Source organism: Plecotus auritus (assembly GCF_963455305.1).
Source record: "Plecotus auritus genome assembly, chromosome: 3".
Lineage (NCBI taxonomy): Eukaryota > Metazoa > Chordata > Mammalia > Chiroptera > Vespertilionidae > Plecotus > Plecotus auritus.
The window spans coordinates 64,971,892-66,095,796 of record NC_137772.1 but is presented as its reverse complement, the minus strand read 5'-3'; the positions used below and the strand labels follow the sequence as shown (position 1 = coordinate 66,095,796).

At 39.7% G+C, this 1,123,905-nt stretch overlaps 1 protein-coding gene and 1 pseudogene across 3 annotated transcripts; both read right to left on the bottom strand.

Annotated features, from left to right (window-relative positions):
- Positions 1–159,113: 159,113 nt before the first annotated feature.
- On the bottom strand, positions 159,114–166,357 carry LOC308244060 (zinc transporter ZIP1-like; annotated as a pseudogene). The gene is made up of 2 exons: positions 166,168–166,357; positions 159,114–160,120 (listed from the first exon to the last, which is right to left on the bottom strand). The product of its transcript is annotated as a zinc transporter ZIP1-like (transcript).
- Positions 166,358–416,791: 250,434 nt separating this feature from the next.
- On the bottom strand, positions 416,792–1,092,052 carry KLF12 (KLF transcription factor 12). Of its 2 annotated transcripts, XM_080660594.1 has the most exons (11): positions 1,092,010–1,092,052; positions 1,088,126–1,088,209; positions 1,036,529–1,036,609; positions 1,032,352–1,032,404; positions 743,060–743,123; positions 678,582–678,671; positions 574,459–575,005; positions 542,248–542,383; positions 488,927–488,989; positions 441,500–441,657; positions 416,792–421,586 (listed from the first exon to the last, which is right to left on the bottom strand). In XM_080660594.1, the coding sequence occupies exons 5-11, from the start codon at positions 743,090–743,092 to the stop codon at positions 421,405–421,407; spliced, it is 1,209 nt and encodes a 402-aa protein (XP_080516720.1). In that variant the 5' UTR covers positions 743,093–743,123; positions 1,032,352–1,032,404; positions 1,036,529–1,036,609; positions 1,088,126–1,088,209; positions 1,092,010–1,092,052; the 3' UTR covers positions 416,792–421,404. The 2 variants fall into 2 exon arrangements, with proteins under 2 accessions (XP_080516720.1, XP_080516719.1); XM_080660593.1 differs by lacking the exons at positions 1,032,352–1,032,404; positions 1,036,529–1,036,609; positions 1,088,126–1,088,209; positions 1,092,010–1,092,052 and adding an exon at positions 906,445–906,566 and having other exon boundaries at positions 420,178–421,586.
- Between the last annotated feature and the right edge of the window lie 31,853 nt (positions 1,092,053–1,123,905).

The window sequence follows — 1,123,905 nt, the reverse complement described above, 5'->3', positions numbered from 1 at the left end:
TTACAAACCTACTTATTTATTTGGCATAATAAAGTAGTTGGGGGATGATGGAGGTAGGGAAGTCCTTTATATTTGTTTACTTAATAATGCAGGCTAATTTTACTGAAAAGGGAAAGACTAAAGCCAGGTTAGCAGGAGAACTATTTTTAACTCAATGTGACATTAGACTGTGCTTTGTCCAAGAAAAATATTGTTGTTCTCCTTGGTGAGGTGTGCTTACCTCTTCTTAGTTGACATTTCTAGTAAAGGAATCAGTTGCAGCTGTCTCTGGTAGCAAGACTGAACTGGACTTAGGGCCTATATGTTCACTTTTGCTCAGAATAGGAGGATTCATTCCCACCCCAGCCCCCATCTACAAAAGAGACATACCTGATGTGTTAGCCAGGCCTGGAGGTGTTGCTTGACTTGGCTGGATGCAGGAAGGACTTAGGAGTAGAATCTCTTCTTGTTGGAAAAAGGGAGTGTTGCATTTCTTAAGGTAGGGGTTGGGATGAGGGAACAAAACTGATGGACTGAAGAAAAAAAGCCACAATTGAGTGTGTGTGTGTGTGTGTGTGTGTGTGTGTGTGTGTGTGTGGCATCTGAAGAGACCAGCCATGAAAAAGAGAGCCTTTTCAGGGGTCACCCTTGTTGCAGACACCTAAGGCAGTCAGGATTTTCTGTTCTGTTATACGGGAACAATGTTATTAGATAGCATTCTTGCTTTGTTCCTCATACTATGGTTTCAAGATGGACCTGACCCCACAATAGCTAGAATCTTACCTGGCAAGGCAGAGTTTGGAAAAGGGAAGGGACATATCTGCCTTCATCCTACTGGGAGGAGGGATCTGATGGGGAATGGATGTCAGTCCCAAAAGAAGAAAGTTTAGAGACCAATGGCAGCAATGGCAAAAAAGGCTCTCTAAGTATGAGAATAAGAGTAAATTCATGGATCTGCACCTGTTTTCTGCTAAAAAAGAATGCGAGACATACTACCTTTGGGCCAAAAAAGAGAGGTCTGACATTTATATATATAAACATGCACGAATTCGTGCATGGGTGTGATCCGGCCAGCCCAGCCCCAATCGGGGTGGATTGGGCCTGGGCCTGTCAGGAGGAGGAGATGGTGGGAGGTTGGCTAGCCACTCTCCCTGACTGGGGCCTGATCAGGGCTGGGCCAGCTGTGGGGAGGAGCCACGGATGATTGGCTGGTGGGCCTCACCCTCAATTGGGGTGGGGGGGCCAATTGGGTGTGGGGCCAGCTGTGGGGTGGGGCTGTGGGCGGTGGGCCGGCCAGCCTATCCCTGATTGGCATAGGGGGGGACTGATCAGGGGCAGAGTTGGCTGAGGAGAAGGGCCACGGGCTAATTGGGGTGGTGGGGGCCCATAGGGGGGTAGGGCCAGCCAGGGGGAGGGGCCGAGGGAGGTTGGCTGGCTGCCCCCCCCTCAACTCCCCTCATTGGGCCGGTTCGCTGGCCGCAGTTGGCATTATAGTGACCGGTTGTTCAGGTCGTTATGGCGTTCTGGACTGGCTTTTTATATATATAGATATATGTTACCTGGAAATGCCAACATCTCCCCTGTAGATACTTGTTCAGCACAGAGAACATTTAGAGTCACTTGGGTTTCTTTCATGATTTTATAACAATTGACTAGTTTCTAATAGAGAGGAACTAGGGGGGCAAATATGAAAGTTGGGTGCCCTGAATGGCAATAGACCCCATTAAGGGTACTTCACAAGCTGTCTCTGTGGCGCCCAAGACACTTCTACTTCTCTTGGTCTACTCTAAAATTCTTCTGGCTCTTGAGAAAGTAAAGACTTGTTTAGGCTGCACAAAGGTCAAAGGGACACAAATAAATAACGGGTGTGCATATTGAATAAAGAGCAACCTTTGCCTCTAGAATTGATATCCCACCTGCTAATCTGATCATGTTGAACATGGTTCTTAGACTAACATAAGACATGATAAAACTTGACTTACAGAACAATGTACTTTGTAAAATAAATAATTGCAAAACACTTTGAATGTATAAAGTATTATATGGATCCTTAATGATCATGGCAATTATTTTACAACTTAATTGTGGGAAAATGAAAGGAATAGAGTGGCTCAACGAATTCAAAAATTTATCAGACAGTGTGTTATAAAGGAGATAAAAAGGAAAGTTTGTAGCTTACTGCCACACTCTGTGAATGTTAAACCTTCAATCAAACAACTCAGCATTTTTAAGACAGGAGAGAGGGTTCTTAGAGTTACAAAATGATTTTGATTATGCAGATAATTAACTTAAAGTGAATTGCATTTTACATTCTGTAAGAATAACCTTTTAAAGAAACCACAAATGCTATGGGCCAGCTTGGCACTAGAGATGGCAGAGCTGATGAAATAGTACACACAGGAGAAGACTTGTGCATTTGAGACGTGACTCTGTCCGTCCACATGAGTGAAATTTCGGAGCCTGTCTTCAAACTCTGAGCACAGTTGAAATTACATGGGTATCTTTTTAAAAAACAAACTATATATTGAAATAATGAGATGATATAAATTTGGGCTTTGAAGTGGCTTTACTAAAGGCAATACTGTGTGGTGTACACTTTGTCAGGGATTACAAAACACTGGATGTTTGTTCTATCCATAGAATTTCCCTGCGGCTCCGGAGAGCTGCACGGAGTAAGTCGAATACAAATGGGTAGTCAAGTTTTATTGTATTTGGCTACTGCATCTATCAAAGAAATAACTTACCATTCCTGTTCCCTAGAGGTGCTTTTGGCCTTGGGATTTTTATACCTTTGGTCCTTGGCTACAATAGTTCATACATAATAAAAAGAGATTAAAGTTGTTCCTATCATGAGATGAATAATATTTAACATAGCTATTCAACGTACCTAACCAATAACCTTTGACCAAGTCACTGGAATAATTTGATTTTAAAAATCAGATTTCATCCTGCTTTGACGTGAATTGATGCATGACCTCCAACTAAAGGTTTGAAATGGGCATTGAAGCATACATGGCTTTTCTAACCTGTAAGGGAAGGTCAATGTCCAAATAGTCTTTCATATTTGCAGTTCAGATTTACTCTCTCACAATCATTTTGCAACCCATCTGCATAGAGTTTACACCTTTGAGGTATAATCCCAAGTAATTTATCACTTTTTCTGTACACTAAAATTAAATGGCTTAATTCTCAGGGGATTAGTTGAGAAAACATTTGCTGTTTCGGCCAAGCCCCTATAATCTATATTTCTCCAAGTTGTTAAAATGTCAAATTGAAAGAGGGTCAACTCAAGCAACAATAAAGTTCAAAGAGAGTGAACTATACTCTCTCTAGTTATTGCAATTTTTTATCGGTTTCATTGATTCAGGATAATAAATGCACATGTCTGTAAGTTTTAGAAACTCAAGAAGATTTTAAGAGAATCAATTTTAGGAATAAATGTATCACTAAAAAGAGGATTTTGCTGGCAAGGTCAAGAGCTGGCTTTTCCTGAAAAAAAAGAAAAAAGAAAAGAAAAAGCTGGGCTTGTGTTTTCTCACAGATCTTTGTTTGATGATTTCCAAACATTTAAAATAATATACCTGTTAAAAGTACATTTAAAAAGGTAATATGTGTAGTTGAGCTGCACAATTAACAAATTAATGAACTCACTTTCCGTTTACCCTTGATTATAATTGTTAATTGCTGTTGGTTAATCTAAGTAAAGCCTTGGGCCTTTATTGAAGGTGTTAGTATTTAAAGCATTGGCTGCCTGAATTTCTTCAACTCAAGACTTGTGAAACTTAAACATACTTGTCAACTCCAGGCATCTATTAATGGCCATCAATAAGCTGTAATCAAGGCCAGAATCTATTAGCAAAACAAATAAGCAGCCATTGGAATTAAAAGGTAAATATAAGAATTCATGAATACACTAATTGCCCCTTCATGTTCCAGTTGTTAGCTCAAATTTGGCCCCCAGCAAAGTTTCTCTTTCCCAGCAAGAGAAACTGTGTGTGTGGCGTGCACAAGTGCACACACATGCAAAGTTATTACCTCTATGGGGAATTCAGCCTTTTTAGTAGTTCTGGAAAAGAATGATGTGTTAACAGTTTAACTTTACCTGTAATATTTGCATAGGCACAGTCCTTTTCCCACTGTTATTTGAAATATTTTCCTTATTCCTTCTTAGTCATTTCCTCCTCTCCTGTCTGACTCGACCTTGAACATTCAAACATTTACCCACATTGCCCATCTGCCCACATGGGAGCTGGTCTCTTACAAGCAAGTCCCTGCACATCCTGACAAGGGCTGAGTCTGGGTAAGGATCAAGGGGCCAGACAGTTGTTTGCTCAATGATCAGTAGGGTGGGGGGAGAGGGTCATTACTAGCAGGGAGGACAGAACTGCTTTAGGGATGTCCTGTTGGTGACCAAGAAACAATTGCCCCTGCCAGCCAGCCAGACAGCAAGGAGACCTTGTGTTTCCTTTCTTTTTGATCAGATGCTAAAGCCAGCTGTACCTATAAAAGGCTAAATTGCAAAATGCAGCAGACTCTTCAAAGAATAGCCATGAAGTTGCAGGACGCTGTGGATAGCAATGTGGATCCCAGGGGTGGGGAACCTTTCTTCTGCCAATGACCATTTGGATATTTATAACATCACTAGAGGCCCGGTGCATAAAATTCACGCATGGTGGCGGGGGAGGGGGATTCCCTCAGCCCAGCCTGCACCCTCTCGAAATCTGGGACCCCTTGGGGGATGACCAACTGCCGGTTTAGGCCAAATCCTGCAGGGATTCCTGTGGGATTGGGCCTAAACTGGCAGTCGGACATCTCTCTCGCAATCCGGGACTGCTGGTTCCTAACCACTCACCTGCCTGTCTGCCTGATCTTCCCTAACCACTCTGCCTGCCTGCCTCATTGCCCCTAACTACTTGCCTGCCTGCCTGATTGCCCCTAACCCCTCTGCTTGCCTGCCTGATTGCCCCTAACCACCTCTGCCTTGGCCCCCTCCGCCGTGGCTTCGTCCAGAAGGATGTCTGTAATGACATCCAGAAGGTCGTTTGGCTGGCCAGTCTAATTAGCATATTATGCTTTTATTATTAAAAAAAATCAACCTGTGCCTGTCAGTCGTAGCTCAGTGGTTGAGCGTCAACCTATGAACCAGGAGGTCATGTTTCAATTCCTGGTCAGGGCACATACCTAGGTTGTGGCTCAATCCCCAGTGTGGGGCATGTAGGAGGCAGCTGATCAATGATTCTCTCTCATCATTGATGTTTCTATCTTTCCCTTCCTCTCCCTACCTCTCTGAAATCAATAAAAATATATTTTTAAAAAATTAGCCTGCTATATTTGGTCAAACATTTAATTAACTCACCCCTAAATGATTTTGTGGGCCTTATGTGGCCCATGGGCCAGACGTTTCCCACACCTAGTTTTAAAAAATATATGCATTGATGATTTTCCATGTCTGGAGAATGCATGAAGTAGATACACCTGACTGTTGCCAGAGCTTTGGGCTAGGCACTGTACTAGGTACTTAAGATAAAAATCAATCTTCTGTCATTCTAGGATTCAGACTAGAAGGGAGGACGATTGCAAGGCCATGCGGTGAGGCCAAAATAAAGGGTGCCAAGGAAGCATCCCCAGTCTCCAGCTCTTTCTCTATGATCAGGGGTGTGTGGTGTGTTCACAGTAGCACTTTCCGAAACGTCAGTGACTGAGATTGCAGGATGGACTAGACATGAGGTTGTAGGGTCTGGGCTCAGGAAGGCCAGCAGCGGCTACTTATAAGAGTCCGAGAGTCGATGAGGACTTGGTCTCGGTGAGCTTGGTGGAAAACATTAGATACATATTTCACACACACACACACACACACACACACACACACGATATACTCACAAACATGAAGTTTTTGAAATATAAACTATAGAGCCTAAAACTTCTTTAAAGCTCATGCAACTTTGGATTCTTTTTTAGGAAAAGGAAAATCAGTTGCAAAGGTGAGTATTGGGAAAGAGAAAAAATGTTTTAAATTTGACAAATATCACAAACATCACAAAATTTAGAAATATGACATCATTTTTATTCACCAACTGTCTGACACACTTCTGTAATGCTTTCATTCCTACATTTTTTGCTTCATATTTTTATTATCTCTACATATAACAATATTTTTGTAATATTATTACCTGTGGAGAGCCTGGAAAAATAAATCAGTCTTTCCTCTAGCATGGTTCATCAAAATGTGTTTTTTGTTGTTTTATTGATGGGATGCATAAAATCCCCAACATTACTGCTACAGAGCTATCCCCTACAAACACAGGAATTCTAAGTTCTTTTGTTCAATTTCCAAGAACAAAGAAAAATGTATGGCAAGTACATAGTTATACTTGCTCCTTTTTTGAGCATACTCTGGAAAGAGCTGTCTCTTTTGCACTCAATGTGGATAAGAATCAAATCTTCCATTTATAATTTTAGGTGTCTGGTGACCAGAGGAATTTCACAGGCTAGCTTTGGTTTATTCTAAACTTTGCTCCTTCTCTACTACCCATAAACTTAGAACATTTTCAGACACATTCCCACTTTTATAGAGCAAAACAACCTTTCTCATTGTTTTGCCCCTTTGTGTCACAACACAGGGTGATTATGTGCAGTGAATTTTAGGAGCATTATTTTTACACAAGAAGGGAAGTGACTGCAAACCAAATAAATATATGCAACAAATCAAACTAAATAGTATATCCTCTATTCAATCTCCCCTTAGCCCAGAGTTTCTCTGCCACGGCACTGCTGACTTTTTGGACTAGGTAATTCTTTGAGGTTGGGGCCTGTCCTGTGCATTGTAGGATGTTCAGCAACATGCCTGCCCCTATTTCCCTCAATGCCAATACTATGAAGCCAGTGACAACAATCAAAAGGTCTCCAGACATTTCCAAATGTCCTCTGGAGAGCAAAATCACTCCCACCAGTCTTGCCATTGAGAAACACTGCCTTGGACAGATTCCCCCAAATGCACCATGGCCACTCCAACACTACAAGAGAGGAACTTGTCAAAGCAGAAGTTTCAGTGGGAATGTGACAACAGTCTTTCCCAATTGCAGTTAAAATATTTTACTTGCAGATTTTACAGAAACATGCAAACACATTGCTGGGTACTCTCCAGAGCCTTGGGAGGGACCTATAAAAGAAGGGTAAGTATGCCTGTGGGAAAAAATAAGTGAACACAATGACAATAGTGAGGAGTTTGTAGTTAGTACCAAGGTCCAGAACCGGGTGATTGTTGCCTTGAAAGAGACGAATTTTCATGCAAATCTATTATTTTGTTGAATGGGTCATAAATCCGACCTAATCTCTCATGGATCAATCCACTGCAAGAAACACTGACATGGCACAGAAACTGACATAACCTTCTTAGCTCACCAGGGAAGCATAAAAATCCCAAAACTTCTTGGGATTGGTTGGCAATGCACAATATTTCGTAGTATTAAGAGAAGTAAGGCTCCTGGCTGGTGTGGCTCAGTGGTTGAGTGTCGACCTGTGAACCAGGAGGTCATGGTTCGATTCCTGGTCAGGGCACATCCCCAGGTTTTGGGCTTGATCCCCAGTAGAGGGCATGCAGGAGGTAGCCGGACAATGATTCTCTCTCATCACTGATGTTTCTATCTCTCTCTCCCTTTCTGAAATCAATAGAAATATATTTAAAAAGAAAAACTAGTAAGGCATTTTATATACCAACTATATAACTTGTGAATCAGTCCCAAGTAAGTCTAGGTAAGTACTTTCTTCCCTAAGTTTAGCCAGCCTCCCTGTGAGACGATCTTCCTTTTCTCCTTGAGATGGACACCATCTTTGCTCAAGAGGCCTTTATCCTTAAAGATCATACAATCACTAAGGAATTTTAAGTGTTCTGCTGGATACTACTTGAAGAGACATATGTTCATTTCCACAATGCACCTGTTTCTGTGATGGCTTTCCTCCCCACTCCTCTCAGTTAAGAACACTACCTAAGCACTAGCCCTCTTTCTTGCTCCTTCAGGATAGCAAAAATAGCTTATGTGTACTAAGGGCTTATGAAGAGCCTGAACTGTCTTATGCATTTTTATGTGCATTATCTCATTTTATTTATACAACAGTCCTATGAGGTAGGCAGAAGACAAAATTGAGTCTTAGAGAAATGGAGGCACTTGCCCAAAACTACACAGTTAGGAAATAGTAGAGCCGAGATTCAAACCCCGGCAACCTAACTCCAGAGTCTGAATGCTTAACTTTCATTATGAACACTGTGACTGTAAAGATTTCTGTGTGACTTCTGTCCATATGGATGCAAAGAATGTTATGGTGATTGGACGAGAAAGGGCTTGATAAATTCTCTATTACCATAGGACAGCCAGCAGCACTTCACTGGGATTTCTTTAATACAAATTACCCAATCAATGGAACTTCCATGATGAACAATGATAAAAAATACTATACATGGAATTTCAAAATTGGGAGGAATTGAGTTGGTTATCTATATGACATACATGTATTTCTATGTGACATATAGACATAGGTACGTGTATTTCTATATAACATATAGACAGACATATATGTATTAAGGAGTATCAAAGAGTTTTGATTGCAGAACAACTTGACTAGATGTAAATAACATTCTTGGGAGGTGACCTCTTCCTGATAAGACACTTAAAGGATGCTCTAAATTTTGCACATAGGAATCCTTTGGAGATTTCTGTATATGTGAGAGTGCATGCACACTTCCATAAGGCAATTCTTTTTCTTGCTACTGTGGTACCATCCTCACAAACCTATGATTCACAACAGGAATGTAGCTTGGAACTTCTGCTATGTAAGCAGCTGCAGATACTTCAAATACCACTGTACATGTGATCCAGGACTTGCTATAAATTTGCCCCTAAAAATAAAGTAACAAGTGACTGAGCAGCAATAGGAATTAATCACTGCAGTGCTTGAATGGAATGTGCTAGGCTCTACCTCAAAATCCTTTTATAAAAAGATTGATATAATTAAAACAACAACAACAATCCCAAACCCAAAACACCAAAAGATGCTATAGCTGAACAAATGTGCTGCAAAATCTGGAAAGAAGTGTTTTTTAAAAAGGAAAGACATGGTAAAAAACAAGTGTTTCCACACCTTCTATGTCATTGGAAATAGGATGGTATTATTACATCCCTGCAGAATTTATCATACAGAGGAATCTAAATTGGATTAAATCTTGGTACACTGGGATTTTTTGAAGGTGAGGCGATAATTGAGCCTCTCAGCTAAGCCGTTGCCATGATGAGAAGTAACTTCACAGTTAAAATTTCTACCACAAATTGTAGCAAAAATTACCTTGGTGATTCAAATGTGAATAACCATTTGAAAACCCACACACAACTCAAGCTTTTAAAATTAGGTGTGAGCAATTGAATTAATTCTTCAAATTGCAACCAAAGGAACAAACAGAGAATATGACTTCTTGAAATACACTTTTTCCTCGACTTTAGCAGATTCAGTATCCAAGTCCAACGCCCCTTGTCCCTCTGACCTTTGATACTTCCTCAAAAGGAGAAGGAAGAAGGAAAAAAATAAAAATAAATAAAAAAGAAGGTAAGATAACAGAAGAAAGAAAAAAGATAAAAAAAAAACCCACTAACCAGCACTTATAAAAAGGTCACTAAAAGGTGAGAAGGATGAAGGGATTAAGCAAAAAAAGACTCATGGACACAGATAACAGTATGGTGATAGCCAGAGGGAAAGTGGGGTGGGGAGAGGTAGAAGGTAAAGGGGGGATAAATGATGATGGAAGGAGACTTGACTTGGGATGGTAAACACAGATTTCCATATACAGATGATGTATTGTAGAACTGTATACCTAAAATCTGTATAATTGTACCAACCAATGTCACCCCAATAAATTAAAAAAAAATTAAAGTGAAAGGAGGAAGTTGGAGCCAGTAGAATTTTCCTGAATTGGAAAGGGTAGCACCAAGGTTTTAAGGAGGCATCTGCAGCCTTGTGATCTGCAACTGAGGGAGAGAAAACAGGTCTCGGTAGCCAGGCAGCCAGCTGAGTACTCTGCACTCATACATTTTAATTCCTCCAAATGGGATGGGAGGAGGGGGGCAAGAGAAGGAAAAAATAAAAATTAAAAATAAAAAGGTCACTAAACAGACAGTTCAGAAAGGCCTCTCTGTTCTGAGTACACCATAGGTAACAAAGTGTTTGGGCCATTTGAAAGAGAATTTGGTTGAAGATCAATTTTTGACATGGGGAAAGTGAAAGAGATTTCTTAAACCCACTTGAATTACCAAAGATGAAAGGTTAAAAGCTCTAAAGACCAAAAACGACATTAGCAACTGAACAGTAAATACCATCAACAGAGACATAGAAGAATTAGCAAAACAAATATTAAATGAAGAGGGGGGAAAAAGAATTCATTTCAGAAGCCAAAAAAGTTTCCTTTTCTTTGTATACCAAAATTGATTTTGCAGTTTTATACGGAAGTACTAATGGGTAATTTCTGTTTAATGCTTTCTAAACAAGTGCACAAAATCACTCTCAGCTCCAAAGGGACAAGGATCAAAACCGGTAGATTTTCTTGGACAGCTTTGCCTCTGCTCCACACTGTTAGAAACTGTTAGTGTTTCTACAAAGGAAGATGAAGTATTATGGTCTGCAGTTCTATTAATCTTACATGAATTAGGCCTAAAACCACGCACTATAAACCTGTGTTTTGTGAAACTCTTTGGTTTTTGGAATAGCTGTGTTGCAGGGGAAACCTGCTATGGTGTTGCAAAGCACAAATGGTTATATCTTATTAATTTAACATTAAGACCTTTCCGGATCTCTGACAAATATTACTTTTGCATTAATATTGCTTTGTAGTTTCTTTTCTTCTATTATCTGTCTGGAGCAGTCAAATGATTTTTAATGTAAGGGAACATATACTTCAGCCCATGATAGCATCATGTTATTATTTACCAGTAGTACATAAAGTTTATAATGATGACCGTGACTTACCAAAAAGAGAATAAACTATGTTCAACTGTCTGTGTAAGAAAGCAAGAAAATGCATTATTATTTCCAACAATAATGGCAAGTTTTTTTCAAGGTTCCTAAGAAAATTCCCTCAACATAATAAAGGCCACACGTGATGCTAATGGATACCTGCTCTTGCCACTTCTATTCAACATAGGACTGGCAGTACTAGCCAGACCAGTTAGGCAAGAAAAAGGAATAAAAGACATCCAGATTAGAAAGGAAGAAGTAAAATTATCTCTGTTCACAGATGACATTGTATTATACGCAGAAAACCCAAAAGATTCCACAAAGAAACTGTTAGAACTAATAAAAGAATTCAGCAAAATTGCAGGGTCTAAAGTTAACACTCAAACATTAGTTGTTTTTGTTTTTACACAATAAACAATCCAAAAAGGAAATAAAGAAAACAATCTCATTTGTGATAGCATCAAAAATAATAGAATACTTAGGAATAAACTAAACCAAGGAAGCAAAGGCTTTTAGACTGAAAACTAGAAAACATGACTGAAAGAAATGAAAGAAGACACAAATAAATGGGAAAACTTCATGTTTTATGGATTGGAAGAATTAATAATGTTGAAATGTTCATAGTACTCAAAGTAATTGACAGAGTCAATGCAACCTCTGTCAAAATCTCAATGCCATTTTTTTTTTTGCAGAAATAGAAAAAGTATCTAAAATTTAAAATCTCAAAGGACTCAGATTAGTCAAAATAACCCTGAGAGAGAAGACAAAAAAAACCTGCACGCTTCCTGATTTCAAAACATGTTACGAAGCTACTGTCAACAAAGCTAATGTGGTTTTCACATAAAGGTAGACATATAGATCAATGGAACAGAATAGAGTATCCAGAAATAAGGCCTAGTGTGGATGGTCAAATGATCTGTAGTTCTATAAGTGCACCAAGACTACACAATGGTGAAAGCACAGTTGCTTCAGTAAATGGTATTGGGAAAACTGGATATCCACATGAAAAAGAATGAAGATGGACCCTTACACCATATACTAGTACAAAAAGTAACTCAAAATGAATTAAAGACATAACGTAACACTTGAAACTATAAAATTCCTAGAAGAAAACATAGGGGAAAGCTGTATGACACTGAAATGGGCAATGATTTTTTGAATGACACCAAATGCATAGGTGGAAAAGGAAAACTAACAAATGGGACTACCTCAAACTTAAAAATTTCTGCTCAGCAAAGGAAACCATCAATAGAATGAAAAGGCACCTACAAAATGGGAGAAAATATTTGCATATCATATGTCAGATTAGAGATGAATATCCAGAATATATAATGTATTAATGTAAGTGAATAATAACATTAAATAGCCCAATTTAAAAATGGGCCAAAGACTCAATAGACATTTCTTCAAAGAAAATATACAAATGGCCACTAAGCAAAACAAAAGATAGTCACTATCACTAATCATCAGGGAAATCCAAGTCAGAACCACAATGACATAGCCCCACACACAGGTTAGGATGGTCACTATCACAAAACAAAACAAAACAACAAAACCCCCAGAAAATAGCAGTGTTGGCGAGAATGTGGAGATTCTCGCTGTTGGTGGGATTGTAAAATGGTGTGGTCGCTATGAAAAACAGTATGGAGGGTATTAAAAAATTAAAAATAAAATTACCATATGATCTAGCATTCTCACTCCAGGTATATATCTAAAAGAATTAAAAACAGGATCTTGAAGAGATATTTGCACACTCATATTCATTGCAGCATTATTCACAATCGCTAAGACAAGGAAGCAATTTAAATGTCCATCAAGGGATCTATATATATAAAATCCAAATATCCAAATAGACTGAACAGTGAACAACCGAACAACTGAACAACCAAGCAACCAGTTGCTATGACATGCGCTGACCACCCGGGGGCGTGCGCGGAACATGGCAGGCATGAGCAGCAGGCAGCAGAGTGCGGAACATGGTGGGCGTTGGCTGTGGCAGGATGGTGGAGCAGGTGAGCAGGGGCACCAGACCAAGGTGGGGCGCCAGTTGCTGTAATTGGGGCAAGCCTCTAGTGGTTACTGAAAATTCTTTGCTCCCATGTGCTGCAGTCCTGCCTGGCACTCGCACCTGCTGCTGGCGCCAGCCCCTCTCACACCTCAAGGCTTCTCCACCTTCCCCTGCTCCTGAGGGGCGATTGGGGCTGGCAGCTGCCTCTTGCACCCACTGCTGGTGACGGCCCCTCTTGCACCCGTTGCCGGCGCTGGCCCCACTGGCACTCACAGCCGGTGCCGGAGGTGCCGCTTGCATACACTGCCAGTGCCCAGCGCTAGTTCTGATCGCTTGGTGCTGTTAGCAGGTGCAAGTGGTGACTGCCAGCCCTGATTGCCCCTGAAGACTTCTCCACCTCCCTCTGCTCCTGAGGGGCGATCAGGGCAGCAGCCACCACTCGCACCTGCTGACAGTGCTGGTCCCACTCGCACCTACTGCTGGCTCTGGCCCCAATTGCTCTGCACCCTCAGTGGGTGAGAGCGGGGCTGGTGCCATCAGCGTGTGGGAGTGTCAGTGGCAGGAGCGGGGCTGCCAGCAGAGAGGGGACCAGGGGCTGTGGCAAGAGGGTTCATGCAGGCGCGCAGAGAATGGGCCAAGACCCGCCCCTGTGCCCACCTTATTCAGCCTTGATAAAAACAGAAATCCTGGCACATGCTACAACATGGATGGTTCTTGAGGACATGCTAAGTGAAATAAGCTGTCTTAAAAAGACAAATACTGCATGAGTCCACTTGTATGAGTTACCTAAAGTACTCACACTCACAGAGGGAAAGGGAAGTGGAGAGCTGTTCAGTGGGTAAAGATTTCAGTCACACAAGATGGAAAAGGTCTAGAGATCTGTTGTGCTACATTGTTCATATCCTTTATAATAAAGGGCTAATATGCAAATGGTCATCACGCCCTCACGCCATCATGCTATAAAGGCTCAGACACTCAACACTGGGGAGAGAGGAATGGGGACCAGCCAGGCACAAATGAGCTCACGAGAGAGGAATGGGGACCAGCCAGGCTGCAGCCCGGGAGAGGGACCAGCCACCAGCCCCAGGGTCCCGGGTGCCAGAGGCTGCGCCTGTGGCCCAGGAGAGGGACAAGCTGCACGCCCCGTGGTCTCAGGCACCTGCGGCTGGGGCTGGGGCTTGGGAGAGGGACAAGCCGCCTGCCCTGTGATCCCAGATGCCTGTGGCTGCAGCTTGGGCAAAGCTGCTCACCCATGGTCCCCTGCGCTGTGGCCAGCCCAGGCGAAGCCAGCCCGGGTCCTGGGTGCCTGCAGCCAGCCAGAGGGAGGGAATCCTGGGTCCCTGGTGCGGGGCAAGGCAGAGGTGGTTAGGGGAGATCAGGCAGGCAGGTGAGCAGTTAGGAGCCAGCAGTCCCAGATTGCGAGAGGCAGTCGGACATCCCCTGAGGGGTCCTGGATTGGAGAGGGTGCAGACCAGGCTAAGGGACCCCCCCGTGCACAAATTTTGTGCACCAGGCCTCTGGTAGGTAAAAATTGTGTATTGTATACTTAAAAACTGTTCAGAGGGTAAATTTATGTTACATACTTTTTATACCACAATAAAAAATTCAACTGCTATATTTTTAGAGTTCTTCTAGCTTTTAAATTTAAGTTAATTTAAATAAATTTCTGTTTCTTCTTGTACTGCCAGTTCTTCTTACTTCTGGGTGTCATAGGTGTGTCTACTTTTAGTCCTGTCTAAGGTAATAAACAATGTTGAGATGAACATCTGATTATGACCCTGTCTCTTACAAATGCCTGGGCTTTGTGTACAGCTTCTTTCTTCTCCAAAGCCTATTTCCCTAGTTATTACTCATGAATATACAGATTTAAAAAATGGTAGCTCAACAGGAAAAATAATCACAGAAAAGTGTAAATAGTGATAAGTCTCCCTTCCATTTCTATTCCCCAGCCCCCATCTTCTTCATCTGAGCAAATAATTGTTTTGACAATCTTACATAAGCTTCCAGAGATATATAACTTAAAACATACACACACACACACACACACACACACACACACACACACAAATGGGAGAATATAATAAAGCTATTCTCTACTTTGCCTCTTTCACTAACTAATAGATATTAAAGATGTATTTATTATCTCATATTTGAATCAATATCATATAATAATAAATTAGTGGATAAATGAAATTAATTTAATTAGTCTCTATTGATGGATATGGCTGTTTTCATATTTTTATCATCACAAACTCTAAGAATGTTATTTAAAAAAAAAAGAAATCTCATGTGCAACTCCAATTCATAAAGCAGGTGATAGGACTAGTGTATAAGCCCATCATAAATCCAAGGCAGATAAAATAAAACCATTCAAACTTACCATAGGAGTTAAAACTTTCTATAATAAGATGTTTATGTGACATGATGCACCACTAAAAAAGATGCTGAGATGAGCACAGAGGCTGATGGGTGACGCCTATGACATTTGTCAAGAATGGTTGATCCAGGACACGACAGCTGTGGAACCATGTTTGCCCATAAGTGCTCCGGTGAATGTGTGAGTTACAGTAATGAGCAGTAAAATTGGTAATACATGTGCAAGTTCAAATGCATGCTCAACAATGTCAGGGAAACCTTTGAGTTTATGCAGAATAAATCAACATGTTGGAAATATCTAAGGTGTTGAAATGTGGCACTTAGCATGTTGCACTGTGTATTGATTTTGATAATAGTTTAAAACTAAAGAATGTAATTTAAAAAATGAAATCTAATTTCTTCTCAGATTGGCAAATAGGATAAAAGTCGATAACTCAAGGTTTGGCAAGGATGTGGGAGACCAGCACTGACATGCATTGTTTCCGAGAACATACACTTGCAGACATTTTGGAGAGAAAATTGGCAGTTTTAATAAAAAAAAATATGCATATCCTTTGATCCCCCAGCTACATGTTTTGGGACTTTCCCCAAATATATCCATGTAAAATGGTTTTAATTACAGCATTGTATGTACTCACACAAATTAGAAACTCTCTAAATGCCTAAGACTATAGGAGTACTTAGATAAATCACAGTGTGCATTACTTTAGTATGTAGCTGATTAAAAGAATGAACATATATGCATGAACTGATTGGAAGGAAAGGTTTCCAAGGTATTTCATTTAGTAAACAGAGCAAGGTAAGGAACAGTATAAAACCATCTTTTTGTGTGTGAGAGATTAAAAAGGATACATATCTACATGCACTTCCCTGTGTGAAGATTTCACAACCAACTATTGATACAGTTTACTTCAGGGAGGTGGGATGTGGGCTCCGAGGTGGAAAATAGACTGAACATTCACATTTTTCTCGGGCCGTTTCATATGTTTTCCTCATAATCACAAATACACATTTCAAAATATAAATTGAAATAAATTATTTATGGAAGCACTACAGTGTTCTTAACAAATTAAACTCAAAAACCACTTTTCAAAGACGCCACTCTTACACAGAAGACGGTGGTGAAAATTCAGGGCATGGCAATACCACTGCCAGTTTGTTAAATTACGAGAAGCAGGGGACTCCAGGTTCCTTGATTTTCAGATGAGAAAGTTTTGAAGTGAACTTTCAAAGATTTCTTCTACGATGATGATGGGAAGAAGGTTTCACTCCAGAAGAACCTAAAGTGGCTGGGAATCAGGTGGGTGAAACATCATTCGAGCAGTTGCCAAAGACTCGGCTTTGCAGGGTGGAGGAAGGAATTTTCTAGAAGCTGTTTGGACTCACTCTGACATATTCATTAAGAGCCCCATTTCTTTCGGCAGTAAATTCTTATTATTATGGTGTAATAGTCTCTCCCAGACTTGTAGTACCACTGTACAAATTTTGTATACTTTTATAGAGGAGATGGGAGGAAAATTCCCACTATTTTAATGATTCATTATTATTATTTTCTTAGCTTTCTTTTAGTTCAGTCCACGGGGAACAAACATGAATAACAGAGACCTCTCAAGAAAAATTAAAAAGAAAAATTTCCACTGCTCAGAGAGAACTGTCCTTTCATACTCTGGTAGATTTCTCTTCCACGGCCTTTTGTATGTTCACTCATTTAATTTGAGCTTTTATATGGATGGGATCGTACTGTCTATACAATTTCATTTTCTGTTCCGACAGGCCTGGGAAGCGCTCCTCTGGACCCTGCATTATAACAAGGTTGTAAGGGAACCTGGATCATTATTATTATCATGGAACAGCTACAACCAACCAAAATAGCCATAAAACTCCTCAGGAAAATGTGGCCGCAGGTCATTGAAGGTAGATTTAGAGAGTCAGGCTGAGAAGGGAGATGGATAATAAAAATTAAATCTGGGGACCAGGAGGGTTCTTGATTTGCATTGTGTGACAACTTTTCAACTGGCAAGAAGGGAGACGGAGCCTTTGTGCTCTTGTTGTGTGTGTTCTCAGCCACAGCTCCTCCTGATCTGGCAGAGCCACCCCAGTGGGGAAAGAGCGTCTATCTGCTAGCCCAGACTCGGTAGAATCAAACCAGGAATGTTTAACTTCAGGTAACAGTGCATTAAACACATAGGCTTTTCGTTTTCTCTTCTGATAAGGCTTCAGGAGGTAAGCTGCTACCGGCTGTAATTCAATGGATGGATGGTAATGGGGCTGGCCCTGTGTGATCCTTCAGGCCTGCACTTTACGGCCTGATGGCCGCTGCGCTGCAGACACCGTGACTGCTCGGAGGTCGGAAAGAGGGAAAGGGCACAGCAGCCAAAAGTGCTTCCTTTTATCAGGAAATCCAAAGCTACCTCAGAATCCCCAGGTCTGCTTATTTCTCACTGGCCGAAACTGGGTAAGAAGGCTGCCCAAGCTGCGGGGGAGGCTGGGAGGAAAGGCTTATAGTTGACCGTATTGCTGCATCACGTGAAATTGGGACTCTGTTGTGGAAGAAGTGGGAGACAGGCATCATGGATGTAGACAACTCGTTCTGTTGGCCACAGGGTACAAAGGTTATCCACTTCAAGGTTCTTATTTGCAAGATGCATGTGGAAGAAATCTTTCCTTTGCTTGCTGCCCCAGAGCTGGGTGCGGTGGAAGATTACCGAGAATGGGACCATGAGAGCACCGAGCAAGGAGATAGGCCAGAAGAGGAATGTAAGCTTTCCTGGCATCCCGGGGTCATCCATGTAACTGAATCTCAATCACTGCCTAGGGGAATGGCCACCTCATGTCCACCTTGAGCCTATGAGGGGCTTGACCATGTGGTCTCATCATGTGCAGTCAGATGTGAGGGGGAAATGGACACTTTCCTCTCCCTACATTTCAACCCAACACCAGAGAGGTAAGCTCTGGGAAAAAGAGAGGGTGTGAGAGAAAGCTGGGCATACTCATCACCCTTAGATTGTGGGAGTCAGAGAATAGATTCTGAGAGGGTGGGCAAGTAAGCTTTGTATTACATGATGTGGCCTGAATCTTACAAACCTCAATCAATGAAACTGCACTGAATACTATGAGTGCCTGAAAAACTATGGAGTGAGACTGAGATACCGTAAGGGAACTGCTGCTCAGCAGGAGAGGAGGACTTGATGAATCGCAGTCATAGAAGCTATTATGGGTTGAATTGTGTTCCCCCCAAAAGCTACGTTGAAGTCTTATCTCCCAGCACCTGTGAATGTGACCTGACTTGGAAATAGGGTCTTTGTAAATGTAACAAGTTAAAATAAAGTCATACTGACTTAAGGTGAGCTCTGATCCAATGTGATTGGGATCCTTATAAGAAAAAGGAATACTGGACCCAGAGATACATTAGGAAAATGCCAAGTGGAACAGAGGCAAGAGATTGGAACGATTCAGCTGGAAGCAAAGGGAAGCCAAGGATTGATAACTACCATCACAAGCCAGGAAGAAGCAAGGAAGGTTTCTATCCAGAGGAAGCATAGCCCCGCTGACACCTTGATTTTGTACTTCTAGCCTCCAGAACTGTGAGAGAACAAATTTCTGTTGTTGTTAACCACCCACTTTGTGCTACTTTGAGATAGCAGCCCTAGGAAACTAATACAGCGGCCAACACAGTAGGAGAAACATTGCTTTATGTGTATACGCCTAATGATGTGAGACTGCTCATGAAACCAAGACATACCCCATCTTTGGTATGGATTGACATCTTTCTTACCACACTGTTTTCAATAACGAGATGTCATTTTCCTTACCTGGGCTTAAATGGAAACTATTCCTTAATTGCTGTGATATTTTCCCCCTAAAACAGAAATTTGTCAGGCTCGTCTTGCTTAGAGAATGCACAGTGTATTTGCTTTGGTTTTTAAGCATTTTTAATTAGGTGCACGGAGCTTATTAGAGAGAAAACATTAATTGCTACTCAACTCTCTTAATATTATCTGAGAGAGGATATCTTTAACTGTCTCTTATGGATCTCTTTCTGTGTGTTTTTTCTTCTTGTATTTATTTTTGCAAGGGGGAAAATTTATTTTCAAAGGCTTGAAAACCTTGTGTCTTTTTACTCGTATTGCAACATTGTACATGAGGCAAAATTAAGGAGAAGCTCTATCCATTCTAGCTGTCCATGGTGGTCTTAGCCTATCTCTTGGTTACCATGGCAACAAGAATTTGAACTTTAGCCATTCTCTCGTCTCACCTAACTAGTAATGTAAGTATTTGCATGCTTGGATGGGTAGGGAGAGGTAGGTGAGAAGCTAACATTTTTGGAAGATTTAGGGTATTCACAAAGTATATGTGCTACATGGTTTATATTATTAAAGTTTCCTGGCTAAATTATTTTAGCATCTTGCAACTTGCCTTCTGCTTCTTACACAACTTTAAAATTTTTCCTAAACATTTAAAATAATTTAAAAACAATAGAACTTGGCAGTGTTAAGTTTACTACAGTTTCCTCACATCTTTTTTAACTTTAGAGAATACTAAATCAAATTTTACCAAATCACATTTTGAGTTTCACATTAAATGCTAATTTTAAAAATGAAAATGATATGATGAATTCTTGTAGAATGATATCCCAAATTTTTGGTTAAGATTAAAAAACATTTATTTGTTTAGAATTAGAATACCCATATAATTATGGCACACTAATTATATTGGGATATTTCTCCATGTTTTAAAGTCTATGCTTTGAAATACGTTTTTGTCAATTTGAGGATGTTTGACATATTTGCTACTGTAAACATGTTTTTAATTGGCAAGTATAAATATTACTTATTAAATCTTCTAATTCTTGTAAAATCCAAATTAATATTTAACACATGAAACAAAATAATAAAGAAAGAAACCTTTAATGCTAAAGTCTCATCATTAAAAACTGCTTTAAAGTGTTCTGAACTTAATTTGAACCTTTATTTTCATTTAGGGGCCATTAAGGAATCTGACAGGGGAATGACAGAAACATCATTTGAAGTTTGCCTTTAAAATAACTATAACGCTTTGAATGCATATGCCAGGGCAGCATTAGAGAGCAGGTGACCCAAAACAGAATTAGGGGAGAGAGGTATTTCTGGAGCCCCTGTTTCTGTCTGGTGTTTCTTCTCTTCCTGCACAAGAGTGACGTGAGGCGCCCAGGTACCTTGGGAACAGGATGAGTGGTGAGGCCAGTCATCAAGATCTGAACTACAGGGGGAAAGGGGAACTTTCTGCCCCCTGGCTTTTCCCTTCTCCTGTTTCCTCTCTTGGCTACTGACTCTGCCACCCAAGCCATGAATACGGGAATGACTTTCATGATGCAGTGCATAATGTTTCAGTCAATGACAGACTGAGTATACGATGGTGGTTCCATTAAGATTATAATGAAGCCCGGTTGGTGTGGCTCAGAGGTTGAGCATTGACTTATGAACCAAGAGGTCATGGTTCGATTCTGGTCAGGGCATATGCCCTGGTTTCGGGCTCAGTCTCTAGTGGGGGGCGTGCAGGAGGCAGTCGATCAATGATTCTCTCTCATTATTGATGTTTCTATCTCTCTTTCCCTTCCTCTCTGAAATCAGTAAAAATATATTTAAAAAAGATTATAATGAAGCTATAATATCTATCTCATAGTGGCACGTAGCCACCATAACATTGTAGCACAATGCATTACTCATGTGTTTGTGGTGATGCTGGTGTAAACAAACATACTGCACTGCCAGTCGTATAAGAGTATAGCACATACAGTTATGTGCAGTACATAATACTTGATAATGATGATTATTTTACCTATTTATTACTTACTATACTATATATTTAGTGTTATTTTAGAGTGTATTCTTTCTAATTATGAAAAAAAAATGTTTGCTGTATAACAGTATGCTGTGTGACCTGCATCAGCCTGACACTTCTAATGCTTACCTCGTCTCTTGATTACATCTTCTCTTGTGTCAATTTAATCTTGTGTTGTTTTATATAGTGACTTGCTGTACAGGTTTGCAGCCTAGGAGCAATAGACTATACTGTATAGCCTAGGTGTGTAGCAGGTTTGCGTACGTGTACTCTGAGGTTAGCACAGCGACAAAATTCCCAACAGCACATTTCTCAGCAGGTATCCCTGTGGTTAATCAGAGCATGACTACACTTTCTACCCCCTATTTCTACTCTTATTAATACCCAAGTCTGATGTTACCTCCTTTGCATGGAAATTTGTCCCTTTCTCTCTACCCCTTGAACTTGTTTGCAAGGACAGTTCCAATAGTCTCCTAACTGGCCCTCCAGCCCAGCCTTATCTCCAATCCAAATTTGATGCTGATATTAGGGAAATCTCCCCAAACCACAAATATGATCATATTACCTGCTTAAAAACGTTCATTCTCATTGCCTTTAGGATAAATCTTAATTCCTAGAGCTGGTCCTTATCTTCTGACCAAGCTGTATCTTTCACTGTGGACTTCCTAAACCTTCACTCACATCCAGGGTCACTGCTTCTGGAGTGGTCAATGGTACCTTCCCTCTGCCCAAAATGCTTTTTCCCTACCCGGTCTTTTTTTCAAGACACCATGTTTCTTGAGTTCTTCTAAGTATTTCCCTTCCCTGAAAACAGAGCGCTTTTTTCTCTTGTACCCTGTACCTATTTCTTTCATATACCTACTTTGCAGTTCTTCAATATCTAATATTTTTACATGATTCACCTCTCTGCCCCCCAGTTAATAGTATGCCCCTTGAAAACAGAGGCTGTTTTATTTATTTTTATATCCTCAGCACTTAGCATGGCACATATTGAAGCTTAATATTTTAAATAAGAGTATGAGTGAATGAATGAATGCATTACAATTAACTTTGGGTTGGTGGGCAACTCTGGGTCATCTCTTTAAATTTTTTTTTATGTGCATTTCGAGTGTGTTTCTTTCTATACCAGCTTTGGTCCTATCCTAACATTACCAGTCCCTCCTGATTGTTTTATAGTTGTTTTACCTGGAGCTTCTGTCTCTAGCAGGATTTGGCTTTCTCCTGGAGCAAGTATTATCTGCCACCATGCACTATCTACTTTTCTGTATCCCATTTCTCTTTCTTTGTGGGGATGACCAAGGGTTTACTGTGGCTGCAGTGCAATTGGCAGCTGTCAGAATCAAAACTCATTAATAAAAAAAAACGATAATGCTTCAAAGTACATTACATTACTCCTTCAAAGTCCTTTGTGAACATTATCGTATTAATCATCACAATAGCTCAGGGGAAGATAAACATTGTTGGTTATCTTACCTAGATCATATTTTGAAAGAACTTTTTTTCTTGTTATTGTTTGATTATGCTATGAAATCTGGATAGCAATTTTCATATTGGTTATTTGGATATAATTTGATATGCTGATGTAAAAATGTCCCTGGATCCGTAAGGTGGTTTTTATTTTTATTTTAGATGTCTCACTCGGACTCTTGTCAAATTCTTTCTAGAGGCTGAGCAAAGAATAACAAGCAAAAGATCCAGATACTCCTGCTCAAGGATTGAAATTTTCTGAGTAGCTTGAGGCTCATTAAACCATATACTCATGATCTAGAAATCAAAAGATACACATAGTAGGTGCTCAAGTAATTGTTGAATGACCGAGTGATGTACTAATTTATAATCTGGAAGTTTAACTGAGGGGATTTGTAGAAAATTAGTATCCTAGTCAGGAATTCCATTAGCAACTGGTATCAAATAGCTAAACAACAATTCTTTTAGGAAAGGCATTTTACCTAGAAAACTAGCTTAAACAAATGTACTCAGTTATTTCTGTCCCCACCTCACCTCTAGTATTCTAGCTTTACTTTTCACATGCTTCATGTGTCTTTGTTTACAAGTTTAGTTTCCCTTCTATAGCAGGGACTCTATGTCCTTCTAGGCTTTGCAAATAATGGCGCCTCAATAAATGACTGTTGAATTGGAAAAAAATTAACCAGAGAAATCTTTCCTATAAAAAATTGAAAGGTGGACAGGTTCCACTTCAGCAATGAGCTGCAGCGGCCCTGGAGGATTTTCTTCTTTCTGGAAATGCCCAGTGCCACAGTGTTTGGCACTTTCTATGTTCTAAGATGGAGTCTCATTTTGTGGGAGTGTCCAGGGTGGAATGGGCATCAATGTCCCTAGACCTCTGTTATCTTTGGTGCTGAGAAAGTGTGTTGGGGGTGAGACTTCATGAGGTTTACCTCACATTTTTTCCAGTCCAGGCAAACATTTCTGGCCTCATAGACTCTGTCAATTCTATGTCCACCCTGTAAGCATAGACTCTAATGACCAGGCAGCAGCATTGGTAATCAAGCATCAGCCTTTTTTAATACAATAGTTTTGTGTCAACTGGGTATGGAGCTGAGTAGAGGGTGGGACATTTCTCTTGTCTTGTAGTTCCCCTCCTGCCTGAGCACACACACACACTTTTCACTGGGACCCCTCCTTTCCACGCTTCTTACTGTTACTCCAGGGAGACCTGGTGCCCAGGACAAAAATGGAAGCTTTCTAAAAACTTCCTCAATTTGAGCACACTCTTGAAATCTTTCTCCGAGCCCCAGGGAATTGTGACCCATTATTAAAAAAACAATGAGTAGAACATGCAGGCTTCTATTTGCCATTTTTTAAAATTAAGAGATACAACACCTTTATGTTTTCCTAAAATCTTGTTCATTCTTGCCTTGTCTTTTCCATAAGAAAGAGGGTGATGACATCCCATAGAAGAAGCCTAGCAAAGAGGATTTAAAAGGGCTAGATTCCCATTAGCAATGTGTACCTCTACCACTCTGCCGTAGAGGGAAGAGTCTTAGCCAACGGCTTTTCAGGAAAATGATAATGCTTTAAAAAAAAAATCCAAATTCCTAGTAAATCTAGTTTCCTCAGCTTCAGCTTTTAAGCTTTGTACATATCAGCATATGCTTCATCATTATTATTTTGTTAATATATTTTTATTGATTTCAGAGAGGAAGGGAGAGGGAGAGAGATAGAAACATCAATGATGAGAGAGAATCATTGATCAGCTGCCTCCTGCACACCCCCTACTGGGGATCAAGTCTGCAACCTTGACTGGAATGGAACCTAGGACCCTTCAGTCCACATGCCGATGCTCTATCCACTGAACAAAACTGGCTAGGGCTGCTTCGTTCTTTTTGAAATAATATTGTTTTGATGAAATGTCTGTCTCAGTTGTCCATGTTTTGCACAGCAGTTTTAGATTGGATATTCATAGCAATCATGGCTGTGATTTCTATCCTGAAGAGTCTGCAAAATAGGAATATCCCCAGGGCTGAAACTTCTCTAAGGGAGCTTCCTATAGATTTTGAGAGCTACAGATCTCTCTGTGTAGCTTGATATTTAATACCTTGATGAGAAAAATGTGAACCTCTGTTTTCAAGGAAATCCTTAGAGCCAGGTCATGTTTTGGATGGAGGAGCCCAAGTAGTTGACCATAAGCATGGTAGGGCAACCATCCCCCAACTCCTTTTCAATCATGTTAACTCCCCTTTTATCTTTTCTCTGTCTTGAGATGGGCAATCTGGTAATTAGCAAATCAAATGTTTTCTAGAATTTTTGAAGCACTTCCGGGAAAGTAATTACAATTTGAAAGTCACTACAGCAAAGCTCTAGCCTGCTAACTAAAACTATAATTAGGAGACAGAGCAGAATTTCTGAAACTGTTCACTTTCCTCCTAAAAAGAGAAATACTCCCTAATCTAGAGGACTAATTGGACCCATGATTCTTGGAGGATTGATTTTAGAGCTCGCAAGTTTAGGACTGAAATATTCATGACCTTTCCCTGAGAAGGAACATTTGTACCTGGATTGTGATTCTGTCCCATGTCTTTGAGATAAACTTAATTTGATTTATGGGGTCAATCCTTAACCTGCTGAGTTGTCAAATTAGTTGCCAAATGGGAATAGGGTGTGGGTATGTTAATTTTTTCAAGCATCAACTGCGAGACCCGTTTGGAAGTCCAACAAACTTGTCTCTCTTATGCTTGGCTTCCTCATTCTCTCTCTGAATTCTGCCCTCTCCCCCACTTGAGATGTTAATTACAATTCCAGGTCTGATATCAATGGAGCAGTTACTTAACCTCTTAGGCTTCAATCTTCTTTTAAGAAAAGAAGCAGAGACTGCACTGAAATGATCAATAAAGGCCTCTTTAGTTGCTAACAATTGATGATTACATGGGGTCTGGTCTCTCACAGCCACAGAGCTATTGGCAGTGCCCTATGCAACTCCTCAGGCCACCATTCTCTTAGGTTCCCACGTACCTGACCCTGGAGTTGTGCAACACAGTGGCCCCATGTGGGGTGGTTTGAAAGGTGTGACCAAATTTCTCCTCAGCCTTAAAAAGCCTTCCTTTCCAGATGCTTTGAAATGTTGCCACTGGAGACCCAAGTTTAAATATTATTCTCTCCAGTATGATTCTTGGATAGATAACACATTAAATCATTAACAGGTTATGTGAATTGTTTTTATTTCCTCCCATGACAGGAAGACCCAAAGAAGTATGAGAACTCAGGGTAGATGGTGTAGGAGAAGAAACACTTTCTTCTACTCTCTTAGAGGTTCTGTGGCCGGGCCCAAGAATTAAGCTAATATAAGACTGATTAACAGGATAAAAATATACACACTTTAATTAATATTTTTACGTGCACACGGGAGTCTTCAAAAGGAAAATGAAGACCCAACGAAGTCGTGAGGCCCCAAAGCTTATATAACTTTTTAAACAAAGAATGATAAATTGTGGGGATGTGACAAGACAAAGGGGCTTGGGCTAGAGCGGTAAATTGTGGGACAGTGACTAAGAAACATAAGGGGGAAATTAATGGAAGATCAACTTTATTTTAGTAAGTTTGTTTGTACAAGGCCATTTTGGCTTCTACTCCCAGTCTCTAGTGATAAGAACATTCTTCTTTTTCTGGCAAAATAAGGGCACCTTTCTGACGGAAAATCTTATCGCCTACGTTTAAGTAGGAAAGGGTAGGTCAGAGAACCCATCCTCATCTATTGTTTCTCCAGTGCCTTCAGTTCAAAATAATCAGGAGGCCAGAGCAGAAGATGCTGTGGTGGCTTGTTCTGAACCCCTTCACTGGAGAGGTTGGGAGTGGGCGGGACAGGGAAACTGAATAAAGGCTTTCAAGCCAGAAATAACTGAAATCAAGTCATGCATCCATTAAGAAGATGTGTGACCATGGTGAATTATGTCAGCATTTGGGCCTCAGCTTCTGTCTCTGTAAGGTGTAGTGTCTTCCCCAGGAGGACTTTTGTGAGGATTGAACCATATAGTTCCTACCGTACACCAGGTACTCCTATAAAGGACTACTACCTATTACTTCACAATTTTACCAACAGCTAGATTTGCAATTAGATGTTCCAATCATCTAGTTGAAAACAAAACTCAAATAGAAGTCTTGGTATTCAAGGGACAAACAGACACACCTTCCCACTTGAGGAACAACTTTTAAATTTCATAATCGTCTGTGCCTGTGGCACAGTTAGGCTGGGATGCCAAGAAGTACTTCTCTGATCTTCCTCACCATTCTCTCATACCTCAGAGTTGTTTGGCACATGTTTTGAAATGTGAAAATGGGGATGGTACTCTGTAAACGGTGAAATCATTATGTTAAAAGCTCATTTTATTTTCTTCCATTTGAATATGAACTACAGTGCTGGAGGTAATCTTTGTTTTTTGTAGGGTGTGGGTTCTCTCTCTCTCTCTCTCTCTCTCTCTCTCTCTCTCTCTCTCTCTCTCTCTCTTATCTGGCTTCCATTAGGGAAGTATTTTTTGATTGTTTACATCATTTATTTTGTGGAAATAAGAGTCTATTGTTCTATCAGGGGAAAAAACCACTTCAATAACCATTTAGAACAAGGAGAAGAAAGGAAAGTATTTTGGAGAAAAATAATTCCTTTCCCATATTTCTCTTAAGTTGTGTATCTTGGAACTAGTTTTCCATTATAAGGAACTTGCCTTTTGTTTATGAAAAAAATGTCTAAGAAGACAAAACCCATAGGATTTGTCCATTTTCCTAACTAATTTTCAGGCGCGATGCAAAACTGCCATTAAGGATCCCTGTTCTTTGCCCAGTCCGATTTAAAAATATTTCTTTAGAGGCTACAAAAAATTTCAAAAACATGTTAAAGGACTCTTTTAAAAAAGTTGACTCCCCTTAGGAACTTGGAAATTAGATTTTTAAAATGTTCTCTGAGCTGCCTCTGAAATTTAATCTTGACTCTCATTATACTGTCCTCCTAGCAAAGCGTAGCTTGATCTAGCTTTCAAGCAGTGGGATCATGGAGGTGAGAGCCGGTCGGACAGTGTGCCCAATTTGGAAGTTTTATTCACATCTTTTATCTCAGTTCACCGCTTGGATTGCAAAGGCTGATTCTTTTCATGGAGTGCGTTTCCTTTTCTCTAACCAGAAATACTTGCATTGAGGCATATTCGTTAACAGTTTTTCTTTGTGTATGTCAGGTGTGTTAGTGTTTTCCTTCAGCAAACAGATTAGAAATTCCATGAAGCTGGGGGACCCTGTATGATACTCTTCGGAATTCGCTGTGGTGCTCAATTCAGTTCTGGTCCCTTTGTAGCTGCTCCAATAAATACTGTACTTGTTCATTTATTGGTTGATTATCTATTAGCTCAATCTGTAATCCAGTAGAAAATTAGAAAAAGGCTGGAAGCTCTTTATGCTCAATTGGGCTAACCAGAAAGAATTTCTAAAGCAAAATGTTCACTTATTTCTGTGCCCCAACTTGACTACACACCCCTTCCCTCCTGATTAGGTCTGAGCTATAAAAACCAAGATGGCAGCGCTGAGTTCAGCTTGATATTTTAAAGGATGGAAAGATGGAGCAAGTTCTTAGATCTTTTTGTGTTGGATCTGCTGATTATAGTTTATCACACCCTCATTAAACTGTAAGGCAGATACACATAGCTTTTGGATGATTTGCAGAAATACTTCCCTCTCTCAAAAGAGATAAGAATTGGCTGCATTCCTATTTTGCTGTGTTTTGTTGAACTCTTCTTTAAGGAACGAGGCAATCACATCGACTTATCTTAGTTTGTGGGACAGCAGGGGCGTGCATCTGATCTAACCCTGCCATTTTACACAAGACGAAGGCTCAGAGGGAGTGAGTGGTTTAGAAGGCCGAACAGCCAGCCAGAGGCATAATCGGGACTACTTTGTTTTGTTCCCCTTCCACCTTCCTTCACCACTTCTTTCTGGCAAATAAAGGGATTGCTCCAGAGATAAGCTTAATCTTTTTCTTTTTTGCTGGATCTTGCTTACTTATAAAATGGAGATGTCATGGCAATGAAAATATTCCCAAATTCCACCCGTAACTCTTATGGAATTTAATGTTGAGTGTTAGATCAAAATGTGAGGCCCTTTAAGCTATTTAGTAGAAATTTGCCATATAAGGTAGGATATTATTTTTCTGGTTTGGTCAATGTGGATTGTTATTCAGTCATCATTCTTTTTTAAATTTAATTTTTTAAAGTTTGTGGTAAAATACACATAAAATTTACCACTGCAACCATTTTTAAATGTACCATTCAGTAGTATTAAGTGCATTCACAATGTCATGCAACCATAACCGCATTCATCACCAGATCTTCATCCTCAACTTGCAAAGCTGAAACTCTGTAACCATTAAACACTAACCCCCGTTCTGCCCTCCTCCCAGCTCCTAGTGATACATTGTAATTAGCTAGTTATTTTTAATAGGAAAGGAACAAAAGGGAGGCCAGACATTATAAGCATGTCATTTGGGCAGCTTCAGCGGGAAGCTGCAATTTCACACTCCCCAGGGAACCACCAGCCCATTCTCGGCAGATCACTGGGGAAGGGACTGGACAAATGGAAAAATGGGTGCCTGAGCAGTAAGTTAGGTTGACCTAGGAAAGGTGCTTGCTGTCAGTCATATGTGTAAACAGAAATCATTAGTCAGAAGGGGTGGAGTCGATGCAAGCCCGTGAAAATGTGGGAATGCTTAATCCAATGAATACAGGAGTTCGCACTTTGGCCCTTGTTCCTGGGGCTCCTGGCTCCTAGGGCTCCCGGCTCTCTTGCATTTGCTCATATGGCCCATAGCCATGCAGACCCCACATGCAATGGATTGATGGACTGCAAATGGGAACACAAACTACACCAGCCTGACTATGCCTTAACGGGAAACGGAAGCTCAGACACTGGCTCTGATCTTAGCTCTGCTGAAGCCCCAGCGACACTTCTTCTATGGCTGGGCTAACTAAGGAAAATGGGACCTTGGAAACTCAGGGATTTAATTTCATGCAAATAAAAATCTCTCATTCTCCCAAGCAAGTCTCAGAAAATTCTTTTTCTTGGGATGTCATATAAATCATATCTGTCATTTTGTGACTGGCTTATTTTACCCAGCATAATGTCCTCAAGGCTCAAGGTTCATCCATGTACATCACACATCACAATTACCTTTCTTTTTAATGCTGAATAATAATTCACTGATATATATATATATATATATATATATATATATATATATATATCACATTTTGTCTACCCATTCATCCATAGGTGGACACTTAGGTTGCTTTCACCTTCCAGCCATTGTGAATAAAGCCGCCCTGAATATGGGTGTACAAAAATCTGACCTGTTTGAGTTCCTATTTTCCATTCTTTTGGGTGCATACCCAGAAGTGAAGGTGCTAGCTCATATGGTAATTCTATTTTTAAATGTTTGAGGAATAACCATATGTTCTCCACAGTGGCTGCATCGTTTTGCATTTTCACCAACAGTTCATAAGGGTTCCAATTTCTCTTCATCCTTGATATTTTCTGTTTTTCTCCACACTTGCAATTTTCTGGCGTGTATGTTTTTCTTTTCTTTGAGAGTCATAAGATGGTGTATTTTTGAGATTAAACAAAAAAGGACAGTCATGGAGAAAAGCCAAAGAGTAAATCTCTCTCCTTGCTTTTTCAGTCACATCATGCTAACAAATTTAAATTTGATTATGATTTTTAGGAGATATATGAAAAATAGCTCTGGTGGAACCAAAAAACATAGGCGTGTTATTGTTCTATCATCACAGTTTGAAAGGTGTGGCAGGAGAAAGTGAACAGAGACTCTCAGATGAAACACAATATTGATATTTGGCATGCTCAGAGGATTTTCCACCCAAAGATCCGAAATCCCTTTACCCACACTAATTATGCCTCTCCACCAGGGCCAGCCCTGGGCACAGCCCGGAAGTCAGCAGAGGTTGGCTTTGGTGCCTCCGGCCTCTCTTGCAGTACCGAGTTTCCTGTCTGGTGGTGCACTTGCCACTGACTGCTAAAGAAGCAGGTTCCTAGGGGCCGAGCTGAGCTACTGAATCAGAATATCTGTGAGTGGGGCCCAGGAATCTGCATTTTAACTGCATGTCCCACTGATCTTCTTTGCACTGAGCTTTAAAAATTTCTGAGCTAGAGAAACCAAGATGGCGGCATAGGTAAGCACCTAAACTGCTGCCTCGCACAACAATTTCAAAACTACAACTAAAAGACAGAACGAACACCATCCAGAACCACAGGAAAGCTGGCTGAGTGAAAATTCTACAACTAGAAGGAAAGAGAAAAGCTCACAGAGAATTGGAGGTACGGCAAAGGGTCTTTATGCGCGCAGAGAGGAAGGGCGGCTGAGAGCCTGGCTGACTTTCTCTGGCGGAATTGGGAAGGAAGCCCCCGACCGCACTGAACCCCAGTTCTGACTGCACTGAACCCCAGTTCCGGGTGAGCCCCTGGGGACCCATGCTCTTGTGGGGGGAGTCTGGACTCTCGGGCGGAGACTCGGGAGCTGGGGAAGGCAGAAGTCTGAAGGCGCGCGCATGCCAGTGCGCACAAAGGCTGCGGAGGTTGCCACAGGCTTTCCCTAGTGGAAGGGAGTCAGAGGCTCCTGACTGCACTGAGCCCCATTTCTGACTGCAGTGAACCCCAGTTCCAGGCGAGCCCCTGGGGACCCACGCTCTTGTGGGGGGAGTCTGGACTCTCGGGCGGAGACTCGGGAGCCGGGGAAGGCAGAGGTCTGAAGGCGCGCACGTGCGCGCAAGGGCAAGGCTGACAGGAAGCCAAGACTGAGACTCCACCCCATCCAAGCTGAGCACAGAGGCTATTGCAATTTGGCAAGTCTAATCCTATAAGGCTGTCTCCAGCACCGAACTTCTCCCAGCATAGACACAGCTGATCCTTACAGCCAACTGGCCTGGAGGTCAATTCTTCCCAGTGATACCAACAACAATCAAGACTTAATTAAAACAAGGCTGTACACACAGTCCACAAAGGGGTGCACCAAGAACGTCCACCTCAGGTTAACTGGGGAGGCAGACCCACTGGGCCATATAGGAAACCTAGCACACAATTCTACCTTACCAACTCAGGGAAGCAGTGAAAATGCGGCATCAAAGAAACAGATCACAAATGAAAGAAATGGAGGAGAACAAACAACTGGATATAGAATTCAAACCCACGGTTATAAGGCTTTTCAAGAATATCCTAGAAAAGGCCAATAAATATAACGAGACCCTCGAAGATATGAAAAAAGACCAACTAGAAATTAAACATACACTGACTGAAATAAAAAATATTATACAGAGACCCAAAAACAGACTAGTGGAACACAAAAATCAAGTCAAAGAATTGAAATACAAAGAAGCAAAAAACACTCAACCGAAAAAGCAAAAAGCAAAAAAAAAAAAATCCAAAAAGTTGAAGATAGTGTAAGAAGACTCTGGGACAACTTCAAGCATACCAACATCAGAATTATGGGGGTGCCAGAAGAAGAGAGAGAGCAAGATACTGAAAACCTATGGGAAGAAATAATGACTGAAAACTTCCCCCACCTGGTGAAAGAAATAGACTTACAAGTCCAGGAAGCGCACAGAACCCCAAACAAAAGGAATCCAAAGAGGACCACACCAAGACACATCATAATTAAAATGCCAAGAGCAAAAGACAAAGAGAGAATATTAAAAGCAGCAAGAGAAAAACAGTTAGTTACCTACAAGGGAGCACCCATACAATTGTCAGCTGATTTCTCAACAGAAACTATGCAGGCCAGATGGGAGCGGCAAGAAATTTTCAATGTGATGAATAGCAGAAACCTACAACCAAGATTACTCTACCCAGCAAAGCTATCATTCAGAATTGAAGGTCAGATAAAGAGCTTCACAGATAAGAAAAAGCTGAAGGAGTTCATCACCACCAAACCAGTATTATATGAAATGCTGAAAGGTATTCTTAAAGAAGAGGAAGAAGAAAAAAGTAAAGAGAAAAATTATGAACAACAAATACATACCTATCAACAAGTGAACCTAAAAATCAAGTGAATTAAAAACCTGAGGAACAGAATAATCTGGTGAATATAATAGAATCAGGGGCATAGAAAGGGAGTGGACTGATAATTCTCAGGGGGAAAGGGGTATGGGGGGTTCATGAAGAGACTGGACAAAAATCATACACCTATGGATGAGGACATTGTGGGGGAGGTAAGGGCAGAAGGTGGGGTGGGAACTGGGTGGAGGGGAGCTATGGGGGGAAAAAGGAGAAACAATTGTAATAATCTGAATAAAGATTTATTAAAAAATAAATAAAATAAAAATTTCTGAGCTAATAATCAGTCCAGCCTCCCAGAGGTTTATGTTCCTCTTCTGCCTGACAAACCTGCTCTTCTGAAGTGTGGATGACAGTGGTGATTGCCTATGAGTGTTCTCCAATGATATTGGAAAAGCTTCTCTTTGATTTGAGACAGGGTTCTTCCTTCATCTCTTTCAAAATGTTGGGCATTTGGAGTTGAGTTAAGGGGGTAATTTTAAAATCTATTAAATATTAAATCTTTTCAATCTTAATTGTTAGTATTTAATTTTTATTTTGCCCAGAAATTTTTATTACTAATGATTTTTATTGCTTGGTCAGTTGAACAGGCTTGGTATTTGAAATCAGAGCCTTGGGTTTAAATTCTGACACATTCTCTTATTAAGTTGGTCTTCTCACCAATTTACTTACATGTTCTTAGCTTCAATTTCCTCATTTATGAAATGGAGACAAGCCCTGGTCAGTTAGCTCAGATGGTTAGAGCATAGTCCTGATATGTTAAGGTTGTGGGTTTGATCAGGGCACATACAAGAATCAACCCTCTAAAATCAATTAAAAAAAAGTAAAAAAAATTAAAATAAAATGGGAAAAGAATAAATGGAGATAATACAATAGAAATTGCAGTATTATTTTGAGAGGTAAATGAGATAACTGTTTTTAGAGAGTTGCTTATGACAATGTCTGGCACACATTAGATGTCCCAAGTATATTCAATACACATGTACTGAGGACCTTGTATTAATTGGTTATGGTAGGGGGTAAAGCGGTGAAGATAGTCACAGTGACCATCTAACAAAGAGCTTAAGTCAAACCAAAGAGAAAGACCTAGAACTTGTTTTGAGGGAAGGTAAATGTCGAAACAACATTCAACCACGTGACAAGTATTTGTTGAGTTTCCATTACATGTATATACGGTTCCGAGTTAGGCATAGATATCTAGTGATAAATATGACATATTAGTTTCCTCATGGAGTCTATAAGTGGGAAGAGGGGCACAGAAAATAAACTAGCAAACTAATAATCAAATGGATGACACCCAACAGTGAGAAGTGCTATGAAAGGAGTAAGGCAGGTTATGTTAGATGTATTAGTTTTCTACCGCTGCTTTAACAACTTACAACCAACTATGAGGCTTAAAAACAACAATCATTTATTCTCTCAAAGTTTTAGAGGCTGGAAATCTAAAATCAAGATGCTGACAGGGTTGGTTCCTTCTGGAAGCTCTGAGGGAAAATTCACCTCACGTTTCTGCTCTAGCTTCTGATGGCTGCTGGAAACCCTTGGCATTCCTTGCCTTCTAGGAACATAACTACAACGTCTGCCTCCATCTTCTCTTTACCTTTTTCTCTCTGAGCCTCTGTATCTTCTCTTCACAAAAGTACACCTGCCTTGAGTTTAGGGCCCACCATAAATCCAGGATGATCTCATCTTGAGATCCTTAAGTTAATTACATCTGCAAAGAACTTTTTCCAAATAGGTCAAGGTTGCAGGAGTTAGGACTTGAACGTAACTTGAGGGGGTGGTGATGGTGTGGGTCAAGACTCAACTCATTACAAGATAGACTGTGATTGGGTGGGAAGTGGCTAGTCTACTTTGCATAGAATGGTTGTAGAATGCTTTTCTGAGGAGGAGACACTGACCTGAGACTTGGGGCATGAGAAGGAACCAGCCATTCAAAAAGAAGGATGAAGGTCCCATGATAGGAAAGGTAAGGCAAAAGGGCCAGTGCATGGAACAATCAGAGTGAGAGGGAGAAAAGTAAAGATATGGGATGAGGCCAGAAAGGTAGGAGGGGGCTCAGATTATTCAGGGTTTTATAGTCAATAATTTTATGCATGTGTTTTATTATTGCTGCACTAAGAAGGTACTGGAGAAGTTTAATTAAAGACATACACTAAGCAGTCAGATATATGATTCTGGAGCTCTGAGAAAAATCTGGACCAGATGTATGTTTGCTAGTTATCAATATATAAATGGTGTTTTAAGCTGTGGAACAGGATGTGGTCACCTAGGGAAAGACTAGCAATAGCAAAGGACACAGTTTTGGGTCATTCTAATATTTAGAATCCAGGAAGAGGATTGCACAAAAGAAAGTGGGAAAGAGTGGGCAAAATGACAATAGAACATTAACTAGGCAAAATGCATGTTAGTGGTGTCTTAAAAAAATGGCTTCAGTGGAATGATAGAGATTAAAATCCAACTGAAGTGAATTAGAGAGTGAATAGAGCCCGACTGGTATGGCTCAGTGGTTGAACATCTATCTATGAACCAGGAAGTCACAGTTTGATTCCTGGCCAGGGAATATGCCTGGATTGTGGGCTTGATCCCCAGTAGCGGGCATGCAGGAGGCAGCCAATCGATTCTCTCATCATTGATGTTTCCATCTCTCTCTCCTTCTCCCTTCCTCTCTGAAATAAATAAAAATAGATATTTTTAAAAAAGAGTAAATGGAACATGATTAGGTGAAGACTGTTAATTTAGGTAACTCTTAAGATTTTTATTATGAACAGGTGAATATATATTTTACTATCCAAGCCAGGATACTTTTGAGAATGAAAAGGGGAGGGACATGATAAGAATAAATAAAGTTACGTAATTAAAAGATTAGGTTATTGAAGCATAATTTATATACTGCAAAATTCATTCTTTTAGATATATATAATTTGAGGAGTAAAACTACATAATTTTGAAATAAATATTAAAATATTGGTTTAACAAATTGAAAGCCATTTTTTTAAAATAAAATTCTCTCTAAAAATACAATTTATATGTAGTAAAAAAATAGTCCTTACTATATTGATTTTCTGAACAATGAATGCAAAATAACTATTCTTGACATATGTTCACAAATTTGAAAAGTGTCTTTTGTTGTATGTATCGCCATTATTTTTCTAAAGAATGTGCTTTTTCCAATGTGGCCTTCTTATCTGGAATTTTTCTTAAAATTGTCTGCAATCCTCAGTGTTGTATTTTGTGAATTAAAATTTGAAATTATGATAATTTTTTTACTTTTCTTTTTAAAACACAATATTTTAAATGACAAATAGCCTCTAACTCCAGCAGGGATATGTGATAAGTTTAGAACAAATTTTATTAATTGAGGACATCCTCATTTCTCTTCTCTTTCTTTAGAAGGCTAACATACTTTATTTTTAAATTTTTTGTTAATCCTCACCCCAGGATATATTTCCATTTTAGGGAGAGCGGAAGAGAGAGAGAAAGGCAGAGAGAAACATTGATGTGAGAGAAACACGTTGATTGATTGCCTCCTGCACGAGCCCAACCAGGGCCCGGACCGAGGAGAAGCCTGCAACCAAAGTCCCTGCCCTTGACTGGAATCAACCCCAGGATCCTTGGGTTCACTGGTTGATGCTCTATACACTAAGCCAAACTGGCTAGGGCGAGGCATAATATACTTTAAATATTTGAGTCAATATTTTTTTTTTTTAGTTTATCTTTCCCCCCTTATTTATTTATTTATTTATTTATTTATTTATATTTTTTTAAAATTTCTTTATTAATTAAGTTATTACATACGTGTCCTCATCCCCCCATTAGCCCCCACCCCCCCACTCATGCCCTCACCCCCCTGGTGTCTGTGTCCATTGGTTAGGCCTATATGCATGCCTACAAGTCCTTTGGTTGATTTCTCTTCCTTACTCTCACTTTCCTCTACCTTCCCTCTGAGGTTTGACGGTCTGATCGATGCTTCTCTGTCTCTGGATCTGTTTTTGTTCATCAGTTTGTGTTGTTCACTATATTCCACAAATGAGTGAGATCATGTGATATTTATCTTTCTGTGACTGGCTTATTTCACTTAGCATAATGCTCTCCAGTTCCATCCATGCTGTTGCAAATGGTAAGAATTCATTCTTTTTTACCGCAGCGTAGTATTCCATTGTGTAGATGTGCCACAGTTTTTTAATACACTCATCTACTGATGGGCACTTAGGCTGTTTCCAAATCTTAGCTATTGTAAATTGTGCTGCTATGAACATAGAGGTGCATATATCTTTTCTGATTGGTGTTTCTAGTTTCTTGTCTCCCTTTATTTAAATCATCTTTCTTTTTAAATACTTTTGTAAGACAAAACTCTCTAATATACTCACTTTCATATATAATTCTTTTGATTATTGTACAAATTTTAATGCTATAAAATCATAGGCCTTCCCAATTACTTTTCACTTCTGTAAAAACTATTATTTTTTTCCAATAACAAAAGGAACTCTATCAAAATGTGCTCCCCAGAACTTAAGACATTCTAAAACACAATTATAGAATTTCACAATCAAGTCTTGTATAAAGAGTGAGTTCTTATCACTTAATATGAAGTTACTGAACGTGGTACTGAAATTGTAGGGATTAATTTCAGTGTCTTTATATTTGTAAGCTTTATTTCTTATCATTTCAGTTTGTGGAAAGCCTCAAAATTAAAAAAAAGTTTTTTGGTGCTCAATGTATTGACTGCTCTGATTAAAATTGTCCAGCTGATTCTAAACAAAATACAACAAAAATTTGGAGGATTTTTTTTTTAAATTTAATAAATCTTTATTGTTCAGATTATTACAATTGTTTCTCCTTTTTTCCCCCATAGCTCCCCTCCACCCGGTTCCCACCCCACCCTTTGCCCTTACCTCCCCCCACACTGTCCTCATCCATAGGTGTATGATTTTTGTCCAGTCTTTTCCTGCACCCCCCCATACCACTTCCCCCCTGAGAATTATCAGTCCACTCCCTTTCTATGCCCCTGATTCTATTATATTCACCAGTTTATTCTGTTCCTCAGATTTTTAATTCACTTGATTTTTAGGTTCACTTGTTGATAGATATGTATTTGTTGTTCATAATTTTTCTCGTTACTTTTTTCTTCTTCCTCTTCTTTAAGAATACCTTTCAGCATTTCATATAATACTGGTTTGGTGGTGATGAACTCCTTTAGCTTTTTCTTATCTGTGAAGCTCTTTATCTGACCTTCCATTCTGAATAATAGCTTTGCTGGGTAGAGTAGTCTTGGTTGTAGGTTCTTGCTATTCATCACTTTGAATATTTCTTGCCACTCCTGTCTGGCCTGCATAGTTTCTGTTGAGAAATCAGCTGACAATCGTATGGGTGCTCCCTTGTAGGTAATTAACTGTTTTTCTCTTACTACTTTTAATATTCTCTCTTTGTCTTTTGCTCTTGGCATTTTAATTATGATGTGTCTTGGTGTGGTCCTCTTTGGATTCCTTTTGTTTGGGATTCTGTGCGCTTCCTGGACTTGTAAGTCTATTTCTTTCACCAGGTGGGGGAAGTTTTCAGTCATTATTTCTTCCCATAGGTTTTCAGTATCTTGCTCTCTCTCTTCTTCTGGCACCCCCATAATTCTGATGTTGGTATGCTTGAAGTTGTCCCAGAGACTTCTTACACTATCTTCAACTTTTTGGATTCTTTTTTCTTTTTGCTTTTCCGGTTGAGTGTTTTTTGCTTCTTTGTATTTCAAATCTTTGACTTGATTCTTGCGTTCCTCTAGTCTGCTGTTGGGTCTCTGTATAATATTTTTTATTTCAGTCAGTGTATGTTTAATTTCTAGTTGTTCCTTTTTCATATCTTCGAGGGTCTCGTTATATTTATTGGCCTTTTCTAGGATATTCTTGAAAAGCCTTATAACCGTGGGTTTGAATTCTATATCCAGTTGTTTGTTTTCCTCCATTTCTTTTGTTTGTGATCTCTTTCTTCGTCTCCCCATTTTTCACTGCTTCCCTGAGTTGGTAAGGTAGAATTGTGTGCTAGGTTTCCTATATGGCCCAGTGGGTCTGCCTCCCCAGTTAACCTGAGGTGGACACTCTTGGTACACCCCTTTGTGGACTATGTGTATAGCCTTGTTGTAGTTAAGTCTTGATTGTTGTTGGTATCACTGGGAGGAATTGACCTGCAGGCCAGTTGGCTGTGAGGATCAGCTGTGTCTACACTGGGAGATTTTCGGTGCTGGAGACAGCCTTATAGGATTAGCCTTGCCAGATTGACCAGGTCAATTCCTGCAAAGGCCTCTGAGCTCAGCTTGGAAGGGGCGGAGTCTCAGGGCGGAGCAGACAGTCTTGGCTTCCCATCAGCCCTGCCCTTGCTCGCGAGTCTCCAGACCTCTGCCTTCCGCGGTTCCCGAGTTTCCGCCTTACAGTCCAGATTTCTCCCATAAGAGTGTGGGTCCCAGGGGCTGGCCCGGAACTGCGGTTCAGTGCAGTCAGAAGCCTCCGACTCCCCTCCGCCAGGGACAGCCTGTGGTAACCTCCGCAGTCAGTCCTCGTGCGCACTCGCGCCTCCAGACCCCTGCCGCCGCAGCTCCCCTGAGTCTCCGAGTTTTTGAGTCTCCATGTGCCTTTCTCTCCACCCAACAGTCCAAACTCCCCCTGTATGAGCCTGGGTCCACAGGGTTTCACCCGGAAGTGAGGTTCAGTGCAGTCGGAACTGGGGTTCAGTGCAGTCGGGGACTTCCTTCCCCCTCTTGCCAGAGAAAGCCTGCCAGGCACTCCGCCGCCCTTCCTCTCTGCGCGCACGTGTCTCCGTACCTCAGCTCTTTGCCGCTCCTCCGTGAGCTTTCCTCTTTCCTTCTAGTTGTAGAATTTCCACTCAGCCAGCTTTTCTGTGGTTCTGGATGGTGTCCGTTCTGTCTTTTAGTTGTAGTTTTGAAATTGTTGTGCAGGGCAGCAGTTTAGGTGCTTACCTATGCTGCCATCTTGGTTTCTCCAAAAATTTGGAGGATTTATTTACAAAAAGCACATTACCATTGTAGAACGTTAGTAGTATTTACAAAGTAAATATTTTTAAACTCCAATTGATGTCAGGCAGCAAAGGGAGAAATAATTTACTGCTATGTTGAAATAATTTTTTACATTCAATTATTTGGTAGTTCTGTTACTTTTGTATAAATATAAAATATTTCTATTATGATCAGTATATTATCACAACTATTTATTTATTTATTTATTTACTCGCTTACTTATTTAAGTAATCCTCACCCGAGGACATTTTTCCATTGATTTTTAGAGAGAGTAGAAGGGAGAGGGAGAGACAGAAAGAAACACCGATGTGAGAGAGGCACATCGATTGGTTGCCTCCCTGCATGTCCCTGGGAGCCTGTATCCAAGGTATGTTTCCTTGACCAAAATTGAAATCGGGATCCTTCATTCCTCAGGCTGATGCTCTATCCACTGAGCCAAATGGGCTAGGGCTTATCACAACCTTTTATATGCAATTATGTACTATAGGAGCACAAGAACCAGTTCCTAGAACATATCTGCACCAAAGTTTCATTTAGTAGGAATGCTGTGCTTAATAATGACACCATGTTCTACCACATTTGTCTCTGTATATTCACCACAGGCAAAAAAAAAATAAAAAAAAAATTATCTTCCATGTTGAATTTTAAGTGGCTTTACAATACTATTCACAATGAAGTCAAGTATTTTAACATTTACATAATGAACCTCTAAAAACGTTACTGTATGCCATGAAACAAGTTAAATAACTGCACCTTATTGGAATTAATTCATTTTTTATTTGGAGTATCTAATATTACTGATATAAAATAAGCATTATTTTAATGTTAGAAAAATTCTTCTGCTAATGAAATCACACATTGATAGTCATCACTTTAATCGTGCACATGTAAAAGAAAACTTGGAATACAAATAGGAAGGATTAATTTACAAGAACAACTATTTGATCTAAATGAAAAGCTATGCCTAATAGAACGATATGCATAGGCATCTTCTGTAAGCTACCCATGTGAAATTATCATCTTTGGGCATAGCTCTTATAAACTCACTATTAAGTTTTGCAATAGATGTTGATGTTCTTTCAACACCTGTGTATCTTCTAGTTTTGGCCCCCACGGTAGGTATGAATGTCAACAACATTTTTGCAATTACCATTCTGTGTTAATGTCAACAAACATTCTTCTCATCCTCCTTCTCCCTCCTCTTCCAATTCTTCTCCTTCTTTGTGTTTGTCTTCATCTTTATCTTCTTCTGTAACCATTCTGCTAAAGACTAGAGGAACATGAAGAGAGAATATTGCCCTCATTGTGGAGGTTGACCTGATGATATGAAAGGAATAACTTGCGAAACCAGAGGTCCTTTCAACTGCTCTAATGTTCCCATGCTTTGCTTTATTAGCATTCATATTTACAATGTGTCTTTCGTCTAAAGATCCCAACGGCTCTGAAACCATACTATTATCGTATCATAGGGTTGTGACTCAAATAGATGCAGATTTAGATGTAAAGGGAAGATGATTAATCTAGGGGAGGCCTTGCTGACTTGGTGCTGACATGCTTCTTTTTCCTGTGGCGAGCGTGAGTTTTCTGAATCAGCTAGTGTGTCCTTCAGTCATAGAATGGTGACCCAGCACCTCTCTTTGCTGAATCAGAGGGTGCTGTGTGCTCACGTTTCCTTTGGGTTCCGTTACTACAGGAAGCTCTCTCATGCATACTAGTACTTATTATTCACGCGACGCATCAGGTAACAAGTAGCAGCAAAGGTTAATTCCCAGGGAATGCCAGCAGGACTACTCACTCAGAGGAAATGGGTTGTGCTAAAAAAAAAAAAAAAAAAAAAAAAAAAAAATCACCTGCAGCTAAAGGCTTTTATTCCCTTTCCAAGCTTGTTTCATGTTTAAATATTGCTTTTATGGAAAAAAGCCAGTGATATTTTGAGTATGCGCACGTTGTTTTGTAAGTCGGGGTGATTCTAATATGATCAGCAGAAATCATGAATGACTCATTTGGGTTCTGCTTGTTACGAAAACATCTGTGTGATTTCTTTTTCTGATAAAGGCATTTGATTGTGAGTATTCCAGAAGATTCTGTTTCTTACATTTTAATACTCTTGGTAGGTATTTATTTAGTGCTTATGGTGTGCAAAGCTCTGTACTAGACACTAGGGAGGGAGGTTAAGGGAAGAAAAGAGGAAAGAGACTTCGCGATGACTACAAGAGAGGCTTCCCATGAGTGGGTAGACATAGCTGAACCCAGGAATTTATAGACTGTCATTAATTATCTTCTCTCCCTTTTTCTCTGTGTGGGTATAATACCAGGTATCTTCTTTCCATGTTGTGGCAATGACAACTACCAGCAGTTATGGGCTTATATTAGCCTTTCAGTTAGGGATTGTAGTGAAAAGCCCCAATTTCTTTCTTAAAAGAGTATGTGTGTGTGTGTGTGTGGTGGTGGTGCGGGGGGGGGGGGGTTTAAGAAGGGGGAAATTCCAGGGAAAGCTCTGATTGGGCCAGCTGGGGCCACATGTCCACTCTTGAACTTGGAGGATGGATTACTCTGGCCAGGCCCTAAAGCTGTGAGTTGTGGTCAGTCCCACTTGACCTATGTGGACTTACGATGGGGCAGAGTTGTTTTCTAAGAATTGTTAGGTAACTAAACATGTATATTCTACTACATAAACTCTAACTCAACATGTCCAAAACGGAATTCCTCATCTCTTAGTCTTAAACCAGCTCCACTATCTTTATTTTCTTCTTAGAGAATGGCTGTGCCATCTTCTACTTAGTTGGCCAAACCAGAACACTTGAAAACATTCTAGGCTCACCCTTTGTCTTTTTTTTTTTCCTTTTTCTAAATCCTCATTCGAGGTTTTCCCATTGATTTTTTAGGGACAGTCGAAGAGAGAGGGAAAGACAGAGAACAACATCGATGGATTGGTTGCCTCCTGCATGGAATCGAACTTGGGACTCTTTGGTTCGCAGGCCGACACTCTATCCACTGAACCAAAGGGTGACTCTCCCTTTGTTTTAATCTTTCATAACCAATCACCAAGTTTTTCCAGTTTGAATTTACTATTTCTCAGATCTGTACACTTTCATCCAATCTGATCATATAATCTTTATTCAGGTTCACTACCATCTTTGGTTTTATAAGCCTCCTAACTAGTGCTCTGCAGTCCAAATACGTTCCTGACTGGCAAACAGTGACCTTTTCAAAGTAAAATTCTGTTCATTTCACAGCGCAGATTAAATTACCTCAGTAACTTTTCATTTTCCTCAGACTAAAGAGTGAACTCGGCATGGTTGAAAGGTCTTTCTTGATTTGACTATTGTATATACCAGTGCCACAGAATAAAAATTTATTTTGATTGTCAGTTTTGCTTGGTGGTAATTTAAAAACTCTATTTTTATAATAATGATTTAGAATGAAGCAAGATGCAAAATTTGAGTAATTTTAAGATAAAATAATGAGAGTAGAAATGGAACACTCACTGAGATCTGGCTCTCCTTTCCTCTTGGGCATGTGGACTACCCTTCTTGGCCCCTAAGACAGAATGCTTAGTTCTGTCTAATGCTTTATGAGCAGGGCCTTTAACTGCTGGTGTGAGGCCTCCCAGACCTCTATTTCCTTCTGATAAAATGACTTGTAATATTTTCAGATAGTGCCTCTTTGTCAGCTTGGATCTTGAAGTGAGAATTATACTAAGCAGCTTTTTGAGTCAACCTGTGACAAACCTGAGGTGGGAGTAGAAGAAAATCTTTTGATTTTAAGCAAATGTTGGGGATGTTTGTTGCTGCAGCACAACCTCCCTATCCTACCTGAGGCAGTAATCATCCTCTCCAATTCTATGGAGGCAATTCTTCTCACTATTCTACTGTTAAAAATTTATATGCAGCCCTGGCTGGTGTGGCTCAGTTGGTTAGAGCATCATCCCATGCACCAAAGGGTCTCGAGTTCAATTCCTGGTCAGGGCACATACTCAGGTTTCAGGTTCAATCTCTGGTTAGGGGTTGGGAGGGGGTCAGGGCATGGAAGGGAGGCAACCAATCAATGTTTCTCACATTAATGTTTCTCTCTCCCTCTCCTTTCCCCTCTCTTTAAAAATCAGTCAGTCAATTAATTAATCAATCAATCAGGAGCAGTTTGAGAAGTACTGTTTTGTGGATCTAGCTTAGTGCCATATTTCTATTAGATGCTTAATTAATGTTTCTAGGAGAGAATACATTATATCTTGAATGATTTTAATGTGATCTTTTCTGAAGTTAGGAGGATATATTTTTGGCTTTTCTATATAATAATTCTAGAGCAATAATTATGAAAATGATCTGTGGCATTTTATTTCTAGTTTTCCCTTCACAAATGGCAAATACTATTTTTGGGAAACATATAATCACAATTCCAACACATATTCTAGTACCACTTAGAAGTCATAAACCACAGCCTTTTTCCATATTTATTTTGTAAATACCTAAGGAATTTTTAGCATATTTAAATTTTCCTTTCCCATGATAGAAATGTGATGCTTTCAACTTTGTGAGAAACACAGAAATGGCTACCAGTGGAGGTGTGTATTACACATACACCACAATGTCTGTATTTGAAGTTGATCTTTTCCTGAACAGGTTTAAGAAAGGTCTAAGTGAATGCTTGTAAGTTTGAGTCAGTGCTGGAGAGCAGTAAAAACAAGTAAGGAATGAGCAGATTTCAACAAGACAGTCCTTTATTGCTATAAAACTACTCTATGCCCACTCCACCCTAAAAATCGTTGCAATAGGCAACTATGGGACTCATAAAGAACTAAAAACACACTGAACGACGCAAACCCTGCAATTAACAATGCTGAGACAAGCTGTAAGATTTCCCAGGGGTTGCCGCATTCTCTTTCTATCTGAGTGAAGATTCTTCACTTGGTTAGGTTTGCATATATTTGGCCCTGGAAGTTTAATAACCTCTACTAATTTTGCTTGTTAGTTGTTGCTTCACTCATTCATGGAGCACAATTTCAAACCTTTCCACATCTCTAAGTATGACAAGAATTTCTAACCTGGAATAAAATGTAAACTCTTTTAAGATATTAATGTATTTACTTTTCATATAGTTTAAATAGTCACATTTTTAGAAATGCTTTTTGAGAGTAGTACAGTTATGAAAATAAGTTTATATGGAGAAATACCTTACTTAAGCTTCAAACTTTATAAAATTTTATTACAGGTTTATATATTTTTGAGTATTAGTATTTGTTTCATGTTATGACTAGAAATTGGATTCAGGAGAAAGTGTCCATTTTTATTTATTTGCAATATTGATTCAATAGATTTAATTCCTGCTTTCTCCAAGAAGTTTTCTCTGTTTCATTATATCTACGTATTAATTAATCAGATACATTTTTATGCACATTCTCCGCATCTTTTTGTTTTCTCTTTCTTGTTCTATATATATGCACACCTAGTCCAAATAATAGAAATGGAAATGACTTAAACCTAATTGTATTGGTAATAAATTACATATGTACTAGTACTATTAAGAGATTTTTATAGTGGTATCTTTTCAGGAAACTTTTAGATTTTCTTAAATGTTTGAATTTTCTATTTTTTTGCAGTATAGTGAGCCTCTTTTATAATGTGTAATCTCCTTTATCAAAATAACATTATAGGCCAAAACCGGTTTGGCTCAGTGGATAGAGCGTCAGCCTGCGGACTGAAGGGTCCCGGGTTCGATTCCGGTCAAGGGCATGTACCTTGGTTGCGGGCACATCCCCAGTGGGAGGTGTGCAGGAGGCAGCTGATCGATGTTTCTCTCTCATCGATGTTTCTAGCTCTCTATCCCTCTCCCTTCCTCTCTGTAAAATATCAATAAAATATATTTTAAAAATAAAAAAATTAAAAATAACATTATAAAGTCCCTTAAGTGCCAGGACTACATGTTTTTCTATTCTTTCATTTCATAGACTCCAATATAGAAATTTCAAACATTTTAATAACTATAGATTTTTATTAAAAGGATTAGAATATTTCACCTTTTTCTCAAGGAGCTCATTTAGGTGACACAGTTCACTAATTTTAAACTATGTCTATTATATCTCAACAAAGACGGAAACAAAATAAAATTAAACTTTTATTATCATAAGTTCCATAAGATCTGTATTTCATTGACTTTTGTCATTATTATTGAGAACACAAGGTGCTGCTCATAGTGTCTAGAATTTAATCAAGGTGTATCCCCTCTTTTGCAGTGGAGTGTGTGTGGGTAGGTGGGTAGAAGTGGTTCACCTTGGGTGCAGGCAGTAAGGGGTTGTCATATCTGCGGAAAACTTAAAACACACAACTTAAAACTAATTAAATGTCAGTCTGCTTTCATTATGACCACACGCTAGCATTTCTAAGCAATGGCTGTGTCCAGTGACCCCTCCCCACCGGCTGCACTGTTCAAAGCCTTCCTCTCACCTGGTCTTGGTATGCCAGTGCTCTAGATCTCATTTTTGTTGTTGTTGTTGCTGTTAATCCTCACCCAAGGATATTTTTCCATTGATTTTTAGGTAGAGTGGAAGAGAGGGAAAATGAGAGAAACATCGATATAAGAAACAACGAATTGATTGGTTGCCTCCTGCAGGAGCCCCGACCAAGGCCTCCGGGCCAGGGAGGAGCCTGGAACCAAGATATGTGCCCTTGACCAGAATCAAATCCCAGACCCTTCGGTCTGCAGGCCGACGCTCTATCCACTGAGTCAAACCTGCTAGGGCAAGACCCCATTTTTTTAAGTTAAATTGCTTACTATTTCACAGAGGCTACGAATTTCAAAGCACTAACATTCTATGTGAAGAATTTACCAGACTCTTGAATAATCTTTAGTTTCAAAGAATTAAGTTAGCTCAAGGAAGGGAGCAGTTTTGTCTTTATTTAAGGATCATAAAGAATAGCCATTTACTATGATTCTGAGCTCACAAAGCTGAGGGGTTTTTTTTGTTTGTTTGTTTTTTTTTTCCGAGGTGGCCTTTCAATTGGTAACTCAGCAGTCAAAATTTCAGAAGACTTTTCAGTGTCTTCCTTGATCTCTGCCCTGATCGTTTCTTCTTTATTTCCCTTACTGTAAATGTAGGCAACTGAACTTGGCAATTAAAGATAAGCGAAGGTAGCTGGCTAGAACTGGGAATGTGTCCACGAAGAACACATGCCTGAGTAATTACAATATCAATACATCACTTTTATAGTTCTCATAATGTGTTTGCTAGGACATCACCACAAATTATTCACAGCATGTGAATCTACTTCATTGAAAACATTATGCGAACAATCATAATAATGCTCTTTTTCTCTCACAATTGCTCAATCATTTATTATGCCTTTTAATATTCTAACAACTATGTCTGAAAACTTAAAGCAACCAAGAACAAGGTGATAAGAATACATTTACTATGTATCTGTTTAGGAAAGCAGTGTTTTATGTATATATATATATATAAATATATATGGAGAGAGAGAGAGAGAGAGAGAGAGAGAGAGAGAGAGAGAGAGAGAGAGAGAGAGAGAGACTCTAGATCCACCATTTACTAATTGTGTGGGTAACTTTCAGCAAGCCCACATTTTCTGCTCTAAAAAGGAAGAATGATAGCAGCTAATATAACCCTCCCTGTGGGGTAATAGTGAAGAATAAAGGAAACAATGTACAAAAAATGATTTTGAAAACTTAAGCAGAGTTGCCAGACTCAAAATTCTACAGGGGCCACAGACAGCACCATGTCAGAATCCGGCTCAGTGTAATGATAAGGACAGTGAGGTGTATAGTTGGGCTAAAAAGTGTGGCCCATGACTAAATCCATTCAAATACACTTGTTTGTTTTGTAAAATGTGCCAGAGTGTCACTGATTATGACTCCAATTCAAATGCTCATACAGAGATGTAAGGGTCATATTTATAGGGTTGTGTATACTATGTTCATTTTCTGAAATAAAAGAAAAAGAAATTAGCCATTGGAAAGGCTTGTCTAGCAGAAGGGGTTTAGATTAAATATTAGGAAAAACTTTCTAAAGACTTCAAAAGTATATTATCCACATAACAGTTTAAAATAAAAATATGGTCATAAAGTCCCCACATGCTTGTGTGGGCAGAATGCCATATTTCTTCCTCTTGAGTTTTCTCCTGCTCCCCTCCTCAGCTGTGTAAGATCCCTGAGAGGTACCCCAGGTGTGTCAGTGGGTAGAAGAGAGCGTGAACAGGAACTGCTGTTCTGGCTCTTCACTATGTTTTGGCTGCTGCCCCATGTTACTGTTGAAGACAAGTCCTGCACAGTCAGGGCAACATTTACCCATTGGCTGTCCTGCCAAGAGCTAAACATTGGCTGGCTCCAAGTCCTTTAAAGATCATAGCAATGCCCCATTCTTGGGGGGCAGGTTATAGCTGTCTTGTTTTACACCAATAAACTCAGCTATTTTTCTTCCCATAGGTAATTTTGTGTTGAGTGCAAAATTTCCAACAAAGAACTGGCTGAAACAATAACAAAAACGAGGATGAAAAGATCATGTGTAAGATAAGGGAGAACATACTTGGAGAGGGAAAGAATAAGGATAAAGTACTAACAAAAAAGGTAATATTTAACTTACATACAAGTCACTTTGGGAGTGGATTAGAAACATTAGAACAGAAGCCAGAAATAGAAGATATAAAGAAGAAAATGGTTTTTTTTCACCTGAAATAAATACGGGTATAGAAATGGAAAACTTTAAAGTACTCTACACAAAATCATTGAAAAGAGCTCCCTACCTAAAAACTCTTGTAGCATTTAAAATAATCATTTATTTCTTTAAAAAGTAAGATACATAATCAAAATTCAAAATGTACAGAAGTGTTTATGGAGGAAAATCTATCCCGTCTCTGTCTCCTCACTATACCCATACCTTTTCCTGTGCCTTTACTTTTTTTTCACTTAAGAGTGTAGCTAAAGTATATTCTATATCTTCTAATCAATGAACTTCTTCTTTAAAAAAAATTTCCAAACACTGTATAATGGACTTTTATCTTTTTTTGAAAAACAACACAGCCAGTTCAAAGTCAATAAATTCTACCAAATGAGCAGAACTTTACAAAAGGCTTTTAGAATTTCTTAATCATGAGCAATCAAGAATTACCACATATTTAAGAAATCCTTCTGAAATGAAAAAAAGAAACTAGACAAAGAAATATAGAAAAAAACAACTTAGAGGTTTTTTTGTTTTGTTTTTTTTGTTAATCCCCACTCAAGGATATTTTTTCATTGATTTTTAAAGATAGTGGAAGGCAGGGGGAAAGACAGAGAGAAATATCTATGTGAAAGAGATACATTGATTGGTTGCCTCCAATACGTGCCCCGGTGGGGATTGAGCCTGCAACCCAGGTACATGCCCTTGGCAGGAATCAAACCCAGAACCCTTCAGTCCATGGGCTGACACTCTATCCACTGAGCCAAACCAGCTAGGGCAGTGGTCGGCAAACTGCGCGGTTTGCCGCTCTGTTGACTAATGAGTTTGCTGACCACTGACCTAGACTCTCGATTCCAATAATTACAGGCTGTTGTTGTTCCTTGTGATTAAGCCCTAGGGCAAAACACAACTTAGAGGAAATGAAGATTATTCATGAAAATGAAAACTTAAAAAAATATATAGTATTTTTAACTTTAGAAAGATAAGGGAGGCAAATGTGTCCATGAAATAATAATGCAGAAAACAGAAATGGAACATACAGAGAAAAAAATGGCTTCTTAGATATCAATAATATGTTAGTAGAAATGAAAATCTCAATATAAGTATTGGGAAATAAACTTGAGTCAATAGTCTAGAAATTAGAACAAAAATATAAAGACTTGAAAAATAGAAAAGCAAAGGTAAGAAAAATCATAGGACCAATTTCATAAGACCCAATACTGGAATAGTACAAGTTACAGAAATAGAAAACAGAACAATCAAAGAGGATAAAATCATTAATGACATGATTAAAACAAATTTTCTATAACTCTGAATTTCCCAACCAAGAGTTTCTATCAATGGATGGAACTATATCCATACCAACATACAGTATTTTACATATTAGGACCCTGGGAAAAAAGAGGAAAGCCTACAAGCCTCAAGGGAGAAAAAGTATCATATAAAGGATTAGAAGTGAAAGTGGCTGCGGGTTTCTTTCTTTTTCTTTTTTTTTTTTTAATATATTTTATTAATTTTTTACAGAGAGGAAGAGAGAGGAGAGGGATAGAGAGCTAGAAACATCGATGAGAGAGAAACATCGATCAGCTGCCTCCTGCACACCCCCTACTGGGGATGTGCCCGCAACCAAGGTACGTGCCCTTGACCGGAATCGAACCTGGGATCTTTCAGTCCGCAGGCCGACGCTCTATCCACTGAGCCAAACCGGTTTCGGCGGCTGCGGGTTTCTTAATAACAACACTGGAAGCTTGAAGATAATAAAGGATTGCCTTTAAAACTATAAAGGAAAATAATTTCTATACTAGAATTATTTTTGCAGCCACACTAGCAATCAAGGTTGAGGGTTAAATAACGATTTCAAACATTCTATTTTTTACATGTGTTCTTAGTAAGCTACTGGAGGATGAACTACCAAAATGAGGAGTAAATGCAGACGATGAAGATGTGTGACTCAGGTAAGAGAGGCAGCACAGGAGAGTGAAAAACAATGGGAGATTTCCAGGAAGACAGCTGTGTGGACAGGCCTGAACAGAGACCAGTTTAGCTAGCAGGGAAACAGAGGTCTCCAGGAGGATCTGTACAAGGTGAGTGACTTTTTGGAAAACTGTACTGGTGGCCTACTGGAATGTCCTGGACATATTAAATGAACTTAGCCAAATTGAAAAGAAAACTAAAAAAAAAAGAAAAGGAAAGAAATAATAAAACCAAATCAATGACTAACTCCAGGGGTTTGGGGGAATAGTATATTAAAATGCTCAGCTGTGAATAATTTTTTGCATGGTTTTAATTATGTAATATATTATAGTATAAATACTATGGATTTGCCCCAATAAGAAGATGGCATATATTTGAATAATTATTCACCCTAATGATCAAATTCCCAGAGAGAAATTAAAAGTTCAAAGATTGTACCCCTTGCTGGTTAAAGTTCATAAACAAAATAAAAAATCCTAAGGAATTAAATTTCTCTTTCTTACCCTGTGAATTAATATATGAAGAAATAAAAATTCTTATTAATTTCATATTCTGCCCTGACCGGTTTGGCTCAGTGGATAGAGCGTCGGCCTGCGGACTGAAGGGTCCCTGGTTCGATTCCGGTCAAGGGCATGTACTTGGGTTGCAGGCACATCCCCAGTGGGAGGTGTACAGGAGGCAGCTGATCGATGTTTCTCTCTCATCGATGTTTCTAACTATCTATCCCCTCCCTTTCCTCTCTGTAAGAAATCAATAAAATATTAAAAAAAAAAAAATTTCATATTCTGCTCAGTCCTAGCCAGAGAGGTTCCTCTTTGCCTGGGTAGCAGCCACAATGGAAGCTCTTTTCACAGGTGCTCTGTGGATTTCTGTAGGACCTCAGAAATTAATTCCATTCAAAGCCAAGTCTCTGACACATGCCTTACTTTTAGGAATCTAAATACTTAACAATCTATGAGCTCATCACATGGCCTCACACAATGTATAAAAATAAACAGTCCACAGACCCCAAATCAGTTATTCCAGGCAAAACAATGTTCCTAATATCCCTGTCCTTAGAGTAGCCAAAGACCAAAGGAGAAGCTCAAGGTATCAGAATGAAAAAGAAAACATTCTTGGTTTTATCTTCATCTTTCTAGAAGAGTCAATTAATTATATTAATGTTTGGAATTATAACAAAAAACTTAAAATGAGTTGAGAGAAATTTCCCAGAAAGAAGTAAACTTTGGCCCATGTGTTTACTGGGTCTTTGGGAAAGGCCGCTCTGTATCCTGGCTTCTCTGTCAGTGACATTTGAGACACAATTCTTGTAAAATGTGGCTTTGCCTCCTCGGCCCCGTGTTTATTTCAGCCTGATGGTCCCCTGCAGCCGATTCCTGAACTGCAGCTGCTGCTGATGTTTCTGAAGCATCTGTCTCTGGGGCCTGGTGAGGAAAAGTACATGTGCCACATGATGTTTCTTTCTTTGCTTTTGAATACTGCAGGCCACCTGTAGCATTTCTTTCTGCTCTATCATTTTCTACAATGGCGGGATAAGCTTCTAGTACTTCCTTCTCCCCTACTCTCATTGGCTATATCCAGGAAGATTCAGTTGAGTTTGGGGACTGGCCTGCTAAACATCTTCCTGGTTTGGTTTTGTTTTAAATATTTCCAGCCATTGCACCAAAATATTGAGATTTTTAGGGTCCCTGAATCAACTCAGAAATAAGACAACATAGAGCAGGGGGAGCACAAAAATTGCCTTGAGTAATGAAAAAGTATAAATTGGAAGACATTACAGTATCAGTTTCCTACGGCTGCTGCCACAAAATATCACAGAGTGGCGTACAACAACAGGAATTTATGGTCTCACAGTTCTAAGATTCTAAAAGTCTGAAATCAAGCTGCCGGCAGGGCCATGCTCCCTCTGAATCCTGTATGAGAGAATCCCCCCTGCCTCTTCTAGCTCCTGGTGCTTGCTGGTAATCTTTGGAGTTCTGTGTCTTATAGGTGTCACTCCAATCTCTAGCTGCATAGTCACATGGCTGTCTTCTCCCTATACAGACAGACACCAGTTATGCTGGATTCTGGACCACTCTAATGAACTCAGCTTGATTATATCTGCAAAGATCCTATTTCCAAATAAGATCATATTCACAGGTACTACGGGTTAGGACTTCAAAATATCTTTTTTGGGGGGTTACAATTCAACCCATAACAATAATTTAGAACGAGAGCCAAATGGATGAGCTACTAAGCCTCAAAACTGGGCAGACTTCCTTATTCAGCTATGGTGCTCTATTTTAGGGCAGGACGCTCCATGTCAAGTAAGACTTACGGCGTAAAGAGCAGAGAGGAGTCTTTACTTCCTGGAGTAGTTAACCCTCCACAAGGAAAATCATGGGGCAGAGCTGAGCATGCCCATTCTTTCACATTGGACTAGTGTTAAGCCACTCATCTCCAGAGAGATGTGAGTAAAGAGGGGGAGAGAAACCAGGAGAGTCCACATGAAAGGAAACACCAGGAGTGGGGAAGAACCCTCCCTCAACACAAAGGTCAAGAACAATGCATAAAATGTAAAATTTTTTTTTATCATAACAATATCTTTACTCTGAAACTCCAAATTATCTTTATAAGTCTTGGAAGTCAGGGATGAATTTCTCATCTTGTATAGGTAAACTCAAACTTAATATCACTCTGATTTTGGTAACCAGAGAAATATATTTAAAAATATACATATTTTTAAAACTGAAATTGAATGACTATAAGAATTAAAACATTGGATATGTAGCTTCTAAAAAATTCTGCAGAAGGTAAAAATAAACAAAGTATATTTTATATTATAGAATACAAACAAACATCCACGATTCAACAAGAACACATAAAGAGCATTTACAAGCAAGATTTAAAATGATTAAACACATTTGTTATATCAGTAAATATGAATGATTTAAAAACTACATTAGGTGTCCTAGACACTCAATCAAAGTACAGAACAACAATGGTCAAATGTTTATCAATAAATAGTATTAATAAAAAGAAAACAGGCATAACAATAATTTGTATGACAAAATCATTAATAAGATTCAATTTCAATCGATATTGCTGAATAACTGGAGAAAGATACATGGAAATAAGCTTTACAAATAAGAGGAGAAATTGACAGAAATAATAATCTCTCACTCTCCCCAGAACCTTCTCCTGTCCCCTACTCCCAAATAAGGGGTATACAAGATCTGAACAATGTAATTAATGGGTATGAATTGATAATTATATAGTATATAAAATAAGCTATAATTCTTTTCAGGTGTTCCTGGAATATTTCCAAAAGTTGATCATATAATTTATTCATATGCAAAAAGCCTTAAAAAATGAAACACATTCTCTGACTACAGATAATGAGCCAAAAATAAATAGTAAAATTTAAAATAAAATGAAATCTTTTTTCAAATAGACTATAATAATCTTAGTGAGTGGTCATTTGAGAAATACTTCTTAATTTTTAAATATTTGGAAAGAATTTGGTTAGCATCTATTTGGGAAAAAAAAACACTGGAGGATGCCAAATTTCTGTTCAGAAGCAAATTAATAGACCTACATTATATGAAAAAAATGGAAGGAAATAAAGTATTCAACTCAAGGTGGGAGAATAATAACTATTATCTAAAACTAAAGGAATAAATAAAATAAAAGTACTCTAGAGAAAAATACATGTCTAGTTATTAAAAATAATTACAAGCCTAAAACTGGGACAGTGGGATTGATAAGCAGTTTTATTCATCGTTTCTCTTTCTTTGTCTACTAGTTTATAAGAATCTGTGTGTAAACTCTGAGGGCATATTCACCTCATCAGAAAATGGGTTTTGGAGCAATTGAAAGAAGAATGATTATTGGAGAGTGGGCAAATTAGGAAATATGTAATGTAGGATTTTTTAACCAACATCTTCCCATTTCCCCCAACTCCTGGTAACACTACCAGCCTATTCTGTTTCTGTGAATTCAACATTCAAACTTTTTTTCTTTTTAAGATTATAACTGTAAGTGATACATGTAGTATTTGTCTTTTTCTCTCTGGCTTATTTCATTTAGCATAATGCCCTCCAGTTTTATCCATTTTGTCACATATGGCAGGATTTCATTCTTTTTTATAGCTGAATAATATTCCATTATATGTATATGCCACAATTTCTTTACCCATTCATCGTTGATGAATATGTAGTTTGTTCCCATATCTTGGTTATTATAAATAATGTTGCAATCAATGTGCAGTTGCAGATGGCTCTTCAAGATACTTATTTCATTTCCTTTTGATATATACCCAGAAGTGGGATTGCTGGATCATATAACAATTCTACTTTTAATTTTGAAGAACTTCCATAATGTTTTTCATAATAGCTGTTCTAATTTACTTTTCCACCAACAGTGCACAAGGGTTCCTTTTCTTCACATCCTCATCAACATGTTATTTCTCGTCTTTTTTATAATAACCATTCTAACAGGGGTGAGGTGATAACTCATTGGGCTTTTGATTTGCTTTTCCCTGATGACTAGTGATGTTCAGTACCGTGAAAAGGTGTGCTTTAAATATTGAATATATACTTCATTAGAATTCTAAAATAAAAAAGACTGAGAGAACTTTAAGGCAAGGGAATTACCATTTTTATGTTTATATTCTTAGTGATGAGCACTCTAAATTTGTGCTATAATTAATTATTAAACAAAAGCCTCTTCAGTAGATATATTTATTTATTTCTCAAACAAAGGAATAAATGAAAAGTGTGGAGAAAAGCCAAGTTACATTACAGAACTGAGAAGAACTTCTTTGACTGGGAGGGGCATGAATGATCTTTCTGTGGTGGTGAAAATATTCCTTATCTTAATCTGGCTGGTCATTACTGAGGTATGCATCATTTAAAATCACTTGAGCTGCACACTAAAGTTTTGTACATCTTACTGTGTACAAATTATAGCTCAAAACCCAAAACCAAAACCAAACAAATAAGAAAAGTTGAGTGTCCAAGAAAAAAAGCTTATGCTGTGGTATGTTTAATCAACGTTTGCTTCTTGTTTCTTTTCTCCTATTAAGCAAAGTGACTTAAGTTTGATTAAGTTTTGATGTGGAATAGATGCAGTAACTACTGTGAAATTTGTTAGTATGGTTGCCTATCACTAAATAGTACATAATTGTTACTATTGGCGGTTTTGATGGTAAGAGAAGGGTAAATCTACAAAGTCATGTTCTCTTTTTCAACTTTATAAATTATTTCCTGCACAAGGAACAATCAAACTATGTGTTGAAAAATAGAAAATTCATCTAATCAATTTTGTAGACCCTTGTTTCAGTTATCCTATATAATAAAGAGCTAATATGCAAATGGTCATCATGCCCTTGCTCCCTCGTGCCCTTGCGCCCTCGTGCCCTTGCGCCCTCGTGCTGGGGCCGGGGGACCTGAGGCTGGGCCAAGGGACCTGAGGCCATGTCCCCTGCCCTGCAGAGCTTGACGGGTGTGGGGCCGGTTGGGTCTGGGTCTCGCATGATTTTGAGGCGTGCGCGGGTGGGCGGGGACTTGACTCTTGGTCCCACAGCATGTCTCAGACTCTGACAGGAGGGAGATTTTCATATACATTTTACTAATTTTCTTTCATTTTTGACACTTCTATTATAGAGAAAGGGCAAATAGCAATATTAAAATATTTCCTCTAATTAATTCCCTTTTAATGCGCACGAATTTCATGCACCAGGCCACTAGTACTTCTATAATTCCTTTAATACCAGCTATTTTCTTGAGTCATAGTTCTGAGCAAAGTAGAAAGTGCTCAAATTAAGGCTGCTCAAGTGATTTGAACAAGGTGGTATTTCTTTTCTCCCCAGAGGTGGCTACTTTAGTCTCTTTCTCAAGTGTGGGTGCATCTAAACTTTAATCCATTTCATAAAAAAGATGTAACAGAACCACAGGTTATTTGCAGATGGCCCGTATTTTTCACCAATTTCTAGCATGTGAGATCAGTTATCATTTGGTGGCATTAGAGTCATCTCAGAAGCATTTTTTTCCCATGGTCAAGCAGATTTCAAAGATCACATTTATCAGGTCTTGGAAATGGACAAGTGTTTTTTTGCCACAGGATGTGTGTAACTGTCTACCCTTGACTCAGCCCTTTGGTATGGTGTTTTTATTTGAACACAGTTGTAACAGCACAGAATGTCTATGGAGGTTGTTTTTTAACTATGGACTTGATCCTGCTAAAATATCAATTTTTGAATTTTTTAATGGGTATGTTGCGTAGAGCAGGAGGACAGGAATGATACAAAATAATTTCTTAAAAATTAAATAATAAAGACACTTTTTGAGTAGTTAATCAAATCTATCTATATTTATTTATTTATTTTTATTTTTTTTTAAATCTTTATTCAGATTATTACAATTATTTCTCCTTTTTCCCCCCATAGCTCCCCTCCACCCATTTCCCACCCCACCTTCTGCCCTTACCTCCCCCCCGCTGTCCTCATCCATAGGTGTATGATTTTTGTCCATTCTCTTCATGAATCCCCCATACCCCTTTCCCCCTGAGAATTATCAGTCCACTCCCTTTCTATGCCCCTGATTCTATTATATTCACCAGATTATTCTGTTCCTCAGGTTTTTAATTCACTTGATTTTTAGGTTCGCTTGTTGATAGATATATTTGTTGTTCATAATTTTTCTCTTTACTTTTTTCTTCTTCCTCTTCTTTAAGAATACCTTTCAGCATTTCATATAATACTGGTTTGGTGGTGATGAACTCCTTCAGCTTTTTCTTATCTGTGAAGCTCTTTATCTGACCTTCAATTCTGAATGATAGCTTTGCTGGGTAGAGTAATCTTGGTTGTAGGTTCTTGCTATTCATCACATTGAAAATTTCTTGCCACTCTCGTCTGGCCTGCATAGTTTCTGTTGAGAAATCAGCTGACAGTCGTATGGGTGCTCCCTTGTAGGTAATTAACTGTTTTTCTCTTGCTGCTTTTAAGATTCTCTCTTTGTCTTTTGCTCTTGGCATTTTAATTATGATGTGTCTTGGTGTGGTCCTCTTTGGATTCCTTTTGTTTGGGGTTCTGTGGGCTTCCTGGACTTGTAAGTCTATTTCTTTCACCAGGTGGGGGAAGTTTTCAGTCATTATTTCTTCCCATAGGTTTTCAGTATCTTGCTCTCTCTCTTCTTCTGGCACCCCCATAATTCTGATGTTGGTACACTTGAAGTTGTCCCAGAGTCTTCTTACATTATCTTCAACTTTTTGGATTTTTTTTTTTGCTTTTTGCTTTTTTGGTTGAGTGTTTTTTGCTTCTTTGTATTTCAATTCTTTGACTTGATTCTTGTGTTCCTCTATTCTGTTTCTGGGTCTCTGTATAATATTTTTTATTTCAGTCAGTGTATGTTTAATTTCTAGTTGGTCCTTTTTCATATCTTCGAGGGTCTCGTTATATTTATCGGCCTTTTCTAGGATATTCTTGAAAAGCCTTATAACCGTGGTTTTGAATTCTATATCCAGTCTTTTGTTTTCCTCCATTTCTTTCGTTTGTGATCTGATTCTTTGACCCCGCATTTTCACTGATTCCCTGAGTTGGTAAGGTAGATATTTGTGCTAGGTTTCCAATATGGCCCAGTGGGTCTGCTTCCCCAGTTAACCTGAGGTGGACGTTCTTGGTGCACCCCTTTGTGGACTGTGTGTACAGCCTTGTTGTAATTAAGTCTTTATTGTTGTTGGTATCACTGGGAAGAATTGACCTCCGGGTCAGTTGGCTGTAAGGATCAGCTGTGTCTATGCTGGGAGAAGTTCGGTGCTGGAGACAGCCTTATAGGATTAGACTTGCCAAATTGCAATAGCCTCTCTGCTCAGCTTGGATGGGGTGGAGTCTCAGTCTTGGCTTCCTGTCAGCCTTGCCCTTGCGCGCATGTGCGCTTTCAGTCCTCCGCCTTCCCCAGCTCGAGTCTCCACCTGAGAGTCCAGACTCCCCCCACAAGAGCATGGGTCCCCAGGGGCTCGCCTGGAACTGGGGTTCACTGCAGTCAGAACTGGGGCTCAGTGCCGTCAGGAGCCTCTGACTCCCTTTCACTAGGGAAAGCCTGTGGCAACCTCCGCAGCCTTTGTGCGCACTGGCATGCACGCGCGCTTTCAGTCCTCCGCCTTCCCCGGCTCCCGAGTCTCCGCCTGAGAGTCCAGACTCCCCCCACAAGAGCGTGGGTCCCCAGGAGCTCGCCTGGAACTGGGGTTCACTGCAGTCAGAAATGGGGCTCAGTGCAGTCAGGATCCTCTGACTCCCTTCCACTAGGGAAAGCCTGTGGCAACCTCCGCAGCCTTTGTGCGCACTGGCCCGCGTGCGCCTTCAGACTTCTGCCTTTCCCAGCTCGAGTCTCCGCCCGAGAGTCCAGACTCCCCCCGTAAGAGCGTGGGTCCCCAGGGGTTCGCCCGGAACTGGGGTTCAGTGCAGTCAGAACTGGGGTTCAGTGCGGTCGGAGGCTTCCTTCCCCCTTCCGCCAGAGAAAGTCAGCCAGGCTCTCAGCCGCCCTTCCTCTCTGCGCGCACAAAGCCCCTTTGCCGTACCTCCAATTCTCTGTGAGCTTTTCTCTTTCCTTCTAGTTGTAGAATTTTCACTCAGCCAGCTTTCCTGTGGTTCTGGATGGTGTCCGTTCTGTCTTTTAGTTGTAGTTTTGAAATTGTTGTGCGAGGCAGCAGTTTAGGTGTTTACCTATGCCGCCATCTTGGTTTCTCCAAATCTATCTATATTTAGAACTTAGTAAGTATAAAAAGAAAAATCTACAAATTTATTACCTCAAACTGTGAACAAAAAAAGTGCTGGACAGTTAAACACATACACATTTAATTGTGGCCCTAATGTACTATTTTGTGAATGTAAAAGCATTGTCTTCCAAGGAATTTAATGCACTTCATGATCCAGGTGGTCACCCCTTACTTCACTAACTCATTTATTCTCATTTGCTCAAAAGTCATCTATACTTCTTGCCATATGAATCAATTTGAATAATGTCACTTTATAATTTTTAAATTATTCAAATAGATGAATATTAATTAATCATTTTTGCTTTACAGATCCAATAGTGGACTCAGATTGTCTATCAAAGCAGAAAATATTCAAACTGTATCTATCAAAGGTGTTAGAGAAAATAGTTCTACATTGGGAAGGCTGTTGAAATAAACCTCCACGTCTCCTTCAAACTCTAAGTAATTTTAGGCATGGTTCCTCTTTAGGGCTAAAATAACTAAGCAACAATGACAGGGTTCTTTCTTGACTATCTTACAGGCATTTTACTTCTATTATCTCATATCCTCAAAACACTGTGGTAAGGTTGGTATTAATATCCCTGTTCTACAAGTGATAGATTCAGAGAGAGTCATTTAACTAGTGAATTGTTTATCTGAAATGCAAAAGTAGGTCAGTCTGATTCAGAGTTTACACTCTTTTCATTGCACTTGCACTGGGCCCTGGAAGTATTCTGGGACACCACAAGGATGGGGAAGGACATGTCGTTCCATTATTTTGTTATTCTCTTTTATGACATGGTTTCTCACATGGTTAAAGCAAAAAGCAAGGACGGCCTGTGTCTCAGGACTTTCTCTCTTCTTACCCAGAGGCTGCTCCCATGTGTTCTCTTATGGCCTGTGATTTGGCGAGTCCCCAATGTTAGGACTGTGACATTCTAGTTTCTAGTGTCATTGGCCCTCTGAGAAGCAATGAGGGTGAAGAAATATCCAACGTACAATGAAATGTCTGCATGTGAGTGGATTCCTGAAGGGTACAAAGGGAACGCCTTACCTTCAGAGAGGAATCCAGGCAGCACCATTCTACACCTTCTCTCAGGGGCTCAACCCATTCCCTCTTTGTCTATATATGTCCAAATGTCTCATTGGCCCTGCATGTGTGTCTTAGTTGGCATTGCCTTGTTTTCTGCCCACAAAAGGGAGCAATTGAGCTTAATAGGTAACCAATCATCATAACTGCACTTTCAGGTGGAGATGATACTGGACTTGAAGGAACCACAGTTCCAAGGTTCTAACTCACTCTCTCTGAATGGCAAATCAGATAATGCAGGTTTTAAACACAAAAACTCAAACAATCAACAAACAAAACCCCCATAGACCATGGAAAACCCATGATATCTGCAAAGAAGAAGGTATTCATCTTTGAACACTATGGAAAGAACACACAGCCTTTTGAGTCAGTTAGGTCAACCTACATTTGAGTTCGTCCTTTCCATTTATTGTTTTATAATCATGGGCAAGTCATTTAACCTCTTTGAAACTTTGTTCTTTATCTGTTATGTGGGGATAATAATTTTGACCTTATAAGGTTGTTGTGAAGAAAAATGAGATCTGTACAGAAAGTACCTAACACAAGGTGTGGCGGTAAATCCTTGGTAAATGTTGGCTTCTTCTCTCCCTCCCTCATGAGTTTTTTCTGGGAAAAGGTTGTTTTACAAGGTCAAAGGTACTTGGCTTTTAAGAATTTTGAACTGTTTATTTTGCATACATTTTAAAAAATAGCTTTAACAATTTAGGAAACACAATTACAGAAGGATAATCTAGACTCTCCAAAACTGTATTGAAAAAAAAGAAGGTAATGGAAAAACAAAAGAGAAAGACAAGGAGAATGATGTGTACATTATTTACCAACAGGTACACTTCCCACGCACAAGCTCTAGGCACATCATTACTTTGTAAACTGTATAGTCTTCTCAAGTCCGGGGCAGTTAATGATCTGATCCATTCAACCTGCCATGTTTTATTTATGTTTTCTTCAACAATGAAATGGATAGTCAAAAACAATGCCCTGCTTACTCTGTGAACAAGAAGAGGAAAGGGAAGTGTGTGTGTGTGCGTGTGTGTGTCTGTGTGTGTGCGCGCACGTGCACATGTTTGGATCTCCCCATGATTTGGGAGTCAGGGTGATTTTAATTAATCCAAATTCAAGTTTCTTTCAAAAACTTCTTAATAATGTTTTGTTTTGTTTTTTAAGCCTAAAACTATGGATAGCAAGTCACAAAAACTCTGTGGACCTCTCTGTTGAAGACCAACTCTCTTCCTCTCTTGCTTCAGTCTGATTACCTCTGGGGAATGTGCTGTTCCTTGGAATGAATCAGCCCTACACAAAATAAGAGAGGTTGAAAAGTTTAGAATGTGGAAAATATGTGGAATTTGCTCTTGAATAATGATTTGTATTTTTCTTTTGCAATAAATATGACCAATGACCCAAATAGAAGGATGGCAATTACTTAATGAATCAAGCTTTAGAAATGTAAAAACACTTCATAATAAAAATGAAAGCAATAATAATAGGAAGCCAAGTTAAGTAAACAAGTGTAATGCTCCTTGTATCTGTAGATGTACATTTGCAAATTCCAAAGCTATGACTGTAGAAGGGATTATTCTAATGATACCAGTGCTCAGTTTTCATTGCTTGTTGGATTTGTTCTTTTGAATTGTGAACAGATAATGCTCCATACTGCCTTTCCTCACCCATCTGGGAGCCAGTGAGCTGGGAGGATGTGTCACTTGTGTGGCACTGTGATTTAGCAGTCCCCTGGCTCTGACAATCATTTACCTGTATGCAAGGAACTTTTGCCCTAACAGTCTCAGGTCTTTCCAAGTAAATCATTTCCAAATCTGTTACAGCCTGTGTAGAAATATCTTTTTTTTCTCTCAGTTATATATTTAAAATCTGCTGTCTATGTGAAGCTGTCCTTGACTACTGACCAGTCCCTTAATTTGTAAAGTGGGATGTATTTCCAAACTTTAGGGAAGAGAAGAAATTGCCTTTATAAAAGGGTGGGTGAGAGAGAGAGAGGAAGCAAAGCTATGTATGCATAGATTCTGGCCAGTATAGAACTGTATCTTCATGGAGTCACCAATGTGAACATTTTTGTCTTTTCAAAGAAGAGCTGGCAGTCACTTGCCTGAAGGTATATGGTGCCTCCAGATTGGTGACTTTGAAAAAGTTGCAGCCTTTCTTATAAAACAAGAGATTGAATTAGATGATACTAAAGAGTTCTTTCTGTCCCAAGACATGTGAAAGCAAAACCAAAACAAACAAACAAACAAACATACAAAACATTTTCAAGGTCAAGAAAGTCTTTTAGAAATCAGGGAGCTATTTAGATATTAAAAACAGAAGTTTCAGCAGCATCATTTCCCTTCCTGGTCTCTGAGTAAATTGCAGTAGGTAGGAGATTATCCTGCGTTATCTGATGGCTGTGTCTATAGCTGTTGCTCTCCTCTGTGCCAACATTTCTCAGATGTTCCCATGCATAAGAATCATCAGAGAAGCTGTTAAAAAGGCAGTCTCAAGGGTCACACACAGACAGAGAAACATCGATCAGATCATCAAACCTCAGAGGGAAGGTAGGGGAGGGTGGGGGTAAGGGGGAGAGATCAACCAAAGGACTTGTATGCATGCACATAAGCCTAACCAATGGACACAGACAACAGGGGGGTGAGGGCATGAGTAAGGAGGATAAGGGGGGTAATGGGGGAATAAGGACACATATGTAACACCTTTATCAATAAAGAAATTTAAAAAAAAGGGTCACACACAACTCCAGAGACTGTTCAGTATGGGGGGCTAGGGCTCAGGAATCTGCATTGGAAGACGTTGCAGGAGATTCTGATGCAGGAATCACTAAAAGTCACTGTGTTCTCAAGGGAGAGGGGACATCTTTCTGGCAGCTATGAGGGAGTTACCCAGCTAGTGGTAAGGGAGGGGCATCTTTTAATAGCCTACTACTGTTTAGGGAAGCTCTGATTGCAGGTAGGGGAATGCACAGTACTACTCATATGGGTGAGGTTGAATCACTGCCAAAAACTACTGGTCTGTTTCAACTAAAAGCAACAAATAAACAAACCTATTGAAAAAGCATTGCTTGAGAAGAAAACAGTTCTAATATCCCAGCCGTTAGTGGAGAGTAAGGAAATTAACTGAGGGAACATGAGGCAAGAAAAGAATTCTTATCAAATTTCTAAAATGTGCCAGGTGCTTTCTATACATCGTCTACTATAATCCTTACAACAATTTATGAGCAAGGAATTAGTTCTACAGTTGACCCTTGAACAGTGCATGGGGTAAGGGTATGAACAAACCCCCACACAACTGAAAATCCACATATAACTTTTAACTCCTCAGAAAATTATTAATAGCTTATTGATGACTGGAAGCCTTACTCATACCATAAATAGTCAATTAATACATATTTCACATGTTCAATGTATTATATACTGTATTCTTATAATACAGTAAACTAGAGAAAAAATATTATTAAGAAAATTATAAGGAAGAGGAAAGAATTTTAGTATTTATTTTTAAAAATCCAGATATAAGTGGATTCATGTAGTTGAAATCCTTGTTGTTCAAGGATCAACAGTATTTTATAAATAAAGAACCTGAGGCTGACAGATCCAGTAATTCTCAACCTGACTGCACATTAGACTCACCTGGGGTAAGAGGAGGAGAGGGACACTGAAAAATTGTTTATGCCAAGCAAACTTGTTTATGCTGAGCCCATACCCCCAGAGATTCCAATACCATTGATCAGGTCTTGATATCTTTGTAAATGCCCTGAAAATGCTAATGTACAACCAGTGATCAGCATCACTGTTATTAACCAAAGCTCATGGGATTAAAATGATTCCCAAATGACCACTCACAATGCATCTCCTTCACCCTGTTTTGGGAACAATTCTTTGTTCCAGCCTGAACCTCCATGGTAAGTTGGTTGCATGAAGATCTGACTTTGTTAAAAATGTGCTCAGGACATAGAAACAAAATCTTAGGAGGGAAATTTTGCATAATAAAACTTATGTTATTTTATTATTACTATGATTCTGAGAGGTCAGTATTATTGTTATGGTCCTCCTTATAGTTGAAGAAACTGGGGTCTGGGTTATTCATAACTTTCTTAGGGACAAAAATTGGAATTAAATTCATATCAGAGTCTTTGAAGTATTGACCCCAAGAAGGAATATACATGTCAAAAAGAACCTAGTTAACTGTGGTTAACTGAGCCTAAATTTATAAACAGAGTCTAGCATTCATTGTTTAGAGGGGCCTTCTTACACATGCTGCATCCTACCTAATAAAAGAGTAATATGCAAATTGACCATCACACCAAGACACAAGATGGCTGCCCCCATGTGGTCAAAGATGGCTGCCTCCATGTGGACACAAGATGGCCGCCACAAGATGGCCTGCAGGGGAGGGCAGTTGTGGGAAGTTAGGGGTGACCAGGCCAGCAGAGGAGGGCAGTTGGGGGTGACCAGGCTGGCAGAGGAGGGCAGTTGGGGGGGACCAGGCCTGCAGGGGAGGGCAGTTGTGGGCATTCAGGCCAGCAGGGAGGGCAGTTAGGGGTGACCGGGCCAGCAGAGGAGGGCAGTTGGGGGAGACAAGGCCAGCAGGGGAGGGCAATTGGGGGGGACCAGGACTGCAGGGGAGGGCAGTTGTGTGGGGGCAGGGTCAGGACTGCAGGAGAGAGCAGTTGGGGGAGACCAGGTCAGCAGGGGAGGGCAGTTGGGGGGGTAGGCCTGCAGGGGAGGGCAGTTGGGGGGGACCAAGCCTGCAGGGGAGGGCAGTTGTGAGCAATCAGGCCAGCAGGGAGGGCAGTTCAGGGGGGGGCAGGCCTTCAGGGGAGGGCAGTTGTGGGGGGACAAGGCCTGCAGGGGAGGGCAGTTGGGAGCCAGCAGTCCTGGATTGTGAGAGGGATGTCCAACAACCTGTTTAGGCCCGTTCCCATAAACGGGCAGTCGGACATCCCTCAAGGGGTCCCATATTGGAGAGGGTGCAGGCTGAGCTAAGGGACACCCCCCTCCCCCGGTGCATGACTTTTGTGCACCGGGCCTCTAGTATAACATATCATTAGAGTTCATTTCACCTTCTTTTTACTTTCTTTTTAAACATGCAAATACCTTTCAATCTAATACTTTTTTAAAATTTAAAAAAAATTATTTTAGAGAGAGAGGAAGGGAGAGAGAGAGAGAGAAACATCAATTGGTTGTCTCTAATCAACCAAAAACTTACCTCCAAACCTGGGTATGTGCCCTGATCTGAAAATGAACCAGCAATCTTTTGGTGCATGGGACTGCATTCAATCAACTGAGCCATACCAGCCAGGGCTCTTTTTTTAAAAACATGGTTACATGGCAATTTAAAGTTATATTTGTGACTTGCATTTTATTTCTATTGGCCAGGACTGCTCTAGATTGGCATCAGCAAACTACAACCTGTAGGCCAGTGCATTATTTTGTAAGTCAATGAGTTAAGAAAGGTTTTTACATTTTCTTTTTCTTTTTTAAATATATTTTTATTGATTTCAGAGAGGAAGGAAGAGGGAGAGAGAGAGAGAAACATCCATGATGAGAGAGAATGACCGATCAGCTGCCTCCTGCAAGTCCACAACTGGGCATGTGCCCCCGACCAGAATCGAACCTGGGACCCTTCAGTCTGCAGGCCGATGCTCCATCCATTGAGCCAAACCAGCCAGGGCGGTTTTTACATTTTCAAAAAATTATTTTAGAAGGAGAAAGTGGTGGTGGTAGTGGAGGAGGAGGAGAGACAAAAACTGCAAGTAGCTCAAAGGCCTCAAATATTTACACATGGCTTGTTCCAAAAAAGTTGCTGGCCTCTGTCCATGGAACAGGAGCATTGGCATCACCCAGGAGCTTGTTAGAAATGCAGAACCTCAAGCTCTACCTTAGATTTGCTATGACGGAATTTGCATTTCAACAAGATTCCCAGGTGATTCATATGCATGTTTAAATGTAAGAGGCCTAAGGGTAGGTGATAGAGAATCATTGAAAGATATTAAAGGAGGAGAGTGATGGGTTTATTGTCCTACATAAAATCCTTTCTTTTACACTTAGATTAATTACCTAAGTACTTTGTAATATTTTTATTGAGAGGATGAATAAATATTTTATTTTTAAAACATTAATTTTGAAAAACTATTTCTGAATTGACACTGTGTCTGAGATGAATTCAACGCTGTATCAAAGAAAACAAATTCATGGGTTTTGATCCGATAGAATGATTTTAAAAATTTGACTGAACCATATTAAGAAATATATTTTACTTTGATATTCAGTTCACATACGAATGTTTAACTGAAATCAAAACTTCACAAAACAGTATTTATCTTTGCTAGAGACATGCTGTCTATTTTATATTCTATTCCATTCATTTCAATCCATTCTATTTTATAATATCCCTTCCCTTCCCTTCCCTTCCCTTCCCTTCCCTTCCCTTCCCTTCCCTTCCCTTCCCTTCCCTTCCCTTCCCTTCCCTTCCCTTCCCTTCTCTTCCCTTCCCTTCCCTTCCTATTCTATGCTGTTTCTAGCTTTGATGGATTACCTGGTACTGAACTAGCCTTCCCACTATAAACAACTATAAAATTTGCTGAAACATATGAGACTACTGTTTTTCGGCAGTCAACGCTTAGGGAAGAAAACTTTTGAGATGTACCTCATAATCACCCATACTACTTGGGCATAATTTTCTTACTGTGATTCAGAGAGTTGGAGTCTGAGCTGAGCATGGTGATTCCATTGATCTGAGGAGACAGAGATCAGAACCTGGAATAAGTGAAATGGCTGGAATCTATGAGTCAGGACAACAGAAATGAGAAAATGAGGGGACCCGGGAGTTCATGTTGGATTCACCCATGAGTCTATGGCTTGAGGGTTAGGCTATTCATCATGGGCAGGGTGAGACCACCTGAAACTTACTAGAGAGCAGCTGCTACAGGATTGAGAGCAGAAGAGATTAGAGCCCTGGCTGGTGTGGCTCAGTTATTTGGGCATCATTCCATGCACTGAAAGTTTGCCAGTTGGATTCCTGGTCAGGACACATGCCTGGATTTTGGGCTCAATCCCCTGTGGGGGGTGTGCAGGAGGCAACTGATAGATGCCTTACTCTTACATTAATGTTTTGCTCTCTCCCTTCCTCTTCCTCTCTCTAAAAATCAATTATCTATATATATAGAGAAGGCTAAGTGACTGACCATACATCCGTCCGACCAACCGACCTACCGGCCAGCTAGTACATATGACTGCGCACTGGCAATTTAAAAATAAACATTGACTTGCGCATGCCCGATAAATATAAAGCTCTCGCAGGTGCCAATCATACATGTGTGTTTCGATATGTCATTGTCGATGGTGAATTTGGTTGTTTTTGTTGACATTCTGAAGCTGAAAGAAAGCAGAGAAGAGCGTGTGATGTTAAAGTTAAAGGTGTAAATACTTCATCACAAGGGAAGTTAGTCAAGCACTCTGAAAGTGTTTTCACACTTAATGTGGTATACAGGGAGATATTAGAATAAGTTTAATCAATTTATCAGTCATGTCTTTATCAATGTTTTTATATCATGTTTTTGTTGTTTTTATATCATGTTTTTGTTTTTATATCATGTCTTTGTTGTTGTTATATCATGTTGTTATTGTTTATTTATTAATCAATTTACATATTATTTTCATAGACATTTTACTAATTTTCTTTCATCTCTGACACTTCTATTATAGAGAAAGGGAGAATAGCAATATTAAAATATTTCTTCTAATTAATTTCCTTTCAATGTACACGAATCTGAGCACCAGGCCACTAGTGTATATATATATATATATATATATATATATATATATATATATAGAATAGACTAGAGTTAAGCATGCTGAGGGAAGGGTGTACAGAAAGATACTGGAGTTCCAGCCTTGCCAGAGAGGAGGGATCATAACACTAGCCCAGAACCCAGAAAAGACAGCACCTAGAGTAACACCAATTTAAGACCTGCCCTAACAAAGCCAACCTCCGCCAAAACTGGTTTGGCTCAGTGGGTAGAGCGTCGGCCTGCGGACTGAAGGGTCCAGGGTTCGATTTCGGTCAAGGGCATGTACCTTGGTTGCGGGCACATCCCCAGTGGGAGGTGTGCAGGAGGCAGCTGATTGATGTTTCTAACTCTCTATCCCTCTCCCTTCCTCTCTGTAAAATATCAATAAAATATATTTAAAAAAAAACAACAAACAAAAAAACAAAGCCAACCCCCAAAGCTCTAGGGGAGACAAATTTTGTAGAATACTGGTTTAGTTAGTTTTGGACACAAATTGCATCCCAGTCCTATCTGGCCAATTTGACAAGTACAACCTTGATAGATGAGTAGAGCTGGAAATGACTAAATTAGTTATTATACCTGAGGTTGAAAGAGAACATCAAAGTGTATATTCTATTGCTACTGCAGCATTTTCATAAACAAAGAATATTATTTTATTTGATCCCCAAATCATCATTCATTTATTACTTTATTCATTAAATAACTTCTGAAGAACTCATTTGTGTCTTATATTGAGCTGTCATTAGGGTTACAAAAAATTAAAAAGATAATTCCAACTGTCATGATACATACAGTTAGTGGGAGAGATAATGTTTATCTATGAAGCTATTCCAGTTGATAAGTACTTTGACACTTTGTACTTTCCTTGTATTTCTATAAAGTATTTTCAGAGTCATATTCTTTTCCTGGTGTTATAGATAATGTGATTTTTCCCCTCATACTGTTAGCAGTTTTACTAAAACAATTATTTATCAAGTAGCAGAAAATCTGTTCTAATGCTCAAATTTATTGACATTATTTTGGTAATATCCTAAGATAATTATGCAAGTTAGTTTCCAAAGTATCCTTGTTAAATTTTAATTTCTGCACTACTATATATTAATTCACCTTTGAGATTTAAGTGAAACATCATTCTAACATTTTATTAGAAAAAACTTAAGATGGTTTATGTTACTGTTTTTTGAAGTTGGAGATTTTTTATTGAGATTTTTTAATAGTGATTCAGTATAAGAAGTATTCATAATTTCCTTAAATATGAAAGTAACTCAAAATAAGAGTGCCTCACCTAATGTGCTGCTGCTGACATATACCTGCAGACTGCTTGGTAGGAAAGCCCCAGTTATCATTATTAATTACTAGAGGCCCAGTGCATGAAAATTCATGCACTGGAGGGGGGAGTCCCTCAGCCTGGCCTGCCCCGTCTCACAGTCTGGGAGCCCTCAGGGGCGGGAGGTGACCCGGCCATCAGGGGAAGGCGATGCCCCCATCACACCTCTGCTGCTACCACTGCCAGCAGTGCAAGCCTTGGCCAGCCCTGGTTACCTAAGCCTTGGGCATCCCTGGGCGGCTGGGCACCTGCCATCTGAGGCTTGCCTGTGCCTCAGACTGGCCCTGGGCAGCTCGGGGGGCGGGGGGGGGGGGCTGAGGGGACTGGGGCACACCGGAGGCAGGTGCGCAGTGGGGCTGAGGTGACTGGGCGCTGCCATCTTGAGGATGTGGCAGTCAATTAGTATATTCCCTCCTTATTGGCTGTGGGCGCTGCCATCTTTGTGAGGGCACGATGGTCAGTTAGCATATTCCCTCTTTATTAGATAGGATTACAGCTCTGCTGCTTTATACAAAATGTATTGGGAGTTTTGGTCCATGTGAAAATAACAAACCCAAGCTCTGTTTTCTCTGATCTCTCAAAGTAGGGTGTATACAAAATAGATAAACATGTAAGCTGTAAGCAGCATTGGGAAACCACTCTTTAGCAATTGCATCACCTTTATTCATTTGATATCATTCAGCCAAACTCAGTCTAATCTTATAATCATTTGCCTTATTGGCCCTAGACTGTGTAAAAGTCTGTAAGCTACATTTTGGAAGGAGACAGTATAAAACTAAAACTAAAAAAGTAATAATAAAATTTATAAAAGGTCAGTTGAAAAATAATCTCAGATGAGGGCCTCTTCTGTGGCCTCCATGAATCCTTTCACATTACTTTTTTTTTTCTTTCTCCTCCATGTTCTTAATTTTGGTTGGAAGGATGACTTAGAATAAAATGCTGAAAGGAAAATTTCTCATGATTTAAAAAATGCAGGGGTGTTGTTGGTTTCTGCCTACTTCTGGGTTAGTACACGGTGGGACTGCTTGCCACGTTGTCATAGTTATGGAAACAACGTGATGTCCTCAGGTCCCACCAGTTTGGTTCGAAAAATGCAAAGGGAATATAAATCACCTAAATGATGAATCCCAATCCTTTAACAGCTTTCATATTTATGAAAAGGCTGTGGATTTGTAGCATGGGAGAGAGAAGATGATTTTACTTTGTTGGAATAATTCAAACATCTGCTTCTTACTTTGAATAGATTCTGATTTAGGTGCCTGTACAAACTTGAGATCTATAAAACTGACTAGCAATGTTATATTTTTAAATTTATTCTCTCTTTGCTTTAAGGAGCTCCAGAACCTAGGAAGTGACTAATGATATCGCAGGAGATAGATTAACTTAATTCTTTCATCATCGATTTTTGTTTGGGACTGCATGGAAACAACCAAAAAATAGAGACTAAATGCTCATTGCTTGGAGCAGTTCCACCTTCCTGTTGTACAGCACTAAGATGCAGTTATGTTCCACAATTTAAAGGGTACCTATATTCTCCATGAGCATCACAATGATTCAGCAGTTTAACCTTATGCAACAAAAGCAAAGAGGAGAAAAGTAGAATGTTCAGATTCTGACTTAGTATGGTGTGGATGGAAGGATTTCACAACCAATCAAATTGAAGCTTTAAACTCAATAGAGCACCTTAGTAAAAAACTATACAATATTGGATGAATGTGTTTTAGCATGATCACTACTGTTTTATTTGGCAGTTTAAGTCTTAAATGAGAGAAATCTTCATTCTTCCTTCCTGCCTGATAGCCCACTCTTTCTCCAAGGAAAAGGATATTGTTTATTTTCCCTGTGTTGATGATTCCAATAACTTGCGCTGAAGCTTTGCAGAATTTCATTCCCATTTTAGATCTATTGCTTTATTATTTTTCAAATCTAATGTTTTGTGATATCTAAAAGAAACAGTGTTTGCAGATCATTGTTTTTTTCTTATCCAAGTATCTGCTATTTCTCCCATTAATCTCTATTTCCCTCATTTTTTGCTTTCTCATTCTGAGGAGCCTCATATGAACTTTTTTTAGTTACAGTATAATTTAAATCTGATTTCATAAGCTGATTACTGTAGGGCCAGATGACAGAAGAACCTCCCAAAAGATCACACTTAATACAGGAAGGGAGGTTAATGATTCAGTAGGCGAAACTCTTCTGACTCACCGTACCACCTAATAAAATGCTATATTCACAATGGAGATTTAGTAAATGTTTGTTGACTGATTACTATACTGCTGATAAATCCTGAGTATAAGGAAAATGCCATGTAGGAACCAACCTGTTTTAGTTCTAAAGATTAGGAAATAGAAGCACCAAGAAATCAAATGACATGTCTGTTACAATATGTGATGGAGTTTGTAGTAGAAATCTTCCTATTACTGGCCCTGCATGATTTCTCTTTAACTCTATCTTTCTCATCTTTAAAAAATTTACATTATGTCACTCTATGTACTTTGAAAGCCTTCTTTTTTGGAACAAGGTAGTAAAAAAAATAAATACTAGGACATTAGATTCTGAAATGTGCCTTTGCCATCTGACCAGACTGAGTACAACACATATTGGAGGCCAAGTTTCATGTAGTTGATAGTTGATCAGAAACTATGTGGTAATCTGCAACAACCAGTTCAGTCTGTAAAGACACAGAACCGGGCCTGCTATTGTGCAGCGCTTTTCATTATGCTGGCAGCCTCTGGGAAGTAGTCCCTTCTTGAAACCATACTCTGTGAATTACCTTGCGTGGTTTAATGCACATATATACTACATTTCCTGAGTATTTTACTTACAATTTCAGCAAGTTTATAACCCCCTGAATCTCTTTGTGTACCTTCTATGTACCATGACCTATAGAATAAGAATCTGCTTTAGAGAACTAGAGTGTGTTTGTGTTTCTACTCTTGTTTGTTCATTTGTCGTGTGTGTGTGTGTGTGTGTGTGTGTGTGTGTGTGTGTGTGTGTGTGTGGATGGGGGCACCAAGTTGTCTAGTCTTTTTTTTATCCTCACCTGAGAATATTTCTTTCCATTGATTTTCAGACAGAGTGGCAGTGAGGAAGAAAAGCAGGAGAGAGAGAGAGAGAAAGAGAGAGAGAGAGAGAGAGAGAGAGAGAGAGAGAGAGAAACACATTGACTGGTTGTTTCTTGCACAAGTTCTGACTGGGGCTGGGGATTGAACCCACAACCCTTCAGTCTGCAGGTCAATGCTCTAACCACTGAGAAAAGTGGCCAGGGCACAAGTTGTCTAATCTTTAAATTGTTTTATAAAATTTTAATGGTAAAATTATTTCCTTTCAAAGTAGAGTAAATTTTAAAATATGTGTGACTACCATTCACAAATAAAAATTTCTTGCTAGAATGTAGAAATTTTGTTTCATATTGAATGTGTTTCCTAAAGTTAGACTCCTACTATCAGAGTCATCATAATAATTAGAACTCTTTCCAATAAAAATTAGAGGAATCTTTAAAGGAGAAAAGACTTATATCAGAAGTTAGCAAACTAAGGCAGGAGGGCCAAATGGATCCTGCCTCTTGGTTTGTAAATAAATATTTTTGGTGCAGAGCTGTGCTATTCATTATGGCCTACGGCTGAGCTTGAGCTACAGGAGCAGAATAGAATAATTGCATCAGAGACCGCAAAGATGACAGAGCCTAAAATATATATTCTCTGGCCCTTTAAAGAAAGCTTTACCTACTCCTGTCCTATACTATTCTAGTTAAAAACTTCTCAACCTTAGTGCTATTGGATACTCGTGTGTGTGTGTGTGTGTGTGTGTGTGTGTGTGTGTGTGTGTGTGTTGTGGGGGGCGGAGGGCAGGGTGTCTTGTGCACGGTAGGATGTTTAGCAGCATTCCTGTCCTCCATCCACTGGGTGCCAGGAGAACTCTCCCCCACAAATGGTAACCTCAAAAAGGTCTCCAGATAGTCCCAAATGTCCTGGTTGAGAACCAGTATTCTAACTAGATAGGTCCCATCTTGGCAAGAGGGGAGAGGAGTCCATATCTATTTCATGACTATTAGATGCTTTCTACTAGAGCATTCTTTCTTTCAAAGAAATGCTGTCTTGTCCAGCCAGCATGGCTCAGTGGTTGAGCATTGACCTATGAACCAGGAGGTCAGGGTTCAATTCCCAGTCAAGGCACATGCACAGGTTGCAGGCTCAATCCCTTCTTTTATATATATAAAAGAAGAGCTGTTTTCTGCTGTTATATCTGTTATATCCCTCTTTTTCAGTTTTTAAGAGGCAAATAACTATTGATCTCCATCTCTTGACTAAAAATACATTTAAAAACCTTGTACTCATTAACTCACCCCTTTCCTCATTATTATTGTTACTGTCACTTCAAGTCCAAAAAAACAGAATAATTTTGATTTTCTATAATAGAAAAAGTAGCAGTTATAAAAATATCACAGATAATAATAAATTTCTCATCTTTTATAGCTCTGGGCCAGTGTGTAGAACTATCTCCATTAAGAAATTCAGTGAATGAGAAAATATTATAGCAAACTAGAGGCTTGGTGCACGAATGGTGCACCAGTGGGGGTCCCTCGGCCTGGCCTGCAGGATTAGGCTGAAACCAGCTCTCTGACATCCCCCGAGGGGTCCCAGATTGGGAGAGGGCGCAGGCCAGGCCAAGGGACCCCAGGGGTGCACAATCGGGGCCGGGAAGGGATGCAGGATGTTGGCCAGCAGGGGCAGGACCACAGGAGGGTTCCAGGGTATGTCAGTCCTGTCTAGCCCAGTCCCAATCAACCAGACGCCAGCAGCAAGCTAACCTACCGGTCAGAGCATCTGCCCCCTGGTGGTCAGTGCATGTCATAGTGAGAGGTTGAGCGGCCTTAGCATATCATTAACATATTACACTTTGATTGGTTGAACGGACAACTGGATGACCGGGCACTTAGCATATTAGGCTTTTATTACATAGGATATCACAATCAAAGCATCATTCTCTAAGAATGTGAACTTGCTTCCCTTTCTAAACTCTTTACTTAGTTGATTCTATTTCTCTAAAGTATTGCTTTAATAATATAATTATACTATAAGTATTTTTCTTTTCATTTCTTCATTCATTTAATGACAAAACCATATATATATATTTATATATATTTCTTCCATCTTTTTATAAACAAAATAATAACTTAAAAGAGAAACTAACTTTCTTTAAGAATTTTTCTCTTAAAAACTGACATCTAAAATTAAAAATCTGTGTATTTATTTCTAGATAGGTAAACAAAATTGTAATTTTAGCCCTCTAAATAATATTGTTGAACCTGATAGCATGTGTACTTTCTGATCTAAGTAGATATTATCTTTTAATATTTATCTTGAACAGATATGAATGAATTAGTTTTGTGAAAAGATCTTGTAGAAATCAGGCAGACATATTTATATCTTTCATAGAGTCTAATCTAAGGTGGATGACATTTACACAGAAAAAGCTCTTTCATCCCTTCCAAATGAACTGACATGATCTATTACTGCAAATAAAACCCCACACAGATTACTGAGAAAATAGAAGTTAGTGGCCAGGACTAAATTAATTATTTAGAGGAGTGAGAGGTGAGTTAAAAATAAATTTATTAACTCCTCTACAATAATGATCTGCAGTTATCCTTTCTGACTTTTACCTGATTAGGTAAATATGACCTAATCTTTTGGAGCTTAGTTTCATACGTGTGACGACTATGACATTGCCATGGATCCGAGCAAAATATTGTTTCTTTGGCACTGCCCTTGTTGTCATTACCATTATGCAACCTTCATTTTCATTTAGTTTAAATTAGAGAACCATCAGAGTTTAGTCACGTTACTGTAAAACAATCCCATAGACGGTTTACCATTTTATTTTGTGTTAAAACGTTTTGTCAGGGGAGATATGTTCCTTTTTTATTTGGGTATAAGAAATAACTTAAATTATCAGGAAAACAAATATTAACACAACATTTTCTCTAACACTAATGCCAAAGTGATCAAAATTCCTTATGACATGCAGGTTGAAAACATGTAATGTTTTCTTTACTTTGTCTTCAGTGATACAAGGTGGTCTCTCTTCTTCTTTTGTTCAACAATGAAATTTCCAGAGCCGGAAACTATTACCCTTTCATACTTGTGCTGGTAGTTACTCTGACCTTTTTACACAAAGAGTGAAAAAAAATAAATAAATTCAAGCCCACAAACTAGTGTTTTTATTTTGAAGAAAAACAAACTTTTTTTTTTCCCCCATGAAAGAAGAGAAAAAAAGAAAAAGAAAAAAAGAAACCATAGCAAACAAATGTTTTGTGATTCACAACTGCTTGTTCTTCACAGTTGTGGTGGTTATTATCCAATTATATGTGGTTTCTCCTGTAGCATCTTGTCTGTGTATTTTACGGGTGTCATTTTGTTTATTTTTGCTTTGATTATTTTAGAATTAGTACAACATATAGAGTGTCTGAGTGCATCAGTTCATTTCAGGCCCAATCTTGTAAATCTCCACACCCATTTTGCATAAAAGCTTCCACAGATCAGATGAAATCATGTGTTGACGACTTGCATGAATCTGGTGCTTAAAGAAAGTTCTAACATTCCTCCTCTCCTTTTGTTCTACAGGTTGCTTCATTTATATTCACTTACATAATAAAAAAATATTTGGATCCTCAGAATGTGCTAGTGGTGGTGCTCTCACATGATCTCATTTCATTCTTTGGCCAATTCTGTAGTGTCAGTGTATATTTATTCCCATTTTACAGATTAGGAAACCAAGGCTCTGGGGATATGATTTTTACAAGATTACATAGCTAGAAAGTATGGTTCTATGATATGATAATTTTCTGCAACATATATTTGTTTACCAATTTAGGTGTCTGTATTTGTATATTTATATAATGAAAATAAAATAGTTTAAGAAATGAATTACAGTGTTCCCTAACTGAATTATTATGAGGGAAAATCATAAAGAGAAATCATTTGTAAAACTTCTTAATTCTTAGGCTTTATATTCAACACAACACAAGAATTGCCTGGAAAGTAAAATATTTAATCAATCAAAAATTTATTTTCTGTGGCATTGCTGTAGAGTTGACTGATCTTCTGAGGAGATGTTTTGGCCTTATAGAGTCTGTGGCATTAGGCTAGCCCCGTGGTCGGCAAACTGCGGCTCGCGAGCCACTTGTGGCTCTTTGGCCCCTTGAGTGTGGCTCTTCCACAAAATACCACGGCCTGGGCGAGTCTATTTTGAAGTGGCGTTAGAAGAAGTTTAAGTTTAAAAAATTTGACTCAAAAGAAAATTCAATCGTTGTACTGTTGATATTTGGCTCTGTTGACTAATGAGTTTGCCGACCACTGGGCTAGCCTATCTCTAGCATTGGTGGTCTCCAGCTTCCTTCTCACGTCTTTTCTCCATGCAAAAGCAGAAAACATTGGCTATGTAGGTGGCGTTTTGCTTAATTTTGAATAAACTGAATTGCATTTCTTTACATTTTTAAAGGCCATTTAATTTTTTTATTGTGGCAAGACATACATAAAATAAAATTTACCATTTTCACCATTTTTAAGTGTGCAATTCAGTGGCTTTAAGTGCATTCACAGTGTTTCATAACCTTCAACACTATCCAGTTTTAGAACTTTTTCATTATCTAGAACAGAAACTCTGTACCCATTAAACAATAACTCCTCATTCCCCCCTCCCCCTCTCCCCGAATCTGGTAACCTCTATTCTATTTCCATCTCTATGAATGTGGCTATTTTAGGTACATCATATAAATTCAATCATACAACATTTGTCCCTTTGTATCTAGCTTGTTTCACTTAGCATAGTATTTTCAAGATTTAGCCATGTTGCAGTACGTATCAGAATTTCATTACATTTTAGGCTGAATAATTTTTTATTGTATGTAGGTACCATGTTTTGTTTGTTCATTCATCTATTGATGGACATTTGGGTTGTGTTCACCTTTTGGCTATAGTAAAAAATAGTATTATAAAGATTGGTATACAAGTATGCACTTAAGTTCCTACTTTCAATTTTTTAAAACCATTCTTTATTGTTGAAAGTATTACATATGTCTCCTTTTCCCCCCCATTGACCTTCCCCCGCCGCTCCTGCCCCCAGCACATGCCATCGTCCCCCTACTGTCTGTGTCTATTGGTTATGCTTATATGCATGCATATAAGTCCTTTGGTTGATCTCTTAACCCCGCCTCCCCGCCCCCCCACCCCGCACTCCTCCCCTGCTTTCCCTCTGAGATTTGACAGTCTGTTCAATGCTTCTATGTCTCTGGATCTATTTTTGTTCATCAGTTTATGTTGTTCATTAACTTTCTTTTTTTCTTTTTTTTCCCCTTTATTGATTAAGGTATTACATATGTGTCCTTATCCCCCCATTGCCCCCCTTCCCACTCATGCCCTCACCCCCCTGGTGTCTGTGTCCATTGGTTAGGCTTATATGCATGCATACATGTCCTTTGGTTGATCTATCACCCTCACTCCCACCCTCCTCTGCCTTCCTTCTGAGGTTTGATGGTCTGATTGATGCTTCTCTGTCTCTGGATCTGTTTTTGTTCATCAGTTTATGTTGTTCATTATATTCCACAAATGAGTGAGATCATGTGATATTTACCTTTCTCTGCTTGGCTTATTTCCCCTAGCATAATGCTCTCCAGTTCCATGTATGCTGTTGCAAATGGTAAGAATTCCTTCTTTTTTACCGTGGCCTAGTATTCCATTGTGTAGATGTCCCACAGTTTTTTAATCCACTCATCTGCTCATGGGCACTTAGGCTGGTTCCAAATCTTAACTATGGTAAATTGTGCTGCTATGAACATAGGGGTGAATATATCCTTTCTGATTCATGTTTCTAGTTTCTTGGGATATATTCCTAGAAGTGGGATCACTGGGTCAAATGGGAGTTCCATTTTTAGTTTTTTGAGGAAACTCCATACTGTTCTCCACAGTGGCTGCACCAGTCTGCATTTCCACCAGCAGTGCATGAGGGTTGCTCTTTCTCCGCTTCCTCGCCAGCACTTGTTGTTTGTTGATGATAGCCATTCTGACAGGTGTGAGATGGTACCACATGGTTGTTTTGATTTGCATCTCTTGGATGATTAGTGGCTTTGAGCATGTTTTCATGTGTCTCTTGGCCTTCCTTATGTCCTCTTTCGAAAAGTATCTATTTAGGTCCATTGCCCATTTTTTGATTGGGTTGTTTATCTTCCTTTTGTTAAGTTGTGTGAGTTCCCTGTGAATGTTGGAGATTAAACCCTTATCGGTGATAACATTGGCAAATATGTTCTCCCATGCTGTGGGCTTTCTTGTTGTTTTGTTGACGGTTTCTTTTGCTGTGCAAAAGCTTTTTATTTTGGTTTAGTCCCATTTGTTTATTTTCTCTTTAGTTTCCATTGCCCTAGGAGCTGTATCGATGAAGAAATTACTTTGGCATATGTCTCAGATTTTGCTGCCTGTGAATTCCTCTAGTAATTTTATGGTTTCCTGTCTTATGTTTAAGTCCTTTATCCATTTTGAGTTTATTTTTGTATATGGTGTTGTTCATTAACTTTCAATTCTTTTAGGTATATACCCAGAAGTGGAATTGCTGGATCATATAATAATTCTACCTTTAATTTTCTGAGGAACCACCAAACTGTTTTCTATAGCTTCATTTATACCATTATATATTCCCTACAATAAACAAGGGTGCTAATTTCTCCACATGCTTGCCAACACTTGGTATTTTATGACTTTTGTTTGTTTGTTTTATAATAATATCAGCCTAGTGGTGTATATTTAAGTTTCTAATAAAACATTTTCCATAAATTATAATTAAAATAGACCTATATATTTCTATACCCATTTATTTTAAGTAATGCCATCTCCTAATTTGCATCTTTTGTTTCTGAATATAATGGTAGGGATTATTGTTGGAAGAATTTTCTGAGTAGTACATGTTTTGAACCTATCCTTGTAGTCAAATTTATACAACCCCGAGCCCCCTGAAATTTATTTATATAGTTTATGACCATGTAATCTTTGAGTATTAAGCACAAATTATGTACACTGTCAGAACACTTTCTGGGAAACAGAAATAGCAGTAAGCTTTTGCAATATTAAATTCTAGGGAGAATCAAAGACACACAAGCTTGATTTTTTTCAGGTGAATCAAATCTTCATGTTCTGCTTAAAATACAAAACAGATATGGAAGATCATAAAAATAATTAGCAACAGCTTTTATTATTACATACAAATGTAATGCAAAGAATGTCATCCATTCTCACTCAGGGGCAGGCATGAAACCACATAAATGCAGGAGGAATTGCTACTCTGCCTTCCTTCCCATGAAATTGCTAATGGGGAAGAGAAAACAGGCTTTGGTACAATGTCCAAAGCAAACCAAACCTATTAATTTCTTTCTCATTACACCTAGGTTTTAGGAAAGTATGTTAAAAAGAAAAATGTCTGGGGCCTAACTATAATGATATTGTTTTCATTGTACTGTATATTTTGAGAAAATGGAGTTTTTAGTGAAAATGTTTATGGCTTTTAATCTTGTTAATCTAAATTGCAATGAAGCACTTCTTTAAAAGCCCCCAAAGTTGGAATGAAATAAATTTTTGTTTCACTTACCTGCAAGAAGATATTAAAGCTACAACTTGGAATTTGATGAAATTATTAAGTGGATGGCAATATGTTAACAGAGTAGTTGGGCCAAGGTTGTTTTAATATTAGAGAACTAGAGGCCTGGTGCATGAAATTCATGCACGGGGGTGTGTGTCCCTCAGCTCAGCCTGCACCCTTTCCAATCTGGGACCCCTCAAGGGATGTCCGACTGCCCATATAGGCCCGATCCAGGTAGGGCAGTCGGACATCCCTCTCACAATCCAGGACTGCTGGCTCCCAACTGCTTGCCTGCCTGCCTTCCTGATTGCCCCTAACCCCTTCTGCCTGCCAGCCTGATCACCCCCTAACCACCCCCCTGCCAGCCAGATTGATGCCTAACTGCCCTCCCCTGCAGGCCTGATCACCCTAACTGCCCTCCCCTGCAGGCTTGATCGTCCCCAACTGCCCTCCCTTGCAGGCCTGGTCCCTCCCAACTGCCCTCCCCTGCTGGCCATCTTGTGGTGGCCATCTTGTGTCACATGGGGGCAGTCATCTTTGACCACATGGGGGCAGCCATCTTGTGTGTTGGAGTGATGGTCAATTTGCATATTATTTTTTTATTAGATAGGATTAGATAGGATAGAGGCCTGGTGCACAGGTGGGGGCCAGCTGGTTTGCCCTGAAGGGTGTCCCGGATCAGGGTGGGGGTTCCCTTGGGGTGTGGGGCTGGCCACGCCCCCTGGTGACCCAAGCTGAGGCTCTGGTATCTGGGATTTATTTATCTTCTATAATTGAAACTTTGTAGCCTTGAGCAGAGCCAAGCCTCCTGCTCACTCCGTAGCCACAGCCATTTTTGTTGGGATTTATTTATCTTCTATAATTGAAACTTTGTAGCCTTAAGCAGAGGTCAAGGCAGGCCAGGGCAGGTGGAGAGCTTAGCTTCCTCCATTGCCAGGGAAACCCAAGCCTCCTGCTCTCTCCATGGCTGCAGCCATCTTGGTTGGGTTAATTTGCATACTTGCTCCTGATTGGCTGGTGGGCATGGCTTGTGGGTGTAGCAGAGGTATGGTCAATTTGCATATTACTCTTTCATTAGATAGGATTTCTAATCTGTTTATGACTCATAATAGTTTTGAAATTTCTGAAATACTATTTTCCCCACCTTAGCAAGAAATCTGTAAGAAACACAACTTTAAATTGTAAGATATTTTTTTTTTGCTTTATCCAGTAATTAAAATTTAAGTATCAATTTGTCTGGGCATTTCATATGTACACCAAATAAGTTTTTACTAGTATTTTGTCATAATCTCAGTTAACAGAAAGCCTGGTGTATGGCAATAGTATATGTGGGAGTGAGAAACTTTTTAATTTAGCCCTCATGGTATTTTCCAGGCTGTAATGATACGCAAAAGGCAATATTTGGGGAAGGACTGGAATTGGGGAATGATTCCTCCAAGACTAGGTAGAAGAAAGGGTGTTAGTAGAAAATATTTGTAGAGTCAGGATTGGGAGTCGATAGCTTCACAAGTTTTTCTGACCCATCACCACTAACCCAAATTCTTCTGATCTGATGTATGTGCTCCCTCTCTTTGCTTCTCTGTCATCCTATCTAATAAAGAGGAAATATGCAAATTGACTGTCACACCATCACAAAGATGGCGGTGCCCATAGCCACCAGATGGTGGCGCCCAGTCCCCTCAGCCCCACCAGAGTCACACAGTCCTTTCAGCCCAGCAGGGGCGGGGTCAGCAGGCGCACGGTGCAGCCAGACCTGCCCTCAGCCCCTGAGCCTCTCAGGGTCGGCCTGAGATGCAGGCCAGTCTTGGATGGCGGCTGCCCAGCCACCCAGGGCCACCTGAGGCTCAGGTAACCAGGGCCGGCTGAGGCTTGCGCTGCCAGCAGTGGCAGCAGCAGAGGTACGATGGGGGTATCGCCTTCCCCTGATCGCCAGGTCACCTCCCGCCCCTGAGGGCTCCTGGACTGTGAGACGGGGCAGGCCTGGCTGAAGGACCCCCCGCCCCCCCGTCCAGTGCATGAATTTTCATGCACCGGACCTCTAGTATATGTATATTCTCTGTGACAACAGACAACTGTCCTCTAGATGAGGTTCCTGGTAGGGCAAAGATAACCTGTTGGAGTAGTGACGTCTCTTCGCCAGAGCACTCCATGACTGTTGCTAAGTCACCACTGCTCCGTGGTGAAAGTGATGTCACTAATCATCAGAGAGATACAAATTAACACTTCAATGAGGTATCACCTCACACCTGTCAGAATGGCTACCATCAACAAATCAATAAACGACAAATGCTGGTGTGGATGTGGAGAAAAGGGAACCCTCATGCACTGCTGGTGGGAATGCAGATTGGTGCAGCCTCTGTGGAGAACAGTGTGGAGTTTCCTGAAAAAATAAAAAATGGAACTGCCTTTTGACCCAGCAATTTCACTTCTGGGAATATATCCTAAGAATCCCAAAACACCAATCAGAAATAATATATGTACCCCTATGTTCATAGCAGCAAGATCTGGAAACTGGCCTGGTTGGTGTGGCTCAGTAGTTGAGTGTCTACCCATGAACTGGTTCAATTCCTGGTCAGGGCACATGCCTGGGTTATAGGCTCGATCCCTGTTGGGGCAGGGGGGTGCATGCAGAAGGCAGCCTATCAGTGATTCTCTCTCATCATTGATGTTTTTATCTCTCTCTCCCTTCCTCTTCTCTGCAAATTAATAAAAACATATTAAAAAATTAAAGATCTGGTGGGCCCATCAGTAGATGAGTGGATAAAAAAGCTGTGGTACATTTACACCATGGAATACTATGCAGCAGTAAAAAAGAAGGAACTTTTACCCTTTGCGACAGCATAGATGGACCTGGAGATTATTATGCTAAGCAAAATAAGCCAGTCAGAGAAAGACAAATACCATATGATCTCGCTAATATGTATAATCTAATGAACAAAATAAACTGATGAACAAAATAGCACCAGCATGAATACATGGGACAGACTGGCACATCCAGTGGAAACTGGATAAAAGAAGGTGAAGAGATTAGCCAAAGAACATATGCGATTGTCCTCCCATGTCCTGCGTGGTTCAGGGTTCGAGTTCTGGAGGAGGTTGCACACAAATGAAAGAGATAAGACAAGAAAATACTTATTTGGGAATTGGGGGCCAGGCGGAAGCCCAAGAGAAGACTCTGCTTTGCTCTGGCCTTGTCATCCTTTTTATTCAGGTTTGGGATACACCCATAGCCCTTAGGCATGCAATTCCAGTAACAGGCAGACTGTCTTATCAGAAAGGATTTACATAAGACTAAAAGGTGGAAGTTGCTTCAGCTACCTTTGTCTCAACTAGACAGTGGGTGTATGGCTTTGACCCTTGCCAGAGCCTCAAGGTTGACCAGCCTTCCGGACTCCTTGTCCACCCCTTTCTGCTAGTCAAGGCAATGGGAAGCTTTCAACAAACATATATGCATATCTCATGGACACAGACAACAGGGTGATGTAGTCTAGGGGAAGAGGGGGGCTGGGGGCTGAGTGAAGGTAGACAAAGTGGGGGAAAATGGGGGACATCTATAACAGTGTTAACAACAAAAAAAGGGGGGGGGCAGGATGAAGTCACCTAGACCAGTGGTCGGCAAACTCATTAGCCAACAGAGCCAAATATCAACAGTACGATTGAAATTTCTTTTGAGAGCCAAATTTTTTAAACTTAAACTATATAGGTAGGTACATTGTTATTAACTTAATTAGGTTACTCCTAAGCTGGCCTTTGCTAAAAATTCAAGGGGCCAAAGATCCACATGTGGCTCGCGAGCCACAGTTTGCCGACCACTGACCTAGACAAGGAAGAATTCTTCCCCTTACCACTATAGGTAGTGTGAGTTGTACCACCCTCTCCCCCAAGCCCAGAGCCTTTTGGAGAATAATAGTAAAGAAAGAAGAAATCTGAGAGAATAACGTCCTATAAGAAACTACATGCCCATTTATCCAAAGGGATATTTAAAATTATTTTACTGGTGCTCTAGCTGGTTTGGCTCAGTGGATAGAGCGTCGGCCTGTGGACTGAAGGGTCCCAGGTTCAATTCCGGTCAAGGACACGTACCTTGGTTGCAGGCTCCTTCCTGGCCCCAGCCCTGGTCATGGCTAGAGCAGGAGGCAACCAATCGGTGTGTTTCTTTCACATCGATGTTTCTCTCTGTCTTTCCCTCTCTCTTCCACTGTCTCTAAAAATCAATGGAAAATATCCTTGGGTAAGGAATAAAAAATAATAATTAAAAAAAAAAAAAAAGAAGGGTCCCTGGTTCGATTCCAGTATAGAGCACATGCTGGGTTGCCAACTCGTGCAGGAGGCAGCTGATCAATGATTCTTTCTCTCCCTTTCCCTTCCTCTCTGAAATTATATATATATATTTTACTTGTTACATTTGCAGATTTAGAGTAAAATTTAGATTTTTTTACCTTTACATTTTTTGTATTCTTTTTTAAAAAATAAATTTTTATTGATTTTTTACAGAGAGGAAGGGAGAGGGATAGAGTTAGAAACATCAATGAGAAAGAAAAACACCAATCAGCTGCCTCCTGCACGCCCCCTACTGGGGATCGAGCCTGCAACCAAGGCATATGCTCCCTGTAATCGAACCTGGGACCTTTCAGTCTGTGGGCCGACGTTCCATCCACCGAGCCAAACCAGCCGGGGCCATTTTTATATTCTTATATTTAAGATGTTCTCTTGTAAAAAGCATAGAGCTGAATTTGTAAATAATTGAGTTTGTTACTCTCTGCTTTTAAATTGGATTTTAGTAAATTTACATTAATTGTGATGACCGACATACTTAAGTTCATCTCTGCTGTCTTATACCATACTTTCTATATTTTCTATATTTCTTTCTGTTCACTTCTTGACTTCTTTTGGATTGTTTGACTTTTTTTCCTCACTATCTCTTTTTGCCATTTAGCAAATCTATTTCTGTTATCTGGTGATTAACTAGAAATTTCAAAAAAAAAAAAAAAGTAGAATTAATCAATAGCTGTACCATTTTCAAAAAATACTATTATTTTGAAAAGATTAACATGAATTACTGCTTTTCTGGGATAAATCTTTCTCCCCTATCCTCATACTTTAGACAATATTATTGCTATTTTATATAGTCAATGTTTGTTCAAATTTACTCATATAACAGACAATTTTTTGTTTACTGTTTCTCTTTGTGTCTTGCATCTTCCTTTTGGGATCATTGCCTTTATTCCCAAAGAACATCCTTACAATTTCTATTACAGTATGTTTACTGGAGATACATTACCTCTCCCATGTTTGAAAATGTCTTGAATGCTTTATGGTCTAAATTCAGTCATTCCCTATTTTCTGACTTCCATTATTGCATTGATAAGTCAGCAGTTAATATCACTGTTGCTCTTTGGTAAGAAATATGCTTTAATACTTTTTAAAAGATTTCTACTATTACTCTTTCACTCATTTTAAGATTTGCTCATTGTCCTTGGTATGCCCCATTTTCATTCTGGTGAGTCAAGGTATGGATTTCTTTTTATTTCTCATGCATGGAATTTATTACACTTCCTGAGATTGAGAGTTTGTTCCTTTTATCAATTCTGGAAAAAATTCCACTACTATCTCTTTAAATAGTGCCTTCCTTACCCACATTATATCCCATTATATATAGCTATCTTTCTTTATTCTCCAAGACACTGAATCTACTTAAGCATTTTCTTCATAATGTCTGAAAAACAAAGGTTTTTGTATTATTTTAGTACACAAAATATTTGTTGATTTATTGTTGCTTATTCATGTATTCAATATTATTACTGAATGCCAACTGAAGGCAAATGTGCTAGACCCTCACTACATGCTGAATATACATTGTCCAACAAGGAAAGCACAGTCCTAGTCTCATGAAATTTAAAGTCTAGGCTACTAAAAATGGAATAGCATTAAAATAATAAAATATATGTTGTTAGTGATTTTAAGACATAGAATAGCTTTCATTTATTTAGCATTTACTAGGTGCCAGTCATCAGGCTAATTACTTAAATACACCATTATCTTATTTATCAGTATATATTAAAATTCCAAATGTCTTATTTAGATAAAAAATTTTTACGTTCTAGACCAGGGGTGGGCAAACTTTTTGACTCGAGGGCCACAATGGGTTCTTAAACTGGACCAGAGGGCTGGAACAAAAGCATGGATGGAGTGTTTGTGTGAACTAATATAAATTCAAAATAAAGGAGCAGAGGGGAAAGCAAGAGAACCGGATAGAACAGCCGGATCCGGCCCGCGGGCCGTAGTTTGCCCACGGTTGTCCAGACTCAGTCTTTTTCAGAGTAATCATCTACCACTCTAATTCACACCTCCACTCATCTGCCTTGAGCGATTTAACTTTTCCAGAATCAACCACATGTTTCCAGGGTTCCACCTTCTATACCTTGGAAAATCCTACTAATCTATAAATAACTCAATTTTACTTCTTTGCCAACTATTATAAAATTTCCCATGTTGCAAGTCTTTCCCTTCTCTGTGTTCCTATAACAGTTTATTCGAATTCATATAATAGGAACTTCTGCCTTCAGTATAGCTGGAATACCATCTAGACTGGATCAGATTTACTCCCTTGCATGACACAACTAAAAGATGGAAACCATGTAAGAAATAATTTTTAAGACACTGAACATTGATCAACAAAGAACAGTGATTTCTGAGATACAGGTGAGCCCTCTGATTGTCCCACCTCATTGCCTGGAGAGTGTTTGCAGGCTGCTGAATAAGGGGGGGAACCCAAGTTGGAATACATGGGAAAGAGCCAGGGATGCCAAGGTGGCTAGAGTTCTCAGCATAGAAGAGTCATCAGAGAGAAAGGAACTTCACCTTGGGAGAAATCCAGAGACCTGCAAAGGATCTCCCATTAGTGTGCTACTGAGTACTGGTCAGGAAATTACTGGGGCGGGAGAAAGAGCCAACTAAAAGAATTCTAGGTAACAGTGCCTGGAGCATATACGGGGTTGAGAATTGTGTCTGTTTCTACTAGTCAGACTCTTCTGTCTTCTGCATAAGGCTAAGTAGGTGAGGTGAGTGGGGATGGGGTGGATATCACCACCCCTGGATTGTTCAAGTCCTTGATGGTGGTACTGATCTCCATGATCTCTCCAGGAATGAGGCATTGTTTTTGCTTCACTACTTTCCTAGATAAAGGCAGTTCTAGTGGCTTCTACTTGGTCTTTTCCACCATAATGGTCTTCACTTCACAGGTTGGGGAACCAATGTGGGGATTCTGCCAGCTGCTAAGTATACCTATTCCAATTCTTCATTCTGGAACTGGGGAAATAACTGCAGGATGGGTTCAGAGACCCATTGGGCTCATTGTGATGGGTCTGCGCTAAAACTTCATCGACTTTCTCACCTCTATAAGTCCCTTCTGTGATGATGGGCCACAATGATGTTTTAGATCTTTTGGAATTAGTATTGGTTTGGGGCCAGTGTCCAGTGGTTGCTGAAAGGCAGTTACCCTGGTAAAAGGCTGTAGGTCCCTTGGTTCCCCTTTTCTTCCTTGGCTGGAAGAAAAATTAACAGTATAAAATTTTGGCAGTTTATCAGGTTCCTTCCTCGGGGATCCTGTAAAATGGTTCAAATGTGGAAATTGACTGAGAGGCATGGCTCTCTGTTTTTATTATTGAGATTAAAGTTTTGTTCATCTGACCTGGAACTTTTCTGCTTATACAGAGCAAGTAAGAATTTAGTAGGTTTTCTAGCTCTTTCACTTCTAGGAAGACCATAATCAAGTAGCCAATGCCATAGATATTCACTAGTCTGGATACTTTAACTCTGCTGTCCATTATGGTAGCCAGACCCACCTTTCCTCCGGCAGGTGAATGCTGCCACTTGGCGTCTGCCACCCTGGGATTCAATTATTCCTGTTGCATTTAGACTTTCTAATTCAGTGACTGCAGAAATTTCAGTTTCTGGCCTAGAGAAGAGTGATTGCAGAGTTCTTCGAGGATTCTAGGGTTCACCGCACAAATTTATTTCTCACAGTTGGGGTAAAAGATATATCTTCTAGACCCTTTCAGTATATGAGAGTAGATCTTATATGACCAATCCACTCCAATATTCCAATCTCCCCAAGCCTTTGAGTCCCTTCCTCTACATTAAATCAAGGCAAATTTGGCATTTCTAATTTATTCACTGTGGACCACCTTTTGGTCTATGTTTCAGCCAACCAACCAAATGTTAGAATCCTTCCTAACTCCCCAAGCTGCAACATTAAAGCAGAATCTCAGCCTGGCCAGTGTGCTCAGTGGTCGTGCATCAAACTACAAACCAACAAGTCATGATTCAATTCCTGGTCAGGGCACATGACCAGGTTGCAGGCTTGATTCCCAGTAGGAGGTGTGCATGAGACAGCTGATTAATGATTCTCCTCATTGATGTTTTTATCTTTCTCTCCCTCTCCCTTTCTCTCTGAAAAAAATAAAAATATATTTAAATGCAGAATCTCAGCTTAGAGAGCCCATATCAATAAATTTAGGTTGATCCAGATTTACATTCCTCCCATCATTATCCTACATCCTCAATATCCATTCCCACACATGTTCCTCAGGTTTCTGTGTGTACAAATTAGAAAACTCAAGTAGTTCTTTGAAGTAAAGCATACCTCCTTATTGGTCACACTTCGTAGCTCACCTTTAGGGGCCTGCTGAGACTAGAGTCTAGTTGTAAGTGTAGAAGCAAAGATGAATGTAGGGGGTGGGTTCCGAGGAAAATCAGGATTGTCTTTTATAGCACCTGCCTCGTGGGAATTCATTACAGTTTCCTCAGGCAATGCAGGGTTAATCCCTTAGACAGAGATGAGGAGGATGCGTTTACGGGCAAAGAAGAGTCATCAGGATTTAAGACCTCAATGTCCCCAGCTTCATCAAAGCCAACCCACACATTTCCTCTCCAGCCTACAGGATCTTATTCTTTCCCAATCCATACCTTTACTTTAACAGACACCCCATGAAGCTGGGAGTTCAACTTGCATTGTAATTCAGCCAGTCACAGGGTAAGATCTCGTGTTTGATTTTCAGCAATCTTTGCCCAGTGGCTACAGGACATAAGGTTCCTTTTAGGGCACACAGAGGAGTTTTGAAGTCATTTATGTAGTATTTGAGCTGGGAACTTGAATTCCTGAGCTCAATTCTTTTCTTTCACCACTCTGTCCAGTGTCCTTAGTAGCAACCAGGCAATCTTACTATATTATAGCCCTTAAGACAGTCTGGCTCTGCTTTAGGGATGAAATATTTGTCGTGAGTAATCTTACCTAACAGTGATGAGATATATATATGTGTTTACTTTTTATTAGGCATGTACTGATCTGACTGACTGACTTTTATTGGTACTTACAACAATGAGAAGATCACTAATACATGATAGCAAAATTTTAGGTGATTCATTCAATTCATTAATCAAAATGATCATCTCAGTAATGATTTATATGAAAGAATCGGTAACTAACTTATCTTCTCTTATTTAAAGGTACCTGATCCCAGCTGGTGTGGTTGAGTGTCGACCTATGAACCTGAAGGTCATGGTTAGATTCCTGGTTGTAGGCTCGATCACCAGTGCGGATTGTGCAGGAGGCAGCTGATCAATGATTCTCTCTCATCGTTGATGTTTCTATTTCCTCTCTGAAATCAATAAAAGTATGTATTTTTTAAAAATGTACCTGAATTGCTTGGTAACAAGCCACTTAAACATTTATATTTATTGAAGAACAATTTACATAAAATAGAATGCACACATCTTGAGTGTTTCAGAGCCATGAGTTTTGACACTTGTATAAATCTGTGTAACCTCTGTCTATGTCATGAAAAGTGAACTGGAAGGCAACAAGACTAGAAACATGGTAGAGGCCATTCTGTGAGTCAGGATGGTAGGGCTTGTGAGAAGAACTTGAATTAAGAGATATTGCATAGATCATCACATCAGGCTTTTGTGAAAGGGTATCAGTGGTAGGAAGAAAAAGAACTCAAAGATTTCTCCCAGCTTTCTTCTTTAATCAACTAGACATATAAGAGTATTATTTCCTGAGATTGTGAGTACTCAGGAGAACACTATATATGAATGTGTATATGTGGTGGGGAGAAGCATAGATGAAAATGCTGATTTTCATTTTTGACATATAGATTTTTTTCTGTGCTTGTAGGACATTCAAATGGTGATGTCCACAAGAAACATGGCTGAAGTTTAAGAGAAAAAGAACTTTGCTAGAGATATAGATTTCTTTATCATTAGCAAATAAGTGGTTATTAAAAGATGGCAGTAGGTGAAATTGTCTACAAGGAGATGTGTAACTCTTGGAGATAATTAGTATATTGTTTCCTAAAGTGGGTTCTATGGTGGGCTAGTTCTATTAGATACTTTGAATAAAATTATTTTGTGGTCAAGTAAGTTTAGAAAATGCATCAAATAGTCCCATTATCTTGAAAATGTACAAGATACACTATTGGATTAAAAACTAGGAAGTCCAGCAGTATCAAAATATGTTTTAATTTTCATAATGCTGTGTTTCTCAAACACTCCAGTTATCATACAGTGGGAGAAGAAAACAGATCTTATCTGTCTTTTCTACCTTGTGATTTCATCTTACTGATGACCCACACCCAACCAACTTGGCCCTGGGCTAGTGGAGTTCTGCTTCACTTTCCAGTAACTGTAGGATGTAAGAAGTCTTTGTACATAGAGTTGCAATGTGATCAAGTATTTTTGTTTGTTTCTGTTTGCTGAATGCTTAACATCAGATTTAAACAAATCTAGGTGTCATGCCCTATATTCACTTTGTTTTCTTAATTTAATTTAAAATTTGACATTGGTGTTATTTTTGAATACTAAGATAACTACAATTTTGCTTTATTGTAGTATTATAGTGGGGAAGACCTAAAATCATTTCAAGATATTTTAGAATATAGTTAATATCCTTCTTTCTTTCCTTCTTACCTAATTTATTTATGGCTTTGAAAATGTTGTAGCAGCAGGATGGTTGTTAAGTCTTTTTATGGTAAAATGAACCCAAGCTGTGAAGATATGCAGTGCCTATTCAATTAAACAGGGTTATTTTATAGTTTAACAAGAGAAAAAGTATCCAGGTATGGTCTTTTAAAATCAAGTTAACTAACTGCTTTAGCTGGTTTGCTCAGTGGATAGAGCATCAGCCTGTGGACTGAAGGGTCCTGGATTTGATTCTGGTCAAGGGCACATGCCTGGGTTGCGGGCTCGATCCCCAGTAGGGGGCATGCAGGAGGCAGCCGATCAATGATTCTATCTCATCATTGATGTTTCTATCTTTGTCTCCCTCTCCCTTCATCTCTGAAATCAATAAAAATATATTAAAAATAAATAAATTAAAAAATCAAGTTAACTGGAACAATACTCTTATCTACTCCATGGATTCATCAAGTGCCTTTAGGATCCTGACCTTCAAGGTCATCAGGGTCTCTCAGCTAAGCATTGAGCCTATATTCCAAAATACCTTACTGACCTCTCTACCTAGATGTCCTCAGGTAGCTCAAGACTGATTTATCCACAATAGAGCTTGTTATCTTATTCTCACTGAAAGGAGATATGGGAAAGCTCCAATCATTTCTATCAAAGCTACTTTCTTCTTGGTTTCCTATCTTGCTTTGTGGCTTTCATTGATTTATTCATTCAGCAAATACTTTACAAAGAGTCAGTCATTGTTTTACATCCTGGAGTAAAGTAATGAAAGGACAAAGCACTCATATTTGGATAATATTTTTTCTCAGTTCAGAAATTCAGTCAAGTATCAAGTCACCTTGACCCTTTTCTCTCTCTTTTTAAAAACCAGTACTCTGTGAAATATGCCGTTGGTATTTTAATGGGAAGTACATTGAATTTATAGATGGACTTTTTTTTTTTTTTTTTTTTTAAATTTAGTCCCAGACAGTACATCCTCCTGTTTAAAGAGACTCTCCCCTCTGGTCGTTTCCAGTTCATTTTTTTTTTTAATATATTTTTATTGATATTTTACAGAGAGGAAGGGAGAGGGATAGAGAGCTAGAAACATCGATGAGAGAGAAACATCGACCAGCTGCCTCCTGCACACCCCCTACTGGGGATATGCCCGCAACCAAGGTACGTGCCCTTGACCGGAATCGAACCCAGGACCCTTCAGTCCGCAGGCCGACGCTCTATCCACTGAGCCAAACCGGTTTCGGCAGGATGGACATTTTGATGATGTTGATTCTACCAATCCATGAACATGGTATGTTCTTCCATCTGTTTATGTCTTCCTCTATCTCTTTTTTTCAGTGTCGTGTAGTTTTCCACGTATAGGTCTTTTACTTCCTTAGTTAAGTTTATTCCTAGGTATCTTAATTTTTTTGGTGCGATGGTAAATGGGATTGCTTTTTTAGTCTCTCTTTCTGTAAATTCATTATTGGTATATAGAAATGCCATAGATTTCTTGGCATTAATTTTGTATCCTGCTACATTGCCGAATTCATTTATTAAGTCTAATAATTTTTTGATGGAGTCTTTAGGGTTTTCTATGTACAGTATCATGTCATCTGCAAATAAGGACAGTTTTACTTCTTCTTTTCCAATTTGGATGCCTTTTATTTCTTCTTCTTGTCTGATTGCAATGGCTAGTACTTCTAGCACTATGTTGAACAGACATATTTCACAGACCTAGAATGAACTTTCCAAAAATTCATCTGGAATAAAAAAAGAGCCCGAATAGCTACAGCAATCCTGAGAAAGAAGAACAAAGTAGGTGGGATCTCAATACCAGATATCAAGATGTATTACAAAGCCACTGTTCTCAAAACTGCCTGATACTGGCACAAGAACAGACATATAGATCAATGGAATAGAATAGAGAACCCAGAAATCCACCCAAATCACTATGCTCAATTAATATTTGACAAAGGAGGCATGAACATACAATGGAGTCAAGACAGTCTCTTCAATAAATGGTGTTGGGAAAATTGGACAGATACATGCAAAAAAATGAAACTAGACCACCACCTTACACCATACACAAAAATTAACTCAAAATGGATCAAGGACTTAAACACACAATGGGAAACCGTAAAAATACTAGAGGAATCCATAGGCAGAAAAATCTCTGACATATGCCAAAACAATTTCTTCACTGATACAGCTCCTAGGGCAATGGAAACTAAAGAGAAAATAAACAAATGGGGCTACATCAAAATAAAAAGCTTTTGCATAGCAAAGGAAACCATCAATAAAACAACAAGAAAGCCCACTGCATGGGAGAACATATTTGCCAATGATATCAATGATAAGGGTTTAATCTTCAACATTTACAGGGAACTCATGCAGCTTCACATAAAAAAATAAACAACCCAATCAAAAAATGGGCAACTGATCTAAATAGACACTTTTCGAAAGAAGACAGAAGGAAGGCCAAGAGACATATGAAAACACACTCAAAGTCACTAATCACCAGAGAAATGCAAATCAAAACAACAATGTGGTACCATCTCACACCTGTCAGAATGGCTATTATCAACAAGTCAACAAATGACAAGTGCTGGCAAGGATGTGGAGAAAAAGGAACCCTCGTGCACTGCTGGTGGGAATGCAGACTGGTGCAGCCACTGTGGAGAACAGTATGGAGTTTCCTCAAAAAACTAAAAATGGAACTCCCATTTGACCCAGTGATCCCACTTCTAGGAATATATCCCAAGAAAGTAGAAACACCAATCAGAAAGGATATATGCACCCCTATGTTCATAGCTGCACAATTCACCATAGCTAAGATTTGGAAACAGCCTAAGTGCCCATCAGCAGATGAGTGTATTAAAAAACTGTGGTACATCTACACAATGGAATACTAGGCCGCGGTAAAAAAGAAGTTCTTACCATTTGCAACAACATGGATGGAGATGGAGAGCATTATGCTAGGGGAAATAAGCTAGTCAGAGAAAGATAAATATCACATGATCTCACTCATTTGTGGAATATAATGAACAACATAAACTGATGAACAAAAATAGATCCAGAGACAGAGAAACATCAATCAGAACGTCAAACCTCAGGGAAGTTAGGGGACAGTGGGGGTAAGGGGGAGAGATTAACCAAAGGACTTATATGCATGCATATGAGCCTAATCAATGGACACAGACCACAGTGGAGTGGGGGCATGAATGGGAGGTGGGGGATAATGGGGGAATAAGGACACATATGTAATACTTTAATCAATAAAGAAATTATAAAAAAAATAAAAATAAAAATCAGTACTCCACCAATTCAGTTGGTCTGAAATGCTTTTGTCCTTCTGGACTCACTCCACTCCACCTTCCTGTGACAGATTATCTTAAATCAGATTATCATCTCTAACCTGGGCTGTTGCAATATCCCTTGTCTAGTTTCTCTGCTTTATTCTCTCCTTCTTTCTACTTTGGTCCCCACCCTTCTGCTAGACTTATCTGTCTAAAACTCTGATCTGATCAAGTACTTCTGCTTTAAAATCTTTGGTGACCTTCTGCAGATGACACCTAATCTTTGAATGAATCAGGAATCCTAATCTGATTTTATGTACTTTCTTAGGCTCATCTCCCACTTCCTTCTATACTCCTTACAGAACTTCTCCCAGACATAATAGGGGTTTGTTATTCTCTGTTGCTATGTTATGCTCCCATTCTCCATGTCCTTACTTAGAATCACCTTCATAGTCTCCATTCTCATTAAATATACTCATTAAATTCAGACTTTTACAGTTAAAAGGAATAACTTTTCCCTCTGTTATTATACTTCTATCATAGCACTAATGAAAAGGAAGTGCTGATGTGTACCTCTGCCCCACTAGAGACTGAGTTTTTCAAGCAGGGATTGGCAAACTTTTCCTGTAGACAGATTTGCAGGCCAAATGGTCTCTGTGTCAACTACTCAACTTAGCCATCTTAGTGTGAAAGCTTCTATAGATAGAATGCAAAGGCATACGTGTGGCTGTGTTCCTATAAAACTTTATTTATAGACATAAATTTGAATTTCATATAAGTTTCATGTCACAAAATATTTTTCTTTTGATTCCCCTCTCTCTCCAACTCTTAAAAAAAAAAAAAAAGTAAGTACTATTCTTAGCTAGTGGACCATACAAACACAGGCTTGGTCTGTGGGCTTTAGATTGCTAACCTTGTTCTAAATGGAAGGGTTTTTTTCAGACTTATTTTCATATACTGCTGGAAACCAACAAAATACCTGGCACTGAATGAATGTTTGCTAAAATGAATCATATGGAGACAAATGTTTTTCATTTTATGTTATCTTCTACCACAAGCTGCAATGGTGTGATAGAATAAAATTTTTTTTAATTAACTGAGGATTAACTAGGAAACCATTTTTAAATTTCAACGTTTGTTTAAAATAATCTTTCTGAAGTATGCTATTCCAATTTTCTGCCCTAGTAAGTACAGTTTAGTGAATACATTTAATGATTATCTTGCAGTGCCCTCAGGTCATGTTTAAAGATAAGAATTCTCATTGTGCCGCCAAGTACTTTTAGGCATAGAAGATATAGCTAATTGAACTCTGAATGCATAGAGAGTGGGATTTACTCTAGAAAGTGCCTTTTTGATGTAGAGGCTAATCTCTGATATATACTGGTTTTCTAGTAAGCTCTTTTCTCTGTAAAGTGGAACATAGGAACCAAAACCAAACTAATCACTAAGAATGGTTCTTACTAGTTGGGTTCTAATTCTAATGCTCCCTATATAGGAAACTCTGAACATTGGTGTCATTGACTTTGTCTGTCTTTCTTTTTATCCCCTCACACAAGGGAGTTAAAAGTGCAATGTGGATAAAGGAGAAAAGACTGAAAACAAGAAAATTTGTAACATCGACCTTAGGAAAAAAGTTGTAGCTATATATTGCATAAATGCCTGGTTTTAATGATCCAGTTGAAGTTTTCCTTTAAATTAGTGTGCCAAAATGGAAATTTAAAATAACATAGTAGTAGAACAGGCTGAGATTCCCTCCAGATGGCAAACACATAGAGCCTCATGGTTTTTTCCACCCGAAGTTCACCTGAGCACTTTTCTCTTGTCTACTCATGGTAGATTCTTGACCTTATTTATTCAGTATGGTGCAGTGGGAAAAATACACTCATTTGGATCAGAAGAACTTGAGTCCCTATCTTTGGTCTATAAATTAAATTTTTGCTAATATGAATACTCACTCCACAAAATTACAATGAGATTTAATACTATAACACTGGATAGTACCTCATATATGGAATTTTTAGTAAGCATGCACTGCCTCCACCTGCCCATATAACCATCAAATATAGAATAACATAATACTGAGTTATATTTCTCATCACTTTGTCATATATTAAGAAAGGGCCATAAGTGATAGTCTTGTTCAGTAACTGCATTCTAATAAAAGAGGCAGCATCCTTATTTTTACAAATATAACCACTGAGGTAAAAAAAAAAAAAAAAAAAAAAAAAGATTAATTAACTTGTCCAAGGTAAATTGTGCCACTCTTTTTTTAAAAATATGTTTTTATTGATTTTAGAAAGAGAGAGGGATAGAGAGATAGAAACATCTATGAGGAGAGAAACACATCGATTGGCTGCTTTCTGCATGCCCTCTACTGGGGATCGAGCCACAACCAGGGCTCATGCCCTGACAGGGAATCCAGCTGGTAACCTCCTGGTTCATAGGTTGCGCTTAATCACTGAGCCAAACTTGGTGGGCGTTAAGTGCCACTCTTGAGAGAGTTGTCATTGGGAGAGATTAATTTGGCCCATGAACCCTGAGAAGATAAATGCAGCCAGGGGAAGTTCCAGACAAGGGTCAGCCTGAGCCTGTAGCAGCTCTTCTCCACTCAAGATACAAAGTGCAAATATCAACACCAAATTGGTCACCCAGGAGGATGCTTTAAGAGGCATTAGGGAGAGCCCTCTGGCAAAATCTACTTTTATCCTAAGTGTCATTGTGTTTGGAATTTCATAAGAATTTACTCTTTTCAGTTAAGCAGTGCCCTGGAAATTTTCTTCTTCTTTTCTCTATTCAAGAATCATTTATGGATCTTAATGTGCTAATGCTGTACTAGGTAGTAGAATAATATAAAACAAAACTGTCTCAGCTATTAAGATGTTCATAGTCTGCTGAATGAGAGAGAAAAGTAATAATGCCCATAATTGCTAGCATTTTCCATGTCTGAGACCCTGTGTAAATTAATTTGCAGGTATTGTCTCACCTAATTCTCATATAAAACATAAATTAGAAGCTATTTTAAACCCTATTTTTCATATGAAAACTGAATCTCAAAGTGGTAGACCTGGCCTGAATTAAGGCCAAGAGAGTAAAAATGGAGAGGGGAGGATGAAAAATTAATCAAGAAGGCTTCCTGGTATTTTACTAGGTGCTATTTCTTAATATCTTTTATAAGTTTCTCCTTTTTTCATCAAGTTCCTGATGTTGGAATGTCCCAGGGCTCTATCCTCATTTTTCACTTTTCTATTTTACTTTCTCTTTGGTGAACTAATTTAATTTTACAGTTATGAAAACCATTCATAGGTTGGCAATTTCTAAATTTATTTCTCTAGCCTAACCTCTTTCTCAAACTCCAAACTTATACTAGTATATCCAATTGCCTATGTGAAACCTCCCCTTGGATATATCATAGGTACCTCAAATTTAACATGTTCAAAGCTGAGCGCTCATCTTCCCATAAACCTGCTTCATCTATCCCTGCTGATAACTCCATCTTTACAGTAGTTTAGAACAAAAATCTTAGAGTCCTTCTTGACTTCTCTCATTCTCTTATTCACCACATTTCAATCTGTCTTAAAATTTCACTGGAGATTAACACCACCATATAATAAGACTTATTGGTATCATATATATTTTGATATGATGCTTGGAGACCAACACATAATTTCTGTGGTGTTCTTGACAAAATGCAATCCAATCACAAGAAAATATCAGATTTAAATTTTGGAATATTCTACAAAATAGTTACTCATCAAAAGTGCCCTTGTCATGAAACAGAAATACAAAGGAATTGTGTGTCACAGGTTAGAGGAAACTAAGGAGAAACAATTAAATGCAATTGGGATCCTGGAACAAAAATAAATATTCAGGGGGAGAGGGTGGAATAGAGAAAGTCTAATAAAATTTGTAGTTTAGTTAATGGCATTGTATCATTGTTATTTTCTTGGGTGTAAACATTACACAACTGTTCATATAAGTTGTTAAAATTTGGGGAGCTGGGTGCAGGTTATATGAAAGCTATATATTTTTTGTAATGTTTCTGTAAGTCTAAAATTATTTGAAAAGAAAAACAAGACAAAAAAGGAAAAGATAAATTGTTGGACCCCCCCTTCAAATTTATCTAGAATTTGGTCACTTCTTATGACCTTTATTGAAACCACTTTAATTTAGGATATTATCCATCACTTAGATTATTGTAAGAACTTCCTAATTTGTCTTTTTGCTTCTATTATTGCTCTGCCAAAGTCAGTTTTCAATGCAGTAGCCAGGATAATTCTTTCATAAGTAAAAAATAAAACCCTATAATTCTTCCCCATTAGACTTAGGTAAAGGCCACAGTTCTTACATTGGTGCAAGAAGACCTCCTACCATCTGGCCAGGTTCCCCTCTGCTGTCCTCTGGCACCCCTCTCGACTCTTCACTGGCTGTAGCCACACTGGCCTCCTTGATCTCCTCTGAACATAGTAGAAATATCCCCATTATAAAACCTGTGCACTGGCTCTTCCCTCCAACATTATGGCTGATGCCTTCATATCTGAATATCACATCTTGAGGAGCCTTACTTGCTCTCTTCCTTAAAAATTTTATCCCCCACCGCCCACTGTTCATCCCTACGTACTTGCATTCCCAATCCTATTAGCTCTGTTCTACTTAATTTTCTTTCCATTGTACTTCTCATCTGTTAAGAGACTGTTATTTATTTATTTATTTATTTATTTATTTATTGTCATCGTCATCATTTATTTATTTATTTATTTATTGTCATCGTCATCATCATCATCATCATTATCATCGCCATTACTATTAATAGTCTGGTCTTCAAAAACTCAAATGTAAATAAACTCCAGGAAGACAGAAAAGTTTCCCATTTTTGCTTGATGATAAATCCCAAGAGCCAAGAAAAATTCCTGGCACACAGTAGGCACTCCATGAACATTTGTTGATGAAATTGAATTAAAGGTAGGATAGAAATTGAAAACTACTGTTGTGGTGAAGGAAAAAATAGGGCATAGTGCAACTCTCTGGCTATTGATGTGGGTAGTGGGAAGGTAGACTGCTCCACTAGTCATTGCACAGGATAAGTTTGTAAGGGAAGCTATTGTTGAATATTCCTGTGAAAATGTCCAATAAACTGTTTTATCTGTAGCTTTGCAGGGTAAATACCTGGGATAGGGAGAGAAATTTGGAAGTTTCCTCTTGTAAATGAAGGCATGAGAAGAATGAGAAAAGGAAGGTCTCTTGCAGTTTAGAATACACTTGTTTATTATATCCACTAGAGGCTTGGTGCATGAGATTCGTGCACTTGGCGGGGGGGTGGTCTCTCAGCCCAGCTTACACCCTCTTGCAGTCCAGGAGCCCTTGGGGGATGTCTGACTGCCGGCTTAGCTATCAGTCAGACATCCATAGCGTTGCTGCGGAGGCGGGAGAGGCTCCTGCCGCCACCGCTGCCCTTGCCATTGGTGAGCTGGGCTCCTGGCTGAGCAGCGCTCCCCCTGTGGGAGCACACTGACCACCAGGGGGCAGCTCCTGCATTGAGCATCTGCCCCCTGGTGGTCAGTGCGCATCATAGCAACAGGTCATTCTGTTCGGTCGATTTGCATATTAGCCTTTTAATTATATAGGATAGCCTAACTGGAGGGTGCCTGAGAGACTCTGGAAAGCTAGGGGAAGGGAGGGATGGAGAAGAACTCACAAATGAATGTGACTGGGTGCTAGAGACACATTTTATCCACTCCACAATTTGACATAAGAATAACCCTTTTATGATTGAGGGAGGGAGAAGATTAGAGGATACAGACAGACAGTTCCTTGATGAGGCAGGGTTTCTAATGCACTATCCCAAATGAATCAAATCAGTCTTAACATATATGCACTTTTTCTGTTATAGCTGAGCCAGAGTTGGGGCAGTGTCGGGGACAGTAATGTGGTGTGGAGGAAAGATCATGGCCTAACTCTTAATTTTCTAAACTCTAACAAAGAACATTCAGTGTTTTTGTTTTTTTTCCCCTCAGTCTTTTAGATGATCACCTTGTCCTTTCTTTGGAGCATAATTTTGTCATTAAAGCTTTCACTTGGCAAGAATCTGACTCATCAAGGAAGATAGAACTCTGTGTTTGCATGCTTCAAGGCAGAGTTAAAGTCTACTTTGGCAAGCTTTACAAGGAAAGAGAGAAAAGAAAATAAGAGCCATAAATCATCTGGAGGCCAGAATACAGGATTAAAGATACTTGATCCACTTCAGAAAGGACTTCTTCTAGCATGTGTTTACCTAATGACCCTTTATTCGCCTATCGGCTTTTTGATCACTTGGTTTGAGCGAGGGAAGTGACATTGTATGTTAGAGGCTGCTGTAGGGAGAGAGGAGACCTCATGAAGACTGACATAAGGCTTACTCCTCAGAGACCCTTCTGAGGGTCCTTGTTCTTAGGCTGTGCTCACTCTGAGAATTTCACATTTTTGTTTATGTGTTTATGTTTTTGTTTATGTTCCTGTTTCTAAAGTACATCTTGAGAAATAATAAACACTTGTAACTCAACCCCTGTTGGCTGTAGTAAACAGAAGAGAGTGGCATAATTCCTGTTCTGTAACTAATCTGCTCCCCTTCACATGACTAATTTAAGTTGTGCAAACAAAAGTCTTGGTGAGAATCAGTTTTTAAGGGAACGTATATTCCATGAAATTGGGCAATTTTTAAAAATCTTGGCTCTTAGATTTGTGCTTTGTACACCTGAACTGTAATGAACTTTTCTTCCTTTTTAGATAGGCTAAGAACACTTCATCATGAGTCACCTAGGTAATTATTACCTGTTGATTTTGTAATAAAATGCTACTGATCAAATCTATGTCACTCTTTACATTATGACGGGGTTTGGGGAAGGGGAAGCAATTTATATGTGCCAGATTAGCTCTAAAGACCAAACAGAAAAAAATTTGTTATAGTTTGTTTTTAAATGTAATGATATTATGTGTTAAGAATTATGTGTAAGGAAACTTCAGGTAGTACAATGAGCTTTACTTCTCACATATGGAAGGCTGTCCTACCTTAAGTCTGTTTATCGGTATCCACTTAGAAATGAGGTAATTTGAAAAAGGAATCAGCACTTTGGAGCTTCCCATAACCTTCATATTATAGCTTAAATTCAGTTAAAGGCAGTCTTGAAAGGATTGCTTGTCAGTTCATTGTTTTCAATGAGAATATATTTACCCAGAAAGAAGAAAGAAGGAAACTAGCATTTATTTAACTAGGGTTTCCTGCTATAGTGTGTTTCCAGTGTAACGATGCATGCACTCAATAACTTAGTATACTGTGAGTAAATATTTGTTGAATGAATAAATAAGCAATTAGCCAATGGCAACGTGTTCTCTTTGATTCCAGGGACAAGGGGAGCCTTTCAAACACATTCACCTATTGTTCCCTGAAATTGAGATAATATTAATAGAGGAAGTACTTATGGACCTTCCACTGATGGCTTCTCTGCCTTAGCACTAGCAATAGAAAAGTGCCCTCACATTTTCCTGGATGCTGTGGAGAACTAATTACTGTCTGGCTGGGAATAGAAGGTCAAGGGTTGTACCTGTGTAATCTTTCTGGGACACTCAACTTCCTGTGCTGGTCCATTGGCCATGCCCAGAGCAACAAGTTCACAGTGGGAGAGTTTCCAGTTTCTCCTCTCCCTCCTCCAAACTTTCACTAATCAGCTGGAAGTGTTGATATCAGAGTTGTGCTTTAGCATTTGGCTTAGTTGTGAAATAAATATAGCGATAACTACTTCATATCCTTTTTTTTTCTTTTTTTTTTTTTTTTTACAGCTGGTTCGATTAGAACCATCTAGGTCAGAATCATTAAGTAACCATATAGTCTTCATGTCCCAGGTGTGGATTTTAGTCATCTTCTTTACACTTGTATAAACCACAAAGACAAAAGCTAATCCTGTTGCATAGCCATGGTGCTTCCATAATAGGCCTTGAGAAGTTAGCCTTGGTTTCAGATATGTCTAATTAAGCCACGTCAATTTGGAGTGGGGGAGAATCAGATGAGGTTGATTGACTTACTGTGAGTAAGCAGGAGACTCATGTTTCTAAGGTGCATTCGGTTACTTCAGGTCAAAGAGATTTGCATGACAAATTTTTGCACCTGGAAATATAAAATGCATGCTTAATAATTGCATGTGCGGTAAAGGAAATTTTATTAAGGCCTCAGGGAAGATTAGACTTATAGGCCGTACCTGCTAACACCAGTGGGGAGCAAGCACAGAGGCCAGTTACAAGGATCACAGTCTGTGTTTAGAGCAGGTTGGCACGCAGAGTCAGTGCAGTACTCTATCTCTTTATGGTGGTACCAGGCGTTAGAGCTGGGAAATGCCTCTGAGCTAAATGAGCGGCAACAGCAGAAATGTAGTGCTGCCCTCCTTTATGTGAAATACTCAAGTTTTGTGGGGAAGATAAAGCCTGAGAAATCTAAGAACAGTTTGAGTAGTTACACTCTGAAAATCTGGCAAGATGAGAGGTGAGTGATTAAGGTGGTTTCGGTCTAAACCGTAGTGAGTGCTCAGCACTCTCTGTGGCACAGCGTGTTTGGCAGAATCACTACGCCCTTCCCAGGAGAAGCTTGGGGCTGAGAGATTAAGGGCATTGCAGGTCAAAGGTTAACTGTGTTAATGTATTTATTTGGGAAAGTATACAAAGGCCCTTATTAACCTTGGCTTTTGAAGATTGAGCTGTCAGTCTCTCACTTTCATGATCACATTTTCGTCTAAAAATATTTTCTAAGTAGTCCAGTATCAAAACAGGATCTATGTACTTCAGGTAGGAACATGTTACACTGCACAGTACCTGTAATACTATGTACACTGGCAGCTTCGTTGGTTAGATACCGATCATGTGAGCTATTCTTTTGGTCCTACAAATGTAGTTACTATTTCAGGAGAAGAAGGTAATTTATTAAGAAGAAGAAGAAGAAGAAGGAGGAGGAGGAGGAGGAGGAGGAGGAGGAGGAGGAGGAGGAGGAGAGAAAAGAGAAAAGAAGAGAAAAGAAAAGAAACAAGGTGGCAGAATGTTCTCTATTATTTAAAAAAAAAAATCCTCTTTAGAAATTAAGCTTTGAGTTCCCTAATCTTTTAGGGGAATACTTAAAACTGGAAAAAAAAATGCTAGGTGTCTTTTAGTCTGAGGGGGGTTTAGCAACAAACCATTATTGTTTGCAGACTGATTCTTCTGTGAGAAGGCAAGCTTCCTTAATGACAGCTTATGCAATAACAATCTATGATATATTTACCTGGATGTAGCAACAACTGTGCTCTAAGCCAAGAAGGAGGAGAAAAAAAGTTAGTATCTTGTGCGTGAGAAGCTTGTAGATACCCTGAGGTGACTTCATATAATTCTAAAATAGCAGGTAGCTTCTTGCATAGCTAATCGAGGCATCAGCGCCCGGAGCAAGTGGAGGTGGCTGACAGTGTACTTTGGTTTCAGATGCATTCAGCTCTTTTTGAGTGATAGCTTAATTCATATTCTAGTTTTTATACTAAAAGGGTATGTGTTCTGCTTTGGCAAATATCCTCCCCCATAACCTGACAGCTCTGTGCTTTGATAAAGCTGCTGATCTTAATGTCTTGTATTTGTTCATTGTATGTGGTGAGAAAGTTAGTGCAGCTGAATAAAGGGAATGGTTGTTTTCCTATTTTCTAAAGCATGTGACTTATACCCCCAGCCTCCACTTCCATTCATTGCTTAGCAAAGGCCACAGGTGGCTCACCTGAAAAACTTGAAATACACACTGGAGGCAAGTGGAAAGAGCCTACAGAGAAAGGAGTCATCCTGACTTTGTAAAGTGGGTGGATCACTTCTGGAGAGAGCAGTCTCTGGGTCAGAGTGAAGGTCACGGAGTGATATGCTTAGATAGTTTGAATTGCCAGTGTTTTCAGGTTTCCCAAAGAAAGCCTAACAGAGAGTGGCTTTGGCGTGTCATCATGTCTATCCAAGACCTGAGCTACCTTTTTGGTTCTATGAGTCTCTCTGGTCTAGTACACAGAGGAAGCAGTTTCCCTAAGGGACCGCTGGGCACTTGCTTCGCAATCAGCATCCTGAAGCAGATGTGCCTTACAAAACGGAGGGCTCCGAATCACATTCATTGCTTCGCTACTCAGGAAGCTGCAAGTGGAAACTCCACAGGCAAAGAGCCCATAATTTTACTCTAATAGATATTTAGCAGCTTAAACGAAATAACAAGGAATACATTTACCCAGGCGCCATGCAGGAGGATTTGGTGGGTATTTTACATTCCACTGTTTGAAAGGAAAAACATCATTTTTTATACTTTCTCAAGATATACGGATATGTTGGTGCGCAAAGTGATAATACATAGCATACCGTTAAAGTTGAACCAAGTTCTGTTTGGCCAAAAGAACTTACTGTTGTCAGTATAACACAGTCCAGTCCATCAAGTTGAATTTTCCTTCCAAATCAGTTGATTAGAACTCGCCCAAGCAGCCGCTTGTTTTCTTGCTTTGTTTGTTGATTTTCTTGTGCACAGTGTCAACAAATCCGAATGCCAAGGCTTGCCACTCTGTGTCTGTTTTCCCTTCATCCCGGCCCCCAGCTCTCTCAGGGCTCCTTTGTGGTCCCTGTAGTTTTCTTTTCTAGCCACTCGGGACTCCATAGGTCTAAGCAGAGTTTATTATCCTTCCCCCACTTCCAGTCTCATGTTCCTTCACGTCACAGTCCTGAGTCTCTTTTGATCCCTCAATGGCAACTCCATTCAGCACTCTCCCTCCACAACGCTTGCCCTAATGCAGAGCCCCCCCCTTATCCCCCTGTCTCTAGGCTGGACCCCCACCATGCCTACAGGATTATGTGCAATGGTTACCCTGGCAGAGCACTCAGGCTCTGCAGTTAGAACATATTGGGGTCAAATCCTGCTTTTGCACTTAGTGTGTGACTTCTGTCTTTGCCCATCTGTAATATGGAAGTCATGATAAGACTTTCCTTTTAAACAGGAGCATGCTAACACTCTTACTAAATGTTAGTTAGTAAGAGTGTCCACTGCTCTTCCTGCTTCTCTACCTCACCATTCCACCCACCATCAGCAGAACTGTCTTCCTTCTACCTGGAATAGATCAAGTTGCTGCACTCCTCCACAATCCCTGGACATTGCTAGTCCTGACGGGCCAGGTTTGCATGCCCTCAGAGCCATTCCTGCCATACCTACTTCACACCCAGATCTCCTCTGCACCCTTCATCCCAGTCCTGCTCATCCTCCACCTGGAATGTCACTTTCTTTCTCTGTCACTTGTTAAAATTCTACTCATCCCTAGAGGCCCTGTTCAAGTACCACCTGCCCCAGGAAGCCTTTTTATCTAAACATGTTTTGGCATCTTCCCTAGCCATCTAGTTAGAATTGATTACTCTTTTGGCCACAGTCTCACAGCATTTGTTTGCATCTCTGGTTAAAGTTGGCCAATTGAGTTTGGTAATAGACTTATTTGCTCATCTCTATCTCCTTTAGGGGATGCTAAACAACTTCAGGGCAGGAATTTTGGCTTTTGAAAATCTCAGTATCTACATAGTGCTTTGCTTATTATGTGTGGTCAATCAATGTTTTGAAGTTGAATTAAATTATGCATTTATGTATTTATAGGATAGCCTCTAAATACCTGTAAGTGAGCAGGAGCCGCTGGCCTGGGCACATTGATTATCAAGCTTAGTAGACAAGTGTGGCTCTGCTGGCACAAAAGTAAAATGAAAGGCACAAGACTTTTCCGTCTCTTTGACAGTCAGCAGCAAGGGGAGTCCTCACTTGTCTCAGACCCTTGATGAGATAGCCGATGGGATCTGAGCTGGTGGGCAGGAGTCATTTTCACTTGGGCTCACAATGGAGAGGTTGGGGACAAAAGTTTCCTCCTCTACTAAGAAAGTGAAGAGAGGAAGAGCTCCTTCTGCTTAGTGTATCGTTCCTACATGTGGTTCCTGGCCACCCGTGGCAAGATCTGGGCAGGGAGAGCTGAGATTCATCCTTGGATTACGAGAGGTTGACATTTCATAGAAAGCCTGATTTCAGCAAAGAGGACACTCTATGTCATTAGATAAAAATGTTCACTAGCTGTGCTTATGGGAAAGGTGCCCAGACTGTCTGTACCTAGGATACTACTGGTCCACAGAAACCTCTCTTCTCTTCCTTCCCTGATAACAGAGTTGCCTCTGGAACATGGATGCCTAGCTCAGGACAGTAGGTCGCAACTTCTTTTGCAGGTAGGTTTTAGGCAAAGAAAATGTGCTCAAAATGTATGTGTGCAACTTCTCACTCATATCCTGAGGGAATATCTCTGGCACTGGATCTCCGCTTTTCCCTCTCTTTCTACTGGCTGGGGTGGACACCATTAAACTAGCCCTGGGAGTCATTTATTGAAGATAGCAGAGCTGCATCAGCCTGTCTCACTGAATGTCTGTGTGAAGGACAGCTTCCTGCTGTAACTGAGACAGTTTCAGCCACTGCAATGCATCTGTTATAGTACTGTCTGTCTCTTTCATTCTACATTAAAACTCTCAACAAGTATTTATTGAACATGGACTATGTGTTGGGCCCTCTCTATGTGAAGGTGTAAAAACATGAATGAATGAATCATATTTCCTGTCTTTAGGGAGTTTGTAGTTAGGTTGGACAGATAAGAAACATAATAACACTAACTATACAAGTATGCTCTATCTCTCAGACCACAGACAATATCCACCTGAGATTAGATTCCTTTAGGTTGTAGTGAGCTGGAAAATTTCATGAAGGAGGTGGGACTTGAGAAATTTTTAAAGGATAGATTAGATTTGGAAAGATGGAGAGGTTCGAGGCAGGTATTCCAGATGGGCAAGTGCAGCGTGTGTCTTGAGATTGGGGGAGGTGATAGTGAACTCACTAGTTAGGACAGATGGAGCAATTAGTCTGCATCAGAGAGCAATAGAAGTTACCTTGGGTGTGATTGGGGAAGGTATTGAATACCAGACTGCCTTGGGAATTGGTTTCTCCCTGCAGCCAATGGGGAGCTGTTTAAAGCAGCATCATTGCATACCAGTATGAATCTTCCTATTTGCATGGAGTAACCCAAGCAACCTGTTGTTTGTTCACAGAGCTGTTGTCCTGGCACCTGGTAAAAAGCTGAGAAAAATCTGGTACGATCTCCAAAGTACAGTTTTTCTACAAAGAGCTCGTTTGTGTACCAAGGCCCTGAGGCCATTCCACAGAGCAAACTGAGGAGGAACAAATACATGGAGGATTGTGTCACTGACTCAATCCTTTTATCCCCACCTTTAAAACAAACTTCCTCTCATCTGCCTAGTCTCCCATTATCTACACCAGTGACTTCTCACTGCACCTGTCTTTGTGTAATTACTTCTAAAAAAAAAAAAAAAAAAAAAAAAAAGCAACTAAACTTTGCATGTTTAATCTCATTCTTCTTACCTCACTAACTGGCATTTTATGGATTTCCCTGTCCAAGAAGTCATGTTCAGACTTGGTTTCTCTTCAGTTAACCTTGTTTGTTTTTATTTATCAACCACCTAGCAACACAGTCTTTAAGGGAGTTCTCCTTAACAATTGATATCTTACATGCATTTCTACATGCATTGTGTAGATTTTTTCAGCTACTCATAAACTTCACTTTCTTTTGAACAGTGGCAATTATGTCAAAACTTGAAAAGTCTGACTTATGGAATTTTGTTTTTAGGTGTTTTATTTTGTCTTATCTCCAAAGAGTTAGACTCCTGTGGTCTTGAAAGGTGCAAAAGTTTAGATGAAGAGTTTGATTGCAGCTGGTGAAATTTGAGTCATAACTTTCAACTTGGGCGGGCTAACATTAACTGCAATGTGTTTCCTAAACATGTGAGGGTGGAAGGTCAAGATGCCAGAACAATATTCTGTGACCCTTTGTCCCAGAATGACCTTTCTTAAATTATCGAATCAGATGTGGGAGAAGATGGGGTAAATATAAAAAGGCTTCTCAGACGTTTGAATTGTATATATTCTTGCTAACATAATGGAAAATGTTGTATAATTCACTTTAACATCAGGAATGGGGTTTCCTTTTGAGCTATAGAAAAAAACCTTTCAACTTGTACATTTTTCCAGTCTCAGCAACTTCTTAAGTTATGAAATATTCTGTGGCTTTAATCAACAAGTTGTGCTCAACAGTATGGTAATCCAGCTTCATTTCTATTATATTTTGACAAGTTGTGTTTAAATCGGTCATCATATTTAATTCTTTAACTACTCTCTCTGTGTTCCCCCTCCTTACAAGAATAGGACTATTAATTAGGGAAGTGAGCCCACATTGGTGCTAGTATCACTAGGATGCTTGCTAAAATAATGATTGGGAATGAACCATTTATTATTTTCATACATATATGGCTTTGCTTATGTTTTCCTACCCCTTCCTGACAGTTGTTTCTTCCTTTAGTTTCTATCCTTTTCCCCCACATTGATTTTCATAGTTTTACATACTATCGTTTTTGTTTTTAAAGTTTATGGTTGGGGATGGAGGAAGAATGGAGAGTGACTGTAAATGAGTATGTAAATTTCTTTTTGGGGTGTTGAAAATGTTCTAAAATTAATTATGGTCATGGCTACATGACTCTGAATATAAAAAATACATCTTTGAATTGTATATTTTAAATATGTAAATTTCTTGAGCACCCTGGCAAACCAGATTCTACCTAGCTCCTGGGATCAGAGGTAAATAAACAAGTTTGTTATTCTCAAGGGATTGACATTCCAGTAATAGAAATACATACTAAATAATTTTAAAGTTATTTCATATAGTAATAAATGCTTAAAGTAATATTTAAGAAAGAAAATACTATAGAAAGTTAATTTTTATTTAAGATGGAATCTTCAGGAAGGTTCTCTCTGAGAAGATAACCTTTCAGGTGAACCTGAGTGAAGGAGGAGAAACCCAGACATGTGAAGACCTGGGGTGAGAGCACTTCAGGCAAAGGGAACATGTAGGATAAAGTTCTAGTGTGGGTGGAGCAGGTCAGGGGTCACCTCAAGCAGTTTTTGTAGGGCAAGGTAAACCCTTGATTTTTGTTGTAATCGCAATGGGCATTCATTGAAAGATCTTAAGGAGGGGCATGCTATCGTTTGACTTCCATTTTTAAAAGGTTCAGACACCAGTCAGAAGGCTGTTGCCATGTTGTAGGTGGGAGATGATGTTTGTTTATATTATGGTGAGAGTAGTAGAGATGTAAGAAGTGGTTGGTTTGAGAAGTATAGCCCCGTGTATGTGTCTTTGATATTTCTTTGCATGGTATGGCATACATGATGGACACTTTGAGTAAAAAAAAAAAAAAAAAGAAAAAATGTAGAGAGCCATTTTGGGAGAGATATCTAAGCCACAACAAAAGACCAATGATATATCGACCTTTGACCCCATAAAAGATTGACTTTTGAATTTACCAGTAGTTGCTGAGTTCACGAAGGATGCTACTATGGACTGCAGTCCAAACTTGTAACAACAGTAGAGATAATACAGGGTAATTCCTTTGTATTTCACCGTTCATCACAACGCAATGCTGAAAGGGAGGATTTCATTTGAGGTTAAAGATATTGTGCAATGGCAAAGCAGGGTTGGTTTTACTTTTAAGGTAATCTCTTTTCTATATCTTAATATCTTCCTGTCACTGCCTCCACTTGTCCTAGTGATATTTGCTGAGTTTTAAAAAGCCTAAACCTAGAATGTAGAAGGCCAGTATCACTGCAATAATGTTCTCCACAGAACAAAAATGGAAACCATGAGATGTGGCACCTCTCTGCGTCATCCACCTCACTATTCAAGATATGAAGAGGCCACAGGAGTTGCTGAGAATCAGTTTCCATATTTAGATTTCTGGTTTACTGGAAATTAACTGCATCACAATAGGTCTATGCTTCTTTTCCGGGAAGCAGTTGGTGTGGAAGGGAAAGAACATGTCTTTTGAACATGCGTTTATATCCTGGTTCTACCACTTACTAACTGCAAGGGCTTAGGCCACACACTTTACTCTGGACTTGATGTGCTGAGTGTGCAATATGGTGGCGGTAATCCACTGTGTTCAAAAATAACTACTTTTGAGTATTATTTCTATGGGAGATCACTCAAAGCCTGGTCTCTTTACTTTCCTTCCCTTTTCTTTCCTGAGGAAGTAATTGTCAGATCTAACTTTATTGCTTAGTAATATTGCAATTGTCTTGAGAACATAGAAGGGTGATGGCTCTGTGGGAAAGGCTCACCATGGTGCTGAGTTGGGTGCAGAGTCCTGGCTTCCCCTTTAGGAATAGCCAAAGTAATCAAAGATTAAGTGAGCTGATGGGTTTCTATAATTGTGCCAGAATCTCAATCAATGGTAAAGATATATGACTTGTGAGAAGGAAAAGTAAAAGCTGGTTATGTTGTAAGCACATTTGGATGAAGGCTACTGAGAGGAAAAGGACTGACCCTCCTTTCAGATGCAAGTGTTTGACTTGGTTACACTTTGTTTCCTCTCCAAACTGGCACTTTATTTCCAGCCCTCAAATAAAGAACAGCCATTTGATTTTGTAATGTAAAAACTATTATTGCCCTTAGGAAAAAGATTACTGAACTCTCTGTACCTAGTGTTTATGCCTTTAATAAGCACAGTGTTTCCAAGAGAATTGAATGCCTTTTTGTACTCTGATTTTTTTCTACTACTACCTCTGAGTTTTGTACATTAATGTCTGGGAAACTTGTTTTTACAAATTCACAGAAACCTGACAAACAGTAGGAATTTGTTCTCTGTCCTGGAGAGATGGGCAAATCCCTAATGAGCTTGTTGATTTCATGCTAACTTCTTTGCTCAGCCAGGCGCCTTTCTTTTTTATGGAAAAGATTTATAGACAGGAGTAAGGTTCATGGGAAACATCAGACTCGGATAACTGCAGCTTTATCAAGCAGCACCGCATATTGGAAGTTTGCTCACCTATATATGAAAACTTTTATGTACTCTAACGTTTGACTGAGCTTAACAGTTTGCATATAGTATTGCATGTGGATTCCAACTATCTATATTAATAAAAGGGTAATATGCTAATTAGACCAGACATCTTCCAGACGACTTCTGGACAAAGTCATGGTGGTGGGGCCGAGGCAGAGGCAGTTAGGGGTGATCAGGCCAGCAGGGGAGAGCAGTTGGGGGATCAGGCCGGCAGGGGAGAGCAGTTAAGGGGAGCAGGCTGTCAGGGGAGAGCAGTTAGGGGGATCAGGCTGGCAGGCAGGTGAGCAGTTAGGAGCCAGCGGTCCTGGATTGCGAGAGGGATATCCGACTGCCGGTTTATGCCCGAACCAGCAGTCAGACATTCCCCGAGGGGTCCTGGATTGAAGAGGGTTCCTCCCCAGCCCCTGCACGAATTTTGTGCACTGGCCTCTAGTGACATTATAAAGGGCAATGGCATAAAAAGACCTGATACTCTTCTAAATATAAAAGCCAAAATATGAGGAGGAAGATGAAAAAATGAGTCTAGACAGAAAAGCAAGAGTCAGTCGGCAAAGTGCTTTGTGTGCCAGCCTCAAGGGCTTAAACTTTATTCTAAGTAAACTACATGAGGAGAAGGAAAACCATGGGAAGCTTGTGAGATATAAAGTGGGATATTCAGTCATATATTTTAGACAGGTCTCCCTTGGGGCTCTGTGGAGGCTTGATTTGAAGGGGGAAGACAGGAGGCAGGCAGAGATCACCACGTGGAGAATTGTGGAGAAATCCAAGTGAAGAAAGAGGAAGTCTTGAAGCCAGGTCATGGTAGTGGGGACAGAGCTTGGGACAGGTTTGGCTGAATAAATGAATGAAGAAACAGTGATAATGAAACAACGGCAATTGGAAGATGTGATTAATTCACTTTTTTTGGTTAGACAATTGCTTAACCAGTCAATAGATTAGACTGCATTGAAAAAAAAAATACCAAAATGTTTATAGTTGGTGTCAGCAATATGACAGAGTAGGAGATATCAGCCTTTCTTTCCCCATAACAAACAATAACAATTAAGTACCTATCCAAAAATCAAAATAGTGCTGGAGGGCTCAAGAGTCCAACTAAGAACCTATAGCAGCACAGTGGGGTAAGAAATGCAGAATAACAAAAAGGATCACTGGGAGATCAGCTTAGCTGAGATATCTGGAGATGGCTGGGAACAAAGACGAGGGTTGTGCAATTAGTATCAGCCACACAGTAGATGCCATCCTGGTCCCAGCAGTCTGCTCTGTAGAGGACCTGGCAACCTTTGCCACTGAGGACCTCCCCAGTCCTTGCAGCTATATTCCTCACAGCTTTCACAGAGGAGAACCTATTAGTGTTTATTGACACAAACTCCAGTGACCTGCTCCTCAAAGGACACTGGAAGCTTTTGCCACTGAAGTAACCAACAACCACTGCAGTTGCAGATCCCCTGGAGAGAAAACGCTGCTGTGTGGCCTCCATAAGGCCGTTTTGCCATTCTCAGACCAGGGCTGGCCCTCAAAACACAGTGCACATGCTAGACCCCAGAGCCACACCTGCTCCACGTGCACCCCTATTTCAGATCCAACTCTGTGACTGCTCTTTACCTGCAGGCACTCTAGACCATGGCCCCATGGCTGCCCTGCATTTGCCCATGTCTCAGGCACCAGAGTTATGGCTGCTGTAGGCCAGCCAGCCTCCTCACACCCACTTCCGGGTGAAGTGTTTACTCACCAAAACCAATCCATAACCTCGAGAAGAGGCAACTGCTCCAACAATGTGCAAACATCATTGCAGGGCTACAAGAAACACACACACACACAAATCAAGAAAATAAGACATCACCAAAGGAACACAAAAACTTTTCAGTAACTGACTTTAAGGAGGTAGAGGCAAATAATTGAAAGACAATGAATTTAAAATAATTGTTTAAAGGAAGCTCAGTCAGCTACAAAAGAACACAGATATTTGACACCAAAAGCAAAGGCAACAAAAGCAAAAATAAACAAGTGGGACTACATCAAAGTAAAAGGCTTCTGTATAAAAGAAACAGTCAACAGAATGAACACAGAATGTAGGGAATGGGAGAAAGTATTTGCAAACCATATATCAGATAAGGGGTTAATATCCAAAATATGTAAGAAACTCATAGCAACAAACTAAATAATCTGATTTAAAAATGGGCAGAAGAACCGAATAGACACTTTCCCAAAGAAAACATACAAAGTAGCCAACAGGGACATGAAAAGGTGCTCAACATCAATAACCATCAGGTAAATACAAATCAAAGCTACAATGAGATAGAGACTCACACCTGTTAGAATGGCTATTATAAAAAAGACCAGAGATAAGTGAAGTCTAGTGCAGTATTGGTGGGAATTTAAACTGATGCAGCTATTATGGAAAACAATATGGATACTCCTCAAAATGGAAATAGAACCACATATGATCTAATAATCCCGCTTTTGGGTATATATCCAAAGGAAATCACTGTCTCTAAGAGATATTTTCACCCTCATGTTCATTACAGCAGTTTTCATAATAACGAAGACATGGAACAATTTAAGTGTCCATTAGTGGATGAATGAATAAAAAAATAGATGGTATACAATGGAATATTTTTTAATTATTAGAAAAAGAAGTAAAACTTGCTATTTGGAAATCCATGACATCATGTATGAACCTGGAGGGCATTATGCTAAATGAAATAAGCCAGTGAGGAAAAAGACAAATACTGAACAGTACAATTATACATGGAATTAAAACAAGTCAAAGTCAGAATCAGAGAGTAGAATGGTGGATGCCAATGGCTGAGGGGTGGGAAATGGGGAGATGTTGGTAAACAGCACAATTTTTCAGTTATAAGAAGAATAAGTTCTGAGGTTGTAATCTAGAGCCTGGTAACTATAATTAACAATACTGTATATTTGAAATTCACTGTGAAAGTAAATATTTAGCATTCTCACCACACACAAAAATGTAACTATGTGAAGTGATAGAAGTGTTAGTTAACTTGATAGTGGTAATAATTTCATAGTGTATATGTATACCATCATCATGTACACCTTAAATAAAGGTGATTGTATTTGTCAATTATACTAATAAAGCTGGAAAGAAAAAAAACTTAAAAATATTAATATATTTTTATTGATTTCAGAGAGGAAGGGAGAGGGAATGAGAGATAGAAACATCAATGATGAAAGAGAATCATTGATTGGCTGCCTCCTGCATGCCCCACACCGGGGATCGAGCCCACAACCCAGGCAAGTGCCCTTGATTAGAATGGAACCTGGGACCCTTCAGTCCGCAGGTCGACACTCTATCCACTGAGCCAAACAAGCTAGGTGAAAAAACAATTTTATGTAGATTTATCAGGAGTGTTCAGTTTGGTTGTGGAGATTCTGTAGGCCCTGGACAGAGTGCTTTTCCAGGAACCTTCAAAACATTGCTTTACCATCATTCATTTGCTTTTTAGGAGATTCTCCCATGAAAATACCAATGTTATTAAGACCAATGAAAGGAAAATTGAAAGATAAAATATTGTATATTTATTTTACTTCTGTTGTTTGAGTCTCTGTATGTCTATGTGATTTCTTTTAGCCCCAGTAAGTTTCTAATGCTTGTAATAAAGTTCATCTCAGCCGAAACCGGTTTGGCTCAGTGGTAGAGCGTCGGCCTGCGGACTGAAAGGTCCCAGGTTCGATTCCGGTCAAGGGCATGTACCTTGGTTGCGGGCATGTCCCCAGTAGGGGGTGTGCGGGAGGCAGCTGATCGATGTTTCTCTCTCATCGATGTTTCTAACTCTCTGTCCCTCTCCCTTCCTCTCTGTAAAAAAATCAATAAAATATATATATAAAAAAAAATAAAGTTCATCTCATTGGTTACTTTCACTTTAGGAAATAAGGAGAAGATTTAAATGGAAAGATACAATATTAGTTGTACTTTTTAAAATTATAAAATTTATAGGATATTAAAACATCTGGTATGCTTAGTGTGAAATGACATATTATTTGGATATTTTCCATCTTGTATCCTCTTTATGAAGTATTTACTGTTCCTAATTTACACCCTCTTTAATCACTAGATCACAAATGCAGGAGTCAATCATCTATAAAGAACGTACATTGCTGGGGGAAATGGGGAGATGTTGGTCTAAGAGTACAAAGATTCAATTATGTGCAATGAATAACTTCCGGGGATCTATTGTACAGCATGTGGATGTAGTTAGTAATACTGTATTACATACTTGAAATTTTCCAAGAGAGTTTATCCCAAGTGTTCTTTTTTTTTTTTTTTTTTTTCCAAGTGTTCTTACCAAACATACACTGAGTGGCCAGATTATTATGATCTCTGAACGCATAATAATCCGTCCACTCAGTGTGTGTGTGTGTGTGTGTGTGTGTGTGTGTGTGTGTGTGTGTATATATATATATATATATATATATATATATATATATATTAGAGGCCCGGTACATGAATTTGTGCATGCGTGGTCTGTCCAGCCTGGCTAGGGGGAAGTGACATGGGTGGTTGGCCGGCCTGCCTGCTGGTCGAACTCCTGGTCGAGGGGACAATTTGCATATTAGCCTTTTATTATATAGGATATACACTGAGTGGCCAGATTATTATGTGTTCAGAGATCATAATAATCTGGCCACTCAGTGTATATGAACATAAGTATGTCAGGTGATGAATATATTAATTAGCTTGATAGTGGTAATCATTTCATAATTATTCATATATCAAAAAATCACATTGTACATCTTAAATATGTACAATTTTTATTTGTCTAGAATACTGCAATAAAGCTGGAAAAAATAAAGTAATGCAAACATTATCAAAAGCTAGTTTATTTACTACAAATGCCTATTGAGATGCATAAATGCCTGTGGATAAACCACAAAAGTGACAATAAAATTTTATTTTATTTTATTTTTATTTTTTAAAATATATTTTATTGATATTTTACAGAGAGGAAGGGAGAGGGATAGAGAGCTAGAAACATCGATGAGAGAGAAACATCGATCAGCTGCCTCCTGCACACCCCCTACTGGGGATGTGCCCACAACCAAGGTACATGCCCTTGACCAGAATCGAACCCGGGACCCTTCAGTCTGCAGGCCGACGCTCTATCCACTGAGCCAAACCGGTTTCAGTACAATAAAATTTTAAGGGGAAAAAATACATTGCTATACATAAAGTATACATTAGACAAAATCACATCTTCACCCATGCAATAATCATGTCTGAGAGAAAATTATTGAGTTGGAGTGAGAAATTGAGAGATGGGTTCAAAAAACTTAAGAAAAGATCCTTTACTTACAGTGTAGTTGATGAGACAATATACAGTATTTGATTAACGAGGGTGGAATATCAATAAAGACAATATTACAAGACACACTAAAAGCACCATATGGTTGGGAACCAAATGAATGATGGTGACAGTAAATGTCCAAGGAAAAAAGAAATTTATTTGGGCTCAAGTGGCTCCCAGTAGAATTTTTAAAAATACATATTTTTATTGATTTCATAGAGGAAGGGAGAGGGAGAGAGAGAGATGGAAACATCAATGATGAGAGAGAATCATTGATAGGCTGCCTCCTGCCTCCTACTAGGGATCGAACCTGCAACCTAGGCATGTGCCCTTGACAGAATAGAATCCAGGACCCTCCAGGCCACAGGCCAACACTTTATCCAATGAGCCAAACCAGCCAAGGCCCAGTAGAATTTTTAAATAATATCTTTTTATTGATCTTTAGAGAGAGTGGGAGGGAGAGGAGGGAGAGAGAGAGAGAGAGAGAGAGAGAGAGAGAGAGAGAGAGAGAGAGAGAGAGAGAGAGAAACATCAATGTGAGAAGGAACATTGATCTACTGCCTCCTGCACTCTCCCCACTGGGGACTGAGCCTTCAACTAGAGCATGTGCCCTGACTGGGAATTGAACTGGCAACTTTTGGTGCACAGGATGACACCCAACCAACTGAGCCACAATGGTCAGGGCACCCCAGTAGAATCTGTATAAATGGAGAGGAAGAAGCAGAGAATACAAAGATAGGGACATATGAGTTATGCTTTTGAAGAAAGGGAAAAATGGAAAATTGCAGTCTGAAAAGTAGGTTGGTGTCTAAGGATAAATACAATATGTCCTAAGTATTAAGAGCCACTTTTGGGCCTTGGGTTTGCATCCTAAAATAGTTACCTACTTATTAATTTTCTTTGGGCAAAAAAGCATCTTTCTAATTCTCAAATTCTTCATATATAAAATGTAGCTAATAATAATTATTTCTTAGAGTTTGTGTGTGTGTGTGTGTGTGTATTAACAGACATAATGCATAAATGAAGTGCTTAGTAAAATGCTGTTTAGTAAATGAAAACTAAGGAAAGTGAGCTATGTGTGTCCATAGGTAACCAGAGGTGGTATTTGATGTGGACAGTGACATAATAAAAAACTGCAAGGACAGTGTTCAGGAAGCTATTGCATTAAATCTAACACAAGCAATTAAATGTCCAAATTATAATGGTGATAATGGGAATAAGAACAAGAACAACAACAGCAATAGGAAGTTAGATTTAAGAGATTTTGTGTAGAAGAAAAATAGGACTTTATGACTAATTGAATAATGGTAAGGGATAAAGGTAAGAGGAAGTCTACAGGTAATTCTGAAATTTTGAGATCCCTTGACTTAGGAAATGGTGATCTATTAACAGAGAAGTGCAGAGGGGTAGCCAGTTTTCAGAGGGTAGAGTGGGGTTAGTGTTAGATAAGTTGTTTTGCAGGTAGGCTGCAAAACGAAATTGCTCAGGTGCAGTTAGAGATGCTCAGAGAGCAGAGGCTACACTTGGAAGAACCTCACACTTTGAGGAGTGAAAAAGGATAGAGGAGCCTGGGAAGAAGGCAGGTAAAGGACCGGCAGGGTAGAAGGAGAAGCCAAGGGATGTAACAAAATGCAGAGAAAGAAACTTCTGGTGGCAAGTACAGGATCTAATGTGTAGACAGAGACTACATGGCATCTAAGGAATATGTCAAGGCCACTGGACTTATTGGTAAGGAGGACATTTTTAACCTTTGAATAGGTTATTTCAGAAACACAGTAGATTGAAGAGAGACGAGGGTGAGAAGAGAAGGCAGCAGGAGGGGCAGAAGGCAGCAGGTGAGAAGTTTGACAATCAAAAGAAATGGATTAAAAGCAACAGGAAGGCAGATGGGTTTTAAAGATGCCCTTTGGAAGGCAGAAGAGACAGAACAATTCAATAGGGAAACCTAAATGTGCTGGAGAGGCAGGGATTATCAAAGAAGTAATTTCTTAGACAGGAATATGATAGAATGGAAAGAAGGCAAGGAACTTACCTGCTAGATAAGAAGGAAGGAAAATACAATTGATATAAAAACAGGTATTTTGAACTGAGACTTGCACTGGTCTTGGGGAAATTAAATTTGAAAATGAAATTTAAAATTGTCTCCAAATTGGGAACTCAGAAAACAGGAACCAATAAAGGAAAAAGGAGGGAAGTTCTTCTAGAAAAGAATCATGGTATGTGGGCCATCTTTAGAATAGTAAAAGAACAGACTGACAGCTGGATACATGAAACAGACTGACAGCTGTCAGAGGGAAGGGGCAAGTGGTGGAGCTGGATGAAAGAAAGTGAAGGAATTAGCCAAAGAACATATATGCATAGCCCATAAACACAGACAACAGTGTAGTGCTGGCCAGATGGTAGAGGGAGACTGGGCGGGGATGGGAGGAGGCGGGGGGGGGGGGGGTGGGCAAAAATGGGGGAATGGGGACATCTGTAATAGTGTCAACAATAAAAATAGTTAAAATAATAATAATATTTTGGGGTGAGCCATGGCATGGTCAAATGAAGAACTATAATAACCTGTTATAATTCATAAAGACATTGGTGCCTTATCATAGAATTTTTAAATAAATTAATGAAGGTCATGGCAAATTCAAGGTAAAGTAGTACTAGGGAACAAGTTTGCTTTTGATGATGAACTGTGAAGGCAGGAAAATTGGCATTTCCTGATCAAGTGGAATTATGAAAAATTAAAAAGTAACAAACACACTAGGATGTAACAGCTTAGAGTGTTTTGACATCAGTAAACAACCAGTAGGATTGTCCAGAAAATACATTGAAAAAGGCAGTGGAAGTGATCCAGCGAATAATAAATTGTTATTTTCAAGCCACCCAATTAGAATATGACATGACAACATATAAACAAGCAATATATCAGCATTTTATCATCAAACATGCTAAGTTGACAACCCAACCAACTGAACAAAATGTTACAGAATAGGACAGGCCATTGTGAAGGGAAACTGCTCTCAAGCCAAAATAAATACTATTACATGTGACATTTTGGAATGGTGAGGCTTCAAAAGAATAGCAGGTGAAATAACCCTTACTAACGATGAATGAGAAGAGAGAAAGAAGCACCCTGGGATAAATGAAGAAAGACAAATAAAGGAGAAGGCAGAATTTAGATCAATAGTGGTATAAGAGCATGGACTACATTTCAAGAAACCTGTCATATAACCAGTCTTTGTGCCTGAAGGTCCAAATCCATAACTGGCAGCAGGATGTGTTTCCTCTGCCTTACACAGCAGTGGGGCCTTCACAACAGTTTCCCCATTGACAAAGGGATAGAATTGATATGATGATGATTAAGGCCACTGCTTGCTTATTTATTTATTTATTTATTTATTTATTTAAATATATTTTATTGATATTTTACAGAGAGGAAGGGAGAGGGATAGAGAGCTAGAAACATTGATGAGAGAGAAACATCGATCAGCTGCCTCCTGCACACCTCCCACTGGGGATGTGCCCGCAACCAAGGTACATGCCCTTGACCGGAATCGAACCCGGGACCCTTCAGTCCGCAGGCCGACGCTCTATCCACTGAGCCAAACCGGTTTCGGCATGGCCACTGCTAATTTAGAAGTTCTATAATATTTGATGTTTAAGCACATATTTTCATGCAAGAATTCAGACACTACCAGATATCAGAAAGAATATTGCTTGAGGAATCTAAAGAATCAGGAACTGCCGGGTCTGCATGGCTCAGTGGTTGAGCGTCGATCTATGGACCAGAAGGTCACTGTTTGATTCCTGGTCAGGGCACTTGCCCAGGTTGCAGGCTTGATGCCCATTCTGGTGTATACAGGAGGCAGCTGATCAATGATTCTCTCTCATCATTGATGTTTCTCTCTCTCTCTCTCTCTCTCTCTCTCTCTCTCTCTCTCTCTCTCTCTCTCTCTTTCTCCCTGAAACCAATAAAAATACATATTTTTTGTTTTGTTTTTTGTTTTAAAGAGTCAGGAACCTTGTATTCTTGTCTTAGCTGTGTGACTGTGTTGCTCAGGACAAGTCATTTAACTCTGTATCTCAAGTTTTTTTTTTTTTAAATGTAAAATAACAGAGTCTAAGTGCTCACTAAGGTCTTTATTATGCTTTTCAAAATCTATGTTTCTATAGGAGTGTGGCACCACATGATGATTGCTTAAGTAATCAGGTGATTTTGCCAAATAGTATGTACAGAAATAACTATGTTGTGAGTGACAGGGTCCTTTAGAAAATAAAGACTTCCTATGGAGAGGGGCCTGACGACTAGCACCAAAGCACATAGATAATATAAAATCCATAGGACTGAATATGGTGACCTGGGAGAGAGTGTAGATAGAGGAGAGGCGCAAAGCTTGAGATAATGAGGACTTAACCAAGGGGACTGAGAGCAGCCTGTGCAGTTGTAGGAGAATTGAGAGAAAATGGAGTCTCAGAGGCCAAGGAAAGAATATGGAGGAGGCAATCAATGACCAGTGTTGTCAAATGCTGTTGATAGAAGGAAGAAGAGGACTGAGAATTGTCCTTGGGATTTGGCAATGTGGAGTCACTAGTGACATTGAAGAGAGCAGTTTCATGGAGTGTTGAGGATGAAGGCCTGACTGAAGTAACTTCAAGAAAGAATGGAAGAGCAGAAAATAGAACTAGTGAGCACAGAAGACCTTTGAATGAGTTTTTTTTTTTAAATCTTTATTGTTGAGATTATTACAGATGTCCCTCTTTTCAACCCCAAAGCTCCCACCACCCGATTCCCACCCCACCCTAGGCCCTTGCCATCCTATTGTCTGTGTCCATAGGTAATGCATACATGCATATAAGATCTTTGTCTATCTGTTCCCGCACCCCTCCACACCCCCTTCCCTCTGAGAATCATCAGTCTGTTCCATTTCCATGCCCCTGATTCTATTATATTCACCAGTTTATTCTGTTCCTCAGATTTTTAATTCACTTGATTTTTAGATTCACTTGTTGATAGACATGTATTTGTTGTTCATAATTTTTATCTTTACCTTTTTTCTTCTTCTTTCTCTTCTTAAAGAATACCCTTCAGCATTTCATATAATACTGGTTTGGTGGTGATGAACTCCTTTAGCTTTTTCTTATCTGTGAAGCTCTTTATCTGACCTTCAATTCTGAATGATAGCTTTGCTGGGTAGAGTAATCTTGGTTGTAGGTTCTTGCTATTCCTCACTTTGAATATTTCGTGCCACTCCCATCTGGCCTGCATAGTTTCTGTTGAGAAATCAGCTGACAATCATATGGGTGCTCCCTTGTAGGTAATTAACTGTTTTTCTCTTGCTGCTTTTAATATTCTCTCTTTGTCTTTTGCTCTTGGCATTTTAATTATGATGTGTCTGGGTGTGGTCCTCTTTGGATTCCTTTTGTTTGGGGTTCTGTGCACTTCTTGGACTTGTAAGTCTATTTCATTCACCAGGTGGGGGAAGTTTTCTGTCATTATTTCTTCCAATAGGTTTTCAGTATCTTGCTCTCCCTCTTCTTCTGGCACCCCCATAATTCAGATGTTGGTATGCTTGAGGTTGTCCCAGAGGCTCCTTATACTATCTTCAAGTTTTTGGATTCTTTTTTCTTTTTGCTTTTCTGGCTGAGTGTTTTTTTGTTTCTTTGTATTTCAACTCTTTGACTTGATTCTTGCGGTCCTCTAGTCTGCTGTTAGCTCTCTGTATGTTTTTTATTTTAGTCAGTGTATGTTTAATTTCTAGTTGGTCCTTTTCCATATCCTCGAGGGTCTCACTAAATTTATTGGCCTTTTCTAGAAAACTCTTGAAAAACCTTATAACCGTGGTTTTGAGCTCTATATCCAGTCATTTGTTTTCCTCCATTTCTTTCATTTGTGATCTGTTTCTTTGTCTCCACATTTTCGCTGCTTCATTGGTAGAGTAGCTTTGTGTGTTAGGTGTCCTCTAGGGCACAGTGGCTCAGCCTCCCCAGTTACCTGAGGTGGACACTCTTGGTGCACCCCTTTGTGCTTAGCCTTGTTGTAGTTAAGTCTTGATTGTTGTTGGTATCACTGGGAGAAATTGACCTCCAGGCCAATTAGCTATGAGGATCAGCTGTGTCTATGCTGGGAGAACCTCTGTGCTGGAGATACTCTTATGAGATAAGACTTGCAAAATTGCAAAAGCCTCTGTGCTCAGCTTGGATGGAGCAGAGTTTCAGGGCAGAGCAGACAGCCTTGGCTTCCCGTCAGCCCTGCCCTATGAGGCCCCTGGGTCTCAGTGTCCCTCGGTAATGCTGCAAGCACCTCTGAGTGAAAGCTGCCCTTGAGTTTTGCCCACTGCCAGACAGTCCAGTTTCTCCCCGAATGAGTCAGGGTTCCCAGAAACTTGCCCAGAACTGGAGTTCAGCGCAGTCGGGAGCTTCAGTCTCCCTCCCACTTTAGAAAGCCAGCCATGCACTCAGCCTCCCGTGCATTCAGCAGTCAGTCCTCTCTGTGCGCGTGTGCCCCTAGACCTCTGCCTTCCGCAGCTCCTGAGTCTCAGTGTGCTTTCTCTTTTTCTGACAGTCCAGTTCCCCCCCTGAAAGAGTCTGATTTCCCAGCGTCTCGTCCGGGACTGGAGTTCAGTGCAGTCGGGAGCTTCCTTCTCCCTCCCGCTTTAGAAAGCCAGCTGCTCTCTCAGCCGCCCATGCACACAGCAGCCCGTCCTCTCCGCGTATGAGTCTCCGTACCTCAGCCTTTTGCAGCTCCTCTGAGTCTCAATGTGCTTTCCTCTTTTCTTCTAGTTGTAGAATTTCCACTCAGCCAGCTTCCCTGTGGTTCTGGATGGTGTCCGTTTTGTCTTTTAGTTGTAGTTTTAATATTGTTGTACAAGGAAGCAGTTTAGGTGTTTACCTATGCCGCCATCTTGGTTTCCGTTCTGTATATTATTCTTTATTTCAGTCAGTGTATGCTTAATTTCTGACTGGTTCTTTTCTATTTTTTTGGCATTCTCACTAAGATCCTTGAAGGTCTCACTAAGTTCCTCGGAGGTTTCTAATTTTTAGTATATGTGATGCCGAAGCGAGCACTCCTCGGAGGTTTCTAGAAGATTCTTGAGTAATCTTATAACTGTGGTTTTGAACTCTATATCCAGTAGTTTGCTTTCTTCCATTTCTTTCATTTGTGACATGTTTCTTTGTCTCCGCATTTTGGCTGCTTCCCTGTGTTTGTTTCTATGTATTGGGAAGCTGCTAAGTCTCCTTGAGTTAATAGAGTGGTCTTGTGTAGTAAGTGTCCTATATGGTCAAGTGGCTCAGCCTCCCCAATCACCTGAGGTGGACACTCTTGGTGCACCTCTTTGTGGGCTGTGTGCACAGTCTTGTTGTAGTTGAGTCTTGATTGCTGTTGGTATCAGTGGGAGGAATTGACCTCCAGGCCAATTGGCTGTGGGGACCAGCTGTGACTACAGTGGGAGAGCTGCTGTGCAAAAGACACCCTTATGGGACTTGTCTCAGTGGGGCTTTGGTGCTCACTGAGTCTGCCCCTTGAGTGTGCCTCTTATGGATGTGAAGAGTTATAATCTGGTATGGTCTCACACTGACCACTGGGTACACTGGCTCTTGGATCTCCAAGGAAGTGCAAAGTCACCCACTGCCTGGGGCCACCCAACAGGAGCTACAGAGAGATCTGCAGATTCCTCCTCTTTGTATTGGGTTTGGAAGTGACCAGACAAGGCCCGGCTGTGAAGCAAGGCAAACTGGTGCTGGTGCCGGCCTTGGGCCTTTTACTGATAGCTTTGGGGCTCCCTGACTCAGCTGCAGCTTGTTTGACAGGTTTTAGGCTGAGAAAGGACAGGCCATTCATATGCAAAAGCCGCTGCACACAGCTTGGGTGGGGTTGTAAATTGGTTGAGGTGGGGTCTCATGGTATCTCCAGGGTGACGCGAACAGAAATGTCTGCCAGTCAGTCCTGCACCAGGGAGGTCCCAGCACGGGAACAATGACTGCTATTAGCACCTCTGTCTGGAAAAAAGCCGCCCCCATGTTTCTGCCCAGATGCCAGACAGTCCAGTTTCTCCTTGTATCTGTCTGGGTCCCCCAGAGCCTCATCTGGCACTGGAACTCAGAGCCAGCAGGATCTTGTAAATTCAGTTCATGGTGCTGGCCTTTTAAGAGGAGCAGTTGGGTCTCTAGCAGCCTGTGTGTCACTCAGCCCCAATCTGTATTGGTTTTTACAGTTTGTAGTTCTTACGGCCCATAGGGACTTCTTTCCCGAGCTCTGGAACCCTGGGCAGGGGTTCTGGTGTAGGGGTGAGACTCCTTGCTCCTCCAGGTGGCCTCCAAAGAGGTGATCTCCCTCCCATTTAAAAAAGTGGCACACCTGGGTGCCGGACCAGCCTGTTCCAAGCCTCTGCACCTCCTATCAGTCTCAATGTACTTTCGTTTTTACCTCTCTAGTTATAGTACTTCCACTCAGCCAGTTTTCCTGCTGTTCTGGATGATAGTTGTTCTGTATTTTAGTTGTACTTTTGATGTGGTTGTGGGAGGCAGCAAGTACAGGGGTTTACCTATGCCACCATCTTGGTTCCTTGTTCCATTTCAATGAATTTTGCAGTAAAACTATTGAAGAGAGATATGAGTCATGGAGTTCTTGTTTTGTTACTCAGTGGGGATGAGAATGATGCAGTAGAGTTCAAAACATAGATGCAGAAACCAATCGGCAACCAAGAAACTAAGTAAGTAATTTCAGATTGCAGTAAGTGCTGTGAAGAAACCAAATAGGATGCGAATCCAGAGAAGCCTTGGGAATCTTAGTTTAGATAAAGTGGTTAAAGAAGGCCTTGCTGAGATGTTAGAATTGAGATCTGAAGATTTTTGAATTAGTGTAGGGGTGGGCTGAGAAGACCGAGAGAGAGAGAGAGAGAGAGAGAGAGAGAGAGAGAGAGAGAGAGAGAAAGAGAGAGAGAGAGAGAGAGAAGCAGAAGAAATAGAAAGTGAAGTTGACCTAGTTGAGCTTGGCACATTTGGGGTGTAGGGAAAGAGACTAGTATGGCTGAAGAAAAGTGAGCAACGGAAATAACTAATGCTGAAGAGTGGGCAGGTCCCAGATCTTGTCATTATTTGTTGCTCATGATACATTTAGATATTATTCTAAATGCAAAGGGAAATCCCTGGAGGATTTTAAACAGGACAATGTTTTAATAAGTTCAGTAATAACATTGATAATGATTTAGTCATCTTGCATTTTTAAAGTGCTTTATGGTTTGTAAGTATTGAATCTGGTAAATGGATGCTCACAGAGTTCAAATCCTTTGCTGGAGATCTCAGCACAGACCAGGCACCGAGCTCAGTGGAAGTGCAGAGTATGGACTCCATCCCATTTCTACCACTTGCAAAATCAGTGGTTTCCCCCAACCACTCTGCATTCTGCTGTTCTCACCCCTTACTCCCCACACTCAAATCTGCCCCTATTATATTGGTCCTCAACAGAAACTCTCTACTGCTGTTCTATTGTTCTTTTCTTTGATTCTTAAACACATCAGGATTAGCCATATATTTCTTTTTCATGCCTCCTTGATGCCCACAAAGAAGGTCAAATGACCTTTCTGCTCTCAACTTCCCCATTCATTCTCATCCTGAACTTGAATAGTTATTGTTGTCTGTTGCCCTTCATTTTATGTGATTATAATGACTTTTTTGAGGCAAGGGCCTTGTCTAATACTTTCAATTAATTGTATTATGCACAGAACATGGAATAATATACTCATATAAATGATACAGTGCCTTTCAAAGGTCAAAAGTTGTTTTCATTTGCCACTATACAATTTCTCCCCTATGTATTCTAAACAAGAGCCAATCAAGCAATCACAGTGGACATGATTTCAGTATTTCTGGTAAAAGTAGGTATGAAGTTATGTGTTTTAGAAGCAATCCTATCTAATAAAAGAGTAATATGCAAATTGACCATCACTCCAAGACATAAGATGGCTGCCCCCATGTGGACACAAGATGGCCGGCACAAGATGACTGGCAAGGGAGGGCAGTTGGTGGGCAGTTGGAGGTGACCAGGCCAGCAGAGGAGGGCAGCTGGGGGAGACCAGGCCAACAAGAGAGGGCAGTTGGGGGGTACCAGGCCTGCAGGAAAGGGCAGTTGTGGGCAATCAGGCAAGCAGGGAGGATAGTTAGGGGTGACTGGGCTAGCAGAGGAGGGCAGTTGGGGGAGACCAGTCTGCAGAGGAGGGCAGTTGTGGGTGATCAGGCCAACAGGGAGGGCAGTTAGGGGTGACCGGGCCAGCAGAGGAGGGCAGTTGTGGGAGACCAGGACAGCAGGGGAGGGCAGTTGTGGGGGGACCAGGCCTGCAGGGGAGGACAGTTGGAGGGGGAACCCAGGCCTGCAGGGGAGGGCAGTTGGGGGAAGACCTGTCCTGCAGGTGAGGGCCATTGAGGGGGCCAGGCCTGCAGCAGAGGGCAATTAGAGGTGACCAGGCCCACAGGGGAGGGCAGTTAGGGGTGACTGGGTCAGCAGGGGAGGGCAGTTGGAGGCAATCAGGCCTGTAGGGGTGGACAGTTAGGGACGACCAGACTGGTAGGGGAGGGCAGTTAGGGGTGACCAGGCTGGCAGGGGAGGGCAGTTAGGGGCAATCGGGCCAGCCAGGGAGCAGTTAGGTGTCAATCAGGCTGGCAGTGGAGTGGTTAGGGGGTGATCAGGCTGGTAGGCAGAAGCGGTTAGGGACAATCAGGAAGGCAGGCAGGTGAGCAGTTGGGAGACAGCAGTCCTGGATTGTGAGAGGGATGTCCAACTGCCCGTTTAGGCCCAATCCCAGTGGAGTCAGTCTTAAATGGGCAGTCGGACATCCCTCAAGGGGTCCCAGATTGAAGAGGGTGCAGGCTGGGCTGAGGGACCACCTGCCCCCTGTGCACGAATTTCATGCACCAGGCCTCTAGTCCTATTTAATAAAAGGGTAATATGCAAATTGACCAAACAGTGGAATGACCAGAATGCCTGTGGCCCTTCGCCCCGGCTGGCCCCACCCATGGCCCCTCGCTCCAGCTGGCCCACCCCTGATGGCCCCCATCATGGCGGGCCAGCTGGACCCCACCAGTGCACGAATTCATGCACCAGGCCTCTAGTGCTCTATAAGACACTGGTAATGTTTACTTTTACCAAAAAGATAAGCTTTTCAAATTTAATACATTGTTTGAAAAACCAGAAATTTGCCTTCTATCTACAATTGAAGATACTTGTTTTTAATGGCAAGTTTACTTTTATTTGTAAATGAAAAAATTCTATATTTTAAGCAGAATGGATGAAGAATTATGTCAGATAAATAGGCTTGAGTTATTAGTGACCTATATATTTTATTAAAATCAGTAAGATTTGTGATTGAAGCATATGAACAGTATTTTAAAAGCCTATCGCATAACTCTTCACTTGAACCTATTAAATTTTAAGGTTAATTTGCCAGGCATTTTAATCATTAGTTCTTGGCATAACTCAATGAGCAAAAGGACTCTCTTAAATCTTTGAAACACAGAAAGAACTTCCAAATTAAAGACCATTTTCAATCAATATATAGTTAAGGAAGACTTGCTTATTAATTTTTTACATTTTTGTTTGAAGTTAGTTGTATATGATTTGTTTTACAATATAAAAAACATTTATTATAAAATAAAGCATGAAAATAAATGTCAACTTCAGGTCTTCACATAGGCATAGAGCTGATTTAAGTGAAATTGCGATGTATGTATCTCAGGGATATCATAGGATTTACCTGTAAGGCTGAAGTCAGAGAGTTTGAGATTGAAAATTTTCCATTGGCTTAAGTGGCCCCATCCCATTAAGATGTTCCATAATTGGAAGAGCTGAGAAGTCCAGGTTGCTACCATCTCTACCCTGGAAATAGGCCCAATAAATCAAACTTCCCCAATATTTTATTTATTTCCAATCAGCTATAGCCACATATAAACATTTTTATTTTGGCTCTATTCATTGAAGAAGTGCTTTAAGTTGTTGAAGACTTAGTGTAAGATATGACCATCTGTACAAGATCATTCACTTTACAAACAGAGATTATTGAAAATGTATTTTAGTGTGGGCCGTAAAATAAGTGCAGCACAAGATTCATCTGTAGTGTAATTTTTATTACCTTATGTAGGAATAAAATTGCTCCTTTTGAGTTTAAAGCCCTGACATCACCGGACAAAAGGAAAAACCTAACCTAAAACTGAAATTGCTTCGCTTGTTAAGATGGAAGAATAATGTACAATTATAATCTTTACTGTACACAGATTACAAAAATAAGGAACTACTTTTACAGTAAGTCAAGTTATTAGATCATATTTTTACACCACTAAATCCTAGTAATAGAAAAAAATAATACGTCAGGAAATCTACAAAAAGATTCAATAGCAAGTTGAGACTTGGAAACTAACAGAATTGGATAGTACCCACCTGTATCAGCTTAGCTATAATTATGTAAATAAAATTATGTGTAACTTTTTTCATTCAGTAACCATTTATTCAATTCAATTCAATAGGTAATAATGAAGAACTTGCCAAAAGCACTGTGTTAGGCAATAGTGGAGCAGCACAGATAAGTAAGATATAATCCCTATTCTGAAGGAGTTTATAATCTGATGGGGAAGATGGGCAAGTAAGTCTAATATAGGTATGGCTGTGACAAGTGCTATATGATATGATAGTTTAAAAGAAAGTATCATTAATTTTATCTGGAGGATTCAGGAAAGCTTTAAAGAAGTGAATGGTGAGTAGAACTTCAGTAGGCAGAGAGGGAATAAAGGGCTTTCCAAGTAGGGAAGCAATATGTTGGAGAGTATTTAAGTTTGTCTGTAACACATAGCCTTGGTAGAGAATGGCTGAAGATGAGTCTTCTTGGGGACCAGTTGGAGATACAAGATACTGGAACTGAGAAGACCAGTATAAAGGCCAGAGAAGCTTTTATAGAGACCAGAATTAGAGTATTAATAGTGGGAATGGAAATGAGCCTGGGGCTGTGTGGGCCTTGTGATTCTACCTTGATCATATTCTTTTTTGATGCCTGAAATGATCTCCTGGAGAATTTCTGTTCATCCATCCTTCAGTAAACACCTCCAGGTGAAGTCTTCCTTCACCATCTCAGATGGCATATATGCCTCCATCCTTGGAGCCTCCACAGCATTTGATCAAACTATGCTTGGCGTTCTCATAGGATGCAGTTCTTATGGGCAGCAAATTGGGAAGAGAACTTCATTTTGGATCCATTGTTGATAAGGGTAGTTTTAGGTGAAGATGGAGAGCAGGCAGCTGGCATTCCCATCTGTGGCTCAGGAAGAACATAAGGTTGAGGGTAAAGATTTGGGGAGAATTTGCATAGAAATGGCTATAGAATTAAAGTTTAGGAAAAAAATAAGTTTAGTACATGTTGAGATCCAGAAGTCTTTAAGATACTCATTTTTAAAAAATTGAGTGCTAGCTGTGGACTTATGTTTTACAATCTAGATAAGTCTGACCCAAAATAAAGCATGTTGTTTGGTGGTAGGCTCAAGGATTTTACTGGGAGAACTTAAAACCTTATCTTAGAAAGTATTATTAATATAAAATAAAATAAATATTTTCTAAAAAATTCTAGGTGCCATTATTTTAATAAGATAATCAAATACCCTAATTGGAGCTTATACTACCTGGGGAGTTGTAGGTTATAATTATTAGCAGGAGGATGCTACTTATGTGAAAAATCAACAACTAGCTTTGAAATGTACATCAATTCATGACTGAATAAATTCTGTTAGAAGAATAAACCCAAGTGTGTGTTGAAAGCAGTCGTTGGTCCTCCAAGCATTGCCAAATCACTAAGTCAGCTCAGGAGAAGAACGGATCTGTAAAATGATGTTCTGGAAGACATAGTTGGTGAGGCTATGGGAAAAATTGTTTTGCCTCACAACTTACTTAAAGTTACAATTTAAAGAAAAAAAAACCAGAATAATTTTGTTGCCAACTATATTGAGGAAGCTGTTCAGAAAGGACTTTTCTGAAGGGGGAAAAAAAGCTGTCCTGGTTTTGTCGTTTGTTGTTCTAGTTGATAAGTCTGGAGTTAGCATGTTTTTTTCCACGTTGGATTCTATATAAGAGTAGAGGGGGAAAAAGTTTTGGGGTTAGAGAGATACATGAAGCAGATCCTGCAAGTGAAGAAAAGAGAGTGAAGAAAAAAAAAAGTGACCTGGGAATGAAAAACTCTTCACAAAGTCCAGGAAGGCGGGAATAGCATCAGGAAGAGAGAGAAGAGGAGCACTCGGAGGAACAAGGGATGGGAAACCTTTTTTTGGCCAAGGGCCATTTGGATATTTATAACATTATTCTCCTGCCATACAAAATTATGAACTTGCCTGTCTGGTATTGTCCAGTGGTTGAGCATCGACTCATGAACCAGGAGGTCATGGTTCCATTCCCGGTCAGGACACATGCCTGGGTTATGGGCTTGATCCCTAGTCGGGGGAGTACAGGAGGCAGCCAGTCAATGATTTTTATCATTGATATTTCTCTCTCTCTCTCCCTCTCCCTTCCTCTCTCTGAAAACAATAAAAAAAAAATCACATTTAAAAAACAAGAAAACACAAAATTATCAACATAAAAATTAGCCTGCTATATTTGGTCAAACATTCAATTAACTCACCCCTAATGCCTTGGCAGAGCCAGACCAAATGATTTCACAGGCCTTATATGGCCTGTGGGCTGGATGTCCCCCCACTGCAATGGATGAGCATAGAGGCAGAAGGTGCTCTAGGGGAAAAAGCTGAGTACGAGTTGATGCCAGGGAAACAAAAGTAGGCAGAGAGCAGGCAACAATGTCCAAAGTAGCTACTACTGCTAGACAGTGCCAATCCATATTTATGGAATCCACTAATCTCTCGGGATGATGATGAAGAGAGCAGAAAAAGGCACAGAAATGGAGAATTTGGTTTGAGACTCTTGGCCCTACTGGTGAGAGCGTCAGTGGTTAGAGCGTCAGCCTGTGCACTGAAGGGTTGCAGATTTGAGACTGTTGGAGATCTCTAAGTAGTTTAAAAAATGAAAGGACAGGATGAAGATTGGAGGGGTTCAAAGGAAGAGAATACATTGGGGTAAGAGAAGAAATGGATTAGTTGAAAAGATAATGATGGGATTGACTGGTTGGTGTGTTTGGTTTTCTTTTGTTTTAGCAAGAAGGAGATTAGAGGTCATTTGACTGAAGACCATATGCAGCCTCAGAGGAACCAAGAAGAGCCTTAAAACAGAAGACTAGGAAAATTGCCTATGTAGGAGCACTGAATTTAAAATATAGAGCAGATTTAGTAAAACTAGGCCAGTACAGCGTGCCTCACCAATGGCTCTCAAAAATTTTCCATTGTGCACACATGGTTGAGAATATTCATATGGTCTACGCTATCATGGGACTCTATAATTCCTGGCAAATTAATTGTAATTTCACCTCATTCTCACCCACTCAAGAAAGCCTATCAAGGTGCAAATGAGAAAGGGTAAAGTTGAATCCACTCTCATTTAGACAAATCACTCACATGGGTGAGCCAGAAACCAAGAGAAAGGGAAGGTCCAGAGGTCTGCATTAAGGGGATAATGTGCTGTCAGGGACATGGACGAGGGGCCTTTTGAGCTTCAGCCATTCAAGTTGAGAGAAAGGAAAGGGCCCTGTGGAACAGTGGGCTCATGTGGAACCTCTGATGAAGTTATTCAGATAAAGGAGTCTTGAGATATAAAAAATGTGATGAAGAATTGGGGGAGAGGTCGAAAGCTGGGGAGGACTGAGAAGATGGAGAGACTGAGGAAACATGGTGGAGAGACAGCGTCTGGGGAGGGGTCCTCAGAGCAGAGCTGGTTCAGCTGTTCCGACCTGTCAGTGTTTTACTGCTGGGCCCAGAACAGGCCCCAAGATCTATGGGCCAGGTGACATGATGGGGCCACTATGCAGGGAGGTCCATAAAAGCAGTCTTTTTGTTCTGTTGGTGACTACAGACTGGCGGGGTGGGGTGGGGAGATGTCAGACATACCAGTTTTGCCACCTCTGTCCCCTTTTCTTTAACTTTTGAAAGCTTCATGGGCAATGTGCATAGTTAAGTCTTTAAGTGCCCCTCAATCAGAAGGGATTTTCCACAAGGACTTACAAAACTGCAGATTACACTGGTAAAAATGCTTTTCAGTCAATAAAAGTCCTGTTTTACTGAGCAAATTTCTCTGTGATGTTTAACTTTGGTTCAGGTCCTGATTCCAAGAAGTGAAATTTGGTGGAGTGAGAAGAAAACCCCAAGATAGCCATTTAAAACCCCACAATCAGACCTTGTTTATGTGATGTGGACTCGGAGCTTTTGCTTTAAAAAATGCATGCGATTAAGAAAATACTTTGAGAACCTAATAATAGGTCCCTGAAACCTGAGATCCACCTCTCATCTTTCTAACTCTTGGGAAGGCAGTTAATAAGAACGTATGTTTTTAATACACTGATTCTTAGCAACAAAGTAGTTCTTTAATTAGTACAAAACTTGAATAATGCATTGCCTATTATTGTGCACGGCCCATAACATTCGGTAACTTGTACTGGCAGATTCATTTACATATGTCACCACCGTACCTGTAATTTAGTTTAATGCCAGGTCAGTGTGCCAAGTGTGTGTGTGTTTAAAATTTTCCCTAACAGTTGTTTCATGGGGCTTCACAGTAATAACTAAAACAGTGTCTATATTCAGAAATCATAACCAGTCAAAGTGACTGTCCCTTGCAGGTACCCACAGTTACTCTTCGCTCACTCTAGGAGCTCACCTTTTAGGGAATTATTTAATATGATCTTAAAAAATAGGAAATACTGTCTGAAAGTATGCTCAATTAGTTGTCCATAATTGTGCCAAGAGAGGTCAAAATAAAAGCACGGGAGTTGAAATAAATCTATGAGACCCAGTCAGACTGTTAATTCATGGGAAAGACCAGATGCAGATGATCTGACAAGTCTGTTTGGGTTTTACTAATTTCTCACGTCATGGTATGTAGTTTTCTGATCCAGAGAATCATTTCTTGGCAGAGAAAACAAGTTTTTCCCACATGACCAACTTGCCCAAAAGGAGGATGTCCGAAAAAGAATGTGTGCCAGGCCCTTTCTACATCAATCTCAATCAAAGTTGTCTTGTCTCTACAGGTGTTGCAGCTAGAAGCTTTGAGTGAAAAAGGACTCCAAAAATGGGAGACTTCAACTCCTATGTCGAATTACTCTCTACTCTCCTGAGGAACTGTCAGTAGGAAGAGTATAGTTTATTCCCTCACTCCACACTAGATTTAAATGGGCAGATAGCAGCAGGATTTTAAAAGTTTTTTTTTGTCATGCCTTAAGTCCTTATGATTTAGAGTATTTTGTTTGTCTGAATGGCTAACCAGTACAAACCTTGGCCATCAATATTAAAATGGAGAATTCCTTCCTTTGGTATTCACAAGCATAACACACATAATCCTTTATCTCTGGCAAAGCTATTAACTTCTTGGCCTTTGTCTGGTTGATGTATATAGTATCTATAGTTATTGCATGCAAGTGTTCTCAACTGACTTGCAAACCCTTTGATCAAACCAGCTAAACTTGATTTTCCAGATTATTCAAGAGACAAGGTACACATCTATCAGCTTTACAAGTCCTGGCAAGCCATCAAGACCCCATGCTCCCCCACTCCCTTCACCAGAATCAAAGGTACACAGGGAACCAGTTCTCATTTAAATACGCAGCATCAGAATCTTGCCTCCACTTTCACAGTTGTAGCAGCAGAAGAAAAACAACAGTTGAAGTAAGAAAAAGGTTTCCTTGGCAAGGATGCCAAACTAAATAATGACACCCAAAGCAAAAACATGCTTCACTGAAACTAAACTTTAGTCAATTCAGCCTACTTAAAACAAAGCTTTTTTTGTGATTTCAAAAGTGAACATTGTACTTTGCTCTGGCAGCCATTTATATGTTTTTGAATGATCCGATTATGCATAAATCCCCGGCCTAAAGGCCTTTCAGCACCTCAATCCCATGAGTGATTTGAAAACATGGCTAAAAGTTTCTATATACAGTACCTGCCCTTTTCTTCCTCTTAACTTTTTAAAACATACACTTCGAGTGACAATATTTTGACATACATTGTCATTGTATATCTCCTCCCCGTACCCACTCTCTTTCATTGCTTTGGAAATGTTTACAGGAGAGCAGGGTCTCCACTTCTTGTTCCCCAGGAGCTCACGTTCATCACCCCGTCATCTATTTCTGTTTTGTGGATGCCGCCATCCTATTGAGTTCGCTAAGGCAGAACTATTTGAAGAGGCTATACATGTCCTCTTTTGTAATTCGTGTAATTTGTAGTAGGGAGGCAACAAACAAAAGTCAGAGGTTTTCTTGTTTTGTTTTTAAGTAATTGAAGCAGCGATATGTCAGGGTCTCTATTTGAACAGTGACATGTATGGTTGGCTAGTGAGCAGCCGACTGGACAAGAGAGTATAGATGGTTTGTATTTGAGACACATGGTGGTTTGGCCAAGGTTACAATAGCAGAGAACAATTTCAGGGCCCCACTTTTGAATATGTTTTTATTGATTTCAGAGAGAAAGGAAGAGGGAGAGAGAGATAGAAACATCAATGATGAGAGAGAATCATTGATTGGCTGCCTCCTGCACGCCCCACACATGCTAGGGGACCCTGGCATGTGCCCTACCAGAAATTGAACTGTGACCTCCTAGTTCTTAAGTCGACGCTTAACCACTGATCCATGCCAGCCAGGCAGGGCCCCGCTTTTGCTTGGAGGACTTCAGTGCTAGCAATGCTAGCACAGTCCTAGGAGAAAGTGCACTGTTTGAGGCAGCAGTTCTTGGTATATCCCGAACTAGGTCCCAGGGTCATTCTCAGTTGACTTTTTTTTTTTCTTCTAAAATAGGAGAGATGTCCCTATTATTTTGGCTAATTTTTTAAATGTGCCCTCGCAGTCTGTGTCTCAGGAGTTTCCATTGATGTTAACAGGACACTTACCTTACTTTTCTCTATAGCATATTCTGGCAGCTCCGTTAACTCTTGTTCAGCATCACAGGGCAAGTCAATTGAGGGTACCATGTAGGTGTGAGTGACAAATATGGTGAATCCAGAAATGACACTTTCTACCAGGGCATACACTCCTGGGCGGGGTGGGGGGGGGGGGGCTGCAGAAATCATAAGACACATTTTCCACAGGTCACCTCCATGTTCCATCGTAGCCATGAATTGATCTCTGAAAGTCAACTCTGGGAGAGGGTAAGTCTGTAAACCATCATGGAACTTCCCTGAAAAGTTATTGTTGCTAAGTCCAAACTTTAAGAAGAATAAATAACTGTATTTAGAGAGAGAAAATTCTTGTGGATCTCAGCAGCTGTTGACACTGTGGTTACTCTCTTGTGAGTGTGTACCAGTTAATAATGTGGATTTTTTTCAATAGATGTGCATATATATACAATTTGATATGTATGCTATTTTGTCGTATTGACAACAAGCTTCAAAACTTCATATGTCAAATTTTCTGAAGGTGTTAACATCATAGATATTTTTATGCTTAAAAATATTGAATTTCGTGCCAAAAAAAGAGCATTTGCAGAAAGTTTTAATTCATTAGTTTGAAGAAAAGTGCTGCTGAATACTTCAGGAAGCTTATGGTGAACATGCTCCATCTCAAGATACTTGTGAATGCTGGTTTAAACACTTTAAAAGTGATGATTTCGATGTGAAAGACAAAGAATGTCCAGACCAACTGAAAAAGTTTGAAGACCCACAATTACAAGCATTATTGGATGAAGATGCATGTCAAACTGAAAAACAACTTGCAGAAAGATTAAACATTGCCCAGCAAACAATTTCTGATCATTTACAAGCAATGAGAAAGATTTTAAAGGAAGGAAAATGAGTGCTACATCGACTGAACAAAAGACAAATGGAAAACCAAAAAGTCATCAGTAAAATGTTGCTTCAATGGCACGAAAGAAAGTCTTTTTTTCATCGCATTGTGACTGGCAATGAAAAGTGGATTTATTTTGAGAATCCCAACTGCACAGAATCGTGGGTTGATCCAGGTCAACCATCAACATCGACTGCAAGGCCAAATCGCTTCAGAAAGAAGACAATGCTTTGCGTTTGGTGGGATCAGGAAGGTGTGGTGTATTAGTATGAGCTTCTAAAATCAGGTGAAACTGTTAATACTGATCACTACTGACAACAAATAACCAATTTGAACCACGCTTTGATCGTAAAACGACCAGAATGGGCCAGAAGACACGGCAAAGTAATTTTGCTCATGATGACACACCATCACACACTTCAAAACCAGTTAAAGACACGTTAAAAGATCTTGCCTGGGAAGTATTAACCCACCCGCTGTATTGACCAGACCTTGCTCCTTCAGATTACCACTTGTTCCAATCAATGGCACACACACTTTCTGAGCAGCACTTCAAACATACGAAGAAGTGGAAAATTTGGTCTCTGAATGGTTTGCCTCAAAACAAGAAAAGTTCTGTTGGGACGGTATCCACAAATTACCTGAAAGATGGGGGAAATGTATAGCTAGTGATGGACATTACATTGAATAAAGCACTTTTGATGTTTCTCTTGAAATTATCGGGTTTTCTTTGATTACAAAATCCGCATTATTAACTGGTACACCTAGTATGTGTTTGTGTGTGTAAAACTACACTCTCCTACCTCTCTGATAACTTGTTCTTGGTCTCATTTGTTCTTTCTTCTCACTCTAGATGTCCTAGCTAGATAACATTATCTATTAGTAGAATTTTAATTGCCTACTATATAGTGAGGATTCTCAAATCTAAATCTAGGGCAACACCACTCTTTAGGGTTTCAGAGTCACATATCCAACTAATTTGCTAGCCAGCTGCTCTTGGATGCCCTCTAGATACTTCAAACGCAACCTGCCCCAAACTGTCATCAGTTACACACATCCATCCCTTCTGCCCTATGGTCTGTGACCTGCATCTCAGTGAATAGCATCACCTTTACCACGTTTGCTCAAGCCATAAACCTAGGTAGGAGCCCTTCTGATTTCTTCCCTTCTCTTATTGAATACATCTCATCAAACAAGTCCTATTGGTTCTACCTCTCTCAAATCCCTTAGGGCGACCATTTCGCTCTGTCCCCTCTGGCACTCGCAGCACATAACTCCGTACCGTTCCTGCCTAGATGTGTAGCTGGGCTCCTTGCCCTCAGCCATGGAGACTGACCTTTCTAAACTATAACTCGAATCTGCCAGGCTTAAAATCATCAATGGCTCCCTCTTGCTCTTAGGATAACAGCTAAACAGGGGGAAAAAAAAAAGATTTTTATTGATTTCAGAAAGGAAGGGAGAGGAAGAGAAAGAGAAACATCAGTGATGAGAGAAAATCATCGTTTGGCTGCCTGCTGCACGCCTCCCACTGGGAACTGAGCCTGCAACCTGGGCATGTGCCCTGACCAGGAATCAAACCATGACCTCTTGGTTCATAGGTCGATGCTCAGCCTCTCAGCCATGCTGGGCAGGTTAACAGTTAAACCTTTTAACATAGTTTCCAAAGTCTGTATATCCTTGGGCCCTGTATACATCTATGACCTTATCTCTTTACCCTTCACCTCTTGAATACCATCCTTTAGATAGTCTCTTTTACTTCTCATTCTCCCCTCAGGCTGTTTGTTGCTTTTGCCTGGTTATATTTTTGCTTCTCACTATATGCAGTTGATGTCACTCAACCTTCAAGTCTCCTTTAAATGCGGCTTTGTTTAGGAATCCTTCTCCGAAGTTTCAATTCTGAGTTATAGTGCTTCCTATTGCCCCTCTACACTCCTGCACATCATGACATTTATTCCTGAATCCAGTGCCAGTAGAATCATATTTAATTGAATAGAGAGAGGAGGTTAAAGAAAAGTAGGGCTTTCAGGATTCTAAGAGATCATCCTCATTCTACAGATGAAATAGCAAAGCCCCGGGAAGGGTATGCCACTTCATTAGCATCTTGTAGCATGACTCCTAGAATGCTTGCTCCAGCATCCTTTTTTCTCAGGCTTTACAATTTTTGCCACTCTGAAGTGTGTTATATAGTAACCAACTTTTTGAGTTTGCTTATTTGTTTCAATGTGCATTTCCCTGACTACTAGTAATTTGAACATATTTCTAATATTTATTGGCCAACTGGAGTTTCTTTTTACTCAGTTGTCTATTTATATCCTTTGTCCATTTATTTTATTGGATAATTTTTCTCTCTCTCTCACATTTTTAGGAATTCTTATATTTTTTGCATACTAATTCTTTGTCATTTATATGACTTTCAAATATTCAGTAAATTTGAAGAGACATACTCTGAATGGCCAGATTATTATGATCTCTGAACACATAATAATCTGGCCAGTCAGTGTATATTTATATTGGCTGACTTCTTAATTGATGTGGCATGTAATTGTTCTTTAGGGATAGTAGGTTTTTAAAAGAATGGTGCAGAGAATAGATCTATTTTAATAAGGAGCTATGTATATTGTTTTGACTATTGGGACATAACAGTGTAGACTTTTGAGTATCAAACTGGTAGCACCAAGTGGGCAGCTGCCTGTGATATGGGGTATTCAGAATGGAGAGACAGAAGACATAGTGACATTGGAGTTAAATTACCTCACAGTTGTGTCTAGATGGGTCCTGCTTGCTGGCTGATCAATATCATGCTGGATCCCTCTGGGCTTTTATGGCCCCAATAAAGACTATCTCATTAGGTATCCCAAGGTCAAGAGATAACAGTGAGGGTTTTCTGTGAAAATCTACAAAAGGTGACCTAAATGGTCGCCACCATTGAGATGGATCACTTTGATTTTTCTCAGGGACTTTCTTCTGGTATGGACCAGTTATGAGACCTGGAAAACACCATTTTTGTCTCAATGACATATTGCTGAGGCTCACTGTTGGGTCCGACTCCAGGTAAAGGTAAAGGAGGCAGCTTGAATCACTCTGTCCAAATTAGCTCATCCATGAGCTCTCCTATCATAATTGACCTCACATTCTCCCATTTAGAAATACTGATCTAGAACACCAGAGGGGCATGATATCTCCTTTGACATAAACATATGGGGCCATGCATAGAAGAGATTCTTCTGAAGGTAACTCCAGCTTTTCCCACAGTATATCAATAATGTGAACAATACTATGATCAATCAGATTAGCTAATTGCGTTTTTAAAGGATTAGGGAGCTTTTTTCTATAAGCAGGTTTCAGCATATTGATGATAGGCTAGACCAAATAAAAAACATTCCATCCTTAAATTTCTCTGGGCCAACTCTTCTCAGACATCTTTAGGATAGGTTCTTCTATTTTACACGTTCTCAGAACTCTGCATTTTCCTTTGTATCACTTATTAATGATTGGATTAAATACTCATTTGAGTGATATGTGTTTAATGTCAACATTTCTAGATAAACTAAACTCCATGAGTACAGGGAGCACATCTCTCTTATTGTATGCATTATCATGGAGCCCTAGCCTGGTGTCTAATATAGAGTAGGCACCAAACACGTACTTGTTAAGTGATTAAATGAGTGAATTAGTATAAGAAAAAAAAAGAGTGAATGAAGAATGAGTGAATCACTGGATGGTATTGTTGCAACAGCAGGAACACTGCAAAGGAGGGTAGGTCCATATAGGTCACCGTAGTGGGGCCTGTCCTTCAAACTTGAGGTGGGGCAGGAGCAGCAAATGTTTTAAAGGCAGGAAGGAAAAATCCCTGGGTTGTGGGGGTACAAGGACCTGTTTCTGAGAATAAAGAAACTTAGTTATCCCTGGAGTTATTCCAAAGTCAAATTTAACCTATTTCTTAATCTTTCCTGGGTTGGCCACATCAGAACACTTCGGATGATTGCTGCAATTTCACCCCACAACCTTAAAAGACAATGAATTCTAAAGGAGGGCCTTGAGAGTGTCTCTTTAAATATAGATTTAGTCATTATGGAGTTTGTAAGTTTTGGCCCTGGTAATCCTTAAAGTCTTAACACAATAGTTCCTTGTAACTGGCATTGTCTTTTATGACTTAATTGAACTACCCATTTGTGAGATGACTCAGGAAATAAAGACCTTGCATAAATATGAAATATTATTACTATACCATAACCATTTTATTCCAGATGACTTGCCTTAAAGAACAATATGTTCACATTTACTTTCCCATGACATTTAAATCTTGGGTCATGAGATTTCCAGAATAGGAAGTACAAAAAAACCCAGAATATAAAATTCAGTCATCTATGTGATCTAGCTACTCCCCTGTTTACTTGATACCTACATTGGTAAAAAATATAGAAATCTTATCTGATATAAAATATTGAGTTTTGGTACTAGGTTGAAGAATAAAAGTATAGATTTAATGGTGATTATCACTGATCCTCACTTTAAAAGCTGGTATTTCAATTTATTTTCTGGTTCAGAATAAAATAAGAACTCCATGTTAATATTGCTTCTTTTGAATATGTCACATACACTTACAGGTTAAAGGAACAGTTATAACTTCCTTGGCTTCCCTTTGAATAAATTGAATGTGTATAGTAACATGTAATCTTTCTCTCTCTCTTTTTTTAGAATGGACAATCATTTATTTATTTTTAAATTTTAAATAAACTTCACTTTTAAAAGCAGTTTAGGTTTCTAGAAAAATTGAGCAGAAAGTTCAAAGAGTTTCCATTATCTTTGCTCTCCTCCACCTTTACATTTCCCCTATTATTAACATCTTGCACTATTTTGGTACATTTTTACAAAATTGGTGAACGGATATGGATATATCATTATTAATTAAAGTCTACAATTTACATTAGGTTTCACTTTTTGCATCATCCAGTTCTCTGGGTTTTGATGAATGCATGATGCCATGTATTCATCATTACAGTATCATACAGAATAACCTCACTACCTTAAAAATCTCCTGTGCTTTACCTATTGACCTCTCCTCCCCTCCCCAAACCCCTCAATGATTTAATTTTATAAAAAGTAGAATCGTATTCTCCTAATAGCAACATAGAATAATGCCAGAAACATGATGAAACTAAAGGGACATGGATAATATTTTATTCTCATTTTATTATTACTTTTAATCTTATTACTGCAAGCTCTGCTTTTGAACAATACATTGATAAATGCAAATTTAATTAATTTTCAGAAAGCTTATAAATTTATTCTTATCCTCTATTTCTAGCTCTAATGTTGGATTCCACCCCCCCACCACCACTACCTGAAAGGACATGTATGGAATAAGAATAGAAATGTTCTTCTTTCTTTCCCTCCCTCTTTTATTGAAGGCGAGAGGCACTAAATTGTCAACTGTGGTTCATTTGTGAGTACAATTGAACTTTTATCCCAAAGTGGTCAAAATAATCACATACCCCCATCAGTAACACCATCTTTAGCATCATTGTCAATACTATCAAGAATCTCTGTTAAATACTTATATGTACACAATGCTGTTTGGCTTGACCTATCAGAAAGAACTACTTAATAGTCCTCTCTGGATCTCAGGACTTGCCCAGAACTTTCCCTGCCTTGCAGAGGGGGTGCTGGGATTAAGGAAACCCTTCACGTGGAATTGCCAAGCAATCAAGATTAGAGCCTTGGGATGGATACTCTCTCCTGACATTGTTGCAGCGTGTTAAGGAATTAAACGCTATATAGTGTTAAGGAATTAAAGCACATATAAAAGAGGATGGAGGCAGCATCTATCCATTCTTGACCAAAGGAACAGGAATTTTTCAAATCTGCAGCTACTGAACTCCCTAAAGAACAGCTTGCCCAGTTCATATGAATATATTACTCTCTTTAGCATTTGTAGAATCCAGCATGTTCTCTAGAGCATGATACTTAATTGTCTTCATTATTAGTTCAAAAATAAAATATGTTGACTACATTGCCATGGCTGCTCCTCTAATTAATAAAAAACTGTGTTGAATTTAAAAACAACTAACTCTTTTCATGTCCAAGTTACTTTTAATCGCTATTATAAATTATTACCTTCTTCCACATCAGAGGTGTCTTATGACTAAAAGACGAGACAGTCGCCATGATGCTCTTTAACAATGACTCTTATGTTTCTTCTGGTAAACTCATAATGTTAATTACACTCTGCAACAGATGGAGTGCCTTCCATCAAGGGCCTCCATGAACCTTACAAATGTCATGAGTCATCAAAGCCCTTCTATAATGGAGTAAGTATCCGTGGCCACAGTTTTATAGTTAAAGAAGCACGGAGAAGGTTAGTGTTTTTGTTTTTTAAAGTGGAATATATTTTATTTTATTTATTTTATTTTATTTTTAAATAAGTCTTTATTGTTCAGATTACTACAGTTGTTCATCTTTTTTCTGCCCATAGCTCCCCTCCACCCGGTTCCCACCCCACCCTATGCCTTTACTCCCCCCCATTGTCCTCATCCATAGGTGTCTGATTTTTGTCCAGTCTCTTCCCGCAACCCCCACATCCCCTTCCCCCCTGGGAATTGTCAGTCCACTCCCCTTTCTATGTCCCTGATTCTATTATATTCACCAGTTTATTCTGTTCATCAGGTTTTTTATTCACTCGATTTTTAGATGCACTTGTTGATAGATATGTATTTGTTGTAACTTTGTTGCTCATAATTTTTTAACTTTACCTTTTTCTTCTTCTTCCTCTTCTTAAAGAATACCCTTCAGCATTTCATATAATACTGGTTTGGTGGTGATGAACTCCTTTAACTTTTTCTTGTCTGTGAAGCTCTTTATCTGACCTTCAATTCTAAATGATAGTTTTGCTGGGTAGAGTAATCTTGGTTGTAGGTCCTTGCTATTCATCACTTTGAATATTTCTTGCCACTCCCGTCTGGCCTGCATAATTTCTGTTGAGAAATCAGCTGACAATCGTATGGGTGCTCCCTTGTAGGTAACTAACTGATTTTCTCTTGCTGCTTTTAATATTCTCTGTCTTTTGCCCTTGGCATTTTAATTATGATGTGTCTTGGTGTGGTCCTCTTTGGATTCCTCTTGTTTGGGGTTCTCTGTGCTTCCTGGACTTATAAGTCTATTATTTTCACCAGGTGGGGGAAGTTTTCTGTCATTATTTCTTCCAATAGGTTTTCAGTATCTTGCTCTCTCTCTTCTTCTGGCACCCCCATAATTCAGATGTTGGTATGCTTGAAGTTGTCCCAGAGGCTCCTTACACTATCTTCATATTTTTGGATTCTTTTTTCTTTTTGCTTTTCTGGTTGGGTGTTTTTTGCTTCTTTGTATTTCAAATCTTTGACTTGTTTCTTGGGATTCTCTAGTCTTTTTTTCAGCCAGTGTATGCTTAATTTTTAATTGGTCCTTTTTCATATCCCTGAGGGTCTCACTAAATTTCTCGGAGGTTTCTAGAAGATTCTTGAGTAACCTTATAACCGTGGTTTTGAACTCTATATCCAGTAGTTTGCTTTCCTCCATTTCTTTCATTTGTGACCTGTTTCTTTGTCTCCGAATTTTGGCTGCTTCCCTGTGTTGATAGAATGGCTTTGTGTGCTAGGTGTCCTATAGGGCCCAGTGGCTCAGCCTCCCCAGTCACCTGAGGTGGACACTCTTGGTGCACCCCTTTGTGGGCTGTGTGCACAGTCTTGTTATAGTTGAGCCTTGATTGCTGTTGGTATCACTGGGCAGAATTGACCTCCAGACCTCATTGGCTGTGAGGACCAGTTGTGTCTACAATGGGAGAACTGCTGTGCTGGAAACACCCTTATGGGTCAGGACTTGCTTCAGTGGGGCTTTGGTGCTCACTGAGTCTGCCCCCCTGAGTGTGTCTCTTATGGAACTGAAGAGTTTTATTCTGGTGTGGTCTCACTTTGACCACTGGGTACACTGGCTCTTGGATCTCCAAGGAGGTGCAAAGTCAACCACTGCCTGAGGCCACCCAGCAGGAGCTACAGAGAGATATGAAGATTCCTGCTGTTAGTTTGGGGTTTGGAGGTGCCCAGATGAGGCACAGCTGTGAAGCAATGCAGGCTGCTGATGAGCCTTAGGCCTTCTTTTGGAAGCTCTGGGGTTCTTTGACCCAGCAGTTTGTTAGGTTAGGTTGCAAAAGGCCAAGCCATTCATATGCAAAAGCCGCTGCACACAGCTTGGGTGGGGGTATAAATTGGGTGGGGTGTGATCTCAGGAAATCATGGGGCGGTGCAAACAGCAATGGTTGCCTGTTGGCCCTGCCCCAATAGGTCCCTCGGTCTCTGTGTCCTGTTGCCCCGTGCAGGAACAGTGAACGCTGCAACCACCTTTGAGAGAAAGCTGCCCTCATGTTCTGGCATGATGCCAGACAGTCCAGTTTCTCCCCGTATGAGTCTGGGTCACCAGATTCTCACCCGGTACTGGAATTCAGAGCAGTTGGGAGTTTGTATCTCCCTCCTGACTGAAAAAGACTACAGTGTACCCAGTTGCCAGCCCGTTTCCGTGAGCGCCTCCTTACCTTCGCTCTTCAGCACCTCTGCCCTCCTACCAGTCTAGATGCGCTTTTCTCTTTCCTTCTTGTTGTAGAACTTCCACTCAGCCAGCCTTCCTGTGGTTCTGGATGATATCCGTTTTTTCTTTTAGTTGTAGTTTTGATGTGGTTGTGCGAGACAGCAAGTTCAGGTGTTTACCTATGCCGCCATCTTGGTTCCTCCCCTCTAAAGTGGAATATATTTTAGTGAAAAGATTTAGTCATCATTTAAAAAGGCAGAGAAGTTCAATGAATATTTATTGAATGAAACTCAATGAAAATAAATGAATGACACAACTCATCAACAAGATTTGGCTGTCCTGGCAATGAACACTTGGACCACATTAATTATTTGGGAGAGTAGTGAATTGATCATAAGTTATCTACTGCTAATTAATCAATGTTTACAATGATTACTATAGAAACTGGTGAGTTAACCATCAGAATGATAAAGCATATCTAGAAAATAGAAATGGCCAAATATTTTTGTAACATTGATGCAATAACATTGCAATTTAGAGGCAGAAGATTCCAGAGATAATTTAGTCAAGCACTTTCATATTTCAAATGAGAAACTTGAGATACAGAAAGGTTAATAAGTAACTTGCATGAATCATTCAGCTTTTAAAACCTTAATTTTTTTTTTTAATATTCCCTTCTTCTTCAGAAAGGCTTTAATTTGGCTCAGTCACTCAGCTAGTTAGTGGCATTGCTACCTGGAATCTAAGCTTCTGACCTTAATTGATCCACCTTTCCACTAAATTCCATTTAAAAAAAATTTTGTGAGTGTCCTTCTACACCCTAACTACCATAAAATCATGGGATGTGAAATTTGTAAGGAGGTCACTTTTCTGATCTTCCTTTTTTAAATCAGTGAGGCATCTGACATTCAGAAAGTTTAAGGGAATTGCTCAAGGTTTACGGCAAGTTACTGACAGACACAGGCCTAGAATCCCCATTCCCTCTGAGCCTTTCACTCCTTCAGAATCTGGAACTAAAAGCAGGATCCCAATACTCCAAGGCACCAATATAATTTTGTCATTATTTTTTGAAGTCCTCTTTTACTAAAGACAAATGAGAAAAAAACACAAGCTAATATTAAGAATTTTAAAATGACCCCGCCGCCCCCCGCAAAAAGAAAATTGTCCAGGGCATGTTATTAGGTCGGTAGTAATTAAGATTTCACCTATTTATTTGTTATCTTTTAAACCTGTGAATTAAGACAATGATGAATATTATCCACACTAATAAAAGAGTAAGATGCAAATTTGACCATACCTTCACAATGCCCACCAGCCAATCAAGAGTGAGTATGCAAATTAACCCAACAAAGATGGAAGGTTAATTTGCATACACAGGCACCAAGCCGCGTTCCACACCGCCCCAGCTGTTCCAGGACTCTGGGCAGCATGGGAAGTTGGGAAGGTGGCTCTGGCTGGAGCAAAGGTGGTGCCGGCAGCCAGGGGAAGGAAGGCCCATTCTTGCATGAATCTTTGTGCATCAGGCCTCTAGTTTATCATAAGGACACTGAGGAAGTGAAGATCTCAAAGTGCTTACTAAATTTTCTTTTTTTAATTTTTAAAAAATATATTCTTATTGATTTCAGAGAGGAAGGAGAGGGAGAGAGAGAGAGAGAGAGATAGAAACATCAATGAGAATCATTGTTCAGCTGCCTCCTCCATGCCCCCTACTGGGGATCGAGCGTGCAACCCGGGCACATGCCCTTGACTGGAATTGAACCCTCAGGCTTAAGCTCTATCCACTGAGCCAAACTGGCTAGGTCACTTACTAAATTTTCAAAGATTAAGTTATTTCTATTAAGGTTTCAAAGTTGTTTATTTTTATTTATGATAAAAATTGGCAACAACAGGTAAAATGTTTGGTAACCCTGATGGAATAAGAACATCTACAACTAAAACAACACATCAAGCCCTGACAGGTTTGGCTCAGTGGATAGAGCATCCGCCTGCAGACTCAAGGGTCCCAGGTTCGATTCTGGTCAAGGGCATGTACCTTGGTTGTGGGCACATCCCCAGTAGGGGTGTGCAGGAGGCAGCTGATCGATGTTTCGCTCTCATCGATGTTTCTAACTCTCTATCCCTCTCCCTTCCTCTCTGTAAAAAATCAATAAATTATATTAAAAAAAATAAAACATGTCAATTCTTAACTACCATTGATAATTTAAAATTTCTAGAATTTTTACGTGTTTTAAGTTTGCATCATCCCATTCTATATCCACAAATTTTTAATTAAATGGGGATCACTAGATAAAACAGAAGAATGCTGAGTTTTCAAGATGGCTTTTCCTCTTTTTTTCCATAGCCCTCCTTCCTTTAGAACAGTGGTTCTCAACCTTCCTAATGCCGCGACCCTTTAATACAGTTCCTCATGTTGTGGTGACCCCCAACCATAAAATTATTTTCGTAGCTACCTCATAACTGTAATTTTGCTACTGTTATGAATCGTAATGTAAATATCTGTGTTTTCCGATGGTCTTAGGTGACCCTGCTAGCGGTTCTCAACCTGTGGGTCGTGACCCACAGATTGAGAACTGCTGCTGTAGAGCCTAAGACCATCGGAAAACACAGATATTTACATTACGATTCATAACAGTAGCAAAATTACAGTTATGAGGTAGCAACGAAAATAATTTTATGGTTGGGGTCACCACAACATGAGGAACTGTATTAAAGGGTCGCGGCATAAGGAAGGTTGAGAACCACTGCTTTAGAAGCTGTCATACAATTATATACTTTGGACCATCTCTCTACTTTTTTATAAGGAAAAACTTATAAAAGAATACAACCATGTCAAATAAATCTTGCAATATAATATATAACACTTTCCATTTGTATGATGTTTTTCAATGAAGCTAGTAAAGAACATGGACAATTCTTCAGAGATCACTGAAGCTGGTGAAATAGGAGCTTCTATTAATGAGATGGAAAAGGTGAGCACTGGGGTGAGGGGTGGATGGCAAAGGGAGTGATCAAAGGCTTTCCTTGAATCATATAGTTTCCAAGTCTTCAAGTGCTCCTGCTATGTCCTCAACTTTAATGGCAGATATAGCAGGCCCAGGGAGGTTGTATTGGCTTCTGATTCTGAAAATCCTCACCTCTAGACTTACTTGCTGTGACTGATATTTATTCAGTTGCCTTTACATATTGTTTCCTTGACACACATAAGCTCTCCATATGAAAATGATTCCCTTCTGTTATTTGTATAAGAAATTCACCATAGAACTCCTTATTACTCTATCTCTCGGTGCATGCTTAGGGTCTTGGAAAGATTCTAAGTGGAATTTGTACTTCGAATTGAATATTAATAAGATAAGAAGAAACAAGTTCCTCCTTCCCTTTAGATCCCCAAACTGGCGCTGTGAGTAGGAACGTAAGTTCACACAGGTAGGCCTAGTTGTCCCAACTCTATACCCAGTTCCCCATTAGTACCTCATAACCACTTCCAGGGATCACTTAAAGATACTTTGGATTTTTCTAAGCAAAATATTAAAGAAATCAGCATCCTCTGCTTTAGTTAAATGCTTTGTTTTATTAAAAGACTGTAAAATTTTAATATGCTGCTCTTCGTTTTACTTTGAAGTACCATAAAAGGTTAGCAATGACATTTAGCACAAGAAGCAGAGCATTTCAAGCTCCTTAAAGAAATACATCAATATTTACTTTATGCCTGTATTTTATAAGTACAAATACTTATTTCTATAGATTGTTCCTCTGGCAGCCTCATTCCTTCCTTTCCTCGTCTAGGCTCCTGACTTCAACATAAAAGAAGCAACATATCTATAGAAAAATATTCTAGGTTTCTATGTAAACGAGGATCAGAAAGTTGAGACTGTGCACATATTTCTTTATTCTTCTCAAAAGCTGATTGATAGGTAAACCCCAAGGCAAAGTTTTAATCAGTGGTTATGACACTTTGTGCTCTTACATCTCCCACCATCTAAAAATACCAAAGTGTTTAACAGCAGTTGAAATGGAATCCTCATAACATCTTTTCAAATTAAATAGATGGTTTGCATTACTAGCCTCATTTGTTAGAGAGAGAAATAGGGATGTTAATGTGTATTACCTGAACCACAAAACATAGTCACTGAAAATCTAACTTCAAGTTCTTGCCCTAAGAATCTGAATTCAAGTCAGTTCAATAAACATAAATGGAATTTTCAACTATGTGCCATGCACCAGGCTAGTTAAAAATTGTAGCATAGGTGGGAAAGAAAATCAGAGTTAAATCCAGGTTAGTTTCCAGGCCATCAATTTTGTTTTTAAAATTGTGACTATTCAGAAGTACATACTTTGTATTGTGTTCTATAGCTGGGAGAAAACATGTAGAGAGCAATGTGAAGTCCAATAAATACTCAGATATGAGAATAGTGAATAATTGGTAAAGAAGTTATTTCAAACTGAAATAAAATTGCAATTTACTTTGATGTAATAGAAATTAAAAAATGTATTTGGCCTTATCTGGTTTGGCTCAGGGGATAGAGTGTTGGCCCGCTGACCAAAGGGTCCCTGGTTTGATTCAGGTCAAGGGAACATGCTCAGGTTGTGGGTTCGATCCCCAGTAGGGGGTGTGCAGGAGGCAGCCGATCAATGATTCTCTCTCATCACTAATGTTTTTAACTCTTTCTCCCTCTCCTTTCCTCTCTGAAATCAATGAAAATATGTTTAAATATATTTAAAAAATATATTTGCCAAAGCTTCTGAAATTACTATAACTTCTAAGAGCCATTCTATCCATAACACTAATGAGTCTTTATCATATGCAAATCATGATTCCAGGTACTGAGAAGATCCAGAAATAAGAATCCAAGGGGTTTACTCTGAGCAGTGCTAAATACTAGCTAGCATGGAATATGTGTTTACATAGAGTCATTATCTCTGTTTTTCTGGTAATGAAAGTCTATGTTATTTTTCTGCATTATCCAATCAATAGCTTTGGTTTACTTAGCCTCCTACTTCCAGTAGAATTTATAGAACTGTTTTTTACTGTATCTTTTTAGCATCGTTGTGATCAAGGCAATGCTGTTATTACTTTCCCCATTTTATAGATAATACACTGAAGTTATTAAAAAGTTACTTGAATTGTTTGAGGTCAAGCAAAGTCTCCTTACTGCACCGTTCTTGTGTTTTTGTTTGTTGTTTATTTTCACTAAACTCTTCTGCCTGAACAAGGGCCCTTTAAGGTTCCTAGCAAAAAGTAGAAAGACACTTGATAAATTTTTTCAGTAAAAATTTTAGTTATTAAAATATTTTATTATAATGCCATTACAAAGAAAAGAAGGAAAGAAAAATACATCTTATCCCACTCACCCAGTTTCTCTTTCTAGATAATCGTGTTTGCTCATGTAAAATTTTAAAAATGAAATTGTAACCCTAGCCAGTTTGTCTCAGTGGATAGAGCATTGGCCCATGGACTGAAGGGTCCCAGGTTCGATTCCAGTCAAAGGCACGTATCTCGGTTGCAAGTTTGATCCCTGGCGCTGCTCTGGGCTTGTGTGGGAGGCAACCATTGGATGGTTCTCTCATACATTGATGGTTCTCTCTCTCTGTGTCTCTCCCCCTCCCTTCCATTCTCTCTAAAAATCAGCGGGAAAATATCCTTGGGTGAGGATTATATATAAAAAAATTGTATCATATAAACTGCTTTGTGTCCAATAAATGTTGAATGATTGTGGTACTAAGTATATGAATGAACTCTAAAAGAATTTTACCCCTGCCTTATGCTACATATTCTCTGCCTTTCATCATTTATTTATTATATTTCTTGTTTTCTGAATGAGGTTTTAGTTGTTTGGGGGTGAAATTTATACCTGATTCGCCTTTATTTTTTATCTCCTCAGCACTTAGCACTACACACTGAACAGAGTATGTGCTCGATAAACTTTTGTTGAATGAGTACATGATTACTTCCACTGGGAAAAATAAAACACAGACATGTGGGTGACAGTACATTGCCTGCTCATGAGCTCCTTGATATCGGTGGTTTGTTTTTGTCTAGTAGCATAGCATGTAGCTGAAAGCCTGATTTAAATTCTAGGTCTCATATTTCTAGTGTCTCCCTCAGTAGCCACCTGGTTCCATGCAGGTACTTCATAGATATTTGTGGGGTGAAGAGAGGAAAAAAAAAAAAAAAAAAAAAAAAAAGGAGGAAGGGGAAAGTAGCTTTTTAAAAATTAATGCTTCCTAGTTGTTGCATGCTTCTGAGGGCCAAGAACTGCTCTAAATGCTTTCCTTGGATTATGTTGTTATCTCCCCTCAAAAATTCTATGAGATAGATCCAATCAGTATCCTCATTTAACAAACCAAAGCACAGAGGGAGTAAGTCATTTGTCCAGGCTCACATAGCTGGTAAGTGGTAGGAACAGGATTCAAACCCAATTTTCTTTATCACTCAGTTGTACTGCCTTTTGATACAGCTGCATGGAGTTTCAGTGTAGCACAGGAGGAAAAGAGGAAGGAAGCAAAGAATGGTTACCAGCAGAGCATCATGACAGCCAACATGCGGTCATGCAGAAAGCACTGGAGAAAAATCTGAAAGCCCTGTATCCCAAGAATGGTTCCTGGTTCATTTAAGTTAATCCAATTACTCTGGACTTACTATTCCAATCTGCTAAATGGGTGTAGAACTGCCTTACTCAGAGTTGTTGCAAATTTATATAAACACAATTTGAACTGAATGAAGTATAATTTCTATGGCCATGTAAGCTGAATATTTTAATAACTCTTACATAATGGCAGAGTATACTTTGTCTGTTACTCTCAACAAATCTTTTTCACATAACAAATATAATTTATTCAACTGAATAGAGGCACCAAAATAAGTGTTATTAGAACTTGCTAGATCATTTACAAATGCAGTTTGAGAAAACAGAAAAATTTTCAGTATTATCATAGATTTTTTTATGAAGTTTTTTTTCGATGGAGCATAGATGGCATCTCAGTTTAAATTTGACACATGTGGTTTTGCCCAAGTACCTCACAACACAATGGTGGGGAAGTGGTTTGAGATGGGGGTAAATATATAATCAGAGGAAAGAGCTCCCCCTACTGATCAGCAATGACATTTCCTACCACACCCTTGGAAGTCAACTAATACAGAATGTTAGGAACACAATTACAATTACACTACTACCAACCACTGCACACACACACAAACACACAAACCCCACTATTTATTGAGTATTTATTATTTGCCAGGCAATTTAAAAGTTATTTTCATTAATTTTAATGACAGGTCTTTAGTAGTAGTAGTTAACAGCAAACACTGAATCCAGGCCACATGGGCTCAGAGCCTGAATCTGCCATTTTCTAGGTGAGTGGCCTTGGGCAATTTGCTTAATCTCTTAGGGCTTCCATTTCCCCATCTGTAAAATAGGGTTTTTGATAACTTCTCTCTCATTGGGGTATTAGGAGGATTAAATAAATCAATGTTTGCAAAGAGCTTATAAAAATGCTTGCATATAATATAAAAAAGGAAAAGAATGGATGAGGAAGCTGAACTCTTCAAGAGGAAGTCAGGAGTTGAACACAGACTGTCTGACCCTCCAGTGCCCGTGCTCTTAAGCACTAAGATATACAGCTTCTTTATATATGGCTATAAGATGGAAATAAACCTAAAAGAATTAAACCTAAAAGGGGAACATGTGCTTGGGTTCTTATTTTCTGATGATAATGTGCTATTTAAATTAAATCAAATTTAACCTTTTCCATTTTTATCTTGGATTCCTACTCATTCTTCCATCCCTTACCTTTATCCAATTGTGGTTATAAGAATTTTCATGAAAAACTGCTATAATAATCTCCCCAGGTTCTAATGATCATGGAACATTTCTTTTTTTATGTTCCTTGTAATTTTGAGAGCCATTCTCTTAAGCATCTCTTTGTATTGCTTACAAATTTCTCATTTCAAGGTTCTGTGTAGCCTGATTGTTAAAATCACTATTCAACTGCTGAGCAGTAATCATAATAATCTGATCACTAGGGTGAAGCTGCTCATGGGAATGTTCCCGGGAGGTCATAAAGAAAAGACGTGATGTTTGGCATAGAATTGAATTAGCACCAACTTCTGAGGAAGTGACTTCAGACACATTGGCACAATTTGGGATTTAGGTAGCAGGGTAGAACCCAATGCTTTGGTTGACTGATGATTCTTAACTGAGAAAGGTAAATACACTAAAGGTAATGGAGGATATTAGAGGAAAGTCTAAGCTTCAGTCATCCCAAATTGAAGATGAATAAGAGAGCCATAGGAAAGTCAGCAGGTTACAGCTTCTTTTCCTCCCTAAGTCAACATGTCAGAAGGTCTAGTCACAACTTATATGTGGGATGGGATAAAATATTTATTAGGGGAAATTATTAGAGATTTATTACACCATTTTAAGTATAGTTGGATCTCTCTGTATTTTACATGGGATTTACAAAATTTGTTAAGCATCTAGGGAGAAGCAGAGATAATTAAAATGTTGGGGAAGTAGAATAAATAAAGAAAAATTAAAGGACTGTGGGGAATTTAATCTGGGGGAAAAGCAATTAGGGATAACTTAAGCGTTTTCGAGTCTATGGAATGTTATTTATTAAAGAACAAGTATTTGTTCTCTATTTCAATACAGGTCAAAAATAGAAATGGGCTTAAGTTGCCGCAAGAAAGCTTATGTATACACACAAGAAAGAACGTCTTGATTAAACTCTAGAACTTAACTAGGGAAGGAAATTGTAGGTCTTTGCTTTAGGAAATCTTTAAAAATTGAAAAGGTAAGCCCTGGTAATCTGATGTGGTGTTGGGTTGAAGCAGAAGGCTTAACTGGAATTTCTTTAGGTCTCATCTAGTACTTAAATGCCATGATTGCATAAATAAGAATTTGTCCACAAAGCAGGAAGAGAAGCAGACAGAACAATCAGGCATGACCCATTTAGCAATGCAGTTGCTATTCTTGAGCAAAGATTTTTGAAATCTCTGCTGTGAAGCAGAGTTACAGTATCACAGCCAAAACCTTGTGAACACTCTGGAAGGTCCTGATCAGGCATTCATTTTTTTAGCCTTACGGATAGGTCAACTTGAGCAGCAAAGGACATATTCCTCATTTTCCATTTGTGCAGAAATAATGAATATATGTGTATGTGTGTGTGTGTTTATCTAAAAAATACTTCATTATAATAAATACAATATTTTATTTTTAAAAAATATTTTTTATTGATTCCAGAGAGGAATGGAGAGGGAGAGAGAGATAGAAACATCAATGATGAGAGAGAATCATTGATTGCCTGTTTCCTGCATGCCCCACACTGGGGATCGAGCCCACAACTCAGGCATGTGCTCTGACCGGGAATCGAACTGTGACCTCCTGGTTCAACCACTGAGACATACCGGCCAGGCAATAAATACAATATTTTAGATAAATTTGTCTGAGATGTACAAAATTTACTTACTTTTTGTTAATTTTCTGATGTAGATCTTAAGTTGAAATTAAAAGCTGTGGTCAATATCTGGGAATGATGGTGAGGTGTCCCCCAAGATTTTGAAAATAAGGTTTCCTTTATTTCTTTCCTAAGTTAGTTTTTCTTAAAGTAAAAATTGGAAAATTCTTATACAGTGGATATGATTAGATATCTAATCATAGAGCTTTTGGAAGCAACTGACACTTCAATCAAGATAAACTGAAGAGGAATATTAGAAAGAAGAACTAGAATGTGGAAACTTTGTAACTCAGTATGTGGAAACGTAAACCTTTGCTTCCTATCCTATATTGGAGAAAGCATTTGAGTACATAACAAGGCTCATCCACTGTAGAATCTTAGAAAATGCCTAGTCACCAAAGTAAAAATTGTCAAGGGAGACTTGGTAAGATTCTCCTCTACTGGCCGAGTGCCTCGTGCTACCTAAGATTTGCTCAGGCCTCATGTTTTGACTCCATTCCTGCTCCCAAAACAACCTTCAGCTAATTTGACTTTCCACATCACTTGACTATGGGAGAAAGTGTATTGATCTGCCAAGTCAATCATTCCAACCTTCCTGACAGTTAAATTTTTCATTATAAATGACTTGTAGATCAGTCCTTAGGAGCCGAATTAACATAAATCTACTCCGAAGAGATGGCTCACCCATTGGCATACTGATATTAGTGATTTGAATCTACAGGTTTCATAGCCTGGTTTATTCACTAAGGTAAATGTAAACATGTAGTGGTTTGAGCAATCTCTCTCTCTCTCTCTCTTCTTCCCTCATTATTTGCCTTTCTCAAGCTGAAACAAAAATATGATCTAAGAGTATTTTCATCTAAGTGACTGTTCTCCAGCTCATACAGATGAGAGCTCCCCACTAGTCCTGCCCAGGTGGAAGTGAGGAGACTGGGTCAAAACTCTGGGAAGGAGACACTGAGAGGCTCTCAGGCTGCCTAGCAAGTAGGATGATTCTCATGCCAGAACTCTGATAGATGACTCACCAGTTCAGCAGCCACATTTATCAGACACTTTGTACCTCAATCATTTTGAAATATAACATCCTGGTATTTACTTGGACATATACTAGCAGTTTCCTGTATGCTTACCTGTGCTCCACTGGAATGGCTCTGTCTAAAATGATTGGGAGCTTATGATGCATGCATCAGAAAACTGTATAGACATACATGTTTTGGTTCCTGATGGTATTGAATGGATTTCTTGACTCTTGCACCAAAACTCTAGTGAGTCTCACTACCACACTACCTCCAGTTGTGACCTTATCAGATTTCATAAACTAAGAAGGCCTTGGCTGGAGCAGTTAGTGAATGGCAGTGCTCCAAGGAAAACCAGGTGCTACAGGAAGTGGAATTGGTGATTCAGTCAGGTGCATTCTTTCTTATGATTCAGGCTGACCCACTGACTAATCATTGTGAGTGGGCACTCTGCTCTCAGGGGCCCTTGTGAATAAGCTGTATAGCAAAGGTCTTAATCACTTTTGCTGACTAAAGAGCTTTCACAGAAATTGCTCTGTGCAATGCCTTCAGAATTTCAAAACGGAGGAATTGATTCTATTGTGGTAATAGCAGTTATTGGTAATACCATTTTAGGTATGCTACGTATTCTACTTCCTCTCTTTACTCAAACTGAAATGTGGACAATGTCACTAAGTATTCAAGGCATTTTGCTTCAGAGCTAATTTTGTACTTAGCAATGAGTATATTTATTCTTGTTTTTAGTTTGTTAACTCTTTAGACTCTGAAGCAATATATGTAAGTAAGGTAACTTGTTTATTTCATTTATTTGTGCTCTCTCTTTATGATTTAAAATGATCTACTAAATAGAAGCAAATAAATTAATAAATAAGAAAACTGAGGCAAGAAGAAAATATGAATAAGAAAGTTACAAGAATGAGGAAAAATATACATATGTACATATACAGGGTGGGGCAAAGTAGGTTTACAGTTGTGAGTACGTGAAACAGTTTATTCTTCTATTATTATTTATTAATTACTAGAAGCCCGGTGCATGAAAATTTGTGCACTGGGGCGGGGGGAGGGGGTCCCTCAGCCAGGCCTGCGCCTTCTTGCAGTCTGGGAGCCCTTGGGGGATGTCTGACTGATGGTTTAGGCCCGCTCCCCGAGGACATCCCTGTGGGAGTGCACTGACCACCAGGAGCAGCTCCGGCCCTGCCCTCCATCACCCCACTGCCACTGCCGCTGCTGGTGGCCCCCCTCTGTGGGAGCCAACTAGCGGGGTGATCAGGGGGGATGGTGCCAGCCGGGGAATGACCAGACCCATCCCCCCCCATCACTCCTCCACCACCGCCACCAGTTGCTGCTGCCCCCCGATTGCCGTCCCCTCCCTCTGCCTGCTGGCACCCGCCTTGGCTGGCCTGGCACCACCCACTCACCAACTGGTCATTCTGCCATTTGGTTGATTTGCATAGTAGGCCTTATTATATAGGATTGTATTATTATCCATATAAACAACCATAAACCTATTTTCCCCCACCCTGTATATATTTGGATATACATATAGTATATATATTAAAGTATCTGTAGCACATATCATATTAACCTATTAATAACAAAACTATTCTTGCCTAATTCAGAGGAAAAAGTCAGGGTAACAATTAAGCTCTTGCTGTTTGCCACGAGATAGATCTGGGTTTATATCTCAGCTCCTGCCATCTACTAGCTGTGACACTTTGCACCCATTACTTAATGTCTATATGGTGAAATGGAGATAACAATAGTATCTACTTCAAAGAGTTATTAATGAGTAATAAAGGAGATAGCCAATGCGACCTATTTAGCATGATGTCTGGTACATAGCAAGGTTTATCAAATGGCAACTATTTTTATTATGATAATAATTATTATATTAATTCCCATAAATTTATGCTTGACTAGAAGAGTTCCCAGTTGCCCCTTTTTTTCCTTAACAGCTTTATTGATATACAGTTCTTTTTAAAAACACCTGTCCTTTTGAAGATTGAAGGAGGCATGAGTACAGCAGGCCATGAAGTATATTACATGATTCATGTCCATTTTCTTCCCAAGGCACAGAGTGGGCTCTCCCAATGACATCCCTGATGTGCCTTTGGGGCTGTAACCAAGTTCCTGCTATATTTCAGGCCTGCAGTGCCTTCATCACTTTCAACTTTCCAAGAACTATTCATGTCTCTTCCAAGTGTTGGTGGTCAGTACAGGGAGCAGCTACTGTCATAAGCAATGTAAGTTTGCAGTTTTCTGGTTCATCTTCACTCAGAGGTGATAGGAGGTCTACTTGTCTTGGCTGCCCCTCATTGTCAACAGAATCTTCCCGGTTGGCAGAGACTTCTACAACCTTCAGGAGTCCTCACCTAATTCCTCTGTCCTTTCTTGTGGAGGAACTGTCCCTGATTACTGTCACAGGCAAAGCCACCTACTTACTTTGAGTGAAAGTTTGATCCTGAAATGTAAGAGTCATCTTAATGAAACAGAAGCTGCCTTGGGCAGGGTCACAGCTCACGATGCATTCGGGGATATACAAATCTGCCAAGGAAAGTACAACCAAGAGGTCAGAGACTGGCTGTGAGAAAGGAAGGAGGGGACCTCACTGTCCTTTCTACAAACATTTATGACATTAGGAAAAATATTAAAGTCTAAGTACTACTTATTTCCTGAGGGCATCTACTCTAAGGAAAATAAATTATCCTTCAAAAGCATCTCATTTATTTATTTATTTATTTATTTATTTATTTATTTTATTTTATTTTTATAGAAACATCTTTTATTTGGGTAACATGTCCCCAAACAGATCAGTAAGTAAAATAGATTCTAGAGAATATGGCCCTGTGCACAGCCCTACTCCCCCCAAAAAAATAACACTGGGGGTGGACATTCCCCCCACCCCCATGGGCTCCTATGGTATAAAAAATTTTGGCAGCTCAATGTTTATCATCTGTTTGGGGCACCATATCCATGTTCAGTATTTCCAGAGTGCAGCAATGGTAAGGCCCGCAGATCTGCCAACCCTCCCTCTACTCCAACTCAGCAAACATTTCTGGCTCACCCCAGAATGGGACTAAAATAAGGAACAAGACCCATTCACTGAGGTGCTGAGCAGGGCTCAGTGCATCACTGTGCTTTGAGAAATAGGGAGGCATCTTAATTGGCACTTTAAAAAATAGAGTGAGCAGAACTGGAGAAGCCAGAGAAGGTACCAATACTGGCAGGAAGAGGTCACTTGGCACTAGTGTCTTGGGAGAAGGAAAGAAGAAGATAGATGTGAGAGTAGGAGCTAAGAAAATTAGGAGGGGTCTACTCCAAATGACAGAGGGCTGAAATGGGCTAGAAACAAGAGAACTGCTGACTCTGGGCCGGTGTTCTCTCTATTTCCATCCCAAAGCACTTGGGTACCATGCCCAGCTTTAGCCTCCCCAGTGTCAGTTTGTCCCTGTGTAGTGTCTGCCCGATTCTAGCACTCAGTATCTTCCCCAGTACTAATGTCTCCTGATCATGTCTCTGGTGACTTGATCATGCCTTGTCCCTTGAGCCTGGGGACTAGGCTTTTGTCTACCCACTTGTTTCCCATTGGTCAAATTGTTCCAAAGGCTCCATCCCCACCTCTCAGAGAACTTTTTGGTTCTCAATACTTCCCTTCCCTATTCCTGAAGAGGAAAGGTGGATCAAAGGCACCTGGTACCCAATATCCCCTGCCCCTCTTGGAGTCCCCTAGGCTTGAATGAAGAGTAGGCCAGTAAGTAGGGCAAAGCCTGATAGGAGCAGAATGACCTTGAGGATCATTGGCTCAGAAGTGGCCAGCTCCTGGGGCAGGATTTCCAAGAAGGTGATATAGAGAAAGGTGCCAGCTGCCATACCCTCCAGCATAGACTGGGCCAGCTGGTGCAGTGGGCCAGCTCACTCTGCCAGAGCTGCACCCAGCCCAATGCCCAGAGGTGTCATGCATGAGAAGAGAATGCCACAGCCAGCCACTGCCTTTGCTCACAGGTGGCTCTGCAGCAGCCTCAGGGACAAGCTGACAGCCAAAATACCCTTATGGAGCAGCAAAGCCAGACACAGCTCCATGGCCCGAGCCTGGTCTCGCTGCAGTCCCACCACCAGCCCCTTGAACACCGAGTGCAGAGCCAGGGAGAAGACCCGTACACAGGCACGCAGGGCTGAGGGAGCTGCCAGAGCTCCTCTTGCCTGTGGGAGGCCTTGCCCATCATGCCAGTGCTGCGGCTCCCCATTCACAGTTCCCAGCAGTGCCCTTGTCTCCTCTCGAGGTGGTGGCACTGACTGCTCCTTGTAAGCCAGTGTGATCTGCTCCATCACCAGGACCAGGAAGAAGCCCATGGCCAGGATGAACTCTTGTAGGGGAAACTGGAGCGTCACCTGCAGGGCTGCCAGGGCCTCATCTATGGCAGACAGGTAGTCAGGCAGCAGGTCCAGGAGACAGGTGGCCAGAACTCCCTCCTGCCCGCCCCCAGCAAAACAGCTTACAAGGCTCAGGGCTTTCTGGCGGAAGGCTGAGGCTTCCGGGTTAGCTCCAGGCCGGAGTAACACACAGATAGACACCAGACTGCAGATGAGAGTGAGCATCAGCAGGAGCACCAGGACCCCCAACTTCACCTCCAGGCCCATGGGCATGGGGGGATCTGAGGCTACGGCCTCTGGGCACCACACCAGGAGCTCTGGTTCTCCCCAGGTGGCCGTGGTTGCTCCAGTGACTCTCAGGCCTTAGTGTTGTAGGCAGTTAGACATGAGCAGAGCAAGGACCATGGGCCAGATACACAGGGTCACCAGGGCCCAACCTCGTTTTGTTGGCTGCAGACTGAAGGGTCCTGGGTTCGATTCCAGCCAAGGGCACGTACCTCAGTTGCAGGCTTGATCCCTGATCCTGACCCTGACCAGGTGGGAGGCAACTAATCGATGTGTCTTTCGCACTGATGTTTTTCTCTCTCCAAAAGCATCTTTTTAGGCACCCCATAATTTTCTTCCAACATTTCTTCTTAAATATAGTGATTAAAGTTTACATATAATTCAGTAACATTCAAAACTAGCAGATCTTTCCATCTGATAATAGGGCAGCCATATGTGGGGTGACAAGCTTAGTGTTCACATGCTAGAAATGAGCTTGTCAAGACATTCTTTGTATTTCCCCACAGAGTCTTCTGAGAACCTTTGCCCTTAATAGATATTCAATTAAGCAGAGTAGTTGAATTGCTAAAATAACATTTCTGCACTGGATTTATTTGTCCTAGTAAATTCTTACCTGAGTAAATTCAGATCTTACATTTCAAACTTTTCCATGGTCTCCAAACTTGTTCTCTTCTCAAATTACTAACTATGATTACTTTTAGTGGGCTCTGGAGTCAGAATGTCAAATCCCGGTTCATGCACTGACTAGTTGTGTAACTTGAAGCAGGTCATCTCATCTTTTTAATCCTAAACGTTCTTCTCTGAACACTGAGTATTACTAATAAGGTTGTGAAGATTAATGTGTCAATTGCTTAATGCACCACTTAGCACAATTCATGTTAGCTACTACTATTATGGTTATCATTTCAATGTTAAATGTTAATTTCCAAAGTGATCAATTTAAAGGATATGAGTGTATAATATGCAGAAGAAAAAGTTCCCAAACACACATAAACTTAGGGAGAAATGTTGCAATTTACTAAAATTCAAATAAATGCAAATTAAACATTGATAGATAATTTTTACTATAAAACTGGAAATATACTTAAAATGATCATCTTCAATTTGGGCAAAAGAACAATTAAGCAAGCAGGTACTCTCAGACCTATGAGTGAGACTGTAAATTGGTATACATTCCTGGGAATGCAACTTAATATGTACCAAAGGTTTTAAAAGTTTCACACTCTTGACCCTGTATTTGGATGTGTCCCTCATGGAGATAGTCAGTGAAGCTGTCAAAACATTATCCTATCCAATAAAGAGGGAATATGCTAATTGACCATCATGCTGTCACAAAGATGGCTGTACCCACAACTGAGGCCAAGTTCCCATAAGGAGCCTTAACGAGCAATCAGCAGGGACCTGAGGCTATGCCCTCCCCTGCCCCTGTGGGGCTTGACAGGGGATCTCAGGCCCTGCCTCCCACCCTGGCGTCAGGCTGGGGGACCTCAGACTGCACCCCCCACCCCAGTGCCAGGCCAGGGGACCTGAGGCCACACCCCCCGCCCGGCGGGGCTTGATGGGGGACCTCAAGGTACACTTCCCGTCCTGGTGCTGGGCTAGGGGACCTCAGGCTGCTCCCCCTGCCCCAGCACCAGGCCGGGGGACCTCAGAATGCACCCCCAGTCTGGTGGAGCTTGACTGGGGACCTCAGGCCATTCCCCCCACCCAGTGGGGCTTGACAGGGGACCTGAAGGTGCACCCCCAGTGCTGGGTCAGGGGAACTCAGGCCATGCCCCCACCTAGCAGGGCTTGACGGGGGACCTGAGGCTGTGCCCCCCGCTTGGCGGGGCTTGATGGGGTCCTCAGGCCATGCCCCCCACCCAGCAGGGCTTGACAGGGGATCTCAGGCCGTGTCCCCCACGTGGTGGGGCTTGATGGAGGACCTCAAGGCATGCCCCTGCCCCGGTTTGGGCTAGGGGACCTCAGGCCATGCCCCCCCATCCTGGCACTGGGCCAGGGGACCTGAGGCTGTGCCCCCTGCTTGGCAGGGCTTGACAAGGGTGGGACTGGCTGGATCTGGATCTAGCCCAATGGTTTGGGGGGGGCAGCCAGGTCTGGGTCTCATGCGATTTTGAGGTGCATGTGGGTGAGTAGGGACTTGACTCTGGGTCCCGTGGTATGCCCCAGACTCTGACAGGAGGAAGGTTTTCATATACATTTTACTAATTTTGTTTCATCTCTGACACTTCTATTATAGAGAAAGGGAAAATAGCAATATTAAATTATTTCCTCTAATTAATCCCCTTTTAATGTGCACAAATTTCGTGCACCTGGTCACTAGTATATCATAATGATAAATGTGAAACTAATTTGTGAAAATTCCTGAATGGTAAAATCTACCAGTAGAATATTATGAAGTTTAAAAATAATGTACTCAAAGAATACTTAAGGTTAGAAAAAAAAATACTCCTGTGATATTTCAAAACTGAATAGAGTATATGAGTTCACTTTGTTATTAACATATAAATTATATACATGTATCAGTAATGGTTTTATTAATCCTCACCTTTGGCGGAAGGCTTAGGGGGATATTTTTCCATTGATTTTTTTTTTTAGAGAGAGTGGAAGAGAAGGGTAGAGACAGAGAAAAATATCAATGTGAGAGAGACACATTGATTGGTTGCCTCCCACACGTGCCTACAACTGAGGGGCATGGCCTGGACCAGAATTGAACCTAGGACCCGTCAGTCTATGGATTGATGCTCTATCCACTGAGCCAAACCAGCCAGGACTCTCAGTGATGTTTTTAAACATATCCACATGGATAACCAATAGGTATCTCAAACTTGACCTCTATATACCCAAAATTTTTAATTAATCTGTTCCTCCTCTAGTCTTCCTTATCTCAATAAGGGGAAAGTCATCCATCCAGTTGTTCAAGTCAAATATCTGGAATCTTTCCTAAACTTGTCTCTTTCTCTCATACCCACAGCCAATCCAACAGTAAATCCATTCATCTCCCCTTTCAAACGACCCAGAATCTAACGGGTCTGATTCTAACCACTTTCCACCATCTACACTGCTTTTCTGGCTCAAGCCTCTATTGTGTCTCGGCTTGATCACTGCTGAGGTCTCTTAACTGGGGTCTTTCCATCAGCACTTCCTCCCTCTATGCTCTTTTCTGAGAGTGAGCCTTTAAAATATATCCAATCCTGTCACTCTTCTGCTCCAAGCCTCCAAAATAAAAGCCAGATCTATGTATTGGCCTGCAAAGGCCTTTCCAATTGGCATTTGTGCTCTCTCTTTGAATTCATTCTCTACCACTCTTTTCCTCAGTCTGTTGGTTGCAGCCACACTAGTCCCCTTTGTTTCTAATACGCACCAAACACCCTCCCTTTCCACTGAGCCTTTCTGTCTACTTTTACCTCACCAGGAAGGGCTGGAGCCTTTACTAGCTTTAGAAATTTGCCTACGTGTCATCTCATAAGTTTATATTGATAGCTCAGTTCAAAGTTTAACATTCTAGGTCTTTTTTTTCTTATCTTTTTAACTTGGAAATCTTGGTTCCTAATAACATTAATATTAACTTACATGTTTTATTTTAATAAGTAAAAATATACTTATTTTGTAATATTTTATAATACATAAAAATATAAGAATAACAATATTACTAATAAACTTACTGAATGCAAAAAAATAAATACACCCTAGCATTATCCCAATATTTTCTCTCCCTACCCACTTGGACAGCATTTTAAAATAGCACTTACCACCACGTGACATTTTCCCCCCTCTTTTGTTTTATTTATTTATTTATTTGTTTATTTTAGGATTATTATTATTTTTCTTTAATTCTTTGTTGATTAAAGTATTACATATGTCTCCTTTTCCAAGTGACTTATTTATACTTTCTTTGTTTACACTCTCCCCCATATAATCTTCTGAGAAGTGATGACTTTTCTTTTGTTCCCTATTGGATCTTTGTTACTTGAAACAGTGCCTGGTTTATTTGTGAAATAAATAAACAAATGGATAAATGAATGCTATATCTTTAGATGAATTTGGTGCTTTTTATTTTTTTTTTTACTCTTTTGAACTTAAATTTTCAAAAATGACATTTGTTTTTTACTTTTATTATCAGAAAAAAACCCACTCCACTATAAATGCTCTTTTTATGTTTAACTTGCTAATGGTTAGTATTAAAGGGCTAACTGAATACATGACCCTTTCACACTTTTATGTATTTTGTCTTGGGTAGCTCTTTGTCTTTTCTTAGCTCTCATTTCCTCTTTTATTCATGGCATAATTGAAGACATCATATTTTCTGCACTTTCTACATCTGAATCAGTATTAGACTGGTGCGTTAACTCCTTGCCCATCCTTTAAACTTTTAACTACTACTGCCAGTAGTACATCAATTATTTTGCTGTTTGAAGCTTTAAATTTCTATCTTCTCTTTGCATTTCTTCCTACTTTTAGGTCAATGTATCTGTGCCCATTGGAAGCCCACTAATATTTATAGGAGAGCCCAGGTCTGGGAATATGGCTGTCATCTCATATATACGATATCTTTTCATCCTAACAATAACCTTTTTTTTCCTATTTTTAAGATGTCTTCTTTTTTTACATTTTTTTCTTTATTTATTAAGGTATTACATACGTGTCCTTATCACCCCATTGCCACCCCCCCCCCCCACTCATGCCCTCACCCCTCTGTTGTCTGTGTCCATTGGTTAGGCTTATATGCATGCATACGAGTCCTTTGGTTGATCTCTCCCCCTTACCCCCACCCTCCCCTTTTTCCCCTCTGAGGTTTGACGGTCTGATTGATGCTTCTCTGTCTCTGGCAATGACCTTTTCTAGCAGCTATTGTTGTTCCATATGAAATAACGAAGGCTCTGGGAGGTTAAGAAACTCATGGGAGAGCACACAGCTACTAACTATTGGCAGAGGGCACATCTGTCTGAATCCAAAGCCTACACTCTTCACTTTTCATAACACTCTGTCATCACCTCCCTGCTCTGCAATTTGTTTATTTATTTCTACATTTGTACACTCCCTCCTTTCGGAAAGGATCTGAGGGAGATGATACTATTGTTATTATTATTAAGCTCTGGTTTCTGCCTTCATACTACCTGAGCCTAGGAGATTGGGGAGGAAGGCATGGGCCACAGATGGACTGTGGAAGAAAGCCATCCTGTTACCACAACCCATCCTCTTAGCATCAACTACCAAGGGTGGTGAACTTGCAACAGAATCTGGGATGTGTCTACCAGGGGCAGTGTTGGGGCATTTGCTACAGGGTGATTCCAAGCTTAGCATGATGAGATTTGATTCTTAGCAACTGTACTAATAGGTCTTTGCTCTAGAGTGTTTATTAGTTCTTTATATTTTTTTAAAATATATTTTTATTGTTGATAGTAATACAGATATTTCTCATTTCTCCCCTCCCCCCCCTCCTCCCAGACCCAGGTCATTATCTTTTTTTTTTTTTTTTTAACAGATGAAGAAATTTGGGTGGAAGAAAATTAAGTAATTTACATAGCAGGGTCCTAATGTAATTCTATTGGACTTCATTGTCTATTTTCTTTCTATGTACTCATTCTAATTATCTGTGTAAATATTGAGATACATTGGACCATGGTTCTAACACTCAGGGTCTTTTAAAAAAGTATGTGCCCTGGCTGGTGTGTCTCAGTGGTTAGAGCATCGACCCACCCACTGAAGGAGCTCAGGTTCAGTTCTGGCCAAGGGTACATACCTGAGTTGCAGGTTTAATCCCTGGCCCAGTAGGGGCCAGTGCGGGAGGCAACTAATCGATGAGCTCTCTTTCACATCTGTTTCTCTCTCTCTCCTCCCTCCCTCTCTTGCAATTTCTCTAAAAATCAATGGAAAAATATCCTTGGGTGAGGATTAACAAAAGAAAAAAAAAAGGAGAACATATAGAATAGTTTTAGAATTTGAGACTGCTGAGAAAAATGGCAACATTTCAATGAAGTAGAGAAATGTGACCTGGCCTCCTGGGCTTCACATAACATGCTATTGATGATCTATCTGTGGCTTCCTTTGTGCTTTAAATATGTCTCTACATGTTCCCTTGTATCATCAAGATGTTGATATTCCTCACCAAAATTAACATTACCAAGCCGCTTTGATGTATAAACATCTGTGTAAGAAAGTTTAAATATTGACTTGTCTAGGTACAACATGGTGATTAACAAAACAGCTTTCTCGGCTCTTTTTCTGATTTTGACTGATCTAATTCTATTGCTAAACTTATCTAGAATGAGATCTTCTAAAGGTTGCTTGTACTTGGGAAGAATCAAATTCATCTCTGATGGTATTCAAGGGCCTGTAGATGTAAACTAGTTCCACCAGTGTCGGGAAACCGTGAGTCATATCAACTCTCATGCTATCTGACTTTGAATGAAGAAGGGCAATGTTCACATAGGAACCGTGTAGTTTGTCACTTTAAGAACAGATTGAGTTTATTCTAATGCTCTTGCAGAACTCCAGATACCCTTATGTGAGAATAAATTTTCAGGATTTAATAAAATAAGATTCAGCCTTAACGAATGTGACCAATGTATCTGAAATGAGTGACTCAAACACAACAAGGGGAAGATACTTGTAGTTTTAGCATTTAAACAATTTTTTAATTTACTTGAGATTTTTTGAAAATCATTATTATTCATAGTTTTCATTTTATAGCTATAAAGGAAAATCAACCATTGAAGAGAAAAAAATAAAATGTTTAGTCCCTAAAGGATATGTTAGTGTTATCTCATAAAAAAGAGTAAATACTTGATGTAATTATTTGCATATTGACCTTAATGCATGATCTTAATCCCATGATTATTTCCCAAGATAATTTTTTAATGTCCACATTCCCTGAGTACTTTGTGCCACTCCCAGGCATGTGTATATATGACTAGGTCTGCAGGCTTGTGGGGACAAGTGTACATACAAGTGCATACATAGATGATAGCCAGCCCTTCAGGGATATTAGATGTGCTGAATGTTGGAAATGGAGTGTTTGATGACCTTTGCCAAAATGCAAAGTGAAAATTGGCAAAGTGAGTTTTATCACTTATAACCATAGTTTTGGAGATGGAAGAGATAATTACCTAGTCAAATCCCTTATTATATACAGCGGTTTTCTTTCTTTTTCTTTTTTTTTAGGATATGTTTTTATTGATGAGAGAGAGAGAAACATTGATGTGAGAGTGAAATATCAATTGGTTACCTCTGGTACAAACCCCAACCAGATATTGAACCCAAAACCTAGGTATGTGCCCTGAATGGGAATTGAACTCAAGACCTTTTTGGTGTACAGGACAATGCTCCAACCAACTGAGCCACTCGGCCAGGGCAGAACCTAGTGTTTTCTTATAGCACATACACACTCAAGAGATTGCTTACCCCACCACAGTGCTCTCTATTATGTTCTCAGCACTTAGTGCTTAGCACAAAGTTCCTACTAATACCTGTTAAATGACTGACTGACTGACTGAATGAATGAATGAATAGATGAGTAAATGATCGAATGAGCCTCTCCATGTGACTAGAGATTGTGCAAGCACAGACCAGGAAAAGAAACCCAGGTGTTTCTTATCTTTCTTACTGTAGTTCCTATGAGTTCTCATTTTAGATCCTTATACCCTATTCCTGGAAACGCCACCTATTCTTAGCTAAACTAGGCCCTTTCCTTCCCCTATTTCACCTCTTTCCCAAAGCTTTACTTATTAACTGGATAAAAAGAGATTTCTTCCTCAACTCCATTTTGTCTGAACATGCAGCAACATATGAGTCACTCCTCACTTCTAAGACACAATAGAGCTTGTATTTGCTATAAACATTTACTGCTCTGATCTCTGATTTACTTAATATTAACACAATGGTTTGGGTAGCCTCAGAACTTTGATAGATCTATACTAGTGTCTGTTTAAAATCTCAAACTACTTTGGGTTCTAAATTTGGTAACTATAGGATCCATTCCCAATTAAGGCTCCTGACAGAGTTGAAAACATTATATCTTTTTTTTATGAAATGCTAGGCATTGTTCTAGAGAATGTTTGTCTGTCTATCCATTTATCTACTTAACCTCAAATACTTCTAATGATCTCATGGGGTATAAGATGTTATTCCATTTTTTTTTTTTTTTCCAGATGAGGGAGCTGAGACTGCAAGCAGTTAAGTGACTTTTAGAAAATACTAGATCCAGGATTCAAATTGAGATTGGTTGGATTCTTCAGATCAAGTTCTTTTCATGACGTTATGTGCTTGCTTCTTTCCACCCCATAATTATGGACGCCATTTAAAGGCACTGGGATCATTAAGCACTGACCGCTATGTGCCTGCCTACCAGGGAGACAACTTTTGCCCCATTAACCCTTGCAGGCCTATAGATCCTGGGAAGACAGAGAACATGAGAGAACAGGGTGTAGAAAGCTGTTCTCTTGCCATATCTTTCAGACCAGTTTATAGTATCACTGAATGGGGAACCAAGTGATGTGATCTCTTCATATTCTCAGAATCAGGGCTCATTAATCTCCCCTCCATAGGTATGGGGCCACTTTATTTATTTTTTAAAATTGATTTCATAATGCCAAGCTGAGGTGGGAAGGTAAGGGCCATTGGTGAGTTATATCTTAAAAGGCATTTATATATTCTTTAACATTGCTGCTATAACAATATTCTCACACCTCACCTTTTTCACAGCAGTCATTCACTTAGTCTCCATCAGAATATGATTTTTATTTTGAATTAGTAGACATAAAATGAGTGTCTGTTTTGTGGGATTTACCCTAAAGGGTGCCAGAAGAATATAAATATGTATATGGCACTTCTGTTCTCTTTCCAATGGAGGAATAAGACATGTAACTCTTGCAAGCTAATCTGAGATCAACACTATGAATTCATTTATTCATTCATTCCATCAATAAGCATTTATTAAACTTTGCTCTGTGGAAGACATGGACTATTAGCATAAAAGGCCAGATGATAATTAACTTAAAGGATGTGCAGATAAAGGGGTTTAGAAGAGAGTGAAATTACAGTCAGAGAAGAGAACAGGGAAGGTTTCATGGAGGATGCGGCATTTGCACTGGATCTTGATGACTCTGCAAAGGGAAAGCACCTTAGGTAGAAAAGTCCATACAAATATAAGGCCATGGGGCCAGGTTACATCAGGAAAAAGCAAAAAGGTAGAAGTTTGAAGAACTGGGAATAAGTCTGAAGAAGGTTAAACTCCTGGGAGACAGGAACCATGTCTGGCAAGATTGCTTCATGAGGGCTCAGTACATTCTTGGAGTGACAATCAGGCCTCACATCACAAAAGCAGATTTATATGGAAGAGGATATATTTGTGGAAGACTTGGAGGTGAGGGTGGTGGTGATGATGGCAGACCTGATGATGACTATAGTGATCTGGCGTAAGGGTAATGGAGTAGGGAGAGCATACTCAGCAGGAAAGGCAGATCATTGGAAAGGAAATGGAAATCCTGCATTCTTCCTACACCATATGATTGGTGAAAGTCTATCCTACTTCTACTTAAGGAATGCAGCATCAAAGATGGTATTAGGCACAGGGGAGATCATGTAATTGATAATTCAGTCAATTTAATAGTTAGCTAACCTAATTAAAGAAGGCAACGAATTTAATGAGAGCGATCGGGCCTCTTTCAAACAAAAGAAGACCCAATTAAAGACAAGTAAAACTGGTTACAAGGAAACAACCTAAGATGTATAATTAACATGTAGTACTTAATGTCATAGGATAGAATTAATGGATAGTATTAATTTAAATAGAACTGTAAGATTTAAAAAGCATTTGGCACTTAACATGAATAAGCAATGTTATTAGTATCTAATATCCCCAGAGATAAGTATCATTATCATTTGTTAATTTCATTTAAGATGCTGAAATATATATTCCATTGCTTGCCCTTATGAAATTCGACGCATCTGAGGATCTTATATTATATAATCTTGAGTTTATTAGGAGCCACATAAATTCTTTAGTATAACATCATTGAAATAAATAGAATCAAAATAACAATCTATGTTTTTGCTTCCAGGATTGTTCTTTTTTTCAAAAATTCCCATTAATATTATTTTCAGATGGTTTTTGATGTTCCCATAATGGCTTTCATTATTGTCCTAGGACAGTGGTCAGCAAACTGTGGCTCGCGAACCACATGCGGCTCTTTGGCCCCTTCAGTGTGGCTCTTCCACAAAATACCATGTGCGGGTGCACACGTACAGTGCGATTGAAACTTCGTAGCCCATGAGCAGAAGTCGGTTTTCGGCTCTCAAAAGAAATTTCTATTGTTGTACTGTTGATATTTGGCTCTGTTGACTAATGAGTTTGCCGACCACTGCCCTAGGAGATTATTTTTTAAAATAATAGTGATTACTGTCTAGCAACTTTTCTTTACTCAGTCTTACTACCAGTTATATATTCTTCAAGAAATACAAAAGTCCTTACCTAAGACTTACGTATATGTATTTCTTCCTTCTAATAGTTGTAAACCTATATTTTGGAATTCCCTTTTCCTGAACCTACTTCCTGCATTTACTTACTAGTTTTTTAAAATTTATTTTTCAATTATAGTTGACATACAATATTATATTTGTTTTAACTGTAAAAAATAATGATTATACATTTATATGCCTTACAAAGTGATTATCCTGATAAATCTAGTACTCATCTGGCGCCATATATAGTGATTACAGTATTATTGACTATATTCTCTATGTTGTGTTTTAGATCCCCATGACTATTTTTATAACTGGCAATTTGCACTTCTCAATCCCTTTCACCTTTTTCACCCATTCCCCCAAACTCCCTCCCATCTAGCAACCATCAACTTGTTCTCTGTATCTATAAGTTTGTTTGTTCATTTATTTCCTTAGATTCAACACATAAGTGAAATAATATGGCATTTATCTTTCTCTATCTGACTTATTTCACTTAGCATAATACCCCTAAGTCTATCCATGTTATCACAAATGGCAAGATTTCATTCTTTTTTTATTGCTGAGTAATATTTCAGTGTACATTTTATTCATTAGTTTGACAAACGTTTTTCAGATGCCTATATAACACACTGACAGGCAGTTTGGAATGAGGATGAATTTGGAACCTATCCATCTGATGGGCCAAGGTTAAGATCCTGACTATCTCTATATCTAAAACCCTAATATGCAAATAGACCGAACGGCGGAACAACCAACCAAACAACTGAACAACTGGTCGCTATGATGTGTGCTGACCACCAAGGGGCACACCTGGAACATGGTGGGCATGGGTAGCAGGCGGCAGAGCATAGAACATGGCGGGCGTCAGCCGCGGCGGGATGGTGGAGCAGGTGAGTGGAGGCGCCAGACCAAGGTGGGGCACTGGTCACTGTCATTAGGGTGAGCCTCTGGTGGTTACTGAAAGTTCTTTGCTCATGCACGCCATGGTCCCGCCTGGTGCTGGCACCTGCTGCTGGTGCTGGACCTGCTTGCACCCACTGCTGGTGCTGGCCCTGCTTGCACCCACTGCTGGCACTGGAGCCGTCGTTCACACCCGCTGCTGGTGCCTGGTGCTGGCCCTGATCGCTTGGCACCTTCAGCAGGTGTGAGTGGCAGCTGCTGGCCCTGATCACCCCTCAGGGCTTCTCCACCACCCCCTGCTCCTGAGGGGCGATCGGGGCCAGCAGCCACCTCTCGCACCTGCTGCCGTCAATGGCCCTGCCAGCACCCACTGCCAGTGCCGGCCCCCCTTGCACCCACAGCTGGTGCCAGAGCCACTGCTTGCACCCACTGCCGGCACCTGGCGCTGGTCCCAATTGCTTGGCACCATCAGTGGGTGCGAGTGGTGGCTGCCGGCCCTGATCACTCCTGAGGGCTTCTCCACCTCCTCCTGCTCCTGAGGGGCACTTGGGGCAGCAGCCGCCACTCACACCTGCTGACAGTGCTGGCCCTGCTTGTACCCTCTGCTGGAGCCAGCCCCAATTGCTCTGCGCCTCAGTGGGTGCTAGCGGGGCCAGCGCCGTCAGCATACGGTAGTCATGGCAATGGAAGAGGGGCTGCTGGCAGACAGGGGACTGGGGGCCACAGCGGGAGGGGCTGGGTGGGGGCACGGAGGATGGGCTGAGACCCACCCCCATGCCCACCACAGCCTCAAGACCCACAGTTCCTTTCAAGGTGCATGAATTGGTGCACTGGGCCCCTAGTGGTATATAACAGTCATGTGAACAAGTTGTTTAAGCAGCTTGAGCTTTGGCCTTCATTTGTGGAAGGGGATGGAAATGCTTCCCTAGCACTGTTCTTGTGAGAATTCAAAACAATGTTTATCTAGTGCCTGGAATATGGTGGACCCTCAAGGAAGAATAGCCATAGTGTATTTTCCCTATGTTGGCAAATGCATTAGTCTTTGCTGGCAAATGCATTAGTCTAGTTTAGTTTTGCACTACGATGTCCTAGAAGAGAGAGAATTCAGGGGAAAGTGTCTTTTAACTCTTCTTCATTTTTTTATGCTTCTTGCTTTCTATATATTTGACCCTTGAAATCTCATTTCATGCCTAACTAAACTCTGAGTCTCCTCAGTTCTCCCAGTGCTCTCCCTACTTTCCAGAATGTGGTGTACTACCAGCTGACTACAAGGAAGGCCACCCCTGCTTCCTCAGAGTTCACTTCAATGCTGACAGCATTTCTTTGTCATTTCTTCCAAATCTATAGGCTATCATAATGTTAGGGAAGCCAAAAATTCACTTTATGAAATAATTTTGTTTCTGATTTATGGAATGGAAATAATTTCAAAAGAAGGAGCTTTCTTCTAGTGTAAAGGTTCTAAAAGTCATGAATGGTATTTCTGGAGTAATAGAGAACATTTTTATTTGTTTGCTTTGTTACTGGCTGCAAAATAGACAAAATATGAAATTGCAATATAACATAAAATGTACCTGCTTGTTTTCTTGTGGCTTATATTTTTAGTGTTTGACTGTTGATTTAGCTCTGGGTTGTTTTAAAATTATGTCATATAGCCTGGCTGGTGTGGCTCAGTGGTTGAGCATCAACCCATGAAATAAGAGGTCTCTCGTTTGATTCCCGGTCAGTGCACATGTCTGGGTTGTGGGTGGATCCCCAGTAGGGAACATGCAGGATGCAGCTGATCAAAGATGTTTCTCTCTCTCATGGATGTTTCTATCTCTCTATTCCTCTCCCTTTTACCCTCTCTAAAAAAATAAAATCAATAAAAACATATTTAAAATTATGTCAAATAGATATTGTAGCCAGATTTGAAAAGGGAAGAAAAGGAGAGAAACACTTCCAGAACAAAGATGAGAGAGAGATGAGAGAGAGAGTGAGAGAGAGAAATGGAACGAGATTCAGTTTGTCAGGGAGCTAGACATCAGCGTGTCTCTAAGTTTTACTGAGAAGTCACAGTTTGCAAAGCACAGAAACTGCAATAAGCTTGGCATCCAATGGCTGATGTAGGACATTGACTCAATAAATAATCTGCTGACTGACTGATGGCAGCTACTTGTTTTCTAGTTCTCTATGTAAGTGAGACCCATTTCTCCTGCTTTCTTTATTCTAACCTCATAAGGCAAGAACTTTTAACTTCTTGGAACTATTGTAGGGAAAGCTTCTGCCTTTCCTTTCATCGATTCTCCCTCAAAGTCACGGAGCAATGTGCTGAGGTAAAGAAAGGAGACTTCACATGTGTAACTCAGGTGCTCCAGCCTGTGCCTCCCCCAACCCCTGGCCTTTTCAATCTAGTCTCCCTGGAGGGTGGACACACACTTGTCCTACTTTTAACCTCCCATGCAAGGCAAACCTGGCTCAGGTCCCAGCACCTACTACATAAAGACAAGCCAGAGGCCCATCTGGCTTTGGGGCTGTGATGGGTGCACTCTTCAGCACACTTGGACAGGCCTCTTCACAGATTCTCCCCACAAGGGATTCTTGGTCTCAATTTTTGGGAAATTTGTAAAAAGCCTCTTTCCAATTGAAAAGTCATATCCAAATCTTATTTTTTAGGCCAGGCTTACAGCTAGCGTATTTGGATTCCTATCTGACTTTTGAGTATATGGGTCAATTGTGTCAGTCTCAGAGGGTTAAGGAGATGAGGTGTGTCTAATGATTTTCTTTGCGAAATGCAAACCTTCAGATTCTTTATCCCATGGCGAATTTACTGGGAAAGTTTAAGAAATAAGCCCAAGGGCTAATTTGTATAAACAACTCTTGGAGAGATCAAGGCTTTGAGCTTAGCAGAAGTAGGAGGTATGGGTCCTTATTAAAACACACTGTTCATTGGTCTTTTATTTTAAATGTAAAGTTTCAATTTTATTAGGTTGTTTATTGAACACAATTATACACATGCATGTAACCGAAAGTGTGGTGCAGTCGTATGAGACTTGTTGAGACGTATTGCAGCCCAATGCCCCTCTACCCTTCTCTCCAGTAGAAACCATTTTTCAACTCATATCACTGGTTCTTTTCATATTTACCTCCAAATGACTAGAGAACACATTTTTTTTTTGTTACTTCTAAATTTTGAAGTTGTAAACAATACTTGTTAACTTAGGCTTTATTTTTTGACTTCTCACTTTGGAAAATAAAGATATAGGTTGCTTTCAAACTCCATCTTCCATCACATAAACAACCTTCCCATGTCCCATTCTCTTAATACACAATCATGTGTTGCATAACGATGTTTCAGTCAACAATGGATTGCTTATCTGGTCCCATCCTATATAATAAAAGCCTAATATGCTAAGTGTCCAGTCGATCAGTCTGCTAAGGCTGCTCCACCACTCGCTATAACATGAACTGACCACCAGGGGGCAGACGCTCCAACTGGTAGGTTAGCTTGCTGCTGGGGTCCAGCTGATCTGGACTGAGCTAGATGGGCCAGACACACCCTGGAGCCCGCCCGCAGTCCCCCCCTGGCTGGCCAACCTCCTGCATCTCTTCCCGGCCCCGATTGTGCATAGTGGGGTCCCTTGGTCTGGCCTGTGCCCTTTCATAATCTGGGACCCCTTGGGGGATGTCAGAGAGCCAGTATCGGCCTGATCCCACAGGCCAGGCCGAGGGACCCCACTGGTACATTAATTCGTGCACCGGGCCCCTAGTAAGAATATAATGGAGCTGCAAACCTCCTATCACCTAGTTTCACTTTTCAAAGCTGTCTCCCCTAGAGATAGCTGGCCTGTCTAGTATGGAGTCCCTCATTTCTGGTGTTCCACTGTCATCTTGGGATCTCTCTTCAGTACAATCCTGAGGATTCCCTTTATAGCTTTTGTGTTGGATCCCTTCCTTCCTGGACACTAGGCCTTCCTTGTTCTTTACATGGAGGACTTCCTCTGGTAACTTCCTGCCTAAAATACTCAGCATAGTGGAATCAGACTTTGATTTCCCCAGAGATGAGTTTCTAGTTATACAGCTCTCTTTAAAGTTAACAGAAGTGAGTTACATTTTAAGATTTGAGATTTTCCAAGTAATTTTATATTACCACTGGGTTATAATCCCCTAAAAAGAACCAACGATGAGAACTTTATCTGAACTTAGAGATATTAGCCTATCATCATGATTAAAAACTCATATTTAATAACACTGCAAATGCACACACACAATCAGTGTATACATATGTGCATGTGTACATATGTATACACTGATCACACACACACACACACACACACACACACTTTTACCTTTAAAAATCCCAAATGACTGATTGACTAACTGTTAGTGACTTAAAACAACACAAATTTGTTATCTGACAGTTCTAAAGTTCAGATGTCTGACATGGCTTTCCCTGGGCTGAAGTCAGGGTGCGGGCATGGCTTCATTCCTTTCTGAAAGCCTTAGGTAGGGGAAGATCCATTTCTTGCTTGTAGAAGCTGCTTGCATTCTTGGGCTCATGGAGCCCTTCCTTCCATCTTCAAAGCCAGCAATGGCCAGTACGTCTTTCTCAGGATGCCATTTCCTCGGTTCTGACTGATTCTTTTGCTTCCATTTTTTCACCATTTAAAAGACCTTTGTGATTACTTTGGGCCCACCCAGATAATCTCTTTATTTTAAGGTCAGCTGATTAGAAACTTGAACTCCATCTACAAATTTGATTCCCCCCTTGCTATGTAATTTAACAGAGGCACAGGTTCTGGGGATTAAGACATGGATATCTTTGGGTAGCCATTATTCAGCTACAGCATGCTAGAACTCTTCCTTCCCCTGAAATGTAATTATTTTTGGAATAGATATGATGATCTTTACCTTTGCATACTCATGGTATCAATTTAATAGTTTAGGGCAGAAAGTGAACAATAATTCGGCCAATCCAAACTTGATGGACAATTTAAATGGGCAGAAAGGCAGCTGGGGCCCTAAATTTGTTCTCAGTTTACCAACTTAGGGCTTCGATAAAAAAAGATACATTTCTGTTATCATAAATTAAATAGAGAAAACATTATTTTAAATTACTTATTTCTAACAATCTCCATAAAAGTGGCTTGGCTGATTATACAGAAATATAAGCTTTTATATTCTTCATTTTCTTTTGAGTGGTTTTGCTTAATAGTCCATACAATTGATTTTAAATAGTCAGTGTCATATCATTTCTGAAAATATTCCTAACAGCAGTATACACCACACAAGTTAATTGACAGCATAGACAGAGATGCACGAACGTACGCGCGCGCGCACACTCACACACACACACACATACATACACACACAAAACCACATACCTTCCTATTGTTAATGGTCTAGAAGTCAGAATCAAAGTGGAGATTGTTGTAAAGATATTAACACACTAATCATCATAGATTATTGCCTCAAAAGATACACTGAAAATTAAAATAGGCATTTTCCAGGAAAATGAATAGGTAACATTTGGAAGGGCTGCATTTTTCACTGGTCCTTCTAATAGGCTGGCTCAGGGTTTCATTTCCTTTGTTTTGCTCAAGTCAGTAATGCAAATGTTAAGCTCCCTCTCTATTAGTGCCCCTTAAAAGTAAATTGATACTTTGGAGCTTTTAAATGGACCTAAATGGTTTTTAGGCATTTTCATTTCTACTGGCCATGGAGACCCTAAGGGTGGGGAGTCATGCCTTCTTTGTAACTCCTCAGAGTTCCTGCAGAGTCCATTATGGGCTTGGTAGGATTTTTGTTATTCACTTGCGAATACAATAGCTGGTCAGTACAAAATTGTCTGTAGAAACGAACAGGAAATAAATATTGCTTACATAGTACTATTTACTTAAAGTACATTTTCCAAGCCTATTTTTTAGTTGAGATCCAGAGTATAGGAAACTTAGGGTTCTATAAGATATCTTTGAACAGGGCCATTTTACTTTAAATTAGTGACGTCTCTTTGACCCCAATGATTAAAGAATCAATTAAAGTAAGTTAGAGTTGAGCCTGCAACAATTTGTCCCCTTCCACTCCCCAAGTTTCTAATTGCTTTGGGTGCCTGATCTAGAGGTGGCCAATAAAATATTACAGCTTTCTAAGCTATAAATTAATGGGCAACTTAGAAAATGCATGTGGGTCATCTTCCATCTCCAAACTTGGTGGAGCAAATTGCAACGGATGACTCATTTCTCACAGATCCAGCATGTTAAATCAATGAGCGTGTTTGCTTGAATCTTGTCTCCTAATGAGCTGAAACAGATAGAACATTTCTCATGCATCCAGATGGAATTATTTTGGAAAGTAAACGAATGCACATGCCCACACAAAATTCCTCTGCTATCTCTGGCCAGATTCTGTTAGCTGCTCACCAAGATGATTTACCAGCAATAGGAGACCAAGCTGCTCCATAGTATTATTGGCTCCATAGGAATTCTTCCAAAAGACAGATTTTTCTATTTTGCTTTTCTCAATTTAATAATACCGTGTACAATATTTTCTAGATGAGTGTATGTATCCATGAATGTGGGGGAGGTTTAAATTTTACAACAGTAGTTGGAATTTGCTTAATAGGGTTATTTGACTTGACATTAATAATTTATTTCAATAATTGCTAACAATTAAAATTATTTCACTAAGTGTATTGCCCTTAATATGTAAAACTCTCTTATAAGTCACTAAGAAAAAGGATAAACAACCCAAAGGTAACAAGTACTTTGCTTTGGTTATGCAAATTGAAATAACTTCTGGAGGGCAACTTTTCAATGTGTATCCAAAGCTCTAAAACGTATACTTTCCTGTGCCACAAGGAATTACACTTCTAAGATTACATATTAAGGGATTGATAATGGCCATACATCAGATTTTACAAGAAATTTAATTGCAATGCTATTTATTGAAAACAAACAAATGCAAAAATTTGAAATAATTTAAATGTCCCAAAATAGGGAATTGGTTCATGTTAGCTCAGATCCTCTAAAAGACAAAAGCCAAGATAAGATTAGTAATACAATAGATTTACTAGGTTAAATGCAAGGGAGGGAAAATGAGGAGGAAGAGCCATCAAACCACAATGCAGGTCCCATCCTTGTGAAAGAGAGAGGGAAGGAAAGAAGTTTGGTGGAAGGGTCTTGGGCAGTAGTACAAGTTTGAACAGTTTTGGTAAGGTTGATAGTCTTCAAGCCAAAGCTGCCTATCAAAGAGGTCCTGGGTCTCTCAGGACTGCTCAGGGAAATGTGACTTTTGTTCAAATTCAGTGGTGGGTGCAGAGAGCAGCAGCTGAAGCTATCAGTCAATTATATGCCATGCAACAGATTTGAAAGGAGTATTTTCACAGCCACCATGTGTTAAATAAGTCTCAGCACAACCACACATGGATTTAATCATTAAAGTGAACTAATGAATAATTGTTGACAAGAAAAATGCTTATAATTTACTTTTATTTATAATTAAAATATTAATCTACCTAAAAATTGAATTAACTTTATATTCTTTAATTAACTATATACTAGTATGTAAAGCAATCACAGATCATTTTTATGCCTTTTAGAATTTGGGGAAAAAAAGACAATTGAGATAGGAAAACACATGAACAGAATTGTCACTAGAAAGACAACTTGATTACTTCACATTTACTATCACTTTTGCTTTCATAATATGTGATAATCACAATAAGAAGACAGAAACTTATAAAATTCAAATGAGTATGGGTAAGTCATACATGAATCTTAGATTGAGGAAACTATTCTGGTTAAAATACAGGGCTGTAACTAAGGCTTTTGCTTTAAAATATTTAAAAATGAAATTTATTTTATTTTTTAGAAAGAAGTGATATACGTGTGGTGGATACAATGAGGAGTGGAGAAACAGACCTTGTTGATTACTAAGACTTTATTACCCTGTAGGGAAGGCAAGGAGAATAACAGGTTACAATGAGTTCTATCAGGAATGAGTAATACCACTTTACCTTATGATGAGTCTGGGGCCTTATCTCTCTGACCATAACCTTGTAAGCATGGAAGATCAGCAACCCCCAAGGGTGAGATAATAGGTGGAGAACAGGAAAACCCTCCCACTCAGGTAGCATTTTGTATATGCCTGCTCTGTTCCATGTTCCCACACATGCACCTCTGAGTATATCATTTGATGATGATTAATAATTTCTGTGATGAGGACCTTTGTATACATGCCAATTTGCAATTTAGCTACTTCAGATTGAAAAATGGAATTTTAGAGCTGGAAGCTCTAAATAGATTGCGCTATTCCCATGATGCTTCATGAATGAGTCCCGTGGTCAAATAAGTTTATGGTAGTAATTAGTATATTAAGAGATGTAATCAATCCTGTCATAAAACTCCATTTCTTTGTTTAATACAGTATTTCTGAAACATAAATAAAAGTAAAACTCTTCACATAATAACTATTAACCCACTGTGTCCAGGAAATGCACCGTGGGGAATGAGAGTCTTATCTTATGTTTTCATTTTCAAATGAAAACTCTGAGGCTGAAAGGGGTTAAATTACCTGCCTTGGCCACACAGATGGGCACATGGCTCACTAGTGATACTGACTTTGTCTATAGCTCACTCTTCCAATTATTAAAATTGATATGGCCATTTTACTATCTTTTTTATAAAAAGACATTTAAACTACTTTTGGGGAAAAAAATACAAATAACCAAAATAGCTACTTCAGAAAGTATTCAAAGTATTTGAAGTATATGGAAGGAAAATAAGATTTGCCCTCTTTTTCCTTTCTCCTCAGCTACTGTTTTCAAGATGTGTTTTAGATTATTGGGCTAAAGACCAAGCTTCCTTGAGCGCTGCTTCGGAATAGCAATTTATTAATTGCTTCTGAAATGATTCTGAGTTGTTTCTTTTATTGGATTCCATCGCGGAATGCTTCAGAGTGTGCTGCTTTCCTTTGATGCTTTCAGAGTTATTATGGAGGTGTCCTTTCTGCCAAGTGGAAAGCAGATTAAAAAGCAACCATCTAACTGTGTGCTTCGGGATGACTGTAGATTCTTCATCTCCTCTGGGAGACTGAGCAGCTGTACCCTCAGGTTGCCCCTTCTGCTGCCTTGAAGGCTGAACTAATTTCCCAGAAGATTAGAAGTAGATTGATGTAAGGGTGTGCAGGCTGGGGGTCAAACCATAGGCTAACTGGCTCTTCCAGTTGTTGATGTTTTTGTTAAAGTTTCCAGTGATCTTGATGCCTCATGTTGAGTAAGAGATCCAAGAACGTAGCCAGGTCGCTGGACTGAAACCAACTATACAAATTCTGAAGCTCTGCTGGGCTTGCACCAAGAAACACAGGTGGTCTTACCGAGCCACTTCAATCTTAGCCCGGCCTGAGAAGAGCAGCAAATACCTGGGTGTGTTTATTATTCTCTAACAAATATTTTCCCATTTATTTCATTTTTTAAAACAACCAAAGAGAAAGCTTATTCAGCTGTAAAAATGAATTTATGTCTTGATTCGGTTGACTTTTCTTCTGTATTTTCCTCAGTGAAAGGGCAAAGAGAAAGTTCTGGCAAAGAGCAATTATTTATACAAGGGCATCAATTAGGGTGTCCTTAAAAGAAAGTGTAACTTGACATATTTTGGGTGGGGAATCGGGTAGGGGTCTCCTGCCTTAATTATTTCTGGACTGTTCCACAAAGACCCTGTGAATGTTTGTTTCCACAGAGATCTTGACAAACACTGAAGGCTCATCAACCAGAGTGAATCCCTCAGTGAAATCTCAATCCTCGGCCAAGAAGCAAAGGTCATCCCAGTGGAGTGCTGTCTTCATGTTCAGCCGCTACGGAGTGTCTGGAACAGAGTGAGAACAAACATTATCCCAGTTCGATGCCCCCTGACTCTTTCGGGAAGAATCCCAACAAAACTGCCACTGGGAATTCAGAAAGCACATTCGGAGACTGGGCAAGGGCCAGGCTAAACAGAAGAGAATAGCATGCTGATTTAGAGACAATAAGATAAAGGAAATAAATGACTCAAAGAAGTGTTTTAAGCCAATATTTACACCCATATTGCCATATTTACAGCTTAAACACTGTGCCCTGGACATGCAGGAAGTTAAGTTTTTATGTGTCTCTTAATGAATGTTAAGTCAATAATATCCCAAACAATGGGCCCCAGTGAACTTTACTATGAAGGCCATACAGTAAGTTATTCAAATGGAGTCAGAATCAGTTGAATTCTGTAAGGCACATTTTTAGAAAAGAGATTTTCAAATTAGCCATTCCTAGTATGATTCAAGGCCTTTTAGAAGTGTTTATTAGTAAAGAAAACCATGACACGGAATTAGAAGACTTCTTACAATGCTTGACTAAAAACATCTATGCCAACAGTAACAACAGTCAAAGAACAGGTGCCACCATCACCACCAACATGCAGACAAAACTAATTCAAGGGCTAATTAGCAAACTAATATATGAAACTGTAACGTCTGTGACAGCTGGGCATCTGAGCAGATAGAATGGATTTTATCAACTGGTTGGTGCCATGTAATCAGTAACTGCCTTTTTTTTTTTTTTTTTTTTTTTTTGAGACATCTGACCCATATTGGCTTATTGGCAGGTCCAGATGAATGATGAGTAAGACAGAGATACTCTGATAAACATAAAACACAAGCCCAGAAAAAATACCACTGAATTCTTTGATCTTAGTGAGATGCTCAGACAGCATTTTTGAAACTTTTATTATTTTTCAGGTGCCCCATTGTTCAGGGCCCTTTGTTTGCATTTCCAAATGTAATAGAAAATGACAGTACTGCCAGTCTTTCTTAAAGTGTCAAAGACCACCCACCCAGCATGGCTCAGTGGTTGAGGGTCGACCTATGAACCAGGGGGCCACGGTTCGATTCCTAGTCAGGGCACATGCCTGGGTTATGAGCTTGATCCCCAGTAGGGGATGTGCAAGAGGCAGCCAATCAATGATTCTCTCTCATCATGATGTTTCTATATCTCTCTATCTATCTCCCCCTTCCTCTCTGATATCAATAAAAATACATTTTTTAAAAATGTCAAAGACCACAGAAAACAAACCTCATTCAGAGACATCCCCCATTTGTGTGTGTCATGCCAGAGAACCAGCATCACAGAGCAGACCTCACACTTTGAGAGCATTCAGTCCTGGAAATTCTGACTTACTAAAAAGAAAATCCTTCTGATAAAAAAAGATAGAATTCTAATTGGTGGCTTACATACAAATTAGTAGAAAATTATTACACCTACCCACAATCAAATACAGCATCACATCCAATTCCCTACCAGTAAAGACTCAAACTTCATTATCACACAATTTAGAGGACACCTCATCACCACACAATTTAAAAAGAAGGATGTTTATTTAGTCGCTAGCCTTTTCTTAAAAGGTAAATAATGGGATTATTCAGAGTTGTAGAGGTAAAACCATTGGTGATAAACATATGTGTAAATTTACCTCTCCAATCTCAGTTTTTTCATTGGCAAAACGGACAGAGTATCTGTCTGCTAGGATTGTGATAAATATTTGCATATATCAAATTATGCAGCACATTGCCTGGCAACTTCCATTAATTAAACCTGGGCAACTTGTTCTTACTATCAGAGATTTCTATTGATAGAAATCTGTGGTGGGTTTTGAAACGTGTGTACTCATGAAAGAATGTGAGCACTTAATAACAACTATCTTAATATTTTTATGAAAATAGTTTGACCTCATGGATTCCCTGAGTCTCGGCTCTCCACTTCCCAGATTTTTTCATACCAATCTATGAATTCCACTAGACTAGGCAAAACCTTTGAACCTGTTGGGCAGGGAGAAGCCCTAACAGAGGCAGTAAGGAGGATAAATGAGAAAGGGGAAATTAAGTTGAGTACTCCTTTGCTGGGTATTTTTACCAAAATCTCCAGGCAAAATGTGTCATGATGGGCAGATACTAAATAAGAGATGGTTGCTAAGGAAAGACAAATTAAAATATATGTTGATGATTCCTAGGAAAATAAATGAGTTGGCAAATAAGAATAGGTATTTCCCCCCCCCCCCTTAAACTCAAGCCCCCTTTTTTAAATCTCCTTTTAGCTCTATCACATTTAAAAAAATCAATGTTTCATTAAAATCAACCCCCATTAATATCATTAATGTACTGTTGTACTTATGATTCTAGATGCTGTAGGTACAAGAAGTTGAAAGAGAGGCAAGCACTAGCCCAGTAAGGAATGAGACGACCAGGGTGGTCTGTAAGAGGACTCAGTGAGCAGGGCTGGAGCCCGGGGATGGGTCCTGAGGGGCAAAGGGCATCAAAGGAGCCCAGGCCAGAACAAGGAGCCAGAAACACACAGCAGGGTACAGGGAAGCAGAGGTGTCTCCTCATGTGTGTAATAAGCCAAGAATGATATGCAGGTGAGGTCCAGGTCAGGTTGGAAGGGCTTATCCTGGAAAAACAAAAGTGTCCATTATTGGGATCAAGGTAACATACATCAACATTTTGTCATGGCAACCAGGGCACTGTGTTTCAGGCTCCTAGATCCACAGTTCCTACCCACAGTTCCTCCTGTTAGTAGCTCTAAATGATCCATTAGAGCATGTTTATTCTACAGTAAGTAAGCACGATTCTATAGTGGAGATCCTATGAAAATTTCAACCACCTCCAAAAGATTTTAGGAAAATATGTTCATGGCACATCCATATTTCAATCATGAGACACTGGAAGAAAGACTTTTTTTTTTTCAATCTCAACTATTTTAGTAGGTCATAGAATAAAATAAAATCAATGGGAAAAAATGGGCCCTAGAACATAATTTACAACTTCACAAATTAAATCCAGCCATTGTAGTTTCTTAATTTTTAAAAAGTACAATTTGTATTTAATATGCTAAATCTAAATGATGTAAAAAAAAGAAACTAGTATAATTGCATTATCATTCTAAGAAAAGAATAAATGGACACCCAATAAAAATAAAGTATATGCTGATACATCTATATATTATATTTTCATTAAAACTCTAACCAAAATACTGGTTGCTCCCAGATTTACTCTTCTAGTGACTTATAACAAGATTTTTTTTTCAACATGAAGTATTGAAGTATTATTAAAATACTATGCTTTTTGTGAGGATTTTTTTTCTTTTCTTTTATTTTTTTACATTTCTTTATTGATTAAGGTATTACATATGTGTCCTTATTCCCCCATTACCCCCCACCTCCCATTCATGACCCCACCCCCCTGTTGTCTGTGTCCATTGATTAGGCTTACATGCATGCATATAAGTCCTTTAGTTGATCTCTCCCCTCCCCTACCTTCCCTGAGGTTTAACGTTCTGATTGATGTTTCTCTGTCTCTGGATCTATTTTTGTTCATCAGTTTATGTTATTCATTATATTCCACAAATGAGTGAGATCATGTAATATTTATCTTCCTCTGCCTGGCTCATTTCACTTAGCATAATGCTCTCCATCTCCATCCATGTTGTTGCAAATGGTAAGAACTCCTTCTTTTTTACCGCAGCATAGTATTCCATTGTGTAGATGTACCACAGTTTTTTAATACACTCATCTGCTGATGGGCACTTAGGCTGTTTCCAAATCTTAGCTATGGTGAATTGTGTGGCTATGAACATAGGGGTGCATATATCCTTTCTGATTGGTGTTTCTACTTGGGATATATTCCTAGAAGTGGGATCACTGGGTCAAATGGGAGTTCCATTTTTAGTTTTTTGAGGAAACTCCATACTGTTCTCCACAGTGGCTGCACCAGTCTGCATTCCCACCAGCAGTGCACGAGGGTTCCTTTTTCTCCACATCCTCGCCAGCACTTGTCATTTGTTGACTTGTTGATAATAGCCATTCTGACAGGTGTGAGATGGTACCACATTGTTGTTTTGATTTGCATTTCTCTGGTGATTAGTGACTTTGAGTGTGTTTTCATATGTCTCTTGGCCTTCCTTCTGTCTTCTTTCGAAAAGTGTCTATTTAGATCAGTTGCCCATTTTTTGATTGGGTTGTTTATTTTTTTATGTGAAGCTGCATGAGTTCCCTGTAAATGTTGGAGATTAAACCCTTATCGTTGATATCATTGGCAAATATGTTCTCCCATGTAGTGGGATTTCTTGTTGTTTTATTGTTGGTCTCCTTTGCTGTGCAAAAGCTTTTTATTTTGATGTAGTCCCATTTGTTTATTTTCTCTTTAGTTTCCAATGCCCTAGGAGCAGTATCAGTGAAGAAATTTCTTCAGCATATGTCAGAGATTTTTCTGGCAGTGGATTCCTCTAGTATTTTTATGGTTTCTTGTCTTATGTTTAAGTCCTTTATCCATTTTGAGTTTATTTTTGTGTGTGGTGTAAGTTGGCGGTCTACTTTCATTGTTTTTCATGTATCTGTCCAATTTTCCCAACACCATTTATTGTAGAGACTGTCTTAACTCCATTGTATGTTCATGCCTCCTTTGTCAAATATTAATTGAGCATAGTGATTTGGGTAGATTTCTGGGTTCTTTATTCTATTCCATTGATCTATATGTCTGTTCTTGTGCCAGTACCAGGCAGTTTTGAGAACAGTGGCTTTGTAATACAGCTTGAAATCTGGTATTGAGATCCCACCTACTTTGTTCTTCTTTTTCAGGATTGCTGTAGCTATTCGGGCTCTTTTTTTTTTTTTTTATTCCAGATGAATTTTTGGAGAGTTCTTTCTAGGTCTGTGAAATATGCCGTTGGTATTTTAATGGGGATTGCATTGAATCTATAGATTGCTTTGGGTAGTATGGACATTTTGATGATGTTGATTCTACCAATCCATGAACATGGTATGTTCTTCCATCTGTTTACATCTTCCTCTATCTCTTTTTTCAGTGTCCTGTAGTTTTCTGCATATAGGTCTTTTACCTCCTTAGTTAAGTTTATTCCTAGATATCTTAATTTTTTTGGTGTGATGATAAATGGGATTGCTTTTTTAGTCTCCCTTTCTGTAAGTTCACTATTCGTGTATAGAAATGCCATAGATTTCTTGGCATTAATTTTGTATCCTGCTACATTGCCAAATTAATTTATTAAGTCTATTAGTTTTTTGATGGAGTCTTTAGGGTTTTTTATGTACAATATCATGTCATCTGCAAATAAGGACAGTTTTACTTCTTCTTTTCCAATTTGGATGCCTTTTATTTTTTCTTCTTGTCTAATTGCAATGGCTAATACTTCCAGTACTATGTCAAACAGGAGTGGTGAGAGTGGGCATCCCTGTCTTGTTCCTGTTCTTCGGGGAAACGGTTTTAGTTTTTGCCCATTTAGTATGATGTTAGCTGTGGGTTTATCATATATAGCTTTTATTATGTTGAGGTATGATCCTTCTATTTGCACCTTGCTGAGAGTTTTTATCAAGAAAGTGTGTTGGATTTTGTCAAATGCTTTTTCTGCATCAATTGATATGACTATGTGATTTTTATCTCTCAATTTATTTATGTGATGTATCACATTTATTGATTTGTGGATATTGTACCATCCTTGCATTCCTGGGATAAATCCTACTTGGTCATGGTGTATGATCTTTCTGATGTAGTGCTGGATCCGATTTGCTAGAATTTTGTTGAGGATTTTGGCATCTATGTTCATGAGGGATGTTGGCCTGTAATTCTCTTTCATTGTGTTCTCTTTATCTGGTTTTGGTATTAGGGTGATGCTGGCTTCATAGAAGGAGCTTGGAAGTGTTCCTTTCTCTTGAATTTTTTGGAATAGTCTGCAGAGGATAGGTTTTAGTTCTTCCTTGAATGTTTGATAAAACTCTCCTGTGAAGCCATCTGGTCCCGGGCTTTTGTTTGCTGGAAGCATTTTGATGACTGCTTCAATTTCTTCCAGAGTAACTGGCATATTGAGATGTTTAGATTCTTCCTGATTGAGTTTTGGAAGGTTGTATTTTTCTAGGAATATGTCCATTTCCTCCAGGTTGTCCAGTTTGTTGGAATAGAGTTGTTCATAGTATTTTTTAACAATCCTTTGTATTTCTCTGGGGTCTGTTGTTATTTCACCTCTTTCATTTCTGATTTTGTTTATTTTGGTCCTCTCTCTTTGCTTCTTGGTCAGCCTGGCTAGAGGTTCATCAATCTTGTTTATCCTTTCAAAGAACCAGTTCTTGGATTTGTTGATCTTTTGTATTTTTTTTTTTTTTTTTGGTCTCTATGCCGTTTATCTCCGCTCTGATCTTTATTATTTCCTTCCTTCTGCTTACACTGGGCTTTTCTTGTTGCTCTTTTTCTAACTCTTTTAGTTGTAAATTTATTACCATTGTTTCTTGTGTTTTTGCAGTAGGCTTGTAGAGCTATGAACTTCCCTCTCAAGACTGCTTTCGCATAGATTTTGGATTGTTGTGTTTTCATTGTCATTTGTTGCCATGATGTTTTTTATTTCTTCTTTGATCTCTCTGGTAACCCAGTCATTGTTTAATAGCATGCTGTTTAGTCTCCAAGTGTTTGATTTCTTTGGATTGTTTTTACTGTAGTTGATTTCCAGTTTTATGCCACTGTGGTCTGAGAAGATGCTTGATACGATTTCTATCTTCTTGAATTTGAAGAGACTTTGCCTATGACCCAACATATGGTCTATCTTTGAAAATGACCCATGTGCACTTGAGAAGAATGTATATTCTGTGGCTTTGGGGTGAAATGTTCTGAAGATGTCAATTAATTCCATCTGGTCTACTGAGTCATTTAAGATTGATGTTTCTTTGCTGATTTGTTTTAGAGGATTTGTCCAATGGTGATAGTGAGGTATTAAAGACTCCTACTATGATTGTATTGCTATCAATCTCTCCTTTGATATCTTCCAGGAGTGTTTTTTTATGTATTTGGATGCTCCTGTATTTGGTGCATATATGTTTACCAGAGTTATTTCTTCTTGTTGGATTGCTCCCTTTAGTATTATGAAGTGGCCTTCCTTATCTCTTGTTATGTCCTTCACTTTGAGATCTAATTTTTCAGATATAAGTATTGCTACCTCAGCTTTTTTTTCATTTCCATTCACCTGAAAAACCTTTTTCCATCCCTTCACCCTCAGTCTGTGTGCGTCTTTTTTTCTGAGGTGGGTTTCTTGTAGACAGCAGATATATGGGTCGAGTTTTCTTATCCAATCCGTTACCCTATGTCTTTTGATTGGGGCATTTAATCCATTTACATTTAAAGTTATTATTGATAGATACTTATTTCTTGCCATTTTTATTCTTTACCCCTGTGTTCCTTCTTTGCTTCCTATTTCTTTTCTTTTTTTTTCCTTTTTCTTTCTTTTTTTCTTTTTTTTTTTTTTTCTTTTTCTTTTTTTTTTTTTTTACAGCAGACCCTTTAACATTTCTTGCATTGCTGGTTTGGTGGTAAGAAATTCTCTTAGTCCTTTTTTGTCTGTGAAGCTCCTGATTTCACCTTCAATTTTGATTGATAGCCTTGCTGGGTACAGTATTCTTGTATTCAGACCCTTCCTTTGCATGACTTTGTATATTTCATTCCATTCCCCTGTGGCCTGATGAGTTTCTGTTGAGAAATCAGTTGCTAGTCTGATGGGGGTTCCTTTGTAGGTAACTTTCTGTCTCTCTCTGGCCTCTTTTAAGATTCTTACTTTGTCGTTGGTGTTTGCCAATTTAATTATAATGTGCCTTGGCGTCGGTCTTTTGGGGTTCATTTTGCTTGGGACTCTATGAGCTTCTTGGATTTGTGTGGGTTTTTTCTTCCCTGTATCAGGGAAGTTTTCTGTCATTATTTCTTCAAACAGGTTTTCTATTCCTTGCTCAGTTTCCTCTCCTTCTGGAACCCCTATTATGTGGATGTTGTTTTGTTTTGTGTTGTCCCAAAGTTCCCTTAGGCTCTCCTCCTGCCTTTTAATTTTTTTTCTAGAAGCTGCTCTAGTTGGGTATTTTTTCCTACCTTGTCTTCTAGCTCACTGATGAAGTCCTCTGCTTCTTCTAGTCTACTCTTGATGCTTTCTATTGAGTTCTTTTGAGCAGCGATGTCATTTTTCATTTCTTCTTGGTTCTTCTTCATTTCCTCTTGGTTCTTACTCATATTGTCCAATTTGTCTTCCATTCTTTTCAGCCACCTTATGACCATTTCTCTGAATTCTTTTTCTGGAAGGTTGCTTGCCTCCATTTCGTTTACTTCCTTTTCTGGTGATGCCTGCTTTTCTTTCATTTGCAGGCTGTTTCTTTGTCTCCCCATGGTCTCTCTTCTCCAGGTGTCTGGTTATGTAGTTCTCTCTCTCCTTATCCCAGGCAAAATCTGACCTTTCTGTGGTAGAGTGTAGAGCTCCTCTGAATCTGTGTGTTTGCGCCAATTGGGGACCGGTGCTCTGGGGTTCACAGCTGTTCGGTGGGTGCCACAGTTGTAGATTTTCAGGCATCCAATAACATCCACTTTCCCCTTCAAGATGGCACAGTCTCCACATCTGAGCCAGTGGCTCCGGGAGGGAACCCAGCAGCAGTGGGGGCTGCCTAGGCAAGGGAGCCCCATCCAGCAGTCCCCCACCTTCTCCTGGAGTATAGCTGTCCCTTAACTCACCAACAGACACTCCCAGTGTGACCCTCAGTTGTTCTTTCTATCTACTCTGGGACAAGGCTCGGGACACGTCTGTCTATTTTGTCGCCATTTTTTTTCCTTGTGAGGATTTTTTTTCTTTCACACACAGATATATTCATCCCCTTCACTCCTGTTGTTCTTTAAGCAATAGTATTTTTCAAAAATATGTTTTAACATTAGTTTTACAAGATACCTGTAGGTGTTTCTCAAAAACAGTATTATTGTGAAAGGCATTCAACAAAGAAAGAGGTATCTTTATAATAATATGTTTATAGCTTTTGTTATGAGAATGTTCATAAAGAAATTTCAAGGTTATCCAGAAGACAATGCTTCCAAACTTACTTGGTTTGAAAAATTTGATTTCATGGTGGATCAATTACATTTCTAAGAAGCAGAGATGTTAAAACTAAGCAAAACAGCTTGAGAAATGCTGCTTTGCACAAATAGACAAAATGAATAGATTTATACCTAATGCCTTTGTAGAGCTATTGAGTTTTAAAATTCTGATTGAGCCTTCTTTGGAACTAAAGAAAATAAAAATACACGATAAATATGGTAGACCTGTTACCTTAATATTTTGTTGCTTTTCAAAATCAATATCAATGAAATAGTTTAAGTTAGAATAACCAAGGGTTGGAGAATGTCAGAGTAGAAATTACTTTCCTCCTGCTCTTCAAACCCAAGAAAAAGAAAGGGTTAAGAGGGAGACTTTTCCTCTGAAAAAGAGAATGCACTTGTCGTGCTGTGTATGTGCAATTTTTAAAAAATGCATGTGAGTAGACACTGAAGTTTAATTGTCTGCTGGTCATTCGTCCAGGGCCACTTCCTTATTCCTTTTTGGTCAGGCTAAGCACATGCAGCACTGACTGGCAATATCATCAGTTTTCTGCATGGAGTGAGGAACAGGGGGGAGTTGTGCAGCTCATGGAATGGGGGAGATGGCTGCATCTACCTTTTTCAGAATGGGAGCTTTGTTATTCTGTTTGAAGTATTTTAATCACTCAGAAGTCAAATATATATGAATATCCATTCTAATAAAGAGGGAATATGCTAATTGACCCTCATGCTATCCCAAAAGATGGCGGTGCCCACAGCCAATAAGGAGGGAATATGCTAATTGACTGCCATGCTCTCAAAGATGGCAGTGCCCACAGCCACAAGCTGGTGGCGCTTAGTCCCCTCAGCCCTGCCGAGCACCTGCCTCCAGAGTCCCCCAGTCCCCTCAGCCCCCCAGCCGCCCAGGGCCAGCCCAAGGTGCAGGCAAGCCTCAGATGCTCAGGTAACCAGGGCTGGCTGAAGCTTGTGCTGCTGGCAGTGACAGCAGCAGAGGTGTGATGGGGGTGTCACCTTCCCCTGATCGCTGGGTCGCCGCCCACCCCTGAGGGCTCCCAGACTGTGAGAGGGGGCAGGCCGGGCTGAGGGACCCCCCCATCCAGTGCATGACTTTTCATGCACCGGGCTTCTAGTATATATATATATATATATATATATATATATATATACAGTTAAATGTAAACCCAGAAACACTATTCAAGGAGAAATATACAGGATTCTTTTAAGGCCTTCATTTTTTGTCATTACTATTCTCCTTTGTTAACAGGGATGCTCTAGAATGAACTCTACTTGATTTGTGCATATGTGCAAACATTAAATCAACAATCATTAGAAGTTAAACTATTCTTAATTTAAATGGGCTTAACTAGAAAAAGTATGCATATTAAATACAAAAAGCAATTCTGAGGGTTTATAATTTAGTTAAATCATCGTATTCTTATAGAATTCCCAACTGTCACACAACCACATTGCTCTCTGGATTTCTGCAGATACTGAAGGGGCATTAAGTCCTTAACATATCTCAACAGCTGTATGAGCCCATTAGGTCTACAGTATAAGAGAATACTGATTCCAAAGAGGAGGAGGGGTGCAGGAGAAGAAGGAAGGCTAAAGTCCAAACCTAATTAGCCATTCAGATAGTTGCCAGCACAAATGAGTTAATATCTTCTTTCCACAGTGATAGCATTTGGTTCTATATGTGTATTCTCATATCCTGTATGTACAATGTAAGCTTTGTTATGCTGTGTCTGGCTGATGTTTTGCATCACTTTACAACAGGCAGTAAATGTGGCTGGTACGTAATGTACCTGAGGGTGAAGTGTTGCTGGAGTCTCCTTTTGGGCAGGATTCTAGCTGGCAGGCCCATGGTATTTTTTACTTCCCTATCTCTCCAACCCTCCTGTTTAATGACAGTCTTAGGTTTTATTTGCTTCCTCTGATCCGACATATTTATGTGAGGGCAGTTCTAGAATACATAAAAGTCAGTTGCAGGGTGGTAATTATTGACCACGGTTTTACATAGCACCTCATGTGGTAAGAAGATAAATGCATAACCACCTGGTAATATGAAAAACTCTGACTGAAGGACCAAAGGACTTTGTCATTTTACTCCACCCTCTGTGAGTCAGTGAAATGGATTGAATTATAAACCAGAAACCAACACTTCAATTTGACGAAACTCATCCCAAAGAGGAAAGTGTCACTACATGTTGGCAGTTTATAAAACATGATGAGCTGCCCTAATCCATTGGAACCGACATGTCCTCAATAATACCAACATTCTTTGTAAATTAAGTAGCTATTAATTTTTTTAAAACCTGTCAGGATCTGCTTATGCAGTGATGCGCATGTGATCATAGGCAGGTTCATTGTGCCCTGGCTGGGTACTCAGCTGGTTAGAGCATCGTCCCTATATGGCAAAGTTGCAGGCTCGATCTCCAGTCAGGCACATATAAGAAGCAACCAATGAATGCATAAATAAGTGAAACAACAAACCTCTCTCTCTCTCTCTCTCTCTCTCTCCCTTCCTCTCTCTCAAATCAATAAATAAAAATTTAACAAACATAGAAAAATATAACGTATTTAGGAATTTGTAAAATAGTGCCAGTATCTGGGAATCTAAAGGAATGGAACTAACCTGAGTTAAAATTCTGGAGATTTCTCCACATCTAAAAGAACTGAGTCCTTGGATGCTGATATATGTCACCAGGTCACTGTGGAGCAGACCCCCAATCAATCACAGAGCAAATATTCATTGAGCACCTATGCTGCTCCAGGCACAGTGCTAAGGTGCAGCACTGAGAGGACAGGAATCTTACTTACCCATTTCCATTTCTCGGCAGCTTGTTTAACTCTCTCTCGTCAATGACAAAATACTTGGGGTTCCTTCTTTCCTTTCGTGCCTCCAAGGAGATCACCTTCTCTGGGCCTTGTTCCTTTAAGGCTGGCCCTGCAAAAGATATTCTCCCACCAAAAAGGAGTGGGTTTTGTTGATGGTTTAGCTGAAAAGGAATGTATTTCTAGCATAATACTAAGGTAACTTTTTTCTTCTTCTTGTAATCACCATGTACCTCAAGAGAAATTCCCTAGAATTATGTTAGAGCACATTACCAATTCTTTTGCAAGGTTATTTAATGACTTGATGATTAGAACAGAGATTGTAACATGAAGTCACCCAAGACAGGCCTAAAATAACTTGATAATTTAGAGAAATTTTCTGACATGTCTTACAGATAAACCACTGCAAGAGTCATCTTAAAGTAAGGCTTTATCTCTGATACATCAGCTTATAACCTTGGTAATGACGTGTCTGAAGCAGACAGGATATGGCAAACTGAGAAGCCAGGGGTATAATCAGGGGCTTATTATCAGCAGATCTCACTTAATGGAATGTTATCAAGATACTGCTGAAAATTGTAAATACTAAGCTTGAAAAACCTTGTGGTTTCTTTGTCCGTAATATTTGAAAATGAGAACAGCAAATGAACACTGAAAATCAGAGCTATTGGATATGTAGGTTGTGCCCTGCAAAAGGGCACCCAGCGGAGAAGGAAGTTGGGTGGGGGTAAATCGAGCTTGCCCCATGCTCACTGGGCCATGTCTCCTGAGGTGAGGCTGCATCTGCCCAGAGGGGTGCCTTTTTCATATTGCACGAAGGTGCTGTATGGCATGGGTCTGGCACTAGCACACTTGTCTGTTTTTCAAGTTCTTTCAGGCCAATGGAAAAGAGGCACATCTCACATGGATGGCTAGGAGTTGGGAAGGGCTGTCTTATTGCTAGTGGGGATGCTGATTCCAGCTAGGGTTCATGTTCTTTCCCTAAGCAAACTGGGCACACCAGTGATTCCAAGATACTAGATAAATCTGGGGATTGAACAGCGCTGTTGTTCCACTCACCTCCCTTTCCTGGAAAATTATCAAGAACACAAGATTTCCCCAGAGCTAGAATAATTACTGAGTAGAGTCCAGCCCTGCTGAGAAATTGTAAATTTCTCCTGAAGGCCATGTCTCCTGCATCTTGTCACCTGAATCAGGGTTGCAGTTTAAGAGTCTGGTACAAGGGACTGCAAGAATATAGAGCCCAGACTTAGAGCTGCTCTCTGCACAAAGTGACATTAGCTTGTAAAAAATCCTAGTTTCCAGTGTCATCACTAAATGCTTCCATGAAATTGGGTTGGATCTCATTGATTTTGTGGAATGTTCCATATCTTAATGCAATCCTCCTTTGTGTCTGTGTAATATGAGAGTGTAACAGCTCAAGAATTACCACATTGCTCTGCACTACATTTCCTAGCTCAACTACACACATACTCCAACCACTATCAGTACCAGTAAAATTAAATGAGAGAAGCTATCAGGAAATAGATAAAGAGGCATACAAGAGACTTTTTTTTTTGAGAGAATGAGGCCAGGCAAATGGACTTTAAAATTCTGTTTCTATGACTGCACCGCATTTATAAGCTGAAGGCATCAAAAGTTGACATTGCTCGTAGAATATCAAGGGAAAATTATGAAAAGGAAGTATCTATTCTCTTATTACCAAAATGTAAATTATATGTGCTCTTGAAGTATGCCCTTTATTTAATTTTAATGCATTTTAAATTTTAATATGTATTGCTCTACATGAATCACCCTCTTTGTTCCCAGTACCATTAGCAACCAAAAATTGAGGAAGGGCTTCTATTTTCTGGCAATTTAAAGTATTTTATGAAGTATAGCACATAATATTGCCTCTTCCATAGAGAAGGGACTCAATATTTGTTGAAGCAATTTCAATGTGATATGTTAGCTACAATCTACAATGAGTAGGTAATGACTTCCTATAGTTACAGCTTAAAAGGATTTTTCTATTGCCATTTGCATTAAAAATTATTGGTTCTCAATAAAACCAACATCTAGTTATAATATGTTTGCCTCTCTCTCAAAGACTTATGCAATAAAAGAGACTCAAACTCAATTGTTTTAAGCCAAATTATTTTATTATCCTATAAAGAGACTCTATAAGGTCTGAATTCTATTGCACTTCAATAAATCCAGTGACTGAAGAACCTGTATTTGATGTATGGATTATTTAAGTTAGTGAGCTAGATAGGAGACAAGCATTATTTTTCACAAACAAACAGCTAGTTCAAAAGAAAAATAAAGATTTGGCTCATGTTTTGTTGTACTTTTGACTTTGTAAAGGAGAAAGGCACAACTACAAATAACTGTGATACAAGTTAGAATGTGAAAAATGTCAGACAAGAGACCTCCCCCCACCCCCAAACTGGGACAGATGTTCAGAAGACAAGCCTGGGACAGGATTGAAGACACCATGGAAAAGGTGAGGAATGTGACATGAACAAAGGCAGAGTAGTAGGATGGTTTATAGCCATTGGAAGAACACAGACATGCCTCATTTGATTAGAGTAGAAGACACATAAAAGGGAGAAGTTGGAAGATTAAGTTGCAGGATAGGTTAGAACCAAACTAAAAAAGGCTTGGAATACTGTGTATAGACAGTGGCACCCTGTTAAATGTAAAATAACCAGATACAGAGTGGGAGAAAAGGTAGTTGCTGCATTTGTAGCATTTGCTGATTTTCTATCCCCACACAAGGCCCCTGTACAAATGTGAAATTAGGAGGAGATGATAACAAACAGCTTTCATGAACTGGGACAAATCAACTCCAACAAACCAGGAACTAGGTGTTGTAGCTATGAGATGGGAGGAGATTGCAAAGGGAGAGTATAGAAAAAGAAAAGAAACAAACAAAAAAACACAGAAAGGCCAAGAGAGAACCTGTGGATTGCTTGTGTTTAATGACAGTGAGGGGATGTGGAGTGAGATGAGGGAAGAGGAATTAGAAATCAGGAAAACGGAAGATCAAGATGAGTGAGTGGTGCACAAGTCAAAAGAGGAGAAAGAACACCAGGACTGAGGAATGACTGCTGAGTTTGGCAATTAAATAAATTTGGGATTTTCAGAGAACAGCTTTAAAATTCAGAATATAAGGGATTAAGAATTTATCCCTTAATCTGAGCCTGTAGACTATAGATGTATATTTATTAACAACCACCATTGAATCATATTCAAATGATTGCACTGTCTCAAGGAAAAAACTGTACAGGGAAATAAACATACAAATTAGTCCAAAAAGCAAAGTTAAAAATTCCACAACCAAGATTTTGGCAAACTCTCCATGACTCAGCTGGTTTGAGATGCTTCAGTGACTTTCACTTTCTCATCCACTTCTTGAATTTGTCCATTCAAAGAAACCCTCTTCAAGGCTTATGCATGAGCAATTAGGCGTGATATATGAGGTAATTCTTTTTCGGTCTAATCCCACATTGAAAAGAATTTCAAAATGATTAAATCTGGAAAGTCCATTGAACTCTTCATAAGACACTTTGGTGCTGCCCACATTGAACTGTCCACCTCTTCACCTGTTGCCCTCCTGAGCCTTTTATTGCTGTATGACTCTCTCTAAAAGCTAAGAGTACGGGAACCTCAGCCTTCAACAAGAGTTCTCCCAGAGCTCTGGGCCACAGAGTTGTCATATGCACCAGGTTTTTCTCAGGCCTTTTACCTAAAGTGACCATAACATTTATTTTACAAACTGCGACACTTAGGAGAGTGAAAGACTATGTATTAATAATTACGGTGGCACTATATTCTTATAACCACCTTTACCCCATGAGAAAGCTTGCCACATAAAATACAGGACACCTGGTTAAATTTGATTTATCTATGGAAAATGGATACTTTTTTTAGTATAAGTATATACTACACAATATTTGGGACTTACACTAGAACTGGGTGTCTAGATGTTTATTTGCTAAACCTGGCAACCCTAACCCCAAACCCTTTACCACTTGCATAAGCAACACACCATCTATACACAGAGCAGCAAAAGTTTTCTGACCTAAAATAGGTTAGATAATTGCAGAACTTAGTGCAAAATGAAAATGTGGGGTCTCCTTGCTCAAAAATTATTACTCATTTTAAGACTGTAGCAACAGAGTATTAAAGCAAGCACGGGCTCTGGGTGATTGCACAGATCACACAGCCATGAAGCTGGTCCCATTTTTACTATTTGGTATGGTGCATTTTGCTGTAGTAAAATCTGAAAGCATTGTCTCTTACATGTATAAAATAAACAGGTGAAAACTAACATGCTCAAACTTCAGATTTTAATGAAACAGTCTGAGCAATAACTACATTTGGAGTGAATCTTGATTATAAGGAGCACAAGAGTGGGGATCATGCCCAAATACATAAAAAAACTTCTGGAGGATATAAAGGGAGAGATCGACAGCAATACAGTCAAAGTTGGGGACTTTAACACCCCACTAACACCACTGGATAAATCCTCTAAGCAAAAAATCAACAAAAAAAATCAATCCTAAATGACTCACTAGATCAGATGGAATTAATTGACATCTTCAGAAGATTTCATTCCAAAGCTACAGAATATACATTCTTCTCAAGTGCACATGGGTCATTTTCAAAGATAGACCACATACTGGGGCACAGGCAAAGTCTCTTCAAATTCAAGAAGATTGAAATCATATCAAGCATCTTCTCAGATCACAATGGCATAAAATTAGAAATCAACTACAATAAAAACAAGGAAAAAATCAAACACCTGGAGGCTAAATAGCATGCTATTAAACAATGATTGGGTTACCAAAGAGATCAAAGAAGAAATAAAAAGCATCATGGCAACAATGGAAAATGAAAACACAACAATCCAAAATCTATGCGGCACAGTGAAAACAGTCTTGAGAGGGAAGTTCATAGCTCTACAGGCCAACCTCAAAAAAACAAGAAAAAATGGTAATAAATTACCTAACCCTACAACTCAAAGAGTTAGAAAGAGAGCAACAAGAAAAGCCCAGCATAAGCAGAAGAAAGGAAATGATAAAGATCAGAGTGGAAATAAATGACATAGAGACCAAAAAAACAATACAAAAGATCAACCAAACCAAGAGCTGGTTCTTTGAAAGGATAAACAAAATTGATGAACCTATAACCAGGCTCATCAAGAAGCAAAGAGAGAGGACCCAAATAAACAAAATCAGAAATGAAAGAGCTGAAGTAACTACCAAGCCCACAGAAATACAAAGGATTATGAAAAAATACTATGAACAACTCTATTCCAACAAAATGGACAACCTAGAAGAAATGGACATATTTTTTGAAAAATACAACCTTCCAAAACTCAATTAGGAAGATTCTAAAAATCTCAATAGGCCAATAACTATGGAAGAAATTGAAGCAGTCATCAAAAAGCTTCCAGCAAACAAAAGTCCTGGTCCGGATGGCTTTATAGGGGAATTCTACCACGTATTCAAAGAACTAAAACCTATCCTCCTCAGACTATTCCAAAAAATTCAAGAGGAAGGGACACTTCCAAGCTCTTTCTATGAAGCCAGCATTACCCTAATTGCAAAACCAGATAAAGACACCACAAAAAAAGAGAACTAAAGGTCAATATCCCTCATGATCATAGATGCTAAAATCCTCAACAAAATACTAGCAAATCGGATTCAGCAGTACATCAGAAATATCATACACCATGACCAAGTAGGATTTATCCTGGGGATGCAAGAATGGTACAATATCCGCAAATCAATAAACGTGATACATCACATAAACAAATTGATAGGTAAAAATCACATAATCATATCAATTAATGCAGAGAAAGCATTTGACAAAATCCAACACACTTTCTTGATAAAAACTCTCAGCAAGGTGGGAATAGAAGGATCACACCTCAACATAATGAAAGCCATATATGACAAACCCACAGCTAACATCATACTCAATGGGCAAAAACTAAAACCGTTTCCCCTAAGAACAGGAACAAGACAGGGATGCCCACTCTCACCACTCCTGTTCAACATAGTACTGGAAGTACTAGCCATTGCTCTCAGACAAGAAGAAGAAATAAAAGGCATCTAAATCAGAAAAGAAGTAAAACTGTCCTTATTTGCAGATGACATGATACTGTACATAGAAAACCCCAAAGACTTCATGAAAAAACTACTAGATTTAATAAATGAATTCAGCAATGTAGCAGAATACAAAATTAATGCCAAGAAATCTATGGCATTTCTATGCACCAATAATGAACCCACAGAAAGAGAAACTAAAAAAGCAATCCAATTTACCACCACACCAAAAAAATTAAGATACCTAGGAATAAACTTAACTAAGGAGGTAAAAGACCTATATGCGGAAAACTAAAGGAGATTAAAAAGAGATAGAGGAAGACATAAACAGATGGAAGAACATACCATGGATTGGTAGAATCAACATCATCAAAATGTCCATACTACCCAAAGCAATCTATAGATTCAATGCAATCCCCATTAAAATACCAACGGCGTATTTCAAAGATCTAGAACAAACTCTCCAAAAGGTCATCTGGAATAAAAAAAGACCCCGAATAGCCACAGCAATCCTGAGAAAGAAGAACAAAGTTGGAGGGATCTCAATACCAGATATCAAGCTATATTACAAAGCCACTGTTCTCAAAACAGCCTGGTACTGGCACAAGAACAGACATACAGACCAAGGGAATAGAATAGAGAACACAGAAATCGACCCAAGCCATTATGCTCAATTAATATTTGACAAAGGAGGCAAGAGCATACAAAAGAGTCAAGACAGTCTCTTCAATAAATGGTGTTGGGAAAATTGGACAGATACATGAAAAAAAATCAAACTAGATCACCAACTTACACCATACACAAAAATAAACTCAAAATGGATAAAAGACTTAAATATAAGACAGGAAACCATAAAAATACTAGAGGAATCCACAGGCAGAGAAATCTCAGACATATGTCGAAGGAACTTCTTCACTGATACTGCTCATAGGGCAATGGAAACTAAAGAGAAAATAAACAAATGGGACTACATCAAAATACAAGGCTTCTGCACAGCAAAAGAAACCATCAACAAAACAACAAGGAAGCCCACTGCATGGGAGAACACATTTGCCAATGTTATCACTGATAAGGGTTTAATCTCCAGCATTTACCAGGAACTCATACAACTTAACAAAAGGAAGATAAACAATCCAATCAAAAAATGGTCAATGGACCTAAATAGAAACCTTTCGAAAGAAGACAGAAGGAAGGCCAAGAAACATATGAAAACATGCTCAAAGTCACTAATTATCCGAGAGATGCAAATCAAAACGACAATGTGGTACCATCTCACACCTGTCAGAATGGCTATCATCAACAAATCAACAAAGGACAAGTGCTGGCGAGGATTCGGAGAAAAAGGAATCCTCGTGCACTGTGGGTGAGAATGCAGACTGGTGCAGGCACTGTGGAGAACAGTATGGAGTTTCCTCAAAAAACTAAAAATGGAACTCCCATTTGACCCAGTGATCCCACTTCTAGGAATATATCCCAAGAAGTTGGAAACATCATTCAGAAATGATATATGCCCCCCTATGTTCATAGCAGCACAATTTACCATAGCTAAGATTTGGAAACAGCCTAAGTGCCCATCAGCAGATGAGTGTATTAAAAAACTGTGGTACATCTACACAATGGAATACTATGCTGTGCTAAAAAAAGAAGGAATTCCTACCATTTGCAACAACATGGATGGAACTGGAGAGCATTATGCTAAGTGAAATATGTCAGTCAGAGAAAGATAAATATCACATGACCTCACTCATCTATGGGGAATAATAAACAACATAAACTGATGAACAAAAACATATCCAGAGACAGGGAAGCATCAATCAGACTGTCAAACCTCAGAGGGAAGGTAGGGGAGGGTGGGGGTAAGGGGAGAGATCAACCAAAGGACTTGTATGCATGCATATAAGCCTAACCAGTGGACACAGACAACAGGGGGGTGAAGGCATGAGTGGGGGTGGGGGTTGGGAAGGTAATGGCGGGATGAGGACAAATATGTAATACCTTAATCAATAAAGAAATTAAAATGCTGGAAAAAAAGAATTAACTATAAGTTATCTTTGATTGTAGACATACTTGAAGTAATAAATTAAAGATTTTTTAAAAAATCAACTAAGCCCTAGCCAATTTTGCTTAGAGCATTGGTCTACAGACTAAAGGGTTCCAGGTTTGATTCTGATCAACAGCAGGTACCTCAGTTGCAGGCAAGATCCCCGGCCCTGGTTGGGGTGTGTGCAGGAGGAAACCAATCGATATATCTCTCTCACATCCATGTTTCCTCCCTCTCTCTCCTCCTCCCTTACATTGTCTCTAAAAATCAATGGGAAAAAATTCCTTAAAGTGAGGATTAATAATAAATAAATAAATAAACTTAAAAAAAAGGAGATTAACGGCAATAACTAAAAATTCGTGCATGGGGGGGTGTGTCCCTCAGCCCAGCCTGAACCCTCTCCAATCTGGGACCCCTTGAGGGATGTCTGACTGCCCATTTAGGCCCGATCCCGGTAAAATCGGGCCAAAATGGGCAGTCGGACATCCCTCTCACAATCCAGGACTGCTGGCTCCCAACTGCTCGCCTGCCTGCCTTCCTGATTGCCCCTAACTGCTTCTGCCTGCCAGCCTGATAACCCCCTAACCACTCCCCTGCCAGCCTGATTGATGCCTAACTGCTCCCCTGCCAGCCTGTTTGCCCCTAACTGCCCTCCCCTGCAGGCCTGGTCACCCCTAACTTCCCTCCCCTGCAGGCCTGATCACCCCTAACTGCCCTCCCCTGCAGGCTTGATTGCCCCCAACTGCCCTCCCTTTCAGGTCTGGTCCCTCCCAACCTCCCTCCCCTGCTGGCCTGATTGCCCACAACTGCCCTCCCTTACAGGCATGGTTCCTCCCAACTGCCCTCCCCTGCTGGCCATCTTGTGGCAGCCATCTTTGACCACATGGGGGCAGCCATATTGTGTGTTGGAGTGACATTCAATTTGCATATTACTCTTTTATTAGCTAGGATAGAGGCCTGGTGCACGGGTGGGGGCTGGCTGGTTTGCCCTGAAGGGTGTCCCAGATCAGGGTGGGGGTTCCCTTGGGGCATGGGGCGGCCTGGGCGAGGGGCCTGTAGTGGTTTGCAGGTCAGCCACGCCCCCCGGCAACCCAAGTGGAGGCCCTGGTATCTGGGATTTATTTATCTTTTATAATTGAAACTTTGTAGTCTTGAGCATAGGCCAGGGCTGGCTTCCTCCATCACTGGGGGCAACCCAAGCCTCCTGCTCTCTCCAGCTCCGTGGCTGCTGCCATTTTTGTTGGGATTTATTTATCTTCTACAATTGAAACTTTGTAGCCTTGAATGGAGGCCAGGGCTGGCCAGAGCGGGCAGGAAGCTTGGCTTCCTCCATTGCTGGGGAAACCCAAGCCTCCTGCTTGCTCTGTGGCTGCAGCCATCTTGGTTGGGTTAATTTTCATAATCGCTCCTGATTGGCTGGTGGGTACGACTTGTGGGCATAGCGGAGGTACGATCAATTTGCATGTTTCTCTTTTATTAGTGTAGGTATGTAATAAAAGTTACGTGAATGAGGCAAATAAATAAAATAAGTGTTACTTGAACACCAGCACTATGATACTACAACAGTTGATCTGATAGCAAGCTACTAAGTGACTAATGGGTGGGGGGCATATATAGTGTGCATATGCTGGACAAAGGCTGATTTACTTCCTGGATGGCATGAAGTGGGATGGCATGAGATTTCACCACACTACTCAGAACACTGTGCAATTTAAAACTCATGAATTGTTTATTTCTGGATTTTCTTTTTAATATTTTTGGACTGTTGACTGTGGGTAACAAACTATGGAATCCAAAACCAAGGATGGGGTGGGGGGAGCTCCAATATACACTGTCTTTCAACTCAATAAATCTACATCCACAATGGCTCTGAAGTCTGCTGGTTTGAATTTAGAATTCTCAGGCAGTTTGGGTGATGTGGTGGGTGAGGAACACTGGCTCTAGTCTTTGGCCCTTGGTCTGTCAGCTTTTTCTACCAAATCCCAACTCCCACCCACACCATGAAGGTTCTCATTATATCTGTATGGATAACTCAGCTTACCCTTACAAGTTTCTTCCATGTTCTCCATAAACAGTCACTTCTTAACCACAAGTTGGGATGACCAATGTGTACACCAGAGAGTAAATACATTCCGCTTTCAGGAGAACAGACTAGATGAGGGGCCACACAGGCCCTGGGTGCAGATTTAATGCCATGAGGGCAGCAAATTCTGGGATCCCAGTTATCAAAAGTATGAGCTAACTGGGAATAAGAGTTGGATAGGCTCCTAGTGGATATATATTCCTAGTTTTATGGACATTTTATTCTATGGGAAAGGGAACAGATAGTGTAGAATCAAGGCAGGGTCCTCAAAAGAACAGAGCCCAGGGCTGAGGTCACCTTCTCCACATCTAAGTGTGATACTTTCCAGTCCTTATTGTGTTCCAAAAATAGACTCCAAGTTACTAGCCTTTATTTTTTTATTTTTTTTACATATGCTTTTATTGATTTTAGAAAGGAAGGGCGAGGGAGAGAGGGGTAGAAACATCAATGATGAGAGAGAATCATTGATCAGCTGCCTCCTCCACATCCCCTACTGGGGGATCTAGCCCGCAACTCGGGCATGTGCCCTGGCAGAAAATTAAACTGTGACCGCCTGGTTCATACGTCGACGCTCAATCACTGTGGCAATGTATATTGTGAATCCCTAAGATTTCTGACCATGAAACACTGTGTGTGAATGTTCTACCTTCACCTGCTTTTATTTTCTTGTTCTCTAGTCTTGCCAGGTGATATCATCCATATCCAAGGCTTTAATCATTAACTCTATTCCAATGATTCCAAACTTTTCACCTCTCACCTCTCTCTTGAGCTCCATATTTACTACCGAACAGCTCTAGCTGAATACACAAATTCCACATTGATAACTCATCATCTACCTCTAGTCTTCCTATCCTAACTTGCTCCTCTAGTGACTTCCTTCTTAGTAAAAGTTTCATCATTTAACACTGTTTCACCATTGCCCTAGTCAGAATTCCAGAGGTATTTTGACTCTTTTCTTCACCTCCTCTCTAATTTATCACCACATTTTGTTGATTCTGTCTCTTTGGTATTTCTCTAGTCTCTCAGATCTATCACTTTTCAAGGCTCTTATCATTTGTTGCCTAGATTCCTGCAACTTTCTATTTCCCCAATCCTTCTTTTACATTGCAATGACAGTATTCCTTTATAATTGCTAGGCAGATATAAAAGATTGAGGAATATTTTTACGAATTAAAATGAAAAAATCTCCAAGATATATTATTTTTAAGTTTAAAAAAGTCAGGTGGAGAACTGGGCATAGATAATGAGTTTTATGTAAGAAAAAAGGAAAATAAAAATATATTTACATTTATTTGTATTTATAAGCAATTAATAAAAGTGGTTATCTGATAGAAGCATTTTAAATGGGTGTTTTGGGGCAGGGATGAGATAATAATTCATTGTACACCTTTTTGATTATTTTAGTTACTTTGAAAATGTGAATGTACCAAATTAAAAAAATTAGTCAAAAATTAAAGTTATGTTATTAATTTTTCAATGATTACATATAATATAATAAATTAAAATGAAAAAATTAAAGAATAGAAATCTACTAGTAAAATTTTATATATCTAATCAAGCCACTGATTTGCTTAAAATATTCCTGGGTTCACTACTATTATGTTTAGTACCAAGTGAAGACCATTTACTAGTAGAATGGCCTAGAGATCCTTTCAGGAAATAAACTTTATCCACTCTGGCAGCCACATTTTCCCCAACACCCTAATATGTTCCACACTATGGTCATATTGAGTGATATGGTCATTGAAATAACATTTTCCCATTATTTGGAATTCCATCCCACCTGACTGTCTGCCTGCTTAACTCAACTCTCGTCATGACTGGGTTCAAACACCATCTTCTTTCCTCTAAATTGAATCAAGTGAAACTCTTCTGCTTCATTGCTCTATACCTTTCTTTCTTATTGTACTCACCTCTTTGTACTGTATTAACTTAGAGGATTCCTGATGTAAGCTATGCACACATTAAAGATGAAGACTATCTTGTATCTATCTTTGTATCCGAAGCACACACGTAGGGCTTGTTCAGTATATCTACACATGGAAAACAAATGAAAGAATAAATGAGTGACTGAGTGAATGAATGAAGAAGGGCACTTATAATGCATACCTTTCTCCTGTATGATCCTGCTATGGACCCAGATGGAATGCACGAAAAAAGGACATTGTTTTGCACCATTTTGTATCACTGATTTGCTTAAAATATTCCTGGGTTCAGTGCACCTTACTTATGGAGTCTTGATTTTAGTATAGCTTCTACACCTAATTCATGTTGTTGCCAATTCCTCATGCCTAAATCAAAATTATAGTTGGCTCTTCCTATCTGTAGTTTCCACATCTATGGATTAAAGCAACCACAGATAAAAAATATTTGAAAACAAAAAGCTACATTGTTGTTGATATATGTTATATAGTTAGGCCTACAATGGTTGTGTCTACCAAACATGTGCCGATTTTTTTCTTGTTATTATTTCCCAAAGAATACAGCATAACAGCTTATATAGCTGCTGGGGTTCTTTTTCCCAGCCTTACAAAGGGTTCAGCATTCTGGAGAAAGAGGCTGCGTGTAGATGATTAAGAAGGAGTCCAAGGACGAAAGATATTTTTGAAAGGCATTGGGGGTCAGAGGAGCTTCCAGCTGAAGGAGCTACGTAGAAGGCTCTCCCCTTGACCAAGGACCCGTGCTTTTATTAAACACAATTTGTCCAAAGGCAAGGTGGGAATATACACTTCAAAGGGTATGGTATCAAAGGGTTTACAGAGATTGTCAGTTTCGGGAATAGCCTACAGCTGTTCAGGTGTTTGGCCAACAGGAGGCAATAAAATGCCCTGAGCTGTCTGTCAGTTAACAATCATCCTATTCAGGTTTGGGGGAAATGCTTTGTAGCCATTTCCAACAGGTGAACTACATGTGACTCAACCCTGTTGAGCTCCCCAAGCTTCACCAACCTTTTGGTAAAACTCTTGTAATTATTACATGCTGGAATTGGTTCTCGGCATATAGCATTTACATTGTATTAGGTATTATAATGTAAGTAATCTGGAAGTGATTTAAAGTATACTGAAGGTATGTGTTAGTTACATGCAAATAGTACATCATTTTATTTATTTTTTATTTTTTTAAATATTTTTATTATTATTGATTTCAGAGGGGAAGGGAGAGGGAGAGATAGAAACATCAATGATGAGAGAGACTCATTGATTGGCTAACTCCTGCATGCTCCCTCCCCCCAAATTGGGGAGGGAGCCTGCAACCCAGGCATGTGCCTTTGACTGGAATTGAACCTGGGACTCTTTAATCCGCAGGTCGGCGCACTATCCACTGAGCCAAACCAGCCAGGGCAGTATATCATTTAACATGAGGGACTTGAGCATCTCTGGATTTTGGTGTCCAAGGGGATCCTGGGAACCAATCAATTCTTCTCAGATATTGAGGGATGACTGTATCCTTCGCGAATTAATCCCAAATGCTTTCTGTCCTTACCAAAGTAGTTTAACTTCATAGTTTTATTTCATTTCAACTTTCTGAAAAAGGGTCAAATTCCCTAATGATTTTTCCAAATTTTTTCTGTGTTAGGGTTCAGCCCTGGAATAAGAAGAGAGAATAAGGGGGGGGGGGAATGTGGATATTTTCTTCATAAATAATGCTCATGAGTAAGTATCAAACACAGTATTTCATTCTCTACATAAAACTGCCAAAGAAAAAAGGATGGCAGTTCATCATTCTGGGAATTGAGATTTAAATTATTCCATAGGTCATGGAACAAGTATCTTTCTGAAATTAGGAATTTCTTTTTTAAGTCTTGAGAATGTGTTTTATAATTACTTTTGGAATGAACTTCCTTGGAAAGACACAATTTCTCCAAATAATGCAAAAAATTCTAATTTTGATTAGCAAAATTTAAAGTAAAAGAGATCAATAACTTTCAAGCCAGGTTCTAAGTAACCTGAATTCTAAGTATGGGCAGGTTATTCTGGAACTCTGAGCAGAGTCAGGCCCACCAGGTCTTGATATGGGGTTGCCTCAAGGGCTCTGAGAAGATTACTGCTCAAGTCTTGAGGTTGAAAGAGCCCAAATGGCTAAATCCCAGGCCACTGGCTTCCTTTTCCAACCATCAGGTTTATTGGATAACATTCTCTACTTTGATGTTATTTCACTTATTTGGGTTTTGGGCCCTTCAAGATTCACAAAGATTTTAATATTAAAAGAGATTCTGACCCTAGCCAGTTTGGCTCAGTGAATAGAACATTGACCCATGAACTCTGAAGGGTCCAGGGTTTGATTCTGGTCAAGGGCATGTACCTCGGTTGCAGGCTCAATCCTCAGCCCTGGTTGGGGCTCGTGTGGGAGGCAACCATCCAATGTGTCTCTCTCACATCGGTGTTTCTCTCTGTCTCTCGCCCTCCCTTCCATTATCTCTAAAAATCAATGGAAAAATATCCTCAGGTGAGGATTAACAATAAACAAACAAACAAACAAATAAACAAATAAATTCTGTTTGTGGACTACGCTGAGAAAATTATTCTCTGGACCTAACAGCTTGAACTCCACTGCTTGTTTTTGCATTTTAGGTGAAGCCTCATGCTTTGCCTACTATTGTTCTGTTGAGACATGAAGAAATTTTACTAGGCCATATTTTCAGAAATGTTTAAACTGAATCAGAGAATATGCACTCTGAAAGATGTCTTAGTGTTAGGATTTCCAACGTGTGACTGAAGTAACAAAAAAATTAAATAACTTGCCCAAAGCCACTCAATGAATATTTGTCAGTGTTAGAGTTTTGGACCAAGATTCTGTGCTCATTTATGTTGCATATAACTCAAACACATCTGCCTGTCTCTTTCTCTTTCCACACATACACTCACACATGCACACACACTATATTGTGCACAATAAGGACACATTTTATTACCTACTGCAAGTTGAGCTAAAAATGTTAACTTAATGATTTTAAATGTCAGAGACCTCATAAATGTGAAACTAATAGAACCTTTATGACTATTTTTCTAAAGCCTAAAGGGTAATTTTTAAAAAATATATATTTTATTGATTTTTTACAGAGAGGAAGGGAGAGGGATAGAGAGTTAGAAACATCGATGAGAGAGAAACATTGATCAGCTGCCTCCTGCACACCTCCCACTGGGGATGTGCCCGCAACCAAGGCACATGCCCTTGACCGGAATCGAACCCGGGACCCTTCAGTCCGCAGGCTGACGCTCTATCCACTGAGCCAAACTGGTTTCGGCCTAAAGGGTAATTTTAATATAGATGTTAGTACCCATGAAAGGCATCAGATAGACAGATATGATACCCCATTTCTTTCATTTATGTACAATTGGAAGCTGCTCAGCTTCTGCTAGCACATTTCTTTCTGGTAAAATCAAGGCATTTTGGTACCCTGTCTCTGAAGGATTATTTGTCTTTCAAAATATGTGTATTTATTGCAGGGTGGGGGCGCGGGATTTGGACTAAGAAATTAATGCATTTTCAGTAGGATTTCTAACTAGATCTTCTCTGGGCACAAAAACCGTGGTGACTGCTACAACAATATCTTCATGTTTGACAAGCCTATTATTGTTGCATAACTTTGAGGCTTTGCCAAGGAGCAACACAGCCTCACCTCTCTCATCTCAAATCCTTGGGCTGGCACTAGGGTGGGCAGTCTGTGTGATTTGGCTGTATGTACCTTCTCTGTACTTCAGTAAATTTGGTCTATTATTAATCATGGATTTCAATCAGTGATTTATTAATAATTCTCCCAGTAGTTCTTTATAAACCTCATCTATAATACTATTTTGGGCCATTTTTTGACTGGATCGATCGCATAAGAAAACATTTGTCAGGTACTATCTGGCAAAGTCTGTCCGGCTTGGGCTCCCTGTGCTTGGGTGTGATATTACTACTACAGGCCAAGATAACATGGTTTGGAAGAAGGATAAATCTGACAGCCAAAAGTCAAGAGAAGAAGGGAAATGAACATGCATAATAGTTTTGTTTTGAGGGAAGACATGAATAGTCATAATGAGCCCCCAAAAGAACATTTACTTAGAAGCAGACTTGAAACCTGGCATGTGAGGAGAGTTCTAGAGTTAAATATAACTGTGTTGCATTATCCAAGTGTCAATTTGTGAGTCATTTTTGAGAATTAAATGAAAATTTTTTCATAACACAGTTACTAGAATATAGAATCACTAGTTTTCTCTATGTGTTCCATTGAAGTATTTAATTTGCCTGCTGTGGTCCAGCAGCATTCTCATACATAAATACAGAATACACATCTGTCTAAAAACCCATTAAAAAATGACTGATGCTTCAGCCTAGAAATGTGCTGGTTTTATTAATATCCAAAACCTTTCTTTTTGATCTTGTAATTATGGTGAGCTCACACTCAAGCTAAAATTCCATCTATGAGATTTAAGATTTTAAAAAGACATGATGCTGCTTCACATGATGTAAAAGGCTTTGATTTCTGATTGAGGACAAGAAGCAATAGAGGGAAGGATTCCTATAACAAAAAACCAAGCAATGAAGAAATCTACATTAACCTTTTCTCAGTGGTTGCCACCATAAGTAATGGTCAACCCAAGCCCCAATCATTCTCCAAGAATGAGGAGGAGCATTGACAGTACTCTGCAAATTGGAGCCTTGGAGAGAAAAGAGTTGGACTTGGAATCATAAACACCAACAAGTTTTTTGGTGGGCAGCCAAAAGCCTTCTTGTTGGAAATGCCCATGTCTTTCCCAAAGCATTTGGCTCACCTCCTGACATAATTGCATCTGAAAGAGAAATATTTAAATGGGCTGGAGAGAGGGTAATGGAAGGATTTCAATTACCAAGGCGCATACTGGATTACTTTAAGTGGCATAAATCGGCTTTAAGGCAAACTCAAGGATCAGGCCTAGCATAGCTCTTCAATGCAATATGCATGTACCCTCTCTGAAGGTAACACTATGTGCTCTTAGGTAATGTAAAATAAAGGTTAGGAGTCAAGATGTAATTTGAACAGAAATCTATTGGGAAATACAAATCATAATTTCAAATGTGGAATAATGCCAAAATGATTGAGTATGCTGAAATAATGGTCAAGGGGCTTTAGGTAAGTTTGAAATGATATAAATGATTTTAAAAATTCATGTAAATATTTATTTAGAAATATTTGGAGGCACCAATAAAGAGCGGTTCCAACATTTTAAAGCAAAACATATCTTGAATATCCATCCAATAGATAAAAAAATCAGTAACTTTGGATTTAAAAATTTTAAGCAAAATAGAATAAAGCTAAGCACTAAATGTAGAGATATATGTTTTACTGTCTAGCTCTCATGTCATTGGCTGTGTGTCAGCAATGCCTACTTATTGAGTGCTGAAAGATTTAGCTAGATCCATTTCCAGTCACTGTAGAGGTAGATTCAGTGGTAGAGTTCTCTTTCACATGATTTATTGTTTTATTTTTTGCCTTTCTTGCCTCTTTGCTTTCTTCTCACACAGATTTTTTCATGTAACACCTTCTAAACTCATTTGTCTTTTTTCTCCTCCTCCATCCAAAACTCCACCTCTGTCCCAAGGCTGGTTTCCCATATAAAGCATCACATTCATTTTGCCCACTTGCCAAAGCCCACTCTGCCTTATTTCTTCTTTCAAATCATGTTCTAACAACTAAGCACCTTTGCTACTTGGTCAAGTGAGTCAGGTACAACATGTGCATTTAAAATATGTTTATCTCTGTGTATAATTAGTTGTGTGTTTTTTTAATTAAGTTTGAGAAAGAAAGGGGGTGGGAGAGAGAGAGAGAGAGAGATGATTCTTGTATGTGCCCTGACTGGAGATCAAACCTGAAACTTTGGCACATCAGGATGATGCTCTAACCAACTAAGCTACCTGGCCAGGGCCTGCAACACGTGCATTTTCTGGAAAAGAGGTTGAGACAAGACCACTCTAAAACAGTCTATACCTGGGAAGTCACAATAATTAAAATAATATGATAATGGTACAAAAATTGGTATATGTATTGATGTCACAATAAAAGAGGAATAGGGAAGCTAATGAATTCTGAAATGCAGCATAGCTAACATTTACTGATCACTTACTATGTGCTAGATGTTGAATTTATGTGTTTCATAGTCACAGCAAGCTGACGAGGATGTGTGATATCTGAGGATGTATGTCATTAGACATGCAGGAGCTGAAAGTTGAAGTAATTTCCATCTTGACTGGTGCGGCTCAGTTGGTTGGAGCATTGTCCTTTACACCAAAAGGTGGCAGGATACAATCCCTGGCCAGGTCAGGGAGTATGTAGGAGGCAGCCGATTTCTCTCTCTCAGATTGATGGGGAAAATAAGACATTTTTGGGGGGGCTAGCAATCTGAATCTGTGCCAGTAACCTAATGTACATTCTTGATAGCCTATAATTAAGTCACTGCCCCTTTCTCCACAATCTGGTCTTGCAAGACCGGTTGACCTAAATACTCACATTTTACAGAGGCCATAAACCATGAACAATACACAACCCCCGGAAGGGGTTATCAGCGCTGGCACCAGGCCAGGCCCTTAGGTGTGGTCTCACAGCCCCCATCCAAACACACAGGGCTTTTTGCAAAAGGAAAGGTTCAGAAGTCCCATCCATATTTGGGGGACAAAGAAACCAAAGGGTATAAAGGCAGAGCTTCCTACATATTTGTGGGCTCAGGATTTGGAGAGAAACAGTCTCCCCTGAGTCACTGTACTAGTACATGCGAAACATCTGAAAATAAATGGGTCTATCCTGTATCTCCAAGTACTCCTGCGTATTTTTCGGTCTCCTGGTAAATTCTGTAACAAGATCAATTAAAAAAAGTTGAAGTAACTTTCCCAGAATCAGCTGGAGCTGAAGGTACCATTGAATCTAGACCACTGGGCTCCAGAGCCATATCTTAACCTTTATACTTTACTGCCTCTGAAAAAGGCAGTTTAATAAAGCAGTTGGGAAAGTAATCATTAACTAGTAAGTATTTTGGGTATAATAAGTCTTATGGTTATTTTATACCATGAACCAAGAAAAGTGTTACATATTTCTTTAAGCCATGGAAAAACACTAGAAACCACATCCTAGAATTATTTCAATTCTATAGGAATGACAATTTTGTAACTGTTGAACAATATAAAATATTACAGAAACTAAGTCACACCTCTGTCTATAATTGATTATATACACTGAGAGGCCAGATTAATATGATCTCTGAATGCATAATAATCTGGCCACTCAGTGTATATCCTATATAATAAAAGGCTAATATGCAAATTGTCCCCTTGATCAGGAGTTCAACGAGCAGGCCGGCCAGCCAACCGCCCATGTCCCCTCCCTCTGGCCAGGCTGGTTGGACCCCACCCATGCACAAATTCATGCACCGGGCCTCTAATATATATATTGAGTGGCCAGATTATTATGATCACCCCATCAGTACTTCATTGGGCCACCTTTTGCCTTCAATACTGCGGCGATTCTACTTGGCATTAACTCCATGAGATGTTGAAAGGTGATGCCAGGAATCTGACACCATGTCTGATGAATAGCACTGTCCAGTTCTGTGAGATTTAATGGTTGTGGAACCAGCTGCCTGATGGCTCGCTTAACTTCATCCCACAAATGCTCAATTGGATTGAGATCTGGTGATTGTGGGGTCCACCTAAGCAAGGTAAAGTCTCCCTCATGTTCTTGAAACTACTCCTGCACAATACGAGCACCATGGCATGGTGCATTGTCTTGTTGGAAGAAGCCATCTCCATTGGGATACACCATCAACATGATAGAATGAACTTGATCAGCAATGATACTTAGGTATGTTGTGCTATTCAGACATTGTTCCACATGAATTAAAGGGCCCAAATCATGCCAGGAAAACATGCCCCACACCATAACACTGCCCCCACCAGCTTGAAGGGTTGTACTCATGCATGTGGGGTGCATGCTTTCACATTGTTTCCACCAAATTCTCACTCTGCCATCTGCATGATGCAACTGTAAACGTGATTCATTGGACCATATGATTTTTTTCCAATGCTCGACTGTCCAAATCTTGTGTTCCTGTGTGAATTGGAGACGTTTTATCTTGGTAACTGCAGACAGCAAAGGTGTTTGAACAGGCTTTCGGCTTCCATATCCCATACGATGCAGTGTACCGCTAATTTGCCTACAAACGTCAGGTGGTCATAATAATCTGGCCACTCGTGTACTATAGTATTGACTTTTAAACTTTAAAATAAAACTTGACAATAAAAACAATGAAACAAAACTTTAAAAACTATCAAAACAAAAAAATATTTGTGATAAGTATGATTAACAGAATTCATGCCTCCAGTACATAAAGAGGTTTAGTATTTATAAAAATATAAACATTGGCAAAGATGATTGACACAAGAGGAAATACCAATGATAGTGAATAAATTTTTACTGGTCAGGCCATATACAGAGTGTTAAAATTATTTTTTAAAATAAATTTTATTATAAAAGTGATATAGAAAAAATTAAATGAAAAAAATATTTGAAAAAAAATCAAATGAGTAATGGTGAACAGTGAGGCTATTGGGGAAACGGAGTTAAGGGCCTTGGAAAGTAGAAGGTGATGCCCAAACAAGATGCCCAGATAAGCCATGTTTGGTTCATGGGGAATGTCAGACCTTGAGCTTGGAAGAGGCTCAGAAATTGGGATGTAGCTTATGGCAGTGGTTATCAAATTTTAACATGCATCAAAATCACTTGAGAGCTTGTTAACACACAGCTGGGCTCGTCTCCCAGAGTGTCTCATTCAGTAGGTTTGGACTGGGGCCCACTGCCTGCATTTCTAAGGGGTTCTCAGGTGATTCTGATGCTACTGGTCTGGGGCTCTCTCTGAGAACCACTAGCTTATAAGAATCATCTATAGATAAACAGCTAAAGGTGGGAAGTACAATGAAATTAACAATGGAGAAAAGGAGGGTGGAGGGAGAGGAGACAGGGAGAAGGAGAGAGGAAAGGATGGAGAGGAGAGAGAAAGAAAGAGAAAAGCAATAAAAAGGAATAATTTCTCTCACCAGAGAATATCTATCCAGGGCAGCTGAGTGGGGCTAGAGAGAATTACCGACAGGGCAGACTGAAATACTCTAAGTTTATGATCACCACTCTCTCACCCTGCCCTGCCCTCTTTCCTTCCCTTCCTTGCCAATGATTTTGAATGATTAATAATCTACCATGACCCAGTTGCCCCACGTCAAAACTGCACCCCAGCCTTCATTTCTTAACTAGCTTGCATTCCTCAACTCTACAAAGTCTGTCTCCGGCCTTCACCTCTCCCTTGAAATCATCCTCTTAAAAGTCACTGAATCTGTAGCTCTGTTCTCAGTCCTATATGCTTGACACATCAGCCATGTTTGACATTCTATCCACTCCTCTCTTGGTTTTCATGACACACACTTCTTAGCACTTTATCATTCAGGAGTTAAAGTTCATGAAAGAAGACAGCAACCAAATACAGGCAAGAACTCTAATGGCTCAGACCCTTTAGGAAAAATGGTGTGGATCATCCTACCATGTAAAGAACCAAAGAATGCAAGGAGTCAAGGTGCTGGATGAGGCAAAGGGAACCTGAAATCAGTTGCACAAGAGAAAAACCATATGGCTTCATGACCAGCTATAAAAACAAGGACTACAGTTGCTAGGAATATTTTCTTCTCTTCTTTGTTATTTATATATTTGTGTATTTTAGTTCTTTTCCATCACCATCCTGCCCCCAAGTCACCATGTTATATAAGATGCGTTGGTGGTGGGACTTTAAAAATTTGTCTTTAAGTTATAAAAAATGAAAGGGGCATGTGACTGGACTAGAAGACTCAATATTTCCAAGAGATGAAGAGTGACTGGTGAGATTATTTTTGTCCCCTTTATGAGAATAAATTTCCATATCTTCTCAAAGAGACCCTCCCTGATTACTCTATTTAATGTTGGTCCCTACCTATACTTATCTACCTACTTGTTTTATCCTTTCTGAGACTTGTTAAAACTTATTATGACTTTCTTTCTTTGTCTGGTTTTTATTCTTTACTAGGGGCCCAGTGCATGAATTCATGTACCTTGAAAGGAACTGTGGGCCATGAGGCTGCAGTGGGCACAGGGGCGGGTCTTGGCCCATCTTCTGTGCCCCTGCCTGGCCTCTCCTGCTGCAGCCCCTGGTTCCCTGTCTGCTGGCAGCCCTGCTCCTTCCAGCTGCCGCTCTCACATGTTAATGGCGCCGGCCCTGATCACACCCACCAATGGCACAGAGTGATTGGGGCTGGTGCCAGCAGCAAGTGTGAGTGGGGAGGGAACTGTCAGTGGGTGCGAGCAGTGGCCCCTCAGGAGCAAGGGGAGGTGGAGAAGCCCTCAGGGGTGAATGGGGCCAGCAGCCGCCACTCACATCTACTAATGGAGCTGAGCGATGGGGACAGGCACCGGGCACCAGCAACAGGTATGAGCAGCAATTCCGATGCTGGTAGCGGGTGTGAGCAGGGCCAGCACCGGCAGAAGATGTGAGCACTGGGTGGGACTATGGAGTGCGGGAGCAAAGAATTTTCAGTAACCATCAATGGCTTGTCCCAATGACAGTGACCAGTGCCCCACCTTGGTCTGGTGCCCCTGCTCACCTGCTCCACCATCTCGCTGCGGCCGATGCCTGCCATGTTCTGCACTCTGCCTGCCTGTTGCCAAGGCCCGCCATGTTCCATGTGTGCTCCCTGGTGGTCAGTGCACATCATAGCAACCGGTTGTTCAGTTGTTTGGTTGTTTGATTGTTCCGCCATTCGGTCTATTTGCATATTAGGGTTTTATATATATATATATAGATTTGCCTGTCTTACTGGTAGGGAAGTTCCAGAAACAGTGTCTGTCTCAAATTTATATATTTACATTTAGCACAGTACCCAACATAGTAAGAGCTCAATAAATACTTGCTGATTCAATAAATAAATTGGCAGTAATAGAAATGGTGGGTGTGGGGAGGTAGTTTAGAAGGGTTTCAGGTCCTATCAGTTCTCTACACAGCAGCTTCTTAAACTTGAACAAAAATTAAAATGCTTTAAAGTCACAATATCTTGAATTTTAGAGTAAAGTTTTTAGAATAAATTCTTCTAAGGTTCTCCAAAATTCTTTTGTTGTATCAGAGGAGATAAGCATATTTTGCCCAGATAAGTATATTTGGTCAATGAAGACAGTAACATTGAGGACTTATAATTTAGTAAATACTTATTCAGTATCTATGGTGTGTCATTGGGGATACTGCAGTGAACAAGCTTGAGAGAGGCTTTGAACTATGAGGCTGACATTCTAGTGAGGAGGGTACAGGCAATACATTGGTTAACACATCAATATCTGAGTTAATTACAGCTGGTGAACATACTCTGAACAAAATAAAACAAACTGATATAGTAAGGTGCCTGAGGGGGCAGTACTTTGGGTTAGAAAAGTCAGGAAGATTTGTTTGAGAAGTTGATATCTGAGCTGAGATATGAATAGCAGAAAGAAACAAGTCATGTGAAGATAGGAGGAAAAAGCCTTGAAGCAACAGCAAGGCCAATGTGTAGAGTACAGTAAGTGAAAGGGGAAGAGAGGTAAGTGATGGTGTCATTATAGATAGAGTTGTTAATATAAAAAAGAAAACAAATAGGAATTAAATAATTTTCATAAAATGGAAAGCAGGAACTGTTGTAGAAGACTGAAGAAACCCAACCGACACTCAGAGAAATGAAGTTACAAGTGAAATTATAAGTCCTCAATATTACTGTCTTCATTGACCAAATATACTTATCTGGGCAAAATATACTTATCTCCTCTGATACAACAAAAGAATTTTGGAGAACCTTAGAAGAATTTATTCTAAAAACTTTACTCTAAAAGTCAAGATATTGTGACTTTAAAGCATTTTAATTTTTGTTCAGGTTTAAGAAACTGCTTTGTTATGCCAGTGGTCTCAGAGGAATCACCTCCAGAGTCTGAGCAAACCAATATGGTGGGAGCTTTTCCTTTATATCCTTTTGGTGTCTTTGTCCCCCAAATATGGATTATACTATACTTCTGAACCTTTCGTGGGCTTTGCAAAAAGCCCCAGGTGTTGGGGGTCTTGAGACCATACCTAAGGGCCTGGCCTGGCGCCAGTGCTGATAACCCCCCTCCGGGGGCTGTGTGCTGTTCATGGTTTATGGCCTCTGTAAAATGTGAGCATTTAGGTAACAGGTCTTACAAGACCAGTTTGTGGAGAAAGGGGTAATGACTTAATTATAGACTATCAAGAATGTACATTAGGTTACTGGCACAAATTCAGATTGCTGGACCCCCCCCCCCCCAAATAAAAAAAATGTCTTATTTTCCCCATCAGAACTAGCAACAAAACAGAATTTTCACCTAGTTTATTGGTAAACAGACCCATTAACACACTCTAAGTGGGCTACCACTGAGAGAACTTAGTCCCTGAATGGGATAGAAAACCTTCTTAGAAATGCTGAAAGCCCAGTACTGGAGGTGGGGGAGGAAATTCCTCTGCTGGGGTGCATTCACAATAAGAACTAGATGATTTAATGAAACTTTTGAACATGCGCAATGGGAGTTACGGTGAAGTCATAGAGGGGCAGGGCCTAGTGTGGGAACAATTAAAAAGGTAATTGGATTGGATAGAGAGCATGAAACCCCAATAGAATTTACTGGGAGGAGGACCCAATCCAAGCCCAGGAAAAGTTAGATGTTTGGCTTGGATAACTTCAATTGTTCTTTGTCTTCTACCTAAACCAAGAAGATATATGGAGGATTAACAAAAGCCTCATGGCAGTACTTCTGGAGCCTGCCCACCTTCTGGGTCCCCGAAGATATATTGATTCCCATTAATTTCCAATAAAATCTTACCATCACATTTAAACTTCTCCACCTGTGTGCATTTGGAATTCTTTCCTCACATCGCTGCAAAAGGACCTATTGTGCATACCAGCAACAATGGAGCAGAAAGACTTCCAGGATCATATGGGGTCTTGGAGCCATGCTAACATGTTTGAATTTTATCTTTAATGTGATGAAAATTCATAAGAGAATTTTAAACACCAACTCATTATTTTGGTTAAAGATGTTAAGGATGACCAGTTAACCACATGTAGTTTTCTCCTCATATTACAGGACTTTTGCTGAAATAATAGTAAAAGAATATAAAAGGCATAAAACTTTGAGAACAATGACAAAGGGATAAGAAACAGCAGGAGCTAGAGCATGACCACATATTTTTGGAAAATGGAAGCAGATGAACAGAGGAATGGTAACTGATTTAGATAGAAGCAGGTAATTATAACCTAAAGTATATGCAGAGAATGCCAAAGAGAAGTCAGTCAGCTTTACTGCCCAAAACTTGAAGTTATGAGGTACCATGGAGAGTGGGGTGGGGCAAAGGCCTAGAAATAAAGGGAGTGGATGGAAGTTTATATATGAAGATGTTAGTCTCCAGAGGCTCATGCCCAGTCATGCGTCAAAGTGATTACTTCTATGGCAAGAGAGGAAACACATATTCTATGGAGAATTTGAATGTGAATTATAAAGGAACCGGGCACATGGCAATGTGAAGGACAATAATAGAAGATTAATCTAAAACCTAATTGAGTAGGGTAATTCCCATTCCCTTTTACTAGCCTGTTGCACAAATGTTGGTCTATACTCTACAGGCAAGAAACTCAAGGAAATTTTTCTCAGAAGAACATGAAAATCCCCAGAGCACACTTTCACGTTATTCTCTGACTAGTCAGCCTACAGTGAAGCCCACCACTTGATCAGTTCTGACCAGGGACATGATATAGTTTCCAAGCGCTATTAAATATAAAATAGTAAGATAATAACCATTAGACATTTGAGAGAAACCTCCAATATAAAAAAGAGAGATCAAAGTAAACAAGGAAAAAACCCTAGAGGGTGCAAATAAATCAAAGAAGAGCATAATTCTTTAAAAAAAATCTTTAATATCATTAAGAAGATATTGCATATCTAATATGGGATCAGGAAACTATAAGAAACCAACAAAAGAAAAAAAATCAGGCACTCTTTCTCTAGGGAGAATGCCCCCTGCCATTCCCTTCTTCCATAAACGAGCATCCCCTGAACTCTAAGGGACCCTGCGAGTCTTGCAGCCAGGGGAGCAATGGTCAATGGCAGCTCATCCCAGGCTTTCCCTCAGAACCTGTCTCCAAGTTCCCCTTTTTTTTCTGACTTGCCAGTGAGCCAAAGCAGCCCAACCTAGGCTCTGCTATCGCTTCTTCTATGCTAAGCCCTTTCTTGTTTCACCGTCCTCTCCAGCATTAATAAACGTACCATCTGAGTGTGTGTTTGCTGCAGTCAATAAATTTTTGCTTGCTTTGCTACACTTTGTCTGTTGATTGAAATCTTTCCTTCAAGAAGACAAGAATCGAGGTCTCCTCATCTCGCCAGTAACAAAAGAACTGCAGCAGAATATGTACAGCCCTGGAGAGTGTTGGGACCCTGCAGCACTCAGCAAGCACTTATTTTCTTTCCTCTCCCTTCTCTTCCCTCTGTGTTTCCCAGCTGCCTTCTCTTCACCAGGTGCTCTAAGGTACAGCTGTGTCTGGACATTAAGAAGCAGAGCAAACAATGACATGACAAGGTCATGCCAGAGGCCTGTGGGAGCCCTGAGGAGCAGCTAACCCCTCCAGAGAGATCAGGAAGGCTCTGGAGGAGGTGGTGCTTAAGATGAGGCAATAAGGCAAAGGGGCTTGCTTGCTCAACCCAATAGTCTTCAGTGTGGTCCCCGGGGCCAGCAGCATCAGCACATTCTGAATTAGAAACCCTGGGGAAGGTGCCTCAGCTGCAAGGGAGGCTGGGAAATGGAGTTGGACAACCTACCAGGTGATTCCAGATGCCTGCTTCAGTGTGAGAACCACTTGTCTAGACAAAGGGAGGGCATTATTACCCCAGAGAATATAAATGTGAAAAAAAGTACAGTGAGAACTTCATGAATTTTGTTTATCTTTGGTCTTAACTCTGCTATATTCAAAATAGGACTTGTGTCCCTTTGTCTAGAAAACAGAAACCAAGCCCATAGCACTTGTGCATGTTGGCTTTCTGAAAAATTTCTTGCTGTTTTAAGAGTGGGTCAACAGGCTAGAAAATCAACTTATCTATTCTTAAACTTTTGTGTTGAATGCTTTTTTTTTCAACATTTGAATTTAGTTTAATTTGCACTTTAAACAAGACATTCTGGAATAACTTAAATAAAAGAATAAAGACATAAAATTATAAATCAGGTTTGAAAAATAATTCAGAGTACTTGGGATTCAAAATACACAGTGAAAGTATACATGCTAGAACTTGAGCAGTGGAAAAAATTCCATTAATAAATGAGATGAAATAAAAAATACAAGAAAACAGTTGAAAAACAAAGTTGAAAAAAAACTTCCAAAGTTGAACAAGAAACACAATAATAGAAAGAGGAAGAGAAAGAACAAGACTTGGAGGATCAGGGTATATAACATCTAACTCAGAATATGTTTTTCCTTTTTTTAAAAAAATTATTTATTGTCTAAAGTTTCACATATGTCTCCTTTTTCCCCGCTTGACCTCCCCCCCACAGCCATTCCCACCCCGAGCAAGCCCCCACTGCCCCAGTGTCTGTGTCCATTGGTTATGCTAATATGCATGCATACAAGTCCTTTGGTTGCTCTCTAACCCCCCACTACCCTGCCATTTGTCTCTGGATCTATTCTTCTTCATTAAATTATGTTGATCATTATATCTCACATATGAGTGACATCATGTGATATTTATCTTTCTCCAACTGGCTTATTTCGCTTAACATAATGCTCTCCAGTTCCATCCATGCTGTTGCAAATGGTAAAAGTTCCTTCTTTTTTATAGCGGCATAGTATTCCATTGTCTAGATGTACCGCAGGTTTTTAATCCACTCATCTGCTTATGGGCACTTAGGCTGTTTCCAAATCTTAGCTATTGTAAATTGTGCTGCTATGAACATAGGGGTGCATATATCCTTTCTGATTGGTGTTTCTGGTTTCTTGGGATATAGTCCTAGAAGTGGGATCAATGGGTCAAATGGGAGTTCCATTTTTAACTTTTTGAGGAAACTCTATACTGTCTTCCATAGCTGCACCAGTCTGCATTCTCACCAGCAGTGCAGGAGGGTTCCTTTTTCTCCACATCCTCGCCAGCACTTGTCCTTTGTTGATGATAATCATTCTGACAGGTGTGAGATGGTACCTCATTGTTGTTTTGACTTGCATCTCTCAGATGATTAGTGACTTTGAGCATGTTTTCATATGTCTCTCGGCCTTCTGTATGTCCTCTTTAGAAAAGTGTCTATTTAGGTCCTTTTTAAAAATTGGATCATTTATCTTCCTTTTGTTAAGTTGTATGAGTTCTCTGTAAATTTTGGAGATTAAACCCTTATCTGAAATATCATTGGCAAATATGTTCTCCCATTCAGTGGGCTTTCTTGTTGTTTTGTTGATGGTTTCTTTTTTTCTTTTATAATATATTTTATTGATTTTTTTACATAGAAGAAGAGAGAGGGATAGAGAGTTAGAAACATAGATGAGAGAGAAATATCGATTAGCTGCCTCCTGCACACCTCCTACTGGGGATGTGCCCACAACCAAGGTACATGCCCTTGACTAGAATTGAACCTGGGACCTTTCAGTCCACAGGCCGACGCTCTATCCACTGAGCCAAAGTGGTTAGGGCTTGATGGTTTCTTTTGCTGTGCAGAGCTTTTTATTTTGATGTAGTCCCATTTGTTTATTTTCTCTTTAGTCTCCATTGCCCCAGGAGCTGTGTTGGTAAAGATATTGCTACAACGTATGTCTGCTATTTTGCTGCCTATGGAGTCTTGTAGGATTTTTATGGTTTCCCATCTTACATTTAAGTCCTTTAGCCATTTTGAGTTGTTTTTGTGTATGGTGTAAGTTGGTGATCTAGTTTCTTTTCTTTCTTTCTTTCTTTTTTTTTTTTTTGCATGTATCTGACCAAATTTCCCAGCACCATTTATTGAAGAGACTGTCTTGACTCCATTGTATGTTCTTGCTTCTTTTGTCAAATATTAATTGAGCATAATGACTTGGGTCGATTTCTGGGTTCTCTGTTCTGTTCCACTTGTATATGTTAACTAAGAATATTTCAGATAGCTAAGAAAAGACAGGAAAGGATATTACAAAAGATATAATATAAGTATATTTTCTCCAATTAGAGGTCATGAATCTTTAAAATGAAGAATTCCCAAGAGAATGAATTTGAAAGACCTATTTTAAGGCACACCATCATGACCTATAAGCGCACCATGATAAAGTGACTTTTAGAAGCTTCTAGAGAGAGGGGAAAAAGAAACAGTTTACAAAAAACAATATTTAACACATTAGTCAACTTTTCAAAAGTAATCATGCCACTGAAAATAGGCAATGGAGGAATGCTGACACAGCACCAAAGAAAATTATTTTTAACCTATAATTTTATACCCAACAAAATTATCAAGTTTGATGGTAAAATATAAAATTATTTTCAGACATTCAGGTCTGCCAGGTCTCAATAAAAATTACATCCCCAAGTAAAACACAAAATAAATTTAAAAGACCTATTTTTTAGCTCTAGAATATAAAAATATTTACATGAACAAAATAGTGAAAGCCCTGTTTGATAAGAAAATAGAAAATATTACTATTATGAGATAAGTGGAGGAGTAGAAGTAGGAATTGATGGTACAGAAGAGCTAAGTCTTCACCAACCATAAAGGAATCCAGTAGATAATATCTAAATTCATAAACCAAGAAATAGAAATCATCTTATTTAGAAACATAGAGATCAACAAGAGAAAATAAAACAAGAAAACAAGGGGTAATAAGGGATGAGATAAGGAACTGCTGTTTTTCACTGAAGTTTTTAAATACTATCATATATTTTAAAAATATGTGTATATATCACTTTGATAAAAAGTAAACAAAATTAAGGTAAAAGTTGATTGTGGAGGGGAGTGGCAGGAAGAAATTAAACAAAGAACTTAATATACATATATGCATAACCCATGGACACAGACAATAGTGCAGTGAAAGCTTGGGGGATGTGGGAGCAGGGTGGAGGGGGTCAATGAAGGGAAAAAAGGGGACATCTGTAATACTTTCAACAGTAAAAATAACTTTTTAGAAAAATGTTGATTATGTCAGAGTGGAGATTAGATTGTGGAGAGGCAAGAATGGAAATAAGCTCTTGTTTCAGTGGTCCAAATGAGAGATAAAAGTGTCTGGGGTCAATGTGGTAGTGGTAGAGAGAGAGAGATGTGAACAGATTTAGAATGTGTAATGGAGCTAAGTAAATTTACTGAGATATTGGCTGTGGGGTGTGAGGAAAAGAGAATTATCAAGGATGACACCTAAGATAGTAGATGGTGGTACCACTTGTTAAGGTAAATAAGCTCAAAGAAAAACTCGGTTAGTGAATGCATCAATCAAGATTTCTGTTTTGTGCATATTGTTTGACATTCTTATCAAGAAAGCAGTCAGATGAAGTTTGGGTTGAATTGTATCCCCCAAAAGATGTTGAAGTTTTAGCCCCCATTACTTGTGAATGTGATCTCATTTGGAAATAGGTTCTTTGCAGATGATCAAGTTAAAATGAGGTAATGAGGGTGAACCTTAATTCAATATGCATGCATCCTTATGAAAAGGGGAAATTTGGACACAGAGACAGACACATGGAGGGAAAATAATGTGAAGAGAGAGATAATGCCATCTATAATTTTGATAAGAATGTCTGAAGTTACCAGAAGAGAGAAATATAACAGATTCTCCCTCACAGGCCTCTGAAGGAACTAATGTTGTTGAAGCGATTTTGGACTTCTGGACTCCAGAACTGTGAGACAATAAATTTCTGTTAAGTTACCCAGTTTGTGATACTTTGTTACAGCATCCCCAGGAAACCAATACAGAGAGATATGCATCAGATATTTGGGAAGACGCAATAGTGAAGATACACATTTTGGAATCACGTGTATATAAGTGGCATTTAAATCCATGTGATTGGGAAATCACTTCAGTAGTGAGTACAGATGGTGGAGAGTCAGGGTTGAGACTGGAGTGCTCTCACATTTACAGACTGAGCAGAGAGCGAGGATAGAATTAAGTGGCCAGGGAAGTAGGAGGAAACCAGGAGAATGTGGTGTCATGGAAACCAAGAAAAAAAAAGGTTTTTGTTGTTTTGTTTTAAGAGAGAGTGGATAGCTGCTCAGATGACCACTAAGATGAAGACAAAGAGAGATCACTGCTTTTGGAAACACAAGACTCATTATTGACTTGAGTTGCCACTTTCTTCTGTTTGAAGAGGGTTGAGGATAGAATTGGGGTGAGGAAGTGAAGACACTATAGAGAGCTCTTGTGTAATGAGTTGCTGTGAAGGGGATCAGAAAACAGTGGTGGCTACAGGAAGACATGGGATCAGAGGAGCAGTTTTTTTTTTTTTAATATATTTTATTGATATTTTACAGAGAGGAAGGGAGAGGGATAGAGAGCTAGAAACATCGATGAGAGAGAAACATCGATCAGCTGCCTCCTGCACACCCCCCACTGAGGATGTGCCCGCAACCAAGGTACATGCCCTTGACCGGAATCGAACCCGGGACCCTTCAGTCCGCAGGCCGATGCTCTATCCACTGAGCCAAACCGGTTTCGGCAAGAGGAGCAGTTTTAAATGATGGGGAACAATGGTGATGGATGGGTTATCTTTGTGGAAGTTAAGTGACAGAGGTGGGTGAAGAGCAATCTTAGTGAGCTAAAATTTTCAATAAAATAAGGTCAGTGGCCAAGGAGAGATTGGTAATAAAAAATGAGAAAAACTAGATGAGTGGTCTGATGGCATAAACATCATAGGATTGAGGGCTTTTGAAGAAGGAAAAGAAATGACTTAAAAACCCCAACATACCACAACTCCAGGCTTTTGTGTACAAAAATGTAGGAAAACCAAACAGCCTCCTCTGAGAAAGCTACAGAGGGAGTTGTGACCTATGGTCAGAACCCCTCACTTACACTGGCCCATGCAGGACAGGTGTGGGCATTTTCTATTTGTCATTTTACATGCACTGCCCTAGGTATTTTATTTTTCTTGTTTTCTTTTATTTAAAAGGGCTTCCCAAATTATACACGTTAAGGACTCTAAAAACCTAGATCTACCCTTGCTTGGAGGAATGGATGGAGTGGAACTGCAGATAGTTTCAGTTAGTTTCAGACAATCAAGAGAGAATTCAGAGAAAAGGTTGACGAAATAAGGGAATTTGCCAATGATGCATGGTGAGATGTAGAGAGTCTACTAGAAAAATAGAGAGAATCAAATTTCCAGAGGACTTACCAGTCACTATCCGTAGACAAAAGAGGAACACAAATCTTCCAGGCTCCCCCTTCATTTCCTTCATGCAAGTTCCATTTTAAAACAAGGCATGCCATCCTCTGACACTTTCTATGAATATAGAATTCCCCTTAGTCTACTGGTTGAAACACAATATCTATAATAAAAGCATAATATGCTAATTAGACCAGACAGCCGAACTTCCTTCCGGACATCCTTCCAGAAGTCCTTCCGGACAAAGCCACGGCGGCTGTGAGGGCCGAGGGCAGGCAGCCATGGTGGCTGGCAGCAGCAGTAGCAGTGGCAGGGTAATGGGGGTGGTGCCTTCCCCTGATCAGCCCGGTCGCCTCCCACAGAGGGAAGCCAGACTGCAGCTTAGGCCTGCTTCCCCTAGGGAGTGGGCCTAAGCCATCAGTAGGACATCCCCTGAGGGCTCCTGGACTGTGAGAGGGGGCAGGCTGGGCTGAGGGGCCCCTGCCCCCAGTGCACAAATTTTCGTGCACTGGGCCTTTAGTAAAGAAATAAAAATAAACCATTGATAGCTTCAATTCTTGGTGTGGACAAAGATTTCTTAAGCAGGGCAGAAAAAGTGCTAATTTAAAGGGGGAAAATAATAAACTGATCTGTATTAAAATTAATAGCTGTCATTAAGAGACACCATTATCAGAATAAAAACTCCAGCCATGGATTGGGAGAAGACATTACCTGCAATAGTATAGTAATCAAGGACTTGTATAAAGAATTATATGACGTTTGTTGAGTTTGATTCCAGTCTTTGTTTTATGAATAAATTTTTGCTTTATTACTGTTTGTGCATTATTTTACAAAAATGGGATCATACTATGCATTTCAGTTTGTCCCCTTTCCCCCTCACTCCATATAATAGTATACTACAAATACTCAGGTCTTAGAACATAAGGTACAAATAAAACCACTTAGTATAACATTTTTTTTTTGTCAACGTCATTTTGTTTTTTAAATAATTGAGTTATAATTGACCTGTGACATATGACATTATATTAGTTTCAGGTATACAATGTAATGATTTAATTTATGTTTTTGAAGTAATCACCACAATAAATCTAGTTCACATCTATCACCACACATAGCAATGCATTTTCTTTTTCTTTTGATGGCAACTTTTAAGATGTACTCTTTTAGCAGTTCCCAAATATACAACACAGTGTTGTTATTTATAGTCACCATGCTGTACATGACATCCCCAGGACTTATTATTATTCACTTTACAACTGGAAGCTTGTACTTTTTGACCACCTTCCTCAAATTTCTCCTCCCTCAGTGTCCTCCTCTGTCAACTAATAACCTGTTCTACATTTCTTATAGAGTCCTGGAGCAGTGAAGGGACTAGCCCAGGGTTACATAACTGGTTGAAACTGGTGGAGTCATGTGTCCTGACCCTGATCCACTCACTGCTACTCATCTTGAAAGTCTCAAAGAGACCTTGCATTCGTCCTTTGCTCTCACCCCAGGCTGTATCCAAATGGGTTCCTGCTTCTTTTAAAAAAAATATTTGTGAAAGTAAGTTTTGTGATTTCTTTCACTAGCTCATTTTTTGGGGGTGCTTGGATTCCTGTAGGGATACATTTTGATGAATTATAATGCCCCTTTATCCTCAGGATGAAAAAGAAAAAGTCTTCAGGAGCAAGAAGGAAGAGAAACATTCACTGCTAAGAAGGTTCAGGTTGCAAACTTTTCTTGCTTATTTATTGAGGTTAAAAGTTAAACAGGATTAGGACAATCATATTTTTCTGACACATTGACTTGCTTCTTAAGAAAACATATTCAGTTTTTTTTTTTTCATGAATCATTTCAGTAGAAGAGCCAGAAGTTATGTTCTTATGCTGAGTAGAAACACTGAAGGCCCCTTTGTGAGGAATTTAGCTTGCTACATGTATTTATTTGGCTCTTTTTTTACCTTTGGGCTAAATTTTGACTTAAAATTTATGCATGGAGCAGGAGGAAAGGCATTTGGGCTCATTTTTGTGATTTTCCACAGACAAAATTAGCACCAAATTTATGGGCCTGATAGCGCTGTTCTCCAAACTGTGGCCAGGAAGGTTTTCTCATCTTTGTCACCATTTCCTTCTTTCTCTGTTCCCTCCAATTACTCTTTCCCCTGGTTCCCAATATCTAGCTTACTTTGTGCTGGTGAAGAAGAAAAAACAGGGCTGAGACTAAAAGAGGAGCAAATCTTCAGAATAACAATAATGTGATACTAAGAAATCTCACCTCCAAATGAACTGCTATAACATGTAATCTTTCATTTCACATGACCCTTCTGTTTGCAGGGGTCACAACCTCTGTCTCTAGAAGTTTCCCGCTGTCGCTGTTTGAAGGCTTCAGGTATGAAGTGCAGTTTCCATTTAGGTTTTTATTGGAATATAAATACTACTATTTTCTGGACAGAGAATTAAATTTCAAACTCACCTAATAAAAAATGGGCAGAACTTACTTACCATGACATTTCCTCTTCATAACTGGGAGATGGGAATATTTATTGGTTTTATTCTGATTGTAAATAACTTAGGAAATATAGACACATATAAAGGAGAAAGTGAAATTCTACATAACCCTGCCACTGAAAGATGACTACTGATATAATTTTAGTAGATCCTGCTATAAACATTCTTTTTGTAACTAATTTTTAAAAATTAAATGTCCATTAACCTTTTGTATGTCAACAAATAAATTTTCATACTTATTGAATGAATATTTCACCTATAAATGTACCATATTTATTTAACTAATTCAGTATTGATAAACAGTTGACTCTAGTTTCTGCCAATGTGTGAATCTCTGTGATGAATATTTTTATATCTAACTAGAGGCCCAACGCATGAAATTCGTGCATGGGTAGGGTCCTTAGGCCTGGCTGGCGATCAGGGCCGATCTGTGGGGCGACTGGTGGGGTGATCAGGGGAGCCCCCACTGGCACCCACCTTGGTTGGCCTGGGGCCTGCAGGCTGGGGGCAGCTCCTGCATTGAGTGTCTGCCCCCTGGTGGTCAGTGCGCATCATAGTGACTGGTGATTCCACTGTTCAGTCAAATATTAGGCTTTTATTATATAGGATACCCTGTGCTCTTCTCCATCAATTCTTAAGGACTGATCCTTAGAAGGGAAAATCCATGTCAAATGACCTAAGGCTTTTAATACATATTGTCAAGTTTCTCTCTAGAAAAGTTTTACTGACTTATGTGCTCACCAGCAGTGTATAAAAGTGACGTATTTCCTACATCCTCAAAAGTATAGACATTCTTACTCTAAAAACTCTTTCTCAGTCTACTAGGTGACAGCTTACCATCCCATTGTTACTTAATTTGAATTTCTTTATCTGTGAGATTGAATATCTTTTCTTATTTTCCATATGTAAGCCTTATGAAGTAAATTCTCTTTTCAAATCTGTACCCATTTGTATATGGGAGATAATTTATTTATTGCATTTTGAGAACTCATGTATTAAGTATTTTGTCCAACATGAATTTTACATATTCTGTCTCTAGATCTTGTTTATGGTGGGTATTGTTCTACAGAAGATATCATCTTCAATAGTCAAATCTATAAATCTTTTTCATAATGATGTCTTCCTTTGAGTATCATGTTCAGAAAGGCCTTTTAAACTAATTTTTAAAATAAAGACATACACAGTAGTCTCTTTTTATACTCAATGATGGAAAATATTAATAGATTTATGACAGAATGGCCTTTGAATTACTAGAGGATGTCAGACAGAATTTTTAAAATATATATTTTTATTGGTTTCAGAGGGGAAGGGAGAGGGTGAGAGTGATAGAAACATCAATGATGAGAGAGAATCATTGATTGGCTGCCTCCTGCATGCCCCATACTGGGGATTGAGCCTGCAACCTGGGCATATGCCCTTGACCAGAATTGAACTGGGACTCTATCTACCGAGTCAAACCGGCTAGGGCTCACACAATATTTTTTAAGCATAGAATTTACATCATTTTTTACTTATGGCAAGTTAATGACGGACAAAAATATTTAAAATTCACAATTACTTTGTGATTACAATTTTCTAGAGCTCATCAGACTTAAAAAAAAAATCTACATTTTTGTATTTGGCATTAACAGCCATCTATTTTTTATATCTGTCTTTATTCCATTCCAAGATATTCATTTTGTTTTCTTGGTGAGTAATAGCTCAATAAAAAATTCAATTGTAATACTGAGTAAGTAAATAATGTTGAAAAGAATAGTACTTAAAATCCTATTTAAAGTGATACAGTGATAACATAGCAAAAATTAGTATATTCATATTTCATAAACTATTTGAATTAATTATTGTTTCCATAACTTGTAATTGTTTAAATTACAAAAGGTAATATATTTGAATTTTCTCAGGAGCTAGAATTAATCTAGACATTTCAGTTTTTAATTGGCAAAAGCATAATCCTAGTTTTTCTCCCTTACTTGAAAATATTATAAATGTTGTAGATATACTGAAGAGGAGAGATGAGGAGGTACGTACTGGGAGGGAAAAGAAAGAGCAGTCTAGACCAGCCGTGGGCAAACTACGGCCCGCGGGCTGGATCTGGCCCGTTCGGCTGTTTTATCCGGCCCGCGGAGCTGAAAGAGCGGAGGGTTCTCTTGCTCTCCCCTCCACTCCTTCACCAGCAGCAGTGTTAACATGGCAACGTCGGGAAACATGGCCGCAGCTCCTTCTTCTGAGTGGGCAGATTTATATCCGCCCATTCAGTAGAAGGAACAACCTCTCAATCTTCCAGAGGCTCCTTGTAATGCCCGCGGACACGTCCCCCATATCACCCTGGGAATGCGTAGACACGTTATCCTGGTGATGTAGGGAGACACGCCCCTGGAGAGCACAGTATCAGAGCATTAGCTAAAAAGGAGACCAACAACACTGTTCCCACTGAAGTTGATGTTTTAAAGACCAAAAACCTTTCAACCCAGTCTACATTGCCATCTACATCTACGTCCCGGGCATAATTTGGAAGTTGCACTAAAGAAAATGTTTAATTTACTGTTTACACATTTTGTTCTTTTCTATTTGTTTTAGTTTTAAATTATATTTAAGTTTAATTTGAAAGGCTTTTGTACCTTTCCTTTGTTAGACAATTTTATTTTGCCTTTGCCATCTTCAATATAAGGTATGTTATTGTGCTATGATTCCTCCATTTTTTGAAGTTTCAAATTATAATAATTAGTGTTTACATTCTTCTTGTTAAAATGTTTGAAATGAATAAAACTATTGAAATAAAAAAAAAAGAGACCGTACCCTTTTATGTAATGATGTTTACTTTGAATTTATATTAGTTCACACAAACACTCCATCCATGCTTTTGTTCTGGCCCTCCGGTCCAGTTTAAGAACCCATTGTGGCCCTCGAGTCAAAAAGTTTGCCCTCCCCTGGTCTAGACACTAGATATTTTCCATGCCACATCATTTTTTAATTCTCTGCAATGTATTCATCTCTAGGATACAGAACTTCAGAATTCAAAATGCTCAAAATAAGCTAAGTTTTAAATTCTGATAGCATTTTTTTTAAAAAAGTTTCATAATATTTAGATTTTTAAAAATCACTGAGGAGTCAATTAAAATACTGCTCATCTTTCTTATCAGTTTTGGAAGGAGCTTCAAAAAAGTCCAGGGCAAGGCTTGATCACACTTAATGTCCAAGACTCTGTACTGCCTGGGCTACCAGTGGCCCTGCCCACCAGTGAACTGGGCACAGGTTTTCATTTGCTCTGGTCCTCTTTGGGTCCTGTAAATCTTTATTTATTTTTTAATTCTTTATTATTTAAATTATTACATATGGTAATATGTAATTACCTCTCCCCGGCCACCCTCACTCCCTAAAACATGCCCTCACCTCCCTAGTGTCTGTGTCCATTGCATGCACACAAGTCCTTTGGTTGATCTCTTACCCCTCCCCGCTTCCCTCTGAAGTTTGACAGTCTGTTCTATGCTTCTCTTTTCTAAATCTATTTTTGTTCATCAGTTTATGTTCATTATATTCCACAAATGAGTGAAATCATGTGATATTTATCTTTCTCTGCTTGGCTTATTTCACTTAATGTAATGCTCTCCATGTCCATCCATGCTGTTGCGAATGGTAAAAGTTCCTTCTCTTTTATAGTGGCATAGTATTCCATTGTCTAGATGTACCACAGTTTTTTAATCCACTCATCTGCTTATGGGCACTTAGGCTGTTTCCAAATCTTAGCTATTGTAAATTGTGCTGCTATGAACATAGGGGTGTATATATCCCTTCTGATTGGTGTTTCTGGTTTCTTGGGATATAGTCCTACAAGTGCGATCAATGGGTCAAATGGGAGTTCCATTTTTAATTTTTTGAGGAAACTCCATACTGTTTTCCACAGTGGCTGCACCAGTCTGTATTCCCACCAGCAGTACAGGAGGGTTCCTTTTTCTCCACATCCTCACCAATATTTGTCGTCTGATGATTTGTTGATGATAGCCATTCTGACAGGTGTGAGATGGTACCTCATTGTCTTTTATATTTTCAACTCTCAGATGATTAGTGACTTTGAGCATGTTTTTATATGTCTCTTGGCCTTTTGTATGTCCACTTTTGAAAAGTGTCTATTTAAGTCCTTTGCCCATTTTTTAAATTGGATTATTTATCTTCCTTTTGTTAAGATGTATGAGTTCCTTATAAAATTTAAAGATTAAGCCCTTACTGGATATAACATTGGCAAATATGTTCTCCTATGCAGTGGGCTTTCTTGTTGTTTTGTTGATGATTTCTTTTGCTGTGCAGAAGCTTTTTATTTTGATTTAGTGCCATTTGTTTATTTTCTCCTTAGTTTCCTTTGCCCTAGGGGCTAAATCGGTAAAGATATTGCTATATGTCTGATATTTTGCTGCCTAAGGATTCTTCTAAGATTTTTATGGTTTCCTGTCTTATGTTTAAATCCTTTATCCATTTTGAGTTTATTTTTGTGTATGGTGTAAATTGGTGATCTAGTTTTATTTATTTTTTTTTTGCATGTATCTGTCCAATTTTCCCAACATTATTTATTTATTTATTTTTAAAATATATTTTACTGATTTTTTACAGAGAGGAAGGGAGAGGGAAAGAGAGTTAGAAACATCAATGAGATAGAAACACTGGATCAGCTGCCTCCTGCACACCCCCTACTGGGGATGTGCCCACAACCAAGGTACATGCCCTTGACCGGAATCGAACCTGGGACCCCTCAGTCCGCAGGCCGACGCTCTATCCACTGAACTGAACAGGTTAGGGCCCAACATCATTTATTGAAGAGACTGTTTTGACTCCATTGAATGATCTTGCCTAATTTTTCAAATATTAATTGAGCATAATGGCTTGGGTCGATTTCGGGGTTCTCTGTTCTATTCCCTTGGTCTATATATCTGTTCTTGTGCCAGTACCAGGCAGTTTTGAGAACAGTGGGTTTGTAATATAGCTTTATATCTAGTATTGTGATCCCCCCAACTTTGTTCTTCTTTCTCAAGATTGCTGCGGCTATTCAGGTTCTTTTTTTATTCCATATGAATTTTTAGAGAGTTTGTTATAGGTCGGTGAAATATGCCATTGGTATTTTAATGGAGATTGCATTAAATCTATAGATTGCTTTGTGTAGTATGAACATTTTAATGATGTTGATTATACCAATCCATGAACACAGTATATTTTTCCATTTGTTTATGTCTTCCTCTATCTTTTTTTTCAATGTCCTGTAGTTTTCTGAATACAAGTCTTTTACCTCCTCGGTATCATAATTTTATTGGTGCAATGGTAAATGGGATTTTTGTTTGTTTGTTTCTCTTTCTATGAGTTCATTATTGGTGTATAAAAAAAAAGCCATAGATTTCTGGATGTTAATTCTGTATCCTGCAAATTGCCAAATTCATTTACTAAATCTAGTAGTTTTTGATGGAGTCTTTAGGGTTTTCGCTGTACACTATATTGTCATCTGCGAATAAAGACAGTTTTACTTCTTCTTTTCCAATTTGGATGCCTTTTATTTTTTCTTCTTGTCTGATAGCTATAGCTAGCACTTACAGTACTATGTCGAACAGGAGTGGTGAAAGTGGGCATCCCTGTCTTGTTCCTGTTCTTAGGGGAAATGAGTAGTTTTTGCCCATTGAGTATGATGTTGGCTATAGGTTTGTCATATAAGGCTTTTATTATGCTGAGGTGTGATCCCTCTATTCCCATTTTGCTGAGAGTTTTTATCAAGAAAGGGTGTTGGATTTTGTCAAATGCTTTTTCTGCATCAATTGATATGATTATATGGTTTTTATCTATCACTTTGTTTATGTGATGTATCACGTTTATTGATTTGTGGATATTGTACCATCTTTGCATCCCCAGAATAAATCCCACTTGGTCATGGTGTATGATCTTTTTAATGTAATGCTGATTTGCTAGGATTTTGTTGATGATTTTAGCATCTATGTTCATCAGGGATATTGGCCTGTAATTCTTTTTCTTTGTAGTGTCTTTAGCTGGTTTGGGGATTAGGGTAATGCTGGCTTCATCGAAAGAGCTTGAGAGTGTTCCTTCCTCTTGAATTTTTTGGAATAGTCTGAGGAGGCTAGGTTTTAGTTCTTCTTTGAATGTTTGGTAAAACTCCCCTGTGAAGCTGTCTGGCCCAGGGCTTTAGTTTGCTGAAAGTTTCTTGATTACTGCTTCAATTTCTTCCATAGTTATTGGCCTGTTCATGTTTTTTTATTCTTCCTGATTGAGTTTTGGAAGGTCGTATTTTTTAGGAATATGTCCATTTCTTCTAGGTTGACCAGTTTGTTAAAATAGAGTTGTTTATAGTATTTTTTATTTATTTTTTTTACAATCCTTTGTATTTCTGTGGGGTCTGTTGTTATTTCACCTCTTTCATTTTTCATTTTGTTTATTTGGGTCCTCTCTGCTTCTTGGAGAGCCTGGCTAGAGGTTCATCAATCTTGTTTATCCTTTCAAAAAACCAGCTCTTGGTTTTATTGATCTTTTGTATTATGTTTTTTGGCTCTATGTCATTTATTTCCGCTCTGATCTTTATTATTCCCTTCCTTCTGCTCACTCTAGGCTTTTCTTGTTGTTCTTTTTCTAACTGTTTAAGTTGTAGAGTTAGATAATTTATTACCAGTTTTTCTTGTTTTTTGAGGTAGGCCTGTAATGCTATGAACTTCCAGCTCAGGACTATTTTCACTGTGTCCCATAGATTTTGGATTATTGTGTTTTCATTGTCATTTGTTACCAGGATGTTTTTTATTTCTTTTTTGATATCTTTGGTAACCCAATCATCCTAATATATAAAACCCAGGGTCTGTAACATCCATAACGACCGAAGACTTGACCGATGCTAAGCTGTGTGCACAGCATGTCGAGCGGGCTGAACTGCTGACCTCTCAGAGAAAGAGGCAGGGACTTGCAGTGTTGGGGACTTGCGTGAGGCTGCCTCATGGCACCCTGCATACTGCCCTGACAGACCACTGTGACTTTAAGCCAGTGAGGGCTGCCTCCAGGCTGCAGCCCCAGGTCCCTCACCCCCACCCCAGACCCGAGAGCGTGGCGCCGGGCAGGGGCACCTGAGGGTCCAGGAATGCAGTGTGAGGGGCTGGCGTGGTATCGGGGGCTGTGTTTACAACCACCAAGTTCCCCGCTTCTGCCCCAGCCCATGCATCCCTCTTCCTTCCCCTCGGCCGCCGGGCTCCTGCCTATGTGCATGCCGGCAGGCCCGACTGCACCGGGGAGTGAGTAATGGCAATCGGGAAGGCCATTTTCTGGGACAGGACGGCCGGGCCGTGGTGATTCATGAGGGCGATTAGGCCCGCAGGGCACGCGCAGCCCTCTAACAGTGGGAGTGGCCAGCCAAGCCGAGTCTGGCTTTGGTGGGGCCAGCAGGAGCCCAAGGCCACCCCAGCCCCCATAGGTCCCGGGCCAGATGGTGGTTCAGTGGTGAGTGGTGTCTCCATACACAGTGCCCTGGCGTGGCTGCAAGCTGCTGTGACCCTGCCCCATGCTTCAGGGAGGGGGAGGAGGCTTGCGGTCACTGGCACCTTAGGCCACACCGCCTGTGCCACCACCTGCGGGGCTGGCTGGGTCCAGAGTGTCGCGGGCAAGCTGCTCCCACCCCTGGTGGTGGAACAGGGAGGAGGGCACTGGGTGTAGGGAGGGGACCTCAGCCAGGGTCCTCCCAGAGCGGGGAAGGGGCCTGGCCTGGGCCCAGTGGGGAGCTTAGGAAGTCTGGATGAGCAGGCACTGGTTCATACCAACTCTTACTCTGTCATCTTCCTCCAGCCCTCCAAGCTAGCCTCTTTGCCCCACCTGCCCAGGGGAACGGGCTCCAGGTGACCTTCTCAAGCGCAGACTGTGGACCTGGAGACCTTGAGGATGAGTGCCCAGCGGGGTCTGGGTGGGGGCTGGTGCAGAACTACTAAGGCAAAGCTGCTTCAGTGACTCTGTGAAGTTTGCAACAGACCCAAGGAGGAAACCGAGAGGGGAGAGGCCAGGAACCATGAATTCCCAGCGCTTTAGCCACTTGAAAACAGCCCTGCTTGGAAGGTGAGGCAGCTGTACATTCAGCTGAGAAGTGAGGGGGCTGAACCCCACTGTCACTGGGCTCCAAGGCCGGAGCATCCACCACGATAAGGAAAAAATGGCGGGAGGGGCCTGGAGGAAGGGAGGACAATTGAAGAAAACCGTGTCTAGACTTTCCCCAGCCCTCTCTCTCTTTCCGCTGCCTACAAAAGCTACAGGCCTGGACAGTTCTGTCTCCACCTTTCAGTCCCCTATTCTCCAGCCACAGAGGAAAAAAATAAGGAAGGAGTTCGTGCTGCCTCCAGAAAGTATCTATATACCTGATCAGCTGGTTGCCTCCCGCAGAGGGAGGCCAGACTGTGGCTTAGGCCCGCTCCCACAGTTCCTCTGGTGTGAGACTCTCTGTGAGGACCCAGAACTCTCTGACATGCAATTTGCTGTGCGGGCCGGGCACCTGTGGCAGGGTGGCACTTGTGGCGCGGTCCTGTGGCACCTCGCTGGGCACACCGGCTTGCTCTAGGTCACCCTTGCAAGACTGTCCCAGGGGCCAGGGAGAAGTGGGTGCAGGTTTCTCTGGGTCACACAGTTAGAGCTCCGCTGTGGCCTGAGTGGGGTGCACGCTGGGTTACTCCAGGTTGCCCCAGCAGCAAGACCCTGGGCTCGGGATGGAGTGGGTGTGGGTTGCTCTGGGTCACACAGTCCTCACTTTCTTGTAGCTCTGAGTGAGACACACACTGGGTTGCTGCAGTTTGTCACTACTCATTGTGGAGCAGGGATGGGTAGCCCTGGGTCACTTAGTCCGAGCTCTCCTGTTGCCCGGAGTGAAGAGTGTGTTGCGTTGCTCCAGATGGCCCAACAGAACTGTCCCAGAGGCCGTGTGTTAGGTTGCTCTGGGTAGCCCCTGCTGGGCTGGGGTGAAGCGGGTGTGGGTTGCTCTGGATCACCCCAGCAGGGCTGTCCAGGGGGCCAGGGTGGAGCAGGCACAGGATGGCTCTGGGTCAGGCTAGCAGCATGGTTCTGGGGTCTGGGGCAGGGGTGGAGCACAGGGTTCCTCCTGTCTTGCACTCACTGCAGTGTCTTGGAGCTGGTTCCTAGGATGCTGGGTCCCAGAGGCCTGGTGAGGGAGCTCATTCTGGCGGCATGCACTCCCTGCAGACATCTGGAGCCTGCGGGGAGGTACTGTGCCACTCACTGCCAGAGCATGGTGGTGGTTCCAGGCAGGTTATGGCTGGCAAGCAGCATTCTCTAGGCATCCTCTGCCCTTCCTTATTGAAAATTGTCTCCTTGGCTGTATCTAATTTTTTAATTCAGGGTGGATGTTCTCCAATTTAGTTGCTTTTCTGGCCTGGTCCTAGGAGGATGTGCATGAAATTGCTGCCTATTCAGCCACCATTTTCTCCACTCTCCCTCTCTCTCTTTCTTTTTTAAAAAATTTAATTCAATTTTATTGTTTAAAATATTCTATCTAATAAAGAGGGAATATGCTAATTGACCCTCATGCTGTCACAAAGATGGCAGCTCCCACAACCAATAAGGAGGGAATATGCTAATTGACTGCCCCACCCTCAAAGATGGCAGTGCCCACAGCCACAAGATGGCGGCGCCCAGTCCCCTCAGCCCCGCTGGAGTAGCAGGCATGTGGCAAGGCCGGGGCCACCCCCAGGTGGGCCTGGCTGCTCCATGCGCCTGCCTCCAGAGTCCCCCAGTCCCCTCAGCCACCCAGGGCCAGCCCGAGGTGCAGGCAAGCCTTGGATGGCAGCTGCCCAGCTGCCCAGGGCTGCCCGAGGCTCAGGTAACCAGTGCTGGCCGAGGCTTGTGCAGCTGGCAGTGGCAGCAGCAGAGGTGTGATGGGGCGTCACCTTCCCCTGATTGCCGGGTCGCCTCCCACCCCGAAGGGCTCCCAGACTGTGAGAGGGGGAAGGCAGGGCTGAGGGACCCCCCCTCCAGTGCATGAATTTTCATGCACCGGGCCTCTAGTTATAAATAGTAGTACATATATCTCCTTTTTTCCCCCATTGACCTTCCCCCAGCCTCCCCTACCCCCTGGCACATGCCCTCATCCCACCTCCCCAGTGTTGCTCTCTTTCTTTTTTGCTTCATCTCTATTATAACCCAATAAAAAATGTTAACTTGAAAATTTCCTCTGAAAACACTTCATAGTTCAGGTGCCAATCACACAATTTACTCAGGGTATAGGCAAAACATTAAATACCTTCTATTGTTTTGCATCTAACCTGGATTCTCAGGAAAATTCAATTGTAAAATGCTTTACATAGGATGACTGTACTTATTGTCCAAACTATGTTACCTTTAAGAGTGAGAGGATTGTATGAACTATTAATAACTGAGCCAGTATAACAAGAATAAACTGGAAGTGTCCCAGGCAAACCAGGGCAAAATATCACGCTATCTAGAGTAAGATTATAAACTATCATGTGAGAATATTGTCATACATTGAATATAAACTCTTATTGCGATTGCTTATTTAGGCACATCTCTAAATGCTATGATATCTTAAAGAAAGAGGAGGTAGATTCTAAAACTAATCTGGCTATCTTTTATTAAATTTAAGGCTTTCAAGTCCCCATTCCCAATAAGACATAGTTTGTTTTTTTCTGAGGTTGAGAAATGACAGCTAAAAACATAACATGAAAGATTTATAGGAAGACACCTCCACCTGAAAAGTCTTTGAAAGCATGTATTTATGTTTTTAATCTGTATGTTTGCTTGTTTTTGATGATTGTGAATGTTTGTAAGCCTCTAGGTAGGGAGTTACTGGGTTAGAAAGTAGTTTGTGTACAGTAAATATAAAAAGCAGTAACAGCTAATGAGCAGTATACCAGGGTTTGAGTAAGCAGATAATAATCATAGTCATTCCACATCTATTACCTTTAATACTTATAAACACCCTATAAGGTACCATTAGGCCCATTTTACAGATGGAGAAAATGAGGTTCCCTAGCTTGCTTAAAGTTACAAGTTAGGATGAAACAGAACCACTGTCTGTTGTCTCTCACATGTTGTCTCTCTCTTAGGACCTGGAGACTGCCATCGTCTAATCTTCATCATCCTCGCCTCAGATTTCCCGTGGGGTAATTAAAGGCCTATAATCATAATAGAACCTTATGCACCTTTTCCAGCAAAAATAAGTGTTATTTATTTATGTTGTTTATGGTCTTCCAGTCTATCTGTTATGCCTGCTTTGCCAACATGTTTAATCAAACAGAATTACAACAGCCTTCCACAGCTGATGGCTGTACACCAATGACAGGAGCAATAGTGTTTACTCAGCCACAGTAATTTTGGAGGTAATAATGGACTAAAACATTCCAATATTTTCCTAAAACAGAGGACAACCCTGTTCGTTTAATCTCCCGAAATGGCAATCTGCTGCAGTAGCCAGTTTAAGCCACTTCTTATCTAGGTCTGTCTCCTGTACCACACCATCACAGCACCCCATCTTCCTGAGCCAGATTTAGATAACAAGCAGTAACAAGCCTCTGATTATTGTGAAAACTGTTCAGAGGAACACAGTCAATGACTCACTGATGAACATAAACTCAGTGCCACTGATTATACGTAACAGTGATACCCTCACTAATGAGACCGTCCTCGGTGTCTTTGTAACTGGGGGGAAGGCAATCAGAGCCTCCTATAGGGGACAAGGTCCAGGAATATTGGGAACATTGGCCCTGGAAATTCTGGCAATTGTTATGTCCATTCCTATCAAGACTGGCCTGCAGTCCACCTGCTGAGACGTTTCAGAGTACTGTGAGGTGAAAGGGTGTGTATTCCTGCTTTGAGGCATTTTTAATCCATTTTCCTGAAGGCAAAAGTGGAGACTGTTGGTCTCTTTGCTACTTCCTTTCTGTTACTTCCTTTCTGCCACTCCACAAAATTTAGCATGCTGATTGAAGCATTTATTAGAACAGGTTCCAGCTGCATGTCTCTTCTAACTTTATCATTCTCCCCTGTCTATAAACATATCAACATTCTCCCAATTCTAAAAAACAAAACAGAAAAATACCTCCACAAAAACCTCACACTAATTTAACATTGCCATTCAAATTATTTTCCTATCTCTAGTTGTTCTTTTAAATTGATGTCATGCATTTTAAGACGTCATTTAAAAACATTTTAAATGATTTATTTTTTTAATTGCAAACAATCCCAGCCTTTTAGAAAATGGGCAGATAAAGTACTTTTTCTCCCCGAACAACATAAAGAATAAGTTGCCAACATGATGCCCCATTACCTCTAAATATTTATGATCTGGGACAGATACCTCAGTATGTTCCTTCTCTGTATTCCCCTCATGAGAAATCACAATGCCTTATCCACAGATCTGCCATAGGATATATATAACTCAGCTTTACCAGACAATGCCCAAATCTTCTCCACAGAGGATGTCACACTTTCTGAAATAAGTGTGTGTTTTCCACCGTCTTCATGAACTAGTCTTGCTTTAATCCTAGTCAGTCTGGCCTGGATCCTGTGCTCTCTGGGAAGGGCTCCGCTGAGGATCGTTCCAAACCCCTTATAATTTACAATCTGATGCTCTTGTTTCTTTTGTTTGTTTGTTTGTTTAATTTTTGTTTGTTAATCCTCATCTGAAGATATTTTCCCCATGGATTTTTAGAGAGAGTGGGAAGGAGGGAGAGGGGGGCGAGAGAGAGACACATCAATGTGAGAGAGACACATTAACTGGTTGCCTCCCACAGGCACCCTGACCGGGAACAGGGAGTGAACCCGCAACCCAGGTATGTGCCCCTGACCAGGAATCCAACCCGAGATCCTTCAGTGCCTGGGCCATGCTCCAGCCGCACCTGCCAAGGCTGATGTTCTTGTTTTCTATTCTCATCCTCCTTGGTTGCTTTGTAGCACTTGACATTTTTACCTCCCTGTACTTTTTGAATCTCTGTCCTCATAATTGGTTTCATTTGTTTATTAATTTATTCACTAAATATTTATTTGTTGAGCACATGTGATAATCCAGGCACTTTGTTAAGCATGTGTGTCCAATGGCAAGTCTTCTGCCCTTATACTTTTAATGCCTTCTTCCAAATTAAGAATAAATGTTTTCCACATCCTTCTATAATAATATCCTAGCCTTGCTTCCATTACTGCCATACCCGACACCAGTGGTTTTGAAATAGAGGGCCAAAGGTCTCTGCCTTTGGGAACCAAATTACTGGGCCAGTGAATTGACAAATCCATGTATATTTCAATATTAGACTGAATAAACATTTGCTTTGTGCATAGAATCTCTATATTGTTCAAATGCAGATAGGTAATGTGGTAAATTTATTCCAAAGTGAATTTAGAGTAACCTTATCTTCATGTATTCTTTTCTATGAAAGACTATATAACACAGTGATTATCATGTTGGGTAGGGTACAAGCTTTTTTGGTGCTTACAATTGCACCTAAGTTTCCAAAAGTCATAATTCTGACAAACTTGACATTTTTTCCCCCCTCACTACTCTGCCTTCAAGCCTTTGCTAGAGACCAGTGTTCTATGGCTTACTTTCTCCTTCAGAAATCCTATCCAGAGTTCAGTTTTTATTTAAAAAATCCCTATACTCTAAAGTGTCTCTTCTTGCACACTTTTTTTTTTCGCACTATCCTTTCCTATGGTTGTCCCAGGCCTGTGTGTAAGGGACTGTTTTACTTTTCTCTGTGCCCCTGCAAACACCTAGCAGAGTGCTGGCACATCGTATTAGCAAACAAAAAAACTATTGTCAAATTGACACGAACATCAGCCCATGAATAATCAGCATCACTAAATGTATAACAAGACTTCTACAGTACAGTCAGTAGAAATAAGGTGACACATTTCAAGGATTGCTTACATTATTGAAAAAATATTGTATGAACCTATCATTATACTACTTTAGAGCTTTTAGAACTCTAGAATTCATCCTGCTTTTAAACTATATCTAGCCCATAGCCCCAATGCATAAGAAATTGAATTAGCTCATATTTATTTCACATTCAAAATAAATTTTCTCTTACAGATGATTAATAGAATAAGCTACCTCCAAATAATATTGTCTAATTACTGTATTTCTAGAAAGGATTAGCTTATGAAAGTTACGGCAGGAGCTTAGACATGGCACTGTGCTATGATAGAAATATCATTACAGTTGTTTACTGTACAACATTGGTAGATTTTTAAATTGTTATTGGGGAAAAGACTCTCTCTTTCATCTCTGTATGCCCTACTCCTAAAATAAACCGCACTGCTTCACACATAATGTGGGTTCAAATTATCTATTAAGCGAATACACTCCTCACAGACATAGGAGAGACTCTGTGCTGACCTGGATGTCAGTCCAGTTAAGCAAAAACAGCGATTATTACTATCAAGGCCCATTAGGTAAGATAGACCTTCATTTATACTTATAGAAGAGAAAAGTTTTTATCTCCTTTATTCCACTTCTTTTTCCCATTTTACCAAAATTATATAATACATCTATCTCTTCTCACAGATAATTTTAACAAGTTTTGATTAAAAAAAAAAAAAAAAGATGGGTACTTTCTTTGGATAGCCAGCATTCAATCTACCTAGTCCTTTAGGATCTGTTCCAGTTATAAAGATGTACCTCAGAGAACAGAGAACTACACATTTTTGGAGACCTTCCAAAATTTCAGAATATAATTTTGGCCCATCTACATCAATCAGGGGAAATTGGAAATGGGAAGTTCAGGAATCAATTTTCCCCTTGCCCTTTTTCTGTGATTTACGTATTATCAGCTGAGAGTCAGGATATCACTTCTCTGCCAATTCAGAGACTAGTAATTATGATTTTAACTAGAAAATCATCTAAAAATTATAAGTGATATTTCTGCAGAAAGAAAAATCACTTAGTGGGATAGCACTCACAGAGCACTGGAAAAAGAAATTATGAGGCCCAAATAAGAGAGACTTTTCTAGGGAAGAGTGTAGAAGGCATGACCCTGTTTCAAAGCGGCTTTGTGGGACTCATTAAAACTATCCCTCCTCCCATAACAAAGCCAGGAGCAGGATTTGAGAAATCCCAAAAGAAAGAAATGGGACTACTGTCAGAATAATAGTCACATAACTTTGGAAACTAACACCTCATAGAAGAAGGATTAGGAAATATTCCTTAAGGTCAATTGATTCTATCACCAGACAAGCTATTTTTAAAAATGTTTTTTTAAAACCTCTATATAGTCTTTCTGGGGTGTGGTACTTATTTCCTCTGTCCTTTATCTTGGCAGAACATCCCCATACTTGGTTTCCCACAAGGAAATGCCAAATCCTAACATCAGACAGTTATACTCAGAGCAAATAAAAATTATTCCACATTTTCCTTTGCAGATCAATCATAATTATTATTACCCATTATATTTGTAAAAAAATGTACCCAATTGTTTAATACATTTCTAGTCACTTGGACATGTATTTTTAAAGATCTCAGCTTTAGTAAAAATTCAAAGAAAAGAGTAAAGCTTGATAGTAAATGAGATAACTAGTTAACATATTTCAGAGGTTCTCAGGCCTTATCAGAAATGAAGATTTTTCAAGACAGAGCCCTCTTCCTGCAGATCCTCAGCTCCAAATGTGGGCTGTGAGGGGCAGCAAGGAGCGATGGCCCCAAGGTGTCTCTGTCCTGGAGTCAGGCTGGTCCATTTCAGGGTTAATTATAAGAGTGGAGAAGATGCCCAGGGAGAAAGGTGATATTTCAAGTCCTTGAGATTTACAGTCAAGCTTAACATCTCCTCTCACTGAGAATCAAATAAGGAGCATGAACAATTCTCAGCCATAAGTGTGAGCCAAAGCAGGCTGACCTTGGCATTATCCATCTTCTAGAACTTCAAATGTCTATTAAATTGTTACTTATCGTTTAACTCTAATCCTAGGAGGTTGATTTTTCTTCATTCGTTTTTAAAAAATGCAAGGAAGACTCATTCTTCTTTAGGCTTCATCCTCAAGTGCATGCCACATTGAATAATCCCAAGTTTAATGAGACTTACTGCCTTGAATTTTATAGTTCTGTTCATAGCAAAATGAGCTAAGTAGAACATTCAGATGCACAATGTTAGCGATATCACTGCTTCCCAACTCCTTTGAAAGGGACAAAAATACCTTCCACTAAAATGTTGCTTTTTGTTTCTTTCTCATTCTTCCTTAAAAATATACTCTGAATATCCATGGCATTTATTATTATTATTACTATTATTATTATGTGAGGAATGAACAACATTCACTAAGGAGATCCAAAGATGTGCTAAAGCAGAAAGATAATTTTCTTTAGATTTTATCCTACCTTATTAAAACCTCAAACTCCAAAGCATAAAGTTTGACATCATGAGTGGTTTCAAAGAGTTAGCAAGTTTAAACAGATTCATGTAAGAGTCAAGGGTATTTTTAATGACAAATCATCACTTATTAAAATCCAAATAAACATCATCTAGTAACCTGTGTTAAAACAAAGTGTTCAACTATGCTGCTGTAAAAAAGAATGAACTCTTACCATTCACAACAGCATAGATGGGTCTGGAGAGCATTTTGCTAAGCGAAATAAGCCAGTTGGAGAAAGGTAAATATCACATGATCTCACTCATTTGTGGACAGCATAAACTGATGAACAAAAATATATCCAGAGACTGCCAAACTTCAGAGGGAAGGCAGGGGAGGGGTGGTGGTGGTAAGAGATCAACCAAAGGACTTGTATGCATGCATATAAGCATAACCAATGGACACAGACACTAGGAGAGTGAGGGCATGTGCGGCGGTGGTGGTGGGGGGGGGAGGAGGGGTTGCCGGGGAAAGGTCAATGCGGGAAAAAGGAGACATATGTAATACTATATGTAATACTTTAAACAATAAAGAATTTAAAAAATAGTAGTAAAAAAACAAATAAGAACAAAGTGTTCATGCTTTACTTGATTCTGGAAGCAATCACATTAGGCTTAAATAATGCCTCCCAGGGCTTGTGCTGAAACACCTGTTTTCTTAAGCAGCATGGTCTCCTTGAGAAATAAATTCCAAGTAAGTAAATAGGACATGAGGCCACTTTACAATGTGTGAGAAGGTAAAACCATAAAGTACCTTCTAAATTAAGCTGAATAAAGACAGAAATACTATGTGACAAGTTTGTCTACTAGTAACTCTATGTTGTTAATTCATCTTTTTTTCTGAAGCTGTTTGATTTAATATGGTCTTATAAAATAAATGTATGTTACTGAGCTGATGCCAAAACCCAATTTATGGTGTACTCTACTTTTTTAATATTAGAAGAGTGTCAGACAGAAAACATACTTTAAAATTTAAAATATCAAGGCCATTTTTGTTTTTAGTTTATTAATTTATTATCTATCTATTTTTATAGAATATTATAACAAAATAATATGAGCCCCCAAAGGCTAAATTTTAAGATTGGCATTTTTAATACCTAATATAATATTGCTTTACTTTTATATTTTGCAGTTTATTTTTATTTTTTTTAAACCTTCCTATTGAGGTTTGGGTTGACATACAAAAGAACTACATATTAATATGTACAATTTGAGCTTGGCGATAAGCATACACTGTGAAACCATCACCATGATCAAGGCCATAAACTTATTCATCATCTCCAAAAGTTTTACCCATTCCCCTTTATTTATTCAAATATATATATTTTTGTTTTGTGGTAGGAGCACTTAACCTAAGACCTAGCCTCTTAGCATATCTTAAGTATTGAATTAGAATTAGAATTCCTATGTTGTACAGCAGATGTCTAGAACTAACTTATCCTGCATAACTGAAACTTTGTACTCTTAGACCAACACCGCCCCATCTCCCCTTCCTCCTGTCCAGGGGTGGGCAAACTTTTTGACTCGAGGGCCACAATGGGTTCTTAAACTGGACCGGAGGGCCGGAACAAAAGCATGGATGGAGTGTTTGTGTGAACTAATACAAATTCAAAGTAAAGGAGCGGAGGGGAGAGCAAGAGAATCCTCCGCTCTTTCGGCTCCACGGGCCAGATAGAACAGCCGACCGGGCCGGATCCGGCCCGCGGGCCGTAGTTTGCCCACGGCTGCTCCTGTCCCTGGTTATCACAATGCTTCTCTAGTTCCATAAGTTAGACTATTTTCAATTACTCATGGAAGTGGAATCATGCAGTACTTATTCTTCTGTGCTAGGCTTTTTTTACTTAGCATAGGTTCCTCCATGCTGTTGTATGTGGCAGGATTTCTTTCTTTTTCAAGGCTGAATAATATCCCATTGCATGTATATATCACATTTTCTTTATCCATTCATCCATTGATGGACATTTAAGTTTCTTTCATATCTTGGCTATTGTGAATAATGCAGTGATAAATCTGGGAGTGCTGATATCTCTTCAAGATCCTGACTTCAATTTTTTTTATATACCCAGAAATGAGATTGCTGGATCAAATGGGAATTCTATTTTTACTTTTTTGAGGAACCTCCATACTGTTTTCCGTAGTGGCTGCATCAATGTACACATACACCAACAATCCATAAGGATTCTCTTTTCTTCCTGTTGTGGGTTTTTTGGATAGCAGTCATCCTAACAGATGTGAGGGAATATTCCATTGTGATTTTGATTTGCATTTCCCTAGTACATGCTGTTGACCAGGAACTGAACCCATGACTCGTTGGTATGTAGGCTGACATTCTAACCACTGAGCACGCTAGCCTGGGCCTCCTCTATCTTTCTCTTGCCTCTGTTCCAATCCTGTCACAGCAGTTGTCACACTGAATATATACCACTACTTGCATACCCTTCTGAGTCTTCTCCCAGGTAGTCATTTCTGGATGTCTATTCTTCTGTGTATGTCCTATAATGCCTTACACAATACCTGGCATATAGCAGATGCTCACTAAAATTTTTCAGTAAATAAAGGAATGAAATAATTAATACCTTATTTAAGGGCCTGGAATTGAGCCATTTTAAAATACCAGAGATTGCAAAATAGAAAATTTTAGTACTGCTATCTAGAAAGATATTTCGTAGGCAGGAAGCTTCCTTGCTGCTTATGACCCTTTCAAAGGGAAAAAAAAAGAGGAAAATAAGATCTTGTAAATCATGACAGTAATTTTATTGGCTCATCAGATTGATTTGGTGGTAAAAAAAAAATTTGTTAAAAAGTATAACTAGCCAAAACAAGAAAAATGCTGTTACCCCTAACAATTCCAAAAGCTTGACATGAGTATTGCTATTCTGAGATACACATATTTGGTAATGATATGTTTGTTTGGGTTGGTACAGAAAATGTGCTGCTGTAACAAGACCATAAAATGCTGTGTGAGATGGAATCTTGAGTATCTAAAGGTATTTAAAATAAATATTTCTACCCTCAAGTTTACCAATTTTCAAAACAGATGTCTTCTATCAAAGAAAATAGCAGATTTTTTCTTCTTTTACTTGGCAGGATTTTTTGTATTTTCTATACTCTTGATTCTCTGATAGAGAAGGGTTTTGTTTTGTTTTGTGTTTTTCATTTTCATGATTTTGTTCTCTAAGAGACAGAGGTAATATGGTGCAATGGTTAAGGACATGGAATTCATAGGCAGGCAGTAATGAGTTGTAATCTCAGATCAAATAATAACAATAGCTAACATTTGTGGAGAGCTTACTAGGTAAGTATCTCCTAGCTTTGGGATACTTTTCTTTACATTAATTATTTTATTCAGTTTTCACAACTTAAGTGATACTATTACACTTACTTTTTAGACAAGGAAACTGATGTTTAAAGCATTAAATAAAATTTCCAAGTATACTCAGCTAGTTAGTGGAAAGACAGCATTTGAATCCAGGTCTACTTCATTCCAGAACCCATATTTTAACCATTACACTTTTAAATGCCTACTAACTGTGACCTTGGTCAAGTTCCTACACAATTCTGCATTTTGTTGTATTATTGAGGGCATTATGGGAATTAACATTTTTTAGCCATACTTATATCTAAAAAAATAGATTTCAAGATAACAAAGGTAATGAGAGACAAAGATGAATATTTTATAATGATAAAGGGGACCCTCCATTAAGAAGACTTAACACTTCTCAATATATATGCACCCAATTAGGAAGCACCAAAATATATAAAGCAACTACTAACAAAACTAAAGGGAGAAACTGACAAAAGCACACATACAATATTTAGGGGACCTAAATATTCCATTGATAGTTCTAGACAGATAATTCAAACATAAAATCAATGGAAAAATATCAGTCTTAAATGACACTATAGACCAAATGGACATAATTGACATTTACAGAACCTTTCATTCCAGAACATCAGATTATACATTCTTCTCCAGTGCACATGGAATAGTCTCAAGGATAGACTATATTTAGGTCACAAAGGTAGCTTCAACAACTTTCTGTTGACCTCTTTTCAAATTTACTGATTCTTTATTCTTCATTGTCCAATTTGCTGTTCATCCCAACAATGCTTTTATAAATTCAGATATTGTATTTTTAAATTTTAGGTGTATTTTTTCTTTTTTACAGTTTTCACAACTCTAGTGAAATTACCTATTTCTTCATCCATTTTCCTGAAGATCCTTTAATACATTTACCACAGTTATCTTAAAGCCCTGGTATCAATTTCAGCATCAGAGTGATCTGTGAATTTGTTTCGACTGATCTTTTTCTTGACCATGGGTCACATTTTCCTGTGTAATATTTTGTAAACAATTAATAATTATTTAACTTTTGATGCACATTTAATAATTTTAAAATATTTATATTAGGCATTGTGAATTAATACATTATAGGGATTCTGTATTCTGCAGTTTTCTATGAAGAGTGTTGAGGGGGGTTTTTGCAGGGAGTTAAATTACTTGTGGATCACCTTGATCCTGTCAATATTTGATTTTAGTTTTGAGTTATGTTAGGGTGGATCTATTTCAGTTTTATCTTAGTTCTGGGATGTGATTCTCCTCCTAAGGTGTGGCCCTCCTGGGGTTTTAATAGGAAGTTCAAGATGTTCACTAAGCTCTGTTAACTTAGTAGGACTTAAATGTCAAAATCTGTCCCCTCAGGACTAGGCAGATGTTGAAATCTCTGTTCAGCCCTCTCGGCATTCCTGCACATGATTTACACCGGGACATTACATTCTTGCTTCTCATTTGTGCAGTTCAGACAAATCTGGTGCTAGTTGGTAGGCAGATTTGAAGATCTGCTCCCATTGGGGACTGCTTCCTGGGAAGAATTCCTTCCTTCAATTTCCTGGCAGCCCTGAACTCTGACTTCTGACTTCTCAGTACAGAAGGACTTCTGCTTTTTGATTGAGTTCTAGACCCCATATGCTTCACGGACTGGTTTTGCCCTAAAAAGAAAAGCCAGAAAAATTTGTATCTCATCCAGTCTGTTTCCTTTATTTCAAGGATCATATTGCCTCCATTTTCTGCCTGCTTTTGGTTGCCCTTTAAAACGTTAAGTATTTGTGTTTTATATTTTGTCCAGAGTTTATAATTGCCAAAGTCAGGAGGATTATTCTGCTATATACTACTCTCCTATTACCAAAAGCAAGAAGCATACATTTTCAATAAATTATGAGTATTAATCATCTTTTTATCAATGGGATGCTTACTATTAATGCTACATGTCTTTGGCTTAGGACCATATCTGACGATAGAAAGTGCTTTCTAATTTTAAGCCATCATCATTAGAGGAATGACTTAGAGCTCATCAGAAGGACAGCTAAAGAGTAGGAGACGATTACGGAAGAGAAAATCACGGTAGGAGCTGAGCCCTACAGCAGTGTGAACTCATGATAACCTGCTGTCATTTGCACAACATCCACTGCAGCTGTCTGTGAAGTCCTTCTTATAGCCAGATGTTGCTTCTGAAAAAGTCATTGTAAAGTTCATAAACTCGGGCAGAGACTTTTAGTTCTGACCTAGTGTGACTAATATACTTATTGTACAGCAGAAAGAGAAATCAAAGAAAAATATATAAGACTGATGAAATCTGGAAATAATAAAATTCTACATTGGAATGAGCAAAACTCATTGGCTGCATGCAGATCATGTTCATATGCTCCTACTTCAGAAGTATGTAGGAAATTGTGTCGCATAGTGTGTTCATGTGAAATGTGTAACACATCACCTATTCATGGCATTTTAGCTAGTGTTCTAAGCCATAATTGCCTTTGTTTGTTTGTTTGTTTGTTTATTTATTTATTTATTTATAAAATATATTTTAATTTATTTCAGAGAGCAAGGGAGAGGAAGAGAGAGAGAGATAGAAACATCAGTGATGAGATAGAATCATTGGTCACCTGGTTCCTGCATGCCACCTACTGGGGATTGAGCCCACAACTCAGGCATGTGCCCTTGACCCGAATCAAACTTAGGACCCTTCAGTCCACAGACTGATGCTCTATCCACTGACTAGGGCCATAGTTGCCTCTAAATACAGCTTATGAAAAGAAAAATTGACTTTCAAAACCACAGCTGGAAAAAATATCCACAAATATTTATCAAATGCCTACCATGAAAAATCTATGCAGAGTACGCAAAACACTGACTTCGTTCTAAAAATGAAAAATACAATCAAAACTTGGTGAAAAATGACTGGACACATAAAAGTTTTAGAAAGCACTACAACTTGAACCAAAACTTGAAAAGTGAGGATAGCAACTCATAGGAGAGGGAGATCGTATCCAGACATGGGGATAAACATAACCAAAACCTAGGAAATAAAACTACATGAATGAAGAGAAAAGGTCAGTTTAATTGGTGTGCTGTATACATGGAAAGGCATGAGATTGAGTTCATAGGTGGATCAGATAAGGTTAAAGAGAGTGTCAAATATTAGAAGGAGGAGTTTGATGCTGCCAATAGGCCATTGCCCAAGTCTAGAAGATAGAAAATGGAAAATGTTATATACTTAAAGAAAAAATCTTTAATGGAGAAGGTGTAATTGTTCTTACAATAATACCACACATTCAATTTTACTTGGTATTACTTCTGAAGTTTTTCTCAATAAAAAAGATAAAACAGTATACTCAAGCAGCAGAGGAAAAAAAGAGACAGATTCTACACTTTCTGGGAGCTTAATTACTATGATAATAATGGAGACAATTATTATGGTGATGTATGAAAGGAAAGACCTTTTGCACACATAGCTTTTCCTTCTTGTTTGTACCCTTTTTTAGGAGCATATTTCCACTCTGGTGTAGCCAGTTACTTTTAAAGCCATTTTGTGCAGCACACACTCAAGTTGACACCAAAGGGACTTTTATTTTGTGTGCTGCATTGTACAAATCCTCCTCCTGTGAATTCATTTATTCACTCAACCATTCATTATTAAACAAATATTAAAGAGCATCAACAATGTGCCAGGCATCATTCTAGGCACTGGGAAAACTAGATGATGGGATTCTTCCCAGACAAAACTTACTTTTCTGGGCTTGCCCCTTACTCTGCTCCCTCTGCCCCCTGGAGGTCACAGGCTTTCTGCTCATTTTTGTTCCTTTAGACTAATACACAATTCAGCCTGCTACAGTTGGGACTCTCAGCTTTCCTGTCTTCTCTCCTCTCATCTTTCTTCTTGGTATTGTATAATCTTGGAGAACTTCCAGAGTAAGACCTAGGCTTTCTGAGGTACGCCTTCTATATCTCAGCCTGCATGAAGAATGGGTCCAAGTTGGTCATAGCCTCCCAAGTTCCAGACCTTGTTAGGTCTTGGGAAAAACAAGCTGGATATTAACCTACTTTACTTTGAACAAACCAGTGATGATGCTGATGATCAGATTCTCTTTTAAGATATGCTAAGTGTTTTTATAGCATACATACTACAATGTCCCACATACTTTTCCCTCAGTTTACTAGTATTAACGTAATGCCTCCTCTTTCCTGCTATCTTCTTTGTTGAAATAAAGCAACAATCATAATTGCATCATGCAATTTTTTTATTTTACTAGAGGCCAGGTGCATGAATTCATGCAAAGGTGGGGTCCTTTGGCCTGGCTGGCAATCGAGGCCTATGGGAGGGGATCAGCCAGTAGGGGGGGAGGGGCCACGAGAGGTTGGCTGTGGGAGTGCACTTACCATCAGGGGGCAGCTCCTGCACTGCGCGTCTGCCCCCTGGTGGTCAGTGCACATCATAGTGACTGGTTGACTGGTTATTCTTGTCATTCTGGTTGTTCTGGTTGTTTGGTCATAACGGTCACTTAGACTTTTATATATATAGATTCCAGAGCTCAGGCTACCTCAGCCTGTCTTACTGGCCTGACTGGGCCACAGGACATGCCATTCTGCAAATGAAGACTATATATTTCAGGCTTCCTAATAATCCATTAGAGCAGCTTAATTGGTAAAATATTTCACAGCTACCATAAGTGTGACCCAGTGGATTTAAGAATTTAGATATGTAAGTATAGTAGACACACATTGGGTTATCTGACCTCCCTCTTCTGGGATTCTTCTTTTACCTTAATCCACTTGGTCACAGGCACAGGCTTTTGGCAGCCATCTTCACACACTGTGAGAATGTCCAACAGACTCCAGTTTTATTGGTCCAGGGATAGTCACCTGAAATCAGCTGAGCCTAGCAAAGTCACTTTCTTGACAACTTTGACTAAAGTCCGAGAGATTCCACCCTCAATGGGCTGGTGTAAGAAGATGTAAACTTTTGGGGCATGTTTTTTACCATATAGATCAGGAAACAGAGAAAACAGTCTGGGAAGACAGAAGGAGAGCAAAAGAAACAGAAAGATGGGAAGAAAAATTTGGTGGGGAATTGGGGTCTTTGAAGAGGTTCCCATGACTATCTGGGGTATTGTGAATACCCATAATATGTTTTTTAAAATCCCCCTAGACCTCTCAGTATTCTAGATGTTTCCCAGTATTTACATAATAAATCCACCCCCCTTTTTTCACTTTAACTATTGATTTACATGATTTGAACCCAAAAGTCCTAACTAAAACAAGAAAAGTTAATCCTAAAACAAATTTAAAATTCATTTAAAGTAGAAATTCATTATGTATGTTCATTTTCTCTATTCATATCATGCACATTCTTTGTCTAATTAATTGGGAACTTTATGTCCTAAGCTTACTAAGTACTTCTTGCTTTAACATGCCCTTCCTTCTGTTTGTGATGCCTCCCCTTTAATACCTAGCAATCAAAATCTGGGTCAAAACTTGGGTATTCCAGGAAGTCATCACAACATAACCCAACCCATACTGGTTTCTTCTTAATTCATTGCTCCACAGCCCTAAAACCACACTGGATTATTTTGCATGTGTTTAAGTGTTGTCTTAAAATTATACTTAAATTGTTTTGTCTGCTAATATTTTTCTCCAAAGAGCCAATAAATTACTTTGCAAAAGAGATAAAACATTTTGCTCCCTATTTTATTTTAAATAGCTCCAGTACTATGAATTAATTGCACACCACTGATACCCGTAAGTATGTGTGAACTGCCTAACACATCCTAAATGAGTATTCAAAATCCAAATTTTATAATACTGGAATCACATATTTGAAAACTATTGACTTAAAGAAATAAGATAGTGATGACATTTGGAAAGGCTAAAATGTTAATCATCTAAAGTTTACTTCGCTCATAGATTTCCATTTCTTAAAGAGAAGCAGTGTCAGAGTTCTAACGCAAATTATTTTATGCATAATATGTTTGGATGACTAACCACAGAGGTCCCACCTCCCACATGTAGCAAAAAAAAAAGTGCAGCTCTCCTCAGAGTCCAGTGCCTTGGATTAGATTTCCCAGGTCTAACTCATTAGATGCAGTGAACAGTAAACTTTGTAGAAAGAGCACACACTTGCAAAACTATGGAGAGAATGAGACATCATAACTTCTGAAAAGGTGTTTGTAAAAAACATAGGAGGCCTGGCTGGGTGGCTCAGTTGGTTGAGCATTGTCCTCTGCATCAAGAGGGGTGCAGGTTAGATTGCCAGTCAGGGCACATACCTAGGTTGTGGGTTCGATCCCCAGTTGGGGCCCATACTAGAGGCAACTGATGAATGTTTCTCTGGCACATTGATGTTTCTCTCTCTCTCTCTCTCTCTCTCTCTCTCTCTCTCTCTCTCTCTCAGCTAATGGAAATAACCTTGGGTGAGGATTTAAAAAAAGAAAGCATAGGGAGAAAATTTGTAGATTCTACTTTATAATCTACAATGTGTCATAAAAAAATTACCATCCCCTACTAATGAGACTGTTCTTTAATTGTAGATGTGTCCTAAAACATTTTTTAAATTCATCAGCAATTAGAAAATAATGCAAATGATCTACAGGAATTCTTATCTTAATGTTTCCTGAGGATCAGGAGGAAGCTATTGTATAAGGTTGAAATACGTAGAAATTTTCTCTAATGAGTCTCAATTTTTATATTGTCACATGCCCTGAAGCTACTAGGATGAGAACATTTTTGCAAATCTAAAATAAATAACTGGAGTAGGTCTGTAACTCACAGAAAAACACAGCGTGTTTACATGAATACCTCTTCTACTTGATTCCTTTGACCTGAGAACTTGAGTGAAACTGAGAAAACTGCCAAGTTCCAATGCTGGGAACAGACCCAGCCCAGCATGATTTTTATTCTCTTCCTCTAACTACCTGGGGAGGGCAGTTGGGGGGGGGGACCTGGAAACATTATCTCAAGTAGATAGGGACTGAACATTTACAATTCCACTTTCACCAATCATTATTTGTGATACTTTTGAGACCGCATATATGCGAAGAATGGCAAGTTATTCTGTTTTAAATCGTCTGTTAGGTGTGAACAGATGTAACTCAACCAGTTTTCTTGCTTTTTCTTCCTATTTCTCCAATTCTGCCTTCCCAAATCCAGTACTCCTTGGATTTTTATCTCTTGCCTTTGCCCCAACATATTTTGCAATGTCAAATCTGCTTCTGCTTAAACTTGCAGACCACCAGTTTTCCCCCAGCTGTGGCTCTGGTCATGTTTCAGGTATAAGGACTTTCGGAACACTTGTTGGGTCAGGAAAGCCAGTAGGAAGCAGGCAAGAGTATAACCTGAGAAAGATCAGCAGAGGAGCTGTGCTGGCAGGGGTTCTTCTGGCAACCTGGTAGGCCACACCTACTCCTCTGCTGCTGCCCTGAGACTGTCCAGACCTTCCTTCTCTTTCTTGGAGTTTGCTCAACTACTGGCCACTTTATCCACTGCCATGTTAATTACCCTTCTTCCAGTCTTACCTCAATACATTTTATTTCATGATCAGCAAAGTAGACATATACTTTGTCTGATCAGGGTATTTGACCATTTTTTAAAACAGCAATTCCTTTCTCTTCTTGAATTACATATCTATTGGCTAATTGGACATCCATCAAAAAGTTTGCCTGGTTCTTACTTGACCAATCATAAATTGGGATTTCTGTAGCCAAATCTACACTAATAAAAGAGAAACATGCAAATTGACTGTACCTCTGCTATGCCCACAAGCCACGCCCACCAGTCCATCAGGAGCGAGTATGCAAATTAACCCAACCAAGATGGCTGTGGCCATGGAGCAAGCAGGAGGCTTGGGTTTCCCCAGCAATGGAGGAAGCCATGCTTCCTGCACACCCTGGCTGGCCCTGGCCTTCACTCAAGGCTACAAAGTTTCAATTATAGAAGATAAATAAATCCCAACAAACATGGCTGCGGCCACGGAGCAAGCAGGAGGCTTGGGTTTTCCTGGCAATGGAGGAAGCCAAGCTTCCTGACCCCCCACCCTCCCAGCCTGCCCTGGCCTCCGCTCAAGGCTACAAAGTTTTAATTATAGAGGATAAATAAATTCCAGATACCAGGGCCTCCGCTTGGGGTGCTAGGGAGTGTGGCCAGTCTGAAAACCACCACAAGCCCCTCGTCCAGGCTGGCCCATGCCCCAAGGGTATCCCCACCCTGATCCAGGCCTCTATCCTATCAAATAAAAGAGAAATATGCAAATTGACCATCACTCCAACACACAAGATGACTGTCCCTATGTGGTCAAAGATGGATGCCCCCATGTGGACACAAGATGGCCACCACAAGATGGCCAGCAAGGGAGGGCAGTTGGGAAGGACCAGGTCTGCAAGGGAGGGAAGTTATGGGTGATCAGATTACCAGGGGAGGGCAGTTAGGGGTGACCAGGCTGGCAGAGGAGGGAAGTTGGGGGCAACTGGCCTGGAGGGAAGGGCAGTTGGGGGGGGATCCAGGCCTGCAGGGGAGGGCAGTTAGGGGTGACCAGGCTGGCAGAGGAGGGAAGTTGGGGGCAACCGGCCTGGAGGGAAGGGCAGTTGGGGGGGGATCCAGGCCTGCAGGGGAGGGCAGTTAGGGGTGACCAGGCTGGCAGAGGAGGGAAGTTGGGGGCAACCAGCCTGGAGGGAAGGGCAGTTGGGGGGGGAATCCAGGCCTGCAGGGGAGGGCAGTTAGGGGTGACCAGCCTGGCAGAGGAGGGAAGTTGGGGGCGACCGGGCCTGCAAGGAAAGGCAGTTGGGGGAGACCCAGGCCTGCAGGGGAGAGCAGTTGGGGGGGACCAGGCCTGCAGGGAAGGGCAGTTAGGGGTGACCAGGCCTGCAGAGGAGGGCAGTTAGGGGTGACCAGGCTGGCAGGGGAGGGCAGGTTAGGCATCAATCAGGCTGGCAGGGGAGCAGTTAGGCATCAATCAGGCTGGCAGGAGAGTGGTTAGGGGATAATCAGGCTGGCAGGCAGAAGCAGTTAGGGGCAATCAGGAAGGCAGGCAGGCGAGTAGTTGGGAGCCAGAAGTCCTGGATTGTGAGAGGGATGTCCGACTACCCGTTTAGGACCGATCCTACTGGAACATCCCTCTGGGACATCCCTCAAGGGGTCCCAGATTGGAAAGGGTTCAGGCTGGGCTGAGGGACACCCCCCGCCCCGTGCATGAATTTCGTGCACCGGGCCTCTAGTTTTATATAAGCAGCCAAAAAGTTTTAGGTAAAGCCATTCCACTGTAGCCTACCAATTCAGTCAGTGTGTAGAAACATTTCTCAAAGATATTTAACCTCATTTCAAGAATAAACCTCACCCCAAAGACACTACTCAATTCCCCGTTCCCTTCCTCTCTGACTATCCTTATTTTAACCTGTGTCATTATGTCAGAAAAAAATTTAGACATTCCTTATGATGTATGTTTGGCTTAAGGTTAGAGTAAGATACGTATAATGCCTGGCCGGCATGGCTCAGTGGTTGAGCATCAATCTATATCAGGAGGTCATGGTTCGATTCCTGGTCAGGACAGATGCCTGGGTTGTGGGCTCGGTCCACAGTGTGGGGTGTGTAGGAGGCAGCCAATCAATGATTCTCTTTCACCATTGGTATTTCTATCTCTCTCTCTCTCCCCGCTTCCCTCTCTGAAATAAATAAAAATATATTTTTTAAAAAAGAACCATATAATAATGAACATGTAAACATCAGACCTTAAAAATAATCTAAATAAGCAAAGTGTAACTTTGGCTTCACAAACTATTTTCCTTTTTCTTTTATGTTATCTCCTTAGGTTGACCCATATCATAGCATCATTGCAATTTAAAATTTTTTCCTCATTGGTTTTATGATTCCCATATTTTGTAAATGATTTACTTTTTTTTTGGTGTATATTGGCTTTCAAATTTTTAAAAAAGTAAAATTATCTAATTTGCCATGAATAAATTTTTGACTTACCATGCATGTAACAATATTTTTCCCATGTGGGTCATTACACTTTTTATAGATGGAAAAAATAACTTTCAGATGTAGGGAACCTTTGGAATGTAAGTTTGAGTCTTTTAGAAATTCAAATAATCCCAACTTTTGGATGCAAACAAAATAGAGAGACTTGTAAATGTTTGTAATCCATAATAGAACTTGCCCTTTTAACCAAAGAATTTTTCAGCATTTCAAAAATGCCAGTGAGAATGTAAAATATTATAGCCACTTTGGAAGTCAGTGTGATGGTTTCTTACAAAACTAAACATGCTCTTATCATACCATCTAATTGTGCTTCTTGGTATTTACCCAAATAGATTGAAAACTTATGTCCACACAAAAACCTGCACACAAATGTTGATAGCAGGTCTATTCATTATTGTCAAAACTTGGAAGCAACTAAGATGTCCTTCAATAAGGGATTGTATAAACAATCTGTGGTGTCCTCATACACTGGGAAATTATTCAACAATAAAAAGAAATGAGCTATTAAGTCACAAAAAGACATGGAGAAAATTTAAAAGCATATTGCTGAATGGCTTTTCAGAATAAGTCAATCTGAAAAGGTTAAATACTGTCTGATTCCAACTATTTGACATTAGAAAAGTCAAGACTATGAGATAGTAAAAGGTTGCCAAGACTTTGGGAAAAGAGAAGAAATGATGAAAAGGTAGAGCACAGGGGATTTTTAGGGCGGTGAAACTATTGCTCTATATACTATAATGGTGGACACATGTCATTATACATTTGTCGAAAGAATAGAATTTGCAGAAAGAAGAGCGACCTTCATGTAAACTATGCACTTTACTGAACAATAATATATAGATATTGCCTCATCAATTCTAACAAATATACCAAAGTAAGGCAAGATGTTAATAGTAGGAGAAAGTATGGTGGGGGGGGGGGGCGGGGAATAAATGAGAGTTCTCTGAACTTTCTCTCAATCTTTCTGTAAACCTAAAACTGCTCTAAAAATAAATTATATTAGTTTAAAACAAAACAAAGCAAAACAAAAATGGGCCTACTTATGGCTATGACAGAGTAAGAAAGTCATAAGGGCTTTCAAAGGTACTTTGGTTAACTTCATGGCCCTTCAGTATAACGGTGGATATAACAAACATGAAGCAGTGCGTGCATCTTCAGTGCCAGCCTCTTTGAAAGGTGCTTTCCATGCATTACCTCAGTGGAGCCCTGTAAGGCAGGTAAAATATGAGGCTTGAAGCTTAGAGAGGTTACATAATTTGCTTCAGAAAAGGAAATGGGAAAGCCAAATTCAAGGCCTGTGGCTGCTCTGTCCCCTTCCTAAGGTGCCCCTGCTAGGCGGGTCCAGCTGAGATCTGGGATCTCTCCTTGAGGTGGCCCTCACTCCTGAGCCGGAGGGAAAACACAGTCCGGGGAGAACACTTGTGCAGAAGGCCTGTATGGATGATCTGGCATTAATATTAGATCATACAGAAAACACTCGCAACATCCTTTACAATCCTCTCAGGATATTTTTATTACAATTACGGGTAACATCCCTTGAAAGGTAACGCCCGCAGTTCTCCATTTACCCAACCAACTGCCATATTCTTGTCTTTACCTCTGCTCTTACAATAAAAAAAAAAAAAAAAAGTTTCAGGGCTCACATATTACCTTTGCTAATTTTAAAAGAGAAGGAAAACCTGCAGAATCAAAAGCTCAAATAGCTCACTTAAAAAGCACTTGAGAACAAGAGAAAGTTTTATGTGATTACATTAATAGCAGTGACAAATGCATGTAGAACACTTAACCATGGTCTGTGATGCAAAGAAAACCCATTTAGGTGTCATTCATCTTTTTCGCATTAGTACAGTGAGTACTCTCTGCTTTATCTCCTGCTCAGACAACACTTGAATTAGAACCCTGCATTTTCCAGAAGCCGGCCTCTGAACTTTTCCTTCTAGCTCCCTTTCATAGAAATGGTTTAGACTCGGAAACCCAAAATATAAAAGAATTTATTTCCCTTTCAATTCTCTCTCTCTAAAAATATTCTTTGGAGACACTCTCTCTTTGAAGGGACAAAATTTTTATTTACCAGTTGTTTATTTCCAGTACTCTTCCTCCAAAGTAAATAAACTATGCAAAATAAATTCTAACTCCTGATAAGGTAGTTCTAAACTCAGAATCATGAACAGGAGGAAAATAGGAGGTAGGAAAGAAATTAGTGATGGGATGTGAAGAAACTGGGTGGAAAGAGAGAGGAGACAAATGAAAAAGGAAGAGGGAAATGAGAACGGTTGCTCTGAACCCAGCTTCCTACAGTCAGGGACTTGTGGAGCATGAGAACTTCCAGAAACTTTAGCAATTGCCCCCCACTCCCACCCCCTCCATGCACGTAATTAGGTTGTGTGATATGGTGAAAAAAAGTATTTTTTTATTGATAGTCAGGAGCCCTGAGTCTAACTAACTGGGTCCTTGGCAGACTGCTCAACTGCTCCAACTTTCTGTTTCCATACGAGAAAGAGTAGGAGTTGGGCCTGAAGATTCCCTTGTACTTTTCATCCTTGGCTTATCTGCCATCGGTCCCGGAGAAGTTCCTTGTGCAAAGTCATATAGCTAGAGCAGGGCCAGGGTCTCCTAAGGAAGCATTAAGGTTTTTATAGCTTCCTTTGGGTGGAGTGGTTTGTGAAGATGTTTATTCCACGGGCTGAGGCAGGCCCTTAGCTTTCTGAGCTGCCCTGTATTTCTCCAAACCTCTTTACAATTTTGTCCTCTGTTTTCAAATTTTTCTTGGTGGGTCAAGTCAGCCTGTACACGATACTCCAGCACTAGGGGCTGGCTCATTTGTGCTGCAAATGAGAAGCCTGGAAAAGAGCAGTCTGTTTACTAATGGGAGCAATGAGGCAGCGCCTCACTAGAGCAGAAAAGGGAAATCAGGCAGGTAAGTGCTTTGGAGCAGGGGGAAGAGAATCAGACCCTCTGTCTCCCCTCACCAACCTCATCCCATCCCCCACAGCTGCACAGAGGGACTCTGAACTCAGTGGACAGGAGGGCCACTCTCCTCCCTGCCCTCCAAACACACAAGTATGGACTCCCAAAGGGGTTTCTGGCAAACTTGAGTTTCTGATGTGGAAGGAAATGTTTCCAGATATTAAAAAGAAAATCAACAAGCTCCAACATCATACAAAAGAAAAGGAAATACTTAGGTTTGTAACATTGAAGGGATATTAAATAAGAGATAGAATTTTGGTTATACCAGATATGAATGCCAGTACTATAGGAAAGAAACTCATAAAACATATCAAGCCCAGGCAAAAATAAAACAAGCAAAAATAGAATATCATTTGAACTATAGCAGGCCCATAAATTTGCCTCCATAATTACAAGCCAACACACATACCATATTGTACAACTGAGCCTGAAAAGGGGGAAATTAGCAATAAACGAAAAAGCTTTTAAAAGTAACATAGTGAAGTAGAAAAAAAAACCCTGCAAAGCTGCAAAAGTCAGAATAAGTAGTATCTGGGAAGAAACAGCAACAAAATATGTGATTTTCCTTTTTAAAGATTCTGGATTGCAGAGTGCATATGAGACGGTGGATGAGTCAACCTGGGTGGGTAGGCTCAGTGTGTTTGACAAATAAGTTTTGCTTCTCACCAGGACATTTGGATAGTACATAAATAGAAACCTTCTTTTCATCTCGAGAAGCATAAGGAAGTGCTTTCTCAGAGTGAATATTTTCCTCAAATCACTTGGAAAAGAGAAAGAACATTTATTTCCATGTTTCTCATATCTAGCAAACTCTATTGACCTCAGGTTGAACTTGAAAACATTGTTCTAGTACAGCCTCGCTCTAAATTCCAAACTTGTCTTTCTTTACCATCTGTCAATGGTCTTAGAAACATCATCTTCTGCAGTACCTCCCACATTAAAGAATGCTTTTCATTTTGTGGGGGGCGGGTTAGAATTCCCGCTAGTGTAAATGCCAGCGTGTGAAGTTGGGCATGTGCCTGTCGCCAGCCTCCCCACAAACCTCTGGTGGTAGCGAGGGGTTTGTGCTAGCTGATCGGCTATGATGCTAAACCCTGGGCAAGACAAACTGTCAGTAACTTGGCAGTTACTTGTTAAAACAAGATGTTCTTTTCACTTGGTTGAGCCAATAGCTCATACCCTCTGGGGTCTGGAGAGAACCGAGAACCCTCTAGCTCTTCTGTGAGTACCAGGCCCCAGTGCAGCGTTCACCATGCCAGGCTGTTGTGTTTCTGAAATGATGAGCTACTTCCACATCTGTTTCTACCCTGTGTAGAAAGCAGCTCCCAACTGCATGCTGCTAACCTCCTGTTGCCAAGGCCCAACGTTTGTAGTGCTGGAGGTGTGGTATGTGTTCGGAAGGTGATACTCTGCTCTCCAGTTGCTTCGTACCCACAGTGTTCAGAGCCCTTCAAAATTTAAAATTCAAGCTTTCCGTTTCTACCTGGTGTCAGTAAACTTGTTTATTTAAAAAAGAGGAACGATAAATATATACATGCCCTAAAGAGTGAAAGAAATTGTCCAAAGAAAACAGATCAAGTGCTTGTGTTTTTCTGTTTATTTGTCCCTCTGCCTCTATTGTCTTTGAGTTTCTCTTATTCAGTCTCTGACCCATAGTTGGATCTAGAATACAGATCACTATCCTTAGAAGGAAACTGAATAATTAAAGGTCATTCAATATACCGTCATTCTTTTATGTAACCTCCAAGGGAAAGGCACTTAGGACTAACAATGCTGTCCGGTCCAATTCTGTAAAAGTAGAATTATCATAGTAATCCTAGAATGCCATGCTTTCTACTCAGCATAGGCCCTTGATGCTCATTCTTAAATAGTTGCCTTTATATTTATTTGTCAGGATATGTAATAGGGTGAACATTGTAGGGCATTTTATTTCTTCAAAGAGCTGATGTTTGAAAATCTCAAATATTTGCACTTACCTTAATTGCCTGGTGCATGAAATTCATGCATGGAGGGGGGTTCCCGCAACTCAGCCTGCACCCTCTCCAATTGGGGACCCCTTGTGGGATGTCCGACTGCCAGTTTAGGCCCGATCCCAGTTTCCTCTAAACTGGCAGTCAGACATCCCGCTCACAATCCGGGACCACTGGCTCCTAACTGCTCACCTGCCTGCCTGCCTGATTGCCCCTAACTGCCTCTGCCTTCCAGCCTGATCACCCCTAACTGCCCTCTCCTGCAGGCCTTATGTTGCCCCCAATTGCCCTCCTCTGCTGACCAATTTGGTTCTGATTGGTCAGTTCCTATGCCAGCATCAAAAGCTTCACCTCCTAGGCAGCCATTGGCTCCCCACAGCACCCAGATTTGGTTCTCATTGTTCGGTTCCTATGCCAGTCAGTGTCAAAAGCTCCGCCTCCTAGGCAGCCATTGGCTTCCCATAGCACCCAGATTTGGTTCTGATTGGTTGGTTTCAATGCCAGTCAGCATCAGAAGCTCTGCCTTCTAGGCAGCCATTGGCTCCCCACAGCACCCAGATTTGGTTCTGATTGGTCAGTTCCTATGCCAGTCAGCGTCAGAAGCTCCGTCTCCTAGGCAACCATTGGTTCTCCACAGCACCCACCTTTGGTTCTGATTGGTTGGTTCCTATGCTAGTCAGCATCTCCAGGCCTATTTCTGGGCCTGATCAAAGAGGCGGGGCTTAACAGCAGCCCCCAGGAGGCTGGGAGAGAAAGAAAAGCCTGGCTGCTGGCGAAGATCAGAAAGAAAGAGGGAGAGAAAGAGAGAGGTAAGTACACTGATCAACAGCTTCCACTGAGGCTGCAGATCAGACCCTGACTCACTTTCTGGGTCTCAGCCACCTGGGCAGTCAGTGTTGGGTCGCCAGGCTGCAGCTGGGCAACCCAGCACTGACTTCTGGATGGTCTGCGTTTGGTCACAGGCTCGGCCCCTTCCCAAGCCTAAAGCCTCTGCCGCAGGCTTTAGGCTTGGGAAGCACGTCCCCCCCCCCCCCCCCCCACCGCCCCACCTCTCTGATCACAGGCTTGGGAAGGGCCTCCCCCCTCCGATGGCCAGCTGGGAGTCAGCCAGGTGTGTATGCAAATTAACCGCCATCTTTGTTGGGTTAATTTGCATACTCACTCTGGCTGTGGGCATAGTGAAGGTATGGTCAATTTGCATGTTTCCCTATTATTAGGTAAGATTTAATTGGCATATATATAGTTGGCAAATATATATTTGCTTTATTGTCAAATACATGTATGCATGTGTGTATATGTATATAGATATTTGATTACCATATATATTTTCCCTTATAACACATTCTACTTTCAAAAAATTCAGATTTTCTCTTCATTTTCTTTTAGATCAACTCCTACATGTAAGATACAATAGTATGTAAACTCTTACTCAGTGACTAAATATAGAAATTCCATGCATTTTGAACATAGAAATTCTATGGATTTCGTATTGCAGTCCTTTTGTGCCTGCCCAGAGAAATATTGGGAAAAGGTCTGCACATATGCATGCATATTTCTCCTGTTGGGAAATGTCTGCTTGAATGGAGAGGCAGGGTTTCTCCACTTTCGTGTGGGGAGCATGGGCTGAACAAGTGGCAAGCTGGGATGTAAGCTGCCCTAACAAATCTAGATGGGTTGGGCCATGTGTTGTAGAAATGTTTGATTTTACATTCGCTGTTGCTTCCTGTCTAGAGGACTCTTCCTAACATTTTTTACATGATGCTACTCATAAAAAATAAAATTATTTGTATCACAAACTGGTAAACTTAAGAGTATTTGGAACGTAGTTGAGGATCCTCTCTGGGACAAGTGACTTACTCAAGGACTGGGCCATCTCTTACCTCCTTGCTGCCTGAGAGCTTCTTTGACTGGCAGCACACCAGTTGGAATCAAACTCTCATTGAGCAGCCCTGGCTAGGCAGATGCAAAGCAGGCAGGCTTGGTCTTTTCTCCCTGTCTCCATCAATGTTATTCAGTACTATAAGTATTTACTAAAACTCTAAAAGATGCAGCCACTGCACTTTTAATGTCCTACTTTCAGTGATCAGAGCTGTTCAGGCCTGAAACATAAGTCAGGAAGTTATATATCTGAATTGATGCTTATTTATCTTTAAAAATGTGTCTAAGAAAGAAAACTGGATTATTTTCCATCTTTCCTTCCACTTTATGTTCTGGATCTCTTGAGTGTCTTACCCATTCAGAAAGCACCCCTTTATTAGCCCCAGTTAAAACTACCATTGTCCGATTATTAAAGTAATTCAGGTTAAGATGAGAATAAAGTTGAACCCATTTCATTTAAAAGAGTTTGTGACCATAAATCAATCTTTAATTACTGAAACACACAGTGCAGCAGCAGGTGTTCTTAATTTCTTCACAAATCTGTAGGACACCCTCCTCCTATTTATTTTATTTTTTAAGGAGTAGCCTATAGGGAAGCAGTTTTTCTGTGCCAAAGAATCTCCCCTTCCTCCCTGGAGTCCCTCCCTTTCTTCCCTGGTTCAGGAAGAAAAGACTCTCCCATTAAAGAGAGTGTATATTGGCACCAGTAGCTGAATTCTCAAAACTTAAGTCAGAATTAGGTGAAAAGTGTTTCTTTTATCCTTGATCAAATTGTCTTGAGAGGTTTACTTTTGGGCTAAAAACATCAAAATGTCTGAAAGCTCAGCTCCATTGTTAAAAGAAAAAAAAAGACAGTTATCATAATATTACTGAGACAAATTGGTTTGCCTCCTGCTTACGGCTGATACTTGGCTGCTCACCCACAGCATAGTGGTGTGCTGAGGTGAATAGCATAGGACTTGGCATCTGAAAGACTAAAATTTAATCCTGATTTGGCCCCTTCCCAAAAAGGTGATTTTGTGTTGATTACTGAAGTTCTCTGAATTGTCTGTTTTCTCATCTGTAAAATGGGCTATTCACCCTAGCCAAGATATGGAAACAACCTAAGTGTTCATCAGTGGATGGATGGATAAAAAAATTATGGTGTGTATTTACAATGAAATATTATTCAGCCATAAAAAATAATGAAATATTGCCATTTGTGACAACATGGATGGACCTTGTAGGCATTACACTAAGTGAAATAAGCCAGACAAAGACAAATACCGAATAATCTCTCATATGTAGAATCTAAAAAATAAAATAACAAAGATACAGAGAACAGATTGCACAGATTGCTGGTTGCCAGAGGTTGAGAGGGAGGAGACACAGACATGAGTGAACTGTTTTTTTTGTTTTTAATTTAAATAAATTGAAGACAAAACAAAACAAAAAAGGCCCAGCTCAAAGACACTAATGTGCCAGTGAACTGAGGTGTGAAAGTTGCTGAGCACATAGAATCCCATCTATAAGAACTGCTCTGGTCTGAAATTAAGTGCATGATACTGGACTATGGTTTCTATAAGGCATTTCTCAGGCCTCTATCCTGCCATGTGATTTTGGATTTTGATTAGGGGAGTCTGGAGGTAACTTTCTTTCCTCCTTAGTCTTGGGGATGGGGAAAAGATAAAGTAGAACTTGCCTGTACCTTTAGTCTAACCCCATCCTATATAATAAAAGCCTAATATGCTAAGTGTATGGTCGTCTGGTCAGCCGTTCAACCAATCAAAGTGTAATATGCTAATGATAGGCTAAGACCGCTCAACTGCTCACTATGACATGCACTGACCACCAGGGGGCAGACATTCCAACTGGTAGGTTAGCTTGTTGCTTGAGTCCGGCTGATCAGGACTGAGCGAGATGGGCTGGACATGCCCTGGAACCCTCCCGTGGTCCCTCCCCAGCTGGCCAACCTCTCACATCCCTCCCTGGCCCCAATTGTGCAATCCAGGACCACTCAGGGGATGTTGGAGAGCTGGTTTCAGCCTGATCCGGCAAGGCAGGCCGAGGGACCCCACTGGTGCATGAATTCGTGCACCGGCCCTCTAGTATTAGTAATATCAAGCCAGGCTTCTCTGAGAAGCCAGAAATCCCTGCAGAGTTGATTCCATTATCCTGGAGACCTGATGTCTCAGAAGCAATGCCTGGGTCATGATCAGATGGTGCGGATGCCTCTTGTTCTCTCCTATCAGGAGCTAAGCTCCATCCCTGCTGCACATTAGAATTTTCTATGGAATTAAAAAACAACAACTAATAACAAGGCTCTCATCCCAGAGATTCTGATTTAAATGGTGTGGGTTAAGGCCTGAACAACAGTAATTTGTTGACTGCCTCAAGTGATCCTCACATGCAGCCCGCACTGAAAACCACTGCACTAGATATTGCAAATCTGAGTGACCTGGAGGCTTAGAGGTCAAGGCTGGAGATGTCTGATGGTCAGACACTGGAGAACCCTCTCTCTCTCAGGCCAGGACAAGAGAGAAGGAAGTGGGTAAAATTAGCTCTTCTTGGTGCAAGTGCTGGGCTCTGATATGCAGCCCTTTCTTGTCTGATTTTCTGAGTAGCTGGTGAATGACAGAACGTTGAAGGTTTTTACAACATAACTCCAGAAGCCTCATTTAAGCTGATATCATTATGGACTTTTAAATCTCCTGCTTTCATTTAGTTCTTTTATTTCTGAATTAAGAAGTACTTAAAATGTAATGACTTACTTGAATTGCTTGTTCTGTAATGGTGGTTACAGTGCTGTGCTCTTAAACCACTGCACACGGAGGATATTTTGATCAAGTCAGAAAGAGCAACGTGAAAGCATTGAAATTATGGGAACAGAACCAAGATGTCTCGATTTCCAGTCCTCTCTATCAATTAAAGCACATGATAAAACTCAAGAGGGCCCCTCCTCTCCTTGAAATAGTGCAACGGACCTGCTTTTTTCCCTTCCTTTTACTGACAAGGATCTCTGACCAGCCGCAATGACCACATTTCTTTTCTGCCTCATCTGATGAAATCCTTTCTTACCCTTTCTTGATGAAATCTAATTTCCACTTTCATTCTTGTCTATTCACACCCCCAATGAGTAAATAGTAATCTTAAACATCTTAGAAAATAGAAACAATATCTAGTCTGTCGTTCTTAAATAATTAGAAGCTACTTTGAGAACTATATAAAAACTAAAATTTAATGCAAAAATAAGTATTTCTGACTTAGATATCTGCAAAAGTAGAGTCATGTAATTACCTGAACCAAAGTCGAAGTCAAAGGGTCTTACTGTCCTTATGCTATTCTCCTCCCAGCCCAAAAGATATTAATATCAACGGTTAAGGAGAAAATTTATAACCCACACATTCTGATGTAACCAGGATGGATTTAATTACCTTTAGTCAATTTGGGCAGGCAAGCATAAGGATAGTTGTGAAAATAAGCTCCTACTAAATCAGAACCCGTCTCTCATCCTAATGACAGTAGGGTTAAAGAAAAGAAGAATTTTTTTTTAAAAAATATGTTTTTTTTAAATTTTTTAGAGAGAGAGGAAGGAAGAGGGATAGAGAGATTGAAACATCAGCGAGAGAGGAATATCATCAACAGGCTCTCTCCTGCACACCCCCTACTGGGGACTGAGCCCATAACCTGGGCAAGTGCCCTGACCCTGATTGAAATCGAACTGGTGTCCTCTTGGGTCCTGGGTCTAGGCCAGGAAAGGAGAAAATTTTACCATCTGACTAGCAGATGGAGGAGAGCACTTCAGAAAAGGAGCTCTCAAGGATCATTGCTGACTAACTCTGCATAGCGGATTCCTTCATTCCACAAACATGTATGGAGCACAGTGAGTTGGTTGGATGTGTAATATCTCTTTGGGAGGCAAGGTGACTCTGTTAAGTAGATCACCTGGACCTGCCTGGGCTTAGTCTACCTGAATTTAAAATGACCTCTGGATCCCTGGTCCCAGGGCAGCCTTATAAATGATTTACCAGTTTCTTGAAAAATCATCTATTTATTTTCACTTTTAACTTTATTTTTATAGAGTTGGGCTTCAAAAAATTAAAATTCTTTACATTTTCTTTCTATTTCTACTTACCTCATTGGAGAAGGAAGTCAGTTTTTATTCCCACTTCTGTACCATTTACATTCTTTACCATGATTCACTTTACTACTAATAAAAAATAACTGTTTTAAATGAATTAGAGAATACAGATGGATATTAAACAGGTTCATTAAGCACACTAGGGACCTGTTTTCGAAGTCCAGTAGTGTCAACCCTGTGGACTTAGGCTTTAGTTCTACTGAACTTGATTGTGCTTTTGATAACTGGCAGTGTGTCATCAGTGTGGATTGCCAAAACACTTAGGGGAAGTCACTTGATCAACTTGTCCTTGGCACAATGGCCATTCTGAAAATAGACATACTCAAGTGAAATGAGTTATATTAAAGTTTTATTCCAAATGTTCAGTTAACTGAGTGCATGTTGTGTTTGAAAAACATGTTTTAAAATGTGGAATCATTTTACAATAAAATTAAAAACCCTGCCTTAATTGCAGTATTTAGTTTTGAGACATGTCTCCTTATGATCTGCAGTGCCCTTCTGGGCTGGTCTCCCTTGCCATGATCCATTTAGAGATTTCCAGGCATATACCAAACCAAGAAAGATTCCTATATCTGGAAGTGAGAGAAAAAGAACATGTAGAGAAATTTGCCAACACAAATACACAAATCAAGGAAAAATATTTTTTTACAGCCATAGGGTTATCCTTTTTATTATAAGTTGAATTTTTACAAATTCATTGAACGCACAAAGATAAATGAACAAAGGCTATATAAATCAACGGTCCTCAAATGGGGAAATATGGTTCATTCATTCATTAGTTTAATACAGTTTTGTTTGAGTCCTTGAGATGTGAAACTCACAAATTTGTCATCAGTTCCCTAAATGAGACAAATCAGAGGAGAGAACCTCACCTTCTACACATTATGAACCTCCATCAATATTTCTAGTCTAATGACTATAGAGAACATTGCCCCAGGGGTCCTCAAACTTTTTAAACAGGGGGCCAGTTCACTGTCCCTCAGACCATTGGAGGGCCGGACTATGGTTTTAAAAAAAAAACTATGAACAAATTCCTATGCGCACTGCAGACCCGGGACAAGTCAGCTGCTAAGCAGGACAGGCAGTGGCACCCAGCGGGCCGGATAAATGTCCTCAGTGGGCCGCATGTGGCCCGCGAGCTGTAGTTTGAGGACGCCTGCAAGATAAATGGACTTGCTGGGAGCACTCCTGAGTCCTCCCTACCACAAAGGAGTATCATGTACTATGGTTACTTAGTTTGTAGCTTTCAGACTGGTAGACTTGTTATAACTGTCAACACCAAGTCATACTGGTACAATTCTTTAGCCTCTGAGCAACACTGCTAGCTTGCACCATTTCCCTTGTGCTTCCCATTCCTGTTTACCCCTCCTCACGTCCTGCTGCCTAGGTATTACTCACTAATTTAGGACATAGAAATTAAGGGTATAATTTGGGACCTAAGAGTGTGGTGGAAGCAATAGGGACAGAGTGAGTAGATAAATTCATGAACTACTTCAGATATTATCTTGGTAGAACTTGACAATTTCATTGGATGGAAGCTTTGGGTGAGAAAAGGGGAGGAGTAATGGAGAGCACTCATGTTTTCTTTTTTTCTCTCGCCTGAGGATATTTTTTCCATTGATTTTTAGAGAGAGTGGAAGGGAGGGAGGGAGGGAAGGGAGAGAAAGAAAGAGAGCGAGAAAAAAATATCGATGTGAGAGAGACACACATTAATTGGTTGCCTCCTGCAACTCCCAGACCAGGGCCAGGGATCGAACCTGCAACCAAGGTCTGTGACCTTGACCAGGAATCAAACCCCTGACCCTTAGATATGGGGGACGACACTCTAACCACTGAGAGCACCAGTCAGGGCAGCACTCAGGTTTTTTGTGTGAGAACCTGGGGGATCGTAGTAACTGTAACCAAAATGGGAAAATTACAGGAAGAAGACTATGAGGAGATGAATTTCAGTTCTGAACATGTTGAATTTGTTGAGTTTGGTCTGTGAGATACCAAAGAAGAGGGTTTGGTTATATTTATCTGAGTTAAGCAAAAAGATCTGGGCTGGAGATACATATTTAGTTGTCATCAACATAAAGATGGGAATCAAGCCATCCAGGGGTGTGGATGAGATTGCTTAAGACTTGTTTGTAGTGTGAGATGGTAGTGAACACAGGCTAGAGACCTGAGTAACCCCAATTATTTAGGGATGGGTCAAGGAGGAAGAGATAATAAAACAGCTAGAGAGAGAAGGAAAATTGGGAGTGTGCCTCTGTTCATACTGATCCCTTTCCCTGGAGTGACCTCCCTCTCTTCTGTGCATGGTCAAATACAGCTAATCCTTCGAGGCATCTCAAATGTCTCTTTGATGAAGGAAAACTTTCTGGATTCACTCTCTACTTCCCCAAGTGCATAAAAACTGCTTTCCTTCCTCTGCTTCTACAGAACTTCAAACAAAAGCAAAATTGTGAACACAGCCACTGAAAACACCTCCTGCTCCCACCCGACTGTTTTCTGCTCTAGTAAATAGAGTACAGGTGATTCTATTTATCTTTATTCTTTAGATAAATTAGCACCGAGCAGTACATATAAAATGATCAATAAGTATTCAATTAGTTTTATTGGTTTGACATTGAAAGCTTTGTTCCTCATTCTGATAAAGATTTCAGCTCTGTGGGACACATTATTCAGAAAAAAAAATATATACATTTTAAAGAACTCTTGCTTTGTAATGAAATAAATTTGTTTGTTTTTATAGCCTTTGTTTTATTTTTAAATTTATCTTTATTGTTGAAAATATTACATATGCCCCCCCCCCCCATTTTTTCCCATTGACCCCCTCCAACCCTTCCCCCTTCACCACCAGGCTTCATGGCATTGCTAGTCAATTAGTTTATTATTCATGCCATACCTACTTCCAAAAAGGATTTGAGATAGCTTGCAGTGAGTCACATGAATAATTACATATTTAAAAACAGCATGAAAGCATCAAGCACTGGAAAAAGGTGATAACATTACCTGATAAATTAGACCAAGGAAAGTTACTGCAATTGAGATTAAGATATAGTTTCTTACTTCTTGGTAGACAAGGTGATACATTCTCTGTTTTTGAAGAGCTCTGGAATTTTTGTGGGACTTTGTGTAGGTGGAAGACAGTACATTACTCAGACTAGCTAAAATTCTGCTTAATTATACCCTTCAACTATTTATTTGCATTGTTATATATAATATGCTTATAAGTGGTCTGTGAACTAGAACAACAAAAAATAACTCTCTCACTTGCAGAAAAAACTAGACAGACCTTCTGTCCTGCAGAATGAGGATTCTTTTGAAGTTAGAAACAATTTTAGCTATCTGATAATTGTATTTTTAGGATATATTGCTTAAAAACAATGACAAAAACTACTGCAAATCTAGTAATCTTCAAATATTTTCAATTTATTAAAACAATATTTATGAATATATTTTTAAGAAAAGGCACATATATTTGCATAAGATTATGTGTATAGTATAGACATCACTTGGTGAAGACGTGGATTTGAAATGTTTTTGCTGTAGCTCCAGGAGTCTTCTGATCAGAGATTAGGAACCACTGTCTCAGTTGCGGTTTTCCAAGTTATTATTGTAATTAGTTTGTTTGTTTAGTTGTAATTGGCTGCACAGAACTCATACTCTGGAGATCAACAAATCACAGATCAGATGAAGACTGGAATTGTTCTACCTGAATGGGTTCAGAAAGGAACTTATCAAAAAGCCTGTTATCATCCCACAAAAATTATTCCAAAAAGAAAATATGAAATATCACCAATTTTCCTACATGCTGATGAGTAATTGGCATTTAATGTTAGCTTCAGGTTATTCTTTTAAAAAATACCCATGACTTTAAAATAGGCACTGCCTTTCCCTTTATATCTTCAAAATTGCAAATGTCTTCTGAGAACCTTCCCAAAGTAATAGGAGATTCTTTAGATTGTATATTAGTCAAACATAGACGTTGAGGGGAAAATGATACTCTGTACTTTATAAAATCAAATGGAATTCTGATTGTTCAAGCTTTTACCAAAAAAAAATGGTACATTGAGGTAAATTCTTTCTCTAAATGTTTGTTTTACCTACTGCTACTATATCACAAAGCACATGCTATAATTTTATTCTGTGATAGAATGTCCCTCTTCTAAATATTTTTATAATTCAAAAGATAATGTTCACTCATAATTTCTTTAGCTCACCTTCATTTCTTAATGTTGGTAAAATGTAAAGAATTCAAGAATCTCTCTTGGTGTGTTTTAAACATATACACATACATGCCCTCAAAACATGCTAAAATTCACAGTGAAAGAATGAAATTATTTTTCCTTCACAAGCCAGCACTTCTGAATCAGCGCTCAGTATCATTGTTGGACATCTCACATCTCACAGATTATTTGTACTGTGATTCGACATAGATGCTGAACCCTGAGAATCTACTACTGACTCAAGCTCCTTGAGGGCAGAGGCAGTTTCCTACTGAGCCTTGTATTTAGCATAATCTGTGTTCGAAGAATTTAATTCAGTTAAATATAAATTCCTATCCAAGTATAAAAGAAGATAGGTGCCTCTTGTTGCCCTCTCCACCCTTTCAATCCCATATTCCCACCCCTAATCCTCTCCCCAAATCTACGCTCAGTCATAATAAACTTTTGGTTCCCACCTGCCTCTCCCTGGACTAGCCTTTGGCCTTTTGCAAATAGTATTCCCTTCTTCTGAAATATCCTCTTCTACTTTTTGCCTGGCTACATTATATTCATTTTTCAGGTTCATGCTTTTTTTGCCTCTTCTCTGGGACCATATATATATATATATATATATATATATATATATATATATATATAGCAATTATAACTTATTGTTGGCACTGTGGCCTTGTTTTAGGTTAAGCTCTGTTGCTATGCTTGTAAAAAAAAACCCCAAAAAACACACACAAACCCCCCCCCCCCACCAACCTGCTGAAAATAAATGGTCTTGAAGCTGGAAGTGACCATTCAACCGTTCAATAATTCAACCATTTGACCGTTTGACTGGTAGCTATGATGTGCACTGACCACCAGGGGGCAGATGCTCAATGCACAGGCATGGAAACATGGAACAGATTGATGAATCTCAGAGGAAAGTGGGGAGGGTAGGAAGAGATTAACCAAAGGTCTTATATGCATACTAGAGGCCCAGTGCACAGATTCGTGCACCGGTGGGGTCCCTCAGCCTGGCCTGTGGGGATCTGGTCGAAACTGGCTCTCTGACATCCCCTGAGGGGTCCCGGATTGTGAAAGGGTGCAGGCCCTGCTGAGGGACCCCAGTATTTTATAAATTCCTAAATCCTCTAGTATTTTATAAATTCCTAAATCTGATTAAGTGTCCTTCAAAACTTGCTCCCATAACACACTGTGGCATCATAGCCCTCATCAAACTATTGCAATTGAAATATCCCCACTAGATTGTAAACTTGAGGGCAGGCAGAATTTATTACTTTACTTACTTACATGTCCCCAGGATCTTAATACAATGACAGAGACTTAGTAGGTGCTCAGTAAATACTTGGATAAGTAAATGAATGAATGAATAAGTATAAGGACAAGAAATCTTTTCTCAAGAATTCTCTCTTCCAGAATCTCTCTAGCAATTATGACTTATTGTTGGCACTGTGGCCTTGTTTTAGGTTAAGCTCTGTTGCTATGTTTGTAAAAAAAAAAACAAAAAAACACACACAACCCCCCCCCCCCCACCACCAACCTGCTGAAAATAAATGGTCTTGAAGCTGGAAGTACCATAGAATCAAATCTTGCAGCTGTGTTCACACCATTATCTTTGGTGTAAACAAGGATATAACTCAGGCTCCTTGCCTTCAGCGAAAAGATGCCAACTTAGCCTTCCTCCTCCAGTTCCCACACTGCCTACAGGTATGCCACTGAAAATGGGGAGGTGATCTCTTCATTTTTATTCATTCAATAAGTATTGATTAAGGGTCTTTTGAAAAACAAAAACAACTGTGGACTTGGCAGCCACTCAGGGACCAGAATTCCACTGAAGCATGCCATCATTTTAGCAATCATGAACCAAAAAATGCCAGGCAGAGAATGGGTAAAGTGAAAACCCTTACACACTATTCTGAGAGTGCTCTTTAAACTATAAATATGTATTGGCTAATCCTTTGATCAAGTCTTAATATATGCTTTTCCTCATAGTAAGGAATTGTCCCCACCCTCTCTTACAAAAACAGATTAAAGCACATTTAGAGCCATCTGGAAGAAGACGCTGGTTGATTAGGGTTCAGTCTTTCTCCTTAGAGAACAGCTTACACAAAATTACACTGAAAAGAGTTTCAGAATCAAGCTGCTTTTCCCTTTCCCTTTTACAATATGTACTTTACAGAATGCATACTGATCTCTCTTAAGACATTTTTCTCTTTTATTTCCTAGTCTCTTTCTGACAGAAATTCTTTTCTTTGCAGGAAAATAAGGCTTTTCTTTCATTGCTTCTATTCCCTTGATGACATGAAGTATTCAATCACAACCAATTTGCAGATAATGTTGTGCTAGTTTCTTGTGTGTGTTTGTCAGTTTCGTCACCTGTGCCAGATTGTCAAATGCATGCCCTAGATAATGTTGATACCTTAGTCAACAAGTTTCATCGTGCTTCTAAATGGAAATGTTCTGGAAATTTTCCTCTTGGCTCTTTTTTCTTGCCTTAATCTTTTTGGATGACTCTGAATTGGATGTTCTTTGCTTGGCCAGTGCCTCATGTTCTGTAGTACTTCCAGTTACAGAGTTAACCCTGTTGTTAGCTATTTGTCCAATCAACTTGTGAACAAGGTGTCAAATTAATTCCCTAAGTCACTGTAGGTCATCAGCTGGGAAATGCAGATGAGATGGGAACAAAGCAAACCTTCCACCAACAGGTCAAAAGGTGTCTTATCAGTGGCAGTTTGCTGAGCCTAAGCTCTTCAGGTGGTCTCCACTTTCCCCTATGAAGGAAAGTTAAAAAAATCAAATGATAAGGAAATGCTGCTGAGAGTCTAGCAACCCAAATTTTCAGTAAATTTGGGTAAAGTAGCTTGATCAATTTTACTTCCAAGTGCAGGATGGGAATACCTTTGGTTTTGCTGTGAGGAGGGACAGGCAGAAGGAAAGAGGTTAGTTTGCTAGTTTTATTGATCTCATCTATATTGGTGACCTACATTGCCTTACTAAAAATGAAGTGAAAGATAAGAGGCAAAGTAACTACAAACTACAGATTTCTAATCCCCGGATCTCTATCCATATATTTATGCAGCCAGACTCTCGTTTTCTCTTTGTCTTAGTCAATAGCATGAGCTGTGTGAGAGAGCTTGTTGCTGCTAAGTTGACAACCAAAATAGAAAAGTTGGCATGTCCCTGGATTATGATACAAAGATGGCACCTTGTTCTAGGACCAACTAATGCTCAGTAGGTAGGAAGTAGCTATGGTTGGGACAAGAGCTAGAGGCAAAAGTCCTGGGTTCTATGGTCTCCATGCAGGCTGACTGCAGGGGCATATGACCATAGGCAGTTGCTTAAAATCTCTATTCTTGGTTTAATACTCTGTTGTTGCCTTCTTGAAGTCTTAATAATTTTTGAAGATGAGGCCTTGCATTTTCATTTTGTGCTTTGTCTAGAAAGTTATGCAGCTAGCCTTGTCTTTAAGACATGTTCTTATGCCTGGCCAGTGTCTCAGTGGTTAAAGGATCAACCCACACACTAAAGGGTCTTAGGTTTGATTCCCAAGAATTAACGGCATCTACCTAGGCTGCAGGCTCAATCCCTGGCTTTTGATGGGGGCTCGTGTGGGAGGCAACCAATGGATATGTCTCTCTCATATAGATGTTTCTCCCTCTCTCTTTCCCTTTCATTCTCTCTAAAAATCAATGGAAAAAATACCTCCGGTAAGGTAAGGACTAACAACAACAAAGAGACATGTTGTTGAGAAATTATAAAGCGATGCGGAAAAATGTGTAGAGCAAATGTTTAGAAAAACCCAACTCATGTACCTAGACTTTAAACTCCCCCTACACCCCTCCATAACATACTTGAATATGTATTGAGAGATAACTTTGAGTTGTAGTTAAGGGTAAGGACTCTGCAGCAAGATTGCCTGGGTTTGAAACTTAACATAGAAAAGTTACTATACATCTCGGTGCCTCAGTATCCTCATCTGTATTATGGATAAAAATGGTTCGTATTTCATACAATTGTTGTAAGGATTAAGTTATTTAATAAATGGAAAGTCCTTAGAGCAAAGGCTGGCCCTTAGTAATACTAGATTACCTATTATGTTATCGTTCAGACTATGTTATTATTATTTAATTAGATTATCTCTGGAAGACTATGTAATAAACTAGTAAAACTGGTTCTCTCTAGACAAAGGAACTAGGGAACAGGAGTAGAGGCAGAAGTGGGCTTTTCGACTCAAACTTACACAAGTTTTCTTTATGAAAAACAATATAAATTATACATACAAAATAAGGCAAATATTTTAAAAATAAAACATTTTAATGCTAAAAAGTATTACAAAGTTCAGAAAAAATTAAACAATATTTTTATGTAATTGACTAACAAACCTCTAAAACACTTTGTCTCCACACTTCTGCTGAATAATATTTGTCTCATTATGTGACAATTGTATAATATTCTCTTCTCTAAGAAAATAAAGATATTTTTATTTCTTGTGAGACTAGAAAGATAATTCACTTTTGTCTATATATTTTAAATCAGTGCTATTGAGGTAAATTAACATACCATAAAATTTATCAGTGTAAGTGCACAATTTGGTGATTTTTTTGGTAAATTTATATAGTTGTACAACATGTTTTAAAACATTTTCATCAACCCAGAAAGTCCTCTCATGTCCATTTACACTAGTTTTATTAAATTCTTCAGTGTCTTATTCTTTTTGATGCTACTATGAATGGAATTGTTTTCTTAATTTTATTTTCTGATTGTTGCTAGTATTTCATACAATTGATTTTTAAATTGATTTTGTATCCTGAAGCCTTGCTAAAATCGCTTATGTTATGCCATACTTTTAATAATATGTATTTCTTATGATTTTGTAGATGTAGGATCATGATGTCTGCCAATAACATCTTACTTTCTCCTTTCCAGTTTGCATGCCTTTAACTTTTTTATTCCTGCAATTCTGCACTGGCTAGAAGCTCCAGCACAAAAATGGGCATCTCAACAGAAGTTGAGAGTGGACATCTTTACTTGTTCTTTTTCTTTGAGGAAAAGCACTCAATCTTTTATCACTAAGTATGATGTTAGTGGTTAAGTTTTCTCACTCTGTTTTAATTGCCATTCACAGTTTGTGGAAATTCCCCTCTAGTCCTCATTTGTTGAGAGCCTTTATCATGAATGGGTTTGGATCTTGTCAAATGTTTTGGCTGCATCTATTGAGATGTTCATGCATGTTAGTCTTTTATTCTATTAATATGTATTATATTAATACATTTTCAGATATTAAACCAACTTTGTCTTCTTTGGTATAATTCCTTTGTATGTGTTGATGGATTGGGTTTGCTGATATTTTAAAGGCTTTTGCCTCTATATTCATAAGAAACATTGTCCTATAGTTTTCATTTCATGAAATGTTTTTATCTGGCTTTGACATCAGCATAATTCTGACCTTATAGAACAAGTTAATAAGTATTCACTCTCTATTTTTTTAAATGAATTTGAATAAGACCAGTATTATTTTTTACTTTAATTCTTGAGAAGATTCATCAGGGAAGCCATCTGGACTTGGACTTTTCTTTGAAGAAAGATGATTAGTAACTAATTCAATTTTTAACTAGTTTTGTTCTAGTCAGTTATTCCATTTTTGATGGGGAGAGGGGTTTGTATGAAACGTGTGACTTACATACTATCTGTACTCACTGGTTTCAGAACTGCTACATTTTTGTGATTTACAAGTTAAGGAACTTCGATAAATTCTATTTTTTGAAATTCCCATTAAAAAAGGGGAAAAGCCCCGGCCAATGTGACCCAGTGGTTAGAGTGCCGGCCCCAAAACAGAAGCGTCTCAGGTTGGATTCCTGGTCAAGGGCACCTACCTCAGTTGCACTTCATTCCCTGGCCCTGGTCCGGGCGCATGCAGGAGGCAACCAATTGATGTGTATCTCTCACATCAATGTTTCTTTCTCTCTTCCCCCCCCCTCACCCCCCCCCCTGCTTTCCCTCCCTTCCACTCTCTCTAAAAATCAATGGAAATAATATCCTTGGATGAGGAATAACAAAACAAGAAACAAAAACAAAAAAGGGAAGGAAACCTGTGGAACATTTTTAACTGTAAACACTATATGACTGAGTATATTGCTAATAAGAGACAACTCTATTTTGCCTAGACATCAGTGAAAACAGAAACTCCTACTTATAATTTTACTTTGCTGTCTGTAAGAATTTGTCACAGACTAACCTCTGGTTCCATATCATTCATAATTAGTTTCACTTCCACTGTGCATAAACCTCCAGTGCTGGGGGCTAGGTACGTTGGCACACCTTCATATAACATGAGCTCTAGTCTGAATACTTTGTGTCATGATACTATGTGGGCTGGAAAAATGGTCAGTAGGATTATTTGAAGTTAATTCTACTTTGAGACTGCTAGTAACGATGTAACTATACACAGAAGGGACTGCAAGCCACATAAAAAATATCCCATTAAGTCCAAGATGTAAGTGTTCCCTACTCACTTTCCCCTTAGTTCAGCCGTGGGCAAACTACGGCCCGCGGGCCGGATCCGGCCCGTTCGGCTGTTCTATCCGGCCCACGGAGCCGAAAGAGCGGAGGGTTCCCTTGCTCTCCCCTCCGCTCCTTTACTTTGAATTTATATTAGTTCACACAAACACTCCACCCATGCTTTTGTTCTGGCCCTCCGGTCCAGTTTAAGAACCCATTGTGGCCCTCGAGTCAAAAAGTTTGCCCACCCCTGCCTAAGTTGGAACCCTAAAATGCCAATGGCCACTCCAATGCCAATAAAAAAAGAGAAAAGGCATGACAAAGCAGGACTGGAAAGAAACAGAATTCTCTGCCCATTTGTGATTACTAGTAAATTATCTAACTTTTGCAAATATGAAAATGTTAGCTGTGTGAACATATTGTTGGGTCCCGCACGAGTCTTAAAAGGAGTCCATGCAAATGAGGGACTCTGCGGCTTATTTTACAAGTTTCATGGTAAATGATAAATTAAGCTCTGGATGTAAGAAAGACCGACTCCAAAAAGTACTGAGTTCCATAACTTCCTCTCAGAATTTTACAAGGTGTGTACCTGATCTATTGAATAAATCTCCTGGGCTTTAACTTTCTCATGTGGAATAAAATTAGCAACAGTAATTGTTGGCCTTTATTAACCACTTCCTGCATGCTATGCACTTTAAGCGCATTATCTCAATTCTCACAACCTTTTGAAATAGGCTTTATCAAAAATTCCCATTTTACAATTAAGGAAAGTGGATAACTTTCCTGAAAAATACTAATGATGACTTCATATCATTGTCCTGTGCTGTTAATGTGAAAATAAATAATAAATGTGTCTCTATACTCTGAAACATTACATCAGTCCCCATCAGAGAGAGAGCTCTTATAAGTGTGAGAAATTCATCAGCTCACCTGCAAGTCCGAGGACCATTAAATGGCCAATCAGACTGAGCAAAGTCAGGTCCTGGAGTGTCTCCAGCCTACCATTACTGCTCATCAGGATATAGGTCCAATGGGCAGGATAATGGATGATTGCACACAATACACAGTGCAGTGGTTTTAAAACTTTACTCAACATAAGAACCATAAAGAGGGAATCGTGCTGTTGAAAGTAAGGATTTCTGGGACTTATCTCCAGATATTCTAATGCAGTTGGTCCAGGACTCAGTTTCAGGTCTGCATTTTTATTAAGTATTCTGGGTGACTTTTATATAAAGCTTCTTGGGTTATAGATTAAGCACTGAGAAACTGATTCTTAGGGGAAGAAGGTACTAGCCAACTTAGTGTTATTTTTTCCCCTGTGTTTTTATGTCCTGACTTTAAAAAGAGAAAATGGAAAAAATATGGTTACACCACCTACTTGTTAATGCTTCTAAGACTTTGATCCCTCTGGGAGGTGATTTTGCATTGCTATGTATCATTTGGATTTTTATTGTGAGTGAATTTCACGTGTTTTCTTGTTAGGGCAAGTTTTTTAAAAAATTTTTTACTGATTTCAGAGAGGAAAGGAGAGGGATAGGGAGATGGAGGGAGGGAGGTAGGGAGGGGGAGAGAGAGAGAGAGAGAGAGAGAGAGAAACATCAATGATGAGAGAGAATCATTGATCGGCTGCCTCCTGCACACCCTCTACTGGGGATCGAGCCTGCAACCTGGGCATGTGCCCTTGACTGGAATTGAACCTGGGACCCTTCTATCCACTGAGCCAAACTGGCTAGAGCTAGGGCAGGTTTTAATAGAAAGAGAATATAAGGACACCAGGTCACTGCAATTGATGAGATCTTCCCAAGGAAAGAAAAGACAGACAACTGGGAAGGACAAACTTGCCAATTTCTTCATTTTACTTTCACAGAGTAATGCCAGACAGGGCCAATAAGTAATTTGTTACTCTATGGGGCAACTATGGGCAGACCTTGGCATTAATTCAGCCAGCTTGGATTGCAGCTAAAAGAAAAGGAAGATCTGAAGTTTAGGAAGAGTTCTTAAACTTAGAACCCAAAAAACATATAGGGATTATATGTCAGATTTTACCAGGTGAAGGATACTAATATTTTGTCAAATATCTCTGAGGCACTGTGTCCTTTAAAATGTAAATAAAATTCATTGGAGCACATTCCAGGTGAATTCAGTGAATCGGAAGCCTCTGTGTTCTCTCCCTTTCTAGAGGAGGTGTCAACACATTGTTCTGTAAAGGACCAGATGGCAAATATTTTCAACTTCGTAGGCCGTACAGTCTCTGTCACAATTACTCAACTATGGCATTTAAGCATCCATAGACAATATGTAAACAAATGAGTGTAGTTGTGTTCTAATAAAACTTTATTTATAGAAACAGGTGGCGTCCACATTTGGCCTAAGGGCTTAGTTTGCAGACACCTGTTCTAAAAGGTGAAGATAGCTTACCGCTTATCTGTGTATGTCTAATTTTGAGTTTCTGCTTCTACTGAATTAATTCAGTTTATTGGTCATTTTATCATCCTGTGAATTTCTCTCTATTCTGCAATTTGTAAGGCTAGAAATGGAACTCAAGCAGTCAGCATGGAAGTTTATTTACACAGAGATCCAACCATGAGACATGTTTCTTGTTAATAACTTACATGTCATGCTCCAAAATGTTATATAATTCTCGGCTGACTCACTCATTTTGATGTGGAAACAGGTTGTATCGCCTTGCGCTAGGGGAAGCATGAATGGAACTGATAGCTTCTCAGCAAATTCTTGGGGTAAGGAGAGACACATGGGGCTCCATACATTACTCTGTAAACCAACAGTTGTCAAGCTAGTGCCCCAGGTTAAGCTGGTCTGATATCAAATTGTCTTCTCTGACTGAAAAAAAAAGTATGGGGTTGTTCCATGACACTTGGAATTCAAAAAATGTCACATTTCCCCATTTTGCTAAATCATATTAAATACAGCTTGAACTTTTTATTTTCTAAGATTTCTGAGAGGTCCAAACTCAGTGATTTTTCAGTGCTTCTCTCTTTACCTTGGGCCATAGCAGAATCCCGAAATTTGTTGGATACAAATCTGTGAGGAAAATAGAGAGCAACATCATGCCTCAAGCTCTGTGTGCTTGTAGCTGCCATATGCCATGTTTAATGGTTTGTTAAAATATGGCCAGGTGTCAGGCAGTCCAATTGTTCCATCCATGAATGACTTAAGGACCTTCACTAAAAAGCACAAGATCATAGAACCTAGTTCATAGTTCTTTCATCTGCAAGGGGCTGCATTTTAATCAGCTCCGATCTACATCACGTAGGCAAATTGATCCTTTTATCCTCTTCAGTAGCAAAAATCAAATCAATTTCCCAGGAACTTGGTTGCTCCCATTATCACATTTTAAATCACTAAGCCTCTGAACCCCCTTTTTTTTCTCAGGCAACCCAGTTTAATATTCTTATTGGGTCCAGAATGTTGGAGAGACAAATTATTTTCTCCACTTTACAACCCTCACCACTCTATTATTTTGCTCCAACTAGCCCTTTTTGTTGCTATACTTGTCTGGTTTTGGAGGGGTGGTGGAATAATTCTTTTGTTTCTTTCTAGAGTTTATAATAGTAAGAAGTAATAGCACTTGATTTCTCCATACAGTATTTTAAAATTAATAAAATTTAAATTAACCATTCTGTTGTAAAGATTCTATTTATTATGGCCCAGTGGTTCTCAAGGTATAGGATTTGGCATAGTAGTATCATCTCCTGGGAACTTGTTAGATAAGCAAATTCTCAGGCCCTAGCCCAAATCTACTGAAATAGAGTCCTGGGAGTGGGGCCCAGTAATCCACATTTAACCCCTCCAGATGCTTTAGATGGATGTGCAAGTTCAAGAATCACTGTTCTAGAAAATGTTATACAGTAGATCCTCACTTAGTGTTGTTGATAGATTCTGGGACTTTAAGCAAAAGTATGAATAATGAAACCAATTTTACCATAGGCTAATTGATATAAACAAGAGTTAAGTTCCTACGGCATCCCATTAATATTAAAATAAAATGATGCTCAACTAAAGGACATTATTAGAGGATCTGCTATACTTGTGACTGACAATCAGCTAGAGGAAAATATGAAATTTAGAGCTAATGGTAATCCTCAGATTAATATTTAGTCTTTGGTCCTTTTTCCAGACTCTCTTGGAATGCATACCAGTATTCTCTCAAATTTTACTTGATGCCCTCTTGTGGCTATGAGAATTCCCAAATGTATCACTCTATCCCTGACTATTATTGCCCTCTGGCCTTGTATAGTTTCATTTCAGGAAAGCTCAATTTTAATGTTTTGACATTATTCCAAACTATATTCTTCATCTTGGTCTACCACACAGATTTTTCTTCCCACTTTTCCCCCCTTTATTATCAATGACCCTGGAGCAGGACTGGACCTGGTACTCATTAGGTTAACTTGAATGAGTCACTGACCTCAAGTACAAAATTTAAGGGGACTCCAAAAATCTCAGAATCAAGATAAATAGTATTTTAATGAAATATTTTTGAAAGTTAAAATTAATGCAAGAAAATCTATGATGACCAAAATAAACATTTTTGAAAGACATTTAATGCCTTGTCATACCAAGCCATATTGGCTTGAGATAAAAGGGAAAAAATGTCAGTAATATTGATCCTGTCTTTATTTAAAATTTTGATATTTTGTTCATTATGGATACTTTTGCATAGTTTTTATTTTAAAAAGTACTGCATCAAAATATTATCTATCTTGGTTACTGAATTTTTTGCTGCGCACTTAAATTTTGTACCTGAGGCATAATTTTGTGCCTCACTTCCCTCACCAAAGCCCTGAAGAGTGGAATGTCAGTGTTTCTCCCATGCCTCACATACAAATGTAATTGCTTTATAAAGGTGCCTCTTACTCTTCCCTGTGTTCCAGATGTCTCTGCTAATTATAGATGGAACCAGCAAGCAGGAAAGAAAGTTAATTATAAGGAGTGATTTGAGGCAATGAAAAGTCTCCTGACCTGTCAAACTCATCTTCTCTTTGTTTTAGATTATTATGCATAGTTGACACATTGGTCCCAGAGGGAATAAAACACATTTTGGTTCCAGGTTCCAAAGGAGATACATGGAAAAGTCTCAGGTCCCATAAGTCTCCCTTGTATTGGTTTAACAAGTGATGGGGCTCTGGAGAGCAAGTTCCCAGGTAAGAGAATAGTTGAAATGGAAGGGAGAAGCCTAGAGTAGAGGAGAAAGATAATCACTTGCCCGAGGCTCATGGCTATCTGCTCATCATCTCTTTAATAACTGTACACTCAGTGTATATTAAACAATCTTGTACTTGCTTACACACTGCCTTGTAATTAGTCTCTAAATGAATCAAATGTGTATATTTATCTTCTTCAACCAGACTGAACTTTTTTATTTTAGGGTTCATGTTTCCTCTCTCTCTCTCTCTCTCTCTCTCTCTCTCTCTCTTTTTCTCCCTCCCTCCCTCCCTCTCCTCTCTTTCTGATTCTAATCTTTAAAGAGGATGAATTACATAGCCATTGCCGAAGCATGCTCTATGCCACATTTGACTTTATTCATTCAATTCTTTTCTTTATTAAGCTCACAGTACACTTGAGATCTAATACAACTGAGGAGATGTCATTTAATGAAGCAACTTCATATTAGAAAAAGTTAAAAGCGTAGTTGGCTTTGGTGTCTACTAATTGCTGACAATTATATGGAGATAATCTCAATTCTCCAGAAGCTTCTAAAGCATGGAGGTAGATGCCCCAATGCAGACATATATAAATAGAACATATAAAATAGCTTAAAACATTAAATCAATGTATCAAAGCAAATTGACAGTTAAATCATATTCTTGAGGGATAGCATTGCTTCTTTCATATGTTTCCAAACCAAATGCTACATGTACCCACAGCTAAACTCGTGGGTCTTTGAAGATGCAGGCATTCTGAGCACAAATTCACCTTTCATGCAAAAATTCCAAAACCCAATTCACAAACATGCCCTTCATAAATCACCACACAGTCTCTTCAGTTGTAGTACTATACAAATTAAATTGTCAAGAATGTTTTCCTTTTATAGCAGTTGACTCAGTATCTTTTACAGTCTTCAAAGCTGTCAGATTTCTACATCTGAACTCCAATAAATAAACTTATGCCTTTCTTTGTATTTAGAAGTTTACAACATAGAATTTCAAGCTCTGACCTGTTGAGAAAGTTACCGTACTAAGTGGGATTTTATTACTATGGTAACTTAACACGAAAGAAGTATTTAAAGCAATTTTCCCTAGTACTTCCAGGAGAGTTTGCCATTTATGACTTCAAATCACTGTCTTACATTTTTAAAAAAAAATATTGGCCAATGATCTTTAGATGGAGCATTTATTTTATATTCTTTCATAGTCTAGAATGAATTTACGAGTGTATTGAACAGAGTGAGTATTTTTTGGAACATTTTTGCACTGGTGGAAAGTTGTTTCACTTCTTTGGGGCTTTGTGCCATCAAGACAGCTCATATGCCAATCCACTCTGCTTGGTTCAGCAACTGCAGGAGGCAAGGAGGAAACTGTGTCAACTATGTGATGACTTAGTTTGTTTCGAGCTGATGAATGGCTATGGGAAGTGTCAATAATTGATGGAAGAAAGCCATTCCAAAGTCACTGTCCTAGAGATTCACTCAGAAAGCCACACATATAAACATCTTCTAGAGCAGTGGCTCTCAACCTTTCTAATGCCGCGACCCTTTAATACAGTTCCTCATGTTGTGGTGACCCCAACCATAAAATTATTCTCGTTGCTACTTCATAACTGTAATTTTGCTACTGTTATGAATCGTAATGTAAATATCTGTGTTTTCTGATTGTCCGCTGCTGTAGAGCCTAAGACCATCGGAAAACACAGATATTTACATTACGATTCATAACAGTAGCAAAATTACAGTTATGAAGTAGCAACGAGAATAATTTTATGGTTGGGGGTCACCACAACATGAGGAACTGTGTTAAAGGGTCGCGGCATTAGAAAGGTTGAGAACCACTGTTCTAGAGGATATTGCCCATTGCCAAGTTCACTGGGACATGGGGTACAGAGCCTTCACTGCAGTTGACCTTCAAATCTGTGAGGCACAGGAGCACAGACATACAAATGAAGGACATGATATATATTTCTATGTATTATATTTACAGAAGGTTCTACAAAGGGATACCTGGATGACTGACACAAGGAAGGGCTCACAATAGTATTATACACCTACTGTACAAGATTGTGAAGCTCATGCCCTGATGGAGGGGAGGGACCCTCCAATGTCAGTACTGTCCTGGGGAACAAGTGAGTCACGGTAGGAAAAAGCCAAGGCCTTCAGACATTTTGCACAGTGCTTTGTGTAAACAAGTCATGAGGCAACTTTGAAAGGTATGAGGTTAAAAGCAACTTTTCATACTAAAATTTTGAAATGAGCTCTAAGCATTATCACAGCCAAAGTGTGTGTGTGTGTGTGTGTGTGTGTGTGTGTGTGTGTGCACGCGATTATGTGTTTTGCTTGGTTTTTGGTTATTCCTCTGAAGGTCATCCTTCCAGGGTTTGTCTGCTCCTACAATACCTGTTGAGGGTGAGTCAATTCCCTTTCAGTTGGATATAATTTGCAGCCACATTATCCTGTCTAATAGGAACCAAAAGCAGCCAGAAAGATTTCCTGAGGAGCAGCTGGCACATGCAAATGTGAGGCTGCTCATTTTAATTTGGGTTGTCATGACATTTCCTCAATTACCTCACTGACCTCACTTCCTTACACTGCTTCTGCCTCAGTGTCATACAGACTTGTTTTCTTACTTGGAGAGCCCAAAGAAAAACCATGAGCAAGTCTGGATGTTATATTGCTCTCAAATGCTGGACATAGGCAGGATGTGTCACTTGAAACCATCACCTATCAAGAATAGAATGGAACAAACCTGCCAATAGAGCATTCGTTGGGCCTATTTCTTTGTCAAGGAGCCATTCATGGATGATTTCTGCATTTTACAAGTAGAGAAAAAAGCTCATAAGTGATAAATGTGGAGGGTGCAGAGCACATTTGGCTAAGAGAAATAATATAAGTATTCATGTGAAACCACCTGGATGGCATGGACACAAATTTATGTATGTTCTGTAAAGCAGTCTGCCCTCATTCTTCCAGGTAGATGCTTAGGAAATGCTAGCCCGGCCAGCATGGCTCAGTGACCTATGCATCAGGAGGTCACGGTTCGATTCCCAGTCGGGGCACCTGCCTGGGTTGTGGGCTCAACCCCCAGTAGGGGGCATGCAGGAAGCAGCTGATCGATGATTCTCTCTCATCATTGATGTTTCTATCTCTTTCTCCCTCTCTCTTCCTCTCTGAAATCAATAAAATGTATGAAAAAAAAGAAATGCTAGTCCTCATCTTCACTATTGCTGGCAAAATAAGATTGTTAATAGCTCTTAGTCTGCTCAAAACATAGAGCAGAAAACTATTGGTCAAATCTTTGCGATCACTATAATTTGTCCTTAAGAAGACATTCAGTACACATTCTATCTATTTTTTATGAATAAATATTCGTTAGATGAATACAGTAACCAGTAAACTGACACATAAATATATGATAAACAAATTACAGATGTAAGGTATCTTCTCATAGCAAGAGATATGATATGCTTTTCATTAAAAAGGAAAGAATTAGCACTGATTGATATATACATGGCCAAATACTTATATAGAATTAGCCTTAGGGATTAGTATGGCAAAATAAGTGAAATGAATGGTTACAGTAATAATTCTCTGCAAAATTTTATGAATGCAGACAAAAATTTTTAATTTCTCATTAGCTGTCTTCATACATTGCGAATGAATAGAATTTACTAAACTAGATGCTAATGGAAATATGGACAAATACAAATGGGACCTTTGCTTATTTTCCTTATGTCTAACCTATGGAAAAATTCAGGTCAGTCTTTCCCAGAAGTGGCGAGGGCACATTGTATCTGAGATCAGGTGCTCAGGTGAGCAGCCTGTGTGAATAGGCCTGTTCTGCTAATATTTACAGAAGGCCACAAGTTCCTGTAGCTGGGAGATCCAGGAGCTAACCTATTGTTTGAGCAAACTGAAGCTTTCTTTGGAAAATCTTGGCAATGGGAAGTGCATTTGCGTCTTTATTTATAACAATTGTCATACATTTTTCCTTCTAAAAGAAAATAAGTCTTTAATTTCCTATTGAAATTGTTCAGTTGACAGAATTTTTTTTATGCAATAACCTCATGTATAAAACATGAAGCAGGAACAACCTGCCTGTACTATATGGAAATCTGAAAGAAAGCTCTCTTTGGTTTGAATCATTTACATTTAAACACAAAGATGATCTTATTGAAAGCAGTGCTGTATGAAGTAGATGGCTGACATAATTTCCAAGTTTCATTTCTTTAGAGTACAGATAATATGGTAGTAAATTAAAACAGGCACACAGTGATAATTTTAGAAATGGGTTTGCAACCCAATTATGACTATTTTTTCATAACATCTCCTAGTGTGATATTTTTTAAATATGGAAGAATACTAGAATTAGTATGATAAATATGCTAAACTTTCATCTTAGAGATACACAGCCTACATTATGTGTATGACTGTTAGTATCTCATATGCACTATCAATATACATAATTCCTTAGACTTCAGCAACATCTTAAAGCTGAGGAAAGAACCTAGCTTATGAGAGCACTCTATCCCTCTATCCTCAGTTGGATTCTGGAAGCTACCAAACCCCTTTATTCTTTCAGATTCTGTTGCATTCCCCCTACTGGCTACAGCCTGGTCTCTGGATTCCACAATTACTCCATTAAAGCTGGGGACTGGGTCAAGTCAGAAAGCCGGCAGTAACAACAGCAGGTCCTCTTAGCTAATACATTTCCAGAAATCTTGAATTCTGCTTATTTCCCCTGCACCCTGTCCCAGTTATTTGGAGACAGAAAAGGACTTAGTACATGTGACCCAGCCTAAAAACACATCTGAGATCAGTAATTTCAACAATAATCTGGAGACCTTCAAATAAACCAGTATCCTTCAAAATGGACCGAAGTTTTCTGAGCAGGTCTTGGCTAGCTTAAGCAGCAGTACAAGAACTCTCTGGAAACGAAGCAAAACAAATACATTGTTTTGCCAGCTAATTAGTTTTCTGATTGCTGATAGGGAATGTTAAGTTTCCATGTGTTCCTCCTTTCCAATACCTTGGTCTGGTATTAGTTTAGCCCAGTGGCCGGCAAACTGCGGCGCGTGAGCCACATGCGGTTTGCCGCTCTGTTGACTAATGAGTTTGCCAACCACTGGTTTAGCCTTGTTATGGAAAAAGCTATATGGTATGTGTTCGTTGTTCTGTGTAAATATGTTCTTTCTGAGTCAATCAAATATTTTTATTGAGCTCCTTCTATTGCTAAGCACTATGTAAGGTGCTATGGTTATAAAAGAGGCAGAAGATTCAATCCTGAATTTCAGGTTTACAATTCAGTTGATAAGACCAAATTAATGGACATTGAAAATGCAATGTATTGCTAAATGATCCAGTATTGAATTAGCATACGATGAAAGAAGTTCATAGAGTAATGAAAAGATGTGAGAGAACTGAATGGGGAAGGTTCAATGAATAAGGTAACACTGGAGCTATTTATTGAAGGATGGTCTCCACAGGTAGAGTGGTGACAACAGCCTTTAGCAAATGTCCCCAAAAGGATCATAAAATTGGAGATTAGGAAGGAGACCTATTTCACATTCATTTCATATTTATGAATAAGAAAGATGTCATACTTTTTCTCTAGACATATTGTCTGTCTAACCCAGCCGTGGGCAAACTACGGCCCACGGGCCAGATCCAGCTGTTCTATACGGTTCTCTTGCTCTCCCCTCCTCTCCTTTACTTTGAATTTATATTAGTTCACACAAACACTCCATCCATGCTTTTGTTCCGGCCCTCCGGTCCAATTTAAGAACCCATTGTGGCCCTCGAGTCAAAAAGTTTGCCCACCCCTGGTCTAAACCCAAAGGCTAATTCATGTAATTTCCTTCCAATGCAATAATATGTTATTCCAAATATAAAATAGTCACCTGAAAATGGAAATATCTTTTTCTCAGATTTCCTGAATTACAAGTGCAGTTTTTTTTTTCTTTAAGGCCAGGAAATTAGTATGATAAATATGCTAAACTTTCTTTTTAATATCCAATGAGATTTAGGCAATGTAATCTTAACATAATCCAATATTTGGTAACTCAATGAATCAAGTTTTAAATGCCATGATGAAAAAGAAAAACATATTTATTACTAATTATGTAAAAATAAATTACCTTTAGAAAAACCTTAAGTTTCTCAGTGACCTAAAGATGCAGAAAGGTAATTGTGATATAGTTAAAATCTAGTTAGCTCCATACAGTCCACAAGGACTCATTATGCTTATGTGTTATCATGTCCTAGGTTTGGTAAAGCCATGGTTACCTTACTATGGCCAGAAACTATCTCTCTCTCTATTTTTTGCTTAGGAGCAGTGCCCCCCAAAAGTCAAAATGCCTAGCTTTCCAAAGCTATATCAAGATTGCAAAAGTCCTGTAAAGTATCACTAAAGACATTAAGTGTCATAAACTTTCAGAGTTTGAAGACATTGTAGAGATCATTATCCAACCCTTTCAGATGATAGTGAAGAAAAGTAAGCTGTATCAGAAGTCCTGGCCTTGGGGCTGAGGGGTTCGAGCACATCCACTTGTAATTTACTCTGTATGTGGATAGTCCCTTCTATTTTATTTCTTTTTAGAAAAGTAAACATTCATTTTTTCTCACAGGTCTATAAGTAAGGTGGGATAGCTTTGCTAATCCCTTCTCTTTTCCACAAACTTTCAAAAAAGCCTGATTAGAAGTTACCATCAGGTCTCTTTTTTTGCTAGAAGGAAAGAAACTTCTCAGAGGCCACAGGCTGGTGATGTTGGTGGTCATAAGCTGTTATGGACTGAGTGTCTGTGCTGGTGTGATGAGTAAATGCACAAAGAAGACAAGAAGACTAAGAGGGACCTGAACCTGAGCAAATGTATGTGAGCACCATTAGCTCCTCTCAGAGAGCCCAAAGACCATTTGAAGCTGATTAATTTATGGAAAACAAGTAGGTGGGACTCAAGTATCACTTTGGGGACTTTACAAGGAAATATAACCTTATTTTATACTCATGTGTATCTTAGGCTTGAACACTTAATTGTAAAAATTTGTGTAGTAAGTATCGGAGACTGGTCCCTTCTTCTTTACTGGAGAGAATAATAAATCATCATGCAACAGACCATTTTCCAGAAACTCTTGAATGGTTTCCTTAGTTAAATAAGTATGGGATGAGTACTGAGCAGTCTTTACCTGGGGGAAGAGTATAATGGGAACACTTTGTGGCCTGGCTGAAGCTAACTCCTCCCCATTTGCTAAAGAGGAATCTGATAAATTGCAAAAGAAACTGAGGACCTTCAGAGAGAAAAGGAACCCCGTCCTGCTCACCTCTTGTGGTGGACGGAGATAGGTAGACCAAAGACTTAAGGAAGTATATCAAGATTCTTCAAAGAGAAACACACCAAAAGAGAATGAGGCATGGGAGCAGTAACCCTTAGCATATACAAGAGGAGGGCTATCTTAGGAAAAACATTGTGGATTTGCCTTAGGACCCAGTTCTTCTGGCACATTGCTGGATTTTGGGAACAAAGGCTGAGCATTGAAACCTGGGATACCCTTTGGTTGAGTTATGAGGTGTCATCACAGGATGGACATGCTTTCGTGGCACAGTGCAGGTCTGGTTTTGAACAATGGCGTTTAATGGTAGTAAAAAACAGAACAGTAATGCAGGATTAAACTCTTTCTCCCTCAGGACTGAGAAAACCTTGAACTTCTAAACTTAAAAAGAGTCTGTATGTGTGTGGGAGGGGAAGACTTTCCAGGGGAGGTCTCAAGAGTGAGATGCTGGACTTTCCACTAATAACTTATGTGGATGCTCACTGGAAAAACAAGAAGATTTCACTGCTTTGTACCCCCTTGTTAATGACTCAGGACAAGCTTGTTACATTTGTAAAATTATAGAGAAATCACACTGTTGCATTATGTAGAGTAATCCCAAATCATAATGCATATTCTGCCTTTCCCCTCATGTTTATTAATTTAAGTGTGAGGTTCCTGGAATCTTAGATTAGCAGAAATCCTAGAAATCTTAAAGAAGAGTTTGTCTCTTCTAGAAGGTCTATGAGAGCAAGTCATAGCACCTAAATTCTTTTGGCATGGCTATCAACTAATTCCTTAATATCCCTCTTAACTGATTTCAATGGAAGTCTGGAAGAATATAATATGAATTATATTGGGTAATTTATCAACCTGTGGCTTCTCATTATATACTTGATCCAATATCTTAGTTTGTTGCATTCATATATCTCTTCATAATTGACAAGGCACTTTCATATACATTATGTTATTTGTATCTCACTTCAACACTGATGGACATGTAGAACAGTGATTATAAATCTATTAATACGTGAGGACACTTGGGCCCTAAGAGATTAGACAATATAACTATAAATGCGTATAAGAGGGTTTAAATTTAATTAATTAATAGAAAAAAATAGCAACTTTACTGTGAAGACACATAGTGATACCACTTAACTAAGTTGTCAAAATTAATGTCACCAATAATGAGACATATCAATATTATGTACCTCCTGATATGCACTGCAAAGGGCACGACATCACCTTTGGACGATTGTTGGCAGATATACTAAAGGTGTTGTGCACTGGGCCTCTAGTTATTAATAACGAACTACAACATTCGCTAATTACTGATTACTATAATCGTGTTGCATTCATTTCTCTTATGCGCCTTACGTGCAGGCGCACCATTTCTCTCCACTAATACTAGCAGCGAATATTTTAGCACCGATTGCCACGTCATTAGTCTTGGACTGACTTGTTTGGTGTGTGCAACAGGAAATATTTCACTTTTGGAGAACAAGAAAAATAGGTTTATTTGTGTTATGCTTATTAATTTGTGCAGTTATTCAGTGTCTGGTAATTAATGTCCAAGAACAAAGATTATTTTTTATTAAAATGTTGTATTATTTTATGTTAATGATTACTCATTTATTTCAGCCTCTTGTATTCAGCATGTCTCTATTGAAATAAACCTACATTTCTATGAAAATTTAAGCTTTTTTTTTGCAGCCCACATAAACTTAAACCTTGTTTATTTGGCCCATGTTAGCCTTTGAGTTTGACACAAAGTATACAGGAACTTTGTGTACTATTTTTGCCACCTTTTTGTAAGACTGAAATGATTTCAAAATCAGAGTTAAAATAAATAAATAAATAAATAAATAAATAAATAAATAAATAAATAAATAGGTTTGCTCTTGTAGCCAAGCCAAATTAATTTTTATCTTCAATTATAATTTTCATAAACTTCAAAATTCAACTGGTAATAAAAAAACAGACCATTTTTGCATTATTCAAACCCGTAGATAATGTCTCTATGGGATTCGTCTATGTTCTATGGTAGAATTCTTGGAGATATAAAGCATGGAGGCAAAGACTATAGGCCTTGGATTTAAATAGACAAATCCCAACCCGGCCATTTTCAACATATGTCTACCTCAGTTTCTCTATCTGAAAAATGGGGTTAAGTAATGGTATTATAGAATTGTTGTGGGATTGAATGATTCAATGCATGGTAAGCCCTTACCACAGTGCTAGGTATATGTTCCAACTTTTTAGCTATAATTAAATTTAAATAAAACGGTGAAAAAGGATAGCTTCCTGGGCCAGTCACCACTTCGTGTCCAAATGGCTCCATTGGTTGGTATTTCACCAACTGAAATGTACATTGCTTACTCAAAAGCTGTTTAAAGCATGCTCGCTACTAATAAAAAATCAAAAAAGAAAGGATGCCATTTACACAAATTCCCTAGGGATATTTTGAAACAATAAGTGAATCGCAGTGAGAAGCTTGCAGTGGAAAATAACTCAGCCATCACCCTGCCCTCAGTAGTCAGTTGGGTATTGTCACTGGAAGAGAGAGTGGAAAATAGAAGTTCTTTTCAGAGGTTTCTCTGCTCATGATGGAGAGCAGGGAAGAAGCCATGGCTGCTCCGGGAGTCCAGCAAAACCTGCCCTGAGTGGGCGGACAAAGCTTTAAACAACTTGGAAAGCCTCTTCAAAGAACAATTAAAAACAACCTCCCATGGTGGGAGGTGAATCTGGCTGGGAGACTCCTGCTATCTTTCCCCAGGGTAGAATTCCCAGGCTTCTGGATCCTTGTGGAGTGGCCTTGGCAGTGGACTCCGAAGTATGTTCCCTTTTCACTCTCCCGGGTTCAGAGTGGTGGTTTTAGTACACGGGGTAAAGAACATCTGGCTCTCCTGAAGCTGAAAGAGATTTGCAGTCAGCAGGTGGGGGCTGGGGGTTTATGAAAATAGTGGGGCAAAGTTCATTTTGTGGACAACTGTTGGCCATGGGTGTTATTTATTTCAAATTTTATACTGCTGAGCTCCTGTGGGCTTATTACAGATCAATTCATAAACAAACACACGCTAAGTTGTGTCCTGGGGATAAATGATGAGTTTATGTGACTTTGGGGTTGCGTGTTCGAGGTAAGAGGGGAGCCACAGCTAAAGACTTGGTGTGATAAACTGAAATTCCAGGCTACACCCCTATTTGGGCAAAAGACTGCAGAAAAGTCCATGAACTGTACACAAGTTTTCAGGCACTAAATTAATGTCTTCAACATTTCTAAAAAGAATTGTTATGGACTAAAGGCAATAAATAACCCCACAGAGCATCCAGCTTTAAGTGTATGAAAAGATAAAATAAATACTTTGGAGACCTGAAATATTCTATAAAATAACTTTAATATGCATTTAATATTTCTAACAATGATTATCCAAAATCATAATTTATTCAGTCATCTCGTAAATATCAAATTGTGTGTCTACTGCTAGTATGTGCCAGAACGATATATAAGCAAAGCTTCTAACTAATTTATGGTCAATATTTTTTGATGACTTGATAGTTTCCTCTTCATAAGAAAGCTTCTACTTTTTGATGTAATGAGCATCAAGAGATACCCTTTGCAACTCAAAATAGATCCCCATGTAGCAATTCTGTGCACACACACTGTTATCTTTATGTGTTTAAAGTGGTGGAAACTCATTGGATGACAGGATGAGTAATCATGAGAGGGTTATGTATGGCAGTCCTGTCTGAGCAGAGCCATAAAAAAGGAGGCTGTACATTCCCAAGCTAGACATGAAACAGAAAAATGTTTATTTCTCACTGTGAGGTCGATCTCAACACGATCTCAGGAAGAAAAGCCATCATCAAAGAGAAAGAATCACAGTGATTCCAAGAGATCATTTATCCTGCAAGTCCAGAGTGTTTCTTTGCAACACAAAATTTAACAAGTAGGCAACGATATACTTGAAACAGAAGCATGAGTGGAAAATAATGAGAGGAACACCACATTGGAGAGGGCGAGAATCAGACAGCAGTTAGAGGGAGAGTGAAAGAAAAGTAGATACCCCTGGAAGGACAGAGAACCCTGCTCTAACTCCCCACATGTGATACAGTAGTGCTTGTAGCACGAGCCGCCCTCCCTGCTTCAGTCCATCACTCACCCTCAAGAGAGGTTCCTCTCCATACAGAATGGCCAAAAGCTCTAGAGAGGATACAACCCAAGATTTGACATCCATGTTAGGGAGAGATCACTTAATGAAACTAACTCTAGATGAGTAGCAATATGTATTGGATAACTTCATTATCTGCAGAGTAACCCAGAGTGGGAAATAGTTTGTAAGTGAGTTACTGAGGGGATCAGCATGCTTTTCAGTTCAATCAATAGAACTCTCCATTATATTGTGACCTTCAGCATGAGATAATAGTGACTTTGGTAACTAATAAAATAGTAATTGAACAGTTAAAATTTGTTAGTGAAATCTGTCAGTGTTAATTCAACCTAGTCCATTGGAAAGAGGCACTCTACTTGACAAAAACAATTATTCCAATCCTGCAAGGGTGAATTTGATATCTGGGACAAGAAATCTCTCTCTCTCTCTGTCTCTCTCTCTCTCTACTCTGTCTCTCTCTCCTCTCTCTCCCTCCCTCCCTCCCTCTCTATCTTTCTCTCTCTCTCTCTCTCTCTCTCTCTCTCTCTCTCTCTCTCTCTCTCACACACACACACACACACACACACACACACACATGCACGCACCACTTTATATATCAACTGTACTCAATTTCTTCTTGCCATTACGAATTTGTGTGTTTCAACATCAGTTCAGTGTTCTTTGAAAATCATTTTCCTGCCATTTCTAAGCCATCACAAATGTTTATTGCTTTCACCTTCATTATGTTTATTACTCTCACTACATCGGCTTTTGAACTACCCCTCCTCCCCATTTGGGAGCACTCACTCTAATTCCTTAGTCTAGTACAAGCATGTCAAACTCAAAGGCTAACATGGGCCAAATAAACTAGGCATGTGGCCCACGGGCCAAGAGTTTGACATGCTTGGTCTAGTATATAAGGCCTCAGACTTCAGTGCCCATTTTGCTTGACTTCTCTGTGGTATTTAACACAACTGCTCTGACACTCTCTCCTCATTTATTTTCTAGAATACCACTCTCTCTGTTTCTCCTCTTCCTTTTCTGACTCTTCTGTTTCTTTCCTTTCAGTGTCACTGTTGGCTAGAGCTCAGTCCTGGGCTCAGCACTCTCACTGGGAAATTCATCCTTCCCCCATGCAACCCACTTATGTACTCAGCACTCTCAAACACACACCTCCTGGCTGGTTTCTTCTCCATCACTACAGACCAAAATAAGTACAACTCAATATGTATGGAAAGAAACCCTTAATTTTCTTCCCAAGCATGCTCCTACTATCTTTCTTAGCTTGGTGAATAAGATGTCCATCCATCAAATAATCCAGGGCCAAACTTGGGTTTCTTAGATTCATCCCTTCTTCTCATTTCTTATGTTCAAAGCTTTAGCTACTTAAATTTCCCAAATCTGTCTACTCCATTCCACCCTAACTGCCGTACCTCACTTCAGGGCCTTATCACCTTATAATCTGGGAGAAATTTAAATATTTTTCCAACTGATTTTCCTGCCTCAGTTCTTTTATACCACTAATTGATTATCCACACTTCAGCCAGAGTGATTGTTTTAAAATTCAAACCTAACCAAATTACTTCTCTAACTTAAGACCCATTATTGGGTTCTCATTGCTTTAACAGCTCTCAAATGCTCTTATGTGATGTGTAAGGTCTGATACAGCCTGCCCTGTCCTGATCCCTGGCTTCTCTTCTTCCTACTGCCACAGGCTATGGTCCAGGCACACCTCAGTTAAAAAAGTCATGAATTGAACAGCTGGAGTGATTGATCCTATAGGCTTTAATTGTATCTAAAAATATAATCTTAAGTGGCTAAGAATGGTTAGGCTTGATATTTCCTTTGCCTCTATCAGCTTGCACTCTGATTTATAGATTATGTTGAATTTCATCATTATTGGATATTGTTTTCACTGCCTTCAATCTTATGTATACTGGTTGTTCAGGGCCCATGTAGTGCTCTCATGCCATTTCTGATATTTATTCCCACTGAGTAAAGAAGACATTCTTCATGTTCTAACAAAAAATGGGAAAATTTAACATCACATAGCTAGGATCTGAGGCTCACTGGCAATAGCATATGTCATTAATTTCAGTCTTTGATAATCTGAGAAGTATGGAAATTTCCCACCTCCTACTCTTTTGCAGGATTCACAACTCTGCCAAGTTTTATAGCTCATCGGGATATTTACAAGCTAAATGTTGAACTGTGGAAAAAAAGACATCTTCACATCTTTAGTTAGAAGCTTCACAAAGAGCATGTGTGGTTAGGAAAGCAAAACTGGATTCCACTTCCAGCTTTCCCAGGAACGAGGGGTGTGATCATGGATAAATTCCTAAACCTTTCTAGGACTCAGTTTCCTCGACTGGTCTTTAAAATGACTTCCAGCACTAAAACAAAACAATACAATCAAAACATTGACCATTTTTTTCTTTTCAAATCCCTGCCCAACATAGTGACTAATGACTGTTTCCTTCATGGGGAGGGGATATATAAATTGGCTTTTGAAGTTTTCAAAAGTAGTTCTTCCTTAGGTCCCTCAGTCTTTCACTGCCTACAGATCAAGTTATGTCCATTGTAAAGTAGTTACTGAAAAACTGAAGACACTTTTCCGCCCTCACCAATTTACCCTGTGGATAACACCCTTTCACGACTGCGGGTGGCATAATGTACAGCCCGAAGAGTTTCTTCTACTTGCTTTAAAAGGAAAATCAGCTTTTCCTCTGGGTAAGAAATATCTTAGAGCCTTTACTACTCTGAAATTAGCATGGAAAATTTAATGTTTAAAAAATGGTGTCCAGTTACTTAGTGGCTGGCCCTGAGGAGTGAGGGGTGAGGAGCAACATGAAAGGAGGAAGAGTATGCAGGGCAGGAGACTTTCAGAAGTGAACTTTCTATAGAGGGAATTTCCATGTCACTTTCCTTAATTCTTTCACACTCTCCCCCAGAGGAACACAGGATTTTTCTCTTTCCTTTCAGAATATATGACAGACAAAAAAATGCTTGGATTAAAACCAAACTTGAAGCATAATGAACATTTTGGCTTTATCAAAATTGGAAATCCTGACATGCTCGGGGTGACTATGTTTTCTGTCATTCAAAAACACAATTACAGCACAATTAAATTACAAATTGCTAATAAAATATATCTGAAAAAGTCCATACATTTGGAAATTAATGCTCATAACATAAATGTAGGACACCATACTGAAAATTAGAAAACACTTAGAACAGAAATATTTTTTAAATCACATATCAAAATGTGTGAGAAGAAAGCAAAGCAGTAATAAAAAAATTTTAGTTTTAAATGTATGTTAAAATAAAAAGTAATGCATTAGATGGCCAACCCAAGAAGTTACAAAAGATACAACTGAGTAAACTCAAAGAAAAAAAGGAAGAGGAAAAACAAAAAAAGCAGAAATTAATTAAAATATATTTAATGCTGTAGAGAAAAATAACCAAATCAATGGCTTATTCTTTGAAATGCTAATAAAATAGACAAATCTTTAGAGAGATTTCTCCACATAAAAAGTAAAGAGAGAGAAGGAGAGAAAGAGAAAACAAACAAACAAACAAACAATGTTGAAAGTAAAAAAAAAAAAAGTGGGGCTTATCTGTAGATGCAGCCGAGATAAAAAATAATAAGAAAATACTATCAATAATTGTGTGTTACTAAAACTACATATTTGAATGAATGGCAATTTCCTGGAAAAAAAAATCATAACATCAAAACTGACTCCAGAAAAAGAATACATCTGAATAGTACACACTTTAATGTAGACACACACACACACACACACACACACACACAGGGGTGGGCAAAGTAGGTTTACAGTTATTCATATGGAAAAAGACATGCAGGTTATGATTATTATAATAGCTTTAACTGTGTTTCTCTCATACTCAAGACTGTACGCTTGCTTTTGACAACTCTTGTATATATACCAAACACTGCCCAGACAATTTTACAAGTTCTACCAAACATTCATAAATCAGACCATCCCTATTATATCCAACTGTTCCAAGGGACACTAATCAGTGAAAGCTCTCTGCTACTTTGCATGAGCTCATTTGAACTTGATTCTTTAATCAGAAAAGATAATATGAGAAATAAAAATTATTCATTCATCTCCTTGGTCCTCATAAATGTAAACTGTCTTTTAAATAGAGTAAGCCAAAATCTGGCAATGAATTTATTACAAGACATTATTTCACCACATTAACAGATTAGAGGAATAAAAATTATATGGTTATCTTATTATATACAAAAAGTGGGTAAAATTTAGCAACTTCTGAGTCGATAAATACTCTGCAACTAAGAATAAGAGTGATTTGTTCATCCTGATAAGGAGTGTTTTTCAAAAAACCTATAATAAGAATCATACAATTCAGGAAAAATTTAATGCATTCCTTTAAAATATGGAAATATGGACCAAGAAAATGATGACCACTATCACTCTTTAAACTGGGAATCTCGAGAGAGGATCCAAGATGGCAGCGTAGGTAAACACCTAAACTGCTGCCTCCCACAACAATTTCAAAACTGCAACTAAAAGACAAAACGTCTATCACCCAGAACCACGGGAAAGCTGGCTGAGTGGAAGTTCTACAACTAGCAGGAAAGAGAAAAGAGCATTGAGACATGCACAAGCGCTGAGAATCTGAGGTACAGAGGAGTGTAATCCGGGCTGGCGACAGGCGTTGCTTTTTTCAACCCGAAGGGAGACAAGCCCTTGATTAGTCTGAAATCCAGTTTCTGGGGAGATGCGGGGGACCCAAACTCCTACGGGGAGAAGCTGGACTCTCTGCCATCGGGTCGGAAAGTGAGGGTGGCTTGCTTGCAGAGCTGCGCACAGGAATAATTGTTTACTGCGCTGGGGAGCGGGATGCTGTCGGAGATGCAGAGCTGGCTAACTGGCAGCCATCGCTGTTTGCCACGCCCTAGCCTAGTGATGCCCTGAGACCCCGCCCTGCACAACCTACAAACCCTCCCAAGCTCCAAGCAGCAGCTTTAGCATATGAATGGCCTGCCCTATCGCAGCTTAACCTGGCAAACTTGCAGCCCAGGTCAGACAGCTCCAAAACCTCCAAACCCCAAACAGGTAGGAGAGAACTGTGGTTCTCACTGTAGCTCCTGCTGGGTGGCCTCAGACAGTAGCTGATCCGCACCCCATTGGAGAACCAGAAGCCAGTGTACCTAGTGGTCAGTGTGAGACACCAGATTTCTACTCCTCACATCCATAAGTGACACATTCAAGAGGCAGACTCAGTGAGCACCAAAGCCCCACTGAAACAAGTACTGCTCCATAAGGGTGTCTCCAGCACAGCAGTTCTTCCATTATAGACACAGCGGGTCCTCACAGCCAATTGGCTTGGAGGTCAATTCCTCCCAATGTACCAACAGCAATCAAGGCTTATCTACACCAAGACTTTGCACTCAGCCCACAAAGGGGTGTACCAAAGGTGTCCACCTCAGGTGATTGGAGAGGCTGAGCTACTGGCCCCTGTAGGTCACCTACCACACAAAGCCACTCCATCAACACAGGGAAGCAGCCAAAATGCGGAGACAAAGAAACATGTCACGAATGAAAGAAATGGAGGAAAGCAAACTATGGGACGACATAGAGTTAGGAACCACATTTATAAGGTTACTCAAGAATCTTCTAAAAACCTCTGAGGAACTTAGTGAGACCTTTAAGGATCTTAATGAGAATGCCAAAAAAAAAAAAAAAATGGAAAAGGACCAGTCAGAAATTAAGCATACACTGTCTAAAATAAAGAATATACAGAAACTCAACTGTAGATCAACGTACCCCAAGAATCAAACCAAAGATCTAAAATATGAGGAAACAAAAAACACCCAACCAGAAAAACAAAAAGAAAAACGAATCCAAAAATACAAAGATAGTGTAAGGAGCCTCTGGGACAACTTTAAGCGTACCAACATCCAAATTTTGGGGGAACCAGAAGAAGAGAGAGAGCAAAATATTGAAAACCTATTAGAAGAAATAATGACAGAAAACTTTCTCTACCTGGTGAAAGAAATAGACTTACAAGTTCAGGAAGCGCACAGAACCCCGTACAAGAGGAATCCAAAGAGGACCACACCAAGACACATCATAATTAAAATGCCAAGGGCAAAAGACAAAGAGAGAATCTTGAAAGCAGCAAGAGAAAAACAGTTAGTTACCTACAAGGGAGTACCCATATGACGGTCAGCTGATTTCTTGGCAGAAACTATGCAGGCCAGAAGGGAGTGGCACGAAATATTCAAAGTGATGAACAGCAAGAACCTACAACCAAGATTACTCTACCCAGCAAAGCTATCATTCAGAGTTGAAGGTCAGATAAAGACAAGAAAAAGCTTCACAGACAAGAAAAAGCTAAAGGAGTTCATCACCACCAAACCAGGATTACATTAAATGCTGAAGGGTATTCTTTAAGAAGAGGAAGAAGAAGAAAAAGGTAAAGATAAAAATTATGAACAACAAAATGACATCAAATACATACCTACCAACAAGTGAATCTAAAAATCAAGTGAATAAAAAATCTGAAGAACAGAAAGGACTGGTGAATATAATAGAATCAGGGACATAGAAAGGAGTGGACTGACAATTCTCAGGGGGAAGGGGGTGTGAGGGGTGCGGGAAGAGATTGGACAAAAATCTTACACCTATGGAAGAAGACAGTGGCGGGGGTAAAGGCATGGGGTGGGGTGGGGAATCAGGTGGAGGGGAGCTATGGGGGAAAAAAAAAGAGGAACACCTCTAATAATCTAAACAATAAAGATTTATTAAACTGGGAATCTCATCCAGCACAATAAGATGAGAGAGAGAGAAATTTTTTTAAAAAGAGCAAATCTGGTATTTTTTAGAGGCCCAGTGCACAAAATTCATGCACTGGCAGTGGGGAGGAGGGGTAGTCCCTCAGCCCAGCCTGAGCCCTCTCACAGTCCGGAATCCTCACTCCTTACTGCCCACCTGCTCGCTGCTTCTTACCACTCGGCTTGCTGCTCCTTAGCGCTGCTGCGGAGGCAGAAGCAGCTCCTGCCACCACCACTATGCTTGCCAACCATGAGCCCAGCTGCTAGCTGAGCAGAGGGAGCGCTCTGACCACCATGAGGCAGCTCCTGCATTGAGCATCTGTCCCGGGTGGTCAGTGCACATCATAGTGACCAGTAGTTCTGGTTGTTCCATGGTAATGGTCGCCTAGGCTTTTATCCTATCTAATAAAAGAGTAATATGCAAAGTGACCGTCACTCCAACACACAAGATGGCTGCCCCCATGTGGTCAAAAATGGCTGCCCCCATGTGGACACAAGATGGCCGCCACAAGATGGCCAGCAGGGGAGGGCAGTTGGGAGGGACCAGGCCTGCAAGGGATGGCAGTTGTGGGCAATCAGGCCAGGAGGGGAGAGCAGTTAGGGGTGACCATGCCTGCAGGGGAGGGCAGTTAGGGGTCACCAGGCTGGCGGGAGGGGGCAGTTAGGGGCAATCAGGCTGGCAGGGGAGTGGTTAGGGGGTGATCAGGCTGGCAGGCAGAAGTGGTTAGGGGCAATCAGGAAGGCAGGCAGGCAAACAGTTGGGAGCCAGCAGTCCTGGATTGTGAGAAGGATGTCTGAGTGCCTGTTTAGGCCCGATCCTAAACGGGCAGTCGGACATCCCTTGAGTAGTCCCAGATTGGAGAGAGTGCAGGCTGGGCTGAGGGACACCCCCCCTCCCTGCACAAATTTCATGCACTGGGCCTCTATATAGATAATATGATTACAAACAAAGAGGATGAAAGAGAATGTACAGAACATTAGAATAATAAGAGTCCAGAAAGGTTGTGGGATAAATGCCCATTATTGAAAAAGCAATAATTTGACTTTAAATTATTCCCAAATAAAAAATTTGATTTAAAATATGTAATATTAACAATAACAACAAAAATATATGACACCTAGGAATAAATATAATAATGCTGTGCAAGACCTGGCTAGAAATAATTATAAAATTACTGAAAGATATTAAAGAAACTCTTAGAACAGGGGAAGACATGCTGTGCACAGCAGTAAAAAAAACCCCACAATATTAAAAATGATATCAATTCTCTCATAATGCAATCACAACATTATGCAAAACATGGCCCATCATCTGATTCATTACATTACAAACAACCAATGTGCCAAACACTTACTTTGCTCCATTTCATATTTAAAATAGTGTTAATAAATGCCAAATTGAACTGTGTCAGTTTTTAAATAGGTACTGAAAAATTAAGTGCTCTTTTTTTCCCTCACCAGCTCACCCTGCTGACACCATTTCACAAACACTGGCAGGATGATGTACATCCTGAAGATAATGTGCAACACTCTTTAGGCAACATTTTCATTGGGAGATTTTTATTAGTCAGGGAAGAGTCTTCATGGCCAATCCTATATAATAAAGAGGTAACAGGCAAATTGACCCTCACGCCCTCACACAAGATGGCTGCCCCCATGTGGTCAAAGATGGCCACCACAAGATGGCCGGCAGGGGAGGGCAGTTGGGGGCAATCGGGCCAGCAGGGGAGCAGTTGCATGTCGATCAGGCTTGCAGGGGAGTGGTTAGGGGGTGATCAGGCTGGCAGGCAGAAGTGATTATGGGCAATCAAGCAGGCAGGCAAGTGAGCGGTTGGGAGCCAGCAGTCCCGGATTGTCAGAGGGCCTAAATGGGCAGTCGGACATCCCCCAAGGGGTCCCAAATTAGAGAGGGTGCAGGCTGGACTGAGGGAAATTCCCCCCAGTGCATGAATTTTGTGCACCGGGCCTCTAGTAGAATTATAAAGTTCCCTTAGCTTCTGCTCACTGTCCTATCATGATTTCCCTAGTACTCGCTGTGTCCCTGCTCTCCAAGTAAGAGGGAGAGGCACGTTTGCTTTTGCTATGTTGGGTAGTCATGGAAGTTGAAGATTAGCCACTCCTCTGCGACTTGCAGAAATAGCTCCTTACTGACAGGTCCATGACTAGTGTTGTTAATGCTCTGTGACAACAAAGGACATTTAGCCCAGAATCAAACACTGGGAGGAAGTGTTATGAGCATTTCCCTTTGTCTCTCTCACCGAAGCCTCTGTCTGCTACAGTTAAACATCCTTCCTTTTTCTTTTTTCCCTCTCTAGCTACATCTCTTTTTCCTCCCTCTAATTCTCATCTGTACAGCATCTGTCTTGTAATTTTCACTCCATTTCATTATTCTCTATCCCTTCCCCTTAATTCTCTCCTTACCCTCATTTGCTCTTCTTCTATACTTTACTACCCCTCTCTATCCCATTTTTCTTCATTTTCTGGGCATGTCCCATGTCTCTGCTAACTTCCCAAGGTTTTCTTCCTCCTTGATCCTATTCCCTGGCCCTCTGGCATTCACTCTTCTATAACTTTTTTACTTATCTCATGGCAGCACGTAGGCCACCATTCTAACAAGAAGAATGAGCGAAACTCCCAACACAGCAGATGCACATTAACAGAACAAAAACATCATTCAGATGAGGGTCTGTGTTCCATGAACTTCCAAGCCTCCTCCTCTCTTGGCAAATATATTTCTTTATTTTCTTTTTTGTGTAGGCAGATAATGTTTCAGATAATACTCTAGAGATTAATTATCATGAATTAGCCTGATGCCGTTTTTACAGCTATGTTTTTTATTATTTTATATTTAAATACTGGCTTAACTAGGAATCCAGAAACTCTAACCAGAGCTCTCTGCCTAAGTTATCAACAAGACTATTTTACAAAGAACTGGCTACTCATGTGTGCTTATGAAATTGTAATTATATGTGCCTCAAGAAATTAAGTCAGTGATTAGCATGTATTTCAGAGGGAAACTATGTCCTGGCTGTTTGATTTGTAAAATCATTTTCATCTTTGTATCCTTGGTACCTAACACAGTTCTTCATGTCAAAGAGAATCTCAGAAAGTGCTTGTGAAACAAATATTGGTTCCCATCCAATGTATCCTTCTGGGACCCCTAAATACATAACTGAAAGAGTCTCATATTTCCATTCCTGTAACAAATAACAAAATTTGCACATAAAAGATTAGCATGACTGAATTATTTCTTGGCATTCAAATAATCTTTTACAATTGCAAGCCATTTTATAGTTTTTATGAACTGGCTATTCATCATAAAAACTCTATGGAAAAGGGATTTTTACAAATTTACCCATGAAAAACCCAAGGAAGAAAAATGTATCTCAGATCCCTGAATAATGTCATCTAGTTCTATGTCCTTTCGTTATAACATTGATGAGATGCTATAGGAACTTCACTCTTGTTTATATCAATTAACCTATGGTAAAATAGCTTATGGTTTCATTATACATCATTTTGCTTAAAGTCACAGAATCTATGGACAATACTGAGGGCTTACTGGGCACAGATCCTTATAAGTGATAGTTTCCCCCCTAGTTTAAAACAAATAATAAAGACATAGAGGAAAATTATTTGTTGTGACATATTATTAAAACATAGCTTTTTTTGAGTAAAGAATGGGAAGAAATTATATGAACAGGAAAAAATATATTGAACCAACTTCAAGTGATCTCAAAAAGTCTTTGGATTTGCTCAGTTACTTCCTCCCCCCCACCCCCCGCCACCCCTGCCCCAGCTTTCTCTCTATATAACTAAAGAAATAGCAACTTAGCAGCAAAGCTCAGTGCTGTATTACTTGTTGGAAACTATTAGCACATGCTGGAAGACTAGCAAAGCAGAAGCACAAATACTATGTCTTTAATGATATTTCAAAAAGCATTTCAAAATAGCTACCCTTAAAATCATGTGTTTTTTTATCATCTTTTTTTTTAAGGTTTAGGGATTTTTAAAAATTCTGTATTATGTATAGAGGAGGTGTAGGAGCTACAGTAGGGGATAGTTTAGGGCCTCAAAGGCTAGTCCAGGCAGGATCCAGTTATAAAGCTTGACCATTGACTTCCCTCTAAAGTTTTTACTAACATTTTTGTGTTTTGAGCAGACAATCATATACATGAGCAAAAGTGAATAGGCCAGGTAGCCATAGAGTAATCAAAACTGCCAAATATATTCATCTGACCCACACTGAACACTACACCTGATCATTACAGCACTATTAAAAGTATTAAGCACAGATCATGTGAGAGGTTGGTGAGACAATCTTGTTCACAATCAGGCTCAGGAACACTTCTGGCCCTTAGATCTCTCCTCCCCATCCCCCCATTATGGAGCTGAGACTGAAGACTTGTTAGCTAAGGCTTATCCTGCGATTCTCCTGGAGCAGGATGGCCAGGAGGAGAGAACAGTATAGAGTTGTGAAAAGCAATGGGCTTAGGGGTCAGACAGACCTGACTTTATGTTGTGGTTATTTTACTTCCTAGCTGTGAAATCCTGGGCAAGTTTCCTAAAGTCCCTGACTATAGAGACAATAATACCAATCTCACAGAATATTGGGAAAATTAACAAAAGAAAAATAATGTGAAGACATAGAAAATATGTGAAAGCTGACCTGGTACAAAAAGTAGGTGTTTAATAAATGGTAACGACTGCCCAGCCTATGTGGCTCAGTGGTTGAACATCCACCTATGAATCAGGAGGTCACAGTTCGATTCCCAGTCAGGGCACATGCCCGGGCTGCAGACTCTGGGAGCTGTGTAAGAGGCAGCTGATCAATGATTCTCTCTCATCATTGATGTTTCTACCTCTCTCTGCCTCTCCCTTCCTCTCTGAAATCAATAAAAATGTATTTTAAAAAATGGTAACTACTGCCACACGGTAATCATAGCTTGGTCACCTAGATAAGAAATCTTTAATTATCTAACCAATATTTATTGCACACAAACTATGGACCAAGCACTGGGTTAGGTGCTGAAATGGGCTATAGACTGTTTCTGATGTGGGGGGAAAGGTAACATGGGAACTGGAATTGAGGAAAAGATGTGCAATATGACAGAATGTTGCTCTCAGCCCCTTGACTGAGAGAGGCAGTTATTCCTGCTTCTACAGGACGAATTATCAACAGTCAGAGGGTCTGTAAAGTTGATGAACCCAACACCAGGCGAAGCTAAAACAGGTATTTTCATTTCATGCAGTTTCCTTATTTTAAACTCCTCCTCTCATGGGTGAGTTAGTTCCAGTCATTTAGATGCTACATCCAGGCCCCTGGATCTCAGATCCAAACAAAATGGACTGGATAAGGAAGGGAAAGCAAAGTAGTTCCTGCCCCTTCCCTCCAGCAGAGAAAAGTCTACCAAGATAGAATAATGGCCCCCCAAAGACTGTCCTAATACTGTGAGCATTTAAATTTACATGGCAAAAGTGATTTTGCAAATGTGATTAAGTTAAGGATCTTGAAATGTGAAGATTATGAAGGCAGGCCCAAGGTAATCGCATGTGTCTATAAAATATGAAGAATCTTTCTCTGTGATCAGAGAAAGACAAGTGACAATGGAAGCACCATTAGAGAGATGCTATATTGTTGGCCTTGAAGGAGGAGGAAGGGGGGCATAAGCCAAGGTATGTGTGGGGCCTCTAGGAGTTGGAAAAGATAAAAAAATTAGTTCCCTCCTATAGTGTCCAGAAGGGATGTAGCTATGGTGACATCTTGATTTTATCTCAGTGAAACCCATATAGAAATTCTGTCTTGCAGAACTATAAAATAATAAATTGTGTGCTGTGTTAAGCCAATAAATTTGTGTTAATTTGTTACAGCAGCAATAGAAAATTAAGGCACAGGGGACAAGGAAATAAGAACTCTAGCCAAAGAGGGAGGAATTAGAGGGCTAAGGCAGAGCAGTGGGAAAGTGAGTTGAGTGAATCCCCTTCCTTCGCCCAGAGACTACACACAGCATGAGCACCGTGTGGCTGACCATGGATTAAAACAGAAGCTGGGCATTGGCATACAACAGGCATGTACACATATTTGCCCACTTTACAAGAACTTGATTCCCCATTCTGGGGCATTTCTTCTCCAAAGATCTCTGTCCTTATTTTACATCCCTGTCACTGTTTCTTACCTTCTTATAACTTCTCATGAGGTGTCAGCATCTTGTTTCATTTCTGGATTACTTGTCTAATACTTTATTCCACATTAGAATATAAATTCCCTTATTCCACATTAGACTGAAAACTCTGAGAACAAAAGGACTACATGTGTATATTCATCATTGTATTTGCAATGCTCATTCACTGCAAAATTAATGAGGGCATCTCCGTCTGTCTTCTGAGCCTGCCGTCCCCTCCAGGCTCCTGCTGTCCTCTCAGGCCACAACCTACCATGGAATTCTAGGGAAGATAGGTATGAACTAAGAAGGAAGTTTGTCCTTCATAGTTCATGGTCAAGGAATTGATTTGTTCACAGCAGCTAAATCATTTATTAAAGTTCATTTTGTTTTGTTCTTTGGGGTTAACCTCAATTTCAGATATGTGAACCATTGAGTATTAACTTTTAATATGATCATGAAACAATTCTGAAAAATAAAAACATTAAAATAGTCACCATATAAGGGCAGGAAAATATGTGGTTTTATTCAGTGATCAACTTGAAATACAAAGTTCTTGAAAATTACAAGGAAAATTATCCAAAGGGGAGCCAAAGGCTAGTAGAGTGGACCAGCCAAAGGTCATATATAAAAAGACTAGGTGGAGCTAGAAAAAAAAAAAATCTAGAATTCATGATTTTTAGTTTAGAAGTTTTTTGTGTGTTTTTTTCCCCTGTTTTTCTTAAGCACCTCTTTCCCCAGCAGACCCATCTGAAGATGGATGGGACTTAGACAAATTCTGTTTATTTTTTAAAAAACCTCTTTCCCACTCCTCCAAAAAAATATGTTTATACTGGTAAAATCAGGTGAAAAAAATGAGCCTCATTTCTTATAAGAATCAATTGGTCATTGTAGAGAGATAGGACAGGGCCCTTTCCTCATTTGCTGTCCCCCTCCACCAACCTGGAACATGTGTCCTAAGAGTCCTCAAGTATTGCCCAAGAGGCCCATGTTTGGCCTTTTAAAAGATGTCCAAGACAGTCAAATCTACCATAGCAATTAAATTTATTGCTTTTCCTTTCTCTGTCTCTTCTCCCCATTGCCTCTCTGTCTCTTGTTGGTGTCTCATGCTTGTCCTAGACTGTAGTTATGGTACCTTCCCTAATTTAGCTCTTGGCCTTTCTCTGTTCAGAAACTGATTCTGGCCTTTCTACATTACTCCACCTCTGGCTTCCTAAACAGGACTTGATATTCATTCCTGGCTTTCCAGCCAAAAACCAGCCTGCTCCAAGTTTCAGTCGCAATTACCATAGCATGTGACAGACTCGCTGTGCTAGGGACATCTCTCTGTTTTATTATTTTTCTTGTTTTCTTCCTGATAAACAATAGGTGAGGTACTTATGATAGCATTCTTCTCTTTTCTTTCCTTTTAAAAATGTTTTCCACTTAGAAACAGAAAATAGAATGGTGGTTAATAGGGTGAAGGGGGAAGGGGAGGTTATTTAATAGGTATAGAGTTTTAGATCTGCAAGAAGTAAACTTTTGAAGATCTTTTTCACAACAAGGTAAATATACTTAACACTACTGAACTTCAGACTTTTAAAATGGCTAAAATGTAAGTTGTATGTTATGTGTGCTTTTTTAGAATCACAAAATTTTAAAAAAGAAATTAAAAACATTTTTTTCTCAATGGGGGGGGGGGGGCATCTGCAATACTTTCAACAATAAAGATACATTTTTAAAAAATTTCTTCCAAGCTCTGCTTTTTATGCTTTTTGAGTGTTAAATTAGGTGCCAAATTTATGCAACTGAATTCTAGAATATGCCAACTGGACCTATCTTTAAGTTTGCCCAAATTATTATTTTTCACTTCACAGACCTGATCCCAACACTGTGGAAGCATATTATTCTAGGAATAATGAATGGTTGAGCACCAACTATTTCCTAAGCAGTGGCAGAAATTCAGAGATGAATTGAGCACAAGTGATTATTACTGAAGTTTACACACCTAAACTATAATTATTGTAATAATTGTAACAGAGCTTCCATCTATTATGGTTACTCTGTGTGAGAAACTATAATATGTTTTACATACATTATCTCTTTATATATTTTTGAACAACCTAATGAAGTATATAATTTTTCTCCAATTCCACAGTCTTTTTTGCTGTTGCTGTTAGTCCTCACCCAAGGATATTTTTCCATTGATTTTTAGGGAGAGTGGAAGAGAAAGGGAAAAACAGAGAGAAACATCGATGTGAGAGAAACACATCGATTGGTTGCCTCTGACCAGGGTCAGGGCCCAAGGAGCCTGCAACTAAGGTACATGCCCTTGACTGGAATCTAACCTAGGACCCTTTGGTCTGCAGGCCAACACTCTATCCACTGAGCCAAACCGGCTAGGGCTCCACAGTCTTTTTAATGAAGTTGATATGTACTCATTCAAAAACTGAAAACAGGATGAAATCTATTGAAAATGGAATTAATATATATTAATGTCTTCATGCCAAGCAGAGTACTGAAGAGTCTTACCCATGACATTTTATCTACATTTTACAGATAAGGAAATTGAGGATCAGCCAGGTTAAGAGAATTGCCAGAGGCCATTTAGCTAATAAGACAAACGATGTATCTGAAACCAGTGTCTGGCTGATCCCCAAGGCTGCATAAAATCTTACCATCACGTGGCCTTTTTATATAGGGTAATAGAAATGGGAAAGTGGTTAAGTGCTTTAGGGTCTATATGAAATCATATAGGAGATGAGAGAAGAGATTTACTCCTAGATGGAGCTGGTGGGGTGAGAAAGTAATCTAAGAAGGGAAAACCACATATGTAAAGGAGCAGAAGGAGGAACACAGGGTTTATATGTGGTAAACAAGCAGTCAAGTTAGCTAGGAACTTCCTGGCAAGAGGTAGAGCAATAGGAAATCAGACCAGGAAGCTATACAAAAGCCTGGGCCTACAGGACCCCAATGTGTCTAACAGGTTTGGACTTCAATAGCAATGTGGTAGAGAACCGTTAAGATTTTTTTAAGAGACAGAGAAAGGGAGAGGGAGAGAGAGAGAAACTGGTGTGAGAGCAAAACATTGATCGTCTGCCTCCTGTACATCCTCTACTGGAAATAGAACCTGCAATCTGGGCATGTACCCTGACTGGGAATCCAAAGGCAACCTTTTGGTGCTTGGGACAGCACCCAACCAACTGAGCTACACTGGCCAGGGTGCATTAAGATTTTTTGAGCAGAGAAACTACAGAACCAAGAGTTGTGCTTCAGGTATGTTTATCCATCTAAAGTGTTGGAGATAAACTGAAGAGACGTTAGCAGAAAAGGAAAAAAGAAAAGAAAAGAAAAACCTAGCTAAACTTCCCTCTCTTCAATTCTACTTCTTTTTAGGTTCACATTGGCCTTGACATTGGAAACATGTCCTTAATGTGTTGAAATCAAGGATTCAATACTGTATTTGCCTGAAACTACTTGTTTTTCAATGAATTAAATATAATTTTTAAAAAACATTTTCTCTTAAACGTCTGTAGATTTAAGACATAATTTGAAGTTCATTTTCCAGGGAAGAATCCAATTTGGCTTTTGTTGTTCCTGGTCAGATATTATATGATTTTATTTTTTTATTGCAAGCCTTTAGAATGGTTCACAGATGTTGCTGCTAAAATAAATCCTTCTGGAACTATTTGGTTTGAAAGAATCTCTGTTGCTATGAGTTAAATGAATAGGAGACCTCATTTAAAATTTGAGGCTGTATTCAAACTTAGAAAATAATAATTCCTTAAACTTATATAAGGCAGTCATAGGGACAAGTGTCACAGTTCCACATAATTGCACTTACAGTTGAGTTATGCTGTGTTCAAATTAAAGATCAACTCTCCCAAGGACACAGAGATCAACCAGATCAATGTTTTTATAAATTAAGAAATTTATGCTCTTACTTGGTCAATTATACTGAAGAAATATAGTTATTAAAAATACCTCTGGCTTAAATTATACATACGGACATGCTGTAATTTAAAAGACCATTTACCATTAAAATAATTTTTAAAAATATGGTCAAATATAAATATCAACTAAACAGCAAAACAGCAACTGTCATTGCATGTAGGCGGCACCTAAAATGTATTTCTAGTCTTTTCTTTCACTCTTCCTTTTAGTGAGTTCAGCCATTGCCACTAAGTTTTCACTGTCCCCCACAAATGAAGGATTTCCATGTCTATATCTCTAATTCTGACTTATCTTTCAAAATCCAAATCTATAATATTCTACAATGCATCTCCCCAGCAGGCACCTAACACTCAAGATGTCCAAACCATTTTATCCACAATACTGTTGCTATTGCATCTGGTGCATAGATTTAGCCCTGGCCGGGTGGCTCAGCTGGTTGGAGTGTTGGATGGTACACCAAAAGGTCGAGGTTCGATATCTGGTCAGGGCACATACCCATGTTGCCAATTCTATTCTGGTCAGTGTTCCTACAGGAGGCAACCGAAAGATGTTTCTTTTTCACATCAATGTTTCTCTTTCTGTCTCCCTGTCTCCCTTCCTCTCTCTAAATATCAATAAAAACATATCCTGGGATGAGGATTAAGAGAGAGAGAGAGAGAGAGAGAGAGAGAGAGAGAGAGAGAGAGAGAGAGAGAGACTTATAGTTAACCCAGTCTGAGAAAATCCATATCCTAAGTTTAAACTTCTAAAGGCTCTTAGCTCTCCTGCAGTAGTAAACATGTTTATCCCAAGGTTTTATTTGATGTTGGGCCCCTTTTGTGTATAACATCTATTAATATTCTGAAAAACTGCTCATCACAGAAGATATTTGGAGAACAGCCACTGTAGACCATTATTTCTCCTCTCCCTTAATTGCTACATAAAATTCATCACCTCCTGTGTAGTTGTGCCTGAGAGTACATCTAGAGCCACTCTATCTGAATCCACTTCCTGACTTCACCATTTACCAGTATGTTAAGATCTGGGAAAGTTACTTAATCTTTCCTTGCTCAGTTCTCAGATCTTTAAAGTGGTTAACCCTTCTTAAGGAATTGTAAGCATTAAATAAAGTAATGCATGCAATGCACTTAGAATAGGGCCTGGGACATAATATCTGCTCAACAAATGTTCACTTGTATTACTATTATTGTTAACTCTAAAATGTCTCCAATATTTTCTATTTCCCATTGCTTTTGACACTTCCATGATTTAGGTACTCATGATAACAATAGCAATTTACACTTAACATGGTTCTTTATAAATTTACTTGATGTTTTCATGTGCATTATCCAATTAAACTAATAAAAACTTCATTTACTCTGTCCACAAACACTCTACTTTGAAATTAATTCACTATACTGCCATTTAATTCTTTTTAATGCACAAATCTAATGATGCTATTCCTATGCTCAAGGACATTTAATGATCTTCTAAAGTGGGCATAGGCTGATTTCACATTTCCCATCACAGGGCTGTATAATCTAGCCACCTGTACCACTCCCTGAGTACAGATACAATGGGCTTTTAGACCCCTTGGCTTGGCTGGTACTGTATTTGTTTTGCCTTAGATACCACTTCTTTCTTCTTTTACTTATTAAAAATCCTACTTATTCTTTAAGGTCCACCTCAAATCTTGTCTAGTCCAGGAAATATTTCTCAGTTCTATCCATTAGCATTCTCTTCATGATTTTACATTTTCTAAAAAAAAAAAAACCCAAAAAACAAAAAAAATCATATAGCCCTGGCCAGTGTGGCTCAGTTGGTAGGAGTATCATCCTATACACTGAAAGGTCCTGGGTTCAATTCCAGGTCAGGGCACACGCCTATGTTTTGAGTTCAGTACCCAGCCCCAGTTGGGGCACCGATTGATGTTTCTCTCTCATCAATGTTTCTCTCTCCCTCTCCCCCTCCCTTTTTCCCCCTTGCTTCCCCCCTCTCTCTAAAAATCAATGAAAATATCCTTGGATTAGGATTAAAACATATATATTTTTTAATTATCTATATATATAAAAGGCTAATATGCAAAGTGTCCCCTCAGGAGTTTGACTGGGAGTTCGATCGCTCGCTATGACATGCGCTGACCATCAGGGGGTGGCATGGAACATGGCAGGTGACCAGCAACAGTGGCAGGGCACTGAGGGAGTGAGAGAAGGAGGGGCAGGGTCCCTGATCACTGGCCAGGCCTAGGGACCCAACCCGTGCATGAATTTCGTGTACCGGGCCTCTAGTATATTTTTATAATTATTTACATACTAGAGGCCCGGTACATGAAATTCATGCACATTAAAAGGGAATTAATTAGAGGAAATATTTTAATATTGCTATTTGCCCTTTCTCTATAATAGAAGTGTCAGAAATGAAAGAAAATTAGTAAAATGTATATGAAAATCTCCCTCCTGTCAGAGCCTTGGGTGCACTGTGGGACCCAGAGTCAAGTCCCCACCCACCCACGTGTGCCTCAAAATCGCATGAGACCCAGACCCAGCTGGCCTCACCTCCATTGGGTGAGATTCAGACCTGGCAGGCCCCATCCCCCTCAAGCCCCGCCAGGCAGGGGACGCAGCCTCAGCCCCAGGTTCCCTGTCAAGTCCCGCCGGGCGAAGGATGCAGGACACAGCCTCACATCCCCTGCCAAGTCCTGCCGGGGGGGGGGGGGGGGGAATGAAGCCTCCTGCTGATCGAGTGTAACAATCATTTGCATATTAGCCTTTTATTATTAAGATCATATAGTATTATATTCCATCTTACACAATTAATTTTAGAGATACAATCTTCCACATTAAATTGTGAGCTCAATGAGAGGTGATGTCAGATTCATTCTTTTATACTTTACCAATCAAACACAATGCCTTACATAGAGTAGGTGTTAATATTGATATTTATTGACATTTGCCTAGATAGAGGGCTTCTTACTGCTCATTAGGGTATAGCACTCCTTAACCAAATATTACATTTAAAAGAATCAAGTGATTGGTAATTTTCTCCTTGCCAAAAGTTTCTACTCTTTACAAAAGAATTCACAATAGAACTTTTAATAGGGAAGTGAGTCAATATCTTTAAATCATAATCACATGGAACTTTTTAAAAACACACCCACAACACACACCTGTATCCACTAAGCATCCCAGGATTCTGACCTCTTGGGATAATACCATGTTTTTGTTGGGATTCTCTTGGAATAAATATAAAGGCTAATTAATATACTGGCTCTATAATAACAATATCATATCTTCATTTTTCCTATGGAGACTTCTTGGTTGGCTCTCAGAGAGGTGATCTAATCTAGTCTTATTCCCTAATCTAAGTTCACTTTCAGGTCATATGTGCCCAGCTTGTTTCTGATTCAGTGACCTCATCTTCTTCAAGGTAGTACCTCTCCCTTCAAAGGCTGCCACTGGAAAATCACACTGCAGACTTACCTACTACAGATACAAATTTTCCAGATCTGAAGTATGAAACTCGCTCTGTGCATTGTTTTCAACAGCTCCTTCCTGGTCTAGAAAAGGATGGCTAGAAGTTGGATGAATAACTCTTTAATAAACCTTCAATTTTCTGACAAGTGCATTTAATTAATGTTTCCCAAACAAGTTTGAATGCATATGCTTGAAGGCATATTTTCATTTTTTTTTCTTATTCTATGACTACAACAGGACTCATTTCAGGTTAAGTCGGAGACGTCTCTGTGGCATGAAAAGGTTTGGGACCTGTGTTATGGGTCACATTCTCTTTGTTTATCCCAATACTTACTGATTCACATTTATACACAATATAATGCTCTAGACTTCATAGCTATTACTGCTTCCCATGACTTGGATAGTTTAATTCCACTTTTCTGGTTAATGATAAACTATTATCTATCCCTGTTGCACCTCTGCCAAGAGCTTTTTTTTTCCAGCAATTACTTTATAGTTATTATCTAATCTTTATAAAGCCATGGAGGAAGTTTTCCCATCTAACAGACGGTAAATGATTAAGGAGAAGACAGTTAAAGAACCTGCTCAAGGTGACACTGTAATTCAGTGATGGAATAATACTAACTGTTCCCAATGTTCATTTTCCATAGTTCAATATGCAAACCTCTGAATGTTATCTGAGTGAATTCATTTAGAGTTGCCTTATTTTTCTTAAAAATTACTTAGTGGTTAAGTAAAATAGAAGATGTATATGAAAGTATGGAATAGAACTAAAAGTGCTCTATAGAGAGTTATATGCTGATTTTATTATTGTTGACCACCAACTTGGCTGATATATACCTGTTTTTGATACAATTGCTTGATTACAAAAACAGTTACAACCACAGGTGCAATTAAGTACATAATCTATTAAGACTTTCCCTGGAAATTATGTAAATTATCAAAGTAATATTGAAGGCTATATTTTACATTTTTAAAATTAAAAAAGTATATTTTTCCCTAGAATGTTTGTATTCATTTCAGTGGTACACTTTACTTTTTATCAACAATTATAATGTTACTGAGTAGCAACTAGGTGGGAGAAGTGAGCTCTTCTGAGGGTATTTTTGAAATTCGATAGCTATTAATTACAACAATAATTACTGAGTGCATAATTAGTAAGTGCTAATTATTTTCACTTTTTTAAAACAAAGTTTATTTGATCATATTCAACATGTTCCTTTTTTTCTCTCTAGAAATTTAAAAAGCAAAAAATCACCTTGCTTTTTACAGTTTATAATAATTCAATTCATATTCATTTGCAAGTATTTATAAAGTTTGAACACTAGACTAGTTACTGGAGTGTAAGCCCACCACAATGTAAGTAACAATAGAATGTAGCTTCCATGAGCAAAAGGAGTTGGTCATTCTAGATGAACAACTAGTATCTAAAAAAGTGCATAGAATATAGTAGGTTCTCAATACATATTTGCTGTATAAGTAAGTAATGCTCTAGGAAGAGAGAGGTGAATATGATGCCTTCTCTATCCTCTAGGACAGTGGTCGGCAAACTGCGGCTCGTGAGCCGCGGTTTGCCGGTCTGTTGACTAATGAGTTTGCCGACCACTGACCTAGACTCTCGATTCCAATAATTACAGGCTGTTGTTGTTCCTTGTGATTAAACCCCTATCCCAGTGGTCGGCAAACTCATTAGTCAACAGAGCGGCAAACCGCGGCTCGCGAGCCGCATGTTGCCAACCACTGCTCTAGGATATCAAAGAACATTTGGAGATGGTTCTAATAATGATATATTGCTACTCATGGTAAAACTAATTTTTGAAATAAAAATTTCATTCTACATTTTGTTGTCAAACCAACAAAATTTTGGTGTGTGCAATTATCTTATAAATAGTGTGTATCATCGTATTTTAGTTTTAAGGAACCCTCATATAAAACATACATAATAAAGACAGGAAATTTTTAAGTCTTTTCAGATGCATTTCCATACCCTGTAAATCTTGTTGTTATAGAGTTCCCTATCTACTGTGACAGGCCACCTCAATGCAAGCACTCTGCTTTGGGTGTCTAAATAGATAAAACAAACAAACAAACAAACAAACAAACAAAACAGAAACAACTCAGTGTGAGAAAATAGGCTTCAAAGGCAGTCACTGACAAGAATGATAGACTTTTCTAATTATCTCAGCTCCTCCGGCATCAACAGTGAGGCCTGGCTGACCTGATTATAGTGTGTGGTGACTCTTGCCCACCAATAACTCTGTTCCCTTCCTCTTCCTGGATGCATAGAGAGACCACATGCTCAGCCTTCCTACAATCAGGCAGGGGCCTGAACCCTCACCCCGTCTGAGGGAGGTCTCCTGCCCCCATGGCTGCTTTGCTTCCCACACCCAGCTCAGATCGGGACACAGGTGACAGACAGTGACTTGGCCCAGCTCAGATTGGGACCCAGGTAACAGACAGAGACTTGGCCGACAGCAGCTGCCCTATATCTAAATCCAGCCTAGCACCAGGAATGCTCAGGGCCTACTCAAGAATGCAAATAATCCTTTCCACTAATATTTACAGGGTAAATTAAGATTGTTGGTAGAGTATTAAATTTGACAGTAAAATAATAATCAAGTTTTCAGATTAATTTAAATAGGCTAATTGAAATAAGTGAATATTCAAGAAAATGTAATTGTACTGGACAAAAAGCTGTTCCTAATGTGGTAACTAAAATTTCTATTGGTAGTTCATCTCATGGTAAAATTCCTGAACATGCAATGAAACTAAAGCAGTCATATTTTTGTCAAAAAATTAAAATTTAAAGTCATCAAGACTGCATTATAAAAGTTACAAAAGCCTCCATTAATCAAAAAAGGGGGGATAGAAGGGTAATATCATGTAAGGAAAAATATCCTATAAGTAAATTACATCTAGAAAACTTTTACTTTACAAAATTAGTTTTCATTTGTAATGCTAACAGCAAGACACCCATGAAAAACACACATGGTGTCTAAATAAGATAAAGGAAAATCGTTTGGGCAAAAATAAAAAGGATCCCAAATCAATTATATAGAAAAGATTCCTTTATTAACTTTTGGTCAAGAATATGTTTGTATATTTTCAGAAAACAACTCCAAGACCATGTGGATTCCTGCAACAGAGAGGAATTGACAGGTCTGCTCCAACCACAAAGACAAGAGGAGAAATAGTCCAGAGATGGAAGATGCTGACGACGCCTTGCCACGCTAGCAGTCAGCAGATGTGCGACATAGCAGGTTGCCTAGGACCAAACCAGAGAGGGTCGGACCTGCATTGCCACCATGTGCCCACCATCCAGATATCATTGCTGACATGTACACATAAGGAACTGTTTGACATTGAAATGGGGACTCAGAACTATTGGACATGGAAATTGGGACTCAAACATTTTTTGTTATTATATGTTTATTTCTAGTCTGCAGAGGCAAGATTTTTTAAAGGAATGAAATGGGGAAAAAATAGATACAGAGGCAAAGAAGCATTGAACAGACTGTCAAACTACAGTGGGAAGGCAGGGGAGGTTGCGGGGCGGGGGGGGTGTAAGAGATCAACCGAAGGACTTGTACGCATGCATATAAGCATAACCAATGGATAAAAAACACTGGGGGGAGGGGGCAGGTAAAGGCATGTACTGGGGGGAAGGGGAGGCCGGGGGAAGGTCAATGGGGAAGGGAAAAAAAAAAAGGAGACATGTACTACCATTTGTAATACTTCTAACAATTAAAAAAATAATAATAATAAAAAATAAAAAATAAAAAATAAAATAAAAGATCTTGCAGTTCTAAATAAATAAATAAATAAATAAATAAATAAATAAATGTGCCCAAGTCCTAGCCAATGCAATGCAAATTGAAGTGCTGTGTGTCACTTCCAGGCCAGGTTAAAAAAATGTTCCCATTGTGATCTTTCCTTCTTCCAGATTTCCGGGATGAAGAAAACCCCCAAGATGACATTGGGAGTTACATGGCAGAGAATTTTCCGGATGATTAGTGACATTGAGCACCTTTTCATATACCTGTTGGTCATTTGTATATCTTCTTTTGAAAAATGTCTTTCAGGCTCTGCCCATTTTAAAAATTAGGTTATTTGTTTTTTGTCTATTGAGTTGTGAATTCCTTGTATATTTTGGATATTAACCTCTTATCAGATATATAGTTTCCAAATATTTTCTCCCATTTAATATGTTGACTTTTCACATTTTGGGAATCACAACTCTGCCATAAAGGAGATGAGGAGAACCATCAGCCAACCCTGTCAAACCGAGAGACCAGCCCACAAGTTACACATGCATCAGACCTCAAGAGCAGACACCCCAGACTATGTGGGGACACAGGGCCAGGGCCAGTCAAGTAACTTATGTGTCCAGACACAATCCTTGAGAGGAGCAGAGTCAGGAAAAGAACATCTATCATTTATCCAAATGAGACTGAGAATTTATCTAATGAGATTGTTTAAATTATTGAGTCAGAAAACATGAAATCATACCTGATAATAGACAAACATGTAAATTGACCATACCTCCGCTACGCCCACAGCCAATCACAGTGAGTATGCAAATTAACCCAACAAAGATGGAGGTTAATTTGCATACGTAGGCGCCCAGCAGCCTGGATCCTGGGAACTTTCTCAGCACCCAGGTCACTCCGAGGTAGGCCCCTGTGGGTCCTGAGCAATCTGGGAAGGGCCTGAGCCAGGGGGCTCCTGGGCAGGGGCAGAGCAGATGATTGGAGGGAGCTGGGGGTCCCCTGCCCAGGCCCCAAGCCTTGGCCAGAGGCTTGGGGCCTGGGCAGGGGAGGAGCCTGCAATCAGAGGGAGCTGGGGGGTCCTGGGCAGGGGTGGAGCCAGTGATCGGAGGGAGCTGGGGGGGCCCTGCCCAGGCCCCAAGCCTCGGCCAGAGGCTTAGGGCCTGGGCAGGGGCGGAGCCAGTGATTGGAGGGAGCTTTGGGACTGGTGACCGGAGGGAGCTGGGGGGCCCCTGCCCAAGCCCCAAGGCTTTAAGCCTTGGCAGGGGTGGAGCTGGAGATCAGAGGCGATAGGTCTGAACTACAGAGGAAACACCTTTTCTTACGCTCATTGGTTAAGTTCCCTGTATGCCACTGGTAATATTCTTAGTAACTTGGGAGAAGATTCCAAAAAAGGTGATCTAGGGTTTTTCCACCACACTCCTGGAGAAAAAAAACGAAGGTCCGCTGCTGGAGGGCTAAGAAATGTCATATCCTGCCCTAGCCGGTTTGGCTCAGTGGATAATGCCTAGGCTTGCTGACCAGAGGGTACGGGTTCGATTCTGATCAAGGGCATGTACCTAGGTTGCAGGCTCCTCCCTGGCCGGGGCCCAGGTCAGGGCTCATGCAGGAGGCAACCAATCAAAGTGTTCCTTTCACTTTGATGTTTCTCTGTCTTTCCCTTTCTCTTCCACATTCTCTAAAAGTCAATGGAAACATATCCTCAGATGAGGATAAAAAAAAGAAAGAAATGTCATATCCTATGAATGACATCTTGAAAATGCCTAAAGAAAGTTGTCATTTTTTCATGGTGAAGGGACTGGAGTCCGTGTTGATGAAAACACCTTGGTGGCTGTGGTGACTGGCAGTGGCTGCAGCAGCGGGGTGATGGGGCTGGTGCCTTTCCCTGATCAGCCCGGTCGCCTCCCACAAAGGTAGGCCAGACTGCAGCTTAGGCTGGCTCCCCATGGAGGACATCCCCTGAGGGATCCCAGTCTGTGAGAGGGGGCAGGCTGGGCTGAAGGGGACCCCCGCCCCCCCAGTGCATGAATTTCGTGCACCAGGCCCTTAGATGGTCTATAATAGCATATAGTACCTAGCATTGCGGGTACTCATGAAGGAAATAAGCTTAGCTACAGGATAAAATAAAGAGAGAGCACATTTTCTCTATACATTGGATTGTAGTTTGAGTGCATTTGTGACCCCACTGGATATATATATATATATATATATACAGTCATTTCTATTTTCTAGATAAACAAATCAAAGTCAGAATTATATTCATGATACAGCAAACACTAAACCTCTTTTAAAGCTCAGCCCAGTATTTTTTTTATAGACATTGCTGCCTCCTGTCCCCATACCGTATTATCCCCATACGCTGTTATTGTGCCTTAAACCTCAGATGTAAATCTTGGACTTCGTTTTGGGATCTAGTTATAAGTTATTGTTAGGGAGAGAGAGTAAGTGCTTTTGAGGGGTTTACCACAACACACACAAGCACACATTCACACAGATTTGAACAGTAAATATTTCTTATGTATTTACACACACACATAGGCAAACATCACAAAGTACACATGTGCATGTGCACAAAGTTGTGTCATAGTGTATAAAGAATTTATTTTGCATACCTATCTGTGTAACTATGGAATCCAGGTGATTTCTCTTAGGCTTTGGGTACTTCCTGTTCCTGTGCCCGAGGAGGAATGCCTGAAAAGGAATGTGGCTTGCTTGCCAAATACTCTACTCTCCTGAGGTCCACCATTTCTAAGAGGCAGTAAAAGGTTCTACATTACCTTGCCCTTAGAGGGATGTTTTTGGGGAGTATAAAAGCACACCCCGCGTTAAAAAAGAGTTAGGAATCTATAATCTTCCTCTGCAATCATAAATGAGAAATAAAAAAACTGTTCAATGATATTTCAGAGTACCATGTAGATCTGCTTCCCCAAGCAACTGACAAGACTATGGACATTCTTTGTAAAAATTACAAGGTCTTGGTGGGCTCAATAGAGTAAGAATAATTCTCTCCATATGGTGCTGTCATACTCCCAGAGAGTTCTGGCAGTTCTTGGTATATGAGGAAGTGAGGAACAGTGGTGACCCTACCCCACAGAAGATGTGGCTAGAGGGAAGCTCTATTATCAAGTTAGTGAAAGGACCCACATAAAGGGGAGCAGCTGTCACAGGAGATGTAAGTGGGAGCCAATGGAAGTGACTAAAGAGAATCACAGGAAGGGATCTGCTAAAAAGGACTTCTATCCTGTAGTTCTCTTCCAGGGTGAATTTTTCTGAAGAGTTAAGGAACTCAATCCACATTTTCTACTTATCATCCTATGAGGGTAAAAAGTGAACTTTCTTATTAAAAAATTAGTGGAGTTAGAACATCAGAAACTCCAGGCTAGAGTTTATGTCAACACAGAGATGCTGCCCACCGCTTCTAAGCCTTGCGAGTAGACTCAGGGAAAGCATGCTGTATGAACATGAGACAGCGAGTGGTAAACAACTGCACCTGTAACCTTATGTTAAAAACAATAGAACTTCAGCCAACAGTCCTTCTCTTCTCCATTTGAGGCACAAACTGGAAAACTGTCGAGTTTGAAGGGTTTATTTTGAGCATTGCTAACACCTGTGAAAGAATCCTATATAATAAAAGCCTAATATGCAAATCGACCGAACAGCGAAACGACTGGTGGAACAACTGGTCGCTGTGATGCACACTGACCACCAGGGAGCAGATGCTCAATGCAGGAGCTGCCTTCAGCCCACAGGCCCCAGGCCAGCCAAGGCAGGTGCCAGCAGAGGGTCCGATCGCCCCACTGGTCGCCCCACAGGTTGACCCTGATCACCAGCCAGGCTAAGAGACCCTACCCATGCATGAATTTTGTGCATTGGGCCTCTAGTTTTAAAAATAATAGCACTCCTAAAAGAGCAGACTGCCCTCCCCTAATCTTTTAAGTCACAAAAGTCATGGAAAACAAAACAAAAAAAAGACCAGCATATAAGAGAGGAGTGGAGTGTTCAGTTAACCTGCTGTGTCTTATTTGATGTCTAAGGTTTAAATAGGTATGAAATTCATTGGCTAGAAGTATTATCTGTGTCTCTGAACTTTGTTCTTAAGTATAACTGCAACTCTTCAATTATATTGAATCACTATTTCCTAATGTTGAACTATTACTGTATTCCTAAAATAAATGCTATTTTTAATGCCCGGATGGATATTTATTTATAACTTTATATCTTAATAATCTTATTTTTGCTTGCTATCTTTGTCAAGTCTTAGCAGATTATGCTAGCCACATATAATGAACTACCATGTCCATAGTTATATGTGCTCCTTAACAGCTTCATTAGCATAAATATAATTTATTCTAAAAAGATTAGAATAAATTTATCATAAAAACTATGGGGAGATTCAGGAAAAATAACAGTTCTTTGACAACTTTGTTGATTTCTTTTGTGGTTATTGTTCTTTTACTATACTATTCTTTTAAGTTCTCCCTGTTTTCATTTTTTACATTTATGTATTTCCTAGAAAAATCATATATTTCATCATTTTTCAAGTAGATTAGCAAGGAATTGTGGATAGTGTTCTCTTAAAATTTTTAATTTTCTATGAGTCTATAATTATATTCATCTTTTTTATGTTAGCTAGTTTTGGGTTGAAAATTTAATTTATCAAATGAGGTATTTAAATTTCTAAATATGCATATCTTGGCAGTGCCTCATAAGCATCTTATATAGCAATTTATACTTAAACAACAACAACTTAAATGTCAGTGTTTGAGGAATTTATCTAAAAGCCCATATTCAAAGGATGTAAATATGCAAAAAAAATGTGAACACTTTGAGAATAGTGAAATTTCAATGAGCTATAACCAACTAACTGGAACTATCCTGATGGATTTGTATCTTGTTTTCTGCTTTTAAAAGCAAATTATATGGGGAAAACTCATATAAGATATATATTAAAAATTAAAAAAATTCTTCAGGAGGGTTACTTGGGTCAATGTATATTAATTCCAAATTCCCATACCCTTTTTTGGTTATTTAAAACATATATATTTTTTTATTGATTTCAGAGAGGAAGGGAGAAGGAGAGATAGAAACATGATTGATGAGAGAGATTCATGCCCCCTAATGGGGATTGAGCCCACAACCCAGGCATGTGCCCCGACCAGAATCGAACCATGAACTCCTGGTTCATAGGTCAACACTCAGCCACTGAGCCACACCAGCCAGGCCCTTATTCAGTTCTTTATAATAACCAATCATGTCCAGAAGGATGTCCTGAGACATTGCAAAATTATCATCAGAGATTACATTGTCTTTACTGTACCAGTCAGGAAATATCATGAGTACATTTCTTTTTTTCCCCCTTTTCAGTGTATTTATTTATTTATTTATTTATTTATTTATTTATTTATATATCTTTGTTGAAAGTATTATAGACATCCATGAGTACATTTCTATAAGAATGGAGTAATATTTACAAGGCTTTTGACACAAAGATATTTCCACTTAATTCTTGATCATCTACAAAATACCTCATTTTATGAGCATTTAAATGAAACATGATTTCATAGTATCCTATCTAATAAAGAGGGAATATGCTAATTGATCCTCACACCATCACAAAATGGCGGCGCCCACAGCCAATAAGAAGGGACTATGCTGACTGCCCCGCCCTCAAAGATGACAGCACCCACAGCCACAAGATGGCGGTGCCAAGTCCCATCAGCCCCACTGGGGTGGCAGGCGCGCACCTGCCTCCGGAGTCCCCCAGTACCCTCAGCTCCCCAGCCGCCCAGGGCCTCCTGAGGCTCAGGTAACCAGAGCCGAGGCTTGCACTGCCAGCAGTGGCAGCAGCAAAAGTGTGATGGGGCGTCACCTTCCCCTGACCGCTGGGTTGCCTCCTGCCCCTGAGGGCTCCCGGACTGTGAGAGGGGGCAGGCTGGGCTGAGGGACTCCCCCCTCCAGTGCATGAATTTTCATGCACTGGGACTCTAGTTTATTATATACCAATAACAATAATGCCTGCATTTCCTGAGGGCTTACCATGTGCCAGTTGGTATTTTGCCACTTTAACTGTATAACATAACAACCTATAGAGAAAGGCAGTGATGAGGAAACTGAAACACAGAGTGATTAAGTCACATAGCCAATAAATAGCTAAGTCAGGACTCAACCACTGTCTTCCTTCCGAGCCTGTGTTCTTAATTCCTCAGTACACCACCTACCAAATGGGTTGAAAAATGTGAGGCCACAATCACAAGAGAAATCCTTTGTAAATTTATCATTGGCTGGTATGAGACAGGACAACATGACCTAGCAATATGGCAGGATAGCTCTTTCGAAGCTATTTCACTACAGCAGTGACAGAGTGGCTTCCCCAGTGCAGAGACACTTTTTCTGCCATCCCAACAAATAGTTATGTCCATCAAAGCATTAGCATGAACACCTAGACCATTTCTGGATTGCCTTCCTAGTCATGTGTAAATTTGCCCATTCAAAGGAATTGAATCTGAAGGAGCCTTCGCCTCAGATGTCGCCATACCTAAGTGAAGTATGTGGTTTTATTTGTCTGTGGCATCAGTGTTGGGAACCAGGTGCAATGTTCCTAGCAGATCAGAAGATGTGCTCCCCACACAGGCCACCCTCGAAGAATGTTTTCTTTTACATCCATATGCTCTTTCCAACTTGGCATGGGATGGAAACTTTGGTTTTGCTTCTGGAGTATCCTTTGTTTTTAAAAAGCTAATATTCATTTCCTCATTTTCCTTGGCAAAAAATAAAACAATAATAGTAATAATAGCTGGCACTAACAATGAGAACCCAGAGAAAGATTAAAAGTAGCAACTAATTAGGCTACTCCACTTCATTTAAAGGGACACTCAGAAATTTTACTTAAAAACACCAATCCATACATAATCTCAAACTTTTCCATTTTCATAAATTTATCATGATTTACCATACTTCCATAACAATTAGACAAAAGATAATAATCTTATTCTGACTCTTATTCTGCATGGCCTGGTAAATGTTTACACAGCACAAGTCTTTCTTTGCAGGGACCAAATGTATGTCACTTTTATTGTGCTTGCTACCTTACCTGCCAAATGAGTATGAGTTTCTCTTAGTTCTTGTAGTTGCTTAGTCACACAATGTCTTCTTTAAAAAAAGAAAAATAAAGGAGCCTTAAATAAAACAAACAGTTGATATTGATCTAAGCTCACTACAAAGGAAAGTAATTAAAGGAAGGATCATTATTTCTCTGATGCAATTGTTAGTCGCCCCCACAATAAATTCTCTACCCTGATTATTACATTCAGAGATTTGACCTATTGTATTCCAGGCTTTATTCAGTATAGTTCAATTGAATTACCTCATGAATGTGATCAAGGCAGTTTTATTTGGTTCTTGTTTTAGTAAGTACTGTCTTAGTCATGAGCTGGGATTTTGCTGTTGTTTTTAAAGACTTTGGACAAATAACTTCAATACTGAGAGTCTATAGAAATGTAGCTATGTCAACAAGAAATGAGTTGCTATTCAATGTTAGTCTAATTATGTCTTGTATTTACTATATTGAATTCAAATGAGAGAGAACAAAGTCTTCGCATTTAAGCTGTATCTTAGCAACTTTCCTACATTCTATATAGTATAATAAAATGGAATAGTTTAAATTCTTGTTGAAAGGGAATTAATTTTGTTTCAGTATGACAAGACTTCAGAGCATTGTCCTTATTTTAAAAAATAGAATAAAATATGCATAAATTGTTGTTTTCACTGCATTGATTTTCTATTCATTGTCTTCTCTAAATATTGAGCTACTCATAATTTTGGAACAACAGCACTAGATATTATAATATAGCATTTAGTATTTAGCATGGTTGCATCTCATTCCTTCATATGGAAGTCTTTTCTTTCTATTTTTTCATTAAATTATTTACTCCTAGTTTAAGCAGGGTCATGTTCTGCCACTTACTGGTTTTGTTTTGTCTCTCTTTTTTTTTTTACACATTTTATCTCCCCAATTAGAATATAATTCCCTTACAAAAAGGGGGAACATATATTTCCTTCTTTGTATCTTTAACATCTACCTAAGTCCCCTAAATATTAGATAAGCAAGAAATATTTATTGACTATGAATTGAAATTTACTCAATAAAAATAATTAAAGTGAGAAAATAATGTAATACATATAATATAATATTAGAACAAAGAGGATCAATATTTATGAAGCAAGTGTGATATACCTAGCACTATATATACATTATGTAATTTAATCCTTGAAGTGATTATAATTATTATTTTGCTGCAAAAAGATTTATTGTTTTCATTTTGTTCAAGGCATGGGAGAGAGCTCCAGGGTGGTTAAAAGGATGCCTAGTGGTTGCAGGGAGAGGCTCCTAGTTGTACTTAAGGGTGAGCCTTTAAAGAGATACTTGCCCAGCCCAGCCTGGGGACTGGCCAGCCTACAGACATTAGTCAGATGATTGCCCATCTTCTTGATGAGTTTCACCTCCTCATCCAGGAAGTGGTTCTCCAGAAAATCACAGAGACGAGGGTCTGCACAGGTAGAACCTAGGGCATGCAGATCCAAAAGGGTCTGATTCAGGGTCTTCATGACCATGGCAGCTTCCATGGAGTTAAGTTTTATCCCACTCATCTTGGGAAGGCTTCTGCATGTCCTTTGCATCTTCAAGAGATGCTTGGCTCCATTGAGCTTCTTCTTGGCCAACTTGAGGAAGAAGTGCCCACATCCTTCAGTGCCACATCCTCATGGTCAAAATAGAAGCCCAGAGAGAGGTAGGTGCAGGAGGCTCACAGATGCAGGTTGAGGGCAGCCTCCACCTTGATGGAATAATTCTAATGAGTTTGGGAGATCATAGTTGCTTGGCAATAAGTTAAGCTCAGACCCAGGATGGCTGAGATGGTTCCAAAGGTGGCAACTGAAAAAGAGGTTGGAGGGTGGTTGGAGGGTGGTTGGAGGGGTGAAGAAGGGCCGTCCCTAGATATGTTCTGTCCAAATACTGTTGAAGCAAGAGACAGATCTGCTGAGGACACCCCCTTGAGGTAATTATTTATCAGATGCACTTTTCAATGTGGAAATGGAGAGACTGAATGAGGTGAGGTTCAGAAACAGCCAGAATCAAACAGTTTAAAAGCTGTAGAGGTAGATGATAGATCTGGTTGATTTGAGAACAAGCCCTCTTTCCACTGTGCCATGATGCTTTTCATGAAAACATTAAAACACAACCTCTGCACAAAACTAGATTGATATTTGGTCTGAGGGAACCGAAAGATGTTTCTTGCTACCAAAGATGGTGATTTCCTTTCTTCTTCCACTGAAGATTACAGGGGAAAGCAACTTGTCACCATACTATGATAGGTGTGTACTATAGACTATTAGAGGGTAGTTTTTAAAATTGAGAGAAAAGTAACTTCTGATTCCAAATCAGAAAATGTAGATGGGGATATGACTCAGTGAGGAGATACAATTCCCAGCAAATTTAGCAGTATAAGGAAGAAAAGATGATGGTATGGTAAGGAACTCATATAATGTCCATATCTGAGTAAAAAAAAAAAAAAAAAAAAAAAGAGGAGAGAGGAGAAAGAATGTATACATAGAATCTTTCTGGAAATATCCATAAAAAATATTGGTTTCTCCCAAAGAGGGGTACTGAATACTGGGAGACTGAGAAGGAAGAAAGAGACTTTTCACCATATACTCTTTTTTATGTTTCAAATTTTATAAAATGAGAGTTTGTTTTAAAAAATCCAAATGAAAAATAAGCAAATTAAGAGACTGATATGGTTTCATAAATATCTCTTGAACTCAGAATTAAAGGATATGTCTAATAATAATACTAATAACAATAATAAAGTTTTATATATATCTGAATAAATAATTTACAAAGTGTTTTTGCATATATTATATAAATTAACCATAAAGCTATAATGGCATCCCTTATAAGAGGGAATATTTTTAGCTAGATGTTTTATAGACTAGGAAACAGACTAAGCAACTTGACCCAGGTTACAAGCAATAGATAGCATCATAATGTTTTGACTCTTAGTTCAATATTTTCATCATACAAAAGATAGCAGGAGAGACAAGCAGTCCAGAAAAATAAAGAAGAGTACCTCCAACCTATTATAATGGACCAGACAGAACAAAGCTCAGATTAAGATAAAGCTACCAAACTAAGTAAATTCAGAACAAGAATTTCATAAGCCTCCCCTACTTCTGAAAGATGTCAGAGAGAAGATGAACTTGTCCACATTCTAATTTTCTTTTATCATCTTTGTCAACATGATTGGCTAAAAAAAGGCAAAGCACTTCTGAAGAGGCAACTGAAGCTTGAGATTGGTTAAGGGATAAAAGGAGAGGATGTAATTACTCTAAATGAGTTTGAATTTCATTGCCCATATAGATTACATCTGGGATACAAAAAGAGCTTATGTTAGTGAATTGTGGTGGACAAAGGAGGTGGTGAAATACTATATATGTATATACCAAAAGATTGGATATATATGTACATACAAAATCTTTAAAGGGGTAAAGACAATAGATCTTGCAAACTACATGCCATAAACTGAGTTATTGATTCTAGACACAATTCTAGACAGAATTAACAAAGAATATCTTGGAAATCCTTAAAAATCCCTCAGTCATAGAGTGGAATCAATTAGATTATGTATTAGTTTTCTAGGGCTGCCATAGACTGGTGACTTAATAGAAATATATTTTCTCACAATTCTGGAGACAAGAAGTCTGAGATCAAGATGCGAGCATGGTTGGTTTCTTCTGAGGCCTGTCTCCTTGGCTTTACATAGCCATCCTCTCCCTGTCTTCACATGGTCTTCCCCTAGTACCTGTCTTCAAATTTCCACTTCTTCTAAGGATAAAGATCATATTGGATTAGGGTATATCTTAATCATTTTATTTTAACTGTATCCCCTCTCTAAAGATCCAATCTCCAAATCTAGTCACACTATAAGGCACTGGGGGTTAAGACTTCAACAAATGAATTGGGAGGGATAGCATTCATCCCACAGTAGATTAAGTCAGACTTCTTTTTATTTTAAATGACAATATAGTCAGTCGTGAGTCACATAATGATGGGGGTACATTCTGAGAAATGAAATTTTAGGTGATTTTGTTATTGTGTGAATATCATAGTATACCTACAGAAACCTAGATAGTATAGCCTACTACATACCTAGGCTACATCCAGGGGTGGGCAAACTTTTTGACTCGAGGGCCACAATGGGTTCTTAAACTGGACTGGAGGGCCGGAACAAAAGCATGGATGGAGTGTTTGTGTGAACTAATATAAATTCAAAGTAAAGGAGCGGAGGGGAGAGCAAGAGAACCGGATAGAACAGCCGGATCCAGCCCGTGGGCCGTAGTTTGCCCAAGGCTGGATAGTCTATTGCTCCTAGGTTACAAATATATACAGCATGTTACTGTACAGAATACTATAAGCAATTTAACACAGTGGAATTTGTTTATCTAAACATATCTAAACATTAAAAAAGGTACAGTAAATATATAGTATAAAAGATAAAGTGTGTGTGCACATTAGGGACAGGGCAGAGTCTGTGAAGGGAGGTGCCCTTAGAGGGAGAGTAGAAGTCAGGAGGAGGGAAAGAGAGAGGGAAAAAAATGGGAGGAAGGGAAGGGGAGAGAAAGGGAGAGCAGAGACCAAAAGAGACCCAGAGAGATGAAGATTGAGATGAGAAATAATAAAAGGGAGAGAGAGGAAGAAGTATGGGTGGAAGAAAGGGAAAGGGGAATGGGACTGGGAGGAAAGAACGAGAAAGAGAAATGGATGGAAGGGGAGTGAGTATGTGAACACAAGTGTGTGGGTATGGGCATGTTGGGTTAGGGGCGGGCTCCTAGACTTGCCTTCTCCCTGGCTCTTTCCCCTGGCTCCCTCACCAACTCTGAGTCTCAGCCTCAGGGTACACAGCAGGTGAACAGAGTAATGAGCCTCCTTGGCTATTTAAACCACCCAGAGCAAGCAATAAATTCATTTTAATCAGGTCCAACCTTTTCTCCCAACATTGCAAACAAATTTTTGGTCATAATCCATTATAATCCTACTAGAGGCCTGGTGCATGAATTCGTGCATGGGTGGGGTCCAGCCAGCCTGCCCCGAGCAGGGGCGATAGGGCCAGGCCAACTCAGGGGAGGGGTTGTGGGCGGTTGGCAGGCCAACCCTGCCACCTGGCCAAACTCCCAGTCAAGGGGACAATTTGTATATTAGCCTTTTATTATATAGGATGGGGTCACTATAGTACTAGTATATGTATCTGTTGTTGATTGAAACATTAGAGCTTCATTATGTGACACATTACAGCACAGCTGAAAAGATAAAAATGAAATACCTTTGATTCTTAAACCAAGATGGAGAGTGGTATATTAGAATCAACTGACACATTTTTTCAAAGTATATTTCCTGCCTTACATGGAGATTCTGATTATTCAATATTCTATCCCTGTCTCAATTGAGGGTTACCATTTTACATTTTTAAAATCCAACATTTATTGGAAACTTACTATCAGTCAGGCACTGGTTAAGTGCTTTATGTGAGTTCTTTTATCTAATCCTCATGAAAACCCTATGAGATATTAATATTGTCCTCATTTTGTAGGTAAAAAATCTGAGGCACAGAGAGCTTAAGTAACCTGCAAATGGTCTCAAAGCTAGTAAGTTGAAGAACTAGGATTCAAAACCAGTATATCTGGCTCCAGAGTCCATGCTTGTAATCACTGTACCATCCTCTCATAATAGTGTATCTGAATTTCAGCAAAGTATTTTTCATATGACTTCATGAACACAATGATATAATGGAAACTGAATTATACAATAGTTAAATGGGCTGATAACGTTTGAATGACTTTCTAAAGAACATTAGCTAGTGGATTGGTTATGAAATGGAAGATAGTCTCCACTTTCATGCCTCAGGCCTCTTTCTTTGCTTCAGCTCTAGTTTATATTTAAATCAATGACTTACAGAAGAACATAAACAAAAATTTTAAGTTAACAAATGAGATTGACCTGGGAAGGATGGAAAATATTTGTATTTTAGAGTTAAGATTTGTTTTTAGCTCTGTAAAACACAAAGGAAATCATTTCTTTGAGGGCTGAGGCCAATGGAATGAAGATCACTTAGCCTGTGGGTTCTCAGAAGCATCAAAAAGGAAGGCTTCTTGGTCTCTCTTGATGTCACCTTCTAGCCCTCCTGATAGAAAAGTCATGAAGAACATGAGGACATGGAATCAGGGGGAACTATGAAAGAGGTGACTTTGTGAACCCTGACATAGGCATAGTGGAGTAAGGCCCACTTAACACCTCACTCATGATCTTAACTCAAGACTTGTGAAGCTTTTACAATTTCCCATGTTTGTTGGTTTGGTTTTTACTCTTATTTATTTCTCTTTAGTCATTATTAGAAAGACTCCTAAACCTTGAAATCACAAAGGGCCTACGTGATAATCTTTGAAGAGAGCAAGTAAAGGAGAGACAAGGATATGGTTCTTGCTCTTCAAACTTGGGGGCAGAGATAATGGGAAGATCCGAGGAAGTGGTGTGACTGGTGACAGAGGCCAAGAGTGTCTGTCTTCCTGCAGGTGAGAAAGGGAGGTCTATAAACTGTCCAGGGGCCCCAGAACACAAAAACAAGTTCTTGGTTGAGCCTCTAATAACTGCAGTTATTTAGTAAATGCACAAGAGTAATTTTAAAGTAATGAGTTTCCTGCAGAGGATGGATAGAATTGTAGAGGGGATTTGTATTGAGAAAAAGAGGTTATTGTAGATTCTGTTATGAATCTATTGATTCTATTATCTACGATTCTATTATCATTGAGACATGCAAATTAAATAGATTAATTATTTCAAAGGACAGTTCCAAATCCAGGTCTAGGATTATCCTATATAATAAAAGAGTAATATGCAAATTGACCATCACTCCAACACACAAGATGGCTGCCCCCATGTGGTCAAAGATGGCTGCCCCCATGTGGACACAAGATGGCCACCACAACATGGCCAGCAGGGGAGGGCAGTTGGGAGGAACCAGGCCTGCAAGGGATGGCAGTTGTGGGTGATCAGGCCAGGAGGGGAGAGCAGTTGCGGGGGACCAGTCCTGCAAGGGAGGGCAGTTGGGGGTGATCAAGCCTGCAGGGGAGGGCAGTTAAGGGTGACCAGGCCGGCAGAGGAGGGAAGTTAGGGGTGACCAGACCTTCAGGGGAGGGCAGTTAGGGGTCACCAGGCTGGCAGGGGAGGGCAGTTAGGGGCAATCAGGCTGGCAGGGGAGTGGTTAGGGGGTGATCAGGCTGGGAGGCAGAAGCAGTTAGGGGCAATCAGGAAGGCAGGCAGGTGAGCAGTTGGGAGCCAGCAGTCCTGGATTGTGAGAGGGATGTCCGGCTGCCCGTTTAGGCCCGATCCTGGGATCAGGCCTAGACGGGCAGCCGGACATCCCTCGAGGGGTCCCAGATTAGATAGGGTGCAGGCTGGGCTGAGGGACACCCCCTCCCCGCCCCCATGCATGAATTTCGTGCACCAGGCCTCTAGTACACTGATAAAAGTCTACTATGTATTTGCAAAACTTAAGAGTAAATAAAGTGTTTTCAAAGACTTTACATCCAGTATTTACATTATCTCCTTTAATTAATCACTGCTCAAATAGCTCCAATCTAGTTACCACTTCCACCACTCTACTAAGTTGTTTCTAACAAGCTATCTCCTGTTTTCTACATAAAATGGATTTTTTTTCACCCTTATTTAACTAGACTCACACTCCTTCTGCTCCCACATTCTATAATGGCACGTGGTTCCAATTATATTCCTATCTCTCTGACCATGCCTTCTTGATCTCCTGTCACCATTGCAGGCTCTTCTGGCATCTTGAAAACATGGAATTCCTTAGGGTTTTTCCTTGCTCCTGTTTACTTCTCAAGCTCTAAATTCTCCTAGGACAATCACATCTAAAACCATGGCCTCAAACAGCTAGTTAGTGATATATCCAGCTGAGTCACTATTCCTGACCTTTAAACCAGCTTTTCCTACTGTACACTGAACATCTTCACTTAGACATCCCAGAGGATTTCCAGACCAGGGCATGTCTAAAATGGAATGATTCATCTGGCCTCCTAATTTCCTCCTTGCTCCTCTCTCAGTGTTTCCAGTGTTATTGGATAACATTTCCGAATTTCCAAGTCATTAACCTGGAAATAGTTTTAGATCTTTCCCTATTTCACACTCATAATCAGTTACTAAGTGCTGTTGTTTCCTAATCATTTCTTAAACTTTTTCCTTTTGCTACCCACGTGGTTACTGCCATAACTCCAATATGTACCCTCTTTTGCTGGACAGTTGTAATTACCTCCTGCTGTGGTATTAGATTTCATCAGTCCAACCTCCACATCACAGCCTAAGAGAGCTTTTGAAAACACAAACCTTGGGGTGCCACTGCTCTGCCACACTTGCTCACCATTGCCTTCAGGATTAACAACCTTTATACTTCAGTACAGAGTACAGTCTCACACAGGTCTACATTTGTGCCTTACCACCCATCCTTCCTTGCTAGGCACCACATGTGCAAGTCACATTATGCTCTGGATAGTTCCTGATCACAGCATACTCTACCACACTTCTTTGCAGGTATTATCCCCTCTCTGGACCATTTTGTTCATTCTCTCTTCACTCAGCTCAGACATCACTTCTTTTCTGACATCTATACTAGCTGTCCCTTTCCCCTGAAAATCAAGAATCTCTTCCATGCTCCTGTGGCACCCTGTGTAAAGCTCTATAGTTGTACTTATTCTGTATTTTAACAGCCCATGTATTCAACTATCTCCTTCGAAAATGGAAACTCCTTAAGTAGATACAATGTATCATTTCTCATTGTGACCTGGCAGTTAATACAGTGCCTGATTTATGGTGGATTACAAACATTTGCTGGATGAACAAAACATGTTCTGCCTAAAAAAAAAATTAGCCAAAAATTTTTAAAAATCACTAGGAGAAACTTATAAAAAGTGATTGATTTCCATTGCAGAGCATTTGCATGTTAATGACGTGCATATACCTCTGACAGGCATGCCTACATCACCTGAGATTGGTGACCTCCAAGAGTTCTAGCACTACTTTTGCCCACTGCAACAGCCAGAACCCCAGGAGGAAACAGCAAATGAGGCTTGGGAAGGCTCCCTGGCCTTGGAAGATCACCTGGCTTACCTTCAATGCCCCGGATTGACCTCCTAGATACCCCACCCTCCACTCTCATAGGCTTTAACCAGAGGTAGCTAAGAGGATACAAAGAGGGACAAGGCCTGACCGGCATGGCTCAGTGGTTGAGCATTGACCTATGAATGAGGAGATCACAGTTTGATCCCAGTCAGGGCACACACCTGGGTTATGGGCTTGATTCCCCGTGGGGAGCATGCAAAAGGCAGCTGATCAATGATTCTCTCTTATCATTGATTTTTTTCTCTCTCTCTCCCTCTCCTTTCCTGTTGGAAATATATATATATTCTTTTTTTTTAAAGAGGGACAAGTATATAAAGTGAGGAGGGAAGGACATTTTGCAGGGGCCCAACATGAGCAAATAGTTATCTAGAGAATGGAAGCATCATGCCCCATGGCTCCCAACTGCAAAGAAACTAAAAAATAGTGCATGAAACTAAGTCACAGACCCAGCAATGTACCAGAAGGGATACACTGCACGTCAACTGGCAGAGCAAGAAATTCAGAGACGACAGGTGGTATACCTCATTTGAAAGTGGGTGATTTGTGACCTAAAAGAGGAGGTGACACAGGCATGCTGAATGCCTGCGGGAGGCAGCAATGCGTTTACGCTACAGCAGTCATTTGTGTGGTCACTGTCAGCTTATCTTCCGGGGACAAACAGCTTATAGGACAAATCCAACCCATGGCCTGTTTTTTAACAACTTGTAAACTAAAATTATTTAAATATTGTAAAAATAATAAGAAAGAAGAGTATGCAACAGAGAGAATATGGCTGCAAAGTTTAAAACATTTACTATCTGGCTGGACATTTACAGAAAAACTTTCCTGACCCCTGTGTAGACTCCTCTGTACCTTATATCCCACTCACTTCCAGAATAGTTTACAAAACTGCATACACTGGAATGAGTTTTTTGAAAATTATGCTCTTATTACATTATTATGGCCAACTTGGATTTCTCCATATTCAAATTTAAAAAGTAGACCTTATTATCTTGCTTCTATGAATGATTTCTATTTGTAGTGAACCTCTATGTTCTAGTGGGGTCAGGAAGTCAGGAGTTCTGGTTCCCAGTGACAACATCAGGACTATTTGCAGATCTTAGGCAGCTCACTTGACATCACAGCGTTCTAATTTCCTAATCTGCAAAATGGGATAATGCCTGCCTTACTGCCCTGGCATGGTGAGAGGATATAGTGAGATAACAGATGTAGCACACTTTGCAAAGTTGAAAGGGAGATACAAATAGAGGCATTATTATAAATATGACATCATCAACCCTTAATTATAGCTACTTTGGAGGAAGATGAAAGATAGATAAATTGTTAGTTATTAGTGGAACTTTCTACTCATTTATTCTTTTATCTCTTTCCTCATTAATCTTTAATAAAACTAACAAGTGGCAGGGCTGATTGAGTTTAAAGTTTGTATCCCTTAATTCAATAAGTTTGTATATTTGTTAATTGTGTATTATGTGCTTAGTTCTTTTGAGAAGAGGGAAAACGAGTCACTAATGGCCAAAAGACATCATTAGAATTTGAGGAGGGAAGAAGCAAGATACCCAATAAATTTTAAAATACAAACAAACAAAAAACACCACACACTTTTATTATCAGCTATCTATTTTATTTTTCTTGGGCATATTTTATTTTTTAAATTAAATCTTTATTGTTGAAAGTATTACATGTGTCTCCTTTTCCCCCAATTGACCCCTTCTAGTCCACCCCTGTCCCCCGCCCCAGGCCTTTACCACTCTATTGTCTGTGTCCATGGGTTATACATATATGCATACAAGTTCTTTGGTTGATCTCAGCTATCTCTTTAAAACTGGTAAAATTGTTTCCTTTCAGGACTTAACTCAAAGTTAAACTTCTTGGAAGTGCCAATAAATCTAATATAGTCTGACTTATTCCCTTCTGTATAAGACACAATGATTTTTTTTTTTTTTTATGGAGAGAGAGAGAGAGAGAGAGAGAGAGAGAGAGAGAGAGAGAGAGATTTGTTGTTCCACTTACTTAAGCATTCATTGGTTAATTCTTGTATGTGCTCTGACCAGGGATCAAACCCACAACCTTGGGGTATCGGATGACACTCTAACAAACTGAGCTTCCCATCCAGGGCCAAGACAATGCTATTTTACTAGACCTTATTCATGTCCCTTTTCGCTAGCACACAGAAAGACTGCATTTCTCAATGACCCTTGCAGTTAGGTTGGGACATGTGACTAATTCTGGCCAATGAACTTAGGCATAGTGACTTGTGTCACTTCCAGGACAAAGGGTAAAAGAATAGTGTGAATTTTCCAAGAACTCTCTTTTCCTCTGCTCTGGAAAGCTCATGGAAGATCGACATTAAGATGACAAAGCCATACAATGGAAACAGCCTGAGCGTTATTTGGAGAATGCTGTCCTGGTGAAATGGAAGCATCTTCTTTTTATGAAGAAGAAAAAATAAGCCATGGAGATTTCAATATTTGTTTTTAATGCAGATTTACCTAGCCTACTCTAAGACATTTCCTCTCCAACCTGAGTGTCATAGTTAATATTTTTCTTCATTGAAATATATAATTCTATATTTTAAATAACTTATTGTTATCATGGAGATTATACGAAATTTTATTTTTTCATATTTGTCTTGCTTTATGCCTTGTGTGTACAGTTATCCCTAACACTAGACCTAATAGATCACAGTATATATATATATATATATATATATATATATATATATATATAATCCCTGTTTTAGAACCTTAGTTGTTTCCTCTGCTTAAAATGTTCTTTTCCCAGATATCTCCTTGACTACTCCCTTATCTCCTTTAACTCTTTGCTTAAGTCTCATCTTCTCAGTGAGATCTACTCAGACTATTATAGTTAACTAGAGGCCCAATGCATGAAATTTGTACACAGAGGAGGGTTCCTCAGCCCGGCCTGCACTCTCTACAATCTGGGACCCCTTGGGGAATGTCCAACTGACATCCCTCTCATAATCCGGGACAACTGGCTCCTAACCACTCGCCTGCCTGTCTGCCTGATTATCCCTAACCCCTCTGCCTGACTGCCTGATTGCCCCTAACCCTTCTGCCTGCTGGCCTAATATCCCCTACCTTTCCCCCCTGCCAGCCTGGTCACCCCTACCTTGCCCCCCTGCCGCCCTGGTTGCCCCCAACTGCCCTCCCCTGCTGGCCTGATCTTGCCCTAAACTGCCCTCCCCTGCTGCCCTGATCTCACCCCAAATGCCCTCCCCTGCCAGCCTGATCATCCCTAACTGCCTCTGCCTCGGTCCCTACCACCATGGCTTTGTCCAGAAGGAAGTCGGACGTCTGGAAGATGGCCAGTTGACCCAGTCTAATTAGCATATTACCCTTTTATTAGTATAGATAGATTATATAGGATATGATTGCTTAAATGGGGGGGAAAAGCCTTTTTCAGCAGGAGGAGATGCTTTTGGCAGACAAAAACACATAACCCCTATATTTGGACTGATAGCCAGCCATATGCACTATACTGCCAAACCAGTCATTAAAAAATTGAATCACTTTCTTACACCTTACACCAAACAGCTGTTGCCCTTAAAACCCCTCCTCAGCCCCCACCTTACGTTCTGCCTTCACAGTTTACCCAGATTTGGTTCTGATTGGTTGGTTTCTATGCCAGTCAGCATCAAAAGCTCCGCCTCCTAGGCAGCCATTGGCTCTTCGTACTTCACCCAGATTTGGTTCTGATTGGTTGATTTCTATGCCAGTGAGCATCAAAAGCCCCGCCTCCTAGGCAGCCATTGGCTCCTCACAATTCACCCAGATTTGGTTCTGATTGGTTGGTTTCTATGCCAGTCAGCATCTTCAGGCATATTTCTGGGCCTGATTATAGAGGTGGGGCTGATCATAGAGGTGGGGCTGATCAGCAGCTGCCCCAGGCTGCTGGCAAGCGGGCTGAACTGCTGACCTCTGGGAGAGAGAGAGAGGCTTGGCTGCTGGTGACGCCAGGAGAGAGAAGCAGGGTTACCAGACCTTGACAGCAGCTGCTGCCTCTGCTGATCAGCCCCGCCTCTCTCTCTCTCCCAGAGGTCAGCAGTTCAGCCTGCTCGCCTGCTGCGCGTGCAGCCTGGCATTCGGTCAAGCCTCCAGTCATTGTGGATGTTACAACCCTGGCTCTTTATATATATATATAGATAATACACCCATAGCACTTACACACACACACACACACACACACACACACACACACACCCCAATCCCACATACTCTACTCTATTTTTACCTTTTTTTTTTCTCATGGAAAAATTTACCTCCTAATATCTTACCTAATAATAGACAAACATGTAAATTGACCGTACCACCGCTACGCCCATAGCCAATCAGAGTGAGTATGCAAATTAACCAACAAAGATGGCAGTTAATTTGCATACATAGGTGCTCAGCGCCTGGGTCCCAGGAACATCCTGGCACCTAGGTCACTCTGAGGTAAACCCTGTGAGGGCCCTGAGCAGCCTGGGAAGGGCCTGAGCCAGGAGGCTCCTGGGCAGGGCCAAGCCTGCGATCAGAGCCAAGGTGGCAGGGGCAGAGCCAGAGATCGGAGGGAGCTGGGGGTCCCCTGCCCAAGGCCGAAAGCCTCGGCCAGAGGCTTTTGGCCTGGGCAGGGCCCAGCCAGTGATTGGTGTGAACTACAAAGGAAACACCTTTTCTGACTGTTCATTGGCTAAGCTTCCTGTATGCCACTGGTAATAATCTTAGTAACTTGGGTAATAAGAATCCAAAAAGGTGATCTAGGGTTTTTCCACCACACTTCTGGAGAAAAAAACGAAGGTCTGCTGCTGGAGGGCTAAGAAATGTCATATCCTGCCCTAGGCAGTTTGGCTCAGTGGATAATGCGTTGGCCTGCGGACCACAGGGTCTGTGTTCAATTCTGATCAAGGGCATGTACCTAGGTTGCAGGCTCCTCCCTGGCCGGGGCCCAGGTCAGGGCTCATGCAGGAGGCAACCAATCAAAGTGTTTCTCTCACTTTGATGTTTCTCTCTGTCTTTCCCTTTCTCTTCCACATTCTCTAAAAGTCAATGGAAACATATCCTCAGATGAGGATAAAAAAAAAGAAAGAAAGAAAGAAAGAAATGTCATATCCTATGAAAGACACATCTTGAAAATGCCTAAAGAAAGTTGTCATTTTTTCATGGTGAAGGGACTGGAGTCCGTGTCAATTAAAACACCTTGGTGGCTGTGGTGACTGGCAGTGGCTGCAGCAGCAGGGTGATGGGGCTGGTGCCTTTCCCTGATCAGCCCGGTCGACTCCCACAAAGGGAGGCCAGACTGCAGCTTAGGCCCGCTCCCCATGACCCTAAGCCGCAGTCTGGACATCCCCTGAGGGCTTCCAGTATGTGAGAGGGGGCAGGTTGGGCTGAGGGACCCCACACCCCCAGTGCACGAATTTCGTGCACCGGGCCCCTAGTAATATATATATATTTTAAAATTGATTCCATTCAATGTATTGTGCAATTAGAAATAACTCCTGGTCCTGGCCAGTTTGGCTCAGTGATTAGAGTGTTGGCCTGTGAACTAAAGGGTCTAGGTTCAATTCCCAGTCAAGAGCACATACTTTGGTTGCAGACTCAATCTCTGGCCCTGGTTGGGGTACATGCAGAAGGCAACCAATCAATGTGTCTCTCTTAGATTGATGTTTCTTTCTTTCTCTTCCCTTCTCCCTCCCTTAAATACCAATAAAAAAATATCCTCATGTAAGGATTTTAAGAAAAGAAAGAATTACTGAATATTTATATACTATTACTAATTTTATAACTGATTATACCTGTAAAAGTCCCTGTTCCTAATATAATAAGGGTTGTAAACATAAACACCACAGCCCCAGAGCATCAAGAAAATGTAGCTAATTTATGTCTTATAACTAGTCTAAATTTCCCTATCCTGATGTATAACAGGGAGATGCTTACATTTGAGAAGTGCCTCAGTCTCTTTTGATAATAGACAGTCTGTATTGGGTAACTCAGTTTAATCTTCCAGATACTCTCCTATTCCATCTGCTCCTTCTCCAGGCAATGGCAGATGATGGTAGAAGATGCTGGGAGCACTGAATAAAGCCTTGGAACTGTGCACACAAGTGCGTGGGCCATCTTTTGGGATCACTGGCCTAGATGACATTGTGTTGTGCCTTCCTGACTATTGGACACCCTGCTGGCAGCCACTGCTGAGGTCTTCGAAAGAGAAACTTGTGATCGGTTCAATCGGCTTGATCATGTTGTCTACACTTCAGCCCTAAATGGTTGGACTTATTTCTGTAAATCTGACCCATATTCTTTATCTGCTCTCCAGATTGATGATCAGCACCATGGTCTCAGAGAAATAGGAGTCACTTTTCCTTTTGTCATAAAAGTCTTTTGGCAGGGCTGCTGGCCACGGAGAAATTCTAGATTAATGCCATCCCACCAAGCAGCAGAGGGAGGGGTAGGAGTGCTGACTCCATCCCTCTCTGCATAACTGTTCCACATCATAAAACTTTGCTCCTTCATGACCACTCCATGTAGATGGAGGGAAAGTGTCCCCCTCTGAAACTATGTCTTTCTAGATATCCAAGTGGGAAGCATGGCAGAAAGCCTCATTGCTTTTGGCCTTCTTATCCTAATACTAGTAGCCCTGTGCATGAATCCATGTGCCGGTAGCTCTCTGCGGGGCCTGGTTGCTCTGCACCCACTGCCCAGAGGCTCTCTGTGGCCCAGAGGCCCATCTGCGCCCTGGCCTGGCTAGAGGCCCATCTGTGGCCAGGCACGGAACGCTTGCCTCATCACTGCCAGGTCACTCATGCTGCCCGCTCTCAGCAGTCGCACACCCCCACCCCAGTACTGGGGGACTCTGGCAGGGTTGAGAGGACTGGGCACTGCCATCTTGTGGGCGCCACCATCTTTGTGACAGAGTGACAGTTAATTTGCGTATTACCCTTTTATTAGATAGGATAAACCTCTGAGCATTGGGCAGCCTATGAGATGGTACCCAATAATCTCTACCTTCCAAGAATCACATTCTGTAATTCTCTCCCCCTGAATGTGTGCTGGGTCTAGTGACTTGCTTCCAGTTGAATGGACTATGCCAAAGGTGATAAAACTTCACTCCTAAGACTAGGTTTACAAAATATTGTGGCTTCTATCATGCTCACTTTCTCTGGCTTCCTCACAAACTCACTCTGATGCAAGTCAGTTGCCATGTTGTGAACTGTTATACAGAGAGGCCACCATGGCAAGTGATTGAAAAAAGCTTCTGGCCAGCACCCAGCAAAGAACAGAGGCCCACAGCCTAAGTCAGGGGTGGGCAAACTTTTTGACTCGAGGGCCACAATGGGTTCTTAAACTGGACTGGAGGGCCGGAACGAAAGCATGGATGGAGTATTTGTGTGAACTAATATAAATTCAAAGTAAAGGAGCGGAGGGGAGAGCAAAAGAACCCTCTGCTCTTTCGGCTCCGTGGGCCGGATAGAACAGCTGAACGGGCTGGATCCGGCCCATGGGCCGTAGTTTGCCCATGGCTGGTCTAAGTGCTCATGAGACACTAAATCCTGCCAAGAACCATGTAAGTGAATCTGGAATTGGATCCTCCCTTAGCCGAGCCTTCAGATGAGACTGCAGCCTTGGCCAATGCCTTGATAGTCATCTTATTATAGACCTGAGCCAGAGGACCCAGCTAAGGAATGCCCAGATTTCTAACTCACAGAACTAAAAGTTTATTCTTTTAAATCATTAAGTTTTGGGGTAACTTGTTACACAGCTACAAATTAATACACTGCAAGATCTAGGCCCTCAGAGGGAAGCATTGGTAACTGACTATAGATGATCCCTGACTTACAATGGTTTGACCTAAAGTTTTTCAAATTTATGGTTCAATAGCATAATAAATTCATGAGATACTCAAAACTTAATTGTCAAATAGGCTTTATTAGATTATTTTGCCCAACTGTAAACTAATGTAATTGTTCTAAGCATGTTTAAGGCAGGCTAGTCTGTGCTATGATGTTTGCTCAGTTAGTTGTAATAAATGCATTTTTGACTTATGGTATTTTCAACTTACAATGGATTTATTGGGATATAACCCCATCCTAAGCTGAGGAGCATCTATATTTATTTCCTCTACTTTGTCCCTCTTTTCCTCACTTATTCCTGGAAAAGAGGGTGTAGGACATCCACTTCCTTTTCCCAAGTGCTCAGAACTCCTTTCATATTGATGACTCTTTTTCCCTGGGGTAATGAGCCTCATGGTCCAGATTCCATAGGTAGGAAGAAAGTCTTTCCCACAGTATGGCAGAAACTGTGTGGTTCTCTTTTTCCTCCTTTGATCGAGATATAGTTGATATATAACATTATATTAGCTTCAGGTGTATGATATAATGATTCAATATTTGTATATATTACAAAATGATCACCATAATAAGTCTAGTTAACATTCATCACCATACATAGTTACATGTTTTTTCTTGTGATGAAAACTTTTAAGATCTACTCACTTAGCAACTTTCAAATATGTAATACAATATTATTAACTATAGTCACCATGCTGTACATCACATCCCCAGGGCTTATTTATTTTATAACTGGAAGTATGAATCTATGACATGGCTCTTGATGGGTTACACACTAGAAACCAGGAAGTGTTGTAAAGAGGGTTGTAGCATTATTTAAGAGCCTCAACTAATTATTTAAGAGCCTTAAAATATGATCTTCATTATATCAGGAAAGATGACTTGGAGCAAATGTTAATGTGCTCATGAACATATTCTAAAATGGGAATGCATTTCTGTTCTTAAGAAAATATGAGCCAAATTTTCTAAGAAAATTATTTATTCATTCTTTATATAAGTATTTATTAATTCCATCTATATGTCAGGCAATTGGTTAGGCACTGTGGATCAAATAATGACTAAGACCCAGTTTATTTCCTCAAAACATTTATAATCTAGTGGTAAACATAGACAAGTAGCTTGACAGTTACACTGTAGTGTGAAATATAAGGACTATAATATGACCAGGGAATGGGTTGCAAATAGAGAGGCATCTAGTCCTGGAATCCAGGGGGACGATGGGTTGGGGATGACATTAAGCACAGCAGTTTGTTAGAACTCAGGGGAATTAAGTATGCTATCAACCTATGCTATAACAAAGGAATTCTACTTCTGGTATATAACCCAGAGAATTATGTATAAGTACACAGGAGATGCAGATGAGAATAACAATTGCAATATATTGTAGTGTGTAACATCAAAGAGTTGGAAGTAACCTAGGTTTCTATCACTAAGGGTATGCATGGACATACATGGTATTTGCTGCTGATGGAATATGTAGCATTGAGAAGAAATTAGTTAAATTGACATATATCAGCATGGAAGATCACAAAAAAGTGGTGAATGAAATAGGTATGAAACAGAATGAGGTTTAGAGCACAACTCCATTCATTTTTATTTAAAAACTCTATATAAATTTAACTACATTGCATCTTTAAGGATGCATATTCATCTAAATAAAGGAGGAAAGTGGAATGAAAGGACATATGTTTAATGTAGTTAAAAGTTGCAATCAAGAGGGATGGAAGAAAATGGGAGGGAGAAAAACAATAATAAATAATGACATAAAAAAATAACATCAAAACTATACTGGGTTGAATAGTACCCTCTCTAAATTTATGTCCTTCCTGGAACTTTAGTGTGTGACTTTATTTGGAAACTAGAGGCACTTTATTTGGAAAATATTGGCTGTGGGCACCACCATCTTTGAGGGTGGGGCAGTCAATTAGCATATTCCCTCCTTATTGGCTGTGGGCACCGCCATCTTTGAGGGTGGAGCAGTCAATTTGCATATTCCCTCTTTATAAGATAGGATATAGGATTGTTGCAGATATAATTAGTTAAGATGAAGTCATACTGATGTATGGTGGGCACTTAATCCAATATGACTGGTATTCTTAAAAGAAAAGAAGTGACATAGAGACACACATGCACAGAAGGAAAACAATGTGAAGACACGCAGGGAGAATGCCATATGACAATGGAGGCTGAGATTGAAATGAGATCTCTACAGACCAGGACCGCCATGGATTGCTGGCAACCATCAGAAACTAGGAAGAGTCAAAGAAACGTCTTCTTCACCTAGAGCCTTCAGAGATAACATAGCCCTGCTGACACCTTGATTTCAGATTTCTAACCTCCAGAATTGTGACACAGTAAATTTCTGTTGCGTGAAGCCACCACATTTGTAGTGCTTTGTTATGGCAGTTCTCACACACTAATACAAAAACAAAATAAGGTCCTGCCTAGACCCATGATAATGGCCATAAGCTGATGTATATTCATCTGAGTTATTAAAATAAATAAAGGCTTCAGTGGAATTCTTTTTTATTCTGGAATTGGGTGACAATATTAACAGCAATATGAGAAGCCAACATTATGCTGTCTGTAGAGAGCACCTGGGAAGGCATATGGGCATTCTTCCTTAATAATTGTCAGCTGAACCCAAGGCGACAGGCAAAGCAGGGTCTTGGTTACACATCTTTCCAAAAATGCAGATGTGTTCTCAGCATTGACTCTTATATTTGCCCAAGTGTTGGGAAGTGGGTTTTGATATGTAAATCCATTCAAGCACCAGGAATGACTAGGAATGCTCCGGCCTACTCAAGAATGAAAATAATCTCCTTTGTCTTGACTTTTGGTGAAACTTCCTGGTATGTGGGGATATAAAATAAACACGCTGTATGGACTCTGGGTCACTGTCTCTCCATCAGAAGAGGGCAGCAGTCCACCCAGCCCCAGCTTTTCTTTCTATCTCTGTGTCTTGTCTCTTTCTTTTATTTCTCAATCCCCAGCCACCTCTACTCAGGAATTAGACCCTCTCTCTAGCTGCGCTGGATGTGGAAAAGAGAAAAAATAGTTACATTGTCTAAGACTTGTACTCCATAGAATTGTTCTTTGCCTGGGCTGTGTTTTAGGTTATGCTACCTCCATGGTGTGTACAAGTAGTTATCAAAGAAGGGTCTCCTCCTTCTGTAGTTGGAAACACAGCCCAAACTTGCTTAATTGGGGGTATTAGTAGAAAAAAATGTTGGGTAAGTCTGTGTCAATCATTTCTATAAGAGGTTCTTAGGTCCTTATCAAAGAACTTTATTTCTGTGAATGGCTATTTTAAATTCTGTTGAGGAACAAAAGCACTAGAACTGGTCCCAAACCTTAATTAACTGTTGGCACTTGAGGAAAGGTGGGTGAGCACCTTGGATTACTCCATGAAATGTGGCTTGTTCCTAAAAAGACACATATTCCCCCAGAACTAATGGTCTGAGCATCTGTTTCCCCTTTAAAGCCAGTATTGTTTTGACTTAGAAGCAGAGAGTGCTGCTTCATGACTGAGTATCTGGCCCTGTTGATACTTGAAGAAGGTCCTTTCTATCCTGCTTACAATCCCTTCCATAGCCTTTCAGACCCAAAACCTTAGCAAGATCAGAAAGTTTCAAGACACATCCTCTAAAACAGTAGCTCTCAGTTTAATTTTTCAGCTTTATTGATGAATAATTGAAAAATAAAATTGTAAGATATTTAAAGTGGACAATGTGATGATTTGATATACATATATATTACAAAAAGACCCTCCCCATCATGTTAATTAATGCATCCATCACCTCTAATATTTACCCCCCCCCTTTTTTTTGGTGTGAACATTTAAGTTCTACTCTCTTAGCAAATTCAAATTATTCAGTGTTATCAACTATAGTCACCATGTTATTATACATTAGATGCTCAGATCTTAATCATAACTAAAATTCGGTACCCTTTTACCAACCTCTCCCTATTTCTCATCATCTATGGTTCTCAATTTAGATGCTCAAAAGATTCACTAGGTAATTGTTAAAATATTGATTCCTTAGGCCCCTGTGCCCCCCACCACAATACTTTCCCTCTCCCCCAAGAGATTCTCATTCAGGAACTAAGATGGGGACCAAAAAATTTGCATTTTATTAAACCAACAAAATGAATACTTCAATAAGGTTTTGACAATACTTAGAAGAACAATTTTCTATATTTTGCAGTTTTAATGTGCCTACAATTCACTTGGTTTCTTGTGAAAGTGCATATTCTGATCCTCTGTGGGTTTAGGATGGGGATTTCTAGCACTTCTCACAGGTTCCCAGGTGGTGCAGACACAGATGGTTCAGAGACAACCCTTGAGGCAGGAAGCTTTCAAGATCTGGTGCCTCAGCATCTCTGGGAGTGACCCCGTCATCATTTTTCTAAAGCTTCCACATGATTCTAGTACACAGCAAGGTACTAGGCGACAATGCTAGTAGCCACTTCCATGTGGCAATAGTAGTTTCTAAACTCACAGACTTTTTCCAAGCACACACTGACAGTAATTGATATTTTAAAAGAAGAGATGACTGGCTTCAAGGGAAAAATAAATTTAAGAAAAATAAAGCCTTGGTATAACCACAATATTTTTTATTTAACAAAATCATTCTTTTACTGTTAAAGAAACACTGGAATTACTTTCAACTATATTCTTTCCAGCTAATTCAAAACGTTGTGAATAGACCTCCTGCTTTTGTCATTTGAGAGTCAGAGTTTATAGTGATATTTTTCTTCTTTGTGCCTGAAGTTAATCCTGACTTCTCAGCCTCTTACTGTACTGATTAAGCTATGGGATAGTGGTTCTGAAACATGGCTGGACAGCCCTTATATACTTCTGTGGGTTAACAATGAGAATGTAAAAGACATCAGGGCAGTCACATGCTCATTATGTGGCTTTATCCCTCAATTTCCCTCAACTGAGTACTCACCTATGTCAGAAACTGCCTCTTGATCTCTCTCTCTCTCTCTCTCTCTCTCTCTCTCTCTCTCTCTATATATATATATATATATATATATATACACACACACATATACATACACACACACACACACACATACACTGAGTGGCCAGATTATTATAATCTCTGAATGCATAATAATCTGGCCACTCAGCGTATATCATATATAATAAAAAGCTAATATGCAAATTGTCCCCTCGACTGGGAGTTCGACCAGCAGGCAGGCCGGCCAACCACCCATGTCCCCTCCCCCTGGCCAGGCTGGCCGGACCCCACCCATGCACAAATTCATGCACCAGGCCTCTAACATCTACACTAATAAAAGAGTAAGATTCAAGTTGACTGTACCTTCGTGATGCCCACCAGCCAATCAGGAGTGAGTATGCAAATTTACCCAACAAAGATGGCAGGTTAATTTGCATATGCAGGTGCTGAGCGGCCAGGGGTGGGGCGGGACATTCCTCCCTGCCCCAGCCACTCCAGGCCTCTGGGCAGCATGGGAAAGCAGAAAGGTGGCTCTGGGCTGGAACAAAAAGGTGGCTCTGGCTGGAGCGAAGGCGGTGCCGGCAGCCAGGGGAAGGAAGGCCCATTCTTGCACAAATCTTAGTGCATTGGGCCTCTAGTGTGTGTGTGTGTGTGTGTGTGTGTGTGTGTGTGTATATATATATACACACACACACACACACACACACACACACACACATACTGAGTGGCTAGATTGTTATGCATTCAGAGATCATAATAATCTGGCCACTCAGTGTATATATCTTCATTGTTGAAAGTATTATAGATGTTCCCCTTCCTCCTCCCCCATTGACCCCTTCCACACCACTCTTGTGGCAGCAAATATTCTGATTGTTCAAAATAAACCTGAAATCCAGTTTCCAAATACTTCTTTTCTTTCTTCCTCTTTGTGACCTTCTGCTTACACCAAATGATTGATTAACAAGGAAACTATTTATGCAATTAAATTCTGTTTTCTATAACCCCACCTGTTTCTATGGTTGCATCAAAGGGGCTTCTAGGACATTAGATTGCAGGGGCTAAATTTCTTCAGTTTCTGAACATTAAAGGGGATGATAATGTGAAAAGTACTTTGCAAATTGTATTATACTAGGTCCTCACAGTTGATGGTAGTAGTAATTTCATTTTCTTCTGAGGTGATTAGGAGTAGCATTTATCCAGATAATCAAAACATTTCTCTAAAGTAAGAAATTGTTTTAAAATGATCTAAACTATCAAAATGTTATACCATTTGTAGGCAGAACTGACATTCAGCCAACATGTACTGGCATGGCTGTACAATTGTTGAAGTTTGAGTGCCCTTTCTGGTGGGACAGGCATTTGTTCTGATTGGTCAGTGTCAAAACCATACTGATTGTTAAGATATTTGGATTTAATCCCTCTATATTTATCAATCTTTTGACATCGAATCAAAATTTCTTTGAGTATACCGTAGGTCTTCTGATAGGACCACACCATAACATATCACCTTGAAATAAAAATGACTTAGAATGCAGAGTACAGACTTCCACAATTTTAAGACCCTCTCCCCACAATCTTTCAGAATATCTCAATCTTTTAAGTATGGACCTCACATAACAGCAATTTTTAAATCTCACCATAATGAGTCTTAACAAAGCATTCAATCTAGTTTTCATAGAATCAACAACTTTATTTTCATACTCATATTTATAGTCTATGAGTTTACATAATATCTAATTAAATTACGTGATTATAAGAACAAGCACAACTGTCATAAAATGTTTGGGAACAACACAACTGATCCTGGTCAACATATAAGTCAAGTAATGGGAGTGGAAGTTTGTAGGCATACTAGATTTAGCCCAGTAGCATCAAGGGTTCAATCTACGAGAGCCATTGATATTAGGTGAAAGTATATATGAAAAAGGTAGTGTTTCATCATTTTTTGACATACAAAACCATAAATTCAGTATGATTCAAACAGGATGTTTTACAGAGTGATGAATAAATAGCTGGTCTGTGAGTTAACTGCAGGTCAACTGAGGCAGCTTCTATCCCAGGGGTGGGCAAACTTTTTGACTCGAGGGCCACAATGGGTTCTTAAACTGGACTGGAGGGCCGGAACAAAAGCATGGATGGAGTGTTTGTGTGAACTAATATAAATTCAAAGTAAAGGAGCAGAGGGGAGAGCAAGAGAACCCTCCGCTCTTTCGGCTCCGCGGGCCTGATAGAACAGCCAAATGGGCCAGATCTGGCCCGCAGGCCGTAGTTTGCCCACGGCTGTTCTATCCTATCTAATAAAGAGGGAATATGCTAATTGACCCTCACACCATTGCAAAGATGATGGCGCCCACAGCCAATAAGGAGGGAATATGCTAATTGACTGCCCCACCCTCAAAGATGGCAGCACCCACAGCCAATAAGGAGGGAATATGCTAATTGACTGCCCTGCCCTCAAAGATGGTGGCGCCGACAGCTAATAAGGAGGGAATATGCTAATTGACTGCCACACCCTCAAAGATGGTGGCACCCACAACCACAAGATGGTGGCGCCCAGTCGCCTCAGCCCTGCCGGGGCGGCAGGCGCATGGCAAGGCCGGGATCGCCCCAGGCAGGCCCAGCCACTCTGCACGCCTGCCTCTGGGGTCCCCCAACCCCTCAGTCCCCTAGCTGCCCAGGGCCATCCCGAAGAGCAGGCAAGCCTCAGATGGTGGCTGCCCAGCCAACACCCTATGAGCAGGCGAGCCTTGAATGGCAGCTGCCCAGCTGCCCAGGGCCGCTCAAGGCTCAGGTAACCAGGGCCAGGTGAGGCTTGCACTGCCAGCAGTGGCAGCAGCAGAGGTGTGATGGGGCATCGCCTTCCCCTGATCACCAGGTCGCCTCCTGCCCCTGAGGGCTCCTGGACTGTGAGAGGGGGCAGGCCGGGTTGAGGGAGCCCCCTCCAGCACATGAATTTTCATGCACTGGGCCTCTAGTTATAATATTAAAAGAACAGAGATGCTGTTCAACACTGTGCTTCCTCTTTAAGATTTTGGACTGCCCTTATTAACGGTGCTTATTCTTCTGCCAAGCATTTCACAAAAGCTTTCCTATAACCCTAAAGCAAAAGTTCAAAAAAAAATGCTATTGTTAAACAAGTTTGGGAAACACCACACACCATACCCATTCAGGAGATTCTTAATGCTCATTAACATATTAAAGCCTTTGAGAAGTCCCATAGCAAAGGCCTTTGTTTAACTTTGTTTACCTTAGGGTTTCATAAATTTATTGACAAAAGTAGGCCCATTTCTTGTAACATCTAATCCTGCAGAGCTAATGTTTAATGAAAGAAACACACTTTAGTAAACACAACCCAACCAGCATTAAGCAAAGTATTATTCTGATTTTGCAGTAGATTAAACAAATTCCATCTCAATATCTGTCCAAAACAGTACAATATGTGCAGGTGTCCCAAAGCACTATACAAATTTCATTTTGTGTTAATGTTCTCCCCCATACAAATAGAGAAACAGAGATGTAAAGAAGCATTAGGTTGCTTGCCAAAATACACACAAGATTGAGACAAACTGGAACCAAAGCCCACATGTCCCAACAATGATTTCTAAGCTGTGTTTATCAGCAGAACCAAATTGTAGCTATTCACCCAATTCTAACTGCAGAGATTATTTAAGCAAAGTTCTGCCTTGGTAATTGCTTTTTCAATTAATGAATTTTAATACAACACACTTGTAAAAGTCACACATATTAACTTTTGGTACTTTTATTCACATACTTACCTCTTTAGAGGTAACAGTCCCTTTTGTTAATGGAGTGGTTAGGAAAGCAAAAGGGACTCTACCCCTCACTTAGACATATGTCTTATTGAGTAGTAGACATTTCTTCATGTTATTTTAACATTAAATAAAATAAGAATCGAGGTAAAAAGTGTACTTAAGCCAGAAATAGAAAACATGGCTTTGCAGCTCATTGGGACAGAGTAGCATTGACCTATACGTATATTTGATTTCTGATGACTTCCATCAATAATTGAGAAGAGAAACTAAAATTTCTAAGGTACAAGGATTCAAGGATCTACTGTCTTAGCTCAGAAGCTCATTGAAAAAAACAAGACATAAATATAGGGCTCTCTGTTGGTGAGATTTCGACCTTGAGAGAATGAATTTCAATCATTTATAAAGCTAAATAGATTTATGTGTTCTGAAGCTTGTCAGAATAATGGGTGTTGCCCAGTATTTTGGAATTGCATGCTACGTGACAGGAGAATAACTTTTAGAACATACCTGCCCACCCCCTCTGCCAGGGTAGGAGGTGGGGAATGTGATGTGTGACTTAAGCATCAAATTTATAGACATCTTTGCTGCTTATACTTTATCTTTGAATACTCTCTTACACCACAGGGCCTCATTCCCTCTGTCACAAACAATATCTGTTATTTGAGAACACTGCAGTGCTTTACCTCAAGGCCAAATGAGAGTTGTCAAATAGAGATGAAGAGCCTTTTGGCAAAAAAAGTGCTCTTAAAATGTTTACCTTCTCATACCTAATGGTTTTAGATCATATCTTATTAGCCTAGGAGACCATTATATAAAGTACAATTAAGATCTCCTTGACATTTTCTAGGAGTTCCAGTTCAGCTCTGCTAATGGCTATAACTTCATTGCTTTTTTTCCCTTTTAATTTAATGCCACACAGTGTAGGAAATGCAGTTTACAATAACGTGGACTACCCAGGGTGCACTTGCAGTAATTACACAGAATGTCAACAGCCTCTCAAGCTGGGTCCTGTGTTGATTGCTTCTTGTGACATTCTCATTTGGTCAATTTGTTAGAATTATACCTCTACCTACAGGCTCCTGCCCCTCCAAAACTGTTCAAGAATTGTTCTCCAAACTTTCAGTTTGATCTCATCTATTGAGTTTAATAATCCCCAGATGAGAGAGATGAATTAGAATTAGGCCTAAGAACTGGAAAATTGTTCCCATGGCCAGTATCTCACTTATAAAGTCAGTAACTTTCATTCAAGAAGCATCTATTAGCCCTAACCGGTTTGGCTCAGTGGATAGAGCGTCGGCCTGCGGACTGAATGGTCCCAGGTTCGATTCCGGTCAAGGGCACGTACCTTGGTTGTGGGCACATCCCCGGTAGAGGATGTGCAGGAAGCAGCTGATCGATGTTTCTCTCTCATCGATGTTTCTAACTCTCTATCCCTCTCCCTTCCTCTCTGTAAAAAAATCAATAAAATATATTTAAAACAAACAAACAAAAAAAGAAGCATCTATTGAACTTCTATTCTATGTATTTAGCACTATTTTAGGTGCTAAGGACACAAAGCTGAGTAAGATCCTCTTCTGTTGTTCAAGTAGGAGAGTTCAGAGACATCTTTCCACCCACAGAAGAAACTCTTCACAGAAAAGAAATCCCACAGGAGTTAACACGAGCCATTGAGTTCTATCCATACCCCCTTTCCTTTTTTCCTCCATTGGCCCCTGCTCTCCAGACCTCTGGTCTTTATGTGGTTTAGAACTTGGTAAAGAGATAAAATGTATGTAGTGCCCATGCTGTATGTATTGGACTCTATTACAACCTATACATACGAACTCATTTAATCTTCACAATAAGTCTATAAGGCAAATATCACTATCTCCATTTTACAGATAAGTAAAATGAGGCACAGAGATTTTTATTTTTAAGTTTCAGACAGCTAGTGAGGAGGGAATCTGAAGCTTGATACCTGATTATTTGCCATCAGAGAGCCTGATACTGCTCTGCCATTAGGAGGAAAGTCCTGATAAAGTATAGTAAATGAAACAATACAGTCCCCAGAAGATGATTAACATTTGTCATAACATCAAGATGGCTGAAAAAGAAGAGGGTCAGGACAGGAAGAGAACAAAGACTTTTCTCTTAGCCATCCCTGCTTCAGTACCAATGGCAACTGATTTTTTGTAAAGAGGGATAGAGGTTATAACAAGAACAACCGAATTCATATGTGATTGATTTGTAATTATTTTTTCTAAATCTTTTCTGTTGTTGTTGTTGTTAATCCTCCCCTGAGGATATTTTTCCCATTGATTTTTTTAGAGAGAATGGAAAGGAGGGGAAGAGACAGAGAGAGACACATCGACTAGTTACCTCCAGCACATGCCCCCGACCAGGGCCAGGGATTGAGCCTGCAACCGATTCGTGCTCTTGACCCGAATCGAACCCAAAACCCTTCAGTCCTCAGGCTGATGCTCTAACTACTGAGCCAAACTGGCTAGAGCTGTGATTTGTTTTAAATATACTACTGCTTAGGTTAAATTAGTGTATACCATATAGTTGATCCTACATGAGAGGTTCATTCAAACTACCCAATTTTGTTTTATTTGTCCCGAGACACTCATTATTTTTAAGCCCATTTTGAATCTGAAAAGAAGGAGCAAATAGGCAAATAGGTTAACTGTTCAGGTTAGCACTAGATCTCAGAAAGTGCTAAATTACATACTAGGAAGTGTTAAACCATTGAGATGACTTGCCTGTTATGAAAGGATCACCTTCATTCTCAAAGCTAGAATGGCTGGGGTCGAGTTTCTCTTTCTAGTATCAAGCATAGTTTTTACTTGCTGGACTGGTTAAAGAACAGGTTTGGTCCTGTCTCTAGATTTCTTCAGGGTTAAAATGTGAAAGAATTGTAAAATAGTTGTGCTTATTTGCACTGGCTCCTATTTAGTTCTCATTGGCTTTGAATACAATTTATTACTTACCATTTATGTTCTTTTTAAGCTATTTGATTATCCTTTTTTCTGACTGCAAATTCATTTGAGTCTGGCTAAAATAAGCTCCAAAGTTTATTTATGATTCTCTTGGCCATTGAGTTAGATGTTTTTTGTCATTCTTTAGATATTATCATGCTGTAAGTTATTGGTCATAAAACTTTTGTACATTTTTATAATTGTGTTGGCTAAAAAAAATGTTTTATCAATATATTTGAAAGATGAAATATGTTTGAGAAATTTATTTTTAGCCATATATTTATATAAAAAGATCTTTTTACTACGTTTCATTATACTTTGTTATAGCTGGCTTTATGATCTCTATGCTGAATAAAGTTTTAGTGCAAAATTTTCTATAAGTTAATATAATGTGGATATACTTATAGTATTAAAATAATAAAAATCTGGGGTTTTATTATGAATGAATAAAAAATACTACCTTTTTTATTTAGTTTAGATGAGACTGTTAAGCTATTGCCTTTCACTCCTGAGTAAATGCAGAGTGTGTAGGACAAACTAACAGATAAAATAAGAAAATATAATGTCATAGCATCACTGAGAGATGCCATTATAGCATTCATGATGAGAAAATGACAATAAAATGGTTTGTTTCTCAAAATAAATATCTAGACTTGTATGTCAAAACATATATCTGTTATGTTTCTCAAACTTGTTAACCTATACAATTAAGATCTGTACATTTTACTACGTTAATTATTTCCCAAAATATTATGCATTGTTTAGAAACTTACAAAATGGCAGATAGAATCATACTGGTAAGCATTTTAGTGAAAATTTTAAATTTCATTTAAAAAATAGTACATGGTAAAACTGACTCTTTTAGGCCATGTATGAATCTTAGCATATGTATAGATTCATTCAATCACTACCACAATCAGAATACAGAATAGTTTCATCACCCCAAAAAAACTCCCTCATGTCACATACTTTTTTCCCTCATACCCTTAACTTTGGTTATCACTGATCTGTTCTCCACTTATGTCATTTTGTCTTTTGGAGAATGACATGTAAATGGATTAATACAGTGTGCAACCTTTTTTTGTAATTCTCACCTGAGGATATTTTTTTCCATTGATTTGTAGACAGAGTAAAAGGCAGGGGAGACAGTTGTGAGAGAGACACATTGATGGGTTGCCTTCTGCATGAGCCTGGAATGGGAGCAGAGAATGAACCTGCAATCCAGGTACATGCCCTTGACCAAGAATCCATGATCCTTTGGTGTGTAGGCAGATGTTCTAACCATTGAGCAACACCAGCCAGCGTGAGCATGCAATCTTTTGAGACTTCCTTCTTTCATTCTGAATAATACCTTTGAGATCTATCCAAGTTGTTCTGTTTCTAGAGTTCACTCCCTTGTATTGTCATATAGTATTTCATTGTATGTTTGTACCATAATTCATTTACTTATTGAAGTCATTGAAGAACATGTAGGTTATTCACAATTTGGGCAATTATAGAGAAGCTATAAACTTTTGTGTGCAGGGTTTTATATGACCATGATACTTGATTTCTTTATGCTTAGTGCCTATGAGTGGGATTGCTGGGTCACATATAAGTATATGTTTAACTTTATAAGAAACTGAAAACTGTTTTCCAAAGTGATTGTTCCATTTCTGCATTCCCACCGATTCTGGTGGCTCTGCATCCTTGCAAATGTTTTTCAATCCTCACCAGAGGATATGCTACTGGTTTTAGAGAGAGAGTAAGGGGGAGACAGAGAGAGATAGAAACATTGATGTGAGAGAGAAACATTGATCGGTTGCCTCCCATATGCACCCCAACTGGGGATCAAAGTCACAACCTAGGTATGTACCCTGACCGGGAATCAAACCCAAAGCCTTTCAGCGCACAGGACGATGCTCCAACCAACTGAGCTACCCAGCCAGGGCTCAAGCATTTTTTTAAATTTTAGCCATTCTAATACATATGTAGTGGTTTCTCGTTGTACTTTAATTTGCATTTTCTAATGGTAATGACAATGAACATTATTAAGGATTGTGAAGGTTTTGAGATGCTACTGTACTTGCATGATAGAAGTTAGCCTACACAGTTTCATGAATGCTGACACAAGACATGAGTCTCCAGAGTCAGAGACAAAGGACAGCCCGATTGCTAACAACAGTAGAAGTAGCCAGAGCATCAGCATTTGCCCTGCTTCTACAAATGCCTTATTTCTACAGAGTGATATGAAGAGAGCCAGGTGATACCGAGATGTGCGGTGGATTGAGTTCCAGAAGAGGAACCCTGATCTTAGAGAACCCAAGTCTTTTATAATGGGCAACGACAAGCCTGTCTACCCTTTTCAGGAGGGAGGCACCAAATCTGTCTTCAAAGACTATACACAAATATCCCTGAAAGACTATTTGAAACAAAAGCAGCCCATGCCTCTGATCCAACTCTTGGGGATAAAACAGAGAACAAGAGTCCTGTCCTGGTGGAGATCACACTATAAAAGAAGAGCTGGGAGGGTAGGTCATGGAGGGAATTTGACCAATAGTATATTGTTAAAATAGCCACGCCTAAGGTGATGAGCATAGGGTCCAGGACTGGGCCAATCAAGATGAAGACCAGATGAATGTGACTAGGGGGCAGTGAAACAGAAAAACAGTAGGATTCATAACATTAACTAAGAAGGACAGAAAAGAAAGGAACATTCCTAAGCTTCAAGTTTGTTTAAATAAAACTCTGCATAGATACAGAGAACAAGCTAATGGTTGCCAAAAAGGAGAAGGCCAGAGGGGATGAACATTAAAAAAGAAAAAGAAAAAGAAATAAATAAATTAATAAAACTTTTCAAGCTTCCAGGCCATGTTATACATTCAAAGCCTATATTAAATCAAGTCATAAAATATTAATATTAACTATGTATTTAAGCAAAAAGAATTTTTGTAATTCCATTCTAGGCATCAGACTGTTTAATTTAGTGACTCTGATCAAGCCACTTACTTTATATTTATTTATTTTATTATTATTTATTCATCTTTATGTATTTACTTATTTTTTTGTGGATGTATTTCCACCTACAAAATTCAGGCAAAAATATGTGTTTCTATTCTTTTCACAGGAAGATCGCGGCCCATTCAGGTAAGGATTGCAAACTTGTAGCTCTAAGTGAAAAGTTCTACTATCCTATATAATAAAAGCCTAATATCCTAAGTGTCCAGTTGTCTGGGCATCCGTTCAACCAATCAAAGTGTAACATGCTAATGATATGCTAAGGCCGCTCAACCACCTGCTATAACATGCACTGACCACCAGGGGGCAGACAGTTGACTGGTTGACCAGTTGCTATGATGTGCACTGACCACCAGGGTGCAAATGCTTTGACCTGTAGGTTAACTTGCTGCTGGGGTCCAGCCAATTGGGACTGAGCGAGACAGGCCGGACATGCCCTGCAACCCTCTTGCGGTCCCTCCCAGGCTGTCCAACCTCCCGCATCCATTCCCTGCCCAATCATGCACCGATGGGGTCCCTCAATCTGGCCTGTGCCCTCTCGTAATCTGGGACCCCTTGGGGGATGTCGGAGAGCCAATTTCAGTCCGATCCCACAGGCCAGGCCGAGGGACCCCACTGGTGCACAAGTTTGTGCACTGGGCCTCTAGTAGTATTATAAGACACTTTGAAATTAGAAGTATTTACTTTTTGTAAATGTTTACAATTGGGACTCCTTCCAAGCTGTTTAGGGTGGGTGATCCTAGTGGGAACAGACATCCAAAGGTTCTGCTGGATGAGCATCAGGTTGGACCAGAGATATCTGCTTGGATGGGAGAGTGCCTCTTCTAGGGTTCATTATAGCAATCAGTACAGAGAATCCTGAATCACCAGGGTGGTTTCACCTGTGCCCAGTTAGTTGTTCCTCTTTTTTGTCACATGATTGCCATTAATTCTTTCTCTTCTGCTCTGAGTCCCTATAGAGATATCCTTTGCTGCTGCCACCAACTACATTAATTATGGTGCAGAAGCCCTTAGAAGGCTCCCTCACTGGTACCCACTGATCATGCCCACACTACAGCTTTCTGCAATGTCTGTCCTGAAGCTATTAATGTTCAGGACACTGACTTCTCTGCAAGGCTGGCTTTATCTTCTAGAGCTCCTGGTGATGTTTTCCATCATTGCCAATGCTGCTAGACCAGGGCTGCCACTTTGCACTCTTAACATTCCAACCAAATTTAGTAAATTCCTCCCTGAATTTTTTTTTTTTTGGTGGGGGGAGTGATATTTGTCCCTTTTATTGCCACACAATGCAATGAAAAGACTCTTGTCAAGAACTCTTTAGGGCTAGGCCAGTATCTGAGTGGCAAACTTGGTGTGATTCTCACAATCTCTTCTCCCTCTCCCAAATCTGCCCTGTGTTCTTGAGTTATTATCTGCCACTAGGATGTGCCTTTTCAAGGGGTTTTTGTTAGTCCTTCACTTGACCTTAAATGGCGTGCCTCTGTTATCCTGCAGATGGGTCCAGATTTGCTGAATCCCAAGTGCACACAGCATCACTGGCTAGATATATGTACTCTCTCAAGTGTAGTTACACTTCACGTTTCTATTAGGTAATCAATAACATTCTTAATAGACTTGTTTCCTATATTTTTGAATAATAAAAGTAGTCAATATTTACTTAGCACCTTCTATACAGCAGGCACTGTCCTAAGTCACTTATAATCAGCATCTCATTTAATACTCTCAATCCCAGGTGGGAGAGGGTTTTGCTCCCCCATAATTTAGAGATAAAAAAAACTAATGGTTCCTGAGCGTTAAATATGTTCCCAAATATCACACACCAAGAGTGGCAGAGCTGATTGTCCAACCCAAAATGCCTGTCTCCAAAGCCTGCAGTGTGAAGCCTGCCCTCCCTCATGCCATGAGAAGGATGCACATCATTGCATCTAACACATAAAGTCTATAAGGAGGTCCTCTAAATTGATTTAGATTTATTTTAAATAGTTTTTAAATTGGCATCATTGTATCTGATTACATTTTTTTCTAGGCTCAGCTAGTCATTCCCATGTTGTTTCTCAACTTATGTTCTTTTGCAAAACTAAATTTTGTTAAAATATTTCATAAGAAAGGTTATATGCTAAAATTATGTGAGATATGATTTTTCCAGATTTTATATCCAACTTGCCCTCATTTTGGGTAAACGTGCTGGAAAATGGTTTGTTAGCTGAAATGAAATTGCCCTTTTAAAAATTAGAGACAGCCTGGCCGGTGTTGCTCAGTGGTTGAGCATCCACCTATGAACCAGAAGGTCATGATTCAATTCCTGGTCAGGGCACATGCCTGGGTTGTGGGCTCAATCCCCAATAGGGGGTGTGCAGAAGGCAGACGATCAATGATTCTCTCTCATCCTTGATATTGTTATCTCTCTCCCTCTCCCTTCCTCTCTGAAAGAAGTGGCTCTTTCTGGAGCTCTGGGGGATGGGGGTGGGGGGAACCACATGCTGTGGGACTTGGATGGGATGGTGCCCTCTTATTCTGAGCCAGTAGATGGGAAGTTCCCCGGCCCAGGTCTGAAAATCTTGTCTTGTTGTTTGGCAACCCATGTGTGTTAATCATTCACCTCAAGGATTTCTTAAAGAGTATTTATTCCCAAAATAGAGATGTGGAAGTCAGCTTATACCGCTGGGCAATAATTCCATCTCTTGTAACTTTCCCATAGGAATAAATCTGATCAATGTCACTGTTGTTGAAGTTATACAAGTGAACCAACTATAGAGTGGAATTTCCCCCCCTGGCACCCTCCCTCTTGTTTTCGTGTACTTTGTAACCTGAGGAGAAGTTTCCACGAGGAAGCAGAGTTTATGTTGAAGTTACTGAGTGATGTATGGAAGATCTTAAACACAGAAGCTGCCTTCAGACTTTAAAAAAGAATAAAACTCTGTTGTGTCCACGATTGACCTGTGCAAGTAGAATGCTAAATGTTTTCCTTTGCAGAGGCGTTGGCAAGGTTCCTTCTCTCACGTGAGGATCTTACAAGATGCCCACTGTTCTCCATTCTGACGTCCCCATGGTGACAGAACTGCCTAAATAACACTGCCCATGAGGGATTTTCAGCCCTTGGCAATGATGCTCATTCATGATTGTGTGGGCAGCATTCTTTGCTTTACGTAGGAAAAGATTTCCTACTGTACGGATGCCTGCCTAAATGTAAGCTAAATATAAACACAAAATGGAGAAACGACTTAATTATCTAATAGCTCTGGTTAGTATTTGGATTATTTGAAACAAATTGAGAAGTTTTTCCGTGTAATTCTTCAAAGCGATGTAACTTGGTATATGCCGTAATATCAGAGATTAAAGCTATGGAAGCTTTTCCCACCCATTTCTTCTTTATTCAAAATTGCTTATTTTTTAAAATCTTTTCCATTTCAATTTTATTATAGAAATTAGTATAATTATGTGAACGTATCTGAAAGCCGTACCACTTAATAGAATTGAATCAAGAAGAAAAATATTTTACCTGAAAATTTTTGACACTTGACAAATGTTGTTTACATTTATTTAATTTCTAAAATTACCTGAAATCTAACTTGAGATCTAATTTTGAGGGTCTTGTTTTGGGCACTTTACTGGTGCTTTATCTCTGGAGCCAAGTTGGTTCCAAACTGAGGAGAAATTTTGATCATAAGCACAATCCACTCCTCTAAGGTGAAACTGCATAGAGGGATTTGTGAAGCCTCCAGAGTGGGATATTGGATCCCTTATTTATAATGAATAGATATCACATTCTGGGTTCAGTCCCTGACCCAGAAAAATAAAGGTTAGCTGAATGAACAGGTAAAAACCAAAACCATTTAGAGAAAGAATCATTAATTTATTTAATTTCTAAGATTTGCCTGATGACACTTTTATTTTTAGATGAATGGTTATGTCATTAAATGGTAGCTGTTGTTCCCCAGAGATGCTAATAATTCTGTGGTGATTGTATAAAAGGCCAAGAATTACTGGGTAGTCCAATGTTCCCAGGCCAATGCTATATAAATGTTTTACATGTAATCACTCATTCGTTCATATAACCATCCTGCAAAATTGAAGCGGGTTCCATTATTACCCTCAGATATTGATGAGGGGTTTGAGTAGCAGGGATGAATTTACATTTTGAGTGCTTATTTAATTTGGTCAGTAGGGAAAGTGGAACAGAAGGGAAACGGAACTAACATGCATTGAGCTCCCAGTATATGCTAGGCATACTACACTCACTAACTGAAACCAAAAGAATACCTAGAAGAGCAAATGTTAACCCTCTTTTAGGAAGGAAGACAAAGATTCTGAGACATTAAATAATTCCTGAATATACGTCCTAGAAAAGGAAAGTAACAAGAGATAAATCCAGGACCCCTCGGAATCTGCCTATTCAAGATAAACAAGGGATCCAATTTGCAGCGACACCCCCCCCCCGCCCCACCCAGTACTCTGTATGCAATTTCACCTTCTACATAAGGAGAAGGAAAAAGTCCCTTGTGGGATGCATTTGGAGACCCAGGAGATGTTCCTGATTTTCTATGGAAGTAGACAAGTGATTACAATCATAAATTTCTCCTCTGTTTGGCTATAGAGATGAAACTTAAATGGAATCTGTGTTAGTTTCCTAGGGCTGCTGTAGCAACGTACCATAAACTGGGTGGCTTAAAGGACATGCATTTATTGTCTCACAGTTCGGGGGTATAGTATAGGTTCATAATGAAGGTGTCAGGAAGATGAGTTCCCTCTGAAGGCTGCGGGGAGGAGCTCTTCAGGCCCCTCTCCTTGGCTTGCAGATGGCCACCCTCTCCCTCTGTTTCTTTATGTCACCTTTCCTCTATGCAAGTCTGTTCCCGTGTCCAAATGCCCCCCTTTATAACGACATCAGTCTTACTGGATTAGGACCCACCCTAATAACCTCATTTAAACTGATTACCTCTGTAAAGACCCCCAGCTCTAAATAAGGCCGTGTTCTGAGGTAATGAAGTTACTAACTAGCATATCTTTTTCTTTTTTGGAGAAGAGACACAATTTCACCCATAACAATTAAATCGCAGACTTTACAGAAAATGAGCTCTGGTGGTGCGGAGGACTCTGAATGCTTATAAAGCATCTTGCTGGGCATTCAGTCCTGTTTTTCGGTCGTGGTTCAGAACTAACCACTGGCTAAGGAATGAAAAGAAGAAATGAACACAGAGAGTGCCAGACTCTAGATTCTATAACGTGTAACGCTGACTTTCTTCCCTGGCAGAGAGGTGTGCTGCCCCGCCCCTGCGCGTGAGACCCTAGGAAGAAAAAGGACGTCTTACTTGGGTCTCTTGCCAAGCTTCTAGTCCCACTGCCCAAGGGTTGACATCTTCCCACACTGGGCAGTGCTGAGAGTGGCTTCTACTGTAATCAGAGGAGCTCTGCTGGCCTGCAGCTCAAGCAGAAAGACCTGAATTGGTTTCTCTCTCACGCTCTTCAGATCCAGCACTGTAACAACTTCACTGTGGAAATGCTGTCTGTGCTAATCTTTATAGTCGTGATAAGCTGCACTCCCTTCTTTCTTAGAATGTCTACCTTCACATGTTGTCTAGTTGGCAGGTAAGATAAATGTAATTTTGATATTCATCTGATCTACTGATGTGGAATCCATAAGACAACTTTAGTACAAACATATTCAGGTGCAGATTTATCTAGACATATTTTCAATGATAAATTACATATATTTTCTGTAATAAGATTCTGAAAGCTCACAAGAAAAAAGATATGATCTCAGAGGCCAAATTGGTGGGTAAATAGAGAATTGTTATTTCTGCTGATAACATTCTTGCTGCTTATTATGTGATGTGGTGAGTAAAGACCTGAGAGAAAACTGGAAAACACTAAAACGAGTGAAGGGTTTATATTCCCCAAACGTGAGTGCTTGTATGTGTGTGTGTGAGAGAGAGTAAAAGAGACAGAGAGAAGCCAGAAGAGTGAGAGAGATAAAAGAAATCCTTTACAAGTGTTTTTGACACATTCATGGTCTGCTCCTAGAATGCACAGAGGTATAATTAAGTCAACAAAATCTGAGTCTTCAGTCCAGGAAAATCTCTGTTTATTTTATTTATTTATTTATTTATTTATTTATTTATTTAATATTTTAATTGATTTCAGAAAGGAAGGGAGAGGAAGAAAGAGATAGAAACATCAATGATGAGAAAGAATCATTGATTGGCTGCCTCCTGCATGCCCCTACTGGGGATCAAGCCGGCAACCCAGGCACGTGCCCTTGACAGGAATCGAACCTGGGACCCTTCAGTCCGCCAGCCAACGCTCTATCCACTGAGCCAAACCAGCCAGGGCTCTCTGTTTATTTTTAGTCCAGGAACCAAGGAGCCATAGTTATTAAAAGTAGGGGATTCCTTGTAGTGGGAACACAATCATAGATTCTTAAATTCCCCAAAGTCTGACTTTCCTCATTAACCTGATGTTCCCCTTCTCGTACCAGGTGTCCTGTTTGGAGATCCATCTCTCCCTGAGGATGGACAGGAAGAATAATCTTATCTTCTAGGTGAGATCCACTCCTGACTCTGATGGGTGAAGCCCTCAATGTCTCCGATGGAAAACCATGGCAGAACACAAGCCAATAATCCCAACATTCACACGGGAGAGGTACACTAATAGTCATGGGTGTGCTGAGATTTCACAATCTGTGTTCTTTTTCATCCATCCATAATGTTGTTGCTAGTATGGATTGTGTCCATTAGGTTTTTGGCTTTATGAATCTTGAGATATAAGGCCAGCTAAATGCCTTAGGAAGGATAGAAAGATGTTCAGATTTGGATGGAAGGGCTCACAGACAGACCAGGTGCTGAAGGCTACAGGACTCAATTGACCAGGTGAGTCATATCATTCTCACTTTACCAGCTCCTGAACACCCACAGCTATCAGCAATTACCAGAAGATATAACCCAGTTAATGCCTATTTCCCAAGATCCAGTTCCAGCTCTTCTCTTTTAGGCCTTTCTGTTGTTAAAGCAGTTGGTTTTCATGTGCAAATTTTCAGAATTGCATAAAAGTGCAAGATGCAGGCTTTACTCTTTCAAGTCATTTGTATTAATGCAATTACTTAAAATAATTATTTCTCTTTTTTATACTATGCATAGCAACACATTTGTCTTCCTCAGAAAATGATTTCTATGACTATACAGGTTTTTTGGCTTTAATAATAATTTAATTACCTTATGTTTTAAAGTGTTTGAAAACACACTGGAGTATGAATTAATTCAGAAAGAGGTATATTGTCCCAGTTTGTTGTTGTTGTTTTTTGCCAGCAGGGTAAAAATATTTTGCTCTATTTAACCAGTTCTCCTGATTTCAATAGCTTTTTGTATCTAATCTAATTTACTCCAGATTCTCTAATAAAGCATTGGGGTATGAGAATGCCATTAAGTATAGAAAAAAGTATAGCAATGAGAAAAAGTGATATATAACTGGTAATATGCTAAACTGTAGTTCATGGCAGTTTTTATGATGTGTTTCTGTGTCTATAATATGCTTATCCATCTTGTCTCCTTACACACATTCTAAGGAGGTTAGAGACTGTGATTTATTATGCATTAAAGAAACTAGCCCATTGTGGGCACAAAAAGAAAGCATATGCATTTCCTTGTTATATTTTATCTAGCCAATGGGAAAGAACCTAGTTTTGAAGGGATAATATTGTTTACAAAGAAACCATATATTAGCTATCCCTAAGGGATATTTTTGATAACAAGCACCACTCCAGATCTGGGCACACAGCCCTGAAGATGCATAAAAAGAAAGTCAGTCTTGGCATAAATTGTGAGGAGCTGTAATATTGAACAAAAGCAACATTTCCAAGTAGTAACTGTTCAAAAATACATAAAACTAGAGGTCCAGTGCACAAAATCATGCACTCAGGAGGGTCCCTCAGCCCTGCCTGCGCCCTTTTGCAGTCTGGGAGCCCTTGGGGGATGTCCGACTTACAGCTTAGGCCCGCTCCCCACGTCAGTCAGACATCCCCAGGGCTGCCGCAGAGGTGGGAGAGGTTCCTGCCACCACCGCTGCACTCGCCAGCCATGAGCCCAGCTTCTGGCTGAGCAGCGCTCCACCTGTGGGAGCTCACTGACCACAGGGGGCAGCTCCTGCATTGAGCATCTGCCCCCTGGTGGTCAGTGCATGTCATAGCAACTGGTCATTTTCCCCGGGCTGAAATGGGCTCTCCGACATTCCCCGAGGGGTCCCGGATTGCGAGAGGGCTCAGGTCAGGCCGAGGGACCCCACCGGTGCACAATTGGGGCTGGGGAGGGACACGGGAGGGCTCCAGGGTGTGTCTGGCCTGTCTCACTCAGTCTCAATTGGCCCGGACCCCAGCAGCAAGCTAACCTACCAATCGGAGTATCTGTCCCCTGGTGGTCAGTGCACATCATAGCAACTGGTCAACCAGTCAACTGTCTGCCCCTGGTGGTCAGTGCACATCATAGCAAGTGGTTGAGTGGCCTTAGCATATCATTAACATATTACGCTTTGGTTGAACGGCCCACTGGACAACCGGACACTTTTGTTATATAGGATGTAGAAAAAGCTTCCCTAACTTCACAAAATGAAAAATGTAGGCAGTTGGGGAAAGAATTAATATACTAGTACACTTTTGTATGTCTCTTCAATGAGAAACTTCTATTGAAGTGAAGTATAGGTAATCCAGAATATTTACATAGTAAAGGCAAATTTCTTTTTTTAAAAAAATATATTTTATTGATTTTTTTACAGAGAGGAAGGGAGAGGGATAGAGAGTTAGAAACATCAATGAGAGAGAGAGACATAGATCAGCCGCCTCCTGCACACCCCCTACTGGGGATGTGCCCGCAACCAAGGTACATGCCCTTGACCGGAATCGAACCCGGGACCCTTCAGTCCGCAGGCCGACGCTCTATCCACTGAGCCAAACCGGTTAGGGCAAGGCAAATTTCTTTTGATCCACAGGTTTCCTTATATTTTTGGTCAAACAATGCTCTGCTATTATATAATGAAAGCCATTGCTTGTCACTCAAAGAATCAATACAAGTGCTAAAGAAGTCATAACAATTTCACATTTTAAAACATTGTGAAATATGATATAGTCTGAATTATATGTAAAAAGTGAGAATAAATCAACATTTATCTGTTTATATTGTGGTTGTGTTTCACACTAAGGGGACATCTAAAAGGATAGCAGTTACTTCAGAAATAGTGATAGGCCTTCAGGTTGTAGATGTATATTGTGATACCCTTTCCTCTGCACCTTATTCCCTAACTAGGTTACAATAAGATTGATTAGTGAATGATATTTCACTATAGTTCACTACTGGCAAGCCTGGAATTGCTTGCTTTTCAGTTCTGTCGTAAATAGTACATAGCAGCAGCTCACATCAGCACAATGTAAAGCTACAAGAAACTTGAGGCTATACAAAGGAAAAAAGAATGGTGTCCAGGCACTACAGTCCCAGACAAACCTGAAATTGTTTTTAAAATAGCTAATTTAAAAAAGCAAACGAAAAAAAAACCCTTGAATCTAAAAATTGACTCATGGAAGATATATTACTTCTTGGAGTAACAGAACATGTAAAATCCATTAAGACCATGAAAGTTCCAGGGAATGTCACCAATGAACTCCATGTCAATACCCATGCTTTCTTTCCCCTAGCAGCCCCTCAATAATGAGATTTCACTTTGTAAGAAATTGTATACATTTCTGTAATAAAATGTGATTGGATGTCTAAGCATACACTCACTAAAAGGGCATCAGAAGCAGGTTGAATGCCAAAGGTAGAAAACTTGTATTTAAAAATTTGAGATTTAGAAGTTGACCTGTAAGCAAGAAAGAAAGAAAAAAAAGGATCTCAGAGATTTCAACTGACTTTGCTGATTGTTTTAATGCTTCTGGAGTTTGTTTTAATCTAATTCCTATAAAAATGCACACAGAACTCACTTCAGGTGGCACCCTTAATTTTTTTTAGATCTTCACCCAAGAATATTTTTATTGACTTTAGAGAGAGCAGAAGGAAGAGAGAGAGAGAAAGAGAGAGATAGAATTATCAATCAGTTTCCTCTTGTGCGTGCTCCAACGGGGGAATCAAACCTGCAACCTAGGCATGTGCCCTGACTGGGAATCAAACCTGCAACCTTTTTGGTGTATGGGATGACACTTAACCAACTGAGCAACCTGGCCAGGCCACCCTTAATTTATAAGTCATAGAAGAGCCCAAGAAGAGTAAGAGATCAGAAAGGAAATGCCTGTATTCCTAATGCCTGAAAGGAATGTAGAATACAGGGAGGATAAGGCATCTGATGACTACACACATCATTGATTAGGACTTCATTAAAAAATTGTGTTCACTTTGAGGTCCCATAAATAAGATATAACTTAGAAGACTGTGTAGTTAATCCTTAAAATAAAATCACTGTGAGTATAAACTAACTTTATAGCTATCATCTACAATGAAGACTAGAGAAGAATGAAGGACATAAATTATTTTGATGTTACTCCGTTGACTGAAATAAATACAAAAGTATAATTAAGTCAATGCAACTTATAAAATAATGCAAAAAGGGGTAAGCCTTAGAAAGAATATACTTGCTTTCATAGTTGTGAAACTTGGGGCTTTTGGTAAGGAACCTTATTTTTTGGAGACTATTTAAGAAATACCTACTCAGCTGACTTTATGGATGGTTTTCACACATTTATGATTTAAGGGGAAGGGTGGACAAGATTACCTCTCAAGTTATTTTCAACCCAACATGACAAATTTTAAGTAGAGGTAAAATTTATAACAAAACACCATAGAAAATATAAACACATGCAAATCTCCAGTTGGCTTAGTAACACTCATTAATATGTTACATAGGAAACAAAATTATGCCTTACTGTTGCTGATTTATTTTAACAGTACCACTCATGGAAGATATATTACTTTAGAAGATTAAATTGGTCTTCTTTGCATACACAATTTAATACATAGTCTGAGGAAAATGCAACCACAATGAATCTCAACTATTTAGATGTTGATATTATCATTTGAGTGGGTATGCTGCAAAAGCATATTTGAAATCAAGAGGGTTTGCCAAAAGTATTAGAAGATAACTGCTCTAGATTTAAGTAACAACAACATGAAGACTGAAAAAATGTTGGACTGTAATGTTGCTACTTTCTCTAAAGATTCACATAATCTGGTGAAATATTATCATCATTCATACATTTATTCATTCAACAAGTATTTATCGAAGCGTACCAAAAACTAATTGTAGCACTGGAGAGTCAATGGTGAAAAAAAACAAAAAACAAAAAAAACACGACAAAATCCCTACTCTAAACTTGTAGCTTATTTAGAGTTTACAAACGTGTGATAGAAGACAGCCAGTAAACAAGTAAACTAATAACATTTTAGGGTCTCATGGATTCAATGAAAGAAACAAAGGGATTTGGTAGAGAGCATCTGGATGGGGTTGAAGGAAGTAGAGTTGGGAGTACTAGATAATCTGGTCATGGATGGCCTAGACCAGAAATCAGGAAGGCTAGATTTTTACCCAAACTTCTTCCTCCAGCCACCTGACTGGCCTTAGACAAGGGACATCTGTGGAATGATCAGATTAGTTAGACTAAATAATTCTGGGAGCTTTTAACAGCCTGTGATAGGCAGAATGGCCCCATTAAAGATGCCCCCCCTAGTCTTCAGCCCCCACCCCCCCACCCTCGCCACAGTCCACGAAACCTGTGACTGTATGGTGTTAGAATGGCAAAATGGACTTTGCAGATGTGATTAAGATTAAGGATTTTGTAATGGGGAGATTATCCTAAATTACCTAGGTGAGCCCAATCTAATTCCATGAGCCCTTAAAAGTAAAGAATTACTTCTTCTGGTTACAGAAAAGTTAGCAGAAAAGAAATTCAGCAGAGAGATGCTACAAAAAAGGGAAGCTGGAGAGATATGAAGTATGAGGAACTCTGTTGCTGGAGAAGGTCCATAGGGAAAGCATGAGAAAGAATTTGTGCAGCCTCTAGAAGCAAAGACCAACTCCTGGCTGACAGCCAGCAAGGAATGGGGGGCTCAGTGCTACAACTTCAAAGAACTGAATTTAACCCTCAGCCTGAATGAACTCAGAAGCAGATTCATCCCCACATTTTCCGGAAGGGAACAGGGCCCTGCCAATAGCTCAAAAGGGAGGAACCCAGCCTTATGAGACTCTAAACAGGGGACCCAGCTGAGATGAGCTCTGAGATAATAAATGGGTGTTGTTTTAAGCTGCTAACTTTGCAGTCATTTGTTGGGACAGCAACAGAAAACAAATACACAGCCACTAAGTCAAAACATGGGGGTCATTGTCTTGCCCTCCTTGTCTTCTATTCCTCACATTCCCATCACCATCTCCAAACAATAATTCCTATCCAGTTTACTTCCAAAACACGTATTGACCCAACTCATCTCCACAGAATTCAACTTCCTTTTTCATCTGGACTGCTCCAAAACTGGTCCTTCTACCTCTGTCTTATTTCGACTCTTGACCTTTAATCTGCCCTCCAAATTACAGCCAATAATTTACTTCAGAAATGTAATTATGACATCTCTTTTCACAAAATATTTCCACAAACCCAACAGATTCAACTTCAGCCTCCATGGACTACAAAGACATTCTTGGCATGGCACTTACCCATCCTCTCCAGCCTCTGACCCCACTTTCTTGCCTTACTCTTTATGTTCTCATGATGGAGACATGTGGCTTCCCTTCAGTACTACTCTTGGATCCAGGCCTGTAGCATATCTGTTCTGAGCTCCACTCTTTAAAGGGCTCCAGTCTGGGGCTCCCTGATCTTCTGCACTGGTCAGTTGTCCATGTGCCCAAGGGGTAAAACTCACTTGGAGTCCATGCTTCCTCCTTGTGGACCATGCTACTGATGTCTGGTCTTCCAAATTCCCTGGGCAAATAGCCCACAGCCCTTCCAGTACCTGTATGGGGTTCTTCCCTGAGCTTATGCCCTAAAGGATAGACCATGACTCTGGGCAGATCTGAGGTGGGATGGCCAGGGGGCAAATGTTAGCATTTCTTCCAAAGAGAGGAAGGCAGACTGACCAGGGAGCCAGGAGTGAGAAGAGAGGAAATTGTGCCATGGGATAAGGGCTGACTCTCTCCTCTCTGTCACATTTCTAGCCTTGAATTCTAATAAGTTCCCGAATTCCAATATATAACACAGACGTTCAGGATGTTATGAAGGTATATTTGTCAAGGTAGGAGGATAAAAGTTATAGCAGTTTACTAGCTTAATTTATAACTTCTAAATATTTAGACCTAAGGTATGCAGGCTAGGCTCCATGTGCATTCTTCTTCTGATCCCTGTACATGTCAGGGATGTTTTTTCCTCACATGTCATGGCTTCATGTTTTTCCCTCCTATGTTCCAGGCTCTTCCCACTGCCTGAAAGGACCTGCCACTATTCTCACAGAGTTCAGGATGCAAGTCAGTGGTTGTCTCCTCCAGGAAGCCAACACTGAGTCCCCAGTGCCCCTGCCCATTCAGTGTGTGCATATGCAAAGTTATTAACTAAGTCTCTCCTACGCTGTAAGATGAAGAACAGAGACTGCATTTTATTCCTTTCCTTGTCTCACTACCATTGAGTCTGGCATGTGGTATGGGTTTAATTCAAGTTTACTAAACTAAAAGCAAATGGTTCATTCAGAACACATTAAACAAACATTTATTGAGGAATAAAATAGTACAAAGTGAGGGGAAAATTAGTGTGTATGTTGAGGGGCAGTGGAGGGGGCAGATGTGGCAAATTCCTTTTTTCGGATCACATTATAGTTAGAGTCCATATTTCTAGAACACTAACCATTTGCCAGAAATTGCACCAAGTCTTTTACATGGGTTGCATTCAATTCACGCAACTATATGAGGTAGGAACTATCATTATCTTCATCTTACAAATGAGAAAACTGAGGCATGGAGAGGATAAGTGACTTGCATAAATCCCCAAAGCCAGTCGGTGACAGAGCCTGAAGGGACTCCAAAGCTTTGGCTTTGACCATTAGGACATACTGCTTCCTGACACCGCCCACACGGAAGGGAAGCTAGACCCACAGGGCCTTTCTGAAAAAGAGTAGATAGCTATGGCAATTCTCAAGGGTGTGTGTTAAGAGTAGGCTGAAAGTTAATTGCATGCACTTCAGAAATAAATGTAGGAACATCTGAAATGTGTAAATAACAATAAGATAGAAAAGTCAAAAGGAAATTTGGATTGAAATAAGAAAAGTATAATATACTCTGCTGAGAGTAAGCTGGTGGTGTGTTCCAAAGGAAGCTGGGAGGTCTTGTCTGAAGGTTCTCGCTGCAGTAGAGTTTCTGGAAGCTTCATAACACAGGATGTCAGAGGAGAATATATGGGGGCTGAGTTAATCTTCAAATCCAAAATGTAATACTAACACAAGTTTTACATTAAAATGTTTTAAGACATAAATTCACAATAGTTTTTCATTTAAAAGAGGAGTTGCCACGTTTCCTAAAATGTTATTTAAAGCTACTTTACATGCCAATTAATTGGATTAAATTTTTTTAAAATTGAATTCAGAAAAGCAACTATTTTGCCATCTGGGGAACCACATTCATGTCATATAAGCAGTACTATTATTATTGCAGACAAAAACCCATCCACAAACTCTTTTGTATAAGAAATTTTTTTATTTTGTTATAACTGAACTTAATGTTTATTTCTATTTCCCATTTTGCCAAATGGGTGGAAATTTTATCTCAGTCTATGTAATGTGGTCTCCTAACCCCCACCTTCACCTACTCCTTTCTCCAGGAGAGGATCTAAATTTAGAGTGCCTTATGGGGATTTGAGGCATGGGAAGGGCTGGAGGGAGAAATGACATCCACGCTAGCATTCACAGAGCACCCTTGTTTCATTCTTGCCTCCAGGCATCATTTACCCTGTAGGTCACTGCTGAATTCCTCCTTCACAACCTCAGACCTTTTCTCTCCCTCCCACTCTTGTGTGTGTCCATCTGTCGTAGGTGTAGAGGATAATTCTATTGATTCTGTATTAAGAAGTAGGAAGGAAAGACTTTTGGGGCCTATTTGCCCAACATCACTTCTGCATCCGAGCCATGAAAGCCCAAGTTGCTGGAAACTCCCTCCCTCTTGAGGACTCATATCCACTTTGGTCTTGAACCTTCCAACTACATCTAGGGCAGCATGTCAAACTCACGGTTGGCGGGCTGCACGCCTTAAGCCATGAGTTTGACATGCTTGATCTAGGGTCTCTGTGGGCTCCTTTCCCCTGGGTGTTTGGCTAAAGAAAAGCAGGTCACAGGCCCACTTTCCAGAAAGCAACAATGTCTAAGCTCTCTGCATCTGCCTTTTGAGCTTTTCCTTTCTCATCCCAGATCATCTTTATCTGGCCCAGGGCTGGAATTGCTCTTACATCATTATGCATTGGTCCAAATTGTTTATCTCATTTCAGGACCCAGGCTTATGAAATAGAGCAAAACCTTGGTATAATGGACTAATTTGGGTGAGGTGGTGTCTGTTATATAATAAAGTAAGTTTATCGAATGTGTATGTTAAAAAAATGACAAATTAGTTTACCTGTTTTTATTTATGTAGACACGTGTGTATAATAAAAAGTTTAATTTCACAGAAAAGTTTTCAGTGATTTTAAATTTATACTAAACTAGAGGCCCAGTGCACGATATTCATGCACAGGTAGGGTCCCTAGGCCTGGCCGGCAATCAGCGCTGATCAGGGCCTCAAGCGATCAAACTCCCAGTCTCCTGGTCAAACTCCCAAGGGGACACTTTGCATATTAGCCTTTCATATATATAGATAGGTCTAGCAAATGTGTGCATTCACCAGTCACTGAGAGTGAACAAATGCACACGGCTGGGGCATGGCTCAGTGCTCATGGGAACATCAGCCAGGAGCTGCATTAAAACAGCTGCAGAAAGTCATGCCAGGGACAACAGAACCAGTCACCAAGCAATGCGATGTGATCACGTGCGGTCATCTGCCAAACGTTGTTTACAGGTGGTGACTCTTGGATTTAAATACGTAGACTATAGTTGTAGATATGTAATATTTCTTTATGTAGGTGGTATTACTACAGTGTTTTTTCCAACATATGGCTTATTTGCTAAAATTTGTTAAAAATAAAAGTGAATTAATAACAAAACATAACATGTTAATTTAATGATAAGCAAATCTTGGTTAAAAGCATTTTTAAATTAACAGGGTGTTAACTTTCATATATGACATATGGACCAGAAGTTTTGTCCATTAAATATGAAGTCCTTTAAATCAAGGTCTAAAAAATCAAGGATTTACTGCGCCAAAACCAGGAATAGACTTTTGACTTTGCAATTTCTTCTCTTCCTTGATACTGTGTACAAGAAATTTCCAACTTGCCTGGGCTTAAGGAACAGCCATAAGAGTGGGAAAGATGATGCAAATGTGGTAAAACTTGCAAAACACTACATTACTGCCATATTTCAGGAAAAAAGCACCAGATAGGGGATCAGGAGATTTGGAACTTGCCCACGTGATCACAGGAGGTCATTTCCTCTCTGGCACTTGGTTTCTTCATCCACATAATGAGGGCTAAGAAGAGATAATTCTCTATGTTCTCTTTCAACTCTATACATGCTACTTTAACTGATTTTTTGGGAAAATTTTCACCTAGTTCTGGTTACTCTCTCTGTGATAACATAGATGTGGTAAGTAACCAGCGGCTACACCCCACTCTTACCCATTTGCAGCATGGAGAAGTAGAATCCCTTGTAACCATGAGCAGAATTAATTAGTTGAGGCTAATATCAAATTTCCAAAGCTAAAATAATTCATGTAATGAATTCACCTAATGGAACTTAAAAGTTTAGTTCCCTAAAATTGAAAAGCTTAAATATACATAGGCTTCTCCTCACTCTCTTTTAATGTGTCCTAATTAGTACCAACAGTTATTTACTTTCTATGAACTTTTCAGTTTCCTTATTATTAGAATTGGAAAATTTGAAAAGGTCAGTGAGTACCTGAGAAGTGTTTACAAAAGAATTTCATTTATATTCTTATGAACATTTAAAAAGTGGCTTGTTTTTAAAAAATTGTAGACTGTTTTATACAAAGTTCCTAATTTTAAAAGTAAATGACTGGTAGTAAAACTCCATCAGACATGGTCAAGTGTCCTTTTTGAGGATATATTCCAAAATTTAGAGAGAAAAACACCCACCAAGTAATAAATAAAAAATAATGGCTAGTTTCTAGGCCACCAAGAGAAGTAGACCTGAAGTGATATTATAAATACCACACATTGCTCTAAATCAGTGTGGCAGAGTCTACTGGTGTTGCTTGCTAACTCCTTTGTTATTTTTTTGTTCTCAATGATAGAGCTAGTATGATAATATATAGTATATGTGCTATAAAACACCAAGGTCATGCTTGTAGTTTTCAGAGAGCATGAAAAAAAATTAATACAAGTCTCATTTCAATTTTGATACCAATTACCCATGTGACTTTGAGAAAGTCCTTTAGCTCCATTTACATTAAGAGTTTAAGAAAGTGATTTCTTAGAGCTCTTCCAGCTTTAACATGATTTGATTCTGTACCTTTTTCCTTAGGTATAAACTAGAGACAATAATATTTGTACCATCTCTCTCAGAGTTGATATGAGAATTATTATTATTATTTTTTTTTACTCAGTAGTGTCTGTAATTTTGCATTCATGTAATTATTTGCTTAATGCCTGTCACCCTAGTAGGCCATTAACCCTGTGAGAGTAGGGAGATTGTCTGTCCTACCCCTTGCTGTATTTCTTGGACCTAACACAGTGCTTGGAACATCACCGATGCTCAATTCATAAATCTGTTGAGTGAGAAGCTTCAATCTAACCTAAGTGTTCATATGGGACACTGAAAAGAGGTTAACAACATCTCAACCCTGCTTTCTCAGAAAAAAAGTTACAGAACATGTGGTCATGGTTTTTATCAACTATTGATAAAAACCAAAGTCCTTTCCTAGAAACAAAATACTCTACATTAGTGTTGCTTGAAGTATAGCCCACAGACTAGCTACATCAGTATCAGCTGGGAACTGGTTAGAAATGCATTCTTTCTTCACCCCAAACCTACTGGCAAAAAGAAACTGGGAGTAGAGCCCAGCAATCTGTATTATCACAAGCCTTCCTGGTGATTCTGATGTATACTAACACTTGGAAACTACTGTCTCAATCTTCTTTGCACATTGCCTTTACATATTACTAGTGGCCCAGTGCACAACATTCATGCACGGGGGGGGGGGTTCCCCTCAGCCCAGCCTGTACCCTCTCCAATCAGGGACCCCCTTGGGGGATCACCAGTAACTGCTCACCTGCCTGCCTGCCTGATCATCCCTAACTGCTCTTTTGCCTGCCTGATGGCCCTTAACCACCTCTGCCTCGGCCTCCGCCATATCGGCTTCATCTGGAAGGAAGTCCGGAATGACATCCAGAAGGTCGTTCAGCTGTCTGGTCTAATTAGCATATTATGCTTTTATTATTATATATATGTATTTCTTTACTTCCCTCAGCGTAGATTAATATAGTCAGCTCAGTATTAATTTCCTGGCTTAATCTTAGAACATAATAACAATTACATCAACAGCAAAATAATAATAATATCTAATAGTTTTTGAGTACTTACTATGTTCCAGGCTTTGATTACAGCTCACACATCTCAAAGAAACTTACAAGGTAACAAATATTATTCTATCTATATTATATATAAAAACAAACAAGATTTTTTTTCGATTTTTCTATGGTCAATAAATAAACTACTGCTTCAGTCTCAGTGGCCTAGTTCCAGATCTGGGTTCTTAATTACAACATGATACGGATTTGGTGCCTAGCTGAAGGTGGACTGCTTTTGCTTTATGTCACAGCCATGTAGTGAGGGGCATGGGAGCAAGTCCACACAGCTGACCTGACTCCACGTTTAGATAAAGAGCGAAGCACCTTCCCAGGAGATGGGTCACAGGATGCCTGACATTGAGATCATATTATTCCTTAAGAATTATCTTTGGATCTTTTCTCATGTGAGTGTGGATTGTTTAGTGTTGTCTACATAAACTTCGATGAGTGCCAAAAACTATGATTATTTTCAGTTTGGCAGAGTTGCTACTAATCAGTCATTTCTGGGAATACTTAGACAATGGTATCTATTGTTTTTTGAGATTTATTTTCTCCCTCATCGACCTCAAAAGAGAATGTGGAAAATGGAAGAAGGGAATACATTGAGGTAGGATGTAGAAAGGGAGGGGAAGAGAAAGAATATGTAAAAAGAGAAGGAAAAAAGTCAGATGTTGATGCTTTATCCTATCTTTCACTGTTGGTGTAGGAAGTGTCACCCATGATGAATCAGGAGTAGGCAGAGATCTTCCTGGTCACAGTATCACGGCAAAGAGAGTGAAGCAGAGGTCCACTGGCTGCAGGGGAACTGGATGTGTGGGCCTGGGGAGACCTTACCTACTTACTATGGGTGGAAGAAGTTCAAGGCTGTTACATGTGGCCAGAATGACTGATACTATAGAAGAAGAAGCGAGGAAGGCAACAGATGGATCATGCTCAGAGGCAACAGCTGATGGAGTTCCCCAAGGGAAGCTGTGCTGATGAAGCTGGCTGCTTCGGCCTTCCTCTGAGAGCTCTCCTTAGGGACTTGCCTTTTCTACACCATCCAGGGTGGTCTCTTCTAGGAGCCCAGCCCAGGGCAGTGAGAAAGAGTAGAGAGCTGTTATTGAATGAGTTCCTACAATGCAAGGAAGTTTGCTACTCACTTTACAGATACTAATTCAGTTGAACCTCCCAAAATATCTATGGGTTAAGTGCATCCTCATTTTACATATGAGGACACTAAGGTTCAGATGTTAATTAACTTGTCCAAGATTACCAACTGGTAAGTAGTAGAGCCACTCAGATATCACTGACTCTATGTTTGTTTGTTTGTTTTTATCAGATGTTGTCTCTTAAAATGATAGGAAGGAGAGAGAGGAGAATAGAGAATTTTAGGAAACAGTGCTACTTCTTCAGGTTACTAGTAAATAGGAAACCGTTGAGTGAAACTAGACCTCTCCAGCATATTGCTCTTAAATGATATTTTTGGAGCTTTTGACTAGGTCCCTGGTTAGAAATAATCAAGAAGTAGTCTATGAATTTAAACAATTATTATACATGTGTGTGTATATAAACTGATCAGTGTTTCCCAAAGCATCAGTGTTTGGGTAAAAATGAGATCATACTGATAGTTTTTCTTGGACTTTCATGCTCCTGTACTATTATAGGCCCCCTCAAGACCGCCTCCAATTATTATAAAGTCTCCGAGGCTGTTTCATGTGGGCTCACTAACAATTCTTCTTACGTCAGCTGCTGGGTCTCTCAGCACTACAAGCCAAGTTGCATGAATTGGGTTCATGATGCTCACGGTAGCCGTGCCCACCTGCAGGACACAGCTGACCCCCTGGTGCTTTCAGAACAGCCAGTGTTGCTGGCACTGCTTCTGTGCTATGGCCTGGGTGGACCCACCGACAGGAGCCAGCAGAGGCATTCTTATTAGATCAAGTCCATTTTTCTAACGTGAATTTTCCCACCACTTTACTGGATGTGGCCAGACATGTCTGAAGTCAGTAATGTATACTTCAGAGGTTCAAACTGAAACACCCTGTGCATTCATGTGTGCACACATGCATGTACACCCCACTTTATATATAAGTGGATCAAAGCTTTAAATACAAGGGAAAATCAAGGTTATATAAACTATAGTAGTAATGACTGTCATTTCCAATCATGTAATTCTACTAATTTATTTTTTCAACACAGAAAGACTTGGCCAGGATTTTGGAGAATAAGGAAATGCTATTAAAACAGGACAAATAAGATACATAATAGGGAAATGTTCAAAGGATATAAACTTTTGTTCTTCTTATAAGTGATGTTTTTCACAAGAGGCATAAAGCACTTCATTTCTATTATGATGGGGTATCCTTTGGATTATATTATTAGGTACTAGAGGCCTGGTGCACGAATTCGTGCATGGGTGGGGTCCCTCGGGGTGGCCTGCAGGAATTGGCCCCAGCTCATGCCCCCAGCCTTGCAGCCCTGCAGCCCTGCCTGGCACCCTGCCGTGGCCTGGCACCGCCCCCTCACCTGCTCTACCATCCTACCTGCAGGGTGATCAATTGGGGCTGGGCCCCCAGCCCGGCTCCCTCAGTGCCTGGGAGCTGGGCGGCAGCCCCGCCTCCCACCGCCGCTGCTGGTCACCATCTGCTGGGCGATTGGCGGGGTAATAGGGCCCCCGCTCACACCCACCTTGTCCTGGCACCACCTGCTTACCTGCTCCACCATTCCGCCATAGTCCCACTTTCATCAAGGCCCATGGGGCCGGCAGCGCCTCCACTGCCGCCAGCTGATGCCCGCATGTTACGCACTGCCCCCTGGTGGTCAGCGCACATCATAGTGAGCGGTAGAACTCCCAGTTTGCTTTTATTATATAGGATTATGGCTAAATTCCCTAGAATACCATATAGCCAGATGGTCTAGCCAGTTTCTATTGAGATCCCCTGATATTGATGGAGCAACAGCAAACAGAGCAATGGAAGGTACAGTATTGTACCTCAGTACACTGAGTCTTGGATGCTGAACTCCATTGCCAACTTCTAATGAGCTGAATAGAACTCCACAGAAGACTCCTTTTCCCTAAACTAATAAGACTCAATGATTATGTTAAGTAAAAAAGCCAGACACTAAAGGTCACATATGTATGGTTACATTTATCTGAATTGTACAGAATTGGCAAATGCAAAGAGACAGAAAGTAGAATAGTAATTGCCGGAGGTGGAGGAGGGGGGGTATTGGGAAATGACTACCAGTGGGTAAGAGATTTCTTTATGGGGTGATGAAAATATTCTGGAATTAGTGACGATAGTTGTATAACACACACACAGTGTCTTGCACACACAGGCAGAAGCACCTACCCCAGCCTTGGGGAAACTGGATGTTGAACTTATTAGCAAAGTCTCCCCAGATGTTACAAAACCTGAGGTCAAGGAGGAATTAGCCCAACAAAGAAGGGGGTGGTTAAGGCAGTTGGGAGGTGGAGGAAACCAGTTCACAAGATTCAACCAGGTACAAAATCACATAGACAACAGAAAGCAAGTGATTTGGGAGCAGAAATTCTAACAGAGGAGAAGGCTCCTGGGTTGGCTGAACCATGGCTGAATTCCTCCTGGAGGGCTGCCTGTCTGCCTACATCTTCAGCTGCTTTCTTCAATGGTGAAGAGAGAAAGATGAAAATGACCAGTCTCCTGACATAAAAGAGCTGGCCTGAGGTGAGGGTTAGAAAAAGACAGAAGGAAGATAATAGAAATAAATAGATATTGGTTATAAAATCATGGACATTTAGGGAAAATCATGGGATCTGATCAAATAAGAACAGAGGTGAATATTCTGGCTTAAGCAAGAAAATGCCTTTGTTAGGCAAAGTAAGATTTTCCATTTAGGGGGTGTTTAAGCCAGGAATTTGGGGGATGTTAGCTATCGCAGTGGGTGCAGCATCTCCCCTCAGAGCAGGAAATGCAGGAGTGCACACAAGGTGGCCCTCTCAGCTCCTGACTGAGCTCCATTGATCCTCCCCTAAGCCACTCTCAGGGCACTGCCTGGGCAAGGGAAAGAAAGGGACTCTCTTTGGCAAGTGATGTCATTATGCAGTAATGTTTAAGTACATATAGATGTGGATGTGAGTGACAGTGACTCATAAGATCAGGAATCAATTAGATCTAGGTAAGTCTATCAAAATGAAAGACAATATTATTACAAGTGGAAGAATGGAGGAAGTGTATAGTTCCTGGGCAAACCCTTTAAAGGAGAGGAAATCACAAAGAGAATTGGGAAAATGAGAATAAATGAAAAAAGAACCTAATGGAGGGGGAACTTGGAGGTGGCCATGGAAAAGAGGGCAAAGTCCATCAAGCCTCTTCTGCTGCCCAGTCTCCACGATGACACCTGTTTATGGCCTTCGGAGCAAGAGGCAAACAGATAAAAGGCGGTTCATGTGCCTGCACCAGGGGGAGGAGGATTAAGAATGGTGATCATAGAAGTGTTTTATACTTTGAGCCTCTCTTTCTACTTTAGGGAGACAATGACAATGTGTTGCAATCATGGAGAAAAGATTTTTGAATGCATAAGAACAACTAATATAAAAATAGACTGACTGCCCTATGTCCCTGACAGCACTCTCGGAAACCCGTCTCTTGGCAATACCTCTTTCCTAAGTCCACACACACATAACCAGCCAGGACCAGGACAACCACTTGAATGTCACATAGCACTGTGGAGTCCAAATTGATCTCCTTATTTCCCTCTCTTATTTACCAATATGGCTCTCGTCCTATGTTTTCTCCTAGAAAATATCACCATGATCTCATTGTGTAGGCCAATAACATAGAAACTGTTGCTATCCTACCCATTCAATCCACACATCCAATCAATACTCGAGTGCCTTTCAATAGTCATTTAATGCTCACACCAGCCCCTTACAGTTTATAATGTTATGCCCATTTCAAAGATGAGGAAATTGAGGCTCAGAAAGTTTCAAGTTACATGCCTAAATGTGGCTTAGCTAGTTAGTAATAAAAGAATGATGAGACATGCAAAACAGCTATCATTTCACTCAAACTAAAAATAAAAAATGACCTACAAGGTCCTCCAAGAACTAGCCCCCTGACTCTCCTCATAGATTATCCCTTAGTGCTTTCACCTCCTGTTCCGTTACTGTTCAGGAATTCACACTGAAGGTCCTGGCTTGGCACCTGCTGCATCCTCTTCCTGGAAATACTTCCTTGCTGAGTCGCCAAGACGGCTCCATCAAGGCCTCTTCTGTGTGTCACTGCGTTAAGACTCCCACTCTGAGTGCTCTTTCTAAGAGAGTGGCTCCTGCCTGAGCTCCCTCTCACCCCTCCCAGCTGTATTGTTCTCCAGCACATTCATTCACCACCTAATGTCTACCTCCGAGAGCAGGACCTTTGGTAACTGTCTGTCTTTGGTACCTAGAACACATATTGCTATGGAGAGCGCGGATGCTTATAAATATTTGACAAATGTGAATTCAGCCTGGCAAATGCCTCTTGGGTCCATTTGTCTTCCCCATGCCTACTGTTCTACCTTTGCTCAGGTCATCTCCATAGCTTGTCAGGACTCCTGCCCTGACCAAGTGATCCTCAATAATCTACCTGCTTCCAGCCTCCGTTGATTCAAATCCATTATTCACCTTTATCTGATTTTTACATGGATACCAACGTTACTGGGATCCATTATTCATTTTCATCTAATTTTTACACTGATGGCAAAGTTACCTTTTTATTATACTCATCTATCATGTCATTTATCTCTTCAGAGACCTTCAAAATCTCCACTGCCTACTGTAAAATCTGCATTTCTTACTTTGAGATTCATAGTCCTTTATCACTTTGCCTCTGATTACATTTACAACAAAATTCCCCTAGTAATATCCTGTGCTCCAGACATACCAAGCTGCTCACCAGTCTCTGCAAATACCAGAGATGATCAGGTATGTTGCATTCTCTACCAGTTGAAATTCTTCAAAAACCAGTGCAAATGTCACCACCAAAAGAATAAATTTGTGGGAGAGTATTTGAAGAAAGGGACAAAGAAAAAGAAAAGAGGAAAATAAAATAAGTCCACTGCTTTTTCAAATGAGAGCTAACCCACGAATGGATGAAGCAAATATTGGAAAAAAAGGTGGAAAAGAAAATAGAAAGCAAGCTAGAAACAGGACTATTAGAGCCCCGATGTTGAAAGAAAGCTGTGTTTGTTCACTGGAAACTTGAGTTTTATTTGGTAATATAAAAATTACTTATTTTTTCTACCTTGTTTCAAAAGGTTTAAGGTTTATAATAATAGCTATGGTTTCTTGAGTAGAACATATACGAGGCCAAATTCTGGGCTAACGTGTTTGCATGCTGTAACTTATCTAATATTTGCAAACGTATAGGGAAGGTGATGTAACCCCTATATTTTATTTGAGAAAAATTAGGTTTAAATTATTTGGTCAACACCACATCTGGTAGTGGAAAAATTAGTTTTTAGACCCAAGAAAATCTGAATCCAAGCTTCATGCTCCTTCCTTATATCATATGGATGGATGCCTTTGGAATTTGGAGATGTGCTCTGAGCAGTTCCTTTTTCTGTTTCCTTTCTTCCCTCTCTTTTCTGGCCAGGCCATTACATCCATGGCTACACATAGCAGCATACTTAAAAGCACTATACTGTACTATACTATGTTACAAAGCACAAAGCCACGAAACCAGGCAGGTACCATTTTATTACAACAGCTACCCCTGAATTTCTCCTTTTAAACTTTCTTTATCCAGGGTAGGTTTCAGTTGTCTTCTTTTAGGAAAAAAAAAAGGAAGAAAAATCTTCAGCATTGTATTTCTAATACCTAAATTTTAAAGAAAAAATTCTGAAATATATGTCTAGTGGAATGATTTACATTTAGGGGACAGCATATATAGTGAGGCCATTAAGTGAATGAGCTTTGAACTCAGAGTTGCCTGGGTTCAAATCCAGCTGTGCCAAGTACTTGCTATGAGACCCAAGTCAATTTTCTTAATTTCTCTCTAAGCCCCAGTTTTCACATCTGCAAACTGGGGACAATAATGGCACCTACCTTGTAAGATTATAAGGAGGCTTCAATGCCAAGTATTACTAAAATTTAAAGTGAGTAAGATAACAGCAATACTGGTAGTACTACTTATAAAACTACTAATAGAATAGGAAGTTCATCTGGAACCTCCTTTTATGGAATTCAGACCTGTCCAACTGTGTTTACTGTTATCAGTTCGTGAACTGGTAATATTATCTTAAGGAATCCATAGGGAAAAAAAAAAAAAAACATCACAAAGGAAGGAGTCAGGTGGGCAAGTCTTCATCAGGGGATGGTGCAAACTGAAGATAAACTGGTTATAAACTTGCATTCATTTTCCCCTCACAACTCTACATCAACATCATGGACCTGTGACTGGTGGGAGTGAGAAGCTGGCTATTGGGAAACCTCTAAGTGTGCTTTCAAAACACTATGACATACTGAGGCACAAGCAGTACTAGCATTCCATCACGCAAGAGGGGAATTGTGAAAAGAGAATAATTGCATTCTTCTAGCTGCACCTCTCACATTGGATAGCTTTAGTGTCTCAAAGATTGCTGCATCGGTGATAAAGGAGTTGGTGTTAGCAAGGAGGTCAATTATCCGTAAGGAGAGCAGAGTCTGGCAAATTAGGAAACCCAAGGAGGGAAAAGGAGACTGGTGCAAAAGAAAAAATATTCTCAGGTAGGAGGCAACGGAAAACAATGAGATAGTCCCTCAGAACTTGTAAACATCCTCAAATAGCAGGTACAAGAGTGGTGAGGAGCAATAGCCAGGGAAACCTAGCCTAGAACATCTGTGACAACCACCATGTGAAAGAGACTAAGTGAGCCCAGATGGTGGTAGACTATAAAAAAAAATGGCCATAAATCCTTCCCATCCATTTGTAATATGACTTTGCAGCTCCTCCCATCAAAGGCAGGGCTTAGTTTCTTCATTCCTTGAGTCTGGAATTGGCCATCTTATTGCTTTGGCCAGTGGCACATTAGCAAACTTGATGAAGGGCCTAAAAAGTGCTTTCAGTGGGAGCATCCCTCTTCTGCTGCTCGTGGGATCCCTACAACAGCCACCATGTGAACGAGCCTAGGCTAGCTCAGTTACCTTTTTGTCTCTGTCAACAGCCAAGAGATGTGAGGACACTGGCTTCCAAGCTTACCACAAACATGACTGATTTTAGCTAATATCAAATGGAACAGAGGTAGGATGTCCTAGCAAAAGCCATTCCAGCACATATTGCTGAACCACACAGAATTGTGAGCTAAAAAGGGGTTATTTTAAAGCAGTAAATTTGAGCTGGTTTATAATAAAGGTTTTACTTACTGACATCCATAGATACATTCATCCATCTATCCATCCATCCATTTCTTCACCTTTTTCTCTAAAAGGTACATGCGGTTATTTACAACAAAGAACTGAATATTCAATAGTTAATGGAAATATTAAAAGATAGAGGAAGTATATACACTGGTCATGAGGTCTAATATGATCTCTGTTGGTTAGCATTACATTAAACTCTGAACTTCTTGAAATTTAAACAAAAAAATATGTAACATAAAGACAGATCAAACACAAAGTTCCACTTATATGCTAAGTACTTCACATATGTTGTTACCAGTGTTTACAGGTTTGTGAGCTGGATATTACTATTCCCATTTTATGGATAAGGAAATTGAAAACTTGAGATGTTTCTTTACCCAGCTAATATGTGGAAAGCTGAAATATAAATTGAGGAGTGTCTGAGTCTAAAATCCATACTCTTTCTAAACTCAAGGCAGATCAGCTACTGTACTTTATAAAATGCTATATAGTGGACAATAAAGGGTACTCTACATCTTCTAAATGTCTCCTTTCTTCAGAGCATTCACTGTTGCCTTGGTTCCAAACCCCATCATTTTCTAGATATACTCTTGGGCTCACCTTATAGCAAATTTCCCACCCCCACCCCGTACAGTTTGGTAGGAATGACCTTATTAAAATTCAAATATGATTCTTTCAAGTTCCTGAATAAAATTTTTCAGTGACTCCCCATTATCTCTAAGATCACAGTCCTTCTATCCATGTCTGGAGTTTCATTTCCCACCATTCACCAGTAGGCTTTCCCCAGTCTCTGCTATACTGACCCACTTTCCAGTCCCTAAGCAATCACCATTATCTAATCCTTCATGCTCTGCATCCCCAATTCCTTTTCTCACTTCTCAAGACTGCCTCAGCCTCACCCCACCTTCTGCCTCAAGTCTTTCCAATTAATACTACTTCTTCAGGAAAGCTCAAAGATTCCTAAACTGCCCAGGCTGAATTTGGCAACACGAGGCACCCTGGAGATGCCTTTATTAAAACTCATACTCACTGTAGGCAGTTAGACAGACATGAGCAGAGCAAGGATGATGGTCCAGGCACAGAAGGTCATTGGGGGGAAAGCCCTGGGTGCCTAGCAAAGAACAATTGTAGGATGGGACCTCACCCCCAAGAATATTCCTTCCCTAGCATATTGCTGGTCATGAGTTCAGACCCCCTGACCTTTCCTCCCTAGAGATAACATCTAGGCCTCAGTTATATTTCAACTCCAGGCCCAGAGGAGCAACAAAACCATCCACAGCTGACCTCAGGACCAGCTGCATTGAATAATGACCCCTTGCCCAGGTGCCAGCCAATCAATCAGTGGAGACCACAACCCTGAAAGGACACACCTGGAAAACTGCTGAGATCTTCCCCTGGGGTCTCCCCTAAAATCTCCACCCTTAAGACACCCTTAAGTAATTTCTTCTAGAAATTACTTCTTCTACCTTTGTGATTTACCAACTAAATGTTCTCTTATAGTTGGAGTCTTGGTTCTGAATTCCTTCCTAGCCAGAACTCAAGTATCGAAGTTGCTGAACCCAAGTCTGGTCCCACCCCACCAGTCTAACACCGGGTGCTGTTTCTGCCACCTACAACAATACCATATCAGACTTTATTGAGGAAGAGAGTGTGTCTTGTTCATGAGTTTGTCCATAAGCCCAGTGCCCCACACCCAATTATTCAAGAAATATTTATTGAGAGAGAAAAATTGTCTTCAACAACAATATTCCCATCGAATGCAGCAGTCCCCATACAGCTGATTTGAAGAAACACCTCAATTTCTCTGTAAAATCTAGGCCTAGTTATATTTAAAGTGATCCTTTGAAAAAAAATTTTAAAAAATAAAGTGATCCTTTGCTTCAAATGTGTAGCCCTTCAAGATCAAATGTGAAAGGATACACTTTAGAAGGGAAGGAAGAAGAGTTCCCAAATTAGAAGCTTTCAGCTTTGGACACTTTGACGGCTTCTCCTGCACTGGCCACGCCACTGACAGTCCTTCATGACGTTCATGCCCTGGATTTACCTCTCCAGCCAGACCACTCCCAGGGCCACACCTTCCTTTCCCCGCCCACTAGTGCAGTGTGGTAGCCACTCCCCCAACTGAGGCACCACAAAGGGTGTGTGTGTGTGTGTGTGTGTGTGTGTGTGTGTGTGTGTGGTATCATTATGGAAGAGAACAGAGAATCCTGGGAGAGAGAGGGAATGTGGGTCAAGAATGGAGCACTATGGGAGAAAACAGAGCATCTTGGGAGAGAATGGAGAATTCTGGAGAAGAAGAGAAATGTGGAGGAATGGAGGATTCTCCACTGGAGGATTGTGGTCACACACAAAGGATTGTGGGAGAAAACAGAATTGTGGGTGAAAATGGAAAATTATGAGCTCAGGGAATTACAGGAAAGAAGATACTGTGGGGAGAGCAAAAGAATTTATCCAGTGCTCTGCCACTGCCTTTCCCACAGGCCCACCATGGGCGGTTTTGGCCAAGCCCTCAGCCCCTCTATCCTAGGTCACCCCCCTTTGCTCCTTAATGACTTCCCCTTTTCCCACCCCACAGCTCTTCTGCTGGAACTACACAGCTGTTATCTATGGACATCCCCCAACATTCCATCACAGCCACTGAGAACTGTGGGAGAACACAGACACTTTGGGAGAGTCAGGATTGTGGAAGAAGCGAGGACTTTGGGGAGAGATGAGAAGTTGTGGTAGATGCAGGTAAATGGCCTATGCTTTATCTGGTCCATCCTACAGGAGCTATAGCCCCTCAGTTATGGTTATGCCCCTGTTCTCCATCTGGGTCACATCCCCTCATGTTTTCACACTCCCATCCCGCCTGTCTCTGGGCTCAGCTACTGTCCAACCACGCCCATGTGCATCTTCATAGCCACACTCAACCTCTTGAAGCCACACTCCGGCCCCGCAGGGACCACACTTTTCTTGATTGAGCTATCCCGCTTCTCTGTATCATGCTGCTCTTTTCACGAACCCTCTACCTTCCAGCTTGGCCCTACCACAACTTCTGAGGCAAAAGTGCTTTCTTCCTCTCAGGCTGCTCCCTCTTCTTGTAGCCAGTCTGGGTCCTGTGAACTCAGGTGTGGGCACACTCCTGCCCCCACAGCCTCAGTCCCTGCGCTCTACAATAGCCATGCTCCCTTCTGTCCACCATACCCCTTCCTTAAGGCCATGCCCTAGGGCTCCACCTGCATCAAGTCCCTATCGGCTAGGCCTTGGCAAATGCACGTAGCCTCCCTCACTCACCACACCTTACCCTCCAAGGCCACTCTCCTAGCTAGCCCCTGTGCTCATCCATGTTCACTCTCCTCCCAGGATAGCCACACCCCATTCACTGTGCCTGGTCATGCTCCTCTTGTCCAGCCAAGGCCATCCCTTCTCTCACCCCCCGCCCCCCTGCACAAGTCTGAACTCCATCATTGCCATATCCTGACAGACAATCAGCAATCTGCCCCATTCCCTGCAAAGCTAGATGTACTCTCCCAGCTTAGCCATTAACCCCTCCTTCCCCCCACCCCTTCCCCAGAAACCCAGGAGGAGGCAGGGCCTCTAGATCTCTTCAGAAACCCATTCAGCCACAGAGCTTGGTTCCAGCAGCATTTATAGAGTAAAGTGAGGCTTGTGGACTCATAATTCTTGCCTAAAAAAATGACTTTCTTCAGGTTTCTCCTACCTTTCTAAACAGGACTTGATGAGAAGCAACTTTATTATTCAGCAGGGAAACAACTGGTGGACAGCTGTTAACCAGGTTCCCTCCTGTGTTTTTTCATATCCACTAAACCCGTGTTCCTTCTAGCCAGGTTTCATGTCCTCGAACTCAGCTTGTGGACCGAGTTTGTTCTGGCTCTTTAGCTGACCTTAAATGCCAGGCATGTGCAGGGGATAAGCACGCTCTGCCTCCTGATGTTTCCTCCAGGTGACCTTTCCTAGGCACCTAGTGCCCTGTTCCTGTCCAGGGCCTGTCAAAACAACGCCATCCTCCGACTGAACCTCCTGTTGCAGTCCTGAGCTCTGAGACTATTCTGCTGTTCTTATTCTTTCCATTTAGGACTCTGGGTCCACAAGAAATCCGTGAAGAGGTTATAACCAGCTTTCTTTCAGAGCTTTCTGAAACAATACATAGGAATAAACTTAACCAGGAAGGTGTAAGTTTTCTTTCCTAAAGTGAAAACTACATAGGTGAACTTTATAGGTAAAAATTATAAAACACTGCTGAAAGAAATTTTAAAATACACAAATAAATGGAAAGATATCCCGTGTTCATAGACTGAAGTAATTGTGAAAATATTACTTCACAAAGTGAAAATATTCCTATTAACCAGAGTGATCTAAAGATTCTGTGCAATCACCATCAAAATCAGGCCAGTGTTGCTCAGTGGTTGTGACCTATGAACCAGGAGGTAACAGTTCGATTCCAAGTCAGGGCACATGCCTGGGTTGTGGGCTCCATCCCCAGTGTGGGGCATGTGGGAGGCAGCCAATGAAAGATTATCTCTCATCATTGATGTTCCCATCTCTCTCTCTCCCTCTCCCTTCCTCACTCTGAAATCAATAAACGTATATTAAAAATAAATAAATCATACAGGCTTCGAGTGGGAATTGAACTGAATACAGTCATGGGAGAGCATCTTTAAAGTAAACTTTATCCACCATGTGCATGAGGGTAGAAGAAAGGTTGAGAATTCTGTCTTAGATTATCTTTCTTTTCATTTCTCTCAGTCAGGCATTTGACAGAATTATGCAGATGACAACTGGAAGTTACACTTTCTAAAAAGAGTGTTTTGTACTGAGGCTGCACCCACATGCTCTGGGAAATAGAAGACAAGTAAAAAGTTAAAATTGATCTTAAAGTCAAGAACCTAGATCAGCACTCCTTTAGCATGTTAGTTTTCTATTGCTGCAAAACAAAATCCTACAAGCTTAGTGGTTAAAAACAACACAAATTTTGTTATCTCACAGTGACCCACCAACTCTGTGAGATAGATTCTTGCTCAGGGTCTTCCCAGGCTGAAATCAAGGGACAGTCCAGTGCTGTGATCTTATCTGAGGCTCAGGGTCCTCATCCAAGTTCATTGATTATTGGTAGAAGTCAATGCCTTGTGGCTGTAGGACTGAGGCATTCAGCACGTAGAGGCCCCCGCTGTTCCCTGCCATGTGGCCCTTTTCACATCAGGGCAGTTTTCTTCATCAAGGCTAATGTGAGAATCTCTCTGCCTTCTAAGGGCGAGCTCAGCCAGGATAATCTCCCTAACTTAAATTAAACTGATCAGGGACTTTATTATATCTAGAAATTTTCTTCCTTATTTTGTGAATCTTGGGAGCTATCTAAGAATTCACATTTGAAGTGGAAGACATTGCCCTATGTTAACATTTTTTTCTATTGATGTTGCTGCTGAGATTCTTGGAGATCCAAGAATTGCCTTTCATAATTTTCATTTTGGGAAACAAAATTATCTTTTATCTTCACAAAACTAGTGCAGAAAATAGTTGTCTCTTCTTGGCCACTTGGATATATTTCAAATTGAAGAAACTCTTAAAAATATATTTTTTATTATGATTAAACTGTGGGAAGTTGTGTGGGAAAATTAGACTAGTTAGTTGAAAGAAATGTAGATCATGAAAGAGACTCCACAAGAAGAGGTCAAGGTACCACTAATTAAGAAAAGATTGTGTTGAATAGCCAGTCACCTGGATTAAATTAAATCTATTTCCTTGGATACAAGGCGCCTGAACTGAAACAACCAGTCTGTTCTAGAATCCCTCTGTGCCTTTTCAGTAACCCACAGAAAATTTGGTATTCAATACTTTGAGTCCATAAATCCATTTAAAAAATAAGAATGCACATTACTCTCTGGGAGGTCTGTTTTTTTTTCTAATGAGCAAAGAATACAATAATTATTTCACACAATGCTGCAGGTGTAGAATGCAAGAGCAACTTCAGTAACTGTATGTGCAATTGATAATAGGTCTCTAGTGAAAGGACATTTTTAGATCTCCCTTTTCTCATAGTTTCTTTTCTTGTAGAGTAGCCGATGCCAAAAATAGTTCAATTGCTTTTAGCGGGGCCTTCAAAAACTGCAGTCATGTTATTGGGTCCTTTGTTTAATAGTCTATCCATATGCTTCAGGCTGGCCTATACAGAGAGCTCAAACCTTTGTGTATGCCCTTGGGAAAAGCTGTGTGGCCTCAGTTTTGAGTCACAAAAGGCAGTTTCTTGACTCTGCCTCTGACTTAATATTTGATTGTGTTGGTTCGATTTTTAAATACCAATAGAGCTGGAAATATCAATAGTGTTTCAAAAATAAATTATTTTTTGTTCACGAGTAATTGTGAAGTCCCTGGGTTAGGAACTGTGAAGTCTAGTTGAGTAGTATTATTCAAAGATGCATCTGTGTCTGATGTTACGAGCCACATGGATTCCTTTGTAAACGATTGTCCTGTCACTAGTTTACAAAATGCCAGATGCTCAAGTGAAAAGAAAAAAAAAAACACAAAAAACACACAAAAAAACATGGTTCTGGATTTGAAACTAATTAAAAACAGAAGGCTAATTTTAAAAATAAAAACACTTTTATTGGATTAACCAACAAGTAAATTGAAAAACAATAAAAATTAATTTAAAACACTTCTGAGTTCTAGAAATACGGTGCTGGCCGCCTGTCTCCTGTTCCTCCCTCAGCAGATGATTTACCTTATTTCCCTGAGAAATTAGACCACCCCAGGCAGGGTCCCTTCAAGCTTTCTTCCCACACCTTCGACGCACACTTAGTAGGTGCTCCCTGAATGGCTGTTGGAAGAGGAATGGGATCCAGGAATGCCAAAACCCATTGTTGGGTCCTTTACTTTTGTCAAGTACAAGTGATACTCTCTTCTTAAGGATACCGTCTAAAGACCTAGTCCTCCACTTGTGCTTTGGATTCATCCTCCAAAATAGTTCTTAGATCCTTCTTGTCAAGGACCTGGACCCATCAGTCAATCCTCTTGAATAACTTCTCTCTCCATTTTTCCATTAACAAGTAAACATGCTTCAGCTCTCATTTCTCTGATATGTGTGTGTATGTGAGTGTATGCCTGCATACATATTACATATGTATATGTCACAATTTATTTAGACTTTCCCTTGTGAAAAGCAATTTGGTTTGTTACCAAATTTTGGCTCTTATAAACATGTGTCCTTGCACACAAGTATGACGGTTTCTCTAAGACAATGGTCCTCAGAGCCCTATTCCAGAGCGATTAGGATAAAAGCTCCAAGGCTGCTTCTTACAGCCTTCAAGATAATTCTAATGAGCATCTTCAGTTGAGTACTACAGCTCTAAGGTGAGAAATAGAAAATCTGGGTAAGAGGGAATGCCCTTTCTACACTTTATTACAAATTTCACAATTACTCCCCAATGTAGTGGTACCTATTTTCTCTTAGTATGGTAAGATATTTTTTTTCTGCTTACTTGTTACCATGTGGTATTGTCAGACTTCAGCTGTGAAATTATACTTCAAATCATTTTTATTTTGATTTACATCAATTTGTAGTAAAGTGGAACATCTTTCCCTGTATTTTTCCATTATTTTTCTTCTGTAAATTGCCTATTCACATCTCTTGTCTATTTTATGTTGCTGTGTTTGTCTTTTTTCTTATTGATTTATAGATGGTATTTAAATATATTCTGTCATAATCTTTTTTTCTGTATGTACAAAGTATCTTCTCCCAGTTTTTTACTAGTCTTAAATTTGTGGGTTTTTGAGCAAAAGTACGTGGATTCAATTTCCAGCTTTATTACTTATGTTAAGCTGTTCTTTCCTAGAACTGGGGGAACTGAATATTCTTGGACTTTTTGTCTTTCAAATGGGATGTCAGTGCAATTTGTGAAGTCTGATGAAAACATTATGTTACTAGAGGCCCGGTGCATGACATTTGTGCACTCAGGGGGTGGGGGGTCCCCTCAGCCCAGCCTGCGCCCTTTAAGCAGTCTGGGAGCCCTCAGGGGATGTCCGACATCCTTAGTGCTGCCTCGGAGGTGAGCCACTGCGCTCACCAGCCATCAGCCCGGCTTGTGGCTGAGCAGTGCTCCCCCTGTTCCCAGCCCCTGCATTGAGTGTCTGCCCCTGGTGGGTCAGTGCTCATCATAGCGACCAGGTGTTCTGCCATTTGGTTGATTTGCATATTACCCTTTATTATATAGGATTATTATATAGGATTCTGTTCTCAAATGCATTAAATTAGTAGACTAATTGACACCTTTAAGATATTTCCTTCCCTTTCTTAAAAATTGGGTATTTCTCCATTTATCTAGGTTAACTTTCATATCTTTAAAGTTTCCTAAATAATAATAATTCTTTACATCTTTTAACTACTATAAAACTTGTTTTTGTTATCTATCTATAGCTTATTGCTATTGTAAATTGCATCTTTTTATCATGGCTTAATTGTTTACTAGTATTAGTGATGTTGAAGAAGGCTATCAAAATTTACATGTTGATATTTATCAAGTAATCTTGTAGAGTATTAGTCCCTCTAAAATATCTTTTAAAAGAATACTCTATCCTTTGTATGACTGATTTTATCCCCGGGGGATTCACTGTTCCCCAAAGGTAGTACAATACCGGGTCGATATACAACGTGGACAGAGCAGTTCCTATTCCATCTCCCTGCTCCAAAAATACACTTAATATGTGGTCCTGGGTTAGAGGATTTATCAGAACTTAAACTGATAAGAACAGATACTTATTCTTGATCTTTTCCAAAAGGCCAAAAAGTGATTATCTTTTTTTTTTTAATGTACACATCTTACTGCAAATGACAATTTAAAAAAAAAAAAATTGTGCGCAGGTACAGTCCCTAGGCCTGGCCTGTGATCAGGGCCATCTTCCCCGGCTGCCTGCAGCCAGCCCCGCCCCCTCGCCGCCACCCACCCCCAGTTCCCTGTTCACCATCGGGTGATGGATCCTGCCAGCCAGGGGGAGGAACTGAGAGGTCAGCCATTCTGCCTGCTTGCTGGACCTGCACCCCCCACCATGGGTTGCCCTCTGTGTGGGGTGCAACCGGTGGGGAGGGGGCCTTGGCCTGGCACCGCCCACATCCCCTGCCACCCACCCCCGGTTCCCTGTTCACTATCAGGCGATCAGAGCCTGATGTCCAGGGGGAGGGATCGAGAGGTCGGCCATTCTGCCCATTTGCTGGACCTGCCCCCTGCTGCCACCCACCCCAGTTCCCCGTTCACCATCGGGGGATCGGAGCCTGATGGCCAGGGGAAGGGACCGAGAGGTCGGCCATTCCCGCCCACTTACCAGCCCCGTCCCGCCTCAGGTCGCCTTCTATGTGTGGGGTGACTGGCAGGGTGGGGGCCCTGGCCTGGCGCCACCAGCATCCCCTGCCACGCACCCCCAGTTCCCCATTTGCCATTGGGCAATAGGAGCCTGCCAGCTGGGGAAAGAGACCTAGACGTGGTCAGTGTGCCTCATAGTGACTGATCAAGCCATTGTTCTGGTCATTCAGCTGTTAGGGTCAATTTGCATATTACCCTTTTAATATATTGGATAGAGGCCTAGTGCACGTGTGGGGGCCAGCCGGCTTGCCCTGATGAGGGCCTCAGATCGGGGTGGGGGTCCCCGCTGGGGGGTGGGGCTGGCAGAAGGGCCACAGGTGGTTTGTAGGCAGACCTTGCCCCCAATGGGGTGGAAGTCCCCGCTGGGGAGCAGGGCTGGCCGGGCGCAGTCCTTCTGGTCTCTGGTCATTCTGGTCATTCTGGTCGTTTTGCCATTGTGGTCACTGGGCTTCTATTATATATATATATATAGGTTTCAGAGAGGAATGAAGAGGGAGAGAGAGATAGAAACATCAATGATGAGAGGGAGTCATTGATCAGCTGTCTCCTGCATGCCCCATGCTGGGGATCGAGCCCAAAACCCAGGCATGATGTGCCCTGACCAGGAATTGAACTGTGACTTCCTGGTTCACAGGTCAATTCTCAACCACTGAGCCATGCTGGCTAGGCACCAGTCTAATCCTTATATCTCTTACTTCTTTTTCCTATTCTTATTTGTTTGTCAGTTTGCAGTGTTGAGTAATAGCAGTGTGATATGTGTTGCCCAGATCTCCCTTCAAGGATTGACCTGCTGACCCAGCTTCCGGGAGCACTGTCAGCAGGCAACCTTTAGCTGGTAGACCCCTCAGGTATTGCTTCAGCTATAGAAAGCCACCCTGCATAAGGCCATGTCTTTTCCCTGATGACCAGTGGTAATGGATCTTGGCCCAGTTCAGGATGACTCAGAAAAGTCATTCTAGTGCTATAGATCCACTGGTGTTGACTAAGGTTGTTGTTGGGCTTACTTCACAGTTCAACTTTTCCCTCTCCCAATCCTGCTTCCTTCCCTATCCTTTCAAGGGCACTTCTTAATAAATATCCTGCATGCCAAACTCTATCCCAGAGCCTGATTCCTAGGGCACCAACTATGACACAATGATTGTGGGCATCCCTGATGTTTGCATCACTTGTTATCTATCAGAATCTAAGATTACAAAGAGAGAATGCCTCTGGGTTGTTAGGCAGAATGTAAGTTCCATGAATGTGGGTATATTCATCTGTTTTATTCACTAATATATTGCAGACATGTACAAAGGAAAAATACAATGAAGGATATAGGGAGAACCTGAGACATAGGGTTGGAAGAGAAAATAAAATAAAAAGTTTTGAAACCCAGGACTGTAGCCAAACTCAGGCCTATAGTGAGGACACTGCAATGGGCATCTCCCCTTGTGTCACTGCCTCTGAAAACCGCATGTTGTTGCCTCCCTGCTGAACGGAATCCTCCATTGCCTGTTTTTATTCATATCACTTTGTTCAGAATTAAAGTCCAGAAAGGAGTGTCATGTGTCCTAATCCTGGCTCTCAGGGGCAAGGAGGATCTTTTTAGCTTTGGAAGTGGGAGATCTCATTTCTTCCTCTCCAGGACTTTTGAAATCAGGAACTCCCCACCAAACAGCAAGGGGAGTTCAGACACTGGGCAGCCAAAAACATGTAAAATTGTAGCTTCTATAATTGTACTATTAGGCAGCAGTATCCTAGTAAATGTTTAACTAGAACTCCAGGGGGAAAAAAGCATTGATTTGTAGTATTTGCCAATTAGGGGGATGAAAGTATCCCACTATGTCCCATTTCAAGTTACCAATGTGTGTTTCAGAACACAGTTGGGAAGAGATGAACTTAATTCTCTCATGAGCCAGCTCATGAATGCCAGTATGATGATAGTTATGTTTGATTTCTCCTTTACAAAAATAGGACCAAAAAAAAAAAATCCCACATTCCTCTTTAGTTACAACCCTTAACAGCTAATCATCACTTGCTAACTCCACCACCTCAAATCATTCATTCATTGTCTCTAGGCTAAGTCCATCTTCTCCGTTATATATCATCTAATTAAGTCCTGGTGGCTAAATTCTCTGAACTCTTTTCTGTGCTTGTTGTAGCATTCTCTACCTGTAAATTGCTGTGTCTTTTATGAAACTCTTCTATTAGTGTCTGCAACACCACATTCTTTTGTGGTCTGTCTGATTCTCAGCCTGGTCTTTCTCAGCCTCTTTTATAAACGCTCCCCTTTCTGTCCTCCCTTTGAATGCTAGGCTTTCCCATGGCTCTGTCTTGTCCTCTCTTCACAGTCTATCTTATCATCTACAAAATAGAGACTCCTGAGTCTACATCTTCAGCCCCAATTCTTTCCTTTGAGGCCCAGACTTATACCAGCAGTTGGAAATGCTTTGGCACAATTTTATCTGGCTGCTTCCTATGCATTTCAAATTTGATAAGCTTAAACCTGAACCTGATACACTTAAACCTCCACCCATCTTACTCCTTGCTCCATCCCCCATCTTTTTCCACCACCCCTAGCCAAATCTTCTCTTTATATGTTCCTTATCAAAACCAGAAACAAGTGATCTTCAAGTCTTCTCTTTTCCTAACCCACATCAAATTATCACCTAGTCTCATAGATTCTTTCATTTGCAATATTATGGCCTAAGATAAAGTCAAATAACTCTTGATGAATGCAATATCTTCCTTACTGGCTTTCTTGCCCCACTACAAGTTATTTACCCCAAATAAGTTATTTGAATGGTGTTCTTGTTCAAAGACACATCTGATATTGCCACTAATTTAAAATCCTTCAGTGATTCTCAAAAGTTCTCAGAAAAAAATTATAGTTCATTAGTAAGACATTCATTGTCTGTATGGCTAATTACCAATCCTATCCTTCTGGTGCACAGCAGTAAAGTGATTTTAGGAGTTGATCCCCTTGCTTCAGAGGTAGAACCTGTTTAGTCTAGCCAATCATGATGATCTCATCCCCTTATCAATGATCAACTTAGGAACCCAGGGCTAAGACCACTGATGCTGGGTGACATTTACTGATGGAACTGTGTGTTTATGACTAAGTTGAGCCAATCTAAGACTGAAGTGAATAAGCTTTATTCCACAAATAAGAGTTCTCTTGCTTCCTGTGTTGAGGAGAAACAAACCAAGAGAAGAATGTAGCCTAGATTACTCTTGGCTACTACCTTAATAGGCTGAAATTGATGTATGAAAGACAAAGCAGAATGGTGAAAAAAGTCAATAAACTCTGAGCATGTCATGACTTATCTTACTTTTTTAAAGTTAATTTGAAATCATCCTAAACATTATAAGACTTATAAGAGCTTCATCTCTCCTTATTTGTTCTCTTGCACTCAAAGTGTTGTCTGAAGACCAGCAGAACTGATAGTACCAAAGAACTGGTTAGAAATATAGGACTTCAGGCCTCACCCTAGATCTACTGAATCAGAAACTGCTTTTAATAAGGCTCCCAGGTGATCATATGCACATTAGAGTTTGAGAAGTGCTGCTCTTGACCAGTGGTTCTTGAAGTGTGGCTCCCAGGCCAGCCGCAGCAGCATCGCTTGGGCCTGATTAGGAATACATGTGCTGAGGCCTCCAGACCCTTGGAATCAGAAACTCTGGGGGTGGGTCCCAGAAATCTGTGTTTTAATGGCTGTCACTTCTCCTCCAATACCATTTCTATTTTTAGGTAATGCTGCTACAATCTGTCTCTAGACAACTTTTTGAGAACTGTTGTTTACAAGCACTGTTTTCTAAACTTAGCCATATGCTGAAACCATGCAGAGAGCTTTAGAAATGACCATATCTGCATCTTATCCTAATAGAATTCTGACAACACATTTAGAGGGTAACCTGGGCATCGGGTGTTTTCAAAGCTTACGAAGTAATTTCATTTTCAGCAAATCTGAGACCACTGAACTATACTCTAACCACATTAAGCTACTTTGGCTGTTTCTCCACAACCACAAGCTTTCTCTTTAGACCAAATAACTTGTTTTCCCCACTCACTTTTTCTTTCTTTACCAAACTGACTTGTATTTGCCATTCACAACTTTGTGCAAGTATCACCTCTTCCCAGGAGCTTTTCCTTGTGGCCACGTTTGGATTCAGTGCCTCTGCTGTGCACTCATGTGGCAGTCCGAGCAGCTTTCACCCTGTACTCACTTCATTTCTTCTGACCTGTCTTCCTCATGGAAGTCTTTCTGAGTGTGGTAAGTCAGCCATATACACTGTTTCATTCCTCAAGTCTACACAAAAACTGGTGCTCAACAAGCATTTGTTGAGCATTAAGGCAGGGATTGTGTCTTCTACTTCCTTGGTGGTTATAATAGGTCCTCAAAAAACATTTATTAAAGTTTTCATAATTGCTTCTTAAAGGAACTTTTTAAATTTGAAAGCCCTCAAATAAAACTGGAAAAAATGCTATAGATGTAGGAAAATTAGGGGAAAATAAAACTAGGAAAACTTAGCTAACACATCAGTTTCCTGCTGTATGAGGACTGCACTTTATGTAATTGAGTTATTTTTTAGTGGGACCAGGAGGTGGGTAAGACTGGATTACCATGATGACTGTATATAACGTCGAAATGATTAAGAGCTTGGATTGGGGGGCACGCAACCCCAGCTTTGCCACTTACTCATGGTATGTCTCTCAGCAGCTGCTCAACTTTTTAAGGCTCAGGATCCTCACTTCTAAGATTGGAATAGTAATGTGTGCCTCACAGGGATATGTATAACTTAAATGAGACAATATTTTTCCGGCATGTAGCACATAATCAGTGTGGTGCATGGTCAATGCCCCATGTGTGGGAGCTAAGAGCAAAATTCCACTTAGACTCATGGACAGAAATTGGTGCCATCTTTGCTGATCAAATGATTTTTTAAATATAAGCTTGGTCTTCTCAGAATCTTCGTGTTTTATATTTAATTTCTGATTATCCATGGGGCAAAAGTAGAAAGAAACTTTTGCTACTCCTTCCCTGCTGTATTCACAAAACCATGCTCTTATAGATATTAATTTCAATTTTTTCTCCAGAACAATAGCTGCATTACAAAGTCATGGAAACTTCCTAAAGATGGCCAGAAGGAACAGAAAGATGAGTGGTGGGGTAAATTTGTGGATAACTGGCTCATGCAACAAATTTTTTATTCTAATTGAAAGTCCCAGGGATGCAGATTTCCTCAGCAGACACCAAGCTATGCGAGAGGAAAGGGAGCATATAATGCCCCTGGAGGCTGAGTTGTGGCCCACAACCGTAAAACATAGCCCTTTGTGTGCTGAATGCTGAACCAGGGCACATTAAGACAAGAAGTGTTTATTTCATAGGCATCAATAAAGTGAAAGCATAAGGTGTATGAACCGAATGGGGCTGGTCAAGGACAGCTAATTCCTGCAAATACCTTGTTACTCATTGAATGTAAATGATCTACTTCTGCATTTTATCATGTTTACACAGTCATATTTTGTCGTGGCTGCTTCCAGGATTATGTGTATTTTTAATCTGGGAAAGTCCAGGGTTTAATCACTCTTACGCTGAATAAAAAAGGTTATTGGTAAAAATCAGGAACCAATTTAAAATAAGAGAGAGATGGCAAGTTTTGCCAAATGTGTACCAACTTATTTCAATATTTGCTTAAACATCCATTGTCTCGAAGCAAGAAATGGCTTCTCACATTGCAAATAAAAGACCAGGTGTTTTAATTGGGCAAGCAGCAACAACAACAACTACAAAAGGAGTACCCTCAAATTGTGCCCTCTGCCTTCTTTAGCCACAGAGGGGATACCTTTGTGCGAATGTACCAGCAGTGGGTAAAAGGGAGTAGAGTAAGAGGAAAATAATCAGAACCTCAAAATTCAGATATAATATTTTATTTAAACCATCTGTCATCCTATGAAGTCGTTGTTCCCATTTTACAATAAAGAACCTAAAAATCAACAAGCCTGATTTATTTTTGAAAAACGCACACAGCTAGTGAGCAATGGGGTTGGTCACCATGCCTGGGTTTATCAGCTTAGTTTAATCCTGAGTTTTTCTCTACAATATGAACTTCTTTTATTTCTTCAGAAAAGATAAATAAAAATAAAAAATTGTGGGCATGAGTGTTTCCTTTATTTATTGTACAATTTAATACATGTAACAGATGAGCTCATTAGCATGTAGTGGTCAAAACATAGGCTTGGTTCTAGCTCTCCTAGTCATGTGACCTTTGACAAATTTGTTAAACTTCAACTTGAAGTTTAACTTTAAACTTGAACAGCAGTTGCCTGATCTGTACAATGGAATAATGTCAATAGCAAGATCGTTGAGCAGATAAAAATAACAATCATGCAAAGCCCCAAGAACAGTGCTTGGGATGTGAGAAATGCCCAATAGATGTTAACTGGTGTTTGCAAGTGCATTCTGTGCTCAAGGCTTTAGGTAGGTGCTCAGAAAGGATACAAAGTTAAGAAATACATGATTATTGTCCTTGAGGAAATTGGCCAGAAAATAGAGAGAACTTGCCTTTAAATATGGTTTAGGGGTTTGTTTAATACAGAAAAGAAACATTTGGGGTTTTTGGATTTTGTATGCTGAATAAATGTGTTTTACATATCTGAAAAATTATTATTTTCTGTGGAATTTCTACAGCATGAAAATTCATCCCACTGAATTTCAGCTCATTAATAGTACCCTACCAAACACCCTGTTCAAGGACAGAAAAAAACTATCTCCTAAATGACAAGCATAGAGAGGTTTAGGAGGAAAAAAAAAAAAAGACTAAGATAATATATTCATAAATTCATAAATATGATTTTTACATAGAAGAATAAATATGTACACGTATAAAATATATAATATGAAGCCGTTCTGTGATGCAACATTTCTAATGTAAATATTCCCAGCAAGGCATTAATAAATTTTTTGAAAAGTTATTTATCCTCTGTCACCTTGACCAATTCTCAACCACACTTCAGAGGGACATTCAATTCTCCTAGAAGAAAAAAACAGAAGTTTACAGGAAAAAAAGTATGCCACAATTCTCTCAACCTATTTTTTTCATTTCTTGTCTTCTTCCTATTTTCTCTTTTTTAAAAAATTGGCATTTGATAGCAGTTTGCAGTCAAATAGCATACTGCTCAGTTTCGATTTGCCCAGAACACTCAAATAAGAGAGATACCTTCAATAAAGCAATTTGTAGGACATTTATTTTCTAAACATTTTCCATTTGGGTATTAGATGGAATATCCACCTGGGTGTTCGATTGTGTGGTCTCCAGTGCATGAATATGTAATGTGACCATTCTTTCTACTCGACAGGGAGCACGCAGCTCAGTAACACATTCTTTACCTCTTTGGCAGAATTTCCCCGGACAAAACGATAAACTAAATAAAGTTATTTTCCAGGACTCTAATCTCTCCTTCATGAACTTTTGCACACGTCTCCCTTTACCCCTGCCCACTTCTGTAACTCCTAATCTCTGCAAGTAACCACAACCACCACAAAAACAGCACAATCACAGGAGGCAGTGCTTGCACTATCTTTGTTCCTCCTCTGAATTCAAAGCTGCTCTTCTCAATACATTTATAGATTCATACTAAGTTCATATAGTTCATATGGTTCATGTTAAGGTGTGATAAGGCTACCACTTTTGCCCTTCCAGGCTTGTTGAGTGATAAGAAGCCTTAGGCAAACAAATGCAGTCTAATGTGTAATTTCAAACACCAAGTGAACAAATAGGGAATATATATACTGGGGAGGTGAGCTAGAAGGGGTATTGTTAGTTGACCCCAAAATAAAGTAGCTACGAATCTGTGTATGCTTCAAGCAGGTATTGTCTCATACTTAGGTAGCTGTAATGTCCTTTGTCCCCACAATTAAAGCCGACATTCACAAAGTGAAATATTGCCTTTACTTTCACAGGGAGACCACTGGGAGATGGCCCAAACCCAATGCGAGGCAGTGATAATGATGAAAGGCCCTTTGCTTCGGATCTGATTGAGAACCAGGGCATCTCAAGGACAGAGTGTTCTGAGTGAGGCAGAGGGACTGAGCCGTGTGCCAGTCTTTCACCCAAGTTCACAAAACAGGCTGGTGGCTCCTGCTTCCTTAGGGAAGGAAACACAGGGTGGCAAGTGGCAGGAGTTGAGCCTCCTGTACATTCCCTTCCCTCCTGAGCAGTAAAGTGGGAATTCCTTCCCTTTGATGAACTTGAGAAGCCGGGAATGACAATAAAGCTCTTCCTAAGGTGACTTTGGGGCAGGCTCCGCACTGTGTGCTTCATCTATGATGTAATCGCGTGGACACCTCACAACCCCCAGAAGGTGGTGTTACTGCCCCCACATTAAGATTGGTGTCCTCAGGAGATGAACTTGCAAGCACCAAGTTCATGCAGAGAACTGAATAACTGATATGGAAAACCACTTCCATCTGGCCTTAAAGCGAATGCTCTTCCCCCTATGCTCACATCTTCAGTGCCTTCAACCTTCTGTAACAAAGACTTAGCCTGTAGCTCTACCACTAAAATTTTATCAGAAGTTAGTTTCTTAACCTCTGTCCTCAAAACACAGTTAGAATTTTAAAAACAAAACAAAACAAAAAAACCCACCTAGCTCCTTTGGCACAAATGGAGAAGAATCTATTTCCAAGTTTGGTCGAAAGTCTTTTTTCCCTCCTCATCACGAAATCAACAATGCCACATCACACCCCCTGTCAACATCTGACTGGGGTCACTCTCAGTTTTCCTTATACACATCAAACGGGTCATACTGTGAATTGATGCCAACAGGCCGATGGCATTTTCTTATGCTACAGGAATCGCTCACTGATAATACATTCCAAAGAAGCAGGATTATCCTATCTGATAAAAGAGTAATATGCAAATTGACCATCACTCCAACACACAAGATGGCTGCCCCCATGTGGACACAAGATGGCCACCACAAGATGGCCAGCAGGGGAGGGCAGTTGGGAGGAACCAGGCCTGCAAGGGAGGGCAGTTGGGGGTGATCAAGCTTGCAGGGGAGGGCAGTTAGGGGTGACCAGGCCGGCAGAGCAGGGAAGTTGGGGGCGACCGGGCCTGTAGGGAAGGGCAGTTGGGGGGCACCCAGGCATGCAGGGGAGAGCAGTTGTGGGGGACCAGGCCTGCAGGGGAGGGCAGTTAGGGGCAAACAGGCTGGCAGGGGAGCAGTTAGGCATCAATCAGGCTGGCAGGGGAGTGGTTAGGGGGTGATCAGGCTGGCAGGCGGAAACAGTTAGGGGCAATCAGGAAGGCAGGCAGGCGAGCAGTTGGGAGCCAGCAGTCCTAGATTGTGAGAGGTATGTCTGGTGGGATCGGGCCTAAACGGGCAGTTGGACATCCCCCGAGGGGTCCCAGATTGGAAAGGGTGCAGGCTGGGCTGAGGGACAACCCCCGCCCCCGTGCACAAATTTTGTGCACCAGGCCTCTAGTAAAAAATAAGATGGGAGAGTCCTCTTTAGCTGATAAGGAAGGGAAGAGGTGGCAAACGCCGGTGCCTATGCCGAGCTTTATGGAGCAGTTGACCTTGAGACCCTGCTGTATATAAAGATTAAACTGCAACTTCTGGTTAACAGATTTATAGAGTTTTACAAATACCTTGGCCTCACTGTTTGTGACTTTATCTACTTCTGAACTTTATTGCTGCTCTGTGTCTAGTGATAAACACAGAATGCCAAGAGATTAAACAGTGAAAGAGAATCAGAAGGTTGCCTTTGTCATTTTCGGTGTCCTAAAGGTTTTAAGAGAGAGGCACGGCTTCCACCAGTTAGAGATCCACAGTAACCACTACTCCTCGCCTCACATGGATGACAAGTCACCCGATCAATAAAGGCAAACACAAAGAGGAAGTAGCCTCAGGTTATGTTGGAAAATAGCTAGGCGATGATTCCCAGTTTGCTGCACACACAGAATCTAAATAAATACTTCATTGGATACATTAGGCACACTGGTGAATAAATACAGTTACACATCATAACCAAGGGACTCTTGTTTTGATTTTATGTGAATAAGGGCAGCCACATTAGTGTAGGACAGTGGTCGGCAAACCGTGGCTCGCGAGCCACATGCGGCTCTTTGGCCCCTTGAGTGTGGCTCTTCCACAATATATCACGGCCTGGGTGGGTCTATTTTGAAGAAGTGGCATTAGAAGAAGTTTAAGTTTAAAAAATTTGGCTCTCAAAAGAAATTTCAATCGTTGTACTGTTGATATTTGGCTCTGTTGACTAATGAGTTTGCCCACCACTGATGTAGGAGATGAATTTTTAAAAAAGGAAATGCAAAAATATTTAGGCCCCATGTGGACTGAATGCTTTGAATATTACAGAATCCTTCACAAAAGACAGGAAATGACAATGTTGGAATAAAGTACATTAATATTGGAAGAAGAAAGAAAACATCAGTTAACAGTGTGAGGAGGTGGCCTGTTTCCACTTGCCCTGGATATGAGGAAGTATTGTGTAAGCTCATGCCTTGTTGCTCCTGAGGTCCCTAGTGTCACAGGGGAAGCTACTAAACGACTTGAGGGAAAGCAACATTTCAGACCAAAATATTAAGTTTCTAATCCCCAGTTCTAACTACTCAGCAAGAGCTACAGTCAACAAATTTTTTATTTTTACTTGCGGAAAACAATTTCTTTTTCTCTTTTCCTTTGGTCTATTCTTTAAAATTTATTTTTAAATTAGAGTTGACATACAATATCATATTAGCTCCAGGTGTCCAACATAGCAATTATACATTTTTTTTTCTGATTTTAGTGAACTTGGTATACCAACTATCATTCTGAGTTTCAAAACTCTTTTCATCATGTAATATATTTTTAAAACCTGACCAATAGCCTAATAATCAGATGAAAGCTATTTCTAAATAGACACTTATGTGAGTTATGGTATCAATTTAGGGTTTTACAAATGTGAAATGACTTAAAGATTTTCTTTGGAAAGATGCAGAAGTATTAAAGTCACAGAAATAAAAAGACATTTTTTAAAATTGTCATAAGACTTTGTGGATTGAAATAATGAAAAGTCAATCAGATGCTAAAGAGCGTAGGCACTGGCACAGTCTGAGCAGAAACTTTCAGGTAAATTGGCACCTTGTAATTTTAATAATTTTGGAACTCTTCACAATATATTCATAAAAGTCTATTTTCTAATATCTGAAAAATGGAATTTCCTACTTTACCATATGTATATAGATAAGAAAGTTCCAGTGAAAGATTATGGAATGCAATTTGATAAGCCACCTACTGATCTTAATTTGATAGGTGAAAAAAAATTATCAGTTTTTTCACTATGTTTTATTTAAGAAAGCATAACATCTATGTTTTTATATATATAGCAATGAGTATCATACACATACACACACATTCTCTCTCTCTCTCTCTCTCTCTCATATATGAGAGAGAGAATTTAAGAAATTGACTCACATGATTGAAGAGGCTTAGTGAGTCTAAAATCTGATGGGCTGAATGGAAACTCAGGGAAGACTTGCAGTTCAAGTCTAAAGGCAGTCTGCTGGCAGAATTCCTTCGTGCTCAGAGGAGGTCAGTCTTTGTTCTATTAGGCCTTCAGCTGATTGAAAGAGACCCACCCACATTTTGAAGTGTAATCTGCTTTATTAAAAGTCCACTAATTTAAGTGTTAATCTCATCCATAAAACACATCCTGAGTAATGTTTGACCAAACATCTGGCCACTGTGTCCCTGCCAAGTTGACAACAATATTAACCATCCTCAAGGATAAGTTGGTCAGAGTGAGAAACAAGACACCTGGATTTTCTTTTTTTTATTTTATTGTATAAAGTATTACAAATAGTAGTACATATGTCTCCTTTTTTCCCCATTGACCTCCCCCCAGCCTCCCCTACCTGCCCCCCCCCTCCCGGCATATGCCCTCACCCCCCCATCCCAGAGTCTTGCGTCCATTGGTTATGCTTATATGCATGCATACAAGTCCTTCGGTTGATCTCTTACCTCCCCACCCTCTGCCTTCCCACTGTAGTTTGATAGTCTGTTCGATGCTTCTTTGCCTCTGTCTATTTTTGTTCATCAGTTTATAATGTTCTTTATATTCCACAAATGAGTTAGATCATGTGGTATTTATCTTTCACTGACTGGCTTATTTCACTTAGCATAATGCTCTCCAGTTCCATCCATGCTGTTGCAAATGGTAAGAAATCCTTCTTTTTTTACAGAAGCATAGTGTTCCATTGCATAGATATACCATAGTTTTCTAATCCACTCATCTGCTGATGGGCATTTAGGCTGTTTCCAAACATTAGCTATTGTAAATTGTGCTGCTATGAACATAGGGGTATATATATCCTTTCTGATTGGTGTTTGTGATTTCTTGGGAAATATTCCTAGAAGTGGGATTACTGGATAAAATGGCAATTCAATTTTTAATATTTTGAGGAAACTCTATACTGTTTTCCACACTGGCTGCACCAGCAGTGAAGGAGGGTTCCTTTTTCTCCACACCCTCTCCAGCACTTGTGGGTTTTCCCTGGGTGATGTTGGGCAGGGAGAAAGGAGAGAGGCAAGTTGACAAGAGGCTTTCAAACTTTAATTTTTACATTGTGCTGCATTGTGTCACACACTTGCCCATGTGTACCTAACTGAAATCTGGTCTTTGTCTTCTTTTCCCTTCCCTTTCATTCCATTCTGTCATACCTTATAGTGTCCCATTCCATTCTTTATTTAGTTTTTGAAAATGTTCATTATCACCAACTAATTGGATTTATTTGCCAGTAATGGGTCAATTTACAAACTATGAATACATAATTTACATGTGCATGTGTGCACATGCATGTATGTGGTAAATCAAGGAGGAGGCTGACAGGACAGGGAACAGAGAGCACAATTAAGACCTTGAAACGATCCATAAACCAAGAGAATGAGGAGATTGTGACAATTACAGCAGCCCTGCCTCCCTCCCCCCAGTGCTGCACACACCCTCAAAGTTCACAGAAATCTTGGGCAGAGCTTGGATCTTTCATTAGGTATGGAACTGGGGATCTGATCATCTGCATGTAATATGGATCATTCTAAGGGGTCATGGAGGCCTTCTGATTACCTGTGTTACTAAAGCTATTTTCCCTACCGTTAAGCTTCTATAACACCTCAGTCAGTTCTGGTAGTGCCTATCCACTTATATTTTATACTATAGAAACTGTATATTTATCTGTGAATAGGCTATAATCTACTTTTGGTCAGAGATTATATCTTATATACAATTTTTGTGTCCTATATCAAATAGCACAATAACTATACAGTGTAATAATGTAAATATGTGCTTTTTCTTATTTTATGTCTGTAAAAGTTATTACTACTAACCTTAATAACATTGACTTGTTATTAGTGGCTGAATAAACTTTCTGAAATTTCCTAATCATTTCTCCATGTCTTAGACATTCCAAATATATAATTTAAATTCCCGCTGAAGATGCATAATGTTACATATATCATGAAGTAATCAACATCAATGCCCAAGTGACTGTGCGGATTCTTGCTGAACATATTAAAAAACAATGGCTCCGGATCAGTAATGAAAGGTGAAGTAGGTCTTCAGACCCTAGTTCCTGTACTGGCCACACTAGTGTAAGCTTTAAGGACCCTGAAGATGACTAATAATGTCAACCACATCTACCCCATCACCTGGTCTATGGTCAAGTTTAAGAGTTCAGAGGAGTCTGAGGCAGCAGCAAGACTACCCTAGAGATGCCGGAACTGACCTGAATATTTAGTACAGCCTGAAAGCTCTAAGGAACTGCAGACATCACAGTAGCTCATTACACAGACTTATCCTGCCTTGCAATCCAAACAATGGATTGTAATGTGTGCATGTAAACTGTAGCTATAGTAAGAGAAAAGGGGGCATTGTGATGGCCATACTTGTATTTAAACAATTCTGGGGTATTTCTTAGTGAACCTGTGTTTAACACACCTGCTGATGTCATCACGGCCTCATAAAACTGAGCTTCACACACACACATACACACACTCTTAAACAGTGAAACTATAAAAGAAAAAGATAATGTAAAAGTTGTTTCTGTACAAAGAAAATGTAATTTATTTTAGAAATAGACCATCACTCAAGTGCATGACTGTGTAGGCGTTCATTGGTGAATTTAGACTAAACAGGAAGTGATGTAAATTATAATTATTACACTGCTGGGAGAGAAATATATTAAATCCAGACAGCACTAGGACAAAGCACAAGGAACTCATTGTGTTGAAGGAAACCATGCAACTTTGGTGGGAAGACAATGCACTATATGGTATGAAAATCATCAGTGACCATTTGGGACTGAAATAATATTTTAGGGAGTGTAATTTTGTTCTAGCACTGAAATATTTTTTTTTTCTGTTTGATAAAGCCCCAAGGTATTCTAATCTTAAACACATTGCTGTTTCCATGCGTTTAACTATTTCATGCTGTTGTTTTATAGTCGTTAACGTTGAGAGAATAAGAAATAATGAAGCCATCAATGCTTACATTAGAAATCTTAGATCTGGTGAAACATCCAGAGTAAAGGTGAGGATCGTGGAAGTTACAGAGTTATCTAGCACCTATATAATTACACTTATTGTTGAAATATCCAAGAATCAATTGATAGAAGAAATACTGACAAATATTTACCTTGAGAGTAAAACAATGTTGTGGTCTATTTCATGGCATTTGTCTCATTGGTCTATCCTTAGGATAAAACCCCTTGTGATGAATTGAAAAAACACACACACACAAAAAAAAAAACCCCAAGCCCGGTCAGCATGGGTCAGTGGTTGAGCATAGACCTATGAGCCAGGAGGTCATGGTTCGATTCTCAGTCAGGACACATGCCCGTTGCAGGCTCACTTCCCAGTAGGGGGCATGCAGGAGGCAGCTGATCAATGACTCTCTCTCATCATTGATGTTTCTCTCTCTCTCCCTCTCCCTTCCTCTCTGAAATCAACAAAAATCTATTTAAACAAACAAACAACAACAACAAAAAACCCTACCCAAAACAAAGCTAGAAAGCGGGTTTGGCTGCTTGCATGGTTTAAAGAGAACTCTCAGAAAATCAGGCCAAAGACGTAAATCTAATGCCCACCTTACCATTTTGTTACAAAGTCATATCCAAAATGAGGTAACTGAATGAATTAGGTTCCACCCTACAAGTTGCTACCATGCTTCACCAGAGTGTAGAACAGGATAGTTTACTGGTCCCTGCCTTAATGGGACATTTCTAAATTAGCAAACCTAAAGTCTTCACAAATAATTTAGTCAAAATGTGCTGATAGTTTATTGCCTTAATTTTCAAACAATCTTAGAATTTTGTAGTGAATTATTTCTGTTATCCAGTTGATACTCATAGCCATAAAGGGAAGCTCTCACTGGGAGAGAAAAATCACTCCCTTAAGACCCTTTCCTAGAGCTCAAAGCAGCAGATTTGGGAAGTCAAAGCCACAGTGCACCAATCCTCCCAACTGACGTGAAAGTGGTGTGCTCTGATGGAACGCAGTGTGACCAGCAGCCCCCTGGTTCTCACCACAGTGTCTTTGAGTAGAACAGAACAATTTCACAGAATGCATCATTCATTTGGAAATAGATCTGACCAGTGATAAAGTTAGTCAAAACTAATTTCAATCTCTGATTCTTATGTTATTAAACTGCACTATGGTTTGAGGAGTATGAAATGAAGGATAGTGCTTTGCTTTATTTATTTATATTTATTTGTACATATACAATCAAAAGTATTGTTGAAAATTTCTATGATACTTGTTGCCATTAACTGTCTCTTTCACCTTTGACCCTGCTCTCCACCTCCATTCTATTTCCATCTCTTAACCCAGAGCTTTTTAGTGGACACCAATACTTGAACCAGATTGACTAAGACAGTGGCCTGAACTTAGTGCCTCTCTTTTTCATCTGTGAAATTAGTGTAATAGCAGAACATAACTCAAGATTTTTACAATGAAAAATGTGACACATATAATGCTTAGAACACTTTCTGGAATCTAGGAAGAACTTAAATATTATGTTAGTTATCATCTATCATGTATCGCCATTCTCTGTAATTGTTAGTGTTTACTACCATATCCTTTGTTAGAATGGATTTTTCTAGTAGATCTTCGGTTGAAGAACAATCTATAGGAAGATACTTAAAGAGATTTTTTAAGTGCTTACTTTAGCAACTACTTAAAATTCTACTCATTAATGGCCTTATTTTCAAAAGCCTCTACAATCCAGTTTTCTTTAAAATTTACAGAAATCACCTAGCCTGGGCATGTGCTCGATGGATAATTCTACATTTAAATGACACATAAAGTCCAAAGAATTATAACTAATGGAGATTCAATTTTAGTCCATGAAAGATGTATTTTTTATACCACCTCATACTTTTGGACCTTTTTTAGTTTTACATTCACTAAAATATTGTTAGGAATCCCTCTTCAGGTGCTGGCTGTTATGAAATAAAAACCCAGTTCATTTTTCAATGTAGAGTCTATCTTGTTCTGTGTTTTATATTACGAGAGAAATGGTAAGACTTTTCATAACAAAGGTTTAATTAGAATGGTTAATAACTATGATTTCAAAAGTGTCTGAGTCAGCCTTGGTAATAATTAGGGAGTTTTGTTCCATACAAAATGCTTTATTTAACCTTCATGCCTTCATTCAGATAATTATACAAATGCATACAGTTAAAGGTTTAAACTCTATTTCAGTTCACAGCTCAATTCATAGGAAAGTTGAATACAGAAAAGCAATGCACCAACAGAATATGTCTGAGACACCATTAAAAACGATAACACTTGTTCATTTAAATCTCTGAGAATAGACTGGAATAATCATCCTCTGAGAGAATCTCATTAGGAGGGTCTCCCTTTACATTATCATAGGGCCAAAAAAAAAAAAAATCACCATTTTACAGTAAAAGGAAAAAAGCTCTGAGTATATTTACAATACATACACTATACATAAATACAAGAACAACACTTACATAATATTAATAAACTTATAACAGAGTCTGCCTAAACACTACAGAGTATATAAATGCAGAGAAAACTATTGGGAAATTAGATCTGTAGATAAGCTGGAGAAATAAATTCATTTGTAGTTAAAACTCTGAACAGAAAACCAAATGAAGATTTGAAAATGAACACACTTGCTTGTCAGCATCATTGGGGGGTTATCCTCTAGTGGGTAGGACCTCCCTGGGCACTCAAACTCGCTGGGGTTAGAGACCCAAGGGGCTTTTGTAAATTACATCCGACTTGTGAATCAGATGCAGCACATCTATTCCATTTGCTGTTCAGGGGTTTCACGCCTAGAACAACTGTTTTGTAGCCTAAAGGATGTTTTTGTATTTTTACATAGATAGATCCTGTAATCCAATCACCATGTATAATGAGCTAAGTGTTAAGGAAAAGGAAAAAGATGCCTGCTTGATTTGGCCAAAGATGATATTTTTCTTTAATCCCACGTATTTCTTTTTTCAAATACGACTGAGAGATTTATTCAAAAGAATATAACTCCCCCGCCCCCCACACACCAAAAGCAACGTCTAGACTACTACTAATTATAACTAAGTCATTTTAAGTGGCAGGTGGGTATCTTAAAGGTGGTCTGTTCTCATCATTTCACAACACACAACGTTCTGAGTACATTCTTCTATGGACAAACGTGAATTTGCTGGTTTCTCTTTTTTTGTAAATGAACATGTTATGATACACATAATTGCATTATGATGCAGGATGACATAATACATAAGACGATGTTTTCAAGCTGGTTTTGTAAGTAGTTATCTCATTTCCACACAGAGTTGGTTTGCCATGTGATGCAATGTGTCCCACAGACATGAACAAAACAATACAGCCACCATTCCGGGGGGAGGGGTGGATGGTGATTTTTAAAAATGAACTTTCAAACACAACAAATTGTGGACAGACAAGTTGATAGGAAAGAGCCTTGAAAATAGGCACCAGTGCCCCAGTTCAACAATACCCATCCAATGTAATAAAGTTTAAGGAACAAAATAGATACTATAGTCTGGATGTAATTACAAAATTCTGCTATGGGAAAACTAGAAGCACAAGTAGGGCAAAAGCATTTTCTATAATGTTTTATGCAGTATCTTTGGAGCATGAAATTAGCAGAAAGGAAAGACATTGATATGTCCTCAAAGTATCTTACTTTTTGATTACCTGGACACTTTTAGTAGTAGAGTTTGACCCAAATGCTACTCTTCCATTCACTCTCATTTCTCAACCAAAAAATCAATCTCCATAAAAGTCTTGGTAAGCTTGCTTTGGAAAAAGCAAGATATAATAATTCACACACAGAGTCATTGGTTCTTGCTTTACACAAAGAGCAGACTCTCTTGTCTCAGCATTTTAAATTTCTAGAGATGAAGTCTAGAATGAAAAAAGTACTATTTCCACCATTCATCTCTTTTCAACTCACTTAAAGGTGTGGTTTTGTTGTTGAGAAATTATTGCTTGTGAAACCCAATTAACTGGGAAGAGAGCCCCTCTCCGAGTGGGGTGTGCACACCAAACACTGGCTTTCAGCGCAGGAGGGAATTTGTTTATGCAGGTTTATCTCTTCTCTCAGCCAAGTAACAGGGAGAAAGATCATAATTCAGGAGATTCATTTTCAGAAAAAGAAACACTATGAGAAATGACATTCTCTTAATGTTTTCTAAGTCCATTAGTACTTCTATGAATCAATACTGTCAGAGACCTTGTGATACACAGAAAAGGAGGGGATTTCATTTATTGAATGTTGGACAGCTTCTCACAAAAATTCAATTAAACTAACAATACGATAAACAAATTATTTCTAAGATTATTTAAAACATTCCCAGGCGGTGCTATTAGGTGAGAAATCTGAAAAGGAATGATCTGCGTCTCTCCTTGCTCATCACCTAAATGTTTATGATTGTCACCCTATTAACAACTACCAGGAATGGGCTGTTAACAACAACTAGTTCCATGGAGGTCAACATCCCAAATGCCCCTTAAGCAGCCTCTCTCTAGCAGGGCTGTAGAGGTGGAAAGGCTTTTAGTACATCTACAGAAATGCACAGAATGGTAAAACCCACTCTGGCTAAAATGCTACAAAGTAGGGAAGAGTTTTGATGATTTTGGATCTTCAGGCCAAACATTTAGGAGAGTGGTGATATGAGGATACTGACAAATCCAGGGAGACATCTGGTTATTGCAATCTGCATAGAGTGACCTTCAGGAGAAGACAGATTTCAAATATTCTGTTCCACTGTCATGTGCTATAGCATGTCCCTGTATCTTACTTGGAAAATAGGATAACTATGCATTCATAATAAAAACTACTTAGGAGTTAGATATGGAAAGTTGGCTGCTGGGTACACAGGTGCTGGGTGCTGTGATGGAAAGAATATGAGCTTCAGAGCCAGAGACAGGTCGCTTCACATCCCCATTTTGCCATTTATGATTTCCGTGTTTGAGGACCACACAGCCTCTCTCCGCACCTCAGTTTACCATCCATAAAATCTGGAATTGTTGTACAGATGAGAGGTAATGTGTCTTTAAAATTAGCTAGTACACGGCTTGGCACATAGTGTTTAATAAAGAACAGCCATTGTTTCATAGCTTGCTGACCTTTTGACCTTTCACGTTCTGTTAGTACTTTCAGACAACTTACAGAAAGCAGCCCAGTCAGAAGACTTGACTTCAGTAAGGTTAAGGCTTTCCTTTGACACTTAATTGGTGACTTTCCACCTTCTCTGGGCTTATTTCTTTCTTTCTGAAACTTGGAGGAGGAAGCAGTAGATGGCTTTCTAGGCCTGGGGTCTGGTTCTGGAGAATACCGGGCATCCGGGTCGCCTTCAGTGTCTGCAGCCTGCGTGTTTAATTACCGTCATGCTTTTTAAATTGCTCTTACCAAATGTTTGGCTCTAAAAGAGTATAATTTTACTGATAGCCCTCAATAGCTTGTTTGGGTGGATTCGTGCTGAGATGGCAGGGCTGGAGAATTTCCAGGTCTCTTGTCTACCCATATAATTTCATTGTATATTTCTATTCATGACTCTACTTTTAGCAGTAAAATAATGATAGCTCCAAGTTGTGAGGTTCTAAACGTAAATCTGGACATTTCCAGGACTGACTGCAAACCTTGGCTTACTCTATGTCAGTTATACCTCAGTACACATTTTAGGAGATAGAAAATTGTGTCAATATTCATTCCAAAATGAATATTGTGAGAACAGAAAATATCAGGGAAAGGGAAATAAAGATGGACTTGTGCATTTGATATTAGTAGATAAAGTAAGGCAAACAAATATCTCTAGTGTTTTGCTCTAAATAAATTTACTTCTGTTAAATAAACAAAACTTTTTGAGGCATACTCAGTGCTTCCTAAGTTTGGGGCAAATCACAGTGAAGTTTTTTATCTCAAAATTATAACTGCCATAGGCCATAGTGTATGTTGAAGATAATTTTAATATTCAGGTTTGCATTCTGATGTTCCGTAAGATTGAATTAAGAAATGCCAACATAAACAAGATTGGGTATATTTAAGAAGACACAAGATAATTTTTTTGTGGGTATGTGAACAGATCCAAATTACTCTGTGATATATGCATGCGTTTCCAAAATGTAGAGGAAAAACCCAGTCTGAAGAAGAATTATTGCTGTGTGAAAGTATAAGAATATCTCATTGGTCATAATGTTTATTGACAGGCACTTTCAGCTTTTAATCACTTCGGAAAATGCGTATTAGCTTATTCCTATTGCCAGTATAGATTCATTTAACATGTGGCCATAACCCTAACACTTTAAGATGTAGCTGCTCCTAAAAGTATACCCTCTGGAATTAAACAAGAATAAACACCAACACCTGCATAGTTTTCATTTTTATCAAGAACTACTTGGTTGAGGAGGAAGGTAACTGAGGAAAGAGAACAATGGCCAGCTGCTTCGCTTTAGCACAAGCAGAAAGCTGTGCAGCCGTTTCCCCCTTTTCAGGTACAGACATTTTGAGTTTGGAATCAGTTGTTTGCGACTTAAAATGAGTTCAATGTGTTTTAAACCATCCTGGCTGAATTGAGACAAGTGGCCACTCCATTTGTCAGAGCACAAGGGATGTGCTGTGAGAACGTGGAACAGAGTTCCCATGGCAATATAGCTAATTGTGTGTAAGATATACAAGGCATATCTGAACAAGTTTTCTTTTTTTATTGTGATGAAAACTAGAAGCTCTTTTTCCCAACATACTTCATCAAACTATTTACAACCCCTGTAAAATTTGTGTTTGAAAATACTTTTTCCACTATCACATATGTTACGAATACAGCAAAATATCTTCACTCTATTTTTTTTAAAGATGCAGTATCCTCAATTTCATTTTCTTATGAAAATCTGAACTTCTATTGCAATTGCACAGTATTTAGCACACTTAAAAGTACCAATGGACATGGGTTGCTGAACAGACATTACTCTATAATGAACCTGTGAAAATATAGCATTTAAAATTTTTATGTACACTTCTTAACTATAAAATGCAGGCAAAGTCATATATAGCATTATAAGCTGATTCCCCACTAAGGTCAATAACTTACATTTGTAGACAGTATGGATTATTACAAATTCATTCTTTAAAAAAGTTTTCTGTTGATATTTATGAGCCCACTGGCTGCTGCATATACAGGTGTGTATACAGGTATGCATGTATCAGTGGTGCCTGTGCAGGTAAGGAGATGGCAGTGTGGGGATAAGTAGAAATGTAATATGGAAGACATAACTTACCAAACCTCGTTTTTAAACAAAACCAAATCAAAGCAAAATATTTTTTTTTAATGAGATACACTACCTCAGAATAACTGAAGAAAGAGATTTGGTCAGTGAAGTTGTAGAATACATTTACTCCCAAAATCTATAGGCATTAGTAAAGAGCAAAATCTGAGACTGGATTATGGACTATGAGCATTAAGGCTTCTTGGGCCTATTATGATGCGTAAAAGACATGTCATGTCCAGTCCCTTATATGAAGGTCATAACTCAATGTATCATGCATGCTGGTATTCTTAACACTGCTGAATTCTGTCAACCCTTACTATCAATGCTAAGTCACCGTTATAACAACATTCTGGCCACATTCTAAGCAGTCATAACAATATAACAAAGGTGTATTAGTACATTTGAAGGCCTCACCTCACCAGATTTATTCAACTGCTGCTTTGGTAAGTATAATAAATAAAGTACAGAATAGGAATACTGCATCTTTATCCATATACATGTTGTCATTCTAATGAACTGATTCCATAAATGTAGAATTATACTTAGGTTTGAAACACAAATGGCAATTCGAAGTGTAAAAAGGTTGTATAAAAATGAACACAGCTTTGTATGAGCTATTCAAAATGCCAGCCATCATGAGAATGGCCTTTCTGATCTAGAACTGGCATTGTAAACACTGTAGCTTTCTGTAAGATCCCCTCCTCCCCTAACAATCCTCTTCCTATTTTCCATTTAATCTATAAAGTGGAAAAAAAAAAGTGCTCTTTTCTCCACAATGTGGTTTACGTTACTGTTATTCAACTGCTTTTTGGAAATAAATGTCCAACAGTGCTTTGTAAAAGTAATGCCAGGCAGTAGTATGATCTTTACGGTCAAGCCATGAAGAATTTCAGTCTAAATGCTGTAAGAGAATGTAAGTTATCCGGCAGGCTTCTCCGAGTCTGCACACAGTTGATAGGATGGGGCCGGAGGAGGATGGAAAAGTGTGAATCTCTTTCTGACAACTTAAGATCAGAACATGAAGAGGAAATCTATTTAAACCTCAAAGCCTGAACCTTAGTACTTTTCAAATCATGTGAACTCCCTTGAACTCAATCTCCACAATGCAGAGAGATGGTCTGGTCTCCTGTAGCTTCTCAAGCCATCACCGTGGGTACCCGTGTGTAAGTTCCCAAACATGCAAACATATCCAGCTGCACACTGGTGGAACAGCTTCAAATTTCAGACCAAAGAACGCTTCTAGTGAGGGAACATCTGATGAATCCTTTGGATTCAACTTATTCTCTATTCATTATCTACTGTGCTTTTTAAAAGAGGCTAGAATGGACATAAAACTACATGGAGGGGGCTGTTCTTTGTCTAAAGATATTCCTACTTAAAAAGCCAATTCCTTCTCTCCCAAACCACTTTTCCTTTCCAGGGGGGAACATTTGTAGAAAACACAAATAAGTTTCAGCCCTGGGGTGAGAACAGCAACTCATTCACTACTTGTGCTTAGATTCCTCCTTAGAAGTATAGACACGTCAAAGGGGGAATGGTGTTAACACTGACAGGTTTTATCAGTTAACTTACTGTCTCAGTCTGGTTCCCACTTTCAGAGGATGAGGAGAAAAATGCACTTTCCTGAATCTTTCCTATGTTATTATAGAGGAGCAGCTCATTTAATTCTGGGCTAAATTTAAATCAAACTGCCACTCAGGAAGCTCCCACTGCCTGTCAGTTTCATGAATTCTACCTGTAACACTCTCAAGACATCTCTCAGCAGAGAGCAGGATTGGCCCTTCTTATGAGAGCAGGCAGAATGAAATTAAGCCTACACGTCACCTGAGTGATTCACCTACTACCTGCCGACTAGGTTCTGGGACTAGCTGAGAGGGTTCCCCACGCTGTGCTCTTTGCTGCTGACCAATAACCAATGCTGGCTTGCATCAAGCAACCCTTTTCTATTCCACGTGGTCACAGGCAATGAGAAGTAGCAGTTTGCATACAGTACAGATAAAAAACTTCCAGTTGGTAAAAAAAATCCCAGTGCTTGGTGGGTAGTAGATCGTGTAGCTAATGAAGCTATTTGTCAATAGAATTGCAGCCCTTGTTGGAGGGAAATTGCCTGATGAATTTTTAAGACCTGGCAGAAAATGAAGAGCACATATTTCTAAAGACAGAGTTTGACCTGAAAATCATTATGCTGTTGCTTGAACATTAAAAAATAATTCCTTTTAATACCATCCAACACAAATTGTCTTTGTTTCAATGTTTATAATCCTTGCTTCATCAGAATTAGATTATCTGAATTAAGAAGACAACCCTAAAAAAGGATAATTCTGCAACTGGAAGTTATTTCAGAATGTTCAAACATTGAAAAATGAGCTAGTAATATTGTGAGGTTAATTTGTGCAATTCCCAAAATCAAGTGTTTTTAATGAAAATATATTGCAAAAGTCTATATGCTGGCAACATTTGTATCTAAGCTATAAAAAATCTTAACAACAATAACTAAAAACCTCACCAAGCCCCCTTAGCCACATAAAGCTGAAAAAAAAACCAGCTTTTAGTGGGGGGAAAATATGATAATTTTTCTGAAAGAATGCTTGTTGGTAATGTATTGCTTTGTTTACTGTATACTTTGCTAGATGCCAAAAAGGCTCATAATTTTAGGGGGGTGACAGGACTGTAATTTCCTCTCACCCTCAGCACAGGATGAGTGGGTTCAACATCCCTACAGATGCCAATGCAGAACCACCGGGTCCTGACACAGTGTAGAAAATGAAGTCTGTATAGAAGAACCCATTGGAGAGTCGCCTATCCTTGGCTCTCCAAGTGAGGAAACGAGCACCATGTCAGGCTTTCCTCGGGGAGCACGCCCTCGCCACTGACTTTGTTCCAAGGAGAGCTGACCCATTAACCCAAGAGTTAATTCCCAGCTATGCCTCCCTGGCCTAGTCACCAAATAACCGTTTTCAAACAAGAGAAGGGGAGCATAATCTTTAATTGTGGTAGTCAACCTAGCAGGACAACAAACAGCAGAAAGATTACCTCAGTGCTGGAAATGTAACCAAGACCTCTGAAATGCTGGGGTGTTTTTTACAATCCCTTTAGTAAGTATGAAAATTGGTAACGTGAGTCCTCAGTGAAGTTATTGTAGGAAAGTCCTTTTATTCATTATTGCTTTTCTCCTCAAGAGGCGCATTATTTCCATCTCTGCTTTGTCTGATTTTTCATGTTCACTGACTTTGCCTGGGCAGCCCCACCTCTCCTTACCTTGGTGCCAGTGTGTCTAAGGAAGTTTTTTCCCCTCCCCTGATTCCTTGTAATCAAATCCTAGGGGCAGGAAGAGATGATGCCTGGGTGACAGAACACTGCAATTTGAAGTGGGGCAGTAGTTTTTTAGACAGGCTCTTCCTATTCAACCACAGGACAGCCCTGTGCCAGTCCATGCCAGGGCAGACACCGGGACCAGACTCCGACTGAAATGTCGCCGCCCCTCTGCGCAAACAGATGAACAAAACAGAATCAAAACAAAAAAACAAAAACAATCAACAACAAACACATGAAAGACTCAATGTTGGTTTTCTTCAGGGCATGGCATAATGACAAGTCGCGGGCGCTATCTAGCTGCCGCCATCGCTATTGCAAAGGGCTGCCTGAGTGCCCCTTTATTTTCAGGGGATGGAACCTCTCCAACAGCTTCTTCTTTTCTACGTTGGTGCTGCTTACTGGTAACAGATTGGACGGGGGTTCTATCTCACTCAGATGGTAACTGAAATTCCTGTAAAAAGAGGTTAGGGGGTGGGATGATGGGAGAATCATCCCCAATGGAAAACGTCTCCGCTCTCGCCATCCATTTGTGGTGGATGACCTTTAAAGTATCAATAACAAAATGTCTGACAGCTCAGAAAGTGGACAAGCTACAAACATCATTAAATGGCAGAGTACACAGCACGGAAAACAATGCCTGTCTCTCCAGCATCTGTGTCACCGATCTCCCGGGCCAGCGTGAAGACTTGTCTCGTGGAGTCACGATGGGGGTTACCTGCAGACCGAAAGGAGAAGTGTTCCTTCTTGTTCCTGCTCTGGTTTCAGACTTCGTGGGATGGTGATGCCCTTTTGTGTTAACACTGTGGAGGGGAGTCAGCCCTGCTGAACCAGGTGCCGCTAAGAGATCCAGCTCTTACGCTCAGCTGGACGGGTGGCCTTCCTCACACCAGCATATGCCTCCGGCGGTGCAGTGCCAAGTGGTCTGACCGGGAAAAGCTGCGATCGCAGTCCGCGCACTTGAATGGCTTCACTCCCGTGTGTTTGCGGTAATGCCTGGTCAGTTCATCCGAACGAGCAAACTTCCAGGTGCAGCCTTCCCAGGTGCACTTGTAGGGTTTCTCCCCTGGAAGAAACAAAGGGACACGCGCTTTGGTGCTCCATCACTTTTCTGCAATAACCAAGCCAGCGCTATCTCCTGGGAAATGGCTGTTTTCAGTGGATTTTCCATTTGGTAATAATCCTTTGTCAGGAAACCTAACCATCCCATCAGCAGGTTTGGGGTCAGAGAGACGGGGGTTTCAATCTCCTCTCTCCTGCTGTGACATCTGGCAAATGAGTTAACACTTGCATCTTCCATTACACGTAAATTACTTTGCAGACAAAATATCAAAAGGCACAGACTGATGGCTACTGGATGGAACAGCCACTGACCACTGGTAGACTCAAATGGGATAGCAGAGCTCTCCCTTGCTTGCTGTGGCTCTACGGTTGAAACTCACAACAAATCACAAAGGGTAATTAACTATGTTTTGTTTCAATACTCCAAAATGTGCATATCACTTAGATGGGTTAAGGCTATTTTAGGAAACAGTGTCCACTTATCAGTAACTGAAAATATATATAATTTCACTAAAATGGAAAGCATCCCCTCCAAATGAGGTATGAATAAGTACATATTATTCATAAACATCTACTTTTTGCACGTCTACTGGGAATGAATCTGAGATATCTTAATAGTGTAAAGTTTAAATACTTTTTTCGGTGACTTGGGAATTAGAGCAAGCCCTGAGGAATCCTAGAATTGGTTCAGTGTAGAAACTTAGAGTAAAAAGCAGTCTGAAGAAGTATGTAATCTGACCAGGTCCCTCAGTCAACTTGGAAGGACAGTAAAATATGCAAAGGCTTTGCTGGGAAAAGATACACTATCTATTGTCCAAATGAGCTCCCAGGGGGAGCAGGACAATGGTTGACCCAGGTATGCTTTTTTCCTGGCTCTCATTCAGAATGGGAGCCCTGTCCCCATGCAACCCCACAAAACTGATCTCTCCTTTGCCCCTTCCATCCAATAGCCAACAGCATGCTGCTTGGCCACACATGGCCTCTGGCGGAAAGGGCCTGAGAAGGGAAGAAAGCTGCTTGTTGATACAGATGTAGAGAGCTGCAAAGTGAGTATTAGTAACCCCACTTTACAGATGAGAAAGCTGAGTCTCAAGGTAGTAAAGTAACGTCCCCATGGCCAGTAAAAAGATGTGTTTGGCTCCAAATCCAGAGCTTTTCATTGTGCAACAGTGGAATGGGTAATTCTTTCCTCATCTAAACTTTGTTACCTCTTCAGACAGTTAGTGCTACTTTCTTAGCTACTCCCAAATTACTCACTTCCTATTCCTATTAAATCACCCATCACAATAGAACATACAGATTTTGTTTAGATGACTTTCTCCTTTACCAGTTTCTAAATACATGGAGATCAAGGACCAGGTCTCCTCTAGTTCAGTATCCTCACAGCCTAAAACAGGTACCAAGCAAGTGCTTGGATGAATGAATAAAACTGCAACACATACACAGAGGCACACATACAAAAAACTATGAGTAATGCCTACATGGGAAAACTAGATGGAACTGGACCCAACATTTTTCATTCAATTGTTAACTAAATACTATCTATTTGCAAATGGCCCTTTCAGAAGTAAGTGAATAGTTTAGACCAGTTAAATATACAACTATTGACGCATTTAATTGTGACCCAAAGAAACCTCCAGGTTACTCCGAAAGGGCGAAAGGGCTCTTTTCAAGAGGAAGCCTACTGACTGGATTAACCCCAAACCTCAACTTCAGACTCCATAGGAGACGAAAATCTGCTTTGCAGATGTCTACTGACCAGAATTTAACAGAATTAAAAAATAAAGTCAGCAAAACCCCTAACTTAAAAAAATTAGAGGGTGTGTGTGTGTATTATATAGCATATCAATGGCAACTGTTGATATGCTTTTATTTACATGTCATCCCTGTATGTTTTTGAAATTTACACCACGAACATGGATTCTAGTAAATTCAGCTTGATATAAATCATGTCTTCATTTTGGGGGCACTGAGCTCAGGTAGCTGACTCTTTGTCACCAACCGGTATCTCCTAGCTATCTCCTATGTTACTATGGAACCAGCCACTGAGAGTATAAGGCCTAAGAAGGGAAGGCTAAAGGATTTCCTAAATTGGGAAGAAGCATTTCTCAGTTGTGTGGTAGGAGGATGTGTGTGTCCAGCTTGGTGAGGAAGTGTTATATGAGCATGGGTGGGATCAGACACGCTGCTGGACCCTCACGTGGCCATCCCAGATCAGGTGAGGGGAAGAGGCTCCATAGCTGGATGGGCCTAGAAGGTCAGTAAGGGCAAAGAGAAGGAGATACTATATGACACTTCATAGAAACTTTGCTGACCTTTGATGTAAGGGAGGCACCTCTGCTTTTTGCAGGCTTCTGGATTCTGTGAACGTATTGAATTGGAGTATATGATGCATATGGTTAGTTTGGGATGGGTGGGTGAGGGAATATTTTGGCTATAGGATAATCACTCATTCTCGACTGAGGACCTCAGTTAAAATTCTAACAGTCCTCTCAGTAATAACCACACAGAGTTCTCGGCAACATAAAATGAGAGATTCTCTGAAAAGGCTCACCAGATTCAATCAGGGTTTAAAAACTATTTTCAGGATCTTTTTTGCTCATTAAAAAATGAAGGTCTTCGTTATGAGGGTGGGGGTAAGATGGAGTAAGGTCAGGAATGTCACTCTATACTTTACCTGATAACCGAAAGAGCAATGGTTCTACACAGTGATGAAGCGCCCCTCGCCCCAACACTTTTCAGTACAATTGTGTTACAATGGCCATAGTGAATGATGACAAGTTACCCTTCTACTGAGCCTGGGAAGGAGAACCCATAGAGGGAAGAATCAGAAAGCTGGAGCTTAGATGTTTGGCAATGTTTCTGAGATGGATATTTTAAAGGGGAGGAGCAGGGAAAGCAACAAGTCAGGGCACTGGACCAGGGAAATAGTAAAAATCTGAAAAGTACTTTGTGAGGTGGAATCAAGTGCAGTATGTGATCATGAAAGACAAAGGTGGCAAAATGGGTGAAGGTGATCAAAAGGTACATCTTCCACTTATAAAATAAGTCATGGGGATGTAATGTACAGCATGGTGAATAATGTACAGCATAGTTAATAATAATACTGTATTGTATATCTGAAAGTTGCTAAGAGATTTTAAAAGTTCTCATCACAACAAAAATTGTATCTATGTGTGATGATGGATATTAACTACACTTACTGAGTGATCATTTTGTAACATACAAATATCAAACTATTATGTTGTACACCTGAAACTGGTATGTTATATGTTAATTATGTCTTAATAAAAAAAGAGATAAGGGAATAGACCTCAAAAATACAGGAGGCATATATTTCCCTACTCATGAATAAAACCAATAAAAATAACATATCCTATATAATAAAAGCCTAATATGCTAACTATCTGACCATTCATTTGACTGGTTGCTATGATGCACACTGACCACCAGTGGGCAGACATTCCAACTGGTAGGCTAGCTTGCTGCTGGGGTCTGGCCGAGATGGGCCAGACACGCCCTGGAGCCCTCCCATGGTCTCTCCCCAGCCCCGATCGTGCACCAGTGGGGTCCCTCGGCCTGGCCTGCACCCTCTCGCAATCTGGGACCCCTCGAGGGATGTCAGAGAGCCAATTTCAGCCCGATTCCCACAGGCCAGGCTGAAGGACCCCACTGGTGCACGAACCCATGCACCGGGCCCCTAGTAAGCTTATAAATTACTAGGGACTAAGTGATTAATGAAGGCATATAACAAAGAATGTAAACCTGCACTATGAGGGGAGGAGGGAGAAAGTATGTAAAAAGCCAGTAAACTTAGTTATCTGAGTGATAAATGAGTTTTCCTTAAAAATTTTCTTACAAAAATGTATAGATTCTTTTAAGCATCAAAAAAGTCTTATGCTAAATATTCCTTGTCCTTACTGCCTCCTTAATAAAATAGGGAATTGAGTATTCTATCTCCATGTTTAAAAACAAAAAAGAAAGCAGGAAAAAGCAAGATCTTCTAATCTTGTTTCAAAGTCAGAGGCCAAGCTATGGAGATGGGGGAAAAGGAGACGGCTACTCCGAGCAGGCAGGAGCTAGCTGGCTCCTGTCCCTGGCTAAAGAGAGACCTCGGTTTTTATTGTACCCACCCAGTGCCTAGCATTTCATTATAAAACAAACAAAGACAAAATGCTCCTTTTGAACTAGTCAAGTTTTAGAAACAGATATAAGAACAACTTCAGTGGCTACTACATTGTATTAAACAGCACTTTACATTTTGTGCTTGTGCTTTGAACAATTTAAAGGGTATAATCTTATAAACAAATTAAGATAACAGAAACTAACTTCCTGATGTGAATAAAACTAATTAAAATGGTAAGTTTGTAAGATATATTATAATGTGCATAAATGATGCTTGAGGGATATAATGAAGAACAGACAGAATTCTACTTTCTTTCCTTTAAAAGCTTGCTAGAAAATAGAAAGCTAAATTTAATGTTAAAAAGTCAGTGGTAGCCCTCTCTGGTGTTGGGTGGAGAGCTGTTGTCTTGTACACCAAAAGGTCGAGAGTTTGAGTCCCAGTCAGGGCATTTACCCAGGTTGTAGTTCAATCCTGGTTGGGGCGAGTGCAGAAGGCACTGGATTGATGATCAATGTTTCTCTCTCTCTTTCTCTCTCTACCTCTTTCTTTCTATGTCTCTAAACTAAAAAAAAAAAAAAAAAAAAAAAAAAAAAAAAGCATGTCTTTGGGTGAGCGGTGAGGATTTAAAAAAAAAAAAAAGTCGGTGGTAGAGAAAGAATGGCAGGTAAATTTCCCACAAAAGTTTTCCTATGGGAAGAGTTGCCTTGGACAATAAAAGGAGTCAGGCTTCTCCCCAGGTCCATGCTCTTGCTGCTCACAGCTGGTCTGCATCAGGCTGAACGATGACGATAGTAAACATAACTTCTAGTAATTTCTTTAGGAATAGTGAATTGTCCTTAAATTCATTTGAACTAGAATTCTGCAAATATATTATTCAAAACTTTTTCCTAGAAATAAACTAAAAATGAAAATAGCCTGCCCACCTTCCTTGCTCCTTTTTGCTAACCCACAAATACAATCCCTTGTTGCAACATCGTTGAAAATATATTCAACATTTTTCAAAATAATTGAAAGTTCTGATTGCACCATCACATCCCCTTTGATTTTCCTTATATTAATCCTATATTAATGCAATGACAGAAAATAGCATGGTATATGTCTTAGTAAATGATTTTTTTTAAGTTGCTGCTCTATAAGGAAAATCAAAGGACACAAGCTGAGTAATTGGGAGTTTAACCTAAGCCATCCTCCAGCCCTCCGCGTGGGGGCTTATTAACTTCTAAGTCTTCAATTCTGAAGTGAAGGTGGTCCTGAGCAGTGGTCGGCAAACTCATTAGTCAACAGAGCTAAATATCAGCAGTACAACAATTGAAATTTCTTTTGAGAGCCAAATTTTTTAAACTTAAACTTCTAATGCCACTTCTTCAAAATAGACTCGCCCAGGCCATGGTATTTTGTGGAAGAGCCACTCTCAAGGGGCCAAAGAGCCGCATGTGGCTCGCGAGCCACAGTTTGCTGACCACTGGTCCTGCGGAATCCACAAGCCATTTCCACTTTTCGTATTTAACTAAAAGAATCTGACCATTTTAGCACAATTTCTGCCCTCCCCCAGTTCTCTAAAAACAATGAAACAATGACAAAAAACACCCCCCCAAAAAAAAACTGGACTAAGCTATAAAAACATCTGAAAAATAAAAATGTTACCTGAAACTAATAGCAAGAGCTTCTATTTACTAAAGTAAAATAGTCCTGTAAAGTTTTAAAAAAGACCATACAAAAAAAAAAAAAAAGAGGGTTTGTTAATTTTCATTCTAAAATACTCTTTTTAACTCCACATTTGGGTTTATGTTAAATATAATTTGTTATGCATATCAGCTTGTGTGTGTGTTGTGTGTTGTGGTGTGTGTGTATGTGCGTGTGTATGCGCGCTTTCACAGGCAAGAATTCTAATTAAGTGTTCTGGGAAAATAAAAACTCACATTAGGGTTTTTTTTCTTGAAACAGTCAACAAAGTGATTTATTATGAGAACTGCTGTCTCTTTCAATTTTAGTTAAAGAAAAGGATTAAGAGTCACTAAATGCATTTCCATGACATTTACCCAGCAGAAGGCATAATAAAGTCTAAAGAAAACACCAGGTATTGAAAGGATTCCCAAAACTCATGAAACAAAAATAACTTTTTCAGGTACCTCCCATTTCACCATGGGAAGTGCTGAAAGGTAAATTTGTACTGAGACAAAAGACAGGTGCCCTTTCATATTAAAATGATGTGTGAGCAATACACGTAAGAGGAATGTGCAGTTTGAAAATGCTTGGGTCAAACAAAACACCCATGTTCTCACATCAGCTTCTCTATTATTTTCTCAAGCAACTGAAAAGGAACACCTTTTGCAACAGGAAACAAGCATTTTCTTTGGTTCAGAAGTACATTTCTGAAATGATTCCCTGTTTAACTTTTATAAGAAGGTGCCCCAGACACTGACAAATGAGCTTCATTACACTCAAGGTTCAACATATTTGCTGTGACAATCTGTTTCACTTGAGGAATGGTATTTGCATATGAGGGAGAAAAAAACAGAATCAAGATTCCTATCTTGTCTTCTGGTTTCTGTTACACTAGTTCATAAAAGTTCACAGAATTTTAGATCTGGAAGGAAATTAGTTACTTTTAAAATGAGAAAACAGAAAGCTAGAGCTGAGAATACAAGGCCCCTAAATTGTCCAGGGGTAGACCAGCTGCCTTCCTTCTTGGTGGGGTGAAGGTGACATAGAAGAGCACAGACTTTGAAATAAGGCCGAGTGCATGCTCCATACAGGCTCAGTACTGACTGACAATTCAAACTCAAGCTAGGGGGTTAAGCTTTCGGAAACACTGGTCCCCCACCTGCAGAGGGGACCACTATTCTTACAAGCACTGTTGTGAAACTTAGAAATACACAGGCCATGTGCCTGGCAAATGAAAGGTGCTCAATAAAGGATGTTCAATTTTAAGGTAATGAGATTCAAAATTTTTGTTTTTGTTTCTGCCCAGTTAGCTCAGTTGGTTAGGGTGTCATCCCAATACACCAAGGTTTCAGGTTTGATCCCCAGTCAGAGCATATATAAGAATCAACCAGTGAATGCATAAATAAGTGGAACAACAAATCAATGTTTCTCTCTCTCTCTCTCCCCTTCTCTCTTTCTCTCTCTCTCTACTTCCCTCCCTCTTCCCTTTGTTCTCTCTCAAATCAATTAAAAAACAAACACAAAACAAAATTATTGTTTTTGTTAAGAAATATAATAAAAAATTAAAAATAGATCCTTTTGCTATTTTTAAGAAAATGAATTAAGGTATTCAGGTAATTAGAATGCCTATACTAATCTTAATTTTTCTAACATTTTATATATAAAATTATTTTTTAGGCCAAACAGACCAATCTGTTCCATAATTTGCTTGATCCATTTGGTTCTGTCAACTCAATCAATATGTTAGTATCTGCCCCACGGAATTTTCTAGGCTGAATTAATTGATTATCTTTTTCATTATGTGTCAATAAGACCTTCCCCATGCAATTCCATAATGAATCTCTTTGATAAAAAAATAAAAGTTAAAGCAAATAGCACTTTCTATTTACCACACTTGTCTCTAAGAGCTTTCTGGATCTGAACTCATTTAACTTTGACAATTTCCTGATGAAGTAGTTGCAATAACCAACCCCACTTCACCAGAGTTAGTATGTGGTGGAGGTCGGATTTGAACCCTGGGAGTCTAACACCAAAGTTCATAATCTTAACCGATACTCTATACTGCCTCTGAACACTTGAAATCACTGCTTTAATAAATCAGGGAATCTAGTCAGAACTGGACAAGCAGACTAAGAATGTGAATTAGCAATTACAGTACAGACAATGTGTTAACACAGAGGCTTAGCCCTTCTCATCTAGAAATAAAATATAAATAAACAAAAATATCATATAATAAAAACATATTTTACTCAAAACAAAAAGTTCAAGGTCTAAGATAGTACTTTATTTGGCTGTTCTGAGTCTATTTCCATGTAGTCACAATATTTATTTTCCTGTGGGTCTGGTTACTTTTCCCTCAGTTTCTTTTGCAGAGACCTCTTCCTTTACTTGTTACATAAATGTTTACCAAGATTTTGACTTTGACTCCTCATCTGCATGTTTCCCTTGGCTCCCATGGCTTCCACCACAACTCATAAGGGAAAGATTCAGAAGAATCTACACCTTGGTCTCTCCCCTAAGCACCACAGAGATAAGACATTTCTAACTGACAGTCTGAAAGCAACCTCAACATGACCAAAACTCTACTCAGCATCTACCACCTAGACAAGACATGTTCCTCCTTCTGTTTGTCTATCTGGGGGGGGGGGGGGGGGAGAAAGGCAACTCAATCTACTGAGATATCAAGTCATAAATATCTCCACCTGGAGAGATTTCTTGGACTTCTTCCTATCTGTTAGTCTCTACCTGCCCCAACCTGACTATGACATCTGCCAGTTCTGCTTCCAAGTATCTGCCTAGTTCTCCTCGCTTCCCTTACCCACATTGTGCTGGTCAGCCTTTCTTCAGATTCTCACCACCATTCACCAATGCCAACTTCTAATGGTTCTGTTTCCCTCTGTTACGTGCTACCCCTCCAAGTTATTGTCTGCACTGGATTAAATGAAAACTTCCTGAAAGGCAGTCTGACCATGTAGCTCTTGGCACCCTGCACACACTTGTGTTAAAACTCCCATCACACCCCACTGTGACTGGTGGTTTTCCTGTCTTCCCACCCCACTCAGCAGCATGGCACTGAGGACATCTTTGAGCTGTGTTCATCACTGTACCTCCAGGATCTAGCACAGTGCTTTGTGCTAATAAATGCTTATTGATTAAATGAATGAAACTAATTTAATTCAAATACTTCTTATTTGAAACAAAGAGAGTATTGCTTTCATTGTATCCATTCTACAATTTTATCCTATTTAATGAATTTGAATATTTATTTTTGAGGGGGCTGGGAGGATTACAAAAAGGGTAAAGGGGATCAAATTTATGGTAATGGAAGGAGACTTGACTTTGGGTGGTGAACACACAATGCAATCTACAGATAATGTATTATAGAATTATACACTTGAAATCTATATAATTTTATTAACCAATGTCACTCTAATAAATTCAATTGAAAACAAAAATAAATAAAAGTAAATATTGGAACCTAAAAAAAGAAATGAGCTACCAAGCCACTGGAAAATATGGGGGAATCTTAAATGCATAATGTTAAGTGAAAGAAGTCAATCTAAAAAAGGCTACATAATCTATGATTCCAATTACATGACATTCTGGAAAAGATAAAACTATGGAGTCAGTAAAAAGATCTGTATTTGCCTATAATTTATGAGGGTGGAGGAGAGATGGAAGGAAGGATGAATAAGTAGAACACAGGATTTTTAGGGCAGTGAAACTATTCTGTGTCATACAGACACAGATGATGATGCATTTTATTATCTAAACCCATAGAATGTACAACACCAAGAGTGAACTCTAATGTAAACTATGGGCCTTAGTTAACAACAATATATCACTACTAGAGGCCTGGTGCACAAAATTTGTGCACTGGGGGAGGGGGTGTCCCTCAGCCCAGCCTGCACCCTCTCCAATCTGGGACCCCTCAGGGAAAGTCGAACTGCCCGTTTAGGCCCAATGCGGGATTGAGCCTAAATCAGCAGTCGGACATCCCTTTCACAATCCGGGACTGCTGGCTCCTAACTGCTCACCTGCCTGATACCCCTAACTGCCTCTGCCTGCCAGCCTGATCGCTCCTAACCTCCTCTGCCTGCCAGCCTGATCTCCCCTAAGTGCTCTCCCCTGCCGGCCTGATTGCCCCTAACTGATTGCTCCCCCTCGCTGGCCTGATCTCACCCCTAATTGCTTGCTTCCCTGCAGGCCTGATTGCCCCTAACAGCCTCTGCCTCGGACCCCGCCACCATGGCTTTGTCTGGAAGGAAGTTGGACGTCCGGAAGATGTCTGGTGAACTTGGTCTAATTAGCATATTACCCTTTTATTAGTATAGATTGGCTCATCAGTTATAACAAATGCACCATACTAATGCCAGATGTTAATAATAAGGGACACCAGGGAGTGGGGGAGGAGGGCACATGTCGAGACTCTAAACTTTCTGCTCTTTTTCTGTAAACCAAAATCTGTTAAAAAAAAAAAAATGAAGTCTACTCATTTTAAACTATATATATATATATATATATATATATATATATATATATCCCTTATCAAATATATATGTATTCAAAAAGGAAAATAATTTGAAAGGTTTTTATTTAAAACTAGTGCCATTTAAAGGTGTGCCTGTAAAAAATAATCTTTTCAATATGTGATGGATATATTTACTTGATAATTATTCTTGTCATCAAGATTTTTATGGAATTATCTTAAACATTATAAATAAACATTTTTTTTATATATTCTTTAATGGAGAATGTATTTTCTACAAAAATAGTTTCTCATTATCCTATCTAATAAAAGAGTAATATGCAAATTGACCATACCTCCGATACGCCCACCAGCCACGCCCACCAGCCAATCAGGAGCAAGTATGCAAATTAACCCAACCAAGATGGCTGCGGCCACAGAGAGAGCAGGAGGCTTAGGTTTCCCCGGCAATGGAGGAAGCCAAGCTTTCTGCCTGCCCTGGCCAGCTCAGGCCTCCACTCAAGGCTACAAAGTTTCAATTATAGAAAATAAATAAATCCCAGATACCAGGGCCTCCACTTGGGTCACCGGGGGTTGTGGCCAGCCTGCAAACCACCACAGGCCCCTCGCCCAGGCCGCCCCACACCCCAAGGGAACCCCCACCCTGATCTGGGACACCCTTCAAGGCAAACCAGCCAGCCCCCACCTGTGCACCAGGCCTCTATCCTATCTAATCCTATCTAATAAAAGAATAATATGCAAATTGACCATCACTGCAACACACAAGATGGCTGCCCCCATGTGGACACAAGATGGCCACCACAAGATGTCCAGCAGAGGAGGGCAGTTGGGAGGGATCAGGCCAGCAGGGGAGGGCAGTTGGGAGGGACCAGGCCAGCAAGGGAGGGCAGTTGGGGGCGATCAAGCCTGCAGGGGAGGGCAGTTAGGGGTGACCAGGCTGGCAGAGGAGGGAAGTTGGGGGCGACTGGGCCTGCAGGGAAGGGCAGTTGGGGGGGACCAGGCCTGCAGGGGAGGGCAGTTAGGGGTGTCCAGGCCTGCAGGGGAGGGCAGTTAGGGTGACCAGGCCTGCAGGGGAAGGCAGTTAGGAGCAAACAGGCTGGCAGGGGAGCAGTTAGGCATCAATCAGGCTGGCAGGGGAGTGGTTAGGGGGTGATCAGGCAGACGCGGTTAGGGGCAATCAGGAAGGCAGGCAGATGAGCAGTTGGGAGCCAGTAGTCCTGGATTGTGAGAGGGATCCCAGATTGGAGAGGGTGCAGGCTGGGCTGAGGGACTCCCCCATGGCCCCCCCGACCCCCCGTGCACAAATTTCATGCTCCGGGCCTCTAGTCATTAATAATTCCATTAAGGCCACAAATATTATATAAGTAATAGTTAATTTTGTCATTCAGAAAAAGATCACCGGCAATCATAATCTAGTTACTCTTTGGCAGAGCGTGAAGAAGTACAAGGGCTGGGGGTGTTCCTACCTCACTCCTTACAACACAGCTGTGAGGGCTCTATGGCAGAGTAACACCTAAGGCAAAGGAAGGGACATGGGGAGCACGGTCATAATTTTTTAACTTCCCACGGTCACGGATGATGTATGTACTAATGACGACAGAATTAAGAATTGGGAGGCTGTTTTAGAAGCCCTTACTTTTCTAAATGAATGAAAAAGATGAATTTATTTTTTTAAATAAATAAGGTAACACTTTAAAAACCAAACTGAATCAAATTCGTACAGTACTAGTGCTTACATCCAGGTAACAGTACATCTTAGGGTTCGTGTGTTTCCACATAGTAGCTCTCTATGACAGGTTAAAAGAACTCCTTTTCCATAAACGAAAACAAATGTGATACCTTCACAGCATTTTGTTACCGATCCAGATCTCTCGGCTTCGTTTTCAGAGGTGGCACTTTAGTGCGTGTGCACGTGGGCAGGTGATGTTACCACACCCCGGCACTCGGGATCCAACACCCCTCCTGTGCTGCTTTGGCAGTTTATATCTCAGGGCTTTCCTATCACACTCGGCGTGGCGGATGTTTGAGGATGGGGTCATCTCCCCAGCCGGAGTCAGAACTCCTAGCTGTCCTCATCTTTACGTCACCCCATTACTGTTCACAGAGCTGGGTGTCCACCAAGCACTCCAGGAGCCTTAATTTATCTGTTAAGATTTCTGGTTCTTGTCTTTTTACTGGTTTTCTACAAAGTAAAATTGTAGCAGACTGGTAAGAAAGACTAAGTTAAAGTTAATGAGAAGCCTTAAAAATAGACCAATGAAGCACAAGGACAAAGGAATACAGTAGGAGCTGTCTCTTGTGGCCAGGCAGTTTGGGGACACCTTTCTAAGCTGGGCGTGCAAGGCTCCTCTCATCCTGTTCATCTGTTCAACATGATTTGCTAGCCCAGCCCCTACTTCCCCCCCATTCCTCAGCCATACAAATGAATGACTCTCCAGATATGCCTAACTGTACGGAGCCCATTCTTCCCGCTACCTGCAATGGCTCGCGCCTTATTCCTTCAAAGTACTTCAATGACCTAAATAGGTAGGTGACTGCGGAGTGTGGCCCTGGTGGGGAGGAGACTGGCAGGTTGTTAGCAAACTTGTCTGAGAGCAGGAATAATGACGACAGTCCAGGCTCTAGAGAAACCGAAATTAGAATGCCAGCTCCACTGCTTGACTACAACAGGATAGGGGACAAGTGCTCTAACCTGTCAAGGGATTTACAGATGTGGTTAAGATGTGGAAGCACTAGCAGAGCTGAGCGCTGTGCATGGGGCCTGGCAGGTCCTCAGGAAGTATCAGCTCACTCCCACCTATGGTCTCCATGTCTGTTTACAGCATGCTGTCCTCCTCACCACACACCCCCGTTATCTTCAGTCTCCCCTTCCCCTCCCCTCATGCCCAATCAGACACCTGCTGTTTCTGCTGCTCCAATGTTTCCCACATACCTTCCCTTCTGAGCATCGAGCTGCTACATCCGTGAAATTTCCAACTGCTTTAGGGTCATAGAGGATGGAATTCTACCTGCCTAGGAAGGAGGGAGGTCAGAGACCTTCAGGGACAAGGTGACATTGAGGCAGTTTCAACAAATAAATAGTTTACCAACTAAAGAGGCAAGAAGAAAGGGGCATTTAGGCAGGCCATTGCAGGTAGCGGGAAGAATGGGCTCCGTACAGTTAGGCATATCTGGAGAGTCATTCATTTGTATGGCTGAGGAATGGGGGGGAAGTAGGGGCTGGGCCAGCAAATCATGTTGAACAGATGAACAGGATGAGAGGAGCCTTGCACGCCCAGCTTAGAAAGGTGTCCCCAAACTGCCTGGCCACAAGAGACAGCTCCTACTGTATTCCTTTGTCCTTGTGCTCATGCCTTTATTATAGGGTTTTGCACACTTGGCCTTTATTATGACTGTTTTGATGAGTCTTAGCTAGTACACTCATGGACAAGTTCATTGATGATGGGGTCTATGTCTCTTTCTGTCATTTTCAAGAAGAAAATTTATAGAGTGTTAGACATGGGAAGTTCTCAATATATATTTGTCTTGTTAAATTTGTCTATGAACACTATGCTTTACTATTTTAAGTATATCCTTTAAAAGATTATTGACACTATCATTTTATTAAAATGATGACAAAAGGGCCTATTAAACAACAGTTAGCTTTACTCCAACTTTTTCTAAATATATAAATTTTAAATTAGTAGAGTCCGAAGTAAAGAGTTAGGTGATTGTGATGAGTGTATGCTACACTATCCAAACTTTTTTTGTCTTGAACCTATTGTTCACAGTAATAACATACTGTATGTCCATATCAGTATCTATACATATACAATTTCAATTCAACAAATATTATTGAGCCCCTACAATGTATTAGTCATTGTACTTACTGGGGATATACAAATGTGTCCCCTGTGGTAATTATGTAACAACTTGGCATGTTTATAAGTTAAAAAAGAAACAGAAGACCTGAGATTCACAGAGCAGCTTGTCTAAGTTCACCAGCCAGTTAGGGACCAAAGACAGATTCAGACTTTTGTCTCCTGACTTCAGATTTGGTGCTACTTCTTTTCTAGTTTTCTATTTCTCAACAGTTACCAATACAGCTTATATCTGTGAGCTGTTTCACCAGGACTTACAAACAACTTATGAGAAGAGGATTTTTATTTGAAAAAAATGTCAGCTTGCTCTTAAGTGATTAATTATCTTGACATCACTAAGCCCTATGCTTTATCTAACAATGAATCTAGACAGAGGCTCTGATGTGGAGCTTTATATGTAATGAGTTATTTAATTAATGAAGACAGATGTGAAAGCAGAGGCAGCACACTACTACCGAAGGTAAGATTAGCGACCGCAGACTTGTGAGCTAAAGGCCACCAAGATGCACAGCTGTCACAAAACACATGCTTTTCTTTATAGAAATATCATCAAACCATTTCAGAATCTCATCCAGTAAAACAAGTTGTCAAATTAGAATCAAGAAATATAGGAAGAGCAACGAGAATGAATGAGGCAAATAAAAAAAGTGAAAAAGGCCAGGGTCTGTAAGCATTCAAGATGGATGTGGGTATACGTGTATGTGTGCATTCCAAATACATAACCATTATCAGATATTAATTATAGCATACGGTATTAATTACAAAGGCTTTGTTCCTCGAGGGAAGAGCTAAATAGTGCATCATTTCATTCATTTGTAAAAGTAGGAAAGGACATATTTTAGAGATTTTTAATTCAAAATTGGTTTATATTTTAAAAGCATCTTTGCGAGTTAAAGTCCTTGACATGTAAAATTCATATATGAATATTTTTTGATAAAGATAGATAAGAAATGTGACTTCTTTATGTTTACTAATTTTAAAATTTAAGTAAGGAATTAAAATGAATATTAGATAAGATTGGCTAAATGAGCCTCATAGATTTATTAGAAAACAGGCTATCATGTTGGAATATAAAATATTTCCAGATCCATTTGGAACTAAATATTTGAATATGTTACAATTACTTTCTTAAAATTCTGATTTAAAATTTATCTTTCTCTTGCCTTTTCCTTGTTCATCATTAAACTGTGAAATTCTGCAGGTCTCGGACACTTGCCTCATGTCATGCAGACCACTAGAGGGTCCTAGTTTCCTCTTTTCCAGGCCCTCTGAGACTAGAGCTGCCCAACATCTGGTGCTAGTGCACCATCTAGTGGCTTTGAAATCATTGCTGTCTGAGTGCAATTTGCTTATTGTACTGCCCTTTAGAAAATACTGTGGCATCTATTTTTAGAAAATATTAAGAATTCTAATCAGCAATGCCAAATTCATGAAAATATTTTCTTCTAAAATTCACACTTAAATCATTTAATAATGACTTTAATTACTAAAATGAAATGAGAGAAATTCACAGTACATAGCAGTTGTGTATAGCCCAGATTTAAATGACGATTCATTTACATATACTGCATATTTATTTAAATGCACTGTACACTGCTTCATGGAGATAAATCGCACACGATTTAGACCAGTGAATAGGAGGAACAATTACCTGTTGACAATCACGTGTGTGTGTGATTTCTGATATATATATATATATATATGTATGTGTGTGTGTAAAAAACATATATATATATTTGTTTGTTTCCCCCCCCCTCCTTTTTTAACAGGCCTTAAACAATTTACCACTTGTAGGTGTTAGTTAAGGCATTTAAAAATATTTGATCAAATCTTTATCCATTATTTAAATTACACATTTACAAAATAATCCTTAGTTTTCTTTTAAAAAGGCATTCTTCAGCATTTTTTAACTCTAACTTCCTTACTAATATCTAGAAAATGTTCCTCTTTCACATTCTTACAAATGATTCATTTACTGTCTAAGTCCTAAATAGAGGACTTGATCACGTACTCATACAGCAAAAGATCAATGTTAAAGGTAAAATTACTGTGACTTGCTCAAAGAAAGCTTCTCATTGCTACTTGCTTATCTCCTGTAGCATGAGTAGTTCTCATAAGTCATCTGTTATAATCCCAAACTTCACATTATTATCAGTCACACACAAATAACTTGCTCAATATGCCTGAAGCAAAGGTAAGGCTAAGAAGATATTTATTAAAAGCAAAGCAAGCCAACCGAATCCCAACAGAACCTGTGTTGATTTCATTTTGAACACGAAGTTATGAAATCTTACAAATAATTGTAAATCAGGATCAGTATGGGCTCACTTTGAACCAGTGGCAGCAAATAAGCCAAATTTCATTCTTTCTTTTGAAAAATACTGTGCTTTGATTGATAGTTTAGAAAACTACACCTTGTATAATGTCACTCTGCTAAGTGGATGAATGAATTTGGTATATGGTTTATAGCAGGAATTTCACATAGACTTTTTAATGTAGCTGAGGGGTCAAGAAATATGGATTAGATGTTGGAAAATTAGGTGGATTTTTAATTACTGATTGATGAATTAAGACCCATATGGATAGAAGTTTTTAGGATCAGCTCTCAGAGCTTTTTCTTTGAACCTGTCCTACTCAATATCTGGCAAAAATAGAGAAGATGGAGGAGAGATATACTATACCAGTGGTCGGCAAACTGCGGCTCATGAGCCGCAGTTTACCGCTCTGTTGACTAATGAGTTTGCCGACCACTGACCTAGACTCTCGATTCCAATAATTACAGGCTGTTGTTGTTCCTTGTGATTAAGCCCCTATCCCAGTGGTCGGCAAACTCATTAGTCAATAGAGCGGCAAACCGCGGCTCGTGAGCCGCAGTTTGCCGACCACTGTTAACTATACTAACAGCAAGTTGGATGGGAAGAGGGTTCAAAGTTATTTTAATTTAATAGAATAATGGGTCCAAATCAGTAAAATGGATATAGGATAACTATCTCCCAGACTTGAAGGTGTATGCACAGCCTTCACAGTAATGATGCTGGCCTGTGTCTCCTACAGGAGATCATCCAGATTATGGCTACACATGCCCAGGGAGAGGAAACCCACTAAGGCCCACCTCGCTTTATTGCGCTTTGCTTCATTGTGATTCACAGGTGTTCACACCTTTTTTTTAATTGATTTTTTACAGAGAGGAAGGGAGAGGGATAGAGAGTTAGAACATTGATGAGAAAGAAACATCGATCAGCTGCCTCCTGCACACCTCCCACTGGGGATGTGTCCGCAATCAAGGTACATGCCCTTGACTGGAATCGAACCTGGGACCCTTCAGTCCGCAGGCCGACACTCTATCCACTGAGCCAAAATGGTCAGGGCGTTGTTTTTTTTTTGTTTGTTTGTTTTTAGCAACAAACTGAAGGCAAGACTCTCCATCAATAAAAATATTACGACTCACTTTACTGCGGTGGTCTGGAACTGAACTTGCAATATCTCTGAGGTATGCGTGTAGTCCCGAAGGAGCCATCAGTTGAGGGACGGGTCCAACTAAAACGTGCATGTTTAGTTTTAAAAGAAATCAGTTACAGGTACAGGGGATGGACAAGACCTAGTTTTCAGCAGGGGTTTTTTTTTTTTTTTCAAATTTAGATGACCAAACAGAAAATCAACTGTTAAAAGACAACATTATCTTTGACTCTATTAAGAGATGTCCATTAACAACACCTGTTCCCTCAATCTATGGTGTGGAAAACTGAAAAAGACACAGTGATAACTTGGAGTATATCTAGAAAAATGTGGCTGAGAGAACTGAGGGTGTCTGGAGAAATGAAGGTGCCAGTGGTTCATGCCAGTGTTATGAGGAGCACCAGGGCCAGGAAGTGAAAATTACAGTGTGATAATTGGAGTTAGCCCAGTCAAGGGACCGAGAGCCAAACACCACTGTAAGAAACAACTCAACATGGCAAGAGAGGGGATGGCAAGGGTACAATCTTATAACTAGGAGATAAATAAGTTCTGGAGATCTAATGCACAGCAGGTGATTATAGTAAACAAATTATTCTCCCTACAAAAAAGAAATAATTATGTGACACCATGGAGTTGTTAGCTAAGCTATGGGAGTAATCATATTGAAATATGTAAGTGTATCAAATCAATACATTGTACACCTTAAACTTATACAATGTTATATGTCAATTATGTCTCACTTAAAAAACGCAAATTATTAGTCTAGTTACTAACTCTTTACTGATTTTAAACCCAAGTATTTAATTATCTACTATACAAAGAATATGCCCTCAGAAATATCACCCAGCTTATTTTGCGTAAGAATAAGCTCTCTGACACTCAAAGTGTTTGAGGAGAGATGGGAAAATGATGGCTGTGTGGACAATACTCGATCAGGAACCACACTTGAATACACACGAGATGATGACAGCTGCAGCCACAGGTGTGAAGGTCAAATCAAAGGTGTCTAAGTGTGCAGAAAGCAGCATAGCAGTGACCTGATCTCTGTGAGATGACACCCACGGGACCCCCCTAGTTAGGAAACAAACTACATTCTGAACCATTTGGACCCCAGAAGTCTATGACTTCATTTTACTAGTAAGCCAAGCTAATTAATTCTACTTCAGCATGCACGGTTTATATTGCTTTGAATTACAATGCGTACAGCATGTCTGCCCTACTTCCACAGTATATGGTAAAACCTGTAATCTTGTAACGCCATGGAGTTATATCCCTTAATAGTACCAAATTAAACCTTTTCCTCTCTGTCACTGTTCATCACTTGGATAAATGGAATAGAGGTGTCCCTGTGAAAATGAGGCTAATATGTATTTTAGAAAGTTCAAGAAAAGGAAGACAAATTTAAAATATATGATGACTAACTGAAGAAAGGTCATTCTTTTATTATTTAAACAGAAACGATCCAATAAAAAGTAATATGACTTGGTCATATTATAATTTTGTTCATTATCTAGTGATAGAGTAAAACATGTTACTCATTTTCATATCTCTATACTCATTCTTTGCCTCAATGATAAAGAAACTGATTCAAAAATAGTACCTAAGAAACAGAAGAACACTTCTCCTGGGGAAGCTCAGGATCAATGGAGAGGGAGGAAACTGAAACTCAGTGGAAAGGGGGAAGGTGTCCGAGGCAGGGAAGAAAGGGAAGAGGGAATTTGCAAAATTTGGTGATTATCTTGTATTTAAAGTATAATGCATTAAATGAGCAAAAAAGTCAACTCCTGATCTTATAATGCTTTTGTGACTTCAGGCAAGCCTCCTCCTCTGCCATCACTTCATCACACACACACACACACACACACACGTGTGTGCATGCGCACGCACACACGATCTCTACTTCCACATGAGGAGGCACGGGACAGTCTCTGGAAAGGAGCTTTGGAAGTGTCTCTTATAAGAATGTGGCTCAAGAATGGCAAAGGATGATTTGAATGATTTTACTACCTCAGCTGGGAAATGGTTAATATTAGTGTGGTTATTTATTTTTATTTATTTTTATTTTTTGTTAATCGTCACCTGAGGATACCTTTTCCATTACTTTCTAGAGACATAGAAGAAATAACTTCATAGGTTGCTAAAGTTCACTAAGACTTAAGCCTTTTTCAACAGAGGGAGGAAAAGCATTCTGCTCAGAAAGGAACTGAACTGAAGAAATACGTGCCGTGACACCATCCAGCACCCTCGTGGCTCTGGAGGTGAGCAGCTGGCCCTTTTGGACCCTGCCTGACCCTCCGGCGAGAAGCCCTGCGGAGCTGTACCTGTATGTGTCCTCCGATGAGCCTTCAGGTGAGAACTTTTTGTGTACACTTTGTTGCATCCCTCAAAATCACATCTGTGAATCCGCCGCTTTCTGGAGTCTGGGGATTCAGACCGTCTCTGGCGTCTTGTGCTCTCAATACTAAATGGTGAAATGGAACTGGAAAGGGAAAAAATGGAGTTAAACAGTGAGAAACACAGCAGTCTGTCTTGGTCCTCATAGCAGGAGACCTTAGTCTCACAGTCTAAGCTTCACACAGACGCAAGGCTCTGGTCCACATTTCCCAGACACGTTTCATTTCTCAGTCTCAAAGGCAGGCAGTTTGATCTGTTTCTGGTGAAGCACTCCTAGGGAGCAAAAGACATACTTAAAACAACAAGACAAAAACAAAACCTAGCCGAAACCAGTTTGGCTCAGTGGATACAGCGTTGGCCTGCGGACTGGGGGGTTCCGGGTTCGATTCCGGTCAAGGGCATGTACCTTGGTTGCGAGCACATCCCCAGTGGGGGGTGTGCAGGAGGCAGCTGATCGATGTTTCTAGCTCTCTATCCCTCTCCCTTCCTCTCTGTAAAAAATCAATAAAATATATTTTAAAAACAAACAAAACCTAAACGAAAGCAGTGGCAGGTGAGTTGATCCTCATTATCGAGTAAGAAACAAGCTGGTGGTGTTACAATTATACCTTAAAATTGTGAACTTCTGAACACGCTTATAGAGAATATTCTAGGAAGTCCTGCTATAGACAAGTGACAAAAGTGAAAGCATTTGGTAAGTAACACGAGTGTCTGAACTGCATGTGACAACAGAGAAAATCGTGTAAAATCACAATGTACATTTCAAAACAAGTGAGGTTGGGCTGAAAGAAGTACATCCTACATCAATTACATGACTCATGACAAGCTATTTCTGTTCGGTAAAATGCACCTGACATTTAACTTTTACAGTCGGTGGTTTTCCACGATGAGGAATAAAGTTCATTGTATTTAAAGATTAGCTGTACCACCATTAAGGAAAAAAAAGTTTAACTATGAAATTTGGCCCCAACTTGCACGTTGTTTAATCTTAATGCCATGGTAGAAAAACAGGATTAGCTTGTAACGCCAGGTAATTGATTAACATGCACTTCTTCAAACCTTAATCTCTTTTGATTGTGATAGAAATGAAGAACATGACTCATTTTTTTTCGTTATTCATGAAGTTTAAAAAAATTATAGTGAAATAGAATTAAATACATCTACTATACTACACCATACTTCTGCTATAAAAAGTTTACCACTGTTGATATTTTGACATATTTTCTTGCAGTTTTCCCATGTGTTGATGCTTTAAAAAATATATTTTGTATTAATAAATCACTTTTAAAATAAAACCCTGTACATTATAGCTAGAGATGAATCTCCTGTCTTCCATAATCAAGCTAATCCCTTCTCCTCCTCTATCATCAGTTTTCTTTAAATCCTTCCAATACCTTTATATTATGCTTACCTACCCATATTTGCATTCATCAAAACTCATAATATTGTTTTGTGCTTTTTAAGAGATAAAATAATATACTGTTCACATTATTCTGAAAATGGTTTTTCACTCAACATTAAGCATTTGAGATCTATCCACGTTGATATGAATACCACAGTTTATTTATTTGAAGTGCTATATATCATGATTGATTTTAAGATAATTTTTTCAGTATTTTAATGTTGCCAAAATTAGGATTCTTAAAATTAGTAGCTTGTCATCATTTAACTGGCATACCGTTTTTTCTTTTAATGGTACATAAACCAATGGTGCATTTTTCAATAGATGACATTTTAACTTAGGTCAGGGGTTGGTAAACTTCTTCTGTAAAGAGATAGATAGTAAATATTTGATTTGCATTTTGAGAGCCAAACAGTCTATGCTATAACAAATCAACTCTGAAATTATAGCATGAAAGTAGCTATGGACAAAATATAAACAAATGGGTATGCTATGTTCCAGTAAAACTTTATTTATAAAACAAAGAGTGGGTTGTATTGGTCCATGGGCTTTAATTGGTTGATACCTGACTTAGATGAAATATGATAATATTCTAATGCATAGTCATTCCAGATATTTATTTATTTATTTATTTATTTATTTATTTATTTATTTTTGTTAACCCTCACCCAGGGATATTTTTCCATTGATTTTTACAGAGAGTGGAAAAGAGGGGGAGAGACAGAAAGAGACAAATATCGATGTAAGAGAGACACATCGATTGGTTGCCTACTGCATGCACCCTGACAGGGGTTGGGGACCAGGCCTATAACCAAGGCACCTGTTTTTGATCAGAATTGAACTCGTGATCCTTCCAAGAGCCAATGCTCTAACCACTGAGGAAACCGGCTAGGGCCAGCCAAGAGTTTTAAAATCCACTTCCAAAGTGATGGACATAAGATTCTTTCTTTTTTTATTTATTTATCCCTATTGTTGGAAGTATTACATATGTCCCCCTTTTTACCCATTGACCCCACCCCCACCCTGCATCTGTCATCCCCCAAGGCCTTCACCACACTATTGTCTGTGTCCATGGGTTATGCCTATAGGCATATGTTCTTTGGTTAATCTCTCCCTACCAACCCACCCACCCCCACCTCCCTTCTGAGATTCATCAGTCTTTCCATGCTTCTATGTCTCTGGATCTATTTTGTTCATCAGTTAATTTCTATTCATTAGATTCTACATATGAATGAAATCATGAGATACTTGTCTTTCCCTAACTGACTTATTTCCCTTAGCAAAATACTCTTAAGGTCCCTCCATGCTGTTAGGTTATGTCTAACATTTCACTATAACATTGCTCCAATCAACTTTTTAAATTTATTTCTCTAAAATATTTTTATTGATTTTTAGAGAGGAATGGAGAGGGAGAAAGAGAGAGACATTGATATGAGAGCAACATCCATTGGCTCTCTCCTGCACACCCCCTCCCTGGGATCAGAGCCTGCAATCTGGGCAGGTACCCTGACTGGGAATTGACTTGGCAACCTTATAATACACTGGATGATGCCCAACTGAACCACACTGGCTAGGGCCAATCAACTGTTTTTAAATGTCTCCTTCTACACATGTGCCTTTCAATATATCTTTTTACTTGTAATAAGATTCAGTAGCCTAAAGCTTTATATTACTAGGCAAGTTAAAATATAAATGATGTTTATCTACTTAAACAGTTTTATGTAAGATCTCTATTAGTAGAATGAAAAAAAAATAAGAGTTATCTAAGCCACTTTTTCCAGCCTTCTTATCAGTCAATGTGGATTTGTGGTTTTCTACATAATTGACTCAGTTGCAAGGATTGGAGCCTATTGTGAAAAAGAGTCAAAATGGTGTGACTGGCATGCTCATAAAAGAACAGCTTTAGTCAGTCCTGACAAGGGTGTGGTTCTTATGAACAAATAAGATTGTATGTGTGAAAATAGGGCAACATTTCCTGAATATCTAGTCATGGCAATAAATATGGATCTTGGTACTGGGGACCTCAAAAACAGAAACTTTTGTGTTGTGATATGCTTGCCATCTTCTAAATTGAGAAAATAATATGGAATTTGTTTCCTTCAAATTATAACTTAAAGTCTCTATAATAAGAGCATTTTTTTTGTATACTACTTTATATATAATAATTAGAGGCCTGATGCATGAAAATTTGTGCCAGAGTAGGCCTTCCTTTCCCCGGCTGCCGGCACTGGCTTCCCTCTGGCACTCGGGACCTGGTCTGCTTCCCTCCTCCAATGAGTGTATTAAGTCAGGCATTCCTAATTTTTAATTTAATATAATCAAATAATTAACCCCTGTGATTAATTTATTTTTATTAGGATCCTTTGATTGCAAATCTTCAGATAATGGTTCCTCAATTCTTCGTTCTAACTCTCTCTCATTTACCTAAGTTTCATATTTTAAGTGCTATTCCAAAGTAGCTACTAAATAGGAGGGAATGTGGGTAACCATTAAAATTACATGTACCAGAGAAGTGAGAGAGCAAGAGAGTGAGAACCTATTTGAAGAAATAATGACTGAAAACCTCCTTACCCTGGTGAAGGAAAAAGACACACAAGTCCAGGAAACAAAGGGAGTTCCAACAAGATGAATCCAAAGAGGCCCACCCCAAGACACATCATAATTAAAATGGCAAAGGTTAAAGACAAAGAGAGAATCTTAAAAGCAGCAAGAGAAAAGCAGTTAGTTACCTAGAAGGGAGCTCCCATAAGACTTCTAGGTGAAACTTTGCAGGCTAGAAGGGAGTGGCAAGAAATATTCATTGATGAAAAGTAAGAACTTACAACTAAGATTACTCTACCTAGGAAAGTTATAATTTTGAATCAAGGGAGAGATAAGAGTTTCTCAGACAAGAAAATGTTAAAGAGTTCATCATCACCAAACCAGTATTATAAGAAATGTTAAAGACTTTTATGCTAAATGAAAAAAGTCAGTCAGGGAAACACAAGTACCATATGCTTGCACTTATATGTGGAATTTAAAGAACAAAACAAAATAAATGAGCAAACAAAACAGAAACAGACTCATAGATACAGAGGACAGACTGATTGATGGTAGCCAGAGGGGAAGATGTTTGGGGGGCCAGGTGAAAAAAATGAAGAGATTAAGAGGTATGAGTTGGTAATTATAAAATAGTCATGGGATGTAAGTATAGCATAGGGAAAAAAAAGAAAAAAAGGACAAAAATATGTATAATAAAATGTCAATAAATAATGTCTATCAACAATTACTTTAAATGCAAATGGATTAAATGCTCAAATGAAAATATATAGGGTGGCTCATTGGATAAAAAGACAATACCCTTACATATACTGCCTATACGAGACTCACTTCAGATTGAAAGACACACATAGGCTGGAAGTAAAGGGATAGAAAATGATATTTTCCTAAAAATGGAAACAAACAAAAAAGCTGGGGTAGCAATACTTAAATCAAACAAAAGATACTTTAAAACAAATGCTATAAAGAGACAAAGAAGAACCCAGCAATTCAACTTCTGGGTATTTATCTGAAGAAATCCAAAACACTAAATAAAGACATATGCATCCATACGTTCATTGCAGCATTATTTACAACTAATAGCCCTGTGCACAAATCCGTGCACCAGTAGCTTGCCAGTAGCTCACTGCTGCCCTCCAGCAGCTCTCCGCCCACTGTTCCACCCTCCTGTAGCTCCCCCAACAACCCTCCCCCTGCCGCCCCTCATAGCTTGCTGCCCTGCCCCCTCCTGTAGCTCTCCACTGCCCACTTGTAGCCAGTAGCTCGCTGCCCCCCTCCTGTAGCTCTCCGCCCACTGCCACCCTCTTGTAGTTCCCCCCACCCCCCCGCCCCCTTACCCATAGCTTGCTGCCCTGCCCCCTCCTGTAGCTCTCCGATGCCCCTTGTAGCTTGCTGCCCCACCCTCCTGCTGATCTGTGATTCCAGTCGTACTCGGTCTGTTGTTATGCTTCACGGCATAATGACCATTTGTGTATTACATCTTTATTATATAGGATAGCAAAGATATGGAAGCAACCTAAGCATTCATCAATAGATGAGTGGATAAAGAAGAAGTAGTGCATACATATAGTACAATGGGAAATGATTCAGTCATAAAAAAAGAATGAACTCCTGCCATCTGCAACAACATGGCTGGACCTAGAGGGTATTGTGCTGTGTGAAATAAGTCAGACAAATGTCATATGATTTTATTCATATGTGGAATCTAAAAAACAAAATAAACAAACCAGCAGAATAGATACAAGAGAACCTTTTGATTGATGCCAGAAGGGAGGGAGTATGGGTGAAATGGTGACGGGATTAAGAAATAAAAATTGGGCCCTAACTGGTTTGGCTCAGTGGATAGAGTGTTGGCCTGCAGACTGAAGGGTCCCAGGTTCGATTCTGGTCAAGGGCATGCACCTTGGTTGCAGGCACATTCCTAATAGGGGATGTGTAGGAGGCAGCTGATCTGATGTTTCTCTCGCATTGATGTTTCTAACTCTCTATCCCTCCCCCTTCCTCTCTGTAAAAATCAATAAAATCTATTAAAAAAAAAAAGAAATAAAAATTGGTAGTTACAGAATAGTTCAGGAGAATGTATAGTGTAGAAAAAGAATATATCTATAATAATAAAAGCATAATATGCAAATTGACCGAACGACCGAACAGCAGAACAACTGTCCAGACAACCTCACTATGACACGCACTGGTACCAGGCCAGCCAAGGCAGGTGTGATGCAATTGGTCAGGGGCCCCCACCATTGCTCCATGTTGCCCCGCAGAGGGAGGCCCAGAACACCAGCTGGCGGGGCGAATGATTGGGGGTTGGGGAGCTCTACGATTGCCCCAAAGAGGGCAACCCAGGCCATCCTGTGCAAGGTGATAGATTGAGGAGCCCCGGCCAGGTGGGTGGGGCCTCCCTCTGCTGGGCGGTCGATCACAGAGCCCCGTGATCGATCGGCCCATAGAGGGAGGCCCAGGCCAGCCAAGTGATTGCACCCCACGCCTGTTGCCCACAGAGGGAGGTGACCAGTAGCAGGGGAGGGGAGGGCAGTGCTGCACAGATGGAAAGCAGTGGCAACAGCAAGGGCGGGGCCAGCTGCCTGCAGCTGTGGGAAGGAAAGCCCCGATAGACCCTGATCACCAGCCAGGCCTAGGGACTCTTCTGGAGGGGTCCCAGGAAGGGGGCAGCCCGGGTTGAGGGACATCCCCCCGCCCCAGTGCACAAATGTTGTGCACCAAGCCTCTAGTTCAATAATATTGTAATAACTATGTACCATGTGAGATGAGTAGTAGTTTTATCAGGGTGATCACTTCTTAAGTTATATAAATGTCTAATCACTGGTTTATCACTGGCCATGCCCGACCAACACATCTCTAAAATCCTGATGATCCCCTGTGACATAGAATTCTTATTATTCTTATTATTCATGGATGCATATGTCTTTGAACACCTGAAACCAGTATAGTATTGTGCACATTAACTGTAATTGAAAAATAAAAAAATATTTAAAACACCCCATATGTACATGAGTACCTCAGTTCTTTGCTCTAAGTTCAAGAGAAGGACATTTTATTTTATTTTTTTAAATATGTTTTATTGATTTTTTACAGAGAGGAAGAGAGAGGGATAGAGAGTTAGAAACATTGATGAGAGAGAAACATCGATAAGCTGCCTCCTGCACACCCCCTCCCGGGGATGTGCCTGCAACCAAGGTACATGCCCTTGACTGGAATCGAACCTGGGACCCTTCAGTCTGCAGGCCACTGAGATCCCTCTGAACATGCATAGGATGCTGGTGAATAAAATAAAAATCGTCCCTTTGATCCTAGTTAGCACCTAGGTAAGTGGCAAAGGGTGAAGGAATGATCCTTCCTCTCAGCAATGTCATCCTGGCCTGTCTCACCAGGGGGCTCAGAAGCATGGGCGTTTGGTAACAGGATAGCTATAATGACACTTTAGGTGTTTCTATTCTGCCCAAGCTTTCTAGGCAATATTTACTTTGTTAAAAGGCACTTAAGGTATCCTCAGCTGCATGGAAACTGACTTCTGTGCTTCAAAAGCTGATCTGATTCTAAAGCATGGGATGTGCAGGTAAGTACTGCATATGCCAGCATAGGAATCTTCCAGTAATCCGTAGTCATGAGCTTGGTATGATGAAAACGACGGAGGGAAACAGGGCTAGTGTGTTCCCAGAAAGTGTACTAAACACATCTGTACGGTTCAAAGAAACAATAACTAAAGACCCACTCCCTTCCCCAGAAGGTTAGACCATTTAGAACAGTGAAGGAACGCCTGAGGAGGCCTCCTAGGCACTGAGTGGTAATAATTAGATCTAGAGAGAACAAATGAGTGAATCATGACTTCAGTGGCACCATAGTCCCAGTTGGAACAGCAGGTTAAATTAGAACTAAACCCAGAGAGGCTTGAAAAGTCACATCCAGGAACAGCTCTATTTAAGTAGAAGGCACCGCATGACGGCCATGAAAGAAATTAAGGTTAACTGTAATCAGCAGGTAATGAAAGACCATTTGTCACCTGTGACCTTAGTGGGATGGGATGCCCTTCACTGAAATTGGAGTTTCTGTAAGAGTTAAAAAAAAAAAAAAAAGTCAGGACATTCTTTTAAGGCCAGAAATAGGGCACACACATCACAAATTTTAAAACCAGAGCAGAAAACAGTGGGACAGAAGGTACACTCGTAGATTCACACAGACAATCTCAACAGAACTGGGAACATGCTTGAGGATGACAATGACAACTGACATTCAGAGAATGCTCACCACGTGCCAGGCACAGCTCTCAATGCTCTAAGATTCAAACAACTCTCCGAGGCTATGATCCCTATCCCTACTTCACAGATGAGGAAACGAAGGCACAGAGAGGTAAAGGCCAAGGCCAAAACAAATAGGTGGCCACACCGAGATTTATTTGAACCCAAGTACTTGACTCTAGACCCCAATTTTAGTTATTGCATTCTCCTGACTCAGACAGATACACGGGAGATAAACCAGCATCTGATAAAATAGGTAGAAGTAAGGAAATAATCTGTATCATTTCCGTTTTCCCTCTAACTCAACTATAGAAAACAACAGCCCATAAAAGCATTTGAAAATGTACCCTTCTAGAAGAAGGCATATATATATATACTTTTTTCTTGATAATTTTAAGGTAAACTGTTTCATAAATACTGCCAGTTGCGTTAGGTATGATAATTATTTAATACTAATCTACCAATGGAAATACTTTCTTAAGGTTGTTGTAAAATGTATATTTAAAACCAGGGGAATAAATGTTTTTAGAAGACAGAGTTGGGCAGTGCTGTGCAACTGTCTTCCTTCACCATCAAAGGCACTGGCCTAGTTTCTTCCCTGCAATGCCAGTTAATGACGAATGTACCAAAAAGGATTCTAAGTTGTCTGCACAATAGAAGTGCCTTAAAGGAAGGGGACCATTCAGTTTTAAAACGTATATTTAGTACTCTTTTCCAAAGTTCATTTTAAAGTTATTTTGAATAAAACATTGAATTTCACCTACTGGAATTCTGAATTAGCTGCTGACATGTACATAAAAACCACTTTCGTGCAGGTAAATCAAACACCACAGTGAGAATAAAATATCAAGGCCACAAGCCAAAAAAAAAAAAAAAAAAAAAAAAAAAAAAGAGTTAATGAGACTTTCACTTAACCAGAAGTTCCCTTTTTGGAACTTCCCTTTTTGGAACTAGAGTTTCTATTCCTGTGGACAAGCCAGACATTTTTTTTTTTTTTTCCTTTCTTTGCAGGCTTTCTCTTAGCCAGCAGATGGCTCTCAGATGCAGGAATCCTTGTACTTACCTTCCATACAATAACAGACTCTACCTAGCTCCCATCAAATCATGTCAATTTCTTTTCTGATATTAATTGGGAAAAAGGTACCATTTAAACACATTCACTATCTAATCCCCAGAAGCTACATTCCAAGGCTGTGCGGATTCACCAGCATGGAGTCCGCTTCCATTCCCAGCCGCAGACTCCTGAAACACTACTTTTGAACAAATTGAAATTGTTAAGATTAGTAGCTGCCAACCTTTCCAGGAGCTGTGATAAAGCATTCTACCACTACATGTTCTAATGTGGACTCAATAAAAATGAAGTGATTTTCAAAAACCTATAAACCAAGACTATACCTTTGCTAACATGTGTCAAAAGCTCATTATTAGCATATATTCAACTTGAACTTGGTACATTTTTCATATGAACAGACTATGTATTTCTAATTATTGTTTTATTTTAATAAAAAATCCACTAATTAAAAGATAATTGATTTACAATTGAGCCTGTTTGGGGCGAGTCTGTAGATAGATTCACAGTATATCATGATTCTGCTTAAATATAACAGCTACTACTAAGTCTTTTCCATCACTTTATAGACTATTACAATATTCAGAATTGTTACAGGCCTAAATTTCTGTTCTTTTCTTATTCTGATATTAGCATGTAAAATCATAAGCTGTACTGAGCTAAAGGTTTAAAGACAAAACATAAAAAATGGCATTAGCTATGATTGCTTTTATTAACTTTATGATGAATTTAGATGATAAATTGAGAGAGGATTGTTTGTTAACTAAAAGATCCATTTCAGATATACAGTACCTATTTAGATTTGCTACTTTTGGGGAGAAAACTGTATGCATTTCAAAGACTTTACCCTATAAAATCAATTCATAATTTAGGGAGAAACATGGGCACTGAAACAAGCTTGGATTTCTGAATTAAACTGGACATTAAGTGGAAGGCACATAACTTACTGAACTTTTCCACAGAATTTATTTAGAGAACGTTGGGATTTGAATTATTGTTTATGCCAGGAGTTGTAGCTTCATGGATTATTTGAACCTTAAAAAGTCTTTCTAGGTCCAAACAGGATTATTTGAAACTGAATGCCTTCAAGGAAGGCCCTGTTCTCCCCGGGCTGGCCTGAGTGCTACCAGTGCCCACTGCCTTAAAGGGCAGCGCTTTACATTTATCTTACTGGTGTGGCCCTTGAACCCATCTCAGTTTGAGACTCTCTAGAACTGTGATAAGTCAGAAAAATGAGTCCTCTTTATTTCATTAAAGATAAACTTTAAAATGCTCAAGAATGAAGACAGTTTTATGCATGCCTCTCTAGGAATTGGCCTATCAGTCGCTACTTGAAAGTGTGAAGGGTAGGAAAGGGAAGAAGTAGCTTGGGGAACAGGGTCAGCTGCATGAGGACTTTACCAAGTGCATTCCCCGAAGTCTCACCTTCACAGGGCTCTATGGCAGAATTTGATATAAAGAGGTTAATTTTTCCATGTCAGAAGGATCTTATTATAAGGCAGAGTCACTAATAAGGTAGTCCTATAAATGTCACCCTGGCGAGGGCAGTACATAATAAGACTGTGTTTTAAATATTAAAAAAAATATATGAAATGTTCCGACTATACAGTTCTAATGAGATACTGTAATGTAACCATAAATAAACTTCGGAAGTGACCATCAAAACAGGCCTCTGTCTACTTTATGCTGATCATTAAGCAGGTCTATGTTACACTAGAGATTTGTTCTGTTAAAGAGCACTGGAATTAGATCAGTTAACTATCTGCTACTTAGGCTTATATAAATTATTAAAAGAGATTTTATTGCTTGTATGGGGATACATTCATAACAAGACCAAGTAAAACTCATTGGTAATGTTCCACTTGAGTTTTTGTTGGCCAAAAGGGTGATTTGGTGCCTTAAATAGGCATTTCTCAAAATGTACACATATTTGAATTTTGAAGACAAATAAAAATCTTCCCATATATTGGAGAAAATACTTTATCTGTTTTTTATTTTCCTTCTCAAAAACTTCAATTTTTGAATACTTTGCCAAATTAGTGTTGGAAAAGTAACAAGGTAAATCAATGTGATCCAAATTCATATTTAAAGGACATTTAGAAGATGAGGAAACTGAGGTTCAGAAACTTAAATTAGTCACTGTGCCAAGGCCATATAACCACAAAGTAGCAGAGGTGAAGCCAGCTGCCATTTCCTGAACCCTCGAACCAGGACTTTTCTACTCTCCATTGAGGTTGAAGAAAGGTCAGTGTTATAATTTTCACTTAGGAAGAACATATGAATTTCACTTATGAAGGAAAATCTGCTTGGCAACTGATTTTTTTTTTTTTTTAAATCAAATCGTGAGAACTGAAATTCCTACCCTATTTACTTTTTTGCTTTGGCTGCCAGGACATTCAGCCACAAATAGCCTAAGATTTGCTGTGTTTATTTTCCACTCGAACTCCCAACTGCAAACTATTTAATTTTAAAATAGTAATTTTTAAATGTATGTCTTATGCAATTCTTTCCGAACTACAGAAAGTATTACTGATAAGGAAAAAAAAACTACAAGAACATTCTGCTCTTAAAAGTGTTGAAAAATTATGTGAGATTTAAATCTGGGTTTTAATATGAAGACTTCTACATTAAAGTTTTGCGATTAATAAGCTCATATTATTGTCTCCTACTTTTTGTAGCTGTTCCTGTAGGAAAAGCGTAGGCTATAATCTGAAAATCTAGACATGAATTATAGCTTATTACAATTTATCAGCTATGGCATTTTGGATATTTAATCTCTTTGATTTTCAGATTTTCATGTTTCAAATGTGGAGGTGCAGGAAGATTAGCCTAGGCAGGTGTCCTCAAACTACGGCCCGCAGGTCACATGCGTCCCGCTGAGGAAATTTATCCGGCCCGCTGGGTGCCACTGCCTGTCCTGCTTAGCAGCCGACTTGTCCCGGGCCTGCAGTGCGCATAGGAATTTGTTCATAGTTTTTTTTTTAAACTATAGTCCGGCCCTCCAACGGTCTGAGGGACAGTGAACTGGCCCCCTGTTTAAAAAGTTTGAGGACCCCTGGCCTAGGGTAATATAAACCTGACTGTCACTCAATGTCCAACATATCTCCAACACTTCTTAAACTTCAGCTCCTTCTTCTTCCTTTTTTGGTTAACAACTTTATTAAGATACCAGTAGGCCTGCACATGAATCCATGCGTGAGTAGCTCGCTGCCGCTTGCCTCAGCTGGAGGCCCGGCCCACTGCCGCTCATAGTTCTCAGCCGCAAGTAGCTTGCTGCCCCGCCCTCCTACTGTTGGTCGTTACGTGTCACAGCGTAATGACCATTTGCATATTACCTCTTTATTATATAGGATAATTCACATACCATAAAATTGACCCTATAAAGTGTACAATTCAGTATCATTCATTATATTCACAATGTTGCAGAACCGTCATCTCTATCTAGTTCCAAAATATTTTCATCACCCAAAAGGAAACTCAATCCTCGTTAGCCATCATTCCACCTTCCCTTGGCCCTAGGCAACTGCTAATATACCTTCTGTCTCTGTGGGTAAGCCTATTTTGTATATTTACTAAAAGCAGAATCATACAAATATGTGGCTTTTGTGTCCAACTTCTTGCATTTGGTGTCAAGTTTTCAAGGTTCATCCATGCTGTAGCATGCATTGATATTTCATTCCACTTTATAGCTGAATGATATTCTATTATATAGATATACCTACTTTTATTCATTAGTTGATGGACATTTGGGTTGATTCCACTCTTTGGCTATTATGGTTAATGCTGCTATGAACATTTGTACAATATTTTGTGTGGAAATGTTTTAAATTCTCTTGGGTATATACCTAGAAGTGGAATTACTAGATTATATGGTAATTTTATGTTTAATATTTTGAGGAATTTTCAAACTGTTTTTCAAAGTGGCTACAACATTTTAGAATTTCACCAGCACTGTAAAGAAGTTATAATTTCTTGTCATCCTCACCAACACATTATGTCTGTCTTTCTAATTTCAGCCATCAAAATGCATGTAAGGTGTTATTCTCATTGGGGTGTTTATTTTCATTTACCTAAATACTAATGAAGTTTAGCATCCTTTAGTGTATTCATAGATCCTTTGTATGTGTTCTTTGGAAAATCATCTATTCAAATGCTTTGCTGATATTTAAACTGTATTGTCTTTTTATTGTCAAGTTGTATAATTTCTATATGTTCTAGATACAAGTCCCTTATCAGATATATGATTTCCAAATTTTTATCCCAATCTGTGGGTTGTCTTTTTATTTTATTGATTGTGTCCTCAAAGCTTTACAAGTTTTAAGTTTTGATTAAGGCCAACTTAATATTTCTTTACTTGAATGTGTGATTGGTGCCATATCTAAGAAGACTTTAACTAACCTAACAACTTGAAGATTTACTCCTATGTTTTCTTCTAAGAGTTTTAAAAGTTTGGCTTTAATATGTGGATCTATGATTCATTTTGAGTTAATTTTTTAGTATGGATTTAAAAAGTAAATAGTCTGATTGCATTCTCTTGCTTGTGGATATAGAGTTGTCCCAGTATTATTTGTTGAAAAGATTATTCTTTCTTCATTGAATTGTCAAAAATCAATTCACCATAAATGTACGGATTTCTGGACTCTCACTTATATTCCATTATTCTATATGTGTACACTTATTGTAGTACCATATTGTCTTGATTTTAGAGCTTTGAGGTAAATTTTGGAACTGGAAAATGCTAGTTCTCCAAATTTGCTCTCTTTTTTTGTAATATATTTTTATTGATTTCAGAGAGGAAAGGAGAGGGAGAAATAGACACATCAATGATGAGAAAGAATCAATGATCAGCTGTCTCCTGCATGCCCCCCCCACTGGGGATCAAGCCTGCAACCTGGGCATGTGCCCTATCCGGGAATCAAATAGTGACCTCCTGGTTCATAGGTAGGTCAACGCTCAACCACTGAACCACACCAGCCAGGCGGTATTTTTCTTATTAATACTGCTGATTCAATAAAATAAAACAGCAAATACTTTCTGTGAGTTCACCATAAGAAAGCAGGTGGGCACACAAAGGAATCTTCAGAGAGTTTATAATCCTGTGGGTTGTAGAACTTGGATATTTATTTACCTTAAACAGGTGAAAAAGACTGAAATATTTGGTATTTCTGTGACATGTGGAAACCTCCACCCGCAAAAGATGTTTGCAAATCTCTGGAGATTTATTAGTATATTCTCAGGGCTACCTCGGCCACTAGCATTAATCCTAATGCTACAATCAGCACCTTCCTCAATTTCACATCAAGAACAACCACATAAACTCATCTGGGCATTTAGTAGCCTTTTTTACTACAGATATTGAGGGACTCCTGGAGCTTCCGCTCTCTCTTCCTAGTGTTCCCTATGTTTGTAAAACACTTCTGGCTACCTCTGTGCTGCTCACTGTCCCCCCCAGCCTCAGGCAAGTCTTCATTTCTCTGGCATTCTCTCTCCTCTGATTTCTTCCCCCAACCCCACCTCATCTTTATTCAAGAGAAATACAACAAATTCCTTCCCTTGGCATGTGTAGAGCTGCTTTCCCCTACCCAGAGCCTTGGGGCTAAGGTTATATCCAAGTCCTTGGCTGGGAAGTGGGAGTGGGGTTCACTGTACAGTCTACCTGCAAGCATTTCAAAAGGCTCATTTTCCACATCAAGAGAGTTTTGTTCTAGAGGAACTTGGTGCCAGCTGTTATGATAATAAAAATTTTTCCAGCTTATATATGCAAATCATAATTATACAAGCCATAAAAATGATGTGTGATAAAGAGAGGAATAATAAAATGCTATGGGAATAAAGGGAGAGAGTATCTAATTCTGTTTGAGAGCATCAGGACAAGCTTAATTAGAACACCAACAAGTGAGTCTTAATGAACACTGGTATGCTGAATGTGAGTGGTAAAGAGAAAGCAGGAGAGACCAGGATGGCCAGGGCCAGGCACCATGGTCTGTGAATGTTCTCTTATAGAAAGATGCATTTTGTAGTTCCTGGAAGTGTCAGGATTTTTTTTTCTTTTCTTTTTCTTTTTTTTTTTTTTTTTGAAGAGGAAGAGAAAAGGAGAGGGAGGGAGGAAGAGAGAAACATCAATGATAAGAGGGAATCATTGACAGGCTGCCTCCAGCATGTCCCCTACTGGGGACCCAGCCTGCAACCCAGTATGTGCCCTTGTCCGAAATTGAACTTGGGACCCTTCAGTCCACAGGCCTATGCTCTATCCCCTGAGCCAACCTGAGTAGGGTGGTGTCAAGATGTTTTTCAGATTTAGGAGAAAATTTATGGCCTATGAAAGTAGGACTCACTGATGAGAAGTGATTAATGTTAAAGCCTTTATTAATTAGAGGGCTATTTATTGCCATCATCTAAGAGGTGGGGAACCTTTTTTTCTGCCAAGGGCCATTTGTGTGATATTTATAGCATCACTTGTGGGCCATACAAAATTATCAACTTAAAAATTAGCCTGCTTATTTGGTCAAACATTGGATTAACTCACACCTAATGCCTTGGCAAGACCAGACCAAATGATTTCCGAGGCCTTATACCGCCTGGGGGCCGGATGTTCCCCACCCGATAGTGAATTCTACCTGAACCAAATCTGAATCAGAGGGGAGCAATTCCAAGGCATTTCGGAAGTCTATGTGACTGACCGGATTGTGGTGGGCAAGGCAGAGGGAGGAATGAAAGGAGACTCTGGTGTCAGCGTGGGTGACCGGAATAATAGTAATGTCATGAACCAACCTAGAGTCCACAGGAGGAGTGGCAAGATAAGAGAAGCTAATGATTAAAATTAATCTATATATAAACAATAGATTTATGTTTAACAGGTAACAGAGTGGCATTTTCTTTTCATTAGTTAGATAAGCAATGATTTAAAAGGGTAGCAGAAACTAGGTAATGAAGTATTTTCAGGGATAACTTGAATGAGTTTTATAAAAGAAAGCTCATAAAATAAATTTAATTTAATGGCAATGGGATTTCATTAAGTGCTGTCTAATCTGTAATTCTAAAGGCTAGGAACTTTGTAGAGAAAGTCAGAATAAAAATGCATAGTTTATGTTTATTCAGTCAATTAACATTCATTAAATTCGTTTAGGGATGTTACTAAGTTTATAGTTGGCAGTTTATATACTTGATGACCTAGGTGATTGCTTTTCTGATTGGTTTTAATTATAGGCATTTGTTTTTCAGGACCTCAAAGAGACCCACTTAAGTGGGGGGAGGATGGAGGGATGAAAGCAGCAAGTCTGAGGCACCCACTATTGCCCTGGGCAGCTTGCTGGGTGGTTTACACATTAGAAGAGCTTGAAACAGCAGAAGGACTAAAAGATAGGCACCCAGAACCAGCAGGGTAAGAATCTTGCCCATAAATGTTTAGTTGTGTCTTAGAATATTTTTAGCTTCCCTAAACTATTTTTCTAGAAAACAATAATCCCCATCTTGCAGGATTATAGAAAGGATAAGGGTTATGAAAATAAAATACCTTGTATGAACAGGTGGATATTCAGGAAATGACTGAAGTTACTGTTGTTCACTTAATCTTAATCATTAGCTTCTATTATCTTGCCATGCTTCCTGTGGGCTCTAGGTTGGTTAATGACATTACTATTGTTCTGGTCACCCAGAATAACTTCATTATTAACCCCATTTTACAGATAAGGAATCTGGGATTCAGTCAAGTTACATAACTCGCCAAGAGCATAGAATTAAGAAATGATGCTGCCTTTTTTAGTAAGAGTTATCCAAATCACCTAAAACAGAGCCAGACAGAGGAAATGCTCAAAAGAAACTTGCTGAGAAAAGCATCTCACATGTAGGTTCCTTCCCTACTCTTAACTTCTGCATGCTGATGTGGCGTGGGGGGGTCCCTGAACTCAGTCCTCCGGCCACTTCTTTTTTCTGTTTCAACTCTTTCCCTGGGTGATTGTGTGCATTCCCATGCTTTGTATACTGTGTTTCATACACCATCTTTTTGTATGTTGCCCATTTTCATTTCTATAGCCCCTCTTCCTTGAGCTCCAGACTCACATGTCTTTTTGACCTTCTACTTGTGTTAGACATATCTAATGTAACATGTTGAGAGCTGAACATGTAATATTTCCCCCCAAACTCACTCCTTCCCCAGTTTTCTCTCTCAGGAATTGAGCACTACCCTCCTGGTAGCTCAGAAACCATAAACAAAACAAAACACAAAACAAAACGGGAGTCTATTGTGATTATTCTCTTTCACTGACAACCTGTCAAGAGGACCTAGTGGCTCAACTTTCAAAATGTATCCCAACTTTGAATACTGCTCACTATTATCATAGCCATACTCGTGTTTTATCTGGCTTCCTGCCATAGCATCTAACCGGAATCCCTGTTTCCACAACCTTCCCCCTACCCTTTCCTCTCTTGGAAAGGAAAAATAAACTTCCTCTCTGCATCTCTTCTTTTAGCTGTGAATTCTTTCACAGCCCATGTCACCAGCCAAACCCTAACAATTGTCATTAAGTATTTGTCATTATCTTTTCTTATACAATATTACCTCAATTATGTATAATAAGATAAATTAAAATAATGTACAATAAAATTTATCACCAAAAAAAAATTTTAGAGCAATATGACACATTTTATTTGATTGGTAGTTCTCTCTATTATAGACTAACTTCTAAAAATAAATTGATGCTCTAATATAAATGATTATGTACCACTGATTTTTGAGATTTCTTCCCTTACTTTCTAATCAATGCAATGTATTTATTTTCCTTTTGTCTTTTATCTAGACTATCTGAGGGCAACTTCTGAGGCCCTTCAAAAAAGCTGATTTGCCCATAAACCTAACAAGTCACTATGGAGCTTACTGAATACAATGTATTACTAGCAATGACATTAGCACAGTTATCAGAAAACATTTGTGAATCAGATACAAAGTTCATACTAAGTACCAGTTTAATTTTCCTTGTTTATTGGGTAAACAAAATTAACATAGATTAGAAAGGCTTTTACTTTTTCTAATCCTGCGCATGAATATACACATCTGAGAAAATATATGAAACATATATTTTCTGCAGGGAAAACATAAGTTCAAGAATATGTACACTATTAGTGAAAGCTAATTAAGCATCTTCTGTGTGAGTCTCTCGGAAAATGACCGAATTGAGTTCCATTCTTGGTTTATTACTTCAAAGCAACTAGTTAGACTTTCTTTGCCCAGTCAGGGGAAGCATTCTCGAAACTCCCTCTCTGAGTCCTGAGGGGAAAGCATTTTGTGCTCTAACATATGTCTAAGCACGAGACTCTGCAGCATATCAGTGCGGGGCAGACTTTTAGGAAAATGCAGGAGAAACAGCGGAGCCGTCTGTTCTGACAGTCAATTCATGTATGAGCAAAGCTTCCCCAGTGTTAATGCGACTTACACATCCACAAGACAGGCCTAAACATTCCAGGAGCAAAGGCGAAACATGAGGCATAAAATGGGACACAGCCTCAAAGTGCTAACAGCATTTTTACATATCCATTTTTTTAAGTGTATAATAACTTCCTCCATTCCTAAAGCATCTTTCCTCTGAGAAGTTAATCTTCCTCTAAAGATGTTTTATTCATTTTTAAAGTTGCAATTCATCCTGACAATGTTTCCATGGAACAGAAAGAAATTTTCCTGCATTTTATAGGAGAAGACCCAAAGCCCAAATAGACAACAGATGTTAACGTGAGGAGCAACAGAGGAGAGTGACTAAAAGCTCATGCATGCTGTGACCTGGAGACCCACCATGCCTCTATGGACAAGGGAGCCTGCAGGGGCTGGTCCCACGTCTGGGAGTGAGTTGCACCAACGATGCTCCTATGATCCACAAAAGCTTTGGGTTGGTCAGATATAGCTGTAATTTCAAAGCCTTAAACTCTGGTTTTCTTGCAGGACAAGAACCTTGCTTTCAGATTCACAAAGAATAGCAACAAAGACTTATTGTAATTCCCTGGATCACAGTTATTCATCTGGTCCTTAGGCCAACAACACATTCCCTTTTAAATCCATGTGCAACGGGATCTTCAAAACTTCTGGGTCACTATTTTGAATTATTTCCATTGCAAATACATAAGGCTAAGACCATAAGACCGTGGTCGGCAAACGGCAGCTCGCGAGCCACATGTGGCTCTTTGGCCCCTTGAGTGTGGCTCTTCCACAAAATACCTCGGCCTGGGAGAGTCTATTTTGAAGAAGTGGCATTAGAAGAAGTTTAAGTTTAAAAAATTTAGCTCTCATAAGAAATTTCAATCGTTGTACTGTTGATATTTGGCTCTGTTGACTAATGAGTTTGCCGACCACTGCCATAAGACTATAATTCTCACATTTGGCCCCCCAATTGTAAATTTCATGTGTTTATCAACAGCTCTATTGCTCTCAGTGGTTGACTTTAAAACACTAAATTAGTCTAATTTTATGGAAAATAAATTTATATTAATAAAATACTACATTTACTTCTTTAAATATTCCATGGAAGACTTGTTTAAAGAAAAATCTGTTGCTTTAAAAAATCTCAAGAAGGTATTATTAGAAGGTCTGTCACTTATTTTGTATTTTATAGTCATTTACTGAGCACCTACTATGTGTGAGCACAGCACTATGCTCTGGGGGTTCAGTGGTGAGTGAGGCAGTGATGATGGTCCCTGCTCTCACCTGCTCACATGTAATACAGGCTGCCAGTGACAAGAGACTTCACATTTCAGCAGCCACTTACGTTGACCTTTTAAAAGAGAATGGAAAGCCTATGGACACGGTGTGTTTTACGCCCAAACTGCTATGTTTTCTCTTATTTTGTGGTTGCTGAGCAGAGCTAACAGTTGATTTAATAAAATGTTGGGCATTTAAAGATATAAGCAAAGAAAAAAAATGTTGGAAGCAAATGGTACTGCTTATTATTTCAGATTCTTGCTATAGGCATTAGACTTTGGGGAAGATTACTGAATATTTAGGGTGTTCTGTGAAACATGCATAATTTTTCTCTTAGAAAAGAAGAAAATTTTAAGAATTGAACCGAATATTTGAAATTACTTGCTAGCTTTACTCCAGTCAAACCCGAACTCTAAAGATAGTGTGTGTGTGTGTGTGTGTGTGTGTGTGTGTATGTATATTTGAGAGTATTACAAATAATAATTTCCCTCTTACTGAATTTTTTGGTATTGAAATTATAATAACTAACAATAACTAATATTTGTAGAGCAATTTAATGTTTGTTAGATATTTTGTGAAATCTTTTATATGTATCATTTCATTTAGTTCTTCCAACAATTTATATGATAACATTGTCATCCCATTTTACAGATGACTAAAACAAAGCTTAAGTGACTTTAGAAAGAATGAGGACCAATAGTAGAGTGTTAGTAAGTTCAACCCTCTTAGTTGCATTTCAGATGGACTAAGGACATCAGCCTTATTTGTTTCCAAAATCTGAGCTTAAAATAGGGGCAAATATAGATGAGGCATATTCATTTATGAATTACCCAAGTACTGCATGTGGTTACATGTTGCTACTGTTACTCCTTCTTCCGTAAAACTGATGTTCCTCAGGATCAACTCTTCTTAGGTAGAGTCTTAAGTTCTGTTGTCTGATCAGTACTATCTTTCATAAAACAGGCTACTGTTTTAAGATCCTGAAAGCAGCAGAGAATTTTGCTTTGCCTAAAAACTTACTATACAATTATCTAACAAGTTGAATGTATTTAGAAGGGAGAAAAAAGTACTAGAAAGAAGTTTTTCTTATTCAATTAAAGTTACATGGAAACTTCTTTAGAAATGGCTTCTAAAAAAACCTACCAAAAGAAAAAGCATGCATATTATGTTATATGCATAGGTTGATGTGCATTTATGTATATTTGGAAAAAGTTGATCCAAGGAACACATTTAAAAAGTCACTTGGTAATAGTCTGCTTTAGAACCACCAATAATTTCAGAATAGTCACCTTATTTTTTTAAATATATTTTAATGAATTTTTTACAGAGAGGAAGGGAGAGGGATAGAGAGTTAGAAACATTGATGAGAGAGAAACATCGATCAGCTGCCCCTACTAGGGATGTGCCCGCAATCAAGGTACATGCCCTTGACCGGAGTCGAACCTGGGACCCTTCAGTCTGCAGGCCAACGCTCTATCCACTGAGCCAAACCAGTTAGGGCTAGTCACCTTATTTTAAAGTTCTGTGTTCATGATAAAAACAAAGGTGGTTTCTAAGAAAGTTGTGACGTCCAAGGAGAAAGATCATACACTGAGAATTCTTAAAATTCACTAGTTCCTTGAGGCAGGACTGTATTTCACGCATTCCGGAGATAAAACTAATCTATACCTTTAAAGAGCTTTTGAAAAGCAGTTTCAACCTGAGAACCTTTCATGTTTATCTGGAAATTCTTCTTTCCCCATCTACAAATATTTTTTTTCCATACTTCAAACAAAACCAAATGTCAAGATCTATGGCATCTTTGTACTGAAATAAAATACAACTGATATGTCTGCTTTAAAATTCTTTTCTGGACTCTTATTTAATTTACACACAGCGCTTCTCCAGATTCCTGAACCCTTCTAGATGCTGGATTAAGACCACGGGCAATTTCTAGACTCACAGGCCTCCAAATCTTTGGATAAGCACCAACCTGCAAAAGCAAGGCACCAGCCATCAAGCAATAATAACACCATGATTCTGATTTCACTTACTGCTATTTCAAGACAGCCAACAGTTTGAAAGCATGCAAGTCAAGGGCATGCCACTACACAAATGAATCAATAACGGTGGAACAATGCTAGTAGTCATGCGATAAATAATGCATCATTTTTACATTTCAAGGATAGTCATGACTTAATAGGTAGTACATGCTGTCTACACCAGGCAAAAGGCTAGTACAGATGTTTTCAAAATGGGTCTCTAAACCCAGTGAAAAATCAGCATTCTAATGACATCCATAGGGGAGTAGCATCAGGCTGGTGAAGATCCACAGATGAAAACAACAAATGACAAGACTGCGTTACCCCCATTAGGAGTGTACATCTGCACATATGGGCAAAAACGATGGGATTGAATTAGTTCAATTACTTTTCAATTTACACATGTGGTAAACCGCTCTAGGGGCAGCACTACAGGGGCAAAGGCAGTGGAGACAGACACACTGGGTTAAAACTTACAAATGTAAATAATGGATTCCATTATCTCAACCAATGCTAACTCCCAGGGCCTACCCATGGTGCAGTATCTAAAAATGTTAAATTGGTGAGGCACAGAAGCCTCACCTATGAAAAAGAGGTGACATCATCTTTAGAGAAGACTATCGACACAGAGTAGCAAAGTTAATTTGTTAACTCATTCATGAACGTTTGTACTCTGTGCCAAAGACAGAAACTCCTTGGGGATACTTTTATTCCCAGTATTAGCATGGTGCTTGGCAAACAGGAGGGGCTCAAAATATATCAGACTTACAAAGAGTAAATTATTTTGATTGTGAAAATGTTGGAAAAAAAGATTAAAATATTCCAGAAAATACTCTAAAAGAATTAGAACACTTCCATTTAAAGCCATGCCTGACCCTTTATGGGCCAGGCCTTATGCAAGATACTGGGGACTTGGTCTAACAGAAAGAGGCACACACACAAAGGGACACACTCAGGGGTCTAACAGAAATTCTTCATGGGGGCCCAGAGCAGAAAGTGATCAGTCCAAGCTGTCATCAGCAAAGGGGAAGGGACTTAACTTTGGTAAAGGCTGTTATCATTAAGGGAGATTATACAAACTGAGACGGAACTTGGAGAACATGAACATTTAAAGAGCAGGTAAGGGAAGATAAGTGAACTGGAGGGATGCAGTAGAAATAGCAAGGTCAACATAGTGAATCACAATGAGGAATTCAGTTAATCTATGTCTGTAAAAGAGTTAAAATATGCCCTGGCCAGTTTGGTTCAGTGGATAGAGTGTCAGCCTGCGGACTGAAGGGTCCTGGGTTCGATTCCGGTCGGGGGCACATGCCTGTGTTGTGGGCTCTATCCCCAGTAGGGGGTGTGCAGGAGGCAGCCAATCAATGATTCTCTCTCATCATTGATGTTTCTCTCTCTCTCTCCCCCTCTCCCTTCCTCTTTGAAATCAATAATAATAATTTAAAAAGAGTCAAAATATGTTCTAGCCCTGGCTGGTCTGTCTCAGTTGGTTGGAGCATCCTCCTGGGCACCGAAAGGTCACAGGTTTGATTGCTGGTCAGGGCACATACCTAGGTTGTGGGTCCGATCCCCAGTCAGGGTGCATGTGGGAGGCAACCGATCAATGTTTCTCTCTCACGTCAATATTTCTCTCTCTCTAAAATCAATTAAACAACAACAACAACACCACCACCAAACACATATCCTTGGATGAGGATTAAAGAAATACTTTCTAGACACTGATGAGATAATTAATGTTAGCTATGGCCCTGTATAAACTAGCTTTGTATCCCCTTGTAATAATAACAGTCAACATTTATTGAATATACTAAACACTATCCTTAGGGCTCTATATGTGTTTGTACATTTAATCTTCACAGTAACCATGGGACAGGTATCAATACCAAACCCTATTTTCTAGATTAGGAAACAGTTACAGAGATATTAAATAATTACAGAGATAATACGTGGTGACTGAAATATGAAAATAAGCAGACTGGTTCTTTAATCCCTGCTCTACTCTGCCTCTCCTCATTTTTACGACTAAGAAGATAACTTCTTTGAAGACATCCCACATAATGGTTATGTGGAATAAATGATATGGATGAATCTGTGAAACTATAAAAAGCTGAAGAATGTACAATGTCATTGAAAGGTGGTTCTTACAAGGAACACTGTCCATGTCCTGAGGAAATCAGACTTCACTGTTTCCCTTGGCTGAGAAGTGTTAAAAATGAGGAGTTTGTGGAGAATCACTTTGGAGGCCTACCTCTGCCACCAGAGAATGAATTATTTTCTAGCAATAGAACCAGGCATGCCTGGGAGCAAATTATTAATTTCAGGGGCCATTTCTAATTCTGCATTCAGCTCCCTCTGTCATCAGGTAGCACAGAACACACAGAGGGCAAAGTCGGACACAGATGATGCTCAGATGATTGTCTGAGAGGGTAGGTAATTGGGAGTTAGCATTTTAATGAAAATAATAGCTAACATATACGATCCTGCTCAGTCCAGACCTTTCACCCAAATTAACACATTTAAATGTTAATCTGGTGAGCTCTAGGCAAGAGATATTTTTGCTGTACTTTTCCCCAGAAAAAAATGGTGGTAAGGAATTTGATGACTTGCTTAACATTGGACAGCCAATAAATGTAGCAAACAGGATTTGAAAACTAGCATCCCCTGATCTCAAAGCCTGTGTTTTTGTTGTGTGTTTTTTTTTCCCACTGAGTTGCTTAGACTTCAATTTTTAAAATTTATTCACCCCAGGTTAGTTTTAAATACTTAGTGTACTGTTGGTGGGAATGCTGACTGGTGCAGCCACTGTGGGAAACAGTATGGGGTTTCCTCCAAAAATTAAAAATGGAGCTGCATTTTGACCCAGTGATCCCAATTCTGGGAATATATCCTAAGGATTTCAAAACACCAATCATCAGAAAGAATATAAGCACCCCCATGTTCATAGCTGAATTATTTACAATAACTAATATCTGGAAACAGCCCAGGTGCCCATCAGTAGGTGAGTGGATAAAAACGCTGTGATACATTTACACAATGGAACACTATGCAGCCATAAAGCAGAAGGAAATCTTACCTTTTGCGAAAGCATGGATGGACCTAGAGATTATTAGGTTAAGTGAAATAAGCCAGTTGGTAAGAGACAAATACCATATGATATCACTTACATGTGGAATCTAGTGAACAAAATAAACTAAGAAACAAAATAGAAATGGATATGAATACACGGAACAGACCGACAGCTGTCAGAGGGGTGAGGGGACTGAATAAAAGAAGGTTAAGCAATTAGCCAAAGAACATAAATTCGTAGCCCATGGACACAGACAACAGTGTTAGTTTTAAATCCTTAGTGTACTGTTGGTGGGAGGGAGTTGGGTGGAGGTGGGCAAATGGGGGTGAAAATTACATTCAGTACTTCAGAGGCCACATTTCCCTCTGTGGCCAATGACACTGCTCGATTTGCTTTGATGGACATTTCTTATTAGGTAAATGATCTTTCCTTATGGGCATCAGGAGACACTTTGGTGTGTGCTCTGGGACCAGGAACCTACCGCTGTTATGATCCTGGGGAGGTCCAGCTTCTTAGCTCTTAGAAAGATAAGTAATTCAACTCTACATACCAACATGGACTGACACTCTGCACAGTGCCACTTAAAACTCAGGATCTGGCGGTTGTCATTTTAACTTTTTAGGTCTCTCTTCACAGATTCACAGGCTTTAGGGAACGGTTGTGAGTAAGAGGAGACCTGGGAGGCAGCGTGCCTGCTGTGCAGGGTGTGTCTGAGGCTCCTTGAGCCCCAACAGACCGAGATTGGTGTCTCTGTGCCTTCCAGATTCCTCTCTGCTTACAGAGTTCATGCAGCCTGACCCCATTTAACCCTCCAGCCTTGGAGACCTGCGCCTCTCAGGTCCTGCTGCCCAGGTCCCAGCATTCAGAATGTCATTTTGAGATTCAATACCAGAGACTCGCTACTACCTCTCCTGGACCACCGTCTACTCTCCCCAGATTCCACAAGGCCACACCTTCTCCCGCACCTCAGCCATGGTGACAGTGCTGGCCATCTTCCATGAGCTGCATGTGGACTCTGACCTGTACACACTCTTGTTTGGGGAGAGTGTGTTGAATGATGCAGTGGCCATAGTGCTAACATAGAGAGAGAGAACTACATGACCAGACACCCAGAGAAGAGAGACCATGGGGAGACAAAGAAACAGCCCACATATGAAAGAAAAGCAGGCATCACCAGAAAAGAAAGTAAACAAAATGAAGGCAAGCAACCTGCCAGAGAAAGAATTCAGAGACATGGTCATAAGGTGGCTAAAAAAGAATGGGAGATAAATTCGACAATATGAGTAAGAACCAAGAGGAAATGAAGAAGAACCAAGAAGAAATGAAAAATGACATCGCTGCTTGAAAGAACTCAATAGAAAGCATCAAGAGTAGACTAGAAGAAGCAAAGGACTGCATCGGTGAGCTAGAAGACAAGGTAGGAAAAAATACCCAAGTAGAGCAGCTTCTAGAAAAAAAAATAAAAAAGCAGGAGGAGAGCCTAAGGGAATTTTGGGACAACACGAAACAAAACAACATCCGCATAATAGGGGTTCCAGAAGGAGAGGAAACTGAGCAAGGAACAGAAAACCTGTTTGAAGAAATAATGACAGAAAACTTCCCTGATATAGGGAAGAAAAAACCTACACAAATCCAAGAAGCTCACAGAGTCCCAAGCAAAATGAACCCCAAAAGACCGACACCAAGGCACATTATAATTAAATTGGCAAACACCAATGACAAAGTAAGAATCTTAAAAGCGGCCAGAGAGAAACAGAAAGTACCTACAAAGGAACCCCCATCAGACTAGGAACTGATTTCTCAACATAAACTCATCAGGCCACAAGGAAATGGAATGAAATATACAAAGTCATGCAAATAAAGGGTCTGAATCCAAAAATACTGTACCCAGCAAGGCTATCAATAAAAATTGAAGGTGAAATCAGGAGCTTCACAGACAAAAAAGGACTAAGGGAATTTATTATCACCAAACCAGCAATGCAAGAAATGCTAAAGGGTCTGTGGTAAAAAAAAAGAAATAGGAAGCGAAGAAGGAACACAGGGGTAAAGAATAAAAATGGCGACAAATAAGTACCTATTAATAATAACTTTAAATGTAAATGGATTAAATGCCCCAATCAAAAGACATAGGGTAACGGATTGGATAAGAAAACAAGACCCATATATCTGCTGTCTACAAGAAACCCACCTCAGAAAAAAAAGACGCATACAGACTGAGGGTGAAGGGATGGAAAAAGGTTTTCCAGGCAAATGGAACTGAAAAAAAAGCTGGGGTAGCAATACTTATATCTGACAAATTTGATCTCAAAGTGAAGGACATAACAAGAGATAAGGAAGGCCACTTCATAATACTAAAGGGAGCAATCCAACAAGAAGAAATAACTCTGGTAAACATATACGCACCCAATACAGGAGCACCCAAATACATAAAAAAACTCCTGGAGGATATCAAAGGAGAGATTGACAGCAATACAATCATAGTAGGAGACTTTAATACCCCACTATCACCATTGGACAAATACTCTAAACAAAAAATCAGCAAAGAAACATCAATCCTAAATGACTCACTAGACCAGATGGAATTAATTGACATCTTCAGAACATTTCATCCCAAAGCCACAGAATATACATTCTTCTCAAGTGCACATGGATCACATTCAAAGATAGACCATATGCTGGGACATAGGCAAAGTCTCTTCAAATTCAAGAAGATAGAAATCATATCAAACGTGTTCTCAGATCACAGTGGCATAAAACTGGAAATCAACTACAATAAAAACAATCCAAAAAAATCAAACACATGGAGACTAAACAGCATGCTATTAAACAATGACTGGGTTACTAGAGAGATCAAGGAAGAAATAAAAAAAAAATCATGGCAACAAATGACAATGAAAACACAACAATCCAAAATCTATGGGACACAGCAAAAGCAGTCTTGAGAGAGAAGTTCATAGCTCTACAAGTCTACTGCAAAAAACAAGAAACAATGGTAATAAATTACCTAACCCTACAACTCAAAGAGTTACAAAGAGAGCAACAAGAAAAGCCCAGTGTAAGCAGAAGGAAGAAAATAATAAAGATCAGAGTGGAGATAAACGACATTAAGACCAAAAAAATAATACAAAAGATCAACAAAACCAAGAGCTGGTTCTTTGAAAGGATAAACAAGATTGATGAACCTCTAGCCAGGCTCACCAAGAAGCAATGAGAGAGGACCCAAATAAACAAAATCAGAAATGAAAGAGGTGAAATAACAACAGACCCCACCAAAATACAAAGGATTTAAAAAAAATACTATGAACAACTCTATCCCAACAATCTGGACAACCTGGAGGAAATGGACATATTCCTAGAAAAATATAACCTTCCAAAACTCAATCAGGAAGAATCTAAACATCTCAATAGGCCAATAACTCTGGAAGAAATGGAAGCAGTCATCAAAAAGTTTCCAGCAAACAAAAGCCCAGGGCCAGACGGCGTCACAGGGGAATTTTACCAAACCTTCAAGGAAGAACTAAAACCTATCCTCCTCAGACTATTCTAAAAAATTCAAGAGGAAGGAACACTTCCAAGCTCCTTCTATGAAGCCAGCATCACCCTAATACCAAAACCAGATAAAAATAACACAATGAAAGAGAATTACAGGCCAACATCCCTCATGAACATAGATGCCAAAATCCTCAACAAAATTCTAGCAAATCAGATCCAGCAGTACATCAGAAAGATCATAAACCATGACTAAGTAGGATTTATCCCAGGAATGCAAGGATGGTACAATATCCGCAAATCAATAAATGTGATACATCACATAAACAAATTGAGAGATAACAATCACATAGTCATATCAATTGATGCAGAAAAGGCATTTGACAAAATCCAACACCCTTTCTTGATAAAAACTCTCAACAAGGTGGGAATAGAAGGATCATACCTCAACATAATAAAAGCTATATATGATAAACCCACAGCTAACATCATACTCAATGGGCAAAAACTAAAACCATTTCCCCTAAGAACAGGAATAAGACAGGGATGCCCACTCTCACCACTCCTGTCTGACATAGTACTGGAAGTATTAGCCATTGCAATTAGACAAGAAGAAGAAATAAAAAGCATCCAAATTGGAAAATAAGAGGTAAAGCTGTCCTTATTTGCAGATGACATGATATTGTACATAAAAAACCCGAAAGACTCCATCAAAAAACTAAAAGACTTAATAAATGAATTTGGCAATGTAGCAGGATACAAAATTAATGCCAAGAAATCTATGGCATTTCTATACACCAATAGTGAACTTACAGAAAGGGAGACTAAAAAAGCAATCCCATTTACCATCGCACCAAAAAAATTAAGATACCTAGGAATAAACGTAACTAAGGAGGTAAAAGACCTATATGCGGAAAACTATAGGACTCTGAAAAAAGAGATAGAGGAAGATGTAAACAGATGGAAGAACATACCATGTTCATGGATTGGTAGAATCAACATCATTAAAATGTCCATACTACCCAAAGCAATCTACAGATTCAATGCACTCCCCATTAAAATACCAATGGCATATTTCACAGACCTAGAAAGAACTCTCCAAAAATTCATCTGGAATAAAAAAAAAGACCCCGAATAGCCACAACAATCTTGAGAAAGAAGAACAAAGTAGGTGGGATCTCAATACCAGATTTCAAGCTGTATTACAAAGCCACTGTTCTCAAAACTGCTTGGTACTGGCACAAGAACAGACATATAGATCAATGGAATAGAATAGAGAACTCAGAAATCGACCCAAACAACTATGCTCAATTAATATTTGACAAAGGAGGCATGAACATACAATGGAGTCAAGACAGTCTCTTCAATAAATGGTGTTGGGAAAATTGGACAGATACATGAGAAAAAATGAAACTAGACCACCAACTTACACCAGACACAAAAATAAACTCAAAATGGATCAAGGACTTAAACATACGACGAGAAACCATAAAAATACTAGAGGAATCCACAGGCAGAAAAATCTCAGACATATGCCAAAGCAATTTCTTCACTGATACCGCTCCTAGGGCAATGGAAACTAAAGAGAAAATAAACAAATGGGACTGCATCAAAATAAAAAGCTTTTGCACAGCAAAGGAGACCATCAATAAAACAAGAAGAAAGCCCACTGCATGGGAGAACATATTTGCCAATGATATCAATGATAAAGGTTTAATCTCCAACATTTACAGGGAACTCATGCAGCTTAACAAAAAAGAAGATAAACAACCCAATGAAAAAATGGGCAACTGATCTAAATAGACACTTTTCCAAAGAAGACAGAAGGAAGGCCAAGAGACATATGAAAACCTGCTCAAGGTCACTAATCATCAGAGAGATGCAAATCAAAACAACAATGCAGTACCATCTCACACCTGTCAGAATGGCTATTATCAACAAATCAAGAAATGACAAGTGCTGGCAAGGATGCGGAGAAAAAGGAACCCTCGTGCACTGCTGGTGGGAATGCAGACTGGTGCAGCCACTGTGGAGAACAGTATGGAGTTTCCTCAAAAAACTAAAAATGGAACTCCCATTTGACACAGTGATCCCACTTCTAAGATTATATCCCAAGAAACTAGAAACACGAATCAGAAAGGGTATATGCACCCCTATGTTCATAGCAGCACAATTCACCATAGCTAAGATTTGGAAACAGCCTAAGTGCCCATCAGCAGATGAGTGGATTAAAAAACTGTGGTACATCTACACAATGGAATAATATGCTGCAGTAAAAAAGAAGGAGTTCTTACCATTTGCAACAACATGGATGGAGATGGAGAGCATTATGCTAAGTGAAATAAGCCAGTTGGAGAAAGATAAATATCACATGATCTCACTCATTTGTGGAATATAGTGAACAACATAAACTGATGAACAAAAATAGATCCAGAGATAGAGAAACATCAATCAGAACGTTAAACCTCAGGGAAGGTAGGGGAGGGAGGGGGTAAGGGGGAGAGATCAACCAAAGGACTTATATGCATGCATGTAAGCCTAATCAATGGACACAGACAACAGGGGGGTGGCGGCATGAATGGGAGGTGGGGGGTAATGGGGGAATAAGGACACATATGTAATACCTTAATCAATAAAGAAATTAAAAAAAAAAAAGAGATTCAATACCAAAAAAAAAAAAAAAAAAAAAAAAACAACTCAGGATCTGCTGAGTCAGTTAATAATGATTTTTAAAAGATTAAAAAGAAAGAGATATTTATTCTTGGTTCACCTGAGAATGTCATAGGTCATAAGCCTGTTAAACCACTGACCCAAATCTTGTTCCAAATCCTATTTCCAGAGTTGTGGTATTTGTGAGTGCTTGTGTTTTTGAAGGTATGACAAAACTAGAAGGTTGATGTTCAAATAAAAAATAAAAAAAGTTACCAAATCAGTACACCTAAAGGACAAAGATTTAAAAAAACACAAAACCCTACCCACACGAAGACCATCCAGGAGGTCACCCTTTATTTATTGGACTAATTATAAGGAAATATAAAAGGGCAAGCTTTTATTAACCAAGCTCTTTTCACTCAGCCATAAAGAACTGCTAGGCAGAAAAGAAGCAATGAGACCGGGTGTTAATATAAACCTGATAATTAAATTAAGAATCAAGTGGATCAGAGGGACAGGCATAAATGGTAAAGTCAGGGGGAAGTTAAGAAATGGAACCCTCATCTTTCACCAGAACAAGAAGAAAAATGGGAAACAATCAAATAGATATTTTTAAGGCATCAATAAATGAGGTTACATTTAAGAGAAAAGTGAGCTATGAAAAATAATAGCACTGAGGCATTTTGTAGCATCTTGGCTTCCATAGTGTAAAGTACTTTCCTATATAATCTCCTCCATTTATTTTCATATCATCCCTGCAAAATGTATAGGGAAGAGCATGCGTGTGGAACTGAATCTCGCTCTAGATCACATAATTAAGGGAGTTCCAGGCAGGCCCCAAGTCTCTGAAATTCAGGTCAGTATTCTTCCACTCTCGTTATAGCGCTTTGTTGCATATAACGATTATAAGCAGAGAAAGAGCAGAGATAATGTAACCAATGTTTAAAGATGTTTCTAACACGAAAGAATCATTGTTGCCCTCTGAATCTGAATGTTTCTACTTTTTAAAAAACACTGAATGAAGAATAGGAAGCAGCCCTGAACAAGTTGAGGGGAAACTACCAAAGCAGGGGATCCAAGTTCTAATTCCAGGCCTAATTTGCAAACTTGGACAAAATTATTTAAACTCTCTGGACCTTGGTTCTCCCACCAACAAGATGAGGATTTTGATCGACGTGTCGAGAGCTTGCTGTACCAGGTGCTATGTCGAAAGTCAGGAAATGATAGTCCTCTCAGCAGAGGGCCTCCATCTAGAGGTGAGAAGGGGCAAACAAATGATGCAAATAAACTGTGATGAGGGTAGTCATTTGGTTCAGAGGATGGCACTGAATCAGAGAAAGAAGAGGCTGATGGGATGGAGGACTGCAGGGAAGACTGCACAGAAGAGAGTTCTTTTTTGTTGTTGTTGTTTTCTTAATCTTCACCCAAGGATTTTTTCCCCATTGATTTTTACAGAGTGGAAGGGAAGGAAGGAGGGAGGGAGAGAGAGAGACTGATGTGAGAGACACCTCGATTGGTTGCCTCCTGCTCACACCCTGACTGGGGCCAGGAATCGAACCTGCAACCGAGGTATGTGCCCTTGATCAGGAACTGAACCCATGACCCTTTGGTGTGCAGGCCGACATTGCTGATGCTCTAACCCCTGAGAAACACCAGCCAGGGTGAGAATTCTTAAACAGAGTCTTCCAGAATTAGTTTTCTTGGCAATCAAGGTGTTTTGGAAAATATGACTAGAATGTAGGGCCCAAGGAGGATAGGACATTTAAAGGAAAGTGAGGTAGGGAAGGAGGAAAACAATTGTCTTGAAAAGGATCTCATAAATTGTGCTACAGATGGCAAGGCTGGGCAGAGTGATAAAGAGAGGAGTAGTATCATTTGCATTTTACAAACATCACTGTAGGCCTGGTGAAGGGGCCTTGTTAGTCTTATTAAATACATGACCCCAGAGTGCCAGAAAAGGACCGGATCATAGTGGGTACCATCTGTTTACTGAATAAAGGAACAAATGAATGAACACAGATATTCTAGGAAAGTGATAATGCTGTTGAGTAAAAGATAATTTCAAAAGAGACCAGGTTGGTAAGTGACATAGAATGTGAATACTTAAGTTGTAACTTAAGATTAAATACAGGGTAAGAAATAACAACAAGATGGGTAAGGAAGTGAAGGTGGAGGAAAGATACAGCTCCTGGATTCCTAAGGAAGCAGTAGGGTTTAACATAAGCAAGCAACACTGATTGCTATCCTCACTTTCTAAAAAGGTATTACTGACACTTCTGGTGTTTCTGAAGTCCTTTTATCTTAGAAAACCATCAAACAATCACCAACATTCAATCAAGTCCCTCATTCAGGAAAGAAGAGAGGGGCAGACATAGAGGGACTCACACATTATCCCATTTGCTCACTTCCCATGCCCGTGTGTCTTGTGCTCTGGGAGGCACCCCTCAGAAAGACTACGGTGTGTACAGTGTGCAGAATGGCAGTCCTAAAAGGAGAGGACTGCAAGCCACAGGTGGGCGCACAGCATTTCTGTCTATCTAGGCTTTTTTTTTTTTTCTTTTAATGAGGGAGGCTTTGCCATTGAAAATGTCCTGACAAGAAGATTTTAAGAAATGCCAGTGCTCTGAAGAGTAAGGTCTGAATAACCAAAATAAAAATGGCCAAATGGCATATTATTCTTGTGTCTGGTACCGCACTGGTTTTAGGTTTTTGCATAACTCTAGGGAGTCTCAGGGTGCCTTCACCTTCCCCTCCTCCTCCATTTTGGTGGAAACAAGAAGTAATTTATTAAATGTTTAAACCCTCTTCTGAATGGTGTTCCCAGGAATGAATCTTTGCTCTCTTCTTGCTGGCTTCCCTGCTATCAGTGGTTTCCTCTGAAACAGAAGAGCGTCAGCCGCACAACTTAGAGAGAATTAGACTTCATGGAGCTCCCGGGGTTAACATTTGAAAGAGATAGCCTGGGTTATGGAAAAGACATTCTCTGTTAGCCACAGTAACAGGAATCTTCCAAATAAGTGAATTTCATTTTACAAGAGGAAGATTTCCAATGACTCCACATGAATTTTCATGGTCGATAACAAAGCTACTGTCCACAAAAATAGAAAAACCCACGAAGGTCAGAAAGTGTTCATATGGAATGTGGGCACCATACCAACAGGGAAAGGGGTAGAATGAGTCTAGTCCCACTTAAAGGTAGAGCCTGAGGCAGGTGGCTCCATTTAGTTGTACGATGACATTACATCCATGTCTACGTTGAAGATCATTTCATGAGCGTCCACAGCACACTCTCAAAATGTATCAGTTCTTACCCCTAGGTGGCAGCAACTCTCTTCCGTTCTCAACAAGGTTGCCTTTGGTCTTTGTTTCCTACCTGCAACAAAAATCCCCACTTCCTTCTTTTTCCCAAATAAACACTCGCAGCCTGTAAAGTTTGGGGAAGATTGCTGTAAGCCACTTTCACGGGAAGAAAGCAGTCTATTCTTACGGTTAAGCTACAGGGTTCATCAAAGAGCACAACATAATTCAAGTCTAAAGTGAAAAATGACAGCAAGGTATTTTCTTGCTTTCCCCGTCCCTATTAACTGCAAACTCTGAAGAGAGCAATGTTTCTTTTTCTTTACAGATCTCCAAGGGAAAAAAGCAATGAGTAGAGAAATGGGAAAATAAATGGAATTGGAGAGCTTTCTACTTTATAATAACAACAACTTAGCCCTATGGGTGATTTAAATCATTGCTTTCTAAAGGATGTGACCCAATACGTTCATTTATGAAGGTGTCCCAAGTATATTGTAGGATAGAAGAGAGAATTTAATGATCACAATCATGATCAGATTGGTAACAAACAGAGAGTTACCCTTCTGGTTTATTCAGCCTTTACAGAAACTGAGGGAAATGGCTGCATCCATACCCTAAAACGCTACCACTTCTGCTTGGATGTAACATGTGCCCCTCTGGAACATGCATTTACTGAATATGTGGAACCACAGTCCTACCGATGTACACCCACCTGCTCAGGGTTCCACCTTGTTAGAGTAAAGAAGGACACAAGAGAGCTGAAGTGAATTATAGCTTCATTTGCTGGGTGTATCAATGAAGCAGCTAGGTGGTAGTAAAGAGATTCCTTTTATGTAAAGTTGAAATCTGATTGTGGGCTAATACCCACGGTTTATGAAGCACTTCATTTCAAGGTGATGTTATAAAGAGTATTATCTCTTTTATACTCTCCCCAAGATTAAATTGGAATAGTTTGGGTCGGACACCATTCATTCATTCATTCATTCATTCAATAGTAATGCTGAAGTACAGGAAGTATAGACTAATTTAGTATAAGTGAAATATTTACACCAGAATTTAAGTCTGTGGACTCAAGCTTTATGCATTTTATAGGAGGTACCTCTGTTTGGACTGTCTTATATGTCTAATCGTAATTATGTATGTTTGGTTTTAAAGGCTGTTTCTTAAAATATGTGATTTAAAGTAGGAAATCTGGGAAAATGAATGGTTTAAAGGACTTAGGATAAGAAACTGTAAGTTTTGAAGGAGAATGGAGTCTATCTATTTTGACCTTCTTCTTGTGCTCCAGTCACTGAATAACCAAGAGTAAGGCCTGAGAGACTCCATTCATTTTAGTTACTACTTGCAGAGTACCTTGTCATCCAAAATATAAGAAACGATGGCCCCCAAGGAATGACACTGAAGTTCATTAGCTGCCTTTAATGGCAGCGTCTAGCTCACTGAATAGCAGGGACAATCAGTGGTGCCAGTGTATGAAGAGCTGTAATTCTTCCTATTGTTTTTTTGGTATCAGCACCTCTTTTTCCTTTAGGACACCATCCCCTCATCACCTGTGATTCTCACTACATGTGGTCTTCTTGGATTGTTAACCAAGGCTGGGCACCTGAGCCAGGCTGGGCCAATCAGACTCCGAGGCTTCCTCTACTACGATTTTAAGGAGGTAGCAGCAAGGAGCTGCACTGCCTCACTCTAGGCCTGCACCTGCTTTTTAAATCCTGCTCCCGGGACCCTGGGTGCTGTCCTGATCCTGTGTTTCCTGAGGCCCAGCTCCTCTGCTTTTCCTGTGCCTCCATCACCTACCTCATGTCTTTCTGCAAAATTACCTTTTGCTTAAGTTAACAAGACGAAGTCAGTTTCCATTACTTTCAATGAAAGAATCCCAGCTGATAAAGGAGACTAATCGGAATGAAAATTTAGAGAGCGGAGAATGGATTCCACCAGAGTCCTCAGCCCTCCAGCTATTGTCAGCTGTGGGACTTATGTTGAAATCTGTGTGATATTGGGTTGGCTTTAATTTTTGGATTAATATATCACACACTATCTATTGCCCTCCTAGAATGGATTAAAAGAAAATATACTAACTATGAATATATTTCTAAAATATACTAAATATATCTTAAGTAATCTAGTACTATATTTAAAAAATGTAATAAACAGCCAATTTTAAGGGAATTACTTAGAAACTATGAAAACCTAGTGGTCAGCTGAGAAAAAATTATAGTAAGTTGAGAATATATATAATTTTAAAATTGCTAGTTCACTGTCCATGTGTATACAGAGAAATCTCAACTAGAAAGATAACATCGAGAATATGACTGATAGATGAAAACCAAACCAAAACTGCTGGTGTACTCAGCATTTTCACAGGAAAATCTCCTTCAGTTTTAGTATTATCCTGAGCAGTATTTTCAGCATATTTCAGAACACATTAGGATTTTTTATTGGGTCCCCATATCAGTCATTATTCTTCCAAATATATATTTAGAAGGCAGTTAGAATTAGCCAATTTTTCAGTCCAGATATATCCATTAAAGATACTATAGCCCTGACCGGTTTGGCTCAGTGGATAGAGCGTCGGCCTGCGGACTGAAGGGTCCCAGGTTCGATTCTGGTCAAGGGCATGTACCTTGGTTGCGGGCACATCCCCAGTAGGGGGTGTGCAAGAGGCAGCTGATCGATGTTTCTCTCTCATCGATGTTTCTAACTCTCTATCCCTCTCCCTTCCTCTCTGTAAAAAATCAATAAAATATATTAAAAAAATAAAGATACTATAAAACATTAGGAAAGAATGCAGCTTCTCTGGATATATATAAAATAAGATATTTCTTCATTTTAATTTGATATGTTAATTACAACATATAGCATACATGTATATATGCTATCATATATACATATTTTTTCATAGTGGGACACACTTATTTTTTCTGCATTATTCATTAATCACTCCCCATATTCCCCTCATTGGTCATGTTTTCATTACAATATGACCACTATTTTAAAGTTCTACTTCTGACCAAGTTTAACATGAAAGGGATTATGATGGAGAGGAATGCACACAGCACAATTTAAAACTCATAAAATATGCAGTTAAAGTAGCTTTTCTAGAGTAAGTCATTAATCCTGATTGTTTCATTTTAAACAGCCTTATGTGTATAAAACCTACCTAGAAAAATATCAATTATATAAAAAAGATGCTACAAATCCTAGAACTACAAACAGTTCATTTTATTTCTCTTCTGCTGCTTACTTTGGATTTAATTCAACTCTTTTTGTGGTTCCCTAAAGTGGAAACTTAGATTATTGATTTGAGATACTTTTTTCTAATATATACATCAGTGCTATAAATTTTCTTACAAATTTTAATAAGTTGTGTTCAAATTTTCCACTTAGCTAAAAATATTTTGAAATTTCACTTGTAATTTGTTCTTTGACGTATGCGTTATTTAGAAGCATGTTGTTCAGTTTCCAAGTATTTTTAGATTGTCCAAACAATCCTTTGGAATACTGAACTAATAGCTCTAAGTCATGTCAAAATTAGTTAATCAACAAGAGATGTTTTATTACACAATAGTACCACACCTATTACAGTTCTGAGAAGATGCCAGGAGTCAACAAGTACACTGACATGACCTATGGGTTCTTATATCAGGTTTCCAGTAAGACACTAAAATGGTTCTGAGTAGTAGGTTGGTAGGAACAAAATACTCATGGACTTTTAATAGAAAAATGTCTCAGAAGTGGTGATCTTTATAGCTCAACATGTTCTTATAGCCCTAAAGCTCATAGAGTAATAACTGCAGAAAATAACCTATCTTAAATTTTTTTCTCCCAATTACCTCTACTTTGACTGAAACAATACAAGACACAAAGATCACCTATTACTCATAGGAATGTGAAACACTTACCATGAGGTTTCTTGCTGAAATTCTGAGTAATAGAGAATTTACAAAAATTAGACAAAAATCTTGATGGAGGCTAATCTGAAAGATGGTACACAATTTTAAAGTATACATAATTGTTACCAAGCTAAATTTGAGGAGGTGGTGGAAGTAATTAAATGAATTCAGCAATGTAGCAGGATACAAAATCAACACCCAAAAATCGATGGCTTTTTTATACACCATCTAAAGGCCAGGTGCACGAAATTTGTGCACAGGTAGGGTCCCTAGGCCTGACCGGCGATCAGGCTCAATTGGGGCCTTCTGGCTGCCAGCTGGGGCCTTCCTTACAGCTTCCAGCTGCCGGCTGGGGACTTCCTTTGTTCTGCGCCAACCCCTAGTGGTCAGCACACGTCATAGCAAGCGATCAAACTCCCAGTCTCCTGGTCAAACTCCGAGGGGACACTTTGCATATTAGCCTTTTATATATATACTAGAGGCCCGGTGCACGAAATTTGTGCTCGGGGTGGGGGGAGGTGTCCCTCAGCCAAGCCTGCATCCTCTCACAATCCAGGACTGCTGGCTCCCAACTGCTAGCCTGCCTGCCTTCCTGATTGCCCCTACCCACTTCTGTCTGCCAGCCTGATCACCCCCTAACCACTCCCCTGCCAGCCTGATTGATGCCTAACTGCTCCCCTGCCAGACTGATTGCCCCTAACTGCCCTCCTGTGCAGGCCTGGTCCCCCCCAACTGCCCTCCCCTGCAGGCCTGGGTGCCTCCCAACTGCCTTTCCCTGCAGGCCCAGTCACCCCCAACTTCCCTCCTCTGCCGGCTTGGTCACCCCTAACTGCCCTCCCCTGCAGGCTTGATTGCCCCCAACTGCCCTCCCTTGCAGGCCTGGTCCCTCCCAACTGCCCTCCCCTGCTGGCCTGATCGCCCACAACTGCCCTCCCTTGCAGGCCTGGTCCCTCCCAACTGCCCTCCCCTGCTGGCCATCTTGTGTCCACATGGGGGCAGGATCTTTGACCACATGGGGGCAGCCATCTTGTGTGTTGGAGTGATGGTCAATCTGCATATTACTCTTTTATTAGATAGGATAGATAATGAATTCTCAGAAAGAGAAACTAAAACAATTCCACTTACCATTGCAAGAACAAAAAAATTAAAATGCTTAGTAATAAACTTAACCAAGGAGGCAAAAGACCTATACTCAGAAAACTACAGGACGTTGAAAAAAGAGATAGAAGAAGATATAAACAAGTGGAAGAATATATCGTGTTCATGGGTTGGTAGAATAAACATCATTAAAATGTCCATACTACCCAAGGCAATCTACAGATTCAATGTAATCCCTATTAAAATACCAACAGAATACTTCACAGATCTAGAACAAATACTCCAAAAATTTATATGGAATAAAAAAAGACCCCAAATAGCTACAACAATCTTGAGAAGGAAAAACAAAGTTGGAGGAATCACAATACTAAATTTCAAGTTATACTACAAAGCCACTGTAATCAAAACAGCCTGGTACTGACACAGAACAGGCATATAGATCAGTGAAACAGAACAGAGAACCCAGAAATTGAACCAAGCCATTACACTCAATATTTTACAAAGGAGGCAAGAGCATATAATGGAGTCAAAAGAGTCTCTTCAATAAATGATGTTGGGAAAATTGGACAGATACATGCAAAAAAAAAAAAAATGAAACTAGACCACCAATTTACAACATGCACAAGAATAAACTCAAAATGGATAAAAACCATAATAATCATAGAAGAAACCATAGGCAGCAAAATCTCAGACATCTCTCATAGCAATATGTTTACAGATGTATTTCCTAGGGCAAAGGAAACTAAGGAGAAAATAAACAAATGGGACTACATGTAATAAAAAGCTTCTTCACATCAAAAGAAACCATCAACAAAATGATAAGGGATCCCACTGTATGGGAGAATATATTTGGCAATCTGATACATCTGATAAAGGGTTAATATCCAAAATATATAAGGAACTAATACAACTTAAGAAAGACAAACAACCCAATTAAAAAATTGGCAAAGAACTTAAATAGACACTTTTCCAAAGTAGACATACAGATGGCCAAGAGACATATTCAAAAATGCTCAAAGTCACTGATTATCAGAGGGATGCAAATTAAAACGACAATGAGGTAACACCTCACACCTGTCAGAATGGCTATCAACAAATCAACAAATGACAAGTGCTGGTGAGGATGTGGAGGAAAGGAAACCCTAGTAGACTGCTGGTGGGAATGCAGACTGGTGCAGCCACTATGAAAAACAGTATGGAGTTTTCTCAAAAAATTAAACATGAAAATGCCATTTGACCCAGTGATCCAACTTCTAGGAATAGATCCTAAGAAACCAGAAACACCAATCAGAAAGAATGTATGCATTCCTCTGTTCATAGCAGCACAATTTACAATAGCTAAGATCTGGAAACAGCCCAAGTGCCCATCAGTAGATGAGTGGATGAAAAAGCTGTGGTGCACTTATACCATGGAATACTATGCATCAGTGAAAAAGAAGACTCTCTTACCCTTTGAGACAGCATGGAGAGACCTGGAAAGTATCATGCTAAGTGAAAGAAGTGAGTCAGAGAAAGACAAGTATCACATAATCTCACTCCTATGTGGAATCTAAGTAACAAAATAAACTGATGAACGGAGTGGATCCAGAGACATGGAAGCATGGAACAGAGTGCGGAATCTCAGAAGGAAGGCGGGGGAGAGTGGGTGGGTGGGAGGTAATCAACCAAAGACCTTGTATGCATATATGCATAACCTATGGACACAGACATAGGGTGGTGAAGGCAGGGGGCAGGAGTGAACTGGAGGGGGATAATGGGGGGAAAGGGGGACATATGTAATATATTCAACAATAAAGAATTATTTAAAAAATAATTTAACAGCAGATCCTGCGCTGCAACATTTTATAAAGATGTGAATTTGGAGGGATTTAAAGTGTAGCAACATCCTGGAGGCACTTCTTTTCATTGTAAGCCAGTGGATACAGAGAACTTACAAACTGGTTCATGATTATATGAATGGCACCTATAAATGAAATCTAAATGCAACCTGCTATTACTTATTTATCAACACATATGGATTAAAGAAACCAGGAAGGCTAGGTATTTGGGGAACTGGAAACTTCACATAATAAAGTCCTTATAAATTATCATAATTTTTGCCCTATAAGTCAAAAAGCAAAGCAGTGGAATGCTCTGGTAATTAAGATAACATAATCAATATTATCTACAAATAATGAGCATGCGAGAACCCACACCATGATGATAAACATGTTGGCAGGGAGTAACTGCCACATATTGGAGTGGGCAGCTATGTCTTCGTTAGGCCTCTCCTACTTCTCCTTTTTCTGCCCCTGTCACATCAACATCATGGGAGTTTTCCAGACAAAAACCTTCTGCTTAGCTCATAATGAATTAAGCAGTCATCTTATTTCATCTTCTGCATTTCTCCAACAGTAGGTAACTGCTGAGCAGCAGAAAGATGACTGGACAGTGAGCAAAGACCTGGGTTTATGCCCCTGTTAATGTTACATTTTGGAAAATGCGTTGAACTGAACCCAATGATGCTGACATCCCTTCTACAGCTTGGAAATTGATAACGACTACATTTGGAAATGCTCTGTCCCTCCTTAAAGGGCTAGCTCTGCACCAGCTTTCTGAGAGGTTTCCAGTATCAACGACTTCTGTGCCTTCCTCTTGTAAGGCGACGATTTAAACAAGAATGACTGTTCGTATTTTTATGACCAAGATTCCTACTAGTTATATCTTCCAGAAGGATCCTGTGAAGTCATGCCTAACATTTGCAACTGTATGCATTAAATATTTAAGTTCATTGTGCACTCCATCTCCAACCATAAAACGTCAGTGTGAAAAGGCTCTCCCTGCCCTCTGCCAAGATTTGTGACACGGAACTTTATCACATCCAAATGTGAAATGTGATTCACACCCAGACTGTGTCATCATTTGCATAGATACTCTATTCAAAACTGGAGCTTCTTTGTGTATACAGCTGCATAACATTTCAGGCATGTTGGTAAGAAATAAATCATAATTGAGACTAATAATGGCAGCATCCAATTGGTTAGAGAAAATGACTTCTATTTTACTAAAGAAAATTCCTATTAACAATACTTTATTTTCTATGTCATCATATACATTGCCCATAAAGTCTCTTATCATGTAACACCCACTACCACTGTTACATAACAGCTCTAGATGAATGTTCTAAGTGCACAGCACAGCTACTATTACCACCATCATCAAAAATAATACATGCCTGTCCTTTAAAACTTTACAAATGGGACAGGGTAGAAGGGAGAAGTGCAGGGGAGAGAAGAAAGGGTAAAAAGCTAAAAACGAGCACATACTAATATGGATGTCTTCAGAATACACTGATCTAGAAAATATCGGAGCCTTAAATTAACTTCAATGTTCAGTTCAGCCATGTTCTCTACCAAGCCCCTCCCTATCTTGCTCCTACTAAACATGGGTCCAAGTTTCTATTATATCTTCAGGGATAAAACAGCTAAAAGATGACTTGAAAACAGCTACTTTCTGTGGGTTTGATATCAGAATGTAATAGCCTCATACAAAAAAGATCTGTAAAGACCAAAAGTCTATCTGCACATTCAACTCTCTAATAATGTTTGCCCTATTCCTCCCAATTTGCCTCAAATGGAGCAAAATATTTTCCTGGCTTTATCACATGTAAGAGAGAGTGGCAAATGATCTTAAAAAAGTTTATATAGTTACTGGACAAAGGAAGGTGTGATCAATTCTTAGGGCCAATGGTGAAGGAAAGAGGAGAGATATAACTCACGAAATAAAGAAGGAAATTCATATGCTAAACTTCAAAGGCTTTATCAATCCTCAAATCAACAAATGTAACTACTGTGGGCTGGCTGTGAGGGGAGAGCCATTCTGATGGAGAGTTTATGTCTGGCCTGGGTTGCTGGCTTTAATGGACTGTAGTGGTGCAATGATCTCGTGTTCTTTACTGGGGTGCTAATATATCCTGACAGAAGTTCTTATTGCCATTCTTTAATCCCTGGAAGTTAGCAGGCAGTTACAGCAACCTGGCTCCATCCTAACATCTGTTTGGACCCCTTACATGCTGGTGCTTTCATCTTCTCCCTGGAAACACACATGTTACATTTTCTTTCCATTCCAGCAGGTTTGTTTGCCTTGAACAGAAATCCTTTTCCACACATTTCTTCATCTCCAGAGGAAATGCTGCCACAGGAATGAGGCCAGTGGATGCCACCTCTCATATTAACATTTTGCAAAGAAAAACACCACTTAAACTTTTAAACCACCTTTACTCAACGATAAACACTGGTTTGATAGCTCAACCACAGCCACTGACATTTACAACCTACCAATTGTCATGCATTTTCTATCCCTAACTTATAAATTCCAGCCTTTTCATCTTTTCCTGGGGTTTAATTGCTTGTTTGATGAACTCCATTTTCTTTTACCTGAATGAAGCATTTGCTAACTAAGCTTCACAAAACCACCTAACATCACTCACACAGAGTGTCTGCAGAGCTCACTCAGTCCAGAGCCAAGCTGGTTTTGAACTTCACATCTAACTCTATAAATTACTTGTATTTGGGGGAGAGCAAAGGTCACTTTTCCTTCACCTCCCTTGCTAAGCATGAGTATTTAAACTTCCTGGACTCTCAGAGCCAATATTTCACAAAGAAACAGTGAGTGCTTATCACTTGACCAGAGGTAGATGCTGGGTGATTTATTTCCATGTACCAGCCTCACAGTACTTACTTAAGGAATGTTCAAGGTAATACATATGATAGGAATTTAAACTAACTCATGACCAAATGAAGCACATGGCCAAATGCTCCTACTATAGTTCATTCAGAAATGTCTCCAGGTCCTTATATATGTTTTTCAATTTATAAATAAGGCACTATCTCAACCACCTGCTTTTCCTACTAATTCTGGGTTTTGACTCAGAAACCTTCTGCAGGACGGGTTTTCTCATAGTCCCCTTCCTTCCTCTATACTTTCTCCCTTCTCACTACCTACTCTCAAATTAGTATTAAATAGAGTTGATAATATTTCCCTCTGCACATTATACTATGAATATATATCCTTAGAGCATTTTTATATGTGTTGTCTATATGACATTGCATAATATGGTATATTACATGTGTGATGACATACACACACCCTACAAGACAGTGAGCCCCTTGAGAACAGAAACCATGTTTTATTTATTTTGCTAATCTAGCGCTTTGCACACAGCCAAGGACAGTAAATAAAATTGCTGAATAAATAAAAGTTGAATTTTATCAAGGTTAATAGTAAAAATCTTTTCTGTTTTTCATGGCTTACTTCTCAGGAGATAAAAATGGTTTGAACTTACTAACTGAATAATGTGCTATAAGTTATGTAGGAATGAGTTATCATTACTCTAATCCTCCGGGAAGAAAAAGTGAAGGAAAGAATATTTGTTATTTACTCAATGTTCCACAATTAGTAAAATAAGTTGTAGAAACTGGATCTCATAACTGACATTGTTGTAATCTATCCGTTAACTTACGTTGCTCATGTGAGCATCTCATAGTCTCTACATGTAATAAAGTTTCTTTAGTGCAATACGCTGTGTGCTGAGAAGGGATATCAATTCCGTGCAGTCAGGAAAAGCCCCGGTTTCTCCCTGTTCTTTAATGTAATGGGCATCAGCGCTATTTTCCCCTCAGCTTCCTAGGTTGGACAGGGGACAATATGCTTTAGTGATGGTGAGAAAGCATGTAGGAGGCCCCAGCTTTTAGACAGTGTGTAAGCTAATAGCTGCATCATCTGTGTTCTATTTCCCTCTCTGTGAAAAAAGAAAAGCATAATATTTAACAACAGCACCAAGCTATTGTGAGGGTTAATTCGATTTAATGGGGGAAGGGAGGTGAGCTGATTAGACACCATTCAAATTCAAAGAATCATTATTATGTGTCTAAAAATAATCCTGATTTAGGAATAAAATTAATTTGGAAGCTCAAGCTTCAGTAATCATCTTCCCATACTTTAAAAAGCCATGATTTTTAATCAAAATCCCATTCTAAGCACAATTCAGTGAAGTAAAAATGGATACCTGTGCATTTCCACTCACTTCTGAAGTAAACAGTACAAAGTTCAAGTTCAATCAATCCTTCTTTCCTTCCTTCTTTTATGAAGATACATTACTAGTATGTTTAGAAAGAGTAATTTTGTGCAATGGAGTAGTTAATGTGAACATAATGGATTTTAAACCTACATTAATTAATTTTTTGTTTCACATAAAACATTTATAAAACATCTTAAATTGCTTCTTTATAGAATCAGTTGATGATTTGTGGTTGAACTAACTTTTCAGGTCATTTCTGATAATTTCCATCTATATTTCTGTTCAAAAGCTGGTCAGTGAAAGAAGATATTTGTATTCCCCAAATTTAAAAATAAAATCCCTGGATATTTAAAGCCCAGTCAGAAAAACACACACACGTCTAAATAATAATCAGCAAAATTAATATAATAGACTAGAGGCCCGGTGCATGAATTCATGCATGGGTGGGGTCCCTCAGCCTAGCCAATTTGGCCCAATTCTGGTCGGGGCTGATGGGGGCCAGCTGGCTGGGGGAAGGAACCGTGGGAGGTTGGCTGAGGGAATGCACTGACCACCAGGGGCCAGCTCCTGCGTTGAGCATCTGTCCCCTGGTGGTCAATGCACGTCATAGCTACCAGCCAGACGTCAGGTCGTCTGATTGTAATCGTCATTTGGGCTTTTATATATATGTAGACTAGAAGCCCGGTGCATGAAATTCATGCACCGGGGCGGGGGGGGGGGGGGTTTGTCCCTCAGCCCAACCTGCACCCTCTCCAATCTAGGACCCCTCGGGGTGATGTCGACTGCCAGTTTAGGCCTGATCCTGCAGGATTCAGGCCTAAACCAGCAGTCGGACATCCCTCTCACAATCCAGGACTGCTGGTTCCTGATTGCTTGCCTGCCTGCCTGATCGCCACTAACCACCTCTGCCTGCCTGCCTGATTGCTCCAACTGCCTCTGCCTGCTGGCCTGATCGCCTCAAACTGCCCTCCCCTGATGGTCTGATCGCCCCCAACTGCCCTCCCCTGCGCTGGCCTGATTGCCCCCTAACTGCTTGCTCCCCCGATGGCCTGAATTCCCCTAATCGCTTCTGCCTCAGACCCCGCCACTGTGGCTTTGTCCGGAAGGAAGTTGGACATCTGGAAGATGTCCAGTTGACCAGTCTAATTAGCATATTACTCTTTTATTAGTATAGATAACTTTACTATGAAAATCTTCATGAGAAGTAGAAGTTGGTGCCTAAGAAAAATCTGAGTTATTGCCTAAATCTCACTTAAAAAGCTTATAGTATTTTCCAAAAAGGGGAAAGATTTTTTAAAAATGTAACAGTTGACAATCCTGGGAAATATATTATATCTGTTATAAAAAAATATTAAGTTCAGTTTTCAGTGAGTAAAGAGTTTTGGCTGGAAAGAAATTTTCCAAAGGAAAGGGAGACAACGTAATTCAGTTAGTAGAAACACATTCTCTGTAGAGGGACTTTCAAACTTTTTCATTTCATGGCACACATAAACTAATTACTAAAATTCTGCAGCATGCCAAAAATGTATTGCATTTTTTGCTGATCTGACAAAAAAAAAAAAAAAAAAAAAAGTAGGTATAATCTTGATGCATTCACCCCAGATGGCTATTGTTGTTTTGGCCATTGTCATTTTTTTATTTCACAATCTAAAAGAGGTCAGTGTCCCTGACTAAATAGTCAGGTATTATATGCTTTAAAAATTCTTGGCACACCTGTTGAAAATTGCTGCTCTGCAGAGGAGCAGAAATAATTCTCTTTTGTTATAACACAGATCTATTAAAATTTCCCATAAAACTTAAACATTCTCATAATTTAGACTGTGTACTCACCAAGCAAACTTCTGATTATTCATTCGACTTCCCCTGACCCTTGATACTGGGGACGGATGTACCCTGTAGGTAGATGAGAGTAATCTAGTCATTGAAAAAGCATATTCCCAATTACAAATGAACAAATAAAAAGGAATCTGGTTTATAAATAATCTCTTTTAGACTTGCTTTACTATCGAATCCCCAAGAACTCGATCACCTCTTAGTAAATGGATGCAGGTAAGTTCCTATGCCTGCAAACCTGCAGGGTCTCTCTTTTCCCTTCTGTACCACCTATAACACGACAAGGGTTTCTCATATGTTCACTGTGAAGACCCCCAAAAGAGGACCAGCAGTTTTAATGACCTGATTTCATTCATTCAATCCAACAAAGAGTTACTGGCTACCTATACCTTGTGAGGTTTAGGAGTGGGTAAAAATAATGTAAAGTATGTACTTGCCCTAAATAGGCCCTTTCTGCTACCTATTCCCACATGCAGGGAGGGTGGAGGGCATAAGAGACCCTCTAAGTGCACACTTCCTCAGTTAACTTCTAGACTTAAAAAAGCAAGATAATAAGGGGATCAGGATATGCCACCCCAAAATATGCTACTTTGGCATAAGGATTATTTTCAGCTAAAAGTAACTGAGAAACAGCAGACATAGGAGGAGCTCTCTATCCTCCTTTTACAGGCCTATTAGCAGGACATAAACTTATCTTTTGGAAAGAAAATTTGCACTTATAAAGGTGTCCCTCTCTCCCATACCAGGAAGAGTAGTACATGGTATAACTCTTATCACCAGAGACGGTACTGAAATGAGTCTGCCTAAAAAAACCTTTCTTTACCATTATTTTTCCTCTATGTCCTAGTCCCCTTCTTACAATTTATCCCTCACTGAAGCCCAGACCCCTTTTCTTTTGACTAATCCTTTCTCCACAATTTATCAGCCTTTGTTAAAACAGTATATAAGCTTCAAATTCTAATCACAGTTTGAGTTACTTATCACTAAGTACTTTTACATGTTTGCATGTTATACATATAAACTGCTGGGTTTTTTCCCCTCTTGCTAATTTGTCTTTTGTCAATTTAATTTTCAGCCTCCACCCCCACTGAACCTGGGCGGATACAGGAAAAACTTTTTTCCTCCCCTAGAATAATTTAATCCAAATGTCCAGGAACAGAATCTGGGGGAGGAAGGAGGGACCAAGAGTTATTTCTAGAGAAAAGACCTTCTAGATGTGATGCTCTACAGCTTTGGGCTTTGAGGAATGCAAAGTCAATTCAAAACTAAATAACAGAGAAGTAAAGACTAGACTGGTTTACAAGCTTCCCGGGCTGGAGTCATCCACGGGAAACCATTTAAATGTCCATGACATGCTGACACCTTCCAATCACAAGCTAGCTGCTGAACCTCCCCCTCTCTGTGGCTCACTCACTGGCAACACCACATGCTCTGCTTCCTGCTTCCTCCTGGCCAACTTCCTGCTTTGTTCTAACATTACTAGGATTTGTGAGGTCTAGGCCAGTGGTCGGCAAACTGCGGCTCGCGAGCCGTGGTTTGCCGCTCTGTTGACTAATGACTTTGCCGACCACTGGTCTAGGCAGTGTTTTAGCTTGTCTTATCTTGACTCTTTATGTCTCAGACATTACTCTTATTTACAAGACAAGAAAGAAAACCGGGATTTTAAACTCCTGTTAAAGTCTGGTTAGAACCAAAAGCTCCCCAGTTTTCCATGGGTGTTTAGCAAGTGGAAATCATTTCAAAATAGATAATACAGTTCTAGCCACTCAGAAGGGCCAACTTGCAGTCTTTCCGTAAAGCCAGAGCCAGACTGCACTTTGCACCCGGAAGGCTTATTTCTTTCAACATCCCTTATTAACATTCTTTTCCTCATGGCACTTCTCAATGGCTGCTGCAGCTGAGCTGCTCAGCACAGATTTTCTGCTCTGCATGGGGGAAGGGATGTTAATTATGCAGAAAGATGGAGAGAGGCCAGACAGCCCCTCTGGTGAACTGTCTCATTCAAGCAAGGCCCACTTCCTGCTGTTTTGCAGCTACAAGGATCACCTGTTGGTCTTGGCATTGGGCCAAACTGGGGCCTAGCGGAAATGACAGACTGGGCTAGAAATGAAAGCCTGTTCATAGTCCAGCATCCCAAGTTCAGGAGAGAGAAAAAACATGTCGTAAAAACGTGTAGGAAGTATACGAAAGGTAGCAAAACTCTCTTTCTTCCTTTTTATTTCTTTCAGTTTGTCTGCTTGAAATACAATCATCAAAATGGAACTCTGAGCCAAAAAAATGTCTCCCCAGTTAAAGGCCCTGTCCTAAGGGGAAACGCCGGAAATCCTCTTGAACCTCCCCTACATCCCCACTGGGGTGTCAGAGTTATGCTGCCCAAATAAAGCTTTAAAAAGTAATAGCCCAAATGCAGTTATTTAATTCACTCTATAGCCTTTAAATGTTTACCTCTTTTATTGCTTCCTCCTTAACCCTGGTATTTCTATTTATCATGATCATTACACCTGTTGAAGTTTACTAGTAAATATATTCTCTTATTGATGGTTCTCATTGCACCTATCAGCAGAGAAAAACTGGCCTGTTTAATCTTTAATTATAATATTCTCTAGGTATTTGTATCTTGCAGTAACACTTATTGATCCATCCATGGATCAAATACTATAAGCAGGTTATGTCTGTAATAGTTTGACAGTCTTCAAAGAATTCCCAAAATTATAGCATTTCTTCAATTAAAATGGTAAAACAAGAAAGCTTTTTCCCCTTCCCCAAATCAGTAAATGGATAACTTGGAGCTTATTTCACCTAATAAAGTACACCATAAAGGTTTACATTTCTGCTATCTCTCAAGTTTTATTTCTTCAAAAGGCGAGGCAGTGTTTTTCATGAGCTCAGTCTTTAAAGTCTTTGTTGTGGCACTTTTGCCATCGCCTACCATCTTTCCACATGTAGCAGCCAGGCAGGTAGCAAAGTCAAAACCCCAGTAGGAGAAACTACCACCTAATCTGCATGCCATGCATTATTCATGACCCCCTGATTCCTGCACCTGCATCTAGGCAGGAAGCTTGCAGGGAACATTCATTATTCTTCCCTTAGCCTCACACAGGCTTGATTACTGCTAAGCCATTTTGTTCTGTAACTAAGGGTTTCAGGCCTCAGTACTAACTGCTGGATATGGAAAGAAAAAGAAAAAAGTCACCATGCTGAAGAAAAGGGCAATCTTGGTTGTTGTGTAACATGTATTGAATCCTACAATGTGCTCTTCTGCGACTGACAGTTTGTGTCAGATGGAAATGCTCACATTGGTGATTTACATTACATAGAAAATGGGAAGCTGCACCATTCAGGCCATGCACACCAACTGTTCTATTTATACACACTTACTCAGTGTCTGAGGCAGACAGCATTTTACCCGTGCTGGGCTTAATTTTCCTGCTAAGCATGTGGGAACTTCTTAGATATCTTAATACAGAAATGACTTTTCCTTCTCTGGGCATAAGCACCAAAGGACCTAACCATTAAGTTTTGTATTTTAATGACTAATATTTATAGTTAAGAGAATATGACCACTCTGTTTTTCAAATTTTTCATGAAGCAACCTAATGGCTGGTGGTTGGAAGTAGGATGTGAAAACCGGACACTCAACACAAATTACTGATCACTAAGGAACTCCTGGGGGAGGGTACCAATGCAACCTTTTTACTATCCCCATCACTGAAAAGCAGTGACAACTTAAATGTGACAATTTAAATTCAATCTTGTAGCCTCCAGTGAAATTAGGATGAAATGGTAGAGTACACACTGTGGAACCAGGCTGCCTGGGATGGAATTCCAGCTCCACCACTGATCAACAGTGTCATCCTCGGGCAAGTACTTAACCTCTCTGTGCTTCAGTTTTGTCACCTCTACAAATGGAGGCAACACTGATAACCACCTTCTAGGGCTGGGAGATTTAAATGAATTAATAGCTGTAAAGTGTTTAGAACAGTGGTTGGTACCCAGGAAGAAGTGAGCTGTTATCACTAGCAGAGCTGATTATATTGGAAGGGATGGGAACATGGAAACTGACTATCCAGTTCAGTCCAAGTGACTAAGACAACTGTGCTCTATTGAGCCTGCAGTCTTAAGTACTGTGCTTCTACGACTTCCCTAAAGATGAGGTAACGAAGAGAAATGAACACATATAGAGTAACATGAACCAAATAATGTGATTTATAAGATATGGCTTACCCTATGGTACCTCATTTTCCTGTTATTTATTAGAAGACCTATGTTCAGTTATGTCCCATTCAAGAACAAGTTAATAATCACAGCAATACAAAATCACTTCCATTGACTAAGACCTTGCTATGTGCCAGACACCATGCTTAGGACTTTAGGTACATTATCTTATTTTATGCTCATATACTTATTACCCACATTTTAAGTTTGAGAAAATAGGTTTACAAGAGTTAGATAACTTGTCATGGTCACACAGCTAGTGAACAGCAAAATCAGAACTTGAACCTAAGGTACAGCTGACTTGTTCTACTTCAAATTATCTTCCAACCCTTATGATCACAGAGACAGGGGTGGGTAAAAGTAGGTTTACAGTTGCTCATATAGAAAATAATACAATAATTAATCCTATATAATAAAAGCCTAATATGCAAATCAACCAAATGGCAGAATGACCTGTGGAATGACTGGTCACTATGATGCGCACTGACCACCAGCACTCAATGCAGGACTGCCCCCAGCCCGCAGGCCCCAGGCCAGGCAAGGCAAGTGCTAGCAGGGACCCCTGATTGCCCTGCCACCAGTCGCCCCACAGATCGGTCCTGATTGCCGGCCAGGCCTAGGGACCCTACCCGTTCATGAATTTCATGCACCGGGCTTCTAGTAAATAATAATACAAGAATAAACTCTGTATTTCACGTACTTACAACTGTAAATCTTCCTATATGCCCACACCGGTATATTCCCTCCACACTAACCTAGAGGATGCAATAAAGTAAATTAAGTCCAACTGTATATTCTATAGTATAAATGATGCAAAGTAAAAGTGTTGTTGTTTTTTGGCTTAAAGTTGGCACCATACTAAATAGCAGACCATGTGGGCACTCACAAAAATACATTCATAGTAATATGTAATATACTATGTTCTCTCTTTAACTGTTTATGAAAATTCCTTCTTACTAATATTTCTATTTAAATACAAAATGTGCAACACATGTAAGTTTAAATGGTAAAATTAATTCTAGCTACATCCACTCCCTCTTTTTTTTCTAGAATCCAATCCAGTTTGTGTTCACACCCCTGTGATGAAATCATTCTTCATCACCATCAATGGCCTCCATGTTTTCAAATCCAATGGTTAACCCCAAGTCCTCATCTTCTCAAATTCTTAGCAGTCACTGATCACTCCATCCTAGAAAAAGCTTTCTTTAATCAGCATCAGTGACATTCTGTGGCTTCCTTCCTCTTTTTTTTTTCTCCTTTGCTTGAAGCTCCCTCTCATTCTTTTGAATTCTAAATGTTGGCCTGGCCTGAGGCTCTCTTTCCCATGACCTTTCTCTTCCCAATTTTAACTCACAAGAGTCTCCAATACAGTTACCCTCATAACCTTGATGAGGGCCTCAGCTGAGGGCCTTACATACCATCCATATTATAATGACACCCAAATTTCTATCTCTATCTGCCGGGGTTCTTGTCCCAGCATTAAGAAGGGGTTCAGCAATCTGGAGAAAGGAGCTGATGCGTAGATTTAAGAAGGAGTCCAAAGATGAAAGATAGTTTGGAAAGGCATTGGGGGTCAGAGGAGCTACAGCTAAAGGATCTAAAGACTTCCCCTTGACTCAGGATCCCGTGCTATTTATTAACACAATTTGTCCTAAGGCAAGGTGGAGACATACACTTCAAAGGGTAAGGTTTCAAAGGGTAGCATTGTCAGATTGGGGAATAGCCTACAGCTGTTCAGGTGTTTGGCCAACAGGAGGCGATAACATGCAGATTAAGATGCTCTGAGCTGTCTGGCAGTTAATAATCCTATATACAAATTTTTAGGTTTGGGGAAATGTCCTATTCAGGTTAGGGGGAGATGCCCTCCAGCCATTCCAACAGGTAATTACATATGTGGCTCAGCCCTTGTTGAGCCGCCCACGCTTCACCAACCTTTTGATGAAACTCTTATAATTATGACATGTTGGAATTGGTTCCCGGCATCTACCACTATGCCTATATCTTCTCTGAATACCAGACTCAGATTTTTCAATCCTAACTTAAAGATGTTCCTTCTTTTCACCCTAGCGGTTTGGTTCAGTGGATAGAGCATTGGCCTGCAGAGTGAAGGGTCTTGGGTTCAATTTTGGTCAAGGGCACATGTCCAGGTTATAGGCTCCATCCCCAGGAGGCAGCCGATAAATGATTCTCTCTCATAATTGATGTTTCTATCTCTCTCTCCCTCTCTCTTCCACTCTGAAATCAATAAAAATATATATTTTTTAAAAAGATGTTCCTTTCTATATCTTCTCAGTTTCAAAAATTGGTGGCATCCTTCACCCAACTGCAACATCAGAATAATATTTGAGCCCTTTCATGCTCTTATGCTCCATATATTAGATAGACTGCTTAATACTGAGGAAAATCAGAATAAATTATTATTTCACACACCAATAAAATATTTATTGTAGTAAATTACTTATTTAATAAGATTAGAAATTTTTATTATCAAGATCATGAGAAATCATTATGTACAAATATTTTCTATTCTTAAGTTCATTTTTTTCTGTTTTTCTTAGCCCATACTTTGATCCATAAATTTTTCCAATTATTGTACATAATACACACTGTAAGAACTCAGTTTACTACATTTGTAAAATATTAATCTAGAAATAATTCCACAATTATTTTTAAATACCAGCATTTACCTATGCAGAATCACATGAAAGGTAATTTTAAAGTAATTGTTGGTATTGCTTCTTTTTCATACATAGTTGTACTGAATACAAGTTCTTATGGTTATTCAGATGAACCTGGATATTTTTATTATAATATATACATATACATATATACACTACACTTGACCCAATAAAAATAAGCATGACCAGTGTTTACATTATGTGGTCCCTTTTTATTCTCTGCTTTTACCAAGCCACTGATTCGATGGCCATTAGGAATGCCATATATTTTTTCAAAGAACCCCCTGCTCACTATTATTTGCCTCTTTTTACATGCAAAGCCATTGATGTTATTTTCAGAAGAGTGGGCTGCACTTGAACATCAGATAGAATTAATGGGATAATTTTTTCCTGTCTACTCTAACAGTGTAAGTTTTGTTAAAACTATAGTATTTTGGAGGGAACAACATGTATTTCATCTATGCACCAACAGAATGAGGAATTCTAAAAGGAGAACATTTGGTTTGCACAAGCATATGAATTAATCCCAGCCTCTTCTCCCAACACCCCTTTTGCTCTGTGTGTGGCAGTGACACTGAAGGGTCCCCTCCCTCCTTTGTCACCTGGTTAGCTGATGCTTACCTCTAAGAAGCCATCCAGAACCTCCAGGTCTAGGTCCACTCACTCCAAGTTTTCACAGTACAGGGTACTTAGCACATGTTAATGGAAGATTACACTTGTTTGTAAGTTTACCTCACCTGTCTCTTCAACTAGACAATATGCTCCAAGGGACAACAGAACTTTACTCGTTTTGCGCACCATCATATCACCATTACCTGCCATGCAGTGCAGTGCACACTCAATAAGGATCTCGTGGATGTTTAGCCCTATTTTCCTACTGGACTGGAACTTCCAGGGTGGATGACAATGGCCACACCTGCCATCATCAGAGCTTAGCACAATAAGCATGTAATAAACATTTGATAAGCCATGAGATGTAGAAAATAGAAAGTTTTAGATTTAGAAATCTGCGCTATTCCACAGAATTATTTACTAAACATCCCCAGAATAATTGACCAACATTAATTAAATCCAACAAACTTTACTCAACAGCTACTTTCAATGAAGTCTTGCATTGTGGAGTAAGACAGGATCTCTGTCCTCCAGATGCTTAGAGTCTAGTTAAGATAAACAGGTAGTGACAATCATGGAATGGGGTAGAAAAATGAAAGGAGATTTCAAGTTTTATTGGAGTGAAGAAGGGGTTGGAATTAATTCAAATTGTGAAATAACAGGAAAGGTTCGAAGAAGAGACCTTTAGGCTGGGACATGAAGGATAAGTAAAACTTTCAGAATCAGGAGTAAATGATGCTAAGAAGATAACTTCAAGAAGAGGAGCTACATTAGTCCTCTATATGGGAGAGTGCATTGTGGTGTGAGGGGAAGTTTCTTAGAAACTTTAGGGGGAGATGAGCTAGGATGTTCATTCACAGTTAGAATACAGATCATTCAATAAATATCTGAATAAGGAGTTAGTAATTGGGGCAGTCAGCTGTCGAATAATATCAATCCTCTGTTGCTCAGAAACATATATACATCACTTATATCTTAAATTTAACTAATGTTATTACTACCTATTACTTATTCATTAATTTAAATACTAATTGAACATCTATTGTGCCAGGCACTGTTCTAGGCTCACAAGTGCTGTGAACTGTGTCAGGGGAAGGGGCATTACATCTATTAAAACATGGTTCCTGACTTCAGGAAGCCTACAGCATGACATGTGTTTAGACAAACAATTGATTGTCATGGTACAGTGTGATAAATGACCATAAGAGTAGACAAAAGGGACATCTTAATTAAGCTTTGCAGTAGACCTGGAAGTTCATATAGGACAACTGAGAGAAACACTGAGGGTAGATATGTCCAATAGAAAAACTACAAATTGTTCTGGGTGACTACAGTAAAGGGTCTGGCAGGCCTGGAGGGGCCGGAGATTATGTAATTATGGAAGTAGTGGGAATGACAGAGGGTTGGGGGAGGAGAAAAAGGAAGATGAATATATACTAAATTAGCTGTTACCCCTGAGATTTGGTGGAAATATATTCAAAGTGTGGGGAGGCAAGGCGGAATTAAGAGAACATATGGATAACACCTGAGTTTCTGAAATGGTGGTCAGAAGAGCCAATATAAGGAAAAAAGATCATGTTTGGGATTAAAAAGAATACAGTGAGTTTCTGTCAGGTGCCTATATAGACCTAGGGTTCAGCAGAGAATTTTAGGAAGAGAGCTGGAGATGTGAGCATCTTTATCATATAAATGGCAGATAAGCCCTGAGTTTCATAGAGGCAGGACTTAAGTGAGATTACCTGTACAGCAAGGGTAGGACACCAGGAAACACTACAACTTCTTGGATAACTTTAAAACCCTCTTCCTACTCAATCAGGGAAAGCCAGCTATCCCCACTTATTGACGAGAAGTTGGAGCCTCATGACTGAATTTATTTAGGTCAGATCAATATCAAGAGAGGTAAGACAGGATCTTCTCTACCCTGATGTCAGAAAAGCCCCAAGTAATCTCTTTTTCTTTCAGGGCTGCCCTGGGCAGCAAATGGCACTGATATCAATTCTGTAAACAGCCTAGAAACCCAGGAAGTGTCCTTAACTGACCTTCTCTCCCCATATCTAACCCATTTCTGTCCCCTACACTGTCTTCATTCTTTCCACTTTTCATTTCCACAGTCACTAACCTATCTTAACCCACTCCTCTCTTATCAGCACTAACCCCAAACCTTCTCCCCCAATCCATTTGCTGCACTAGAGCCATGGTGTTCTTTTTAAAAGGCAAATCTGTTCTTCTCGCTCCTTTATCCCTTAGTGGCTTTTCACAGCTCTTGAAATAGACCTACAACATCTCAACATGGATTAAATGCCTATGATCTGGCCCCTGCTCACCTTAAGCTTCATGTTCCAAAAATGTCCCCTTTCCTCTCCCCTGCTTTCTGTGATCCCCGATCTCCTTTCAGTTTCTCTTGCATGTGTTATTCCTTTTATGTAGACCCTGCAACAGGCCCTCTGCCCCTGCATCCAGTTAACTTACACTCGGCTCTCAGCTCACATATCACCTCACTTCACATGACTCACCAAAAAGAATTACATCTGTATAGACTCTCACTATTGTCTTCATTGTCCTTCATAGAACTTATCAGGTCTGCAGTTATATAGAGACATGATAATTCAATGAAAAGCAGGAACTATTCCTCTTTAACTCACCACAACTTTCCCAGTCTTGGACCCTACATATGGTACAAAGTAGGTACACATAACTTATTGCTCCACAAGTAAAAGGAGATGATGAGAACTCATCATATAATAATCTGGAAAAATGAGTAAGTAAATATAACAATGTGATACATATATTCATATATTTAATATATACTAAAGATAAAGTACAAAGTGTAAGAGAAAGTGAGAAAAAGTGATGTGGCCCAGGTGCTGTCCAAGAAAAGTATTGGATCCACATCAGCCTATACCCTGCACCGTCTGCATAAAGGACTCATCTGAGGCCAGGGGGCCAAAGCAGACATGTCTATCATGTCCTTACCTTTGGAGAAAGGTGTGGAAAATTAGTAGCCATTATGGAGAGCCTAGTGAAATGTAAATGAGGTCTGTAGTTTATAGTTAATAGTGCTGAACCAATGACAATTTCTTAGTTTGAATAATTACACTATGGTATTTCTGCAACTTTAAAATCCTAAAATTAGTTTAAAATAAAACATTTTTAAAAGTACTATTCTTTTGCTGGGATAAGAATATAAGCAATATAGCCCTAGCTGGTTTGGCTCAGTGGATAGAGCGTCGGCCTGGGGACTCAAGGGTCCCGGGTTCGATTCTGGTCAAGGGCATGTACCTTGGTTGCGGGCACATCCCCAATAGGGAGTGTGCAGGAGGCAGCTGATCGATGTTTCTCTCTCATCGATGTTTCTAACTCTCTGTCCCTCTCTCTTCCTCTCTGTAAAAAATCAATAAAATATATTTTAAAAAAAAAGAATATAAGCAATATAGATTTTCTAGAAATGACTTTTTCCTGTTTTGTTTAGTGACATATTTTCTATTCTATATATGTTTATAAATATAGAGTACATCTGTATGTGTGTACACTCCCTCTCACTCACTCATCTTTTTAAGTAAATAAACTCATCAATTATACTACTTTCACCAACATGGTTTTTTAATGCACTAGGTACAGACTTATTAATAACAGGTATGTTGAAAAGTAGTAGAAAGAAATAAGTAAAATAAAAGATGAAGATATATTAAAAGGTTAATAATGCTCATGTCTACAGAGCAACAACTCATATTGTGGGACCTAACATTTATCCAGGTAATATAGATCCCAAATTCCTGCTTTCATCTGAGATACCCTCATAATTGCTTCAATTTTCCACTTCATTTTGCATGTTTATAAGTCTGACAGATTATTTTGCAGTGTTTGGTGTATGGTGCATTAAGGTCCCTGTCCTTTATTACGTGAACTGAAGTACTATGATTTAGTCATTAGTGTGGACTGAGTTGGAGGAATTTCATGAACTGATAGACATTCTGATTGGTAGTTATTCTACTAGTCACACTGGTAATGCCTTTTATTTGGTGTGCTCTGTTAAGAATGTAAGTTGTTGAAAAATTACTTTAAATGCTTTTATTGCCTCTGGCTGCATTAATTTTGAGATGCCTCATGTAGGCTAAAAAAAAAGAGGCAATGTTCAAGTATGTAATATGGGCATTTGTCAGCTGAAAATGGATCTATTAGAATATAGTATTCTCTCAAGGTGTTTTAGCTCACTAAGCTGTACCATTTTTCTTTTGAGTAGGACAAAATTTTTCACCATTTGGTTCACGGCCTAATGAAAATGACAAAACTAGACTTCAAAATGATAAGCCATATTTAAGGAGAAAATATAGCTTGCATTTCACTTACAATAAAATTTCAAATGCTAGAAAAACCCCAACCTGGTAGATAACGTAAGCATTATCTTTAATTATCTATCCTATATAATAAAAGCGTAATATGCTAAGTGTCCGGTCGTCCGTTCAACCAATCAAAGCGTAATATGCTAATGATATATTAAGGCAGCTCACCCTCTTGCTATGACGTGCACTGACCACCAGGGGGCAGACGCTCTGACCGGTAGGTTAGCTTGCTGCTGGGGTCCAGCCGATTGGGACTGAGTGAGATGGGCCGGATATGCCCTGGAGCCCTCCCATAGTCCCTCCCTAGCTGGCCAACCTCCTGCGTCCCTCCCTGGCCCCGAACATGCACTGGTGGGGTCCCTCAGCCTGGCCTGCACCCTCTCACAATCCAGGATCCCTCGGGGGATGTTGGAGAGCCAGTTTCAGCCTGATCCCACAGGCCAGGCCGAGGGACCCCACCAGTGCACGAATTTGTGCACCAGGCCTCTAGTATATGTATATATAAAAGCCTAAGCGACTGTTATGATGGAATGACAGGAATGACCAGTCGCTATGACGCACAATGACCACCAGGGGGCAGACGGTCAATGCAGGAGCTGCCCGCTGGTGGTCAGTGCGCTCCCACAATGGGAGCGCTGCTCAGCCAGAAGCCAGGCTCATGGCTGGTGAGCCTCTCCCACCTCTGCAGCAATGCTAAGAAGCAGCGAGCCAAGTGGTAAGGAGCGAGCAGTTCGGGCGGCAAGGAGCGAGCAGTTCGGGCGGCAAGGAGCGAGCAGTTCGGGCGGCAAGGAGCGAGCAGGTGAGCGGTATGGAGCAAGCAGGTGGGCAGTATGGAGCAAGCAGGTGGGAGGTTAGGAGCAAGCAGGTAGCGGTTAGGAGTGAGGGGTCCCAGATTGCCAGAGGGCCCAGGCCAGGCTGAGAACCACACTCCCCAACCCCGTGCACAAATTTCGTGCATCAGGCCTCTAGTTTTAAATAATTTGTTTAAAATAAATGAAATTATGTATTTTGTGTGTGTATGTGTGTGAGAACCCTGATTTGTCTCTTGATTTAAATCAAAAGGAAGTCATCTAAGAGATGGATTCAGTACTGAATTCCAGACAATCTGATCAGTAGGCCGCAGAGGCCATCCTCTCATTGCCTAAACTGAAGGCCAAGAATCTTGGAGAACTTGAAGGCAAAGGAGCCAGGAACTGACTTACTAGCTTATGCAGAAACACTTTATTTCAGAAATTGGCTCCTGAGACCAAGAGCTGCCAAACACATCAATCAGCATCCACAGAATTTAAGGTGTTTATGGATATCAGCAAGGAGAATATGAAGTATCACATGCCAGTTTACCAACAGATTGGACGAACAGCAATGCACCCACCATATAAGCACTTCCAAAATGCACCCTCCACCACTGATCAACATCGTTTATACTAGCTGTGTTCACATTCACCATTCCCTTCTCTGCACCACTGTCAGCCACCAGTCTGCCCTTTCCTCTCCTTCTGTAGCACTGACCAAAGAGGTTACAGAGCTTATCCTGCAGAAACACACATTGCTTATTACACCAATAAAACAGGCAAATCCAGCTGGTTTCGATATTTTGCTTATTTCTGAATTTAATACTGAAAACTACACTGATATTCTGGTTGCTTATTAAGCTCCAGACCATTAGTGTGCTTGAAAAAAAAGATAACTAAAAACAATTGATTAAAATGTATTAAGTGCTACTATGTTCAAGGCACATCCAATTTATGTAATATCAAGGTTGTATAATAACAATACAAGGTTAAGAATCTCAGTTCTCTAAACAGAAGAGTTGTCACAAGACAGTAAATAACAGAAAAATGGAAACACTCACTACTCCAAGAGGTCAGAGGAGACAAAAATCACTTCAAGATAATGGATGAGGTTTGGGTTGGGTCTCCTAGGAGAAACAGCCAGATGTGCAGGTGTGCAGGTGAGGACAAAATTATGAGCAAACAGGAAGACGTGGGAAAGATGAGTAGAGCATGTGGCAACCTTGGCTGAAGGAGAGTTCACAAAAGGCAATGCAGCCCTGAAAGTGGAATGCCTCTGATGACAGGTGATCCATGTTTTGGGATTTTTCTCTCAGGAAAGTACAAAGCTGCTGGAAGAGTTCATTGCAGAGGAGTAATGTTATCACATAAGAATTCATCCACCAGTGGTGGGAAGAATGACCGGAAAAGATAATCCTGATGACACTACAGTGCTTCAGATGCAAAGGGACAAAGTCTAAACGGAAGAGGTTCCAAGGGAAGGGAGAGAAAACGACAGATGAGATAAAAGAAGGACTGGCAAAACCTATTGGCACTGGATAGAGGAAGGCAAAGGGAATACTCAAGTTTTGAGACCAGGGGAATGGTGGGAAACATGGTTTAATTTTAGGCAGCTGGGAACGAGTAGCTGCAATTCAGGAAGGTAGGTAGGCTTACAGGAATGGATCTCAGTTTCATAAACATCGAGGAGAAAGCTGCTGCTGAAAACGCAGGTGACATTTCTAAAGAAAAAACTGCAAAGACAGGGGTTGCAAGGGTGCTGGCCCTGACATACCTTACAATGGGGGTAGAGGAAAAGAATCAAAGATGTGAGAGGAAAAGTCAGCAAGAGAAGAGGAAAACTAGTGGTAAAAAAAAAAAATCAGAAGTAAATATACACTGAGTGGCCAGATTATTATGATCTCTGAATGCATAATAATCTGGCCACTCAGTGTGTGTGTGTGTGTGTGTGTGTGTGTGTGTGTGTGTGTGTGTATGTGTGTGTGTGTGTATATATATATATATATATATATATATATATATATATATATATTTTAGAGACCCGGTGCATGAATTTGTGCATGGGTGGGGTCTGGCCAGCCTGGCCAGGGGGAGGGGACATGGGCAGTTGGCCGGCCTGCCTGCTGGTCGAACTCCTGGTCAAGGGGACAATTCGCATATTAGCCTTTTATTATATAGGATATACACTGAGTGGCCAGATTATTATGCGTTCAGAGATCATAATAATCTGGCCACTCAGTGTAGTTTCTCTGTCAAAATTTTTAAAAGAGAAAACAGAGAGAAAGAACAATTATATGTGTCCATTAGCGACCATCATCAGAACAGATTGTTGGAAAAGCTACATAAAAGCTTTAGAATGTGAGTGCTTCAAAGTGAGGATAAAGAATGGTGGGGAACAACATCTGCTTGAGAATTTTTTTCCATGAAAGAAGAGAAATAGCTGGAATTCCAGAGAAAATCATTTGGTTTTTCTTTTTTGCTCTCAAGAAAATGGAAGCTCTAATTCTGTACGTTAGATGCAACATGCAACTGGAAAGAAGACCTAAAATTCGAGAGAGAGAAAAACTGAGTAACACATCCTAGAGGAGCCAAGCGAGCAGAATGTTCTCTGACACACATGGACAAATGTTTTCTTAAAAGTGGGAGCTTACTCTGAACTCTGTACTGCGCTAAGGGTTTTACCAAGGTGAAGTTTAAACAATCAAGACAAACCAAGTCTCACTTAGCCACACAACCATCTCCGAGGTAGGTATCATCATTCCCACTCTGTAAATGAGAAGAGCAAGCTTAGAGAGGCTGTGGCATACCTAGTCCAAAGTCACACACCAGAGCTGAAACTCGAGTCTTGACAGCCACGACCCACTCTTAAAAAAAAGTCCCACTCTGTTTATTTTATGAACCAAGAAGTAAATCTATTTTTTAAAAAATATGTTAAGTAGAGATTAACTAGAGTAGTAGGATATATAGCAAAATTTAGTTACCACTTATAATTTCATATTCACCAAAGGATGCTGCTTGCAATTGAGAATTGTGTACAAGTGTTCCTGAAGTAATCTGAGATCTTTAAATGATCATATAATTTGCACATCAAAATATTGCTTATAACACACATGTTAGTCTGTGTATATATATATATATGGTATCATAAAAAATACGTATTTGGTGTTTGCCCCAGGTTCCTGGTACAGAGCTCCAACTCCTGGAATTTTCTAAGTGACAGCAGGGTCCTTTGTAATTCATAGCAAACCCCCTTTGACTGCATCTGAGTTTATGTTAATGAGGTGACCCTTAGTAAGGGCCCTAACCGCCACCAGGAAGACCAAGCATGTGATTAGAGGTTTGAACTTGGAGCCCCACACTGGAGCAGGGGAAGGGGCCAGAGATTGAGTTTAATCAGCAATGGACCGTGATGTTCCATCCTTCATGCCTGTGTAATGAAACTTCCATAAAATGCCCTGAATGACAGGATCTAGAGAGCTACTGAGCTGGTGAACACATGCATGTGTTGGGAGGGCGGCAAGCCTAGAGTGGGCATGGAAAAGCTCTGCACCATACCCCCCATCACCTTACCCTGGACATCTCTTCCATTTGGCTGTTCCTGAGTTGCATCCTTTACAATAAATTGGTAATCATAAGTAAAGCACTGTCCTAAGTTCCATAAGTCATTCTAGTGAGTTATTGAATTTGCGAGGGGGTTATGGAAACCCCCTCTCAAAATTGTTGACCAGACAAGTGTGGGTAGTACTAGTATAGGTGTCATCAAGAGTGGGTGTGGACCCTTGACCTCTGGGGTCTGTGCTAACTGTGTAGTTAATGTCAGAATTGAATTTGAATTGTTGGATTCCCTATTGGTGTCAGAGTATTTGCTCGTGTTTGGAAAAAAACAACCACACAATATATTATACAAATAAATTTATATTGGATTTTCTTATTTCCCACGTGGTCTGGCCTAATACAAGAATAATGCACATAACACCATTGTCAACAAGAGAGATTATGATTTTTGAAGTCTATAAAGTTAAACCATCTACAAAAAATTCTGCAAAATGTTGTTCGGACTATTTTCCCCCCTTCATCATCATTATTAGAAAATGTGGAAGGAAGAATGGCCATAAAATAGAATTAACCTATATTTAAATCTACCAATCCTGATGACTCTCTTTTAAATAATCAAGACAAAATGAATTTACAAAATATGATTAGAACAGTTTGCTTAAATTTGTAGTCCCTGATTAAATACAGATGTTATGCAAAATAGGCTGGGTCTGGAAATTATCTACAAAAGCAGCCTTATTATTTAGCATTATTTTTGCTTTGAAAAAAAAGAAAGCAAGACTCTTCAGAATCCCAGTGATATCTGCAAAAATAACAAGAATCAACCTAGGAATGAAGAGAATAAAAATTCATACATGTATTAAGCAACACAAAGTATAGGCCTAAAAACTGCACATTATCAAACAGAAAAATAGAAATGCCATGATTTAAAAAAACACACACAAAAAACTGATGACATTAAAATAGAACCAATTGATGTTTTCACTCTTATGTTTCCTGCCCAGGAGATCTGAGAAAAAAAAGCAATATGATTCCGTGGTTGTAGAAGGAATACTATTACAATTCAGCATTTGAAAAGAATAATTAATGAATCAAAACAATTTCTTAGTTTCTACTGTTTGCCAGGCCCAGTACTAGACATGGGTGATGTAAAGATGCATAAAATACTGCATCCACCCTGGAAGTACTTTTCCGGATGAGCTAGTTCAAATATCATAGACATTTCAAGGAAGGGCCACATAATGCCTGCTTCAGCCACCAGCAGTTGTACAACTTACTGGCTGTGTTGTCTATGGGTAAGATATGGAAGATTTATGCCTCAGTTTCCCCATCTTTACAATGGGGTACTTACATCCTGTCCTTCAGAACAATGTCTTGAGCGCAGCAGGTGCTATAAAAGTCTTAGCTCTCGTGACGACCTTGCCCTTGCCTAGTAGAGTCCCTGGGCTGCAGGGTGATGTCTGCTCAGGGCTGCTCGTGTCTCTGTCTCATTTTCCTCCTAAGCAGAGGCAGTAACTATGAAGAGGATTCTATGTCTCGGCATTGAGCACAGGTTAAATGCTAAAAGATGACAATGAAGATCGTCACAAATTAGCCAGCTTCTAATTTGTACATAACTAGAGATATTCATCATGAAGAAATGTAAAAGTTTAACTGTTTTAATAAAAAGTAACCAGGGTATTGCAACATCCTGTTAAATAGCAAGATAAATCATTATAGCTGTAGTAGACTGTATTCTATTAGAATCCTAGAGTAACCAGTATTTGGAAACTAAATGTTAAACTTACTACACAAATTATCTGCACAAGTATGACCCAGTGGTGGCAAGGCGACTTTAGTTTCTTTTTGATTTTGAGTCTGTACATCCACAAATTTGGTGTTAATTTACTATTAGATGAGTGGCTGGCATGGGAGTCAAGAATGTTTACTGAGGTGGGGGGGCGGTTTGTGGGGCTGGGTGAGAAAGATGAAGCAATTAAGTATTAACAGGTAGTTCAAGAATAGTCACAGAAATGGAAAATAAAGCACTGGAAATACAGTCAACAATATTCTAATAACACAATTATGTATGGTGCCAGATGGGTCCTTGAAATATTGGGGATAATACTTTATAAATTATATGACTGTTTAACTGCTATGCTGTACACCTGAAACTAATACAAAATAATGTTGAATGCAAACTGTCCTTGAAAAATAAAATCAAATAAAGTAAATACATTTAAAAAGGGGGAGGAGTTTACTAAAGGGGCTGTAGGGGCTCTAATCTGCCAATCTGACTCCTAATTGTGGCTGTGCTCACAAAAGCATCACCAGCCCGGGCCAGGCAGAACAGGGCCATCAGTTGGAATGATTTACTGTATTCTGTATGCTAAGCAGTGTTGAAGAGCTGGAACTTTGAAAGTCCCTTCCGCTCACATACGTACAATTATGCGAAGTATATGCCTGCTTGCCTGTTTGAATCCATGCAATGCAAATCATGGATGCATTAAATTACAGCTTTTTTATGTAACAGCATGACCAACATAAAGGTTCAAGGGTTTTAAAAATAGGGTATTTTTATTTTATACGTGAATTACTGTAGAATGCCAGTGTATTCTCCCGAGGGTCTGCATATACACTACATGTTTACTTTGACCATGAATGTATCCACAAGTATGCAATTTAGAAATACATTTGCACAATATTAAATTTAAATGATACTATTCTGTTCTTCCTATAACTTTTTATAAAAATGTAGCATCTTCATGAACTTTAATGTCTTTGTTTTATAAACCATGTATTTGTCTAACACAGACACATCCTTAATATTGGCTATCATGTTAAATTTCAACATGCATAAGCCCTGGCCAGGTGGTTCAGCGGGCTGCAGCATCATTCCATACACCAAAAAGGCTGTAGGTTCGATTCCTAGCCAGGGCACATACCTAGGTTGCAGGTTAGATCCCTGGGTGATATAAAAATGCATAGAATATTGCAATCGATGTTTCTCTCACACCGATGTTTCTCTGTCTCCCCACTACCCCTACCCCCGTCCCCCTCTCTCCTTTTCTCTGTCTCTAAAATCAATAATAAACACATCCTTTGGCGAGATTTAAAAAAAAAAGAACTTCAACATGCATATATACGCCAATTCCAAACTACCTTCAATTAAGCTCTCAGAACACTGCTGAATTTGGTATCCCAATAGCAATTTTTAACATGAGATCAAAATTTTTATTTTTTTTTACAAGAAATGCCTGATTTATTATTTATTTTTATTTAACTTACTGGGTGATACTGGTTAATAAAATTATATAGATTCCAGGTGTACAATTCCATAATACAGGGTATAGGGGGGATAAATGGTGATGGAAGGAGATTTGACTTGGGATGGTAAACACACAAAGAAATGCCTGATTTAAATCACTTGTGTTTATTAATCTTTTTCCTGGATCCAGAAAAAAAAAAATACAGAATAGGCTTTCTATTTAAAAAAAGAGAGGAAAAAAAAAAATCACAATTTCTGTCGCTTCCTTCACAGCTTCACCTCTGCAATGGATGGCCACCATCTGCCCTCAGGGCAGTTCCCAGGACTGTGCTGGCGACTGATTCTATAAAGGCCAGGTCTGCCCTGGGCACACAGAAACCAGCTTTTTGCTCTTGTATCAAACACACGTTCCCTTCATCTACACGCCAGCTTTCTAGTTCTGTAGGAAATTATTTTGTTCCATGAAGTCGCTTTTATCTCTTTTTGATTTTTGTTTCAGAACATTTCAACTTTGCATATTAAATTTCAAATTAAGCAACCAGCTAGAAAAATGGAAATTCTTTGCAATTACTTTTACTTCTAACTGATGAAACTTGCACCTTCACATTCTGCTAATTATGACATGTAGAACAGTCAGAGTCTGGTGAGAAATTACTAGTTTTCATACCTTGGCAGTCGATACTATACCTGTCCTCTCAGCGAACTGCCAAGTTCCTTCTAGAGAAAATTTCACACTTTGTGTACATTTCAAAATACTTTGCTGCTATTTCTGAAAGCTATTAAGACTCAATTTTCTTCGAACTGTAACAGTTTGAGTCATTAATAAAACTCACAAGTACGGAGAAAGACTTTCATTTCACTATGGTGAGTGAAGAGCATGAACGCTCTGGATAACACACAACAGTTTCATAAACTGCATCTAAAGAAAATGTTTGCATGCCCTTGTTTTTCTACAGATATTTTCATTTTTCTATCATTGGTCTTTAGTGAGGCTAGGCTGTGGTCACGTGACACCCTCTATTTGGGAAGAACTTAGCTCACAGGACACCTTCCCCCTGTTATGTCATTTATCCTCACAAAGTCCAGCAGCAGGACCAGAGGCATTTCTCTGTTTGCATTTGATAACTAAGCACCCTAAGGGGTTTGGGGGCTTGCTGGGTGTCACAATAGTGCTAGTCAGACAGAAATGAGCACCGATTCTAAACGTATTTCTTTTCCTACTGTGACAGCATCCAGAGCCAGGAGTAATCCTGCAGATGATCTGGTCCATGCCCATTGCATTCCCCTCCGCCCCCTGCTCTCCCTGGAATGAGGATAACACCACATGACTTGCCCTAGGTCAGTGGTCGGCAAACTGCGGCTCGTGAGCCGCGGTTTGCCGCTCTGTTGACTAATAAGTTTGCCGACCACTGACCTAGACTCTCGATTCCAATAATTACAGGCTGATGTTGTTCCTTGTGATTAAGCCCCCTAGGTCTGTGGTCGGCAAACTGCGGCTCGTGAGCCACATGCGGCTCTTTGGCCCCTTGAGTGTGGCTCTTGCACAAAATACCACGGCCTGGGTGAGTCTATTTTGAAGAAGTGGCATTAGAAGAAGTTTAAGTTTAAAAAATTTGGCTCTCAAAAGAAATTTCAATCGTTGTACTGTTGATATTTGGCTCTGTTAACTAATGAGTTTGCCAACCACTGCCCTAGGTCATAGAGTCCGATTCTGGCCACACAGGGACTAAGAACTCCCATGTTCTTCCAGAATGTAATAGGAAGGATGTTTCAGAGTCAGGCAGAGCAAGGTTTGGACATTGCTCCAAAATACACTGCTTATGATCTCACGCAAGTTACACAGATTCACTCCACTTTAGGCTCCTCATCCCTGAAGTGGGGATATTAATACTACCTAATGCAGTTGTGAGGATAAAAAGAAATAAGGGATGTGGCGTATCTGGCTCATAACCACCCCTCAGCACACAATGTTTTCTTTCCCTCATTCCAAATCTCTGTTCACACATAATGGTACCAAGCTTTCAAATTTCATCCCATAAAGTAAAAGCACTCCAGCAATCCATAGTTGCTTACAAAAATAGATTTTAAGAGTATTGCTTCTGATTTTTTACATGTAATCCTTGCACTTTATTGAATTGTTATAACATATATATATATATATATATATATATATATATATCCTATGTAATAAAAGACTAATATGCAAATTGACCATAGCTCTGCTACACCAACAAGCCACGCCCACCAGCCAATCAGGAGTGAGTATGCAAATTAACCCAAACCAAGATAGCTGCGGCCACGGAGAGAGCAGGAACAGGAGGCTTGGGTTTCCCCGGCAATGGAGGAAGCTTTCTGCACAACCTGGCCAGCGGTGGACTCCACTCAAGGCTACAAAGTTTCAATTATAGAAGATAAATAAATCCCAACAAAAATGGCGGCAGCCACGGAGCTGGAGAGAACAGGAGGCTTGAGCTGCCCCTGGCGATGGAGGAAGCCAAGCTTCTGCATCCCTGGCCTGCCTTGGCCTCCACTCAAGGCTACAAATTTTCAATTATAGAAGATAAATAAATCCAAACAAAAATGGCTGTGGCCACGGAGCAAGCAGCAGGCTTGGGTCCGCTCAAGGCTGCAAAGTTTCAATTGTAGAAGATAAATAAATCCCAGATACCAGGGCCTCCACTTGGGTCGCTGGGGGTGTGGCCGGCCTGCAAACCACCACAGGCCCCTCGCCCAGGCCACCCCACGCCCCAAGGGAACCCCCACCCTGATCTGGGACACCCTTCAGGGCAAACCAGCTGGCTCCCACCCATGCACCAGGCCTCTATCCTATCTAATCCTATTTAATAAAAGAGTAATATTCAAATTGACCATCACTCCAACACACAAGATGGCTGCCCCCATGTGGTCAAAGATGGCTGCCCCCATGTGGACACAAGATGGCCCCACAAGATGGCCAGCAGGGGAGGGCAGTTGGGAGGGACCAGGCCTGCAAGGGAAGGCAGTTGGGGGCGATCAAGCTTGCAGGGTAGGGCAGTTAGGGGTGACCAGGCCGGCAGAGGAGGGAAGTTGAGGGCGACTGGGCCTGCAGGGAAAGGCAGTTGTGGGGGGACCCAGGCCTGCAGGGGAGGGCAGTTAGGGGCAAACAGGCTGGCAGGGGAGCAGTTAGGCATCAATCAGGCTGGCAGGGGAGTGGTTAGGGGGTGATCAGGCTGGCAGGCAGAAGCAGTTAGGGGCAATCAGGAAGGCAGGCAGGCGAGCAGTTGGGAGCCAGCAGTCCTGGATTGTGAGAGGATCGGGCCTAAATGGGCAGTCGGACATCCCTTGAGGGGTCCCAGATTGGAGAGGGTGCAGGCTGGGCTGAGGGACACACCCCCCTGTGCACGAATTATATATACTAGAGGCCCGTTGCATGATATTCGTGCAAGAATAGGCTTTCCTTCCCCTGGCTTCACTCCCAGCAGCCTGGGAGCCGGCACATCCCTGCTCCTGGCCCACCCCGGAGCCAGCAAGTCCTAGCTTCTGTCCGGTAGCTCCCTCAGCCGCCCCCCTTGCCCTCATAGCAGGCGTCACGCCCCTCCCGGCCGCTCCACGCCTGCATGTGCAAATCAACCTCCATCTTTGTTGGGTTAAGTTGCATACTCACTCTGACTGGCTGTGGGTGTAGTTGAGTGATGGTTAATTTGCATGTTTCTCTTTTATTAGGTAAGACATACACACATACACATTTTCCTTTGCATTGAAATACTAAATAAAACAGTAAACCTTACTATCCTTATTATAATTTAAGGTTTTAAAATGTAAGTCAAAACCCACATGAGTTGGCTCTGGCCAATATACTTTTTATAACTTTATTTTTTTTGTATTTTCTTTTCTTTCTTTATTATTTATTTATTTTTTTAGGGAGAGGGAGAGGTTGAGAGAGAAACATTGATGGGTTGCCTCCTGTACATGGCCCGACCAGGGATTGAACCCACAACCTGGATATGTGCCCTGGCTGGGAACCACACCTGCAACCTTTTGGCGGATGACAGGCCAACCAGTTGAATCACCCTGGCCAGGGCTGTCATTTGTGATTAGAATTGAAGTTAATCCTTCCAATTATCATGTATTTTGTGAAGTGACCTCTGCTGACATGATTTTGCAGCAATAACAACCAATATTCTTTAGGGTGGTGGTACTTAAAACTAAGTAATAAAGATACGAATAATTATCTATTACATTCTCTCTACTGCATGCAGTGTTGGGCATGACGCTGGGGTCATAGAAAGCATCCTTAGAGAATGTCCATGGAATGCCACAGTACATTTAGGACCAATTTTACAAAGAAGCAGAACTCAGCTAAATCTGATGTTTCCCTCCTCGAAGTCTTAATAGGTGAGGAAGGAGAAGGAATCCTTATCTCCATTTTGCATCTGTGAGTACTGAGGCCAGGCAACTTGCAAACAGAGCCAGCAGAGCACGCAGGTAGAATTAAATAAAATTCTGAGTAAGGACACTCAGTCCCTGGGCCTCCACTAAATCACATTCTCTCTTCCATGAAAGTCCTTTCTATTCTTCCAGGAAATAAAAATAACACACTGTGTGGATAAAAAAAAAAAAAATTCTATTCTGATCTTGAAATTTTTGATGAAAAGGGGGAATTGCCCCTTGGAACATGTGTTCTACATTTTAAATTCACAACAAATAAATTTAAAAAAAATTCATTTTCATTCCTCTCAACATCTCTAAAACAGCCCAATTTCACTTTGTGGTTTTTTTTTTAAGTTGTCTGGAAATTAAATGGACATAAACAAAAATGATAACCAGAGTGAGTGGATAGGTATAATTTACTCTTTATATAAAGTCAGAGAGTAGAACTTTTTAAAAAATGTTTTTTATTGATTTTAGAGTAAGAGTAAGGGAGAGGGAAAGAGAAAAATATTGATGTGAGAGAGATACATTGATTGGCTGCCTCCCAAATGGGGATCGAATCAGAAATGTGGGTATGTGATCTGACCAGGACTCGAACCTGCAACCTTTCAGTGCATAGGAAGATGCTCAACCAACTGAACCACACCGGCCAGGACAAGAGCATCTAATAATGTAAGTTTTTGTTCTTCCTCATTGAATTGACTTTTTAAAAAAATCCTCACCTGAGGATATGTTTTTTAATTGATTTTATAGAGAGAGGAAGGGAGGGAAGAAGGGAGAGAGGGTGGGAGAGAGAGAAACATCAATGTGAGAGAGAAACATTGATCTGTTCCCTCCAATATGCGCCCTGACTGGGGATCAAACCCACAACCTGGGCATGTGCCCTGATGGGAATCGAACCTGCAACATTTTGGTGTATGGTGTATGGGATGATACTCCAACCAACGGAGGCACCCAGCCAGGACTTAATATTTTTTTTTTTCTACCACATTAACTGTCATTCCAAATAAGCTATCAGGTCCAAAAACAATTATTGTCTTTCTGAGGGCAATATTTTGTGGCTATTCTAAAGTGTTCCACAAGTGACCTTTAAGTATGCAGGGATGACACAAGCATCCTGCCTCTATTTATTAGGCAGAAGCTCATGCTGTGCATATCTAAGTATTAACAGTTTCCCAGCTTTGTCTAACCTGTTCTTGCATTATTTTTCCTGCAACTTGATTTGTTTGCCTGGTTGTTAATTATCAATTTCACCACACTTGATAAATTTATATAAATTATCCTGAAATTACTTTTGAGATGGGAAAAGGAAAAAGTCAAAAAATAAAATATACAATCCTGTTGTCAGATCAAATGTCACAGCTATTGTTCTGGAATTATGACCCTTGTGGGCAAGAGAATACAATAATCAAAACAGGAACATGGCATCATGCTGGAATAGCCTCAGAAATTTCCCCCCACAATGTGCTGTTTGGTTGGTAGAATGAACTAAACATGGTAAGCCACGGAGCTGTATCAGCTGGTTTACTTGCTTTTCTCTCCATGTTCATAGACAGGCAATTCCCATGTGTCATGCAGGAAGGCAAATAGACATAAACAAACCCAGATTTTGAAGGTCACTCACTATGGCTATGGGACAGAGAGCAGGTTAAATGACATTTCCAGCCAGTTAGCTGCAACTCCATTCTTTCAACTGATTCCAGCACACCAGTGAGCCCTAACACTCCAATGTGTACCCATTTCTTAGTTGAAAGCCACCAGTTCTAGAAACTTTTTTTACAATGAAATTGTACACAGAATCCAAAAGTATAAGATATAACAGCAATATTTATACAAATTATTTTATAAATTAATGTCCTTAATAATTATTATGAAGTAAATATGAAAAGAACAATATATTTTGATAAATACCAAACTCTGACAGTTTTCTAATATTAATGGCAGCATCCGAATTACCTTGTATTTTGTTTCCACTAGAGAGCACAAAAGAATATGCATTCACTGAAATTCATAGTTTTAAATGGTCAGAGTGTTTAATAGACCATCTTCCACTAGAAGACTAGCTCTGGATGAAGAAGTACTAAAATAATCTAGACTATTACTGTGTGGGAGTAAATGATGAACCTTTTGAGGTATTTAAAATATTCTATATCTTCAGCTATAAGAAGGCTACATGAATGCATTCTCTTATACAATGTATATATGTAACAATACCTTACAGTAAAACAATGACTCAGAGGCCTGAAAAAGAGTAATGGAAATTCTTGTTTCGAAGTTAATTAATACAAACAGCTAACAGATGTATACATTGTTTATCATTAACAACAACCAAAATGATTTCTATTGTATTATCTTGGCCACACATGCTAAATATTCATTGGTTATTAAACAAGTGACTGCTAGCCCATGGCGAGGGCACATGCTGAACACGTGTGCCTGACGCTTGATCGAGTCTGGCTCATGTGTGCTGGAGTGATGTACCCAGCTGTGCAGTTTTATGTGAGTGGACATCTGTGGAGATGGATTTGAAAAGAACTAGTGCAAAGTGACAACTTTGATATAGAATACAAAGTGATAACAGGAAGCAGCAAAACTAACATTTATTGAGGTTTTATTACATTACTAGAGGCCCAGTGCATGAAATTCATGCACAGGGGGTCCCCTCAGCCCAGCCTGCACCCTCTCCAATCCGGGACCCCTCGGGGGATGTCTGACTACCGGTTTAGGCTCAACTGGGGGGATGAGGCCTAAACTGGCAGTCGGACATCCCTCTCACAATCCTGGACCGCTTGCTCCTAATCGCTCACCTGCCTGCCTGCCTGGTCACCCCTAACTGCCCACCCCCTGCTGGCCTGGTCACCCCTTACTGCCACCCTGCTGGCCTGGTCACCCCCAACTGCCCCACCTGCCAGCCTAGTTGCCCCTCACTGCCCCCCTGGCCAGCTTAATCACCCCCAATTGCCCCCCCCTTGCCAGCCTGGTCACCCCTAACTGTCCCCCCATGACAGCCTGGTCACCCTGAACTGTCCCTGCATGCCGGCCTTGTTGCCCCTCATGGCCCCCCCGCCAGCCTGGTTGCCTCATGCAGCCTGCTTGTTCAGTCGTTTGGTCGTCCCTCACTAACCCCCCTGCCAGCCTGGTCGCCTTACATAGCCTGCTGTTCAGTTGTTTGGTCGTCCCTCACTAACCTCCCTGCTGGCCTGGTCGCCCCATGAAGCCTGCTTGTTCAGTCATTTGGTCGTCCCTCACTAACCCCCTTGCCAGCCTGGTCGCCCCTCACAGCCTGCTTGTCATTTGGTTGTCCCTCACTAATCCCCCTCCTGGCCTGGCTGTAGGCAGCCATCTTGTGAGGGTGTGATGGTCAATTTGCATATTACCTCTTTATTATACAGGATAAGCACTCGGCCAAATTCTTGCATTCACTACAAGAATTACATTTACAGGAATTTTAAACATATGAACAGAGATGGTTAGAGATCTGTGTTGTGCCCCCGACCCCCCCAAATAAGATGATCTGGTAGTACAAATTAGCACACTTAGAGGCTTCAAGTTTGTAAAAATATTGGTAGGCAACTCACTTATATATAATTGTGTTATAATTGCAATTTAAAAAATAATTAAACTTCATTAAAATGAGTCCTAAAATCTAGGATTCTATAGGTGTTATCTTGCAAAGCACAATGACAGCAACTTTTCTGATAATAGATGTTATCTTCTCATTCTCAGAGTTTATAGTTGGCACAATAACAGTTATCAAGTTTGGAGCCTTGATGTTAATGTACCAGTATTTCCTGGATTAGGACTCCCTTCCTTAACAACTATTGTCCTCAAGATTAATATTTTTTCACATATAAAATGATTGACACTTTTTACTGTATCTCTTACAAATTATCTATTATCATTAAATTAAATCTTATTTGACCCTTTTATTTCTAAAACTCTAAATTCCAAACACCTGCTTGATTAAATTGAAGTCACTGATTATTGGTTTTTAGAGAGACAGGAAGGGAGAGGAAGAGAGAGAAACACCAATTGGCTGCTCCTGCATGCTCCCTACTGGGGATCAAGCCAGCAACCTTGGCATGCGCCCTGACTGGAATCAAACCTGCAACCTTTCGGTACACAGGATGATGCCCAACTGAGTCATGGTAGCCAGGGCAAAGCTCCTGACTGTCAAAAAACAAATTTATAAATGTGGATCAAATTGTGCTAAACCATAATACACATGCTCTCCTACTTAAGGCGAAGCTATCATTCTAGACCAGGGGTGGGCAAACTTTTTGACTCGAGGGCCACAATGGGTTCTTAAACTGGACCGGAGGGCCAAAACAAAAGCATGGATGGAGAGTTTGTGTGAACTAATATAAATTCAAAGTAAAGGAGCGGAGGGGAGAGCAAGAGAACCGGATAGAACAGCCGGATCTGGCCCACGGGCCGTAGTTTGCCCAAGGCTGTTCTAGACAGTTATTATGAGTCACATAGAGGAGAGACACAAACTTGGACCCACGAGGCTAATTGGCCTAGACATTGGATGGTTACCGGAAGTTATATTTACTGAGGAGAGATTAGGCCTTTCAAGTATACCAGGTATTAGCAAGTCAACAGTTCAGTACATAATAGATCTGAGTAGGCCCCAATAGATAATTTAGATCAAACCTCTTGTTTTCTGTTTAGGGAAAAAAGAGGCCCACAGAGATTCTAGGTCTACTGCTGAACAGTGATGGGGCAGACCACCTCCTCAACCCAGCTTTAAAAGTGTAGTTTTTGCCACATATTGGAGTAGCCTTTAAAATAATTGCAAGTACATAGTTATACACATCTCAATGTATTTAATAGAGAAAACATACATAACTTATGTGGAGTTCTCTTTCTTTGTATTTATTCCGGTTGAAACAGTTAAACCCTGCCTATTGTCTGATGTCATTTTACTTAAACATAACTTTGAAAACATTGTTAAGTTCCCCTTTTGCTCCTGATGAAGCAATTTCAAAACTGTAACTCTTCCAAGTTGTCAGTGTAACATTCTGACTTTTCACCATCAGCAATACCCCGTTTTCTTCCTAAAAGGGTATTATCCTAAGGAGAGTGCAAAGATCATGAAGGAATACTTAGATTAACGTGTCCTATGCAGGGCTTACCTTCACTTTAGCCAACATAATTAAGAAACCATTAATTAACACATTTATTAGAAACCTTTATCTAATCTTTTATCTAATGTAACAGATAATTTATCTACCTACCTACCTGTGCTCTGCACTGCACAAGACACATCTTTGGACTCTCGTTCTCCCAGCTACAGCCTGGCTACTACTGCTTTCCACTATTTCTTTATAAATGGCTTCAAAATCAACAAAGTCTGTATTTTACAAGCATCAGATTTGCTAAAAAAGCAAGTATTGATGCCTTTTCCCCTCCTACATTGGAAAAGAACATTTAAGACAATTGTGAATCTTTTTTCCCTGGTGATAAAGATGGTTTTGTCTGACCCATGCAGACTTTCCATGGTGACTGGTGGCTTCTTGGCACATATTCAATGCTCAATAAATGGGATCGCACATGAACAATAATATAAATTGCTGCAATGGAAAAGCTTTAATGCCCTGGAAATCTTCTTTGAATACAAATATCCTAGGTATCACAGTGGACAGAAAATGAAATCTTTCTTTGCATGTTAAAGATGACATTCTCTACTTGTCTCCTTCTTAAAGCCTAGCACGGTATTTTACAAAGGCAAATGTTCAATAAGCATTGAATGAATTGAGTACAAGAATGAACTAATCCCTTATGATGCTTGAGGTGTCATTATTTAGCACAATGCCGTCACTCAAAGTGATCTGGTAGGAGTATTTGAATAAATCAGTAATTTTATCTGTGATTTTGATTTTATGGTCTTAGTTCTATGCAATGTAAAAAGTAACTATAGTTCCTGGGTGCTTTACAAGCACAGAAATCTGGAAAGTACTTAAGAGACTCTCCTATTTCTGACTGATAAGAAATGGGAAGGTTAGAGCATTATAAATATTATAGAGCTAGCAAACAAAAGGGCTACTACTAAAGGAAAAGCACCTTATTTTCTCATCAGAATGAACCAAGATCCAACCTACATTTTGGGTTTAAAGTTTACAAATATTTATTCATGTTTGAAGGTAAGACATCAAAGAAAGGGAGGAGAATTTCAAAGTTCATGTGGATAAGACAAACATATACCTAGAATGAAAATGGAGAGAAGATAAAAATGGTTCTGGCATATATTGGGCCTTTAATAAGTATATTTTGAATAGATAAGAATTCATAATTGTTATCCACACTGATTTGTCCACAGAATTATTAAATAAACAAAACATAGTTATTTACATGTAAATAAATATACATTTATATGAGCATATATTTATATAAATACATATATAAAATACATATTTATATGAATATATAAATAATATATTTATATAAATATAGAGAGAGGGGGAAAGGGAGGAAGGGAGAGGCTGAGAGAGAGAGACAAAGTATTTTTCAAACAATTATTTGAATAACTATTTCAAATGTTTTTTCACTCTAGGTAGACAGATCTCTATTTATATAAATGACCATCACTAATATGTTGTCATCTTATTTTTCTCATCACCCTCACAACCACATCTCTACATTTGCTTCCGTAAAATCATAGTTTCCTAGTTCTTCAACACTCACAACTGCTTCCTAGTAACCTGCTGCATCCAGGCACTTATGTCCTTCTTATAACACAACTAGGTGTGTGTTGTCTCTAGTTCTTTTTGTTAAATTGAATAGACCGCTCATTTTTTCACTCTCCTGGAACCTCAGCGGGACAGGACCTGGTTGAAAATCACTCCTCCCTCTTTTCCTGGTGCTTCTCTTAGCCCCTCTGCCACTGACTGACTCCTTCATTCATCTGCCTTCTCCCTGCAGGTCTTTCTACTAAACTGGGTTCATGGTGGAGAACTGAACAGATCCTATTTTAAAGATCAAACAATCATTAGAATGCCTTAAAAAAGACTATCTATTGATACAAAGGTAGTTGGGGATGTGGAATGACTGGAACTCCTATACACTGATGGCAGGAATGTAATAGGCTACATCTACTTGGAAAACTAGTGATTTCCTCTAAAGATAAACATGCATCTATCTTTGACCCAGAAATTCCCCTCCTAGGTATGTACCTAAGAGCAATGAAAACATGTCAATGGAAGAGCTGCACATGCATGCTCACAGAGCCTTACTATAATAGCCCCAAATTAGAAATAACCCAAATGTTCATCAAGAAGTGAATGGATAAATAAATTATGTTATATCCATACAGTGGAATACTACTTACTCAGCAATGTAATAACATGCAAGAATTTCAAAAACATGTTGAGAGAAAGAAGACAAAGGGATACATAGTATGTGACTCCATACATGAAGGACTTGAACTAATCCCTGGTGACAGACACAAGAAAGTGGTTGTTTGGGGGCTGGGAGGAGGCAGTGAATTTACTGGGGTGACGGTGGGGCAAAAGGCAACATTCTGGGTGAAAGAAATGTTCCGTATCTTGATTTGTGTAGCAGTTACATGAGTACATACAATTGTTGAACCCTTAAATCAAGTGTACTTTATTATATGTAAATGATAACTCAAAAAATAAAAATAAATAAACCCCATTAATTGTTCTTAGGCCAATGACTCCCTTTTTATATTTCCATTTCTCTCTAATCCGTTCCAGTTACAGATCTACAAATACCACCAGGACAGTTTCATTTGAATCTTTCACCATTAAATCTACCACTCCTCCCAATTACATTATTCACTTCAAAGGCGAGGCCATTCCTTCTTCTTCCATTTTTTTCCTTTAGACTATAGTTATCACTAAAACTATCAATTATTCATTTATAATATAAATCACAAATTCTTTCCCTTCAAGATGGAATGCAGGAAAGAGCACTTTTAACGTGTAGTGGAAAACGACATTTGACTGGGCACCATTAACAGCATTCCTTATTAGTTCTATGATGTCAACTAAGTCACTTAACTTTCTTGAGTCTAATTTTTCTTTTCTGATAAATGAGATTATTCATTGTGAGGAACACTGTGAGATACATAAATAAAAATAAATTGATACAACAAAGCTCTACATTTTTATTACAACACTTAGGGCTATTAGGGCTATTGTTACTGATACTTACTCAGAAGCCACCGCCAGAGCCTGGCTCAGGCCCAGAGCTGCTCATGTCTGAGCTGCTTCAATAGCTTCCGATATATTCTTCCTGATTTTTTAGGCACATGACCAACCTGTTACTCATTTTCATGACTAATAATTAACCCGCAATCCCTTTTAGAACACTATTGTATAATCTTGATGTTTTAAAGATATATGTGGCAAGATTTATAAAACCCCACATTCGTTTCAAACGAGCTGTCATTCTGGAAACTTGGGTAAAAATGTAGGCGTGAAAAGCCAAAGCTATAAATACATTAACAACAACAACACAAAATTATTTTAGTAAGTAAAAACATGGTTGTTTTTTAAAACTTTTTTTACTCTTATTTTTTGTGAATTTTCACCAGAGGATATTTTTCCCATCGATTTTTAGAGAGACTGGAAGGGAGAGTGGAAAGGGGATAGAAAGAAAAACATTGATGTGAGAGAGACACATCAGTTGGTTGCCTCCCACACACACCCCAACTGGGGCCCGGAATGAAACCTGCAACCCAGGTACTTGCCCTGGACTGGGAATTGAACCCATGACCACTGAACCACACCAGCCAGGGCACACGTTACATGTTTTTAAATCAATAACTGTTTTGTTTTCTTGAACAGTTTCTAATTTTGCTGTATATTCTCACATGGTAAAACCTTTACTGGTCTGCTGACTTTACTTGGATAATAAGCTTCATAAAAAAGCTGTAGTGAAAATTAGTATTTTAACCCCACAATGTACTTTGCCCAATAAAAGATGACAAGAAGATATTTTAGCCCTAACCGGTTTGGCTCAGTGGATAGAGCGTCGGCCTGCGGACTGAAAGGTCCCAGGTTCGATTCTGGTCAAGGGCATGTACCTTGGTTGCGGGCACATCCCCAGTGGGGGGTGTGCAGGGGGCAGCTGATCGATGTTTCTCTCTCATCGATGTTTCTGACTCTCTCTCCCTCTCTGTAAAAAATCAATAAAATATATTTAAAAAAAAAAAAGAAGATATTTTAATCTTTTGATTTAAAAAGGCATTTGTTTTTTCTAATCAATTTCTTCTTTGAATTTTCCTATTATATATATTAGAAACATTTCTCTAAATGTGCAATTTAAAATACATTTTATATTTTCATTAGAAAATGGAAACTAGAAGAATCAATTTCATATTTTCTCTTATTTGTAGTAGTGCTTACATACATGGAGCTATATAGAGACTGGGTGCAGAATTGAAGACCAAAATACTTATTGTTTAAAGGTCATTAAGTTTTAGCTCAAAGATTTTATGTTCAATTATCTGTATAATAGCTTCAATTTTTATGTTTTATTTGTGTTTTGCCACTGTTGTAGCCCACAGCTATAAAATTTCAGAAATCCGGGGGAAAAGGCACAATAGCTAATATTATTCTTGACATTTTTGTGCACTATAAGAGATTAATCAATGATAATTTGAGTTTAGGGACTAAACATAAATTATTTATTTTTTTAGTCTATTTTTAAGTTTTACTATGAGTGACCCACCACAAAGTGGAAAGAAATGAGAAATCACACAGTTAACCTGGTACAGTAGTTCTGACACAGCAACCCTGGGGCAGTCTAGGTACATCAGAATCAACTGAGAAGCCTTTTCAAAAACATATTCCCAGCTATTTCCCCCAACCTCCTCAGTCAGAGTCTCCCATAATGGGACACATTCTTTCTTCAGGCTCCATGGACATTTCTGATACACAAGCAGTCTTGAGAACACTTGATTTTGCAGATGCCCTACCCTCAGTGTTCAGAGCCTTGTACCAAACCTGATTGAGGGCTTTCTGCTCAGCTACCCGCTTGAGATACTAGGAGGTTGGTTGGTTCCATATGATTCAGGTACTTCCCAACAATTAAGAAAATTATTTTTTGTTTTGTTTTTATTTTTTTGTTAACCTTCACCGAGGATATTCTTTCCATAGATTTTTAGAGAGAGTGGAAGGGACGGGGTGAGACAGAGAGAAAGAAACATGGATGTGAGACTCACACTGATTGGTTGCCTCCTGCACTCGCCCCAATTGGGGTCAGAGATTGAGCCTGCAACCAAGGTATGTGCCCTTGACAGGAATCGAACCTGGGACCCTTCAGTCCATGGGCCATTACACTAACCACAGAGCCAAACTGGGTAGGGCAAGGAAACATTTTTTTTTAACATAAGGACCTGATGAGGAAAATGAGACAATGTTTAAGGAAATACAACCCCCTATGATTAAATGAATTAAATACCTATTAGTTATAGTTATCTTAACAGAAATATGTTCAGTAAAATATAAATAATTGCAAGTATAAATACCCTTCTCTCCAGGACTTAGCTGCCAGGACCATTTAAAAGAGAAGTCCTGTCCTTGTCCAAGTCCAACTATCCTTAAACATAACTATGTTGAAAAGATTTTGCTTATTCAGCTGGAATTAGCCTTCTGTAAAGTTCTCTATTTTAGAAATGCAAAAGTACTTGGTGAAATAAAATATTTCTGAGAGTATAACCCTGGAGATGAGGATTTACACTATGAAATTCAAATATCAAGACAGAATATATGTACTATAGTTATTACTGATTTAAAAATACATCATTAAATGAATTTAGAAAGAAGAATTTATGAGATCCATCAGAACCAATCAGAAATTTTATAAAGGAACAACACTAAAATTTGCTAAAACTTAGGAAATTAGGTTTTAAAAATAGGTAAATTAGTAATTTCAATTGCTTGTACAAATGACAGCCATTATTTTCCAAAATAGTACATTAGTCATCACTCTCTTAAAGCTCCCCATCTCCATGGGAAGTTCCCTACTCATCCCCCTGGGGTAGGGCATGCTGGGCTTGGTCATGTGACTTGCATTGGCCAATGGGAGGTTGGCAGATGAGTGACTTAAGCAAAGACTTAACATGTGTTTGTACAAGTTGGGCTTGCCTTTTTGTGCTCCAGCCACTGCAATGAGAAACACATGCCCTATGTTGTCTGCTGGGTTTGGAAAAATTAGAGAGAGGAACAGTGCAGCCCCAACAACCTGTAGACCTGCCCCAGCTGCCTAGCTGATGCATGGAAGAGAACTGTTTTATGACAGTGTACCAGTGAGTTTTGGAAGGATTGTCTATATAGCATTATAGTGACAATAGATGATTAAAAATGAATTTGGTATCAGACTTGGGAGGTATTATGTATATATTTTAAGTATTAAATTAAATTTTAAGTTTGGTGGTAGTTATTATTGGCTAACTGACTCCATCCCTGTCCGTATTTTTCTTTTCCTTAGCTGTGTTCCAATAATTGGGACCATATAAACTAGTTTGGGCTGATAAGATATAAGCAGATGTCACAGGGTGGGCTCCCGAGGAGAGCTGACAAGGTTGGCTCCCATGTTCCTCTGGTTAGTTAGTTTCTTTGTTTTGCTTCTACTCCTTCCCTTCTGACTAGAATGAGAGCACCATACCTAGAAATACAGCTGACTTCATAGAACTATTGGGAAGAAAGCCACGAGTGAAGGATATCAAAACAGAAAGAGAAAAGAAACCTTCAGAATATTCTGAGCACCTCCACCAGACTGTCCTGTTATGCTAGAAAAATTAATATATTTGAGCTCTCTAGTAATGTTTGTTATTATTTGCAGCCAAAGATAACACTAACCAATATTTAGAAGGATAGACAGGTAGGTAGGTAGGTACCTAGGTAGGGAGACAGACAGAACTATTTTTATTCAAATTATTTAGAAAGATACATAATTCTATCTAGAAATATTATTTGACTTCATCTAATATTAAAAATTAGATAGAGCCCTAGCCAGTTTGGCTCCATGGCTAGAGAGTTGGCCCTTGGACTGAAGGATCATGTGTTTGATTCTGGTCAAGTGCCCATACCCCGGTTGCAGGCTCAGCTCGATCCTTGGCCCCAGTCAGGGTGTGTGCAGGAGGCAACCAATCAATGTGTCTCTCTCACATCAATGTTTCTTTCTGTCTCTACCCCTCCTTCCCACTCTCTCTCAAAATCAAGGGGGAAAAAAAAATCCTTGTGTGAGGATTAACAACAACAAAAAAATTAGATTGATAAAATGATGATTTTAGTGAAGGATATATAATTACATTAAAATTAAGTTCAAGCTTCACTTTTTATATTTTAGATATGTTTTCCCATAACTAGAGATCAAATAACACTGATCAGATAATTTTAAAACTAAAGTGTTGCTGGACACCAATTCCAGCATGTCAGCAGGGCTGAATCATCTGGAAATGGCTGAGGGCATTTCCCCAAACCTGAAAAGGATGCATAAATGATTGCTTGCTGCCAGACAGCTGAGGGCATTTCAATCTACTGTTATTGCCTCCTGCTGGCTAAACACCTGAACAGCCTTAGGCAGTTCCTCCAATCTGACAATGGATTCTGTATAACAAACCTTACCCTTTTATATGTATATCTACCTTGCTTTAGGACAATTTGTGTTAATAAAAAGCAAGGGGTCCAGAGAGATAGGAGAACTTGGTTTCTTTAGCTAAGTCTTCTCTGGCCCCCCAAAATGCCTTCCAAAATTATGTTTCGTCTCTGGACTCTTTGATTAATTTACACACAGTGCCTTCTCCAGATTCCTGAACCCTTCTAGATGCTGGATTAAGACCCCCAGCAAGTGTGGCAGAATTAATGTATTTCATAATTTAAAGTTTGGAATTCTTTTTTCCTACACTAATAATTTAGCAGATTAATCAGAAATATTATCAACATTTGCTGGCATTTTTACTATGCTAACTGCACATGAGTTAGGACAGTGGTTGGCAAACTGCGGCTCACGAGCCACATGCAGCTCTTTGGTCTCTTGAGTGTGGCTCTTCCACAAATACCACAGCCTGGGAGAGTCTATTTTGAAGAAGTGGCGTTAGAAGAAGTTTAAGCTTAAAAAATTTGACTCTCAAAAGAAATTTCAATCGTTGTACTGTTGATATTTGGCTCTGTTGACTAATGAGTTTGCTGACCACTGGGTTAGGATTTTGTTTTTAGGATAAGCCACGATGCAGCTTTCTTCTGGGTGGCCACCCTCAGGTATGTGATTGTGAAAGTAGAATATCCTAGTAAAATGTCTGCCAGGTAAGATTCACTCTCATCCAAGCTCTCTTTCTGTTATCTATACCACATCTTTCTATATAGCAGCAGGTTCTCCTTGAAAACATATCCTCCAATTTTTTTTTACTTCAATTTGATGCATGTAAGTAAATGTACTTGATGAGATTCAAGTGTATGCCAAAGTGCTATAAAGTAAAGGAAAATTATGGCACACTGGCTATAACTCATGAAGAGTAATAAGAAGAGAGAGTGTCTAGAGCATTTGACTGAAAATAAAGGAGATTATATACCGGTGAATTGAGTTAATTTTGACTCTATTTCAGTATGGTTCTTTATCATGTGTACTCTGACTATATTAACAAATGAAATAGTGATGAAACATTCCAGGAACTTGTAGAAACATTAATATTTCAACATTATCACTGAGTATCTATGTCAACACACATAAAAAATGCATGAGAAATGACTACCTATACTCACTAGTTACACACATTAAGAATATATATGAGAAATATAAATTGTGTACATAAATTTGCAATATGATTATAGGTAGAACATACAGCAAGAAAAAAGCTACATGAAGATTGCTCATGGGAAAATATGTCAAGCAATTAAAACTAAATAAATACTTGTAATCAGTTTAAAGTATACCGTATGACCACATGAAATACCATTCTATTTAAAATTATGAGTTATCTTATAAATTATTATTAAGTCATTTTTAAAAATAATTTGAAAGTAGCAAAAATAAATAGCCACTCTCAAATAAAACTGGTTCCTCAATTCTATCCATGATGTAATTTTGGAATCCCTTACTTAAAAAAATAAAAAGTTTGGCTTTAAAAAGTTTGACTTATATTTATTTTTAAGTTAATCAACAAAAGGTAATAAATTCCCATGAGAATGAGATATGACACTTTGAAAAACAAATCAACACTCAGTTAACCCAATAATTTTCAAATATTTAGAAAGGCTAAAAATTGCTAATATTTATAGTTAGTTATATTTATAGAAGATGATGATTCAGTTGTGGTGGGCTGTGTGTCAAATTGATTATTTAACATTATGCACAGAGTGTAAAATAGCCACCAGAGAGATGAAAAGTAAAAAACACTCTCAAAACAGCAACATCTTTGTAATAGCTTTCACATATTATATCTTTTAACTTTTTTTTCCTTAGTGCCCTTGACTGGAATCGAACCTGGAACTCGTTGGTCTGCAGGCTGACACTCTATCCACCAAGCCAAACTGGCTAGGGCCCTTTTATCTTTTAATGATCAAAAAGATTCATGCATCACAAATTCTGAGAATAAGCTCTCACATGGAACTATAGTTACATCATTTTTAAGGACAAAAGTATTAATGGCTGCTACAAGACAGTAATAATACATAATATTTTTTCTAGGATAATAAATATTTTTGCTTTATCAGGGGATGTATAAAATGTCAAGAATCCAGAACAAAAAAAGTAAGCATAAAATAAGCAAATGTTTTGAAAGAAAAAAATTTTTTACATGTTCATTTTTTCCTTTTTTTTTTTTTTTTCCAGTTAAATGACTATCCTGACTCTCTAGGAATGTGATGCTAGAATAATGAGTTGGCCTCCATAGAGCTCAATTTCTTCTGTAACATTAAGACATTCTAATTAATGTTCTCTAGTTGCTCATTGAGTTTGTTTGTTCATTTATTCACTCCAGAACTTTCCTGCCTCAGGGTCTCGGGATATGTTATTCCCTCTGCCTGGAATGCTCTTTCTTTAGAGATCCTTGAGACTTGATGTTACACCTCTGCAGGTCTCTCCTAAAGCACTATCTTTTGAGAGTTCTTCCCTGAATACCTGCCATCAAATAGTAAACTGTGTCTACCTCCTCCACACTCTCTAGCACTCAAATCTACTTCTCTTACCTCCACAGCACTTACCTTCTTCAGAAATATATGCTTATTGTCCTTCTGCTCCCACCTCCTCCATGTGCATGTAAACACCATAAGATCAATGATTCCAGTTTATTCAATACTACAAGCCCGCTGCACAAAATTCGTGCAGGGGACGGGGCGGTCCCTCAGCCCGGCCTACACGCCCTCACAATCCGGGATTGCTAGCTCCTAACTGCTCACCTGCCTGCCTGCCTGATCGCCCCTAACCACTCTGCCTGCCTGCCTGATCACCCCTAATTACTCGCCTGCCTGTCTGGTCACCCCTAACCACTCTGCCTGCCTGCCTGACCGCCCCTAACCGCTCGCCTGCCTGCCTCATTGGCACTAACCACTCTGCCTGCCTGCCCGATCACCCTAACCACTCTGCCTGTCTGCCTGATCACCCCTAACTGCCTCTGCCTGCATGCCTGATTGCCCCTAATTGCTTCTGCCTCGCCTCCCACTGCCGCAGCTTTGTCCAGAAGGACGTCTGGAATGATGTCTGCAAGGTTGTTTGGCTGTCCAGTCTAATTAGCATATTACGCTTTTATTATTATAGATAAGAAATATTAATGATAATTACCTTTATTCTAAGAAAATTCAAATGGGAGCAGATCACCTAGAGATGGAAATAATGACTGATGAGGCCTTGTGCCTCTCTTTTGGGAAAGTGCCAACATCTTCAATTATTTAAGGGGTATTTGTGTGACCCTGCTATTGTTCCTGGAAGTTTAATATAAATGCTGAATAGGCAAAGGGTAGGTTTTATCTGTTGGCTCAGAGCTCCATCTATGCCCTTCTGTGCTTTCCTGTAGTTCAGGGGAAACAGCGTTTCCTAGATGCCTCTGGAGCTAACTTCTCACTGCGGAGCCTGGACACAGTGGCGAAGCTTCACTCTCTGCTCCTTACTGGGCTCAGCAGGGTCGGGGCAGGGGCAGGGGCAGGGGCAGGGGCAGGGGCAGGGGCAGCTGCAGAGACAGGAGCAGGGGTGGGGGCAGGGGCAGGAGCAGGGGTGGGGGCAGGGGCAGCTGCAGAGGCAGGAGCAGGGGTGGGGGCAGGGGCAGCTGCAGAGGCAGGAGTAGGGGTAGGGGTAGGGGAAGGGGCAGGGACAGGGGCAGGGGCAGGGGCAGGGGCAGGAGCAGGGGCAGGGGCAGGGGCAGCTGCAGAGGCAGGAGCAGGGGTGGGGGCAGGGGCAGGAGCAGGAGTGGGGGCAGGGGCAGCTGCAGAGGCAGGAGCAGGGGCAGCTGCAGAGGCAGGAGCAGGGGTGGGGGTGGGGGCAGGGGCAGGGGCAGCTGCAGAGGCAGGAGTAGGGGTAGGGGTAGGGGAAGGGGCAGGGACAGGGGCAGGGACAGGGGCAGGGGCAGGGACAGGGGCAGGGGCAGCTGCAGAGGCAGGAGCAGGAGCAGGGGCAGGGGCAGGAGCAGGGGTAGGGGTAGGGGAAGGGGCAGGGGCAGCTGCAGAGGCAGAAGCAGGGGTAGGGGTAGGGGAAGGGGCAGGGACAGGGACAGGGGTAGGGGCAGGGACAGGGGCAGGGGCAGCTGCAGAGGCAGGAGCAGGGGTGGGGGTAGGGGCAGCTGCAGAGGCAGGAGCAGGGATGGGGGTGGGGGCAGGGGCAGGAGCAGCTGCAGAGGCAGGAGCAGGGGTAGGGGTAGGGGAAGGGGCAGGGGCAGGGGCAGGGGCAGGGGCAGGGGCAGGAGCAGGGGCAGGGGTAGGGGAAGGGGCAGGGACAGGGGCAGGGGCAGGGGCAGGAGCAGGGGCAGGGGTAGGGGTAGGGGAAGGGGCAGGGGCAGCTGCAGAGGCAGGAGCAGGGGTGGGGGCAGGGGCAGCTGCAGAGGCAGGAGCAGGGATGGGGGTGGGGGTGGGGGCAGGGGCAGGAGCAGCTGCAGAGGCAGGAGCAGGGGTAGGGGTAGGGGAAGGGGCAGGGACAGGGGCAGGGACAGGGGCAGGGGCAGGGACAGGGGCAGGGGCAGCTGCAGAGGCAGAGGCAGGGGCAGGGGCAGTAGCAGGGGTAGAGGTAGGGGAAAGGGCAGGGGCAGCTGCAGAGGCAGGAGCAGGGGCAGGGGCAGGAGCAGGGGTAGGGGAAGGGGCAGGGACAGGGGCAGGAGCAGGGGTAGGGGAAGGGGCAGGGACAGGGGCAGGGACAGGGACAGAGGCAGGGGCAAGGACAGGGGCAGGGGCAGGAGCAGGGGTAGGGAAAGGGGCAGGGACAGGGACAGGGGCAGGGACAGGGGCAGGGGCAGGAGCAGGGGTAGGGGTAGGGGAAGGAGCAGGGACAGGGACAGGGGCAGGGGCAGCTGCAGAGGCAGGGGCAGGGGCAGGGGGCAGGGGTAGGGGTAGGCGTAGGGGAAGGGACAGGGACAGGGGCAGGGGCAGGGGCAGTGCAGTCCACAGGCTGCTGTCTTCCTTGGCAGCACCGTTCCAATGGCAGCAGCAACTTCTCAGCAGCCTCAGCAGGGCATGGTCTGGCTCCTTCATCCATGAGAGTGAGAATGCCTTCCTGTAGCTATTAATCTCTAACTTCACTTTTTTTTTTTCTCTCTTCTAGTCTTTCCTTTCCAACCCTTTGGTAATCAATTCCCAATATTAAATTCTATCTGTATGAAATACCTAGTGGGGGCTCTATTTCTCCACTGACGCAGGTGAACCCACAGCCCAGCCTATGCAAAGAATAATATGAATGGGGAGGAGGAGATCATTGTTAGGCCAGAAAAAAAAAAAGAAGAAGAAGAAATCATATAATAGGACGTCAGGGACAACATGCTATGATTTATTTTTTTTATTATTTTTTTTTATTTTTAAATATATTTTATTGATATTTTACAGAGAGGAAGGGAGAGGGATAGAGAGCTAGAAACATCGATGAGAGAGAAACATCGATCAGCTGCCTCCTGCACACCTCCCACCAGGGATGTGCCCGCAACCAAGGTACATGCCCTTGACCGGAATCGAACCCGGGACCCTTGAGTCCGCAGGCCGACGCTCTATCCACTGAGCCAAACCGGTTTCGGCTATGATTTATTTTTTTGTTTGTTAATCCTCCCAGAGAATATTTTTCCATTGACTTTGAGAGTGAGAGAGAGAGAGAGAGAGAGAGAGAGAGAGAGATATCAATGTGAGAAAGACACATAAACTGGTTGTCTCCTGCATCTACCCTGAACAGGGCTGAGGATTGAACCTGTGACTCAGGTTTGTGCCCTTGCACCTGAGATCCTTCAGCGGGCAGGTGCACACTCTAACCACTGAGCGCATGCTGGTCAGGGCCATGCTATGATTTCTGATGTTAGCAGTTGCAGGTGGTGATAAGGCTCAGAGTACAACCTTGGAAATAGTGGCTGAGATGAAGTGAAAGTGTAGTTTCACTGTAATTGATCTTTTAACTGGGATGTGATGGTGCTACTTGGTTTACTCAAGTGACTGTCAAAATAAGGAACAATAATTCCAGGATATGAGATAGGGAGAAGGATGAGGGCATGTCAGACTGTGACACAGGAGCAGGCTCTGTGTGTGTGTGTGTGTGTGTGTGTGTGTGTGTGTGTGTGTGTGTGTCTGCTGGTACCCCTGTGTGTTGTTCTCTCAGGCTCCGGGCTGTACCTGCGTGTTGTTCTCTCAGGCTCGGCGGCCGCGCCCGGCCCCTCCTCCTGAGCTGGTCGTGACTGTTACGGAGTCCTGACCTAATTTGCATATTTCTCTATTATATATAGTATATACAGATTGTTTTAAAAAGTGTCTGGCCAGGCACCGGAGACAAGGATGGTGAGGACATGGTATGTGCCCTCTGTGTACTCAACATACCGGAGCTAAGGACAGTGCTCAATCTGCACAACCATACCCAGCTTCCTTGAGATGACACCTATAAAACACAAACTTGAGCATGCCATTTCCTCTTAATGCTTATCGATGGTTCCCGTTGTCTACCAAATACATTTGTCCTTCCTGACCAGGCCCCTCCCTACCTCTCCAAGCTGCTTCATCTCCCATCTCTCCTCCATACTCACTTACCCACCAGTTATTAGGAACTTATGCACCCCTACCACACGCCAGTGCTTTTCTCTGTTCCGGTCTGAGTTATGTGCCACCCCCACTGTCTTCTCTCCACCACCCTTCATGTTTTTATCCCATTGTATTTTAATTCATCACATATATTTTGATGCTGAACCCCTTGCTGTCAAGCACTATGAATCATTCATAACCCCAGCCTGTAACACGGGGTTAAAAAAATGGATGAATTCCTCACCACATGAATATATGACTTAACTTGATAATTCAGGAAATAATTCACATTACTGGACAAACTTGATTACACTTTTCTTATTTTAAAAAGGGACTAACTCTGTCCCCAAAGCAGATAAAAGGAACTGTGTTGAGTGTATAGTTTCCATTTTGCTGCTAAACCCAGGGAAAGAGTTATTCAGTGACCACTATTTTAAATTTTTCTTTCTTTAGGTTTGGAAGACAGTTGGGCTGATGAAGGCAAGGCATACACTTTAGGTTTTATCTGTGTTCATTCACAGTAAATCAGTAGTTTTTTCTGACCTCTTTCAAAAGAAGAGCAACCTAAAAGTACTTATTTCCCATGGCAACAGAGTGAAACCTCCAGACTTACCCACCAGCAGCCCCATATCAGCCAGGGCAGTCATTGTGAGAGGACTAGAGCTCCATCCAAAGGGCTGCATCAAAGGTTATTGCTTTGCTTAGACATGAACGAAGTGGGGATTTGAAGGTGTCCCAAACACCTTAGGCTTTTAAATAAAGATATATATTTCTCTTAGTGAAACAATAATCTGGGAAGGATATAAGAGCAAAAGCTGAAATCATTTGACATACTGAGCTCTCTGACATTTTCTCAGACACAATCAACTCAGCTGGGTTCATTCTAATCAGCCCAAATACTCTCCAATCTTTCAGTCAAGAAGTGCAAAATAAGATGACACAGTACCATTTCAACACTTCAACAAACTTTTCTGTTTAAAGATTGACAGTCAGCCCGGCTGGCGTGGCTCAGTGGTTGAGCATTGACCTATGAACCAGGAGATCACAGTTTGATTCCTGGTCAGGACACATGCCTGGGTTGCAGGCTTGATCCCCCATAGGGGGCATGCAGGAGGCAGCCAATCAATGATTCGCTCTCATCATTGATGTTTCTATCTATCTCTCCCTCTTTCTTCCTCTCTGAAATCAATAAAAATATGTTTTAAAAAATAAAATGGTTAATAAAAAAGTTATCTAGTACATTATGTAGAAGACTTGCTTAACCTTTTAAACTTGAATAATTGTCACTGAATTTTAGGCAGGATTAATGGTTAAATTAGTATCAATTACTAGATTTAAGTACACTTCCTATTGGCCAATACCACGTGTATTATATGGATGTCATTATTTTGAATTAAGAATTGATGTTAAACATTCCAAATTATGTTTAAAGTATTTGATATAACTTAAAATATATTTCTTTACAATGTTCCTTCAAATTTAAAATAAGGTTAACATTTAAAATGTCAAAAAAAATCTCTTGTGATTTTACAGAACAGCAGAGGGAAGGCAGGGGTGGGGGGTTGAAGAGGTCAGAGATCAACCAAAGAATTTGTATGCATGTACTAGTATGCATAACCCCTGGACACTGACAATAGGGTGAGGGAGGCTAGGAGTGGGAGTCAGGGGCAGGCTAGAAGGGCCAATAGGAGAAAAAAGGGGATATATGCAATACTTGCAACAATAAAGATTTTTTTAAAAAAGGGAAAAGAAAAACAAACAAACAACTATATCAAGGCATTTGATAGAATCATTTCCTCCTAAATCACATTATCTTTAAAGTAACGAGTTAAAGATTTTAAAAAATCTGAAATTAGTTCATAAATGCTTTCTTATACTATTCAAGACTCAAAAATCTTTATTTTGGATGGTTATAGAAATTTTAAAGGCACAGCATAAAAACAGAAGCTGCCTTCTTAAAGGAATATGGGTTTATAGTCAGACAAACATGGATTTGACTATGAGCTCTGCCTATTATCAGCTGTAGGGCCTCTGTGAATAGAGTAAACCTCTGAGCCTGCATTTCTTTATCTGTAGGATAAAAGCAGGATCATAGGATGAATTAAATAAAAACTGTGTGAGTTTTCATAGAATCTGCCAAAAAGTAGGCTCACTCAGAATTCTTTTGTTTTTTCTTTCTTCCTCACTGCTAGTAATTTTCTGTTATAATTTAAAAGACATTAACACAATCATAAGTAAGGAGATTAAGAGAAATGGGAGTGTGTTCAAGAAATTTGGAAAAGAAAAATAAAGAAAATAGATAACTACCCCCTCAAGATTTTTTACTTCCTCTGATCATTAAATGCAATTTTCTAAATTAAGAATCATGATGTCTGAACTAGCAACAAAGTTTGAAGGCAGCAATAGTATATTTAACTTGCTAACAAAGAGCATGTAAGTGAAAATGTACTCAAGATAAGACTCTCTATTTCCAGAAATTCACAAATCATTTTTCGTTAAGAGAGCTACTCACATGAGCAATATACAATTGCTGCTTGAACAATGTGGGGGTTAGAGGCACTGACTCCTGTGCACTTGAAAATCCATGTGTAACTTTTCACTCCCCCAAAACTTAACTACTAATAGCCTACTGTTGACTGGAAGGCTTACTGATTATATAAACAATTAACACATGTTTTGCATGGTATATGAATTATAAATTGTATTCTTACAATAAAATAAGCTAGAAAAAATGTTACTAAAAAATCATACATTTGCAGTATTTACATAAAAAAAATCCACATATAAGTGAACCTGAGTAGTTCAAATGTCAACTGTAATAACAGGAGGAAGACAGTGAATTTTAATTAGCTGTAATGTAATCCACAATGAACCATATAGAAACCACCTTTTAACAGGCACAAATATCAAAGATGCTAGCCAAAGCAAAATGTTACTGACACTACTAATTTATGTTGCTTTTGTTCGGATCTGAGCGTTGTAATCAAAATCAGAGGGCAAACTACCCAGATATGGTATGAGTTAAACCGTAATGTGCACTTACCAATTCTGAGAAAAATGACACTGAGAAACACATGCGCATCTCCGTAACATCTTCATCCCCTTTCTCCACTCGCCACTCTTCCATTTCCCATTTGCTCTTACTGAAAGTATTATATCCCTATCCTTTTAGGTCACTTGCTTCTGGTTAAATAGAAATTTCTCTGAACAGGTCCCTATTTTAGATATTCTGATTCAATTACATGTTAACTTAAAAAAAAAAATGTTTGGAATTAGAAGAAAAAAAAAAGTAGAGAAATGAGAGGTCTGGATAACAAAGCCAGAGCTTGCCTATTTAAAAAATATCATTGTTTTGCCTCAGGTAAGAGAGAATTATGATAATTTGTTCCAATCATGAGCCTGCACTTCTCTTTTTCCAATAATTATGTTTGTCAAGTTGTTAAGGGTAATGAACCCATTTTACCATCAGGGGTAAAAAACAGTAACAGATCAAAACAAAACAGATGTCCTATACATTTCTGGACATGGGTTTTGTCAGAATTACTGACTTCATGGCTTCTGACTCAGACAGTACCTCTACCACTGAAATAAGAAAAGGGTGGAGCCTGTCTGCCTGCGGGCCCCTCCACAGCATTTCTTCCAATTTATCTGAATTCACTGATGCTGAGCTGATAAACAGGAATCAAGTGAATGGAGGAAAATGGTTGAAATGATCAGTCCTAGCACAGATAAGTAGCTTCATTATATAAATCTATATAAATTGAGGTGGCCTCAGGCTCTAGCCACCAAGCAATGTTCTTTTTTAATTAAAGATGAATATGTTTATGTTTGGGGGAGGGGGAACAGGGGATGCAATTTTGACTATCAACATCTGCATTTCAAATCAAAGGAAACATTTCTTAAACTGAAACTTTATTAAAAGTTCATTTTAACAACTAGTAAAATGCATAATACTAGACATTCAGGAAACATTTACTAGCATATTAACTTTTATGCTATCCTATATAATAAAGAGGTAATATGCAAATTGACCATCATGCCCTCACAAAGATGGCTGCCTATGACCAGGCTGGGAAGGGGGTTAGTGAGGGACGACCAAATGACTGAACAAGCAGGCTGCATGGGGCGAACAGGCTGGCGGGGAGCCCATGAGAGGTGACCAGGCCAGCAGGGGGGGTAGTTGGGGGTGATTAGGCTGGCAGTGGGGACAGTGAGGGGCAACTAGGCCAGCCGGGGGGGGGGGGAAGGGGGAAGTTGGGGGCAACCAGGCCAGCAAGGAGGGCAGTAAGGGGCGACTAGGCTGGCGGGGGGAGGGGGGGGCAGTTAGGGGCGATCAGGCTGGCATGCAGAGGCAGTGAGGGGAGATCAGGCTGGCAGGGGGAGGCAGTTTGGGGTGAGAGATGAGGAGCCAGTGGTCCCAGATTGTGAGAGGGATGTCCGGGATTGGAGAGGGTGCAGGCTGGGCTGAGGGCACCCCCCCTCTCCGTGCACAAATTTCGTGCACTGGGCCTCTAGTGTAAATATAATAGTGTAGTAAAGTACCAAATTAAAAGTTCAAACTATGATGATTATTGCATGAGGCAAGACTATGAACCTGAATGAGAAAGGAGAGTTTCAGCTGGAGGAATTTACCTTGTGGGCTAACATCTTGTTTTAAGGATTGGCCTAGGACAAGGCAGTTTCATCTCTCTCCAGTATCAACCTTTGTTAATATCCTTTTTTTTTTTCATCTTCCTCTTTCTCTTCCTTGACACTTATGTGGTGATCAAGTCAATGAAATAATAGGCCAGGCTTTGAACCCCTCCTAAACTACGGCTCCTTTTGTCTTTAATTGGAAAGACAAAAGTGAACTGGTTGCCCAGGTCTTTTAAAATATGCTACCATTACTGTACATAAAACTTTGATTTCATCACCTCTCTACCTGCAAACATTTTTCTCAAACTAACCCTTTCTAGAAAGTTCAGCAAGGGCAGGAAAGAGATACACAGATATCTTTAGAAATCCTCTCATTTTGACCATGTCAAACTGTTGTTTGAACCTTTTATTACTTACTAGAGACCCGGTGCATGGAATTCATGCATGGGGGTGTGTGTCCCTCAGCCCAGCCTGCACCCTCTCCAATCTAGGACCCTTCGAGGGATGTCCAACTGCCCGTTTAGGCTCAATCCTACTGGAATTGGGCCTAAACGGGCAGTCAGACATTCCTCTCACAATCCAGGACTGCTGGCTCCCAACTGCTCGCCTGCCTGCCTTCCTGATTGCTCCTAACTGCTTCTGCCTGCCAGCCTGATCACCCCCTAACCACTCCCCTGCCAGCCTGATTGATGCCTAACTGCTCCCCTGCCAGCCTGTTTGCCCCTAACTGCCCTCCCCTGCAGGCCTGGGCACCCCTAACTGCCCTCCCCTGCAGGCCTGGTCCCCCCCAACTGCCCTCCCCTGCAGGCCTGGTCACCCCCAACTGCCCTCCCCTGCAGGCCTGGTCACCCCTAACTGCCCGCCCCTGCAGGCCTGGTTCCCCCCAACTGCCCTTCCCTCCAGGCCCGGTCGCTCCCAACTGCCCTCCCCTGCAGGCCTGGTCACCCCTAACTGCCCTCTCCTGCAGGCTTGATGGCCCCCAACTGCCCTCCCTTGCAGACCTGGTCCCTCCCAACTGCCCTTCCCTGCTGGCCATCTTGTGGTGGCCATTTTGTGTCCACATGGAGTCAGTCATCTTTGATCACATGGGGGCAGCCATCTTGTGTGTTGGAGTGATGGTCAATTTGAATATTATTCTTTTATTAGATAGGAGGATTATATAGGATAGAGGCCTGATGCACAGGTGGGGGCCGGCTGGTTTGCCCTGAAGGGTGTCCTGGATCAGGGAGGGGGTTCTCTTGGGGCATGGGATGGCCTGGGTGAGGGGCCAGTGGTGGTTTGCAGGCCACCCACACCCCCCCATGACCCAAGTGGAGGCCCTGGTATCAGGGATTTATTTATCTTCTATAATTGAAACTTTGTAGCCTTAAGCAGAGGCCAAGGGAGGCCAGGGCTGTGGAAACTTGGCTTCCTCCATCGCTGGGGGCAACTCAAGCCTCCTGCTCTCTCCAGCTCCATGGCTGCCGCCATTTTTGTTGGGATTTATTTATCTTCTATAATTGAAACTTTGTAGCCTTGAGCGGAGCCAAGCCTCCTGCTTGCTCCATGGCTGCAGCCATTTTTGTTGGGATTTATTTATCTTCTATAATTGAAACTTTGTAGCCTTGAGCGGAGGCCAAGGCAGGCCGGGGCTGCAGAAACTTTGCTTCCTCCATCACCGGGGGCAACTCAAGCCTCCTGCTCTCTCCAGCTCCGTGGCTGCCGCCATTTTTGTTGAAATTTATTTATCTTCTATAATTTAAACTTTGTAGCCTTTAGCGGAGGCCAAGGCAGGCCAGGGCAGGCAGAAAGTCTGGCTTCCTCCATTGCCAGGGAAACCCAAGCCTCCTGCTCTCTCTGTGGCCGCAGCCATCTTGGTTGGGTTAATTTGCATACTTACTCCTGATTGGCTGATGGGCGTGGCTTGTGGGTGTAGCAGAGGTACGGTCAATTTGCATATTACTCTTTTATTAGATAGGATTCCATTATTTTACTGATCATAGTATACTGGATTATTTTTTTGTTTGTTTGACAGCTTATCCTATAGTAGAGGCCTGATGTACGAAATTCGTGCAAGGGGCTCGGTCCTCACAGCTGCGGCGGCTTGCCTCAGCCCTCGCAGCCCCGGCTTAGTCCTGAAGGTCGTTCAGCTGTCCGGTCTAATTAGCATATACTAAGGTCTGGTCATCTGGACGGCCGTTCAACCAACCAAAGCGTAATATGCTAATGATATGCTAAGGCCACTCAACTGCTCACTATGACATTCAATGACCACCAGGGGGCAGCAGTCGGCCAGTTGCTATGATGTGTACTGACCACCAGGGGGCAGATGCTCCAACTGGTAGGTTAGCTTGCTGCTGGTGTCTGGCCAATCAGGGCTGAGCGAGATGGGCCAGACATGCCTTAGAGCCCTCCCGCGTCCCTCCCCGACCCCAAATATGCACCTGTGGGGTTCCTCGGCCTGGCCTGCACCCTCTCACAATACAAGACCCCTCGGGGGATGTCGGAGAGGCGGTTTCAACCCGATCCCACAGGCCAGGCCGAGGGACCCCACTGGTGCACGAATCCGCGCACCAGGCCTCTAGTGAATTAATAAAAGGCATCAAGATCCAAAGGCAAACAGAAAAAGAAAAAAGAGAAATTAAAAGTGAAACAGAGATGTGCATTAAAGAATAGAAGAGCAGAAAGACATGTCACTAAAGTTAACTTTGGGTAAATCTAGGCACAGTTTTTATTTTTTAATTCTCTGGGGAGGATTATATATTTATTTGTCCCAGAATAAAAATTTTCTCATTCTATTATTGTAAGTTTTGGAATATACCTACATCAAGAGGTCTCTGGAAAACATTCTTTTTGCTCCATTTGTACTTCCCAGTGTTGATACACACATACTTAGTCTTGAATGATGGTTAATTAACTATTGATGGGTCCTAGCATTCTAGGGCTTCCCAGGTGACAGCTCAGTATTCTTTACTAATCATTTAATAAAAACACTTACATGAATAATGAATCTGGCATTTCCCTAGGTACACATGCAACTTTCTTAACAGTAATAAAGGCAGGCATAGGTATAGTTATGCTAAATATTGTGGTTTGAAAATGTTTTTACAGAGCAAATCAGAGAGGTTATGTTGAAAATGAAGCTCTGGTTTCTGAAATTATTAAAAATTTCACATTATCACCCCAATAAGTTCAATAAAAAACAAAAATAAATAAGAGATGGAACACTGAAAAACTCTAAAAAAAGTTTCACATCAACATATAGTATTATATTATAAGCACATAATATTAGAAGCATAACCATGACTTGCTATATAAGCCCCAAATGGAGTAAGCACAATTTAGATTTTAGTAATCACAGTTCTAAATTTGAAAGTTTGAATTGAAAGAAACACACATATCTATAACATTCAGATAATATATATAGATATAGATATACAGATATCTATATCTATCTCTATATATATAGTGATTATATATAGTGTCTAAAATGTATATAGACACTTTGAATAATTATAAAGATAGTGTTTATTAAAATACATTTCATTTTTTAAATTAAATTTATTGGGGCAACACTGGTCAATACGAACATATAGGTTTCAGGTGTGGGTTTCTACATTACAAGGACTATATATTGCACCATGTGCCCAACATTTCATTTTCAAAATTGAGCTATAAGCTGTTAGAGTGTGTATACATATTTTTGGAATAGTCCATATATGGTGCAGTGCAAAAATATGATTAAATTGTCTATGAAATTTATTTTGCTTCTCAGAATTGAAACTTGTCATCATTTGGTCTAATTTTACAGATGAGAACATGGAATCTTTGACGTTAGGATTTAGCTCACACAAACCCATGATCACTGTGCTGAACACTGCACTAGCGCTGAGGTAACTTGGCATGCCATCACTTTCAATATAATTTCAGTAACCCCTTTGATTCAGTGCCTATCCTGGTCCAAGCTGACATCTGCTCTGGAGAAACTAGGTTACTACAACCAGTTATTTGAGCAAATTTGAAAAAAAATGTTTTTATAAATTGTTCCAGTGGAAGGATATTATGGAAACAGACATTACAAACTTTTAGGAAAAAATTGGCTTTTGGAGTCAGAAGTCCAAAACCTTGTCTTGTTACCATCTATTATGTGACTTTGGACAAGTCATCTAACTTCTCTGATCCTCAGTGTCTTCACTTGTACAATTAGAATTATGGCACTTGTGACAGTTGTAGATCTTGGGTGTCATATATTACTTACACTACACACTATTACTATTACTGCTACTACTACTTCTATCAATAATCAAAGCATTCTATGTGCTCAAACTTTGTGATTTGTTTTTATGCCTTGAAACTATATCACACCCTCATATACTCCCGTAAGCTAAGTGTTCTGATTTTCTCATCACAGATGAAGAAACATCTCTGTGTGGTTCAATAATATGCCAAAAGTCACACAGTTATTAAGAGCTTGAATATGAATTTGAATCTAGATGTGACTCTAAATTTCAATTTAGATCCACTATATCCTGGTTTCCTCTAATACAGTATATATATTTGTGTGTATACACAAATATACATAATGTAAATAATAATACATGGTACATAGAGATATGTTACTCATTTGATGCACATACACACACATACATACATTCATGTTTTAAATTCTAAAAATTAGTAAACTGCTATACTAATTTTTTTAAATGTCAAGGCTTAATATGTACTTAGTAGTTAATATTTAGGGGAAAGGAATTAATATATGGTAAAATCATTTTGAGTAAACTGTTAGTTAACATGTGTCAGCAATAACAGTGGCTATTTATTTTTTTTATTATTATTATTTTTAATATATTTTGTTGATTTTTCACAGAGAGAAAGGGAGAGGGATAGAGAGTTAGAAACATCGATGAGAGAGAAACATCGACCAGCTGCCTCCTGCACACCTCCCACTGGGGATGTGCCCGCAACCAAGGTACATGCCCTTGACCGGAATCGAACCTGGGACCCCCCAGTCCGCAGGCCGACGCTCTATCCACTGAGCCAAACCAGTTTCGGCAACAGTGGCTATTTAAATCCTCATCTTTCTTCAAGATTATGTTATTAAAAATTATTCTAGAGAAAAAATATAAGTGGAGTAGCCATAGGTTCAATTCTAAGTACAGAATTGACAGAGACAGAAAAAGAGCTGTTTTCAATAAGCAAGGGCTGAAATCTAACCCTATGGATTGGGCAAAAGGAAAGAGAAAAGATCATTTTAAAAATTACATGTGGTTCTGATTTTTCAAAGTGGTAACATATTACTTTCCAAATTTGAAATTTCAAAAAAGCTATTCCATACTTTCCTATCAAAACAAAATAACAATACTTGCTATTTTTTTCTCTTGACTGTTGTATATGAATAATAATGATGATGATCATAATTGGATAATGATTCAGAATGAACAACTTTTTCAGAATTAAGGAGAAGGGGCAGGAGGTATCAGAAAAGATTCAAAGAAGTCTTATTTCTAATCAAAGCACATTTTTTTTTCAACTATGTAATCTCCTTCCAAAGAACATCAGGCTGAATGGAAAGATGCCGACACCTGTGCCAGGTCAGGGCTAGAATGACATGTCTGGGGAACAGGAGATGCCGCTATTTCCATTATCCATTGAACACCTTGGCAATTCTTATTTCATCCTGGGAATGTGATACTTACTCTTGAACTGCTCTGGCTATGGAAAGGGCCGTAGATCCAGTTTCATTAACGCTATCTAAGGTCACATTTGGCAGGTCATCATCATCACTGTCACTTTTACTTTGTCTGGGAGATAGGCCTCGGGGGTCCATTTGTGCTGGGGAAAAAAGGCATATATATGAATTAAAATTAGCATGCAGAAAGTTAACCTTGTCCTGGACCAACACCAAGTATGGAAGGTCTCTTCTGTGTATATCACACACATGGAATTCTCTAGAAATCCCAGGAATTAGTGAAAGCGACGTATTTTATGTACTGAGCACTCACTGACTCTTTTACCTTGTTCATTTGATTTACAAAACCTTCATCAGCTCTCAATAGTTTCAGGATATGACTACGGAATATAAACTATAAAATCCACCATATTTTCTACTCCTGAGTGGTCAGAAGCCAATTAGGTAGCTCACAAGTTAGTGCTGGACCCTCTGGCTTCTCCTTGCTTCTGCTGCCAGAATCCTGGTCACCTGACTGCTCTTGCTTACAGCTCTCATAATCAGCTGACAGAAGAAGAAGGTTTGCAAGACTCAAAGTTTTAGGTACTTTTCATACTTCAGTGAATGTTATCTTCAGTTTATTACTACAATTTGAGTAGAAAAGTTGCAGAAGCAGTAGTAGTGTTTTTAATTATGTGTTTATATGTGCTAAAAAGTACTCCGTCTCCATCCTGATTTCATTTTTCAAAAGGGCATTTCCAGATACAATTCACAATTCCCCCCACCCCCCCGGCACTGTGAACTTGCCAAAGCAAGAAACGCCACATGACTTGAGCCCTGTTGACCAGGACTTTCAGATCCTTTCAAATGAGAGGATTATAGTCAACATTTCATATCTTAACTCATATTTTAAAAAATTAGATTGCATTTCCACCTCCTTCTCTCTATGAACAGCTTTAATAACCATGGTGTAGGATTTCCATCAGCCCTCACCTCAAGCACAAAATACACACACCTTCTAAATTAAAAGTACTGCACTAGCTGCCAATGGCATTGTTAGAATACGTGGCTTCAAAGCCAGCCAGTTCCAAACAGATGGCCACTCCTCAAAATGCCCAACAACATTTCTAAAACCACTGCTGCTTACAAAAAGCAAATCCACTTAAGGTCATGGTTACAATGACATCTGGGTATATTTACAGTTTGATTTTTTTTCTCAACTAATTTTTTCTTACTGTGTATTATGCATTAGGTAGATCATCAGGAAAATGCTAGTATTTCATCATATTTTACCCACAAACAATTTTTTATGATTCTACTTAACATTTTCAATATGAATAGAAAAACTATACCTAGAGAGTTTCAACATGTTTGTAACTAAACATGGTTAGGAAGGAACTTATATCTGTTGAACCTACTGCCACACATTATTCCTGTAAGTAACACATATTAAAATGCAATGAAAGTGCTTGGTAATTGTTGGTTAAATTAAAGAGAAAATAACTCAAATAACCTAAACCAGTGGTCCTCAAACAAGGGTAAATTTCTCCCCAAGAAACATTTGGCAATGTCTGGAGACATTTAATTTGTCACAACTTGGGGAGAGGGAGATGCTACTGGCATCTTCAATGATACTCCTAGACATCCCACAATGCACATGACAGTCCGTCCCTCATGACAAAGAATTTACTAGTCTAAAATGTCAAGAGTGCCAGGTTGAGAAACTCTGAGCTAGAGATTTAAGGGTTTGGATATAGAAACTAGAAGAGATATTAAGTCATAAACTGGATTATCCATATTTTCTGGCTCTCAAATAAAACAATACACTGTTATGTGACTTAGCCCTCACCAATTCCCCATATACATGCAGCATTCACTTCCGCAAATGCCGGGAATTATGCAGTAACACTCATTAAGAGTTTTGTCCCACACATGGTGGGACAAAAAGACTTTCTGTCTGATCTCTAGAGAAGATTTCCTAGAAGAGGGCTGTTGGATAAACTCTTTCTAGAAAGGACGAGTTCTGCAACCATCTGATAAAGAGAACTCCTTAAGCATTCAGTCACTCCAAAGGCACTGAGGCACTGTATCATTTAAGATTTGTCTTGGCAGCAGGCAACAGAAACGGGCTCAGAATAACTTCTATTAAACAGAATGTACTGGAAAGATACTGAGTAGCTCAAAGAAAGTAAGGTCACGATGAACAACCAGCACTCACGTAGCACAGGTCACAGGGATCGTACAGGCATTTCAACCAGGAATTCATAGACAGCTTCTTTTGGGCAATCTGTTATAGAATGATTCTGTTACCAATCATTCATAACTACTCAAATTCAGCCAAAAAAGAGTAACAGATCTATCTGGGCTTCCGAATCACATATTGTATGGTGTTATGTACGCCTGCAAATGTCAACAGTTTAACATTTAAAGTTGTTGAAACATGATGAACTAAGATTCCTTTGCCAAGATACCAACCTAACAGCTAGCTAAAGATAAGGGAATACTCTGGTGGTCCTATTTTGTCCAAGAAAACTAGAGTTATCATAGGTAAGTAATACAACTCAAGGAAGATATGGGCAATTAACCAATAAGTAACCTGACTCTGAAAGTTAAAATCTAGCCATACAAAAGGTTCTAAATGGCTGGTGTGAGAGTTGATCATCTAAATTATGTTATGTTTACATCTCAATGAAAGTTTAAAATATGTTAAATATGATATCCCTTTTTTTATGTATTTTTCAGGAACATTATAATTGAGGATTTCTTTCCAATATTTGCAATCAATATTATGAAATACATCTGCTACCCTCATGCTGAGAAACTCTTTTTACCCATACCTTCAGCCAAGCTGAGGAAGCAATTAGAAAGGCTTTTTAAAATCTGCATTGCTGATTAGGTCAGATGATTAGCTTATCTGCATACTTGCATAATTCCATTCTCCTTTTATGAAATGTGGGATAGGGACATCTGCCTTCCTTAACCTCCATTAGTCTCTGAGTTTCTCAGTTCATTTAGGAAGCACCCATTCACTGGGGTGCCCATTCAGAGAAAATGGAAAAGTACCCTGAGCACCAGAACCAAAAACATACCCACCTCCCTACGTAAGAGAGCAATACTAGTAGATGACCTATAGGCATCTGAAAGGAATTTACATTTGAGATTCTGTTCCTTTTCAAGGAAAAAGGGGTCAGACAGCTGGAGAATGCCAGCCCATCGCTGGTAGAGGTGTCCTTTCTCTGAGTCGGAGGTGTTGTGGAATACTGTGTGAGCTTCCCTCACTGTGACGAAATCCCTGGGGGGATAACTGCAGAACTCCAACACCTGAAGTTGAACCCATTTACTCTGACTTTCAAATACATACTTAATGGTAAATTAATTGTTCCTGTAGAGGTCACCCCGATAAATCATAATAAATGACTTATGATGAACCTGCTGGCTTGGAACCTGGTCACCATCTAAAGAAGCCCAGGAAAACCTAAGAGACAAGCTACTCAGCTGGCAGCCAATCCCAACTGATGTGAGCCATGCTAGATGGCCGACCACATTGCAGCCACCCATATGCATGACTAGCATAAGCATTTCCTGGCTAAATCCTTTCCAAATATTTGACTTAACAAAACTGTGAGCAAATAACATAGTTGCTATTTTAATCTACTAAAGTTTGGGGTGCTTTTGTTACACAGCATATAGCAATACAAAATCAATGTGCCATGTTACTCTCCCAGCTCCTTCAGAGATTTCCTGGCAATGATGTGGACAAGGGGCTGCTACAGTTAGAGTCAGCCTATCACATTCCTCTCTGTTCTCCTCCTAAGAGGAAGCCTGGCCCTAAGTGGCATACATTTAAGTGAGCTATTAACATGAAAAAGAAAAAGAAAAGCCACATGTTATTATCTGACACCATTTCCTTCTCAAGTCAAAATATGCCAAATGTATTTACAGTTCCTTTGGTTCTGAAGCATCTTCTTTGATTCTTGGCTGTGCCTCAGGTGGGCTTCTCCCAGAAGGGGCCATCGGTTGGCATTACTGCTCGGGAGAATGAAGCTTTCCTACACAATCTCATAGTGGACAGGAGGCTCACCTGGGTGGATCCTCCCAGGTATGAGGTTACCCAAAGTCCAGTACATTTGCCTCTTGTCAATGCACCTGAGACATGTTCACTTTCCTTTCCCCCAGGTCACAGTGGACTGGCACCGACACAGGGACCTCAGTGCATTCTCACTTCCCCACCTCATCCTAGGCACTGCCAAAAGATCCACCACTCTTCCAGCTTCCTTAGACTTCTTAGGCCTATTCAGCTATTCTTAAAGGAAAGGAAGTTTTTCCTTAAGTCACCATATTAAATATGTACTAACAACAATCTATGAACATACATTGAAATTTACAAAGTAAACTTTTCTAACCAGAATGAATCACAGAAGGAATTATTCAAGCCCATTTACATCCACTATCAGGGCTGGAGGGGAGAGAGGGGGACACAGATGGACAGAAGGGGTGTGAGGCAGCCGGCGGCTGGAGTGCTGTCAGCCTTTCTCCCCCCATTCAGTCACTGACAGGCTGCCTGCCACCCACAGATGCCCTCATTGTTCGCCCTGCCAAGGCTGAAGCATGCCCCAGTTAGAGAAGCCTTGGCTTCCAGGAGGGCTGCTGCTGCTGCTGCGAGAAAGAAGGGCAGTGGGAGAAGGAGGGGAGGGAAGGGAAAGGAATGTGTGGGGGAAGAAGGTGCTGGGGAGAAGTCACAGCATCATGGCATCAGAGAGTAGAAGACTATCCTCTTAGGAGCAATTGCTGCACTCATCTGGTGCAGAACTTGTTCCTAAAAGGATAGGCACAGTGTTTCCTTAGGATGAAAACAGAGCTCTGGCTTCAGAGAACCTGGGTGTGACTTCTGGGCCTGTCACTTGCAGCCGTCTGACCTTGGGCAACTGATTTCCCACAGCTCATCCAGCAGGTTCCCCTGCCATTGCTGCTGTGCTGAGTAAATGAGATAATATATGCAAAGCATTTAGTACCCTGCTTGGCACTTCGCAGTCAATCATCATTCCATTTTATTCTGACAGTAAATTCAGTGCTTCTTCAACCATCCTTTCTATCACAATATTTCCAAGTCCCTCACCTTTTCCTGGACTAATTCAAATTAGGCAGTGTTTTGTTTTGTTTTTAATACTTAAACTAAAAATACCACTACAGAATATACATTGGATAATATATAAAACCACTACTTCTGTATTCATTTATGGATATGGTTAACAGATATTTATTGGGCATCAATGAAGGACCAAGCACTCTATGGGGTGCTGGGGAGAAAGCAGCGAAGAAGGCAGATTAAAACTCCTGCTTCCACACTGGCACAAGACCGATAACAAACAGATAAATAAGAAAACACATACTCTATCAGGTAAGTGCCATGGAGAAAAATGTAACAGGGAAGGGGGCAGGGGCTGCTGAGAGGCAGAGGAATGCTTTTAGAGGGTGGTCAAGAGAGGCCTCACAGAGAGGATGACATCTGAGCAAGGAAGGACCTGAGGAGTAGAGGGAGGCTTACAGATATGGTTTATTTTGGGGTGTGGGGTGGTAGTGATAAACATCAGGTACAAAGGCTCTGAGGTGACGCTGGTTTTGTATGTCTGAGGACCTGCAAAGGAGGCTATACCTGCAGCTGAGAAAAGGAGAGCGAAGTAGATGAACACAGACAGGAAGGCGTGCAGAGTACAAAGGGCTTGGTGACAACATAAGGATTTTGGGTTGTGTTCTGGGTGGGGAGGAAAGCCATTGGAGAGCACTGAGCACAAGAATGACATGATCTGCCCAACTGGCATGGCTCAGTGGTTGAGCATTGACCTATGAACCAGGAGGTCATAGTTCGATTCCCAGTCAGGGCACAAGCCTGAGTTGTGGGCTCGATCCCCAGTGTGGGGCATCCAGGAGGCAGCCGATCAATGATTCTCTCCTATCACTGATGTTTCCATTTCTCCTTCTCACTTTCTCTATGAAATCAATAAAAAAATTATTTAAAAAAAAAGAAAAAAAATGACATGATCTGAATCCTGTCCTGTGATAAGGATCATCCTGGCTCTATGAGCTGGGAGCAGGGCAGAGATCCAACTGGAGATACATGCATGAGAATCAACAGAGACATAATATTCTCTAAAAATCGCACTGCCTTTTTCTCTTTGGGCACCTTGAGCTGGCTGCACATACTATAACTCAAGACTTTATTACCTGAAGGGCGATAAAGCACACTCTTCATAATATATTGGTACAACTGATGTTCTGACCTCATTTGGTTTGAGAATATCAGTTGCTCAAATATATGCCTGATATTTCTAGCATATCAACATATAGGATGAGAAAAAAATTCATAAGTAAATAAAGCCTGACTCAAAATATGGTGAACTCCGAGATTATGACCAGCCCTCCAGGGTCCCATTCTGCTTACTGATGTTTCCATAGGCTGTGTTTCTTACTTTCTTCACTTTTGCTGTTACTAATGAGACTCTGCCTCACAGTAGCAACTGTGATTGATATAACCCCAAATGAAGACTTAAAATAATTCAATCAGTTACGTAAATCTTAGTTGTTGCTACTGTGTAGATAGAATATGCAGTTTACTCATTTTTTCCCTATTCCTATCTGCACACTTGAGAAAGTAATGGCGTCTGCTCCTGTTACCTTAAAAAATAACCTCATAATCCTATCTAATAAAAAGGGGATATGCTAACTGACCATCACACTCTCACACTCACAAAGATGGTGGCGCTCACAGCCAATAAGAAGGGAACATGCTAATTGACTGCCACGCCCTCAAAGATGGCGGTGCCCACAGCCACAAAATGGCAGTGCCCAGTTCCCTCAGCCCCGCCAGGTCCGGCCACTCTGCATGCCTGCCTCCGGAGTCCCCCAGTCCTCTCAGCCCCCCAGCCACCCAGGGCTGGACTGAGGCACAGGCAAGCCTCGGATGGTGGCTGCCCAGCTGCCCTGGGCCACCCGAGGCTCAGGTAACCAAGGCCGGCCAAGGCTTGCAATAGGCCGGCAGTGGCAACAGCAGAAGTGTGATGTGGGCATCACCTTCCCCTGATCGCTGGGTCACCTCCCACCCCTGAGGGCTGCCGGACTGTGAGAGGGGGCAGGCTGGGCTGAGGGGACCCCCCGCTTCAGTGTATGAATTTTCATGCACCAGGCTTCTAGTGTTCTTATAATTCCCTGGTACAAGGTCTACTTCTCAGTTATAATGTCATTGGACTTCTCTACAGACTGTAGATTATTTCTCATTTTTTAAAACAATATATATATTTTTTTATTTCAGAGAGGAAGGGAGAGGAGAGATAGAAACATCAATGATGAGAGAGAATCACTGATTGGCTGCCTCCTGCACAGCCCCTACTGGAGATTAAGCTTGAAATCCAGGCATGTGCCCTGATCGGAATCAAACAGTGAGCTCCTGGTTCATAGGTCTACACTCAACCACTGAACCACACTGGCCAGGGCTCATATCTCTTTTTCACTTTCAGCCTCTTCTTAAACGCCCCTCCCCTGGTTTCAGGGATGGGCACACTAAGGCCTGTTGGTCTTGTCACCTGTTTTTGTAAATAAAGTTTTATTCAACCATGCTCATTTATTTTGTCTCTGGCTGCTTTAATGCTATAATGGCAGAGAAACCATATGGCTTGCCACAAAACACCATTTGACCTTTAACTTATTTTTTATTGAATTTATTGGGGTGACATTGGTTAATGAAAGTATATACTAGGTTTCAAATATACAGCTCTATGATATATCATCTGTATATTGCATTGTGTGTTTTCTACCCAATGTCAAGTCTCCTGTCACTATATATTTGACCCCTCTCCTTTACTACCGACCCATCCCTCTTTCCCTCTGATAATCAACATACTATTGTCTGTGTCTAGGAGTTTTTATTTATTTGTCTTGCTTGTTAATTTGTTGCTTTCAGTTTTATATCCCACATATCAGTAAAATCACATATTCCATATTTGAAAACCTTGAATTTTTCCCACCATCTAACAAATAAGGTTCAATAGCCCTCCCCAACCATTCCACAATTCACTTTTCATTCAGAACTCATGTATCTTATCCCCAAAACCCCTTAATCCAGCTGGATCTTCTATTCCCTTCCACCTGCAATTCAGTCAACAAAAATCCACTCTCTCTACAAAATGATAACTTATTCAAGAACCTTCCTTTCATTTTCTAACAAATACAATCTCTTTAAATAAAAAAAAACCCTCATATTTTGCATAATGGTACTCTTGCACTTTCCATTTGAAATATATTTAAGCAAATACTTATTATCATCCTTATTATTCTGTCTACTCCTTGAGAGGAGAGACCGTATCAATTATACTCCCTTGTACACAGTAAAATGTAATATTTATTGATGAAAACGATAGTAATAAATGCAGGTCTCTTAAGATGATCACAGTGGTTCCAAGTTGGCAAAAGATTCTATAATATAATGGTATAAGTGTCTAATTCACATTTTAAAAACTACATTCTGGTTTACAGTCTAATATTAGCATTTGTGGAGGAAAAGTCACAATTATTAAATTTCTATTACTCTGTAAAGTCTTAGATAATTATATTTTTAGTTTGAATAGGACATGGATGACATGGGAATAAAAACGTTCATAATTTCTATTCCCTTTTAGCTAAATTACATTGAGCAGGTTTTCCCTCCTTTCAGGAAAATATTTTAAACATTTCAACATACCTATCATTTCTATAATACAAGTTACTGCTTAGAAACTGTAATGAAGGACTTCATTTAAAAATATAGCTTAAAACTTAATGTTTATTGAGATTATCACAACAGCTACTAGGATTTCATATGCCTATGGGACCATAACTAAAACTACTTCTCTTATTTGTAAAAGGAAAATGAATACAGATTTACCATTGTCTTGTGTTCACTGGAAGTATGTATTTGAACACAAAAGGCTTTTGTGATCAAAAAAAGTTCGTAAAATTTTCCACTTAATAAGTGGACTTTTACACTGTGTTTGGTAACCTCATATATCTCTCCAGAGTCAGCCAAAAGTCTCTAACTCTAGGAGCCCTCTGAGATTTCAGTACACCACTATTTCCCACTACGTTCCCATTTTGTCCATTCATTACAGCTGCTTAAAACCCTAGCCAACCAACTCCAATTGATTTATTCATAACTGAATCCACTTTAGGCAGAGATGACTTAAAATACTTAATAATAAAGTGATTTTGTGGTGAATACATCTGGGGAGTAATGAGATCACTGAACTAATTTTCATCTGTAATGCACAGAGAAGGAGATTTTAGCCATTAATTTATGATGTTTTTGCTCACTTTTTATTTCACTTGGTCCTTTTGCTCTATCTGCATTTTCTGAACTGGGGAGAATTGAATGTTTCAAGAAACAGACTAAGATTTTGCTGTAATAATTTTTCACCCAAGTTAACCTTTTTATTTCATGGGAAACTAGAGTTACATGTTCTTAAATGTGCAGTCTTAAGATCTTCCTCTAAAGTTCCAGAGAGCCAGAGGCAAAGGCAAAGACGGTGCATGCTCCCTAAGATGGCTGCCAAACGTCTCCCACCCCACAACAATTTTCTTTTGGTCTGGCAGGGAGGAAAAGCCCAAGTGATGATGATGAAAATGATGATAATATTTAGCTAAGACAATACCATCATGGACCTATGCAATTCTTTACAAATTAACTCTGAATTCTATATTTCATTGTGTACAGGTGGCAAGTTGCAATTTCCTTTTCTACTCTTTTAATATAATAATGTTAAGTACCACTGAATCACAGACCTCATCTTCTGTGCTTTAGCTATAAGAAACATTTAAGAAAGGGCAGGAAATCTACATGCACTTACCAGTTCTGTTTCTATATCAGCTATGCTATGTGCAGTTAGTTGGCACGTAAGTAACTTACCAAAGATGGTTTCTTTGCTTGTTTAAATGTAAAAAGGTTAGTAAAAAGTAGGCAAATTTACAATCAAGGTTGCTGTTGCCCTCCACCCCTCTTCAAATGGTTTTGCTCTCTGTGCCTCATTTATACTTACCAGTAAACCTGCTAACCTACATGTTCCTAACATGTAATCAAGACTTAATTTGTCTTCTTAGACATACAACAGAGCCTTTTAATTCTTGAAGATATATTCTAAAACCATCGCAAATTGGTGAATTATTTATCCATGCTATTGGATTTCTCTATGGCTTTCAAGATGATTGGTTATCTCCCTTCACTGTGAACTCTTAAAACTCTCTCCCCTTGGCTTCAGGAATGGGCACATTGTCCTCACACCCCATAATATTTCTATTGAGACTTATAGATTTCTTGGGCATATCCTCACATCACATTTTAAAAATGTTATGAAAGTTTTATTTCTCATTTGATTGGTAATTTACACACACACACACACACACACACACACACACACACACACACACACACAAAACCTTCCCCCTCCCCAACAATTCACAGGAGTTACTGTGTGGGCCACAAACAGAGAGCACAAAGCACCCTTGAGATCAGCCCTAAGTTGGGGATGCTCACTCATGTACTGACACCCTGTGGGTTCATGGGACTCTAACATGTAACTTAGCAAAATATAAGCACTACATAATGGGCTTCTGGGACATTTGTGAAAAGCAGAAAGATGTTATAACTATGAATGGCCCACAGTGTTAAAATTCTGGAATGTGATTTGTCTTTATGAGGGAACACAGCGGCCAACTCTTCTCTTTCCAGTGCACTGCATAGCATCGTCCTGTCTTGAGCTGAACAGCTTTTCAAAAATGACCTGTAAATATCTTTGAGCCAAAAAAGCAAGAATTCCTACATTTTTTTCTTCTGTTTCACTCTAGGTTGAAGGATGTGAGTGTTCATGTATTAAAAGAAAAATTTTCTCTATAAAACTGGATTTACAGGTGTTTCCATATCAGTTCTATGAGTGGTATGTTTTTATTTGAAAGGACAATTCCATTAGTTTCTGTCGATCCATGAGAAGCAAGGACTGTATGTGTTTTGGTTTGTTTTCATAGGCATTATTTTGATAATATACTAAAACCCTTACCTTGAGCTGATAAATTATCTAGTGTCCAAAAAAAGCCAGTGAGATCCCTACCACCTGTAAATGGAGCTATGACTTCCTTTGGCTTCAGGCATCACTAGCTTGGGGTTCTTTTACTCAGATGCTTCCTCAGCCTCTGACATGGTGAGGGAAGCAGCTCATATAGGCAGGTGGCTCTGTCTCCAGAAATGACTCTTGAACAAGATCAAAGTTGTAATTCTGCCTAGAAGACAGGCCAGGGGAAACAAGTATCTTGAGAACACAACTAGAGGCCTGGTGCATGAATTCATGCACGGGTGGGGTCCATCGGCCTGGCCGGCGATTGGGGCCGATTGGGGCTGTCCCGCCCAGTCTGAGGGGTGGGACCATGGGAGGTTGGCTGGCCAGGGAGGGAGCGCAGGAGGTTGGCTGTGGGAACGCACTGACCACTAGGGGGAAGTTCCTGCATTGAGCGTCTGCCCCCTGGTGGTCAGTGCACGTCATAGCGACCGGTCAGTAAACTGGTCATTTGGTCGACCAGTCTTAATAGTCGCTTCGGCTTTTATATACAGTATACTAATGCTATATTGGGAGGAGCAAAGAAGGTATACACTAGTCTATTTTTCTCTCCTGACTTTAAACTGGGTTTACACTAACTTCTTAATGAAAGCCCACCTGGGTTATCTAAGTTCCTGAAGAAGACATAAGGGCTATGATGGAGGGTGAGGTGTTGGGCTTTCCCAGGCAAAGGTCTGGTAGGTTGTATAATTGTTGAGGTCAGTATGTTTAAGTGTTAAACATGCACAAAAGTTTGATAGTGCTTTCTTTGAATATAATAAAGACAGATTTTTTTAATGGTAAAAAACAGTAATGCTTATGTTTGGATAACTTCTGAAGTTTATTATGTGCTACTAATAAGCATCCTGAACATAATCTACCTGGATTTCCTAACTAAAGCTGGCCAGTCACTTCAGCATGAAGCAATGGTTGTCTCCAAGACCATGCTGAGGCCCTAGTGGCTTATTACAATCCATGCAGGTTCACATGCCAATCTTCCTATGTGTCCTCCACACTTACTCTACCAATTAAATAAATCAGGATTTCTAGTCCTGCTTCTCCTTCAACTATTCCAAATCTTGAAAATTGCTTCTTCCCAGTGTTTCTCATACCCAACAATCCTTCATGTAAAAGATGAAATATGAAGAGTCATTTAACATATGAGCCAGCATGTGCTTTCATAAACTTGCTTATAAAATTCAAGTCATTTTAACTTAAAAAATTCTATACAAATCATGATGACCACCTATTTATTCTCCCAAAAGATTAAAATGACCTTAACATTTGCAGTAGTTACTTCAGATTATTAAAAACTTCATTTAATGATATCATATTCTATGACGTGGTTATTTTCACTTAACATAACATTTGAGATTTTATATTATTTTACTTTAATTGTGAGATGTTATTTCACTTTGTAAATGGACCACCATTATTTATTTATTCTTATAATGATGGGAAATTAAGGTGTTCACAATATGCACTGTTAGAAAAGCTACTGAAAGTCTCCTCATAGTCTGTGGCTGGTAATATAATTATGGGTCATGCAGATCATCAGTTTTAATAGATATTAGAGGCCTGGTACACGAAATTCGTGCACAGGGGTATGTCCCTCAGCCCAGCCTGAACCCTCTCCAATCTGGGACCCCTCAAGGGATGTTCGACTGCCCGTTTAGGCCCAATCATACCAGGATCGGGCCTAAACGAGCAGTCGGACATCCCTCTCACAATCCAGGACTGCTGGCTTCCAACTGCTTGCCAGCCTGCCTTCCTGATTGCCCCTAATCGCTTCTGCCTGCCAGCCTGATCACCCCCTAACCACTCCCCTGCCAGCCTGATTGATGCCTAACTGCTCCCCTGCCAGACTGTTTGCCACTAACTGCCCTCCCCTGCAGGCCTGGTCACCCCTAACTGCCCTTCCCTACAGGCTTGATTGCCCCCAACTGCCCTCCCTTGCAGGCCTGGTCCCTCCCAACTGCCCTCCCCTGCTGGCCTGATCGTCCACAACTGCCTTCCCTTGCAGACCTGGTCCCTCCCAACTGCCCTTCCCTGTTGGCCATCTTGTGGTGGCCATCTTGTGTCCACATGGGGGCAGCCATCTTGTGTGTTGGAGTTATGGTCAGTTTGCATATTACTCTTTTATTAGATAGGATAGAGGCCTGGTGCATGGGTTGGGGAGCTGGTTTGCCCTGAAGGGTGTCCCAGATCAGGGTGGGGGTTCCCTTGGGTTGTGGGGCGGCCTGGGCGAGGGGCCTGTGGTGGTTTGCAGGCTGGCCACACCCCCCCAGTGACCCAAGTGGAGACCCCAGTATCTGGGATTTATTTATCTTCTATAATTGAAACTTTGTAGCCTTGAGCGGAGCCAAGCCTCCTGCTTGCTCCGTAGCCACAGCCATTTTTGTTGGGATTTATTTATCTTCTATAATTGAAACTTTGTAGCCTTGAGTGGAGACCAAGGCAGGCCAGGGCTGTGGGAGATTAGCTTCCTCCATCGCTGGGGGCAACTCAAGTCTTCTGCTCTCTCCAGCTCCATGGCTGCCACCATTTTTGTTGGGATTTATCTTCTATAATTGAAATTTTGTAGCCTTGAGCAGAGGCCTGGGCCAGCCAGGGTGTGCGGAAAGCTTGGCTTCCTCCATTGCCGGGGAAACCCAAGCCTCCTGCTCGCTCCATGGCCGCACCCATCTTGGTTGGGTTAATTTGCATACTCGCTCCTGATTGGCTGATGGGCGTGTCTTGTGGGTGTAGTGGAATAATGGTTAATTTGCATATTACTTTTATCAGATAGGATTGCCAAACTGCTCTCCAAAGCAGTTGAATCAATTAACATTACCATTAATGTATGAACATATCCATTTCCCCATATTGTTATAAGACTTAATATGGCGAGTTTTTATATTTTTTCTAATATAATTTTGTATATTTAGTTTCTAACAAAACACAAAAAGGATTTAGCATGTTATAACTACTCAATGACCATTCCCACTGCCCCCATTTCTCTTCTTCACTAGAAACTTGGCTCATGTTTTCTTATCAAGAGTTAAAGTCTCTCTATGCAGATATTTATCTATATTTTTAAAGCCAGTTCTAAGCTCACCTTTTCTTTGGAGTTTTTACTTCTTTCAAAAGTGCATCTTTTACTTTTTTCAGCAAATTTGTGTGGGTGATAAGCTCTTAGTTCATATATGTTGGAATTTTTAAAAAATGTATTGCCAAGCCCTAGCTGGTTTGGCTCAGTGGATAGAGTGTTGGCCTGAGGACTAAAGGTTCCCAGGTTCGATTCCAGTCAAGGGCACATGCTCGGGTTGTGGGTGCGATCCCCAGTAGGGGGTGTGCAGGAGGCAGCCAATCAATGATTCTCTCTCATCATTGATGTTTCACTCTCTCTCTCTCTCTCTTTCTCTCTGAAACCAATAAAAACATATTTTAAAAAAATGTACTGCCAACTGAATTTATTTTAGGTGAGAACAGAATACTAGGAGCCCTCAGCACTTTGAAAACTCTACTGCAGTGATTTTCAACCTTTTTCATCTCATGGCACACAAAAACATTATTAAAATTCTGCAGCACACCAAAAATATATTTTTTTGCCAATGTGACTAAAAATAGGTATAATTTTGACTCATTCACACTAGATGGCTATTGTTGTGTTGGCTGTTGAAGAGGTCAGTGCCTCTGACTAAATAGTCAGGTATTGCATGTTTTGCATATTCTTGCGCACACTAGTTGAAAATCAATAGTCTACTGCATTGTTTTCTGGCATTTGTTGTTGCTGACAATCTTTGTCATTCTTTAATTCCTTTGTAGGTAAGTCTTTGAGATTTTCTTTATGAATCATGCTTGACAATTTCACTGCTATGTGTCCTTAAGTGGATTTATCCTATATAATAAAGAGCTAATATGCTAATTAGACTGAACAGCAGAATGACCATCTGGATGACCTTCTGGATGACCTTCTGGATGAAGCTGGGGCTGTGAGGCAGCTGGGGTTGCAAGGCCCAAGCCCCTTGCACGAATTTCGTGCATTGAGCCTCTAGTTTTTACATATTTGGGTATATTCTAAGATTCATGACTTCCTTTAATTTTTCAAAATTCCTAGACATTTCTTTGAATATTGTATTCTATCTATTCTTATTTTATAAAAGTCCTTTTAGATAAATTTTGGAACACTTCAATTGATGTCTCTTAACTTTTCCTTCAAGTTTTGGTCAACTTTTCCACTTTGTGTTGTTTTCTTGGTTAAATTCTCAGTATGACGTTTCAATTCATATGTTCTTCTATTGAACTTTCTCAACATGTTTCAGTTGCTAAAACAAGAACTAGCCTACATTTATTTTTTTCCTTCATCTTTGACATCTATGTTCTGTCCATCAGATTTCCATTCATTCTGCCTCTATACAGGCCTGTAGGAATTCTCACCTGGCTTCCTAAATAGCCTCCCAACTTTACTCCCTTTATTTTCTCCATATTCAGTCCCTCATCCACAGATTTGAATGTTACTCCCCCTACTCTCAAACTTTGTGTGTCTCCTTGTAGCATTCAGTAAATATACACTCCTTAGCTTGGCATACAAGGCTTTTGATAACTAGATTCATGAATATCCTTGGAGCCTCATTTCCATTTCTTATAAACACCCTTTATTTCAACTAAACTAACCTATCTATTTGTATAATCTAGAATCTACCATGATACACTATGCTCTTGAATATTCCCAGGTCTCTGCATCTGTGCACTGCTCATGTGGTGAAATCATAAATGTGTATTAATTAAATGAATAAGTGAATGGAAAGACATACACTGGACAATTCCTGGGTAAGACAAGCAGTTAAAAAAATGGTGCTTAAATATTTCTTTTTAAATAAAATGCTTAATGCTTTTAATCTGGAAGTGTAAATTTTATTTAGTTTTGATAAAAGAATAAGAAAAAAAAACAAAATAAATTGATGCTTTAATCATGTTCATTTAAATAATAATCATGAAGATTTTTTGCCATTTAAATGGTCCAACAATAGGGAACAAAATTCAATATATTTATAATAAATCAACTAACTTCATTAACTTTATAAAGTATGAAAGTTTCTAGGTGGTACTTTTAAAAATATGGATATACTATATGAATATATTGTGTTTTTACTTATATTTATTTAGTATGCATAAATAAGGTACAATACCAAGCTCTTCTCTGAGTACATTTTAACATACCCAGATATGAGATGGTCACTTCATCCTGCTCCTTAAAAATATGCAAGGCCTCTCTAAATGAACTATACCTACTGACTGAAAGTACTAACATGGCTGATACTCCTTATATCTTCTCTGGAATAAGGTTTAGGATAAATAGTGTTAACAAGTAGAGTATGAATCCTTGATAGCTTATGCTTGTTGTTAGTAAAAATGATTCTATTCTCAATAATAATTCTATTCTCAATGTTAATCACAATGAAAAATAGCTATAAATCATCCAGTGACTTATTTAGACTTGTGAACTGAAAAGGCTATATTATTTCACTTAAATCAGATCATATAAAATTACACTGCTAAAACTAGTTTAAGCCCTGGCTGGTGTTCTCAGTGGTTAGAGCATTGACTTGCATACCAAAAGGTCTCGAATTCGATTCTAGGTCAAGGGCAAATACCTGGGTGCAGGCTCGATCCCAGTCCCCTCTCTCCCTCCCTTCTACTGTAAAAATCAATGAAAAAAATTTCCTTGGGCGAGGATATTTTTAAAAAAATTAAAAAACAAGTAAAAAAAAACTAGTTTAAATTATAGCCGAAAGGGGGTTTACTTTTAAGTATAAGAGGCTTATTATGGTGATTAACATAACATGTGATCACAATTGGTCAAAGAAGGAAAGAGACAGGCCTCGATATTTGTCATAGTTGCAAAGCGGATGAGATAAAACCCATCAGTGGAGGCTGTACTACCTTTATTAGTGTATATTACACCAATGGGCATACCAATGCCACTAAGCAGTGCCTTACCTGCAGTGCTCATTGGTTAGATATAAATGGATTTTGTTCCATTATAACCAGGACTTGAAGAATGTGTTGGAAAATACTTGCTACCACACATCATGATACCAACCAATTATGGACACCATACAAGGTCCTTTACTCTTTGACAAACAATGCAATAGTAAGGGAGCTATAAAAACAGAAAACATACTATACGAGACTGAAGAAAAACTGAAGTGAAAACTGGAAAATGTCAGATCTTACCATGCAGCTTTTCTCTGTAACCAAAAGCACACATTTTATGGAATTTATTTTCCAATTTTGAAAAAGGCATTTCAGAACATCTGCTCATATCAGCTAAGATAATTCTAAAACTGTAATGTTATAATGATTATTAGCTATTGGCTAGTGCTCAGAATTTTATTGAACTCATTAATCTAAGAAAAATAAATGTAATTATAACAGTAATAATAAATGCTGGCTATATTTTTGTTTTGTGGTTTTCCCTTTGTTTTTCAGAAAACAATCACCACCAGAACAAGGCAAGACTGAACCGATGTGTCTGTGTATACGTCTGTCTAACCAATTCCCTGCTCAAGAGAGCTCCAGGCAGGGACCAGATATGTCTAAAAATGACACAGATGCCAATCTCTGAAATTCAGTGAACCACACTTTGACAAAATTTCCCTAAACCTAGAAATGTTAACCTACAGCTCGAGGCTGTTGTTTTTAATGCTGCGAGATAATGGAAAAATGAAAATACATAACATGGTACCATGAAGCTAATATTTAACAACATGAAATTACTTTATGCTATTCATATACACGTGTATGTGTGTGTGATTTTATATACAGTGTAGGGTAAAAGTAGGTTTACAGTTGTTCATATGGAAAATAACACAATAAGTAAAACAAGAATAAACTTCCATGTACTCACAACTGTAAGCCTCCTGTGTATAGTAGATTTCATTTGTAACAAATTTTAACCTTCACAAAAATTTAAATGATTTAAAAAACAATGTGTTTTATTGAGGAAATATGGAACTGGGCTATTTAATATTGACAAATTCTCTAGAAAACTAAGGCATATATTTTAAAGCAATAAGTCCAAGTTTAGCAAAATGGCATGAAAGTATTAAAAAGTTTTGATTTTATTCATGTCTCTACCACTAATAAGCTGTGACCTTATAAAGAGTAGAGGAAGTTACATGAGTCTTCATTTTCTAATATGTAAAACACAGGCAGTAATACCCATACATTAAGTCTTACAAATGTTATATTTACAGACAATGTATGTAAAGCACAAAGGACATACAGGCATTCGATACAGGTTAATTGTTGAAAAGATTCTTAATAAATATCTTCATAAGATTGATTACATACTTTGTTGCTTACCTCAAATAGACTGAGCATAATTTACCCTTTCTGTCATTACGAATGGTCATGATTTCAAAAACAATTATTATGCTGTAATAAAGTATTATCTCCAAGGACTGAAGAACCATTTAAGCCTATTTACTCCGGTCTCAGAAGACCTGGCTGGGATTTTTCAAGTTGTTATTTTAATAATAATTTTGACACCTTCCTTGTTGGCTGTCACGTTTTCACCTCAGTGTATCTATGGATAAAGGCGGTTTCCTGATTTGGACAGGGAGTTGACATATAAGAACCTCAGGGGGTACGAGATTGGGGATACAAAAGTCAGATCTATTTTATCTTACTACAGAACATGAAATGCTACACATTTTTGTGGCTATTGGGAAGACATAGAAAAATCTATTGGGAAAACATTTTAGGGGACCTGAGTAATAAAAATAAAAATTGAGAACTATTCTCTCATTTATTTGTCCTTGGTCATTTCTATGCACAGCTGGAAAATCATATGCACAAAGAATGTCAGGAGCACATTACAACCGAGATTTCAAAGGCTTTCTCTTTCAGAGGAGGAACTCAGATCCTCTCCTACATGTAATTCATAGTATATATCATGCATGCAATAGGTGTTTTATACCCTATGCAATGTGTAAGTGCATTATAACCTACAATTCAGTAAAACTACACCATTCTTCATTTTTTATGTACCCTTCATTCTCTGCCCTCATTGTTTACTCTTTGCCTGGTCTGCAATACTTCTACCTACACTGAGTAGCAAAGCCTTATGCTTCTTTAACTTTCACCTCAAATGCCACCTACTCTACCTTCATTATAACAGATGACTTCCTCCAGAGTTTAATTCATGTTCTTTGGAGATTTACAACCTAGGTCTCTAGGAGGTTTCCTCTGTTTAAAAAGGCTCTGTGTTTACAGAGGGCTGATTTAAAACATCACCTCTGACAAAGGCCACCAGGAGTGATTAGGGAGCCCTTGGTTTTAACACAGAAGAGTCAAAAATACAATCACGAAACTGACAATTCCTTCTAAACACACAAGATTTGAAACAATCAGACAAAGCTGTTTTAGATTTGTGCCTGGGTCTGCCTAATATACCTTTAAGAGTTGAGATCTGTGGAAGGAAACCAAATCATTGTTTTATGGCTGCAACAAATGGGCCCACCACAGTAAATATGTCATTTTATTCTCCCTCACAAAGAGGCGTTCACTGCATAGTGCAAATAAAAGTAGCATTTTCCTTCTACTTAAGGTTTGTTAGATTAAATTTATGTTTTTTAAAATGCACTGCAAACATCAAAAACTGATTGCACCGTTATCAGCTTTTAAATCAAAACAGCTTGCTCTCTGGTAAAGACAGGAGATCTGGTCGATTTATTTCATAAAACTTTATGTACAAAGAGACAGTGTCTATGAACTTAATGGAGAGAATATAGAGTCTGGAGGGGTAATTTTTATTACAATTTATAGTGGGATTATCCATACTCTACAGTTTTCAGGTTTTATTGAGATTTTATAGTACCGATGCTGACACAGTTAACTGCAGTGGGGTAGGAGGTATAATTTGTTTCAGCCTGTCTGGGAAGTGAAATTAGCATTACTATTACATAAGAAACCTACCAAACACTATTAATTGTTTGGGTCCAATCAAAGGCATTATTTATCCTAGTTTCATGGTAAAATATTTTACCTGACACTAAAAGAATAAATTAGAACTGACTATAATTTTCATATAGCAATATCTTTTCATTATGACCATTTGGAAGCTATAAAAATAGTTTTCACCCACAGGGGTTCAATTCCAGAAACTATTAAAACCTAAATAAACATTTATTGTTTATTGTGTGCCAGACAATGGAAAAGGCAGTAATGATAGTTATTATTATAATTACATATAACGTATATTAGATTTGAGCCAAATATATTGAACTAAGAGGTTATATGTGTGTGTGAGTGTGTGTGTGTATATATGTATATATATATACACTTATATATATATTTATATATATATGAAATAAATTGGTTTACAATTTGGTGTATACCTTTCTAGAAAAAAGAAAGGCCTTCCAGGAAAAGTAAAGTACATGATAAAGGTATATTTGTCATTACAAAAATCCATGGAAATGGTGGCTGGGTCAGAAGATCTAACTGGTGGAATGACAACAAATTGGAGTGGAATAGTGGTAGGAGCCCAACTGTGAGGCTGTAAGGAACCCTGCTGGTTATCATTTTATGTTGTTGCTGCTTCTACTTCAGCATACAAGGGAAGCTTCCTTTTATGGGTAGGGTTTAGGACTATAGGCCATCACCAGGCAAAGCATTTCTAGGCATATCAAACAAAACATTGTACCACCCTGGCCAGTGTGATCAGTGGTTAGAGCATCAGCTTGTGCACAGAAGGGTCGTGGGTTCAATTCCTGGTCAAGGGCCCATACCTCGGTTGCAGATTAGATCCTGGGTCCCGGTCTGGGCTCATGCAAGAGGCAACCGATTGATGTATTTCTCTCACTTCAATATTTCTCTCTCCCTCGCCCTCCATTCTACTCTCTCTAAACAGCAATGGCAAAAATATCCTCGGGTAAGGATTAAAAATATCTATGTATATATATAAAACCCTAAGTGACCAGTCCACCATTAGACCGGTCTATCTTTTGACCGGTTGCTATGACGTGCACTGACCACCAGGGGGCAAACACTCAATGTAGAAGTTGCCCCCTGGTCGTTAGTGTGCTCCCACAGTGGGAGAACCACTCAGCTGACCTACGGATGCCAGATGCCGGGCTCACAGCTGGCGAGCATAGCTGTAGTGGTGGGAGACTTTCCTGCCTCTACAGCAGCGCTACGAGTGGCGGCAGGCACAGCGGGGCGGGATGAGCTGCGTGCCTGGCCCAGGCTCCTCCCTGGCTGCCTGCCCCTTCCTGCGTTACTACATCCCCCAAGGGGTCCTGTATTGTGAGAAGGTGCAGGCCAGGCTCAGGGATCCCACCGGTGCACAAATCCATGCACTGGGTATCTAGTATATATTAACATACAGTATATATAGTACCTACATTAATTCTTTTTTCATTCATCCCTTCATTCAATAAATAACTTATTGAGGACTTACTAGTGTTGGGCACAATGTAATGAAGAAACAGTAGCTAATGAGGCTTGGATAGATTTGGGGAGTCATTAACCTATTTTATCCTCGGAGTGAGGATTTATAACCTACACCACATTTTATAAGCAACCACAGTTTTTGACAACAGAGGAGTCTATGCTCATTGTAGGTCACCCAAGTCCCACTAGGTTTTTCTCTCCCCAAGAAACCCATATACCTACCATGGGATTATCTTTCTAGTTCTACTCTGTTTCTACTGAACTTTTCCAAAGCCCCCAGCTATAGAGAAGGTAGTTCTCTGATGAATTATCCAAGAGCTTCTCCCAGTTATCTCAGTTTCACCAAATTCTCCTATTTTCTGTCTTCCTGAGTCCTTTGCTGTCCCAAGACATAACTATTCCTTTTTCTTATTTTTTTTTTCTATAGCATCAACAAAACTTGTTAGTAGTTCACAAGTTGGCATTCTATGCTTCTATTTATCCAATACATAGTTACAAAAAAACAACAACACACAAACAAAACAAAAGTCAGCACAGATACACAGAAAGTAGCATTTTAACTCAGAAGTCACATACAAATGTGCAGGATGGGAAGTGTGACAAGTAGGTAGAAGTGATGCTTTTTCTTTCTAGCCCAAGTTAGTTAGCTTTTTTTTATATATATATTTCATAAACTAGAGCTCTAAAAACACAGAAAATAAGTTAAGTTTCAAGTTCAGGTTCAAGTTTTATTTAAAAAGGGCATATTCATTGCACTCTCTGACAACCAACTTTAAGTTAACTGGAAAAATCCAGGAACAATCACAGAATAAATAATATATAGAGTTCTTCCTCTCTCAGTTCACATTGTTTTAAAATTCTACCCCTAGATGGCAGTAGAAAGTCTGTAATTTTAATATGTATCATTTAGTTCCATAATAATTACTTCTGAGATAGGTGATTTGGTTAGATGAGGAAAAGAAAGAAGAATCAAGATTCAGCAGAAAAGTTAGAATGGTGGAGGGTGGAGGGAGATAGAGAAGGACAACTGGGAGGAGGAAGAAGACAGGGAAATGGAAGGAGGATGGAGAGTGACAGGGCAGAGAAAAGAAGGTGGAACAACCAAGAAGGGTACTTTGATCAGGAGGTGTAGAAAAGAGGAGGCATGGATGGACCCAGCGGGTATTATGCTAAGTGAAATAAGTCAGACAGAGAAAGACAAATACCATAGGATTTCACTTATGTGTGGAATCTAATGAACAAAATAATATAGAAGCAGACTCATAGATACAGAAAACAGACTGACATTTGTCAGAGGACAAGGGGCTACGGGGGCTGGGTGAAAAAGGTGAAGGAATTAAGCAGTACAAATTGGTAGTTACAAAACAGTCTTGGGGTGTGAAGTGCAGCATGGGGAGTATGGTCAGTAACATGGTGATAAATATGAATGGGGCCAGGTGGAGACTTGAAGCAGTGGGGAAACCACTGTGAAGCACACGGTTTTCTAACCACTTTGCTGTACATCTGAAACTAATTCAGAAAAATACTGAACGTAAACTCTAATTGAAAAAAATTAAAGTAAAAAAAGAGGATAGAGACAAGAGGTGGAGTTAAAGAGTTAAAGGTCAGAGCACTACAGTACAGTGTCTTTCAAACTTTCTGGACAGGAGCCATTTTAAGAAATATAAATTTCAATATGACTCAGCATACACACATACACACACACCCCACTCTCACGGTACCTATCTGCATGTATATAAATAAGGTGTTGCACAAAAGTTTCATAATACAATCTTATTTGGGAGATACTATCAGGTATTTTTTAATCTACCTCATTCTGTTTAATTTCTTTCAAACTGCTGATTATGAGCTACTAAATTGATTTCAAGACTCACTAACAGAAAAAATAACCCACAGGGTAAACAGTATTGTTTTAGTGTCTTGTACACTAAAGTTGGTTTTAAGAGGAACTTTTTTTTTAAATCATCATAGCTTGGAGTAGTTGACATTCTTGGTCATATCATCAGCTGTAAAACATTTGTTGAATAAACGAACTAATTAATGGAAGAAAAAAGCAAATGAAGCCACCTGGTCATGAATAACATATAATTGGCCAATGATCAAAGTAGCATGTCGCCCACATAAAGGTGGCTGGAGGAAACATAGAGTATGTGATTATTACTCTGTAAATTAGTAGCTGTTCTTTTATTTATTGGATAGACAAGTATCAACTTGTTCTTTTCTAAAAAATACAAAGCAGAATACCAGTTAATCAAATTCTCCCTTAAAAGTGGAAAATAAACATTAAAAATTTGTAATAAAAATGGGAAAATAAGCAGAGAGAAAGAGCTGAGAGAACAGTTAACAGTTTAGAGCAGAAAAGAAGAGCTATTATTAAGGGAATAAGAAAAAATAGGGAACAGAAATCACAGCCAGAGAGTTGTAAATAATTAAAAAGCCAATAAAAACAGTGCTGGCAATGATTCTAAGACTAAGTTTCACTCTTGGATCTCATATTCTTCTTTCTTTTATTTGTTCCTTCCAGGTATTGAAAGTTATTGGGTAAAATGCCCATTTACTAAATATAGGGGTGTGTACTTATCTCCCATACCCCAATATATATATATGTATATATATTTATATCCAAATATCCTCAAAGTAATCCTATAAATACCTGTAATCTAGTATTTAAAATAAGAATTTCCTTGTAGCATAACAGTACCTTTACTATTTGAAATTAGAGGCTTTATATTTGAGTAGAACATTATTTCAGGAGAGAAAAATATATTAATAATAAATGAAACTACAAAGGAAACAAGATATTATATTTCAAAATCCAATAAGTAATGTTCAATGCCTTAAATATTATCAGAGAAAACTTTTCAGGTGTGGTAAAAATGAATATAGAGACCACTATATTAGAATGCTATATTAGTTACATATTTCATTTAAGCATGTATTTGTGTAAACATAAATTTTTTACTATAGGAGAAACTTGTCCTAACAAAATAAAAATGGTGTGATAGGTTATCACTTTATAACAGAGTGGACATGAAGTTCACTTTATTAACCTCCTGCTTTAGCTACTCTGTTGAATAAATGGATTTGTCTCTTGTCTGTACCTTCATTTCCTTAAGTAATATCTACTTACTAATGTGGTAGATATTACTCTCTTAATGTGGATCCTCTTTGGGGGCCATCCTTCTCTTTTTGCCTTTGTACTTTTATTTACTCTTTAACTGTATGGGGGCGGGGAGCCAATCAGACTCCTGTACTTTTTACAGTTTCCAAGGAGCTTACCTAGTGTTTTCTCTTTTCTGCTAATTCGTTTAGAAAAATGCAGACAATTTCTGTCTCCTCTCTGAGCCAATTATTATTATCAAATCTTAGAACTAAACCAGTCTATGCCAAATGAAGCAGAAGAATCAATAGATTGCAGATATTTCAGATAGACAAGAGCAAAAGAAGCCAATTTTTGGTGGTCTCTACTTAAATTCTTGTGCATGCTCAGAAGTAAAAGAATACAGATAGGTTTTCCACTCCATGTTGAAAATCGGGTAAAAAAACAAATGATTACTGTATCTATATAAAATAAAATTTTCTGAATTCCTATTTAAAATTCAATTTTTCATAAATATTGGCTGTCTTTCTCACTATTTAACAAGTTCCTGTCTTTGTTTTATAATGATAGAGGTACACTCAAGTCCTACCAAAGTCTACTTTTAAGAAGAATAAACCAAAAAATCAGCAATTCTCCAGTTCCACATCCCACTAAACAACATTAAAAAAATGAAATAACATAAGTAGATGGGCAGTTGATAAAAATCAAATTCAGAATTAAAATATGAATCTACATATAGTAGTTATCATACTTAAGCATAATAATACATTTACCAAAGGAAGCTGAGGTAGTTCAATCACTCAAGAAGCAAAGACAACCGTACCCATAAGGACAGGTCAGCTGCCCCAACTATTCTGGACATATGGACAGATGACACCAAGACCCCAGTGAATGGTGAACTAAAAGAGGACAGTCATGTGTAAGGTAGACAGAAGCAGCAAGTCAGCGACAAAATGAATTGGGGTGTTCAATAAAACATCATTACCATCAAATGGCAAACCTAACAGCAGGAGAAAACTGCTGAAACAAATTTAGACCTGAAATGGGGAGTTTCATGGGAGCAAAACTACAGGTGTATTCAATGGTCAGGAGCTAACTCCAAGCAGCTTTGCAGCAATCACTACCATAACCATATTTCCTTTCAGAATATAAATGGCACAGGACTAAAACCACACGTGTGGCTCCTTCCTCTAGGCCGCTGAGAAATCGAACAGTCTGGAGGAAGAAAACGGGAGTGAGTATTACAGATTTGCTCATGGCCACATCCCTTTGAAACTCCTGAGTGAATGCCATGAAAATAAGAGTATATTTTTGGAGGATTCTTCATCACTTCATCTAAATATACCAAGGAAACAACATTCTTTTAAAGGAGATGACCAAAGCCATGCCCAAGTGGGGTTGGTTTCCACACAATAGTATCAATATGCTATTGTCAGATATTTTGGCAAAATATATTTTATACTCAAGGACCTAATCACATAAAAGTTTTCAGTCAGGAATAATGCACTTATGACCATAAGTTACTTGTCAAGCATAACACCATCACAATAAAAAGTCTTAATACAATCAATGTTTCTGTTTGCATTTCCATGGCCTTCTGGGGTTGCATTCCCATGAGAGGAATCTGGAGCTGAGCTCATCCCTCCAGGTAACCTATTTGATGACAGTCATGTGGACAGTCAGGTGATGGGTTTGGGTGGCTAAGGAGGAAGCAATAATGGGGAAAAAGGGAAAAGAACAGATCATCTGCATAACCTAATAAAAAAGAATGGGACAGCGATCAGAAGAAATTGGGCAACAGTGAAATACCCAGGTGGATGCACCAGACTTTTCAGTTCTGTTTCAAAACCATCACTCAATCACTCCTTTGATCAAGTCTCATTTCTGGGCATCGAGGTAATAATACCTGTTCCTCTGGCTACATGAAGACAGAACTAGCTCAAGTATCGTAGGGAAGATATAAGTCCCCCCTTTTTTTTGTTGTTAGCTCTTTAGTTGGGTTTTTCACAGACTGTTATATAATATTGGCCTTTAAGTACTTTGAATTTCCCAAATGTGTTATCTATTAAAACTCAAATGTAAAAATGTCTTTGAACAACAAATATAAATTATTTTGGGTTAATCTTTTGTTTTGAATGAATTCTATATATTCCACTAGGTGATGAATGAGAAATGTTTGATCTCATAGTTATATTAAGTCTGATATCATTCTTATAATTCTCAATGGAACCCAAATTTTACTGAATTTGTTTGCTTTTCATTGTTTCTAGATTAGCTTCTGTCTTCACATTTTCTTTGATTTTCCTAAATATTTGTCAATCCAATAAAATTATTTTAGAATCTGTGTTAACTACTACAAGATGCAGCTTACTTCCACAGTATAAGCAACTAATGTGCAATTAAGGACTTTGCTTCCACAATTCTTTCCTCTCTAGAATTAACCATTTTCCATTATCTATGGGATTATTCTTGACAGAATAATACTATCCCCCTCTTTTTTTTTTTACTATCCCCCTCTTTTAAAATCCTTCCCTTAAGAGCTTAAAAGTCTCCCCAGTTATCATTCATTTCTACACAACTCTTTCCAGCAAAACTACTCCAAAGAGCTGTCTAGACTTTCAGACTCGCCTCTCTCACCTCCCCTCTCTCACCTCCCCTCTGACACATTCACTTCAGTCAGTTTTTGTCCCGCCATCCCACCCCACCCTACCCAGTGCTCAATTCTTAGTCCTTACTTTACTTGGTCCCATAGCAGCTTTTGATACAACTGATGGCTCCCTCCTTGAAACATTCTCTTCACTTGCATTCTCTTTAGCACTCTTCCTCTTTCCTCACTAGCAGATCACAGAAAGGAAGGGGGGGAGGATGGGAAATCCTAAACACCCCCACTCTTCCATTAAGGGAAGAATAAAACAAGAACAACTTTGCTTGTGATGTAAGACCCTCTATGTTTTCGGGTATTAAATATCTGTAAAAGGTAATGAAACTCTGTGAAAACTACCAAACACTTCCCCAGGCTGGACTGAAATTCCTTTATGAGGTAAAAATAATAACCCCTCAGGGTCTTGTTTATAAATAACATGTCTCAGGTTACCTAGTAACAAAACATGGGCCAGACCAGTCTACTGGTTGTTCCGTCTACATGGAGAGCCTTCCACTTCTCAGCACTCTCACTCTGAGGGGCTACTATTTCATCCTTTTGGTATCAAGCAAAAAAAAAAAAAAAGAAAGTCTTCCTTGGGAGACCTTCTATGACATCCTCCCTCTTATAGCTCTAGTCTAAATTGTGCTTGTTGACTGTACCTTCCAGAACATGTGCCTTCCATTTTTCTTTTTATCAATTATTACATTTAAGGCCCAACTGAGATATGTTGGTACCCTGGGCTAGCTAACAACTTGCCATTCTTTAGATCAATATTCTTTAAATACTTAGCTGGGCTGAGGTTCTGTCTTCAATTCATATCCTTTTGTTGTTAGTCAAGCATATCCATGTAGAAGTTTTACCCCACATCCCCAAACCCTAATCACACCTTCCGAGCATCATAGTAAAAACATTCTCCCAACCATATATAACTCCCTCCGTGAAAATACTGTTGTCAAATACAACTTTATCTGCAATTATAATTAAACTCTGTCCTGGGAAAATCCATGGCTAGTCTATGTTTTCATCCAATTCTGTCTATAATTACCAGTTATTTGTATGATTTTCTATTTTATGTTGATATCTGCTAATAGACATAAACATTCAGATAGAAAAGGCATCTGTTTTGTTCAACACTGTATCCCTGGTGCCAATAAAATGCCTAATACATGATAGACGCTCAATAAGTGCTTGAATAACAAATTATTCAATCCATAAGCTATGTTATTTTAGACATGAATGTGTCTATCAAAAGTCCTTTGTATAATGTAACATAGAGAACTTACTTCTCTACCAAAGACCACATATGTTATACCAACTTTAAAAATGATTAGCCAGTATAATCAGTGACATTTATCGGAGTTAGTTTTCTATTTTCATTACCAGCATTTTGAAAATTCAACTCCTTTGTCATATTTTCTTTTGCTCATCCATACCAAATATACAAGTCCTAAGTGGGAATGGAAATAGGGGATCCCTTTATCACTCAGGCATTTTATTGCTGGCCTAATGCCCAACTGCATATGTGCAAAATAAAGACTTAAGAAACTACCGAAATACCCTTTCCTTTATTTATTTGGGGAGGTAGGCAGACTTCCTCCACTAGACACTTTTACCATCATCTAATTAATCAGTTAAACAATAAAAAACTTATAAAATACTATAGCAATATTTGTAGAATGTGGCGATTATAAAAACTTAATATCAACTAATAAAAACAGAAAATATGGGGTGTTTCCAGACAATTTCTCATACTAAACTCTCATCCCTTATAATCTGTTGTAGTAAAAACTCTGAGAGGCATTTCTGTACCAACTTCTCAGGGGCAGTTTTTCATTTTAAAATTCAGGAAGTTTTTATTTCCTCCAACTTTGTTTTTACAAAATAGAGAAAAACATTCTGAACATTATTGCTTTGTGTATTTGAGAGGGGAGATAATAATTAAAAATAACTGCAAACATGTATGGATAGCTGATTAATGCTAGACATTTACACATGATCTCTTGCTTAATCTTCCTAAGAATCTTCAAGGATCGATCATGTTTTTAATCCCATTTTATCACTAAAGAAAAAAAAGATTAGTGAGACTAAATAACTTCCCTAAATCCAAAGCTGTAAATGAGAGACCCAGAATTCTAACCCATACCATCTTGATTCCAAATCCCACGCACCTAATGCCCACATCACAGTCCAGTGTGTTTATGGTTATATATTCATTTTTATATAAGAAAACTTTTGAGTAAACAACACTGAATATAACTAACAAATATACGCATGTAGAGAACAAATTACAGCCTGAATTTTAATAAAGTCTTCTGCAAAGATATATTTTCCAGAAAATTAAATTTTGGCATTTTGGCAATATACTTTATAATACACTTTAAATAAAAATAATCTCTCCCATCAAAAATGATAATGGTAAATGAAAGAGATATCTCTTTTATTCCTTCATTAGTGGACCAAAATTATAAAGAAGTCATGAACAATGTTAAAATCAATCAATTTCAGAATAAAAGTAATATTTCCCTTAAGTGGTACCAGACAAAGAGTGGATTCTATGTTCTATGGTATACACATACACACATATATAAAATAATGTAACATGCAAAATTATATTTTTGTCATTTGCTAATTCCTAATTCTTAAAAAAATTATAAAAACATCTATAATTACTGTGTTGTACATCTGAAACTAATACAAAATAATATTGAATGTAGCTTTAATATTCAAAAATAAAAACAACAGAAGGAATTGGACAGTTTTAATGGATATGGAATAAGTTGGGAGAAAATAAAGTCCAAAATACAATGTGGAAAAATCTATAATTATAAAAGACTAGAGGCCTGGTGCACAAAATTCATGCACTGGGGAGGCGGGGGTCCCTCAGCCTGGCCTGCGCCCTTTTACAGTCTGGGACCCCTTGGGGGATGTCCGGGACCCCTCACTCCTTACCGCCTGCTTGCTCGCTGCTCCTTAGCAGAGTTGGGAGAGGCTCCTGCCACCACCGCTGCGCTCGCCAGCCGTGAGCCCGGCTTCTGGATGAGCAGTGCTCCCCCTGTGGGAGCACACTGACCACCAGGGAGCAGCTCCTGCATTGAGTGTCTGCCCCCTGGTGGTCAGTGCACATCATAGCAACTGGTTGTTCTGGTCGTTCCACCATAACGGTCGCTTAGGCTTTTATTATATAGGTAAGAAATACCTGATGTGTCATCAGTTATGTTATTATTTAAATCTATTAGCTCATTTTGTTCAAAAGTATTAGTAATATCAAAGAGGGTTCAGCTTAACTAAAATCCATAAAAAGGCTCCCCTACTCCCTCTTTTTCTTCTAGCTATTCATGAAGACGATGGTGGAACTAGTTCCTGGCCTTTGCCCATAAAAGCACAAAAGGGAAATAGTCAGTAAGTACAGTATACTTCTCAAGATTGCAGCCTAAAATCTCTGATTGCTGTGAGTCATGAGATTTTTCACTTGTTAAAACTGGGAAGGTAAAATGTATTTCCTTGCCAAAAGTGAATGCACAGCTCTGTAGTATATGTTTGCAAAAATTTCTCTAAGTACACAATCCAATGTTATTCCTACGCATTGAAGCCGGCCTTACATAACAGCCTAAATATCCAGGTTTACTAGCATTTATGAGAAGGCAATGTTTTATGTATTCATCAATCATCTTTTAATTATAGGCCTCAATACTAATATGGTATTCAAAGCAAAAATACAACATAAAGTCTTAATCCATCATCATTTCAAAGTTATGAAGACAAAATACATACATTTGTATTCAGTTTAAAAGGGAATGAATCAATGATCATAGGCACTTTACATTTCTATAGAAGGGTGGCTTACTTTTTAGATTTATGGGAAGGGAAAAAGAAAAATCTCAAACATGATGCTATTACAAGTTCCTTCTAATAAACTGTGGAAAAAAGGAACTTAGAAATAGATAAATAACTTCATGCTATCATATATAGTTAACTAACTAGATATTATTAAAGTCATGTAGCAATATATCTTCCTGCCTTCTAAACCCCAGAGGGAATATTAATATTGTATGTTGAAATATTTCCATCACACTGAGCCATCCTGCTATCTAAAATAATAACTTAAGACATATCCTATATAATAAAGATGTAATATGCAAATGGTCGATACGTCATGAAGTGTAACTACCGACCATGTAAGGACCGGATCACAGATCAGCAGGAGGGTGGGGAAGCAAGCTACAAGCAGGCGGTGGAGAGCTACAGGAGGGGGCAGGGCAGCAAGCTATGAGGGAGGGCGGGGGGGGGAGGACGGAGGGAGCTACAGGAGGGTGGGGCAGCGGGCAGAGAGCTACTGAAGGGTGGCAGCGAGCTACTGGAGCATGGATTCGTGGACAGGGCTACTAGTATAAAGATAAGAACTCAAGCTACATGATAATTTTGTAGCCAAACACCTAACTTTAAAATTCTTTTAATGTCCACTTAACTTATAAGTTACTGAAAAGCGAATGATCAGATTTCAAGCATTACAACTTCATGGCATTTTATGTCATTGTCATCCAAGTAAGTTGCAATCTGAAAAATTGCAAGAAGAAACATCCTGATTCACTGTTTAAAAATTTCTCAATGGATAATTTCTATGAGAGATTTATGCATTTATACTTATAAGCAGTTACTCTATAGATTGTGCTTTTCATCTGGGTATTTGAAGGTAAACATTATTTTGCAAATTTAAAGATTTGAATTCTGACATTAAATGACTTGAAACATAAAACATATAGTAAGTAACATTGAATTGTATACCTATGTAAACCTGAGTTTAGTTCCTGCTCTCAATGGCTCTGTGCTGGACACAGAACTCGATTGGGTGTACTGTATTGCATGTGATTTAGGGTCCGCTCACTGAATAAAAGAAGAGTTACCTCTAGTGCTGAAATAAATCGAGGCTTCACTTGTGTCCCTTACCTTTGCCATGACTTCTCCCATCCTCCAAAAGCGGCACTACAATAGTGTTGTTCACATTTCCAGGTGATCGCACAGCTGTGTAGACAACAGGCACCGACTGTACCACCACGGGGATGCGGTGAACGTGACTCAGTTTGTTAGACTGTAAATTCATGGGACTTGACGGTGGTACAGGATGGATAATGTGCAAAAACTGCTGGCCTCCTACACCAGATGCCGAGGCAACAAGGGGCCCTGGAGTTAATACTGTTGACGAAGATGATGCTGAAGATACTGATGTTATAACAGTTGGGGAGGAGGCTGGACGACTAGAAGATGAGGAAGAGGTTGAAGTTGAAGAAGGTGAGGAGGCAGACGCTGTCATGGAAACTGGAGACGACGAAACGGCTGTGGGGGATGTCCTGGCTTTGTTGATAGATAAGTCCACTGGCTCAGTTTGTGTCTGGAAGTGATCTACAGATAACGAGTCCTCCGGGGGCTCCCCTTTCACATTATTTAACAACAGAGGAACAGCTTCCATATCGGGGTAGTTGTGGACGTTTGGAGACTGTGGGGAGAAAAATGGAACACACATTTATCTTCGTTGGTCATACATTTTAATAGGTGCAAGATTTTTTTACTGGAATGATTGTTAATTTTTCTTATTGCTATGAGACATTAATCTGTTCCCCAAATAGTTCAAGGATTGCTCTGTGCCAATTATGATTAAAGTTGAGAGTACAAAAGTACTAGACAGAGTAACACAGGCCTCTGCTATAAAGACACTTCCATCCTGTTGGGAGAGACAGGCAGAGCCATTAAAGTCCAGTGAAATAAGTGTGTTATGGAGGAGGAAGGAGGACATAGGAACCTAATAGTGAATAGCATTTTATAGAAAATGTTCTAAAAGACAAGTGCAGTATATAAAGCATTACCTACTTAAAACTACAAATACAACCTATTTAATTAAAAACATTCATTTTGTTGGTTTTATCCACCCTTCATTTATGAGTCTCAATTTCCTCAGTTATAAACTAATGGAATTCTGATTAGATAACCTGAAACATCGTTCCAGCTCTAGGTTCCACGATTTTACAATCTAACGCTTATCCAACATTATCATAATCTGGAGGCATAATGTTGCCGGGCAATGATACTGGGAAAAGTTTCATGTTTGCTGAAAAAGATACCGTACAATTCTCATGAGCATTAATACAAATCATTCCTAACAATTAGATTATAACTTAACTTAGTGATGACAACATTTTTTTCTCAAAATAATTTACACAACTATTATAATATGGCTTTTAGAAAATAATAATCTCAGGGAAACCATTTTTTTCTGGAAATTTTAAATTGTCTATGACTGTCTTGTTTAACTTAAGATAATGATAATAATTTGACCAAATTCAATGTTATTCTTTTAATGTTTTTTTTAATGTTTTTATTGATTTGAGAGAGAGGAAGGGATGGAAAGAAAGAGGGAGGAAAGGAGGGAAGGAGGGAGGGAGAGAGAGAGAGAGAGAGAGAGAGAGAGATGGATGTCAGAGAGAAACATCAATGGGCTGCCTCTCATATGTGCCCCAATCAGGGATCAAATATGTGCCTGACCAGGAATCAAACCCACAACCTTTTGGTGTATGGGCTGACAACCAACTGACCCACATGTGGGCTCATTCTTTTAAGTTTCAATGAGCAAATTTTAATAATAATAATAATAATGACTCCAAGATTTTGCCCAGACTAATGGACGCAGCATTTTATTCCTGGGCATTAATACTAGTATAATTTATTCTTATATTCAACTACCCATAAGTTCAACAAGTATTTATTGGATGCCTACTTCTGAGGCCCATATGGCTCAAGAATTCACTTGGCATGTGTCAGCCTTAACAGAGAGTTTAAATCTAACTTGACCAGGCTAGTATAGACATTATTGTTCTATTATATGAAAACCAAAAACGCCTTTTCAGCTTCATTATGTTATCAGAACAACAATGCCTAAAATTATATGAAATTGGTACATTTCATTGTAAAAGATTTTGGTTTGCTATTCCCCAAAAAACTTCAACATACACTTAAAGGAACAAAACATCTTTCTTAAAATTTTCTTTTATAGAATATAAGCTATAACTCCATTCAGAACATATAATAGGCATTAGTGTAAGAAAATTTTATCTTGCAACAATGAGAAAAGAAAAAAAAAAGTCAACAATTGTACCAGATCAACTAAAAAGGGGAAATGAATTGATGTTTTTTTGTTATTGTGTTTTTTGGTTTTTTTTTTTTGCTTCTAAGATAACATGGTTACTGACCTACAGAACGATAAAATTAGAAAATATAAAAATGAATCACCCAAAATATTTCCTGCATGAAATTCTAAATAACAATATTTCATTTATATGCTGAAATTGAGAAATAAGTTTTAATCTTTTCAGACATTAAGACACAAAAAAATATGAACACCATGAACAACTACTTTTATAAAAAGCTGTTATCATTAACCAGTTTTCTAACTAGAACACTTTTTCAATTGCTTCCCAGCATTATCACCTAATTACTTTGTAGAACATTATGTTTCTCATTAGTATGTTATAGCCACATAGAAATCCTGTTATTTTATGAAAGGCTGCTTTCATAAAACATCGCAAATGATCTATCATTATAATTATAAAATATGTCATTAAGACTATGTTATCCAATACCTTTTGACTTCAGATATAGTCTTGATTAAATTTTCTCTTTGTACTGTATTAAGACATTTCAAAATTCTAATTTTGGAAATAGTGACTACTTTCATCACACATTATTCTCCTCAAATATCTACTTACACACAAGCTTCCTACATAGGTTTACAAACCAAGGGCTGAGATGTAATTCACCATTGTAAAAACATTTTATAAAGTAAACAAAAGACTTCTTTAGCAAATTATGACAATACCGAAGGTGATACATACTAGTACAGAGCTTCTTTGTAAAGAGATGGCTTCTGAGGTATCAAACTTCCCTGAGCTTTGTAACTGGCTTAGAATTCCCCAGATTATGAACAGGAGTCCACCTTTTGAAGGTAGCTGCTTAGTCCCTCAATAGGAAAAATATTTACTCTTAAAGCGGTTTTACAATACTAGAAGAGTGTTTCTCTTATAATTCTGTTGTATATATTAGAAAGCTATGAAAACTGTACATTAATAACCCACAGGAGCTTTCAAAAACTCGAGAACTACATAGCTTTTGTATGAGCTTATGCCAAAATATACAAAATGATCATAAAAATTAGGAAGGATACACCAAATCTTTGAACTACAGATTATCTTATGTGGAACCTTGCAGGCACATTATGCATGAATATATAAGCATAAACATCACAGAGGCACATGCTGGTTCCTTTTCCATATGTAGCAATTAAAATGGAGCCAACATGTCCAAAAACAATGCCTCATCAGTATTAAGAGGACAAAATCCTTATTGCACCATTCATCTGTTTACAGTGTTGACATAATAGCATATCCTCACAGCCCATACTAATCGCTTCTACAGTGAAAACGTGAAAGGCAAAGCCACCCACAATTCCAGCTTTAGGCTGAACGTACACATACATAAACCAGCAATACTGCGGAAATATGGTTTCAAAACAGCTATGGCATACTCTTGTTCCTCCTTTTAGGACAGAGAAAAGACCTGAGTGATTTGATCCTGAAATCAGTATTAGGAATTCATTTCTTTTCTTCAGAAAGTGGAACACTGAAATGGACTGGTTCTGATATTTGAATCCATGAATGAGTGGCTACAGTGAGGTGATGGGGAGCACAGGAAACAACCAAGAGAGAACAAAAGCTGAGAGAAACCATGGGAAAACACTGAAAGAGAAGTACACAGAGCTTCCCTTTAACAGTTAAATGAAAGGACTATACATATTTGAGAAAGCGAGAAAAGATATGGGTATGTTATCAGAAAACTAAGGGGTAGAGACACTGAGAAGACCACAAATAATAAGAAAAGTTGTAAGCCGTAGCATATTGAGGAAGAGAAACTTCTGTAAAAAGAACAAATAAAGGGTTCCATCCTAAAATTTTCCCTTTATTATTAACTGGGCAATTCTTGATACAACACTGATGGACTAGTGTCAACTAAACTTGGTTGCTTTTGTTGTTTGTTTTAAAGCTCATTAAGAGTTTTGCCTGGGAATGGTAATTTTAGCTGATTTTTCACTGTTCATCACCCTGGTGTGGAGGACATGATTCAACATTAAATTCAATATTATCTGAAAAAAACCCACACCTTTAAAGACACAGAGATTGTAAGAAAAGACTGGATTTTTGTCAGAGAATGAAAGTAATTTCATTTTTGAAAATATTATGTATCACTTAAAAGGGTCTACAAGTAAAATTTTAAATAAACGTGTCAAGAAATGATTGTGTAAATACATACAAAAGTGCATCAAGTGTTATTGTTTTATAAACATAACAATCCTAATATATAAAAACCCAGGGTCCGTAACGTCCAAAACAACCGAAGGCTCTACTGAACACCGGAAGCCAGTCCTGCAGTCAGTGCTGGGTTGCCGTGGCGACCCAGCACTGACTGCCGCTGGTGTGGGCACAGTGACCCAGCACTGACTGCCGAGGGGGCTTAGGATCAGGCCTGGAGAGAGGCTCAGAGAGAGAGGCAGGGTCTGATCCATAGCCTCCGTGGCAGCTGTTGATCAGCCGTTGCCTCTTTCTCTCTGGGCTTTGCCAGCAGCCATGCCTCTGTTTCTCTCCAGGCCACCGTGGGGGCTGCTGATCAGCCCCACCTCTCTGATCAGGCCCTGAGATAGGCCCAGAGACGCTGACTGGCATAGAAACCGATCAATCAGAACCAAATCTGGGTGAGCTGTGAAGAGCCAATGGCTGCCTAGGAGGTGGAGCTTTTGACGCTGACTGGCATAGAAACCAACCAGTCAGAACCAAATTGGCCAGCAGGGGAGAGCAGTTAGGGGTGATCAGGCAGGCAGGCAGGCAGAGGGGTTAGGGGCAATCAGGCAGAGGCAGTTAAGGGCAATCAGGCAGTCAGGCAGGTGAGCGGTTAGGAGCCAGTGGTCCCAGATTGCAAGAGGGATGTCCGATTGGAGAGGGTGCAGGCTGAGCTGAGGAAACTCCCCTCCCCCCCCGTGCATGAATTTCATGCACCGGGCCACTAGTATACTTCATAAAAACATGTACATGAAAACATAAAGATAAATAGAAACAAGATTATTTTGTCACACTATCACTTTCTCCGAAAGTCTTAAAGCCACTTTTATTCACAAAATAAATATTATACATAATATTCTGTGAACATATTCCTCTCAGTGATCTGGAGATTACATGTGTGTTTTTCTAATCACATAATCATTTTCCTGAACAAACATGTAAAATACAGCTTCACCTCTTGGCATTTTGTTGAGTGAATGTAAAAGTGAATCTAAAAACTATGTGTTAGTACCCAGTGTATTGGATGTGTTTCCTACAGTCATCCACTAGTATCAGTTGAATAAAAAGCATTTTTTACACTAGTCATATATTTTAATCACAAGGAGATCTTAAAAAGAGAAAAAAGAAATGTCTGAACACCTCCTTATCTTTGGAAAGCCCTTCAGAGATTATGGGTAGTCATGGTTAGACAATATTCTGTTAATTGCTACCCAAGATTTATAAGCCTGTTTTTAAATTAATGGCACCAGGGATTTTTAGAGAAGTGGCATACGTACACACACACACACACACACACACACACACACACACACACACACACACTTGCACACACAAACAGGATGTCTCCAACTATCTAACAATTCATTCATCTCTTCAGCCAGCCAGTCAGCCAGCATTTAAATAAATGTTTAATGTTATCCTTATAAATTCTGAGATATAATTTCATGGCAGTTTTTAGAAAAGATTGTAAAGTGGTTTGCCTAACAATACATGGCTCCTGGCTTAACTATTTCAAGAATCTTTGTTTTAAAAGCCTGTCGTGTGGCTATTATAAAGAAAATTTGATTTGGATACAAAGGACTTAAACTTTATTTATTTGCTGGCAATCTTGGTATCATCATTAAAATTCTCTAGGTTTGAGCTTATCTACTTAAAAAAGAGTAATATTAATCCCAAACTCATACAATTGTTGTAAAGATTGAATTAAAGGCAGTAAGTGCTTTTAAGTAATAGTGAGAACAGTGAGAGGGAAATACCGGAGTTTCCCCTCTCAGAACTAAAAATTCCAAACACAACCTAATCTATTACTATAACTCTCAAAAGTTATACATTTACTGAACTCAGAGTAAGATATATTCTGATGTAGGATAATTCAGCCACACCGAGGTACAGTGTTTGCCAAACACTGTATATTACAAAAGTAGCTGAACAAGTAGGAATATTGTGAGCATTTTTAGATTACACAAAACAATTTCTCTTAAGGTATAGAAGAAAATAATCTGAAACTATTTAATTGGTTTCTGTATTTTTGAGCTTCATTAGATTGGTCCACAGGATGATCATGTACAGTTGATGGAATACACTTTAACTGGCCTGAATTCTTGCTGCCACGATTTAAATAACCTTTATCAATCCATAGTTCAGTTTGTATCCTTTATAACACTATATAAATAAATTAAAATGATTGCTTTGGGATGCTAACCATTCTTTAACAGTCTTATTGTGGGATGAAAACAGCAAAGCAATATTTGTTTTTTTGTGTGTCTCAGAAAACTAGTTTATGTAAGTTTCACTGTCTGAATTTGTGAGTAATCGAACATGTTGTTTTTTTATGGGAGGTGCTTAAAGAAACTTAAGTGTGCATTGCACGTAAAAAAAGGAAAGAAACTAAATCTAGGAGTCTGTATCTTGTGGTCATTTGAGCACTTAAATTATATACCATTATTTTAAGTGGAGATACATTTTAATTAAAGAGCTGAATTCCTTTCTTTACAGGAAATGCATAGTAGGTACATACCTTAGTTTTCGTGTCTTCCTTTCCTGAGTTAGTAAATGAAAGTATCAAGATATGAGCACCAAGCTTAAAGCAAAAAACCTGCAACTTTGACCATTTTTGCTCTAAGTATAAATGTCACTGAAAACCCATTTGTGAATAGAGCCTGCACTTCACATTCCACTATATTGTTTTATTTTACTAAAAAGGAGAGCCTATTTTTCAAGATTGGTCTTGCATGGGCCCGGGCCCTCATGGTCATCATTTACCTTGTTTTCAGTCCAGTGGTTTTTATTCTTTACATGTTCAAGGGCAAACTCTTAAAAACCAGTGTTGTTTAAGTGTGAATTTAGAAAACTGCCAAGAAAAAAATTAAAGCCAAGTAGACTAAACAATGAGAGATAGAATGAGAGATAAAATGTAGCTGCTCTAAAAGCATAGAGAAAGAATAAAAGGAAACGAGTACAAATATCCTACACTGACAATCTGGAACTTGGTTTTGAAAGTACTGAATGAGTTATCTACTTACATGTAAGGGGGAATTATTTTGAATATTTAATTCAATTGCTTTATATTAATCTCTCAAGTGTTAGTTTAAGAAATATTTGATTCTTTGAGAAAATTCAGAACATATGCATAACATAATGAACTCTTTGTGCTTTTATATATTTTCTATGCTTTCATAAATGAACTAAAAATGCTAGCCTTAAAAAAGGGTTCAGCACACACATAAATTTATTCCAAATTTTCCTTCTTTCCTAGTTATTATGTTTTTCATTACCTATTTATTTCCCAGGCTTTCATGAATCATATTATTTATGCAAAGCAATCAGAATCTATGTTTACAGTTGACTGCAAATCTGAAACTGGTTTGGCACGTGCATGGGAGTTAGTATGAGGTAAGAGGGATTCTTCTATATGGTGGTGGAAGATAGAGGGGATTCAGTTTATGCATTAATAGCAGACATTTCCTAATGAAAATACTGACAAGCATGTTTGGACATGAACATAATGTTTATATGTTATATGTAAATACATACATATTTAACAAATAAATAATATCACAATACTAGTATAATTGGTGAATACTGAATCACACACTTGCTAGATAAGAACATTGTGTTCAAGATATTAAATCACTTAAATCTTATTTACCTGGTCAAATGAGATAAAAAAGTCATATCATTAAAACACATGAGAAAAAGGAAGTCTAGGAAGTTAGTTTTGCTCCTGTTTTCTTATAACTGCTATCAAACTGAATCTAAAAAACATACATAGATGTCCTAAAAATAAATTTTATGTTTGCAATTATATGACATTTTAGAAAAGGCAAAATTATAGAGACAGTGAAAAGATCAGTGGTTGCCAGGGGCTTTGGGGGTGGGAGGGGAGAGATGAATAAGTGAAGCATAGGGGATTTTTAGGGCAGCAAAACTCTTCTGTATGTTACTGCAATGTTGTTTACATGTCAACATGCATTAGTCAAAACCCATAGAACTGTACAACACAAAGAATGAGCCTTAATGTAAACTATGGACATTACTTAACAACAATGTACCAATATAGGTTCATTAGATAATTAAATGTAACAAATGTGCCACACTAGTGCAAGACTCTAATAAAATAGAAACTGTTCAGTATTGAGGTATATGGAATTCTTAGATACAATCTGCCAAATTATTCTGTAAGTCTAAATTTGTAATAAAGTATAAAGCCACTAATTATTTTTTAAGAAAAATGGAATTCAACATTAACGCTAGCAATGAGATCCATTTTTGTCTATTATTTTGTCTACCATTCTTTGTAAAATTAATAATCCAAAACTATTTTCACAACATTTGTAAATTATGAAAAAAAAGAGGCAAGTGTTATAAGCTTATCTTTTCTACCTCACGATTAAAATTGTTTGTTCCTTGGTTTTAAATTATTATCATTCAGTGACTGATAATTTAAAATATTAGAGTTTCACTATACATGAGAGAAAAACATGCTTTATGGAGATGAAAAAGTTCATTCACCATAGGCCAGAGTCTCACTCCAGTGCCTAAAGCAATGTTTGTGCGAGTTATATATTTTGAAATATGCAATAATGTTTACCATAATCAATTTGCTATCAGATGGAACTTAATTTTATTTCACAAAATGTTTACCATCAAGACTTGTTATTTTTATAATTAACCTAGAGGCCCAGTGCACGAAATTCGTGCATGGGGGTGTGTGTCCCTCAGCCCAGCATGCACCCTCTCCAATCTAGGACCCCTCGAGGGATGTCCGACTGCCCTTTTAAGCCCGATCCCACTGGATCGGGCTTAAAAGGGCAGTCGGACATTCCTCTCACAATCCAGGACTGCTGGCTCCCAACTGCTCGCCTGCCTGCCTTCCTGATTGCCCCTAACCGCTTCTGCCTGCCAGCCTGATCACCCCCTAACCACTCCCCTGCCAGCCTGATTGATGCCTAACTGCTCCCCTACCAGCCTGTTTGCCCCTAACTGCCCTATCCTGCAGGCCTGGTCACCCCTAACTGCCCTCCCCTGCAGGCCTGGTCCCCCCCAACTGCTCTCCCCTGCAGGCCTAAGTCCCCCCCCAACTGCCCTTCCCTGCAGGCCCGGTCACCCCCAACTTCCCTCCTCTGCCGGCCTGGTTACCCCTAACTGCCCTCCCCTGCAGGCTTGATTGCCCCCAACTACCCTCCCTTGCAGGCCTGGTCCCTCCCAACTGCCCTCCCCTGCTGGCCTGATCGCCCACAACTGCCCTCCCTTGCAGTCCTGGTCCCTCCCAACTGCCCTCCCCTGGTGGCCATCTTGTGGTGGCCATCTTGTGTCCATATGGGGGCAGGATCTTTGACCACATGGGGGCAGCCATCTTGTGTGTTGGAGTGATGGTCAATCTGCATATTATTCTTTTATTAGATAGGATAGAGGCCTGGTGCATGGGTTGGGGCCAGCTGGTTTGACCTGAAGGGTGTCCCGGATCAGGGTGGGGGTTTCCCTTGGGGTGTGGGGCAGCCTGGGCGAGGGGCCTGTGGTGGTTTGTAGGGCGGCCACGCCCCCTGGTGATCCAAGCAGAGGCCCTGGTATCTGGGGTTTATTTATCATCTACAATTGAAACTTTGTAGCCTGGAGCGGAGCCAAGCCTTCTGCTTGCTCCATGGCGGCAGCCATTTCTGTTGGGATTTATTTATCTACTTTAATTCAAACTTTGTAGCCTTAAGAGAATGCCAAGACAGGCCAGGGCTGCAGAAGCTTGGCTTCCTCCATTGCCAGGGGCCACCCTAGCCTCCTGCTCTCTTCAGCTCCGTGGCTGCCACCATTTTTGTTGGGATTTATTTATCTTCTATAATTGAAACTTTGTAGCGTTGAGCAGAGGCCTGGGCCCACTGGGGTGTGTGGAAAGCTGGACTTCCTTCATCGCCGGGGAAACCCAAGCCTCCCTCCTGCTCGCTCCGTGGCCGCAGCCATCTTGGTTGGGGTTAATTTGCATACTCGCTCCTGATTGGCTGGTGGGCATGTCTTGTGGGTGTAGCGAAGTGATGGTTAATTTGCATATTATTCTTTTATTAGATAGGATCACATAGTAGTGGCATACATCAAATATCAGAGACAATGAAACCTCACCTGAGAGATATTTATATAACCACATTTTATTAAGGTATAATCGACAAGGAACATTTTATTAGTTTCAAGTGTACAACGTATTGATTTGATATTTTAATCCTCATCTGAGGACATTTTAACTGATTTTTAGAGTGAGAAAGGGAGAGAAAGAGAGACAGAGGGGCAAAGAGATAAGGAGACAACGAAAAAACATCAATTGGTTGCCTCCCAAAGGTGGTAGGGTGGGGATCGAACCCACATGAGGTATGTTCCCTGATTCAGAATAGAACCCTTGACCTTTCAGTGTACAGGTGACACTCCTACCAAGACCACAATGTAATGTAGATCTGTGATCTAAACCTAAGAGTAATTCTTAAGACTGAACTTATTTCCCCCATGCTGCCCTTGTCAGCTCTGGAAGAGGGAGAAAGAGAATATAAGAAATGTTTTCATGGAGTTCATATGCAATTAGCATTGCCAATGTCCAACTGAAGAGAGTATAAGAATGATCACAGCTTGGACAGCTGTCCAGGCACCAACTCACTTTCCCAATATACCTTGCCCAAAACAAATGTAATGGCATGAAGGAGACTGCAGTGATCCATATTATCATGCATTTCTTATTTAGTTTCTGTTTGTTTTCACATTAGGCACCTAGAAAAATCATTCTTAATCTAGGAATAGCATTCGCATTTTGTGCCCTGGCCACGCAGTATTTGATATGTTTCAAAGAAACGTGTAAAGATGAGAGAATAAAATGGAAAAACCAAAAGCCTAATTAGATTTTTAGCAGGAAAATTAGAAATCTAAGTAGAGAAATCAGCTTATTATCTATTTAATTTCTTTTTCTCCCTTTCTCTTACAGCTACCACTCAGAAATAAAAAAAAATACATCATTTTATTTTTGACTAATGATGTATATTCCTTGATAAGAGCAGTGCAATAGCCCTGACTGGTTTGGCTCAGTGGATAGAGCGTCAGCCTGCGGATTCAAGGGTCCCATGTTTGATTCCGGTCAAGGGCATGCACCTTGGTTCTGGGCACATCCCCAGTGGGGGGTGTGCAAGAGGCAGCTGATCGATGTTTCTCTCTCATCGATGTTTCTAACTCTCTGTCCCTCTCCCTTCCTCTCTGTAAAAAAATCAATAAAATATATTGAAAAAATAAAAAAGAGCAGTGCAATAAAGCATCCTATCTAATAAAAGAGTAATATGCAAGTTGACTGTACTTCCGCTACACCCACAAACCATGCCCACCAGCCAATCAGGAACGAATATGCAAATAAACCCACCAAGATGGATGCGGCCACAGAGAGCAGGAGGGAGGCTTGGGTTTTCCCAGCAATGGAGGAAGCCAAACTTTCCACCTGCCCTTGCCGGCCCAGGCCTCCACTCCAGGCTACAAAGTTTCAATTATAGAAGATAAATAAATCCCAACAAAAATGGCAGCAGCCATGGAGCTGGAGAGAGCAGGAGGCTAGGGTTGCCCCTGGTGATGGAGGAAGCCAAGTTTCTACAGCCCTGGCCTGCCTCAGCCTCCGCTTAAGGCTACAAAGTTTGAATTATAGAAGATAAATAAATCCCAACAGAAAAAGCTGCGGCCACGGAACTGGAGAGAGCAGGAGGCTACGGTTGCCCCTGGCGATGGAGGAAGCCAAGCTTCTGCAGCCCTGGCCTGCCTTTGCTTCCGCTTAACGCTACAAAGTTTCAATTATAGAAGATACATAAATCCCAACAGAAATGGCTGCTGCCACGGAGCTAGCAGAAGGTTTGGCTCCACTCCAGGCTACAAAGATTCAATTGTAGAAGATAAATAAATCCCAGATACCAGGGCCTCCGCTTGGGTTGCCAGGGGGCGTGGCCAGCCTGCAAACCACCACAGGCCCCCACACCCCTAGGGAACCCCCACTCTGATCCGGGACACCCTTCAGGGAAACCAGCTGGCCTGACCCATGCACCAGACCTCTATCCTATCTAATAAAAGACTAATATGCAGATTGACCATCACTCCAACACACAAGATGGCTGCCCCCATGTGGTCAAAGATCCTGCCCCCATGTGGACATAAGATGGCCACCACAAGATGGCCAGCAGTCGGGAGGGACCAGGCCTGCAAGGGAGGGCAGTTGGGGGCAATCAAGCCTGCAGGGGAGGGCAGTTAGGGGTAACCAGGCTGGCAGAGGAGGGACGTTGGGGGTGACCGGGCCTGCAGGGAATGGCAGTTGGGGGGGACCCAGGCCTGCAGGGGAGAGCAGTTGGGGGGGACCAGGCCTGCAAGGGAGGGCAGTTAGGGGCAAATAGGCTGGCAGGGGAGCAGTTAGGCATCAATCAGGCTGGCAGGGGAGTGCTTAGGGGGTGATCAGGCTGGCAGGCAGAAGCGGTTAGGGGCAATCAGGAAGGCAGGCAGGTGAGCAATTGGGAGCCAGCAGTCCTGGATTGTAAGAGGAATGTCTTACTGCCCGTAAGTCGGACATCCCTCGAGTGGTCCCAGATTGGAGAGGGTGCAGGCTGGGCTGAGGGACACCCCCTCTCGTGCACGAATTTCATGCACTGGGTCTCTAGTAACTATTATAAATGGTTATAACTGTTGTAAATGGTGAGAGACACTCTAAAAAGGGTACTTGCCTGAGTTCTAGTTTAGGTTATACTTTATATGACCAATTTACTCACCATCTCCTTAATTTCTCATTGAAAATGACCTCAGTTATGCTTTAGCACAGTCCAGTATCTATTACCAACTCCAGCCTTGCCAGATTCCACCTGCCCTGCATTCGACACCACTCTCTTTGCTTCCAGAGCACTCAGGCTTGTGTGTCTTTCTCTAATGAGGCTATGAGCCAGCACCTATCACAGTTCCTAGTACAAAGTAAGCACTTAATTAAAGCTCATTCCTACACCTCCTATTGTTCCCCAAAGCCCTTATTAACTCTAAAGTTGACTATATCTATGAAATTACTCCATGTCTGAAACTTAATAAACAATAAGTAGAGGTAAAAGTTTCCATCAGCTCATTCCTTCATTAAAAAAGTTGTTAATATTAATTCCCATTTAAAAAAATTCTCTCACTATAGAACTTTACATGGCTAGTTTCAATATATTACAAAGTAGTTTTTTTGTTTTTAAGAAAGAGATAAGGGGACACTTCCAATGGATCTGAAACCTAACACATGTGTCACATTTTGTAAACTTGTTAATTTGAAGTGTTTTACTTTTTTAATAAATAGAAAATGCATAGCTAGAATTGTTAAGTACATATTCAGTAATAGTAAGTTGAAAGATAATGTTCTTTCTGCTTCCAAAATTTAGTTTTAATGTATATAAAATTAAACCAAAGTTAGGTACGATTCTGTATTTTTTTCCCATCATTCAGCAAGTAATACACAGGAGGGAGACTATAAATCTTATAATTTAATACAATGATAAATGTATGTGTGTATTCCATGGTAACAAATGAAAATGCTCTCTATTCCCTTCTGTGTGGGATGCTCTATGCCAGCATCCTAACTTTACTCCTTCCTTCCAAACTCTACTGCAAGCTTTCTGTGGATTTCATTCTATTTCCCTTTTTCCTCTTATCCTATTTGCTTACTGTGCTCAGCTCCTTTATGCTGATCTTATTTGACTCGACTTTTGCCTATCAATGCCATGGTCTTCAATTTCATCTACACATCTGGTATGTGGGATTATCACAATGCTGGGCAAGGTGATAGGACAGTCTCCATAACAACGGCAAAAGATCAATAGTGCCAAGTTTGAGAAACCAGGCACTACTGCCTCTTTTCCTCTATCATCCTATTCCCCCTCTTTAAAAAAGCAAAACAAAAAAAACCCAACAAACTTTTTAGATTCTTTTTCCTCTCATTTTTTCCTTCTCGACTTCTTCCATATGTCACCAACCTATACAATGCAAACATTAGTATGTGCACCTCTGTAGGTATAGCTTATATATTGGTATGAATGCTAGTTAGCACATATGATGTATACATTCCTGTGATCTCTTAGCATAAAGTGTACTTAAAAATTATGGGAGGAATGTGTGTAGTGAGAATATGCATATATTTAACTTGAAGTATTTATGATCTATTTATGCAATGTGTGTGTATTTGTGTGTATGTTCAGATGACTTCATTTTATTAGTTTTCATTCTTTATTGTTGTTGTTAATCCTCACCCAAGGATATTTTTCCATTGCTTTTTATAGAGAGTGGAAGGGAAGGCAGAGAGAGGGGAGAGAAACATGGATATGAGACACATCAATTGGTTGCCTCCTACACTCGTCCTGACCAGGGCCTGGGATCAAACTTGAAACCCAGATACATACTCTTGACTGGGAATCAAACCTGTGACCCTTTGGTGTGTGGGATGACACTCTAGCCACTGAACCACACCAGCCAGGGCTGTTAGTTTTCATTCTTGTGCTTAAGTGCATGAATTGAAGAGTGCAGATATATTTGTTTTCTATAACAGTCCAGCTGAGATGGCTTTGGGTTAGAGAACTTAAGTCACAAGTGCAGTGAATAATTCCCATCTCTGTTAAGGATATGGCTTTCCAGTAAGGAGTCTGGATACTGGCCCAGAGGACGCCTACTGCAATTAAATCTAGGCATGAAACCTGAATGAACTTTGCCACATATAAAGGTGGGATAACATATTTAACACTCACAGATATGTGTACATGCATATGGTCTATTCATTTAATCCTGACAACATCTCAATATAGGAAATTATTATTAATCACATTTTGCGGACAGAAACAGAGATTTGGGGCAAGTTAAGAAATGTGCCAATGGCTGTACAGATATGAGTGGCAATGTCAAGATGTAATATTTAGTGACTTCTGTCAACAAACCCATAGCCTCAATGTATTATAATACTGATTCCCACAACTGATTCTATACTGTATGCCTACAGTAGGTCAGGAAAGACTGAAATGACTGTAATCACTCCAATAACATTTTTCCTTTTGTTTCATGCAATTTAAAGAAGAACATAATGTTCAAAAGAGAAAGTATCAAAAAGTTCAAGTAAAATCTTTCATGGACTTCACAAACATATCTTAGCAGAGTTATTTTCCTTTATTAGTTTCCCCTATAATATTTCTAAGAAACAGCTTTACATTATTCAATTCTTCATTATCAATTAAATAAGAAAAAGAATAGAATCAGGCACATCAATCACTTCTTTGAGCCAAATAATAGAACTTGGATTCCCATGAGAAAAAGTTAATCTGTGCTTTTTGGTTTTAAATGATTTCTGTGACGAGCCCTCAAATTAATTATTAAATAAATAAGCAATGTCACATTTACATAGTTCATTTCCTACTTAGCATCAATACTTTCAGCTGCAGTAAAAATAGCCAACGTTCAATTATCTACAGTCTTAAAAGGGATCGCAGTATAAGTAATCCCAAATGACAGATAACCCAAAAAGCATTTATGTTGGGTTTTAAATTCATTATATGATTCCAGCAGATTTATTGCCATAATTATATGCTTTTTCTCAGGCTCATATTAAAATTCATTTGTATTTCCTGAGCACCAGTCAAGTGACAGCAGAAAGGAGGATTCCAGATACTTGCTGAGTGACAAAAGAAAAGTTGATTTGCTATTAGCATTTTTTCCCTGTAAATAATCAACAATAAGATAAGCAAGAACTGGTCATAAAACTGCACTTCATATTTATTTAATTCTTTACATAATTAATTAAAATGATACACTACAGTCCAGCAGGCATGGCTCAATGGTTGAGCCTCAACCTTTGAACTAGTAGGTCACAATTTGATGCTTGGTCAGGGAACATGCCAGGGTTGCAGGCTCGATCCCTACTAGGGGGGCATGGAGGAGGCAGCTAATCCATGAGTCTCTCTCATCACTGATGTTTTTATCTCTCTCTCCCTCTCCCTTCCTCTCTGAAATAAAAATGTAAAAAAAACACACAACAAAACGATATATTACAACACTATAGCAGAGGTTTGAAGGACATGGCTAGGGACACAGACTTAGGTTGTGCCCTGGCACTAGCCTAGTTCAGGGATCATAAGCAAGTTGCTCATCTTGCTAAACTTCAGTTCTTCACTTATAGAAGGGTTCAGATAGTAGTACCTACATTTGAAGGAAGTTCTGAAGGTTAAATGACACACAGTACTAAATTAAAGTACTTTGTCATTTTTTTGTTGTAGCGATTATTTTTGTCTATTTTACTGTGGTGCTAAAACTACAATACTACAACTGATAGAGTGCACCAGTTTAGGTTCCACAAAAAGACACAGCCTTTAATTATTCAACAAATTACATAGTACACTCTAAGGTCAATTGTTAAAATTTATTCATAATCTGCTATAACAGGAGACAGTTGGACCTCTTTTTGATGTAACTATCAAAACAAACTGGAAAATAACTAGACACATAATTTGTTGTTTTAAACCCTTAGGGCAGTATATATTTCACAATTCTACATTTTTAGGGTTTTAGGAAGGTAGTAGCACACTGCTGAGAGGAATGGGGTGGAAGTGCACACTCAGACACTGTTATTTCCACAGTAATACCAATGAGCATTTACACTGTGTTACAGACAAAGCTTACAAATATCTGCACGGAGTTCAGCTCAGGTTTTAATTATACCTAACTTTTTCTAATGAAATTTTTCCGAATTTTTAAGAATTTTAGAATTAAATATAAGAGATTCGGAAACTGGATTAAATCAAATTATATCTTTTCATATGTCTCTTGGCTTTCCTTCTGTCTTCTTTCGAAAAGATTCTATTTAGGTCCATTGCCCATTTTTTTTTATTGGATCATTTATTTTCCTTTTATTAAGTTGTATAAGTTCCCTGTAGATGTTGGAGATTAAACCTTTATCAGTGATAACGTTTACAAATATGTTCTCCCATGCAGTGGCCCTTCTTGTTGTTTTGTTGATGGTTTCTTTTGCTGTGCAAAAGCTTTTTATTTTGATGTAGTCCCCTTTGTTTATTTTCTCTTTAGCTTCCATTGCCCTAGGAGTGGTATCAGTGAAGAAATTGCTTTGGCATATGTCTGAGATTTCTCTGCCTGTGGATTCCTCTAGTATTTTTATGGTTTCCTGTCTTATGTTTAAGTCCTTGATCCATTTTGAGTTTATTTTTGTGTATGGTATAAGTTGGTGGTCTAGTTTCATTTTTTTTCATGTATCTGTCCAATTTTCCCAACACCATTTATTGAAGAGACTGTCTTGACTCCATTGTATGTTCATGCCTTTGTCAAATATTAGTTGAGCATAGAGGTTTGGGTAGATATCTGGATTCTCTATTCTATTCCATTGGTCTATATGCCTGTTCTTGTGCCAGTACCAGGCTGTTTTGAGAACAGTGGCTTTGTAGTACAGCTTGAAATCTGGTATTGAGATCCCATGCTCAAAGTCACTAATTATCCGAGAGATGCAAATCAAAATAACAATGCAGTACCATCTCACACCTGTCAGAATGGCTATCATCAACATATCAACAAATGACAAGTGCTGGCGAGGATGCAGAGAAAAAGGAACCCTCGTGCACTGCTGGTGGGAATGCAGACTGGTGCAGCCACTGTGGAGAACAGTATGGAGTTTCCTCAAAAAACTGAAAATGGAACTCCTATTTGACCCAGTAATCCCACTCCTAGGAATATATCCTAAGAAACTAGAAACACCAATCAGAAAGGATATATGCACCCCTATGTTCATAGCAGCACAATTTACAATAGCTGAGATTTGGAAACAGCCTAGGTGCCCATCAGCAGATGACTGGATCAGAAAACTATGGTACATCTACACAATGGAATACTATGCTGCCATAAAAAAGAAGGAATTCTTACCATTTGCAGCAACCTTGATGGAACTGGAGAGCATTATGCTAAGTGAAATAAGCCAGTCAATGAAAGAAAAATACCATATGATCTCACTCATTTGTGGATAGTAAAGAATATTATAAACTGATGAACAAAAAGATAGATACAAAGGCAGTAAAGCATCAAACAGACTGTCAAATTACAGCAGGAAGGTTAGGGAGAGGTGGGGGAGATAAGAGATCAACCGAAGGACTTGTATGCATGCATATAAACATAACCAATGGACGCAAGACATTGGGGGGTGAGGGCATGTATGGGAGTGAGGTGGGGGGGGGCAATGGGAAGATATGTACAAATGTAATACCTTAATAAAAAAATGGAAATAAAAAGAAAGACATCTTTTGCTATTACTAAAATTAAATAAATAAATAAATAAAATTATATCAATGCTACAGTTTTTCATTAATACTGTTGTACATATCACAGAATCATAGGGTAAGATAATGAGGAATAAAAAGGTTCTCTTAATTTGCATAAAACGGTCCTAGAAAACTTCTTATCAATGGAATTCTAAACAGTGATTCAAGTTTATATAATTACTCCTTAATTTTAAAAGCATAAAGCAAATTTGTAGAAAGATGACAGACAGATGGCATTATTCTTTCCCCCCTGTATTTCAATTAGAATTTTTTTCTTAGCTGTATTTTACTGGTAAACTGGCTTAAATTATTATATTTCAGTTTTAATTAAGCTATAACATTTTTTATATTTTCACTGATCAATAGATGAGATAGAATATAAGCAATATGTCAGGAAATCAGTGTATTTTAAAAAATTTTTCTTTAAAAAAATACACTGATTTATACTGTATCTTCCCAGAAACATGCACAAATTATACCAGGTTGTAAATATACCCCAAGATGAAGCAGAAAGATAACATTTTGATATACATTTGTAGAAGATTGAAAGAAAAGGTTTACACCATTCACTGACACATGACTATTCTTATTATCAGCAGAGAAAAACATTATTTCAATATTTTCTATAATTTCAGCATATAAATCTAATATGTATATCCAATCAGAAGGGTTTTAAATTACAAAAGAGCTCATTAGTTAGAGTGCCAAGGCAGGACTTGCTGAAAATTCTGTTCAACAGGTCCATAATCAACACAAAGTTCATAATTCGGGATATGCTAAATTTCTGGGAGATCTGACATGAGAAATTCACAGAAGAATGATTAAATACACGTGCAATAAAAGTGGTATGTAAAGTAAAAGTCCTTAAAAATAATGATTTTGGCCCGACCGGTGTGGCTCAGTGATTGAGTGTCTATGAACCAGGTAGTCACGGTTTATGGTTCTATTTCTGGTTCAGGGCACATGCCCTGGTTGCCCCATTCGATCCCCAGTTGTGGACATGCAGGAGGCAGCCCATCAATGATTCTCTCTCATCATTGGTATTTCTATCTCTCTCCCTTTCTCTCTGAAATCAATAATATATATATATATATATATATATATATATATATATATATATATATCTTTTTAAATACGGATTTTAAAGAAGACAATGTTGGCAACTCCAAATAAGAGCAACAGTTTTCAAAAATAAAATTATAAAGTTCTTCAAAACTAAAAAAAAAAAAAGGCAACAGTTTTCATTTCAATCTGAAATTAAAGAGAAAGAAAGAATTAACAGGTTTAAAAGCTTCAATTTCCAAGTACATGTATAGGGAGAACACTGATAGAAAATATATGATGAACGACATATATGCCATTACATAATAATTAAAAAGTAGGTAATTAAAGCAAAAAAAAAAAGGTGACCTATAAAATGAAGCAAATACTTAGGGCAACTTTATAGGCAAATTTTAAACATGACTTTGTGCCTCTCATTTGTCAGGATAAAAAAGTAATATATAAGTAGCTCTCTAGATGGCATTATCTCAAAAAGGGATTGTACATATTTTTCACCATTGTTTCCAAACATGCCTTAAATTGTAATACTTTTTCATAAGTGGCTTCATGGGTAGAATCCAAAGTAGTGAAAACAAAAATAATTTAGCCAATGTATAGTGGATAAAACGTGGAAAAAGAAAGGACTAAATTTCCTTTCAACTAAGTTGTCTATATACTAGTATGATCAACTTTCCTGCTAGGAACAATAAAAAATTGGACAAAACTTCAAAAAGTACAATTTTAAGACACTGGAAGTGAGCTAAGGCAACCAAGACTTGAAGTACAGGACCCAGAAAATAAATAAACACAATGAGAAGAGCTATTGTTCTATAACTACTTTATTTTTTGAGGCATAATCATACTGTATGGAATTCATTTAGATATTTTAAAAAGTTCTATGAGACTATAACAAATTACTTAAAACTAAAAGGAAATAGTCAACATAAAAAAATTACCAGTAATTCAGAATTTTTAGAATTATCAAACATGGACTTTCAAATAACTACAGTAACATGCTTAAGAAAAAAAGTAAGAGTGAAATTTTACTCTAAAATTAGAACCTTCCAAAAAAAAAAAAAAAAAGGAGATATAAATTCTAGAAGAGAAAAAATACAATACCTGACACTGAAAATTTGACATAGCAGAAGACAGGATTAATGAACTAAACACGAGAGAGTAGAAATTGGTCATACTATAACACACACAGAATAGTGAACAAATTATAAGTGTACTGTTTGTGAAATTTTACAAATGTGCTGAGCATAGACATGTAACTACCACCCAGACAAAGAAACAGAAAGTAATGTTTTCCTTTCCTGTCTCATCATGGTCATCACATATTTCAAGAAGAATAACTATCCTGACTTCCAAAGCTATAGTTTTGCCTGTTCTTGAATTTTGTCAAATTTTGATACAAGTTTGCCAGCTTCATAAAAATGTTTAAAATGAAAGAGACAAGCCTTTCTGGAGGCCATTACATGTGAATTGTCTAAAGAATAAAGTTATTATCTAGATGTACTGCTAGTCACACTATTTTTTTTTTTTTTTGCTTCTGTCCATCCAATACAATTAAAAGTAAAAGAGAAATGCCTTGCTGAAATCAAGCCAAACTATATTGGTGGCATTTTTCCAATTCCAAGAATGTGAAAAATATGTTTGATATGATTTCTTCTTAAAAAATAATTTAAATTTATATGAATAGTAATATCATTTCTAAACACCAACCTAAACTATGCATATAATAATATATTGTAAATTCTAACAAATACAGCAATTCATCTTTTCCAGGATTTAATTTTGCATTTTGAGAATTATACAAGAAATATCTGTCTAATCCTCTCTCCAATTTCTCATAGGTTTTCTACGATTACCCAGGTAAACATAATTATGTCAAGTGTTATATTTAGCACTTAACATAGTTCCTGGTATCTTGTCCTTTTAGGTACTCATTAATAGTCATTAAATGAAGGTATGAACTCAGTGATAAATCAGATGGTCTTTTAACAATTTCTCTTCCATTGAAGACTTCAATTTCCTCTTAAAAAACGGGTTGCTCTCTCACCACCCATTCCCCTTTCTAAAAGTTAGGGGATTTTTTTTTTTTTTTTTGAGGGAACAAGTTTTGAACAGTTATCTTTTCTCTGTCCCTAGCTAACTTATCTTATGCAATTCAAAATAAAGCAAAACACTCCTATTAGAGCCACACTGATTCCTTTTGGGTATCTTTGTCATTTATACGATGCACATATCCAGTTAGATAACTTGTTTTGAACAAGAGTAACTGTTTTGCTATTGGCAGCACTACAAAAATCAGCTTTTCTAAGTTCATCCCTCTACTACTTTGTCTAGGTTTTCTTCTTTTTTTTTTTTTTTCAATTTACAAACTTCAATATAAATTTCATTTCTCTCCAGGTTACAATCATTTTGACTTCACCAAGCAGTTCTTCCTTCTTGTTCAAAACCTAATCAGAGCATCATCAGTTTCACCTCATTGCTTCCTTTTCCATCTGGCAAAAAAATATAAATAACAGCTGCCTTAACACTATACTCTAATAATATTTTAGTTATATGACTTAAACAGTTTACATATTATCTCATGATTTTTGTAATAACATTGTAAAACACATGTCACCACAAATTTGGTTCCCTTGTATAGTTACAACTTTTTAAATGTTTCTCATTTTGAAGTCCATAGCTTGCTCTTTATTCTGATATAGAGTAAAAATATTCTTGAAAGTACTTAAAGTCACCTGTCAGAGGTGTGTATGTGTACAGACTGGTGGTCTTAAATACATCCCTAAAGTGATTACTGTGTCCTCGTGCCTATCTGGTCATTCAGCTTTATGATATACATAATGCCAGAATATTTGCCTTCAGAGCTCCAATGAGATTCAAATGGAGAAAAACAGAAGGTTAGAGTGGCAATTAGTGAATTAGTATAAAGGAATGATCATTGAGAACAATCTAAAATTAGCTACAATGATGATTTCCCTTTAAACTTTGCCATCTCTTTGTCCTTCAAATGTACTTTTTTTTTTTTTTTACTCTCTATTGCAGCCAGAGTCCTATTCTCTAGACTTCTTTTTCACTCATGTTGATGGCCTTTTTAAAATTCCTGATCATCTTCATACTAAAGGTAGGTTCTTTAGGGGATGGGAGGTAAACATACTTAGCATTTTTCAAAATACTTAAGAATAGAATATTGTATAGATATGATTAGTTGCTGCTTATCATTAATTGCTTCTACTTACTTATATCTTTCTGAAACACAGGGGCTAGTACATCAAATCTCTTAAGCTATGTATCTAGATTCTGCCAGTGAGATGGTCATGCAGGCATGAGAAGTGAGATGGAGGTCATCTCGCTGGTGTGGCTACTAGCAACAACATTCAGCAGTGCAGGGCCAAGTTGCTAATTTTTGTGAGAGGCAGTTGTGTCAATAGCAGTTATAGTAGCAGCTTCGTCACCTCGTTATGCCAGCGTGTCCTGAAATCAGTGGTAGAAAGGCAAACCTGACTTCCCTCCCTCTCTCCCTTCAATGGATTAGGTAAACATCTAATCGCTATAATAAATTCCTATCTGCTTGAAATCCCACTCCAATTCTTAGTGTTTCATGCTTCCTGTACTTTACTCGAATGGATACAATTATTAGGAGGTTGGTTGAGATAACATGACTATAGATATGAAATGCAAATGGGAGAGTAGAGTGCAGTTATCGATCACCAAGCATATGCACTCCAAGTTCTTTAACGGTGTAAATGAAGGTCCACATGCTACACGCACCACTCTCATCCTTTCACTCTCCCTGCCTTAAACTGCATGTAGCTTCCTTACATTCTTGACCCTTCTGGGCTCTTCACACATTCTCTTACCTCTAAAAAGAGGAACATAATCTACCCTCATCCCTTTTCCCCACTCTCAACTTTTTCTGAACTCCCAGACATTTTTAAGGTGCACGTCAGACATTCCCTCTTCCCCGCAGCTTTGTCTGATACTCCAGGACAATAAGGAACTGTCTTCTGGAATCCCATAATACACTGTGTCCGTCCAACTTTTCCACCTACTATGCTGTATTAAAATTAGCTGTCCATGTTGTATCTCTCTTAGAAGACTGTAGCTCCTTGCAGTGTGGGACCACATTCAATGACTATATCCAAATAAATAAATGAGAGAATGATTTTGTATTTTTCATTGCTCCATCTGCCTGAAGAGACTAATCACATCAATTAAAAAGCATAGTCCCCATTTGAGACAATGGAAGGTGAAGTTTTTGTAAGGTTCGGTTTTCAAAGGGAATATGGAAAAATTCATGGAATTGATCACATTAAGTCGTAAGTCAAACTAAGATTTCCTAAAGAGAGTTTTATTTCTTCTTTTAGGCTATTTACATTCTTACGTCATGCACCCTGTAGAAGGGAGGTGATTCTGACACACCCTATTCGTGGTGAATGATGAGATTTTTAGTCTGGCTTTTCATTTATGTCTGGCCTTTCACATTACAAATATATTTCAAAAAATTAATCTATATACCTATACACCTTTATAAACCTATATATCTATACCTATAATCTATCTACCTACACCCTGTATAAACTGACTTAGTGACTAAGGTTTCTCATTTAGATTTTGAAATCCCTTTCAATATGATGACATATATAAACACAAAACCAGAAAAAAAAATCAAACTATGAGTTTTTTTCAGTGTTCTGAACTCTCAAGTGTCTACAGTCAATTTATGAATTACCAAGACTAACCTGAAAACAGGACGCAAGGTCGGTGATCACATGCTAGAAATAGGAGTGGGGAGGTGAGAGTGGACCCTGGCAAGAACCTGGATTGCTGTTCAAGATAGAACAGGGAGTGGGGGTCAGATTCCACTCTGAGAAGGAAGTGGTGTAGATCTGGGAGCACCCGGGAATCCACTGGCTATTACTGGATCATGAGCTCTTGATTAGTGTAGACTTGGGGTCCTTAGACATTTGGCCAGAATCCTTTCTGACTGGTCAGATAGTTCAATATCTCACTTGGCTAAGATAGCTCAGAACGGGGTATGGAAGTGGTAAGTGGAGTGAAGAAAGGAAGGATTAGGTATAATCTGGTAATTTTTTAAAACACTCTAGCATTGGAGGTCCCAAGGCTCAGGTTCTGTTGTTGGAACCAAGATAATCAGAAAGAGAAGAAATAAATGAAATTTCATGAGAGTGGAGATTTTTACTTCATTCACTGTTACACCCCAATACTGGGAATGTTTGTGGAATAAATGAGTGATAGGAGGCTGGTGCTGTCATGTGCATATCCTATTTGCTTATTTCTCTCTTGCTTATCTCCTTTTTTAAAAATGTATTTTTTATTATTGATAGTATTAGATATCTCCCATTTCCCCCCTTTCCCTCCTCTTCCCAGTCTCTACCTACCCCCACCCCAGGTCTTCACTATCCTATTGCCCGTGTCCATGTGCTATGCATATAAATATGTAAGTTCTTGGGTTTATCTCTTCTCGTTCCCCCAACCCCACATCGAGGTATGTCTTGCTTATCTCCTTTGGTCACTGAATTGCCCACTGCATACCATACTTTTATGGTTTTTAGCCTAAAGCAAGAATTTTCATTCTGTCAGATCTCTGTGTTTGTGTGCATGTATGCACATGTGTAATAACAAATGTAAGTTGAATCACATTAAAACTCAAAGGTGAAAAAATTAATCACATAATTTTGCCACAAAACATTCTAATGGAATCAGCAACTGATGTAAATGAGTGATTTCATTAACTTTCACCATTTGATAATAGCCTGTTTAACAACCTAATCAATGATCAATTTGACCTGTTTTGCTCTCCTCTCAGCTTCCCTGATAAGTGGGAACTTCAATAAGTTGCTAGAGAAATCACTTTAGTTGATTAAACCTCTAAAAATAAACAAAAGGGAGAATAAGCCTAAAGATGAAATGAGCCGAAAGAATCATCTGTCAGATGCTGAGAAGAGAGGTTTCCTGACAAAGCTTTATTAATATAGTTGGAGATTTCTATCATTTTATCATCAGCCTAATTTTATATAGAGAACAATTCTCAAAATACTCTTAGTCAAAAACACTTTTTTGCTTTAGTTTTAGTGTGGTTGCTGTATTTTTACTATTTAGAGAAAACATGCATCTTATATACAAACATTATACAATAAGGCTCTGCACAAAATTATATTTTATAATCAAAGCACTGAGAAATTAGATATTAAAACCCCACTTTATTATTTCCCTGTATCCATATTTGTTTTTGTGGATGTTTCTGCAAACTAGACAAAATTTTGCTCAGCCTGAACTCTCAATTAACTATTTTATTTAAAAAATAATAGTAATAATAATACATGAAACAGACTGTGTGCTGCTCCCAGTAAAGATATGTAAAATGAAAAGAATTAAGCTATTTTCAGAGAAAAGAAAATGTAGGGTTATGAAATATCAGTAATACAGGGTGGGGCAAAATTGGGTTTACAGTTGCTCATATGGGAAATAAATAGTAAATAATAATACAAGAATAAACTCTGTATTGCATGTACTCACAACTGTAAACCTACTTTTGCCCCACCATGTATATATTAACCTTTCAAACTATCTAAAAATAATTAACACTGATGATGTATTCAAAAGCCCTACTATAGTGTACTAAATTAAGAAGGCACACAGAATTTATAATGTGAATAGTAAACATGTCACCACTCAAACAAAGGCACTGGAGCAAATAATTGATTAAAAATGCAAATTAACACAAGTGAACTTGGGTACAAAAAGAAAGTCATGGAACCAAAGGCTTCTATGGAAGCGGAAAAGGAAGTGGGAAAGGCAAGACTGAGGACTGTTCAGGGGGAGAATTGTGGTGAAGCGAGGACAGCCTCCGGAGCTGTGGACAACTTGTTAAGGAAGTAGCAGTTCTGAATTTCTGTTACTGGGCTTTGTTCACACTGTGAAGATTTCTGATAAGGTGTTTATAAATTTTCTGAACAGTTGACCTTGGGACTATTTTATGGACACTAGAAACTATTGCTTTTTATGGAGAAGATAGGCAGTTCAATAAAGGTAAATCACTCGGATTATCAAAAGAGAAAAGGAGGGAGACATCCCCTGTGAAACATTTCATGCCTGTTCAATAAGTTTAAGCAATTATGTACTACGGTAAATTAGAATAGATTGTAAATCATTGAGTCAATCTTACTAGAAGATGTATGGTCATGTAAAATAAATGATGCCCCTCTTTACAATAAAATTTAGTACTGATGAATTCAGTTATTTAAGAAAATCTAACTGCAGCAATGTCAGTCAATTCTGAATTACAACCCTTCAATAATTGGCTTTTATTTTATTTAGCACAGAGCACTGACTTTACACCAAAGTGAAGAAAATACTCCTATAGGCTTGGGAAGCAGAGAGGCATATCATATATCACACACCAACTTGACAAATGGCCTACCTTGAGTGAAACCATTAACTGCTACCAGTTCAAGGCATTGGAAATAAGAAATGTGGGACACCTGACTATCACAACTTAATAATCATATTATTTTCCTTAGTAACATGTGCCATTGCTAATGTTTTCAATGACTGCTTTCTTTTAAGATCTCACAAAAATATCTTTTAGATTAGATATTAACAAAAGAGAAATTTTAAGAACCATAGCTATTTGTCTCATCAATTTGCAAATATCTAGAGCCATTGATAAATACCAGATGTTTTTTGTTGTTTTATTTTATTTTAGAGAGGAGAGGGAGAGAGAGAGAAACATCGACCAGTTGCCTCTCACTTAGACCTTGATCATGGATTGAACCCACAACCTGTGCATGTTCCCTGACCAGAAACTGAACGTGAGACATATCAGTGTACAGGACAACATTCAACCAAATGAGTCACACTGGCCAGGGCTAAATACCATGTTTTAATAAGAAGTGTCAATGTTGACATCCTATATAATAAAAGTCTAATATGCTAAGTGTCCAGTCGTCTGGTCATCTGTTCAACCAATCAAAGCGTAATATGCTAGTGATATGCTAAGTCTGCTCAACCACTCGCTATGATGTGCACTGACCACCAGGGGGCAGATGCTCCGACTGGTAGTTTAGCTTGCTGGTGGGGTCTGGCTGATTGGGACTGAGAGAGATGGGCCGGACACGCCCTGGAGCCCTCCTGCGGTCCCTCCCTGGCTGGCCAACCTCCTGAGTCCCTCCCTGGCCCTGATTGTGCACCGGTGGGGTCCCTTGGCCTGGCCTGTGTCCTCTCACAATCCAGGACCCCTCAAGGAATGTCGGAGAGCCAGTTTCAGCTCAATCCTGCAGGCCAGGCCAAGGGACCCCACTGGTGCACGAAATCATGCACTGGGCCTTTAGTATAAAATAAAAATGTAATTAAGAAGAATTTGAGGACAATTATACCCTCAGCTTCAACAACATTGGCCATCTTAATTTTTCATATATATTACCTGCAAGAGAATATGTATTTGAAGAGAACATAGAAGTTATTGCCAACTTAGAAAGATGAATGACCATTAAATATTTTTAAAAAGAACTTGATCTGATTTACTTTTATAATATTCAAAATATGCAAAAGAATACAATATAGGTAAGTATAATAAATTTACATTGAAATATTTGAATAAATTTATATGAATCATAATGAAATAAACATCCATGATTAGCTTTTCTTCTCTTCTAAAATATGCATTTATTCCTTTTTAAGGTTATAAATAGCAGTTTATAATATCCTATGTATTTTGATATATAGTATTTTCATTATTACATAATTCTAAATATTTTTAAAATTTCCATATTGACTTTTTAAAATATATTTTTATTGATTTCAGAGAGGAAGAAAGAGGGAGAGAGAGAGAGAAACATCAATGATGAGAGAGAATCATTGATCGGCTGCCTCCTGCACAGTCCGAGCCCTCAACCCGGGCATGTGCCCTTGACCAAAATCAAACCTGGGACCCTTCAATCCGCAGGCTGATGCTCTATCCACTGAGCAAAACCAGCCAGTGCTCCATATTGACTTCTTGTTTGATTCATGTTATTTATAAATATGTTACATTTCAAGATTTTTATGTTATTGACTTCTTATTAAATGCAGTAGTCCAAAAGTGTGATCTCTGGGATAGGGATTTTAGAAATTTGATGAGAATAGTTTTTATTGCATATTTTTTATAACTTTTTTTGCAATTTTAAAAATTTTGAAAGAATGCTTATTGCGAAAATCATCATTGTCTTTACTTGGTTTTTCTGTTTGACATAAAAATAATTGACAAAGGTATATTGAAATTTCCCTCCATATGATAGAGAATTTTCTAATTTTCTATGTTCAATCAATTTTGCTTTATATATTTTTATGCAACTTTTTTAGTCATTTACAAGTTTATAATTGTTATGCCATCCTGATAAACTATGCAGGGAAACTCTCTCTTCCTAATTTTGTTTTTCTGTACTAAAATTTGTATGGTTTGAAGTAAATGGACATATTGCCATAGTAAATATGTCATCATTCCTTTATTTTCAATCTTTGTTTTATGTTTAGCTGTGTCTTTTGTAAATCCAAATTAACAAACAATATCGTTTGGCTTTTGTGTTTAGTCTATTAGTTTTCTATTGTTGCATAACAAATTACTCCAAACTCAGTGACTTAAAACAACATGAATTTATTATTTCAGTTTTCATAGCTCAGGAATCCACCAGCTCATTTTAGCTGGGTACTCTGCTCAGGGTCTTAGAGGATAAAATCAAGGTTTCAGCTAGCTTAGTCCTATCTGGAGGTCTGACTAGCAAAGATTCACGTCCACTTTCCCATAGGTTATTGGCAGGTAATTCATTTCCTTGTGGCTGTAGGACTGAGATCCCCATGGTCTTACTAGCTTTTAGATGGTAATGCTCTCAGCTCTTAGGGGCTGCTCAAAGTCCTGGCAATGTGGTATCTCTCTGACTTCCCTTTCTAAGACCAGTCTGAAAAACTCTCTGCTCTTAGAAGACATGTATATAAGCTCCCTTTCTTAAAGTCAGTTGTGCCATACAACATAACCTAATTACAGGAATAAAATTCATCAAATTCAAAGTTTCAGGGACTATATGCATCCTAGGATGAGGCAGACAGGAAATTTCCAGAAGTCATTTCTGCCCACCACATTCATTATGATTACTGATATTGGCTTTAATTTTATCATCTTTTTGCTTTCTATTTGTCCTGCTTTTCTCTTTATTTGTTTGCATTTCTGATTTTTAAAAAACATACAGAAAAAGACAGAATTGGTTATACTTTTTTCTTTCATTGTTGTCAAATACAATTTTTCCATTCTCCTAGTTTTGGAAATTATATAGTGTAATTCTATTCTTTTAGTGGCTACTCTGGAATTTTTATAATCATAATTAATAGTGTCACATAGGTAAAAAATGTAAGGACATGAGAAAACTAACTTCCAATTTCCTCTCCAAACTTAGAAATAATTATAGTGAAAAATATCAATTATTTCATTTTATGAAAATCCTACATATTAAATATTAAGAGTAGTATTTTATGAATAAAATGTGTATATATGTGTGTATAAAATGTCTGCCATCTTGTTTGGTCACCATACTTTTTTACATTACAGATCATCCTTTGAGATCATTCTAGTTCCTTCCTCAAGTATTACTATGTCAGGATCTTTTAGTTGAATACTTTAGAATTTCCTTTACATAAGGTCCTTGGTTTCTGCTCACTTGTTTTTGCCCATATTTTTGAAAAATATTTCAAAGATTTATAGTGAGTATTGTATAATTTTTTCCCATTTTATTTTTTTATTTAATAAATCTTTATTATTCAGATTATTACAATTGTTCCTCTTTTTCCCCCCATAGCTCCCCTCCACCCGGTTCCAACCCCACCCTCTGCCCTTATCCCCCTCACACTGTCCTTATCCACAGGTGTACGATTTTTGTTCAGTCTCTTCCCACACCCCCCGCACCCCTTTCGCCCCAAGAATTGTCAGTCCACTCCCTTTCTATGCCCCTGATTCTATTATATTCACCAGTTTATTCTGTTCATCAGATTTTTTATTCACTTGATTTTTAGACTCACTTGTTGATAGATATGTATTTGTTCATAATTTTTATCTTTACCTTTTTCTTCTTCTTCCTTTTCTTAAAGAATACCTTTTAGCATTTCATATAATACTTGTTTAGTGGTGATGAACTTCTTTAGCTTTTCCTTATCTGTGAAGCTCTTTTTCTGACCTTCAATTCTGAATGATAGCTTTGCTGGGTAGAGTACTCTTGGTTGTAGGTTCTTGCTATATATCACTTTGAATATTTCTTGCCACTCCCATCTGGCCTGCATAGTTTCTGTTGAGAAATCAGCTGACAATCGTATGGGTGCTCCCTTGTAGGTAACTAACCATTTTTCTTTTGCTGCTTTTAATATTCTCTCTTTGTCTTTTGCCCTTGGCATTTTAATTATGATGTTTCTTGGTGTGGTCCTCTTTGGATTCCTTTTGTTTGGGGTTCTCTGCACTTCCTGGACTTATAAGTCTATTTCTTTCACCAGGTGGGGGAAGTTTTCGGTCATTATTTCTTCAAATAGGTTTTCAGTATCTTGCTCTCTCTCTTCTTCTGGCACCCCCATAATTCTGATGTTGGTATGCTTGAAGTTGTCCCAGAGGCTCCTTACACTATCTTCATATTTTTGGATTCTTTTTTCTTTTTGCTTTTCCGGTTGAGTGTTTTTTGCTTCTTTGTATTTCAAATCTTTGACTTGATTCTTGCAATCCTCCAGTCTGCTGCTAGATCTCTGTATAATATTTTTTATTTCAGTCAGTGTATGCTTAATTTCTAGTTGGTCCTTTTTCATATCCTTGAGGGTCTCGCTAAATTTATCGGCCTTTTCTAGAAAATTCTTAAAACCTTATAATCGTGGTTTTGAACTCTATATCCAGTCGTTTGCTTTCCTCCATTTCTTTCACTTGTGACCTGTTTCTTTGTCTCTGCATTTTGGCTGCTTCCCTGAGTTGATAGAGTGGCTTTTTGTGCTAGGTGTCCTATAGGGCCCAGTGGCTCAGCCTCCCCAGTTACCTGAGGTGGACACTCTTGATGCACCCCTTTGTGGGCTGTGTGCACAGTCTTGTTGTAGTTAAGCCTTGATTGGTGTTGGTATCACTGGGAGGAATTGACCTCCAGGCCACTTGGCTGTGAGGATCAGCTGTGTTTACGCTGGGAGAACTTCTGTGCTGGAGACACCCTTATGGGAGAAGACTTGCAAAAGCCTCTGTGCTCAGCTTGGATGGAGTCTCTGGGCAGAGCAGACAGCATTGGCTTCCCATCAGCCCTGCCCTAAGAGTACCCTGGGTCTCAGTGTCCAACGGTAATTGCTGCAAGCACCTCTGAGAGAAAGCCACCCTCGAGTTTCACCCGCTGCCAGACAGTCCAGTTTCTCCCCGAATGAGTCTGGGTCCCCAGAGTCTCACCCGGAACTGGAGTTCAGAGCAGTCAGGAGCTTTTGTCTCCCTCCTGTTTGAGAAAGCCAGCCAAGTATTCAGTTGCCTGCCCTCTCCACGCACACGCCTTGATACCTCTGCCTTCGCAGTTCCTCTGAGTCTCAGTGTGCTTTTCTATTTCCTGACAGTCCAATTTCTCCCCATATGAGTCTGGGTCCCCAGAGTCTCGTCCAGAACTGGAGTTCAGTGCAGTCGGGAGCTTATGTCTCCCTCCCGCTTGAGAAAGCCAGCTGCATACTCAGTTGTCAGTCCTCTCCACGCGTGTCTCTTTACCTCTGCCTTCTGCAGCTCCTGAGTCTCAGTGTGCTTTTCTCTTTCCTTCTAGTTGTAGAATTTCCACTCAGCCAGCCTTCCTGTGGTTCTGAATGATGTCCGTTTTGTCTTTTAGTTGTAGTTTTGAAATTGTTGTGCAAGGCAGCAGTTTAGTTGTTTACCTATGCCACCATCTTGGTTTCCCTGAGTAACTGTATAATTGAATGTTGACATTTTCTCTAGCATTTTGAAAATATTACCCAACTGTCTTCCAGTTGTCATTTTTGAGAATGAGAAGTTTTATGTCAGTTTATTGGTGTTTTCTTTGTAAAATGATGTCTTTTTCTTGTTACTTTCCTGAACTTCTTTGTCTTTTTTTTGTTTTTGTTTTTTAGTTTTAACATTATAATTTATACATTGAGTCAATTATATGTTTTATTTTTAAGAACTCCATTTGGGTCTTAATCTCCATCAGCCCTACTGAAGTTTTTGTTTTTGTATGTGTATATGTGTGTATTTGCCATTGTGTTGAGACAGCAACGACTGGGAAGGGTGGGCGACCTGAATATCTCCCTTATTTGTTCTCTTCTCTGATAGTTTTGTAGCAGGATTACTTTTCAGAGTACGAAGTTCTCCATATTGTTGGAGTAGAACTAGCTGTAAAGAGCAACTCATCAAATTATTTTCATTAACTGTAGATTTTTGAAAAGTCTCCTTCATTGCTCTGGAGACTTTTTTATTACCATAACTCCACCCTAAGTCATACCATTTCCATAATGCAGTTATTTTTCATATTTTGAATAAAGCACATAACCATTATAAATCCAGTTGATCCAGCCTCCTAAGTCTCGCCTGCCTAATAGAGCAAGATAAGCCATCAAAGCAACCCTTGCACACAGCATTAAAATGACCAGATAGTTTACTTTAGGCATAATTATATAATTCAGGCAAAAAAAAAAATTGGAACAGAAATTACTACATCATATTCAGTGATGTATTACTGAAGTATTTTCCCCCAAACATTTCCTTACCATGGTTCATTGAATGATATACGGATAGATAAAAAATTTTAACAAGTATTTGCTAAGCTCTCAACCAGGAATGACTACAAATACCCCTTTGTTTATTCATTTCTTCATGAATTTCACCTAGGTACTCTCACACCTTACACTGTGCCCCTGAAGAAGTCAGAGAGCCTCAGAGATTACATATAACTGCTTACTTGATATAAAATAAATATTTGGTATATTCTTTCCTGGATCTGGAGTATTTTCCCCTCAAACATACATTTATCTAGTTAATAAACCCTTATTACATGTAATCTAGTTGCCACTCTTCTTAGAATTTTAGCTGCCATAAAGGACTTCATGATAAAATAGTAGTAGCTCTAGTGGCATTTTCTTTTGACCTTCAGATCTGAAAAGGTGTTAATGGATCTCGCTCATGAATCTTAGACTCTTCATGAATCATAAAGAGTTACACTGACTTTTTTTTTTTTTTAAATATATTTTATTGATATTTTACAGAGAGGAAGGGAGAGGGATAGAGAGCCAGAAACATCAATGAGAGAGAAACATTGATCAGCTGCCTCCTGCACACCCCCCACTGGGGATGTGCCCGCAACCAAGGTACATGCCCTTGACCGGAATCGAACCCGGGACCCTTCAGTCCGCAGGCCGACGCTCTATCCACTGAACCAAACTGGTTTCGGCTACTGACTTTATACCTGGTTTTAGAAACGCATAAACTCAAAGTATATTTAATTAAATTACTTACTCCACAACCTCTATGTATAATTATATCCTATATAGATAAGCACATAAAATTTATACCAGGGCTAATAAAGAGGGAAACATATTTTTTCATTTCCTTATGGGGCCAAATCATAAAATTTAATCTTGGCAATTTTATGTTTCTTACAAAAAAAAAAAATAGAATTTCTCATTTGGACATGCTATGGGAGCTATTCAAAGTAGGCAAAATTAAAAAAAGGAATAAAGAATAAAAGAACATGTGCCCTGGCCAGTGTGACTCAGTTGGTTGAGCATCGCCCCATGTACCAAGAGGTTGCCTGTTGGATTCCTGGTCAGGGCATATGCCCTGGGGGTTGTAGGCTTGATTCCTAGTAGGGGGCATGCAGGAGACAACCGATTCATGTTTCTCTCTCTCCCTCTCCCTCTCCTTCTCTAAAATCAATAAAAACATGTTTAAAAATTAAGAGTAATAAAAATGCTTTAAAAAGCGCACAACTTACATTGATTATTTAAAACTATTTATGGCCTAAAGTATCCAGAATTTGTTCTGTGCTATATGCTTCTCTTAATTCCTCAGCTAAGGTTCTCGTTATGTCATTTGATCCATGATCCCTACCTTTTTTGCAGTCCAACTTCTAAGGTGACATTAGATTTAACTTTTTTAAAAAAGAGAGATTTTTCTGGCAAGCAAAAAGTTTAGGAGCGAGAGACTGTTATGAAGTTTCTATTTAGATGATGTGTTCATAGAAGGCTTGTCTGATAAAATGAGATTGGATCTGAAGCCTGGATAAAGTAATGGAGCTATCCTCACGAAGAGTGCTCCAGAGGAACTGTGAGTGCCATGAAGAGGAAGTATGGTGGGTACACTCCAAGGAGGCCAGTGGAGGAGGAACAGGAAACATGGAAGAAAATGAGTTTAGACAAGGGAGTAAGGAGCCAAGTTACATCGAATCTTCTTGAAGGTGGCAAGGATTTTTTATTTTATTTTTTGAGGAGGAAAGTCTTCAGACAGAGGTGTGATATGATCTGATTTATGTTGCAAAGATCATTTTGACTGTGATGGGGATAATGGACTCTGTAGAAGAGCAAGAACTTTCCACAGGCATGATCCAAATAATTGAGAATGTAAATTAGGCAATTTAAAACAGAACATGGACCTATAATCGCCAGGTTTTCTGTTGTTCTAGAGTACTTGATGTTCTAGAGTACTTGGTGCCTTTCACATCTTTTTATTTCTGCTAATGCTATTTTTTATGCCTAAAATATCATTTATTTTTTCATTGCTTGGAAAAATTCTAAGTATCCCTTAAAAGCAAACTCAAATTTTACTGTTTCATAATGCCTACCTCTATGACCCTGGGATAGTCAATGCTACTAATTACTGTGACATTTTGAATGTGAACCAAACTTGGAAAGAAAAAGAAAATAGAGCAAAAGATATGAAGATAATGAGACCTTATAAGCAATTACTATAACTCTATGCTAATAAATGTTAAAATATTCATAATAGGAAGCAAATATCAGATATAAAAACACACAGTAAAATAATAATACTTAAAACACAGAAAGAAAATGTTTTGAAGAGGGGCATATAAAAGTTTTCCACAATTCTACCAATCTATAATTCTATCTATACTGTACCATTCAGATCAATCCCACAAAGACAGTCACAAAAGCAATAAGCAAATTATTCAAAGCAGTAGATAGTCATGGAGCTAACAAACTCCATATCAGGGGTCTGGCAAGCTGGAGCATCCAGGCCAAATTCAACAAGACAAGTTTTGCAAATTTAAGTATGGAGAAATGGCCACACTCACTCATTACATATTGTCTGTGGCTGCATTGTGCCTGACAATAGCTAAGTGGAACCATTTTATCAGACCACATGGTCCATAAGGCTGGCATAGCCTAAAATGTTTACTATTGGTCCTTTACAGAAAGAAATTGCTGATTCCTATTCTCACTTCACCAGATATCCCTTAAACACTCGGGGTTCTCAAATAAATCATGTTCCTTCGATTCTCATTCCTTCAAATCCTTCTGCTGGGAGCACACCCTCTTCGGGCTAAACGTAGTACTCCTTAAAAGACTCAGGCCATCTCTCTAACAAAATGTCCAGTGTGCACAAAGAGTCCTCCTCTCAGGTCTACATCAACTCGTGCATATCTGGGACTTCACACAAGGCTCTCTGGGTTATCATTTTTAGAACTATGCCACTCCAATTAAATATGAGATTGCTAAGAACAGGAAACGTTTTGTGCACTTTGCATTTCTTCTCCAAATGAACACATATTAAACTTGTCAACCTACGTAGTTGGCATCAGAAGCAGACTAAGAAAGACTCAAATGAGTCACAAGGAAATTCAAATTTAGTTCATTGCCTCATACTACAAGTCAGCATGGTAAATTGTTCACGTGCCATAAGTTTAGGGGAAAAGTTTATAAAAGATTATTCCCATAAAATGTATCTGTAGGGTCTTTGGTCCTTATGAGAAATTGCTTCCAACCTGTGATGAGGTTTCCTCTGTCACTTCCAGCTGCTTCCAGATGCCTCTAGCCGTGACTCACCCATTCCCTTCCTAATTTGCTGCTTCAAAACTACTTTTAGAGCTGGAACACAGAACACAATGTGGTAAAACTGGTGTCTAAAATTAGAATAAATAGGCTCTTAAGGACCTATGGGATTTTTCTTTCACAGGTGCATGAACAGGGTTGCTCTTCCAAAGATACTTTCTCTACATTCCAGATTCTTGGCTGTGTTCTAAATGGGTGTTTTTCTTGAATCAGAAACTTAGTACAATTCACTGAACTGCTACGGAAAACTATACCTTGACCTGTTGAAAGAAAAATATATGTATATAAAAACCTCCTGCCTTTAAAAAGAATAGACTTGATGTTAGCATACAGATGTTATATTATTATGTTAAAAAGTAAAACATCACCCAATTTTAAATAAGCATGATACCTTAAAATGTTAAAACAAATTAGAGCTGTTTTATGTACCTGTTTACAATAATTAATTCCTGAACATGCTCTCTAGAGATAACAAAAGTCCAATTTCAGAAGTTATTTTCAAGTGAAATTAAACAGAAATGAAGGGTACACAGTTTTGGGAATGAAAGGCAATTTAGAGAAAAATATGCCATTTTTGTAACTAAGATATGAAAGTAATTTATAAATTACTATAAAGCATTTTAAAAAGCAAACTATGATGTTTATCTATGCTGTTTATAGACAGAGCTAAAAAGTACCCACTGGTTACAAGGCCTGATGTATACTTACAAACTTAAAACAATGCTCCATACTGGCTTTCACGTTCCAAATTGACTAATAACTTTAGAAATCTAGTCCTAGTCTTAGCACAAGATCATGAATTTTCTTCTTCCATTTTTTACTCCTAGCGCTAATGGAAGAGTGAAATTAAATCTAACACTAATGTGGCATTATGTTATCAATATGTCAGTAATAAAATTTATTATAAAATAAAGTCAGGTAAACAGGTCTTTTACATCAGTACAACTTGAAGTAAACAGCTTGATTTGTGGCTTTGTCTCAACATTGCACAGAAATTCAAAACTAGGAGCTTGTGGAATGTCTTGTTGGCTCACTTAACCTTGACTTCGCTACATTCAAAGGACAAAGTGCTGTTATTATGTTTGACTAGTGGCCCAGTGCACTAATTCGTGCACATTGAAAGGAAATTAATTAGAAGAAATATTTTAATATCACTATTCACCCTTTCTCTATAATAGATGTGTCAACCAAATTCACGATCAAGAATGACAGATCAAAACACACATGTGCGATTGGTGCCAGCGAGAGCTTTATATATATCATGCATGCACAAATCAACTTAGCCTTTTATATATAGAGAACAAACTTGCTTAATTAGACCTGCTTTCTGATTTAGCTAAACTCTTTCCAGACCATTGAGGTACCCCAACTTCTCTTTCAGGTAATTATCAGCAACACAACGGTAAATATCAACAGGAAGCAGATTATTATTATAGGTCACGCAGGGAGAACAAAGGGTAAAATATTTAATTGCAGTGGTGTTTGACTATATTCTGTGCAGTGAGAAAACCTGAAGTCATTTTCATGGTCCACCATTTCTTCTTTTCAGTTGGGTTAAGTTTCTAAACTTTCTAAATCTCCATTTTCCAGCTAATGAAAAGAAAATAGGATTCTACTGAATCTCCTATCCACCTACTCCAGGACTTCTGTGAGGATCAAATGAGATGAGGCACAGGAAAACACTTCACAGACATTTGGTTAAAGTGTGAATGTTTGCACCTGGCTATAAAGCAAGTCATATTCCTAGGCTGAAGAAACTCCAAGGAGGCTAGTCGCTGACGTCATTACCCGGCGCCCACAGCAACCGTTTCCAGACTGGGCTGGGCTGTGGACCACATTTTGCACCATGGGGTCTTGGCAGCGTTGGCTGGGATTTGGTGGGGTGTTGCTCCAGGGTGGTGGCGGGGCCTATGTCCCACTTGGGGGAAGCCGCATATTGCTCTGTCGGTGCCAGGTCTGCGGTGCCATTTCTTTGTAAATGGCCAGTGCATGTCATGGCAGTTCCTGCATTGGGCATCTGCCCTCTGGTGGTCAGTGTGTGTCATAGCGACCAGTCAGATGGTCGGAAGGACTCTTAGCATATTAGCCTTTAATAAATACAGATAATGACAGCAGCAGCTTAGCTCTCCTTGTCTTTTACCTGGTTGGCTTTTTCTAATTCTACCGCCTACACATCCATCACAGGTATTAGAATTACTAAAGCCTGAGGTTTAAAAACTCCTGTTCTCTTGCTCTGGCCTAATAGCTTAGTTAGTTAGAACATTGTCCCCATACGCCAAGGTTGCAGGTTCAATCCCTAGTCAGGACACATACAGCAATCAAGCAATGATTACATAAAATAAGTGAAAAAAGAATCCATGTTTCTCTCCCTTTCTCTTCCTTCTTCTCCCTCTCTTAAGAATAACTGCTAAGTTAAGAATACCTTCTCCTAATAATTACCATGGCTAACATCAACATTATATTGCCTGCTATCTCTATACATTCTGAAGTTTGTCATTAACCATTAAATAAAGTAAAAGATTATGCTTTATTACACATCTTTTTATTAATAACCAACCTTACTGAGAACAGCAGTAAATTCATTAAAATCAAAAGTTATTTGCATGAGGAAAAATGAATGATTCTATCAGTCTCAAAAGTCTCTCTTTGATGAAAAAGACTAAGCATCAATGCCTATCATAGAAGACTTGCAAGTGTGGCACAATACTCTAGAAGACAGGTAAATTTAAATGACCTTGCCAAAGTGGCAACTTGCCTTACATAAACAAAATGACATTCATTTGGGAAGACTACATCATAGTATAGTTAGAATTTATTTTTATTCTTGTAAATTGGAGAGATGTGACAGAGAAGGGCATCATAAGATCATGCACAACAAGAAAGCAGAGAGAGATACTGCTGGCCTGAAACTGATTCAGCTGCAGTAACACAGTAGTTAAAGTAATTCAATATAACCTGCAATCTATTTAACATCTAATTATTTGCAAAGCTGTGGGTAGGGCACTCCAGGGAAAAGAAAATATACACCCATCTTTACCACAGGAGCGTATAACCTTTGTGGTGTGAAAATAGGCATGCACCTAGTAAATTCAATTAGAAGGCACAATGTAACTAAAGGTAGGACATTTGCCTCTAATTGATAGTTGATTAACTCATATTTTAACAAAGCATTATTTTTTTTGTTAGAAAAGTTAAGTTCAGGGCGTGTGCTATATGAAAATGTGTCAGATAAACCACGTTCCTGTTCTACACTGCGTGGCTATTCTCCTTAAAAGACATAACTGCTAAAATAGAGTGGTAGCCAAGTTAATTACAGATGAAAGCTACTGGGCAAAGCGTCGCCTCTTCAGAGCATAAACTTAACCTAAATTAATACTATTTAAAAAACAACAATAACAAAGTCTTAGGGGGAGTCCTATGTAACCTTTAACTCCCCTACTTGATTTTTAAAGGTCTACAGAACAAAATCTCAGTTTACCCATCAATCTCCTTCCTCAAAAGAACAGAACTCTTTTTTTTTTTTCATCTGGAAAATAAAGATTTTAATAGTAACTACTCGTCTAAAGTTGTGCTGAGGATTAAATGTGCTGATATGTATAAAACACAACCATATCTATTTCCCCCCTGTCCCTGGCTGAAGGGTATGCCAATACACTCTTTTTTTGTTCAAGTTGCCAGCTTTTAAAAAAAAATTTTTTATTGTTTAAAGTATTACATATATTAGTACATATATCTCCTTTTTTTTTTCCCCATTGACCTTCCCCCAGCCTCCCCTAACCCCTGACACATGCCCTCATTCCATCCCCCCAGTGTCTTGTGTCCATTGGTGTGTTTATATGCATGCAGACAAGTCCTTTGGTTGATCTATTTCCCTCCCTCCCCAACACTCCCCAGCCTTCCTGCTGTAATTTGACAGTCTGTTCGGTGCTTTACTGCCTCTATATCTATCTTTTTATTCATCAGGTTATAATGTTCTTTATTTTCCATAAATGAATGAGATCATGTGGTATTTTTCTTTCATTGCCTGGCTTATTTCACTTAGCATAATGCTCTCCAGGTCCATCCATGCTGCTGCAAATGGTAAGAATTCCTTCTTTTTTATAGCAGCGTAGTATTCCATTGTGTAGATGTACCACAGTTTTCTAATCCACTCATCTGCCGATGGGCATTTAGGCTGTTTCCAAATCTTAGCTAAGGTGAATTGTGCTGCTATGAACATAGGGGTGCATATATCCTTTCTGATTGGTGTTTCTAGTTTCTTGGTATATATTCCTAGAAGTGGGATCACTGGGTCAAATGGGAGTTCCATTTTTAGTTTTTTGAGGAAACTCCATACTGTTCTGCACAGTGGCTGCACCAGTCTGCATTCCCACTAGCAGGGCACGAGGGTTCCTTTTTCTCCGCATCCTCGCCAGCACTTGTAGTTTGTTGATTTGTTGATGGTCCAATACACTCTTGTGGATTGAATCATATTTATCTTCAGTCTTTCATAACTATGCCTACTGAATAAAATTTCCCCAGACAACACAAACCCTTATAATCACTTCCTCCAGTGTCCTTGACCTCCCATATATGTCACTGCACAAAACAATTTAACACTTATCTATACTACTAAAAGGGTAATATGCTAATTAGACCAGATATCTTCCAGACATCTTCTGGATGTCCTTCCGGACAAAGCCACAGTGGCAGGGGCTGAGGCAGAGGTGGTTAGGGGCGGTCAGGCTGGCAGTGGGGTGCAGTTTGGGGGCAATCAGGCCGGCAGAGCGGAGCAGTTCAGGGGCGATCAGGCAGGTCCCCACAGGGACCGGGCCTAAACCGGCAGTCAGACATCCCCCGAGGGGTCCTGGATTGGAGAGGGTGCAGGCTGGGCTGAGGGACGCCCCCCCACCATGCACAAATTTTGTACATCGGGCCTCTAGTAGTCAATAAAAGAAAAGACCTTTCATTGTCTTCAAAACCAGAGTGTCTCCACATCCTCAATTCTTCTGGACCACACCAATGCTTTCATCTTCACTACTCTGCCAGGCAGTATCCCTTTTAGTTCAAGGACCTGCGACCCAGTTTCTAAGAGAGTTCTGCTCTGGTCTTCCTCTGGCCACACCCCTCCCCAAAGGGAGAGATGTCTGTCAGGCCAAGAAAGGATGTGGCCACTTGAAGCTACACTTGCCTTCTGGAACAACTCTAGCCAAAAAACACTCTGTGATGTTAGCAATGTTCAATATTTGCACCAATATGGTAGCCACAGCCTGAAGAGGCTATTATACATATGCAATATGACTGGAGTGACTGAAATATTTTTTATTTTATAATTTAAATTAATGTAGATTTAAACTTAAATAGCTACATGGGATTATGGCTGAAATATTGGCCACTGAGAAATTTCTTATCAAGATCACTGGTAATCTCTTTGCTGCCAATCCATTATTGACATCTTTATTTTCACCCTCTTTGATGTTTCTGTAACATTCAACATTGCTGAAATTGCTTCATTAAGTACTGGTTTCTTTTGATTTCTGGGGTACCACACTTTCCTGCATATATCTTAGTCTTCTCTGCTGACTCTATTTAGAGTGCTCAAACTTTCGGTATTGGAATGCCTGGGAGCCTAGTCCTGTATCTTATTTACACTCTCTTTGGAAATCTCATACGTCAATTTCTAAGAAAACCTCCATCCCCAGTACAGATTCCCATATTTGTGATCTTCACTTAGTATCTAAATGTAACAAAGGAACAGCAACACTCCCTTCTGCAAAAAGCCATCTCCTCTGAGTTTTCTTCATGTTATGATGGCATCAACATCTGCTTAGTGGCTACAGAAAAGACTAAGGAAGTTATTCTTGATTCCTCTCTCATTGGACCCCAAATCCAATCCATATGTCAGAACACTTAACTAAACCTCCGAACACATCACAAATTGGTTTACATACTTTATCTCTAATATCACAAACCTACCGCTAAATCACCACCACCTAGTCTAGACTATTACAGAAGTCTCTAAACTTGATTTGCATACATGATTGCTCTCATCACCGCTCATCTGCTGCAACTCTTCACCCAATGAAGCAGCTGTATTTTTAAATAGGTGGTAATAGAAGGGTTAACTGACAGTGATCATTTGAACCAAGACTGGACATAAAAGGAGGAGGAGCAAGCTGTGCAGATAGGAAAAGATAAGTTTAAAGAGAAAAACAAGTAAGGGACTTAAGTTACAAATAAAAAGCACCTTTTATTCTTAGGGAAATGGAAAGATGCTGAAATGTTTTCAGTTTGGAAAAGAAACCTGCTATGTGGAGAATGGGCTGAAGGGGGTGAGAACGGATATCAGAGTAACATGTCAGGAGGCTATTAGTGCAGCTTGTGTGAACACATAGGTTCACATAGGGAGGTGGAGTAGAATTCAGATAAAAGGCGTATTTGGAAGTTATGAGTTTGCTGTAGAGGGTAAAGGAATGAAGGGTATCAAAGATAATGCCCATGACTTAAGCTTGAGAAACTCAAAGAAGGCTGATGCTACCTACTGAGATAAGAAAGGCACACCAGGAAACCAACCCTTCAGATGGATGGTGGTGGTAGAGGTTTTACTGGGACATTACAAAGGCAGGTTTCAAAAAGGGACAAAGGTCACCAGGTAGCAATCTACAGAAGTGCTACAAAGATGAAAATCTTTGAAATTCTAACCATTTACCCACAATATGTCACTGATATTTTAGATATGGGAGGTTTGCTATCCTTACTAGATAGTTTAGTAGAGTGGTCAATAGAGAGTTTTATACATGGGTGCAGAGTGCATAGAATCTTTTTGGTATTCTTCAATTACCTTTAGGACATCCTTTAACTTTGCATAAAACTTGTGCTCAGTGATGGAAAATCTGTTCAGTACTAACCAAATGACAAAAAAATTGTAGTAGTAATATGACAGGCAGCAAAGGAACTTTTTGTATAAGGGCAATAGCCATATTACAAGAAATACATATCAGAGAAACAAAAAAATGTGAGAGAAACAAGTCTACTGGGTATTTAAAAATGTCAACATGCTTTAAAAAAATAAAGGACAAATTAAAATGTTTGTTAGTGTATATAGTCAGATCAAAACCACTCACTCACTAGCTCTGATCACATACACACAATTAATCACCATCAGAAACACCAAATATCTTCAAAAATCGAATTGGTTATACTTTAGGAAGTATAACTGTTCATTTTAATCTAGATAGTCTAATATTGATATACTGACTAAAGACATACATAAACACTATAAATAATGTAAGAAATTAAACATAGCAAAGCTAATAAAAGGTAGCTTTATTTTCAAAAAAAGTTCCTTTTGATCAAATTGTTTTCTTAAAAAATTTCCTATTCATCTATTCATCTAAATGACCTGTAAAAGCTTTTCAAGTACCAAACACTTAATTGAGGTTAAACAAGTTTTATTACCATTAAAAAAAAAAATACTGAAATAGCATTCTCAGGCAAACAAAAATAAAGGATTGCATAAGAAATGAACTAGATGCACAATAATGACAGACTTTTGTAAATGGGTTATTTATAATACTAGAGGCCCGGTGCATGAAATTCGTGCACGGAGGGGGGTTCCTCAGCCCGGCCTGCACCCTTTCCAATCTGGGACCCCTCGGGAGATGTCCAACTGCCCGTTTAGGTTCATTGCTGTTTGCCATGACTTACACTCTTCCTTTGGGATCAGGCCTAAACCGAGAGTTGAACATCTCTCTCGCAATCCGGGACTGGCTCCTAACCCCTCTGCCTGCCTGCCTGCCTGATCACCCCTAACCCCTCTGCCTACCAGCCTGATCACCCCTACCTTGCCCCCCTGCCTACCTGATTGCCCCTAACCTCTCTGCCTGCCTGCCTGATCGCCCCTAACTGCCTCTGCCTGCCTGTCTGATCACCCCTAACTTCCCTCCCCTGCAGGCCTGATCTCACCCCCAACTGTCCTCCCCTGCAGGCCTGATCTCAACCCCAAGTGCCCTCCCCTGCCAGCCTGATCTCGCCCCCAATTGCCCTCTCCTGCCAGCCTGATCGCCCCTAACTGCCTCTGCCTCGGCCCCCACAACCATGGCTTTGTCCGGAAGGAAGTCGGACATCTGGAAGATGGCTGGTCGACCTGGTCTAATTAGCATATTAACCTTTTATTATTATACAAAAGAAACACTGATTATTGATCATGTTTAAATATCTAATAAGAAATTAATTTTTAGATAAAATGATTTAGACTAAACTAACTTTAGGTTACCTCTTAATATTTTTATTATAATAGTAAGACTGTTTTTCAACCATGAAGGCTTTTGGTGGGGAAATCAGATCTTGTGCTATTGAAAGAACTAAAGACAACCCTCAGCATGCATAATTCTATCATTCCTTGTTTCACTGAAACTTTTATCAGTAGAAGAATAGATTTTCTTCATCTTTCATGTGTTAGTTAAAAAGAGAAGGTTATTGTTTCAATTTCTTAAAAGCAATATGGTACTCGTTCCCCCTCTCCCCAGAAAGAGAATGGAAATGAGATATGCACATATCCTGTTGGAACTGTAAAGAAAGAAACCACCACTCAACAGAAAATAAATGTTTTGATGCTTTGCGAACCTTTCTTATAAGAACGAAATGTCATTTAAAAACTAAAAAATGTCATCAGATTTTAGGGGACTTGGGAGGACTAAAAACTTGATTCATTGTTGTTTGCCATGCCTTGCACTCTTCCTTTATCTTCAAAAAGCTTAACTATGGAGGCTCCCTTGCCTATGGGAAAGGCACTTAGAAAATATGGTCCACAACGGAGAAACCACTAAAAATTCTAGAATTGTGTTCAGCTAAATCTCCTGCAGGACAGTAACCACATTGATCATGTAAGCTTTTGTAGATTATTTTAGATCCAGACTGACTTATTTAGACTTGCCAGAATCTTTTCATATAATCAGTCTTCTTTCATTATCATTTCTGATGAAAGCCAAATTAAAGTGTATGTACCTGTAGCCTAGTTTTAGAGGGAATTCGGAGGGTTAGGTAGAGCACAGAATGCCACGAGATAGGCTGAAGTAACATATTATATGTGTATATGCAGGGTGTCCCAAAAAATGTATATACGCTTTAACAGGTGATAGCTCTATTTTGAAAATGAAATGTATTTTAATAAGCACTTATTTTATAATTAGTCCAAGTGTTTATAGAAATTTTGGGGGATACCCTATACATATATTTATATGTATGTGTATATACGTATATATTTATACTAGTGGCCCGGTGCACAGGGTGGGGGGATTGTTTCTCAGCCCAGCCTGCACCCTCTCCAATCTGGGACCCCTCGAAGGATGTCCTACTGCCGGTTTACAGGGATCGGACCTAAACCGACAGTTGGACATCCTTCTCGCAAGCCAGGACTGCTGGCTCCTAACCACTCACCTGCCTGCCTGCCTACCTGATTGCCCCTAACCACTCTGCCTGCCGGCCTGCTCGCCCCCAACTGCCCTCCGCCACCAGCCTGCTTGCCCCCAAATGCCCCCCTGCCAGCCTGCTCACCCCAACTGCCCCCCTGCTGGCCTGCTCACTCCAAACTGCCCCCCCCCCCCACTGCCCTGATCACCTCCAACTGACCCCAACTGACGGCCTGCTTGCCCCCAACTGGCCCCCTGCTGGTCTGCTTACCCCAAAGGCCCCGACCCCACCAGCCTGATCACCCACAACTGCTGTCCCATCCTGGCCTGATCACCCACAACTGCCCTCCCCTCTTGGCCTCTAACCGCCTCTTCCTCAGCCCTGCCACCATGGCTTTGTCCAGAAGAACGTCCGGAAGGTCTCCCGGAAGATCTCCCAGTCTAATTAGCGTATTACCCTTTTATTAGTATAGATAGAGGCCTGGTGCATGGGTGGGGGCCAGCTGGTTTGCCCTGAAGGGTGTCCCGGATCAGGGTGGGGGTTACCTTGGGGCATGGGGCAGCCTGGGCGAGGGGCCTGTGGTGGTTTTCAGGCTGGCCATGCCCCCATGGGGTGAGGGTTCCCACTGGGGGGGAATGGCCAGCCAGGGTGAGGGTTGAGGGCTGTTTTCAGGGTGGCCACACCCCCTTCAGCATGGGGGTTCCTGCTTGGCTGCCTGGCCAGCCTGGGTGAGGGGTTGATGGCTATTTGCAGGCTGGCCAAGCCTCCCAGGGGGGACCTTCACCCCATGGGGGTGTGGCCAGCCTGGGTGAGGGGCTGAGGGCCGTTTTCAGGCTGGCCACACCCCCTTCAGGGTAGGGGTCCCCACTGGGGTGCCTGGCCAGCCTAGGTGAGGGGCTGATAGCTGTTTACAGGCTGGTCACACCCCCCGGCAACCCAAGCTCCCAGGCCCTCCTTTTCTTTTTTGTTTAAAGCGCCTCCTTGAGCGGAGGCCAGGGCCTGCTGGAAGCAAGTATCTGGGATTTATTTATCTTCTATAATTGAAACTTTGTAGCCTTGAGCAGAGGCCAGGGCCAGCCAGGGCGGGTGGGAAGCGTGGCTTCCTCCATCGCTGGGGGCAACCCAAACCTCCTGCTCGCTCTAACTCCATGGCCGCTTCCATCTTTGTTGGGTTAATTTGCATACTCGCTCTGATTGGCTGGTGGGCGTAGCAATGTACAGTCAATTTGCATGTTTCTCTTTTATTAGATAGGATGTGTATATATATTTGTGTTTATATGTGTGTGTACACACACAGATACATAGGCAAATTTCCACTTTATTGGTCTATTTCCTTTACAGTGACTTATGGCATTAGGAGTCTAAAGTTCAAATTACACAAAGGAGCAGTGATAGTAATGTCTTTGAACATCCGAGTAGGTGCACAGGCAATAAATACCTTTTAATGTCTACAATGTGGGAATCATTATGTTCATTACACACATCAAGAAACTAGAAATCTGAGGTTAACTTTCTTTTCACTTCCTACCATATAAACTTAGAATCCAAGAAATTATTATGTGTTTTTCTCAATACTCAAGCACTATGATTTTAATAGTTGATATGCTAAGCATATCTTTAGAAAAGCCAATGACAGATGTATGGTTTAAATTTAAAAATCAAGGGGTTTATTCATTTTTCCCATGTATGATAAGGTGTACATGTTAGTAAACTTGTTTATTTTTTCTTGTTAAAAATATAAACACACATTTAAAATTTAAGTTTTAAAGGACTTTCTTTCATCTAGGACAGTGGTTGGCAAAACGCGGCTCGCGAGCCACATGTTTGCCGACCACTGGACTAGACTAAATGTTACCGTGTAGTTGGAAGCTGTGAGGATTAGGCAATTGTGGCATATTGTGTGAAAAGAGGTAAAGGGTAGTATATGACAGTGGTCAGCAAATTCATTAGTCAACAGAGTGGCAAACCGCGGCTCCAGTCCCAGTCATAGCACATACAAGAATCAACCAATTAATGCATAAATAAGTAGAATGACACTTGTTTTTCTCTCTCTCTTTTCCTTCCTCTCTCTCTCTAAAAATCAATAAATAATATTTTTAAATCATTTTGCATACTTTTAAGTGGAGTTGTTCTAGTTTCATTTTAGACAATGGGATGGAAAGGTTTTAATTTTCTAATGAAAGCTTTAAAAATTAATGGACACTTACTTTAATAGATTTTAACCATGTACAATCTAATGATTTTAATTTTTAATTTCAATTTTCTACTGAAAGCTTTAATAAATTAATGGACACTAACTTTAATAGATTTTAACAAAGTACAACCTAATGGTCTGTCCTAAAGAAGGAATTCCAAGGAAACTAGTTATTTCACATTTTTAAAGACAATGTAAATGTTGAAGATGAAAATAAACAAAAAATACATATCTTTTTTAAAGTGCTTAAAACCCTTGCCAACAGCTCAAGGAATTTGCATTCCAACTTTTTATCCAAAATATATAATGCACTTTCCTAGGCTATTCAAACACTTCTCTTCACATGAATCAGGAAAAGAAGTAAAAGAACAAAAACAAAAATATTTCCAGTAGAAAGCTGAAAGGAGAAAACATTATGCTAGGGCATTCTAGTTTTTTAAGAGATATGCAGCATACATATATTCAAATACATTTTCACGGGTATAATTAAGTTAGGAAAGATCACAAGAATAAACTTTAGTTGAAAGATTTACATTTTTATATTAAAAATCAAATGATACTTAAAATATATTTTCATATATTTCAGAAAATGTAGATTGCCTCTCATACTTTTGCTATATAAGGATAAAAATCCCTCTTGTGTAGAATGACCTAGAATAAGAACTATCTCCTCTCCTCTGAAGAGCTGAATACATTAAAGTTGGGACAAATAAAGGTCAATTCTTCAATACTTTTTAATATGAAAATATGCAGTAACTGAATTAATTCTACCTCAAAAATGAAACTTAAAATGGAAATGAAGGGCCAGAAATACAGTTTTCCAGAACCATAAGCAATGATGAGTTCTAGATAAGTACACTTTAAAAATAATTAAAATCAAAGCTGGTTTTAGAAGAAAACATTTCTAAAATAATTATGCATTTTCTTACTTCTTAACCAAAAAGAAGATAATATAGTCTTTTCCAGAGTAGGGCCTATTTATATACATCAACTTTTGTCTTCTAAAAACGTAGTTGCTGTTGCACATGCAGATGAGGAGGAAGACAGAAATTAGTAAACTTTACACTTTTCTACAACATTTATTTCTAATAAAGTTTCTCTTGATGCTTGCATTTTTGGATCATTTATCTCTTTCTTATTAGTAAGGCAGAGTAATCATGTACAAACTCCTAAACAATGTAATATGATTATCTTCCAACAAAAGTCAAAATATTGGCTTATTGAATTAAAATATTAAATCAAAAGCCAAAGTAATTTTCCATGTAGTCACCAACCTTCTAGAACACAATTTCTTCATTAATGCTATGTCTGGTCCGTTTTTCAATAGCATTTGTTCACAATGTGTTATTTCTGCTTTACTACAAGAAGCAATTCTGTGGCAAGAATTTATCTTATGGCCAAGTTTGTTGTTTTAATAGTATTAACTTATGAATTCAAACACTTTGGATTGGATATTTGATAAAGCCTTATTTGAAAATCTACAAATTATTCTCCATCAGAAATCTCTTCTGAACTATTTTATAATCTAAATGTTATTATGGCATAACCCCTAAAAATAATGGGACAAAAATGGAAGGCAGGCAAAGAGAATAAAACTATTAGGCAATAGTGATCTTACTTCTTTAGGATGAACTCAAACTTCTTACAGCAGTAGAATAACAGTATTCCTGTTCTCAAGTAATAAAACTGATTTTGGCTTTTGGTGAAGATTTTAAAAGATGCCAGAATCAAATGCCCACATATAAATTCAGGTGTATTTGAAAGCTATAGAAATTTCATAGCCACTATGGTTTTTATCTGCTCTAGCAGATGTTTTTATTAAATAGAAACAACATAAAACTATGGCAAAAAACACACAAAACAGTCAAACTTTTCTTTTTTTACTTAAAGTTGCCTCCTTAACTGGCTTGGCTCAGTGGATAGAGCGTCGGCCTGTGGACTCAAGGGTCCCAGGTTCGATTCCGGTCAAGGGCATGTACCTTGGCTGCGGGCACATCCCCAGTAGGGGGTGTGCAGGAGGCAGCTGATTGATGTTTCTCTCTCATTGATGTTTCTAACTCTCTATCCCTCTCCCTTCCTCTCTGTAAAAAATCAGTAAAATATATTAAAAAATAAATAAATAAATAAAAATAAAGTTGCCATCTGCTAGGATAGAAGCCATTGTCAAAACCCAATGCCCATCAGTAAGAAATCTGACAAATAAACCAGGCTATAGCCATACAACAGAGTACTATGCAGCTATTAAAATGAATAGCATAGCATTGTGGATTGCTAGTGAGAAAAGTCTAAATTTTTCTCTTCAGTAAAAAAAAAAAAGTGCCCAGCTGGTGAGGCTCAGTGGTTGAACATAGACCTATGAACCAGGAGGTCACAGCTCGATTCCCGGTCAGGCACATGCCTGGGTTGCTGGCTCTACCCCCAGTAGGGGGCGTGCAGGAGATAGCCAGTCAATGATTCTCTCTCATCATTGATGTTTATATCTCTCCCTCCCCCTCCCCCTTTGAAATCAATAAAAAAAAAGATATTAAAAAAAAGAAGTTGCAAAAACAGTACACACTGCAAGATGCAATCTGCACATTTTGTTTTGTTTTGTTTTATCCTCACCCAAGGATATGGTTATTGATGAGAGAGAGAGAGAGAGAGAGAAACATTGATGTGACAGAGAAACATTGATGGGTTGCCTTCAGTATGCGCCCTAACTGGGTATCCAATCAGCAATCTTTGGGTGCCAGGAGGACATTACAACTGACTGAGTCACTGGCCATGGCTGCATATTCTTAACATATGCACAGACCACTGTGCGGTTACAATCACCATTTACCTGGGTTACATTTGAACGGATGGAGATGAGTGAGATGAAGCCACTACTTTTTGACCACTATCTGCATTGAATTAATACTCTGCTTTTGCTAAAATAAAAAGCCAGAGATAATTGAAATCAACCATTTTGCTGACAAAGTAAATGTGTTCAGATAATACACTGTGTTCAGAAGAGAGAGTTTTGAAAGATAAAACAAAACAACAAAAAAAGACTCTAGTTGTTTTCTCTCTTGCTGACCCCTTCTCAGCCCCAAAGCTGACTTCCTAAGATCTGATTTGAAAAGGCACTCTTGCTACCCATGACCCACACCTCTGCATTACTCTTACAGTTAGCATTGGGTCAGAGACAGAGGCACCTTGCAATCCCTTTTCTAATGACTAAATAAACACAATCCATGTGATCTAATTTAATTATGTGTATGGTGCAATCTTTTCATTAGCTTTTGCTGAGTGAGTACCTGAAAATAATTTGATCAGTTAATTTTCCCGCAGCTTCATTATTTTAAAATGCATTCAATCATAATATTGAGTGTTTGCTATATGCCAGATATTGTTCTATATAGATTTCTAAACATAAAGACATAAATAAAGAAAAACACAATAGTTTCTGTAAATCAGGGTCCAATCAGATACCAGTGCCATTATGGGTATGTTTACAGGACATTTAATATGGGTGACAACAGAGCTGAGAAGCCAAAAGGGGTATAGTGGAGTAACCCAGATTAGCAAAAGCAAAAAGCCACTCTTATCCCTAGGACTGGAAAGACAGAGGGGGAGAAATGGTATATAAGAATCCAGAGCTGGCTCAATCTAAAGGGAGACAGAACCACAGCAGGGGCTGCCTCAGGAGCTGGAGAACAAAAGCTACATCCACTGCAGAAAAATCTGCCCAAGTAAGAGATATGAGGTGGGGATGGGGATGGGGATGGGGATAGGAATGGGCATGGGGATGGGAATGGGGATGGGGATGGGGAGACAGAGACAGAGACAGAGATAGAGATAGAGAAAAGAGCCCTGGTTTAACCTCTCCAGCTGTCTGCCAAAACCTCCCATTGGCTGAACTTCCTGAGAAGTCAGTGGGCAAGGGAATTTGGAAAGCAGAGTTTGTAAGAAAATAGATAATGGAAAGAGATAAGAAGACTTCAGTAATGATTAATTACCACTTAAATTTCTCAAAATCTATAATACTTTTCATCTTCCAGATGTCTACAACACACACACACACACACACACACACACACACACACACACAGCCACCATACTTTACAATTAAATGAATGCCCTATAAGGAGTATGCAGAGTAAGATCTTTGGAACCCATGAGGATCCTAGAGACTCCCTTGACCTTCCCTCCTCTTCTCCTTTTTCATACTTTTAAAATTTATCTTTTGCTTAGCTCATTCGAAGTTGCCACCATAAAATGCCATTATACATGTAATTTAGTTATTAATGAAGCACAGATATGCTATTTACATCAGCACCTTTACTAAAGGCAAGTCACTTAATTCTAACCCCATATTTCTCTAATTTGAGGCATTCAATTAGACTTTCTCAAAATAATAAAATGTTTATCTAAGTTTAATTAGTGTTACAATTTTTCTTTGTGTTCCATGTACACACTGAATGATTTTCTAAAACAATAATTATTATTGTGCTAGCAGGCTATTTTCTTCTGATTTTAACATAAATTCTCCTTTTTTTCCCCCATTAAGTATACTGTTAACTATTGGTTAGATGAAAAACCTATTCCAATATTAAATAAGTCCTATGTTTTGGTATTTTCATAGAGAATGGCTGTTGAATTCTATCAAATGTTAGATCTATTGAGAAGATTAGAGAGTAATAGTTTTCTTTATCTAACAATGGATGTCCCTTTTTTTAAAAAAAAAATATCTTTATGATTGAAAGTATTATAGATGTCCCTTTTTTTCCCTCATTGTTCCCCTCCCCCCTCAGGTCTTCATCACCCTATTATCTGTGTCCTTGTGTTATGCATATATGCATATTAGTTCTTTGGTTAATCTCTTCCCACCCACCCACCCCTGCCTTCCCTCTGAGATTCATCATCATTCTTCTGTCTCCTTTTCCTCTTAGTCTTCCTACATTTCTTGGCTTATATCCAAAATGTCTTGGCATTATAATAAAGCCAGCCAACAAAGGATTTCTTTCTTTGTGGTTATTTCCCTGTTTATGAACAACACAATCATAGTCTAAGCAGTATCTGTGGTGTCTTCACTAGTTTCATCATTGCTGGATAACACAATGCTGCCTCTTTGCTGCTAAATCATTGTTTTTATTCAGTTTCCAGATTCTAGATGGCTGAGGTTACTTAAAGCCTAACATATCTACTGTATCATAAAGGAATTTATTTTATAGGCCCTGAAATTGCTGAAGAACTTAGAACATTTTTGCTCTCATTATTCAGTGAAAACAAATATCAAATCACCTAACAGCCTAAGAGTTAAGCAAATTTTCCAACGGCATGCAAAAGTGTGTAGTCATCTTACGCCAAGATCTCAATCTACCAACTAGGTAATGTTTTTCACATATCACAATTTGTCTCTTGTCCATTTAGTTTAGGTAATAGAACTTTTCCCATATGAAATTATATTTAAGACTTGAAATATTAGGAAAGAAAATTAAGTGCTTTAATCTATGCCAGCCATCCTTGTATCTTCATAGTGGCTAGTTAGTAATGCTAACATTGGAGGGAAGGTTACTGAATGAATTACTAGCCATGTTTCAAAGAGTGGGTGGCAGTACCTAGGACATGGGGGGAATATTAGGGATATACCAGGAATAAATGAATGACGTTAAACAATAAAAGACTGCCCTAACTGGAATGTAGTAAGTGGATAATAAGATAGTTTGATATTAAGTCTTGCTGCCCTAGATCAGAAGTTTGATCATAATGAATAGGTCAAAAGTAAATTTCCTAGGATTCTGTAAGTGGGAAGAATACAAAGTGTCTACAACAGATAATGAGATTTTGAGGAATTGTGTCCCAAGCATACCTCACATTCATAAGAGAAGTTAATATAAAAATTATTTGCCTCTGGCAGGGTGGCTCAAATGGTTGGAGCATCATCCCCTGCACCAAAAGGTTATGGGTTCGATTCCCAGTCAAGGCACATACCTAGGTTGTGGGTTTGATCTCTGGTCGGCACACGGAGGGAGGCAACAGATCAATGTTTCTCTCTCACACTGATGTTTTTCTGTCTGTAACTCTCTCCCTTCCTTTCTCTCTAAAATCAATTTAAAAACAAACAAACATATCCTCCAGTGAGGATTAAAAAAAAAAAAAGATTTGTTGTAAGGCAAGACATGCTGCTTCCTTTATATTCATTATAACTCGCAGAGCAGGTCATATTGAACAAATAGTTGCCAATGAACTGATTTTAAATCTGGATGAGAAATAGTTTCTGATGAAACTGCCATACTGGGAAATACATTTTTTTTCAAAAGCAATGCAAATGTGTGGGAAGGAAATTAATACTTTCTAAAATTCTACTATATGCCAAGCAATATGCTAAGGATGACTGCTGAACTCTGCTCCAGAGTCAGGAGCCTGCAAGTCTTTGACTGAGACATTATTAAAAGCTGGCGGTAAAAGTGTGGTATATTCAGGTTAATCTATGCAGGAGCAGTTCATATAAAAAGCATTAGAGCAATATAAACTAGATCTTATATGAGTTTTCATCCCCATCTAATTCACTTTTTCCTTGAAGCATTTTAATTTAACATCTAATAATTTTTTTTCTAAATCTAGACGCTCTTTTCTTCACATTAGCAATTCTCTTCACATTTTGTTCATTGCCTTACAATCTAAAAATTCTTTTTGTTCAGGGAGATTCATCAAATCCACACTTATGGATCCTAAGTGATGGACTTATATTTTCTCCTGCTGTAAGACAATGGCTAATGGTTGGTCCCTCCAAGAGAATAATAGATTCGCTCATTTGTAATGGTAAAGATTTTCACTTTATAATTTGTGTTTTATAGTGTTAAACATTCTAAGCTCATACTGCAAAACATTCTTGTCCTGGGCAAAGGCTTTTATCATATGTTATATCTAGTCTCTAAAGGCAACAGGCCTGCAAAACTAATGGTTACTTTTAGATCTGGCTTGTCTATATTTGACTTGGTAACCGCATTTGTGTACATTCACACTTAGGTTCTAAATTGTTTCCTACGGCAAACATTTCCTTAAAATTTCTGAGTTATGGTGGAAGGAAGGAATATCAAATTTAGAGCATATTAAAATATTTAATAAATCCTTTGTAGGGAGGGTGGAAGAAACTACCTCAAATGAAAGTTGACTTCGCTAACCCAAACCCTGCGATATGTCAGGAAGAACAGTGTTCCCTTATTCTTATTTTGAAAGAGAAAGAGCTTTGGTGATGAATCCAGCTTTTCAAGCACAATCTGTCTTTGATGGCCAGTTACCTCCTGATAGCTCAAATGCTATTTGACATCTTCACATTTATGTCCCTCAGGCACTTCTTGTAAAACTAAATCTATCATCATCTTCTTCCTAATAAGGTCTTCCTTCTTTCAGTATTCTCTAGCCCAGTATAGACCAGTGTCAAGTCACCTGGCATCCCAGGACAGAAATTTGTCCTCATTCTTGATTTCTTCCTCTCCTCTTCTTTAACCCCCCTCCCCACATGTCTCTGGTCTTCAGATACTGACTACTTCACACCCCAATCTGCTCTCTAATTTGTCTATTTTGATTCACACAAAGCTACACTATCCTCTCCTAGGCCACCATCATATTCCATGTGAATGACTGCAGTAGCTATTAACTAACCTCCCTGCTTTCTCCTCACCTTCTTCAATTTATTATCTCCCAACATACCAGCAATCATTCTATAATACAAATCTTGTGCCAACACTATATAATAAAAAGGTAATATGCAAATTGACCATCACACCCTCACACAAGATGGCCGCCCCCATGTGGTCACAAGATGGCCGCCCCAAGATGGCCGGCAGGGGAGGGTAGCTGGGGGGGGGGGGACCAGGCCTACAGAGGAGGGCAGTTGGGGGGAACCAGGCCAGCAGGGGAGGGCAGTTGGGGGCGACTGGGCCTGCAGGGGAAGGAGGGCAGTTGGGAGGCACCAGGCCGGCAGGGGAGCGCAGTTGGGGGCAACCAGGTATGCAGGGGAGGGCAGTTGGGGGTGACCAGGCTGGCAGGGGAGGGCAGTTAGGGGCAACCGGGCCAGCAGGGGAGGGCAGTTGGGGGCAACAGGGCTGGTAGGAGAGCAGTTAAGTGTCGATCAGGCTGGCAAGGGAGTGGTTAGGGGGTAATCAGGATGGCAGGCAGAAGCAGTTAGGGGCAATCAGGCAGGCAGGCAGGTAAACGGTTGGGAGCCAGCAGTCCCAGATTGTGAGAGGGATGTCCGACTGGCAGTTTAGGCCCAGCAGTCAGACATCCCCCGAGGTGTCCCAGACTGGAGAGGGTGCAGGCTGGGCTGAGGGACATCACCTCCCCCAGTGCACAAATTTTGTGCACTGGGCCTCTAGTGTTAAATAAGCCCTATGTTTTGTTTTGTTTTTATAGAGAAAGGCTGTTGAATTCTTTCAAATGTCTGAATCTACTGGGAGGATTAGACAGTAATATGCCCTTACTTAAAATGTTTCATTAGTTCTCCAATTCTCTTAGGATAATTTTCAAAACCTTCTCATGAACTGGTTTCTGTTTATTTCTCTACAATCATAGCCTTGCCTTACAAGTTCTGGATGTTCTAGATATTCAGTTCTACGAGGTTCCATGTTCTCTCTTCACTCTGGGCCCTTGTAAAGACAGTTGTCTAGACAACAAGAACACTCTTGTCTCCTGCTCCTGCCACCTGCCAAACACCTACTTCTCCTTTGGCCATCTACTTGGATTTCACTTCCTCCAGGAGACTTGCATTTTTCCCCTCTTAATAAAAACCTTTCATCCCGTTGTATGCTCTGTGCTTGACAAACAATAAACTCCTAAAACATGTTCAAAAAGTAAATTAACCTGTGTAAGAGTGATCATCAGGTGAATAATTTGCAGATACAAAGAACAGCAATACATATTTTCTTTTCCCTCCCCTCTCCCTCTCCCTTTCTTTCTTAAAGAAAACCTTATTACATGATACTTGGCAGGATGCATTCTATTGTACTTGATTTCTCCACTACCCAAAAACTAAAGGCAAAGAGAGAGAAACTACTTCCTATTTAAAGAGAGTCATAAATATCTAGTGTCAGACAATTCCCTCAGGGCTTTCTAAGTCTAGCCCACTTCTTAAGTCCTTAATAAAAAGACCAGAGAGAAAAAGGAGAGAATCATGGAGTCATGTGTCCTCTTCCTGGGTTGCCAGGGTAGGCAGAGGACAGGGATTTGGTGTTTTCTTTAACCAATGGTATATGGGTGAAGAAGAATAGAATCTATCAAATTTTATATCTCAAACCTCGCCGAACATGCATTTAGGCAATACACTGATAGATTATCCTCCTACCTATCCAATGATAGGGGAAAAGAAATAGGGACCAACAGGTAAGAACAGGTGGAGGCATGAGTATATAGCTTACATCCCACCTTTTGGTATTACAATATGTGAGAGTCCTATGAATTAAGGGACATTTCAGAAGGAAGCTGAGCGGCGATGCATGGCAACTGCAGCAGAAAGAAGCCAAGAAATGTGCTTCTGATGGCAACAGTGAAGGTGGTAGGTAAAGGAGGTCATGCTAATAACTACATAATGGAGCTGCCCAGGTGACACCAGCCCCAGCCCCCTGCCCAGAGAGGGTACTAGAGGCTTGCACCATTGCAGGCTGATGGGAAACACGGCAACCATGTCTTCTGAGGAGGTGGAATACTAGTAAAACTGATCATCACCCTTACGGGGAGAACAATGGGTTATTGAGGCCACCAGCAGCAAAGGACTAGCCCAAGCCAGATCAAACTGCAGAAGGTTTCTCATTAAAACCTTATCTCCCCTCCTCCCTGCCACTCCCACCTATTACAAAAAGGGGAAGAAAATGACAGAGGCCAACACTGTCCCCCTCTCTACTCCCCCATAGCACATGCCAAGGTGGGAAATAAGAAAATAAAGTGAAAAAAAAAACAAACCCAGAATTTATTTCCTTCCTGTGAGCCATTTGCAAAAAAGAAGCTTAAAGTAGGATAGGAGGTTGAAGTATGAAAATGAACTGAAAGCTTTTTCTATTTAAATAACCAAAGTCACTGATAATCTATAGAAAACATTTGAGATGTCAATTAAGGCATAAGGAGTAAGAACCTAGTAGGGAGAAAAACATATAAAATCATTTTGTGTTTATACTTTGCCAAATTCAGATTGTTCGAGAAATTGACTAGAGACCTAACCATCAAAAGGGGTTTAGCACATACAAGAAAGTGAAACTGTCCAAGTGAGACACGGATTTGCCGAAGGGTTGACACCGCATTAGGCCTCATATGTTAAAGACAAACTTATCTAAGCTATTGCATAATATTTAATAGACAAAATGATTTTGTTCCTAACCACCTCTCTTTTCAGTAAGTCTTTTTAATTGCTAATCACAATGACTCCAAAATGGTGTCTATACAACAGAACACATCCTAAACTTAATATGCTTTTCTAATATAACACATTATTGCAGAATTTTAAACTTCAGTGAAATTCATTTAGTCAGGGCTCTACATCCTATCGGCATGAGTACATGGCTTCCAAACAAGGTCTTACGCAACTACATCATTAGTCATGAAAAATCTAAGTACACAGATTAATGACTCTGAAACTACCACTTTCTAACTTCTAAGGAAAACTAATTATACACAGTAAGCAACTGGTTTCTATAGCATTGCGATTGAAATCTAATTTTTGAAAAAAAGTGAAGAAAATTCAAGAGTGCTGTCCAAATTAGTCAAAGATCTATACATTTTCCTTAGTAAGAACATCGTATTGGTGTAGTAGATGTACTGCTAATGACTATAAACGCATGCATACAAACCATTCCACACCGCATCCTAATCAGAATGAAATTTTTGTTGGCCCATCTGCTTTAAATTCTATGCCAAGAACCAAGAAAAATCTTGGAAGTCTGAGTCTTAGTTTAAAAACAGAAGATAAATTCTGAATCTCAGACTGTTAGGCCTGGAAAAAATATGCTAAGGACAACTGGATTAATTCAAAGCCCATTTTGACTGAGGTCTTTTCCCATAATAGACTTTTCTAAACCAACCTTTGGTGACCTCTTCTCTAAAAAGCATAAATGCATACACACTAAAATAATTTAATACACACTGCTCACTCTAATTGTATTTTTGTGTTGCTGTTTATGCTGTCTGCTCAAAAACTTCATATGCACTCAGCAAACATCCTATAATTAGCTAGGGCTTCACCTACAGAGATAAGTAGCACAATGATCTTAGGCTCTTAATATTCCTTTGAAATTTATTTCAAAGCTGTGCTAAACAAATCAGTCAGAAAACTGCAGCTAAGCAGTCCACCCACGTTCAACAACCTTTCTCCACCTAATGATAATTACAGTCTGTAGAACAGGCAGCCTCTCTAATAAACAGCATCAACTTAAGAAGACAGATATCTGTAAGGAGCCTTTCTGTTGCCATAGAAATATCTTCAGGCCACCCTGTCCTCAGAAATGAAACATTACTTTCACATTAACCTGCTATTAAGAATGTTTGTGTGTGTATGTGTGTATTAGGATGAGTAGGGAGTATATATGAGCCCAAACTATAGGATAACTCACCCTGTCCTGATGGTTACAAATGATATGTGGTCCTTAGTTCTAAAACATCCCCCAAAATGGAGAACACAAATCTTCCCAGTGACTGCAGCTCCTGACTAATGGGTTCTTGCTCCCTTGGCTGAATTGAAAACTTTCTTAATGCAGCAAAGCAATAAAGAGCAGCAAATAATTCTCCACATCCCTTTTCTTCATTCTGAGGAAGAGGTCTTTCGGGGTCAGTGACTTCCTAAAGTAAAGGTATCATCCCAGTTCTGAAACAAACAAACAAAAAAATCTCATCATGTCAACCCAAACATGAAAAACATTTTTAGAATCATTCATTGGGGATGAAAAAGCTGGAATACTCTTTTTCATAATTATTTTAAGGGTTGTTTTTAAAAGAAATGAACTTCCCGGAGGAATACTAATGACTAAAAATATGAATTCATTTTACATATCTGCAAATGCTTTCAGTGGAAATTCATAGTATACCATGTGGGATCACAGGTACAAAATAGAACTTAGTCATCTATAGTGCTTATATTTGAATGTGCTTGTCTTTAAGGCCCTTCAAACATAAAACCCTAACTAAGTATAAAGGATAACTTCAAAAGTACAATAACAAAAATGTAATTACTTGGACTTTTATTATCCAAAAAGCTTCTGTTATGCCAGGGAACCGGTAAGGAGGGAAGGAATGAAGTGTTCGAGGGGTACGTGATTCAGAAACACCAGGAGGTGGGGGCTAAAAATGTTTCATGCTCAACTACTTTGAGATAGGCATCATGTTACTTAGTGACTACCTAATGCAAGACCTCCAGGAATTGTAATAGACCCTTTAACATATGTTCCCTCAATTATTCCTAAAATATGACCTTGGGAGGAGGTGGGAGTAGAGTATCTTTCCATTGTCACAGGAGCAGACACCAAAGCTCAGGGAAAGTAAGTAACTTGCCCAAGTTAACAGATGTGCTCACAGAGCTGCCAGGAAATGAAAGTAATTCTAACTCGATAGCCTATGCTCTTTCCAGGACTTCATTATGGTATTACTTTAGGTGCTCCTTCAGTTAGCATAATAACCAGGTTTTACATTTGAAAATATTCTTTAAACAAAAAATAAACGGTCTCAGCACGTGGTAATAATTCATTGTTAAGTCTAAAATATTAAAGATTTTGCCTGGCCAGCATGGCTCAGTGGTTGAACCAGGAGGTTACAGTTCAATTCCCAGTCAAGGCACATGCCCGGATTGTGGGCTCCATCCCCAGCAGAGCGTTTACAGGAGGCAGCTGATCAATGATTCTCTCTCATTATTGATGTTTCTATCTCTCCCACTCTCTTCCTCTCTGAAATCAATCAAAAAATAAAATAAAATATTAAAAATTTCATTTTTTATCCTTTTAATGTTGTTCTCAAAAATAATTCCTAATTGTATAGATATAAAAATCTACTCCCTCAACAGCCTTATGTTACTTTCAATAAGATGATGGTGGTATTGGTGGAATTTTAACACAAGGACAAATCTAAAAATAACTGTTGTCCCGCATTATGGCACTGAGTGATTTTTCTCTTTTTAATGCCATCTCTTTTAGAGAATCTCTAAGGCATCTATCTAACTGTATAATCTTCATTACTTTATCATAGTAGGATACAGCTGTTTTATTCAGATCAGTTCCTCTGCATGAGCCACTGAAAAATTATTTTTATAGTTTTTTTAAACAACAAAAATTGGCCCATAAATGAAGACATTATACTTTTTCATCAGTGCTAACAAGAGTTTTTAAGTAACATGATCTAAAAAAAGATAACTTTTCACTTGGCTGATGTCTAATTGATATATTAATTTTTAAAGCAATAGCATCTTTATAAAGAGATGCTGTCTGTGTGTGGTCTTTGTGTGTGCCAGAGCACGCTGAGACAGTGATGAAGTGATCTTCACATCAAGAGATGGGCAATGAACACTAAAATTAACCACAGAGTCTGAGGTCTTATTAACTGTGGCATTCCACAAATACACGACACGCCTGTAAGTAGAGCAGCACAGGAAAATATAAGGGAATGATAAATTTGACATAATATTTGAAAATATACTAAAAGAATATAAATCTGGCTTAGTATGAAGAATCATACCTAATGTCAAATTCAAGAATAGGACTATATAATAACTTTTTAAAGTTTCTCTATCCACATTCCAGTTCATTCAATTCTCAAATAGGGAGAGCAACTGAATTTTAACAATAGAGTGTGTGGGAAAGTTAATGCTCCAGAAGTTTCAAAATCCTATACTGCTGTTGGGCTCGATCTACAAGGTCAAGCTACAGATATACTAGTGAATATAAGAAAGTGGGCCACATCAAGTATGACCACAACCACGTACTTTTTAACAACAATTACAACATAGGCATTCAACAACCTTCAAGAAAACCTCTGGATGGCAGGCAGAGGCAGTACAAGGTTAGAGATACAGACTCAATAGATCAAAAATAAGAAATCAAAATAATATCAACTGCAGACAGGGAAAAAATGCCAGTTATGTTTAAAGGTTCTGCATCTTAATTATAGCTATTACGGGTCATTGATAAAGCCTACTCCCCTACAGTTTCTCCTGGCACAAAAAATGCAACACAACCCTAGCTGGTTTGGCTCAGTGGATAGCGTGTTGGCCTGTGGACTCAAGCAACCTGGGTTCGATTCCAGTCAAGGGCACATGCCCAGGTTGCGGGCTCGATCCCCAGTAGGGGGTTGGCAGGAGGCAGCCAATCAATGATTCTCTCTCATCATTGATGTTTCTATCTCTCCCTCTCCCTTCCTCTCTGATATCAATAAAAATATATTTTAAAAAAATGCAATAAAAATATATTTAAAAAAAATGCAACACATTTGTTTTTTGGAATGTACAGGTTGATTGATTTAACAATCATGTCACCAAAATCTCTGAAGTTCTTTGTTTCCTTGGATAAATCAAATATAGCAAATGCAATTTTCATTCAAGAAGACAGAAATATGTACTATTTGACTTTACCATTTTCACTCATACATGGAAAGGTAGTTTCTCATATGTATTTAGTTTTTCACTCAGTTTACTTAATTTGATTCCATTAGCTCAATGTAAAATTTGGGTCCTAATAGGCCAAAAGACATACTGTCAGAAATCCCAGCTATTTCTAAGAAAATTATGTCACTTCATTTTAGTGATCTTAAAAATTACTATAACTATGTCCTGGATCATTTTATTATAGGCCTGCCATGTGATTTCAGTGTCTGAGTTTGTACCTGTGCTTACTATTTTACTAGCAAGACATTGAGATACAACTTTAACATCCAGAGCTAATTTGGTGGGAATGGAATGAGGCAGACCTAACAGTGATGCCTGTGAGCCAAGCAGAGGCCAAATGATAGGGCTGGGAGCACAATGATGGCTTCCCAGTAGTTCAAATTGAGAATGGAGCAGGAATCCACAGAACCAGTACACCAGGTTGTCAGACTCAAAAAACTTGGGCTTCAGCAATCAGTAGCCATTCTTTTTTAAAAAAAATATATTCTATTTATTTTTTTAACAGAGAGGAAGGGAGAGGGATAGAGAGTTAGAAACATTGATGAGAGAGAACCAAAGAAATCATATATAATTTTAAAGGTATTTAAGATACTTTTCTCTTTAGAAGAAATCCATTTATTACTCATATTTAACCTGTAGTTCACAGCTGGGAGGGACCAGGCCTGCAGCGGAGGGCAGTTGAAGGGGACCAGGCCTGCAGGGGAGGGCAGTTGGGGGTGACCAGGCAAGCAGGGGAGGGCAGTTAGGGATGACCAGGCCGGCAGGGTAGGGCAGTTAGGGGCAATAGGGCTACCTCCTGCACACCCCCCACTGGGGATGTGCCCACAACTGAGGCACATGTCCTTGACCGGAATCGAACCTGGGACCCTTCAGTCCGCAGTCTGACGCTCTATCCACTGAGCCAAACCAGTCAGGGCTCATTTTGACAGCAGTTTACACTCAGTGAAAAGTTATCATCCATCAGAGAGTGATATGAATGTGAATTCTGTAGATGTTTAAAATGTCAATTCTATTTAATTTGCATATCTGTTTTGTTTGTATGGCTATGGAGACCTACTATATAACCATTTTAAGCCTTTTCTTAATATATTCTTATTTAATGCAATATTATAAACCAAATAAATCATGTTTTCAAATATTTAAGGTATTTTTCTCTTTAGAAAAAATCCATTTATTACTCATATTTAACCTGTAGCTCACGATTACTCTTCTGTAATTCAGTTACCTCTGACTTTCAAATTATTGTTTTAATTGTGCAAGTAAAAGGTTTTAGGTATTTTCTGCCTGCCTGAAATATTCCCATGAGGCTCTGTTAAAATATGTTCTCATCATGGTTAAGCGTTCCATTGCTAAATTAGTCACTTGAGTAGGTCACAGTACAATAGCTTTAGAAACATACAATTACAGTAAAACCAACATATGTGTCTCCAAGTCCAAAGATTTCTATAAGTGTTAGTTCCTATACTCTTGCCATTGTTAATTTATGTTAACAAGAACATTTCAGTTCCAGAGATTTCAGTTAATTTAGTAGCTGAACTTATATTGTATTGTTCCCTTTTCATTATCCTATCCCAGTGGTCGGCAAACTCATTAGTCAACAGAGCCAAATATCAACAGTACAACGATTGAAATTTCTTTTAAGAGCCAAATTTTTTAAACTTAAACTTCTTCTAATGCCACTTCTTCAAAATAGACTTGCCCCGGCCGTGGTATTTTGTGGAAGAGCCACACTCAAGGGACCAAAGAGCCGCATGTGGCTCGTGAGCCGCAGTTTGCCAACCACAGTCCTAGCCTATATAATAAAGATGTAATATGCAAATTGACCATCACTCCAACACACAAGATGGCTTCCCCCATGTGGTCAAAGATGGCCACCCCCATGTGGACACAAGATGGCCGCCACAAGATGGCCTGCAGGGGAGGGCAGTTGTGGGCGATCAGGCCAGCAGGGGAGGGCAGTTGGGGGGGACCAGGCCTGCAAGGAGGACAGTTGGGGGGGACCCAGGCCTGCAGGGAAGGGCAGTTGGGAAGGACCAGGCCTGTAGGGGAGGGCAGTTGGAGGGGACCAGGCCTGCAGGAGAGGGCAGTTGGGGGTGACCAGGCCAGCAGGGGAGGGCAGTTAGGGATGACAGGCCGGCAGGGTAGGGCAGTTAGGGGCAATAGGGCTGGCAGGGGAGGGCAGTAAGGCGTCAATCAGGCTGGCAGGGAGTGGTTAGGGGGTGATCAGGCTGGTAGGCAGAAGCAGTTAGGGGCAATCAGGCAGTCAGGGAGGCAAGCAGTTGGGAGCCAGTAGTCCTAGATTGTGAAAGGGATGTTCGACTGCCCGTTAAACAGTCCCTCAAGTGGTCCCAGATTGGAGAGGGTTCAGGCTGGGCTGAGGGACACCCCCTGCCCCATAAACGAATTTCGTGCACTGGGCTTCTAGTACCATTATAATACACAAAAGTAGAAAACATGCTGAAATACTACATTAAGGTGTCCTTATATATATATTTTTAAATATATTTTATTGATTTTTTTACAGAGAGGAAGGGAGAGGGATAGAGAGCTAGAAACATCGATGAGAGAGAAACATTGATCAGCTGCCTCCTGCACACCCTCCACTGGGGATGTGCTCACAACCAAGGTACATGCCCTTGACCGGAATTGAACCTGGGACCTTTCAGTCTGCAGGCCGACGCTCTATCCACTGAGCCAAACCAGCCAGGGCTATATTTTTAACTCTGGATATATAACAAAACAACTTTGTGGTTATGACAAAATTTTTTGTAATGTTCATAAAAATAGATTCTTTTCATGCACTTTTTATTTCAATATGCCATCATGCTCCCAAATTTCATTAACCTAACATCTAAAACCCAACATATTTTCCCCAAAATTATTTCATCTCTTCCCAACTTCTCTCAGTTCCTATATTCTGGTCATAAAACATGGAATAAAAGTCACTTTGAATTGATTTTTTCCTTCACTCTCATATGAGCTCATTCATTTCTCACACTGGATTTTAATTCAAAATGTGTACTGATCGCCTCTTCATCATGACAGTATGTCATTAATTCAGCCATCTTCTTACACCACAATTATGGTAATCGGACTCACACTCTTAGTAATGTAACTAACTCCAGGTTTTAGCCCCAAATGCTCCAAAAAGAGAAAACTAAAATAGATTTTTCTTACAAATACTGCCACATTGACATTTTTATTTATCCTATTTGGGATATTTTGTACAACTTGAATGTTTAAATTCATGTGTCTGACCTGATCTACAAATGATCAGCCAACATGTTTTCAAATAGTGACTCTCGTTTATTCTCTCCCACTTTGAGAAGTCTGAGAACATGTGCATTCCACATCTAATTTTTTTTTGTTGTTATTGTTAATCCTCTCCCAAGGATATTTTCCCCCCAGTGATTTACAGAGAGAGTGGAAGGGAGAAAGAGAGGGGGAGATAAGGAGGGAGAAAAAGAGAGAGAGAGGAAAGAGAGCTATCCATTACTTGTCTCTTGCACAAGGCCCAACCAGGCCCACAGGGCCTGGAATCGGACCTGCAATCCAGGTATGTGCCCTTGACCAGGAATTGAATAGAATCTGAATCCGAGACCCTTCAGTGTATGGGCCTACACCCTTACCACTGAGAAACACCAGCCAGGGACACATCTAGATATGTTTGTTTTCATTTTCTTTTCTCTCTGTATTGGTTTCTGAATAATTCTTACATATATTTTCCAGTTTACCAACTCTCTAGCTTTGATTTATCTTCTTAGCGATTTATCTTCTTAGCTTCTCTACTTCATTCTCATATTTCAACAATGTTTTCCATTTTTAGAGGTTCCATTTAATTTTTTCCAGATCTTCTTGGTCATTCCCGATGATCTTCCATTAGTTGTTCACATTTATATTTCTCCTTTCATTTCATTAAATATGCATACAAAACTATTCTACTTTATATATTTGAAAACTCCGATATCTGAACTCCTTAAATGTTCAGTTCCATCATTTTGGCCACCTTTACGCAAAAAAGCTTGCCTCCTCATAAAGTTGGTGATAAGTGATTGTGACCTGCTTGATCTTGTTAAAATCCTGCAAACCTATACCAGGGCTTGAGAGAGGACTTCTGCCTGCTTCAGCTGAAAGTCAGGGTGCTAATGACCTGGAGACAGGTTAGCCTATCTCAAATGCCCCAATTTAATGAGAATCTCAACTTAAAAACCTCTCTCCTTATTGCTTGCCCCAATCTTGATATGCAGATATCCGTATTTATACACATTTGCCCTCAGAGTCATCAGCATTCCAGCTCTCATTTTTGCTCATTAGTTCTATTTAGATGAGGGGGATGGAAAAGACCCTTGCTTTAGCAGGGGTGTGGAACGTCCAGCCTGAGGGCTATATATGGCCCACAAAATCATTTGGTCTGGCACGTGCCAAGACATTAGGGTGATTTAATTAAATTTGTGCAAAGTGTTCCCACAATACCAGCGACAGAGTGCAAAGCACTTGTCAGAAAGAGGATCTCATTTTTCAAATAATTTTAATGTTACCAAGTTCTTGTTTCCTCATATATACCAATCTTGCCTTTCTATAACTTCCAAGTTTTGTACTAACACTGCTTTCAAAACAACTTGTAATAAAATATAGATAATCTATAATAATAAAAGTGTAATATGCTAATTAGACCGGAAGTCCTTACAGACGACCTTCCGGATGAAGCAGGGACTGTGAGGGAAGCCCGGGACCTGGGTGCCAGAGGGAAGCCAGTGCTGACAGCTGGGGGAAGGAAGGCCTACTCTTGCACCAATTTCATGCATTGGGCCTCTAGTCCTATACAATAAAAGCCTAATATGCTAAGTGTCCAGTCGTCTGGTCAGCCATTCAACCAATCAAAACGTAATATGCTAATGATATGCTAAGGCCATTCAGCCACTCACTATGATGTGCACTGACCACAAGGGTGCAGATGCTCTCACTTGCTGCTGGGGTCTGGCCGATCAGGACTGAGTGAGACGGGACAGACATGCCGTGGAGCCAGCCCATGGTCCCTCCCTGGCTGGCCAACCTCCTGCGTACTTCCCCAGCCCCATTCGTACACCAGTGGGGTCCTTTGGCCTGGCCTGCACCCTCTCACAATCCGGGCTGAGGGACCCCCTCAAGTGCACAAATTTCGTGCACCAGGTCTCTATTCTATAATAATCTTTAAAAAATCTGGAAATCTGTTGAGTCTCCTCATATATGCATTCCTCTGTGAACAAATAGTCTGTTACCTCACTTATGCTTATATGGAATGATTTCCAAATTCCTGACCATCCTGGCCACTTGTATCTGGAGAGATTCCATTTTCTCAAAGTGCGTTACCTTAATAGGTCAGATGACAATTTTCCAGCACAAAGTCAAGAAAGCTTAAAAGTTGCAATACCTAGACAACCGTTTTTCCTCTATCTGCATGTAGTGAACCTCCATTATGTCCCAGACATGACTTATTTCTACTAATCAAAAACAAAACAAAACAACGAATCTTTGAATATTGATGTTTAACAGTTTATGAATCTACTTAGTGTTACTCTCATTCAGTCTACATTTTCCCATCTTATCTAAGTGACTTAAAAAAAACAAATAAACAAACAAACAAAAACTTCCTGCCCTGACCAGTTTGGCTCAGTGGATAGAGTGTCAGCCTGCAGACTGAAAGGTCCCAGGTTCGATTCTGGTCAAGAGCATGTACCTTGGTTGTGGGCACATCCCAGTAGGAGGTGTGCAGGAGGCAGCTGATCCATGTTTCTTTCTCATAGATGTTTCTAACTCTCTATCCCTCTCCCTTCCTCTCTGTAAAAAATCAATAAAATATATTAAAAAAAACACTTTCTGTTTTGATATTCTGTAATGGCTGTTGAAATAAAAGCTTGGTTTTTCCTTGATCTATTTTTCCAAGAATCTTCTCATTTAGGTTAGTTTGTATATCATTACCCTATACATGTACAGTTATTTATAATTTATAAAATTTTAATTAAAAATTTCAAACTCTAGTGCTTTGGCTACATCCAGTGGTTTAGCAATGTGAGGAGAATAGCAATTACTATAAGTGGATAAGTATCCTATCTAATAAAGAGGGAATATGCTAATTGACCCTCATGCCATCGCAAAGATGGTGGCGCCCACAGCCAAAAAGGAGGGAATATGCTAATTGACTGCTCTGCCCTCAAAGATGGTGGCGCCCACAGCCAATAAGGAGGGAATATGCTAATTGACCACCCTTCCCTCAAAGATGGTGATGCCCACAGCCAATAAGGAGGGAATATGCTAGTTGACTGCCCCGCTCTCAAAGATGGCAGCGCCCACAGCCAATAAGGAGGGGATATGCTAATTGACTGTCCTGCCCTCAAAGATGGTGGCACCCACAGCCACTAAGGAGGGACTATGCTAATTGCTGCCACGCCCTCAAAAATGGCGGTGCCCACAGCCACAAGATGGCGACGCCCAGTACCCTCAGCCCCCCAGCCTCCCAGGGCTGCCTGAGGCTCAGGTAACCAGGCAATGCCCCATCACACCTCTGCTGCTGTCACTGCTGTCACAGCAGAGGTGTGAAGGCAATGCCCCATCACACCTCTGCTGCTGTGTGAAGGCAATGCCCCATCACACCTCTGCTGCCAGCAGTGACGGCAGCAGAGGTGTGATGGGGCATTGCCTTCCCCTGATCGCTGGGTCGCCTCCTGCCCCTGAGGGTTCCCAGACTATGAGAGGGGTCGGGCCAGACTGAGGGACTCCTCCTCCAGTGCATGAATTTTCATGCACCGGGCCTCTAGTTTATGAATAAATAAGCAGGAACTCACAACAAGTTAGGTGCATGGTTAGTATTAAATTATAAGGTTTTTTTCATTCCTCGTTTGTACTAGGTCTTCTCCACCCTGCTAAGCTCTGTTTTTAGGAAAGAGCCATGTTCACTCCATAGTAACACAATCTATTTCATATTTTTCTCAAAAAAATTGAGGCAGTAGGGAGATTGACAACAACTGTAACATTCTGTAGTTTTTGGAATCCGTGTATTTGTCCTATGTAAAAAGTTAGAACATTTGATAGAACTGAAAGCAGTTTTAATCTTGATTTTAGTCCCCATGTGCTCTAATTGACAAATACCTATATATATTGGGCAAAATTTTGTAATCAAAACACAAATGTAACATTATTTAATAAACTAAAGCTACAGACTGTTCTACTTGTATTAAGGCAACATAAATCTTAGCCACAAAAGTTTAGCTAATGGGACTATTGAACTATATAACAATGAATTCAAACTCATGACTAAAAAAAATACTTTATAATCTATATATATGTAAAAGCCTAAGCAACCGTCAACCATTTGACAGTCCAACCGGTAGCTATGACACGCAATGACCACCAGGGGGCAGATGCTCTGACCGGTAGCTATGATGTGCTCTGACCATCAGGGGGCAGATGCTCAATGCAGGAGCTGCCAAGCAACAGCAACTTTACAGAATGCCCTCTCACACTCTGGGACTCCTTGGGGATGTCAGACTGCCGGTTTCGGCCTGGCTGAGGGACCCCACCTACCGGAGGGACCCCGCTCATTCTACAGATACCCTTCGAGCCTGGTGCCACCCCAGGTGCGGCTGATTGGGAGGGACCACGGGAGGTTGGCTCCAGGACATGTCTGGCCCTTCTCTCCCAGTCCCACCCCGCTGGCCACCTTCTAATTGATTCCCATTCAATGTGCACAAATCCATGCACCAGGCCTCTAGTAAGTTAGTAAGAGACAATAAGTTATGGTATGGTGGTACATAAATAAATGAGAAAAAAATTCAATCCCTTGGATTATTACAATTATTACAATTACAATTATTACTATTTCAGCTTTTGGTCATAAGGCCAATATAAGATAACAAGGAAGTAATGACCCCAGTCTAATAATATAAATTTAGTAGAACTTCAGGATAATCTTTAAAGATGAAATTCAATGCAAATCAAGGCCTCAATATTGCTACCCACCAGGCAGATTACCAGCCAAGCACATTCGTAAAGCCAGCAACAAACACAGAGAAGTGGTTTTCAAGTTCACAGAAAAGCAACGTTCCTGAAAAAAGTGCAGATGTAGTGAATTTCTGTGAAGGAGAGGAGATTTATTCACTTATTCTAAATGAAGAATTACAGATTTTTAAAAAATGTAATAAATACTACACCAGGAATTACAGAAGAAAAACATTCATATAATGAGAACAAGTATAAGCACTTTAACAAAACGTGCACCCCCTATGTTTTGAATCACAGAGATGTATACTGTGCTTTGTGATTTCATTCTATGACTCCCTTTATTTCAAAGCAAATATAACCTTTTAAAGAAACTGTTTGTATGCCAGAGGCCCTATGATTTGTTCCAATGTTTCTGTTCCTTTTATGATTCTATAAGGTACCACAATTTAGGGCAGGCTGTGTTTAGAATATTTCATTTTCCCCAGCTAAGCATCTTCCGAAGGCCTAAAGTCTTACTGTTTCTTCACAGTAACTCCCAAAAGGTAGTTTCTAAAATAGCTCCTCAGAAGAATGCTATCAATTGTTTACTCAAGGAGGGCTACTAGAACAATGAATGTTTATGTTCTTTTTCTAAGTTCATTAAATTGAGCTTTGCCCATTTTTCTTTCATATGATCTTAGAAAAGCTCACCATGGTTTATCAGCACAGGAACATAGGTTCCCACTGAGTGGCATCCCTTCAAGCAACTCCCAGGAAAAATATAAACTTACATACTCCATATGGATACTGTCTGGAGTTGAATTGTGTCCCCCAAACTGATATGCTGAAGTACTCAACATATTTCCCAGTGCCTCAGAGGGTGACCTTATTTGGAAATAGGGTTCTTGTAGATATTATTAGTTAAGATAAAGTCGTACTGGATAGTGGACCTTAATCCAGAATGACTGGTGTCCTTAAAAGAAGAGAAGAAGAGACACAGAGGCAGAAATACAAAGGGAGAAGACAGTAACAGAGATTGGAGTAACGCATCTAACAAGCTATGGAACACCAAGGATTCCTGGCAAACACTAGAAGCCAAAAGAGGAAAGGAAGGATTCTCCCATCCAGGTTTTAGAGGGAGCGTGAACCTGCCAAACCTTTAATTTTGGACTTCTGGTCTCCGGCACTGTGAGAGGATACATTTCTATAGTTTTAAGATATAAATTTCATGGTAATCCTTTCAGAGAGCTCTAGGAAATGAATACATACACTAACACACTGTATTTCTTTCTTAACTCGATCTTCTATCACTTCTGTGTTTTAACATCCTCCCACAATGGCAAACTCCTTCCATGCCCTCACCACAACACATCCTTCTGTGCTTCTTCCTCTTTGCTTTTAAACTCCTCTGTTTCTTCAATAGCCTCCCCCCATTTCTTCACTTCTTAAACTTATTTAAAACTCATGAGTTACCCTCTCTAAGAATCCTTTCCTAATTTCCTTTCAAAGCTACACTTCTGCTTTCCCCAAGAATAACATATGCTTCTAGGAAACATGTCTGTCTTCCCCACCAGACTATATGCTCATCATTGTACTCCCAGGACCAAATGTAATTAACATTAGGATCACAATATTGGCTGTGTGGTTGAACTACTCCTATCTTGCATTTTCATAAACATTCCTTTCTTCTTCTTATCACCTCTTCTTTTCTGCCCCGATGCATCAATGAATCATCAATTTTAAATCTAGCAAGTTATTTTAGGGCTTCCTTCCTTTGAGACTATCCTTAGCTGTGATTCTAGTGAAAAACAGCTGAGGCAACACTTGAGAGCCACAGCCCAGCTATAGAACCTGGGCTGTTCCTCATGTTTGCCATAATTTTAACCATCATCTGTAAATTGAGGTCTACATTCCATTCATCTTGACTGCTGAACTAGTAGTCAGCAGGCAGGCTGGCAGAGCATTCTGTGGGCCTAAGAATGAATATGAGAACCTTTTCCTTCTACTGGTGTAAGTGACCATGAGAGAATTCTCACTCTCTGTGACTCTTACAGCACAAAAACAAGGGGGACCTGACTGGCTTGGTCAGCAAATAAAAGAAAGCATTGATGTTGACAATGAGCAAAAGGGAAGATTTGAACTTATGGGGGAAAAAACCAAGTCATATTTTTCATACCTTTAAAAGAAAAGAGTTTTAAAATATTTATTTATATTTAGAAAGCACTTTTATGTGTAAATTAATATTACCTATAATATATTTATATCTGTTACTGTTTTAACTGGAGCACTTGGGACATTGTACAATATAAGCAGTATATGCCAAATTTTTTCAAACATGGGAAATCAAAATTTTAATTGCATTCAGACAGCTTTATAAACATTTGTATTATTAAAAGAAAAAAGTTAAGTAAAAAAGGAAGAGCACTGTTAACTGTTTTGTAAAAAACCATTTACATTGTGTATCTATGAATTAAATAAATTTATTTTTAAACTTTGCTGGTCCCTGGCCAGCCCAGCCAAGAGTCTTCAAGCTGCCTGGCTTGCTTCCACCAACATCAATAAATGGCCCACAGCACCTTCACTCTCACAGTCTATACCCCAAACCACTTTACTTTGACCTACTTTCAACCCCATTTCTGACATATTTCTGACTTCTGCTTCTGCTCCCTTAAATTTCTCATTCAAAGGCTTTCTCTTGCGCCCTTGATGGTTTCATATATATATATATATATATATATATATATATATATATATACACACACACACACACACACACACACACACACACAGAGTGGCCAGATTATTATGATCTCTGACCGCATAATAATCTGGCCACTTAGTGTTTGTGTGTGTGTGTGTGTGTGTGTGTGTGTGTGTATACACACACACATATATATACACACATATATATACATATATACACACATATATACACACATATATATACATATATATATATATATATATGTATATATATGTGTGTATATATCTGTTAAAAAGGTTAATATGCAAATTGTCCCCTCGACCAGGATTTCGACCAGCAGGCAGGCCGGCCAACTGCCCATATCCCCTCCCCCTGGCCAGGCTGGCTTTCGTGCATGGGTGGGGTCCATGCTTTCGTGCATGGGTGGGGTCCAGCCAGCCTGGCCAGGGGGAGGGGACATGGGCAGTTGGCCGGCCTGCCTGCTGGTCGAAATCCTGGTCGAGGGGACAATTTGCATATTAACCTTTTATTATATAGGATATACACTGAGTGGCCAGATTATTATGCGTTCAGAGAGCATAATAATCTGGCCACTCAGTGTGTGTGTGTGTGTGTGTGCATAATATTTTTTATTGATTTCAGAGTGGAAGGGAAAGGGAGAGAGAAACAGAAATATCGATGAGAGAGAATCATTGATTGGCTGCCTCCTGCACGCCCCACCCTGGGGACTGAGCCCCCAACCCAGGCATATTCCCTAACCAGGAATCAAACCCATGACCAGTGAGCCATGGTGGCCAGGGCCTGATGGTTTTCTTAGGTTGGCCTGCACAAACGCCTGGCTAGAACCTCAAACAGACCCACTCTCCCTTTGCGGATCATTCTGCTGCGAGTCATAGCAGCCACAAGAAGACCATGATCCACTTATTCCCAAGGACCTTAAGCCTGATGTAGACCCCCATTGCCAGAGAGTTGTGGGGTATGTTCCAGCTCCAGGGGTTGCACTAAAATGAGAGATTTCACTAACTTATACTTCTACTGAACTTAGAATAGTGCATATAATTGGAATGCAATAACATTACTTACATTAAATGGGCAAATAAATGTTTTCTTCAATAAAAATGAGTATCTATAATAATAAAAGCATAAAATTCTAATTAGACTGAACATCCTTCTGGACATCCTTCCAGACGACCTTCCGGATGAAGCGGGGGCTGCGAGGGAAACCCGGGTTCTGGGTGCCAGAGAGAAGCCTGTGCCGGCAGCCGGGGGAAGGAAGGCCTACTCTCCCACAAATTTCATGCATTGGGCCTCTAGTAAAGTTATAAGTTATCAAAAAGGGAAATGATTTGGCTGGCCTTTGACAATAAGCCAGAGTCTAGGAAACTGAAAGAAACAAGGCTGGGAGAAATCACTGTGACAAACCCCTATTTCTGTGTTTATTCCTCAAGGGGAAAAAATGTAGGAGACTTACTCAGGGCTATCATGGCACATTCTTTCATGACCCCCTCTATGCCATTTTTGTAGTAGTTTTTACTTTAAAATAATTGTAAATGTACATAAAGAATGCAACAAGATACAAAAACTCCCATATACCCTTTTACCTGGATTTCAAAGTATTGCCCTTTTTACATGTATTTGTACATGATTATACCCACATGCTTAATCATATATCTCTTTGTATATTTATATCTAAATGCATTTGCATATATAGAAACATATAAAGGTATATGAATATATCTACACACAATTGTAAACATGTTTACAAACATATCCATTTTCCCTGAATATTTGAGAGTAAATTTCAAACACACTGTCCCTTTATTCTTAATACTTCAGCATGCATATACTAAGAATAAGTACACTCTCAGACATCATCACTTCATGCTCAGAAATCTCTATCTAAATACTCATTTTTTTTACTTTACAAAATTAGTTTTCATTTGTAATGCTAACAGCAAGACACCCATGAAAAACACACATGGTGTCTAAATAAGACAAAGGAAAATCGTTTGGGCAAAAATAAAAAGGATCCCAAATCAATTATATAGAAAAGATTCTTTTATTAACTTTTGGTCGAGAATATGTTTGTATATTTTCAGAAAACAACTCCAAGACCATGTGGATTCCTGCAACACAGAGGAAGTAACAGGTCTGCTCCAACCACGAAGACAAGAGGAGAAACAGTCCAGAGATGGAAGATGCTGACAACGCCTTGCCACGCTAGCAGTCAGCAGCTGTGCAACGCAGCAGGTTGCCTAGGACCAAACCAGAGAGGGTCGGACCTGCATTGCCACCATGTGCCCACCATCCAGATATCATTGCTGACATGTACACTTAAGGAACTGTTTGACATTGAAATGGGGACTCAGAACTGTTGGACATTGAAATTGGGACTCAAACATTTTTTGTTATTATATGTTTATTTCTAGTCTGTAGAGGCAAGATTTTTTAAAGGAAAGAAATGGGGAAAAAAATAGATACAGAGGCAAAGAAGCATTGAACAGACAGTCAAACTACAGCGGGAAGGAAGAGGAGGTTGGGGTGGGGGGGCTGTAAGAGATCAACCAAAGGACTTGTATGCATGCATATAAGCATAACCAATGGATAAAAGACACTGTGGGGGGGGGCAGGTAAAGGCATGTACTGGGGGGAAGGGGAGGCCGGGGGGAGGTCAATGGGGGGCAAAAAAAGGAGACATATGTACTACTATTTGTAATACTTCAAACAATTAAAAAATTTAAAAATAAATAAATAAATACTCATTTTTTTTGCATTTCCCCATACTACTTATCACATAAATATATGATAGCAACATAGATGTATATTTGAGAGCCTGGCCTTTGTTTTATACCAGGCAACAAGCTAAACTCTGTCCTTTACTTATAGTTATTTCAGTGATTACCATATCTTTCTTAGGACTGAGTTTCTTTAATGAAGAGAAGATTAATAACACCGAGGCCTGCCAGAATAATTAAATGAAATAATGTATGCAAAATGCTAAGTCTAGTAAGTAAATAGTAAGTGCACATTAGCTAATATTATTCTTCTTACTGCAATCTCATTCTGCTTCTAAGTGTGAACACTTCATACCAGGGATTATGTGTTACGTAATTGGTGCTCCTGCAGCATGTAGGGTGATGTGTTGCACATGATAGATACCCAGAAAGCATTTTTTAAAATAAGTTAAAGCTTTTGTTTCTGTTTTTTTTTTATTTTTATTTTTTATATGTTCTTAAACCACAGTTGACATAAATATTATACTAGTGTCAGGACACAGTGAAACTAATATAGTAGAACATAGTGATAAGACATTCATATAACTTATGAAGAGATCACCCCACTAAGTCTAGTGCCCGTCCAATACCATACATAGTTATTACACTATTATTGACTATAATCCCTATGACTTCATCCTTGTGACTATTTTATAGCAGAAGGCATTTTTTAAATGAAATTGAATGAAACATCAACTGAACAACATGTGTTGAGCTTTTCCACTCTGAAGGCACAGTGAGAAATAAAAAAAATATATCATTTCTGACATTTAAGTCCTTAAGGACTTTAGTCTAGTTAAAAAGCTTAGCCTAGTTAAAGAGTAGTTAATCTTTAAGTACTTAGTCTAGTTAAAATATATATGTACAGATATTTCACCCACAACTTAGTGAAAAGGACCAAGCTAACAGGACGAAAGTGCATGCTGACTTGGCAAACACAATTATAAGTGACTTAAACTTTAAACTTATTTTCCTACCTTAATTTTTTCCACATATACTTCCCTCTGTAATTTTTCTTTCTTCTTACTCCTACTCAAATCTTTGTTTCCATGGCAATACGTTTCCACCCAGAAATTCCATCACTGGAATGTCTACATTCAGCCTACAACTACTTCTACTGCTCTCACTTTTAAGTTGCTCCTAGAAAAAGTCAGTTCTCTACTCTGAGGTCAATGAACTACAACTTAAGATACATTTATCACTCACCCTTCGGTACAGCACAAGAGTTCTTACATAGGATGATTTTAAGAACATTTCTGTACTTGATAATAATAATTAAAAAAAATCTCAAAAAGAATCATATCGACTCTGTGATGTGAACTACATATGACTCAAGCTTGTTCGCATTCAAACTCATTACCCAATACAAAGTCAGCATTTAGAGCGCTACTTAGCAATTAAAACCAGAAAAAAGAAAGACTGCCAGTAAAAAAAAGAATTATCCAACAAGGACTTATTTCCTACCACCTGATCCTGAGTTTGGCTAGACACTGGGTTTCTCTTGCCAGAGCCTCTGAATCGTTAAGGGAACCCTAATTGCTATTGAGGTTTTCCACTGAAGTGCTCTAAACCCTACTTCTATTAGACTTTTTAATGCCGCTTGATTTACTCTTAATTCCTCTGTTTTGAGTTGTGCTGCCAAAGTCCTGAAGATCTGAAACACACCATTACCTCTGAATAGGTGTTTGATTAGACTATTCTGAAAACCAATCAGATTCTAGAGAATGCCCGCCAAATGCCACAAGCTAAATAGGTGTCCTGTCATCAAATTATTGGTAGTAACTCATAGAGCAGGTCTTCCTCTAAGCTTCTGGGAGCCAATGGAAGTCTTTGTAACTAACACAGGAATGCAGTACAGGTTGAAGGAGGCCCCCAGATGCTTCAAAGTTGACATAGGACTCATAGTTAAGTTCTGGTGTTTTTTCAAGAATTCTAAGGCAGAAAATTCCTAATTAAGGAGCAAGCCAAGAATTACCATGAAAATTTCTATAATTGTTATCCACCAATAGGATCAATACCCTACACATTTATTTTTAAAAATACCTTGTAATCTAAGTGAAGGTGAACTGCCAGGCATAGCAATATGTAACAAGGAAATTCCATTATTTAATAAGTAATTTAGATGTTAAGTTTCTCAAACAAAAAAAAATAATTAAATATGATTATAATATACAAACTTCTAAAATGCCCCTTTTCCCATTTTCAAAATTTGAAACATTTGGCAGATCTTTCCTGTCCTGTCCACCAAACTTTTTAACTCTCTATCCAAACTTGTCAAAGTTTTTTGGCTCTTATGCAAACTTTCAAAATCAATTATTCTCTCACTCAGCAACAAGTTCTCTGCCCCTTTCAGAATAAAGCAAAGCTTTCCCGCTTTTTCCACTTCTCCTCCCAGCATCACCCTCAAAATGCATCTTCCTCCTGCTATCCAGATTCTGTGTAACTAAGGCCCAGAACCAAAAGAAGCTGGCAGAAAGAAGCGGCTATGAATACTTACACATTAGGTTTTCCTGCCCCACATGTATACCAGAGAATACTCTTAAGGTGACGTTTTATTACCTGTGTAGAATGGGAAGACTACTCCTAAGTTTTCATGTCAGTTGGACACTTACACATTCTGAGACTTCATTGCTTAGACTGAAAATGTTGTAAGCAGAATCAAATGCAATCACTATGTTAAAAGACTACAACAATTACCTGTTAATAAACATAGGTCTCACCTGCCCTGTCAATCAATAGCATCTTAACATAAACTCAAGTTTTTTTAGCTTGATCAATTTTAAAGTAACTCCAACATTCTAAAAGTACCTTCCCCAGTGACTAAATTATGCACATATTGAAAACCCATGCAGTAAGATTCCTGGACACCAGGTCTCTCAAAGTTATTTCAGTTGTCCTCTATACCCTACTCTTAGAAGGATGGAAGTATCCTCTTGATTTGTTGAAAATCAAAAGAAATATTAAATCTCTATTATCACATATAGAAGTTGTTTAAAAAAAAGAGCTTCAGAATCTGTGGACTTCCTATTAGGTGTTTGCAGGACCAGTAATTAGAATTGTGTGTTTTTTGTTCCATAATATTTATTGGGTAAATTTGGTTTATAAGATCATGTAGGTTTCAAGGGCACTCTTCTATGTTACAAGATCTGTATATTGCATTGTGGGCCCACCACCTAAAGTCAAATCATCTTCTGTCACCATATATTTGTCCCCCTAGGGTGGGCAACCTTTTTTTCTGCCACGGGCCATTTGGATATTTATAATATCATTCTCAGGACATACAAAATTATCAACGTAAAAATTAGTCTGTTATATTTGATCAAACATTTAATTAACTCACCCCTAATGCCTTGGCAGGGCCAGACCAAATGATTTCATGGGCATCAGATAGCCTGTGGGCCAGACGTTCCCCACTCCTGCCTTAGAAGTATGTTTTAACTGCACAAAATGTTTTATGTGTTTTTTTTTGTTTTTTTTTTAGAGAGAAGTCATATGCTTTGGGAAATGCAAAGAATCTGAGGGATTTCTACCGTTGTATGAAGTTGTTTTTATTTTTATACTGAGTTTCCATTTAAGTGAATGAATTTATTGCCTGTTTTCAATTGGATTATTTTCCATTTAAACATAAGTTTAACAGTAACTCAAATTTTCTAAAAGTACTTCCCACAGCCCTAGCCGGCTTGGCTCAGTGGATAGAGCGTCAGTCTGCGGACCGAGGGGTCCCAGGTTCGATTCCGGCCAAGGGCACATGCCTGGGTTGCGGGCTCGATCCCCAGTGGGGGGCGTGCAGGAGGCAGCCAATCAATGATTCTCTTTCATCATTGATGTTTCTATCTCTCTCTCCTTCTCCCTTCCTCTCTGAAATCAATAAAGAAATATATATTTAAAAAAAATAAAAAATAAAAATACTTCCCACAGTGACTTTTTAATGCACATACACATGCAGTAAGATTCCTGGACCCCATGTCTTTCAAAGTTATTTCAGTTTTCCTCTACACCTTCCTACAAGGAGTAAAACCTTCATATTCTGTATACAAAGGAAATTACTTCATTCTTGCCCATCTTCGTTTTAAACCTTTCACATAAGAACTGAGGGTTAAAATTGTTTGTTTTTTCTTCCTCCCTTCAATGGTGCATGTTGGAAATCCTACAGATATTCTCTGGTGTCATAAATAGATCATTTGTGTATTTCAAGTGCACTATAAAACAGAAGGTGAGAGCTTAGCATCTCTGTATCCATAGAAAAGACCAGCAAAATCCAGAAGCTAGCCTATTGTAAAAAAGTTTTGAGATGTTTAATTAACGAAGGCTTTGCCAGGATTTTCCTCAATAATTCCAATTTCCTAAAAAATCCAAACAACAGAAATACTGCTCTCACCTCAAGATGATTTCAGCCAGGCATGAGAACACTAGTGATAGAAATTATAAAGGACAGTTGCTGTTTTGCTAACAAGGTAAACAGTTCACCAGTGGTCCTATATCTCCAGAGTATTTATGAGTTGCATTTGTGGCTAGTTGCATTTGTGGCTAAACCAAAAATCACTTGTCAGATGTCTAAAGAAAAGTAAAGTAGAGAATTAAGTTATAATTCCTAATATTATTTCTATTTTAGAAAACTTAAGTTAAAAGTGTAATTTCCTCAATAGTTCAGACCGAAGCATGTATTTTTAAATACCACTATTTAAATATTAAGATAAAAATTATTCTCCTTTCCTTTAACTAGATCTCTCTCTGTCTTTCTCTCTCTCTGTGTCTCTCTCTCTCTCTCCATATTTATGAGACAATTCTTTTTCCATCTTAAAAAAGTAAATTGTCACCTAAAATAATTACTGGAGTATTTGTCTTGATTCTTATGTTAACATTCAACTTTTATTTATACTCATCTCTGACTGCTAAGGAGAGACAAAGGCAGAGAAACAATACTGCCAAAGAGAAATGAGAGATGGGTTAGGAAATCGAGAGGGAAAGTGAGAGAGGAGAATAGTATGACATGGGGCGTGGGAGATTTTATAAAAGTTGCTCATTTATTTTGTTTTGTTCAGAGTAGGGAGATAAGTCCCTCTTTTCTTACACCTCTGAAAGAGATGGTCTGAAGGTGGATGCTTCGGACTATCCCTGACAAAGGTGACAGAATTGGGATTCTGTGTAGCAGTATCTTGACACTACGTCACAGGAACATAAACAGAAAAACCTCAGATTTCTAGTCAGGCTGAATACATGTTTTAAAAAGTAAACGTGTTGAGAAACTACTTTATGCATTGTCATAGATGCTGTACAAGACTTCAGCTCACCCAAAAAGCCTCTGTTCAAATTAAAAAAAAAAAAAAAAAAAAAAAGGAGAGACATCTCTTCAGATGAGTATTTAGAAAAAAATTAGCCTATAAAACTCATATGCTAGGGCTCCCAGCGGGCCAGGAGAGCAGAGTGAATATGAACCCCAAGCTCCCCTCTGAGGGGACTTTATGTGGCGCTCGCCTGCCTGCTGCCAGGCTGCCAGAGGGGAACTCAGAATCCAACATCACAGTTTCACTCCAATAGCGAGTCTCATTCTGTACAAAAGACGTGGAATCTTTGGAGACATAATTTAAATGCCAATTTTCATGCTTCCTCTTCTAAGTTATGGCACTTATAACATCAATATTTTAAACAGTTCAAGTATTTTTTAACTTCTAAATGAGTCATTCACGCTCTTAGCAGAGAAGAGGTAAAATAAAATGTCAATGACTGAAATGTGAACGACTTCTTCAAAGATAGAGTTAAGTGCATTTCTCACGATTTAATGGCAATGTAATTGGCTGAGAACTGGAAATACAGTGCTGCACCTAACAATGGGAACTCGGGTCTCCACAGGCATTGAAAGGCTGCTGGAGACAGGGGGCCCAGCACTGTCAGCATCACACTAACTTCACTCCTGCAATCTCCTCACAACTCCCGCTGAGTTTTTAAAGGAATCATTTGTGCCCTTCGGAATTTACATGCATCTTCTAATCAATGCAGGTGCTAAAAATCCCTAAGATGTCTCCAGTCAGTGTCCACTGACTCCTCTAAGAAGCCCAGCCCAACAGCCAGGACAGACTGCCCCAGGGACAGGGCAGACACGACAGGTGCGGCCTTCCCTCGCTCCATAGTGGAAGGGAGGTTCTGTGATTTAGATGGTAGCACCTTAAAAGTCAAAGGCACAGGAACCCTAATGAGCCAGAGCCCAAATTACCTCCCTCTGGATCAGCAGTTCTCCAAAATGGTGTAGGCATGAGAATGACGGAGGGAGTTAGCTGAACGTACAGGTTGTTTTTTCCTGCTCCCAGAGATTCTGAGTTGGTAGGCCTGCAGCCATGGTCAGCAGACCACACTTAGAAAAAAAGCTGCTTTCCATTTCCTAGGTTCCCAAGTCCTGAGATGGATATATCCTCCCACCCACACTACCTGGCTCACAATTTGATCATTAATGTCATGCTAGAACACCTACATTCTCTGGCCATTATCAATTATCAAACCATATCACACGTAAGTCAGAATTTAATTGCTCTATTTTCCAATGTGAAAAATGATGACACAATACCTGATCTATTCCACCTACTCCAGGGAATTGATACCAATTACAATGCACTTGGAAGCTCTGAAGCATGCTGAGGATATTTAAAGATGTACATGGGAACTCAGGTATAGCATGGCCAGCTCTTCAAATAATAATGTACATCAGTATATAACAAAGTGTCATTTACTAAAACTTGAAGTATACACATAAGGTCATATTTTCAGGGTTCTCCCATGTCTACCTGTTCAATGCCCCCCTTCAGTTTCTTTTTTTACATGATCGAATAAATAAATAACTGGGAACTATAAAGTAGTTAGATAAGGATAACTTATTTTGCAAAACTAATCAGACTAAGTCATTCTAACTAATAAACGACACAAAATAAATGGTTTGGTTTTAAGCTCATGTGGTTTCTCTGCTTGAATTACCTAAGTAATTGTAGCTATGCAGAATGAGGCTAAATTCACTGCAAATCTATCATAGAGTATGATTTCAATAAAATGGAGTCTCAAGAAGCACAATCACACCATTTCAAGACTCTAACTGAGAATATGACAGAACAGCACTCAAATAACTCTCCAGATCCATAGAAATAATGGGCTCAAAGTAATGCCATGAATTATTCCCATGGTGTTACACGAATTGTAATGAAATCATATTAGATAAATGAAATGGCATAAAGAATTTGAAAGGGCATGAAACATGAAAGTCAATTGTCTAACCACTTATCTTTAACACAGCTTTTATGTTAACAAATATCAATAATTCCAAATTTATCTAAATAAATGCTGGAACAGCTGAACAGGCTTGAAAATTCAGTCCCGAAGCAAGATTTGGGGAATAACACACTGAGGTGAAGAAGGGAAACAGAGAAACCTGTCATATTACAACTAACAGAGTGTTCTATTGTCCAAACAAAAGGTTGAATGATACCCTCTTTTACTCTAAAAAGTCTGCTCTCAGCCTATTCAACAATAAGCCCCATCCCCACCAATGTTTTTCCATATTATCTGCACCTACCCAAGAATGTCCTTTCATCTTCTTTACACCTCCTCTCAAAACTAAGACACCAAGCTTCAGTTCTATCCCCTTCGCCATCATCAGGCCAGCACCCCCAGGCACCAACGCTAACATACTGGTATACCACTTCAACTCATGATGACTTCTGGGAATCCTGTCTGTCCACAGCTCTGCTGAAAATCCTAACCGGTATACATATCGGCACTTGAAATATGTGGGCAATTAAAGTGTTAGAATCCTTGGTTTATAATCTCACAACTGCTACTTTATAAGTGATTACATTATATTCCCAATTTTTCATGTAAAAAATGATCACAATACTTTGTTCCATTTTTTTTTCACTGAATTCATGCAAACATCAAATGATAACATACACTGAAGTCCTCTGAATTATGCAAGGGATACACAAAGATGCAAAGTAGTACTGTTGCCCATCGTTTTTCTTCAGGCTACAAATTCTGAAGAAAGCCAGAAGTACATTTACAACACCAAGAAAATGCAAGGCTAGAATAGCCAAATCAGATTCAGTCTAAGCAAAAGACAACATTATTTCAATAAATATTTTTCAGAAAAAAGGCAATAATATGAGAATATTCTTCAAGACCTGTCAAAAATAAAAATAAATTATTTTCCATGACTGTTGCATTTAGGGTATTTCTAGCATTTGTTCAATGGGAGCTTAGTATCACAGGAAACCATCACTTTTTTTTTAGTTCAATCATAGTTGGTTCTGATACTGAAAAGCTGTGTGATCCTGGAGAATTTAGTTAACCACTATTAATTACAACTGTTCTCATTGATGAGGTAGAGATGATCACTACAGGATTACGAAGAGTGTTAGATGAGATGATATAAATGACCAGGCACATAGAAGTGTTCATAAATGGTACACTCCATGGTTATTCTCATTGGTAAATTTAATTTTAATATCAGGATCATCTTCCAAATAAACTGTGATGCTCCTATAAGTCAGGATATTGCCTATCTTGATCCCTAACAATATGCACCATAAATTACTCTTTTGAGACAAAATTAACAAGTAAATGTGCTTGAAACTAAGCTGAGAGTTAATACACATAATGCAATTTGAGGTCGAGAAAGTGTTAAATTAGGTAGTGATTATATATAGATTCAATGAAAGTGCAGAGAAGAGAAAGATCAATGAGAATACTTTGAGAATACTTTATAGATGAGTGATTTTTGTCCTGACACTTGGAGGATAACCATGACCTACATAAACAACAGGAAGAAAAAGAGTATTAGGTTGAAGCAACACCGACATGATCACTAATACATGTATATTCTACAGGGAATGGAATTACAATGTGGGAAGCTAACAAAGAGTCAATGTGATAAAAGATGCCAGGCAGTCACGGAGGCCACTACACATACAGACTAACAGTCGGCTGAGAAGTCTGAATGAATGATGTCAACTACATAAAGTAGGGTCAGACCATGTAGGTACAACTTCACTTCATTTGAAAACAATGTTCTCTTTCTAACAAAGGCCATTAGATCTCTTATAATACTAAGACATTTACAAGCATAAAGATGATAATTTACATAATTCAAAAACTAGAAATATCAATTACTTGGTGACTTTTCCCCCCAACTATTTCAAATGTTATAGTATAATAATATGCATCATTTTTTCCCATAGGAACAAGCAAAAGATATTAATTTAGGATACTAGCCATATTTAGTATCACATATTATTTTGCCTCTTGTAGTTTTCTCATACTTTTTATAAAGATCATTTTCCAAGAAAATGAAAAATTTCAATGGTGGGGATACAACTTTATCTTTATGATAATAAAAATGTGAAATAAAATACTTTTAGGTTTGCTTCTAATTCTTTACATTTAAGGAAAGTTAGCTGTATATGATGAAATTCAGTATTTCTAAGTAAAGTACAAGAATGCAGGTATAACGGCACACTTTAAAATGTGAATCATGGGTACAACAGGTATATAATAGCATAATATCAATATACACTGAGTGGCCAGATTATTATGATCACTGAATGCATAATAATCTGGCCACTCAGTATAATGGCCAGATTATTATGTGTTCAGAAATCATAATAATCTGGCCACTCAGTGTATATTATTTCTATTGTGTAAACAGATTGACAGCAGCATTTTTAAATTGATAATGGAATCATATGGAATAGCATAATCTTAGAGCATCATTCATGTTAAATGCTTTTTCAAGATCTATGTAAATAAATGGACATCCTATCTAATAAAGATGGAATATGCTAATTGACCATCACACCCTCACAAAATGGCGGCACCCAGATACGATAAAGAGGTGATATGCTAATTGACTGTCATGCCCTCACAAGATGGCGGCACACACAGCCACAAGATGGCGGTGCCCAGTCCCCTCAGCCCTGCCTCATCCAGCCTCAGTCCCCTAGTCCCCTCAGCCCTGCCTCTTCCAACCTCAGTCCCCCAGTCCCCTCAGCCCCACCTCATCCAGCCTTATCCAGCCTCAGTCCCCTGGTCCCTTCATCCCCGCAGGGGAGGACAGTTGGGGACAATCATACTGGCAGGGGAGCAGTTAGGCGTCAATCAGGCTGGCAGGCCGGTGAGTGGATATGAGCCAGCAGTCCTGGATTGTGAGAGGGATGTTTGACTACCTGTTTAGGCCCGATCCCCACAAGGGGACCCAGATTGGAAAAGGTGCAGGCTGGGTTGAGGGACACCCCCCTGCCCTGTGCATGAATTTTGTGCACTGGGCCTCTAGTTATTATAATTTACGTATACATACTATATCATGAAAAATGGAAAATTCAGATTAACAATAACAATTAAAAGACCAGGTGCTTTTTATTGATTAGTTAATACACTGCACTATACTAAGCATTATGTACATAATTTATTCTAGCTGAATTCTATATCCTTTACTAGTACTATACCTGAATTCAAATACAGGAAAACATTACACAGCCTTTTCAGGAACATTTCTGTAGTTCAAAAACACTGCATAAAAATGTGAATATACCCCAAGGATAGTAATCCTAAGAGGATAAAGACACAATCTATATGTATTTAGAGAATGTCAATGTAGAAATCAGAAGCCATGGTGGCAAATCAAATTTGGTGGGAGGATGACGAGAGCAAATGGCAGCATACAGTCATGCAATGTGAATGGGAAGAGGCAATTTTCTCTTTATTTATTTTATGACTTAGTAAAAAAATAGACATAAGGTTTTTGCTATATTTTTGGTATTTATTTACCAAATGAAGAATGATGATGTTTATGAAAATAATTTTCCTTTAAAAATAGTTGACTAAAAGAGACTGAAGAAATTTTCAGCAAGATTTGTAAGTTGTTTTTTAAATTGATTTTTAGAGATGGGGGGAATAAGGAGAGAGGGAGAGAGAGAGAAACAACAATTTGTTGTTCCACTTATTTATGTACTAGAGGCCCGGTGCATGAAATTCGTGCATGGGGGGTGTCCCTCAGCCCAGCCTGCACCCTCCAATCTCGAACCCCTTGAGGGATGTCCAACTGCAGTTCGACATCCTTCTCACAATCCAGGACTGCTGGCTCCCAACCGCTTGCCTGCCTCTGCCTGATTGCCCCTAACCGCTTCTGCCTGCCAGCCTGATCACCCCCTAACCACTCCCCTGACAGCCTGATCAATGCCTAACTCCTCCCCGGCCAGCCTGATTGCCCCTAACTGCCCTCCCCTGCAGGCCTGGTCACCCCTAACTGCCCTTCCCTGCCAGTCTGGTCACCCCTAACTGTCCTCCCCTGCAGGCCTGTTCACCCCAAACTGCCCTCCCCTGTTGGCCCAGTCACCCCTAACTGCCCTCCCCTTGAGGCCTGGCCCCCCATTCCCAACTGCCTTCCCCTGCAAGCCTGGCACCCCCCAACTGCCCTACCCTACAGGCCTGGTCTCCCCCAACTGCCCTCCCCTGCAGGCCTGGTTCCCCCCAACTGCCCTCCCCTGCTGGTCTGGTCTCCCCCAACTGCTCTCCTCTGCTGGCCTGGTCACCCCTAACTGCCCTCCCTGCTGGCCTGATCTCCCACCACTGCCCTCCCCTGCAGAGCTGATCTCCAACTGCCCTCCTCTGCCAGCCCGGTCACCCCTAACTGCCCTCCCTACTGACCTGATCACCCCCAAATGCCCTACACTGCAGGCCTGGTGCCCCCCAACTGCCTCCCCTGCTCACCTGGTTCCCTCCAACTGCCCTCTCCTGCAGGCCTAGGCTCCCCCCAACTGTCCTCCCCTGCAGGCCTGGTCCCCCCCAACTGACCTCCCCTGCAGGCCTGGGTCCCCCTTAACTGCCCTCCCCTGCTGACCTGGTCTCCCCCAACTGCCCTCTCCTGCAGGCCTAGGTTCACCCCAACTGTCCTCCCCTGCAGGCCTGGGTCCCCCACAACTGCCCTTCCCTGCTGACCTGGTCTCCCCCAATTGCCCTCTCCTGCAGGCCTAGGTTCACCCCAACTGCCCTCCCCTGCAGGCCTGCGTCCCTCCCAACTGCCCTCCCTTGCTGGCCTGGGTCGCCCCCTACTGCCCTCCCCTGCAGGCCTGGGTCCCCTCCAACTGCCCTCCCTTGCTGGCCTGGTCACCCCTAATTGCCCACAACTGCCCTCCCCTGCTGGCCATCTTATGTCCACATGGGGGCAGCCATCATTGACCACATGGGGGCAGCAATCTTGTGTCTTGGAGTGACAGTCAATTTGCATATTACTCTTTTATTAGATAGGATTCATTGGTTAATTTTTTAATTTTTTTTAATTTTTATTGATTTCAGAGAAGAAGGGAGAAGGAGAGAGAAACATCCATGATGAGAGACAATCATCGATCGGCTGTCTCCTACACACTCCACACTCGGTAGCAAACCCACAACCCTGGCATATGCTCTGATGGGGAATTAAACTGTGACTTACCGGTTCATAGGTTGACACTCAACCACTGAGCCACACCAGCTGGGCCACTTTCTAGAAAGTGAATCTAATATGTGTTTGTCTTTAAGTGCCCTGACCAAGGACTGAACCCACAACCTTGGCATATGGAAACAATACCCTAACCAACTGAGCTCCCTGGCCAGGGCAAGATTCGTATGATTTATTGAGTACAATTTTGACTGGAGAAAAATATATAGACAAGGAGGTCATACGTATGGGCTTGAAAATAATATCCAAACTCTCCCTAAAATGTGCTAGTAGCCACAGCATTGATCAAGAAAATACTTTGCTACTTTGTTTTAGTAAATAAAATAATATATTGGTAATCATTTTTAAATGGTCTGAACATCCATCTTTCTATGAAACAAACCTTGAAGAGACCCAGGAGACTTGTTCTACTACCTTGTTATAAATGACTAAGCCAAAGGAATTTGGAGGTTTTAAACCCTCAGTTGAACTAATTTTTTCAAGTTGAAAATTTAAAAAGATTACAGCTAAAGTTTTAAAATAAAAACTTAGCTTGTTTTGACGCCATGTGTGTTTTTCATGGGTATCTTGCTATTAGCATTACAAATGAAATTTAATTTTCTAAAGTAAAAATTTTCTAGCCAAAGGAAAATCGTTTGGGCAAAAAATGAAAAAGGATCCCAAGTCAAATTTATAGAAAAGATTCCTTTATTAACTTTTGGTCGAGAATATGTTTGTATATTTTCAGAAAACAACTCCAAGACCATGTGGATTCCTGCAACAGAGAGGAATTGACAGGACTGCTCCAGCCATGAAGACAGAAGAGAAACAGTCCAGAGATGGAAGACGCTGACAATGCCTTGCCATACTAGCAGTCAGCGGCTGTGTGTCACTGCAGGTTGCCCAGGACCAAACCAGAGAGGGTTGGACCTGCATTACCACCATTTGTCCACCATCCAGAACAGAAATATCACTGCTGACATGTACACATAGGGAACTGTTTGACATTGAAATTGGGACTCAAAAGAACTGTTGGCCCAGAAAGAAACTCACTACAGACTGATTCATTTGCCTCTCAGCATAACCATTATTGCTTGTCTCATTTTCGGTTCTTATAAGTGTATTTCTAGTATCACATGATCTCACTCATCTAGGGGAAATAATGAACAACATAAACTGACGAACAAAAACAGACCCGGAGACAGGGAAGCATCGATCAGACTGTCAAACCTCAGAGGGAAGGTAGGGGAGGGTGGGGATAAGGGGGAGAGATCAACCAAAGGACTTGTATGCAGGCATATAAGCCTAACCAGTGGTCACAGACAACAGGGGGTGGGGGTGGGGGCATGTGTGGGGAGGGGTTTGGGATGGGAATGGGGGGATGAGGACAAATATGTGATACCTTAATCAATAAAGAAATTAAAAAATAAATAAATAAATTAAATAAAAACTTAGAAAAGTACATTCTTTACCTTACTTTTAAAGAGTAAGATTGTCTTATTTAGCAGCAGGAGCTTTAAGACTGAATGATCTCAATCATCATCGTTACTTTATCAAAAGAGATATAATTAGTTATGACAAGAACATGGCAAGGAAATTAAATTTGGGGAGTTGGAAACAGAATTGATCATGGATACTATGAGTCATCTGAACATCAGAGTTCATTTACAATTAATGAGAAGTGCATATTTCTTTACTTAGAAAATCTTCTGACAATATTTCCTTAAGATAAGAAAAAAGACTGACCAGTGGATCAGAAACAGCTTCACTTTTTCCACAGGCCATAAAAATGACCACCCAGCAAGACATTAAATTGATCAAAATTGCCACAAGGCTGAATGTGCTTTGGTAACAGAGTATAAATTTTTCTCAGTGATAACTCAGACATAACTTGTAAAGCAATAAAAAAAAAAAAAGCACTCATTGTTGGCATCATTATGTTGTTACATATTTATGAAATTCTGGGTTTTCAAAATACTATGACAGAGAAGTTTTCTAGAAAGTGAATCTAATATGTGGTTGTCAACTCTGCTCAACTTGTTGATTTCTGAAACTGATAAACACACAGTAAAATAAAGTTTTGTCTGTGTAAAAACCAGAGAATATTATTACACATTTTTACCAATTTTTAAATAATTGAAAACATTATTTTATATTAAACAAACATACCTTATGTGGTAAAATATTTTTTAATCCTATGCAATTAAGATAAAAGAGATTTTTAAGAGTTCTTACTGCAGGCTAATGTGGGCAATGACCTCTGAACCTCTGCAAGTAAATTTGCATTTATTGGAGTATCTTCTATATATATATCCTATCTAATAAAAGAGTAATATGCAAATTGACCATCACTCCAAGACACAAGATGGCCGCCCTCATATAGTCAAAGATGGCTGCCCCCATGTGGACACAAGAAGGCCGCCACAAGATGGCCTGCAGGGGAGGGCAGTTGTGAGCAGTTAGGGGTGACCAGGCCAGCAGGGGAGAGCAGTTGGGGGGGGGGCCAGGCCTGCAGGGGAGGACAGTTAGGGGCAACCAGACTGGCAGAGGAGGGCAGTTAGGGGTGACCAGGCCGGCAGGGGAGGGCAGTTAGGGGCAATTGTGCCGCCCAGGAAGCAGTTAGGTGTCGATCAGGGTGGCAGGGGAGTGGTTAGGGGGTGATCAGGCTGGCAGGCAGAAGCGGTTGGGGCAGGGGTGGGCAAACTTTTTGACTCGAGGGCCACAATGGGTTCTTAAACTGGACCGGAGGGCTGGAACAAAAGCATGGATGGAGTGTTTGTGTGAACTAATATAAATTCAAAGTAAAGGAGCAGAGAGGAGAGCAAGAGAACCGGATAGAACAGCCGGATCCGGCCCGTTTGCCCACGGCTGGGTTAGGGGCAATCAGGCAGAGGCAGGTGAGCAGTTGGGAGCCAGCAGTTCTGGATTGTGAGAGGGATGTCCGACCTGGTGGGATTGGGCCTAAACAGGCAGTCAGACATCCCTCGAGAGGTCCCAGATTGGAGAGGGTACAGGCTGGGCTGAGGGACACCCCACCTCATGCACAAATTTCTTGCACTGGGCCTCTAGTATATATATAAAAAGCCAGCGACCAACCTCGCGGCCCCTCCCTCCTGCCGGCCTGCCCCTGATCAGACTCTCCCACCCCATCAAGAGCTGGCCCTCAGCCAAACGCCTCCTCCCTTCCCCCAGGCCAGCCCCACTCTGATCAGCCTGCCCTCCACAATAGGACCACAGCCCCTCTCCCTAGCTGGCTTGCCCCTTATCGCACCCCCCCACCCCAATAGGGGGCGGGGCTAGGAAGCCAACCTCATGTAGCCCCTCCCCCTGGCTACCCCACCCCTGATCACACCCCCCACCCCAATAGAGGGCAGGGCTTGCCAGCCAAACTCCTGCAGCCCCTCCTCCCGCTGGCCATGCCTCCATAGTCCCCCACCATACTGATCGGCCTGCAGGCCCTCCCCCCCACCAGCCCCACCCCTTACTGCCCCCCACCCCAATGGGGGGGCCAGCCCACCAACCACCCATGGCCCTCCCCCAGGTCGCTAGCCCCCAATCAGCACCACCTACCCCATTCAAGAGTGGGGCCAGCTAGCCCATCACCATGCCCAAAACCCTTCCCCATGGCCGGCCCCACCCCTAATCAGCCCCCCAATCCCAATCATGGGCAGGGCTCAACGGCCAATCACACACGGCCCCTTCCCCCAGCCAGCCTGGCCCTAATCGGGCCCTGATCAGGGGCGGGTCAGCCGGCCAACCTCCTGCCATCTCCTCCTCCTGACAGGCCCAGCTCCAATCCGCCATGATTGGGGCCAGGCCAGCTGGACCCCACCCGTTCATGAATTTGTGCCCTGGGCCTCTAGTATCTATATAAAACTCTAATATGCAAACTGACCAAACAGCAAAATAACCGGCAGAAGAACCGGTCGCTATGATGCTCACTGACCACCAGGGGGAAGATGCTCAACACAAGAGCTACCCCCAGCCTACAGGCCCCGACCACCGGTGGCAGTGGGAGGTGGGGCCGGAAAGCAGGTGGCGCCAGGCCAGCCAAGATGGGTGCAAGCGGGGGCCCTTGACTGCCCTGCTGTTCGCCCTGCAGAGGGAGGTGACCGGCAGCGGGAGGAAGGGCCAGCGAGTGGTGGGTGCCAGGCCAAGGTAGGTGCAAGTGGGGGCCCCGATCACTCCGCTGGTCACCCCACAGATTGGCCCTGATGCCAACTAGGCCTAGGGACCCTACCCGTGCACGAATTTCATGTACGGGGCCTACAGTCTTACATGAGATTTGCTTACATCCTTCTTAAACATTAAAATTGTAGTGAAAATCATTTGGTATCAGATCATTTCCAATGTATCATCAGTTACAATAACTATCATAATTGAGCGGCAAATTGAGTCACTTAGTCACAGTTGCAATACAGAAAAGATTCAGACTCAGAATGGACTGCAGCTCTATCCTTGTTACTTACTGGTGGTGTGAGCTTGGATGTACCATTTCTCTGCAATTGCATTACTAATGAAGAAAATATTACATATACTCAGGGGTATGCTAAGGTACCAAAGCATTTAGGACTTTTGTGTCCTCTTAATAAATTGACCCCCTATCACTAGAAAATGTTGCATTTTATCTCTGGTTATATTTCTTTTCTGAAGTCTATTTTGTCAACTATTAATACAGGCATCACAGTTTGTTTTGTTGTTATTTAGTGTATACATGATATGTCTTTTTTCTATCCTTTTACTTTTTGTTTGTTTAAAAGAATGTTTATTATAGATTTATTATGTTCTGTCAGGAAAATATCCTAAATTATTAACAGCTTTTATTACAAGATAATGTGATCATGCCTTTTGTTTTTCTATTTGATAGGTCTTTAAAATATATTTTAACATTTGAATAATAATTTTATCAGATATAAGAATTTCATTTTCTGATCTGGAGAAGAATAGGCCTTATGCACAGGCAATCAATAGGATTAGGAGGACTAAACCCAATTAACCACACGTTTCATATACAACTTCTTCCTCCAGAGTCAGAAGAGGGGTCTTGTCAAAGCCAAGGTTCATTTAAGAACTGTCTGTAATAAGTAAAAATAGGGCTATTTATTGACATACAGTTGCTGTTATAACAAGGAGGTTTTTTTAAATTACTTTACATTTGAACTACGTAAAGCAATTTCTACTAAAGTCCTTCTTTAGTAATCCATACTAGCTCTCAAGTACTGTTTGTTATAAATCATCAGTTTCCTGGTATGTTTTTTTAATTGTGGTGATGAACACATAATCATAAAATTTACCCTCTTAACCATTTTACATGCATAGTTCAGTAGAGTTGACTATATTCGCAGTTTCTAGAACTTTTTCATCTTGCAAAACTGAAACTCTATATCCATCAAAGAACTTCCCATTTCCCCCTCCACCCAACCCCTAACAACTACCCTTCTATTTTCAGTTTCATGATTTTGACTACTGTTAATTCTATCCAATTACTTTTAACCTATCTGTATCATTCTATTTAAAGGGAGTTTCTTAAAGCATAGAGTTTGGTCTTGCTTTTATTTCCAGTCTGACCATCCATCTTTTAATTAAAGTGCTTAAGCCATTTGCATTTCACATAATTATCAACATATTGTGTTTAAATGTGCCATCTTGCTATGTTTTCTATTTCTCCTATCTGTTTTATGTTCATTTTTCCTTCCTTCCTTTAGGTAAAATTGAGTATTTTAAAAAAATTTTCCATTTCATCTTCACCACTGATATATTAACTATATCTGGTTGTGTTATTTTGTGTGTGGTTGCTCTAGGATTTATAATATGCACCTTTAACTTAACACAGTCTATCTTCAATTAATACCATACCACTTCACATATACAATAGTATCCTTCATCCATTCTCCTGTCTCTGCTTCTGTTGTTGCTCATTTCATTCAATATATGTTATAAATTCCATAATACATTATTATGTTTGCTTTGAGCAGTTTTTTAAAAAAATGTTTTTATATGTGCCCAGATTATTGACCATTTTGAGTGCTCTTCATTTCCTGTGTAGATGCAAATTTTTATCTAGTGTCCTTTTTCTCCCACCTAAGGAAGTTCTTTCCTGAATTGTGCCCGATATCCCAAGTCTGACTTTTGTTCCTCAGCATGTCAGGTATATCGCCCCCCTTCTCCCCAGGCTGCTTTTAAGTCCACTTTTCAGTACTTGCTTCCAGCAATTTCATTATTATATGTTTAATGTGGTTTCTTCTTGCTTGGGGCTCATTAAACATCTTGGATTTGTGGGGTGATCATTTTTGTCACCTTTGGATAATGTCCAGCCATGATTTATTCAAATATTTTTCAGACTCCTCCCAATATTCCTTAGCGTCCAACTGTACATGTCTTAGAAAATTGGAGATACAAGGCACTAAGGCTCTATTCATTTTTTTTTTCATTTTTTATCTCTGTCTCATCAATCTGATCAGTTTTGATCAACTGGCCAACATTGTGACTTTTACGTTACCGAGGGCTAGATCTCGTGGTCTTCCTTTAGAGTGCTGGATTTTGTTCTGGAACAATTATATAACTTGCAGATCAGTTCGATCCTTTCAAGGCTTGTTTCGCAGGTCTATCACAGCAAGGGCCAGACCAGACTATTATGGGACTAAGTCAGCCCCATTACTAAGCTCTCACTTTTCTGAGGGCTCCACCAAATGCCCCATGTAAGATGAGGTTTCTCCATCATGGTTTGTATAAACTTCATGTGAGCTCTAAGAAATGTTCAGCCTATTGCATTCTTTCGTCTTTCTTTGCTTTCCTCCACACACAGGCAGATCATTACACAGCCAAACCCTTAAGGGGGCAACTTAACGATTACCAGAGCCCTCTTATAAACTAAAAATGAGTGGCCTTGACCTCTCCAAATCCTCATCCCTGCCACTGCACCCAGTGTGGCTGCTAGGCCCTGTCCCACTTCTCCCTCCCTGCTCTGCCTTCAAGCAGCAGCCTGAGGCAATCACAGCTATCACCTCCTTCTGTGCCCTGTTCCTAAGGATCACAGGCCATAACTGCCTGTTATGTGATATGTAAAAACAAACAAACAAACAAACAAAAAACATTCCATATATTTCATCTGGTTTTCTAGTTGTATATGATGGTTGGTCAATTCCCACAACAGTTAATCCCTTGTGGTCAGAAGCCAAAGTCCTCCAGGGGTTAAATATGATACTTTTGTTAGGTAACTGTGAGTCACTATGCAAGTATTAGCCACAAGAAAATACATCTTGATAGAGAGAAAATGAGAAAATACATGCCTCATGGTCCAGATTTTTTTTTTTTTTAATTCTACTGCAAAGGCTAGTAAATGAAGGAGAATGTGATCCTGCATAAGCTGAAATATTCTGGAAAGGTTAATTTTCCCCAAATCAAAATTCTCAAATTACTCGGCACATAAAATTTCTTTAAGAAGTGTTCCTTTTTACAAAGCATTGACCCTATAAAAATGCAAATACGTAACTCTTGGAAAGAATCGCATTTTATATTGTCAATTAATGAGACTGCAGTTAGAACTGCTCATCTGTTGGCACCTTCAACCATTACAGCACAGAGGGTCAGGTGTGTGAATAGTGGGAGGAGGAGAATGAAGTTGAAGAAAGTACGTTACTAATGGGGAAGAAGGAGGACAGAATTATTGACTTCAGAGCTTTGCCCAGGGCAGGCCCCGAGGGAAAGGATTTGTCTGCCTGCTGTATTTCCCTGGGGTACTATCTGTAATTACTATCACAGCTCATTGATTTTCAATTCATTCTATTAATACATTTATTGGCCATTCTGACATTATTAAAATCAGTCCTACTCTGCTTCTGTTGTGGAGGCGATCTCTTCCCTAAAATATGGGTTTTGCAAGTACAGATTTTTTTTTTCTTTTTAAAAAAAAATGGTCTTCTCATATTAGTGATAACACAGATTCTGCATATGTTGTTCTTTGAAGCCAGGTAGTGACAAGCAAACATTTCAACAAAGATCAAAAGATCTCCAGCAGTGGGCCATCAGATAATATTAAATGATAAGCAAATTCATACGTGTAAGATAATTCTACCAATTTACTATCTTTGTTGGCTTTTCCTCGGTAGGGGAGGTAATAATGAGGTTCTGTTAAAGGGTAATGCAAATGGCATTTTTATAATGTCGTTTCTTCTTCTCTGATAAAATCGTTAACGTAACTCTCTCTTACTAAGCTTTTACACACAGATGCATTATTAAATCTTTGCTAAATTACACATAATGGCTTACTGAGGAACAGAAAAAGTTAGGTTTGTTACTGGGTTTTTTCCTCTGAAGCTACTGAATTTTCATGTAAGTGCCTTAAATAAGCATTTTATAGCACATGTCTAGTTTCGGCAACAAAACTTATCTCTATTTTTTTTTATAAAGTCTAAAGATTGGGGTCTTTTCCAAAATAACACCTATCTCAAAATCCTCTCATTTCTACAGTGTGACACTGGCTGTCACAATAAACAGCATCTGAATCAATTGCTATTTATTGAGCCCTCCCTATCTATGAACTCCTCACATGGGTGATGAGGAATAAGGAGAAACATAAAGTACAAGCTCTGCTCTTAAGGAAGTTACAACAGAGTTGGCTTAAAGGTGCCAGTCAGTTCTTTGTAATATAGAAATGGCCTCATCACCTTGTTAGGAATGTCCTGCAGAATGGTTTGCAGAAGTTACTCTAAGCTGCCTCAGGGGAAAAGACCCTTATTCTCTTCTTTTCTCCCACTAAAGTTAGGGAGCTCAGAGGGACCTCTGGTCTTACTAGGGCTAGTATTTTCTGCTAGTAAGCCATGGAGAATACAAGTGAACCGATACTTGTCTGCTACCATACCTGTACCCTTCCCAGCTATGTGGCTGTGGCAGAGACAATGGGCTCTCTCCCTGAATGAACACAGAGGGGTCTTTTACCACACAATTACTGAAGGCTGGGAGCACTTAAAGTCGGCAAAACAACCAATCTTTATCTCTATCTAATCTTTATCTCTATCTATCTATATCCTTCCCCCTTCACTCCCTCCCTCATTTTTTCCCTCCTTCCCTGTCACACTCTCTCTCTGTCACACTCCTGCCACCACTCTCTATCCACAGGCCCAAGGCCCAAGGATCACAAGGTCTCGGGTATACCTGCCTCTGCAAGAGAAGAGAGACATCGTACAGCAAGGGCTTCCACCTGCTGTGGCTGGTGGAGGGACTCAGGCTGGCTCCCACCTATGGCAGATTCCTCAGGCTTTAGAAAAAAGAGAGGGTGACAGAGGAAGGTTTCTTCCATGTCTCCCCATGACAACTCTGCAACTATGATTTTTTTTAAAAGGATACTTTTATTTAGAGAGCTCTTTTATTCTTCTTTTAAACACATTACATAACAAATTTCAAACGTATACAAAATATTAGGCAGAACAGTTAAATGAGTCGCCTTGTACCCATCACCCAGCTTCAATAATGGCGAAATCATGACCAGTCTTGTTTCTGTCCCCATCCATTCTTCCCTCCATTTATTCTGCAGCAAGTCCCAGACATTTAACCATTTCATCTATAAATATATCAATAAGCACACTTAAAGGGTATGAACTCAAACCTCCTGTTTAAAAATCTGTGGTCAAATGCCATCATCACACCAAAATCTTAAGTCATGTTTACGTTCACTTAATAATTGATTTCTGGCTTCATTATTATGTCTTTCACAAGATTAAATCTAATCAGAATGTAAAGCACATCTCCAGATATACTTAAATAAAAATTCAAATAAGAAATAAGAACTCCAACTTGAGAATTTCCTTAAATCTATTTTTAAACTATGAATTAACACAGATGCTAAAATCTTTACTATATGCCTTATGAAAACTGCACCAATGGAAACGGAAGCAACGGAGCCCTTTCTATTACCGTTTTTCTTCGAAAGGAGAACATTTACTCAGCACCCGTCCTATGCAGAGGTTCTTGGGAGGGTGGGTAGTTCGCAGGCGAGGAGAAATAAGCAGACAAAGCCCCACTGTGATCCGCACCACTAGCACTCTGCTGACCAGGCATCTGAGCATCTGAGCTCAGGCCTGTCTCACTTTAGAGTCTATGCATTTCCACTTCCACACACAGGTAGCTTCATTGCCACAGGATTATCTATATATATAAAAGGCTAAGCGACCATTGCATCCGAAACAACTGAACAGATGACCAAACAGGCTGTGTGGGGCGACCAGGCCAGCAGGGGGTTTAGTGAGGGGCGTGACCAAACAACTAAGCAGCAGGCTGCGTGGGGTGACCAGGCCGACAGGGAGTTAGTGAGGGGTGATAAAATGACTGAGCAGCAGGCTGCATGGGGCTACCAGGCCTGCAGGGGGGGGGCAGTTAGGGGTGACCAGACCAGCGGGGGAGGGCAGTGAAGGTTGACCAGGTGGGTGGGGGGGAGGCAGTTGGGGAAGACCACGCCAGCAGGGAGTGCAGTAAGGGATGACCAGGCCGGTGGGGGGGCCACTAAGGGGCGACCAGGATGGTGGGGGGGGGCAGTTAGGTGCGATCAGGCAGGCAGGTGAGCAGTTAGGAGCCAGTGGTCATGGATTGTGAGAGGGATGTCCGACTGCCAGTTTAGGCCCGATCCATAGGACATCTCCTGAGGGGTCCCGGATTGGAGAGGGTGCAGGCTGGGCTGAGGGGACCCACCCCCCCCCCCCGTGCATGAATTTCGTGCACCAGGCCTCTAGTTAAACGCATAATTAGACATCCTTCCTCACCCCCCTTGTCCCTCACCAGAATCAGAGAATGCCAGACTGAACCTGGGAAGGCCTCGTCTCCCTGAACAAAGAAGGACCTAGAGGCCTGGCGACAGGAAGTAACTTCCCAAAGTCATTCAAGCCTGTAAACTGCAGGGCCAGAATAGAATCACGTTTCAAGTCTCAGGGCAGTGCCCTTTCTCTGCACACTGCCTTAGCTCTGTGTGTAATAGTTCCAGGACTCTTCCACCTGCCTCAGTCCTTTCTTAATAACATGTCAGAAGATCTAAGGGCTGACAGCATTTGGCAAGTTCTCATAACGGCAGGACACAAGCACCAAGGTCACACAGTCATTCTGACACTCCTTGCTGTGCCTCTGAAGTGCATCACGGAGTACACGCCCTTCCCACGGATGGCTTAACAGCACATACTGACTGTATTACCAACAAGCCTGAAGAAAACTGAAGTCGCATTCAGAAGACTGCAATAAGGATCTCCTCAGATATCACAGAACTAAGGATGCAAGAATCAGGATGCCAAACAGAAGGAAGGTACTCAGAACTGGGCCAAATATGCCAGCATATCATCTATCCAGGTCCCCTGGGTACAAGATGAAGACCAGTGCCACCAATAAGAATGTGTATTTCCAATATTTCCAGTTTTTATTTTTATGTTCACAACAAGCCTAATAGGTAGTAGGAGCAGGTGCACAACTAGTTTTGACTGCTTCCGTAGTTTTCACCAGGCCCATTGTAATGCCTGGAAAAGTTGAATAACACAACTGACCATGTGCCAGGAACTACCAGAAAAATATAAGAAACAATTCTTGCGCTTTAAGCACTTACAATTGGATTGAAGAAACATGACCACATACACAAGCAGAGTGGCTAACCTAGGCCCATTTCACAGTCTTTTTCTAAGCCAGTGGTCGACAAACTCATTAGTCAACAGAGCCAAATATCAACAGTACAACGATTGAAATTTCTTTTGAGAGCCAAATTTTTTAAACTTAAACTTCTTCTAACGCCACTTCTTCAAAATAGACTCGCCCAGGCCGTGGTATTTTGTGAAAGAGCTCACACTCAAGGGGACAAAGAGCCGCATGTGGCTCGCGAGCCGCGGTTTGCCGACCACTGTTCTAAGCTCTAAAATATGCTCACAAGGTCCCGGAGGGGTAGAAGGACACATAGAGACCAGCTGACAGCAGGAGACCTACTGGACTATGTATAGCATAAAGGAGAGAACAAACATGACTTCATGGTACATGGAAACATGAGGTCCATGTAAAGGAACAAATCTTTATAATGCTGCCTGTAGCCTGACAAGCAGACTAACTTTTCTTCCCCAAAAGACTGGAGTTCAATGCCCATGTTCTATAAACAGCGTCTCAAAACTAGGTTTTCCAGAATCATTTCAGAATCCAACCAATATACCAACTTCAGGCTTTCTCATCCATTGTTGTGACACATAGGTGCATTTCTACAACTTTGTGTTCACTGTAACTAGCATGTCTCATCTTTTGCCAAAGTCATAACCACAGATGTGATTAATCATACCACTGTTTACATTTTCTTATGAAGAAGCAAATTTCAACAGCCTTTACAGGAAATGAGGAAAGAGTCCTGTAAGACTGAATTTAAAAAATCTTCAGAATTCTAGCACTCTTGATCTAAAAATAGTTCGGAGAATCTGAAATTATATAGTATGTCATCCATCCCTTTATCGGCAATGAAAAACTCTAGTAAAGTGACCAAAATGAACTTTTACTAAAATTCTAGATTTTATCTCCAACTTACAGAAGAGTTGATTTAAAGTATTATAGATGACTGAGTACGAATTACTGAATTCTATAAGTATGTCTTAATATCTTTCATTAAACACTGCTGGCTGCTTTTCCTAAAGCTTTCATGTAAAACAGAACGAAATACCTGTTATATATTTTTTTAAAGTACACAACACTTTAAGAAAAAAAATAAAATCAAGTTTCTACTTCCCCCTAAAATATAGAATCTAAATTAGGGTTAAAATAGAAATATCAGCTCCATTCACAAGGAGGAAGTTTGATTTTAATAAACAAGCATTGAGTATAACCAATGAACCTACAATTTTTCTTTTCCCTATTTGAGGACAAAAAAATACTTTATATAAATGCGGCAGGAGGTTCTTATTCACACCATAAAAACTCTTGGAATATCGGCTTTTGTTTTTTGTGTACCTAAATGTTTCATACAAACCTTTCTTTACCACTGAAAACTAATGCTATAGGGAGAGTAGTATTTAGATATCATTAAAGATTCCCAGGACTGGTGACAGTAATACACTATCCTGGCTTTGACTAGTGGCCCAGGTAGTATTTTCTGTGATTTTTGCCTTCCACCAACATGTGTGACCTGAATGGATTTAGTGGTATTCAAGTTGAAGAATATAGGTATTATGAAATAAAAAAACAACAACATTGTGGCCCTGGCTGGTGTGGCTCAGTTGGTTGAGCATTGTCCCATGCACTGAAAGGTCACTGGTTCGATTCCCGGGCAACGTGCCCATGTTGCAGCCAGGATCCCAAGTAGGGGGCGTGCAGGAGGCAGCTAATCCATATTTCTCTCTCATTGATGTTTCTAACTCTCTCCTACTCTCCCTTTCTCTCTCTTAAAAAAAGAAGAAGAAGAAGAAGAAGAAGAAGAAGAAGAAGAAGAAGAAGAAGAAGAAGAAGAAGAAGAGGAGGAGCCTTTCCCTTGACAGAACGAAAGGCTTGAAAGAGAATTGAAAAGGGAATAGCTTTGCCTTCCTCTTAAAAAAAAAAAAACACACCCTAAACAAACAGAAAAACATTGTGAAATATACCACTTTTTTATCAGCCGTGGTAAAAAGACTATCTTCTCTGAATGAGATGCCATGGTCAATATCATTTGTTAAACTTAAGTATGGGTTTTGCAGAAACATATTCCATTAAACTGAAGCTAATGCATTTAGATTAAAAAAAAACAAACAAACAAACCCGAACTCCAAAAAATAACACAAATCTTCCTGTGGTTAGGTTAAACAAAAAAGGTAAGAACTACTTAGTTTGAAGGCTTTGGAGTTTAATTTGATGAGTCAGGAAAGAAATCGCAGGTAAAAACGTAGCTTACTCTGAAGGTTCACCTACACTGAACAAATAATATTAATAATGCCACATTCTCTTTGCTGCCATGATGCTCTACTGCCTAAGTTGAACTATATGATCCATCACATAATGTCATGCACAGAACTGTGGAGTTGTATTTGGAGTTAACATAGTCCACAGAATTCATTTCAGAGCTGTGACAATCAACACCAGCATAAAGGTGGAATGATGTCCTCTCCATGGCAGTGGTGTGTTTCAGACACAGGCTTACACTGAAGAAGGGGAATGTGTAGAGATGTCACACACCCTGCCACATATTGCTCAGGAATGAGGAAGGGACTGGCGAAACCCTGTAAATGTGACCATCCACATCCATGCCTTCAGATGCCCTCATTAGAAATCCTGTGGGAACAAAAGTGTTCTAACCTCTTGAATGTGATCCCAGATGAACTTATACACGCTGATTTTTGTAACAGTGAGATTTTATTCACATTCAAATTCTATTTGGATTGTTTAAAAATGCAAATGTTCAGTTTTGATTTTTTGAGTATGTGATACATTAATAAGATTAAGGATTTATGTAATTTATGTCCTTTTTTTTCAGGTATCTGTCCTGGCACAGTGGTGGTGGTTTCATTAGACAGGTAGGTAGTGTGCACTCAGATACAAGAGAAATGCTTGTTGGCTTAAATACAAAATGTGGTCAGTGCAAGTGATCACACTGCCCTTATTGTAATTTCACTGGTGACGATATAATTGTTAGCAATTGTAAAGTCTCCAACATCCTTTTTAGGAAATCTAGCCATGCTCTTAAACCTTTATATTTTTAGTAGCCATAAATTAATTCGTCTATTTGGCGTTACACTGTTAAATAAGCTTTCTTTTGCTTTTGTGCTCTTTTCAAACTCAGTGACCTCAATTTTTTTCCACTGTCCCCTCTCCTCCTGGCATGAAAAAGAATACAAATGTCAAAAGGGAAATCCACCCTACAAACAGTAACATTCCCATACCACCATACTGTAATTTCCTAACAAGAAAGAACCAAGCTATTTTGACATTGAAGTTCTATTTCCTTTCTATTTTTTAATACTTCCTCTTTGCTTTGGATTTTTATTAGCTTATCAAAACATTCACCAATTTAAATAAAGCCATATGGTTCTTATAAGGCCACTAAAACTTTGTAATTTCAGGAAGTTATCTTTTCCAGGTTAGTAATATTTGAGGTTGCAAATGGGTGAGAATCAACCATAGTCTCAGGTGATTTTACTCAGGAGAATAAAGCTTAGGCACAAGAAAAATCCTGCCAACCTCAGGATGCTCTGGAAATGACTGCCACTGTCACAAAGAGGTGGTGATGATGTCAGAAACTTCTGCTTACCCCTTGTTCAGATTCCAAAAGCTCTGTTTTGACTCTGACTGCCGGCATCCCATCAAGCATTAACATTCTGTTTTCAGAGGTGTTGATATTCTGAGAATCAAAAAGAGAGAGAGGGAAATTCAGCTTTAACGCATTCAAAAGAGGACATCTGTTAAAGCCTGCCTTCATTGTAGTACATTTAGTACTGCTAACCTAATTTTTTAACAATGAAGCATAATTAAATGAGACTATCAGCACAACCAATTATCTGCTCATTCTGAACTTTTCTTTGAAATAATGACCAAGAAGTTGAATTAATCAGTCTGATTCTCTGACCTCAGGTTGGAGGTCAGACTATAATAAACCAGCATAAGGAAACCTTACATTAATTTATAGGGAGCTGGAGCAATTCATCACACTTTTGCAATAGTGTAAGGAAATAAAAGGCAAGTTTCTTTCTTCATTACTTCTGGAGGTTGTACTGTGTACAAAAATCCATAAAAGAGAAAATAGATAAAAAGAATTTATATATTCTCAAATTATTGTCTCAAATTATTAAAAACAAAATAATATAGTTCTAGACACATTGAATTTTGGTATTATAGCAATTCTTATCAAATGAAAATTTTAACATATCAACAACCCCAAACATCTTTAAAAACAACATAATAAGTCTTGGATCAAGAGTGAATGTTTAATCTGAAGTCATAACTAAAGAATAAACTGGTTTTTGTTCCACTATATGTTGGGATCAATTAGCCACCTCTAGAAAGGAAAACCTTATTTCTATTGTGCTCAATAGAATTTCAAACTCTATTTATAAAAAAGATTAAATCAAGGTTATTTTCTACTCATTTTCACTGCTTTTGGGATTTTCTGAAGTCAATAACCTATGAAGGTAGTCAGAAAGCCTCATATCAGTGTTTGCTTAAGGCAAAAATCAAGCTCATGTTGTAAAACATGTTTAGAATGCCAACTTTACCCTTGAATACTGACTAAACTAAAAAATTTAAATGCCTAAATTTGAGTTTTTAGAATGATTCTTTTGCTCAATTATAGACTGTAATCATATGACACTAAAATGGTCTTATTAAAAGAAAAAGACATCTGTTTATAAATATTTTATCTACCTGGTAGTAAAGGTTAATATTATTTCTAAAACTTAGATTTTTAGTCTTTCATATAGTAGTGGCTTTTATATCATGTAGTTAAATAAGAACACGGTCCACTTCAATAAATCAAAAAATTAAATGTTTTTATTACCAAATAATACCAACAGAGTGCAGTATAGTGAAGCTCTAATTATTTCTCCTATTTCTTGACTCCTTTTTTGTTTAAGAAAAATACTCTAAGAAATAAAATATATGGGGTCTCTTATCCCAAATATTTGCTGTGAAAAATCAACAAGAAGGAAAAGCAAATTTATCCCAGAGTTAACTAATGAACATTTATAAAAATTCCATGGTACCTAGTCTATTAAGTAATTAAAAAGAAGAAAATAAATGATTGCTATGTTCTTTTCTTAGAAATGTACAGTATTATTAAAATGGGCAAGATACTTGTTTTCTAATCTTTGCTTTTAACTGGTCCATATTTTTAGGGATTTTACATCCTAATAAATAGCTTAGAGCAGAAGGAACTTTGGTATTACAGGCAGTCCTCGGGTTACTTTGGACTAGAAGTACATCGTTTTGTGGTTACATCGCCATCTCCCATTTATTTATAAAAAAAAAAAATCCATCATTTCGACATATGTACATATGTGCTTTAGGTTTTTTATTATTTATTTCCCACAAGTAAAGGTCAGGAATTGTTATCTTTCTTTCATTTTTTTTTACTGTTTCACTTCATTACTGCTGTGTATGTGCTCCATCTGAGTGACGTAGGTGCTTATGTAGGTGGGTTCTGACTTACGGCGAAAATCGCATTACATCGCACCATAGGAATGGATCTCCGATGTAACCCGAGGACCTACTATACTGGCAAGCTCAGTTAATTTGTTCCAAGCTTAAAATCCATTCATGGAGGCTGGTGAGTTGTTTATACATCAGGCATGGATCTCACATTCTAATGTGTCACTTGCTTCTGTGGTTGGAAGCAGCCAGCCTGGCTTGCCACTATCTAGTCTCAGGAAAGCCTTCCCAGCAAAGACCAGCCCTCAACTCCCCCTGCCTTGCACTGAAGCCAGGAATCCACGATAACAAAGCATCCCCTAAGCTGTTTGGTGGGTATACCATGAAGGATGAGTTGATATTTCTTCCTACCCTGGAGGAGGTCATGTCCAGAGGAAAAGGGAAGAAGATGCTTTGCAAAGGAGGGGAAAAGACAAAGCATCCTAGAAAGGCAGGTTTAATGAACTGTTAGAATATGATTAGAAGCTAATGTCCCTTTTAGTGCTTTGTACCAATTTACAGCTGATATACTTTAACCATTTTCCTCACTAGCTGTGATAAACTCATTAGTCTAAAAAATGCAAGCTAACCAGAGTCTTTGAGGTTAAGACTGTTAAATCATGAAAACCTGACTAGGTTCATGTTCCATTGAGCACATTTAAATATCACTATATTTTCATGATGGTTTTCTTTTTATTGTGTTCTTGACTACTTCTACATGTGTAAAGATAGGATATACATTTTAGTTTTATGTAAAAGTGAAAAAATAAAACACATTTTCAACAAATGTTTAAGAAATTAAGTTTCCCCTGGAAACATTTCTCTTTCCATCACTGTTCAGATCATGCACAGCCACACCCATAATAAACACCATAAATAACAATGCTCACCCCTAAGGAACCAATCCTTAACTATTAAACTCTTTCAACTAGAGCAGATTCAATCTGGATATATGCCTGAGTGTTACACTGCAAATATATATGAAGCATATTAATCTCTACATTCATGACTCTAACCCTGTTTAGCATAAACATAAGCACTGAGCATCACAACATATTCTAGACCATCCAAAAAGGTATATAGGTTTTATATAATGTATTGTAATTATGCAGCATAGAGGATACAGTCCTTGGAAAAAAATATCAATACATTTATCTCTCTAAGCTAAAATCAGATACATACAATCTCAGTTAATTGTAGACTTTAAATATGTAATAAACTCTAATAATTTGAAATTGTTGTCAAACATATCCTGCCATGATATTAATCAAAGCACATTTGCTGTGGAATCAATAGCTCAATTGATTCCCAAGAGGTGAATAAAATTACATAATCATCAATTGTAGTAACATGGTCCTCTTTCTATATTTATGTTGCAGCAAATATTTTGATATTATACAAGCCTATGCAATTTATATATATATATGTATATATTCATACACACATGTATATACACATGTGTATACACCTAAGTTATTTTGTATGAATAAATTTGATCAATTAAAGCAAAAACTATCATCAGATTTATGAGTTGGCTGTTGGCCACTACATGTGAACTGAATGAGAATAGTACCCTGGATATTCCTATTGGTAAATTAGATTTGCCAACACAATTATCCAGCTGATACAGCTCTCCTAGTCAAAAGCTGTATAAATACAAAGGTCATTGATCTTACCAAATCAAAATATTATGAATGGAATATGCAAGAAGGAAAGAGATTGATGCTCAATGATCATATCTCATAAAAAACACTGAATAGGAGTGACTTTCCAGGCTAACCACTACAATCTACCCTCCTACTCTAATAATCAGGTCTTTTCCTATCCCTCCTTCTGATTATGGGCCATCTAGTTTGTACAACTGGAGTAAGAAAGAGTCAGTCAATCAATATTTAATAGACCTAATTTCAAACAAAGCTTTCCTTTATAAGCCAAAAATATCTATCTACTGGTGTTTTGATTTCTCGAGGTACAGGGCATGTTTACTTAAATATTTATCCATCTTAAATTTTCATGTTTGGTTACAGGTGATGAGAAACATGAATGGGCTCCATCCATACCCACATTATGTTAAGCAGTGATATAAGGGACATATGAGTAGCAATTCATGATTCATTGCACCAAGTTGATTAAGGCATTTCATAGAAGATTCTTAAAGGATTATATAGCAAGTGTGCCAACTGGTTAAAAGTGTCATCCTTGAGTACATTTTCTATAGAAAAAACTAAAGTATCAGAATACAAGAAAACTGGGTTTTTAATTTAAAAAAAAAAACACAACACTCCTTAGAGAAGTCAACCTCTCCCCTTTCTTGAGTCACCTCTGCCATAACAATAGATTAGAATTACACTCAGCCAGGGGTTTTAGTTATCTATTGCTATGCAACAAATCACATAGTAGCATAAAACAACAATCATTTTATTATTCTTGGCAATAAATACAACACCTGCTATTTGCATATTTACTATGGACCAGGCTCTGTGCTTATAGCAACTCAAGAGGTCAATGCTATATTCTCTGAAGATGAGTCAGCTGAGACATAGGAGATTAAACTGCCCAAGGTCACAAGATTAGTAAGTGGTATAGCTCTGTTACAAACCAAATGAGTCTGAGCCCAAGTAAGCTCCTGACAACCTGTCTCCTCTCTCTCCTCTTCTCTCTCTCTCTCTCTCTCTCTCTCTCTCTCTCTCTCTCTCTAACTCTATCTCTATCTCTATCTCTATCTCTATCTCTATCTCTATCTCTATCTCTATCTCTCTCATTTCCTCTAAGGGCTGAGATTATTTAGTCATTGAATTAAATGTGCAACTTCTAGGCACTGGTGAGAATTGAGAATCAGCATTAGGGGAACAATAATGAAGGGTCAAATAAGCCCCTAAATTCACAGCTATTTCACTCTTTAAACCAAGCTTTCAACATACTTCCTTGGCTTGATAAAATTATACATTCCTGTCTTTAAATATCTCATAATTCATTTAGAAGGTCAGTCCCATCCTGATTCAACATCCAGAAAAATCTATGGTAATCACATTTGCTGCCCAGTGTTTTGAAGCTATTCATATCCTCGGTGGCTCATTCAATATTTTCAGTCGTTTCATGTACTTGGATGAAATAGGAACTTCATACTCAGGAGAGATACATTTGGATAATACATTTAATTTATTATCACTTAGATTAGTGTAAAAGCATATTTTCCTTACTTACATATCCTCACACTGGTAAGTCAATTTGGAAGAGGGCAAATACCTCAAATGTTACAAACAAACATCTAAAATACAGACTTTGCCGTTCTAGACCAGCCTTTTTATCTTTCATTGCTTTGCAGCTTAGGTGAGTGGATATCACATTGATGACCATATTTTACTGGCAGAACTAAGAGCCAACTATAGATCCATTGGGACTTTCAACTTAAATCCCCTTCAGTGGTTTCAATGATCCATATATACATTATTATGAAATAACTGTCTTCAGTGTCAAAAACAAAACACTTCCATAAATATCTCACATTGAAACGTGGAATTGTGTCTCTCCTAAGACTGGTAAAACTGTGTGTGCAATGCAGTAACTTATATTTTCCTGATAGTAAATACCATTTTATTTCCTATGTTGGCAAAGTGCTAAATTACCACAACAATGTACAGTTTACATTAATATTTCAGAAATGTGATCTGAGCTTCTGAATAACACTTTCCACCCTCAGAATTAATACAAATTGTAATAGATTATTATTTTTGTCATATTCTAAAGAGCTGCATGCACTTGGGGTTATGAGTTGGCCAAATCTCTCCATAAAGATACAGTGAGGATCACTGCTATGCCAAAATCATCTCATTCTATCCACTCCATGTTCATGAACCATAAGGCACAGTGTGAGGTAATAGGGCAAGCCAGAGACTGGAGAACAGAAAGCATGTTAAAAACCAAAAAAGGATTTGGTATGGCTGGAACAGAATGGTCATTAGACAGGAAACTAGAGATGAGATTAGAAAGGTAACTTGGGGTTAGATAGCAAAGATTCTTATATGCTATAGTAACTTATTTACTCACTCAAAAAATACTTCTTTAATGCCTGCTATGTGCTAGTTGTTAGGTGTGCAAGTGCAAGACAGAAAGGCTCCCATCTCAAGAAAGCTTGAGGTAAACAGGGAAGAAATGTGTGTAGGCATCACACAATAGGCAGCAATGGGGAGTCCTAAGGGCTTCTTAAGCAAAAGCATAATGTGTTTAAGTTTTGTGTTTAGAGAGAGAGCACTAGAATTAATTTGGAAGGTGACTTATAAACCCGTGGATTTGATGCAGAAGGGAGAGCAATCAGTTCATAGGCTACCACAATAAACCAGTGGAGGGGTGGTAAGGGCTTAAACTAGGATAGCGGCAGTGGAAATGAAGAGAAGGAAACATATCCAAGGGATAGTTCATAGGAAGAGGAAGCCTGGTGGTTGAGACAGAGGAGAGAGGAATGTCAAGGATGGCATTGGTTTTTCCAGGCTTTACATGGAGGTCAAGGCAGGAAGCCCAGGAAGAAAAGCCAACCATACCTCATAGTCCTCCAATATCCCATAAAGGACCTACCACACTCAGGAACACATGAACATTTGGATTTATGGTTTACTTTCAGTATATTTTTGCTTACATAAAGAGGAAGATTTCTCTTAAGCTGAGGATGCTCAAATCTTACTGTAGATATATAAAGTAAAATTGATCCAGAGTTGGAAACACACAAGTTTGGTTGAAATACAGCAAAAATAATAATAAAATAAAGCACTATATAAGTGAGTCAATTTATTAATTAGCTATATATTCCAGAAAAGAATTAACTATGCTTTTACTAACATTGTTTCTAGGATTTATCAGTTTTACAGACTCCCATGATTATCAAAACTTAAAAACCACACCAGAATATATATTTGCCAAAGTACAAGTTTAAGAGTACTGAACATTAACATATATATCAGCCATTTCCCTTTATAAAAACTGTGTGAAAAGTAATGAAAAAACACCCAGAACACTGAATAGAATATGTAATGAAATAACATCACTGGTTCTCTGTGCCTACAGAGAATGAAGATCACTATCAAATATGAAGTCATTTATTTTCTGTGGGAAACAAAGGAAATGACTATTGACCTATATTTCCACCTTTCTTGGTCTATAATGATGTCAAGTGGCTCCTTATCAAATCCAAAATGAATTATCTTATTAAAACATGGGCAGTTGATTGTTTCCCTCCCACACAGCCAGAAGAAATAGTAATGAAGGGTTGGGAGTAAAAGAATTTTGAGGAGAAATAAAAATCCAAGTCAATGTTTTTAAAAGTGTGACTATTTTAATGAAAACAAAATAAGAGAAAGATCCAAACCTAAACATACTCCTCCATGGTCAGAAAAATGTGTCGACTACTAAACACATAAACTAGGTTTTGCCTTTTCTTCCAAGAATCTATATTCGCTCCCTTCTCATTTTATTCTTTAAACATTCATTTAGTTAAGGTTTTGTACCAAATACAGTGGGTCCTTGGGTTACGTCCTACGTTCCTAGGCGCGATGTAACACAATTTTTGCCGTAAGTCAGAACCCACCTACATAAGCACCTTCGTCACTCACATGGAGCACATCCACAGCAGTAATTAAGTGACACAGTAAAAAATATTTAAAAGAAAGATAACAATTCCTGACCTTTACTTCTGGGAAGTAAATAATAAAAAACCTAAAGCACATATGTACATACATCGAAATGACGGAACACTTTTTTTATAAATACTATAAATGGGAGATGGCGACGTAACCACAAAACCACATATGTCAAGTCCGACGTAACCAGAGGACTGTTTGTATAGTATATTCCTTGAAAATCCTACACACGATATTGGTCTTTTAAAAAGTAAAGTAGAAGAAAATAAACTTGAAATTTATTTCATCCAAGAAGTATTGTCAAAGTGATACGGGAAAATTGGACTGGAACGTGCGGTATTTCCCTGGGCAGGATAGTTTCCCGGCCTCTTTGTCCGGTGGAGTCAAAGAATGAAACCAAGGACGGAAGATGGTATAGCAAAGGTAGAAATTTATTGAAAAACAAGCAAAAACTCCCACGTAGAGGGGGAAGGGTCCCACAGCACTGACTCTCACGTGGGGAGGGGGAAAGAGTCCCACTGAGTCCCTTCTTTCCAGGGCTTATAAAGGCTGCAGATTTTTGTGCCTTGATATCCCCTCTGATTGGTTACTATCCCCCTTAGATTGGTCACTATAGCAACTCCTGAGCTCAAGCCTCACCTGAAGTACCTGAGGTTCCCTCTTTCATTTCCCTTATTGTTCTCCTATTTCCTCTCAGCTTTCTTCCTCCCTCTTTGAATGAGGGGCTTCCTTCCCTTTATTTTGTAAATGTGTACCTTTTGCAGCTCCCAGCTCCCTTATCTTACAGAAATGTACCCTCTGCAGCTCTGTAGACCTGTGCTTTTTCCATAGATACCCAATTCCTAAAATTTCCTAAACCTGCCTATTTCACCCCTAAAAACTCCTTTCAAAAGCATGTACAGGCATTATGTTCATGTTTGTCAAAAGGTGTAACAAAAGTATAACTTATTGCACCCAGGAAGTCTTTATAATTTTTTTCTGTTATTTGACTGAATATGGCTAAAATGCTGCCTATACAGAAAGGAAATACTTAGGAAGTCCATTGCCATAACTGAGATAGTATCTTAGACCAGAGCTTTTCAACATCTGCAATATGGACATTTGGGCCAAATAATTCTTGGCTGTGGGGCTCTCCTGGGCATTGTAAGCTGTTCCATAGCATCCTTGCCTTCTACCACTATGCTATCCAGTAGCACTCCCTCACCCCCACAACTGTAGCAATATGAGATGCCCTCAGAAATTGCCAAATGTGAAGGGGGAGGGAGAGTGGAGGGAGAAAGTGCCCCATTTAAGAAGCACTGCTTTAAAATTACTAATATAATGAACTTATTAGGAAAGAATTTTACTTTTATGTTGAATTATATTGCTCCACAGTATAAACATTACCTCAATATTAAAAGAAAATACCCGCTACAAAGAATATTTTTAGTTTACTTTAGAATATACTTTCTGGGAAATTAGCAACGTTTTATAAGATTTTCTTTTATTTTGTTTGAATTCCTTCTCCTCTTCCTGCATATCCAAATTTTCCCACAAGTGCAAAGATTCTAGAAAGGAGCTGCAAATTTGCTCATTAGTTCAAGCTGCAGAGCCTGAAAAAAATGTCAGGATTTCAATATTAATATAGCATCTCAGGAGAGATCTCCAGGCCCACTGAGACATGGCCAGTGAGAATCTATCAAATTAGCCTCAGAAAATTCCCAAAGTAAGAAACAGTAATTACCCAAATGGACATGGTGACTTAACTTTCAACAAGAAACTACAAGACAGTTTTCAATCTTGGATCTACATCAGATTTGCTGGATGATATTTTATACTTTGCTTTTCTTCATAGAAACCAGGACTGATTCCTCTATCAAGAACAAAGTATTTCACAATATGAACTGAAATATAAGCCTGTCTTTAATTGATTAATTTTGTTAGAAATGTTGTCTTTTAGGTAACATAAATACAGCCTTGTGTAACAACATAACCTTGTGGGACTGCGGGAGTCAGTTCTGTCTAGTTGCAGTGGACCAAAGGAACAAATTAAAATCACCATGGGCTGTGTAAATGACATTGCATCAAGCAATACCCTTGGTAAAGAAGAAGAAGAGTGCTTTCTTACAAAGAAAAAAATAAAGATGTGAGGGATAGTAGGACTCTAGAACATCTTACTGTAAATTCAAAGAAGGAAAGAAATTGTTTTTAGAAGATGGGAAAACATGCTGAAAAGGCAAACCACAAATTCACTTCCATGGGTATACTTATAGTCTATAAGCATACTCTGTATCTATGATGTCTGGGTAACCACCAGCTACTTGCAGCTGAAGTTTGATTAGTCCAAATTAGATGTGCTTTACATGTAAAATACACACTGGATTTTGAAGACTTAAAATGAAAAAGAAACTGTAGAATATCCCATTAATTTTTTATTGATTCCATGATAAAATGGTATATGGGTTATACTTGGTTAAATAAAATATATTATTAAAAGTAACTTTAAATTTTACTAGAAAATTTAAAACTACACATATGGATTTCTAATATTCTGTGCTATCATTTCAGTAGACTTCAACCTGTATTTGTATTATGATCTTCCCCCCACTTTCTACCCAATCCTTTTTAAAATGTGGGGGTGGGGAAAGAGGAGAAGGAGAAGTGACACGAAATTGGAAGAGTGTCACTGGCTTTTAGTACCCAGGGGCCAGGGATGACAAAGATCCTCATTGCAGGAGTCAGTCCCATACAATGAAGAATTGTCTTCTCCAGGATTTCTGTTGCATCTCCACTAGAAAACAGGCAGGTGACATTATTAGCAGCCAGACTTCAGAAACTATTTGCTGGGACCCAACTTTGTATTTTCAACCCTGACCTCTTTCTCTCAAGACACAGAAATATATTCCAAATGACTGTTTGACATCTCCAAATAAACATTCCATGGGCCTGGCACAATTACAAATCTAAGCCAAATTCAGTATCTCTGACCGCCATACAACCGAAAAAAAAAAAAAAGGAATGAAGGATGGGAGGGAGGGAGAGTAGGAGGGAGAGAGAGGAAGGGAGAGGAAGAAGGGAAGGAGAGAGGGAGGAATGGAGGAAAGAAGGAGGAAAATCTGCTTTATTAATTTTCCCCTCAAGGAATGACATTCATCATCAAGGCTAGAAAGAAACCTTTCCTTTGCTAACTCACATGCCATGTTTACTGGAATCCTTGGCCAGTCATAGCCAGCCTTTTCTCTCAGTTCTCACTAGTCCCTATCCCACAGGTGATAGTCCTGTTACCACTCTTCCGCCAAATTACTGAATAATATTTACTCATCAAATTTATGATACGTAGCTTTTTGTATTTTGTTGGGAGCACAAGAGACTTGGTTGGAAAATTGTAAGGAGGACATTCTGATAAAAGGGAAGTGTGTGGAAGGCCGCCTGCCCTGTTTATCAGAATTCTGACTTAGGGGAGTCTTAGGGGAGTGTCAAAGGTGGCGCCCCTAATTATTCCTTGAACTTTCCAAACAAGTCTGTGCATGTGCAGACCCCGGGTGTTTACTGGAATCCTTATGCTTAATCCCTGGATGCCCTTGCCTAGAGGACAATGTGAACACATGTATCCTCCCAAGATTACTCACCCTACTGATTGTATCTAAAGATAAAAATTCCAATAAAAGCCTAACAAGACAGGCAATCGAGGCTGCCTGGCTTCTTCAGCTGGGCCGTCCCTTAGCCCTCTCTTTCACAGTTAAACTGTGTCAGAGTAATGTGTTCATCCATCATTCAGGGGCTGCTGGTCAGCCCCGGGAATATTTACTAGTAAATAGATGAATGAGCACAATTAAGTGATAAAGAGATAACAGGAGAATATGTTTCAATACCTTTAAAAACAATGCTAATAACATAGGAAGGGAGAGGGAGAGAGAGAAAGAAGATACAGAGAAAGCTCAAAGTATTTGGCGTGATGTTTTTCATTTTTGTCCTGAAAACTTTCCTCATATTTTAATGAATTCCATATATTAGCCATATAATAAAAGAAATACATGGGTGTTCAACATTTCAGGTAAAAAAGATCCAAACAGGTTAAGAAAAAAACAGTGACAGAAAGCATACCAGAGAAATGAGTTTCTATCCAGGAGAGTGTAGGCGCGTATGTGCGCGCGCGCGCACACACACACACACACACACACACACACACAAAGTTGCATGTATATTAACATTATAGTTAAAATTTAACTCCTACTAATCTAAAAAAAAAGGTAGGTGAAATGAAAAGAAATGTATTATCAATGTATATTTATAACTGATGCATTGAGTTGTTATATGGCTTCAAATGAACTATCAACTGATATTTGCAAATACCTTCATTAGGCAGAGAGCTATATATTGCTATGTAATCTGCAAATGCTATAATTTTTTTAAGTTCTAGGCAATTCCACAACAATAGAAAAATGGGTGCATTATTCTGTTATCTTGTGCTAAGAATTTACCGGGAGCATCCTAAAAAAGGAAACTAGGGGCCAAATACTCTTTTTTGTTTTTTTGCCTACAAAGAGCAGCCAGTGAGTGAGGTTTAAAAGATTTTAGTCTTGTGAAAAATGAATCTTCCCTGTTCTTATCTGGAAAAGTATAGGAGCAAAAACACTTACACTTGTCAGATTTTTAAACAACATATAGCATCTTATGACAACCACAGACAATTACACTCTGCCCTTTGTGCAGATCTCCACTTCCCTGGGCCTTTAATTGTTAAGGCCACATTCTCTGGTTATATAACAATACTGGAATTGTTACTTGAGAAAATTCCTAGAGAGTGAGGAGGAAAAGAACTGGGATCTCAACAATGTATTTTTGGAAGAACTAAAAATATCCTCAGGGACTTTCAGTTTTTGGTCCACCTTGTAAGAAACTTAAAGTCGCCAATCCAACATATAAAAAGCTGAATAAACAAAAACCACAACTTCTGTTAGATCTATCAGAGAAGTGAGGTCATAAGGCAAACTGCTACGCCCCAACACTGGAGAGAAAGACACGAGAATGCAACAACCCCTTCCCCAAACCAAAAACCTGTGGAAACAGTGCTGGGGTAGAGAAACCTGACTTGTAATGGAAGAATTCCTAAAGGCTCAGGGTGTATACGCCTGAGAGTTAACTCGAGGGCAATGAAGTTATAGGGGGTGCCCACACTTTTGTGAGTTTTATCTCCAGAAATTGTACCATAGGTCCTTACAGTGAATATTGGAGAAAAATTCCTTCATACTTCCACCAGGGGGAGGGTTTCCATTTGAATTATGCCACAGTATTAAATTCTTCTAAAAAGGCCTGCCCTCAGGGGAAATTTACTAGAGCCTAATTTGATAGGCTCTTATCAGCATCTAACCTATAAGTGGGTAGGTAATTATACAACTAGAGCTTCATTAAAGGGTTGGGGTGACTGAGAAGCACTGGTGAAGTACACAGTGGAGAGGCACAGGCTCACCAAAAGACTGAAACCTAACCATCCTCCTATATAATAAAGAGCTAATATGCTAATTAAATCAAACAGCAGAAAGACTGTCTGGATGACCTTCCAGATGAAGCCGGAGCTGCGAGAGCTGAGCCCCTTGCACGAATTTTGTGCATCGGGCCTCTAGTCTATTATAATAAAAGCATACTTTGCTAATTAGACCGGACATCCTTCCTGACGTCCTTCTGGGGCTGGGGCTGGTGCTGCCAGGGCCAGGGTGGCAGCCAGGGCTACTGCTGTGAGGGCCAGGGCAGCAGCCAGGGCTGCTGCCTCAGCCCTCAGAGCCCCTTGCATAAATTTCGTGCATCGGGCCTCTAGTCCTATCTAATAAAAGAATAATATGAAAATTAACCATCGCTCCACTACACCCACCTGCCATGCCCACCAGCCACGCCCACCAGCCAATCAGCAGCGAGTATGCAAATTAACCCAACCAAGATGGCTGCGGCCACGGAGAGAACAGGTGGGTTTCCCCGGCGATGGAGAAAGCCAAGCTTTCCACACACTCTGGCCAGCTCAGGACTCCGCTTAAGGCTACAAAGTTCCAATTATAGGAGATAAATTAATCCCAACAAAAATGGAGGCAGCCACGGAGCTGGAGAGAGCAGGCAGCTAGGGTTGCCCCCGGCGATGGAGGAAGCCAAGTTTCCGCATCCCTGGCCTGCTTTGGCCTCCGCTTAAGGCTACAAAGTTTCAATTATAGAAGATAAATAAATCCCAGATACCAGGGCCTCCGCTTGGATCGCTGGGGGGTGTGGCCGGCCTGCAAACCAACACAGGCCCCTCACCCAGGCCGCCCCATACCCAAAGGGAACCCCCACCCTGATCCGGGTCACCCTTCAGGGCAAACCAGCTGGCCCCCACCCATGCACCAGGCCTCTATCCTATCTAGTAAAAGAGTAATATGCAGATTGACCATCACTCCAACACACAAGATGGCTTCCCCCATGTGGTCAAAAGTCCTGCCCTCATGTGGACACAAGATGTCCACCACAAGATGGCCAGCAGGGGAGGGCAGTTGGGAGGGACCAGGCCTGCAAGGGAGGGCAGTTGTGGGCGATCAGGCCAGCAGGGGAGGGCAGTTGGGAGGGACCAGGCCTGCAAGGGAGGGCAGTTGGGGGCGATCAAGCCTGCAGGGGAGGGCAGTTAGTGGGACCAGGCCTGCAGGGGAGGGCAGTTAGGGGTGACCAGGCCAGCAGAGGAGGGAAGTTGGGGGCAAACAGGCTTGCAGGGGAGCAGTTAGCCATCAATCAGGCTGGAAGGGGAGTGGTTTGGGGGTGATCAGGCTGGCAGGCAGAAGTGGTTAGGGGCAATCAGGAAGGCAGACAGGCGAACAGCTGGGAGCCAGCAGTCCTGGATTGTGAGAGGATTCGGTGGGACCGGGCCTAAACGGGCAGTCAGACATCCCTCGAGGGGTCCCCGATTGGAGAGGGTGCAGGCTGGGCTGAGGGACACCCCCCTGTCCACAAATTTTGTGCACCAGGCCTTTAGTATATAATAAAAAGGTAATATGCAAAATAAACCAAACAGTGGAACAACAGGTCACTATGACACGCACTGACCACCAGGGGGCAGATGCTCAACGCAGATGCCCTAATATACAAATAGAACGAATAGCGGAACAACTGACCCGAACAACTGGTCACTCTGACATGTGCTGACCACCAGGAGGAGCGTGTGGAACATGGCAGGCATCGGCAGCAGGCTGCAGAGCATGGAACATGGAAGGCCTCGGCCATGGCGGGATGGTGGAGCAGGTGAGCAGGGGTGCCAGACCAAGGAGGGCACCAGTCGCTATCATGAGAGCAAGTCTCTGGTGGTTACTGAAAATTTTTTGCTCCCACAACACGCCACACACCATGGTCCCACATGGCACTCTCACCTGCTGCCAGTGCCAGCCCCACTCACACCTGCTGCCGGTACCCGGTGCCGTCCTCAATCACTCGGCACCATCAGCAGGTGTGAGCAGCGGTGCCAACCCCGATCGCCGCTCAGGGCTTCTCCACCTCCCCCTGCTCCTGAAGGGTGATCAGGGCTGGCAGCTGCCACTCGCACCCACTGAAGGCACAGGCCATGCCCGCACCTGTTGCTGGCACCACCCCCAACTGCTCAGTGCCTTCAGCATGTGAGAGCGGGGCCAGCACCGTCAGCGCGTGGGAGCAGCAGCAGCAGGAGCGGGGCTGCCAGCAGACAGGGGACGAGGGTCCAAAGCTGGAGGGGCAGGGCAGGGGCACTGGGGATGGGCTGAGACACACTGCTGTGCCTACCGCAGCCTCGAGGCCCCCATTTCCTTTCAAGGTGCACAAATTCGTGCACTGGGCCCCTAGTAAAACTATAAAATGCCTCTTCTCCCCTTACACCTTAACCATTACATTAATAAAAGCCTATTTACTGTAGTTCATTTTATCCAGTAAGGAATAATCACCTTTCAACAAAAAATTACAAGGCATACTAAAAGGCAAAAAAACAACAATCGTGAGCAGACTATACAAATATACAAACATCAGAACAAGAGTTAGATATTGCAGGAATATTGAAATAACCAGACCAGAATTTATTTTTTTAATCCTCCCTTACGGTTATTTTCCATTGATTTTTAGAGAGAACAGAAGGGAGAAGGAGAGAGAGACAGAAACATCAATGATGAGAGAGAATCAGATTGGCTGCCTCCTGCACGGCCCACAAAGGGAACCCAGCCTGCAACTTAGGCATGTGCCCTGACTGGGAATCGAACTGTGATCTCCTGGTTCATAGAACGATGCTCAACAACTGAGCACAGCCAGCCAGGCCAGACCAGGAATTTTTAAAATGGTGATTACATGGTGTACCAGTTAATAATGTGGATTTTGTAATCAAAGAAAACACAATAATTTCAAGAGAAACATCAAAAGTGCTTTATTCAAAGTAATGTCCATCACTAGCTACACATTTCCCCCATCTTTCAGGTAATTTGTGGATACCATCCCAATAGAACTTTTCTTGTTTTGAGACAGACCAGAGACCCAATTTTCCACGTCTTCATATGTTTTGAAGTGCTGCTCAGAAAGTGTGTGTGCCATCAATCAGAATAAGTGGTAATCTGAAAGAGTAAGGACTGGTCAATAGAGCAAGTAGGTTAACACTTCCCAGGCAAAATCTTTTAATGTGTCTTTAACTGATTTTGAAGTGTGTGATGGTGCATCATCATGAAGCAAAATTACTTTGCCGTGTATTCTGGCCCATTCTGGTCGTTTTACAATCAAAGCATGGTTCAAATTGATTATTTCTTGTCAGTAGCAATCATTATTAACGGTTTCACCTGGTTTTAGAAGCTCATAATACACCACACCTTCCTGATCCCACCAAACTCAGAGCATTGTCTTCTTTCCAAAGTGATTTGGCCTTGCAGTCGATGTTGAAGGTTGACCCGGATCAACTCATGATTTTGTGTGTTTGGGATTCTCAAAATAAATCCACTTTTCATCACCAGTCACAATTCGATGCAAAAAAGACTTTCTTTCGTGCCACTGAAGCAACATTTTACTGATGACTTTTTGGTTTTCCATTTGTCTTTGTTCAGTTAATGTGGCACCCATTTTCCTTCCTTTAAAATTGTTCCCATTGCTTGTAAACAACTGGAAATTATTTGCTGAGCAACGTTTAATCTTTCTGCAAGTTGTTTTTGAGTTTGACACGCATCTTCATTTAATAATGTTTGTAATTGTGCTGGGGTCTTTCCGCATTAAGGGTTCAGGAATCTGGAGAAGGGCTGCAATGTAAATTAAGTAAACTAGACATGAAATATAAATTTGGAAGGCATTCTAGGGGAGCCAGGGGAGGCTTAGCTCTAGTGACAAAGCTCCCAGATCTCCAGACCCAGGGCTTTTTATTCACACATTTTGCCTTTAGCAAAGCAGATCTACATATCAAAGGTAAGGTTTGGTAAACAGTAAAGGAGTATCAGGTTGGGGGAACTGCCCTCAGCTGTCTGGCAACAAGCAATAACATGCAGATCTTCAGCCCTGCTGAAGGTGTCCATTAGCCTTCTGATGAACTTCTTGCATTTTATTATGCCCTGTTGGAATTAGCCTCCAGCATAATTGTTGGTCTTCAAACTTTTTCGGTTGACCTGGACGTTCTTTGTCTTTCGCATCGAAATAATCACTTTTAAAGCATTTAAACCAGCATTCACAAGTATCTTAAGATGGAACATGTTCACCATAAGCTTCTCAAAGTATACCATAACTTTCAGCAGCACTTTTCTTGAAAATAATGAATTAAAACTTTCCGCAAATGCTCTTCTTTTTGGCATGAAATTTGACATTTTTAAGCATAAAAATATCTATGATGTTAATGCCTTTAGCAAATTTGACATATGAAGTTTTGAAGCTTGTTGTCAATACAACAAAATAGCATACATATCAAATCGCATATATATCAACATATGTGTAACTCCATGTATTGAAAAAAAAAAAAAACGATTAACTGGTACACCTAGTAATATACTAAGGGCTTTAATTTTTAAAAATTGACAACATGCAAGAACAGATGAATAATGTAAGCATATAAATGGAAATTCTAAGAACGACTCAAAAATAAATGCAATCAATCAAAATCAGTTTAACAGAAATGAGGAATGCCTTTTATGGGCTGACACAAGAAAGAGTAGAAATGATTAGGGATATTTTGTTATTATAAGATGCTCACGATCTCTATGAAACATGATAGTATTATTTTTTAAAATATATTTTATTGATTTTTTACAGAGAGGAAAGGAGAGGGATAGAGAATTAGAAACATCGATGAGAGAGAACCATCAATCAGCTGCCTCCTACACCCCCTACTGAAGATGTGCCTGCAACCAAGGTACATGCCCTTGACCAGAATCAAACCTGGGACCCTTCAGTCCCCAGGCCAACGCTCTATCCAATGAGCCAAACCAGTTAGGGCATGATAGTATTATTTAACAGTGGACTTGGATTAGCTATAAATTGATATTGCAAACTCTAGGACAACGACTAAAGTAAGTTTTAAAAAAAGTAAAATTGATATGCTAAGAAAGGGGAGAAAATGAAATTATTTAAAATGTTCAATTAAAATTACAAAAGGTCATGGACAATAGTGTGGTGATTGCGGGGTGGTGATGGTGGAAGAGGGCACAGAGAAGATAAATGGTGATGGAAAAAAGTAAATTTTTTCAATAAATGAAATAAAATTACAAAAGGTAGAAAAAGTGTAGAAGAACAAAACAGGAAAAAAGAACAATAGCAACAAATAAAAAATAGTAGCAAATATAGTGGCTATTACTCCACTTACAATAACCATTCTCAAGACTCACTATGAAGCTAGAGTAATCAAGAATGCGTGGTACTAGAAAAAAAGCAGACCAATGGCCCAATGAATCAGACTAGAAAAACCAGAAGTAGACTAAAAATGGACCAAAGACTTTATAAAATAGCTCACCAAAGATATACAGATGGCAAGTAAGCATATGAAAAGATGTTCAATACTATATGCCATTAAATTGAAACAATGAGATAGCCCTATTATAAGATCTACAATGGTGGGTACATGGCATTATCCATATTTGTCCAAATCCACAGAATGTACACCAAAAGTAAAACCTAATATAAACTGTGATCTTTGGGTGATAATGATGTGTCACTAACTGAAACAAATATACCACTATAGTGTTGGATGTGGGTAGTTGAGGAGGTTGTACATGAGTAGGAACATGGGGTATATGGGAAGTCTCTCTATATGTTCTGCTCAATTTTGTGGAATCTAATACTCTAAAAATAAATTTTATTAATTTAAAAAATTCTGAACTCTCAGTTTAATCACAAATTCAATCTTTTTAATATACAAATATTATATTCTTTAAGCTGATCTCAAAAAAGCAGTTAAACGTAAGTGGACAATTCAATAACGCATTTGTTTTTTTCATGGAATGTCAGAAATAATATTTAGAAATTTAAAAGAATCAGAATTCTTAAAAGCAACCACTACTGCCAGGTCAATAAAACTATCAAAAGTAGCAAAAAGCTGTAGCAAGAGTTTTAAAACAAGAGATCAGTCTTATATACTATTTTATACTGTTTAAGCATGGTGATTCAAATGTTATTCTATTACCCTACATTAGTTATAAACATTTTCTCAAGACCAATGGATGATTGGTTAATTTAGGCAAAATGAACAAATATATCATTCTTCAATAAATAATTTTTCTCCTGGCAATAAAGAAATTGATCACCCAGTGTATTTATATGTAAGACTAAAGTACAATTAAATAAGCAATAAAGTATTCACTTTTATGCCAGAAGGATTCAGAAGAATATAGATATCCTAAATAATAAAAGGCTAATATGCAAATCAACCGAACAGCAGAATGACTGGTCTCTATAATGCACACTGACCACCAGGGGGAACATGCTCAATACAGGAGCTGCCCCCTGGTGGACAATGCACTCCCACAGGGGGAACGCCACTCAGCCAGAAGCCGGGCTCATGGCTGGTGAGTGTAGTGGTGGTGGTGGGAGCCTCTCTCCCGCCTCCACAGCAGCACTAAAGATGTCCAACTGACAGCTTAGGCCCGCTCCCACCTAAACCGTCAGTCGGACATTCCCCAAGAGCTCCCGGACTGCGACAGGGCGTAGGCCAGACTGAGGGACCCCCTACCCCAAGTGCACAAATTTTGTGCACTGGGCCTCTAGTATGTATATAAGTGTGTTTGTATGTAAGTTATATCTGTGTGTGTATGTATGTGTGTGTGTGTGTGTGTGTATATACAGTATTTCCTTGAGTTATGTCAGAGATCCGTTCCTACAGCACGATGTAATGCAATTTTCGCTTTACGTCAGAACCAACCTACATAAGCACCTATGTCACTCACATGGAGCACATACATAGCAGTAATGAAGTGAAACAGTAAAAAAAAATTTAAAAGAAAGATAACAATTCCCTACCTTTACTTGTGGTAAATAAATAATAAAAAACGTAAAACACATATGTACATACGTCAAAATGATGGAACTTTTTTTTTATAAATAAATGGGAGATGGCGATGTAACCACAAAACAACGTATGTCGAGTCCGACATAACCCAAGGTCCGTCTGTATATATAAATTTGACGTGCATGTCCCTGAAAAATGTCTAGTAGAAAAAACAACTGCAGGTTGAGACACAGCACTCTACCTTGACTGACTAACCTTAATCTTTCAATCTGTTTCCAATTTTAGAATGCATTATGTAAACATTAACAAAATAGTTTTATGTAGTAAATCTTACTACTTCTCCTAACAAAAGGACAGGTCAATCAACATTGTTTTTATAATGTTTCTTTCTACCAATCATCCTTTTAAGTTAAAAAGTGTTCAACAAAATAAATCGATTTCTCTATATGAAAATGTCTTACAATGATTTAGTACTTGGTATCATGCAATAACACCAATACATAAATTTTTCACTTTACAATACTAGACTGAGAAAACTTTAATATTTTGATAGAAAATAAGTTGTCAAAAAGAAGCAATATACAAATGATAATACAGTTATTTAAATGAAAGTACTCAATGCAGCATTTTACATTTCTTCAAGCTATTCGTTTTTAAATAAGCAACTATGTACAACTCTGGTGCTTAAATCTGGTCCCCTGTGGATACAAGCAAACATCTAGCTGGCAACACCCCCTCAATGATAGATAGGAGGAAACCTGAGCACAGTGTGATTAGGAAGGGTAATCTAAGCAGTAAAGGCATCTGAGGCTCAACTCATGAGCCTACTTTTAAAAAAAGATTTTGATTGTAATGCTGGTGGTCTTGATCCAGCATATAGAAGGGTTCAGCAATCTGGAGAAGGGGCTGTGTGTAAATTAATAAAGAGTCCAGAGACAAAACATAATTTTGAAAGGCATTTCGGGGGGACAGAGGAGCTTGGCTGAAGAAACCAAGTTCCCCTTGTCTCAGGACCCCTTGCTTTTTATTAACACAATGTGTCCTAAGACAAGGTGGAGATATACACATCAAAGGGTAGGGTTTCCTCTACAGAGTCCATTGTCAGAATGCGGAATTACCTCCGGCTGTCCAGGTGTTTGGCCAGGAGGCAAAAACATGTAGATTAAGATACCCTGAGCTGTCTGGCAGCAAGCAATCATCCTTTTCAGGTTTGGGGAAATGCCTTTAGCCATTCCCAACAGGCTATAACATATGTGACTCAGCCCTTGTTGAGTCCCCAAGTTCCATCAACCCTTCGATGAAACTCTTGCAATTATGACATGCTGGAATTGGCTTCTGGCATGATTGATTGTGAGAGAGAGAGGGAGAGAGAGAGAGAGAAACATTGATGTGAGAGAGAAATATCAATCAGCTGCCTCCTTCATGCCCCTTACTGGGGATTGAGTCCACAACCCAGGCATATGCCCTGAATGGGAAAAGAACTGGCAGCCTATCAGTGCCCAGGACAAAGCCCAACCAACTGAGCCACACTAGCCAGGGCTCATGGACCTATTTCTATAATTTATTACCAGTGAAGACAACAAATAGGGAAGTTAACTGGAAAGATCTGACAGATCCTTCCTAAAGTATTGTTATAAATATCTCATGTCTAATTTTATAACAATTCAGAATCTTCCATCCAAACCTTAGACAATGAGAAAGTGATCTGTGCTGTTGTAACTTTCAAGAGGAAACCCAGGAATTCAATACTTTTTCACACCCACATGAACTGTAGCCAAAGATGCAGAGATATAGAGTCAGCAAGAAAATACAAATATTAATAAGCAAGCCCATGCAACAGTAAACACCTTAATGGCTCTTATCCATGACTAATTACCTCTGTATCTCCCAAAGCTTATGACCCAGCTCAACAGAACGCAGGAGTGCACTAAGATAGCAAAACTACCCTAGATTTTCAGAATCACACTGTGAGAATCTTAGTATTTTGTAGTTCTAGTGTATACCATGAAACTTTTTGGATATCTCAATTCTCCTAAAATGGTATCAGAGTAATCTATAGGAGGCTGAGTCAGGATGTTAAAAAGTGTTCAACAGAAAAAATCGATTAATGTTGGTCTGAACCTGTTAGCAGTGGGGAGAGGTCCACGTCCCCACCTGTTGCTACAGGGAGTGGGCTTCTTGTGATATCCCAAGAAAAACGATTTTCTAGACTTGCATGGGAGGATGAGGTATTGTAGAAAGCTTTATTTCTGTGGAATAAAGGTTCCATTTCCTTTTGTTGGACCAAGGAAGAAGTGTAGCTGTGGCTTCAATAGAGCTAGAATCAGAGTCAGTGTCCAAAGTTTTTGCTCCATGTTGGAGCAGTGGCCAGGCTAGCATTAGGCTAGCTCAATTTGTGTTCCCAGTTGCAGTCCATCAGGCCATTGCATGTGGGTCCACATGGCCACATGGCTAGGGAGGGAACACGGGCAGGAGCAAAGCCAAAGGAACCAGAGAGCCAACAATAAGCTAAGAGAGAGCTCCTTTGTTTGGGGCAGTTTGTATTCCCAGATTTTCATGGGCTTGCAATGGCCCTGCCTATTCTGAACAATGATCTTTTTTCCCCAGATTTCCCTGATGCCCACTTTCCCTAGTCACCCCAACTTCACTGAGCAATCATCTCTCTCCCCTTTGTCAGAGCCCTTTCCCTAGTGCTTTGCAGGGAATGAGCTCATGGTTCTCTGGGGCGTGTGAAATTGCAGCTTCCTGGTGAAGATGCGCAAATGGCCATGCTTGTAATGCTTAGCCTCCCCTTTGCTTCCTTCCTATTATCGATAACTAGTTAATTACAACAGTATCAAACCTAAAGTACAAGATTCTAAGAAGCCAACGGCCAATACAGGTCTATTAGCAGTACTTCACAACTGTTTTCACATTATGAAAGAGTTAACAGGTAATGGCTCTACTGCACAGTGCGGTAGTCAGACAAGGCTGGCCTTGGCAGAGAGTCCTAAAAGCTCAAGGGGTGAACACCTTGGGACACCTGTAACTCATCTGTGGGGCACCATTGTGACTTGATACCATACCAGATGAAAGGCTTTGCCTTAGGATCAAATACCCTCAACATGGCTAGATTACAAACAAAGCAGCAAACAACAACAAAAGCAGTCCTGTGAATCACAGCACCATCAATATCTTTAACAGATAAATGCTGCCACCATTAAGAGTGCATTTTCCTAAGATAAATTTCTCACATATTTACTTCATATGAAAGACTCTTCAGGGAATATTTTAATCAAGTCTTCATAAGAAATATATTTTAAAAGCACACTTTAGTTTTGGTGGCCCATTTCTTCATTTTTCCACAAAATTGAGAAACTGTATTAGCCTGATTTTGCTCACTAACATATAGAGGGCTCCCAGCCTCTCATTGCCTCTACACAACCCTGCAGAGAGAGAGACTGCTCAGGTTTACAGACCAGAATGAGGTAAATGGGAAAAATGAGTTGCCACCTGTTCCAAGATCTTGTACATGGCTGTTGATGGATCCTGTTGTACACAATCCACAAAAAATACATTATGAAAGCTGATTCCATGTCCCTAGGGTAGGAGATGCAGAGAACATTCACATGCACGATTACACATTACTCCAAAACTCCTATTCCCTTTTCCCCCATGCATCTTTCCTCTTCAAAAGAGAATAAATATATTAAAGTTTGACACTCTAACATAAAGGTAACAGGAATTTCAATAGAGAAAAGGAATGATGGATGATGAATATTAAGCCCCTATTACAGCATGTTCTTCGAATTAGGAAATGACCATCTCATGCCAGTAAGCTATCCTTTCCACGTTCTTGGGATGTAGCTGTAATGTAAATTAATTAAGAGCAGGCCACTCTCATACTGGAGTGGGTGGGTCTGTAAACTGCAGAGCAATCTGGCAGAAAATATTAAAAGCCATAAAATGCACATGCCTTTCACTCTAGCAATTCTAACTCTTGGAATTTATCCTTAGGTGATAATTAAGGATGTGCAAAAGAATATTTATTTCTCTACAATTGCTCAATCTTGGAAGCAACCTAAATGTTCAAAAATAGGATAGTGGTTAAATAAACTATGACAGAGACACAAAATAAAATGCCTCAAAGGGTCACTTCAAAAGATGTAGAAATATGTCCACTGATATACACAGGTTTGTACTATGTATTCTTAACTCTAAAAATCAAAATACAAATGGCATATAGGAAGTTATCTCATTATGTTGAGTGTAATTAAAATTATAGTAGATTTACTTTTCTTGTCTCTAACTTATATTTATGTTTTCCATATTTCTCCATTGAGTACATAATAAGTATGTATTGTTTTTATAAACTAAAAAGAGAAAAAACAATAAAAATTAAAAAAAAAAGGGCCAGAGAAAATAAACCAGCTGAAAGAGGAAGGATTAAAAATGAGCTTTAGGAAGAACTCCTTACAAGTGTGATTGTGAAGTTCTGAAATGTGCAGCCAACCAAGGTCATGGAATCTCTTTTCCTTGGGGATTTGTAAGAAAAGGGTAGCCAACCCTTATTTGAGGAGAGTTTGAATGCAGTCCTAACCTCTGTGGCCTCTTGTAGCTCCACGTGCAATAGGATTGATCCAAAATACAATTTTCACTCAGTGACACAAAAAGTAGTAAATTCCATACATTGCCGCTGATCCTCCACAATCCCTTACCCTCTTTTAAAGAGAAAGTAAATTCTAAGGTCTTACACCCAGCACTGAAACACAATGACCTTGAAGTTATATGCTCAGCAATTTATTAGCACTTTACTCAGGAAATACAGTGGAATGTTAGTTAATATTCTACAAGTAACATCCATCTGACTTTTCCACCATAACAAAAATTCTAACTTATTTCAGCCACTTAAATATCACAAACTGAAAGAAAATGATGATGCCTATATAAAGTCTAATGCAGATGATTTGACTTGGGGTGGTGTGCACAACCTATTTGATCCTATTAACAATGTCACCTCAATAAAGATGAATATGCATATATAAATAAAATCTTATGCGTGTTTATCTATGTTTTATAATAGATAGAAGTGTTATAAATAGTGGCCAAAATAAATGCCAGGATATGGTTAAAGACCACCAATGGAAGAATTATGAAAGATCAGCAAGAGCAAAGATGTATCATTAGAGACCAATGCTTAGATCACTCACACCCTTGGATTCCCAATAAAGAAGGCTGATAGGAATAAAACTAATTCATTTGAAACATGATGTGTGTGTGTGGGGGGGGCAGTTCTACAGATACCCTGGGCCACCAAAAAGACAAACAAATGGGTCCTAGAGCAAATTAAGCCTGAAACATCGCTGGAGGCAAAAGTTACAAAATTAAAACTGTCCTACTTCAGGCACATCATGAGAAGGCAGTGTTCTTTGAAAGAGACAATAATGCTGGGAAAATTGAAGGCAGCAGGGAAAGAGGAAGACCAAAGATGAGATGGACTGACTCCATAAAAGAAGCCATAGGCATGAATCTACAGGAGCTGAGAAGCGCTATTGAGGACAGGACATGTGGATGACTCAGTCACAGAGTCATCAAGAGTAGGAGCCAACTCAATGGCACATGACATATATGAATACAGACAAATAAAGATGTTCAATTATGACAATTTTTTTTCCTTTAGAAAGGCCAAACACTAATTTTTTGATAACCTCCTGTGAATACAAATATAACATTTTCCAAGTCCATAAATAAATGCAGTTTTCACTTGGGAATCAGTTTTTTGGACTAGTGAAGGGGTAAAAGGTGGAGAGGCTGACAGCGATACAGGTTAAACTAAGAATCACATGATCTCACTCATCCAGGGGAAATAATGAACAACATAAACAGACGAACAAAAACAGACCCGGAGACAGGGAAGCATCGATCAGACTGTCAAACCTCAGAGGGAAGGTAGGGGAGGGTGGGGGTAAAGGGAAGAGATCAACCAAAGGACTTGTATGCATGCATATAAGCCTAACCAGTGGTCACGGACAACAGGGGGGTGGGGGCATGCGTGGGGAGGGGTTTGGGATGGGAATGGGGGGATGAGGACAAACATGTGATACCTTTAAGCAATAAAGAAATTAATTTAAAAAAAAAAGAATGACAGGTTAAAATAAGGTTATGCCAGTCACCAAAACTGAGATAAGATTGAGTCAGTGCAGAGAGCCACAGAAATGCCAAGATGAAAGAATCAGCTGAGGTTGTACTTCATAGTCTCATAACAAACTCAAGCCGGGTGGTATTCAAAGACAGAAGAATGAGGTGGATAATGTGTAAATGTGAATTTAAGAGACCAGGTTCTAAGACAAAGTCAAGTGAAAAACAAACAACAAAAACAGAAACAAATAAACAAAACACACACACTTTCCTGAGGCTCTCATGCCTTCCACTGAGAATGAGCCTTAAGCCATCAGCTTTGTAAGCAAGGCATCAGACTAGATCCCTCCTTCCCCTAAACATTTATGAGGACTTCAGTTCTAAACAAGGTCATGTAAACTTTAAGGTATATTATTCTCTGTACCATATGTCTAAGTCTCATCATTTTAATGAAAGAGTGATGTCTTTTTCTTCAATAAGTCTCACTATTACAGTATTCTTGGAATATTGTGTTCTGAAGAGTTTAGTTTTCTGGATGGGTGAGGGTTTATAAACTCTTTTAATTTCAAATTCAAAAGAATAAATATTAACCACTTGGGATGGAAATATTCCTAATATATTTTACATAAAACATAAGCAACATTACTTGACATTTTCTTGATGACCCAAACCAAAAATTAGGAACCTCAATGACAGTGCAATGCTGCTTACATAGATAACTTTAGGGTCCACTGAAGTGTCTCTACACTAAATGACCTGAAACTGCTGTGCTTCTTGAGGTTTTTTATCTGCATTTTATAGTCTGCCAGGCGTTTGCTCCACAATTTTGTCTTGTGTTGTTGTTTTCATGGAGGCTCCTTCTGCCCTATGGTGGAATACAAGGAACACTAGGCTAAGTTGATTTAAGTCACCATTCTAGCTAAATGACCTTGGATATATCACTTAACATCTTTGGGCCTTAGTAAGATGAAGAGATTCAACTAAAAAACACTTAAGGTCCTTTTCTCTGTTAAAATGTTTAATTTGAATTTGCTGCTTCTAATCTGTTGTAAATATTTTAAAAATAAGCCAGCTAAAATTGCATGGAAAGTAATATAAACACTTAACCATGCAATATGCTCTTGTGCAACTGAAGTGAATATACCCTGTGATATCGAGCTGTCTTCTCATAGGCCTTAACTGTACAATTCCCAGTAAGTGGTGGGGCTCAAAGATCTATAGTTTCTGGTAAATTAGACCCAATTAGTTATATGTCACTATACTTCTATATGCCTCTATTTTACCTAATATTCTCAATACAAATAATTGATTTTTTGATAGGGCTCAACTTCAGGCCACCCAAGAGCAGAATCTGCTTATGTCATCATTTATGCCTATCAGTAAATTGATTGCAAAACAAGAGTACTCTAATTTTGAGACTTTCTTTGCCTTATTAAGTATTTGTTTAGAAAAAATAATTACTTCAAATTGTTTCTAAAAGAATGTTTTGCGAAAACACTTGGCAAAATGTACAGAATATTTCTGCAAACTCCTCAAGAGAATGGACTTTATTCATTTTTTCGGTGGGGGATGGAGTCCCTAGCACATGATTTCCATCTATTATGCATTCGGCACCACCATCAGGAGCCTGAAAAGCCCACACCTCAGTCTGCCTCTCTTCCCCCTTCTACACATCTTCCCTGAGAAATCCAAGTCACACTCACTGCCATAATTCCATCTCTACATAAGTAATCCATCTCCACTTCGCACCTCTCACCTAAGTTCAAGATCTCTATTCCCTATCAGAACCTCTACTTAGATTTCAGGTAAGTTAAAAAGTATCTGAGAAAGTTTATAAAGACCTCTCCTCACTTATTTCTCTACCTACCTCATGCTTTCAAAAACCTACTTTTTTTCTTCCCCATTTCCTCTACTCATGTTAATGATATAATTATTACCAAATAAGAAATCTAGGAGTTTCCCTGATTCTTCTCACTTCCTGATCAATTACAAAGTTGTTTCAATGCCACCTCTGAAATATCTCTCCACACTACCCATGTTTACTATGTCCACTGTTATAGCCTTTATTCAGGTCTTCATATCTTAACTGACTCTTAAGTAGCCCCTAACTGATTTCCCAACTGCCAACAATTCCCCTTCCAGTTTATATCAACATAAGGGATGAATTATATATATATTTCCATAAACTATTACCTTCCATCAGCAATAAATTTTCTTTCTATAAATTGATGTTCTTCCCTACTGATATATATATATATATATATATATATATATATATATATATATACTTATATCTATGTATAGCTATATTTTAAGTCTTCCTATTGCTTATAGCAACTATTCTAATTTATTCCTGCTATCTTGGAGCTGGAGGATACTAATCATATGGAAATACTGGGCTTCTGCTGAGTTAGGACTCCCATTGTGTGTGAGCATGCATGCCTGTGTGTGTGGTAAGAGTGGGACACAGGGGCCAAGAGAAATGAGTCCAAATTGATGAAGGATCAGAATGCAAAACCTATCTTCTCAGAGATTCTAAGGCATATTCTAGACAACTACTGTGGATAATTAAAATGTAGACTGAGTATAGTAAATCGAACATACGAAGATACAAAAGTAGAAAAAAAAATTAAAAGCCACTGGACAGGGTGCATGTGCAATTCCCTTCAATATATCCTACACATTTGAGAAGACATCAGGCACACAGGCCCAGATTATCTTCTAACCACTCCTCCAATCTTCACAACAAAATACAACCACTAGAATCATTTGCATTCTCTTTTACACATTAGGGCATGCCCACATTTAGTTTATCTTGGGAGAAATACCATTTCCCCTTTTTTGATGACAGGACCCCTACTCATCCTTCAAGCCCTCGTTCAAATATGAGTCTGCGAAGATTCTTCTGTCTCTACTGTATCAGCCAGGTCAGGTTGCTATAACAAAATATCATAGACTGGGTGGCTAAAACAACCAAAAGTAATTTCTCACAGTCTGGGGGTAGGGAGTGGCGGGGGGGCGGGCGGGAACGAAGAAGTCTAAGATTGAGGTGCTGGTCGATGTGGTTCCTGGAAAGTCCTCTCTTCTCTTACAAATGGCCATAGCATCATGATGGTCTAATTACCTCTACAGGTCCCACCTGCAAATACCATGACATGGTGGGTAGGGCTTGAACACCTGAATTTCGGGGAGGCACAATTCTGCCCATAGCATCTACCAAACTGAGTCATTTCCTCACCTGTGTTAAGGGTTCTCCACTAGGTTGTAAATGATTCCTCAGGGCTGAACTCTATGTTTTAATTGTCTTTGTATCCCCAGTCCCCAGCACTGCTCGGCACCAAGCACATCTATAGAAAGCACTCAGTGCACACATGCAAGATAAGCCCTTCCACTCATCTCAGACTAACAATAGACCATTCTCAAACTCTTCCTGCAGGGCTTCCATCAATTCGTCTTCCTGCTAATGCAGCGTACACACAGACAGGGAGACAGCATTATTTATGTCTATCTGTTAGATAATGTACAGAACTGCGTCTTCACTTATCTATTTTTATCCTCATCATGTAGAAAATATTTACAGTTTCAGATCTCTCATATAAGCAAAACTTTAAAAATTCCATAGTGCTTACTTAGGATCAACAAATGCTTCTTGCTGCCTGGCCTCCTGATGCAAGTGGCACAAGCAGAGTTCTTGGGTCCTTAACTTGATATATATTTGATACAATTTTACACGAGGTCAGGCCATTTTCTATCGGCCATGCCTTATTTCCCGTGTGGCACGTGAGAGAGAACACTGAAGCTAAATCCAATGATGATGAGAATATGGACTCTCAGCATCAATATTTTCCATTTGACCAATTTCTTATCTGTAAAGTGGATATAACAGCATCTACCTCATAAGCATTTTGTTTGATTGGTCAAATGAGAAAACACATGATAATGCACTCCATAAACCGTAAAGCACTGCACAGGTAGCTTTTTTAACCATAATATATCCTTATACAATCTTGACATAATAGATCTCAGTTGTATTAAATGTTTTAATTACCTTAGCTCCAACATGACTGAATAAGTTGCCCTACAAATTCTGATTTCCTTGGATAAATGTCACAGGGGATCTGAGTGTGCTTCCTCAAGCCACTTTGGACAGACTAGGGAAGCTCCTAAGTATCTACAAGTTTCCAGGTTGATGGGATCAAGTTCTGCGTTATGCCAACTGGCTACACACAGGAGCATTATAGTGCTACCAACTCCCCATATACACATCCACTTCCACCCCCAAGTGGTATCGACTGTGGGACAACTTGGCCACAAGCCTATAAAAATGTGGAAAAACTGGGGAAACATTAGCCAATAAAGCACATACTGGCAGCTGAATCAAATATTTAGGCTCTTAGATGTACCCAAAAAAATCATTTGTATCATTCTAAAAAATGTTTTATTTGGAATTTCCCAGTAAAAATGCTGTCAAAAGTACCCATTTTTAGTGGGGTTAAATCAAGGGCTGGAAGTAGCAGAAGGGTGGGGAATGTTTTCTAAACAAAATTGCATAAACTGCAAAAATATGTTAATACCAACTGTGGGAGGGCATCCTTGAAAAACCAAAGAGTTGTTAGTGGTTTTCAATGTTAAATTTGTACCATCTGTAAATGTTAAAAAATTATAAACATAAATACCACAAAATGATAAAGTTTGCAGAACTTGGAAAGTGATAAAAAAACTGGGCTATTAAAAAAAAAATGTAATATATCAATAAAAATACATGCTAAAAAAACCCCAAAAAGATGCAATCAAGCAAGGAGCCAAGAAGTTAAGCATTATAAATTAAATGTTTCACTTACCAGAGACTTTTAATAAGCAATCAAACACAGACACATTTAAGGATTTTATATTGATGTTAATAATTTGGGGAGAGACATACATCCAAATTTGTGAGCTTCCTTAAGTAAATGAACCCTGGGACCAAATGCCAGACAGACCCTCTGATAAGCTTCCAGAACCAATAATACACTGTAAGAGACTGGGAAATCTATTGATACCTGTTCTTAGGCAACAATATAATACACATATAATTTTTCTGGGCTACATCACTCTTTTCCAGTTTAGTTCCACCTCATTGACAATATTCTACAAGACAGGAAAAGTTACTAAACTGATTACTTTAAGGTCCGAGATTATAAAATGCAGGATGAGTTTTTCTCTTGAGGCTTAAAACAAGGAAATTCCTTTGTGGGTTTTTTTTTTTAAAATACGTTTTCATTGATTTAGAAACAGAAAGGAAGAGGGAGAGATAGAAACACTGATGATGAGGAGGAACTATAGATCATCTGCATCCTGTATATCCCTTACTGGGAATCCAGCCCATAATCTGGGCAGGTGCCCTGACTGGGAATTGAACTGGCGACCTTTCAGTGCATGGGGCCAATGCTCAACCAACTGAGCCAGACCAACCTAGCAAGAACACTCCTTCTTAATTAATAGTGAATAGATGGGTTACATCACCATCAGTTTTCCAATAGATTCTGTGTGTAACTACTCATGGAAATAAAAAATACGATATTCATAGTGAAAATATAACCTAAACTGATCAGATAATGCAAAGGGGGGAAAAGTTTTTGTGTGTTTGCTAGTTTGTTTTCCACTCACTAATTAACTGGTTGCATAATGACACTGGCCAAATCGATTATATTTTTGCTGTTATGTAATCAATCAAATTGAATAGTACAGAAAGACACTCAGGAAAAGAAATACCAAGTTGCAATTCCAAAGAAAATCTTAAAATTCTGGAATGATTACCCTGTAGGGGGAAAAAAAACACACACACACACCATAATATGCATAAGTATGTAAAATTACAGCAACCTGTTAAAGATAACAGAATAACTGCATCAGAATTTTAAGCCTCTTCTAACATTATGAGTTTTGCTTTATCAGGATAAAGAAACTCTGACAATAAATAAAACCTCCTGCATTATCCTGATACATTTCCTTTGTGAATGCTTCATTACAGAAACATGGGAGATTGCCATTGAGGTGTCAAAAACAATCAAGGATCAACTACAACAGGGGAGTGTACATAGTACACAAGGGAGGCACAAGTGGAGTGCCTAGCTCCAGTGATCGAGGAGACTGTATCATTGGACACTACAGGACAACTTCTACACAAGGGTACTTTACCAAGCTCAGGAGACATAGCAGCTCTACCTAATACATAGAAACAAACACAGGGAGACAGCCAAGACAAGCAGACAAAGAAACATGTCCCAAATGAAAGAACAGAACAAAACTCCAGAAAAAGAACTACACAAAATGGAAACAAGTAATCTACCAGATGCAGAGTTCAAAACACTGGTTATAAGGATGCTCAATGAGCTTAGAGGAGGAGTAGATAAACTTAGTGAGAACTTCACCCAAGAGATAGGAAACATAAAAATAAAGATAGAAAACATAAAAAAGAATCTGTCAAAAATAAAGAACACACTAACTGAAATGAATAATAAATAACAGGGAATCAACAATAGAGTAGATGAATCAGAAGACCCAATCAGAGGTTTGGAAGATAAGAAAGCAGAAAACACCCAATCAAAACAGCAGAGAGAGAGAGAGAGAGAGAGAGAGAGAGAGAGAGAGAGAGAAAGAGAATCCAGAAAAATGAGGTTAGTATAAGGAGCCTCTGGGACAATTTCAAGTTTACCAACATTCATATAATGGGGGTTCCGTAAAGAGAAAGGAAGGAGCAAGGAAATGAAAACCTATGTGAAAAAATAATGGTGGAGCTTAGGCGGGGGTTCAGTTGATTGGAGCATCATCCCATACACCAAAAGGTGGTGGGTTCAATTCCAAGTCAGGGCACATACCTAAGTTGTGGGTTCAATCCTTGGTCAGGGGGTGTGCAGGAGAAAACTGATCAATGTTCCTCTCTCACATTGATGTTTCTCTCTCTTTCCCTCTCCCTAAAATCAATAAAAACATATCCTCAGGTGAGGATTTATAATAATAATAATAATAATGATGGAAAACTTGTCTAACCTGGTAAAGGAAATATATATACAAGTCTAGGAAGCACCGAGAGTCCTAAACAATATGAACCCAAAGAGGTCCACACCAAAACACATCATAATTAAAATGCCAAAGATTAAAGTCAAAGAAAGAATATTAAAAGCCTCAAGAGAAAAGCAGTTAGTTACCTACAAGGGAGTTCCAATAAAACTGTTTGCTGATTTTTCAACAGAAACTTTACAGGCCAGAAGGGATTGGCATGAAATATTCAGTAATGAAAAACAAGGATTTACAACCAAGATTACTCTACCCAGCAAAGCTATCATTTAGAATCTAAAGACACATAAAGAGCTTCCCAGACAAGAAAAAGTTAAAGGAGTTCATCACCACCAAACCAGTATTACAAGAAATGCTAAAGGCTCTTCTTTAAGAAGAAGAAGAAAATATCAAAAATATAAATAATAAAATGGCAATAGCCCTAGCAGGTTGCTCAGTGGTTAGAGATTGGACAGCAGACTGAGGGTCATGGGTTCAATTTCCAGTCAAGGGCACATTCCTCAATTGCAGGCTGAATCCCTGGGCCTGGTCAGGGCCCATGTGGGAGGCAACCAATCAAGGTGTCTGTCTCACATTGATCTTTCTTCCTCTGTGTCTCTCCCCCTCAATTCCACTCTCTCTAGAAATATCAATAGAAAAAATTCTTCTGGTGAGAATAAACAAAAAAATAAATAATAAAACAGTAACAAATACATATCAATCAACAACTACTTTAAATGCAAATGAATTAAGTACTTTAATCAAAAGGCATATGGAGGCTGAATAACAAAACAAGACCCTTACATATGCTGTCTACAAGAAACTCACTTCAGATTAAAAGACACATATAGACTGAAAGTAAAGAAATGGAAAAAGATATTTCATGACAAGGGAAACAAAAACTGGGGTAGCAACACTAATACAGACAAAACAGACTTTAAAACAAAGGCTGTAACAAGAGACACAGAAGGACTCAGCAATTCCACTTCTAGGTATTTATCCGATAAAACAGATAAAACCCAAAACACATATACATAGATATATTCACTGCAGCATTATTTACAATAGACAACATAGGGAAGCAGCCTGAGTATCCATCAACAGATGAATAAAGAAGAAAAGGTGATATATGCAATGGAATATGACTCAATCATAAGAAAAAAAAAAAGAAATCTTGCCATCTGTAACATGAATGGGCCTAGTGAGTACTGTGCTAAGTGAAATAAGTCAAACAGAGGGAGAAAAATGCCATATGATTTTACTTATATGTGGAATCTAAAAAAAGTAAAATAAAATAAATGAAAACAGAAACAGACTGATAGATAAGAGATCAGACTGATGGATGCTATAAGATAGTGGGGTTGGGGAGCTTGGTAAAAAATAAAAGGAGTGATTATGAAGTACAAATTGATAGTTACAAAATAGTCACAGGGGTGTAAAATACAGTATAGGTAATATAGTCAATAATATTATCATAACTGAATATGGTGTCAGATGGGTACTAGAGTTATTGCGGTGATCACTTACTTAGTTATATAATGATTAATCACTGGGTTGTATACCTGAAACTAATATATACTATTGTATGTCAACTCTATTTAAAAAATAAAAAATTATTTAAAGCAAAAAACAATCAATACCATAATATTCCTTAATATTCAAATAATCAAAGATTCTAAAATTAGAAAATAACACTCCAGTCAATCAGTGTTGTGTCTGCATTCTTTATAATAAATATAAAACAACACAAATAAAATCCTACAGCTATGGTAAAAAAAAAATGTTTTTAAGAAGTTTGGGAAGTCTTCAAAGTTTGACTCTATACTTAATCCTATCAAAATATCAATATGATTAATAATTATCATTTAGAGCAGCATGGTAGTTCCTCAGTCACAGATATCTCTAAGTCACAGTCAATCTTTAAGACATATGAAAAATAATTTTTTTATTGATCATCTCAATAGAAGTCTAACACCAATCGCATTTAAACATAAACATAATATAAACTGGATGTGAAGGTTGATTTCATTTTTTTAATTTTATAAATTTCAGTTTATTTTTACCATCTTGTATGTCTCAGATGGAATTCGCAGTAATCACAGCTACAGTGGAGCAACTTCAAACATAAATGTTATGAAACAAATAACTGGTAGATCAATACGAGGTGACAGACTCCTGGCTAAAATCTTGCCCTCCCGTGACCCCCGGCTGCCCTTCTGCACTCTAAAGACTTAATGAATCACTAGAAGCACACTGAGGATCGTGTATGCTTTTCCCATGTGAGAACGGGATTTATATCAGTACCAAAGAAAGGATCATTCCCTTCCATGAAATAAATACAGTGAAGTAAAGAGTACATCTATAAGGTACTGATATACTGATTTCATGCAGCTTATATACCTATTTTATAAATACTTCATCACTGTAAATTGAAATGACAGAAACTCAGGATACCTAATGAAAGAATAATTTAAAATCATGTGCACTTTATAGTAAGTTGTTTCTGTGTTGACAATAGTAAATGGTGCAATAAAAATATATACAAAAGGAGAAATGGAAATTAAGCCCATTTAGTATTTCTGAATATATTTTACTCAAAAAATGTGTTAAATGATCTCGTTATTTAACATTGAAAATGCTTCTACTGGCCCCATAGTAATTTTAAACACTTATAATTACACTGTGGAGAAAATGTCAGTTCTTTAATAAATAAAAATCTATGTAAACGGGGCTTATATGTGTAAAGAGGGAAGTCACAGTATGAAACATCATCAAGCTCCCTAAGGAGTAGCTTCAAGCCACTGAGCTGAAAGGTGTAGAAATAGTTTGCACGCCTTTGTAAGGACATTTTATACCCACGTGGTCCTGCGAAAGGGCATCAATGCCCATGCATCCTCAGAATGGGGAAGAGAATACACAGGACATTTTGACAGAGCTTGCAAATAATCCAGCCGAGCCCTTTCCCTCCTCCATTTCCTTGAAATAAGCTCCATTTCACTCTTCAACTTGAATTACAGCAAAATGAAAGAGATAAAAATTAATTCTCAAAATGTAGCACCCAAGGTAAAATAGATAGGTCTCCATTATAGTATGAAAGAAGGGAAGAAAGATTAACCAACAATATATCCTAGCTAATGGAAAATATGCTCATATGAAAAGAAGAAACAAACAAAATAGGTAAACATGTCACAAGATGAACAGGAAATAAATAATGAAGGAATAGAAGAGAGATGGGAAAGAAAGGAAACAACTGTGCAAAGGAGAAGGAGGGAATAAAAACCCCACACGATTCATTCCTAAAGAAAATACAACCTAAAACAAAGTTTCATGTTTACAGGGGGACTTCAAAAATATGATTATGGCCAAAACCGGTTTGGCTCAGTGGATAGAGCATCAGCCTGCGGACTGAAAGGTCCCAGGTTCGATTCCGGTCAAGGGCATGTAACTTGGTTGTGGGCACATCCCCAGTAGGAGGTGTGCAAGAGGCAGCTGATCAATGTTTCTCTCTCATCGATGTTTCTGACTATCTATCCCTCTTCCTTCCTCTCTGTAAAAAATCAATAAAATGAAGACGGGAAAAAATGGCGGCGGAATAGACAGACGTGTTCCGAGCCTTGTCCCGGAGCAGAAAGAAAGAACAGCTGAGGGTCGCACTAGGAGTGTTTGATGGCAAGTTGGGGGACTGCTGAACTCCAGAAGAAGGTGGGAGACTGCTAGACGGGGTTCCCCTGACCTGGCAGCTCCCACTGCGACTGGGTCCCCTCCCGGAGCTGCGGGCTTGGACGCGGAGTCTCCGCCATCTGGAACCGGAAAGTGGAGCTTATCAGAAGCCTGAGAATCCACAACTGCGGCACCCACGGAACAGCTGCGAGCCCCAGAACAACGCTCCCCAATTGGCGCAAACACACGGGTTCAGAGGAGCTCTACACTCCACCACGGAAAGGTCAGATTTCGCCTAGGATAAGGTGAGGTCTCTGGTCCCAGCACGAGAGAGGAACGCGCGTTTTGTGGGAGCTGGAGGACCAGGGAAGTCTGTGCCTAGAAAAATCCGTGGCTGTTGGGGCTGGCGTGATCTGTGAATGTGGAAGGGGGTGCTCAGAGCTGCTAACAGAAGGGCTCTCTAAAAAGCAACCCATTTTAATCTGAAGTGCAGGGACACCCTAAGAATTTCAGGGGTGTGCTAGACTTACGCGCAGCCACGGAGTGCGCACACTTTTGGGCTTTTTCCTCTTGAAATTCTTGCTTCTGATTACTAAGCCCAATACATAGGATCACCCAGTTGGGGACACCCTGGTAGACTACAGGGGAAAGTTGTTTTTCTGGAACCTGGGGATTGGAGCCAAGAGTGACCATCGGAGAGCCAGCTCTGAGGCAGCCCACTACCACAAACACATAGTGAGTGCCACAGGGAAAGAAGGCTCTAACACTCCCTAGAGAGGCCATAGATAAACCCGGAAGTCAATCCAGAAACACTGCCACCCAGGGGCTGAATCACAAATTGACTCTTGTGTAATCAAAAATAAAGGAATACGAATTAAGACACACCGCCTGCTTAAAATCAGGACGGGCTTACATCACTGAAGAGCAGTGGAACGCAGGGAACTGCAATACTGTCCAGACTGAGAAACAGGCGTGCCAAACAGAACAACAGAGGAAGTGAATGACCTTCACTACTCCACATTTTATTTTTATTTTTTATTTTTTTATTTTCATTTTTTGCATCTTTTACTCAAGAAACTAATTTTTTTTCCTCACTTGATTTTACCTTTTTAATTATTACATTTTTATTTTCAATCCGTATTATTACTACTGCTATTTTATCTTTTTTTTTTTTTAAGTGTCGTTTTATTTTCTCTTCATTTTGTTTTGGGATTAATGTTCTACATTCTATTTTTATCTTTCCTTTAGCATCATTTTATTTTATCTCAAATCTACCTTTATGCCATCACTCTCTTCCTCACTTTTCCCTTTTCGGTGTGCTGTTTATCTTACCCCTTTCCTGCTTTAGATTTTCCCTATTCTGTTTACCCCCTGTTAAAATGTCAACCTACTTATATATCTAATCTCCAATCCCCTGCTCCAAGTCCATACACACCTCTCTCTTCGCTGTCTTAACTATCCAAAAAATTGTTTTTCTCTCTGTCCTTTTGTTGTTGTTTGCTTGAATGTAGATTACATCGAATTTTTATGCTTTTTTGTGAGATTGTTTTGCTTATTCTTCTTTTGTTTATTTTTTTGTTTGTTTAGTGCTTCTGTTTTCCCATGCCTCACTCAATATTAGTTGGTGTTGTAGTTTGTATTAATCCCCAGGTACTTGTTGCTGGCATTTGCTGGGATAAGTGATTGTTCTATTGGAGTTTTATCCCCAATATAGATAGTCTGTTTCCCTTTCTCTCTTAGTCTCTTTCTTGTCTCTCTTACTTTTTTTTTCTTCTTTTTTTCCCTTTTCCCAATTTCATTTTGACAATCCTTTTTTTTTCTTCTTCTTTCTTTCTTTTTCCTCTTCTTCTTTCTCTCCTATCCCCTAATTTTCCTTTCTCTGGTGGTCACCTTTATTGGAGGTTATTAATATCGTGAATACATTTCTGTTCAGTGCCTTGTGTGTTGTACCTGGTAGTGCTGTATTTTGTGCCTTTAAATCGACGCAGGAGAGAGAGAACTACATAACCAGACACCCAGAGAAGAGAGACCATGGGGAGACAAAGACACAGCCCGCATATGAAAGAAAAGCAGGCATCACCAGAAAAGGAAGTAAACGAAATGGAGGCAAGCAACCTTCCAGAAAAAGAATTCAGAGAAATGGTCATAAGGTGGCTGAAAAGAATGGAAGACGAATTCGACAATATGAGCAAGAACCAAGAGGAAATGAAGAAGAACCAAGAAGGAATGAAAAATGACATCGTTGCTGTAAAGAACTCAATAGAAAGCATCAAGAGTAGACTAGAAGAAGCAGAGGACCGCATCAGTGAGCTAGAAGACAAGATGGGAAAAAATACCCAAGTAGAGCAACTTCTAGAAAAAAAAAAAATTAAAAGGCAGGAGAGCCTAAGGGAACTTTGGGACAACACGAAACAAAACAACATCCGCATAATAGGGGTTCCAGAAGGAAAGGAAGGTGAGCAAGGAATAGAAAACCTCTTTGAAGAAATAATGACAGAAAACTTCCCTGATATAGAGAAGAAAAAACCCACACAAATCCAAGAAGCTCACAGAGTCCCAAGCAAAACGAACCCCAAAAGACCGACGCCAAGGCACATTATAATTAAATTGGCAAACACCAACGACAAAGTAAGAATCTTAAAAGCGGCAAGAGAGAGACAGAAAGTTACATACAAAGGAACCCACATCAGACTAGCAACTGATTTCTCAACAGAAACTCATCAGGCCAGAAGAGAATGGAATGAAATATACAAAGTGATGCAAAGGAAAGGTCTGAATCCAAGAATACTGTACCCAGCAAGGCTATCAATCAAAATTGAAGGTGAAATCAGGAGCTTCACAGACAAAAAAGGACTAAGGGAATTTATTACCACCAAACAAGCAATGCAAGAAATGCTAAAGGGTCTGCTGTAAAAAAAAAAAAAAAAAAAGAAAGAAATAGGAAGCGAAGAAGGAACACAGGGGTAAAGAATAAAAATGGCGACAAATAAGTACCTATCAATAATAACTTTAAATGTAAATGGATTAAATGCCCCAATCAAAAGACATAGGGTAATGGATTGGATAGAAAACATGACCCATATATCTGCTGTCTACAAGAAACCCACCTCAGAAAAAAAGATGCACACAGACTGAGGGTGAAGGGATGGAAAAAGGTTTTCCAGGCAAATGGAACTGAAAAAAAAGCTGGGGTAGCAATACTTATATTTGACAAATTAGATCTCAAAGTGAAGGACATAACAAGAGATAAGGAAGGCCACTTCATAATACTAAAGGGAACAATCCAACAAGAAGAAATAACTCTGGTAAACATATATGCACCCAATACAGGAGCACCCAAATACATAAAAAAACTCCTGGAGGATATCAAGGGAGAGATTGACAGCAATACAATCATAGTAGGAGAATTTAATACCCCACTATCACCATTGGACAAATCCCCTAAACAAAAAATCAGCAAAGAAACATCAATCCTAAATGACTCACTAGACCAGATGGAATTAATTGACATCTTCAGAACATTTCACCCCAAAGCCACAGAATATACATTCTTCTCAAGTGCACATGGGACATTTTCAAAGATAGACCATATGTTGGGACATAGGCAAAGTCTCTTCAAATTCAAGAAGATAGAAATCATATCAAGCATCTTCTCAGACCACAGTGGCATAAAACTGGAAATCAACTACAATAAAAACAACCCAAAGAAATCAAACACATGGAGGCTAAACAGCATGCTATTAAACCATGACTGGGTTACCAGAGAGATCAAAGAAGAAATAAAAAACATCATGGCAACAAATGACAATGAAAACACTACAATCCAAAATCTATGGGACACAGCGAAAGCAGTCTTGAGAGGGAAGTTCATAGCTCTACAAGCCTACTGCAAAAAACAAGAAACAATGGTAATAAATTACCTAACCCAACAACTCAAAGAGTTAGAAAAAGAGCAACAAGAAAAGCCCAGTGTAAGCAGAAGGAAGGAAATAATAAAGATCAGAGCAGAGATAAACGACATAGAGACCAAAGAAACAATACAAAAGATCAACAAAACCAAGAGCTGGTTCTTTGAAAGGATAAACAAGATTGATGAACCTCTAGCCAGGCTCACCAAGAAGCAAAGAGAGAGGACCCAAATAAAAAAAATCAGAAATGAAAGAGGTGAAATAACAACAGATCCCGCCGAAATACAAAGGATTGTTAAAAAATACTACAAACAACTCTATTCCAACAAACTGGACAACCTGGAGGAAATGGACATATTCCTAGAAAAATATAACCTTCCAAAACTCAATCAAGAAGAATCTAAACAGCTCAATATGCCAGTAACTATGGAAGAAATTGAAGCAGTCATCAAAGAGCTTCCGGCAAACAAAAGCCCGGGGCCAGACAGCTTTACAGGAGAGTTTTACCAAACATTCAAGGAAGAACTAAAACCTATCCTCCTCAGACTATTCCAAAAAATTCAAGAGGAAGGAATAGCACTTCCAAGCTCTTTCTATGAAGCCAGCATCACCCTAACACCAAAACCAGATAAAGACAACACAATGAAGGAGAATTACAGGCCAATATCCCTCATGAATGTAGATGCCAAAATCCTCAACAAAATTCTAGCAAATCGGATCCAGCAGTACATCAGAAAGATCATACACCATGACCAAGTAGGGTTTATCCCAGGAATGCAAGGATGGTACAATATCCGAAAATCAATAAATGTGATACATCACATAAACAAATTGAAAGATAAAAATCACATAGTCATATCAATTGATGCAGAAAAAGCATTTGACAAAATCCAACACCCTTTCTTGATAAAAACTCTCAACAAGGTGGGAATAGAAGGATCATACCTCAACATAATAAAAACTATATATGATAAACCCACAGCTAACATCATACTCAATGGGCAAAAACTAAAACCATTTCCCCTAAGAACAGGAACAAGACAAGGATGCCCACTCTCACCACTCCTGTTTGACATAGTACTGGAAGTATTAGCCATTGCAATTAGACAAGAAGAAGAAATAAAAGGCATCCAAATTGGAAAAGAAGAAGTAAAGATGTCCTTATTTGCAGATGACATGATACTGTACATAAAAAACCCGAAAGACTCCATCAAAAAACTAACAGACTTAATAAATGAATTCGGCAATGTAGCAGGATACAAAATTAACGCCAAGAAATCTATGGCATTTCTATACACCAACAGTGAACTTACAGAAAGAGAGACTAATAAAGCAATCCCATTTTCCATTGCACCAAAAAATTTTAAGATACTTAGGAATAAACCTAACCAAGGAGTTAAAAGTCCTATATGCGGAAAACTACAGGACACTGAAAAAAGAGATAGAGGAAGATGTAAACAGATGGAAGAACATACCATGTTCATTGATTGGTAGAATCAACATCATCAAAATGTCCATACTACCCAAAGCAATCTATAGATTCAATGCACTCCCCATTAAAATACCAACAGCATATTTCACAGACCTAGAACGAACTCTCCAAAAATTCATCTGGAATAAAAAAAGACCCTGAATAGCCACAGCAATCCTGAGAAAGAAGAATGAAGTAGGTGGGATCTCAATACCAGATTTCAAGCTGTATTACAAAGCCACTGTCCTCAAAACAGCCTGGTACTGGCACAAGAACAGACATATAGATCAATGGAATAGAATAGAGAATCCAGATATTGACCCAAAGCACTATGCGCAATTAATATTTGACAAAGGAGGCATGAGCATACAATGGAGTCAAGACAGTCTCTTCAATAAATGGTGTTGGGAAAATTGGACAGATACATGCAAAAAAATGAAACTAGATCACCAACTTACACCATACACAAAAATAAACTCAAAATGGATACAGGACTTAAATATAAGACGGGAAACCATAAAAATACTAGAGGAATCCACAGGCAGCAAAATCTCAGACATATGCCAAAAGAACTTCTTCACTGATACTGCCCCTAGGGCAATGGAAGCCAAAGTGAAAATAAACAAATGGACTACATCAAAATAAAAAGCTTTTGCACAGCAAAAGAAACCATCAACAAAACAACAAGAAACCCCACTGAATGGGAGAACATATTTGCAAATGGTATCACTGATAAAGGTTTAATTTCCAACATCTACAGGCAGCTTATACAACTTAATAAAAGGAAGATAAAGGATCCAATAAAAAAATGGGCAACGGACCTAAATAGAATCTTTTCGAAAGAAGACAGAAGGAAGGCCAAGAGACACATGAAAACATGCTCAAAGTCACTAATTATCTGAGAGATGCAAATCAAAACGACAATGCAGTACCATCTCACACCTGTCAGAATGGCTATCATCAACAAATCAACAAACGACAAGTGTTGGCGAGGATGCGGAGAAAAAGGAACCCTCGTGCACTGCTGGTGGGAATGCAAACTGGTGCAGCCACTGTGGAGAACAGTATGGAGTTTCCTCAAAAAACTGAAAATGGAACTCCCATTTGACCCAGTAATCCCACTCCTAGGAATATATCCTAAGAAACCAGAAACACCAATCAGAAAGGATATATGCACCCCTATGTTCATAGCAGCACAATTTACAATAGCTAAGATTTGGAAACAGCCTAGGTGCCCTTCAGCAGATGACTGGATCAGAAAACTATGGTACATCTACACAATGGAATACTATGCTGCCATAAAAAGAAGGAATTACTACTATTTGTAGGCACCTGGATGGAATTAGAGAACATTATGCTAAGTGAAATAAGCCAGTCAATGAAAGAAAAATACCACATGATCCCACTCATTTGGGGATAATGAAAAACATTATAAACTGATGAACAAAAAGATAGTTACAGAGGCAGTAAAGCATCAAACAGACTGTCAAATTACAGCAGTAAGGTTAGGGAGAGGTGGGGGAAATAAGAGATCAACTGAAGGACTTGTATGCATGCATATAAGATTAACCAATGGAAGCAAAACATTGTGGGGTGAGGGCATGTATGGGAGTGGAGTGGGGGTGGGGGGCAATGGTAAGATATGTACACATATAATACCTTAATAAAAATTTGAAAAAAAAATCAATAAAATATATTTAAAAAATATATAATTATGAAGAAACAGGTACTTAAAGGTGAACTGATAAAAACAGTAGAAACCTAAAAATTATTTAAAAACCATCAAAACATTCTGAAAACCAAAAATGTATCAACTCAGTACTAAAAATAAAAATAGCTATGAGGAGACATGGCTAAAAAATGAGAAGATATGGCTAAACACTGAATCACTGATGTAGAAAAAAAGCCTTACTTTAATTCCAGTTAATACATAGAAGACAAATAAGAGGCATGAAGAACAAACTGAAAGTTGCTGATCCTGGGGGTTGGGGTCAGGGGATAACTTGCCAGAAAAAATATTTCAAATAAGAATTGTACAAATTTTCCCTAGCATGAAGAAAGAACATATTGAAATAATAGTGTTCCAGAAAAAAAGTGATGCGGAATTATTCAAAATAAGTTATATCCTTAAGTCAGTGAACTGCCAAGATTTAAAAAAAAAAAAAAAAAATCTGCAGGTTTCAGGCAAAAAAAGAGTAATTCACTTACAACAGGGAGGGGATAGGGTGGGGTCGGGAAGTGTGAAATCAGACTAGCCTATTCTGTGAGGAACATTCAACACCAGAAGTACTTAGGCATTAAATTTCTACACAGTTGAGTAAAAGTGTGATCCAATTATTTTATTAAATCAACCTGACTTTAGAGCATAAAAGTAGCTGATTAATATGCTCAAACATAAAATATCTTAAAGAATGCAAACATATGATAGCTTTTTTAAACTTCTTGGCATGAAATTTAGTTGACCAAGAGATAAATGAAAAAAAAAAAATTATAATGAAAAAGCCATGGAAAAGAACTAGGATAAAGAGCAAACATTTGATTGATGAACATTAAACTGATTTACATTTTTTGCTGCTTGAATAGTTGATAAACATTAAGAGCACAATGCAAGTTTCCTACCTTTCCAGAGGACCAGGTAGGGAGTTCTACACAGCCCATAAATTTGCTAACTGCTCAATAATTCAGTAAAAGAAAATCTTGAAACTTAAGAACTGAAATTTCACTTGTAACATTATCCTTATATGCTCATTAAAAAAAAAATTTATTTTTTCATTAAGGAATCAAGTATTTTCATCCAAAAATCTGGAACAGGGGGTAAGAGATAAACCAAAGGGCTTGTTTCCATGAATATAAGCATAACCAATGGACACAGACAATAAAGGGGTGAAGGCCTGTGTTGGGGAGCGGGAGCGGGTTGGGAGAGGTCAATAGGGAAAAAAGGAGACTTATGTTGGTGGAACTCTGTTCTTTCATCCTGCTCCACTACACCAACTGTTGGGTCTGAGCCCTTTTGCCAGGGAATGGACCTCCTGGGATGCCGGGTATCAGAAGATTGAGAAGCCATGAGAAGTTGTGGGTATATAAGAGAGTCTTTATTGTAGAAGCCAGTGGTCATGTAGCCATTGCTAATAAGGAGCCCTAGACAAAACAGTTCTTCAAAGTAAAGTCCCACACAGTAGCCTCACACCAGCTAGGTAACAATATATCTTTCCGACATGTAATACTTTCAACAATAAAGAATTAAAAATAAATAAATAAATAAATAAATAAATAAATAAATAAACAAACAAACAAACAAGTAAATATTAAAAAGTTCAATCAACCACATATACAGTATTTAATACAAAATAAACTTATAACTCTACAAATCCCTTTATCCTAAAAAAAAAAAAAAAAAAAAAAAAAAAAAACCAAAAAAAAAAAAAAAACAGAAATTTTGGAAAGACTTTCTGTATAAAAATGTTTGCCCCATTTATTCACCCTCAAGTTTTTGTTAATATCTGAGACCTGGCAAGTGTAAACACAGTCCAGTATGTCTAAAATTACCTACCATCATTTCAATTACCTTTTTCCCCCTCTAACCGCAATAATAATTAATACATTCTTACTTTAATATAATGAGTAAAATCAGATGAATGAAATCAATGTTAATACAATTCCTTAAATACAACTGAAATATTTCTTTAAAAAAAACACACAACAGGTTTTCAAAAGTATCTCAAGAGAGTATTATTCAATTAATAATATAAAGGAGAATATATAAAAAATAAAAAACCCTACAAACTGCTAACTGTGGCTTTGTGATTAATAAATATAATTTCAATGCTTTTACAAGGTATGCAAATGGAATTAATTCAAATACCTTAATAGTACATACTCCAATGTTATAATGCAGTAGATATTTTGTAAAATGGCCCCAAACTGACCTTTCTGCCCTGTCCTAAACTATATTCCTCATTTAATTTAAAAACTAAAGATGTGCTTTTCTTTTCTCCCTCTATGCAATTGTGTGCATTATTTCTTTTCCTTGGATCATTTTCCTTCACAACTGTTCATTTCCCATAGAAATGAAAAGGGAAATAAAGTACATATACAACAATATTAAAAATATAATCAATGGACAACTGTGACCATCATTGTTTTAGGCCCAATTGTGTCCTCCCAAAATTCTAATAATGTAGTTCCAGTACTCAGAATGTGACTATATTTAGAGATAGATCCTTTAAAGAGGTTATTAAGGGAAAAGGGAAAATGAGTGGGTCCTAATCTAATATAACTGGTATCTTTATAAGAAGAATAGATGAGAGAACACTGAGGTACCAAAGAAAGACCATGTGAAGGCACAGGGAGGAAAGAAGGCTATCCATGCATGAACCAAGGAAAAAGTTCTCAGAAGAAATCAACTCTCTCAACACTTTATCTGGGACTTTAAGCCTGCAGAATATAAGAAAACAAAATTCTGTTTTGCCATCCAAGTTTGTGGTACTTTGTGATTGCAGCCCTAGAAAATGAATACAATTTTCACATTAATACATTTGAAAACTTTCAATAAACGGAGACATTTATAGAAATATTCAACTTACCAAAACTGACTCAAGAAGAAATTGAAAACCTAAATAGTCTAATACTATTAAAGGAACTAAAGTACAAGTTCAAGTTTTACCTAAAAAGCAAAAACAAGTCAGTTTTACTAGTCTCAAATATGTAAGGAGTAGATTATTCTATTTATCCACATGCTTTCAAAGAATAGAAAATTATTCTAACATTGATACCAAAGCCCAGTCAGATTGTAAGAAAATTATAGGCCAATCTCACTTAGGAAAGTAGATGCAAATATCCTATAAAGAATTTTACAAACAGAATTCAGTAGGGCATAATATATTATCATAACAAATTAGATAAAAAAGCACTAACCATAGGACAAATATGTATTCAACAAAATTAAAAATTAAAGCAATATAAACCAAGTACAATGAAAGTCCATTATCTTAGAGAAAAAAATTTTCAACATGTTAATCAATCCTTAATATCTACCCCCTGGGGAAGGGGGATGGAAAGACCACCATTCAATAAGGAGGGGCGGGGGAGACAAAATACATGAAAAGGAATTCCACAGAAGAGAAAACCCAAATAACCAGTAGACATATAAACAATTAGTGACAGGAAAGTGCAATTAAGGCCACAAGGAGACACTATTTAACACACACCAGACTGACAAATCTTTAAACGTGAGCAGATACCAAGAGTTGGTAAGGATGGGAAGAAATGGAACTACTAATAAATGCTATTTAAGTGTTGCAATTATATGAGAAAACAATTGGCCATGATCTGACTGAAAATGTGCAAACTCTACAATTCAGCAATTAATTCTATTTCTGGGTATATATGCCATGGAAACTCTTCTACTTGTGTACCAGGACACATTTAAGTGACTATTCACAGAAGCATGGTGTAAAATTATAAAAAGCTGGAAGGAATAGACATGTCTATTGCTGGAGAATGGTTAAATTACAGTATGGTCATATATTAGAATTCTATTTAGCTATGGAAATAGTCTTACCTATATGCAGCAATGTGGATGAATATCAAAGACAAAAAATTTGAATAAAATAGTCAAACACGCACACACAAGAAAACATACATAGTATGGCAAGTCTTATACGATGTCCCAAAACAAGCAAAGTAAACAACATATATCTCATGAACACGTACTTACACATGATGAAAGCATTATAAAAAGCAAGAAAATCATAACATTCATGTCTGGAACTAAAAGGGGTTTTGTAAATTATTAGAAACATTCTCTTTCTTAAGTTGGGTTTCTCTTTGTTATTAGATAATTTACACATTCATTACATGTATTTTCTTCTAGCTATCAAATATTTAATAAATTCAAGAAAGCATCCACCCTATTTTTTCAATTAGAAAATATTCTTTTAATTTATTAAATAAGAATTTTCAAAATTACTGATTTTGTAAAAAAATGATAGTTAATTGGCTAGGATTTGCTTTACTAGGACTATAGAGTCATCACACAAGCAATTATTTTAACACAAAAATCAAAATGTAATTTGCAATACTACAGCATAAGGAAAAGAGGGGAGAGGGAAATCCTTAAATTATTCAATTTACTAAAGTACATTATTTTTTTTAATGCCTTGTTGCTAAATGCCTCAAAATAAAATAGTTGGGCTCTCATAAATGTGTAGACTAATAATTAAAAATACACCTAGTATTGGAAAGCACTTGCTTCTTACTTGTTATTATATTTAACCATAGTCTAAGCAGTAATTTCAGAGCATTTTTGCCATGTCATCAGCATAGGATAACTGTTTAGGAAAATCCTTCCCTTGCCATTGTCCACATAATTAATCCCTGCAAACTCGACCTTTTCCCTCGATTAGGACTACTACTTAGAGAAAAAGTCAACCTCAATAAAAGAAATCCTCAGTGTTTCAGGTTTTTGTCATCCATTTGTCAATTTTCCTGGAGCTTCTCTTTCTTTCTCTTCCATCATACATGATCATGCTCTTTAACAGATTTTTCCCCCCAATAAGAATAAAATAACAGAGAGATCTATTCTCATTTTCTTTATTTTCATCCATATTCCATCCATCCATTTATTGAAACATTCATTAAAAAGGCATTAGGTACCCCTTGCTTTAAATTCAGGAATAGGCAGAAGTTAAACTTACTTGCTTAAATTGGGCCTTAAAATCTGTGAAATGCAAGTAACTCTATTCCCCTTGCATCTTTCTTTCTCCTAAACCTCCCACTCTATAATGTACTGTGTAACCTTGAGCAAGTAGCTTCATTGTCACTGATCTTTTTCTTCCACTTATAGTATTATCCAGCTGAATGAGATAATTCTTATGGTACCATCCAACTTCAATTCCTACATTTCTAAAATAAATGTTTGAAATTTTCAGCATCGCTTGGTAAGAATATCCAGAAAGAAGCTGCTCTTGATGCCAACAAAAGCATCATCTGTTTGAAGCTCAGACTTTGCATCCTGGACTCCTGAACAAAATTGAGCCAAAGAAAATAATGACAGCTAACCCTCCTACTCCCCCTTAGTTTCCCCTCTCATATTGACAACACATTTCAATGTGGAGAAAGTAACAGTTGTTACCAGTGGTTTCTGCTGGGGCTTTAGCAGTGTCTTGGTTTTACAGTTAGAGGCAAAGTAATATTGAGATCCCATTTCATTCAAAAGCATTAGAGACTGAGGAGTTAGGAGCTGCTAGGCAGTTAGGGATGGGACTATGGGAAAGGAATGTGAAGGGGAGGTGCAGCTGAATGCCAGTTCCTCAGCCACACCCTGTCCCATGAAAATTGCAAGAACAAAGGGCCCTGATCCCAGGCTGAATACACAGGGTGGAGAAAATGAGCAGGAATCCTGAAGTTTAAAATGGATGGGTTAGTGCTAGAGCCAGATTTTTCGAACCAACCAATGGGAAGTTAGCAGGGCACATACAGTATTAACCCTTAGACAAAGGAACTGCCCCTGCAACACTCTTGGGCCCCCTCCCTGCAGCAGGGAGCTTTTCTGTAATAAACCTTAACTTTCGCTCATCTCTTTGTCCATGAACTCAATGCTTCGAGTAACCATATTCCCTTTACATCTTTCTCCCATAAACTCTTACATTACAACAACATACACTGAGTGGCCACATTATTATGATCTCTGAATGCATAATAATCTGGCCACTCAGTGTATATCCTATATAATAAAAGGCTAATATGCAAATTGTCCCCTCGACCAGGAGTTCGACCAGCAGGCAGGCCGGCCAACCACCCATGTTCCCTCCCACTGGCCAGGCTGGCCGGACCCCACCCATGCACGAATTCATGCACCCAGCCTCTAAAATACACACACACACACACACTGAGTGGCCAGATTATTATGCGTTAAGATATAATAATAATCTGGCCACTCAGTGTATACTGTTTCCGGCAGAACAAAAAGTAAGCATCTCTTATATAACTGAAGAGAACCAGGAAAAAGGAGCCAGTTCTCACCCTTAGTTGTAACACAGAAATCCCTTAGCCCTTTGGGCTGAGGAACTGCCGAAATGCAGGCCAGGTCCAGTTCAGAAGAATATTTTAATATTCTTCAAACTCTACAGGGAGAGTTAAGAGGTCAATTGGGGCTGCAATAATTATCAAGTTAGACAAGTAAGCATCTAAGTTGCATTTAAGTCCTAGTATTGAACTAGAAATTATAAATGTAAATCTATCATGCAATTGCTTTAAAAACAAATTTTGCTCTACCTGTAATCACTCTCACATAGATATTTCCACAAGTACCAACTCCATATTAATTTCACTACTGGCACATTTTACTCTAACTGGCACTTTTAGAAATGATGTACAAATAAGTGTCAGAAACTAGAGAATAGATATATTCAGTTCTGCGACTAACTACTGTGCAGCCTTAGGCAAGTCCCTTAGTATTTCAGAGACTGATAAAGGTTGTCATAGACAGACACAGAATTCGGCCCAGCAGCCAGACTCCCACCTATCTCCCGCACTCTCTCCTTTTTAAGATGAGCATAAGGTGCATGAGAGGAGTTTACAAGAATAAATATGACAAATTCTTCAGATAACATTGTCTGTCCTTCTTATCCATAGTCGGGCAACAATAAACCCCATGAGAAGTCCTCAACACTTGAAGAAAAACTTAGTCTACAAAGGTAATAACCAAGTAAAGTGTCTTAATTCATATCATCCTGGTGTTTTAAGAAATGTGAATTACATTTGCAATTCAGTTTAAAACTAATTGAGTAATTATATACAAATTTTAATTAAAGCTCAGAAAAATCTAGCATGCATTTACTCTTAAACTAGAAAATCTCTCTCCTCCCCCATATACAGAGAAAGTATAAATGTATAAATACAAACTGATATAGTCTACCAGTAACTAATTTTTTTTAGCAATCTAATTGTCCTTATTCTCTATTTGATTAGAACTCTACTTCTGAATTCACTCTAAATCACAAACTAAAATCATATCCTTTCTGGGGTTATTGATGGAATTCTGGAAATTTAAGCCAGGTTGTTTTCAAAAGCTTTTTTTTTTTTTTTTTCCTCCTGGAATCTGGTAAGAGGCTAGTGCCCCCTCTCGGTATACCTTCTCTTACTTCCCCAAGTGCCCCCTTTTATCTCTGTTTTAGGATGTGCCATTGTACAGGATTTCCTAGTCCTGTACCATGGCTCATCCCAGCCCTCCAGGAAACCTCACCAGATACCAGAGTTGACATGTGAGATAAGAAGCCACTTGCCCAGCCCTGCTGCAGAGAAGCTGCTGTGGCTGCCCCTCCCTAGTGCAGCAGGCTTCCCCTTTGGAAGTGCCGCCAGTGTTGCCCTTTGCCCTCTAACCACCCACTCTCTCCTTCCCTCCTGTATTAGTGCCTCCTGGTTCATGTGCCCAGTCTGAGTTATTTCCTGCCTCCTTATCAGCTGTCCTCCTGATACTATTCTCTGGTCAACCTCACCTCTAACCTTCTGCTGTACCGATTTATTCATTCAGACTTTGAATAGAAACTCTTACCTTCTCACTCATGATGTTGCTCCAAACTGTACTACCTGGATAAGCCCTTAATGCCAAGACAACTCACACATTCCACCATGCACACAGTAAGAACCCACTCATGCTGTCTTTCCTGTGCTCTCAGCGGCAGCTCCCTGAGGCCACATTGTCCTGGCCTGAACTTAATCGGTCTATGGCAGGGGTGGGCAAACTTTTTGACTCGAGGGCCACAATGGGTTCTTAAACTGGACCGGAGGGCCGGAACAAAAGCATGGATGGAGTGTTTGTGTGAACTAATATAAATTCAAAGTAAAGGAGCAGAGGGGAGAGCAAGAGAACCCTCCGCTCTTTCGGCTCCGTGGGCCGGATAGAACAGCCGATCCGGCCCGCGGGCCGTAGTTTGCCCACGGCTGGTATGGCATTCTGATACACAGTCAAAATCCAGGAACAGAGTGGTCTCAGCCACTAATGACACCAATCACAGAGCCAAGGACCACGAATGATCCTGCAGTTTCCTAAGAGATGAGCAGAGCTCAGGAATGGTGAATCCTGGCAGCTGGGTTTCCAGAACTGTGTACCTTTCCTATGCAGGCCCTGGTCTCCATAGGCAAGGCTGGACCCCAGGGGCTGAGCTTCAGGCCTGCAGACAGGACTAGCAGGGTGAAGGAAGGAAAGCAGGACCCCAAAAAGGTACATGATCTATGACATTCAGGTGGAGGAAAGGGCGGGGTGAGAGACCTGTGTGTGAGAAGGGAGAGAACCGGCAGTGCGGGCCTCGATGGTGGATATGAATGGCCACAACATAACTGAGCTTGATCTGCATTTCCCAGGATTGTCTTCCCCGGGTAGTTCCATAGCTCCCAGCTTGTAAGAGACCTTTTGGTAAGATTCAGAAGACAGAAGTGCAGCAGCAGTCACATTTACTTCACACTCAGGTCAATGCAGGGCTCCAGATGCAAGCACAGCTCGCACAAGTTGTCACTGATGTGGCTCACCTTGCTGGCGTTGGTGCTGGTGCAGGGACAGGTCGGCCCACAGCTCCTGCAGCTCCCACAGGATCTCTCCAGCTGTGATTCCCAGCACCCTGAGGTTGAAGGCTTGGAGGCAGTGACAATCTGTGTGGCATCCAGCTCATCCTCATAGTTTCTGGTTTGTCCTTGCTCTCCCAGACTTCCTCCTTATCCTTCCTTCCTGGTTGCCTGACCTACGATGTCAGGCCTAGCACCAAATATACAGACGAAATTGCTTAAAAACTAGTTCCAGCAGTTAAATGAGACCAAATTCTGATAATAAATCCCATAGTCTATACCAGTGGTCGGCAAACTCATTAGTCAACAGAGCCAAATATCAACAGTACAACGATTGAAATTTCTTTTGAGAGCCAAATTTTTTAAACTTAAACTTCTTCTAACGCCACTTCTTCAAAATACCCAGGCCATGGTATTTTGTGGAAGAGCCACACTCAAGGGGCCAAAGAGCCGCATGTGGCTCTCGCGAGCCGCAGTTTGCAGACCACTGGTCTATACCATCCCCATGGCTGCCTCTCTGATGATAAGTGCATAGAAACTTCATTTCTTTAACATGACCTCTGCTTCTTTCTCTTTGATTCCAACTGGCCTCATCTACTACCTAGACTCACCTGCCTCCTTCTCCTGTGCATGACCATTCCCTTATTCATTAAGCCCCTAATACAATGAGGTTCTGATCAGCATCAAATAATATTAGAATCAAAGCCTCCAGACTATTGACACAAGAGACACAGTTCAGTCAAACTGGAGATAACATCTAGGTCTCAGGTGTGTTTCAGCTCCAGGCCCAGAAAATTGGGAAAAAAACAGATGAAGCTATGCCATGGCTGGCAACTGCACCAAATGCACTGATCAATTACCTCTACCCTAGCACTGATCCATCAGTAGAGGCCATGTCCCTGACCAGACCCTAAATCCCTTAGTCACCATGCTTAGTAATTTCCCCCTATATAATCTATCCCCTGGAAGGCACCGGGGAGCCAGGTCTTTGAGCATCAGCTCACCTGTCCCGGGTCGTGGGCCACTTCCTGAAAATAAACCTTTACTTTCTTTGCTGCAAACTCCTGTTTGTGTCTTATTTGGCTTTGATGCCCGCAGGCAAACAGACCCCTTTGGTCTGGAAACATGATCTGACTGATACAGAATTTAGAACCAAAACTAGTTTCAGGAAAACAAAGCATGTTGAATATTAATAATCAATTGACTCTTAAGTTGGAATAGTTGTGAATCTTACTTGCATTAGGCTGTAAAGTATACTGAAGGACTAAATTATGTATAAGAAAAAGAACTGGACTCATTGTTGGGTCAATCATTATTCATGATTTTATTAAACAAAGGTCTCTTTAGAGAATAGTAAGAAATTAATTCTCAGCTAACATAGCTTGGGAGAGGGGAAGGAGGTTACTATTTTTTTTTCTAATGTGCAGATGTTGATACATAAAATTAACCAGATAGGTATTATACTTTAACAAATGCTTTTAATAATCAATTACTATGTTGCTCTAATATGTAATGTTCTCATTAAATCAAATTGTTAACTAAAAGGTTGCATTTAAAAGATGTTCATATCATTTGTATGATCACTCAATTATATATATATATATATATATATATATTATATAAACTACTTTGATAATGTATTCTAAATATGATCTCTAAAGCTTAGCTGATGAACCACTATAATCAAGTGGCCAGAGAATGAAAATGTGTGAGAAGGAAGAGTGAGAGCTCAAGAGCACACGAGCAAGGGGGAGTCAGAGAGATAAAGGAATACGGGGGAGGGGAGGAGGGGAAAGACAGGGAGGAAGAGCCAAAATCATTTGGACCCATAAATGAGCTTCAAAGTTTCTAGCTGAAATATTTAATGGTATCACCCAATATCACATTTACGCTTAACTTCAAGAGGAAATTCCGCAGGGCACTTTTGTGCCCAAAGAAAAAATATATATAATTTTCTATTTACTAAGAAATGTTTTAAACAAAAGATTGTAACTTTTCTTAATTGCTCCCATTTCTTCCAGTCAATGTGATACTGTCATACAAGGTCCAGGTCAAATGTCACTACATATGTGAATCCGTCCATGGCTCTCACCAACTCTCTAAGTTTTTATTAACCATATTATGGCATGAATCACATCAAATTGTAGTAAGTTATTTGCCTGTCCCTGAGTTGACATGTTGAAGATAGGGTTCAACATACTTTGTCTTTGTAGCCCAATGTCGAATAAATAATAAATGCTAAATATGAGTGCTAGATTTATTTACAACACAGGATAGATGTGATGGTTGATTTTATGTGTCAACCTGACTGAGTCACAGGTTACCCACAATAAACATTATTTCTGGGTATCTACCTCTGTGAGGGTGTTTCAGGATGAGATTAGCATTTGACTCAGTGGGTTCATAAAGCAGATTGCCCTCCCCAAAATGAGTGGGCATCATCTAATCTGTTGAGGGCCTACATAGAACAAAACGTAGACATCGAGAGAGAATCAGTCCCTTCTTGCCTGCTGAAGCCAGGATGACATCATCCTCCTGTCCTTGAACTATGATTTATACAATTGGCTCCCCTGGTCCTCTGGCTTTTGGAACTACACCACTATAAATGGTGGGACTTCTCAGTCTCAATAATCAAATGAGCCACTTCCTAATAACAAATCATATTATTATGGGTATAGATAGATAGATAGATAGATAGATAGATAGACAGATAGATAAATATATGTAATTATTTATATGTGTGCATGTGTGTATGTGTATTTCTATTGGTTCTGTTTCTCTGAAGAAGCCTGACTAAAATAATAGAAGTTGTCAATATACTGTGAGTGAACCGAATAATGTGTGTACCAACTACCATAGCATATCCAAAGTCTTCAAGGACCTATTTCCTCCAAGAGAAAACCAGATGTATCAATCTTTATAAACAAAGAATAATGATTTTTAAAAAATATGTATACACACTTTGAATGATTATAAAGCCAGTGTTTATTAACATACAGTTCATTTTCAAAATTTAAAAGAATCTACAAAAATAATTTTTTTTTTTTTAATCAATGACTGTTTTCAAAATGATGACCTTTCTGGTCCTGGCTAAGCAATGGAATCGCAAACATCAAGAATCATTTCGTTCGGTATTTGTGTGCCCTCAATTCGTCGACTGTTGCCGGGTTTTACATTATAAACTTTATCTTTTGTGTATCCCATTAAAAAAAGTCTAGCCCGGTGGGTGTTGCTCAGTGGTTGAGCATCGACCTATGAACTGGGAGGTCACAGTTCCATTCCCAGTCAGGGCACATGCCCGGATTGGGGGGGGCATGAGGGCATTCTCTCTCATCAGTGATGTTTCTATCTCTCTCTCTCTCCCTCTCCCCTTTTCTCTCTCTGAAATCAATAAAAATGTATTTTTTAGAAAAGTCTAGTGGCACTTTATAATAAATTTTCTTTGTTCCAAGCTTAGTCTGTCTTCACTCATTATTTCACATCAGTTAAATCTGAAAAGGAGTGAAAATTAAGTGAGTTATCAGCTGTTAAAGTGTGTATACATATATTTTTGGCACACCCTATATATACAAATACTGGCCTGAGCAGCAAATTCTCCTAAAACCAAACTAACTACAGGCAGTCCTCGGGTTACATCGGAGATCCGTTCCTACGGCTAGATTATGAGTGCTAGATTTATTTACAACACAGGATAGATGTGAAAATCGCGATATAATGTGATTTTCACCGTAAGTCAGAACCCACCTACATAAGCACCTACATCACTCACATGGAGCACATACACAGCAGTAATGAAGTGGAACAGTAAAAAAATAAAATAAAATAAAGATAACAATTCCTGACCTTTACTTGTGGTAAATAAATAATAAAAAACATAAAGCACATATGTACATATGTCAAAATGATGGAACTTTTTTTATATAAATACTGTAAATGGGAGATGATGACGTAACCACAAAATGAAGTACATCCAGTTCGACGTAACTCAAGGACTGCCTGTATATTCAAAATACCATTAATATGGCTTAAAATAATAAAAGTGGCCATTTTAATGAGCGCTTAGTAACTTCCAGGCAATAGGCAAATTCTGTAGCATTATGTTTTTCACTTAATCTTCACAACAACTTTATGGAGTGGGCATTATTGTTAGCATCACCATCATCCCCACGTGGCAGAAGTGACAATGAGACGCAGAAGCCAGAGGAAGCCCTGGGAAAGCCAGGACTGAACCCAGGAGGCCTGAGTAGAGAGTGCCGCTCTTAAACAGTATAGTACACTCAACACTCTCCATGGGTCCCTTAAGTGCACCTAAAATATTAGTTATTTTAAATGGCAATGTAAAGGCATTCTCATACCCCTGCTTTAAAAACTCAACTCATACCTGTCAAAGCCTGTGAACTCTAGAGCATCATCAAGGGGATCTGCTAGAAATGGCAGAAGGAATGGAGACAGGAGCCTTTGTCTCAGAAGCTGTGCTGTACAATGGAAACAGAGGGAAACTCTGGGAGTGACACCTTTATTTAGGGAGTATTTGAAATAAGCACAAATCAAAAATTTTGACTCATCTAGCTCATACCCAAACTGTCTGCGCCCCTGCCCACAGTACTACCTGCAATGTTAGAATCTACTGGCCCCCTTTACAGATGGGTAACAATCAGAGAGAGGCCACAAAGGAACTGTGCAAAGGGCAGAAAATATCAAAAGCAAGAGAGAAATGTAAGCAAAAGCCAGTGAAGAACAAAAATCCCAAGAAAATCACCCAAAGAAACAGATGAAAAACTGAGACAAATAGCACTTCATTGACTCAAAAAAGAATTAGAATCAAAGGCGTCTTTCTTAAAAAAAAAAAGTTCAAGGAAGAAGTACAAGGGTTCAAATGATATAATACAAGATAACTGAAACAGAAAATAAGCTGACAGAGCTATAAATACTACAGAGATAAAAAGCCACTTAAGCAAGTACAAAATAACAAATAATTTGAGAACATAGTAATAAAAAAATGTTTAATGGAAAAGCACAGTAAGAAAAATAAAAAGTTAAAGGGGAAGATCACAGATATGGAAAACCAAGGAGAAACATTATACATATTTTCAGGGTTATTAAGATAGAAAGCAAAACAAACAGAAAATATTTTTTCATTATAATTTTAAAATCTGAAGACATAAAAACAGACTCTACTTCTCAGACGTCAGTGGCAGAAGCCAAGAAAAACCAATATAGATGATAAAAACCAGACAAAAATCAATATATTTACTGAACTTCTAGTTTACTAAAAATAGTCCATGGATATCTGCCCCAAAAGCAACACAAGAACACGTGAAAGATCAGGTGGCATTAGCCTTCACGGGAACACAGATGCCAGACGACAGGATGGCCTTGTTTTCATATTTCTGAGAAAAATAAGAATGAAGATGAAATAGCTCTCATAATTATGACTAACAATCAGAAATAATGAATAACCTCAATTTTGAAAAGGTAATAAAACAAGAAGAGAGAAAGGTAGTTAGGAAGAAATACCATCAATTTCCCATCTTTCTTAGCAAGAAGTCAAAAGATGTTGCTGAAAGTTAAATTCTTTTTTTTTTTTTCAGTTTAGTAGTTGTTTTTTTTTTTAAGGTATTTTATGTGTACATATCTTACCATTGCCCCCCCTACCCCACTCCCATACATGCCCTCACCCCACAGTGTTTTGCATCCTTTGGTTACTCTTATATGCATGCATATAAGTCCTTCAGTTGATCTCTTATTTCCCCCACCTCCCCCTAACCTTCCCGCTGTAATTTGACAATCTGTTTGATGCTTTACTGCCTCTGTATCTATCTTTTTGTTCATCAGTTTATAATGTTTTTCATTATCCCCAAATGAGTGAGATCATGTGGTATTTTTCTTTCATTGACTGGCTTATTTCACTTAGCATAATGTTCTCTAATTCCATCCAGGTGCCTACAAATGGTAATAATTCCTTCTTTTTTATGGCAGCATAGTATTCCATTGTGTAGATGTACCATAGTTTTCTGATCCAGTCATCTGCTGAAGGGCACCTAGGCTGTTTCCAAATCTTAGCTATTGTAAATTGTGCTGCTATGAACATAGGGGTGCATATATCCTTTCTGATTGGTGTTTCTGGTTTCTTAGGATATATTCCTAGGAGTGGAATTACTGGGTCAAATGGGAGTTCCATTTTCAGTTTTTTGAGGAAACTCCATACTGTTCTCCACAGTGGCTGCACCAGTCTGCATTCCCACCAGCAGTGCACGAGGGTTCCTTTTTCTCCGCATCCTCGCCAACACTTGTCGTTTGTTGATTTGTTGATGATAGCCATTCTGACAGGTGTGAGATGGTACTGCATTGTCGTTCTGATTTGCATCTCTCGGATAATTAGTGACTTTGAACATGTTTTCATGTGTCTCTTGGCCTTCCTTCTGTCTTCTTTCGAAAAGATTCTATTTAGGTCCGTTGCCCATTTTCTTGTTGGATCATTTATCTTCCTTTTATTAAGTTGTATAAGCTGCCTGTAGATGTTGGAGATTAAACCTTTATCAGTGATAACATTTGCAAATATGTTCTCCCATACAGTGGGGTTTCTTGTTGTTTTGTTGATGGTTTCTTTTGCTGTGCAAAAGCTTTTTATTTTGATGTAGTCCCATTTGTTTATTTTTTCTTTGGCTTCCGTTGCCCTAGGGGCAGTATCAGTGAAGAAGTTCTTTTGGCATATGTCTGAGATTTTGCTGCCTGTGGATTCCTCTAGTATTTTTATGGTTTCCTGTCTTATATTTAAGTCCTGTATCCATTTTGAGTTTATTTTTGTGTATGGTGTAAGTTGGTGATCTAGTTTCATTTTTTTGCATGTATCTGTCCAATTTTCCCAACACCATTTATTGAAGAGACTGTCTTGACTCCATTGTATGTTCATGCCTCCTTTGTCAAATATTAATTGCGCATAGTGCTTTGGGTCAATATCTGGATTCTCTATTCTATTCCATTGATCTATATGTCTGTTCTTGTGCCAGTACCAGGCTGTTTTGAGGACAGTGGCTTTGTAATACAGTTTGAAATCTGGTATTGAGATCCCTCCTACTTTATTCTTCTTTCTCAGGATTGTTGTGGCTATTCGGGGTCTTTGAAAGTTAAATTCTATCTAAGCAGAATTGCCAGAACTCAAAAAGTGATTCTCCCCCCCCACACACACACTTAACTCTTAAGTAACAGCATCATTTGGTGACAGGACATCAGCTAGAAATTAATAAATTGTTCATTTTAAATTCAGTTTCTATTTCTTCCATTATATTGGAAGCAAAGTGAAAAAATAACTCTTCTTTGGAAATACAAACTGTATATATACACTCTTATTTTTGTAAACTGCCTCTATTTACTTGAATGTATTCACACGGAGATGCTATAAACAATGTTCACCCATGTTGATAGGTGTGAGGTGGGGAGACAATAGGGCTTTGCCTGCTTTAATGTTTGTAAAATGAGCAATGCATCATCTTTTCAAATAATGAAGCCATTATTCTACTTCAATAATCGCATAATCTTTCTCAACTCCCTGTATATCATTTTGTTCTAATTTCCCAGATCAGAGAAATGAGGGACCCAAAGGGGAAGGGACTTGACAGAAGAGTGACCTAATCGAGGACGATATCGTAATAAGTATGTGATGTGCCTACTGAGTTCATGTCATTATCCAATCTACTGATTTGGCTCAATAAGAGGAAGAACTTGTACTATAATTATATGTGCCTGGAAATAGGATGAACTGCTTCACACTGTAGGAAATTCCAAAGAGTACTCAACCTAATGCTAAAGCAGCCGACTCCTGTAGAAGGCCACCACACACCAAGCACGTGTCAGTCAGTGAACTTCGAGGGCGCTTCCAATTCTGAAAATGCTTGACTTTCTGATGTAAAGTCATCCAAAACTGTCGTGAATCTCTGTCACAGACTGTAAAAATAGCATCAATACACCACACAGCTTTAGAATTCTACGACTTTAATTGTTTCCACAAATATGTCGTACTTTCTTTCACCCCCATAACAACTCTAGAAATAGGTAGGACAGGTGTTATTCATTCTACCTTGCAATTTGGAAGATAAAATTCAGAATGAAGTCAATGGCCCAAGATCATACAGAGAGAATAGCAGAGCCATGGCTTGACTGTTTTTGATTCCATGCTTACGGCCTAGGCAGCTACTATATACAAACGTTTGCCAACAACGTTTCATTTCCGCCAACAGGGCTTTCTGAGCAACTACACCTACTCAGTTCTAAATGGAAAGAAGGCTGAGTGGCTGCTATTACAATCTTGCTATCCTGTGTGAAGAGCTGGAACTTCATGGAAAAGGCATGTAAAGTAACCACATTCTATGTGTCCATCACTGCATCATAATAAAACAAACTTTTTTATTTTTTTTTATTTTGTAAGGAACTAAAGCTTTCTCAGAAAGGTTTGCTATTGTCCTCTTCTTAGATTCTAAACACAAGAAGTAGAAGTCACCCATTGCTACGCCGAATGGTTTAAGCAGCTGTTCATCAGAGGTAGCCCACAGCAGAAGTTTTCATGTGAGCTCTGATAAGCTGGACAAATGTATGTGTATGTGCATGTTTGGGACACCTGCTCTAAGCCAGCTGCTGAGGAGCACCTGGTAAGCATATTGCAGTGGCTGGAAAGCAAGTGGAGTAAAAACAGGGTGTGGAGCCAGGTCCACAGATTCACCTCATTCACAACGACAGCAGCTGCTGAAATGCATTTAAGAGCATGGAGACAGGACTTCATGCAGATATTTGGGAGCAAAAAATAATGGATATCTGGAAGCTTTTTAGAATTTATTTGATGTTTTTTAACAGGGACAACTTCAAGTGCAATGAAATTGAGTAAAAGAAAAAATTAAAAATTGAATACAAGAAATAACATACACACACACACACACACACACACACACATATATATATATATATATATATATATTTTTTTTTTTTTTTAAAGGAAAGGCTAGATGAAGACTGCTCCTGGAAGTAAGACTTGTTACAGCCACAAAAGATATTTTACAAATGCTATTTAGGCTGTTAATTTTAAAACCCAAGCACAAGCATGAAGGCACAGTATGATATTCTGTGACTCTTGGCAAGATTTTATCACCACTGGCAAACAGGAGGAAATTTACAAAATAATTTTATGAGCCATATTCAAATTCCTTTTCAATTATGCAGACAGTGGCAATGTTGCTTCCACTGCTGATATTTTTTAAACTTCATCTTAATAATGACCTCGCCAATACAGGCAGTCCTCGGGTTACATTGGACTCGACGTACGTCATTTCATGGTTACATCACCATCTCCCATTTATTTATTAAAAAAAAAAAAAAGTTCCGTCATTTTGACGTATGTACATATGTGCTTTATGTTTTTTTTATTATCTACTATATTTACCACAAGTAAAGATCAGGAATTGTTATCTTTCTTTTAAATATTTTTTACTGTTTCACTTCATTACTGCTGTGTATGTGCTCCATGTGAGTGATGTAGGTGCTTATGTAGGTGGGTTCCGACTTACGGCGAAAATCGCGTTAGGTCACACAATAGGAACAGATCTCCGATGTAAACCGAGGACCTACTTGTATATTCGAAATATTTAGAAAAAATAAATTTTCAAATTCTGCACTTTTCCCCCAGAATCAGACTTTGTTAAAACTAACAGTGTCAGATTCAAGCCGGCTTAAAAACAAGCATCAAATGCACTCGGTTCTAAGGCATCTATAACTGAAAATATGGATGGATCAAAAATATGAAAAACAGCCCTAACCAGTTTGGCTCAGTGCATAGAGCGTCGGCCTGCGGAGTCAAGGGTCCCGGGTTCGATTCCGGTCAAGGGCATGTACCTTGGTTGCGGGCACATACCCAGTAGGGAGTGTGCAGGAGGCAGCTGATCGATGTTTCTCTCTCATCCATGTTTCTAACTCTCTATCCCTCTCCCTTCCTCCCTGTAAAAAATCAATAAAATATATTTTTTTAAAAATATGAAAAACAGCAATAGAAAAAAATAATTCATTGGAAAAAACATATTCAGTGAAATACTCACTGCTCCTTCCTCTATAAAGACTTATGAACTCATGAATTATAGCTATGAGGCACAATCATTTAGATTGAACCACATATAGTATATTATAGTCAATCATGATAATATTTTCAGAGTTCATCCTCAGGGAAAGTAGTCACACAATGATTCTCTTTGCCATCATCTTCAGTTATCATAAAATTAGTTACAGAACAATGACACTGTCAAAATGCATAAACTTACAAAGCTAACACTAACCCATTCAAACAAAAATTTAGTAACAATTGAACATAAACATAAAGTAATATTATATCAACATTGTACATAAGTTAAGGGATAAATACAGTTTACACGATAATGAGTGAAGAAGGTTTTCATATTTACATAGGGATGAGCCAGGAAAATGTAAATTTACTACATTTGCCCTATAGTGCTAAGGAGTATGTGAAATTGTTTCTTTCCTTTGGAAATGAAATTCAATGGTGTGAGACATCGAGTTAGCTGGACCCCAGCTCATGAGAGCCAATTGTTAAATGTTAAGGACACTTGCAGGCTGGTTGTTAAACCTTTGAAATCAGCCATAGTGGGAGTTTTATACCATGGTAACTGACAAATGCTACAGATCCAGCCTCCCAACCCCAGCCCCTATGGCTGGTTCACTAACACAGCGATAATCTGCATACAAATACACAGGACAACTAATTCTCACAAAGTGTGCCCACCTAGGCAACAAGGTCATGAAAGAGAACATTACTATCACACCCAGAAGTCTCCCTTGTATCACCTTTGCATCAATACTCCCTCTAGAGCCTGAAACTTGTCCAGACACAAGCATATATTAGAAAGGAGCAATGTTGGCAATGAGGAAGGAGGAAAGAGGAAGGCAATTTCACGTGAAAGATATAACCTGGAAAACCATTTGTAAGTAACTGTGAAAGTAGGCTCCCAGAGAAAGCATAACATGGCATACATTTATTTAAAAGTAGCATGAGAAGCTGGGGGAAGGAAAATATGAAATTTTAAGTGCTGTGCAGTTATATGAAGAGTTATGAGGCACACACATGTGTACAGGTCCTGTTCAGTGTATAAGCCTCATGAAATGAAGGTGGTTTAACGTATTGTAACAGTATTACCTATGATTTGTATACTAAAATCAGTATGTAGTACAAGAAAAGCTCCAATAACTACCACAAAGAAGTGATACACGGCATTTGATTCCTGTTGATATTTGTAGGATTTTTCCTCCTCTAATTCATCCTAGTACATGCCTGTGAGAAGCCAAAGTTAAAATCCTTTCAGAATCATCCTACTCTGTAAGGAAAGCCAAGATCATGGATAAAAGAGGACAGCATTTGACAGAAATCACACACCATACGGTGTTGGTATTAGGATTATGCTTGTAGGAACTGATATATATTAAACAAAATCTGGCTACTCCTTTTTGTCTTTGCCCCCGTGATCAGTTTTATCACCTGGTTTACCATTTCTTACTATCCATCTAAAAGTTGATTCTTAAAACACCACATTAAGTTCTGAAAATTAAAGACAGGTAGACTTGTACAAAAACAGTTTGCCTCCTCATACATTTATTTATATTTAAGGCATTAAAAATAAAAATTACACTCTACAGATAGATGCACATGTCTAAGTATTGAACTCTTGTCTCATATTCAGACAAGGAAGTGCTCTAATGAAAACATCTGCCCAAAATTCATGTTCAAAATAGGATTTTCACTGCAATTATACAGTTTGACCAACCAACCTTTATTGTTTTCCTCTTCATATGGATACTCATTCATCCATTTGTTTCTAGAGTCACATTGATCCTGCAAGAAAAGCACACAAAAAACAAACAATGAAGAAAAGTTCCACATGTTGATAACACACTTCCATTGAAGGAAAACAAAATCTAATTCTGCAATCCTTTAAGTTCTTTATTAGTGGAGTGACATAAACATAATAGCTGAGGAATATGTTTTCTTCTGTTGCTTGTTTTTTGCTTGCTCTTTAGCAGCCATGTAAAGGGCAAAATGGAGAAATGAGGGAAGAAAGGCAGAAACACCAGCTATGACACTGAGAAAGATCCTGGACACAAGATAATGAAAATCTGGGGAAAGATCAGGGAGGGACGAATGAAAAAGAAAGGGATGCAACAGAGAGAGAAGCCCGAGAAGCAACTGGTAAAAGCGGTTTTTTAAAAGTAAATCTAATACATGAAAGAGAATTCACTAATACTCCAACTGGAGCACTTGGCTCCATTATTCTTAGCAACTAAGCGATTTTTTAATCATGCTGGTTTTCAGGGGAAATGTGTGGTTTTTTTTCCTCTCTTTACAGATGATACAAATGTGCAGAATAATTAATATGATACGTTTTTATGGCTCCATGTTGGCCAATACCCAAGCAACTTTTAAAAGCTGATTTAAGTTAATAAATGTCACCTCTTACAAATTAAAAAATATATAAAGTAAATATTTATATGCTCAAAAGCTTCCAAATCCCCAGAACCATTTGGATCTTCCCAAATATAATTAAATATTGCTGGATTGGAGAGTTCTGACTAAAATGGACCATTTGCCCCATTTGGATATATCTTGAAAGTCCTCCTATTTGTTTTTTCTCTCAACATTATGTAACTTGCTTCAGAATTTCCATTTCATGAGGCAAATTTTCTTTGGCATTCACTTAAGCCAGCTTATTAGACGCAACTGACTTTTTTTTTTTTTTCATTTAGAACTACATTCAAGAAGGGACACGCCTAGAGTCCTTAGACATTGTGTGCCAATGTCCATACTGCAGCACTGGGCCAGGTTTCCTTTGCATGAGTTTCCATACATTTGAACAAAAAGAAAGAGTTCACTCACTCATAAAGTCATACCCTAAAGGAAATATACTAGAATTCATAAGTTTTATGGGTGTAGCCGGTAAGGGGAACTGGCCTTTAATTTTATCCCAGTTTTAAATAAATAAATAAATATATATATACATATACATACACACACACATATATACACACACATATATACACACACATATATATACACATAATATATGCTTATATATACATATACATATGTATTCCTGTCTCTGCTTCTGTCTCTCTCTCTTATATATGTTTCTTATGTCTCAAAAATATACATCCCAATGCATACTACAGCTTTTACTACTACTAGGAACATTACTAAAAAACCAATCCTATATAATAAAAGGCTAATATGCAAATTGTCCCCTCAACCAGGAGATAGACCAGGAGTTCCACCAGGAGTTTGACCAGGGGGCGGGGCCAGCCAGCCAACCACCCATGGCCCCTCCCCCTAGCTGGCTATAGTTCCTCCCCCTGGCCGGCCCCCTGACCCCAATAGGGGGGGGGGGGCAGCCCGCCTACCACCCATGGCGCCTCTCCCTATCACCTTCCCACCCTGACTGGGGGCAAGGCTGGCTTGCCAACCTCCTGCATCCCCTCCTCCCCTGATCGGGGCGGGCCCGCCAGATCCCATCCATGCATGAATTCATGCACCGGGCCTCTAGTATAATATAAATGTAATATTTTAATACTAAGTGGCAGACTAAAAATATTCTCTTGAAATTTAGAGTATAATTCTTCTATTTTACATTATGAAGCCATAATATGAAATCCCTTGAAATAATTTAAAAGTCATTTAAACCATCATATTCTTATCAAACACATATTGTCCTTTCTAGTCTTCAAAATATATCTAAATCAATCAACTTCTTAACAGAATGTACCAGTACTTCAAAACTGGCTTCAATCTTACATTCTGGCTCCTTATATCTCAAAATGTGATTGTATAAGTTTTTTCCACATTTTAAAACACCATGAGCATTTTCACATGAGCCAATTTATTAATGCTTAATCCAAAATTTATAATACCCCATTGTAGGGATACATAATACTCCATTGTCTAACAGGTTATGATCTGTTGCTATTAGTGACAACAACTAAACACCCTTCTATGTAAATCTTGTGTACACCAGAGCCTCTGTTAGCCCGTATGACCCCTTCGTGCTACTAGAAAGGATGCCCTCTCTAGAATGACCCTAATCAGAAAGCGGGGACTGGGGATTGGAGCCCAGCATGAATTCCCACTACCCTCACCCCCAGCCAGTCAGCCTACACTTAGAGGCTCTAGCCTGCATCATTATTTCCTTAGAACATAATTATATTATTACTGGATCAAAATAAGATGAATTTTTTCAGGCTATCAAACAATATCACCAAAATGCTTTTAAACAGACTATACCAATTTATATTCCCACCAGGAAAAGAAACACATGCTATTAGCACAGTGCAGTTCCCATGTTTATTTCCCAATACAAAGCACAGGGCCTAACGAAATTTAGGGGATCGATAAATATTTGTCAAAAGAGTGAAGCTAATAATGAAAAATGAAAGAAAAATAAAATAAAGAAAACTCCCTTTAATATCAATTGTGGATATTTCTTACACCCAAGTTACTATAGCCTTAATTATATAATCTTTTTTTTTTACAATTAATCTGCAGACTAATATAAACATGACATTATTTGGATTACACATAACACAATATCACACATTTTCAAAGCATTTGGGGATTTACAAAGTAACCTAATAGCATAGCATTTGTTTTAAAAGCAGTTCTCTGAGTTGAACACATGAACTATTTACGATCCATTTGACAGTGATGATCAGAGGTTAATTTTGTACTCAAGGTAATAAGTTACATGATGCCAGGGTCCATATAAATCCCCTTAGTCCCAAATCTTAATGCACAGCTCTTTGTGGGTTAACTTAAATGTACACCTCTGTGTGTTTTAAACCTGCCAAAAGCCTGGTACAATGCTCACTATTGTTTTCCATTTATTTCCAGCACTGAGAGCACTCAAGTTCATCTCTGCCTCTGCTCCCATCCTGCACCCCTACACTTTAAGCTGCTCCAATGACAGTAAATGAAGACACAGTTCAGAGTTGAAAAGACCTGCCCTAGCCTCACTTCCATCATCCACTGGCTGTGTAATCTTGAGCAACTCATTCACCCTCTCTGAGGCCCAATTTCCTTCCCCACAGCAGCAGCACTGGCCAATGAGGTTCAGAAAATAGAGCGTCTGCCCACACACCAAAGGGTCACAGGTTTGATTCCAGGTCAAGGGCACGTACCTGGGTTGCAGGTTCTATCTTTAACCCAGGTCAGGGTGGGTGCAGGCAGTAACCAATTGATGTCTCTCTCTCTCTTACATTGATGCCTTTCTCTCTCTCTACCCCTCACTCTCTCTAAAAATCAATGGGAAAAATATCCTGGAGTGAGGATTAACAACAACAAAATAATACCTGTTTTATCTACCCCACCTACCCTAATTGAAGTAATTCTATACAACAGTCTATGCTGCCATACCTGAGAATAATCACTCTTCAATCAACAGCCCAGGGTTTAAACAGGAAAAAGAATTCCCTAAATTAAGACCACAAGACAGACAGATGAATCTCTAATTTTATTCATGCTAAGTAAGGGGCCTTGGTGTTGTTCCCCAAATGCACATCAAAAACAGGCCATGATATACAATAGGAAAATGGCACATTTCCACTATCAGTTAATATCTCATCAATTTCCTAATTAAAAGATTCCTTAGCTCTGCCAAATAGGCTTGTGAAATTATCCAGTAAATCTTCCCAAAGCACAGAAGTTTTAAAGGTCACTGTCCTTATCAAAAACACATCGTAAATGGTTTTGGTCCTCCCTTTTCCTGGCTTCAAAAGTAATTCTCCATTGTCAGGTGAAGAAAAGCAAAGGGTTGGTCACTTATTTCTATATGAAAAACATGACAAATAAGAAAAAAATAAATTATTATATATTGAAAAGAATTTCAGATGTACTTTAAAGCAAAATTATTACTGCCTAGAACAGCCGTGGGCAAACTACAGCCCGCGGGCCGGATCCAGCTGTTCTATCCAGTTCTCTTGCTCTCCCCTCCGCTCCTTTACTTTGAATTTATATTAGTTCACACAAACACTCCATCCATGCTTTTGCTCCGGCCCTCCGGTCCAGTTTAAGAACCCATTGTGGCCCTCGAGTCAAAAAGTTTGCCCACCCCCTGGCCTAGAACCACTGATAGATATTCATGTTTTAGTGGGAAGTCTGGAGAAATTCTAGTTACACCTGTTTCTCTTTAATAGCTACAAGCAATAGAGAATGATTTTCTAAATTCTTCACTCTCTAACTGTTGTGTTTGTTTTTGTTTTTTCCTTTAAAATTGCCACCCCTGGTCAGCCAGCTTCCTTTAGAATTTGAAGAGTTCCCCGGACAACAGAAATGACCTTGGCCAGGATGAAAGTGGATGCTCCCCACTTTAATGAATAAGGAGTTACTTTGGAATAATTATCTCAAAGTACAAGCACTATATTACCCTGTAGTAACAGGGTGCTGGCTCTTCATCACATCCTAAATGATCTATTCTCAATCTTTAAAGGTTAGTGTTTAATACATTCTAAATACTTCGGGACCCATAAAGTCACTAGTTGCTAGTTCCTCTGAGAATCATTTTATGCATCTTCGAAGAGAGAAGAAGCAGCACATTGTAAAGGTGTTTATAGACACCTGACTAGTCAGGGTATTCCATGCTCTGCACAAAGGTAATTTAGTTGCTCTGTTTCAAGTAAATTGAATTCTGGTGCTGATGCAGCAACTCCATTCGGAATTCTGTCTTCTAGAGTCAGCTTTACAAATCACTGCTTCATTAGCTGTGATCTTGTTTTCAAACACTGATCTTTAAAAAGTCAAATAATAAAGTTGTATATACACATTCATTTCAGTTACCATAATTTTTAAAGGAGATTAGGGAACTCAACAGGCACTTAAGGCTGAGATATTATATAACAGATCCATGTTGGCCTTACTCTGTATCAAGGTCTCTGATATATAAGTTGCCTTTTTTTATGCAAAGTTATTTCTGTTTATCTGTCATGGTGAGTTATCTTGGGAACTAAAGGTAGTTGAAGGTTAATCTAAATATTTCTGGAGATAAATGTAAATCTAAGTACCATGTTTTCATACCTGTTTTGACTTAAATGAAATAGCACAGAGCACTAAGCTTGTTGCTAGGTGACAGGTGACACTATTATACCACTTCTGAACTTGTACAGCATGAGACATCTATCTTACTGCTGAGGAGACACACAGATTTCCATGGCACACACATCATCTTCTATAGAGAAGCAAAATAGTGTTCAAATACTTTTTAGTATAGGCCATAGTAGACAGCAAATCATGTTGATAAGAATATCTGATTTTAGATATGCCTCTCACAATAAACAGAAAAGAATACGTCCTTATTTTCTGTCTTGGAGTACAGAAAATAATATTCTAAGTAACATCTACATATTAGTATAAAATACATATAATTTCATGATTCACAATTACAGATTAAATAAAGAATGATAATTCTTAAGAATGTTCAAACTTTTAATGGACATTGCTTTAATTATGGTAGGTAGTGTGCAGAGAGAAAGCATCCTAATAAAAGAGTAACATGCAAATTAACCATCACTCCGCTATACCCACAAGCCACGCCCACCAGCCAATCAGGAGCGAGTATGCAAATTAACCCAACCAAGATGGCTGTGGCCATGGAGTGAGCAGGAGGCTTGGGTTTCCCCAGCAATGGAGGAAGCCAAGCTTTCCCCACATCCTGGCCGGCCCAGGACTCCACTCAAGGCTACAAAGTTTCAATTATAAAAGATAAATAAATCCCAGCAAAAATGGTGGCAGCCACGGAGCTGGAGAGAGCAGGAGGCTTGAGTTGCCCCCAGCGATGGAGGAAGCAGAGCTTTCTGCACACCCTGGCAGGCCAGGCCTCCACTCAAGGCTACAAAGTTTCAATGATAGAAGATAAATAAATCCCAACAAAAATGGCTGTTGCCATGGAGCGAGCAGGAGGTTTGGCTCTGCTCCAGGCTACAAAGTTTCAATTATAGAAGATAAATAAATCCCAGATACCAGGGCCTCTGCTTGGGTCACCAAGGGGCATGGCCGGCCTGCAAACAACCACAGGCCCCTCACCCAGGCCGCCCCACGCCCAAAGGGAACCAACACCCTGATCTGGGACATCCTTCAGGGCAAACCAGCTGGCCCCCACCTGTGCACCAGGCCTCTATCCTATCTAATAAAAGAGTAATATGCAGATTGACCATCACTCCAACACACAAGATGGCTGCCCCCATGTGCTCAAAGATGGCTGCCACCATGTGGACACAAGATGGCCACCACAAGATGGCCAGCAGGGAAGGGCAGTTGGGAGGGACCAGGCCTGCAAGAGAGGGCAGTTGGGGGCGATCAAGCCTGCAGGGGAGGGCGGTTAGGGGTGACCAGGCCGGCAGAGGAGGGTAGTTGGGGGTGACCAGGCCTGCAGGGAAGGGCAGTTGGGGGGGACCCAGGCCTGCAGGGGAGAGCAGTTGGGGGGCACCAGGCCTGCAGGGGAGGGCAGTTAGAGGTGACCAGACCTACAGGGGAGGGCAGTTAGGGGCAAACAGGCTGGCAAAGGAGCAGTTAGGCATCAATCAGGCTGGCAGGGGAGTGGTTAGGGAGTGATCAGGCTGGCAGGCAGAAGCAGTTAGGGGCAATCAGGAAGACAGGCAGGTGAGCAATTGGGAGCCAGCAGTCCTGGATTGTGAGAGGGATGTCCGACTGCCAGTGGGATCGGGCCTAAACGGGCAGTCGGACATCTCTCAAGGGGTTCCAGATTAGAGAGGGTGTAGGCTGGGCTGAGGGACACACACCACCCCCCGTGCACAAATTTTGTGCACCAGGCCTCTAGTCTTTAATAATAAAAGGGTAATATGCTAATTAGACTGGAAGTCCTTCAGGATGAAGCCAGGGCCAGAGGGATGTCCAGGTCCTGGGTGCCAGAGGGAAGCTGGTGCCAGTAGCAGGAGAAGGAAGGCCTACTCTTGCACAATTTTGTGCATCAGGCCTCTAGTTATCTTTATAACAAGTAATCCAATTTCCATTAGATTTATTGACACAAGACCATTATAGTAGAGATCTGATGGATTAAAAAAAAAATTCAATGCAGATTATAACCTGGACATATATAGTAATGAAATACAAACTTGGTAGCATTACCCCTTTTCCTTGAATAAAAACCCAGGTACACAGTTTCATACCCCTCCTCTGACTTATCAGGCAATCCAGATGGCAAGAAAATGTCAAGAACACTTATATACCCAGAACTTCAGGATCTTTCATGAATGAATGACATGCTCCTCTCCACACGAGAAGGCTCTGTGCTGTCATGGAAAAGATCCAGGCATGCGCTGGGCAGTGTTGCTCAGTGGTTACAGTGTTGGCCCAAGCACCAAAGGGTGGTGGGTTTGATTTCCGGTCAACAGCACGTACCTGAGTTGCAAGTTTGATTCCTGGCCCTGGTCGGGGCATGTGCGGGAGGCAATCAATTGATGTCTCTCTCACATCTTTCTCTTTCTCTTTCTCTTTCTCTCTCTCTCTCTCTCTCTCTCTCTCTCTCTCTCTCTCTCTCGCCCCCCCCCCACCCCACTCTCTATAAAAAAATAAATAAATAAAAATAATCAAAGAAAAAAATATCCTCCAGTGGTAAGGGTTAATAAAAAACAACAACAAAAATCCAGCATGAACACCAGGCAGAATGAACATTAGCTTTAACAGTTGAGGGTAATGTGACTTGGGGAAAGTTGTTTAATTTTTACATGCCCCTCTTCCTCTTTCTTAAAATGATATAATAAAAAAAACTGGAGGGCAGGGCCTAGGAATATTGAAAAGCAGAATGTATACGATGTACATACCAGACTACCTGGCACATATTAGGAATTCAACTTTTCCCACTCCCTACATTTATATCATTTAAAAAACTACACACACACACACACACACACACACACACATTTACACATACACACTGATTTACATACATTTATATCAAATGTCCAGACTCCTTTCCACTTAAACTTCACTGAGAACTCAGAACAAGCAATGACCTACTCTTGCCCAAGGCACACTTCCTCAATGCCTCCGCTATCAACGACTGCATGTTCCTCACAGGAAGATGATCACAGGAAGATCCTCACAGATAATAGCATCTCCCCCCCTAGAATCAACATAGTATCTACAATTCTTCCATTAAGAGAATTCAATGACGAAATAGTTCATAGAAATAGGAGAAAGGGAATTCAGAGGTCATTAAGAACCCAAATTCAATAATTTCCTTGGAATCATATAAATCAATTAAAAAGTCTCCATTTATTAAATTGTTTTTCCCATTTCCAGTTTTATGTTTCCTGAAAATATGCTTCAACCCAAGAAACCCTTCACTATGAAAAAAAAGCAGCCAATACCATACAAGGAGCAAACTTTAAGGTCCCATTTGGAGGAAGGTTTGCCCAGAAGCTTGAGAAATCATTTAAGAACAAAATTCACTGACGAAACAGCCCATTTTCAAAGGATGGAGTTAAAGCAAAAACATACTGACATGGAAATTACTCTTTTAATCTGTTTTCAGATCCCATTACACTCTATTATTCAATGCAGAGAACAAATGAACCTCTAAATGAAAGGAACCATAGCAAATGAGTTAAACATTCCTTTTACATATACTGTGCTCAATATCATGGTTTGAAATGTAATTTATGCTATGCTTATATTCAAGTATAATTGCCATTTTATCAGGACTGCATAGTAAAAAACCTGATTTGTGTTGCAAAGGACTAACAAAATGATTAAATTCTGTCTTCATATGTCTAATTTATGTGATATAAATTGCAACATAAATATATATGAACATGTACAATCTGTACTTCCACATAAAACTATTTCATATATAACCACATTCTGCCAAAAGTAACTTGGTCGCATGCAAGTTCGCATTCCCATAAGAAGAACATTGATATCTTTCTCTTAATCCTCTGTGTCAGGACGCGCTTTAAACCATCATCATAAAACTAGAGGCCTGATGCACAAAATTCATGCAAGGGGCTTGGCCCTCGCAGCCCCGGCTTCATCCGGAAGGTCGTCTGGCTGTCTGGTCCAATTAGCATATTACACTTTTATTATTATAGATGTTAAATATCTCTGGATATTTTTTAATATATTTTTAATGATTTCAGAGAGGAAGGGAAAGAGAGAGAGATAGAAACATCAATGATGAGAGAGAATCACTGACTGCTGCCCCCTGTATGTCACCTACTGAAGGGGGATCAAGTCTGCAACCCGGGCATGTGCCCTTGGCCAGAATCAAACCTGGGACCCTTTAATCCTCAGGCCAACGTTCTATCCACTGAGCCAAATCAGCTAGGGATCTTTGGATTTTTTTAAGAGTCTGGTGGAAAAGAGGGACTAATAGAGTGCTTAGCTATGTACTGATCTCCAATCCACTCCCTAGCACTCTATCCTATACTAGAAGCCCGGTGCATGAAATTCGTGCACTGGGGGTGGGGGGTGTCCCTCAGCCCACACTGAACCCTCTCCTATCTGGGACCCCTTGGGGGATGTCCAAACAGGGATTGGGCCTAAACCGGCAGTCAAACATCCCTCTCACAATCAGGGACTGCTGGCTCCCAACCGTTTGCCTGCGTGCCTGCCTGATTGCCCCTAACCTTTTCTGCCTGCCAGCTTGATCACCCCTAACCACTCCCTTGCCAGCTTGATCCATGCCTAACTGCTCCCCTGCCAGCCCGATTGCTTCCAACTGCCCTCCCCTGCAGGCCTGGTCGCCCCCAACTGCCATCTTGTGACCACATGGGGGCAGCCATCTTGTGTGAGGGCATGATGGTCAATTTGCATATTACCTATTTATTACACAGGAGGATAATAAAAGCCTAATATGCAAATTGTCCCCTCAACTGGAAGTTAGACCACAGGGCAGGGCTGGCCCACCAACTGCCTGCAGCCCCTCCCCCCAGCCGGCCCTGCCCCCGATCGGCCCCCTACCCCATTGGGAGTGGGGCCAGCCAGCCAACCTCCCATGTCCCCTCCCCACGACCATCCCAGCCCGGATCTAGCCCTGATTGGGCCAGGACGGCAGGACCCCACCCATGCACGAATTCGTGCACCGGGCCTCTAGTGTAAGTATAATATGGTTGTGTGGTTTATACATAGACAAGTGAAGAACTGGAAATAATATCATGATAAACATATATTTGGCACCAGTTAAAAATACCTACTTTACACAGAATTTCTCTACTACTTCAATTCAATGGGTGCTATCAGAACACAGCTAGGTATATATTATGGGGTAATTACTAATTTTATACACTATGGATCTATGACATATTCAAGAAAAATAATTTGCCTTATTTATTATGCAGCATACATAGTTGGCTTGCCTATTAATTGTTGCCATGTTTAGCATGCCAAAGCTAAGCTGGATAAATCCCATTCAAATGCATAATAAACAGTTTGCTTCGGAAGTAAATTCATTTCTAGTCCATCATAACAATAGTTGATTAAAATGTGTTGCTCTTATCCAGTTTTGAATTAATTCATGTGAAATAAAACAAATATTTATTAAATTGTGGGGAAACATTCCATCAAACTGTAAAACCTGAGCAGAAAAACAAATGGCACACACTTAATTACAGTTGACATTTAAATGAAATTTGCATCCTCAAAATAGTTAACAATAATTAGAAAATATCAGACTCGATGTATTTTTAGGATACTTTTATATTCAATCTCTTCACACATCTGAACCAAAAGAAGTTTTAGCACAGGCAGATTTTAAAATACAATTTGAAAGACAAATCAAAGAACTGAGTAGATTTGTTTTACTCAGTTTAACATAGTGATACCTAAACAAAAGAGTTTACTTGATATTTTAAATGAATATCTTACGGTTTACTGAGTGCCTTACTGAATAACAGTTTTGACCAGTTGAACTCATCAATCTAGTTTGTGCTTTCAGACATCACGATCATTGTCCTACACAGCTCATAATCTGGCCCACAACAAATAGCTGGCTGTCATAATAAATACATAATCAATTAGTATTTCTCAATAACGAGCAAATTAGTGGACTGCCAAATGGACTGTATGACCATATGCATCTCTTATAACTAAATAATACCAGAAAATCAAAATACTATTTGTTTAGAATAACAAATGTTATATTAAATTGATTATTGTTTATAAGGGGGGAAAAACATTTAAAAACTGAAAAATACCAAAAACCAAAATTGGACGTCAACTCAAATAGAATCCTTGCAATGGCTAGTAGGTGATGAAGGTCCACTGATTTACAATAGTGATATTTACTATATAGTACATAGCCCACTATGAATTCATCCATGAATTGCCAATTTGCCAAGAACTGAAGATATTAAATCACATATGCCACAGTACCTGATTTCAAGGAGCTCAGAGACAACAAAGGTGAGACAAGTATAAATAAACTAGAGGCCTGGTGCACAAAGTTCGTGAACTCAGGGGGGGTCCCTCAGCCCGGCCTGCAACCTCTTGCAGTCCAGGAGCCCTTAGGCCCACCCCCCATGCTGCCATGCTGCCACAGAGGCGAGAGAGGCTCCCGTCACCACTGCTGCGCTCGCCAGCCATGAGCCTGGCTTCTGGCTGAGTGGCGCTCCCCCTGTGGGAGTGCACTGACCACCCAGGGGCAGCTCCTGCATTGAGCGTCTGCCCCCGGGTGGTCAGTACATGTCATAGCAACTGGTCTTTCCCCGATATGGTCGATTTTCATATTAGCCTTTCATTCTATAGAATAACTACAACAATAATAATTAACATTCATTGAATGTTTACCACATGTTTAACACTGTCTAGGGCTTTTACATATGTTATTTAATAAATTCATGTAAAAAACATAGCTATTCCAATGACCTAGTATTAATAGCCACATTTAACAATAAAAATAACTGATCAAAGTCCACATTTTCCAACCCATATTAAGCTGACATTCCTAATAAGTCATAGGAGCTCTGGTGAAAGAACAAAGTATAGTGGAGAATTGAGGAAATCCACAGAGGCTTCACAGAGGAGGTGACACAAAGCTCAGTCTTGAAAAGCAGGGAAGAGAAGACATTTCAGGGAACGGGATACATTAGAAATTAGTACATTAAAATCTGATCTGAGAACATTCATTCATATATGTACAGTCATACCAATATGTGCATACAGCACAAATATGAATAATTTACTGAAACAAGTATATACATTTGTCTTGCAATGTAAATGAATTTATATTACTATATAAGCTAAATCAAGAAGGTTAAAATATGACTTCAAAAAGCTAATTCTATGAAAATATGACTTTAAAAGACCTTTCTCATGAACTGCATTATGTTCCATAATTTAAGATTATTTCTAACATCTCTAATGCTCACAGATTAAATATTTTAAAATAGTTGTTATTCAAACCTGAATCACTAAAAATACTCCCACAGAGAGCATGTACATGCCACACATGCATGCACACACACACACACACACACACCTACATGCATTCACACACATATACACACACAGCCAAGAATCGGTGGAAAAACTGACCAGTAAGAAATTCCTGAGTGTATGTATCTAAGGTAACATGAGTAAATTTATCTGTTTTAAAATACTCCAAAAAAATGCAAATGACTTAAAAATAATAGTGTAGCAGCCGATGAGTATCAAAAGCATTTTAAAAAATAACCTCAAAACAAAAATTAGTCAACTACAGGCTTAGATACCTACTTGGAGACATGCATAAAACTAAAATACTAAAATCAGGATTAGTCCTACAAATAAATAGTATATTCATTAATCTCTATTCTAATTTTTAAGAAAAGCTCACAAGTAAAATCACTATCAAATAATTGTCAGGAGTAAGCTGAGGAATGTATTTTTACATTTTAATTTAAATACCGTATTGTTCAAAAAACACCTGATTTTAAAAGGACAATCCTTTAAATTCTCTAAATATATTCTCGAAGATGACTAATTACATCTTGGGAGATACAGCATGAGAAAGCTGCTGGCCAAAGAACTAAATTCAAATTGTTCTCTGAGTAGAGTGGTGTCAATTCTTAGTAGAAGCAGAAGAAGAGGAGGAGGAGTAATGTGGTTATAGCACCAGCACACACAGATTTACAGTTCCTAGTTCTCACTGCTAACTACCCTACTTTGTACATTCCTCAAAACTTGTGAGGTACACAGTATTAATATTCTCTTTTTACAGACATGGAAACACAGATTATCCAAATTATAGGGTGGTTTCCAGTACATGCATGAGTCACTTTAAAGTTAGTTATCACCCATGGAACAATCCGTTATCAAGATGGGGCTAAGCACCTTAAAACACATCTAATACTCCAACTCTCTTGAATAATCCTTTACCTGTGGTCAGCAAACTGTGGCTCGCGAGCCACATGCGGCTCTTTGGCCCCTTGAGTGTGGCTCTTCCACAAAATACCACGGCCTGGACGAGTCTATTTTGAAGAAGTGGCATTAGAAGAAGTTTAAGTTTAAAAAATTTGGCTCTCAAAAGAAATTTCAATCGTTGTACTGTTGATATTTGGCTCTGTTGACTAATGAGTTTGCCAACCACTGCTTTAGACCAAGCATGTCAAACTCGCGACCGGCCGGCGGGCCTGCCTCGTAAACCCGCCAGCCAGGAGTTTTGACATGCTCACTTTAGACCTCGCAGCAGTTTTGAAGTAAGAAAATTATCTTATGCATTTTGTTAGGAGTTTTTTTATTGTCCTTAGCAATACTGAATTCTTGTATCTGGCCACTAAAGACTATTTGCTTGGTGAGGTTCGTGTCATATTAGATGGAGAAAGAAATACGGTCATCCATCCTTTACTGCAATGCTGCCATTAACTACTGTGTGGCCACTGGGAAAGGCGCGAACCTGTCTGGGCCTCAGCTTCTGCACCCATAAAATTATGGGGTTGAAAGATCTTCAAACTCCTTCCATTACAAAGTTGTGGATCCTACAAATCCTACATTTTTAAAAAGCACATAGCTCTACGAGGTGTTTGCTATGAAGTAGGGTGAATTAACATAGGTTAACAGAGTCTGAGTTCTAATTCTGAATTAGTGAGCTCAGGAAATCTAACCAAACTTCTCATTCCTAGTGGCTCCTAACCTGCTTTGGGTAGGAATACAATGGATAACTAATATCTCAATTGTAAATTAGCATCTCTCACACACACACACACACACACACACACACACACACACACCCTGAAGAGAAATCCTTAGGAGATAAAACGGAGACCCTGGGGTGAAATATTTTCACTATTTCCAAAGCTGAGCCTGTGGACACACCAGTAGCTGAGCGACCCTGTGGAGGTGGCCTTGGGGAATTCTGAAGGTGAACAGGGAGGGCTTCTCTTCTAAGCACAGTTCCATAAAGCACTGCATTCTAACAGAGTTTATCTGTGACTGTAAATAATTCCTTTCCCAACAGCTTTACCACAGTCCCTTGGAATGCTTAGAAATGTATCTGCCACTGTGTCTTATGTAATTTAAAGGAGTATATTTTTATAATGGTATCTCAGCAGTAAAAATACAATCCATAAATCAGGTATGTGCCAAGCAGGGTGGCAGGTACTTCACACACATTATCTTAGGTAATCCTCAATGTGAAGAGGAGATAATAACCTCCACTTTACAAGTAAAGAAATAGTTTGATGGCTGTTGGACGGCAGCCAGGATTTAAACACACTCTGATCCCAAAGTCTGTACCTTTCCTTCATGTCATAGTGCCTCTCACTGAGCTTCTGAGCTGGGAGCTGAATGGCAGTGCTATGCCAGAACAAATTTCTACAGTTACAGATGTGGCCAGGTTTCAGGAGTGCCACCAAGCACTGAAAGGGCACAGATCATCACGGTAGCGGTCACTCTGTGTGTCCTAACAGCCACTGAAGAGACCAGTGTTCTCGTTCACAATTCTGACCAGAAGCCAGTGACGGTCTGCATCTTGCTAGAGCTACCGTGTGGGCGGGCGCATTTCTCCACAGACGTTCTGTGGACTGAAGGGGTCTAAATTCAACAAAGTGTATGAGTTCTTGTTTGCCAGTAATTTTGTTTTTCATGCAGGTTTTCTCAGAGATACAAGAAGATTTCCACATACCCCCAGAAGTCCCAGGAGCCTCAGAAGTTACTTGAAAGTAACCCTCCACCCTTTGTAATGCCATGAACATTAATTGTAGAGTTCATCAGAGGCAGCTGTGCTTCCTTAAATTACATTATTCAGCTCCAGATGCTAAATAAGATTTAGCATTCTCAAATCTTAGCTTTTCTCTTTGCAAGTTATATGGCCATGACCTAGTCATAATGTCTCTAAAATTTGGTTTTCCAACATCTGCAAAAAAGGCTAAAATTATGCCTATCTTTAGGAATATTTGTCATGTAGGGAGAATCAAGAAACACAATTTGCAGACGACAATCAATAAAAATAGTAGTTATTAAATTATTACTTTTCTTATTGATAACTACTACTCTGGTTTTAACACACAGAACTAAGCAATACTAACAGGCCATGGAATTTGCTGGAGCCCAAAGGAGATCAGAGAAAAACAAACAAAAATCCCCACACATGAACCTCTCTGGGTATCCTAAATTATTAAATACTAGGAGCCCCATGTGTGAAAGCTCGCGGTCCTGCCCACCCACCCACTGCCCTGCCTTGACACCCAAACCTCTCCATGCAGAGCTCCGGTGCGCCTGGCCCAGCCCCTGACCCTCTGGCCTTCTCTGGCCGCTTCAAGCCCCGCCCTCAGTCCCTCCAGTCCCCTCGGGCTGGTCCCACCTTCTCCGGGCACCTCCCTGCTTCCACCCCGTCTCCGGAGCAACGGGGCAGCTCAGCCCCATCATGGCACCAGAGGAGAGCATGGGAGACTCCCTCCTGCTGCGCTGTGCTCCTTTCCCTGGCACGTGGGCAGCGGGGCGCTCTGAGTGCGAGCAGTGGGTGGCAAAGGGTTGGTGAGGGGGGCGCTACAGGCTCTCACCCCCACCCGCCCCAGCACAGGATGATCCCGCCTCCTCCAGGCACCTGCCCCATCACGGAGCAATGCGCTGCTGCACATGTGCAGGCATCCTCCTGCGATAGGTCCTTATGCGTTATGGCATCCGGACCATTAGCATATTAGCTTCTTATTATTATGATTGCTATTTAAGAAAAGAGAAATAGTTACTGAAGGCAAACAGATTTCCAGAAAACATGTTTACTTGTCATACTCTTCTTTTACAGAGAAAGAAGTGTAACAGAAGATGGGTTTATAATTTTTCATAGTAATATGAACCAAATAAACTAAAATCTGCAGAGGTAAAAATCATTCTGAGCCCTAGCTGGTTTGGCTCTGTGGATAGAGCATCAGCCTATGGACTAAAGGCTCCGGGGTTCAAATCCAGTCAAGGGCATGTTACCTCGGTTGCAGGCTTGATCCCTGGCTCTGCTTTGGGTTCATGTGGGAGGCAACCAATCAATGTATCTATCTCATTTCAGTGTTTCTCTCTCTCTGTCTCTCCTCCTCCATCCACTCTCTCTGAAAATCATTGGAAGAATATCCTGGAGTGAGGATTAACAACAACAAAAAAATCATTCTGAAAATACATCACCCAGAATTCCTGTTTATGGAGATTACTAGAGGCCCCGTGCACGAAATTTGTGCAAGGGGCTCGGCCCTCGCAGCCCCAGCAGCTTGCCTCGGCCCTCGCAGCCCTGGCTTGGTCCAGAAGGTCGTCCAGAAGGATGTCCAGAAGGTCGTTTGGCTGTCCGGTCTAATTAACATAATACGCTTTTATTATTATAGATTTGGCTCTATTTTTAAAAATTTAATTACTTAATATCACATCTATTTCAGAATTAGTCAGACTTTGATTTTAAATAACTTCTAAAATCTCTCTTTTACTGCCTCTTTAATATCATCAGTCTTATTCCCTTAATTATTAGGGAGTCCACACTTTGACTTCTTTTACTATGAACTTTAATCACTCATTCACTGAGTCAACAAGTGCTTACCCTTCCTCCTTCCTCCTCTTTCCGACTAAATGCCTAGTAAAGTTAAAAATAAAGAAGGACTCCAGGTTTCAGAAAACAGAGATTTCAGCACACTAAAAAAATTACCAGGGATGTATGCATTGGAACAGTATAAAATCTCTGCTCTCAGTACTAAGGAGACTAGACCAAGAACCACTAGAATCTTCTCTAGGTGCCGTCAGTCAGGTGTCCACTGAGCATGTAAAATGTGGCCTGTCCAAATTAAGTTGTTCTGCAAGTGTGAAATACACACCAGATTTTGAAGACCTTTTACCAATAAAAAAAAAATTCACTTATTTTATATTGATTACATGTTAAATAAGTAATATTTTGTGTATACTGGGTTAAATAATACATGATTTAATCACTTTGGGACCTCTAAAGTTACTTAAGCTGCTCGCATTATATTTCAACTGAACAGTAGGTCAAGGTCCCACATTTCAAAGCCTTGTACGGCACACTGGGAGTTTTCCTGGCCTCTAATTGCACTTTATATAGACCTTAATGATATGTCTACTTTGTCCACTAAAGTCCCTGAAGATATGTTTTCTTGTTTAATCTAGCATTTAATGTATCCGGATGTAAATGCATCACAACATGCACTCTTTAGTTCCTTGGAGCTATAATTATACAGAATGTACTTGAGGCTTGCAGGTTCCTGATTTTTATCTCCCTATAGATTATCAATCTTTCATTTCTTTGAAAACTCTGCGAAGTGATCTCAAAAGTATTGTGTGTGCCTTCCAAAAGCACAGTCATTCACGCACAGACATGCCTGAACTCAAGTGTCAAGGGCTTTCCATAATCCTCATAACTTATTAAAACTTAAAGATTCCCAGAGGACCAAAAATGTAACTTAACATTCACTGTTATGTCCTGAAGCACAGCTGTATTTAAATGGATAACATAAAATGTAGCCTATTCTACATCACATATCCACTCCATTGCTGATGGGAACTGCATTAGACAATATATACATCATTAAACTAAACACGGCCAGTATATTATGTTACGGCACCATTTGGAAACAGGCCAAACAGGCTTCCTAAATTTCTTTTTTTTTTTTTCCTCCTAAATTTCTAAATGTCAAACCTACTGACAATAGCATTTTCATCTATCCTGTGTCTTACTGTTACACATTGTGTTTCTCCTCAGGCATTCTTCTGAATAAATATATTTGATTAACAGAGTTTATAATTTCCATACTATATAAAAGCAGTGAAAGAATTCACTGTACATTTAAGGAATTTACAACTCTTTTATAAATAAGAGTTATACCTAAAAACTAATCACGTTATGTCGTACATTAACTCCCATTTTTTATGGATTTACTTGAAAAGACAATATTTTCAATTATGTGATCTCTACCAAATATCCCCTCCCTGCTTGGTACCAGTTGGTACTTTGTAAACAAGAATGCTGCCAGTCTAGAATATACCCCTATCAGGCAACATAAGCAGGGCTATGCTCAAGAGACATTGGTTTGCTGACAAATTAAAACCTTTCACATCAGAGAGAAGATGTACCTGGTTAAGGGGCACTTGGATTTAATTCTTCTAAGTCTGAAGAAAGCCTTTAAGAATTGACAGTTCTCCATATGCCAGGCCATGCACATCATTATCAAAAGGCTAACTCAGTGCTTCCCAACCTCAACCACATCATCCTCAAATGTCTGAGGATATCAGTACTATCTCAGCACAGCTATTATCAACCCACAGCAAACCAGTGGAGAAGCCCTGGGCCCATTAACTTAGGGAGCTACAAATCTAAATGCTAACAGGAGCTAGGAGGTTGAAAAGAGCCCTGTCAAAATAAGACTGAAGGGGCAGGGACAACTATTGCCTTCTCTCAGAGGGCCAGTGCTACTAGGCTTCTGACAACAGATGCCCTGTAATTCTATTCAAGTGAAATGAAGAATCTGTACTCATTTATGGAATCTCCTAATTTTTAAAACATTGGCTATACTGCTATACTGAATTTAAAAAGAAAAAACACAGTAACAACAAAAAAACATCCACACATCCGCCAGTTCATGTTATGTGTTGGACATTCAGACTGACAATATCTAGGAGGACAAGGAAATTACAAACTAGAGGCACTAGATTTATCTGGGCCCTTTCAAAGGTGTACCAGGAGGAACATAAATTCACACAATAAAGCATGGTGCTGCCCTAGCCGGTTTGGTTCAGTGGATGGAGCATCAGCCTGCAGACTGAAGGGTCCCAGGTTCGATTCCGGTCAAGGGCACATGCCTGGTGTGGGCTCGATCCCCAGTGGGGTGCGTGCAGGAGGCAGCCGATCAATTATTCTCTCTCATCACTGATGTTTCTATCTCTCTCCCTCTTCCTTCCTCTCTGAAATAAATAAAAATATATTTTAAAAAATTTTTTAAAAAGCATGGTGCTTCTCATGGATGCATAAATTTTACATGCAGTTTTTCTGAGAAATTAAAACAAACAGTAGGTTATGAATACAGTTCAAAAATCACAGGAGTTAGCCCCGACCAAGATAGCTCAGTTGCTTAGAGCACTGTCCCGATATGCCAAGGTTGCAGGTTTCATCCCTGATCAGGGTATATATAACAATCAACCAATGAATGCATAAATGGGTAGAATAACAAATCTATGTCTCTCTCTCTCTTTCTCCTCACTCTCTCTCTCTAATGAATAAACAAATATTTATTTAGAAAATCCACAGGGTTTAAAGTTAAACAAGAGGGTCAGAATGAATGTGCTGCATTCAGCAGGCTACTTTCAACCACACAGCTGGGATTGATATCCTTTTCTGAGAAAAAGTGTGACAACTAAGCTACTGGGCAACCCTCAGAGGGGACAAAAGAACCTCTTAAACTGGCTCTGAATGAAATAAGATTTACAACGATTCTCCCTTAGTTTGGAGTTCTTGTCAGCTCTGGGCCACTCAGATTGCCAATTCAAATATAATTTGCATTGTCAAAATGTTCTAGAAGGCTCCTGGACCATGGCATTTCAGCAGTGCAGGCCTGTCAGCCCAGTGGATATAGGGCACCCCACTAACACAACAATAGATTTGCCCATTCTAAACAGTTTTCTTCCTGTGTTCTGCGTTTGTTTACTGTTAATGAATAAAACATTAAAATTGCTATTTGGAATATAAAGCACTATGGTTCTTGCAAATGGTAAAGTTATGCTGGCTATAGTTTAGGGAACTGAGGCTGTTATTTATAGAATAAAACTCATTATCACTACTCAAATATTGAACAAGAATAGTTTGTGTTGAAAGATAAAATTGCCACAGGGGACTATTGATATATAAAATATGGCTGGAGAGATATGGGATGCATATTAAAATTTATATATTGAAACGGAAAAATGTATTTAACAGGTATATTTAATATTCCAGCAGCATCAACTGGAATTGTAAAAGTTATGTTTGCTGACATTTCAATTATAACCTTCCAGTTTCAGTGCCTTCGGTTCAGTCCAGAAATTGTCTACAGGACCCAAAGTAATGTACTCTCTGTCTGCACATTATTTATTTATTTATTTTTTTGTTAGTGTCATTCAGCATCTTGAAACTTTTGAAGAAAAAGAGCAAAAGCAAATTTGGATGTTTTTCCCTCACAGAACCATGAAATTTTGAAATGAATGTAGTAGAGATTTAAGACAACGTTTTTCCAAGTGAAGCATGAATGGTAAGAGTTTGCCATGGTAGTTTAATAATAAATGGTGAAGTCAGGAATCAAACCCAAAGATTTTAATGCCACAGCCCATGCTCTTAACTACTATAGTTTATTGCCTTTTCATTATCATAAGGAGATAGAAGTATTATATGTAATAATAATTTATATATTAGTATAATATACAGATATAATATACATACTATTTTATTAATTACCTATAATTGTAAAACAAAGTTAGAAAATGTTTATTCTTATAATCTACTAGAGGCCCGGTGCACGAAATTCGTGCATGGGGAGTGGTGTCCCTCAGCCCAGCCTGCACCCTCTCCAATCTAGGACCCCTCGAGGGATGTCCAACTGCCCATTTAGGCCCAATCCCAGTAGGATCAGGCCTAAACGGGCAGTCACACATCCCTCTCACAATCCAGGACTGCTGGCTCCCAACTGCTCGCCAACCTGCCTTCCTGATTGCCCCTAACTGCTTCTGCCTGTCAGCCTGATCACCCCCTAACCACTCCCCTGCCAGCCTGATTGATGCCTAACTGCTCCCCTGCCAGCCTGTTTGGCCCTAACTGCTCTCCCCTACAGACCTGGTCACCCCTAACTGCCCTCCCCTGCCAGCCTATTTGGCCCTAACTGCTCTCCCCTGCAGGCCTGGTCACCCCTAACTGCCCTTCCCTGCAGGCCCGGTCGCCCCCAATTTCCCTCCTCTGCCAGCCTGGTCACCCCTAACTGCCCGCCCCTGCAGGCTTGATCGCCCACAACTGCCCTCCCTTGCCGGCCTGGTCCCTCCCAATTGCCCTCCCCTGCTGGCCATCTTGTGGCGGCCATCTTGTGTCCACATGGGGGCAGCCATCTTGTGTGTTGGAGTGACAGTCAATTTGCATATTACTCTTTTATTAGATTACTCTTTTATTAGATAGGATTCCAGTATCTTACAACTCACTGTTATGATATACAGACGCACATTTAACTCCGTATCTAACTTAATGCTACTATAACCATCAATGCAATTACATTTGCATGTGCAATTTCTGAAGTCTCCGATAAATTAAATTTCAGTGGGCAGAGAGGCATTCTAGTCCTGACCGAAGTTACTTAGCCACTCTAGGACCAAATTTTCTCCAATTTTATATAATAACAGTGCCAAGGTCATAGAATGGTTATGGGAATTAAATGATATAACACAAGCAAAGTGTTCAGCACATTGCCCAGCACACCAGAAACACTCAGTAAATATTAGTCAATATCATTATTGTTGTTGTTAATAATTTTGTCTGCCCTTGTGTCCTTGTGATTCACATGGAGTTTGGCACATTAAATAAATTAATGAGTACTCTAAGACTTCTTAAAACACCTCCCCCCCCATTTACATTCAAACACACCCTTTTTCTCCACAGGCACTGCCATCTCTCAAACATGATTTGGATTCTTCTACCTGAAACACTAGTCCTCATCCTAATTTTCATCTGGCTAGTGCCTACTTTTCATCTAAGTTCTGGCAGCTTTCTTCTTTTATGAGAAGTCTTTTCTTAAACTCAATACTATTATGCACCCCTGCTTATGCTTTTTTCACTGGGCTTTCTTCTTGTCCCTGGTTATCAAAGCACTTAATACCAAGTCTTCTTGAGGTCTTTTTACCTGCCTAACACCCCACTAGACTGCCAAGCTCTTTAAGGCAGACACTGTCTTTCACCACTCTATAGTACAGAATATAAGAGATGCTCGATAAACATTTGTTAAATGAATGAACATATACATATTTCTGTCTAAGTCACTTTGCCATAAATCTCATTTCCTCACCAAATCAAATACTGGATTTGGTATTTCATACAATTTTAGAAATGAACAAAAAGGAAAAAGACGGACAAACCAGTTGTTTTTTAATGATCAAAAAGGCTCGGACAAGTTCCTCCCAAAAGCCGGCCAAGTGGCATTAACGTGAAAGGTACGCATTGACATTAGTCATTAGAAAAATGGAAATTAAAGCCACCAAGAGACACCAATACATGACCATGGCGATGGCAAAAAAATATGGAGATAGTGACAGTGCGGGACAATACTACTGATAAACATCTAGATCAGTACAGTCACTTAGGAAAATTGTACGGCAGTATTTCCTAAAATAAAAATACATGCCTCAAGACTCAGCAATTATACTTCTAGGAATATGACTCGAAGAAATATGTACATATGTGCACCAAAAAGCATTTATGAATAATTTTCACAGCTGCTAAATATTAGAATCAACTGAAATGTCCATCCATAGTAAAATGAACAAATAAATCTGTGGAAGCTTTTGGGTAAATTCATATAGTGGAATAGTATAGAGCAATGAAAAAGGAACCATATGGATGAATCTCGAAAACATTATGTTGAAGGACAAAAGCCAAGCAGTAGTGCCTGCTGACGGCTGAGGTGTTCAGGGACAGAGTATCATCAACAGTGATGGAGCCGAGATAGCAGCTGACTCTTTGGTCAGTGGTTGCTGGTAATGTTTTATGACTTAATCAGGGTTGTCAGTGAGTGTATATGTTCATTTTGTGGGAGTTCATCTATTTGTACACTTATAAAATGTGCTTTTTCTGCATGTGAACTGTACTTGGGTGAAAAGGTGAACTAAAAATAAGTGCATAAATAAATATCCCTAACCTAAAATAATAAATAAATAAATAAATAAGTCAACACAGATGATTCATACAACTCCAGGAAGTCTGAAATCCCCTGAACCAGATAATCACTTGATTATACTTGAGATCTCATCTTGATTTTATTTCTAACTCTTCCCTTTATTAGGAAATTATTTTTTAACCTATCTGCTAAATATAGATTTTATACACACAGGTTTAACATTGACATAAAAAGTGGTGCACTAGCAGAAATATTATCTTTTTCTTATAAATAGAAGATAAAGAAGAAAAGGGTTTTTCCTGCGATAAGCTAGCAACTGTCTAAAGAGCTGGCAATGATAAACACACACATATTTATATCTATACTTACACATGTATCTCAAACAAATGTTGAAAGTAATTGGCTAAAGAACTGTGAAAGACATGGAACAGCAGAGGCCTGGGCATAGCCAAGACTGCCCATTCCCAGAGGAGAAGCAAAGAGGGGATAAGAAAGCATCGGAGCAGGCAGTTCCAGAGCTGTCACCCAGGGACACTGCTGATGGCTGTGGACTGGGAGGGTACAGGAGGCCCTGGGTTTCTCACAGGTGCCTGCCACCCCATGCTGCCTTCCAGAACATGTCGTAGGAGAATGTGAGAAATCAGGGTTGGAACAACCAAGGCCATGAGAAATCCTTTAAAAGTCCATATAATGATTACCTTTTGCTTTTTTTTTTTTTTTTTTTTTAAAGCATAAAGGCAACATCCTCAATAAGGGAAAGTTTAAGGGCAGTTTACCAATTTTAAATTAGTAATAATGTTGTTACACAATGAATTGTTCATTTTCAAACCCTTGCTCACTAGAAAATTTTCAGGATCTCCCTACCTCGCCAGCCCCTCCCTCTGCTTCCTTATACATAATATGTGGCTAATTATCTCCTGCAAAGTGACTTAAGATGCAGAAATGCCATAAGGGGAGCTCACTACAGTTGAAAAGATATATATATTTAAAATCCACACAAATACTAGTCATTTCAACAAGGCAAAATCACCTTTGGGAATGAGTCAATGTTCAAAATGTTCACAGATGTAGTTTTTGCCAGACATCTATCTCATTTCTGTTTCACTGGAAATCATGTTTGACTCCATAACATTCAAATATTTAGGAACATTCTAGTCTTGTCATCAATGATTCACTAGTACTTTAAAAATGCACATCATGTTTTTATTTTTCACTGATGAAAACAACCCATGTTTACTAGGCATGCTTTATTAGCCTAGTAGAAATTACAAAAAGTGTCTATATCTTTATCCCCATTCTATTATCTCTCCATATGATGGCTATAAAGTAACTAAATTTAATTCTATTTCATTGTAACTCTTGTTGGATAACAAATACATTCATCATAAATCAGTACAATTATTATAGAACTATCTATCACAGAGAGAAAGCAGTTTCCATTTATGTTGTTCATGTTGAAATTTAGATTTCTCTACTAAGAAGCTTACTCATAATAGGTCTTTTTAACTCAAAAATCCTGTGTTATCAAAGATCTATCTATATATGCTTAAATAAAAGTAGGAAACAGATCAATATAACTTTGTAGGTCTTCTTGTAATTAGACCAAGAAATAAAATTTCTCTTTTCTGGGAAATTTATTTTTCTTGTGGAAAACGCTTCCAATTTTAATATTTTAAGAAGATAGAATCTACTCATCTACTCCTTTAAATATTTCTTCAAGAGAAGCAAAATAAAATTGTCTAGACAACAAACAACACCGAAACCCTCTGGTGTTTTCTTTCAGTTTCCTCTGTAATAGTGACATAAACTCCATCAGTGGTCCCTGTACCCATCTGTTCTCATCACTCAATGTCATGGCCTGCATGTTAAATATAAGTGTCAGGCAGTCATAAAATCTCAACAATTCCGTACTCTTTGGGGATCAAACATAAAATGACATTTTGTTGAGTGGGAAATCCCAGGGCCTGTGGCCACGTCTTAAAGGGTTTGACATGCTACAAAAGAAAAAATGCAGCCTGCCCTTAAAACAAGGTCATTCTTACAGGGAGTTTGGTTGCAAAGGAGACTAAAAGCCTCACATTTATATTTGCTAAAATATCTATTCCTGGATATATATAGTTCAAGAAACAATTTCAGAAATTTCATTTAATATATTTTTAATTGCACAGTACTCTCATGGACAAAAGAAGCCTCTATAAAGTCAAAGAAACGCAGAAAAAGCAAGCACTCCATGCCAGTGATGGATTCAGGTACTTCCTACTCCCAGCCAGCCTATCACACTGTGCTAAAGAAAGAAGGGCCCTCTAATCACCACAGGGCCAATCCTGCCGAGATGGCAACAGCACTTAGATGCCAAATGCATCACCCTCAGGTTCTTAGCATGGTTAGGACACTTGACAAAATGCAATGATTTAGAATGCACTCCAATTTTTATGGACGTCAGTGTTATAGCCAGAAACAGGATAAATGAAAACTCTTAAGACACATGTTTTCTGAGATTTATAATCAGGTAGAAATAGAGAAGAGATAAGTGTTTAGACTCTTCCATCAAAATATGGAATGGAAAGGAGATTTTAAAGCCTGTTACTTCCTTTGCAACTCTGAGGAAAGATAACTAACAAATCCCATGGTTTTTCATTACCATCAAGATCCAACACCCTTCCAACTCTGCTACTACATAGCTGTGTCGAGCAAATTCTATCTCGGGAAAGGTAGTTTCGGCTAAAGTGTATGCAGAGAAAAAGGAAGCATGAAACAAAAAAAGCATTTTGAATTAAACTCAAAAAGAACAGTTGGCCAGGCTGGTGTGACTCAGTGGTTGAGCATCGGACCCATGAACCAGGTCACAGTTCGATAGATAACCAGTCAGGGCACATACCCTGGCTATGGGCTCGATCCCCAGTAGGGGGCATGCAGGAGGCAGCCCATCTATGATTCTCTCTCATCATTAATGTTTATAGCTCTCTCTTCCTCTCCCGTCCTGTCTCTGAAATCAATTAAAATATATTTAAAAAGAACAGTTGGGGTCATGAGTAAAATCAGTTTATTTTGTTACCAATATGTTAATAAAATTGCTACTCACATTTGAATAATCAGGCATTGAATTTGAAGTATATTCATACTCTTCTTATCAAGAATAGAAAAGAGATGACAATATAATAAATCCTATTCTATTAAATGTACTTCAGTTTAAGGCAGTAAGGGTTGTGGAAGTTGACAGGCGATGATAATCCCATGTCTATAAAAAACTTTCAATAGAAGAGGTTACAAACAGGACATGATGTTTTTGGGACAGTGATAGAGGAAATTGTTAAATGAATGCCTGGGGTGAGCAGGGAGGGAGAAAGAACCAAAAGGGAGGGAGGGAGAGAAGGAAGGCAGGCAGGAAGGAAGACACGTAGGAAGGGAGGGAAGAAAGGCAAGAAGAAAGGAAGGAGGGAGGGAGGGAGGGAGGGAGGGAGGGAGGGAGGGAGGGAGGGAGGGAGGGAGGGAGGGAATACAATAGAAACACTAGCTTTGGTGTAAATCCAGAGCGAGTTTGGAGCTGACTAGTACAACCATGTATAAGCTGACTGTGTTCATCTCTACACAGCCCCATAACTACACTTTTGTAGCTTGAAATTCACCATGGTCAGAGTATTTATATCAAAGAAATTAGTAAATGCAAAAAATCAGGGCTTTTTATTCAAAAGGCAGTTAACCAATATGCCACTGGTTATGACTAAATTACAATTCTCAATGTCAGTCTGCAACCAATAAAACAGAAGTGCTATCAACTATCTCAAAAGATTTATATGAAAACTAGAGGCCCGGTGCATGAAATTTGTGCATGGGGTGGGGGGTGTGTCCCTCAGCCCAGCCTGTACCCTCTCCAATCTGGGACCCCTTGTGGGATGTCTGACTGCCCGTTTAGGCCCTACACGGGCAGTCGGACATCCCTCTCACAATCCAGGACTGCTGTCTCCCAACTACTCGCCTGCCTGCCTTCCTGATTGTTCCTAACCGCTTCTGCCTGCCAGCCTGATCACCCCCTAACCACTCCCCTGCCAGCCTGATTGATGCCTAACTACTCCGCTGCCAGCCTGTTTGGCCCTAACTGCCCTCCCCTGCAGGCCTGGTCACCTCTAACTGCCCTCCCCTGCAGGCCTGGTCCCCCCCAACTGCTCTCCCCTGCAGGCCTGGGTGCCCCCCAACTGCCCTTCCCTGCAGGCCCCGTCGCCCCCAACTTCCCTCCTCTGCCGGCTTGGTCACCCCTAACTGCCCTCCCCTGCAAGCTTGATCGTCCCCAACTTCCCTCCCTTGCAGGCCTGATCCCTCCCAACTGCCCTCCCCTGCTGGCCATCTTGTGGTGGCCATCTTGTGTCCACATGGGGGCAGGATCTTTGACCACATGGGGGCAGCCATCTTGTGTGTTGGAGTGATGGTCAAACTGCATATTACTCTTTTATTAGATAGGATAGAGGCCTGGTGCACAGGTGTGGGCCAGCTGGTTTGCCCTGAAGGGTGTCCCAGATCAGGGTGGGGGTTCCCTTGGGGCGTGGGGCGGCCTGGGTGAGGGGCCTGGGGTGGTTTGCAGGCCGGCCACACCCCCCAGTGACCCAAGCAGAGGCCCTGGTATCTGGGATTTATTTATCATCTATAATTGAGACTTTGTAGCCTTGAGTGGAGCCAAGCCTCCTGCTTGCTCCATGGCTGCAGCCATTTTTGTTGGGATTTATTTATCTTCTATAATTGAAACTTTGTAGCCTTGAGTGGAGGCCTAGGCCGGCCAGGGTGTGCGGAAAGCTTGGCTTCCTCCATTATCAAGGAAACCCAAGCCTCCTGCTCTCTCTGTGGCCTCAGCCATCTTGGTTGGATTAATTTGCATACTCGCTCCTGATTGGCTGGTGGGTGTAGCGGAGTGATGGTTAATTTGCATGTTACTCTTTTATTAGATAGGATTTAATACAATAATGCAAGAGTGCTTAGTAGACATACAAGAAGTTCAGATAGCTAAGACTTCAAGAATTAGCCATCAAGCATACATGGCAGAAACCAACCTCAAAGAGTTTCACCAATAATGAGGTGCCCTTACAGGTAGCACTAGCTAGATCACAGGCTTCAAGGAACTGAATAGTAGCAGCCAGATCAGTAGTGGAGTTTAGAAACAAAAACAACAAACAAAAAGGTAGTTATGGTCAAGAGGAAGCTAGCAAGCACACAAACTCGACAGTTAAACCAGCACAAAATGAAAAGTCAATTATCGTGGCATTCATTCCAAGCTTGCTGAGTGAAACAAACCTGCATTAAAGCTGATGTCTTTATGCCTTCTTAGATATTTTAAATATACTGTCACTATGTAAGAAATGGCAAAAATGGGAAACTAGAAATGAGACACTAGGAACATCAATGTATTAAAAACAACCTCCCTCCCAGTCAACAAGCACTTCAGGCACAACCCAAAAGTGAAGTCTACACAGAAAACAGTGCATCACAAGACGGGAAGGAATGAAACCATCCTATAATAGAATGGTGACATTTCAGAATGTAAAGGAAAAGTATGCCCTGGCTAGCTAAATCACTGTACGTATGTCCACCCACACACTTAGGAAGTTCCCTCTCTACACTCAATGCACATTCTTCACACTCACACTTCAATAGCCGGCAGTCACCACAGCACCTCTTTGCCTCCCCGGTTCTACCAGATGGAATTTTCCCTGTTCTGTTCCTTCTCACTGTACACCTGTTCACCTTCTATACTTTTTCAACTTGACACTTCGATTCTCATCTTCTTAATGTGGTCCCAGGATACGTTTTCCAACAGTAGAAAAGGCAATAGTACAGAGAAAAGGAGTGAGGGGGTAAATCTAAAAAACCCACCAACCCACACACCCAAGAACAGCCACCCATGATCACTCACCACTCCAAGCCCCCCAACATGCACATAACTTATTGGGCTCCTTTTTAGAAGATATCTGGAAAAGCCATATATTGTGGAAAAGGAAGAATCAGATAATGAATTTGTTTTTGTCTTGCTGAACCTACCATTAATGTAAATCTATCTATTACATATCAAAAAAAAAAACCAAAAACACAAAACAAAACAAAAAAACCTGCCTAAAGTTGAACATTTGAAACAACATCCCAGCTATTCACCAGAACATAAACACCTTTAGACTAATATTTCCCAACTTTGGCTGCACATTAGAATTCTCTGGGAACTTTTAAAACTCCCTCTGAGCCATCAGAATCCCTGATCAATGGCAAGAAAACCTCTGAGGATGACTCGCAGGCACCAGCAGGTGTTTTCGTCACCTCAGTGATTACAAAGTGCAGCCAGGGATGAGAACCACTGCTCTGGACCCCATGGTTCTTACTCCTTATCCTACACTAGTGATTCTCAACCCTAACTTCAGAGTATTCCCAGATCCCCTTTGGAACTTTTAAACATACGGATGCCCAGGCCCCACCCTACACCAACAAAATTAGAATCTCTGGGAACAGAGCTCAGGAATGGAAACACGTTCCCACAAGTTACTAAACGGAAGCTATGGTTGAAAACTAGTGCTCTTCAGCCACAGTTCCAGTTTTGTTTTTGGAATTCTTTATTACAACTTTCCCTACTTATATATTCCACTTTCATACCATTTCCAGTAGCTCTAATCCTTGAGGAACCTTAAAAGGTCACATTCTGAGCTTCCTAGAAGCACAAGAATTTTAGGGGGCCACCATTCAACCCAGTACCGCAGGAGTTCAGAAGTATCAGGTGTTGATTGTGAACAAGTAGTAGAACAGCCCAGTTTCTAGGGACCTCACAGACAATGAAGGGGTACGTAAAAATAGAACTATAGTTAAGAGTGTCCCTAAAAGATAACCTGGAAAGAGATTACAAGCCCTAACAGTTTGTCACCACCAGTGCAATAGAACCTCTACTTCAACTTCCAGTCTTCGAATTTAGTAAGCTACCTATGTATTATTATGACTTTCAGATCTGTGTATCTGCTGTCAGGGTTAGAGCAATATCCCTAAAAGTTCATATGAAAACTCAAGAAATTGCCAATAGATACATATGTAGGGTTATAACAGTAGAACCATAATCCAATGTGGAGGCGGGGACATTATAGAGGAAACATGCTTTGTAGGATTAACCACCTTTAATGAGCACATACTTCAGGGAAATCGTATTTCAGGGAGAATACGTTCTGAATTCCAACTTTACATATACAGCAAAATAATAAACGCTCCATGATTGAACGCACTGGTTATTCATCAAGTGGTTTATATATTTAATTAACCTCACAAGCTATAGTGAGCACAGAATTTTTGTTTCCAATAACCAAATAAAAGAGTATATGAATCATTTTGTCACGTTCCAAAACTTCTTTGGGATACTCTAAAAGCCCGATGATGATAGTGGCATCATTAACCACAGCTAAAAAAGAAAAAGAGAGAGAACACATAACAGACACATGTAATGCAAAAACGTTTTGATCAAAGGCATAATTCCATAGGTACATATTACTTGGTCACCTGATATATTTAATCTTCTGTAGCCTTAAGTATCCTATAAATAAGTTAACATTGTTCATTTAAACACCATTTTAAGGGAGATAGGTAAAATCATTTACTGTAGCCAAATTTTGTTTTTATGAATGAAAATGCATGAAGGAAAAAATATTAAAACTCTCTAAAACATCAAAAATTAGGAGAAACTCTAAGGAATCAAATAAATTTTTATCCATTAAATTGTTTTGGCCTCAGCCCTGGCCAAGTAGCTAAGATAGTGAGAGCCTCATACCAATATGCCAAGGCTGTGGGTTCAATCTCTGGTCAGGGCACATACAAGAAGCAACCAGTACATACATAATAAGTGGAACAACAAATCCATGTTTCTCTTTCTCCCCGCTCCCTCTCTCAAATAAATAAAAATTTAAAAAAATATTTTGGCTTCAATCGACTTCAAATATTTGAGACTCTACAAAAAAATAGTACCCACTTGCTCTCTGATACTTTTCAAATTTTAAGAACTCACTGTATTCCTAACTACATCTATACTAATAAAAAGGTAATATGCTAATCAGACCGAGTGACTGGACATCTTCCGAACCTCTGACTTCCTTCTGGACAGTTAGGGGGCGACCAGGCTGGCAGGGGGGCAGTTGGGGAGTGGCCAGGCCGGCCGGCAGGGGGACAGTTGAAGGGTGGCCAGGCTGGCCAGCAGGGGGCCAGTTGGGGGGTGGCCAGGCCAGCAGGGGGGCAGTTGGGGGGCAATCAGGCCAGCAGGGGGGCAGTTGGGGGGCGATCAGGCAGGCAGGCAGGCGAGCGGTTAGGAGCCAGCAGTCCCGGATTGCGAGAGGGATGTTCGACTGCCGGTTTAGGCCCGATCCCTGCCAGATCAGGCTTACACCAGCAGTCAGACATCCCCCGAGGGGTCCCTGATTGGAGAGGGTGCAGGCGGGGCTGAGGGACCCCCCCTTTCCTATGCATGAATTTTATGCACTGGACCTCTAGTTAAAATATAAACATAAATGAGGCAGAAGAAATCTCCCTGCATAACACAGCTCAGAGAAGAAACAATCTCTTCTATTTACTAGACTGACATTTAATTTTATCTCTTACAAACCCTTTCAGGTAACAATGTATGTATAATGGACTTTAAAATAAACAAACTCCTTTAGGAATTTAAAACAACTTAGAAGTCATGATAAATGTAAAGAAACTGAAAACACAAGGGGGCCATATCTCTACTGCTTGCCTTGCTTACTCTGTTTGACAGTAGTGTTTTAAAGTATAGTTGAGGAAATAAATCCTTCAGTTTCGCTGCTATACTTGGAAAGAAGCTTAAAGCAGTTTAATAACTAGAATAAGATTAAACCATACTTCTAAAAAGAAAAAAAAATCAAAGGTGGCAAAAGAAAGTGCCTTTGTTCGAATGCCATTCCTTCCCTGCTACTTCTGTTTTCCAATTAAAGAAATCTTTGTTGTTAATCCACTCAGATGAAGTGTCCAAATACATTTGATGCCCCATTTACTGCTGTGTCTTCGGAAGTGATTTTGAAGGTTTATAATTGTGCTGGTAATTGGTTATGAACATTAGTAAGTTATACATGTTGGACATTTGTTTTTTGTTTTTGTTTCATAGTTTAAACAATCCATGAGTAGTCTAAATAGATGCAAACGTTCTGGTACTTCATTGCCACAGGCCTACTTAGCCATGGTAATAATTTACTAACATATACTGAGCATGAAAGATACACAAGGGACTCAGATACCAAGAATATGCTCAGCCTTTTCATAAAAAAATAATCATCATAAATACAAAATAATGTAGATTATATCATCAATCGATAAAGCAAAATGAAATGTTTTAGATTCATCTGATGAGTAACCAAATGACTGCAGATATAGCTAAGAGACCAAATAGATATATCAGGCACCTAATTTTATTACTGCCATATATAATCACTGCTTTAGAGTTCCTCTGATAGAAAGAAATATTACTAGAAAAAGTGCAAACATTACTTCCTTAAATAATTTAGATTTGCTAAGATTTTTCCAATAATGCAGCTGAATTTAGGTCACCCTTACTCAAAACTTGACTTTATTGAGAATTTTTTAATTCATGCCAACTGAAATGTATCCACAATTGTCAATTTCATATTTTAATTTTTAAAAAATTATTATAAATTATTATAAATGATTGCACATAGATTGTAAATACAACCCATGAAAAAATTACCTTTACTTTACGACCTTGAGAAAATAAAAAGATCACTATATTAGAGGAAAAACAGGTTTAAAAGAATCTGGCAATAATAGTTCAACTACCAAAATATATGTGTAAAAAACAAACAAACAAAAAAAACAGAAAGGCAGGATAAAGAAAATCAGTTATTTATTTTTTTAAAAATTGAAAGATTAGCCAGTTTGGCTCAGTGGATAAAGAGTCGGCCTGCAGAATGAAGGGCCCCCGGGTTCGATTCCAGTCAAGGGTACATGCCCGGGTTGTGGGCTCAATCCCCAGTATGGGGCATCCTGGAGGCAGCCAATCAATGATTCTCTCTCATCATTGATGTTTCCATCTCTCTCTCCCTCTCCTTTCCTCTCTGAAATCAATAAAAATATGTATTTTTTAAAAGTGAAAGATTAGCAAATCAACTTCTTTTTCAGCTTCATCATTCTCTAATATAACTTTATATACTTTATCCTAGTTTAAATTATATAGTGAATAAAACCCACCTTAAATTGTACACTTAAAATGGCTAAAAGGTCAATTTTGTGTCATGTATATTTTATCCAATTAAAAATTAAAGTGAAGTGATATTTACAGTTCTTCTATTTATAAAATAAGGAATGGTGTTCATCTTTGTAGCTTACATATTCATGCACTTATTTCAAATTTAGATAAGTTATGTGAAAATATAGAGATTTAACTCTACTTTTGCTGTTTGAAGACAAGAATCAGTCCTAGTCATCTTTGAATTTCCATCATTTAGAAAAACTTTGCACAGTGTGAAAAGCTACAACTCTGTCAAATAAATATGTAAAAAATGGTTAAAATAGTAAGTTATACGTTATGTATATTTTACTACAATGAAAAACAAATCATGTGACTTGGAATCAAATAACAATATTCTTCACTTTGATTTCCAACCAGTTGAATCTGAACATCAATTCTAATCTTCTGCAATTTGTGCCTAGTTATATCAATTTTGATATATGGTAATATCAATTGGTATATTGTTATACCAATTTTTAAATTTTCTAACCACTCTAATCTCAGTCCCATCTGAGGTCAAAAGGTAAAAAAAGAAGGGACCCATGTGTGCATAAGTTCATCAGCCCGCCCCACAAGGAAGTCATGTGTCTCTGAAACTTTACGGGTTCCTTCCTGTGTGAACTAACATCTAGACATGGCAGGGGCCTGCCTTAGGTTTCCGACCGGAAATGGTGCCACTGATGTGCAAAGTCACAAGGAGAAGCTGCAGGGCTGAGGCTGTGTCAACAGCAGGACAGAAAGCCAGCAAGTCACACAGTGCTTTGTTTTTGTTTTTGTTAATCCTCACCCAAGGATACCTTTTCCACTGATTTTAGAGAAAGTGGAAGGGAGGGAAGAAGGGAGGAGGAGGAGAGAGAGAAAGATAGAGAAACATCAGTGTGAGCGAGATACATTGACTGGTTGCCTCCCAACCAGGGCCAGGGATCAAACCTACAAACCATGAACATACCCTTGACAGGGAATCGAACCTGTGCCAAGGACAACACTCTAACCACTTAAGAACACCAGACAGTGCCAGGCAGTGCTTTTCTTAAAAATAAAATAGAATAAAGAAAAAAGCAAAGAAAAAGAGATACAGAATTAGTTTGACTGAAACTACAAATCAAATGTTTGTCAATAAACCTTAAAGATAGGCTATTTTACAATTTACAGAAGAATCTTACCTAATAATAGACAAACATGTAAATTGACCATACCTCCGCTACGCCCATAGCCAATCAGTGAGAGTATGCAAATTAACCCAACAAAGATGGCAGTTAATTTGCATACACAGGAACCCAGCGCCTGGGTCCCAGGAACATCCTGGCACCCAGGTCACTCTGAGGTAAGCCCCACGTGGGCCCTGAGCAGCCTGGGAAGGGCCTGAGCCAGGGGGCTCCTGGGCAGGGCCAAGCCTGCGACCAGAGCCGAGGGGGCAGGGGCGGAGCCAGTGATCGGAGGGAGCTGGGGGGCCCCTACCCAGGCCTAAAGCTTCAGCCAGAGGCTTTAGGCCTGGGCAGGGCCCAGCTGGCGATTGGTGTGAACTACAGAGGAAACATCTTTTCTGACACTTATTGGCTAAGCTCCCTGTATGCCACTGGTAATATTCTTAGTAACTTGGGTAATAAGAATCCAAAAAGGTGATCTAGGGTTTTTCCACCACACTTCTGGAGAAAAAAACGAAGGTCCGCTGCTGGAAAGCTAAGAAATGTCATATCCTGCCCTAGCCAGTTTGGTTCAGTGGATAATGCCTCGGCCTGCCGACAGCAGGGTCCGGTTCAATTCTGATCAAAGGCATGTACCTAAGTTGCAGGCTCCTCCCTGGCTGGGGCCTAGGTCAGGGTTCATGCAGGAGACAACCAATCAAAGTGTTCCTCTCACTTTGATGTTTCTCTCTGTCTTTCCCTTTCTCTTCCACATTCTCTAAAAGTCAATGGAAACATATCCTCAGGTGAGGATAAAAAAAAAATAAAGAAATGTCATATCATATGAAAGACACATCTTGAAAATGCCTAAAGAAAGTTGTCATTGTTTTCATGGTGAAGGGACTGGAGTCCGTGTTGATGAAAACACCTTGGTGGCTGTGGTGACTGGCAGTGGCTGCAGCAGAGGGGTGATGGGGCTGGTGCCTTCCCCTGATCAGCCCGGTCGCCTCCCACAAAGGGAGACCAGACTGCGGCTCAGGCCCGCTCCCCGTGGAGGGCTCCCAGTATGTGAGAGGGAGCAGGTTGGGCTGAGGGATCCCCCACCCCCAGTGCACCAATTTCGTGCACTGGGCCCCTAGTTTTCAAATAAATTTGAAGGTAATGAAAACTTAATGCATATTCCATTCCATACTTCCATGTATTTCTCCCTAATCTTCTTCTTCTTACTTACTTTATTCTCTTTAGTTCTCACACTTTCCTCCTTTTCAAAAAATCTAATTATACATCGCAAGGTAATTCCCTTACTCCTTTATGTCAATAGGTTAGCATAGGTTGCTAGATATTAATAAAGGAAGGGAACAAAGGGAATCAGACATTATAAAGTCTAATAAAATGGGAAGCTGAATCCAATATTGGACCTTCTTCACTAGGAAGCTAGAGCTTCACACACTCCCCACAGAACCACTGGTCAGTTCCCTGCAGATTACTGGGGGGAGGGATAGAACAATAAAGGGGAAATTGCTCTACTGGGCACAAGATGGCAAAGGGAGGGGGGGTGCTTCTACCATGAGGCATGCACAGTAGGAGCCAGGATGGCGACCACAGAGACCTGTCATCTAGCCTGGTAAAAGGATGGGGCTGGATAAGGAATACAGCACCCTCCCCAACCCCCAAGCCTCAAAGATCTAGGAAATGGATTGGTTAGGGAGGGGAAGCAGTAGAAGCCCCTAAAAGATTGGGAATTTGATTGGTTAGTCTGAAAGGGCACCTGGTCTTTCCCAAACCATAGATAATATAATCCAAACTAACAAAGCTCTCTCTCTCTCAGGCAGGGTAAGGCATACTTGCTAAATTGGTTTGCAAATTGGTTCTCCCATTGTCTCTCCACAGCTGCCATGGGATCCTAACAGCTGCCTGGGGTCCAGGCAGCCATGGGGACTCCAAGCATTGGCCTGGGTATAGTGTCAGCCAAAGTGCAGCCAGTAACAGACTGAGCTACCCAGATGTGGACAGATATGGACTAAATTGGACTAACCTAGGCAGGGAACAGAACTTTTGGGTCTTGGCCTTGGTATTGGGCTTGATGAAGGCTGGATTTTTTTCTACAGCTGGATGGATAGAGATGGGACACTGGGAACCTACGGGCCAGTCCTTGATTTTGCTTCTACAATAATTCTGACCACTAAATCTCATCCTCCCACACATGAGTCTCCCAAATGCTTTTCTCCTGACTCTGAAAGGACACCATTTCCTCTGACAACAAATTCACCAATATGCCCACATTTTGCCTTGGCAGAAGGGGTGTCAGTAAATACTAATATCTGTCCTACAAATTAGGTAAAAAAGAGAGAGCAAGCTAAGGAGAAAGACTGTGTAGTTTGCCTTAATAGTAAACCTCAAGATAAAGATCCCCTAAGGCTATTTTTAAATGCTCATAAAGGAAGACAGTGGTTTCCAATTCTACATTTGGTTACTGAGGCTTCAGATAGAAATGAGTTTAATGCAAATGTTACACTAAGTCAAATAATCAGTAATTGAATCTATAAGCAGAAAATAGTTTTTAAAGGTGTTTTTTTTTTTTACTTCAAAGACTTTAAAATTTTCCTATAAGTAGTTTCAACTGTGAGCATACAAATTCACCATATAAAAAGTCAACAAGTTGCATTAATGAGTTTTCCTTTAAATTTGTTCTAACAACATGTGCTTTATTTTAACTATAAAACTAATTCTAGAAAATTACACAATGTGACTGTACTTCAATCAGGAACTAAGTATACGCATATGCCAACAAGTTCATTTCTGTCCCTCCTAAAGAACTAAGAGAAGGTGAGATATACATTGCATCAATTAAATTAGCCAATGTAAAACAAATACCCATTATATCCATTGCTAGAAAGTGATAGGAATGACCTTACTAATACATTGCCTCTAGTGATACCAAATGAAAGGTACTTGTTTTTAAAGAATGAAAATAGTTGATAGTCTTTGACCCAGTAATAACATTTCTGAATTAATTCTACACACAGAAAAGGAAAAACTATAAGTATAAAAAACACACTGTAACACCATTTGTATGTAACCTAAAAACTAGTAACAGTTCACCTTAAGGAAATGGCCAATTTAATTATGGTAAAACAATGTAATAGATTATTATGCTGCCATTATATATTACATTTAACAAAAATGAGGAAAAAAGCAATATTAAATAAAAATGGCCTGCATATAAAGAAGCATTAAACATTTCATGTAAAATACATGAAAACATTTGTTGAACAAGAGTGGTATAGTGGTTTCAATAAGGCCGTGGTCGGCAAACTGCGGCTCGTGAGCCACATGCGGCTCTTTGGCCCCTTGAGTGTGGTTCTTCCACAAAATACCACGGCCTGGGCGAGTCTATTTTGAAGAAGTGGTGTTAGAAGTTTAAGTTTAAAAAATTTGGCTCTCAAAAGAAATTTCAGGTCCCAGGTTCGATTCCGTTCAAGGGCATGTACCTTGGTTGTGGGCACATCCTCAGTAGGGAGTGTGCAAGAGGCAGCTGATCGATGTTTCTCTCTCATCGATGTTTCTAACTCTCTATCCCTCTCCCTTCCTCTCTGTAAAAAAAAAAAAAAAAAAAAAATCAAAAAGAAATTTCAATTGTTGTACTGTTGATATTTGGCTCTGTTGACTAATGAGTTTGCCCACCACTGGAATAAGGTATTTTCTTTCCCTATCTTAACCTGCATTACTGACATAATGTTTCTATAAGAAACTAGGTACACTATATATTTTATAAGTATGTTTCTTAATATTATATTAAACTATTAATAATAAGCAGATTGCAAATGGATATGTTTATTAAAATGACTAAAAAGATTAATAAGTCACTCCTAGAATTTGTCTTAAAATAATAAATAATACTATGAACATGGCTCTTATGTGGAAAAAGCTTCAAAATTTAAAATGTTCTTTATGTTAAGAGAATTTTAAAAAGCATCTTGCTAGGTGCTGTAGAGAATTACAGTAAGTAAGAGAAAAAATACAAAATCATCACATCAGAATAAGGGAAAAATAATAAAAAAAAGAAATATAATGAAAAAGTACTTTCAAGATATTTTAAAAGGGACATACAGGACCAATTACAAAAGGGATATATATGAACAACTACAAAACTCTAGAGAAATACCAGCAATAATGTATAATGTTTAAAAAAGGAGTTTGCAATTATCATTATTATTATTATTATTATTATTGTTAAGAGATAACATTGGCAGGGGAGGATGGGTGGAAAAGGTGAGGGGAACTAAGAAGTAAAAACTGCCAGTAACAAAATAAGTCACAGTAATACTATCTAATAAAAGAGTAATATGCAAATTAACCATCACTCCCCTACACCTACAAGCCACGCCCACAGCCACACCCACCAGCCAATCAGGAGCGAATATGCAAATAAATCCAACCAAGATGGCTACGGCCACAGAGAGCAGGAGGGAGGCTTGGGTTTCCCCGGCGATGGAGGAAGCCAAGCTTTCCGCCTGCCCTTGCCGGCCTAGGCCTCCACTCAAGGCTACAAAGTTTCAATGATAGAAGATACATAAACCCAAACAGAAATGGCAGCAGCCACGGAGCTGGAAAGAGCAGGAGGCTAGGGTTGCCCCCGGCGATGGAGGAAGCCAAGCTTTCCGCACACCCTGGCTGACCAAGGCCCCGCTTAAGGCTACAAAGTTTCAATTATAGAAGATACATAAATCCCAACAGAAATGGCTGCCACCACGGAGCAAGCAGAAGGCTTGGCTCTGCTCCAGGCTACAAAGTTTCAATTGTAGAAGACAAATAAACCCCAGATACCACCAGGGCCTCCACTTGGGTCGCCGGGGGGCGTGGCCGGCCTGCAAACCACCACAGGCCCCTCTCCCAGGCCGCCCCACACCCCAAGGGAACCCCCACCCTGATCCGGGACACCCTTCAGGGCAAACCAGCTGGCCCCCACCCGTGCACCAGGCCTCTATCCTATCTAATAAAAGAGTAATATGCAGATTGACCATCACTCCAACACACAAGATGGCTGCCCCCATGTGGTCAAAGATCCTGCCCCCATGTGGACCCAAGATGGCCACCACAAGATGGCCAGCAAGGGAGGGCAGTTGGGAGGGACCAGGCCTGCAGGGAAAGGCAATTAGGGGTGACCAGGCCTGCAGGGGAGAGCAGTTGGGGGGCACAAGGCCTGCAGGGGAGGGAAGTTAGGGGGGACCAGGCCTGCAGGGGAGGGCAGTTAGGGGTGACCAGGCCTGCAGGAGAGGGCAGTTAGGGAAAAACAGGCTGGCAGGGGAGCAGTTAGGCATCAATCAGGCTGGCAGGGGAGTGGTTAGGGGGTGATCAGGCTGGCAGGCAGAAGCGGTTAGGGGCAATCAGGAAGGCAGGCAGGCGAGCAGTTGGGAGCCAGCAGTCCTGGATTGTGAGATCGGGCCTAAATGGGCAGTGGACATCCCTCGAGGGGTCCCAGACTGGAGAGGATGCAGGCTGGGCTGAGGGACACACAACCCCGTACACGAATTTCATGCACCGGGCCTCTAGTCGCATAGAAGGTATGGTAACAGTTACTAGAATAATTGTGACGATCATTTCATATGGTCCATAAATGTCTAATCACCACATTGTGTCAACTATAATTTTAATGTTACAATAGGTATAATTTTAACTATTTTAAAAAGAAATTTTAAAAAATATTTAATATTCATTGAGTACTAATATCTAGATACCTTTCCAGATGTTTTACATAGTTATCATTTCACATTCAATATAAAACTATCAACCAGACAATTTATAGATGCATTTTATAGATGAGAAAACTGAAGTTTAAGTCAGAAATCTAACTTATTCAATCCTATATAATAGAAGGGTAATATGCAAATCGACTAAACGGCAGAACAACCAGTTGCTATGCCTTGCACTGACCACCAGGAGGCAGACACTCAATGCAGGAGCTGCCCCCTGGTGGTCAGTGCACCCCCACAGGGGGAGCACCGCTCAGCCAGAAGCGGGGCTCACGGCTGGCAAACGCAGCAGTGGTGGCAAGAGCCTCTTCCCGCCTCCGCTGCAGCTCTAAGGATGTCCAACAGCCTGCTTAGGTCCAATCCCCTAAGCCATCAGTTGGACATCCCCTGAGGGCTCCCAGGCTGCGAGAGGGTGCAGGCTGCGCTGAGGGACCTCCTCCCCGCCAAGTGCATGAATCTCGTGCACCGGGCCTCTCGTCAATAATAAATGGTGAACTAGGACTTGAACCAGGTTCTGGGCCTTTATTGCATACTTCCTCCAAAGACTTTAAAAAATACATATTTATGCCCTGGTTGGTGCACTCAGTGGTTAGAGCATCAGCCTAAGAATGGAAGGCTCGTAGGTTCAATTCTGGTCAAAGGCACATACCTGGGTTGCAGGTTCCCCACCCTGGTTGGGGCAGGTTAGGGAGGCAAACAATTGATGTGGCTCTCTTACATTGATGTTTCTCTCTCTCTCCCCCTCCCCCTGCCCTTCCACTCTCTCTAAAATCAACTGAAAAAATATCCTTCAGTGAGGATTAACAAAAAACAAAAAGATAATAAACATTTATAAACCATATAAAACCAGTACTTACATATATTTCTTTATATAGTCCCACTAGACTTTCTTTTTCTCAGCTATTTTTATCCATTCTTCTGGAAATGGAAGAATTGCTCAGCTATATGACAAGAAAATTTATGATTATTGGTCATCTACTTTATTTTCAACATGTTTCCTATTAAATGTTTTGAACTAGGTATTTTATCTTTAACATCATAGAATTAATACAGACATGTTTCCTGCTCCATTTACTCTTTATGTCAGACTGGCTACACCGGAAATAATTTGCCAGAATATACTGGATCAGATATGTTTTCGCTTTTTTCTTTAGTGTGTAAATTACTCATGATTTCTAAGGTACATATTGTGGACCCTGAGAGGAAAGATACACTGGACGTGAACCCTGAGAAGGAATTTATCTGCTGAGATGGACACCCTATGTCAGCAAAAGGCCCAAATTTTATAAATAATAAAACAGTAAACTCCATTTGCATACAGGGGTTTCTCATCATCTGTGTTCCAGGAAGAACCGCAGCCTGAAAACCTGTCCACACTATGCTTCGTTTCTGACGTCTGGGTCAACCATGGCAGGGAAGCCCTGGCTTTGTCCTTCTGCCAATGGACTGAGACCTGCCCTGTCCATTAGAACTGCACAGTTTAGCCCTGGCTGGTTTGGCTCAGTGGATTGAGCATCAGCCTGTGGACTGAAGGGTCCTGGGTTTGATTCCGGTCAAGGGCACATGCCTGTGTTGCGGGCTTGATCCCCAGAGGGGGATGTGCAGGAGGCAGCCAATCAATGATTCTCTCATCATTGATGTTTCTCTCTCTCTTTCCTTCTCCCTTCCTCTCTGAAATCAATAAAGATACATTAAAAAAAAAAGAACTGCACAGTTTAGAGAGCTCATTTACATATCATTTACATAAAAAGGACCTATTTGGGAACCTGGGTGGAACTTTCACTACAAAATGCAGCCTCCCCTTTGTCTCAGCGGAACATGATTTACTTGAATCTATCTCCTCAGCTGCAGCTTCTTTAGCTCAAATAAATAATTCTTCTTCTTTATTACAGTCTGAATTTAATTTTGGTTTATACTATCTAGGAAGGCCTATGAATGGGTCTGGGCATCTTGTGCACCCAGTACTACTATTTCTTCTCACACACTTTCCTAAGCATGTCTCATTCCACAGACGGTAAGTCTCAGCCTCGGGGAAGAGGCTGCACTTCATCATCTCCTGCAAAGTCAGCTCCTTCCCTAAATAAAATGATTGGTTCCCCTTGCATTAAGTTTTGTAACTCAATCTCCCAATAGCATGGCTTATTAAATCTTACCCCTAGACCCGTGGTCGGCAAACTGCGGCTCGAGAGCCACATGCAGCTCTTTGGCCCCTTGAGTGTGGCTCTTCCACAAAATACCACGGCCTGGGTGAGTCTATTTTGAAGAAGTGGCGTTAGAAGAAGTTTAAAAAATTTGGCTCTCCAAAGAAATTTCAGTCGTTGTACTGTTGATATTTGGCTCCGTTGACTAATGAGTTTGCCGACCACTGCCCTAAACCATGGGGAAGTACAGAACCAGGGCCAAGTGGAAGAGAAGTTTGGGAAGGAAAGAGAGTAGCTACTGCAGGTCTATATGATTTGAAACTCTGCATTTTCTTACACATAAATGTGAATTTTCTCCATATCACACCACAGTCAATCTTTTTATAATACATTAAAAGTCTCTTTCATCGTTATTTGTCTGAATTACCTGAGTAAACTGATGACCACACATAAACTGTCAGGATACCCACCAAGATTAGGACCTCTGGGACTACAATGACGCTGAGCCTGGCTGAAAAGTGGGGGAGGTGGCCATGTTTTGCTTTGCGGTAGAGGGTTTATGGGCAAACAGGAAACAAAAGAGAAGATGACCAACGATAGAGTCCATGGAAGATGGAAGGGCTACCTCTTGGGATGAAGCATAAAAGAATCAGAATAAAAGCCACTGGAGAGAGCTGAGAGGAGTGGACAGTACTCTGTCCAGTGCTATGTGATTTCCCTCCCACGTTATTGCCTCTCTGTTCTTCTACCTGAGTCACCAACTATACCTTTACTCCTATCAATCTCTGGTCTCCTTTCATCAGCAAAGGGATCTCTCACCCACCTTAAGATGGGGTTTAACAAATTTTAAAGTGTAGAAGGGACAAAAAATTCTGAACATCTCCACTGTTCCAGAGCAGGCTGTCATTTGCTTACCTCCTACCCCCTCCTTGACTCTGGCCCACTTCCAGTCAATATAATTTAAAGAGAAAATAACTGTATTCTGGGGATAACATTCAAGCCACTTAGCATCACATTTTAGAAGCCTATGGCTGACCATAAAGGAAATATTTATGTGTTAATGCAAACCACAAAAGCAGCATTCTGCCATAGCTCCATGTCTCTTTTATTTAAGGGTAACATTTAAGCTAACACAGTGCTGAAGGCTTTGCAAGATTTATCACATACAAATCATAAGTTTGGATATTGGTACTCCTCCTATACCACTTTACAAATGAGGCAATTTTAACTTCAAGGTAAAGATCTTGCCTAATATCACAGAGATGGAAGGAAAGGATTAAGGCAGGATTCAACTCCAAACTCTCTAATTTCAAACTAAATTTTGCACCACTATATTATACTGTAAATTGTTAAAATCTATTTTCTACCCATTTTAACATCTGAAAGGCACTATTTGTAATAAAAAAAGAGAAGAAAGAAGAGGAAAAGAATTGTGTACCAATATGTAAAAGGCACTATGCATATCCTGGAATTACAAAGATTAGGTTAAACAGTCCTGGTCTTGATGGATTATTCACAGACTCAACAATTCACCATGCTTTCCAAATGGAAAACTTCCTTCATCCACCAATCCCAATATTTAGGCTCTTCAAAATTCTTTCTCACTTTCTCCATTCTGCCTTCCTTAACTAATTCCCTCTATTTATTTACTCAATCAGTCTAGCTATTGTGTTTGATATTGTATGTGATCTAAATTTCATTCCTGTAATTTCTTTTGTTTGAATGGCTTTGTGCATTAAACTCACATTCAACAAATACAGAGATGGTGTCTTCTACTTTGTTCTAAATGACCAGTTGTGCCAACAATACACTGTGTGTTCAATATCAAGTAGAGTATAAGATTCAGTTTGATGGGGCGAATCTCTGGTACAGAGAACTGGATTAATCTTAATTATAGCTTTATGAGAAATTATCATCATAGGTATCTTTTATTTTATGTAGAGGTGTATATGTTACTGGTAATAATCTACTTTTTGTGTGAGGCACAAAAGTGTTCATTATTTTGCTAATTAAAATAATCAACTTGATTTAAATCATTGCTATGAAAGAGATGTGATCTTTTATCAAGCCAAATATTTATGACTTTTTGTATATGCCCTTAATATGCTACCTGTCAAGTCACAGATAACTTTCTTACATATATAGAGTACATTATAAAACAATAAAGTAATTAATAGAACATAAACATATTACTTAATATTTGATATATTATTTTTACAGTCACAGCAAAAGATCAAGTGACATTTTATTTATGTTACTTAACAAAGTAAAATATTAATACAGTCACTGACATAAAGTACTGGGCAGAGGACTGTCCACTCCAGATTAAGAGATTTAAAGATGTTCTTTCATGGTGCAATAAAAGATTAAACAGTTTTAAGAAAACATTTCGAAGATAAAATTACTTCACTGGTAATTGATTATTCCACATGATCCTTTCCTAATAAGTACATATCTTCTAGAAAACATGTGTGTGCTTTTAACTTTTCATTCAGTTATACATATATACAGGGTGTGGCAAAAGTAAGTTTACAGTTGCTTGTATGGAAGATAATATAATCTATATATATATAAGCATAATATGCAAATCGACCAGACAGCGGAACTAGGGGTTGGCTATGATGCACACTGACCACCAGGGGGCAGATACGTAAAGCAGGAGCTGCCCCCAGCCCACGGGCCCCAATAACCTGATTGGGGCCTGCCAGCCAACCTCTTGGTCCCTCCCCACTGGCCAGCAGGCTCCAATTGCCCGATGGGGAACCGGGAACCGGGGGTGGTGACAGCGGAAGTGTGTGGCGCTAGGACCCCGATCACCCCGCCGGTCGCACCACACACAGAGGGTGACTTGCAGCAGTGGCAGCAGGAGGCGGGGCCAGCTGCCAGCAGCCAGGGAAGATCAGCCCTGATCACAGGCCAGGCCTAGGGACCCTACCCATGCACACATTTCGTGCGCCGGGCCTCTAGTTAATCCTGTATAATAAAAGGTTAATATGCAAATAGACCGAACAGCAGAACAACCGGTCATGTGCACTGACCACCAGGGGGCACGCGCAGAACATGGAGGGGTCAGCAGTAGGCGGCAGAGTGTGGAACATGGCAGGCATTGGCCGCGGCAGGATGGTGGAGCAGGTGCTGGGGATGCCAGACCAAGGCAGGGCACCGGTCGCTGTCATCAAAACGAGCCTCTGGTGGTTACTAAAAATTCTTTGCTTCTGCATACTGCGGTCCCACCTGGTGCTTGCACCTGATGCCGGTGCTGGAGCTGCCGCTCACACCTGCTGCCGGCACCTGCTCGGTGCGAGTGGCGTCTGCCGCCTGGATCGCCCCTCAGGGCTTCTCCACCTTCCCCTGCTCCTGAGGGGCGATCGGGCTGGCAGCTGCCTCTAGCACCCACTGCTGGTGACAGCCCGCTCACACCTGCTGCTGGTGCTGGCACCAATCACTTCGTGCATCAGCGCATGGGAGCAGCGGCAGCAGGAGCAGGGCTACTGGCAGACGGGAAAGGGGGCTGTGGTGGGAGAGGCCAGGTGGGGACACGCGGGATGGGCCAAGACCCACCCGTGCCCACTGCAGCCTCGCAGCCCAGTTACAGGGCCCCTAGTAAATAATAATACAAGAATAAACTGTGTTTCGCATACTGATAATGATAAACTTACTTCTGCCCCACCCCATATTTCAACAGATAAAACAGGTTACTTAAAATGTTGAGCAAAGCAACAAACTCAAGTGCTCACCGTTCCCTTTCTATTCCTTATTTTGGGCAAATGTTTAGGAATAACCCCCTTTAGGAATTATTATAGAAGAAATCTTTTTATTGAAGTGGGAAGTCAAACTGAATGATGTACAAAGCCCCAACCAAACCAGTTTCTTAATTAAGAACTCTGTTAAAAGTGTGCAGAGCCCCAATCAGACTGGTCAGCTTCGTCATCTCTCATGTGGAAGCCATACAATACTACTATCAATATGCTATCAAAATACAGTTTGAAAACTGAAAATAAAACCTTGTGATGGGTAATAGGTACTTCCAAATGTGCTTGATTAAAGAACTTTCCTCTGAATATATAAAACTAAAGAGAACATTTTGGAAAACAAATGTAATTATGCTTTGTAGAAGGTCTTGAAAAATGATTTTTTTAATGTATCTATCAAAATTCTACATAAATGTTTCACAATGGAAGCTCCCTATAGTCTGGCCTCACCTTCCTTTACTTCCCACAGCTCCTGACTGCCCACTACTGAGCTACCTGCTAGACCCCATTCGTCTCATTCTTGCTTCTGCCATGTGCCCAGTCACTGCCCAGCCAGAGTTCAGCGTCAACACTGACTTTCTGCATACACCTTCCCAATGTCACATGAGTATTATCAGCCTTATCCATTTTATATACAACCCTACCCTCAAAACTCAGACCCAATTCTGTATTTTCTTCTGACGTTTACAATTCACCACGTAATTATATACACAGCATGGCTATGGACATCTTTTTAACCTTACCCTATCTGAAAGCAGAGAAAGTATGGACCACCTATTTCTAAGCTTTGTTTCCACAACTAAATTGTTAATTCTGAATCTTACATTTATTCCTAGAAAATCTAGGTATTCAGTAAATATTTGATGGCTTATTAATAAAAATAAAATTACTGTGCTATTACTTTTTTTTTCAAAAAAATATATTTATATTTTTAAACTGATACATGGGTTTAATGTTCAATGGGTTTTTTCTTTAACCCTCAATTTTTCGGTATCTACCCTAACAAGTACCTCAGAAAACATCAATTACTAATTTCTAATATGCAACACCTCATGAATATTATTAAAAGTGCCAATTATATATACTAATCATTCATACATTTTTCTTCAAATCTTCTTGTAACCCTTGGCACACATACAAATTAAAACTGGTGCTGCCTGCCCTTCTAAAAATCACTATTTATTGTTTAATACAAACATATAAAAATAGCTTTGTTTTTTGTTCTGATTAGAAAAGTACCACATACATACCCCAAACAGATAATGCCTATTATCTACCTATAAACAGATTAAAAATCACTTGAGAGTCTAGTAGCAAACAGTAGATACAAACATTGTTACCATATTTGGAATATGCCCTTTCATAAATGTATACACATAACAGAAGTACAGGTTCTAGAACCTGCCCATTAAATCCTGGCTCCCTACTTCCCACTGCTGTTACATTGAGCTATTTAGCCTCCTGATAATTCTGTTTACTAATCTGTAAAATGGTAAACTCTGATGAATGTTGTGAACATTAAATGATATAATCAATGTAAAGCACTTAAAGTATCTAACATATAGCAAATTTTCAATGTTGCTCTATATCCTTGGCATAAATGCCATTTTGTCACCCACTTCACTCTGTTGGAAATACCTAGTAGACAAACTTCCCTATCAATAACTTCAAAAATATTTCATTTTGAACAGAAGCCTAGTGTTCTTTATACCAATGTACCACATTTATTCAACTATTATTGCTGCTGGACATTTTGACTGCTTCACTATCTTTACTAACAAGAATTCTGATGAACATAACTGTAGCCAACTCTTTGCATGTATTCATAATTACATTTTTGGAATAAATTCCTAGAATTAAAATTTCTGGTCCAAAGGGTACTCACATTTTCATTTTATTTTTTATATATATTTTTATTGATTTCAGAGGAAGGGAGAGGTAGAGATAGAAACATCAATGATGAGAATGATTTACTGGCTGCCTCCTGCACGCCCCCTACTGGGGATCAAGCCTGCAACCAGGCATGTGCCCTTGTCCAGAATCAAACCCAGGACCCTTCAGTCCACAGGTAGACGCTCTATCCAATGAGCCAAACCTGCTAGGGCAGTACTCACATTTTAAATGATTACACTTCCTTCCCCAGAAAAGTATAAGTTTACACATGCTTCTACACGCATATTCACCACAGCCTCCTCAACACTGGTATAGACATCTTTTCAACCTTATCCAATCTGAAAGAAGGAAAAAAATGATCCTACTTTATACTGCTTGAACTACAGGCAGGTGAAACATCAATTACTGGTTTACTGGTCTTTGTCTTCTTTTGTGAAATCCCTGTTCAAATCTTTTCCCATCTTTATTTTGGGGCAGCTACCTTATTCTGGCTAAGAGTTTTCTTACTTTAAAATATTACATTTTCACTGTCACATGTTGCAAATGTTTTTTTCAGCTTATGGTTTGGTATTTAAATTTACAACATTTTTATTGCAGAGATGTGTGTAATTTTCCAGTCAAGCATATCAATCTATTTGGGATTTCTGGATTTGGTATCACTCTAGAAATTTCTTCCTCAAACCCATTTATAAAAGTATATTCACCTACATCTTACTTTAGTACCTTTTGCACATTACTCTGATTCCTTTTTATGAAGTAAAGCATTAGGGAGATGTATTTGAAATCTTAGAGTATTATATCTGAAAATATCTCACATTGAACAAAGCATAATGCCTAGGCAAATCACTCTATTAAGGATAATGTAGAAGCAGCTTTATCTAAGCTTTCAGAGTAGAACATCATAAAAAGGCACATCATATACACTGGCTTCATATTTTTAGCAATTAATTTTTATCCCAGTCCATATACCTCTATTGTACTTCCCGGGCCTGTATATCCCACAGCTTACTTCACATCTGTACTCAAATTTCGGGGAAAATGGCCTCAGAGGTCCCTGTTATAAAGTGCTAAGAATTTTTCCCTTTATTCTATAGCAGATCTCAGCTGGAAGTAATACATGCATTTGTATTAATTTGATTACTGAATCATGGCAGAGATGATAACAATTTTTGATTGCCAAAGCAGTAGCTGATATAGATATAAATGATAGAGATAGAGATAGAGATGATGGAGATGGAGATGGAGATGGAGATGGAGATGGAGATGGAGATGGAGAGATTTAGAGATTTAGAGATTTAGAGATTTAGAGATGTATAGATATATATGGTCCAGGGATGGGGGGAAAGACCTGATATAGCTTTTGTTTCTTGTTTGTTTACATTAGTTTATCTTTCTTAGAAAAATATAAAGTCAGGTTGAAGCCAAACAGAACACTGGCAAGTAGCCCTTCTTTGAAAGTAATCAATCTTTCCCTCACACATTGTTAGAAAAGCTGAAGAGGAACATCATCGTTTTAAAAATTCATTCCTGAGGGGATGAAAGAGAAATACATATTTCATCCTAAAGTGATGAGTTGAACTGTGTTATTTCGGTATTATTTCATGCTCTTAAAAACAGGTAAATATCAGCATCCTTTCAGATGCTCTTCAGTTTTAAATTGTACACAAACAAAATAAAAATAAAAACACATTTGATCTCTAAGCCTGGTAATCAAACAGCAATAACTCAAATCTGTATAGAGTTGTACAGTCTATAGAGCTTTTTCATAAACTTTATTTTATTTAGTACTGACAACATAGTGTAGGACAGGGATTTTAGTGAGAAAAGGAACTCAACCTGAATTAACAAATCTTGTAAGTGGAAGGGCTTGAACCCAGGACACCTCATCTTCCCTCAAATCTAGGGCATATATTAGTCACCCAACAAGCACAGCAGCCCCCACCCTGCACCTCTGAATGCCCCCTTCTTCAAAGGCCTGCATATTCACTAAGCCTTCACACATTGCTCTCCGACCACTTCTATCTAGTCAGCCATGGATTCTTTAGTGCTTAATATTCCATGGCCCATTATTTTGTACTAGTGTCCCAGTGCATGGATTCGTGCACACTGAAAGGAAATTAATTAAAAGAAATATTTTAATATTGCTTTTCGCCCTGTCTCTACAATAGAAGTATCAACCAAATTCACAATCAATAATGACAGATCGAAACACACACGTTTGATTGACGTCAGCGAGAACTTTATATGTATCGTGCATGCGAGAGTCAACTTTGCCTTTTATATATATAGAATAAACTTGCTTAATTAGACCTTCTTTCTGATTTAGCTAAACTTTTTCCAGCCCAGAGAAGCTCCCCAACTTCTCTTTCAGGTAATTATCAGCAACACAGCAGTAAATATCAACACAAAGCAGATTATTATTGTAGATCACACAGGGAGAACAAAGGGTAAATTATTTAACTGCAGCAGTGTTTGACTATATTCTGTGCAGTGAGAAAACCTGAAGTCATTTTCATGTTCCATCATTTCTTACTCTTCAGTCAGGTCAAGTTTCTAAACTTTCTAAATCTCCGTTTTCTGGCTAACGAAAAGGAAATATGATTCTATGGAATCTCCTATTCACCTACTCCAGGACTTCTGTGAGGATCAAATGAAATGAGGCATGTGAAAAGGCTTCACAAACATTTGGTTAAAGTGTAAAATGTTTGCACCTGGCTCTAAAGCAAGTTGTGTTCCTGGGCTGAAGAAACTCTAAGGAGGCTAGTCGCTAGGGAGAGGAAGACGAGCGTTGCTACATGCTGTCATTACCCGGCGCCCACAGCGACCTTTTCCAGGCTGGGCTGGGGGCCGCATTTTGTGCCATGGGGTCTTGGCAGCACTGGCTGTGACTTGGTGGGATGTCGCTCTGGGGTGGTGGCGGGGCCTGTGTCCCACTTAGGGGAAGGCGAGTGTTGCTTTGTCAGCGCCAGATCTGTGATGCCATTTATTTTTAAATGGCCAGTGCGCGTCATGGCAGCTCCTGCGTTGAGAGTCTGCCCCCTGGTGGTCAGTGTGCGTCATCGCAACCGGTCGGATGGTAGGAGGGACACTTAGCATATTAACCTTTTATATAGATAGATTATATATATAGATTACTGGTAAATTGCTTTCTCTCCCACTTACAGATAAGTCTGAAGTAATTGTTAGTTCTTCCAAGATAAAGCCTTTTGTAACTTCCCACAGTACCAAATGTAAGAGCTAAAAACTGATTGTTAATAAACCAGAACAGGGAGGTTATGTTCCAAAAAATGAAAAACAAGCTATTTTTAAAAGCCCTGCATGACACTAACCCAGACGTGTTGTCCCTGTGCCCACCAGCAGGCTCCCAGATCTGCTCGAAGTGCACACACAAGAACATGCCCAACAGGCACACAGTGTTCTCAAGGTGGACTCAAGGTTTTTAAAACTGAGGAGGTGGCAATATTTTTTTTTTATCCCAAGGCCTGGGGTGTGTTGCCTGGAGGCTTTTCTTTACAAAACAGGCTTTTCATGCTTGCTGCAGCCAGCAGGGGCCCCTGGGTGGGGCAGGAGGAGGCAGGGAAGGAAGGAAAGAGAGAAGCAGAGTCAGCAGGAGAAGGTCCTCTCACTCCCAATGATGAAATTCCCAAGAAGCTCCCATTGCTTTATAAAATATGAAAGAATAAGTAGGTGAGGGGAGAAGGAGAGACAGTGGCTTCTCTGCCATGCCAAGACAGGTCTCATGTTAATTAACGTATAGCCCAAGTGTTAACTCTGTCATGCTATTTTTATCTCTGATGAGAGTACAAGTTGTTCATTTTCAAAACTCCCAACTATTTAAAAAAAAAAAAAAACAAAACACCTAAAAACCTTTGCACAAGCACCTATTCCTCACCCTCCACCCCACAGATATCAAAAGTTTCCTCCTTTATAAACACTAGAAGCCCGGTGCATGACATTCATGCATTCAGGGGGAGGGGGAGTCCCCTCAGCCCGGCCTGTGACCTTTAGCAGTCCGGAGCCCCCAGGGGATGGACATCCTTAAGCCGCAGTTGGACATCCTTAGCTCTGCCATGGAGGCGGGAAAGGCTCCCACCGCTACAGCTGCGCTCTCCAGCCTTCAACCCAACTTGTGGCTGAGCAGCGCTCCCCCTGTGGGAGAGCACTGACCATCAGGGGGCAGCTCCTGCATTGAGCATCTGCCCCCTGGTGGTCAGTGTGCATCATAGCGACTGGTCGTTCTGCCGTTCAGTCAATTTGCATATTACCCTTTTATTATAGAGGATGGTGGTTCCATCTTCCATCCAGCCTGCTGTATTCACTCCAAGGGATGGACTCCCTGCCAATGCATGCAGTCACACATTAAGACATGCTAGGCCTGCTGCATGAACCCACCTTTACAGCTTCAATTAGATACAAGGCATCCATCCTCACGATCATGAAGACCCACTGGATTCACCAATTCATTGAACATAAGACTGCATCCAAGTTTTGCTCATAAGATCATTTTCTAATATATATTTGTCAATATTTAACTCATTGATATAGTGGATCCCCTGTTTTTAGCATTCAGTTTATGTCTAGCAACCTCATGCATTTTTCTGGATAACGTGAACATATCCTGTGATCTGTAAGTTCTGATTAATGGGAGTGAACTCCCATTATGATAATGTTGACAATTCATAACTTTGAGGAAACCAACTTTAAGATGTTTCTTTAAAACAGAAAGTATTTAAACTAGTCATGGGCGAGGGATAACCTATAGATGGAGAAATAGCTATAATGCTATCATTGCCTCTCTCTTTTCTTGAACAAAAACATAATTCTTTTGTAAGCCATAGTTAATGCATAAGCAAATGCAAAGCACAAAATCATCACTATTAAAAACTGGGAGGGGGGTACACAATAAAAGGTAGCATAAGAAAGCCTTGTGGATATGAAACCATTCCATTCTTCATGTGGTCGTGGTTCCATATTACAAAGTTGCATGGAACTAAACACACACAAATGAGTATATGTAAAAGTGGTGCTATCTGCATAAGTTCTGCAAATTGTGCCAGTGTCTTGGTTTTGATACTGTACTACAGTCATGCACAATGATGTTACCACTGAGGGAAAACTAGGTGAAGGGATACAGGCATATGAAACCTGTATTGGGTGGGAGGTGATTTCCTATGAAACTATAATTATTCAAAAAGAAAACCCATCAGTTGCAAAAACTATTTGCTAAACACACATATATACATCATACACACAGACACACACACTCACACACTCACACACACACACACACACACACACACACACATCTAGTCAAGTCAATCAATATTTCTTAAGCTCACAGTGCTGCCTGACACTGCTCTACATGATGGAACTATAGACAAAAATTGACATATCTTTGATCTTGAGGAACTCCCAGCCTAGTCATCACCACTAAAGTAGTGAATGGAGGGAAAGAAGGTTCAATCATACGTTAGGTGGAGAAAGCCTGGGAAGATCTGCAGTTGGTCCATGTCATAGTTGAGCTTGACATGGAAGCAAATGTATTTCTAATCACCATTCTATGCCAAAAATAAATGGTTATGTGTAACTAATATAAATGCTCATATTAACATTAAAAATCTCAATTCTGGAGAGAAGTTTCTGCTGAATGTATTTCTAATTTAAAGGCAAAGAAATGTTCAGTTAACATAAGCTGACTTCTTTCACAAGAGAGAGAATCACAGAGTTTGGCTTAAAAAATCTCAATGTTACTTTTAAATTGCTTTTTGAGATGTCTTCAAAAATGTTATTAAAATTATTCAAGCTAAATTTACAGCTGACTTTAAAACATATAAAACTGAGGGGTGATAATCTCCCAGGGGGAAAAAAAAACTACCTTATATTATTAAAATTTAAACATCCATAACTAATAAAAGAACATTAACCTGGAAGAGAGATCACTATTTTTCCAAATATAGCATAGATTTACTTGCATGCTATGTACTTTCCTGGAAAAGTTTTGTAAAAGCAACAATTTCATTTTAACTTAATATGATCTTTTATTTAAGAGAACTTGCTCCTTGATTTTGCTCAATTTTCAATTAACAATATCTCAATATTTTACTTTTAACTTATTAGTCTCTCTGCCAAGTTGACTTAATCAAATCTTTGGACTCCCTCATATTTCTAATACTAGAGGCCCAGTGCACAAAATTCATGCACTCAGGGGCGGGGGGGCGGGGGGAAGAGATAGTTCCCTCAGCCTGGCCTGAGCCCTCTCGCAGTCCAGGAACCCACAGGGGATGTCTGATTGACAGCTTAGGCCGGCTCCCCAAAGGGGCCTAAGCTGGCAGTCAGACATCCTTAGTGCTGCCGCGGGCACTCACCAGCCATGAACCCAGCGCAGGGCTTCTGGCTGAGCAGTGCTCCCCCTGTGGAAGCGCACTGACCACCAGGGGCAGCTCCTGCGTTGAGCGTCTGCCCCCTGGTGGTCAGTGCATGTCATAGCAACTGGTTGTTCCGCCATTCAGTCGATTTGCATATTAGCCTTTTATTATATAGGATTATATCTGGAAAATGCTACATCAGAAAACACAATTCTGAAAAATTTTAAAATAACAGCAAGTGCCAGTATTGTGTTTTGGACTTACTAAAGATCTATTACAAAAATATGCTTTTGGAAATAGGAGAAAATAAAAAATAAAGAACCCATGTTGGGTTTCAAAAGTTAATAGAATTAATAAAGATGGAAATTCTACAGATACCTTTAACCTCAGCAGGGACGATCACTGGACTCAAGAGGGCAGAGGCAAAGATGGCAACGCTGACTACACAAGACTTGATTTACACACAGCAACACCCTGTAATGCCCCAAACCTTTCACCTGTCATCTAAAAATTCAATATAAAATAATGCCTTGCAGTTGTTAATGTAGAAATTATGTATTATGGCTTGTTCATAAACCAAACACATGAGAGTAAGTCCTAGGACTTCTCATCACAAGAAAAAAAAATCCTTTCTTTTCTTTTTTCTGCTATTTTTATTGTTTCTGTATCAAGGAGGGTGCTAATTAAACTTACAGCAGTAATCATTTCACAGTATATGTAAGTCAAACCATTATGCTGGGCATCTTAAACTTATACAGTAATTATATGTTAATTACATCTCAATAAAACTAGAAAAAAAGGATGTTTAAGCAAAATTAACATGATTTACTATGGTATGGAATTTTCTTGTTTTCCTGTTAAATGTAATATATTTGACCTAAAAATTTATCAAGAAATATTAAACAGCCCTAAATAAATGACTAGAGATAACAAGTTATGAGACTAAAAGTATTTATTTTTTAAATGCCATTTATCTACAAAAAGAAAGCATATGAATTCAATGCAGTCCCAATAAGAATCCAAAAAGTACTATTTATCTGATGTTTTGTGGAGCTTTATAAGCTTATCTAAAATATATTCGTAAGTATAAAGGGCCAAGAAAAACTTCTTACAGGGGAGAAGAAAGAAAAAAACATGAGTGTCAAAAACTGGGTGTGGTGTTAAACAGATATTCTGGATAAAATAACTCTACTACAGATATCACATATTAAAATATACAAATGGCAAATAAGATATATAGGTTCGTTAATTTAAATTTTCCCTAATAAACAGCATTCAGAATGTCATGACTCTTAAAACTTAATCTGCCACAGACTTTGGGAACAAATCATCACTTCACATATATTTTTTGTGTCTACCATGTGTAACTAATATAAAATGCTCATCTTAACGTAAGGTTCACATTAACATAAGGTGTCTACCATGTACCAGGCATAGTGTCACGTGTTAAAATTCAACAGTCATCCCAAGCAAACAGGATTTATGCCATCATGGAGAGCTTCTAGAAGGAAGAGACAAAGGTGTGCTCCATGCCACCTATATATGGAATACAGGACTGTGCAATATAGACCACCCATTACTCCTGAAAAATTAACTGATGCCCCACGCACATGCACTGAACACCCACAGTCCTGGACTAGGGCAGAGAAATCCAGAGACCTAGGGGGCCTTCATCAAGCCAAGAACAGTTTCAGGAATGAAATGGACTTCTAGTACTATAAACTCAGTGCCAACATGCTTACAACTTCTCTCCCTTATTTTCAAACCACTTAAGATTGAATAAGAGATTCTTAGAATACCTCATTTAGACACAAAAAATTATACTATAAAACAAAGCTGCTGTTACTGATAGGCATTTTCTCCACAATTCCTGTGGGAGCAGTCCTCTCTCCTTAAACACACATCCATATGCAGTATCGTCATACAACCCAGATTTTCAAAAGCTGAGGTACTAAAAAATGTTTATACCAAGTCTCACAATAATGTATGCCTTAGCAAAGCAGGTTAGAATGAAAACCACTCTTTTGATTTCGATCCACACTATCTTATAACTCTCCAAAGTCTCGTTGACATAAAAGCTTGACATCATCCTTGACCCCTCCCTCCTCCACCCAGACCTTTGTCATTCTATCAGCTGCCAAGTCCTATGAGTTCTGAGGATGACTCTCAATTTGAAATCTTTTCCATTTGCAGTGTCACAATTGTCTAGGAATAAATAAAATTCACACTATAACCCCAAACCACATCTTGAAAATCATTCCCCACCATGTATACATATTAGCCACACCTTTGCTCACATCATTCCTTTCACCTCAAATAATCTCTGACATAAGTTCCATCTTCCCAACTTAGCTGTAAAACAACTTTCTCAAAGAAAGTATGTGCTAATTCTCTACCATCTCTAAGCCACCCCCTAATTCTCATGCCGTTCACAGGCCTTGAGGGGTAGTTACTTATGTAAGTATTTATTGTGGAAGTATTTATGTATTTACATAAGGATAACACTTGCCTTGTCCCACCCAGTTCAAAGATGTATCTTATGTACCTTTTTATGAGTACCATGCCTCAGATGGGACTGCACACAGGAGATTATTAATAAATATTTACCAAATAGAATTAACCTTGAACATTCCATTTCATCATTAAGATACTGACATTCTCAAAGGCAAGGTAAATGGGCTAAAATTTTGATGAGTGAGAGGACAGGAACTTTAATATCTCAATTGATTGCAGCACCTGTTATTTCCTAAAACTCATCAAAATCACTAACATTCGCAGCTCAACTTCATGAAAAGGAAATCCAAAATCAAAGATACGGCAATGAAATTCCCCCAGATTTCTCTGACTTACACACACACACACACACACACACACACACACAGCAAAAAGGGGTGGAGGCCAGGCCAGGACAGTGAAGTTTGTACAGCAATCTTTTGAGTCAGAATGCCTTAGTCCACTCATGCCTCCACACTTGCTATAGTGTGAATGCACTCAAGATATATAAATTCTCTGCACCTTAATTTCATCATCTGCAAAATTATGACATACTACCTCCTTCATATAAAATATGTATATGCCAAATAAGTACTATATAAGTGTTTGCTATTATTATTTTCTGTGATACAGATGTCTTATGCATAACTTAATTAAGTATTTAGAATGAGGGTATCCGCTAATTCTTAAGAGATAAGGTCTCAAGTGCAATGAGCAGCATGACGACCCAGTTTTGAAAATGGATATGACCTGGGAGCAGCTCCCCCTGCCAGGCATATTCCGTATTTTCACTAAAACAATGATATCAAAAGGTCAGAGGGTCCCAAACACTGCTTAAAAGAAGCAAACCCAGGATAGGCGCTGTTTTGATTCAGCTATGTTAAACACTTGGAGGTAAAGCCGTAAGAATCCTAGTTACAGCCTGAATTTGAATTGACTGAAAGACTTAATGGATTGCTGAGCCTTAACATCAATTAAGACCTGATAAGTATGTCCAAAAGGATAATAAAATAATTCAGAAGGTCCTCATAAATACGTAACATTAAATATTTGCAATGTGTCATTCAAGCAAACAGATAAGATCTTTGCTTCAGAGAACAGAAACTCACAAAGCATTCAAATGAATATGAGAAAAGCATTAACTGAGGCACAAATTAAAACTGAGACAGCACAATGATCTCTATGGGTAAGAAGACTTTCTAGTACCTGGATATCCCAGGAGACACAGCAAAATAAGAAGAAACAGAGCAAGAGGGGAACCAGAGATTCAAGAAGCAACAAAAGATTAGTCAGGATCTTCCTCAAGATTATCCAAACACAAACACACACACACACACACACACACAGAGAGAGAGAGAGAGAGAGAGAGAGAGAAAAAAGGAGGAGGAAGAGGAGGAGGAGGAGGAGGAGGAGGAGGAGGAGGAGGAGGAGGAGGAGGAGGAGGAGGAGGAGGAGAAGGAGGAGGGAGGGGGAGGAGAGTGGGGGAGAAGGGGGGAGGAAGAAGAATAAAAGTAAATAAGATTCCATGCATGATAAGTAGAGTCTGACTAATTGAAAAACCTCTCCCCAAGGTTAAACTGAGATGCCTCCATGAAATACTACTTTTTCATTAAGTCTGTAAACTTGAAAGATTGGATGAAATAAGGGTCTAGCACTGCTCAAGCTTTTCTAATTATCCTGCTAATGGCCAGATGGAAAAAAAAATTAAGATCCTCATCCTTTGACAGATTAAACCATTTAAAATATCAAAAATTAATACACTCAAATGCTTCAAAAGAATAGGCTATGCTTAGTAATGACTAAATAAGGGTGTGGGGAAGAAGGACCAGGAAAAGAAAATTCACAGTGTTGTGACTGAGGGTCATTCTGTCTGTGACAAAACAGGGCAATGAAACTGAGACAACTACAAAATTCACTCCAATGTGCCTACAAACACAGAACAGACCCCAGTGGACAAATGGAAATTAACTTGTGTGTGTGTGTGCATGCGTGTGTGTGTGTGTGTGTGTGTGTATACACGCAATGATTTCAGTGTTTCTTGATATTTTACTAAAATACAGTAAATTCTAATCCTTAAATGTCTTGGAACAGTAAAAGCTACCAAGCTTCCATTTATAAAGAGCATTGATTAATTACTTAATGCAAAGGGACAAAGCTAGTTTATGTGGCAAAAAGACATAACAGGTTTACATTTTTCTCCTAGGAAGAGTGCCTTGACAAAGGTTTGCATTTCTATATTTAAGGGAATGTTTATGTTTTCAATAAAGACTAAAATTGTCAAAATTGGTCAATGGATTTATTATGTTAAGTTGGGCTGATCTTCACAGCAATTGCTGTTTAGATTGAAAGAAATAAGAAAGCATTAAATCCATAAAACACACCTATGTTTACCAACAAGCTGATAAGAAATTTTGCATCTATACTTATAGCCACCAATAATATACAATATTCTTTAGCAGATCATGTTTCATTTCCATGACTTTTTGGCAAAACAACACAATGTGGTCAATCAATGAATAACCTCTGCAGTCAGAACAGAAATAAAAACCCTCTTACACTTTGCCCTTAGATGAATGCCTCATCAGAGTCCCTAGGAAAATAAGCCACCTCACAAAAAATAACAGCAAGGAAGAAAAACATGTCAAGGCCCAAACTACAGACACAAGGCCTCAGACTCCACCCTGGAACCACCACTACTTCCACCCTCTTCCTTTACTAGCACCGTTATTTGGGATCCCAATTCTGCACCTGTGAAACAGGATGATGAAAACACCTGCTTTGCAACAACCTCGCAGCATCAAGTACACCTGGAACCAGATCTTGGATTCTAATACCAGTCACCAATAACAGGAGCCAGGTATCCCTGGAGAAATGGCTGATTTTAGGACTGAGGCAGGAAATACAATATGAATGTGTAGCTTCTTGCAGTTCCAGTAAAATAGAGAAGTACATTTAAAAACAAACACAAAATAAAACACGATAACTGAGGTTTGTCCAAGGGATACAAAGGCCAAGTAAAAGAGCTCCCAATGACCCAAAGTGGAACAATTTGAGCAACAAAATGATTATAATCCAAAGACTAAAATAAAAATCCACACGTCTATACTGATATAACTGGGAAGAAGGAAGGGACAGAAATGGGTGGGATGGGAAGGGATGGGAAGGGATAGGAGGGGATGGGATGGGGTGGGGTGGGGTGGGGTGGGCAGATAAATAGATGAAAAGACAAGCAAATGAGTAAGGGAAAAGAGACAAGTCTCATAAGCTGATGAATTCCAAATAATTTCTCTGTACACAGTACCTTCAAGAAAGTGCAGCATAACTCCCATTCCTTAAGTGACTTCCTTCCACAGAATACCAGTGAGAAAAGAAGGAAAGAGAGGGACTTCATGGTGGAGAAACCCTATCTCAACCAGATAATCGCGGACAGCAGCAACCATGAAAAGTCATTTCCATAGTATATACTGTTGATTTGATGTAATGAGAATGGCATTTTACTTCTGGGATCCTCCTCTCAAAAACCTCTAACTCCAGACCAATCATGGGAAGAACATCAGACAAATACTAATTGAGAGACATTCTACAAAATATTTGACCAGAACTCTGCAAGCTGTCAAAGTCATCAAATACAAGGAAAGTCTGACAACTGTCAGAGCCAAGACAGTCAAAAATACAGGACCACAAAATGTAGTAAGGGCTGCTGGATGGGATCCTAGAACAGACAAAGGACAGTGGGTAAAACTGAAGAGACATGAACCAAGGATGGACTTTAGTTTCATAAATTATAATACATACTAGTGGCCTGGTGCATGAAATTCGTGCATGGGGTGAGGGGGGGGGGGGTTCCTCAGCCCAGCCTGCACCCTCTCCAATCTGGGACCCCTCGAAGGATATCCTACTGCCTGTTTACAGGGATCGGCCTAAACCAGCAGTCAAACAGCCCTTTTGCAATCCGGGACTGTTGGCTCCTAACTGCTCACCTGCCTGTCTGCCTGCCTATTTGCCCCTAACCACTCTGCCTGCCGGCCTGGTCGCCCCCAAATGCCCCCCCCCAGCCTGATCACCCCCAACTGCCCCCCGTGCCAGTGTGCTCACCCCCAACTGCCTCCCCTGCCAGCCTGCTCACCCCCAACTGCCCCCCCTCTGTCCTGATCACCTCCAATTGACCCCCACTGACAGCCTGCTCACCCCCAACTGGCCCCCCTGCTGGTTTGCTTACCCACAACAACCCCGCCCCCCACCAGCCTGATCACCCACAACCGCCCTCCCCTCTTGGCCTCTAACTGCCTCTACTTCGGCCCCGCCACCATGGCTTTGTCCAGAAGAACGTCCGGAAGGTCTCCTGGAAGGTCTCCCAGTCTAATTAGCATATTACCCTTTTATTAGTATAGAGAGGCCTGGTGCACGGGTGGGGGCCAGCTGGTTTGCCCTAAAGGGTGTCCCAGATCAGGGTTGGGGTCCCACCTGGGTGCCTGGCCAGCCTGGGTGAGGGGCTGATGGCTGTTTGCAGGCTGGCCACAGCCCCTGGTGACCCAAGCTCCCAGCCCCTCCTTTTTTTCTTTTTCTTTTTTCAGTGCCTCCTTTGAGCGGAGGCCAGAGCCAGCTGGAAGCAGGTATCTGGGATTTATTTATCTTCTATAATTGAAACTTTGTAGCCTTGAGCAGAGGCCAAGGCCCGCCAGGGCAGGCAGGAAGCCACCATCGCCTGGGACAACCCAAGCCTCCTGCTTGCTCCAGCTCCGTGGCCGCTGCCATCTTGGTTGGGTTAATTTGCATCCTTTCTCTGATTGGCTAGTGGGTGTAGTGGAGGTACGGTCAATTTGCATGTTTCTCTTTTATTAAATAGGATACAATACTAATGTAAACTGTCAGTATAGGGGAACTGGGTGTGGGGTATATAAGAATTCTCTGTACTACCCTCACATTATTTCTGTAAATCTAAAATGTTTTAAAATAAAGTTTAATTTTTAAAAATACCTGCCTCAGCTCAAAGCTAAATTTTCAAAAGGTTTCGGAAGGAAGCTGTTGTTTGCTGGTATACAGTTACATTTACACAAGATGAATAAGTTCTAGAGATCTGCTGTGCAATACAGTGCCTATAATTAATGGAAGTGTGCACTTAAATGTGTTAAGAGGGTAAATTTCATTTTAAGTGCTCCCCAAAAAAGCAAAGGGATACAGAAACTCTTAGAGGTAATGGATGTACTTATACCTTGATTAAAGAGATGGTATCATGGGATATGCATATGTTCAAACTCATCAAATTATATACATTAAATATGTGCAATTTTTATATATCATACTTCAATAAAGCTGTAAAAGATTATGGAAGCACTGTGTTCACTGGCTACACCTTTTAAAAATGTATTAAAAATAAATATTATACTTTCCATCTGTTTTGCAAAAGAAAAAACCTATTCCATTTATTTTGAGGGGTCCTTAGAGGTTTGTTTTTCCACCTGAAAAAAAAGGTCACTATGACATCAGGTGGGACCTTTAGAGAGAATCACAGGAGAAGAAGAATTACCCTTAAGAGATTATAAATTAGAAATTAATCATATAAGGTTGTTGGTTTCTGGACTATAGTTGAGATTGCTCAGATACATGGTAACGACTCTAATAGGAAATGTTTAAGTATCATTAACAGAATGATCTCTATTTACAAACATTATGGGTTGATTTTTTTACCACATATTTTTGTCTGATCATCTTATTACGGTGTTCTATATAGGCAAAGACTACTCTGCACTTTCTTACTAGACCACTGTAGATATTAATTGTATTTATTATCTCTTTACTGCCATGGCATCTCCTGTAAATTATTCATTTTAACATTCATTGTTTTATTTGGAAAGAAAAGCAAGGAATTAACATATATATTTTTTTTAATTATAGCAATATGAAGCTTAATTGTGTATATTGCAACTGGACATATATCTATCTTCCAAGAATCTTCTCAGAACCAGCACTTCTTCATCCCACATATATGCTGCTTAGTCCCTTCCCCTCCAGCCTGAGAGTGGCCTATGATCTTGACCTAACCAATCTGAACATTTTCCCATGAGGTCGCATTGATTGGTTTGGAAAATGCACCCAACTGTTAAGGTATCAGAAGAAGTGTCTGCTCTTTCTCTAAGAATGCAAAATGTCCTTATGATAGAGGCAGCAATACTATTGCCACATTTTAATGGTCTTAGATTAAAGCAAGCAGAAACAACAAAGCTTTCAGTGAATATAGAAAGAGGGTATTAATGGAATAATTTAAACGGCTGCATGGGGCTGTAACTCAAAAGCAGCCTCACCTCTTGGATGAATGTATTCCATAAGTCAATAAACCATAAATCTGTTTTTGATTAAGCAAATTTGAGTTGGTGGATCAAAGCTGTGAATGTCAGCAAACTTAAAAAGACAGTGGCTTAGATATGGCTGTAGTTTCTATCTCTAGCATTCAAGGTACAGCGTCAAGCAGTTAGGGGTTGGTATGAAAGTTCTGCTTCCTCAGCTCTTACAGAATCCATCACATTCCAAATCACAGTGCCACCTTTCCTAGAGTTTCATCCCATCGGTTTACTTTGGCAGCTACACCTCTAACCATGATGTCCACATTCCACACAACAGAAACAAAGAAGAGATGAAGATATGGGGAAAAGAAATGGACTAGGTGATTTCTAATTGGGTTCACAGAAGCTCCTGCACTATACATGTACTAACATCTCACTGGCTAGAACTTGCTTGGCCACATCTAGAGGATAGACAATATCATCGTCATGTGGGCAGCCATGCACACAACTGAAAATTCTATTATCACAGAAGGAAAAAAACAGATCTTGTGGGACAATCAGCCTCTACCACATTTGGGATACCATATTTTCTAACCAGCACAACTTAGGTAAATCATATGCTACATAATAGGTGTTCTTTTAGGGACGGTAATTTAAAAGAGAGTAAGAAAAACTTTTAAGGTGAGAGAGTATTAGAAAGTTTAAGGCATTAAATCATTGTAGTACTTATATTTGGGGACTCCCACACACAATACATACATAGAGTCCAGCAACATAACATTTAATCTCACATTTTAGAAAAGTTGAAGTTTCAAAAGTAGACCTTTATCATGTGGCCCAAAGTTAGCATAAGAATGCAAATTAAGTAAGAAATTTAAAATCTACGATAAATAAGGAAAATCTGGAAAGAAAAGAACAAGAAACTCAAAAGAAAAACCTAATAAAAATATGAATCAGAAAGGATATATGCACCCCTATGTTCATAGCAGCACAACTTACAATAGCTAAGATTTGGAAACAGCCTAAGTGCCCATCAGCAGATGAGTGGATTAGAAAAAAGAAGGAATTCTTACCATTTGCATGGATGGAATTGGAGAGCATTATGCTAAGCGAAATAAGCCAGTCAGAGAAAGATAAATATCACATGATCTCACTGTGTAGATTATGAACAACATAAACTGATGAAAAAAATAGAACTAGAGACATAGAAGCATTGTACAGACTGTACAACCTATGAGGGAAGGCCGGGGGATAAGAGGGGAAGAGATCAACCAAAGGACTTGTATGCATGCATATGAGCATAACCAATGGACACAGACTGTAGTGTGGGAGGGACTGTGCTTAGAGGTGGGGGTGGCTGGGGAGAGGTCAACGGGGGGAAAAGGAGACTCATGTAATACTTTAAACAATAAATAATTTAAATTAAAAAAAGAATAAAGTTTTAAAAATATGAATACATGATTGACAGTAGAGAAATTCAAATGGTCAACAAGAATATGACTTTTGGATCAAGAGAGAGCAGACTGATCATACACACTGACTTTCAGTCTTTCCCCAATTCAAATAAAATGAGAGGTAACAGATTTTTTTAGACATAGAATGTGAGATGAGTCATTAACAGGAAAGAAAGAAAAGAAAAAGCTGATAAGCAGATGGAATAAAGGTAAATGATTTAGCAGACTAAGCCAATTGTGAGGAAAACTGAGAAGCAATATGACTTAAAAACAAAACAAAACAAAAAAATGTCAACTCCATTTTAGTTAGATCTCCAGACTAAACATGGATGACTACCTTCCACAATCCTAGATGACCACTGGTTATTATCTGGTGAGAATAAAACATGGGGCCTCTGCTGAGAGACCAGGGACACTGTGTGGGTAAAGGATTCATACTGAGAACATAGTGAAGGAGGAAACAGAGTGAGGGAGGGAAGAGAGTGATGAGATGTGCAATTTTTTTTCTCATTAAGGTCGCCCCATACCTGTAGGCCAGAATCTTGAAGGTCTTTCGATGGAGAACCCAATTAGCCCTAGAATCAAACCTAAAGATATTTCTTACCATCAGGGTCTCAAAAAATAGCCCAGATAGGTGACCATGCAAAGAAGTCCACAGACGAACTCAAAGGATTAGAAAGCCATTTAGTGCTCCAACCAGATATCACAGTGATTATTAATGCATTAAAAAAACAAACAAACAAACAAACAAAACCACGCCAAGAGGATGTCATTAAAAAAGATTATTTATAGCCCTGGCCAGTGTGGGTCAGGTGGTTGAGCACTCTCCCATGCACTGAAAGATTGCTGTTTTAATTCCTGGTCAGGGCACTTGGCAGGTTGTGGACTGGATCCTCAGTAGGAGGCATGCAGGAGGCAGCCAATCAAAGTTATGCTCTCACATTGATGTTTCTCTCCCTCTCCCTTCCTCTTTCTCTAAAAATCAATAAACTATTCTTTAAAAAAAAAAGAAAGAAAACTCTTGTTTTAAGAAAAGGATTATTACAGGAATAAAAACAACAATGAAAAGTATTTTTAGAACTTAAAAGAGTGAAATATTAGATAAGAAGATGGGAAAACTATGATGATACAATCTTTTAGAAAGTAGAACAAAAGACAAGAAGAGAAAAATAATTTTAAAAATCACAATTCTAGCCCAGGATTTCAGGATATGGGAGTTAAAGAGAAAATGGAGATGAGAACAGCATCAACAAAATAGCTGTTCCTCAAACTTTCATTCTTGGAACTCATAAATGAATGATGAAAGTGGATTTGAGGTAGTAATCTTTGGAGGAAACAATACCCCTGGATCCTCTAACATGTCTGTATCTGGTTGCTTGCTATCTGAACTCAGTAAGTGAATTAATTGAGATAAAATGAGATTTCTGTATTTGAAAAAAATCCTAAAGCAAGAATTTAAGTTTATGAATTATAAGGCCAGGTGAAGACTCTACAAAAAGTGATGAAGACAGACCACATAAAGGCCATCACTGAGAAGGGACACTTAGAACAAGAAGACTCTTCTATGAAATTACAGAGAGAAAACACAAGAGGCAGGAGAGAAAAGCTTATTAGTAAAAGTATTGGGAATTGCAATGTCATCCAAATAGAAACTGGAAGGGGAGGACTGCCTTCAAATTTCAAAGAAAAAGTATTTCCCATCCTGAATTCCAGACTCAATTACACTATCAATCAAGTGTAAAAGGTAAAGATATACTAAACATGCTAGATTTCAAAAAGTTACCTCTCCTACAACCTCCTGCCTCAGGTAGGAGGATGTGCATAGCAAAGAAGGGAGTACACAGAAAGGACAGAAACGTGAGATGAGGAGACAGAGGGCATAAGAGAAAGAAAGGATGGCTATGGAGACCCCAGGACAAGAGCTGTGCACAAGGCAGGGCAGGACTGAAGGCTCCAAGGAGAACACCTCATGAGTCTGACGGCATAGAGAGTTAGACAATCAAGGATTGAAGCAGACAATAAAAATTATAGCAAAGGCAAAGTAATCACTGTATACAGCACAGCTGTGAGCAGCATCTCCATAAGTGTAATTATGTAAACACTTAATATTGAGCTAACCAAAGGTGGGGTAGCTACACTGGAGAGACAGGAAAGTTGTATTTGGTGGGGGCATGGACTTGAAGAATAAAATCTTCGTATTACATTACTGGGCCATCCCTTGATAAGGGCTAACACTAAAAACAAAAGAAAACAAAACAAAAACAATGTGTACAAGTTATTTAGAGGTACAAAGCTTAAAAATCAAAAGAACCAGGTAACACAGATAAGAAAAGTTCCTCAGAGACTGAAAAAGTAGGAGGAAGAAAACAAGCAAAGAATCGCTGCTTTTTCTTAAACCTTACTGTTCAAACTATGTGCAGCCTGGCCAGCATGGCTCAGTGGATTGAGCATCACCCCACGGAGCAAGAGGTTCTGGTTTGGATTCCTGGTCAGGGTACATGTCCTGGTTATGGGCCTTATCCCCATTAGGGGGCATGCAGGAGACAGCCAATAGACATGTCTCTCTCATCCATATTTCTCTCTTGCTCTCCATCTCTGTTCTTCTCTCTCTAAAAAGCAACAAAAACATCCTAATATATAAAAACCCAGGGTCCATAACATTCACAACAACCGGAGTCTCGATCAACCAGAAGTCAGTACTGGGTTGCTGTGGCAACCCAGCACTGACTGCCTCAGCTGCGGGAGCCCAGACCCAGCCCTGGCTGCTGAGGGGGCTGCGGATCAGGCCCAGAGAGAGGCCTGGGAGAGAGAGAAGCAGGGTCTGACCCGTAGCCTCCGTGGCAGCTGTTGATCAGCACTTGCCTCTCTCTTTTGCTCTGGGCCTGGCCAGCAGCTGTGCCTCTCTTTCTCTCTGGCCTCTGCTGGGGCTGCTGATCAGGTTCATTGATAGGCCCTGAGATGCTGACTGGCATAGAAACTGACCAATCAGAACCAAATCTGGGTGAAGTGCGAGGAGCCAATGGCTGCCTAGGAGGTGGAGCTTTTGACACTGACTGGCATAAAAACCAACCAATCAGGACCAAATCTGGGTGAAATGCAAGGAGCCAATGGCTGCCTAGGAGGCGGAGGTTTTGATGCTGACTGGCATAGAAACCGACCAATCAGAACCTAATCTGGATGAACTGTGAAGGCAGAACCTAAGGTGGGGGCTGAGGAGGGGTTTCAAGGGCAACAGCTGTTTGGTGTAAGGTTTAAGAAAGCGGTTCAATTTTTTAATGACTGGTTTGGCAGTACAATGCATATGGCTGGCTATCAGTCCAGATATAGAGATTATGTATTTTTGTCTGCCAAGAGCATCTCCTCCTGATGAAAAAGGCTCCCCACCCCCATTTAAGCAATCCTAACATATATAATCTATCTATACTAGTAAAAGGGTAACAGGCTAATTAGACCAGGTTGACTGGCCGTCTTCCGGACATCCGACTTCCTTCCGAATAAAGTCATGGTCGTGGGGGCCGAGGCTGAGGCCGTTAGGGGCGATCAGGCTGACAGGGGAGGGCAGTTGGGGGCAAGATCAGGCCAGCAGGGGAGGGCAGTTTGGTGTGATCAGGCAGGCATAGGCAGTTAGGGGTGATCAGGCAGGCAGGCAGGGGAGAGGTTAGGAGCCAGCAATCCCAGATTGCAAGAGGGATGTCCCCGAATGGAGAGGGTCCAGGATGGGCTGAGGGACACCCCCCCAATGCATGAATTTCATGCACCAGGCCACCAGTATTAAAAATAAATAAATAAAACTATGTACATACAAAAGTTTAATAAAAATCAAAATGAGCAGGATTTCTGACAGAAGCAGGATGGCATTTCATGTGGAATAATACACAGTGAGGAGAGCCATTAAGTATCAAGGCCAAGCGGAGCTGTGCTGACCAAAGCTACAAATGCAGTGAAAGCAAGCACATGGGGAGTTGGGGGGAGCAGTTCACATAATAACAGTTTACATTATACCACAGACAATGTGAAGCAATTGAGAGATTTTGACAGAGGACCCATGTTACAATTTGACAATTTTAGGATTAATCAGCCAGTGCTAAGTAAAGGGGGTTGGTGACTGAGAGGCAGAGGTTCCAGTTAGAATTTTTCAACAACATTTCAACAACTAAAGTAAGAGTTAATTTCCATTAAGGCAAAGGATATTATAATGAAAGAGAGAGAGAGATGAAAACTCACTAGAAATCGAGAAAATACATTTCAAAGTAACAACATATTACTTTGTGTCTGTAAGAATGATGAAAATTAGAAAGGAGAAAAATACCCAGTTTTGGCTGTGATTTGGGAAAAGAAAATTTTACACACAGCTGGTAGATGTTTAAACTAGTACAGCCAGTCTGGGGGAAAAAAATATGGCAGTAATTAGTGAAATTCAATATGTTTATGCCCTACATTATCAGGCAACTACACTCTTCTTAAGGACATGTTTGGAAATGTTTACAGTAACATTGTAGTAAAGGGATTTGAAGGCTTTGGAGATACACAGTAGGATATATATCTACCTAATAAAAGAGTAACATGCTAATTGACTGTACCTTTGTGATGTCCACCAGCCAATCAGGAGTGAGTATGCAAACTAACCCAACAAAGATGGTGGGTTAATTTGCATATGCAGGCACCGAGTGGCCGGGGACAGGGTGGGACGCAAGCGTCGTCGCCATGATGATGATGCAGGCGTTCCGCACCACCCCAGCCGCTCCAGGTCTCTGGGCAGTGTGGGAAGGTGGAAAGGCAGCTCCAGGCCAAAGCAGAAAGGCAGCTCCGGCCAGAGCGAAGGCAGTGCCGGCAGCCAGGGGAAGGCAGGCCCATTCTTGCACGATTCTTCGTGCATCAGGCTTCTAGAGTAAAACATGATAGGTGAACATGATGAAATACTATGCAAAGTTAGAACGGCAGCAGAGATATGACTTACAGACACAGTGTTGGGTGAAAGCTGTCAGAAAAAGAAATGAGTTTTACAGCAAAGAATGCTTTATAAAAATTAAGCACATGCACTTAATAAGCACCACTTACAATTCTGCAAGGACTCCCACAAACCCAGAAACATATTCAGGTAGGTTGGAAAGTGCACTTGGCTGGTGGTGAGCAGACAGACATGACAATGGGCAGAGGAGTGAAGTGGGGACTGAAGATAAAAGGAGTGAAATGAGTGAAACAGGAGAGGAGGCTCCTAGGTTCTAAGGGGGGTGGAGCATGAACTGAGGAGGATGATAAACTCAACCATCTATATCAGAGGATCAAACACACATCCCCCACTCACCACTCAACTCATCACCCCAAAGAGAAAGATAGACAGAATTAGGCCCAAGTAAAAATGAAAGAGGATTTGGAATCAGAAGACAAGGGTTCCATGGCTGGCTCTCCAACCTTCTGGTATATGAGCTGAAACAAGTGATTTTCTCTTTCTGTGTCTGTTTCCCTCTGTATAAGAAAGGGAAGACACAACCACCAGGCTAGTCAAAACAGCTAGGATCCTTCATAAAGGGAAGGCAAAGCAACTGGCTCAGAGTGATCATCCAACTTCTAGATGCTTTGGCCAAAAGGAATGTGTATATAATACAGAATACTACAAAAACCTTGCAGGGTCCTGACGTGAAGATATAAAATTTTTCATCAGCCACCTGGGTCCCACAGAGTGTCAGCTCACTGAGGTCTGGCACAGACCAATCCCAAGCCCTGACACCGATCAGTGACTCTAGCAACCAAGGGCAAGGACGAGGGCCCATGGTCTTAACATGATGGAACACAAGGGAACGTTGGGATTAGCAAGTTCAAACAACTCACTTCACAAATGAGAAAACAGCGCATGACTTGCCCAGGAGCACACAGCTAATGAGCAAAAGCTTCAAGATCAGAACCCAGATATCCTTGTCGGGACCATTCGCATGATGTGCTGCCTCTCTGTTCATGTACTTTTTAGGGTGTCTGGCATACCAAGGTACCTATATATTCTACCGACTCTGTTAACATCTATTTCTCAAATCCACTCCATTCACTTAAATAAATATCTTTAAAACACAAAACCCTGGTTACAGAGCAATTTATTAGAAGAAGAAAAAAAGATACTTGTGCTGATGGGTCACAAAATATACATCAATGCCAGGCATTTACTTTGCAATCAAAGTATCTGAAGAGACTTGTAAACTGTATTTTCTTGATTTTTAACAAGATGCAACAGGAAGAAAAAAAGCTTGTCCCAAGCAGGTCTGGTCTTTACACCACTGTACACACGGGATGCTCATCACCAGAGTATGGAAACACATTATAAGCACCATCCACTGCCTTGAACCTACTTCCCAGGGCGACATAACAAGGCTCTTCTGCCTTTGGAGCTGATCTGATCTTCTCTGCAGGCAGAGCTCACTGCGGCTCAGCCCATGAAACAGCCAAGATGTGTCCACAGAAGGTTTTCCATTTAACACACAGAGTATGGATAAGCAATGGTGACAGAAGGAAAACAACAGCATCAGTCTACCCTAAACAGAGTTGTTCCAGGCAGCAGGTGAGCAGTAAGCAATGGGTATAAAGCACTAGGCCCAGAGCCAGGATAAATGGATGCATGGTAAGGCCCGGGAACGAGTCCAAGGTGCAATTGGCTGAGCAGGCACAGGTAACAACAGCAGAAAAGACTCAGTGAGCAACAGTGGACTGTTAAGGTGGGCAAGAAATGCCAAGGAAATAGGAACAAGAAGTACAAGCAGTGCCAACCCAATTCTAAGACTATTCTCAACCCAGTTCAGGTAAACATGGGCATGCCTCGGACCACAGATACAGAAAAATAAAACTGCCTGAAAGGTGGAAAGGAAGAGGAAAGAGGGAAGCGGTTCCCACCCAGAGAAAATGATTTTGATAGGATTTAGGAGGCGGGAGAGGTACTGGGGAGGGGGGGAGGGAGAGAGGAGGGAGGGAGGGAGGGGTGGGGGGCAGGGAGGGAGGGAGGCAGGGAGGAGGAAATGTGGAGGGAGAAGAGGAAAGAATGGAGCCCACACTGTGACGTGAGTGAAGAGCTAGGACCATATTGAGCGTACTCACCAGCACATCAGTCATGCAACATACATGTAACCCAAATCTCACTGACTGCCACTGGTTTCTGAAGCATCTGTTAGGGGCTTTTTCCCTGTATGTTTGTTGGTAGTTACTTAAAGCCCTGCGTTTATTGCTCACTTGTCATTCTACTTACAGTAAAGATTAATAACACTGCATATGGTGTGTGATGAATAAGAAATCCAACTTATATGGCACTAGGTGTAAAATTATGCAGTATATCCCTTTGAGTGTATAAGAATCCTATTTAACATACTTTCCTACACAGAGGAGAGAAATAAAACTTATTCAAGTATTTGCCATGCTTTGGTCTACTAACAGGCTCAGAAAAGTAATCTGTGAAAATAAAAATTGTGTTACCCGACTGTCAAACTAAAAAATGTTATTCTAAAGCTACAGTAAACTCCAACTCATCCAAAATCTACTCCACCAAAAAGCCAACAGGACCATAGTTTGTTTTGGCTTTATTTCTACATGTAAAGAGGAGTGGAAAGTATTTAGAAGCCATGCCTGCCTTTGGGAGGGGAGGGGAGTGAAATACTTCTCCGTGGAAAAATAAACCTGCAGGCTTCCTCCTCCACTTTGGGACCTAGTAGTGAAGGGGAAAGGAGAATATCAATGAGTGGGGAAATATTAATGAGCCCTTAGGTAAGTAAAAAGGGATCCGGAACTGGATCTGGGCACAGGAGCCCCAGAAAGCTGTAGTGCTCTGAATAACAGGAGGACCCAGAATTACTTTTTGAAGTTACTGGGAGCCATTAATGAAAGAAAAAAAAAAGGGGGGGGGGGGGAAGGGGGAAAGAGGAAGGGGGAAGGGGGAAGGGGGAAGAGAAGGGAGTCACAGACCACGGTGAGTCCCAAGCCCAGGTTGTTGGATCCTGATAAGTGAATTTTAAAAACATGGTCCAATATTCAATTTCAACCTTTTTTGTTTCTGAACTTTTAACTTTTCAGTTTATTTTCATAAAGCTAGCTCTACATGGTCTTTTTCATATTATATATATGAAAAAAAAAAAGCAAGCCCAGCTGGTGTGGCTCAGTGGTTGAACGTCAACCCATGAACCAAGAGGTCAGAGTTAGATTCCTGGTCAGGGCATATGCCTGGGTTGCAGGCTTAATCCCTAGTAGGGGGCATGCAGGGGGCAGCAGATGGATAATTCTCATTACTGCTGTTTTTCTCTCTCCCTCTCCCTTCCTCTTTCTGAAATCAATAAAAACTTTTTTTAATAGCAAGGTAAAGGGCTGTATGTGTGCATATGTGAGTAGGTACAAAGTGCAACAGGACAGCCAGTACAAGATGCTGAGACAGGAAGGAGCAAGGCTGAGCCGACAGCTGCCCACAACCTCCTCTTCCTTATCCCAGGACCAGGGGGGAACTCTGGCCTCCTCCCATTATTTTTAAAAGGGTCTAATTAATTTCACTGGATCCCCAATGAACAGGTTACAGCTGATTTGGTACTTTAAAGAGATAAATTTAAAGCAATCGAAGTAGCGGCAACTATGATGACTTTTAAAACCAGAACACTCAGTAAGTGTAAGTCTAAATGTCTAGCAATGAAAAAGCTAATTTTCAAGATATGTATCAATGAGTCACCTCCACGTCCTAAACAAGATAACTAATTTATTTTCCTACAGCTAGTCATGGACAAGGAGGGGAAGGATACGGAATCATTGGCCACAAATTACAATTTGATTAACCACTTTTGTTGTTGTTGTTGTTAATCCTCACAAGAGGATATTATTTTTAGAGAGTGGAAGAGAGGGAGCGAGGGGAAGGGAAAGAGGAAGAGAGACAGAGAAACACATCGACATAAGAGCCACATGGCCTCCTGCATGCTCCCCAACTGGGGCTGGGGATGGAATCTGCAACCCAGGTATCTGCCCTTGACCTGGAATTGAACCTGTGACCCTTTGGTGCAAGGGGCAGTGTTCTAACCACTTAGTACACCAGCCAGGGCATTAATTAAACAATGTTAAAAGAAAATGTATCTGCTTTTAAAATTGGTATAAAAATTTAAAAATTATTAGGGACAGAAACTTCTTAAAAGTTACTTTTGTGCCAAAACCGGTTTGGCTCAGTGGATAGAGCGTCGGCCTGCGGACTGAAAGGTCCCGGGTTCGATTCCGGTCAAGGGCATGTACCTTGGTTGCGGGCACATCCTCAGTGGGAGGTGTGCAGGAGGCAGCTGATCAATGTTTCTCTCTCATCGATGTTTCTAGCTCTCTATCCCTCTCCCTTCCTCTCTGTGAAATATCAATAAAATATATATTTAAAAAAAAAAGTTACTTTTGTTACACATAAGGGAAATGAGAGGGGAAATGGGAATGGTAGCATGAAAAGGGAGAAGAGAACGAGTAAGGAAGAAAATGAAGGAGACCAAGAAGGGAAAAGTCAGATGAAGAGTGAGATATGGAGACAAGAAAAACAAAAACTGAAATAGAATTAATTCAACCACTTTTTAACTATGTAATTTTTATAAGTTTCTTAGAGCCTTAGTTTCCTCATCTGCAAAATATATAAAGAAATTTATCTCATAATTTTATCATTTAAATAAAATATGCAAAAGTAACATATAAAAATGTATACCCATATCCAGCCAAGAGTGAGAAACAGAAGAAAGAGGAGATCTATTATACAAAAAGACCATGAATAAAATCTGCTACTGTGAAGTGGGTATTATTATTCCTATTATCTATTCTCTGTGGAATGTTCATTGAACTCAAGTCACAGGGTCTAACTTCTTAAACTTTATTCCTGATAGAGCATTTATTTCAGCCCACCGGAGGAAAATTATTTTCTAGTAAACAGGGGTGAAGTCAGAGGGCTAAATCTTGGTCCCTGAGCTACTTTGTGTGGTCCAATACTTTGACACAAATAAAAATGGATCTTTCCAATGAGGAACTTGAGGTTACTATACAACAAAATAACATTATTAGTCATCATAATTACAGTCCACATTAACCTTGCTCTCTCTCTCCCTACATACCAGGCACCAGACTAGGCATTTCAGATATATTCTTTCAAAATGTCACAACAATCCTTTTAGGTAGGTTCTATATTAACTTCATTTGACAAATGAAGAAATTTAGGACCAAATAAGTAAGTTGCCCAAGGTCCCACAACAATAAGCAGGGAGTTAGATTTCAAACTCAGCTTTTAATAATTATACCAAATTTCGTGATTCTTAAGTACCTTCTAAGTATCAGAGGAAAAATAATGTCCAGAAAACCTTTAATATAAGCATATCTCAGTTTTTCTGAATTTTTCCCCACAAAATGGCAAGTCAATTATTAAACATATAGTAACTCTCACTTAGATTCATTCAACTAAGTTCCATAATACTTCCCAGATGATGAGACTTCGGATAGGAAATACATTTGGGGCGGGGGGGGGGGGGGGGGGAGCGGGGAGAGTGAGGGGTGGAGTCTCAGTTTCTTCATCTGTAATTAAAAATGTAACAAATGATGGCCCAAATTATATCAAATAATAAAAACAAAAATTACCCTGCAGCCTCTCCCCCATTTTCCCAGCAATCCCAAGGAGAACATCTCTTTTGGAGTAGTTTGAAGGGCACACCCACCTAAGTTAAAGTTATATTACTCTGAATTCCTCAAGTACGGCTGAAATCAATGCCACCTACTCTTTCATACTTTGACTTTATATGAAAGCTTTGTTAAACATTTAGCTATTGCTAAATAAGAAACCTTAAGAGTTGTACCTTTTTAACTACACATTTTAAGAAGTAAACAAGAGAACTATAAGGTTTAGTTCTATATAAACACCTATACCAAATACTTTGGTCTTTTTTTTTTTTTTTTTTTCCTTTTGCACTAGGCCTTGCTATTCAGAATGAAAGTTGCTGCAGAATCTTCCTCAGTTGTCTGAGACTGTGGTTACCCTATTTCTAATAAACAAGACAGCTTCCTGCCTCTGGTTTCCCATTGCTCAACCAGGGTTGAATCATGGCAGCATTCAGTCGTGACCCCTGAGTGCACTCATGCGAAGAGTGTCTGCTTTGATTCAGTCCCTACTGTAGGAAGCTACGTATCAGAGAATACCTCTCACTTTTTAAATTTAAAATACTGCACCAGTGAAGCTGAAAAAGAGTTAAGTTTTCATGCTCAAAACTTAGTATCTCATGATCTCTAAATTTATCACCATTCAGTTGATGTGTGTGGACTTTTTCTAAGTCTCTGAAGGGATCAAGCTCTGTGTACACTTTTAGATCGTTTCGGAAGTGGTTGAAACAGCATCCGGTAGATGATTCTCTAATCAAATATTCTCTTATGCTTTTCTGAAGTATCTTTAATGACAGGCAGAGTTCATAATCAGAAAACTAAAATTAATTTCAGATTTCAAAAAGTGTTTTACAAGTGACAGATCTTTTTTTAAGAATTCAATAAATGTAATTTAAGAGTATTTTGTCTCACCCTGGGGCTGTTCTAGATAATTTACTGTTCAATATGACTTCCCATTTGTTTTCAATATGCTGATAATTATATATGGTATATGTCCCAGTTCCTTTATTTCGCTCATAGTCTCCTACAAGATTGTGTGGGCAAAAGGACAGCCTTTGCATTTCTGACCGTTCTGAGTAAAAGAAAAAAGAAAAATCATCTGCCTTGCCATACAAACAAATGATTTCATTTCTAGCTTCCGACCATCACCATTCTCCTTACTCACGGCGACCTACGCTGTTGGATAGTCATGGCATCTGGATATTGAGACATCACTACAGATAACCTGAAAAGGAGAGAAAGCCTCTTCACCCTCCTCCTGCCGGGGCCATTACACAGACCCTCATACTTCCTGGAGTTGTCACAGTCCCCACTGGTGTGAAATGGGGATGCTGCCAGTCAGCAGGGAAATTTTCTGCTTCTGAAAACATTGCAGCACCTCCAGCTGCCTCAGAGCACCGTGTCAGTGGATTAAAATAGCTCTGGCCTGATGACTTCACTAGTTCTCACAAACAGGCCAGTTGGCAGAACTCTCCTGCAGTCTGCTCCTATGGGGAAGACTTTTTTTTTTTTCCTTTCTCCACCACCCCCTAATATGAATATTGAGTTTCATTTTGACTCTGAAAGAAGTCTCCTTTCTGAGGTTAGATTCAGCACAAACCTAATGCAAAAATGTCAAAACACTGTAAGGAGGCCCTGGACCAAAAGAGCTAATCTATCGCCAATGCCTAGCACCCAGAGCCTAAACTTCATGGACATCAAAACTGCTAGGTAAACCAACCTTATAGATAGGACATGTTCTTACTTCATTCATTTTAGAACCAAATATCTTCCTAAAGAATATCTATGATAACTGATAATCAGCTAAATTTTTAAAGCCATATTTCTCATGTTTACTCCTTTTCCCAGGAGTAAGAAGGTGAAATAAGGCATCAAAGAATTAATTACCACTACACCTAATCAGGCTAAGCATGACAAAGGGCCTTTAAAGACAACTTCTGCCTTCACAGCAAACTTCAGTGATTAATGCTCAAATGGAATTGGGAGTTGGGGGGGAGGGATTTCAGTGTAAGGCATTCACACAATGAAAAAGGTGTTAGATTCTGTATTAGATTACCAAATTTTCTTTAAATGTTTACGATTTTCCCATATAGAGTTTTTCACTTCCTTTTGCAGTTACCACATGCTAGTAAGAGAATACTCTATGAGCAAAGGAGGACCTTCTGATGTTCCACTATCATAACTCAGTGCTATGTCTACACTGCACTTTGATTCCCAAAGAGAGCACTTAGATTAACTGCTTCAGTGACCAAAGGACAGAAGATTTATGCCCAGAGAAAAAGCTCCCATATGATTCCATAACATAGAGCTAATGAAATAATTTGGTTCACTGGTTTAAGATGGTTCTTCTGAAAGGGGTGCAATGGCTGTTCCCAAAAGAGAGAAAAGCACCAACATTCTACTCCCACCACCCCTCAGCTCCTCTCATTCTTTCACTGTCTGTCACAGTGACGAACAGCATCTAAACAGCACCGCCGTCGTGCAAAAAGGATGGTGGGAAACCACCCCCTCCACCAACACTTCACAAAGAAATCTTCAGAGAACACATGGCACATATACGACAGTGAATTCTGAAAGTGCATTTTATCGTATGAATTCTTCACTCCACAATTATTTGAATATCTAGCATGTGGCATATACTATCTACAGTATGCACTGCCTATGATAATGAATACTTGAAGGATTTCACTCAGTCACTTAAGAGTCCCTTAATCATTATAACCAGGGCCAGTTTGGGCATAGTTCAGAAAAAAACAACCATGAAATTCGAGTTATGTCTCTCCTGCAGAGGCTAATAAGCAATGATACAATGGACAGTCTGAATGCTGAAAGGTCAGTTATAAATGCCATTACAAATATAATAATTCTCACAGTGATGGAATAAACTAAGTAGTGTGTGACAGTGACTGAAATAACCATCTAATTCAGAACCCTACAGGACCACAGTTATAGCTAGTAAAAATCTACATTTTACTAAGAGTGCTAGAAATGCTGTGATTGTGCAGTTATGTATGTGTTATTTTGAAATCAATATAGGTTTCATTTATACTGTTTCTCCAGGTATACTAATCTAAGTCTGATTCACATACACACATACTCGCACACAAGCATACACATTAAATCACTATGTATGTGAATCATACACAAATATACATATGCACACATACACATCATACTTGCCTGCCTCTGACTCTCACCTACACACACACAAACACATTATACTAAATACTGTGTTGGACTCATACACATATATACACACATACATATTATATTACCCTACCCAATCCATAAGTATATACTACTTTGTGTTTGATTCATATGTACACATACACACATACACATATGTGTATCATACTACTGTTTGAGTCATAAACACAACTTACTCACATATCATACTTTGCATCATATGTACACACTTTATACTACTGCATATCTGATTTATATGCACCTACCTACATATCAGCATATATATATATATATACACATTAAATTTATAATAGTAAATCTTGTCTGTATTCAAAATATATATTTTTCAAAGTGAGAAATTCAAATATCAAATGGATATTCATGTAACTATCTTAAAATTATTGTAATTTATATTATGTAGTCATTTATCTGGCCCCTCATTTACATCTATAGAGTCCCAGAGGAGTTGAAAGGAAATGGGACATATCTAGGTGTATACGATGATGTGGAAATTTAGTGAACGCATAGGTAACCATTTGCATGAAGGCTACTGAACCCATACAATAGTGAAGGAGTGATGTGGAGAGAGTACATGAGCAACATGGCTTGAGACCCCAGCTACAGGGGGTGAACTGAAGGGTCAGTCTCCCTTCTGCTCAAGGGCTGACAATATAGAAAGCTCTGAATGACCTGTCTAGAAGAAATTAAAAGTTCTCCCCCGAGTTTTTTACTAGATCTAATTTCTACATTAGGAGTGAGAATTAGCAATGATGAGGACTTTTAGGGTTTTATGAAGATGGGATATGAGCAAACAAGAGACTGAAATAGAGAAGACTCTACTATGGCGGGGTCTTGCCAGACCACGTTGGGCGCCAGATAATGTAAAAATATTTCTCTCTTTCCCGCGTCCAGTGCGGCTAGAGAGCGGGTCCAGTTCCTGAGTAGAGAAGCTGGGGATTGAGAAAATATGAAAGAAAGAGACAAGACACAAAATGGAAGGAAAAAGCTGGGAACCGGGTGGGACCGCTGCCCTCTTCTGCTGGGGAGACAGTGACCCATAGCAGATGCAGCCTGTTTATTTTATATCCCAAATACCAGGAAGTTTCACCAAAAGTCAAGACAAAGGAGATTATTTGCTTTCTTGAGTAGGCCCGAGCATTCCTGGTGCTTGACTGGATTTACATATCAAAACCCACTACCTGACACCTGGGCTGAAATTAAGGTCAAGCTGATAACACCCTTGCCTTTTTGGTAAGATGTGTAACCAAGACACTGCTTTGCCTGTCGCCTTGGGTTCAGCTGACAATAATTAAAGAATGCCTATATGCCTTCCCAGGCGCTCTCTACACTCTACATGTTAACAAGTTGATGGAATGACTCATCCACACCCAGCAGGTGCCTTGGAGACCAGGACATAAAAGGATTGAGGGAGACCTTCTAGGGGGTGACAGCCTAAAGAATGCACGTGGGTGCATAAACAGAACATGTGAGTTGTGCAGGATGCGGTCCATTTACACCCACAGTCTAGCATGGCCTGTGGAACTAGAGGCAATGCTGAGAAGATGAGACTGTGAAGAGGAAATGCAGATGCCTGTGTCTGGGGATTTCAGAATGTACTATGTTATTCTCAAAAAGTCTACTGAAGCAGATGGTGAATATTTTGAACACTTGCTTTTCTAAGCTACTTGCTCTAATAATCCAGTATGCTTTTCTTTTTCCACAAATAATTTGCCTTTATTATGAAACATAACTGTTACCGACTCATATATGCATTACATCGAAAGGGCCTATATAGTCAAACTATGAGGTACTGCTTGTAAGACCCTTTTAAATAATACCCTCGTAGTTTTCATTAAGTCAGAGAAAAGAAAACACCTAGAATAATAGCAATGCAATCTGATTATACGCCTCTTGGTGTCAGGCAGGAGAAGTTTACCTAACATTGAAAAATCAAAAACAGCTGCCCACTGGGAAAGAGTCCTGCCAACCAGACAGCATCAGCGCTCCAGCCCTGGGAGATGGCTACAGCAGGTCACCAGTCAAGTCTTAAAAATGGGGCTTTATTCCTGAAAAGGAAACATGCAGCTTTAAGAAAATAAACCATAAGCCGTTTGAAGACCATTATAAAGACCTTATCCATTGACCAAGATAAACATCTGCCAAGGATCAAAATGATCAGGCCCTGGGCAGAGGCTTAAAGGACAGGGTAGGAGGAAAAATAAATAGCTAAATGCTTTGCAAAAACTGGAATGAGAGCCCTATCAAGGAATATAGGAAAACACTCAAAGATTAGCAGGTCAAGTACAAACTAATAATTAGGCCTGCCAAGAAAGAATGTGAGAGTAACCTTGCAAAGTTCTCCAAAGCTACTAAAAAAATAACTATTGCTTCAAAAGATAAAACCTCTGGACATAAGTAAGATTTTCTGCAAAGTATGGACTTAAGATGAGAGAGATGGGAGGGCAGGGGAGAAGGAGAAACAGAAACTGAGTAGCTGTCTGCTTGGTCTTTATTAAGGAAAAGCATCAAGACTATTGCAAAATACCATCTTATCTTCTGAAACAGGTTGCAGAAACTAATTCAAACAGTAATTAATTTAAGGCAGTGTCTAAACCTAATTATTAAACTAGACATAAAAACCTGACTAGCACTGTCACAAAGCATAACCTCAAGGCACAGTTTGCAAATTGCTGGCTCACATGAAAAATTCTAACTACAACCAGCCACTATATAGAAGGACACACATGCTAACAGGATTCCCAATCACAAAATTCTCAAAATGAAGGCCTTCCCAATGTTGAAGAAAGCAACATGTTGAGGGGAAAAACGAACAGTAATTAATGGTAGGATATGGTTGAGCACTCAATCTACTTGACAGCAATGAACCCTCTGGAACAAAACAAGGACCAGTCTTAAAAATTGCATTTTGCCATGGTTAAAGCAGTAGACTAATGACAGAGAATCAGATGTATAAGCATGAGGACTTCAGGAGACAGGCGCTCAAAGTGGCCTTATTTAACATTGTTATAAATGTTGTGGCGGACAGAATGCACAGGAAAGCTGACACGTTTGTATTAAGCTCTGTTAGTTACCAAAATGCCAAGTAATAGAGATAACCATCCTTTTAGCATCAATCTGAGGAACGCGGTAGAATGCTTTTAACCAAGTTCCACTTAACCAACTGTCCAGATGAACCGATGATGGCCATTCCCTTTGTACATCACACTGAATAATGTACCTGCATGTCCCCAACAAGCAAGCTCCTTCCTTCAGCAGACCGAGTTCCACTGCTACCACCAGCTGAGCCGGATTTGTAGTAACAGTACTTCTGATCCTAAACCTGTTTTTGCAGTGGTACGTTACTATAATAATGTGATTTTATTAAATCATCTATTACTTAAATAAAATAGGAATAAAAAAGAAGCACAATAACTGTTTCTATGAAAAATAAGTTGAATACTTTGAACTTTTTAAAGACTACTCCATAGCAAAATAATAATTTTTTAAAGTTAACACTGAATATGATCTGGGCATCATAACTGTACAACAATAGGAAAATAAAACATAAATGTCTTCCAAAGTGTTTCTAAGTTTTAACTCCACTTTAAAGAGACAAATTGGAAATAATAGACAATTCACTATGGGTGTGATTTTGGTAAGAAAGATAACAATGAATCCCATCTGTAGATCTATACTGGAATAAAAGTCTGGGCTTTGGATCAAAGAGTTGCCAAAAATTACATATTTATAAATTTCATAATTGAATTAATTATTTGAAATATGTAGACATCATTTTTCTATTCCTCTACTTTAATATTTTTTATTAACTGATCAACTATTGATTCTTATTTCTTTTGTCAAGAAGGCTCCTCTCTTTTTAATATTATACCTACTATGTGCCAGGTACTATAACAGAGACTGTGAATACAAAGAAAAAAGGGTTTTAGTACTCCAACAAGTCAAAATTTAATGGGATAAATGGATATGCTAACAAATAATAGCTATCCATTATACTAAGCATCGTAAGCAAATGTTCAATGTCGAAACGAAAATAACAAACTTGGTGTGGAGAGCAGCAGGGTGAGTGATAGTGTCAGGAGACTTTCCATGAGGCCCGAGAGTGAGTTCAGGCGATCTAGACAGAGCACATGTGCAAAGTAGGGCAGCACCAAGAAGCGCCACAGGTCCCAGACACCAAAGGTTCCTAAGTGTGGAGAAGTTGGAAAGGCAGGGTGGGAGCCGCACCACGAGGGACAGAGTTGAATTTTAGGCCATAAACTAAAAGAAATCATTATTTTTTTAACAAAAGAATGACACAATCATACCTGTATTTCAGCATGTTATATTTCCAAATAGTTCGGAAAATGAATGGAGGTGATACTGGAAGTAAAGAGACCAGTTATGAGATTATGAAAATGGTTTACTAAAAAGAATTCATGATGGAAAAAAAATATCAGTTTATATGTTTATAGAATCACTGGATGGCAAGTTGCTAATAAACAGGAAATGGACCCAAATTCACTATGAACAACTCATACAAGATCACTCTCTAATACACTCTTAACATACATAAAAATATAAACATTACCCAAATAGAACTGTAATAAAACATACATGACCTTTACAGAGCTAGAATGCTCATCATAGTATTAACCATCCAGACCTGAATAAATAATAATGTTAAAGATGATGCCTACATACAATTTAATGATCATGAGAATGGAGGAAGGATATATAAAAATAATATGGTGTTTCGGTCTAGAAACATAAGCCAAATAATCTATGGAATCATAATTCCCATTGATTTTATCACACAATTTGTTCATCTAATTCTGGCAACAGTACATTCAGGTGTATCTAATTAAAAACTGAGAGAAATGTAAATAAGATAAAGAAAAGGAAAAATCACTATTTCATGTTAGGTAATAAACCTACATAAAAATAACTTCTTAATCTGTGAGACTAAATTTTTTAAAGTTCTATAAAGTTTTTAAAAGTTAGTAGATGGCAAACTAAAATGGCTTCAACAGAAACTAGAAGTTTTAAGAAATTAAGACATTAGTGGACTATGTAAAAACCACATCATGGTGCCTCCAGAGACAAGACTCCCCTGGAATGGCCAGGAGTCTGACCCTGTATGGTGATTACTATTATTTTAAATCACTAACAATGGAAAAGAATGAGAAAATCTTCATGTATTAACAGAAGATGGTAAAACACAATGTAACCTAATAAATAGCATCTCCTAAATTTTCCTCCTCCTTGGAACAACTGGACAACCTACCACAGAAACTTAGGTTACAGAAAGCATGGACAGTGTTCAAGCCTCCTTATGAATCCTCAAGTTCTCTCACAAAAGAAATTTAACTTGGATTTATAAAGTTACCTGGAAATAAAAGAGAGGAAAGCAGATCTGCAACACTTACTTACCTTCTTATCAAATTATATTCCATCTGTATTATTACTTAACTGTTTACATATCATCATGGTTTTCTTTAGTACCTATTAGCACTTAACAGAGTGTCTGCTATATGGTAGATGCTCACTAAAAAGACAAATTAGGCATGGAGTGAGGATTAGCAAGACAAGTACAAGTGGTCAAAAGGTACAAACTTCTATTTATAAAAAAGTCCCGGGGATGTAATGTACAGCATGATGGTTATACTTAATAATACTGCATTGTGTGCTTGAAAGTAGTTAAGATTACATCTTAAAAGTTGTCATCACAAGAAAAAAATTGTAAGTATGTGTGGTGATGAATGTTATGTATACTTTTGTGATGATCATTTCACAATAATTATATATAAATATCCACCTAATCATGTACACCTGAAAGTAATATAATGATATATGTCAGTTATATCCCAACAAAAATGTAAGAAAAACTGAAGAAAGCATGATTGTGATTAAAAACGAATAAAAGCATGATTATTATGAATGAATTCTGGCCAATTCCTGATCACTACCAATTCCAAGATGTTTATAGAAATTTATATTAAAGATTACTCCCCTTAACTACCTACAAGAAATTAAATAACATGTAAAAAATAGCACATGATCACTGTAATATAAGCTACAACTTTTGAAACTTTCTTTTTCTTAAACTAAGCAGCATTTGTATCATCCCACTGCCCTGACATTACAAACAATTATCTATAATAATAAAAGGGTAATATGCTAATTAGACTGGATGTCTTCCGGACATCCTTCCTGACAAAGCCAGGGCCAGAGGGAAACCAGCCCAGGTCCCAGTTTTCTGCAGGCGGCCGGGTAAGCCAGCCAGGGTCCCGGGTGCTTGCGGGCATCCCGAGGGAAGCCAGCCCAGGTGCCTGCAGGTGGCTGGAGCGAAGCCAGCCTGGATCCCGGGTGCCTGCCAGTGGCCAGAGGAGGGAAGCCTGGGTCCCGGGGGAAGCTGGTGCCGGCAGCTGGGGGAAGGAAGGCCTACTCTTGCACGAAATTTCGTGCATAGGGCCTCTAGTCTGGGAATAACTGATATGAGCATGTACTTCCACTGGCTATTTCTTGTATCTTTTTGTTTGTGTTTTTTTGCTTAGAGATTCTTATCATGATTTTATGATTTTAAAATACAAGATTTTTCAATGAAGTCAATTACCAAGGATTGGAAGTGGAGGAGAGGAATCTCATGCAATAACGTTGACCTTTGCACTTCCGCAAACCTTTCTAAGACATTTTGGAGGCATAGGAAGTTCCAAATCCTGCTCTATGTTGCTTAAGGAAATGCTTTGTTTGGGCTGTTTTTAAAGAAAACAGTCAATAACTATGCTTGTTCCTTTGAATTCAGCTGCTCCAGCTGCTTACTTAATGACACTGAAATTAGGAGGCTTTGTTCTAATGGTGGCCACACAGTAGCTCCTTTGGTATACTTCTAGTTTCCAAACAAAATTCTTTAAAAGACATACACCAATGCATACACGTCCAAAGAATAACTTATTTGCAAAGTGAAAAGGCCCAAATAAAAAGTTCAAACATTGAGGGTTGAGGAATGAACCACACTAGCTAAACTTTAATTACTTCATTTATAAGGGAAAAGCACAATGTTTTCCTTAAACTATTTTCCTAAAAACATGGGACATGTTTTGACTGGTTAATAGTATTCACTACTGCATATATAAATTCTAATTAGTATTATTCACTATTGCATATATCAATTAAATAATGACAACAATGGCATCGGAGACGCAACCAGAAGGAATGCCTTATAAGTAAACCTTGCAGTCTTCCTTTCTTCCTCCATTTTGTATTTCCACTAGAAACACCAAAGCAAGATACAAAATCCAGCAACACATACCCGCTTACTCTTATTCAGAAGGTATTTTCCTCATACTGAGGAGCTGGAAAATAAAAAAATAACTAACACACACACACACACACACACACACACACACACACAAAAGATCACTGATTAAACATTAAAACTGCTTCCTCTGCTACTGTTTTCTCACTCTTAAATGTGTGTATGAGCACATGCACAGGCACACCCATGAGCATATTAATACTACTTCTAAGCCCTTTTTTTTTCCTTTGATAAGTAAAGTCAACTCTGGAATATCCAAGAAACTGTAGGAAAGCACAGGAGAAATGACCAACACAGTGCAGATTTATAAACACATATAGCATCACACCACGCCTCCGCCTTCCTGCCCCAGAGAAGAAGGGGCACAGCGGGGCTGAGTAGAAGGCTGGGATCTACCGATCAGGTCAGAATGCACAGGTCCTCTTTGGACAGCCTTTTCTGAATTACAAGTCAGGGTGTCCCCTGTCTCTATCATCTAACTTAACACTGAGCTTATGCAAAACTCGGTTGGTGGGGGGGACCCAGGTAAGTTTGTGACATATGGAGAAGTGAGGACTGAGTGCTGATCAATTGATCCTGATGAGTTAAGCCTGGCTAGATTTGGGGTGTCCCTCAGTATAAAAGGAGAAGGAAACAGACAATGAGAAAATGACAGGCAGTGCTTGAAATATTCCTGGATATCAAAAAGACATGATTTCTACAAAGAATTTGAGGCGTAGCACAGAAGTATGCCAAAAGGGCTCAGCTGTGATTTTATTCAATTCAACAAATATTTATTATGCATCTTTTGCCAACTCAAATGTAAGAACTCCAAATTTTATTTATATTCTCAGGGTATAAAACAGTGCTGGAACAGACATTGGGCACTTAATAAATGTCGAAGGAAGGAAAAAAGAAAAGAAAAAGAAAGGAAGAAGCTTCTACAGAGCAGGTATTTGCTAGCTACTGGGTCCCATGCCAGATTAAATTACCAATTAAATTACATTGCTGAAGTTTAGGGGAAGGTACTAGTATTTTTTTATATGTTTTTTTTTAATTTATTTTGAAGGGAGAGGGAGAGAGACGGAAACATCAGTGATGAGAGAGAATCATTGACCGGCTGCCTCCTGCACACCCCCTACCCCAGTGGTCGGCAAACTCATTAGTCAACAGAGCCAGATATCAACATTACAATGATTGAAATTTCTTTTGAGAGCCAAATTTTTTAAACTTAAACTTCTTCTAATGCCACTTCTTCAAAATAGACTCGCCCAGGCCGTGGTATTTTGTGGAAGAGCCACACTCAAGGGGCCAAAGAGCCGCATGTGGCTCGCGAGCCACAGTTTGCCGACCACTGCCCTACCCGGATCAAGCCCACAACTGGGGCATGTGCCCTCATAAGTCGACATTCAACCACTGAGCCATGCTGGCTGGGCATGTACCAATATTTTTAAATACTCATGTAATTATAATCTGCATCAAATAATGAGAACCACTGCTCAATAAGTAATAAGTTTTCTTCCCAGGATCCGTGTGAACTTGATAAGCTAAAACAGATATCTATCCTACAATTATTTACCACACATGTGTTTATGGCCCTTACAATAATATAGAAAACTCATCTGTTTAAGTAAACATCATCCATTTCACTTTTCTGACCAACAACTTCTAAAAACAAAAATGAAGAAAACTAAGACACTGATATAACAACAACAACAACAAAACAAAACAAAAAAAGAAAGAAAAGAGAAAGGATTTTACATTTAGTAAAGTTTTCCAGCTCAGCACACTGGCACAAAATGTCTCTAAATAGCTGAGAAATAATTACAGTATAATTAAAGGTTTTTAAACACATGATTCTGACATTAATTTTAAGATTAATTATTTTGTTATAATCACACATACTTTTTTTTTTTTTTAAGCAGCTCTATTTGTAGCATCCAAAAACTGCAAACAACCCGGATGTCCTTGAATACCTCTACTTTTAAAAATAGGTTTCCTTATGTTATAAAATTGTTGTAATTGCTACACAAGTCTGTGAATGTACTAAAAAGCACTTAATTGCATACTTTAAATAGGTGAATAGTATAGTATATGAATTATATCTCAAATTATATTGTATTTGTTATATTTAAAAGAATGTTGCCCTAGCTGGTTTTGCTCAGTGGATAGAGCATCAGCCTGCAGACTGAAGAGTCCCAGGTTCGGTTCCCGTCAAGGGCACATGCTCGGGTAGCAGGCTGGATCCCCAGTTGGGAGGCGTGCAGGAGGCAGCCGATCAATGATTCTCTCTCATCACTGATGTTTCTATCTGTTTCCCTCTCCCTTCCTCTCTGAAATCAATAAAAACTATTTTTTAAAAAAGAATGTTTAAATATAGTTTTAAAATACTTTAAAATGATGTTTTTTTCATAATTCTACATGGAATACTATATTACACAAAATACTAATGTAAACAATTTTTAGTGCTAAATCTCATTTTCTTTTTCACATCCTCCTAAAATCCAGAGTGCTTTCAATACTAACAGAATCTGGGCTTTAACCGCTTTTTAAAATCACAGCCTAGAGTAAAAATTTGAAACTATAAAAATTAATGTTAAAATACTTAAATGAATGATATCATAATTGGGGGGGGGCAGAGGATGAAATGTGATTATTAGTGAATCACCAAGTGTGATGTAGTAAAAATGAAATGGGCCTAATAATCAGAATTCCTAGATCTGACCAATTACTCAAAATTTCAATAAAAATTATAAATCAGAAGATCACTTTTTAAGCTGAAGCAGAGCTTAAAAAACCATTTGAAATGGTTTGTTGCTTGAAAAAAATAGAGTTGAAACTATTTTGGCTTTGTTACAAAAGAGAGGGGACAGAGTTTAGAGAGAGACTATGACTTTCTCCAAGAATGTCTAAAATGTTCTCCACCCACTTTTCACTGTAGCATCACTTACACTGCTTACATTTTTCCTGTCTCTGTATTTTCTCATCTATAAAAGAGAGAGGTATCTTGTCTTTTTTAAGAAGTTACTGAACTACAAATTACTAGTAAGTCTTTTAATTTATTCTGAAAAATAAGGGCAGCTGATGAAACAAACTGGTGGCTGGCTAACTTCTTCTGCCTTTTGGACTTAGCAAGATACAGTGTTTTTTTTTTTTATAATATTGCGATTATATACTGCAAGTGGGTTTTGTTTGTTCATTTGTTTTGCAATTTCCTGGCAAGAGTCCTGCTAGCCAGGAGAAATGGTAAGAGCTAAACGGAGCATTGCTGAGGGTCATGGAGTTCGGATGACTACAAGAGCAGACTGACATCCTAATTCTTATCAGCATGGGTCCATATTTCCAGTGAAGGGGCAAACGCAAAATTCCATGCACAGAATTGTAACTTTTTATAGTAATTAAATGTTTTTCAGAAATCCCATCACAGTGAAGCTCTGCAAAGTAATCGATCCCATTTCAAAAAAATAGTCACACTTTTATCTAAAGCGTGTAACTATTACCTCCCAAAGATAAAAAACCATATTATTAAAATGCTTTTCATTTAGAAAGAGAAGACACAGGTATATGTAAATGTTTCTCCAAACTTTTTCAAGCATTATTTAAAACTGTTGTAAGGCACAATTATAAATGGTTGTGAATTTAATATCATTATTTAATTAAATCTTCAACTCTTTTGTAAGGAATAATATTTCCTTCTGTTAAATTTCCCTCATTGTCTGATGATATGGAAATTATATATATATATCCACACATGTATGAGCTGCTCAAGTGTAATTAATGACATACTTTTATTTGCTATTATTGTGTGGAAAACATTCTGACACAAAATAAATGAAGCATAATCATTCAGAGTAACAATTTGAATGTACTGATTAATGACACCAAATAGCTTTGCTCTTCTTTAGTTAAATTAAAACATTTACAGTCTGGAAACAGTAAGGGCATCCCTAAATGAATGTTTTCTAGGTAATCGTTTCCCCTTACAGAAATCACCTACCTTACCATCACTGAAAATAAGTTCCCATAAATTATAAGATGTACCATTACTTTATGTGCAAGAAACAAAAACTCTGTCAATTAAACTATTATACAATGCTAAGTTGCCTTCAGACATGTTCCAAAAGTGTGTGAAAAGGAGAGAATATGCATCTAGACTCGATGATACATGGCATTCTATTCCAAGGACACTCCGCAAATGTTAATTAAATATTGTTTAAATGTTACACAACATTTTCATCTGAAATAAGCCCGTCAAAAAAAACCTATATGATTTCACTTTTATGATACATAGATACAGAATGGTTTTATGTATGAGATATCTAGAGTAGTCAAATTTATGAGCAGAAAGTAGAATGGTAGTTGCCAGGAGCTGGGAGGAGGAGGAAATAGGGAATTATTGTCTAATAGGTATAGAGTTTCAGTTTTGCAAAATGGAAAAAGTTCTGGAGATGGATGGTGGTGATGGTTACATAAAATCTGAATGTACTTAATGCCACTGAACTGTACACTTAAACTGGTTTAAGATGGTAAATTTTATGTTATGTTTATTTATTCACAATTACAAATTATAATAAAAAATACTACCACAGGGAAAAAATGTGCAAGATAGAATCACAAAACTAACAATTCTGAGCTACAAAGAACCTAAATTTAATACAACTAGTTAGTTAACTTGATGAGGTAGCTTTTGCATACAAACCTCTATCTTTGAAGAAATACTGGATTGGAGAGAAGGTTCTATGTCCTCTTACTGATTCCTAAAACTGGCACAGGTGCAGAATCTGAAACATAAAGATTTGCTAAGAAAGTGGTTCACATACCTGGCCTGCTCAGAATATCAGGGAGCTTTTAAAAGATGCCTTGACACCTCACACCCATGGGGACGGCGACCATCCAAAAAGTCAAAAAACAGAAAAAGAAATTAACATCTATTGGCAAGAATGTGGAGAAATTTGGAATCCTTGTGCACTCTTAGTGGAAATGTAAAGTAGTGCAACCGCTATGAAAAATACTATGGCATTTCATAAAACATTTAAAATTGGAACAGAGATCCCACTTCTCAAAGATTTGAAAGCAGGGTCTCTAAGAAATATTTGCACACCCAAGTTCACAGCAGCACTATTCACAGTAGCCAAGTGGTGGAAGGAAGCCAAATGTCCATTGACAGATGAATAGATACTCAAAATGTGGTATATGCTTGCAATGGATTATTCAGCCTTGAAAAGGAAGGAAATCCTATCACATGGTACAAAATAGATGAACATTATGCAAAGTGAAATAAGCCAATGGCAAAAAAAGGCAAACACTGTATGATTCCATTAATATAAAACATCAAAAATGGCAAATTCATAGAAACAGGAAATAAAATGATTACCACGGAGTGGGAGGAAGGAGAAATAAGTTGTTTAATGGGTATACAGTTTGCAAGATGAAAAAGTTCTGGATATCTGTGGCAAAGCAAGGTGAATGCATACTACTGAACTATATGCTTAAAAGGGTTAGAGGGTTTTTGTTCTTAAAAGGCAATAGATATGTAAATAAATAAAGATTTCCTGAACCCCATCACAACCTATTGACTAAGAATTTCTAGAGATTGGGATAAGACACCACTATTTGTAAAAACTCCCCAGGTGATGGACCTAGACCCAGCAGACAGAGAGCTATCAGTTTCCAAATTGAAGTAATTAAAACACAGTAGCAGCCATGTTTAACACTTCATTTTGGTTTTAAAATCTATGTGTAGGTGTACTTGAAATATTTCCTACGATGGAAACTGATCAGCTTGAAAAGATCACTAAAAAGTATTAATACTGATGAGGGCAGGGACAAAGGAAGCCCCTTAAAGTAACTCTACAAGGGGGGGTGAAAAATGGCGGCGGAATACACAGACGTGTTCCGAGCCATGTCCTGGAGCAGAAAGAAAGAACAGCTGAGGGTCGCACTAGGAGTGTTTGTTGGCAAGTTGGGGGACAGCTGAACTCCAGAAGAAGGTGGGAGACTGCTAGACGGGGTTCCCCTGACCTGGCAGCTCCCACTGCGGCTGGGTCCCCTCCCGGAGCTGCGGGCTTGGACGCGGAGTCGCCGCCATCTGGAACCGGAAAGTGGAGCTTATCGGAAGCCTGAGAATCCACAACTGCGGCACCCACGGAACAGCTGCGAGCCCCAGAACAACGCTCACCAATTGGCACAAACACACGGGTTCAGAGGAGCTCTACACTCCACCACGGAAAGGTCAGATTTCGCCTAGGATAAGGTGAGGTCTCTGGTCCCAGCGCGAGAGAGGAACGCGCGTTTTGCGGGAGCTGGAGGACCAGGGAAGTCTGTGCCTAGAAAAATAGGTGGCTGCTGGGGCTGGCGTGATCTGTGAATGTGGAAGGGGGTGCTCAGAGCTGCTAACAGAAGGGCTCTCTAAAAAGCAACCCATTTTGATCTGAAGTGCAGGGACACCCTAAGAATTTCAGGGGTGTGCTAGACTTACGCGCAGCCACGGAGTGCGCACACTTGGGCTTTTTCCTCTTGAAATTCTTGCTTCTGATTACTAAGCCCAATTCATAGGTTCACCCAGTTGGGGACACCCTGGGAGACTGCAGGGGAAAGTTGTTTTTCTGGAACCTGGGGATCGGAGCGGGGAGTGACCATCCGAGAGCCAGCTCTGAGGCAGCCCACTCCCACAAACCGGTAGTGAGTGCCAGAGGGAAAGAAGGCTCTAACACTCCCTAGAGAGGCCATAGATAAACCCGGAAGTCAATCCAGAAACACTGCCACCCAGGGGCTGAATCACAAATTGACTCTTGTGTAATCAAAAATAAAGGAATACGAATTAAGACACACCGCCTGCTTAAAATCAGGACTGGCTTACATCACTGAAGAGCAGTGGAACGCAGGGAACTGCAATACTGTCCGGACTGAGAAACAGGCTGCCAAACAGAACAACAGAGGAAGTGAATGACCTTCACTACTCCACATTTTATTTTTATTTTTTATTTTTTTATTTTCATTTTTTGCATCTTTTACTCAAGAAACTAATTTTTTTCCTCACTTGATTTTACCTTTTTAATTATTACATTTTTATTTTCAATCCGTATTATTACTACTGCTTTTTTATCTTTTTTTTTTTTTAAGTGTCATTTTATTTTCTCTTCATTTTGTTTTGGGATTAATGTTCTACATTCTATTTTTATCTTTCCTTTAGCATCATTTTACTCTATCTCAAATCTACCTTTATGCCATCACTCTCTTCCTCACTTTTCCATTTTCAGTGTCCTGTTTATCTTACCCCTTTCCTGCTTTAGATTTTCCCTATTCTTTCTGTTTACCCCCTTTTAAAATTTCACCCTACTTATATATCTAATCTCCAATCCCCTGCTCCAAGTCCATACACACCTCTCTCTTCGCTGTCTTAACTATCCAAAAAATTGTTTTTCTCTCTGTCCTTTTGTTGTTGTTCGTTTGAATGTAGATTATATCGAATTTTTATGCTTTTTTGTGAGATTTTTTTGCTTATTCTTCTTTTGTTTATTTTTTTTTTGTTTAGTGCTTCTGTTTTCCCTTGCCTCACTCAATATTAGTTGGTGTTGTAGTTTGTATTAATCCCCAGGTACTTGTTGCTGGCATTTGCTGGGATAAGTGATTGTTCTATTGGAGTTTTATCCCCAATATATATAGTCTGTTTCCCTTTCTCTCTTAGTCTCTTTCTTGTCTCTCTTACTTTTTTTTCTTCTTTTTTTCCCTTTTCCCAATTTCATTTTGACACCCCCTTTTTTTTTCTTCTTCTTCTTTCTTTCTTTTTCCTCTTCTTCTTTCTCTACTATCCCCTAATTTGCCTTTCTCTGGTGGTCACCTTTATTGGAGGTTATTAATATCGTGAATACATTTCTGTTCAGTGCCTTGTGTGTTGTACCTGGTAGTGCTGTATTTTGTGCCTTTAAATCGACGCAGGAGAGAGAGAACTACATAACCAGACACCCAGAGAAGAGAGACCATGGGGAGACAAAGACACAGCCCGCATATGAAAGAAAAGCAGGCATCACCAGAAAAGGAAGTAAACGAAATGGAAGTAATCAACCTTCCAGAAAAAGAATTCAGAGAAATGGTCATAAGGTGGCTGAAAAGAATGGAAGACAAATTCGACAATATGAGCAAGAACCAAGAGGAAATGAAGAAGAACCAAGAAGAAATGAAAAATGACATCGCTGCTCGAAAGAACTCAATAGAAAGCATCAAGAGTAGACTAGAAGAATCAGAGGACCGCATCAGTGAGCTAGAAGACAAGATGGGAAAAAATACCCAAGTAGAGCAACTTCTAGAAAAAAAAATTAAAAGGCAGGAGGAGAGCCTAAGGGAACTTTGGGACAACACGAAACAAAACAACATCCGCATAATAGGGGTTCCAGAAGGAAAGGAAGCTGAGCAAGGAATAGAAAACCTATTTGAAGAAATAATGACAGAAAATTTCCCTGATATAGAGAAGAAAAAACCCACACAAATCCAAGAAGCTCACAGAGTCCCAAGCAAAATGAACCCCAAAAGACCGACGCCAAGGCACATTATAATTAAATTGGCAAACACCAACGACAAAGTAAGAATCTTAAAAGCGGCCAGAGAGAGACAGAAAGTTACATACAAAGGAACCCCCATCAGACTAGCAACTGATCTCTCAACAGAAACTCATCAGGCCAGAAGGGAATGGAATGAAATATACAAAGTCATGCAAAGGAAGGGTCTGAATCCAAGAATACTGTACCCAGCAAGGCTATCAATCAAAATTGAAGGTGAAATCAGGAGCTTCACAGACAAAAAAGGACTAAGGGAATTTATTACCACCAAACCAGCAATGCAAGAAATGCTAAAGGGTCTGCTGTAAAAAAAAAAAAAAAGAAATAGGAAGCGAAGAAGGAACACAGGTGTAAAGAATAGGAATGGCGACAAATAAGTACCTATCAATAATAACTTTAAATGTAAACGGATTAAATCCCCAATCAAAAGACATAGGGTAATGGATTGGATAAGAAAACATGACCCATATATCTGCTGTCTACAAGAAACCCACCTCAGAAAAAAAGACGCACACAGACTGAGGGTGAAGGGATGGAAAAAGGTTTTCCAGGCAAATGGAACTGAAAAAAAAGCTGGGGTAGCAATACTTATATCTGACAAATTAGATCTCAAACTGAAGGACATAACAAGAGATAAGGAAGGCCACTTCATAATACTAAAGGGAGCAATCCAACAAGAAGAAATAACTCTGGTAAACATATATGCACCCAATACAGGAGCACCCAAATACATAAAAAAACTCCTGGAGGATATCAAGGGAGAGATTGACAGCAATACAATCATAGTAGGAGACTTTAATACCCCACTATCATCATTGGACAAATCCTCTAAACCAAAAATCAGCAAAGAAACATCAATCCTAAATGACTCACTAGACCAGATGGAATTAATTGACATCTTCAGAACATTTCACCCCAAAGCCACAGAATATACATTCTTCTCAAGTGCACATGGGTCATTTTCAAAGATAGACCATATGTTGGGACATAGGCAAAGTCTCTTCAAATTCAAGAAGACAGAAATCATATCAAGCATCTTCTCAGACCACAGTGGCATAAAACTGGAAATCAACTACAATAAAAACAACCCAAAGAAATCAAACACATGGAGACTAAACAGCATGCTATTAAACCATGACTGGGTTACCAGAGAGATCAAAGAAGAAATAAAAAACATCATGACAACAAATGACAATGAAAACACTACAATCCAAAATCTATGGGACACAGCGAAAGCAGTCTTGAGAGGGAAGTTCATAGCTCTACAAGCCTACTGCAAAAAACAAGAAACAGGGGTAATAAATTACCTAACCCAACAACTCAAAGAGTTAGAAAAAGAGCAACAAGAAAAGCCCAGTGTAAGCAGAAGGAAGGAAATAATAAAGATCAGAGCACAGATAAACGACATAGAGACCAAAGAAACAATACAAAAGATCAACAAAACCAAGAGCTGGTTCTTTGAAAGGGTAAACAAGATTGATGAACCTCTAGCCAGGCTCACCAAGAAGCAAAGAGAGAGGACCCAAATAAACAAAATCAGAAATGAAAGAGGTGAAATAACAACAGATCCCGCCGAAATACAAAGGATTGTTAAAAAATACTACGAACAACTCTATTCCAACAAACTGGACAACCTGGAGGAAATGGACATATTCCTAGAAATATATAACCTTCCAAAACTCAATCAGGAAGAATCTAAACAGCTCAATATGCCAGTAACTATGGAAGAAATTGAAGCAGTCATCAAAGAGCTTCCGGCATTAAAAGCCCGGGACCAGACTGCTTCACAGGGGAGTTTTACCAAACATTCAAGGAAGAACTAAAACCTATCCTCCTCAGACTATTCCAAAAAATTCAAGAGGAAGGAACACTTCCAAGCTCCTTCTATGAAGCCAGCATCACCCTAATACCAAAACCAGATAAAGACAACACAATGAAAGAGAATTACAGGCCAATATCCCTCATGAATGTAGATGCCAAAATCCTCAACAAAATTCTAGCAAATCGGATCCAGCAGTACATCAGAAAGATCATACACCATGACCAAGTAGGGTTTATCCCAGGAATGCAAGGATGGTTCAATATCCGAAAATCAATAAATGTGATACATCACATAAACAAATTGAAAGATAAAAATCACATAGTCATATCAATTGATGCAGAAAAAGCATTTGACAAAATCCAACACCCTTTCTTGATAAAAACTCTCAACAAGGTGGGAATAGAAGGATCATACCTCAACATAATAAAAGCTATATATGATAAACCCACAGCTAACATCATACTCAATGGGCAAAAACTAAAACCATTTCCCCTAAGAACAGGAACAAGACAAGGATGCCCACTCTCACCACTCCTGTTTGACATAGTACTGGAAGTATTAGCCACTGCAATTAGACAAGAAGAAGAAATAAAAGGCATCCAAATTGGAAAAGAAGAAGTAAAGCTGTCCTTATTTGCAGATGACATGATATTGTACGTAAAAAACCCGAAAGACTCTATCAAAAAACTAACAGACTTAATAAATGAATTCGGCAAGGTAGCAGGATACAAAATTAACGCCAAGAAATCTATGGCATTTCTATACACCAACAGTGAACTTACAGAAAGAGAGACTAAAAAAGCAATCCCATTTTCCATCGCACCAAAAAAATTAAGATACTTAGGAATAAACCTAACCAAGGAGGTAAAAGACCTATATGCGGAAAACTACAGGACACTGAAAAAAGAGATAGAGGAAGATGTAAACAGATGGAAGAACATACCATGTTCATGGATTGGGAGAATCAACATCATCAAAATGTCCATACTACCCAAAGCAATCTATAGATTCAATGCACTCCCCATTAAAATACCAACAGCATATTTCACAGACCTAGAAAGAACTCTCCAAAAATTCATCTGGAATAAAAAAAGACCCCGAATAGCCACAGCAATCCTGAGAAAGAAGAATAAAGTAGGAGGGATCTCAATACCAGATTTCAAGCTGTATTACAAAGCCACTGTCCTCAAAACAGCCTGGTACTGGCACAAGAACAGACATATAGATCAATGGAATAGAATAGAGAATCCAGATATCGACCCAAACCAATATGCACAATTAATATTTGACAAAGGAGGCATGAGCATACAATGGAGTCAAGACAGTCTCTTCAATAAATGGTGTTGGGAAAATTGGACAGATACATGCAAAAAAATGAAACTAGATCACCAACTTACACCATACACAAAAATAAACTCAAAATGGATACAGGACTTAAATATAAGACGGGAAACCATAAAAATACTAGAGGAATCCACAGGCAGCAAAATCTCAGACATATGCCAAAAGAACTTTTTCAGTGATACTGCCCCTAGGGCAATGGAAGCCAAAGAGAAAATAAACAAATGGGACTACATCAAAATAAAAAGCTTTTGCACAGCAAAAGAAACCATCAACAAAACAACAAGAAACCCCACTGTATGGGAGAACATATTTGCAAATGGTATCACTGATAAAGGTTTAATTTCCAACATCTACAGGCAGCTTATACAACTTAATAAAAGGAAGATAAATGATCCAATAAAAAAATGGGCAACGGACCTAAATAGAATCTTTTCAAAAGAAGACAGAAGGAAGGCCAAGAGACACATGAAAACATGCTCAAAGTCACTTATTATCCGAGAGATGCAAATCAAAACGACAATGCAGTACCATCTCACACCTGTCAGAATGGCTATCATCAACAAATCAACAAACGACAAGTGTTGGCGAGGATGCGGAGAAAAAGGAACCCTCGTGCACTGCTGGTGGGAATGCAGACTGGTGCAGCCACTGTGGAGAACAGTATGGAGTTTCCTCAAAAAACTGAAAATGGAACTCCCATTTGACCCAGTAATCCCACTCCTAGGAATATATCCTAAGAAACCAGAAACACCAATCAGAAAGGATATATGCACCCCTATGTTCATAGCAGCACAATTTACAATAGCTAAGATTTGGAAACAGCCTAGGTGCCCGTCAGCAGATGACTGGATCAGAAAACTATGGTACATCTACACAATGGAATACTATGCTGCCATAAAAAAGAAGGAATTACTACCATTTGTATACACCTGGATGGAATTAGAGAACATTATGCTAAGTGAAATAAGCCAGTCAATGAAAGAAAAATACCACATGATCTCACTCATTTAGGGATAATGAAAAACATTATAAACTGATGAACCAAAAGATAGTTACAGAGGCAGTAAAGCATCAAACAGAGTGTCTAATTACAGCGGTAAGGTTAGGGAGAGGTGGGGGAAATAAGAGATCAACTGAAGGACTTGTATGCATGCATATAAGAGTAACCAATGGATGCAAAACATTGGGGGGTGAGGGCAGGTATGGGAGTGGGGTGGGGGGGGCAATGGTAAGATATGTACACATATAATACCTTAATAAAAATCTGAAAAAAAAAAAAAAGTAACTCTACAATATTTCCTCTTTCGGTCACTAAACTGATACTAATGGGTGGAGCCCAGGTCCTCTGACAGCAGTATTTGCATTACATTTTGCTTTAGGAAGAGTTCCGAGTTTTCCATTGGGTCTGTAGGTTTCCAGAGAGCCTCTGGTACCCAACTACTATCCTGTGCCACTCCTGCTCCCAACAGTTCTAGAAAACTAGAAAAGCAGTAAAAGAGGCTGACAGGATAGGTCCTATAACTCAGCACAAAGAAAGTACTCTACTTAAATAGCTAAGAAAGAATAGGTGGTATTAAGATAAGAAATCTGTCAATAAAGAAAAAGCACAATTTTCTCCATTCAACACCATATCTTGTACCCTCCAACCCTACCTCATCTTCCCCACACCACACATTCCACACCATGAGCTAACTTAGATATCCACTCCTCTAAGAATGACCAACACAAGTTGTTTTTAGTGAGAATGAACATGCACATATTTCTGTACAAGATGAGTATCTAATTTGCTATTTCTGGCATAGGACAAGGAATGTCCAAGGTTGTCAGTACAACTTTTATCTCCTTTGATTTAACTGGACCTTTAGCAAGTACAAAATGTCACTTCAAAAGAAGAAAAGGATTTTTTTTTTCCTCATGATTAAACAAAGAAGTCAGGGAACATTTTCCAGGGCAATGGAAACACTGACAGACCTTCAGCCAAGAGTTAAGTTGATAAAAAAAATTTGAGAAAGAACAATCAGAAAATTTTCTGTAAATTATTACTTTTGCATTAGATAAAGCAAAATAAGACAAGCATGGGCAAAGTAAAGAAAAATGTTTTGACAAAGGTAATACAGTATAGAAAAAAAAAAGGATTCATTTGAAATACGGTGTTGGAGGCGAGCTCTAGGATACCCTGGACCACCAGAAAGATGGACAAGCGGGTCCTAGAATAAATTAAGCCTGAACCATGGCTGCAGACAAAAACGACAACACTAAAACTGTCCTACTTTGGGCATAGCATGAGAAGACAGGGTTCTTTGGAAAAGACAATAATGCTGAGGAAAACAGAAGGCAGCAGGAAAAGAGAAAAGTTGAGACAGAAAGACTCCACGAAAGAAGCCATAGACATGAGACTACAGGAGCTGGGCAGGGCTGTTGAAGACAGGACACTATGGAGATCACTTGAGCCAACTCAACAGCATATAATACACAATACAGTATAGAACTAAAACATAAGGAATAGTGACCTGGAGACAAAAAGTTTAACTTTAGTTATCTGACTACAATGTTGAAATGAGCTGGGCAAAGTATACACAGTGAACTCACATAGTCTGGCTTTAAAAAGGTGTGGCTCACAGAACAGGCAATATATCTAGATCACCAATTATGAGCTGTCTCATAAAGAATAATGGTAAACAGTCCAATTAATTTCATTTCCACTAGCATTTCTTGAATAAAATTGTCATGTACAAAATTTTGTGCCTGTTCTCTAGGATAGAGAGATACACAAATCCAAGTCCAAGATGAGTTTTAAGTAACTCAGACCATAGTTTATTTTCAAAAGTGTGTGCGTTCAATGTTGAAGAATGAAGTTCAACCACAGGAACTTATATTTAATGCTCAAAAATAGTTGAATAATGGTAATTTCATGTTTCAGCCTGATATATATATATATATATACACATATATATACATATATATACGTGTGTGTGTGTGTGTGTGTGTGTGTATATATATATACATATATATATATATGTCCTAATATTGAAAAAACAAATGAAATAACTATGATACAGAAGTCTAGGCAAATTGTGTCTAGGAGTACAGAAATTAAAATGCAAAAAAGAATTCATTTGCTGTGACTTTGGAAAGCAGGACAGCTTCTTGAAGCAGATGGCACATGAACTAGGAATGAGGTTTTGAGAGTTGAAATATTTAGAAGAGGGAATATAGTGGGGAGAAAGTAGCAGATGGGAATTTTAGGGGAAAAGCAAGAACATAAGCACAGGATCATAAAGTGTAATAATAATTCAAATGACAAAATCATTTATTTTAATGTCATAGAACAAGTATGTGAAGTTCATTATTAAAAATAAATTTAAATTGAATTCACTTGGTGCATTCGATGTTATGTCTCATAATCCAATAAAAATTTAGGATAATGAAACAAATATAAATGTCTGACAAACAACAAAAGGAAAATAAAGAGAGGCAAGTCAACCATTACCTATAAAAGAACTATGAACATTCTCAAGTTCACAGAAGTCTCAATATAAAATGATATACTGAAAGCTCCTCCCTCTGCTACAGATGTATGAAAACTGTGCATTAGATGATACTGCTCTGTTCAGTGACAGGCAATAGATTTCCTCTTGACTACTGTCCTTATGGGCACCTCTTTCCCAAATATCAGGGCTTTAGAAAGGCCTCCTTGGACTTAAAGGTCAAGTTCTTCTCACCACTCCACTTACAAATCACTACAACTAACCATTATAAAGCTACCATGGTACTGGCAAAATGTAATGATCACTAGAACTTACTGGGCGTTTTGTAGGACTGCTGGCTTCTGCATGGCTATGAGGATAGTAATGAATTCTACTCCACTACTCCATTACACATATTATCCTCAGCCACGATGATAGTGTTCCGTTTAAGCTGTAGGACAGTATTTAAATAGATGCTTTAGGAAACAATAAAGCCCCAAAGAATACTGTACGTGTTTTCCAAGTTTACAGTGCGTAGGAAACACCAGGGGAATTTTACCACTCCATCAAACAATCAAACACTCCGAGCCAGTGACACAGAGTCCAAGAAAACAGGGACAGGAATTTTTTTTTTTTTTCCTTAGTGTAGAGTCTGCGAGCTAATAAAAATACTAATCAAAGGGCACATGAAAAGACTTTTAATTACTGTTTAGCAGGGAGCTTTTTTTTAAGAAAAATATTAAATATTGTGTTAGTCATAATGCATACACTACATACATTTGCCAGTTAAAGAGGCAAGACGAGGGGCAAAATGGAATTAGGGGGAACTAGTGAAGGGGGAATGACACATATATGGAGAGAAAAACACAAAACACCTCAGAAGAAAGAACTGCAAAAAACACCTACAATCAAACCCACGTGAACACAGAACAGCCCTTTAATTGTTCAATCTCCCCAAACATTTTTAATAAAGACTAATATAGATGTCTGCCGTGTTTTCATTTATATATGTAAAGATTTTTATCTGACATCTGAAAATGTTTACATTTACATAAATGAAAATGTAAAAGGGATATACCACTGCCTTCTCATTCCACCTAAAAATCAGTGTCAGGGTCCTGTAACCATCTCAGCATCTGGGTAGTCGGCTGGGTAAATGCTTTGGAGACCCTCAGGACTCGGGTGTTATAGTCCCTATAAACAGTAACATGGGAAAGGGAATTAGTATAGAGAAAAGGTAGATAGGCATAGTTGTAGGCCCAGGTGGGCTTCCTTGCCGCCAGATTTGAATTCACATTAATTCTAGAAACATGTTATCATTCATGTCCTACCACAAGCAACATTTAAACAAATGGGTGACTGTGTACCATAAATATTTATTTATAAAAACAGGCTGTAGGCCACAGTTTGCCAATGTCTGGCATTGCTTGCATAACTCTTGAAAATTATTTTTCTGGTAACACTCTCACATTTCTCTTTGAGGGGATTATGAGCCCTATCAGTTATTATATCATATGGGTACAATAACAGGCAACATAGACCACCCCTACTACCAATAGCATTTCTTGAGCACTTGCTATATACCTAATTAGATTACATATAAGTCACCACAGTTCCTCAGTGTAGCTACTGTTATTATCACCCTTATTTCAAGATATCAATATCAAAGCAACCATAAATGGTTGTGACTCGAATTCTTACCTGCTATTTACTTGCTAGTGGGCTTCTAACTTCAGAGTTCACCACAATCAATGGGGAGCTTGCAAAGGTTCCAATTCCTGGGTCCACCATCAAAAGTTCTGATTTAGCCATTGGGGATTAGCCCCAGGACTCTGCATTTTAACCATACTTCTGATAAATCTGATGCAAATTGTTAGTGGAACAAGCATTGAAGAATGCTACAAAACCATTCATTTTCCAAGCAAAAAGCCAAGTATCTATACTGAAATAGGGATTGCTGATGCTTGCTGAAACCATGATTTAGCAATGATTATCCTCAATGAGGATAAAATTTTAGGGTATGTTTTACTTTCAGCCTGGTTTCCATTTAATGCATTAAAATCTATGAAAAAGCACTGAGCTACTAATATTTTGTGTAAATATAAAAGTGCTTTCAATTTTAAAAATCATTTTTTTGTTTTTTGGTGTTTTTTTGTTTTGTTTTGTTTTTAATTCTTTATTGTTGAAAGTATTACACGTCCCCATTTTCCCCACTGTCCTCTCCCGGCCTGCTCCTCCCTCCCCCAGCCCCAGCCTTCACCCCCCTCTTGTCTGTGTCCATTGGTTATGTTTACATGCATACAAGTCCTTTGGTTGCTCTCTTACCCTCTCAACACCCCCGTCAACCCTTCCCTGCCTTCCCTCTGAGGTCTGACAGTCTGTTCAATGATTCTAAGTCTCTGGATCTATTTTTGTTCATCAGTTTATGTTATTCATTATATTCCACAAATGAGTGAGATCATGTGATACTTACTTATCCTTCTCTGACTGGTTTATTTCACTTAGCATAATGCTCTCCAGGCCCATCCATGCTGCTGTAAATGATAAGAGTTCTTTCTTTCTTACAGCAGCATAGTATTCCATTGTGTAGATGTACCACAGCTTTTTTATCCACTCATCTGCTGATGGGCACTTAGGCTGTTTCCAAATCTCAGCTATTGTAAATTGCATTTCTATGAACATTGGGATGCATATGTTCTTTCTGATTGGTGTTTCTTATTTCTTGGAATATATTCCAGAAGTGGGATTACTGGGTCAAATGGGAGTTCCATTTTTAATTTGAGGAAACTCCATACTGTTTTCCACAGTTGCTGCACCAGTCTGCATTCCCACCAGCAGTATACAAGGGTTCCTTTTTCTCCACATCCTCATGAGCACTTGTCATTTGTTGATTTGTTGATGATAGCCCTTCTGACTGGTGTGAGGTGGTACCTCGTTGTTTTGATTTGCATCTCTCGGATGATTAGTGATTTTGAACATTTTTTTCAAATACCTCTTGGCCTTCTGTAAGTCCACTTTTGAGAAGTATCTGTTTATATCCTTTTCCCATTTTTTGACTGGATTATCTTCCTTTTGTTAAGTTGTATGAGAAGAAGTAAAACTGTCATTATTCACTGATGACATAATATTGTACATAGAAAACCCTAAAGACTCCATCAAAAAACTGCTTGATTTAATAAATGAATTTGGCAATGTAGCAGGATACAAAATTAACACCCAGAAATCTATGGCATTTTTATACACAAATAATGAACTCACAGAAAGAGAAACCAAAAAAGTCAATCCCATTTACCACTGCCACAAAAAAAAATTGATACCTAGGAATAAACTTAACTAAGGAGGTAAAAGACCTGTACTCAGAAAACTACAGGTCGTTGAAAAAAAGAGATAGAGGACGACATAAACAAATGGAAGAATATACCGTGTTTATGGATTGGTAGGATCAACATCATTAAAATGTCCATACTACTCAAAGCAATCTATAGATTCAATGCAATCCCCATTAAAATGCCAACGGCATAATCACAGACCTAGAACTCTCCAAAAATTCACATGGAATAAAAAAAAATAATAATAAAAAGACCCTGAATAGCCACATCAATCCTGAGAAAAAAAGAACAAAGTTAGAGAGATCAAATACCAGACATCAAGTTATATTACAAAGCCACTGCTCTCAAAACAGACTGGTACTGGCACAAGAAAAGACATACTAGTATAGATCAATGGAAACAGAACAGAGAACCCAGAATTCAACCCAAGCCATTATGCTCACTTAATATTTGACAACGGAGGCAAGAACATACAATGGAGTCAAGACAGTCTCTTCAATAAATGGCGTTGGAAAAATTGGACAGATACATGCAAAAAAAAAATGAAACTAGTCCACCAACTTACACCATGCACAAAAATAAACTCAAAGTAGATAAAGGACTTAAACATAAGACAGGAAACCATAAAAATCCTAGAAGAAGCCATAGGCAGCAAAATATCAGATATACTAGTAGCTTGTAGCAATATGTTTACCAACACATCTTCTAGAACAGTGGTCAGCAAACTGGTTAGTCAACAGAGCCAAATATCAACAGTACAACGACTGAAATTTCTTTTGAGAGCCAAATTTTTTAAACTTAAACTTCTTCTAACGCCACTTCTTCAAAATAGACTCGCCCAGGCCGTGGTATTTTGTGGAAGAGCCACACTCAAGGGGCCAAAGAGCCGCATGTGGCTCGCGAGCCGCAGTTTGCTGACCACTATTCTAGGACAACGGAAACTAAGGAGAAAATAAACAAATGGGACTACATCAAAATAAAAAGCTTCTGCTCAGCTAAAGAAACTATCAACAAAATAACAAGAAAGCCCACTGAATAGGAGAACATATATTTGCCAGTGTGACATCTGATAAGGATTTAATCTGTTTTTTTTTTGTTTTTAATTGATTATTTGCTCAAGAAATTGCTGATATTTTAAACATGGGGAAAGGGTGATGATCACCTGTGAGCATTTTTGTTTTAATGACATAAATCTATCCTACCTCTTTCTTTGTATCTTCCAAAATATATACTGTTTAGAACATTTTACTTACATGCAACTGAGGATGCTAGAGAAGAACTATGATGCTGTTCGGCAATTTCACGTGGAGTTAATTCTGACAATACAACTTGTTGACTAGGAGTAGAAAGCATGGCCCAAGACAAGTTTGGACACAAAGCAGCAGCTACGTGAATTCTGCCATCAAAAGCACATGGAACCAGAAGTGCACACAATGTAAATGTTGACGCGGCTCCATTGTCTGAAGTTATCTAGGTCACAGACGAAACTGTAGAATGGTTTCAATATAAAAATCTTTCTCACCTCTCCAAGCAGCTGATGCCCCTGGGCCCTAAGAACAGAGCCTCAGGCTCCTTCCCTGAGTCTAGAACTTCTGAGTAGCAATATCACAATAGCAGAGTGGGTGCAGACACAAGGCATGGAGCAGGGAATAAACATTTATGCAACACATATCAGGGCTCCAGCTATGGACCAAGATATATGCTAAGTGCTGAGACTAAAACAGTGACTAAAATGTACTCCCTGTTCGCAAAGAGTTTATAAACAGATAGAAGTCAAATGTGTGCCTGGTCCTAGTCATGTCATTCAAGTTCCTGAAGCTCAGGGAGTTTTTATTTGTAAACTAGAGGCCTGGTGCATGGTTTCATGCACAATGAAAGGAAATTAATTAGAAAGTGGCCAGCGGGGCGGGACTGGGTGAGATGGTCCAGACACGCCCTGGAGCCAACCACCCGTGGCCCCTCCCGGGCTGGCTTCACCTGGGGCGGTGCCAGGGCTCGAAGGGCTTCTGTGGAGTGAGTGGGGTCCCTCTTGCAGGAGGGGGTCCCTCGCCTGGCCTGTGGGGATCGGGCCGAAACCAGCAGTCCGACATCCCTCGAGGGGTCTTGGAGTGCGAGAGGGCACTCTGCAAAGTTGCCGTTGCTCGGCAGCTCCTGGGTTGAGCGTCTGCCCCCGGTTATCAGTGTCTGATCGGCCAGTCAGCCAGTCACTTAGCCTTTTATATATATAGATTAAAAATAGTAAATTCTTTAGTTGTTAGCATCAAATGAGAATCTCCATAAAGTATAAGGTACTAATCTATACTGAACTGGTGTTTCTCAGAGCACTGTGCAGAGGGAGACTTAATTGGGCAATCAATGAAGCCCCACTGAGTACACAAATAGTTAATGAACAGAAAAGAAAGAACAGCTAGTTAATGTACCAGTGGGGTCCTGCTAGTTAGTGTTCTTAACAAGAAGAACACTAATGAGGGCATGATCCAGGGAAGTTTTACCTATATACAGGTAGTCCTCGGGTTACATCGAACTCGACTTACGTCATTTCGTGGTTACGTCCCCATCTCCCATTTATTTATTAAAAAAAAAGTTCCATCATTTTGACGTATGTAGGTATGTGCTTTATGTTTTTTATTATTTATTTACCACTAGTAAAGGTCAGGAATTGTTATCTTTCTTTTAAATAAACTTTTTTACTGTCTCATTTCATTACTGCTATGTATGTGCTCCATATGCTTAGATAGGTGGGTTCCAACTTATGGCAAAAATCGCATTACGTCGCGCGGTAGGAACGGATCTGTGATGTAACCCGAGGATCTACTATACTCCTAAACTTAGAAATTTCACAAGTATGAGGAATTGGAGGAGAGAGTGGTATCCTACAGACTGGGACAAAAATATGGTGTCTCTCTCTCTCTCTCTCTCTCTCTCTCTCTCTCTCTCTCTCTCATGAAATCTTAAAGGGCAAGAGTCTACTAAAAACTCCACGAAAGCATAAATACCATTCTTCAGAGGCATTGAATCCACCATAGAAACAACTGTGCTGGTGACAATGTTGCCTGGGCTATCTTTCTACTATAGTATACCAAAGAACAAAAAGAAAAAGACTAGTGCCATTCAGAAATCAAAATATGGTCATTAGGTGATACTTTTATGGACATAATCTTATATAATAAAAGCCTAATATGCTAAGTGTCTGGTCATCCAGTTGGCAGTTCAACCAATCAAAGCATATTATGCTAATGATATGCTAAGGCTGCTCAACCGCTTGCTATGACGTGCACTGACCACCAGGGGGCAGACAGTCAACTGGTCGACTAGTTGCTATGATGGGCATTGACCACCAGGGGGCAGACAGTCAACTGGTTGACCAGCCACTATGACATGCACTGACCACCAGGGGACAGACACTCCGACTGGTAGGCTAGCTTGCTGTTGGGGTCTGGCCAATCAGGACTGAGCGAGATGGGCCTCACATGCTCTGGCACCCTCCCACAGTCCCCGCCCCAGCTGGACAACCTCCCATGTCTCTTCCCAGCCCCAACTGTGCACCGGTGGGGTCCCTTGGACTGGCCTGCGCCTTCTCGCAATCCGGGACCCCTCAGGGGATGTTAGAGAGCTGGTTTCAAGCCTGATCCCGCAGGCCAGGCCAAAGGACCCCAATGATGCACAAATGCATGCACCATGCCTCTTGTTTTATTTATAACTAGTGGCCCGGTGCATGAAATTCATGCATATTAAAAGAGAATTAATTAGAGGAAATATTTTAATATTGCTATTTGCCCTTTCTCTATAATAGAAGTGTCCAGCCGGCCCCACCCCCATTGGGTGACACCAAGACCCAGGCGGCCCCACCCCCAACAAGCCCCATTGGGTGGGGGATGCAGCCTCACGTCCCGGCGCCAGGGTGGGGGGTGCAGCCTCAGGTCCCCCGGCCCTGGCGCTGGGGCAGAGGGGCACAGCCTCAGGTCCCCTGGCCCTGGCCCGCACCACACAGCCTCACCCAGACCCACCGCGCCACGGGCCCCATCAATGCACCTCCTGGTGACAGGTCGTTTGGTTGTTACAGATGAAAATTAAGTCATGCACTTAAGCATGCACATTCATTTTTCAATGCCTGATTTGTCTACATTCTCTAAATTGCAAAATAAATAAGATCTTCAGCCAGATAGCATCATGATGCCAAGTTCTTTATATAATGACACATACCATTCTCTCCACTCAGTATGCTCCATTTGAATGGATTAAATGTATGTGACTCACATGAAAGGCACTGCTGCTTGCTCTTAATAGAGGAAGCATTAGCTCATTGCCTAATACCATCGAGTGGTTTAAATGGCATATATTGACTTGAAGAACAGAAGGAAAAATAACAAAACAAAAAAAACACACAAAAAACAACGTTCAATGCTGTGGACAGCAGAATCCTCTCCCTTTCCCTTTGTTTTTTTTTTCTGCTTTTCCCATGAACCTATTTGCACTCTGCCTCAAAATCAACACAGAAGATAAAATCAGATGCTGTAATCTGCATTTTATAGAGCCATTTGAGTATAAAGAGGTGTTTTTCAATTTTTACTTTTTTTTTTCTTAATCAATGTAGCTCAAACTTGCTCCCAAGATTCCAGGAGCCAGGCCAACATGGCTGTGCGGACACACCTTTGCTAGGTGCTATTAGACTTCAGTGCTGGGGCAGGAAACATGACAGGTGTTGCTGGAAATGAATCAGCTCTCCTCTCTACATAGCAGGAGTCTTTTCATTATAAAACTAGTGGTCCAGCGCACGAAATTCGTGCACATTAAAAGGGGATTAATCAGAGTAAATAACTTAATATTGCTGTTTGCCCTTTCTCTATAATAGAAGTGTCAGAGATGAAAGAAAATTAGTAAAATGTATATGAAAACCTTCCTCCTGTCAGAGTCTGGGGCTCACCACGGGACCCAGGGTCAAGTCCCTGCCCACCCACTTGCGCCTCAAAATCACGTGAGACCCAGACCTGCCGCCCCCCACCTCCCCGATTGGGCTAGATCTAGACCCCAACCAGTCCCACCCTTGTCAAGCCCTGCTGGGCAGGGAGCGTAGCTCAGGTCCCCTGGCCTGGTGCCAGGACAGGGGGACATGGCCTGAGATCCCCTGGCAAGCCCTGCTGGGTGGGGGGCATGGTCTGAGGTACCTCGTCAAGCCCCGCCAGGTGGGGGGGCACAGCCTCAGGTCCCCAGCCCAGCACCAGGAGGGAGGCACAGCCTCAGGTCACCCATCAAGCCCCACTGGCAGGGGGGCACAGCCTCAGGTCCCCCGTCAAGCCCCACTGGGCTGGGGGGCGCGGCCTGAGGTCCCCCGACCCAGCACTGGGGGTGCATTTTGAGGTCCCCCGTCAAGCCCTGCTGGGTAGGGGGCACGGCCTGAGGTCCCCTGTCAAGCCCAGCCAGGCAGGGGGGCGCAGCCTCGGGTCCCCTGGCCCGGTGTTGGGGCGGGGGGCATGGCCTGAGGTCCCCTGTCAAGCCCCACCGGGCAGTGGGTGCGGTCTGAGGTCCCCCAGCCTGGTGCTGGGATGGGAAGCATGGCCTAAAGTCCCCTGTCAAGCCCCGCTGGTGGGGGGCATGGCCTGAGGTCCCCTGGCCTGGTGCTGGGGTGGGGGGAGCAGCCTGATGTCCCCTATCCCAGCACCAGGACGGGAAGCACACCTTGAGGTCCCCTGTCAAGCCCTGCCGTGTGGGGGGCACAGCCTGAGGTCCCATGTGAAGCCCTGCTGGGTGGGGGGCATGGCATGAGGTCCCCTGTCAAGCCCTGCCAGGTGGGGAACACGACCTGAGGTCCCCTGTCAAGCCCTGCCAGGCAGGGGGGTGCAGCCTCAGGTCCCCTGGCCCGGTGCTGGGGCAGGGGGTGCGGCCTGAGGTCCCCTGTCAAGCCCCAGGGGGCGGGGGAGGGCATAGTCTCAGGTCCCTGCTGATTGCTCGTTAAGGCTCCTTAAGGGAACTTGGCTTCAGCTGTGGTTGCAGCCATCTTTGTGACGAAGTGATGATCAATTAGCATATTCCCTCTTTATTAGATAGGATGCAAAGCAGCACCTTTTTTCCATTACCCCCATCCCCAGCCCTCCTCACCTGGGGGTGGTGTAGGAAGGGGCTGGGAGGATATTTACCCTCGGCTCTTTGATTTCTCTTATTTAACTGAGCCCAGTGACAGCTGTTTCTCTGAGTGCAACGCTAGCCGGCTCAGGACTAGCCACACCTGGAAGGCAAGCAGCAGAGGTGACCAGGGGCTTTGACCAAGCCCTAGCGTGCAGGTCACAGCAACCTCAGCTGGCAGGCTGCTCCTGAAGACTCTAGGCCTCTCCCAGCTCCGCACCCCAGCTCCCTGCTCTCTCCATTTCACCCACAGGTGCCACCGGCATGGTGTACCCCAAGGTTTGGTGTGCAGATGCCAGGGTTGCAGGTTCAAGACACTCAGCCTCCTAGTGGCACTTTGAGCCATAAGCGCCAGCATGGAACTTTCCACTCGGTCTTGTTCTTTGGTCACTGATGAGGTTTTCTGGACTCTCTAGGCCAGGGAGAACCAGGACCTTTGCCTCTTACCAACACCATGCCTGCAGCCTGCCTGGGGTGCCTGCAGCCTGCCTGGGGTATCCCCAGCCCCAGGAAAGTGTGGGGGCATGGCCGGCCTGGGTGAGGGGCTGTGGGGGATGAGGGATTGGCTAGCTGCCCCACCCTCAATTGGGGTGGGAGAGGCTGATCAGGGGTAGGGTCAGGGGAGGGGCTGGGCAGGGCAGCCATCTTGTGATGGCGTTACAGCATGAGGGTCAATTTGCATATTACCTCTTTATTATATAGGATAAGGAGATATGGCTGGGATTCTCAACACCTAAGTTACTATCTTTCCAATGCTACAATATAGATCTACAACTTTAAGGTCTTTCAATGTTTAAATTTGTTTATCTAACAAATTAAGATCATATTAATTCTACCATTTTTAACAAGGCTTTGATGATACCACATTAGATGACAAATGAGAAATCACTCTGAACTGTTAAAATCACTCACAAGGAATTATGATTAAATATACAAACTTCAATTGTACCCCATGGGGATGTTACAAGACAATAGGTTTTAATTTTTTGGTTTGGATTGTAAACAACTTACTCTGTTCTAAGCTATTGAAAAATAAGAAAACTTTGCAACAAATTATTCTACTAACTCTAGTGGAACTGTGCAATTATCATTTGTAAAATCACCCTGTTCTAATCATCAAAGAAAGTAATAAAACACTAAATACAAATCCGAGCTTAATCTCCATAAAATTCATATTAATTTATTCATACTTTAATATAGTCATTGCTTTTCAGGTAAATAATGGGATAAATGAATCCTATAAATACACAGAGTCAGGGAGAAACCAAGATGGCGGCATAGGTAAACACCTAAACTGCTGCCTCGCACAACAATTTCAAAACTACAACTAAAAGACAGAACGGACACCATCCAGAACCACAGGAAAGCTGGCTGAGTAAAAATTCTACAACTAGAAGGAAAGAGAAAAGCTCACAGAGAATTGGAGGTACGACAAAGGGTCTTCGTGCGCACAGAGAGGAAGGGCGGCTGAGAGCCTGGCTGACTTTCTCTGGCGGAAGGGGGAAGGAAGCCCCCGACCGCACTGAACCCCAGTTCTGACTGCACTGAACCCCAGTTCCAGGCGAGCCCCTGGGGACCCACGCTCTTACAGGGGGAATCTGGACTCTCGGGCGGAGACTCGGGAGCCGGGGAAGGCAGAGGTCTGAAGGCGCGTGCGTGCACGCAAGGGCAAGGCTGATGGGAAGCCAAGACTGTCTGCTCCGCCCTGAGACTCCACCCCATCCAAGCTGTACACAGAGGCTATTGCAATTTGGCAAGTCTAATCCTATAAGGCTGTCTCCAGCACCGAACTTTTCCCAGCGTAGACACAGCTGATCCTTACAGCCAACTGGCCTGGAGGTCAATTCCTCCCAGTGATAACAACAACAATCAAGACTTAATTACAACAAGGCTGTACACACAGTCCACAAAGGGGTGCACCAAGAGTGTCCACCTCAGGTTAACTGGGGAGGCCGACCCACTGGGCCATATAGGAAACCTAGCACACCAATCTATCCTACCAACTCAGGGAAGCAGTGAAAATGCGGCGTCAAAGAAACAGATCACAAAGGAAAGAAATGGAGGAAAACAAATGACTGGATATAGAATTCAAAACCACGGTTATAAGGCTTTTCAAGAATATCCTAGAAAAGGCCGATAAATATAACGAGACCCTCGAAGATATGAAAAAGGACCAACTAGAAATTAAACATACACTGACTGAAATAAAAAATATTATACAGAGACCCAACAACAGACTAGAGGAACACAAGAATCAAGTCAAAGATTTGAAATACAAAGAAGCAAAAAACACTCAACCGAAAAAGCAAAAAAAAAATCCAAAAAGTTGAAGATAGTGTAAGAAGACTCTGGGACAACTTCAAGCGTACCAACATCAGAATTATGGGGGTGCCAGAAGAAGAGAGAGAGCAAGATACTGAAAACCTATTTGAAGAAATAATGACCGAAAACTTCCCCCACCTGGTGAAAGAAATAGACTTACAAGTCCAGGAAGCGCACAGAACCCTAAACAAAAGGAATCCAAAAAGGACCACACCAAGACACATCATAATTAAAATGCCAAGAGCAAAAGACAGAGAATATTAAAAGCAGCAAGAGAAAAACAGTTAATTACCTACAAGGGAGCACCCATACGACTGTCAGCTGATTTCTCAACAGAAACTATGCAGGCCAGACAGGAGTGGCAAGAAATTTTCAATGTGATGAATAGCAAGAACCTACAACCAAGATTACCCAGCAAAGCTATCATTCAGAATTGAAGGGCAGATAAAGAGCTTCACAGATAAGAAAAAGCTAAAGGAGTTCATCACCACCAAACCAGTATTATATGAAATGCTGAAAGGTATTCTTAAAGAAGAGGAAGAAGAAAAAAGTAAAAATAAAAATTATGAACAAAAAATACATATCGCCAAAACCGGTTTGGCTCAGTGGATAGAGCATCGGCCTGCGGACTGAAAGGTCCCAGGTTCGATTCCGGTCAAGGGCACGTAACTTGGTTGCGGGCACATCCCCAGTAGGAGGTGTGCAGGAGGCAGCTAATCGATGTTTCTCTCTCATCAATGTTTCTAACTCTCTATCCCTCTTCCTTCCTCTCTGTAAAAAATCAATAAAATATATTTAAAAAAAAAATACATATCTATCAACAAGTGAACCTAAAAATCAAGTGAATTAAAAACCTGAGGAACAGAATAATCTGGTGAATATAATAGAGTCAGGGGCATAGAAAGGGAGTGGACTGATAATTCTCAGGGGGAAAGGGGTATGGGGGGTTCAGGAAGAGGCTGGACAAAAATCATACACCTATGGATGAGGACAGTGGGGGGGAGGTAAGGGCAGAAGGTGGGGTGGGAACCGGGTGGAGGGGAGCTATGGGGCGAAAAAGGAGAAACAATTGTAATAATCTGAATAAAGATTTATTTAAAAAAAAAATACACAGAGTCAGGAAACACTCTCACCAAAAAAAATAAAATAAAAAGGAGAGCAGAAAACACACCAGGTTCATGAATACAATAAATTCTTTCATTCCATTGGGAAAAAATAGGTGTTACTGTAGCCTCTTTCCAATCCTAAAAAAAAAATCTTCAAAATATGATGGTAGGTTGTTAATTCACATGCCATTGTATTTAATATATGTGTACCTAGATAAGTCCATAAAGAAATATTACATTAGTCAGTGATAACATGTTGAAAATTCCAATTAATCTAAACTTGTAGGCATTAAAAATGAATTATTTGCAACCAAGCATCAACAACTACAACCAGATAACTCTTATGAAGAGAGATAAAAACCCTTAAAACAATACCAGTGAACCAAAACTAGCAAAATATAAAAAAAATTACATATCACAACCAAGTGGGATTTGTCCCAGATATGCAAAGATGGTTTAATATCTGCAAATCAATTAACTAAATAGACTAAATAACTAAAAATAATAGACTAGAAAGGAGAATAATGGCGGCGGAATAGACAGACGTGTTCCGAGCCTTGTCCCGGAGCAGAAAGAAAGAACAGCTGAGGGTCGCGCAAGGAGTGTTTGTTGGCTGGTTGGGAGACAGCTGAATTCCAGAAGGAGGTGGGGGACTGCTGAACGGGGTTCCCCTGACCTGGCAGCAAGAACTGCGGCTGGGTCCCCTCCCGGAGCTGCGGGCTTGGACGCGGAGTCTGCGCCATCTTGATCCGGAAAGTGGAGCTTATCTGAAGCCTGAGAATCCACAACTGCGGCACCCCAGGAACAGCTGCGAGCCCCAGAACAACGCTCCCCAACTGGCGCAACCACACGGGTTCAGAGAAGCTCTACACTCCACCACGGAAAGGTCAGATTTCGCCTGGGATAAGGTGAGGTCTCTGGTCCCGGCGGGAGAGAGGAACGCGCGTTTTGCGGGAGCTGGAGGACCAGGGAAGTCTGTGCCTAGAAAAATCCGTGGCTGTAGGGCTGGCGTGATCTGTGACTGTGGAAAGGGGTCCTCAGAGCTGCTAAGAGAAGGGCACTCTAAAAAGCAACCCATTTTGATCTGAAGTGCAGGGACACCCTAAGAATTTCAGGCAGTCCAGACTTAAGCGCAGCCCCTGCGTTCCCTGGGTGCCTGGGCTTACGCGGAGTCCCGGAGTTCGCACAACTGGGCTTTTTCCTCTTAAAGTTCTTGCCTCTGATTACTAAGCCCAATACATAGGATCACCCAGTTGGGGACACCCTGGGAGACTGCAGGGGAAGGTTGTTTTTCTGGAACCTGGGGATCGGAGCGGGGAGTGACCATCAGAGAGTCAGCTCTGAGGCAGACCACTCCCACAGGCCCGAGTGCCACAGGGAAAGAAGGCTCTAACACTGCCTAGAGAGGCCATAGATAGACCCGGAAGTCAATCCAGAAACACTGCCACCCAGGGGCTGAATCACAAATTGACTCTTGTGTAATCAAAAATAAAGGAATACGAGAAATTAAGACACACCGCCTGCTTAAAATCAGGACTGGCTTACAACACCGAAGAGCAGTGGATCGCAGGGAACTGCAATACTGTCTGGACTGAGAAACAGGCGTGCCAAACAGAAAAACAGAGGAAGTGAATGACCTTCACTACTCCACATTTTATTTTTACCTTTTATTTTTTTTATTTTTTTATTTTTTTTTAATTTTCATTTTTTGCATCTTTTAATCAAGAAACTTTTTTTTCTTTTCTCATCACTTGATTTTGCCTTTTTAATGATTACATTTTTATTTTCAATCCGTATTATTACTACTGCTATTTTATCTTTTTTTTTTTATTTTTTTAAAGTGTCATTTTATTTTCTCTTCATTTTATTTTGGGATTAGGGTTCTACATTCTATTTTTTATCTTTCCTTTAGCATCGTTTTACTCTATCTCAACTCTACCTTTAGGCCATCACTCTCTTCCTAACCTCCCCCTTTTCAGTGTCCTGTTTGTCTTACCCTTTTACTGCTTTAGATTTTCCCTATTCTTTCTGTTTACCCCTTGTTAAAATTTCACCCTACTTACATATCTAATCTCCAATCCCCTGCTCCAAGTCCACATACACCTCTCCCTTCGCTGTCTGAGTTATCCATAAACTTGTCCTTATCTCTGTCCTTTTGTTGTTGTTTGCTTGAATGTAGATTATATCCAATTTTTATGCTTTTTTTGTGAGATTGTTTTGCTTATTCTTCTTTTGTTTATTCTTTTGTTTGTTTTGTGCTTCAGCTTAACCTTGCCTCACTCCATATTAGTTGGTGTTGTAGTTTGTACTAATCCCCAGGCACTTGTTGCTGGCATTTTCTGGGATTAGTGATTGTTCTATTGGAGTTTTATCCCCAATATATATAGTCTGTTCCCCTTTCTCTCTTAGTCAATTTCTTGTCTCTTACTTTTTTTTTTTTTCTCTTTACTTTCCCTTTTCCCAATTTCATTTTCACACTCCTTTTTTCTTTTTTTCTTTCTTTCTTTCTTTTTTCCTCTTCTTCTTTCTCTCCTATCACCTAATTTGCCTTTCTCTGGTGGTCACCTTTATTGGAGGTTATTAATATCGTGAATACATTCCTGTTCAGTGCCTTGTGAGTTGTACCTGGTAGTGCTGTATTTTGTGCCTTTAAATCAACCCAGGAGAGAGAGAACTACATAACCAGACACCCAGAGAAGAGAGACCATGGGGAGACAAAGAAGCAGCCCGCATATGAAAGAAAAGCAGGCATCACCAGAAAAGGAAGTAAACGAAATGGAGGCAAGCAACCTTCCAGAAAAAGAATTCAGAGAAATGGTCATAAGGTGGCTGAAAAGAATGGAAGACAAATTCGACAATATGAGCAAGAACCAAGAGGAAATGAAGAAGAACCAAGAAGAAATGAAAAATGACATCGCTGCTGTAAAGAACTCAATAGAAAGCATCAAGAGTAGACTAGAAGAAGCAGAGGACCGCATCAGTGAGCTAGAAGACAAGATGGAAAAAAATACCCAAGAAAAGCAACTTCTAGAAAAAAAAATTAAAAGGCAGGAGGAGAGTCTAAGGGAACTTTGGGACAACACGAAACAAAACAACATCCGCATAATAGGGGTTCCAGAAGGAAAGGAAGCTGAGCAAGGAATAGAAAACCTATTTGAAGAAATAATGACAGAAAATTTCCCAGATATAGGGAAGAAAAAACCCACACAAATCCAAGAAGCTCACAGAGTCCCAAGCAAAATGAACCCCAAAAGACCGACGCCAAGGCACATTATAATTAAATTGGCAAACACCAACGACAAAGTAAGAATCTTAAAAGCAGCAAGAGAGAGACAGAAAGTTACATACAAAGGAACCCCCATCAGACTAGCAACTGATTTCTCAACAGAAACTCATCAGGCCAGAAGGGAATGGAATGAAATATACAAAGTCATGCAAAGGAAGGGGCTGAATCCAAGAATACTGTACCCAGCAAGGCTGTCAATCAAAATTGAAGGTGAAATCAGGAGCTTCACAGACAAAAAAGGACTAAGGGAATTTATTACCACCAAACCAGCAATGCAAGAAATGCTAAAGGGTCTACTGTAAAAAAAAAAAAAAAAAAAAAAAAAAAGAAAGAAAGAAAGAAAGAAAGAAACAGGAAGCGAAGAAGTAACACAGGGGTAAAGAATAGGAATGGCGACAAATAAGTACCTATCAATAATAACTTTAAATGTAAATGGATTAAATGCCCCAATCAAAAGACATAGGGTAACAGATTGGATAAGAAAACACGACCCATATATCTGCTGTCTACAAGAAACCCACCTCAGAAAAAAAGGCGCACACAGACTGAGGGTGAAGGGATGGAAAAAGGTTTTCCAGGCAAATGGAACTGAAAAAAAAGCTGGGGTAGCAATACTTATTTCTGACAAATTAGATCTCAAACTGAAGGACATAACAAGAGATAAGGAAGGCCATTTCATAATAATAAAGGGAGCAATCCAACAAGAAGAAATAACTCTGGTAAACATATATGCACCCAATACAGGAGCACCCAAATACATAAAAAAACTCCTGGAGGATATCAAGGGAGACATTGACAGCAATACAATCATAGTAGGAGACTTTAATACCCCACTATCACCATAGGACAAATCCTCTAAACAAAACATCAGCAAAGAAACATCAATCCTAAATGACTCACTAGACCAGATGGAATTAATTGACATCTTCAGAACATTTCACCCCAAAGCCACAGAATATACATTCTTCTCAAGCGCACATGGGTCATTTTCAAAGATAGACCATATGTTGGGACATAGGCAAAGTCTCTTCAAATTCAAGAAGATAGAAATCATATCAAGCATCTTCTCAGACCACAGTGGCATAAAACTGGAAATCAACTACAATAAAAACAACCCAAAGAAATCAAACACATGGAGACTAAACAGCATGCTATTAAACCATGACTGGGTTACCAGAGAGATCAAAGAAGAAATAAAAAACATCATGACAACAAATGACAATGAAAACACTACAATCCAAAATCTATGGGACACAGCGAAAGCAGTCTTGAGAGGGAAGTTCATAGCTCTACAAGCCTACTGCAAAAAACAAGAAACAGGGGTAATAAATTACCTAACCCAACAACTCAAAGAGTTAGAAAAAGAGCAACAAGAAAAGCCCAGTGTAAGCAGAAGGAAGGAAATAATAAAGATCAGAGCACAGATAAACGACATAGAGACCAAAGAAACAATACAAAAGATCAACAAAACCAAGAGCTGGTTCTTTGAAAGGATAAACAAGATTGATGAACCTCTAGCCAGGCTCACCAAGAAGCAAAGGGAGAGGACCCAAATAAACAAGATCAGAAATGAAAGAGGTGAAATAACAACAGATCCCGCCGAAATACAAAGGATTGTTAAAAAATACTATGAACAACTCTATTCCAACAAACTGGACAACCTGGAGGAAATGGACATATTCCTAGAAAAATATAACCTTCCAAAACTCAATCAGGAAGAATCTAAACAGCTCAACATGCCAGTAACTATGGAAGAAATTGAAGCAGTCATCAAAGAGCTTCCGGCAAACAAAAGCCCGGGGCCAGATGGCTTCACAGGAGAGTTCTACCAAACATTCAAGGAAGAACTAAAACCTATCCTCCTCAGACTATTCCAAAAAATTCAAGAGGAAGGAACACTTCCAAGCTCCTTCTATGAAGCCAGCATCACCCTAATACCAAAACCAGATAAAGACAACACAATGAAAGAGAATTACAGGCCAATATCCCTCATGAATGTAGATGCCAAAATCCTCAACAAAATTCTAGCAAATAGGATCCAGCAGTACATCAGAAAGATCATACACCATGACCAAGTAGGGTTTATCCCAGGAATGCAAGGATGGTTCAATATCCGCAAATCAATAAATGTGATACATCACATAAACAAATTGAGAGATAAAAATCACATAGTCATATCAATTGATGCAGAAAAAGCATTTGACAAAATCCAACACCCTTTCTTGATAAAAACTCTCAACAAGGTGGGAATAGAAGGATCATACCTCAACATCATAAAAGCTATATATGATAAACCCACAGCTAACATCATACTCAATGGGCAAAAACTAAAACCATTTCCCCTAAGAACAGGAACAAGACAGGGATGCCCACTCTCACCACTCCTGTTTGACATAGTACTGGAAGTATTAGCCACTGCAATTAGACAAGAAGAAGAAATAAAAGGCATCCAAATTGGAAAAGAAGAAGTAAAGCTGTCCTTATTTGCAGATGACATGATATTGTACATAAAAAACCCGAAAGACTCCATCAAAAAACTAACAGACTTAATAATTGAATTCGGCAATGTAGCAGGATACAAAATTAACACCAAGAAATCTATGGCATTTCTATACACCAACAATGAACTTACAGAAAGAGAGACTAAAAAAGCAATCCCATTTTCCATCGCACCAAAAAAATTAAGATACTTAGGAATAAACCTAACCAAGGAGGTAAAAGACCTATATGCGGAAAACTACAGGACACTGAAAAAAGAGATAGAGGAAGATGTAAACAGATGGAAGAACATACCATGTTCATGGATTGGTAGAATCAACATCATTAAAATGTCCATACTACCCAAAGCAATCTATAAATTCAATGCACTCCCCATTAAAATACCAACGGCATATTTCACAGACCTAGAAAGAACTCTCCAAAAATTCATCTGGAATAAAAAAAGACCCCGAATAGCCACAGCAATCCTGAGAAAGAAGAATAAAGTAGGAGGGATCTCAATACCAGATTTCAAGCTGTATTACAAAGCCACTGTCATCAAAACAGCCTGGTACTGGCACAAGAACAGACATATAGATCAATGGAACAGAATAGAGAATCCAGATATCGACCCAAACCAATATGCGCACTTAATATTTGACAAAGGAGGCATGAGCATACAATGGAGTCAAGACAGTCTCTTTAATAAATGGTGTTGGGAAAATTGGACAGATACATGCAAAAAAATGAAACTAGATCACCAACTTACACCATACACAAAAATAAACTCAAAATGGGTACAGGACTTAAATATAAGACGGGAAACCATAAAAATACTAGAGGAATCCACAGGCAGCAAAATCTCAGACATTTGCCAAAAGAACTTTTTCAGTGATACTGCCCCTAGGGCAATGGAAGCCAAACAGAAAATACACAAATGGGACTACATCAAAATAAAAAGCTTTTGCACAGCAAAAGAAACCATCAACAAAACAACAAGAAACCCCACTGTATGGGAGAACATATTTGCAAATGGTATCACTGATAAAGGTTTAATTTCCAACATCTACAGGCAGCTTATACAACTTAATAAAAGGAAGATAAATGATCCAATAAAAAAATGGGCAACGGACCTAAATAGAAGCTTTTCGAAAGAAGACAGAAGGAAGGCCAAGAGACACATGAAAACATGCTCAAAGTCACTAATTATCCGAGAGATGCAAATCAAAACAACAATGCGATACCATCTCACACCTGTCAGAATGGCTATCATCAACAAATCAACAAACGACAAGTGTTGGCGAGGATGCGGAGAAAAAGGAACCCTCGTGCACTGCTGGTGGGAATGCAGACTGGTGCAGCCACTGTGGAGAACAGTATGGAGTTTCCTCAAAAAACTGAAAATGGAACTCCCATTTGACCCAGTAATCCCACTCCTAGGAATATATCCTAAGAAACCAGAAACACCAATCAGAAAGGATATATGCACCCCTATGTTCATAGCAGCACAATTTACAATAGCTAAGATTTGGAAACAGCCTAGGTGCCCATCAGCAGATGACTGGATCAGAAAACTATGGTACATCTACACAATGGAATACTACGCTGCCGTAAAAAAGAAGGAATTACTACCATTTGTAGGCACTTGGATGGAATTAGAGAACATTATGCTAAGTGAAATAAGCCAGTCAATGAAAGAAAAATACCACATGATCCCACTCATTTGGGGATAATGAATAACATTATAAACTGATGAACAAAAAGATAGTTACAGAGGCAGTAAAGCATCAAACAGACTGTCAAATTACAGTGGTAAGGTTAGGGAGAGGTGGGGGAAATAAGAGATCAACTGAAGGACTTATATGCATGTATATAAGAGTAACCAACGGATGCAAAACATTGGGGGGTGAGGGCATGTATGGGAGTGGGGTGGGGGTGGGGGGCAATGGTAAGATATGTACACATATAATACCTTAATAAAAATTTGAAAAAAAAAAAAAAATAATAATAGACTAAAAAAAACAAAAAAAAAATAATCGTATCAATGTAAAAACATTTGAAAAATTCCAAATCATTTTCACAATAAAATCATTCAACAAACTAGGAATAGAAGGAAAATTATTTAACATAATAAAGATACACAAAATAAAAATTACATGATTCTTAATGGTTAAAGACTATAACCTTTCCAAAATTTCTTGACTTGTGTGTTCTCTGAATCATTAAACATTAAAAACTAACCTTTCCCTCTGGGATCAGAAAGAAGATAATAAGAATGTATAACCTTTCCCTCTGGGATCAGAAAGAAGATAATAAGAATCTCTGCTCTTACCACTTCTCTTCAACATTGTACTAAAAGTTCTAGCCAGGGCAATTAGGCAAGAAAAATAAATACAAGCCATTCAGATCGGAATGAAAGAAGTAAAACTAACTCTATTCACAGATGACATGATAACGTATATAGAAATTCCCAAGGAATTCATTTTTAAAATTAGAACTAATAAATTAGTTAAGCAAGGTTGCAGGGTATAAGATCAATATATAAAAATCAACTATATTTCTATATACTTGTATGAACAATACAAAAATAAAATTAATAAAGCAATTCTACTTATAGTTGATACAGTGGTACTGTATTGCATATTTGGAAGTTGCTAAGAGAGTAAATCTTAAAAGTTCTTATCACAAGAAAAAAATTGTAACTATGTATAGTGATAAATGTTAACTAGACTTACTATGGTGATCATTTCCCAATACATACAAATACTGAATCATTATGTTGTAAATCTGAAACTAGTATGTTATGTGTCAATTATTCTCGATAAGAAAAAAAAAACAATTATATTTACAATAATATAAAAAATAATAAAATAGCCCAATTGGTGCTGCTCAGTGGTTGAGCGTCGACCTATGAACCAGGAGGTTATGGTTTGATTCCTGGTCAAGGGCACATGCCTGGGGTTGTGGGCCCGATCCCCAGTAGAGGGTGTGCAGGAGGCAGCCAATCAATGGCTCTCTCTTATCCTTAATGTTTCTCTTTCTCTTCCCCTTCTTCTCTAAAATCAATAAAAATATTTTTTTAAATAGCAAAAAATAAAATATTAAGAATAAATTTAACAAGAGGAATACAAAATCTATACTCTGAAAACTACAGAACATTGTTTAAAGAAATTAAGGAAGATTTAAATAAATGGGAAACATCACATGGTTATGATGAAGTATGGTGTCTTGGTCACAAGTGGTACGTGAGAAAGAAACGTTCCCATCTTCTAAGAAAGCTGCCAGAAACCAACTTCTCACACTTCCAAGAGGAAAACAAGGTACCTTCCTTCTCACTCCCGCACACTTGAGGAGGAGCCAGACTGACCAAAAACTGACGGACAGAAACTGGATCCGTCCTTGAAGAGACTCTTGAGAAGTTAAATCCAACTAATCCAGAACTTACCTCCCTCTCAGCTCTCTTTTATCAGGCACTGAAGTTCCTTTTATTGTTCAAAATCAGTTTGAGTTCATTTTCTTTACTCATAATCAAACACCTCGTAATTTGGCACGTCACATAGTTTGAAAATGCTAGTAAACAGTGGAGCAGAAATATAATCTTGGAAGGAAGTGTTGAAATGGCAATGTTTGAAGAAGGCAAGCTGTGTTTCTCCATAGTGTATTGAATTATGTCTCAAAGCTTCACCCAGAACTTTATGCTCAAAACTTTTTCTAGCTTAAAAATTTTACCTGAGCTCCAGTTCCATAATTCCAATGATATGAGCACACATCCACTGAAAGGATCTACTACCAGCTCTTACTAGTATGTGTAATATGGCATTATTGAGCTCAGAACCCAATCCCAAATCAACTCTCCTACAATGTCCCTATGTGAGTGGTGTCATCCATTCTCGCTAACACCCAGACTAAAACTTGAAAATCCTTTTTCTTTTCCTCTCTTTCTCCACATTTGTATTCTCAGGAGTCAAAATACTCTTCATAAAATACTTTTAATTCTACCTATTTCTTGCATTCTAAGACTTCCTTATTGTAGGGTAGGCCAGAATTTTTACTTTCTACCTAGTGTTCTTGACTCCAGTTTCTTCCCATTAAATCCAATCTGCATGCTGCTCAGATTAAGTTTTTCACATTAATATTTCCACCATGTTTCTGCCATACTCAAAAAGTTCCATTAAACACATCAATGAATGGAAAGTAGTGCTCCACAATCTACCACCACCAGCCTAAGTTAAGTAAGTGTCTGCTAAAGGTTACATTAGACAGTGGTAGTAATGTTGGTGGTTGTTTCATTTGCTCTAGTGAGGTACAAAATAAGTCATCATGGACATCATTAGGATGCTAAATTCTCTTTTTGACAGACTGGGATCAGTATACCCAAAACTTGGAAAAGAAAGTCGATTTCTGGGTTATACACTTATCTCATTAACACAAAACATTCAGTTATTTTCCTCACTTTCCTCATGCTCATGTTCTTCACTCATCAACAACAGGTCTATCCTCTTTCCTCCACCACGCTATGAAGAAATCATGCCTAGTGTATCCTAGTTCTTACAATTACTTCCCACTTATTGATCAATTTATTTGACAGGCACGTTTATACAAATCTAAAGTCTCCTAGTTCACATGGAGATTCCTTTGTTCCCTTTTAGTTGCCCTTCCTGACAACTATGTCCAAAATAAATGACATGAAGAATAAAGAAATAAAATACAGAGATCATAATGTAAGCAAATCTGGAGTTTCATTTAATGACAATTTGTAACCTATAAAAAACCATAAATAGTCATTATCACTTGCTTATAAATAACATGAAGGAATTAGATTAAATTAATTTTAAACAATATTTAAGCTTTTAAATTCTAATGTTTTCCAAAATACATCATCACATGCAAAAAAAGAAAATAAAGTTAAGAATTGAACCTAGTAATTATATACAGTGAGAGAGACTATAATCAATCCATTAAACCTCAGGCCAATTTCTCTAGGTAGGCAAAATAAAGAAAAACACAAACTAATGTAAATGAGCATTATTTTGGCTTAAATAGCAATCCATTATTTAAACCACTCCAATTTCAACATTAGTTACTAATTACAAGCATATGAAAGTAATTCCTTCCTTAGAAGGACTAGTTTTCCCCAATATTTCAGAGCTCACCAGGTGTATTTGTGAAAACAATAAAAATAATAGCTAGGAGATATTCCATATTTAAGTCACACAAATACATATTCAGGAATTTAAATCAGTGTATTTTATAGATTCAGATGTACATAATCTTATATATTTTAAATACATCTCTTTTATACATGTATACTATAATATACTCATAAATTTGTCATAGACACAAATACACACAAACACAGCTGAAAAAGTTTAAAATCTTGTTCATTCAAATTATCTATACTTTAATTACTAGGCAGATGAGAAAGCAAGGATAGTGGTTTTATTGTGAACTAGAGGCCTGGTGCACGAAATTCATGCATGGGGGGATCCCCTCAGCCCAGCCTGCACCCTCTCCAATCCCGGACCTCTTGGGGGATGTCTGACTGCCGGTTTAGGCCCAATCCCTGGGATCGGGCCTAAACCGGCAGTCGGACATCCCCCTCACAATCCTGGACCACTGGCTCCTAATTGCTCACCTGCCTGCCTGCCTGGTCGCCCCTAACTGCCCCCACTTGCCAGCCTGATCACCCCTCACTGCCTCTGCGTGCCGGCCTGATCACTCCTAACTGCCCCCCCTGCCGGCCTGGTTGCCCCTAACAGCACCCCGCTGCCAGCCAAGTTGCCCCCAACTGCCCCCTCCCTGCCAGCCAGTCTCCCCCAACTGCCCCCCCCACTGCCAGCCAGGTCACCCCCAACTGCCCCCTTCCTGCCGGCCTGGTCGCCCCTAACTGCCCCTCCCCCCGCTGGCCTGGTCGCCCCCAACTGCTCCCCCGCTGATCTAGTCACCTCTCACTGCCCCCCCTTGCCAGGTTAATCACCCCCAACTACCCCCCTGCCAGCCTAGTCACCCCAAACTGCATTCCCCCCCACCGGCCCAGTCGCCCCTAACTGCCCCCCACTGCCAGCCTGGTCACCTCTTACTGCCCCCCCCGCCAACCTGGTCACCCCCAACTGCCCCCCCAGCTGGCCTGGTTGCCCCCAACTGCCCCTCCTGCCGACCTGGTCACCCCCAACATCCCCCCCCCCTGCCAGCCTGGTCACCCCACGCAACCTGCTTGTTCAGTCATTTGGTTGTCCCTCACTAACCCCCCTGCTGGCCTGGTTGCCCCACGCAGCCTGCTTGTTCAGTCATTTGGTCATCCCTCACTAACCCCCCTGCCGGCCCGGTCATAGGCAGCCATCTTGTGAGGGCATGAGGGTCAATTTGCATAAAGCTAGGAGCTCTTGTTTTCTCAATGCCTGTAGAACCTATATTTTATCGTTATCCTATATAAAAGATATATAGGATAACGATAAAATATAGGTTCTACAGGCATTGAGAAAACAAGAGCTCCTAGCTTTAAGAAGCATATGCATATGGCCTTTAGAGAAGAAATGATCTGAGCACAAGAGGCGTCCATAGCCTCTGCATTTTCCTTCACATAGTCCCAGGGTTGTCTTCTCTCGCCACCTGTGCATTTCTAAGGGGAAAGGACTAGGTGAGGAATCCCCAGAATGAAGCACAACACCTGGCACATAGGAGGGACTCCGTAAATGTGTGTGTTTGTTTTTTCCACAACCAGAAAAGCTCTTAGATCTACTGTTCTATTGATTTGGCTACATTTTGAAAGCGTTTTTGAAGCTACATATTTTCAGCATAAAAAACCTCACATAAGTAATATGTTCTACAATTATTCTTCTCATGGTATGCAGTATTATTTCCTTTCAGTTGCTTTACACTTAATCTTTCAGATTTCACAGGGAAACTCAGTTCTAATTTCCATTTATGAGATTTAATCAATAAAGTCTACATTTTCAGATGCTGATCATATACCCACCAGCATGAAAAGTTCACATTTTTAAAATTTCCAGGTAGAACAAAGATCTGTTCATTTCTTTTTTTCTTTTTCTTTTTCCTTTTTTTAGATCCATGTCTTCCTTGATACATGATTGAAAACCCCACATGGGATTTCAGATTAGAAATGTCAGGGGTTTATGACAATAACACTGTATTCAGTGAAACCTCAATTATCTAGAATCCTCAAGGAATAAGACCTCCAAGATGTCTGAACTTGTTTTACAGTGAACACTTTTCAGGACATATTTATTATTCTAATTTTTAAAGCCATGTTTATAAATTGTGTTACATATTTCCAAGTCCATACAAAGAACATACTGAAAACTTAAACTATTCTTAGTGACTTGGAGTTACCATTTTGAACACCGGTTACAGTGCAGAGTGACCTCTGCCAAGCCCCATATCTGATTGCAGAATTGTGTTGGGTGTGTTGGGTTGTGTTCAGAATGGTATTGTGATACCATCAAGGATACACAGTTCCCCCCACATACAAACAAACCCTGTATCTCTTACACTTTCATGAAATACTTTGTGGATGGTAGTGTTTTCCCCACCCAAATTCCTATCCATATTCCATCAAATCATGAGTTAGCTACTCTCTTTTAAAGAGGCTCAAAGTCTAAATACATCCTCAGCAGTTCCTTTCAGTTATGCTCATGTGCTGACAAGTGCTCAGAGGTTGTTTCCGGAGGTTCTCTTCTTCCCAGTTTAGCTGAAAACTTTCATCTGAATTGGTGATACTGAAACGTACTGGGTTCAAACAACTCTGAAAGTTTTCCATAAAATAATTCTAACTAAACTCTAAGTTCTTCTTAAATTGTTTATCTTCCTTTGCATCCACTGTCCCTTTCACTGGCATTCAGCACAGTGCTCAGAAAATCAAAAAATGACTGAGTAGACTACACCCAGCCACAAGGAAAAAAAAACATAGAAAAACACTGGGACAGCAGATATTACAATCAGAATGAACCTCAATCCAAATTCCACAGAATCTCCTAATATGCAAGATGTACTCTAAATAAAATGTGGTTATTAAAGATTCAATGACTGAACTTGATCTCTTCAGAGAAACTATTTTTAAAAATATATATTTTATTGATTTCTTACAGAGAGGAAGGGAGAGGGATAGAGAGTTAGAAACATCCATGAGAGAGAAACATCGATCAGCTGCCTCCTGCACACCCCCTACTGGGGATGTGCCCGCAAGCAAGATACATGCCCTTGACCGGAATCGAACCTGGGACCCTTCAGTCTGCAGGCCAACACTCTATCCACCGAGCCAAATCAGCTAGGGCTAGAGAAACTATTTTAAAGGCAGAAACAATGGCCTAGATTTCCTTCAAGCTTTTTCAATCAATATTTGTAAATCATGTTTCTGTTTCCTAGGAAACTAAGTAGGTTATACCTACAGCAAGAAAACTTGACCAATGTCATTTTTCTTTTATCCTTGGCTCACACATGTGGTTACTGCTTATTAGAAGGAAAAAAAATTACCTTCCTTATCCATATCAGGGATACCACAATGAAATGAGAAGGAATATCACTTTCTCAGCCTGCTTCTCCTCCTGGGTGTGATGGAAAAATAGAATAACAGCCTGCACAGAGAGTTACAAAATGCTGGAGAGCAATTTATGGTCTAGTTCAGTAAGTGCCCCTCGCGGTTTGTAGCATTTAACTTAATTCATTATAAGAAAGGTGAGACAAAAAGAGTTAAAAATCTAGTCTTACTAGAAACATCAGGTCAGACATTTCTGGGTTCAAATTCCAAATCTTTTTCCTTGGCTGAGTTACTTCACTTCTGTCTCACTCTTATAAAAGGGAAAATACAGACCTAGCTCACATTGTGATAATATGAATTCAGTTTAAAAATTAATATAAAATACCAAAGTCTGAACAATTTTGTGTATGGAAAGTCCCAAGAGCCATGTTCAAAGATGTCAAAACTGGTAGTTTTTTCAAGGAATTTATGACATGTAAAATAAGGATTTTTTGTTGCACTCATCTTTGAGAGTTTACATGAAGATGTGGCATTTTCAGAAAGTTCAGCGGAGTATCCCCTCTACAAACATCTGCAAATAAACTTTTAACTCAGAATGTAGACCCATCTTTGCTAGGTCCACAAATACCTAAGCTTGCTCTGACTTTTTTCTTTAATCAACAACCTTGATTTTCTTTAATAAAGGAGAAAAACTGAGGCACAAATCACAACATGGATGAGTTTTAAATGTAACAACAGATTAGTTTAAACAGTTTCATATTACAGAAACCATTATTAAATCTCAGGAATGGGTAAAGCATCCCCACCCTGGCCCACAGATCCAAATGCTGCAGGTGCTGCTAGATCTGCCTCACAAGGCTCAGACACCACCTCCCGACACTCTTAACACGTTTTTAAGTTTTAAGTATTTTCACAAACATTTAATCACACAGCATACTTTAAAACATAAATGTTATACATATGTCCATGTGCTTTTATGATTTAAATGGGTGCAACTGCAAAGCAACTTTTATCTAAAGCAGCAACTCATTCTATTTCCATATTATAGGCACCAACTCCACAAACTTCTCCTCCAAATACTTTTTTTGGAATATTCCTTTTGACTTATATGTGCAGCTATTGGCCCAACATGCAAATATTCAGAATTCAATGACCCAACATGCAAATATTCAGAATTCAATTTTGTATTCTCTCCCCTTTATAATACTAGGTGTACATATAAATCTAAAAAAGGAAGAAACTAAGAAATGTAATTTACCAAACAGCTAAACTAATCTTCTAGGCCACGTTAGCCTGTAGTATCAAATGATCTTTAGAGACTGCAGCTCTCAATTTTCCTGTTCCATTCACCTCCTCATAAAATCCCAGAAATCCTGGTCCCAGGAACATAACCATTTCAGCCTTAATACTAAAAGCAATTCAAATTTTTCAGTTTACCATACACAGCTAATACTGAACTCACTGCACAAAATCTTAAAATTATACACTGATAAGAGGACATTGTGCCCATTTTAATTAAGTGCTAAAAATGGTCCATGTAATTACTAACCATCAGTATTGCTTACCTCCTGACAAAAGCATAGTGAGATAAACTGCTAGGCTAATCAAATAATTATTATTACTATTATTATTATCTACACTAATAAAAGAGTAACATGCTAATTGACCATACTTTCATGATGCCCACCAGCCAATCAGTAATGAGTATGCAAATTAACCCAACAAAGATGGTGGGTTAATTTGCATATGCAGGCGCCGAGCGGCCAGGGGACGGGGTGGGACGCTTGTGTCATCGCCATGGTGACGACGCAGGCATTGCGCACCACCCCAGCCACTCCGGGCCTCTGGGCAGAATGGGAAGGCGGAAAGGCGGCTCCGGGCCAGAGCAAAAAGGAGGCTCCAGCCAGAGCGGAGGCAGTGCCAGCAGCTAGGGAAAGGAAGGCCCATTCTTGCATGAATCTTAGTGTATCAGGCCTCTAGTTACCATATAATTATTACCACCACCACCAAATTCAAAAGCACTAGGATCTTAGGTGTAACTTTTGACCTAGAGCCCTGAGAGCTAAATTCATATCTGGGCCTCTGACTTTATTGCATTCAAGATCTATAACCTAGTGATGGTCACTTTCCATTATCTACAGGACAGAGATGATTTCTGAAGCTCCTTCAAGCTTCCAGGACTCTTTAGGCCTAATGCCTTAGCAATCTGTATACTGAATAGTGAATGGCTGTATCAAACCTCGTATGCGGGTTTTGCCACAAGACAAGAATGCATACTTCCCAGATATGTAGTCAATACCATAGGAAAGCATTATTGTAAAAATCAGACCTTGGTAAACTTTTTTTTTTTTAATTTATGCAAGGAGTCCTCATCATAGGCTTAACATTTTTAAAAAATATTTTGCTAGGTAACTTTTGTAGTACTAAACTGTAATCAAGCAATTACATTCAAAATGAAAAAATATAATATATTTGAGCAAACAAGTAAACAAGTTCACATGGAAAACAATATTTCCAAAACCTTAAAGTGATAATATGTTATATGACATAGGCCTGCTTTTATAACACAAACTAGAGGCCCGGTGTATGAAATTCGTGCATGGAGGGGTGTGTGTGTGTGTATGTCCCTCAGCCCAGCCTGCACCCTCTCCAATCTGGGACGCCACCGGGATCAGGCCTAAACGGGCAGTCGGACATCCCTCTCACAATCCAGGACTGCTGGATCCCAAACTCTTGCCTGCCTGCCTGCCTGATTGTCCCTAACTGCTTCTGCCTGCCAGCCTGATCACCCCCTAACCACTCCCCTGCCAGCCTGATCGATGCCTAACTGCTCCCCTGCTGGCCCAATTGCCCCTAACTGCCCTCCCCTGCCAGCCTGGTCACCTATAACTGCCCTCCCCTGCTGGCCTGGTTGGCCCTAACTGTCCTCCCCTGCAGGCCTGTTCGCCTCCAACTGCCCTCCCCTGCAGGTCCCCCCCAACTGTTCTCCCCTGCAGGCCTGGTCCCACCCAGCTGTTTTCCCCTGCAGGCCTGGTTACCCTCAACTGCCCTCCTCTGCTGTCCCGGTCACCCCTAACTGCCCTCCCCTGCAGGCCTGATCACCCCCAACTGCCCTCCCTTGCAGGCCTGGTCCCTCCCAACTGCCCTCCCCTGCTGGCCATCTTGTGGTGGCCATCTTGTATCCACATCGGGGTGACCATCTTGTGTATTGTGACGGTCAATTTTCATATTACCTCTTTATTATATAGGATAAGTTTCATTAACGTGTTTATTTTCTAAAGGTTAGGAAAGGCTATTTTTATGGCTCATTTTTACTTAGATTCCTAGTATCATTCTACAAATGGTTTTAGAAAAGTCTTTTTTGTTCTACATCAACCTCCATGAGTATTTAAAAGCCTCACAATACAAGTCTTACTTTTCTCAGAAACATAAGCTAGCATCCTCTGATCAAGAGAAGAAGACTACATGAGACCATCAAATCAAAGTGCTGGTCTAATATTAGAATCTGAAACTCTCAAAGCTATTCCTTTAGCCTGGCCATATTGGTATTCCCACACCACAAATGCCAAATAATTCATTTAGTAGAAAATTAAAACACACACACATATTCTCACAATAGTTCTAAAGGAATAAATGGCACAAATTCAGCCACAAAACATTATTGTATTTTGCGCCCAGTAGCACTGGAGGACATGGAGTACTGTGCGGGGAAGAAGCACATGCAATCATGGTGAAATGCTGGCAACTGTACTGTTCGTGCAACTTGCTATAATTTAAAATTATTTCTAAGTAGATATTTTTTAAATTATTATTTCCATTTGTTTTATTTTATTTTATTCCATCACCATTTATCCCCTCTATATCCTCTTTTACCTCCATCTCCCACCCTTCCCACAATCACCACACTGTTGTTGTCCACGTCCATGAGTTCTCCCTTTTTCTTTTTCTTTTTCAAGCCCTCCATACCCACCCAACACCCACCACCACCACCACCACCACCACCACCATGAACCACCAGAACTGTCAACATGTTCTCTATCTATAAATCTGTCTCTATTTTGCTTGGTAGTTCAGTTTAGTAATCAAATTCCATATATGGGAAAAATCATATGGTACTTGTATTTCTCTGACTAGCTTATTTCACTTAGCATAATTTCTAAAAAGCCTATCATAAAACAAATTCTAGGACACTGTACAATTTCATTCTGGGCTGTCTAAAACCTTCTCAGTTAAGCGTTTAAGTTTCCTCAATAGAGTATCCTTTCAGCTGATCATTGGAGGGTTTTTTCATGGTGACAAATTATAACAATGATTTGATTTTAAAATTTTGTAATTTCAAAAATGTTAGTCTAGGTGCTAAGAAATATCAACAGTGCAACATGGAAAATGCCTGTTTGTAGGTACTCTACATCTAAAACAGCAGAGTGTAGTAGAAGCAGGGATATGCTGGCTATTATTGGTCACTAACAAGCAAATCTCCTAAATAAATTAAATATACCCCACAGATCATTTTGAAGAACAAAGTTCACATATTCAATTAGAGGTATTGGCTAAGTTATAATGTGTTATTTTATTTTACTTTATTGATCTTTTTTGAGGGGAAAACAATCAAAATTAAGAAAATATTTCCTTTTCCTTGAAAGAATGTGAAATGAAAAGACAGCTTCAAAATCACTATGAATATGTATTAGTGAACCATAATTCAATTCTGCCTAATTTCAAAAGCTTAGATCTACTATAATGCTATCAAATAAAGTACAGTGATTACACAAATAACTCATCATCACAGGAGACCTACTTTATCATAGCATCACAGTTTACATAATGGTTTAGAGAAAAATAATAGTTTTGCTAGAAAAATAGATGGAGTTAGCTAAAACGTGACATTGTAATAGATCCTAAAAAGTAGATTTACTATGAGAAAGGGAACAATTTTTCCCAGTGGAATAATTACCTTTCCAAAACTGGGTTATAAAATGTATTTTATACTGCTATTAAAATACACACAGGGCCCTAGCCGGTTTGGCTCAGTGGATAGAGCCTGTGGACTGAAAGGTCAAGGGCACATGCCTGGGTTGTGGCTTGATCCCCAGTAGGGGGTGTGCAGGAGGCAGCCAATCAAGGATTCACTATCATCATTGATGTTTCTACCTCTCTCTCCCTCTCTCTTCTTCTCTGAAATCAATAAAAATATTTTTTATAAAAATACACACAGGCACACCATACAAATATAGAGAAGCATATACATAGAGGAAACCAAATTCCCCAGATGAGGCGGTTTTGGGGTTTGTAAGTCATCATAGTTGCACATACTATTTATTTGGATGACTTGTACATTTTCTTTGTATTCAGTACATTACCAGGTCCAAGTACAGCCTAACTCAATGACTGTTTCAGCGTTGGTAAGAGAGATCTGATCATTTACTAAATAAATACAAAGAATGGCTTGTACATTTTCTTTCTTGTACATTATACTGTCGAAGGATATAGTGTTTGAGTGCTGCACCTCTGTGGACAGGTAGAGATATTCAGTGAATGATTATACTCATGCTCTGTTACCTGACATATATTCACAACCATAACAGTACAGGCTGATACTTCTGCACATTCACATAAACTGAGATTCACAAAAATGAATACGGTTCCAAAATTTCTTGACTTGTGTGTTCTCTGAATCATTAAACATTAAAAACTACTAAATATCACATGGTTTCAGTGAATCTACATGCTGGAAGTTTTCAATGACCAGGACACCACTTCCTTGGTCAAGACCGATATGTTTTACCCTGTATTTGTCTCCAGCTCCTCTGCATTTTGCTCAACTTCTTAATTTCTGTTCTTGGCACCATCATTTTTCCAGTGTCACAAACTGAAAATATAATATAGCTAGAGCTAGTATACAATTTCAGCAGTCAATAATTTTCTATCAAGAAAACATTTTCCTAGTTTAGTATATAAGCTCATGAGCAGATATATACACAGTGTTACTAATTGGATCTATCAACTTCTAAATTCACTGGATTTATTTTTAAGAAGCAACAGACTAGCAATATAAAACAGAATACCACAAGAAACCAATAAACAATAGTGACTATGAGATAAAATATGGAGTGTCTAGGCTCTCATATTTTAAACTTGATGAGTAAACATTACTAAAGTAGGTTAGTTCCCCCTTTATGCCCTGGACAGATTGCACAGTAGCACTGTGTACCCTTCTTTTGTATCACTTTATCTACTTTAATTAATTTCTGAAATTATTTGTTGGATGTGTGTCTTTTCTTTTGGACCATAAGCTGCACAGTTCCCTGTGGTTTGAGTCACCATTATATTCATTCCAGGTCCAAGTACAGTCTAAGTCAATGATTGTTTCAGTACTGGTAAGAGAGATCTGATCTTTTACTAAATAAATACAAAGTTGACTGGATGACGATATTTATAAATCTCTTTTTAAAATGTTGGAAACACAATTATGCATCTCTGATGATCTATAAGATGGATCCGATATACAATGTCAAAGGATATAGTGACTTATTTAGCCATTTCAGAATTATTACAAGTGTTTTCTAGAAATAGATGAGTTTTATAATCCCTAAGAACTACATGAGTTTTATAATTTCCAAAACAGGATTGAGCTTTATCCCTAATTCTAACTTTATCATAGACTATTTGTTTCAATTTTCTTAAAATACCAATCTAATTAATGAAGTGAAAAACAGAAAGCAAAGCTAAGAATAATAAAAATCACATCATTATCATATTTGAATTGGTCTAATTAGAACACAGTGGAATGATTTGATATTGTTGTAGGTTTATGCACAACACAAAAAAAAATACTGAGAAGGCAAGGGAGGGAAAGAAAAGGTAGGGAAGAGACAGAAAGGGTCTTTAGTAAAGGAGTAAATTCATAAATACATATGGAATGGGATGCATAGACTGAATTCCTGGCTTCGCTCACTGAGTCACAGGTGGAGGAGACAGCATTACTTGGCTTCCAACCTGAATGTATGAACAGAAGCAGAATGTCTTCCATGAAAGGATGAAATGCTTGTTCAAATAATTCAATACTCAAGCACTGATTATAAAATATAATAACTAATACACACTGTGCCTAATTATTTCCAAAGGTAAAGGGGAAGAAGAAGGTTTTTGTAAAGTGAGAGGGGAAAAAAGCCTTTAATACCATGTGTAAGGAAGAGTGTGCCCAGAAGAAAAAAAGAAGAGAAACTCAAGCCAAGATACAGATGCTCTCAGCATCACCTCTTATTTTAATAAAATTAAGGTAGTTATGAGATAGCAATTTCTTGTCGGTCTGAAAAAGAAGTATAAGTGAATTCCACACACTTGATTGAGCCCCTATTCTATATAGCCTGGACCACAGTAACAGGGAATTCAAGGTTGTGGTGCACGAAATTCATGCACGGGGGGGGGGGGGGGGGGGGGGGAGGAGGGGGGGGGGGAGGAGGGAGGGGGGCAGTCCCTCAGCCTGGCCTGTGCCCTCTCACAGTGTGGGTGCCCTGTGATCAATCACCCCAAAGAGGTAGGTCCCGCTCACCCATCTGGGGCTCCTCCATGGATTGCCCAAAAGAAGTAGCCCAAAGCCACAGCCCCCCCTCCACGCCATGTGGAGCCGCGAGTCCCCCAGGCCTTGCCGTGTGGCACTACAGGACCTCCAGGCCTAACCCCACGGAGCCGCAGGACCCCCAGGCCTCACAGCGCGGAGCCGAGGCACCTGCCTCTGCGCCATGCACACAGCATCAAGCCCCCACCCACCTGCGTGCACACACAGCCCTGCCCACCCACGCACCCGCTGCACACCAAGCCTCCTGGTGATTGCTCATTGCGGCATGAGGGCGTCAGGGCGTCAGGGCGTCACCGCGTGAGGGCGTCAGGCGTGAGGGCATGATGACCACATAGGCTTTTATTAATAGATTATTCCTGTCCTCAAGTACTCTGTCAATTATATTTCATGATCACATTTTTTGCTTACTACCTATTAAAGGCTTCATCTATGTTTTACCTGTAGATAGAAAATGCTTGCAGAGCTTTAAACAAGTAACTATCTAAACTGATACCTGAGACTGCTTTGATAATACAGGTATTTCAACAGCTGCCTCTATCAATTTTTTTAATTGGAGATCTTAAACATTAAAAGTGAGTTCAAATATTTAACATAAATTTTCACTTCATTAGCTGAAAAGTTTATTATTTTAAATATTTGTAAAATCATAACATACTCTGCTACAAAAAGAAATTAATGGTTTCTAATATAACAAATGTGAGACTAATTTAGGGTAGCTTTATAACTGAATTCCCATTTCTTTTACTCAACACTACATTTCAAAACATACATTTTTTCCCAATATTCAAATGTTCAAATTCTTTTCAAAGTGTCCATCCTATTGATAAGCAATAACGGCATTTTCTGAAGATGAAATCAATGCATACTTACAAAACTGCTCATAAGAATTCTGTATGCGTCACTGGGTTATCAAGACCATAAATTAAATTATATCCAATAAAATATGACTGCCTAGATTAGAAAATAGATAATTGTATTATGATAAATAGATGATTATTAAACATCTGCTATAACACAAGTATATATAATTAGGTATTTTTCTCTATCTCTAAAAATACTAAGGTGTTTAGCAACTCAAATATCTCTTCCCACTAACCAACCATACAGGGTGGGGCAAAAGTAGATTTACAGTTGTTCATATAGAAACTAATTAATAAATAATAATACAAGAATAAACTGTGTTTTGCATACTCACAAATATAAGTCTAATTTTGTTCCACCCTATATAATATAGCCAAGCCAAACAATTCAAAAAAGACTTTCTTATTCTTCCTCTGTATTATGATAGTGTAGACTTGGCAAGGAAGTTTAGTTCCAATTCAAACACGGCATAAAGAGAAAAGGATAAAGATGCCTCTATGGGATACACGTGTATTCAGGATTCAATTTCTAAGCAAATATTTTGGGTAGAGTTCCCGTGCAATTTTTTCTCCAAACTTCCTGATCAAAACTTTTAATCACAGTATCAATAAGGTAAACTAAAGAAATAAGTTGAAAATAAAGATAATACTATCTCCATAGAAATAACAGTAAATAGGAATGTTAAGTCATCACTTTTTACATGATTTTATGTTCTACTTGTGTGTGAGGTGTCTAGGTATATGTATCCATTTAATAAATAGGAAGCAGCTTAGAGAAATAAACCACATGTTAGAAAATAGAAATCAGGGAAAGGCGACAAAACCAATAAAACTTGCCCTGTACATGGAGGATGGTGTTCCTAAGCTTGGTCAGAGAATGACCTGATGAGGAGCAAAGAGAATAAACCAAAGTGGAAATGCCTATACATGGGCCTTTAGATTCTAGAGCAGGGGTCCTCAAACTTTTTAAACAGGGGGCCAGTTCACTGTCCCTCAGACCGTTGGAGGGCCGGACTATAGTTTAAAAAAAAACAAAAAATTATAACAAATTCCTGTGCACACTGCGGGCCCGGGACGAGTCGGCTGCTAAGCAGGACAGGCAGTGGCACCCAGCGGGCCGGATAAATGTCCTCGGCGGGCCGCATGTGGCCCGCGGGCCATAGTTTGAAGACGCCTGTGAGTCAATAAATGGTCTCAACAAATGTACCCTACAAAGTTTCAGAAGAAATACACAAGTATCGCCCTAGCTGGTCTGGCTCAGTGTTTAGAGCATTGGCCTATGGACTGAAGGGTTCCAGGTTCAATTCCGGTCAAGGGCACATGCCAGGGTTGCGATCTCAAACCCCAGTAGGGGGTGTGCAGGAGGCAGCCAATCACTGATTCTCTCTCATCATTGATGTTTCTATCTTTCACTCCCTGCGTTTCCTCTCTGAAATAAATTTAAAAATATATTTTGAAAAAATAAGCAAGTATTAAGACAAAATATAGTTACAAGATATGTTAGACAATTTGTCCTGGCAACAAAGTTTAGATCCCTACTCTGTACATATGGTCCTTTCATTTTCATTCCATAAAAATTGCTAGCTAAAACTTCATTGTTCTATTAGGACACATCATTTTTAAACACTTTACTGTATTCATCTAAGAAACTATATCACAGACACATAACATAATAGAGATCATAAAAGGCCTCTTTCTGAATTATTTTACAGTATATCCCCTTATATATTCTCATGTTCTCTACAATAGCAATAATAATAATTCATCCATGTCTACATCATTCTGGTATTCTCACAATCTCTTTAGATCAATTTTCAATACTATAAGGAAAATAAGACAACCACTGAATACCTACCGACTCCAGCTACTCCACAACTCTTTGAGAAACTCTAAATGTTCATTTACATATTATCCTTCTTCAAGAGGCCAAGTTGAACTCTTTTAAGAGCAAAAGACAAAAGTTAACACATTCACACCAAATTTTATACTGAAAGTAATACACTCTGTTTTTAAATACAATGGACATTTTATCTAAATTACTCATACTGCATGAAAAAAAATGCAATAAATTTTAAAATGCAGAATTTATGTATCTGATTTTCTAACTAAAAGTGAAAACAAAATGTAAAGTCCAATCACTTTGAAATAACCATTAGAATATGCAACAGAAAATAAAAAAAGTACTAAACTTGAACATTTTTAAATAATAAGTCATAAACTAGTTTATTCTTAATGTTTTCCTTTTTTTTTTCCTTTTTATTCAACTTATTAGGGTGACACTGGTTAATAAAATTATGTAGGTTTCAGGTGCACAATTTCACAACACATCATCTTTAATTGTACTGTGTGCTCACCACCCCAAGTCAACTTTCCTTCAATTACCCTTTATCCCCTCTATACTCTCCTCCACCTCCCCACACCCACCTGTGGAAACTAATGAACAAAATGGACTAACAAGCAAAACAGAGGCAGACTAATAAATAAACTAGTTTATTTTTAAAGATATAAAGTATAAAAAAAAATCATGAAATTAAGAAATGCTTTAACCACCAAATGGACAATTTAAAAATTTAGTCTGTTTCAATTTATGCTACTAAACTTGAAAATAGCCACAAAATTGTTTTGGCGGTAACCATGAATATTAATCAATATTGACTTAAAATAAGCAGGAAACCCAACTGAATCAATCACTACAAAACAGATTTGGTGGGATGGGAGGAGGGGGGAGAAAAAATAATTATTTTTTTTAAAGATAGATACAAAGTTTCTCAACAGTTAAAGAGTTGATAACACATTTTAAAAGAACTTTTAAAAGTAAGGATCATTCTGATACTGTAGGAATTACTCCAGAGCACAAACATAAAAAACTTACTAATTTATTACTGAAAAGCAACTTCTATAATCCAAAGCAGCAAGAGGCAAAGAGAAAAATAACATCCCTAAAAGCTTTGATAAAATCTATTCTTAATTAAAATTCTTAGTGTAAGAAGAAAGCGATTTGGAGAAAACCAAGATGGCGGCATAAGAAAACACCTAAACTGCTGCCTCGCACAACAATTTCAAAACTACAACTAAAAGACAAAACGGACATCATCCAGAACCACAGGAAGGCTGGCTGAGTGGAAATTCTACAACTAGAAGGAAAGAGAAAAGCACATTGAGACTCAGAGGAGCTGCAGGAGGCAGAGGTACTGAGAAGCGCGCATAGGGAGGACTGGCAACTGAGTGCGCAGCTGGCTTTCTCAAGCGGGAGGGAGACAAAAGCTCCCGACTGCACTGAACTCCAGTTCCAGGCGAGACTCTGGGGACCCAGACACATTCGGGGTGAAACTGGACAGTCAGGAATGAGAAAAGCACACCGAGACTCAGAGGAACCGCAGAAGGCAGAGGTACCGCAGAAAGCAGAGGTACTGAGGCACGCGCGCAGAGAGGGCGGGCAACTGAGTGTGCGGCTGGCTTTCTCAAGCAGGAGGGAGACAAAAGCTCCTGACTGCACTGAACTCCAGTTCCGGGCGAGATTCTGGGGACCCAGACTTATTTGGGGAGAAACTGGACTGTCTGGCAGTGGGCGGAACTCGAGGGCAGCTTTCTCTCAGAGGTGCTTACAGCGATTACCATGGGACACTGAGACACAGGGGCCTATTAGGGCAGGGCTGACAGGAAACCAATGCTGTCTGCTCCGCCCTGAGTCTCCGCCCCATTCAAGCTGAGCACAGAGGCTTTTGTAAGTCTTATTCCATAAGGGTGTCTCCAGCACATAAGTTCTCCCAGCATAGACACAGCTGATCCTCACAGCCAATTGGCCTGGAGGTCAATTCCTCCCAGCGATACCAACAACAATCAAGGCTTAACTACAACAAGACTGTGCACACAGCCACAAAGGGGTGCATCAAGAGTGTCCACCTCAGGTAACTGGGGAGGCTGAGCCACTGGGCCCTATAGGAAACCTAGCACACAAAGCCACTCTATCAACTCAGGGAAGCAGCCAAAATGCAGAGACAAAGAAACAGGTCACAAGTGAAAGAAATGGAGGAAAGCAAACGACTGGATATAGAGTTCAAAACCACGATTATAAGGTTTTAAGAATTTTCTAGAAAAGGCCGATAAATTTAGCAAGATCCTCAAGGATATGAAAAAGGACCAACTAGAAATTAAGCATACACTGACTGAAATAAAAAATATTATACAGAGATCTAGCAGCAGACTAGAGGATTGCAAGAATCAAGTCAAAGATTTGAAATACAAAGAAGCAAAAAACACTCAACCGGAAAAGCAAAAAGAAAAAAGAATCCAAAAATATGAAGATAGTGTAAGGAGCCTCTGGGACAACTTCAAGCATACCAACATCAGAATTATGGGGGTGCCAGAAGAAGAGAGAGAGCAAGATACTGAAAACCTATCCCCCACCTGGTGAAAGAAATAGACTTACAAGTCCAGGAAGCACAGAGAACTCCAAACAAAAGGAATCCAAAGAGGACCACACCAAGACACATCATAATTAAAATGCCAAGAGCAAAAGATAAAGAGAGAATATTAAAAGCAGCAAGAGAAAAACACTTAGTTACCTACAAGGGAGCACCCATACAACTGTCAGCTGATTTCTCAACAGAAACTATGCAGGCCAGATGGGAGTGGCAAGAAATATTCAAAGTGATGAATAGCAAGAACCTACAACCAAGATTACTCTACCCAGCAAAGCTATCATTCAGAATTGAAGGGCAGATAAAGAGCTTCACAGATAAGAAAAAGCTAAAGGAGTTCATCACCACCAGACCAGTAATATATGAAACGCTGAAAGGTATTCTTTAAGAAGAGGAAGAAGAAAAAAAGGTAAAGATAAAAATTATGAACAACAAATACATATCTATCAACAAATGAATCTAAAAATCAAGTGAATAAAAAAAATCTGATGAACAGAATAAATTGGTGAATATAATAGAATCAGGGGCATAGAAAGTGAGTGGACTGACAATTCTTGGAAGGAAAGGGGTGTGGGGGGTGCGGGAAGAGACTGGACAAAAATTGTACACCTATGGATGAGGACAGTAGGGGCGGGTACGGGCAGAGGATGTGGTGGGAACAGGGTGGAGGAGAGCTATGGGGGGAAAAAGAGGAACAACTGTAATAATCTGAACAATAAAGATTTATTAAATTAAATAATAAAAAAAAGAAGAAAGCGATTCTTTACATAATCATATCAATCCAAGCCAATGGAGATTTCATACTAACAATGACTAGTTAGAAAATATAAAGGGTTAAAGTGAACATTTACAAAAGCAAATACAAATATAAAATATCTAAAGAACTCAAATCATAAAAGTTGCTAGTTTACTGAAAAACAACCTAAAATAAGGTTTAAATTAACTGGAAAAACATACCATATTTCTGGGGAAATAAAATAATTATAAAAATCATATGGAAGAATAAAGTGGCAATAATAGCCAAGACTTTTTTAAAAAATAATGGAAGATTTGAACTACACTTCCATTTTAAAACGTCTAAAGTATAGTAATTAAAATAATGTGAGACTACAGAAAGGTGGTAAGCTTCAACCACTGGTTATAAGACCTCAAATGTTTCAAAAAAATTTTGGAAATCTAGAATTTTTAAGTGAAAATTTCTCATGTTTCTCTGTTGGCTTAAGTCTATGAAAGCATTGTATATTTCCAAAGAAAGCATTTTTGTGGGCTAAACCAGCCACAGTAGACCTCAGCCCTATACACACCCAGCACTTCCTGCCTCACCCTGAGCTCAAGCTGCTTCCTGTGCCTGGACAGCCCTTTCCTCTCCCTCCACCCATTAAAAAGCAACCCACCCAACAATGTGTGGCTCAGAGGCCATCCCTCTATAGAGCAGTCTGAGAAGCTCTAATAGGAATTACCATTACTTTCCCTCTACTACAAGGATTACGGTTCTTATCACAGCTTAAGTTTAAAAGTTACCCAATGTGTTCTGTCTTTTCCTCTAGATTGGAGAATAAGAACATGTCAAATAATAATACATACAATGGGGTAAAGGGAGTCTATTCAATAAGAGGTGCTGGGAAATTTGTACAGATACATGCAAATAAAAAAAAAGAAACTAGACCACCTTCTTATACCATACACAAGAATAAACTCAAAATGGATTAAAGACTTAAACGTTAGACTAGAAACCATAAAAAAAAATCCTAGAAGAAAATATAGGCAGTAAAATCTCAGACAGTTCTCATAGCAATATTTTTTTTTTTGATATATCACCTCAGGAAAGGAAAACAAAAGAAAAAATAAACAAATGGGACGACATCAAACTAAAAAGTTTTTGCACAGCAAAGGAAACCATCAACAAAATGAAAAGACAACCCACTGAAAGGGAAAACATATTCACCAATACATCTGATAAGGGCTAAATATCCAAAATTTATAAAGAAATTATAAAACTCAACACCAAAAAACCAAAACAATCCAATTCAGAAATGGGCAAAGAACCTAAATAGACACTTCTCCAAAGAGGACAAATAGATGGCCAATTGACATATGAAAGAATGCTCATCATCACTAATAATCACAGAAATATAAATTAAAACCACAATGATATATCACCTCACACGTATCAGAACAGCTATCATCAATAAATTAACAAACAATATGGAGAAAAGGAACTTTTGCGCACTGCTGGTGGTATGCAGATGGGTGCAACCACTGTGGAAAGCATTATGGAGTTACCTCAAAAAGAACCGCCTCATGACCCAGTGATTCCACTTCTGGGAATATGTCCAAAGAAACCTGAAAGACTAATTTGAAAGAATACATGCACCCCTATGTTTACTGCAGCATTATTTACAATAGCCAAGATTTGGAAGCAGCCCAAGTGCCCATCAGTAGATGAATGGATAAAAGAGCTGTGGTACATTTATATAATGGAATACTACTTGGCCATAAAAAATAAGAAAATATTACCTCCTAGAGGCGCGGTGTATGAAATTTATGCATGGGGGTAGGGGAGGAGGGTGCGGGGGGTCCCTCAGCCCAGGCTGCACCCTCTCCAATCTGGGATCCCTCTTACAATCTGGGACTGCTGGCTCCTAACCACTCCCCTGCCTGCCTGCCTGATTGCCCCTAACCACTCTGCCTGCCAGCCTGATAGCCCCCTAACCGCTCCCCTGCCGGCCTGATTGACACATAACTGCTCTCCTACCGGCATGATCGTCCCCAACTGCTCTCCCCTGCGGGCCCCATTGCCTCAAACTGCCCTCCCCTGCTGGCCCGATCACCCCCCAACTGCCTTCCCCTGCAGGGGTGAGGGGACTGGGGGACTGAGGATGGATGAGTCTGGATGCTGCGGGGACTGGGTGAGGCGGGGCTGAGGGGACTGGGGGACTCCAGCTGGATGAGGCGGGGCTGAGGGGACTGGGTTCTACCATCTTGTGGCTGTGGGTGCCGCCATCTTGTGAGGGTGTGACAGTCAATTAGCATAGTCCCTCTTTTGCAACAGTATGGATGGACCTGGAGAATTATGCTAAGTGAAATAAGCCAGTCAGAGAAAGACAAATACCATATGATTTCACTCATATGTGGAATCCAATGAACAAAATAAACTAACAAAGTGGAGATAGACCAATGGATACAAAGTACAGAGGGGAAGGAATTGGGGGCTGGGTGAGAAGGGTGCATGTATCAAACAAAGAAAAAAAAAAAAAGACTCATGGACACAGAAAATAGTATGGTGATTGCCAGAGAGAGGGCAGAGGGCGTGGGGGAAGGTTAGAAGAAAATAAAGAGAGGATAAATGATGATGAAAGGAGACTTGACTTGAGGTGGTAAACACACAATAAAATATACAGATGATGTATTATAGAACTGTATATCTGAAACCTATATAATTTTATTAACCAATATGACCCCAATAAATTCAATAATAATAAAATAATAATTATTATAATACCTGTTACTATCTATTGGCCAGATACAGTGATGATGTTTTGTACACAGCTTCTGAAATCCTCTCAACAAACACAAAATAGATATTATTCCCATTTTATAGATATGTAGTGAATCTTTAGTTATTGAACTAAACAGGCCCTGGAAGAAACAGAATTCTAATCTTTTTGCCAGATTTCACCAACCATACCACAGTTAGGCTGAATTAGACAAAAATGACGTGGGATTTTCCTCTGAAAGGAGGTTAGTGGAATGAGAGATATGGCTACAATTAAGACAAATGAGTTTGAGGCTAAGGATTTAGTAGCTTATAATCCAGAAATAGGATATAAATACCACATGAAGCATAAGTACCACATGAAGCATTAGTAGATATTCTAATTCTGCATTTTAAATTAACTTCTAAAATATAATTTGTATCCGATATTGTCCAATAAAATATAATTTTGTCTGAGCAAATTTTAATGATTCACTTGAACTCTATGTACTCCTTGGCGAAAAAGAAACACACGGAAACTGTGCTATAGCATGAAAGAAAGTTTGAGTTGTAAGACATCTTTTGCAATATCCTTCATACACTTTTCACTTAAGTGCAGTGTTTTTATAATACCTACTTTGTCAGGAACTAAAAATAAGTCATCTTTGAGATACCTATACCAGTTTACCTTAAGAGAATTGAAAATAATCCTAAAACAATTTGGTGACAATTACTTTGTTTGAGATGTTTCAGGAGGTGAGAGTGAAAACAGAGAAGACAATCTAATAACAAAGTTCTTTCAAGACATGATATGAAATGTCCAATTAATCATTTACCCTAAAGAACACAATTTTTTTGCAGTGTCTTTAAAAGTACAATACAATATCTTGCATAGGGAAACATCTGTATCAATGAAAAAGGACTGGTCTTTTAGTAACAGGCGAAAGACTTATGTGATCTGAAGAGAAACCAGAGTAGGAGTGGTCTTTTAAAAGTGTTATTAGTTACTTAACTAGAAATAAGTCTTTTAAAGTGGTGGTATTCAGGAAATCATTGGATGGCATGCTTCCTCTTTCTTTTGTGGATTTTTGAAATACGTTTTTTGTGTTTTTTTTAAGTTCCATTTATTATAAAAGCAACGATGCTATGGAAAATTTAAGCACTTTTCTGGCCATTTATAAATTTAGTATTTGTTTAAGGTTAGGAAAGCCATAAATTTTGATCAATCATACCTTGGCTTAGATTTAAGTTATTCATATTTAATACTTGTTCTTTACAGCAGAAATACTTAACTCTACTTTCAAAAGAAAAAGGGACCCCTAATTTAATATATCATCATATCACAAAGAGGGGTTAGCAGATTTTAGAGCCCGTGGCCTGTTTTTATAAGGCCTGCTCTCTAATAATAGTTTCTACATTTTTAAGGGTTGTAAAATGTATATATTGTAAAGAGTTGTAAATGTATGTATGTATGTATGTATGTATGTATGTACACACACACCCTCAGACATCTTATGAAGCCTGCAAAGTCTAAAATATTTACCTTTAGGCCCTTTATGCAAGTTTGTTGACGCCCCCATCACAGAGTATAAAGAGTCTTTTGTAAATGTGGCCTCATGTGTAGGCCACTAACTTCACACTACACTCTAAGCTGCGAAAGGGTCTGGGCCAGAAGAATAAGTGATGAAGCATGGGTGGAGGGCGATTTTTTAAATATAATTTTTTTTTATATTTACTACCGAGACAGACTACCAGAGTCTCAAATATGGCAACTTGGAATGACAATGTGACTTCAGGAAACTGCTCTACTCTTAATACTAGAAAAGACTGAGATTTTAGATGGAATGTTCACATTACAGCTGGGGTTAAAGGAGCAGGAGGTGCTATGTCCCCTCCCTCTAACTTCTCCAGTTCCTTTCTTCCAGCACACTCTTACTCCTCATTCAATCTCAGATCTAAGGTTTCTTCCTCAAGGAATCATCCAAATTAACAAAGCTCTTCAACACTTTCAGAATACTCTGTACAAACTTCAATTTCACAATTTATCGTAACATTTTTATTTTTTTTTTATTTTCAAATAAATAAAAAATTGAATCCCTGGTAGCAAAAATCTTGGCTTACTCAACTCTGCAGCCCTAGCATTTAGCAGAATGCCTTCCCCATAGTGAAGGGGATTGGCTTCCTAGAGCTGTCCTAACAAATTATTACAGACTTGGTGGCTAACAACAGAAATAATTCTCTCACCATTCTGGAGGCCAAAAGCCCAAAATCAAGGTGATGACAAGGCCACACTCTCTCAGAAGGCTCTAGGAGAGAATCCATTCCTTGTCTCTTCCAGCTTCTGGTGGCTGCTGGCATTGTTTAGTGTTCCTTGGCTTGTAGCCACTCCAATCTCTCCCTCTATCTCCTTATGGCCTTCTCCTATTCTGACTCTTATAAGGACACTTGTCATTGGACTTAAGACCAACCTAGGTCATCCAAGCTGATCTCAAGATCCTAAATTATATCTGCAAAGGCCCTTTTTCAAGATACAGTAACATCTGCATGTCCTAGGGATTGAGGCATGAACATATTTTTTTGAGAGCTACTATTCAACCCACTGCATTGTACATTCAATAAATGTGTTCATTGTTCTTGCCTTATATCTAAATGAAATAAATTTATCCTCTAATCCTAAAAAGAGAAAAACAGAAAAAGTAAAGCTTTCATTTCCTTCTCTTCTTTGCTAATATCCCATTTGAAAAGCAATCACTGAGGCATAGCCAGAGCTTAAACAGCATTTTCTTGTTGAACCCTAAGAATTACTCAACAACAAATCTTTGGAGGTCATTTATTTACTCCTAGGAAAAAAGTCCAAAGTTATATATCCTTGCTCACAAACCAATAGTAATTTTGAAAACATTCTTTGAATGAGGTTTCGATACCTTTAAATTCTTTATATACGGAATGGCCATGACTGCTTTACAGCATGTGTGAATTTACTTGAGTGGTAGAAAGCCAAACTATTAAAAACACCCTCTTATAAAAAACTTAACCAAGAGTTAAAGCCTTATTTCTTGAGAATTTAGGCTTTGGATCTCTTACAGTTTGTTTGTGCCCACACAAAATGTATGTGTTGAGGACCTAACTCCCAATGTGACTATATTTGGAGATAGGGCCTCAGAGGAGGTAACTATAGGTTAAATGAGGTCATATAAGTATGCTCTAACGCTAACCCAATAAGGCCAATGCCCTTTGAAGATGGAACACCAGAGTTCTCTCTCTCTCCTTCTCTCTCTCCCTCTCTCCTTCCTTCCCCCTCCTCCTATCCCCCTCCCCACTCCCCCCCACCTTCTCTCTGTTTCTCCTATGTAAGGACACAAGCCAGGAAAAAAGACCTCAGCAGGAATTAACCCTGCTGGACACTGATCTGGGAATTCTAATCCACAGAACTGTGAGAAAATAAATTCCTATTGTTTAAGCCACCCAGCCTGTGGCATTTTGTTATGGCAGTCCAAACAAACTAAGACAGGACCTAAATATAATCCCATGCACATTATGAATATTCAGTGAGTTTATTTCCATGACTTGGATTGTTCCCAATATGCAGCTTAAGAATTTATAACTTTTTAAAATACTTTTCAGAAAATATTTAACCATATGGAGATCAAAGATTGCTATGACTTTCAAACTAGGGTTAGAAACTGGGATAACAATTTCAAAACTGTAATTAGGCTTAATTTTTCTGTCCAAGGATTGCAGTTTTAACTAGAGACCAATGAACCTAGCAAATTATTAAATAGTGCTAAATGTGCAATGTATCCATGGACTTATATTGTTAGAATAAACCATCCCTAGTACCCCAGCATAAAAGGGCACCAAGATAATGAAAACTCACAAAGGAGATAATGTGAGAAAAATGGCAGTGACATTACTAAATATATAGTGAAAAATCTATTTTTCCTATTCTTATCACAGCAAGCTATATCCAACCAAGGGCATCACATTCAGAGGAGGCCCTTCACATTGTAGACATCAGAGATTTGTGTATTCATTACTAAAATGTTCTGGTGATAGCAGTATATTATAGATTATAACAATTTTTGTCAGAGTTGATTTAAGGAAATGGTGCATTTTCTTTCGCACACATCAGCAATATATGAGCTAATTTAGGTGGCTATAAGCATGAAGTTGGGAAAGGGATACTGACCATTAGTCTACAGCAAACATGTCAAACTCAGGCCTGCAGGCCGCATGCAGTCCACAAGGAATATTTTTGTGGCCCAGGCAATACAACGAGGTGTAAGAAACGTTTTAATAAAAATTCTTAACTTAATTTTTATAATATCCTGTTATACATAATCCTATCTAATAAAAGAGTAATATGCAAATTGACCGTACCTCTGCTACACCCACAAGCCACGCCCACAAGCCAATCAGGAGCAAGTATGCAAATTAACCCAACCAAGATGGCTGCGGCCACGGAGAGAGCAGACCGCTTGGGTTTCCCCAGCAATGGAGGAAGCCAAGCTTTCCACCTGACCTGTCCTGCCTTGGCCTCTGCTTAAGGCTACAAAATTTCACTTATAGAAGATAAATAAATCCCAACAAAAATGGCTGCAGCCATGGAGCGTGCACAATGCCTCTAGTGAATATATAATCTGAATAGCCCTATGTGTATTAAATAAATTAAATTTATAGTTTAAAACCTTCCCACACAAAAAAACAAAAAACAAAAAACCTCTAAACACAGATATATTCTCTAGTGAATTCTTTTACACTTCCAAGGAAGAAATAATATCAATTCTACACAAAGTACTCCATAAAAAGAAGTACTTTGTATACAGAAGAGGATCTAACACTTCAAAAATCATTTTAGAAGGCCTGAAATACCCTGAAAGCAAAATCAGATAAACATTAAAAGAATAAAAATTACATTCTGCTATCCTTCATGAGCATAGATTTTTTTTTTTTTAATCTTCACCCCAGGAGTGAGGCTATGTTTTCCATTGATTTTTAGAGAGAGAGGAAGGGAAGTTGGAGAGAGAGAGAGAAAGAGAAACAAGTGAGACACATCCATCAATTGGTTGCAGGTGGGTACTGAACCTGCAACCAAAGTATGTGCCCTTGACCGGGAATGGAACCTGGGACCCTGAGGTCCAAGGGCCGACGTTCTAACCATTGAGCACCAGCTAGGGTGAACATAGATTCTTTTTTAACATTCTTAACAAAGTATTAGAAAATCAAATACAGCTATATAAGAATATACCAAGCCCACGTAAGGCCTGGCAGGTTGAGCATCGACACATGAGCCAAGAGAAAGTGTCAACTATTGATGAAGGAATTTTAGGGAAAGGGTTATCGCCTACATTGCTGGTAAAAACGTAAACTGCTATCGCATTTTTTATTTTTCAAAAAAATGTGGCATCATTTTGAAATGGTAATTCCACTCTGGGAATCTATTCCACAGGTCATCAGAGCATAGATATAAATATGCTTATTACAATTTTGGTTTTAGTGGCAAAAACTGGAAAGAAAAGTATTACCCATCAATCAATTAATGGTTAAATAGACTATGAAATAACCATACCTTGGGATATTATGCAACAGTTTTGTTTTGTTTTTTAATGGATTATAGTTCTAGTAGCTGGGTGGAAAGATTTCCCTTAGGCAGTATTGAATGAAAAAACTAAGTTGAAAATCATTTCTAAAAATTAATCCAATTTTTGTAAGCAGTGACCAAAAAACCTTGTATGAATGTGTGTTAATAACACTTATGATATAGAGAAAAATATAAAAGGACAAAAAGTAGCTCTGATGCCATGGGTTATAGGGAGATAGACTGATATTATAGGCTAAAGGAAGAAGGGGAGCCAAGAAAAAAAGTTCACTAAAAAATAAAGTTTAAAGTCTCCACACATGTAATACCTACTTTTGTCAGAGACATGTATTTGCGAATGCTGCCCAAATAAGTGAATTACTACAAAACAAAGCTTATTTCCTACAGATGGTAAATTGTGTCCATCCAAAAAACTAAGGCATAAAAGTAATAATAAATTCACATTTACATACCAAAAGTAGAAGTGCCCCTGTAGTTGCTAGATGGGATGCCGCCCCATTCATGAATCATTCAATTAAGCCAATTAGATCTTCAAAAAAGTTAAAATACAAAATAAGCACCATACATGCCTAGCTTTGAGTGGGCTGTAAACATTAAAAGAGATTAACGCCTTAAAAATGTATCATACACATTCTAAGTACAATAAATGTGAGATATACATTTTTTGAAAGACTATTAAATAACCATACCTTGTAAACCACCACACACTTAAAGCAATTTGTAAACCACCACACAACTTAAGCAATTTTTTACTAGCCCATACACTTCTCAGATATTTTAAGCTATTAAAAAAAATTCATATGCTTACATGGAAAAAGCTTTTCTGGTAAGATTAAAAGTACTTAAAAGAGACTAACCATAAATCTAAAAATACAAAGGGTATTATTTTTAGGTACATTAAGGATCTAAATGAAGAAAATAAACTAATCCAGAATATGCCAGTATGGCCCTGCCTTTGGGCTTAGCTGTGCTGCTTTTTCCCTGATCTGCCTATACCTTAACCCATGTTTCATTTACCTTTGAACTTCACTCTTTATTCTCAGCATAAGCCTTGGTACATAGTAAGAGGTGAATCATCTCCCTAATTTTCCTCAAAGAATTATGGATGCCTCTAATTGCACAGTCCCTTCAAAGATCAATTAGGTGGATATCTTTGGGCTGATATATATGAGGTTTCTTTGTGTTGTTGTTGTTGTTTTTTAATATCCTTTTAAAGTGAATTTTGGAAGGAGATAAAAATTAACCCAATAATAATCAATGACTATCTCATAGGAGCTAGATTCTAGATGGTGGTACCTCTTTTGTGCAATGTGGACTTTCAAAACTTGGGCTTATTAAGCAGTAAAGCATCAAACAGACTGTCAAATTACAGCGGGAAGGTTAGGGAGAGGTGGGGGAAATAAGAGATCAACCGAAGGACTTATATGCATGCATATAAGAATAACCAACAGATGCAAAACATTGGGGGGTGAGGGCATGTATGGGAGTGGGGTTGGGGAGGGGGGCAATGGTAAGATATGTACACATATAATACCTTAATAAAAAAAATAAAAAATATTAAAAAATAATAATAAAATTAAATTAAATTAAAAAAAAGACTAAGTGAAAGGAAGAGAGCATTGGAATGAAATGAAAAAAATTACTTTACTGGAAATCAAGGTTCTAGTTCTGACTCAGCCACATTCTAGTTATGTTACCTTCACTTGACTTTAATTTCCTCATCAAAAAAATGGTAACATGTCCAAACTACCTTAAAGAATTTTCAAGATAAAACTAAAAGCACTCTGTAAACCATCACACACTAAAGCAATTTTTTCACTAGCCCATACTTCTCAAGTATTCTAAGCTACTATCTATATACTAATATATAAAAACCCTGGGTCTGTCATGACCGGAGGCTCGACCAACCCGAAGTCAGTCCTGCAGTCAGCACTGGGTTGCTGTGGTGACCCAGCACTGACTGCTGAGGGGGCTGTGAATCAGGCCCGGAAAGAGGCCTGAAGAGAGAAGCAGGGTCTGATCCGTAGCCTCTGTGACAGCTGTTGATCAGCACTTGCCTCTCTCTTTCCCTCCGGGCCTGGCCAGCAGCCACACCTCCATTTCTCTCCAGGCCTCCACCGGGGCTGCCGATCAGCCCCACCTTTCTGATCAGGCCCAGTTGACAGGCCCAGAGATGCTGAATGGCATAGAAACCAACCAATCAGAACCAAATCTGGATGAACTGTGAGGAGCCAATGGCTGCCTAGGAGGCGGAGCTTTTGATGCTGACTGGCATAGAAACCAGCCAATCAGAACCAATTTGGCTGGCAGAAGAGGGTAGTTGGGGGCCATCAGGCCAGCAGGGGAGGGCAGTTGGGGGGGACCAGGCCGGCAGGGGAGGGCAATTAAGGGTGAGATCAGGCCGGCAGGGGAGGGCAGTTGGGGGCGAGATCAGGCCAGCAGGGGAGGGCAGTTGGAGATGATCAGGCCGGCAGGGGAAGGCAGTTGGGGATGATCGGGCCAGCAGGGGAGCAGTTAGGTGTTAATCAGGCCGGCAGGGGAGCAGTTAGGGGCTGATGAGGTGACAGGCAGAAGCGGTTAGGGGCAATCAGGCAGGCAGGCGAGCGGTTAGGAGCCAGCAGTCCCGGATTATGAGAGGGATGTCCCAGATTGGAGAGGGTGCAGGCTGGGCTGAGGGACAACCCCCCCTCCAGTGCACGAATTTCGTGCACTGGGCCTCTAGTAAATATATAAAAGCCTAAGCAACCAAATGACTGAACAACAGAATGACCGGTCCACTGGTAGCTATGACACGCACTGACCACCAGGGGACAGATGCTCAACACACAGGATTGGGCCTCCTCCTCTCTGGATTGGGCCTGCAGGGATTGGGCCGAAACAGGCTATCCGACATCCCCCAAGGGGTCCCAGATCGCCAGCAGGCACAGGTCAGACCGAGGGATCCCACCAGTGCACAAATCTGTGCAACGGGCCTCAAGTTTATAAAGAAAACACAACTGCTTCAGCCTTTAGCCTTGGTCCCAATATACTAAATATACTAGTATACTAAATAGTCCCAATATACTAAATAGACAGCTCGGTGTGCAATAATTCCATCAATGTTCTTTATAGACGCATTAAGACTTTATTTCTTTCTTGTTATACAATCTCAAAACAAAATATTTTTTGTTTGCTTAAGTGTCCTGTATTTATATCTAAAGTAGAAAAGCTAACACACATTCCAGAGGATTTCACTCTTTAAATATCTAACCAATTTAATGTACAATTTCTTTCTAAATATCCCTTCAAGTAACACCTCTGATAAATTACAATTGACTCCAACCTGTAAAACTGACTGGTTTTCAAATTTTTTCTTCTATTGTTCTTCTGAAAAAAAATATATATATTCCTATATTCAAAGATTTTTTATCAAGGCTAAAATTCACATCATTTCTAAATAAAATATCATACATCAAATATCTTTAGCAATATGAAAAAAAATCATTAGATAATAAATATCACATAAAGGATATTTTTAAAACTTTATTAATCAATCATTATTATTTTTGTTTTACCCAAATAAACTTTCCTTAAACTCACTGCATGCCCTACTGTCCAAGTATATCTCCGGATTTATTTTTGGAAAAGAAAGTTTTTTTGTGATATGGCAAATGACAGAAGTTTAACCAAAACACCATAAGGTCATCACCTCTAGAGGATAACAGAGTTTGCCGACCACTGCCTTAGGAAAAAACACTTAAAAAACATTTTAATAATGTACTAATGTCTTTAACCTGAAGTCAAAACTTCTGGGTAAGGGTAATGGCGTAGATCGGCAAACTCATTAGTCAACAGAGCGGCAAACCACGGCTCACGAGCCGCATGTCGCTCGCAAGCCGCAGTTTGCCGACCATTGGACTAGAGGCATGACGCATGAAATTCAGGCAAAAGTAGGCCTTCCTTCCCCCAGCTGCCGGCACCGGCTTCCCACTGGCACCTGGGACCCAGGCTTCCCTCACAGCCCCAGCTTTGTCCAGAAGATCATCCGGTCTAATTAGCATATTACCCTTTTATTATTATAGATAAGATGTTTTATTACATTTATTATGCATCCGACTTTAATAGCTTTATCAAATAGCAAAATGCATATTGGCCAGAATTTACTGGTCTACAATTACCACTATGATTCTGTAGCAGCTGTCTTCTAAAAGTTTTTGGTTTAGGTCTCATGATTTGTTTTAGTACATAAAGAACTGGCTTCTATATGGAAGAAAACATTCTAGTCAATGTATTCTAGAAAATGTAGTATGTCAATATAATCTACAGCTTAATGCATGATTTTATTATAGATTATATTGACACACTACATCTACTAGAAAACCTCTAAACACAGTATTTATTTGTATAATACTCTCACTTTTTTGCTCTACTCTATAACAAGACTAACTCTGGAAAGTCTATTGACTAATGGAGGGAAGAGTAACACAAGGGAAGTTCAAAGGCTTTCCAGTGTTTGAATCTCTGCTTTAAAACTAACTGGCTATTGACCATGATGCTATTACTTTGGTGAAAATCAGTTTCCACATCTATAGAATAGAAACCAAAATATCATGCGTGCATACTCAATAAGTATTCTTTAATACAGAAGGTAATCTCTTTATATACACAGTGCACTCCTGAAACCTGTGTAAAACTAAATTATGCCAGAGACAAAAGAAAAATCATAAAATCGGTAATTACACACAATCTATTAAATACTGTCATTAAAAATAGACATATAGTACCAGTACTTTGTATGTTTTGTAATATATTCTTCAGAATTTATCAGCTTAATTCCATTAAGCATTTTCAGTAAAGATTCACTATTCAACACACCTAATGATTTCTTTGTCTCAATTGTGTATCAAGATAATAAACCCTGTTTCTCATAACTAAAAGCAGCACTTTCATTTTCCCTTTTTTCTATTCAGTTTGTTAATGAAAGGCAAAAAGCAACATTTTCAAATAGTTTTTCAAATACGGCAAAATTGCAAGGGGGGTTGAGAAGGATGTCACTTGGCAAACACTGCCACACAATAGCTAAAAAAAAAAAGGCATTCATGAAATGATGTTCATAAGTCAAAATTCAATGTGTAAACGGTACTTTAAGGGTCTCAACATACAATATTCAAAGTCGCAATTATTTAAAAGTGAGCTATTCGTACCTGTTTACTAAAAGTAGATATAAGTAAACTAACACATGAAAAGCACAGTGCCTAACTTCTGCATTATAGTAGCTGTTCAATGAAGAGTAGCTATTTTATTTTGTTACTACTATTCATTCTGAATGGCTGCTTTTAAAAGAAGCATCAATATATTGGAGTAGACTTATTATCATCAAGCACTAAATATGTACAAAGTTCTATGTACTAGATGCTTTCCAAACATAACCACAATTTGAATCCTCAAAATAAATTCTGCAATGTTGACATTATTTATTCTTGTTTTTGTTTTTTATTAACTAATCAGTAAACAAGACTTAGAGAATTAATTTGCTCACTCAGGTAACAACTGGTTAGAGGTTTCAAATCCAGCATTGACTCTACTACAAGGTTTCATTTTGCAAGAAAATAAGTTTCAGAAAAAAAATATATTCAACTCTATTAGCCATTCCATAATGGAGTGAATTATGGAATGGCTAATAAAGTTGAATATATTTCTCTAGAGATAAAAAGACTTAGGTAGGAAATGACCATGACATTGGCATTGAGCTACTGAAAGGATTATCATATGGACTGCATTCCTCAATTTGATCTTTCAATAAGTATTTTTGCACTATATAATCAGTCACTATATTAGGCACTGTGTTAGAAGCCAGTAAAGTAACAATGAAGAAGATTCATTTCCTGCTCTCATGGGACCTATTATTGGGAGGGGACAAGGCAAATCAAGAAGCAATTACACCAGAAATTTTGCTGTGGTGCCAAAGAATAAAGACTGGAGCCCAGCATATTCTTAAAGCAAGTGATGATAAGTAAGAGTCACACAAAACGTGTTTAACAGTGATTGTTATAATATGAGCAGGAGTTAGGCAAGGTATATGTGTGACACAAAAAGAATCTAAAATGAATTATATTGATGAGCTAGTTTGAGTGTTTATGCCGAGTTTGAAAAAATATTTTTTTGTTTCTTAACTGGAGAAAATGTAGCGAGGGAGAAATTATGTAAATTAATATTGTTCTTAATTTTCTCAAATTTTTGAAAAAATTTGAGAAATGCACATGACAGAAAACTGTGCATACAAATAAAATGTGTTCAATAAATTTCAAATACCCATTTGAGATCTCTATCATCTACCTTCCTTTATTGTGCATATGTTTGTATTGCAACAATGTTTGAGTCTAACTAAGGGACCTAAGCCATAAATCAGACATAGCTTAATCAACAGAATCTTGGCTTAACTGAGGATTTGCAGATCAATAAACTATTCTAAATTATAGTACAACAGCACAAATTTAATGATTCTATTAAAAAAATTAAGGGCACTTTTAATAACCTGTTGATAGAAGTTTTAGTTGACTCATTAAAGAAGAAGCCTAGAGGTTTACAATTTCTAAATAATCATTGTTGATTTTTATTTTCAATTTTCTGTAACTGATCATGGGAACTGTATTTTCATGTTTTGTTTTTTCTTTTTGAAAAGCTCAGATACTTCACCTACTTGATATAATGTTAATGGCAACTTTTATATCAACTACATAGAAACTTCCTAAGAGTGACTTTCTCAAGGTCATGGAGCAAATCTCTGGTTAGACAGGAATGGAATTCATGACCTTTGACTGCCAGAAATTTTCTACCCACACTCGGAAATTCCTGCTCCATAAGTGTAATTTATATGCTCACTTTCTGAGGCTGGGAAGTTCAAGTCTTTTAGGGCAGGAGGTAAGGAGTAGGGAGAGAGTAGTTTTCCTGTCAAATCAGTTGCCACACCAGTCCCTTCATAGTTTTGCAAAGTAATTTTTACCCACATTATCTGATTTCACCCTTACCACAGCCCTGTAAACTACACATTTTTCTTCCCATTTCACAAACTCAGGTTAAGAAATTTGACCAAGGTCATTTAGAGTTAGTAAGCAAGAAAGTCCTGACTCAAACTGATATTTCTGCCACTTAAACCAGTCCTGATTCCAGAATGTATAATATTAGCAAATACCTAATAATTAAATGAATGAAGGTTTTCTTTACAGTTGTTTATTTCATGTTTGACAATAACCCATCTTGGTTGCTGTTAGGTATTGGGGTGTTTTTTTGGGTGGCAGTGTTGTTTCCATGTTTTGTAAGGAGTTTGCTTGTCAATATATTTGGGGGGGGGGGGAGGCAAGAATAGTATTACTAAGCATAGAATTTGAAAAAACAAACTTTGGCCCAGCTAGTGTGGCCCAGTGGTTGAGTGTTGACCTAGGAGGTCACAGTTTGATTCCCAGACAAGGCACCTGCCAGGGTTGCTGGCTCAATCCCCAGTGGGGGCTGTGCAGGAAGCAGCCTATCAATGATTCTCTCTCATCATTGGTGTTTTTGTCCCTCTCTCCCTCTCCCTTCCTCTATGAAATCAGTAAAAACATATTTAAAAAAATAAACTTTGTGTGTTTTCCCCCTTTTTTATATAAGTGGGGGGCTTTTTAACTGTAATTCTTGGTCATAATGTATATGGTTTGGAGGATATGTACAAATATAGGTAAAGAATATAAAAACATGCATTAATATTATATATACACATATATATCTACATATGCAAAATGGTGAATATATGTATTATTGTGAAAAGTCCCCTCTTATCTATAGTTTTGCTTTCCAAGGTTTCAGTACCCTTGGTCAAAAAAAACATTACATGGATCATTCCAGAAATAAACAATTAATATTTTAAATTATATGCTGTTCTGAGTAGCATGATGAAATCTCCAGACATCCAACTCAGTCCTGCCCAGGATGTGACATCCCTTTGTCCAGCATGTCCACACTGTATATACTCCCCACCCTTAGTCATTTAGTAGCCAGCTGGGTTACCAGATCAACTGTTGTGGTATCAAAATGCCCAGGTTCAACCTGGGTTCAAGTAACCATTATTGTTGTTAATCCTCACTTGAGGATATTTTTCCCATTGATTTTTAGAAAGGTAGGAAGGGGAGAGAGAGACAGAGAGACAGAGAGAGACAGAGAGAGACAGAGAGACAGAGAGACAGAGAGACAGAGAGACAGAGAGACAGAGAGAGAGAGAGAGAGAGAGAGAGAAGGAAAGAGGGAGAGAGAAACATCGATGTGAGACACATTGATTGGTTGCCTCCTCCATGAGCCCTGACCAGGGCCAGGGATGGATCCTGCAGTGCAGGTACGTGCCCGTGACAGGGAATCGAACTCACTACCCTTTGGTGAGGATAGTAATTCGGACATGCCAAAGAGAAGCCATGAAGTGTTTCCTTTAAGTGAAAAGATACATATGGATAGGAGAAAAAAATATACAAGGTGCTCCATACAATCTACAGTTTCAGGCATCCACTGGGGTCTTGAAACATATCCCCCGCAAATAACAGGGGACTACTGTATACTTGTAAGCACGGTGAATATAGCACTTGGAACACAATTCCTGGGTGTCTAGGCCAGCAACTAGTAATATGGCAGCTTCTACAGCCTCTGCTGGGGTAGGAAAACTATCCCAAAGCTCTCCCATTTTCCCCTTCTCTCCTTCCCTGCAGCAACACAGCAAGAAGCAACGGCTTCCTGCTAGTCCATCTGTACCTAAATAGCAATATTGTTTGGACCAGTCCAATCATTATACTAACAAATATTTTTAAATATATGCCATAGAATTAGCAACAAAATAAAAGTGCAACTTTAAGTGAGGAGGGAAAAAGTGGGAGAAGAAAGACCATAGGAGGGCAGAATTCTTTGGGTGTATATCTTATAATCCACTGCCAGACCAAAACAAATTTTTATGGAGCAATATGACTACTCAAGTAGCCACTTTTATGACAATAAACACCCAAAACCGAAAAATCCTTTTGTAACATAATTACTGAGAATATACAGGGAAAGTAACCATTTAATCCACAGCATGTGTTCTCCACCACAGAACTGAAATGCTGACATCAGATGGGGTGTGGCTGGTCTGGGCCCTGAGAGTGAATTCTGGCCAGCTGAAGTCAGACAGTCCTCTGGGCAGGCTTGGGATCTAGAAACCACCAAGCAAGTCTCATAGAGCCTAAGGCTGCTGACCTTCTGGGCACAGGGCAAGTCCCATCTGTTTACATGCATTTTGATTTTGGGAGGGGTAATTGTGGTGGATGAGTTAAGGCAGTGGTTACTGGGTGTTGCCAATAATTTAATTTTAATATTTTTACCCTTACATTTTGTACATGCTTAAAACAGAAAACTGTGCATAACTTGTAGACTGAAAAAACAAATAAATATGAATTTTAAAATGGAAAATAAACTAACATTAGGCAAGATATAGATATTTCCACTCTACAATCATATAATATTTTCAAATTGTAAATGATAGAGGTAAACTACTGAAACCTATTTTAGGATTTATTAACGAAAATGAAAGTTGTTTTCTAAAAGAAAAAGTTAACCGTGGTGTCCATTCTAAATGAAACTGTTTTGGCGATTTTTTAGCTCTTCTTCATCAATCAACATGGAAGCATGAGTGGGGAAACTTATCTAAAAAAAAAAAAATTAACTTTTCAAATGCGTTTGTACCATTTCTAGTTTTGTAGAATAAACTGCTTTGTATTAATACACAAATAACTACATCTAGAATTAAGAATGTGACACTAAGAATGTTTCTTGCACAATATAAAGAAAACAAACTGACACCCCATTTTAATGTGATTATTCTAATGTTAATTTGCAGAAATATGAAACTCCACACTTACCCTTTTGTACAATGGTGAAAATGTCCAGGACCTTTACATATTCACTATTTAACAATATCACTTCACTGATAAGGTTACTCAATACTAGCTTAACCAACACTGGCTTGAGTTCAAAATGCCCTCAGTACAGGCCTAGAGGCCTAATCTTAGAGACACACTTATGTGTCTTTACAGAGATTAAAAAAACAAAAAACACAAAACCACTATATTTAAGACCAAATACTTCATTAAGCTAAATAACAGCCTGCTTCAAGATATGACATCTAAAACTCACTCTGAGTCTATTAAAGTCCATGTTTACCTTTCATAAGAGGTGGGGAAGTAATCCCTGAGGAACATATAAATCTTTAAATGGCCAGAACACTATCACTATTATTATATGCCTGATTCGTGCTCTTGGGAATGACCATCAAGCATCCTCCTTTGCTTTTCCCTGGCCAGGGAGAGTGAGCACACCAGGGCTTGCAGTCCTTCCTTGTCTGTACACACATAGGCTGCAGCTGTAGTAAACAACCACCAGCCAAGAGTTGCTAAGGTCAAGGTCTCAAATGCTACACCAGGACCGTTTCTCCCAAATGACATTCAGTTGTTGAAAAGGAACTTTGTGGGTAAAAAAAATATTAAGGGCTCATTACCACAACAATTTTCATTCAATAAATAGTCATACACAGCATTCCAAAATAAAGTTTAGCTGACCATAGTGTCTTTTAAATATGTATTAATAAATCACTGAAGCACTTCACAATTAAACAGAAACCCCTCGAGAATATTTTGTTTACCAGACACAACTATGTTGGCTACACAGTTTTAGTTCATACATTATGAAAATTTTATGTGAAAATATTCCAAATTGTATTGTATCAGCTTAAGTATATTTCATAATAGTTAGGAATTAGAAAGTAGAATTATAAACCTCTTTCCTAAATACATTACAAATGTCTGCCAATTCTGGTGCCCTCAAATTGCTTTCTCTCCAACTCAGAGCAGCTTAATATACTCTAGGTAGTCTTCAGATAGAGCAGGCTGCAGCGATAAAGAATACCTTATGCAATTGAAATGTTTGTCCTTCAACATCCTATTTCTACTAAGCTTCTACAGTTAAACATTTTCTAGCCTAAAAGTACACCCCTTTATCATAACCAATTCCCATGTGGTTTTTTAAAATGTAAAAAACATTTGAATGAGGTCTGCAAATAGCACAACCAGGTTTTTTGGAGGGTGGGAGTGGGGGGTGGGATGGGGGTACTGTTTTTATTAAATGCCAGTTCCAAAGAGTATTTCTTAGAAGATGGTATACACCCACTCTTCCAAGTGACCACTCCTATCCCAATCACAAGCTGCTGCCTGTAAAAAGCCACCAAATTTATTTTAAAGCATTTACTCATCTGCACAACTCTATCCTCCAGTAAGAAAAGGGCATGGAGGCGGCTAGGTGGATTTGCAGAATGACGTGTATTTGATTGGCAGATGTCTATGAAGCCACAAGATGCACATGCACTAAATGTAAATAGAGCTCATCTCCCCAGTGTTACAGAGAAACTGAGAGAATTCTAAAGCTGATTTAAAATAAAATATCTGAGTGCTCCAGGAGAATTCTATTAGCCAGTGGAATTGCTTAAAACAATCCATATAGAGCCATTCTTAAACCATCTGCACAGTTAAATTAGAGAGCTGACAATATTAACCACACAAACTGTTTATCCAGATTACACATTCCGTTGTACTAATACTCTTTAACTCAACACAGTCAGCTTGTACCAACTGAATTAAGGCTATTACTAATAAAGTATGCAAAAACTGGAAGAGCAGGCTGAAGGGGGTTGGGAAGCTGCGGGGCATATAACAAAGGAATTGGTACTTTTTCCAAGCATTTGCCTCAAATACACTTCGAAACAGAACTGTTGAGTGCACCCCACCCTTTTCCCCAAAGATAAAAGTTTCCAAAGTTCTAATAGGCAGTTCTCTACCCAACAAAAGCAGGATTGATTCTCCCGGTAGGGGAGCATCTAACAAGAACACCAACTAATGTCGCGGAGGTCAAGTCCGAGTCCTCAGAGCGAGCTTCTAAGGCAAGAAGTGGCTCCTAGGCCGGCTAGGCAGGCTTCCAGGCCAGGGTGGATGTGCAAAGTTGCCCCTTGTCAACTCGGGCCGAGTCCCCCGTAATTGAAAATAACAGCCACGGGGCAGCCCCTGGCTACTTCCATGGATGAGGCACTGTAGCAAGTGACAGTTACACATCATTACGACCAGAGACAATAATGAATGTAGCACCAGGACCACTATTCATGCCAGCAGTGTCATCTCCGCCTTAACCCCTTCCCCTCCACTCTCTCCAGCGCACACCCACAGCCCACACAGCCCGGTGCGGCAGCTATTCACCGAACTCGCTCTATTCCTGGGGGCAAACTACTTCCACAAGCACACACACACCCCCCACCCCCAATTCAGCCCTGATGTTTTATTTCTCATCTTTGGCAACTGTCAGGCAAACACAGCAACCAACAATTTCACTAGGGATAGAAAAAACATTTGCTTAATTCACGTTACTTGATAAGTTCTTTTAAAAAAAGAAAGAAAGAAGAGAAAGAAACGTATATATTGGGGTGGGGGCTCCTTCTTTCTTCTTCAAGAATACGACGGACGTTACTTGCTTTGCAACAGCATCGCCTTCCCTGGGCCCCCTCCCGCTTCCCAACACTTTCCCCCTTTAAGAACACAGACCAACCAAAATGATTTAACTTGAGCAGATGACAGAAGGAAAATAAAACATGTTAAGAGAATACGGTCTGATTTGGGATGGCAAAAAAAAAGAAAAAAAGAGGAGGGGGTTGTTTATTTTGATAAGAAACGGAATCGGCACAGACCTGAACAGAAGCTGCAGAGCAGGAGAAATTGTTTTCTTTCCCTCACACAGAGTCCCCCTCTCTCCCTTTCTCTCTCTCACACGCGCGCGCGCACTCACACACTCACTCTCGCACACACTCGGCGGCCACCGCGCACACTCACACGCACACTCGCACACGCACTGGCAGAGCCTCTCAGCTGCTCTCTGCAGTTCTCAGGAAATGAATGGGGGGCAACCCAGGGAACTGTTGTACTTGCAAATGACTTACCCGGATCACATGATGCGCTAAATGTAGGGTGGGCCGGTGGGTGGAGGCAGCGGAGCCGCGAGCCCGGGTCTAGCGTGGGGAGCCTCGCCAGGCCCGCATCGAATTACCCCGGGGCCCTGCCGAGGGGGTTGCAGGACGCCGTGCTCCTCCCTTGCAGCCCGCAGCTCAGGAAACCGGAGAGGTGCTGGGGGGTGGGGTGGGGCGGGGCGGGGTGAGGTTGAGGGGTGAAAACACCAAACCCCCAAACAAAAGAGCTCTGGGTCCTCCTCCCCAGAAACAAAGCCCCGCCGCTGCGGGCGAGCCCTGGGGTGGGGCCGAGGGCGGGGGCGGCGGCGGGGAGGGGCGCGCTCAGCAGGCGCTAAGTCGCTTTATTGCCATAAAATGGGGCCCCCGAGCCGCTCCGCCCGAGGATTAGGAGGCGGGCTCTGAGTGTGATGGTTGAAATCCCCTGTGGGAAACTAACCCCTCCCCGTTCGCAGAGGTAGAAGGCAACACCCACTGCCCGGCCCTCGCTCCGCCGCCCGGGCCGCCGGCTGGGAGGTGGGTCCGCGGCGTCTCCACCCCGCCCCACCCCGCCCCACCCTCGCCCCCGCCCCCAGCCTCGGCCTGCGCCCGCTTCCCTTTCACCTGCACCACCTTGCTGCGGCACCCAAAATAACCCACACATGGCCACCGCGCCCGGGGAGCCCGCGGGGCCTCGCGGGGGGCGGAACCCCGGGATTTCAACTCGCTCGGAGCCCGAGAAAGTCCCCTCTTTTGTGTCAGAGCGTGCATGGCAGCATTAGGAAGGGAATTCGGAGACTAATACAGCGCGGAGCCCGCAAGGGCCCCCCTCCCGTGCCCCCTGGCGGGGGGGGCGAGAGGAGGGGCCGCGGCGCCCGCGCTCTCCCCGCGGCTCACCCGCCAGCTAACTTGGAAAGGTGTGGGCGGAGCTGGCTGGGCAGCCGCGGAGGCTGCGGTGCTGGCGGCGCCACCGCTTTCGGGGACCGCCCCCGAACGCCGGGCATCGCCCGCGCAGGGCAACAATGAGGTCGGGTAGGGGGTGCGGGGCCGGACGGTACCCTCCCCGCGGGAGTGCGCGTGAGGGTGGGGCGGGCGGGGCGCTGGGCGTGTAACGCCGGGCAATCATTGTTTGGGTTCCGGAGCTACACACGTTGCGGACGAGGCGGGGGCGTCCTCCCTCCCCGCTCTTCACCTTGGAGGGATGAAAGGGGGCGAGGCCGAGACGCTGGCTTCGCTTTGGAGCCCCGGGAGCAGTGGCGCCCGCCCGCGCTAGTTATTTAGGAAAGCGGGAGAACTTGCTGAAGGGGAGGGGAGCTGGAGCTGCAGACCCCTGCCGAGGCCGCGGGGCGGTGGGGTTTGGGGCACAAGGGAGTCTAGCCCTGCGTCCCCGAAGGGAGCCCCGAGCTCTGGGCTGCCCGGACCCGAGTCCTTGACGCCTTCGCCCGCGACCCCTCCCGCCCGCCTCGGTGCCCAGGGGACAGATCCGCGGGGCTCTGGGGCAGCCAAGAGGAGGCGGCGGCGCGACCCGGCCGGGGCGCGGGTTCAGCTCCGCGCGGGGGGTAAGGGAGGCGGGGGTTGTTGGGGAGGAGACTGGGCGGAAGCAGTGGGCGGGATGCGGGGACTGGGCTGGACTCGGGCGGTCATCCATGAGGTTGCGTGAGCCACTTTCTTGCAAACCTAGGTGAGCGCGCTGAGGCTCCCGGGCGGGCAGGACACCGTGCACGGTTCCCCTGTGTCCGCCCCGCGTGGGAAACCGCCCGTGGGTGGGAAGGCCGCTAAGGGAAAGTTTATGTTGAGGCAGAAAGATTTGCAGTGTGTGACCTGAAGTGGGATAAGAAGAGAAACAAGGGAGAGGCCGAGAAACAGGAAATGAGAGCAAAGACTCGAATTCTAGCCAGGAAAAGCCTCGCCTAGTTTTACATTTTGCGTGGCATTTTCCAAATACTTCTACTAGTCAAGGCGCCAAGTGCGTTATCAGTGAAAACAAAAGCAATGGCCAGCCTGGGGCGTTCTCTGCCTCCCGCCACAATCTGCACGTGAGGACGATGAGAACTGTGGTCCCGCCTGGAGGGTGTGATTCCACAGCCCACTTCCAGCCCTGGAATCAGTGGGAATCAGTGGGCCTGTGTCTTACAAATAAAACAGTAGTGAGGGAAGGTGTCTCTGACCTGACCCTAGGGTTTCAAACAGCAAATAAGTGTGAAGGCGTTGAAAACTGTGGCCCACTCCTTAGGCAAAGTATCCTTAGAGGAGGAAAGCAGTGGGAGCGGGAAGGCGGTGTAAACCCACGTCCGAAAACGTGGGGGCGGCAAGGGAATGAGGAACTCGGAAGGCAAATGGAACCCGGAGGCTCAGGGGGTGTGTCGCTGGGGCATGGGTCTCTGTTCAGGGCAAACAGCCCTGGACCCCAGCCTCTGGGTTGATCCTGGGCACCGGTAAACAGCCCTTTAAGCTCCATTACATCGGGATAGAAACGACATGAAAAGACAAGTTTGAAAACGGTAGAATATCAACAAACGCACAATATTTAAACGAAAAACTTGCATCTGCTAGAAACACTGTAATGCTTCCCTCTAGGTGGAGCGGGGAGAAGCAGAGAGTGATGGAAGTGAGTTTAACTGTAAGAGTGGAAGGACTGTGTAAGAAATGTCATCGTGGCAGCTCTTTCTCAGAGAGATAGCTGAGTGGCGGACTGACCATAAATATGTCCTTTTTTTAAATATGTTTTATTGATTTTTTACAGAGAGGAAGGGAGAGGGATAAAGAGTTAGAAACATCCAAGAGAGAGAAACATCCATCAGCTGCCTCCTGCACACCCCCTACTGGGGATGTGCCAGCAACCAAAGTACATGCCCTTGACCAGAATCGAACTGGGGACCCTTCAGTCCGCAGGCCCAAGCTCTGTCCACTAAGCCAAACACGTTAGGGCCATAAATATATTCTGTAGCAATGGCTTCTGCACGTTCGTTCCAAATTGCACTGTCTATGGCAACAGCACTGGGTATGTAAATAGAATGATGAAAGATAGAAAATAAAGTACAAGAATCTATTCCAGAGGGGTAGGTCAAAGTTAATATCTAGAATCTGAATAATGTGGTTAGAAAAAGGAAATATATCAGTATTAGGGAAAGAAAAGTACTTGCAGATTTTTAAAAAGAATACAAATGTCAATTAAGGCAACTCCCCAATATAAAAAGAACAAGAGAAAGAAAATACATATTTAAAAGTGAGAATCACTTCGTTGTGTCCACTGGGGATGGGTATGGAAGAGCAAAACCAATGAAAGAATAAAGAAGTATCTATATATTGGAAATTAGTGTACTGGAGGAAATTATGTAGGGGTGTGTGTGCCTGTGTAAAGGCATACATTTCCAATTCAGTTCATATAGTTCTATCTGTATAGGACTTAGATTTAAACACACTAAGGTGTGAACACAAGAGGAGAAGGTAGAAAAAAGTACACATACCCTAGCAAAAATTTGTGCATATCTTTATGTTTGATTCTTTTTCCTCTATTTGCATGCGTGTGGAGGCATGTGAAAAATCAGAAAACGTAAATCAGGAAATGGCAAAATTATTTTACCAAAAATTTATAAATCTGACCACCTAAAAGAATATGTTGAAATTACAGAATCATAAAATTTCCGTGTTGAAAGGAGCTGAGTCCAATGATACCTGATATTTGCATTCTATTTAAAACCAAATTGATTTTGGTTAAAGATAGTCCACTTCCTTAACTTTTTATATTTCATTTACTTAGTCATTATTATTGCAAATACAAAAAGATTGAATTAGCAAAGAGGTTGGTATTCTGAGTTTCTTATCAATGGTATATTTATTGGACTTCTTTTACCTAACGGATTGTCCAGAAAAGAGAAGAGCATATACAAGCACCTCCAAAGCAAATAATATGTCTGAATTCAATGTCGATGATATAGCAAAACTTTACAACTAGCCATTTTAAGTGTTAATAAAATGGCAAATGTTACCAATTCAAAAAATTTTCTTGTCAGATCTTTGTATACTTTACCAGTCAGTGGTCATACTCTTTAAAAATATATATATATAGTGCCAGTGGTAGAAAAATCTTTTACAGTATTAAGAGTATTACCTGTACCAAACCCTGGTCTCTCTAAGGTAAAGACTCTCTTCAGTATCTGTACATGTAAAGTTCTTAAGCCTTTGGATTAGTGATGTTAAAAACTGCATGGATGATTTAACACCAATATCATTCTGGGCAAGGGAGGGGCGGGGAATGGAGTCCATTTTCAGAAATAAAAGCTGTGTTGAAAGATTAGAACTGACTAGAAGTGAAAATAAAAGTGATTCCCAGAACTTTAAATAAATCAAAATACATAATCCTGATTTTTCCTAGGGCCAGAAGTGAATATGTACTGTTAGGTTTTTATTGCCTATTTTTTTTCATGTGTCATGTTTTGGCAATAGTGTGCAGCAAGAGGGGATTTTCCTATCTAAGTATGAGAAAGGCACGTAAAAGCCGTACTACAAATGCAAACAGCTGGTGATATTACATGATTACCTGGCAAACAACTTTTTGATTTGAATTAGGTGCTGTCTGGAAATCAGGGGAAAATGACCTTTCATGACTTTGTTTTGTTGCAATCAATACAGTTTTTGGTCCTTCTAGCTTAAATATCTTCATCACATCCACAGATGTGTCGCTTTTCCAAGATCCTGCATAGTACTTTCATTGAAGTCTCCTGAATCTACCACCACATCCCCTCCCCATTTCTCTGGCCCCTCTTTCTCTCACATTTTTTCCATCTCTCCTACAGCAAAACCTTAGTTATAAAAAACCTAAAGTGGCACAAATTAGTTTTAATACAATGCCATGGTATTAAGGGCTCCACCTAGGTTCACATGCTTCATACTTCCCCTTGCAGCCCATGTGGACACCTTGCCATGCCCCAACCATCCCAGATACCTTTACTTGATGGTCCTCCTCAAGTTCTCCCTATGGAATTTTCCCAAAATGCTTCCATGATACTCACAAACATGTATATATATCCCATCCCCTCACTAAAAACAATCATCTTTCCCTTCTTAGAGCTTATTTTGGTATAATGGAAAGAGTGTCTCAACCACTGACCCTCCAGTTTTTCATCATTTTTTCTGATTCTCAATTTTTCACACCTATTTAAATATTTCCCACCAAATGGTAATTCCCTCACTTATTCTTGAGGTATTTAACACCTTTCTGCTTTCATTATACATTATGGGCTCCCCTATCACAGGTAACCCTTTGAGAACAAAAGCTGCACCATAGCCATTTATTTAGCCTACTTTTCCCCCTCACACTGTTTTGCACATAGTATGTGATGGATGAATGCTTGTTGAACAATTAAATGATTATATAAAATTGGAATAATATTAAAGTGCAATGTAGTAGAGAACCTGTTTCTTATATTTGGGTGCATGCGTTGAAAATAAGAAGCAAAACTCAAACATGTCAAGAAATTCCTTTTGAACATTGATTTTGGCAACCTTCCTCAAGCAAATTTCTTTTACATTAGAAGTTTTTACATACAATAATGTACCCGATTTGGAGCATTTTTACCTAATTTCATTATTCCTCTCATATTTATTCATTTAAAATCATTAAATCAACAGTGTGGGGGTTCCTCAAAAAAAATTAAGAATGAAATTGCCTTATGACCCAGTGATTCCAATTCTGGGACTATATCCAAAGAAACCCGAAACACTAATTCAAAAGAATACACGGTGGGGCAAAAGTCAGATTACAGTTGTTCATATGGAAAATAATACAATAATTAATAAATAATAATACAAAAAAAACTGTTTTACATATAACTGTAAACCTACTTTTGCCCCATCCTGTAGATATTGTTTCAAAATATCTAAATATAATTCACATTGCCCCACCCTGTATATCACCCTATGTTTATTGCAGCATTATTTACAAAAGCCAAGATTTGGAACCAACCTAAGTGCCTATCAGTAGATGAGTGTGAGTGGATAAAAAAGCTGTGGTACGTTTACACAATGGAATACTACTCAGGCATAGAAAGAAGGAAATCTTCCCTTTGGTGACAGCCTGGATGGATCTAGGGCAGCCGTGGGCAAACTACGGCCCGTGGGCCGGATACGGCCCGTTCGGCTGTTCTATCTGGCCCGCGGAGCCAAAAGAGCGGAGGGTTCTCTTGCTCTCCCCTCCACTCCTTTACTTTGAATTTATATTAGTTCACACAAACACTCCATCCATGCTTTTGTTCCGGCCCTCCGGTCCAGTTTAAGAACCCATTGTGGCCCTCGAGTCAAAAAGTTTGCCCACCCCTGATCTAGGGGGTATTATGCTAAGTGAAATAAACCAGTCAGAGAAAAGAAAATACCATATGATTTCACTTATATGGGGAATCTAATAAACAAAATAGAAACAGACCAACAGCTGTTTGAAGAGAGGGGCTTTGGGGGTCTCAGTGAAAAAGGTGAAGGGATTAAGCAGTACAAATTGGTAGTTGCAGGATAGCCACAGATGTGTGGATTGCAGCATGGAGAACATAGTCAATAATGTCCAGATAATGGGGTATGGGACCAGAGGGCTGCTTGGGACAGCAGGGGAACTACTCTATAAGAGTACATGGTTTTCCGACAACTTTGCTGTACATTTGAAACTAGTACGAAATAGCATTGGATGTAAACTGGTTGAAAAATAAAATATTTTTAAATCACTTGATCAATTACATTGCTTTCCATTCTTTAATATTAGAATTATATTGTGTTTAATTAAAAAATTTTTAAAATTCAATACCAGAGGGAAAAGTCATAGCAAATTTGTTTTGTTTAATGGTAATGTGCAAGTTTTTAGATGGCTAAAATTGGAGTTATAATTTAATAAAAATAAATATAATGTTTAAATATAACAAATCAAGATATATCAGAATTGAACTGTAGCTAGTCTTGGCTTTTTAAAATTTTTATTTTTTCAGTAAAACAATTTAATAAAATATTTTTGGTGAAATGCCTTGTGCATGTAAGATAATATATATCATGTACATGTTATGGTGCGCTCCTGGGACCTGTCCCTCACTTAAGAAATGGGGTATTTCCAATTCTAAGTTTCACACTGGGGCCATCTAGGTCTCATCACTCTCCTGTCCCTCCACAGGTAGCTATTTTCTGACCTAGGGTTTATCATTTTATTGTAATTTTATTCATATTTTTTATCTTGACATTGTCTTCACAATCATTTTGCCTAATAATTAATTGCTATTATTTATTTTATTATTATCCCTGTGTTAGAGTGTTCTGAAATTTTTGCAATTTTTCACACATTATAGTGAACATCTTAGCTTCTTTCTTTTAAAAAAGATTTCTTTTAAATAACTTCCCCTAAGTTGTGTTACTGAAACAAAGATTATGAATTTATTTTTACTGTTTTAGAAACATACTGCCAGATTACTTTTCAAAAGTATTTTACCAGTTTACTATGACACCATCAAATGTGAGAGTGCTAGTTCCTGTGTTCCTACTTTGAAAAAAAAAAAACACTTTAAATTGGTAAATAAGAATAGCTTAAATTTTAATTATTTTATTAGGAAGGTTGGACTCTACTCCAGGAATGTCAATGTGACATGAATTGAACTGATCTTGCCACAGGCTAGCTGACAGGATGAGAGTCTGGCTACAATAGGAAATGAACACTGGAACAGCTGTGAAAGACATTACAAATTTAGACTCTAAAACTCAACAACTCATAATCTCGGGGAAGGAGTACGAGAAAGAAAAAATCAGAAATTTTTTTATATTTCAAGTGTTGGTAATAACAGAAAAAAAGGTTCTTAAAAGTATGAAATTCAGGAATTTGCTTTTGATAAATTTGGGAATCATCTAAGTAGATCATTAATTCTACCATACTGCAAGCTAAAATAACAAATAGCTGATAGAGAAGAACAGAAAGAAAGAATTAAAACCTAGTTCAAAACTTAGGAATAAAATAACATGAAATGAAAATGGGGAGAGAGAAGAAAGGAGGAAGGGAAAAAGGAAGATCACTATATCGATTGCTTTGCTTTCATCTGCAAACAACAGAAAATCTGACTAATATCTGCTTAAAATACGTATTTTCTGTATAGCCTTCCCCCCCAATGGAACAAGAAATCCAAAGGTAGGCAACCACAGACCAAGACTGTGTAGCTGCTCTCTGTTGTCCTAGAGCCCCAAACTCATTTTCTTTTTCTGCTCCCCTTCTTAAAATGTAACTTTTTTCCCCTCCTCAACATTAAGAAAAAGGAAAAAGGCTAAAGATAAAGCTCAAGTCTATTCCTTTTAAAAAGGTTTTCAGAAACCACACCCATATCATCTGCTTATGTCTCGTTGGCCAGAATGGTTTCCTGAGGACCAATCATAGGAAAGTGTGCATGGAGAAGGGCATCTTAGATGGAATTTGAGAGTGTCTGCCTTTTTACTGTGTAATTTTTAATAATGTTTTAGTCATATTACTGAGACTCTATATTTTTGCTGCTGGACAGCTAGAAAAAGAAAAGCATAGGCTTACAAGTTATTGGTACAATTATTGTAAGGACATCTATATATATAAAGCCTAATATGCAAATTGTCCCCACGGGAGTTTGACCGGGAGACTGATCGCTTGCTGACATGTGGGCTGACCACCAGGGGGAGGAGCAGAACGAAGGAAGGCCCCAGCTGGCAGCTCTAAGGAAGGCCCTGGCCAGTAGCCGGAAGGCCCCAATCAGCCCTGATCACTGGCCAGGCCTAGGGACCCTCTCCATGCACAAATATTGTGCACTGAGCCTCTAGTCAATTTATAAACTACACAAAAAATTTTGTGATGTTTTTTAACATGCTCTTTTCTGCACAATATGGTAAAAAAATTTTTTTTCATCAAAGTATACAAACTATAATATAGTCAGTTTTAGATTAATCCATGAGAGATTTAGCTAACTCAAAGTGTGAATATCAGCTTAGCTTCACCCAGTGTCATAAGTCTGGTTATGGCTCATCTTTCCACTCCATCAGTTTTCATGTCTTTGATAACTGAACATTAATTTTTTTAAAGTTGGATAAGCAGATTGCAATCAGAAAGTAAATACAAACTTCATTTCTATTTTATATTTGGATATTAGTGAGCCAGCAGTGTAAGAACTGGCACCTGTGAAACTAAAGTCCCAAAGTGATTTCCAGTTCCATCCCTTGAATGAGTGATCTTTGATAGCTTAATTTTTCTTAGTTTGAGTTTTCCTCCCTGTACAACTGGAATGGCACCGTCTTTATAGGGATGTGAAGAACTAATAATATCTTATATTCCTTCCTCTACAATACTGTAAGCTCTATGAAACTTGGCAAGAATTGTGTCTAACCACTTTCAGTTATCCCACCAGTATCTAATCAGCAGCCAACTTACAAGTCCTCAAAACTTTTTGATAGAAACTGAAAACTTCCAAATTGTCTACCACATTGTGGATGCCCTATAATTATTTTGCATGTGTGAGAGTTTGTGTGTGTGTGTGTGTGTGTGTGTGTGTGTGTTAGCTAGAACCCATAAGCTTCTTTAATACAAATAACTTATTGTTTGTTCACTATTCAAAATACCTAAATATAGTCACCAACTAAACTAATAGAACTGTTTGTCAAGAAAAATAATCTAAAGAAATATATATGAGGTTTTTATAGAGTAGTTTAATAAAATGTTTGGACCAAGTTAATTCAATTAGCAGAGATCAGTATTTTCCTAGAATTGGCATGCATCTGCTTTAACTGACCTATCTTCCAAGTTAGAATACATATAAAGTTAAATAACTTAAGCTATATCTATGAATTATAAAGAAAATGTATCCTTAAGACTCTTATTAAAGAATTTTTCTTTCTTTCTTCCTTTTTTCTTCCATTGTTCCCTCCCTCCCTACTTCCCTCTTTCCCTTTCTCCCTTCCTTTGCTCCTACTCCTTCCCATCCTCATCTTCATTCTCTCTCTTTCCCTCTTTTAAAGACAGGGACAAATTATAATTTACCCATGAAAACTTAGGTTTGCCAGTTTTTTGTCTTTATCCAGTACTCAAATTAGCTTTTGAAACGTTTATGTGGAATTGAAATACAATTTCATTCTCAATTCCACATAAAAATGGCCTTGGCTAATGAAGGAAGGTCACTGCAGGGCAAGCAAACATCTTTCTCAAAACAACCCTAAATTTATAAACTGACATTATTAACCCATTACTATGTGCCACACTATTCAAAGTATTTTGCAAATAATCCATTTAATCTTCACAAGAATCCTAGGAGTCTATACTATTGTTTTCACCTCCTCAGTGTGAGTCTTGCCAAACTATTACGAATCCCACAAGCACTTCTGAGACTTCTTCACTTTAATCTTTTTCTATATAACACCTATTACTATGAACTCTGAGAGAGGGGAGAAAAAAAAGATACCAAGAAGGGCTTCTGGTGGCTAACTGGGCTCAAATTAAAAAAACAAAACAAAAACAGAGCCTAATGGAGAAGTCCCTCACTGGACTGCCTGCCTCTGAGCTAACCTGCCTGCCTGCACTGTGTAAAGGAGTTCCTGGAATCCTATGTAAACCAATAGGATTGAGGCTTTCTCCATCCAATCAGAGCTGCACAGCTCTGGCCAATCACAGCAGCTCTATTCTGATCAATCAAGACAGTGCTTTTTGGACCAATCAGTCTTTGAAGATTTGGAGTCTTCATTTGCATGAGGACGGACCAATCAGCGACCAGAGGGGGGGGGACTCCTGACCATATGAGCCAGCTCCACTGGGGCTTGGAAAGCACACTTCCTTTTTCCATGGAAGATAGAAGACTGTGTACTAGTACCCTTGGTTGAGCTGAAACACAAAAATGTCTCTCCAGAGCACAGCTGTCTAGCTAGAGAGGGGCCTGGCCCCACAACCTCCTGGCCCCACGCCACCTGGCCCCAGAGCTGTTCCACAGTTATGCTGTTTCACAGCAGTGCTATGTCATTGTTGAGCTGTTTGCACTAAATAAAATTTCCTTTTTCACTGCATCCCAAACTGGGGATTCCTATTGGTGTTGAATTGGCACCAGTGACATTGGTTGACATTCCCATCCAATATACTATCTATTTTACTTTTTATATTGTTGCTTATTATCTATCTGCAGCCTGCCTCCACTACAGTAGTATTTCCACAAGGACCAATTTTTCTCTCATGTTCACTGCTGCAGCCCAATGTGTGGAAAGTGTCTAGCATGCAGCTGGTACTCAATAAATATTTAAGAATGAGTACAATTTCCATTGCATAGATGAGGACACTGAGGCATCCTACTCCTTGATACTAGTTTATCTTCAAAACTACAATTATAAGGATGTTGTACAATGTGTCATTAATTGTTATAATATAACACATTTCCATACATATATTTCTTATTGGTGAGAAAGAGATGAATAACCTCAATAGACCCAGCTGATGAGTATGGGTATTAGAAACTCAACAGATTATAACAAGACCATGGCTAGAGAAAAGATTTCTTCAAAAATGAGAATGAAACCAGAACAAAAAAAATTCAATACATGGCCATTAACTATTCTTACAACTTACAACTATATTTCCTTACTAATATCAGCAATAGGTTTTGAGACTTTAAGCGAAATTATGTGTAATGAAAATTTTACTAGGGGATAATTGATATAAACAAGAGTTAAATTCCTGTGACATCCATTAACATAACAAAATGACATTGAGTGAAATGATGTTATTTGAAGATCTGCTGTATATCTGCATATTTGCATTTAAATAAACTACTGACTCATTTTTTAATTAAAATACAATGTCATGCCTTCATATTTCTTTCAAATCAATCACTACATATTTATTGTACAAAAGTCATTCTTTAGTCCCAGGAGCTAAACAGTGTAACATAGGAGAATAAATGTATAGCTGAATACTGTCTATATTTTAACTCACTGAGAGAGAAAACGTAGATGGAATCATTATATTTTCATCTTCACATTATGCCTGGTATTTTCATGCCTAAGTATTAAGATGATAGGTGCTATAGAAAGGGTAAATAAACACAACAGAGGAAGTCTATTTAGCTATTTTAGAGCGGTTGTATTGAAATACTATCTTGCTTACGATTTTCAATTCCACAAACCCTCATTAATTATTAAATATTTTTCTCATTGAATTAAACAGAGTGACTATATTTTCTCAGAAGAAAATGTCAAGTGACACATAAGGCTTACTTTTAACACATAAAAATTTTCTTACATGAATGAAATTCTGTAGCTTTATTAAACTACCCACCCGATACCCAAAATAAGCAGAAAGTATACATTATATTTATTTCAGAAAATTAAAAAGAATTTAAGTTCCATTCTTTATTTCTTTGAAGCTGAAAGAAGTTCTTTCCTATTGCAATGACAAAACCAACAAACTATGTCATAGACTTTCACCACTGTTTATTAGGCAAGGTTCTTGGGACTGTCCTGGCTGACTCTAGAGAGGTTACAATAAAGGTAAGTGCAGACAAAAGTCAGGGAGAGGATGTGACTGTCACATCCTACAGTGCAAAATGCTATGCCATCCTTCATGATCAAATATCTGTTTATTTTTACACTGGGATGATTATATCAATTTATCATTTATTAATTTATCAGAATTACTCATTTTAAAATGTTTGATTGAGCCCAATCAGTGTGGTTCAGTGGTTGAATGTCGACCTATGACCCAGGACAGTGGTCGGCAAATCGTGGCTCACGAGCCACATGCAGCTCTTTGGCCCCTTGAATGTGGCTCTTCCACAAAATACCACGTGTGGACGTGCACGTACAGTGCGATTGAAACTTCGTGGCCCATGCGCAGAAGTCGGTTTTCGGCTCTCAAAAAAAATTTCAGTCGTTGCACTGTTGATATTTGGCTCTGTTGACTTATGAGTTTGCCGACCACTGACCCAGGAGGTCACAGTTCAATTCCAGTCAGGGCCCCCAGGGTGAGGTGTGGAGAAGGCAGCTGATCAAGGATTCTTTCTCATCATTGATGTTTCTCTCCCTCTTTCTTCCTTTCTGAAACCAATCTCTCTCTCTCTCTCTCTCTCTCTCTCTTAGTATATATATACATCTACATTGAGTGGCCAGTTTATTATGATCTCTGAATGCATAATAATCTGGCCACTCATTGTATATCCCATATAATAAAAGGCTAATATGCAAATTGTTCCCTCGACCAGGAGTTCGACCAGCAGGCAGGCCGGCCAACCGCCCATATCCCCTCCCCCTGGCCAGGCTGGCCAGACCCCACCCATGCACGAATTCATGCATCGGGCCTCTAATACACACATATACTGAGTGGCCAGATTATTATGCATTCAGAGACCATAATAATCTGGCCACTCAGTGTATATATGTATATATATGTATAAAGTTTGTTTGAGTAGTGTTTTATAATGATACAATTTGCTATTAGCATGCCTCTTTGTTTCATTATGAGTTATGCTCATTGTTTACATGGCTTCTTGCCTGAAGAACTGTTATCCACATGCATGAGTTCCCTGGGCAGCCGCCTAGACAAGAAACATATGGCTGGGTCTGCTGCGAAAATCTAGACGCACACCATGTGCAATTCTATCTCTTTTTGTGCACGTGTGTTGACTTGTGTCCATTCATGCACATCCACATTTGGGATCTGTATCTCTTACAATCATGTACCAGTAAAAATATTTATATAATTTAACTCCCCAAATACTTATAAATATTACTTCTATTTAGTAACATGTAATCAAGGAGCAAAGAAATATTTTGCCATTTTATCTAGAAGCATCAAAGTTAGAAAGGAGATAGGCAACTCTCTATGGATTTGGCAATAAACTCTAGACTTTAGGTTTTTAGCTTTACTTCTGAGACTGGTCTTGGATCAGTCTCTGAGGTTAATAGCAGACATGTTCAAACACATTTTAAGCCTATCTGAAAAATGTAGTGTATTTCTGAGTCTTGGCATCACAAAGCCTACAAATTATCTTTTTATAATAAGCAAGCAAACTTAATTATTTGAAATTTCAAACAAAAAAAAGGCTTTATTTTTAACTTGAACATGTTTTTAAAAAATGCTGTAATTAGCTTGAAATTTTGTCAAAGTAGAACTTCTTGAAAATTGGTAGGTCCAAATCTTAAAGTGAGCATAAAGCAGGTACTTAAAGGACATTAATAGCTAGCAAAACACATTTAAGTTAAAGGGAGAGAGGTTTAAATGGCCAGAGACCTTTGAATAAAAAATATTAGGTAGATATCTTAACCATAGAGTTATAAACATGTCAGAAATACAGACTTTCCCACTGCTCTCTGAGCAGAATGATTGGGCCATATTGTTGACCTTCACTAGTCAATTAACCCTTCTGTAACCTTCATTTTCCCATCCGGAGTAATACCTGCTTGTAAAGGAAATGCTAGACCACAGATATAAAGTAATATTATTTTATTACTATTATTATCCCCATCAGAAAAGCCATTCCTTTCTGCAATAATGCAGTACAAGTTTGATAAGCCTCTGATGTAGACTGTTATCAAAACACTGGGGGGGGGGGGATCAGATTAGGGATATTGGTAAGGAGCAAGAGGTTGGCTCCTTCCTTTTAAGAGCCAAATCTGTCTGTGTTATATGTTTTTGTTTAAGAACATTTTAAATTGAATTTCCTTTGCCACACTGTTAATAAAGAACTAACGTTGCTTTACAATTTCACAGGACTTTTAATTTAGACAAGTGCTGCTCCCTATCTGCTATTGCATTCTCATGTTACAATATACGTGTAAAAATCAATGTGCTAAGTGTTTGACGTGTTTTTTTCCCCTCATTTAATCCTCACAATAGCCAGTGAGGTAGGTGATATCTTCTTCTATTTTTTACAAAGAAGAAAACTGAGATCCATGGACGTTAACTTGTTTCCAAGGTAACACAGCTAGTAGAAGCTGGAGCTGAGATTTGCTCCTATGTTGACAGCCTTCAGACAAGTACTCTTAATCACTGTGTATTCTGTGCCCACATCCGGTGGAGGGAACTTGTTCATGAACATTTAGATACTTTAGAGTTGAAGACTTGCCAAAATTGCCTACCCTGTGCGTGTCTGGTCTGAGTTCCTGGATCCCAGCACATTGTTTTTCCCTTTAGACTGAATTTATGGCTTATGAATGAGGAACTTCGGGAAAAGATTAGTGAACACTTCTATATGGTTTAAAATTTCTTATGTTTTGCATCTAGTTCAGATGGAATAGTGGCAAATGCAGAGTCGTTCTTGGGGAATGAATGGACACCTTTGGTATTCTGGAGGATGCCAATAGGTAATGCTACACAAAGAGTTCTATGTTCTCAAACATTTGGGGAAAATTTGGTTACACAATGATAAATACCTTTTTTTGAAGAAGATTCTGAAGTAGCTGTTAACCTGTTAATTGACATTGTTGCTCTAAAAAACAGAGCCAACATAGTATATAATGTTTCCCTACAATATTTAGTCACCAGGTTTTTCCAAGACACTTTTTAATACTCTGGAAATATTTTTCCAAGCAACTCAAATTCCAAAATGTTCCTTTGGGATGTAAGTACTACCCAATAATCCTTGGACATTTCCTGGTCCAATACCTGGTCTCCCATCCTCATTTTCCCACTGATAGCCTTGATTCCTATTTCCCTGAGAAAACAGAAGCCCTCAGGAGTAAAGTGTCACATATATGTTTCACACCCCAGCTACCCGCCTCCTTTCAGCTCCGCCCTCCCTCTTGATATCATGGATAAACCATAAGGCTACTATCCAAAGCCAACTGCTCCACTTTGGCATTAAATTCCTTATCTTCTCACTCACTTAAGTATTTTGCTCCAGTAATTGTTTCCTCACTTCTGCACAACCAAGTTTTCCTTTTCAACTGAACATTCCTTTTAGCACACAATATGCTATAATTTACACAGTCTTAGAAAATACATTTTAAAACCATTCTCCTGACCACTCAGGATCCTCCAGCTCCCACCCCACTTCTCTATTCTTTGCTATAACGAAAGTCTGCCAAGAAGTGCTCTATTTTTTCTCTGTACTCAATTTCTCCTCTCTTGAAACCAATTCAATAAGACTTTTATCCCCACCACTCATCTAAAACTGCATTTGTTAAGGTCAACAACAATTACATCTAGTGTTTAAATCTATTAGTAACTGCTCAGTCTTCATCTTCGTGATCTATCAGCAATACTTGGCACAGATAGGTCAAGAAGATGAAGTTTAACGCTAACACTGACAGTTAAAGAGATAGTTTAACTATCTTCTCCTTGAAATATATTTTTCCACTGCCTTCCACAATACTACATTCTCTCATCCTTTCTTCTCTTTCCCCCACCCCAGTTTTCCAGTGTTGAGTGCTCATGTTCACTGTTGGATTTCCTAACTATCTCCAGCCTCTCCCTTAGTGATCTTATCCAATCTTGATGGCCTTAAATGTCACTTACATGCTAATAATCCTCAAATGTGTATCTTAAGGTGCCCTTAACTCCATATTTATATATTCCACTACCTACTCTATAGCTGTACTATATGTGTAATGGCCACCTAAAATTAACCTGTCTAAAACTGAACTAGAGATCTTACCCATGCTCACCCTGACCCTCACTCTATTCCTTGTAATCTTCGTCATCTCAGTAAATAGCAGTTCCTTCTTCTCCCCTGCCAACTCTCCATATCCCACATATCATTTTTCTCCATCACAGTTTTCCACCCATTCAGAGCTTCTTATAGTCCCTGAGCACACCAAGTCACACTGCCCCAGGGCTATGCACTTGCTACCCCCTCTGCCTGGTTTGTTCTGCCATTAGGTCTGTATCTGTTGCATTTCCTCACCTTCTGGTGTCTGTTTATCAAGTCAGTTAGGCCTTCCCAGGCAACCTTTTAAAAAATAGCAACCACTTCTCCACTTCATCCATCTCCATTTCCTGCTTTATTTTTCTTTATATATCAACTAGAGGCCTGATGCACGAAATTCATGCATGGGTAGAGTCCCTAGGCCTGGCCGGTGATCAAGGCTGATCTGTGGAGCAACTGGTGAGGTGATCAGGAGGCCCCCGCTGGCACCTGCCTTGGCTGGCCTGGAGCCTGTGGGCTGGGGGCAGCTCCTGATGGTCAGTGCGCGTCATAGCGACTGGTCATTATGCCGTTGGGTCAATTTGCATACTAGGCTTTTTTTATTATATAGGATATCAACAGTAAACATAATTTATTTGTTTATATTTAATTTTCTATCTCTCCCTGAGAAAACAGAAGCCCTCAGGAGTAAAGTGTCACATAAATGTTTCACACCCCAGCTACCCATCTCCTTATACTATAATTTAAACAGTCTTAGAAAATACATTTTAAAACCATTCTCCTGGCCATTCCTTTCTAGGTTGTAATCTCAGGAAGGACAGATTTTTTTTGTCTGTTTTGTTTAACTAATGTATTCACATTGCATGAAGTGTGCCTAGAATGTAGTTGGAACTCAATAAATACCTTCTGATTTAATTATTGAGAGAATTAATGAGTACGTCTCTAATATATGTTGAAGGAATTCTTCTCACCCAAATATCACACATGAAAAGGCTCACACTTATAGATGTAACATTAAGATTTTAAATAAGATGGCTTTGTTTCCTTAAATTAAAGAAAAAAACTCCTGCTATCATTATGCATCAGTTATAATATAATAAAAATAGTAGTACTCAGTCTCTGATTACTAATTTTAGGATTTAAAACAGCTGATGGGTTTATTTTCATTTAGTTATTTGAATATAAACTCATTTAAGTAATTACAATATGGATAGAGAATTTGCTTTAGGGTCTGAGAGAAGATTGAAGACTGAAGATTAATAGTTCTGATGGGTATGTGTTGATAACATGAAAATGTGTTATTTTGGGGGCACTTTCATATCACCATTTACATTTAAACTTGTAATTCCACTAGATAAAAATAAAATGTGATTAGGCATTTATAGTCAATAGACAAAGCCATACAAGTCCCAAACTAAGAAGTATTCCCAAATCTAGGAGAAAGTCAAAAGAAACAGTAAGAAATTTTGACTAGGAAATGATTGAAGCTTATAAATATGTGAATCAGACAATAGACTTGACAGATGTAACCCTCTGCTACTGTGATTCAGAATCATTACGGTGATGACATGAAAAACAACGATGGTTCCTTATATGCTGGTAAAAGTGGCCAACCAAGAATATTAGGAATAAACAATAATGTATTGCAATCTGTTAAAAAATGTGTGTTGAAAGGAAAAGGGTGGGGTGAACAAGCACAAACTGGAGTGGTAGCACTCCTAGAGAATAGAAAGAGGAAATTAATAGGGGAAGAATGTTTCATTTTTGGCCGTATGTTTTAAGAAAGAGGGCGGCCTGACTTTGGAATATAAATAGGTGCTCTTGTACAGCCCTTTAATGGAGAGAAAAGCAGTACATGGGGCTCCTACAATGTGATGGAAATAGCCTGCAAGACCACCCAAAGCATTTATTCTGATCCCAGATTTACCAAGGCAGTTTAAAAAATTTGGTTTCTCAATACAGCCTGGTTGGCAGGAATATTAAGCTAAGTTTCTCATTATCAAGTATTTAAATGTCATCCTGGTACAAATAAGTCATGTGTGACTGGGGTCCAGATGAGCTTGTTTTCCTTTCCAGGCAAAATTACAAACTAGATACATTTTTCTAGAATGCTCCCCTCTCAAACCTCAATCCTTATCTTTACCCTTCCCCATAATTATATCACTCCAAATTCCCATAAGTATATCACTTCCCTAAGATCCATAGATTTTATTTGTCAGGACTTTTGTGCCACCTGATAAACTAACAGGACATTTTTAAGGCATTTGCTTTAATGGAGGGCTCTTAAGGCCTAAAAGTTGAAGGAACCAAAGCATAAAGTTCAAATAAAAGTGGAGAGATATAATAATACTCAATAGCAATAATTTATTATGTGTTTGCTGTGTATCTGTCTCTCTTACCATATATATTTAGTTTAATTTTCATAGTCCCAAAATCTGGATATAAAAAATAAAAATGCTTTCTTTTTCCCATTATAACTGAAACTACTTAAACTTAAGAAACCCTAGTCTCTCTGATGGTAGAAATTTTTGTATCGCCAATTCACGTTCATTCAGTAATTTCCTGAATTGAATGTGGTCGATTTAAGGTTTTAAATCAGTCAGTTCATGATTCTCCCTTATTTTCTCTTTAAAGCCAGGGATTGAACTAAAACTCGGGTCAGGAAGGGGTTGAAGAAGGGACTATTAAAAATATTGTTCTAGCTTAGGGATGGGTCATCTGACCCAAGTGTTATCCTCTGTGCTCATTTGGTCCAGCAAATTGTAACTGGCCCTGCTTGGACTTGAGCATCTGGTGTATCCACTATGGAGTCCATACCCTTCCAAGGACCTCCAGTGGTTACACCCTGGTTTCTTCATCTTCTTGTTCTACTAGTAAACATGAGGTTTCCTTTAGTTCACCTGTTCTCTCAGTGCAAGCCCCAGTGGCTGTCCCACACCACACTCAGGTCAGGGACCTCAAAAGTCTAATTGTTTACTAACAACTTAACCATTGTTAGTTAACAGCATTTCATTCTATGTTGGATTTAAACCTTCTCTAGAACATTTGAAGCACTGTGGGCTTCACCTGGGGAGGCCAAACTATTGCTTTTCTGCTCTGGGATTCCCCTGAATCTATTTCCCACCATCCTGAGTTTCTAGGCATGGCCTTTGTGCTTGCCTTGCTCTGGATTTTTAAACTACTTTTAAACTTAAAATGAAATGGTGACTTTTTGTTCTAAATTGGATCTGCCCCATCACCCTTCCTTGAGGCAATGAATACTGTTTATTCAGTCAGTAGAGTCCTGAGACCATTAAGAACTTAAGAATGACTGCAAACATAAATTGTATTGGTTAAATTTTCTTCTTCTTTTCTTTTATCACCCCCATAAGTATTTGCATCCCTAGGGGAAACATAGTTTGCCAAGTGTACCATAGTTAGGTCCCTGATCAAGTTTTGTTTAACCATAATTTACTTATCAGAATCTCTGAGATTATGGAGTTATTCATGGATCATGCATGAAGTTATAATTTGTTTCTACTGTAGAATCATCACTGCTTTCCTTAGAATGTCTCTTTGCTACCTTTTGCCTCCCAAGTCATCAGTCCTACAGAAGGGCCTTCCCTAAAACTGGGATAACTAAGGGTAATCTCTTCTTAGGGTTGTAGGAAATTATGGACAGGACCCCAATCTAAATTTCCCATGATGTCCACTGGTTCCCTGGAGTAATGATGGTCCCATCACTATGTTCTGGAAGCTGGCTAAGAAGCTGATGGACATTTAACAATTCCTTGCTCTAGCATCATCATGGTATCTCCAACCTCCATGGTCTTCTCCTCACAGTTTGAACATAGGACCTTGTTACATTTATGGCCTACATTGGAACTCCTAGAATCAGCCTTCCTTCTATTAATATTTCTTTTGCATTTTAGAGTAGAGCTGATAGCCTTAAACATAACTCTATGTCACTCCATTTTATTCCTCTGCTGACAATATATTCTCAGTGAAATTAATTTCACAGTTTGGGGTTCAAAGCTTTTGTTTTCTGTACTCAGTTCTCTCACAGCATCATGGTTCTGACTTGCTCTAACTCTTGTCCAAGGTTTGCATTAGTTCATGGTGCAAGTATGTTTTGCATGAATGTTCCTGGGAATTTCAGGCAAGCCCTCACATGTAACAAAGTTTTACAATCACTCACCTAAGTGTGCAAAATTCTAATAATGATTATGTCTCTATGAATGAAATTAACTCAGTTCTATAGCTTACCTTTAGAAAATGGAAGAAAGATAATCTGAGCAATTCAAGATGTCTCAGTTATTTACAATTTATGTGTGGTCAAATCAAGTTAAATATTCAGTTGGTTGACTGTTTTCTTCCTCCTCTTCTGGAATAATCTGTGTTGGGAGGAATGTTGTTGCTTTTGCATCATCCTGGCATTGGTCCAAGTGATGTTTTCTGAACTTGCTGACATCCAAGAAGCTGTGGTTCATCTGTCTGATCCCTGCTGTAGTGCCTTGACATCTGTTACTAATGCTATGTTTCACCCAGGGCCTCTGGTCTCAGAGTCTACATGTTCTTGCTTCTCTCTTGCTTGTATCACTTCTTTGTTCATGGGTACATTTTGTATAAACAACTTTCTTAGATCTTCTTTCCCATTTTTCAGGTGTTGTGTTGGAGACTTGCTCTAAAACTCACCTTCCCTAGCTATATCTTGGGAAGCTATGCTATAGTCCTGTCTGCTCTGAGATCTCTTTAGATTCCAAATTTGTGTCCAGAGTTCTGGACACTTCTCAGAGGTCTTTGTGTGATCTTGTTATATTTTCTTCCAATCAATTCCTTCTAGGCATCTGATTCTTCTCTTACATCCTTTGGGTTGAGAAAAACTGCTCTGTAATCATCATGTATGGTTTTCTACAATGTAGTTTATATATAGAATCTATGCTCTGAGTGAAACAAACTCTGGATCTTTGGAACCCATAAGCCCCCTTCCTTTCTCATTAAGTCCAGTTCTTACAAACAGGAAGTGCTATGAAATATTTGACATGAAAGAAGCTTGGCTAACTCTGCTTTTTGCTCCTTCTCCTAGGAAAATGGCAAAAGTCTAAGGAAGAAAAAAATGGACACTGAAAACTTTATTTTTGTGTGAAATTATATATATATAATCTACTGGCTTCTAAGTAATGTAAGAATGGCCAAAAGTCACAGGAGCAGGTAGGGAATAGAAGCTCAGAAGATGCCAGAGATCAGATTGAACCACCTCCTGAAGATAAGGGGCTCTCCCTAAAGCACAAACACTACAGGAATGAGTCAGGAGGTGGGGTGAGCAGGGTTATAGTAGAGGCCCTCTAGATTTATTTGGTCCAGATAAACATAAGAGGTAGGATGAAACTGTCAAACAGATGAGCCATACTGCAGAAAATAGTCTACCTCTGTGCTTGTACAGGAGGAGAAATGTCCCCCCAGGGTAGGCTTCCAGACTTCATGACCTCCAGCCAAAAGTCTAACTGCTAGAGCATCATGAAAAAATACTCTAAGAAATAAAAATGTGTTAAAGAAGAGCAAAATTTCCCAGCAGATACACCAAACTGTCAATATTTTGAAAACTCATACAATACTCATAGAGGAACATGTGAGCCAAAGATTAAATATCCAGCCAAACTATCCTTCACATATAAAGACTAAAGTCTATCCAGGCTATCTTCAACATGCAGGAACACAGGGAACATTGTCTCAATTAACTCTTCTTGATGACTTTGGAAACTCTGCCTGATGCACAGGCAGAAAGCATTGAATCTAACTATAGGCAATGATTAAACCAAATGTGAGGGAACATGGTAAAAAAACATATATGTGTATGTGTCCTAACAGTTTAGAAAGTATTAACTAATGAGAATTTGGAGAGGTAGAGGAAAATGGAAGGTAGGGTAAGTTTGTTGATTGCTTCATCTGTAATAGTTGAGAATCAAGAGATATCTTTAAAGTTGACAGATCAAATAATAGAAATATCACCAAATGTAACCATACTATTAAACATTAAAAAAGATAATATAGACAGAGAATGAGGGGGGAGAGGAAATAGGAAGCATGCTAATTTTATGATTTCTCATAACAGAAAGTTAATAGGTACTGTCTAAAAAATGAAAAAATAAGAATATTATATTGATATAATTATAAAGGTTCCACTAGTATAGGAATACAAAATTTCTAAATAATAGAAGAACTGCACAAAAACACAGACACAAAGAATATAGAGCACAGAGTTAGAGACTTAAATAAATAAGGTATAAAACTGAAAGCATATGTTTAGTTTCTGTCCTCCCATTAAATTGCAAGCTACACAGAAGTGGAAATATAGAAGTGATAATAGAGATGATGATAGATAGATAGATAGATAGATAGATAGATAGATAGATAGATAATAGATAGATAGATAATTCCTTCACTCACTTTTCTGGTGCCTGGGATGGTGTCTGTCTATCTATCTATCTATCTACCTACCTATCTATCTATAATCTATCCATCCATCTAATCTATTTATCTATATGACTATCATAACTTCTGTATTTCCAGCTACAATACCTTGAGTAGAAGACATTTAATAAATATTACCTGACTAAATAAATGACAGAACCAAGATATCATTCATTAATAGGAATAGGTTTAACTCTCTAAGAAAGGAGAAATTTTTTAGACTGAGCTCAAAGACAAGCCAAAGCTAAGCTACCTTTGAGGTATACCTAAAAAATTCTGACTTTAAAATATTGTAGGTAAAAGTATGGTCAACTTTACAACAAATGAACCAAAATTAAAGAAAGCAGGTGGCTAAATTGGCTGAGCATCATCCCATACACCAAAAAGATTGTGGGTTCAATTCCTCATCAGGGCACATATCTGGGTTGCAGGTTCAATCCCAGTCTGGGAGGCAACAAACCCATGTTTCTCTTGCACATTGAATTCTCTCCCCATCTCTCAAATCAATAACAATATCCCAGTTGAGGAGAAAGCAAGCATGGGTCATAATCTTGGTAGCAGATATGGTGAGTTTCAGGCCAAAAAGTATTAAGTAAAACAAAGAAGGTTTTTAATTCACAGTAAAGATACAGGTATGAATGTTTGTGCTCCCCCTTAAACAAGAGAAAATAGTAATAAAGCAAAACTTTCAAACATCGCCAGTAAAGGTAGAAATATATTAGCAGTACAAGTTATTTTTTTGTAAAATGGGAATTTCAAATTTAGTAACAACCATTAGGAGCAATTGAGACAATTGTATTATACTGATTTTGTTAGATCAAGTTCCTTTGTTGCCATCTAATAGAAAATTGACATAATTGATGTGCGAACGGCCCATCTTTGGCATCAATAAAGCTGTAACAAAAATGTTTTTTAAATAATAAAAATGTCCACAGTGTAATCAGAATTCCCTTGTATGTGGCACCTTGTGCAGTGTGCAACCAAAACAACTGAACATAGCAGCCCTGATGAGTAAGTAGATTTGAACTAGGGTCTGCCTTTCCAGAGCCTGGGTACCACCCAGGTACATCCCTTGGGTTCATTGGTTTGTGATTTGGCCCCACCCCAGTTTCTAACCATTAATGTCAAAGGGAACTGATGGGTCAGATAGGAAGGAATAGAGCACATTGAGGCGACCAGGCTTATATACTAGTACAGTTGGTGTCACTTTTCCCCAGTGCTAGCATATGGCCTGGCACACAGTGGGCACTCATTAATGCAGATTGAATGAATGATCCTATGAATGAACGCTAAGTCCATTCTCCCTCTGCCCCCCACTCAGTGCAGCCTGAGTGAGAAGGCTGATGCCACCTGAGTCCTGGGATTTGCAGCACCTCCACATAGAGTACAAGTTTTTAACTCACCTTTCTCACAGATCAAAACTAAGTGTCTAGAAGATTTGGATATTATAATTAGTAGAGAAGATCTAATATATACATACAGATGTATGCATTCAATATTGTATCTTGAAAAGAGCAAATACACATTCAAGTGCTCAAGTCACATTCACAAATATTGACCATCTGTTATGCTACACAGAAAACTTGAATGAATTTTGAAAAGTAGAAATTATATAATTATCCTCTGAGCCTAATGCAATAAGCAGAAACTAATATCAAAATTTAAAATATTGTATTTATTTTTTTCAATTTTTAAAAAATTCAGTTTTATTGTTTTGTTTCCCTTATTTTTGAGCATTAAGAAAATGACATTATACAGTGATGTCATTGTTCTTTGTTTTCACTCCATGTCGTTGTTCCAGCCCTCCATCTTTGTGTCACTCCAAAACTCAGTGGCCCGAAATAACAACCATTATTCATAGCTAATGAATATAAACAGGCATCTTACAGTATTTCTGGAATCAGGAATTCAAGAGAAGCATGGTTGGGATATTCTGGCTCAGGGTCTTTCATGTGTTTGGAGTCTTATGATATCTAGAGCTGAAGTCATCTCTGAAACATCTTCACTCCCATTTCTGGTGCATGGACTGGTCAGACTGGAGCTGCCGGGGAATGGAGCAGGCAGAGCGTCTCACGGCATCTTTCTCTATCTCCACGTGTTTTCTTCATGGGTTTCTCCAGCCTGGTGGCTTTAGGGTCCTCAGAATCCTCAGGCAGCTCAGGGCTTCAAAGGCAGGCAGAAACTATCTTGCCTTTAATCACCAGCACTCAGAAGGCATATAGCTTCTGTCCTGCATGAGGTAAGGCAGTCACAAGGACCCACCCAAAATCAAAGGGAGGAAATGTGAACTTGACCTCTTGATGTGAGAGGTTTTGGTGAGGGTGGTGGTTTAATGTTCTGCGAGAACATGTGGGACTGGAAATACTATTATGGTCATTTTGGAAAATACCATCTGCCTCAGTTACCTCCCAAAGATTTTATCCATAATTTTGCATGTAGTTGTAGTGTATATATTTTTGTCACTGTCTAAAAATACTTCATTTTATTAACCCATCTTCTGTTCATGGACATTTGAGTTGTATTTAGTTTTTTGCTAAAGACATTCTTATCTGTTATGTCTTTTGGGACTATACCTAGGAGTAGAATTGTTGTGTCACAGAGTACCCAGATATTAAACTTTGCAGCATAATATCAAATTATCTTCCACAGAAGTTGAATTCATATAGAACCAGCCACCGGCATTACATTAGTTGCAGTTACTTCACATATTCTCCACTCTATACTTTCCCCTCTATGGATATATGCATCATAAGAATGCATCCCCTATTTAATAAAGTAAATTTTGAAAATTAAGTAAGAATTTCCGTTTGTTTTTTTACTGCGACATTCCCAGTACCTAGAAAAATGCACGGAGAATAAAATACTTGTTGAATGAATAGATGAAGTGTAGTCCTGTGACGAGTAATTGAACTTGGTTTATTTAGAGATTTGTTTGGAAGTTTGAGGTTCCACTACTCTCTTTTAAAATTAGAGATATTTTATTTCAAGAGTAATACTTACAATGTGAAAACATAAGAAAGCATGAAAGGAAATTTTAAAAATAAGATGTTGTTTTTTTTTCATTTTTTGTCTCTTCTAAAAACTTCAATAATTTACTTTAGAATTCAAAGACAAAAATGTGACTATATTTTTCTAACCATTTTCTTCTATGTCCTCCTTTTCCTGAGGCGATAAGCCTCAGCTTTTCTCATCTAGTTCTGGTGGAGAAAGTGCTATAGCATAAAGAAGGAGTTAATAGAAAGATACATTGGAAAATATTTCAAAACATTGTGCCACTACCATCTCACATTGTCCTGAAGCAATCTTTTGTCAGGTGGGCAATAATGACAACGGTGACACACATGAAGCTCCACATAGTTAAACGACTTGGTGAGGGTCACATAACTAGTAAGTGAGAGTTAGGATTTGAACCTATCACTGCCTGATTCTAAAGCTCATACACTTTTCCTTTTCCTATTCTCAAAATAAAGATAGCTAATTAAGTCCCCCCCACCCCCGAATCAAAAAAATAAAAAATAAAACAAACCAAAAAACACACAGGAAAAAAAAAAAGAACCCTATTTGTTTTACTGTAGAAAATGCAAAGATTACAGAAAAAAGAAGTAAAAAATTTGAAACCATCTGAACTTCCACTTTGGTCATATTTTGGTTAACATCTTTCTGTGTGTGTTGGGGGTGGTAGTGCATATGCTAGTATAAACTTATAAATGAGATCATACATATTGCTTTCTACTTTCTTTTTTCATTTAACAATGACTCACAGGGGACTTTCTTTATTATGAATAAAGATGTACACTTTTAATGACTGCCTAGTGTCTTATTATATACATACATGAAACTTTATTTTATCAACAAATTGACATATGGTTTATTCATTGAATTTTGCAACTATATAAAATGCAACAGTAAATATTCATATTCATGTATCTTTATTCCCCCCTCCCTCTCAATTATCTCTTTGTGGCAGATTTTAAAATGGAACTTGGAGAGCTCATGGAGTCAAACATTGGTTTACCTGTTCTTACAGCCAAGAGCTCCATCACAGAACTGGAGTCTTCTGTAAAATAAAATTATTCTACTGATTAAGAGATGATTAAGTAGAAAAACAACTGTTATATTTTTAAAAACACGTTTTCCTATAGCTGTGATTTAACTTTTATGGGGGCGGGGATGGAGTCTGACTGTGCTCTCCACCCTGAGCTAGAGCAGCAGCTCTTAACATGGACACACATATCACTGCAGAGCAAAAGGAGGGAGCTCACAGTGACCGCTGGAGATACTCCACTTATGGCTATATTTGCCTGATCCCTAAGACTTCTGGATTCATTACAAAATCCTGAACTGTACCCAAGACTTATCATTACTCTCCATCTGCCCCCAAAATACTGGACAGAGAATGTTAATGTGCTGGGATAGGCAAATAGTTTGGATCAGAGAAAACGGTTAAGCACAGGAATTCAGTGATCTGAGGTTCTGGTTTTCCTGGGGCTTGGTGAATTGTGACCAGGAAGGTACTTACTGAGTCTGTAGACATTCTGCTCTCTCGTTGGGTAGACTCACAACCAACCCCTGCCTTGCAAATAGTTCCAGCCCCCTTTTAATTCCCGTGCCTTTCTCCTTTGCATTCTCATATGCATTACTGTGTGAGCACTTGGTCAGTTTGTTCTTACTCAAATTTAAAATGTTATAACACCTAAACTGATGTTTCTCTTTAAAATCTTCATCATGACATTGGTAGAAATCAGTGGAGCAGAGATTGTACACGTTGGGGCATGACTGAGAGATGAGAGAGCAAAGGAGGCATGTCCAGGACTCCAGGAAAGGGAGGGCCCTGTGGGTGGTCCCAGAGGTCCATGTGAGGGCAGCAGCCTGTGAAGGCTGCGGGGGCTGAGGTATGAGTGAACACACATGTGTAGCTGCAGGTTATTTGGCTGGATTCCTTTCCAGTCACCCTGTGGGGATTTGCAGGGGTTGTAAGATGGAGATCTGGGAGCTGATCTGAGTTCCTGGAGCAATCTACCACTAGGATAAGGAAGCCAGAGTGACCTTCCACTGTTGCAGATGCGAACAATTCACATCCCAGGATTAGGGAAGTAGAGGCCCACTGGGATCTCTCACTCAGACTCTTGCTTTCCTCATGGAATTTGCTTTTCCTGAACTTCTGACCTTGGGTTACAAAGCAGTGGGCAGGCTTCTTGAGGAAAAAGAGTTCAAAATAAGTGAGTCCCAGAGAGAAATAAATCTTGGGACAATCATAGGGAAAGGAAACATGAGAGGGAGTGGGGTTGGTTATAAAGTGAGATTATTAGATTACTAGAATAAAAAGAAGGCCATATGTGGCTATGGAGTATTGAGTGAGGAAAAGAACGACGTAGAATAAGAGAAAAATCTTTGAAATTATTAATTTCAATAAATTCTTCATGGTCTGGGACCTTTCCTGATACATAGCCAGCTTGCAATGAATGTTCACTGAATGAATAAATGAAAATGTACTATTAGAGAAAAAACAAATGAGTAAAAAATCATTCACAAATTCAGGTTTAAATTCAGCAAGATTTTGTAAAAATATTTAGAGTTAAGGGAGCTATTAGAGATGATTTGTTAATTCAATAAGCATCAGTACCTACTACATGCTAGTCAGAGGGATGGGAAAACAAGCTACCCCATTTCCCTATGTCTAAATATGAGGAAACAGGCATGAGTTTCCTATGCCTCAGGTAGCTTGAGGCAGAGCTGAGACAAGAACCCAGATATCCTGAATCTTAGTGCTTTGCACATTCCTCTCAGCCATATTCCTTCTAGGAATTAATACAATGAAGACCACTGTGTCTACAGGTGTTCTGGAGACCCTATGTATTAAATACACAGGACTACAGATACAAGGAAGGGTGTGCTCTTCAATTTGATGATAGCAATAATACGAATGAATGAGTATAGCCTTTTGGAAAATATATTTTTCCAAAAATGTAATACTAAGATGAGTCATATGAGCGTGCCACAAGTAAGATAGCAATACCTTCCTAAATGCCCATCAGGAAAACCCAAATCTATAAAGGTACTGGAAATCAAAGAGGGAGGTGTATAATATTTCTGATAATTCTGACACTAAGTACAATTTTAGTCACAGAAACTTTTGAAAAATAATAACATTAAAAATGGATAACTGGATAACGCACATATTCTATTTTTACTTTAGCCCACTCTGGAGCAACTGAGAAATACTTTATTCTGTGTGGCATGTGTAACTCCAAAGTAGAGAAGTTGCTGTATATCATAAGATCATTTATTTTTTAAAAATCTCACTCAATAATCACAAGTTATCCTCTAATTTTGATTTTATTTCGCAATGAGACATTTCTATTGAGAAGGTACTATTCCAATTAATTAAAGTGAACAGTACAATTCATCTGGCAGTTATATTTTCTATCTAAATTAATACTCTGGCACTTTGGCTTATCAGTACTTTCCAATTTGGTTAATGTGAATTACTTTCCAGAAAGAGAATTGAAAATCCAATTTCAGAACTTAAAAATATAAGAAATACAATGTCTTCTTTAGTGTTAAGACCATGGCGTGATTGTATGTGTTCCCACACTCTGCATGTATCATGTTTATCTTCCATACACTGGAGACAAAATTTGGGACTCATAGAGGCCTCATTGATACATGAACATCTATGGACCTCGGTCTACTAGATGGCTAGTAGGTCTCCCCTACCTGTCTTATTTACACCGCATTGTAAGTAGATGCTCCCTAAATATAAACAGTGGGATATATTCTGTATATTCTTGGTTGTGGAGAGAAGGAAAGTAGGAAACTTATCTACAATGAAGTTTTTGTGTTTTTATGGACGTTCTCAGCCTAATTTGTGTACATATTCAGGCATTTCCATAGGGCAGAGGGCATGAAACAATTAAAATATCTTTAAGTGAGTGCCAAATGAGACTGAGGGAGATACAAAAATTAGGAGGGGACACAATGTTTTGGCTACATTCTGTGCAGCCCCACCTCCAGAAATGGGGATATAGGGTTCACTCTTTAGACTCTTAAAAGCTTATGTACTGGAAAGGGTAAAGCCTTACAGAGATTGGGGGAGTATACAAATCCCCTGGTGGGGACACACTGGACGAATTTGAGTCAGGTTTTGGTCTGCTCTAATTGATTTAAAGTGGAAGTATGCAAGGCTCACCTTGGGAAAATTAAAAAAGTTTTGGTAGGTACAAGAAAGGAACAGCTCCTTCTTTCCCTTCATCAAGGCATTCATTAGAGCAGAGCAGAGCAGAGCAGAGCAAAGACGCAGCCACAATGGAACCATAGGTGGCATTGTAACTAGGAGGCCACTGTTCATGAGGGAGGGATATTCAGGAATTTCGGATGCATCCTGGTGAGGCTTCATTAAACTGAACTAGCAGGATTTGGTTGAATTAAGAGTTTTTTGCAAATTTGTTAGTCTCTGCTGAGTCATATTTTGAAAATTTGTTGTTATTGCCTCTAGTGGGCTGTATAGTATTCCTCCCCTGCCCCCTCCACCCCCCGCCCCTAAATTCACATGCACCTGTAACCTCAGAATTTTGAAATAAGGTCTTTGCAGATAGAATTAGTTAACATTCTAAGATGAAATCATCCTGGATTTGGGGAGGGCCCTAACTTCAATGACTGGTGTCCTTATAAGAGAAAGGAGAGCGAGATTTAGACACATACGTAAACATGGAAGAAGGATATGTGAGGATGGAGAAAGAGATTGAAGTGATGCAATGTCAGAAACCAATCATTGTCCCACTAGCAGAAAGGTGTGGACAAGGAACCCGGAAAGCTGGTTAACCTTGGAAGCTCTGAAAGGTCAGAACTAATCACTCACTGTTTAGTTGAGACATTGGTAGCTGAAGCAGCTTCCACCTGTTAGTCTTATGTAAATTCTTGCTGATTGGCTATTATTGGAATTGCCTGTCTAAAGTCTATGGGTGTATCCCATAATCTTAATAAAAGGGATAGCAAGGCCAGGACGGGGTGTAGTCCTCTCCCTAGAGGTGGGCTCCCGCCTGGCCCCCAATATCACCAAATTAATACTTTTCTAGTCTCTTTCATTTGTGTGCGGCCTCCTCCAGAACCCGAACCCTGAACCTGAACCTTGAACCACGCAGGACGTGAAAGGGGTTCCCCCAATGCAACAACAAGCCAAGAAATGCCAATGGTTGCCAGGAGCTACCAGAAGCTAGAAAAGAGTCAACCAGAAGCTGGAGGCTCTGATTCTTCTTCAGACCCTCCAGAAGAAAACCTGTCAACACTGTGATTTCAGATTTCTAACCTTTGGTCTGTGAGAGAATACATTTCTATTGTTTTAAGTCACCAAATTTGTAACAATTTGTTATAGCATCCCTAGGAAACTAACATATCACCCATATTTCTCACTTTTAGAACAGCCAAGGGAAGCCCATTGAAATATGGGGTGCATTCTGTTGGTGTGTCTCAGTGAGCATCGACTCATGAACCAGGAGGTCAGGGTTCAACTCCTGGTCAGGGCACATGCCCAGGTTACTAGCTCACAGGAAGCAGCTGGGGGGCATGCATGAGGCAGCTAATCAACGATTCTTTCTCATTATTGATGTTTCTATCTCTCCCTTTCCCTTCCACTCTATGAAATCAATAAAAACATATTTTTAAAAAATAAAATAATATATGGGTTGCATATGTATTTATTTAGCTATTGAATAAAGATTAATTATCATTCCTTCTTCCCTACTCAAGCACTCCATATACACAAGTGAACCATACGCCAAAAAGAACTCACAAGATAAAGACTCAAGGGCCAGGAAGAGTAATAAGAAATATTCAAAATGATTATTTTTTATTTTCTGACTGGTAGCCCTGTGCACGAATCCGTGCACCAGTAGCTCTCTGTGGAGCCTGGCCCGCTGCCCAGAGGCTCTCCGCGGCCCAGAGGCCCATTAGCGGCTGGGCGTGGAACGCTTGCCTCATCACTGGGGCGATGAAGCAAGCATTCCACCAGGCTGCTCATGCTGCCTGCTCTCAGCAGCCGTCCCCCCCACTCCCCCCTGGGGCTGGAGGACTCCAGCGGGGCTGAAAGGACTGGGCGCCATCATCTTGTGGCTATGGGCACCACCATATTCACGAAGGAGTGACAGTTAATTTGCATATTACCCTTTTATTAAATAGGATTAATCAGGAAATAAATAGGGTATATAAATCACTCTGTTTTAAACCAATATTTTAAATTTTCTATTATTTAAGTAACTTCTTTTATAAGAGAATATTTTGATTATCAGGTATTCATTTTAATAAAGTATACAAATTCCCTGGTGGGTTGAAATTCTGGAAACGTGAAAGCAAAAGACATTGCTTCCATTTCCAAGAGAGAGATTTCTACCACAGAACTACAAAGCAACAAAACCTGTAATCACAACAAAGTTAGGACCATTGAACCTTTCTTATAAAGGATATAAATTATGTGTTCAATCCCACAAAATTGATATTTTCCCTGTTGTTTGTCCAATGTCCTCCTCCTTATCAAACAGTGGATGAGTGACACTACAAAAGAACCCTCTTGTTTCTCCTGTTTGGCAACACAGGTTGATCAAACATTGAGGAGACCTTGACCAACGTCTCTTATCTGTAACCTTTAACTGAGTTTTGCTTCAGCCCCAGCACTGATCTCTTCAGATTTGGTTCTTAAATTATGCCAGATGCTTTTAATTTTGGGGTTTCTTATGATGCCTTCCTCTTTGGGTTTCTTGTGCCTTCCTTCAATAGTCAATCCAATAACCTGGCATATTGCCCATTTCCTTCTGTCACTGTGTGTGAAATAATATGGTTCAGAAATAGTAAGATATAATGCTGTTTATGTTCTCTTCTCTTTTCTTTCCTTCATTGCTCTCTTATCTCTGGATTCTGCTTGCTTATCTCACTGCCACCCCAACCCTCCTAGCATTTGTATAGTCTTTATTTTCCACTCCTGGCAGAAGTCTGAGGGTTAATTGTGGAATGCAATGGCATTGGCAAGAGTGTCAGGTCCAGGTAATTATGAAGATTACTGCTCTACTAACATTGGAAAATGGCAGGGTATATCAGATAAAATAATAGATATAAAGCAAAATTGTTTATTTTAAAAAACCATGTGTAATAGAAGGGGTTAAAATGAAAATAGAAAAAAAGAACCAATGAAAGTAAATGAGTTGCTAAACTCCTATAAGAAGAAAAAAATGAATGAGTGGAATGGTGACTAGAAGCTAGGATTTGGTGCAAGAATGGAGAAAACACTAAAAGGAAGTAAGATTAAAATGGGTAATCAGAAGAAGAGAGAAGAGAAAGTGTAAGTAATCGAAATAGAGGAAACAAATGGAATAGTGAGAAAATAAGAAAAAAGATAAAAAAAAGAAATATTAGTGTAATGCTTAAAAAAAGGACAAGAAATAACAAGGGAAGAATTGAAGATAACGAAGAGGTGCATTTCAGGAAAGGCCACATCTGGCCACTGCTTTCTAGGGAACAGATTTCAATAATTATGACAGTGTTTTTAAGTCTCCTTAGGAAGTCAGTATGATGAAGTGGAAAGCTTTGGCCTGAAAGAAAATACTCTAGTCCTGCTTGTTACTGTCTAGTTGACTGATCACTGATAGGTCATTTTACCCCTCTATTTTGTTCCCAAGGTAAACTAAAAGCATATTTATGGCCTTTTTGCTCTCTGTAAAACTATGACTTTACATGCTCATAAATCAATTTTAGTTAAAATGGTTAATCAGTAGTCAACATGGGGATGTCATTTTTAAGTTTCTGCATTTATTCATACACTTAGGTTCTTTACTGCAATTTACACATATTTTAATTTTCTTGTATATCCATTTTTAGATCCCTAGAAGAATGTGATAACACATGAAAATATCAGTAGTACAATTTGTTATGCTTAAGCTGTCTAAATCTATGACAACAAGAGAATGTGCTAAATTATTTTTAAACTGTTAGTGTGAGATGGCTCATTTAAATATTTTCTTGCACTACTGAACAAATGTGCTTTTTTAAGGCCTGAAAGACACAGTAAAGGCTATAGGTGATTGCCCAGTCTAGATACGACTGACAGACTAAATGCTTTTAGATTCAAGTAACAGGAAATTCAGCTAAATGGTGACTTACACATACGGCATGTTGATAGTTGGCAGTTGTTGAAACAGCCTCAGCTATAAAACAGGAGCCTGACTCTCTCCATCCCTCAACTTTGCCATCCTTGGCAGTTGTTGCCTAATGGTTGCAAGATGGCTGCCACTTCTCCAGGCACTATGTCATATGCAGGAAGGGATAAGCTGCTGTATGATCCTTTTATGACTATAAGTGAAATGCCAGGTTTCTGGTTTACATGCCACTTCTGAACTGAACCATTAATGGGAAGCGAATGAGATTATTATGAATGACTTAGACCAGTGGTCAGCAAACATGCGGCTCGCGAGCCGCGGTTTGCCGCTCTGTTGACTAATGAGTTTGCCGACCACTGACCTAGACCAATCATAACTTATTTCCTGTGGCTAAGTCAGGATCCTTCATTGGTTGAAAGAATCAGGTTTCTCTTAGCAAGGAGGAAAGGGATAATGAGCACTAGGTGGGCAGGCAGACATGTGACATCTAAGAGACCTATATGGGCACAATCGAGAGAAGGTGTTTAATTGGTAGTTGGTAGTTCAAGATGTATCACTGGGATAAGATTTTTAACTAATGGATAAACTCTTTTTAAAAACTAAAAGATAGCCTAAAAGATAAATTGAGTGAGCCATCTGTGAATGACTATGAGACTGAAAGCCCAGGTAAAATCATAAGACTGCAACTCAGGAATAATTGTTGAAAGAGAAACTGAAGGGTAGGATGATTGCTCCTATCTAAGTAACTGACTCCTGTTACAAAACAGTAGTTAAGCCCTCCTTGTATCACTTTTTATGATTTCCCCCTCTCTACATTTTTCTCAACATTATTTTATCTTTGACCCTATTTCTGCACTGATTTTTCTCACTTTTCTTTGTCTGCTAATTACCTTTCAGTTGTGTTTCATTCTTTAGACTCTGACTCACCATCTACTTTGTTTTAATATTAAATCTGCAGTGTTGCACATCTGATACTTCTAATACCTCATTGGTATTCTCCCACACCTTCTTTAGCCTCTTTCAGATATATGCTCAAACAGTTGGCTCTTCTGCTGAAGCCAGATCATCTCACTGACTTCTATCACCAAGGCATCCCCACACAACGCACACTTTCATTCTCTCCATTCTTTTTCTTTATAGAGTCTATTGGGCTTTTGTAGTTATGCAGATGTAAGTGTAGGCAAACAAAGCCATTTTTCTTTCACCAGACTAGAACTCATGTATCGGATCCTTCTCTCTGCTCACCTTGAATCCTTCCATTTTAATAAATTCCAGTCTCTTCTTCCACATTCACACACTTGATCCTGACTCATGGTTATTCTTTTCTGTTTATTCTTTGCCTCTTCTTCTGGCTAGCTACCACTTAGAGGTGCTCAAGCAAAGAATGCATCAGAGCATATCTGAATTAGCTTCCTTGCCCACAGCATAGCCTATGGGGAGAGGCAAGCCTTGGAACATCTGGTGTACCTCCTTCTCTCCTTTGCATATAGAGGCCAGAAGTGGGAGGACAGAGGCTAGAGGTTTAGGATTAGGCACATTGGAACCAGGATAGGGTCAGGAGGAAATAGCTCCTTTTTCCAGATGCTGTTTCTGACTGGAGTTAAGGAAATAAATAAAATAAACTAGAACCTCACAGATTTTAAAGAAGATTATTTCTTTATCTACTCTCCAAACTTCTCCATACCTTAAGAACAAGACTGGTAGGATTCAATGCCAAATGAAAAGTTAGCAAAAAATCTGGTGAGCCTGAGGTATGTCAAATAACAACCATGTCAATTTGGGGATGAAAATGAATTTCTCATTTCTTTAAAAGGAATGAGTAGTTCCTAAGTGGCTAACATATGCCAGGTACTGTGATTTTATACTTACTTTCATGTTTAATTTAATCCTCCATTGAATTTAATCCTCCATTGCACTTCATTGTTCTTGACGTGTACATAATAAAATCATAACAGATCTTTACTTTATTATCATCAAACAGCAATGTCTCATTAAAAGGGAGCAAACACAGGGTATTTGCTAATTTACTTAATCAATTTATACAGTTTGTAAAAGTATTCATTAAAGAATGCAAGACACAAAAATGCACTAAATGAATCATCTATAAAGTTATCATGAACATGTTTTAGAAACATGAAATTAAAGTGAAAGAATGCTTAGACAAATTGACTAAGCATGCTTAAATGATCTAAAAGCAGTAAAATTTTAATGGGAACCTATTCAAATCTAAAATTTTCCAAAATTGGTTGGAATGGTTATATCAAAAATGGGCCTGAAGGCCTGGTGGGGAGGAGCGGCAGCCGGGTGTAGTGGGTCAAAGGGACATCTATAATAATCTCAACAGTAAAGATAATTTTTTAAAAAGGGCCTTGGCCAGTGTTCTCAGTGGTTAGAGCACTGACCAGTGCTCTGAAGAGTCTTTGGTTCTTCCCAGTCAAGGGCACATACTTGGGTTGCAGGTTCAATCTCTGGCCTGGTCCTGGCTCATGTAGGAGTCAACCAATTGATGTGTCTCTCTCACATTGATGTCCCTCTCTCTCTCTCTTTCTCTCTCTCCTTTACCCTCCCTTCCACTCTTTCTAAAAATCAGTGGATAAAATCATTCTCAGGTGATGATTAACAACAACAACAAAAAGGAATGTACTCTCTTAAGCCAATGAGTTGGAGGTGTATTTATTGATAACATGGAAAGGCTTCAAAATCGTAGGTGTTTAAATTCTTTGCCTTCTGAGCCATCTCTGCTTTAAGTGGCACCTGTGAGACATTAATATAAATACCACTGTTTCCAAAATGTCCAGAGGATGGGAAGGGGAAGGAACCAGCATCCTGTAATCGACAATGTGATAAATGTGGAAAATGAAGTTACTGTTAAAATGTATAGGACTTAAGTTTAAAGCAAAACAAACAAACAAACAAACAAAAAACACAAAAAACAAACATGTATGGGGATATCTAAGGAACAAGGCACCTTCTTAGGAAGACTTTCCAGATTCCTTCCTCCTGGATGACTCTGGATAGATGTCGCCCTCAGCACATTAGCATTTAATTCATAGCTATTTCTTATTGTTTCTTTGTTAATGTTTCCAAGCAAGTGTATGTGTTCTAATTTGATAAAATGAAAAAACTTAATAAATGTTTATTTAACAACAAAAATTATTATCCCCAAATATAAATCACAGGTCGTCCAACATGAACAGCTTTGGCAAGGGGATGGCCATTCTAACTGCTAGGCTGTCTGTCCCTGTCCTCTGCCCCTGCCTGGGCTCTGGTTCCATATCTTATCTTGCTGCCTGTATTACAACTTTCCTTTGGCACCGGCGAGCTTGGCTCTCAATGTTTACTTGTGCACACCTATCCCTGATTCTGAGTTTTAACTCCTGCCTAGACCTCATGCCAACTTGGGCACAACAGCTTGTGAAATAGTGCCCCTGGTGATATTTGACACAGAGATCATGTGCCTCTCAGAGAAAAGATCAAAGCACACCCCAAGTCTGACTAGAGCTGGCTGAAAAGGCTGGGCTGTATCAGCACACACGGTGACCACCGCTTGTATGCTTTCTCGAGGCTGTGGCTAACAATTTAAAGTAATTTGTGCTTTTAGAAATCGAAATAACTAGTGACAAAGACTCAGCACATCAGGAGGCTGCTGAAAAATGTTTGTGGCTTGTTTTCAGATAAATCACCTTTAAAGAATTTACCCACCTGAAGAAGCTGGGCTATTTCAACAATTATAGCCTGGAAGATACCGATGGGATAATTCAATGCCTCTGAGATGAATCAAATAAGAAAAGGTTTTGTGCATTCATGGTCAAGGTTACTATAATATGAGAATATTAGGGATTAAAATGTATAGTCCTGAAGTATTGTAGCTGCCTTGAATTTACCACTGAGTAGAGAGCACAAGTCAACCATGGCTGGAGATAGAAATGCTTTTCACTGGATTTAATCACCTTTTGATAGCTTCAAAGCAAGAGTCTTAGATTCTGTGGTTTATTCTGGAGAAGTAGGTTTGTATTTGGGGACTCTTTTTTTTAGACCATGTCATCCACTAATTCAAATTACAAATAAGTAATATTAAGAAAATAATATTACCTGAGAAAAGATTTTAATAGAACAGAACTGTGATTTTCAGTGATTTGTAATATTTTAATATGTAATTTATCATCATCATCATTATTATTTGGTTGCAAGAGTTCTGTTTAGGTGACATCATAATAATCATCACTCTGTGTCAGATATCAGTCTATGTCTGACATTGAAAGGTGGTTTACAGATATCATATCGTTCAATCTTTACCACAACTCAATAGTGTAGGTGAGGTCATTGATTCATAAAAATATTTAATAGTTTGCCTGAACTCCCATAGCTAATAAGGAGAAGAGGATGGATTCAGATGCAGGTATGTCTTATTCTATCTGCAAAAAAAAATCATAACTAACTCACAGAGTAATTGTGCAGATTAAATGAAACAGTGTAGAAGAAGGTCTTAAGCTGATATTCAACTGTTAGGTGCTGCTCATGTTGACAGGCTTTGGAATAAGCTACCACCCTGTGCCCTTGGAGAACTTCATGAAGTATTGAGGTATACTTCCTCTACACACCACACCCTCAGATTGAATAAATTAAGTAAAAGACAAGCTGATAAGAAGACACCCCTGGACCACTGAGTTGTGATGCATAAATGAAAGATAATACTTTGCATGGCGTTGAGGGGGAAAAGATATGAGGACCATAAAGATTGTCTAAGGGATAAGAAAATCACTTGGGAAAAGGCTGCTTGCTTCAACTTTAGGTCACTAATTAGCTTTACAGAAAGGCAGCTGTGTTATACTGCCCAAGGGGTCAACAGCTTCACATTTTTCACTCCACCCTTGTGACAGTCAAATTATTTAAAGGCAAATAAATATTAGTGATTTTTTTTTCCTAGAAAGCAAGTGTCAGACACATTGGAGTAGTCCCTTCCTTTCATCCTGATATGTCACATACGTTTTTCACATCTACATTTACAGCTATAGATATTGCAAGCAACAATCATTGGTATTTATAATCATAAATTCGCCAATCCCCTCTAAAAGTGATATTATGCTTTGTGTGATCTACTTGTGAAGCAGGAAAGCATAGAGTATATTAGAGAAATGCTTTCCACTGAAAAGAATTAAGATGTTACAACTCTGGTCTCTGCTTTCAAATGTAGTTTCTGCAAATGTGTTTAATTAATATTTATATACTAATTGGTATTAAATAATTGTTTGCAATTAAGATTTTTATATATACTTAATGCACTTAACAACCCTGGGCATTATTATCCTTATAAGGTTTCAATTTCTTTGAGAATGCAGTGCCAAGAAAATGCTCTCTATCCTCTGAGGAACCGATATTCACTCTCCTTAATGAAAATCTAATATACGTAACCTCATTTTTCCCTTCATGTCCTGGCTTCTAGGAACCTCAGATTCTAATGTGATACGTATTTATGTCTCTTATTATCAAACTTTATAGTTAGCATGCATTCTCTCTTTGTTCTAATTTTCTAGATCTGTTCTATCAGCCTCATTTGATTATTGCACATATAATTTTTATACTCTGCTTCAAATGTTTTGAAAGAGGGTATGAGAAAAGGAAGAAATGAATGCAGGAATGATTTGGCTATTATTATGCTTATTTTAGAGATAGGTGAAGCTACCTAAGCAAAGTTGTAAAGCTCATAAGTGGCAAGGTAGAGCTTCTTCCCAGGTCTATTGACTCTAAATCTCATGTTGTTTCCAGAATGATCCAGTCCTTAAGAATAAGCTAAACTAAGATTTTTCTAAATTAATGCCTTGCCTTAAGAAGTAAAACTAGAGATATTTGAAGATGGCAGCGTAGGTAAACATCCATACTCACTGCCTCCCACAACCACATCAAAATTACAACTAAAATACAGAACAACCATCATCCAGAAGCACTAGAAAGCGGGCTGAATGGAAGTCCTACAATAGAGAAGTAAAGAAGAAAACATACTGAGACTGGTAGGAGGTGCAGAGGCACAGAACAGGCTGGTCTGGCACCCAGATGTTCTGCTTTTGAATCAGGAGGGTGATTGCCTCTGCAGAGACCGACCTGAGGGGCAAGAGGTCCCAGCCTCAGTCAAGGATCCCAGAGCTAGGAAGAGAAATCCTTATGGGCAATAAGAACTACCGGCTGTATAAACCAGTGCAGATTGGGGCACAGTGACACACAGGCTGCTACAGACTCAGCTGTTTCTCTTAAAAGCCCAGCACCATGAACTGAACTTACAAGGTCCTGCTTCCTCTGAGCTCCAGAGCCAGGGTGAGCCTCTAGGGAACACAGACACATATGAGGAGGAACTAGATTGTCTGGCATCAGGGCAGAAACTTGGGGGAAGCTTTCTCTCAGACAGGGGTGCTCACAGGGATCATTGTTCCTATGCTGGGACCTCCCTGGTTTCAGAGCTGATTGGCAGCCATTTCTGTTTGCTCAGCCCTGGTGATTCCCTAAGTCCCCATCTCATCGAATTTACAATCCTACTCAAGTTGGGTGCAGTGGCTTTCGAATATAAATGGCCTGTCCTTGCTCAGTCTAAAATCTCTCAAACAAGCTGCAGCTGGGTCAGGGAGCCCCAAACCTATCAATAAAAGGACCAAGACCCAGCACCAGCACCAGCACCAGCCTACCTTGCTTCATAGCTGGGCCTCATCTGGTCACTTCCAAACCTGATACAAAGAGGAGAAATCTGAAGATCTCTCTGTAACTCCTGCTGGGTGATCCCAGACAGTGGCTGACTTTGCACCTCCCTGGAGACCCAAGAGCCAGTGTATCCAGTGGTCAGTATCAGATTGCAACTCTACACATCCATAAGTGACATACTCAAGGGGAAGATTCAGTGAGCACCAAAGCTTCACTGAAGCAAGTCCTGCTCCATAGGGGTGTCTCCTGCACAGCAGCTCTCCCACTGTAGTCACAGCTGGTCCTCACAACCAATTGTTCTGGAGATCAATTCCTCTGAGTGAAACAAACAGCAATCAAATCTCAAGTACAATAAGACTGTGCTCACAGCCCACAAAGGGGTGCACCAAGAGCTCCCAACTCGGGTGACTGGGGAGACTGAGCATTGAGCCCTGTAGAACACCTACTACACAAGGCCAATTTGCCAACTCAAGGAGACATAGCAGTGCTACCCAATACATAGAAACAAACACAGGGAAGGAGCCAAAATGCAGAGACAAAGAAACATGTCACAAATGAAATAAACAAAAGAAAACAAACTACTGGATATAGAGTTCAAAATCATGGTTATATGATTACTCAAAAATCTTCTAGAAACCTCCAAATTAAATGGAAAAGGACCAGTCAGGAATTAAGCATACACTGATTGAAATAAAGAATAATAGGGATTCAACAGGAGAATAGAGGACTCTGAGAATCAAATCAATGATCTGAAATATGAGGAAGCAAAAAACACCCAACTAGAAGAGAAAAAAAAAAAGATTAAAAAATATGAAGATAATGTAAGGAGCTTCTGGGACAACTTCAAGCATACCAACATTCACATTACGGGGGTTCCAGAAGAAGAGAGAGAGCAATATATTGTGAAACCCTATTTGAAGAAATAATGACAGAAAACTTCCCCTACCTGGTAAAAGAAATAGACTTGCAAGTGCAGGAAGCACAGAGAGTCCTAAACAAGAGGAACCCAAAGAGGACCACACCAAGACACATCATAATTAAAATGCCAAGGGCTAAAGACAAAGAGAGTATCTTAAAAGCAGCAAGAAAAAAGCAGTTAGTTACCTACAAGGGAATGCCCATATGACTGTCAGCTGATTTCTCAACAGAAACTATGCAGGCTAGAAGGGAATGACAAGGAATATTCAAAGTGATGAATAGCAAGGACCTACAAACAAGATTACTCTACCCAACAAAGTTATTTAGAATTGAAGGTCAGATAAAGAGCTTCACAGATAAGAAAAAGCTAAAGGAGTTCATCATCACCAAACCAGTATTATATGAAATGCTAAAGGGTATTCTTTAAGAAGAGAAAGAAGAAGAAAAAGAAAAAGATAAAAAATATGAACAAAATGGCAACAAATACATACCTATCAACAATTGAATCTAAAAATCAAAATTAAGGAATAAGAAATCTAATGAACAGAATAAACTGGTGAATAAAATAGAATCAGAGGCATGGAAATGGAACAAACTGATGATTCTCAGAGGAAAGAGGGTGGGAGGATGGGAAGAGATTAAACAAAGATCTTATATGCATACATGCCTTACCTATGGACAAAGACAATAGTGTGGCGAAGGCCTGGGGCGGGGCGGGACCTGAGTGGAGGGGAGCAATGTGAGGGAAAAAGAGGGACATCTGTAAGAATCTCAACAATAAAGATTTTTTAAAAAAGGAGTAAAACTATTACATTTTCTGCCCAAAGTTGTGCAAATCCATACTGTTGCCTGCACTATCTCCTTGAGGACCCTTAAACTCCAGAGAAATATGAAGAAGTGAAGGAAGACTACTCTTGGCATTCCGGATGTTCCATTCATTCAGTTAGGCAATTGTCCAGGTTAAAAAATAGGGGTGGGGTAGAATTGTGGAACCTCAGTGTAACTACTATATATATATATTTCCTCCCATTTTATCCCATAGGAGGTAAAATTATGCTTTTTCCAAATAGTCCATACATCTTTGTTGATTGAGATATTGCAGCAGCTGCTACCCAGTTCTCCCTACAGCTCAGCATGAATTTTTCTCTTTGTGGGAAAGAAGAGATAAAAAGTCAATGTATTATTTACAGTAGCTATTTTCATCATTATGTAGTCACAATAACAGAAAGGGGGAAGTAGAGTAGAATATAATAGAATGGGAAGAAAATCATCTGCAGTAACTTCAGAAACATTCACAGGGAAAAAAGTTCAGCTACTGAAAAAAGACAAAAACAAAAACACAACAGCATACACACACACCACGCACACAAAACCAAAAACAAACACTGGATCTTAAAATACCATGTAAGCCACCCACATCTGCAAACCTTAATTTCTGCTATTTATTTGTCCAAAGCAATAGAACAAGTGTAAAATAGAACCTGAAGGAGAATTCTCAATTCCTGCCATGTTATAGGGCTTCTAATGAAGTTATTTTCTCTCAGAGTGAGCATAACTCCTGGTGGTTAGCCTTCTAATGAAGTTATTTTCTCTCAGAGTGAACATAACTTCTGGTGGTTAGCTCACCATCTTAATGTGGCCAAGGCAATGTGTTCTACTCTGACTAACTTCAATCCATTTCATAACTGAGCAGTATACCAATGACCCCAGCCAACTGGCTATCAGATATATGCTTTGAGTTACAAGGAAAACTTGTTGAGAAAATGTAGGTGGATTAAGCTAAATTTATTACCCTCATGAAACACACACACATACACACACACACACATATTCTTTTTTTATTTTCTAGATATGTTTTTATTTATTTCAGAGAGAAGAAGGGAGAGGGAGAGAAGGATATAAACATCAATGATGAGAGAAGATTATTGATTGGCTGCCTCCTGCCCACCCCCTACTGAGGATCCAGCCCATAACCCAGGCATGTGCCCTGACTAGGAATTGAACTGTGACCTCCTGGTTCATGGGTGGACAATCTACCATTGAGCCACACCAGCCAGGCCACACACATATTCTTTACTGAGATGTGCTCTACATACTATCTTCATTTAACAAGGATATTGTATACTTATCAGATATGAACAACATACATATTTTCTATGACAAGGCACTAAACCTTAGGTTCCCCATGTGTGATCTGAGCTATTTGGGCTGGATAGCACAAAGGATCTTTATCAGTTAGGAGTCTTGCAGCTAAAAGTAACAGAAAACCTGACTCAACATGTCTTAAACACTAATAAAAATATATTATCCTACATAGTAATGACTAGAGGCTCTTATTTGGTGACTTGAAGAGCAGTTAATTTAGTAGCTTAATGATATAATTGTAACAGGCCCTTTCTATCTTTGGCTCTATTTTGCTGCTGCCGACTTAGCCTTGGTCCAGCTCCATTCATGGTCACACAATGTTGGCACAGTTCCAGATATTGTGTGCACTCCTAGCAAAGTCAAATGTATTCCCTGAGATCTTTTAGTAGTAATAATGAAACCTTTTTCCAAAGCCATCCAGCAGATTTCCCCTAATGTTTCATTGGCCAGAATTGCATCTCATGCCCTTCCCTGCACCACAAGCAAAGGGAATGAGATGACTATAGTTGACTAAATGAAGTCAAGAAGAGAATGGGCTACCTGAACAAAATTTTAGCTCTGTTAAAATGAAGGAAACAATGGAATTAATGTTGGATTAGCAATCAAAAATGCCTCCTCAGGTCCACCCTTTGCCCAATCAACACTTAAGTATTTACCCATTCACACTTGGTAAAGAGTACCCACATCCATATAAAATATACCCACAACCTCTCTAAAGGGAGACAGGCCAGAGTCTCATCAGTCAATATACCCAATTCTACACCCAGGATTTCTGGGCTTTTATTTTTAGCTTCTTTCTTCATAGTCTGTTCACATATGGTTAAAAACAAATGTTCATCACTAGAATACCTAATATAAAATAGGATAAATTCTCCCTTTAACCCTCCCCCCTGTTCCCCACCAATCAACTACAATTTGGAAAAAGAAACAATATAAACAACTGAAACTGTCACTGGTCCATAGTACTTACATTCTGTTAGCTGAGAGTAGCGAGGTCTTCCTATACTGGCAGGAGAGACAGATACTTGGTCAACCGATTGTACAGCCCTAGTTCTGCTCTCAGGAATGGTCTTTCTTTTCTCTGCTGTGCCAGCTTTGTTTAGTGCTCTCCCATTTCTGTTTCTTCTTCCTTCTGGAAGCTAGGCCACCTCCCCCAGCCTTTCTTGTAAGCATGTAGACTGAGTTCCAGCCCATAGAATATTAGTGGAAGAGCCATGTGTCACTTCCAGGCTGATAAAACCACCAGCATGTGTGCTTACAGGTCTTTTTTTCTCCTTCTAGCTCACTGAAGTGGAGATACCCGATGAGATAAGCTTAAAAGATTGTGTTCAATATGGTAGTACCTATTTCAGCCTGGATCCTTGAATTACTGCATGGATAAAGGCTGTGCAATCTACTTTTTCACTTGCTCAGTCCTGTTATGTAAGCAAGAATAAAGTTTCTATTTTGTTCAAGGCATTTAAATATTGGGTCTATTTGTAATGGCAGTCACTCTATCCAGATCAATATAATTCTCCTTTATATGGCAACATTGGAGATAAACATTGGAAAATGCTCTTTCTGAGGGCTGGACAAGCTTTAGTATTCTATATCCTGTTGGTGGGAGTTTAGGAGCTCAGGGATTTGCCAAGTAGCCACAGGCCATTGTTTATTAACCTTGGGCTTTCTTTGGTAATATAATTCCTGTAAGAACTCAGTAGGCTTCAGGTGTTTCCAGTCAAATCCATGGCCTAATACCACGGCCAATGATCTTTTCTAGAAATAGACTGTGAGCCTGAGAATTCCTGACTCCGTGCCAGGGACTTCTACATGATGCCAGTCCTCCTAGATCTTAGATTAGTGACCTCTGCCCTGAGGCAATTTAAAACAATAACCTTGGGTGGAAGGCAATACCTATAATCCAGTCTTGGCCATCTGGGTTTTTCAATTTGTCAGGCAGAAACAACTTTATAAAAAACGTTTAAGAAGGGCCTGGAAGATTAAGCTTGTCATTTGGCTCAAATTTACCTGTTGCTGCTGAATCTCCTGTCTCCCTCTTCAACATGGTCCATACTTAGTCTTGTTTCTTTCTCATGGACCCTCACTGAAAGCCATCTATTGATGAGCTCAAAGTCATCCATCCAAAGCCTACCTAGGCCCATGATCTGTGTTCAGGAGCAACAGATAATTTCACCAATTGTTTTACAACCTGATAAAAAGAGTCACTGACTTCCCAGTCAGGTGCCTCACTACCATGTATAGCACCTCTTCCATTACCCAACTCCTCATTTTAGGCCCTGTTACTTTCAGCACTCTACTTCTGCAATGAACATTTGTATCTGTAGGACTTTATTTGCCAGAATAAGAAACAAAATCTATTAGATTTAAGAAGAAATTGAATTTACTAAAAGGATATATGGGTGGGATTCATGTGGGTGGGGATGAAAAACCAGGACCAGAGGATGTGTCATCAGGAACAATGGCATAAATCACAGTTAGAACTGGTAGGTGAGAGCACAACTTCCATTGCCACTAAGCACAGCGCCCTGCAGCTGAAACTGCTGCTGCCAAACCAGCTCAGAGCACAGGGTACTGCCATTGCCACTGCTACTAATACTGCTCTGGGTAATTAACCTTGCTGCCATAGCCAACCCCCTCCCAGCCAAGAAACATTTGTGTCATCCCGTATTCCAGATCCCAGCATAAAGTCTGGGAAGTTGGCTCTCATTGGCTGAGTTTAGGACTCAAGCATGCTTTTGACCTGCAAGGGAGGCTGGATAAAGAGGAGCTAGCACGACTTTCTAATTGTAACTCACCAAATAGGAACTCCCTTAAGTAGAGAAGTGGCTCAGATACAGAAAGAATGCCAAGTATTCCCTACAGTCCTTTTAAGCAATTTGAAAATGTGCTATCAAAATTTCTAACAGAAAGTTAAAACCTACAGTTCATATTAATTCTTCAACAAATATATTTTGTGCTTCCCATATGTCAGACACAACAATCAGGTAATTTTATAACCTTTCATAGCTTGGACAGTGAATCTTCATTTCCTGGGTCTTACCTCTGACTGATGCTGCCAGGGGCATCCCCAAGATGAGATTCAGTCCAGGCCACAGCTTATTCCTCCAAAAGCTTAAGTCATCTCTCTTAGTGGGAGTTTCCCACCAGGAGGTAAGGATATGAAAATTTTGTAATTTTAGTTCCAATCCACCAAGGTTAGAATTTCTTTAAAGACAACAACTTCTCAACAATGTTTACTTATGAACCCAGAACAAAGGCCACAGAAGTCTCACACTTCCTGTCCTAGGTAGGACATACCTGAAACTCAGCCTAAGTCAGCCCACAAAGCACTTGTCTCTAGCATTTTTTTTAAAATCTTGATGTCACATGGAACAGACTGTGGAATCTCAGAGGGAAGGTAGGGATGGGAGGGTGGGTGGGTGGGAGGAGATCAACCAAGAACTTGCATGCATATATGCATAATCTATGGACACAGACAATAGGGTGGTGAAGGCCTGGAGTGGGGGGCAGGGGTGGGCTAGAAGGGGTCAATGCGGGAGCAAAGGGGGCGTATGTAATACTTTCAACAATAAAAATAAATCTTGATGTCAGCGAATTCACTGTGCCTCACAACCCATCATCCTTGAAAAAATAAGAACTCCTCAGGTGATCTATGCTCTTCATGTATTTTATACTGGTCAGCCTCCTACTTACTTACTTGCAATATTTTACATTTTCAAGAAATCCCATTTCTTGATGAAGAAAATTTCATCATATTCATCATCTTCATAAAAGACTTATTGAACTTTCTTGATTTGATTCAAACATGGTTTTTCTCCAAGAATACAATTTCCTTTTGCCCTTTCAACTAAAACTAATCATTTCTCCTTTCAGCATTAGGCTTTGGTACCTACCTGTGAGTAACATCAAGGAAGAGAGAATCCTCAGTAACATTCCAAAGCCTTGTTCAACCATCATTGTGTAAATAATGCATGTCTTGTGAGAGTTAAACTATTCAGCTTGACTACCCTCTGTGCCTCCCCATAGCTGACCTTCTTCAAATACAGAGAATCCTCCATTTGGCTTGCATTCTGCATCTTTACCCATTTTTCTAGATGGCTTGTCTGTCCATGTGGACAAGCTCAACACTCTAGCCTTGTGGTGCTTTATCCTCCTCACCTCAGTAATTGGTCAGTCTCATATTATACTCCACACTCCTGAGTGCTCTGGGGATGTTTTCATTCCTAGGGATTGCTTTGGCACTAAAACCTTGAACTCAGATTTCCCATTTCCTAATCACATTCTCCTCTTCTTCTAGAATACTCACCCATTACATCTACCACACTGACTCTTTTTTAAAAAATATATCTTTATTGATTTCAGAGAGGAAGGGAGAGAGATAGAAACATCAATGATGAGAGAGAATTATTGATTGGCTGCCTCCTACACATCCCTTAATGGGGATCAAGCCCGCAACCCAGGCATGTGCCCTTGACCGGAATAGAACCTGGGACTCTTCAGTCCGCAGGCTGATGCTCTATCCACTGAGCAAAACCAGCTAGGGCTACCACACTTACTCTTTGACTACACTGAGACATTTAGACACTTAATCTCTTGCTTTTTCACCCAGTTTTGTTAGTCTTTTTGGGTTTTCATTTCTTCCATATCTAATATAAACATATACTCTCCATTCTCTTGCCTCATTTGACTTAACCTTTCCCTCCCTTTTAACTCCTCAGGAAAACCCGTGCTTTATATCAATCTGTACACTTTGTGGGCAACTCCACCTAGGTCCGCACATTAGGTGCTTAATGGATATTGAGTTAATTAAGTTAAATCTATGTGTTGCAAAGGTGTACTTGCTGCATTAGATGTTATCATTGTCTCAGATGATTGTAGAGCTGAACATTTTAGCTGCCTTTGGGTTACTGGGAATCTGTTACAATCAAGTTCCCATATAGCCAGTTCTAAAGAATCTTCCTTGATCTCTCTCTAACACCTATGGGCAGTTATTAGAAACTTAATTTATTTGAAGTGAAATAAGTGCACTTATCAGTGATTCCTTTCAATATTTTTAGAAACTGCTCTGTTCTAGGATGTGGAAGGAAGGTGCAACGCGTAACCATTGACTCTCCACATTATCTGGGATACCTAGAGAGCTCACAGAACTGAAGCTGAATCTTGAACTCTGAGTAGATTTCTGGGAGTAAAAGTGCACATGGAATTTCAGGCAAAATTAAATGTGAATTCATAAGGTGTAAAAGTGTGTGGTGTGTTTGAGGAAGGGCTGAGGAAAGCAAGCCACATTTTCCAAGTGCCTATTTTTGCCAGCCTTGCATAAGGCACTTTAAATGCATTACCTAGCAAGCAGTTCAGTGAGCTTGAAAATAGGTACCTGGGAGGAAAAAGGTTATGGAAGGTCATAAGATGAGGTTGGAAAGTTAGCATATTGTGGGGTTCCCAAAGGCCTTACATGAAACTTAAAGTTTTTAGTTTTGCTTATAGGCTACACAAAGTTATTTTAGGATTTTAAATAGGAAACAATGTCATCATCTATACATTTTTGGACAACACTGTTGACAGTAAGTAGGAAGAATCCAAGATGTTTAATGGCATGAGCCACATATATCTATATCACTATTCTTCTTCTAGCATCAATTGTGCCTGACATTCAAGAGAGTTGCTGCATGCATGAATAAATGAATGAATCTAAAAGTAGAACAATGAGGAGGCTTTTGCAAATACTTCAGGTGAGGCAAGTCTAGTCTAAGGGCCAGAGAGTACAGGTGGAGAAGAGAAGCCAGAAAGACTTGGGGGAAATGGGATTTGTGATTTAAAAGGGAGAGAAAATTCAACATAAAGAGAATATCTGATGCAAGGTAATTCACTTTTGTGTTGTAATAATAATTCCTACCCCAGAGGATTTCCTATGTTAATGAGCTAATGTATGCGATACATTATATTAATCAATGAAATACACTTGAGGATTATGTTTGACTTCAAGCAACAGAAACTTCTAAAAACTAGGCTTTAATACATTAAGGCTTTTACATTTTAGCATTAAAAAGTTAGTCAGGTGGTCCAGGAATGGCATAGCATTCAATAATGCTACTAGAGAGTTAGTTCCTACAGCTTTCAGGAACTAATGTATGTACTATAGGCTGCATGTTGGTGTCTCCCAAACTTATATGTTGAACCCTAATGTCTAATGTGATAGTATTTGGAGGTGGTGCCTTTGGGAAGTGATTAGGTCATTAGTGCTCTTATAGAAGAGGCCCCAGCTCCCTCCTCACTTCTACCATGTGAGGATGCAACAGGTTGGCAGTCTGCAACCACAGGAGAATCTGACAACACTGTCACTCTTGGACTAATGGCCTTCAGAACAGTGAGCAATACATTTCTGCTGTTTACTAGTGTGACTCACCCAGTCTATGGTATTTTGTAATAGCAGCATGAAAGGACCAAGATAGTATGGTTTTCACCTCATGGCCATCAACCAGTGCTGGGCCCATATTCTATGAAGGGCAAAGGGGAGGACCCGAAGGTGTGCACTATCTGATTTTGCCACTTTGAGTGTTCTCCCCAAAGCTCTAGCAGTGGGCTGTTGCTTTATCACATTGTCCCTAGTGCTAGTATGTTTGAGAAAAATAGTTTTTTCATTGCACACATTGCAAGCCAGAGAACAACAAAAACAACAACAAAAGGAGAAAGGGCTGAGCAGATATAAGCAGGCAACTATTAGTAGTGTCTGACATATCATATCAAAAAGGGAGGTGATATACTTTGATTGTTTTGACTATCTCTATCTTAGAAAGGCCAGAAGTTTTCCTTATGCTTCTTTGCGGTACTCACAAGCATAGAGGGTTCAAGTTGTTATTAGATTTCAGGAAATTGAATGAGGATGTCACAGAAGAAAGATAATCTCCCTGGAAAAATGTTTCATTTATGAATAGAAATTTATTTTTAGTTTCATCTCCTTAGTTCTTTTTTTTTTTAAAGTCTTTATTGTTGAAAGTATTATATGTCCCCCTTCCCCTCCCCTATTGACCCCCTCTATCCCTCCAGCACCCCCCCCCCAGGCTTTCAGCAGGCTATTGTCTGTGTCCATAGGTTATACATATATGCATACAAGGTCTTTGGTTGATTACCTCCCACCCACCCACCCTCCCCCGCCTTCTCTCTGAGATTCTGCACTCTGTTCCATGCTTCCATGTCTCTGGATCCACTCCGTTCATCAGTTTATTTTGTTACTTAGATTCTACATATGAGTGTGATCATGTGATACTTGTCTTACTCTGACTGACTCATTATTATGCATAATACTCTCCAGGTCCCTCCATGCTGTGTCAAAGGGTAAGAAATTCTTCTTTTTTACTGATGCATAGTATTCCATGGTATAAATGTACCACAGCTTTTTTACCAACTCATCTACTGATGGGCACTTGGGCTGTTCCCAGATTTTAGCTATTGTAAATTGTGCTGCTATGAACATACATTCTTTCTGATTGGTGCTTCAGGTTTCTTAGAATATAGTCCTAGAGGTGGGATCACTGGGTCAAATTGCAGTTTCATATTTAATTTGTTGAGGAAACTCCGTACTGTTTTCCATAATGGTTGCAACAGTCTGCATTCCCACCAGCAGTGTATGAGGGTTCTCTTTTCTCCACACCCTCACCAGCACTTGTCATTTGTTGATGATAGCCATTCTGACAGGTGTGAGATGGTACCTCATTATCATTTTGATATGCATCTCTTGGATGATTAGTGACTTTGAGTGTTTTTCATATGTCTCTTGGCCTCCTGTATGTCCTTTTTGGAGAAGTGTCTATTTAGGTCCTTTGTCCATTTTTAATTGGATTGTTGTCTTCCTTTTGTTAAGTTGTATGAGTTCCTTATATATTTTGGATATTAACCCTTTATCAGATATATCACTGGCAACTATGTTCTCCCATACGGTGGACTCTCTTTTCATTTTGTTGATGGTTTCTTTTGCTGTGCAGAAGCTTTTTAGTTTGATGTATTACCATTTGCTTATTTTCTTCTTAGTTTCCTTTGCCTTAGGACAGTGGTCGGCAAACTGCGGCTTGCGAGCCACATGCGGCTCTTTGGCCCCTTGAGTGTGGCTCTTCCACAAAATACCACAGCCTGAGCAAGTCTATTTTGAAGAAGTGGCGTTAGAAGAAGTTTAAGTTTAAAAATTTGGCTCTTGAAAGAAATTTCAATAGTTGTACTGTTGATATTTGGCTCTGTTGACTAATGAGTTTGCCGACCACTGCTAGGAGATGTATCTGTAAACATATTGCTATGAAAGATGTCTGAGATTTTGCTGCCTACGGTTTATTCTAGGATTCTCGGCTCCTTAGTTCTCGAAGACACAGTTTTCCTGTTCCTGTACATATCCAGTCTACAGGCTGCACTGGAGCCCAGGGCAGCCCTTTGACCAGGGGGAGTTCTTCCACTTGACCCTCTCCAGTTTTGGAGTTTTTCTCACATACCTTGTTCACTAGTAACACAGTGTAAGTAATGATGTAACATTTTTGTGCCACCCCTAGTTTTGTTAAAATTTTTCAATCTGTTACTCTTTACTAGTTATCCAGTTTCTTTTAGCCTTTTACAAATGAAACCTCTGTCTTATCCTTTTCTATTACTATATAGTCAGTTGGTGGTCAATAAGTATTTGCTGCGTCAGTAAGTGCCTACTGTGTTCCATGTACTATAAACTTGTAGTCCTTCGAGCCTTGCTTCTCTTGGGCACAGTCCAAACCTAGGCTGCCAGCCAGAACCATCACCTTACCACTCAGGTCCCTACTGCCAAAGGCTTTAGATTTTATGAGCCACATACCTTTGGTTACAATAAAGAGAAATTCAAGAAAACCTCATGGATGTAGTGAGAGCCCATTTGTACAGAAGCCATTACAGTTGCAGAGGTTGAGATATGTGCCTATTAGCAGAGATGAATAAAACCATGAGATGACTCCCGTATACATTCAACATGACTGGTTTTATCTGTCCTACAGGAGAGATGGTTTCTTCTCCAAAAATAGTATGTGTCAAGGAGGGTGCTCTTACCTATATATAACTGCCCTTTTTGAGCACCAATATTACATCTTACCCATCCTCCTTTAGTATGAAGCAAAATGTAGAAATAAAATGATTTAAATGAATGTAGCCACACAATCCTGCCTGGAGATGTACTGAAAAAATTAGGCTATATGTCAAGGGAAAGATTTTTACCCATTCAGTCAGTAATTTAACTTTTCCCTGACCTCCATTTAAAGACATATTGATGTCATGGTTCTTCCGCTAGCCAGTTAAATTCTAGTTTTTCAATGGTTTATGAAGCACAGGTTCTTTATCAAGATCAACACTGGAGAATAGAATATACCATGTGGCTAGAAAACTGACAGCTTCATCCCTCCTGCTTGTTTCAGTGCATGCATTGAGTTTTTAACTCAGAATTACTTTAAGAGGTTCTAAGAAATGAGATTGTAGGTATATATTCTCTCTTTGTCTCAAACAGTCCCCCAATCAGCATCTGGAAATGAGGAATGATTGCATAATTAACTTGCACTTAAAAGGAGGAGAACGTTTTTTACCGATGTTAGAAAGAAATGGCTTATAGGGGAACTATTTTATTAAAGGTCAGAGCATGAAGAAGTATCACAGTTGTAACAAATCAGGAAGAAAATGATAGTGATATCTTTACAAATCATTTGTGTGCCTATTTAAGACTTTTTGGCACATCCCTTGGCAATTATAAGAGTTTTGATTAACTGGTTGTGGAGTTATCATGCAATATATAGATTTCTCTTTGTAAAATAATTTCAACCTACAAATCAAACCAAAACTAATAGTCAGTGTTTGGTGTTCTTGATTGGGCCAACAGCCTTAACAAATTACAAAGAATATGTCCAAAGACAGATTAAGTTGGCTTGCTGAATTTAGGGAAATGCTTGGTCTGATAGTTAATCAATTGAAATACCTGCAACTGAAAGACTGTGTTACTAATTCTCTTCATGATTTATTGTTCTTTCCTCATCTCTTCTAAATAATGGCTTAGAAATTACTCTCTTTGCCAATGAAGTGATCCATTTAGCATGTAGCTTTTCAGAAACAGGGATGGCTAAGTACATATAGCAAAATTCTTAAGAAGGCTGGATCCTACTTTTGAAAATGATCCTTAGATTTTGTTTTGTAAGTTTCTTCCCAATCATGTCATATGAAAGATTAAACATATATTTAATTTATTTAAAATAAATTAAGAAATCTAGAGAGATATAGACAAACCTTTTGAGAACACAAAGTTTTGACTCATTTCATGGAAAATGGGTGTTGTTATGTTCATGAGTCAGTAGATTTTGGGTGGAGTTCTGCCTCACCTATAGGAATAACAAATTATAAATATAAAATCCTATCTAATAAAAGAGTAATACGCAAATTAACCATCACTCTGTTACACTCACAAGCCACGCTCACAAGCCAATCAGGAGCGAGTATGCAAATTAACCCAATCAAGATGGCTGTGGCCTCAGAGAGAGCAGGAGAGAGGCTTGGGTTTCCCCAGCAATGGAGGAAGCCAAGCTTTCCGCCTGCCCTTGCCGGTCCAGGTCTCCACTCCAGGCTACAAAGTTTCAATTATAGAAGATAAATAAATCCCAACAAAAATGGCGGCAGCCACAGAGCTGGAGAGAGCAGGAGGCTAGGGTTGCCCCCAGCAATGGAGGAAGCCAAGCTTCTGCAGCCCTGGCCTGCATTGGCCTCTGCTCGAGGCTACAAAGTTTCAATTGTAGAAGATAAATAAATCCCAGATACCAGGGCCTCCAGAGGGCGTGGCCGGCCTGCAAACCACCACAGACCCCTTGCCTAGGCTGCCCCATGCCCCAAGGGGACCCCCACCCTGATCCAGGACACCCTTCAGGGCAAACCAGCTGGCTCCCACCTGTGCACCAGGCCTCTATCCTATCTAATAAAAGAGTAATATGCAGATTGACCATCACTCCAACACACAAGATGGCTACCCCCATGTGGTCAAAGATCCTGCCCCCATGTGGACACAAGATGTCCACCACAAGATGGCCAGCAGGGGGCGGTATTGGGAGGGACAAGGCCTACAAGGGAGGGCAATTGTGGGCGATCAGGCCATCAGGGTAGGGCAGTTGGGAGGGACCATGCCTGCAAGGGAGGGCAGTTGGGGGCGATCAAGCCTGCAGGGGAGGGCAGTTAGGGGTGACCAGGCTGGCAGAGGAGGGAAGTTGGGGGTGACCAAGCCTGCAGGGGAGGGCAGTTAGGGGTGACCAGGCCAGCAGAGGAGGGAAGGGCAATTGTGGGGGACCCAGGCCTGCAGGGGAGAGCAGTTGGGGGGGACCAGGCCTGCAGGGGAGGGCAGTTAGGGGTGACCAGGCCTGCAGGGGAGGGCAGTTAGGGCCAAACAGGCTGGCAGCAGAGCAGTTAGGCGTCAATCAGGCTGGCAGAGGAGTGGTTAGGGGGTGATAGGCTGGCAGGCAGAAGTGGTTAGGGGCAATCAGGAAGGCAGGCAGGTGAGCAGTTGGGAGCCAGCAGTCCTGGATTGTGAGAGGGATGTCCGACTGCCCATTTAGGCCCAATCCCGGTGGCAGTTGGACATCCCTTGAGGGGTCCCAGATTGGAGAGGGTGCAGGCTGGGCTGAGGGACACCCCCCGCCCCCCATGCATGAATTTCATGCACCAGGCCTCTAGTTATAAAATATAATTATTACTCAGAAACTATATTTCCTTAGCTAATTTCTTCTTTGTTTTTCTACAAAGAAATAGTTTAGAAAAAATATGTGACATTCAGAACATGAAGGATAAGCTACAAGTTCCATTTAACTTTGTGTGTACTCTGCCCAAATTTTAAGATGATTCACCTATTTGACTTTTTTATTTCCTTTCATCATTAGAACAATATGTCCTGAAAAGTATCTTGAAAGTACATATAGTATAAAAGAAAAAAGTGTAAAATTTAATGACAAAAGTAAAAAAAAAAAAAAGGTATTACCAATAAAACAAGGAGACCTTGGTTCTTGTCTTCTTGAAGGGAAGATTTTAATCAAGAGACAAAGTGTAGAAAAGCAAGCAAGAATTTATTGACCACAGCAAAAATACACTTAAGACAGTTAAACAGGGAAGGCCATAGAAGAAGCAACAGGAGAGCTTAGGCTGGGCTGCTTTGGCTCATTGGAAAGTCAGAGAATAAGGGGCCTTGGAGACAAGCTCAGGGGGTTAGCCAGGGATGAGCTGCCACTGCCCATTGCTCCCCTGACTGCAAGTCTTGTGGGGCCCCTCAGAGTTTAGGAGGTACATTTGCCTGTGGGGGAAGGAGAAGGGGAAGGGAATGGCATGGTTGTGTTCCCTGGAGGGAGAGCACACTGATACTTTCATTTTCATGGGTTTTAAAGGCTGGGGAGCTCTTAGGGGTGGATCAATAGAGTATTCATCAGCTTTATGCTATGTACCAATATGAGATTTATTCTCTTAATTTTCTGTCCTTGGGTGTGGTTGGCAAATGGCACTAACTGGATTTCTGTGATTGGTCTCTCTGAATAGTGTAATTTGAGCTTTTTACCCTCTGGTTGGGGAGAAGTGCAGACCATTTACTCTTAAGTGTCCTTGGTTTAAGGAAAATAAGGTTTACTAGGTGGCTGCAAACTGCTGTTTAACTATCTTAGCTTCCCTATTCTGCTAGTCCTAGAATTTTGCTAGCTTCTTACTGTGCTACAACAAAAGGAAATGGGGAATAAAACTTAAGGATGAAACATAACCCTTGGACACAGACAATAGTGTGGTAAAGGGCTGGGGGTGTGTGGGGTGGAAGTCACTGGGGGAAAAAGGAGGACATTTGTAATACTTTCAACAATAAAGATAAATTTAAAAAATGATACTTAAGAGATAAATATATGAACACTTTGTATCTTGATTTTACTTGAGCACACGCACTACATACATGTGTCTTTGAGATAAGTTTGGAATTATGAATATGAACTAGGTATCAGATGGTTAAGGGATTATTATTAATTCTGTTAGGTGTGATAATATCTATATCTATCTATCTATCTATCTATCTATCTATCTATCTGCCATTTGAACTGTAGATACTTTGGTATATATGTGTACCTTATTAGTTAGAGATGGATAGCTGAATGATGAGTACAAAGATGCTTTCTTACATAATCCTTCCAGTTTCTATTAATGTCTGAAAATTTTCCATAATAATAATCTCAATTCATTGCCTTAGAAAGCAGCAAAAAGACAAATTGGAAAGTGCCTTTTTTTGTATTAGTTATTACTTTAGGCACTCTTTATCAAGGAATCTTTTAAGAGTTACACGCGTAAAGCTAGAGTCACATTTGTCCAGGAGTAATTTTTTTCTCTGTCCACAGTTAGCACAGAATTAGAGGACACGATGGTTGCAGCACTGTTACACTAGGTTTAAATCAGTTCAAGCAGTCTGCTAACACCACATATCTGATGGCCTGCCCCAGGCTAAAATGATCTTGGGAAGTGGCAGGATCTACTTCACTTTCTGTTACCTCTGTGGGGGTGGAGGTGGAGACAGGGCTAGGAATGCTTTAGTGAAGGGAATTTTGTGGGGAGGAACACCTGGGATCAGGAGCCCCTCCCTGTCCTTACCAACCCAGGAAACCCCTCTAACTGCTATGGACAGTGCACGAGAGAAACAAGAGCCATCTCATTTTTGCAGTTAGAAAGGTACAGGGAGAACTGTTCTTGGCATTCTCATACTGGAACAAGTGATAAATTTCTTTATAAAGCAAGATATTCCTTCCAGAAAACATTAATAGATATTAGGTGGAGAAGGATGAGGTATAGGCATATGTCAGATAATTTTGAGAACTGCTTAGTTAAATTATATTAAACATTTTTTCCATGTAAAATAACATATGTATAACAGCTAAATACATATGACAAACTTTAGGAGCATGTGTGGGGGGGCACTGAATACAGTAATCCCCAAACTGTTTTGACCATTTACTATTTTTCCAAGAACATCATGTGAGACTAATATTTCTTGGAACACACGTTGGGAACACACATTGTACACAAGCCTCAAGTGTACAATGGACTCTTAGCTTCACTATCTCTTTCTTTTTGGTCCCACCATAACCATATAAAAGTTCTTTTGTACATTGGCTTATTGAATTGCATCCATTTATGGAGTATCTACTATGCCCTTACTCTGCTTGGTACTGGAGATATAAAGCAGAATAAGACATGCTTCCTTGCCCTTGCAAAGTTCATCCTCTAACAGTGGAACCAGACACAGTGCAAATGATCAGGTTAAGTGTTCACAAGCCACATGAACATGGCACTCAGCACTGATGACACAAAGAAGGGTGACAATGTATCTTGAGGGCAGAATGACCTCTGAACCAGATGTAGCTGCCACTCATTGACTGCCTATCTGAAGTCCATCCCTCACCTCCCAACAGTCCCCTTATTTCTGCTTGGAAAATTCTTGTGTTTCCTGAGAAGCTGACTCTACCAGTGTTAATCTGCTCAGAACCTTCCATCCCTCTGAACAAGGACATATTCAGGAGCAACAAAGAGCCTGAGCCAGTCCAGTAAGAATGAATGTCAGGATTTACTCCTAGAATATTGTGACTCTTAATTCTTGCCTCCTGATATACTGCAGCCATTTCTGCTGCTCTGAGAAAAGCCAGCCTGGAACAAAGTAGGATATAGAGGAAGTCAGAGCTGAGAGGATACAAGGAAATGAGCCAAAGACCTCTGGATGGAGTACATTAAAGCCTACCCTGCCTGTACACTTTCCAGTTCTCTGAGTAACACATTTCCTTTGTTACTCAGGCCAATTTGTCTTAGGTTTTCTGTTTCTTGCACTTGAAATATCCTGTGATATAATCCTGGGCCCATGCATTTGCCTTGTCATCCTCTCCAATGAAAATAGCCATCTTTCCACTGGCCTAGGTCTTACTCAGGTTCTGTATCCCTCCTGGATTAGCTGAGTTTATACTGCTCTCTCTCTTATTTATTACTTATTTGCACTGTGTTCACTTAGCACTTAAATGCTTCTGTTAACCACCCCACTCCACCACACACACACACACACACACACACACACACACACACACACTCATGTGTATGTCTTGTCTCATAAACTAGACTATTAACTTTTTTGAAAATAGAGATTATATAGCTGATTACATTATATGGAATAATGTACATTATAAACATTGTTGAATAAATATTAAACTTATACATTATACCTCATTTCCTGCCGTTCTTAGCACAATGCCTAATAAACAGCAGAATCACAACAGTCATCCATGTTTTACTTCTCAGCTGTCATGCCAGCTTGGCATTATCCTAGACCCTTCCAAGGAGGAGTGATCACTCCCCCGCTAACACACTCATAATGTTACCACAGCTATTACATTGTTGCTTTTGTTTATTTCTATAGCTCTTCCCCTGCTAGATTGTAGAGATGAAGACCATATTTTTCCATCTCTGTTTCCCCAGCACCTTATCAATTACATAGTAGTTACTTAACAGATCTTGTTAAATATAAGAAAGAGGGAATTTGTTTATTTCTAGTTCTTACACTGGTAGCTAAACAATCTATACAATTCCAAATGATACTACAATTCTTCCATTTTGTTCAAGCATATTACAGAACTATATAGCAAGCTAAAACTGGTTAAATGAGCTTAGCAGTATGCTTCTTTCATTCATTCAAAGGCAAATCATATTAGTTCAAGAATAATCTTATCAGAACAACTTGCATGTCAAAGTTTAGTGCTTGATGATAATTATTTCTATGTCTGGGTGACAACTTATACTAGCACCACTTTCCTTACCATGATAAAAAGGAATTGTATTAAATCAAAGAATCCATACAAAGTAGAAGAAAAGCAAGTATTACAAAATCTTTTTAAAGCACCATAACCCTTTGATAAATATTGAGTGCACCCAGTGTGATAGCTGGCATATCAAATGCCTTGAGTGATTTGCTCTAGGAGATAACGTTTCATTAAGGGAGCACAGGAGCAAAATAGCCTAGCCTCTGGCAAGTCTTCCAGCTTTTTCCCATTCCCAAGTTTTCCTGACTTGTCACAGATTTGCATCTATTCAGACCTACTTTCTGTGCCTTGTCGTCTTTAATGCCACCCTCACATCTCTGCTGTTTTGCTGAGATGGACTAGTATCATTTTTTTCTAAATTCTGCCACCTTCACTAGCTGTGTTACTCTTCATCAGTTGTCTTTGAACATCACTCAGAAGAAACTTAGTCTTTTCTGAGTCACAGAACAATTTTTTCTGGTTATGAAAACACTATCTTAACCACCAAACTATGTACCAATTCCCCATTTCAGGATAAATTTAAATAAAAAAAGAAAAAAAATTCCACTAATAATATATTTGGAAAAGCTGTCAAAGATTTGTAGAAGCATTTATGCTGCATTCTAATATAGTTATAGCAGCAGATATTAACTTAGGGACATGATATTCAAGGTGTAATGTGTGGACCATCAGCCTCAGTATCACCTGGGAGCTTGATAGAAATGCAGATTCTTAGGCACTGCTTTAGACCTCTTGAATCAGAATTTACATGATTTACAGGTGACACGTATGTGCTATAGTGTTCAGAATACAGTAAATATAAGCACAAAAAGGCTTTTAGACACCAAAATATTTTTAGTGGAATTGCTGACAGATTTTTATTCTTTACTAGAGGCCTGGTGCATGAAATTCGTGCACGAGCGTGGTCCCTAGGCCTGGCCAGCGATCGAAGTGCGAGCATCTGGCATGGAATTGTAGGTCCCAGCTGACCTCTGGGCCCTGGGCATCACCTGGGCCCCCGGGCCCCTGCACGCCACCCTCTGCCTGAGTCATGGCACGTGAGTCCCCACACAGAGATGCGGTGAGTGCGGCCTGACGCTGTGGGCCAGGGCGCAGTGTGGGCCTCTGGGCCGCCCAGTGACACTGCACAGAAGCCAGGCAGGCAGCGCGCTCTCTCCCGGTTGGCCTCGCAGACCGGCTCCTGCACAAACCCACGGGGAGCCCCACCAGCCTCTGCAGTCCCAGCAGCTGCTGCCTGGCTCACCCAGAAGAGGCCACGCAGGTGCAGGGCAGGCTCCCCATGGGCACCTGGCACCTGAGGCGGGGGCTTCTCCAGTGCGCTACCCCTGGCATCCTGGGGGAGGGTAGCAGGGGGAGTAAGGGAAAGCTTGGCAGTCACCCTGCATTCTCACCACATGTTTGTCCCCATCACCCCGGCCCCCAGGTAGCTGGCGACAGGTTGCAGCTCCCCACCCAGGCACCACGGGAGTTTGGTCGCTACCATCCACCCCAAGTTCCCTGTCCCAGCCTGGAGCCCCATTCCAATCGGGCAATCAGTGCCTGCTGGCTGCTGGTCACCATCTGTGGGGCAATCGGTAGGAGCCGGCCCCCCGCCCGACTCCCTCAGTGCCTGGGAGCCGGGCGGCAGCTCCACCCCTCACCACCTCTGCTGGTCGCCATCTGCGGGGCAATTGGCGGGGCGACTGGGCCCTTGCTTGCACCCACCTTGGCCTGGTGTTGCCTGCTCACCTGCTCCACCATTCCACCATGGTCCTGCTCTCTTCGGGGCCCATCAGGGCCGGCAGTGCCTTCACTGCCGCCTGCTGCCTGCACTGTGTTGCCGATGCCCGCCATGTTCCACAATGACCCCTGGTGGTCAGTGCACATCATAGCGAGCGGTTGAACTCCTGGTTGAACTCCCAGTGAAGGGGACAATTTGCATATTAGGCTTTTATTATATAGGATGTTGTATTTTCTAAGCTTTCTGCCAAGAAGATCTTTAAGAAATTATTTCAGCCGAAACCGGTTTGGCTCAGTGGATAGAGCGTCGGCCTGCGGACTGAAGGGTCCCGGGTTCGATTCCGGTCAAGGGCATGTACCTTGGTTGCGGGCACATCCCCAGTGGGAGGTGTGCAGGAGGCAGCTGATCGATGTTTCTCTCTCATCGATGTTTCTAGCTCTCTATCCCTCTCCCTTCCTCTCTGTAAAATATCAATAAAATATATTAAAAATAAAAAGAAATTATTTCAAAAGATAATTAGCCCTCGCTGGTGTGGCTCAGTTGGTTGGAGCATTGTCCCATATTTCAAAAGGTGGTGGGCATATATCCAGGTTGTGGGGTTGATCCCCATTTGGAGCAAGTGCAGGAGGCAACTGATTAATGTTTCTCTCTCACATATCTCTCCTCTTCCTTTTTCTCTCTCTCTAAAAATATAAAAATAACAAAAAAGATAATTAAAATATAGTCTCAGTCATGTTGGAGCTCACAAATTTGTAGGGATGACCAACTTCTATGAAAGCCCAGAAATGAGTGTGGCTAATTCAATATGGTAAACCAGAAGAGGCTTTAGTTTTCCAAACATATATATATAATATTCCTACTTGACTACCTCCCAAGGATGCTGCAATATTTAACACTGTTATTTATGGAACTGTGTATGCTTTGAGAAAGAACTGTGTAAGGAACATTTTCACAAATAACGTTTTGATGAGAATACCTCCAGCAAATATTTTCTCCATTATAAGTTTTCAAAAGTATGCAGAGATAGACTGTAATTATGCATGCAAGCTTAGTGCAATCCACAGTGGGCTCAGAGCTGCATTCACACAAGGAGCGAAGAGACAGGCAGACTCAGGAGAACGATAACCAATAGAATTCTATTGACCAGGAGTAGGCCTAACCAGAAAGAAAAATATTTTGGTTGGTTCTGTTTTAAAACAATATTTAACTTTGCAACCAGTTTTTATCTAGAAAAGCTGCAGTATTTGTCTAAAAGTATAATTTTTTACTCTGCTGCTAAATGGATTGCAGATTGGATATTTTATTATTTGAGTACAAAGTTGGCACTAATTGTACATAGTGATTTGATATAAACACTTCACCACCAAGAAGTATGTATTAAGTGCCTCTTTAATCAACTACCATTGATGTAGATAAATACGGCTCTACCTTTCAGGATGTGTCTACTCTGTAATGTTTATCTTTACTATTCCAGTCCCGATCAAGCAAGATGGAGTCAAGGTTCCCAGCAAAGTCTATATGTGTGCCAATATTTTCCTTTAAGCTATAAAATATATATATGTTTAGATGTCTACACATATATATATTGTTATAAACTACATTAAATTAGCTTAATTTTGTCATAAACTATATTACATTGTTATAAAATATATATTTTGTTGTGAAATATAATACACTCTAGCAAAAAAATAAATATTTATTCCTGTCCCATCAATAATATACTAAGAAATTCCTTATAGAGGTCCTTCTCACTCATCACCAAATGCTCTTAAATCATCCCAGAATTTATAACAATAAATGTTAGAAATTACAGAAGCCCCCAAAACAACACATGAGATCAAAGCAGAGACCGGCCTATATAGCAATTAGCAAACAGTGCACATTTCGGTCAGTTACCCATATTTCTGAATCCATCAGTAATAACTTGGAGTGTAGTTTTAACTTCATTGGCAGGTTATTATGCATTGTGAATTGACAGGCTTAGTTTAGGGCCAGAGAAGTTTGAGCTGTTGCACAGAAGAGTGAGAAGAGGCAGCAAGGATCAAATAACAGCCTTGGAACTTTTAGCTGGGAATGGTGCTAACAGTGGCCAGACTAATGACTTTGACTTGTAAGACCTCTCAACTTTGCTGTAGGTCATCTGGAGTTCTGTAGCCAGAGCAGTGATGAGCTAAGATTGTTACTATAACTAATAATTAACAAAGTATTTTAAAGTAGTGAGAATTTTATACACACTAGTTAGTATTTTACCCTTTAATTGTGCAATCATATAGTAATCGTCAGACTCTTCCAGAAAAAGAACAAATCACTCAGAAAGACAATCCTAATGATCATCTTTTCAAAAAGGTGTTCTCTTAGGATATACACAGGGAACTGCAGTATTTTAAGATTGGTAACAGCTTCTTTTGCTGGTATATACTCATTGTAATATGCAGCAATTGCAATATATTTCACTTAAAACTAAGCTCAATTCTATTTACTTAGCCACCTTTTCCTTCCTAAATGTTTATATGAGGCTATGAACCTAACCAAAGCCTCGTCTTCAGATATCATAGAATGGATAGGTGAGTTCTGGGTGCTCCCCAGAAGACCAAGCTGTAGTCCTGGTTCCTGAGACCATTTGAGACAACGTGGCTGGAAATTCTTAGAAGGATGATGGTGGAGGGTGCTTTTGGAGGCCAGAAGCATACTGAGGTTCATAGACACACCATGTAGGTAATGTTGAGAGGTGAGAATACTGGCTATATAGCATCCCATGGTGGGCTGTAGGGCAGAGCAGTTAATTTTTGCTTTCCTCTAATTCTTTCATTTTCTTTTATGATTTTTTTTAAAAGTGCTTTTAGTTGTTTATTTAAAGTATGTTTTACTTAAATTAAAAAAAAATAGTTAAGAAATAAAGTGCTTACTATGTGCCAGCCATGGTCTAAGTTTTGTTTATATATTCATTCTTTAATAATACAGATTCCATAAGGTATGTACTTTCCCCTTTAACAGATGAGGGAAGTGTGGCACAGAGAGGTGAAACAAGTTGCTCAAGGACATAGCTAGTAAGTGGCAGAGCTGGGATTTGAAACTAGGACTTTAGTTGATCAGTCTTGTGCTCCTAATTCCTGCCCACTACTGCGTCATTGTGTAGCTCTATTAAATGAGATACCATGCCAAAAATATAAAACATGGCATCTGTGCACAGAAGACTCTTAACAATTTTTAGCTCTCATATAAAAATATTGATGTATAGGCTTACTTTTAAAAATATTTTTTTATTGATTTCAGAGAAGAAGAGAGAGATAGAAACATCAATGATGAGAGAGAATCATCAATTGGCTGCCTTCTGCCACCCTACACTGGGGATCAAGCCCATAACCTGGGAATTGAACTGGCGACCTCCTGGTTCATGGACTGATGCTCAACCACTGAGCCATGCTGGCTGGGCATGTTTAGGCTTAGTCTTAAGGAGGGAAGACTCCATTATTGCTCAGAGGTTAATATTGTAGACTCAGCAGTTAGTCAACCTGGGTTCACAACCTGCCATCCTTTACTAGTTGTGTGGCTATGGTCAAGCTGTATAACTTCTGTGTGTCTAGTGTCCTTATTTGTAAAAGGTGATAAAAGAGTAGGTAGGGGTTGCTGTGAGGTTGAATAAGATATCATGTAAAGTTCTTGCACAACTCTCAGTACATAGTAATCCCTCATGAAATTTTGTTGTATATATTATTAGGGAACCTATATGGACTGATATAATGCCCAGTATTCCATTGGGAACATAGTAGACAGTAAGTAAATATTTCATTACTGAAATGGCCATATAACTTAATTTGCCCAAGTTTGATTTGCCCCAGGGATGACTGAGGGCCAGAGAGGTTGTATAATATTTTCCTGCTCCCTGAAGGATGCCAGGATGACTCAGCGAACCCTCATTCTGGCATTTGACAGTGATATGCTAAGCTGCTTGGGCACTGTCTGACTTTGATATGATCCCAACTCTGACACATTTCATGGTTTTAGATACTGACAAACTCAAGCCAGGTCAGTCCCAAGGTGCTAAGAATTGCTGCAGATTCGGGTGTAGCTGGAAGAAAATACAGTTATTAACATTTGCTCACTAAAAGTAATACATGTGACTTTCTAATGTTTAGAACTTACTAAACGACAATTATACTTTTTGAAAGAAAGTCTATATAACAAACATAATGTTTACAATGCTCTCCATTTGAGGTAGCATAAATTCTGGGTATAGTTTTAATGTTTTGCAGACTTTGTTCTTAGATAATTAGTGTATTACTAAGTATATTAATTAGTGTGTTCTATTCCTGCTGTCATTTATCCCCCTAACAAATAGTTATTAACTATCTACTATATGCCAGGCACTGTTCTAGGAGTTGAGGATAGAGTAGCAAACAAAGCAGAGAGTAATTATATCAACCAACAGATAATTTACATGAAAATTACATTACTTCGGTGTAATAACACTGTCCTGAAAGTACCGTGAAATTAATAATCAAATTTAATAACCAGATCTTCTAAGTCCCACAGTCTTTACTAAGTTGTAAATATGATTGTAACATGTTATTGTGTCTTTTAAAAATGTGTACCTATAGCCCTAACTGGTTTGGCTCAGTGGATAGAGTGTTGGCCTGCGGGTCCCAGGTTCGATTCCGGTCAAGGGCATGTACCTTGGTTGCGGCACATCCCCAGTAGGGGGTGTGCAGAAGGCAGCTGATTGATGTTTCTCTCTCATTGATGTTTCTAACTCTCTATCCCTCTCCCTTCCTCTCTGTAAAAAAAATCAATAAAATATATTTTTTAAAAAAGTGTACCTATGAAACTGTGGCTTAATTATTATGCCTGGCAAAACATGATGGTAAAATCTGGGAGAGCAGGAGCCAGTTTCTCTAAACCAACATTTTGAATATTGTTTTCTATGAACTATTAATAGGTATTCAGCTTAAAAGCAAAAAGTGACTTTTTTGCATAAATAACTTTCCAAATACATCTGTGCCTCATAAATAGCTGAGCATGGAGAATGATACTCAGAGTTTCTCAAACCTGAGTATGTGATTGATTGCAAAACCCTCTTTTTAATGAACCTCTTTGTTGGACAATTGTCTTACTAAACACATTTTAGAAAAAATAGTTGCCAAGTCTCCTCTGTAATTTATTTTCAAGGCATAAAGAAATTATAGATTCATAGGAAAAAAATTAAAAAAAAGAATTTTTATCTTGTTTTATAAGATGAACAACAGGAGAATAAAAATGCACTCCAGGTCAATAGCTTTCCTTCCTAAGTAATGTCTGTATCTGACACACGTTCTTTCTTCACAGTGGGGAGGCAGCAGAGATGCCTCACTCTCTCTATGGATGGCAACGACAAACCTCACCTCCCTTAATTCATGTGTGACCTCCCGTGTGGAGCCGCCCCACTCAGCATCCCCCATTTAACATCCTCCATGGTCAGTCATCCTCCTTTTGTAAGCCTTGTTCACACAACAAACTGTGGGAACAAAAAAATTGTTTTGTTTTGCAATAGGTAGTACATTCGCCTGGTTCAAAATTTAAGAGGTACAAAAGAGAAAAATCTCTCTTTCACCTCAGTTCTCCAACCACCAGTAAAATCAATTTTGCTAATTTTTGGTGTATCCTTCCAGTGATATAGGCAACATATGGGTGTATATTTTCTCCACCCACCAATGTATAGTATACATAAATTTTACATTTTTTCTCAACAAGTTATATTAGAAATTACTTTTGACCAGTCCTTGAATGGTTTTCACATCTTTTTTTTTTTTTGCTTAATGTGTACAAAATATTCCATTCAATAGATGAGCCATAAGTTATTTCACTAGTACACTATTAACATTATTATTTCAAATATTTTGCTATTGCAGAGATTGTTGCAGAGTAACCTTGTCAAATCTATAAATTCACATGCTTGAGAGTATATTTGTAGAATGCATTCCTGAAGTATACTTTTGAGTCAAAAATATGTGCATCAGTAATTTCATAGATATTGTCAAATTACCTTCCACACGATTGAACCAATATATACTCCACCAACAATATATATGTTTCTTTTGCCTACACTCATGACAACAGTGTACCATATCATAGTATAGTTTAAAATTGAGATTTATACCTTTAAGAAGCAATAGTTTTTTTTATTGAAAATACTTTTATAGAAATCATTCAAGAATATATTGCCTACTTCCCTTGCCTTCTTCTATAGCTCATATTCAAGCTAATCCTCCTAATCTTTCTTTGATGTTTGGCTGTCCTCACTATGAACATCAATTCTGTGCTCTAATGCAGTGATACCTTAAGGGGTAGTGATGACTAGGGGCTTTTTGCTAGGCATGGGACTGGGTTCAGAATACTATGCCTCTACTGTTTTTCTGGCTATATAATTTCTTTCTGCTGTTGCTTTTTATGTAAGTGAGTATCCCCTTGGCTTCTAATCTGTTTCCTTAATTAATATTATAACATCAGAGGAAGAGTGTGAAAGAGGTTCTTAGTCTTCAAAATAATAGCTGTTTATTAAGAAATACTATTCATTAAGTGTCTTTTATGTTTCAGGTAGATGTTTATATGTGTTATCTTATTCAATTGTTATTGAGATCTTATATGGCAGATATTATTTGCATCATACTGATGAATTTTACTGATAGGCTCTTGACATTTATAAATGGGAGAACTGGGATTCAGTATTTTAATGACCTGACCAGTTTCTTCCTTCCTCCAGAAGAAGGTGTATGAGTTTTGTGACAATTGTTTTGCTCACTGTTCAAAGCCCTTTTCTCCACTTACGTTTGGATTCCCAGATGTGTTCTTGGGGCCTGGAGTTACTCTACACGTGACCTCTGGAAGCACAGGGCACTACTGCACATTACTTTACACTTAATATGCATCAAAGCCTGAAGCAAAGAGTATCTTAATGTGAACCAAAATAACTAAAGAGCCAGGTCAGCAATCATTTTAGCAATAAATGTCTGCTTCATTATATGGTGAACTCTCTAATGAAATTCCTTTCCAAAGGATTTTATGTGAAGCATGTGACAAGCAGTATATTCTGTTTTTGAACTAGCAAGGAGATTCAAAGAGCTTGGCATCTGTGGCATACAGGTGGCTGATTTATCACTTCCTATCTGGCTAAGCCACATCTGAAGTTCCTTTACTGTTGCTGTGTCACAGGATGGGACTTGGCTTCTTCTTGACCACTAAGTGCCACAGAATATAAGTGACCAAAGCTCTGAAAAATTTTTTGTTTTGTTGAGTTCAATTTGTTTTCCTGCCACTTACATTTAATGAACTAGCTCCAAAGCATTCTGTTGCAATCCTGGGAGGGGCTCATTTCCCCTCTAGCTTCTCAGTCTCCAGTACCTGTATCCTGAAAAGCTAGGTTCCTCTGAGGTTAAGAATTCAGCACCCAGGATTCAGGTCTCTTGCTATCTATATATATAAAAGCCTAATATGCAAATTGTCCCCTTGGGAGTTCCACCAGGAGACCAAGAATTTGATCACTCGCTATGATGTGCACTGATCACCAGGGGGTGACATGGAATGAAGGAAGGCCCTGGCCAGCAGCCAGCAGCTGGGGAACGGAGGCCCCGGCCAACCCTGATCCCTGGCCAGGCCTAGGGACCCTACTCATGCACAAATTTCGTGTACTGGGCCTCTAGTAAGGAAATAAGTGGCCTTAGAGTTTTTCTGGGATTGCCCTGAGGAAATCCTCTCTGGGTGGCTGCATAGCCTGTGCCCACACAGGCTGATTTTAGGGGGTACAGAACCCCAGACTTGTACAGGTGAGTCATTCCCTCACACCCTTGAAATAAAACTTCTTAGAATGTCAGACCGGTCAATTCAGGAAGAGATATTTGGTGTATATAAGCTGTAAAATGCTACCTTTTGCAATCCCCCACTCAATTATTTTTACCTTCACCAATTCCACTTTAAAAACAGGGATGATTGAAATTCCCTCTTTTAAATTTTAATTATTACAATTTTTGAAGGAAATTGTTAAGCATTCGGATTTTTCTCTTTTAATTAGAATCATCTAAGTGGGACATCACTTTCAAAACGGTTCAATGTCCATTTTGAAACCTCAGCAGAATACTCGAATTTATGATAACTAAACCTTTAAACAAAAGACAGTGAACCCAGGAGCACTTGAGAAATTTGTCCAAAGAGCCAGAGAGAAAATTGAAGAGTACCTTGAATATTTATTATATTTTAATCCTTAAAAAAAAGGAAAATAACCAATATGGACCTACAATAAAAGTAAACTTAGCAATCTGCTAGTGAGTATTGTCCGCTTTCCCCAAATACTGCCTTTTAACTGGTTTCAATTCCTTTTGCAAACTACATTGTATATTTAAAAACCACAGATAGTTAAACTCTTAGGAGTAGAAGTAACAGTTTAAACTAGTCAGGGATACTTGGTCTTCTCTTTCAAATATATTTCTACAGCCCTTAGTTTTAGTTTTAAATAATTACTTTTTAGAAATCTGAAAACAACCATTGGATGTATTAAAAAGATATGAATTTGTAAGGTGTCCAGGCTCTGTAAAATGATTTATGAATGTTTATTATGCTCTGGCTTCATATAGTGTGAGATGTGATTACAAGGTAATGAAATGGGTTTTTGTATGTGGCATGAAAAATTAGTTTCATTACTTCATATTTCTCTAGTTTGACACACTTACAAAGTAGGTCTAAGTTGTCAATTCAATGGCAAAGCTATTATCTGCATTTGGATGTCTTACATTAAAAATAAAGAATTGTTGAGATTATTTTCCTGCAATGGACACTTTGGGATGCTAGTGAAGTCTGAGGATTTCTCCATATAATTTCAACATTTTAAAAAATACATAGAGTTTTCAAAGAGAACCACTTATGTTTACATAGAATGTATTCTTCTTTCCCACTACTTGCTGTCACTTCTCAAATTGTTTGTTACCACAGGCCCACACACAACAGAGACAGGCTTCCAGGTTAGAATCAGATTGAAAATACTTTCTTTTTGGGAACTTTCCTTCTGGAAGATGTGGAAGAAGCCAGGATTTTAAGCCTAGGCCTTGACCCCAACCCTAGCTACTCTCGGATTCCTATTCTCTCCCTTCTGTCAGGAGGAAAATCCTGGTGATCGCTACTGCATTCTCATGAAATAATTTAAAAGGTTACTTGTATTTGTAAGAGAAATGGAAGCCTGTGTTGTTTAGCTAGGTTCCTTCAACTTCTGTTATTGCCTTCTGAGCGCAGTGGGTTTCATTAAGCAGACTGTGATCTTTTATTTGTCGAACCTTTTAATGGGTTTGAATATATATGTTTGTTGAAAGGGAAATACTTCATTTCCTTTTTTTTTCCTGGAGGGAACATAATTTGGAGAACTTGAGGCAATGTGTTAAGAAAATGAGAGAAGAGAGGACAGGGACAGAGAAGATGTGAGAAAGATGGATGATATCTGATATAACTTCTATTGTGCCTGCAAATGTCCACCAAAGTTATATTTCTTGGGAGGGGTGGGAGGATGGTGAAAATAGGTGGAGGTGATTTTTGTGTGCCGAGCAAGAGTATGCTTGAATTCAGGAAGCAAAAGAGTGAATAGAGCAGAATTTTACAGAAAAGTTTGTTAGTTACGTTGGGAAAAATTAATGAAGGTAGCATCAAATACATGTTGTGCTCCAAGGGCCAAAAGGGGTCTCGATGGCATCTAGGTTTCACATTTAAAGATGCTCAAAGACAGAAGGAAAGAAAAGAAATAATGATTTTGATTTAAGGTAGTTGTCACTTCCTATTATTTTACATAGGAAAATAATCTGATTCCTCTATTCCTTTTTTATAGACACAGTTAAATCTATAAAAGTCTCTCAACTGATAATTAGTCATCTGCTTGCCTCTCTCTTTCTAAAGAATCTCCTTCAGGACTCTTTTCTTTTGAGGGTTTATTGTTGACCTTGGAGGTGAATTAGCCAGCAGATAAAGCAGAGAGGCTATGGTGGGGAGTGGGTTTCTGTGGTTGGCCCTTTGGCCACTTATAAATTTTGAGATCTTAACTTTTCCAAGCTCCAATTTCTTTATTGGCAGCAACATCTCATAGGGTGGTAGGCAGTTAGACAGACATGAGCAGAACAAGGACCATGGGCCAGGTACAGAAGGTCACTAGGGAGGGAAGCCCCAGGTGCCTAGCAACAGGCAAAACTGGGAAAACAAGGACCTCACCCTCAGGGTAACCTTTCCTCCCCTAGCATATTGCTGGTCATAGGGTTTAGACCCCCTGACCTTTCATATTGCTGGTCATGTGGATCGGACCTTCCCCTGACCTTTCCTTCCTTGGCATGTTGCTAGTCATGTGGTAGACTGCCTTAGAGAAGGAACAATGGTCTGAAGAGTGGCCTCGTGTGACTTCCATGTGGGCCCTGGCAGGACTACTCCAGGAGTATCAACCCCTAGGATAACATCTAGGCCTCAGTTGTATTTTAGCCCCAGGCCCAGAAAAGCAGCAAAACTATCAGAACCAGTTGTGTTGATTTATGAACCCTGTACTGGAACAACCACTCCGTGGAGAACCTGATCCTGAAAGGACACACCTGGAAAGCTGATACATATTCTATTGGAACTGCCCCAGGGAACGTCCCTGAAATTCCCCACTCTTAAAAGCCCTTAGGACAGAGGACTCAGCGCTCTCTCCCTTCCAGGAGCATGCCCACACCTTTCCTTTTCCCCATCTTCCCCCAGGTGCATTATCTTCACCTTTCTCTCTCCAAAGCTTCAAGACCCTTCTTTGGTCTCTATAATTTGTTCCCTGAGCCCATGTCTTCTATCACTCACTTATTCTACTTCTGGAACTTTCTAAATAAACTTTCTCTTATAGTTTGTCTCGGCTGTGAATTCTTTCTTTGCCAGAACTCAAGTACTGAGGTTGCAGAACCCAGGTCCAGTCTGACTCCACTGGCCTAACAGCTGGTGCCATTTTTGCTGCCAACAACAGGATTGTGTTAAAATGTTGTTGAAAATATGTATCATTCAAATTTTTAAAAAATTTACAAACAACATAACTTAATTTAGCTAGCTTTAGTAGAAAACAAAGTTATTAAAGATAGCTTACAGAACCTTTGGGAGGGCCAGAAAATCAGACACGGTGGTCTCCTAGGCAAGAAAAATATTGAACTCACACCCTTGCTGAGCATGGACACTGCAGGCTGAGCAAGAGACACTTTCTAAACCAGCCGTGGGCAAACTACGGCCCGCGGGCCGGATCCAGCCCGTTCGGCTGTTCTATCTGGCCTGCGGAGCCGAAAGAGCAGAGGGTTCTCTTGCTCTCCCCTCCGCTCCTTTACTTTGAATTTATATTAGTTCACACAAACACTCCATCCATGCTTTTGTTCCGGCCCTCCGGTCCAGTTTAAGAACCCATTGTGGAACTCGAGTCAAAAAGTTTGCCCACCCCTGGAAACCCTATGAACCCTGTCACTCTGGCCTCTGTGCCATGCCTCTCACCCAGCATGCCAGGAAAAGGGAGTCCTGGTGCAGTCTCCTTCCCTCCTTGCTCTCTTCCAAACCCAGGCTCCTTGTGGTTTTTTTTTTGTTTGTTTGTTTGTTTTTTTGTTTGTTTTTTTAATTTAGGGAGCCTTTATTAGCTGGCCGGCTGGCCAGCTAGCCAGCCAGCGACTGCTCTGCCTTTCTCCACGCAGGGAGTCCAGAGAGCAGCCCCGACCTTTCCTGCAGGATCACTTTTAAGCACATTAACCACATCCTGTTTTTGCAGAGCAGGCAATTTAAGACAAAACAGTTTTTCCCAAGCAACGTCAGAGTCATGCCAGGCTCCTTTGGATGAGTCTGGTTGGCCTAACTAAGGCTAGGTGCCTGTGGTTGGGAAACTCAACTCTGGTTTCTACCCTGAGATGCAAGACTCTAAGAGGGAAACTCTATAAATTCAAAGATGCAATTTATGGCTGGTGGCCACAAAGCTTGACATACTACAATCTGAGACTGTATGGTGCCTGGCACATAGTGAAAACTCAGCCCTAGTCAATTTGGCTCAGTGGATAGAGTGTCGCCCCTGGAAGGTTCTGGGTTTGATTCTAGTCAAAGGCACGTTCCTAGGTTGCAGATTTGATCCCCGGCCCTGGTTGGGGTGCTTGTGGGAGGCAACCAATCGATGTGTCTCTCCCCCTCCCTTCACTCTCTCTAAAAATCAATGGAAATACACTAAGTGGCCAGATTATGATCTCTGAATGCATAATAATCTGGCCACTCAGTGTATATCCTATATAATAAAAGGCTAATATGCAAATTGTCCCCTCAACCAGGAATTCGACCAGCAGGCAGGCCAGCCAACCGCCCATGTCCCCTCCCCCTGGCCAGGCTGGCCGGACCCCACCCATGCACGAATTCATGCACTGGGCCTCTAATATATATATATAATATATATATATATATACACACACACACACACACACTGAGTGGCCAGATTATTATGCATTCAGAGACCATAATAATCTGTCCACTCAGTATATATCCTTGGATGAGGATTAATAAAACAAAACAAAACAAAAAAAAAAACAAAAAAGAAAACTCAAAGGTATTATGAAAAGAAAAGAAAACAAATTACATTACTCTTGATATGCATGCATATACCCTTTCATTAGCTCTTTCCTACTTTTTATGCACATATCAGATGTATAAAATATTTTAAAGAGCACACATGCAACTAAGTGTAAATTGCAAGACAACAAACTGACTATGTTAGATGTGTTGTGTTTTCCCTCTAGCTTCACTTTCCGCCCTTCTCCACCCTACGCTAGAGACTAGGATTCTGATCAGCAGCAGCAGGCTTCCTTAGTCTCTGAATTCTGACTGAGTTTGCCAAGGGGAAGACTAGCAGGAGATCAGAGAGAGAAAGGAGAGTAAAGATGGGATATTTATTCCCCAGGCTCTTTGCAGAATTCCTTTGGGTTGGCTCTATCCCTTGACACAGTCACATAATGTTACAATATCATCAATGAGAGGTGACAATAAGTGGTGAGTGAGAAAGATGAATAAACTCTGTCATTTAAAATGCTACTGGATTTTGTAATAGAAATACGTGTGTGTTCTTTAGCTTAGTTTCTTCATTTTTTTTGGTGGAGCCTTCTGAGGATGGTGAGTTATTATGCTTTCAGCATCTTGGGGTTCTGCTCCACTGACTGGCTTCTTTTAGCCTGAGGATGGTAACAACAACCATGGTAACAAGCCCCATGGTACTGCACTATCTTTTGTAGTTTCCCTACATAGAGACCATACCCTTGAGAGTGATACCTTAATTAAATTCTCCCCATATGGGCAATTGGACTGTGATCTCTCTTTCCTACCTGGACTCTGAATATTCGCTATTGAAGGATACTGTAGATATATATATAACAATACCCTGAAGGTTCTCTGTTGAAGGCTACTGTAGATATACATAACAATATTTGTGTAGAATTTTTAAAAACTTGTGTTTCCTACATCTTTTTTATTGTTAGCTTAATTTAAAATGCACACACAAGCCTGGCCAGAGTGGCTCAGTCAGTCGGAGTATCATCCCATGCACCAAAAAGTTTGATTCCTGGTCTGGGCACTTACCTGGGTTTCGGGTTAGATCCCCCATCAGGGGACGTAGGGAAGGTAACCGATTGATGTTTCTCTTTCACATGGATGTTTCTCTCTTTCCCTCCCTTCCTCTCTCTAAACATCTCCTTGGGTGAGGATTAAAAAAACTAAGACATGAGAATAAAATGCATACACATAGAGGGACAATGGGAATAGGGACGATGACAATAAAAGTTTGAGGAAGGCGAGCTTTCAATTCCAATAATTAATTAATTTGGTAAATATTTATTTGGTTTCTTCACAATTCCAAGCCCTGAGCAAAATTTTCAAATAATAAAATACATATGAATAGAATTCAGCTGTAAGTATTAAAGTGATAAGTTCTCAGACAAGTAGAATTTATTTTCAGCAACTTTTAAGTATATAATAGCTATTGAAATAGAAAAAAATGACTAGAATTATTTATGTGGTCATAATAAATAATTGATAACAGGAATGGAAATCTATAAACACTGTTTAGATTTTCTGGTTTCTTCTGATGGTTATTTTGAATTCTATAAAGTAATATTGCAAGCATCTTTATAAAATTACTAGGGGCCCAGTGCACGAATTCGTGCACCTTGAAAGGAACTGTGGGCCACAAGGCTGAGGTGGGCACAGGGGCGGGTCTCAGCTCATCCTCTGCCCCCCCACCTGGCCCCTCCCTCCATGGCCCCGCTCCCGCCACCACCACCACCACTCCCACACGCTGATGGCACCAGCCCCACTCACACCTGCAGAGTGATTGGGGCCAGCACCAGCAATGGGTGCGAGCAGTGGCTGCTGCCCAGATCACCCCTCTGAGAAGGGGGAGAAGCCCTCAGGGGTGATCAGGGCCTGCAGCCGCCGCTTGCACCCGCTGATGGTGCTGAGTGATCGGGACCGGTGCTGGGCACCAGCAGCTGGTGCAAGCAGCGGCTCCAGCACTGGCAGAGGGTACGAGTGGGGACAGTGCCGGCAGTAGCTGCAAGTGCCAGGTGGGACCGCGGCACACGGGAGCAAAGAATTTTCAGTGACCACCAGAGGCTCACCCTGATGACATCGACCAGTGCCCCACCTTGGTCTGGCGCCCCCGCTCACCTGCTCCACCAACTCGCCATGGCCAACACCCACCATCTTCCACACTCGCCCCCTGGTGGTCAGCGCACGTCATAGCGACTGATTGTTCGGTTGTTCCGGTTGTTCTGGTTGTTCCGCCGTTTGATTTATTTGTGTATTAGCCCTTTATTATATAGGGTAATTTTTGAAACAGGAGTATTGAGAAGGAACCATCCAATTATTTCTGGGCAACTCAATTTTCATGAGAGTAAAGCAGAAGTTAATTTGTATGGAGTTAAAATTCCAAGGGTGTGTAAGAATCACTCAGTTAACAATCAATTCTCTCTTAATTTTATACACACATGTGCACACACACACACATGCACATGCATGCTGATTAAATCTTACAATTTCAACTTTATTTTATCTAGTGATATTGTTTTTGGCTACATTTATAAAACTCTTTATATCTTATTGTGAAATGAATATATAGTAAAGTAATATATAAATGTTTCCATCAAAAACATCATTTTATGCAACTATCAAGCATGTATAAGCAATAGTGGTAGTTTAAAAATCTTTCATAATTACTCCTATTTGTATCACCCAGATGTCAGTAGTAGAGATTTTAGAAAATATTTTCATATCCTGTACTTTTTTTTTTTGCCTCTGAGGCTCCCCACCCATTTTGTCAATGGCAGTTGTCCTCTCAGAAGGAGGGCGGGTACCATCTGGAACAAAGAGGGCATTGATCAGCTGTAAGTCCGAAAGCCAACTTTTAAAATAAACTCCAGCAAGAGAGTCGAGCCTTTTAGAGAGTGAAAATAGTTTTCTAAAATGTGTGTGTGTGTGTGTGTGTGTGTGTGTGTGTGTGTGTGTGTGTATGAGAGAGAGAGAGAGAGACAGAGACAGAGAGAGACAGAGAGAGAGAGAAGAAGAAGGACAAGCAAAAGGAAAAAAAAAATTCTTCCTGTTCATGTATCAAAAGCAAAGACAGAGATCTTTGTGAATAAATCCCAAGGGAGAGGAGACAGTGGAGCGGCTCCTGGTCAGAGAGACAGACACTGAGGGAGCCCAGGGCACTCAAAGAGGAGTGTCCTGGCTTAGCCCTGAGCTAAAACCCTGGGTGTGGTGACAGCAAGTACATTTGGGTGTGGTGTTTGAAGGCTGTTAGAAAAATCATAAAAGAGAAACTGTGCAGAATCCAGCATGGTGGGATGTGGGCACTGCCTGAGAAGATTGAAGACCACCTGGCATAAGTGCTTGGTTCAACAAGGCACATCGCAGGCTGTCCTCGTATTTCCCCAATCTTTCACAATCCTACAATCAAATTCACATTTCCTCTAGAGGTCTGTTGCCTGCAAGCTTACTCCAGCCCTCTGTTAGTCCCATCTGGTTGCAAGGTACCACAGAGTTCTGAATGTGCCCTCACAGGTGAGAGCCATTGCTTCTTCTTCCCCTTCCTTTCTCATCCCAAGCTTGGAATGAATTTGGCTAGATCTTCTCACATTGTGTTTTGTATTCCTTGGTTAAGCAGATGTAAAATTCATGTCTACGAATTCTCATGAAGCTGTTTCCCATACTCCTGAGACAACTCCCAATCATTTCTTTTTGATAGTGTTTTTTTTTTTTTTTTTCCCACCCATACTCTGATTTTGCATGTTACTGGATCTAATGTTGTGGTTAAATCCTTATGACTAGCCCGCACCTCATTCCATGCTGGGGGGAGACAGATGAATGCAGAGACGTAATTCAAAGGGACCCAGGAGTCTCAGGAAATCCAGGCTGTTCTGCCTCCTCTCAGATGGTTCCAATTTTGCTAGTAGGACAGCCTTTGCCAAGTGGGGCATTAATTTTAACCATAGAAACCTGGCAAGTCAGACAATTCAGCTCGACGTTGCAATCCAGCATTGGGGACTATTAGTCTTGGATCTGATTTTAAGTGGTCTCGGAATACCGGTTACAAACAGAAAGGTTTTCCTGAAGCCAAGTCAGACGGTGGCCCTGTGTTTCCTTATCTGCCTCCAGCCAGGCAACCTGGGACCAGAGCATGTGCTTCCCCTGCAACTGTCTAATTGCATGAGAGGCAGTCATCGGCTCCGGTGTTCTTGAATTTCATTTTCTTTTATTTCGTTCTTTCATTTTTGCTTTTTTATTTATTTATTCCCAAACCAGTGCATGGCATTGGGAGATGAGGGGGTGGGGGGAAACACAAGTAATTTGAAAGATCTTAAAAAGTCTCATATTTTCCATTTCAAAGTAACCACTTTTAGCAACGTGGTGCCTATCACTTTAGAATGGGCGGTGCAGGGAGTAAGATACAGAGGGAGGGAGAATTTTATGTGCATTTCTTATTTCCCTGGAATTGTTTCAAAGCAAAATCACCAAGGCCTGGCTTTGGTATTCACTTTATCTTTGCCCCAGATGGCTGGCTGGCTTGCTCCTCCATCCTGGAGGGGGTTGTCCAATCTTCCACAACCCTACAAGCAAACCTGCATCCCCTCAAAGGGATGGTGCAAAGCCACTTCTGACTCTACCTGTGTTAGCCACCTCCTTCTGACCGCAAGGCATGGAAATGAATTTTCTTAATAAAAATGGGTGTTTTTTTATGCATACTTGTGCCACATTTGCAATCGCCAATCTGTCTATGGTTCAGTACCTCCAAGGACAAACATCTCTCTCTGTTTTTCTAACGCAAAATTCTTGGCTTCACTCTGGCATTTGTGCTCTGCTCTCCTCTTTCTATGGATAGGTCAATCGCTCCCATCTTCCACATCCAAATTATGGCAGGAACAAATCTACTAGATGCTGCTACCTTTTTTTGAACAGAATGTTCTGAGCTAAGTGACCTCATTAATCACTGGCTAGTCTCTTGGCACATGTGTGTCTGCTCTGGTCCATTTATTGGCAGCCCTTGCTCAAAAAACAGATGAAGGCTTCTTTCATAAAAGAGGCAAGATGGGAAAGGTCTGAGTGGGTGTGGCAGGCAGCATGACTAGAATTTCAGCAATGAGGTGGCCAACTAAAGAAGGGGCCGGAGAAGGTGAGAAGGGGTTTGATGGAGCGCGATTTAGGAGGTGAAAATGACAGGACAGACCTCAGTGAAAGATCATTAAACTCTTAGATTTCTGGTTTACATAAATGGGTTAGAAAGAGAGAGCAGACATATACTAGCAAAAGAGGTAGCTGGTTTGGGGATTTATTTTTAGGAATATCTAATTTGGAGAATGTGTGGAGCATCGAGGAGATATTATCTCTTTGCAAATACGAGTACATCTAGAAGTGAGGGTAGAGATCTGGCTGGAGATAATGACCTGGGAGTCGTCACATGTAGATTGCAGATTTCAGTCTATTGATTGGGAACCTATACTCTCTCAACCCTGGAATAAAACCAGATGGTGGCAAAAAGATGGTGGAAAATTGAGTTTTGAAGGGAGCACTCTTTCTTTTTAAATGTATTTCCCATCATCAGATTTATAAGTTAACTAGAGGCCCAGTGCATGGATTTGTGCACATTGAAAGTAAATTAAATAGAAGGTGGTCGGCCGGGTGGGACTGGGTGAGATGGGCCGGACATGCTTGGAGCCAACTTCCTCCTGGGGCGGTCCCTCCTGGGGCGGTGGCACCTGGGGTGGTGCTGGGACTTGAAGGGCATCTGTGGAGTGAGCAGGGTCCCTCCAGCAGGGGGGGTCCCTCGGCCAGGCCTGCGGGGATCAGGCCAGAACCGGCAGTCCGACATCCCTGAGGGGTCCTTGGATGTGAGAAGGCACTCTGCAAAGTTGCTGTTGTTCAGCAGCTCCTGCATTGAGCATCTGCCCCCTGGTGGTCAGTGCGCATCAGAGCTACCGGTCAGACAGTTGCTTAGGCTTTTATATACACTGAGTGGCCAGATTATTATGATCTCTGAACACATAATAATCTGGCCACTCAGTATATATATATATATATATATTAGAGGCCCGGTGCATGAATTCGTGCATGGGTGGGGTCCAGCCAGCCTGGCCAGGGGGAGGGGACATGAGTGGTTGGCCGGCCTGCCTTCTGGTCGAATTCCTGGTTGAGGGGACAATTTGCATATTAGCCTTTTATTATATAGGATATACACTGAGTGGCCCGATTATTATGCGTTCAGAGAGCATAATAATCTGGCCACTCAGTGTATATAGATAGCACCAGTAGTAAAAATCAAGCATTAATTCCCCCCCCCAAAAAAAAAAAAAAAAACTTAAAAAAAATAATTATGCGTCACTATGATTCCTGATAGGGTCTAAGACAAACTGGCTTGTAGGATAAAGTAAGTAATGACAATGCTGAGGAATTTCAGCTGCCAATGAGATGTATAATGGTGAAACACAGGAAATGTTATGATCCTATGCCATGTGAAAATCTGTATTCAGCTTGGTGGTGTATAAGCAGGAAGCGACTCTTCTTGGCAAAGGATGTTTAAAATGCCCTCCTCCTAGCCACAGGATAGAGATTCATTATGGCAGGAAAACACGGCTACCACAGCGATGGCGGTTCCAGACTCAGGGCCCAGAGACAGAGAGCTCCAGTATCACCCGGCCATTCCCACGGACCCATCGAGGAGGCAGCTGGCCATTTGTAAAACAGCTTTATCAGTTTTCAGCCCCCAAAGACTTCATTTTGAACAATGTGTAAGTGGAGCCTCAGAAGAAGCAAAGTTTCAATGACTGGATGCAGAAAGACTGCCAAAGGACACATGGAGACTATCTGGGTGTCATTATTTCTTAAAAGCTGAAGGGAAAAATTCCAGAAGAGCATGGAGATATTATAGGAAGTAGAGGGAGGTTTGGCAGTGCCTCCCCCACCCCTCCCACCATCATTACTGCTGAGAATGGCTTTGAAATGATACAACTCTGGTTTTTAAATCCTAGTTTTATTATTTACTATGTATATCAACTTTGAACAAGTTTTAAAACTTCATCTGTGGACTAGGAATGTTGCTTAGTATTGTAGCAAAAACTGAGCTCATGTGTGCAAAGTTCCTGGCACATAGAAAGTATTGAAATGTTTGCTATTATTATTTTTCTAAAAACTTTGTTAGTAAATACAAAAATATCTGTAAGAACTCTTTCTAGATTCCCTTATTAAGTTACTCATCTCCATTTACTTCTAAGTTTCAGTCTTTCCACCACAAAATCTTTCTTACCGAAATCGTTTAGATTCTTAGGAGCCGCACCATACCATTTGAGGTGAATTGACTGCAGTTTTGAGGAGCAAATTTTTTTTTTTTTTTTTTTTTTTTTTTTTTTTTTTAATATATTTTATTGATATTTCACAGAAAGGAAGGGAGAGGGATAGAGAGCCAGAAACATCGATGAGAGAGAGACATCGATCAGCTGCCTCCTGCACACCTCCCACTGGGGATGTGCCCGCAACCAAGGTACATGCCCTTGACCGGAATCGAACCCGGGACCCTTGAGTCCGCAGGCCGACGCTCTATCCACTGAGCCAAACCGGTTTTGGCTTGAGGAGCAAATTTAATGACTTTCATTTTTCTTTAAATCTTAAGTGATTGTTAGATTTAAACACATGTTAAAGATTCTATTTTGTGTGTGGATCTGGCTGTTACTTGATGACTCGGTGGCCCAGGTTTCTGTGTGGTATCTGGAGGGACTAGGAATTTGTGGTTGGGTGGATGATCGCACTACCACTGCTGCGTGTTTGAGATATTTGGACTACTTTGGGCAATGTAGCATCTTGCTAGCAGCTTCTTTCAAGTTCATTACCGCTGTTGCAAACTTCAAAAGGTCTTCCCAGCTCTTTGACTGTTGGGCTTTTTACAAAGCCAGAGCCAGTCTAAAATAAATCACTAGGCATATGCTGATGACAGAAAATGACTGTAGAGTTATCTTCCCATTTAGGCTTTATTGTTATATTTAGAAAGTGAACTTCCCATGACCTTGACATAGCTGCCCTATATTATTTTGGTCCTCAGTTATATTTTGCTGTGTAAATACTCTAAAAGTTATTTCCCTAATGGTCAACTATGCTAGCTAGAGGGCAAATTCCTGAGGGACCTAGACTGGCAGCAAATTCACTCAGAGTGGAGGGAAGACAAATCACTAAATACATTTTGTCGAATTAAACCAACTTAATGGATGTATAATGAAAACCACTGTCAGTTTTATTGCATCAGAAAATGTTTTCAGCTAAAGTTCATTGTAACCAAACCTGAGGTAAAATGAAAAGAAACTCATTCTCCCAAGACAACTGGAATCTTCACTCCTGAGATTTGCTGTCTTCCCCAGAAGTAGACATGTAGATTGAGGTTTGTGAGAGGGCCAGCCAGGCATGTGGGCACTGAAGTGTGTGACCCTTTTCCTACCCAAGTGTATAGAGTAAAGAAAAAGTTATCTAAAAAATGATGTTTATTGGCTCTGACTCAGCAATACGGTCTTGGACCCATATGAACACATAAAGCTTTGGTAACCAAGTATGATTAACGACTCACCTCCTGTGTCCTGTCCATGCAATTTTCCTGACCCCCACAGGGATGGAGAAAAGGAACTTGGATCTCTCTATACCATCCTATATAATAAAAGGGTAATATGCAAATTGTCCCCTCGACCGGGAATTCAGCCGGAGTTTGACTAGGGGGCGGGGCAGGGCAGGCCCACCAACCGCCGGGGCCCCTCCCCCCGCAGCCAGCCCAGCACGATTGGCCCCGATGGGGCGGGCCCACTGGACCCCACCAGAGCATGATTTGTGCAAGAGGCCTCTAGTTTATAAGATAACAGAATAGTCTGAAACTCATTCCTGGCCAGAGAAGGTAAGCACAAGCTTAGCTAAGTTTGAAGCCTACACTAAATGTGAAGGGCCAGGCTGGCTGTAAAAGGGTGAATCCTTCCTCTAGGTCAGTGGTTCTCAACCTTTCTAATGCCGCGACCCTTTAATACAGTTCCTCATGTTGTGGTGACCCCCAACCATAAAATTATTTTCGTTGCTACTTCATAACTGTAATTTTGCTACTGTTATGAATCGTAATGTAAATATCTGTGTTTTCCGATGGTCTTAGGCTCTACAGCAGCGGTTCTCAACCTGTGGGTCATGACCCACAGGTTGAGAACCGCTAGCAGGGTCGCCTAAGACCATCGGAAAACACAGATATTTACATTACGATTCATAACAGTCACCACAACATGAAGAACTGTATTAAAGGGTTGCGGCATTAGAAAGCTTGAGAACCACTGCTCTAGATTGTAGATTTTAAGACTTTAAGATTAGAATAGCGGGAGAGAACTGTCAAATATGAACTCTGCCACTAGTAATTAATAGCTTCCAAATATGGTAAACTGGATTTCCCGTTGTTGCCTAGGTAATATATTCATATGAAATCTGAATTAATATAGTCATACTGATGAGATCATTTTCTCTTTTTTTTTTCTCTTTGTATTCTTGGTTATGATCCACTTTATTAACCAAAACTTCAAGTTTATACCATGGAACCCAACCATGATAAAATCTAAGGATCTAATTGTTAAGAGAGAATGTCTCCTCTCTTTTCTTTACCCATTATAAATTCCTTTCTATTTTAGAATACATTTTAAAATTTGCAATATATGATTTACTCAACATACCTTATAACACTAATTACAATAATTATATTTCAAGTGTTTTTAGAAGTCATGGCTTTGTACTACTCTGGTTATCTTGGTTATAAAAACATTGACGTTACTTAGAGGTTATAGCCTTTTCAAATATTTTAGAATGGTATTAAACAATGGACTCATTCAGTTTCAAACAATTACCTCAGGCTTTCATTCCCTGCATTCCAGCCAATCACTTTTGAGTGGTCCATTTGTCTCTGGCTACCCTGGTATTTTCCTTCTCTAGTCTCCCTTCTCTTTGTATCCCATTCACCCACAGGGAATTGGGTAATCTATATAAATTATCTCTTCCCTTCATTCACTGATCCAAGGAATATGAGCTGCATTGCTAATTTTCTAACAAGTAAAATGTAGAGTGTTGATTCTGGATTGAGAATGAATGAGCCAGTGGTAAGAAGTGGTGGCTTAAGCTATACTCTGTATTTCTTATGAGGCAGCAAGGCTCACTCATTATGCACAGAATTATGGAAAACAAAACAAAGTACAATACAACACATTGGCAATTAATTTAACCCTGTGCCTCTCAACAGAAACAAGAACAGTTAAGAATCTAAAGCCAGTCTTCAAGAGTTTCTAAACATTTGGCATCTACCTCCTTGCCAGTAATAATATACTAATTAACACTTTTGTTCTTCTTTACAAACTTTATGTAAGTTATACACAGCACACAGTATGGGACAGGGAGTACAGTAGTCCTGAGTCTTTAGGACAAGCCATGCAGGAAGTGATAGAAAGAGGATTCCATTCATCAAGTTACAGCCTGTTCACTTTTCAAACCACTAGGACATATGCTGTTTATCTGTTCCTTTCTTATTTTATATGGATCTCTTAATTCAGGGCAAATCACATTACCATCTGTGCCAATGGTAAAAAATAGAAAATATAATTCCTGCTACTTTGTTGCTCTACAAGTGAGTAAGTGAATTGCAAGTATCTTTGTAGAAAGTATTTACAGATCTTGACTCATTATTAAATTAGACAACCCCCACTAATTTCACTGAATTGCAATCAACATATAATACTGTATTAGTTTAAGGTATATTACAAAATGATTTGATATATGTATATATTGTGGAATAATTGCAGTAAGTTTAGTTAACATCTACCACCTCACATAGTTACAAATTATTTTTTTCTAGTGATGAGAACTTTTAAGATCTACTCTCTTAGCAACTTTCAAATATACAATACATTATTGTTAACTATAGCCATCATGTTTTACTTTGAATCCCCAGAACTTATTTATTTTATTATGGGAAGTTTATAGCTTTTGACTCTTCACCAATTTCCTGGACCCTCCAACTATCTGAATTAGACACTTTTAAAGCTTAAATTTTAATTCATATACACCAAAACACATGATGAAGAATATACAGGATGAAGAAGAAATTCAATTATTAGTTTAACTTTAAAGAAGTTAATTCTATTTTTATAAAATTATAAATAATAACATTGAAGATCCTCATTGGTTAGTTCAAAGGAATAAAACATTGAAAACACATTGTTTCACATTAATAATATGATCCCACAAGGTTCAGTTATTAGAATCAAACACATTGAAGATATTGTCTTTTCTCTGGAAAATCTGTCTAAAGTGTATCTTTGAAATCTCCATAAAGAAATGACTCTCAAACCTGGTAAGATCATCTTGCAAACACAGGCAGTTTAGATAGCTGCAGCATGGTATTTCAAGAATTTGAACTTTTGATGACCAGTCTATCACTAACTGTGTAAACAGCAAAGAAGGAAAAAGATTACTATAAAATTGAATGTATATTTTAATAAAAATACATATTTTGTCTGAGAATTTTCTAATATTAATATTTTGCTAGTGGTGTTTAGTATATCATCTTGTTGGAAAGCAGAGTCCTTAGCTTCAAGACATAATCTTTCAAATTTGTACTTTCCTATCAATGTGGGTTGTCAGAAAATCTTTTGGATTAATAATTGTCAGTGTAATGGGAGGTCCTGTTAGAATCCAGGGAAAAGGGTCATATGAAAAAAAGGATATGAAACACTTCCTTGATAAAGAGAGAAGGGGCAGAGTTTTATTTTGCATTGGGAATAAGAATTATGGGCAAACTCTCATTTGCTTATCTTTACAATGGCCTAAGTGCTGTAGATGAAAGAAAAATGAGAAATTTCCCAAGTATTTCATGAAAAAGGACTAAATATTGATAAGAGATTCTATCTCAATTCAATTAAACACAATCTTGAGTGACACAACAGTGCACCAAGCTTTGTGACAGTACAGAAGCATAAAAAGAGTTTCAACACTTAAGAAACTTACAATGTTATCACATAGACAAACATATTAAAAACATGTCCCACAGCCAAGGATAATGACACAAACCCCATTTGTATTCAATAGATATTGGATTCTGTCTTCACAATGTTCAAGTTCCTCTCTGTGAAATGCAGTGAGAGCCTTTTAGTTTCCTCCCTGCAACATCTGAATTTCCTAGGCCAACTTTGAGGGCCAACATCCTTTTTTTTTTTTTTTTTTCATTTTAAAAGCTGTCATTTTAATTGGAAAATATATAATATCTACCAAAAGTTTCTGAGCACTGGGGATTGATTTTTAGCCATTTCTGACTTCTATTGAATACCCACTACATTGGTTAATACACTAAATATTCAATAAACTTCTGTAAAAATAAAAGAAAATATTTACGTAAAAGAATGAAGGAGAGAACAGTTTAGTATCTCATACACACACACACACACACACTCTGTAATGGTTAAATGTATAGCTTAAAAATTTGAGACCTGGGTTAAAAATCCAAGTTCTACCTCTTACTACCTGTGTGATCTTGGGCAAGATGCTTAACCTAAGTGGATCTTATTTTCTTTATTTGCAAAATGGTCAATATGAGTACATATTTGATGAAATTTTGTGAAGATTAAATAATGTAAGTAAAGTGTGCAGCATAATTCCTTGCACAAAAAAGTACTCAATAATGACTAACTACTATATTATTTGCCACCTGCCCATGTTTAAAAAAATCTGTGGCAACTAACACTAAGAAACAGTTATAATAAGACAAGATAAGAACCAGGATATAGAATTGACAGTTAACTTTTTCCAAATTCTTTAATAAAATAAGTGAAATTGATTTGTAGCTCAGAAAAACATGCCCCAAACAAGGTAATATTTTATGGAAAAGAAAGATAGATTTTTGCTGCATGTTCAAGAATTGTGTTAAAATTTATTCTTTACAAATTTATTTGAGTTAGGTGACAATATTCTAAAACAGAGAATGAAAAAAACCTCAAAACACCAATGCAACAAATTTAGAAAGAATGCCTTCAGGTTCTTAGTTAATAGTTAATTAATCTGAAGGGTAGTTGATTAGGTTTTTGTCTAGTCATAGGAAAATGCATTCTCTAGAAATCCAGATGTTTGGTCCTAAAAAATGCTGACTTGGTAACTGACGAATTTTTCTTAATTATTATTCTATATAATAAAAAGCTAATATGAAAATTGACCGAACAGCGCAACAACCGGTCACTATGACACACACTGACCACCAGGGGGCAGATGCTCAATGCAGGAGCTGCCCCCTGGTGGTCAGTGTACTCCTGTGCTGCTCAGAAGCCGGGCTCACGGCTGGTGAGCGCAGCGGTGGTGACAGGAACCTCTCCCGCCTCTGCAGCAGCACTAAGGATGTCTGACTGCTGGCCTAGGCTCTCTCTGTCAGACATCCCCCGAGGGCTCCTGGACTGTGAGAGGGTGCAGGCTGGGCTGAGGGACCACCCAAATACTCAAATTTCATGCACCAGCCCTCTAGTAGTGAATAAAAACACTTCTCAGAGGTGCTCAGCTCAATGGAACTATGCTTGCCTCCACCCAACTACTCATCAAAACCTGTTCAAAGATTCTAAAACCTGCTATATTTTAAAACTTATTTTAGGAGTCTGGCCCATTAATCTCTAGGTTAGCTTTGCTAATATCAGCCCAGTTTCTAAGTTTAAATATTTCTTAACTGTGAGAGTGTGCTATTTGCCCCATCTACATCTCTTCCAAGATCATAATATCTAACTGGATTGATACTCTCCATGAAGTTACACTCTAACCATTTCCTGGCATTTTCTAATGAAGGAAGGACCTATAGCTTCAGTGCCTTCTCTTTAGTTCCCCATTCTTTCTGCTTTAAAATTAAGTCACTACTCCAGATATGAGACCTGGTTTTCAGTTGGTCCCTTGTGCTCTCATAATAAAGTATTTTTGTTGGTGTCCAGCATTTCTTTGGCATCCCACTATGTTTCTATGATAATACTTCCAAGTTCTGCTGTCAGGTATGTGTAGCCTATTTTGATGTGACTTTTCTATTGATCCCTACACATCAAAGTTGGCCTGGCAATCCTGCCCAATCAGGGCTGGGAGGAGAGTGGTCACACCTATTACATGGTCCTATAAGCCATGTTGGTGCCTGTAAGCTCACAACACAACTCAAGGATGACGGCAGCCTCCGTCCAAATTCATGATCCTGTTCCTTCACCTATGACTGCCTTTCGGGGCTTTTGAAAATCTTGGGTTGGCTCTTGTCTGAAACACAGTTTAAGTACTGTGTCTCAACTGCTCAATGGCATTTCTGAACTTGTACATTTAGCTCTGAGCCCAGTCATTTCCCTCAATTTAATGTGTGGGTCTTCAGCCAGTTCCAAAATTTTCCAGGGGCACTGATTTATCACGACTTGTGCTTCAATACCAAAATATGAACATAGCCAACCACCAAGTCAGTTGGAAGGAGTAAGGGAAGTAATTTCAGAGGAGGAACACTTCACACTGAATGATTTTCTAAATTAAGGTGATGGTTGGACAAGATCTTGACATTGGTAAGAGGCCATTCCAAGTAGAAGAACTTCATAAGGAGAGGCAGGTAAATAGTTTTGTTTTTTTTTCTTTTGAAGGAAGTCAAGCAAAACAGTTTACCAAGGAGTTTCAATTTGGATTTACGGAGTTTAATACAAATTTCATAGTAAATTTTGAATGTAAAAATAAAGAATTTGACAGGATATTATTATTTTTTAATTTAATAAATCTTTATTGTTCAGATTATTACAATTGTTCCTCTCTTTTCCCCCATAGCTCCCTTCACCCAGTTCCCACCCCACCCTCTGCCCTTACCCCCCCACCACTGTCCTCAGCCATAGGTGTACAATTTTTGTCCAGTCTCTTCCCACACCCCCCACTCTCCTTTCCCCCCAAGAATTGTCAGTCCACTCCCTTTCTATGCCCCTGATTCTATTATAGTCACCAGTTTATTCTGTTCATCAGATTTTTTTATTCATTTGATTTTTAGATTCACTTGTTGATAGATATGTATATGTTGTTCATAATTTTTATCTTTACCTTTTTTTTCTTATTCCTTTTCTTAAAGAATACCTTTTAGCATTTCATATAATACTGGTTTGATGGTGATGAACTCCTTTAGTTTTTTCTTATCTGTGAAGCTCTTTATCTGACCTTCCATTCTGAATGATAGCTTTGCTGGGTAGAGTAATCTTGGTTGTAGGTTCTTGCTATTCATCACTTTGAATATTTCTTCCCATCTGGCCTGCATAGTTTCTGTTGAGAAATCAGCTGACAGTTGTATGGGTGCTCCCTTGTAGGTAACTAAGTGTTTTTCTCTTGCTGCTTTTAATATTCTCTCTTTATCTTTTGCTCTTGGAATTTTAATTATGATGTGTCTTGGTGTGGTCCTCTTTGGATTCCTTTTGTTTGGGGTTCTGTGCGCTTCCTGGACTTGTAAGTCTATTTCTTTCACCAGGTGGGGGAAGTTTTCGGTCATTATTTCTTCAAATAGGTTTTCAGTATCTTGCTCTCTCTCTTCTTCTGGCACCCCCATAATTCTGATGTTGGTATGCTTAAAGTTGTCCCAGAGGCTCCTTACACTATCCTCACATTTTTGGATTATTTTTTCTTTTTGCTTTTCCGGTTGAGTGTTTTTTGCTTCTTTGTATTTCAAATCTTTGACTTGATTCTTGCGATCCTCTAGTCTGCTGCTAGATCTCTGTATATTTTTTTTATTTCAGTCTGTGTATGCTTAATTTCTAGTTGGTCCTTTTTCATATTCTTGAGGGTCTCGCTAAATTTATCGGCCTTTTCTAGAAAATTCTTGAAAAACCTTATAACCATGGTTTTGAACTCTATATCCAGTCGTTTGCTTTCCTCCATTTCTTTCACTTGTGATCTTTTTCTTTGTCTCCGCATTTTGGCTGCTTCCCTGAGTTGATAGAGTGGCTTTGTGTGCTAGGTGTCCTATAGGGCCCAGTGGCTCAACCTCCCCAATTACCTGAGGTGGACACTCTTGGTGCACCCTTTTGTGGCTGTGTGCACAATCTTGTTGTAGTTAAGACTTGATTGTTGTTGGTATCACTGGGAGGAATTGACCTCCAGGCCACTTGGCTGTGAGGATCAGCTGTGTCTATGCTGGGAGAACTTCTGTGCTGGAGACACCCTTATGAGACAAGACTTGCAAAATCCTCTGTGCTTAGCTTGGATGGGGCAGAGTCTCAGTGTGGAGCAGACAGCATTGGTTTCCTGTCAGCCCTGCCCTAATAGGCCTCTGTGTCTCAGTGTCCCATGGTAATCACTGCAAGCACCTCTGAGAGAAAGCTGTCATCGAGTTCCGCGCACTGCCAGACAGTCCATTTTCTCCCCAAATGCGTCTGGGTCCTCAGAGTCTTGCCCGGAACTGGAGTTCAGTGTAGTCAGGAGCTTTTGTCTCCCTCCCACTTGAGAAAGCCAGCTGCGTACTCAGTTGCCCGCCTTCTCCACTCGCGTGCCTTGGTACCTCTGCCTTCCGCAGTTCCTCTGAGTCTTAGTATGCTTTTTTCTTTCCTGACAGTCCAGTTTCACTCTGTATCAGTCTGGGTCCCCAGATTCTCGCCCAGAACTGGAATTCAGCGCAGTCCGGAGCTTTTGTCTCCCTCCCGCTTGAGAAAGCCAGCCACGCACTCAGTTGCCAGTCCTCTCTGTGCACGTGTCTCAGTACCTCTCGACAGGATATTATTTATCCAAGGAGGATATGTTGAAAAATTTTAGAAGGCAAACATTCATTAAGTGCCCAGTGATTTTACTGGTGCTGGAGAACAAAGAATAACAAGAGTAATATATGATATTTGCTCTCAAGGAGCTAACTTCCCAGTAGGGGAAGCAGAAAAACAAATAAATTATTTTTATGTTCGTTGGAGCTCTTTCATCCAATGCAATTTGGTCCAGAATTTGGTTTATTAACCAAATAAATATTTGGTTGTAGGAGTGAATTTAAAAGTACCTTTTAATATTTTACTTTAAAACAAAATTTTACATTCTTTCACTGATTTTTTGATATGTCACATTATTTTTCTAATGCAAACCACATTCGCAATGCATGGTGTGGTTTAATATCTGTATTTTTTTAAAAGTGTAATGAAAAACAAAAGAAACTTGCAAAATAATGGTATAGATGTATAGATCCTCCTAGAGTTGCATTAACTTTGTAAACTAGTATTACAGTTATGTCAACATTTAATTTGATAGTATTATATTTTAGCACTCAACTTCATTCAGTCTTTTAAAAAATATTCACAAATGCTTTCACTGAAACAACTCTCTTTTCATATAGTGTTTCATTAATTCTAACATAAAATTTAATTATGTAATTAAAATAGAAAAGACAACTGGTTGGGGAAGAATGTTACCAATGTTTGGATAAACTTGGACTCAATTGGCAGGAACAGAAGTTTGTGGTTATACTGGAGAACAGCTGAAAGCTGGGAAATTTTAGCATGCTTTGGGCATTAGCCATATTTTTTTAAAAATATATTTTATTGATATTTTACAGAGAGGAAGGGAGAGGGATAGAGAGCTAGAAACATCGATGAAAGAGAAACATTGATCAGCTGTCTCCTGCACACCTCCCACTGGGGATGTGCCCGCAAACCAAAGTACATGCCCTTGACCGGAATCAAACCCAGGACCCTTCAGTCCGCAGGCCGACGCTCTATCCACTGAGCCAAACCGGTTTCGGCTAGCCATATTTTACAAAGGGAATGGACAATACCAATAATGTCGTTTAGGTATATTAATTGGAGCTCCATTAAGAACTCTTCTATAGTACTAAAACCGAGGTATGCACAAGATGTTATGGGCACATAGTTTAAGAGCAACTGAGTATTTATCAGATTAGGTAGGTCAGAACCTTGGGAAGCATCAACTTGGGAAGCATCCAACCTTTTGTAAACAACAAAAGAATGAAAAATCAAATTATAATAGCTTTAGTAGAACCTGTTTTGCTTAGTTAGAGTGAGAGAGAAAATAGCTGGGAGTCCAACAGAACCTGGAAAACAGTGAAGAGGTAGCAGGGGCACAAAAGGGCATCTGGGAGCCACTGAAAAGAAATCATTTTACTACCACACATTTCCACAGATTTTCCTGAGATCAGTGCTTCTCCAAAGTGCAGAACAATACAAAGTGGTGATTTAAAAATAAATATTTTAATTCAGTTTCTTGGGTAATAATTGCAAGTTATTTATTAAGAAACATAGAAAAAAGAGTGAAGAAACAGATGGGTTAGCACATGTTTTTCAGGAAAGAAATATAAAGTTTCTGTAATAAAAATGAGGTTGTTACTAATTAAAAATTATATGTGTATAAAACAATTTCTATGTATAGACACTGTAGAAAATTTAGAAAGTTTTACAACAGAAAACTGCATACATATACCAGAAATAAAAAGTTATTTATAATTTTATAATTTTGTTTCATATCTCCTTTTTGTATTATATACACACATATATAAATGAAAGCATACTAAACTTTTTTCATTTAACAATATATGGTGGCTATTTTTCACAATAATAGATTTTTTTTGAGGCATTGGATATGATTGTGATCAAACTGCTGAATTTTAGTGTTGAGAACACTGCTCTTGTTCTCATCTTTTATTTATATTGCAAAGGGTATAGAATTTTATTAGTCTTTTTCAGCATCTATAGAATTGACTAAACATATCACCTCCTTTAATTGGTTGATAGAATGAAATACCTCCCTTCCCTCAAAGTTTAATTCATTTCTATTCTATTTAAATATTTTGATTTTTCCAAGTAATACATATATATAGTTTAAACAATAAAATATATTTACAAGACTGATATTGAAAAAGAAGTCCCTGAGCTCCAAATTTCCTATACCCATGTGCTCTTTCACAAGCCCTGTTGGTAATATCTTTTGGCATTTACTTTCTCATATTTTATAATGTTTCTTAATTTGTCAATTTTAGTTATTATATATTTATTTCTTATGTTTCCTCTCTATTGTTTCAACATAATATTGTTAGTTTTGTTGAATTTTTTATCAGTGTTTATCTTACTATGACTATGTTCATACTGTTCAGAGCTGAACCAAGTGACATAGTTATATTATCTCATTTGTGCAATTTTTGTTTTTCCTAGAGTTAGTACTGTAATTCCTGTTTTTATTATTTTTCAAAATTATTCTTTTAATCTTCACCCAAGGATACTTTTTCCAATATTTCCAGAGAGAGTGGAGGGAAGGAGGAGGGGAAGAGAGAGAGAGAAACATTGATGTGAGAGACACATCGATTGGTTGCCTCTCACATATGTCCCTACTGGGGCTGGGCAACAGAGGTATGTGCCCCTGACCGGGAATCAAACCTGTGATTCTTCAGTCCATGGGCCGTTGCTCTAAGTAACAACTAAGAAAAGCTGGCCAGGGCTATTTTCATTTTTATTTGCCTAGATTTACATATCACAATCATATCAAACTCTCCAACTTCAAAAGGATCAATACGATCCTTTTAAATTCTAGTTTCCACGTCAAACACGTTTGGTGCTTTATCAATTTTACCCTTTCAGTCTCACCCTAGTAAGCATCCATTCTTGACCCCTCCATCATTACACTCCAATGTGAGTTAGTTTCTCTGCACAGCAGGTAACCTGGAACTTCTCTCTCCCCTGTTCTACGTCTCTTATTTGGAAGATTCAGGGTCTTACTCGTATTTTAGTTTATGTCTTCAGTGTACAGTAACTTCTTCCTGAGTTGGGAGATCAATTTTTTAGGACTTGAATTTCTGAAAATGTTTAAATATATTGTCATACTTGATTGGTAGTTTGACATTGATTGATAGTTTGGTTGAGAACAGATTTTTAGGTTGAATAAAATTTCCCTCAGAAATTGGCAGGCATTGCTTCATCATCTTCTAAGTTCATATGTGGTTGTGGAGTTGTCAGGTGATATTCTGATTTCAAATCCATTTTTTTTCAAAATCTATTTATTTTCCTCAGAAAGTATTTATTATATTCTGCTTATCACCAATGCTCTGGAATTTCATGGAGATGTGCATTAAAATTGATATTTTTCATTTATTTTGTTGAGATTCATTTTGCAAACTCTTATTATTTAATTTTGAAAAAAAATTATTGAAATAATTTTAGATCCTATCCTCCTATCTGCCTCCCGCCCCCTATATATTCTCTTTTCAAACTGATTTGTTGGGTATTTTATTTTCTGAACTGACCTTTTAATCACCTGATTTCTCTGTGCCAACATTTTCTTTTTATTATGATTTCAGTATTTGTTTTGCATGAGCCGTTATAGATGTAGCATGCTCCCTGAGCAGTGAGAGCCGCACCACCAACATTGTTCCTGGGGAACTACACTCAGCATCAAGCTGCACAGCTTTGGACTGTGTCTGTGAGCATCTATTATTTTTGGTGCATCTGTTAGGAAGCTGTGTCTAAGATATCAGAAAAGCCTAAGAGAGCTCACAAGGGTGTTATGCCTAATGTAAAACTGGACTTAATCAAACGTTTCAATCATGTAAACAAAATAAAGACATTGTGTGTGCATTGGATTTTGGGTCTGGGAACACTAAAAAAATCTTCCTATAAATTAATGATAATGGCTTCTGTGCTTTATGCCATTTTGGTTTATGTAAGGTTTGATAGGAATGTTCTATTTTGGGGTATCAGGAGAAACCTGTATATAGAAGTATGCTACCCAGATATTTTTCATTCAGAGAAATTCAGTCAACATTCAACACATATTTAATGTAATGTTGTTCCTAAGTAAATGATTACTAAATATCAGAAGAATGAAGGAACATAATTTATGTATATAAAACTGGTAATATGCACTGAAATTTAGAATAAAAAATAGCCAAATACAAACACTAGACTTTTTATGTGACACTAAACTGCACATTTAGGTAATGGGATTCACTTAAAAGAGATTTAAAAAATGAACAAACAAAACAAATAGAATCAGAGATACAGAGGACAGAGTGCTGGTTGCCAGAGAGTAGGGGGGTTGGGAGACTGGATGAAAAGAGTGAAGGAGTTGAGGAGTACAGATTGGTAGTTACAAAATAGTCATGGGAATGTAAAGTACAGCACAGGAAATATAGTCAATGATATTGCCAGGTGGATAGTGGAAATATCAGGGGGAACACTTTGTAAAGTATATGATTATCTAACCATTATGCTGTATACCTGCGACTAATACAAAATAATATTGGATGTAAACTGTAATTGAAAAAGATTAAGTTAAAAAGTAAAAGAGACGATAAACTCTGTTCATATGAGATTGAGCTGAGCACATGAGAGAAAAAAGAAACAAAGTTAAGTGTTATTTAATTTAACTGAACTCATATAAATACATGTTTTTGCTAACAAGATTGTTAAAAGGAGTGGGGGTCACTCTCCACACTGATTGTGATGTGATTGGCAACATGACAGCCCTGGCTTAGCCCTAGCAAATGCCCTGGGTGGAGAACCAGGCTGGTTAAGGATAGTCTATTCTTTATTTATCCTTATTTTCTCAGAGAAATGTACATCAAGAGAAATAATGAAAGGGAAGAGGTGAAAGGGAGTTACCACACTATTGAAATTCGAGTACTCATAAAATTCTTGTTTAAAACTTCAGAAAATAAACAGGGATGCTGCCAATAATTACACAGGGACACGGGACTTAAGCTAACCAGCACTGTTCCAGAAACCAAAATGTGTACTCATCCTCATTAAAATCCTCTGGAACAAGAAGTCTTAACCAACTTTGACAGGAAGGAGAGTTTCAAAAATAATACAATTGATTGACAATGAATTTTGTCTCAGCACTTTTATCTCAAATAGTTTTCTATGGAAATTTATGGCTTTATATTAATTATCTAGCTAGCAACCAGCACACCTAAAAAACAAACTGTAGAATGATTTTTTTTTTATCACATATACATTTTCCAGAAGAAAATAGTCAGGAAATAGGCAGGGAGTTCTAAAAGAAAAATCCAACTCATAAATTTCTGGGAACATTTTTTATTTTTCTTCTTGGTTATTAGAATGTTAAATGTTAGAAAATGAAATTTTCCCTACAAACATTTCTGGTATGTAAAATGACTTTCAAAAAGCAAAGCTCACTGAAAAATGATTAGTTGTTAAGGCAAAGGAAACAGGACAGTTACTAATGCAAAGGAAACATGAAGATTGACATAAGGCATCGTTTCTCCTTACAATGTATCTATATGCTAGGTATCTTTTCAAGTTACAAAACACAGAGTTTTGAAATTACCTGTTTAGAATTTTACCTACTACAGAATCTACCATGATGTGCTGGAATGCACAACTCCAAGTCTTCCATATATTTAATATAAACAATCCAATAAGCTGCTCAGATCCCTTTCATGATTCCGGTTATAAATTGACAGTGATATATTCAGATCGGAATGAAACTGTAGGCTTATGTGGCAGGCTCCCTATTCAACAAGCCTCCAAAAAATGTTCCTAGGTTTTACTTGTTGCAAAATTGAAGGGTAAAACTACACGTTTGAGAATTGTCAGGTTATAGTCCCAAAACTGTTCCAGAATTGAAAAAAAGAAAAATTAGAATTCCTTTTTGAGGCAAGAGATAGTGGTTAGGTCAGTCTCTATTTCTTGAGGTCGTTTGTTATGAGAATGGATATGTTGGGGGGGGAAGAGGAAATCCTGTTACACAGAGAAAGTGGGAGAAAGCAGTAAGGAAATGGAAAGGGAGAGCTAAGAAATGAGAGTTTCTTGCTTAATGCAGTTTTGTTTTGATTTGACTTACTGTCACCTGGGAAATATGGTGGTCTGGGGATATCAAAGGTAGATTTTTCTAAGAGAATGAGATATGAGTCATAAAAAAAAAAGATATGAGTCATTCTTTGTGGGCAAAAGTGCTGCTAACTGCCACTACCCTCTGGGTTCATGTGGTTGGACTGTTTTTTGTTGTTGTTGCTTTTTATTTTTTCATCTCCTATGCTCTGCAACATCCACACAATGTCTCTTGCCAGGATACTCAGGCAAAAACTTGAAAACCTGGTTCCTTGGGCTAATAGATAATGCACAAAAGAGTCATTTTATTCTCTGTGCAGAGCTAATTGACCTACACAAGAAACAAAACTTCAGGGCAGGCTTCATTAACACCATGGCCTACCCAAATGAGATAACAAGTCTAGATCTAAAACGGCATGATGCTAGCTGCATAAATGTGATTTTTATACTAACGGTCTCAATAAATTGGAGATACTACTAAAAAGGTTTTACTTTTCCAAATGAAAATGATGATAGTAAAGAAAGCAAATAAAATAGAAAAATGTGGAAAAAAAAAAGAAAATGTGAAACTTTTTCCCTACTCCATAGTCCAGGAATAATGACTATATGTATACTCATCTAGACGTTTCTGGATATGTACATTTATAACAAATAGAGATTTACAAATTTAATCTGTATTGGATTATATGAAACATGCTGCTCCATTTGCCTGCTCTTATTTCTACTTATTATATTATTATATTGCTTGAGTACACAAAGACCTATATAATCTTCTTAATTCAAATTATGAACTCATCATATTTTATGTCAATAATTCCCTATTGATGTACATTTCACTTGTTTTCAAATCTTTGATAAAGTAAACAAACTTCTAACAATAAATGCATTGTATGTACACATCTTTTCATGCTTGTCCTATTATTTCTTTGGAATAAATTCCTAGGATTGGCGTTAGAAGAACTATGGGTGAGTACATTAAAATTTAAAAAAAAATTATTTAACGCAGGTTTTCCCTCTGAAAATGTCTTTGTTTTAGTCTTTTTCTGAATGATACTTCTGCTGTGCGTAGAATTCAGATTGGTCTGTTGAAGAAAATATCCTAGTCTTCTGAGTAAGGTTACTATTGAGAAGTCAGCTCCCAATCTGATAGTTGTTTTTGAAGATAATTTGTCTATTTTTCAATGGCTGCTTTTAAATAATTCTTTGTCTTTGGTTTTCTATACTTATGCGCAAATGTGTTCAAGTATGGATTTCTTTCCTTTTTAAACTTGATCCTTAAATCTAATGTGTTTCATCAGTTCTGGAAATTTCTAAGTCATTACCTCTTCAAACATTACATCTGCCTCAACTCTCTCCTCTTCTGGAATCTTCTCACTATAACTTTTAACTTTTTTTCAACTTTTTGTCTCTCAGTATATCGTTCTAGTGATTTCTATTGATGAAACTTCTAGGCTATCAACTCTTTAATTATGCTTCAGTTTCTGTTAAACTCATACACTCAACAGGCTAAACAAAATATTAGTGTGTAAATTTTGCACTCTTTAAAAAGTTAAAATTAATTTGTAAGTAACTAAAAGGAAAATATGTATTTCAAGAAAGATCACATTGGTCTTGTTCCTTAAAATATTCTCAGGACCTAACACAGTGCCTGGCACAGAGCAGGAACTCCACAATAGTAGAATGAATCAACAATTGAATGTAATAAAAGTGAATTCCTTTTTTAGAAATAACGTTCTTGGTTTACAAAATTTATGGGAAAAAGTTAACCCTAGTTTATTTAACAAACAAAAAAAGCACTTTGAATAAAATAATCCAAGAAAATAAGAAAACAGGTACCCCACCCTTTTCCTTCTGCAAATGTCTGAATCTTTTTTTGTGGTGCTTTGCAAATTTCTAAATGGCTTCATTTGACTGGTTAGATGTTCTTGGTGGAAAGGGGGAGAAAGAATACTTTATTTTATGAGTGAACAAAAGTATTGTAAATAACTCAGTTTCTTACATTATTGTTTAAATAATACACAATTGGGTTCTTCTATTAGAGAGCATGACCTTATATGGAGTTGATGAAACCATACATGCTGCAAATAATACCTGGGAGTTTATGGGTAGAACTATCAAAATCTACTGAGAACCCCTACCTAATTCTTTAGGCTCTTCTGACTGCTTCTGTAGCCCTGCATAGTTAATAGCTTTCAGACACATTTAACTCTGGAGTCTGCTGGGAACTCCTCTCCAGATCTCCCACAATACAAAAGGATAGTTTTCAGATGATGGTGAGGAATACTTTGTTATGTTAAGGGCTAAAGATCTTGCCTTTGAACTATCTGTGGGATCCAGTAAGGCCTTCTCAGGTATATGACCTGAATGGAATAGAAATAGAAGATGGACTTTGCTATGGTCAGAAATGCTCAGAGCAGTCATTTTCCACCACTTTTGTGTTGGGTAATCAATGCTAAGTTACATCAATGTCAAGATATCCCCAAATGGATCATTCTCACTCAGCTTTATCTTCCTTCCTTTCAGCTTTGGAGTTTTGTCTCTATTTGCTGATCTTGCCACAGTGGGTCCAGCTGAGTGTGACTGTTCTGTGGGCCTCCATAGCCACATGGGTTTGACTGACAGTTACCAATTCTGCTATTATGCACACCCACACATTTTTCGTTTTAACTTTCCCATATTTGCCATCTGTGGAGTCGGGAATAACATACCTACAGTGTATTGTCTCTTGGGTAAACTCATTCATTTACCAGAAGAGGACCTTATGTAATAATGAAATGAAATGTTAGCTGCACCCCTACCCTCACCCCAATCTGTTCCTCCTATTGAGTATTTTCCCTAAGAAGAAAAATCTTCCTCAATAACTATGTATTTTCATCCAAGATAGGGAATCCCTCAGAGGTGTGGTTTTATGTTCCCATAAATACTCTCATCCTACCTCATGCAACTTTTAATAATTAAGAATGTACATGCACTAATGACTTGAATAAGACAATGTAATCCAGATCTTATTGATAATTTGCATAAACATAAAAGAGATTTGACCATTTATTTATTCTATTCATTAAAAAAAGAATCTGTGTAGACCCTGAACTACCTACTGGGAATAAAGGAAGAGCCAATACAAATGTTTCCTAGACCCTAGAATATGTGATCTCAGGATTTTTGACACTGGGTTAGTTTGATCTATAAAAATCATGGATCTTTTAACTTTTTATATGGAAGAAAACAATACACTATTAAGCCAACCAACCAACCAACCAACCAACCAACCAACCAATGTGATTAATTGATGCTAAATGATGGAGATACAAAAGAGGAATCTCCTTTCTTCCATTTTCCTAGCATTTGAGTTCTTCCCAAGTTTCATTACTCAAAGGTCCACAGTACCTTGTAGCATATTTTTCCTTGGAACTGACTACTTTAAATCTCCATTAGATAATTAGGAACACCATTTATGGACTCTCTACTAAAGTGGAAGCACTTTGCCATTTGTGATTATGGCTTCTTTTCTCTCTCAAATTATCTTATAACCAGTTCTTCAAAACTAGTTTAATGAATAAATGATCTGAAGCACATGTTGAATTTAAGATGAATATTTTTATAATTTTACCAAGCATGCTAAGATATCAGTTTAATCTCATTGGGAAAGCCATTTTGAGACTTGGCAGGTAATTTAAATCTGCACTGTTACACATTCAAGTAAATGGGAAAAGAAGTGCATTCTAATGCTGCCTCCAATTTTATATTTTATTTAAACAAAATAGCCAGAAAAACGGAGGCTTTTAATAAGCTGAAAGTATTTGTACTATTAAATGGCTTTCTCCTTGATTGCATACAAATTAGAGAATGTCAATGTCATAATATAACAGAATTAAGCAGAAACTAAAATATAATACTACAACTATATTATAAACAGGAACATTTTGACTGTGGCATATTCAGGAAGAATTTAAACATCAACATGGGTTATGCATATATTCTTCTCTCCCTACACATGATCCCTTGATATCCTCATCCTATTTCAAAGTTTCAATTACCATCTCTACAAAGAAGATATCCAGGACTAGAATAGAATAGCCCTAATTTCTCTTCCACCACCAGCCTGGATTTCACATTACTTTAAGAATGTTAGTTGAGTCTTTGCTATCAAAGCCATGTTGTTAGCAGGATAGAGTTATGTTTTCTTGAAAATGTTCCTTGCAGATAAATCTCTAAATCTCAATGAGGTTTATTTTCTACCTCTTCTCCATGAAGTATTGTGTATAGTCCTGGTCTACATTGTGATTATTCTTAAGAGGTGGTTACTTAGCCCTAGCTGGTTTGGCTCAATGAATAGAACTTCTGCCTGTGGACTGAAGAGTCCCAGGTTCGATTCCAGCCAAGGGCACATGCCTGGGTTGTGGGCTTGATCCCCAGTAGGGGGCGTGCAGGAGGCAGCCCATCAATGATTCTCTCTCATCATTGATGTTTCTATCTCTCTCTCCCTCTCCCTTCCTCTCTAAAATCAATAAAATATTTTTTAAAAAAGAGGTGGTTACTTATTTGTACAGTATTCAACAGTGATAGTGAAATCAGTCAGCCATTCGACAAACATTTTTTTTTAATTTTTAAATTAGTGAGCAGTGCATGAATTTGTGCACATTGAAAGGAAATTAATTAGAAGAAATATTTTAATATTGCTATTTGCCCTTTCTCTATAATAGGAGTGTCAACCAAATTCACGATCGACAATGACAGATGGAAACACATGCATGCAATTGGCACCAGCAAGAGCTTTATATGTATCGCACATGCGTAAGTCAACTTAGCTTTTTATAGATATAGAATAAACTTGCTTAATTAGACCTGCTTTCTGATTTAGCCAAAATTTTTCCAGCCCAGCGAAGCAACCCAACATCTTTTTCAGGTAATTGTCAGCAACATAGCAGTAAATATCAACAGGAAGCAGATTATTATTGTAGATCACGCAGGGAGAAGAAAGGGTAAAATATTTAACTGCAGCAGTGTTTGACTATATTCTGTACAGTGAGAAAACCTTAAGTCATTTTCAAGGCCCACCATTTCTTATTTCTTTTCAGTCAGGTCAAGTTTCTAAGCTTTCTAAATCTCCATTTTCCAGCTAATGAAAGAAAATGGGATTCCACCGAGTTTCCTATCTACCTACTCCAGGACTTCTGTGAGGATCAAATGAGATGAGGCATGGGAAAACGCTTCACAGACATTTGGTTACAGTGTAAAATGTTTCCACCTGGCTATAAAGCAAGTCATGTTCCTGGGCTGAAGAAACTCAAAGAGGCTAGTTGCTAGGAAGAGGAAGCCGGGCATTGTTGCGTGATGTCATTACCCAGCACCCACAGTGACTGTTTCTGGGCTGGGCTGGGCTGTGGACTGCAACTTGTGCCATGGGGTCTCAGCAGGGTCAGCTGTGATTTGGTGGGCTTTTGCTCTGGGGTGGTGATGGGGCCCACTTGGGAGAAGCCAAATGTTGCTTTGTGGGCACCAGGTCCACATTTCTCTGTAAGTGGCCAGTGTGTGTTATGGCAGCTCCTGCATTGAGTGTCTGCCCCCCGGCGGTCAGTGCACATCATAGTGACGGGTCAGATGGACACTTAGCATACTAGCTTTATATATATGTGTGTGTATATATATACACACACACACACACACATACATACACACACACACACACACACACACACACACACACACACACACATATATATATATATATATATATATATATATATATATATATATATATATATAATTGATTTCAGAGAGGAAGGGAGAGGGATAGAGAGAGAGAAATATCAATGATGAGAGGGAATAATCATTGATTGGCTGCCTCCTGCATGCCCCCTATTGGAGATCGAGCCCACAACCTTGGGCATGTGCCCTTGACTGGAATCAAACCCAGGACCCTTCAGTCCGCAGGCCAATGCTCTATTCACTGAGCCAAACTGGCCATGGTGACAAACATTTATTGAATAAGTGCCATTTACCTGGTAATTTAAGACATGGGAGATGAAAAGGCAATGAAATCCAGCCCATACCCTTGAGAATTTTGTTGACTGTTGGAAGAGCTCTGACATATAAACAGGTCAAGTCACAACAAAATGGGAATAAATGCAAAAATAAAGGTAGAAACAACGTCCTCTATGGATACAGGAAGAATCTAATTTTCCAGGCATTCTCAGGGAAGAAAAACTGATTTTCTTTATGGTTCTTGAAGGATGACAAGGTGTTCAGGCTTAGAACAGATAAAGGGACACGTGAGACAGAGCACAGAGCATGTGCAATGGCCATAGAAGGATAATCTTCTATAAGACGGTGATAAGTTCAGTGGGGCTGAAACTTGGAGCATGCAGAATAGCTGTTGGAAAACTGTATTGAGGTTACATTTAAAATGTCCTTTTATGTTATACTCCAATCTTGAGTTTTGTTCTTCAGGCATATGTAAATATCTGGAATTTTAAGAGGTGACTGATGGGAATGGATTTATTTTTTAAGACACCTTTGGGAGTTTTGTGGAAGATTGCCTTGAAAAGGAGACTGCAATATCAGATAGAAAACCAATAAAATAATCCAGGTGAAAGTTCATGGAGCTCTGAAGTCAGGAAAGGCAGTTGCATAGGAAGGAGAGGAGGGAAAACAGATTTGAGGGAAGTTTCTGAACAAGAATTGGTAGGACTTGCTAATGGTTTGGATATAGAATTCCTGAGTGAAAAAGAATAGCAGATATCTTTGAAATTTTGGGCTTGGGAAACGGAGTGAATAATGAAAGGCAATAGGAGAAATACCTTAGCAGAGAGGAAGGTGAGTTTGATCTTGGATGTATCCAACTTAATAAGTTTGTGGAATATACATGTGTACATATCCCTTATATGGTGTGAAATATGAGTCTGTTGGGCAGAAAGACTAGAAATAGTTTTCATATTGTTAGCAAATTGATCATGATAAAAGCTTGGGGCTGTTATTAAAAAAATAAAGATCAGCTCTGCTGGCATGACCAGAAAGTCATGGTTTGACCCTTGGTCAGGGCACATGCCCAGGTTTCGGGGTCAGTCCCCAGTGGGGGTCATGCAGAAGGTAACCAATCAATGATTCTCTCTCATCATTGATGTTTCTATCTCCCTTTCTCTTTCCTTTCCTCTTTGAAATCTATAAAATCAATAAAAATTAAAAAAATAAATAAAGATCAACCGTATCTTTTCAACAAGACTGAGGGGCTGAGGAAGAAACCCTAACTTTTATTCTCGTGTATTCTGTGTCTAATACTGTACCTGACACATACAAGATTCACTTTTCTCCTGGGCTGGTAGCAATCAGAAAGTAATAATATGCATTTGTTATTTACAATTCCAGTGACATAACCTCCTAACAGATCTCCTTGCTTTTGGTCTTCCCTCCTCTAAGACTTCCTGTATATTGCTCTCAGACTATTTGTCCTAATTAAGCACTGGTCTAATCATGTTTCACCATCATTTTGCCCCCAAATCCTTTAAGCCACTTCCCATTATATACTGCATACAGCCCTTTTTTCAATGGCACTCTTAACTCTTTTCTTTCCCATGCATCCTATCTAGCATCAATTGCCTTTCCTCAAACATGGCTCTCTTCATAGCTTATAATGATGCTTTTGTTCCTTCTTCCTTGAATACCTTTCCCATTTGTCTGCACCTCTGACAACCCTCTTAATCTTAAGGATGGTTCAAATATCAGCAATCTGTGCTCCTACAGAGTGTTATACCTCTATCATAGCATGAAACCACTTTATGTCTTAAATTCAGTGTGTTTGTGGTTTATGTGACATAAACTGTCTAAGCAAAGGGTCGCCTTTTTCATTTTTGTGTTGCCACAGATTGCACCATGCTGCCTCTTACAGACTGGTTGAACAGTAATGGCAGATATTGTCTACACCTATTTATATTTTTGTCTCTTAAATATTATAAAGTCATATATGGTGACACATTTTCATTTGGTATTTTCATTTTTATTCCCTGATCAAAGCTTTTCCATTTTCAGTCAAAGGGACTCCCTGATTAAAGTTTTTTTCCTCTTTACCTCCATCCATAACCAAGGCTAATAATATGTAAGCACTCCAGTGGTAAATAGAATCAACTCCCCACAATCCAAGCCTTTTCATTCTAGAGTGGAAAATATCAGGAGAAACAGCATAAACCATAAAATAATGAACTATAGTTTCATATTTAAGAAAATAACTCCTTTAGAAGTTCCCGATTTCTCTGGGAAAAGAAAGAAACAAACAAAAGTCCAATCAAATAAGATTTGAGCTGTTATATCAGGACAATAGAAAATCTAATCTTTTAAAAAATGTGTTAATTTTTTTTTTTTTTTTTTTTTTTTTTTTTTTTTTTTTAGTTTTTCTCTTTGGTAGAAGAAAATCTAGTCAATTTTATTGGACCTTAGACAGAATCAAAGATCAGTCTGTTGAAGTTAATCAGTAACTTGAAATGCCTTTTTTCATGTGTTTGGAAGAAAGAAAGGGAGACAGATTGCTGTGGAAGTATAAGATGTTATTTCTGCAAAAATACTTGTATCTCTACCAATTTTAAATGTCAGTTTTCTTCTCCCTAAGTTTATTTTACCTGTCTACTTGGATGAGATTCATAACTACCCATGTCTGAGGAATATTATCTTTCTCTTATATGTATTTCTATAGAGCATTTCATCATACTTTATGCACTGTATGTTTAAAATTCTGAAACTATATTATATAGCAGAAATAATTTAAGACTTAACTTGAAAAGGAATCACAAATTGGACTGAAATGAAAATAATATATTTTGGAAAAGCAAACCAGTAAAAGCTGGTCATGTTATGTTCTAAAATAATGGGTTACATTTAAAAAAATATTTGAAATAATATTTATGTATTATTTTCCCATAAAATGTTACATATAGTTACTATTTTAGAATAGAATGGGATTTTGGAGGTCATTTAAACCAACTGAATCACTTCACTTCATGGATAAGGAAATATTAACCTTAGAAATGTCCCCTTTCTGAGGTCACATAGAAATCAGTAGCAGAGCATAAATGACAATTTAACTAGTCTGACTCCAGATCTATGTCTCCTTTTACTCATATTATGGTATCTACTAGAGGCCCGGTGCACGGAATTTGTGCACTGGGGGGTGGGGAGAGTGTCCCTCAGCCCAGCCTGTACCTTCTCCAATCTGGGACCCCTTAGGGGGTGTCTGACTGTTGGATTAGGCCCGATCTCACAATCTGGGACTGCTGGCTCCTAACCACTCACCTGACTCCCTGCCTGATTGCCCCTAACCGCTTCTGCCTGCCAGCCTGATCACCCCCTAACTGATCCCCTGCTGGCCTGATTAACACCTAACTGCTCCCCTGCTGGCCCGATCGCCCCCAACTGCCCTCCCCTGCTGGCCTGGTCAACCCCAACTGCCCTACTCTGCTGGCCTAAACTCACCCCCAACTGCCCTCCCCTGCTGGCCTGGTTGTCCCCAACATTCCTCCCCTGCCAGCCTGATTGCTCCCAACTGCCCTCCTCTGCTGGCCTGATCGCCCCCAACTGCCCTCCCTTGCAGGCCTGGTCCCTCCCAACTGCCCTCCCCTGCTGGCCTGATCACCCACAACTGCCCTCCCTTGCAGGCCTGGTCCCTCTCAACTTTCCTCCCCTGCTGGCCATCTTGTGGTGGCCATCTTGTGTCCACATGGGGGCAGGATCTTTGACCACATGGGAGCAGCCATCTTGTGTGTTGGAGTGATGGTCAGTTTGCATATTACTCTTTTATTAGATAGGATAGAGGCCTGGTGCATGGGTGGGGGCCAGCTGGTTTGCCCTGAAGGGTGTCCCGGATCAGGGTGGGGGTTCCCTTGGGGCGTGGGGCGGCCTGGGCGAGGGGCCTGTGGTGGTTTGCAGGCCGGCCACGCCCCTGGCGACTCAAGCAGAGGCCCTGGGATCTGGGATTTATTTATCTTTTACAATTGAAACTTTGTAGCCTGGAGTGGAGCCAAGCCTTCTGCACGCTCCGTGGCAGCAGCCATTTCTGTTGGGATTTATGTATCTTCTATAATTGAAACTTTATAGCCTTAAGCGGAGGCCAAAGCAGGCCAGGGATGCAGAAGCTTGGCTTCCTTTATCGCTGTGGGCAATCCTAGCCTCCTGCTCTCTCCAGCTCCGTGGCTGCGCCATTTCTGTTTGGATTTATTTATCTTCTACAATTGAAACTTTGTAGCATTGAGTGGAGGCCTGGGCTGGCAAGGGCAGGCGGAAAGCTTGGCTTCCTCCATCGCTAGGGAAACCCAAGCCTCCCTCCTGCTCTCTGTGGCCGTAGCCATCTTGGTTGGGTTTATTTGCATACTCCCTCCTGATTGGCTGGTGGGCATGGCTTGTGGGTATAGCGGAGGTAGGGTCAATTTGCATATTACACTTTTATTAGATAGGATAGTGTCTGAATTCAAATCTAGAATGTATATTATGACAGTCTAATTTGAGTTAAATGAAAATAATGGGACAGAGTGTTTGAAATCAAAACTGTCCTCTCAAATCAGGACACTTGATAACTGACACACAAGTTTATATGTGTCTCTTAGTTTATCCTTTTCAGTGCAAACATGTTTTTGTGCTTTATCAATTTTATTGGTCTTATTTAAATTGGACAAACAGAAAAATGAAGGAAATCAAACACTGCTTCTCCACATTTAGTAATTTTAATACCATTTGAATCTCTACCACTAAGTATTAAGAATCCTGAGTATATGAAATCATTCAAAGTTAAATATAGTTGATCCTTGTATTCTGGGAATTACATGCTTAAAAAATGTAGCAATGCAGAGCATCTTAAAAAAAATAACACAAACAAGGAAACAAATAAGCCCCTTTAGATTTGCTAGTTGGGATGGCACTATGTATTGAGCAAAATAAAGTTACAAAATAAAGTTGCTATATTCCTGGTTTCTTGATCTTGGAGCTCACCATTAAAATTACATCATTCTTGCGTAAAATTATAAGGGGGATAGCCTTTAGGAACAAAAACTTTGAACTAAGGTAAAAAGTACATAATAAGCAATATGTCTCTAAGCCGTCTGAAAAATGCATTCTTGAAGAGTGAAATCCTGCCCCAAGAGGTCTCTGAGACTGGATTCATTATTCGTGGTTTTGAATATTCAGGGTTCACAGGTCCAGCCTGTGCTTGGCAATAGTACTGTGTTTTCCTGAGCCCCATGGTGTGCACAGCTGCTTGTAAAACTGATAAAAGTGATGCATGGTAATGTTTTTATTCCAGTCAGACCTGAATGATTGAGAATTTGGAGAAGCAAGAGCCCATGATAATAGTCTTAATTAAAGAAAATTATTTACTCCTACTAACACTTGGAAAGTCACGCAAAATAATAACTTTTTTTAGATTCCAAAGTTAACAGGTAACTGTTACTTTGCAATTTTTTCATAGGTCCCTGGGAGCAGCCTGAAGCCACTAACAGCCAATGGCTGAACTGAGTAAGCTACAAGGATTGATTTGAGGCCGAAAACCACAGCTGAGCCCAATTTAGTTCTATTTCTTATACGACTATTTTAGTCCTGTCTCTCCACTGTTCCCAATGTTGGGTTTCCAACTAATCTGACGCTTCATCTTCTAAAAAGAGATGTGTTTCCATGCACCTTCAAAGCATAATGCAAAGGGAGAGAGAGACTAATCCTAGTTCTGTCATTTACTGACTGTGTGTAGATGGGTAGATGAGTACGTTATTTAATGGCTCTGAGCCGTACTTTTCTCATCTTTGAATGAGACGATTCCATCTATGTTTTAGGTTTTTGTTGTGAGGATTAAATGTGGCAGAAATAGAATAGGTGCTCAATATATAATAGGTACAATAATATACACTCCACCTCCTTCTCAACTACCTGACAAAAACTCTAGTCAAGGGCGAGGATTCTTTTCCTTCAGTTTAGACCTCTTTAGTTCCACTATATTTATCTTAGTCCCCTAGCCAAATGGATACCAGCTGGTTTTGCATGGAAGTAACAGTGAAAAAAGAATATTTTCTGCCTTATCTACCTGGAATGAGTTATATTCTGAGGCACCACACCCCCATTGATCTCACCTCATGGACCCTCTGTGTAATCATGCCTGTCAGGTCTTTACCCATTGTCCCCAAAACCTGGTGCTTTTTTCCCTCTTACTCTTCCTTCTCCTATTGATTTGCCTCCCAATCTCTCCAATATACTCTATGGAATTCTCATTCCCTTTTAAGTAATCCTTACTCAGTCACCCCGCTTTGACTGAACTTTGTCTCTGCCATAAAGATACCAATTCTCTTTTGCCAGGGTAAGTCCAAAACTCAGTTATCAGTCCTCATCTTGGTTAAATTCTCTTCTCTTCAAATGCTACTACCCTTGTCCAAGGCACCGTGATTTATTTTTTATTTTTTGCCAGAAATGATACAATGGTCTGTAAACCAGATATCTCTGATTCTACCTTTACCTGTCTATCACACATTCTCAAAATAGCATCCAGAGTGATCCTCATAAACCAAAGTCAGATCATGTTACTTTGTTACATGGCAGTCACTTCATCTGTAAATCTCTAGTGCTTATTATTGGAATTTAGCAGACATTGAATACATATTTTGCTGAGCAATTAAAAACCGAGGAAAAAGGAGAAAGAAATATGCCAATCCCTTGCCACATCCTCTCTTAATTTCTTAAATATCCGTAACAATGCCTTATTTTGTTCTTAATTTCGTATCATTATTTTTGATAAACAAAATCATCATCTAGAGAGGTAGGGCAGATGTGTCAACTGAGACCCAGAATGGTTAAGGGATATGCCCAAGGTCACAATGGCAGTGAGGTTAGGAGGCTGGGTTTGAACTCAACTTTCTTCCTCCGATTAGCATGCTCTTTATGGTATGCTATGTTTCACATACAAGTTTGGGGGCCTCCCAGCTTGTCTATTCCTAGGTGCGGTTTTACTATTTATGTCATCTTTGGAAATATCCTATCTAATAAAGAGGGAATACCAGGGGTCCTCAAACTTTTTAAACAGGGGGCCAGTTCACTGTCCCTCAGACCGTTGGAGGGCCGGACTATAGTTTAAAAAAAAAACTATGAACAAATTCCTATGCGCACTGCAGGCCTGGGATGAGTCGGCTGCTAAGCAGGACAGGCAGCAGCACCCGGCGGGCTGGATAAATGTCCTCGGCAGGCCGCATGTGGCCCGCGGGCCGTAGTTTGAGGACCCCTGGAATATGCTAATTGACCACCATGCCCTCACAAAGATGGTGGTGCCCACAGCCAATAAGGAGAGAATATGCTAATTGACTGCCACACCCTCAAAGATGGTGGCGCCCAGTCCTTTCAGCCCCACTGGGGCGGCAGGTGCACGGCACTGCCAGTCCTGCCCCCAGTCAGATCCGTCCACTTGGCGCGCCTGCCTCTGGAGTCCCCCAGTCCCCTCAGCCCCCCAGCCACCCAGGGCTGCCCGAGGCTCAGGTAACCAGGGCCAGCTGAGGCTTGCACTGCCGGCAGTGGCATCAGCAGAGGTGTGATGGGGGCATCGCCTTCCCCTGATTGCCAGGTCGCCTCCCACCCCCCCTCTAGTGTATGAATTTTCATGCACCAAGCTTCTAGTCTCTAATAATTCCATAATGTTAAATTTTGGGAAAAGCCAAAAGCCAAAATTTAACCTTATGGAACACCGTGAGGTGGACTTGGAAGCTTGGAAGACAGTTTGTATTCTCCTAAATAACAGCCTCTTCCCTGCATACCATTTTCAGAGAACACATCATTAAATATAGGACCTTGGAAATAGGAATTATTATTTATCTGCTTGCAAATAGCCTCAACCGAAATTTTAAATCTGTGAATGAAAATGGTGTACTGTTTTAAACAATCTGATTTTAAATTGGTTTTCATCATCACATTAGGTCTGTATACTCTAAAAAAAATGGCAGAAAGCATCTAACCTATTAAAATCAAATCTTCAAAAGAAATTTAATTTTTTATCTGCAATGATAATGTAAAGGATTGAGGTTAAAATTCTAGAAGCTATACTGACTTCATAGTATAACAAGAGCTGGGAGTTACAAGCTAATTTACTGTCCCTTGTAGATAATCATCTTCCTTCAGAGCAATGCTAACATTGGAAGAGGTTGTGTAGCAATACGGGAAGGAGGAGAGAATCAGAGTGGAAAATGGGCTCTTAAACAATAAAAACAATAGCAACAACCGAACTCTACCTTTCCAAAGTACACAGAAGAATAAGACGAGCCCTCACCAGTGTAACTCAGTGGTTAGAGTGTCGGCCTGACACCAAAGGGAAGGGTCATGGTTTGATTCCTAGTCAAGGACATATACCTGGAATGCAGGTTCAATCCCAAGTGCCGATCAGAGAGTGAGCAGGACACAACCAATCGATGTGTCTCTCTCACATCAATGTCTGTCTATTCCTCACTCTTGTTTTCCCTCTTGCCCTTCCACTGTCTCTAAAAATCAATGAAAAGAATATCTTCCTGTGAGGATTAACAACAACAAAAAGAATAAGATGATATCAAAATACTTTTTGAACAGCTTTTCTTCTTCTAAATTGACAATCATGGTCAACTAGACTTTCATGATCTTTTCTAACTGACTGCGTTTTGCATTCAGACTCTGTTATGCCAAACTGTTGGCAGTTTCTGTTTCTGCCACATAAAATTGACCTTGATTGCTTACTCCTTCAGGTATGCTTGCCCTAATGCTTGAACTGGACTGTGATAAGAAACTGTTTTGTTCACGTTATATCTTCATACTAATTCAAGTTCTCACATTTCTAAATAATTTTTTGAATATTAAAGATGCTCAATAAATATTTTTGAAAATTTTACTTTAGATTCCAAGAAGAGAGTCCTGTCTAGGTCTGAGGGCTTCTAATGTCTGAGAATGGAACTCACAAGAACAAAGTATTTCCATATACAATTTCCAAAAATAAAAGTGTTTAAAGTGATGGGCACCCACTTATGACATCTAGAACTTTTTATTTTTTCTATTCCAGGTAGTCAACAACAATTGCAATAGAATCACATTTTCTTTTTCCAGGAGTGGATCAAAATGACAGAGTACACAGTCTCATGGTCATTGCCAAAGGTAATGGGGCACCTCTGCTTAGCATTAGGAGCTTTTACTCCCCAGTTCTTGCCTGGATCACTGGGAATCAACCTTGTTTATAGACAAGGAATTGTTCATTAAACAAAACAAATGAACAAATCCCAGGCTCACACTTTGATGGAGCTACTCTTTGGCATTCACAAGTTTACAGGATTAGCTACAGCCATCAGTGAGACAGAACCTTTCTGCACAAGACACTGCAGCTCGTCAGGGAGCCTCTGATCATTCTGATCCCGTTGTCTGGCAATCCTGACCTGCTCCATACACTATATACCCTGTAATGTATTTCTTCAGTGGGCAACAGTCCCTGCAGAGGCCTGTTCCACAGCAAGAAGAATGTGACAGTGCGTTGTAAGCAATGGAACAGAGTATTATTGTTGCCAGTTCTTCCAGAAGCATATTTGCTCATGCAGATTCATCATGTGTAATAATTAAATGCAATTCCTTTGTTTCTGACTACGTATTATAGTTTGGAAATGCATGATAACGTTCAATTAAAAATAACTAACAAAACATATACAGAGATCCTTCAGCTGGCTAAATATTCTACCTGAAGACAGATAAATTAAAATAATTTTCATCTCAAATCTAGAATACACTTTTTAGAAGTAAAGAGCAGAGAGTCTTTCATAATAAGGTAGCTTGCCACCTTATGGGCATTTTCTGATAAGGGTGTGTTATAATATTTAAAAGTGTCATCCTAATGAATGGTTATAGCAAGGTTGCAGGATACAAGCTTAACTAATATTCAATTGCCTACTTATATACCAGCCATGAACAATTGAAAATTGCAATTAAAAACAGGAGATTTGACTTTGTGTGGTAGGCACACAGTGTAATGTACAGATCTTGTAATATAGACACCCATATCTAAAACCTATATGTTCATGTTGACCATTGTTATCCCAATAAATTTAATAAAAAATAGAAATAAATAAAGTGCATTGGGGAAAAAATAAAGCAAGAATTGGGCTTTCATTCCTCTTGTTTTGATACTTGCTGTAATTGACAGAGACATTAAATTCATGCTACAAAGTGCATGTGGCTATTTGCAGTAGGTTCTGGTAAGGAAAATCAGAAAACATTGTTTATAGTAAAACACATGCAAAGAGTTTATCTCAGTTATTCTGCACAGCAAATATTCAAAATTGCTATAGTCGTTATAGTTCATTTTCTTCATTTTCAAGTTTACTTGTTATGACTTAGGTTTATGATTTGAAGTAATGTAATTCTCAGTTGCCTCAATTACAAAAGACAGAAGAGGAATAAAGGGTAATACTTAAAAAATATACATATGTGAAGTAATACAGGAAAATTAGATAGATCTTGATCTATTAATAACAACTAATTTCTATGTACAGTCACTTTTCTAATTTATAAAGTTATTCTTTTATGGGAAGTATGTCTCTCTTTTGAGCAGGTAAGGCACATACACAAAATAAGAAAAAAATAAGGCAAACTTATCTTCATCTTCTTAAATATTATTATCCTGGCATTTTATATTAAACAAAAATCCCTTAATAGCATCTATTAAAGCATCTTAATCGAGATTTAGCAGTGAAATCTGGATATTTACACATTGACTTTGATTCTCAGCTACCAAATTTGTAAAGTAGAAATATTAAAAACTCTTCTGTCCACTTCACAGAATGTTATTGGAGAATTAAAATTTTTTTAAAAAATTGAACATTTGCATGATTATTACTTAATTTTTTGGTCAAATACAAAATGTTTGTTAATGACATTACCACTTATAGGAAATACATATCAGTTGAACAAGTTTTAATCATGTAAAAATAGGCATTTATTTTGAAATGAGTTTATATGACATTGCATTTTCTTTGACATATATATATAAAGAAACAAAGCAGTGAGGCTGGTTCTTTATGAGTTTTAAATCTTTAATGTACTCATCTAATAATTAATATGTTTAATATGTGTCAGGTCTTGGTTGGTTGCTGATGATACAAAGAGAAAGAAGGTGTGGCCTTAATCTCAAGGAGGTCACACTCTACGGTGGGAGACAACCATAATTATTTTTATAGAGAGTGAGGCCATCAGAGCCACGTGTACCCAGAACTTCTGGGCACATGGAGATAGAGGCTCCTGATGCAACTGCCGTGGTGGCAGTGCCATTATTAAGGAGATAGCTTTTTTTAAAATTTTATTTATTTTTTAATTGTTTGAAGTATTACAAGTAGTAGTACATATGTTTCCTTTTTTTTAAAAGGAAAGAAATGGGGAAAAAAGAGATACAGAGGCAAAGAAGCATTGAATAGACTGTCAAACTACAGCGGGAAGGCAGGGGAGGTTGAGGGGGGGTTGTAAGAGATCAACCGAAGGACTTGTACGCATGCATATAAGCATAACCAATGGATACAAGACAATGGGGGGGGGGGCAGGTAAAGGCATGTACTGGGGGGTAGGGGAGGCCGGGGGGAAGTCAATGGGGGGAAAAAAAGGAGATAGCTTTTGACCTGGGTTTTGAAATACAGGTAAGGGTTTCACAGTTGGAATAGAGTCTGGGGTGATAAGGGTGTCCTAATCAACAGGAGCAGACTGTGCATGCAGTGCCCAGCAGGTCTGAGGCTAGTATACCACATGCCTGATGATCTGTCTTGTTTTTAATTTATATATTGGAGTTAAAAAAAACTGAAGGTGCTTTCACTAATTGGGTATCTGAAACTTCTACTACAGGATGTTTACCAAATGAATCACTATTGCGGTTCCTGTTGTGGTTGAATTTTCTGTTTTTAAACTCAAACCCCTAGAGCGAAAATGTCACTTATGTTCCCACAGGTCATCTCTTCGGTGTTTGCTACGAATTTCATCTTTCATTTGGACCATGACCTGGAGTCTCCACTCCAGTCTTTGACCCATACACCACATTATAATCCAGAGGTATCATACTGCAGCTCAGAGCTTTTATTTCTAAAGGATAGATGATCCTGTGATTCCTCCACTCTAAACTTTCAGGCGTTCCCCCTTGGCCTAGCAGATTAAGTCTTCCTGTGGGGGACAATCCTCTTCACAAGCTTTCTTTCCAACCTTTTGCTGAACTCATTTCTTTCTACTTTCAACCAGGTCCCCTAAGCTGGTAATATCATCACGAATTATTCATTGTTCCCCTATATCCTATTCCCATGCCCAAATCATGCTTTTGTGCATTAAATAACATAGCGTGTTAAAATAAAGGTAACTGTCCAACTCATGATTTTGTGCATGAAACAACATAGCATGTTAAGATAAAGGTAACTTGCTATGGTTGAATCCCTGGGTGGGAGGGGATCAGGAGAGGAAGTTGAGGCCATAAAGATAATAGGTACAGACCAAATGAATTGCAAATGCTGTAATAAGACATCTTGGTTCTATACTGCACTCAGAGTACTTCTTAGACATTTGGACTCTTTCAAAGTATTCCAAAGAGGAAAGAAGAATAGCCCACTCCCCAACATGGGTTTTGAGTACATAGCCTAAGGTGGGCCATCACAAGTAAAAATTTATTTGAACTTTCATATTTTTACATTCTACTGTGTATTCTATTAGTTTTAATACTAAAGTGATATTTTAAATTTTTTACTATCAAATAAAATTGAATTTCCTCAAATATGTTATCCTGGGCACATTGCCAGGACTCTTAGGGAATTTATATTTCAGACTGAGAAACAAACCTGGGTGATGGGCAACAATTGGTGGATTTTTCAGATGGTGGTGTAGCAACAAACTGTGGTTCAATGTGTCAAACATAAAGAATGAATTAATATTGTTGGAATTTGAAAAGGTCATTCTGTTGGTGGCCTGGAAGATGGATTGGAGGTATGAGGATATACGAAGAAGATTTGATTGCTCGGGGTATCAATTGGATGGTGATACAGCTATTGAGGAAAATTTCCAGTTTCTGGTTTCAGTATTTGAGTAGATAATATTATTATTTACTTAGAGAGATACAAAAATAGAAGAGAACTTTTAATTTCACACATGAAAGTTGGACAAGAATTTAGGACAAAATAGGTGAAAATATTCTGTAGAAAGATGAATATCATGTTTGGAGATTAAGAGATAAATCTATCTATCTATCTATCTATCTATCTATCTATCTATCTACAATTAGGAATCATATGTTTATGAAAATTAAAATCACAGGAATGGAAGAAAGTGCCCAGAAAAGTAATATAGAATCAGAAGGAGAAAGTGTTGAATAGAAGAAAAAAAAAGGAGGGGTCCACCAAAGAAAGCAGAGCTAAAAAAAAAATAGAAAAAAAGACCTATGAAGGAATGTTAACATTGCCAACAAATTTGGAAACCTCTTAACATCTTTTCTGATTTGATAGATTAAGAAGTCAAGGCTTAAAAATCACAAATGATTACCCTAAGAACCTTGTTTTTTTTTTCTCCATCTTGGTTGAATGTTTTTACCATATTTTATTGATGGTGTTTTGTCAATAACATTTATAGTATTTTATTAATCTCACATGTGCATGGCATACAGCAAAGTGTTTCACAAGACTTTCACTTTAAAATATAGTTTTTTTAAAAAAAGAAACTAATTAACAAGTTAACTCTTGAAAATAAAAGTGGACAACAGCTTTATTTTGGACAGATCAAATTGAAGTGTAACAATAATAGTAAAAAAATTTTAAAGCATAGCAATTATAACCTAAGATGCCTTGCAAAGGGTATTTTCATTAACTTTTCCCCAGGCATTTTTCTAATTGGAAGGTTATTTTGGTGTTTGCTCACTTGGCTCTGGACCTTCGTTCCTTGCTCCTAGAGTTCTCTTTCCCAAGCTTTCTTCCACATCAGTGCCCCAATCCTGCTTCAACAGCACACCCAGGCCCATCTTCTCCAAATGCCCACACTTCAACATCAGCCCTAGAACCCAGGTCCTAGGTGTCAGGAGAAATAGTCACCAATTTCAGATCTGCTTCTGTTATAAGTGGGTGCATCCTGCTGTGAGAGGATGACAACTGTGTACTTTTCAAGGAGAGCCACCTGGCACTCGGGTTTGGTTACATTCCACTTGGGAGTTCCAGGATGGAGCAGAAATAGCACATTCTTGTACTCTGTGTGTCAGAAGGTGGGTGGCTCCCCTGGACAAGAGCCCATTTTCTACACTACTTTCCTGTCCTCTGGAAAACAGAAGGGGAAGCATTTAGAATGCTGCCCAGGGTTATTCTTTAGACATAAAATGCAGTGGGCTGGATTCTTTGCGCTCATTCGCAAGTAATGATTAGCTTGAATAAGGCAGTCTTTGCCTATTCTTAAAATACAGGAGAACCACTCTCTTCGCTTTTGAGAAAACTGAAAGTGGCTGCTTGCCAGAGATTCGTGCAGCTTACTGGCTGGGTGGGTGGAAAAAATAGCACAGACCAACGTGAGGGAAACATCCACTCCCCCTCCTTCCAGCATGTGCCCATGATGCCACCTCAGAAACACTGGACAGATGGTGAAAATAAACTTGGTGGCATTTCCATCAGAAATTAAAGTCTGTGTGCAGCCTTCCATGGGGGGCGGGGGGGAGGGAATCTCAGCAAAGTCATGCACATCTGCACTTAAAAGTCAGAGTGCAATGGCTGAGATTTGCATCTGTGTGTGGCAAGTATGAGAAAGCACATCTGACAATGCTAACGACCGTAGTTCATAGTGATGTAAAGATGAGGGAGGTTCAGAGGAGTTAATTACTTATGTTCAAAAAACTAAATGCTTAGAGCAATTAACTGGCATTCTATAATTAATTTTTAAAAAGGTTTTTTTAGTTGAAAAATCTGATCTTAATATAGACATCAGTAGTTTGAATTCCATCCACAGTTACTGTATTCTGTGAAAATTATCTTATTGTACTAATAATGAGTTTGGAGGCAGTAAGCTACATTCTTTTGACCAGATTTCAAAGAAAATAAATTGAGAGTGCAGGAAAGACAAAGCAGAGAAAACAATATCTTTAATATCTTATCTTGCTTACTACACTGCAGTGAAATTGATATCACAAATGTTCTTGATGACTGAGACGGTTTAGACTACTTTGAATTGAGAGGACGAGATAATATAAAATAGTTCCCTTGTTGGTACAGATTTTCTAGTGCACAGGAATGACATGGATTAAATAGTAACATTTCACTATAATGGTAACTTTTTGAATAAATATCAGAGAGCAATTTGGCGGTGGGGGGTGGGGTTTTTACTCCCATTAATTGAATTTTCCTCTGTAAACAGTTTACTGGCACATAGCAAGACACACCAGCCCTTGTATAGGTGAAGAAGGGAAATATAGTAAACATCCCCCTGGTTTTTCTTGTGTCTCAAAATAAACCACAGGTCACACTTTCCTCCTACTTATTTTGGAATCCTCCGCTGATGTCATGTGGAGGCTGCAGAGAGGGACTCCCCATATTCACTCCACTTGTAAATATGTGGTAAACAACAGAACTCTGAGGCTTTACCTATGAAAGTAACAACTAAAATTCAGAGCTAGAACAAGTTTCCTTAGACAGAATGTTTTTCACATCTGTGAGACATAACAGTAACCAGATTGAATGGATTAATGTTACTAGAGAAAGATATTTTCCTTTTTGAGAAGGTGGAATCACAGAGGCCAATACTGACAAGCATTTAACTAAGCACTGTGCCAAGGGAGGGGGAGTGGGGGCCAGCTGAGGATCAGACTTGCGGTCCCATTGGCAAGCTATCAGTGTTGTGGCACTTTATGCTCTGGGCTACCTTAAACTAAGGCCATTCTATACTCATTTAAGGTAACTTCTCTTCCTCTGATTACAAGTCAAACTTTTACTTACTTATGACTTGTCTTTCTATGTAGGGTCAGAGTTCTGAGTATACCAACGTCAATGTTGAGGACTTGGTGATAGGCCTGTTTGTAGTTCGATTTTGGTTTTATACATCTGTTTGTGAGTTTAGTCACTATGCATTTTGCACTGAGAGCTTGCATTTGCACTTAGACCCTGAAAACATTAGAAGTTGAGCCTGAGAAGCCAAGGGCAAGAGTACTGTTGATGTGAGGGCACTTTGGAAGCCATCAGCCAGTTTTGCTCTGACACTTGTATGCAAAACCATTAGTTGAGAGAAAGACTAGTCATACTTCTGTCATAGCCATTTGAGTTTCTCTTTTTGTTAATTGAACAAAGGTGGGACATTGGTTCTAAAAGTAAAGTTCACATGCTACCAGGAAGAACAAAGAGAGCTTCAGGAAAGCAGAAAAAACAGCCTTCATCATTTATTTTATTTTATTTTATTTTATTTTTTTAAATAAATCTTTATTCAGATTATTACAATTGTTTCTCCTTTTTCCCCCTCATAGCTCCCCTCCACCCGGTTCCCACCCCACCTTCTGCCCTTACCTCCCCACAACTGTCCTCATCCATGGGTGTGTGATTTTTGTCCAGTCTCTTCCTGAACCCCCCCCATACCCCTTTCCCCCTGAGAATTATCAGTCCACTCCCTTTCTATGCCCCTGATTCTATTATATTCACCAGATTATTCTGTTCCTCAGGTTTTTAATTCACTTGATTTTTAGGTTCACTTGTTGATAGATATGTATTTTTTGTTCATAATTTTTATCTTTACTTTTTTCTTCTTCCTCTTCTTCAAGAATACCTTTCAGCATTTCATATAATACTGGTTTGGTGGTGATGAACTCCTTTAGCTTTTTCTTATCTGTGAAGCTCTTTATCTGACCTTCAATTCTGAATGATAGCTTTGCTGGGTAGAGTAATCTTGGTTGTAGGTTCTTGCTATTCATCACTTTGAAAATTTCTTGCCACTCCCGTCTGGCCTGCATAGTTTCTGTTGAGAAATCAGCTGACAATCGTATGGGTGCTCCCTTGTAGGTAATTAACTGTTTTTCTCTTTCTGCTTTTAATATTCTCTCTTTGTCTTTTGCTCTTGGCATTTTAATTATGATGTGTCTTGGTGTGGTCCTCTTTGGATTCCTTTTGTTTGGGGTTCTGTGCGCTTCCTGGACTTGTAAGTCTATTTCTTTCACCAGGTGGGGGAAGTTTTCAGTCATTATTTGCTTCAAATAGGTTTTCAGTATCTTGCTCTCTCTCTTCTTCTGGCACCCCCATAATTCTGATGTTGGTACGCTTGAAGTTGTCCCAGAGGCTTCTTACACTATCTTCAACTTTTTGGATTTTTTTTTCTTTTTGCTTTTTTGGTTGAGTGTTTTTTGCTTCTTTGTATTTCAATTCTTTGACTTGATTTTTGTGTTCCTCTAGTCTGTTTTTGGGTCTCTGTATAATATTTTTTTATTTCAGTCAGTGTATGTTTAATTTCTAGTTGGTCCTTTTTCATATCTTCGAGGGTCTCATTATATTTATCGGCCTTTTCTAGGATATTCTTGAAAAGCCTTATAACCGTGGTTTTGAATTCTATATCCAGTCGTTTGTTTTCCTCCATTTCTTTCATTTGTGATCTGTTTCTTTGATGCCGCATTTTCACTGCTTCCCTGAGTTGGTAGGGTAGATTTGTGTGCTAGGTTTCCTATATGGCCCAGTGGGTCGGCCTCCCCAGTTAACCTGAGGTGGACACTCTTGGTGCACCCCTTTGTGGACTGTGTGTACAGCCTTATTGTAGTTAAGTCTTGATTGTTGTTGATATCACTGCGAGGAATTGACCTCCAGGCCAGTTGGCTGTAAGGATCAGCTGTGTCTACACTGGGAGAAGTTCGGTGCTGGAGACAGCCTTATAGGATTAGACTTGCCAAATTGCAATAGCCTCTGTGCTCAGCTTGGATGGGGTGGAGTCTCAGGGTGGAGCAGACAGTCTTGGCTTCCAGTCAGCCTTGTCCTTGCGCGTGTGTGCGCCTGCAGACCTCTGCCTTCCCCGGCTCCTGAGTCTCCGCCCGAGAGTCCAGATTCCCCCCACAAGAGCGTGGGTCCCCAGGGGCTCGCCTGGAACTGGGGTTCAGTGCAGTCAGAACTGGGGCTCAGTGCAGTCAGGTGCTTCGGACTCCCTTCCACTAGGGAAAGCCTGTGGCAACCTCCGCAGCCTTTGTGCGCACTGGCATGCGCGCGCCTGCAGACCTCTGCCTTCCCCGGCTCCCGAGTCTCTGCCCGAGAGTCCAGATTCCCCCCTGTAAGAGCGCGGGTCCCCAGGGGCTCACCTGGAACTGGGGTTCAGTGCAGTCAGAATTGGGGTTCAATGCAGTCAGGTGCTTCGGACTCCCTTCTGTTAGGGAAAGCCTGTGGCAACCGCCGCAGCCTTTGTGCACACTGGCACATGTGCCTCCAGAACCCTGCCTGCCAGGGCTCCCCCGGGTCTCCGAGTCTCTGGGTGCCTTTCTCTCTACCTGACAGTCCAGACTCCCCCTTTATGAGCCTGGGTCCACGGGGTTTCGCCCGGGACTGGGGTTCAGTGCAGTCAGAACTGGGGTTCAGTGCAGTTGGGGGCTTCCTTCCCCCTTCTGCCAGAGAAAGTCAGCCAGGCTCTCAGCCGCCCTTCCCTCTGTGCGCACAAAGACCCTTTGCCGTACCTCCAATTCTCTGTGAGCTTTTCTCTTTCCTTCTAGTTGTAGAATTTTCACTCAGCCAGCTTTCCTGTGGTTCTGGATGGTGTCCATTCTGTCTTTTAGTTGTAGTTTTGAAATTGTTGTGCGAGGCAGCAGTTTAGGTGCTTACCTATGCCGCCATCTTGGTTTCTCTCCAGCCTTCATCATTTAATACAATCACAGCCAATGATTAATAATGTATGTGTAAGCTGGGCTTCATCTTGGGAAGCACTTGGGAAGCTGCAGAACTTATTTCATTCAGTTATGTTCTAGCCAGTCATTTAAACACATGTTGCAGCAATCATAAAAATACCTACCATTAAGGGCTGGCCTTAGTTTATGTCTCACAAGAGACCAGTCCCTTTGGTTATGTGTTTCTCTCCAGCCTTGAGCAGCTGGAAGGAAGCAGACACAGAGGAGGTAGAGTGTTGGGTTTAATCAGGGTTGGGGTTTTACCAAGTAAGCATGCAAAGGAAGCAAACTGCAAAGAAACTGGAGGTGTCTGCGGGGGAATATGATTGGCCATGGATTTTACCCTGGATAAGGAGGGATGGAGACGGGTGGAGGAGAGTAAAAAAGTGGTTGGAACAACAAGATTGTCAGTATTGGGGAGGCTGAAGGATTGATGGAATAGGGGCACTAGAGGATGAATTAGAAAGATGGCAGGTGGTGGTGGGAAAGTGGGTTGTTTAAGAAAACCCAGGCAAACATGGGTCCAAAACAAACCACTCTCTGACCCTCGCTATGTAACGTTGCAGTATTTTAGCCTTTCTCTCTCTCAGGCTTTATTTTTATTTCTAAAGTGGGAATAATAAACTCTATTTTATTAAAAAACTATGAACATTAAGTCATGTGATGTAGGTAAATAATCTAGCACAGTGAATAGCAAACATTCGATACTTCAGTAAAAGTAAATGTCAACTCTTGTATTTCTATTACAAAGTAAATGCTTTGAGAGCAGGGACCTCTCTCTCCCTCCCTCTCCCTCTCACATAAAAGTTTGCTGAAAGAGAACACAGAGCAGGACAACAGTGAGTCTAGATCATGTGGCTTCTCAGCATTTCCCCAAACAGCTTGGTCCAGGGGTGGGTTTAAGTGGGGCTTGGCGTGAGTGAGAGGAGCTTGAAAACAGCAGGAGAAAGTTGGCAAAAACAAACAGCTTTCTTTTTAAATTTGATTTTCAACAACCATAATTATATGTGAGGGAAACATATGGATCCTGAAAGATCTAATGAGTAGTTTTAAAAAAATACATAGAAAGCACTTAAAAAAATGTATTCCCTCTTTTGAGGAGGACTTGATTGGGAAATGCTTTATGAGTTCCTCGGAGAATGTTTTTTATATATGGATATCATAAGGAAGTGCTTCTTCCGATATTCCCTGATTAGGTAGGTGGAGTCTCTGGAAGTTCTCTGATGAGGTAGACATTCTCTGGAAGTTCACTGCACTTGACCGAATCACTGGGAAGCCCCCCAGGAGGAGGAGGAGGGATGGCGGTGGTTGCTCTGCCCTGTGCTGCAATTTTAAGTTCTGTCTTTGGTAATCAGGTCAATCAACGGTCTCCAAACTTTGTAACCATAATAGCTTTGCAGGGGACATTTGATCTGGTGCTCAGCAATGAAACATACTTGAGACATTTATGACATATGTCTGAGGTACTGAGACAAGTTTGGAGAGAAAAGTGAGAGGTCATTAGGAAAAGCCAGAGCAAAGGACAGGAACAAGTAAATATGAAACCAACAAATAAATGGATGCATCGAACTTCCAGTCATAAAATCCATGTCCTGGAGGGCAAATGTAAAGCATAGTGACTGTAGTTAACTTTACTGTATTATATATTTGAAAGTTGTTAAGAGATTAGATCTTAAAAGTCCTCATCTTACACACACACAGAATTTCGTCACTACATGTGGTAATGGAGGTTAATTAGACTCATTACGGGTGATGATTTTGCAACATATACAAATATTGAAACATTATGTTGTACACCTGAAACTAACATAATGTTATATGTCAATTATATCTCAGTTTTAAAAAAAGATGAATGAATAGAGGGAGTCATACTTTGAGAGAAAATGTTGACTAAGTCAGGGTGGGATTAACCCACCAGGAGATAAGGGAGATGAGGACAAGACGTTCTGCAAGCACAGAGCTCTGTGCTTAGCAAAAGGAGTAGACCTGCTTTCTTTGTGCTTTATGGAGCAAGAACTTTCGGTCACAGAAATGCCAGACTATTCCAGAGAGTTCTTAAAATCATGCACAGAGATGCCTGCATAGTCAGGAGCAGTTGGGATGTGGAGAAGAATCAGAAAATGAAAGGAGGAAGGCATGCAAACAGGGAACCCTAGAGAACTGGGGAGGAAAGGGAAGATGAAGAAGAGCAGTATAAAAAGTAAAAAGGTTAGAATCAAAAGAGACTGCTGAAGGAAGTGCTGAAGGATTCATACTGGGAGAGGTGAGGGTAGAGCTGGCTTCTCCGTGAAGGCACTTAACCTTTTCTGGGAACAGGAATCCTGGCCATTCAGTTGGGCCAGGCCTGTCAGGTACTCATTATGTCTTACATGCCAGTGACTGAGGGTCTTATTACATCAGACTTCAAAAAATATCAAGGCTGCAATAAAAATGAACCCAGCATTGCAGTTTTATGTCTTTCTCCTAACTATTCTGTGTATTAGTCACCACACTGAAAAAGCAGTGAGAAGACAGATGTGCCAAAAGTGGAAGAAAAAACATGTCAACATTGAAAGAATAATTAATGAAAAGTGTTGCTGGTTTAACACCACAAAATTGTTAAAGGTAGTCCCAGTCTTACCCAGTTCTTTGCAAGAGATCTCCACTCCCTGGATCCAGCCACATCTTCTCCCTGTCTGTTCTGACCCTGCCCCAGGTGTAGAAGTTTAATGCAAGCTTCTTTTCCATAGACCTGAGCCTGCTGCCTGACATGTTTGGATAAATCCTCCAGGTATCCAAGTGCTCACTAGCCTGAGGCCTTCCTTGCTATCTTCATCTTTTTCTAATTTTTGCTTTTTGTAGCATGGGTTTTTACTTTCCGGATTCACTGTGACTGAGTCCCGGCCTGAAACCACAGTCTGCCTGGATAAGTTCCCAGTGCACTGCTTCCCCTTCCTGCCCCTCTCTCCTTAGAGATTAAAATGCCCTAACCTCCCCCATCTTCTCCCCCATGTGAGAAAGGGCCCACTCCAGAGTTGGCTGGCTGACGTTCAGAACCAGGTTCCTGATGCCCCACCTTGAGGAAGACACTCTCAAGGGAAACTAAATCTGCAAGCTTGAACGGAAGGGTCAGTTAGACGAGCTGGTTGTGACAGCGAGGGTTAGTCAGGGAACCTGAAATGCAATATTCTTCCTGGCACAGAGGCTTCTGTTGACCTCCAGGCTCTATGACTTAAGACAGTTATGGACAGTTTCCAGACTCCACTTGTGAGTAGGCAGGGGCAAAGCTTCTAATTCTGCTAGGCTGCGTCAGTCATTGGTGCCCAGATAGGTGTGGCTGAGAACACAGATGGCAGGTAATCATTAGGAGAGGTGGGGCTGGGGCTGCGACAGGCTGACATTGACAGCTGTGGTTCTGGTTCACTTAGGCAGACACTCCTTCCCCCAAGGACCCTGCAGGCCACACCATTGTGTGCCATGGTTTGCGTGTGTTTCGTTCTTTCTTGTTATCCCTTAGTTGTTAATAAACTATATTGAAAAATAGCATTGCTAATGTTATTTTCCAGAGGCTTAAAGATATTAACCCAAACCTTTTTTACCTTTTTAATGTAATGTAATTAATTCCTTTTAATCCTCACCCAAGGATATGTTTATTGACTTTAGACAGAGAGCAAGGGAGAGAGAGACACACACACAGAGGTAAACATCAATGTGAGAGAGAAATATCAACTGGTTGTCTCTCCTAAGTGCCCTGACTGGGAACAAACCCACAATCTAGGTATGTGCCCTGACCAGGAATTGAATCTTTCAGTGTAAGGGATGACACTCCAACCAACTGCATCACACCAGGTCCCTTCTTTACCTTTGGATAATTCTTATTTCTGGGCTCTACCCTCCAAAAGACCCCATAGAAGGGGCAGCAAGCAGAGTCAGCTGACTTCACCTGTCCTTGCTTATGACAACTTAGGCTGTTTCTCTTAAAAGCATATCACAAAAATGTTGTTATTTCCTCAGCTCAGGCTGTTTCAGACATACCTCATTTAGCCACTGTTCTTAGACTCAGCCAGGACACAACCATCACACTTGTTGACCAAAGAGACTTCTTCAAAAGCATCACATTTACCAATATCTCTCTCTCTTTCAAACTTGGTCTATATATTTAGTGTTTGCTTATTATCAAGTGAAGCCTTGAATTATCTCTTACATTAATTATTGTTCCACCTTTTATGCATTTGTAATTAAATTATCTCCACTCGGTCTAAGTTTACCTTTTGTAGGATTGTGAACTTCCCTCGTGTCAGTTGGTTAGGATGAAGGGAAGCTGAGAAAGAAAAATGAAAAATGAAATATCAGGCTTTAGGAAAGTAGACAGGGAACTGCATTCACTCTGAGTTTTGCTTCCTTTTATGGATTTTAAATGAGCATTGTTATAACGATGACAATAATTATCATGTACTGTGTACTTACGCTCTACAGTGTGCCAAGTACTTGTTATATCTTTTAATTCCCAAAACAACTCAGTGAGGAAGACATTATGAATACTTTTCCCCAAAACACAATAGATATTTCCTGGTTTAAATCTATACAGATATGTAGCCAAACTGGAATTTGAACTCATATCTCGCTGACCTCAAAGCCCATGATCATGATCATTCTGTTCATTTCCCCCTGAATCTGGAAGTCCGTCAGTTTGCTCCCAAAGGGGTAAAGTGTAAAGGTGGCCTCTTCCAGATGGAGTGAGACTAAGAACTAGGCAGGGAGACAACTTCCCAAGCTGAAGATAAATGCACATATGTTCTAAGCCACACGATCTTGTGCTATGAGGTGCCTGTGTGTGCGTGTGTGTGTGTGCTTATTCCTCTTTCATTATCCCTTAGCTGCTAATAAACCACGTTTAAATATTCAGGCTTTATTGAGTTTATGCTACGAGTAAGTAAAGAAAAGATAAGACAACCATAACTGGGCAATCAAGCTAAGGAAGACCAGTTTCTCAGTGGTTATGAGAGTTAGCCAGAGGTTGCCAAGGAGAAGAAGAATGTCAGGAAAAAAAGTTTGTGCCTGCAAGAGTTGGCTCCCTTCGCTTCTATCAGGATGCTTCTTCTAATGTCTAGAACTTATTTTTAAAAATTTAGCACTTTTTAAAAAATTTAATTCTTTATTGCTTAAAGTATTACATACCGTATGTATCCTTTTCCCCCCATTGACCTTTCCCTGGCCGTTCCCCCCCCCCCCAGCACATGCCCTAACCTCCCTACTGTCTATGTCCCTGGGTTATGCTTATATGCATGCATATAGTCCTTTGGTTGATCTCTCACTGCCCCCTCCCCCCCCCACCCCCGCCGTCTTCCCTCTGAGGTTGGATGGTCTGTTTGATGCTTCTATGTCTCTGGATCTATTTTAGTTAATCAGTTTATGTTGTTCATTATAAATTTAGCAGTTTTTATGCATCTCTTTAACAAGAAACTTCGTAAACTACTTTAAAGAAGAGACAATTTTATTATCCCTTTTAAGAACCCATTATGTTTAGCATGGTAACTTGTCCCATGCAGATGCTCAATAAATAATAAGGGAGAACAAGTCTGATAAAGGAGGGTGTTTGGGCACAAAGAAAGAAAATATAGCACATTGAATGTGCTACAGTGTAATTTTGAGATTGACGATGAGATATGATGTCACTGTTTTTGGAGTATATTCACTTAACATATATAAACTAGTTGAGTTTTTAGTTGCTTATCAATTACATGTCATTTAACCTTTTATGTTGTATCATTTAGCAGTAGGCCACTAATCAGAATTTCATTTAGCTTCCAACTGAATGGTGTACTGAGACCCAAATGGATATAATTTCAGGAAGGTGTTTTACCAAATTATTTTTTACCTGAGAAGGATATCAACAGAGCAGTTATTTGTAGCTTCTATTATATTGAATGCTTTTACTTAATTAAAACTGTGTCTCTAGTTTAAAAATTATTTTAAAAAAAATGTTTTCTTGCTAAATAAGACTGTTACATATACAGGAAAATGAACTCTGTCCACTGATGCACCCTGAGGAGAAAAATGTCCTTCCATAAATTTCAAATAAAATATTATTATGTTCCAATGTACTATCTTCTTCTACTGAGAAGACACCTAGTTCTCTTAGAGAAGTCAAGAACAAACAGCTTTAAGTTTAAGGTACACTTGGTTCAAGTTTCTGATAATGACTAACACTGGGACCAGGATGGCCCAATGAGTAAAAACAAGAGGAAAAAATAGACACATAAAACAAACAAATACATGACCTAAATAAAGACACTGGCATTCTAGTCCCAGCTTTGCCACTGTCTCCCTTTGTGGGTCTGGGTCCTGCACAGTGCAAATCAAAAGACTGAAATTCCTTTGGTTGACCAAAGGACTTGTATGCATGCCTATGAGCATAACCAATGGACACAGACACTAGGGGGGTGAGGGCATGTGTTGGGGGGTGGGAGCAGCCGGGGAGAGGTCAGTGGGTGAAAAAGGAGACATATGTACTACTTTGAACAATAAATAATTTTAATTAAAGAAAAAAAAAAGAGAGAAGAGAGCTAGAAAAAAAAAAAGACTGAAACTTGCCCTTCTCACCTTCTTGGGAAGATGAAAGCTAGTACCATGTGGATCTGGTGGGGCTGTGTTAAAGGTCAGTGTTGTAAATCAATTATATTGAAATAATCACTCAACCCAATAGGTAAATCAGGGTGGGTGACCATGAGGCTTGTCACCTACCAGTGAAGGGAGGAGCTAGCATGTCTGCTCACTGGTGGTGGTGGAGGTACAGTAGGTTTGTCTGCCTTAAACTTTTCTCTTGTCAGTGGAAGAGTCTCTGTAGGGCTTCTTTCTGAGATTTTTGTAACTGCTGCCATGCTGTTTAGGGAATGGCCTAGGATTTGCAAAGAGACTACAATTCACCAGTCTCATTTTAAATCATACTCTAAATCTTATGTTCCACATGAGAAGGCAAAATAGGAATTAAAATTTGCATCAGTGTCACTGGAGATATATTTTTATATATTAATTGGTGATTAATAGTCATTTTTTTGGTTGTTGCAGTTATTATTTCCTGACACATTCTCTATTCAAGCAATTAATCCATGAGGCATTGAAGAACAGAAAAAAAAGTGAAATTTTTGGCTTTGGGGATCTTCAAAGTTAAGGTCAAAATGTAAGGCAAAGCTTGAAAGAATTTTTGATCAACTAGGGTTAGTTTTCCCAATTATAGAGTCTAGACTGGGGAGGCGGATGGCCTGGGGGAGGCCATGGCCTGAGAGGTTGGCCGATTCCCTGGAAACCCTTCTGCTCCGTCCTCCTTGGCCCGAGGCCCAGGACCTGGGAGAAGCTGGGAATCTGAGACGGTGGAGCCTGGTGCTACCTTTCCTAAGCAGGGTTGGGAAAGCAGCATGGCTCAGGAACAGAGGAAATGTCATGGGCAACATCCAGGCAGGTGAACCTCCCTGGGCCCCCACACTCCTCGGCACGAGGAGAAGTAGACCATTTTCCATGCTGCTGAGAGCGGTGTCAATGTGGCAAAGAAAGCCAGAAGACCTCAAAAAGCTTGATGGTCAGTGTGCGACCGATGTAATAGGAAAATGTGCGGACCAATAGCCAAAATATAAAGCTATTGAGAACACCCATTGATGTCCTGGTCCTTTGTCAGCACCCCCAGAAACTTAGATGCAACCACGGTGGAAAGTCATAATTGGATGAAAATTAAATTTTCTCCCCTGGGGGCCTATGGTCTTGATACAGAAATTAATTGCAGTTATAGATTAATACAAATGATGCACTGACACATCTGATGTTGGGGAACCCAATTAGTATCCACAGAACAACTGTATTGACATTCACCCAACTCCAGGGCAACACTGGGTGCTGTTGTTTCCTTTTTCTAGATGTGTTCAGCTCAAAACCTTTTTTATCCTATTGATTTTCATTTCTGATTTCTGGTGAGTGGTGTTTTGATAAGTAACTAACAGCTGCTCTCAGTATTAGTTGAGCACTCTTGTTTGTATTAAATAACAAAGGTCACATAGATACATACCTTATTACCTGAGGCTACTGAACTGCTTCTTTTACACATTTACTTCTATCATCTTACAATTCAGGAAAAAGAAAAAGAAAAAACAAAACATGGGGACAAGTTTTAGAATGGTATGAATCATGATTTTTGTGTTTAAAACCTGCTCTTTTGTTAGTACTATGAAGAACTGCCTTCAAAACGAGTTGTCTTCATTCCTTTCTAGCTATATGGTAAAATATCAAGTTCCTGTTATTTTGAAGGCTTCTTTTCCCTACTGGCAGACAGCTGTGGGGGAGGGTACACTTGACAAACAGGGAGACAGAGAGTCTTCTTATTTGCAGGCCTCCACTCACCAACCGGGGTGACTTTTGCTGAAGTCATTTATCTTCCCTGTGCCTCAGTAGACTTACCTTTAAAGTGAGGGTTCCAACTAAGCGTCTTTGAGGTGCTTATTGATGCGGAGGTGTCCTGGCTGCATTGTTGCTCCTTCTCTGTGAGATGGTAACCAAAACAACCTGAGATCAGTAACTGGGACACAATTATGTAAAGCACTGAACATACTTTGTAAAATTAAGGATCAAGTCTCTTCATCACTGTCAGCATTCGTGGTCCTCTACTCTACACTTAGTAGACAAACAGTGCAATTTAGAAGATCTATCCTTGTTAATAGGAAAACACAGAGTTGGCTGTATGTTATGGGGACGGGCAACTAACTCAGGTTGGATAGCCAATAAAGGACTAAATCTTTATCACCATCTCCCAATGCTTCTTATTCTTACTCAATTTCCTCAGTTTGGGTTCCCCCATAAGACAAGGATTTGATTGTAAGCAACTGACTTGAAGGTAAATCCCAGGAAGACTGATAGGACAGTGAGGAAGTAGCACACAGAAGAAAAGAAAGCTAATGTAAGGGACGTGGTGTTCCAGCTGGGGACCTCTGGGAGACTGAGTAGAATGTACCCCAGAGTTGTCCCTCTCTGCCAGATGAGAGAACTGGGGTACTAATGCTCTAAATTTCTGTCCATTCTTGGTTATGGGCATTAAGTTCCCCAAATGTCTGGATAGACCAGACATGCTTCTGTGGCCACAAAAAGTCCTAGGGAAGAGAGTTGCAAATATTTATGGTAGGTAGCAGGTGGTGTGTATGGAAACGGGATTGGCATACCAGAGGGATTTGGGCAGGGCACCAATAGCATCTGCCACACTATCCTAATCCAGGCAATAAAACTCACATTCTGCCAAAGATTCCCCTTCGAGCCTCTATTGCTCTTACTCTCAGCCATTTTATACCTATGTTTTATAATATACTTCCTTAGATAGTAATTGTTCTGACATTCCTCACTTCTGTGCAACTTCATTTTATGCTTCTCATCAGCTTCACTTCTATAACAAAGCTAATCCACACTTATAATTTTGCATTAAAGTTATTTCTTCCACTTGGACTATGTTCCTCAGGCATTTACAACTAATCCATGTTCTTCCTAGTACACAGATTTTTTTAAAATATATTTATATTGATTTTTAGAGAGAGAGGAAGGGAGGGAGAGGGAGATGCAGAGAGAGAGAGAAACATTGATGTGAGAGCGAAACATCCATCAGCTGCCTCCTGTATGCCCCTTACACCAGGGATCAAGCCCTCAACCTGGCCATGTGCCCTGACCAGGAATCAAACAAGCAACTTTTCGGTGCATGGGATGATGCCCAACCAACTGAGCCACACCGGCCAGGACAGTACACAGAATATTTTACAGAGAACATAGCTAATGCTTAAAAAAATATTTTTAGATAGAATTACACACCATCTCAGGGTTTATCTCTGTCTAACGGTCTTTCCTTAACCAGCTTAAATATTCCTTTAGTCAGTAACCACTCAGTCTTTGTGTTCTAGTCCTTTCCAATTGCCTATCCAATGTTATTATTTTTTTTAGTGTAAAGATTGTTAACGCAAGGCAGCCCTTTTTGAGCCCCATGATTAGGTTGGGTTTCCATGTGGCCTGCTCCAAGAGAATTTAATGCTTGTCCTTTGTAGTGCTCTAACTTGTCATTTCTGTTCACTTTCAATTAGCCTTCCAGGATATACTTCCACGGCCATGAGGCCAGGTACCATGATGTTACTGCATGGCTAGAACCTAGTCCAACGACTGCCACAGAGTAGGCACTGAATAAAATTTGCTGAATCAATATATATGAATAAACTATGTCATTCCGGGTTGATTAATATTCTTAAAAATGATTTTAGTTCTTCTGAGCATTTTTTCACAAATTTATAAATATATTGAAAGTAGAAATTGATTCTCTTGTATCCCTTCTAGAGTGCTATATGCAATGTACTTCATACAGTAGGAGCTTCAAAATGTGTGTGTCACTAAATTAATTCGATAACTTCAAGATCCCATACTGTGTGCTTTGGTAAGTGATAACTTGGACCACCAGAGGCATGCTGCTTTCTCTCAAGTAAAATATAGCAACAAATCAAATAGAGTAAATTAATTGCTGGAGAGGAACTAAGTAATAAAATCAGGTTTCAAATAGAAAAACAATGAAGAAATATATCCTGTGTTTAGGGGGGATAATGAAGGTAATGAAAATAGACACCAATTCTAAATGTGTAGGGAATGCTTGCAAAGATAAAAACATTGGGATATGTGTGCCAATTGGTCTTAATAAGACACATCAAGAAAAACAAATTAGTTTAAAGAGCAAAAACAGGCACAAGATTTCCATTCATTAAAAAGAAAAACAGTAAATGATGGGATAAAGCAAACTAAATTTTAAAAATACAAAGCAAAATAATCAGGTAATATCAACGTGCTTTAAAATAGCAGAGTCTCTTTTGAAAAAACCTAGTGTTTAACATAGTAATATTAATAAACATTACAAAGAAAACCACTCTAAAATATGATGTGTTTTCCTGGTAAAAATAAAAATAGAGAATAAACAGAATAGAAGAATATTACTGTCTTCATATGTATATATTTTATCTGTTTATGGACTCAAATACATAACATAAATGCAGATATTTTATAAAGGGAGGCATAAAAATAAAAATATTTTTAAAAATATAAAAAATCCCTCGCTTAGGCCTGTTCTCTTTAGGTTCTAAGCCTTTTCCTTCCATATTTATCTCAAAGTGGTAACTAGAGCTGGAGTTTATCATACTCAATTATGGTGTATATCCATATATTATAAGATAAAATAAATGTATTTACCAATTTATATTATAATATACATAGGTAAAAATATGTGGGACTGATTTCTGAACATGCTTAACCAAAGAGTGAAAAAAATATAGTTTTAGGTTAGTAAGACTTTTTTTTTTTTACATAGGTGCAATTACCTGAATTTATTGTTAGGTAAGTTGACTAACAGAAAGCTGTACTGAATGGTTATCATACTAAAGAAAGTTAGATGCCATAAATGATTTGCCATAATATACAGAACGGGATCAAAAGACTAGATTTATCATATTAATATTAAGTTCTTCCCAGGTTCTCTAAATAGGCACAGAAAACCCTCTCCTGGGGAAGGGTTAAATCCTTGAGAAATACTTTAAAGAAGGAACCACTATTTTAAAAATGTGATCCTTGTTTTTCTTGTAGGCAGGGATATTGTTGGAAGACACTAACATTGAAAAAGTCTGCCTGATTACAATGGAGATGGAAGATCTCAGGGTGGAGGAGGGCAGGTGCACAAGCCAAGTCAGGCACTTAACCCCCAGAGGCTAGCTGGTTTGCTTTCTCTAGCAGGGACACATGGGTATTTCACATTGGTTTATTGATCACAGAGTCTACACTTCTGAAATGTATAGCCAACTCACAAAGTTCCTAATACATTTTTATAAGAACTCCATGTCTATTGATAGAGCTCAGCCAAAGGGAGACACAGTAATTATCCCTATTTTCAGGTTTGTGGTCATTTTCTGGTGTAAATACATTCCAAGGAAAGGAATATAAATAGACCTTTCACCTGTTTCTGAATAATGGCACCAAAATAACACATTCCTGGTAAAGAAGAAAGACACTGTGGGTTCAGTGGTCAGAGCAGAAGCTTTTGGTGGTCAAGTGATACATAGAGTCTTGACCCAAGTCCATAATACCTTAGGCACAATGCAAGCTGCAGACATATCCTCTTTTTTTCCTTCTATTTCCCGAGTGTATTCTGGGAAAAGATATCCTAGGCAACTGTCTGGATAGTCACTTTTGCTTCTTGATTCATGAATAAGAGTTATTATGAGAGGAAGGAACAGGAATGGAGTTCTTCACTAAAAGAGTAAACCAAAAGCAATAACACATTCCTGTGGAATCCCAGAGATTTATACTACCACCAAGGACTGGAAAGATAGGGAGTGGTCATTTCTGTTACAGCTCCATTTAACTCTCCAATTAGGCTGATGGAGAAGACAGATGGGTCTTGGAGAATGAGAGTGGATTATCATAAGTTTAATTAGGTGATGCCTCCAAGTGCAGCTGCTGTTCCAGATGTTGTCTCCTTACTAACTCAAAACAATATAGCCCCTGGCAATCAGTCCAGGCTTCAATGCAGTCAGCTCTATCAGGCAGCCCATATGACCCAGCAGATTCAGTGAAGCATAAACAGTTCGTGGCAGATTGGGGTGCATTATGGAGCTCCAATAGTAAATGCACAGCTAAGACCCCTAATATTATTTTTGAAGTAAAAACTATGGACTCTTCATCAATAAACCAGTTATATTCTGATAAATGACTCGAATTGTTATTGGAATTTGAAGAGATTAAATGTCTGATCTTGTGAACTGAGCTTCCCATTATGGACTGGTCATTAGCTTATTCACAAAACCATAAAGTGAGGCATACCCAGCAGTACTCCATCAAGTGGAATACATATACAGGAACATATATACAGAAACAGATCCAAGCCAATCTTGAATGCACAAGTTAAATTGCACAAGGAGAATGCTCTTCATTCCCAGTTGTGTCTTCCTGCTGCACTGCTGTTCTCTCTTAATACCATAGAAATGGACGTATGGAGGGGATTCCATGACTAGTTAATAGCCTGAGAAATCAGATAGATAGGTAGGTAGGTAGATGATAGATAGATAGATAGATAGATAGATAGATGATAGATAGATAGATAGATAGATAGATAGATAGATAGATAGATAGGTGATAGATAGATACCTGGTTTCTGGTAGAGGTATGTGGATACAACATTTCTTCCTGCTTTCCTGGGACCAAGCATTAGGTAGACCTGTGCTACCTTATTGCATCACTCAATTCAGTGGTGGTTCTAAAAGAAGGTACATTTTGATGTCTAATTTGCCAAGGAGAAGTCATGGATTGAATTAAGTTAAAACACAAATACCATGGTAACCAATGTATCCCAATAAGTTCAATTAAAAAAATAAAACACAAACCATGCTGGGGATGTAGATGAAGATAGTCCAAAGGTACAAGTTTCCAGTTAAAAGATAAATGAGTTCTGGGTATGGTAACTATGTGAGGTGATGGGTGTTAACTAAACTTATTGTGGTAATCATTTTGCAATATATACATGTATCAAATCATTTTGTGTATACATGAAACTAAAACAATTCTATATGTCAGTTATATGTTAATGGAACTGGAAAAAAAATAAGAAGAGGGCTGCAAAAAAAAATAATACAAACCAATGGGTAGTGGTCAATGGTTTGAGCAGGTGGTTAGAAATTTTAATGTATCAAGACTATTTTGGTAGAGGTATGTGGATACAACACTCTGGATGGACCAAGTGTAGGAAAATATTAATATACAATTTAAATGCTCATTAAAAATTTCTTAAGGGTTAGAATAAGGTAAGATGACCAACTTTTTGGATGTCAGTCAACTTCCTCTTCCATTCTTAGTGCTTGCTTAATAGTTTCATAAGTAATGTAGCAATGGTGGTAGTAATGAAATCTATTATTATGGCTTGAGTGGTGGTCCCCAAAAGATATGCCCTTGCTCTAAACCCCAGGACTTGGGAATATAACCTTATTTGAGAAAGGGGTTTTGCAAATGTAAGTTAAGAATCTTGAGATTGTATCACCCTGAATTATTTAAGTGGGTCCTAAGTCTAGTGACAAAAGAAGACACAGAGAAGGCCACAGAGATTGGAGTTATGTGTCTACAAGCCCAAAAAACACCTGTAGTCACTAGAAGCTGAAAAAGGCAAGAAAAGATTCTTTCCTAGAGCCACCAGAAGGAACAGCCCCTACGGACACCTTGATTTCTGATTTCTGGCCTCTGAAGAGTGAGAGATGGAATTTCTTTTGTTTTAAATCACGAAGTTTGTGGTAATTTATTATGGTAGCCACAGGAATTGGGGCATCTCTATTTTAATTTAATTTACCATCACCATTACTGAGGGTTGCCATTCTCCAGTAGAATTTTCCAGGTTGCCTGAGCAAAGAGTAGGACCTAGGTGGAACTCCTGGTGGGCTGATTACTTTAGACAGTTTGCATCAAGAATTTGTGCCAACTAGGGGGAAAGAAAATACCCAAGATAAGGATTTGCTCTTCCTGCTTATTATACTTCTGGAAGCACCATTGATTGTAGACTTAACAGATGCCTTTTACTTTATCAGAATATTTTGTTCATCAAATCGCTAGCCACACAATTGATTTTAGAGAATGAAACCAGTCAAGGTGCTACTGCTCATGGGACTATTAGTTTCGTCATATAGCCAATCATCCTAGAGCATCTAATTTATGGAATAGTCAGATGGCCCATGGAAGACTCTCTTTTGGTCCCAGCCAGGAAATCCCCCTTGTGCAGTTAGAATACCTACTCAGGAGAGTAATATATAGAGCCATTTATCTCAGAGACAGGATAAATAAATCTGGGGAAGAAGGGATGACAGAATGTTTGGTGTTTCATAATGTACTCAACAAAAATGTGCTAACTTCTGCTTTGAGGATTTAGTAAGCAAGAGATGAATGTATCTATTAGGTATCACAACAAGAGTTTGAGTAGGAAGCTGAGATAGTCACTAGCCCTTTAGGTTCCTCACCATAATTTAAATGTATTATAAAAAAAGAGATTATGATCCTGTCTGGGGTGATTAATTCTGACACCAAAGGAAAAATGGGGTTGCTACTTCACAATGTAGGTAGAAAGGAATATCAACAAAAAATTGGGGCTGTAATGAATATTAGTATATTGTTTACTTTAACTTCTATGAACTACTTATAATTATTCTCATCAAAAACATTTCTATATAACCTGAAACTTATTTTATATTTCTACCAATTTAACAGCTGATGCACTGATGGATACTCAATTTAGTATGTATTTATATAATGGCCAAACTTAAAGTGTTATAAGTTGTATGTATGATAGTTGTCATATGAAAGTCTTTGAGAAAGGAATATGATTATGCACAAAGACCTGATGATAAGATTGCACAGATTAGGAATGAAACTCTGAAAAGCAGGCTCAGGGTCAGGTGATAACACTGACCTAGGAAGGGACAGAGGCAGATGCTGTGGAACATTTAAAGAATGTGAGAGTAGAAAGTTGGAAGAAACAGGAATGAATTCTTCACCCAGTTGAGAGGTAGGAATAAAAAATATTTTGAAAATTTCAATAATAAAAATTTAGAATGAGGTTGTGTGTTCAGAAGGGAGAATGAATAATCCACGGACCATTGTCAGTTTGGAGTTCAGGCGGTTTGAGGAGCAAAAAAGAGAAGGGTCTGATTTGTAGACAAAAAAATACTTTGATTTGACAGGTACCTGGATTTCTGAGCAACAGAAACCAGGTTGTGACCAAGGAATAAAAGTAAAAGTAAATTTTAAGAAAGTTAATAAAGGTTGGGACTAGGAAAGAACTACATATTGCTTTAAAATGAGTAAAGTAAACTGGGTCAAATGGGAAACCGCAAATGCAGTGTTTTGTTTTGTTTTGTTTTGTTTTTCCTTTTGGAAGGGGTGTGCTCTCCTAGTATTCTTTCAAACGTATTCATTTTTTTTTGTTTTTTCTTTCCTGCTTGGAAAAATCTAAAGACAGAAGAAATTGCTAGGTAATTATTTACAGAATTACTTATTTTATGGCATGTAGCTACAATGCAACTGGAGAAATAATGTCAGATTTTGTTTGTTTGAAAAATGAGAATATTTGAAGTTTATTAAATATGAACATATAATTCTTTATGGTGCAAATAATACGGTAATATTACTTCTATTTTCCATATAAGCAATTTATATTCTTTTCTCCTCAGACTCATTTTTCTTCTTGGTAAGTGTATCTGTACTGCCTTGAGAAATGATTAGAATTGACTTAATTTATTCCTGTAACACAGTTTTGATATCCTGCTTTATTTCTTGAGCATGTACAAATATTTTACAAATATTTTTTCCATATTTGTGAAATTTCCTCTTTATATCAGATCTTTCCAATGGTTGTGTCCAGCTCTGTTATATTCTAATAGAACTGTGTCTAATATTTCTTATAATCATAGTAATCAGTACTCAGTAAAATTATGCTAATAGCAATAATCAACCTAAATGAGTTATGTGCACTAAAAATTTACTCTCACAGAAAAGTGGATTTGCAATATCTTTGTCCTTTCAGAGGTTGACAAATTGATTTCAGACTTACAGTTTCCTGGGAAAAGCCAAGATCACCCAAAGGATTTCAAATATTACTGGGATTATGTAATGCATGGCAGCTGGTGGGTTGAAGACAGAGTACTCCATTCTAATTCTTACCTATTTCATGTCAGCAATAAGTGGTCATTCTAAGTATCATTTTAATGAGATAAGGTGATATTTACTCTAATATGTACCCATGTCACACAATGCACAATGGGCTAATCAAGCATTAAAGTAAATTAAAAATAGAAGACTGAACATGAAGTTAAATAACAAACCTTCTTCTTATAGGCATGAACCAAAAATCATCTTAATTTGACAAAAATTTCTTTTGTGGTAAATTTCTCTAGGGAATGTGATTATACCACTTTCTTCTTTACTCAACACCAATGTTTGCAAATCTTGTATCGAAATACTATCTTATATTTAACCAAAATCCCTATGTGGAAGCGTAAGCCCACTACTTCCTCTTCTAGCTTTAGTGAAGATGCAATACAGCTGCCATTTCCAGATGATCCTTAAAAAAAAAAAAAAAAAAAAGAACGTAGGCTTATTTACATATAATTATCTCAGCTATTCCTTCTCTATGCCCTCAATAATAATAATAATAAAAAAAGACTGCATTGCCCCCTTTTACATTCCCTGTTCCCTCTAAGGTTGCACATTACCATTTCATTTTATCTTTGTAGTTAAATCTTCCCAGCTGTCCCCGGTTATTTCCTTCTGATTAATTTCCATAAGTAAAATTTCTGGGTCAAAAGGTAAGTACAATTTAAATTTTTTTTTTAAATTCATATAGCCAACTTGCTCTTAACAGATTGTATTTACTTATGCATCTACTGGCTATGTAAGAAGCAAAAAGTCTCTTCTCACTTTTGATAATGTTGTATGTTATCATTCTTTTTATTTTTGGCAATATGGTGCCGTTATTTTATTTTTCATTTATTTCCTTATCAGTGATGTTGAATTTTTTAAATGTATGTGTGCATAAGAATTTTCTTTTTCATTCCCTTGCACATTTTTTTACATTGAAATTTTTCTCTCTTTTTTTTTTAAGTTTTGTGCTGTTGTTTATTGCTTACTCTGTTCTGTAAATCAATCTGTATATTCCCACACCAATACCTCCTTATTTACAAGTATTTTTTTTATTAAGGTATTATATGTTTACATATCTTTTTTTTTGTAGAAAAGAAATTATCCTTCATCTGTCACATGTTACTAATGTGTTCTTCCACTTGTTGCTTGCTATTTTATTCTATTTATCTTAATTAGAACAAAATGTTTTTAATTTTTATGTAGTAAAATTTATTAATCAGAAATTTGTATTTTTCACCCCCCCCAATTATTTATTTAATTATTCACCTATATTTTCTTTCTTTGAACTTTAATAATTTTAGATAAAAAAAGGAAAGTTATCACCAGGAAAGTGACATCTGGGTAAAGATCTGAGGAAATAAAGAGGCAGCCACATGCATATTTTTGGAAGAGAACCACAAATGCAAGTACCTTGTAACTGGAACCTTTATGTATTGTTTGAGGACCAGCAAGAATGTCAGTATGTTTGAGGCAGAATGATTGAAGGGTGAGAGAAATATAAGACGAAGTGAGGAAGAACTTATGGATCAAGTTACATAGGACCTTCAAGGTCACTATGAATCCTTTGCTCTTTGAGAGATGGGAAATTATTGGGGGTTTTTAATCACAGAAGTCATGTGACTGACTTTCAGTTTAACAGGATTACTCTTTGTTATCTTATATTTTAATCAGTTGACTTCAAAGTATTTATTAAATAATCTTTTTTTAGACATACAAGCTTGTGGGTTTTTGTAAATACAATTAGAATTCTTATGTGTACTTACATTTATTATATAATTAGAACTTTTATTTGCTCACTTTAATCTCAACTTTTTTGTGTAAGTTTTATTTGTTTTACCCTAGTTGGGCATATTTCTTTTTATTACTCTTCACTCAAAATTTTCTTGGCTATTTGGAGGCAATTTTTTTCCCTATATAAACTTTAATGTTATGATTAAGTTAAAAAATCCATTGGCTTTGGATGTTTGAGTATACAATATAGATTATTTTAAGCAAGAATTGAAAGCTATACAATACTATCTTTCAATAAGTAAGCCTAACTAAAGTCTTTTAGTAAAGTGTTGTAATTTACTACATACAGGTTTTGTACATTTCTCATTAAAGTCTTAAGTTTGTTCTGTAGTTCAAGATACTTTGATATCTATCATAACCTGATTTCAGTATTATAAAAAATATTTTTTTCCTAGTTAACCATTTAAACATGACTTGTGTTTTTCTATTTCTTTGCTGTTTGCACTTTGTACTCACATGTATATTGATATTGGGGAAAGGCAAGGTCTTTGATTTTGGAAAGGTCTGGATTTGAATCTTGGTTCTGCCACATATATTGCTTTGAAATATTTACTTTACATGTTTAAATCTCAGTTTCCTCAATGGAATGATGTTAATAGTCACATATAGAGATTTATGGAGATTAAACTAGGTAAATTATGTAGGATATAGCACAAAATAGTCACTTAGTATATTTTTATTTCTTGACTTTTCTAGTGATTTATATTTTTCTTTTAGCTTGTAGTTTATATTTAATCTTCACAGGGCAAATCCAATGCATCATTGAAAGTAGGGAACATTTCTCCCTGGTGCCTAAAGTCTTTTGGGTTTCCAGAGCCTTCACATTTAATTTTCCTCTCCTTCCCAGTCATGTAAACAGGCTCTCTTTAAGTCATTCTAAAATGTTAATAAATAATATCCTGAGAACTTTTCTTTTATTATGGAAGGCAACTTCTAAAAAGAGGCATTCCAGTGGTCTCTATCATGTTACTTCATTGAAATACTAGTAACTTTCTATTACCTCCAACTGGGAGGATTGGGGACATTTCCCTCCATAGATTTCACCACTATGAAATAACAACCTTGCCTTTCCCATATTATCTGAGGTCGCATCCCTATCAATAAGACACAAGAGTCAACCATTTGAATGAATAAAACATGCTTTATAACATAGTTAGGAAATTTGGGGTATAACTAGCTATAACTATATAACTATCAATCTTATTTAACTCAGTTGATTTGACTCAGCCAAAACCATCTTTCGGCTTCTTCATAGCTGAGCCTAGTCTTTTGTCCTTACGGTTTTACCTTTAAATCTTGCTATCAGGGTGACCCAGTGCTCTTTTGTTTGCAAAGTTGATGATTGGAGAAGCAAAGTGCTTTTATGTCTGGAAAATAAACACACTCTCTAAACTTTAGGTAGACACTGTCCTCCTCAATGGACTTGACCTCTGATTTAGTAGCCTCCTCTGGATGATACAGCCATGCCCATGAGGGGGTCTCTGGTGTGTTTCCCAGTCTACTCTCTTTGAATAAGCTTCATCTGTTTCTGTTTTAGTACCTGCCAGCAACCTGATGGCCTCAGCCTCTCCAATCTCATTGTGGTTCTTCTCGTGCTTTCTGTTCTCATCTACACTAATAAAAGAGTAAGATTCAAATTGACCGTACCTTTGCAATGCCCACCAGCCAATCAGGAGTGAGTATGCAAATTAACCCAACAAAGATGGAAGGTTAATTTGCATATGCAGGTGCAGAGAAGCTGGGGGCGGGGCAGGTTGCAGGTGTTCCGCACCACCACAGCCGCTCTGGGCCTCTGGACAGTGTGAGAAGGCGGAAAGGCGCTTGGGGCCAAAGTGAAGGCGGTGCTGGCAGCCAGGGGAAGGAAGGCCCATTCTTGCACGAATCTTCGTTCATCGGGCCTCTAGTTTACTATAAAAATGATTATACCCATCTTCACATTGCCATCTATAGCCTAGTCCAGGGGTTGGCAAACTGCGGCTCGTGAGCCACATGTGGCTCACAAGCCGCAATTTGCCGCTCTGTTGACTAATGAGTTTGCCAACCACTGCCTTAGGGAAAAACACTTAAAAAACATTTTAATAATGTACTAATGTCTTTAACCTGAAGTCAAAACTTCTGGGTAAGGGTAATGCCTTAGCAGTGGTCAGCAAACTCATTAGTCAACAGAGTGGCAAACAGCGGCTCGCGAGCCGCATTTGGCTCGTGAGCCGCAGTTTGACGACAACTGGCCTAGTCATTTCTTTAATTTCTGGAGACTAATTGTATCTCATCATCTCTATGCTTCTCCTATTATTAGATTTTTCTCAAATTCTGTTGGTCTAAATATGAACTTGGTGGAATGATATTAATCTTACATGACCCATGTTATATATGACCATGTCGGTGAATTCTTTTTAGTATATTCAATAGGATGTGGTTCCTTCCTCATTTATACTCTTTAATTCTCTTTACCTCTTTCCAGGTATTTGTGGTATTCTTCCTTGTATTATATTGAAGTACTTAGTACTAACTATGTACAGTCACTATGCTGTTCTTTGGTCTGGGTGGATGCTTAATACTGGCACTTTCTATTACAGGTTTTCTTTTTGGTTAATCCGGGCCTCCTTCTTTTCCAATTTATCACATTTCACAGCATCCCTTCCTCTGCCAGAACCAATAGCTGAAGATTTCTATTTTTATTTGGGCTGGTCATTTTCTCTTCCCTCAGCTTTAGGAATTTGGTAATACTGCCAGATTCTCTCTGGTGAGGTCCCTTCCTACTTTGGATGATTTTCAAGGTCAGGACCTAAGATGACCCCAGATAATTGCTCTTTCATTCAACTGGCCACATCTGGTCCAATGAAAACTTTAATTCATTCATTGCCTACTTCTTCTCCTTCATCTCCCTATCCTCACCCCCAGTCCATTTTGGGTCTATATACTGATCTCAATTCAGCAACAACTATTTCACTCTTCCTCAAAGGTATCTGCAAGCCCACCTTTTACACTTCATATTTCTAAGCAAAAATCAGTCACTGATCCACTGTATCTCCCAATAGCCTAGGACACTTATTGAATCCTTCCAGTTGTTTCCTTAAAACTGTCTTTTGACTTGAGACAGAGGATGAGCACCACACCCTCCCCTGTAGCTCTTCCCAAAAATGCTCCTCAATTCATCTCACTTTTCTCAACTCTTTCTATCCTTTTAAAGGTATGCTGTCATTTCAGGGTTAAGCAATTAATTTCCCCATCCTTACTTTTTCAAATCTAACTTTGAAATGTAGCATCTGTTATTTTCATGCTTCAGTCAAAACAGAGACAGAGAATCTCATTTTAATATCCAGTTATGTAATTATATTATTGTTAAGGAGGAGTTCTTATTCCTGGCTTCTCTTTTTTCCATGGTGGGGAGATGATTTCAGCTGCTTTCTCCAGGAAGGGGCAGCATGTCTTTTCCCACTGCTACCCTAATCACAAGATGCTCTCTAGTGATATCCACCCTGATTGGTAAAATTGGAGAGAGAGCACATATCCTTTGTACCACAACCCATGTATTGGTGGGTCAGCTGACCCTGTCTAAACAGGTTCGACTCACTATTTCCTCTTGGACAAACCTGTCCTAAAATCCTCCAGGGAGAGTCTCTTTCATCACAGCACTGGGGTGTTAAACCATAATGCTGTGGTTCTCAACCTTTCTAATGCCGCGACCCTTTAATACAGTTCCTCATGTTGTGCTGACCCCCAACCATAAAATTATTTTCGTTGCTACTTCATAACTGTAATTTTGCTACTGTTAATGAATTGTAATGCAAATATCTGTTTTTTCCGATGGTCTTAGGCTCTACAGCAGTGGTTCTCAACCTGTGGGTCACGACCCACAGGTTGAGAACTGCTAGCAGGGTCGCCTAAGACCATTGGAAAACACAGATATTTACATTACGATTCATGACAGTAGCAAAATTACAATCATGAAGTAGCAACGAAAATAATTTTATGGTTGGGGGTCAGCACAACATGAGGAACTGTATTAAAGGGTCGCGGCATTAGAAAGGTTGAGAACCACTGCATAATAGGAGACAGAGTCCCTTCACTTTTTAATTTAGTTGATAATAGACACCTATGCTATTTACTATATATGTACTATTCCTTTTATACTATCTAAAAGGAATACATTTGTCTCATTGTGTGTAGGCTCTTGGCTAAAATTCTAGATGAAAGAAATGTTACCTAACATCTCAAAATTAACATTTTATGTTGGTAAAGTTTGGTCTAACTTTTGGTGAGTAAGAAAAATACTTTTTTACATGATAATTCAGTATCTCTTTTAACAATTTGAAATAAATAGAATATATTTGTTGACATTTTCTTTAGTAATAAGGTTCTTTGAAGAATATAATATAAATATGCAGAGATGGGAACATCAGATCTGTAACCAATGAACAAAAGGGTGGATGATATTACAGTCTGAGAGTTTAGCTGGAAGAAAAACATCTAGCACAAGAAAATACATCAGGGGGCTGTGCCATAATGGCCATTGTCAAGTGTTGTTAAGCTTGTTGGGTCTGAGATTTTAAGGACCCGTAAATCCCATGTCAAGAAATTTAGACTTATTCTCATGAGCAAAGGGAATATAGGGATTGGGAAATATATGGGGACAGATGCAAGTCTCTGAAAGCTGAATGATGTACAAGGATATTATCTTAAGCCCAGTACACCAGAAGTGTTGAAGGCTATTGGTGTGGACAATGGGACAAGGAACGGATCTTTGCAGTAATGTTTTCTGCTACCATGCACTGTGGGATACCATTAGGGTTGAAAATGGGCATGCAAATCTTTTTTTAAAAAATATTTTTTATTTATTTCAGAGAGGAAGGTGGAGGGAGTGAGAGATAGAAACATTAATGATGAGAAGCATTGATCAACTGCCTCCTGCACACCCCCTATTGGGATTAGAACCATGACCTCCTGGTTCACTGAGCCATACCAGCTGGACATGTGTGCAAATCTTGAATTTTTTTTTTATCCTGTATGGTTGGTGAGCATATGAGTAATTGTTAGTATTTACTAAATTCCTACGGTGTGTTGTATAAATAAGTACCAATCCCCACAAAGCTGCAAGTGATTCTCATGTTTTCTTTATAGATGAGGAGATAGGTACTCAGAAGAGTTTAGAAAGTTGCACAAGTTTCTAGAACCATGACTACAACTTGGTGTGGTCTAATATTCTTTCTGGGTAGGAAGTCTGATGATAAGCTTCCTCGCTACTGCCCTAATGTTGACGTCCCTAAAACAACTGAAAAGAGTTTTAACTTAAATATGCTCCTTAGATTGCTGATAAAAGGTGTGGTCAGGGAAGTAACCTTGCACTATTACCTGATTTACTCTTGAGTAATATTAAAATACGTACTAGAAGTTTACAAGTCTGTACACAGATTGTATCTCAGGGTAGTGAAAACTGTACCAATATGGGTGTGGCAGGAGCGGCTAATGAAAGTGACATCGGGGGGAAGTGGATCTGGAGACCAAAACACAATCTCTGGTCATTCTCCACTTTTCTGCAAGTGGATGACAGGAAATGACTTAGTGGATGGGGTCAGACCTAACAGTGCAAGAGCCTTTTGTTTGCAGCCGGTGGGAATCATAGGAAACGCTGTTCTGTGAACACGTCTATTTACTCTTTTCCCTAACAGAATTTTGGAACAGATCTAGCTGTGTGCAGAAACCACAAAAATGAGAAAATTGGGGAAAATAAATTCAAGTTCATATTACTTTCTTGGATGCCATAACCAGATAGTCACTACAGTAGTTCCCCCCTGAGTATACCCTGGTAACTGCAGGGTCTACGATCCAAGACCCCCAAGGTATACCTGAAATCTTGGATAGTGTCACCTCTATATGTACTATGTCTTTTTGTATAAATACATAGTTATGCTAAAGTTTAATTTCTAAATTAGACAGAGTAAGAGATTAACCTCAATAACTAATAATAAAATAGGACAATTGTAACCATATACTGTAATAAAACTTATGTGAATGCGGTCTCTCTCAAAATATCTTATTGCATTCACCTTTCTTCTTGTGATGATGTGAGATGATAAACTGCCTACACGAGGAGATGAAGTGAGGTGAATGAGACATTCTTAAGTAAAATTAGGGTTACTTGAACACAAGCACTGCGATACTCCAACAGTCCATCTTATAACCCATGTGGCTATTAAGTGACTAATGGGTGGGTGTATATAGCATGGAGATGCTGGAGAAGAAATAACTCACTTCTCAGGCGGACGGAGGCCAGCAAACATTGCAAGATTTCATCACGCTACTCAGAACAGCAGTGTGCAATTTAAAGCTTATGACTTTTTTACTTCTGGAATTTCCCACTTAATATATTTGGATGGTTGACCACAGGTAGCTGAAACTGGGGAGAGTGAAACCTCCGATAAGGGGAACTACTATACTTTTCATAGGTCTGGTACCCTCTCCTATGACTAATTGACAGTGAGGTGAAGTCTGTCATCCATTTCTAATTGGTCACTATGTTTCTCCTCGACTTCTACCTCCATGTGGGTGCCCTGTCTAGAGTGCGCCAGATGTTCAAGGCCAGTCTGAGCATGGGGATCTTAATCAGAGTGTTCAAGGCTAAGATGCTATAGGCAGGTGCAAGAAGCAAGGACACAGTAATCTCTTTTGTCTGAGTAGTATAAAGCATGTTACTGACTGGCAGGTAGAAGGCTCAGACTGTAGCTCTAAGGATGGCTCCTGTATAGCTCCTATGTTGGAGGCTATTGCTACTTTGCAGGAAAGGTGTATTGTTAACCAGCCAGTGTACGGCTACTGTATGGGGCTTTTACTTTGAAGAACTGTTTTGTCTAATGGCTACTTAGACAAATAAAGACTTTCTTATATACCCACAACTTCTCATGGCTTCTCTGTTGAATACCCGGCATCCAATGGGGTCCAACTCCTGGCAGAAGGAACTGAGACCCGACACTCCACATTCTCATAATTTTATACTTCGTTGTATTTTATGTTTCTGCCCATTTTAAATCTTCTTTTAACTTTATTTTTTTAATAATTTTTAAAACTTTATTCTCTATTTTTTTTTTAAAAAAAGGTATCACTTTGAGAAGCCCACACAGTTTCTTTCTCACCACACTTCAGGAGTTGTCCTGGTAGAAATGTCACTCGCTATTGCCCTCCGTGCTGGGCTGTCGAAGTAGTTTTGCAGTGACTGTTACCAGAAGGAAATGTGAAAACTTATTCTGGCCCCACTTTTCCTAAAAACCTTGAGACAATAAGAATTAAGTCATGTGGAATATTAAAGAATTTTTAGCATGACAAGTAGGGACGAAAGGCATTTAAAAATTGAATATGAATGTAGTTATTAGTCAAAGAAAATTAGTCTTTGCCTTATATAAGTGGAAATAAAGGAAGCACTGGGTTATATATTTTGTTGTAAAATACATTAAATTGCTTTAAACTATATAAAACTATAAATACATCTACAAAATTAGCTAGAATCTAAGTTTAAAAGCAGACGAACATTTTCTTCTGCCAAGGTAATGGAATATGGCTATAAAATGAATAGTGTCAAAATTTGTACAAACTCAATGGCTCACATAAATCAATTTTTGATCTATGTGCTTGGTTGCAAGACATTTTCCATTTTGGAAGATTGTTGCAATCTTCTTGGTGGGTACGGAAAATATTTTTCCTCTGCAATAATTCAGTATCTCTCCCAACAGTTTGAAATTAATGGCAACTCTGTTGACATTTTCTTCAGGCGGATGTAAAATCGTTCCTACTACACATTGCTATCTTCTGCAACTGAGAGATTTCCTTGGAAATTCTGGTCAGCGAGGTCTTCTGCCTTCATAAGCAATGTCCTTGCCATGCACACATCTTCAGAAGCACAGCCAGCCACTGAACACCCAGGACCATCTCAAAGTTCAGCCCAGTCAACCTTAGTAAGGTCAGTCAATTACTGGAGGAGGTTGGCAAAGGTGGGGGTGAAACCTGCAATTTGACCAGAGCCCTGGCAAGTATGACTCAGTTTCTAATGGCAACAAGTACAAAGCTCCTCTGTGAGGCGGCTTCATAATTAAATGTTAAAAGTACTTTTCTATGAAGGAACACACTCTCCTTCCCAAATCCTAATTTAATATTCATCTTCAGAGCTCAACGCTTAGTAGAAAATTCATCCTTAAGATTCTGCACACTTAAGCAGGTAGCATGTGATGAAGACGCTGCCTTGGTGGTAAGGCTTTTAAATCCAGTGCAATTATTTGACACATATAGGCAATCTGATCTCTGTATTCCCTCCATATTAATGCCACACATTATTTTCAGCATTTTCTGTGGATTTCCCCAAGGATGGGGACTGAATGAGGGAAGTATGCTGATGGCCTGAGGTTCCCAACAGTTACAGGGTGATGATATTACTATCTCTGCATACCAGCCTGGCCACAGTGTGAAGAGGTACCTCTCCTGAGAGGCAATGTGATGAAAACTCAAATGTATGGGTGGCTGCACAACAGCATATGCAGAAAAGAAAACAGGAATAATAACGTACAGTGCGGGAGAAAAAGAAAACCAAAGAATAGAAATGAAACAAGAAATACAAATTGAATAGAAAGGGTAATAACATGGAGCTGATCCCAGAGGTTGGATAGCTTCATTATGCTTTCAGTTTTGTTCTTGAATGCTGTGTGACTTAGGGCAAGGCATTTAACTTCTCTGGGTTTGTTTCTCTCCTTGGCATGTATTGAGTATATGATTCATGTGGTATTTTATAAGTCTACTAGAGGCCCGGTGCACGAAATTCATGCATGGGGGAGGGTGGTGACCCTCGCCCAGCCTGCACCCTCTCCAATCTGGGACCCCTCGAGGGATGTCCGACTGCCCGTTTAGGCCCGATCCCGGCAGTCGGACATCCCTCTCACAATCCAGGACTGCTGGCTCCCAACTGCTTGCCTGCCTGCCTTCCTGATTGCCCCTAACCGCTTCTGCCTGCCAGCCTGATCACCCCCTAACCACTCCCCTGCCAGCCTGATTGATGCCTAACTGTTCCCCTGCCAGCCTGTTTGCCCCTAACTGCCCTCCCCTGCAGGCCTGGTCACCCCTAACTGCCCTCCCCTGCAGGCCTGGTCACCCCTAACTGCCCTCCCCTGCAGGCCTGGTCCCCCCAAACTGTTCTTCCCTGCAGGCCTGGGTCCCCCCCAACTGCTCTCCCCTGCAGGCCTGGGTCCCCCTCAACTGCCCTCCCCTGCAGGCCTGGTCACCCCTAATTGCCCTCCCCTGCAGGCCTGGTCCCCCCCAACTGCTCTCCACTGCAGGCCTGAGTCCCTTCCAACTGCCTTTCCCTGCAGGCCTGGTCGCCCCCAACTTCCCTCTTCTGCCAGGTTGGTCACCCCTAACTGCCCTCCCCTGCAGGCCTGGTCCCCCCCAACTGCCTTTTCCTGCAGGCTTGATCGCCCCCAACTGCCCTCCCTTGCAGGCCTGGTCCCTCCCAACTGCCCTCTCCTGCTGGCCTGATCACCCACAACTGCCCTCCCTTGCAGGCCTGGTTACTCCCAACTGCCCTCCCCTGCTGGCCATCTTGTGGTGGCCATCTTGTGTCCACATGGGGGCAGGATCTTTGACCAATGGGGGCAGCCATCTTGTGTGTTAGAGTGATGGTCAATCTGCATACTACTCTTATTAGATAGGATAGAGGCCTGGTGCATGGGTGGGGGCCAGCTGGTTTGCCCTGAAGGGTGTCCCGGATCAGGGTGGGGGTTCCCTTGGGGCATGGGGTGGCCTGGGAGAGGGGCCTGTGGTGGTTTGCAGGCCGGCCACGCCCCCTGGCGACCCAAGTGGAGGCCCTGGTATCTGGGGTTTATTTATCTTCTACAATTGAAACTTTGTAGCCTGGAGTGGAGCCAAGCCTTCTGCTTGCTCCATGGCGGCAGCCATTTTTGTTGGGATTTATGTATCTTCTATAATTGAAACTTTGTAGCCTTAAGCATAGGCCTGGGCCAGCCAGGGTGTGCGGAAAGCTTGGCTTCCTCCATCACTGGGGGCAACACTAGCCTCCTGCTCTTTCCAGCTCCGTGGCTGCCGCCATTTCTGTTTGGATTTATGTATCTTCTATCATTGAAACTTTGTAGCCTTGAGTGGAGGCCTAGGCTGGCAAGGGCAGGTGGAAAGCTTGGCTTCCTCCATTGCCGGGGAAACCCAAGCCTCCCTCCTTCTCTCTGTGGCCGTAGCCATCTTGGTTGGGTTTATTTGCCTATTCGCTCCTGATTGGAATGTGGGCGTGGCTTGTGGGTGTAGCGGAGTGATGGTTAATTTGCATATTACTCTTTTATTAGATAGGATCATCCTAGTAGTCTATTATCTCTACACATATTTTGATTTTCACTATATTCATAAATTTTCTTACAGCAAAAGACAAATGTGTCTTCATTGTTAATGACATATAATAATGATTTAGCAAGACTATTAGTTTAAAAGTGGCCACATAAAGACTTAACATTCACAAAGTTCCTCTACTTTAAAAACAAACCATATGCAAACTAGTTCCCAGCCTACCCAATTAGATATACCAGAGGCAATGTAGACTACAACATGCACAGACTAATCTTTTCTGTGTAAATCACCTAAACCAGTTAGAAAGTGTCTTCCAAAAATTTAAGACTGTATTGTTTTAATACTCATTATAGATTTTCAATGGTTACTTCAGGAATATTTTAATGTGAAAAAGTTGCTTTCCTCTGATTAATACAACTACTAGGAATACTGTGGCATAATCTAAAACTTCTGTGAACACATATAGCTGTTACTGGCTGAGCCGTAATTTGGAAAAAAGCAAAGCAAGTAAAAATGCTAATAAGTTCAATGGACTAGCCAAAGAATTTTGCATTAATAAATCAGAAAAATCAATTCATCCAGACAAGATGTAAACTAAAGATTCATGTTTCCATGCAGACAGTCCTTCACAGGTGTTTTTAGTTTTTCCTCATTAATAAGAGAGTGCACGTTAATGGGGAGAGTAAGCATTAGGCTGGAAGACAGGGGAATTTGGGTTTTATTTTGGATCCTTCCCATTGTTTACTCCATGACTTTCTCCACTCTCAAATCCTGTGCCTCTGTTTCTACCTCTGTTAAAATAGGAATAATGATATGCACCTGACCAATGTGAGATTAAATTATAGTCTTAAAAGAACTGAAGCCTACTGATGTCTAGAAAAATATGATTATTGCTGTTTCAATGACTGAAGCTTTTGTTAAAATATAATCTACAAGTATATATAAAAGTCCTATAAGCTTCTCAGAGCCCTTAAAAGTTTCCAGGTACACTAAAATCTTGTAGTGGATGGACTCATCTTTTATGCCTTCAGGTCATCCAGCTGACCTATGCCCTTTAGTCCCACAATGAGGCTGAATTCCAGGTAAAAAATTGGGGGTTGGCAAATTGTTAAAACAAACGTATTAGAAGGGCATGTGAGAGTGTTGTTATTTCAAGCGTAACCTTACTTGTGGAAATGTGACCTGTGAAATAATAGCCCCTTTCAGAGCACAAAGGTAAAGCAGGGTGATCATTCTTGGAGAGCACAGGACTCCCTGGGCTGGTGAGGAGATTGGCCTACTCTGCTGAGGCGATCCCTTAGTGAGAATGCAGAACTTCATCCTCTCCTCTTCATCCTCACTTTACTCGAAGGTAAAGAGACCACAGCCAGTCTTCCTTTTCCATTTCTAGGAGTGTGAGAGGCCAAGGCTCGGCTCCTTCTGGCTGTGCTCAAGTTGCTTCTAATGGATCCCTCCTTAACAAAGAGACAGTGTGGCCCATGGCTCTAAGCCTTGTAGGCAGTGGCAGCTTTGGAGGCCAGGGCAGAACCTTTCAATGGGAATATCATCAACGGAGAACACGTGAAAGGGGTCTTTGCCCCACTCCTGTGTGCTCAGCTCTCAATTATACTATAAAGCCCATGAGAATTATGGGCCTCATAATATATTTACAATCCTATCTAATAAAAGAGTAATATGCAAATTAACCACCACTCTGCTACACCCACAAGCCACGCCCACCAGCCAATCAGGAGCGAGTATGCAAATTAACCCAACAAAGATGGCTGTGGCCACGGAGCGAGCAGGAGGCTTGGGTTTCCCTGGTAATGGAGGAAGCCAAGCTTTCCGCACACCCTGGCCATCCTAGGCCTCCACTGAATGCTACAAAGTTTCAATGATAGAAGATAAATAAATCCCAACAAAAACAGTGGCAGCCATGGAGCTGGAGAGAGCAGGAGGCTTGAGTTGCCCCCAGCGATGGAGGAAGCCAAGCTTTCCGCACACCCTGGCCAGCCTAGGCCTCCACTCAAGGCTACAAAGTTTCAATTATAGAAGTTAACTAAACCCCAGATACCAGGACCTCCACTTGGGTCGCCAGGGGGCGTGGCCGGCCTGCAAACCACCACAGGCCCCTTGCCCAGGCCGCCCCACACCCCAAGGGACCCTCCACCCTGATCCAGGACACCTTTCAGGGCAAACCAGCTGGCCCCCTCCCGTGCACCAGGCCTCTATCCTCCTATCTAATAAAAGAGTAATATGCAAATTGACCATCACTCCAACACACAAGATGGCTGCCCCCATGTGTTCAAAGATGGCTGCCCCCATGTGGACACAAGATGGCTGCCACAAGATGGCCAGCAGGGGAGGGCAGTTGGGGGGGACCAGGCCAGCAGGGGAGGGCAATTAGAGGTGACCAGGCCTACAGGGGAGGGCTGTTAGGGGTGACCAGGCCTTCAGGGGAGGGCAGTTAGGGGCAAACCGGCTGGCAGGGGAGCAGTTAGGCATCAATCAGGCTGGCAGGGGAGTGGTTAGGGGGTGATCAGGCTGGCAGGCAGAAGCAGTTCGGAGCAATCAGAAAGGCAGGCAGGAGAGCAGTTGGGAGCCAGCAGTCCTGGATTGTGAGAGGGATGTCAGACTACCCGTTTAGATCCGATCCCGCCTAAACGGGCAGTCGGACATCCCTTGAGGGGTCCCAGATTGGAGAGGGTGCAGGCTGGGCTGAGGGACAACGCCCCCCCCCCCCCGCCCCCTGCACGAATTTCGTGCACCGGGCCTCTAGTATGTTATGGAAGTATGACAACATTCCCACTTATCCAACATCCCGTATCCTATTTGAAAGCGCAAATATGTTTGTTTTTGCCTGTTATGAATATGACATTTTAGGTAAACATGAACTCCCTGAAATATGAGGTAATATATGAATTCCTTTGTAATGTTCATGAGATCAAGGTGTCAGAGAGTTTATCTTAACTCATCTGTTTTCTCTCTAGTGGAGGGTAAGTTATTGTATACATAAATCTCAAGTGTTTTTTTTTTCTTGTGGGCATGTGAAAGCCACTTACTACCCTTTATAACACTTTTTATAGGATCAGATGTATGTAGCCAGCCCTACCTGACATTTTCACACCATGGAGAATTTGGTTTCTTGTTAATTGTGTCTGTAGTCTCAAAGCTCTTTACAGAATCTTTCCTTAGTGGTATTAATAGTAATGGTGGTCCTTTATTAATAATGCATAATAACCATAGCTCTCATTAAAACAACATCAGTTAAGTGATTAGAGAAATGGTTAGAGCTGTGGTTAGAAAATGGGCCTTTAGACATCTATACTACTAAAGCCATTGATTCTTTCCCTCATAAAACAGAAACAAATATAATGACTGACTAAGATCTTAATGAAACGCTGCCACAATTACATACCTGCAAACTGGTGTTTTCATTTGTGGGAGAGTTTCCTTGGCTATATTGTGTGATAGGGCATTCCCAGGAGAAAGAACAGAACACACAGGATTATTTCATGAGATCCCTGCTTACCCTGTGGTTTGCTTTCAATCTTCTTAGGCTGGAGTTATCCGCTGTAGCAAAATGTGAGTAGAGGGCTGGTTCCTCATCCTGATTTTGTTACACATATTGTGTGTGTGCGTGATTAAATGACAGAAATCTCTGAGCCTTAGTTTCATGTGTGAGATGGGAAGAATTATATCCATATGACAGATATTTCATTTAGCTTTCAAGTAACACCGCACCTTTGCAAAATCCTCTAAAAGTACTTCTAAACACTCCCTGATAATTCTCAGCCAAGCCCTGAAGCAGGTGTGCTTTGTGCACTCACACCTCTGCTTCCAGCTTCTCCTCTCCTGCACCATGGAAGATGCCCAGAGGGCGCAGGTTGTCTTCTGAGGCACAAGGAGGCCACTCACACACATACAAGCGCAGCCTCTCTCCGACCACTACTCCAGCTCCCTCCTTCTACCTTTCAAGTGATAAGTGACTAGCAAAAGAGATGAATGAATTCATTATAAGATGTTGAGTGCTAATAACAAGGTCTTGTTATTCTTCCTTTTCCTTCTCTCTCTTTTTCTCCTCTCATTTCTTCTCCTCCTTCCCTTCTTTCTAAGTGGGTATATCACACCAAAATGGATGTGAGGCAATACACACAGTAAAAAGTATAGGATATTAAAATTACAAAGTGATGTGAAAGAAGGTAGGAAGCCATTCTTTAAACAACATAAGATGCATGGAGGAGAAATCACACAAGCATATGTAAATAAGGGAAGATACTAAAATTCATGATGAAATTTCATATTGAGCTTCCAGGCAGACAAGACAAAAAGGGAAACAGCAAAAAGTATGCAGGAGAGACAAAATTTGCCTGCTCTTCATTCTGAGAAAAAAAATCATATGCCTATTCCTAGGTGCTTAAGTTGGGTAACATCTACAAAGCCAACTTTTTTTTTAAGTAGAGATAGTCTTCATATGCCTTTGTTAAAAATCTTAACCATTGATAACATACACTGAGTGGCCAGATTATTATGATCTCTGAACGCATAATAATCTGGCCACTCAGTGTGTGTGTGTGTGTGTGTGTGTGTGTGTGTGTGTGTGTGTGTATGTGTATGTGCATGAATTCGTGCATGGGTGGGGTCCGGCCAGCCTGGCCAGGGGGAGGGGACATGGGTGGTTGGCTGGCCTGCCTGCTGGTCGAACTCCTGGTGGAGGGGACAATTTGCATATTAGCCTTTTAATATATAGGATATACACTGAGTGGCCAGATTATTATACGTTCAGAGATCATAATAATCTGGCCACCCAGTGTATAAGCTGACCTCACTCTACAAGGACTTCTGGGACACTTGCGTTTTTACACTGAACTCTGATCTTAACCCTGAGATTACTTACAAAATGAATATCTATGGTCAAGGACTTGGGGGCTCATTTTGTAAGCGAGAACTTCTATAATAATCATTTTCTTCATTTACTTTGGTTTTGCGTGTGTATTTTCCCCATGGTGTTGGATTCAGTGTACCTTTCATGAGTTTTATGTCCATGTCTGGTTTTTGGACCAGGGGACTCAGAAATGGAGATAGAGCCTTAGAGAAAATGGCCCAGAAATCATTTAAACCAAGCTGTAGCTGTCATTTTTAACTCCCTTGGAAGGAGATCTCCTTGGAATTATTTCACAGATAACCTCTCAAAAATATTTTAAAATAAGCTTCATTAATCATTACTTGACTGTTTCCTATGCCTTGTCCCAAAGGTCTGGTAAGCTTTAAATCCCTAGTGACACCTGCTGGGGAGACCTCTGCTCACCGCTGCAGGCTTTCCATTAGCCTACCTCTTCTCTAACCTGCAAAGCTACGGGCCCAGGTGGGGAGCTGGCTGGCTGCCTCCTCAGCTTGCAGCCCGTCTGCTCCTCTCATGCAGGTGACTCTGCCAGAATAACACTGCACTAGTCTCCCCAGAACACCACTGCACTAGAGCCTCCCCAGGGCTCCCTCAGGACTTATTTCCAACCATTCCAGCCCTCAGGAAACAAACTGGGAGGGAAGAGGAGAGAGACAGAGAGACAGAGAGAGAAACAGAGAGTGAGAGGAGAGGTTCTTTGACAGTATCCACCCCCAATCCCAGCCCTAAGTTACTATATACTACTTCTTTGTCTGAAAACTCGGAGGTGAAAGATTCTACTTGAGCCGTATGTTTTGTTCAAGCACAAACCAAATTATGCTGTACTTGCTTATATCTGAACATATGGGTTTATCTTACATAGAGTTTAATTGATGCAAACTTGAACTTCAGTATGTTAGGTTTCAGAGAAAACACCAATCCTGTGATTTAGATTGCTGTTTTTCTTTGAACAAAGCGAAGAGGAGCAAGGCAATTATACCTCAGCTTCCATAGTCACCAGCCATCACAAGAAGAGTGTGCAACCTCTCTTGCAGTATTACCTCTTGTGTCCTTTACTGCCCAATTGCAACATTTCTTTCTGAGCCAACATCTGCATCCTTGGACAGATCAACTAGTGTGTAAAGTCCGTGTTAGCTGATGAAGCGTGGCTTTGTTTGCTCTTATTCACCGCGCACCCAGCACTGCAGAAGTGGTTGTGCATATTAACGAAGTGCACAGTAACCTCCCTGTACCTCCTCAGAGCTCCACCCCCTCCCACACAGCCTCCTCCTCGGAAATCAACACTGTTACTCGCTCAGGAAGCTGCCAAGAGGTTGCCATGGCAACCGTTCTGCTTTCAGCAGCTACTTTTCTGGTTTTTTTTTTTTTGGGGGGGGGGGAAGAGTAAAAAAAAAAAAAAGCCTGGGGAGAACTAGGCGGCTTTCTGATCAGAGTTCAGATAAAGAAGGTCACAGTAATTTGTGGGCACTGCCTAAAATAACCCAATGGATTTGAGAGTTACAGCAAAGGAAGCAAACAGAGGAACTAAAAGGTAAGCACAGTGGAGAGGCAATAATTAAATGATTTGGTAGTGGTCTTAACCTGAAGCATTTCAAATTGCTATCAGTCCATTTCATCTATGATGCTTTTTTATGAGTCGCTTCAGTTCTATCCAGAGCCAAACAAAGATAATGAGTTTTATGAGATTATAAATGGCAAGGGAATAAAACAGCACCAGAATGGGAGTCTAACATCTGAAAGTCATTTTCTAAAACTTCATTCAGCTGGAGAACAATGCAGCATTCAGGCATAATGAGCGGAGAATGCGTGGTGCACCAGGTCAAGTCCGCAACCTCTGAGCTCCTCTCAACAGAGTGGGCTGCCAAGGTAGGCCATGAAACAGCCTCATTTCAAAGGAAGTGGCGGGTGGGGGGTGGGGGGGGATTAGGCCGGGAAAGGTGCAAGGAGTCAAAAAGTGGGAGGCAGGGCACACCAGACAGATGAATTTCAGCGACATGAAAACTGCTCCAGACACCTGGTTCCTGGGACTGCGGCAGCTGCCCACTCAAAAGCTGAGCAGTTCACAGTGATTTCTGGCAGAAAGCTGGCAGGGCTCAGGCCAAGCCAGGTCCTGACAGTGGCAGTGACTTACAGAGTCTCTTACTTGCTGCCCCCGATCTGCCCACTGCCCAGCACACACCTGTTCCCCACTGGCTAACACACTTCCCAGGGCTTCTCTGCCTTCCACTGCCCCTTGCATTATTTATTCAGGAGAGATGAAAACATAGTCCTGTGACCTTCTTCATACAAACTACTATTTTCTGAATCTATAGAGTTTTGTCCAGAACCCAATAACGGCTACAACGCTGAGATAAATGGAAAGGAATTGGAAGTTAGAGAGGCAAAACCAGTACAGAGAAACCAAACGGGGATCATATCACCAAGTGTCATCCTGGAGACATTGCCATTAATGTTTGATGACAAGACTGTAAATATTCTTAGTGGGATAACAAGTGAAGCACTAAGATCTCATACATTAACACCTCTTTAAGGACTTGTAACAGTGCAGCAAGGAGTCTTGAGACTGGAGCAAAGAGAGCTCACTTTGCAGATAGGGACTTGCTCCTGATCTGAAGTACCGCCTTTTTTTGCCTAACATCATATGGTCTGAATATTTGTCTCTCCCAGCCCCCACAAATTCATATGTTGAAATTCTAACCTCCCAATGATGATGGAATTGGGAAGTGAGAACTTTGAGAGGTGCTTAAATCATGAGGGTAGAGCCCTGATGAATTAGATTAATGCTATTATATAAGACCCCCTCCCCCCCATCCAAGAACTCCTTAGCCCTTCCATCACCTAAAAGGGGAAACTACACCTAGAGAGGGCCCTCACCTCTATCTCACCCTTGCAGCCTCCAGAACTGTGAGAAATAAATTCCTCCTATTTATAAACTACCCAGTCCGTGATATTTTGTTATAGGAGTCCAAGCAGACTAAGATGGTCCATCTTGAGGCAGAGATGATAGGTTTATGTTGATTTTTCATAGACTTTTGTTGCTCACATTTTTTTAAATTGTCCCTGACAGCCGAAACCGGTTTGGCTCAGTGGAAAGAGCGTCGGCCTGCAGACTCAAGGGTCCCGGGTTTGATTCCGGTCAGGGGCATGTACCTTGGTTGCGGGCACATCCCCAGTGGGAGGTGTGCAGGAGGCAGCTGATCGATGTTTCTCTCTCATCGATGTTTCTAGCTCTCTATCCCTCTCCCTTCCTCTCTGTAAAAAATCAATAAAATATATTTAAAAAAAAATTGTCCCCGACAAGTAGAGACATATTCAGGTAGGAAGGACAAGGTAGAAGGGAAGGGAAGAACATATAAATATTGGAAACAGAAATGACTAAAGCAAATTTACTCTAAAGCAGGATTCAAAATTTTTCATGGTTTAAATCCTGAATGATCTTTTTTTAAAAAATATCTTTTATTGATTTTTTACAGAGAGGAAGGGAGAGGGATAGAGAGCTAGAAACATCAATGAAAGAGAAACATCTATCAGCTGCCTCCTGCACACCTCCCACTGGGGATGTGCACGCAACCAAGGTACATGCCCTTGACCTGAATCGAACCCTGGACCTTTCAGTCTGCAGGCCGACGCTCTATCCACTGAGCCAAACCTGTTAGGGCCTGAATGATCTTTGTAGATGACAAGAGAGAGTGAAATAAGATTGAAGACAATAAAATAAGGCCAAAGACCCAAAGTATTTTACTTAAGCAAAGTAGTGCGAAACACTAGAAGCCAATCTAGAAGGGGAATGGATGTATGGACAGCCCCTACACTGGCGTGCTCTCTCCTAAATTAAAGCAAAGTACTAGGAGTTAAGGCAGAGTGGGCTCTCCCGTATATGCTTGATGTAGCCGGAGGTCCTATATTATAATAGTATAACAGCAACAGGATAGAGAATGACAGTTCCTCACAGACTACAGCACATGTGATTAAATTATCACATCAGCTTCATCCTCCTGAGTATTTCTAAAATGCCAGAAAACCAAGCGTTAATCTGACCTGTCTGCTAGACCCCAGATAGCACAGGCTAGCACTATTAGTATTCAAAAGACCCCTCCCTCGAATGGCTGATTGGAGGAATACCAAGTTTAGTCTGTGTGGCAGTCCAGGAATAACACACTGAGAAATAATAAGGGGGGATGGAATGAAAGCAAAGAGAAAATTCAGAAATTTGTTTGAACTCTGCCACAGTTTCTAATCCATTCCTTTTCACTGATCTGATCTAATCCAAGCAGCGATTACCCTTGTGAAACACTGCCACAGCTGAATTTATTTTTATTTTCCCTGCTCAAAGGCAATGCAAAGCGAATTTGAGAGCACATCACCTTCAGGGAAAAGACTGCAGAGTATTACTCACCACCTCCCTCCTCCCCTCTGTGCGAAAAGGTTAATTTGAATAACGCTGCTGCTTCCACAAATAGAACAGTAACCAGCGTGCAGAAGCTCGACCAATGAGAATGTTTTTCAATGATGTCATACTTATACCTGCTCCTTATTATTTGCTGAGTTGTGACAATGTGTTCCTTGAATCTCACAATTTTATTGGTTAAAAGCCCTGTCATTCTGAGTGCTTCTGGAGAGTTTTAAACACTGCAGTTCTCTGACAAGCCCAGAATTTTTTCAGCTTCTGCACTTCAACAAATTGATGGAAAACAGAGGGTATTTTAGACCCTGCCATGTTGGAAACAAATAAAAACCTTTTATAATTTATACAAGCTTAACATGGCTTCTGATACTTAGGTCCATTTGCAGTGTAAACGCAGAATTAAGAAATGCCTGATTTTTGTTAAGCATTTTGTTTTGTTGAACAGAACTTTATGGAAGTGTCCATAGAAAGGCTATGTTTAAGGAAATATTGTCACACTGGCTTAATGGAAAACAAAACTATCCAGTTTATTCTACAACAATTTAACCCCTGAGCAGAGCTTTCTTAAAAAGAACTAGCTCTACAGTGTATCAGTTTGTAGGGTAGGAGGCATTGGAAGAAGGGAGTCCTACCTAGTTTATTTTTATTCTAAGTGGATTTTATTATTTTAACTCAGTTACGTTTTGCTGTCATAAAATGTGTGCTTCATGTCACTCAGATTCCAGGGTTTTCCCAAGGAAATGCTTGCAAACACATTTGAAAACTGTACTACCTTGTAATGAAGGTGATAGATCAGTTGTGCTTGAGTTAGGAATTATTCAAATAACTGAAGGATTTAAAGAAATATTGTGATCAGCAGGATATACAAATCTGGTTGGGGGCATAGAAATAAATGTTGGTGATCAAAAAGTTTCAAAATCTATCTAAAGTCTTATAATCTACTACAGGCCTGGTGCATGAATTTGTGCACAGGTGGGGTCCCTCCCAGCCCATTGGGGACGTCCCCCCCAGTCCCAATTGGGGCTGATTGGGACCGGCCGGCCAGGGGAAGGGTCCATGGGAGATTGGCCGGCAGCAGGAGGTTGGCCGTGGGAGCACACTAACCATCAGGGGGCAGCTCTTGCACTGAGCTGCCCCCTGGTGGTCAGTGTGCGTCATAGCTAATGGCCAGTCATTCGGTCGTCCAGTCATAACGGTCGCTTAGGCTTTTGGTGGTGAGTGGACAAAGTCAGGCACTCAGAGACTTAGAGGACAAAGCCAAGCTGTCCATGGTTAGTTGGTGAAGCAGAATGTGTATATTGAAGGTTAATCTATTACACAGGCAGGGCAGTATATTAAATGCTCCAGTGAGAAGGGCAGGGTGAAAGGAACAGCCAGATTTTAATGGGCAGAGAGAGAAGAGAAAATCTTCTTGTGTGGGAGAATGGGAGAGGAAAAGGTGAGTGTACTCGGAACAACCTCCTTGAGTGCATATATGTATTGTGAGATACATTTAGAAAAGCAGGTGCACAAATTAGCAAAGAGGATGTAAATTAGGAAGCAGTCAAAAATACCAAACATTTTGAACATCTGTATCTCAAATTCAGTAGCTAATATCATGTGTTTTTGAAATGAAAATATCTTCACAGCTGTGTATTATGGCTTCTTGCCTATTGAGTCTGAGGAGGGGTTAACTACATGTTATAAACATTGGATTATTTTATACCTTAAATAAATACTAATACAAAATTATTGTGGATTTGAACATTCAATGAAATCTTATTGTGAAGAGTATGAAAAATATGACCAAAATAAAATTTAATTATGGTAATAACTAGGGAATATAATTCTACCTTTCTATTATAGTTAGAAATACCTACACCATATTTATTGTACTTGAACTTCATAGAATTTCCACCAATAAACTACATGTAAATGTTGATTTCAGAGATCTGTCTATAGTGACAGCATCATGGAAATTACAATTGCCTTTGGTGTCAGACAGACGTAGGTTCAAATCCCAGCTCTAATACTTACTAGCTGTGAAACCTTGATCATGTTGATTAATTCATCCAAGCCTCAGCTTTCTTAAGGGATAATGATGATACACAAATATAGAATTACTAGAGGCCTGGTGCATGAAAATTCATGCACTGGAGGGGGGGGGGGTCCCTCAGCCCGGCCTGCCCCTTCTCACAGTCCGGGAGCCCTCAGGAGCGGGAGGCGAGCCAGGCGATCAGGGGAAGGCAATGCCCTCATCACACCTCTGCTGCTGCCACTGCTGGCAGCGCAAGCCTTGGCCAGCCCTGGTTACCTGAGCCTTGGGCCAGCCCAGGGCAGCTGGGCAGCCACCATCTGAGATTTACCTTGGTCAGCTCTGCTTGCCTGAGCCTCAGTCAGTGGGGGTGCAGGAGGACCCGAGGCCACTGGTGGGTCTGAGGGGACTCCGGAGGCAGGTGCACGGAGCAGCCGTCCCCGTCCCCGCTGTGAATGCCGCCATCTTGTGATGGTGTGACAGTCAATTTGCATATTACCTCTTTATTATATAGGATTGTGAGGATTAGACTGATTAATGTATATAGATCTTATTAGTATAGTGCCTGTCTCAATAAATGAAATTTTTTTTGTTTGCTTTTATTTTAATGTTACCTTCAAGGTCCTTCAAGGACCTCCATGATCTGGCACCAAGCTGACCATTTTTTTTCACTCTCGCTCTGCTCTAGCCATGTTTAACTCTTGCCACTTCCCAAACATGCCCTGTGGGGTTTTGCCTTGGTAGTGCCTCTTGCCTGGAACACTTCCCTCCCAAACCTGATCTTTACTTTATTCAGATATCAGCTCAAATATCAACTCCCTGGAGGAATCTGACTTATCATCCTGTCTAAAAGAGCATCTCTATTTTTCTTTTTCCCATTATACCATCATCATTTTTCATGGTCACTTATCACTACTAGACCTTCCTTTATGTTTATATTTTTTTATTTGTTCATTACCTATTTTGCCCACTTGAATGTCAGGACCATGTGAGCAGTGGTGGCTTTGTTCATCTCTATGCCCCAGGGCCTAAAACAGTGCCTGAATATAGTAGGTTCTCAAAAATCCTTGTTAATGAACAAAGATAATGATGAAGAAAGCAATAGAAACCCTAAGTTCTTTAGGACAGTGTCATCAGAGGGAAGTGAGTACACTGACCAGAGAGGGTATATGAACATCCCTGACTCACACTGAAGTGTAAGATACATACAAGCTTTTCTTATTGAGCCGAGAGATAACATTTTAATTTGCCTATCATATCTAAAGGATCGAATCTTTACACAAAGGATACTAATGCTCATGAGTAGATGAGGTTGGAAGAATCTGGTATAAATCACTGTGCCAGTGGTTCAGAAGAAATTCTAGGGCAAATCCTCGGTAAAGATTTCTAGCTGGTATACCCTTTCTGAAATCTGTCATTTTTGTTTTACCTCCAGGTTCTCCCAAACCTACTGTGTTAGCTCTGATTCTCATGAATTGTTGGGTGAAATCTAGGGACTTTGAAAAAATAACAATTAGAGAGAAAATTAATAAATTCAGGAAGGCGTTTAAGACATTCTCAACATTATATGCACTTACACACACATTAGTACACATGTGTTGAATGAACCGATTGAAGGCTGAAAAAACTTTTAAGATCTTTCTGCCCTGTCCCACTCTAATCAATCATGATGGTAAAATAAACTCTCTTTTGGATTCCTATTTTCCCAGTAACTGAAGGACAATAAGAGACAGCGTAGAGCTTATGTAAGCATTATCCCTGCTGACATTCCAAGTGAGCAGATCAAATGCCACCTAATCATTTGGTTACAGCTTGGATTTGGCAGTGTTTAATAAAGTACTGAATTTGAAGAAGCAACTGCCTTTTACATCTTGGCAATGTCAGCACCTGTGGCTGCTACTTCTTCTAGAAACTAAACTAATTAATCTAATGAAAGTAATATGAAATAAAATTATTGCTAACCAGAATGCTTTTGAAAGCTTATAGATGCACTAGTGGCCCGGTGCACGAAATTCATGCACGGAGTGGGCGATTCCCTCAGCCCAGCCTGCACCCGCTCCAATCAGATATCCCTCTCGTAATCTGGGACTGCTGGCTCCTAACTGCTCACCTGCCTGCCTGCCTGATCTCCCCTAACTACCTCTGCCTGCCTGCCTGATCGCCCCTAACTGCCCTCCCCTGCAGGCCTGATCTCCCCTCAACTGCCCTCCCCTGTCAGCCTGATCTCACCTCCAACTGCCCTCCCCTGCAGGCCTGATCTCCCCACAACAGCCCTCCCCTGCTGGCCAATTTGGATCTGATTGGTTGGTTTCTATGCCAGTCAGTGTCTCTGGTTCTATCTCTGGGCCTGATCAGAGAGGCTGGGCTAATCAGCAGCCCCTGCGGAGGCCCAGAGAGAAACAGAGGCACGGCTTCTAGCAAAACCCCGAGAGAAAGAGAGAGGCAATGGCTGATCAATAGCTGCCACAGAGGCTGTGGATCAGACCCTGTCTCTGCGGGCCTCTCTTTGAACCTGATCTGCAGCCCCCTCGGCAGTCAGTGCTGGGTCACTGCACCCACACCGGCAGCGGTCAGTGCTGGGTCACCACGGCAACCCAGCACTGATTGCAGGACTGACTTCTGGTGTTTGGTCGAGCCTTTGGTTGGTTGTTCCGGACCCTGGGTTTTTATATATTAGGATGCTTCAAATTGAGAGTTTAGAGCAGGGGTGGGCAAAGTTTTTGACTCGAGGGCCACAATGGGTTCTTAAACTGGACTGGAGGGCCAGAACAAAAGCATGGATGGAGTGTTTGTGTGAACTAATATAAATTCAAAGTAAAGGAGCGGAGGGGAGAGCAAGAGAACCCTCCGCTCTTTCGGCTCCGCAGGCTGGATAGAACAGCCAAATGGGCTGGATCCAGCCCATGGGCCGTAGTTTGCCCATGGCTGGTTTAGAGCCTATATTTCTTTTGTTTTTCTTTATTGACTAAGGTATTACATATGTGTCTTTATCCCCCCCTGATCCCCACCCCCCTGCTCATACCTTTACTCCCCTGTTTCTGTGTCCATTGGTTAGGCTTATATACATGCATACAAGTCCTTTGATTGATCTCTCCCCCTCACCCCCACCCTCCACTACCTTCCCTCTGAGGTTTGACAGTGTGATTGATGCTTCTGTGTCTCTGGATCTGTTTTTGTTCATCAGTTTATGTTGTTCATTATATTCCATAAATGAGTGAGATCATGTGATATTTATATTTCTCTGACTGACTTATTTCGCTTAGCATAATGCTCTCCAGGTCCATCTATGCTGTTGTAAGTGGTAGGAGTTCCTTTCTTATTACAGCAGCATAGTATTCCATTGTGTAGATGTACCACAGTTTATTAAACCACTCATCTGCTGATGGGCACTTAGGCTGTTTCCTAATCTTAAAAGAAAATTGCCTCTCTGACATTTTACTCCTCTATTCCTCTCTATATTAGTTTTCCTAGATTAATGCCTTTTTAAAAATCTGGAGAAATTGTTAAAATGCAGATTATTTCATAATGTTCTGAGTGGGGTATGAAATTTGGCATTTCCAACAAACTTTTAGGTCAAATGATGTGTTGTTGGTCTTGGAACACACTTTAAAAAATATGTATCTACTAGAGGCCCGGTGCACAGAATTTGTGCACTGGGCGGGGGGTGTCCCTCAGCTCAGCCTGCACCCTCTTCAATCTGGGACCCCTCAAGGGATGTCCGACTGCCCGTTTAGGCCTGATCCCAGTGAAATCAGGCCTAAACAGGCAGTCGGACATTCCTCTCACTATCCAGGACAGCTGGCTCCCAACTGCTCGCCTGCTTGCCTTCCTGATTGCCTCTAACTGCTTCTGCCTGCCAGCCTGATCACCCCCTAACCACTCTACTGCCAGCCTGATTGATGCCTAACTGCTCCCCTGCCAGCCTGTTTGCCCCTAACTGCCCTCCCCTGCAGGCCTGGTCACCCCTAACTGCCCTCCCCTGCAGGGCTGGGTCCCTCCCAACTGCCTTTCCCTGCAGGTCTGGTTGCCCCCAACTTCCCTCCTCTGCCGTCTTGGTCACCCCTAACTGCCCTCCCCTGCAGACTTGATCACCCCCAACTGCCCTTTCTTGCAGGCCTGGTCCCTCCCAACTGCCCTCCCCTGCTGGCCTGATTGTTCATAACTGCCTTCCCTTGCAGGCCTGGTTACTCCCAACTGCCCTCCCCTGCTGGCCATCTTGTGTCCACATGGGGGCAGGATCTTTGACCAATGGGGGCAGCCATCTTGTGTGTTGGAGTGATGGTCAATCTGCATATTACTCTTTTATTAGATAGGATAGAGGCCTAGTGCACGGGAGGGGGCCAGCTGGTTTGCCCTGAAGGGTGTCCCGGATCAGGGTGGGGGTTCCCTTGGGGCATGGGGCGGCCTGGGCAAGGGGCCTGTGGTGGTTTGCAGGCTGGCCACGCCCCCTGGCAACCCAAGCGGAGGCCCTGGGATCTGGGGTTTATTTATCTTCTACAATTGAAACTTTGTAGCCTGGAACGGAGCCAAGCCTTCTGCTTGCTCCGGGTGGCAGCCATTTCTGTTGGGATTTATGTATCTTCAATAATTGAAACTTTGTAGCCTTAAGCGGAGGCCTGGGCCAGCCAGGGTGTGCGGAAAGCTTGGCTTCCTCCATCGCCAGGAGCAACCCTAGCCTCCTGCTCTTTCCAGCTCCGTGGCTGCTGCCATTTCTGTTTGGATTTATGTATCTTTTATCATTGAAACTTTGTAGCCTTGAGTGGAGGCCTAGGCCGGCAAGGACAGGTGGAAAGCTTGGCTTCCTCCATTGCTGGGGAAACCCAAGCCTCCCTCCTGCTCTCTGTGGCTGTAGCCATCTTGGTGGGGTTTATTTGCATAATCGCTCCTGATTGGCTGGTGGGCGTGGCTGGTGGGTGTAGCAGAGTGATGGTTACTTTGCATATTACTCTTTTATTAGATAGGATACTAGAGGCCTGATGCACGAATTTCATGCAAGAGTAGGCCTTCCTTCCCCCAGCTGCCAGCACCGGCTTCCCTCTGGCACCCACGACCTGGGTTTCCCTCCAGCAGCTGGCAGGCACCCGGGACCCAGGCTTCCCTTGCAGCCTTGGCTTCATCCAGAAGATAGTCCAGAAGGATGTCTGGTCTAATTAGCATATTATGCTTTAATTATTATCTATGTATAGAAAAAGCCAGCAACCATAATGGCCATGACGACCATAACAACCAGTCACTATGACACCCACTGTGGCCAGGGAACTGGCCCAATCAGGGGGTGGGGCCGGCTGGTCAACCTCGCAGCCCCGCCCCCCTGCTTGCCTGCCCCTGATGGGACTCTCCCACCCCGATCAAGAACAGGCCTATGGCCAAACGCCCCCTCTTTCCCTCGGGCCAGCTCTGTCCCCAATCAGCCCGCCCCACCATGATAGGCCCGCAGCCCCTTCCCCCAGCAGGCCTGCCCCTGATCGCACCTCCCCATCCCAATAGGGGGCAGGGCTGGGTGGTCCACCTCCTGCAGCCCCTCCCCTTGGCTGCCCCACCCCTGATCGCACCCCCACCCTAATAGGGGGCGGGGCTGGCCAGCCACCCTCCTGCAGACCCTCCCACTTGCTGGCCATGCCCCTGATGGGCCCCTACCACCCTGATTGGCCCACAGCCCTTCCCCCTGGCCAGCCCCGCCCCTGATCGCCCCCCCTTACCCCAATAGGGGACAGGGCCAGCCTACCAACCACCCATGGCCCCTCCCCCAGGCCGCTGGCACCCTGATTGGCACCCCTTACCCCATTTGTGGGCAGGGCCAGCCAGCCCACTACCCACAGCCCCTCCCCATGGCCGACCCCACCCCCAAGTGGCCCCCAAACCTTAATCAGGGGCAGGGCCCTCCAGCAAATTGCCCACGGCCCCTTCCCCCAGCTGGCCTGGCCCTGATTGTGACCTGATCAGGGCAGACCGGCTGGCCAACCTCCCGCCATATCCTCCTCCCGACAGGCCCAGCCCCAATCTGCCTCAATTGGGGCCGGGCCAGCCGGATTCCACCCATGCACGAATTCATGCACTGGGCCTCTGGTAGATACATAAAAGCCAAGCAACTGGAATGGTGGAATGACCAGAACAACCGTAATGACCGGAATGACCCGTTGCTATGTCGTGCACTATGGCAGCCAACTGGCCTGATGGGGACCCAGATTGGCCCCCCCCGCAAAGACTGCGGCTCTTCTCCCTGGCCGTCCTGGCCCTGATTGGCCTCCATCAGGGTGGGTCAGCCAGACCCCATCCATGCACGAATTTGTGCACCAGGCCTCTAGTGTGTGTGTGTGTGTATCCTATATAATAAAAGAGTAATATGCAAATTAACCATCACTCCGCTACACCCACAAGCCACACCCACCAGCCCTGCCCACCAGCCAATCAGGAGCAAATATGCAAATAAACCCAACCAAGATGGCTACGGCCACAGAGAGCAGGAGGGAGGCTTGGGTTTCCCCGGCGATGGAGGAAGCCAAGCTTTCCGCCTGCTCTTGCCGGCCTAGGCCTCCACTCAAGACTACAAAGTTTCAATGAAAGAAGATACATAAATCCAAACAGAAATGGCGGCAGCCACAGAGCTGGAAAGAGCAGGAGGCTAGGGTTGCCCCCGGCGATGGAGGAAGCCAAGCTTTCCACACACCCTGGTTGGCCCAGGCCTCCGCTTAAGGCTACAAAGTTTCAATTATAGAAGATACATAAATCCCAAGAGAAATGGCTGCTGCCATGGAGCAAGCAGAAGGCTTGGCTCTGCTCCAGGCTACAAAGTTTCAATTGCAGAAGATAAATAAACCCCAGATCCCAGGGCCTCCGCTTGGGTCGCCAGGAGTCGTGGCCGGCCTGCAAACCACCACAGGCCCCTCGCCCAGGCTGCCTCACACCCCAAGGGAACCCCCACCCTGATCCCGGACACCCTTCAGGGCAAACCAGCTGGCCCCCACCCATGCACCAGGCCTCTTTCCTATCTAATAAAAGAGTAATATGCAGATTGACCATCACTCCAACACACAAGATGGCTGCCCCCATGTGGACACAAGATGGCCACCACAAGATGGCCAGCAAGGGAGGGAAGTTGTGGGGGATCAGGCCAGCAGGGGAGGGCAGTTGGGAGGGACCAGGCCTGCAAGGGAGGGCAGTTGGGAGGGACCCAGGCCTGTAGGGGAGAGCAGTTGGGGGGAATGTGGCCTGCAGGGGAGGGCAGTTAGGGGTGACCTAGCCAGCAGGGGAGGGCAGTTGGGGCGACCAGGCCTGCAGGGAAAGGCAGTTGGGAGGGACCCAGGCCTGTAGGGGAGAGCAGTTGGGGGGGAACGTGGCCTGCAGGGGAGGGCAGTTAGGGGCAAACAAGATGGCAGGGGAGTGGTTAGGGTGTGATCAGGCTGGCAGGCAGAAGCGGTTAGGGGCAATCAGGAAGGCAGGCAGGCAAGCAGTTGGGAGCCAGCAGTCCTGGATTGTGAGAGGCATGTCCGACTGCCCGTTTAGGCCCGATCCTGGTGGGATCTGTCCTAAACAGGCAGTCGGACATCCCTTGAGGGGTCCCAGATTGGAGAGGGTGCAGGCTGGGCTGAGGGACACCCCCTCCCCCGTGCACGAATTTCGTGCACTGGGCCTCTATTGTGTGTGTGTGTGTGTATATATATATTGATTTCAGAGAGGAAGAGAGAGAGAGAGAGAGAGAGAGAGAGAGAGAGAGAGAGAGAAATATAAATGATTGGATAGAATCATTGATTGCTGCCTCCTGCATGCCCTACACTGGGGATTGAGCCTGCAACCCAGGCATGTGCCCTGACTGGGAATGGAACCATGACCTCCTGCTTTATAGGTCAACGCTCAACCACTGAACCATGGCAGCTGGGTATTGGGCCACACTTTAAGTGGCATGATGCCACATGTTTGGTTCTGCTCTTCCAAATAAACATAAAGATTTTTAATGAAGTAGTTCTCTATTGTTCCTGACACACATTTTATCCTATCTGGGCTCAGAGATTTTATTCTGAGGTATGTTCACATCCAATTGGTAACCAAGCTTCCTTGAGTCTCTTTAAGAAATGTTTCCCTCTTCTCCATTTGCACAGGAGTTGGCTCACTGAGGCCTCCCTCATCTTTATCCCACAAAGCTGTAATAACCTCTAACTTATCTCCCAGTCCCCAGCATTATCTCCCTCCAACCCACCAGCTTACATTCTGTTACCACACTTCCCTTTCAAACACATTTTTTTGATGAGGTCACTTCTTTAAAGACCCTTGCTGGTTCTCCTTGCTTAAAATAGAGGTTGGCATGGGCTCTGTCATCTGACAAAACTGGGCTAGCATCCAAGTTTCTTCAATTTCTTTTTTTATGTAACTTTGGGCACCTTGCTTAACTTCTGAGAGTCATACTTTGCTCATCTGCACAACAGAGATAATACTGCTTATCTCGTAGTGTTGTCACATGATTTAGATGCAAAGGCATAGGTAAAGCATCTGGTACAATGCCAGCCATAGTAAATGTTCAGTAACTTAATCACTTTGTTGTCTCTCTTCTTTCCAGTCTGATCAATTTTGACTTCTCCAACTTTGTTTATGGGCACTCTTGAAACTTCATTCCTCTGCTTATTCCTCCAAGCCACACATACGCATTCTCTAGCCCCACTGAACATCTATTTCCCAATACATCTGCTGAAAGACTTCCCATTGTCTTCCACCCAACAAATCCCCGTGGTACTTCAGGGCATAGATCCTCTTCTTTCTTTCCTAGGAAGCCAGAGCCTGCTTACTAGGGCAGAATTTGTGACTCCCTTCTTGTCTTCCCACAGCACTGTGATCACACATCTCTGGTAATACCCTTGCTTAATGTGTTGTTATGCTTTTCACTGTGGCTGTAGCCCAACTTGATTATAACCTTTTAGTGGCCAGGTTACTCAATTTCTCAATCTCTTATTTCTCAATCTTTAGGGATTGAGCATTTGTTTAAGGAATGTAATTGATATGGTATGTACTTTAAAGAAATGCATGCTTTAATATTATATTCTAGAAACTCTATGTAGAGAAAACCAATTCTGAAACTTTTCCTAGATGAAAGCAATAGCCTAGGGTAATAATGCTCATTTTCTAGCATATTTTACTATTTTTAAGCCCTGTTTTAAATGCTTTACATACACTATCACATTGAATTCCCTGCACTATTTGTTGTAAGTGCTATAATACCCATTTTACAGATAGAGAAATTGACATTTAGAATAGTTAAATAGCCTCCCATACTTATACAGTTTATAATTGTTAGAGTGGGGATTTGAACATGTGCCTAACTCTAAAGCTTATCTTTTATAGTACTATCTCATGCAATCTTACGCAATAGCCTGGTTTCAACTTAAATATAGGTTAAAAGCATGGATAGAAATCTTTACTAAAAAAGAATTTGTAGAGCAGATAAAGGTATTCTCTGAGAGAATCACATATGTAAGTGGTCTGAGGATAGTAGTTATTAGGTAGGTAAAAGACAGAACTATACAATTATAAAATCTGGAAACCTTTTTTTTTTTTTTTTGCATATAAGATCATTGTTTAATCTCTTCCTGTTCCCCCATCTCCCCTTCCCTCTGAGAATTGTCACTATGTTCTATTTCCATGCCTCTGATTCTATTTTATTCGCCAGTTTATTCAGTTCATTAGATTTCTTAATTGTTTTTATTTTTTATTTTTAGATTCAATTGTTGGTAGGTATGTATTTGTTGCCATTTTGTTGTTCATATTTTTTCTTTTTCTTCTTCCTCTTCTTAAAGAATACTCTCTAACATCCTATATAATAAAAGGCTAATATGCAAATTGACAGAACAGCAGAACAACTGGTTGCTATGACACGTACTGACCACCAGGAGGCATATGTTCAATGCAGGAAATGCCCCCTGGTGGTCAGTGTGCTCCCACAGGGGGAGTGCCGCTCAGCCAGAAGCCCTGAGCTGGGCTTGCGGCTGGCGAGTGCAGTGGCAGTGGCTGGATCCTCTCCCGCCTCAATGGCAGCGCTAAGGATGTCCAACTGCCTACCATCCCCTGAGGGCTCCCGGACTGTGAGAGGGTGCAGGCCAGGCTTAGGGATCCTCCTGCCCCCCCCCAGTGCACAAATTTTGTGCACCAGGCCTCTAGTTTCATACAATACTAGTTTGGTGGTGATGAACTCCTTTAGCTTTTTCTTGTCTGTAAAGTTCTTTATCTGACCTTCAATTCTAAATGATAGCTTTGCTGGGTAGAGTAATCTTGGTTGTAGGTCCTGGCTATTTATCACTTTGAATATTTCTTGCCACTCCTTTCTGGCATGCATAGTTTCTGTTGAGAAATCAGCTGACAGTAGTATGGGTACTCCCTTGTAGGTAACTAACTGATTTTCTCTTGCTGCTTTTAAGGTTATCTCTTTATCTTTAGCCCTTGGCATTTTAATTATGATGTGTCTTGGTGTGGTCCTCTTTGGGTTCCTCTTGTTTGGGACTTTCTGTGCTTCCAGGACTTGTAAGTATATATTTTTTCACCAGGTAGGGAAAGTTTTCTGTCATTATTTCTTCAAATGGGGTTTCAATATCTTGCTCTCTCTCTTCTTCTGGCACCCCCATAATTTGGATGTTGGTACGCTTGAAGTTGTTCCAGAGGCTCCTTACACTATCTTCATATTTTTGGATTCTTTTTGCTCTTCTGGTTGGGTGTTTTTGCTTCCTCATATTTCAAATTACTGATTTGATTCTCGGGATCCTCTAGTCTATTGTTGAATCCCTGTATATTATTCTTTATTTCAGTCAGTGTATGCTTAATTTCTGACTGGTCCTTTTTTATTTTTTTTTCATTCTTACTAAGATCCTTGAAAGTCTCACTAGGTCCCTTGGAGGTTTCCAGAAGATTCTTATAACTGTGATTTTGAACTCTATATCCAGTAGTTTGCTTCTTCCACTTCTTTCACTTGTGACATGTTTCTTGGTCTCCGCATTTTGGCTGCTTCCCTGTGTTTGTTTCTATGTATTGGGTAGCTGCTAAGTCTCCTTGAGTTGATAGAGTGGCCTTTTGTAGTAGGTGTCCCATAGGGCTCAGTGGCTCAGCCTCCGCAGTCACCTGAGGTGGACACTCTTGGTGTATCCCTTTGTAGGCTGTGTGTACAATCTTGTTGTAGTTGAGACTTGATTGATGTTGGATGGTTGTCACTGGTAGGTATTGACCTCTAGGCTAATTGGCTGTGAGAACCAGCTGCAATTACAGTGGGAGAGCTCCTATGCAGGAGACACCCTTATGGGGCAGGACTGCTTCAGTGGGGCTTTGGGGCTCATTGAATCTGCTCCTTGAGTGATTCACTTATGGATGTGAAGAGTTGTAATCTGGTATGGTCTGGCTCTTGGGTCTCCTGGGAGGATTAAGGTCATCCACTGCCTGGGGCCACCCAGTAGAAGCTACAGAGAGATATTCAGATTCCTCCTTTTTGTATCAGGTTTGGAAGTGACCAGATGAGGCCCAGCTATGAAGCAAGGGTGGTTGGTGCTGGTGCCGGGTCTTGGGCCTTTTATTGATAGGTTTGGGTCTCCCTTACCCAGCTGCAGCTTGTTTGAGAGATTTTAGCCTGAGCAAGGACAGGCCATTCATATGCAAAACCCGCTGCACATAGGTTGGGTGGAGCTGCAAATTGGATGGGGTCGGGTATCCAGTCAGCCCTGCAACCAGGTAGGTCCCAGCATAGGAACAATTATCCCTACGAGCACCTTTTTCTGGGAGAAAGCTTCCCCCAAGTTCCTGCCCAGATGCCAGATAATCCAGTTCCTCCTCATATGTGTCTGTGTCCCCCAGAGCCTCACCTTGGCTCTGGAACTCAGAGGGTGCAGGACCTTGTAAGTTCAGTTTGTGTGCAGGCCTTTTAAGAGGACCAGCTGGTCTCCAGCAGCTTCTGTGTCACTGAGCCCCAATCCACACTGGTTTTTAACATCCCTAGTTATAGGGACTTCTTTTCCCAGCTCTGGGACCTTGGGCTGCGAGGTCTGCTGTGGGGCTGGGACCCATTGATTCTTTGGGAAGCCTCTGCAGAGACGATCTCCCTCCCAATTAAAAAAGTGGCACATGTTGGTACCAGACCAGCCTGTTCAGCGCCACCGTGTCTCCTACTAGTCTCTATGTGCTTTCTTTACTTCTCTAGTTGTAGGGCTTTCATTCAGCCAGCTTTCCAGTGGTTCTGTATTTTATGGTTGTTCTGTATTTTAGTTATAATTTTGATGTGGTTGTGGGAGGCAGCGAATATAGGCATTTGCCTATGCTTCTATCTTGGTCTCCCCCTCCCCCCCCCCCGCTTTTTTTATTTTTTTACTTATTAATTGTTTTGAAGAAGCCTTAAGCAGTCTTGCTCCTGAGAGAAAACTATTTTAATGATACCTTTTGACTTTCAAAGATAGTTTTCCTTTTCACCACACAGTAGTTTCATAGGCAGTCCTTACACAGACATCACTAACTCACATAGGAGAGCTCATTCCTATCGTCTCAGGGTGATCACACTACATCTAAGGCCAACCTTGAAATCTTCCATGTGTTATCTGGGTCTGAGAACTGCTAGTTGTAGCAGACCCTCCAGTTATTTTCAGGAGGGGAAATCTTGTGTACAAGAGCCTTTTAGAGAATAATCATATAGCTAATTACATCTGCAATTAATGTCAAATTGGTAGCTTGATGAGCAATTGTGATCCCAAATACGTTTGAAGCCTCTTGGCAAAGCAACTACAAATTGTGAGAAAAGTTTTCAGTGGGGACTCTAGGACTACACAGTGGAAGTTATTTTCACTAATTCACTCATTCACTCATTCATTTGTTCACTGGTCTTATTGACCTCTTGGAAACCTCAGATCTAGTATCTGTAGAATCTATAAGGTTTCTGAATCATTTGAAGGTATCTAGAATATGCCAGAATATTTAGAAACAGGAAATTTATACCTAGGAATACCTTAGTGTCGGATGGCATTTCTGTACGTGTATTCCCTGTAACATTAATTCCATGGACTATTAAGTGATGTCAGATGAGAAAATAAAATATTCTAAAGCCAAATTCACAGAGAAATATGGAGTTTTTAAAAAGTTAACAGATTTCTTTGCTACCAAACTTCTCAGAATCTTTAATATGGCAATGTATATTCTAACTCTTCTGGGGTAGTATAGTTGTCTTTTCAATTTATTTTGTTCAGGAAGTATTTAAAAAACATTAATCTGTAGAATAGGCACTGTGGAACTGTGGACAAGTGTTTTTTCCCCCACTAGGCTTTCAACATATTTTGTCTGGCTGTGAGCTAATATTCTACTCACCGGTGTGGTGCCATTGAATCAAATCTATACAGACTTGATGTTTAGAGAATAATAAAAAAGGCCCGGCTGGCATGACTTGGTGGTTGAGCATCAACCTATGAACCAGGAGGTCACAGTTTGATTCTTGGTCAGGGCACATGCCCGGGTTATGGGCTTAATGCCCGGTGTGGGGTATGCAGGAGGCAGCTGATCAATAATTCTCTCTCATCATTGATGTTCCTATCTCTCTCACTCTCCCTTCCTCTCTGAAATATATATATTAAATATAAAAAATATATATATATTAAATATAAAAAATATATTAAATATAAAATATATATATTAAATATAAATATATATATATATATATATATATATATATTTTTTTTTTAAGGAGTCCTACAGCCTGGCTGGTGTGGCTCAGTGGTTGAGCATCGACCCATGAACCAAGAGATCACTGGTTTGATTCCCAGTCAGGGCACATGCCTGGGTTTCTGGCTCAGTCCCCAGTGAGGGGCATGTGGGAGGCAGCTGATCAATGATGTTTCTCTCTCATGGATATTTCTATCACTCTATCCCTCTCCCTTCCTCTTTCTCTAAAAAACAAACAAACAATAAAAACATGCTTTAAAAAAGGAGTCCTACATAAAACACAAAGAAGCAAATATATATAAAATTTTGATATGATACATCATAGAGGGAGTTCTATAATTATAAATATTGAAAAGTTAAGAATCAAATGTATTCTATACAGTTTCATAAACGTATTTTAAGTTAGTGAATTCATTTGGAAAAGCTTGAAATTTTATATTTTCTCCACAGTATTGCTAAAAACACTGTTAACTTTCAACTAATGTTAAAATATCACAGGTAATAATAATTCATTGACAAAATGGGAGGTTTTAAATTTTATGTAATTAATACATTTGTGGTATTTCAGAAATCTGGTTATCAAGGTCCCAATGTCACTTTTTAGTTCTGATTCTTGCCATGTGGAAATTATGGCCTATAACAACCAGTACAGTGTGGTCAAGAGGAATGAAATTAAGTATATTCAACCTTTGCAGTAGCACAATCAGTGTATAAGATTCTAAACCAGGGGTGGGCAAACTTTTTGACTCGAGGGCCACAATGGGTTCTTAAACTGGACCGGAGGGCCGGAACAAAAGCATGGATCGAGTGTTTGTGTGAACTAATATAAATTCAAAGTAAAGGAGCGGAGGGGAGAGCAAGAGAACTGGATAGAACAGCCGGATCCAGCCCGTGGGCCATAGTTTGCCCAAGGCTGTTCTAAACCCAAAGTTAATGTGAATCCTGGATTCCTTATATTATTGATAAATGTACTCTCTCGTTACAGAGACCTGAGACTTGACTGTCAAAGAAATTTTGCATTTTTAGTTTTCTAAGAAATTTGCCTGAAAAACATGGGGAGTAATAAAGCAAGTAACCAAGAGAAGAAATTGATATGGGGTTTATTGGTAGATGTAAATGTAGATCGTAACATTGAGTGTGTGTTATTCACTCTTTCCATGTTTGGTAGGGAAAATTTATCTTCATTAAAGATGTTCTTCTTGAATTAAAAACTCAGTTTCTCAGTTGCACTAGTCAATTTTCAAATGCTCAATAACCTCGTGTAGCCAGTGGTTACTGTATTGAACTGTGTAGGTATAGGACATTCCCATCATTGCAGAAAGTTCTGCTGGACAGCAGTGTTTATATGCAGATTTTAGAACCATGTGGGAGTTAGCAGTAGGAAAAATGATTTTATCAGCATGTGGTTGTTTGTGAAGTTATAGAGGTGAACAAGTATAATGCCCTAAATTCTTTTAAAGTTTAGAGCTCTATAAAGAATTTTATGCTTGAGTTAAAAAAACACACAACACAAACACATAAAAGTGCAGAAACAGAGGAAAAATAGGTTAACCTTTAGCTCTGGATTTAACATATTTATGTTTCTCAACTTATTACTATTAAGGAAAGAAACATGTTAGCTTGTTTTGAAGCTAATCTTTTACATGACTTATCAAAATCAGGGACAACTTTGCTTGAACAGCTTCATGAGAATTCAATTCCATGACAACTTTCAATCTACTGTATTTGTTCAAATGTTATAGTCGGAGTAAACTCAAAAGCAGAGACCCAGCAGGGAAAGGGAAGGTAATATGTGGGTGAGGATAGGACCATGCCAGACAGAAAACAGAAAATTAGAAAGTTTCAAGGGCTCTAGCGATATCGATGGTAATGAGGAAAACATTGAGAATGAGGAGAAGATGGAGGAGAACTTTTTGTGCTGGAGCCAAATGAAACACAGATCAAAACCAATCAAGAAAATTATTGTGTGAGAACTTACTGGACAAACCAGTGAGCACTACTCTTTAAGTAAGGAAAGAAGAAAGAAGGCATTATATATAAAAATGAAGGAACAAAAGAGGATTTCATTTGAAAAAATGTCACTAATATCAATATATAATTTTAAATATAAAAAAAGACCTCTGTGTTTATTTTATATCAATTTATAGTTTCACTGAGTTAAGATTAGGAACAAAGATAAGTATGATTTTTCTGTGAAGACAAAAAAATAGAGGTCTTAGAAATATGGAACTATCTTAGAGTTTAAAAATTGGAAGTTCAAAAAAAAAAAAGGAAGTTCATTCATTCTCCATTCATTTCTTCAACAAACATTTTCTGAGCCCCCACTGTGTTCCTGGCATTGTTGTAGACACTGGGGGACAAATCAAGTCAGTGCTCTAAGGGAGCTTGCCTTCCAGTGGGGGAAGACAGACAACAAACCATCAATAAATATACTGAATATCGGATGTTTACATATGCTCTAGAAAAAGTAAAGAGGGCTATAGGAAATCAAGGACACTGGAAATCACACGTACTGTTGACTGATAGTGGAGGCTGCTATTTCACATAATGTCATCAAGGAAAGCCCCACTGAAAAGTTGGCATTTGAAGCAGAAATCTGAAAGAAATGCAGGAGCTAGCATGTGGCCATCTGGAGGAACACTATTGTAGGCACAGGAATTAGTTTATGCAAAGGCCTGTAGGCTGACATGTGTTTGGATTGTCCAATAAACAGCAAGAAATTTAATGTGGCTGGAACAGAATGAATGAGAACAAAAGGGAAGAAGTTGAGCTTATACAGGAAGGAGGATCAGAGTGTACAAGGAAATCCTTTGCAAGGGAATTGGGCTTTCTCTGAAAGAGAAGAGATGCCATTTGAAAGTTCTAAGTAATGTGATTCAACCCATGCTTTGCTGGGATTTTCTGTCCTTGCACCCCATATATGCCTTTCACAATACCTTTTTATTTCTTTGCCTCATAAGTTGGAGTGGATATATACAATTATGTTAGTATTATGGGGTTCTTTTCTACCAAATTTTGGGAAATTTTAATTAATGGTAGAATTTCAATCTTATCTTCTAAATAACATTAACTTGTCTTCGGTTACACAGCAATTTTCAGCAAGAGCAAATTGATTTTAGATGCCTTAACCTCCAAATATTTTCCCTAATTTTTTTTGGTAAACTCTCATTTTTAAGTGCTAGTCAGACATATTTTGAAAGAAAATCCCATAGACAGTTTTGGTGTAAAACTTTCAGCATGTGCATGCCAGTGAGAGAATTCAAAGCAAAGGGAGTAGAACTTATAAATTGTCAAATAATGTTCCTATTTTCTACTTCTTCTTTATAAAATACTGAGGCCCGGTGCACAAAATTCATGCACGGAGGGGTGTGTGTCCCTCAGCCCAGCCTGCACCCTCTCCAATCTGGGACATCCCTCTCACAGTCCAGGACTGCTGGCTCCCAATCGCTCGTCTGCCTGCCTGCCTGATTGCCCCTAACCACTTCTGCCTGCCAGCCTGATCACCCCCTAACCACTTCCCTGCCAGCCTGATTGATGCCTAACTGCTCCCCTGCTGGCCCGATTGTCCCCAACTGCCCTCCCCTGCTGGCCTGGTCACTCCTAACTGCCCTCCCCTGCAGGCCCAATTGCCCCCAACTGCCCTTCCCTGCAGGCCTGGTCACCCCTAACTGCCCTCCCCTGTTGGCCTGGTCCCCCCCAACTGCCCTCCACTGCTGTCCTGGTCGCCTGCAACTGCCCTCCCCTGCAGGCCTGGTCCCCCCCAACTGCCCTCCCCTGTAGGCCTGGTCACCCCTAACTGCCCTCCCCTGCAGGCCTGGGTCCCCCCAAACTGCCCTCCCCTGCAGGTCTTGTACCCCCCAACTGCCCTCCCCTCCTAGCCTGATCACCCACAACTACCCTCCCCTGCTGGCCTGATCACCCACAACTGCCCTCCCCTGCCGGCCATCTTGTGGTGGCCATCTTGTATCCACATGGGGGCAGCCATCTTGTGTGTTGGAGTGATGGTCAATTTGCATATTACCTCTTTATTATATAGGATTATTATATAGGATATTTCTGGCTCAAGTAACTTTGGACTAAGGGAGGTCTCAAGCAGCCACTACAACCCTAACTTCTGTTTCTGTTCCTTCACTCCAACGTTTCAGGGGAGGCAAAAGAAAGAGTTGAGAGATACTGGAAAGTTCTCATTTTTCTCTTTCCCAGTCTGGGAAGCAAACTCCCTACTTGTAAACAGTATCCCTAATAGAAAAAAAGATGCTAGAAAGAGAAAACCACCTTTAGTTTCATAAGAAGAGCTAAAATAGAAAAATTTTTAGATAGCTGAATTAATAACATTATGCAACTTTTTTTTCCTTAGAATTAGAGGGAAATTTTGAAGAGGTGGGCACTGAAAAGAAAATATATCATCCTTGATTCTAAAGAAATGCTTATTTAATCAAAGAATCTATTGCGTTTCCTGACTAGTAAATGCATCTCTATTTATTTTAGAGATTGTTCTTGATTGCTGGCATACAACTATTTTTTGTGTCGAAATAGTAGCCATCATTTAATTCATAATATTGTGAACAAGAATGGGGTTCTCAAAGATGACCTCTAAGGTTTAAAGGTCACAGAGACTATGGAGAACCAAGAATAAAACAACAACAACAAAGATATAAATTAATGTTCAAGGGGGAGGGCAGGATGGACATTAGACTTGTTTCTTCATTTCTCTTTTAGATTCTCCTTGGGCTGGTTTCATTTCAGAGAAAGGCAAACATCTCCTTGCCTCTGATTCCTAAGGCAACCACTGCAAGTTTTAGGGGTGTATGGTGCCATGCCCACACCTCACTTCAAGCCATTTTATATGATTTTTTCACATAAAATTCATCCTTGTCATTTGAGGTTCAGTTTTGTTGTTTGCCACCTGATAATAATATTGAAGAAAATTGAACTGAAAAATTGTAATAGTCCACTTAATAAAGAAAAGTAGTTTCCAGAATTAGTTGTGGAAACTGGTTTCAGGAAGGTGAGTAGTCAGGACTGGGTTTTGGAGGTGGCATTGAGAAAACCAGGTAGGCTCTCACTGCTCTTATCCATTCATTTGCTCTTACAGGACTAACATTGACAAATGGGGAACTTTGTGGGACATTCTTTGGCTAAGGACTGTGATTGAACCATTTTTTGGTTATTTATCTTTAGATTGAGATATACTTGACATGTAGTATTTTATTAGTTTCAAGTATACCACATGCTTTGGTACTGTGAAATGATTACCACACATAGTTACATTTTTTTTGTTCTTGTGATGAAAACTTTTAAGATCTATTCTCTTAGCAACTTTCAAATATGCAATATAGTATTATTAACTATAGTTATAAGTAACTATAAGACAAGTGTATTTTTCTGAGAAAATTTCCCTCACAAGTTGATATGTTGAAGAAGATTCACTATTATATTTCTAGGGGGTCTAGCTTCTTAAACACTATTTTGAAAGTCAGGGAAATTTGCTGTGTTTCATAAAACTTTTGGGCCTATATATCATTTATTTTTTGTAGCTTTCTACAATAAGAAACAGTACATCTAAAACAGTATTTCAATATAGTCCTTAGCTGACTTTCTTAGCTATAGCAGATCCCCAATTACTTTTGCAGTTAAGGATGCAAACCTAGAAAAATCCCTAAATGGAAAACCTTTTCTCCCATCACCAACACTGTGCACTGTACAATGAAGGCCACCCAAAATAAATCAGTGCCATAATTTCCATGATGACAACCCCCAATACAGAATTTTGTTATTCTTTCCTTCAAATCACTAGAATTCTTCCCATGTGCTGTCATGTCTCTAGATAACAGCCACATGGAGATTAAACATGAGTTTAAATGAACTTTTACATGCTTCTATATTTTCTTCTTGGATTTTATTATTTTTAGAAGCAAGTGATGAAAGGTTATTCCCTGAAAAATTTAGCCAGTTAAATATGCAGCAGAAAGCCCTGCAGTCAGACACATAAAGAGCAAAGGGGAAAAAGGGAAAATGTTCCATTGGGGCTGCAGCTTTTCAGCATATGCAGGAATGATGTCATTTGTTTTTACAAATCCCAATTTAAATTTGCTCCTGCCTATCAAGAACTGCAGCAGAGTGCATCTGTGGAGACTTCCTGCATTCCATATTTCAGGACGAGAGGGTGTATGCTGCATCAAAATCCAGCCAATCGCAGTATGCAGGCTTGCCCTCCCCCATTTTCATTTGTTCCCCTACCTGAAGACAGTGTGTGCTGCCCGGGTTGGATCACTGCTCAGCACCCTCCAGCTGTGTAGTAGCTGCAGAGGCGTCACTCCATGCCTTGAATGGTTTAAAGGAGAACAATGCCAAAATAAAAACTCCCTTCTGGTCACCCACATACATTTCTTTCCATGACAAATAACCTCCAGGAAAAGGATTGTCTGTGAATTTGTTTTGTTTTGTTTGTTTTAAATTAAATCTTAGCCTTTTCTTTTTGCATCCCCTGTGTAGTACTGGACCCATCACAAGAGGTAAGGAAACAGACATCCTGGTCAATTGAACTCTTAGCAGCAGAAGCAAGGACCTTCAAAGTTAATACTAACGGTTACCTTTCCCAAAGCAAGCCCCATTTCTATGTATATATGCTACATGATGATTGGAGCAATCATTTTTACAAACTATGTTAAAGTGATAGAGGGAGATGATGGTAGGCAGTTCACTTGCAAAAATAATGGTTAAGAAACGGAGTAAAAAAGAAAAGTGCTAGAGTGCTAGCTAGTAATTGTGTCACCTCACTTTTCCTTCATTCTTCCCTCCATGTGTAAATACAGCCTATCAGCAGCAAAGGTTTCAGTGTGGGTTTACTGGTTGTGAGTAGCAACAACCAAACTTTGACTATTTTAAATCAAACAGATATTTATTGGGAGGCTATGAGGAAACTCACAGAATGAAAATAAGGCAGAAGAATGAACTCAGAGACAAGAGGGGCCATGCCACTATGGGGGTCTCTGTAGCAGAGGCTGTCTCTGTAGCAGCAGGTCTGGATTGTCAGTAGACCTGCTGCTAGACTGAATGATCTCCACGCTTCTCTCCCTCTTCCCTCATCTCATCATTAAGCTCAAGGGGCAAAGTTCCCTAAGAGAATGTCCCATTGGTTCTATGCTCACATGCTCACACCTTGGCTTGGAGAAAAGGAAGGACCCTTGATTTACCAACACAGAGACATCTCTCAAAGAGATAGGAGAAATTCTTCCAAAGGAAGTGGGTGTGCTGTTTCTAAAAGAAAGAAAATTGGATGTTGCCATGACCACTGTTTTGAGCCAGAGCCTTGCAATTTCTTGCCCAGGTTAATGGTCCTCTTTCTTAACACACATTTTACAACTTTTAATGGTTTCTCATTTATAAGTGACAAGCCAGGGAGCTTTTAAAAATGAACAGAAGTGCTAATGATCATCATACCAGGACAAGAGGAATAAACTGGGACCATCTTCGGCAAACTGGGATGTATGGCCACTCTCCTTTTATTACACACTTGTAATTTTCTGTGTTTGATGAATACCTATTCTATTCCCAAAAGTTCTTTAAGAATAGAAACGTGTTTTCTCCTCCTTTGTGTATTCAGCATCCCATCTCGTGCTTGTCACGTGGCAGTTGTCCAGTGGACCACCACTGTGGAGTTGCAATTGAGCATAACTACGAAAATCCTATCTTTCCGCATCACATGTGCCTCCACATCCACATTTTCAATGCATTTAGGGAGTCCACCACCTCCCAATATTTACTTTGGGGGGGCATAGCTAACTCCTTTTTTCATTGCTTCTAACAACTAATATGCCTCTCTATCTAATAAATGGGTAGGATAAAAAACTAAATGAGCCTAGAACATTTCTACTTATGGGATAGTAATAACTTAATAAAAAAAGTGATTTTGGGCTGAAATAAAAAGTAAGATATTTAAAAATATTGTTCTTAAACTTGAATGACAACTATTTTGTTACATATAGGGGAGTACTCTAACAGATCAGATTTTTCCCAAGCAAACTTATTTCTGGGTTACCAGATATTATGAACTTATAAATCCTCTAGGCTGACTTTTGGCTAGATATAACCTTCTTATACCAGGGATGCTGTGATTGGACTATAACTTTTTGATCTATGAGTACTAAGAGATCTACTGTGGATTGTCTTTTCCACAGCCTGCTCTGTCCTCAGGATGAATCACAATAGCATGTACTTGATCCCCACCAGTGCTCAGATCATGTCCTAAGGCCTTTCCTTAAGCAATATCTCCCTTATGAAGCAGAGGTTTAAAAAATTCCTGAATTTTTCTGCATAGCTGAATCTCAGAGTGAGAATCAAAGAGGTTTCCTAGATCAAGCAGAACCCCAGGCAGATAGATTCCTTCTAGGCCTCTCCAAAGGCCCGCCTGATGGACTAATGAGTTGTGCTTTACTCCACATGGATGCCCTTTCTTCTTCCAGCTGAGTGTTGTGAGAATAGGGAACCCAAGCCTAACGAGCTACCGCGTGCTGCCCCAAGGCTCTGTGATAAAGGTCCAGGCTTTCCAAGGCCCCAGAGCCTGCAGATACATTTTATATCAGAAACTAGGTCATTTCCTGTCATTCTCATTGTTCTCCACCTTATCCATATTGTTTGCCTTTCTTGGAAATGTTTACTGACTAATCAATTTTTAAAAAAGTTATATACAGATTACCTTATAATACCAAACATATGGGATTTTGGTTATTAATTTGAGAGAAAAATTAGTTAACAGGAACAAAAGAGTGGAGGATAATTTCACGTAAGGCTGGCTGAATGGTAGAGAGATGGCAGAGTCCTTTGGGATGTAAAGTGCATGAAAATGGGTAGAGACTGATGTGTACTAGGTTACTCAGCTGAGGGTAAAGCAGGGTAGCTTTCAGACTAGAGAGTTGAAAAGTTTTTTTAAATAAAAGAAAGCATGCATCAGTACCCATCAGACATCCAGTTCTACAAAACAAAAAGAAAAAACACATATTTTTCCTGTTAGAAATTCTACAACACTTAACATTTTCTTCTGTTCCTTGTTGCTGAAGATAATTCTTTTCCACACTCTTATTTTAGATTTTCTTCTCAGAATCTATCTATAGTATCAGAGTTAATGTCAAACATGACTAATATCTGGATAATCTAATCAATGTTTCTTGTTATACATCATTAATCTCCTCCCCTCTGTGTGGCCCCCCACTCTCACTCATTCTCTTTTCCCCAGTGGTACTCTTGATTTTTTTAAATCTCAAATTATGTGAGTAACTGTTTTCTATAATTCACATTGCTTGAATATACATAGTATGCCCGATATCAATAAGAGTTCTTTAAAAATTTCCACATCTATAGAGGGTATAATGGAAAGAAAATAAAAAGCTGCATATCTATTGGCTGTGCTGGTTACCTAGTTCACATTTTAAAAGTACTCTAAATTTAAAAATGGTGCTTACATATAGAAGCATCAGCACATCCTTGTACTGGAACTGGCTTATTTATTTGTAGTTCACTTTTCTCCATTTAACTTCATATAACTATTAGGCTACTAAAGGTTACTAAATCTTTAATTTTATTTTTCTTTTAAAATTGTTTTTCACTTAAAATTGAAAAAATAATTCTCTCTCTCTCTCTCTCTCTCTCTCTCTCTCTTTTCTCAGGGTTTAAACTCTGAGAGCAAGATCTATATATTCTTTACTTATAATAAACACTGAAACTTTATTTCCTGCTCACAGTTCAATGGGACTCACTTAAGTTACATTCAGTGTAATCCTTAAAAAGAAATCTTTCCATATCCCTGAAATTATCTTTCTAGTAAAACTTGTTTGTTAAATGACTAGAGCTTCCTTAGAAAATAAAACGCTGTTTGCTGCTCTTTCCCTCTGAGGTGATGATAAATTGCTGAGGAGTAAAAGCCTTTATACTAATAATAGAGAAAAATTGACTCTAAGATTTCATCATTTTGTTTACCAGCTGTCTTTACAATTCTGTAAGAACCCTAGCCCACATTTAAAAAAATGTTCAGAGATAGTGAAATAGATGAGAAACAAATGATCCCTGCTGAAATTATTTTAAGCAGGGGAACAGGCTGGAAAGAAAGATTTGATTCAGAAACTTACCTATATCTCAGGCATGCTATCCGGTGACCACATACTCGGTGCTGAAACACCACTCAGGAGCATTACATCATCATGACAAACTTTCATTGGCTGCAGAAACCCCAAGGATAAGACAGGCTTTTAAGGTACTGTGTGAAAACTCCTGTTGGTTCTTTATCAGGCTATTGCCAAAATACTGAAAGACAGACTTTTCCTACAATAGTACTGCCATTGCTGTACTTACAAAACATTGTTAACCATTTCTTAAGCATGTTTATCTCCTCTTTAGTGACTACTTTCATATTTAACTCTAACCTGTTGAGAGATTTTTTTTTTCCTTTTAAAAATTAAAAGATATATGTTTGTTTTCATTTAGCTTTTTTTTTTTTTTAATTGGAAGTACACAGTATTGCTCTGTTACTGGCTCTTATTTCCCTGTTACTTCTTATCTTTAAACTATATTTGAATCAGTAAATCTATTTCCTTTCTGTTACCCAGTCTGTCCTTATTCTCTCCAGACAAAGAGGACCAGCACCCACAGATTCTAGAAAGCACAGTGTATTTATTTATTGTGAGCAGTTTAATTGAAACTAGTACACAAAGCTCTTACTACCTCATTGTTCATTTTCATTGTTAGTTTTTTCTTCTATTGAACTCCATGAGTTATTACCATGGTGATTTACAAAACAAAACCATGCATATAGTTTGAGGACTTGAGGAGATCTGCATCCCTTCTACTGCCTGAGCTGGAAACTTTAGATGGAGTGAAAGTGCTCTTGTAATATATAAAAAGAGGAACAATTAGATCAATTATTCAGAAAATGACAATAGTATCACATTACCAGTGAGTGTCAACCTCTCTCTCTCTCTCTCTGTCTGTCTTTCCCTGTCTGTCAGTTTGTCTGTCTGTGTCTCTTTCTCTTTAATTAAATCCTGCAGAGAAAGACCATATGATGATAGCAGTGACTGAATCTACGTTTTTGTTTCTTATTGTATTTTTCCCATCACCATTTATCCTCTCTATGTCCTCTTTCCCCACCATCTACCCCTACAATCACCACACTGTTGTCCATATCCATGAGTTCTCTCTCTTTTTTCTTTTTTGCTCAATCCATCCGCCCCAATATCCCCTCCCCACCACACACACACCAGAGCTGTTTGCCTGCTTTCCATTTATGAGTCTAAATCAATCTTTTTTTAAGTATCTTATGTCTGCTCTCTCCTAAGAACTGGACTCTCAAGTCTCTTAAAGACAAGTAAACACACACACAAATACCATATGAAATTCTCAAGGTCAGGAACTGGGACATGCGTTTCTAGTATATGTCTGGGCTACTCATCTCTGTTGAATTTGTCTTCCTGTTGCTCTCAGGCCCATGTTCTTAGCTATGTGCTTTGGAAGGGACCAATCTATTTATTTTTCAAAGAGGAGTATCTGCTAAAAACATGACCTTCAGAGAAATCCCTTTACTGTTACTCCTTAGACTCTGGTCTGGGAAGAATAACTAGTGACTACTTTTCCATTATGTAGAGTGATGTCAAGGAGTCAAGACCCTAGATAAGAATTCTGAGATATTTAAGAGCTTTCTAATGGTAATCAGAAAGGAGAGAGAGAAAGAGAGAGAGAGAGAGAGAGAGAGAGAGAGAGGGAGAGAGAGAGAGAGAGAGAGAACCTTCTCTTATCTTGAAGTAATCTATAATTAATACTAAAGTCTGATAAAAACATGATAGGTATGCAGTAGTCCCTCTTATCTGTTTGGGATATGTTCCATGAACCCTAGTTGATTCCTAAGTCCATAGATAGTACCAAACATATATATATTAATCTCTTACTGTGCCTAATTTATATATTAATATTTATCATATTATGTATATAAAACATAATTTTATATACATAATATGATAAATATTAATATATAAATTAGGCACAGTAAGAGATTCATAACTACTAATATGGAGCAATTGTAAAATATACTGTAATAAAACTTATGTGAATGTAGTCTCTCTCAAAATAGCTTATTGTACTCACCTTTTTATTTAAAGGAAGCCCTTTATGGCTTCTTTTTGGCATACCTGAATTATAGCATCACTTCTCCCGTGCTTTGGGGTCAGTAAAATAAGGGTTACTTGAACACAAGCATTGAGTAACCGCTACAGTTGATCTTATAACCCATATGCTACTAAGTGGCTGATGGGAAGTGTATATAGCATGATATGCTGCATAAATGGACAATTCATGTCTAAGATAGGATGAAACAGGATAGCCAGATATTTCATCACACTCTTCAGAACAGTGTGCAATTTAAAACTTAAGAATGGTTTGTTTCTGAAATGTTCCATTTAATATTTTTAGACTCATAGAAAGGGAAACCTAGAATAAGAGTAGACTACTATGTAGACATTGGTGGGAATATAAATGAGAGTGGGACATCGAAGAAGGGCTATTTGAGCTAAATTTTGAAGAAGCAAGAGATAACTAGTTGGAGGGAGAATAAGAATTTCATTAAGAGAAAATAGAATGGAAAGAAAAGCAGGGATGAATACCATGGCTTTCTTGAACAGCAGCAAATAGTTATCTGTTTATGGCAGGTAAGTGTAGTGAGGAAGATTGACAGATATGATCAAATCATGGAGGGCTTTGTGAGCTAATCTAGGCTTTAACTTGAAAGCCCTGTAGGTCATTAAGGAACTATAATCAGATTTGTGACTAAGCTGTATTAGTCTAGTGGTAGCATGTAATAGATGGGAATGTACTAGAACCAGGGATTTGAGTTAGCTTGTATTCCAGCTAGAGTCTTGGCAGGAAACAGATGGAATTTCAAAGGGCTTAACTATAGAGACATTACCGAAGGACTATATAAAGGGGGTATGGACAGGGTTAAGGGCATTAACAAAGGATGGTAAAGCACCCAGGGAACTATAACAGTAGGAAGCTCTTACTGCCCTATGCCTATTACCAGAAACTGAATCCAGAAGAAGCACCAGAGAAGGAAAGGTGGGTGTTGCACTAAGTAGAGTTTAGCCTCTTGGGCATAGAGAAGGGTAGACCAATGTAGAGAAAGTACTCTGAGGTGGAAGGATGATAGGAAATAAATAATAACCAGCATGACTGGCTAGCATAGTACTCCAGGACAGAGCAATCAAGACCTGAACTAAAGTAGTGGGGCTGCAAAGAAGTAAATAGATACCAGAAATTTTGAGGATATAGACTCAACAATACTGGTTAGTAGTAGTGGTGTATGTGTACATAAAAACATCTAGTTAGAACAATTTGTGGATGTTTTTAGTCTGGACAAATGGAGAGTTGTTCATTGAAAAAAACTTTCATGGGTGTATGCTTGCTTCAGCCAAGGAACAGTTAGTTATATATGAATGCTTTGGGAATATCTAGTTAAAAATATCCATGCCTGGAGTTCAGAAGAGAAATTACGGATCAAAGATGAGGCTATACATTCGGGAGACAGAAGTATACGCATCATCGTTGAGGCCATGAATGTGGGTGAAATCACCTAATGAAAGAGTGATAATACTAGTATAATGTGAAAGAAGGGAGCTGATGTATAAGCCTGGGCAACACTGATGTTTAAGAGGCAGCTGAGTACAGAGGCCCAGGAAGGAAAACAGAGAAAAAGATGTTCAGACAGGAGAAAAATAAAACACAGGGAAGAGTTATGTCATAAAAGATGAGGAAGAGCCCTGGCCAGTGTAGTTCAGTGATTACAGCACTGGCCTGGTCACTGAAGGGTCAGGGGTTCATTCCCCAGTTAAGAGCACATATTGCCCTAACCAGTTTGACTCAGTGGATAGAGCATTGGCCTGTGGACTGAAGGGTCCCAGGTTCGATTCCAGTCAAGGGCATGTACCTTGGTTGCAGGCACATCCCCAGTAGGGGGTGTGCAGGAGGCGGCTGATCGATGTTTCTCTCATCGATGTTTCTAACTCTCTATCTCTCTCCCTCCCTCTCTGTAAAAAAATCAATAAAATATATTTTTTAAAAAAAGAGCATATATCTGGGTTGCAGGTTCCATCTCAGGCCCTGGTCAGGCCAATGTTGGGTAGGCAACCAATTGATGTTCTCACATTGATGTCTCTCTTTCTCTCCCTTCCTCCCTCCCTCCCTCCCTCCCTCCCTCCCTCCCTCCCTCCCTCCTTTCCACTCTCTCTAAAAACTCAATGGAAAAAATATCCTCAGGTGAGGATTAACAAAACAAAATAACAACAGCAACAACGACAACAACAAAAATATGAGGAAGAGAAAAGCTCCAGAAAGAGTGGTCTGCAGGACAGTTTTGGAGAGAAGTCGATTGGACTAAGAATGGTGAAAATAAATACCTGTTTGTTGTAGGTAATATGGTGATCATTGGTAGCACTGGAAAGAATGGATTTAATATAAGAATTTGCAAATTACTGCCCTCGGGACAAATTTGACTTGGCACCTGTTTATCTATAGCTGATAGGCTAAGAATGTTTTTTAATATTTTTTAATGATTGAAAAAAATCAAAAGAACAATAATATTTTGCTGCATGTGGACATTATATTAAATTCAAATGTTCATGTCCATAACAAGTTTTATTGGAATACAGATAATATCATTTGTTTATGTATTGTCTATGTTGTTATGCTGTAATGACAAAGCTGAGTAGTTGCAACACAATGCATATGGCCTGAAAAACATAAAATGTTTACTATCTTGGCATTTACAGAAAAAATTTGCTGACCCCTGGCTAGTAGAATGGTAATGCTGATGCCAGGTTATAGTGGAAGGTTTTATGACTATGAGATGAGGAATCGAAGAGATCAGACCTGGATGTCTTATGCTAAACCTGGCTATGAAGGAAAGGCAAGAAATACAATAGTTGGTAGAAGTAATTTTAGAGTTGAGTTTTTTGTTGTTTGTTTTGTTAATGGGAAATAAAAATTCTTGCTTGGAACAGGATAAGATCAAGATATTTTAAAAGTTAATAATAAGAAAGCAGAGAGGGAATGACTGAGAAAAATATCCTTTAGAATGCAAGAATGAATGGAAAAGTTTGCCCCTTTTAAGGTGATAAGAAGGCCAGTCCTGAAGCCCTGAATTTCTCAGTGAAGCAGGAGGCAAAGTCATTTGCAGAAGCTTGAAGAGGGTGATAACACCTGCGGAGTTTGGAGAAGGAAGTGAAATGTTAGAGTTTGAGGAAAATGGGAAAGGAAATTGAACAGAAACATAGGCCACACAAATCTGTGGTGATACCAACTTAAACTTATTGGTCTTCATCAGTGTTTGTTGGAATAGGTGTTAAAGTGGAGAAATGAAATAGTTCTATCAATTCAGGTTTTGGGTCTAGTAAGGCAAGTGCTGGCGGGTAAAATATTAAGTGGGGTAATCAGTTAAGGATAATGGTTAGGAAAGTTTTAGAAGAGGTAGGACATAGGTTCCTCCATTATTTCTGCTAGCATATGTTACAAACTGTCACATGGCATATGTACAAGTCTCCTACTGATTGGATCTACCTTATGAATAGGTGGAGAAAGACTAAAGTGAGGAGAGAGTCAACTGTTGGGGATTCGAATTTTCAATGAGCTTAGAAAGTAAGGTATTGGGAGTGAAAAAGTTTAAGAAGTGTTTATTTTATTTTTTAAAATATATTTTTATTGTTGATAGTATGACATATATTTCCCATTCCCCCTTTCCCTCCTCCTCCCAACCTACCCCCCCCCCCCCCCCCCCCCCGCTGAGGTCTTCACTACCCTATTGCCCATGTCCATGAGCTATGCATATAAGTATATAAGTTCTTTGGTTTATCTCTTCTTGTCCCCCAACCCCACATTGAGGTATGTCAGTCTGTTCTATGCCTCCCCACTTCAGGTCTTATTTTGTTGCTCAATTCATTGTGTTCATTAGATTCCACAAATAAGTGAGATCATGTGATATTTGACTTTCTCAGTTTGGCTTATTTCACTTAGCATAATATTTTCTAGGTCTATCCATGCTGTCCCAAAGGGTGAGAGATCCCTCTATTTTTTTTAGACTTTATGGTTTTAAAAGTCAGACCTAGTGTATTTGGCAGCCAGGGCTGTCATAACAAAATACCACAGACTGGGCGGGTTAAACAACAGACATTTATTTTCTCACAGTTCAGGAGGCTGGAAATTCAACAGGGTTGGTTTCTTCTGAGGCCTCTTTCCTAGGTTTGTAGATGGATGCCTTCTCTCTGTGTCCTCACGTGGCCTTTTGTGCACGCCCATCCTTGGTTTCTCTTCCTCTTCTTACAAGAACACCAGTCCTGTTAGATTAGGGCTTCATTCTTATGACCTCATTTAATCTTACTCACCTCGTTAAAGCTGCAACATAAGAATTTTTAGGGAACACAATTAGCCCATAATACCTAGGTAGAGTGTGTGTTAGGGTAGTGAGCTGCTGAAATGGAGAGTGAGTGAAGATCATTAGAATTGAAGCAACCTAACAACTATTACTCTCACTATAATGCAGCCCCATATTTTGTTATTGAATTTTGTAACCATCATGTTTCAGTGAGATTTTTACAGAATTTGCAAAATGAAGTAGAATAATAACAGTAGCAGTATAACTATCATATTTATCTGTAAAACATGCAAAATATTTATCTATAAAACTTGGATGGAGATCAGTTGAAGCATTTTACATAAAAAATTGTTCTACATTTATAGAACAAGTTGAAGAGTCTCCTTTTCTGTATGTGTATGTATCCACATATGTATACCACATTCACATGATGGTTTGTTGTTTATTTTGCCTCTGGACAAGTACATTTGAAAGTAAATGTAACTTCACATGAAGAAGTCTAGAATGAAAATTTTACAGAAATGCACATAGGATTGTCTTTTCCACATATGAAAGTACTTTTATATGTAAAAATCTAATTCTGGAGTGATCAGCACATGCTTAGCTTGTTGTGCTTTTATGTATTTACTAGAGGCTGGTGCACGAATTCATGCACCAGTGGGGTCCCTCAGCCTGGCCTGTGGGATCGGGCCGAAACTGGCTCTCCAATATCCCCTGAGGGGTCCCGGATTGCGAGAGGTTGCAGGCCAGGCCAAGGGACCCGACCAGTGCAGGATTGGGGCCGGGGAGGGACTCGGGAGGTTGGCCAGCCCGGGAGGGACTGCAGGACAGCTCCAGGGCATGTCTGGCCCATCTCACTCAGTCCCGATCAGCTGGACCCCAGCAGCAAGCTAACCTACTGGTCGGAGCATCTGCCCTCTGGCGGTCAGTGCACATATTAGCGAGTGGTTGAGCAGCTCCTCCCTCGGCCAGCCCTGCCCCCGATTGCCACCCTACCCCACCCCTGAGTGGGCTTAGCATATTATTAGCATATTACACTTTGATTGGTTGAACGGACAACCGGACACTAGCATATTAGGCTTTTATTATATAGGATGTGGCTGGCAAATGCCAGAAGAAAACCTAATCAGGAATTTTTGTTAGTCTCATTTCTCTAAAGAGAAAATTGAGGCTTGAGAACAATATATAATTAGCAAAAGATTTGCCAAACACTGGCAGGAAAGAGTTGAGCACCATTCCACACCACCATACTTTACATGTTCAATTATTTCTTTCTCTAAGTTTTAAAGTTGACTCAGTAGACAAATCTTCTCTAAGAGGCACAAAACTGTACTTTTAAAGTGAAGAGGCTAAGGTATCATCTAGTAACTAACTTGCTAGTCTTCAACTCAGAAACAGGGCAAGGAATGTTATTCAAATCCATGCCTTCTGGTCCTAAGAACTGGAGCCTAGATCTTCGGTATGTCCCTTCAATGCTCAGGACTCAGTTTGATCATCTAAAAGATGAGGAGTTGAATACAGATAATATCTTTCCTCTCTAAACTCTTATGTGTCCATAATCTTTGCTTTCCAAGAATTCTAGGGATGTCCAGGGAGCCAACTCTGACACAGTTATAATCCTTGAATCCAGAAGATACTACCAAGGGTACAGCATGGATAGCACTGGAAACAGCAAATTCTCAAGGTTACTTTTGTATACAGTGTGTCTGGGTATGTCAAAGATATTGTGGAAAAGTTTTAAAACAAGAATAAATGTATTTAGTTTAGTTCATATGTATTGTAGATGAGAAAGCAATGGAATGCATTGATTAATCACATATAATTGTTACAGAAAACCAGAGAAGAACCAAGCAATACTTAGAGAGATGGAGTTACATTTATTACACGTGGGTCCAGAGGAAAATGTCTCTCAAATTCTGGGCCTCAACATGGAGGAATTTTCCCTATTTATATGTTTTTACCTTCTTTGTCACCCAAATATGGGGTGTTTCTGGCCCCTTTTGCAAGTTCTTAAAGAGCCCCTATGTGCTGGGGCCTTGAGACCTCAACCAAAGGCCCGGCCTGGTGCCAGCACTGATAATTTTGTCCGAGGAAAGTTTAATGGCCTCTCTGAAGTGGGAGTAGTCTTATTTTCCTTATTATTTAAGCAAGTAAGCATTTACAGAAGCCAAATAGCAGGGTTAAAATTTCAAACAGCAGTTTTTATATAAGATGGATGCTTCGTTCCCCACTGGTTTTATGTATATGAATCAAATCATTGACTCTTGGTCATTGTCAAGGAGGGAGTTATATTTACCCCTGAGGACTATAATTTTAATTTTCTGCCTAATAAAGTTAGTGGGCCTGCTTATAAGATAAGGGCATGGAATGAGGGCCAGAAGTAATCTTTAGAGAGTCCGAAGAGCCCTGGACTCTCAATTTTGCCTGGCTGTCTTAAGCCGGGTGTGATGAAGCCACGTTGGGATTCTGTCGACCTTGACTGCCGTGGAGGTGGTCCTTTCCAGGTAGGAGTCAGTCCTTGGGTGGCAAATTTCTTTACCCGTACAGAGTCACCAGGGTGGAAGGGATGAACCAGATCAGAAGCTGGTACAGGCAGAGCATCTCAGACATGCTTCTGGATTGCTTCCTAGGTAGACTGTAAAACCTGTAAGAACTTGAGTAAAGATTAGTTATGGATTTCAGCTTTTCTAGATTGGGTAGGTCAGGATCTGGAAGAGTCACTAGAATCTGTAGAGGCTCCACTGGTTTTAGGGCAGTCTCCCAGGCAGCTTCATCTGTGGCCCAGTTCCCTCTTGCTTCTGTGGAGTCCCCTTACCTTGGAAATAGCACTATGTACGTGAGCCATTGTAAATGCATACCTGCTATCAGTATAAATTGTTACTGATTTTTCTTTTGTCTACCAGAGAGCCTGAAACTGGGTGACTCGAGTGTTTGACATCCAGCGCTCCATTGTGTTCCAGAGTAAAGCCTCAACCTCATGTGGGGCAGTAAGGATTAGTTCCTGCCCAAGGGTTAACTTATTTGCTTTTTTGATAAGCATAACTGTGGCTGCTACAGCCTGGATGCAAGTAGGTCACCCAAATGCAAAGGAGTCAAGTCTTTTGGACAAATAGGCTACCAGCCTTTTCTAGGGGCTGAGACTTTGGTGAATACCTCTTTGCCTATGCCCCTTGTCTCACACACGTAGAGGTGGAAAGACTTAGTTACATCTGGTAGCGCTAGTTGGCCCATCGTCCTTGCTCTGCTCATGTCTAACTGCCTAATATATTTCCTCAAGGATCCTGGCTCTGAATTCTTTTAGAGAAAATGGATGTTGAATTTCTTCTGTAGCTGCTTCGTGCTGAGGAGGGATGGAGTTTTCTCTCAGAGCCAAGAGATCCGTGCTGTCTGTAAGAGGGATGATGAGGCCTGGGCACAGAAGGAGGTGGGCTTGTGACCTGGCAGAGACAAACTGTAACAAATGGTCCAGTGGAAGGGAAAGAAAACATTTCAGTTTTAATAACCTCTATTGAAATAGAATTTTTCTCCTCAAAATTACCTCTATGTTTATCAAAAGAGCCAGATCAAGACCAATTTATCTATTGTATTCAATTTGGCCTGATTGTTTGCATAAACACAACAAGAATGGTAACTGACTACCTTTGCTGGAATTTCATGATTGAATCTTAGTGTGCCCCGTAGGGCCAGGAAGCCAAGCCATCCAGCTGCCGTCCGGCCTGCCTGCAGTATCTGCTGAGTTAGGTGAATCCCTCACCTGCAACGACTCCACTTGGGCCTACGACCTAGGTTTTAAGGTCCATCTCAGTAGCCCTCCTACTTGTCGTGGCCTAGAATGCATGGGGGTTCCGCAGGGACGCAGAGTCGTCCTTATTGCTCCCCTTCTACTCTGACCAACCGCCAGTGATGGTAGGGCGTGGGCCTGACGCTCCAGCGCCAGCCGTTTTCAAGGCTCCCAAGCAGGATACCAGGTTTTTCCTTGGCACTCTTATTGGCTTTAAGTCTTAAGAGTTCAGACAGGGCTCTTTAAAACATGACACTCCAGTCAAAGTTTTCAGTTATTAAAACCACTATTAGAAACCAGTCTTATTGAATTTATGCAAAGAAATGTATTGCCATGATTTATTAAGCATTGCCAAATTTCAGAGGAATTGTATAAGGAGAAAAATACACTGACCTGCTTTAAGATCTTCTGATTTTCCTTGTCAGTCCTTTCTATGGATTCTTCAGAGTAATATAACTGTCTTCAAATGGCAAGGAGAAGTTCAAAATGTGTCTATATTCAAGTAGACAATTATAGCTGTCCTTGTAGTAGGGTTCCCCCTACTTGACTTGTCCTTAAAATTTCATATGGTCTCTGGGAGGGGTGACATGCCCTCTGAGAAAGGACTAAGGGAGCTTTATTGCTTTACAGGGTCTCACATGTCACAGGATTTCACGGGGCCTGTAATTCCTGTAACAGAGGGCTGGTACTCACCACTTCCCTCTGTTCCAAACAGGCCTTCCCCAGTTTCCTAAAGTTGAGGTTTGTGCCACACCTGACATGGGTATGGCCACACAGGCCTGCAAGACAGTATACAGGCTGCCAACTGTCTTTCAATAGAGACCAAAACCAGATGGGTATTTTCCTTGCCCATTTGGGCACCTGCCCTTTTGGCAACTACATTCAAATCTGTAGGTTAATGCAATATTACTAACACAATGAAGTACAATATTGGCACTGTGGCCACCTTAGGTAGCCAAATCTTCTGCTACAATATATGACACATGGTAGGGCTATACAAATATCTTAGGGAGGTGACTAAAGTCTATTCTTGACCTTCCCACACAAAGCAAAATTGTCCTTGTCTTTCTGGAGTCATGTCCATGAAGACGCAGGCATCATCTAAGTCTATTATACAGTTTTCTGCAGGCCACTGTCAGGGCTGTGCATGGTGGCCAGTTCTTCTTTCTAGCCACAAACATAGCCTGTCTAATTTCCCTAAAATTTATTCTGGCACGGGAGAAAGTTGTTTTGCTGTAAACAGGCAGCTTAACCCCTACATAACTGGGCTTGGACATTTGCCTAGAAAGCCATAATTTATAAGTTTAACATGTGGCCTTAGGTCCTTCCAACCCAACAGGGTCTCTGCCATCCCTCAGTCAGACTCCTCCTCTCTTGGAGAATCTCAAAGTCCTGAAGGCTCCCTGGTCCAGGGAGAGTGCCTTTCCTTTGCTCTTTGACTTTAAGCTGCCAGTCCCAAACAGCCAGAGTTGCAGTTAGAAACAGCTTTGCATATTGCAAAGCGCTTCTGTGTCAGTGGCTTGGGTATTAGGCCCCTTGTCTTCCCGCCAGTCCCCTTTGTGGCAGAGCAGCGACCAGGCCTCTCCCAAGGGAGTGCACTGGAATCTCAGCCCCTCCTCTTCCAGCAGCAACAGGTACTGAACCCTTTCAGTACATTTGCAAACAGGGAGCTTTCACTAGCTCTCTCTGCTGCTTTTATAGATCCCGGGCCTGCTTCTCTATTCCTGGGGCTGCAGGAAGGCTAGTAGCAGTCACTGGCTTCTGGTTTAACTGCTGAAGCCAGCAAGCCAAAGGCCTAAGTCTTGTATTGCTTGTTGTAAAACACTCATTATTCAGTGGGCAGCAGCAGGGCAGCTAGATTAATTATGCTTGCAGAAAACTTGCGACCTTGAATCTAGTGAAGTTCTGATAAGACACCTAGACCAGACCCCTATGCCAGCAGAACGGTCTGCAGCCAGTAAAAATCAACAAAAACCTATCTCTCCCTGCTTCATAATTAATTGCCAACACCACCCCCCTTTCTGTCCTGAAACAAGGCAAATGGTCTGAGATCCTGTATATTTAGGCTTTTTACATTTAAGGATACTTTTTTCTTTCTGTAACCATTGTTTTCCCTCATAGATTTTTACTCTAAGCCCCTAGACTCCTAGAGGATCTTAAATCCTCCTCCTTTACCACTCTTGATTTCTCCGACCACCCCCCCCAACCCCATCCCATCCCCCGATCCAGTTGCTTGTCTCCCTTTCCTATTGTGAGTCAGAGGAAGGCAATTCCTACAGAGGGGAGAAATAGAAACAGTGGGAGTTTCAGAGAAAACTACAGACTACTGCTGTGGTAGTCCTCCCTTTCAAAGGCTAAGGTCTGACCTGTGGAGAAAAATGACTCTTAGTCAGCCTGGAAAGATAGCGGATGAGGATAAGAGTGTGTAGGGAGATTTCTTATAAATAAACTGAAAGCCTGGATGGCCTCCTGAAAGAAAAGATCTTTAATCCAGTTACAGATGCTATTAGAATCAGGATGAGAGAGGAAGGGAAAGACCAGGTTATGTCCTCTATGAAGATCCTCATAACTGAAAACAGCAAGTCAAACAAAACACACAACCATGAAGACAACAGATCACACAAGACACACAACCAGGGTTAACGGGGTCCATAGACAGTTAATAGTAACTTCAGCCTTAGTTCCGCCTCAGGTGGCTCATGTTGGACTATGATGTCACAGGCAGGGACAGGGCCTGTAAATCTCTCTGCCCTGTGGAGCTGTAAGCCCGGCCCCTGGAAGTCTCTGACCACCAAAAGAGATAAGAAAGCCATAAATAAAAGTTCTTTGTTCTTTGAAATGTCACAAATTTATACCTTTAAATTAACCCTAGGACTTTAAAATTTCAATTTAATACAGCAAATTCACAAATCAGAACAAACTGAAACCCTTACTTATACAAAATTAGAGAGAAATTTTTATTAGCTAAGTGGGCTGATTCCCTCTCTGACGGAGAGCAAAAGACTCTGAGAAAAAGAAATCTCAGCAGCTGCTAAAGACTTTTGCATTCTGTCACAGCAAGTCCACCCTATCTTTAAACAAATTAAACAATAGGAAGAGGTAACAAATACTCTCCTGTGTACAGCCAGAAGGCACAAAGTGGCTTTTGCTTCACACAGACCAGTTAATGAGCAAATAATTATGCCAAGACAGACAAACATCCGTACTCATACTCTCTCAGTAGACTAGCCCAGACTGGAGATGAGCAGATAAACAAAACAATGCCCAACTCCCCAGATGGGCTTGGGGGCACTCCCGGCACCCATGTCCCAGAACAGAATTCTCAACCAACATTTTGGTGAGAACCTACCAGAGGAGTTAAGACTGCATCCAGTCCCCCTTCGCGGTAGCAAATTGGCTAGTCCCACACAAACAAACAGCAGAGTGAACTCATAATTCCTTAATCGGATCTGAATTCATTCACCTCCAGAGTCCCACATTTATATACTAGCTAGTCTGAGTTTTTGACTTCTACCAGATATTTACCCAGAGTTTAAATAGTCCACCTGATTCCCTGTCCTCCTAACCAAATGGGGTCTCATCTAGTCCCCGAGGAAGTCCTTGACTTCCGGGGAGGTGATCAAGCTCCCCCTTCCACTCACTCGGAGTTGGCCTAACTGACGGGGCCCTACTTTACCGATTCTGTTGACAGGTCCAGAAGCATCCATCCACTCTCTCCAGATGCCGGCTGGGTCCTGGGCTGAGGTCTGGGAGCGCCTGGAGTCCCCCAGTTCAATTCTGCTAAATCAGCAGAGCAGCACCTCCTAGAGGCCTACCCAGTTCGTCCGGGCCCCAAACCTGGCCCATTCACCGGAGGCCAAGAGGCCAAGCACAGTTGTTTTCCGGCTCAGGGAACCATTAATGTTACAGAAAACCAGAGAAGAACCAAGCAATACTTAGAGAGATGGAGTTACATTTATTACGTGCGGGTCCAGAGGAAAATGTCTCTCAAATTCTGGGCCCCAACATGGAGGAATTTTCCCTATTTATATGTTTTTACCTTCTTTGTCACCCAAATATGGGGTGTTTCCGGCCCCTTTTGCAAGTTCTTAAAGAGCCCCTATGTGCTGGGGCCTTGAGACCTCAACCAAAGGCCCGGCCTGGTGCCAGCACTGATAATTTTGTCCGGGGAAGGTTTAATGGCCTCTCTGAAGTGGGAGTAGTCTTATTTTCCTTATTATTTAAGCAAGTAAGCATTTACAGAAGCCAAATAGCAGGGTTGAAATTTCAAACAGCAGTTTTTATATAAGATGGATGCTTCATAATCAGTATCATAATCAAAGATAATTAGAAATAATTGGAACACGAGTTATTACAAATAGACCAAAATAATCTATTTTTTTTTAAAGTGAGGGAAAATAGAGCTTATAGAAGCATGGTCTATCTATGCAAAAATAGAAGAAATATATTTAGTTATAAAAAAGAAAAAGAGGTCTGAAATTTAATAAGTGCCAAAGCATCTTTGAAAAAAAATAAAATTGAAGATTGCATCACTAGATATAATCAAAGATAGAGTAACGTAACGTAAAATTAAAGTTCTTCAAAAATTCTTGAACGAGATTCTATACAAAATAACATGGTTGTGAAAATCTAAAAATACAGGACATTAGTAACCATTGTTTCTTGACTCCAACTGTAACAGATATTGATCAGTTCAAAGATAATTTCTGGGGCATGCTGTTTATGGCAACTTCTAAGTACAAATTTTCTCATCAGCCCCAAAATGTGCATGCTTTAAGAACCCTAAAAGAAAGAGATTGGAGCAAAAAATACAATAGCCAGGGCAATATCAGATCAAGGAAATGTTTGGGTTACCAAGATCTATTTAATGGAAAAACAAAACAATGCATATTTAAAATTCTATGACAGAGAATTAGGAGCTCTATTCAAATTCACTTAAAATTTTGAATCCAGAACAAAAGGTCAAAAACAACCTTAGGATTAAAAGTTAGTTTATTAAAAACCCAATTTAAACATTTTTCCATTGCTGCAATTTTTAAATTAAAAAAGAATATAATTTTCTAAACATCATTAATTTAATTTTTTCCCTGGATATTGATTATGTCAACCTTATCTTCTATGTTATCTTCTGAATGAAAGTTCTGGTGTAGCAAAGAACAGCAATACCAATTGTTGAGCTGCCTCTGTTGCTTTTATACACATGTACGCATGTATGAATGCTTACCTGCTCTACCACTACTCTTTATTACTCCCTGTCCTATAGAAAGTATGGTTTTTGAAAGTGAAAATATTATTATTACCTTCTACTGGATTAGCTAAAACTTAGTCTTAGAAGGCTCTAATCTTTGGAATGTATTGGGAAAGTACTTGGGGAAAAGAAGGCTCCTTATTGAATTCAAGGAAGGCTGGGTCTTGAGACCCTTTATAGTTAATTTCCAAATGGCATCTTCTGCAATTTCCCACCAATCTCCCCTCACCTTAGAATCAGATGCATAATTCTTGAGTCTCTCTAGGACAGTGGTCGGCAAACCACGGCTCGCGAGCCACATGTGGCTCGTGAGCCACATGCCGCGGTTTGCCGCTCTGTTGACTAATGAGTTCGCTGACCACTGCTCTAGGATAATGTAATGCGGAAAGTTATTAATCCACAGTAGGCATTATTCAAAATTACCTAAGAGCTTTCAGACTTGAAAACTTTGCAGTTTTAAATGTGCTCTGTGGGTCTGGCTTGGCATTCATGTTCTGTAGGAGAAGTGTTTTAATTCTTAATTTTAGGGTAAATATTTCAAAGCAGGCATTCTTTTTTTTTTTAATCCTCACCTGAGAATATTTTTTTCCATTGATTTTTAGAGAGAGTGGAAGAGAGAGGGAAAAGCAGAGCGAAATATCTATGTGAGAGAAATACATCAATTGGTTGTCTCCTGCATGAGCTCCAACCAGGGTCTGGGCCGGGGAGGAGCCTGAAACCAAGGTATGTATGTGCCTTTGACTGGCATTGAACCCAGGACCCTTTGGTCCACAGTCTGATGCTCTGTTCACTGAGTCAGACTGGCTAGGGCTAAAGCAGGCATTCTTTATGGACTAAATCCATAGTTTGCCCAGGAAAGTTTGCTTGTCTCCCTAACGGTGCTGCACAATAAACCCATTGTACCTTTTAGATATAGTTAACTACACATCTATTTCATTTTCAGTTGTAGACCCAATGTGCATGAAAGAAGCATGCATCATCTGAGGTTTGGATCCCAAAAATTGAGATTTGTTCTTATCTAGGGATACTCTCTCACTGGGTAACTACTGGACACTTTTTTCATAAAGAAATCAAGGTATTACTTATATGGTTGTGGTATGTTTATGTACTACAGGTATATTCAGAGAGTTCATTTCTAATGTTTACATCTTTAGTCAGGAAGGAATTTCTGTCATTTATTTGAGAATGCAGTACTTTCCTCACCCACTACACATCAAACACACACCACACGCATCACACCGCATCCATCAAGGAACACTTGTCAAGGAAAGAGAGAGAGGATGGGGAAAAAAGAAACCTTGCACATAACTGACAGCCTGCTTAGACAAAGCTCATGCTGCATTAGACAGCTGTATTAGAAGACACTATTATAAACACGAGCAGGAACGGTAATGCTTACATCATTTTCCCTATAAATAGGAATAATCTATAATTTACAACTTTACATTTTCATAGACTATGGCTCAGCTTGTTTATTGAACATAATAAATGAAGCTCTTGCCATGGATATTATGAATAATTACATTAAAGCAATGCTTGACCTGGGAGAAAATATGGCATACATATGATCTCAGAATTCACCAGGAGGTACGTGAGCTCATTTCCCCAGTAACTCCTTATTTGTTTATTTGTGTATTTATTTATTTCAAACACCAATGAACAAATTAGTCTAACATATTGGATAATTAGGTGAGGTACAGATTAGACTTATGATATTTAGAAATCTGTACAATTATGACTTTATAATTACTGACTCTGGGGAGTGCACTGAGGCCTATGAAAGGCAAAGCAATAAACTATAAAGAGTTAGTTTGCCTGTTAAGAGTATAAGCTGTGGGTTCATTTTTGGTAATTACAGTTATATATTGACTGTAACAGTCAACCAGTCATACTCAATTTCATTATACTAATTTTATATTTGATTCAATATTCTATATATAAGGTGTCCCACAAAAATGTATATACGTTTAACAGCTGATAGCTCAATTGATGTTTCTTTTTTTTTTCAGATTTAACCCATTGGACTTAATAATTATTCAACATGTATATACATTTATATTAGACTTTCATCAGATTCCTATTGTATCATGCATAGCTTTAAACCACGGTGTAAGGCAATAATTTATCCTTCTGTAAGAGTGATTAAGGTTCTGCAGTAGTTGCTTTGATGTTGATAATGTAGAACAATGCATTTGACTTCCTTATAAGAGTGTATCTATTTGCAATGTATTTAGTATGGGATTCCAAGAAGTTAAAGATGCTAAAGATGAGAAGGATTATATGTCAAGCTATGAAAGATAATATAATTATCATAACAATTTAAGTGAATTACTATAATTTAGTTGTAAAACAAAATTTGATTATTATAAAAATTTAATAATATAATATACTACACAATAATATTTATTTAGTAGGGTCAGGGTTATTTGAAAGCAAAATATTTTGTATGGAAAATACAAATCTTTACAGGGTCCCTAACATATTAACTTGTGTTTTACCTAGTTTAGTATACCTTGAAGAAAAGAAAATGAACATTTATTGAATAGCTACTATAATCTAGATATTATAATGTGTGAAGTATGTGCATTCTTCAACACTAGTAGGTAAAGAGAAAATGCAACTTGACCATAGTCAAAGAGTTAGAATTTACTCAGGTCTGTTTTTCAAAAGCTGCACAGTAATGCTTCTCCATGTAAATACAGCAAAAGCCTCTTTACTTTATTTATTTTATATTTTATTTTATTTTTAAAAATTTATCTTTAGTGTTAAAAGTGTTTCAGATATCCTTCCTTCCCTCCTATTGACCCCCTCCACCTTGCCCCCCAGTCCTTCGTTGCACTATTGTCTGTGTCCAAAATCCACTTTAAAGATTAAGTTGGTTAAAAACAATAAGAAAAATTAATGCTTCTCCTTTTAGTGCATATTTTTGAATATTTTCAGTAGTGATGATTAGAATCAGAATACAGTGAAATGTTTGAACGTATATGATTTGTTCTTCTTGCAGATAATGGCTTATTGCATGACTTCCAAAACTAATTACAGTGCTAGACTTATCTCTTAATTTCCACAAGAAAGTAAATACAGTTATTGTGAGAGTACATAAATACCAATATATTTTGTCCTAAATGAGCTGGTCCCCAATATACAAAGCATATAATACCCACTACCAATCCAGGAGTCAAAAATTCTTTAAGCTGATTCTGTTGACTCCTTTTAACTTCTCTAGCAGCTTCCCCAGACAACATAGGGTCTTCTTTTCTTCCATGTTCACTAGGAAACTGTTTTGCTAGTTTCTAATGTTTGATTTCCAATAATCTCTTTTCAGTTTCATAATCTCACAATTAACTCATTAGAGCCACAACTCCAGATTTATTGTACCTTTGTTGATGGGTGTCTTTATCTCTTTTACCTGTCTGTATTGATTAATTATTGATTGATTATTCAACACATGACCATTGAGTGCTAACTGTATAGCACAACCTCTACACAAAGATTACATAGTATTCTTGAGATAAATCAAATTAGACCTAAATAAATGGAGGAATATATTATGTTCATGATTTGGAAGAATCAGTGATAACTCCCTCTAAATTGATCTAAAGTATCAATGCATCACTCTTCCCCAAAAAAACTCAGTTACAGTTTATGAAATGTGTAAACCTTTTCTAAATGACCAAGAATAATTGAGATAATCTTAAGAAAGAACAAAGGTGGAAGACATATCTATATATATAAAAGGCTAAGTGACCATCACATCCGAAACAACCAAACGGATGACCAAACAGGCTGTGTGGGTCTGCCAGGCTGGCAGGGGGGTTAGTGAGGGGCGACCAAATGACCGAGCAGCAGGCTGCGTGGGGCGACCAGGCCAGCAGGGGGGGCAGTTGGCGGCGACCAGACTGGCAGGGGGGGCAGTGAGGGGCGACCAGGTTGGCTGGGGGGGGGCACTAAGGGGCGACCAGGCCAGCAGGGGGGGGCAGTTGGGGCAACTATGCCTGCAGGGGGGGCAGTTGGGGGTGACCAGGTCAGCAGGGGTGCAGTTAGGTGCAATCAAGCAGGCAGGCAGATGAGCAGTTAGGAGCTAGTGGTCCCGGATTGTGAGACCGGACATCCCCCAAGGGGTCCCAGTTTGGAGAGGGTGCAGGCTGGGCTGAGGGGACTCCCCACATGAATGAATTTTGTGTCCTGGGCCTCTAGTAGGTTTTATAATAAAGGTATAATAATTAAGACAGTGTAGTATTGGTACAAGGATAGAGAAGGTCCAGAAGAGAAAGTCCAAAAACAAAGCCAGACATATAAGGACCTTTGACTTTCAACAAAAATGATAATGCGAAATAGCGGGGAAAAAAAGACTTTTCAATAAATGATCTTGAGCCAATTGGCTAAACATATGAAATCAACTGATTGTTGACTTCTAACTCATATGTGCAAAAGTCAATTCCAGATGATTCTTTTATCTAAATGTTAATGGTGAAATAACGCTTCTAGAAAATAAGGCAAGGGAATATATTCAAGTTTATAATAGGCAAAAGTTGCCAAAACAGAAAATCAAAAATTATTAATCATAAGTGAAAATTTTAAAATTCTGTTCATCGAAAGAAACCTTTTAGGTGTTTTTAAATGATAGTCATAGATTAGGAGAAGGTATCTGAAATTCTTATATACAACAAATGGCATTTATGTAAAATATAAAGAATTTCTCAATAGAAAAACAACCAAAAGTCTATGACACTTCATAAACAAGGATATAAAAATTGCCAGTAAATATAGGAAAACATACTATTCTCATTAGTCAAGGAAATGCAAAATAAAACATAAAAAACAGAGAAATTTGAAGATGGCAGCATAGGTAAATACCTGTTCTTGCTGCCTCCCACAACCACATCAAAAATTACAACCAAAATACAGAACAACCATCATCCAGAACTGTGGGAAAGCTGGCTGAATGGAAGGCCTACAACTAGAGGAGTAAAGAAAAAAGCACACTGAGACTGGTAGGAGGTGTGGAGGCTTGGAATGGGCTCATCTGGGCCCCATGTGTGCTGCTTTTTTAATCAGGAAGATCATCTCTATGGAGGCCACCCACAGGAGCAAAGGGTCGCAGCCCCACACCGGCCCCCCAGTCCAGGGTCCCAGAGCTGGGAAAAGAAGCCCCTACAGAAAGTAAGAACTACGGGCTGTGAAAACCAGTGTGGATTGGGACTCAGTGACACAGAGGCTACTGGAGATTCAGCTGTTCCTCTTAAAAGACTAGCACCATGAACTGATCTTACAAGGTCCTGCTTTGTCTGAGCTTCACACCAGGATGAGGCTCTGGGGAACACAGACACACAGAAGGAGGAACTGGATGGTCTGGCATTGGGCCAGGAACTCAGGGGTGGCTTTCTCCCAGATGGAGTTACTCACAGGGATCATTGTTCCTATGCTGGGACCTTCCCAGTAGCAATTATTAATTTCAATAGAGTGCCAGTGGTTGGGAATTAGGCCAATGAGGAAAGCAAAATACATACCAGGATGGAGTTTTCTGAAGGCTTGGGGGTAGAAAACATGGCTACCCAACAAGACACATGAAGGCAAAGACCAGAAGAAAGTAACAGGTCAGAAGTCTTAAGGCAGTCTCTTAAGAAAGAAAGATTACATGAGTTGGAACAACTCATTACTGTTGAGTTATTCAAATTTTCCAGAATAAAAGAATATTACAAACCAGCTGAGAGAGATGCACTACTTCAATAGAGAAGTTAAACTGCACTCCACACTTATACATTTCTCCTTATCTACCTAATAAACCCTGATCTTCAAAGTCCACATCAACTTTCACCACAGTTCCCTGGACATGAGGCCTGGGAAGCTCACTGAAATAAAGCCTTCGCTGCACAGCCCCATCTTATCATTATTCTCCTAGAGTATGTGAAAGGAGCACCAGAGACACCTCTAAGGACCTGTACACACTTAACCACCCAAAGAGTAAAATAAACAAAGAGGTCCAACTGAAGTACAATAACATATATAATCACTATTGCTGATCTCTTCAATAGGATGCAGTTGGAAGCAAAATAGTATTATCATCTTTTGTTCTAAACCTCAACTCATTCATGCCTATCATTCCTGCTCTTTTTGTGGACTTAATTTCTCTCTCTCTCTCTCTGATGTTTCTCCTTGGTTCTCTCTCCATGGCGGGAAACATTGTTGATAATGGCATTTGAGTTTTACATCTTTCAGTGTCAACTACCTTTTTCTTGGTCCCAACTCAAAAAATCCCCAGGAAGAGATTTATTAGTCAGCTTTGGCCAGGTGTCCACAGGCAAGGTCATAAATATTATATGGAACTATAAGAAATTGCCACTATTTGACTGCTTAAGAATAGCAATTTCATTATTTAAGTTAATAATACCAGCTAATATTATTAATAATAATAACTGAGTGTTTACAATAATAGCCAAGCATTGTTTTAAGCACTTTACATATATTTACTTATTTACTTTTGCAACAACCTTAAAAATTAGATGCCAGCCAAAACCGGTTTGGCTCAGTGGATAGAGCGTCGGCTTGTGGACTGAAGGGTCCCGGGTTCGATTCCGGTCAAGGGCATGTACCTTGGTTGTGGGCACATCCCCAGTGGGGGGTGTGCAGGAGGCAGCTGATCGATGTCTCTCTCTCATCGATGTTTCTAGCTCTCTATCCCTCTCCCTTCCTCTCTGTGAAATATCAATAAAACATATTTTAAAAAAAATTAGATGCCATAATTATTTTTCTTTTATAGATGAGGAAACTAACTTGCCCATCTTCATATAATATGCATAAGAACCAGAATTCTAACCCAAGCAGTCTGGTCCCAGAGTCACTATATGACAAGGTAGTAACTGAAGGTATTATATGGAATTGGGGAATGATACTACTTTGAAGTAGTGGGTTAGGGGTATATGTCACATGTTCATTCTCATTGCTTCCTACTGCACCAATATCTTGGCAAGGAAACTGAGTCCCAGAGAGGGTAAGGGGATTGTATAAGGCTGCCCAGCTAACAAGTGGCAGGATTGGGACTAGAACTTGAGTCTGCCTGGGTCTGTTACAATATGTAATCTATTAAGACACTGGTATTGGAGAAGAATGATAAAACTATTATGCAGCAATAAGCACACTACACAATAGGTATGTCTCATTCCCTGTGTGTAAAGAACACTCTTTTGGGTACTAAGATCTAAGAATTTATGAGACATTATTTATTTTCTATTTGGGACTGGAAAACATACAAATAGCAGTAATTATGTAACAGAGTCTCTGTTCTAAATTCTTTATGTCTATTATATAATTTTGTTTTCACAGAAACACATAAGGCTGTGAGGCAAAGATACTTAGTAAAATTGCACCACCTAAGAGTAAGGGATCCCAGTCAATCTTTGTCTACAATTCAAGCTCCTACCTGTAATTATAACAATAAATACCATTCAGACACTTAGGAACATCATCTCATGCATGGGAGAAATTAAGATTACTCATCTCTAGTTTAGAGATCTCCAGTTTTAAGAGTAGTAGATAAAAAATAAAGGATAAAGGAAGCAGACATTTGAAAGGAAAATAATGAGAAATATCTTCAAGTGAGTTGTTAGATAAGCTATGAGATGGTTTTTCCAAGAGCATAAAGCAAGTGTCACAGCTATGTTTTAAGTTGGTATTTTCACTGGAGTTTGGTCATATGTCTATATAAGAACAATGTCAAGTAAAATCTATAGAATCACTTATTTTTACAAGGTTACCATTGTGTTTAAGCACTTAATGTGGATTTATGGTTTACACATCTCTCAATCACAGATAAATAGACTAGCTCTCAATGTAGCCAAGAACTTGCTCTCTTTTTTTTTTCTTTATTGATTGAGGTATTACATATGTCTCCTTTCCCCCATTCCCCCCGCCCCCCGCCCAGCACAAGACGTGGCTTCCTGCCAAAACACACTCAGCTTTCCTGTTCTGTCTGCTATCCACATTGCTGCCCACCCATAGAGGCTATGAGGGCTTCGTGGCCTTTTGGTTCTCCTACTGAAGTGTTTCTATAGACTAAGCAGAGAGAAAGTTAGCACAAAGTGAACAATTTATAAATGGAACCCAAAGAGTGGATTCTATGACAGAGGCCCTAGAGATTATAAAATGAAGCAGACTCCTACATGTGAATATGCTAGCTTTATACTATAAATGGAAATTGTTTGTAAAAGCTAAAGGGGTTGTGATGATTGAACATCAATGCTGTTTGTCTTTATCCTTGATGAGAAAATGGTAAAAGGAAATGATTTCAAACCAGCCAAGGATTTAAAAAAGCTTTAGGCACCATCAAAGGATACCATATTAATGAACACTGTAATGTAACTGCTGAGTATGGACAATCCATTGAAATTTTTCTAAGATTATGTGTCTCTCTGTGTGTATTCTTTTTTTTATTTTTTTAAAATATATTTTTATTGATTTTTTACAGAGAGGAAGAGAGAGGGATAGAAAGTTAGAAACATCGATGAGAGAGAGACATTGATCAGCTGCCTCCTGCACGCCCACTACTGGGGATGTGCCCGCAACCCAGGTACATGCCCTTGACCGGAATCGAACCTGGGACCCTTGAGTCCGCAGGCCGACGCTCTATCCACTGAGCCAAACCGGTTAGGGCATGTGTGTATTCTTTAACATAATTAAGCAAGTATCCACTTATAACATGATGAAAGACTGTTTTTTTTTTTCTATTCAACATGAGTGATTGTGGCCATGTCTGTCTGTTTAAAAGATCATCTAAAAATGGCCAGTATTGTGTTTTATTCTTTTCTTTAGCTGGCTTTAGGGAATATTTATATTGTAATAATCTGAATCTGTTCTGATTAAGAGATGAAAGATCTAAAATTATCCCAATGTGATTGCTTCAGTGACTGCTTGTAAAGATGACACATTACCCTTCTTGTCCTTCCAGGCAGAAGAGGCCTTCAGATGTCCTGAGGAGCATGAAGGAGCTGGCAGAACACACATATTCCATGGTATTTTATTACTATTCTTATTTAAGGTTGTATAGTTTGAAGCCAATATGATTTCCCCCTTAAAACTATCACTTGTATGGGGGTTACATTCAATTAGGTTAATGAAAAACAATACACATAAGACATGATGTGGCTTTAGGAGATAATATTTTAATGTAATGTTTTTGTAATTTGTTACAGTTGGTGGGATTAATATGGTGTTAACCTAATTTTAGGTTATTTATTTAGATAACTTGAATGCAGATTGTGTCTTTAAATTTTCTTCATTTTCTATATACTGTTAAAATATAAGTAAGCTTGATACATTCTTGTGTCAGTTGGGTTAAAGTAGGTTAATCTGTGGTAACAATCTTGAGGTCTTATTTGCTTTCCGCCACAAAGGTTTATTTCTTATTCACATGTCTTGCCTGTCAGGAGTTGATTGGAGACTCTGGTTCATATGTTCTTACTCCAGAACCTGTACTGGTGGAGCAGAAACCATCTGGAAGGTTGTTGTTTGCCAATGCAGGTGGAAAAAGAGTGTACTGAGTTCTGCACTAATTCTTGAAGCTTCCATTTAGAGGTGACACACATCAACCCACAGCAGGTCACCCGGGGAGAAAGAAATCTCAATCCTATTATGCACCTGAAAAGAGAACCAGAAATATTTGGTGAACAGCACTAATGATTACCATAATATTTATCCCATCAAAATGCTAAAAACTGATAAAGCAAACCCAGTATATAAATCCACATGTCAGAGAGGAAAGCTATCCAGGTGAGCAAATGGAGCATCATAAATTTTTCTCAGCTCCCCTTTGTGGCAAACCTTATGAGTGAGCTATACTCACTCATTCTCTTCAATTTGTTTCCTCCTCAATCTCTTGGCAACCACATTTTCTTTTTCTTTTCTTTTTTAGCTTTTAGTTCATTTATTCTCCAACAATTTCCCCAAGAGTTTCTTTTTTTAAATTTCTTTATTGATTAAAGTATTACATTTTCTTTTTATTCACTCTGCTAGAACCACAATGGCTTTCTTTTTTTATTTTTTATTTAACCTCCATGAACATGTGGGCACGGTTTCATTTTAGGACATCACTCTATCCCCCCACCCAACTGACATACCCACTGATTTAAAGGGGGCCTGAAGATCTATCTGAAAACAACTCCATACCACTGTTGAACTCTGAGTTTAGATAGAGGCAATTTTGGCTGATGGGTAGACTGAACAACAGAGCCTGATTTCTGGAGAGAAGAGATGTTTCAAGTATTAGAAGGCCGCTGATTGGGGAGTTTATTCCAATCCAGTCTCTATGATGTATACATGCATCCTGAGAGAAAAGTGTGTTTGTGTGTGTGTGTGTGTGTGTGTGTGTGTGTGCGCGCGTGCGCATGCGTGCATGGTTGGTTGGAGCAACCATGTCGAAGAAGTCTTGTAGGGGCATGGAGGTAGTGTTCTAGTTCATTAACATTTGGTCCCCTTGGCACCTCATTGGCGGTACTAGAAATGGGGAAAGTTTTGGTCATAGACTAACACCCCTAGGAGCAATCAAGCCTAGGGTTGCTGAGTTCTCCAGCTGGCAACGGTGGAGAGGAAATAAGCAGCATCGTTTATTAACCACTATAATACATTGATGTTAAAGAAACATCAAGAGGACTCCAACTGAGAACAATGTATGAGTAACTGAGTGAATGAGACACGTGTCTCTGGGGTAGAGTGTGGCACCGTGTTTGGGCACAGCAGAGTTACAGCTCATCTGATAGTAGTAGCCATCAGGATCCAGCATGGTCACTCTTTCCTTAAGAATCTGTGGGTCTTTTGTCATCCTTCCCAAGGCCTCCAAGGCCTCAGCTGCTCGTGATCAGACTCCTCAGCACCCAGGTGCCATCCTATCTCATCAGATGTTTAGGTAGGCTCTTTTCCCTGGTGGAACCACAGCCACTCTCCTGCCTTGCCATGTCCTCGTCTCAGGAAATCCAACTCTCCTTTGTATTTGGAATCACTCTCCACGCGTCCACATTCTACTTTACAACATTAGCTTTATTTTTATTCAGCATAACCTTTGAATATGCACAGGAGAATTCTCAATGATCTAACTCATTTTGTTCTGCCCATTTGGGGGGAATGTATGAATGGTATTGATATTCTGGGTACTAAAGGTTAAAATTATATCTAAATGGAGACAATATTATAGACAGTTAGATAATGGGTGTTATGGTTACAGAGTGATAAGTGCTGAAGTTTTACAAAAATTGACTGTTATACTTCAAAATAAACTCGTTTGTGCTAAATTCACTGAAGCACAGAAGCTTGAAAAAAATCTTGGTAGCAATTCTCACAAACAAAACTATACTAGATATATTTTTAAAAACAGTACATAAGATATCCTTTACTTGCTACAACTGCCTAAATCTCTTCCCCTCCTTTCTTCCTTTTCCTTTAATTTCTTTACCTTCTCTCTCTTTCTTCTCTGTACTTTCCCTCTTCCTTTCTTTCAAAACTTCTGGCTCTGGAATTTCAGGAGACAAACTTTCTTGGACTTTAAGAAAAACATACATATAGGCTTGTACACTGATTTAAATACCCATTAGTATCTTGGGTGGTTTTACATTTTCCTGGTAGTGTTTCCATTATATGCCTTCTTATTCCCTGTTGATCTTTGATTTTGAAAATTCACCTATGGTTTCTTTCATTTTAGTTGTTTTGTACTTGCTAGATCACATGCTGTTTTGGTTTTGAAATGGTACATTTTTTTAACCTAAAATGTTTAAATATGACTAAAATGACAAAAAGTCATATTTAGGGACCTGAAAATATATTTTAATGATTATTTCACTTAAAAAGTTCTGGTTAAATAGAAATAAATGTGAAAAAGTTTTTTAATTTATGGCAAAGACTATCCTTTTACAGGTAGGTAAGATAGGGGTCTATTATTTCTGGAGATCATTTTGTCCACTGGAGTATGCTGTTGAGAATCTTAAATACTCCCATCTCTCTAGCTAATTCTTGTGTTTAGACTCATTTAGACACTATTAAGGAATAAATGGGTTTCTTCTCTAGGGATAAAGGCAATCAGCTTGATCTGACACTTGATTTTGCATGACCATTAGCTCAGCAAAATAAAGTATAATCAAGTTCATAGCTCTTAGTACAGGGGTTCTTGTGAATCTTTGATTATATTCACCCAAAGACAATTATATTTTGAATATAATACATATTTTAAAATAATACAGATGCAAATCTCAAGTCACAAAATCATCATTTAGCAAACTCCATGGAAAAGCTCACTACTTACAAAAGACCAAATGAAAGAACTTTGTACTTTTGACTCTTTACAAGGTTGTCCAGTTCATGAAAACAAAGTCAACCTATGGATTAATTCATTTACTTGTTCTACATATATTAAGCCACTATATTAATTTTGTACTGCTGCTGTAAAAAAACTGTCACCAACTTAGGGCCTTCAAACAACACAAATATCTTATGGTCCTATAGGTTGGAAGTCCAACACTGATCACACAGAGCTAAAATCAAGTCCATGTTTCCTTCTGGAGACTCTAGGAGAGAATATATTTCCTTGCCTTTTCTTTTCTTTTAGAAAAATAAATCTTTATTGTTCAGATTATCAGTTGATAGATATAGTGTGGTTCCTCTTTTTTCTTCCCATAGCTCCCCTCCACCAGGTTCCCATCCCACCCTCTGCCCTTACTCCCCCCCGCACTGTCCTCATCCATAGGTGTATGATTTTTGTCCAGTCTCTTCCCACACCCCCACACCCCTTCCCCCCAAGAATTGTCAGTCCACTCCCTTTCTATGCCCCTGATTCTATTATATTCACCAGTTTATTCTGTTCATCAGATTTTTTATTCACTTGATTTTTAGATTCACTTGTTGATAGATATGTATTTGTTGTTCATAATTTTTATCTTTACCTTTTTCTTCTTCTTCCTCTTTTTAAAGAATACCTTTCAGCATTTCATATAATACTGGTTTGGCGGTGATGAACTCCTTTAGCTTTTTCTTATCTGTAAAGCTCTTTATCTGCCCTTCAATTCTGAATGATAGCTTTGCTGGGTAGAGTAATCTTGGTTGTAGGTTCTTGCTATTCATCACTTTGAATATTTCTTGCCACTCCCATCTGGCTTGCATAGTTTCTGTTGAGAAATCAGCTGACAGTCGTATGGGTACTCCCTTGTAGGTAACTAAGTGTTTTTCTCTTGCTGCTTTTAATATTCTCTCTTTGTCTTTGCCCTTGGCATTTTAATTATGATGTGTCTTGGTGTGGTCCTCTTTGTATTCCTTTTGTTTGGAGTTCTCTGTGCTTCTTGGACTTGTAAGTCTATTTCTTTCACCAGGTGGGGGAAGTTTTCTGTCATTATTTCTTCAAATAGGTTTTCAATATCTTGCTCTCTCTCTTCTTCTGGCACCCCCATAATTCTGATGTTGGTACTCTTGAAGTTGTCCCAGATGCTCCTTACACTATCTTCATATTTTTGGATTCTTTTTTCTTTTTCCTTTTCTTGTTGGGTGTTTTTTGCTTCTTCGTATTTCAAATCTTTGACTTGATTCTTGCGATCCTCTAGTCTGCTGTTGGATCTCTGTATAATATTTTTTATTTCAGTCAGTGTATGCTTAATTTCTTGTTGGTCCTTTTTCATATCCTCAAGGGTCTCACTAAATTTATCAGAGGTTTCTAGAAGATTCTTGAATAACCTTATAACCATGGTTTTGAACTCTATATCCAGTAGTTTGCTTTCCTCCATTTCTTTCATTTGTGACCTGTTTCTTTGTCTCCGCATTTTCGCTGCTTCCCTGTATTGATAGAGTGGCTTTGTGTTCTAGGTGTCCTATAGGGCCCAGTGGCTCAGTCTTCCCAATTACCTGAGGTGGACTCTCTTGGTGCACCCCTTTGTGAGCTGTGTGAACAGTCTTGTTGTAGTTAAGCCTTGTTTGTTGTTGGTATCACTGGGAGGAATTGACCTCCAGGTCAATTGACTGTGAGGATCAGTTGTGTCTACGATGGGTGAGCTTCTGTGCTGGAGACAACCTTATGGGGCAAGGCTTGCTTCAGTGGGGCTTTGGTGCTCACTGAGTCTGCCCCCTGAGTGTGTCCCTTATGGATCTGAGGAGTGTAATCTGGATGGTCCTACTCTGACCACTGGGTACCCTGGTTCTTGGATCTCCAAGGAGGTGCAAATTTAGCCTCTGCCTGAGGCCACCCAGCAGGAGCTAAGGAGAGATCTGCAGATTCCTCTTCTTTGTTTGGTGTTGGGAGGTGCCCAGATGAGGCCCAGCTGTGAAGCAATGCAAGCTTCTGTGGAGCCTTGGGCCTTCTTTTGGAAGTTCTCGGGCTCTTTGACTCAGCTGCAGTTTGTTAGGTAATTTTAGATTGCAAAGAGCCAGACCATTCATATGCAAAAACCTCTGTGCACAGCTTAGGTGGGGCGGGGTCTCAGGGAATAAACAGGGTGGAGCAAACAGCAATGGCTGACCATCAGCCCTGCCCTAAGAGGCCCCCAGGTCTCAGTGTCCCGCAGTAATCGCTGTAAGCACCTCTGAGAGAAAGCCGCCCTCGTGTTCCGGCCTGATGCTAGACAGTCCAGTTTCTCCCTGTATGAGTCTGGGTCCCCAGAGTCTCTTTCTGAACTGAAGTTCAGAGCAGTTGGGAGCTTGTGTCTCCCTCCTGATTGAAAAAGACAACAGCGTACTCAGTTGCCAGCCCTTTCCGCGTGCGCACCTCCATACCTCCCCAGTTTACTTCCGCACCTCCTCTGAGTCTCAGTGTGCTTTTCTCTTTCCTTCTAGTTGTAGAATTTCCACTCATCCAGCCTTTCTGTGGTTCTGGATGATGTCCATTTTGTCTTTTAGTTGTAGTTTTGAAGTGGTTGTGCAAGGCAGCAAGTTCAGGTGTTTACCTATGCTGCCATCTTGGTTTCTCTCCTCCTTGCTTTTTCTAGCTTCTTGAGGCCACTGTATTCTTTAGCTTTTGATCCCCTCTGCCCTAAATATTCTAAGCTGGAATTGCTGCATCTCTCTTTAATCTTTCTTTTGTCTTTATATGTTGCCCTGTGAGGAAAGCCTGGAAAGGTTCTTTACTTTTAAAATTCATGTGATTAGATTGGATCCACCAGGATAATCTCCCTATTTCCAGGTCCATACCCTTAATCACATTTGCAAAGACCCCTTTACCATGTAATCCTATCTAATAAAAGGCTAATATGCAAATTGACCCAATGGCGGAATGACCGGTCACTATGATGCACACAGACCACCAGGGGGCAGATGCTCAACACAGGAGCTGCCCCCTGGTGGTCAGTGTGCTCCGCTCAGCTATAAGCCGGGCTCACAGCTGGCGAGAGCAGTGGCGGTGGCAGGAGCCTCTCTCACCTCTGCGGCAGTACTAGGGATGTCTGACTGATGGCTTAGGCCAGGTCCCCAGAGGGAGTGGGCCTAAGCCATCAGTTATACATCCCCCGAGGGCTCCTGGACTGTGAGAGGGTGCAGGCTGGGCTGAGTGACCCCCTAGCCCCGAGTGCATGAATTTCATGCACCAGGCCTCTAGTTGTAATATATTGACAGAATCTAGGGGTAGGGTGTGGACAACTTTGGAGACTATCATTCTGCTACCATAGCTGCTAGCATGTTTCACGCCTTGTGCTGAACACTAGGCATGTAAAACAATAAAACAAGGTTGTTATTTCCTGGAGCTTTTATTATTAGAAGCTGAGTGGTAGAACAAGCTCTTGATACATCTTTGAGGAATAACTTAATATACCCAACAGTGGGATAGGTTAAATTGAGCAGTGTGCATAAGATCAATGATTGGAGGCAGGCACAACTGGGCTATAATTCTGGGTATATTACTTAACTGATAAAAATAGAGATCTACCAAAACTTGTTGAGCTCCAGTTTGTTTAAAAGACGGGGGATAATAATACTCATTGATCAGGACTGTTACTAGGAATTAAATGAAATTGCATATGTAATACAAGTATAGAGTGCTCAAGAAATACTTCTCTTCTCTAAACAGAGTATATTTATATGAAATTCAGAAACATAACTTCAAGGTCAAAAAACAGTGTTCTTTGCAGTTGGTATTATTTAGAGGCATAAAGAAAATCTCACTGACTCTAATTTTTCTTTTATCACATTTCTTGAAACTTCAGAACTAGAAAATATTCCTTGGGCTTATGTGTTTGCTTTCTGAGAGTACTCATTAAGTATATGGTTGTTATCAAGAAGGATAAAGCATATAGTTGTTATAAGTAATTGCCATGATAATGTGAATTTGTTTGTCAAAAAAGTCTGATTGAGAAAAAGTTAGGGGTAATTTTTTGTTTGTTTTGAGTGCAATGGAGAAGAGAAAATAAATTTATGTAGTACAGCTTCCAAGGAGGCGGAACTAATTGAGGTGCCAAAGCTGCAGCACTTGAACTGATCGTTTATGGAGGAAGAAAGTACAAAAGGAAAAACCAGGGGGATTTGAGTTCAAAATTCTCCACTGTTCTATGTATCTGAGGATGACACAGCTGGCTTGATTCATTAGACATCATCTATTTGGGGGACCAACAAAGTATGTTGAAAGATAGCTTTAATTA

What these genes read in the sequence shown, in the direction of transcription:
- KLF12 (XM_080660594.1), bottom strand. Translation starts at nt 743,092, where the DNA reads ATGAGTATCCATATGAAGAGGAAAACAATAAAG. An exon ending in TTTTGGAATCTGAACAAGGG is followed by an intron (nt 575,006 to 678,581) that starts GTAAGCAGAAGT and finishes TTCTCCCCACAG; the next exon opens with TCTCCAAACGTCCACAACTA. An exon ending in TGGGAGAAGTCATGGCAAAG is followed by an intron (nt 542,384 to 574,458) that starts GTAAGGGACACA and finishes TTTTTTCCCCAG; the next exon opens with CACAAATGGACCCCCGAGGC.